The 1153433-nt window shown below is 42.2% G+C and overlaps 7 protein-coding genes, 1 long non-coding RNA gene and 2 other non-coding genes across 10 annotated transcripts in view; 3 read left to right on the top strand and 7 right to left on the bottom strand.

The window, feature by feature from the left end:
* Nucleotides 1-2727: 2727 nt before the first annotated feature.
* rrn3 (RRN3 homolog, RNA polymerase I transcription factor) lies at nt 2728-51617 on the bottom strand. The gene is made up of 18 exons (XM_080207011.1): nt 51518-51617; nt 42977-43082; nt 42833-42889; nt 38800-38889; nt 38430-38559; nt 37283-37342; nt 34484-34547; nt 28359-28428; nt 27099-27197; nt 21598-21693; nt 20525-20657; nt 17862-17992; nt 16620-16750; nt 15290-15474; nt 14124-14232; nt 11909-12061; nt 9763-9850; nt 2728-4472 (listed from the first exon to the last, which is right to left on the bottom strand). Exons 2-18 carry the CDS (start codon nt 43073-43075, stop codon nt 4320-4322), a joined length of 1848 nt encoding a protein of 615 aa, XP_080063137.1. The 5' UTR covers nt 43076-43082; nt 51518-51617; the 3' UTR covers nt 2728-4319.
* Nucleotides 51618-67737: 16120 nt separating this feature from the next.
* On the bottom strand, nt 67738-84724 carry LOC145354713 (transmembrane protein 238). The gene is made up of 2 exons (XM_080206166.1): nt 84172-84724; nt 67738-68767 (listed from the first exon to the last, which is right to left on the bottom strand). The coding sequence occupies exon 1, from the start codon at nt 84659-84661 to the stop codon at nt 84200-84202; it is 462 nt and encodes a 153-aa protein (XP_080062292.1). The 5' UTR covers nt 84662-84724; the 3' UTR covers nt 67738-68767; nt 84172-84199.
* A 43026-nt stretch (nt 84725-127750) lies between these two features.
* Nucleotides 127751-148018, bottom strand: rsl1d1 (ribosomal L1 domain containing 1). Its single transcript, XM_080207010.1, has 9 exons — nt 147974-148018; nt 146123-146262; nt 145835-145973; nt 142938-143086; nt 139537-139638; nt 134950-135043; nt 130762-130896; nt 129525-129725; nt 127751-127894 (listed from the first exon to the last, which is right to left on the bottom strand). The coding sequence occupies exons 1-9, from the start codon at nt 147995-147997 to the stop codon at nt 127877-127879; spliced, it is 1002 nt and encodes a 333-aa protein (XP_080063136.1). The 5' UTR covers nt 147998-148018; the 3' UTR covers nt 127751-127876.
* Nucleotides 148019-163114: 15096 nt separating this feature from the next.
* Nucleotides 163115-233362, bottom strand: LOC145355121 (eukaryotic peptide chain release factor GTP-binding subunit ERF3A). Its single transcript, XM_080207009.1, has 14 exons — nt 232923-233362; nt 200998-201042; nt 199515-199745; nt 199269-199302; nt 198151-198228; nt 197223-197403; nt 191306-191460; nt 183256-183396; nt 177769-177862; nt 176327-176407; nt 174785-174958; nt 171416-171505; nt 168211-168379; nt 163115-165259 (listed from the first exon to the last, which is right to left on the bottom strand). The coding sequence occupies exons 1-14, from the start codon at nt 233116-233118 to the stop codon at nt 165207-165209; spliced, it is 1722 nt and encodes a 573-aa protein (XP_080063135.1). The 5' UTR covers nt 233119-233362; the 3' UTR covers nt 163115-165206.
* Nucleotides 233363-328471: 95109 nt separating this feature from the next.
* snx29 (sorting nexin 29) lies at nt 328472-866965 on the top strand. Its single transcript, XM_080207008.1, has 21 exons — nt 328472-328585; nt 350985-351049; nt 365422-365474; nt 368027-368151; nt 393413-393593; nt 398840-398910; nt 407449-407697; nt 414399-414828; nt 425777-425901; nt 427762-427855; nt 428071-428150; nt 468159-468222; nt 474315-474443; nt 513353-513438; nt 579821-579927; nt 674580-674696; nt 702795-702850; nt 715561-715642; nt 789026-789166; nt 815833-815972; nt 863647-866965. The coding sequence occupies exons 1-21, from the start codon at nt 328579-328581 to the stop codon at nt 863771-863773; spliced, it is 2529 nt and encodes an 842-aa protein (XP_080063134.1). The 5' UTR covers nt 328472-328578; the 3' UTR covers nt 863774-866965.
* On the top strand, nt 468463-468661 carry LOC145355187 (U2 spliceosomal RNA). The gene has a single exon (XR_013888928.1). It is a non-coding gene; the product is annotated as a U2 spliceosomal RNA (small nuclear RNA).
* LOC145355120 (uncharacterized) lies at nt 555004-593560 on the bottom strand. The gene is made up of 3 exons (XR_013888924.1): nt 593378-593560; nt 572316-572469; nt 555004-555113 (listed from the first exon to the last, which is right to left on the bottom strand). It is a non-coding gene; the product is annotated as an uncharacterized LOC145355120 (long non-coding RNA).
* A 32125-nt stretch (nt 866966-899090) lies between the features above and the next one.
* cpped1 (calcineurin-like phosphoesterase domain containing 1) lies at nt 899091-1055914 on the bottom strand. Its single transcript, XM_080207007.1, has 4 exons — nt 1055255-1055914; nt 1026229-1026447; nt 952939-953361; nt 899091-899721 (listed from the first exon to the last, which is right to left on the bottom strand). The coding sequence occupies exons 1-4, from the start codon at nt 1055322-1055324 to the stop codon at nt 899474-899476; spliced, it is 960 nt and encodes a 319-aa protein (XP_080063133.1). The 5' UTR covers nt 1055325-1055914; the 3' UTR covers nt 899091-899473.
* Nucleotides 1055915-1084668: 28754 nt separating this feature from the next.
* Nucleotides 1084669-1084867, bottom strand: LOC145355196 (U2 spliceosomal RNA). The gene has a single exon (XR_013888933.1). It is a non-coding gene; the product is annotated as a U2 spliceosomal RNA (small nuclear RNA).
* Nucleotides 1084868-1143245: 58378 nt separating this feature from the next.
* shisa9a (shisa family member 9a) overlaps nt 1143246-1153433 on the top strand; it is a 316683-nt gene continuing 306495 nt past the window's right edge. The window contains exon 1 of the mRNA XM_080206164.1: nt 1143246-1143784. Coding sequence (XP_080062290.1) covers nt 1143246-1143784 — 539 coding nt within the window. The remainder of the gene's footprint in view (nt 1143785-1153433) is intronic.

The raw sequence follows: 1153433 nt of genomic DNA, 5'->3' as shown, positions 1-1153433 counted from the left end.
GGCCAGGGGCGGTTTAGAACGGAGTTGAGGAGGAACTTCTTCACTCAAAGGGTGGTGAATCTCTGGAATTCTCTGCCCGTTGAAGTGGTGGAGGCTGCCTTGCTAAATATTTTTAAGACGCGGGTTGATGGGTTTTTGATAAGAGAGGGGATTAAGGGTTATGGGGAGAGGGCGGGATTGTGGAACTGAGCCACGACAGATCAGCCATGATCTTATTGAACGGCGGGGCAGGCTTGAAGGGCTAGATGGCCTACTCCTGCTCCTATTTCTTATGTTATTTTTCTTCATAACCAGCTGACCTCGAGATGATGGTGGGGAGCTGTCATCTTGAACCACTGCAGCGTTTATAGTATACATAGTGCTGTCAGGAAGGAAGGTTCAAGATTTTGACCCAGTGACAGCGAAGGAACAGCGATATATTTCCAAGACAGGAAGGGAATTTGCAGGTGGTGTTGTATCTGTGTAGCCCTTGTCCTTCTCGATTCTAGCATTCATCGAAGGGGTTATCAAAGGAGCCTTGATGAAGTCCTGCATTGCATCTTGTAGATGATGCATATTGCTGCCTCTGTGCTTCAGTGCTGAAGAGAATGATGTTGGGGGTGGTGGAGGGGTGCCAACCAAGCAGGCTATTTTGTCCTGGGTGGCGTTTTGTTTTATCACTATTATCCTGGATGATATTGAGTTTTATCATTGTTGTTGGAGCAAGTGGAGATTATTCCATCACACTTCTGACTTGTGCTTTGCAGATGTCTGTCCGGGTGGTGAGTTGTCACAGAATTCCCAGCCTCTGCCCTGCTCTTGTAGCCACAGTATTTGTATGGTTAATCCAGTTTAACTTCTCGTCAATGGTAACCACCAGGATGTTGATTCCAAGGGATTCAGAAATGGTAATGTCATTGAATATAAAAGGAAGATGGTCATTGCCTGGCACAAATGTTATTTACCACTTGTCAGTCCAAGCCTAGCTATTGTCCAGTCTTGCTGCATTTGCACGTGGACCATTTCACTATGAGTTGTTTCAAAGGCTGCTGAACATTGCACAGTGAACATCCGCACTTCTGATCTCACTATAGAGGGACGGTAATTGATGAAGCAGCTGTAGATGATAGGCCTTAGCACACTAACCCAAGGAAGTCCTGCAGCAATATCCTAGGATCGACCTTGAACAACCACAAGCTTCCTTTGTGCTAGCTATAACTCAAGCCAGTGAAGAGTGCACCCAACCAACGTCCCCTCCAAAAAAAAACCACCAATTCCCATTGACTCCAATTCAAGATGACTAATTTGATGCCAAAACATTGAATGTATTCAAGAGGCGGCTAGATATAGCACATGGGGTCGAGGGGATCAAATGTTAAGGGAAGAAAGCAGGATTAGGCTATTGAGTTGGATGATCAGGCAAGATCGTGATGAATGGCAGAGCAGGCTCAAAGGTCCAAATGACCTCCCATCTTCTGTGCTTCTGTCAGGGTTTCTTGATACCATACTCCATCAAATGCTGCCTAGATATCAAGGGCAGTCACTCCCACCTCACGTTCAGCTCTTTTGCTAATGTTTGGACAAAGACTGTAAATGAGGTCAGTAGCTGAGTGGCAGAATCTGTATGTCCGTGAGCAGTTATTGCTCAGTAAGTGCCACTTAATAACATGGCTGATGACGATTCCCAACATTCTGCTGATGATGCAGAGCACTGATGGGACAGTAATTAGCTGGGTTGAATTTGTGCAGCTTTCTGTGGACGTGACACACGAGCAGTTTTCCACATAGCCATATTGGCTAAGGATGCAGCTAGTTCTGGAGCACAAGTCTTCAGTACTATAGCAGCGATATTTTCAGGGTCTATTGCAGTGTCCAGTGTCTTCAGCCATTTTGTCATATTGTGTATGTGGAATAAATGGAACTGGTTGAAAATTGGCAGCTCTGCTCCAGAGGACCTTTGGAGGAGGCTGAGATGTATCCTCGAATCAACACTTCTGGCTGAAGATTGGTGCTAATGCCTCAGCCATGTCCTTCAAACTGAGCTCCCACCTCATTGAGTATAGGGATATTTGTGGAGCCTCCTTCTCTGTCAGTTAGTTATTTAACTCACCATCACCATTCACGGCTGGATGCGACAGGACTGTAGAACTTAGATCTGATCCGTTGGCTGCTGGAATCACTTAGTGCACATGTTGGCTTCTGCTGTTCGACATGCAGGTAATCTGTGTTGTGGTTCATCAGGTTGACACATTTTTAAGTATGCCTGGGCACTGTTTCTGGCATGCCTTCCTGCATTCTTTGTTGAATCACCGTTAATCATCTGGTTTCATAGTAATGATAGATTTGCCAAGGCTATGAAGTTACAGATTGCAATCAAGTACAATTCTGTTTCTACTGAAGACCCAAAGCATCTTGTGGATACCCAGTCTTGAGTTGCTAGATCTGTTTGAAATCTATTCCGTTAGCACGTTGTTAGTGTCACACAAGACATTGGTGAGTATCCCCAATGTGAAGGTAGGACTTTGTCTCCAAAAGGACTGTGCTGTGGTCACTGCTACCGATACTTTAATGGACAGATGCATCGGCAACAGGCATCTCCACATCACACGTATTTTGGGCAGGAGTTTTAAATGGCATAAAAAGAGAAGTTGCTGTCACTTGGTGATTTCCAAAGATTGCCATCAGCGGCCACCTCCACTGCACACCTTGTAGATCAGCAGGGAATCACTAATAGCATTTTGAGGATTTTTACATTTTATTGCACGTGCAGATGTCAGTTTGCTGTCAGTTTCACAGGGCAATGACAAAGAATACTGACAGCTTTTCCACCATTAAAACCATAAAATCTGGATCAATAATTTTACAGACAATGAAACAAGAGACTGGTACATATGAGAAATTAAGGTAAAAACTAATTTCAAACAAACTTTGAAAATGTGTTAAAATATGTACAATTTAGCAGAATTAAATATTTGACAAGCCACAAATACAATATTTGCTTTTCCAGGCTAGAGAGGTTAGAGTCATAGAGGTTCACAGCATGGAAACAGGCCCTTTGGCCAACTTCCATGCTGCCCAGTTGTTCAAAACTAAGGGTCACAGTTTGAAGATAAAGAGTAAACCTTTTAGGACTGAAGTGAGGAGAAATTTCTTCACCCAGAGGGTGGTGAATGTGTGGAATTCACTACCACAAAGTAGCTGAGGCTAAAATGTTGTGTGATTTCAAGAAGAAATTAGATATAGCTCTTGGGGCTAAAGGGATCAAGGGATATGGTGGGTGAGGAGAGGAGGAATTCAGGATATTGAATATCAGCCATGATTAAAATGAATGGTGAAGCAGGCTTGAAGGGCCAAATGGCCTAAACTTGCTTCTAGTTTCTATGAATTCAGTGCACCATAAAAAAATCTTGTAAAGCTCAAGCAACCAGACATAACTTAAAAGGTTTTGTTTTTAAAACAGTTGAACCATTCGTGCAAAAATGAAAGCTCACTTCATGCAAGCCACCCATGTACAGTTCCAATGTTGGAACCCAATATTATTCTTAACTGTAATCCATTTCTTGCAGTTTCACCAGGCAGCAAATGGCACATCTTACATCGATGACATTTTGGTTGATGTAATTAGGGTGGCGTAATATGAAGCCAGATAAATAAAATGTAATTTTAAGCTAGCTATTTTCAGTTCCAGTAGCTGCAGCATTTAGGCCAGGAATCATCAGTGCTTTCATTTAGTTGCTTCTTTTAAAGGAAGAGTGGCTAAAGTCACCAAGTTTATGGGAAACATGAGCAAACTGGAGTTTGGCATGAACCCCTCTTACAAAATAGTGGTGGTGAAAATAATTTGAAACATTTCTTTAATAATTCAGACATAAGGGATGTCAGCACTTAGAATTACAATTTCAGTACCATTATTTAGAAATCGTAACAACTATTTTTTTTATGCGGTCTTGTCTTGACTTAGTAATTGAAACATTCATTCCTGACAAAAAAATAATTGGGGGATTTAACATGTACGGAAACAAACCAAAGATGCTTTAAAAAGCATTTGATGACAATCATTTAAAACTAAACGATAGCAGATGTTAAGATTTACAAATGAGATATACAAATATACAAAAATATTTACACAATAGTTGAATCAATTAGACAAAGGAACTCTGAGTTAAAGCAAAGTAGTGGTCCAGACAAAAGTAAACTTCAGTTTCCAACGTTCCTGAATAGTATCTGATGTCGCACTTCCCCATCTTATTACGCTGCTTGTGCCAATCTCTCACACGGAAAGCAACTTTGTTTGAAACCACATCTGAAAGTTTTTACATTTATCTGATTGACAATCAAGTTCAAAAATGATGCAGTGGAAACATTGCTAGAGAAGAGCCAAAGCTGCTAGGACTCCGTGTATGGGACTCGAGAGAGTCCGGTGTGATCCCCACTGTCTCATTTTGCAGCGACTCGCCTTTTAAGAAATCATCCTCTTCATCTTCAGCTGTATCCTAAAAATTGATGGTAAAGGAATATCATTAAGCACTTTGAAGCCAAACCAATAAAATCCACTTTGACAGTAATAGCTCACCAATCAACACAACTCAGTTTTGGTTGAATGTTGCTTTCGCTTTGATCTACCCTGTCATGATAGTCAGGAGGTTAATCAGTCAGCAGGTGAAGAGTGTTTTGGAATACTAAAGCTTCACCTCAAAAGCAAACCTGTTCTTTCATCAGGATCTCACAGTCACTGAGAACCTGCCCTTCTCATTCGAGATGGCTCTACTTGCAACTGGAAGGTGCCCTTCACAGTCCCAACATTTTCTTCATAAAGTGTTAATCACTTTGGCATTTGTGTGTTGAGATTTAAACATTGGGTTATTCTCAAAGTTAAACAACTGTGACATAATTATTTTTAAAATTATAATTCATTAACATCGATTATTGTAGAAATTTAAGCTGAAGGGTCTTCATCAATGCCCTGACAGGCATTTCCATTCAACAGCAATGAATCTTAGACCCCCATGGTGAGGTGGGGGTTGAAGGCTGCAGTGGCTGGGTTTGGTAGTGCTTGTTTTTTTTGACAGAGTGCTGAAAGGGATCCAAAATGGTATCTGCGTCACAAGCATACTTCTGACGCAAAGCATCTTAGTTAAGGCATTAGCACACACACAGTGAATGTCAAAAATATGTAGAGCAGGCAGATCATGACATCAATCAACTGCAAAGCTGATTTGACGCCAACACACCAGCTACCAAACTCTCAATTTCACTCAGCTGAGCGAGCGTGTGTTAAGCAGCAGGAAGGACTTTCCTACAGCACGCCTTAAAGGGATCATCACCTACTTACAGATGAGTAGTTGGTTTCTTCAGGAAGCTGCTACAATTCTGCAAGTTTCAATAGTCTACAGAGAATGCTATGACAGGTGTAGAAGTGCTTTTGTTGGCTTCAAGGCTTCTGCAGAAATCAGCTGCTCTCAGCGAGGCCTTCCTCTTGGAACATATAGCTGGACAATGAATCTGGACCATGCAGCACGGGGCAAGCTGTTAGAATTGGGGTGGGATGGAGTTGGGACAGAGATCACAGTAGGAGGATGCCATAACTGCCGTAGATATTCTCGGAGTAATTCTCCTACCTAAACAGTGTATGTGACCTCTGTACTTCACGGAGGGCACCTTTACTGAAATCTACCGCCTGCTGTAGCCACAACTGCAACCTCACAGCAGGGCAAGGACACTGCCAATGGCACTGAAGCTGATGAACTACTGTATGTCTGGCACCTTCCAAGCTGGAGGTACTAGCAACATTATGCAATTTGCTATCCACCGTCACACTGAGATACTCTTTTCAAAAGTGCACGTCATTTCTTTTTCTCATGTGAAAGATGAACAAGCAGATTGAGCAGGAGTTTGATAGTGTTTTCAGAAAGTGCAGAGAATCCCAACTGTACACAGTATCTTGTGGGCAATTCTTCCATGTGCTGCCACTAATAGGGAGGCCACTCCTTCAACATCTTGCTGATGTGACTACAGGCAGCACATCATGCACACGCACACACACATGCATGCATACAATGAGAGACATGCAACATAACAGAACAAACCACTGGAATGTTGAAGCAACGATTCCACTGCCTGAAACCTTGCAGGCCTGAACGTATCCACTGACTCTAAGCGATCCCACAGATGAGTCCCAAACGCAGTCCCAAAGCTCCCCTCCCCAGCTTACTCTTTGCAAACGTCCAATCTCTGGAAAACAAGCTAGATGAACTTAAAGCCAGACTCACTTTTCAAAGAGGTCTGAGGAGCTCCTGTGTGCTCTGTTTCAAGGAGACGTAGCTCACTCCTGCTTCACCAGACAATGCCCTACAAGCAAAAGGCTTCTCAATTCATCAAATGGAACATAGAGCAGCCTCAGGCAAGGCTGGGGAAGGTGTGGTCTACTTCCTAATCAACACCTCACGGTGCCTAGATGTAGCAACACTGGCGAGTTTCTGCTCCCCGAACCTAGAATACCTGACACTACAATGCTGCCCCCACTACCCTGTGCGAGAGTTCACCTCCGTTATCCTGACAGTAGTTTACATACCACTTCACACAGACATGAAGATCGTGCTGGATGAAATACGAATATCCTTGAGACGAAACATCCCGAGGCCTTGTTCGTCATGGCCAGGGACTTCAATCTGGCCAAGTTCAAGAGCGTACTATCAAATTACCACCAACAAGTTCCTGTTCCACCAGAGGCCCAAATATCCGAGACCACTGCTACACAAATATCAAACGTGTCAACCGCTCTTAATGCCTGCCCACACTTTGGCAAATCAGATCACAAGGCTGTGCTCCTGCTCCCAGCTTAGAAGCAAAAACTGAAGCGATAGAATCCATCAAAGAAAGCCATGCAATGCTGGTGAGGAATTGGATGATCTCCTGCGGGACCGCTTAGAGTCAGTGGACTGGTCAGTATTTAAAAACTCTGCGACCAGCCTGAACGAGTACGCCACAAAAGTAATTGACTTTATTAATAAGCATGTAGAAGACTATTACCAAAGAAGCAAATCGTACAAGAATCTAAAGAAACTATAAAGGGTTATGAATAAACCCAGTCCATTACGCAAATCAGTCTCCCATCCATTGACTCTGTCTACACTTCCCACTGCCTCGGCAAAGCAGCCAGCATAATTAAGGACCCCACACACCCCCGACAAACTCTCTCCACCTTCTTCCATCGGAAAAAGATACAAAAGTCTGAGGTCACGTACCAATCGACTTGAGAACAGCTTCTTCCCTGCTGCTGTCAGACTTTTGAATGGACCTACCTCACATTAAGCTGATCTTTCTCTTCATCCTAGCTATGACTGTAACACTACATTCTGCACTCTTTCCTTTCCTTCTCTATGAACAGTATGGTTTGTCTGTGTAGTGCAACAAACAGTACTTTTCACTGTATACTAATACATGTGACAATAATAAATCAAATCAAACATTCTGGAAGTGCCCTGCAATTCTCAATTGAAAACAGTCTCAAGTTTTATGCTGTTGGCTGCCTAACCTTCCTTATAATTAAGGAGCGACACTCCGAAAGCTCATGATTCCAAATAAATCTGTTGGACTTTAACCTGGTGTTAAGAGACTTCATAATGGGGGAGGCAGCCTTTGGAACCCGCTATTTGACGAGATACTGAGAAGGAAGAGGATGGGAAGCAACAACCTAGACAGCTCCTTTCTGCTGGTGTTGTATATGAAGAACCCATTTACGCGTAACACCAGTAATCACAAACCAAATTCCTCATTCACCAAATCTCCGATACTGCTCACTTTCCCCTCTGTGACTGAGGATCACACCACTCTTGGCCACAATACAAAAATTGAAACCACCAGAAAAAACACATTCTAAATAAAATTTATAAATGAAATGTCATATGGCATACAATTATAAAACTACACACCCTCCAGCATCTCCTTACTCCTGTCTTCCACCTGCCTTTGCCCATTCTTGGGCTCCTGCAATGTTACCCCTGTGGCTGAAACATGGCTGGTGATAGGCTGCTGACTTCAGTCTCCCATGTTGTGCCATTCATCTGCCTTTCCCAGGTCAGATTCCAAAGAACTCCCAGCACCAATTCCCGCCATTACACACTTCCCCTTTAAGGAATGTTACTTAGTTTTTAAGTAATGGGTGGCACAGTGGTTAGCTCCGCTGCCTCACAGCACCAGGGACCTCGGTTCAATTCCCGGCTCGGGACACTATCCATGTGGAGTTTGCACATTCTCCTGGTGTCTGCATGGGTCTCCTCCGGGTGCTCCGGTTTCTTCCCACACTCCAAAGATTTGTGGGTTAGGTTGATTGGTCATGCTAATGACCATTAATGTCAGGGGCATTAGCGAGGTAAATGTGTGGGGTCATGGGCTTAGGGCCTGGTGGAATTGTGGTCAGTGCAGACTCAGTAGGTCAAATGACCTCCTTCTACACTGTAGGATTCTATGAGATGGATTCATCAAGTTCTCAGCACAGACATCACTAGATTCATCAGTGAGGCTGTTTTCACGGTCAGTAGTGAGTACCTTTGGGGCAGCACGGTGGAACAGTGGTTAGCACTGCTGCCTCACAGCGACAGGGACCTGTACTCAATTCTGGCCTTAGATAACTATCTGCATGGGTTTCCTCAGGGTGCTTTAGTTTTCTCCCATCGTCCGAAGATGGGCAGGTTAGGTTGATTGGCCATGCTAAATTGCCCCTTACTGTCAGGGGCAATTTAACAGTGTAAATACATGGAGTTAAAGGGATAGAAGCTGGGTGGGATTATTGTCAGTGCAGACTTGATGGGCCGAATAGCCTCCTTTTGCACCATAGAGATTCTACGGCCTTCTAGTGCTGACAAGTACTGATTGTTGGTTCACTGCTGAAGTGTACAAGCCAACCAACAGCAAATTTGACACTGACTGTACGTAGAAATTATGTAAATGAGGAAGCAGCACAAAGATGGCATTGTGCTTTCATTACATCTGATGGGCACGAGTTAATCACACATCCGCATCAATTTCCGAGTTCGGGGTGGAGCAATCCAATTTAGCTGCCAAGGAAATAAGCTTCAAAGGAACCCACAAATGGAGAAAATGGTGAGTGTGTGGATATGGAAAGCTCTTCACTTCGTTTGGCGCTCCTGTTAGCCCTGATTTATTCTTACTATAGTTCTGTTCAGCTGTTGAAGCACGTTCATGGAATGTGTTATTGGTAAAACCTTTGTTATCTTGTATTGTTTCAAGTTTAAACAGGTTAATAAATGTGTACGGACTGAGTGGATGTGCAGGAAGTATGTTTGCATCATTCATTCGATACAAACCTGCCATGACAAATATGTTATCAATTAGAATGTTACTGAATTAACTTCTGTAATAATTTATCCAGTTCTTCCAATGCTTAATATGGACGTTTGAAGGATTACTTTTAAATTCTGATGTTTTACTCTTTGCTTGTATTTTCTAATGATACAGTTTGCAATTCCATCTAGGAATAGAGTTCGAGCTGCAAGTTTCAGCTGCTAACCTGTTTCATAAGTATTGCAAACTGGTTATACGAATCAGTATCCCTCTGCCCTCACGAACAAATCTGTCATTTGTGAAAATTCCCGCACAAAAATATTAACAGCTGACCTCTATTTACAGAAAAGGGACATAAGAACCCACAAAAACAGTTCAGTTACCTCCACAACCAAAATTGAAAATGTCAAAAAGCCCTTCATTTACCACTGATTTTTTTTTATATAAAAGATCCTATTAGAATATTATGCAGTGCCTTACCAGTTTCATGGCTTTCTGTGGAACCTGAAAGTCTTGAAGGCTCACATCCTCCCAAACTTGATATATGCCATCAAATACTTTCTTAGATCTGTTGGAAAAATAAATAGTCTGTGCTCAAATACTATCAAGAAAACCAGAGCTTTTATTACCAGCTGTACATGCACATAACTCAAAAGATTAACTGTGTATCTATTGCTGGTGTCCATATTAGGGTTGCCCTCCCTCATAGAACAACTGGGGGTCTGGCAGATTCACCATCAATCTCCTGAAGCTACTAAAAGTAATCCAGGAGATTTTAAAATGCTAATTGTGATTTCATTCTGCAACATGTAGCGCCCAGCCACAGTTCATTCATGAATCGTGATGATCATGTTTACAGCAGATGCAAGGAAATAAGATAGTAGCAAGTAATGTGACCACAACACATACTACACGCACAAATGTTGCTGAAGTTTCTCTTCGTCTGAGCCTCAAATCAACCCCAAGGGAGGCTGAGAGAACCAAGGAGGAGCCAGGAGGTAAAACAGCAAGCAATTAAGCTAAGGAACTTGCAACTGCCGCTGCCCAGAGGGCTGCTGCCTTGCTGCAGGTCTAGAAAAACTGCGTTGATTAAAAAGACCCAAAAGGTGGCTTGTCTTCAGACAGTCTAATCTGTAAAACTGCTCATTTAGCAACTTGGTTTGTGAAGTTGCATTCATTTTGTTGAAAAAAAAGTTACTTGGTAATTTTTGGGCATTAAGACCATAGTGAAATAGCAGAGATTGAGTGAGAAATTAAGGCCAAAGGCTAGCCCCTGCATAAGCCCTGGGCTTTCCTGCACCTTCATCCATTGTTAAGATTCAAGCACATTACTTAAGCCTGAAGAGACAGTGAATGAGTGTTAATGATTAACAATTTGATTTTATTTACTTTCTTCTAATCGTTGAACATAACTTGTGTTAGAAGCCAGAATTAAGCATTCAAAAGACACTGCCCAAGATGGTTGCTGCAGGGGAGAGAAACGAGAAATGAGAAACGAAAAAGAGAAGTAAATATCAAAAAACTGAAATTGTGACAGAGGCCAAAGAAAGTTGGCGAGATGGATGAGTACTTGGGCTAGTGGAGAAATTTGCCTGCTCACGTCACACTCCCGGCTTTCTGGATTGACTTCAGTTCCTAATGGAATATGTCCTGCCAGAGTTGGTAACCCTACTCCTTATGCTGTCAATATGGTGTTGGTATACTACGTAGGAACATGTGATCAGTGGAGGCTTGGAGGGCCAAAGGGCCTGTTCTTGTGCTGCATTGTTCTTTGTAGAAAGCAGTGCTGAGAGTAGCCATTCTGTTAATCAGAGTTAAAGGACTTGGTGCTTTCAACAGAAAACACAGAGGAGATGTGTTAAAAATAAAATCTAATGGGTTATGGATTCAAAAAGAAAACCAACACAATCAAACAAGCTAGCGGTTTTTTAAAATAACATTTGCAGCACAGATTCAGACCATAGACCTGGACTTTAATCATTGGAATTCAGGAGAAAGAGGGGAGATCTTATAGAAACATAAGATTATGAAGGGAATACATAAGATAGAAGCAGGGAGGTAGTTTCCACTGGCAGGTGAAACTAGAACTAGAGGACATGGCCTCTAAGTAAGGGGGAGCTGATTTAGGACTGAGTTGAGGAACTTCTTTACCCAAAGGGCTGTCAATCTGTGGAATTCCCTGCACAGTGAAGCAGTTGAGGTTACCTCATTGAATGTTTTTAAAGCAAGGGTAGATACATTTTTGAACAGTAAAGAAATTGAGGGTTATGGTGAGCGGGCAGTTAAGTGGAGCTGAGTCCATGAAAAGATCAGCTATGATCTTATTGAATGGTAGAACAGGCTCGAGGGGCCAGCTGGCCCACTCCTGCCCCTAGTTCCTATGTTCATTTGGCTTAACTAGCCTGTGCTGGTGTTTATATTCCAAAGAAGTCTCCCTCGATTTCATCTATCTTATTTTAGCCTCTCAACATTTGTTTTTATTCCCTTTTCTTTTGGTATCGGTCATGTAGAAAGTATCAAAGATAGTTGTCTGTAGTGGTACATTCCAAGTTCTAATTACTTTGAGTAAAGAGATGGCTCCTTATTTCCCTATTGGATTTAATGTCAAATACTGGCACACACAAACCTTTTCAGAACATAAGGATCAAAGGGGAAGAAGCAATCAAGCGGATTGGTGCAAATCTGGACCAAGTCACCTCCAGTACTGCTCCTAACAACTGGTATAAGTTGTCGACTGTTTCGTTCAATAATTGTGTAGCAGAAAACTAATTGATATTTCCTGCAAACAGAAAAAGAATTTCAAATATATTATCGTTAGATCATGATCACCCATCTGCCTTTGTTGTTGGTTAGGGTTTACTGGATAAAAATCAAGCTGCTGCCTTGAGATATTAAGTTGCAAAAGCATTTATTTCGCAATCATTAAGTTCCTCAAATGTTCTTTAACAGATAGTAAAGCTCTGCATTTTACAACAATCAAAACATATTTTTAACAGTGCATTAAGAATTACTAGTTTATAACAAAAGGAAGACACACTGAGAAATTCATAGTTTTATCAAATGACATCTCTGGTTTAAATTATATATAGTAAAATCCACACTAAAATTAAAAAACTAAAACTAAATTAATCACTTTTTAAAAATATAGTTCAAGGATATTCATTTTTAATTGCTCTCGAGAAGGTGGGGGGAGGTGGGGATGCGGCAGAGTTCATAAACCACCTTCTGGGAATACAACGGAATGACTAGCTCTGCTACATCAGTGGGCAGTTAAGAACCAACCACACTGCTATTAATCTGGAGTCACGTACAGACCACACCAGATGGCTCTTTAATGACAAGCCGGTGTTTTCCATTTACTGGTGCTAGCCCTTTACTCCACATTTATTTAATCAATCCAAATGTGTTCAGCTGTCATGGTGGGATTTGAACTCATGATTATCAATTCAGTCTTCATGCTTTACTAGTCCAGTAACAAAAACACTATGTTACAGTCCCATCAATTATAGTGAAATAAAAGCTGGGTAATTTTTGAAGTCCTTTAACAGAGATGTCAATTTTACTGGATTTGGGGGGGGGGGGGGCTTCCGTTCTCTGCAGATGTTCATTCAGCCCCAATCTATCAGCACAACTCTTATTTGAAGTGCCTCACCTTCCTAGAAAGTCCAAATGTTTTGAAATCCTCACTTTTCCATTAAAAAAAATTTGATCTTTTTCAATGTCATGTGTAGTCCTTTGAAATAGGCTTTGATTGAAAGCTTAATGATTTTCTACTCAGCCTCCAGTCAGCTGTGTTTATTTACTTCCCTTTCACACTTGAACGCATCTCAAGTACCTCCACTTTTCCTATCCACAACGTCTACAAAGATTCTAAGCCTGATTGACAGCTGTGGTTTCTTCAAAAGGGGTCGAGTGGTTTCACTTCCTCTTTTTCAGTCCACTCATTCCACAAAGATTTACATCCATCAGTTGGTGAATCCCACCTGACAGGCACCGCAGCAACAGTATAAAACCTTCCCCTTTTCACACCAGCGGGACAGTGAAAATGGGAGAATTCTGTCCCTTACCTACAAAGAACAAAGAAAATTACAGCACAGGAACAGGCCTTTCGGCCCTCTAATCCTGCACCAACTATGCTGTCCAACTGGACTAAAACCTCCTACCCTTCCAGGGACCATATCCTTCTATTCCCATCGCATTCATGTATTTGTCCAGACGTCCCTTAAAAGTCACTATCGTATTCACTTCCACTACCTCCCCCGGCAGTGAGTTCCAGACACCCACCACTCTATGTAAAAAAACTTGTCTCGTATATCTCCTTTAAACCTTGCCCCTCGCACCTTAAACCTATGCCCCCGAGTAACTGACCCTTCCACCCTAGGAAAAAGCTTTTGACAATCCACTCTGTCCATGCCTCATAATCTTGTAGGCTATCAGGTTGCCCCTCAACCTCTGTCATTCCAGTGAGAACAAACCAAGTTTCTCCAACCTCTCCTCATAGCTAATGCACTCTATACCAGCAACATCCTGGTAAATCTTTTCTGTACCCTCTCCAAAGTCTCCACATCTTTCTGGTAGTGTGGCAACGAGAATTGAACACTATATTCCAAGTGCGGCCTAACTAAAGTTCTATAACACTAACATGAGAAATTGATTCAGTTTAAAGTGTTGCATAAAAATGTGTTTTCAAGGCTTTTGACACTATTTTTAGAACCTTGTCAGAACATGGCATAAATACTTTGACACATTTCATGATTCAAATCATTTAAACACAAGAATGCAATGTCATCCTTTGTTCTCATGTCCACAAGTATCTAATATCAAAATCCAAAAATACTCACCTAGTAATTGCTGCAAACAAGTTGACAACAGAGGGTAAACAGACTTTAAGAGGGTTCAGCTGGCACATCACTATACGCTCAAAGTTTAGATTTTGTAAGTATGACAAACCTGCACAGAAAAGGAAAGGATAACACTAATGTTTGAAAACTATTTCAACATTCATAGTACATTACAAAATAAATTACACCAACATTAATAACCTTCAACAGGGAGAGTAAAAGAAAATTCCTAAATATAATACTTCTCAAATTCAAAGTTTTATTAATAGTATTCTTGGGCTTCTACCAATGTCACAGTACACTGACAGGTATGCAAAAAAAAACACATCTGTTTAGACCAACTGTCTGATTTTCTTGTCCTGGTTCTGCTGTATTAATTTAGCATGCTACTTGTGCAGAAGATTAGCTGGGTTAGCTTTTGATGTATTTTATATTTTAATTTTTATTTCTCAATGTCCCTCATATGTCTAGGTGGGACATTGAGACTGCAGATAAGTGCCAGGTCTCACCAGGAATTCAGAAGAATTAGGGGAGACCTTACAAAAACATATACGATTACAAAAGGGATAGATAAGATGGAAACAGGGAAGTTGTTTCCATTGGCAGGTGAAACTAGAACTAGGGGGCATGGCTTCAAAAGAAGGGGGAGTTGATTTAGGACTGAGGGTTGTGAATCTGTGGAATTCCCTGTCCAGTGAAGCAATTGAGGCTACCTCATTGAATGCTTTTAAGACAAGAACAGATAAATTTTTGAACAGTAAAGGAATTAAGGGTTATGGTGAATGGGCAGGTAAGTGGACCTGACTCCATGATCTTATTGAATGGCGGAGTAGCCTCGTGGAGCCAGATGGCCTATTCCTGCACCTAGTTCTCATGTTCTTATCCAGTTCTACTCTTATAATCAGCTGGTAAAAGGGCAACACATATTCTGACTGTCCCCTCCCTTACAATGTGTGTTGTGGTGTGGGCCGAAGGAGAGGAAATCATCAAAGTAACGTTATGCACACAGCAACATGAACGAGATTAACTAATCAACCAAGAAGCTGCATGTACAAATCTGCAAAATGCTATGGTGATATGCAGCACTTGGCTATGCTGCATCTTCCTGCCAATTCGTTAGACTATACATTAATATACTACTATTAATACAAAAGTTAATCAATCACCTTTCTTCAGATTTCCACTCAGTAGTTGTTTGTGACGAAATATGAAGATGTAAAATACAGCCTGACAAGCAGAGTAGAAGGATCCATGAAGAGCCACGTCACAGTAAGCTTTTGTTCCAGCATCTTGACTGTCAATGTAGTGGTGTATCCAGGGGACCAGCAGATCCAAGCAAGCCTTCACAGTGCTAGTCAAGGGAATGAAATCTTCCTCAGTGAATTAGAATATTATTGATACATAACAGATTTTAACAAATCAATTCTTGAGCATTCACCCCATTTAATTCAACTGTTTGATAATTCAGCACTTTTTAGCTTGGATATTAACGTTCTTAATCTGCTTGTTGGTCTTCTGCACATATTCCAAGACATTCACATGATCGGACACGCCTTTTCTTTCCACTCTGTGCTTCTGGTTAGCTAACCAATTCTTTATCTATGCTAATATGAACCACGAGTTATTATTTTGTGCTATAACCTTTGATGTGCCACCCAGTCATATACCTTTTAGAAATCCAATATTTGGGAGTTGTTGTCTCAGATGGCTGGATGGTTGGTTTGAGATGTAGAACTGCACTTGGGTTAGCATGTGATAGAGTCACTACACATCGCAGGAGGCATTTGAGGAAAGATGCACAATATACAAAATGGAAACTACACAAATTTAAAACAATAAGCCATTCAGCAATATATTTTATATGATGTGGGGCGGCACAGTGGCCCACAGCACCAGGAGCCTAAGTTCAATTCCGGCTTTGGGAGACTGTGTGGAATTTGCACATTCTCCATGGGAATCCTCATACAATCCAAAGATGTGTGGGTTAGGTGGATTGGCCATGCTAAATTGCACCTTAGTGTTAGCAGGATTAGCACGGCAAATACAAATACATGAGGTTATGGAGATTTAGCCTGGGTAGGATTGTTGTCGGTGCAGGTTTGACGGGCTGATTGGCCTCCTTCTGCACTGCAGGAATCCTATGATTCACAACCCTTACAAACCAATAATACATTGGATCATATGCAATAATTTGGTTACTGTGTGTAAAAGGATTCCTATCTAAGTGACTCAGACCATAAGAAATAGGCCACACAGCCCAGTGAGTCTGCTCTGCCATTCAATCATGGCTGATATTTTTCTCACCCCCATTCTCCTGCCTTTTCCCCAATCCCCTTTTAAATCAAGAACCTATCTTTTGGGCAGGCATAAATGTGACTTAAAATCTCTGCAGACACCCACCAATAGTGATCATTTAAAAGGCAGAAATTATATGTACCACACCATTAAAACACGGTCAAGTTATAATACGAAATTATGAGACCTGTTGTTACTTACACCAAAGGGATATATGTTGCTCTGGCCAGAAAACTACCAATGTAGCCTGCAGCTGCTTGTCTTATTACTGCAGGATTATTTGGATTCTGCATCATCTTCCAAAGGTGTTCCAGGAAAGCTTCTGCCAGTCCCTGAAAAATTACAGTCAGAAAACTAAGCATTTTATTCCTTAGAGCACTATTCTGTCTTAATTCATTCCACATTGGCTACGTTTTGAAAACTGGTATTTGTAGACCAACTGCAATAAACTATATTCATCTGTGGAATGCATATGAGAGTTGATGAATTGAGATTCCAAAAGGTAGATTGATATCCTGAACTTTTATAAGACCATTAGGGAGACATTTGTGCTTGGCAGCTTTGCCGATAGGGATTCATTTTCCTCTGGAGATAAAACATGATGAGCAGGACTAACAGTACAAATTGTACATGCACCCTTTTAAGTACCAATTTGAATGGGTCAAAATGCCAAAGAAGATTCCTGATCTAAGACAAAAACAAACATTTTTTGATCATTCTGAATTCTGTATTGTGGGCACAATATACACAAAAATGTTAAAATGAATTATCGCTAGATGCTTATTGTTAGGTTGGAAGAAATTTAAAATAGACGACCTAATCTGCACACCACAGGGCAGACGGCATTTGTAGATCAGGAAGTTTTTGGTACGCAGATACAATGGCTACATTTGTACTTGGATAAGGACTTATCTAGCAAGGCATTTAAAGTACTTAGCAAAGATGAATGAAGATAATTGATGCAATTCAAGATTTGATATGACAGAATTCCTAGTACAGTGATTTGGAACAATGAGTGTGTCCTGGGATAAATTTTGAGTTGCAAATTATTCTTTGTAGATCTCTTGGAGCAGCTTCCAAGTGAACCTTTAAAATAGGTGGCACGATATCAGCTCACCAATCGTGCACAAACTAAGATAACGCAGCTCTATGATGGTAACACTTCACTTCAAAACTCAATTCCAAAAGATATTGCTGATTGGTAACGATCATGACTCCTCTAAGAGTGGAATAAATATGTTATTTGTACACAAATCATTATTTACCTATTCAATTATTAAATAAGTAAGCTTTTGGGCTCACGACAGAAGCCTCAGTCTGTTGTGATGTATTCAACTGTCCTTGCAAAATCTGCACCATCCCTTAAATAACCCACTGGCAATAACTTGTTTTCTATTATTTTTGTTACAAAAATATAAATTTAAAAAATAATCTGGCACTCACCAACTTGAAACTGCAAATATAGAACATGAAGTACTGGACATGACAAGAAGCATGAGTGCGTAGGACCAGCTTATCAAACACTACTATCAAGTCCCGGTACAAGTCTTTTGCCCTGATCAATGCAAACTCTCCTACATAAGAGAAAGAAAAAGATGCATTCAAGTAAACCAATTATTTATTGCAGAAATATTTCTCAACACATATTTAACAGAGATTTTTAACAACTCTGAACCCGGTGCATTATTGTAATGTAGCCACCCTGCACGAAATAGATGAAGCAAAGAGGAAAATATAGCATTATCAACCTTTGATATCATCCTCCTCATTCTTAAAGCACAATCATGTATAAGTTCCCTCCCTCCCTCTCCTACTGTTGTCTCACCTCTGAGCTTGAACTTTTCTTTACATACATATCTCTTTGCTCCTCCAACTTGTGTTTCTACAACAAAGCTTTGCCAGCTGCAGCGAAAGACTTGGGATGAGCGCTGAAGAACTTGGTTTTAAAATTTGCAGAGGTATTGTGCTAAAGTACAGCAAGTGTGAGGGGCCTTTGAGATATTTTGAAAAAATATTAACACAACCTTTTTGTTCCAAGTCTGCTCTCTCACTTTGGAAATTACTTTATGTGCCAGATAGACGGAGTGGATGTGGAAAGGATGTTTCCACTAGTGGGAGAGACTAGAACTGAAGGGCACAACCTCAGAGTGAAGAGGCGCTTCTTTAAAACTGAGATGAGGAGGAATTCTTTTTAGCCAGAGGGTGGTGCATCTGTGGAACTCATTGCCAGAGGTCATTGACTGTCTTTAAGACAGAGATGGATAGGTTCTTGATCAATAAGAGGAGAAAAGGCAGGAGAATGGCGATGAGAATCATATCAACCATGAATGAATGTCAGGGCAGACACGATGGGCCAAACGGCCTAATTCTGCCCCTATACCGCACTAAGTGCTGCCAGGCTGAAAGGAATGCTTTTGGAGTTGGGTGAAAACAGGGAGTTAGGTGAAACAGGCAACAGGGGCCACAAGGAAGAGTGCTGATTGGTAAATAAGCGCTACTCTTGATTCTCTGAAACTGACAGAGTTCGGACTAAAAAAACTTTAAAGTGATATCACAGGATTTGATTGACCATTAGGGAGCAGTGCTAAGTTTGAAAATCCATTTAAATTACTGGTTAGACATTGTGTTGAGACTGACAATGAAAAAGTTTTTTAAAAAATTAAAAACTAATTAAAGAAAATAGAGATAGACAGTCAGATGATGTGTTGTTCATGCATGATATGGAAGCTGGTGGATTCCATTGTGGTTCCCAGTGAGCATGTCTGTAGTAAGTGTTGTTTGCTTGAGAAATTCCAGCTCAAAGTGGATGAGCTGGATCCTGAGCTTTCAACCCCCTCTTGCTTATCAAGAATCTATCGACTACAGCCTTAAAAATATTCAGCTGCTTCCACTACTTTTTGAGGAAGAGCTTCAAAGATTCTGAACTCGAAGGAAACATTCCTCATCTCTGCCTTAAATCATATAATCATACAGTAAAGAACAGCAAGTCTGCATCGACACACAAGAAACACTTGACCTCCCACCTAATCCCATTTACCAGCACTTGGCCCATAGCCCTGATGGTTTTAATGTGCTAAGTGCTCATCCAGATATTTTTAAAGGATGTGAGGCAACCTGCCTCCACCACCTTCCCAGGCAGCGCATTCCAGACCATCACCACCTTCTGGGTAAAAAAGATCCCCTTCCTGAGGAAACCTCCTGTCCCTCACTTTGAACCTATGTCCCCTCGTGACTAACCCTTCAACTAAGGGGAACAGTTGCTCCTTATCCACTCTGTCCATGTCCCTCATTGTCTTATACACCTTGATCAGGTCACCCCTCAGTCTTCTCTGCTTCAACAAAAACAACCCAAGCCTATCCACCTTCTCTTCATAACTTAAATGTTCCATCCCAGGCAGCATCCTGGTGAATCCTCTCTGCACCCTCTCCAGTGCGTTCACATCCTTCCTATAATGTGATGACCAGAACTGCACACAGTACTCCAGCTGTGACCTTATCAAAGTTCAATACAACTCCAATATGACTTCCCTGCTTTTTAATCTATGCCTCGATTGATAAAGGCAAGTGTCCCTTTAGGCCTTTTTCATCATCTTACTAACATGCCCTTTTATCTTCAGAGATCTGTAAACAAACACACCAATGTCCCTTTGTTCCACTGACCTTCCTACAGTCTTACCCATTCATTGAATATTTCCTTGTCAAATTACTCCTTCTAAAGGTGTATCACCACACACATTTTAGGGTTAAATTCCGTTTGCCATTTATCTGTCTTTTTGACCATTCCGTCTATATCTTCTAGTAGCCCTAGACACTCCATCTCACTGTTAACCGCCCAGCCAATCTTTATGGACAGCCCCTCGTTTGAAATTCTCCCACAAAAACAATATCTTTAAATGTCTACTCCTGCACCCTTCAGTGTATCTCACCGGAGAGCATGATTTTAGTTTTAACTTCTGGAATTCCCTCCATAAATATTGTGTTACTTTCTTTCTGACCATTATTTGGTCAATTCTAATTCTTCTACACTAAACATCACATGCTCTATCTTGTGAAACACTTGATTACTTAGAAGGAACCATAGAATAGCAAGTCATTGTTATTAGTACCATCGACATAACAGATGTCCTTTATGTAAGCCAGCAAAACAGACATCAAAATATCCAAGCGTTCAGCCACTGGATGAGCCATCATATCATTTGGCAATGCCAACTGGACTTTCTGCTTGTCTTCATCTTCGTCCTATACAGAGACAAAACAAAAAAAAACAGCAGGCCTTGAGTGAAAAACCACAAATGAAACGAAAATCATTTTTCACATCTGTACTTCCCCCACCTCCAAGCCAAGCCAATATCCAACACCCAAAACATTACAACTTTCATAGAAACCATTCTCCACACGGGGTCAGGTAGTAACTGGCACATAAGGAAGGCTTACATCACTTCTTTTGCAACAGGATCTGCCAATCCAGTGGAGTGCAAAGGGAGCAGTTGGGACACTGCTGGGCCAATAGCAAAGGCAAAATATTTGCCTAGGTCCAGCTCATGTATTATCAGTTCAAGTTGGTGCACCTCACGTGCACCTTCCGAAAACTAGTGAAAAACAAACTGTGCTAGAAGTGATTCACACCTTAACTTTTATTCTTCTGGTCACTTTATATTCTTTGAGACACATTTATTGTAAAGTTTCCAGATTACAGAAAAGTTGAAAATTGTCCTGTGGGATTGTACTGCTCTAATCTTAAAATCCACCATGCTGACTAAATGCAGTAAGATAATCTGCACCATTCTGCTGTTCCTATTCCAAAGGCTTATCAGATGCTAATTTTTGCACCATTAACATTTCAAAATTCTGCACTATTATCACAAACAACTTAAGAAAGCTTTTGATATCCCCTAAATTAATGTAAAAGACTAGGACCGTAGCAAAATGAAAGTAAAGAGAGAAATGTACTCCGCACATTGCCCAGGCCAATAAAAATGAGAGAAGGTAGGTTATTTGCAAGGAATGCAACATGCAAGCTATCAGGAACCTTAGTTACATTTACATTTGTGGCAGAGATGGGGAACCCCACTACCACATCTTAACTTTCTGCATTCAGATTATACAGAACTTTCAATTGATATTCAAAAATAAATGTTTCACAGAAAGTGCAGGGTTGAAACATTTTTCAAAATCTTACCATGTCAAACAGGCCTTCCTCTGCACACGTCGACAATCCATTGTTAGTCTCGACAGCTTCTTCAGCATCCTCAATATCATTACGTGAGGCACTCACCTGGGAACAATGGGACCAATAGCATACATTTACTTAGCATCAAATATTTATTGGATTTTTGTTAAGGTGAGTTTTAGGTTGTATTAAGAGGTAATTCAATACATCCTTCAGGGTGTGAACATTCAAACAGATAAGAACATATGGTACCCGAATTAATTTACAAGCAACTAAGTGAATAAAGGAGTAAAATAATATTTGTGTACTAGAAGCTTCTCTGGGAAGGGGTAATTGTACAGAAAACACTAGAATTGTATAGAAAACAGAAAAAGCTGGAAAATCTTAGCAGGTCTGACAGCATCTATGCAGAGAGAATAGAGGCAATGTTTCAAATCTGATGACCCTTTGTAAGGGGTGAGTAACAGAATGGATTGCTGGGTGGCTTTAAGATAGAAAGCAGAAAGTAGAGCAAAGGATAGTTTAGAGTGGCAGGAAATGTGAAACGGTGTTCCGCAAAGGTCAGTGCTGGGACCACCGCTGCTTGTGATTTACATGAACAATTTGAAATAAAAATAAAACAAGCCTGAACACATCCCTGCTGACTCTGGCAGCCCCAGTGCCACAGTATGCTCGAACGAGCTTTAATGGGCGTAAGGCAGGACCTCTGGCTCTCACTTGGTCCTACCTTAGAAAGCCGCTGGCCAATCAGGTTGGCTGGCAGCTCCCCAGTCCCATCAGACATGGCATTGCAGTGGTGGGAAGCGGCCTAGCACAAAGTCCCAGAAAACGGAGGCAAAAGGTAAGTGGCAGGGATTCCAGGACGAGGAAGATAAGGAGTGCCTGGGGTTTTTCAAGGAGTGATTGGGGTATTGTGGATGGGGGTGGCCAGAGGTTACCAGGCCTTAAGGGGAGGGGGAGGGAGGAAGGGGGGTCAGCAGGAGGTCAGAAGGGAGCACCAGATGGAGGCACCAACTCCACCTATCTGCCTGAGATTCAAGTATCTTTATTTTCTTGTTTCCCTTCCTGGAGCCTGCCAGCCCAGAATTGCCAAATTTGTTGATGACACCCAATTGGGGGACAACATAAGAACATAAGAAATAGGAGCAGGAGTAGGCCATCTAGCACTTCGAGCCTGCCCCGCCATTCAATAAGATCATGGCTGATCTGTCGTGGCTCAGTTCCACATTCCCGCCCTGTCCCCATAACCCTTAATCCCCTCTCTTATCAAAAACCCATCAACCCGCGTCTTAAAAATATTTAGCGAGGCAGCCTCCACCACTTCAACGGGCAGAGAATTCCAGAGATTCACCACCCTTTGAGTGAAGAAGTTCCTACTCAACTCCATTCTAAACCACCCCCCCTTTATCTTGAGGCTGTGCCCCCTAGTCCTACTATCTTTTCTGAGCGGGAAGAGTCTCTCCACCTCTATCCTATCCATCCCATTCATCATCTTATATGTCTCAATGAGATCTCCCCTCATTCTTCTAAACTCTAACGAGTACAAGCCTAGTTTATTCAGCCTCTTGTCATAGCTCAACCCCCTCAACTCCGACGTCAGCCTAGTAAACCTCCTCTGCACTCCCTCCAAGGCCAAAATATCCTTGCGTAAGTACGGCGCCCAAAACTGCACACAGTACTCCAGCTGCGGCCTCACCAATGCCCTATACAGCCGCAGCAAGACCTCCCTACTTTTATATTCAATCCCCCTCGCTATGAAGGCCAGCATCATCCCATTCGCCTTCCTGACCACCTGCTGCACCTGCAAGCTGGGTTTTTGTGACAACAAATTATAGGAGAATATTAATAAACTTTGATGGATGGGCAAATAATTGGTTAATGAAATTCAGCAAAGATAACGGTGATATGTGAAGAGTAGGGAGGTCACATTACTTGAAAAGGTGAAAATCTAGGTTGGGGGGAGGGTGGTGGTGGAATATAGGAATCTCCGGAGTATAAATACATCAATCACCAAACGCTGTGCTGCCGATTAGCAAAGCTATTTAAAAAGAGCAAACCAAACACATGGCTTTATTTCTAGAGGGGTAGAACTGAAAAGTAGGGAAGTTATGTTAAGCCTGTAACAGACCTTGGTTAGACACAGTTAAGTAGTGCATGCAGTCGCTATATTATAAAAGTAGAGGTACTGAAGACACAGATTTACAAGAAATGTATTGGTCTGTATAATAGGAAAGGATTGACAGGCTTGGCCCCTTTACGCTTTAAAAAAAAAAGGCGGCGGAGGAGTCATCTAATTGATGTTAAAATTATGAATTTTGATATGGCGTGGATGCAGAGAAAATGTTTCCTCTTGAGAGAAAGAGTATATAATTAGACTGTCTTCGGTATAAGACACTCACCAAGAAATCCAACTGGGAATTGAGAAGCAATTGCTTTATCAAGAGTGGTAAGAGTGTGGAACTTGCTGTCATAGGGAGTGGTTGAAGTGAATGGTATAGGTTGGAAAACTCGGCAAGTATATGAGAGGGAAGGGAATAGAAAGTTACAATGGCAGATTTAGATGAGAAAAAAATGGAAGGAGTCTCAAAAGAAGCATAAAGACTAGCACATTGGTTGGGCTGAATGGCCTGTTTCAGAGCCATATATCCTAGAATATCCAAGCATTACACTCTTTTTGCTTTAGCTGAAAAAGTGCATTAATATAGAGCTTTTCAAATGTTCCATTGAGTGACACCCTTGACAACTACTGATACATAAGAACATAAGAAATAGGAGCAGGAGTAGGCCATCTAGCCCTTCGAGCCTGCCCCACCATTCAATAAGATCATGGCTGATCTGAAGTGGATCAGTTCCACTTTCCTGCTTTCTCCCCATAACCCTTAATTCCCCTGTCTATCAGAAACCTATCTCCCCGTGACTTAAATATATTTAGCTTAAATATATGTATATATAAATATACATTGCCAGGAATTACAAATACTGGCATACTCCTCAGAGGGCACCCTACCCACAAATTCTCCTTCCTAGCCTTCTCTGTGCAACTCTCTATTCAGAAAACTGTCCTGGAAACACTGACCTGACACATCATTGGTGAGACACCATTGCCAGGCTTCTATAACACCTAGCACAGTTTAGGTTTCTTTGCATTGCAATATCATTGTTAAACAGAATTTGCAAATTTCCCCATGGTTTTGTACTCATATATTCTGTACTCTCTTCCAGTCCTACAAATTATCAAGATACCAGTACTCCCCACATTTTAGTTGTTCCAATATGGGAACTGACTTGGTGCCTAGTCCTGGAATTCCCTTCCTAAAGCTCTCAATTTCTCTACCCACCTCTATTCCTTCAAAATACTCCTTAATAACTTACCTCACTGTCAAGAATGTTTTTATTAATGTCCTTCCTTGTTAAGTACCATGGGATGATTTACTACATTAAATGTGTTATATAAAATGTAAGCTCTTGTTGAATTTGTCCTTAAATGTGGATCAAAACTAAAAGAAAAAAAAAATCCCCTCGAGACAGATTGTCTGAAATAACCATGGAGACATTCCCTTTGCCATCATGAGTACAAAGAGGCAAGAGAATATTTTCAGCCAAGGATAAAGATAGATGATCTTGCAAAAAGTGAGATCTAGCACACAAATGTCTAGCCAAAGTGCTGCAGACTCTATCACAACTATGATGGACAGACCACAGATGTACCCTCACTGCTTACTTTTCAGAAGGAAGGCACTCACAGTGCTTTACCATCTCCTGCAAGGGAACTTCAAATCTATTGACTGGCAACGTTTAGCCCAGAAAGTACAAGTGCCAACTGCCTCTTGTCAGGAGACATGAGATATCCCATCACACTACTTCAAGGGCAGGGAAGTTCTTCTAGCATCTTAACCAACATCCCTCAAACACAGGCGGCATGGTGGCACTGTGGTTAGCACCGCTGCCTCAGAGCATCAGGGACCCAGGTTCAATTCCCAGCTTGGGTCACCGTCTGTGGAGTTTGCACATTCTTCATGGTGTGGGTTTGCTCCAGGTGCTCTAGTTTCCTCCCACACTCCAAAGATGTGCGGGTTAGGTGGATTGGTAATTCTAATTTGCCCCTTAGTGTCAGGAGGGCTAGCTAGGGTAAATACACGGAGTTATAGAGATAGGATCTGGACAGGATTGTGGTGGGTGCAGACTCGATGGGCTCAATGGCCTCCTTCTGCACTGTAGGATTCTATGATTCTACGAACCATCAACATTAAGACACACTACTTGGTTATTTCTCACTAATGAGCGAGACTTTATTGTACACACATTGGTTGCTTCAAATATTTTATATTTGCATAGGAAGTAGGAACAGGAGTTGGTCAGTCGGCCTCTCAAGCCTGCTCTGCCAAAATTCATTGAATTTTAACCTGCACCAGCTGTCATGGGTAGGTTGCCAGAGCATTAGCTGTTCGGGATTACTAGTCCAGTGACAATATCACTACACCAACCCCTGACAGACCTGACTATATCACAAATGCATGTCATTGGCTGTGAAGCAGAATCGGACATTGCAAGGTCATGAACACTGGCGTGTAAACCAAAAGATTTTACCTTTTTCTTTATAGAAAGAATACACTGAATGTTAATGAATTTGATGATTTGAAAGAAGCGTGTACTATAACCAGCTAAGATTTTAGATGTTTTCCACCAACAGAATTTATTTCCTTAGCAATAGTTTAACTAACTCAGGGCAAAATGTCAAATAGGCAGAGTGTGAATTGGTATTTTTCTGAGAAAAAAAATTCAGCTAAACATTTCAAATACATTGTTTTACAAGTGTCTGAGAAACGCTACCCATTCTTATGAGGGTTGCATTGCTGCCAATACTGTACATAGGCAGCTGTATTTGTAGCTACCATCTTTAGGGGATCTATGTGCAACAGGGTCCATGTGACCGCACATGGAATTGCAAATATTATGGCACTGGCAGCAGCAACTCTTAGCAATCCCCTCCATCCACAGCTTACCCCAAACCTTTCGGACAAGGCTAGAAAAGAACAAGTGGCAAATGGGATCCACTCTGACCCACGTTTTCACTCCCAATTAAAACACCACATCACGTTGGTGATTTGTTAGAGTGTTACCACAAGCTGAAATATTGAAAGAAGTGGCTGGGGAGAGAGAAGGGGAAAGCAGGAGACAGACAGACACAGGGAAATGGCCAGGCCCCGAGTGCCCACCCACAACAGTGCTCAGGAAGCATGAATAACTTCAAATTTCAGACCAGTCATTTAATTAGTTCAGAGGGATGTTAAAAGTTTGAAGACTGCCAAAAAACTGTCACCGTTTGAGGGTGGATTTGTGTCTTCTGCAAATTATGTCACTGGTTTTTGCAAATGCGCTGACAAAGTGCACACTTGCAGAAGAGCTGTCAGTGACCATACTACACTGACAGCAGTAGAGTATTTAATTAAAGCAGGAAATTGATAGCAGCCTCGACAAACAGCTTTCGCTCCAAGTTTCTGGGTACTTACATCCAGTTTTAGGAATTTTTCCACTACGATTTCCAATATTTCTAAGCGTAGCATTGGGAAATACACAGTGATCCTCAGTAAATTGTGCACATAACATTCCTGGTAAATTACATCAGAAAGATATACATTAAAAATTCATGGTCCATTAATGTCAAACCACACAAGTTAGTATGTCACATTTCAGTAAAAGAATTCTCAATTAATTTCAATTATGTTCTTCAAAATCAAATTTGAAGGTAATTTGCACATCTAGCAAAAAGCCCCCAAAATTAAAATAATTGATCTATTGTGGCAAGCTTTTGCTAACTTCTGCTGACAGGTAAGCATTCGGAAGAATGCCAAAGTGACAGTAAAAAGAGCATGAGTTTATACAATATCTATGATTAACTGGCTTTAAATGACAACTCAGTTGTGAACCTGTGGAATTCTTTACCACAGAAAACTGTTGGGGCCAGTTCATTAGATATGTTCAAGAGGGAGCTGGATTTGGCCTTTGTGGCTAAAGGAATCAAGGGGTATGGAGAGAAAGCAGGAGTGGGATACTAAAAGTGCATGATCAGCCATGATCATATTGAATGGTGGTGCAGGCTCAAAAGGGCCGAATGGCCCACTCTTGCGCCTATTTTCCATGTTTCTATGTTTATGGCCATTTTATTGAGATGTTAAATCAGAATTTATAAAAAAATTCTCATTGACAAGTGCTTTGCTACAAAATGCTTGATCTTCATATTTTCTTTCGTTTAACTGTTTTCTATTTGTACATTTATCTCATGATGGCAGTTCAATCAAAACTGTGGCAGAGGGCAATTGACTTTTCCAAATAGTACTTTAGACTCTCTTTCCTTTGTTTTTGTTGAAAGGATCCAGCAGCCTTGCTCCGCTTACCAGGATCCAGGCTGCATGTCGATATATTCCTAAAAGTAACATTACAATCGCCAAGAGTTAGCATTGCATCATGTACAGATAGAGGGGCAAAATTCCAAATGCAAAAATGATGGCTGGAGAGTGACCACCCCAGCGCCAGTGTTAAAATTCTTGAAAGATTCATATGTTTTGTCCACTGAACATGTGAATTCCTGCCAGTTTCATCTGAATGGAGGAGGCAGAAAATAATTTGCTGGAATTATTGAGAAACTTGCGCAATTAATTTTCATAGTCATCAATGATCACAGAAGTTAACTGTAATTAATTGAGAATCTTACTAACACTCTGCATTGTAAAGATTTTTAAATTAGATTACAAAGGAGTTATTCTACTTACCAGGACTCTGGCTGATTTGTTTACAAATGGAAATTTTTCTATCAATATCGGCATCAAGAATTGTGGTGTTCTGCCAAAAAAGTAAACATTTAAATATGTTTTGCTTATTAAAGAAATAAATGTTTAAAAAACTGAAGCGATCTCACAGAAACAACAATTTGAATTCATACAATGTCTTTAACATCGGAAAATGTCCCAAAAAATAACAGAACTATAACCCAACAATAAATGATCCCTAGATTGGATATCAAATGGCAATACCATATCCCTAATGATTTAGTTATTACTTCAACTCCTTGGACCAATCAAGAACATCAGAGTAGGACAAGAATCAAACTACTGAAGGATACATGCAGCGCTCTCCTATGCAGACTGTAAAGCAATTCTATTGAGACACTTATCAACTGGTTTATTTTATTTAAAATAATGGGCGGCACGGTAGCACAATGGTTAGCACTGCTGCTTCACAGCTCTAGGGATCTGGGTTTGATTCCCGGCTCGGGTCACTGTCTGTGTGGAGTTTGCACATTCTCCTTGTGCCAATTGCAATGGCAACGGCCTATGAGCCTCAAAAAAGCCTTGAGCATCTTCACAGCTCATTCTGTCAAGCCATTCAAGGCAGTGTGGTAGAGTGCTGACGTGATGAATGCCATTAGACATGAATGCTGTTCCGTTCTCTGATACCAGCACTTTGGGAAGACCATCGATCATGGAGATCTGCCTCAGGTTATTGATAATAAATGTGGATGAGATAGATTTCATGAGCTGAACGTCCAGCCACTTGGACTGGGCATCTACCAGGATTAGAAACGTGTGCCCAAGAAAAGGCCCTGCAAAATCTATGTGAAGCCATGACCACAGACAGCCTGGCCACTCCCACAGTGTATGTTTACGGTAACGTCTGCTGGGTTTTTCACATTGCTCATTTGTTCAAGTTCTCTGTCAATGCCAGGCCATTAGACATAGCTCTTGGTCAATGCTTTCATTCTGCTCTGGCCAGGATCAGCATCACATAACTCTGGAAACAGTGGCAGTTCGATCAAATCGCACCATGGAACTTTCCACAGTAATTAACCACTCCCAGGAATGACTTCAGTTTTGTTGTATTCCTAGGTGCCAGGGCTCCGGTAATAGCTTTCACCTTATACAGTCAGAGAGGCATAGAGGTTTACAACATGGAAACAGGCCCTTCAACCCAAAGTCCATGCCGCCCTTTTTTTTTAAACACTTTAGTTAGTCAAGGGGATGCAACCCCTTTGCATCCACTTTGAAACTGAGGTATGTAGCCATTCAGCTTGAAAGATGCATTTCTTATGTTTTAAATGAATGCCAGCTTCCTTAAACCTCCTTTGAGGGAGTTTCACAGCTATTCGACTATGGTGTACTTCACTCCTCATAACTGACCAGGTGACACTCAAGGGTTCAAGCTTAAGATCTTCATTGACATTGTAGCAAGGTGGTTTGCCGGCCACTAGGGACTCACAGACTTCCCAAACTAAGAGACACAATGGCGGTTATGTCCTTTGGCTCGATATAAGCGATTAAGATCTACCAATCGAAGGTGTACATTTGTTTAAAAATTATGTCTAATGGCACTTAATAATTGGGATCATTTATAACATACAGTATAGTTGCCTAATTCAAATTTGAGCACGTCTCTTAATTAGATCACCAAGCACATATTTTTATCTATTCATCTACTAACTTCCTGGCATAAACATGATAAAAATATGTTTGACCAGTGGTGTATCAACTCCCTAGTCCTTTGTTTCTTGTTTTGAGCAGTCATACACAAGTTGCAGCTGCATAGTGATCAATAGGATTTTTGTTTGAAAGCTGCGTGACTGGAGCCTCCCTTGTAATTAAGCATTTTATGGTCCTTGACTGTTATCTGGAGGCCATTTGGTGGTAAGGCATCTGGTTTCTTGGAGCTTCTGTCTTTGTGACTTTAACAGAAGGCAGTTATGTGATTTTTAACCCTTTCACCTTTTCAGTCCTCTTCTAGGTTTGCACCATGTTCTTCAGGAGACACACTTGTAATCAAGGTATCGTCTAAGTGCACCACCACTTTGGAGATTCCTTGTAACAGGCTCTCCTGTAATGAGTTGAAAAAAATGGAGCAGGCTGCTGAGACAGGAAATGATACACTGATATAACCTCCTTACGGATATTTATTGTGACTAACTTTCCGGGATGATGGGCGTGGCCCATTCGGAAAACTCCACAGGTTTGATGATGCCCAGGTCCTCCTGTCTTTTTAATTCTCTCTCTACTTTCTATGGCACTGGGCGAGCTTGGAAAAAAACTTAGGTGTGGTCTCAGGGTTTAGGTAAATTTTTGCTTTAGCCCCCTTTTACCTGATCCCATTCTCTCTGGAATTCTTCCTGATATTTCCAAAGGATTTCTTTGAATCTCCAATTCTGGGCATTAAATAATTCCAGCCGGTTCAGTTTTATTTGTTTTAACCAGTCCCATCCCATGAGTCTGGACCTGCTATCCTTCAGTCACCACAATGGAAAGCTGAGCTGACTGGTTCCTATAGGACAAAGGCATGGAGGTTGTCCTCAATTTTTAGTGTCTCTCCAGCATACACTGCCAAAGTAGCTTCAGAATGGCAAAAGCTTAAGGGTTGCAGTCCCTTCTGAAGATGTGTGAATGTTTTTTCACCTACAATAGTGGCCACAGCGCCAGTATCAATGTCTATTTTCAGGGGGCAGCAGTTGACCGTTGAAACAATTTCAATGAGAGGTATCTTGCTAAGTTGGACCTGATTGAGTGTGTAAGCCTCAGATCAGTTCCTTCCTTTGTTCCCCTGGCAGCTTATTCACAGGCATTCACCACTTTTCTGGCAGCATTCTGTATAACCTGCTGCATTTTACATCTAGCTCGCAAATGACCCTTCTTTTCCACCGGAAGCAGATAAAATTCTTGCACCAGCACGTCTCTTAGGGGGTGGTCTCCCCCATACCAAAAACGTGCCTCGACTCTGGTGCTGAATGACTTATCGGGCTCCACTGCGCCCTCACTCGGGCTATTCCCAGCAGCAGCCAGTCCCTGCCACAACTGGTTCACCCACATTCCGTATGTCTTGAAGCTCATACATGATTTGCTCAGTGCACTCAGTCGCTTGAGCCATCTCTACTGCTGTTTCTAATGAAATCCTGGTTTCAGCCAACAGTTTCATTCTGATGTTGAGGTTGTTGAACCCACAAGCCAAATGATCTCTCAACATATCTCTTAACTAAGGCCCCAAACTTGCAGTATTTAGCCAGCTACTGTGCAGCATGATGGCAGAGTGGTTAGCACTGCTATCTCAATGTCACGGCCCTGGGTTCGATTCCCAACTTGGGTCACTGTCTGTGCTGAGTCTGCACATTCTCCCCATGTCTGCGTGGGTTTCCTTCGGGTGCTTTGGTTACCGCCCACAGTCAAAAACGTGCTGGGTGCTAAATTTTCCCGAACAGGCGCCAGATTATGGCGACTCAAGGATGATCACGGTAACTTCATTGCAGTGTTAATGTAGGTCTACTTGTGACACTAATAAATAAACTTTAACTATCTAAGTCTGGCCACAGAGCCGGAGACCTCTCCTGACTCCCTTTTAGACTGGAATTTGTACATTTTGCACAACAACAGAAGTTTAGGGATAATAATGATCCTTAATTAAATTGACTAACTGGCTGAAGGTCTTTGTGTTTGAAGTTTTGGGTGACATCCAACCCCTCACCAGACTGAAAGCCTGGGGACCACAGACTGTGAGCGATATCACCTTCTGCTTCTCCTCTGCTGTTATTCTTTTGCCACAAAGAAATAAATGTAGCTTCTCAATATACTGCCCCAAATCTGACTTCAGGGTGAAATGGTTCTATTTTGGAGAACAGCAGCATCTTTAAAACAAAATCTGTAACTTTTCTCCTTTGAATGTAGTGATCACTGCCCCCCCCAACCCCCAGCTCTGCACTGTGGGCTTCCAACGACTGATCTGTTCGTCCTCATCGCCAATGTAGTAACTCAAGGCGATTTGAATTGGCAAGTAAAAAGATTTATTGATTGAGAAGAATTATGTACAACTGAGGGTTTAAACACCACAACTGTACAGATCTACTCCCAACAAAGCCCTTAATCCAACCGCGAAGTTGATATAAAAGGAGATATCTTGGACCAGTGAAAATGTTTCAGTAACTATGAAATTAGTACGCCATCAAAAACCTCATTTACACCTTATTCAAAATGATGTATTTTTTTTAAGTGTATAGACAGTCATACTAGCAGTATAAGATTGACAGTCATAGAACCATATCATAGTCCTCCTCAATTCATTTGATTTCCACTGATTCAACAGTTCTCCCTCTGGATAAGCAGAATTACTGACAGCACCATCTGGTTTCCCTCATTATTCTGCTCATTTTCAGACACAAGATGCTGAGAGTTTGATTGGGTCATCGCAGAATTCAGGTCAAGGCTCAGTTAGGATCATGAGAATACTACAGGAAATGCTGGTCTCAGGCTAATGCCATTTAGGAATCATCAATGGGTTTGTGAAACTATAGCTAGGCTGAAATCCACATTTCAATACTTCTCTCTTTGGGTATTATCTCATTTACATAAGTAAAACTTATATTCCAGTGAGAACATGGTTCCATACATGTGGTACAACATTGCCATCTACTGTTGTAACAACACCATAACACTTAAAGATCACAAGACAATAATTGCTGATGTTGTCAATTTAGAGCAAATCATCTGACATTTAGGTGCATCAACATGTTGACTTTCAATAATTATTCAAACTGAAGACTAGTCTGGAGGATTAGAATAAAAGACAAACCTGAAGGATTTATTAACAACTGCAAATATGAAATATAAACTAACTTGGACATTTTGTCAATATTAAATCAACCAAGTTGGTGTTCAAGCCTACATATTTCAATTTCACCTATTCAGCTGATCTAACAGTTTATTCTACAAGAATGCTACATGTAGCCATGGGACCTGGCCCCTTGTAAACTGAATCAAATTGCAGACATTTTAGGTTTTAAAAAAAAAAATCAACTCCAGTAACACCACAATATCCACAATGCCAAACCAAGACTGGTGCATTTACAAAATCTTATTGTATCATCACCCTTACCCTATGTGAATTGTACATTTGAAAGAAACCATCTTGGTATGCCTTAAAATGAAAAGAATAGTGTACAACTAAAGGAGCCAACTACAAAATACTTTGACAGCTCCAAGTTTGATTACTGATCTGTGCAGTGTTAGTCTATCTCAGCTGGGATAATGGAATAGTGGAGTACTAACAATCTATCGTTCATGCTGTCAGCTGCTGGTCTATGAATACATTATCATCTGTTTCAACAAACAGAAAGGGAAACCCTCTCCCTAAATATGTGTGGGTTAGGTTGACTGGCCATGCTAAATTGACCTTAGTATTAGGGGGATTAGCAGGGTAAATGTGTGGGGTTATGGGAATAGGGCCTGGGTGGGATTGTGGTGGGGTGCAGACCCGCTAAGCTAAATGGCCTCCTTCTGCACTGTAGGGATTCTATGATTCTTCTATGATTTCCCTTCACCTAACTGGGCTGACCGAGATTGGAGAGTATGAACAATGGCTGGCAATGTTTCAAGGTGGTAAAAATTAATCTCTCCAAGAGATTTTTAGTTAAAAAGGCATTCTTTTCACAATGGCAAATATTATAAAATGATTGATTTTTAAACCTATGGTAGATTATGTGTGGTTTTTTTTGAGGACTGATGGTATCACAGGAGGTTGTGAACAAAAACAACAGGAAGGCTAAAAAGGTAAAAAACGTTCAAGTTCAGGATATGTCACCCAAGCTAATGTGTGACAATTCAATTTTTGTTTGAGTCAAATAGTGAAAGATACAATAATCTTGTTAACGTGTGCATGGCTCCATTTGATTGAGAAGTTAGATGGAAATATAGTTGCATTGGACAGATTCAGGAATCAGAACGCCAATCTGAAAATCTATAGTATTCTGATCAGGAACATGTTTTATTAATTTGTTAAACAAACACAGTAACTCCCTTAAAGTAAACTTTGTTGCACTTTGTCAGTGAAGGTATAAAATGAACTAACACCACCAGTGTGACATACTTACGAGGGCACGTATTTTGCTATCATTTGCAGAGCTCGATGACAGATGTCAAAATTTCTAGGAAGATCTGGAAAGAACGTAACAGTTAGATATCCCTGTCAGATCTAAAGTTTCTGTCTGTAGCAGCACGCGTACAAAAGACAGGGAAAGTCCTGCAATACTTTAACAGGATTGAAGCTGATGCATTGTGTCTGGTATTCACACACAGCTACTGTAGTCAATGAAAAATGGATTTGAGGACGGTGATATCGTAACAAAAATGGTGGGACATACGTCTGTTTTTACAGTCCCACCATTGAAATTGCTCAACTCTACCCACAAAAGTTCTCCCAAGAAAACAAAAGTCACTTCCAGGTCTCACTCACCCCTTAGCTGCTCATTTATATAGTCTGGATATTAGGCCCGAGTGCATTATATGAGAGGGTATACATTTTATTCAAGTCTCACCTACGGAATATATACATACACACATACAGGTAATTCTATAATCTTTGATCAAGTTTACCAGCCAAAAGGCATTGAAACGACACTTAATTAGGAAATATCATTCCAAGATATTTTATTCTAATCAATTGTTCAATCACTTATTAACAGGAACACATAATCAGTTAACAGGATCACAGTTCACTTAAGCAACTTGCCAAGGCTATTTCATCAGACCCTTCCAAATCCATAACCACTGCCACCCAGAAGGAACAGGCAGCAATTGCACATAAACATTAACCAGCAAATTGCTATCCTTTGAGACTTGGAACTGTATCACTGTTCCTTCACTGTCGCTGGATCAAAATCCAAGGAGCCACCTTCTTAAAAGCGCTGTGCGTATACCTGCATGACATGGACTACAGCTATCCAAGAAGGTGGCTCACCACAACCTTTTCAAGGGCAATTAGGAATGGGCAGTAAATGTTGGCTTAGCCAGCAATGCCCACATCCCACGAAAAAATAAGTGTTTAAAACCACTTCATTATTCAGGTACTTGTTAAAAGGTGATTGAGAGACACAGAGTGAACATAGTGTACACTTCTGAAAAGGTGCTGGAAATGAAAAACATGAAAACATTTAGAACATAAGAAATAGGAGCAGGAGTAGGCCATCTGGCCCTTCGAGCCTGCCCCGCCATTCAATAAGATCATGGCTGATCTGTCGTGGCTCAGTTCCACTTTCCCGCCCTCTCCCCATAACCCTTAATCCCCTCTCTTATCAAAAACCCATCAACCCGCTTCTTAAAAATATTTAGCGAGGCAGCCTCCACCACTTCAACGGGCAGAGAATTCCAGAGATTCACCACCCTTTGAGTGAAGAAGTTCCTCCTCAACTCCATTCTGAACCGCCCCCCCTTTATCTTGAGGCTGTGCCCCCTAGTCCTACTGTCTTTTTTGAGCGGGAAGAGTCTTTCCACCTCTATCCTATCCATCCCATTCATCATCTTATACGTCTCAATGAGATCTCCCCTCATTCTTCTAAACTCTAACGAGTACAAGCCTAGTTTATTCAGCCTCTCCTCATAGCTCAACCCCCTCAACTCCGGTATCAGCCTAGTAAAGTTTAAGCTGAATTCGGGTAACATAGGGATTAGGAAAAGGTAAAATGAGCCAAATGGTACCTGAACATCACCACCTTGCAACTTGAAATATTTCTGACACTATTAGAAATAGTAGGATAATATTTCCTAATAAAGTGTAATTTCAGCACCTTTCAGCTGGTAAACTTGAAATCAAAGATTATAGAATTACCTGCATATATATTTTGTTGATCTTTGAAAAAAGCAAATTAGGCTCCTCCTTTGTACTGAACCTCAAATATTTCCTGGTTTTTAGTTTGTGCAGAGGATATTGTTAATAAAATCTTTCTCTGTGGTCCAATGCTTGGGTTGATCTTCCTGATGTGGAAGTTGACCAGCTCTTTAAAAATTACAAAATAAAAATACTGCTCATGCAGAAAACATTCAAAATTGGCAGCATCGAGAGAGAATCAGACTGGTTATCAATCTAAAAGTTAGGCTGAAGTTTTGTTCTGGAGTCTTAGTCTTGGCACCAGGCGGAGGGGGAAGGGGGGGGGGGGGGGGGGGGCCTCATTACAAAGCTTGTAAATGGTACAAAATATATTGTTGTCATTGTTAGGCAAGGAAGCAAGGGTCATGGGTGGCAGACAGGAAAGTGGAGTGAGACCACAACTGGATCAGCCATGATCCTGGGAGACAGAGGCATAAACCGGCATGCCAGTTGGTACCAAGAAATTGACGGTCCACCTCCATCTCAGGATAAAAATTCTGCCTGTTAACTTGGTTTCTCTCTCCACTAGTGCCGCCAGACCCGAGTATTTCCAGCATTTTCTATTTACATTTCAAAATAAGAATGTGCTTATTATGGATGATGTGAAATGTAGTGATGTGTTTTCAGTGTTGAAGCAGTATTTGGGATGTTTGGGTGGCATGGTGGTTAGCACTGCTACCTCACAGCGCCAGGGGCCTGGGTTCAATTCCCAGCTTGGGTCACTGTCAGTGTGGAGTCTACACGTTCTCCCCATATCTGTGTGGGTTTCCTCAGGATGCTCCAGTTTCCTTCCACAGTCTGAAAGATGGGCTGGTTAGGTGGATCGGCCATGTTAAATTCTCCCTCTGTGTACCTGAACAGTTACTGGAATGTGGCGACTAGGGGATTTCCACCATAACTTCATTGCAGTGTTAATGTAAGCCTACTCATGACACTAATAAATAAACCTTAAACATTTCAGATTTTGATACAAATCTTTATGATCCATAATACTGCAAATGCTTATTCTTACAAAAAAATTACTTACTTTCATCTTCATCTTCAGAATCTGAAATATCCACGCCATTTTCTTGGATTACAATTCTTCCTATATGAAATATATATTGATTATCATAAAATAGATGAATAGACTTGGAGGTTAGTTTACTAAAGGCTACACAAAGATCTGTTCCCAAATTTTACTAACTCACAATATCTTCTTTCCCCTAGATGCCTATTTGTTTTTAATATACTCTATCCAATCAAGTACAACCGTCAGACTCTCTCAGTCTTCTATCAGCTTATTTTTTTGCAAACTCTCCTATAATGTGAACATCAGCAACATATTCCTCTGACGTTGCTCCTTCCATCTCTTAGCTCTCCATTTCTCTTCTTGCATCCGGCAGAAAGCTCACACGTGGTCAATGAAACAGTTTTTTAAAAATGCATTCTTTCGTAGTATGTAGCGCTGGTCTGGCTCATCCATTTCAAAAGGCAACTTAGAGGCAATCACATTGTCCTAGTTCTGGAGACCAGACGGCGTAAGGATGGTGGATTTCCTTCAGATGGAAGTGAACCAGATGGGTTTTTATAACCATAGTTTCATGATCACCGTTGCTGCGATTAACTTCTCAATTCCAGATTCTATTAATTAAATTTAAGTTCTACCAGTTGTGGTGGGATTAGAACCCATCTTCCCAGGGAATTGGTCAGGGCCTCTGGATCATGAGTCTAATGACATTATCCTACATCTTAGTATATATAGATATTTAATGTTAGACAGAAAATATACATATCACACAGCCAGTGCCTACTGATCCTCCGAAATATGCTATTCTAGTACACTGTCAAAGCGCCAAGTGTTAGAACATTAACACACATTTAGAACTTGAGTTAACTCCTGTCCCCTCATTTAAGCAATACTAATCATCAGCTAGAGCCCTTCCACACTGCAGCGATCAGCAAAAACTCACACTAGTGTTTCACAATGCCCACTGCACAAAACACCCATTCTCAATAGGCGAACTTGATTTACAAGGAGTAAACTTACAATAGAAATGATTCTGGCTTGTTAATTTACCACCGCTTACAAAAACAAACAAACCTACAAAGAACGCGGCTGAAAGGCTGGTCTCGGATTAACAAGTTGAACCAAATAAATACAGCTCCCCCCTTAGAAAATACTATTTTCTTACCTGGTACAAATTTAGAGACCAGCATACTAAGGCAAGGCCTCAGGTACACTGTCTGTGCTGACACGAGATTGCTTAAGAAGGCCATGTATTCCTCTATCACCATAAAACTTCTGCACAACCATGGCAGGTTCTGAAATATATTTTTAAAAATCTGATTAACAGATTAACCTTACAGCTGGTTTCAATTTTTATTTAAGCTTTCAGGTTTTAAGTATCTTAAACTAGCAGTTGAATTTTGCAGTTATATAATATCAAAATGCCAGATTACAAAACCCCTCAGGAGTTATTCAACAACAAACAGCAAACGTTTTCTCACCAAATCTCCATGAGTACAAAATGATGTTGTGAAAGAAAATCTGAAGAAACTAACCAGTATTTTGCTAACGAGATGCTCAAAGTCCTTTGTTAATTGTGCTACAGCTCCACGGAATTCTTGAAGCCAGTTGATTATTTGAGCATCCTGAGGACAGCAAAACAAGCACAAAACAACTTCAGAATTTAATAACCAGAGTGGGAGCAATACATTTAATCAGTAAATCTAAATTCTACTATACACCAAAATGGATCAGTTCATCTAAAAATAGGATTTTTATTTATTTAAAACCTTATGACATCCTTGGAATATTCTAGAAAATGCTTTACAAAAGAATTGCTTTGGAGTGCTGTCATTGTTAGTAAGTCCAAAGATTGATTTATTTATTAGTGTCACAAGTAGGCTTACATTAACACTGCAATGAAGTTAGTGTGAAAATCTCCTAGTTGCCACATTCCTGTTCAGGTACACTGAGGGGGAATTTAGCATGGCTAATGCACCTAACTAGCACATCTTACAGACTCTGGGAGGAAACTGGTGCACCCGGAGGAAACCCTCGCAGACACGGGGAGAACATGCAGACACCGCACAGACAGTGACCCAAGCCGAATCAAATCTGGGTCCCTGGTGCTGTGAGGCAGCAGCGCTAACTACTGTGCCACCATGCTGCCCAATGTGTGGGTTCAGTGGAAAGGCCATGCTACATTGCCCCTTAGTGTCAGGGGACCAGGTAGGGAAAATGCACGGGGTTATGGGGGTTGGACCTGGGTGGGATTTGCGGTCAGTGCAGACTTGATGGGCTGAATTACCTCCTTCTGCCCTGTAGGGATTCTATAACTAAGTAAATGTCATTGTCAATTTGCACAACAAATCTCAAACAAAATGATCAACTAATCTGCTTGTTGATAGTATTGATTGAAGGAGAAGAATTGGTCTTCAAGCAATGTCAGAGGATTGTCCACACCCCCCCCAAACCAACACAACAAGTAGATAAGGCTTCTGTTTAGCAGTTTACCAAAGACACTCCAATACATACATTCTTAATCCACTAGCAAACAAACACAAGACAAGCAAGTTTACATTTATCAAGTACTTTTCAGAATCTTAGGGCATCCCTAAGCACTTTGAAACCAATGAAGTCCTTTTTGAAATGTAGTCAATGCTTAATGCAGAAAATACGGTAGCTAATTTGCGCACAGCTCCCATGAACAGTTAAAATCTAGATAATCTGTTTGTGATATTGATTGAGAGATAAATATTGGTCAGGACATCAAGGAGAATTCCCTGTTCTTCTGTGAAATAGTGCACTAGGATCTGTTACGTCCAGCTTAGACAGCAGGCACGACCCCAGAATAACACTTCATCCTAAAGATGACACCTGACAGCATAGCACTCCCTCAGTACTGCACTAAAGTGTCAACCCAGATTTGGTATACAGGTTTCTGGAGTGGGGCCTGAACTCAAGTGAGAAAAAGACATGGGCATCCTGTCTGAACAGATACATTTAAAATATATTTAAAGGAGGAAATAGAATCACATAGAGCCAAAGAATTGCTGCAGTGCAAAAGGAAGGCGCAGTAAATCTCATAAGACCAGGTTAAAATCCAACAGGTTTATCTGGAATCCTGAGCTTTCAGAGCGCTGCTCCTTCATCACTCACCTGATGAAGGAGCAGCGCTCCAAAAGCTCATGAATTCCAAATAAACCTGTTAAAACTTTAACCTGGTGTTGAGATATTTTACTGTGTCCACCCCAGTCCAAACACTGACATCTTGACACCATGTGCAAAAGGAGGACATTCAGTCCATCGCATCTAATCCATCTAACCTACACATCTTTGGACATTAAGGAGCAATTTTTGCATGGCCAATCCACTTAATCTGCACATCTTTGGTGAGTTAAATGATATAGATTAAAAACTTTTCTATCAGCTTGAATGGTATTTCTAACCAGATGTTTCTTCGAAAGGCTAAACTGCTGGTAACTTCAATTAACCATGATTGTTAGTCATGTTAACTCTTAGATGTTGTTGTTACTAGAGTTAATATACTTAATATAAAATGTTGTTTAAGGTTTGGAACTGGGAGTTGGCTTACTGAGAATGCCTCAGTAGAGAATCTCACTTATAGCCTTTAAAAGTATGTTTGTTTCATCTTTTCTCACTTTTTTTCCCTTTGGTGAATAGCGGGGTAGTGAAGAGTTAGCAGATTGATTTTCAACCTGTTGTACCATATCAAGAACATCCTTCCATGGCCAACATGTTCTGGACTGGGACTTAAACAGAGTTAAGTTTTTAGGTGTCCAGATCACCAACAACCTGTCCTGGTTCCCCCATGCCAACACTGTAGTTAAGAAAGCCCACCAACTTTTTCAGGAGACTAAGGAAATTTGGTATGTCAGTTATGACTCTCACCAACTTTTACAGATACGCCATAGAAAGCATCCTTTCTGGTTGTATCACAGCTTGGTATGGCTCCTGCTCTGCCCAAGACTGCAAGGAATTACAAAAGGTCATGAATGTTGCCCAATCCATCACGCAAACTAGCCTTCCATCCATTGACTCTGTCTACACTTCCTGCTACCTGGGCAAAGCAGCCAGTATAATTAAGGATTCCCCACACTCCGGACATTCTCTCTTCCACCTTCTTCCTTCAGGAAAAAGCTACAAAAGTCTGAGGTCACATACCAACCAACTCAAGAACAGCTTCTTCCCTGTTGCTGTTAGACTATTGAATGGACTTACCTCACATTAAGTTGATCTTTCTCTACACCCTAGCTATGACTGTAATACTACTTTCTGCACCCTCTCCTTTCCTTCTCTATGAACGGTATGCTTTGTCTGTGTCGTGCACAAGAAACAATACTTTTCACTGCATGTTAATACATGTGACAATAATAAATCAAATCAAAGTTTGGCTCAGAGGCTGGGGACCACAAAGCTTTAAAAAGTGTGAATCACCATCCCAACATTCCTAACTACATTGATTGAGTGCAGAGAGTACATCAGAAAATTGTGGATCCGTTCCTTGTATGTCTGCTCCTATATTCAGGATTTTTTAAAAATTATTTCCCAGTATGTGGCTTTGGTAGCACAGTGGTTAGCACTACTGCCTCACAGCGCCAGGAACCCTGGTTCAATTCCCAGTTTGGGTCACTATCTTTGTGGTGTCTATATGGGTTTCCTCCAGGTGTTCCAGTTTCCTCCCACAGTCTGAATGATGTGCTGGTTAGGTGCATTGACCCAAACAGGCACCAGAGTGTGGCGACTAGGGGAATTTCATAGTAACTTCATTGAACTATTACTGTAGGCCTTGTGACTAATAAAAAAAACTTTAAATAAAATAATAAACTTTGCTGGTCATGCCAGCACCTTTTGCCCATTCCAAATGGTCCTTGAGAAGTGGCCTGTTCAGCTACTTCAGTTAAAAGTAGAATACGTTGCTGTATATGGAGTCATATGCAGGGATGGACGGAAGATTTCATTTACCAAAAGACAATAGATACATTACATCTCTGCAACACGATGGGTTGAAAGGCTTTTTCTGCACTGTATGATTTTATATTTAATTTAGATGGGTGATAGTCATTTAAAAGTTAGGACAAATGTTCCTTGGGAGTTTGGCAATATTTTGCTGAGTGAGCCAATATTATCCCTAAAAAGAAAAATTTGAAAACATTTTTTGCATCACCAACTCACAAGTGAATCAATGGTGGCTAAAAGTTCGAAACAGCTCCACACTGATTTCCGTTAGCAGCGGGACAAGTTGATTTAATGTAAACTCACACACCAAAAGTAGCTAAATTCAGGTCTCAATCAACTTTGTCCCAGAGCCAGATGCGAGTTGAATTCTAGATTCACACTATGACTTTAATCCAACACTGGTGCAAATGCCCCTCACTTCCTACTGATCAGGTGTTGGTAAGTACAGATCTCAGCTAAAAAAAACTCCACCAGATTCCCAAAAATAAAAAATGTCACATTAAGCACTTCAAACTTTTGAGATCAAATGAGAATTGCTAGGACTGTAAAGTTTCAAATGCATGTTAGTAAAATGTTAGACTGAATGAAATAATAAAATTTGTTGATTACCTTTATCTCTGCATCAGCCAGTTGTGTCAGCAGCAAATCGTAATCAACAGTATCTCCCTGGGGAAAAACGCATTTTTTGAATCAAATGTACAAATAGGTGAGAATATTTCTGGAAAGACAATTAATTGGTATAAATTGTTTTACCTGTTTATACTTCTTTAAGATTTCTGTAACGGTTCCACCAAATCGGACAGTTTTCCTCGGTGGGGAGTTCAGAAATTCACTTTCTCCCAACATTGTCATTGGAAACCTTTAGGAAATTGGGAACAATGATTTGTATATTGTGAACATTTTCCTTTCAAATATCAGTCATTGCACCTTCCTAAAAATATCCACCTCTGGTCCTTCTACCCTTGCAAATACAACAATATATTCAACCTCCTCTTCCTTTTCAGGCCCCCGAACATGTTGCCAACTCCCAAAACTGAGACTGTCATTTGTTCAACTTCTCATCTGTACCTCTGCAATAAAGGTGTTCAAATCCAGCCACAAGTCTGAAACAGCTCTCAGCAAAGTCACATATTTCATCCTGTGACTGTGACAAAGATGGACTGACCCTCCTCATTCTTCACAAACCCTTTGCAGCCTCTGACATGGTAGAACACACTCTTCTACTCCAAAACTTCCCTTCCATTGTCCAGCTAAGAGGGACTGCCTTGCATGTTTCCAATCCTATCGATGCAGAGTTGTCCAATAATGGTTTCTGTTACCACCGCTTTCATACACCTTTGCAATCCCCCACGGAATAAGCTGCTCTTCTATTTTCATCCACACGCTGCCCCTCGGGGACACAAAATGTTTTTGGCAGATACGACGAGGAGATCGCAAAGAGCTTCTACAAATACATCAAGGGCAAAGGACTAACAAGGGAGAAAGCAGGACCTCTTAAGACCCAACAAGATCATCTACGTGCAGATCCACACGAGATGGATGAGATCCTAAGTGAATATTTCTCATCAGTGTTTACTGTTGAGAAAAGCATGGATATTAGGGAACTTGCGGAAATAAATAGTGATTCTTAAGGAGTGTACATTTACTGAGAAGGAGCTGCAGGAAGTCTTAAAGCATATCAAGATAGATAAATCCCCGCAACCTGACAAAATATATCCCAGGACATTGTGGGAGGCTAGCGAGGAAATTGCAGGTCCCCTAGCCAAGATATTTGAATCATCGATAGTCATGGGTGAGGTGCCTGAAGATTGGAGACTGGCAAATGTTGTGCCTTTGTTTAAAAGGGTTGCAGGGAAAAGCCTGGGAACTACAGGCCAGTGAGCCTCACAACTGTGGTGGGTAAATTGTTGGAAGGTATTTTGAGAGACAGGATCTACACGCATTTAAAGATGCAAGGGCTGATTAGGAACAGTAGGCATGGCTTTGAGAGTGGAAAATCACGTCTTACAAGTTTAATTGAGTTTTTTGAAGGGGTAACCAAAAAGGTAGATGAGGGCAGTGCAGTTGATGTTGTCTACGTGGATTTTAGCAAGGCCTTTGACAAGGTACTGCATGGTAGGTTGTTGCATAAAGTTAAATCTCACAGGATCCGGGGTGAGGTATCTAAATAGATACAAAATTGCCTTCTTGACAGAAGCCAGAGGGTGGTTGTAGAGAGTTGTTTTTCAAACTGGAGGCCTTTGACCAGCAGTGTGCCTCAGAGACCAGTGCTGGGGCCACTGTTATTTGTCATTTATATTTGGATGAGAATATAGGAGGCATGGTTAGTAAATTTGCAGATGACACCAAGATTGGTGGCATAGTGGACAGTGAAGAAAGTTATCTCCAATTGCAAAGGATCATGATCAATTGGGCCAGTGGGCTGACAAATGGCAGATGGAGTTTAATTTAGACAAATGCGAGATGATGCATTTTGGTAGACTGAACCAGGGCAGGACTTACTCAGTTAATTATAGGGTGTTGAGGAGAGTTACAAAACAAAGTGATCTAGGGGTACACGTTCATAGCTCCTTGAAAGTGGACAGAATGGTGAAGGCGGCATTTGGCATGCTTGGTTTCATCAGTCAGAACACTGAATACAGGAGTTGGGACGTCTTGTTGAAGTTGTACAAGACATTAGTAAGGCCACACTTAGAATACTGTGTGCAATTCTGGTCACCCTATTATAGAAAGGATATTATTAAACTGGAAAGAGTGCAGAAAAGATTTACTAGGATGCTACCGGGACTTGATGGATTGAGTTATAAGGAGAGGCTGGATAGACTGGGACATTTTTCCTCCACTTCAGTTTTCCTCTGAAGTGTAGGAGGTTGAGGGGTAACCGATAAAATAATGAAGGGCATAGACAAGGTAGATTGTCAATATCTTTTCCTAAGGAAAGGGGAGTCTAAAACTAGAGAGGGCATAGGTTTAAGGTGAGAGGGGAACGATATAAAAAAGTGTCCAGAGGGGCAATTTTTTCACAAGAGGGTGGTGAGTTTCTGAGACAAGTTGCTAGAGGTAGTAGTAGAGGTAGGTACAATTTTATCTTTTAAAAAGCATTTAGATAGTTACATGGGTACAATGGGCATAGAGAGAGATGGGCCAAATGTGAGCAATTGGGATTAGTTTAGGGGTTTTTAAGAGAGGGGCAGCATGGACAAGTAGGGCCAAAGGGCCTGTTTCCAAGTTGTAAACCTCTATGACTCAGTCATATTATGTCTTTAGATAATCTACAATTGTAAGTATGAGGGGAAGACATCAAGTACTTATCTTGACTCCTCCAATCAGCCCCGGATGAGCCACTATTTCCTCCAATTAAACAGACTGAAGTCAGAAACGCTAATCCCTTGGCACTGATTCCTTCCTCCTCTTAGGCCACTGTGCTGGGCTGAAGCAGACAGTTCTCAACCTTGCCATACCATTTGAATCTAAACTAGGCTTCTGGCTCCATATCCTCTCCATCATGAAGAGCACCTGTTTCCCGTTCCATAACACTGCCATTTTTCAACCCTGCTTCAGCTCATCTATTGTGAAATCCTCAATCATGCTTTTCTCACCTCCACACTCAACTGTTGCAATATTTGCCTGGTTGGCTTCCCAATTTCCATCTTTCACAAACTTGAGACCTTCCAAAATTCTGCTTGTCGTATCCAAACTGCATCAAGTCCATTTCACCCATCAGTCCTGGATGACATTTGCTCCCAAGCCATCAATACCTGGCTTTAAAATTCTCATGCTCAAATCCATCCATGTTCTCTCCACGAACAACCCTGGCTCCAGACCTCCAATTCTAGCTTCCTGTGCATCCCCACTCCCTTCATCCCATTGGTGGTGGCCCTTTGTGGCTCAATCAGACAAAGTAAAAAGTAAAGTTTATTTATCGTCACAAGTAGGTTTACATTAACACTACAATGAAGTTACCGTGAAAATCCCCTAGTTTTTTTTAAGCCAAGCTTTTAGTTTCCCACCATTCTATCTCCTTCTTTGGTTCAGCATCAACTTTTACCTGATTACATTCCCGTAAAGCTCTTTTGCTTATTTTTTTCATAAACGAAAGTTGCTGAGATCATAGGCTTTCATTTGTTACAGAGAGGACAAGAATTTACTACACGCTCCATCTAACGACTGAAAATGCTCGGTTTCTTCTCCCTCCTGCTGAAAATCTGGTCACACAACACAGGGCAAAACTTCTACAGTCTATCAGTGCTCAATTTAATTTCAAAGTTAAAGTCAAAGGAATACCTTGAACAGTCCAAGCATTTTTAAATCCAAATGTTAAACCTATCTTTCCATATTGGACACTGCTGTATGAAAGATAGGTTTAACATCCTGACAAATATACATCAAGGAACCAGACAAATCCACAATTCTCTCACTTATCTCCTTATTTCCCATCATAGACTGAGGAATGAATGGAGTCTGTCGTGACTCAGCATGTCAGACTCCATTCACCACCATCTCCTACAGGGCTGCTTGGAATCAGTGGACTGGCCAGTATTTAAAAACTCTGTGACCAGCCTGAACAACTATGCCACTACAGTAACTGACTTCATTAGTGTGTAGAAGACTGTGTGCCAAAGCAGCAAATCCATGTGTTCCCCAACCGGAAACCATGGATGAACAGAGATATCCACTGCTTGCTGAAGTCCAGATCTAAAGGCATTCAAGTCAGATGACACTGAGCTATATGATCTAAAGAGATCCATCAAAAATGCCAAAAGACAAGTCAGAGTCCCAGGCAAGCCACACCGATCCCTGCCTACTTTGGCAAAGTCTGCAAGACATAACAGGCTACAAGAAGAAGGCATGTAAAATCACCGGCTCCAACGCACCCCTCCCCGATGAGTTCAATGCATTCTATGCCTTTTTTGAGCAAGAGGTGAGCAAGAGCTTGCCCTCCATCCTGGAAGTCCTGGATGAACCTGTATCTGGGGTCACCATTGCAGACATCAGAACAGCTTTCTTGAAGGTCAACCCACGGAAAGCAACTGGCCCGGGTGGGGCACCCAGATGAGCATTCAGGTCCTGCGCGGATCAGTTGGCAGAGGTATTCACAGATATCTTCAACCTCTCTTCACAACAATCTGAGGTTCCTATCTGCTTCAAGAAGATGACCATCATCCTGGTACCTAAGAAAAACCAAGCAGCGTGCCTTAAATGACTATTGGCCAGTGGCTCTGACATCTATCATGAGTGTTTCGAAAGGTTCAGCTTCCTGGACCCACTACAATTTGCCTTCTGCTGCAACAGGTTCAAGCAGATGCCATCTCCCTGGCCCTGCACTCAACCCTGGAATACATAGATAACAAGTACACCTATGTCAGACTCCTATTTACAAACTACAGCTCAGCCTTCAGCACCATTATTCCCACAAACTCATCTCCAAACTCCACAGCCTGGGCCTCAGCTCCTCCCTCTGCGACGGGATCCTGAACTTCCTAACTCACAGACCACAATCAGTAAGGATAGGCAATAACACCACCTCCACAATCATTCTCAACATTGGTGCCCTACAATGCTGTATTCTCAGCCCCCTACTATACTCCTTATATACTTGTAACTGTGTGGTCAAATGTCCCTCCAATTCAATTTTCAAGTTTGCTGATGACATCACCATAGTGGGTCGGACCTTAAACAGTGATGGGACAGAGTACAGGAACGAGACAGAGAATTTGGTGAACTGGTGTGGCAGCAATAATCTCTCCCTCCATGTCAACAAAACAAAGATTATCATCGATTTCAGGAAGCATAAAGAGAACATACTCCTGTCTACATCAATGGGACGAAATAGAAAGAGTCAACAACTCCAAGTTTTTAGGTGTCCGGATCACCAACAACCTATCCTGGCCCCATGCCGACACTGTGGTTAAGAAAGCCCACCAACGCCTCTACTTTCTCAGAGGGAAATTTGGCATGTCAGCTATGGCTCTCACCAACTTTTACAGATGCACCATAGAAAGCATTCTTTCTAGTTATATCATAGCTTGGTATGGCTCTTGCTCTGCCCAAGACCACAAGGAACTACAAAAGGTTGTGAACGTAGCTGAATCCATCACGCAAACCAGCCTCCCATCCACTGACTCTGTCGACACTTGCTGCTGCTTCAGCAAAGCAGCCAGCATAATTAAGGACTCCTTGCACCCCAGGCATCCTCTCTTCAACCTTCTCCTGTCAGGAAAAAGGTTACAAAAGTATGAGGTCACATACCAACCGACTCAAGAACAGCTTCTTCCCTCCTGCTGTCAGACCTTTGAATGGACTTATCTTGCATTGTTAATACATGTGACAATAATAAAATCAAAACAAACTGTCTCATATTAGCCAGTTCAGATCAAAGTTACTTTCATTTATGAACCAATTAAGTTTTTTATTGAATAAATTAACTCTTTCTTGCCCAATCATCCAAGAAAGCAGCTCGAGCACACGTCATACATTCAGCATTACAGCATTTATTTACAAATCACAGCTTAAATGCAGACAAACACAAATACAGAATCAGAGTCAGAGCTACCTCGCAGTTGAGTTCAAAACAGAGTTTTTTTAATACAGTAAACAGAAAACATTATACAATTTAGTATATCGCTGCAAATTTAAATGTACTATAGTGGTGACTGTAATGAGGTTATAAAATGCCGAGACGAAGAGTCAATACTTAAATAGTTGACAAGTTAACGGTTTTAAACTTGCCAGTGTACTAAATAGCTCAATTGTTTAAATGTCATTACATAACCAAATTCCATGAGCATCTGGGGTTAATCTGAGTTAATTAATCCTTTTCATGGTAAAGTTATCTCCCACCTTGCATGAGTTATAATACCCAAGCCTGCTTCCTTCTCACCTTTCCCAGTCTGAGACAATCTTTGATCTTATAGAGTCTACAAAATAATGAGGGGCATAGATCAGTTAGATAGTCAATATTTTTTCCCAAAGGTAGGGGAGTCTTAAACTAGAGGGCATAGGTTAAGGTGAGTAGGGAGAGATACAAAAGGATCCAGAGGGGCAATTTGTTCTCACAGATGGTGGTGAGTGTCTGGAACAAGCTGCCAGAGGTAGTAGTGGAGGCAGGTACAATTTTGTCTTTTACCTGAGTAAGATGGCTATCAAGGGATATGGGCCAAACGCAGACAATTTGGACTAGTTTAGTCATTAAAAAGGGGGCAGCATGGACAAGTTGGCCTGAAGGGCCTGTTTGCATGCTGTAAACCTCTATGACAATGACTCAATAATCTTATCTCTGCCTGTAAGGAGCCAATGTGGTCACATTTATTTTATACCATTTGACATTGCTCTTTAAAGGTACCTTGTAATGGTAAGGGTAGGGTTTATACACAGATAAGAATGATTACATAAGGATATGTAATCCAGTTGCCAGCTGATGCTATACACTAGATACATCGATGACATTTTTTCCCTTTGGACTGGCATCGCTGAAACAACTACATAATGACATCAACAAGTTCCATCCCACCATCAGACTCACCATGGACTACTCTCCAGGATCAGTTGCATTCTTGGACACATGCATCTCCATCAAGGACGGTCACCTCAGTACTTCACTGTATCGCAAGCCCTCAGATAACCTCACGATGCTCCACTTCTCCAGCTTCCACCCTAAACATCTTACAAAAGCCATCCCTTACGGACAAGCCCTCCGTATACACAGGATCTGCTCAGAAGAGGAAGATCACAACAGATGCCTCCAGACACTGAAAGATGCCCTCATAAGAACAGGATATGGCACTCAATTCATCGATCAACAGTTCTGATGCACCACAGCGAAAAACCGCACCGACCTAATCAGAAGACAAACATGCAACACGGCAGACAGAGTACCCTTTGTCGTTCAGTACTTCCCCGGAGTGGAGAAGCCGTGACATCTTCTCCAAAGCCTTCAACATGTCATCGACGAAGACGAACATCTCATCAAGGCCATCCCCACACCCCCACTTCTTGCCTTCAAATGACCGCGCAACCTCAAACAGACCATTGTTCACAGCAAACTACCCGGCCTTCAGGAGAGCAGTGACCACAACACCACACAAACCTGCCACAGCAATCTCTGCAAGATGTGCCGGATCACTGACATGGATGCCATCATCTCACATGAGAACACCATCCACCAGGTACACGGTACATATTCTTGTGACTTGGTCAAATTTGTCTATCTGATATGCTGGATATCCCAAGGCATGATACATTGGCGAGACCATGCAGACACTACAACAACTGATGAATGGACATTGCTCAACAATCACCAGGCAAAAATGTTCCCTTCCTGTCAGGGAACCCTTCAGCAGTCAAGGGCATTCAGCCTCTGATCTTCAAGTAAGCGTTCTCCAAGGTGGCCTTCAAGACACATGACAACATAGAATTGCCAAGCAGAAACTGATTGCCAAGTTCCGCACACACGAAGACAGCCTCAACCGTGATCATGGGTTCATGTCACACTATCTATGACCCACATGACTTTTCTGGGCTTGCAAAATCTCACCAACTGTCCTGGCTGAAGACAATTTATACCTCTTTAACCTGTGCTGAAGCCTCTCTTTACTCACATTGTCTGCACTTGTGAAGAATTGATTACCTGTTAAGACTCACATTCCAACCATTAACTTGTAATTGAGTTTGTGTCTATATATGCCCTATTTGTGAAACAAATCCTGCACTTACCCGATGAAGGAGAGCTATCTGAAAGCTCTTGCTACCAAATAAACCTACTTGACTTTAACCTGGTGTTGTGAAACTTCTTACTGTACATAAGAATAGAGGGAGTTAAAATCCGCTTCTAACTAACACAGAACAGTAGCTACTTCCACCCAAAGAAATAAAAATTTTGTTCGAGTAAGAACATAAGAAAAAGGAGCAGAACATATAACCCCTTGAGATTATTGCCAATCTTCACCTCAATTTCACCTTTTACACCATATCCCTATGTCCATACAAGACTGACAGGGCCATACGGTGTATTTGAGAGTCTGCTGGACCTGAACCAAAGAAAAATGATGACTCGACTTTGACAGCCTGCAGTTAACGCTGAGCTTCCTGTATTGGATTGACAATTCACTCACTTCCCAGCCCTCAGCTCACAGACAGCACTTAGTATTGGATGTGGTGGGGGGTGGGGGGGAGGTTTACTGAGGGGGTGCGGGTGTTCACCCAGGGGCTGGAATTTGCAGGGGTATGTTTACCCGGGGGAGGCGTGTTTGCCCGCGAATGGGATTATTTACCCAGGGAGGGGGTGTTGTTATTTACCGGTTCTCAATGCTGAGGGTCGCTCCCGGGAACTGTCGCCGGTTAACAGTCGCCACGCGCCGGCTCCAGCTCCATCTTGCTGCCGCTGGTGCCCCGGAAAGAGAAGAACTTCACCCGGAAGAGCGTCACGGGGAAGGGGGGGGAACGAGGGAAGGCGTGGGGCGGGGCGAGTGACGAGTGGCGAGGGGCGGGGCGGGCGACGAATGGCGAGGGGCGGGGCAAGGGAGTGGGGTGGGCGGCGAGGGAGGGGCGGGGCGAGAGTGGGAGCGCGGCGAGGGAGGGGCGGGGCGAGGCGGCGCGCGGCGAATGGACGGTTGGGCTGAGGATGTGCGAGGATGTGAGAGTTCCGGAGCCATTGCCTTCAGATCCACAAACTGCTAGAGATTGCCGCCAGTGTGAACCCAGCCTCACCATTCTACAATGGGATGTGGCAGCCAGCGTCTATAGCCCCATTCTTATTGGCTTTGAGGGCGGTTCAGGTAGGCAGCTACCTTGCTGTGGGCCTGCAGCCTAAGCCAGGCCAGGTAAGGATGACAGATTTCCTTCCCAAAGGAGAGGGGTGGCACAGTGGTTAGCAACTGCTGCCTCACAGCACCAGGGACATGGGTTCAATTCCCAGCTTGGGTCACTGTGTGGACTTTGCACGTTCTCCCCATGTCTGCATGGGTTTGCTCCGGTTTCTTACTACAGTCGGAAAATGTGCTGGTTAGGTGGAATGTCCATGCTAAATTGCCCCTAAGTATCAGGTGAATTAGTAGGGTAAACATAGGTAAATATGCTGAAGCCTGTGTGGAATTGCTGTCAGTACAGACTCGATGGGCTGAATGGTCTCCTACACTGTAGGTATTCTATGACATCAGATTTATTTTTAACAACAAAAACAGAAAATGTTGGAAAATCTCAGCGGGTCTGACAGCATCTGTGGGGAGAGAATAGAGCTAACCTTTCGCATCTGGATGACCCTTCATCAGAGCCAAAGGATCTGGATGACAAAGATCGGGCGCAATCCTACAAGCTTTGGGCAGGCATGCCAGTAAAATTCCAGCCGTTGGCTTTATTCTCTCCCCACAGTTGCTGTCAGACCTGCTGAGATTTTACAGCATTTTCTGTCTTTACTTCTGATTTTAGCATCCGCAGTATTTTGCTTTTATCTTCGTGTTTTTACAACAATCAATGATAAGTTGCAGGATGAACAAACTGTCCCTTATTTCATCGGATTGCGCCATGAGTCCACTATGCCATTTCCCAGGCTGCCTGGTGCTGGGACACTGTTTGTCCCTCAGTTTGGACCTTGCTTTTGAGTGTATCTTCGCACCCACACTGTTTTTAACCTTTTGGTGAATAGTGGTGGAAGGTTTTCAGAGCTGATGATCAGACCATTGAACTATGTTATGAACACTTCTCCCATGGTTAACATTGGGTGGTGTCATGGTATTATCACTGGACCAGTAATCTGGAGACCTAGGACAAAATCCAAGGATCCAGATTCAAATCCCAGCATGGTAGATGGTAAAATGTGAATTCAATTTTTAAAAGTCTGATGATTACCATGAAACCATCGTCAATTGTAGTAAAACCCCATCTAATTTGCTGAAGCCCTTTAAGGAAGGAAACCTGTCGTCCTTATCTGGTTTTTCCTCTTTACCCTATCAAGCCCCTCATAATTTTGAACACCTCAATTAGGTCACCATTGAACTCTCCTGTTGTAAGGAAAACAATCCCAGCCTATCCAATCTCTCCTCATAGATGCAATTTTCAAGCCCTGGCAACATTCTTCTAAATCTCCTCTGTAATCTCACCACAACAATTATGCCTTTCCTGTAATGTGATAATCCAGGACTGTACATGAATTTCTAGCTGTGGCCCAACCAGTGTTTTATACAGTTCCATCAATACATCCCTGTGTTGTGGGGGAATTAAAGTGACGGACACAAAATGGTTGCCTGGCACACAAAATGGTTAGCTGGGAAGGGACATTAACAGGTGCTGGCTTTTAGCACAGACAGTTACTTAGAAGTTAAAACATGCAGGATCTGAAATGCTGCAGGAAGCTGGTCAGAGCTTGAGGCCCTTTAGACAAGGGCAGACTCAGAACAATGAGTCTGAGGTCAGCCACAGATGGGGACATAAATACATAAATGTAACAAGATCAGTCACTGAATAGATGGAAACCAGTCATTGATAGAGGATATAATTATAAGTGTAACCATTCTATGAACAATGATATGTTAACTGTCCATGTCCGTACCTGTGTTACCTATCGATGTCCGTATCTGCCTACTCAACTTATAATGATGTGTTAACTGCTAATGTCTGTACTGCCTATTGTCTAAAAGGTATAAAAATGATCAACTACCATTGTGTAGTTGAGAAGGTAGTTGCCAAGTACTGAGGAGCACCAGTGCTTTCTCCCAAAGCCTCGTGTCCGAAATAAAACTGTCGTGTTGAAACCTCCAAGTCTGACTCCTAAGTGGTAAATTTCTCACAGCACCTGCTTTTGTATTCAATACTTTGTTCAATAAAGGAAAGCATTCCTTTGCTTTCACTACTGTTAGCGTTCCCTTGAGTAACAGCAATCTAAAGGCACTCAGTCAACTCTTAACACAAACTGTGCTGGACACCATGCATCCAATGCAAGGTGTTTAATTACTTGTGCATAAGGAGAACTCTCAACAGCCAACCCTGGATGGCCGGAGCAGTTCTGAGGTTACACACAAACAGCTCAGCGGTTATAGTCAATTACAGAAAATCAGGAACAAGAGATTTTTCACATCTTTCATTGACATACATATTTGCCAATTAAATCCCAGTCTTTCGTCCTTTCTCATTGGATTAAAAAAAGACTTCTGCTAATCCTTCATTTGTGTTGCATATCCCCATATTTTGCCTTTGGTATTTGTAATGAAAAAAAACTGGTCTTCTTCAGCCTCTGTTGAAAGCCAAAAAAGGAAAATATTATGGGAGCTTGGGAAAAAATAGTAGAGACTGACTCCTTTTGAAGGTCAGTGAGCTGATAAACATTTTCCCCTACTGTACAGAGAAAGCATGAAATTTTAATTTGAACACTTTAAAAGACACACCTACTCCTGAATGGTATGTATGTCTGTCTCGATCCTATGTCTCTTATTAACGTGAAAACATCATGTCTCATTGACTGCTGCGCATACCCCCTCACTTTGTGTTGCTAACAGATCAAGGGCCATGCGGTTCTGTAGCACTATTTTAGAGAGGGACTGAATCTCTGACTGCAGGCCCTGAATGGCATCCACGGTGCTGTTTTCAATTATTTCCATAATAGCGGAAATATTAATAATGGCCTTTTCTAATTCTGAAATCCCAAGACCAGGGAGGAGGGTTCAGACAAACTGGTGAAAGCCGATGTTACGGGTGATTAGCAGGTTTGGAACTGACCACAACGCTTCAATAGTTGTGAAGGATGTGGATGAATAGGTGCTTGACCCAAAGGCCTCAGGGATCATGTGATCTGTGGTGCAGGTGCCGGCCCAATCGACAGGAGTGTCTTGTAGGCTCTGTCCCCACAAAGCCAGAATGAGCCATTGCAAACAAGGGTCGGATACCAGAATGTGAAGTTTTGGCAAAAGGTGAATCAATACTGGGTATGGGGAGATTCCTCCTGGGCATACCAACGGATATGGCTGAAACATAGAGCCCTCTGGGCTACTTGGTCTGCACAGCTGGACCGATCCCTTGGGATAGATGCTGTCAGAAGGCCAGACGATAACGAGACCATTGAGGGTGAGGTGTGACTGCTGGCAATCTCACTGACCCTTGATATACTGGGCTTCTTAGTAGTCATAATCAGCAAGGTAAGTACAGGAGCTCAATGGAAGATCACCCACTCGACTGTTCCCACGGGTATAATTCCTCTTAACACACAGCCATGCCGATGTCTTAACGGCCACAGGGGTAGGCTGTTACCTCGAGGTAGGCGCCTGTTGGATAAGGATCACCGTGGCTTCCACAGACACTCAATGCATTTTTGATGAGGTGGGGGTGGCAGGGAGATGAGTACAGATTCAACATTGAGTCTGGTTGCCCTCTGAAGCGGCAGCCTGCATCCTTCGAATCGCGGAATTGCAAATCCATGCCCCTGCAACCAATGACAATAAAAAATTCACATTTCAAACAGTATCAAGTCCTTGTTTAAGTTTCTTCTTCTTCGGTGGTGACTTGCTTCTGAGCTTCGATGATCTGGAATGCAAACCTGTAAGAGAGTTGGTTAGAGCGATGCAATAGTCCATCATTCCTTTGTCCATGGAGTGGATATTCATCTGTTTAATAGTGAGGAGTGGGGAAATAGGTAAGCACATGGGATGTCCCATTACAATCTCATAAGTTGTCAAAGAGGTGGTACAATTGGGGTGGGAGCACATGACCACAAGGGCCAGGGGTAAGGCTTCAGGACATTCTCACTAGATAATGTCTCAGGAATCCCGAATCGAGGGACATATTCATGTAACAGCACCTTAGCTATAGTAACAGTGTCATTCTTTCTAGTTGGGCATGCTTCTATCCATTGCAAAAATAAATAACAAGTACATAGCTGTACCCCATACATTTGGGCATTTGTATAAATTCCATTTGTAGCTGCACAAAAGGATCCCATGGCTGTGGACCTGCTGCTGCAGCCACCGGCAGTGTCTTTACAGGATTATTGCAATGGCAGAGTAGGCATCGAGCAGCAACTTTTCCTGCCAAGGTGGAAAATTCTGGTGCAAACTACAACTGCTGCACAATCCTGATCATCCCCCCTTTTCCTGCATGGATAAACATGTGGGCAAGCCATGGCAGAAGTGCTATAATAGGATCTCATCCTGTGAGATTGGGTGGGTACAGCCTGGGAGAACCCATTTTACTCATGGACATAAAAGGTTAAAGGGTTTATCATAGTTTAGTAGCACTAATACAGGTACAGAGACTACAGGGGCTCTGAATCAAGGAGGGATTTGCCCAGTTAAAAGGCCTCATTTCAAGGCATTTCTGCCTATGTCACTAAATGCGGTATGCTTTAAGCTAACTTAAGCTAATTTGGCCACATCAGCCTGGAATTCTGGGTCCAGCCTAGGAATTTAGCTGCATTCTTTGGAATTACAATGTAAGATAAACAAGCTGGTTCATGGCCACTGAAGCAAGTTGTGCCTATACGCAACTTTCAACAGTATAAGTTATTGTAGACACAGATCGATGTTTAGTTAGTTTGACCCAGACAATGTTTTGAGTTGTTCAATCCAGTGCCAGCCTTTGGCTGCTCTCTCACTCTGTCTCTCTCTCTCAAGTAATCCCCATTTTGCTGAGGAAAAAAGAGTCCTAGAGGACGTGGGGGGGTGGGGCTGAGGGGAGGGCGAGATTCTGGAGGGGATGGCTGATTTCAGCACAGTTGGGAATCCATGCATATACCTATATCTGTATTTGATAGAATCTTTGTAGCAGTAATACTCTGAACTTTTGACACAAACTAATAAGCATACTGGCAACTGAAGTTAGTTCCAATTAACACCATACAGCTCTTGTTGTAGATCCTGGATGACCTCAAAAAGGTTGTCTATTTGGTTAACCCTTAATATCCTAATTGCAGTAGCTTATTTTAACACTTAAAAGATATAACTCAGTCTACTTGCTATGTGACGCAAATTATCTATAATTTCAACAGCAGCAAGACTGTGGCAAGTACCCAAATAAATCCCAAGATTCAATGAAATTAGTTTATGGCAATAGTACAAAATGGGCGATCGCAGTTCACCAACAGTTACACCTCTCTCCTGACTTTCTGAGAGGGATGGAAAATGAGCAGCAAATCCTAAATCACTCATTTTAGGCAAATGGCAAAAGTCAAATTGCTCCCAATCTTTCAATGTTGAGCATCAAAAGGAAAAAAGACGACTGTCGGAAATATTTGTACTTATCATGTTGTCACATTTGAATGGAGCTCCTTGTATTATTTCATTATATTTATTATTCATGTACACTAGATGTTTATTTCATTCTCTTAATTTTGATATCTTCCATTGAATTGATTTTATATTTTTAAAAATAATTTATTACTTTGATTATTTATTTTTATATTTATGTTTGATGTTTAAGATTAGGATACAGTTATGATTCCCATGGGGATCTGAATAGCCAATTTACTGAGCACCCCCATCTCCCAAAAGACTGCAGGATTTTCCTTGCTGTAATCGTTAAAGCACAGTCTTTCCTGTAACAGCAGTTATAAACATTTATTTGCACATGAAGTGTTCACACATGAAAAAGATAAAATTACACACATCAAATGCAAGAATTAAAGTAATCAGCAAAGTAAGTTACCATCTGTATTAAATTACAATTTCATAAATCCTACAGTGTTACTGTTGTGAAAATAAAGACAGACTTTGCTGGCAGTTAGCGAATGGAAATTGCATTCCCAAACAATACTGGCTACTGATAACAACACAGCAAGACTGAAGCTTCACAAGACCCTTCCCCTCCTCGACAAAAACCTTCCCGTTATCTTAACTCTGACCTGGGTCATGATCCAGGGCCTGTGTTGGGTGTCCTTCTCACATCAGCCACCATCACCCCATGGCGCTACCGAGCAAAAGAGCACTGATTGGCATCTCAATGGCATCTCTGGTGTCCGAGTCACATCAAAGACCTGCCAGTGGCCTGTTAATTGATTGGCTCATAATTTAGAGGTTCTTCCCCAAAGGGGGCAACATGGATCACTTACTGGCTGGAGAGTTGGCAGCTGTTACAATTTACCAAGGGTCTGACCTTGGTCCCTACTATTTTTCATTGACTTGCTGCCCCTCAACAACTTTGTTTTAAAGAGTTAGGTTTTATATGTAAGCTGACAACACCCAGCTCCAACTCCCACCTCACTCGACTCCCCCACTGTTGCTAAATTAAATAATATCCAACTGCTTATCCGACTGCCATCCAGTACTGGATGAGCAGAAAAGCCTCCAGTTAGAAAAACTGAAGCTATTGTTTTCCCGCTCCAAACTCCTTTCCCTAACTATGGACTCCATCCCTCTGCCTAGCAACAACGGCCTGAGACTAAACCAGTCTGTTCACAATCTTAGGGCCATTTTTGACTGTGAGTTGAGCTTCTGACCTCATGCTCATGCCATCACTGCCTATTTCCACCTCCAAAACATTGCCCAACTTCACCTGACTCAACTTATGTGCTTCTGAAACCCTCATTATACCTTAGTATTAGTATTATTAATGTTAGTATTGGTTGGCACAGTGGTTTGCAGTGCTGCTTCACAGCGCCAGGGACCTGGGTTCAATTTCTGGCTTGGTCACTGTCTGCTGCCCATATTTTAACTCAAGCCCCATTCATTTTTGATACTCCTGTGTGGGCATTATGTAATTCCATTAATATTGAATGTTGCCTCGGGGTCAGAAAAATTACTCCAGATTCCCAAAGAATGATCCTGTCCTCAACAATAAGTTCAGCTTTCTTAATGATGTGAGGTTTCATTTCTTTGGAAGGGTCATCTTTTAAATCCACTACATAGGATCATGTGCCTGATTTTGGATAAGGTTGGGTCATTTGGGGTCCAGGTTTTAATCTGCCTTGCTGACACTGGAAAGGTCTTCAAAAAATACAAAGTCATCACAACCTCTTCCAGTGATGGTGAAGGAGCAAGCTTGGGGACAATGGGACGCGACTCAGCGCGTCAGCATCAGCTATCCTGGTTCCAGGATAGTATTCCAGAAGATATTCATACGTTGCTAATAACAAGACCCAGCATTGTATCTGAGCGGAGGTGATAGAGGAAGTGACTTTGTCCTCTTTAGAGCCCCTCAGCCTTTCTTCATAAGACCTTCCCACCATACCAGGCAATATCCTGGTAAATCTCCTCTGCACCCTTTCCAATAATTCCACATCCTTCCCATAATGCGGCAACCAGAACTGTATGCAATACTTCAAGTGCGGCCGCACCAGAGTTTTATCCAGCTGCAACATGACCTCATGGCTCCTAAACTCAATCCCTCTACCAATAAAAGCTAACACACCGTACACCTTCTTAATAACCCTATCAACCTGGGTGCCAATTTTCAGGGATCTATGCGCATGGACACCGAGATCTCTCTGCTCATCCACACTACCAAGTAACTTACCATTAGCCCAGTACTCTGTATTCCTGGTAACTATAAAGAACTGTCGACCGTAGATGTAACGATGGAACTTCACCAAGCCTTTGTTCTCAATTTGAGAAGACCTTCGCTCTGCATCTGAAAGGGCCCTGGAGGAATACATAACAGCTTTTCCATCCAGTCTTTCCAGCAAATTGCCAGCACCAACAACGTTGCAAGTTAATGCAAGTTCTTTCTTAGGGTCGAAATGGGCCAGTAGGTTAGAGACAGTAACTGACATATAACTCTAGAACAAGCCTCTGCCTATGGAGCTTCCTAGAACCATCTCTGGTATTTTCGTAATAGAACATAGAACATTACAGCGCAGTACAGGCCCTTTGGCCCTCGATGTTGTGCCGACCTGTGAAACCAATCTAAAGCCCATCTCACCTACACTATTCCAATATCATCCATATGTTTATCCAATGACCATTTAAATGCCCTTAATGTTGGCGAGTCCACTACTGTTGCAGGCAGGGCATTCCACGCTCTTACTAGTCTCTGAGTAAAGAACCTACCTCTGACATCTGTCCTATATCTATCACCCCTCAATTTAAAGCTATGCCCCCTCGTCTAGCCATCTCCATCCGAGGAAAAAGGGTCTCACTGTCCACCCTATCTAATCCTATGGCCACCTCATATGCCCCTATTAAGCCACCTCTTAACCTTCTTCTCTCTAACGAAAACAGTCTCAAGTCCCACAGCCTTTCTTCATAAGACGTTCCTGCCATACCAGGCAATATCCTGGTAAATCTCCTCTGCACCCTTTCCAATAATTCCACATCGTTCCCATAATGCGGCAACCAGAACTGTATGCAATACTTCAAGTGCGGCCGCACCAGAGCTCGTCTGCAACATGACCTCGTGGCTCCTAAACTCAATCCCTCTACCAATAAAAACTAACACACCGTACGCCTTCTTAATAACCCTATCAATCTGGGTGCCAATTTTCAGGGATCTATGCGCATGGATGCCAAGATCTCTCTGCTCATCCACGCTACCAAGTAACTTACCATTAGCCCAGTACTCTGTATTCCTGTTACTCCTTCCAAAGTGAATCATTTCACACTTTTCCTCATTAAACTCCATTCGCCACCTCTCAGCCCAGCTCTGCAGTTTATCTATGTTCCTCTGCAAACTGTAACATCCTTCCGCACTATCCACAACTCCACTGACTTTAGTGTCATCCGCAAATTTACTAACCCATCCTACGCCCTAATCCAGCAGTGGCCCCAAATCAGATCTTTGTGGTATTCCACTATTAACTGAACTCCAGGATGAGCATTTCCCATCAACCAACACCCTTTGTCTTCTTACAGCTGGCCAATTTCTGATCCAAACCATTAAATCACCCTTAATTCCATGTCTCCGGATCTTCTGCAATAGCTTACCGTGGGGAATCTTATCAAACGCTTTACTGAAATCCATATACACCACATGAACTGCTTTACCCTCATCTACATCTTCGGTCACCTTCTCAAAGAACTCAATAAGGTTGGTGAGGCATGACCTACCCTTCACAAAACCGTGCTGACTATTCCTAATCAAATTATTCCTTCCTAGATGATTAATAATCCTATCTCTTACAAACCTTTCCAAAACTTTGCTGTCATGTCACACTATCTGTAACCCCCACGACTTGCCTGGGCTTGCAAAATCTCACTAACTGTCCTGTCTGGAGACAATACACATCTCTTTAACCTGTGCTTAACCCTCTCTCCATTCACATTGTACCTGTAAAGACTTGATTATCTGTAAAGACTCACATTCCAACCATTATCTTGTAATTGAGTTTGTGTCTTTATATGCCCTGTTTGTGAACCCAACTCTTCACTCACCTGATGAAGGGACAGCGCTCTGAAAGCTCATGCTACCAAATAAACCTGTTGGACTTTAACCTGGTGTTGCGAGACTAGTTACTGTGGATATCCAATTGGAGATGCTTATAGGCTTGTTCTCTGATAACAGAGACTATGGCTCCCGAGTCCACCTTCATTTTTAAGGGATTCACTAATAATTTTACCATTATCAGGGCAACTTTCCTTGTTACAATACGATTCAGTTGTAGTCTTCCTGTCTCTGGAAGAGGGGATACACACTTGATACGCTGAGCTATTAAACTCAGCTTTCTTCCAGGGAAGCACAGGATTTTTTCTGTTCCTGAAACTTTACCTTGGCTGTATCCTTTGACAGCGCTTGCAGTAATCCGTCCATTGGCAACTACACCTTTCTGGGATATGCCTTCTAACACTCTTGGGTCGTCACTGCCATTCCTTGACTGTCTGACGGCGACATTGAACATAGAACAGTACAGCACAAACAGGCCCTTCGGCCCACAAGTTGCGCCGATCATATCCATACCTACCAGGCCATAGAACTATCTGTAACTCCCAATCCCATTAGATCCCATATACTTATCCAGAAGTCTTTTAAAAGTTCACCTCTACCACCACCGATGGCAGCCGAGTCCACTCACTCACCACGCTCTGAGTGAAAAACTTACCCCTAACATCTCCTCTGTACTTGCTCCCCAGCACATTAAACCTGTGTCCTCTCGTAGCGACCATTTCAGCCCTCGGAAATAGCCTCCGAGAATCCACCCTATCTATTCCTTTCAACATTTTATCAGGTCGCCTCTAAACCTTCGTCTCTGCAGGAAGAAGAGGCATAGCTCCCTCAACCTAGCTTCATAAAGCATGCCTCCCAATCCAGGCAACATCCTTGTAAATCTCCTCTGCACCCTCTCAATAGCTTCCACATCCTTCATGTAGTGAGGTGACCAGAACTGCGCACAGTACTCCAAGAGGGGTCTGACAAGGGTCTTATAAAGTTGCAGCATGACCTCCTGACTCCTAAACTCAATCCCTCGATTAATGAAGGCTAGCACACCGTACGCCTTCTTGACCACATCCTCCACCTGTGAGGCCGATTTAAGAGTCTTATGGACCCGGACCCCAAGATTCTTCTGCTCCTCAACACTGCTAAGACTCCTGCCCTTGATATTGTACTCCTTCATCCCATTGGTCCTGCCAAAATGGACCACTACACATTTATCCGGGTTGAAATCCATCTGCCACTTCTCCACCCAGTCTTGCAACCTATCTATGTCATGCTGCAACTTCCAGACTATCCACAACACCACTAGCCTTCGTATCATCGGCAAACTTACTAACCCGTCCCTCCACTTCCTCATCCAGGTCATTTATAAAAATGACAAACAGCAAGGGTCCTAGAACAAATCCCTGGGGCACTCCACTGGTGACCAACCTCCATGCAGAAAAAGACCCATCCACAACCACTCTCTGCCTTCTGCAGGCAAGCCAGTTCTGGATCCACAAAGCCAAAGCCCCTTGGATCCCATGCCCTCTCACCTTCTCAAGGAGTCTTGCATGGGGGACCTTATCAAATGCCTTGCTGAAGTCCATGTAAACCACATCCACCGGTCTTCCTTCGTCAATGTGTTCAGTCACATTTTCAAAGAACTCAAGTAGGCTCATAAGGCATGACCTGCCCTTGACATGTGGGTTCCTATATTGAAAGGGGCCCTTTAATACCTGATTGACACAAACACTCTCCATTGATGACAGATTTCCAAAGGTCTCTCCCCTAATTGGAAGACATTGCTGCCTGATGCCCCTTGTAGTTCCCGAGCCTCATTTTCATAAGTGACAAAGCTGTGTCAATGCTTCTTTAAGATCCAAGTTGGGTTCTGCTAACAGGTTCTTTTAGATGGTTAAATCATTTGTGCCACACACCAATCTGTCCTGCAATATTTCATTAAGAGGTGTTCCAAATTCACAGTATTCAGCTAATTCTCGCAACCTAGCCAAAAATTCAGAGACAGGTTCCCAAGGAGTTCTCCCAGCCAAGTTGAAACAACATCTCTGGAGAACTACTGGGGATTCAAGTCATAGCGGTTTTTCACCAGGTCTACCAGCTTATTAAAGGTCTTTGAGTCGAAGTCAGGACCCCACATGCAGTTACAAATATCACTTTTTGCTTTTCGTTACCTTCAATGTTATTAGCATGGAAGAATTAACACATGCACTCAGTGCATCAGGTTCCGTCTTCCCCACTGGTGTCTCAGGGCTTCCATTTCCCAAAAGGCAGCATATTCACTTTTGACTTGATTAGATTTGATTTATTATTATCACACATATTAACACACAGTGAAAAGTATTGTTTTTTCCATGCTATACAGACAAAGCATACTGTTCATAGAGAAGGAAAGGGCAGAGTGCAGAATGTAGTGTTACAGTCATAGCTAGGGTGTAGCGAAAGATCAACTTAATGCAAGGTAGGTGCATTCAAAAGTCTGACGGCAGCAGGGAAGACACTGTTCTTGAGTCGGTTGGTACGTGACCTCAAGCTTTCGTATCTTTTTCCCGATGGAAGAAGGTGGAAGAGAGAATGTCTGGGATGCGTAGGGTCCTTAATTATATTGGCTGCTTTGCCAAGGCAATGGGATGTGTAGACAGAGTCAATGGATGGGAGACTAGTTTGTGTGATGGATTGGGCTACATTCACAACCTTTTGTAGTTCCTTGTGGTTTTGGGCAGAGCAGGAGCCCAGACCAAGCTGTGATACAACCAGAAAGAATGCTTTCTATGGGGCATCTGTAAAAGTTGGTGAAAGAAAGATTTTCCTTAGCAGAGGAGATTCTTGGCTTATGAAGGTTGGCCGGCGGGAGAGTTGGAGGAAATAAATTTCTCCTTGTCGTCAATATAGCAATTCATTCCAGTTTCCCGTCACCAACGCCTTTTGTTAAGCACCAAAGTAAAAACCCACAGCTTACAGTCCGGTAGTCTTCACCTCAAGGTCTACATTTGTGCTGCATTTCTGTTGTGGCACATGAACTGTTATTTTACTTTGCTTTGAACAGTAACAGATCAGTTCTCGACAGCCTCCAAACTGCTGGAAAACCATATACTTTGCTAATTGGATAGGAACTTGGTGAAAGCATTCCTTGCCAAGCTTCCCTGCCTGCAAATTCAGTGCAGGAAGTATATCCTTGTGTGAACTCATTGAGCTGTGTAGAGAATCAATGCCAGAGGCTTTTTGATGCAGATAGTGATATATTTAAAACTAATGAATAACCCAACTTGTTTGCAAGAAGCAGCAAAACATTGCTCGAATTGTCTGCATTGTAGTTTTCCAGGTAATCGTGAATAACTAGGGGCAAGCAGTACAATGCGTCTATTAGATAAAAAGCAGGAAGGAATATCACAGAGAATTTTGTACGATACAAGATACTGAAAGGGTGTGCACTTTGGCCACTGGGAAATTGCTCTGAGACTCTTAATTGTCCCTATGGATGAAGTCAAGCAGGAGGTAGGAATAAAGGAAATGGTTTTAAACACCTGACAGAGTGTAATCTGAACAGTTTAATTACAAGATGCTGGAGATAAACCTTAGCAACAGTGGCTGTGTAATTCACACTAACTGCATTCACTATCTGGTAAACATTACAGATTGTACTCAGCCACATTATATCCTGCAAGCTCTTCATTCTGTAATGGCCGTTATACTGTTTCAAGACTGTGTAACACAAAGCAGAAAGGCCTTTAGTGATGTAACTCCTGACCATATTCCCAGGAATATACCAAAGTTCTTCACAAAAAGTGAAGTGCAGCAACTGTTGATTTGTAGGCAAGTATAGCAGCTGTTTTACAAATCCCACCCACATCAATGAGACAAAGAAGATATTCTCCTGTTTTTTGGCGGTGTTTGTTGACGGAGCAATGCTGATCAGATCACAAAATCTCCTCTTCTTCAGGATCTTTAATGTGCATCAGGACAAGAAAACAGCCTCAGTTTAGTTTTTGATCAAAAGAATCACATCTTAAACAACACTGCACCCTATTACCGTTAATCTGGAATATATGATGTGGAGATGCCAGCGTTGGACTGGGGTAAACTGGAATATGTCTAGCATTGATGTGATGTTGAACTCTTCTTTCATTGCCTTCATCTCCATGCCCATTTCTTTGGGCAAGAGTCCTCCCCCTTTCACTTGCCTCCAACATTCTGCTCCAATTGGACACCCCCACCGGGACAGTTACCTGTCCTCGATCTGTTCATTGGGAACTGTCGACAGGACAATGGCCATCTTAATTTTTCTGTCCCCTCACCCATTCCAACCTCTCTCCTTCCGGACTTTCTGCTCTTCGTTCCCTCAGATCCAACCCCGACTTTGTCATCAAACCTGCTAAGGGAGTGCTGTTGTGGTCCTCTCTCCCACCCATCTCCCCTCTCCCCCCACATCTCAGCTTACCCTCTGCTTTCAGCTTCTCTGCCATTTGGCCATTCACTCCTTCTGTTCTCTCAATGGACTGCCAGTAGCACCTCTTTGCCTTTCCCCTGGTTTCTGCGGCTATGACTCATCTTTCATTCCCTCCCCCGGCAGTATAAACATCTCCCACTTTCTATGCCTTTTAGCTTTGACAAAAGGTCACCTGGACTCAAAACGTCAGCTCTTTTCTTTCCTTACAGATGCTGCCAGACCCGCTGAGATTGTCCTCTTTTATATCAGTATCCCTGTTTCCCTGTTAGCTCTTCCATAAAACGTAAGCTGAAAATTCCATTATTCAATATATATAGTGTACACTGTATCATTTTTATCAGAATTCATGCCTGCCTTTGATCAATGATTCAGCAAGGAATCGTTTTCACTACATCTTTACTTCCAAATAAGACACTGATTGAATTATTTTTTTAAAAGTTATGACTGGATGGGGTTAATGATTAACATAATGAAGCTGGTAATGTGGTCTTCGGAGTCAAGACTCCATTGCAACGCTACCTCTCCCTCACAGGGCCATCGGTCCCTTGTCCCACTGAGCAATGACCTTTATTCACCTATTAACACAGTCTGCTATCTTACCTTTTGCCACAATTTGCATTCTCCAGTCCTTAATCATGATGTGGAGATGCCAACATTGGACTGGGATGAGTCCCACTCACCTGGTGAAGGAGCAGCGCGTCAGAAGCTTGTGATTTCAAATAAACCTGTTGGACTTCAACTAGGTGTTGTGAGACTTCTTACTGTTCTTAACAGAACCATTAACACTCCTTCTTTTGTCGTATGTCTATGACTTCTTTATAAACCTCCCCTTTGCTCTGACCTATCCCTGCCCCACTTCTCCAACTATACAATATCACATTTCTATCTCTCCTCAGTTCTGTAGAAGGGTCATTAACTCTGTTTCTTTCTCCACAGATGTTGCCGGACTTGCTGAGATTTATTCAACATTTTCTGTTTTTATTTCAGATTTGGTCAAGAAGGCGTATGATGTGCTAGCCTTCATTAATCGAGGGATTGAGTTCAGGAGTCGGGAGGTAATGCTGCAACTTTATAGGACCCTTGTCAGACCCCACTTGGAGTGCTGTGCGCAGTTCTGGTCATCTCACTACAGGAAGGATGTGGAAGCTATTGAGAGGGTGCAGAGGAGATTTACAAGGATGTTGCCTGGATTGGGAGGCATGCCTTATGAAGATAGGTTGAGGGAGCTAGTTCTCTTCTCCCTGGAGAGATGAAGGTTGAGAGGCGACCTGATAGAGGTTTATAAAATGTTGAGAGGAACAGATAGGGTGGATTCTCGGAGACTATTTCCCAGGGCTGAAACGGTCGCTACGAGAGGACACAGGTTTAAGGTGCTGGGGAGCAAGTACGGAGGAGATGTTAGGGGTAAGTTTTTCACTCAGAGGGTGGTGAGTGAGTGGAATCGGCTGTCGTCGGTGGTGGTAGAGACAAACTCGCTGGGGTCTTTTAAAAGACTTCTGGATGAGTACATGGGATTTAATGGGATTGGGAGTTACAGATTGTTCTATGACCTGGTAGGTATGGATATGATCGGCGCAACCTGTGGGCCGAAGGGTCTGTTTGTGCAGTAGTGTTCTATGTTCTATTTCCAGTATCTGCAGTATTTTGCTGTTGTATGATTGATTTACATGGCTAATAGCTTGGATCAAAACTGAATGCCAAACCATCCATTTGTAAAGCTTTTGTTATCTATTGCAAAGTTAGTGGAGACAATTTCAGTTGCATCATTTGTTTTATATGAAGATCCATTCCAGCATTCATATTAATATTTAACTTGTATTTTTATGATGTAGAGTACAAAGCAACACTAGTTAACAGTAGTGTATAAAATAATTCTCAAAGGGCAGTTTAATCAACAGAAACAAAAAGACTTTGATTACATATGGGAAAATATCTTTCTCTTACCGTAAAGCCAATCAAATAGAAGCAAAAATGATGGTAACTGTTTAACACTTGTTAATTATCAGCTTAATGGTTGCAGTAGCAATGGCAGTAAAACTGCTAGTGTTCACCATCACTGCTCCTCTGAAACTGGCAACAACATCTGGAGTCCACCCATGTGCAATATAGTGAGGAAAACCAGAAGATCCCATCAGAGATTCTACATTTCCCCTTAGGATGCACTGTTGGAGTTTCTCGAGATGGCAATCAAGTAGAAATCATTGAACTAGTGAAAACTTGCCCTTTGATGCTATTAGTTTCAATCTAAAAACTCTTGAAAATGTTACACATGAGGTATAACTGGGTTTTTAATGGTGTACCAAACGCACTCTCTGTCCCTGAAAAACTGATGAGTTTAAACTGTAATATTTCTGTACATTCCAAAACATATTACTCCACATAGACAGTGACCCAAGCTGGGAATCAAACCCAGGTTCCTGGCGCTCTAAGGCAGCAGTGCTAACCACCGTGCCGTCATTAGATAACAGAGCAGAAATTGTGATGAATTGCAAGACTATAGTTACAAAAATGTTTTATTACATGTTCCTGTGCAAAATACATTTTATCTAATTCGCCAGAGCGAACCAATAAATATAATTAAGTGCAATATAATTGTGAAAAAAGCAATTAAAATGCCGATGGAATAATTCATGACTAAGAACATGTATACATTCATTCATCAGCAAGCCAAATTCTTCAGAGAAGAAACATAGCAGATAGCACTCTGACAATTGTCAAAGATGTCAATTCCTTCTTGTTAAAATGTTAAAGTAATATTAAATAAAAGGATTCCTGGTAATCAACATTCAGACTTGGTCCATTTCAGGCTCATAATGGATCTGTAAAAATATAAATTAGGTTCAGTTACTATACCGTATTGTCCAATGTAGAATAGATTGGCGCTTGAAGGCCAATGCAGACACGATGAGCTGAAGAGCCTATTTCTGTGCTGTAAACTCTTAATTCTATGGTATATTTACAGATTCTTATATCAAAGAAACATAAATCTCTTAACTATATTAATATAGAATCTAACTTGCTAGTGACTAATATGCCATCATACAGGCCATTGTGAAAAAGAATCAGAATATAGTCAACAGAATCCCATCCCAATCCACAAACTGTTCTTGTAAAGATCTTGGATTAAATCTGGAGCTCTGGCGATGATTTTGCTAGCTGCAGCAGAACGTTTGAACAGACATGGCCATTCTATGTTTGATCTGCGCTGATCTCAGTGAATTGTCAATGGCAATTTATCACCCCTCGACTAAACATTCGAGAAACCAAATGGGATGCTCACTCCTGCCGCAGTTCAGTGGCCAGTACGTGCATGTGTGAATGTTTGTAAGGACAAGAAGAGTTCAGTGTTGTGTTACTGTGGGCACTCCATTGCTCAAACACAGCAAGTACAAGAGTAACTCATTCAGTCCCTCAGGAGCGTTCCACAATTTAATTAGATCATGCAGTTGAGTACCACAAACAACCACGTTTACCCATTACTGACAATCTCCTGACACTCATACCTAACAAAAATCTATTGTTCTTTATCTTGCAAATTTCAACTGATCCCACATCCAAACCAATTTTTAAGGAAAGAATTCCAGATGTCCATGATTCTTACAGTGTTACCAACGCTGGATTTTATAAGACAGTTAAGTTTTAAACTGTCTTCTTTAATTCAATGTAAAATGGAGAGACCTCCTACAAAACCTGCCCAAAGATCTGCCCATGTGACCTGGTTGCAATGGAGACAGGGGCCTCAAGTTAAAACCTATTGAAGGTAAGATGCATGTTTTAACACTCACAGACAAAGGGGGAATCAGCTGGTTTTTGTGCCTGCACTCTCACAGTGAGTCAGACAGAGAGATTTGGGAAGACCCACAACACATGCTCCTATGCTAAGCAGAAATTAAGGGGTTAAGAAAGGAACTCTAGTTCAAATGAATTGGGCTGGTGGAGAGTTAAAGCCCAAGGAGTCACTGGAGGGTGCCTTGCTACTCACAGTCCATTTGATTACGCTCAGAAGATTGAGTGAGGGAACTTTGTTTAAGAAGACACCGGAAGGTTAACTCTGGTGAGGCAGAAAGAAGAGGTCTTGTTAAAGCAAGGAGGAACTTGGAACTTCATACAGGAGACCACAGCCAGGATTCTCCCAAAACAGAACTAAGTGCCCAACTGGCGTTAAAATGGGATTATTTCCCACTTTTTTTTGGGTGTGCTTACCTGAACGAATCTCCGACAATGAGCAATACAGAGTGCCAAAGCGTGACTCACTTTGAAAAGCTTCCCACTCGAGAGGCCGGCAGCAATGTGCTGAGTGGGCCACTGCACACGCGCCAATCTGTCAGTGCGGACTCCCAACTCTCCCCCTCACCCCAATCGCCAGCCTCCCGATCGCTGGCTAGCAGACCCTCACTGGGCCAGCCCCAATTCCATCCCTCACCTCTCCGGCCACCCCGATCCCATCCCTGGCCAGCCCCAACCCCCTCCGATGACTGGCCCCAATCACCTTCCTCCCTCCCTTTTCCACCAACCCCACTTGCAGAGTGGCAGCGGATCCTCCCACCAATCGCCCTTCCAATGGGCCTCCTGGGTATGCAGCACCCCCTCTGGCCCTGCGTCCTTGGCACTGCCCAGTGCCCAGTGGGCTGCCAGGCTGCCACTACCCAAGGGGCATCCCTCTTTGCCCCTGAACCCCTGAGGGGCCTCAATGGCCTCTGTCCCCACCAGGGGATGAGGACACCTGCTCTCCATTAGTGGCAACAGTTGTAAACCCTGCTGGTGGGAACCACTCCTGGTGGGGGTGGGTGGGAAGGGGAACGTTCGCAGGCCCAGGGAACACTGTCTCCGGCTAATCATCTGGGAATGTCAATTTCCATGACATTTCCATATGGTAATCAGTTCTGTGCTAATTTCCGCCAAACAAAATAGAAGGAGTGTTTTGGGGTTAACCACCAAGCAGGATGCTGGTGAGAACAATTTCCATAGGGTAAGCAGAAGAGCAGATGCTGACTGAGCTGGCCTATTGTAGACAAGTTCAAAAACATGCTATTACTATCATACAGCACAGAGCTTCCACATACACATGGATTCTAACAGTTAGTGCTGGCCTGAATCTTTGATGCACCCTCTGCATTTTACAGTGTTACTCTATAGGATAGTGCTGGTGGGTAGCACAGGAAGTTGGGCGGCACGGTAGCACAGTGGTTAGCACTGCTGCTTCACAGCTCCAGGGACCTAGGTTCGATTCCCGGCTTGGGTCACTGTCTGTGTGGAGTTTGCGCATTCTCCTCGTGTCTGCGTGGGTGTGCTCCGGTTTCCTCCCACAGTCCAAAGATGTGCAGGTTAGGTTGATTGGCCATGTTAAATTGACTGTAGATGCATAGGTTAGAGGATCAGTGGGTAAAATATATATGGATATGGGAGTAGGGCCTGGGTGGGATTGTGGTCGATGGGCTGAATGGCCTCTTTCTGTACTGTAGGGTTTCTATGATTTCTATGAAAGTTGCTCATATAGTACTCCTTTGTCTTCAAGTGAGAGACACAGGTCGGGCTGTACCATCACTCGCTTACACCGAGAGCTTCACTTTCTTTCATCTTGGTTTGTTATTTCTTAATCTTCCATCCTTCAGTCTTGGAAAATGCTGTTGATGACCATGTTTTTCAAGGTTCAACAGGAACTTTCTAAATGTGTGCCTGTGATGAAGAATTTCTGGGACTTGTATAGTTAAACATTGCTCATTATTAACACATAGCCTTGTAAATACACGTAGGGTATAGTCCAAGCTAGGAGCTAATTCCATGCTTGCATCTACGTTGGTCTCTATTCTGTCCACAACTCTCTCTTGTCTCTTTACATCATCCTGTGGGCAGTACTGGACCCAGTCCCACATTAATCCTTACAATGCCAGATACCCTTATACCACAGTGTCCACCCCATTGTGACATTCTCTTTTAACCTTTCTCCATCCTATTAAATTTTGATTTACACAAAGATTTCTTTTCTGCTGATGTAGTTATCCCTCGAGTGATGTGAATTTGCAGATGGAGTTTCAGACAACTTTGGAAATGAGTTCTGGCAGTGAATGGCATGCCATTCTTTTGAAATGCTTCATTATCCAGATGCGGAAAACATTGGGAAGGTTGCATTTCCTGTCCTTCTACAGTTGCCATGAGAAGATGGTGGTGATGGGCCTTCACCTTGACTCACTCATCCTCCCTCCATCCAATCCAGGCTTTCATTGCCATTGCTTATTGAGTTAACATGTTATGGAGATGTCAGCGTTGGACTGGAGTAGGCACAGTAAGAAATCTCACAGCACCAGGTTAAAATCCAACAGGTTTATTTGGAATCACGAGCGTCCGGAGCGCCGCTCCTTCATCTGGTGAGTTACTCAGTGAAGGTCAGTCTGTTTAGGAGATGTTAGTTGTATCACACAGTGTGGAACTTCTATGATTCCACTTGCAATGTTAGTGTGAGAATTCTGTTTGTGTTCAAGAAGAAAGAACACAACATGTATGTTTACGGCAAATAGGGTCCAGAAGAAGGCTGGGATGAAAGCGCTTTATCTGAATGCACGAAGCATTCGGAATAAAGTGGATGAGCTGGTGGCGCAGATCGACACAAATGGATACGATCTGGTGGCCATTACAGAGACGTGGCTGCAAGGTGACAGGGACTGGGAGATGAATGTACAGGGCTATCAAGTGTTTAGGAAGGATAGGCAGGAGGAAAGAGGGGGTGGCGTAGCTCTGCTGATTAAGGACAGCATCAAGGTGGTAGCAAGGGATGATATCGGAGCCAAAGAGCAGAAAGTGGAATCGTTGTGGGTGGAGATTAGGAACAGCAAAGGGAGGAAGACGCTGGTGGGTGTCGTCTATAGGCCCCCGAATAATGATCTGGAGGTGGGGCGGGCTGTTAACGCGCAAATAAGTGCGGCGTGCAGGAATGGGACGGCAGTAGTTATGGGGGATTTCAATCTGCATATTGATTGGTCGACCCATGTTGGACGAGGTGGGCTCGAGGAGGAGTTCTTGGAATGCTGCCGGGATAGTTTCCTGGAACAGTGTGTGTTGGAGCCGACGAGGGAGCGAGCTATCTTGGATCTGGTGCTATGTAATGAGGCGGGTAGAATTAGGGACCTTGAGGTGAAGGATCCTCTTGGAGAGAGTGATCATTGTATGGTGGAGTTTCTGTTGCAGATGGAGGAGGAGAAAGTGGGTTCCCGGACACGTGTCCTTTGTTTGAATAGAGGGGAGTATGGTAGGATGAGAGAAGAATTGGCGAATGTGGACTGGGGGAGCGCGTTGGAAGGTAGGTCTGCTGAGGAGCAGTGGAGGATCTTTAAGGAGATCTTTCTTGGTGCTCAGCAGAAATTTATTCCGATGGTTAAAAAGGACAGTAGGAAGAGAGGTAATAAGCCGTGGATAACGAAGGAGGTGAAGGAAAGTGTTAAATTAAAAGCGGAGGAATTTAGAGTAGCTAAGAGCAGTGGGCGAGAAGAGGATTGGGAAAGGTTTAAATGTCAACAAAGATTGACAAAAAAGTTGATAAAGGAGGGTAGAAGAAGCTATGAAGCTGGGCTAGCGCTTAATATAAAAAAGGATAGCAAGAGTTTTTATAAATATATAAAAAGGAAGAGGCTGGCTAGGGTGAACGTTGGTCCCTTAGCGGATGAGAAAGGGGACCTAGTGGTAGGGGATGGGGATATGGCTAAGGTCTTGAATAACTTTTTTGTTTCTGTCTTCACGGAGGAGGACGTGAATAATTTGCCGGGTGTTAGCGATGGAAAGGTGGTAGGACTGGAGGGTCTTAATGACATTACTGTTACTAGAGAGGTGGTGCGCGACAGACTGGAGGGGCTGATTGTGGACAAGTCCCCAGGACCGGATGGAATGCATCCGAGGGTTCTGAAAGAAATGGCGGAGGTGATAGTGGATGCCTTGGTGGTTATTTTCCAGACGTCGCTGGATTCCGGGGAAGTGCCGGAGGATTGGAAAACGGCTAATGTTACGCCGTTGTTTAAGAAGGGTGCCAGGCAAAAGGCGGGGAATTACAGGCCGGTTAGTTTAACGTCTGTGGTAGGTAAAATGTTAGAATCCGTCATTAAGGAGGAAATTGCGAGGCATCTTGAAGGGAATTGCTTGATAGGGCAGACGCAACACGGTTTCATTAAAGGGAAGTCGTGTCTGACAAATTTACTGGAGTTCTATGAGGATGTGTCTAGGGCGGTGGATAGAGGAGAGCCGGTGGATGTGGTCTTTCTGGATTTTCAGAAGGCGTTTGATAAGGTACCTCACAAGAGGTTACTGCAGAAGGTCAGAGGACATGGAGTTGGGGGTAGGGTGTTAGCGTGGATAGAGGATTGGTTGTCAAATAGGAGGCAGAGAGTGGGGGTCAATGGGTGCTATTCGGATTGGCGGTTGGTGACTAGTGGGGTGCCCCAGGGGTCGGTGCTGGGGCCTCAGCTATTTACCATTTATATAGATGATCTGGAGGAGGGAACCGAGTGTAGGGTGTCGAAATTTGCTGATGACACCAAGATTGGGGGAAAGGCAAATTGTGCGGAGGGTGTGGAGAGTCTGCAGAAGGATCTAGATAGGCTGGGCGAATGGGCCAGGAAATGGCAAATGGAATTTAATGTTGGCAAGTGTGAGGTGGTCCACTTTGGTAGGAAGAATGGTAGGAAGGACTATTACTTACGGGGCGAAAAACTGCAGCAGGCGACGGTGCAGAGGGACCTCGGGGTCCTTGTGCATGAGTCGCAAAAACCCAGCCTGCAGGTGCAGCAGGTGGTCAGGAAGGCGAATGGGATGCTGGCCTTCATAGCGAGGGGGATTGAATATAAAAGTAGGGAGGTCTTGCTGCAGCTGTATAGGGCATTGGTGAGGCCGCAACTGGAGTACTGTGTGCAGTTTTGGGCGCCGCACCTGCGCAAGGATATTTTGGCCTTGGAGGGAGTGCAGAGGAGGTTTACTAGGCTGATACCGGAGTTGAGGGGGTTGAGCTATGAGGAGAGGCTGAATAAACTAGGCTTGTACTCGTTAGAGTTTAGAAGAATGAGGGGAGATCTCATTGAGACGTATAAGATGATGAATGGGATGGATAGGATAGAGGTGGAAAGACTCTTCCCGCTCAAAAAAGACAGTAGGACTAGGGGTCACAGCCTCAAGATAAAGGGGGGGCGGTTCAGAACGGAGTTGAGGAGGAACTTCTTCACTCAAAGGGTGGTGAATCTCTGGAATTCTCTGCCCGTTGAAGTGGTGGAGGCTGCCTCGCTAAATATTTTTAAGAAGCGGGTTGATGGGTTTTTGATAAGAGAGGGGATTAAGGGTTATGGGGAGAGGGCGGGAAGGTGGAACTGAGCCATGACAGATCAGCCATGATCTTATTGAATGGCGGGGCAGGCTCGAAGGGCCAGATGGCCTACTCCTGCTCCTATTTCTTATGTTCTTATGTTCTTATGTTCTTATCTCTGTGATCATCCACGTTAACAGCAATGATAGAATCCCTATACTATCATTGTATAGGGATATACAATGATAGTATATCCCTATACAATGATAGGGATCATCATTGAAGGAAGTCATTCGGCCCATTGAGTCTGCACCGAACACAATGCCACCTAGCCCTATTCCCGTAACCTCCCCTGTTAAACCCCTGACACCAGGATCAATTTAGCATGGCCAATCCACCTCGCCCACACATCTTTGGACTGTGGGAGGAAACCCGAGCATCTGGAGGAAACCCACGCAGACATGAGGAGAATGTGCAAACTCCACACAGACAGTGATCCGAGGCCGGAATTGAACCCGGTTCCCTGTGAGGCAGCAGTGCTAACACTGTGCTGCCCACAATAACATCATTGCATTAAAAATTCCTTCTCTTTCAGTTAAAATGCTATATATTTCCAGATTGACTTTATTGCAGAATTCTGTCAACGTGGATAGAATGTATATATTATGTTCAGATACACTGCATAATTTATATCTAATTAAGCGTGGATGAGGACATGTAAAATATAAACATGCTCCTTCAGAATAAAATACATCTGTTAAAATAGTATAAATAATTGCTAATTATGCACAGTATTCCACAGGTAAAAGTCTGGACCAGCATTGTCCAATATCCACTTTCTTAATTAGAATTCCATTTTGTGGCTAACTAAATTTATGGTTTATGAAAGATGAAAATGAGTAATAGGTAGCATCCTTGGGTAGTTGTGTTATTGTCTATGGTTGACAGATTTCTGAACGTAGAACATAGAACCCCACAGTGCAGTACAGGCCCTTCGGCCCTCGATGTTGTGCTGACCTGTGAAACCAATCTAAAGCCCATCTAACCTACACTATTCCAATATCATCCATATGTTTATCCAATGACCATTTAAGTGCTCTTAATGTTGGCGAATCCACTACTGTTGCAGGCAGGGCATTCCACACCCTTACTACTCTCTGAGTAGAGAAACTACCTTTGACATCTGTCCTATATTTATCACCCCTCAATTTAAAGCTATGCCCCCTCATGCTAGCCATCTCCATCCAAGGAAAAAGGCTCTCACTGTCCACCCTATGTAATCTTCTGATCATCTTATATGCCTCTATTAAGTAACCTCTTAACTTTCTTCTCTCTAAAGAAAACAGCCCCAAGTCCCTCAGCCTTTCCTCATGAGACCTTCCCACCATACCAGGCAACATCCTGGTAAATCTCCTCTGCACCCTTTCCAATGCTTCCACATCCTTCCCATAATGCAGCGACCAGAACTGTTCGCAATACTCCAAATGTGGTCGCACCAGAGTCTTATACAGCTGCAACATGACCCCATGGCTCCAAAGCACAACCCCTCTACCAATAAAAGCTAACACAAACTTATGCCTTCTTAACAACCCTATCAATCCGGGTGCCAATTTTCAGGGATCTATGCACATGGACACCAAGATCTCTCTGCTTGTCCACACTACCAAGTATCTTACCATTAGTCCAAAACTCTGTATTCCTGTTACTCCTTCCAAAGTGAATCACTTCACACTTCGCATTAAACTCCATTTGCCACCTCAGCCCAGCTCTGCAGCTTATCTATGTCCCTCTGTAACCTGCAACATCCTTCCGCACTGTCCACAACTCCACCGACTTTAGTGTCATCCGCAAATTTACTAACCCATCCTTCTACGACCTCATCTAGGTCATTTATAAAAATGATAAACAGCAGTGGCCCCAAAACAGATCCTTGCGGTACACCAGTAGTAACTGAACTCCAGGATGAACATTTCCCATTAACCACCACCCTCTGTCTTCTTACAGCTAGCCAATTTCTGATCCAAATGGCTAAATCACTCTCAAACCCATGTCTCCGTATCTTCTGCAATAGCTTACCGTGGGGAACCTTATCAAACGCTTTACTGAAATCCATATACACCACATCAACTGCTTTACCCTCATCCACCTCATCGGTCACCTTCTCAAAGAACTCAATAAGGTTTGTGAAGCACGATCTATCCTTCACAAAACCATGTTGACTATCCCTAATCAAATTATTCCTTTCTAGATGATTATAAATCCTATCTCTTATAATCCTTTAAAAATTTTGCCCACAACAGAAGTAAGGTTCACTGGTCTATAATTACCAGGGTTATCTCTACTCCCCTTTTTGAACAAGGGGACAACATTTATTATCCTCCAGTCTTCTGGCACTATACCTGTAGACAATGATGACCTAAAGATCAAAGCCAAAGACTCTGCAATCTCCTCCCTAGCCTCCCAGAGAATCCTAGGATAAATCCCATCCGACCCAGGGGACTTATCTATTTTCATACTTTCCAGAATTGCTAACACCTCCTCCTTACAAACCTCAATCCTGTCTAGTCTAATAGCCTGTATCTCAGTATTCTCCTCGACAATATTGTCTTTTTCCTGTGTGAATACGGACGAAAAATATTCATTTAGTGCCTCTCCTATCTCTTCGTATTCCACGCACAACTTCCCACTACTGTCCTTGACTGGCCCTAATCTTACCCTAGTCATTCTTTTATTCCTGACATACCTATAGAAAGCTTTAGGGTTTCCTTGCTCCTTCCTACCAAAGACTTCTCATGCCCCCTCCTGGCTCTTCTTAGCTCTCTCTTTAGGTCCTTCCTGGCTAACTTGTAACTCTCAAGCGCTCTAACTGAGCCTTCACGTCTCATCTTGACATAAGTCTGCTTCTTCCTCTTCACAAGCGATTCAATTTCTTTAGTAAACCACGGTTCCCTCACTCAACCACTTCCTCCCTGCCTGACATGTACATACTTATCAAGGACACTCAGTACCTTGAACAAGCTCCACATTTCAGTTGTGCCCATCCTCTGCATTTTCCTTCCACATCCTATGCATCCTAAGTTTCCTTCCACATCCTGAAGGCTTGATCATGTGACATTTTGCCATGTGACACACGATCACATGACATCTGCATTGCAGTTACCTTAATTTACAATACAACACCTTTCGTGTAATAAGACATCCCCAGATGCTTCTACCTAGAAAAAGCTGGATCCCTTGCAGTTAAGTATCTTTAGCAGTGCAGAAGGAGACCATTCAGCCCATCGAGTCTGCACCAACTCTGCAACAGAATTTCTTACCCCTATCCATGCATTTAGTCCACAAATCCCCCTCACCTACACATCCTGGGACACTAAAGGTCAGTTTAGCATGGCCAATCCACCTAACCCATACGCTGTGGGAGATAACTGGAGCGCCCATGGAAATCGATGCAGATATGGGAAGAACACGCAAACTCCACACAATCACCCAAAGCCAGAACTGAACCCAGGTCCCTGATGCTGTGAGACAGCACTGCTAACCACTGTGCCATGGTTTTGTGCTAACAACTGATGTGCAAAAGATTGCAAGAATCAGAAGGTCACCTCCAAGCAGGCGAAGGAGGGATATTGAGAGTGGGGAAGAAATGGAGGGACATTCATTAAGGGGACATCAGAGGTAAGAGGTACATTGACTCTATCAGTGACTTAATAGTGATCATTGATCATTAATGTTAATATTGGTAACACTGAGATTCCCCTTATAACCATCAATAATACAATAACTCACTCATAGTTTATATGTAAGGGATAATGATAGGTTAGATCATAATTTCCTACAGTAACCAATAGTAATCCTATAACTCACTGATATTCACTCAGTAACTACCACCAGAATCCCCTCGACTGCATAAAGTGCAGTCAGAATCCCTGACAAGACTACTTATAACTGGATTCATCTCTCTCACTTATCCTTGACCCACTGTGAGATCCAGTCTGTACTTGGATTTCACATATTGAAACTGGCTGACACAGGCAAACCGATTCATACTGACCAATCACATATGGGGCAGTCAGTGGGTTTATTGTTTAAGGCCCTTCGCACAGGTCCTGTCATCCTGAATGCAGCCAGACAGCACTGCCCAAACCTGGCTTCAATAAAGCAGAGATTTCAGAAAATAATGGAAAATGCAGCATAGGTGGAGGCTGTCAGTTCCATCTCCTGACCCCCTTTGATTTGTCTGGTAAGAATCCTCAGACTCTGCCTCCTTCCTCGCTTTTGTTCCCCACTGGAGATGATCTTTTACTATTTGGGCTACACAATGGCACAGTGGTTAGCACTGCTGCCTCACTGCACCAAGGACCCGGGTTCGCTTCCTGGTTTGGGACACTGTATTGAGTTTGCATGTTCTCCCCATGACTGCGTGGGTTTCCTCTGGGTGTTCCAGTTTCCTCCCACAGTCTGAAAGATGTGCTGGTTAGGTGCATTGGCCATGCTAAATTCTCCCTCAGTGTACCCGAACAGATGCCAGGATGTGACGCCTAGGGGATTTTCACAGTAACTTCATTGCAGTGTTAATGTAAGCCTCCTTGTGATTAATAAATAAACTTTAAAACTTTTTGTTCGCAGCCAATTCTTTCACTCTGCTCTTTGCTGGTTGCTTATTTCTCAGTTATTTCCTTCACTGCCATCTTTGCAGGGTGTGCTACAACCTGCACCTAGTCCAGTCTCACTCTCATTCATATCCCTCCACTCACAAAGCCCCATTTTCCTTCTCTACTCCCCCCAACCTAAACCCAAATCCCTCAGTTCACATTTCCCTCTCCCCGATACCCACCCCGTCTCTCATTCCCCCAAAACCCAGTCAATTTGCTACCCTCTGTTTTTATCTCTCCTGCGTGCTATCATTTTCGAATCCCAGCCCCAATTCCCAATTTCCCTGACCCTCGAGGCTCTTTTTATCTGAGACTCCTCCCTCTGCTCCATCTGACTCCCCCTATCTCACTTCAACTCCCAACTTCCTCTCCCCCACCGGCTGCTCCTATTCATAATCACCCTGAAACTGGTTGTGGCTCTGCAGGACTTGGGGATGATGCCATCAAACCAGAGGCTTCCCTGAGAGGTAGCAGCGATTGTGGAGGGATCGGGGTGGTGGGCGGGGATGTACTGTGGAAGGAGGAAACCCAGGCAGGACTTCTCCGAGTGAGGAAGCAGTTTAAGAGGTGGGGGCTGCAGAAATTCAGAAAGACAATTGTCAGCCAGCTCCCCAACTCGTTCCCCCTCTGTGCTCTTTCACTGAAGGTGGGGTCCCACTGGTAAAACCTGGCAGCAGCAGGAAATCAACTCAAATGATCAAATGTATAATGAGACCTTATTGCAGCAGCGCAAAATTAAATTTCCCGGGCATCACAATGGCCCCACACAATGCTCATTAGCTCAAAGGAAGCAAAATCAATGAGGGGGGTGGGGTCATCATTGCCAAAACTAACAGGCACTTAGTTCAACAACAACAATGTATATTTGGATAGCACATCTAATGAAATGGAACAGCCCAAGGCACCTCATGGAGTGTTGGAAAACAAAGTATGAAATTGAGCCACAATATGAGACACTTGGTCAGATAAGCAAAAACTTGGTTAAGAACATAAGAAATAGGAGCAGGAGTAGGCCATCTAGCCCTTCGAGCCTGCCCCGCCATTCAATAAGATCATGGCTGATCTGAAGTGGCTCAGTTCCACTTTCCCACTTTCTCCCCATAACCCTTAATTCCCCTGTCTATCAGAAATCTATCTACCTGTGACTTAAATATATTCAATGAGGTAGCCTCCACCACTTCAACGGGCAGAGAATTCCAGAGATTCACCACCCTTTGACTGAAGAAGTTCCTCCTCAACTCTGTTCTAAACTGCCCCCTGCCTTATTTTGAGGCTGTGCCCTCTAGTCCTGCTATCCTTTCTAAGCGGGAAGAATCTCTGTACCTCTACCCTATCTAGCCCCTTCATTATCTTGTAAGTCTCTATAAGATCCCCCCTCAGCCTTCTAAACTCCAACAAGTACTGGCCCAGTCTATTCAATCTCTCCTCATAAGCTAACCCCCTCATCACTTAAGAACACTTAAGAAGTGTTCTAATGGAGGGAAGAGAGATTGAGACATAGAGAGATGGAGAGACAGAGATGTATGTGGAGGGTATTCCAGAACTTGGGGCCTAGACAGCTAATGGTATTATAATTGGGAGAGGTGGGAATTAGAAGAGCACAGATATCTCAAGTGTTGTGCACTTGGAGGAGATATAGAGATGGAGAAAGGCAAGGTCATGGGGAGATTTGACAACAAAACAGCAAAGCACAAAGCTCCAGGCTAAATAAATATACAAATGAATCAGAACCAAATTAGAACTTTCACACAAGGGCACCACAGTGCCACAATGGTTAGGATTACTGCCTCACAGTACTGCCTCAGGGACCCAGGTTTGATTCCTGGCTTGGGTCACTATCTGTGTAGTCTCCTCCGGGTGCTCCGGAATCCTCCCACAGTCCAAAGGTGTGCAGGTTAGGTTGATTAGCCATGCTAAATTGCTTCTTAGTGTCAGGAGAATTGTAAACCTGTGGGGTTACAGGAATACAGCCTGGGTGGGATTGGGGTCAGTACAGACTCAATGGGCCAAATGGCCTGTTTCTCTACTGTAGGGATTCTGTGAAATAAAAGCAAGGATAACATAAATAAATCCTGTAGGAAGAGAGGTGAAAGAGTTCACTGGGGTGAATATGGAACATACAAAAATATGGTGAGCAGAGGATGAATGCAGAGATTGGAAAGCTGTGACTGGAGATGTGAAATATTGCAGTCATTAGTTTTTCACCAATACAACAGCAAGAATCTAAATGAAGGGATGAAACAAAATAGAATCGGAGAATGAGCCTGAAATAGCTGCTACAATAAATGACTCCATTCCTCATGAATACCAGGAGAAAATAATTCCTCCTCATTGGAATGTTCCAAGTAGAACTAACTTCAGCATAAATCAGCTGGAAATCCCAGGCAGACTGAAAAGGCTCAAAACATATGAATAGTTTACTTTTCCAAGAGGAGTGAGAGAGCCAAGGGAACTGATGTGTGGAGCATTAGTGGTCATTTTTGAGGGACTCTGCTATTAAAGGGTTTGGGGAGGGGGTGTACACTATCCATGCTGCTGATGTCCCCAACCCAACCTCCTGCCCACCATCCTAAACTGGACAGTGACTAGCTACTTGCCCACTTCCTTTTAGAGTCCATCCATGTCACCAATGAGACCCAGAAATGGTCCTGAGGACCAAGAATTTTATATCCAAAGATTCTGTCACTAAAGTGTGAAGATCGCCTGAAGGCCGTGCACAGCAACTCCCAGGAAATCCAGGAGAATTGGTGACCATGGACATGTGATCTCAGAGGCACATGGCACTTGTATGTAAACTTTTTTAACCTTATTATGTATTAGCTAGTGAAATGGTTAGAGGGTGCAAATATCTTTAATCCCTGCGAGTGCTTTACTGAGTTATTGAATAGTAGAAGATATTAACTGAGTAACTATGCACTTGTGTACTTTATTTGTAGTTTGAACACATGTAAGGAAAGCATTCTTTCTGGGTGTATCATAGCTTGATTTGGCTCCTGCTCTGACTAAGACCACAAGAAAGTATGAAGGGTGGTGAACGAAGCCCAGTCCACCATTCAAACCAGCCTCCCACCCATTGATGAATGCAAAATGCTGCAGATGCTGGAATCTGAAACAAAACCTGAAAACTGCTGAAAAATCTCAGCAGGTCTGACTGCAACTGTGGAGAGTAGAGCCAGACTCTGACAAAGGGTGATCTAGAATCGAAGCGTTGCCTCTATTCTCTCTTCGCAGATGTTTAGACCTGCTGACATTTTCCAGCATTTTTATTTTTGTTCCTATCCATTGACTCTGTCTACACTTCCCGCTGCCTCGGCAAAGCAGCCAGCATAATCAAGGATCATAAGAACATAGGAAATAGGAGCAGGAGTAGGCCATTAGCCCTTCGAGCCTGCCCCACCATTCAATAAGATCATGGCTGATCTGAAGTGGATCAGTTCCACTTTCCCGCTTTCTCCCCATAACCCTTAATTCCCTTGTCTATCAGAAATCTCACATCAGAAATCAGGATCCCACGCACCCCAGACATTCTCTCTTCCACCGGGAAAAAGTCTGAGGTTGCATACCAACCAACTCAAGAACAGCTTCTTCCCTGCTGCCATCAGACTTTTGAATGGACCTACCTTACATTAAGTTGATCTTTCTCTACACCCTCACTATGACTGTAACACTACATACTGCAGCCTCTTAATGAATGGTATGCTTTGTCTGTATTGTGCGCAAGAAACAATACTTTTTGCTGTATCCCAATACATGCGACAATAATAAATCAAACCAAAATGTTGGATATTTTCTACTAATGTGGCTAAAACACTGCATGTGGCTGGCCAGCGGTTGTTAATGTACAAGGATGTAGGGATAAGAGTGGAAAGTTAATGAAACACTGACTGGTCTTTATGAGGTCATGGACAAACTGTAGCGACATGTACAATGTACCTGGTGTTGTGAGACTTCTTACTGTGACATGTACAAGGCGGGGGCCAGGTTGGGATGGACCTGATCTGTATCTGGACCCTAAGTGAAACTTCCACAACGTAGCAACTCATTCTGATCTTTACATTCTTAAAGGGTAACCTTTGCCTGATTTTATCAATTACATTTGGAATTGCGGATCCCAGTCTGTGTGAAAGTCTGTTGCATAACACGGTAAACAGCTCCCAATGCGATTTCCCAGCGGCAGAAATGGTTAATAATTAGCTTCTAGGTAAACACTCCTTGCTAAGTAAACACTCTGTGCGCCATAGTGAAAAGTCACCCAAGTTTAATTCAGGGAGGGGTTAGAAGAGAGTGTAGTTACCCGGCTAAATCGGTGTGTTTTCCCTGGCCTACGGCTGTCCGGAGTGGACCTGGGCGGTGACAGACTGAGAGAGTGTTTGCAGATGTCTATCACTGGGTATGGGAAAGCTGAATGAGCTTTCCTTGATCTTCTTGTTGTCTGTGTGCTTGGCAGCGCTCCGCAGGCTGGCCGCCGACCTCCAGGACTTGGCTCGGAAAGTTTGTGATATTCTGCTGGACCAACTCCTCAGCAAGCCCTCTTTCTTCGAGAGCTTCTTCAGACCCACATCGTCCTCCAGCTGCTCCGGGGGCACCTCGATGTTGCCCGTGTACCAGAAGATCCACCACACCAGGCTCATGAAGATGACGATGGAACCGGCGTAGATGAGGAAGTCGTAGAAGAAGACATTGGCAAACACCCCCAGCAGCAGCACGGTGAGTCCCACCGCGTCAAAAGCCACTGCCAGCCAGAAAGCACAGGCACAGCGCCCCAGGGCAGCCTGGAGTGCCATGGTCTCCCCCCTCTCTCTCCAGGTAATGCTGTTAACACACCTAACCCACACTCACCTGGCCAATACCTGGCACGTCACCTGTGGGCGGGGTTGGGATCTCTTTCACCAATAAAACAACAGCCAATCCTGACTTGTGCCCAATGCAAACTTATTTCAGCCCTGGGTTTGGACACTGTCATCCGGAAGTACAAAGAGGAAAGAAATCTCACAATTTACTGACTATAAAAATATATCCTCCCCACCACCCCCCCCCCCCCCCCCCGCCTTACCCACTGACAACTTGAGGTGGAGTGTTGTACTGGGCTGGGCACAGTAAGAAGTCTCACATAAAGTAGATAAGGTCGTTAAGAGTCATAGAAACCTAACAGGACAGAAAGAGACCATTCGGCCCGTCGAGTCTGCAGAGTCCCGCCCATTCCCCACCCCCATATCCCTACAATATTTACCCACTAATCCCTCTAACCTACGCATCTCGGAACACTAAGGGCAATTTAGCAACCTAACCTGCACACCTTTGGACTGGCGGACGGAATATTTGCCTCCTGGCTGGAACATATAGAAACATTGAAGCAGGGAAAGGCCATTCGGCCATTCGAGCCTGCTCCGCCATTCACTATATTCATTATAGGGTTGTAAGGTCGTGGAATGCCCTGCCTGCAGCAGTTGTGGACTCGCCAACTTTAAGGGCGTTCAAATGGTCAGTGGATAGGCATGTGGATAACATTGGAATAGTTTAGGTTAGAGGGTCATTAGATTGGTTTCACTGGTCGGTGCAACATAGAGGGCCGAAGGGCCTGTACTGCGCTGTAATGTTCTATGTTGTGTAATCATGGCTGATCGTCCAATTCAATAGCCTAATCCTGCTTTCTCCCCATAACCTTTGATCCCATTCACCCCAAGTGCTATATCCAGTCCCCCCTTGAATGTATTAATTTATAGTCTTTTATGTAGTCTTTTTCAGCTATCTGAGAAGACTCGCGTTCCAACCATTATCTTGTAGTTGTGTCTTTGTCTATATATGCCATGTTTGTGTAAGCTACCGCTCCACTCACGTGATGAAGGAGCAGAGCTCCGAAAGTTCGTGATTCTAAATAAATCAGTTGGACTTAAACCTGGTGTTGTGAGATTTCTTATTGTGCTGACCCCAATTAAACATTGGCATCTCCACATCATGTGCCCACTTAGAACTTGCACCATCTGATTTTGACTCAGATCCAAGGCATACACCACTCTCAGGGGAATTACACCTTCTTAGCTCACTGAGAACTGGCACAATCAATGCTTTGCCTAATATTGGGGCGGGCACATCTCACAACACAGGCATCTCCACACCTTGTCTAATAGTGACATTTCCCACTCCCCATTTACACTTTATTACGGGAATTACACACACTCTCTCCTGGGGGAATTACATCCAGATATTCAGCACTTTCCCCTGACGTTTTTTCACATCCTTTTCTGAGGAAAACAAGGAATATGTCAGAATGCGGTCCAAATGTGAACCTCAGCTCTGAACTAATGTCGATCCCCGGTTTATCTCCAGCCATTCCTCTCAATGAATATTTAACTTACATACATATCTCACCATTCTCACTCGGTTTACTGCAACTAATATCGAAATGTATGTGTTTAATTTGTTGGATCGTGCAGACTATTCTCACCAGTCCCTCTCTTCCCGGGGGTTAGGGTTACACACGATTCTCTGGTTTTCAGTCAGTGTTAAGAAGGGAATCTCACAGTGCGAGTCGATGTAGATGAATCAGGATATAATCTGACACAGGATCCAGACTTTTATCCCTAACTTTGCCCTTTTGAAATGAAGAGTTGGTTTTGACAGCGTTCTTCACACTGTGACTGAAATGTGAATCCTTTGACCGGGTCTGAATACAGGGGACTGTAAATTCGAGTGTTAAGATTCTAATAGCCAGAGTCCCCCAGGTTTGTACATATTGCCAAGCAGGAATAAAAAGGCTGAGGGAAATCTCACAATTTAATGAATAAATATATATATAGTCATCGCCCACTTCGAACTGTCTAATTTTGTCTTTCACAGTCCCCTTTATTACAGGAATTACAAACACAGTATAGAAATATAGAAGCGGGAGGAGGCCATATGGTCCTTCGAGCCTGCTAATTCTTCCAGGAATTACATCTAAGTAAATAAATTCGTTGTGCTATATTCGTTCGTGTCAATGTTTTCGAATCCTGTTACTCCACAAATTCAGCAATCAGATTAATCGAGATGAATTACTGCCCTCGCACAGACTATTTGTTTGAGATGGATTCTTTCTCCAACTGATCAGTCTTTTGACTCGAATTAAAGGGCGGCATCTTGTAATTTAAGTTCACTTTCGGCGGTCCTTTGATCTACTCTCACTTGCTCAATATGGTCTTCTGGTTGCAATAGTTTAGGAGTGATGATGGTTGGGGGTGTTGAGGATTGATGTAAGATTTCCACTCGGTTTTTCCTACTTCACCAGAATGTTTATAACCCGCACAGAGCTGGCACTTGAAGTTTGACGCAAGTGTTCTGAATAAAGATTCCATCCCTGAAATACTTTCATCCTGTCCTGGATGTATGCTGCTGGAATCAGCGAATCCCTGGCAGTGCAGAAGACGCCATTCTGCCCATCGAGTCTATACTGACTCTCTGACAGTGTATTTTACTCAGGCACTCTCCCACTCCTCTGCCCTCTCCCTGTAAGCCCACACAATTCCCATGGCCAACCCATCTAACCTACACATCTTTAGGTACCAAGGAGCAACCTAGCAATGGCCAATCCGCCTAACCTGCACAACTTTCAAGTGTGAGAGGAATCAGGAGCACCGGGAGGAAACCCATGCAGACAAGGGGAGACTGTGCAGACTCTACACTGACAGTGATCCAAACCAGGGATTGAACCTGGGTCCCTGTGAGACAGCAGTGCTAACCACAGGGAGTTATTCCTTTCAGATTTCCAAGTACTATGCCTTATTCCACATTTATCTGAGTTTTAGACAACAGTTTGAATGGTGTCTGTGAGAGTTTTTTGCTGGTGAATGCTTTAATATATTTACTTCCCTGAAAAAAGGGTGGGAGGTGGGGGATGGTAGGTGAGGGAGGAGTACTCACCGCAGAGGGTTTGATTTGAACCTCTAGTGTCCAGTTTGTCATTCATGTCCTTTCTAAATTTATGCCTTAAGGGTTGGAGCTTTACTTGGCAAAAAAAAGGCAGACAGGGACAGCTGAAGAGTTAAGAGATAACAAGGGATAGCAAGACTGATGTGTGAGGAGAGACTGACCAGGTTAGGATTGTTTTTGCTGGAGTTCAGATGAATGAAAGGAGATCTAATAGGGATATAAAATGCTAACAGGACTAGACAGATGCAGAGAGGATGTTCCTGATGGTGGGGGAATCCAGAACTAGGAATCACAGTCTGGAGGATTTGGGGTAGACCATTTAGGACGGAGGTGAGGAGACATTTCTTCACCCAAAGAGTGGTGAGCTGTGGAATTCATTCCCACAGGAAGTAGTTGATGTCAAAACTGTACATATTCAAGTGACAGCTGGATATAGCACTTAGAGTGAATGGGATCAAAGTTTGTGGGGAGAAAGCAGGATTAGGCTATTGAGTTGCATGATCAGCCATGATTGTAATGAATGGTGGAACAGGCTCGAAGGGCCAAATGGCCTCCTCCAGCTCCTAATTTCTATGTTTCTACATAAAACTAAGAGGAAGACCATACAAAATTCAAAACCAGCACAGACCCCAGTGAATGGGAGAGAACAGCAAAGGTAATAGGAGCAACAGAAAGGAATATGAAAAGAAAGCTTGCAAGGGATATGAAACTCAACACAGAGAATCATTAAAAAGAGGGGTAGGAGAGATGCCAATGTGTGGATCACTCAAAAATTAATAATGGTGATATTGGCATTGTAAAGAAGGAAATGTTGGACATATTGAATAATTAATCAATTCATATTTATAGTGCAGGAAGAGGTTGGCATTCTGGGCTCCCCAAGCAAACTAATATTGAACCAGGGACAGGGACATATGAATTTGAATCTGACCCACCCACCGTCCAATAAAATCATGTCTGCTCTGACTGTAACTTACCAACATCGACAAAGCAACGTGAGAATAAAGAAAGAAAGAAAGACACTGAGGAGTGACAACCCACCGGTACCAAGTACCTTCCTATTCCAGAGTTTCGGGAAGAAGGTGAGAACATCATCAAAACCCCAACTGCAATCTTCCAAAGCTCTCTCAATTCTGGACTGTGTTTTTAGATTGGAGAATTGCATACGTTATTCTGTAATCATGGATTAGAATCATAGAATCCCTACAGTACAAAATGAGGCCATTCGGCCCATTAAGTCTATACTGATCATAATTCCACCCAGGCCCTACTCCTGCAACCCTCATTTACCGTGCTAATCCCTCTAGAGTCAATTTAGCATGGCCAATCAACCTAACCTACACATCTTTGGACGTAGGTAGGTTCCTTGGTGAGGAAGCCAGAGCACCTGGAGGAAACCTATGCAGTCACAGGGAGAAAGTTCAAACTCCACACAGACAGTGACCCGAGGCTGGAATTGAACCCAGATCACTGGTGCTGTGAGGCAGCAGTGCCAACCATTGCACCACTGTGCCACCCATAACTTAAGAAAGATGAGAGAGGAAAGCCAGGGATTTATAAACGAGTTAGCTAACGTTTGCTGTCAGAAACTTATTAGACTCTAAAACTAAGAATAAATTAACCAAACACATTGAAAATCAGCTGATCAGAGAGATCTAACATGGATAAAGGATGGGTCATGTCTGGTAAGCCTTGTGGAATGTTGGAAGAAGTAACTAAAGTAGTGCATGGATAAGGGGATACCTATGGATATTATTTATATAAACTTCCCGAAAGCATTTGATAAAGTCCCTCATAAGATACTTTTAGCTGAAGTTGAATTTTATGGAATTGGAGACAAATTATTGACCTACTTAGAAAAATGGCTGAGTGATAATGTTAACGGCTAATGTTACGCCGTTGTTTAAGAAGGGTGCCAGGCAAAAGGCGGGGAATTATAGGCCGGTTAGTTTAACGTCTGTTGTAGGTAAAATGTTAGAACCCGTCATCAAGGAGGAAATAGCGAGTCATCTTGAGGAGAATTGCTTGATAGAGCAGACGCAGCACGGTTTCATTAAGGGGAAGTCGTGTCTGACAAATTTACTGGAGTTCTATGAGGATGTGTCTAGGGCGGTGGATAGAGGAGAGCCGGTGGATGTGGTCTTTCTTGATTTTCAGAAGGCGTTTGACAAGGTACCTCACAAGAGGTTATTGCAGAAGGTCAGGGGACATGGAGTTGGGGGTAGGGTGTTAGCGTGGATAGAGGACTGGTTGTCAAATAGGAGGCAGAGAGTGGGGGTCAATGGGTGCTATTCGGGTTGGTGGTTGGTGACTAGTGGAGTGCCCCAGGGGTCGGTGCTGGGGCCTCAGCTATTTACCATTTATATAGATGATCTGGAGGAGGGAACCGAATGTATGGTGTCGAAATTTGCTGATGACACCAAGATTGGTGGAACGGCAAATTGCGTGGAGGGTGTGGAGAGTCCACAGAAGGATCTAGATAGGCTGGGAGAATGGGCCAGGAAATGGCAAATGGAATTTAATGTTGGCAAGTGCGAGGTGGTCCACTTTGGTCGGAATAATGGTAGGAAGGATTATTACTTACGTGGAGAAAAACTGCAGCAGGCGACGGTGCAGAGGGACCTCGGGGTCCTTGTGCACGAGTCGCAAATACCCAGCTTGCAGGTGCAGCAGGTGGTCAGGAAGGCGAATGGGATGCTGGCCTTCATAGCGAGGGGGATTGAATATAAAAGTAGGGAGGTCTTGCTGCGGCTGTATAGGGCATTGGTGAGGCTGCAGCTGGAGTACTGTGTGCAGTTTTGTTCGCCGTACTTACGCAAGGATATTTTGGCCTTGGAGGGAGTGCAGAGGAGGTTTACTAGGCTGATGCCGGAGTTGAGGGGGTTGAGCTATGAGGAGAGGCTGAATAAACTGGGCTTGTACTCGTTAGAGTTTAGAAGAATGAGGGGAGATCTCATTGAGACGTATAAGATGATGAATGGGATGGATAGGATAGAGGTGGAGAGACTCTTCCCGCTCAGAAAGGACAGTAGGGCTAGGGGGCACAGCCTCAAGATAAAGGGGGGGCGGTTTAGAACGGAGTTGAGGAAGAATTTCTTCACTCAAAGGGTGGTGAATCTCTGGAATTCTCTGCCCGTTGAAGTGGTGGAGGCTACCTTGCTAAATATTTTTAAGATGCGGGTTGATGGGTTTTTGATAAGCGAGGGGATTAAGGGTTATGGGGAGAGGGCGGGAATGTGGAACTGAGCCACGACAGATCAGCCATGATCTTATTGAATGGCGGGGCAGGCTCGAAGGGCCAGATGGCCTACTCCTGCTCCTATTTCTTATGTTCTTATGTTCTTACGTTCTTATGATAGGAAACAGAGTAGCGATAATAGACAGTCACTCAAATTGGCAATGTGTAACCACTGGGACCCTGCAAGGATTTGCACTGTTGCCTCAACAATTCACTGTATGTATTGGCAACTTAGCTGATGGGATGAAAAGCCACATATACACACACACTAATAATGCAAAGATAGGCAGGATTATAAGCAGTATAGGGGAACGCATAAAACATTTTGTATTGTGGATTAAGTGAATGCACAAAACTGTGATAAATGAATTTCGATGAGGGCAAATGTGGGAACATTTACTTTTGTCCTAAAAAGGATAGAACAGGATACTTTCTAAACGGTGAAAAGTGGAGGTCCAAAGAGAGTTAAGGATCCAGGCACTTGGATATATAAAATGTTATGAAGAGGTACAGAAAATAATCAGAAATCCTAATAAAATGCTGCCTTGTATATAGAGAGGATTGGAATACAAGATAGGAGAAGTCATACTTCAGTTATACAAAGCCTGATTAGACCCTCGCCTTCATTACTGCGCTCACCACACTTTAGGAAGGATATATTGACGTTGGAGGGAGTGCAGTGTATATCTACCGGAATGATATCTGGGCTCCAAAGAATTAAATCACAAGAAGAGATTACACAAAGAGGGATTGTATTTCCTAGGATTTTGACCAAGGGGATAAAGTCTCAAACTTAGAGCCAATGAAGTACAATTGAAATACAATCACTGTTGTAATGCATAAACATACTAGCCAATTTGTGCACAGCAAGCTCCCACGAGCAATAATGTGATAATGACTAGATCACCTGTTTTTATGACGTCAGTTGAGGGATAATTATTGGCCTGGAAGTTGGAGATAAGTTCCTGGCTCATCTTCAAAATATGGCCGTGGGATCATTTGCATCCACCTAAGAGAGTACATGAGGCCTCAGCTTAAAGCTTATCCAAAAGACAGCACCTCTGAACATGTACACACATTGCGCCTGTTTTAGCAAAAAAAAAGTGGCAGCCATTCACAGGTTCCTCAGGGCAATGCCTTAAGCAAACAGAGTCAAGCCGCCTGGTTTGAATAGAGGGGAGTACGGTAGGATGAGAGAAGAATTGGCGAATGTTGACTGGGGGAGCGCGTTGGAAGGTAGGTCTGCTGAGGAGCAGTGGAGGATCTTTAAGGAGATCTTTCTTGGTGCTCAGCAGAAATTTATTCTGATGGTTAAAAAGGACCGTAGGAGGAGAGGTAATAAGCGTTGGCTAACGAAGGAGGTGAAGGAAAGTGTTAAATTAAAAGCGGAGGCGTTTAGAGTAGCTAAGAGTAGTGGGCGAGAAGAGGATTGGGAGAGGTTTAAATGTCAACAAAGATTGACAAAGAAGTTGATAAAGAAGAACATAAGAACATAAGAAATAGGAGCAGGAGTAGGCCAACTAGCCCTTTGAGCCTGCCCCGCCATTCAATAAGATCATGGCTGATCTGTCGTGGCTCAGTTCCACATTCCCGCCCTCTCCCCATAACCCTTAATCCCCTCTCTTATCAAAAACCCATCAACCCGTGTATTAAAAATATTTAGCGAGGTAGCCTCCACCACCTCAACGGGCAGAGAATTCCAGAGATTCACCACCCTTTGAGTGAAGAAGTTCCTCCTCAACTCTGTTCTAAACCACCCCCCCTTTATCTTGAGGCTGTGCCCCCTAGTCCTGCTATCCTTTCTGAGCGGGAAGAGTCTCTCCACCTCCATCCTATCCATCCCATTCATCATCTTATACGTCTCAATGAGATCTCCCCTCATTCTTCTAAACTCTAACGAGTACAAGCCTAATTTATTCAGCCTCTCCTCATAGCTCAACCCCCTCAACTCCGGCATCAGCCTAGTAAACCTCCTCTGCACTCCCTCCAAGGCCAAAATATCCTTGCATAAGTACGGCGCCCAAAACTGCACACAGTACTCCAGCTGCAGCCTCACCAATGCCCTATACAGCCGCAGCAAGACCTCCCTACTTTTATATTCAATCCCCCTCGCGATGAAGGCCAGCATCCCATTCGCCTTCCTGACCACCTGCTGCACCTGCAAGCTGGGTTTTTGCGACTCATGCACAAGGACCCCGACGTCCCTCTGCACCGTTGCCTGCTGCAGTTTTTCTCCACGTAAGTAATAATCCTTCCTACCATTATTCCTACCAAAGTGGACCACCTCGCACTTGCCAACATTAAATTCCATTTGCCATTTCCTGGCCCATTTGCCCAGCCTATCTAGATCCTTCTGTGGGTAGGAGAAACTATGAAGCTGGGCTAGCACTTAATATAAAAAAGGATAGCAAGAGTTTTTATAAATATATAAAAAGGAAGAGGCTGGCTAGGGTGAACGTTGGACCCTTACAGGATGAGAGGGGGGACTTAGTGGTAGGGGATGGGGAAATGGCTGAGGTCTTGAATAACTTTTTTGTTTCTGTCTTCACGGAGGAGGACGTGAATAATTTGCCGGGTGTTAGCGATGGAAAGGTGGTAGGACTGGAGGGTCTCAATGACATTATTGTTACTAGAGAGGCGGTGCTCGACAGACTGGAGGGACTGATCGTGGACAAGTCCCCAGGACCGGATGGAATGCATCCGAGGATTCTGAAAGAAATGGCGGAGGTGATAGTGGATGCCTTGGTGGTTATTTTCCAAACGTCGCTGGATTCCGGGGAAGTGCCGGAAGATTGGAAAGCGGCTAATGTTATGCCGTTGTTTAAGAAGGGTGCCAGGCAAAAGGCAGGGAATTATAGGCCGGTTAGTTTAACGTCTGTTGTAGGTAAAATGTTAGAATCCGTCATCAAGGAGGAAATAGCGAGGCATCTTGAGGGGAATTGCTTGATAGAGCAGACGCAGCACGGTTTCGTTAAGGGGAAGTCGTGTCTGATGAATTTATTGGAGTTCTATGAGGATGTGTCTAGGGCGGTGGATAGAGGAGAGCTGGTGGATGTGGTCTTTCTTGATTTTCAGAAGGCGTTTGACAAGGTACCTCACAAGAGGTTATTGCAGAAGGTAAGGGGGCATGGAGTTGGGGGTAGGGTGTTAGCGTCGATAGAGGATTGGTTGTCAAATAGGAGGCAAAGAGTGGGGGTTAATGGGTGCTCTTCGGATTGGCGGTTGGTGACTAGTGGAGTGCCCCAGGGGTCGGTGCTGGGGCCTCAGCTATTTACCATTTATATAGATGATCTGGAGGAGGGAACCGAGTGTATGGTTTCGAAATTTGCTGATGACACCAAGATTGGTGGAATGGCAAATTGCACGGAAGGTGTGGAGAGTCTGCAGAAGGATCTAGATAGGCTGGGCGAATGGGCCAGGAACTGGCAAATGGAATTTAATGTTGGCAAGTGCGAGGTGGTACACTTTGGTAGGAATAATGGTAGGAAGGACTATTACTTACGTGGAGAAAAACTGCAGCAGGCGATGGTGCAGAGGGACCTCGGGGTCCTTGTGCATGAGTCGCAAAAGCCCAGCCTGCAGGTGCAGCAGGTGGTCAGGAAGGCAAATGGGATGCTGGCCTTCATAGCGAGGGGGATTGAATATAAAAGTAGGGAGGTCTTGCTGCGGCTGTATAGGGCATTGGTGAGGCCGCAGCTGGAGTACTGTGTGCAGTTTTGGTCGCCGTACTTACGCAAGGATGTTTTGGCCTTGGAGGGAGTGCAGAGGAGGTTTACTAGGCTGATACCGGAGTTGAGGGGGTTGAGCTATGAGGAGAGGCTGAATAAACTAGGCCTGAACTCGTTAGAGTTTAGAAGAATGAGGGGCGATCTCATTGAGACATATAAGATGATGAATGGGATGGATAGGATAGAGGTGGAGAGACTCTTCCCGCTCAGAAAGGACAGTAGGACTAGGGGGCACAGCCTTAAGATAAAGGGGGGGCGGTTTAGAACGGAGTTGAGGAGGAACTTCTTCACTCAAAGGGTGGTGAATCTCTGGAATTCTCTGCCCGTTGAGGTGGTGGAGGCTGCCTCGCTAAATATTTTTAATATGTGGGTTGATGGGTTTTTGATAAGAGAGGGGATTAAGGGTTATGGGGAGAGGGCGGGAATGTGGAACTGAGCCACGACAGATCAGCCATGATCTTATTGAATGGTGGGGCAGGCTCAAAGGGCTAGATGGCCTACTCCAGCTCCTATTTCTTATGTTCTTATGTTTAAATTTCAAACAATGCTTGGCAGTTAACTGTCACTCATAATCAACTGGTGCATTCTTCATGATAATGTCTCTATAAATCAGAGTCTACTTGCCAATCAATCAACTCTCTTCTCATACTGTAAAAATTGTTCTTCCTTTTACATTTGGTATTTCTGCAAATTGCCCTGATGAATGGAAGATGAAATCTTTGATAGAAATATCTCTCTTTTCAGCAGTACTCATGTTCTAAATGATCAAAAGACTACATAAGTAGGCTTACATTAACACTGCAATTAAGTTACTGTGAAAATCCCCTAGTTGCCTGTTTGGGTACACTGAGAGAGAATTTAGCATGGCCAATGCTCCTAACCAGCGTGCCTTTTGGACTGTGGGAGGAAACCACAGCACTCAGAGGAAACCCACGCAGACATAGGAAGAATATGCAGATGCTACACAGACAGTCACCCAAGCTAGTACTCAAACCCAGGTCCTTGGTGCTCTGAGGCAGTTGTACTAACCACTGTGCTGTCATACCATCAAAAAGGTATTCATTCACAGGATGTGATTGTCACATGTTTGGCCATGCCAACACTTACTGCCCATCCTTATTTGCGCTAAGTGAACTACCTTCTTAAAGCTTCTTGAAGCACTCCAGTCTATGTGTTGTAGGTACACCCACAGTGCTGTTTGGAAGGGAGTTCCACGATTTTGACCCTGTGACAGTGATATATTTCCGGATAGAGCCGTGAAAAAGGCTTATAGTGTGTTAGAGATTATTAACAGGGGGTTTGAGTTTAAGAGCCATGGGGTTATGCTGCAACTATACCGGACATGGGTGAGACCACATTTGGAATATTGTGTTCAGTTCTGGTCACCTCACTATAAAAAGGATGTGGAAGAGAGTGCAGAGGAGATTTACCAGGATGCTGCCTGGTTTGGAGGGTAGGTCTTATGCGGAAAGGTTGAGGGAGCTGGGGCTTTTCTCTTTAGAGCAGAGGAAGATGAGAGGCAACTTAACAGAGATTTATAAGATGATGAGGGGGATACATAGAGTGTTCATGCAGAGACTATTTCCCTGCGTGGATGTAGCTGTTACTAGAGGGCATAATTATAAGATTCATGGTGGGAGATATAGAAGGGATGTCCGAGGTAGATTCTTCACTCAGAGAGTGGTTGGGGTGTGGAATGCACTGCCTGCTGTGATAGTGGAGTTGGACACTTTAGGAACTTTCAAGCGGTTATTGGATAGGCAGATGGAGCACACCAGAATGATAGGGAGTGGGATAACTTGATCTGGACCTAGCTCGGCGCAACATCAAGGGCCGAAGGGCCTGTACTGTGCTATAATGTTCTATGTAACATTTTGTTCCCTTATCCAAATCATTAATATATATTGTGAACAGCTGGGGTCCCAGCACTAATCCCTGTGATACCTCACTAATTACTGCCTGCCGATTTGAAAAGCACACATTAATTCCTACACTTTGTTTCCTCTCTGCCAACCAGTTTTTTATCCATTTCAATACACTTCCCCCAATCCCACGCTCTTTAATCTTGCACGATAATCTCATGTGCGGGACTTTGTCTTTCTGAAAGTCCAAATATACCACATTGACTGGTTCCCCCTTGTCATCTCTACTAGTCACATCTTCAAAGAATTCCAACAGATGCATCAAGCATGATTTCCCCTTTATAAATCCATGCTGAGTCTCTCTGATCCTGCCACTGCTTTCTAAATGCTCTGCTATAAAGTCCTTGATAATGAAATTTGAGAGTTTTTTCCACTGCCAATGTTAAACTGACTGGTCTATAGTTCCCTGCCTTCTCTCTACCTCCCTTTTTGAATATTGGAGTGACATTATCTACCCTCCAATCTGCAGGAACTATTCCAAAGTCTATAGAATCCTGGAAGATGACACCAACGCATCCACTATTTTTGGAGCCACTTCCTTAAGTACTCTGGGATGTAGATTATCAGGCCCTGGGGATTTATCCGCCTTCAATCCCATCAATTTTCCCAGCACCATTTCCCTACTAATATTGATCTCCCTCAGTTCTTACCTCTCACTAAATCTTACATTCTCCAACATTTCTGGCATCTGATTTGTGTTCTCTTTTGTGAAGACAGAACCAAAGTTGCTCGGCCATTTCTTTGTCCCCTATTAAGCATTCCCCCGTTTCCATCTGTAGGGGAGCTACATCTCTTCACCAACAGGTTAGCAGGGTAAATGCAGGGGGTTACAGGTATACGGCAGGGAATCCTAGGCTATCCCAACCCTCAGCCAGAAAACCCCTTGACCTCTTTGGTCCTGGGGCGAGTAAGGAGGTTCATTTCGCTTGCTATTCTCCTGTTTTCCTCCTTCTGCAAGTCTCAGGGAGAGGAAGCAAGGCCTCAGGTGAGCCTACACATTTATTTTCAGCATTCAAATCCCAGTAACGTGAGATCTGGGGCCAATTTAAATAGTGTACAAAGTTCACATTGTTGGTAATATTCTCACTTTGGATAAATGCACCTGAATTTATGATTGGTAAAAATTTTCCAACTTCTAACATTGAACTGAACATTACCCTTGGTGGAGGTGGGGTGCTGAACCCATCAAGTATCCCAATAAGAGTGGGTAGAGCAGAGAATGAGACCGTTAGGCCCCCTTTACCAGTGCCAGCACTTTGACATTGCTACTAATTAATCCCAGTCCCCAACTCTTCCCCCACAGTTTTCACTGCCTCCCCATCAATTATCCAATTCCCTTTTGAAAGGAACTTACTGAACCAGTTTTCACCACTGTATTAGACAATGTATCCCCTGTTCCAGTGTTTTAAGTTGTGAATTGACTAAAATCACGTTACATTTATTACAAAGTGAGGGATTCCCTGACTAAATCAGTTTCAATGAGAAGACAACGAGGGGGGAACTTTTGATTTGATTTGTTGTCACATGTATTAACATACAGTGAAAAGTATTGTTTCTTGCACCCCATACAGACAAAGCATACTGTTTTCTGTTCTGTACTGTAGTTTTTTATACATTAACAGGATGTTCTTTGTTAACCACAATATGAGTGCTGGGCACAATTAGTCCTGTGGTGCGGTCATGTCCACATTAGTTTCCAAAGGTCACAGTCTTAATTTTACTTCAATATCGTTCATAGAGAAGGAAACGAGAGCGTGCAGAATGCAGTGTTACAGTCCTAGCTAGGGTGTAGAGAAAGATCAACTTAATGCAAGGTAGGTCCATTCAAAAGTCTGACAGCAGCAGAGAAGAAGCTGTTCTTGAGTCGGTTGGTGTGTGACCCCAGACTTTTTCCCAACAGAAGAAGGTGAAAGAGAATGTCCGGGGTGCATGGGGTCCTTAATTATGCCGGCTGCTTTGCCGAGGCAGCAGGAAGTGTAGACAGAATCAATGGGTGGCTTTCCTCACATTCATTTTTGAAAAGCAATTAAGAGTTACATTCTATTTGGAACAAAAAAAAGGGCATGTGGTCTCCAGTCCCCAGGGAAAAGTTCCAAAAATTCCAATTAGGTGTTTCCAGGCTGTGTCCTCAAAGACAAGGTTAAAATATGAAACTACAAGTTGAATTATTTTTTAAAATCTATAATTTGGAAATAACTGAATTCTATGCACAAATGCTGCAGGTCTGAAATAGCTAATGCTGAAACATCAAAGATAATTTCCTCCAGTCGAGGAAACATTTTGTGGCAGTATTTATTCACTTGTTGTTATATCAATGTTAATTCCAAAAAAAGTGAGTTTCCTACATTTTCCCAATCCCGATATCAATTAATCCAGGGATACCACTGGAATAATTGATCTATAATTGATACTGCTTCAGAAAAGCTCCTGTACTGTAGCTGTGCACCTCACTGTTTCCACTGTGAGCCTTTCTCATGATGTTCCTGGTGGGAATTTATTGCCAATGTGTTGTCAAACATTGAGAATTCTCTCTGCTTCTCTGACGTTCCCCAGTTTGCTGTCTCCGGAATCTCATACAAATTTTCCACCAGCGATTTTCATTCTACTGAATGGGTTGGGTTCTTACTGGTGACACAGTGGTTGGTGCTGCTGCCTCACAGTGTCAGTCACTGTTTGTGTGGAGTCTGCACGTCCTCCCCATGTCTGCGTGGGTTTCCTCTGGGTGCTCCAGTTTCTTCTCACAGTCCAAAAGATGTGCTGGTTAGTTGCATTTGTCATGCTAAATTCTCCCTCAATGTACCCGAACAGGCGCTGGAGTGAGGCGACTGGGGGATTTTCACAGTAACTTCATTGCAGTGTTTATGTAAGCCTACTTGGGACATCAATAAATAAACTTTTAACGTTATATCCCAAAAGTGAAAGTCCATTACCCTGTCCATTTATGAAGGTATCATTGCCTTCATCCATCCACACTTATCCATCAATGTCTTCACCAACTTTTATATTCACTTCTTTTTCTTTTTCGTTATATTGTGCAATACTTTTTCAAGCAGATCTTTTGCTAATTTAAGTGTGGATTCCTCTTTGAAGAATTACAAGTACAATATATCAAAAGATTAATGTTTAATATATTTAAACACAATAACATATCATCAGTGTTCAGTAAATATTGTGTTTGTACATTGAAGTAATATTTTATATTGTCATTTTATAAAGTAATTATTCTGAAATATAAAGATAATGATTCACCAAAATGTTATTACCACTTTCAGGTGTTGATTATTCTGCTATAAATGTCTTGCTTTATGATACGTTCTAATTGTAACAAAAATATCTACATTGGATAATGTGTAATGTTACATTACAATGTAAAGTTTATACTTTTCAGTAGAAGGTGGCATAGAGGCAGGTGTCACTGGACTTGTAATCCAGAAGCCCAGACTAATGCCCAGGGACATCAGTTCAAATCCCACTGTTACAGTTGCTGGAATTTAAATTCAACTCATAAAATCTGGAATAAAAAGTTATCCTCAGTAATGGTGATCATGGATCTATTACTGATTGTCGTAAAAACCCAGCTGGTTCACTAATGCCCCTCAAGGAAATTCTCACCAAACCCACAGTAATAGGAAGATATGGTCTGAGTAAGGGCAGATTTGTTTAGTTTCGTTAGGGCACCATGATTGGCACATACTTTTCTTTATTCTTTCTTCTTTGAATGAGAATGAGTACCAGAGTGATTACAACCCACAGTAATATGGTTGACTACTAACAGTGGCACAGTGGTTAGCACTGCTGCCTCAAAGCGCCAGGGACCAGGGTTCGATTCCTAGCTTGGGTCACTGTCTGTGTGGAGTCTGCACCTTCTCCCCGTGTCTGCGTGAATTTCCTCCGGGTTCCCCCCATAGTCTGAAAGACATGCTGGTTAGTTGCATTGACTGGAACAGGTGCCAGAATGTAGCGACTAGGGGAACTTCACAGTAACTTCATTGCAGTGTAACTGTAAGCCTTACTTGTGACTAATAAACTCTTAAACTTTAAAATATGTGGGGCTGTGGAGATAAGTCAGGGAATACGGCCTAAGTGGGATGACCTATCAAATATCTGTGCAGACACAATGGATCAAATGGCCTCCTTCTGCACTGTAGGGATTCCATGATTCTATGAAATAGCTGTGCAAGTCACTCAGTTCAAGGGCAGTTAGGGATAGACAACAAATGCTGGCCCAGCCAGTGATGCCTATATCCCATAAAACAATAGAAACAAACTCAAAAATCAAAACATTATATTACAGGAACCAAATCTTCTAAATGAAGTGGTATTGCAAGGTGTGTGAGAGATAGAGAGTGAAGGTACAGAGGGATCTGGGCGTGCAGGTCCACAGTTCCCCAAAAGTGGCAACACAGCTGGCCAAGGTGATTAAGTAGGCATATACCGTGCTTGCCTTCATCACTGGGGCACTGAGTACAAGTGTTGGGAAATTATTTTGCACTGTATAAAACCTTGGTTAGGCTGCATTTCAAGTATTGTGTGCTGTTCTGGTCATCACATTACCAGAAGGACATGGAAGCTCTGGAGAGAGTGCAAAGAAGGTTCACCAGGATGTTGCCTGGTCTCGAGGATGTTGGCTACGAGGAGAGGTTGAATAAGTAGGGTTGTTCTCACTGGAAAGACAGAGACTGAGAGGAGACTTGATAGAGGTCTACAAAACTATGAGAGGCATAGAAAGGGGGGATAGTTAGAGGCTTTTTTTCAGGTGGAAGTGTCAATTACAAGGGGCACAGGTTCAAGGTGAGAGGGGGAAAGTTTAAGGGAGATGTGCAGGGGAAGTTTTTCACGTAGAAAACGATGGTTGCCTGGAACATGCTGCCAGAGGAGGTGGTGAAAACAGACACATTAGCAACATTTAAGAGGCATCTGGATGGGTACATGAATAGGAAGATAGGGTCTGAGTAAGGGCAGAAGACTTTTTTAGTTTCGTTAGGGCATAATGATTGGCACATACTTTTCTTTATTCTTTCTTCTCTGAGTGAGGATGAGTACCAGAGTGATTACAAATTAATGATCACGTGAAGAGAGTAAGACAATGTGATAAAACAAATCTTAATCTTCTTCCTAACCCAGTCTCTAATTCTCCAAGATCCTCATTCTTCATTCCCTCGCTTTAGAGATTGAAACAGAAAGAATTGGAGAGTTGGATGAGGAAATTGGGAATGGGATACAGGAATATTAGTTGCTGTAGATCGACAGCCTTGACATGGAGGTAAAATACAGCCTCATTGATATAACATGGTGTTTGCAAACTGCCTCTGTCCCGCAATGGAAGCCAGAGAGGACACGCTGGGATGGGATGATGGGTTGAGTGATGACATTTAGAGTCATAGATTCATAGAGTGATAGAGGTTTACAGCAGGGAAACAGGCCCTTTGGCCCAACTTGTCCATGCCACCCTTTTTTTTAAACCCCTAAGCAAGTCCCAATTGCCTGCATTTGACCCATATCCCTCTATACCCATCATACCCATGTAATTGTCTAAATAGTTTTTATATAATACCCACCTCTATTACTACCTCTGGCAACTTGTTGCCTTGCTGCTGATGGAAGGAAGTTAACTAAATACCTCAGTCAGGCTCATAAGAACATAAGAACATAAGAAATAGGAGCAGGAGTAGGCCATCTAGCCCTTCGAGCCTGCCCCGCCATTCAATAAGATCATGGCTGATCTGTCACTGCTCAGTTCCACTTTCCCGCCCTCTCCCCATAACCCTTAATCCCCTCTCTCATTAACTGTACACCCAGACCATAATGCACAGGGTGGTAGGGGGATTAAGGCAACTGTCAACACAGCTCCCTGAATATCGGGGACAGGACAGAAATGTACGCGTGGCTTCTAAACCCAGAAATAAAAAAAACAGTATCACAACTTTGAAATCACTCTGACCTGTTATTTAAAGTCTGTATATTGATAGAATTCTGAGTTGGGTTCAATGGCGTAACTTTCAATTAAAACCTGACATTTGAGCACCTACTTTTTAAAGTAATTCACATTAGACAAACAAATAAAAGCAAAATACTATAAAACAGAAAATGTTAGATAAACTCAGCAGGTCTGTGGAGAGATAGAGCCAATGTTGTGGTTACTGTTGCAGGAAAGATCATAGAAACCCTACAGCGCAGAAAGAGACCCTTCGGCCCATCGAGTCTGCACCAAACACAATCCCACCCAGGCCCTACCCCCATATCCCTGCTCATTTACCCACTAATCTCTCTAACCTATGCATCCCAGGACACTAAGGATTAGCATGGCCAATCAACCTAACCCACACATCTTTGGACTGTGGGAGGAAACCGGAGCACCTGGAGGAAACCCACGCAGACACGAGGAGAATGTGCAAACTCCACACAGACAGTGACCTGAGCCGGGAATCGAACCCAGGTCCCTAGAGTTGTGAAGCAGCAGTGCTAACCACTGTGCTACCGTGCCACCCAAAGTCACTTAAACTCAGAACATTAAGTCGGTTTTCTCTCTCCGCAGATGCTGCCAGACCCACTGAGTTTGCCAAGGGGCAAAATCTCAGCTGAGTCTTTTATAGAAGAAAGCAGATATCGCTCTTGGGGCTAACGTGATCAAGGAATATGGAGGTGGGGGGGAGGGATCAGAATATTGAATTAGACGATGATCAAAATGAATGGCGGAGCAGGTTTGAAGGGCTGAATGGCCTCCCCCTTTTCTAGTTTCTATGTTTCTATCAAGAAATAGCTTGGATTTTGGGGTCTTTTCTTTATTCATTTGTGAGACATGGGTGTTGCTGGCATCTATTGCCCATCCCTACTTGCCGAGAGCAGTTGAGAGTCAACCACATTGCTCTGGAGTTACATGTAGGCCAGACCAGGTAAGGACGGCAGATTTCCTTCCCTAAAGGGACATTAGTGAACCAGGTGCCAATGTTAAAAGGTGGCAGCACTTCCTGGAGTTAATATTTAATTACACCGAAAATGATGGATTAATAGCCCTGCGGATTTATGAAATGACAGTCCGCACAGTTAATTACCAGGAACTAACATTGGGCAGGAGGAGGGCGATTTGGTTTTTGTGAAAGTGAGGTTTGAAAAACACAATTGAAGGCTGTATATTGATGCTGTTTCCATGCATTGTAACTGAGAAGTTGGACATATCATTGGGCAGTCTGCCTGGGGTGTAGTGTCCTGATTAACCTTTTATGTCTGGTCTTCTCCTTCACAATCTGAAGCCACACCAGTCCAACGACCATGAACATTAGACCAATGGAGAGACAAATCGGCCCCAGGACATAAGGGACCTCGACGGCTCGAGTGAAGTAAAGGGCCGTGAGGGCGATGCCAGCCAGCAAGCCGAGAACGCCGATCAGGGCGGTGGTTGCGGGTTTGTGATAAGAAGCCCAGTCGCTGTACTCGCCGTGTTCCGGGATGGAGCCCGTCTCCTCTCCAAGGGCTGAGCTGCTCCCTAAAGAGGAGCTTCTCGGATTTGCACGGAAGGAAATGGGGTCTGAGCCAAACTGCTCCGAAGAGCTCAGAGCGACAAGTTGCATCTCAGCGGGAACCTGCAAAAAAAGCAGGAATGGATGTGATGCACTGGAACTGAATCCTGTAAATATCCGCCAGCATCTATCTCTCAAACAGCCGTGCGTGAGGACACAAGAATTGTTAGTGAAGTTATATAAATGCATTATCTCTTTTCAATGGGGCAATTTTTGGTTAAAACATGACATTTGAGGATCTTTTTTTTAAAATAATACACATTATACAAGCAAATAAAAGCAAAACACTATAAAAACAGAAAATGTTAGATAAACTCAGCAGGTCTGGCAGCATCTGGGGAGATAATAGAGCCACGTTTTGAGTCCAGTTGCAGGAAAGATCCTTTTAACTCAAAATATTAACTCCGTTTTCTCTCTCCACAGATGCTGCCAGATCTGCTGAGTTTATCCGGCATTCTCTGTTTTTATTACATTATACAAGCAAGGAGTCAGAAGGCTGTGGATTCGAACCCTAGCCCAGAAACCTGAGGCAACATTTCGGCTGACACTTCAGTGCAGTGCTGAGGGGCTGCTGCACTGCCATTGATGCTGCCTTTAGCAGCAAGAGGAGAAAGTGAACCGGAGCTCCATCTCCCTCGCAGGTAAAAGTGAAAGATTCAGTATCACGATTTCATGAAATTCTCCACGGTGCCCTGGACTATACCCTGATCAACATCACCAAAACAAAGCCCAGGCCATTACCTCATTACTACCAATGGTGGTAACGATTAGTGGATAGTAAATCTTGTGGGAATCTCAAGAATACAACATGTTAAAATACTGCATACCTAAAAAGATCTGACATTATCCATTTGTAACAAAAATACAGTTAAAGTTTAAAGTTAAATGTTAAAATTTATCTATCAGTTTCACAAGTAGGCTTACATTAACACTGCAATGAAGTGACTATGAAAATATTACATGAAAATATTAAAAGAGGCGAAATGTGACTGGTTAATGTTTAATGATGAGAAGCCTTGGTTACAGTTTTATTGTCTGTACAGTGAATCCACAAGGAGTGTTGATCTTATGCTAAAGTTGTTCCATTAGGATGAATAGATTAGGTGGATTTGCCATGGTAAATGCACAGGGTTATGGGGATAGGGTGAAGGGGAGGGCAAGGTGGGATGCTCTTTCGGAGAGTCATTGCAGATCTAATGGGCTGAATGGCCTCCTTCTGCACTGTAGGGATTCTATGATTCTTATTGTCTATTATCAAGCCATTGATATCAAACCACACAGACCTGCTACAAACACCAGATCAGAGTTTTTAAAACTAATTGCTGGTATGTTTTAGTCTCTGTTCTTTTGTGTCATTTCAGAATAGCCCAATCCATTTGTGACATAACCATCCGCCATGACTCTGCTTCAATGTACTTTTGTGTGACATTTGCATTTGTTCGAATCCCTCTTTTTCAATGGTGCCAAGTCCTGGGTGGCATAGACTAGTTTGGTCAAAGGCTCTATTTCCATGCTGTAAAACTCTATGACTCTAGAGGGTTGTGAGTCTTCCTCAAAAGGAAGTGGAAGCAAAGTCTTTGAATAGTTTTAAGACTGAGCTAGATAGATTCCTCATTAGCATAGGGCTGAGAGGTTATCGGGAATAGGCAGGAATGTGGGATTGAGGTTATGATCAGACCAAACATGATCTTATTGAATGGCAGAGCAGGCTTGAAGGACAGAATGGCCTGTTCCTATTCTAACATGTATGTTTATCTGAATCTGAAACAAAACAAAATTGGAGTAATAAAAATGGAAATTGCAAGTCAGTAAGATGAAAGATGGGTGGCACGGTGACACAATGGTTAGCCTCACAGCACCAGGGACCCAGGTTCAATTCCTGACTTCAGTCACTGTCTGTGTGGAGTTTGCACATTCTCCCTGTGTCTGCGTGGGTTTCCTCCGAGTGCTCTGGTTTCCTCCCACACTCCAAAGATGTGCGGGTTAGGATGATTAACCATGCTAAATTAACCCTTAGTGTCCAGGGATGTGATAGGTTAGAGTGATTAGCAGGGTAACCAAGTGGGGATAGGGTGGGATTGTTCTCGATGGACCAAATGGCCTCCTTCTGCATTGTAAGGGTTCTATGATTTTATGAAAGGTGACAATTGGTTAGAAGTTAATCTGTATAAATTACAATAAATTGGTGCACAGTTACATCAAGCAATTAGGAAGGCAAATTGAATGTTGGCTTTTATTGCTAAGAGAATCAGGTATGAAAGTAGGGAGATTATGCTGCAGTCATACAAAGCATTGATGAGACCACATCTCGAGGACTGTGTACAGTTTTGTCTCTTTATTTAAGAAAGGATTTAATTGCATTAAAAGTAGTTTGGAGAATGTTCATTTGAATCATTCCTGTGATGAGGAGAGGCTGAATAAACTAGGCTTGTACTCGTTAGAGTTTAGAAGAATGAGGGGAGATCTCATTGAGATGTATAAGATGATGAATGGGATGGATAGGATAGAGGTGGAGAGACTCTTCCTGCTCAGAAAGGACGGTAGGACTAGAGGGCACAGCCTCAGGATAAAGGGGGGGCGGTTTAGAACGGAGTTGAGGAGGAACTTCTTCACTCAAAGGGTGGTGAATCTCTGGAATTCTCTGCCCGTTGAAGTGGTGAAGGCTGCCTCGCTCAATATATTTAAGACGAGGGTTGATGGGTTTTTGATAAGAGAGGGGATTAAGGGTTATGGGGAGAGGGCGGGAATGTGGAACTGAGCCACGACAGATCAGCCATGATCTTATTGAATGGCGGGGCAGGCTCGAGGGGCTAGTTGGCCTACTCCTGCTCCTATTTCTTATGTTCTTATGTTCTTATGATCAAGGAATTATTTTATGAAGGAAGGTTGGGCAGATTGAGGGAAAAGCCATCCAGACTCAAAATATTAGCTCTATTAATCCAACCATACTGAGGCTCTTTTTAAAATAGTTGCCTGCAAAATTATGAACATTGTAGAATACATTTCATTCTCAGAACAATTATTATTTTCCATGTTCAGACGTTTTTTTTTGCCAAAGAGAAATCGATTTTATAGGAGCCTGCTCCAGCATTTTACTGAGATTGCCTTAATAAAATGTGAAGTCCCTTAGAGTTCAGTACTTGCTGAAAATAACCTTGTATTTTGCTGGACAGAAAGGCACATTGTTGAAGCTTTTCATTTTGTACTCATTAGGATAAACACAGGAATACCAAATTTCAAAGGACCATGACAATTTATACTACAGGAGAAAAGGGAACTGATTGATTAGCAACTCGACTCCAATTGGTAAGGTATACAAAAGTCTGAGGACACACACCAACCGACTCAAGAACAGCTTCTTCCCTGCTGTCATCAGACTTTTGTAAGAAGCCTCACAACACCAGGTTAAAGTCCAACAGGTTTATTTGGAATCACGAGCTTTTGGAGCACTGCTCCTTTGTCACTCACTTGATGAAGGAGCAGTGATCCAAAAGCTCATGATTCCAAATAAATCAGCTGGACTTTAACCCGGTGTTGTGAGACTTCTAATTGTGCCCACTCCAGTCCAACGCTGGCATCTCCACATCATCAGATTTTTGAATGGATCTACCTAAGTTGATCTTTCTCTACACCCTAGCTATGACTGTGATACTACATTCTGCACCCTCTCCTTTCCTTCTCTATGTATGGTATGTTTTGTCTGTGTAGTACACAAGAACCAAGACTTTATACTGTATATTCATACATGTGACAATAATAAAATTAGAACCAGAGGGCAAAACCCCAGACAGCCCTTTAAAACAGAGATGAGGAGGAATTTCTTCAGCCAGAGAGTGGTAAATCTGTGGAACTCATTGCCACAGAAGGCTGTGGAGGCCAGGCCATTGAGTGTCTTTAAGACAGAGATAGATAGGTTCTTGATTAATAAGGGAATCAGGGGTTATGGGGAAAAGGCAGGAGAATGGGGATGAGAAAAATATCAGCCATGATTGAATGGCGGAGCAGACTAGATGGGCCGAGTGGCCTAATTCTGCTCCTATATCTTATGGTTTTAATAAATCACATCAAAAATCAAATGTCATGAAGAAGGTAACGGGGAATTGTAAGTTACTGGGTTTTTTAAAAAACAAGCTTCCATAAGGTGTCGCTTTTTAGCAATATTCAAAGTTGTGATGTGGCAATAACTGGAACCAGAGTTTATCGGCGCTGTTAAAAACCCCAAATCTACCCACAATGTGGTTATGCTTCAACTCTCTCCCTTCGCCGCTTCTGCAGAAGTTTCACGTTGGCTTTTAGAACAAGATTCACCGTCGGGAGAAAAGTTTGTGGTTCTAACAGTTTCAGGGTCGCTGCCAGAAAGACACAGTAAACGGGTAAAAGTGAGAAACTGCATCATCCATTCAGTGACTGGAACCACTCAGGAATGTGGAGCTGCAGAAATGTACATTGACCAATAAAATCCCTGAAACTAACACCAGAGTTTGACCTCAAAACCAGTCAGATTACAGAATCAGGGGGAGATTTATATCCTCATTAGGAAGCAGCAAGATCCTTAACTGTCACCACAAACTGGTTCAGAAAACAATCCAATAATCACATTCTACAGAAATATCTGCTGCTTACAATCCATTCTCATGATATGGAGATACTGGCTTTGGACTGGGGTTGGCCCAGTGTCTCACAATTGCGAATCTATCCCCACACTCCCAGCCTCCTTCCCCTGCCCCTGCGCCCCCCTCCTCCTCCACAATCCCTCCCTGGCTCTGTTCCCAAACTCCCAGAGTTGTCTCTAGGTTTACATTGCACAGTCTCCTCTCTGTAGTTCCTGCCCCTTCTCCTGCCGATCCGTGTACCGCCCTAACCCTCCCGTCCACTAGTCCTTGAGCAATGTCCATCATCACTCCTGGGCTCCAGTTCCCCCCATTCCGCGCCTCTTCTCATCGCAAACTTGACAAAACCTCCCCCTGGCCCCGGGACACACTCACTGGACTTCAGTTAACACTGCAGGAGGGAGCTTAACACGAAGAGTCAGTGTTCAAACACGCAACACAGATTGAAAATAAACTCATAAAGATTACAGAATACTGATAGTCTTCTAAAGTCTTTTCTGATTTACTGATAAAGATTACAGAAGACAATGTTAGGACGAAGTATTACAGATGCGAATTCTGGGGTTATAAAGTCCCCTATGCCCAGAGAGTCTCCTCAATGCAGAAGGAGGCCATTCAGCCCATCGAATCTACATCCCCCCTTTGTTCAACGTTCCCCTTTGGAATAGAATCGTCGAATCCCAACAGTACAGAAGGAGGCCATTTGGCCCATCAAGTCTGTAGGACCAGAATCCCAAGCAAGTCTGTTCCCGTAACCCCATGCATTTACCCTGTTAATTCCCATGACACTAAGGGGCAATTTTTAAGCATGGCCAATCGACCTAACCCCCCCACATCTCTGGACTGTGGGAGGAAACCGGAGCACCCTGAGGAAACCCACGCAGACATGGGGAGAACGTGCAGATAGTGACCCAAGCTCGGTATTGAACCTGGGTCCCTGGCACTGTCTGGCAGCAGTGCTAACCCACTGTGCCACTGTGCCACCCCAGTATGTAACCAGCATGGAAGCCGGGAGGAATACTGAAAGTGAAGGGGTTTACTCTGAAAGAAACACAGAGACAGAGACAGGGATGTGATTATAAACATGGGAAAGAATAAGAACAGTAACAGATACAAATTCACCCATCAAAGACCAGAAAGAATTTGAAAACCAGCAAGACACAAACTGTGGATAAAAGCAAATTACTGCAGATGCTGGAATCTGAATTGGGTTCAAGACACCAACAGTTACAGAAAGGAATGATTTGTTGCTTTTGTCGTTCTGATTGCACTGGTTCCAATCAGTTTCAGAGCTGCCGAAATTTAGGTAAACACTGCTGCAAATGAAATCCCCCCCACTGCTTCACATTGCTCTGTGGCTGAAATGAGGGTAGCCCAGGCGACTGTACTAATTCAATCTATTTTTCAGAGTTAAAGTCCCGTATTTGTTACCAAGGAATTCAAAATTACTTGAGTTTAGGCTTTTGATGTATACTGTAATTAAACTGTTGCATGGGGTAGGTTTGGGATTGGCTGTAAGGTGTAATGAAATCAGCTCCCAACACCATCACATTCAACAACAAAAACAGAAAATGCTGGAAAATCTCAGCAGTTCTGACAGCATCTGTGGGGAGAGAATAGAGGCAACATTTTGAGTCTGGACGACCCTTCATCAGTCTGACCAGCCTAGTCATCTAGACTCGAAACATTGGCTCCAATCTATTTAGAATCATAGAGTCCTACAGTGCAGAAGGAGGCCATTCGACCCATCAAGTCTGCACTGGCCAATATCCCACCCACTCTCTATCCCCACAACCCCATGCATTTACCCTAATTAATCCCCCTGACACTAAGGGACAATTTAATCATGGCTAATCCACCTGACCCGCACATCTTTTGGACTGTGGGAGGAAACCCACGCGGACACGGGGAGAATGTGCAAACTCCCACACAGGCAGTGACCCCTAAGCTGGGATTCGAATCCGGATCCCTGGCGCTGTGAGACCGCAGTGCCAACCACTGTGCCACCCAATCCCCACAGATGCTGCCACAGCTGCTGAGATTTTTTCTGTTTTTTGTCTCAGATTCCAGCATCGGCAGTAATTTGCCTTTAATCCGTCACATCTTGTCTCTTGGTCAACTTGTTAAAAAAAACCCTCCAGTATATCGCACTTTCCCAGATGGTGTGAAGCTGAGAGAGTGTTTTCCTATTAAACCCGGCTGTTTCCAGTGTCACAGACAGCAACACTGCATCACAGACAGCAACACTGTAACACTGAGACTTTCGGAATTGTACTAACATGAATTCAGTCCCAGGGTGCAGGAACCCGCGACCTTTATATTTCTGCAGTTTTATTAGCTTCTGCTGCAATTTACTATTTCAGCTGGCGTGAGCTGTAAACACAGGCAGATGCGACGCATGTATGGAACTTTAACAAGCTTTTAAATCACGATTTATGTCCTTTTTTTTCGTGGGGGAATAATCTTCCTTTCTTAAGTCTGAAATTCTGGTTACACGTTCGCTGAAAGTTGTTCCGGAATAACATAGACTGAGAAAGCAGTGCCCGCAGCCAGGGAGAAAGCAGAAATCCTATCATCTTCCCAGGAAAGGATATGGGGAGGGGGTTAAAAGCCCAAGGGTATTGGGGTGCTATACTTACTTCACAGTCTGCCAAGCGAACCCACACAACTTGGAGCCAGTGTCTCCTGCCCGCTGCTAGCTCAGGTGGACCGGGAGCTGGAGGGATAGAAAGGGGCAAGCAGGAAGCATCATTCTGGTTTCCACAACACCATTGGCTGTGGGACAGAAACAGGAAAGAGAGACGGCCCCCCACCCCTGCAAGGGAGGCGTTATTACTGCAGAACATCACACACCCTCTCCCCTTGAGAACTCACCTGTCACAAACGCAGCATGTAGCCAATTTCTACTGAAACATTTAAACCAATAAAGAGATTTTTCCTCATCCAAAACGTTATATTTTCCTTAAAACCAATCAGCATCTCCCCCTGTTGATAGTTTAGATCCTGTATCTTTCGCTGCACAAAATGACTGTTAAAATTCCTCCCAGTCCCTAACTTGGTCACCAACTAAAGATGTCTTTTTTTTTCCTGTTGGTATTAATATTCAAAATGGGAAACTCTTGCTAAAATAAAAGCAAATTACTGCGGATGCTGGAATCTGAAACCAAAAGAGAAAACGCTGGAAAATCTCAGCGGGTCTGGCAGCATCTGGAAGGAGGGAGAAGAAGCTTTGTCAACTGGACTTGAAACGTCAGCTCTTTATTCTCCTCATAGATGCTGCCAGGTCTGCTGAGATTATCCAGTGTTTTCTCTTTTGGTTTGGGAAAATTGCGATGTGGTTTGGGGGGGTAGGGTTCAGGGATTTTTACCTCTTGTTTAGACAGGATTCAGTTAAAATAATTGAGAGGCTGCTTAGATAAAAGCAAAATACTGCAGATGCTGGGATCTGAATCTGACCAAGGGTCTCCAGACTGGAAACATTGGTTCTATCCTCTCCCCGCAGATGCTGTCAGACCTGCCGAGATTTTCCAGCATTTTCTGTTTTTTGTGAACGGCTGGGATTGCCCTCCTTGGAGCCAGAGAAGGCTGAGAGGGGGGAACCTGATTGAGGTGTACAAAATTATAAGGGGCATAGATTGGGTAGATAGGAAGAAACTTTTCCCCTTAACCAGGGGGCAGAGATTTAAGGGAAAGAACAAGAGATTGAGACGGGATTTAAGGAAAAATATTTTCACCCAAAGGGTGGTGGGAATCTACAACTCACTGCCAGAAAGGATGATAAACATAGAAACTAGAAGCAGGAATAGGCCATTCAGCCCTTGGAGCGTGCTTCACCATTCATTTTGATCACGGCTGACTGTTGAACTCAATATCCTGATCCCCCCCTTCCCCACATATCCCTTGATCCCTTTAGCCCCTAGAGTTATATCTAATTTATCCTTGGAAATCACACATTTGGAAATCAACTACTTTCTGTGGGAGTGAATTCCACACATTCCCCACCCTCTGGGTGAAGGAATTTCTCCTCCCGTCAGTTCTAAAAGGTTTACCCCTTATCCTCAAACTATGACCCCTAGTTCTGGACCCCCTGGTTCTGGTAGAGGCGTGGAACCTCAACATTTAAGAAGCATTTAGATGAGCACTTGAAATGCTAAAATATACAAGGCTACCAAATGCTGGAAAATGGAATTAGAACACATTGATATCTGAGGGTCGGTGCAGACAAGATGGGCCAAAGGGTCTTTTTCTGTGCTGTAAAATTCTATGACTCTGCTAAATGAACTGATGACTATTCATTCATGGCACTCGGTTAGAGACCTTTGCTTAAATATTTGTTAATAACATCTCAGCTGCTGCTGTAGAGTCTCTGTCAATAACAGGAATGCCAACTTGGTACAGAGTAAACACCAGTCTGTGTAAACTCTGCAAAGAAAGGTGAAGAAAATGATCATCCTCAGAAACCTGGCAGAGATTTAAGTCTGACTTAAGTTGGCTTTTATGTAGAGGGTGAAATGGGATCATTGGGAATACATGACGCAGAATCTCAGTGTGGAGGTTTTAGTGGAGTATTTTGATTTGATTTATTACTGTCACATCTATTGGCATGCAAAGAAAAGTATTGTTTCTTGCACGCTGTACAGACAAAGCATACCGTACATAGAGAAGGAAAGGAGAGAATGCAGAATGTAGTGTTACAGTCATAGCTAGGGTGTAGAGAAAGATCTAATTAATGCAAAGATCAGAATTCTGATGGCAGCAGGGAAGAAGCTGTTCTTGAATTGGTTGGTACGTGACCTTAGACTCTTGTATCTTTTTCCCAATAGAATAAGATGGAAGAGTTGCGTTGGGTCATTAGATATGCTGGCTGTTTTTCCAAAGCAGCGGGAAGTGTAGACAGAGATTGGGAGGCTGGTTTGTGTGATGGATGGGGCTTCGTTCATGACCTTTTGTAGTTCCTTGTGGTCTTGGGCAGAGCAGGAGCCCATATCAAGCTGTGATACAACCAGAATGAATGCTTTCTATGGTGTACCTGTAAAAGTTGGTGAGAGTTGTAGCTGACATGCCAAATTTCCTTAGTCTTCTGAGAAAGTAGAGGCTTGGGTGAGCTTTTTTGATTGTGGGATGGGGCACCCGGATAGGTTGTTGGTGATCTGGACACCTAAAAACTTGACTATTTTTACTTCACCCCCACAGTTGTAGAACAAGGGCATGTTCTCCTTCACACTTTCTGAACTTGACGACTTTCTCCTTCATTTGTTGACATGGAGGGAGAGATTATTGTCACTGCACCAGTTCACCAGATTCTCTAGGTCATTCCTGTACTCTGTCTCATCATTGTTTGAGATCTGACCCACTATGGTGGTGTCATCAGCGAACTTGAAAATTGAATTGGAGGGGAATTTGGCTGCACAGTCATGTGTATAAGGAGTACAGTAGGGAGCTGAGGACACAGTCTTGTGGGGCACTTATTGTTGAGGACGATTGCGGAGACAGTGCTGTTGTCTGTCCTTACTGACTACAGTCTGTGGGTTAGGGAGTTCAGGGTCCAGTTGCAGAGGGAGGAGCCCAGGCCACAGAGTTTGGAAATGAGTTTCGTGGGAATAATGGTGTTGAAGGCTGAACTGTAGTCACTAAATAGGAGTCTGACGTAGGTGTCCTTGTTATCTAGGTGAGATTGCCGCAGTAAATGCTTCCTTTTGGTGGAGTCTGTATAAAGAACCTATTGATTTTTGATTTGATTTGATTTATTATTGTCTCATGTATTAATATACAGTGAAAAGTATTGTTTCTTGCACGCTATACAAAGCATACCGTTCATAGAGAAGGAAATGAAAGAGTGCAGAATGTAGTATAGCTAGGGGATATTGCTACAGATATACATTGCTACAGGAGAGGGGCAAACAGGCAGATAGCTCATTCACCATCTGGGTACACAGAACTTTTTCCAAAGCTCCTCTGGTGACATGTCCTTTCCCTACCAAAATTGTTTGGCATCAGTTTAGTTCTGCAAACAATTGTGAAATAAAATGCGACGAAAGACTTACTATTTATTAAGCGGCTACATACACATTCGACAATATATTGTCATGTTTTATAAACAGGCAGCTGTGACATGTTAGTGAGATGCTGATGTTATTTCAGGCAATTGCTACTTTATATGGATACATCATCCTTGAAATTAAACAACATCGCTGTGTCAGATGATCTACGGAAGTTCACAGCGTTTCACTGCTAACCTCGCGTCCGTCTCTTTCATCAGTAAATCTTTCAATTTTGCATTTGCACCCATACCAGAGTGAGCTGCTGAGGGAAGTAAGGGGGTAAATTCGCGGGTGACCCAAAAATATATGGTGTGGTAAATAACGAGGAGGAAAGCTTTAGACTTCAGGGTAATACAGATGGGCAGAACTCAGCAAGTGGAATTTGACCCTGAAAAGTGTGAGGTGATGTATTTTGGAAGGATTAGAAATCATAGAAACCCTACAGCACAGAAAGAGGCCCTTCGGCCCATCAAGTCTGCACTGACCACAATCCCACCCAAGCCCTACCCCCATATCCATACATATTTTATCCACTAATCCTCTAACTTACACATCTAGGGTTAATTTAGCATGGCCAATCAACCTAAACCACACATCTTTGGACTGTGGGAGGAAACCCACACAGACACAAGGAGAATGTGCAAACTTCACACAGACAGTGACCCGAGCCAGGAATCGAACCCAGGACCCTGGAGCTGTGAAGCAGCAGTGCTAACCCACTGTCCTACCCTAACAAGGCAAGGAAGTATACAATGAATGGCTGGATGCTAGGAGGTACAGAGTTACCATGCTGTGCATGTCCAGAGATCCCTGAAGGCAGCAGGACAGGTGGATAAGGTGGTTAAGAAGGCATATGGGATACTTGTCCATTAGTTGAAGCACATAATATAATACAAAGCCTCACGATACCAGGTTAAAGTCCAACAGGCTTATTTGGAATCACGAGCTTTTGGAGCACTACCCCTTCAGCAGGTGACTCACCTGATGAAGGAGCAGCATTCCATAGAACCATAGAAAATTACAGCTCAGAAACAGGCCTTTTGGCCCTTCTTGTCTGTGCTGGTTTTTTTCTCCCCTAGCCTCAGTGGAAAAAGTCTGCTTGCATTCATTCTCCCTATACCCATCAAAATCTTACACACCTCTATCAAATCTCCCCTCATTCTTCTACGCTCCAGGGAATAAAGTCCTAGCCTATTCAATCTCTCTCTGTAACTCAGCTCCGAAAGCTCGTGATTCCGAATAAACCTGTTGGACTTTAAGCTGGTGTTGTGAGGCTTCTTACTGTGTTTACCCCAGTCCATCGCCACCTCTTGAACATAAGAGCAGGGAGGTTACGATGGATCAGTATAAAACACTCGTTAGGTCACAGCTAGAGTACTGTGTGCTGTTCTGATCGCTACACTAGAGAGGGTGCAGAGGGGATTCACTGGGCACTGCCTGGGATATTGCCTGGACTGAAATATTTCAATTATGAAATGAGGCTAGTTAGATTGGGTTTGTTTTCCTTAGAGCAGACGGGGGGGGGGGCTGATTACAAAATTATGAGCAACATAGATAGAGAAGAAATCTTTCCCCTTATTAGAGGGGTAGTAACCGGGGGGGGGGGCCATAGATTTAAGGTATGGGGCAAGGGATTTATAGGGGATTTGAGGAAAAAACCTTTTTGACTCAGAGGGTGGTGGAACTCACTGTCTGAAAGAGTGATAGAGGCGGGAAGACTCACAACATTTAAGGAACATTTAGATGAGGCATCAAATCTTACAAGGCTGTGGACCAAAGTGCTGGAAAGTGAGATTAAAATAGATAGGTGAAAGCAAATTACTGTGGAATCTGAAACAAAAACAGAAGATGTCGGAAAATCTCAGCAGGTCTGGCAGCCTCTATGAAGAGAGAATAGAGCCAATGTTTCCAGTCTAACTTTGGCTCTATTCTCTCTCCACTGATGCTGTCAGACCTGCTGAAATTTTTCACCGTTTTCTGTTCAAATTGTTTGGCATTTGATGGCTGGCACAGAGAGGATGGGCCAAAGGGCCACTCACCGTGCTGTGAAAAGGTAAGGTAGGAAACTATTATCTTTTCCAACTGTACCGGACAGGTCAAAGATATCAGAATAATGATTAAAACAGATTACAGCGGATGCTGGAATCTGAAACCAAATGCTGGAAAATCTCAGCAGGTCTGGCAGCATCTGTAAGGTGAGAAAAGAGCTGACATTTCGAGTCCAGATGTCAAAGCTAAAAAGCATAGAAAGCGGGAGATATTTATACTGCAGGGGGGGGGAATGAAAGATGTGACATAGCCACAGAAACCAGGGGAAAGGCTGCTAATGGCAGCCCACAGAGAGAATAAAGGGTATGAATGGCCAAACGGCAGAGAAGCTGAAATCAGAGGGTAAACTGTGACAGAGGAAGATGTGGGGGTGAGGTGGGTGGGAGAGAGTTAAAAAACTGAACACCAAAGCCCAAAACAAATAAGGAGGAAGGTTATTTTGTCGATCTGAGCTCATCTCACTGGCTATTTATTTGCAGCGGTATTCGGTATTGAATAATCTGTTGAACTCCCATCACAGAAGTTTCCTGGTTGAGGGTTTTTGCCTGCATTATTCTATCCAGGAATCCAATTCAACCTATTGATCTCTCTTTATGTCGAGAGCATCCTCTGACTGTCTATTGTCTTTGTCTGAGTTTAAATCATGCCCTACTTTTACGATTTAATTTGAAACAGTATTCTGGATTTAATTTCCATGTTGAGTTTGGTTAGATGTGAACTCTGTATATATAATCTCTCTCCACAGATGCTGCCGGACCTGCTGAGTATTTCCAGCATTTTCTGCTTGTATTTCAGATTTCCAGTATCTGATGGATTTGATTTTTATGTCACATTTTCACACTATTTACTGCCCTATATATTTATTTAAGACTAAAACAGCTCAAGTTTCTTTAATTATTTCCCATTTCTAAATATTCTCACATTATGGAACCTGCCTCATCATTCCTCTCTGGGACATGAGGGTCTTGTGTCTTGGTAACAAAACTGGACAGGAAGTTGCCATGTGATTAGTACATTGATGTTTTACAGGACGTCTTTTGCATTGAGACGTTTGGATATTTACACAAAGGGTTGTGAATGTGTGGAATTCCCTGCCCAGTGAAGCAGTTGAGGCTACCTCATTGCATGTTTTTAAGGCAAGAATAAATTAACTATTTGTGTGAAGAAGTTCCTCCTCAATGAGGATTGGTTATCTAACAGGAAGCAGAGAGTGGGTGTCAATGGGTGCTATTCTGGTTGGCAGTTGGTGACTAGTGGAGTGCCGCAGGGATCGGTGCTGGGGCCTCAACTGTTTACTATTTACATAGATGATCTGGAGGAGGGGGCTGAGTGTAGGGTAACGAAATTTGCTGATGACACGAAGATGAGTGGAAAAGCGAACTGCGTGGAAGGCGCGGAAAGTCTGCAGAGGGATCTGGACAGGCTGAGTGAGTGGGCGAGGACCTGGCAGATGGAGCATAATGTTAGCTAGTGTGAGGTTATCCACTTTGGTAGAAACAATAGTAGGAGGGATTACTGTTTAAAGGGTGAAAAGCTGCAGCATGCTACGGTGCAGAGGGACCTGGGGGTCCTTGTACACGAATTGCAAAAATCCAGTCTGCAGGTGCAGCAGGTGATCAAGAAGGTGAATGGGATGCTGGCCTTTGTCGCGAGGGGGATAGAATATAAAAGCAGGGAGGTCTTGCTGCAACTGTACAGGGTATTGGTGAGGCCACAACTGGAATACTGTGTGCAGTTTTGGTCGCTGCACTTGCGGAAGGATATATTGGCCTTGGAGGGAGTGCAGAGAAGGTTCACTAGGCTGATACCGGAGTTGAGGGGATTGGCTTATGAGGAGAGATTAAATAGACTGGGCCTGTACTCATTAGAGTTTGGAAGGCTGAGGGGAGATCTTATAGAAGGGGCTAGATAGGGTAGAAGTAGAGAGATTCTTTCCGCTTAGAAAGGAAAACAGAACTAGAGGGCACAGCCTCAAGATAAGGGAGGGGGAACAGTTTAGAACGGAGTTGAGGAGGAACTTCTTCACTCAAAGGGTGGTGAATCTCTGGAATTCTCTGCCCATTGAAGTGGTGGAGGCTACCTTGCTAAATATATTTAAGTCACGGGTAGATAGATTTCTGATAGACAGGGGAATTAAGGGTTATGGGGAGAAAGCGGGAAAGTGGGCAGGCTCCAAGGGCTAGATGGCCGACTCCTGCTCCTATTTCTTATGTTCTTATTATGTTCTTACGTAACTCAGTCCTAAATCTGCTTCCCCTTATTTTGAGGCCAAGCTCCCTTGTTCTCATTTCAGCCGCCAGTAAAGGAATTAAGGGTTATGGTGAGTGGGCGGGTGAGTGGAGCTGAGTCCACGGACAGATCAGCCATGATGGCGCAGCAGGGTGGAGGGGCCAGATAGCTCCTAGTTCTTTATGTTCTTATTAAATGGTCTACCCTGAATCCTCAGACGGTGACTCCTGGTTCTGGACTCCCCCATCATCGGGAATATCCTCCCTGCATCCGTCCTGTTTAGTCAGTGAGAGAAGTTAAAGGAAAAATTGTTGAGTGGCAGAACAAGTTCAGCTGGCTGGGGGAGAGTGCTGGTGGGTGGGGATTGTTTGGGCCTCTGCTCGAGAGGGAAGTGTAGAGCCCTCAGGCCCTCCTGAGCGGGGGAGGGGCGGGGGGGGGAAGGAGGGATAGAGGGATTGGACATCCAGAATGAAGAGGTGGTTAGAAAACTGGAAATTATTGCTATGAGGTAAGGCATCTGTGGAATCATGAATGTAAGTGTGGGGGAGACAGGATGGAGTCAAGATAGGAAGAAATAATTCCTTGGGGCAGGAATGAGCTGATATAATGGATGTACCTGGGCAGTCCTATGTGTGGATATTGGGAAGGAGGTCGAAGCAGGCGGTCCAAGGTGAGAGGTCTACGAGGCTGGAGGCTGTGGAGGCCAGTGACAGCCCTGGACACAATGGCTTGGTGCTGGGTGGTGGAGCTATGGCGCGGGGGGAGGTAGGAGGAAGTGTCTGAGAGTCGGCACTCAGCCTCTGCGAGGTAGACATCAGTACATCAGACAACAACAACCTCACCCTTGTTGACAGGTTTGATCACAAGGTCAGGGTTGGATTGAAGAGAATGCAGTGCAGCAAGTTCAGAGAGTGAGACGTCCAAGATTGTGTCAAAAGTTTTCAGTTGTTATACAGCTTTAATTTAAACACCTTCCAAACATCCCAGTTTAATGAGAAAGACAAGGACAGTAATTTAATTATTTCTTTATTTAACATATCTAGTATTAACTCAAACATAAATGGCAGAACTCATTAACTCTTTACTGAACTTTAACTTGAACTGAACATCAACTCTCAACTGAACTTTAATTCTTAAACTGCACTTTATCTTTAACTGAACATCAATTTTAACTAAACATCAACTTTAACTACTTAACTGAAAATAGATACTTTCAAGTTAAGGAAAACATTGGCCAAGAAATATCCTTGATGTAGAATCTATCTTCTCTTTCTCTGAAACATCCTTCAGGGCACAGATCTTGTTGCGATGGTTGGTCTCTTGAAATTATCATTGCCAAACAAAGGCTCTTTATCCACAAATATCCACCCGCTTCTGGAAGATTCTCAGTCATGCAGCCAACTGTGTAACCAGAAACTGATCATATGGCTCGAACATCCGGTGAAATTACTTTTGAACGATGCCATTACACTTAGTTCATTTGACATGTAACACACAAAGCAGCCATAAAAATCAGAGACACACCGTCTCAGTTAATGTAAACAATTTCTGTTATCTGGACCAAGACAGGAAGCTTCAGATGGCACTCCCAGACCAGAGCTTCTTTACAACCGGCATCTGGTTTAATCTATAAGCTGACCAAAAATCCCACTATACTTAGCTCTCAGTCTGAAAAACCATTTTAAAACTGTGATTGCCATTATTGTTGTTAAACTATTATTGTAGCTGTTCTTTCTCTGTCCTCACAATGAAAAGAGCAAGAGCAGGTAGAAGACCAGAGAGAAGGGTCCAGGTAGATGGAGAATACTCAAGATGGGTGAAAGAACCCATTGAATGGGGGGGGGAAACTTCCGCCCACAGATGTGAGCACAGAGATGAGGCTGACAGAAGAAGAGTTTAGCATCGTGCTGAGCCCAAAGTCCATTGAGGTGAGGAGATAAGGGAATGAAGCAGAGTACAGAACATTCAACATCAGAGAGGGGAAGGTCAGAGGGTTTGGTGAACAATTGGCAAGGACTCAGGTTAGGAAAAGGAATGGAGATGTGAAGGTGCAGAGGGTCCCGGTGGGAATTAAAGTTTATTTATTAATTACAAGTAAGGCTTACATTAACACTGCAATGAAGTTACTCTGAAATTTCCCTAGTTTTCACACTCTGGCACCTGTTTGGGTCAATGCACCTAACCAGCACGTCTTTCAGACTGTGGGAGGAAACCGGAGCACCCGGAGGAAAACCCCGCAGACACGGGGAGAATGTGCAAACTCCACACAGACAGTGACTTGTGGCCAGAATTGAACCCGGGTTCCTGACACTGTGAGGCAGCAGTGCTAACCACTGTGCCACTGTTCTTCATCAAAGTCAACATTTCCTGGAAGAGAAATGTCAGTGAATTAAATCGTAATATAAGCAAAATTATTTTCATTCACTTTTGTTTGTTGATCTAGTGTTTTAACTAGTTACGTTCATCTGATAGAATTTGATTCTCTGTAGGTAGGTGAGCTGGATTTAAAGTTGATTTATATGCATCGCAAGTAGGCTTACATTCATACCACAATGAAGTTACTGTGAAAATCCCATAGGCTCCACACCCTGGCACCTGTACTCTGAGGAAGAATTTAGCATGGCCAATTTATCTAACCTGCACATTTTTTGGACAATGGGAGAAACCAGAGCACCTAAGGAAACCCACGCAGACAAGGGGAGAACGTGCAAACTCCACACAGACAGCGACCCAAGCCGGGAATCGAACCCAGGTCCCTGGCACTGTGAGGCAGCAGTGCTAACCACTGTGCCATTGTGCTGACTTGTTTACATATTGCCAGTTTGTGTAACTTCGAAGGAGCTCACCATTTGTAGGGCAGATTATCAATTTCTGAATAACTCTGTTGTGCAGTTGCTGGTAAAGTTTGATTTCGTCGTCTCTAAGATGTGGGGTCGATGTTCACTGTTGCAGACTCGGATTTATTCATTAGTGACAGCTGGCAGCACAAGGCAGTCTTTGCGAGTTGGAATGATTGTTTATATTATGTGAAGAGGTCATTAGTTATAGCTCTATATAGTCCTAGCAGACATATCTAACCTTACTTGGAATGCAGAGAGGCATGGGGCTAAATAATAATGCTCATCCTGTTCTGAACAGCTCACATTATTAAAGGAAATGTCACAAAGTTTGTTCCTTCCAGGGTGGGTGGTGGACAGCAGAACAGGAATAGAAACCAAATCATAATGCCCGCTACAAACTCAGGGACCTAAAAATATTTTGTATTTCGCTTGAGTTTTGAACAGCAAGAGAAAAAGAGGCCAATCTTGCTTCAGGATCTAAAACATTTGTTAATATTTCCTTGAATCAAATTATTCCTAACAGGAGATATATCCAGATGTTCCTTCTAAATATACAATTTAATTAAAGTTTTCATTTACTGACAATTGCTTAAATTATTACTTTTAATAGTCATTTTTTTTGTTCATAGTATATGCAGAGCAGCAGTTCACCAAAGATCCTTAGACAGCACCTCCCTAACTCAAGACCACTTCCGTCTAGGAGGACAAGGATAGCAGATAAATGGGAACACCACCATTTGCAAGTTCCCCTCCAAGTCATTCACCATCCTGACTTAGAAATATATCGCCATTGCTTCACAGTCACTGGGTCAAAATCCTGAAATTCCCTCCCTAACGGTATTGTGGGTCAACCCAAGGGGCAATTAGGGATGGGCAATAAATGCTGGCCAGCGAGCAACACCCATGTCCCACGAATGAACAAAAAGAAAGAGCAACCTGACAATCAATACTTATCCCTTGAAGAAGTGCTTCCTTCTTGAACGGTTTCTGTCTGTTAGGTAGTTCCAGGATTTTGACCCAGCAGTGAGGAGATAACAGAGATACATTTCCAAGTCAGAATGGTGTTTGACTTGGAAGAGGACTTCCAGGTGGCACTATTTCAATGCATTTGCTGCGTTGTTCTTCTTGCCAGTAGAGTTTGCTGGTTTGGAATGGGCTGTTGGTGAATTGCTGCAGCGTATCCCACAGACGGTTCAAACTGCAGCCATGTTGCGCTGCTGGTGGAGGGAGTGGATGTTTAAGGTGCTGGATGGGGTTCCAATCTAGCTGGTTGTTTTGGGATGGCGTCAAGCTTCTTGAGTGTTGTTGAATTACACTCACCCAGGAGTTTGAAGAGCATTCCATCATATTTCATGACATAGTGATAGAACCCTCACATGATACGTCAGGATGTAGCTTGCTTGGGGACTTGAGCGGAGAGATGGCAGATGGAGTTTAATCCGGACCAATGTGAGGTAATGTATTTTGGAAGGTCTGATACAGATAGGAAATATACAATAAATGGCAGAATCCTTAAGAGTATTGATAGGCAGAGGGATCTGGGTGTACAGATACACAGGTCACTGAAAGTGGCAATGCAGGTGGAGAATGTCGTCAAGAAGGCAATCGGCATGCTTGCCTTCATCGGCTGGGACATTGAGTTTAAAAAACTGGCAAGTCATGTTTGCAGCTTTCTAGAATTAGGCCACACTTGGAATATTGTGTTCAGTTCTGTTCACCACACTATCAAAAGGATGTGGAGGCTTTGGAGAGGGTACAGAAAATATTTACCAGGATGTTGCCTGGCGTGAAGGGCATTAGCTATGAGGAGAGGTGGGAGAAACTTGGTTTGTTCTCACTGGAACAACAGAGGTTCAGGGGGCAACCTGATAGAAGTCTACAAGATTACGAGGGGCATGGACAGAGTGGATAGTCAGAAGCTTTTTCCCAGGGTGGAAGAGTCAATTACTAGGGGGCATAGATTTAAAGTGTGAGGGGCAAGGTTTAAAAGCAAGTTTCTTACAGAGGGTGGTGGGTGCCTGGAACTCGCTGTTGGGGGAGGGAGTGGAAACAGATACGATAATAAATTTTAACGGGGTGTCTGGACAAATACGTGAATAGGATGGGAACAGAAGGGTATGGTCCCCGGTTCAGTCGGGCAGTATGGTCAGTGCAGGCTTGGAGGGCCAAAGGGCCTGTTACTGTACTGTAATTTTCTTTGTTCTGACTTGTGCCTTGCTGATAGTGGAAAAGCTTTGGGGAGTCACGTGAGTTACTCACCACAGAATATCCAGCCTCTGACTTTCTCCTGTAGCCAGAGTGTGAAGCTGGTGCGATTATAGTCAATGGTAACCTCCAGGATGCTGATGGTGGGGAATTCAGCAGCAGTTTCTTGCTGAGATGGTTAATACCCACCACTCAGCCCAAACCTGAGTATTGTCCAGAGTTTGCTGCTTATCGGCACAGACTGCTTCTTAATCTGAGGAGTTGGAACGGAATGCAATGCTGTACAATCTTTGATGTGAGGACATTATCCCGAAGAACCTCAGCAGAGAAGTCCTGGGACTGAGGTGGTTAGTCTCCAACAAACACATCTGTCTTCCTTTGCACTAGATACAGCTCCAATCAGTGGAGCCCTGATTCTCATTCAAAAACAGAAAAGCTGGAAAATCTCAGCATATCTAACAGCATCTGTGGGGAAACAGGGGAGCCAATTTTTCGAGTCTGGATAACCCTTTGTCAGAGCTGTCGAAGGGTAATCTCTGACGAAGGGTCATGCAGACTCGAAACTCTATTCTCTTCCTGCAGGAGCTGTCAGACCTGCTGAGATTTCCCATTTGTTTCAAATTCCAGCAGCTGCAGTATTTTGCTTTTACCTTGATTTCCATTTTGATAAGGTTTGTTGGTGTAACACTCTGTAAAATGCTGCCTCAATGTCATAACTTCTTTGAAATTCAGCTTCTGTCCATATTTTGGACCAAGGCTGTATTGAGGTCAGGAGATACGTCATCCTGACAAAACCCAAATTGTGCTGCTGTGAGCAGGATATTGGTGAATGTGTTTCTTGATAGCATTATTGATCATACTTACACTAAATGAGACCATTCAGCCCATTGTGCCTATGCTGGCCTTTTGAAACTCACCTCAGGCCACTCTCCTGTCTTTTCCCCAGAGACCTGCAAATTTTTCCTTTTCAAATAATGACCCACTTCTCTTTTAAAAGCCTCAATTAACCCTGCTTTCAACAGTGCATTCCAGGTCCACACCACTCACTGCGTGAAAATGCTTTTTCAAGTCACTTCAAATCAGTACCCTCTGGTTCTCAATCCTTTCACATTTTCTCCCCCAAAACTAATCTGTCCAGAGCCCTCAGCATTTTGAATACCTCAAATCTCCTCTCAACTTTCTCTTCTACAAAATCACTTTACCAATGAAAAGAGAATATTGATAGGTCAGTAAGTGGCTGGATTGGTCTTGCTTATTATTGACATGACCTATCTGGGCGGCACAGTGGGTCTGTGTACAGTTTGCACATTCTCCCCGTGTATGCGTGGGTTTCCTTTGGGTGCTCCGGTTTCCTCCCACTGCCCAAAGATGTGCGGGTTCAGTTGATTAACTATGCTAAATTGTCCTGAGATGTGTAGGTTAGAGGGATTAGCAGGATAAATGTGTGGAGTTACGGGATAGGGCCTGGGGTGGGATTGTTAACAGTGCATACTCGATGGGCCGAATGACCTCCTTCTACACTGTAGGATTTCTATGATTCAAATTTCCCATATTGTTGGATATATGCCAAAGTTGTAGCTGTATTGGAAAAGCTTGGCTAGGTGAATGGCTTGTGCTGGAACATGTTTCAGCTCCACAACTGGGATGTTATCAGGGCTGTGGCCAGTGTCAATCATTTCTTGATCTCATGGAGAACTAATTGGCTGAAGTCACACAACAAAAGTATGATTGCAAGCTTAAAGAGGCCAACATGGATCGATATTTAATTAACTGAATTTAAATTCTAGTTGTAATCTAGATTTAGATACACACATCAATAAACTATTTAAAATTAGAACAGTTGGCCATGATTAGTACTGCTGCCTCAGCACCAGAGACCTAGGTTCAACTCTGGCCTTGGGTCACTGTCTGCACATTCTCCCAATCCTCCTACTGCCGGTTCTACACTGATGTGCCTGTTCATGGATTAACCATGCTAAATTGCCCCTCAGTGTCCAAAACTGTGCAAGTTAGGGGGATTAGCGGTGTAAATGTACAGGACTTACGGAGAGAAGGCCCAGATAAGATGCTCTGTCAGTCAGTGCAGACCTGATGGGCTGAATGGCCTCTTCTGCACTGCAGGAATTCTCTGTTTCTATGAAAAATAACAACCTGACTTGCAAAAAATCAAAGATGACACAAAGCATATCTGCAAATATAAATCTAAAATTGGGTAGAATGTTTTATTTCACTTCTGGAAGCCTAATATACTGTTAATAAACAAAGGATGACTTGAGCTTACATTTCAATTGACTGTTCTCCTAAGAAATGTTTCACACAGGGTGAGCACAAATGAAGATGAGCCAAGTTCAGCACATATATGGACAGATTGAATAGCACTGGAACAAATTCAAGTCTAATACAAATCCTACAATAGACTGTCCCCAAGACACTAAAGCACCATTAAAGCTAACAGTGAGCCATGTCTCATTGGCTTCCCACATCAATGCTTCTGCTAAGATGTCATAATTGAGTATCAATGGGGCACGGGTGATGTTAAAACTGAAGGAAGAGAATAGTTGGCCATTTCTCTGGTTACTTTCTAGTCATTTAATTGCGGCTAAAATTCATTCCACGTAATGAGCACAGGCTTGCACTCCTGACTACCTGCCATTGCTGAGTCATCAGCACACACACTAAAGTTCATACAAGTCACTCTTTCACAGGAAACAAAGGGGGAAAAGAAATAAAACTAAGGAAAAAGAGAACCAAAAAAAAAAATCAAGTCAGATAGCATCTGTAAAAAGAAACAGGGTTAATGTTTAGGTTGTGATGACTCCAATCGTAATTCTGTTCCTCCCCACAGGTGCTGTGTGACCTTCAGTATTTCCAACATTTTCAGTTTTTATTTCAGATTTCCAGCACCTGCAGTATTTTGCTTTTTCAACGCCAGTGTCCACCATCCAACTGCAGCATCAGTCCCACAACCAGGTCAGTGTCCCATCCTCCGGGAGGAACTGACGGCTGGTTCATGGTGGAGAATAAAATATCCCTTTGGAAATAGAGACAACTGGCAACAGTTTGTAAAGAAATGGAGAACATATTAACAGGACACTTTTAATTACAATTATCATTATTCTTCCCGTTCATGTTAGTATAAAGTTCTGAATCTGTTAAACTTGGCACTTTACTCTCCAACCCCAATGATCGATGCACCGGTGACAATATCTATTCAGCCAAGGACAACAAACTACCACAGTGTTCAACAAGTGATCTCATTTAAATCACTAAACAATGTCATATCTATTTAAACAAATGCAACCAACACTGTATTTGACAATCCACTTGGAGTGGCAAAGAATTTACTGCCAGGTTTTGAACAAGAGATCCATGCTGTTTAAAAAAACAAAGGCTCAGGTAAAGTTCAAGCAGATTGTGGAACCTTTTGCTTTTGTTTCCATTTGGGGGGTTTTCACAGCCAATTTTACAAGTTTCCCTGGTTTGGGGGTTCCTCCCAGCTTCTGCTGAGGTGTTTTAGCATTTTTCTTTTGTGCACCGCTGCCTATTTCGATGTCTAAAGGTCTCTCCCTCGTGCAGCTGGAGTTCGCAGCTCTCGGCTGTCTGGATTCTGTTTTGGCATTTGCTGCGTTTCGTCACATTCCATTTGCTCCGGTTCCCCGCCAACCCGAGTTTCATTTCCATCAGCTGCTTTTGGCGTGGTTTTACTCTTCCCCATTTAATGTCTGCTCTGTAGCTAAAAACAACAATATTGATATCCAATAAATACAAGTTTAAAGAAACTAAAATACATCATCTGATCAGTTTTGCAAGAGAATCCAATTTGCATCACCATAAATGGTGACTAGCTCATTCTAAATGAACAAAGTTCCACAGTTAAGGGTCTGTGTTGCACAAAAACCAATCACATGCTCATACAAGAACAATTAAAATTCTTCCAATTTTCTACCCTTTGTTGTCAGCACCGTCTCAGCTCAGAACTCCCCTGAACTCTGCCAATCTTATAAACAGTCAAGCAAGACCAAGTGTATTTTTCATAGAACAGATGATTTAAAAGTCATAAATCTTCTGCAACCTTTCAAAGTACAGCCATGAAAATTACCCAGTGTCTATATTTAGTGCCAATGGTAACAGGACCCCAAGACAACACAATGATAGTTTAATAAATTTATATTCTCTGCCGCATTAGATGGACTCGGAACCGAGAAAGTTTCCCCCCCCCCGGCACGTGACTATGAGGGTGGTGGAGGTAGAGATGAACAATGGTTTCAAAGGAAGTTCAATAAAAATGGAGAAATGTACCATAAAAAGCATTCTGATTGTAACAGAGTTCTGTATGGCTCCTGCTCTGCCCAAGATTGTTGTGAGTGATGCCCAGTCGATCACCTCAAACCAACCTCCCACCCACTGATTCTGTCTACACTTCCCACTGCCTCGGAAAAGCAGCCAGCATAATCAAAGGTCCTGTGTATCTTGGGCATATTCTTTTCCACCTTCTTCCATCGGGAAAAAGATACAAAAGTCTGAGGTCACGTACCAACAACTCAAGAACAACTTTTCTCCTGCTGCCACTAGACTTCTGAATGGACTTACCTTGCATTAAGTTGATCTTTCTCTACACCCTAGCTATGACTGCAACACTACATTCTGCACTCTTACCTTTCCTTCTCTATGAACAGTGTGCTTTGTCTGTATAGCACACAAGAAGCAATACTTTTCACCATATACTAATACATGTGACAATAATAAATCAAATCAAAAGGAAAAAACTTGCAGGGTTGCCCAGAGAGAACAGGGAGACAGGACAGACTGACTGCTATACGGGCATGCAGCTGGGTGCTGGGCAGAATGGCCTCTGTGCCCGAGTGACTATGAATGAGGCCAATATATGAAAACACCTTGAGACACAAGTATATTACTCAGCAGAAAAAAAATACTGTGATTAAAAAGATCTGTTCCTCAGAAACCTTTAGACGTTTCTCCCTCTCTAACTCTGACATTAACTGTTTCGCTCCCCAGATACTGTCAGACTTGCTGGGATTTTCCAAGTGTTTCAAATTCCAGTGCAGTTATTTTGCTTTTATGTTTTTAAGCTGGTTCAAAATAAAAAAAACATACAAATGACCAAAATAGTTATTAAAATAGTTATGTGACTCCAAAACTGTACAGCTGGGAAAAGTGATTTGAACAGGCAAATAAATGCATCATCTGGTGAGAAGTTTCCAGATTTGATCTGTCTGCATCGAGTTAGCAGATCTTAAACAGACACAGCAACTGGGCTGTGGCACCAAGGCTCTCGCCATGTCCGCCTAGTGATGGAGGGGGGAGTATCAGAAAAAACAAACCAGGTCAACTATAGAACTTACTTGCAATTTCGCCTTCTCTGCAGGTGTTTGCTCTTCAATGGGAACTAGCTGCGGAATTTCTTCTTCTGCGGCTTGCTTTTTGGCAACAGAAGGCTCCGATGGTTTTGCCTTTTTGACTGTTTTAACAAGAACACTCGCAACCTCAGTCGATGATGGCTCTTCCGTTGCCTTTTCTGAATTTGCAACTTTGTTTACTTTTTTCTGTTTGTTTTCAGAAAGAAAATCAAGATATAGTTTTATTTAAAACACACAAAACCTTTTACTGTTGTGTAGGGTAAACATGTACGAACACAGCATGAAACAAGCTACTTTCCTCCCCTTATTTTACTCCTCTTCACACAGCTTGGTTATTTCTATTAATTGAACTATCTTCAATTCCGGCCTTCGGTCACTGTCTATGTGGAGTCGGCACATTGTCCCCGTGTCTGTGTGGGTTTCCTCCGGGTGCTCCGCTTTCCTCCCACACTCCAAAAATGAGCAGGTTACGTGGATTAGTCACGGGAAATGCTAAGGGGAGAGCCTGGGTGGGTGCTCTTTCGGAGACTCAGTACGGACTCGATGGGCCAAATGGCCTCCTTCTGCACTGTAAAGATTCTATGATAACTACAGATTTGTTGCAGTTTTGTGTCTGTGGTTATCGTAGAAAGTAAAACACATCAACCCTGATCAACATAGGCTGTCGAGGGACTGACATCAAATTACTTTAATTGTGCAGTCAATGGGTCAAACGCTAATGACACGCAATTCCAGTTACATCCAAGTCATCAACCATTCCCTCCGACATAACAGAAAACTCTATGGAACAATGCCAGGTGACTTGGAGGGCAGTTAGGGATGGTTAATAAATGCAGACCCATCCACATCCTGCAAATGAATAACTTTCTATCCCTCTGCCAAGATGGCTATAACAGATTCTGTAATCACTTATTTCACAACAGTTTGTGGGATTTTACTGTATGCAAATTAGCTGTTCATATAACGGTGACTTGATGTATTATTTCATTGGCAGTGAAGCCTTGTGGAGGGCAAGGTTTTAAAAAAAAACCATACCAATGCAATCCTTTCCATCCTTTAACTTGGCATCCCAGCCTTCTCCCAATGCTTTGTGAAGCAACAAGACATTTGCTTATATCGAAGATGCAATATTGTTGCAAATTCTTGCTCTTTACTACACTGGAAATGGGCATATGCTGGACCTGCTCTATTTTTTAAGTTTATATAAAAATTATTTACTTACTGCTTTGAGCTTTTTCTTGGGAGCTTCTGAAAGACTTCCTTCTAACTCCTGAAGGTTCTCCATATCAGATGCATAAATGGGAAGGGCAATCGATGTTGTAGTTTTCAAGTGAAGAATTTTCACATTTTTCCATTGCTGTTACCAGAAAAAAAACACCGTTAAGCCAATCGCGTGAGAAATAAATCTTCCTGCATTTACAGCAGATCCAGTTCACAGGAAGATAAATAAAATTACAAATTTTCTCCAAATGTAGATATATTTCCCATATTTTTCTGTGCACTTTAGGTTTCACAAGCTTACAAATATACCATTTGGCATCACACTCAAATTGTTAATTTATTGTAAAGATAATAGGGTAGATAGCACAATAAAACAGGACCATTATCCCTGAGTTCCCCCCAAACCAAGTTATGCAGGATGAAAACGTGTTCAAAAACTGAGTCCTGCTTTTGAAATTCAACTTCAAAAGCCTAAGTATTGGAGCTTCCAATATTCAAATCACAATTACCTGAAATTGCTCTTAAAATATCAGAATCCTGACAGTGCAGAAGGCCATTCGACCCATCAAGTCTGCACTGATTCTCAAACAGGGCGTCCCACCCAGGTCCTATTCCTATAACTCCACATATTTACCCTGCTAATTCCCCCTAACCTACACATCTTGGGACAATTTACCATGGCCAATCCACCTAAATGCACATCTTTTGGACTGTGGAAGGAAACACACCCAGACACAGGGTGAACGTGCAAACTTCACACAGACAGTGAGCCATGGCTGGAATTGAACCTGGGTCCCTGGCACTGAGGCAGCAGTGCAAACCACTGTACTTGCTCTCATCATAACCCATGTATTTCTTTCTGATGAGTTTTACTTAATTTGCCTTAAATCCTACTTCTTAAACAAAAAGTCAATCTTAAAAGCTGAAATAAGAAATTGCTTTTGAAAAAAAAATCTTCCTAATAGTGGGTGGGTGTGCTGTTTGTATCTCTGGAATACAGCAATAAATCCATCACAGGGATTAGATAAACTCACTCCATCTTTTATTTTTTTAAATTCTGTCTTGGCACATGGATATGAGTATCGCTGGCAATCCCCAATTGCCCTCGAGGCTAACTGAACATTTCCACACATTGTTGGACATAAATATATTTAACTTGAGACTGAATAGGCTGGGGCTTTACTATCGGAATTCGGAAGAATGAGGGGAGGTCTTACAGAAACATGTAAGATTATGAAGGGAATAGACAAGATAGAAGTTTCCACTGGCGGGTGAAACTAGAACTAGGGGGCATGGCTTCAAAATAAGGAGGAGCAGATTTAAGACTGAGTTGAGAAGGAACTTCTTCACACAAAGGGTTGTGAATCTATGGAATTCCCTGCCCGGTGAAGCAGTTGAGGCTACCTCATTGGATGTTTTTAAGGCAAGGATAGCTAAATTTTTGAACAGTAAAGGAATTAAGGGTTATGGTGAGCAAAAACGGGTAAGAGGAGCTGAGTCCATGAAAAGATCAGTCATGATCTTATTGAGTGGCAGAGCAGACGTGAGAGTCCAGATGGCCTACTCCTGCTCCTAGTTCTTAAGCAATGGAAATTCTGAGTTTTTAATGCAACTTTTCATTGCCAGTTGCCAAAGGAGTCACTGGCATAGGAGACAGCAGAATTCACTAATGTAAATCAAGTTGCTCTAAGGTACAAGGCTGGTTTGAGCTATGTAGAAATAGTTTTATTTTACATTGAGCAGTGCTGTACGGTCAATTGGAAGTACAAGTCAGGCATGTGCTAGCCAGAATGGAAAGCTTCTCCTTTCTCCAGCACCCTTTGTTTACTCAGCTCGAGCAATATTTGTTCCCAAAGTTGTAACTGTGAAGAACATCTTACATTCCTTCGCTATGCATTGCAAAGCAACTGGAAAAGTAAATAGTAATTATACATTTATAAACTGAAGCATGATGAACTTTGTGAAAGTTGGCAATTGTGAAATATCCCTTTAAAGCCAGAGTGATCGGAATTCCTGGCTATCAGGTTCTTAGACTTCTGAGAAATTATCCTGACCTGGGATACAGGGGTCAGGTAATAGACAAAGCCATGTACAGGGTTGAGACTTAACACTGACATGGAGATGGGGGCTTGCTAACCAGGAAAGAAAAATAGCAGGTAAGTGGGCTATAGATGTACAGTCTGCAACACACACAGCATCAGAACTCTTGATGTGGGTTAATTTCTCCAGAACTTAAGGGGAAGAACCAAGAAGGTACATTTACAAGGAGCTGTGTGCATGTAATGCAGTTAATTAAATATGTGTAATACAATGTGTAATCCATTGATTCTGTCTTCACTTCCTGCTGCCTCGGTAAAGCAGCCAGCATAATTAAGGACCCACGCACCCGGCACATTCTCTCTTCCACCTTTTTCCATCAGGAAAAGGATACAGAAGTCTGAGGTCACATATCAACCAACTCAAGAACAGGTTCTTCCCTGCTGCTGTCAGACTTATCTCGCATTAAGTTGATCTTTCTCTACACCCTAGCTATGACTGTAACACTACATTCTGCACTCTCTCGTTTCCTTTTCTATGAACGTTTTGTCTGTATAGCGCACAAGAAACATTATGTTTCACTCTATGTAAAAACATATGACAGCAATAAATCAAATCAAAGAGGACATATAGCTGAAGGCAGTGTTAGAACATGGATTGTGAATTCGACAATTACATGGCTGCTGTTTCAGTTTCGCCAGAGTTGACCAGAACATTTATTAAAGGGATCAGATAAAGGAGGTTCTGGGGAATCTGTATCATCAAGACCGTCATGAACCTAGCTACGATTTTTAAAAAGTGCACGTTTGGGCATTACCCGTATCTGGAGACTCTGTACTCGTTGAGAGTTTAGAAGAATGGGGGGGGGGATCTTAGTTCTCCAGTTTCCTCCCACAATCCAAAGATTTGCAGGTCAGGTTGATTGGCCGTGCTAAATTGCCACTTAGTCAGGGGTACTAGCAGGATACTGCGGGGTCTGGATAGAGTGGACGTGGAGATGTTTCCACTAGTAGTAAAAAAACTAGAACTAAAGGACACAGCCTCAAGCTAAAAGGGATGATCCTTTAAAACAGAGATGAGGAGGAATTTCTTCAGTCAGAAAGTGGTGAATCTATGGAACTCTTTGCTGTAGAACGCTGTGGAGGCCAGGTCACTGTCTTTAAAACAGCTAGGTCCTTGATTAATAACAGAATCAGGGGTTACTGGGAAAAAACAGGAGAATGGGGATGAGAAAAACATCGGCCATGATTGAATGGCAGAGCAGACTCGATGGGCTGAGTGCCCTAATTCTGCTCCTATGTCTTTACACTTAGAATAAGACTGACAGTAAAAGTGATTCAAGGGTCAGATCCATTGAGTGGAAAGAGTGCACCAGCGGCACAGTTGGAAAACCCTGGGGTTGAGGGTGGAGACAGATGTGGGTGGGGAATGATAAGTGTACCGGTAATTCCATGAAGTGTATCTTTGTCATTTGGATTATTTAAAGCGAAATCACCCTTTCAAGTTAAACACCATTTGCCTGTTAATGTTTGCTTAATTTTAGGTTTGATACAGCACGAAGAGGAAATCCTGTCGATTCCTTTTGCTGTAATTGGAACTTTTTCTTTCAAATACAGTACAACTTTCTGTCACTTGCAACAATCTACATAACTACATTAAGAGGAAACTGCACATTATTGCAAAAGGTGGGGGTTGGAGGAAGGACAAAACAGAATAGGACAGAACTGAAGTAATAAGCCATAGAATCATAGCATCCCTACAGTGCAGGAGACCATTAGACCCATCAGGTCAGTATTAATCACAATCCCACCCAGCCCTGAGCCCCGTGTAGTCCCACGTATTTATCCTGCTACTACCCCTGACTAAGTGGCAATTTAGCACGGCCAATCAACCTGACCTGCAAATCTTTGGATTGTGGGAGGAAACTGGAGCACCTGGAGGAAACCCATGCAGACACAGGGAGAACATGCAAACTCCACACAGAGTGACCCGAGCAAGAAATCAAACCTGGGTCCCTAATGCTGTGAGGCATCAGGTCAAAATCATCTTGGATGTGAAGTGAATACAGTGTAGAGGGAAAGTACACGAGTATATATCTATACATTTAGATATGTCTATATTCACAATGACAGAGCTTCTTTTAAAAACACACCATGGGCATCTTTTCTGCAATAACTCGAACAGCAGCAGTAACATTTTCCACTACTTCCTGGAACTTCATTCCTGTGTGAGCTACACGGGTGGTACTGAAAAAAAGAAAAGATTTCGAGAAATTATACCACACACGCATCTTTCAAACGAGGAATAATAAAATCTTCCAGAAAATCCACAAATGCCTTGTCCCCTACTGGTACTCAATCAACTTCCTAATCAGACAATTGAAATGTTCCAGTTTCGAGAATTTACAGGGAACCAATAATAAGCAACTGACATTTCTGAAATTACCATCAGGTAATTCACTCAACATCCACAATCTGTTTACATTCCAGGGAAACCAGGGCCTGACACGGGTCAGAAGTGAGCAAAGTCCAGAAAGGTTCTCCCAGGATACAGTGAAGTTCAGAGCCATCATGTCAGCACGGAATAAGGCCAGGCTACAGAGCGAGATAGACAGACAGGCTGGAGGCATGGAGATAACAGTTATATAGATAGCACTTATTAATTATATGCAAGGCACAGCATCTCTGTGGTTCCACAGATAAATTATATCTGTAGAAATAGGCTGAAAGTGGATATATTTTTAAAAAGAAATGGATAATTGAGATTATTAAACATCACTATACCCCCATTGGTCATTAGTATCATATACAATGTGCATTGAAATATCTCATGGAATTTAAAATAATTTCTACCAAGGAACTCTGAAGCTAACAGTCAAACTATCACTGAAATACAAATATGATATTCATCGAATCCCTACAGTTCAGAAGCAGCCATTCAGCCCATCAGGTCTGCACCGATCACAATCGCACCCAGGCCCTATCCCCATAACACCAAGCACTTACCCTAGCTAGTCCCCCTAACTTTAAGGAGCAATGTAACATGACCAATTCACCTAACCAGCGCATCTTTGGGCAGTGAGAAGAAACCAGAGTGCCCAGAGGAAACCCACGCAGACACAGGGAGAACATGCAGACTCCGCAGACAGTGATCCAAGCCAGAAATCAAACATGGGTCCCTGGCACTGTGAGGCAGCAGTGCTAACCACTGTGTCACCCACTGAATTGGTCCAGAGTTTGTAGTATTGATAACTGCTAAAATTTCAGCATTCGCTGTCAATATTACTCTGAATCTGACAGCAACTTCTGGATTCTGCAGTGGTACAGCTAAATACAGTGATCCAGAATTTACTCCTGGTAACTCTAATGTTTCTACACAGCATAAGCTGTCGAAGTTCCCCAAGTCAGCCAAGCAGGAATCTACAAACTGAGAACGTTCTCTTTTAAGCCGTCAATTTTGCGGTAATATCTCACGAGTAAATTACACCTTGCTAGATGAAGTGGAACTGGATTTTAATGGTGTACTAAGTTCATAATTACAGCTGATTAACGTCGGTCCTGAAAAACTAATTATTTTTAAAATAGTGGCAAAATGATGCCTACGTTTACAGGTTTATACACAAATGGCATTTTATGCAGGCTCAACATTTTTCTACAGTTGGAGTTCTCCAGTGGTCTCTGCAACGCTGTTTGCTCGCAAAATGAAGTATATGTTGCCTGTCATACTTTCTTTTTATCTGCTTATTCCTGTCCCTTTACACACATTCTTGGTAATGTCAATATGTCTTTCATTTCTCTCAGGATGCCTCCTGCTTGCCTCTGCATTTTTACCATCTCCTATTTGTCACTTTGCCAGTCATTCCATTTCCTTTTCAGGATGTGCACTGGAATGACTTTTACTTCTTCCCCCTTTCCATTTAGAATGCCATTGATTGGTGACATCTTATTCTGACAAAAGCAACTTTATGTTTAAGTTTATTTATTATTGTCACAAGTAGGCTGACACTAACACTGCAATGAAATTCTGTGAAAATCCCCTCCTTGCCACACTCTGGCGTCTGTTTGGCATTTTGCATGGCCAATCCACCTAACCCACAGATCTTTTGGACTGAGGGAAGAAACTGGAGCACCCGGAGGAAACCCATGCAGACATGGGGAGAATGTGCAAACTCCACAGAGTGACCAAGCTGGGAAGTGAACCCAGGTCCCTGGCGTTGAGTCTGCAGTGCTAACCACCCTACATGTTTACATGCATGTCGCAGTCTGGAATAATGCATAGTGATGGTAGAGGCTCCAATATTCTTTCTATCTCCCCTGCCAATGGCTTATATTGAAAGGATTCACAAGCTGTCACTCAATCTGTTCGGCCATGTTATAAATGCATCTTTCTAGGTTATCAAGATTTGGAGTGGGACTTTAACTCAGAGCTTCTGTAGATTGTGCACCCACCACTCAAACATTACTCACATGTATGTGTTTGTATCAAACTGCAAAATTTCTAGATCCTTGGCTTTTTGGTTTTAAATGAAGCAACCAAGAGGCGATTTTGTTTAAGGAATAGAAGATTGTAAATAATACAAAAAAAGGTCAACTCGGGAAGGTAATTAAAAATCAAATTGCGAGAGTAGGGTGTAAGAGAACAGATTTAAGGAGAAAAATTAGAACCTATCTCATGGAATCCCTACCGTGCAAGAGGTGGCCATTTGGCCCATCGAGTCTGCACCGACAATAATCCCACCCAGGCCCTGTCCCCATAAGCTCACATATTTACCCTGCAAGCTCTCTAACACTAAGGGGCAATTTAGCATGGCCAATTCACCTAACCCACACATCTTTGGACTGTGGGAAGAAACCAGAGCACCTGGGGAAAACCCACGCAGGCATGGGGAGAACGTGCAGACTCCTCACAGACAGTGACCCAAGGCCAGAATTGAACCCTGTTTCCTAGCGCTGTGAGGCAGCATTGCTAACCACTGTCAGGGCATTTTTCAAACAAGGCATTATTAATACATGAAATAGACTCATTCACACAGTGGACTCACTCAAGAGCCAACTGAATGCTACAAGGGAAACAATCTAGGTCAACAACGCTGGAATGCAGGGCAAGAGTGAGCAGGGGCACAGGCAGCAGAGTACTGGGTGACCTTAAACTTCCAGGGGGTTGAGTGTGGGAGGCCTGCCAGGGATGCGATGGAATAATCAAATCTGAAAAGTAACAAAGGCGGGGATGAGGGTTTCAACAAATCACCCGAGAAGTGAAGCTGGGCACCATTACGGGGGTGAAAATAGGCAGCCTTAGTGAGTTGAGTGATATGGAGAGGGTGGATAGACTGGGACTATTATCCCTAGGGTGTAGGAAAGTTAGAGGTGATCTTATAGAGGTCTATAAAATAAATGAGGTGCATAGATAAAAAAGATGGTCAACATCTTTTCCCAAAGGTTGGGGAGTCTAAAACTAGAGGGCATAGGTTTAAGGTGAAAGGGGAGAAAAACAACAGGGTCCAGAGGGCAATGTTTTCACAGAGAATGGTGCGTGCCTGAAACAATCTGCCAGAGATAGTAGTAGAGGCAAATACAAAAAGCATTTAGACGGTTAGATGGGTAAGATGGATATAGAGGGATATGGGCCAAACACACGCATTTGGGACTAGCTTAGTAGCTTAAAAAAAGGGTAGCATGGACAAGTTGGGCCGAAGGGCCCGTTTCCATACTGTGAACCTCTATGACTAGTGCAGGCATGTGGTCAAAAGCCGAACTCAGGGTCGAGCATAACACAGTTTACGAAAAGGAGGCCGATTCAGCCTCTTGACAGTTGCCAGGGAGTGAAAAACAAGAACTTCCATCTTTCCAATGGTTAGCTGGGGGAAATTGTGTGTCCACCTGGTACACTGGATAATTTAGCTTGGGAGTAAGAGGAGAAGCCATTCCTAGGTGATACTCTGGTTGCAATTAGATAAGAATGGAAGCAGACAAGTGCAATCCCATCCAGCTGAGTGACAGTGGATTGGAGGAGGATTATGATGTCAACAGTGTTGAAAGTAGCAAGCTGGCCAAGAAGGGCGAGGAGGATAGTTTATCTTTGTCACACAACATGTCATTCGTGACTTGGATAAAGAGAATGCCTCAAAGGCTTCCCCAGTCAGCCTCTCTACTCACAAAAGTTAAATCAGGCAAATTTTCCCAAGTCTGGCATCTCTTTAGCTGAAGCTGGAATTTCAGTTGGTAAAAAGCATGCTGCTTCGTTCACTGACATTTCATTTCAAGAATCTAATTTTAAATTGCTGGCAAGTGAAACAGAGCACATGTCGACCACAAGATCAGCTTGTTACTTTGTTCACTGCCACGTAGAGATAAACAAAGCACAGACATTCAAACAAGCCTGTGATTAAACGTGCTGTTCAGTGAGAACAAATACTGGTCGAGGAGGTTTTAGCAATATTAGTATTCAGGGTGTAAACAGCCACTGGGAATGCCCAGCACCTTCTGTGCTCAGGAATTTAGAAGGATAGACTTGTAACACAAACTTAATAGGAAACACTCAGCCCAATTCAAAATTAGATGTATCAGATTTGCTTATCATTTAGCATTCTACAGGCACTTCTGTCCTTTTACTTGTCACTCCTATTCAGAATTATTTTGCAAGTGAAAAAGGAATTGATTTTTAGTGTTGGGTAAGAGAGTGGGTGAGATCCTCCCAAACTCAATGAACACACAATGCAACCATATGCCTCAATACTCACTAACAGCTGCCCCTCTTGTTGATAGGAAGGGTCGTACCCTGGATCCTTCGGTTCAGACTTTCAGCCAGATTATTTGCAGACAGATTTACTGGCAGTGGTACTCTGAAAATCAGAAGTTAAAATAAAATTATTTTTAATCCATTCATTCATTCATGGGATGTGGGCGTCACTGGCTGGTCTAGAATTTTATTTACTGGTCACAAGTAGGCTTACATTCACACAATTAAGTTACTGTGAAAATCCCTTAGTTGCCGCACTCCAGCACCTGTTCAGGTAAACTGAGGGAGAATTTAGCATGGCCAATTCACCTAACCTGCACATCTTTAAATGTGAGGGGGAAACCAGAGCACCCAGAGGAAATGCACGCAAGACACGGGGAGAATCTGTAAATTCTACATAGACACTGACCCAATTTATTGTCCATCCCCAATTTCCCTTGAGCTGAGGAAATATTTAAGTGTCAACCACATTGCTGTGGCTGCACAAGAAAACACTTTAAAGAATTACAATTCTACACGGTTCATAGCTGCTGCATTTGAACTTTTAAGAGTTGCCAGGGCAGATGACCCGTTACAAACTGATTCACGAGGCTAGAAGATTCCTGTATTTTTGTGCGTGCGCACGCAGACTTATTTTGCACGGCTCCCCAGAAAGCACGCTCCACGCCTCCCCACTCTGCAGTGGTGCAGTGCTGCAGGCCTCATTAAATGAGTTGAGTGGGACGTGGGGCAGTAGGCCCACTGCCCAGAGCTGGTAGTAAATTGGATTGGCCAGCAGTTCTCTCAGTCCTGGCAGCGGCAGACAGAGGTCAATTGGAGTGCTGAGACCGCAGGCCAGGAGGAGAGCCCAAGGCCTAGGATCCCCAGAGCAGTTAGTACTAGAGTCCGGACCTGGGGAGGTTGGAGGGCTCCTTAACCACTGTAGATGGTGGACAGGCTTTGGAGATTCAGGTGGTGAATTTCTTGTCCAAGAATGCCCAGCTTCTGACCTGCTCTTGTAGCCACAGTAAATGTATGGCTGGATCAGTTAAAGTTCTAGGCAGTGGTAACCTCCACCCTGTTGTCCACACCAGATGTTTAATAGTTGAAGGGCAGCATATAATCAAGGTCTATAGGCTTCAAATTCTAATAGACTTTCAATTAAATATGGCTAGCAAGGCTTTGCTTTCACACACCCCCGCCCCCCATTATCAGGGAGCTCAGCCCTTTTTATATGCCCTTCCCCTGTAGGTAACATGCCCCACCAGGGGCACATTAAATTCAGCTCCCTATCTGGCTCCAACTTCAACACAGGATGAGCATTTAACTTGAGGCAGACTTGGTTCAGTGGCAGCAATATCACCTTGGAGTCTAACAGATGGGGACACAATCCACACTTCAGACTTCAGTGAATGATCTAGATTGACACTTCAGTGAGACACTGAGGGAATGCCACACTGCAGGAGAAGCTGCATTTTAGGTGAAAGGTTAGCTTCTTGCCCGATAAAAGATCACATGATGTGACTCGACAAGGAGGAGGGGCGATCCCCAGTCACTTGGCCAATATTTATCTCTCAATCCACCTCACTATAAACTATTCCTTCACCTTGTGTCCAGACTGGTTACTTCATTTCACCACGTTATATTAGCAATTATACTTCAAAATTTATTGGCTGTAAAAAGAGCCGAGGTTGGCAATGGACGTGGAAGACTCTCCATAAGTCTTTTTCGTGTTGTTTGTTGCAGTGATGAAGAGAATGCACGATTGTCACTGGCAAAGCCAACATTTGCTGCTCTTCGTTAGCCCATAATAAGGTGGTGGCAGCCTGCTGCAAAGTAAGTACACCCATAGCATCGATAGAAAGGGAGTCTCAGAATTTTGATCCAGGAACAGTGAAGGATGGCGATATATTTCCGAGTAAGGCTAGGGTCCTCATGCACCTGCTACATTTGTCCATCTAATGGCAGAGCTTGGTGGCTTGGAAGGTGTTGCTGAAGGCGTCTTACTGAGTTAATGCAGTATGTTTTATGGAAGGAACACCTTGCTGCCACTATGCCTCTGTGATGGATGGGATGCCAATCAAATGGAACTGCTGATCTTGAGTGGTCCAGCTTCTTGATTGTTGGAGCTGCGCTCATCCAGATGAGTGCAGAGTATTTCACTGCACTCCTGACCTGTATCCTGTAGGTGGTGGACAGGGTTTGGGGAGTCAGGAGGTGAATTACTTGTCCAAGAATATCCAGCTTCTGATCTGCTCTTGTCGCCATTGTAAATATATGGCTGGTCCAGTTAAATCTCAAGTCAATGGTAACCCCCAGAATGTTGATTCAACAATGGTAATGCCACTCATGTCAAGAAAAAATAGTTAAGATTCTCTCTTGTCTGAGACAGCCATTGTCTGGCACTTGAAGCCTGAACATTGCCCAGGTGCCATTGTACATGGACATATGCTGCTTCAATATCTAAGGAGTTGTCTGGATAGTACTAAGCAGTGTGCAATCACCAGAGAACAATTTTGTTCTAACCTATTGAGGGAAGGTTATTGATGGGAGCAACTGAAGATGGTTGAGCCTAGGACACAAACTTGAGGAACTCTTCCAGTAATGTCCTGGGCAAGATGATTGACCTCCCAAAACCACAACCATTTCCTTTGCGCTAGTTCCTTCTTTCATAGGAATATAACCTTGATTATATTGGGATAATTGCACATGTAATGAGCAGTACTTCGTCTCATTAAAAATCCAAAAGTGCGCCCTACTGCAATGGCCATGTATTGCTTTGGCAAGTATTTACTGCGATTTGGTGTTAAAGGTGGTGTCCAACTCACCCACTTCATTACTCAGAAATGGGGTAATGGTTGAGTTCATTTGAATATGAGCAACAGTTAATGCACGATAGTTAAGTTTAGATTATTTTATGTACTTAAATGTGGTACAATTTGATTTGTCTTTGAAGAATTTTCTGCCCAAGACCGCAAGGAACTATAAAAGGTCATGAAGGTAGCCCAATCCATCACGCAATCCAGCCTCCCATCCATTGACTCTGTCTACACTTCCCGCTGCCTTAATTATGCAGTCAGTATAATTAAGGGCACCATGCACGCCAGACATTCTCTCTTCCACCTTCTTCCGTCAGAGAAAAGATACAAAAGTCTGACGTCACATACTAACCGACTCAAGAACAGCTTCTTCCCTGCTGCTGTCAGACTTCTGAATGGACTTACCTTGCATTAAACTGATCTTTCTCTGCACCCTAGCTATGACTGTAATACCATATTCTGCACTCTCTCGCTTCCTTCTCTATGAATGGTATGTTTTGTCTGAATAGCGCAAGAAACAATATTTTTCACTGTATACTCATACATGTGACAATAATAAATCAAATCCTTAATCCAAATCCAACAATATATTGGTATTACTTACTTTTTAGATTTGTAAAAATGTTTGCTTAAATGAGAGGGTAACAATCGTATGATTCGGTCATCAGCTAGGAACAGATCGAATCTGCTCAACAAATGCCGCTTTGCTTGAAATGGTTTGTATTCGTTCTTCAGCGCTTTATATGGGACAATCTAACAAAATAAAACTGACATTAAACACTGCATCATTTTACCAAAGAACACGTAAATTGCTTAATCATTTTCTAGTTGAAACAAAATTCTCGTACTTTCACTAGCTTACTTATCCAGGAATGGGAGATTATATCTGATCAATCTACAAACTCAAGCCCAGAGTGAGGGAGATTCATTTGACTAAGATCCTTAATTTCAGCAAGTTCAACAGGTTAATTTGGAATCACGAGCTTTCAGAGCGTCATGCCCTCCTCAGGTGAGTGGCCTCCGAAGTAGCGCTCCAAAAGCTCATGATACCAAATAAATCTGTTGGACTTTAACCTGTTGTAAGACTTCTTACAGTGCCCACCCCCAGTCCAACACCGGCATCTCCACTTCAGTAAGCTCCCATTACAATATTTGCTGCCAAATTTGAATGAAAACCACCTTCAGGAACCATTACAAAGAAAAACCACAATAAAAGCAGGTTAAATCACGTGGAAATTTATGACGTAATTGACTTACAAAAGTTGCATACAAGTTTTAAAACAAACAAAAAGGGGAATTGAACAAATTTAGCATCATTTTACTATTTAAGAGAAGGTAAAGAGATTGCCAGTGTGGAAAAAACAGTTGTGTTTATTCTTCTGGTCTTAAACCCGTTGGAGCAGAACAGAATTTCCAACAAAGTTTCGTAAAAAGAGGCCATTCAGTCCAAACAGTCCATGTTGGTTTTTATCTTTGACTAGTTAAACCACTCCTGGAACAGATTTGCTCCCCTTAACCAAAGAAATATGCTGGCATTGGAGGCAGTCCAAAAACGGTTCGCTAGATTGATCCCAGGTATGGACAGATTTTATTAGGAGAGGGTGAATAGGTTGGGTCTGTACTCATTGGAATTTAGAAGAATGAGAGGTGATCTTATTCAGACATATAGGATTCTCAAGGCGATTGACAGGGTCAATGATGAGAGGTTGTTTCCTCCAAGGAGAGTCTGGAACCATAGGGCATAATCTCAGAGTAGGAGTTCATAAGATCATAGAACCCCTAAAATACAGAAGGAGGCCATTCGGCTCACCACTGACAACAATCCCAACCTATCCCTATCACCCCATGTATTTACCCTGTTAATCTCCCTGAAACTAGGATCAATTTATCATGGCCAATCAATCTAACCTGCACATCTCTGGACTGTAGGAGGAAACCAGAGCACCCCGAGGAAAGCCATGCAGACACGAGGAGAATGTGCAAACTCCACAGACAGTGACCAAGGCTGGAATCAAACGCTGGATCCTGGCGGCTGAGAGGCAGTAGTGCTAACAACTGTCACTGTAATACCCATGTTCACCCATTTAGGACAGAGACAAAGAGGAATTTCTTTGCTCAGAAGGTAATATATCTGTAGAATTCTTTACCACAGAAGGCTGTAGAAGATGGGCTGTTAAGTACGTTCAAGATTGAGTTAAACAAGAGTTTTAGTCAGGAAGGGAATCAAGAGTAATGGGGATAACGTGGAGCTGAGGATTATCATGATCTCACTGAATGCTGGTGAAGTCTTGATGGGCCAAATGACCTACTTCTGCTCAAACATCTTATGGTCTCAGGAGAAATAATCCATCCATACAACTTAAAGTGGTGTTCCCCAATTTCCTTTTAATGCTACCACTTTCTCTACTTCAGATTGCAGCCAATTGCACACAGCCAACTCACAATTCTCAGAGCTGATAACAGGTAAAACCTGAAAAAACTACATTCCTCATCATGAGGGGCTAAAAAAAAAATCAGATTATATATTTCAGGCAGCACTGTGGTTAGCTCTGCTGTCTCATAGCGCCAGGAACCTGGGTTCAATTCGCAGCTTGGGTCGCTGTCTGTGTGGAGTTTGCATACTCGCCCCGTGTCTGTGTGGGTTTTCTCCTACAATCCAGATGTGTGGGTTAGGTAGATTGGCCGTGCTAAATTGACCCTTTGGGTCAGGGTACTGAGCATGATAAATAAGTGGGTCATGGGGATAGAGCCTGGTGGGATTGTTGTCGGTGCAGGCTTGATGGGTTGAATGGCCTCCTTCTGCACCGTAGGGATTCTATGATATCAAGCTGATTTATGACATACTGGTTGTGATGCATGGCCAGAATTAGAATTTTTCCCACTCTGGAATGTAGATCCTAATATTCAGTAATGTGGAAATGCATATCGACATGGGGAGGGATATGCACGAAAGTGGATTACATAGAAATGTAGAAGATAGGAGCCAGAGGAGGCCTTTTTACCCTTCAGCCTCCTCTGCCATTCATTACAATCACGGCTGACTGTCCAACTCAATAGCCTAATCCTGCTGTCTCCCAATAACCTTTGATCCCATTTGCCCCAAGCGCTATATCCAGCTGCCTCTTGAATACATTCACTGTTTTGGTGTCAACTACTTCCTGTGGTAATGAATTCCACAGGCTCACCACTCTTTAGGTGATGAAAAGTCTCCTCATCTCCATCCTAAATGGTCTACCCTGAATCCTCAGACTGTGACCCCTGGTTCTGAGCAACCCCACCATCAGGAACCTCCTTTCTGCAGACAATTGTTTTTGATTTTCCTTCTCTGACAACCTGGAAGAAATTACAAAGAGGGTCTGGAAGAGGCAGAACACAACTAATGCTGGTGTACTTTGCCACCAATCCCAATCAGCCATTCCCACTGGAGAGAATCATGTTGCAACAGTGAACAATTTGAAAGTAAACACACAGATCTTAAATGCAACTTTATAGCTTGTCTACCTCTGTTATATTCTGAATGCCACGTGTGTTGAGCAGCTTTCTATAGAACCTCTCTGTCTGTTCTACTGTCATGTTTGGTTCATCTTTAGTGAAGAGACAAACTTCCTTATTTTCCGATCGAATTCCATGAGGCAGAGCTCTGTGAAAATAAAAACAAGTTTCCCTCAGCACCAGGGCTTCAAAATTAGCCACAAGTAAAAATCCATCAAGTCTTCCCAAAGTCTCGCTGCAGGCCACGGAATCCATCGGCACAGCTAATACGTCCAGTTTCATTTCAGGTTCACTTACATTTCTATTGTTTGGTCCCGTTTTGGAATTTTCCACACTGCAACGTTCAGCAAAATATTCTCATCTTCATTCAGGAATAGCTTTGTGTCATCCTTACTTTTCTTCACATATGCCTGTAGGGCCTTCACAGCCTTAGCTACCTGTTGGAATGAAGAACGTGTGGAGGAAGTCAACACAAACGTACATACTCATATTGAGATAAAACACAGTAAGAAGTATCACAACACCGGGTTAAAGTCCAACAGGTTTATTTGGTAGCACAAGCTTTCAGAGTGTTGCATCTTCTTCAAGTGAGTGCATTTATCCATAAGCTTAGTGAAATAAGCAATTAAAAGTATAAATTTCTCCTCCACCCTTTATGAACTCAATTTTCTGATAGAGACTTCCACTTTGGAACTATTCAATAATCTTCTCATCTCAGTTCTACACATTTTCTTTCCAATTCTGTGCCTGCACAATACTGATGTTTTTTCAGCAGCACAACACAATTATAACTAAATCAAGAAAAGTTAAGGTTTTTAAAGACATTGCTTTACTAAAAGGATAATTATAGAATCATTAACTCAAGAGACGGCCATTTGGCCTAATACATCTGTAATATCTCTGCAAGAGCAGCTAACTTAGTACTAATCTCCTGGGGCCACACACTGAATAATCCTTCAGGTTATAATAAAAATTTTTTTTAATGTTTTGATTGAATCTGCCTCCATCACTCTCTCAAGCAGTACATTCTGGATCCCAATCACTTGCGGCACAAAGAGGATTTTTACTTATGTCAGTGTTGCTTCTTTTGGCAATCACTTTAAATCAGTGTTGTCAGAGATTCTTAATCTTTCTGCCAACAGGCTGTTTTTCCCTATCTGTTCTGCCCAGATCCCTCATGACTTTGAAGATTTCCATTAAATCTCCTCTTTTCCACGGAAAATAGTCCCAGATTCTCCAGTCTATCCATGCAGTTGAAGTTCCTCACATTGGGAGCTACTCCAGTAAATCTTTTCTGCATCCTCTCCGAGGTGTGGTGCCCAGAACAGAACACAGAATACTGCAATTCAGATCAAACGCTAGTGTTTTGTAAAGGTCGTCCTAACATCCTTGCTCTTGTACTTACTCTAAGCCTCTATTCATAAAGTTCAGGACCCAGTTTGCCTTATTTAGAAATTGTTCCCACTGGTGAAAGTGAACCACAGGATGCAGATTTAAGGTGTCTAGCAAAAGAGGCAACAGAGACTCAAGGATCTAGAATCCACTGCCTGAGATTGTGGTGGAGACAGATTCAACTGAAGCTCTGGATTGGATCATCTGAAAAGGAAGATTCACAGAGTCCCCACAGTGCGGGAGACCATTCAGCCCATCCAGTCTGCACTGGCTCTCTGAGTGAGTATCTTACCCAGGACCTCTCCCCACCTAATCCTTGTAACCTCACACATTTACCCCGCTAATCCCCCAAACCTGCACATCTTTGGGGCAGGGTTGTTCCGGGGGCGGGGGGTGGGGAAGGGCGAGAGACATCCCCCTCCTTCAGGGAGCTAACACGGACACCGCGGGCCGAACATCCTCCCCGTGCGGGGGTCGCTCAGAAAACTGCCCGGCGGCTCCCCGGAAACCCACCGCGGGCCTCCCGGAGAGCGGGCCGGGGAGTCAGCGGGAGACCCAGCTCTGCCGTCCCAGAGACAGAGAGAGAGACAGGCCCGGAGGCCGCGGCTCCCCGAACTCAGCCCCCAGGCCCGGCTCCCCGAACTCAGGTCCCCCCCCCGGACCCGATTCCCCGCACTCGGTCCCCCCGGGCCAGGTTCCCCAGACCCGGTTCCTCGCACTCGGTTCCCCCTCCCCCGGTTCCCGGTTTTCCGGCACCTGCTCCGTTTCCAGCGCCGCCATCTTGCCCACGTGTGATGAACCTCTCACAACTGCGCAGCCGCACAGATTTCAACAGCCCGGGGGGGAGGGCGCTGCAGCGCCGCACAGCGTCGCCTGGACACACTGCAGCTGGATACACCCCGCAGCTGGATACACTGCAGCTGGATACACCCCGCAGCTGGATACACTGCAGCTGGATACACCCCGCAGCGGGATACACTGCAGCTGGATATATCCCACAGCTGGATACACTGCAGCTGGATACACCCCACAGCTGGATACACTGCAGCTGGATATATCCCACAGCTGGATACACTGCAGCTGGATACACCCCACAGCTGGATACACTGCAGCTGGATACATCCCACAGCTGGACACACTGCAGCTGGATACATCCCACAGCTGGACACACTGCAGCTGGATACATCCCACAGCGGGATACACTGCAGCTGGATACATCCCACAGCTGGACACACTGCAGCTGGATACATCCCACAGCTGGATACACTGCAGCTGGATACATCCCACAGCTGGACACACTGCAGCTGGATACGTCCCACAACTGGATACACTGCAGCTGGATATATCCCACAGCTGGATACACTGCAACTGGATATATCCCACAGCTGGATACACTGCAGCTGATACATCCCACAGCTGGATACACTGCAGCTGGATATATCCCACAGCTGGATACACTGCAGCGGATACATCCCACAGCGGGATACATCCCACAGCGGGATACATCCCACAGTTGGATACATCCCACAGCTGGACACACTGCAGCTGGATACATCCCACAGCTGGATACACTGCAGCTGGATACATCCCACAGCTGGACACACTGCAGCTGGATACATCCCACAGCTGGATACACTGCAGCTGGATACACCCCACAGCTGGACACACTGCAGCTGGATACATCCCACAGCGGGATACATCCCACAGCTGGATACACTGCAGCTGGATACACCCCACAGCTGGACACACTGCAGCTGGATACATCCCACAGCGGGATACATCCCACAGCTGGATACACTGCAGCTGGATACATCCCACAGCTGGACACACTGCAGCTGGATACACCCCACAGCTGGATACACTGCAGCTGGATACATCCCACAGCTGGATACATCCCACAGCTGGATACACTGCAGCTGGATACATCCCACAGCTGGATACACTGCAGCTGGATACATCCCACAGCGGGATACATCCCACAGTTGGATACATCCCACAGCTGGACACACTGCAGCTGGATACATCCCACAGCTGGATACACTGCAGCTGATACATCCCACAGTTGGATACACTGCAGCTGGATACATCCCACAGCTGATACATCCCACAGCTGATACATCCCACAGCTGGATACACTGCAGCTGGATGTATCCCACAGCTGGACACACTGCAGCTGGATACATCCCACAACTGGATACACTGCACAGGCACTGAGTCCAAGTCACTTATTAAAAACCAGCACAGCTCCATCTATCTGCTTGGGGAGAGTTACAGGACAAAGAGATCTAGGGCTACAGGTTCATACCTTCTTGAAACTGGTGTCACAAGTGGACAGATTGGTGCATTCAGCATCCTTGGTTTCATTGGTCAGAAGATTGAATACAGGAGTTGGGACGTCTTGTTGAAGTTGTACAAGACATTAGTAAGGCCACACTTGGAATACTATGTGCCTCTTTTAGGGCACACCAAATAAACCAACTCAAATGAACTCAAGGACAAAGTAAAAGGGGCAGCTCCCCAAAAGGAGGAGGAGCACCCAAAGAGAAGTACAAAGGAAACTTAAAACATCAAATCAAAATGTGATTATCGGGGTCTAGAATGCATTTCAGCCCCTGTGGTGCCCAACGGGCACAGAAGACATCAACTGCACCTGTGGACACCGCATGCGGCCTCTCCAGGGAGACCTGGCTGCGAACGTAGCCACGGTAGGGGGGCAGACAGTCAGTATGGACAACCCCCTCAATCACCTGGGCCTATTAATGGAATACTGTGTGCAGCTCTGGTCACACTATTATAGGAAGGATATCATTAAGCTAGAAAAAGTGCAGAGAAATGTTTACTAGGATGCTACTGGGACTTGATGGTTTGAGTTAGAAGGAGAGGCTGGATAGACTGGGACTTTTTTCTCTGGAGTGTAGGAGGCTGAGGGGTGATCATAAAAACATAAGAAATAGGAGCAGGAGTAGGCCATCTGGCCCTTCGAGCCTGCCCCGCCATTCAATAAGATCATGGCTGATCTGTCTTGGCTCAGTTCCACATTCCCGCCCTCTCCCCATAACCCTTAATCCCCTCTCTTATCAAAAACCCATCAACCCGCGTCTTAAAAATATTTAGCGAGGTAGCCTCCACCACTTCAACGGGCAGAGAATTCCAGAGATTCACCACCCTTTGAGTGAAGAAGTTCTTCCTCAACTCCGTTCTAAACCGCCCCCCTTTTATCTTGAGGCTGTGCCCCCTAGTCCTACTGTCCTTTCTGAGCGGGAAGAGTCTCTCCACCTCTATCCTATCCATCCCATTCATCATCTTATACATCTCAATGAGATCTCCCCTCATTCTTCTAAACTCTAACGAGTACAAGCCTAGTTTATTCAGCCTCTCCTCATAGCTCAACCCCCTCAACTCCGGCATCAGCCTAGTAAACCTCCTCTGCACTCCCTCCAAGGCCAAAATATCCTTGCGTAAGTACGGTGCCCAAAACTGCACACAGTACTCCAGCTGCAGCCTCACCAATGCCCTATATAGCCGCAGCAAGACCTCCCTACTTTTATATTCAATCCCCCTCGCTATGAAGGCCAGCATCCCATTCGCCTTCCTGACCACCTGCTGCACCTGCAGGCTGGGTTTTTGCGACTCATGCACAAGGACCCCGAGGTCCCTCTGCACCGTCGCCTGCTGCAGTTTTTCTCCACGTAAGTAATAGTCCTTCCTACCATTATTCCTACTAAAGTGGACCACCTCGCACTTGCCAACATTAAATTCCATTTGCCATTTCCTGGCCCATTCGCCCAGCCTACTTAGATCCTTCTGCAGACTCTCCACACCCTCCGCACAATTTGCCGTTCCCCCAATCTTGGTGTCATCAGCAAATTTCGACACCATACACTCGGTTCCCTCCTCCAGATCATCTATATAAATGGTAAATAGCTGAGGCCCCAGCACCGACCCCTGAGGCACTCCACTAGTCACCATCCGCCAATCCGAATAGCACCCATTGACCCCCACTCTCTGCCTCCTATTTGACAACCAATCCTCTATCCACGCTAACACCCTACCCCCAACTCCATGCCCCCTGACCTTCTGCAATAGCCTCTTGTGAGGCACCTTGTCAAACGCCTTCTGAAAATCCAGAAAGACCACATCCACCGGCTCTCCTCTATCCATCGCCCTAGACACATCCTCATAGAACTCCAGTAAATATAGGGATCTATAAAATAATGAGGGGCACAGATCAGCTGGATAGTCAATATCTTTTCCCAAAGGTAGGGGAGTCTAAAACTAGAGGGCATAGGTTTAAGGTGAGAGGGGAGAGATACAAAAGGGTCCAGAGGGGCAATGTTTTCACACAGAGGTTGGTGAGTGTCTGGAACAAGCTGCCAGAGGTCGTTGTAGATATGGGTTCAATTTTACCTTTTAAAAAGCGTTTTGACAGTTACATGAGTAAGATGGGTATAGAGGGATATGGGCCAAATGTGGGCAATTGGGACTGGCTTCGGGGTTTATAAAAAAGGACGGCATGGACAAGTTGGGCCAAAGAGCCTGTTTCTATGCTGTTAATCTCTATGACTGTTATACTAGCCTGGAAGCATCCAACTCTTTTTTACCAGTATAGGGCAGCAGGGTGGCACAGTGGTTAGTGCTGCTGCCTCACAGTGCCAGGGACCCAGGTTTGATTCCTGTCTTGGGTCACAGTCTGTGTGGAGTTTGCATGTTCTCCCCGTGTCTGCGTGGGTTTCCTCCGGATGCTCCAGTTTCAAAGGACAAAGAAATTAACAGCACAAGAACAGGCCCTTCGGCCCTCCAAGCCTGCACCGACCATGCTGCCTGACTTAACTGAAACCCCTATGCTTCCGGGAACCATATCCCTCTATTCCCGTCTCATTCATGTACTTGTCAAGACGCCTCTTAAAAGTCACCACCGTATCCGCTTCCACTACCTCCCCCGGCAGCGAGTTCCAGGCACCCACCACCCTCTGTGTAAAAAATCTGTCTCGTACATCTCTTTTAAAACTTGCCCCTCATACCTTAAACCCATGCCCCCTGGTAATTGATTCTTCCGCCCTGAGAAAAAGCTTCTGACTATCCACTCTGTCCGCGCCTCTCCCATAATCTTGTGGACTTCTATCAGGTCTCCCCTCAACCTCTGTCGCTCCAGTGAGACCAAACCAAGTTTCTCCAACCTCTCCTCATAGCTGATGCCCTCCATACCAGGCAAATCCTAGTGAATCTTTTCTGTAGCCTCTCCAAAGCCTCCACATCCTTCTGGTATTGTGGTGACCAGTATTGAACACTATATTCCAAGTGCGGCCTCACTAAGGTTCTATAAAGCGTCAACGTGACTTGCCAATTTTTAAACTCAGTACCCTGGCCGATGAAGGCAAGCATGCTGTATGCCTTCTTGACGACCTTCTCCACCTGCATTTCCACTTTCAGTGACTTGTGTACCTCCCACAGTCTGAAAGCCGTGCTTAATTCTCCCTCAGTGTCCCCGAACAGGCGCTGGACTGTGGCGACTTGGGGATTTTCACAACAACTTCATTGCAGTGCTAATGTAAGCCTATTTGTGACGCTAACAATTAAACTTTAAAACTTTAAACAGGCAGCTGAATTGGGCAGTCCAGACTGGCAGAAGCCCGATAACATCGGGACTGTCCAACACAGAATCAGCAGGAGTGGCTAAAGATGCACAAGAAAGATAAGACAACACGAGAAGGGATGTGTAGTAAGAAAGCAGGTTATTAAATTTAAACTCCTTCCCTTTGTGATGGAGGGGAAAACAAACATTGAGAGGAAATATGAACAGAAAATCCTGCAAATAAGTTTCTCTATTGATGGTAATGCTTCAGTAACCTATTTAATCTTTGCACAAAACCTGGAGGAGGAAATCTAAATGCTGAAAAGTCAAAATTGGTGGGAATCGCAGGGGAATTACACTCCAGAAAAAATTACTTTTCTTCTTTACACTGTTGTCTGCAAAATATGCTATGGAAATGTTGACATTGGACTGGGATGGGCACAGTAAGAAGTCTCACAACACTGACTTGATTACCTGAAAAGACTTGCGTTCCAACCATTATCTTGTGATTGTCTATATATGCCGTGTTTGTGAAACTTGCCTCTCCACTCACCTGACGAAGGAGCAGTGCTCCGAAAGCTCGTGATTCCAAACAAACCCATTGGAATTTAACCTGGGTGTTGTGAAACATCTGATCGTTCCACAAAATAGTCTCAGGTGACAAATCGCTTGCTCAAAGCTTTCTGCCTGACCTTCCAACCTCACCTTCAGTTCCAAGTACAAGTGATTTATAACTTGAGTTGATCTATATTTTCCTTTGCCATTACCTCCCCATACTCACCTTGTCCCAATATTCCACTTCCCTCACTTCGTCCCTTCATCGTGCTGCATTTGTACTACAATTAATTGCTCTTCAAACTGAATCTTTCGTGAACCTCAACCGATGAAAGACCATTGGCACAAAATATAGCTTCTCTCTGGAATTCTCTGCCCGTTGAAGTGGTGGAGGCTACCTCACTAAATATATTTAAGTCACTGGTAGATAGATTTCTGATAGACAAGGGGATTAAGGGTAATGGGGAGAGAGTGGGAAAGTGGAACTGATCCACTTCAGATCAGCCATGATCTTATTGAATGGCGGGGCAGGCTCGAAGGGCTAGATGGCCTACTCCTGCTCCTATTTCTTATGTTCTTATTATGTTCTTACATTGCCATCAGATCTTCTGAGTTTTTGCAGCACTTTCTGGTTTTGCTTCCGATTTCCAGCAGTTGCAGCATTTTTTTTTCTAATGTAGCTTTTATGCTGTCAGTACCATTATGATTTGATTTATTATTGTCACATGTATTGTCACATCATACAGTGAAAAGTATTGTTTCTTGAGCACTATACACACAAGATATACTGTTCATAGAGAAGGAAAGGAGAGAATGCAGAATGTAGTGTTACAGTCATAGCTGGGCTGTAGAGAACAATCAGCTTAGAGCAAGATAAGTCCATTCAAAAGTCTGACAGCAGCAAGGAAGAAGCTGTTCTTGTGTCAGTTTGTATCTGATCTCAGATTTTGTATCTTTTTCCCAGTGGAAGAAGGTGGAAAAGAGAATGTCCAGTATGTGTGGGATCTCTAATTATGCTGGCTGCTTTTCCAAGGCAGTGGAAAGTGTAGACAGAGTCAATGGATGGGAGGCTGGTTTGCGTGATGGCTTGGGCTACATTCGCAATCCTTTGTAGTTCCTTGCGGTAGTTTTTCTTTGTAGTTTAATGCCCACAGCCCTCAAGGGAGCAAGGTGTAGGAGTACCAGGACAGGCAGGGGCACATGGATGACAGACAACTAATGGCAATACCTTGACCAGAGTTGATTTGCTAAACAATCTGCTCCCTTTTCCTCCTGTAGTTTAAATTGTAGTGATCGCTTGAGATTTGTCATTCATGCATTTGTCTGATGAGTTCAAGGTGAAGAGCTTCAGCAACATGGACATCTTTCCATCAGTATTCAAGGCTAGTAGAATCATAGCAAGTTCAAAAAAATCAATCAGCAGTTAACCTTGAAGTAGATGATCAGATGGTGCCTTCAAATAGCGCCAGGGAGAGAGGGTTCTTCCTACTGCCAAATGCTTGTTCAGCCACAAGAGATTGAGAGGGTGTTGTTGGAACGTAGGACTTCAAATGTTGGCCTAGCCACTGACACCCATGTCCTGTGAAATGAAACAAAATTAATAGACAAGTATAGAAATGCCCTAATTCCCATCTTACAGGGTCTTTTGGAAGTTCTTGGTATTTTATTGTGCAAGAACCATGCCATGGAACATAAGAACATAAGAACATAAGAAATAGGAGCAGGAGTAGGCCAACTAGCCCTTCGAGCCTGCCCCGCCATTCAATAAGATCATGGCTGATCTGTCGTGGCTCAGTTCCACCTTCCCACCCTCTCCCAATAACCCTTAATCCCCTCTCCTATCAAAAACCCATCAACCCGCGTCTTAAAAATATTTAGCGAGGCAGCCTCCACCACTTCAACGGGCAGAGAATTCCAGAGATTCACCACCCTTTGAGTGAAGAAGTTCCTCCTCAACTCTGTTCTAAACCACCCCCCCTTTATCTTGAGGCTGTGCCCCCTAGTCCTACTATCCTTTCTGAGAGGGAAGAGTCTCTCCACCACTATCCTATCCATCCCATTCATCATCTTATACGTCTCAATGAGATCTCCCCTCATTCTTCTAAACTCTAACGAGTACAAGCCTAATTTATTCAGCCTCTCCTCATAGCTCAACCCCCTCAACTCCGGCATCAGCCTAGTAAACCTCCTCTGCACTCCCTCCAAGGCCAAAATATCCTTGCATAAGTACGGCGCCCAAAACTGCACACAGTACTCCAGCTGCGGCCTCACCAATGCCCTATACAGCCGCAGCAAGACCTCCCTACTTTTATATTCAATCCCCCTCGCTATGAAGGCCAGCATCCCATTCGCCTTCCTGACCACCTGCTGCACCTGCAAGCTGGGTTTTTGCGACTCATGCACAAGGACCCCGAGGTCGCTCTGCACCGTCGCCTGCTGCAGTTTTTCTCCGCGTAAGTAATAATCCTTCCTACCATTATTCCTACCAAAGTGGACCACCTCACACTTGCCAACATTAAATTCCATTTGCCATTTCCTGGCCCATTCGCCCAGCCTATCTAGATCCTTCTGTAGACTCTCCACACCCTCCGCACAATTTGCCTTTCCACCAATTTTGGTGTCATCAGCAAATTTCGACACCCTACACTCGGTTCCCTCTTCCAGATCATCTATATAAATGGTAAATAGCTGAGGCCCCAGCACCGACCCCTGGGGCACTCCACTAGTCACCAACCGCCAATCCGAATAGCACCCATTGACCCCCACTCTCTGCCTCCGATTTGACAACCAGTCCTCTATCCACGCTAACACCCTACCTCCAATTCCATGCTCCCTGACCTTCTGCAATAACCTCTTGTGAGGTACCTTGTCAAACGCCTTCATTTTGGTATTCGCACCATATAAAAAACATATTTAAACATGGTGCACGTTAAAATCTTTTGAGCCTTCTGAGGCATTACAAATGTCCTTGGAGCTTCATATTGGCATCCTGGACTCGCCTGCACTTGTGCAAATCATGCCAGCTGCTACATTTGATAAGGTCATAGTGCCTGCAGTGATCATTTGTGACTGTAGGTATATCAAATCGAGCTGGTTTGTTTAACTGACAGTTTGCACACCTTCCCTGAACAGATGCAGTCTTTATTTAAGCCTAAAGAATTTAAGAACTTGTTGACTAATGCATCCATGTTTATGCAGCGATATGGCTTGGGTTCAATGTGTTAACACTGTGTGCTAACACAGAACTATGCTAAACATCTGGGGTAAGTATGGATCTTTCCCAGAAACATTGGAATTGAAGATTAGCAGAACACATTGAAACTGAACAGTGGGCTATCTGTAAAAGATAATTGAACTTCAGTCAAGATATACTCCCACTTTAACTTTGGTGGTGAGAAAGATTTCAGAATTAATAATCGTTTGAGCAACGGTGGGTTAAGGAAAACTGACATGGATATGTTAGAATGCAAACAGCTAACAAAGCGTCATCCAGAATTGAAATGTTGGCTGTTTGTTGGATGTTGGACCACAGATGCTGTCTGACCTGCTGAGATTTTCCGGCATTTTCTTTTTTTTAAAAAAAAAGTGTTGTATAGATTTGTTAGGACAGATTGTGTTTAATTAGCTTGCTGGAGTTGATCTTGATGAGGTAACAGGCAGTTGATGATGGTAATGCTGTTGATTTATCCAGCCTCTCCTCAGAGCTCAACCCCCTCAACTCCGGCATCAGCCTAGTAAACCTCCTCTGCACTCCCTCCAAGGCCAAAATATCCTTGCGTAAGTACGGCGACCAAAACTGCACACAGTACTCCAGCTGCAGCCTCACCAATGCCCTATACAGCTGCAGCAAGACCTCCCTACTTTTATATTCAATCCCCCTCACTATGAAGGCCAACATCCCATTCACCTTCCTGACCACCTGCTGCACCTGCAGGCTGGGTTTTTGCGACTCATGCACAAGGACCCCGAGGTCCCTCTGCACCGTCACCTGCTGCAGTTTTTCGCCACGTAAGTAATAGTCCTTCCTACCATTATTCCTACCAAAGTGGACCACCTCGCACTTGCCAACAATAAATTCCATTTGCCATTTCCTGGCCCATTCGCCCAGCCTATCTAGATCCTTCTGCAGACTCTCCACACCCTCCTCGCAATTTGCCGTTCCACCAATCTTGGTGTCATCAGCAAATTTCGACACCCTACACTTGGTTCCCTCCTCCAGATCATCTATATAAATGGTAAATAGCTGAGGCCCCAGCACCGACCCCTGGGGCACTCCACTAGTCACCAACTGCCAATCCGAATAGCACCCATTAACCCCCACTCTCTGCCTCCTATTTGACAACCAATCCTCTATCCACGCTAACACCTTACCCCCAACTCCATGCCCCCTTACCTTCTGCAATAATCTCTTGTGAGGTACCTTATCAGTGGAGGCTGCCTCGCTAAATATTTTTAAGACGCGGGTTGATGGGTTTTTGATAAGCGAGGGGATTAAGGGTTATGGGGAGAGGGCGGGAATGTGGAACTGAGCCATGACAGATCAGCCATGATCTTATTGAATGGCGGGGCAGGCTCGAGGGGCTAGATGGCCTACTCCTGCTCCTATTTCTTATGTTCTTATGTGGTATACTTGTGCTTCCAAAAGACATTTGATAAAGTGCCACACAACAGGCTTGTGGACAAAGTTGGAACTCATGGAACGGAATGTCCTTGGAGCTTCATATTGGTATCCTGGAACTCACCTGCACTTGTGCAAATCATGCCAGCTGCTATATTTGGTAAGGTCACAGTGCCTGCAGTGATCATTTGTGAGAGGTACATGACTGTAGGTATATCACACAGAATTGTTTTTAAAGTTTATTTATTATTGTCACACGTATCTGACATTCACACTGCAAAGTTACCGAGAAAATCACCTAGTGGCCAAACTCTAGCACCTGTTTGGGTACACCGAGGGAGAATTTAGTATGGCCAATGCACCTAACCAGCACACCTCTGGAATGTGAGAGGAAACCCACACAGAGACAGGAAGAACATGCAGACTCCACACAGACAGTGACCCAAGCCAGGAATCAAACTCAGATCCCTGGCACTGTGAGGCAGCTGCGCTAACCTCTGTGCCAACCCTAACAACAGGAAACAAAGAGCTATGGTGAACAGCTGTGTTTAGGACTGGAGGAGAGTTTTTAGTTGAATTCCTTCAGGATCACTCTTTGGACCTCTTGTATATATTAATGACTTGGACCTTGGCAGATTACACAAAACTTGGAAGTATTATGGACCATGAGGAAGATGGTGCAGAGCTTCAAAAGAACATAGGTTAGTGGAAAGGGCAGACAAGCAACGGCTGAAATTTAATGCAGAGAAGTGTGAAGTGATTCATTTTAACAAGAATAATGGAGACAATATAAAGGGTACAATTCTAAAGGGGGTGTAGGTGGAGGGACCAGAATGTTTATACGCATAAATCATTTAAAATGGCAGGACAGGTTAAAAGAACCATTAATAAAACTTGCAGCATCCTGGGATTTATCATAGGGAGGGGGCGTAGGGATGCATTGAATCCTAAAACAGGAAGATATGTTATACCTGTATGAAATATTAAATCAGTTTCAACAAAATTATTGGGTCAGGACTGTTCATCATGCTTTTGGAAGGATGTGAAGGCGTTAGAAGGTGCAAAGATTCATGAGAATGGTTCCAAAAATGAGGAACTTCAATTACATAAGATGAAGAAGTTGGTGCTGTTTTACATTTGAGAAGATTTAAGGAAAGATTTGATGGAGGTATTCAAGATTGCGAGAAGATATGTAGAAACTGTTCCCATTAGCGGAAGGATCAAGAATAAGGCAGCACAGAATTAAGGTAATTGGCAAAAGAAGCATTGCAGACAAGAGCAGAAACAGTTTCACGCTGCAAGTGGTTCAGATCTGAAACGCACTGCCTAGCTGTGTGGTGGAGGCAGGGTCAGTTAAGGCTTCCAGTAGAGAATTGGATCATTATTTCAAAACGAAAAAAAGTGTAGGGCTACAAGGGGAAAAACAAAGTGTTACTTAGTGAATTGCTCCTTCAGAGAACTAGCACAGACATGAAGTTCTGAATGGCTTCTTTCTGTACAGTGCCTATGACTAACTGTTACTTCTCAGCATTTACAGAGTGAGTATTTTTAAAAGTTGTCTTGCATATCACAAGTGAGACCAGTATTTGTTGCCCTTCAGAAAATACTGAGCCACCTTGAACTGTTACAGTCCATCTGTCGCTGGGAGGAAGTTTCAAGATTTTGATCCGGTGTCAGTGAAGGATGTTATCAAGGTGGTGTATGGATTGGAGAGGAACTCAGGTGATTTTCCCAAGCTTCTGTTGTCCTTTGCCTTCTGGTGGTAGAGGTCACATGTTTGGAAGGTGCTATTCCAAGGAGCATTGGAACGTTGCTGCTGCATATCTTGCATACACTATTCACGACTGCAGCGATGCATTGGTGGTGAATGGAGTGAACGATGAAGTGGGTGAACGTGGTCTTGATCAAGTGGGCTGCTTTGTCCCTAGATAGCATCAAGCTTGTCGAATGCTCTGGAGCTACATTCCTCAAGTAGGGAGAGTATTCCATCACACTTTTGACTAGCATCTTACAGATGATGGACAGGCTTTGGGGAGTCAGGAGAGTCACTCAGAATTTGCAGGCTCTGATTTGTTCATTTAGCCACTATTTATATGGCTGGTGTAGCAGAGTTTCAACAATGAAAAGCCCTAGGATATTGATAGTGGGAATTCAGCATTACTAATGTCAAGAGGAGATTATTAGATTCTCTTCTGTTAATGGTCATTGGCTGGCACTTGTGCCATGAATGTTACTGGCATGTATAAGTCATGTGTTTGTATTACACTGTTACTGTTCCAAAGAGTTACTTCGGTAGTGAAAACAAAAATCCCAAAGCAATCCAAAGATGTGTGGCTGAGCAAAATTACCTGTGTGTCCTGGGATGCATAGGTTAGGGGATTAGTGGGTAAATATGTAGGGATACAGGAAATTGGGCCTGGGTGGGATTGTCAGTGCAGATTCAAGGGGCTGAATGGCCTCTTTCTACCCTGTAGGGAATTCTATGATTCAACTGACTGATCAGTGAAAAATATGGAATACTGATCCTATCAGGTTTCCTCCAGTAATTGTGGATTTGCTGGTTTAAGAGGTTTGTGCTTGAAACAAAATTGAAACCTGTTAATCAAGAAGCTACCACAGCCCTGCCAATGATAGTCTATGACCAATGACTGTCAAACATATGGGCCTAAACTTCCACACACTGGCAGAGCGCAATTGTTACTCAATTAAGTTTCTTGTCTGGAAAACCAGTTGCAACTTTGTCCAACCCTCTGACTCAGGCTGAGCAAAAACTATCATGCAGCACATGCCAGAGGCCTCCAGCCAAAGGCCAGAGTCAATTAAGAGGCTGCACCCCCTTTACTTGCCTCAAAACAGTTATGTTGTAAGTGGAGAAAGTGTGTAGGATAGTGGTGGTGTGGGCAAGGACAGCACATCTGTACTGAACCAACCTATTCTTTGCTATCTCAATCTTCTGCTTACATGTAGCTGGTGGCAAACACTATTCTCTTGAAAAGATTAACATTCCTGTTCCAATGAGAACAGGGACCATCTTTTCTTCAGTTCTGGAAACTTGTCAAATTAGTTCTTTAAAAAGAGAATTGTAGGCTTGGAATTTTATGCCTAGCCATACCATTAGACTTTTCCACCTATGCGTATGCCTGACTTTGCTACCTCAGCTCACTGGGTTCTGCGACTCTAGTCCAAAAGTTATGTTCAGGTTCAACTATTCCACCACCACACTCCAAGTTAGACCTCTAGATTCTTCCTTCTGTAAAACTTGTCTAGAACTGCTGCCAGTTTCCTTACTCACATTCAATCACTATCACGTCTGAATTTTGATCCATATTGGCTCTGGTCAAGCAACACCAATTTTAAAGTACTTGTTTTCATATTGTTCTGCAACCTCTGCTCTTGCCCTTCATAATCCATTCCAGCCTCAGTCCTCCGATATCTGCATTCATCTAATTATGGCCTCAAGAATTCCATTCCAATAACTCAACTGCACGGTGACCATCCTTCCAGTTGCCTAGGCCACAACCTCTGGAGTTCTCTAGCTAAGACCACTGACTCTACCACTTCCTTTAATACCCTCAGAATTTCACCCCTTGGCTAAGCTTTAGGCTATATATGTCCCAATTGAAAAACACCTGCCCAGAGCTGTCAAAACCAACTGATGTATGGATCTAATAAAAGGTGATCTGGTGTAGCACAACTGGAAGACGAGCACATTTTAGATAAGAATCAAACTCATGTGAATTCTCTGTACACATTTTTTTCCTCTTTCTCACTTCTCCTTAAAAGTCAAATCTTTGCAAATATACAGATGAACAAGTTCTGGCAGCTGCTAGATAATGACTGGAGAGCAAATATCATCTGTTTATCATCATTTCCAACCAGGAAATTGCAACCACCTTGAATGCTTCCATTTCCACCAAGGCTGAGATCAACTAGCTCATCACAGACTCAAGTACACCCAAGATTTTCCTGATCTACTATTAATTCATTGGCTAAAACTGCTCAGCTATTGAATTAACAAGGATGAAAATGACTACTTGCATCTCTGGTCTTAGCCTGTGAATACAAATAAATGATTTCATGTAGATACCTTCAACAAAACTTTATTGTAATTTAAACACTATCCCACATACAATTCCGCAACACACAACTTCATCTTGGCAACCAAGGTTAGCTCTGATAAATGTGCATACATACGTGAAGAGCCAGCACTTAAAACAAATGAATGACTTTTCTATACAGTCAATGCTGGTTAAATAACCCATTTGCAACAAGACTATTCCCTAGGAATTCACTGAGATAATGTTCCATTGCACACAATTTATTTGTAATGAAATTGTCCATAATACAACCATCTTATGATCATTTTTATTTACCCTTCTGTAGTTTGGTTAATGAAATGAATCATGACATACATGGGCAAGTGCAATTTGCACTTTAAGCACAGTACAGTGTGGACAAAAAAAATCACTTACAGCAACTTACAGCTGAAGTTCAGTTAAACAGAGAAATTCAGCAAGTTGATACAACTTTCTGCTTCTAGCTTTCAACAGATATTGAATCCCATGCATTTTAGTGAACAATATTCTGCACTGCGAAAGGTAATATGTTAAATCACCCGGTTATCTGTATAGCCTGGTCATTGTTAGATCATAAGCATCTTAAGAAAGGAGAGCCTTGTATGTACACTTATATAAAGGTAGTCATTAAATTTTGGGCATATGGATGTGATGCTAAACCTCCATATACTTGGAGGAAACAAACCCATTACTGCACATACCGTAAACAAGGCATTGATCAAGACAGATGCCAATACCCAATAAGGATAGAAAATTGTACTTTAAAGCAGAATTGTTGCAAACACATCAAGTCAGATTCTCAAAGGTTTTGCCATTAATACTCTGTATAAATCTTTAGCAACGTAGGTTTTACAAATGGAGGTCCTTCCACAACCTGGGAAAAGTAGCCTGTATGAAACCTTTTCAGCATACTAATGTATTTTTACGAAAGGATAGTGACACAGCAAGCCTCTTCAATTGAAACTTCACCCTGTCCCCTCTGCTCATCTTCAGTAACGTAATTACATGAATGCATTTACATGATGAAAAACATGTACTCTTCAGCTAGATCTCCAGTTAGAGACAATATGCCAATGGAAATGAAATCAAATTTTATTTTGCGAGATTAAGAATGCATACAAGAAACTTGTATACTATACAATACTGTGGTCATATTTAACAGCTGAGCTGTCTTACACCAGGCTTGTGCAGTGCCAATGATACTTCATTATAAAACAGACAATTTCAAGTGGGATCACCAAGACAAAGCCAACATTTGCCCAATTAAAAGTAAGGGCATTTCATACAGCAGCAATTAGCATTTTCTTTACACACTTACTGACGTAACCAATTAAAAAACACTGCAATAGCAGGAACCATGGGGAATATTGCCATTAATATACTGAAGCACCAACTTATCCTTAAGAGCAGCAAATTCCCAGATTATTTTGTTTTGAAAACAAGCTGACAAAACAATGGGATTTTCATTTCTATGCACAACTGAAACTAAATAAGCGCAACGAAAAATAAGGGGAAAATTGGATGCTGCCTAGACATTTAATTCACCAAAAATAAATGGAATAATGTGATTAGTCTTTGTGGGATTGTTTCACAGGTAGTACACAGTTCACACTAGCAGTAGCCCTGTGCATCAACCAAATTTGCTCTAGATTAGTGTTCAGATATATCTTTGTCCAGAGTCTGAATGTAATTTGCTGCTTTACAGCAAAATGACACGTAATTGCAGTTTTTTTTTCCAGAATAGGCCCATTCATACGATTGCTTATTGTTCTGTACTTTAGGGCTAGTCCCATCATTCTTTTATAAATCCCTTTCATTAACTGGAAATAGTAACTTTGCGAGGTGAGGGAATTAAAAAATCCTCAGCATGACCCTTTTAGCAGTAACAAACTTACCATTATATTAAATAACTGCTGTGTCTCAAATACAAGGTTTTCAAATATGTACAAGAACTATATTTTCTCACATTTTGTATCTCAACCACACAGGTTCTATTTCAGCTGATTTTTTTTCTTCATTACTCATCTAAGAAATATCCACTCCTTATAAAAATCAATACACTGAAAATTTTAAATCGTTTGATATGTAACTTGTATGCAAGTGTTAAAATCCCCCACCAAAAGTTGTTACATATGCACCCACATATACTATCTGGTCTATGTAATGTGCTTATAAGCAGGAAAATAAGAACCCAGTCACAGATATTCCAATCTGTTATGTTAAATAGCATTTCAAGTCAAAAGAATCAAACCTAGATAGATATCCATGTTAACACACTGCTTGTTCAAAGTGGAATATAACACCATAGCTCAGGCAGCAGCTATTGTTCTCTCCTTTTTCCCGACCGTTCTTCCCAAGTGTTCCTAATTAATTGTTGTTGTGTACCTCGTTAAGATTTGATTCTTTTGGAAGTGACATAAATTGAAGGGAAACAATAGCTTCAAAATTAACAACTTTCATTACATCTTTTTCAGCACTGGAATAATGATAATTGTTACCCAGCACATAAGGTTTACAATAAAATGCATCATGCTTTTGTAAAAGTGGGAAAAACCACAAATGTCATACTGTGGAGTACATGGCAGAGGCTTATAAAACATTTAGGACAGGAAGTAAAAATTAAATCAACAAGAAATGATTTGCTGGGACACCAGCTGACAAGCTGGTGAAAGGTTCACTTCACAAGAATCCTTTCCAAAGTAACTCAAATGCCAGAAATATTTCAAACCAATTTTATTATCTCTACAGATGCCTTTCTAACACAAACACGCTGATCTGTTGAATAACCTGATCTAGTTGGAAAAAGCAGGTGAGCAAGAATGCGCACAAAAGAGAATGATGCCAGAATAAAATAAACTTTTTTGGTTTAATTTTATTTTTGCAGGCAATTCTGTCCACATCAGTTAGGTAGCTATTGCTGTATTTCTAAGGAAGCAGATTTCAGAAGAGGAGAATTTAAAATGGTAGCTTTAACAATGGCATAGCAGAGCTCTCAATATGAGAAAGCTGACGTAAAATGTGGACATGTTTACAGCAATTTGCAGTTTATGAGAAGATAAAGATGTCGATGGGCAGAGGGACAATGAAAACCAGGAAAGGAAGGCATGAAGTAGGCTGTTGCTGAGTCCTTTTTCATCACAGTATTGTGCAGCATTAGATAGTGGAGATTCAGTCCTTCTCTGGAATCAGCTTCAGGACCTTCCCAATTGCAATAGTTTTACCTTTTGGGTGGAAAAAAAATGAAATTTATTACTTTGGTAACTTCAATTTGTACCACAAACAATTTATAATAATAAATGTGTCAAAGGATCATTTAACCTGTGGGTTCTCAACTGGGGTCTGAAGCAAGGTTTCAAGCAGTGAGTACAAGTGGCTCCATTTCCAACATGCAGATAATTTTAACCTACCAACATGAATTAAGAGCAGTGGACCCATTCAGCCCTGGGCGCCTGCCCTGTCATTCAATAAGATCATAGCTGCTGTGACTAACCACAACCCCCCAGTTCTGTCTATCCCTAATAACCTTTCACGCAATGCTAATCAATAATCTAACTCAGCCTTCAAAATAATATTCTGCTCCCACTGCCTTTTGAGAAAGAGAATCCTAGCAACTAAACCCTCAAAAGAATTTCTCTTCACCTCAGGCTTAATGAGTGAATTTTTACTCTGAAACAGTGACTTCTGGTTCTAGATTCTCTAGAAGAGGAAATATCTGCTCCACATCCACCCAGTCAAGACCCCTCAGGATCTTGGAGGTTTCAATTAAGTTGCCTCATACTGTTTAATTCCAATGGATACAAACTTCACTTCTCCAACTTTTCCCCACAAGACAACCCACTCTTCCTGGTTAGTTCAGTAAACCTTCTCTGAACTGTTTCAAATACATTTACATCCTTGCCGAGATAAGGAGACCAATACTGCAGATGTTGTCTCACTAATGCCCTCCACAACTGAACTCCAAATCCCAACTTTTTAACCAATTCCTCTTTCAATGCACTAACTTTCTATTAGATTTCCAAATTAGTACCTACATACAAGCCTCTGATTCATGCACTAGGATACCCAGATCCCCCTGCTCAGAGCTCTGGAATCACTAACCACTTTGATAATAAGCTTCTCTTTTATTCTTCTGCCAAAATGGATCATTTACATTTGCCCAAATTATACTCCATTGAGTATTAATCTCCAAAAGCTACACCATCCTGGACATACTGTTTTATCCTCCAGCCATGAGTCATAATCAACAGGAGCATCATTTTTGCCCCCGTGACCTCTGGGAAACAGGTGGAACCAGAAGGCTGCAAGACTCCTGGGACTCAGGGTCATTGGTCAGTCATGTTCTCAAGGAGACAGCTTCCAGCTCGGCAGGTACACAATTAGCTCAACAGCAATGGATGAGAGACTTGAAACATACAGCCATTAACACCATTGGATTTTGGCAACAGCCTTCCAAGTTAAGTAGAAATTAGTCAGGATGAACAGGGAGCACAGTACCTCCATGTTTAGGTTGAACTGCTGCTTAGCACCAGCACCAAATTTCACATTAAGCAGAACAATGAATATGTTTAATCGTATAGCTAAACTTCATAACATGGAAGGGCAGAGGCTCAGAAGCAAAGGTAGAGAACCACTGGGTTAAACCACACTGAATTCAGAAAATATCATGGTCTTAAATTTCAAAACTGTCAATTTTTGACAGGAATTTGTGAAAATGCTAACAAAATTGTACGTGCAAATCCCAAGAGAATCTAACCATCACCCCTTGACATTACCAATCGCTGAACCCCCCAGTATCATCCCAGGAATTAACACTGACCTGAAAATGAACTGGACCAGAGCAGGTACAAGGTTAGGAATCCCACAGCGAGCAACTTAGCCCCTAACTGCCCAAAGCCTATCCACTGTCTACACAGCACAATGTGGAGATGCTGGCGTTGGACTGGGGTAAACACAGTAAGAATTCTGGCAAATCCAGGTTCAAGTCCAACCAATTTATTTGCTAGTAAACTCACAAGCTTTCAGGGTTTACCCCTTCGTCAGGTGAATGGAGTGTTCTGGCCTCAGACATAGCATATAAACAGCGCAGACAGTTTACAGATTACTGATTAGAATGCGAGTCATTAAACTAACCTGCTATTCAAGTCTTAAAGATGCCAACAATTTCTCATATTCCCCTCCAAACTACTTGCCCTCTGACTTGGAAATACATGGTCATTCCTTCACTACTGCTGGGTCAAACCCTGGAACTCCCTCCCCAACAGCAATGTGGGTGTACCTACACCACAGGTCTGCAGAAGTTCAAGGCACCTCACCACGGCCTTCAAGGGTAATTAGGGTTGTGCAATAAATGCTGACCTAGCCAGCAATGCCAACATCTCATGAATGAATTAACAAGACTGTGGGGCCGAACATCTATGGAGTGACAGTGTTGGATTGCCACTTCACTCCCAACTTCTTAAAATCCTATCTCCTCTGATATTCTGGCTCAGACCTGGTGAACTTGGGCTGTGCATCCCTGGGGCACAGCATCAGTAGTTCCACAATGGTAAAGAAACCACATCCCTTTTTACATCACAGCAATGTGACTGACTCTCAACTGCCCACCATGGGTGGTTAGGGATGGACAATAAATGCTGGCCAGCCAGTGACACCCATGTCCCCCAATAAATAAAATAATGTTTTACAGAACCTAAAGGTGCTGTAAGGTCCTTGACAGGCCATAGAGGTGAATGTACAGTGGGTAGAGGATACTCGGTGGGTTGAGTTCCCATCAGGGGGTGCAGTCCCATTGAGGGAAGTTCCCTTTAAAAAAATTCCTTTTAAGTAGTAATTTTAAAAATGCACAAGTTTGGGCGAGAAGGAAAAAATAATTTCTCTACTGGCAACTCCAAATTTATTTCCTTCAAAGCTGTTCATTTTTTTAAGATACAGATGCACAATTATGCCTATTGCATATGGTGTAGTCTAAAAGGTGGCTTACACTATGTTCCTTTCATTTAATTACTAAATGTGAATTCAGTTTTTCATAAATTTTCAATGGTCAACTTAGTGCTGGCAAATACTTAAATCAGACCATATGGTCACAAACAGAATTAGAGAATAAGGTTGGAAATATCCATGGAATCACATTTAATCATTAAAGTGTGGACATTTCCAAAAATCTGTGGCTCACCTTCGTCCCTCAAGGTAAAGCGCCCCATTTGAGGAAAATCTTTGAAGGTCTCAAGGCAGATAGTTCCAGCTGTCCTTAAACGAGCAATGCAAACCTGATCCTGTTTAACAAAACGAGGCCGCGTCTTGCTCTTCTCCCCAGACTTCTTATCCACTAGACAGATTAAGGCCTAAAAAAAAGAACAATTTCATAGAAATTATTCAACTTCGTTTACATTCAAACTTTCATAAGTGCTACCAAAATCAAACCAGATTATATTGTACTTCCACACTGGGGGAAAAAGTAAAATTTCTATTCGCATTTTAAATACATTATTTCCAACATAACGACTTAAAACTATCCTCCAATACAATGGTTAAGTCAGAATTCAAGGGCACGATAGATATCCATTTTAAGATTTGCCCCAGAACTTTGATTGCACCTTCTTATACCCTACACAACAGCCCCTATAGGTTGGTTTAAAATCACTATCTTTGCCATATATAAAAAAGGGTGAGTTGAAACCCCACACACTTCCATGACTGGCAGACATTAGAGTTTCTCATGGAATCTACGTTCATGGATCTTTTTGTGTTTTCTAGGTGGAGTCTGAGGACTACGACTCACAGCGTGCCCACAGAGTCCCAGCAGGTGATGGAGAGAGACAGGCTTAAGCACTTCTATAAACCCAAACAGACGTGAAGAGTGAGCAGGGGACTATTTATTTTGGCAGCCTGAAAAGTGAGCCCACTTGGGTTTTATCCTGGAACTCAAGATATGGTAGTTACCCAGCTTCAAGCAGCTGGACCTCAAGTTCAGGGGCATTTGATAGCCCTGTACTGAAGAGCTGGGCTCAGCTAACCAGAAGCGCAGTTGCCTGCTCCATGAAGGACAGTTGTTGGCAGCAGAGCAAAGGCCATGCCTGTGTCTAGGGGCTGGAGTCCTCATCTCATCTGGAAAAGACAACCAATGGTGGCTGGATCTGGGAGCAGATTTGTAAGAGGAATGGAACAGAATGCCTTTAGAGCAAGGATTTTATCCACAGAACTCGGGTGAAGTTTAACTGCTGTCAGCTGGGGACCCGCCTAGCTAAAGTTCCTCGAGGAGGGGAGAGTTTGAAAGGATTTTGGTGAATCTTGGAATCACTGATGTCTGGGTGAGTTGCTGAGAATTTAATAGGACCCGCCTTGGTTAGGCCTTCTATTTGATGTACAGTTTGTGATTTGACCAGTTTGCCTGTTAATTCACGTTTACCTCATGCTAATTCTGGATAAATTAAGAAATTTATCCAGAAAACTCAGCAGATCTGGCCCAGCAAGAGGAAAATACTTAATAGTCTGTATGATTGTTTGTCAAGATTTGTGCAGCAATTTCTGCTTTTACTTCAGATTTCCAGCAGCCCATGTAGTGTCTTTAATAGAATGTCTTCAATTCTGGATACTCAAGTACAGGGCATGAAGTGGACTGTTTACTTTCCTGACTTCTATATATTAAAAGTTCATCTGTTTAAAACATTGGAATCTCTTCAAAAACATCTGGGATCTCAGTGCCAGATATGTTGCATGTGTTTAAGGATGATGGTAGTGTTTTTGGGGGGGGGGGGGGGGGGTTATTTCTAATTAAGGCTTATATTAGCACCATTTTTCAGCATCTATCCACACAAACCACCCAAATAATTTTCAGTAATAAGTGGTCATGAGGCAATAGAAGGAAAGAAAATCAAACCAAAAGAGAAAATGCTGGAAAATCTCAGGTGTGGCAGCATGTGTAAGTTTAAATTTTATTTATTAGTCACAAATAGGTTTACATTAACACTGCAATGAAGTTACTGTGAAAATCTCATGGTCGCCACACTGCAGCAGCTGTTCAGGTCAACGTACCTAACCAGCACTTTTCAGACTGAAGAAATCCATGCAAACATGGGAAGAAAGTGCAAACTCCACATAGTGACCCAAGTGAGAATCAAAGCTTGGTCCCCTGGTGCTGTGAGGCAGCAGTGCTAGCTAGCCACTGTGCCACCCGAGAGAAAAGAGCTTGGAGTCCAGATGACCCATCATCAATCTTTGGCTTGTTTCTCAGCTCTTCTCTCCTTAGATGCTGCTCAAATTTTCCAGATTTTATTTGGTTTCTGATTCCAGCATTCCTTAAAAGTGGCATCACAGGTAGACAGGGTAGGAAAGAATGCTTTTGGAACATTATATTTTGATTTATAAAGGCCAGAGTTGGAATGTTATAGTGAAGTTGTATAAGACATTGGTGAGGCCGAATTTAGAGTATTGTGTGCAGTTTTGGTCACCTAATTACAGGATGTTAATCAAGGTTGAAAGAGTGCAGAGAAGATTTACAAGGATATTGCTGGAACTTGAGAAACTGAGTTACAGAGGAGGGTTGAATAGGTAAGGACTGGATTCCCTGGAACATAGAAGAATGAGGGGAGATTTGATAGAAGCGTATAAAATTTTGATGGTTATAGATAGAGTGAATGCAAGCAGGCTTTTTCCACTGAGTCTCGGGAAGAAAAAAAACTAGAGGACATGGGTTATTAGGGAAAAGTTTAAAGGGAATATTGGGGGGGGTCTTCACACAGTGGTGGCAGTGTGGAACGAGCTGCCAGATGAAGTGGTAAATGTGGGCCCATTAACATTTAAAACTTGGACAGGTACATGGAGGAGAAGGGCTATGGTCCAGGTGCAGGTTAGTGAGACTAAGCAGAAAAATGGTTCGGCACAGCCAAACGGCCTGTTTCTATGGTTCTATCTGCAGTAATTTGCTTTTATCCAGAAAGAAAATCAGAGCTCCTACTGAAAAACAACCTTGCCACTCCTTGGTTTTGTCACACATTCCCAAGCTAAACAACCGTTTACACAAATAACCCTAGTAGCAACCATCATTGTCAAAAACTGCAAGTATGTAGATATATAAATAAACATGGTTACAAGATTGATGCTGCAAACTGGCCAATTCAGCTGATGTAAAACAGTAAATATTTCATACAAGTAAATGGTCAGGATTAATAGTTGCTTTCATCCAAAGCTTTTAAACTGAAATTCATTCGAGAATTATTTTGCGGGAAGATACAGGTTTCAAGAAGTGTCTTATATAATCTTAAGGTCAAAATTCATTATATTGAATTACAGCATCGCTTGAGTGGAGATTATGAATCAGTTTGAGCTATGCAGATACTTGAATGAAAACTAAACAAAACAGGTAATTTCTTCAGACTTACCGCAATCTGCACTTCTTCAATGCAAGTATGGATGTGCAGCACTGCATTGTAACCTGGGCAGATGATGGATTTATGCTCAATTATAACAATCTGCAATAAAAATTTAAAAAATAAAAGAATGAAATCTTAGAAAATGTACACAAAGCAAAAATTTGCCAGCAGGCAAAAATGCACATCATAAGTATGCTTAGCATCAATAAGTTACAAAAGATTTCAAGTGTTACATAGTGAGTTGGACATGGAAGGAAATGTTTAAAATTCACAGAATGGATGTCAAAGGCAAAGCTATCATTCATCTCCTAGGTTTTGTCTTGGTTTCACTAGGTCTTCTTGCTTTGCATCAGTCCATGTGATGAAGGTACTCCCAGAAGTATGCATTTCTGTAGATAGTACACTGCTGGACTGGAGGTTACTTCACAAGGTACCAATCAAGCAGAAAGCTTTGCCCTGGATGGGAACTGTCAAAAATCAACTTAGAGACTTCGGATGCCAAGAAGAAAATCATCTGTCACTGAGTAACCAGCTTCTCATCTACTCCAACAGCCATTTGAGAAATTGGTCTGAGTTTCTGGTGAATAGTGACTTCCAGGGTGTTGACAGTAGGGGATATGGCAATAGTAATATCACAGTGACAATTAGAGGTCATTAGGTCAAGATGCTCACGGTGCAAATGTTACTTGCCACTTTCCAGCCTAATACTACATGTTGTTCAGGTTGGTTTGCACACAGACATGAACTAGTTAGTCATGGAGAATTGTAAATAGTTCTGAATACTGCAACTGGCAAAAAGCCAAAGCCAAAAAATAGCTATGACTGAAAAAATATTTGCAGTTTTCACCACCATGCTTTTGCTCAACAGGTCAAATCATGACAAAATTAAATTACTGGAACTTCAGATCATCAGCACCACACAAATACAAAACTGAACTGGAACAAAGTCAGGGGACAAAACTGAAAAGCACGCAAATTCAAGTGAAATTCTTAAAATCTGATGCCCAACAGGATAAAACATTATGCATTCATAATTTAGGAGAAAAATCAGACAAAAAAGGTCTCCACAACAAAGTCAGCAGCTAAACGCATTGACAAAAGTGGATTTTCAGAATGGATGGTGTAGCAGAGGTTTTTAAATAATGAAATGCCTGAGCTTAGCTGAATGCATGGCTGGAAATGGTAGGGTGAAACAACTAGGGAAAGCTCAAGATGCCAGGGTCAAAGGAATGCAGAAAGCTGCAGGAGGTTTCAGATATAAAAAGGGCTAAGTATGTGAACAAGATGAGAATTGTAAACTTGCAGTGCTGGAGAGCTCAGAGGCAATGCAGATCAGTGAGCACAAGGTAATGGATGACTGGAGATTCACACCTCTATCCAAACATTGCTGCAGTGTTGGTGTCTATATTTATCACCATCTTCCTTCAGAACTGCAGTTTGTTGAATATTTATTCAACTCATGCCTCCTTATATCCATTGCTCATTTCACTTTTGCCCTTTAACTCGTTATGCTATTCATAACACTTCAAGTCATTGTCTATTTATTTGTGTGGGCAGTAAGTTTTATTTCCTTTCTCTTGCCCTGTTCTGTTCATCTGTAATATATTTCAATTTAAGGGCTTATTTGAAATGTGAACGGCTTGGTGCTTTTGGCAAATTCTGCTCAACTAAGTGTCTCCAATATTTGTATTTCCTTCGAGGTTTAGAATCACAGAAGCCCGACATTGCAGGAGGCCATTTGGCCCATCAAGTCTACACAGACCACAAATCCCACTCAGGCCCTATGTCCCCTGACACTAAGGGACAATTTAGCATGGCCAATCTACTTAATTTGCCCATCTTTGGGCTGTGGGAAGAAGCCCACTCTGTTTTGCTTTTCATTCAAAGCATTGGAGTAGTTGAGTCTGAAGCCGACAAAACCATGAATGATGATTTCATCAAAACGGGTTGAGATAAGTGAAAATAGACTGTCCTGTGGATGGCAAGGCCAGAAATTTTGCTAAGGGTCAAACTGAACGGGACTGTTCATACCTACAGCGCTCAGTGAGAATAGCAAGGGAGGGGGATGGGATCATGAAAGTTTAGTGTTTGCAACAGGGGCTTGGTCTTCACAACATGCAACTAGAACAAATTATAACTTGTTCGAGTTGAGCTGACTTTGTCAAAACAAACAGAGGGTACAGAAGTTGAGACCATACTCAGCTGTGCAATGATTGCGTCAGATGCAAAGCTGGCTCAAGGTGCTGAATGGTCTACTCCTACATAAGAACATAAGAAATAGGAGGAGTAGGCCATCTAGCCCTTAGCCTGCCCCGCCATTCAATAAGATCATGATTGATTTGAAGTGGATCAGTTCCACTTCCCTGCTTTCTCCCCATAACTCTTAATTCCCTTGTCAATCAGAAACTTATCTAGCCATGACTTAAAAATATTCAGTGAGGTAGCCTCCACCACTTCAATGGGAAGAGAATTCCAGAGACTCACCACCCTTTGAGTGAAGAAGTTCCTCCTCAACTCTGTTCTAAAGTGAAGTAAAAAAGCAGTGACTTGTCATGACTTGGAATTCGGTGCCACAGGGTGGAGGAAGTGAAGGTCAATGACTTCAAAGGAAAAAAAGGAACTTGAGGGATGACTAATGGATGGGACTGACTGGATTGCACCAGAGTTTTGCCATAGACTTAGTGGGCTGAACGGCTTCCCTCTCTGCTGTTGGCAGTCAATGAAAGGGACCAGTGAAATTATTGCAGTAAGATATGTGCACTAAACCAAGACTGCCAGAAAGCATTCAAAATCAGGGAATCATAACCTTGGCACTGTTTCCTCTTTAAACTTTGGAGTACTGACTTTGAAGCATTCATAAAATTGTATTTTTGCAGAACTGGTTGAGAAATTGGTTGAGGGTGGCACAGTTAGCACTGCTGCTTCACAGCTCCAGAGACCCAGGTTCGATTCCCAGCTTGGGTCACTGTGGAGTCTGCACATTTTCCTTGTGTCTGTGTGGGTTTCCTCCCACAGTCCAAAGATGTGCGAGTTAGGTTGATTGGCCATGCTGAAATTGCCCCTTCGGTGTCCTGAGGGACATAGGTTAGAGGGATTAGCAGGTAAATGTGTCAGGGTATATGGGGGAGGGCCTGGGTGGGATTGTGGTTGGTGCTGAATCGATGGGCCAGATGGCCTCTTTCTGTACTGTAGGGTCTCTATGATTCTATCAGATTACAAAACTAAAATTTTATCAAGACAGTCTGAAAGAACTGGCTTCTTCCTACATTGAAATAATTTTTAAAAAATCAACTTCACCTAAAAGAAAACCATACTGAAGGTATGCAATGCTACAAATATTTTTGCTGATGTCTTGCAATCAAAAATATTCAATTTTACCTGCGCATCAAAAGTACGTCCTGAATGACAGAGACTGCCATGGTCACACAGGATGAATCCCGGCAGTATCTCCTCCTCTTCTATTCCTTTCAGTCGTATCTTTAGATTTTCTCCTGGGTCTGCAGTCTCAGTCTCTACATCATCAGAGAGGAGGCCCAGAACTTCAACATTGTGCTGCAAACACAATATTAGCATTGGTCTTTTTAGGTTTACGTTTTCTCCCCAAACGAGAATCAGATTTGATCTAAACACACAAGCTTGCACTGGCTAGTCAACTAAATTTTCCACGCAAAGCCAACATTAAGGTGGGAAAGAAGCCAAAGTGATTAGTGAATTATAAAGCAATTAGATGTGCATAAGTAAAAAATGTTTTCCATTTCATTTAGAAAACTGAACATTTAAAAAGATTGGAGTGCCTATCCATGGCTCATGACATAAATAAAGCACATACCTGCGTAGATCAGTAAACTTCTCTACTTGACCCCTTACCTTGGTGTTGAATTAACAGTCTTGGAGCTGCATGGTATCACAATTTCTCTCCCCAAGCCAGAGGGCCAAATTTGGATTAGGATTTTAAATAATCTAAATTGCTGTTGCCTATCACAAAAGAACCACTAAACAAGGATTACAACAACTGAAGGCTGATCACTATCTACTCCTGGAAACTAGGGGCAAGTTCAGCCTTGCAGGAAACACCATCTTGAAGTACAACTCCTTGGCTCGACATACAAAAATGGTTCTCAAAAAATATTTTGCATGCAATATGTACCATGGTTTGAGCACCGAACAGATGCTTGCAACTACATTGCATGAGGCATACAATAAGAACATAAGAACATAAGAAATAGGAGCAGGAGTCAGCCATCTAGCCCTTCGAGCCTGCCCCGCCATTCAATAAGATCATGGCTGATCTGTCGTGGCTCAGTTCCACATTCCCGCCCTCTCCCCATAACCCTTAATCCCCTCGCTTATCAAAAACCCATCAACCCGTGTCTTAAATATATTTAGCGAGGCAGCCTCCACCACTTCAACAGGCAGAGAATTCCAGAGATTCACCACCCTTTGAGTGAAGAAGTTCCTCCTCAACTCCGTTCTAAACCGCCCCCCTTTTATCTTGAGGCTGTGCCCCCTAGTCGTACTGTCTTTTTTGAGCAGGAAGAGTCTCTCCACCTCTATCCTATCCATCCCATTCATCATCTTATACGTCTCAATGAGATCTCCCCTCATTCTCATTTATTCAGCCTCTCCTCATAGCTCAAGCCCCTCAACTCCGGTATCAGCCTAGTAAACCTCCTCTGCACTCCCTCCAAGGCCAAAATATCCTTGCATAAGTGCGGCGCCCAAAACTGCACACAGTACTCCAGCTGCAGCCTCACCAATGCCCTATACAGCTGCAGCAAGACCTCCCTACTTTTATATTCAATCCCCCTCGCTATGAAGGCCAGCATCCCATTAGCCTTCCTAACCACCTGCTGCACCTGCAGGCTGGGTAATTTTTGCATTTCAGATGCACATGTAGTATCAGCAAGTTTACTCACTCACTTTGTTTGGCATCATGACAAGTTGGTGTCCTTTTCCAATTAATCCAGATTCTAGTTTGCCTAGAACCACAGTACCCATATCCTATAAAAGAAAGTAAGTGCTTTAAGAGTTAATTATTCAAAATATCACATACTAGCTGCCTATATCATCCCTAACTTAAGCTGCCTTTTATTCAACTATGCACATTTAAAGACCTGTTTGGAGATCCAAGCTGCTTCTGGAAAGCTGACTTCTCATCGGCAACTGAATACGGTCTAATATTCAGAACAGAAAAATAAGATTAAAACAAAAAAAATTGCACTTTTTCAGAGATGGCTTTCCTATCACAGCGATGTATCTCTGAACCACGATGCCCCAAGTTAGCTCCAATTTCTTATAATTACCTTTCCATTTGCTGATCAAGGATCAGATACCTGCAAGACTACATACGCTGACAAGGTCACTAGATTTTGCTGCCAAAAACATAAGTGCAGCATTGCAATTCTAAGTCCACATTAAATCTCTAACGTATCTACATAGCATCTTTCATGCAGTTGTTCCAAAGCACTTCACAAGAACATTATAAACAAAGTATGACCACGCCACTAAGGAGATATGAGGCTCGCTGGCCAAAGGTTTAGCTATTAAGTGTTTTAAAGAAGGAAGTTGAATAAGAGGCATAGACACGGAGGGGAAATTCTGGAACTTACGCAACTGAACGCACTGCCAACCATGGTGGAGAAGTATAACTGTGTAATCACAAGAGGCCAAAATTAAACTCACATCTCGGAAGACTGTGGGAGATTACTAAAATAGGAAGGATCAGGACCGTGGAGGGATTTGAAAACCAGGATGAGAATTTTAATATCAATATTGTTTGACCAATGTAGGTTAGTGAGCACAGGGCTGCTAAGGGAACAGGAACAGGAACAAACCTCGAGATGATAAAAATTCCAAAATTCCACAGTCTATTAAAGTTGAAGTATTGGATACCCCTTAAATATAGGCTCAATGCTGGCTAACCATAACCCTAATAAAATTAAATTTCTCAGGCAACAAAATTTGCTCTGGAGAGATGTCAATTCCTTTGGCTTGACAATTGAAGGAGCAGGTCTGATCAATTTTGCATCAAATAACAAATAAGCTTGCTGCTACAGTAAAATCACCGAGATATGGCCATTGCTCATCTTAATGCACTATAATACTGGTGTGGATTAGACTTTATGAAATGTGTCTCTAGAGACCATGCATGCCATCATGGTACAACCACAGTGAGATGATCAATCTTAGGATCCTTCTGGGACATAAACTGACCATCACATTGGCAGATAACTGAACAGTTTGGGATTTAGACCAGATGAAGTTTCAATCATAACTCTGATCTGTTCTGTGATCAAACACCGGATGAATGACAAGTATTTGGAATTTAATTTAAACAGCCCACATCAGGACTAGTAGCTTACCTTATATTTATCTACAATCGGTACTCGTACAGGTCCAGTAGATGCCCTATTGAAATGTGGCAAATTGTCCAGATAGGGAATAAATGGTAATCCACTGGAGGATGAGAAAAACATGGTAAATATAGCAGCCAAAGTTGAAGCAAGTTTTTTTGTAAACTAAAAGATCTTTATTCCACTTCTATATTTCACATGAATGAGATGCAGTTTAAGGAATAGGGAAGCAGAAGTTACTTGGGTAAACATTTGCTCGCTTTTGCAAAATTGGTATTCTAAAATAAATGTTATAGTGTACTCCACTGATTATTTGCCAATTTGTCTATGATCAACAAGTCAAAACAAATCCAACTTTCCTCTGTCCCAATCTAAATAATCTTGAAAATACTTTACTTGCCATTTTATTGACCTTTACATAATGTAATTTCCAATCTTTTCATTGTTTAGTTTCGAACTTGTGCTGGTACATAAAATATAATTTCCAATCTATTCACTATATACTTAACTAAAGTTTGTAGAGAATAATTTACAGGCCATATGCCCAACTGCAAGCTCATCCCTATGTCATGGATAATAATGCTGGCACACATTTTCCAACCACTATAGTTTGATCTCTCTCAGATCATGTATGTCTTTCAAACCAAAAAACATGCTCTCACTGCAGCATATAATCAGTCAAAACAAAAAAATGCAAACACCGCAACTCCTGTTTTGAAGGCCAACTAGATATCAGAAATTATCTTTCACGCTGTTTCATGTTGCACTTACAGGTATTTAAGAATGGGATGAAGCCAAATGGAACATTAAGGTGGAGGAAGCAGAGGGAAAGAGATGGCATAAGAGGGAGAGAAGCAGAAGCCAAGGTGTATTGTACATGAATACCTGGAAGTGCCTTTTCCTGTAATTTAAAATGATTAAACCGTTTAGATTTTTCCTGCACATCCCAAGTAACACCACTGCAAAACTGTGCAAGGTAAATGTGTCAAGCTCTAGTCATTGAAGTTTTTTTTTGTAATGAGAGAAGATCTTTGTCTTGATGTACTTAGGCAGGACCTGGAAGGCCTGAGGTTGGTTGGGACAGGGATTATAAGATATAGATGCCCAGAATCAAAAACTGATAGGTAATATAAAAGTTCAGCACTTACTGAAGCATTTTAGACCCCTCACTGCAAGGCCTAACTCCAATAACTGAACTATCAGAACAAAAAAAAACTGCATGTTATCTTTTTATTTTCTCCTGAATTAAGTACATGAATTCCCTTGAAGGGGGACTTTGATAGTCAGTTTAGTGTGATAATATGCTGAGAAATACCTTTTCCAGCATACTAATCTGTTTAATCTTACCTGGAGTGCCTGCTCAGTTTGACTTTACAAAGCAAACAGCTGGTGGTTTGGGGAGTGAGCGTTAGTCTACTTTTGCTTACACTGAGAATGCGACTAAAAATTAAGGTTTAAGTACCTAAATAAAATCTCAAGCAGGGATAAACAAGCTCTCTACTAGAGCAGCTGTACTTAGTTAATTATGTAGTCAGCTCAGACACAATAGCTGAGAAACTAGATTTAGTTAGTATAAATATAGGGGTCTTAGTGCAACTTGTAATAAATGTGGCTTTACAGCATGACCAGCTGGAGATTTGGTGAAGAGGGGTATTTTATTCTAACTTTTTTTGAAACGTCAACAGGCAGCTTGTCCAAATGAAGTGTGTATCCTGTGGAATGTGAAAAGTCACGTTCGCACCATGCATTCCAAAAAACCTCCACAGGAAGTGCCATCAGCTGCAAAAGCTCGAGCTCCGGGATTTGGAACTAGGGAAGTGGCTAGGGTCAATGTGGTGCTTCCATGATGCAGAGAACCACATGGATAGCATGGTTAAAGTTGACCTTGCTCACCAACTGTTTTCCCATTTTGGATACTGGTGCGGACAATGGTTCCTACAGGAGTGTAGCAGGTCTGTGGCATCGCAGATGGCTCAACTGCACAGGAGGGGTGATTAAAAAAACGAACAACACTGACAGGGATTTGTTCATTAGAAGAACAGACAAAGATTTCTGCAGATGAAGATGTGTCTCCAGGATCAAGGCATTCTTCTAGGAAGAATGCAGGACATTCTTCTAGGAAGCGAACAGCCATAAGTCATGGTCCACAATGGTACCAACAATACAGGTAGGGGAGAGAGGGAGTTGGAAATAAATTAAAAGATCTGGACCTTATAAGCAGTAATCTCAAGGTTACTCCTAGTGCCACGTACTAGTGAGCACAGGAGTGGAAGGACTCAGCAACTAAACAATGGCCAGAAAATTGGAGGAATGGCACCAAATTTGAAGCATTGGATCAAGATCTGTGGCAAGTGCAACTTGCAAAGATGGACACGTTGCACTTGAGGACTGGCACAGGTGTCCTCACAGGGAGATTTGCTAGTGATGTGGGCAAAGTAGATCAGTAGGGGGGTGGTAACTTGAGATGGAGCTCAGGTTGGAGGGAAGCAAGGAAAATAATGTGAAATTAGAAAACAATGTGAAGGCAAACATTAAAAGAATCAAAAAGCAATGTTAAAATGACAAAGTTAATGACACTGAATGCATATAACAATTGCAATCAGGTAAACGTAAAAGTACAAAATAGGTGAATTAGTATTTAATTGCCATTATGGAGACAGTTACAGGGTGACAGACTGGGAAATGTATATTCAAAGCTATGCATCATTTAGGAAGGATAGGCAAAAATGGAAAAGGAGGTGGAGTAGGGTTGTTGTAAGGGATAAGATCAGTACATTGATGAGACAGGATAAAGATGGAGAATCGTTTGGGTGGAGCTAAGTGGCAGCAAGAGACAGCAAACATTGGTTGGGGGGAAATTGTTCATATGCCACCAATTGAGTGCTAACATTTGACAGAATAAATCAGGAAATTAGAGCTACATACAACATGGGAAATACAATGATGATCAACTTGAATTTAATTATAACCTGGGTAAAGTGAATTAACACTAATGCTGTTGAGAATGAATTCCTGAAGAGTGCAGGAGATGGGTTTCTGGAGCAATGTTGAAAAACCAACTAGGGATCAGGTTAATATTAGATTTAATATTAAGTAATGATGAAGGGCATAAATGTGCCTTTAGGAAATAGTATCTACAATATGGTAGAATTGTACATTAAGAGTAGAAGGGTCTGAAACTAAGGGTCTTAATTCTAAAAGTAAACTGCAAAAGCTTTTAAAGTTTTAGTCACAATAACGTTACCTTAGCTTACATTAACACTGCAATGAAGTTACTGTGAAACTCTCCTAACTGCCACAGTCTGGGGCCTGTTTGGGTCAATGTACTGAACCAGCACATCTTTTAGAAAGTCCAAGACATGTGGGTTATGGCCAATTGTGAAAATATACAAAAAACGTAGGCGGTACGCAAGCAATGGCTAGTACATTCCTCTAAGATACAAGAGCCCAACAGGATGGGCCCTTAAGAAGCTAAAGACTGCATCTGATCAATCGCCAGTAAAACTGGCAAGTTTGTGTTTGGAGCAAGTTGGAATCCAGAAAAGGAGAACCAAGAAAGGGAAGAGTATGACTCGAAGCTAGCAAGAAACAAGGGTAGGAGGTAAAAGCTTCTTTGTGAAAATGAAAAGATTAGCAAGTACAAATGTGGGCCCAATACAGGCAGAGACAGAAGAACTTAAAATGGGGGAGAATAGAGAAACGGTGGAGAAACTAATCACCATCTGTCTTTATGGTGGAAGATACTGAAAATCTCCCAAAAACAGTTGGAAACCAAGGGACAAGTGAAAATGAGGGCCTGAAATAAATTAGCTTTAATAAAGAGGTAGTACCCAAAAATTGGATTGAAGGTTGATAAATTCCTTGGACCTGATGGGCTACATCCCAGAGTATTGAAGCAGTGGCAGAAATAATGGATGCATTATCTTTCAAAATTCTACAGATTCTGGAAAAGTTTCTGCAGGCTGTAAAGTAGCAAATGCAACTTCAGTATTTGAGGGGGAGAGAAAACAGAATTGCATAGTAGTTAGCCTGACATCAATAATAGGAAATGTTCGCATTATAAAGGATATGATAACTAGAAAATAACAATACAAAATCGGACAGAGTCAACATGGATCTTGAAAGGGAAATTGTGTTCGACTAATCTGTTGAGAGTTCTGAAAAAGTTCTCTGGCACTGATAAAGGAGACCAGTAGATCTGGTGTATTTTGATTTTCAGAAGATTTTGGATAAGGTTGCATAAAGGAGTTTTGTAAACAAAGTGAGCACATGGGATTGCTGGTAATATACTGCTATGGATTAACAGACAAAAAGTAGAAATAAATGGGTCATTCTCAGGATGGCAAGCTGTTATTAGTGGGATACTACAAAGACCAGTGCTTGGGCCACAGCTGTTGACAATCTATACAAATTATTTGGATGTGCAAATCACGTAATGTAGTTTTTCCACATCTGCTAATAACACAAAACTTGGTGGGAATACAAGTTGAGGTGAATGCAAGGACACTTCAAGGGGACTTGACAATGGCAGACAGAATGTAAGTGTGAAGTTATCCACTTTGGTAGTTAAAAACAATATTTAAGTGAAAGGTTAGGGAGTGTTGATGCCCAAAGGGACCACGGAGTCCTCGTTCATGAGTCACTCAAAACTAGCATGCATGTGCAACAATCAATAAGGCAAATAGTATGCTGGACCTCATTGCAAGGGGGATTTCAGTACAGGAGTAAAAGTCTTACTGCAGTTCTCTTTGCTTGGTGAGACCACACACGAATAGAATATACAGTATTGATCTTATCTAAAGATAGATTTATTGCCAGAGGGGGAATGCAACCAGGGTTCACCAAACCTTGCCTTGAGAAATGAAAGGAAACTGGTCTGTAGTTTTTTTTTTAAAACAAGAATGATCTCATTGAAGCTTATTAAATTCTTAGAGTCTGAGAAGGTAGAGATGTAGATAGGGTGTTTCCCCCTAGATGCTGTTGAGAACCAGGGCACAGTCTCAGAATGAGGGGGTAATCATTTAAGGCAGAGAGAAGGAATTTCTTCACTGAGGGTGCTGAGTCTTTGGCCTTCTCTACCCAATCAAGAGCATGCTCATGATAGTAATCCATAGGTTCCAAAATGCTCATGACAAAGTATATGGGGATCGTGGGGTCAAACAGCATTGAGGTTGAAGATCAGCCATAATCTAAAGTGAATGGCAAAACAGGTTTGCTGGGCCAAATGGCTTACTTCCACCACTATATTCCTACTTTAAAATCAGGTAGGTGGAAGAGTTGGGCCACAATAAGATCAGCCATGAACGTACTAAATGGCAGAGCAAACTCAAAGGGCCAAATGGCCCATTTCTGCTCCGAATAGCCCTAGAGCCAATTTGGATTGTGTAACCACATCCTCCATCAGCACTGATGTTGCTGCTTCTCAGTTTATAACAATCAGCTTTAACACATTTTTGTCCACTTATAATTGTTAACCCCTTTCTGAAGTTTACTTACGTGTACCATGAGCAGTTCTCAGCTCGTTCTTTTAGATTTGCGCCAGTTAATCCAGAGCAAGGCATAAAGTGAATATCCTTCTTCGGATTGAAACCAACTTTCTTCAAAAATGGCACAAGTTTTTCTTTGCATTCCTCATACCTGAGGGAAAAAACATTCGGTAGTGACATTGTGGCAAAACGTTTTGCTTTGCTCTGAAGTTCAATGGTGTGCCCATGTCCATTTCCAATTCTATTAGATATTGAGGTCACATAGTTTGAAACACTCAAGATGGCTGTCCTGGTCAGTAACAATATTTGCTGCTTCCAATTAGTCAGCTTAATCTTATGACAAACATTTGAAACAGTACAAAATTCTAACTTATGATAACTGAATTATTGTACTAATCAACAGCAGAGTGGCTCATTTTAAACTGAAGCTTCACCACCGAAATACTTCCATCTCAAATCAGATCCATCAACTTAGTGCTCAAATTAAGTTCCATTTTTATTATGGACGATTCGAGAATTTAGTACTAATTGAGCTAAAACTTCAATTTTATTCACTATGGAAAGGAGTCAGTCATGTCCATCACTCTAACTGGGTCTTGCCTTAGACAGTTGCCAATACCACACTGGGCTTTGAGTATCCACACTGTTTTAAGTAATCAAAAAAGTACAGGAAATTATATTCTTCAGCTAGCACAAGAAAAAAAACAAGATTCATCCAGCTCAAGAAAAGTAATGCTTTGGTTAATGGGGAGGTAGCCTAATCCTATTATTGCTAGGCTTTTAATCCAGAAACTCAGCTAAAGTTCTGGGGAGCCTGGTTTGAATCCCATCACGGCAAATTGTGGAATTTGACTTCAATAAAAAATATCAGGAATTAAGAATCTACTGATCATGAAGCCACTGTCGATTGTCAGAAAAACCCCATCTGGTTCACTGAAGTTCTTTAGGGAAGGAAATCTGCCATCCTTACCTGGTCTGACCTACATGTGGCCCCAGAGCTACAGCAATGTGGATTACTCTCAAATGTCCTCTGAAATGGCATAACAAACCATTCAGTTCAAGGGCAACACAAGATGGGCAATAAATGCTGGCCAGGCATGAAAAAAATTGGGCTTTCTTTACAGTACTTGGATTTGAAATCAATTTTTCAATCTTATAGCAATGACATATGCAAAATTAAACAAATTCAAACAACAGTTTAAAAAATATTCAACATCCTCAAGTGCATTGATATGAAGTAGCATACAAAATTTAAAACCGTACCATAAAATATGCGATCAAGCCACTGGTATTATACCTTTAAGTACTATACGCTTCACAGAAACATCAGCAACCAAAATTTGAGCGACAAAGATCAGATGCAAGATTTTAAAAAGATATCAGAGAAAAGGGTAGAGGGGTAGGGAGGGAATTATATAACTTAGTGCCTAGGCAGCTGATGGAGCATTTAAAATGGGATGGTCAAGAGGCCAGGACTTGATGACCACACACTGGATTGGAAGGGTGGAGATGATTAGAAATAGGGAACACTGAGGCAACAAGTGGATTTGGAAACACAGATGAGGATTTTACAAGAGGCATTGCTTAACCACAAGTCCATGCAAGTTATTGGGCGATGAACAGGACTTGATGTGGGCAGATCTCTGGCTGACCTCAGGTTTAAAGACTGGAGAAAATGGGGGGCCAGCCAGGAGTGTGCTGAAATCATCAGTTTAGGGGTAAACAAAGGCAGGGACAAGGATTTTCAGCAGATGAGCGAAATGAGGGCGGACTGAAATGTAAAGGTGGAATTAGGTCGTTTTAGTGATGACAGTGATATATGGTCAGCTCATCTCAGGTCCAAATATGACACCAAGAATGATTTGCCTCAGACAGTTGCCAGGAAGAGGGATGTGGTTGGGGGATAGGGAATGGATTATGGTGATGGGGGACCAAATACCATGAGGTTTGGTCATTTGACAAGCAACATGACAATTTAAGAAATGGGTGATCAGATCCAAAGAAGTGGAGTGAGCAGAAAATGGGTGTACCTGGGAACCAGTGTTGTGTATCTGGGTGTCAGTGAAGGGTAACAGATGAAAAATAGGAAGGAACCATGGATAAGTCACTGGGGGAAATAATTGAGACCTAGTTGTACTGCAGGTCATTCTCCTTACTACTGGGTTGTTAAGGATGGAAGCAGAGTGCAATCCCAAGCAGCTGGATGGTATTGGATAAGTCTTGTCAACTACAAAGACTGCCAGTCAAGAACACAAGACAAATAGCATACATTTCATAACTTCCATCATTAACACAGGTGATGTGATTGCTTTCTTGGAAGCAGGGATTGCTGATTGGGGCTGCATCTGAGTGGCAGATTTGGCACAGTGGGAGACAAAACCTCAGGACAGAGCTGCTAACATCAACTGGTTTATTTGATAGTAAACCCACAAGCATTTGGAGTTTGCCCCTTCGTCAGGTGAATGGAGTGTTCTGGTCTCAAACTGGGCATATTAGTATTTTGCAGACAACGTGAATGGAAATAGCTTAAGCATAGGTTAAAGAGATGTGTATTGTCTCCAGACAGGACAGTAAATGAGATGTTGCAAGCCCAGGCAAGTCATGGGGGTTACAGATGGTGTGACATGAACACAAGATCCCAGTTGAGGCCATCCTCATGTGTGCAGAACTTGGCTATCAGTTTCTGCTCAGCGACTCTGCACTGTCTCTCATGAAGGCCACCGTGGAGAACGTTTACTTAAAGATCAGAGACCGAATGTCTGTGACCACTGAAGTACTCACGAACAGGAAGGAAACAGTCTTGCCCAGTGATTGTCGAGCAGTGTTCATTCATTCATAGTAGTAGGGTCTCCCCAATGTACCATGTTTCGGGACATCCTTTCTTGCACTGTATCAGGTAGACAAAGTTAGCCGAATTGCCAGAGTATGTGCTGTGTACCTGATGGTGTTGTCACGTGAGATGATAGCATCTGTGTTGATGATCCGACACGTCTTGCAGAGGCTGCTGTTGACAGGGTTGTCTGGCGTCATGGTCACTGTTCTCCAGAAGGCTGGGTAGTTTGCTGTGGACAATGGTCTGAGAGATTGTACGGTTGTTTGAAGGCAAGTGGGGTGTGGAGATGGTCTTAGCGAGACGTTCATCTTCAATGACATGAAGACTCTGAAAATGTCATAGCTTCTCTGCTCTGGGGAAGTACTGGACGATGAAGGGTACTCTGTCTTCTGAGGAGGTCAGTGCGATTTTTCACTGTGGCGCATTGGAACTGTCGATTGATGAGTCGAGCACCATATCCTGTTATGAAGGCATCTTTGTGTATGTGTCTGCTGCAATCCTCCTCATCTGAGCAGATCCTGTGTATATGGAGGGCTTGTCCGTCAGGGATGACTTCTTTAACGTGTTTAGGGTGGAAGCTGGAGACATGGAACATTGCAAGGTTATCTGTGGGCTTGTGGTACAGTGAGGTGCTGAGGTGACCGTCCTTAATGGAGATGCACGTGTCCAAGAACGCTTACCCGGGAGTTCTTCCACAAACCCCAAGAGGCCAACAGTGAACATAAGACAGCCAGTGAACTGGAACAGCCGACAGATCCGCAGTGCAGCAACCGAAGGAGAGTCCAACTGGACTCCTCCGGAAGGCTGCTGCCCTCAAGTGGATGTGTATGCCAAGCCATCAGGAGGTGCATAAACACCAGATTCAACTGCACTCAAGACAGCCTTGAACACCACCCAAGCACAACCCAACACCATCCACGCTCTCAAGACCAACCGCAACATCAAACCAGCAAAGGAGGAGCCATCATCATACTGAACAGAACAGATTACTGCAAAGAAGCATACCAACAACTGAACAAGGAACACCAGTCACCCGCAGAACCAAAGAACACACCCGTCAACTCACTCTGATCAAGACCTTTGATCTGGACCTTCAGAGCACCCGTGTTCTCATCCCATGTACTCCCTGTGTTGGAGATATCTACTGCCTCCCAAAGATACGCAAGGCAAACACATCCAGCCGTCCCATTGTATCAGACAATGGGACCCTGTGCGAGAATCTCTCCAGCTACGTCAAGAGCATCCTGAAACCCATTGTACAAAAGAACCCCCAACTGTTGTCACGAGACTAGACTTCCTACAGAAACTCAACACACAGAGCAGTTGAACCAGGGCACTCCTCGTCACAATGACTGTCTTGGCACTCTACACCAGCATCCCCCACTGGTGTAGAAAAATAGATGATGGCACTGCTGCAACTGCCTCAGTATTCAATGCCGACAACTGCCAGTTTCCAGATGCAATTTTACAACTTGTCCTCTTCATTCCGGACCAATGTCTTCAGCTTCAACAACCAGTTCTTCATCCAGACACATGGAACAGCCATGGGGACCAAATTTACACCTTGATGTGCCAACATCTTCATGCACAGGCTTGAACAAGATTTCATTGCACAGAACCTTCAACCAATGCTTTACACGAGATACATTGATGACATTTTCTTCCTTTGGACTCATGGTGAACAATCACTGAAACAACTATATGACGACATTAACAAGTTCCATCTCACCATCAGATTCACCATGGACTATTCTCCGGAATCGGCTGCATTCATGGACACGCATCTCCATCAACGACGGTCACTTCAGCACTTCGCTGTACCACAAGCCCACTGATAGCCTCACGATGCTCCACTTCTCTAGCTTCCATCCTAAACATGTTAAAGAAGCCATCCCCTACGGACAAGCCCTCCATATACACAGCATCTGCTCAGATGAGGATTGCAACAGACACCTCCAGACACTGAAAGATGCTCTCACAAGAGCAGGATATGGCACTCAACTCATCAATCGACAGTTCCAACACCACAGTGAAAAACTGCATCAATCTCCTCAGAAGACAAACACAGGACACGGTGGACAGAGTATCCTTCGTCATTCAGTACTTCCCCAGAACAGAGAAGCTACGACATCTTCAGGGTCTTCAACACATCATTAATGAAGATGAACATCTTGCCAAGGCCATCCCCACACCCCCATTTCTTGCCATCAAACTGCACAACCTCAAACAGACCACTGTCTGCAGCAAACTACACAGCCTTCAGGAGAACAGTGACCATGACACCACACAACCCTGCCACAGCAACCTCTGCAAGATATGCTGGATCGACACAGATATCATCTCACAAGAACACCATCCACCAGGTACACGGCAAAGTCTTGCAACTCGGCCAGCATTGTCTATCTGATACGCTACAAGGATGTCCCAACGCATGGTACATTGGGAAGACCGTACTGACACTACAACAACGGACGAACACCACTAGACAATCACCAGGCAAGACTATCCCCTTCCTGTTGGTGAGCACTTCAGTGGTCACAGGCATTCGGTCTCTGATCTTTGGGTAAACGTTCTCCAAGGCGGCCTTCCCGACATACGACAGTGCAGAGTCACTGATAGCCAAGTTCTCCACACAGGATGGCCTCAACCAGGATCTTGTGTTCATGTCACACAATCTGTAACCCCCATGACTTGCCTGGGCTTGCAACATCTCACTTACTGTCCTGTCTGGAGACAATACACATCTCTTTAACCTATGCTTAACATTTTCTCCACTCACACTGACTATGCGAGTCTTTATAGTTAATCAATTCTTAAAAGGTATAGACAATCAGTATTCTGTAAACTGTGTGTGCCTTTGTATGCTGTTTGAGACCAGAACTCCCCATTCACCCAACGAAGACGCAAACCCCGAAAGCTTGTGGGTTTACTATCAAATAAACTTGTTGGACTTTAACCTGGTGTTGAGACTTCTTACTGTCTTTTCCCCAGTCCAACACCAGCATCTCCATATGAACATCAACTAACATGGCAGCTAAGAAGAAACATTGGGTGGCCAGCAGTTTACTAGAAAAAGTAGCTGGTGTAGGTGGGTCTTATGGACAGGATGGACTTGAGGGCATGAGGGGGAGAAACAAGAGAAAGCAGAGTCATAGCAAGGGAGAAGGTTGGAAGTCGTGGCGATTCATCATTCTAAAAATTGCTGTTGCACACCACCTATCACCCTAATCAAAAATTAAAAGTTGAAGATTGCCAGATGGGGCAGATGTGAAACAAGCTCATTAAAAATTCCAACTAATTTCAAACAAAAGCAAAATACTACAGATACCAAAAACCTGAAATTTGAGAGAAGTACTAAGCAGGTCATGCAACATTTGTGGAAAGAAACAGAATTAACGTTTCAGCTTCAGGTAACCTTTCAACAGAATGAACAGTCACCTTGACCAGATATTAATACTGTTTCTCTCCACAGATGTTGTCTGACCTCAGTACTTTTAGCACTTGCTTTTTATTTTTCCATTAAATGGAGGAACATTAAATTTCTGAATTTAACTATAGCAGCAAGTCAAAGAGACTAAGCATTTGCCTTCCTTCACTTATACTCTTCCCCAATAACTATTCCCAAATGCTTTATTCATTTTACTAGAAAATGTAACCCTTGTCAGTTTGCTGATTTTTTCCATGGAGAATTGTGGTCATTATTCAAGGACATACATGGCAAGAACATCTAAACAGCTATTTGCAGAAGACCCACACAAATTTTCACTTAGTGTTGTTGGCTGCCATTTCACTAGAATTTTTTCTTTAAGAGATGAAGACAATGCTGTGGCAAACAATGTTACTCATTTCTGGTACCCAATGCCAACAATCACTCCAAGGTCAGGAGCAGCACAGGATATGGAGTTAGTGAAGGTTACCACTGCACGGTCTAAAAAAATCTCATTCTAAGAGAAAATAAAGACTTCACTCTGATGCATGAAATGTTTTCCATTTTTGCCCAAGTCATCATGCAGTCTGATTGATATGACTAATTTAGGATTAGTTTTGCACAGGTTCAAGGCAATAGGAAATAAAAACATCACTTAAATTTATTTCAAGAATTAATGTAACAGAAGACTTTCCATCCCATCAGTTGAACTTGAATTTGAATCTAGCTAACAGATGAAAAGGTCAGTGCCATCCCCAGTAACACCTGGTTCCCATGTTTCCCCGAATAGCCACCTGGAATTCAAATGGCCAAAAATGTCTTAGCATAACGATACTGCCATTTAATATTAATGCAGCCTAATTGTTACAGTATGGAATCTGATATACTGGATTATGAATTGGCTTTACTCCCAGAGCCAAAACAGTAAACACACAGTTCAGCCTGACAGAACATTAGTGGTGGCCCCTCTTGGGCTAGTCCAGATTGTTACTGTTTACTGTCTTTATGATCTGGGACAGTCATGTTCTGAGTATGGTCAAGAAGTTTGCAGATGTTACCAAAACCTGTGCAAGGGTTGAGCAGACAACTGCAATCAAATGCTAAAATAATGAAGAGGGTGGGCCACACATTAGCAAACTGCATTTAACTTAGATAAATGCAGCATCATGCATGTTGGCAAGGCTAATATATACTATCTGCAGGGAAAATACTGAAAGAAAAAGATCTGCAGGGAGCAGTCAGAAGGCGGAGCAGAGCTTAACTTGAGTCTCAAAAGTGGGCGGCACGGTAGCAGTGGTTAGCACTGCTGCTTCATAGTTCCAGGGACCTGCGTTCAATTTCTGGCTTGGGCCACTGTGTGGAGTTTATACATTCTCCTTGCGTCTGTGTGGATTTCCTCCAGGTGCTCCGGTTTCCTCCCACAGTCCAAAGATGTGTGGGTTAGGTTGATTGGCCATGCTAAAATTGCCCCTTAGTGTCCTGGGATGTGCATGTTAGAGGGATTAGCGGGTAAAACGTGTAGGGATGGGGGGGGGTAGGGCCTGGGTGGGATTGTGGTCGGTGCAGACTCGATGGGCCAGATAGCCTCTTTCTGCACTCTAGGTTTCTATGATTCTAGGAGCTTATGAATTGTTCCCCTTGCAAGACAGCTACACTGAAAAAAGGTCACGTTGTTTCAATTTAGCATTTAACCCTGCAGTTTTGTTGCATAATAGTATGTTAATCAAAAACAAAAAAAAACTTAATGAACCTTAAAGATGCATCACTTGAAGCACGCTCAGTATAATGCAGAAATCATACCTATCTTGGCTCCAGCCTACTGTTGGATCATCCATTTTGTTAATGAGGACTATCAGATGTTTGACTCCTGCTGTTTTTGCCAACATAGCATGTTCTCGTGTCTGACCTCCTTTCTCAAAGCCTGTTTCAAATTCACCTTTTCTGGCTGATATAACCTGAAAAAGCAACAGGGTAGATAAGGGGAGATGATAGATAACATGTCAAAATGGCTGTACAATTACTGCATGTGCTATGAATGGCAATTTTATTTAACTCGGAAGAGGTGCATCTGAACAGCAAAATGAAATGCATAACGGCCTGCTTTACCTCCCCAGAGAAATGGGGAGTGCAATTATCTGACAAGAGCAAGAAACCAACTCAGGTCTTTCACTGATTCAACATTGAATACAACCCACACCTGCAGCTAATTTAAGAATCATAAGATATTCTTTGCGCTCAAGCTTTGTTTTTATTCCAATTCAAATCAAGTCCAATTCAGAGTCTCAACAAGTTGAGACATTCCCAATCCAAGCTGACAAAACAGTGCTCTCACCTCCTGTCTTGGGCTTGATCTACATGATCCAAGCTGATTGGAGGAGGCATAGCTCCTCCTCCAAGGCTTGATCTTATTTGCATCTTAGCCAAAAGGCCGAGATGCCGCTTTTAAAAATTGCTTCAAACGAAGCTAAAATGTAACCTGACTTCAAAGCAGCACAGTATGTCAATACTACACTTGATCTTAGCCAAACTGCTTGAACAGATTTTGTGTATTTGGTTACAAAAAGAATTTGCTACAATAGTGCTACTGATTAAACTGTTGCCTTTTCCCTAGTGCTAAAAAGCTACATTGCAATAAACGTGGATCCACTGTCTACGCTTGGGCACGTGGATATCCTTCGCTTACAGAGAAACGAAGACTAGAGACCTGAAACTGGAACAGAAAATATTGGGAATGTTTTCTGAAAGTTGGCACCCAAGTGGACAGAGTTGTGAAGAAGGCGTATGGTGTGTTAGCTTTTATTGGTCGGGAAATTGAGTTTGAGCCATGAGGTCATGTTGCAGCTGTACAAAACTCTGGTGCAGTCGCTCTTGAACTATTACATATAGTTCTAGTCGCAGCATTATAGGAAGGATGTGGAAGCATTGGAAAGGTTGCAGAAGAGATTTACCAGGATGTTGCCTGGTATGGTGGGAAGGTCTTTTGAGGAAAGGCTGAGGAACTTGAGGCTGTTTTCATTAGAGAGGTTAAGAGGTGACTTAGAGGAATACAAGATGATCAGAGGATTAGACAGATGGACAGTTAGAGCCTTTTTCTTTGGATAGAGATGGTTTGTACAAGGGGACATAGCCTTAAATTGAGGGGGTGAGATATGGGACAGGTGTCAGGTAGGTTCTTCACTCAGTAGTAAGGGTGTGGAATGCCCTGCCTGCAACAGTCGTGGATTTGCCAACATTAAAGGGCATTTAAAAGATCATTGGATAAACATATGGATGATATTGGAATATAGTGCAAGTTAGATGGACTTTAGATTGGTTCCACAGGTCAGCACAACGTCGAGGGCTGAAGGGCCTGTACTGCACTAATGTTTCACATTCAGGAGCTCTGGGATCACATGTAATTCTGAGAAATCTGACGAGAGGTTATCAGCCCAAAACACAATACTTTCTACCTCCACCGATGAGCTGCTGAATATGTCCAACATTTAGTTTTATTTCTCTTTTCACCTGTATTGTCAGTAAAATAGTTTCAAGTGGTCATTATTCGTATTGTTAAATATTAGAAATGGGGTATAGATTTAAGGTTTTAATTTCGTGCTGCTATAGTAAAACTCTAGTTAGATTTATGTTAGACGAAGGTGTTTGCATGTATGGAAGCTTTGGTTTCAGTTCAAACAGCATTGCTATTATGCTGAGTATGTTTAGGGTGTGAAAACACAAAGCAGGTTGGAGAAGGTTGCTTAGCAACCGGGGCACCTTTAGGATAAGTAGTTTGGTTTTGGCTCACATTCACAAGTCGATGACAACAGGGTAAGCTGCCCTAAGCTTTGCTAGAAAAAAGCCACACAATGGAGTAATTTTAGTTTTAAGTGTCACAACTAGGCTTACATTAGCACTGTAATGAAGTTACTGGTGAAAACCCCCAAGTCACCACAATCTGGCGCCTGTTCGGGTACACCGAGGAAGAATTTAGCGTAGCCCAATGCCCTGAACCAGCACATCTTTCGGACTGTCAGAGGAAACTGAAGCACCCAGAGGAAACCCACAGACACGGAGAACATGCAGACTCTGCACAGATGCTGAACCAAGTCAGGAATCAAACCCAGGTCTCTGTGCCACAGAATGGTTAAGAAAGCCAGTGCCAAAAACCTAAAGCCAGCTAGCTAAGGAAAGAGAAATTAAGAGGAGTTTCCAAAAAGCCTGAAGTTAAAGGATCAGAGGAAACTGGAACAAGAATGGGATATTGCTTTTGAAGCCCAAGAGAGCCAAGGGGGTAGCTAGTGAGAAACCAAAAACATATCTTAAGTGGTTCTAAAGAATGTGAGATCCTGCAACAGACTGAGCAGCCAGCAATAGGTGAAATAATTGTCGAGGAATAAGTGGCTGGATCTGTTTGGGTAAAAATCACGAAGACAAAGGAATACTGAAAGGAGAGTTGGAATACCTGGAGGCAGATCCCTACTGAAACAGCTGAGGGAAAGCCTTGTTTGAAAGGATAGTAGAAAAACCCAGAAACAAATCCTTGGTGAAAACAAGATAAAACAGTGCTCTGCAAGATGATTCTGAAGCATGTCTTTGAAAGTGGAATTGTCACATGACAATGAGGGGAACTGGGGAGAAATTCACACTCGATCAGCTAAGTGGCATCTGCCATTTGGATGCAGAGTCGGGTGTTTTCTGATCACAGTAAGCTGTGGGTTTTAAGGGACTAAGTGTTGACTGAAAACCTTGCGGCATAAGAGATTTTGTAACCTGTGTTATCTTTAAAATCTGTGTATACTTAAGGTTAAGTGGGAGTCAAGGAGCATTGAATTATAGTCAAATTTGTCCAGTTTAATAAACGTCTTTTTTTTAAGCAAGACAACTGTCTTGTAACTGTTCATCCATGTTTTAAAAATAGTAAAAGACCTGTAATGTTGTAACCATATTTCAGATTGTGGGTTTTAACAAGATATGGTTGGCATATGTAGCTTCAAACAGATTTATTCTATGAGGGCTTGCTTGTAGAGTACAAACTGAACCATCCTAATGGCATCACCATAATGTGATCTGCTCTTAAAGCAATCTGCAACCATCTCTGTTATTTGTGGTCATAAATTACTACAATGTTAGATAGGATCAATAATACTCTAGACATAATACTATGTATCATTAATCATAATACAGTCAATAAGCAAATCAGTCAACCAGAAGGATGTCTGTTCCTCTCTGGTTATATGAGACATTCTGGGATTTGGATGTCCTTGACCCCAGAAGTATGATTTGGATCTTCAATAGACACTTCTCTTGGAACTAATCCAGCATAATTCCCACATACAGGAAGAGCAGAGACAAATCAGGCAACTCCAATTCAAAGTCTTACATAATAGCAGTCACAACACTAGGGACTAAATTAGTTGGTACTTCCGGTTACTGAAATCATTTCCAGGTGGCAAGTGGTTAGCAGAATCACCAAACTGCTGCACCTTAAGTTTTGAACACTAAGAAATTGGACTGGTTTTCACCAAAACTATGGCCAGTACCCATTTCTCACTTGTGGCATAATTATGCACCAACATTCAACCTCTTTTTTGAAAAGTGTTTTGCCCTCACTTCTCATCTAGCAACTTGAGAAAGTTGTTGATGCTCCACTATCTGAAGTTTCTGGAAGTAATAACAAATCAACCACAGTTCTCAAAAGAGTAGTAATGCAGGTGAATTTTGGGTGCTTGCACAAGTTGTGCTTCTGTAAGATGCCAAAAAGCCATTCAAACAGCATTGCAATGAATCTTACTTGAAGCTTTTAAAGAATGTTTTAAAGATTGTACACTTTTTCCTGCTAATCTATTAGTTGATGGACAAGAATGTGCGAATGATATATTCTGAATGCCATTTATTTTGAGATAATCTTTAAACTCTTGTGATGTAAAATGCTAACCCTGATGGCTAGGTTTACCAAAAATTGTCAAGTTTTTCAATGGACAATCAGATATAGTGGATAACTTCTGGCCATTCAGCATGCATCAATTATGACTAAGAAAACATAACACTCCAGAGCCAAAGTAAGGCAGCTGACAACTGCCCTTGGGCAACTAGAGATGGGCAATAAATGGTGGCCAGCCAGTATTGCCCATGTTCCACGAATGAATAGTAAAAACCACCAACTATATGTCCGCTCAACTCTTCATGATTGTCTAGTTTGCAGTCTTCAAACTCAGGCAAGCCAAAGACTCCTGACTGAACATTCTTTAATTTTAAAGAGCAGTAGAAATCAACGGCAATGGAACTAGCAGCTAAAGAGGCTTCACAATTTGTTGCAGGAATAAAGCAGCACTAGCTGGGAACTGTACAAATCAGAGCAGCAACAAGCATGTCACATGCCAAAATGGGCCAGTGAGTGAATGCTGAAGGACAGTCAAAGCAAGAGTTGTGGCAAAATGGGTTACATTGCAAAGACTTGTTGGACTAGATTAGCCTCCCTTCAGAATATTCAGGAGGATCTAGATGCCTTCAAGAACAAATTGTATTCGACAAAGAATCTTACAACATGGAAGAAAATGACTAAAGATGATGTCCAGAACTATGAAGAGCTCTGACTTAATACATCCGTACAGGGTGAATTTCAAATTCTGGGTGATTCTGAAGTGGGTAGTCTATTATGATGGAGGTTGATGCTGGTGCTGCTGTAACTTTAATTCCTGAGACTGCATACCAACAAAAATTGAAACATCCTGCTTTAAAGCCAACTGATGTTATTTAGACATACACAAAGGAGATCTTGCCATTAAAAAGGTTATATCATGGTCAATGGAGAGTAATGCTCTTCAAAGATCTTTGTCAGGTCAACATAGGTTTTAATTCCTCACTTAGCTGCATAAACCAAGCTCTGGAGGAAATTGAAGGTTTATTTCTTACAGGACTGAAAAAAAAAGCTGGTCTGAGCAACTTGTTGGGAGTTTTATCTACTTGTACAAAGTACTGAAAGCACACTGCACATGAATTATGATTCATCATCATTGAAAGAACACAGATCCTAATTGACCCACCACTTCTCTTGCAGGCACTAGTAACTTGAGGCTGCTCAGTCTATTTTTTTCCCCTAAATTTCACTGCCTTGCCAGTACTCTTTTTGCCCTGGAGATCACTGACTTGATTTTTGGTTCAAATGGCCCCAGCCTTACAGCAAAGCATCCAGTCTTTTCAAATATGCCAGATGCTGCCCCAAATCTCACCTTTGTGATCTCACCCTTAAAATGTTCCTTACTTATCTTTCCACACTGGCACTTCAATCTTAAACCCTATTGCTGCTTGTCCTCAGCTATCTAGTATTCCAAGTGAGAGGGCCGGCCTTGTCCTTTACTTCTTTTCTCTTTACTCAATCTTTTCTTGATGAAACAGAATCCCAACTTGTCGCTAATTTTCTTTTTGTAAAATTCCAACTATGTTAGGGGTTGTGGGAGTTAACAAGGTGGGGCTTGCACATGTAGATTCAAAACATTATAAATTTTGCCTGTACAGAGTACAAACATAAAAGTAAAACAGCAGCCTGTGAAAACACCCTAATGATATCACTGTCAAATCATGTGATCAGCTCTTAAAAGCAATCACACTGCCAGTCAAATATGTAAACATTCATGCTGGAACCTTCCTGCTCAATAGTGTCAACTGGGATCACAAAACTGTCAAATTAGGTCCTGAATCTATCAACTTGAAGTCCAAGAAACTACAAGCCTTAACTTACCAAGACAGCAAGATCAGCTTGAGATGCCCCACCAATCATATTTGGTACAAAGCTTTTGTGACCTGGAGCATCTAAAATGGTGAAGTGCTTCTTCTGTGTCTCAAAATATGCACGGCCCACTTCCACCGTTTTGCCCTTATCTCTCTCCTCTTGATTTGTGTCCAAGGCCCAAGAAAGGTACCTAAAAGTAATTAGATTTTTGTAATATATTGCAGAAACAAAAAAACTACATAATTCACATCAACTTAGTGGATGAATAAAACCATGGACCACAAATTAAAAATAGATCCCATTCCCCCTGCATCTAGCAAGTTCCCAACTAATTAAAGCTACAACGAAACAAGGGTTGGGAAAATACTCATTTTTTATGCACCTCCTCTGTTAGCTGTTGTACTGGATTCCTTTGGAGTAAAAAATCTCAACAGCTATCCATCCCTCCTCCCCCCTCAACCTTCTTCCTTTATCTTTCCATTACCACCTCACTCATCATAAACACTGATTCCTTACTGGAGTAGGATCTCAAACTGCCAACTCCCCTCTGCAAACTCAACCAGATAGCCATCACCAAACACTGTCAATGAAATGTAATGGCAACGAAGGTGAGCATCAGGTAATGCTGGATCACATCATCCAGACTCCCAACAGGGTTCTTGGGTACAGAACCATAACCAATTTCCCTCTTCCTGAGTGCACTTAAGCCAATAATATTGGCTCTAGCATCAAGTAGACATCAACTAATTAACCCAAACTGGCGTTCCCATGTGCTCCTAACTAAGGACTTCTGGGGCTTTATGATCCTCAACAGATAAACCCAAAGGATATGAAACACGATGAGATTGAAAATTTAGCAATTGATCCTAAAATGAAGCTTGAATTTAGGAATCCTGATGCTAGTTGATTTTCAGTACCCAACATACAAATATCTTACCATGTTTCTCTATTTTTTTCCTTGGCCTCTCTCTCGTACTTCTCCAGTGTTCGCTTGTCAACCATACCTGTGAGGTACCTTTAAGGCATAACAGCAAAAGGTGAACACATTTCCACTAATCTTTTGGTCAACATTCAAATCAGGCTAAAAATACTACTACAATTTTTGTGTTGATCATAGTAAAGCCAGGATTAACTCCATGCTTCAAGTTATTTTAAAATGTGACTAATATATATTGTTACACTTATTAACCACTTTGTAGAAAGCAAAATCTTTTTGTATACCATCTTTTACACTCACTTTCAATGGTCCTAACTTGAGTTCCAATTCAATATAGTTTTTGTTCAAAGAAACAAGTTTTCTTCAAAAGATGCTTCCTGTGATTAATCCTACAATACTGATTTACACTGCTGATTTGATGCACTAATTTTTCCTCAGATAGCTGAAGAGATAGATCTTAAAGTTAAGTATTTTCCAAAATGCTTCACTTGCAGGTTGCAGAACAGTTCAAGGCCAAAACACCACTGCATGTCTGGTCTGAATTAAAATTATTCAGAGAGTTATACTACCTGACAAGGAATCTGCAAAATTACAAGACTAAAGTACAGGTAAATTACAATAAGGTAAGCCAAATTCTAATGTTGCAAAAAAAGTTGCACCTCATCTCCTTGAAAATACTTCAAACTAAAACTAATTCTAGAATACAGTAACCATTATTCTGGCTTAATAGTTACTCATTTGCTATGTTAAAACAGTTCACCAAATTTTTTTTTTAAAACACCTTCAGATGAAAATGCAATATTGTACAGGACACGAGGATGACATGATGCACCCTGACCACCATGCATTACTTGAACAAGTCTATAGCATCTCATTTGATGTCTGCCCTGAAGCCGCAACACAAATTTGACATCCTGCTGTGGGTTTCAATCCCACATACGGCTGACTCAGAAGTGACAGGGCCAGGGCTTGAGGTCAGAACTCACGCTCACTCAAATTACTATGAAAAATGGTTACCGCATGGACTGCAACACCAAGCCAAACAAATTAGGAATTTTGATTATGAAGGAGTTTTGCTCACTCCTGCTCTACTACTTAGAACAAAAGCATTAACTTACATGATCTGCCCACCAATAGTGGATTTTCCAGCATCTAAGGGAAAATAGAGACCGCATTATTGCACTGCAAAATGAATAAGCTTTAGCTTTTTGTAAATTGCTTAAACAGGAGACTTCCTTTAACAAAGTTCAATGCCACTAACAGCATTTCTTTAGCTGCCGCAATTATTGGAATAAATGGGACATATAAAATGGGATCATTCAGCAAATGAGGCACAAACTATGTCATTTTATCGATTAACCTACCTACATGACCAATGAATACAACATTTACATGTTCCTTCCTTGGAGCACCTGGTTCTACCACGGCAACCTTTGGCGTTGACACATCCTCCTCCTCTTCCATTCCTACCGGAGCCGCCAAAGGTGGCCCCCCATCGCCAGCAGGACCACCTCCTGGCTCTGCTTCACTCGGCTCCGCTTTCTGTTCCCATGATTCTTCAGATCCGGCTTCTGTATCACCATTTTCTACTGGGGCTGTAACGTTTATATCGTTAGGTTCTCAGTAGCCGTTCATTTAGAGAAATGAATTAGAATTTAGCTGAAGCTCAAACAATGAGCAATTATCAGTTAAAACTAAGCTGAGTCTAAAGAAACACTTTTCTACAGCAAATCTGTTCACTAAATTCAAAATCAGTATTCAATTACAAGGTTGTAGGCTGGTGAACCCATACTGAAAGCATATTTAGTCAATTTTGTCCAAACAAATTATACCACATTTTGAAAACGAGAACAAACAAGATAGATAATACTACATTCCAAGTAACCAATTAGCTTAAATCTGAAACAGTTTGTAAATTGTAATTCTATAATTAGTGTACTTGGAAACATACATACACACCAATTTAAAGATTTCTGTAGAAGGCTCATATGGAATCCAACATTGTGTTTCTCTCGCCAGGTGTTGCTAGATCAACAGTGGCAAGCACTGCTGCTTCACAGCACCAAGGACTCGGGATCAATTCCTGGCTTGGGTAATTGTCTGTGCAGAGTCTGCACGTTCTCCGTGTCTGCATGGGTTTCCTCCAGGTGCTCCGGCTTCCTTCTATAGTCCTAATGGCATGCTGATTAGGTGCACTGCCGTGCTAAATTCTCCCTCAGCGTACTCAAATAGACACCAGAGTATGGCAACTAGAGGATTTTCACACTAACTTCACTGTAGGTGTTAATGTAAGCCTACTCATGATTGATAAAACAAACAGAATCCATACGGATCAGGAGGCTGCCATTTGGCCACAATTCCACCCAGGCCCTATTTGCACAATGTCATGCATTTACCATGCAGATCCCATGACTCTAGGGTCAACTTAGCATGGCCAATCCACCTAACCTGCACATCTTTGGATTGTGGGAGGAAACCAGAGCACCCAGAGGAAACCCAACAGCCAGGGATAAAGTGCAAATTCCACATAGTGGCTGAGGCTGGAATTGAACCCGAGTCGCTGGTACTGTGAGGCAGTAGTGCTAACCACTGTGCCATTGTAAAAATAAAAACTCAAGACCTGAGTTTATCCCACATTTCGTTTTTATTTCAGATTTCCAGCATTCATAGTATTTTACTCTTATTAAAAGTATGTTGGAAAAGAAAGCTAATTGCATTAATGGTTAAATATCACAAGCACAAAGATCACCTCAAGTTTAAGCTATAGACAAGTTGTCCATAACTTACAGTATAATTTGGCAACAGACAATTCATTTTAAGGCCAAAATCCTATTGAAAATTCCTTACCAGCTGGCTCAGAGACTTCCATGCTGGCATCTGTAGCATCTGGCCCTGAAGGGGAGAAACTGAGAATTATTTGTTTGGAACAACTAGAACCATGTCAAATTCATTGAGCTAACTTGAATTCCATATCCCATGGTACAGAAGTTCACTGCATTTCACAGGGAAAGTAAACACTGATGACATTTTATATGGAGGAGAGGAGTAAGGGCACTTTGGCGTGACACACTGGCCATTAGGTGGTGCAAGAACAAAGCCACTAAAGACCAAACATAGGTATTGAACCTATAACTAAGTCAGAACGACCTCAAAACTTCAGTGAGGCTACAGTTGGAGAACCATATGCCATTTTGAATACGTCATTGAAGACAATAAAAGGCAGTGTATGAAGTAGATTCATTGAATGCAACCCAGTATCATGAAAAAATGGTGTAGAAATATCATGCTTATATTAAAGAAGTTATGGTGATCAAACATCATCAAGGTTATAAAGGATGGTAAGGTGCAACAGGACGCTTACATCCCAAAGTGACAAAAAAGACAGTTTGATGTGTTTAAAAAAATTCATGGCAACAATGATACTGGAATTGAGCACACAGCGTTAAAGAAATGGACTACAAAATAATGTAGTGAGTGCATTTGGAGAAATTATCTGAATGGATTTGTTGGAACAGACACAGCTGACCCCATCTACAATGTGGTTGGTAGAATGTGAAATAATTACATCTTTTGAGAAAAATGTATAAATATTTGTAGTAGTTGACAATAAAGACGCAAGAGCAGAGATCAGAATTAACTTGTAAAACTGCAGATGGAATGGTCTTTGTACTGTAAAGATCACAAAATGCCAAAATTTGCAGATTCGTTTAGACTACTGTGTAACCCACCATGTGACTTTCAGAATTTTAGTACAACACTTGGAATTACATTTTCAACCACCAAATTATCACTCAGGTATTTTACTACTGAAATCATGATCAGTTTGCTAATTGTAACTAGGCAAATTAATTAGTCTGATTTTTTTCAATTTGACAATTGTTGAAAAGACAGGTGATCAGGCATGTTCTTGACCAAATCCAGGGCCCAAATCATTAAGTTTGATTAAAGCTTCTAAAAATACATTAAGGGTCAGTTAAAAAAGATAGAAAATGCATTAAATGAGCCATATCAAACAGATTTGTTCCTTCAATTCTATCTTTGCAACTAACTTCTCATGCAAGGATTGTAGGTACTTTGATTTGTGAAGCACTTGGAGAGAATATAGGGTTTAAAAAAATGCTATGGTTTCCAATCTGTTTGTTGGAAAGGATATAGAATGAGACATCTGGTGAGAGCAGGCTGCATTTCAGAGTGATGGCCCTTTTCCAGATGAAGAGCTTATGAACACAATACCTGGGTTCCCAAGTGATTAATGGTTAAATTGGTCAATTACTTAACATAATTGCATTGATGCCACTTCCCACAGCAGAAACTTCAAGTGAGATGTGGAGGAAGGACAAAGGCAGAGCACTTCATCCATTCAAGCTTCCTTATTTAATTCAGACAATGAAGGTAATTTTTAATAAGTTGAATTTTCAAAACGTTATTCTGCATGAATATTTCTGAAGCCACTGGATGCTTGATAATTTCACTCGCACCCACAATCTATCCCATATATCCACAAAACTGTCACCAGGGGAGATGTATGCTTCCCCCAAGCTAATCTGAAGTTTGTTAATTTTACTAACCTCCCAGGTGTAAGAAACTTGATAATCTATACCTACCTTTATATTGTATTTACTTGTGGCTTTGAGCATGTCTTATCAGCCAAACTGTGAATTCCTATGTTGTCATTAAAATGGAATCAGTTTATGAAAACTTGATGCAATCATTCTGTTTGTGGAGGGACTGCAGCACTGCAACTAGGAGTGTAATGACAGAATGTGATAAGGAATTTTTTAAAAATAAATTCAAAACAGGAATTTAATTATGCCTGCCCCTGAAGCTGGAGTCCAACCACACATCACTGAAGCTTGCACTTTGTTTTGACTGTGTACACTAAAGATTGGTGAGATATTTTAAAGTGCGCAGTGATTATTTATTTTCCTTTGTTACTGAATGGTGATGACAACGCACTGCACATTTTATGGTCAATGAAGCGATGAGGAAAGGGGTCAACATTGGTGGGGTGGGGAGGGGATTTGAGAGGAAATCGTATCAATGCTCTTAAAAAATCTTCTCTTCCAGTTTGTGGGGCATACTGGGTGTGCAAAGTTTGATTTGTATATGTCTCAAAGCAAACAGTAAACAGGCACATTTACATAATCTGCACAGTTCCTTTCAAATTCAGTAGTTTTGATGCTTCATTTATTACATGAAGCTGATGTTTGTCGGCAAAAAATTGTTATGCTCAAGTCAACTTCTGAATCTGTCAAGTGCCAGACAGACATCGGATTCAAGCTCAAATCTTTTGCCCTTGTAAAAGATTTTCTAATGACCTACTTGCATTTTTCCCCCCATCCTCCTTTTGTCTTGAAGGATGAAGGCTTTGAAAGTCTGTCCAGTTCTCAAGTCAGCTCATAGTACATCAAAAACTATTTTCTGACGAAGTACTAAAATCGTCACAACTTCTGAGACAGAACAGCAATGCAATATTTTATTTCCACTGCTACCCAGGCATTTTCAATGTGTCACAACATACATAGGTATCCTATCAAGGCTAAATGCACAAAAGGAAATTTACAGATCTAGCAAGACAGGTATGCTTAGAGCTCAAAAACTGGATACAAAGCACACAAGTTGCATGTCAGCAATGCTTTCATAATGTTCATCGCCCTCAGCAATAAGAATTTTCAACCAGGGATCTGGGTAAAACCAAAGTAAATGTACTGACAATCTTTTAAGGTTAGAATATCTATTGTCTTCTTTCAGCTCCAAGACCCCAAATGACACCAATGATATCATTAGTCCCTGGGCAGGAAAACGAGGGACTGAAACTTCGTCCCAGAGGCTCACGGCCATTAGTCCAGTGCTCTGTCAAGGGAACAGAATGCATACTCAAGGCACATTCTGCTTTGTTCATGGGTACATGAAGCAGGAGCTGGTGTAGCTGTCAATTAGTTTCGTGGGCACTCATTAGCTTCACTGATAGCCTACCATCATCCTCGGCAATAGTATACCACGAGCAGAAATGAGTCAGGATAAACTGAGTACGACATCCCACTAGCGCTTGCTGAAGTTGCCATGTCTTACAGTTGTGGCTCAGCATCAGTTTCAAAGTAAAACAAAAAAATGTTTAAACCTAATTAATTTACACAGTGAAAGCACTTTTGTTAAGGGAGTACATGGAATTTTAACATAGATGAAGTCCCTTAGAAACAGAAAGCCTACATTCTAGACCAATAATCTGCAGGCAGATTTTGATCATCCCATTAATAGAAGTCATAAGTAGTGTGCTGCTGCTCAAGTAACTTTGCTGATTTGCTGCACTGCATCCTGTAAATATATACTTTGCAGTCACTATGAAAGGGTGAAGGGAATGGATAGAGTTCAGCAACAAGGGACTAGCAAACTACTCTGTCCTGATTCACTTTCAACTTGAGCATTGTTGCAGGTATTCTGCTTAACTCCTGACTTTAGCCCTGCTATGCATCATCCACTGGATAGGATTCAAACACAGGCAAAGAACCAAACCCTGACATCAGCCGGGGCTTTCAAGAGAGAAAAACTTAAAAGTCTGACTGATGGCCAGCACAAGTAGATGAGTTGAACATGCCAATTGTTCCACAAACCATCACAAGAACAAGTCAGCACCCAGATGAAACCACAATTAGAAAGAAAAGGTTTGTTGAAAGTAGTTTGAGATCAGATCATTTTACACAGCTGTCTCTTCGTAGCACTATAGCACACTGTCTCAATATAACACATCTGTCCTTGTTTGGTATACAGTTTGCAACACAATGCCAAAGGACATGAAATGGGAGAAAATGTAAAAAGTAAACAACAAACTGCATCATGTGAAACATTTAGAATGACCCTGGAAATGTATCCTTTCAGAAGGATTTGGACAATTTTATGAATTATAAACTTTTGATTTACCATGCTAAGAATCTTATTTCTAATTCTGGTGTCGATGGACTCTCCCATTGCCTTGAGTATTCGGCAAAGAGACCAATAACTCACCATCTTTGTCAGAGTGGTCTCATGCACTGTTAAATCAAATCTTTATTTGCAGATCCAATCACAAATATTACACAAGATATAGCTGGACGGCTGGGTGAAGGTATAGGTTTTACAGTGTGCTTGCTTGTTCTGCAGGGAGCCAACTGTCCTCTTGAAACATCAAAGTTGCTTAATGACAGGCTTCTTCATTTGGATCTATCCAGGGTTGTCTTTTCCTCAGTGGGGTCCAATGTACATTGGCTGACGCTGTCTTTCTGAATATCTTTGTATCTCAAGCTCGAAACACCCACAGTGTGCTCAGTTAGTTGTAGAATACTGTTTGGTATGCAATACTGATGAGCACATGATACCAAGAATGAGGCACCTTGTTCTATGCTTTCCATGTTAATATTCAAGCTAACGTTTGAACTGATTGATCTTGGCTATCTTATTACTTGTTTTATTGATTACCACTTAATATTGATTGGTAGTTTTCAAAAATCTTTTATAGCCATTGTTTACTTGTGTCCCACAGCCTTTTTTGGTTACTTCGGTTCCTGCAATTTGTTACTACCCTACGAACATCAAAGTGCACATAGCATACAATTCACAATTCTGTTAAAATGCAGTTGCATAGAATTAGTGTACTATTAATACACCAAAAGCAATTGCTTTGCATGTCTAAAATTTGAGGCTGACTTCTTAGATCCTCCTCCAATCATTATCAGAAGACCATGCCTTAGTTACAATTCTTGAGATCAATTAGATGCAAATTTTCAGCTTGAGCACATTTCTCCACACAAATCACCAGCATCTGGTTATAAATTGCCCTTTTAAAATAGTGAAAAAAACTTAAAGATATGGCAAATTATTTTTAAATTTTCTTTTAACACGGGCACTGGTAAAGCCAACATTTGTCAATCCCTAATCACACTAGAAGTGGTGGTGAACCACTTCAGTCTGCAGCATAAGTACAACCTGAATGTTATTTAGTGAGGGATTTTGACCTAGCAAGTGAAAAGACAACATAATTCCAAGTCAGGATGATATGTGGCTTAAAGGTGAATTTGAGGTGGTGGTGTTTCCATGGGTCTATTGAGTTCCATGTCCTTGTTTTTGAATGGTCAGTGCAGGTTTGGAAGATGCAGCTGAAACAACCTCGATGAGCTGCTGCAATGCATCTTGTGGATAGTTTACGCTGCTACCGCAAGGCACTTGTGGTGGAAGCAATGAATGTCAAAGATGGTGGATGTGATGATAAACAGGCTGTTTTGTCCTGGGTGGTGAAAATTTTTCCATGTCTATGAGAGCTTCACCCATTCAGGCAAGTGGACTGTGTCATCATACTCCCGACTTGTGGGCAGTGGAACAGTTTTGGGAATAAGTGAATTACTCTCTGCAGAATTCCCAGCCTCTGATTTGCTCATAGCCACTCCAGTTATGTAGCTGCCTGGTTGTGTCTGAACAACGGTAACCTGATGGTTGTTGGAGGAATTAACAATGCCATTGAACACAAGTGAATGTGGATACCAAGCACTCATGGGGCCAATGGCTCTCATGTCACACCAACCTAAGCCAGAATGGCACCTAGATTGCTCATCTCAGAAGCTGCAAATAGTCATCAACTCTGTGCAAGCATCAACGGACACACCCCACTATTTTCTTTCTATAGTGGGAAGCTAACAATATCACTGGACTATTTCTGATCTTATGTTGACAAGGTCGTTGATAAAGTAGCTAAAGGTGATTTGAACATTGGTCACCCAATGAGATCATGTGGCTGAGCTGATTGGCCAGGAGCAGAGAGAGAGCTAAGATTTTACCTGTTAAAAACCTGTTTAAAATAAGTTTAAAGCACTTTGTTCTTTGTAGAACTGTTTAAAGCATTTATTTATTGTATTTACTGCTTTAAGAATTCTGAGGGAGTGGTTAGCAGGCAGTTGTGGGACATCAGCTTTAAATCAGCGCCAGGTTTAAAAGGAGGCCTGGTGTAGACAGCGGGTAGCGTCTGAGCGGGCAGCGGAATGAGTGGGAAGCAGAGTGAGCTATTAGGGCTTAATATCAAAAAGGGCTGGAGTGAAAAAAGGCCAGGTGAGTTCATTTGAAAAACAAGGAAAAACAACAAAAAAATTTTTTCAAAACTACTACAGTGAATAATGGAGGGGCATGTGATATGTGGTTTCTGTATGATGTGGGAACTGGTGGACCCCAGGGTCCATCCCAGTGACCATGTCTGCAGTAAGTGCAGGTTGCTGGAGGAGCTCCAGCTCAAGGTGGATGAGCTGGCCTCTGAGCTACAGACACTTGAGGCTCATCAAGGGGAGAGAGGGTGCCATTGTCAATGGGGTGCAAGTGACATCCACCCCCCCCTAGACTGGCTAACTCTAAGGGTCAGGGACAAGAGGGGGCTGCTGGGAGGAGGAAGGGGGGTGAGGAGCGGAGGCCTCAGCCTCTTAATCTGCATAACAGGTTTGAGGTTCTTGCTTCCAGGCTGGACGAGAACGAGGCAGATGAGGTTGGTGAGCAAACTGCACACGGTACAGTGATGCAGCAGGACATAGGCAAAGAGAGGGGGAAAAGGAACGTAGTAGTGATTGGGGATAGTGGGGTGACGGGTATTGACACTGTCCTTTGTCACAATGACAAAGTGCACAGAAGGGTGTGTTGTCTGCCTGGGTACAGGATGTCGCAGCTGGGCTGCAGAGGAACCTGGAGTGGGAGGGTGAGAATCCGGTCATTGTGGTACATGTGGGTGCCGGCGACGTAAGCAAAATGCAATCTGGGGAGGGAGTATGAAAAGCTGGGAATGGAATTAAAAAGTAGAACCGACAAGGTGGTTATCTCTGGGCTACTGCCTGAACCGAGTGCAGACGGGCGTAGGGTTGACATGATTAAGGAAGTGAATGGGTGGCTCAGGGATTGGTGTGGGAGGAATGGGTTTGAATTTATGGGGCATTGGCACCAGTATTGGGGTAGGTGGGACCTGTTCGGGCGGGATGGGGTTGGTCTGAACCGTGCTGGGACCAGAGTGCTGGCGAATCGAGTAAAGAGGACTGTAGACAGGACTACGAGGTCTAAAGTTAAGGAGAGGGTACAGGTAAGGGAAGAGGCCGAGGATGTCCCAATAATAGAGGGAGTAGGGGGCGTGAGTATAGTTGGTGGCGTTACGGCAAATAGGGTCCAGGTGAAGGCTGGGATGAAAGCGCTTTATCTGAATGCACGAAGCATTCGGAATGAAGTGGATGAGCTGGTGGCGCAGATCGACACAAATGGATACGATCTGGTGGCCATTACAGAGACGTGGCTGCAGGGTGACAGGGACTGGGAGCTGAATGTACAGGGCTATCAAGTGTTTAGGAAGGATAGGCAGGAGGGAAAAGGGGGGGGGCGTAGCTCTGCTGATTAAGGATAGCATCACGGTGGTAGCAAGGGATGATATTGGAGCCAAGGAGCAGAGGGTGGAATCGTTGTGGGTGGAGATTAGGAACAGCAAAGGGAGGAAGACGCTGGTGGGTGTCGTCTATAGGCCCCCGAATAATGATCTGGAGGTGGGGCGGGCTGTTAACGCGCAAATAAGTGCGGCGTGCAGGAATGGGACGGCCGTAGTTATGGGGGATTTCAATCTGCATATTGATTGGTCGACCCATGTTGGACGCGGGGGGCTCGAGGAAGAGTTCTTGGAACGCTGCCGGGATAGTTTCCTCGAACAGTATGTGTTGGAGCCGACGAGGGAGCGAGCTATCTTGGATCTGGTGCTATGTAATGAGGCGGGTAGAATTAGGGACCTTGTGGTGAAGGATCCTCTTGGGGAGAGTGATCATTGTATGGTGGAGTTTCTGGTGCAGATGGAGGAGGAGAAAGTGGGTTCCCGGACACGCGTCCTTTGTTTGAATAGAGGGGAGTACGGTAGGATGAGAGAAGAATTGGCGAATGTGGACTGGGAGCGCGCGTTGGAGGGAGGGTCTGCTGAGGAGCAGTGGAGGATCTTTAAGGAGATCTTTCTTGGTGCTCAGCAGAAATTTATTCCGATGGTCAAAAAGGATAGTAGGAGGAGAGGTAATAAGCCGTGGTTAACGAAGGAGGTGAAGGAAAGTGTTAAACTAAAAGCGGAGGAATTTAGAGTAGCTAAGTAGTGGGCGAGAAGAGGATTGGGAGAGGTTTAAATGTCAACAAAGATTGACAAAGAAGTTGATAAAGAAGGGTAGGAGAAACTATGAAGCTGGGCTAGCGCTTAATATAAAAAAGGATAGCAAGAGTTTTTATAAATATATAAAAAGGAAGAGGCTGGCTAGGGTGAATGTTGGTCCTTTAGAGGATGAGAAAGGGGACCTAGTGGTAGGCGATGGGGATATGGCTAAGGTATTGAATAACTTTTTTGTTTCTGTCTTCACGGAGGAGGACGTGAATAATTTGCCGGGTGTTAGCGATGGAAAGGTGGTAGGACTGGAGGGTCTTAATGACATTACTGTTACTAGAGAGGCGGTGCTCGACAGACTGGAAGGGCTGATTGTGGACAAGTCCCCAGGACCGGATGGAATGCATCCGAGGGTTCTGAAAGAAATGGCGGAGGTGATAGTGGATGCCTTGGTGGTTATTTTCCAGACGTCGCTGGATTCCGGGGAAGTGCCGGATGATTGGAAAACGGCTAATGTTACGCCGTTGTTTAAGAAGGGTGTCAGGCAAAAGGCGGGGAATTATAGGCCAGTTAGTTTAACGTCTGTGGTAGGTAAAATGTTAGAATCTGTCATTAAGGAGGTAATTGCGAGGCATCTTGAAGGGAATTGCTTGATAGAGCAGACGCAGCACGGTTTCATTAAAGGGAAGTCGTGTCTGACAAATTTACTGGAGTTCTATGAGGATGTGTCTAGGGCGGTGGATAGAGGAGAGCCAGTGGATGTGGTCTTTCTGGATTTTCAGAAGGCGTTTGACAAAGTACCTCACAAGAGGTTATTGCAGAAGGTCAGGGGACATGGAGTTGGGGGTAGGGTGTTAGCGTGGATAGAGGATTGGTTGTCAAATAGGAGGCAGAGAGTGGGGGTCAATGGGTGCTATTCGGATTGGCGGATGGTGACTAGTGGAGTGCCACAGGGGTCGGTGCTGGGGCCTCAGCTTTTTACCATTTATATAGATGATCTGGAGGAGGGAACCGAGTGTAGGGTGTCGAAATTTGCTGATGACACCAAGATTGGGGGAACGGCAAATTGCGCGGAGGGTGTGGAGAGTCTGCAGAAGGATCTAGATAGGCTGGGCGAATGGGCCAGGAAATGGCAAATGGAATTTAATGTTGGCAAGTGTGAGGTGGTCCACTTTGGTAGGAATAATGGTAGGAAGGACTATTACTTACGGGGCGAAAAACTGCAGCAGGTGATGGTGCAGAGGGACCTCGGGGTCCTTGTGCATGAGTCGCAAAAACCCAGCTTGCAAGTGCAGCAGGTGGTCAGGAAGGCGAATGGGATGCTGGCCTGCATAGCGAGGGGGATTGAATATAAAAGTAGGGAGGTCTTGCTGCAGCTGTATAGGGCATTGGTGAGGCCACAACTGGAGTACTGTGTGCAGTTTTGGGCGCCGCACCTGCGCAAAGATATTTTGGCCTTGGAGGGAGTGCAGAGGAGGTTTACTAGGCTGATGCCGGAGTTGAGGGGGTTGAGCTATGAGGAGAGGCTGAATAAACTGGGCTTGTACTCGTTAGAGTTTAGAAGAATGAGGGGAGATCTCATTGAGATGTATAAGATGATGAATGGGATGGATAGGATAGAGGTGGAGAGACTCTTCCCGCTCAAAAAAGACAGTAGGACTAGGGGGCACAGCCTCAAGATAAAAGGGGGGCGGTTTAGAACGGAGTTGAGGAGGAACTTCTTCACTCAAAGGGTGGTGAATCTCTGGAATTCTCTGCCCGTTGAAGTGGTGGAGGCTGCCTCGCTAAATATTTTTAAGACGCGGGTTGATGGGTTTTTGATGAGAGGGGATTAAGGGTTATGGGGAGAGGGCAGGAAAGTGGGACTGAGCAGCGACAGATCAGCCATGATCTTATTGAATGGCGGGGCAGGCTCAAACGGCTAGATGGCCTGCTCCTATTTCTTATGTTCTTAAGTCTTCATTTGTTCTAGGTAGGACTTCACCCAGTGAAGTGTCCCCCCCACCCAGATTGCTGCTGACTTCCATTTTGTTAAAGTGCCTTCAAGTTGTGATGGCTCACATGCTTTTGCGAAAACCTATACTTGATGTTGGGGTGATGGTCCTTAAAGGACCAAGTTCCTCTAGATGTTTTCAGGTAAAGCACCCTGCCTCCAGGAAATGATCAGCTGGCCATATCACTTGGAAGAAAAAAGTTTATGGGGAGTAGGCAATGTGGTTCTGTTCTCTAGCATTATTTTAGTTTAGGGCAGGTTTGCTGCAGGAAATCTCTTTAAAGCAGAGTTCAGGTGACAGTGTGCCCTGGCTAAAAGACTGGACACTTTAATAACTGAAGGACTCTACAAATACTGAGTTGAACTTCTAGGAGCCAGAAGGAGTCTGACCCAAATTAGGTACACTTAGTAATGCCTCTGCAGTAGGGAGTCTGCAACTGTGGGAGGGTGCAAAGAGATCTGATAGGACAACCTTGCTGGAATTTAGCAGAAGGCCCAAGAAATCTCATCCTCGTTATGACTCTTAGCAAGTGGTTAAACTTTAATTTCTGATGAGTAAATGACTTGAGTTATTCAGGATGCAAGTCAAATGGATGTAGGAGTAAAGTTGAGTTAGGAAGTTCAGTTTAGAGTTTAAGTATTGTGTTTATTATACTTTTAACATCTTTAACAGGACTATTTAAGATAGTTATTGGTATTCATGTTTGATTTGTATAGAAAATTAGTTTGCTGTTTCATTTTACTAAATGCTTGGGTTTCAGATATGCAAGTGATTATTTCAGTAGACCATAATGTCACACCTTGGTGTCAAAGGCCTCTTACCTCCCCTCTGGAATTTAGCTCTTGACCCTGTAAAAGGCTGTAATGCAGTCCGGAGCCAAATGCTCCAGGTACAGCACAAGTTGTGCTTCTGTGAACACAAGCAACTGGAAGAGATCATTGAGTCATTTCAGTAGAAGGCTGCGTTACACATCAAGGCATAACGTTAATCATACATCAGAAACCTAGGATTAGAAAAGTCAGATTCAACAAGCATGACTGGATGACTACACAGAAACCTGTACAATGGGCCAGAGAACATAGCTGCAAATAAGGGTGGGATGCTCTTGGAGAGTCTGTGCACAGTTGATGGGCTGGATGGCCTCTTTCTCCACTGTAGGGACCTCCAAGTGTTATGATGTGGTGACATAAGCAAACAGTACTAAAGCTACTTGAATGATCAAAAGGTGATCAAAGTGCTTGTCAGGCTACAAGCATTGAAAAACACATGGTTCCCATTGATAGATGGTACCTTGTATTTCTACGAAAAAAGATGTGAAGGTAACTTTGAGGCACTGATAGTTGGTTGTCACTGGACATTGAGGCTACCAGCACATGAATATAAAATATTCAACACTTTCCAAAATAGGTAATAAATTAGGTAATGACTAAATGCCATTATGCAGTAAATAATAGATAACATGGCTAGAGATGGGGAAGCTAAAGTTATCCATGCCAGCACTTAAAAAGCAACTCACTTAGTACCACTCCTACTTGCTCACCTAGCTCTGCAATGTTCTGTATCTAATTAACTAATTGTTTTTCGCAGGCTGCAACTGAATCTACCGCCAGACTCAGGCATGTATCCATACTGCTAGCCTTGTACAAACCTTTTCCTTCACACAGGCAGCATGGCAGTTAGCACTAATGCCTCAGCACCAGGGACCTGGGATCAAAGCCAGCCTTAGGTCAGAGGAGTTTGCGCATTCCCCATACATACCATATATAGAAGATTTGGAGGAGGGGACTAAGTGTAGGGTAACAGTTTGCTGATGACAAGGATGAGTGGGAAAGGACAGTCTGCAGAAAGATTTGGATAGGTTAAGCAAGTGGGCAAGGATCTGGCAGATGGAGTATAACGTTGGCAAGAGGGGTTATCCACTGTGGAAGGAATAATAGTAAAATGGACTATTGTTTAAATGCTGAAAAATTACAACATACTACTGTGCAGAGGGACCTTGGGATCCTTGTGCATGAATCACAAAAACTCAGTTTGCAGATGATCAGGGTGGCAAATGCAATGTTGGCCTTTATCACAAGAGGGATGGAATATAGAAGCAGGAGGTCTTGCTGCAATTGTACAAGGTACTGGTGAGGCCACACCTAGAGTACTGTGTACAGTTTTGGTTCCCTTATTTAAGGAAGGATATATTGGCTTTGGAGGGGATGCAGAGAATGTTCACCAGGTTGATTCTGGAGATGAGGGGGTTAGCTTGAGGATAGATTGAGTAGACTGGACCTGTACTCACTGGAGTTCAGAAGGCTGAGGGTAGATCTTAGAGACATAAGATAATGAAGTGGCTAGACAGGGTAGAAGCGGAGAGATTATTTCCATTTAGAGTGGAAGCAAAGAGAGCACAGCCTCAAAATACAGGGGGAGTCAATTTAGAACAGTTGAGGAGGAACAACTTCTCCCAGAGGGTAGTAAACCTTTGGAATTCTCTGTCCATTGAAGCAGTGGAGGCCACCTCATTAAATATGTTTAAGTCACAGATTTTTGACCAATAAGGGAATTAAGGGTTATGGGGAGCAGGCAGGTAACAGGAACTGGACCACTATCAGATCAGCCATGATCTTATTGAATGGCAGGGCAGGCTCAAGGGGCTAGATGGCCTACTCCTGTTCCTATTTCTTATGTTCTCCCCATGTCTGCATGGGTTTCCTCCAGGTGCTCTGGTTTCCTCCCAGTCCAAAGATGTGCAGGTTAGGTTGATTGGCCCTCATGTCAAGGCAGTTACAATAGGGGATGAGTGGAATTGTGGTCAGTACAGACTCGATGGGCCAAATGGCCTCCTTCTGCACTGTAGGGATTCTATGAAGATCTCTTGATTTTGTCAGACATCTCAAATTAGTATCCTCTGGTTCTCAACCAATAACATGGTCAGAATTCTGAGCATCTCTATCAAGGCCCCTCAACCTACTCTTCAAAGACCACCTCCAGCTTTTTCAATTGATCCATGCGATTCAATTTCTCAAAATGTCTGGATCCATTCTCAAATTTTTGGTGCATCCTTTCAGCACCTTCACATCTTTCCAAAAGTGTGGCACCCAGAATTGGACGAAGTACTTCACTGAGGTCAAACCAGGTGTTTATACAGGTTCTGCTACAGTGCCTGCTACTCCACCCTCATATGGGCAGCATAGTGGCAATGGTTAGCACTGCTGCTTCACAGCACCAGGGACCTGGGTTCAATTCCTGGCTTAGGTAACTGTGTGGGTTTCCTCCGGGTGCTCAGTTTCCTCCCACAGTCTGAAAGGTGTGATTAGGTGCAATGACTCAAACAAGGCCAGAGTGTGGTGGCTAGGGGAATTTCACTAACTTCATTGTTGTTAATGTAAGCCTTACTTGTAACTAATAAATAAACTTTAACTTTGGACCTGTGTCTCTTATCAAGCAGGATTTATTAACCACCTTCTCAATAAGTCCTGCCACACAATGATTTGTGCACATTCACCCACAGGTCCCTTAACTCTTACATGATCTTTAGAAATGTATTCTACTCTATATTGCCTCTCCTCTTCTGCTAAAAATTAATAACTTCAAAGTTCCCAGCATTAAATTTCATCCTTTTCCACTAGTCAATGCTCTCTCCTCACTGTTCACAATATTTCCAAGATTTAGATTATTCACAAATTCTGAAACCAGGTCCTGCACAAGTTGCACAGGGACTTGCAAGATATTAAACTACACACAAAAGGTGCAGGTAAAGTCTGGGGACTTGGGGTAAATCCAAGCTGGAAAGGTACAAAAAGGGCAACTGCAAGAAAAGTTGTGCCACAGGGAGCAGGCAAGTACCAAGTGGCATGCCATGATGATAGGGGTAATTCTCCAAAAAAGTGTCAAATTTATCAAAACTGCAGCAAAAATCCTTTGGTTTTTCCACCTGGAGTTTTGAAAGGAATCTCCCCCACACACTGCACTGCAGAATGCACTACTGTGAATCACGCTGAAAATCTGTGGGCGGGGCCTAATCCCACTGGAGGCTGGCAGCATCTGAGTGGGCCATAGCATGTGCACTGAGATCTGACATGTGCAGTGGCACCACACTGCTGGCCAGCACAGCAATTCCCCCAATAACTGGCTTGCGACTCCCCCCCGCTCCCCAAGATCACTGGCCCCTGGACAAATCCAGGCCAGACCTGATCTCCCTCCCCTGCTCCAATGGCTGGCCTCCTTCCCTCTGTCACTGATCCTGAGTGAAGTGGCAGTAGGTCACCCCTCCCTGGCACAGATCTCTTTCTCTCTTCTTCTTCTCTACACACACACACACACCCCTGGCCCCACTGGGACCTGCCCTGCTAGCCCGATCTTGGTATTGCCTAATGGGCAGTGTCAAGCTACCAAAGGATAGCCCCCCTTATCTCTCACCTCCAGGGGGCCTCCATGACCTCCCCCTCCCATTACTCCAGCCTAGTCAGACCACTAGCTCCCTGCTAGTGGGGAGCGAAACACTCTTGGCTGAAGGAAATGGGGAGAAACAACAGACTCTAGTGGGCCCAGAGTCAGGCCCACTAATTATACGTAACAACTAATAAAATGAAGACAAATAAATTATGCAACTCCGCACTCATTTCTGGCGGCACCAGAAATCTGGCTGCTAGAAATTCGGACACAGGGCGCCCAGTGGGCAGCCCTCTAAATGGCCTCTTGTATCCCAGGAAACTTGGATAAAATTGCAGGCTACAACAAACTAGAACGACACTGGAAAAGACACTCCAGAAATTGTGTACAGATGAGAAAGGGATAACATACTCCAATTGGAAGTTTTGGATGAAGCTGGAAGAAAGAGGCAGATGACAAAAAGCAGCAACCAAATCCAGAAGGACGTGAACTACAGAATTAAAACAGCAAATAGAATACAAGTGAAGAGGATGCCTTCACTACATTATAGTTCCAGTCCAATGTCTATATCAAACTTCAGCTTTGCCCAACGTCAAAAAACCTTTTTGCCCACTTGAATGAACTACGTCTGCCTCATGTCTCCAACTGTTATGCCTGCCAAATCCATATGACTGAAGCAAACACCATTGTAGATGTATTAGTGAACACTGAAAAATTTTGCACAAAATCAATGCAGACACCACCCTCAGAATTGGGAATTTCGCTATAAATTTGTTTTTGCCTATGACAGCAATCACATTCAAGATGATCAAAACAATCCCTTACTACAGCATTGCCAGTTTGATTTATTGTCACATGCATTGGTACACATTGACAATTATTGTTTCTTGCATGCTATGTAAAGCATACCCTACAAGGAAAGGAGGGTGCAGAACATCATGTTACAGACATGCTGGCATTGATGCAAACAGGCATTGGACTGCAGTGAGTAGGGGGAATTTCACAGTAACTTCATTGCAGTGTTAACATAAGCCTTATCTGTGACTAATAAGTAAACTTTTACTTAGTGCAAGGTAGGTCCATTCAAAAGTCTGATGACAACAGGAAATAAGCTGTTCTTGAGTCAGTCAGTAGGGGGACCTCAGACTTTTGTATCTTTTCCCCACTGGAAGGTAGAAGTGAGTATGTCCAGGGCATGTTGGGTTCTTGATTATGCTGGCTGCTTTTCTGAGGCAGCAGGAAGTGCTGACAGTCAATGGATTGGAAGCTGTTATGGACACAGCAGGAGCTATAACAAGTAGTTTGGCCAGACATCTAAGAATTTTCTTCAGATTGTTTGGCTTGATGACCGAGTACAAGTACCCATCACCCTGTAGGTTCAGGAATAGTGCACAAGGCCAGTAGATACATTTAAAGAACAAGATCAATGCAGCACAGGAACAGGCCCTTCAGCCCTCCATGAGTTCCTAACTAGACCATCTGTTTGTATCCCTCTATTCTCAGTCTGTTCATGTGGTTATCTAGATTGAGTCTTTTTGGGGTACATCTGCTTAGTGTGATAAGGCACAAGCATTTTTTTTGTGCAGTCCCAATCTGTACTGAACCAAGAGGCATTTCAATAATATCCAGCAGCTCACACTGGCTGAATGTTGACTGGAGTTATAGTCCCTCTGGGGTTGGGATGGCTGCCCTCAACCAAAAAAACCTCTACAGATGTCAAGATTTGCTTCCTTTTATGTAGTTCAATGGTCAAGTGCAAGCTTTTTACAAGCTGTGCAGAGATGTTCAGCAGCCAGGAGACCAAGCATACTCTGACCAATGGAACACAAAAGTTATGCTGGCATTTCTTCTGCTTAATAAAAAATCATTTATAGTTTATCTCATCCCAAATAATTTAGCATGTGCAAACTGTTGAAAGGGGAGAAAATTATTGCAGGTCAATTAAGTCAGGCCATATTTACATCCAGTTTTCAATTACAGGCCACAATTACTACCTCTTCAGCTACTCCCCAAATCAGGATGAAGTGTAAAGGACTATGTTCATCATGCCAATACCAACAGAAGGCACAGGGCCAAGCCATGTACACACTATGAGTATCTCAGAAAATATACCAAACACAACCAGTCATACAGTTGCGAATGCTCAGAACTGGATAAAAAGCAGTTACTTTATCACAACAGTTCTTAATCATAAAGATGTCACCTCGAGTGAGCTGGCACCTCTGCCTTGCACGAGATATCCAGAATGCCAACTGTTCAAATCAGATGTGATTAACATTCTGAAATGATGGGTCATAAATATAGAACGTTTCTGGAGAATAAACCTGGGGCCAGTCTCAATTTCATTCCGAGTGGGATAGGTTCACACGGCGAAGGCCCAAGGAGCAGCAGTAAATGTCTGGGAGGTTAAATGCTCTTCAAAAATTAGCACCTTGTTCTGTATCTGTTCAGACACATTCGATTTGATCGAGCACAGGGAGCTTGACTCGAATTTCATGCTGCATCTGCCCAGGATTTGTTTGATGCATCAACGTAGAAGGAGCTTTATTCTGTCTTAACATAAGGGAATGGCACAGGGTTAATTGTTCATTTGAAAGACAGTACAAACACCATGGGCTGAATGGCCTTGTGCACTAACAGTTCTGTGAAAGGTCTTTACCCAGTGAGAATGTGGTACTCATTTTTAAATGGGATGACTGAAGGCAATAGCAGACATCTTTAACCAAAGCTGGGTAACTACTGAGGAAAAAGGGGGAAAACATTGATAAAAATAAGATTAGGTCAATAACAAGCAAAAACATCAGCATACAAAGCTCACTTCTGTACTACGAAGTACTCCTGGTCAAGACTACTCAAAATACAAGGGTTACTGCATATAAAGGTGGCTACTAGTACATTGAGTCCAAGCTGATTCACTGCAAGGATAAGTTTGCTGGCATTACCCTGCCAGGTTTTTTCAGCTAATTCACCACACTCATGGATCCATGATACTTTCAGGCAGTGTATTCCCAATTGCAACCTAAAAAATTGCCTTCACATCACCTTGATTTTAAAAAACAATTAGTAAGCCTCTGTCCATTTGTTCTCTACCTATCTGCCAATGGGAAGTTCCTATCTGTGTAGATGTTTCATGATTTTAAACACTTTCAAATCTTCTCAACCTTCTAAGTCACCAAATGGATACTCCAAAGTTTCCATATGGCAATCAGAGGTCACTTGGCCCATTGTGACTCAGCTGAAAACGAGCTACCCCACCTTATGCCAATTTCCAACTTGTAGCCTGGAACCCTCAGATTATCACACTTTGGATGCATATCCAGAAACCTTCTGAGTTGAAGGTTTCTGCCTCTGTGTCCCTTCCAGGCAACAAGCCTCCTACCCTCTAGGTAGAAAAAAGTTCTGACCTTGACTCACGTCTTTCCAAGAATTAGTTTAAATCTATGCCTCCCTACATTCCAGTTACATCTCTGCAAAAACAAAGGGGCCCTACCCATTCAGGCTCCTCAATTTTGTACATCTCAATCAAATCTCCCCACAGCTTCCTCTGTTCCAAGGAGAGCAATCCCAGCTTATCCCATCTCACAGCACTGCTGCAACTTCCTAGTCTTGTCAACATGCTTACATCTCCTCGGTACCTTCTCTGTGCAATTACACCCTTTCTGCAATGAGGTAAGCAAAACTGCACACTATTGTTTTATTCACAGCATAGCCTTGCTGCTCTTATAATCCATACCTTGGCTAATAAATGAAAGGTTTCTATATGCTGCCTTAACCACCTTATCACACCTGTCTTGGAGAGTAGTACAGATTCCTACAAGGTCCAGAAGCCTCTACATCTCAATGGCCTTGTGTTTCTTGTGCATTCTTATATCTTGTTTGACTTTCCCAAATACCTCACCTCACTTCTCCCATATCTCTAGAATCACTCAAAATCTTCCCCCACCCACCATATTCTTGAAGTAAGCTGCCCAGAATTTGATACAGTTCTCCAGTTGAGGCCAAAGTAGTGTTTCAGAATTCAGCACAACTTCCTTGTGTTTGTATTCTGTGTCTAATCAATCTGGATCCTAGATGGGTAAAATGGATCAACTGATCATATATTCATTCGTTCCATGCTTGCTGGATCTGTTTTGTGTTGATTAGATTCTGGATTAGCTTAACAATTACAGCTCAAAGTAGTTAGTTGGCTGTGAAAGGCATGCTTTAAAGAAATACAGCTGACCAAACTTGCTATTCCCTTAATCTACTCAGCCAAATCTACCCTGTACTACAGAGCTGGAACAGCACAACTTGGAGACCCCCTCTTGAAATGGCAAAACCCCATGGCAATTTTCCTTCATCTGAATTTCAAGCTCACCTGTTTTAAGATGCAACTAACAGATGGTATCACAATGGATTTCAGTTGCAAGTTCTTTTGCAAATTAAACCTGCAATCAGATGCATGCTAATCATTGACTTGCACACTGCACCTGACATGACAATTCCACAAAATGGATAAAATACAAATATGGAGTGCGTAATAACAAAATCCTTCAGTTCCTGCTACAATTGCTTAGTCATGTGTTAATTTAACTGACATCATCATTGGTGCTCAAACTTAAATGCTAAGTTCTGTGTCTTCACAGGCCTTTGACCACTGCTACTGGAGACTTGGAGGACTGGTGATAAAAAACACCATTGTCAAACTCTAATTACACATGCTTGCCATTGGCTAATCTGTTGCTATGTGTTCCATATACAGATTTATGATTCATTTATCCCTCCAGTCTACTCCAATGTCTTAACTGTCAAGATCTTAATCCAGTCAACCTGGAGTGCTTGTTCAGAATCTACAAAAACAGAATTGCTGTCCAAATGCTAAACTGTGCACACTTAATCTTATATTGCCAATTGTTTCTCATTCCTTTTCCTCCCTTGAATCTAAAATAGTCATCTCCAATGAATTGTGCCCTCCCACTCTGACAAGTTTCAACATCTCAATGTATAGATAACCAGACTAATACAATGAAAGGCAGAAGGATTACAAACTAGCAGGCAGAATTTAAAAACCAGACTTCCATGGAACATGGGCACTGATTTGTTGTCCACTCTCACTTGCTGTCAGTTGAGAGTCAGATGTAGATCAGAGCAGATAAGGGTGGCAGATTTCGTTCTCTAGAGGACATTAGGGAACCAGATGGGTCTTTACAATGATATTTTAGAGTAATTAGTGAAACTAGCTAATATTGCAAGTATGAATTTAAATTGCTGGGGGGGGGGGGGGGCGGGGCAGGATTCAAGCCCATGAGCCTTGAACATTTACTTGGGGCTCTCGATTATTCCTCCAGTGATATTACCATGTTGCTCCCACTACACCATCTCCTCTAACAATAGTAACCACAGACATGAATTCTGGAACAAAAGAATGTTGCCAAAACCAAAATGATCTCAAAAACACCAAGAAATACACCAATATTCAAAGGAGGAAAATACTTGACTTTTGGTACATTTTAAATTCTGACAGCTGGGAGAAATTTCAGGAGTTAAGCTAAGAAACACTTGTACATGGAAAAGGAAGACAGGGATTGTATCTTTCTTCAGTAAAAGGCAGCAATGCTAGGCCAATTAGTAACTTGAGGTTGATGTATCCGAATCAAAAGTATACGGGTCAAAGTCAGTACTAAGAGTAAGATAACAGATTAGCCACCTTCTCACTCAATAGCAAGGTAAAAGTAAAGTTGCCATTCTCCCAGATAACCTGAAGCTGCTCTCCCTTTGACGGGGAAGCTGAATGGTGATTTAACCTGAGGATCACCACATCTCAGGCAGTGGACAAAGTTTGAGCTGCTGTACATTCATGAACATCAACTGTTACAGGAATTGAATGTATGCTGTTCATCACCAGTTGTCCAGCCAGAGCTCAACCAACCCGCGTCAGTTTGAGGGGTTAAATGCTTTACTTGTATTTGTTTAAAGTGGAGTAAACAAATGTATATACCCATCCCTATTTCTATAACTCATCTACCCGACAAGCATATCTGTGCTCCTGACTCCAGCGTCTTGCACGTCCCTGATTTTAATTGCTTAATTGGTGTCATGCATTTAGCTATTCAAAATACAAGGACAGAAATTCTCCATCCAAGTTTGCTATCATATATCTCTTTTTAACGAGGCTCCTTAAAATCTACTTCTTGGGTCAATCCTTTGATCATCTGCCTTGATGTGTCTCATGGTTGTAAATTATGTTCAACAAATGCTCTGTGAAAAGCACTGGAGTATTTTTCAATGTTAAAATATTGATTAACTTGACAGACAGTTGATTTTTTTTCCCTCATTGCATGGTTGAGATTGGTTATTCTGGACTCAATGTTCTAGTTGTTTTCCTTATTTTTAAATTATTTCAAACATCAGCAGCACTAGCAGACAGCGTTTTGATTGCCCTTGAGGTGATGAGCCACCATCTTGGGCCACAGCTCATGTTTGCTTCATAATTACCATATCTGTCAGTCAATGTGGTTGCAGCCCTGAACATTAACTCATTTTCTCTCCAACACTGCCAGAATTGCTGAGTACTTCCAGCCCTGTTTATTTCAGGTTTTCATAATTCGCAGCATTTTGCTTAAAAAGCAACTTAATTCAGTCTGTTACCCTGAATGAACATGGGGCTTATGGTGGAACACTCGCCCATTTTCGAAACATACAAAATAAGGGAACTGAATTCATGCCAGCAGAAATACTGAGGTGATACCAACATGTCTAAGTATTCATGGGCAATGTGACAAATTAATCCTATAAATGCTGCATTGGAATGCTATTTGAAAAACATCTGAATTTGATATTTATTTTTGATTTCACAAAAATGTCTGTACCAGTTATTGCACACACTTAAAAAAAAGCAATATTAACAGTTAACACTGGAGCAGTGCAGTTAGCACTGCTGCCTCAGTGCCAGCAACCCAGGTTCAATTCTGGCCTTGGATGACTATCTGTGTGGAATTTGCACACCCCTTCATCATCATGTGGGTTTCTTCCCAGTGCTCCAGCTTCCCCACCCCCCACAGCCTGAAAATGTGCAGGTTAGAGGGATTGACCATGACAATTGTCCTTTCGCATCTCAAGGTTAAATTAAGGTAAATACATGGAGATATGGGCTGGCTAAGGTGCTCTGTCAGAGTTGGTGCAGACTCAATGGGCCAAATGATGTCCTTCTGCACTGTAGGGGTTCTACAACTTCAAGACAGATTGACAGCTATGAGACATCTAGAGAAGACTGATGTAATGAGCACAAATTACAACTAATGTGCTCTTTTCAGACAATTTTGCATCTAGTATCATACAAATTGCTAACTCTGTTTGCAATGTCCAAGAGGTTTGGGTAGCAAATGAATGCTTTGTGCACAAGGAACCCACCCATTTTCTGCGATTGATTTAAACAATTGACACTAGAATAAAGCTGAGACCAGATTTCAAACCAAGAACTGGCCTAAAACAGCTGCTTTTAAAACAGACAGAACTTTCTCCAGTCCAACCATGAAGCTTTGAGTCATCTGCCAGAAACTTTGCACCATAAGCTTCTAGGCTGATTCCCATTCCAGCTGTTGGACACAATGTTAAGGTACAAACCCCAAATGCAGCCCACAACCAGAAGTATTTGCTACTAAACCAAACTTCCCTACCTCCACCTCTCCATCCTACCCCAGCTGGACAAAAATCCCATTCTCCCTTGCATCTCAATTTCAATCTTCCAAAAAACATTGCACTGGCAACAATGCTCCTAATGCAAAAACTAATATCTGTAACTCTGCTACTGCTCCATATCAAATTGACCTTGGGTGTGAACTCTGCCTTCAGCAACATTCAATTGCTGCCCTCCAAGAACTTCCAGAAAGTATAATCAAACTGGTGTGCAAATACAAAACAGATTAACTGTACACAATCGCCATGGAAAGAAATTCAGCTGCTGCTGGGGGTGATGCATAAACAGGTTCAGAGATGGCTTCCTGGTGAAGATATTTAGATAGCAACAATAAATAAAGCTGTCATTATCTGGAAAAAAATTCTCATGTTCACATGTAAATATTTCCACAGCATTATGAATAATTGGAGCACATTCTGGGGACAGTTTGCACCTGAACCAGAGGGGCCCCCAAGATCCTGGGAGAGAAATTTGCTATCGCTCTTGTTGGGGCAGGAGGGGACTAATTTGTTACAGGAATGGGAAAATGAGCTGTACTCCAGAAGTGTTGAGAGTAGTGAGGGACTGAGGAGGGTATCATGGTCACAGGAGTGTACAGGCAGACAGGATGGTGGGTTGAAGTGTATCTACTTCAATGCAAGGAGCATCTGGAATAATGCAAGTGAACTTGGAGCGTGGATTGGTAATTGGGACTACGATGTTGTGGTCATTAGGGACACATGGTTAGAACAGGAACAGTTGTTGGCAGTTCCGGGCTACAGATGTTTCAGTAAGAGTAGGGAAGGCAGTAAAAGAGGAGTAGCATTGTTAATTAAGGACAGTTAACAGCTGCTGAAAGGCATTGAGGAAGATCTACCTACTGAGGTAATATGGGCTGAAGTTAGGAATAGGAAAGGAGCAGTCACATTGTTAGGAGTTTTCTATAAGCCCCCAAATAGTAATAGAGATGTGGAGGAGAAAATGGCAAAGCAGATTATGGATAGGTGTGGAGGTCACAGGGTAGTTATCATGGGTGACTTTAACTTTCCAAATATTGATTGGATCCTTTATAGGTCGAATAGTTGGGATGGGGCTTTTTGTACAGCGCGTGCAGCATCTTGAAGGGAATTGCTTGATAGAGCAGATGCAGCATGGTTTCATTAAAGGGAAGTCGTGTCTGACAAATTTACTGGAGTTCTATGAGGATGTGTCTAGGGCGGTGGATAGAGGAGAGCCAGTGGATGTGGTCTTTCTTGATTTTCAGAAGGCGTTTGACAAAGTACCTCACAAGAGGTTATTGCAGAAGGTCGGGGGACATGGAGTTGGGGGTAGGGTGTTAGCGTGGATAGAGGATTGGTTGTCAAATAGGAGGCAGAGAGTGGGGGTCAACGGGTGCTATTCGGATTGGCGGATGGTGACTAGTGGAGTGCCCCAGGGGTCAGTGCTGGGGCCTCAGCTTTTTACCATTTATATAGATGATCTGGAGGAGGGAACCGAGTGTAGGGTGTCGAAATTTGCTGATGACACCAAGATTGGGGGAACTGCAAATTGCGCGGAGGGTGTGGAGAGTCTGCAAAAGGATCTAGATATGCTGGGCAAATGGGCCAGGAAATGGCAAATGGAATTTAATGTTGGCAAGTGTGAGGTGGTCCACTTTGGTAGGAAGAATGGTAGGAAGGACTATTACTTACAGGGCAAAAAACTGCAGCAGGTGATGGTGCAGAGGAACCTCGGGGTCCTTGTGCATGAGTCGCAAAAACCCAGCTTGCAGGTGCAGCAGGTGGTCAGGAAGGCGAATGGGATGCTGGCCTTCATAGCGAGGGGGATTGAATATAAAAGTAGGGAGGTCTTGCTGCAGCTGTATAGGGCATTGGTGAGGCCGCAGCTGGAGTACAGTGTGCAGTTTTGGGCGCCGCACCTGCGCAAAGATATTTTGGCCTTGGAGGGAGTGCAGAGGAGGTTTACTAGGCTGATACCAGAGTTGAGGGGGTTGAGCTATGAGGAGAGGCTGAATAAACTAGGCTTGTACTCGTTAGAGTTTAGAAGGATGAGGGGAGATCTCATTGAGACGTATAAGATGATGAATGGGATGGATAGGATAGAGGTGGAGAGACTCTTCCCGCTCAAAAAAGATAGTAGGACTAGGGGGCACAGCCTCAAGATAAAGGGGGGACGGTTTAGAACGGAGTTGAGGAGGAACTTCTTCACTCAAAGGGTGGTGAATCTCTGGAATTCTCTGCCCGTTGAAGTGGTGGAGGCTGCCTCGCTAAATATATTTAAGACGCGGGTTGATGGGTTTTTGATAAGCGAGGGGATTAAGGGTTATGGGGAGAGGGCGGGAAAGTGGAATGAGCCACGACAGATCAGCCATGATCTTATTGAATGGCGGGGCAGGTTCGAAGGGCTAGATGGCCTACTCCTGCTCCTATTTCTTATGTTCTTATGTTTCCTGACACTATGTGGATAAGCTGACAAGAGGTAGGGCCGCATTGGACTTGGTACTGGGTAATGAACCGGGCCAAGTGTTAGATGTGTGAGAGAGCACTTTGGAGATAGTGACCTCAATTCGGTGGCTTTCATTATTGTAATGGGGGGGATACGGTCACATGGCAGGGGTTATGATGATGCGATTAAGCAATTAGGGAGCATAAGATGGGAACAAAACTGTCAGGTACAGGCACAAGTGAAAAGTGGAGCTTGTTCAAGGAACAAATTGTATCTTTGATAGGTATGTCCCTGTCAGGCAGGGAAGAAATGGCTGAGTGAGGGAACCATGGTTCACAGAGGAGGTTGAATATCATGTCAAGAAGAAAAAAGCGTATGTAAGGATGAGAAAACAAGGTTCAGTTGGGTTGCTTGAGGGTTACAAGGTAGCAATTAGTTAAGCAGGGTTAGGAGAGCTAGGAAGGGGCATGAGAAGTCCTTGGCGAGTCAGATCAAGGAAAATCCCAGGGTGAGGTTAGGGCCGGTCAAGGAAAGTAGCGGGAACTTGTGCATGGAGTCAGAAGAGATAGGTGAGACATTGACTGAATACTTTTCTTCAGTGTTCACTAGTGAGAGGGGCCATGTTTATGAGGTGAAGTGCGTGATACAGGCTGATAGGACGGAGGAGGTAGATGTTCTCTTAGCAATTTTGAAAAATCTGAGGGTCAATAAGTCCCCTGGGCCACATGAGGTACATCTTAGGATAATTTGCGAGGCAAGGGATGAGGTTGCAGAGCCTTTAGCTTTGATCTTTGGATCCTCACTGTCCATGGGGATTGTGCCAGAGGACTGGAAAGTGGCAAATGTTGTTCCCCTCTTCAAGAAAGGGAATAGGAATGACTGATAATTACTTCGGGGGTCAGTAACTTAATGGAAAAGGTCCTGAGGGATAGGATTTATGGCCAATTGGAAAGAAGCTTAATTTGAGATTCTTTGAGGGGGTAACTAAGTGTGTAGATGAAGGTAGAGCAGTTGATGTTGTATACATGGATTTTGGTGAGGTGTTGATAAGGTTCTCCATGGTAGGCTCATGAAGAAATAAGATGGTGTGGGATAGAAGGAAATTTGGCCAATTGGATAAGTAACTGGCTGTCTCAGAAGACAGAGGGTGGTGGTAAAGGGAAAATTTTCTGACTGGAGGCCAGTTACCAGCAGTAACTGGATCAGTGCTGGGTCCTCCGCTATTCGTGATTTTCATTAATAACTTGGAAGAAGGGACTGAAGGGTGGATTAGTAAATTTGCTGATGACACCTAGATTGGTGGGGTAGTGGATGAGGTGAAGGGCTCTTGCAGGCTGCAAAGAGACATTGATAGGATGCAGAGCTAGGCAGAAAAGTGGCAGATGGAGTTTAACTCTGATAAGTGAGAGGTGATTCATTTTGGTAGGACAAACAAATGCAGATTACAGGGTCAAAGGCAGGATTCTGTGGAACGTAGAGGAACAGAGATCTTGGGGTTCATATCCACAGATCTCTGAAGGTTGCCACTCAAGTGGATAGAGCCGTGAAGAAGGCTTTTAGAGTGTTAGCATCTATTAACAGAGTCACAGGGTTATGCTGCAACTATACAGGACCTTGGTGAGACCACATTTGGAGTACTGTGCGCAGAGGAGATTTACCAGGATGCTGTCTGGTTTGGAGGGTAGGTCTTATGAGGAAAGGTTGAAGGAGCTGGGGCATTTCTCTTTAGAGCAGAGTAGGATGAGAGATGACAACAAAAGTTCACAAGATGAGGGGGATAGATAGAGTGAACATTCAGAGACTATTTCCTCAGGTGGACATAGCTATTAGGTTCATGGTGGGAGATATAGGAGGGACTGTCTGAGGTAGATTCTTTACTCAGTGGCTGGGGTGTGGAATGCACAGCCTGCTGTGATAGCAGAGGCAGACACTTTAGGAACTTTCAAGCATTTATTGGAAAGGTACATGGAGCACACCAGAACAATAGGGGGTGGGATAGCTTGATCTTGGGGTTCAGACATAACTCGGCACAACAGCGAGGGACGAAGAGCCTGTACTGTGCTATGTTCTATTGTGCCATTGTGCCTCCAGACTTTCCTAATTGTGCACTCCCTTGACTTCAAACAACTGCTCAAGCGTCCACTGCGTCAAAACCCACTGCAGCTCCTCTACTTTAGAAATCTCTGGAACTCAGTTTTTTCTTTTACAGGATGCAGCATGGCTGGCAAAGGCAGCATTTATTGCCCACTCCAATTGCCCTCAAAAAGGTGGAGGAGAGTTGCCTTCTTTAACCGCTGCAGTCCCTGTGGTCTAGGTACACCCAAAATGCTGTTAGGGGTGAAACCCAGGATTTTGACCCAGTGACAGTGAAGGAATAGTGAAAGATTTCCATGACAGAACGCTTGGAGGCAAACTTTCACATGGTGTTGCCAAGTGTTGGCTGCCCTTGTTTTTCTAGATGGCAGCTGCCATGGATTTGGAAAGTGCTGCCCAAGGAGCCATGGTTCCTGCATGTGGATGGTAGGAACACAGGAATAAGCAAGTTCAGTTCTTTGAGCCTGCTGTGTCTCCATGAGATCATGGCTGATCTCTCCCTGGTCTCAAATCCACCTCACCCGTTCCCCGCATTTCGTTTTAAAATCAAAAATGTGTCTCATTCTTGAAGCCGTTCAATGATTCAGACTGCACTGCACTATGGGACAGCGAGTTCCACAAATTCACCACCCTCTGTGATTAGTTCTTCCTCATCTCAGTTTTAAATCTACTGCCTCTCGACCTATACCTGAGACCTCTTGTTCCAGATTGCCCAATTAGGAGAAACAGTCTACATTTACTTCAACCATACCTTTAAAAATGTTATATACATTGATTAGATCCCTAAACTCGAGCAACTATAAGCACAAACTCTTTAATCTCTCCTCACATGTCAACCCTTTCATCACTGGAATTAATCTGGTGAACAGCTTCTGAGCAGTCTCCAATGCCACCACATCCTTCCTCAAATGAGATCAAAACTGGACATAATACTCTAGATGTGGCATTACCAACACCAACTCCAGCCCTTATCCAATAAATGCAAAAATCCCATTTGCCTTTTATATTACATGCTGCACCTGCATACAGACTTTCTGCAGTTCAGGAACGTACAGTCAGGTCCCTCTGCCTGGATGCATTTTGAATCTGCTTTCAATTTAGCTAATAGTTTGCTTCTTTTCCCTGTCATAATGGATAACCTCACTTTTCTACATTAAACTACGTCTGCAAAATTTTGACCCATTCGCCTAGCCTATTTATATCAGTCTGTAAAATCTTTATATCCTCTTCACTGCCTGCTTTCCCACCTATTTCAGTATCATGTGCAAATTTTGCAATGTGCCTGTCTGACTCCTGCAGCACCCCACGAGTTACATTTCGCCAGCTAGAGAATGACCCATTTATCTCAACTCTTTGCTTATCAATCTAACCTAGTACTCCACTCCCAATCCCCTGCGATTTCACCTTCTGGGGAAGTCTTTCATGTGGCACCTTGTTAATACCTTCCAGAACTATGCACCAGTGGTGAAGGGAGTGAACTTTTGTTAAAAGGATGTCAACCAAGCAGGTTACTCTTTTCTGGATTCTGTCAAACTTCTTGACTGTTGCAGCTGCACTCATGTGGACACAAGAGAGTATGTAAGCCCACCCTTAAGTTATGCTAGACTGAACTGTCCCCATGCGAAGCATCTAAGGGGTTTCATCTTAGACAAGCCATTGAAATAAGTCATCAGGAGGAACTATTGCACACTGAAGTGAATACCGATCAAACATAAATAATGGAGGGAGCTTTCTTGCTAGATGCACACTGCTTAAATACCCCTGCTGCCTAATTAAGATGTGGATATGCCGGCGTTGGACTGGGGTAAACACAGTAAAAAGTCTGGCAACACCAGGTTTTAATCCAACCGATTTATTTGATAGTAAACTCACTAGCTTTCGAGGGGATTCCCTCTTCAGGTGAAAGACGAGGGAATCCCCTTGAAAGCTAGTGAGTTTACTGTCAAATAAATCGGTTGGACTAAAACCTGGTGTTGCCTAATTAAGGCACAAAATTGTCAGGAGATCAATTGTGATGGCAATCTACTCCAACAGTCCACTACAACAACCATCTAAATCACTGCAAATTCAAAGAGCAGTTTTACTATTTTTCTTTGAACAAGGCCAGCTGCTTGAAGCTAACCAAGGTGGACTCCAAGTTCAGAATCCCAGAATTTAATCTGCGACCTTTAGCACAGGAAGTCCATGGTCCATGCAGTGCAGACATGACCTGCATCTCTCTGACCATATCTGGCCTTTGGTGCAAGTCTAGCTGTTTGCTGGCACAAAGGCAAACCTCTGAACCCTCTCCTGGAAGCAGAATCACAGACAGCACTACAGGTGGGAAATTTATGACATTTCCTGTATTTATCATTCAATAATACAGCTTACTTTTCTGACCACTGTATTTAGATTATAGCTAGTTTAAGCTTGGCTATCATAATAAAAGCAGAAAATGTTAAAGCTCAACAGGTCAGGCAGTATCAATGGAAAGAGAAACTGAATTCATGCTTAGAGTCCAAATGATGATTCATTTAGACTTAAAACATCAACTGTTTCTCTCTTCACAGATACTGCCAGACTGGCAGAGTTTTTCCAGTAGCCACATTGTGTTCTTAGTTTAGTGCACTGCAGTAGAGGTAGTGCATTATCTGGAACCTAAAATGCAGGCACTCCCAAAGAGTTCAGGAACTCGACCTGTATACCGACTGTTTCAACATCAGTTCAGCTGCAAACATTCTTTGAAACCTTTGACTATAAAATAACGAAAAGCCAGTGTTTCACTTACCTGAAAAAGCCACTACCTGCTTTGGAGAGATTGTTACCAGCCGATGCAAGGGGCCAATTGTTTCTGCTGGCTGAAATAAACAGGAAACTAATACCACAAAGCAGGATCTCCAAAAGCAACATTTTAATGAATTGATGTAAAATTTCAACATTTATTCATGTCTCGTTGCTTGAAGTCTTTGTACCACAATTCACCTGTGGATTGTGGATGATGAGATGTGCAAGGAACTAGGAATGAAGATCAAACAAAACAAAATCCTACCCAACTTTTTCTCAATAATGTATTACGCTCTGTTAGTTTTCTCTTTCAAAATGAACATTCCCCATGCCACGTTTGTTTTGGCCAAGAGAATGGTCTGGAAAGCTGTCCCCTGGGTTCTTCTGCAACTTTGTAGCTTGCTATCTGGAGTTATGACTGTGCAGGTCAATGCAATTAGCCCTCTCCAGAAAGATGGCATGGTCCTGCAGTTGGGCACCTACATGCAGTCCCACAATTAGTAACCTGTATCATGCCACACACCATGTCACAGGTATTAATTCTTGACTTGCTAATTTTGAAACAGGTACCATTCTTGACCCGCTTTAGCAACAATCAGGAAGGAATGGCAAGAAGGATCAGTTTTCACAGAAGCTTACAGGGCACGTAAAAAAGGATACACTGTTCCAATTCAAGTTACCCATCACCCCCACTTATTGAAACCATCATTGTTTTGTCTTCTAGTTTACTAAATGATAACGGCAGCATCCCAACATTGGACAATAACAGCTTGTCCACAAAGTTATTCCACTGTCTGCTAACAAGACTTAAGCACAAACTGCAAGTCTTAAGTTTTGGTTATATTGGGAGCATCACAAGCTAACAGTGGAGCAGAGCTGGGTTATATTATCTTTGTAACATGGACCAGGAACAAAACCCCTTTCACTGTCAATGTTAATTGGACCAATGTGAAAGGAATACAAGGAGCTCTATCTCGCTCCTATTGGACATGCATAGTGCATACCTGTACAGTTATCCCCAGGGCTTGGTTGTGCACCTACAACCAACCAGCTTGGAATCAAGAGCTCAAAATAGCTTCAAGCTCCACCCAATTCAGCCATAATTGAGAAAAGTCTGATATTAAAACAAATATTGCCTCAGGAAACAACACAAAACCCCTACTGGACCTGAGTTAGCTCTAGTTACTGCATTGCTGCATTTCTTGCTATTAGGCTAACCAACTAGAGCTCTGGTAGCTGCAGTACAAGTGCATATAGTATAACAAACCCACGAGCATTAAAATGTTAGTTGTAGAATGCACGTCTTCAAAAAAGTACTGTAAAGTAGCTAACGTGACAATTACCAAACAGTGCTTCTAAAAGACATGGCAGGATGCAATTTAGCCTGACGACTACGTTTTACAATAGTACAGTCTCAACCTCCTATTAGTTCCACCCCGTGCCAATTTAACTTTAAAAACAATTCAAAGCTCTCTGAAAAGTGGTTACAATCGCATCTGCAAAGTTGAGCCATATAGTTTCACAAGTGCTGGTGGCATTTTTCCGCTTTAAACCTACTTGGGGGCCGTTTACTGTAAATAAATGAAGTCATAAGCGAGAATAAACTACGCGGCCTGCAAGTTTCCTGGCAATTCAGAAAGGCCAGGGTGCAGGCCACCCCTCATCAGGTGTTCGCTGTCCCGACGGTGAACGGAAGAGCAAAATGCCGAAGGAAGGAGGCCGGCTGCCAGGGTGCAGGGCCTGAAGCCATGGTGGATGCAGCACCAACACTTTCCTTCCCCGCCTCCCCTCCACCATATGGAGTATTGCACAAGAGACAGACACAGTGGGAGGAAATAACCATACACACACACACATACATATCGAAGCGGGCTCAAAGTTGAGAGTTAAACGCAACTATAGCGTTTTAAAAAGAAAAGGGTTTGGTGTTCACAGGGGAAATGGAGGGCCTATTTCAGGCTCATTTCTAACCTCTCTCCCTCCCTCCCTCCCCCCACCCTTCTGTCAGCCAGACACGAATCAAGCGGGAGGTTGAGGCCCTATTAAGGACACAACGGGGACGATGAAGGAGAGTTTTTTGGGGGTGGGGGGGGAACATGTGAGTCCTTCCCCCCCCCCCCAACAAAAAACCTTCGGAGCTTCTCAACAAATCACCCCCCCCAACCCCACAGCACCCCGCTACCACCGAACAAAGGCCTGGAAGAGCAGCCTCCTGCCTTTCCCCTCAACCCCCCGAACCGGGGCCTCAGGGTTTTTTTTAAAATATAAATGTGAAGATGTGTAATTTTATTTATATATATATATTTCTCTCCCTTCCCCTCATTACCTTCTGGCGTCTCACCCGGCTCGTCCGAGCTCCTGAGGAAGGAGGGGACGAATTCCGCTGCGTGGACATTGGGCACGAACGGCTTGGCGTTCACGTTGAGCCGGGAGAAGGAGTTGTTCATCTGGGCCTCAACATCCGTGTCGGCCGCCAGCTCCCAGGAATCAGGGGCGTAATCCGCCACGTCTTTCGAATCCATGACCGCCGCCGCGCTCAGAATGTCACCCGATTCAAATATAACGTCGTCGTGGCCGTCCTGTTTGAAATATTTTTTCTCCCCCTTGTTTTTTTTTCACCGGTTAAGTTCTCTCCGCCGGGTTGGGTGGTGGGGGGGGGGTGGTATTGGTGGTGATGGTTGAAGGGGGACTCGGCCGCCGCCTGAAAGGAGAGGCCGGCCTCCAGCTCCGCTCCGCGTGTACCTCCCGAGCCGACTGACGCCAGAGACTGGGGGATAAACGGCGGCTTCTGCGCACGCGCCCGCCCCTTCGCGCCAGGACCGCCGGGAATTGTAGTTCCGCCCCGCGCCTGCCGCCGCCGCCGGCCAATCAGGGCGCGCGGACTACATTACCCACACTCCACCCCCGCGCCTACCTTCAGTCCCCGGATGTGTGACCTCCCCCCGCCACCGCCACCAACCGTCGAGTGCCTGCCCCGTCCAGATGGAGTTTGAAGATTCAGCGCTTTTCATTTGGGTGGAGGGGGAGGAGCGGGGGAACCGATCAGGCAGAAAGCTGAGTAAGGTTTAAATTTCTTTTTTCTTTATTAGTGTCACAGGTAGGCTTACATTAGCACTGCAGTGAAGTTACTGTGAAAATCCCCTGGTCGCCACACTCTGGCACCTGTTCGGGTACACTGAGGGACAATTTAGCACGGCTGTTGTGCCAAACCAGCACATCTTTTCGGACTGTGGCAGCAAACCCACGCAGACATGGGGAGAATGTGCAGCTTCAGCCCAGACAGTGACCCAAGCCAGGAATTGAACCCGGGTCCCTGGTGCTGTGAGGCAGCAGTGCTATACACTGTGCCTCCCTGGCCTCTTCCCCCTTTCCTTTTAGAATGCCATTGATTAGTCCAGAGCCACCAGCACAACAACTACAGTGCCTACACAATATGTGCCAGGACATTCTGTGCCCAAATTGGCCTGATCAGTCACCTTCGGACGCATCCAGCCTCAAAATGACTAATGGTATCGAGATCCTCATCGACGACGATGGACGAACAACAACAACAACTCCCTGGGTCAGGTGCCCCACAGCACAAGCCGCCTCACGGAAATGTCCTCCGTGCCCTTTTCCAGCACGCGGAGGCGTTTCCTGTACGGGCTGCTGCTGCGCACCTTCCACTACTGCGTCCTTGCCCGTCGCCCGGACACACCTTGGTGGGCCTTGTTGCCGCCGGGAGGCAGAGATCCTCGATGGAGATCCATCTACGGAGGGATCTCCCCCAATTACCTCGGGGACCTGGGGTGGAGGGTGCTGCACGCGGCAGTTCCGCACAACAGTAGGATTCACTGGTTCGCGGGCTCCCGAGACTGCTCTTTCTGTGGCCTTATGGAATCCGTGGACCACGTCTACATTTTGCGTTATAGATTGCACTCCCTTTTTGATTTTCTGAAGAACCTTTTACTGATGTTCTGTTTGCATTTCAGTCCCACGCTCCTGATCTACGGACACCCGGTGTGGAGAGGGGAGGGTCGGGATGCCGATCTCCTCATGAACCTGCTCCTGGGCCTGGCGAAACATGCCATCAACAGGTCCAGGCAGCGGGCGATCGACAGGGCTGTCTGTCCCGACTGCCTGCCCCTCTACCGCGGCTACGTTCGCGGCCGGGTGTCCCTGGAGAGGGAGCACGCGGTGTCCGCGGGCACAGTCGAGGCTTTCCGTGCGCGTAGGGCACTGCAGGGGCTGAGGTGCCTTATAGACCCCGATAATCACATTTTGCTTTGACGTGTCTTAAGTTTCCTTTGTACTTTTTGTTTCCGTTCGGGCCATTCCCCCTCCTTTTGTGGAGGTGCCCCCTTTTTCTTTGTCCGAACGTAATTTAAGTTTGTTTACTTGGTTCGACCCGCAAGAACAACAACAACAACAATTAGTGGCATCTTATTCTGACAAAAACACCTTTCTGTTTATTAAGTTAATTTATTTATTGTCACAAGTAGACTTACGTTAACATTACAATGAAGTTACTGTGAAAATCCCCCAATTGCCTGTTCGGGTAAACTGAGGGAGAATTTAGCATGGCCAATGCACCTAACCAGCTTTGGACTATGGGAGGAAACCCACACAGACACGGGGAGAATGTGCAGAATCCACATAGGCGTTGACCCAAGCTGGGAATCGAACCTGGGTCCCTGGTGCTAGGAGGCAGCAGTGCTAACCATTGTGTCACCCTTGCCTCTCCCCTCTTTCCTTTTAGAATGCCATTGATTGGTGATATCTTATTCTGACAAAAGCACCTTTACATTTATTAAGTTAATTTATTTATTGGCAAGTAGGCTTACATTAACAGTGCAATGGAGTTACTGTGAAAATCTAGTCGCCACACTCCAGCACCTGTTCGGGTACGCTGAAGGAGAATTCAGCATGGCCAATGCACCTAACCAGCACATCTTTTGGACTGTAGGAAGAAACCGAAGGACCCAGAGGAAACCCACGTAGACATTGAGAGACCATGCAGACCCTACACAGTTACCCATGACTGGGCTTGAACCCAGGTCCTTGGCTGTATGACGCAGCAGTGCTAACCCCTGTGCTGGATAACTGTCTGGAGCGGCAACTGACTGAGGGGAGGTGACCACACACACACACACACTTGCGTGACTGGAGATCCCCAGCCTGAACAAGCCTGCAAGTTCCTCAGGATCAACACCAATTACACACATGCCACTATTAAAGAGAAAACAAACTCTGCAACTAATACAACATTTATATCTAAATTTGTTGGGATGTATTCCAACTGTTTCTGCAACATAATATTATGTAGGTGGGTAATTGCAAATGGAATACATCCTTTAAGTTGACATGAAAATAACATTTCAAAAGGACGATATTTCCCAAAAAGAGGAATGTGGACTGTAATTTTAAACTTGCAGTTGGATCAGTTATAGGGTGCATGGGGAAAATGTTAGAATCCATTTTAAAGGATGTAAGAATAGACCATTTAGAAATGCATAATCTGGTTTCCTTCCACAGTCCAAAGATATGTAGGTTCATTGGATTAGCCATGCCAAATTGTCTCTTTGTGTCCCAATATGTTTTGGGTAGGGGGATTAATGAGGCAAATACATGGGGTTATGGGCATAGGACCTGGGTGGAATGATGTCAGAGAGTCAGTGCAGACACTTGGGCCAAATGGCCTCCTTCTGTTATAATCAGGCAGAGTCAGCATGGCTTCGTGAAGAAGAAATCATGCCTCAAAAATTTATCACAATTGTTTGAGATGGTAACAAGCAGGATAGATAAAGGGCATGTAGATGTATTATAGTTGGATTTCCAAAAAGCGTTTCACGATTGCAATCTATAAGTAGTGGACTGTCACAGGGATCAGTGCTGGGGCCACAATTATTTACAATATCTATTAATAGCTTGGACAAGTGAAGTGAATGTACTACCAGTATTGGATGACACAAAAAATGTAGGAAGGCAGTGGTGAGGATGAGTCTGCAGAGAAATATGGACAAGTTGGTTAAGTGGGCAACAACCTGGCAGATGAAATATAATGTAGGAAATAGTGAAGTTACGCACTTTGGTATGTAGAATATAAGGGTTGAATATATTTAAATAGAGAAATACTGCAGAAAGCTGTAACATGGAGGGATTTGAGGGCCCTCCTGCACAAAAATCTAGCCTGCATGTTCAGTCGGTAATAGAGAAGGCAAATCGAATGTTGGCTTTTCTTTCAAAGGGAACAGAGTATAAAAATAGGGATGTCTTGTTAAAACTATACAAGGTGCTAGTTAGACCACATCTGGAATATTGTGAACACTTTTGGTTCCCTCATCCAAGGAGTGATTGGAGGCAATCCAAAGAAGGCTCACCAGGTTGCTCTCTGGTATGGAAGGATTTTCTTATGAGTGTTTAAGTAGATTGGGTCTCTATTCACTGGAGTTCAGAACAATGAGAGGCGACCTTACTGAGACATATAGGACTCTTAAGGGGCTTGACAGGGTAGATGCTGAGATGTTGTTTCCTGTTTGACAGTGTCATAATTTCAGAGTAAGTAGTTTCAAGACAGAGTTGAGGAGAAATTTATTCCCTCAGAGGGTAGTGAATCTGTGGAATTCTTTACCACAGAGGGCTGTAGAGGCTGGGTCATTAAGTATGTTCAAGGCTGAGATGGGCAGAGTTTTAGTCAGTAAGAGAATCGAGGGCTGCAGGGTTAAGGCGGGAAAGTGGAATGGAGAATTATCATATCAGATCAATCATGAACTCGTTGAATGGTAGTGCAGACCCAATGGGTTGAATGGCTTACTTCTGCTCCTATGTCTTATGGTCTCAGGAGGTATTTTATGTTTTAAAATCTATTACCAAGATGTTCTGAAAACTAAGCTCAAAACCTCTAAGTTTCAAACCACTACATGGGAAGGAGGGTAGGGAGACAATCTGTCCTCAATGTCAGTAAAACAAAGGAAAGAGTTATCAATTTCAGGAAGCATAATGGAGGACATGTCTCCTGTCTACATAAATGGGAATGAAGTGGAAGTGGTTGACAGCTTCACGTTTCTAAATGTTCAGATCACCAACAACTTGTTCTGGTCCTTCCACGCTGTGCTATAGTTAAGAAAGCCCACCAATGCCTCTAATTTCTCAGGACGCTAAGGAAATTCAGCAAGTCCACTATGACTCTCACCACCCTTTACAGATGCACCTTAGAAAGCATCCTTTTTGGTTGCATCACAGCTTGATATGGCTCCTGCAATACCGCAGGAAACTACAAAGGGTCATGAACGAAGCCCAGTCCATCACACAAACCAGCCTCCCATCCATTGATTCCATCTATACTTCCTTTGAAAAAGCAGCTAGCGTAATCAAAGTTCCCACGCATCCCAGACATAGGCTCTTCCATCTTATTCCGATGGGAAAAAGATACAGAAATTTAAGGTTACCTACCAACCAATTCAAGAACAGCTTCTTCCCTGCTGACATTAGACTTTTGAATAGACCAATCTCATTTTAAGCTGACCTTTCTCTGCACCCTAGGTATTACTGTAACGCTATATTTTGCAATCTCTCCTTTCCTTCTCTATGAACGATATGCTTTGTATAGTGTGCAAAAAACAATACTTTTCATTGTATGCCAATACATGTGACAATAATAAATCAAACCAAAAACCCTGAAGAAATCCGAACAGGGAAGTCTCTGTCATTAAGCAATCTCAACATTTGAAGAGAATTGAACCAGGTCCCTACAGGATGCTGCTAAGCTGGTGATTTCACCCACCCCTTGATTTCACAGTGAACAATTAGCCTCCATGCTGAACATTCATCAGTCAAGTTTAGGATTAGAGGTGCATTTCAATTCTACACAGTGTGAAAATTTCTCTCATTACTCTGTGTAACAACATCACCAAGGCATCTGTTGAGTTTTCCCTGTTTGGTATGTCTACTATATATAAGAAATTTTCAAATATAAGAAATCTTCAAAATGCATTTAAAGTGTTATCACATCTGATGTAGGAAATTTTATGGCGCAGTCAACAGTGTTATTGCCTCTGAGACCCAAGGTCCAGGTTCAGGTCCCACTACAGGACTTGATAGCCAAGGAAAGTGCATTCGTAATGGGGCTGTTAGAGGAATTCAAAATACTCTGGGATTTAAAACACTAATAAAGGTTATTAGAACAGAGTGAATTAGCCTAGGATAAGAATCACAGCCTTCTATATATTTTACAGAGGTACTATCTGCCTAGAAACACATATAACCACAGTTAGAGAATTTAAACATGTATTCTGAAAAATGTGTTACAGCTTGGCTAATGGCACAGAGTTCTAAGGCATTAGGGGGAAATAATCCAGTAAAGTGAATCACATTCTTTATAATAATACACTCACAGAAGCATAGCTCTTATCGGCATGGATTCTAGACAGTCCTTATGAATATAAAATTCATAAGCTAAGGGCAAAGCTCATGAATTCAGATGGCCTAATGAATAGACAAAGCCTTCAACCAGCAAAGAAAGTCTGGAACCAGCAACAAGTGGCCATGGGAAAGTCAGGCAGTAACTGCTAGTGCTTATTGTTCCTGTGGTGTCAGAGAATATCTGTAATTGGCCAAGGTATATGACATTTACTAATAATGATTGACCTGTACTAATAATGATTGGTTCATTTCCAACTGGGATGAGCCGACAGTTCTTGAAAGATGTAAAACTGTATTGCTACTGTGATGTAACATTAGAAGTGTTGGACCACCCAAACCTTCTCTCCGAGTGTACGTTGGTCAATAAAGAAATGTCTTTCACCAGGATACTGTAATCATTAATCTCTGTATTAGCTAAAGTTAAGCTCAATACTTAGCCTCTGAAAAAACCCTACAGGAGCCAAACAAGTTGATTATGAGTATACAAATTCTTCCAATAAATCTGCCAATAGCATGCATTAAGAGCAGGAGAGTTTCCTGGTTAGCCAGGAGATGAAAAAAAAATTAGAGTCTTTATCATCGCTATTCATAGCTCTGGACTATAGCATGCATGTGAAAGTATATATTGCCACAGCAACTTGGACTCCTTGGCTAACTTGGCTGGACAGCTGGTGTGAATCAGATTGGTGCCAACAGCACCGATTTCCATCTCTATAATCGGCTAGGGTAGATTTGGGATCAGCCTCCTTTCCCTACCTGTGATAGTGATTGCAGAGCAATCGGTTGGATCGGACTCTGGGTAGAGAACTGAAGAAAGCGTGTGCAGAGGAATTTGTATCCTATTGGCAGCAAGTTGAAACTGTCCTTAAGGGTTTTTATGTTTGAACTTCTGTATAACTTGTGCATTGAAAATTTGCTGCAGACAATTTAATAACTTTGCAGTACAGATTTATTTGTAAACCTGCAGAGAGTTACTTATTAGATAATGTATGTTTAGGAACTAGTGGAGTGCCCCAGGGGTCGGTGCTGGGGCCTCAGCTATTTACCATTTATATAGATGATCTGGAGGAGGGAACCAAGTGTAGGGTGTCGAAATTTGCTGATGACACCAAAATTGGTGGAAAGGCAAATTGTGTGGAGGGTGGGGAGAGTCTACAGAAGGATCTAGATAGGCTGGGCGAATGGGCCAGGAAATGGCAGATGGAATTTAATGTTGGCAAGTGCGAGGTGGTCCACTTTGGTAGGAATAATGGTAGGAAGGATTATTACTTACGTGGAGAAAAACTGCAGCAGGCGACGGTGCAGAGGGACCTCGGGGTCCTTGTGCACGAGTCGCAAAAACCCAGCTTGCAGGTGCAGCAGGTGGTCAGGAAGGCGAATGGGATGCTGGCCTTCATCGCGAGGGGATTGAATATAAAAGTAGGGAGGTCTTGCTGCGGCTGTATAGGGCATTGATGATGCCGCAGCTGGAGTACTGTGTGCAGTTTTGGGCGCCGTACTTATGCAAGGATATTTTGGCCTTGGAGGGAGTGCAGAGGAGGTTTACTAGGCTGATGCCGGAGCTGAGGGTGTTGAGCTATGAGGAGAGGCTGAATAAATTAGGCTTGTACTCGTTAGAGTTTAGAAGAATGAGGGGAGATCTCATTGAGACGTATAAGATGATGAATGGGATGGATAGGATAGAGGTGGAGAGACTCTTCCCGCTCAGAAAGGATAGTAGGACTAGGGGGCACAGCCTCAAGATAAAGGGGGGGCGGTTTAGAACGGAGTTGAGGAGGAACTTCTTCACTCAAAGGGTGGTGAATCTCTGGAATTCTCTGCCCGTTGAAGTGGTGGAGGCGACCTCGCTAAATATTTTTAAGACGCGGGTTGATGGGTTTTTGATAAGAGAGGGGATTAAGGGTTATGGGGAGAGGGCGGGAATGTGGAACCGAGCCAAGACAGATCAGCCATGATCTTATTGAATGGCGGGGCAGGCTCAAAGGGCTAGTTGGCCTACTCCTGCTCCTATTTCTTATGTTCTTATGTCAAACAGAAGAAAGTTTAAAATGAGCAATATCTTTCTGAAAGTAATTTGGATTATAGGTTATCTTTTTAAAAAGATAAATTGAGTTGAATTAATTTTGTTGCCTCTAGGAGATCTGCAGCTTTACAGCTCCTTCCCTCTAGAGATGTTACAATGATATTAAATTACTGCATACATCTCAGAGCTGCTCTTTTCATTTCAGTAAAGCTGGCACTTTGAACTAGTGAGAATGACAACACTCAATGTGACAATTCTGTGCCTTTAAGAAATGTATTTAAATCATGTTCCGCTGCAGGATGTTTCTGCAGTCCTTGGCAATTTCTCGGCACTGTGTTGTCTGTCGCGAGTGTCTAAGTTGCCAATGTTGTTACTGAGGCAGTATAATTGATATCATGTTAATTTTAATCTGGACTAATGCAGTGTTCTGTGGTTTTAATGGCCCTTTCGGATTGCAGAGAGGTGATTGATAGGGCATGTCTTGTGGCTAGGGACAGATATGCTTCACAGAAAAGTCCAGTTTTTAGTTTCATTTTCAGCAGTTGCTTGAAGTGGAGAGAAGCAACAGTGCTTTTTCCCTCTCTGGAATTGGAGTTTCTGTTCTCTGTGTGGCTGTTTTTGGAAGCCTCCCAAGATTAAGTTTATCTCTCTGAAATTTGGCAGTTTTGAAGATATCTGTAAATAGCTGGCCTGGATTTCTGTCCATAGGTGTTACAAAGCTGAAAATTCAGCATCTCGTGACCGTGCTTGCATTTTGTGCTAAGTCTGAAGAAGGATGCGTGTCTGTGGGAAGGCGTTTAACTTGGAACAATAGAGATAGTTAGTTGTTAGGAGTTATAGTGTGTCATTTTTAAGACTTGTCATTGGCAAAAGATATGTTAATTCTTTTTGTTATATTTTAACTGTGTTTTTAAATAAACTTTGTTTGAAAAAAGCTTCCTTGTGGGTCACTTGAATCATACCTGGAGTGAAACACCTTATGCTCACCCTGATGCCAAAATCTAATGTAAAACTTAGGGTCTAGGCTAACTTCACAAAACACCTTAGAATCTTTGGCCTGGGTCTTAACATCAAGAACAACAACACTCAAGAAGCTTGACACCATCTAGGACAAAGCAGCCCACTTGATTGGCACCCTTCCACAAACATTCATTCCCTCACCAGCAATGCACAGTGACGTGCATGTGTATCATCTACATGATGCAATGAAAGAACTCACTAAGGCTCGTTAGGCAGCACCTTCTGAACTCATGACTGATACCATCTAGAAGGACAAGGGTATTAGCCACACGGCAACACCACTACCTGGAAGTTTCCCTACCAGCCACATACTGTCCTGAGTTGGAAATACATTGCTATTTCTTCATAGTTGCTGGATTGAAAATTCTGAAACTCTCTTCCTAACAGCACTGCAGGTGTACCTATACTACATGGACTGCATGGGTTCAAGAAGGCAGTTCATCACCACTTTTTCAAGGGCAATTAGGGATGGATAATAAATGTTGGCCTAGCCCGTGACACCCACATGCTATGATTGAACAAAAAACGCAATCCAGTGTTGACTGGAAAATTGCACATTTGGATATGCTGCAGTATCCCGCCCATAGTGCTTCACTCTGGAGAGAGAAATACTCCAAAATCTTTGTAACCTGTCAGGCATGTCACATGTGCCTGATCATTGGTCAAATGTTTTCTTTTCTCTAAATAAAGAGTTTTTGATGCCAGTTAATATTTTTGCTGATATGTGGTAAATTGTGGGCTTTGTTCAGTACCATTTTTGTATTCAGCTAATTTAATGACAATGCATGTTACATATGCATTAGTTTCTGAATAAAGCAGGTATAAATGGCAAGTTACTCATGACTTATCTACTGCAAAGTAAGAAAGGAAGAATATTGGAAGCATTAAAAAGTTGAAATTAAAATCAATTTGTACTTTGCTACCTGATGGATTGTCTACTATGAATTTGTGTATAAAATGCTACTTCTTTACCCTTGGATTATCCCAAGTGTGAAAGTTGATCATTAGTTTGACCTCACAGGTGATTGCAAAAGTTCCTGCACTTAGCTGCTAAGTGCATGTAAAGTCATCGCACAATCCAATCAGATTCAAAGATTCAGCTTTATAATCAAACACAAAAGTTTTCCATTAATAGGTGAAGCAATTGTTCTTTAATCATTCTACAGTTCTACTCAGAGTAAATACATAGTATGGCTGACATTGACATCACAATTAGCTGATCTCATATCAATATATAGTTGATGTCAATGGAAAAAGTAAAGCAACATATAGTGCCAGGAAAGATTGTTTATGTTTAACGTTTATTAAACATGACCTAGTGCATCCTCAGTTTTAGCATTTCTAGTCTTGGCAGCCATACCTGCCACTGCCCACACTCTTATCTCTACAATTCCCGCTCTACTCTTCTCTGCCTTGTAGGTGAGGTTAAAAGCCAGTTTGAGAGGAGAATGTATAGTGTATTAATCCACTATGTGGCCCAGTTAATCACAGAAAGTTTAGTTTAAAGTTTATTTATTAGTGTCCCAAGTAGGCTTACATTAACACTGCAATTAAGTTACTGTGAAAATTCCCTAGTCACCACACTCCAGGTCCTGTTTGGGTACACTGAGGGAGAATTTACCATGGAATATGCACCTAACCAGCACGCCCTTCGGACTGTGGGAAGAAACTGGAGTATTTGGAGGAAACCAATGCAGACACGGGGAGAATGTGCAAACTCTGCGTAGACAGTGCCCAAGCCGGGAATTGAACCTGGGTCCCTGGTGCTGTGAGGCAGTAGTGCTAACCACTGTGCCATTTATGGCACAGAAAGGCTCATTGTGTCTGTCTCTGCCAAAAAACAGCCATCTAGCCTAATCCTGTTTTCCAGCATTTGGTCTGCTGCCCTGGAGGTTACGGCATTTTATGTATATGTCCAGACACGCATTAAATTAGTTAAAGAGTTCTGTCTCTGTGACCTTTTCAGGCTGTGATTTCCAGACCTCCCCACAACGTTCTGGGTGAAAAGATATTTTACGTCTCTCTTCTAACCTTTGCATCAGTCACTCGGAAGCAATGCCCTAAATCACTGACCTCTCTGCTAAGGTAAATGGGTCTTCCCCATCCACTCTATTCAATTTTGTGCAGTAGTCTCAAAAGAACAGCTTTAAAGTAGAGGACACGTCTTAGTACAGTATAGGGGATGATAGAGTATTTGCTGCAGCACTCTCAGCAATCAAATGATATGAAGTGTGTTTGCGCACCGATTACAAAAGGACACTATCAGCAGTGCAGCCCGTTTTACAGGTGCAGTTTCAAAATTAGGTGGCAGTATTAAAGCTTTGTGTGAGCTATTGGAAATAGTGCTTGAGTTAAATTGATTGTACTTAATGTTGACCAACAAGTTGTCACGTTTACACTTACGGAATAAACCAGCCCTGCAACCAGTAAATTGAATTCTGCAGCATGCTCCAGTGTGGTTATGTTGTGATTTTGATTATCTGTACATTGTTATATTTTCTTGCATTCCCTAGTAATTCAATCTTTAAAACTAATGTATGGTACAGAAAAGATAAAAGGCAATGAAATCATAAAGTACAAGAAAAACAACTTGATCCATCTAACACAATAACTTAGATTTCTAAATTAGGTTAATTGTCAAATTTTGGTCACAGTTCTTGCAAACTTCATTTTGTGTGTTTCTTTTGGGTTGCTTGCCTTTCTTCCCATAGTCCTGTCAATGGCAAGATTTTTGAATTAACTTCAACATGTGCAAAGAAAATTTCTACAGGGGCATACATTGATATCTGCTGATATAACTGTCCCTACTCATAAAGTAGTTTTAAATACATTTTCTCTTCTAGTTTTTCCTTTAATCTACTCTGGTCCTCTCTGACCTCATCCTCTGCGCCTCAGTTCTATTTCCTTAAACTTCTAACCACAGAGAAGCAATGGTCTAGTGATACTGTCACTGAACTAGTAATGCAGAGATCCATGGTAATGCTCTGAGGACCACGGTTTGAATATTGCATTTAATAAAAATCTGCAATTAAAAGTGATTCATGATTCCATAAAAGAATGCATTTCAAAAAGCCCAAATTCCCGTCCTGATCCCATGCTAACTGATATTGTGAGTAGCTCTCTCCCTTTGATTGCTTCCTACTCTCCTTCAAATCGGCATGCCTCGTCTCTACAGCGCACAAGAAACAATACTTTTCACTGTATGCTAATACATATGACAATAATAAATCAAATCTACTGCTGTCACCCCCTTCTCAAAGTGAACAATGCATAATCCATTTACTATTCCATTTCCAACCTCCCTTTCCAAAGTCTCGGAATGAGTTGTTGTTTTGAAAATCTATATCCACCCTTCCTTGCACTCTGTGTTTGAATCCTTACAATCAGTTCCCACCCCTGCCACAGCACTGAAACAGCTCTTACCAAAGTCACAAATGACACTCCATGTGACAAAGATAAAGTACCCTACCTCATCCTTTTTAACCTCACTACATTCATTGGTTAACTACAACAACATCCTCCCAATGTCTCTCCACTGTCATCAAACTGGGTGGGACCTCAGTCAGTGCAGCTCCTCCTCAACACTGCACTGGAGTGTCAGCTTAGATTGTTACACTCAAGTCCTAGTGCAAGATTTCTGACTCAAGGCAAGAGTGTGAGCAACTGAGCCACGGCTGCCATACCTCCCCCTGCTCTATTCCATGTATTTCTGTCTCCAACACGGGTGGGGAGGTGGTGGGGGGGACCTTCTCAGCAGAGTACAAATCTAGGCCATTTTTGTCTGTGTGGGGAGAATGGAAAAGAATCACTGGTGCAGGAATCTCTTATTAAACTTCTCACTTTTGATTTGATTTATTATTGTCACATGTATTGAATGGGATACTGTGAAGAGAATTGTTTTTTGTGTGCTATACAGACAAAACATACTGTTCATAGAATACATGGAGAGAAGGAAAGGAGAGGGTGCAGAACGTAGTGTTACAGTCATACCTAGGGTGTAGAGAAAGATCAACTTAATATAAGATAGGTTCATTCAAAAGTCTGATGGCAGCAGGGAAGAAGCTGTTCTTGAGTTGGTTGGTGTGTTATATCATACATTTTTATCTTTTTCTTGAAGGAAGAAGGTGGAAGAGAGTTTTTCCGGGGTTCTTGGCTGCTATTCTGAGACAGCGGGAAGTGTAGGTAGAGTCAATGAATGGAAGGTTGCTTTGCATGATGAACTGGGCTACATTCACAACCCTTTGTAGTTTCTTGTGGTCTTGGACAGTGCAGGAGCCATGCCAAGTTGTGATACAACCAGAAAGGATGCTCTCTATGGTACGTCTGTAAAAATTAGTGAGAGTTGCAGTGGACATGCCGAATTTCCTTAACCTCCTAAGAAAACAGAGACGCTGGTGGGCTTTCTTAACTAAAGCATCAGCATGGAAGGACCAGGACAGGTTGTTAGTGATCTGGATACCTAGAAACTTGAAGCTCTCAACCAATTGCACTTCACCCCCATTAAGGTAGACAGGGGCATGTTCTTCTCTACATTTCCTGAAGTTGATGACTATCTCCTTCGCTTTCATTTGTCTCAGATGATTTTGGTAATTCTCATTCTAAATTATTCCTGCTGCATAACAAACATAAAAATAGGAAACTTGGAAATGCAGACAAGTTACACCTAAACTGGAGGGGCACCAATATCCCAGCAGGGTAGACTTGCTAGAGTCATCGGGAGGGTTTAAACTTGAATGGCGGGGGGGGTGGGAATGATGTGGAGATGCCAGCGTTGGACTGAGGTAAACACAGTAAGAAGTTTCACAACACCAGGTTAAAGTCCAACAGGTTTATTTGGTAGCAAACGCCACTAGCTTTCGGAGCACTGCCCCTTCATCAGGGAAGAGCTCTGTTCACAAACAGGACATATAAGGACACTTATCCAATTTACAAAATAATGTTTGGAACGCGAGTAATCAAGTCTTAAAGGTACAGACAATGTGAGTGGAGAGAGGGTTAAGCACAGGTTAAAGAGATGTGTTTTGTCTCCAGCCAGTACAGTTAGTGAGATTTTTCAAGCCCAGGCAAGTCGTGGGGGTTACTGATAGTTTGACATGAATGCAAGATCCCGGTTGAGGCCGTCCTCATGTGTGCGGAACTTGGCTATCAGTCTCTGCTCAGCGACTTTGCGTTGTCATGTGTCATGAAGGTCACCTTGGAGAATACTTACCTGAAGATCAGAGGCCAAATGCCCGTGACCGCTGAAGTGTTCCCCAATAGGAAGAGAACACTCTTGCCTGGTGATTGTCGAGTGTTGTTCATCCATCCATTGTCGTAACGTCTGCATAGTCTCCTCAATGTACCATGCCTCAGGACATCCTTTCCTGCAACATATCAGGTAGACAACGTTTGCCAAGTTGCACGTGTACGTACCTGTGGATGGTGTTCTCAGGGGGGTGGGAACCAGAGCAGTAAGTCAGCAGGAGAAGTAACTGAGGGAGAGCTACAGGCTAAGGCCAGTAAGATTAAGAGGAAGACCGAGGAGGGAGTAATTGTTGAACACAGTGGGACTGGTGGTCTGAAGTGCATGTTTTCAATGCGAGGAGTATAACAGGCAAGACAGATGAACTTAGAGCTTGAATTAGTAATTGGAACTATTACAACAACTATTAGTTGTTGCTATTACAGAGATTTGGTTGAAAGAGGGACTGGATTGGCAGCTAAACATTCCAAGACTTAGATGTTTCAGGCAGGATAGAGGAGGATGTAAAAGCGATGCGGGAGTTGCAGTACTGAGTTGCAGTACTAAGCTGTACTGAGGGTGGACAGTTCGGAGGGTTCAGGCAACAAGGCAATATGGGTAGAGCTCAGGAATAAGAAGGGTGCAATCACAGTGTTGGGGGCTTATTACAGGCCTCCCAACAGCCAGCGGGAGATAGAGGAGCAGATATGCAGACAGATTTTAGAAAGGAGCAAAAACATCAGAGTTGTTGTGGTGGGTGATTTTAACTTTCCCTATATTGACCGGGACTCACTCGCTGTTAAGGGCTTAGATGGGGCAGAATTTGCAAGACGAGTCCAGGAGGGTTTCTTGAAACAGTATGTTAATAGCCCAACTATGGAAGGAGCCATATTAGGCTTGGTATTGGGGAATGAGCCTGGTCAGGTGATCAAAGTTTCAGCAGGAGAGCACTTTGGGAACAGTGATCATAATTCTGTAAGTTTTAAGGTCTTTGTGAATAAGGATAAGAGTGGTCCTTGGGTAAAGGTGTTAAATTGGGGAAAGACTAACTAACATTAGGCAGGATCTGGAGAGTGTAGATTAAGGGAGGCTGTTTGAGGGTAAATCGACATCCGACATGGGAGTCTTTCAAACGTCAGTTAATTGGAATTCGGGACCGGCATGTAGAACATAGAACACTACAGCACAAACAGGCCCTTGGCCCACAAGTTGCGCCGATCATATCCATACCTACCGGGCCTATCTATAACTCTCAATCCCATTAACCTGTACCTGTGAGATGAAGAATGGTTGTGGCAAATAACCAGAACCCTGGTTAATGAGAGATATTATGAGCCTTGTCAAAAAGAAAAAGGATGCATTCGGAAGATCTAAAAGGCTTAGGACAGATGAAATCTTTGAAGAATATAAAGAATGTAGGAAGGAATTAAGGAAGGAGTTGATAGGCTAAAAGGGGTCCTGAAAAGACCTTGGCAAACAGGATTAAGGAAAATCCTAAGGCATTTTATACATATGTAAAGAGCAAGAGATCAGATTGGTCCACTCAAAGATAGTGGAGGAATTCTATGCATGGAACCAGAGGAAATGAGTGAGTTACTATATTAATACTTTGCCTCAGTATTCGCCAAAGAGAGACTTGATGGATGAGAAGCTTAGGGTAGGGTGTGTAGATATTCTGTGTCATTGGGTATCTTAAAAAGCATTAAAGTAAATAAGTCCCAGTGCCTAATGGGATCTACCCCAGAATACTGAGGGAGGCAAGAGTGGAGACTGATGGACCTTTGACAGGAATCTTTGTATCCTCATTGGCTACAATTGAAGCTCCAGAGGACTGGAGGTTGACCAATGTTGTTCCATTGTTTAAGAAGGGCAGTAGGGATAATCTAGGAAATTATAGGCCAGTGAACCTTACGTCAATAGTAGCGAAATGATTGGAAAAGATTCTTAGGGACAGGATTTATTCTCATTTGGAAACAAATGGGCTTATTCATGATAGACAGCATGGTTTTGTGAAGGGAGGTCGTGCTTCACTAACTTGATTGAGTTTTTTGAGGAAGTGATGAAGGTGAGAGATGAGGGAAAGGCAGTGGATGTTGTATACATGGACTTCAGTAAAGCCTTTGACAAGGTATCTCATGGTATACTGGTACAAAAGGTGACTTTACAGGTGATCAAAGGAGAGCTGGCAAGATGGATACAGAACTGGCTTGGCCGTAGAAGACAGAGGGTAGCAGTAGAGAGGTGCCTTTCTGAGTGGAGGGCTGTGACCAGCAGTGTTCCGCAGAAATCATTTCTGGGACCTTTGTTGTGCGTAGTATATATAAATGATTTGGAGGAAAGTGTAGCTGGTCTGATTAGTAAATTTGCAGTTGACACAAAAAGTGGTGGAGTTACAGATAGTGAAGAGGATTGTCAGAGGATACTGCAAGATATAGACCGGTTGGAGACTTAGACGAAGAAATGGCAGATGGAGTTTAATCTGGACAAGTGTGAGATAATGCATTTTGGAAGGTCCAATGCATGCAGGAATTCTACAGTAAATGTTAAAACCCTTATGAATATTGACAGGCAGAGATTTGGGCATACATGTGCACCTATCACTGAAAATGGCAACACAGGTGGATAAGGTAGTCAAGAAGGCATACGGCATGCTTGTCTTCATCAGTCGGAGCATTGAGTGTAAAAATTGACAGGTCATGCTGCAGCTATACAGAACCTTAGTTAGGCCTCATTCAGAATATTGTGTTTTCTGGTCACCACACTACCAGAAGGATGTGGATACTTTGGAAGGGGTATAGTAGAGGTTTACCAGGATGTTGCCTGGTCTGGAGGGTATTATATATGATGAGAGGTTGGATAAACTCAGTTTGTTCTCACTGGAATGACAGAGGTCTACAAGATTATGAGTGGCATGGACAGAGTGGATAGTCAGATGCTCTCTCCTGGGTAGAAAAGTCAAGTATGAAGATGCATAGGTTTAAGGCGCGTGGGGAAAAGTTTAGAGGAGATGTGTGAGGCATGTTTTTTACACAGAAGGTGATGAATGTCTGGAACGTGCTGCTCAGGGAGCTGGTGGGAGCACGTACAATAATGGCATTTAAGGGGCAACTAAACAGCACAGTGGCACAGTGGTTAGCACTGCTGCCTCACAACGCCAGGGACCCGGTTTCAATTCCAGCCTCTGGTCACTGTCTGTGTGGAGTGTGCACATTCTCCCCATGTCTGCATGGGTTTCCTCTGGGTGCTCCGGTTTCCTCCCATTGTCCAAAGATGTGTGGATTAGGTTGATTGGCCATGCTAAATTGACTCTACTGTTATATAAGACGTATAAGATGATGAATGGGATGGATAGGATAGAGGTGGAGAGGCTCTTCCTGCTCAGAAAGGACAGTAGGACTAGGGGGCACAGCCTCAAGATAAAGGGGGGGCTGTTTAGAACGGAGTTGAGGAGGAACTTCTTCACTCAAAGGGTGGTGAATCTCTGGAATTCTCTGCCCGTTGAGGTGGTGGAGGCTGCCTCGCTAAATATTTTTAGGACGCGGGTTGATGGGTTTTTGATAAGCGAGGGGATTAAGGGTTATGGGGAGAGGGTGGGAATGTGGAACTGAGCCACAACAGATCAGCCATGATCTTATTGAATGGTGGGGCAGGCTCGAAGGGCTGGATGGCCTACTCCTGCTCCTATTTCTTATGTTTTTATGTTCTTATGTCATGGGGGTTAACCCCACGGTAAATATGTGCGGTTACATAAGAACATAAACATAAGAACATAATAGGAGCAGGAGTAGGCCAACTAGCCCTTTGAGCCTGCCCCGCCATTCAATAAGATCATGGCTGATCTGTCTTGGCTCAGTTCCACATTCCCGCCCTCTCCCCATAACCCTTAATCCCCTCTCTCATCAAAAACCCATCAACCCGCTCTTAAAAATATTTAGCGAGGTAGCCTCCACCACTTCAACGGGCAGAGAATTCCAGAGATTCACCACCCTTTGAGTGAAGAAGTTCCTCCTCAACTCTGTTCTAAGCCGCCCCCCCTTTATCTTGAGACTGTGCCCCCTAGTCCTACTATCCTTTCTGAGTGGGAAGAGTCTCTCCACCTCTATCCTATCCATCCCATTCATCATCTTATACGTCTCAATGAGATCTCCCCTCATTCTTCTAAACTCTAACGAGTACAAGCCTAATTTATTCAGCCTCTCCTCATAGCTCAACACCCTCAACTCCGGCATCATCCTAGTAAACCTCCTCTGCACTCCCTCCAAGGCCAAAATATCCTTGCGTAAGTACGGCGCCCAAAACTGCACACAGTACTCCAGCTGCGGCCTCACCAATGCCCTATACAGCTGCAGCAAGACCTCCCTACTTTTATATTCAATCCCCCTCGCTATGAAGGCCAGCATCCCATTCGCCTTCCTGACCACCTGCTGCACCTGCAAGCTGGGTTTTTGCGACTCATGCACAAGGACCCCGAGGTCCCTCTGCACCGTCGCCTGCTGCAGTTTTTCTCCACGTAAGTAATAATCCTTCCTACCATTATTCCTACCAAAGTGGACCACCTCGCACTTGCCAACATTAAATTCCATCTGCCATTTCCTGGCCCATTCGCCCAGCCTATCTAAATCCTTCTGTACTCTCACCACCCTCCGCACAATTTGCCTTTCCACCAATTTTGGTGTCATCAGCAAATTTCGACACCCTACACTCGGTTCCCTCCTCCAGATCATCTATATAAATGATAAATAGCTGAGGCCCCAGCACCGACCCCTGGGGCACTCCACTAGTCACTATCCGCCAATCCGAATAGCACCCATTGACCCCCACTCTCTGCCTCCTATTTGACAACCAGTCCTCTATCCACACTACAGGAATAAGGCCTGGGTGAGATTGTGGTCAGTACAGATTTGATGGGCCGAATGGCCTCTTTCTCTATTGTAGGATTCTACGATTCTAGACAAAGACATGAATAGGTTGGGAACAGAAGGATATGGACTCTGTAAGTACATACAGTTTTAGTTTAGGCAGACATCATGATCGGTGCAGGCCTGGAGGGCTGAAGGGCCTGTTCCTGTTCTGTACCTTTCTTTGTTCTTATGATTCCTGATTAGATTGTGTAAATAAGCTCTAATGGGACTAAGTAGGAAAATTGTGGGAAGAGTGAGGAAGTATGAAGAAGTGTGGAGGGGTTTTATTTTAAGGTAGAGATCTAGAATAAAACGATTCAGTTGCATTTTGCCACAAATAAGTTATTTATTCTGATAATACACCAAAACCGTATCAAATATGGCATAGAATTTCTGGCCATTGACTTATGCTGCTGTATAGTAGCATCGACCACAATTGGGCCATCCTTCATACATTAACCGAAAGAGTGAGTATCAGCAGACTCAGATTTAGAATAACACTCTTAATGACATAGTTGGAAGAATGTTAAGTTCTTGGAGAACTGTAGGACTGGAGAGGGTTAGAGATAGGACGGAGGTGAGACTATGCAGGGACTTAACACAAAGATAATAACTTTATAATCAAGGTCAATGGTGAACATGAAGTCAATATAGGTCCACCTAGAGTCATAGAGGTTTGCAGCATGGAAACAGGCCCTTCAGCCCAACTTGTCCAAGCCAACCAGCATTTACCACTAAGAAATTCCTAATTGCCTGCGTTTGGCCCATATCCCTTTATAACAATCTTACCCATGTAATTGTCTAAATGTTTTTCAAAACACAAAATTGTACCTGCCTTTACTACTGTCTCTGGCAGCTCATTCCAGACACTCACCACCCTCTTGTGTGAAAAAATTGTCCCTCTCTCCCCTTATAAACCTATGCTCCCTAGTTTTAGAATCCCTTACCTTTGGGAAAGGATTTTGACTATCTAACTGATCTATGCCCCTCATTAATTTACAGACCTCTATTAGATCACCCCTAAGCCCCCTACAATCCAGGGGAAAAAGTCTCAGTCTATCCAGCCTCTTCTTACAACTTAAACCATCAAGTTCCAGGAGCATCCTATTAAAAGAAGAAAGTAGAAGAATGATGAGTGAACAGGATTTGGTCTGAGTTAGGATAATTAAGAAAAAGATCATAAGACACCTTTGAGGTCCATCACACTTGCCCTATTCAGTGAATGGTGTAACCTCACAAACCAATAGCCCATTCCTGAAGCTTGCAAACTATTTAGGGAAGTAAAAAAAGAAACCTGTGGCCAAGCAAGTAAAAAAGCTGAGGTATAATTTTCAATGATCCGATCCAGGGTTCTAAAAGAGCTCAAAAGCTGATCTCAATGACCCTCCTTAGGAAATGGGAAAGTAATTGTACAGTGCCTGCTAATGATTGTGATCCAGCTACACTAGATGGAAGAACAGAATCACCCTTGACTATGATCATTCTCCATTACTGAGAAACTTTCTTACCTCCATTTACAAGGCTTGTGCATCACAAAAAACTTTTTTTAACCAAACTACCCCTAAATGATGAAATTACCAACAGGATTTCACTTTCTGTAACTTGCTGAGTTTCGCGGTGGCACAGTGGTTAGCATTGCTGCCTCACAACCTCAGGGACCCAGGTTCAATTCCCGGCTTGGGTCACTGTCTGTGTGGAGTCTGCAAGTTCGCCCCGTGCCTGTGTGGGTTTTCTCCGGGTGCTCCAATTTCCTTCCATAGTCCAAAAGGCTTGCTGGTTAGGTGGATTGGCCATGCTGAATTCTTCCTCAGTGTACCTGAACAGGCGCTGGAGTGTGGTGACAAGAGGATTTTCATAGTAACTTCATTGCAGTTCGAATGTAAGCCTGCTTGTGACTAATAAATAAGCTTTACTAAAGTAATTCAATCAAATCAATGTAACTTAAATATGAATTAACAGACAAATGGATTTCAATTTAAAAAATGAGTTTCGCTTTAAATCGTCGATGCAACAAAGATGTGCCTCACAAAATTACAAGTATGCACATCATTCTCTGAACAAATGTGGCACCATATATAATCTCACAATCTTTTCAACTCATCCTCCAGTATGAAGGATTTCTCACTTTTCCCATTCAATGGTTTTGGTTCTTGATTCAGCTGTCTCAATAGCTCCGAGTTCTCAGGGCAAGGCCTTCACCCAAATAGCACACTTGTGCAGAACCTTCTTAACAAGGTTCTCGAAGACACAAATTTCCTAGAGCCTTCTCTATCTGAACTGTTTAATAAACCCCATGAAACAGTTTGATCAACTCTTACAAAAGCAGAACCAGTATAATTGATCAATTCACAATCACAACTCAAACCTTGCTTTCAGCTTTCTGTTCTTCCATTTTACACATGCATAGCTCTCTATAAATGTGCCTTCTCCGTTCTTCCCCTGCTGCAGAACTGAACTCATGTGGCCTCCATAAATTAACTTCCTTCCTGTTGGTAGATCAAGGGTCACCAGATAAACTTAATTCATATTTAAGTTACATTGATTTGATTGAATTACTTTAGTAAAGGTTATTTATTAGTCACAAGCATGAACCGGTTTTTCCTATTATCCAGAATTTTCAATTAATCCCTTTAGAAGTGATTATAAACACATAAAACTCCTTTTAAAACATTTGAAAAACATTGACAGATCCCCAAATATTTTAAAATGCATTACAAATTTTCCTTACTGTTCGTGCTTCCAGGCCAAAGATCACTGCAGGAGTTATTTTTGATGTGAAACTTCCCATTAGCACAAGCACCCAAGAAGTTATTTTTATTTCCATTTTTAGATATTATGCTTCTGATTCCAGTCCAACAAACGAGTCATCAATGGCATTTGAATCCAGCGACACTGATTTAGTTATCATTGGGTATCAGTTACTGTCTCATGTTATTACATTGTGAAATAAAAATGCATGCACTATTAATATGACATATGGGAAATTAGAATAGCTATTACGCTATCCAGTGTCGCTTCCTGTAATGTCTTCATGGCACTATCTGCAGGGTAGCATGGATTCCATATCTACGGGAGTTCCTGCATTTAGCTGGAAAAATAAAGTCATGAAAGAAACTTCATAAATAAAAGGGAAAAAAAAGTGAGGCACTATTTTTCCTAATGTTCACAAATAGTTTTTCTTTAATTGCATCTTCACTTTTTTCCCTTTGATGAATAGTGGGGAACGGGAGGAAGGATTCCCAAGCTGATTATTAACCACCTTATGCACTCTCCTTACATTTTTAAAAACTTATTTGTGTGATGTGGGTGTCACTGATTGGGCCAGCATTTATTACTCCTCCATAATCACCCGTGAACTGAATGGCTTACTTGGCCATTTCAGAGAATATTTAAGAGTCAACCTCATTGCTGTTGGTTCCGGAGTCACATATTGGCCAAACCAGTTTGGCACAGCAGATTTCCTTCCATTGAGGACATTAGTGAGCCAGATGGGTTTTTACGACAATCAAGAATGGCTTCAAGGTCATCATTAGATTTCTAATAAAAATGAATTTATGTTTCACTGTGTGCCATGGTGGGATTCAGACCTGCTCCCAAGATAACTACCCTGGGTCTATGGATTACTAGCCCAGTGACAATACCACTACACCGTTGATTCTCCCATTGCTAGCAAGTCCTGGCTTTGGAAATGAAGTAAGAAGTCTCACAACACCAGGTTAATGTCCAACAGGTTTACTTAGTAGCAAAAGCCACTAGCTTTTGGAGCGCTGCTCCTTCATCAGGTGACCTGATGTTTAACTGTGTTTACCTCAGTCCAATGCCAGCATCTCCACACTTTGGAAATGAACCCAAATCTGCAGGTTCAGGGGTAGGGACGCTACCACTTTGCCATAACACCTTCTAATACTTCATTATAGTATCGTAATAATTTTAACGATACGGTATTATGAGATATATGTTCTCACTCTTGAAATACAGATTTCACAAAACTCAATAGCTGTATTTCATTGATTTTCACTGGCTGTATTTCATTGTCCAAGTGAAACAGATATACCATTATTAATTATGCCATTTCCTATTTAGTAAAGTATTATATCAATAGGCAATTTACATATTTTATAATAACAGACTGAGGGACTTCCAAGAAGTGAGAGCAGATAAATACGTAGAAGTTACAACACAGAAACAGGGCGTTCAGCAGAAACCAGTTCATGTCGACATTTACCCTGTAAACCATTCCAAACAACTGCTCTTTTCCTATATCCCTTCAGCTGTATACCCAGTCTATTCGTGAATGTTGACACAGTTTCTGCTTCACCAGTCCTGTCAATGTACTAAACAGCCTAACCACTCTGTGTTTGGATAGAGTTTGCTCCTGTCCTTAATTTCAAGTCAGTACTCAATCAGTCAATGGCTCCTCATTATTGACAACTCAGTTACCGGAAAGATAACTACCCTGCCTCCGCCTTTCAGAATTATACAAGTCAGCAAAACTGCACTGTTCTTCAAAAAACATAACTTTTCGAATCATTTTCCTATTTCCATAAGGAATCGGAGCAGGTGAGGGGGCAGACCATGGAAAGATCGGTTGACCTTGGGTGGGATTTTCTGGTTTGGGACGAGCGAGGCTATAAAATCCCGTCCATGGTGTACAGAGCCAAGCTTTCATTCTGGGACCTGACTGTCCAATTGTAACATCGGCTGGAATCGTAAAATTGCTTCTTGGATCACGAGGAAAGTGTTAGATTAATTCCAGGTTTCTTGTTAAGTCATTAAGTTCCTTCAAAAAAAACTAATCATTTGGAAGAGTACGGTATGAATGATAATTAAAACAGCAAACCTTTCGCCATTTAAAGTGCGCCATTAATATGATGAAGCCTTTTATCCTAGCATTTCCTGTCTGTTTAAAAAAGTGAGCTTTAGGTTTCAAAAAAGAGAAGCGCTTTTGGTGTTTGAGATCTGCCTTTGAATCATAAGAACGTAAGAACATAAGAAATAGGAGCAGGAGTAGGCCATCTAGCCCCTCGAGCCTGCCCCACCATTCAATAAGATCATGGCTGATCTGTCGTGGCTCAGTTCCACATTCCCGCCCTCTCCCCATAACCCTTAATCCCCTTGCCTATTAAAAAGGTATCAACCCGCGTCTTAAAAATATTGAGCGAGGCAGCCTCCACCACTTCAACGGGCAGAGAATTCCAGAGATTCACCACCCTTTGAGTGAAGAAGTTCCTTCTCAACTCCTTTCTAAACCGCCCCCCCTTTATCCTGAGGCTGTGCCCTCTAGTCCTACTGTCCTTTCTGAGCAGGAAGAGCCTCTCCACCTCTATGCTATCCATCCCATTCAACATCTTATACGTCTCAATGAGATCTCCCCTCATTCTTCTAAACTCTAATGAGTACAAGCCTAGTTTATTCAGCCTCTCCTCATAGTTCAACCCCCTCAACTCCGGAATCAGCCTAGTGAACCTCCTCTGCACTCCCTCCAAGGCCAAAATATCCTTGCGTAAGTGCGGCGACCAAAACTGCACACAGTACTCAAGCTGCGGCCTCACCAGCGCCCTATACAGCTGCAGCAAGACCTCCCTACTTTTATATTCAATCCCCCTTGCTATGAAGGCCAGCATCCCATTTGCCTTCCTGACCACCTGCTGCACCTGCAGGCTGGGTTTTTGCGACTCATGCACAAGGAGCCCAAGGTCCCTTTGCACCTCGCATGCTGCAGTTTTTCGCCACGTAAGTAATAGTCCTTCCTAACATTATTCCTAGCAAAGTGGACAACCTCACATTTGCCAACATTAAATTCCATTTGCCAGTTCCTGGCCCATTCGCCCAGCCTATCTAGATCCTTCTGCAGACTCTCCACACCCTCCGCACAGTTTGCTGTTCCACCAATCTTGGTGTCATCAGCAAATTTCGACACCATACACTCGGTTCCCTCCTCCAGATCATCTATATAAATGGTGAATAGCTGAGGCCCCAGCACCGACCCCTGGGGCACTCCACTAGTCGCCAACCGCCAATCCAAATAGCACCCATTGACCCCCACTCTCTGCCTCCTATTTGGCAGCCAATCCTCTATCCACGCTAACACCCTACCCCCAACTCCATGCCCCCTGACCTTCTGCAATAACCTCTTGTGAGGTACCTTGTCAAACGCCTTCTGAAAATCAAGAAAGACCACATCCACCGGCTCTCCTCAATCCACCGCCCTAGACACATCCTCATAGAACTCCAATAAATTCGTCAGACACGACTTCCCCTTAACGAAACCGTGCTGCGTCTGCTCTACCAAACAATTCTCCTCAAGATGCCTCGCTATTTTCTCCTTGATCATGGATTCTAACATTTTTCCTACAACAGACGTTAAACTAACCGGCCTATACTTCCCCGCCTTTTGGCTGCCACCCTTCTTAAACAACGGCGTAACATTAGCCGTTTTCCAATCTTCCAGCACTTCCCCAGAATCCAGCGACCTTTGGAAAATAATCACCAAGGCATCCACTATCACCTCCGCCATTTCCTTCAGAACCCTTGGATGCATTCCACCTGGTCCTGGAGACTTGTCCACAATCAGTCCCTCCAGTCTGTCGAGCACCGCCTCTCTAGTAACAATAATGTCATTCAGGCCCTCCACTCCTACCATCTTTCCATTGCTAACACCCGGCAAATTATTCACGTCCTCCTCCGTGAAGACCGATACAAAAATGTTATTCAGGGCCTCAGCCATTTCCCCATCCCCTACCACTAAGTCCCCTCTCTCATCCTGTAAGGGTCCAACGTTCACTCTAGCCAGCCTCTTCCTTTTTATGTATTTATGAAAACTCTTGCTATCCTTTTTTATATTAAGCGCTAGCCCAGCTTCATAGTTTATCCTACCCTTCTTTATCAATTTCTTTGTCATTCTTTGTTGACATTTAAATCTCTCCCAATCCTCTTCTTGCCCACTACTCTTAGCTACTCTAAACGCATCCGCTTTTAATTTAACACTTTCCTTCACCTCCTTCGTTATCCACGGCTGATTACCTCTCCTCCTCCGATCCTTTTTAACCATCGGAATAAATTTCTGCTGAGCACCAAGAAAGATCTCCTTAAAGATCCTCCACTGTTCCTCAGTAGACCTACCTTCCAACACACTCCCCCAATCTTGGTTAAACTTTTCATATTTCATAAAGAGTTGATGTGGAACGCCGCACTGGATAAGCACATTTTCTCCCCTCCCATTCATCAGCTTTCAGCCCTGAGTTTATCTCTAACCAGGTCAACTTTTCATAGTTTATTAACAGGACAGTGTTCGTGGGGAATCTCCATTATGTTTCAATATGACAACCTTTCTTATCTAATGGCAGGACTGATGACAAGGCATATGTACACTGCAGGCTTTAAAACAACAGTAGTGGGTTAGCAATGAGCGGCAGCTGCTGTCAGAACAATAGCTGGGGTGGTGAAACCTCTGTACACACAAGTTGTTGGCAATTGATCATCATTCAATCAACTCAGTAGAAAACAAAGCATTTTTTTTTAATTTCCCTACAGTGCCTTGATGGGATACTGTTTAAATTTAATTTATAATATAAAGGCTTATTAAATTGGATAAACAGATTTTTAACTCTGAAAAACTGCATGAGAAGATTCCCAGTGATAGTGCTACAGTTGTGGCATTAGAGCTTAGCTGTTGTCTCTTTTTAATATTGGTTCGTTCAGTGGCAACAGACTGCAGCAGGACACAATTATAAAAGGAACAGATGCCTCATGACATTTTGAGTGCACCGTAATCATCTGCAAAAATGTTACTATGGTGCCAAAGGGTAAGTTACAGATCCCACTTAATCCAATGCATGCAGCAACAACCCAGCTTTTGCAAGAGATTATTAACTATATGGTTAAATGCATTCAAAGATTACATTCCTGGCAGCAAAAATAGTGTGTGAAGCTCCTCGATTGATATTCTCTGCAAGTTTTTTTGGATTGTTACCCAACATTAAAGGCAGTTGCATGGGCTTTCTTGCTGATATGTAGGTCTAATTATGTGTGAAAGCCACTTTTCCAGCACTGCTGTGACCAAGCTGATAAAGGCTGACTGCTAAGACATATAGCTGTGATCTTTCTAATGGAGGGATGCTGTCATGCAGCAGCCCATCTTGATGTATTCAACTGGTTGCCCAAGTTTTGGGCTATGCAGAAAGTGCCCCATTTAAAGTTGTTCCACTTTAATGTCTTAGAATCATAGAGTCCCTACAGTGCAGAAGGGTCCATCGAATCTGCACCGACCACAATCCCACCCAGACCCTACCGCCATAATCCTTGACATTTACCCTCTAGCTAGTCCCCCTAACACTAAGGGGCAACTTAGCATGGCCAATCCATCTAACCTGCACAGTTTTGGACTGTGGGAGAAAACCGGAGTACCCAGAGGAAATCCACGCAGACACGGGGAGAATGTGCTGACTCCACACAGACAGTGACCCAAGCCGGGAATCAAACCTGGGTCCGTGTCACTGCGAGGCAGCGGTGTTAACCACTGTGCCACCATGCCGCTGTGAGGCAGCAGTGCTAACCACTGTGCCACCATGCCGCTGTGAGGCAGCAGTGCTAGTCACTGTCACCGTGTCGCTGTGAGGCAGCAGTGCTAACCCACTGTGTCACCGTGTCGCTGTGAGGCAGCAGTGCTAACCACTGTGCCACCGTGTCGCTGTGAGGCAGCAGTGCTAACCACTGTGCCACCGTGTTGCTGCGAGGCAGCAATGCCAACCACTGTGTCAGCGTGTTGCTGTGAGGCAGCAGTGCTAATCACTGTGTCACCGTGTTGCTGTGAGGCAGCAGTGCTAACCACTGTGCCACCGTGTTGCTATGAGGCAACAGTACTAACCACTGTGTCAGTGAGTCGCTGCGAGGCAGCAATGCTAACCACTGTGTCAGCGTGTTGCTGTGAGGCAGCAATGCTAACCACTGTGTCAGCATGTCGCTGTGAGGCAGCAATGCTAACCACTGTTTCACCGTGTCGCTGTGAGGCAGCAGTGCTAACCACTGTGCCAGTGTGTCACTGTGAGGCAGCAGTGCTAACCCTCTGTGCTCCCCACATGGTCAGTTAATAGGGACCATAGTTGGGAGTTTCTTTTTAACATTGCTTCATATTGGGTCTGCAATAAGGTTGTGTTACCCTCACGACACGGTGGCACAGTGGTTCAATGCAAGGGTATCTAAAAACCCAGAAGGATAACTTGGAACACCAGTTTTTTTTCAATTTGTTATTGTGAGATTGGTGTGCAAACCAGTGAGGGAAAGGTCCAATCATATTGTAACCATTCAAGTAAAAGAATGTTTATGAACAGGTAAAACACACGACAAGAAAGGCCACAGTACAAAATGAAGATACAAAATATGGTTACACACACACATGCTAATTCTAGACTTAACCCCAATCCCATCTATCTATGTTCCTGAGCTCTGAGAAATGTCCCTTGTCCCAAACTAGCCATCCAAAACAGTAAAAGTCTATGAGCTAAATCCAACAACTAGTTACCATGCACAAGTTATCTTTAAATTTAGGATGCCTTCTTTGGTTCAGCATGGTCTGTTTCTAGCTTTTCAAATCAGCAACTTCTGGCCTAGAGTTCTGTTTTCTGGGTGAGTTCAGCATTCCAGCTGGGTGTGGCTGTGATTAAAACTGTTTTCCAGCTGCTTCTCTATTTTCTCCTTTCCAGCTCTCCTGTCAGTACAGATCTACACAGCTACTGATATATTGCCTTTCTGATCTCCTCCTGTCTAAATGGGTCACTTTAGAAGTCAACTTTTTAACTCTATTCTCATATCTTCACTCTGAATTCAACTCTCCTGCAGTTTTAAAACCTGAAATTCTGTATTTGTATTGTTCCTCACTTCACTTCAATACAAATGTATTTTGCATTGCATTTAAGCTAATTTGCATATTAAATTCCTCTTTTATCGCATTCTTCCAATTTTATGTTATCCAAACTTCTTTAACCTTTATTATTTTCCATTCTTAAATGTTTACTTTATTCAAGCTCTTGACACCTCCTCCCCTTCTTAAAACTGAAGTGTCATAATTTAAAAGTCAATTTCATTTCTGAATCATTTCTTCCCAGTTTTACCTCATGTAACATTACAAAGTCCCAAAAGCATGAGTGAACCTAAATATACACCAAAGTATTTGCACACAAGGCCAATAGTCGTGCTTTTATACTCATGACAGACCATTAGCAATGATGTTCTCTCTCCCAGCCAAGTGAATGATTTTCAAATTTGTTACAATCCAGGTCAGAAACTCCAAAATGTTGTATGAAGTCCACCTGGATCATAAGTTTTGCACTTTGAATTGGGCATGAGATGTTTCACTTTGGGTATGATTCATGTGACACGCTAGGGAGCTTTTATCAAACAAAGTTTGTTTAAGAATACAGTTAACATATAGAAAGAAAATTAACAAAAGCTTCCACCAACGAGGATGCTACCGGGACTTGATGGTTTGAGTTATAAGGAGAGGCTGGATAGACTAGGACTTTTTTCTCTGGAGCGTAGAAGGCTGAGGGTTGACCTTATAGAGGTCTACAAAATAATGAGGGGCACAGATTAGATAGTCAATATTTTTTCACAAAGGCAGGGAAGTCTAAAACTAGTGGGCATAAATGGGTATAGAAGGATATGGGCCAAATGCAGGCAATTGGGACTAGCTTCAGGGTTTAAAGTAAAAGGGCAGCATGGACAAGTTGGGGCCGAAGGGCCTGTTTCCATGCTGTAAACCTCTATGACTCTAATTACAAATAAGAAAAATACAACCATGAGATTGTATAAACCTTAACAACTAAATGAAATGCTATAATCAAACAGATCTCCTTATAAACATACCTCTGCAACAAGTTTAACACAGAAAACAAGGATGCTGATGTGATGCTGTTGGACACTGACACACGCACAGACAAATTTGAAGTCAGAGCAGCTTCCCAAAACACTCGAGAGAGAGAGAGAGAGACAGACAGACAGAACACTGCATGTAGCCTGAAGTAAAACATTTTCTAACTAAAACATTAGCCAGCAGCGCAAACTGAAAGTGAAAGAACTCTTGGGAGAAGAAAAGCAGTCCCACCCCCCCAGCCATTAATCAATCTTCCCATAATACTTCATAAAGTCCCAGAGAGTGCATTAGGCCCAGATTAAAAACAAACAAAACCCCATTTAAACCATTTAAGCAGCAAGAAAAGGACATCTCAGCAGGCAGCCGGTGCCACAATGAAAAAAACAGCTTGCTCATAAACTGCAGAGAAGATGATTAAATACATTTGTTAAAGGCACACTAGCATCACAAATTAAATGGCTGAAGTAACAGATCCCATCAAAACAACATGGTGTTCCGATTTCAAAATCTCAGAAATTTCAGGAGATCATGGTCTGGAAAAACAATTGTTTCTGCTGAATTACTGCCAACATAAATCACAGAATGTTTAATGCCAAGTTTCCTTTTTGATCATAGAATATTTCTGTTGATGAGGAATTAATTTCCTTGAGAAATATCCCACAGGCTTCTCAATTCCAAGTTCACCTTGCACCAACACAGCCCCCTCACCAATTTCACTCACATCCACAGCCATTTTAAATTACTTATCATAATTTGGTGTGCTAACACTGACACAGTTGCCATCACAGATTTTAAATCTTGAAATGCAGTTTGGCAGTCCACCATTCTGTTAAATTTCTTCTTCTTCAAGAGTTCTGTTAGTGGTGCCAACACTCTGCTGAACATCAGCACACACTTACAATTAAGCCCACTCATTCTAAAAGATCTTAAAATCTCTTTTCTTCTTTTAGGTTCTGGAAAATCCCAAATGGTATGTTTCCACATCTTTGTGGAGCCATCTGACCATGTCCTAAATGTGAAATTTGAGCTCTGGCAAACTCACTTTTTGCCAAATTCATGACTAGGTTAGCTTCTTTATAAAATTCAAACAGTCTTTTTTAGGTCAAAAACAGAAAATGCTGGCAAATCTCAGCAGGTCTGGAGAGAGACCAGAGCCAACATTTTGAGTCTGGATGACCCTTTGTCAGAGCTGAAGACAAAGGAAAAAGGACGAGATTTCTACTGTTGGGTTCTTTTAAGTGTTAGAGATGCCCTTTCCAAATTTGACTAAATATCACCAAGTCATCGGTGTACACTGCACCATGACTCAGTCCATGAACAACTTTATTTGTTTGTGTCTGAAATATTGAATTTTGTTTTATTTATTTGTGAGATATGGACATTGCTGGCTGGCTGACATTTACTGCCCATCCCTGAGGGCACTTGAGAGTCAACCACATTGCTGTGGCTCTGGAGACACATGTAGGCCAGAGCAGGTAAGGATGACAGATTATCCTCTCTCAAGTGAACTGGATGGGTTTTTCCAACAATCAACAATGGTTTCATAGTCATCAGTAGATTCTTAATTCCAGATATTTTATTGAATTCAAATTCCACCATCCGCCATGGTGGGATTCGAACCCAAGTCCCCAGAATATTAGCTGAGTTTCTGGATTAATAGTCTAGCGATAATACCACAAAGCCATTGCCTCCCCTTGCATTCTTTACTCCAAACAGCATAACTTAAACCATTTGGCATCATAAATACTGACATTTCCTTTGCCCTCTCTGACAAAGGTACCAATATCTTTTTAATAAGTCTATTTTTCTCATTAATATATGATCCTTCACTTAATAACATTTGGGAACACACAGTTTCCAATTCTGAGTAAGCCATTTGATAAATTTATTTTAATTTTGCATCTATTTGCTGTAATTCTATCAATCTCTTTGAACTAAATTTGTCTGTTTCTTTGTCTCCTTTTCTTTCATCCGCAGCCAACTTTCTGAAGGGTCGGGTCAGATAACTTTATCTCACTTCCCTCATCCTGTGTTCTTGACTCCTTCCGTCTCACCATGTGTGCTTGTGACTTCATTACCACACAATCAGAAAACATACCAGGATGATCCGTGTACAATATTTCTGCAGCTTGACTACATTAGGCATCACTATCATCTATGATGCAGCCATACCATTCCTGAAAATAAAGTGAATCCCTGTAATGGGCAATGTTTCCATCATTTCAACTAGCACTTTTCCTCTCTTTAAACCACTCCTCAAATTCACTTTAACCAAAGGAATTCTTTTAATCTCCCCGTGAATACTGCAATCCAGAACCTCTTCCTTCAATATCCCCTTTGGTCAGCAAATATCTTCATCCCACAACTTCAGGGATTGACTTAGAGCCATAGAGTCGTAGAATCCCGAGTAGCCAAAGTCACAAAAGCTTTCCGCCAGCTATCCAGTGGCAAAGCCCCAGGGGCAGATGCCATACCCTCAGAAATCTATAAAGCTGCCGGTCCTGTACTTATCAAGAAGCTCACCAAATTGTTCCAGTCCTTTTGGAAGCAAGGATACATTCCTCAGGAACTTAAAGAGCTTCCATCGTACATCTCTACAAGACGAAGGGCAATCGGCAAGTATGCAACAACCACCGAGGAATCTCGCTGCTCTGCATCACAGGAAAAACCCTCACAAGAGTCCTGCTAAATCGTCTGGTCACTCATTTGGAGCTGAGCCTGTTTCCAGAGTCACAATGTGGCTCCCGCAAATGTTGCGGGACTATTGACATGATTTTTGCTGCGCGCCAACTTCAGGAGAAGTGTCAGGAGCAGAATCGCGAGCTAGAGACCTTTGTTGACCTCGCAAAATCATTCGACACTGTCAGACGACAAGGCCTGTGGAAGATCATGTCACAGTTCGGCTGCCCCCCCCCAAATTCATTCAGATGGTTCGCCAGTTCCATGATGGCCAGAGTACTGGATGGCAGAGGATCCTCTGAGGCATTCCCAGTCACCAATGGCGTCAAACAGGGCTGTGTGCTTGCATCCGCACTGTTCAGCAAGATGTTTACTGCCATGCTGAATGATGCCTTCCAGACAATGTTGCTGGAATCAGCCTGTAGTACAGGTGGATGGGAAGCCCTTCAATCTAAGGAGACTTCAAGCTATAACCAAAGTGAAGGAGACTGTTCTGAGAGATTTCCTCTTTGCTGATGACTGTGCCCTATAAACTGGCTCAGAGCCAGAGATGCAAGTCATAATGGACAAATTTTCCACAGTTTGTGACAACTTTGGACTAACCATCAACATTAAAAAGAGCAGTGTCAATAATCCCAGTACCAGACAGGTCAGGCTGAAGAAAGACAGAGAGCAAGGGAAGTCCAGATTAAATTGTATTTATTTTAATGCAAGAGACTTGATGGGTAAGGCAGATGAACTCAGGACATGTTGGGTACGTGGGACTGGGATATTACAATAATTACTGAAACATGGCTAAGGGAGGGACAGGACTGGCAGCTCAATGTTCCAGGGTACAGATGCTATAGGAAAGATAGAATAGGAAGTAAGAGAGGAAGGGGAGTTGTATTTTTGACTAGAGAAAACGTCACTGTTGTACTGAGAGGGGATATATCCGAAGGTTCGGACACAGTCTATATGGGTAGAACTGAGAAATGAGAAGGGAAAAGTCACTTTGATAGGGTTGTACTGTAGGCCCCCAAATAGTCGGCGGGAAATTGAGGAGCAAATATGTAAGGAGATTACAGATAGCTCCAAGAAAAATAGGGTGGTAATAGTAGGAGATTTTAACTTCCCCAACACTGACTGGGACAGTGGGTTGGATGGAGTGGGTTAGAGGGTTGGATGGAGAGAAATTTGTTGAGTGTATTTGGGAGGAGTTTCTCATACATCATGTGGATGGCCCGACTAGAAAGAGGGCAAAACTTGACCTCCTCTTGACAGAGATTTACTGGGATGCTACCAGGACTTGATGGCTTGAATTGTAAGGAGAGGCTGGATAGACTGGGACTTTTTTCTCTGAAGTGTAGAAGGCTGAGGGGTGATCTTAAAGGGGTCTATTAAGTAATGAGAGGCATAGACAAGGTAGATAGTTAATATCTTTTCCCAAAGGTAGGGGAGTCTATAACTAGAAGCATAGGTTTAAGGTGAGAGGGGAGAAGTACGAAAGTGTCCCGAGGAGCAATTTTTTCACACAGAAGGTGGTGAGTGTCTGGAAAAAACTGCCAGAACATAGAACATTACAGCGCAGAACAGGCCCTTTGGCCCTCGAAGTTGCGCCAACCAGTGGAACCAATCTAATGACCCTCCAACCTAAACTATTCCAATGTTATCCATATGCCTATCCACTGACCATTTGAATGCCCTTAAAATTGGCGAGTCCACAACTGCTGCAGGCAGGGCATTCCACGACCTTACTACCCTCTGAGTAAAGAACCTACCTCTGACATCCATCCTATAATTACCACCCCTTAATTTAAAGCTATGTCCCCTTGTGTTAGCCATCACCATCCGAGGTAAAAGGCTCTCACTGTCCACCCTATCCAATCCTTTGATCATCTTGTATGCCTCAATTAGGTCACCTCGTAACCTTCTTCTATCTAATGAAAATAACCTCAAGTCCCTCAGCCTTTCCTCATAAGACCTTCCCACCATTACCAGGCAACATCCTGGTAAACCTCCTCTGCACCCTTTCCAATGCCTCCACATCTTTCAGAGGTAGAAGTAGAGGCAGGAACAATTTTGTCTTTTAAAAAGCATTTTTAAGATGGATATAGAGGGATGTGGGCCAAATGCGGGCAATTGGGATTAGCTTAGGGGCTTAAAAAAAGGGTGGCATGGACAAACCTTTTCCATGCGATAAACCTTTATGACTCTGTGACTCTGTTGGGGATACACAAGGGGTCAGTATTGGGGATATACAAGAGACCAGTAATGGAGGAGCATGGTTATTGCAGAGGATTGGAGGGATAAAGGAGGCTACAAAGACAAGGAGGAATGCTGCTCTCTGGTCATTTGAAAACAGGATGAGAATTTTAAAATGGAGCTGTTACTTGACTGCAGCAAATGTAGGTCAGCTTGCATGTCAGCTTGCATAGGAAGATGGCCAAAAGGGATTAGGTCTGAACTAGGCTATTTGCAACAGAATTTAGAATGAGTTTCTGCCATCACCAAACACATTTTCCTCTCCTTTTTCAGCAGTCTGGTAGGACCGTACACTCTAACACCCTGATTCACCTCCAGAACAACCTCTTATTACCAGGACACTACCTGCGCAAGGATATGCCCTTTCACCTCTCCACTATCCAGGATCCCAGTTGAAACAGTGATTACTTCTAACTTTTTTCACTGAGTACACTGTATTGTCCAAATATGGATTGTTGGTTGCTTTGCTGAACACATATATTCGGTCTGCAATCAGGAGCCCAAGCTTCTAGTCATTTGCAATTGTCATTCCCTATCCCACTCTCTTTCAAACTGCAGATAAATGATGGGAACCTGCTTGAGAATCTAATATACATAATTCCCATGTCAATGGAATTCAAACAAGCTTGAAGTTAATTATTCTTAAAGGTCAACCTATGTTTATCTTATAAGGTCTGAGGGTGAGGTGTAAACATGTTTACAATGGACAACCCATCTTTAAACCTTGGTTGGAACCATGATGTCAACACTTGTTCCAGTATGGGATTTAAGTTATACGTATAGTTTCTAGATGAAAGAAAGTTAGAAACAGCCATGTTTATATGGGGGTTCTTCAGGAATGGTGGGAGACTGGAGAAAGGGTATTTACATACATTAGAAATACAAACTATGTAATTGAATTATGGAGTCAAAGAGTAGCACTGAAGATACAATCATTTGTTCGCATTGCTGTTTGACAACATCCCAAAGCATACCATATTGTCTTTGAGATATGCTGTGGAGGTATAAGGTTCTTTTGTTTAATTTAACCGGGTGTTTCCTCACAGAAAGCAATTGAAGTTTGGAACTTGTATAGTTTGCAGGTCCCTGAGTTAGGAGAGTCAAAAGGAGATGAATATTCGTCAGACCCACATGTCAGCAGAGACAATACCAACTTTATTGTTCACCATGTGGATTATAGCTGAGGCTCATTCTCAATTCAGAATTTTTTGAGGGAAAAGGCTGGGAAATTTGCTTTGAAGGAGGAAGAAACCCACAGTGGTCCTCACAAAGCCTAGCGGCAGAAAGCAGTCAGAAGAGTTAGCCTTGAGATTATGTGAAAGCAGTTGGGTGTCTACCAGTAACCAGAAAAAAGGGCTGAGGCATCCACAGTCACAAAGTCTTACCACAGAGAACAGCCAGAACACTGAGGAAAACTAAAGTGAATTTCAATGGACTGTGGCATTCCTTTGGGTTTGTCTCTACAGAAACGAATCAACATTAAAATATAAGGGAATTCTTGGTGTTAAGTAAAAACAAAACTAAGTTCAGAACATAATAGTTATAAACTATAGTGTTATTTTAGTTGTGCTTTTTTGCTGAATTATTTTTATATACAATAAAATCATTTTGTTCTAAAGCATGAACTCTTGTGGTGTGGCTCTGTCGGTTAATCGCTGGGGGTCCCAATGTATTTTTAAATATTAACAGTCCCCAATAGGATTGTTATACACCAATCTTTTAGTTCTTTAATCACTTTTGCCATTCAGGGACAATAGCTTTTGTTATCCCCACACAGCTACCTCTGCATTTATCTAAAATCAATGACATCAGCACCCAGATGAAGGGTCATCCAGATTCAATTGTTGGCTCTATTCCCTCTCCACAGACGTTTCAGACCTGCTGAGATTTTCCAGCATTTTCTGTTTCTGCTTTAAATTCCAGCATCTGCAGTATTTTGTTTTTAACATCAGCACCCTTCTCCAGTTCTGAGGAAAAGCCCTCACCTATAACTTTATCCCTCTCCACAGATGCTGAGCATTTCCAACATTTTCCACTTTCGGAGCCTGTGCTTTATTCCAGTTTGTACCCAATTGGTGGTGTTTAATTTTTGACGGATTGGGCCGGTGCCCGTTGCTCACCTGTGACCAAAAGATGAAAATCGGCACACGTACTTTTGCAAATAATTATTATTAATGGACATTTAAGTGGAACTGTGTCACAGTGGTTAGCATTGCTGCCTCACAGCGCCAGGGTCCCAGCTCAAATCTGGCCTCGGGTCCCTGCTTGTGTGGAGTTTGCACATTTGCACTTCTGCGTGGGTTTCCTCCCACAGTCCAAAGATGTGCAGGTTAGATGGATTGGCACTAGTGTCAGGGGGATTCACAGGGTAAATGCTTGGGGTCAGAGGAATAGGGTCAGGGTGGGATTGTGGTCGGTGCAGAATCAATGGGCCAAATGGCCTCCTTCTGAACAGTAGGAATTCTATGATTCTATGACAACTGGGCCAGAATTTTACCGCCTTGCCCGCCCGCGCAAAGCTTGCAGAGCGGCATTTTCCATTGGCTTCGGGTGGGATCTTATGAGCCTTGAGTGGGTGAGGTTGTAAAACACCAGCCGTGATGTCCAAAGATGTATGAGTTAGGTTGATTGGCCATGCTAAATTTCCGCTTAGTGTCCCAAGATGTATAGGTGAGGAAGATTAGCAGGCAAAATATGTGGGACCATGGGAAGAGGGGGTGGGATGCCCTGTCAGAGAGTTTGGTGCAGATTTGATGGACCGAAAGGCCTCTTCTGCACTGTAGGGATCAAAACAAAAGAACAGTACAGCACAGGAACAGACCCTTTGGCCTTCCAAACCTGCACCGATCACATTGTCCTACCGAGACCAACCTCTTATATCCCTAGATTCCCTGCCTGTTCATGAGTTGATCCAGATAAGTCTTAAATGTGGCTAATGTATCTGCCTCAACCGCCTCACTTGGCAGTGCATTCCAGGCCCCCACCACCCTCTGTGTAAAAAACTTGCCCCCCACATCTCCACTGAATCTTTCCTCCCTTACCTTGAACTTGTGCCCCCTTGTAAATGTCATTCCTGCCCTAGGAAAAAGCTTCTAACTGTTCACCCTCTCTATAAGAACATAAGAAATAGGAGCAGGAGTAGGCCACCTAGCCCTTCGAGCCCGCCCCGCCATTCGATAAGATCATGGCTGATCTGAAGTGGATCAGTTCCGCTTACCTGCCTGCTCCCCATAACCCTGCCAACAGTGAACCTGGAAAGATTGTATGAATTTCCTATCCCTCCACCTGGCAGAGATAGACAGCCCCTTGTGAAGATATCCTCTGTTCCAGAATGTGAAATGGGGACAGAGGCACAGGCAGCCAGACGTCTCACCCTGCCAAATATTTAGTGGTGGAATAAAGTCACGGGGATTTCAGGTTTCATGTGTGTTTAGTGACAGTACGCTCACCATCTACTGCCACCGAATGTTCTGTAAGTGGTAATTTTGTATTAAAGCAGGAAGCTATGCATTGCAGAAAGGCATTCTGACTTTGGGCCAGAGTCACGCACAATACACAGATAGGGGCTTCTGTTATACATGATTAATGGCTTAAGGCTCCACTGGTATATAATAAGTGGAACTAGAAAACTATTCCCATTCATTCTAGAATCATAGACCCTCTACATTGCAGAAGGAGGCCATTCAGCCCATCAAGTTTGTATTGACACTCCAAAACAGAATCTTACCCAGGCCCACCCTCTGCCCTATCCCCATAACCCCTGTTCCCCCACATTAGCCATGACTAATCTGCCTGACCTGCACAGCTTTGGACTGTGAGAGGAAACCAGAGCGCCTGGAGGAAACTGACACAGACATGGGGAGAATGTGCAAACTCCACTCAGACAGCCATCAGAGCCTGGAATTGAACCCAGATCCCTGGCGTTGTAAGACAGCAGTGCTAACCACAGTGCCACCATGCTGCCCATTCAAATAAGAACATAAGAAATAGGAGCAGGAGTAGGCCATCTAGCCCTTCGAGCCTGCCCTGCCATTCAATAAGATCATGGCTGATCTGAAGTGGCTCAGTTCCACTTTCCCGCTTTCTCCCCATAATCCTTAATCCCCTTGCCTACCAAAAACCTATCCACCCGCGTCTTAAATATATTTAGCGAGGTAGCCTCAACCACTTCAACGGGCAGAGAATTCCAGAGATTCACCACCCTTTGAGTGAAGAAGTTCCTCCTCAACTCCATTCTAAACTGCGCCTCCCCTTTATCTTGAGGCTGTGCCCTCTAGTCCTGCTGTCCTTTCTGAGCAGGAAGAACCTCTCCACCTCTACCCTATCCATCCCTTTCATCATCTTATACGTCTCAATGAGATCTCCCCTCATCCTTCTAAACTCTAACGAGTACAAGCCCAGTCTATTCAGCCTCTCCTCATAGCTCAACCCCCTCAACTCCGGTATCAGCCTAGTCCCTCATAATTTTATAAACTTCTATCAAGCCCCTCAGCTTTTCCAGGGAGAACAATCCCAGTTTATTCAATCTCTATCCTACGATTGTATGAGTGTTTGATGCGGGTAAAGGTTCTCTCTGTCGTTGTATCTGAAGTGAGTGCAGTAGAGGGCGCTGCCTGCTGTAGCTGAATTGCAGAAGCTTCCTGTAATCTCAACACCAGGTGGCGAGCTGAGCTCCTGGCCTGAACATTGTGCCTTTGTTAGTCAGTGCCTAAAAATAGTTGCAATAAAGTAATTCTTTGAGGCTGAAGTGGACTCAACATTGAATTTTACCTGCCGTATCTGAGAAATGTGAAGAGAAGCAACAGCTTCCCCCACAACAGCTAAAATAACAAAAACGTGTTTCCCTTGTTGGAGCTTGAACCTTGCTCCAGAGCATCCATGTGAGAGGTCATGGAATCGTAGAATCCTTACAGTGCAGCAGAGACCATTCGGCCCATCTGCACTGACTCCTTGACACAGCATCTTACCCAGGCCCTCTGCCCCACCCTCTTCCTGTAACCCCACACGTTTACCATGGCTGTTCCATTTAACACAGTAAAAAGTCTGACAACACCAGGTTTTAGTCCAACCTATTTATTTGATAATATACTCACAAGCTTTCGAGGGGACTGCCTCTTCGTCAGGTGAATGGAGAGTTCTCCATTCACTGAACTCTCCATTCACCTGACGAAGAGGCAGTCCCCTCAAAAGCTTGTGAGTATATTATCAAATAAATAGGTTGGACTAAAACCTGGTGTTGTCAGACGTTTTACTGTGTTTACGCCAGTCCAACGCCAGCATACCCACATCATGTTCCATTTAACCCAGACACTGAGGGGCAATTGAGCAAGGCCAACCCGCCTAACCTGCACATCTATGGACCCTGCAAAGGAACAAGAGGTTATAATCCCTGAAGTTTTCTAGCTAGCTTCAATTATTAGTCAGTACAGACACATCTCTGCGTGATGACAAATGTATATTTATGATGTAAGATTTAAAACAAAAAAACTCCCCAGGGAGCAGAAGGGGGAAATCCCTCTGCTCTTTCGAGATTATCTCTGGCAGCAATCCATTCTGTTGGTTCAGTTCTGTGTTCAGAGGGTGGTGGTTGTCTTGATGTGAGTCCTCGGTGTCCCACGCTCAGCGTAGAAGGACATTGTGAATGTTATTTTCTCGTTCCTAACCAACACGCCAATGGCCCCAAATTGTCCCAAGTCCTCTTACTACGATGAGTTGACAATTGCTTGTGAACCTTGTCAGCTCCGGTGCAGCAATCCAGCAACACGACCCAGTGTGTGTGCGGACCAACTCTGTGACAGTAAGTATCAGTGTGAGTGTGCGTGGATTAGCTCTGTGACAGTCAGTGTGAGTATGTGCGGATTACCTCTGTGACAGTGAGTGTGAGTGTGTGCGGATTACCTCTGTGACAGTGAGTGTGAGTGTGTGTGGATTAGCTCTGTGACAGTCAGTGTGAGTATGTGCGGATTAGCTCTGTGACAGTCAGTGTGAGTGTGTGCGGATTAGCTCTGTGACAGTCAGTGTGAGTGTGTGCGGATTAGCTCTGTGACAGTCAGTGTGAGTGTGTGCGGATTAGCTCTGTGACAGTCAGTGTGAGTGTGTGCGGATTAGCTCTGTGACAGTCAGTGTGAGTGTGTGCGGATTAGCTCTGTGACAGTCAGTGTGAGTGTGCGGATTAGCTCTGTGACAGTGGATGTGAGTGTGTGCGGATTAGCTCTGTGACAGTGAGTGTGAGTGTGTGCAGATTAGCTCTGTGACAGTCAGTGTGAGTGTGTGGATTAGCTCTGTGACAGTCAGTGTGAGTGTGTGGATTAGCTCTGTGACAGTCAGTGTGAGTGTGTGGATTAGCTCTGTGACAGTCAGTGTGAGTGTGTGCGGATTAGCTCTGTGACAGTCAGTGTGAGTGTGTGCGGATTAGCTCTGTGACAGTGAGTGTGAGTGTGTGCGGATTAGCTCTGTGACAGTCAGTGTGAGTGTGTGGATTAGCTCTGTGACAGTCAGTGTGTGTGTGTGTGGATTAGCTCTGTGACAGTCAGTGTGAGTGTGTGCAGATTAGCTCTGTGACAGTCAGTGTGAGTGTGTGCGGATTAGCTCTGTGACAGTGAGTGTGAGTGTGTGCGGATTAGCTCTGTGACAGTCAGTGTGAGTGTGTGCAGATTAGCTCTGTGACAGTCAGTGTGTGTGTGTGTGGATTAGCTCTGTGATAGTGTGAGTGTGTCTAAAGTCAATCTATTAACAGCAGACCAGCCTGCAATGATGCTTTAACTTGTCTCCATCATCATTGGGTCTAGAGTAGAAACTAATACAGAATTATGTGAGTCCTCCATTGTTGCTTGCAAGTTCAGAGAGTTTTAAAATGTCTGTTAAAAGTATTTGGAAAACTTACACTGGAGATGCTGACGTTGGACTGGGGTGAGTACAGTTGCTGTTGTTGTTGTTCGTCCATTCTCGTTGATGAGGACCTTGACACCATTAGTTATTTTGAGGCTGGATGCAGTATGTCGGAAGATGACTGATCAGGGCCAATTCGGGCACGGAATGTCCTGGCACACATTGGGCAAACTTGTGGAGGCACGAAAGTTGTAGCGCTGGACTTGTGCAGCTCGTGCTTAAATCGTGCTTCAGCAATGCACCTTGCTTCATAAGCTTGACAGCCCTTGTGGATGAGGCAGTGCCAGGCAGGGCGGTTTTGTGCCAGTGGCCGTGTCTATGTCAAGAGACTTGTCGGCGGGCACAGTAAGAAGTTTCACAACACCAGGTTCAAGTCCAACAGGGTTATTTAGAATCACAAGCTTTTGGAGCACTAACCCTTCGTCAGGCGATTGAGGACGGAGCAGTGCTCCAAAAGCTCGTGATTCCAAATAAACCTGTTGGACTTTAACCTGGTGTTGTGAGACTTCTTATTAACTCCATCTGAACAGAACAGCAACACTGTCTATTTGAAAGCGTGTTCCATTTTGCTATTTGGAACTTTTAGCATCCCATTAGGAGAAAGGAGGCACTTATAGTTAGAAGTGTTTCCGATTGATTATTGCAACTGATTAATTAACCGAGGAACTGCAATGTGGCGAGGTTCTGGTGTATAACTTCCAATTCACATGCCTGAATTACTATATTTATTAAAGTGATTCAGTTTTGAGCTTTACTTTGAGCTATATTCGATATGGTTCAGGTTATTTATCATTCGGACACTGCACACAGTTGGATTCTGTGACCACCTTTTGTGGAGCTTTAACCTACTCCAGATTCTGATCTCCACAACTCTCTGCTTTTATCTATGTTTCACTGAAATACTCTTTTCTGATTATATGGTGTGTAGTTTTGGATTTCTAACATGATGATGTATGTTGTCTACAATATTGCTTGCAAGTTTTGTTACTTTGCTTTTGGCAATGTCAGATTTGAGGCAGATTTCTTGGTGTATTTGCATATCCTATAGAAAGTGTCAGAAAAATCCTAATACAAAATATCAGTCATGTCATCTCTATAATCTACCCATGCTGAAAGAGACTGTGATTGATTCCAGCAGTTGGGTGCTTTTCCGGTTAGTAACAACCTGAGAATCACAGAACCCCACAGTCCAGAAAGTGGTCACCTAGCCCATCAAATCGGCACTGACTCTCCAGCCGAGCATCCCACTCCTGAAACCCGACCCATCGACCCCATTAATCCCCCTACACTACACATCTTGGACACTAAGGGGCAATTTGGCATGGCCAATCCACCTAATGCAAGAGGTGTGGTGATACTGCTGTGTCATAGCACCAGGGACCCGGGTTCAATTCCCAGCACGGGTCACTGTCTGTGGAGTTTACACATTCTCCCCGTGTCTGTGTAAGTTTCCTCCGGGTGCTCTGATTTTCTCCCACGCTCCACAAGACATGCTGGTTAGGTGGATTGGCCACGCTAAATTCCCCCTCAGTGTGCCGTCTTGGGAACTTTCACAATACAAGTAGTATTAATATAAGCCTACTTGTGACACTAATAAATACATTTTAAACTAAACCCGTACATCTTTGGACTGTGGGAGGAAACCAGAGCACCCGGAGGAAACCCATGCAGACATGGGGAGAACATGCAGACTGCGCACAGACAGTTACCCAAGGCTGGAATGCGAACCCAGGTTCCTGGCACTGTGAGGCAGCAGTGCTAACCACTGTGCCACTGTGTTGCCCTGTTGGCTCTCGTTAATGTACAGCTTCACAAAGTCAATAATTATATTTATTATTTTAATAAGGTCAATAATTATAGCACGCAGCTCCAATCAACTGTCAATTGGGAAAAGAATGAAAGCTGGCCCTGGGTGCTTAGTCGAAATGTGGGGAATGTAATGACCATTTTGTGATTCAGTATCAAGTATCACGCAAACAGCTTACGTGCCAGTTCCCAACTCCCCAGGGTTGTCGTGCTGTCTCCAGGGATTAAGATTAGTCTCCTGGACACAGGAGAGAGGTCACTGGAGCAGTTAAAACACTGCACTCCTCATTTTCTTTGAATATTCACTTCTGCCTGGATTTTGCAGCCAGCAGGAAAAACAAGAGCCAGACTGGGTCAAAGGAAAGCTGCCTGCAAACCTTTGCAGGATCTTTCTTCTAGTTTTCCATCTCTCCCAAGAGCAGCTTAAACCTGTAACCAAGATCTCCAGGCATGCAGTGGCAACCGAGTAATCAGCCAATCACGTTGAAGTATTCACACGCACAGCAAACCAGGAAGTTAGAAGAGATTTATATCCTTCACTTTTCCTTCAACCTTTCAGAAAGTGAAATAAATGGTGATGATTGGATTAAGATTCAGGCTAAAATAAGGATAAACTTGTCAATATTTCACAAATATTAAAAACTTTTGAGGATTTACAGTAATAATTAAGATGTATGAATGTCAATTTAAAAACCCAATTACATTTCATTCAACAAGGTGTAACTTTTATGAGAAATTTTAAACTTAAGTTTATTTACTAGTCACAAGTCAGGCCTGCATTAACGCTGCAATGAAGTTACTGTGAAATTCCCCTCATCGCCACATTCCAGCGCCTGTTCAGGTCAATGCACCCTAATCAGCACATCTTTCATTCTGTGTGAGGAAATCGGAGCATCCGGAGGAAACCCATGCAGACACGGAGAGAACATGCAAACTCCACATAGATATTGACCCAAGCCTGGAATTGAACCCAGGTCCTTGACACTGTGAGATAGCACTGCTATCCACTGTGCCACCTCGGGGCTGCATGCCACCCCATAAAGATTGGAAGTTCTCATTGTTCAATCGCAGTTTGTGGGGAGGGAAGGGGGGAGAGGGGGTTTGTGTCTCAACAGTGCCCTCTCTGGAGAAGTGTAGAATCATTACCAGCAACTTTTGTATTTCCCTGTACTGCACACGTGCAGACTCCGGAAACTGTTGTTCATTTCTGAAGGAGTGAGTATGTAAAACGCTGACAGTTCCACCATCATTACCCAGCAAAGTTGGGTTGTTGTTTTAGGAAATGGGAAGCAAGGGTTGGTTTGGGTAGACTGGGTGGGAGATCATGTGATGACATCTTCACAAATATGCCCAATTTGAGTTAGTGCATGTTTCGGACGGTGCGTCTGCCCATCGGGCATAATGGTTTTTGAATATTATACATTTGTTTCCCATGGCATTTCCTTGATCACCCATGTGGAATGGATATACAAACCTTTATCAAATTCCAAAACGTCTCTCTTTAATTTTCAACAAATCATTTTGATTTTCAACCCTTTTTAATGCTTCAAAATAAACATTGAGACATTTAGAGATTGCAAATTTCAGCACACTTGCGACGTAGAATGTGCATTCTTTGTAAATCCACAGCACCACAGAGTGTGCCGAATAAAACATGTTCTCTGGTCCAGAGAAAGTGAGAGCAGAGAGTATGATCCATCTTCTGCTGATCTCAACTTCTGAGATTCACTTCGCCCCCTAACTGTGCATTCGTTAACCCATTCCCTGCTCACTCTCCGTGAGGGAAGACAAGAGGCCAGAAGCACACTCGTATTCTCTTACCCCACTTTACCATCTCTTCCCCTCTAAGAGTTTTAGTTGCTTTCAACGCGCAACTTAAAAAGATTAAATAGAATAACTACAGTGCAAAAGGAGGCCATTCAGCCCATCAATTCTGCACCGACCACAATCTCACTCAGGCCCTATTCTCCTAACCCTACATCATTGCGGTGTCGGTGGTAGCCATGATATGGTGATGCCAGGTTGGACTCAATTCCAACGCTACATATTTTTCCTACATAAGGGTCAATTTATCATGGCCAATCAAATTAACCCACACATCTTTGGAATGTGGAAGGAAACTGGAGCACCTGGAGGAAACCCGCACAGACATGGGGAGAATGTACAAATGCCACACAGACAGTGACCTGAGGCCAGAATTGAAGCCAGATCCCTGGTGTTGTGAGGCAGCAGTGCTAATCACAGTGCCACCGTGCCATGAGGAGAAAAAAGTTGCCTTATCTGCCTTCCCCTTTCTCTCTTTTCACTTTCCCAAACTTTATTGAGCACAGAACAAATGCTGAAATAGGTAATTAACGAAATACTGCTGCTTTTGTCAGTCCGTCTCATTTTCTCTTGGGCTCTCACACCCTCATCTTCATCCTCATACTGTCACATCACATCCAACCTTTTTAGAGAAACCTTTTCAGAAAAAAGTCTTTGGTGTAAACTTTAATGAAGGCACTAAAAGGCAAAAAAGACAATTCTCGGATACCTTGAATCATATTGTGAAATGCATATTTTTAAAATAATTTTGTTCCACTAATATTTTGGACATGAGAAATTCCAGTTAGTGAATTAGAAATGAGAACGTCTTGAATTATTGGTGTTAAATAGTTGGTCATCAGAAAGTATGGCAAAAATGTGACAAGAATTGAGTGTAAATTTTTAAAAATAAATACACTATAGTTACAATTAAGAGCGGAAGGAGAGAAATACTCGAGCATGGATTTGATGAGTTGTACAATCTGCTTCAATATCAGTTCATGTCAAACTTGGATCATTGGTTGTACTCTGCCATTCCAGAGATTTGAGTTCATAATCCAGACCTCAGCGCAGTATTGTGGAGGGTGCTGCTTTGCTAGAACAAAGAACAATGAATAGTACAGCACAAGCACAGGCCCTTTGGCCCTCCAAGCCCATGCCAATCATGATGCCCCAACCGAATTAAAAGAAATCTTCTGCCCTTATTTGGTCCATATCCCTCTATTCCCTCCCTTTTCATGTACCATCCAAATGCCTCTTAAATGTTGCTAATGTGCCTGCTTCCATCACCTCCTCGGGCAGTGCATTCCAGGCACCCACCACTCTCTGCATGAAAAACATCCCCCATACATCTCCCTTAAACTTTCCCCATTTCACCCTGAACCTGTGTCCTCTTATGGTTGACACTTCCACCTGGGGAAAAACCCTCTGACTGTCCACCCTGGCTATGCCTCTCATTGTTGAAGGTGTTGTTTTATGAAACAAGATGTCAAAACCAAGCTTGCCTTCACTGATGAGCATAGCTGGGAGTTTTTCCAGAACCCTGGCCAACAATTACCTCTCGAACAATATCACTAAGACCAGATTGCCTGGTCATTCGTATCATTGTTGAGTATAGGTTCTTGTGCAGGCAGTGGGTGTCACATTTGCCGACAGTACAAGTGATCACACTTCAAATATTATTCATTGGCTGCAAAGTATTTTGAGATACTCGGAAGTCATGAATGATGCTCTGTGAACGTGAATAATTTCTTTCTCTGCCTCGAAGGGTCTGTTATATTTTAAGAATGTCTGTCATACATGCAAATTTCATTTTGCTTTAGTCATGAGTAGAATACCAATTATCTGCTGTTGGTTTCTTCATGTGGAGATTTACCAACCAGTGTACGTCTACAAGGAAACTGCAGCAATAGATGATATCCATTAACAAATTAATTGTAGGATGTGCTTTGTCCGGCTGGAAAACTTAAACCTTTTCCCAGATATTTCCCTCTTCTATGACAAACCGTTGGGCCGAAGGGCCTGTTTCCCGTGCTGGGTTGTTCTTTGTTTTGTTTTAAACCAAAGGACATGATGTGGAGCTGCCGGCGTTGGACTGGGGTAAACACAGTAAGAACACCAGGTTAAAGTCCAACACGTTTATTTGGTAGCAAATGCCACTAGCTTTCAGGACGCTGTTCCTTCGTCAGGTGACAAAGGAACAGTGTTTCGACTCCCCACTCACCTGACGAAGGAACAGCACTCCGAAAGCTAGTGGCGTTTAAAACCAAAGGACAGACAGTCGTATCAAATTTCACTGAAGTAAAACCTTTCTCTTAATATAATACTTTATTTAATAGTCACTCACCCGATGCAGGGGCAAACCTTCTGAAAGCTCGTGTTACCAAATAAACCTGTTAGACTATAACCTGCTATTGTGGGACTACTTACTATGCTTACCCCTGTCCAATGCCGGCAACATCACATCTTTAATACTTTAGGTACCAATACTCAACACAAACTCACATGAGTTGCAACGGTTTAACTCATTTAACTTAATACACTGTAGGTAAACTTTAACCCTGACTTTAAGCTTTGACTGAAAACAAATACTACCCACTTAAGCAAACTGGCCAGGTCTGTTCTTCGAAGTGAATCTTCCTCGTGATTTCCTTGCTCTTCTCAACAGCATGGGTTCAATTCCCGTACTAGCCGAGGTTATTCGTGAAGGCCCCGCCTTCTCAACTTGGTCCTTGCCTGAGATGTGGTGACCTCCTGATTAAATCACCACCAGCCCGCTCCCCCTCTCAAAGGGAAGAGCAGCTTATAGAACATAGAACAGTATAGGCCCTTCGGCCCTCAATGTTGCGCTGACCAGTGGAACCAATCTAATGACCCTCTAACCTAAATTATTCCAATGCTATCCATGTGCCTATCCAATGACCATTTGAACGCCCTTAAAGAACAAAGAAAAGAAGAGCACAGGAACAGGCCCTTCGGCCCTCCAAGCCTGTGCTGATCATGATGCCTTAGCCAAACTAAAAAATAATCTTTTGCCCTTACTAATGTACTCATCTAGATGCCTCTTAAATGTTGCTTATATGCCTGCTTACCCAACTTCCTCCAGGCACCCACCATTCTCTGCGTGGAAAACTTCCTCCCTTAAACTTTCCCCCTCTCACCTTGAACCTGTGCCCCCTTGTAATTGACACTTCCACCCTGGGAAAAAAGCCTCTGACTATCCACCTTTACTATGCCTCTTAAAATATGTGCACACCTCTATCAAGTCTCCCCCCAGCCTCCGTCTTTCCAGTGAAAACAATCCTAGTTTATTCAACCTCTCCTCATAGCTGACACCCTCGAGACCAGGCAACATCCTGGTGAATCTCCTTTGCACTCTCTCCAAAACTTCCATCTCCTTCTGGTAGTGTGGTGACCAAAACTGCAAACAATACTCTAAATGCGGCCTAACCAAGGTGTTATATAGTTGCCACATAATTTCCCAACCCTTGTACTCAATGCCCTGGCTGATGAAAGCAAGCATGGTTTATGCCTTCCTAATCATCTCGGCCACCTGTGTTGCCACTTTTAGGGAACTGTGGACCTGGACGCCCAGATCCCTCCGTATGTTAATGTTCTTCTGGGTTCTGCCATTTATAGTATAATTCAGACCTAAATTTGATCCTCCAAAATGTATCACATTGTATTTGTCTGGATTAAACTCTATCCGCCATTTTTGTGCCCTTATCTCCAACCTATCTCTACCTTGTTGGATCCTTTGACAATCCCTGGCACTATTAGCAACTCCACCATTCTTCATGTCATCCACAAACTTACTAATCAAGCCACCCACATTTTCTTCCTGATCATTGATAAACATTGCAAACAACAGAAGTCCCAGTACTGTGCAACACCACTAGCTACAGATCTCCATTCTGAAAAACATCCTTTCCACCGCTACGCTCTGTCTTCCATGACAAAGCTGGTTCTGAATCCATCTTGCCAGCCCACCCTGAATCTCATGTAACTTTCGTTTTAGTACCAGTCTGCCATGTGGCACCTTGTCAAACACCTTACTAAGTCCATATAAACTACATCCACAGCCTTTCTGTGATAACTTCAATCAGGCAATTGAGGTTAGCCTGCTCGAGTATGAACTTCCTGATTGAATCCTCACAAAAAGATATCCCTAAGAACACAAAGATATTCCTGATTGACTCCTAATTGATGGACCAAGCAGGGAGCCTCATGTTCTATATTTAAACAGGGGCGTCAGTCTCTCTGCTCCCCTGGATCCCAGTAGCACACTGGGTGCACTCTGATGTATGGTCAGATCTTGTAAATAAAGGAACTTTTAGTGATGGGACTCTCACCTCCGTGGACTTATTGCACCTTTGCTTATCAATGATCCTTATCCCCCCCTTCAAATAGTCATCTGGGACTACAGCGACATCACCGTTATTGGCAATCAGTAACACTTATAACACTGATAAGCGTTATACCAATTGCCAGACTTCCAATAATTAGGATGTATACCTCTCCATGTGTGGAAGAACGAACACCAAATGAAAGGCACTTATACGTTTGGAGGACTATAATAATTGTGACCTACGCACACTCTCCTCGATTTTAATGTTCATCTAGTGTTGAATATACTTCCTGCTTGTAAACCACACTTGCTCTCTTTTAATAAAACACAAAAGGTCAAAATGTTCTTTTAAAGAAGTGATGAATGCCCTTCAAATTATATCTCGATCAAAGATGCTGATAGAAATCAGCCAGAAACTTCAGCGAGCAGCCAGGTTCAAAACGAAGCCAGATTAATATTTCTTCTTTTGCTCATTTTTGTTTGAGATACTCGTTTTTAATTTATTGAGATTCTCATCAGATAATGTTTTTTCACAGAATCCCTACAGTGCACAGGAAGGCCATTCGGCCCATTGAGCCTACACCAACAACAATCCCACCCAGGCCCTATCCCTATAACCCCACGTAGTTACCCTGCTAATCCCTCTAACACTGGGGGCAATTTTAGCATAGCCAATCCACCTAACCCGCACGTCTTTGGAGGAAACCGGAGCACCCAGAGGAAACGCACACAGACACGGGGAGAATGTGCAAACTCCACACAGGCAGTGACCCGAGGCCGGAATTGAACCCAGTTCTCTGGTGCTGTGAGGCAGCAATGCTAACCACTGTGCCACTGTGTCGCCCAAAGCTTCTAAGGAAGTTTTTGTCACAAAGCAAATTTTCTAAACCATGTTAGAGTATGATTGCAGTTTTGTTCTTTTATAGCGAGGAGGATTAACTCTCGCTGCGTTACCTCAAAGGCGTCGTTAAGGCAACAAGAAAATGTCCTCTGGTTTCGTTTGTTTGTAAAACCATTAAAGCTTTCACTTTTTTTTTAATAATCATTCCAGGAATAGTGAAATGAGCGTAGGAAATCTCCCTGTGATGTTTATCATGTTACTATCACATGGTACCAGACGAAGGATAGAAACATAGAAAGTAGGAGCATGAATAGGCCACTCGGCCTCCAAGTCTGATCATTCTGGTCATAGCTGATCATCCAGCTCCATATCCTGATTCCCTCTTCCTGCCACACCCTTTGGCCCCTTTAGCTGCTAGATCTTGAAAACATACAAGATGGGATTTTCCAGCTGCACTCATCCCAAGACAGGAAAATCCCACCAGAGGTCAACAGACTTTTGCATGGTTTGTGTCCCGTCTGCTCTGATCTCCATGACAAGCGGGACGGTAAAATCCTGGTGATAATGTTTTGGCTACAACTGCTTTCTATGGTATTGAATTCCATGCGCTCGCCACTCTCTGGGTGAAGAAATTTCTCCTCATTATCAGTTCTCAATGGTTTATTCCGTATTCTTAGACTGTGACTCGGGTTCTGGACTCCCCCTTTACCAGGAACATTCTTCCTGCATCAATCCTATTTAGTCCTGTTAGAATTTTATAGGTTTCTAACTACAATTCTTCTAAACTCCAGTGAATATAATCCTAGCCAGCTCGATCTTTCCTCATATTCCCCAGGAATCAATCTGGTAAACCTTCACTGCACTCCATCCACAGTAAGAACATAATTCCTCAGCTAAGGAGTCCAAAACTGCATACAACATTCCAGCTTTTGGCCTTGTATAACTGCAGCAAAACACTCCTGCTCCTGTCTTTGAATCTCCTTGCTATGTAGGCCAACATACCATTTGCCTTCTTCACGCATGCTTACTTTCAGCGACTGGTGTACAAAGGCACAAAGGTCTTATTGCACATTCTCCTCTTCCAATCTATAGAACATAAGAACATAAGAAACAGGAGCAGGGATAGGCCATCTAGCCCTTCGAGCCTGCCCCGCTATTCAATAAGATCATGGCTGGTCTGAAGTGGATCAGTTCCACTTTCCCACTTTCTCCTCATAACCCTTAATTCCCTTGTCTATCAGAAACCTATCGACCCATGTCTTAAATATATTCAGCGAGGAAGCCTCCACCACTTCAACGGGCAGAGAATTCCAGAGATTCACCACCCTTTGAGTGAAGAAGTTCCTCCTCAACTCTGATCTAAACTGCACCCCCCCCCACTTATCTTGAAGCTGTGCCCTTTAGTCCTGCTATCCTTTCTAAGTGGGAAGGATCTCTCTACCTCTACCCTATCCATCACCTTCATTACCTTATACTCCTTTCAATAATAATCTGCCTTCTGATTTTTGCTACCAAAGTGGATAACCTCATATTTATCCACGTTATACTGCACCTACCATGCGTTTGCCCACTCACTCAACTAGTCCAAATCACCCTGAAGCATCTTTGCATCCTCTTCACAGTTCACACTCCCACCCAGCTCTGTGTCATTTGCAAATTTGGAGATATTACATTTAGTTCCCACATCAAAATCATGAATATATAATATATAATACTGGCAATCTAGCTTTGCTTTCTTTGATGGATTTAAATTGTGTATTTAGTTGTTGAGCCATTTTTTTTCCCCAGATAATTTTCCTTTTTTCACCAATTTGTCTTCACCAATATTTTTCTCTTCATATACCTAGAGAAACTTTTACAATTAGTTTTTATATTTCCTGTAAACTTGCTTACATACCCTCTTTTACCCTTCTTGATCAGTCTCTTTGACCTCCCTTGCTGAGTTCTAAATTATTCCCAATCCTCAGGTCTGCTCTCTGGATAATTTGTTTGCCTCTTCCTTGGATCTAGTGCTATCTCAAATTTTCCTTGTGAGTGATGGTTTGGCTGCCTTTCCTGATTTATTCTTATGCCAGACTGGAATGAACAATTGTTGCAGTTCACCCATGCACTCTTTCAATGTTTGTCTTTGCCTATCCACCATCATCATTTTAAGTAACATTTCCATCATAGCTAACTCGCAGCTCATGCCATCATAGTTTCCTTTATTATGAATCACGACCCTCGTCTCAGAATCAATTATGTCACTCTCCATCTTGATAAAAATTCTATCATATTTCTCATCCCCAAGGGTCCTCACACAATTAGATTGCTAATTATTCCTTTCTCGTTATACAATAGCCTGCCTAAGATTGCCTGCCTTCTAGTTAATTCCTCAACGTATTAGTGCAAAAAATCATTCCGTATACACTCCAGGAATTCCTCCTCTACAGTATTGTGACTAATTTGATTTGCCCAGTCTATATTAATAGATTACAATCCCCCATAATTACAGATGTTCCTTTATTGTATGTGTCTCTAATGTCCTATTTAATGCCATTCCAATGTTTGGGGGTGTCTATATACAACACCCAATGATGTTTCTTGCCCCTTGGTGTTTCTCAGCTCTAACTATACAGATTCCACATCACTTTCCTCACTATCGCATTCATTTCCTCTTTAACCAGCAATGCAAGCCCACTACCTTTTCCTTTTTGTCTGTCCTTCCTAAATACTGAATACCTTTGGATGTTCAGTTCCCATCCTGGTCAGCCATGTCTCTGTAATCCTGATTTTATATATATATATGTTTGATTAATTCATCCACTTCATTGTGAATGCTCTGTGCATGAAGGCACAAAGCCTTAAGGTTTGTCATTTTAACACTATTTGCCCCATTCCTAATATTTTTCACGTGGTCTTGTTTGATTCTGGTCCTTTGTTTCTCTGCCTATCATTTTCCTTATTCCCCTTTCTGTCTTTCATTTCTAACTTGTCTCCCCTTCCTCTGACTCCCTGCATAGGTTCCCATCCCCCTGCCATTTTAACTTAACCCCTCCCCAAACATTCTAGCAAACACTCCCCTCGGGTATCAGTCCCGATCCTGCCCAGGTGCATCCTGTCAGATTTGTACTGTCCCACCTTCCCCAGATCCAGTCCCATTGTTTCAGGAATCTGAAACCAATCCCCCTTGCATCATCTCTTCAGCCGCGTATTCATCTGATATATCCTGCTATATCTGCTCTCATTAGCATGCAGCACTGGGAGTAATCCTGAGATCAGCTTAAGAGCAGCACAGTGACACAGTGGTTAGCCTCACAGCATCAGGGACTGGATTCGATTCCTGGCTTGGGTTATTGTCTGTGCAGAGTTTGCACAATCTCCCCATGTCTGCGTGGGTTTCCTCCGGGTTCTCCAGTTTCGTCCCACAGTCCGAAAGACGTGCTGGTTATAGAATCATAGAGGTTTACAGCATGGAAACAGATGCTTCAACCCAACTTGTCCATAATGTCCTTTCTTTAAACCCCGAAGCTAGTCCCAGTTACCCACATTTGGCCCATATCCCTCTGTAGCCATTGTACCCATGTAACTGTCTAAATACTTTTTAAAAGACAAAATTGTACCTACCTCTACCACTACTACCTCTGGCAGCTTGTTCCAGACACTCACCACTGTGAAAAAATTGCTCCTCTGAACCCTTTTGTATCTGTCCCCTCTCACCTTAAACCTATGACCTCTAGTTTTACACTTCCCTATCTTTGGGAAAAAATTTTGATTATCTAGCTGATCTGTGCTCCTCATTATTTTGTAGACCTCTATAAGATCGCCCCTCAGCCTCCTACGCTCCAGAGAAAAAAGTCCCAGTCTATCCAGTCTCTCCTTATAACTCAAACCATCAAGTCCTGACAACACCCTACTAAATCTTTTTTGCATTGTTTCTAGTTTAATAATATCCTTTAGGGTGACCAGAACTGTATTCAGTATTCCAAGTGTGACCTTACCAATGTCTTGTACAACTTCAACAAGACGTCCCAACTCCTGTATTCAATGTTCTGATCAATGAAACCAAACATGCTGAATGCCTTCTTCACCACTCTGTCCACCTGTGACTCTGCTTTCAAGGAGCCATGAACCTGTACCCCTAGATTTCTTTGTTCAGTGACTGTCCCCAATGCCCTACCATTAACTGAGTAAGTCCTGCCTTGTTCAATCTACCAAAATGCATCACCTCACATTTATCTAAATTAAACTCCATCTGCCATTCGTCAGCTCACTGGCCCAATTGATCAAGATCCCAAGTTAGGTGCATTGGCCATGCTAAATTCTCCCTCGGTATACCCAAACAGGTGCTGCAGTGTGGCAACAAGGGATTTTCACAGTAACTTCTTTGCAGTGTTAATGTAAGCCTACTTGTGACTAATAAATAAACTCCACTCTACCACTCCCTTTGAGGTCCTACTTTGCAACCTCCTCACTCTCGATATTCTGTTTTTAGGACCTCACCACTTTTTTAGAAAACCTGTGCTGCATATTTTGTTTAATCGGAACAGACCAGCAAGTGGAACATTTGGAAATGTATTTATGTGTAAGTCTGAAAGAGATCAGTTCCGTATCTCTGGCTCCCTGGTGAATCATGCCTTCCTGACCTAGCACACCATCTGGTGGCTGGTTATAGAACAGCATCCCGGTTTCTTTGCTGTCTTCATCAGGAAGGGTTCAAAATATGGAGGAGAAATTTTTAAAAAGCTTTAAAGAAAGGGAGCAGGTAGTTCTTGAATGTATTGTTGTTATTGAATTAAAATCATGGTTGTTGTGGAATGAATGGTTTACTGCCCGAAAGTGATTGACTTTGGCTTTCTTTGATCTTGGGCGGGAAAACTCTTTGGAAGGAAAATAAGTCAAAATTGATTTGATTTGATTTATTATTGTCACATCTGTTAACATACAACGAGAAGTATTGTTTCTTGCGCGTTATACAGACAAAGCATACCATTCATAGAGAAGGAAACGAGAGCGTGTGGAATGTAGTGTAACAGTCGTAGAACTCGGGTGCAGAGAAAGATCAACTTAATGTGAGGTAGGTCCATTCAAAAGTCTGACAGCAGCAGGGAAGAAGCTGTTCTTGAAATGGTTGGTACGTGACCTCAGACATTTGCATCTTTTTCCTGATGGAAGGAGGTGGAAGAGAGGATGTTCGGGGTATGTGGAGTCCTTAATTATGCTGGCTGCTTTGCCGAGTCAGTGGGAAGTGTAGACAGAATCAATGGATGGGAGGCTGGTTTGCGTGGTGGATTGGGCTACATTCACGACTTTTTGTAGTTCTTGCAGTCTTAGGCAGAGCAGGAGCCCATACCAAGCTGTGATACAACCAGAAAGAATGCTTTCTATGTTGCACCTGTAAACGTTGATGAGAGTCCTGGCTAACATGCCAAATTTCCTTAGTCTTCTGAGAAAGTAGTGTCAGCACGGGGGTGACCAGGATAGATTTTTGGTGATCTGAACACCTAAAAATTCTTTCTACTTCATCCCCGTTGATGTAGACAGGGGCATGTTCTCCACGACACTTCATAAAGTTGATGACAATCTCTTTCATTTTGTTGACATTGAGGGAGAGATTATTGTTGTCGCTCCAGTTCACCGGATTCTCTGGGTTTTTCCTGTACTTTGTCTCATCATTGTTTGAGATCCAACCCACCACAGTGCTGTCGTCATCAAACTTGAAAATCGAGTTGGAGGGGAATTTGGTCGCACGGTCATTGGTGTATGAGGAGTATATAGGGGGGCTGAGAACACAGCCTTGTGGGGCGCTGGTGTTGGGAATGATTGTGGAGGAGGTGTTATTAGTTATTAGTGATTGGGGGGAGGGGTGGTCTCATCACCCAGTACTCATTGTTCTAAACTACGGGTGTGCATTCAGATCTTGAGAGTAATTACGGTTCATTCAAAACCGTCAGTATCTAATAACAAACCTGGATTATAATGATGGAAGTGGAATTGAGTTATTAAAAGTCCGTCTCTAAAGAACCTATTGGTACAGGAAGAGGTAAAGAATAAAACAGAACTAAAGTAAGGATACAGGAAGATGTTGCTCCAAATGTCACCAACTGTTCTGTTACTCACTTCCTGCTCCCTGATTCAAACCAATCCTCAACTTTACAGCCATGTATCACCAGGCTGCAGCATGGCACAAATATAAGCTCTCGGTTAGATTTGAAATTGTTGGTCATTCTGAACTGTGACACTTCACACCTAAAATCCTCCCAATGCAACACAGCTGCAGGTCATAGCTTTGCAGAATTGTTGCAGTGAAGAAGGAGGCCATTGTGTCCACACCAGCTCTCGCAAGGATATTTTGGCCCTGGAGGGAGTGCAGAGGAGGTTTACTAGGCTGATACCGGAGTTGAGGGGGTTGAGCTATGAGGAGAGGCTGAATAAACTGGGTTTGTACTCGTTAGAGTTTAGAAGAATGAGGGGAGATCTCATTGAGACGTATAAGATGATGAATGGGATGGATAGGATAGAGGTGGAGAGGCTCTTCCCGCGCAGAAAGGACAGTAGGACTAGGCCTGTGTGGGATTGTGATCGATGCAGACCAGATGGGCTGAGTGGCCTTCTTCTGCACTGTAGAGACTTTACGAAAAAGGAGATGAGAATATTGGAAACAGAAAGACATTTTCCAATGTCTCCTCTTTCCTCCTGGAGAGAACCGGTGGCTCAAAGGCTGAGTGTCGCCCCAGCCTTCCAGTGGCAGTGCTGACCCTCTGGTGAAGATGGCTCAGTAACTCCTTCGCCACTGAATCTGAGCCCGTGGAGGCAATGCACCCCATCACTGCCTGGTAGCTGTGCCTGGATCGGTACAGGGGATGGGATTGGAGTGACTGCACCTCTGGTATCTTCTGATATCCCTGCCTCCCTTTTGTTCTTTTCTATTTAATCAATTAAGATTTGCACTGAAGGCAAGTCCCATCATGTGGACCAACAAAAAGAAATATTAACAGTCCAGCCTTAAGAAATCAAACTTCGAGGACATAGGAACTAGAGTGGCCTTTTAACTTCCATTTAATATTACAAGGATCTGCATGTTACACACAGGCTGCCTGGTAACAGGAAATTTGTTTTGATTTATTATTGTCACATGTGTTAGAATACAGTGAAAAGTATTGTTTTTTGCGGGCTATACAGACAAAGCATACTGTACATAGAGAAGGAAAGGAGAGAGTGTGGAATGTAGTGTTACAGTCATAGCTATGGTGTCAAGAAAGATTAACTTTTTACAAGATAGGTCCATTCAAAAGTCTGATGGCAGCAGGGAAGAAGCTGTTCTTGAGTCGGTTGGTGTGTTATATCAGACTTTTGTATCTTTTTCCCAGTGGAAGAAGGTGGAAGAGAGAATGCCCAGGGTGCATGGGGTCCTTAATTATGCCGGCTGCTTTGCTGAGGCAGCGGGAAGTGTAGACAGAGTCAATGGATGGGAGGCTGGTTTGCGTGATGGACTGGGCTTTGTTCACAACCCTTTGTAGTCCCTTGCGGCCTTGGGCAGAGCAGGAGCCCAGACCAAGCTGTGATACAACCAGAAAGAATACTTTCTATGGTGCATCTGTAAAAGTTGATGAGAGCTACAGCTGACATGCCAAATTTCCTTAGTTTCCTGAGAAAGTAGAGGCGTTGGTGGGCTTTCTTAGCTATAGTGTCAGTGTGGAGGGTTCCTATTCCTCAACATTACAGTTTTGCTTTGGTAATAATATCAATGAACTTTCTTGTTTTTTATTCTTTACACAGGATGTGAATGTCACTGGTAAGGCCAGCATTGCTCTTGGGAAGGTGATGGTGAGGTGCCTTGAACTGCTGCAACCCCTGTGTCTTAGGTTTACTCATACTGGTGTTAGGGAGGGATTTGATCCAGTGACAGTGAAGGAATAGTGATTTAGTTCCAAGTCAGGAAGATGTGTTCCTTGGAGGTTGGTGGTGTTTCTATGCATCTGTTGCTGTTGTGGAAGAGGTAGTGGGTTTGGAAGATCCTGATGAAGATTTGGTAAATTGCTGCAGTGCATTTTGCCTATGTTACACACTGCTGCTCAGGTATGTCTGAAGTGTAAAGAGTGAACGTTTACAGTGGTGGATAGGGTGTTGATCAAGCAGGCTGCTTTGGCCTGATTGGTGTCAACATTTTGGGTGTTATTGGAGGCCCCCCCTTCATCCGGACGAGTAAAGTTAATTGTTCATTCATTAATCACAAGTAGGCTTACATTGACAATGCAATGAAGTTACTGTGAAAATCCATGAGTCATCACACCTTGGTACCTGTTTGGGTACACTGAGAGAGAATTTAGCACGGCTAATTCACCTAACCTGCACATCTTTGGACTGTGGGAGGAAACCGGAGCACACGGAGAGAACCCGTGCAGACACAGGGAGGATGTGCAAACTCCACACAGACAGTGACCCAAGCCATCACTATCTGCCAGGAATTGAAGCTGGGTCCCTGGTGCTAGGAGGCAGCGGTGCTAACCACTGTGCCACCATGTTGCCTCCCTCTCCCCCAAGTGAGAAGAGTATGCCATCACACCATTGACTTGTTCCTTGTAGATGGTGGACAGGCTTTGCCAAGTCAGGAGGTGAGTTACTCGCTGCAAAATTCCTAACATCTGACCTGCTCTTGTAGTCACAGTATTTATTTGGTTATTCCAGTTCAGCTTCTGGTCACTAGTAACCTCCAAGATATTGATGGTGGAGGATGATTCTGCAATGGTAATAGAATGTCTAGGGGAGATGGTTAGATTCTCTCTTGTTGGTGATATTCATTAACTGGTACTGGTGTAGCTGAGTGTTATTTGTGATCTCTGTGATCGGATGTACCGCAGACAGGGAAATAATACAAGAAATTAAACTGCTCAGTGCAACATGTGATGATGATCTTAATCTGTAATTTCATCAAATGTTGAGACATATACTGAATTGTTTAGAAAGGACTTTATAAAGCCAAGACATTACACTGATGAAAGATGTTTGCCTCAAGTCACCAGACATTTGGTATTACAAGTGACTAGTTTCCGGAACATTTCAATGTGGAATACAACTCAGAAATGCATCCTTCTCAGAATTTCATACATGATAATGTCAAGAACCACTTTAAACAGATCGACTGCAAAGTTCTGGGCATAGTACTTACATTTCTATAAAACCAACTCCCCAGTGGAGACAGAAAGTCTACTTGAACAATAATTATATGGAGACATTTCTTCCTATCTCATCAAGATCGAAAAGTTACTCATTTGGGCATTCATGGCTGGGACATTTTAGAATCTAATCATCCCTCCTGACTATGAAACAAAGGCAGCATTGGTTCAAACATCTGACAAACAAATATCTTTGGGAATCATTATGGAGAGGGAGAGATGTCCTGTGACAGATTAACCATCTTGAAACCTCTTTAATACAATATACAAGTTGGAAACAGGCTGGGCAGTCTGAAAAAGAACTTCCTTCTCTTCTCCCAAATTAAGATCCTGTCTCTTCCAGTTTAAAAATCCAGCACAGAGATAGTGAATTTCCCATCAAAATGTTAGGTGCGAAGCTAATCGACTTAGACCATAAGATCATAAAATATGGGAGCAGAATTAGGCCACTCGGCCCATCAAGTCTGCTCTGCCATTCAATTATGGCAGGTATTTTTCTCATCCTCATTCTCTTGCCTTTTCCCATAACCCCTGATCCCTTTATTAATCAAGAACCTATCTATCTCTGTCTTAAAGACACTCAATGACCCGGCCTCCACAGCCTTCTGCAGCAAAGAGTTCCACAGATTCCCCACTCTCGGGCTGAAGAAATTCCTCCTCATCTCTGTTTTAAAGGATCGTCCCTTTAGCCTGAGGTTGTGCCCTCTGGTTCTAGTTTTTCCTACTAGTGGAAGCATCTTCTCCACATCCACTCTATCCAGGCCTCGCAGTATCCTGTAAGTTTCAATAAGATCCCCCCTCATCTTTCTAAACTCCAACGAGTACAGACCCAGAGTTCTCAACCGTTCCTCATCCGACAAACTCTTCATTCCTGGGAGCATTCTCATGAACCTCCTCTGGACCCTTTTCCAAGGCCAGCACATCCTTCCTTAGATATGGGACCCAAAACTGCTCACAATACTCCAAATGAGGTCTGACTAGAGCCTGATACAGCCTCAGAAGTACATCCCTGCTCTTGTATTCTAGCCCTCTTGACATGAATGCTAACATTGCATTTGCCTTCCTAACTGCTGACTGAACCTGCACGTTAACCTTAAGAGAATCTAGAACAAGGACTCCCAAGTCCCTCTGTGTTTCTGATTTCCTAAGCATTTTCCCATTTAGAAAATAGACTATGCCTCCATTCCTCCTTCCAAAATGCGTAACCTCACACTTTTCCACATGATGTTCCATCTGCCACTTCTTTGCCCACTCTCCCAACCTGTCCAAGTCCTTCTGCAGCCCCCCTGCTTCCTCAATACTACCTGTCCCTTCACATATCATTGTATCATCAGCAAACTTAGCAACAGTGCCTTCAGTTCCCACCTCCAAATCGTTCATGTATATTGTGAAAAGTTGTGTTCCCAGCACTGACCCCTGGGGCACACCACTAGTCACCAGCTGCCATCCTGAAAAAGACCCCTTTACCCCCACTCTCTGCCTTCTGCCAGTCAACCAATCCTCTATCCATGCCAGGATCTTACCATTAACACCAAGGGCTCTTATTTAATAGTCTCCTATGCAGCACCTTGTCAAAGGCCTTTTGGAATTCTCTTTTATCTATCTTCCTTGTTACCACCTCAAAGAACACTAACAGATTTGTCAGACATAACCTCCCCTTGACGAAGCCATGTTGACTCAGTCCTACTTTATCAGGCACTTTCAGTACTCCACAATCTCATCTTTAATAATGGATTCTGAAATATTGCCAATGACCGAGGTTAGGCTAACTGGCCTATAAGTTCCCATCTGCTGCTTCCCTCCCTTCTTAAACAGCAGTGTTATAATTGCTACTTTCTAGTCCTTTGGGACCCTCCCTGCCTCCAGTGATTTCTGAAAGATCACCACCAATGCCTCCACTATTTCCTCAGCTATCTTTTTTAGAATCCTGCGCTGTAATCCATCCGGTCCAGGTGATTTATCCACCTTCAGACCTTTCAGTTTCCCCAGAACCTTCTCCTTGGTGATGGTCACTACACTCACCTGTTCCCCTGATTCTCCTGGAGCTCTGGCCTCCCACTGGTGTTTTCCACTGTGAAGACTGATGCAAAGTAACTATTCAGTTCCTATTATTCCTTCTCCAGCCTCATTTTCCAGTCGTCCAATGTCTATTTTTGCCTCTCTCTTACCTTTTGTATATTGAAAAAAATTCTATCTTCTTTTATATTACTAGCTAGCTTATACTCATATTTCATCTCTCCCCCCCCCCCCCCCCCCACCACCCCCCTTATTGCTTTTTTAGTTGTCCTCTGCTCGCTTTTAAAGGCTTCCCAATCTTCTGGCTTTCCACTAATCCTCACCACTTTGTATGTTTTTTCTTTTGCTTTTGTGATGTCCTTGACTTCCCTCATCAGCCATGGGTGCCTCGTCCTCCCCTTAACATGTTTCCTCCTCCTTGGGGTGAATTTCTGTTGTGCCTCCTGAATAACACCCAAAAACTCCTGCCATTGCTGTTCCACTGTCTTCCCTGCTAGGCTCCCTTTCCAATCATCTCTGCCAGCGCTTCCCTCATGTCTTTGTAGTTACCTTTATTTAATTGTAAAACCGTTACATCTGATTCCAGCTTCTCCCTCTGAAACTGCAGGGTAAATTCTATCGTATTGTGGTCACTGCTCCCTAAGGGTTCTTTCACCTTAAGTTCCCTAATCAAGTCTGCCTCATTACATAGCACCAAATCCAGAATTGCCTGTTCCCTAGTAGGATCTGTCACAAGTTGCTCCATAAAACCATCTCTTAGACATTCCACAAATTCTTTCTCTTGGGATCCACTACCTACCTGATTTTCCCAGTCCACCTGTATATTGAAGCTCCCCATGATTATTGTAATATTGCCTTTTTTTATATGCCTTTTCGATCTCCTGATTTATTTAACATTCTGGGGGGCCCTGTACATAACTCCCATCAGAGTCTTTTTACCTTTGTGATTCCCCAACTCTACCCACAGAGATTCTATGCTTTCTGACCTCATATCATTTCTTGCTATCGATTTAACTTCATTCCTTACTAAAAATGCAACCCTGCTCCTTTTGCCCATCTGCCTGCCCTTTTGATAGGACACATATCCTTGGACATTTAGACCCCAGCCCTAATCCCCTTGCAGCCTCGTCAGCTCCTGAAATCTGAAGGAACTGTGAAAATGTTTTGCCAAAACCACAGTGGCAGCCAAGGTCTCATAAACAATGAATTCTCAATTTCATTACGTTTCGACATTTGACTTCAACTTGATGAAACAGGTAACTAACTACCTACAGTGTAACTTATAAATTAATGTTTGCATGAATATGGGTGGTATAAGTTTAAGAGATACGGGTTTACCTTCTTAAAACACTTCGCTATCCTTGGGTGGGATTTAATTCAATAAAAACTAACCTCCTTTTGTTTTAATCTATTTTTAAAATTCATTTGTGGGACATGCTGGCTGGCTGGCATTTATTGCCCATCCCTGGTTGAACTGAGTGCCTTACTGGGCCATTCCAGAGGGCAATTGAGAGACAACCAGATTGCTGTGGATTTGGAGTCACCTGTAGGCCAGACTGAGTAAGGAGCTTAGATTTCCTTCCCTAAAAGACATTTGTGAACCTAATGGGTTTTTCCGACAATTGCCAATGGTTTCATGGTCATCAGTAGATTCTTAATTCCAGATTTTTTTTATTGAATTCAAATTCCACAGGCTGCCGAGGCGGGATTCGAACCCGGGTCCCCAGAACATTAGCTGAGTTTTTGGATTAATAGTCTGGCAATAATATCACTAGTACTAAGTGCCTCCTCTTAGTACTACACAAATGGTTGAGAAAATTTCCTTTATCCTTCTAAATTTGCAATAAATCAAGTTATGGTCAGACTCAGAGCGGTAAATTAGGGGAATAAGTTTTACCTTTCCACACATGGTCGTAACAGAGGAAAATAAGCAAATTGAAGGGTTCTCCATTTTTTTGTTCTTGCATGCATAATTGCAACTTTCACGGGCTGGAATTTCCAGAACATGAAACATGATGACTGTTGTTTCCTCTAGTGCATTGGAGATTCAAGATTTTAATATGAAAAATAGCCCCCAAGCAGTGCACTCGGTAAGATATGACAAACTTATCTTTTATAGACGTGCGTAAAAATCAACTGCCAAAAGTGAAACATCTCAACGAAAAATAAGCTGGTCAAGAATAGTAGTTTGTTTCCTTTATGAAACTATTTTCTTGTCTGCTTTTTATGTATTTCCTCTATGACACCTCGTGATACTTGATTTGCTTTTTCAGCACGCACCTTCCTCGCTAAAAGCTGACATGATCTCTGCAGATCAACGTTAGCACCGATAACGGCCCAAAGTTTATCATTCACACTCCTAAGAAATCCATTTCTTTCACTTCTCGGCAGAAAAGATTTGCGGTCAGCTCTCAGCAACATTATCACTCAGATGAACAAAATATAGTCATTGATTTTTGCAGAAGTTAATTTATCTGTAAGATTTGTTAATGTGTCACAAAGCTGCAGCTTTAGTTTTCAGTACCTTCAAAGTTTGTAGGCATTGCTGGTGAGGCCAGAATTCATTGCCCATCCTTAACAGCGGTAAGCCGCCAAAGCAACTGATCGGCTACTAAACCAGTTCAGAGGGCAGTTAAGAGTTTTTTTTTAAATGAGACTTGGGTGTCTCTGGCTGGGCCAGCATTTATTGCCCATGCCTAAGGGTCTCCCATTTCAGAGGGCATTTGAGAGTCAACCACATTGCTATGAGACTGGAGTTACATGTAGGCCAGACCCAGTAAGGACAGCAGATTTCCTTCCCAAAATGACTTCAGTGAACCAGATGGGTTTTTACAACAATCGACAATGGTTTCATGGTCAACATTGGACGTTTAATTCCAGATTTTTATTGAATTCACCATCTACCGTGGTGGGATTTGAACCTGGGTTCCCAGAGCATTACCTTGGGTGTCTGGATTGCTAGTCCAGTGATAACTTCACTGCCTCCCCACATTGCAGTGAATCTGGGGTAAGGGTCATCCTAGATCAGATAGGGATGGCCGATTTCCTTCCGTACAGGATAACAGTCGATCAGATGTGTTTTGATGATAGTTTCATGACTGTGAATACTGGTTCATTTTCTAAATTGCAGATTTTAATTCAATGAATTTAAATTTCCCAGCTGCTCTGAGGGACCTTGAGCTCAGATCTCTGGCTCATTATTCTAATTGTCTAGGTTACAGTCAGTAACATAACCACCGTGCTGCCACATGACGTCATTTTCTTTCAGAGGGAAGGTTAACAATGTTTTACAAAATCAGACTTGCAAAAAATATTTTTACAACATGCATAATTTTCCTTTCTTTCCTTTCATTGCTTTTATTATCCAATATCTGGCTGTTGTTTAGCAGCACATTGGCAATGCTGAAATTATGTAGTAGGAGGGATCAGAGATTGGCCTGAGGTGACGGTCCTTTCTGTTTGAGCCCCTCGGCCGCTGTAGAGTAAAGGAGACACGAGTTCTGCCTCTTCATAACATATCTTCATTTATTTGAACCAACTCCACACACATCTCCACCAACAAACAGTGCCACCTGTGGCCCCTTTATATATCAGCGACTTCAATTGAGTAATTGACAAATTAGGGCTTAATTTGAACATAAGAACTTATGTTCTTATGTTCTTAATTGGAAGATCTGCTAATCCATTCCGAACACTTCCACCGATGGAAGTGTCCCAAAACACCTCAAAAATTCTGGATCAGTTCCAAAGAGGGAAAACCAAGAAAGAGACTGAAACATGGGCCAGGGGTCATAACTTAAAAAAATTGGATGAAATTTTGTCTCAGGTTTGGCTGTTGGATTAGTCCAAAGTGTTCTGGTAGAGCTGATTTCTTTTATCCATCATTCTTTAAAAGGCTTTGTGAGTTCAATTTTGAATGTTGTGCAGGTTTTAAAGATGACACCACAGTCAGCATTCTGTTCCTCTTGCGCTTGTTGGATTTTGGAGGGCTCGCCTTGTGTTGGTGGCAGCCCTGAATCCCTTGTGTCTCACGTTGTGCAATGATTCATTTAATGATCAGCTCTGGGCCTTCACTGTTGGTGGATTTTCAGATGTTGATTCCAGGCTCTGGCTGGAGATTTTTAATCTGACAATTTATTTGCCCCTGTGTAACAGAATCCTACAGTGCAGAAGGTGGCCATTCGGCCTGTTGAGTCTGCACTGACCACAATTCCACCTAGGCCCTATCCCCATATCATTCATATTTACCCCACTAATCCCCTGATACTAAGGGTAAATTTATCATGGTCAATCCACCTGACCAGCACATCTTTGGACTGTGGGAGGAAACCAGAGCACCCGGAGGAAACCCATGGGAAGAATGTGCAAACTCCACACCGACAGCGACTCAACCTGAGAATTGAACTGGGTCCCTGGTGCTGTGAAACAACAGTGCTAACTACTGTGCCACCGTGCCCACAGGCGGCACGGTAGCACAGTGGTTAGCACTGCTGCTTCACAGCTCCGGGGTCCTGGGTTCAATTCCCGGCTCAGGTCACTGCCTGTGTGGAGTTTGCACATTCTCCTCGTGTCTGCGTGGGTTTCCTCCGGGTGCTCTGGTTTCCACCCACAGTCCAAAGATGTGCGGGTTAGGTTGATTGGCCATGCTAAAATTGCCCCTTAGTGTCCTGGGATGTGTAGGTTAGAGGGATTAGCGGGCAAATGTATGGGGATAGGGCCTGGGTGGGATTGTGGCCGGTGCAGACTCAATGGGTCGAAGGGCCTGCTTCTGCACTGTAGGGTTCAATGATTCTATGATTCTATGGTTCTATGGTGCCGCCCCTTGCAACAAGCTCAGCCACCACATGGTACAGTGAACCTGGGCTAGCAGCGGTGCTTCTGCAAGCGGACTACTCTGACTCTTAAAAGACTGAAAAAGTTTTTAAACCAGCTCCGACCAGGAACTTAGATTTTCAGCTCTGCCATCTTTAGGTTTTCAAATTCATCCTTCACAAGATGTTGTTAGCTGCACAGTGAAGATTTTTTCTGCTGCCTTCTCTTTCCAATGCTCCTATAAAGCTTCTCTCAGGTGATCGCTCTCTCTGTGCCTTCACTTCAGGTGTGTTCAATAAGGTCAGAGTGCTGCTCCTTTAATTTCCCTGCTTTTCAATTTCTGCTCCAGCTTCTCTGAGGTTCAGGGTTTTTTCCAAAAGCTGCCACCATGTTGTACATTCAATTGGTCTCATGAAGAAGTTTCGGTTAAGCAAGAGGGGCAGGATTTTCTTCCCTGTCCACAATGTGTTTCGCGGTGGCTGTGCCAATCGCTGGCGGCAGGGTCTGAGGGTCCCGCCATTGTCAATGGGCTTTTCCATTGAATGCACCCTTCATCACCAGGAAACCCATGGTGGGGGTGAGCCATCAGCGGGACTGTAAGATCCCACTGGAGTGAACAGCAGTAAGACTTCAATATAAATATTTATTTATAACACGTAACTATATACATACCATATACATACTTCAGCATATAATCCAAGCCATCAGCTGGCTCCATGCTGGTTTCTGCACAGTCTCTGTCCAGTCCACAATTCTCTCTGGACCTTGCTCATGTAATCCTGTATATCACACTGTGGGCTGCACAAATAGGCTGTATAAGATGGAAGCGGGGAGGTAGTTTCCTCAGGCAGGTGGAACTAGAACTAGGGGACATCTCCTCAAAATAAGGGGGAGCTGATTTAGGACTGAGTTGAGGAGGAACTTTTTCACCCAGTTATGAATCTGTGGAATTCCCTGCCCAGTGAAGCAGTTGAGACTACCCTCATTGAATATTTTTGAGGCAAGGATAGATAAATTTTTGAACAGTAAAGGAATTAAGGGAGCGAGCGGGTGAGTGGAGCTGAGTCCATGAAAAGATCAGCCATGATCTTATTGAATGGCGGAGCAGGCTCGAGGGGCCAAATGGCCTCCTCCTGCTCCTCGTTCTTATGTTCTAATGCAGCCCCACACTAACCCTTACAATGCCAGACACCATAATACTACAGGTATAGGCAGGAGGTATTTTGGAGGTGGAAGTAGGTGGTTTTGATGATGGACTGAGACCAGGGTCCAGCAGGTTATTAAGGCTCCAGTGGACATCCAGAGAATCGACAGAATCAGGTCTTAGGGGCAGTGTTTCTGACTGCGACTGAGGATGATAGCCTTAAGCTGGCCAATAATGAGCTGTAGGAAGTTAAAATCTGTACAAGTCAATGCAGGTTGATTCTATTGCGTGGCAGGTGTTGAAATTCACCATCAGAAAGAAGCCACATAATTTGCATTTAAATAAAGATATTCTATGACAATCAGATTTCCAAATCTTCACCTGCTAGACAAAACAATTAGAATGTGGCTCCAGGAGTGGCAAGAATTATTAGAATGAAACTAGTTAAGTCTGACATTCAAATGTGTGTTTTTCATCAGATTGTTTTGCCAGATTTCTGTGAGTTCTTTCAATCGTGGAAATTAATGCTCACCACGTCTTGCTTATTTAAAATTTAATTCACGAAATAAGGTGAAGTATGGTCAGTTCCAGGGAACCTGACTGAAGAGCATCAAATCTACTGAACTCAAATCTCCAAATCCCCATTTGCCACCTTTTTACATCTTTCTGAGCTACATTAGTTTAACGTCTGTTGTAGGTAAAATGTTAGAATCTGTCATCAAGGAGGAAATAGCGAGGCATCTTGAGGGGAATTGCTTGATAGAGCAGACGCAGCACGGTTTCGTTAAGGGGAAGTCGTGTCTGACAAATTTATTGGAGTTCTATGAGGATGTGTCTAGGGCGGTGGATAGAGGAGAGCCGGTGGATGTGGTCTTTCTGGATTTTCAGAAGGCGTTTGACAAGGTACCTCACAAGAGGTTATTGCAGAAGGTAAGGGGGCATGGAGTTGGGGGTAGGGTGTTAGCGTGGATAGAGGATTGGTTGTCAAATAGGAGGCAAAGAGTGGGGGTTAATGGGTGCTATTTGAATTGGCGGTTGGTGACTAGTGGAGTGCCCCAGGGGTCGGTGCTGGGGCCTCAGCTATTTACCATTTATATAGATGATCTGGAGGAGGGAACCGAGTGTATGGTGTCGAAATTTGCTGATGACACCAAGATTGGTGGAACGGCAAATTGCGCGGAGGGTGTGGAGAGTCTGCAGAAGGATCTAGATAGGCTGGGCGAATGGGCCAGGAACTGGCAAATGGAATTTAATGTTGGCAAGTGCGAGGTGGTCCACTTTGGTAGGAAGAATGGTAGGAAGGACTATTACTTACGTGGCGAAAAACAGCAGCAGGCGACGGTGCAGAGGGACCTCGGGGTCCTTGTGCATGAGTCGCAAAAACCCAGCCTGCAGGTGCAGCAGGTGGTCAGGAAGGCGAATGGGATGCTGGCCTTCATAGCGAGGGGGATTGAATATAAAAGTAGGGAGGTCTTGCTGCAGCTGTATAGGGCATTGGTGAGGCCGCAGCTGGAGTACTGTGTGCAGTTTTGGTCGCCGTACTTACACAAGGATATTTTGGCCTTGGAGGGAGTGCAGAGGAGGTTTACTAGGCTGATACTGGAGTTGAGAGGGTTGAGCTATGAAGAGAGGCTGAATAAACTAGGCTTATACTCGTTAGAGTTTAGAACAATGAGGGGAGATCTCATTGAGACATATAAGATGATGAATGGGATGGATAGGATAGAGGTGGAGAGACTCTTCCCGCTCAGAAAGGACAGTAGGACTAGGGGGCACAGCCTCAAGATAAAGGGGGGGCGGTTTAGAACAGAGTTGAGGAGGAACTTCTTCACTCAAAGGGTGGTGAATCTCTGGAATTCTCTGCCCGTTGAAGTGGTGGAGGCTGCCTCGCTAAATATTTTTAAGAAGCGGGTTGATGGGTTTTTGATAAGCGAGGGGATTAAGCGTTATGGGGAGAGGGCGGGAATGTGGAACTGAGCCACGACAGATCAGCCATGATCTTATTGAATGGCAGGGCAGGCTCGAAGGGCTAGATGGCCTACTCCTGCTCCTATTTCTTATGTTCTTATGTTCTTATTTCTTATTAAGATATCCATATGTGACAAACCACACTGACTGTTCTGCTTTCGAACAGCATTGTAATAAGGAATGGGCAATCTGTAATATTTCTATTGATTGACATAGATGATGATGAGCCCACTTCCCACCGTATACTTTTTCTCCATTTTCTCAGCCCTGTTCTTCCCCAGTTTGCTCAGTCGCCTTCAGTTAAGTACCCATGGGTGAGTTCCCTCACTCTTCCCGCCCTCTGCAAACTCCTACAGCTCAAAGTCTTCCTTACACCAACTGGGGGTCTACTCTGTGCTTTCTCTCTGAGCCTCAAACATAATGATGTGGAGATGACAGCGTTGGACTGGGGTAAACACAGTAAGAAGTCTCACAACATCAGATTAAAGTCCAACAGGTCCCGCAAACATAATAGCAGAGGTCTTCAAATCAGTGGGATTTTCTGCTTTCTAAGCGATGTTATTAACTGCTTTCTACCCACACCTCTGATCCAAGGTGCACACTGTCGCATTTCATGTAAATGTATTGCTGGCTCCTTAACCCACTCCCCTCTGAAGTGTTATTAAGTCAAGGCAACTTCATGCCTATATTCCAATTTTGCACAGTTCGTCAAGGTGCAGTGTCTTCAGTCTACACTTGTTCACAGGCCTCTGCTCTCCATTGATTTACTTTAAATTACAAGTGGGACTGCACGATAATAAGAATTAAGTTCAAGTGCATTCAAGTGTTGTTTAACCTGGCATCACATTGTTAATCCTGCTGGCAAATTCATTCAGAGGTTACTGAGATGAATTCATGTGAGGCCTGTAAGTTGGAAAACATACTGTAAAATAAAATTCTCCACCTGAAACATTAACTAAGATACATGGGAACACCACCACCTGCAAGTTCCCCTCCAAGTCACTCACCATCCTGACTTGGAAATATATCGCCGTTCCTTCGCAGTCGCTGGGTCAAAATCCTGGAATTCCTTCCCTAACGACATTGTGGGTCAACCCACAAAACATGGACTGCAGCGATTCAAGAAGGCAGCTCACCACCACCTTCTCAAGGGGCAACTAGGGATGGGCAATAAATGCTGGCCCAGCCAGTGACACCCATGTCCCATGACTGAATTAAAAAACTTACCAATTCATTTTCCAGGTGCCGACTAACCTTCTAAGAATTTGTTGCTTTGTTTCAATTTTCCAGAATATGCAGCGTTTTGTAAGGAAAATTGATCATTTATCAGATTGTGCTAATTAAGAAGAAAATGTTATTGGAATTATAAACATTTTGTCACACCACTGCTAAAATCATCTAGACTATTCAAAATGACCCCAATTAACTTCCCTTCATTAATACATAAAGTTTATATAATTTCATTTCGAAACTAAATCCCCTGCCAGAAAATTACCCCAAATCATAAACTTTGCACAGGAACTTTGAGCTTACAAGCAAAAACGTCATTGTAACCTTAAAGCTTTTATTTATTTTAGTTACTGGTGAGTTAGACAAGATTATTTTTGTCACGCTCAAGGGGTAATTTTGCAGTGAATTGTATTCTTAAAGAGTTTCGAAGAATTAGAGGTGATCTCATTGAAATTTCAAACTTTTTAACAAGGGGGTGCAGTTGGATAGAATGTTTCCCCTTGCAGGTGAAGCTAGAACCAGGGGACAGAATCTCAGAATAAAGGGGCAGATCTTTTAAGACAGAGGTGAGGAGGAATTTCCTTCACTCAGTGAGTGGTGAATCAATGGAATTCTCTACCCGACAGGACTGTGAAAGTTCAATCATTGAGCATCTCCAAGATGGAAATGGATGGGTTTCTGGATATTAATGACATCAACGGATATGAGGATAGCACAGGAAAGTGATGCTGAGGAGGATGATCAGCTATGATCTAACTAAGTACGGAACAGATTCAATGGCCTACTCCTGCACCCACGTTCCTTTAACTGGGATATAAAATGGGATATATAAATTTAGCATTGCTAAATTGACCCTAGTGAGAGGGGATTAGCAGGGTAAATATGAGAGGTTATGGGAATAGGGCCTGGGTGGGATTGTGGTCGGTGCAGAGTTGATGGGCCAAATGGCCTCCTTCTACACCGTAGGGATTCTATTAAAATCGGGCAGTTTATCAAGTGACAGCTGATCTTGTGGTGTTAATTTCTCACCAGTTGGGTTAAGTTTAAAATTAGCGTCCAGAGTAAAGTTAAAATGATCTCACATAATGAACAACATGGAAGGATGCAGAATGTGCTTCTACTTGAATGTACCTCATGTACTTCAACAGCACTCTTTGGTGAGCTTTGGAGAACATCCATTGTAATCCTAATTCCCATACGAAGAGTTTGTAAGGGCTTTCAGTGCGTTTACCAATTTAGTGTAGCATTTGTGTTCAGTTGAGGGCATTGCAAACCTGTGCTGCTGGGGGAACTCATTTTGGCCTTCTGTCGGAGAGAAAGACAAAACTTTGATTACATTATCATTTGCTGAATTTAAACAGAGATGTGACTGAACAATGTGCAAATCCACTACACAACTCAGTTTCTCGATGCTTTCTTTCTTGAATACATTGATTTGAATTCTGAAGGCGCTGTATAGGATCTGTTCATTCCTTAGAATAGACATAGACAGCAATAGCCCCAAGTTGAACTCCTTTTATTGAGCATCGTTTAAAATTAAAATATCAGAAAGAGGATTATTTGAGAGAAAGAGAGAGAAGGACCAGCTTTAATACAGACTTGATCAAAACCTTGGACAGGTCTAAACAGAACAGACTATATATATATATATACTACTATATACAAATCCTTACCTATGTTACCGAAAGAGCCGGGCACACACAGTCTCCAACTTACATAAACAATTGGCAGCTGTGTGGCCATGAAAACTTTGTTTCGCCGTTTCTGCTGACACTGTATTTTCATGCAGTTAATTTCTAAGCTCATCCTAGAATTCCCAGCTGAGTTTTAAAACGTGGCAATGTTAGCTTGAAGCTGAGCAGTTAGTTACATTGGCAGAAATATCTGAAACTAAAGTCTTTTAATTGAAGCAAACCATACAAAAGATGATTTGAATTCTGGAGGTGCTTTATAAGAGCACCTTACAATGCTGAGAATATTTGCAAGGACGTGGAAAATGATTTTGGCAACTTTGCCAAGATTTAAATAGAAGGAAGTGAGGATGTTTTATAGTTCAACCCCCCGGAGTTGAGGGGGTTGAACTATGAGGAGAGGCTGAATAAACTAGGCTTATACTCGTTAGAGTTTAGAAGAATGAGGGGAGATCTCATTGAGACAGATAAGATGATGAATGGGATGGATAGGATAGAGGTGGAGAGGCTCTTCCTGCTCAGAAAGGACAGTAGGACTAGAGGGCATAGCCTCAAGATAAAGGGGGGAGGTTTAGAATGGAGTTGAGGAGGAACTTCTTCACTGAAAGGGTGGTGAATCTCTGGAATTCTCTGCCCGTTGAAGTGGTGGAGGCTGCCTCGCTAAATATTTTTAAGATGCGGGTTGATAGGTTTTTGATAGGCAAGGGGATTAAGGGTTATGGGGAAAGGGCGGGAATGTGGAACTGAGACACGACAGATCAGCCATGATCTTATTGAATGGCGGGGCAGGCTCGAGGGGCTAGATGGCCTATTCCTGCTCCTATTTCTTATGTTCTTATGAATGCAATGAAATATGAAGTCGAACTGGTATCACAGCAGAAGTGTAATTTGCTCTGCAGTTTGTTTGGTTCTTTGATCTATTTTTATCTGACCACACTGAGCAGGAATATATTTTTCGATAAACAAAATGCCAAAATAAAACTACAATCTGAAATCAGTACATAAATATTTTGCAAACTGAAGTCTCATGAAAGCTCATTGTTGATTGTCTTTAAAAAAAAACCATCTGGTTCACTAATGTCTTCTGGGGAAGGAAGTCTGTCATTCTTCCCTGGTCTGGCCTACATGTGACTCCAGATCCACAGCAATGTGGTTGACTCTTCAATACTGTCAGGCATGGGCAATAAATGCTGGCCTAGCCAGTGATGCCCCCCTCCCATGAACAAATAAATTTAAAGTCATACTTTGGATTTGCCTTTTTCCAGATGTTTACACTGTTTCAGGTCACCTATTTCTCGTGTCGTTCAGTACCTTGTTCTAATTCAGATCTTGGGATTCTTTCTCAATTCTGCCTCCAGCATTTGGACAATTATTTATTTCCCAGAGTTAGAAATAGACACAATACTCAAGGAGCAAACTACACTTCCCATCTGCTCTTGTTCAAAAAAGGAGATAAAGACAAGCCCCGCTCCTACACATCAGTAAGTTTAAAACCATGCTTAGCAAAGTTGCTATAGTTTTTTAAAGTGGTAACGGAGAGGGGTGATGAAGGTTATGCTGCTAGTGTGGTTGACATGGATTTCCAAAAGATATTTGATATTGTGCCACCCAACACACTTGAGAAAAAAGTTATAGGACATGGAATAAAAAGGGATGCTAGCAATGTGGATGCAGGATTGGTTAAGTAACAAGAAACAAGGAGGAATGGATAATAAATGATTTTTGACCTGGTGGGAGATTTGAGGTGGTGTTCTCCAAACGTTGGTACGGGATCCTTGCTTTTCCTGATATATATTAATGATGTGGACCTTGGTGTGCAGGGAACAATTTCACAATTTGCAGATGATTGGAATAGAAAACTTGGAACAGTTGTAAATTTGTGAAGACAGTGTAGAACTTCAAAAAGACACAGGCACATTGGTAGATTGGGCGGAGGTTGTAGATGAAGTTTTATGTGGAGAAATGTGAGAGGATACATTTAGTAGGAAGAACATGGAGAGACAGTACAAAATAAAGGGTGCAATTCTAAAATGGGCACAGGAAAGTATACACTGGGTGTATATGTGCATAAGCCACTGAAGGACAGTTTGAGAGAGCGGATAATAAAACATACATGACCTTGGGCTTTATTAACAAGGGGGCATAGAGTACAAGAGCAAGAAGGTTATTTTGAATTTGTATGAGACATTAGTTAGACCCCAGCTGGAGTATTTGTGTACAGTTCTGGGCGCCACACTACAGGGAGGATGTGAATGCATTGGTGCGAGTGCAGAAGAGGTTTACATGAAGATAGATCAAGAAAATTGTAGATCTTTTCTGAGGAGAAAAGAAAGTTGGGAGGAGAGTTGATTGAAGTTGAAAATCATGTGGGTCAGGACAGGATCGATAGGGAGAGATTGTTCCCATTGGTGGAAGGATCAAGAATAAGAGGGTTTACGGTAATTGGTAAACGAAGCAAAGGCGATACTACGAAAAACATTTTCACACGGCGAGTTATTGGAGTCTGGAATGCACCGCATGAGAGTGTGGTAAAGGCAGGTTCCATCGAGGCTTTCAGGAGGGCATCAGATGATATTTTGAAAAGAAACAAAATGCAGGGTTACAGGGAGAAGGGCACTAGGTTCAATGCTCATTTGGATAACCAGTGCAGACACGATGGACCGAATGGACTCCTTCCGCACTGTAACAATTCTGTGATTCTGAGCAGTCTGACCAGAGCAGAGCAGAGTTAGAAGGAGAGGCTGGATTAACTGGTACTTTTTTCCCTGAAGCTTAAGAGGCTTAGGGGTGATCTTATAGAGGTCTATAAAATAATGAGGGGCATACATCAGCTAGATCGTCAATATTTTTTCCCAAAGGTAGGGGAGTCTAAAATTGAAGGGCATAGGTTTAAGGTGAGAGGGGAGAGACACAAAAGAATTCAGAGGAGCAATGTTTTCACACAGAGGGTGGTAAGCTGCCAGAGGTAGCAGTAGAGGTGGGTACAATTTTGTCTTTTAAGAAGCATTTAGACAGTTATATGGGTACGATGGGATCAGAGGGTTATGGGCCAAATGCGGGCAATTGGGACTAGCTTAGTGGTGAAAATTGGGTAGCATGGACAAGTTGGGCTGAAGGGCCTGTATTGATGCTGTAAACTCTACGCACAGTTTTATCATAATCAGGGCAAATTCACAAATCGGCCTTCAGCACCTGCCAAAAATGAGACTCCACTGCATTTATGTGGCATCTTTCATGTCTTCAGGATGTCACGATGCATTGTATAGTCAAAGAATTAATCCTAAATGATCACTACTATTGTTCTATCAGCAAATATAGCAGTTAATTTGAATAAAACAAGGTGAGCCAAACATCAAAGTGAGTTCACAATGAGTTCACTTTGTGTTTTGGTTGGTGCTGGTCAAGGAATAAATGCTGCCCCTTTGGAACACTTGCTTGCTCTTCTTCATATAGTGCATGGAATTTTGTGCATATCCACCAGAGGGTAGATATTGGCTGGTTGAACATCTTGGGCTATAACCTACGGGCTCCCCAGCATTGAATTTGGCAAGTATCCCAAAGACGCACTGGGGAATCCCTCTCAGAACTTCTGAGAAAAGCATTTGCATGGCAATTGCCCAGAAGTGCACACTTCCTCTGTGTAACTGTGCTGGGAACCATTCAAAAATGTGATTTAAATCATAACTCCAGATTGTTCCTACTATATCACAGCAATAGTTACTCTGAAAAGGTTAGATGATTTCAACATCTTTGAACATCTGGGTAACTATTGTAAACAACCAGTCCAGCCTGCCCAACTCAACTAACTGGGTGGACACCCACCCTTCTCCCCTCCCCAGTGTCCGACAGCTAATGCTGTAAAATAGGGCACCTGTACCCCTTGAACCCAGCTTTGTCGTACTGCGATGCTAGGCTTCGGAGAACACTGTGCTGCTTGGCATTCACCTGGCTTGAGTCGGAAGGTTGGGCAAGATAGGCACCAAAGAAATTTGATGTAAGTAAGTAAGCACAATCCTTTATAGCCACTCCAAGGAAGTTACATTCCTTCATCTTAAAGATGGTGCCTTTGTATGGAGCGGGGGACATGGTGGCACAATGGTTAGTACTGCTGCCTTACAGCACAAGGGACTCAGGTTAGATTCCTGGCTTGGGTGACAGTCTGTGTGAAGCTTGCATGTTCTCCCCGTGTCTGCATGGGTTTCCTCCAGGTGCTCCGATTTCCTCCCACAGTCCGAAAGACGTGCTGGTTGGGTGAATTGGCCATGCTAAATTCTCCCTCAGTGTACCTGAACAGGAGCCGGAGTGTGGCAACTAGGGGATTTTCACAGTAACTTCATTGCAGTGTTAATGGAAGCCTACTTGTGACTAATAAATAAACTTTACTTCATCAGTGCAGTACTCTTACAATATTGCATTTCAGTGTCAGCTTACACTATGTGCTTAAGCCTTTGAGGGTCACTTGAATCCATAATGTACATACTTGAAAGGGTGTTATTATTGAGCCGAGATTGAAATATACTTTTTCTAATCCATTGATTGACACCCTCAAATGATTACCAGCATTTCACAAATTTCTTTGTCACCTTTTTTCAATCCTCTGGGATCCACACCATCTAACTCTGGGTATATGAATATTTTAAATCCTTTCAGTTTATCTAAATCTTTAATTTCCTTGAGATTGAAGTCTGGAATTCTGCCTTTGTTCTCTTTAGGGGAGGCCATATTTCTCCCCTCATGAGTAGTTTCTTAAAAAAATTCTGAATATTTGTCATTTCTTGTATATAACAAAAACATACACTTCTATTACACCCCTACTGCAGTAAAATAGAAGCTTTGCACAAGTCTACTCAAACAAAAATCAGTGCCAATCCAAAAAAGAGAGATCTAAGGAGCGGTGTGCAGATAGAGATCGCTTTTAAACAGAGTCCTCAGGGAGTTGGAAAGGCAGAGATGATTTCCTACTTGAATAATCTGTATCTTTTGAAACTCGCTGATCACTTTGGAGCTGTCTTTTGGAAAGAATCGTCTCACTCATCAATGTGATGGGTTGACTTACCTGCAATGGACATCATTGTTCCTGTAAAGCATTCAAAAGTCTTGTGTCATCGCCTTGATGGTGTGGATGCTGGGAGGATGTATCCCCTGGGTTGGAGAGTGTAGAATTAGGGCTCACTATCTTAGACTATCAAATGGCCTAGTGGTATTATCGCTAGACTATTAATACAGTAAAACGCAGCTAATGTTCTGGGGAGCCAGGTTCGAATCCTGCCATGGTAGAATTTGAATTCAATAAAAAAAATTCCTGGAATTAAGAATCTACTGATAACCATTGTCGATTGTTGGAATAACCAATCGGGTTCACTAATGTCCTTTAGGGAAGGAAATCTGCCGTCCCTACTCAGTCTCGTCTACATGTGACTCCAGAGTCACAGCAATGTGGTTGATTCTCAACTGCCCTCCAAGGGCAATGAGGGATTGGCAATCAATACTGTCCAACCAGCAACACCCATGTCCCACAAATGAATCAACAAAAATAAGGGTTGCCATTTAGGACAAAGATGGGAAAATCTTTCTTCACTGTCCCAGAAAGCTGTAGACTCCTGGTCCTATTTCTTAGAATCATTGAATCCCTACAGTACAGAGTCTGCACCAACCACAATCCCAGGGCCTGCTCCTCTAATCCTACATATCTACCCTGCTAATCCCCCTGACACTAGGGTCAATTCAGCATGGCCAATGCACCTAATCCATACACCTTTAGACTGTGGGAGAAACCAGAGCATCCAGAGGAAATGCATGCAGACACAGGGAGAACGTGTAAATTCCACACGTACAGTGACCCAAGGCCAGAATTGAACCCGGGTCCCTAGCGCTATGAGACAACAGTGCTAACCACTGTGCCACCGTGCCGTCCTCATGTGCTGAATTATTTCCCTCATACCACTTGAGTTAATAATCACTTTTAAAACAGAAAAACTGTTCGTCTTCAAAGCTTCACTCTTATGAAACTGACATCAAGTCTTGGAACCTGCACATGCACAGTTAAACATGGACGTCTAAAGTTGCTGTGCGTGCTGTTCTAAGGTTGCTGTTCGGGTGCTATTCTGATTGGCGGTTGGTGACTAGTGGAGTGCCGCAGGGATCAGTGCTGGGGCCTCAGCTATTTACCAGTTATATAGATGATCTGGAGGAGGGGGCTGAGTGTAGGGTGACAAAATTTGCTGATGACACAAAGATGAGTGGAAAAGCAAATTGTGCGGAGGGTGTGGAAAGTCTGCAGAGGGATCTGGATAGGCTGAATGAGTGGGCGAGGACCTGGCAGATGGAGTATAACGTTAGCAAGTGTGAGGTTATCCACTTTGGCAGGAATAATAGTAGGAGGGATTACTACTTAAAGGGTGAAAAGCTGCAGCATGCTACGGTGCAGAGGGACCTGGGGGTCCATGAGTCGCAAAAACCCAGTCTGCAGGTGCAGCAGGTGATCAAGAAGGCGAATGGTATGCTGGCCTTTATAGCGAGGGGGATAGAATATAAAAGCAGGGAGGTCTTGCTGCAACTGTGCAGGGCACTGGTGAGGCCGCAGCTGGAGTACTGTGTGCAGTTTTGGTTGCCGCACTTACGCAAGGATATTTTGGCCTTGGAGGGAGTGCAGAGGAGGTTCATTAGGCTGATACCGGAGATGAGGGGGTTGGACTACGAAGAGAGATTGAATAGACTGGGTCTGTACTTGCTGGAGTTTAGAAGGATGAGGGGGGATCTTATAGGGATGTATAAGATAATGAAAGGGATGGATAGGGTAGAGGTAGAGAGATCCTTCCCGCTTAGAAAGGACAGCAGGACTAGAGGGCACAGCCTCAAGATAGGTGGGGAGCAGTTTAGATCGGAGTTGAGGAGGAACTTCTTCACTCAAAGGGTGGTGAATCTCTGGAATTCTCTGCCCGTTGAAGTGGTGGAGGCTACCTCGCTAAATATATTTAAGTCACGGGTAGATAGGTTTTTGACAGACAAGGAAATTAAGGGTTATGGGGAGAAAGCGGGAAAGTGGAACTGATCCACTTCAGATCAGCCATGATCTTATTGAATGGCGGGGCAGGGCGAAGGGCTAGATGGCCGACTCCTGCTCCTATTTCTTATGTTCTTATCTTCTTATGTGATCTATGCATCAACACAGGGTTCACTACTGAAGCTTCCAGTGACTGCAAACATAGTTGGAATAATCAACCTCTTTTAAGTGTTTAGCCTTCTTGTAATACCACTGAAAAGGTTACACCCTGTTGAATGAGGTACAACTGGGTTATGAATGGCGTACCACGTTCATAACTATTGCTGAAAAATTTTCCTGACCTGCAAAATCACAGTAAGAAGTCTCATAACACCAGGTAAGAGTCCAACCAGTTTATTTGATAGTAATCCTACAAGCTTTCGGAAATGGTGTTCCTTCATCAGGTGTGTGGAAAGTTCTGCACCTTCCACCCACCTGACAAAGGGACACCGTTTCTGCAAGGTTGTGGGTTTACTATCAAATAAACTGGTTGGACTCGAACCTGGTGTTGTGAGACTTCTTTCTGTGTTTACCCCAGTCCAATGCCGGCATCTCCACATCATGTCTACTGCAAAACCAATGTCACATTTTTGGAATGCTGACTTTCTCCATTTTGATGAATTCAGCATTGTAATGCACTTCTTCACGTGTTAGTCCGTGATCTTCCTTAATCTATACGGAGGTTTCAATAATTTATTTTGTTCTCTGTAAAATGATAATTAAAATATTTAGGATAATAAATAAATAGGGTAAACAATAAATGCTGGCCAGCCAGCAATGCAAATGTCCCACGAATAAATAAAAAAATACATTTTATTTTCTGGTTTGTTGTCTGTCAGGATGTGATTGGTTGTTTGCGTCTTGGCACATTTATTTGATGACATTAATATTGCTGGATATTTTGAAATCCTGTTGGATTGCTGCCAGATTCAAACTATCATTGGGAAAGTTGAAACCCTACAGTGAATCCTATAATGCAGAACGAGACCATTTGGCCCATCGAGTCTGCACCAGCCATTATCCCACCCAGGCCCTATCCCCATAACCCCATACATTTACCCTCGTTAGTTCCCTGGCACTAAGGGGCAATTTACCACGGCCAATCCCCCCACACATCTTTGGACTGTGGGAGGAAACCGGAGCACCTGGAGGAAGTCCACGCAGACACAGGGAGGAAGTGCAGTCTCTGCATAGACGGTGACCCAAGCTGGGAATCGAACCCAGGTTCCTGGCACTGTGAGGCAGCAGTGCTAACCACTGTGCCACTCTGCTGCCCAAGGTTTTCTTCAAGGCTGGCATCAAGCTTTGCCACAAATCCAACTCAATAAATTAACAAAAAAAACCATACAGGGAAATAAACAAATATTAATTTAAACTGGCGATCATACTGATTGTTCAGAGTTATGTTACATGTGTCATTCCCCACACTGGTTCATGTATATAAATATAAGTTCATGAAACAAGATCATACTAAGTGATGCTATGAAAATTTCCTCTATTCAGCAAGGTTGTAAATAGTCTTAACATATTTAGAATTTGACTGGAGACTCGAGGGACCTTATTTCCCAATCCATTTAAAATGTCAGTCTATGTAGTGATCAGAATCTTTCAACGCTGTACTGATTTCACTGCATGTAGCGGGGGCAGCTAGTGCTGACACAACTTGTCCACACTGCACAGTAGATGGTCTAAATGTTCTCCAATTTCTGACTTCCTTCAGTAGTTATTAATACTGCAAACATCTGATTGAAGCTTCCTGCAGACCTAACTTTACTACAAAAATCACAGAACCCCTACAGTGCAGAAGGAGGCCATTCAGCCCATCAAACATTCACTGACAACAATCCCACCCAGGCCCTATCCCTGTAACCCCCATGTATTTACCCTGCTAATCGCTCGACACTAAGGGTCAATTTAGCATGGCCAATCCACCTGACCTGCTCATTGAATCATAGAATCCCTACCGCAGAGAAGGAGGCCATTTGGCCCATCAAGCCTGTACTGACCACAATCTCACCCAGGCCCTATTCCCGTAACCCTGCTAATCCCCCGATACTAGGATCAATTTAGCATGGCCAATCACCCTAACCTGCAAATCTTTGGAATGTGGGAGGAAACCCATGCAGACATGGGGAGAATGTGCAAACTCCACACAGACTGTCGCCCAAAGACAGAATTGAACTCGGGTCCCTGGAGCACGCTGTGAGGCAGCAGCACTAACACTGCCACTGTGCCTCATTGGAGCTTTAAGCTGGCTAAACATTTAACTGCATGAAATAGCTGGGATTTGAGGTTGTTTTCATTACAAAGAAGGTGGCTGCGAGGGGACCTTATTGAAACATATAAGATGATCAGAGGTTTGGATAGGGTGGACAGTGATAGCCTTTTTCCTCGGATGGAGAAAGCTAGCACGAGGGGGCATAGCTTTAAATTAAGGGGTGGTAGTTATAGGACGGATGTCAGGGGTAGGTTCTTTACCCAGAGGGTGGTGAGGGATTGGAATGCCCTGCCTGCTGCAGTTGTAAATGCGCCTAGTTTGGGGGCATTTAAGAGATCCGTGGATAGGTTTATGGATGGAAAGGGTTTGGTTTAAGTTAGAGGGTCATTGTTTTTTAACTGGTCGGCGCAACATCGTGGGCCGAAGGGCCTGTTCTGCGCTGTAGTGTTCTATGTTCTATGTTCTATGTGTATTTATTGCATTTTGAACTCCATCTTTTGTATTTGATGACTGTGGTGATCACCAGAGATTAAGTAGCACTTATTGATACTTAGGCAGCTGCCGTGATGGATGCAAAGAGCGTAAACAGTGGGAACTGACTCAAGCCCTCCCATCCATTTACTCTGTCTACACTTCCCACTGCCTTGGAAAAGCAGCCAGCATAATTAAGGACCCCAAGCACCTCGGACATTCTCTCTTTCACAATCTTCCGTCTGGAGAAAGATACAAAAGTCTGAGGTCACGTATCAACCGACTCAAGAACAGCTTCTTCCCTGCTGCTGTCAGACTTTTGAATGGGCTTACTTTGCAGAAGTTGATCTTTCTCTACACCCTAGCTATGACTGTAACACTATATTCTGCACTCTCTCCTTTCCTTCGCTATGAATGGTATGGTTGTCTGTGTAGCACGCAAGAAGCAATACTTTTCACTGTATGCTAATATATATGACAATAATAAATCAAATCAAATCAAAATCCTGACCATGACAAAAGGACAAGAGAATTAGCAGAATGGATACTTGTATTTTGGGGGAATTAGAGGTCCAGTTACCCTGATAAAAAGAACAAAGAAAATCACAACTCAGGAACAGGCCCTTCGGCCCTCCAAGCCTGCACTGACCACTTTGGACACCTCCGAGCAGCAGTAATTGTTTATAATTGAGGCCTTATAGAAGCAGAACGACAGTGTGGAAGCGTTAAGTGGAATTCAATCACTTCCAGTGACAGACATTGGAAACTGTTTTTATCACTTGTTTTTGGAAATTGTTCTCATGGGCGGAATGGGAAAATGTGATGAAGAATTTGATTTATCAATCATCACCGGTAAGACATAAATGAGTAAACAGTAGATCTTAAATAATTAAATTATCACTAATCTGACCTGTTACAGTGATACAAAATCACATCTGCGTGAGATTTCTCTTCTTAGGAACAAAAGAAAGACCAGCCAGTGCTTTAAGCTTATCCCATTCACTAAATTGCAATGAAGCATTTGATTTAAATAGCTCCAAAGTGAAATTATCATTGCAGTACACCTGGATAATGAAGAAGAAATGGGCACTTGCTCTCAGATTTAACTTGCAAACATGTTCTTTTTTTAACTCACAGAAGCTCCAGTATCCTCGCTGTATACTTGGAGTAACGAGACAATTCGAAACTCTTGGATTATTATTGGATCACTGCCACTCCTGATTGTGATATTGTTTGTATTAATTCTTGTTGTTCGAAGATTACATCAGAGGAAAGCAAGTACATCGTTTAAATCTACAGGTAACATTTTCACATTTTTGCTGACAATCCATTTCGTAACCACAAGTATATTTTTTAAAACTAGCCGAGTGACAGCATTGACAATCGAGTTCGGAAACTAAGTGAAAAATGTTTCCGACATCAAGATTCGAATGAATTGTGTTAAAATATTCAAATTTTATAATGATTAGATAAAAGATTAGATCTACTTGAGTCACTTCTTTGTTTGGAAACCATGTTTGGAACAAAGCATGATCAAAACCACTTTGTGTAGAGCGTATCTGATCGGCAACATCAGTGATGTTTCACAGTGAACTGTACAATGCCTGATCAGGAAGTTGATCTCAGTTGGACCAGATTATTGTCAGCATCAAACATAGGAAAAAAGCAAGTGTTGCAATTAATTCAGAAGGCGCCAAACTTGAAAAGCTTTTCACAATTTTTCTCTCCCCTAATTTTGACAAGAAGAGAAATGTCATGCCTCTTTTCAACAGAACTAATTCTGATTCACTAATGCAGAGATGAGTTCGTAGATTTAGTGGCCGAGGTTCTCCGGCCTCTCCTGTGGCTGGGATTTTCCAGTCCTGCTGCTATGAATTGGAGATCGAAGACTGAATTTTCTGTTCTCGCTGGCAACGGTTGCAGGGCATAAGATATCAGACCATTCCAGCCAGTGACTGGGAACAGAACCAGCGGCAACATGAATGGGCTTATTTTCAAGCAGTGAGTGGGTAGGATTTTGAATACACTGCCACATAGAATGGCAAATTCAGATTCAATAGCTCTGTTCAAAGGTAATTGGATAACTACTTGAAGGAGAAAACAAATCAGGGTTTTTTTCATTTGTTCATGGGTCATGGGTGTCATTGGCTGGGCTAGCATTTATTGTCCATCCCTAGTTGGCAGGGCAGTTGAGAGTCCTGTGGGCTCTGGAGTCATATGTAGGCCAGACCAAATTAGGAGCGCAGATTTCCTTCCCTAAAAGACATTAGTGAACTAGATGGGTTTTTCTGATAATGGTTTCATGGTCATCAGTCGATTCTTGATTCCAGATTTTTTTTTATTGAATTCAAATTCCATTATCTGCTGTGTTGGGATTTGAACCCAGATCCCCAAAATGTTAGCTCAATTTCTGGATTAATTGTCTAGTGATAATACCACTCGACCATCACTCCCCCAGAAGGGCAGGATAGGAAGTGGGACTGACTGTGCAGCTCTTCAGAATGGCTAACATAAACTTGATGGACCGAATGCCTTCCTTCTGTGCTGTACTATCGCCCATACTCTGCACAGCCAGTGTTGATTTTTGCATTGGAAAATAATAATCATCACTGGGAAGACATAAATGAGTAAACAGTAGATCTTAAATAATAAATTATCACTAATCTGACCTGTTACAGTGATGGAAAATCACATCAATGGCTGTGAGATTTCTCTTCTTAGGAACAAAAGAAAGGAGATAAATTGAAAGATCAGCCAGTGCTTTAAGCTTATCCCATTCACTAAATTGCAATGAAGCATCTTGACACTCACAGTTCGACCACCCAACAGTCATGTTTGCTTCTGGGAGAGGATAGCCAAGTTCCGCACACATGAGGATGGCCTCAATCGGGACCTTGGGTTCATGTCACGCTATCTGTAACCCCCACGACTTGCCAACTATCCTGTCTGGAGACAATACACATCTCTTTAACCTGTGCTTCACCCTCTCTCCACTCACATTGTCTGTACCTTTAAGACTTGATTAGTTGTAAAGACTCACATTCCAATCATTATGCTGTGGATTGAGTTTGTGTCTTTATATGCCCTGTTTGTAAATAGATCTTCCACTCACCTGACAAAGGAGCAGCGCTCCAAAAGATAGTGGCATTTGCTACCGAATAAACCTGTTGGACTTTAACCTGGTGTTGTGAGACTTCTTACAGAGGAAAAAAATACAAATATATAAAAAATATTTGTGTCAATTCAGGTAGAACATAATGACTGATTCAGGGGACAGCAGGGCTGATCATAGAGTCCTACAGTGCAGGAGGAGGCCATTCAGCCCATCGCGTCTGCACCAGCCACAATCCCACCCAGACTTGATCCCCATAAATCCATGTAATTACCCTAGCAGGCCCCCCCTGACACTAAGGGGCAATTCAGCATGGACAATCCACCTAACCTGCACATCTTTGGACTGTGGGAGGAAACCAGAGCACCCGGAGGAACCCCACACAGACACGGGGGGGAACGTGCAAGTTCCACACAGACAGTGACCCAAGCCAGGAATCAAACCCATGTCACTGGCGCTGTGAAGCAGCACTGCTAACCACTGCGCCACCATGCCCCTCCTTGTATGAGGAGAGGTTGACTAGGTTAGGATTGTTTTTGCAGGAGTTCAGACAAAGGAGGGGGGGAATCTCATAGTGACTTGTAAAATTCTAACAGGACTAGACAGGGTAGGTGCAGGAAAGATATTCCTGATGGTGGGAGTCCAGAACCAGGAGTCACAGACTGAGGATTCAGGGTAGACCATTTAGGATGGAGGTGAGAAGAAATTTCTTCACCCAAAGAGCAATGAGCCTGTGGAATTCATTACCACAGGAAATAGTTGATGCCAAAACATTGAATGTATTCAAGAGGCAGCTGGATCAAGCACTTGGGGTGAATGAGATCAAAGGCTATGGGGAGAAAGCAGGATTAGGCTACTGAACTGGATGATTAGCCATAATCGTAATGAATGGCAGAGCAGGCTCGAAGGGCCCAATGACCTCCTCCTGCTCCTATCTTCTATGTTTCTATAACATTGATCATGAGGCAGTTCACCCATATTCCACTCCTCTTTTATACATGGTGGTAACAGTCTCCTGAAACTTATTCAATTTCCTAATGAATGATTTCAATACATCAGCATGTACTGCTCAAACTGGCAACTTATTTCAAAGATCTCTGATTCTCTGCACAATCCTGACATCCAACCTGGTTCTGTACTTAAGTAACGTACACACGCTTTCCTGAAATGGTTTATAATCCTAGCCCCTTTGTTAAGGACTATTCTGGGTGAGGTGTGCTCCTGGGATGATCAATCTGAGCTAAAGTATATGTTTTTCTCAAATAAAAATATGCAAATCTCTGACCCTCTGGGATTGGATTCAAAAATGTGCAGGTTAGGTGGATTGGCCATGCTAAATTGCCCCTCAGTGTTCTGAGATGTGTAGGTTAGATTGATTAGCCATGGTGAATGTGCAGGGTTACTGGGATAGGGCAGGGGAAAAGGCCTGGGTAAGGCACTCTGTCAGAGATTCTGTGCAGACTCGATGGGCCAAATGGCCTCCTTCTGCATGGTAGGCATTCTATGATTCTATAGGATTAGAATCATAGACTCTTGGTAGCCAGTGCAGACAGGACGGGCAGAAGGGCCTCTGTGCTAAAAGCTCTTTGACTCTCTCAAATAAGGATTTTGAAGCTGTTTATTAAACAACTGACACTCTCCTTGACATTGGTCGAATAAGAACATTAGAAATAGAAACAGGAGTAGATCATTTTGCCTCTCGGGCCTATTCCTCCATTCAATAAGCTCAAGACCGATTGGATTGTGGCTGTGGCTCCATTTTCCTGCCTGTCCCCATGATTCTCAACTCCCTCCTCGATCAAAAGATCTGTCTAGCTCAGCCTTAGATATGTTCAATGACTTGTTTGGGTGGCAGAGTGGCAGCACTGCTGCTTCACAGCGGCAGGGCCCCAGGTTCAATTCTAGCCTTGGGTCACTGTCTGTGTGGAGTCTGTACATTCTCCCTGTGTCTATGTGGTTTCCTCCGGGTGCTCTGATTTCCTCCCACAGCCCAAAGATGTGCAAATTAGGTTGATTAGCCATGATAAATTGAGGGATTAGCAGGGTAAATATGTGGGTTACAGGAATAGGGCCTGGGTGGGATTGTGGTCAGTATAGACTTGATGGGCAGAATGGCCCCCTTCTGTACTGTAGGGACACTATGAAAAGGAGGGATTTGTGGGTACTTGTTTCTACTCTTTCTTAATTTATGTTACAAGGCCATTATTATAATCAATCTATTTATTTATATATTCCACTTGCAGAGGCTGCATTCGATAGAGATGTTGATGCTTCAAATTTCAAGGAAGAATCTCTGGCTAAAGATGTGCAGGAATTCCGTCCCGTAAGGAATCAACAATTTGACCTGTCGATGCAGTGTGAGATTTCCAATTGCATCTCTCGAGAAAATGAAATGGGAAAGTTGATGATGGGTGCTGGTGGAAATTGTGACTGTGCTACTTCACTTCCTTTACCAGCCACTGAAGAAGGAGCAACAATTCTTGTCACAACCAAAACTGTCGAATGGAGTGGCTATCACTGATCTTCAAGACTGTTGATTACCTGACAAAAAGCCCTCAGCAGAATCGTTACCGAAAAATGTCTCAGTGAATCTGAAGCCATTCCTGAAGAAACAAGTCATGGAATTACTGTAAATTTAGAACATTACAGCGCAGTACAGGCCCTTCGGCCCTCGACGTTGCGCCGTCCAGTGGAACCAATCTAAAGCCCATCTAACCTACACTATTCCAATATCATCCATATGTTTATCCAATGACCATTTAAATGCCTTTAATGTTGGCGAGTCCACTACTGTTGCAGGCAGGGCATTCCACACCCTTACTACTCTCTGAGTAAAGAAACTACCTCTGACATCTGTCCTATATCTATCACCCCTCAATTTAAACATAAGAACATAAGAAATAGGAGCAGGAGTAGGCCATCTAGCCCTTCGCCCTGCCCCGCCATTCAATAAGATCATGGCTGATCTGAAGTGGATCAGTTCCACTTTCCCGCTTTCTCCCCATAACCCTTAATTCCCTTGTCTATCAGAAACCTATCTACCCATGACTTAAATATATTCATATTTATAAAATATATAAACATATACATTTAAAGCTATGTCCCCTTGTGCTAGCCATCTCCATCTGAGGAAAAAGGCTCTCACTGTCTACCCTACCTAACCTTCTGATCATTTTCTGCAGCTCTATTAAGTCACTTCTTAACCTTCTCTCTAATGAAAATAGCCTCAAGTCCCTCAGCCTTTCCTCATAAAATCTTCCCGCCATACCAGGCAACGTCCTGGTAAATGTCCTCTGCACCCTTTCCAGTGCTTCCACATCTTTCCTATAATGTGGCGACCAGAACTGTATGTACAGCAGCAACATGACCTCATGGCTCCTAAATTCAATCCCTCTACCAATAAAAGCTAACACACTGTACACCTTCTTAACAACCCTTTCAATCTGGGTGCCAAGTTTCAGGGATCTATGCACATGGACACCGAGATCTCTCTGCTCATCCACGCTACCAAGTATCTTACCATTAGCTCAGTACTCTGTATTTCTGTAACTCCTTCTAAAGTTAATCACTTCACACTTCTCTGCATTAAACTCCATTTGCCACCTCTCAGCCCAGCTCTGCAGTTGTCCCTCTGTAACCTGCAACGTCCTTCCGCATTGTCCACAACTCCACCGACTTTAGTGTTGTCCACAGATTTATTAACCCATCCTGCTACGCCTCATCCAGGTCATTTATAAAAATGACAAACAGCAGTGGCCCCAAAACAGACCCTTGCGGTACGCCACTAGCAACTGAACTCCAGGATGAGCGTTTCCCATCAACCACCGCCCTCTGTCATCTTACAGCTGGCCAATTTCTGATAAAACTGCTAAAGCACCCTCAATCCCATGCCTCTGTATCTTTTGCAATAGCTTACCGTGGGGCACCTTATCGAATGCTTTACTGAAATCCATGTACACCACATCAATTCTTTATCCTCATCCACCTCTTTGGTCACCTTCTCAAAATAAGGTTTGTGAGGCGTGACCTACCCTTCACAAAACTGTGTTGACTATCCCTAATCAAATTATTCCTTTCTAGATGGTTATGTGCATGAGTCGCAAAAACCCAGCTTGCAGGTGCAGCAGGTGGTCAGGAAGGCGAATGGGATGCTGGCCTTCATACTGAGGGGGATTGAATATAAAAGTAGGGAGGTCTTGCTGCGGCTGTATAGGGCATTGGTGAGGCCGCAGCTGGAGTACTGTGTGCAGTTTTGGGCGCCGTACTTACGCAAGGATATTTTAGCCTTGGAGGGAGCGCAGAGGAGGTTTACTAGGCTGATGCCGGAGTTGAGGGGGTTGAGCTATGAGGAGAGGCTGAATAAACTGGGCTTGTACTCGTTAGAGTTTAGAAGAATGAGGGGAGAGCTCATTGAGATGTATAAGATGATGAATGGGATGGATAGGATAGAGGTGGAGAGACTCTTCCCGCTCAGAAAGGATAGTAGGACTAGGGGGCATAGCCTCAAGATAGAGGGGGGGCGGTTTAGAACAGAGTTGAAGAGGAACTTCTTCACTCAAAGGGTGGTGAATCTCTGGAATTCTCTGCCCGTTGAAGTGGTGGAGGCTGCCTCGCTAAATATTTTTAAGACGCGGGTTGATGGGTTTTTGATGAGAGAGGGGATTAAGGGTTATGGGGAGAGGGCGGGAATGTGGAACTGAGCCACGACAGATCAGCCATGATCTTATTGAATGGTGGGGCAGGCTCGAAGGGCTAGTTGGCCTACTCCTGCTCCTATTTCTTATGTTCTTATGTTCTTAAATCCTATTTCTTATAATGCTTCTAGATGATGATAAATTCTAGCCAGCCAACATTGCCAACCTTGTCGACAAATGTAGTTGATGTATTGAAAATATTACATAGTATTTTGGTGATAGGCAAAGTGTAATTTCTTTGCTTGAGTAGGAGCGTGATACATTGGCCGGAATTTTACTGCTCCATCCGCCACAGGAATCGGAACCGATGATCGGCAGACAATGGGAATGATGAGCGAGGCCGTAAAATCCCACCCATTGTATTTTTCCCAGTGAAGTAGTATATAAGGCTAGATTTTACCTGCCTATATTGTCTCTTGCCCACCCAGTGAACCCACTTCCACAATGCAGTAGATGGGCAAACACTGAAATCGGCAACATGGCCACCACATTTAAATACATAATCAAGGGTCAATTGAACTTGTAAACAAGGCAATGGACCTCAATAATATGCTCCCATACCACTGTATGGTTGGCACGCACAGTCAGGTGGGAGTGGGCAGGCTGTTTTTGTTCAGCTTTTACAAGGATGGGAAAAAATTGAGGGGGGGGTACTATCCTTAGAAAGTTGCCCCCTTGAGCCCCCTTTTACATATCTGCTTGCTCTTCAAAGGCCATCACCCCCACCTTTAATTGGCCACTTAAAGACCTGACTTGAGTTGAGAGTGGGTGAGCCATCTGATCCCATCCCCAGTGCTGGTAACATTCCACTGTGGCTTGTAGCTCTAACTATGCCGCTCCATCCAGGCCTGCTGGTCTGTTACCGATTGTAGGGTGGGCATGAAATTCCAGCCTTTGAGTATCTTGGTCCCCCATACCAACAAGGATATTAAAGTACTGAAGAAAGTACAGAAAGGATTTAGAAGGATTGTAACAGAAATAACACCCATCTGAAATGATTGCATGGCCTGAGGTACTTTCTCTGGAATTTAGAAGACCTGACAGAAGTCTTTAAAATTATTATTTTTTATTATTCGTTCATGGGACATGAGTGTTGCTGGCTGGCCAGCATTTATTGCTCTTCCCTTGTAGCACTTAGAGGGCAATTGAGAGTCAACCACATTGCTGTGGCTCTGGAATCACATGTAGGCCAGACTGAGTAAGGACGGCAGATTTCCTTCCCTAAAGGACATGAGTGAACTGGATGGGTTTTCCCAACTATCAACATTGGTTTTATGGTCATCAGTAGATTCTTAATTCCAAATTATTTCTATTGAATTCAAATTCCATCATCTGCCATGGCGGGATTCGAACCTGGGTCCCCAAAACATGAGCTGAGTTTCTGGATTAGTAGTCAAGCAATAATAACACTCGGCCATCACCTCCCCAGATTGCCTCCACATAATCCCATTATGAAGGGATTTGAAAGTGTGGATGTGAGGAAATAGTTTTCACGTGTGGATGAATCCAGAACATGGGGCATAAAATTTAAGATAGACACAAACAGGTTAAATAAACTGACATTCACATGTGAGTGTGCAACATGCTGCCACATGGTGTGCCTGGAGTAGACAGCGCTGATTTATTTAATGGGAGGACTGGAGCGTACAAGAGAAATAAAGGATTGGAAGGCTAGGGGACAGGGTGGGAAGAGGTAATTAAAGTGTTAGGAGGCTAATGTAAAATACAATCACTGACCTCAAGCAATTAGGCATAGTAGCCTGCTTCCGGGCTATAGGCTCTATAATGTAATTCTCTGTAGATTTTAAGATTGTTGAACCTCGTAAAGTAAGAACAAAAAGAGGTTATGTCCCTTACTTCACTTTGCGTTTGTCTTCTCGGGAAATTAACTGACTGTTTTTTCCTAAAACCCATCTTGTCATGTAAAAGCTGCGATTAGTGCAGGTCTTCAAATCTTCTTTCCGGTTTATTCCATGAATCAATGATTCTGTGACCTTAAAATTTCACTGTATGAATAATCATGTATAAACATATTTCTATGAAAAGCCTGTGTGTGCTTTCTGAATCGAGGTGTTAATTGATTTGAAATGAATAGATTGATGTGCCTGTAAAAATGCTGAGGAAAGGAATTTCATATGATTGCGTTAATCATTGGTATGTGAACACTTAATCGGTGTAATGTTCTGCCCTTCTGCTCTCATGTTCTGCCCCACTGACTTTCTGAAAAGTCTTGGGTTGTTAGAACTGGAAACATGCTCAGAGAAGCACCCCAGTCCTGTCACTACTTCCCACTTTCTCCAAAGGGCAATCACAGAAGCCCAAAACGTGTGCGGGTATACACACATTACATAGAACTCTGGCATGTTTCCCCTCCCCCACCACCCCCCTCGCCCTTTCATCTAATTAAATCCTGGATGCAGGAGGTCAGAGTTCTAAATTCGGTGGGGGTTTGGCATGGTGGGGCATGGGGACATCTTACTTTATTTTAAGAAATCTCAGAGCGTTGCTGTGCACAATTTTTTCTGCCAGAAATATGATTTAGTCAGCTTGGCAACTGTCTGGTTTCTCCTGCTCCGGCAAGTCTGTGTCCTCAGGACTGCTGCAACTCCTCAGCGGAGGCCTGAAAACAGTCTGCAAACACAAGCTGGGCCAACAGGGGGAAATTTCCAGGTCTGTTTGAGGTCTCTCCCACTGGAGCTGCTGCACAGATTGAAAGCCCAATGCTTAAATGTTGAAAAATTCAGCCCGAGGTTAAATTATTGTGTAGCTTCTTCAGCATATTATCATGCCCTCTGGTCTTTTATTCCTGACATTTATCTACATCTGCCTTGGTTCTCTTTGCTTATTTAGAATACACTTAAAAACCATCATTATTTAAACATTTTGGTGCGGTTATGTTGATCATGGATTAAGAAGAATTCTAACAACTCTTTGGGCCTCTGTTTTCTTGGACTTACAATTATTTTAGTTTCCTTTCTAACTGCTTCAAGTCAATTAATTTCACTGTTTATACAACAATTAGTTTGAATGATTGTAATTATTAATATGGAGTCTTTCACTCTTAATTTACATCACTCTTTTATTCTTGGTTTTCTCACTCCTCCTTCACTCTACATTTCTCTATCTCTCTCTCCTTTTACCTACCAGAAGCTTCTATTCAGGCTAAAAAAAATTTCAAAATTATTTATATACAAGAAAAAGACACAGCAGCAGCTGATCAGACAAATATTTAGCAAGCAATACAAAATCTATTCACAAGGATTCACTATAGTTTCTGTTAAAGCCTGGAACTCCCCTTCCTAATAGCATTGTGATTGTACATAAGAACATAAGAACATAAGAAATAGGAGCAGGAGTAGGCCATCCAGCCCTTCGAGCCTGCCCCGCCATTCAATAAGATCATGGCTGATCTGTCGCTGCTCAGTTCCACTTTCCCGCCCTCTCCCCATAACCCTTAATCCCCTCTCCTATCAAAAACCCATCAACCCGCGTCTTAAAAATATTTAGCGAGGCAGCCTCCACCACTTCAACGGGCAGAGAATTCCAGAGATTCACCACCCTTTGAGTGAAGAAGTTCCTCCTCAACTCCGTTCTAAACCGCCCCCCTTTTATCTTGAGGCTGTGCCCCCTAGTCCTATTGTCTTTTTTGAGCGGGAAGAGTCTTTCCACCTCTATCCTATCCACCCCATTCATCATCTTATACGTCTCAATGAGATCTCCTCTCATTCTTCTAAACTCTAACGAGTACAAGCCCAGTTTATTCAGCCTCTCCTCATAGCTCAACCCCCTCAACTCCGGTATCAGCCTAGTAAACCTCCTCTGCACTCCCTCCAAGGCCAAAATATCTTTGCGCAGGTGCGGCGCCCAAAAATGCACACAGTACTCCAGTTGCGGCCTCACCAATGCCCTATACAGCTGCAGCAAGACCTCCCTACTTTTATATTCAATCCCCTTCGCTATGAAGGCCAGCATCCCATTCGCCTTCCTGACCACCTGCTGCACCTGCAAGCTGGGTTTTTGCGACTCATGCACAAGGACCCTGAGGTCCCTCTGCACCGTCGCCTGCTGCAGTTTTTCGCCTCGTAAGTAATAGTCCTTCCTACCATTCTTCCTACCAAAGTGGACCACATGGACTATGCCACATGGACTGCAGCAGTTCAAAAAGGCAGCTCACAGCTACCTATGAGGTCTTGTGGCATAGTGCTGGTGTACCTACTTCAGGACCAGAAGCTCTTGGTTCAATTCCAATGCCAGCACTTGTTGGCTTTGGAAAGGGCATTCATAATGCGATTCAATGGGCTGGTAATCAGCTCAGGAATCCTTCCACCACCTAAGGGTGGCACAGTGGCAAGAGTGGCATGGTTAGCACTGCTGCCTCACAATGCCAGGGCCCTAGGTTTGACTCCCTGCTTGGGTCACTATCTGTGTTGAGTTTGCATGTTCTCCCCTTGTCTGCATGGGTTTCCTCTGGGTACATGATAGTGACTTTTAAGGGGAGTCTTGACGAATACATGAATAGGATGGGAATGGAGGGACATGGTCCCTGGGAGGGGGGGGGTTAGTTCAGTTGGGCAAGCTTGGAGGGCTGAAGGGCCTGTTTCTGTGTCGTAATTATCTATGTTCTTTATTCCAGTTTCCCCCCACACTCTGAAAGACACGCTGGTTAGGAGCATTGTTCGTAATCCATGCTAAATTCTCCCTCAGGGTTCCCGAACAGGCACCATAGTGCGGTGACTAGGGCACTTTCACAGTAACTTCATTGCACTGTTGATGCAAATCCCACAATGGAAAAAAAGTGCTTTGCTAGTGATGCCCATATCCCATGAAAGAACATTAAAAAAGAAAATTAGCTAACCCCATGATTGTATACCTTCAACAGGGAAATTCATAATATTGTGAGTTACTTAAAATTCTCAGGTTGAACTTTCTTTTGCTTTCAGTAAAGCAATCGGTAATTTAAAAAGAGCATCTTTAAAGACACATCTTTATCACCCTGCACTGCATCTTTAAATGAAGACGTGTTTGGAAAAACTCAGCAGGTCTGGGGGGGGAGAGAAAGTTTCAAGAGTTCTCCACTTTCTGGCGCACCTCCCTTGGAGTTGCTCTGCCGGGTTGGAGCATGCGCAGCTGGCGGGCAAATCAGTTCGCCGGCGGCGGCCGCTGATCTGTGGCGGGGGGAGGGGGGAGGCGAGGGTGCGCTTGCGCGGGCAGTGGCGAGATGACGCATGCGCGCCGGCCGGACGGTGAGTGGCTGGGGGCGCGCGCGGGGGGTGGAGGGGGCCCCCGGAAAATGGTGGCGGCTCGGTGTCAGGGCCAGGATGTTATTAACGTGTCAGCCGGTCCCCTGATCCGCGCTGCTGTGTGGGGCTGAACAGCGGGGGAAAGATGAGTGGTAAATATGTGCGATCAGAGTGCTCTCTGCTGCTGTTGTTGTTGTTGTTGTTGTGAGGTGTTGTGGGCTCGGCTTGGTTGTCAGGCTGAGCCTGAGCGCGGCGGTGTCCGGGGGGGGGGGGGCGGTGAGGGAGTGGGGGCTGTCCTCCTGATGGTGACAGTCCAGGGGATTGAAACCTCTCTGCCTTATCATCAACTTCATCACAGCACAGGCTCTGTCTCTCTTTTAAATCTGACCCTTCCACTGCATCATTCCCACCACTTTCCTCCTCCTCCCAATAAAACTATATGTATATATTTTTTTGAATCTGGCTGTGATTCTTCCTTTTGTGTTTTTCCTTTCCAACCCCCTCACTTTTAGTTTAGTGTACGCTTATATTGCCCTGAAGTGACTGTGAAAATCCCCCAGTTGTCACACTCTGGCTCCTGCTCAGGTACGCTGAGGGAGAATTTAGTCTGGCCAATGCTTCTAACTCCTGACGAAGGGACGAGGCTGTCCCGAAAGCTTGGGGCTTTTGCTACAAATAAACCTGTTTGGACTTTAAACTGGTGTCGTGGGATTTCTTTCTGTTTTTACCCCAGTCCAATGCCGGCATCTCCACATCAATGCATCTAACCACAGTCTTTCGGACTGTGGGAGGAAACCCGCGCAGACATGGGGAGAACGTGCAAACTCCATACAGACAGTGACCCAAGCTGGGAATTGAACCTGGGTTCTTAGTGCTGTGAGGCAGCAGTGCTAATCGCTGTGCTGCCCTGTTCATGCAGCGTAGTGATTGTGATCATAGTAGCAAAGTATGGGGGGGGGGGGGTGGAATGACATGAGGCATTTTGTCAGCTGGAGGGGGTTGATTAGTAGTGACCCAGAAAGACCACACTCACTGCAGGAAATTAAACATACACACTCACACAACTTGTCAGTTCAAATGCTGGAGTTGCTAAGGCTGGTTACATAATCAGGGCAAAGCACTTAAGAGCTGTTTACTGGAGGAAGTTGGAACAGTTTCACAAAGTCAGGGCTTTTGCTAGGAAGGAAGACAAGCTGTTGGCTCAATTGGTTAGAAAGTTTCTAAGCCATGATAATTTAGGAGCACAGTCTTCTGTTGTACAAACCACTCCTTTGCAGTAGTTTAATGCGATTAAGGAAAAGATTTGTAACAGACCCAAATAAATGCTTCCTTCACACTCACTTTCTATTTTGTCAGCAAAGCAAAATAAATTGAGGGTTTGGGATATGCATGTTATTCTTTCCTGCTTAAGAAAATTATTCAGTTTAGTAGCTCCTTTATACAAGAAGATAACCTAGTCGTGGATTGCTCAGTGTTGTACTGCCGCGTTTGACACTATATATATTTCTCAGTGTCTTGACAGTTGAGAAAAAACAAAACCTATCCAACACTGTTTACTTATTCTAATTTTGTTTATAGTGACAAAGGATGGTAACATGCTTCTTGTCCTGTAATTATAAAACCATCAACTTTTGGAATCATTGAGAATGACTTGTTCACTGCACCTATCAGTGAAAGATGGAAATTCCATTTATTTACCTGTTAATGAACTCTTAACTGGTTGCACTTTGCTCTGTTGTGTTTAATGCAGCAGGTAAAACGGTGAGGGTCTAAAACAGTTGCTTTTCTTTCACACATAACATAAATGGAGGTCACCGATTGTATTGAGTGGATTTTTCTGAAAAATGCTTGGTGTATAAATGTCGTACATGAAAGAAGTGATGCCATTTTTAATGAGGATGAATTTTGCACAATTTTTCTTGTGCTTGATGCCTGATAATGTGGAAGAGAAGATAAAATTTATTTTTGGCTACCCTGAATAGGGCTCATAATTGGAACGTTCCACATAGGTTTAAAATTTCAGATATTTATTGATGTGTTCTTTTCTCTGACTTAGTCTAGTTTGGGCAGCATGGTGGCATAGTGGATAGCACTGCTCTGCCTCATAGTCGTGATGTGGAGATGCTAGCGTTGGACTGGGGTAAACACAGGAAGAAGTCTCACAACACCAGGTTAAAGTCCAACAGGTTTATTTGGTATCAAAAGCCACTAGCTTTTGGAGCGCTCTTCCTTCATCAGGTGAGTGGGATTTCAATTCACAAGCAGCATATAAAGACACAAACTCAATTTACAAAATAATTTTTGCAAAATCGCTTGCAAAATCACACTAACTGTCCTGTCTGGAGACAATACACATCTCTTTAACCTGTGCTTAACCCTCTCTCCACTCTCACTGTCTGTACCTTTAAGACTTGATTACCTGTAAAGACTTGTAAAGATTCCAAACATTATTTTGTAAATTGGGTTTGTGTCTTTATATGCCCTGTTTGTGAACTGAAATCCCACTCATCTGATGAAGGAGCAGTGCTCCGAAAGCTAGTGGCTTTTGCTACCAGATAAACCTGTTGGACTTTAACCTGGTGTTGTGAGACTTCTTACCTCCTCATAGTACCAGGGACCTGGGTTTGGTTCTGTTCTTGGGTGACTGTGCACATTCTCCCCATGTCTGCACAGACTTCCTCAGGGTGCTCCAGTTTCTCCCCCTCACTCCAAAGATGTGCGTGCTAGGTGGATTGACCAAATAAAATTTCCCCTTACTTTTGAAAGATGTCTAAGTTAGGCAAATTAGCCATCGTAAATGCGCAGGGTTATGGGGATAAGGCATTGGGTGTGGTGAGCTGGACGGTGATCCTGAAGATGCTGTTAGGGAAATTGGTGCAGACTCGATGGACTAAATAGCTTCCTGCCCTGTAGTGATTCTATGGATTAGTATTTTGGAATCGTTTTACGAAGTAGTAGGTTATTTTATCACAAATTTAGCTTAACGCACAATCCTGTACTTTTCTTTTGGTAAGGGCAAAGTGCTCAGAAAATACTACAGATAACCATTCTTGCCCTTTAAAAATAACCTAAGTTAGTTTATCCAACCTGAATTCTGTTTCTATTAAAAGTGCACATTAATAAATTAAATTATTTACTTTCTATTAAAGGAATAGGTAGCATGTTTGTAACCTAATAAGAGATTTTCTAAATGTAGATGAGTGTTCTTGTACAGTAGAATACTAATAAATGATTTGTGTCTGGGATTTCTTACATAATCGTCAGTCAGGATGTTTCTGGAGAGCTTTGAATGTAAGCCAAGTTTTTTGCATTGTCAGCTTTGGAGAAAATGAGAATGGACCTTTTCTTAAGTGACAGTTTGCGAAACTTATTTCAACATGCATTATTGTTAATCATGAGTGATTAGCGTCGATGAATGATATTTTTAGATCAAAATGAGTGACACCTAGCAACTTGCAGTTTAGTCTGTTAGTCAGTTAGCCCGTTAGTCAGTTAGCCCTGCAAACAAAGTGCCAGTAGAGATCACTCACGATACTGGCTGAGTGTCACTTGTAGCAAACTTTGTCTTTCCAGAATTGGTTTGTTCAGCATCTAACAACATGCAGACCTCACCAAAGTACTGAGGCTGCATTTCCATCATCACCAATCATTAGTCAACCAGTAGCTGGTTATCGAGCAAAGTTGGCAAAAGACTAGAAGCTGGTCACTTGTTCGCTTTTTCTGCTAGAAATGGAAGTTAATGGAGTTGTGGAAAACTGTAATTAAGCATGTATAATGAGAGTGGAACTTGTATTTCCATATTGAAAGCTTGCCGTGTGAACGGTTGGTTTTGTTAACGACTGCAGTATTGTTGAGTTCACAATCTCTCTATTCTCTGATATTGAAGAAGTTGTTGAAATTCATATAACAACCAATGTTTTGAAGTTAGTTTTACCCTTCTGTTATAATATTGGCTTTTCTTCTTTTGTTATGGTGCCTTCAAGTCCACAACATTATGTTGGAATCCAGTGACTGATGAACACCTAATATAGTTTTGAAGAATGCAGTTTAAAAAAAAATTCTTTTGTTCAGGACACTTACGAAGGATTTTGAATTAATGAAAGTTTGTTTGTTTTCTCACAGTTAGTAGTAAGGTTGAAGCCAGCACTGGGACTGGGCTAAGTTAATACCTTGGTAACATTTCACCATGTAATAAATTGGCAACAGTACTTCAAGAATAAATATTACGTTGAACACAGAAGAAAGAACTTTCTTGTTTCTACATTTTGAATGCACTTTTTGAATTGAATATTGTTTGTTTACATGTTTAATATTAAACAAACTTGTTCTTTTATAGTCTGAACCGCAGTTTGATGGGGTTTATGTTATTTTCCCCACTGAAGATGGGATTATCTGATAACAAGGAATCCAGGAATCTGGACTTCAGTGACAAAAGTTTCTTGATTTGATTCATGAGCCTTATTATATTTATCTAGCCATTTGGCATAATCTCGTTGTCGGGGAATGGAGGCTTGTTAATGGAGGAAGGTGGTGATGCTAAAGTTTAGAAGAACACAGTGTCACAGCACCAGGGACCCGGGTTTGATTCCCGGCTTGGATCGCTGTCTGTGCAGAGTTTGCACGGTCTTCCCATGTCAGTTTGGGTTTCCTCTGGGTGCTCTAGTTTCCTCCCGCACTCCAGATATGTGTGGGTTAGGTAGATTGGCCATTGCTAAATTGCCCTTTAATGTCAGGGGGACTAGCTAGGATAAATGCATAGTGTTGTGGGGATAAGAACGGGGTGGGATTGCAGTTGGTGCAAATTGCCTCCTGCACTATAGGGATTCTATGATCTACTCGAGAAACTCAAAAACATAACATCAGTTTAAGCGTTTTTTTTACCATGTGTTTGTACTTAATGATGATCAGTTTATCCCAGAACAGTAACCAAAACCTGAATTTAATTTCAACCTCTTTCCTTGTACAAAACTTCTTTGAATTGTGGATAAGTTTTGTCCTCAATTATGTTGACAGTTTGTTCAGTAATAAATAATGGATAAACTCAGCAGGTCTGGCAGCACCTGTGGGGAGAGAGAATCAGTTAAGGTTTCGAGTCCATATGACCCTTCTACAATGCATGTATTAATTGTACTTGGGAAATAAATGCTTTTCAAAATGTTGTACTGAAGTGCAGATTTTCCCTGTACCTGTCAAGCAAAACCTTATTTAATGCCCCAGATTGTTACATTTATAGCAGTATAAACATCCTCATGAACTGTGTGACCTGAGTAGTAGCATGATGTTGTTTGGAATGCCTAAGAAAATGCGATCTTTTTAAATACTAACCTGTATTCTGAATGTACAAGTTTGAAGTAATATATGACGATTAAAAGGAACAGGTGACATTACATTGAATGTACAGCTCAGAAATAGGACATTCAATCCTACTGGCATTTATATTCCATAGAACCAAAGAAAATTACAGCTCAGAAACAGGCCTTTTGGCCCTTCTTGTCTGTGCCGAACCATTTTTTGCCTAGTCCCACTGACCTGCACTTGGACCATATCCCTCCACATCTCTCTCATCCATGAACCCGTCCAAGTTTTTCTTAAATGTTAAAAGTGACCCCGCATTTATCTGGCAGCTCATTCCACACTCCCACCACTCTCTGCGTGAAGAAGCCCCACCCCAATATTCCCTTTAAAATGTTCTCCTTTCACCCTTAACCCATGCCCTCTGGTTTTTTTCTCCCCTAGTCTCAGTGGAAAAAGCCTGCTTGCATTCACTCTATCTATACCCATCATAATTTTATACACCTCTATCAAATCTCCCCTCATTCTTCTACGCTCCAGGGAATAAAGTCCTAACCTATTCAATCTCACTCTGTAACTCAGCTTCTCAAGTCCTGGCAACATCCTTGTGAACCTTCTCTGCACTCTTTCAACCTTATTTACATTCTTCCTGTAACTAGGAGAGCAAAACTGTACACAGTACTCTAAATTCGGCCTCATCAATGCCTTATATAACCTTACCATAACACTCCAACTTTTATACTCGATACTCCGATTTATAAGGCCAGTGTACCAAAAGTGCTCTTTACGACCCTGTGATGCCCTTGTCACCTCAGTTTTTCAGCACAATTTCCTTTTGCCCTGTTTATCCAATTTCCCCTTAAATGCACCAGTAAGTCTCCTCAGTACTCCTTGTGCACTACATTCCAGTTCTTGTATGAAGGCATTTATCCCAAATTTCCTTTTGGATTTCTATGGTCCCTAGTTTGGGTCTCCATCACAAATTTGGAAACTTCACTACATATCCCATATCAAGTTGCTTCATAATCTTAAAGACCTATCAGATCACCTTTTCAGGAGGGCCACAGCTTTTTCAGTCTTTCCTGAGATCAGAACTGAGATGTTATACCCATCGTACTCGTACATCTTTTTTGCCTTTTTTCCAGTGCCTTTGGATAATATGGAGATCAGAGCTGTGCATACTACTCAGTGTGGTTTATCCAAGCCTCCATACAAATTTAAGATAACTTCTCAGCTTTTCCATTCAGAGCTTTGCCTGTTTCTTTAATGACCTTTGTAACCCGCATCAGTTTTTACTGATTAATGATATCTATGGCCCTAGGTCCTTTTGCTCCATTTAGACTCTTTAGACCTAAAACATCTTAAAATGTGCTACATGCACCACTTTCATTACTATGTGCTAAATATGTCTTTTAACTGCAATTAATCTAATGTTAGCTTCGCATTGCGATAAATTAGCATAACGTTTTTCTCAACAAATACAAAATGTATAATACATTAAGCTTAGTTTGTGTAATTCGAGTCCACATTAACCATATTTCTTGTTTGATAATTTTGAGTATTGTAATAATGACACTTACAATGGAAAGATGTATGTCAACATTGAAAATGGAAAATCCTGAGTAAATATTTTCCTGTCAGTCACACATGTATCTGAATACTGTGGCTTTGTTGTGTACTTACAGGCCTTTTACCGTGAGATGATATGATAGTGTGACTCATCCAGATCCTTCTACCATTTTGTCCAGTTGATGTTTCTACCCCAACTAAAGCTTTTTCTTTCAGAGTAGTCTCAATAAACTAACCAGTCTTTGGTGGTGGGAACATGCCAGGGATCGTTATTTGTGGGCAGCATCCCAGCTAGTGGCTGAACAAGTCATTAATGTTTAACATGAATCTTGGGAGTAATAAGCAAGTCTGAAAATTAAATAAATGTGATGATAACAAATGCAAAGAACAAAGAAAATTACAGCACAGGTACAGGCCCTTTGGCCCTCCATGCCTGCACCAATCATGCTGCCCAACTTAACTAAAACCCTCTACCCTTCTGGGGACCATATTCCTCAATTCCCATCCTATTTATGTATTTGTCAAGACGTCCTTGAAAGTCACTACCATGTTTGCTTCCACTACCTCCCCTGGCAGCGAGTTCCAGGCACTCACCATCCTCTGTGTAAAAAAAAAAAATCCTACCTAGTACCATCTTCTTTAAACCTTGCCCCTCACACCTTAAACCTGTGCTCCCTCCTAATTGATTCTTTCACCCTGGGGAAAATCTTCTGACAATCCACTCTGTCCATCCCTCTCAGAATCTTGTAGACTTCTATCAGGTCTCCCCTCAACCTCCATCATTCCAGTGAGAACAAACAGGCTTCTCCAACCTCTCCTCATAGCTAATGCCCTCCACACCAAGCAACATCCTGGTAAATCTTTTCTGCACTTTCTCCAAAGCCTCCACACCCTTCTGGTAGTGTGGCGACCAGAATTGAACATTATATTCCCAAGTGCAACCGAACTAAAGTTCTATAAAGCTGCAACATGACTTGCCAATTTTTAAGCTCAATGCCCCGGCCAATGAAGGCAAGCATACCGTATGCCTTCTTGACAACCTTCTCCACCTGTGTTGCCACTTGCGATGACCTGTGTAAATGTACATCCAGATCCCTTTGCCATCAAAACTCTTAAGGGTTCTGCCATTTATTGTATATTTCCGATCTGCATTAGGCCTTTCAAAATGCATTACCTCACATTTGTCTGGATTAAACTCCACCTGCCATCTCTTCATTCCAAGTCTCCAACTGATCTATATCCTGTTGTATCCTCTGATGGTCCTCATCGCTATCTGCAAATCCACCAACCGTTGTGATGTCTGCAAACTTACTAATCAAACCAGTTACGTTTTCTCCAAATTATATATATTACAAACGGTAAAGGTCGCAGCACTGATCCCTGAGGAACACCACTTGTCACAGCCCTCTATTCAGAAATGCACCCTTCCACTGCTACCCTCTGATTTCTTTGACCGAACCAGTTTTGTATCCGTCTTGCCAGCTCACCTCTGATCCCATGCAACTTCACCTTCTGCAACAGTTTGCCATGAGCGATCTTGTCAGAGGCCTTATTGAAGTCCATGTAGACAACATCCACTGCCCAGCTCTCATCAATCATCTTCATCAGGCTTCAAAGTGCTGGCCAACCATCATAAATTCTCCCTCAATTTATCCAGGACCAAATAACATTATTTATATCCTTTTCATGGGATGTTTGCATCAAATTGCCATTTGAGAATGTGGTGTTGAGCCTTCATTTTGAGCCATTGTGTTCCATTTGGTGCAGGTATGTCCACAGTGCTGTTAGGAAGGAAGTTCTAGGAATTATGTCCAATGACATTGTAGGAAAGGCAATATTGTTTTATGTTCAGGGTGGTTTGTGCCCAGCTACCTGCTGCCCTTTCCTTCTTGATATAGAGGTTGAGGTTTGGAAGCTGCTGTCGAAGAATCCTAGGTGAGTTGCTGCAGTGCATCTTGTAAGCAGCACACACTGCTGTCACTGAGAGTTGGTGGTGCGAAATGACTGAATGTAGAAGCTAGTGGATGAAGTGTCAGTCAAGTTGCCCTGGATGGTCTGGGGGTTCTCAAGTGTTGGAGCTCCATTCATCCAGCCAAGTGGTGTGGATTTAATCACACTCCTGACTGATGTGGTCAGTCTTTGGGGAATCAGGAGATGAGTTACTTGTCTTGTAATGTTGTAATCAGACAAAATTACTGACCAATTTACTGCTCTCTTAAGTTCAACGTGATTTATTTGTTGATTTTGATACCAGCTGACATGTCTACTGCAAATTGATGAATTTAAAAAATTGCTACTTAATAGATGTGTCCCGTCTTTGGGGACTGTTGGACATTAACAAATTATTTATATTTATACTTCCTATCAGGAAACCCATATCCACTCTCCTGTGCAACACTATTTCCTCTGAAGGACAATGTTATGGGAGATCCGGTAATGCCATAAAAAATCCAGTATGTAGCCTATATTAGTTAATCAATTTAATCTTTCCCTGCCTGACATGTACACAGCATAACATTATACAGTGTTGTGATATTAGCTTACTTTTCAAATTACCCCAAATGCCTCAGTCCAAACTGCATTGATAATTAACCAAGCCAATGCAATACTACATTGAGTGGGGTATAGCTTAACTCCAACTTTCTGGAGCCAGCAAATATGGTGTCAGACATTCTGAAACATTAACTACCACAAAATTATTTAAAAGCACTATATTAGGATAACAATAAAATTATCGATGTTAAGTATCTGTGCAGAAGTACCTAAACCATTGTAAGTCCAGCAGTAGTATAAATGTACAATATTGTAGCATTAGCTGGGTTTTGCTAACAACTTAACAGTTACTTTTGATATCCAAGATTGTACTCAAAAGTTAGTACTTAATGCATCACAGGTAAGTTCCAGGATTCAGTCTGTTCTTTAGTGTTACAGGGAAAAGATAGACACTGTCATTAGTAGGTTGGCTGCTATGACATTGGGCTATTCTGCCTTCCTGAGGAATATTTGATCTTGCTTCTGGGGACACTGCAATGAGCTATTGTCTGTAGTGGCTGTCCTTTTTATTTCAATCAATATCTTTATCTGAAGATAGGGGAGTCTATAACTAGAGGGCATATGTTTCAGGTGAGAAGGAGAGATACAAAAGGGTCCAGAGGAGCAATTTTTTCACACAGAGGGTGGTGTCTGGAACAAGCTGCTAAAGGTAGTAGTAGAGGTGGGTACAATTTTGTCTTTTAAAAAGCATTTAGACAGTTACGTAGATAAAATGGGTATAGAGGGATTATGGGCCAAATGTGGGCAATTGCGACTAGCATAGAGGTTAAAAAAGGGCCAGAATGGTTGAGTTGGTCTGAAGGGCCTATTTCCATGCTGTAAAGCTCTATGACTCTGTGTTGCATTGCCTTAGCGCAACATTGAATATATATTATTTCCCAGTATGGTTATACTAGCTTTGAGATTTAACTTATTAAATTAGTGACGCACTTTGCAGTAGGACTTCAGTCCACAGTCTTGTGATTTAGAAGTGACAATATTGCCATTGAGCTACAACTACTGTTCATGGAATCAAGCTTTGCATGAGCTGTGACCTCATAGAGGCTACTAGTGTAATAAAATTTTAGAAGATTAATCACCGCTAGATATTTATATTGTTGTTCTTGTTAATGTTGAAATCTTGTTGCAATGAAGACCATGCTGTAAGTTTGCTAATTGAGAGAAGCTGCCACCAGCTGGGGAAAGATTAGGGAATTATTGCAAATGTATAAATACCAGTTCATAGTGGTATAGGGGGAAATAGGATGAATCTGTGCCTTGATACTAGTTTTGGGAATAAACCTGGATTAAGGAAAAGACTGGCTTTGGATTCATCTTTTCTTCAATCTGTGAACAGTGACTTTAACATTTGTTGGTTTTCCCCTCGTGTCTTTGCACAGGAGAAGTGTAAGACGAAAACATTGCAAACCTTGATTATCTGATAGTTTCCATTATCCACCCTAGGCCTTGGGTGCACCTCCATTATGGTAGATAATGAAAAACTCATTGTACATTTGTTATTTTCATGAGTGCTGGACACCACGTAATCCATAAGGTGCAAGAGTGAGTTAATTAGGGCAGCATTTCCCAAACCCTCCCAGCTGCCGAACCATTTTGACTTCTCAAGAGTATTGAAGGAACCCCTGAGAAACATTTTTATTGTGTCGAAGAGCAAAGTTACAATATGCCAGAAGATTGGAGGATAGCAAATGGTGTCCCATTGTTCAAGAAGGGGAGTAAAGACAACCCTGGTAATTATAGACTAGTGAGCCTTACTTTTGTTGTGGTCAAAGTTTTGGAAAGGATTATAAGAGGTAGGATTTATAATCATCTAAAAAGGAATAAATGATTAGGGATAGTCAACATGGTTTTGTCGGTGAAGTTGTGGACAGTGCGGAAGGATGTTGCCGGTTACAGAGGGACATAGATAAGCTGCAGAGCTGGGCTGAGAGGTGGCAAATGGAGTTTAATGTGGAAAAGTGTGAAGTGATTCACTTTGGAAGGAGTTACAGAAATACAGAGTACTGGGCTAATGGTAAGATACTTGGTAGTGTGGATGAGCAGAGAGATCTTGGTGTCCATGTGCATAGATCCCTGAAAGTTGGCACCCAGGTTGACAGGATTGTTAAGAAGGTGTATGGTGTGTTAGCTTTTATTGGTAGGGGGATTGGGTTTCGGAGCCATGAGGTCATGTTGCAGCTGTACAAAACTCTGGTGTGACAGCATTTGGAGTATTGCATACAGTTCTTTATAGGAAGGATGTGGAACCATTGGAAAGGGTGCAGAGGAGATTTACCAGGATGTTGTCTGGTATGATGGGAAGGCCTTATGAGGAAAGGCTGAGGGCCTCGAGACTGTTTTCATTAGAGAGAAGAAGGTTAAGAGGTAACTTAATAGAGGCGTACAAGATGATCAGAGGATTAAATAGGGTGGACAGTGAGAGCCTTTTTCTTCAGATGGAGATAGCTAGCATGAGGGGACATAGCTTTAAATTGAGGGGTGATAGAAGTAGGATAGATGTCAGAAGTAGGTTCTTAGAGAGTAGTAAGGGTGTGGAATGCCCTGCCTGCAAAAGTAGTGGATTCGCCTACATTAAGGGCATTTAAATAGTCATTGGATAAACATACAGATGATATTGAAATAGTGTAGGTTAGATGAGCTTTAGATTGGTTTCACAGTTCGGCACAACATCAAGGGCTGAAGGGCCTGTACTGTGCTGTAATGTTCTATAATGATGGTTTTCGTGCTATAAGTACAAACATACAAAACCTAATTTAAAGAAGTCTTTTCTATTTCTTTCTTATATGTATGCATTTACTATAATTAAAAAGTTCTCTTATTAAAAAATGTACTTATGCCTTATCCTTTTGTAATTTTTAATGGGAAGGGAGTTGCTGTTCCTTTGGTTCAAATGGGAAGAGTGCTGCTGGAATGCTGGATTCACATCTCTCACACATACATATATACATAAGAACATGAGAAATAGGAGCAGGAGTAGGCCATCTCGCCCTTCGAGCCTGCCCCGCCGTTCAATAAGATCATGGCTGATCTGAAGTGGATCAGTTCCACTTTCCCGCTTTCTCCCCATAACCCTCCATCCGGTCCCGGGGACTTGTCCACTTTCAGTCCCGTTAGTCTATCAAGCACTACCTCTCTCGTGATAGTAATCGCATTCAGGCCCTCAACTCCTAACATCCTCTATCTTTAATATCCGGTAAACTATTTGTGTCCTCCTCCGTGAAGACCGAGGCAAAAAACTTAGTTAAAGCCTCAGCCATTTCCTCATTGCCCACCGCTAAATCCCCCCTCTCATCCTCCAAGGGTCCAACATTCACTCTAGCCAGCCTCCTCCTCTTTATATATTTGTAAAAACTTTTACTGTCATTTTTTATATTTAGTGCTAGTTTAGCTTCATACTCTATCTTTCCTTTCTTTATCACCTTCTTAGTTATTCTTTGTTGATTTTTAAATCTTTCCCAATCTTCTAATTGCCCACTATTTTTAGCCACTCTGAACTCACCAGCTTTTCATTTAATACTCTCCTTTATTTCCTTTGATAACCATGGTTGGTTATCCCTTCTCCTACTGTCCTTCTTTACCATCGGAATATATTTCTGTTGAGTACCGAAAAAGGCCTCCTTAAAAATCCTCCACTGTTCCTCAGCCGTCCTACCTACCAGTCTGCGCCCCCAATCTACATTCGCCAATTCCGCTCTCATCCTATCATACTCCCAGCAAGAGTTTTTATAAATATATAAAAAGGAAGAGGCTGGCTAGGGTGAATGTTGGTCCTTTAGAGGATGAGAAAGGGGACCTAGTGGTAGGGGATGGGGATATGGCTAAGGTATTGAATAACTTTTTTGTTTCTGTCTTCACGGAGGAGGACGTGATTAATTTGCCGGGTGTTAGCGATGGAAAGGTGGTAGGACTGGAGGGTCTTAATGACATTACTGTTACTAGAGAGGCGGTGCTCGACAGACTGGAGGGGCTGATTGTGGACAAGTCCCCAGGACCGGATGGAATGCATCCGAGGGTTCTGAAAGAAATGGCGGAGGTGATAGTGGATGCCTTGGTGGTTATTTTCCAGACGTCGCTGGATTCCGGGGAAGTGCCGGATGATTGGAAAACGGCTAATGTTACGCCGTTGTTTAAGAAGGGTGCCAGGCAAAAGGCAGGGAATTATAGGCCGGTTAGTTTAACGTCTGTGGTAGGTAAAATGTTAGAATCTGTCATTAAGGAGGAAATTGCGAGGCATTTTGAAGGGAATTGCTTGATAGAGCAGACGCAGCACGGTTTCATTAAAGGGAAGTCGTGTCTGACAAATTTACTGGAGTTGTATGAGGATGTGTCTAGGGCGGTGGATAGAGGAGAGCCGGTGGATGTGGTCTTTCTAGATTTTCAGAAGGCGTTTGACAAGGTACCTCACAAGAGATTATTGCAGAAGGTCGAGGGACATGGAGTTGGGGGTAAGGTGTTAGCGTGGATAGAGGATTGGTTGTCAAATAGGAGGCAGAGAGTGGGGGTCAACGGGTGCTATTCGGATTGGCGGATGGTGACTAGTGGAGTGCCCCAGGGGTCGGTGCTGGGGCCTCAGCTTTTTACCATTTATATAGATGATCTGGAGGAGGGAACCGAGTGTAGGGTGTCGAAATTTGCTGATGACACCAAGATTGGGGGAACGGCAAATTGTGGGGAGGGTGTGGAGAGCCTGCAGAAGGATCTAGATAGGCTGGGCGAATGGGCCAGGAAATGGCAAATGGAATTTAATGTTGGCAAGTGTGAGGTGGTCCACTTTGGTAGGAATAATGGTAGGAAGGACTATTACTTACGTGGCGAAAAACTGCAGCAGGCGACGGTGCAGAGAGACCTCGGGGTCCTTGTGCATGAGTCGCAAAAACCCAGCTTGCAGGTGCAGCAGGTGGTCAGGAAGGCGAATGGGATGCTGGCCTTCATAGCGAGGGGGATTGAATATAAAAGTAGGGAGGTCTTGCTGCAGCTGTATAGGGCATTGGTGAGGCCGCAGCTGGAGTACTGTGTGCAGTTTTGGGCGCCGCACCTGCGCAAAGATATTTTGGCCTTGGAGGGAGTGCAGAGGAGGTTTACTAGGCTGATACCGGAGTTGAGGGGGTTGAGCTATGAGGAGAGGCTGAATAAACTAGGCTTGTACTCGTTAGAGTTTAGAAGAATGAGGGGAGATCTCATTGAGACGTATAAGATGATGAATGGGATGGATAGGATAGAGGTGGAGAGACTCTTCCCACTCAAAAAAGACAGTAGGACTAGGGGGCACAGCCTCAAGATAAAAGGGGGGGCGGTTTAGAATGGAGTTGAGGAGGAACTTCTTCACTCAAAGGGTGTTGAATCTCTGGAATTCTCTGCCCGTTGAAGTGGTGGAGGCTGCCTCGCTAAATATTTTTAAGACGCGGGTTGATGGGTTTTTGATAAGAGAGGGGATTAAGGGTTATGGGGAGAGGGCGGGAAAGTGGAACTGAGCAGCGACAGATCAGCCATGATCTTATTGAATGGCGGGGCAGGCTTGAAGGGCTAGATGGCCTACTCCTGCTCCTATCTCTTATGTTCTTATGTTCAAACAGAGGACACAGGTTCGGGACCCTACTTTCTCAGACATTCTTCTTATACTTTCTTATACTTACTTCTACTTTCTTATACACACATGCACTCACTCTCTCTCTCTCATCTCTCACACATGCATCACACTCTCACTCTCATCTCACTGTCATCCTTCACACACTCGCTCTCACTCCCACCTCTCTCACGGATCTCTCAGATGTTCGCTCTCAGGTCTCACACATTCTTACTCTTACTCTCAACTCTCACACACACACTTTCATTTCTCTCATACACTTTCACGCACACTAATTCTCATCTCACACACACTGTTGCTCTCATCTCTCACTTGCTCACCCTCGTTGTTCGCTCACCCTCGTCTCTTGCTTGCTAACACACACTGGCCTCTCTTTGCCCCCTGCTCCTTCGCTAAGACCCTGCTCCGCTCCTTGCCTGAGCTCCACCCAATCTGGAGAAGCTAGCTTCTGATTGAGCAAGCAGAAACAGCACTAAACTCAAACTGTATAAATCAGCCTGGCCTGTCATGGAAACCCAGGGAGACTCCCGTAGAACCCAGTTTGGGAACCCTTGAATGAGGATGATATGAGTAGAAAATCTGTTGAACTCCCATTTGTATATTATTATGGTCATATTTCATGACTGGGTTTTGTGTGACTTGATGAAACGTGCAAGTTGTGGGAGAACGCTTTGGATGCATTTTTAATTTTTTTGTGTTGGCAGAGTAGGAATTATATCTGTAATAATGGCACTAATTTGAAGAAGAGTGAGGCAGTTCTTCTTGGTGGACTACAATATTTTATTCCTCAGCCAACATAATTAAAACAGATTATCTGGTCCTTAGCTTGTCGCTATTTAAGGGATCAAGCTGTACGTAAATTGGCCACAGCTTTTGTTGCATTACAACTGTGTTCACGTTTCAAAACTACTTCATAGATAGCTGGACGAGAAGTGAAGGCACTATATAAATGCAAATCTTTCCTTATGATTACAAGATTCCTTACAAGCTTGTAAGCTTGGTACTTATTTCCTTTATTATGTTCCTGTCATGCTGTTCTGGAATGTTTTTCTCTGTCAGACATGAAACTTCCCAATTTCTAATTTTATTTCTCATACTTCATCCCAAGTGATTAATTCCAGATCTGGTTCTCCAAGTTGTAGATTTACATCAGAGCTGTATTTGTGGTTATTTGTAGTTAAAGTAGCGTCATTTTTCTCTGCATATCAAGCTTCGTGCATCCTGCACTTGTGCTTGTTTGGAGTTCCGGTGTGAACAGTTCCACTCCAGAATCCATTCCTGATCTGCCTTAAAGGGCAGCCCTCGCCATTTCTGATATCTTATTCCCAAACCAGTAATGCTGCTGAAAGATCGATTTTACAGCACTGAAGTATTTCACCTTGCACTCATTATGATAAATGCAAGAATGCGGAATTTCATAAGAACATAAGAACATAAGAAATAGGAGCAGGAGTAGGCCATCTAGCCCTTCGAGCCTGCCCCGCCATTCAATAAGATCATGGCTGATCTGTCGCTGCTCAGTTCCACTTTCCCGCTTTCTCCCCATGACCCTTAATCCCCTCTCTTATCAAAAACCCATCAACCCGCGTCTTAAAAATATTTAGCGAGGCAGCCTCCACCACTTCAACGGGCAGAGAATTCCAGAGATTCACCACCCTTTGAGTGAAGAAGTTCCTCCTCAACTCCGTTCTAAACCGCCCCTCTTTTATCTTGAGGCTGGTAGTATAGCCAAAAAGGCTGAATTAATGTGTGTCCTTGGAATTACTTTAGAGAACTTAAGCTGATTTTCAAGTCAATTGCTTGGTAGTGTGACTTTTTTGGGAGTGAGTGCCACCAATAGCTTTCTTGGCACCAAATTTAGAATAATAAGAGTGCACAATACTGTATTTATTTTCATATATTCAAATATAGTCTAAGTACATGTATTTCAGAGAAGTTAATTCAGAGAATTAACATTTGACTTCAAGCCAACATTAGACTTATAATTCCTTTGAAACATCAACAAGAGGAAAGGTGAAGTCATTCCTCCAAAATAGTGCCAGATACTTCCTTCCACCACCCTCCCACTCCATTGTCCACACAGAGAGTCTGAGTCTTAATCCTCCAAGCAGTAGACTTTATTTTCCAGCACAAGACAATAAAGCCGGGATGTCCAGAACAATCCAATGAACCATCTGCTTACAGTCTTTTTATGCACGTTACAGCTCCATATCTCAAGATTCTTATCTTACTTTTAAAATTCAACCTTGTTTATCCACCATTGTTTCAGGGTCGACCCTTCATCTATCTTGCTTGAGATTGGTCATCCATTGTTACATCCCTTTGCTTCTTGAAACCATGGTAGTTGTTACCTTTGCCCTTATCTAGACAGTTCTGCTTACATAATAATCGTGGTTTAGCTAACTCGGACCGAATAGTGAAGAAAAACATGCTTACTTTATTCTCTCCTTTTTGCTACTGTCACATATTAAGTTGGACAACTGGGCAGTGTCCATTGTCCTCCCGAGTGGCTACTGTTTACATTCACTAATGAATGACTACCATACTAACTATGTTGGGTCACATGCATTGATTATATTAGTTACACTTCATCTAGTCATGCTGGTCTGACTACTATATTAATTACATTAAGTAACACACATTGAGCTGATTAATCATGCTGGTCTCATCCCATCTCCCATTTTGAACCTACTTCATCACACACATTCTAATACAAGTTTCGGATACAATTCATACAATTCTTTTACACCCCCCAGCCACATGTGGACACAATTGTAATGCATCTTCTAGATGGTAAGCACTGCTGCCACTAAGACTGGATGATGGAGGTGGTATATAGGTGCTAATCAAATGGGCTGCTTTGTCCTGGATGATGTTGAACTTCTTGAGTATTAGTAGAGCTTCACTCATCCAGGTGGGTGAGGTGTATTCAATCACGTATGTCTTGTAGACGGTAGGCAGACTTTGGGAGTAAGAAATTGAGCAGAATTTCCAGCTTGTGACCTGTTCTTGTAGTCACAGTATTTTATATGGCTGGGTCCAGTTCAGTTTCTAATTAGTGGTAACCCCCAGGATGTTGATTCAGGGTTACTGATGCCATTAAATGTCAAATAGAGATCGTTGGATTCTCTGTTCTTGTAATTGTCTGGCATTTGTGTGGCGCAAATGTTACTTGCCTCATGGTGTGTAAAATTTCTGGAGAACAAAAGTGGATGAAGAATGCACAATTTTGCTTCAGAGTTTTACTTTCCTGGACTTGGTTGATGAGTTGACTAGTTTCTGAATGGAAATGTCTGCACTTTGGAAGAACGTATCTTGTGACACTAGTGTACCTTTTAAGAAATTTTTAAAAAATTTCCTCTGCAGATAAGCAGCTTTGAGTTTTTTTCATTATTGCTGGACTGTCTGGTTAGAAGTCCTTTTATTGCTGCTTAAGTGCTTTGAATGGGGTTTTGTTTATTGTTACTTTGAGCTCAGGTACTTTCTGGGATCTTTATGAGCCTGCATTGCTACGGGAAGACAGGCTGGCAGGTCATGTATTTTGGACAATTTTTTTTCATAGTGAATTCAAGGTTTCACTTTTAGTTTGGCTGCTAACTGCTGTTTCGTTAAGAATTGGGTGGATATCCGACTGAAAAGCAGTGTTTCTCTCTCTCTCTCTCTCCCTAGTTTTGCACGTTCTCTGGCCAGCAGGAAGCAATGTTTCTTGCCTTCCTGGAGTGAAAATTCTGCTGTTGGTAGTTGGCTACTTAGCACCTAGAGCCTCTTTCTCGCTCCCTGGTGTTTTGGGAAGCTGTTCTGACTCCAAGCTTGTCTGTGTGTGTCTCAAGAGAACTGCAGCATCCAAGCAAAGGACTAAGTTCCAGGATCATGAAAGCATTTGTATTTTCTGTGTTAAACTCCTATAGTGCAGAGGGAGGACATTCAGCCCATCAAGCCTGCAGTGACAAAATCCCTCCCAGGCCCTATTCCCATAACCCCATGCATTTCCCTAATCTCCCTGACACCAAGGGGCAATTTGCCATGGCCAATCCACCTAACCCCTTGTAAATGGTTTTGTTTATGGGATTTGTTTGGTTGAAACAATGTTTAGTTGTTAAGGTTTATATAATATCATTGTTTTCTTGTTTGTAACTGATAAAAATTATTGCTAATTTTCTTTGTTAACTGTATTTTTAAATAAACTTAGTTTGATAAAAGCTCCCTAGTGGGTCAGTTGAATCATATCTGAAGTGAAACATCTCATGCTCACCCTAGCCAAATGCAAATTGCGACACTTATGATCAAGGTGGACTTCATAAAACACTTTGGCATTTCTGACCTGAATTATAATTGTCTTTACTAAGAAATATGATTGGATGCATTTTCCTATCTAAATAACATCAAATTGCATACAACGAAGTTTAGGGCAAGAGTTATGGGCATGGGTCATTTTAGTATGAGTTGAACTGAAAACAGTTTTGTCTGTGTGGGTTTCCTGCCACAGTCGAAGGATGTGCAGGTTAGGTGGATTGGCCATGGCAAATTGCCCCTTGGTGTCAGGGAGATTAGGGAAATGTATAGGGTTATGGAAATAGGGCCTAGGAGGGATTTTGTCACTGTAGGCTTGATGGGCCGAATGTCCTCCCTCTGCACTGTAGGAGTTACATGATTCAGTTCACAGTGATTTAATGAGAGACACCAAAGTTTTTGTGTCATTTTTGTAATGTATTCTGTGGGGTGGTTAAGTAGAAAGAAAGGAAAGTGGAATGCCTGCTTAGTCTCAACTTTGGCTCTTAAACTATTGGCAAAAACCTGGGAGTAAGTATTCAGTCTAACCTCTCTGTCATGGAATGGTGAATAATGTTACTATAATAATTGCTTGTTCTGTGTTACTGAACAGTTGATAATAAAATACTTTGGCTGAATTCATCATGCAAACCAGTCTCCCGTCCATTGACTCTGTCTACACTTCCCGCTGCCTCGGCAAAGCAGCCAGCATAATTAAGGACCCCATTCTCGCTTCCACCTTCTTCCCTTGGGAAAAAGATACAGAAATCTGAGGTCACGTACCAACCAACTCAACAGCTTCTTCCCTGCTGCTGTCAGACTTTTGAATGGACCTACCTTGCACTAAGTTGATCTTTCTCAACACCTGAGCTATGACTGCAACACTACATTCTGCATTCTCTCACTTCCTTCTTTATGAATGGTATGATTTCTGTATTGTGCACAAGAAACAATACTTTTCACTGTATATTAATACATATAATACGTGGGGTGCAGGAGCAGAGGGGCCTGAGGTTGTATGTAATACAATAATAAATCAAATCAAAAAAATCGAATCAAACAATATGACATGCAATTCCTCCAAGGCATTTCTTTCTGTGAGCCAAAGGATATTGCCAGAAATATTGCTTAAATTCCATAAAGTGTGATAGAAAAGAAAGACTTCTATTTATTTATTGCCTTACTTAATGGTGTCTGAAGAAACTTTGAGTGCTTCATATGACATAAATTATTTAAACTAACTATTATGCAGAGAAAAATGGCAGTGTGCTGTGAAGAAGAAAAGTGAATGAGGAAGTAGCCTGTTTTTCATGATGCTTTCGTTATACATTGGTTAACATCTAGATATATATTAATTATTTAAACTTGGGTGTTGCAGATAATGAAAACTTGGAAGGATTGTGACCTGTGGGATGAACTGTGTTAAAGTAGGGAAAAGAGTATTTCAGACCCTGGATGTCAAACTTCTGACTAAGGCTACTATAGCAGTGATCTTTGCACTCCTGTATGCCTAGGAGACTGATAACCTGCAGCAGGCACCTCAAAATGTATAGGGCATTGGTGAGGCCGCAGCTGGAGTACTGTGTGCAGTTTGGGTCGCCGCACTTACGCAAGGATATTTTGGCCTTGGAGGGAGTGCAGAGGAGGTTTACTAGGCTGATACCGGAGTTGAGGGGCTTGAGCTATGAGGAGAGGCTGAATAAACTAGGCTTGTACTCGTTAGAGTTTAGAAGAATGAGGGGAGACCTCATTGAGACGTATAAGATGATGAATGGGATGGATAGGATAGAGGTGGAGAGATTCTTCCCGCTCAGAAAGGACAGCAGGACTAGGGGGCACAGCCTCAAGATAAAGGGGGGGCGGCTTAGAACGGAGTTGAGGAGGAACTTCTTCACTCAAAGGGTGGTGAATCTCTGGAATTCTCTGCCCGTTGAAGTGGTGGAGGCTACCTCGTTAAATATTTTTAAGACGCGGGTTGATGGGTTTTTGATAAGCGAGGGGATTAAGGGCTATGGGGAGAGGGTGGGAATGTGGAACTGAGCCACGACAGATCAGCCATGATCTTATTGAATGGCGGGGCAGGCTCAAGGGGCTGGATGGCCTCCTCCTGCTCCTATTACGTTGGAAAGGTATCATCAGCAGTGCAGAAATAAGATCTTTCAAATCTGGTAGGAAGAAAGTTCAGTAGCAGCATTAACTCCCAAACCAACATACCCTGAATAGAGGCACTAATCAGCTCCGCTGGTTGAGACAGTGATTTACATGTCTGACACCAGATTCATGAAGCCACTCGTCATGGCAGGAGACTCCCAGAAAGACAGTAGAAGGACTTTAGGGATGTCCTCAAAACACCCCTGAAGAGATCAAATATCCCTGCCAACCCATGGGAGTCCCTGGCTTTTTACCAACTAAAATAGAGATGGTTAATGTAGGAAGGCACCAAAGAGACTTTGTTGGGAACACGGAGAGGTGAAATTGAGGTGACAGAGCATGTGAACCTCCAGATACCTCATTTGTCTGACACTTAAAGCATCACCTGCCTTGCATGTAACAAATTCTGCAGATCACTCATGAGACGTACACCCATCTGAGAACCTTTCAAAGCAGAATGGAAGCTGTCATCAAGGGACTCAGAAGAGGAGGATCAAATCTAAAAGGACATAGGCAGGCGAAAAGGACAGACAAATGACAGATGAAATTTAGTGCAAAGAATTGTGAAGTTGCTCATTTTGGTGGGAAGAACAAGGAGAAGCAATGTAAAAATAAGGGTACAATTCTAAATGGGGTGCAGGAGCAGAGGGGCCTGAGGTTGTATGTGTAGAAATTATTGAAGGTGGGAGGGTGGGTTGAGAAAATGGGTAATAAAGCACGCTGCATCCTGGGCTTCACTGGTTTAGTGTCAACTGGAGTATTGTATCCAGTCCTGCCACCACATTTTCAGAAGGATGCGAAGGTGTTATGGAGGGTGCAGAAAAGATTCATGAGAATGGGTTCCAAAGTTGATGAACTTCAGTCACATTGGGAAAGTTGAGATTGTTTGCCTTCGAGAAAAGAGGGTTTGGAGGAGATTTGATGGAGGCGTTCAAAAACATGAGAGATGTGGACAGATTTTGGAAGGATTAAGAACCAGGCAACTCCGTTTTAATGTGATTGGCAAAGAAGAAGTGTGACATGAGGAAATGCTTTCTTCTGCCTCCTTCCGTGATGTAACTGTTCTATGATTCTATAACTCAATGTCTGTAACATAGCTTGCATCTAATTCTGTACATTTAATTTGATTTCAGTGTCCCAACAAAATGACAGTAGGAGGCAGTCATTGCTTGAAAGACTTCTTGATGCTGTTAAGCAGGTAAATAAAACTTTTATTACACTAACTTTCATTTATAAGTTAGAAAGTAGTTTATGGGTTGATAAGAACAAGAATGCTGGCGACGCACAGTAGGTCCCCTGGTATCTCTGGTGAAAACACAAAAGTTAATATTTCACAAGGAAATAAGTAGGTTGGTGCAAACTGACCCAAGTTGTGAAGTGCTGATTCATTGAATAGGTGTTTTGAGTCGAAGCAGCTGAGCCCTGGATGTCTGATACAGAATTTTGAAATCTTCTGATGAGTTGATTCCCCGTGGAGTTGTTAATCTCTGCTTTAACTATAACTGAGACACTTCCCTGAGGTGATTTAGTTCGCATTTACGGTGTAACACCTAATATGAGAGACAGCAGAAAACTATGGAGGATTTTCATCAGCTCATAGAAAATGTATTTGAAGTATTTTTGCAATGTCACTTCAATAGGGCAGTGAAAATGATATTTAAAATGTCTATGATTACGTGTCTTACTAGTGCTAAGTCTTTTCTGTGAAACACCACCTTATTGATGTCATTGTAACTGGAAGTGTTTCACAATTTCCACACTGAAATATAACATATTACTCAGATTGTCAACTTGCATGCATTTACAGAAAGATAATTTAGAACTATTTATATATACAGAAAAATAAAAAATTTTCTAATTGAATTATTGGGTCATGCTCTCTTGGAGAGTATAAGTGCATTTTCATGATTCTCCACAGTGTGCTCTTAGAGTCTTAGATTCATTTATTTATGTAATTTAATGAATGTGAAGATTGATGAAATTTGGGGTGCAGTACTGATCTTGATTTTCTTCATTCTGTGCACTTAAACTCTTTTGGAATAGCCAGGCAGTGTTTCAAATTTACTTTGAATCACTGTCGCGTTGTAACAAATTAATCCTCATGATCAAAGGTGAGACAGATTGTCACATCAAAGCCATGAAAGACAGCATGGAGTGGGGTGGGGGGGCCAACAAACAGTGAAAGGAAAATGGTTAGTTATGGCAACCAGAACATGATGGTGTTCTGGGAAATCTTTTGAATGGAGGTGGAAAACATGCATGGTGAGATGATACACAGAGAGAGTTTAAAGAATGTTAGACTGACGAGGAAGTGTGCATGCTCTCATGTTGGAATTTGCAGTGAGTGGGGAGGGGTGAGGCCAAACAGAGGTTTGGACATGAAGACCAAATCAATGCTTTGGACTAGATTGCGTGGACAAACTGTTTCAAATTAAACAGGTTAGGATGGATCAGAGTCACTCTTCGAGTTATGTCCGGGCAATATTACATGTTAGAAGATTCTTCTTTTCCCAGAATAGAGTATCTGTGGAACAGTTTGCTGCTTTGTACAGTATGTGCTGATAGGCTGAATTTCTTTAAGTGAAGGTTGGACCTGTTTCTGGCTAGGGTGGAGGTCACCTTGTGGGAGAGATACGAACAGCAGAGTCCCAGCATTCATGGGGGCTATGTTCCCATGAACTCTTGCAAAAGGTAAAATTGTGAATGGTGCATGTATTCCATAAGACCAATTTTAAAATGAAAATAAACCTGACACCTCAACTGGCACATGGGGAGAAAAAAATGGCAAAATGTGACTTGTGCCATGTGGCCATAGTGTATCCAGTCATCCTAAAATCAATTTCTTTGAAAGGAGCAGAGGCAATAAAAACAATGTGTTTGAGTAAATGTAAGACTATTTTGACAATTAATTTGACAGGTAAATTGACAATGAAAGTAAAGTAAAATTTATTTATTAGTCACAGGCAGGCTTACATTAACACTGCAATGAAGTTATTCTGAAGATTCCCTAGTTGCCATACTTTGGCGCCTGTTCAAGTACGCTGAGGGAGAATTTAGCATGGCCAGTGCACTTAACTGGCATGTCTTTCAGATTGTGGGAGGAAACCCATGTATATATGGGGAGAATGTGCAAACTCCACACAGACATTGACTAAGCAGGGAATCAAACCCGCTCCCTGACGCTGTGAGCTAGCAGTGCAAACCACTGTGCCACCATGCCGCCCATAAACAAAGACAATGTTAAATTTGTCACTCAGAGGTTATAACAACTATCCCTGAGAGTACAGTACAATAACGTTTGTCACACTTATAGATTACAGGACAGAACTTGAGAGTGGAGAAAGAGGAAGTAGATGAAGTGGCTGATGTCAGTGTTGATGTGGATGAAAAGAGTAATGTTATTTTTGACTATTGCACATTTTCCTTTTCATTTTTGTAAAGTTCTCAGCAAGGAGCAATAGCAGTGTCAATTGCTGTATAATAGGCAACGCTTCTTCCCATGTTTGTATCATGGTCTGTATTCTGCTTGTTCAAATCTTCAGCTGATCTTATGAGATCGACTATCATGGTTATAAAATATGCCTCCTTTAGGCTTTTTTTTCCTGCTTCTGCTGCTGTGTATTTTCATTTCATTTCATCAGTTCAACCATATATTCCGTAGAGAATTCCCCCTGATGAGATTGAAGCAACTCATCCACTTCTTCTTTCGTTGGGTCTTGAAATCCCTCCTCTCCAACTTTTTTTTTGCCAAGTCAACAATCCTGGCAACTGTAAGGACTCACATTCTAATCAGTATTCTGCAAACTGTGTGTGCCTTTGTATGCTCTGTTTGTGATCAGAACTCCCACTCACCTGACGAAGGAGCAAATCCTGAAAGCTAGTGGCATTTACTACCAAATAAACCTGTTGGACTTCTTATTGTGTTTACTCCACTTCACCAACCACGTTCGGGAACCCTGGGAACTCATTCACAACCTCGGGCCAGACTATTTTCCACAGGCATTTATGGCTGCAGCTTTAACTTAATCCCATGAGTTCTTAATTATGCTGACTGCTATGAGGAAATTGAATTCCTGCCAGCAATCACAGTCTGTGATTGAAGGCTCTGCTTTCTTAAGATGAAGAATGTGGCTAAAACTTTTTTGGCTGCAGTAACCCTTAAATAACGCAATGACTCCCTGGTCCATTGACTAGGTAACTGATGTCAACCTCTGGATAGCTCTCTGCAAGGGATTGTGGATGTCCAGGTGTATTATCAAAGATCAGTAGAGCCTTGAAAGGCTGACCTGTGGCAGGAAGCAATTCTAGAAATAGTTTTCAGATACTACTACTGTAATCCAGGCAATGCTATTGGCCTTACAAAAGTCTGGCAGAGAAGATTTATTTTTCCCTTTAAAAGTTTGAGTTTTTCTGATCTTTAAGCTAACATTGGCTTGCACTTAAGACAAACCACATTGGCACATTTGATTTGATTTGATTTGATTTATTATTGTCACGTATTAACATCCAGTGAAAAATATTGTTTCTTGAGCGCTATACAGACAACACATACCATTCACAGAGAAGGAAAGGAGAGAGTGCAGAATGTAATGTTACAGTCATAGTAAGGGTATAGAGAAAGATCAACTTAATGCAGGATAAGTTCATTCAAAAGCCTGACAGCAGCAGGGAAGAAGCTGTTCTTGAGTTAGTTGGTATGTGACTTCAGACTTTTGTATCTTCTCCCAAAGGAAAAAGGTGGAAGAGAGAATGTCCGGGGTGCGTGAGGTCCTCAGTTATGCTGGCTGCTTTGCTGAGGCAGCGGGAAGTGTAGACAGAGTTAATGGTTGGGAGGCTGGTTTGCGTGACGGATGGGGCTACATTCACAACCTTTTGTAGATCCTTGCGGTCTTGGGCAGAGCAGGAGCCATGCCAAGTTGTGATACAACCAGAAAGAATGCTTTCTGTGATGCATCTGTAAAAGTTGGTGAGAGTAGTAGCTGATATGCCAAATTTCCTTAGTCTTCTGAGAAAGTAGAGCCTTTGGTGAGCTGTCTTAATTATAGTGTTGGCATGGGGTGGGGTTGAGCCAGGTTTGGCGGTTGGTGATCTGGACACTTAAAAACTTGAAACTCTCTACCCTTTCTACTTTATCCCCGTTGATGTAGACAGGGGCATGTTCTCCTTTATGCTTCCTGAAGTCGATGACAACCTCCTTCGTTTGTTGACATTGGGGAAGAGGTCATTTTTTGCTGCACCAGTTCACCAGATTCTCTATCTCATTCCTGTTCCCTGTCTCATCATTGTTTGAGATATGACCCACTGCGGTGGTGTCGTTAGCAAACTTGAAAATCGAATTGGAGGGGAATTTGGCCACACGATCATAGGTACATAAGGAATTTAATAAGGGGCTAAGAACACAACCTTGTGGGGCACTGGGGTTGAGGATGATCATGGAGAAGGTGTTGTTATGTATCCTTACTGATCGTGATATGTAAGTTAGGAAGTTCAGCATCCAGTCGCAGAGGGAGCTGCCGACGCCCAGGCCATGGAGTTTGGAGATGAGTTTTGTGGCAATAATAGTGTTGAAGGCTGAACTGTAGTCAACAAATAGGAATCTGACATGGGTGTCCTTGTTATCTAGATGTCCCAGGGTTGAGTGCAAGGCCAGGGAAATGGCATCTGCTGTAGACCTGTTGCAGTGGTAGGCAAACTGTAATGGATTCAGGTAGTCTGGGAGGCTGGAATTGATTCGTGCCTCGACTAATATTTCGAAGCGCTTCATAATGATGGATGTCAGATTCACTGGCCAATAGTCATTAAGGCATGCTGCTTGGTTTTTCTTGGGTACCGGGATGATGGTCGTCTTCTTGAAGCAGATAGGGACCTCAGATTGTTGTGAAGAGAGGCTGAAGATGTCTGTGAATACCCCCGCCAGCTGATCCACGCAGGATCTGAATGCACGTCTGGGTTCCCCATCTAGGCCGATCACTCTTTGTTGGTTGACCTTCAAGAAAGCTGCTCTGACATCTGCAGTGGTGACCCCAGATACGGGTTCATCCAGGGTTTCCAGGGTGGAGGGCAAGCTCTTGCTCACCTCTTGCTGAAAAACGGGGTAGAATGCACTGAGCTAATCGGGGGTGGGGGGCAGGGGGGCATGCGTTGGAGCTGGCAATTTTACATGCCTTCATCTTGTAGCCCGTTACGTCTTGCAAACCTTGCCATAGTTGGCGGGCGTCAGTGTGGCTAACCTGGGACTCTAGCTTTGTCTGATATTGTCTTTTGGCATCTTTGATGGATCTATTTAGTAAGAAGTATCACAACACCAGGTTAAAGTCCAACAGGGTTATTTGGTAGCACAACCCAGTTGTTTTCGGAGCACTGCCCCTTCATCAGGTGAGTGGGAGTTCTGTTCACAAACGGCATATGAAGACACAAACTCAGTTTACAAAATAATGGTTGGAATGTGAGTCTTTACAGACAATCGAGTCTTAAAGGTACAGACACCGTGAATGGAGAGAAGAAGACGAACACCTTGCCAAAGCCATCCCCACACCCCCACTTCTTGCCTGCAAACAATCGCACAATCTCAAACAGACCATTGTCTGCAGCAAACTATCCAGCCTTCAGGAGAACAGTGACCACGACACCACACAACCCTGCCACAGCTACCTCTGCAAGATCGTTGTGCTGGATCGTTGACACGGTTGCCATCAGCTCATGTGAGGACATCATCCACCAGGTACACGGTCCATACACTTGTAACTTGGCCAATGTTGTCTACCTGATACGCTGCAGGAAAGGATGTCCCGAGGCAAGGTACACTGGAGACACCATGCAGAAGCTACAACAATGGATGACTGAACACCGCTCAACAATCACCAGGCAAGAGTGTTCTCTTCCTGTTCAGGAACACTTCAGCGGTCATGGGCATTTGGCTTCTGATCTTCAGGTAGCATTCTCCAAGGCAGCCTTCACAACACATGACAGCACAGAGTCGCTGAGCAGAGACTGAAAGCCAAGTTCTGCACGCATGAGGAGGCCTCATCCGGGATCTTGGGTTCATGTCACACTATCTGTAATACCCACAACTTGCCCGGACTTATAAAGTGTCACTAACTGTCCTGTCTGGAGACAATACACTTTCCTTTAACCTGTGCTTAACCCTCTCTCCACTCACGTTGTCTGTACCTTTAAGACTTGATCATCTGTAAAGACGCGCATTCCAACCATTATCTTGTAAATTGAGATTGTGAACAGAACTCCCACTCACCTGTTGAAGGAGCAGCGCTCCGAAAGCTAGTAGCTTGTGCTACAAAATAAACCTGATGGACTTTAACCTGGTTGTGTGACTTCTTACGATGTTTACCCCAGTCCAACGCTGACAACTCCACATCATTTCTTGTATTGGTCAGTGTCACCTGATTTCAACACCTCAGACTTGGACTTCAGCAAGCAGTGGATATCCCTATTCATCCTTGGTTTCCGGATGGGGAACACATGGATTTGCTTCCCTGGCACACAGTCTTCTACACGCTTACTAATGAAGTCAGTTACCACAGTGGCATACTTGTTAGGCTGGTCGCAGAATTTTTAAATACTGGCCTTACATATTAGAAATTTTAGTCTGTCCTTTGCTGCTTTAAAGGCAGGAGATGACCTTTCTTTCGATATGTTGATTCTATTTGGCGTTTTCTTCTAGAACAGGTCAGTTTTGAATGTGTTAAAGTTTGAGTCTCTCCTCAATGTATTCTTGCAGCATCTTGTGAAACTCTTCTGCAGCTGCATAGTCAGCTGATGCAACCTTCCCCCAAGTTCATGGGTGGCCTGGTGGCACAGTGGTTAGCACTGCTGCCTCGCAGCTCCAGGGACTCGGGTTTGATTCCTAGCTTGGGTCACTGTCTGTGTGAAGTTTGCACATTCTTTCTCTGTGTGCATGGGTTTCCTCCGGGTGCTCTGGTTTCCTCCCAAAGTCCAAAGTTGTGCTGATTAGGTGGATTGGTCATGCTAAATTCTCCCTCAGTATACCCAAACTGGTGCCGGAGTGTGGCGACTAGGGGTTTTTCACAGTACCTTCATTGCAGTGTAAATGTAAGCCTACTGGTGACAAATAAATAAACTTTACTTTTTAACTCACAGAAGTTGAGCTGGCAATACGACCACCAGGAGCATTAACGCTGGCCCTTTTTCTTCAGATTATCTCATCCTGATTGTGGATTCATTGAGCCAACATGATAGCTGTGTTTGCTGCATTTTTCAGTCTAAGATTTGTGACTTTCTGTGGAAGTATCATCACTTTCCTGGGACGCTTGCTGCTTGATTCTGATTCATTCATTTTTTTGTGAAGTGCTGTACTGTAAAATACTGGAGTTGATGTATGCTGTAAATCACAGCAAATCAAATGCTATTAGAGATGCCATGTGCACAGTGCACACATCCTAAAGGAGAAATGCATCACAGGTGCCTTGTTTTTCATGGCTTCTGAATGCTGGCTTTTCTTTACTTCAGGACCAATATATTTCCAGTTAGAAACTTTTAATGCTTAAATTGTGGATGGACAGGAGACTTGAGGCCACGTTGGGTGATTGTGTTTGTGTAAGTAAAAAATAAGTTGCAAATGGTGGGAGTTTATTGTACTTTGTCGCATTAATCAGGGCAAGGTTGGTCCCCTGGATTACTTTTAATTGTCAAAGGGAATCAGAGAACAAGTTTCCAGATTTGTTTTCCTTCCTAATTAGCCTGGGTTTTTAATTTATTTTCAGTTCATGGGATTATATGACTCCAGATGGAGTAGGGAATTGAAAGGTTCAGGAGGTTGGACTTGAGTTGAGTGATGAAGAGGTTCAATGTTAAATTCCTGTTGGCGATAGTCTGTTGGTTAAGAATGAAACTAAGCCAAAGTTTACTCAGTTTAGATTTATTCACAGGGTGAAAGATTATAAGCATATACCTCATAACCACACCAAGTGCCACTTTACATGTGGCAGTTGCATATAGTTTAACAACAATTGACATATCATTAATATTTAAGTATGATAGAGAAGTATGAGGAGGTTTGGGGAGAGTGGAAATATTGGAAGTATTTTTTTGAGGTGTGGGCTGATGGCAGTAGAATTGAAGGAGGTATTGAGTTGAAGGAGGTATTGAGCTCAGGGAGAGAGAGGCAGTGAAAGGTTTGGTGAATATTAGGCCCAGAGGGGGTTACTGTGTAGTTGGGGCAGCAAGCAGTGATGAGGGAGTTGTACAGCAGGATAGTGTATCAGTTGTAGTTGCCGGAAATGTAGTGTTCGAATGGAAACCAAGGATGAAGTAATTTTCGTGGGTAGAAGATGACAGTTGAGATTGTTGAAAGAGAAAGTGGTGTGGATGGTCATGGCAACAAGCAAACAATTAGTGATATCTTTGTTATGTGTGTATTTCAGTTGCTAATCTGTACGCCAGCTCATTACTTCCCTTATTTCTGTTTGTAACATTGAATGATATAGTACCAAAGAGGCCCGTTGTACCGAAAACAGCTGTTTGAAAGAGCTATTCAATTTGTCCCTTTTCAAGAAAGTCTTGCAGATGTTTCCCATTTAAAACTTTATTAAATGTTCTTTCGCCACCCTTTGAAGCAGGCCATTTCAGATCACCACAGCTTACTGTGCAAGAAAAGATTTCACCTGTGCTTTTTGCCAATGGATTAAACCTTTGTCCTTTGTTTACTGACCCTTCTGCTTGTGGAAAAAATTTCTTTTATTTACCTTACATGACTTTGAACATCACTATTAAATCTTCACTTAGCCTTCTCTGCTCTAAGGACAACAACCCCAGCTTCTCTCATCTCTTATGCATACAGGCATCCAGTCATGCCATGTTTTATTCCGACTTTGTCTCTCCTTTCCCCAGACCCTATCCTAACGCATCACTGGTCCTCTGCCCTTTTCCAAACTTGTCACCATTCCTGGCTTGAATCATCCCCCACTCCACCTCCATCCCCTTCAAGTTTCTTGGGCAATGTTTGGCTGGCAGTACAATTATAAATAATGAATAGTTTATAGTTGTTGTTACAACTCTTCGGGGCATTGGTTGGACTGGCACAGTTTTGGTCTACTTATTCAAGATATGCTTGCATTGGGGCAGTTCAGATAGGGGTCACTTGGCTGATTGCTGGGATGAAGTGGCTGTTCTTTGAGGAAAGGTTGCGTAGGCTATGCCTGTATGCATTGGAGTTTCGAACAATTAAGAGGCAATCTGAATGAAACATAAGATTCTGAGGAGGCTTAGCAGGGTAGATGTTGAGAGAATATTTCCTCTCACGAGGTAATCTAGAGCTAGGAGGCACAGTCTCAAAATAAGACTGAGATAAGGAGGTGCTCTTGCAGAGGATCATTAGTGTTTGAAATACCCTTCCACAGAGTGCATTGGAGTCTGAATCATTTAGGATATTCAAATCTGATTTTGTTTAGCTGCTTGGCCTATTAAGGATTCCAAGGTTATGAGGCCAGGTAGGAAAGTGGAGCTAAGGTACAATCTGATCAGCCATGATCTTACTGAATGTCAGAGCAGGCCTGATGGGCTAAATGCCTTACTCCCACTCTTTCTTATGATCTTGTCTTGTGCAATAAAAAAAAGCTCAGCTCATGTTTGCATGTGGAAAAGAACCACAGTCAAACTGCAATTTCCTGTGTCTGACAGTATTCTTGCAGTCATGCTTTCAGTCATATAATCTAAGTAAAACCTCCAGAGTAATGGGTCTACCCAGAAGTCATTTATTCTGCAACAAAAGGACAAGTTTATCAAATATCATGTGAAAAAAGTATCATAGAACGTTAAAAAGATGTTGATCACTTTTTCTAATTTCACATGTTAATTTCTTAGTTTTGTTCAATTTCTTCCAGTGTGCCACTATTTCTATGCCTTGTAATGCATGCAAGTAACTCAAGATTCTGGTCAGTTAAGAAGCAGAAACAGAAAATATTTCTAAACTGTTTATCTGTACAGCAATTATCTTGACCATATTGTTACATAAAATAGAAGCACAAACTAGATTTTTTTTATGTTACTCTAGTTGCAGGCTGTATCAAAGGGACCCCTGAGAAGACAATCTATTTGTAGTCTGTTTCCTTAATCCTGGTCCATTTTTTAGTATTTCATTCTAGGTTTTATAAGAAAATAAGTTGATCACTTGATTTGTTTGTGGGATTGGCTGTCGGTGGCAAGGCCAACATTTAATGCCCATCCCTAATTGCCCTTGAGAAGGTAATGAGAACTACTGGAAGGGAGTTCCAGGGTTTTGACCTTGCGACAATGAAGGAATGCTGATATAGTTCCAAGTCAGGATTCTGTGTAGCTTGGAGGGGAAGTTGCATGCGCAGGTGTTCTATGCATCTGTTGTCCTTATCCTGCTAGGTGATAGAGGCTGCGGGTTTGCAAGGAGTTGCTGCATATAACGTTTTAAAAGTTTATTTATTAGTTGCAAGTAAGATGTACATTAACACTGCATTTCCCTAGTCATCTCACTACGGCGCCTGTTCGAGTCAATGCACCTAACCAGCACGTCTTTCAGAGTGTGGGAGGAAATCAGAGGATCCGGAGGAAAGCCATGCAGACAAGGGGAATGTGCAGACTCCACACAGACAATGACCCAAGCTGGGGATTGAACCCAAATCCCTGCACTGTGAGGCAGCAGTGCTAACCATTGTGCCACCCCTTGCATATGGTACAGGTGCTGCCACTCTGCATTGGCGATGGAGGGCATGAACATTTTAAGGTGATGGAAGTGGACTGATCAAATGGATCAAGTATCTGGATGGTGTCCATCTTCTTGATTGTTGTAGCAGTCACACTCATCCAAGCAAGAGAATATTCCATCTTATGCCTTGTAGATGCTGGTCATTCTTTGGCGAGTCAGGAGCTGAGTTACTTGTCTTAGAATTCCCAGCCTCTGATCTGCTCTTATAGTCACAGTATTTATATGGCTGATCTAGCTCAGTTTCTGGTAAGGCATGACCTAGGCTGTTGATGGTGGGGAATTCAGCAACGGTTATGTAATTGAATGTCTAGGGGAGGTAGTTAGATTCCCTTTTGTTGGAAATGGTCATTGCCTGGCACTTGTGTAGTGAGAATGTTCTTTGCCACTTATTAGTTCAAGCCTGAATGATGTCCAGTTCCTGCTGTAATATGGGCATGGATTGCTTCAGTATCTGAGGAGTTGGTACTGAACATTGTGCAATCATCAGCGAACATTCTGGTGGGAAGAAGATGCAGATGTTTGATTCTACAACACCAACAATCATAATCTTTCTCCTTTGTGCTGGATATGACTCTGACCAGCGGGGAGTTTCCTTCCAGTTCCTATTGACATCAGTTTTGTCAGGGCTCCTTGATGCCACTGAACACTGAGGTGAGGTGAGAGTGACTGCCCTTGACGTCAAGACAGTATTTGACCGAATATGGCATCAAGGAGCCCCATCTCAGCTCCAGGACATCAATGCAACACTTCCTCAGGGTAATGTCCTAGGCCCATTCATCTTTAGCCGCTTCATCAATGACCTTCCTCCCACCAAAAGAGCAGAAGTGGGGATGTTCGCAATGATTATACAATGTTCAGTATCACTTGTGGCAACTCAGATACTGAAGGAGTCCGTGTTCAAATGCAGCAAGACCTGGACAATATCCAGGCATGGACTGGCAAGTAACATTCAAGCCCCAGACGATTTAAACATTATCCCTTGACATTCAGTGGCATTAATATTGTTGAATTCCCATTATCAATATCCTGGGGATTAGCATTAACCAGAAACTGAATTGGACTAGCCATATAAATACTGTGTATATCAGAGCAGGTCAAAGGCAAGGAATTCTGCAGTGTGTAACTCACCTGATTCCCCAGAGCCTGTCAATTATCTACGAAGCACAAGTCAGGAGTGTAATGGAATGCTCTCAACTTGCCTGGATGAGTGCAGTTCCAACAAAGAACACAGAGCAGTACAGCACAAGAACAGGCTCTTCGGCCTACCAAGTCTGTGCTGACACAGATGCCTTTCTAATCTAATATTTTCTTGCCTCTACGAGGTCCATATCACTCTATTCTCCACCATATTGATGTATCTATCCCCAGATGCCTCTTGAACGTTGTTATAAAACCTATTTCCACCACCCCTGCTGGCTTTGCTTTCCAGGCATTCACCACCCTCTGTGAAAAATGTGCCCCTTACATCTTTCTTTTAAACTTTCCCCCTCTCACTTTCAATTTATGCCCCCAAATAATTGATGCTTTGATCCTGGGAAAAAGACTCTGACTATCCAATCTATCTAAGCCTGTCATAATCTTGTAAACCTGTATCAGGTTCCCCCTCATCCTCTGATGCTCCAGTGAAAACAATCCAAGTTTGTTCAACCTTTCTTCATAGTTCATACTCTCCAAACCAGGTAACATGCTGGTAAATCTCTTCTGCATCCTTTCCAATGCATCAACATCCTTCTGGTAGTGTGGCAACCAGAATTGTACACAATACTCCAGATGCGGCCTAATCAGCTTTATACAGTTGCAACATGATTTTCCAATTCCTATACTCAATGCCCTGACTGATGAAGGCCAGCATGCCATAAACCTTCTTGACTATCTCGTCCACCTGAGTTTCCACCTTCTGGGAATTATGGGTCTATATGTCTAGATCCCTCTGAATGCTAATATTTCTAAGGGCTCTACCATTTACTGTATCAGTTATCCCTAAGAATCTTCTCCAGTAATTTCAAGAAACTCGACAGCACTCAAAACTGCCCTCTTGATGGCTACCCCTCCACAAGCATTCATTCCCTCAAATACTGATGAACAGTGGCATCTATGTGTATCATCTACAAAACGCACTGCAGAACTCCCTAAGATTCTTTAGGCAGCACTTTCCAAACTCAGAACCATTACCATCTTGAAGGACAAGAGCAGCAGACATCTAGGAACACCATCTGGAAGTTCCTCTTCAAGCTACTCACCATTCTGCCTTGAAAGTACATCACTGTTTTTTTCAGCATTGCTGAGACGAAATAGTGGAACTCCTTCCCTCACAGCACTCTGGGTGTACCTACATCTCAGAGACTGCAGTGGTTCAAGAGGGCAGCTTACCACTACTTCCTTGAGGGAAATTTGGAACGGGCAATAAAAATGCTAGTCTAGCAAGCAATGCCCACATCCTGTAAAATGAATTTTAAAAAAAGCAATCGGTCAACTGCTGCCTTGAAATCATGTACAGTCTCTCTCGCATCTTTTTTGTGTTCCGCTCTTATCCATGTTTGGACGAAGGTTGTATTGAGGTCAGGAGCCGAGTGGCTCTGCAGAACCCAAACTGAGCATCAGTGAGCAGGTTATTGCCGCGTAAGTGATGCTTAATAAGCACTGCTGACGATGCCTTCATCACTTTAGTGATAATTTCAAGGAGACTGATGTTGGCGCTGATCTGCTGGATTTATCCTGCTTTTCATGGTTAGAACATACCTGCACATCCCTCATGTTTTTGGAGTTCCTGTTCTCCTATTTAGCTATTGCTTTTTCTTCCATTTTCATTGTTTTAAAAGTAAAATTCAAACACTTCATTTCTCTTTCGTGCTCTTCCCAGAGTTTTTCTTTATTTTTCCCAGTGCCATTAATCTATGATTTTCTGGGTCTCTTTGTACTGCCTGAGTCAGCTCATCAGCACAGAAATTGGATCATAGTGATTATTGCTTTGCCCATTGTATTACCATTCTCAATTATTGTAAACCTTATTTTTGATGTGTTTAATGTTATGGCTGCCAGAATTGTCTTTTGTGTTTTTTTTCACTTGGTCTTCATGCCAGTTTGTTGTACACAATTATTTGGAACATAGCTTAACTAGTGAGTCATTTGAGATGACCCTCTTGTTTCAGCTGAATTCACTTTGGAATTGCTGCTGAACCAACTGACCCTTTTGTCACGGCAAAAAATCTTTTCATTGTTTATTGATGCATTGCTTCAGCTTCCAAACAATCCCTTTGGCCACATCACTCTCACTCATTTCTGATGAGACCACAGAAACTTCAGGTTTCAAACCTTGTACAATGAATGTGATTGCAGACTTTGAGAACAGTAAGATCATGCTTTTCTGTTTTTGTAGTTCATAAAATACCTGCATTAAGAGATGCCTTTTCTTTCCTTGTTACCTTCCTTCTACTGCCATACTCAGATGTTGGAACTTCAAATATACAGCCTCAACTTGTGAGAAGTTTGGTAAAAAGGCCACTTTGTTGAGTTCAATAAATGTAATTTAGTAGCGAATATCATGCAGTCTGTTGCTTTTTCTAGGGGGCATTGATTGTATAATGTGCAAAGGGTTCCGTTATTTGCATGATGATGTATTCATTGCGTAAAGAGGAGGTGTTTCATAACGCTGTCTTCAGTTAGTTTCAGGATGTGATTTGATTGAATGATATATTACCAAAGCCAAGCTCTCAGATATTGAAACAAGATGGATGGTTGTTAACTTGTACAAATGTATTGTTAGCTTTTTGAGACTTTAAGGTCGCCAGTCTGCATTTTATGAAATATTTCCTTTTCCCTGCATTTATCATTGCTCATCTTCCCTTGTTCAAATATAGTGCCAAATTCGTTTTGGAGGAAGAAAGGAAATTGCATCCGACACTGACAGTCGGTAAGAGAAATACCAATTTGTTCCTGACTTTGTGATTGATTTATTTATTGCTTTGTATGAGGTGTTACTAGCATATTTGTGTTCATTTCAGATTTTCAGAATTTAGTTTATTGTTTTTAATCAATGAAGAAATATATTTTCAGGTGTGTAGAGTACTTTTTAAAATTTTTGTTAATTTGTTTGTAACTTAATAAATAAACTTTAAATCACTCCTTTCCTCAACCAAGTCTTTGCTCAATGGTAACATCCTTGATTCTGAATCCAAAGATCATGGGCTTTGTGCAAAGTGCTTTAGATTGTAAGATATAGAAGCAGCATTCAGCCCATTGAGTCTGCTTTGCTATTCAAACATGGCTGAATATGTTTCTCAACCTCATTTTACTGCTTTTTCCCCCTAATCGTTGATCATTAGACCATAAGACATAGGAGCAGAATTAGGCCAGTCGGCCCATTGAGTCTGCTCTGCTATTCAATCATGCCTGATATTTTTCTTATTCCCCATTCTCCTACCTTTTCCCCCTAACCCCTGATCCCCTTATTAATCAGGAACCTATTTATCTCGATCTTAAATGCACTCAATGACCTGATCTCGACAGTCCTCTGTGGCAATGAATTCCACAAATTCGCAACCCTTTGGCTGAAGAAATTCCTCCACATCTCGATTCTGAAGGGTCGTCCCTTTACTCTGAGGCTATCAGATTTTAGTCTCTCCTACTAATGGAAACATCTTCTCTACATAAAACCTGAGGTTGTCAAGGGCACTTTATAAATTCAAGTACTTTCTTCCTTGTATTAATTTTTGTTACAACCTTAGTTATTAATGTAATGAGTTCATTTTATAGTAGGCTGATTTTTATGGGCCTAATTTCCTCTCCACTTCAGGCAATCCATAGGAATTGGACAAGTTGGGTCAGCCATTCAACTGGAAATGAAATGAATCCATTTTCCAATCCTCCCTGACTCAGGCTTTCCAAAACACAACCTCAACTCCGAGTGCTACCATCTCCACTAGCCACATTTCATTGAACATAAGAACGTAAGAACATAAGAAATAGGAGCAGGAGTAGGCCATCTAGCCCTTCGAGCCTGCCCCGCCATTCAATAAGATCATGGCTGATCTGTCGTGGCTCAGTTCCACTTTCCCGCCCTCTCCCCATAACCCTTAATCCCCTCTCTTATCAAAAACCCATCAACCCGCTTCTTAAAAATATTTAGCGAGGCAGCCTCCACCACTTCAACGGGCAGAGAATTCCAGAGATTCACCACCCTTTGAGTGAAGAAGTTCCTCCTCAACTCCGTTCTAAACCGCCCCCCCCTTTATCTTGAGGCTGTGCCCCCTAGTCCTACTGTCTTTTTTGAGCGGGAAGAGTCTCTCCACCTCTATCCTATCCATCCCATTCATCATCTTATACGTCTCAATGAGATCTCCCCTCATTCTTCTAAACTCTAACGAGTACAAGCCTAGTTTATTCAGCCTCTCCTCATAGCTCAACCCCCTCAACTCCGGTATCAGCCTAGTAAACCTCCTCTGCACTCCCTCCAATGATGGTTCTTAGATTGGGCCATGTTTATCACCACACTTAATCTCTTGGGCGAGACCCTATCTTTCTTAGTGTTGCATTACACAGCCCGTTTAGTGGTTTCGGATAAGTATGATTCTTAAAAAGCAATTCAGAAGCAAATAAGCTATTTTGTTGGATTGTAAGGAAAAATACAGCTTTGATCAATGCTGCTGACGTGGGAGCTTCTGTACAAGGTTTGTCCAGAAAAGACAATAGTTCAGTTTGAATAAACTAACATGTAATAAAATCCAAAAATGTTGATTGCAGTATGGTATAACAGTCTTTGGGGGGGGGGGCAAGAATTTTGAGTACCAAACTGTTTTCCTTTTTTTATATTTTATATATTTTTCAGAACACTTACATGCAATAGTGACATCTAGTTATCTTACTGCACCAGAGATCTAAAAATTAATAACAGTTTAGATTACAAATTATAATTCTTTTGTAAAGAACAAACTGAAAGCTTGAAGTTTAAATGAATTTGATTTGAAACTTAAAGTCATGCAGCTGACACTATTTTTAAATTTCAGGCTCTAGTTGACTACACCAGAAAATAATTTTCTGACACTATTTGTTGAGAATATTTGCAGCTCTTTAATGTGTAGCACTAAAATGTCTTTAGTGCTAGCTCGGTACAGTTAATTGTAAGCCTGATGAGATGCAATTAAATACCTTGCATGTTTGAAGTTCCTGAAGATAAATTAACATTAAACCATTTTTATTTTTACATGCTTTTTAACATTAGAAACTTATACATGAGTAACAATAATGTGTTGTGTTAGCTAATGGAATTTGGGCTAATTGTTTAAATATTTTCCAAAACATCTGTATTGATTTTTCAGCTAATTATCAGAGAATTACATTTCTGTGCAAATTACTTTTGTATCTCAAGTTTTATCTGATACCAGCCATTCAAGAAAGGTGGAACTTCTAAAGGCATTGCCTGCAAATAAAGTATTTTGTCATGCATTTTATTTGTTCTGTTAACAGGGTGATCTGTCTGTGTGCTCAGTTTGAGACTGTGTTACAGCATGGCTTAAGGAGAAGCAGAGGATTAGCACTTACAGCAGCTGCTATTAAACAGGCAGCAGGATTCGCCAATAAAACTGAAACAGGTAATCATTAAACAAAAAGCAATCAGCAGATTTTTTTTACTTTAAATTGAACATTTTTCAATATTGAATTGCTGCAGTCATTATAGACTATATTAGCTTTAGAATATAATGTTTTTATTCTGAATGTACCTCTTCATGAATATTTGTCAAATCATTTACTATTCTGAGCAAGAATTTGGTTTGCCAGAATTAGATTTGTTTATCAGTACAAAAACAAAATACTGCTGAGGCTGGAAATCTGAAACGGAAACACTGCAAACATTCAGCAGGTCAGGCAGCACGTGGAGAAAAGCAAAGCTAACATCTCAGGTTGCGATGACCTTTCATCAATGCTGAAGGTAGGGCAGTGGTACATACAACCACATGAATTAGGAGCAAGGGTAGGCCATTTGGCCCTTTAAACCTACTCTGCCATTCAAAAAGATCATGGCTGATTTGATTTATTAGTGTAACATTCATTGGGATACAATGAAAAGTACCGTTTCTTGCATGCTACACAGACAAAGCATATCGTTCATAGAGTTCATGGGGCGAAGGAAAGGGGACAGTGCAGAATGTAGTGTTACAGTCATAGCTAGGATGTAGAGAAAGGTCAACTTAAAATGAGGTAGGTCTGTTCAAAAGTCTGATGGCAGCAGGTATCAAGTTGTTCTTAAGTCCATTCGTATGTGATCTCAGATCTCAGAATTTTGTATCTTTCTTGACAGAAAAAGATGGAAGAGAGAAGGTCCAGGATCCTTGATTATGCTGGCTGCTTTTCTGAGGCAGGAAGTGTAGAGAGAGTCAATGGATGGGAGGCTAGTTTGCGTGATGGACTGTGCTATATTCACAGTCCTTTGTAGTTTCTTGCAGTCTTGGTCAAAGCAGGAAGCATACCAAGCTGTGGTGTATCCAGAAAGGATGCTTTCTATGGTGCATCTGTAAAAATTGGTGAGAGTCGTAGCAGACATGTCAAATTTCCTTACCCTTTTGAGAAATTAGAGGCGTTAGTGAGTTTTCTTAACTATAGCGTGGCCTGGAGGGACCAAGACAGGTTGTTGGTTATCTGGACACCTAGGAACTTGAAGCTTTTGACCAATTCCACTTCATTCCTGTTGATGTAGACAGGTGCATGTCTTCCGATATGCTTCCTGAAGTTAATGACTATTTCCTTTGTTTTACTGACATTGAGGGAGAGATTATTGTCACTGCACCATTTCACCAGACCTCATCATTGTTTGAAATCCAACCCACGAAGATGGTGTCATCAGCAAACTTGAAAAGTGCTTCCAAGTGTCTCTGCTCCGCTCACAAGACCATGCTCCATTCCCTGTGTTTTATGGTGCACTGTGCCTCCCAGATAGGAAAGGCCATGCTCTGATCCCCAGGCTGTAGTTATGGTACTCTTGACTGCCTCTGCTTTCCAAGGGAGTGTAATGGGGAAGGGGTGAACAATGAAAGAAAATGTCTGTTAGGTTGCAAGGCAGGAGATGTTAAATAATAAAAGATTTCAGCCAAAGGGATTAGGTTTTTTTGATACAGGCGCGAATGTGATGAGGTCTAAATTATTTTTGCTTCCAAATGTTAATAAGAAAGCTAATAAAAAAAACTACCGACACAGTGCTATGGTTCTTTAAATGTCAATTGCATCTCTTTAATCTTGGGTGGGGTTTCATTTGGGATGGTTATCTGGGCCAGGTACAGTTATGCACCCTGACTTATGAATGGCAGGCACCATTTTAGTTCAGGACTTGGAAATAGGATTTTCTGAAGAGAACAGCAGGCAACTTGATGAATGAATGGCAATATTAAGATAGGAACACCAAAGTGGGGAGTGAAGGCTTTGACTGATTTTTCCTTCATTGTCAGCTTGTTGTCTCTATGAATATTGAGATTTCTGGCTTAACGGCATGAGGTATTTTTAAAATGCTGGTATAGAGCTGAAATTAGTCCTTTGTGTAGACTTAATTCTAGGTTGTGCCACAGATTCAATTATCTTTTTGGGTCATTAACTTATTTTACAATTTACATACCAATATGAGGGAATGAATTGAGAAAATGTTCAAGCCATGTCACTTAAGTTCTTTTGAGGCAAAACCTGTCTTTTTATTCTTAATTTCTTTCTTTTTCTGCATGATACCTTTGTATTACATTGTCTCTGCAAATAATTAATTCTTAATGTGAAGCCCAATATTTTCTTAGTCCTTTGTATTGTCTGTGAGCTGGCTTATGACTTGTCTGCTTGCTTCCCAAAATCCCTTTGTGGGCGGCATGGTAGCACAGTGGTTAGCACTGCTGCTTCATAGCGCCAGGGACCTGGGTTCGATTCCTGGCTTGGATCACTGTCTGTAGTTTGCACATTCTCCTCGTGTCTGTGTGGGTTTCCTCTGGGTGCTCTGGTTTCCTCCCACAGTCCAAAAATGTGCGGGCTAGGTTGATTGGCTATGCTAAAATTGCCCCTTAGTGTCCTGAGATGCGTAGGTTAGAGGAATTAGCGGGTAAACATGTAGGGATATGGGAGTGGGGCCTGGGTGGGATTGTGGTCGGTGCAGACTTGATGGGCCAGATGGCCTCTTTCTGCACTGTAGGGTTTCTATGATCCATCTTCACCATCGCTCCCATTGTCTCCATTTCGCTGTTTACATATATGAACCATTTGACACTTATGGCCAAAGAGGACAACTTTATTATTATTTAATTGTAATGAAGCCACGTCAACTGTAGTTCTGCTATGTTGCAATTTTCTGCTTTTTTTCACAACTTTATATTGCTCTCTCTATTCCTGAATCTTGGTTTAAAAAAAAACTTTGATTTGATTTATTATTGTCACATGTATTAACATACAGTGAAAAGTATTGTTTCTTGTGTGCTATACAGACAAAACATACCATTCTTAGAGAACATAGAACATAGAACATAGAACATTACAGCGCAGAACAGGCCCTTCGGCCCACGATGTTGCGCCGACCAGTTACAAAAACAATGACCCACTAGCCTATACCAATCCCTTTTCGTCCATAAACCTATCCAGAGATCTCTTAAACGCCCCCAAACTAGACGCATTTACAACTGCAGCAGGCAGGGCATTCCAATCCCTCACTACCCGCTGGGTAAAGAACCTACCCCTGACATCCGTCCTGTAGCTACCCCCCCTTAATTTAAAGCCATGCCCCCTCGTGCTAGCTTTCTCCATCCGAGGAAAAAGGCTATCACTATCCACCCTATCTAAACCTCTAATCATCTTATATGTTTCAATAAGATCCCCTCTTAGCCGCCTTCTTTCCAACGAAAACAACCCTAAATCCCTCAGTCTCTCCTCATAGGACCTCCCCACCATACCAGGCAACATCCTAGTAAACCTCCTCTGCACCCTCTCCAACGCCTCCACATCCTTCTTGTAATGCGGGGACCAGAACTGCACACAGTACTCCAAGTGCGGCCGCACTAGAGTAGTGTACAGTTGCAACATTACACTGCGACTCCTAAATTCAATCCCCCTACCAATAAACGCCAAGACACCGTACGCCTTCTTAACAACCTTATCTACTTGATTCCCAACTTTCAGGGATCTATGTACACACACACCTAGATCCCTCTGTTCATCCACACTATTCAAAGTCCTCCCGTTAGCCCTATACTCGACACATCTGTTGCTCCTACCAAAGTGAATTACCTCACACTTCTCCGCATTAAATTCCATCCGCCACCTCTCGGCCCAGCTCTGCAACCTATCTAAGTCTCCCTGCAGACTATGACACCCTTCCTCACAATCTACCACACCTCCAATTTTGGTGTCATCAGCAAATTTACTAATCCACCCAACTATACCCTCATCCAGATCATTAATAAAAATTACAAACAACAGTGGCCCCAAAACAGATCCCTGAGGCACACCACTCGTAACTGTACTCCATGATGAATATTTACCATCCACCACCACCCTCTGTCTCCTATCTGAAGGAAACGAGAGTGCAGAATGTAGTGTTACAGTCATAACTAGGGTGTAGAGAAAGATCAATTTATTGCAAGGTAAATCTATTCAAATGTCTGACAGTAGCAGGGAAGAAGCTGTTCTTGAGTCGATTGGTACATGACTTCAGACTTTTATTCCTTTTTCCTGAAAGAAGAGGGTGGAAGAGAGAATGTCCGGAGTGCATGAGGTCCTTAATTATGCTGGCTGCTTTGCCAAGGCAGCGGGAAGTGTAGACAGAGTCACTGGATGGGAGGCTGGTTTATGTGATGGATTGAACTACGTTCATGATGGAGTTTTTTTGCTGACTTGAGCAGAGCAGGAGCCATCCCAAGTTGTGATACAACCAGAAAGAATGCTTTTTAAATACCCAAGTCTCTGGGGAACATCTGTCAGCAATCTAAACACCTCCCTTTTATCCCAGTGCTAACTGCCAGCTAGTTTTCTATTTATCCATTTTATGGGATGTGGGTTTACTGTCCTGAACTGAACTGAGCGGCTCGTTTGGCCTCTTTAGAGGGCAGTTAACACCATATAGCTGGGGATCTGAAGAGGTGTGGCTAGTTTCTTCTCTAAAGGGCATAAGTAAACAAGATGAGTTTTTACGACAGTTGATGAGAGTTGCCTGGTCATTATATGAGACTAGCTTTCTATTCCAGATTTTACTAACTGAATTTAAATTCCATCAGCTGTCATTGTGGGATTTGAACTCATGTCCCTCGAACATTAGCCTGGGCTATTGTATTACTTGTTGGGTGACATTGCCACTCCATCACCATCTCCCTATCTTATGATTAAGGCTAGTGTTACATAACCCTTTTCCTGAATCCTCAATAATTTTGTTCAATTTAAAGATTCGGGATTGAAAAGACCTCAAGTTAGTCATTTGACCACCTTATTTGAGTGCTGCTATAAATTACTTCATGTCTCCATGACTGAAGCAGATTTTCACTTGGAAATTATAGAGCTTCATGAACGTAATAGACTAAAGCCAATATGAAAGTGGAAATACTTGAATTTTGGAGAAATGTGAGCTGCACCTAAATATCAAGACAGTTACCCATAGTTTGATTTGATCTTTGCATCAACCTGTATGACTGCTCCCTCACAAATGCAGTGTTTTGACTGAGATGACATTTTAAGAGTTCGTAATGCACAATTGGTACAAAGAGAATTTTAAGGTATTAGTGAGAATCAAATCATTGTTTCATGTGGTTAGCTGTGTTAGGTACATTTTTGTTTCAGTTATATTGAGAACAGATGTAGACAATTACCTCCTTGAGTCTGATCTTTTTTAATTAGATTGCAACTGATCTGTGACCTAATTCCATATATTCATCTTTGCCCACATCCCTTACTACCTCTGGATGACCATCTATCAATCTCAGTTCAAAATTAAAAAAATGATTTGCATCCAAACTTTCAGCATCTTGTGTGGAGAGTGCTCCCTAGTTTCATTCCTGAAATATCTGGCTTTGGTTTTTAGATTATGTATCCCTTAACCATAGACTCCGTAATCATTGGAAATAATTTATTTTTATCTTGATGTCTTGTAATTCTTAGGGATTGCAATCTTAGATTTTGCAATCTCTCTTATAACTTAATCACTGGAGTCCAGGTATCAATCTGGTAAACCTGCACAGCACTCCCTCCAAAGGTTGTAGATCTTTCCCAAGGTGTCGGCTGCCTTGCGGTACTCCAGGTATGGTTTAAACCAAGGACTTCTGCCTTCGGTAATCTCGTCCTCTAGATATAAAGAACTGTGTTCCATTAGCCTTTTTGATTATTTTCTGTACCAGTTCATGATGTCTATAAATCCCATGACTCTTTGGACCTTCACTGTTTCTATTTTTTCACCATTTAGATAGCACCTTGTTCTATCCTTTTTAGGTCCAAAGTGATCTTGTATTTGCCTGTATTGAAATTTATTTGCCATAATTTTGCCTGCTCAATCAATATCACTTTGTAACCTTGTGTTTCAATTTCCACTGCTTACAATTTTGCTAACCTTTATATCATCAAGTGTGAATATGTAGCCTTTTATTGCATCATCTAAATTGTTAACGATAAATAGTTGAGATCCAAACACCGATATCCATTGGATGTCATGTGTAACATCTTCCCAATTGGAGTAGCTGCCCAAAGTCCTGACTCCCTGTCTCCTTCCATTCAACCAATTTCCTATCCAGTCAATGACCTATGTTTCATTTGGAAGGTAATGATTTATCTTTGATTTCATGGACATTTAACTTGAGGGACATGGCAAATGCACATAGATAACACCCATAGGCACTTACCCTGACAATTATTTCAGGCAGCTTTTATAAAATCCAATCCACTTCATCAGGCATGACCTCTCCTCCACAAATCCATCTGGCTTTTGCTGGTTGAAAATTTTCAAGATACTCACCCACCTTTTCCTAATTTCCACATTTCCCTGGTCTCCTTACTAATTAATGGAGTGGCGTGTGAAATTTTGCAATATACAGGAGTGATTCCTGAATTGAGGGAACTTGGAATGTGACAGCAAGGTCACCTGCAATATTTTCATGTACTTTCCTTCAAACCTTGGAATGGACTTATTTTATACACAGAGAGTGGTGGATGCCTGGAACTTGTTGCCAGGGAAGGTAGTGGAAATGGATATGGTAGTGACTTTTTAAGGGGCGTCTTGACAAGTACATACATGAGATGGGAGTAGAGGGATATGGTTCCCGGATAGGTAAGGGGTTTTAGTTAAGTCGGGCAGCATGGTCAGTGCTGACTTGGAGGGCTGAAGCGCCCGTAATTTTCTTTGTATTTTGGAAGCAGTCTGAACTTGGGGATTTGTCATCCTTCGGTGCCATTATTGTTGTCTTGTTTATGTTAATCTTGGTGCGTCCCCTTCTTTGATGTAGTATTAGTTTCCTTGGAATGTCTGCTATTCTCTTTCTCCATGATAAATGCTGATGCAACGTAATCAAACAATATGCCTGCCATTCCCTTATTTGCATCACCAATATCTCCTTTATCAGTTTTCAAAGATCCCATATTGCTCCTGACTATATCTTTTTCCTGAATTTAATTGTTTAAAAAAAGTTTGATTTTGACATTCCTTGCAAGTTTTTTTTCCTTTTTTTGTAGCTCTTATTTATTTTGTTACCCCTGCTGTCCTTTGTACTTTTCCCGTTTTGCAGGCTCTGTGCTATTATTTGCATTTTTGTACGCTTTTTCTCCTGTTTAACACCATGAGATAAAATATTTTAGTAGTTGTGATACTGGGTTAGCAAACTAGAGGTTCAATTCAATTACCACATGACAAATTGTATAACTTGTGGGCTACTCACTTGCTGGATTGTTATAAAAATCCGTAGTTCCCAAATGTCCTTTAGAAAAGGAACCCTATTCTATAGTCTGCCTGAAGATAATGACAGTAAGAAGTCTCACAACACCAGGTTAAAATCCAACAGGTTTATTTTGTTTCGGAGCGCTTGCTGCCCCTTCGTCAGGTGAGTGGGAGCTCTGTTCACAAACAGGGCATGTGCAGACACAAACTCAATTTACAAAATAATGATTTGAATGTGAGTCTTTACAGGTACAGAGTCTTTAAAGGTACAGACAATGTGAGTGGAGAGACCATTAAGCACAGGTTAAAGAGGTGTGTATTGTCTCCAGCCAGGACAGTTTGAGATTTTGCAAGTCCAGGCAAGTCGTGGGGGTTGCGGATAGTGTGACATGAACCCAAGATCCCGGTTGAGGCCATCCTCATGTGTGCAGAACTTGGCTATCAGTCTCTGCTCAGCGACTCTGCACTGTCATGTGTTGTGAAGGCAGCCTTGAAGAACGTTTACCTGAAGATCAGAGGCCCAATGCCTGTGACCGCTGAAGTGTTCCCCAACAGGAAGAGAACAGTGTGGCCTGGTGATTGTTGAGTGGTGTACATTCATCCGTTGTCGTAGTGTCTGCATGGTCTCCCCAATGTACCGTGCCTCAGGACATCCTTTCCTGCAGCGTATTAGGTAGACAACGTTGGCTGAGTTGCAAGTGTAGGTACCGTGTAGCTGGTGGATGGTGTTCTCAGATGACGGCATCCGTGTCAATGATCCTGCACGTCTTGCAGAGGTTGCTGTGGTGGGTTGTGTGGTGTTGCCGTCACTATTCTCCTGAAGGTTGGGTACTTTGCTGCAGACAATGGTCTGTTTGAGGTTTTGCAGTTGTTTGCAGGCAAGAAGTGGGGATGTGGGGTGGCCTTGGTGAGATGTACATCTTCATCTCTCCACTCTCCACTCACATTGTCTATATCTTTAAGACTTGATTGCCTGTAAAGACTCGCATTTCAACTATTGTTTTGTAAACTGAGTTTGTGTCTTTATATGCCCTGTTTGTGAACAGAACTCCCACTCACCTGATGAAGGGGCAGTGCTCCGAAAACTAGTGGCTTACGCTACCAAATAAACCTGTTGGACTTTAACCTGGTGTTGTGAAACTTCTTACTATCTATCCAAGAAAGCCAGATACAATCTAAGAAGATCCACCAAAGGTGCCAAAAGACAATACCGGACGAAGCTAGAGTCCCAGGTTAGCCACATGACCCCTGCCGACTATGGCAAGGTTTGCAAGACATAACCGGCTACATTATGAAGTCGTGTAAAATCGCCGGCTCTACCACACACTCCTCCCTGATGAGCTCAGTGCATTCTATGTCCCTTTTGAGCAAGAGGCCAGTGAGAGTACGCCCTCCAACTTGAAAACCCTGGATGAACCCATATCTGGGGTCACCACTGCAGATGTCAGAGCAGCTTTCTTGAAAGTCAATCCACAGAAAGCTATTGGCCCGGAAGGAGTACCCAGATGTGCATTCAGATCCTATGCGGATCAGCCGGCGGAGGTATTCACGGACATCTTCAACCTCTCTTCACAACAATCTGAGGTCCCTATGTACTTCAAGAAGAATTGGGCAATTTTCCACATTGCTGGGTAGATGCCATTGTTATACCTGTACTGGAACAGCTTGGCTAGGGAGCACAGGAGGTTCTGGAGCACAAGTTTTCAGTACTCGGTGCAATATTGTAATGGCCCAGTGCCTTTAACCATTTCTTGATATCGTGTAGAGTGAATCGAATAGGCTGAAGATTGGCCACTGTGATGCTGGGGACCTCTAGAGGAGGCCAAAATAGTTCATCCACTTGGCACTTTTGGATGAAAATTATTGCAAATGCTTCAGGTTTATCTTTTGTATTGATCTTCTGGATCCCCCATCATTGAGGAAGGGATATGTTTGTGGAGCCCCCTCCTCCGGTGAGTTGTTAAATTGTCCACCACCATTCATGACTGGATGTGGTAGAACTGCGGAGCTTAGATCTGATCTGTGTTTTTTTTGTGGAATCACATAGCTCTGTCTGTGACTTGCTGCTTATGCTGTTTCCTGTGTTGTAGTTTCAGCCGCTGGGCACATCATTTTTAGGTATGCCTGGTGCTGCTCCTGGCATGCCCTGCTATAATTGAACCTGGGTTGAGCCCTGGCTTGGTGGTAGCGATAGAGAGGGAAATATGCTGCGCCATGAGATTTCAGATTGTGGTTGAGCTAAGTTCTGCTTTTGTTGATAGCTCACAGTGCCTCATGGATGTGCAGTCATGAGTTGCTAGATTTGTTCAAAGTCTCTCTCTTCTGTTAAGCTCAGTGGCAGTGCCACACAACGTGATGGAGCTTTCCTCAATATGAAGTTGGAACTCTAACACCACAAGAACTGTGCCAAGGTCACTCATGCTGATGCTGTCACAGACAGATGCATCTGCTGATTTTTACACAGCAAGATCCCACAAGCACTAATGCCATACTGATTAGGATAATATGTTTTGGTGATGTGAGCAACCACTGATTGACATCTCAATGCTTTAAAATAATAGCAAGAGCCTGTTCTGCAGACAGATTCCACTGAAAGACATCAGCCAGCTGCAAGACATCTAAAGGAGCCAAGGTAACAAACAGTAACACTTGCAAAGGGGGAGATTCCTAACACAGAGGAGTACTTTTTTGAACCTGCTCTAACTTCAAGTTCACTTGAGCATCAACCTCCTGGAAATTCAGCCATAAGTACCCTTTCAGCTTACCAAGAATTCTTTTGCCTTGTATGATTCACTTAACTTCAATTAAAGCATCAGCATTATCTAAGAAACTGCAAGGATGGGATGAAAGGGGCTCACATTATCCTAAATGGTAATCATAGTGCAGAAAGAGGCCACCCAGATCCTTTCCTCGTAGCTCCACATATTTACCCTACTAGTCTCCCTGGCACGAAGAGGCAATTGAGCATGGCCAATCCACCTAACCCGCACATCTTTGGAGTAATGGTATTGTTTCTTCCCTTCATCTTTATCTTATCTTTGTGTGAGTAATTTTGTGGGTGAGTCGTATGAGTGAGATGTTGTGCTTTAAACCCCCAAAGCAAGTAAGTAAGTAACCTTATTTAAAAATTCACAAAGCTAGTTGGCATTATTAAAATAGCGAATGTTACCCTTGTGGGTAAAAGAACACACACCTCTTACATGAAGCATGCTGATCATGGGCAGTAAAAGGAAACACAGATTCTCTTTGAGAGTTGAAGTTGTTCGAAGGCATCACATAGCTGAAGATTGTGCTCAGTCATTCTTAATTCAGCAGTATGTTATGTTCAGTATGAGGCGGCACTTCCAGGAAACTAAGGTGGGGTTAATGTGGGCAGTGCATTCATGTGATTCTGGGGTTATTGTCTGTATGATTACACGAATGAAAAACTTAGTCAACGTTTATGTATTGAGTTGGAATGGATTTGTGCCACAGGCACATGCACACGATATGAGTATTTTCCAGAACCAAGAATTGGAAGAACATAGGGTTTGTCCTGTGAACATTCTCATAGAAGTGAGAATTTGTATTTGGCTCACTGGGATGTTCTGTACGCAATATTGAAAGCTAAAATATAAAGTGAAAAGTTTAATAACGTTAATCATTAGCATGAACATAGTATTTCAGATCTTAAATGTTTATGTTACATGTGTCTGTGATAAATACGTTAATAGAACCAATAATTAGGCCCAAGAATAAATTCACTTTATATTAAAAAAACATGCATTATTAAACATAATTCTTTCCATATGTGCTTTGAGATGCACTAGAAGAAATGTGTTTTTTAAAAAATAACTTTCTCGTGCAGTAAATGCTGAAAGCCTTCTGAATAACACAGCATCCTGTCAAAATATCAGACTTTCTCATTCGTTTCTCATTTCTGATGTGAGACTGTACAAAGTGTTGCGAGCCCCTTCAAGACTGATAACTTTTAAAAAGAAATTTGAACTTGCAGCTTTAAGAAGCATAGAAAATTAGGCCTCTCGAGCTTAATCTAACCATTCAATATGATTACTGAATGATCCTGTATCTCAGTGCCATTTTCCCTCTCTCTCTCCATACCACTTGATGGTTTAATGTCTAGAAATATATCTGTTTCCTCAGATATTTTCAGTGACTTGCCCTTCACAGCCTTCAGTGGCAGAGAATTCCACCCACTGAGTAAAGAAATTTCTCCCCTCACCATTTAGATAGGTGCTGGTAGTGAATCGCCACCTTTAACCACTACATTCCATGTGGTGCAGCCACACTACAGTGCTGTTAAGAAGGGAGTTGTGCTGTAAGCTGTCCATTTACTTGTAACATGAAAGGGAGTTGGGATCAAATACAGCTAAATAGCATTCCTACCTGGATGCAAGGTTACCGTGTCCCACATTGTGTGGGAAGGGGGCAGAGAAAGCTGTTTTTTTTGTGATTACCTACGAATCGATGAATTTCACAGACAGCATAAGTTCTGTAAAAGATTGCTTGACTTTACAGGCCATGACAGCCAGATACCGAAGGAAGATGATCAAAGAGAAACATCTTGTAGCCATCTGAGAGTTCCTGATCAACACTTGCATGGCCAAGATGTAGGAAAATCATTGGAACAGGCTGGTGGTGGATTTAAGGAACTCACTGAAAACTGAGCTCAAGAAGGTCACTAGAGAAGGTCACTCCAAGTTGCTACTGTGGAAACTGGAGCAACTGTGGACTATTTGTCAGAAGGATTAGAAATCTGTGGAAAGTGTGATGGATGCTAAGTTTGCAAGAGCAATGTCAATTTCTGTTGTCAAAGTATAAGTTGCCTACTTAAAAGAAACTTTTAGTTAATAGTGATTTTTAGTAATTTATTGCAATAAAGAATTTTAAAATATGAAACCTTTGTTGTTTCATTCATTCAGCTAATGTTATATTTCTAAGTTTTCTGATGACACAAAATGAGGTGGGAATGTGAATGGTGAGGAGGATGCGTGGAGGCTTCATGGCAGTTTAGACAAGTTGAGTGAGTGGGAAAATACATGGCAGATGCAGTATAATGTGGATATGTGTGAAGTTGAGGTACAGCAAAAAATTAGGAAAGCTAATGGAATGTTATCATTAATTGCAAGGGAAATTGAATGTAAAAGTGGAGAAGTTATGCTTCGGTTATACAGGACACAAGTGAACCTGCGTTTAGAGTAGCGTTTGGTATTGGTCACAAATTATTTAAGGAAGGATGTAAATGCTTTGGAAGCAGTTCAGAGATGTTTTACCGCACTAATACCTGAAATAGATGGATTATGAGGAAAGGGTGGACAAACTAGGCTAGTATCTCTAGAGCTTAGAAGAGTGAGAGGCAACTTGATAGAAACATACAAGATCCTCAGGGACCTTGACAGGGTGGTTGTGGAAAGGATGTTTCTTCTCGGAGAGTCTAAAACTAGGGGTTACTGTTTAGCAATAGGGAGGGGGGTGGATGGGTGCCAAGTTCAAATTGAAGTGAGGTGAATTTATTTCACTGAGTCTTTGGAACTCTCTTACTGAAAATGTGGTAGAAGCAGAGCCTTGAATAATTCTAAGGCAGAGGTGGATAGATTCTTGGTAAGCAAATGGGTGATAGGTTATCGGGAACAGATGGAATATAGATTTGAGGTTGCTGTCAGACAAATCATGATCTCACTAAATGGCGGAACAGACTTGAGGGGCTGAAGGGCCTCCTCCTTGTTCATTTGTTCACCTTCTCAAGTGCAATTAGGGATTGGCAAGAAATGCTGGCCTAACCAACAATGTCCAAATTCCGTGAAAGAATAAACAAAATTACAACAGGATACCAACAGCACCTTCCTGGGACTTTGGGAGACTCAAAGTAAATGCATGGTGAACTCAGATCCTGTGGACATTGTCTAAGTGTAAATACCTTGCACCTTCTGCTCATTATAACAGTTTGAACCTTGTTTTGTTCTACAACAATCAAACCACCTATGTTTACTATTAGGCAAACTGCAGAAGAGATCACAAATTTCTCTCCTCACATACCCTAAATTTTAAAGCTATTGCCCAAAAATATAGTAATCTTGTGTACCTCATCACTGGAACAAAGGTTGGGTTAACACTTAGATTTTGTGTACCATAATTGGAATATGAAAGCAGTAAATTCTTGTGCTGTCTGGTTTGCAAATGATTGAAACACCTTTATGATTGTGTGTGTCTAGATTCTCTGAAGCTTCGCTAATATGTTACTGATTTGTGAATTAGAGAGTTGCAGGCTCATTGCTTCCTGTTTTTTTTTTGCACACGATTGTGCTTCAAGTTGCAGCATGGAAATTCTTCAGTTTCTTTTATTTCTTGGAAAATGTTTATGCGGTCCCCTGTGTTCAAAAGAAATTGTTCATTCACAATTTAAGTGAAGGGGATTATTTGAAGCAATTAGGGATGGGCAACAAATGCTCACCCCAATAGCAATGCTCTGTTCCCAAAAAGTAATGTTAAAAAATGAACATCCATTATCTTGATAAGCAAAAAAACAAATTTGACAAACTTGTATTGCACTGCTGTTAACTGGAGCAGACTCTCCATTGTTTGGAGTCATACCTAATGCGAGGGAAGATGGCTGTGGTTGTTGCAGGCCAGTCATCTCAGCCCCAGATATCACTACAGGAGTTTTTCAACGTAGTGTCCTAGGTCCCAACCATCTTCATTTGCTCCATCAGTGACATTTCCTCCAACAAAGCCAGAGGTGGGGATGTTTGCTGATGACAATATTCAGTACAATTTGCAATTCTTCCAATGCTGAAGCAGTTTTTGCCTACATGTGGTGAGACCTGGACAACATTAAGTTTGGGCTAATAGGCAGCAGTTAACATTTGCACCACACAACTGTCAGGCAATGACCATCTTAAGCAAGAGAGAATCTAATCAACTCCCCTTGACACTCAAAAGCTTCACCATTGCTGAGTTCCCACCACCAGGTGATTATTACCATTAATCTGAAACTTAAGTGGACCAGTGATATAAATGCTGTGGCTACTAAAACAAGTCTGAGGTTGGATATTGTGCAGCAGGTAACATACCTCCTAACGCCCCAAAGCCAGCCCATCTTCTACAAGGCACAAGTCAGCAGTATGATGGAATATTCTCCACTTGCTTGGACGAGGGCAGCGTCAACAACATAAGATAGACACTGTCCAAAGCAACTGCTCGATTGGTGGCACCCCAGCCACCAATGTAAACATTCACCGTGCCTGCCAAGTGTTACCATCTATAGGACACATTGCGACAACTCAGCAAGGCATCTTTAACAACATCACACAAGCCTGTGACCTCTACCACCTGGAAGAACCAGAGTTACAGTGGGAACACCATATTTGAAAGTTCCTCTCCAAATTACAGTCAATCCTGGCTTGAATTTACATCACTGACTCTTTATTGTCAATAGATCAACATCCTAAAACTTCCTCCCTAAAAGCAATCTGAGTGTTCCTAAACTACATGGATTGCAGTGGCTTAAGAAAGCAGCTCACCATACTTTCTCAAGGATGTAGTTAATTGGAATCCATATGTGGCAAATTGCATTTTTTTATTATTAAAGGGTAGCGGACATTATTGTTGAGTCAGTGATCTTGATTAAGCTTTTTGCCTGGCGTTTGTATGTCTACTTCAACCTTTTTGTGTGTCGTTGGTGCAATGGTAAGCTAAAAAGCTGAGTTTTGCTTCATTGCTTATTTATTGGTTTCTATTGGCTATTTGCTAAAACCATCAGCAGAGAAAGCATACTCAACCAATAATTCATCATGGAAAAAGGCAGCATCCAACTGCTTTCTGGATGGAGAGTGGCAGTGGTTTTGTATTACAACATTGTCAGCAATTCCTCTGATGACGTTAAGTACTGCTTTCAGCTGCTGGACAAAAGCCTCGATGTTGCGCTAAGATGTGCTTTGCCTGGTAATTTCATGCTGGAATTCCAAACACTGGTGAAAAATAATGACTGCACAGTTTCACCTGGATAAGTGGCAGCTGTTTGTTGAATAAATATACCTGTATAGCGTGGAAAGCTTTTCTACCAAAATTAGCACGTGATTTAGTATTGCCATAACTATTCAGCAATTTCAATTGGACTGCTCAGTGTTCGCCATCATTGTTTCTCAGAGTGTTTGACTTTGGACTGGCAGCATTTGGCATTTAATAGATATGAAGATTGGTCATTTGTTCTCCATTTTGTGATCGTCAAAAGTGAGTGCAATTTGCTGCTCGCTCCATAACTTTAATTTTAAATGTATTGCTTGTTTGGCAGTAAATTCTTTGAGTGGCTGCTTGCACTGTGCACATTCAGAGTAAGGAAGTTTAAACCAAAAAGGGAACTGAGAAAAGTCAGGAAGCATGTTTTTTGGTTGGAGGATAGAAATATCATGTTTGCAACTAGTTTTATATTTGTACTTTTAAGTATAATGCAGTGAATTAAATGTGGTGGTGAGTAGCTGGGTGTGACCATTTGTTTAGTCATAAGCAATCTGTAGTTAACAAATGAAAGGAAGTCGGAGGTTAGTGCACTATGTGACTAGAAACTCTTCCAGTTTACCTCATTTCTCTAATTGAAGATTTTGCACCTGACATGTGTTTGTCATTTTGCATCTGAAACTAACCCACTTCAGCATTTGTTTTGATGTGGTAGGCATAAATTAGTGATTTGCTGAAATGAGATCATGCTCAAGTACAAATGAAGAACTTCGGGCAGCACCGTGGTTAACACTGCTGCATCGCAGCACCAGAGACCTGGGCTCAATTCTTGCCTCGGGTATTTATCTGTGTGGTGTTTACACATTCTCTCCATGTATGCGTGGGTTTCAAATTATCCCTAAGTTAGTCTTCCCTCAATCTTCCCCAATAGGCATAGACAAAGGTCATAGGTAGAGAAGGGCACTCATAATGTTAAAATGGCAGTGCGGGCTTGTTGGGCCGAAGGGCCTGTTTCACGTGCTGTGTTGTTCTTTGTTCCTCCGCGTGCTCCAGTTTCCTCCCACACTCCAAAGATGTGCAGGTTAGGTTGATCAGCCATGTTAAATTGCCCCTTAGTGGCAGGGTAAATATGTGGGGTTACGGGAATAGGGCCTTTGGATGGGATTGTTCTGAGTATGCTTGATAGGCCAAATGGCCTCCTTCTGCACTGTAGGGATTCTATGAACTTAAATTAAGAGATTGCATTTCATCACCTCAGAACATCCAAAAGAGCCTCACGTTTAATGAAGTACCTTTTTTTATCTGTAATCACTGTTCTATTATTGTATTATTGATCAATTAAACTAAATGTCAACAAAGAAATGCAGATTCATTCAGTGAATAACACAAATGAGCATTTATTGCCCATCCCTAATTGTCCCTGAGAAGGTCATGGTGAGCTGCCCCCCTGAACATCTGCAGCCCATGTTGCAAAGGTACACTCACAGTACGGTTAGGAAGACCCAATGACAGTGAAATCAGGGCGATATACTTCTGAGTCAGTATCATGACTGGTTTGTAGGGGAACTTCCAGGTGGTAGTGTTCCAGTGCATCTGTTGCCCTTGCCCTTTTAGATGGTGGTGTTTATGGGTTTGGAAGATACTATATAAGCAGGCTTGGTGAGTTCCTATATTTTGTAAGTAGCACACACTGCTGCCACTGTGCTCAGTGGCGAAGGGAGCAAATGTGGATGTGATGCCAAACAAACAGGCCACTTTGTCCTGGACGCTGTCAAGCTTGAGTGTTGTTGAGCTGTAGCCATCCAGGCAAGAGAAGAGTATTCCATCACACTCCTGACTTGCATCTTGTAGAGGGTGGACAGGCCTTGGAGAGTCAGGAAGCAGGTTACTCTCTGCAGGATTCCTAACCTCTGACCTGCTTTTGTAGCCACAGTATATGTACATATGTTCACCTTCTGGTCAATGTTGATAATGGTGTTCACAGGGATGGTAATGCCACTGAATATCAAAGGGTGATGGTTCTATTCTCTCTTTTTGGACTTGGTCATTGCCTGACATTTGTTTGCCATTGTAAGCACCCAAATTTATATTTTGGGTTACAAATTACAGTAAGCATTGTCACGGGAGATCTAATTTTGTGTGAATTGTGTGCGAGATGTGAATGTTGAGTGTAGAACAGTTTAATTTTTTTATTCATTTGGGGGATGTGGGCATCAATGGCTGAGCCAGCGTTTATTGACCATCCTAATTGCCCATGAACTGAGTGGTTTGCTAAGCCACGTCAGGGAGCATTTAAGAGTCAACCACGTTGCTGTGGGTCTGGAGTTATGTGGGTCAGACTAGGTAAGATTTCCTAAAGGACATTAGTGAACCAGATGGCATTTTCTGACAATCAGCAATGGTTTTATGGTCAGCAATTAGTCTTTTATCTCCAGATATCTTTTAATTGAATTCAAAATTTCTTCATCTGCTGTGATAGGATCCCCAGAGCTTTGTTCTGGGTTTCTGCATTACCAGACCAGTTACAAGACCACTATACCATCTCCTCTCCCAAAAATGTTTGTTAATTGTGCAAAAATGCTTTGGGATATTCTGAGGCTGTTAAGTTGCATTTTCATAAGCATCTTTTCTTTTTAATACTTTGTACATTACATCATATGCTTGGTGGAACAGTGGTTGGCACTGCTTTCTCACAGCAGCAGGGACATGGGTTCAGTTCTGGCCTCGGGTGACTGTGTGGAGTTTATACGTTCTATATGGGTTTCCTCCAGGTGCCCGGTTTCCCCCACAGTTCACAGATGTGTGGGTTAGGTTGATTGTCTGTGCTAAATTGCCCTTAGTGTCAGGGGGACAAGCAAGGATAAGTATGTGGGGTTGGGGGATAGGACCTAGGTGGGACTGTGGCTGATGCAGGCTCGATGAGTCAAGTGGCCTCCTTCTGCACTGAAGGGATTTTATCATCTTTTTCATTCACAGCATTTTCCTCCAATAAAGCATTTCAGGGGAGTAATCCATAAAATGTTTCTCTTCCTAAATTTTTAAACATACATAATGAACAGTTATCGCATTAGAAAATCCTGTACCAGTAATACAGTAAAATTCTGATGAGTCGAATCAAAGGGATCCACCTGCACATTCATGTTAAGTGGAGCTGCATGATGTCCTAGAAGACCCCATTCCCTTATGAATGCATCTGTGTAACCTCATAAGCCTACCAATGTGGTGGATGTAAAAAAAAAAATTCGGCGCATCTGCTACGACTCTCAGCAACCTTTACAGATGCACCACAGGTTTTTTCTGGCTGTATCACAGCTTGGTATGGCTCCTGCTCTGTCCAAGACTGCAAGAAATTACAAAGGGTTGTGAATGTAGCCCAGTCCATTACTCAAACCGGCCTCCCTTCCACTGACTCTGCCCACACTTCCCGCTGCCTCGGAAAAGCAGCCAGCACAATCAAGATGCCATGCACCTCTTCTGACATCTTCCGTTGGGGAAAAGATACAAAAGTCTGAGGTTACGTACCAAGCGACTCAAGAACAGCTTCTTCCTTGCTGCCATCAGATTTTTCAATGGACCTACCTTGTATTAAGTTGACCTTTCTCTAGCTATGACTGTAACACTACATTCTGCATCCTTTCCTTCTCCTGTCTGTACTCTATGAACAGTATGCTTTGTCTGTCTAGCACACAAGAAACAATTTGCGCTGTATCCCAATATGTGTGGCAATAATAAATCAAATCAAAAAACTGGGTCAAATATCAACTGGAAACATAGTAAAGCAGTAAATGTATGAAAAAAATCTTTATTCAATTTGTTCACGCCATACAATGACCTAACCTCAAAGGCCGAAGCCTTGTACTGGAAAATGCCCAGTGCTACATGATTTCATTGTCTGCTGTGGTGTAACTGGTCGGTTAACCATGCTGTGGTTGGCACAGGCAAAAAAAAGGTATGCAAATTCAGCTAAACTGGAGTTACCAATGCAAATTTTCAGTTTATGGGCATTGTTCTATGGGATTTGTTATTCTGCAGGTTAAAATCATTAATGACTTCAATATTACTGGTGTCATCCAAATGTGACTTGTTGCAGTTTCACTGTAGATATCTCCATGGAGTTGTCGAAAACAGAAAACATTTGTATCAGCTGCATAAAACGTCAGTGTGAACTTGGCTTGTCGTAAAGTTCCTGATATGGTGGTTTGCTGTTCCCTTTTACGGCGTCTTTTTGACAGACCTGTGTCTCTTGATTTATTTTGCCTACTTGATTGTAATCATCCTATTACAATGTGATAGGGTGAAGTGTACTTCCAAAATTTGAACAGGATGAAGGAAATCTAAATTTGTATCGCTTAAATTCAAATGGAACAGTCAGTCAAGCTCATCTTAAAATCCAGTAATATAGGGGTTAATGATATTGTTTGTTCTCTCTTATCTACTGTAGACATAGCATACTGGGATATTTCTGTATCAAAGCTAGCTTTATTATTTGTTCTTAATGAGCCTGTTTATAATCCTGCATTGTATTAGTCACAGAGGGGGCACATTGGTTAGTACTGCTGCTTCACAGAGCCAGGAACCTAGGTTCAATTCTGGCCTTGGGTGACTGTCTATGTAGAGTTTGCATGCTTTCCCATGTCTGTGTGGGTTTCCTCCCACTGTCCAAAGGTGTGCAGGTTAGGTGAATTGGCCATGCTAAATTGCCCCTGAGTAGGTTTGGGGGGTTAGCGAGATAAATACATGGGGTAATGGGGATAAGGCCTGGGTGAAATATTCTGTTGAAGTGTTGGTGTAGATTTGATGGTCTGAATGGCTACCTCACCAGCACACCTCTGGGACTATGGCAGGAAATCCACGCAGACATGGGGAGAACGTACAGATTCCAAGCAGACCGTGACCCAAGCTGGGAATTGAACTCGGGGGTCCCTGGTGTTGTGAGTGCTAACCACTGTGTTACTGTGTTGTCCTTGATACTCGTTACTACAGAATATAGTCTTACAAAGTACAAACCAAAGAAAGCAATAAAAGTAGTAAATACTGACTCAATCTGAGCCATGACTCCCCAGTCAGTTCTCCTTCTCGTACCCTCTACTGCTGCAGCAAGGAAAGACCATTCTGAAGATTTAAAAAGTTAGAAAGCATAAATAAAGCTCTGCACCGAATTCCCAGAGTTTCAAATTCCCAATATCCACACTCACTCTGACAGTGTCTCAGTCAGGATGAGGTTTCTCCTACTGCTTGTGTGTAAAGTTCACTGATAAATGTGTTATTTAATTCAAGTTGCTGAAGTGCGTGACTCATATCCAGTTTTATGTGTGAGATTTTCCACTTTGGAAGGATTAAGGGTAAAATGGACTATTATTTGAATGGTGAAAAATTACAACATGCTACTGTGCAGAGGGACCTGGGGGTCCTTGTGCATGAATCGCAAAAACTCAGTCTGCAGGTGCAGCAGGTGATCAAGAAGGCAAATGGAATGATGGCCTTTATCGCGAGGGGGATGGAATATAAAAGCAGGGAGGTCTTGCTGCAGTTGTACAAGGTATTGGTGAGGCTGCAACTAGAGTCCTGTGTGCAATTTTGGTCCCCTTGATACCGGAGATGAGGGGGTTAGCTTATGAGGAGAGATTGAGTAGATTTGGCCTGTACTTGTTAGAGTTTAGAAGGCTGAGGGGTGATCTTATAGAGACATATAAGATAATGAAGGGGCTAGATAGGGTAGAGGTAGAGAGATTCTTCCCGCTTGGAAAGGATAACAAGGCTAGAGCGCACAGCCTCAAAATAAAGGGGGGAGCAGTTTAGAACAGAGTTGAGGAGGTTCTTCATTCAAAGGGTGGTGAATATCTGGAATTCTCTGCCCATTGAAGTGGTGGAGGCTACCTCGTTGAATATATTTAAGTCACAGGTAGATAGATTTCTGATAGACAAGTGAATTAAGGGTTATGGGGAGAAAGTGGGAAAGTGGAACTGATTCACTCCATATCAGCCACGATCTTATTGATTGGCGGGGCAGGCTCAAAGGGCTAGATGGCCTACCCCTGCTCCTATTTCTTATGTTCTTATGTTAACCTCCAAGTCTGAGTCCGGTGGTAAATTTCCCACAACAATTGGCGTAGTTGGCAAGGACCTCATTGCTGGTAAGTTTCGATCGATTGGCCACAATCGGAAAGCCAGAGTAGAGATCACTTAATTTGTGGGAGTCAGATGAGGTCAAGAATAAAGTTTAAAAGGAGTTAAAATTAAGGGGCATTTGTAGTGATAAGTATTGATTTTATATGTATAGTGATAAGTAACTGTTACTTGTGCTGACTGACTAGAGGACAAGGAAGTGCCTGTCTCAAATGCGCAGCCTTAGACCAGTTGTTAAGAGGGTAAATCCCCCACGTGAAGGTCAGGACCCTGAAATGGGTGTAGAGGCACCAGGGCATTTAGGATTGTGAAGCACAAGTGACAAAGGTCGGTTAACATCAAACTCTGTCGTAGGACTGGAGGGTCTCAATAACATTATTGTTACTAGAGAGGCGGTGCTCGACAGACTGGAGGGGCTGATTGTGGACAAGTCCCCAGGACCGGATGGAATGCATCCGAGGGTTCTGAAAGAAATGGCGGAGGTGATAGTGGATGCTTTGGTGGTTATTTTCCAGACGTCGCTGGATTCCGGGGTAGTGCTGGAAGATTGGAAAGCGGCTAATGTTGCGCCGTTGTTTAAGAAGGGTGGCAGGCAAAAGGCAGGGAATTATAGGCCGGTTAGTTTAACGTCTGTTGTAGGTAAAATGTTAGAATCCGTCATCAAGGAGGAAATAGCGAGGCATCTTGAGGGGAATTGCTTGATAGAGCAGACGCAGCACGGTTTCGTTAAGGGGAAGTCGTGTCTGACAAATCTAGCGGAGTTCTATGAGGATGTGTCTAGGGCGGTGGATAGAGGAGAGCCGGTGGATGTGGTCTTTCTTGATTTTCAGAAGGCATTTGACAGGGTACCTCACAAGAGGTTATTGCAGAAGGTAAGGGGGCATGGAGTTGGGGGTAGGGTGTTAGCGTGGATAGAGGATTGGTTGTCAAATAGGAGGCAGAGAGTGGGGGTTAATGGGTGCTATTCGGATTGGTGGTTGGTGACTAGTGGAGTGCCCCAGGGGTCGGTGCTGGGGCCTCAGCTATTTACCATTTATATAGATGATCTGGAGGAGGGAACCGAGTGTATGGTGTCGAAATTTGCTGAGGACACCAAGATTGGTGGAACGGCAAATTGCGCGGAGGGTGTGGAGAGTCTGCAGAAGGATCTAGATAGGCTGGGCGAATGGGCCAGGAACTGGCAAATGAAATTTAATGTTGGCAAGTGCGAGGTGGTCCACTTTGGTAGGAATAATGGTAGGAAGGACTATTACTTACGTGGCGAAAAACTGCAGCAGGCGACGGTGCAGAGGGACCTCGGGGTCCTTGTGCATGAGTCGCAAAAACCCAGCCTGCAGGTGCAGCAGGTGGTCAGGAAGGCGAATGGGATGCTGGCCTTCATAGCGAGGGGGATTGAATATAAAAGTAGGGAGGTCTTGCTGCGGCTGTATAGGGCATTGGTGAGGCCGCAGCTGGAGTACTGTGTGCAGTTTTGGTCACCGTACTTACGCAAGGATATTTTGGCCTTGGAGGGAGTGCAGAGGAGGTTTACTAGGCTGATACCGGAGTTGAGGGGGTTGAGCTATGAGGAGAGGCTGAATAAACTCGGCTTGTACTCGTTAGAGTTTAGAAGAATGAGGGGAGATCTCATTGAGACGTATAAGATGATGAATGGGATGGATAGGATAGAGGTGGAGAGACTCTTCCCGCTCAGAAAGGACTGTCGGACTAGGGGGCACAGCCTCAAGATAAAGGGGGGGCGGTTTAGAATGGAGTTGAGGAGGAACTTCTTCACTCGAAGGGTGGTGAATCTCTGGAATTCTCTGCCCGTTGAAGTGGTGGAGGCTACCTCGCGAAATATTTTTAAGACGCGGGTTGATGGGTTTTTGATAAGAGAGGGGATTAAGGGTTATGGGGAGAGGGTGGGAAAGTGGAACTGAGCCACGACAGATCAGCCATGATCTTATTGAATGGCGGGGCAGGCTCGAAGGGCTAGATGGCCTACTCCTGCTCCTATTTCTTATGTTCTTGTGTTGAATGGGCTAGTGGCATATCTGGAGGCGGAGAGGAGAAATCTTAGTTTTTGTATATCAGTGTGTTTGTGTAGTCTGGTTGTTTGTCGAATGTAGGTGGTTGTTGCATTAGAGTGAGACAGGAGTTGTTGAGGCCTGTTTGTCCCTGTGGAATGAATGTTGGAAGCTTCCATGTGTGTCTGTGTGTGTTTAACAAAGTGGTTGCGTGGATGTTTTATTGTTTGCTTTAATGTTTTAATGTTCTTCCCCTAATTGTGATTTTACAACTGCGGGTTTGATACAGGGTTTAAATAAAAATTGGAAAGTAAATTGAAATTTAAGAACAATAGGACCACTCACTGTTCCATTCCCTCAGGAGCATATCCGGAGAATAGTAACCTGGGCTATCAGCAAAGAATTCTGCGCTGATTGGGAAACCCCGGGCACAGTGGGACCCTCACTGGAATGCAGGTTCCGTGGAGCCCTAACTGTGGGGGGAGCAGCAGGAGTAATTCATGCAAAAAATAGGAATCAAATTGTTTGTGGACTAACAGTCCTGAGAAAGAGCACTTCACAAGTACTGGAGGCTGTCAACCAAGAAATGGCTGAATTGAGATTATATGCACAGCAGACATGGTACACTGTGGACTACCAGTTAGCACAACAAGGCGGAGTGTGTACGATCATAGGAAACAAACGCATAACCCATGTCACAGACGAATCCTATAACATTACCCAAGTCATTAATAACATCAGAGAACAACTTGATAACTCCAGACAGGGACCCAAGAAAGGAAGTAGCTGGCTGGAGCGGCTAGTAATGGGGATCCTATTTACTGCATGGACTGGTTGTACTCATTTCAGTTGTAATTGTCCGTTGCATAATTGTTAGATGCCTTAATGTTGTTCTAAAGAAATGGCGACATGAATTGTGCCAGGAGCCAGTGTAACCATCGAGGAAGAATACATGGTGGGAACCCCTGAAGGTGCCAGAAGATGCAAAGAAGGAAAGAAGAAGATCGACATCTACATGTGAAGATGCAGCTGTTGGTCGGAGGGTTATTAAATCATAATCCTGATCAAAAAGAGGGAATGTGGTGGGGGAATCAAAGAAATGGTTACCTGCCACATGAAATGGTTACCTGGGAAGCAACATTAAACAGGCACTGGGTTTTAGCACAGAAAGTTACTTAAAGTTAAAACATGCAGGATCTGAAATGCTGCAGGAAGCTAGTTAGAGCTTGAGGCACTCTAAGATAAGGGCAGACCCAGAACAATATGTCTGATAATGAGGTCAGCCACAGATGGGAACATAAATATGACACCATCAGCCACTGAATGAATAGATCAAAACCAGTCATTGATAGAGGAAATGTACCCATTCTATGAACAATGATATGTTAATGCCCATTTCTGTACCTGTCTGCTTGTAACGGTGTGTTAATGACCGATGTCCATAATCTGCCTACTCAACTTATAACGATGTGTTAAATGGCTAATATCCGTATTACCTATTGTCTAAAAGTTATAAAAATGATCAACTGGTATTGTGTAGCTGAGAAGGTAGCTGTCAAGTACTGATGAGTACCTCTGCTTTCTCACGAAGCTTCGTGTCCGAAATAAAACTGTCTTACTGAACCTCCAAGTTTGGCTCCGGTGGTAAATTTCCCACAACAGTGGAAACCCACGCAGGCACATGCAGACTCTGCACAGACAGTGACCCAAGCCGGGAATTGAACTCGGGTCCCTGGTGCTAACCACTCTGCATCCGTGCTGCCCCTATTTATGCCTTCTAAGTATCTACCTGTTGCAAATGCTCCTTGCATTCAGGAAGAGTGCTATTAACTTTGTTTTTTTAACATCGTTCCATGTTATCTGAATTCTTAATTATTGGTAAAGATATCTTTTTCTTTTCAGACCCTGTGTTTTGGTATTATGTCAAAGAACATCTGAACAAACATGAACTACAGCGATACTACTCTTTAAAGAATATTACAACAGATATAGGACGGGGCAGAGCCTGGCTCCGATCTGCACTCAATGAACATTCACTTGAGCGATATATGCATATGCTTCTTGGTGATGGAAACCTTCTAAGGTAACAATTGGTAGGAAACCTGTTACTTATCGCATAAGTGTATTCTCTGAAGTTTTTATATCCTCCATGCTGTCAGTTGGCTATTAGGGATGACCTTATTTTAAAATGAATCAGTAAATTAAGTTGATTATTACAATGAGCTGAGTTTTTTTTGCACTAAGTCACAAGATTGTCCTTTTCATTCCAAACGTATAATTTAGCATACTTTCTATGCTATTACTTTATTGCAGTAGTGAGGGAGCGCTACATTGTTGGAAGAGCCTCTTGTTAGAGACCAGATTTGAAATTCCAAGGTATATTGTGAAGTTAACCGAGACCCCAACTTTTTTTTGATTTTGTTATTAGGGTGAGCATATGGTGTTTCACTACAAGTATGATTCAATTGACCCACTAGGAAGCTTCTGTTCAAACAAAGTTTATTTAACACCACAGTTAAAATATAACAAATTAATCAGTATAACTTTTACCAATTGAAAATATTCAAACATAAGATATAATTCTTAACATCTAACTATCTCTATAGTTCCAATGTAAGCAATAATCCCATAGACAAATCCCCCTTTAGACTCAGCACAAAAAAAACCATGTAAGCTCATATGGATGCTAGATTTCCAATCTTTAACCCCTCTGGACAGATACAGAAAGACACCTGTCCTCTGACTTCCATACAGCAGCCTCCAGACAAAAGATCCATCCCCAAACAGCAGAACATCAAAGAAAGAGACTTATTTTCTGGCAGCTTCTAGTCTTCAAAATCCAGAGAGAGAAAGAGACAGAGAGAAAATTACCTGTCTCTAAAGATCCCAAGCAGCAACTGACTTGGTTTCTCTGTCCAATCCTGTTCAGTCACATGATTCTTCCTGTAAATCAACCTAATCAAGCCCTTCTCTGGTGGGAAACAAAACCCCAGGGGAAAACAGAACACCGTTAACCAAGATTAAAGCAAACATTTTAGCAATTAAGATCAATTATGCTGCTGCAGTAACAGGCAAGTTGACACAGTGGTTAGCACTGCTGCCTCACAGTGCCAGGAACCCGAGTTCGATTCTTGGCTTGGGTCAGTGTCTATGTGGAGTCTGTAAATTCTGCTTATGTCTGCGTAGGTTTCTTCTGGATGTTCAAGTTTCCTCCCACAGTCTGAAAGACATGCAGGTTGGGTGCATTGGCCATGCTAAATTCTCCCTTATTGTACCTGAACAGATACCAGAGTGTGGTGACGAGGGGATTTTAACTTCATTGCAGTGTTAATGTAAGCCTACTTATGACACCAATTAATCCTTATGACACCAAGAACCCTTAAGAGTATTGATAGGCAAAGGGATCTGGGTGTACAGGTACACAGGTCACTGAAAGTGGCAGTGCAAGTGGAGAAGGTGGTCAAGAAGGCGTACGGCATGCTTGCCTTCATTGGCCGGGGTATTGAGTTTAAAAATTGGCAAGTCATTTTGCAGCTTTATAGAATCTTAGTGAAGCTGCACTTAGAATATACTGTTCAATTCTGGTCGCCACATGACCAGAAGGATGTGGAGGCTTTGGAGAGGGTACACTAAAGATTTACCAGGATGTTGCCTGGTATGGAGGGCGTTAGCTATGAGGTGAGGTTGGAGAAACTTGGTTTGTTCTCACTAGAATGACAGAGGTTGAGGGGTGACCTGATAGAAGTCTACCAGATTATGAGGGGCATGGATCGAGTGGGTGATCAGAAACTTTTTACCAGGATGGAAGAGTCAATTTCTAGGGGGCACAGGTTTAAGGTGTGAGGGGCAAGGTTTAAAGGAGATGCATGAGGCAGATTTTGAGACTAGTAGTGACAGTAGTGGATGCCTGGAACTTGTTACCGGGGAGGTAGTGGAAGTGGTTAGGGTACTGACTTTTAGTCTTGACAAGTACATGAATAGGATAGGAATAGAGAGATATGGTCACTGGAAGGGTAGGGGGTTTTCGTTAAGTCAAGCAGCATGGTTGGTGCAGGTTTGGAGGGCCAAAGGGCCTGTTCCTGTGCTGTCATTTTCTTTGTTCTTTGTTCTTGTTCAATTAATAAACTTACAAAATTAACGATGGGGGTTATCGATTACAGGCAAAACGACACCTATAAAAAAAACTGCACAAGAAACATGACACAAACACACTTCTTAAAGGCACAGTATCGTCACACTCTGTAGGTTGAAAAATTAAATTGAGGTTTTGGTTATTTGCTTGGGACTATAGAATTACAGGGCTTTCTCTCATTTTTCTGGACCATGTTCCCCTCTGAACCAACAGCAAATGAAACAAATTAACCAGCTGTTCATTCATTTGCTGCTTATGACACTAACAATTTCCTTTCTTGTGTTTCAATCAGACAACGCTAGTGTAACAAATTGTATGTTAATGTGAATATGCTGCATATATTAACATTTTAATCATACTCCATCTTTCTTTCCCTGCCCCTTCTGGAGGGACCCCTTTATTAATTTTTAATCATCATCTCTGGTTCTCGCAGTTGGAATGCCTCTAGTTCACTCTTTTGGACTTGCTGAAGGAGCCTCCATTTAAAGCTTATCTATTTAAATTCTACAAAATTAAAAAAATAGAAATTTGTTAAATTAAAAATCCCTACAGTGCAGAAGCAGGCCATTCGGCCCATTGATTCTGCACTGACTACAATTCTACCCAGACCCTCTCCCCATAATCCTACGTATTTACCTGACTAACTCCCAACCTAAAAGGCAATTTTAGCATGGCCAATCGACCTAACCCGCACACCTTTGGAGTGTGGGAGGAAACTCATGCTGACACAGGGAGAGTGTGCAAACTCGGCACAGTCAGTGACCCAAGCTGGGAATTGTGGTAGTAATACTAACCACTGTGTCACCCCCTTTTTGTCAGTATACTTTCCAGCGGATGTCACCGTGTAGCAATCAGGAACTAATTTTTCTAAACGCTGTTGCCTCGTTCCGCTAACATAGAGCAGACCACGGATCAGAGCCAGAATGTTGCTGTCCGTTTCTTCAGCTTTTTATTTGACTGTGTATTCACCAATGAAACTATTTCAAAAACATTACTCCCATGCGATTGAGTACCTTTTGGGTTTTAAGTACCATATCCAATGGTTTTTTTGGTTGTTTTATGCTTGGCAGATACTAATCATGTTGGACGTGGGGGGCTCGAGGAAGAGTTCTTGGAATGCTGCCAGGATAGTTTCCTCGAACAGTGGCGGTTTAGAACGGAGTTGAGGAGGAACTTCTTCACTCAAAGGGTGGTGAATCTCTGGAATTCTCTGCCCGTTGAAGTGGTGGAGGCTGCCTCGCTAAATATTTTTAAGACGCGGGTTGATGGGTTTTTGATAGGAGAGGGGATTAAGGGTTATGGGGAGAGGGCGGGAAAGTGGAACTGAGCAGCGACAGATCAGCCATGATCTTATTGAATGGCGGGGCAGGCTCGAAGGGCTGGATGGCCTACTCCTGCTCCTATTTCTTATGTTCTTATGTTCTAATCGGTCATTTCTTTATTTCAGTTAATTCAATTACACCTGGTGCTCAGAAAACTGGACACCGGGTTGAGTTTTTTTGTATCAGTAGTCTATCTGTATCTGCAGTATATTTCAATAAATCCTAATTATTGTATTTCTTGTATGCACCACTTATGTTGTCATGACTTGTCACATTTCTTATATCTGTAAATCATTATGCCCACGTTTACATTGAAAAATTTCATTGTATATTACATTGTGACAAGTTTACAATCTATCCACAGATGACAGCATGTGAAGTTTGGATACCTCTTGGAACTTAAGAACCACCGACCGATATTTTCTTTTATCTACATACAATGTTTAGTTTCAGCTCTTACCTACTTATTCTTTTGTTACATTTTTAAGTTTAGTTTTTTATTAATTCTCTCCTTTTTTCAGGTTCTTTCTACCCCCTTTTCCTGTCTTCTTCTTTGTAATTAATAAATAGACATCCTGATCCATTAAAGCCTTCGCCTCATCTGTTTGGTTGTACAGTCACAGCTCCATAGTAAGTTGAGTTAGAACCAGATTCCTTACAGTGCAGAAAAGGACCATCTGGCCCATTGAGTCTTCACTGACTTTCTGAAAGAGTATCACACCCAAGCCCTCGCCTCTGCCACATCCCTGTAACCCTGCATATTTCCCATGCCAAAACCATCTAACCATCTTTGGACACTAAGGAGCAATTTAGCATGACCAATCCATCTAATCTGCACATTTTTGGACTGTGGGAGAAAACTGGAGCACCTGGAGGAAACACATGCAGACACGGAGGGGATGTGCAAACTCCACAGAGACAAACTCCCAAAGCCGGGATTGAACCCCAGGTCCTGGCTCTGTGAGGCAGCAGTGCCAACCACTGTGCCACCGTGTCACCCCTTGTCTACTGGATCAATTTTTAACTTTCTAGGTTTTTTTGATAGTACATCATTTCCTTCTCCATTCCCTTTCCTCTTTTCCTTCCCCTGCCTGGGTTCAATTTTTCTATGCTCTCTGGCTATACTTGATCTGCTTAGTGCAATTGGTTATGAATCCCTCTTTGCAAAATATTGCAAATTCAACTTGTCTTTGTAAACTTTGAAACCATGCACGTTAGTATATGTTGTATCTCTGCTCCCATTTGAAGTTGCATGATGGAACATACAGAATTGTTTAAAAAGGATGAAGCGTCTGTTTACTGATTTAAAGGTGTAGATGGTTGCTCTGCAAATCATCTTCTTAAAACTGTAGTTTGTGTTCCTTAGCCAAGAAGGCTAAAATTAAAACTCGTATGTGGGCAACCGTGAAAATCTGATTTATAGTCTGTTCCGAATAATACCAATGTTGCAGTGCTGTTTGTAATGTATATCTGTTAAGATATTTAGATGCTATCATACCCTGGTGTTGGGGATTAGTTTTGAACATGTATTTTTAATACTGCTTAACTATTTGTTTCCATAGCATTCATCATCTTGTTTATAACTTATATCTATGTCAAAGCAGTTTCCCATAAAATATTGCAAACACAGTTGCCATTTTACTAACAATAATCAGATGTCTGAAGTGTCATCTTAGCTAAAGCAGGTAAACACTTTTGCCTTGCTTGTCCAAAGAATAACTCTTCCTGATTATAGTAAAAATCAAAACCTATTTCCGATAAGACTGCATTGTGCTGAAAACATGCTAGTTGTCTTTTTAAGATACAACTTCGTTCTGATTAGTGTTTTGTGAAATAGAAATAATTTTGTTTTTTTTTTCAAAATGTGATTATTAGTGTCTTCTATGAAGACTGGTCCTTTATGCGTGAAGAAGAGCGTGCAAGCATGCTTCCTACGATGGCAGCAGGTAAGATGTGCTCTCAGTAACAATGTTCATTTCTACTGGCCATGACTAAATATTTTTTCATTGATATTCGCACACCAAATTAAATTTGTTTTGTAAGTAGCGTACATGAATTTACAAGCAGATTATCGAAGGAAAAACAGCCTGTTAATGGGTTATGTAATTTATATGCAAATTTTAGCAAGCTGTGTAGTTCGCTGAAGAATGGTTGAAGGAAAACCTTGTTTGCAATGCAGTGAGCCTTAAATGTCCCCTAAGATTTCACCAACATTGGGGTATTCACAAATGCATTTACTTTACAGTGTTGAGATTTTACGCAGATCTTCAACTTGTTTGTTTGTCTCAGCAGAATTACTGAATGTTTTAAAAAAAAATCACATTCTGGTTGTAGCTTGCGTGAGCAAAAATGAGCATTTGACAGCTGCGTGTGGGTGATACGTTTGCTATGTAGAGTGGTCTTTTGAGATACTAAACTGATGGACTGTTGTGTTATAATGTTTGACCAATAAAAATTAACTTTATTTATATCCTTTGCCTCTTATAAAAATAAATACAAAGCACTAATGGGAAATCACATTAAAGATTTTAGTTGGTGATTGTCCATTAGTGCTTTGCATTTACTTGCCATAAAAGATATTCCACGACGTGTAGTTTTTTTTCCGCAGGTGCCAGTTCCGACATGGTTTGGATTAGGTATAGATTTAAATACTTGCTAAGATCAGTGTATAATTTGTTGGTCACCTACCCCCTTTTTGGGGGCATAACATCAATCCTTGTCAAATACACTTTCACCTCTCCAAAGGTCTATTCGGTTTACCATGGCAAGATACTGCTGGGTCCCAGTAGAACGAGCAAATTTTTAGTTCAAGCTGCATCACCACAACATCTCCAGGTTCTTGGGCATGTGATGACTTGAGTCATCATAGAATCATAGAATCTCTACAGTGCAGAAGGAGGCCATTCGGCCCATTGAGCCTGCACCGAGCACAATCCCACTCAGGCCCTATTCCTGTAACCCCTCATATTTACCCTACTAATCCCCCTGATACAAGGGTTAATTCAGCATGGCTATTCAACCTAACCCGCACATCTTTGGACTGTGGGAGGAAACCGGAGCATCTGGAGGAAACCCCTCGCAGACATGGGGAGAATATGCAGAATTCACACAGACAGTGACCCAAGGCTGGAATTGAACACAGGTCCTTGGTGCTGTGAGGCAGTAATGCTAACTGCTGTGCCATCGTACTGCCCAGTAGTCGTAACATTTGAACCAATGTTGTTATCCTACCAGTTGTATTGCTATAATAATACAATTTGTCTCAATATCCTTGGGCTAGGTTGGAGGAATAAATCAGCTATGTTTCCATTTTTGTTTTGTTCTCCATCCTTGCTAAAATATTCATGGGTAATGAAGAAACTCGGCTGTCGTGGTTTTGCACAAGTTAGGCTTTTATGTGTACAACTAACCATGATCGTGGTAATGGATGGTTGCTAATGCTCTCAGAGAAGGTTCCTAGAGAAATTAGGGAAGAAGATGAGAATATTTTTCAAGAGCTTTGGAAATGTCTCAAATCTGCAGATCTGGTTTTGCTGTATTAGAGCTAACATTCTGAAGGGAGTGTAAGCATTGAAAATGTGAAACCTGTATCCCTGATGGTACGGGTTACGTGTCCTCCACCATCTTGAAGGACATTTAAAAAAGACTTCTTTTTGATGCACTTTCCTCTGTTTAGGTTGAATTTGCAGTCCACCGGCATCTCAACTACTGATAATTAACAGCTGTGATAGCCCTTCTACTTCGTAAATTATGCCTTTTGGGTATCTTGTTGCAAATATTGTATTGTGGGCCCACTGCTGAAGATGAGTATTTCCCAGCAGATTCTGAGTCCATTTGCCATTGACTCAGTTTTGTCCTGGGCATTAGAGATATTGCACTTAGCCCTTAAAGCCCTAAAATTAGTTCATTCAGTGACAGACTGTATCTGACAATAAAGGTAGCCTGTGTCATGCAGACAGTGTGAAACTGGGAATACGTGGCCTGTAAAGGATAACCTCAGATTGAAGTTCAAAGAGATGGACTTCCCTTGTGACTACCATCAGACCTCTACATGGAGCAATAGATTAACATTCTTGCTTCCCATCTCATTATGTGGAGCAAATAAAATTCTGCAATTCAAGGATTGAGCTTTTATAAAGCTTACCATCCTCACTGCATTGTCCAGGACTTCCTTCAAGTTGGTGTATTTGCTTTTGGAAGTGAGTGCTCCCCAGCAAAACTGTACTGTACCAACATCACTTTGGAGGCGACTGTTCTGATACACCCCACTACTCACTATGCCTCCCAATCAGTGACGTTGCTCGATCAGAGGAACTGCCAATACAATGACCAATTACGTTGATTTTTGAAGTGTCAAAACCACCCCCCAATCACAAAATTTTTCTGCAGTTCCCATGCCACAAAGCCTGACCCGAAAAGAACAAAAGTATTCCTTGGATATCTCAACTAACAGTGGACAGAAATTGAGTTACAACAAAGGCTGCCTGAGCTTAGGGCCCAAATAGCCATTGTACAGGTTGACAATGACTGGCAAAACAAAACATCCTCAAGTATTGTACCTTTAAAAATGCACCTCACATACACCAGAAGGTGAACTAAGCCTGCCTTGCCTGTGGAGTCATCTGGCTGCAGAACAAAGTACTGGCTGCTAATTACACAGTTCATTAAGCCAGTTAAGATGTCATTGGCCATGCCATTAATTTGATGTGATAATGTGTTGTTTGATTTTCTCTCTTGGGTCTCCTCTTCAAGCATGGTACTTAGCGTGTCTACAGCTGCAGGTAGTATTTGTTCTTCTGCTATGGTGTGAGATTTTCTGGGCTTCGCAACTCTGCTACTATGTGACTAAAATACTCCAAGGACTCGAATGTTGTCATCAGCAGCAGCACAGTGTAAAACTGTCTTGTTCACCATCAGCTGCGCCCGTGACACAAATTTGGTGATTTATCGTTGTGCTGTTCGTATTTTATTTTCAAGTGTTAGGAGACAAGGAATAGATTTAGGCTGTTACGTGACAGGAATTGCCCATATAATGGACGCTACTTAGCCACTTCATTCCTAGCAAGTCACATTTCCAGGTATTGTTGTCATGTTTACATCTTTTATTTAGCTCATGCTTTGTGCCTGGTGTCAATATTTTGTTTCTCAATAACCATTGACTCACAAGCCATGTCTCATCAACAATTTCAGCGAGTGTATTGGCATTGGAAAAACAAATGTAATTGCTGTTCTCCCCATCACTGTGTTCCAAACATTACCTGACTTTAGCCACCTGTCCACTTTTCACTGTTACATCGCAGCAGTTTGATATACAGGACCGAGCATAGTTCTGATATCAGTTAGACTGGACATTTGCTGGGCAACTGAAACCATACTGTGTGGTGATTGGATATGCGAAATCTGTGTGTTATTATCTTTGTGTACTTTTATTCTTATTGGGGCATTTTGGAATAAATTCACCACTGTGTACAACAGATTCCTGCGTGTTTTGAAGCTTCATCTGAATTGCCTGTTATAAAAATTCCATTAATAAATAAAATTACTCATAAAATCCGCCAATCGGTAACCTTTCCAGTTATTTCCCAGAGATGCATACGTAACACAGTCTGGGAACCTTGGTGTTAGGCAAAACCTTCCTGCTTTCTGTTGAAACTTGTGTTAGGGACTGATGCTTGAGACTTACTTTTAAAAATTGTAATTAAAAAAAAATTCTGATGTGGGCATTGGTGACAAGACCTGCTATTTGTTGCCCGATCCTAATTGCCCTTGAGAAGATGAAAGTACGCTGGTTAAATTATTTTAGAGCATCTTGCAGAAAATGCAGTGGTTAGCACTGCAGCCTCACAGCACCAGGGACCCATGTTCAATTCCAAGTTTGTCACTGTCTGTGAAGAGTCTGCAAGTTCTCCCCGTGGCTGCGTGGGTTTCCTCCCACAGTCCAAAGGACACACTGGTTAAGTGCACTGGCTGTGTTAAATTCCCCCTCAGTGTACCCGAACAGGCGCCAGAGTGTGGTGACTAGGGGATTTTCACAGTAACATCATTTCAGTGTTAATGTAAGCTTACTTGTGTCACTAATAAATAAACTTTAAATTTTAAAACTTTAAACTTTAGATACTGCACTCTAGTGGAATGGGAATGTGGAATACATTAGCTGTGGAGTCTGAGCAGAGATGCAGATCAAGTTTTCTCACTGTCATTGGTTATGGTTGCACCAATCCAGTCAAATGGCATGTATTCTGTCACATTTTTGTGTTAGTTTTTGACAGAAGCTGTGAAGCAATCACTGGACTCTGAATGTTCTTGCTTTAGATTTTTTGATCTTTTAATCTCTTAATAATGCAGACTGTTCTAAAAGAGGTAGCTACAGAGACAGTGGATTCAGTGGCTGCGATCTTCCAAAATTCCCAAACTTAGGAAATGGTGCAGGGGATTGGCTGGTTGCCAATGTAACCCTGCCTGACATTAGCCATTGGAGGAAAAGCTGGAACCCATTACTGAGGAAGTGGTAACAGAGTAATTTGAAAATTGTAATACAATTAGGCAGAGTCAACATGGTTTCCTGAAAGAGAAATGTTTGATACAACCTCAACATACTCTAATTTTTGTAACTACCAGGGCAGATAAAAGGAGAACCATAGCGGTAATATATTTGGATTAACAAAATGCATCTGATAAATTCCCACAAAGATTGTTGCAGAAGATAATGCCTCATAGGATTGGGGATAATATATTGGCATGCATAGAAGATTGGTTAAATGACATAAAAAAAAGTAGGAATAAACAGGTAATTTTCAGGTTGGCAGACTTTTATTACTAAGGTAGCACCAGGATCAGTGGTGAATAACTTAGATGAAAGCATGGATTATAAGGTATCTGAGCTTGCTGGTGACACAAAACAAGGTGACACTGTAAGCTGTAAAGAGAACAGAAAATCTACAGAAGGATATAGAAGTTAGCAGCTAAGAAGGTTGTAGAAGGAGTATGATTTGGGAAATGTGATGTTTTTCACTTCGATAGCAAGAATAAAAAGAATTTTTTTTTTAAATGGTGGGAAAATATAATGTTTATATGGACTTTCTTATTCCTGCACAAGAAACACAAAATTAATTTGCAGGTACAGTCAGCAATTAGGAAAGCAACTGATATGTTGGCCTTTATTGCGGGAGGTTTGGAGTAGAAGGGTAAGGAAGGCTTACAGCAATTGTGCAGTTTTGAAGATCATGTCCAAGGAAGAGTACACTTTTCTTAGAGTGGATGCAACAAATGTTCACTCGATTGGTTCCTTGGTTGAGAAGTTTGTTGTGTGAGAAGAGTTGAGTAGAATGGACCTATACTTTGGAGCATAGAGGAATGAGAATTGATCCCATTAAAACAAATAAGATTCTGAGAGGAGAGAGAATAGAACTAACGTTTTAAGTCTGGCAGACTCAATGTTGGCGTTTCTCTCTCCATAGATGCTGCCATGCCTCCTGAGATTTTGCAGCATTTTCTGTTTTTGTTTTAGATTCCAGCGTCCGCAGTAATTTGCTTTTCTCTTGGATTCTGAGAGGGCTTGCCAGGTTGTTTTCCTTAGCTGGAGAGTCGAGAATTGAGGGCATGTTATCAGGATAAGGGGAGGGCTATTTTGGACGAAGGGGAGGGGACATTTCTTCACTCAGTGGAACATAGCAAATAGGAGTTGGAGTAGGCCATTTGGCCCGTCGAGCCTGCTTTGCCATTCAAACCGATCATGACTGATCATCTATCTCGAGACCATTTTCCCCCATTTCGCTTGATGTCATTAGTAGGATTTGAATCTTTGGAATTTTCAATGCTAAAGGGCTGTGATTGCTCAGTCATGAGTACGTTCAAGGCTGTGATCAATAGACTTTTGGACTCTTAGGTGACTTAAGGATTAGCTGGATGGAAAGGGTGGTTAGAAACATAAAAACACAGAAACTAGTAGCAGGAGTAGGCCTTTCAGCCATTCATTTTGATCATGGCTAATAATCAAATTCCATATCCTAATTTCCCCTTCTGCCCGTATCCCTTGATCCATTTAGACCCTAGAGCTATATCTAATTTCTTTTTGAAATCGGACAACATTATGGCCTCTACTGCGTTCTGTGGTAGTGAATTCCACACATTCACCACCCTCTGGGTGAAGAAATTTCTCCTTACCTCAGTTCTAAAACATTTACCCCTGATCTTCAAACTATAACTCAGAATTCTGGACTCCCCCACCATCGGGAACATTCTTTCCGAATCTGCTCTGTCTAATGCTGTTACAATTTTTGTAAGTTTCTATGAGATCCCCTGTCACTCTTCTAAACTCTGAATATAAACCTAACTGATTTAGTCTCTCCTCACATGACAGACCTGCCATTCCAGGAATCAATCTGGTAAATCTTCGCTGTATTCCCTCTATATCAAAGACACCCCTCCTCAGATGAGAACACCAGAACTGCACACAATACTTTAGATGTGGCCTGACCAAAGCCCTATACAATTGTAGGAAAACATCCCTATCCCTATACTCAAATCCTCTCGCTATGAAGGCCACCATACTATTTGCCTGCTATATCTGCGTATTTACTTTAAGCGACTAATGCACACGGACACCAGTCTCATTGAATATCCACTGCTCTCAATTTGGAGTCATTCAAGTAATAGTCTGCCTTCCTATTATTGCTACCAAAGTGGTAACCTCCCATTTATCCACATTATGCTGCGCCTACCATGCAGATGCCCACACACTCAGCTTGTCCAAATCACACTGAAGCATCTCTGCATCCTCCTCACGGCTCATCCGCCACCCAACTTTACATCATCTGCAAATTTGGAGGTAATACATTTGGTTCCCTCTTCTAAATCGTTAATATGTAACAGTGGGGTCTTAGCACAGATCCCAGTGGAACCCCAATTGTCACAGACTGCCAATAAGGAAAAGACCCATTAATGCCGACTCTTTGCTTCCTCTCTGCTAACCAGCTTTCAGAGTTTGAAGATCAGTGGAACAGACTCAGGGGTTTGTTTTGCTATCTCCTGATGCTCTTTCTTCACACTCTTAAGGATGTGTTTGCTGCGTTATAAAGATAATAAAAAATTCATTTATTCTTTAAATTATAGTTTGAAAATGATTTTAAGATCCATCCTGCTCATTCCCTTGTGCAAGATTTGTACAATGAGCTGTTTCTATTTAATTTTGTTTAGATTCTGCATGTTTTTTTTAATATAGCCACTTTGTACTAGAGAATAGAAATGCTCCAGTTAATTGTGCATTGATATATGCTTCCATGGAAAATAATTTAATTTCTGATACCTGGCACTTTTTTAGTTACAAATAGTGCAAAAGAAGATGCTCAATTTTTAGTTTAAAAGTAGTTCAGATATATATTTCAGTTCTGTTTGGTCTTTTTTAGCAGTAGTTTATTGTTGTGTGAAAGCTGATAGCATTTTCAAGATGCACTCCCATTCTGTGCAGATAACACAAGGTATTCATTTTCAGGCGTGTAAGTTGGCATTGTAATGTCATCTTCGATTTGCTGTTGCTGTTATTTGCATTTTCAGGAAATTTAAGTTAAGTGAAGTCAAGGAGACCTCTTGTTCTCAAAGGATATAGAGTCATAGTGGTTTACAGCGTGGAAACAGGCCCTTCGGCCTAACTTGTCCATGCCACACTTTTTTTTAAACCCCTAAGCTAAAATGCGAGATATCGCTAGGACAAGTTAAACATACTACTGTTTTAAAAGGGACAAAGGCGCTGGTGACTGTGCAATACTTCATAAGCTGAAGAGTTAACAGCTATTTGACTTCACAGAACTTCAACTCAGTGTTTTGCATGTAACACAATCATGAAAGTTGGGTTAAAGCCCAACAGGTTTTTTTTTGGAATCACATGCTTTCGGATAGTAGGATTTTGCAAGCCCAGGCCAAATGGTGGGGGTTACATGTAGTGTGACGTGAACCCAAGATCCCGGTTGAGGTCATCCTCATGCATGTGGAACTTGGCTACTAGTTTCTGCTCGGTGAGTCGGGGTTGTTGTGTCTTGAAGGCACACAGTAAGCGTTCTCCAAGGTGGCCTGGGTTTGCAAAATTCTACCAATTGCCCTGGCTTGAGACAATTCACACCTTTTTAACCTGTGATTATCGCTGTCTCCACTTGCATGGTCTGTACCTGTAAAGACTCGCATTCCGACCATTATCTTGCAATTGTGATTCTGCCTATACATGCCATGTTTGTGAACCCACCTCTCCACTCACCTGAGGAAGGAGCAACACTCCGGAAGCTCATGATTCTAAATAAATCTGTTGACCTTTAACCAGGTGTTGTGAGACTTCTTACTGTGCCCATCCCAGTCCAACGCCGGCATCTTCACATCATAGCAATCATGGAAGTAACAAAGTAGATTTGTACCTGAAATATTGTTTTGTTTAAAATGAATTAAATAAACCCATCAGAAAATTACCTTTGTAAATTAATCTGTTATTTTGTTTCAAGGGTTGAACTCTATCCTCTTTGCAATCAACATTGACAATGAGGATTTGAATGGACCTAACAAGCCTGCGTCTGCGGTTGCAAACCTGTTAAAGGAGTCAACACAAAATGTCACATCCCTGTTGAAGGAATCCACACAGGGGGTTAGCACACTCCTGAAAGAAATCACAACAGTTTCTGCAGTGCCAAGTTTCATGCGGCCGGAGTCTGAATCGGACCGACTGCCAGTTCTGTCAAAAACTGTAAATCAAGGTAAGTGGCTCTAGATGTCAAACCTGTTACTGTCAAGCCCCCACTTTTCAGGTTCAAAAACTTCTGCATTTGGAGATTCATTGCTTTGAGTGTAAGAGGAAGAGGGTTAAGTATTGTAGAATAAAAAGATAGGAAATAGAAGCAGGAGTAGGCCATTTGGCCCTTCGCGCCTGCTGTACCATTTAATATCATCATGGCTGATCCTCTGTCTCACTTTTATTCTGTAGAAGAAATTTACTCTCGTCAACAAAAAGCTCTCTCCAGACATATTAGTTCCTTCTTGAAACTACTTGGAGTCTGTTACTTCCTGTATATGTTTTATGGTTCCACCCGTATTTTTGGTGTTTCAGCACAGGCCGCTTTGGCCAGAGAGCCAAGTTAGAGTCCAAATTTGGTAATGTGGGTAAGGCTGAAATCACTGCACAACAGGCAAAGAGGTAAAAATAATCCCATATACTGGCATTGCCAATGATAGGGGAATGAAAAATAACAGGTATAGTGATAATTTAACTGCTCGCATCTTTAGAAATCAATGTTGTTGTATATATGAATACTTGAAAAGAAATGGGGGCTAACGGAAATGGTGGCATGGTGTTTGTCATTGGACTAGTTATCTAGAAATCTGGATCATTTGTTTGAAAATGAGTTTCAATTACAGGAATAAAAATGTAGTATCGCCAGTGGTGACAGTGAAACCGTCTAATTGCCATGAAAACCTATCTAGCTCACTAATGCCATGTTAGCGAAGGGAATTTACAGTTCTTATCTGATGGGGCCTATATGCAACACCAAACCCATAGCAGTGTGGTCGAATCTGAATTTCCCTCTAAAATGATCCACAGATCTTTCAGTTAAGGGACATTACAGCAGTCATGCCAAAAATGCCCGTATTCTGTAAATGATTTTAAAAGTATTTTACTATAATATAGAATAATTGCAACGTGAAATATTTGTTAAAATAGCATTATAAATACAATTATATCACATTCAGATGTTGCTGCCTGTGATTAAAGAAAAATGTGTATTAATATAGCACTTTTCATATCCTTATGGCATTAAAAATGTCTCACAATAATTAATTGTTTTCAGTTATAAGCACTGTTATAAAGGTGTAATGTAATCAGTAAGTGGCCAGTTGATCTGTTTTGGGGGATTTCGATGGTACGAGATAAACTACCACGCTGTTCTTCAAATAGTGCCCTTGGACCTTCACTTCCAGTCAGAAAGATTGACAGGTCACATTACTGAACTCCTTTGTCCCTGGAACCATTGCTATAAATCTTTTCTGCACCCTCTCGAAAACCTTCACATCCTTGCACCCACTGCGAATCCTTCTCACCTTTAAACAGACTGAAAATTTGAAAACTGCCCTGATGAGATTCGAACATACTCTCTAGATTTCTAGTCCAGCAGCATTGCCTCTTCACTCTTGTGCGCTTGCTGAGCTGTTATGTATGAGTTAGTGAGCCTGATGTACATTGCTACTTTAACCATTCTTCTGTGAGTCTGCACTACTCGGGCAAAACTTTCTCAAATAAGAGGTGTGTTGTATATTGGAGAATTGAAACATTGATACATTCAGTTCCCTCTTTCAAATCGTTAATATATATTGTGAACAGTTGGGGTCCTAGCACAGATCCCTGTGGAACCCCACTAGTCGCTGACTGCCAATCAAAAAAATTTATACCAAATCTTTGCTACCTATCTGCTAACCAGCTTTCTATCCATCTCAAGACATAACCTGTAATCCCACGTGCTTTAACTTTACATAGTCGCCTGTTACGTGAGACCTTGTTAAAAGCCTTCTGAAAGTCTAAATGAACCACATCCACTGGTCCTCGGTCAACTCTACTAGCTACATCACTAAAAAATTGCAATAGATTCATCGAGCGTGATTTCCCTTTTGTAAATCCATGCTGACTTTGTCTGGTTATCCCACTGCCTTCCAAATGCTGCGTTATGAAATCCTTGATAATAGACTCCAGCAACTTCCCCAGTACCGGCGTTAAGCTCACTGGACTATAGTTCATGGAGGGTTAAAAATAACAGAACTTTATCCACAGGATGTTGTTCACGACATGACTGCGTCTTCACTCTGGGAGTTTCCGTGCTGTCGACATGTGATGCCACTTCTGGTGAATATACGAAAGATTAATACACAGTGCTTCATACAGCTACCAAGAATCAATACTAATACATAACAGAAAGCACTTCTTAACCTTAAAGCGTTGACTAAGATTTGAAGTTAGGATGAGAATTTTTAAAATATTGATGAGTTGGTTTACATTGGGCTTAGAAGGAAAGGTGTGGGAGTTTTGCTGTCCTTTTGCTGACTGGAAGCCAATCTGTTACTCCAGATTGGAGGGTAGCTAACGTAAGCCCACTATTCAAAAAGACAGGTAGAGAGAAAACAGACCTATAGCCCAGTGAGCCTGACATCAGTACTGGGGAAGTTGCTGGAGTCTATTATCAAGGATTTCATAACTCAGCATTTGGAAGGCAGTGGGATAATCAGACAAAGTCAGCATGGATTTACAAAAGGGAAATCATGTTTGACGAATCTATTGGAATTTTTTGAGAATGTAACTAGTAGAGTGGACCGAGGAGAACCAATGGATGTGGTTCATTTAAACTTTCAGAAGGCTTTTAACAAGGTCTCACATAACAGATTACTCTGTAAAGCTAAAGCACATGGGATTACAGATTATGTCTTGAGTTGGATACAAAGCTCGTTAGCAGCTAGGAAGCAAAGGGTTGGTATAAATAGGTGTTTTTCTGATTGGCAGTCAGCGACTAGTGGGGTTTCGCAGGGATCCATGCTCGGACCTCAACTGTTCACATTATATATTAATGACTTGGCAGCGGGAACTGAATGTATTATCTCCAAATTTGCAGATGATACAAAATTGTTTGGGAGAGTGAGCTGTGAGGAGGTTGCAGAGATGCCTCAGTGTGATTTGGACAGGCTGAGTGTGTGGGCATCTGCATGACAGATACAGTATAATGTGGATTAATGTGAGGTTATCCACTGCAATATTAGGAAGACAGATTATTGTTTGAATGGGTGTAAGTTGAGAGAGGTGGATATTTGTTGAGACCTTGGAGTCCTCGTGCATCAGTCGCTGAAAGTAAGTGCACAAGTTTAGCAGGTAATAAAGAAGGCAAATGGAATGTTGGTCTTCATAGTGAGAGGATTTGGGTATAGGGATAGGGGTGTTTTGCTGCCATTATACAGGGCATTGGTGAGGCCACACCTGGAGTATTGTGTGCAGTTTTGGTGTCCTTATCTGAGGAAGGATGTCCTTTGCTGAAGGTTTACCAGGCTGATTCCTGAGATGGCATGTTTGTTATATGAGGAGAGACCAAGACAGTTAGGATTGTATTCACTGGAGTTTAGAAGAATGAGAGGGGACCTCATAGAAACAGGGTTAGACAGGGTCGATTCAGCTTTCTGTACGTTCCCAATAGTGGGGGAATCCGGAACTAGGGGTCATAGTTTGAGGATGAGGGGTGAACCTTGTAGAACTGAAGTGAGGAGAAATTTCTTCACCCCAGAGGGTGGTGAATGTGTGGAATTCACTACTACAGAAAGTAGCCAACATGTTGTCTGATTTCAAGAAGAAATTAGACATAGCTCTTGGGGCTAAAGGAATCAAAGGATATAGTGGCGGGAGGGGGGAAGGCAGGATCAGGATATTGAATTTGATGATCAGCCAGGATCAACATGAATGGCAGAGCAGGCTCAAAGGGCTGAATGGCCTACGCCTGCTTCTAGTTTCTATATTTCTATCACCCAGACCAGGACCATGGCAAACGATCAGTTGGTCAGGTGCTAAGGTGTGTTAGCGGAAAAAACCTCCAACAAATGCAGCATAAGCTTAGAATGAAAGGCCTCTACAGGAAGTAAGGGAAGGAAAAATATATTAATCTCTTTAAAAAAACATTTGTGGAACAAACAAGGTTTCAACGAACGTGAAGAGGGAAAGACGTGCTTTCTTGATCTTAAAGAAGTTTTGTAAAGTGAAACGTTAACATAGAAATATTAACGGCATAGAAGGAACATAAAAACATAAGAAATAGGAGCAGGAGTAGGCCACTAGCCCTTCAAGCCTGCCCCGCTATTCAATAAGATCATGGCTGATCTGAAGTGGATCAGTTCCACTTTCCCGCTTTCTCCCCATAAACCTTAATCCCCTTGCCTACCAAAAACCTATCTACCCGTGTCTTAAATATATTTAGCGAGGCAGCCTCCACCACTTCAACGGGCAGAGAATTCCAGAGATTCACCACCCTTTGAGTGAAGAAGTTCCTCCTCAACTCCGTTCTAAACTGCCCCCCCTGCTTATCTTGAGGCTGTGCCCTCTAGTCCTGCTGTCCTTTCTGAGCGGGAAGAATCTCTCTACCTCTACCCTATCCATCCCCTTCAGGCAATTCAGCCCATCGTGTCTGAGCCAACCGAAAAATATCCGGCCTACTCTGACCTTCAAGCTGTTGAATATAGAACGTAGAACATAGAAAAACTACACAAACAGGCCCTTTGGCCCACAAGTTGCACTGATGATATCCATACCTACTAGGCTTACCAATAACCCTCAATTCTATTAAGTTCCATGTAGTCATCCAGAAGTCTCTTGAAAGACCATATTGAATTTGCCTCCACCACCACCGACAGCAGCCGATTCCACTCCCCCAGCACCCTCCAAGTGAAAAACTTACCCCTGATATTTCCTCTGTACCTACTTCCCAAAAGGAGTATTAAGGAATATAGAAGTTGCTGATATTGGCATAAAGATAAGATAGTAGAACATGTTACTAGGAGAGCAGAGATTAGAGCTCAGTGAAAGCAGAACTGAAGAACAAGTGACAAATGGCTCAGTGAGGCGGTGGGGGGTTGCTTTGGGACAAAATTGCACTTGATATATATTTTCTCAGCCCTTAGTCAAACAATGTCTGTCACCCAAGTATCTCAATGACACAATTCACCAACCATTAACACAACTTGTTACATTCCCATGGCTCCTATAAATCATTCATTGGTGTGACAAGTTGCCACTTGGGACCTTGTTAAAGCCTTGCTCAAATCCATGTAGCGTACATTAAATTGCAACACTCAATGATCTATCAAAAACTGCGCTCAAAAACTCCTCCTAAATTAGACAGACATGACCTTCCTGCAACAAATCAATACTATCATTGATTAATTTGTGCCTTTCCAAATGATGATTTATACTGTCAGAACCTTTTCCAATATTTTACCTATCATCAAGAATAGATTGACTGTCTATCCCATTCCTCCTTCTATTTAAATAATGGTACAGCAATGCTTTCAGTGCTTCAGAACTACACCTGTAGCCAGAGAGTAGATTAGGAAGTGATGGTCAGAACTCTCTAACGCCTGGATTTTGTACAACCATTTTTTTTTTGACTACTTTTGATTCTTTGGCAGCTGCAGGCAACAGAACTACTCCTTCCAATTAGAATTTTAAATGTGATGTTTAAATAACTTATCAAAAGGGACTTGTTATCTGGTACACCAGCTCTGGTTTGTGCCCAGGCTAGAAATTGGTGCCACAATTTTATTTCTGGATTTTTACTTCAGCTGATGCACGGTTTTAATTATTTAGCTCATTTTATCAGTTTACTTGAATTCATCTGAGCATGATTACTGTGTTTGCAATTATTCTACGTTAATGTACCTATGTTGCAGTAAAATGTTTACACCTGCAAAATTTTGATAAATTTTTAATGAGAAGAATTCCTGAAATATTCAGTGGAGTTAAAAAAATAAACTGTTAGTGATCAACTAATTAATCACAGCATGTCTTTTCGTGGTACATAAGAACTGGGAGCAGGAGTCGGCCATCTGGCCCCACGAGCCTGCTCCGCCATTTAATAAGTTCGTGGCTGATCTTCTCATGCACTCATCTCCACTTAACCCGCTCGTTCACCGTAATCCTTAATTCCTGTACTGTTCAAAAATTTATCTATCCTTGCCTTAAAAACATTCAATGATGTAGCCTCAACTGCTTCACTGGGCAGGGAATTCCACAGATTCACAAACTTTTGTGTGAAGTAGTTCCTCCTCAACTCAGTTCTAAACCTGCTCTCCTTTATTTTGAGGCCACGTCCCCTAGTTCTAGTTTCACCCGCCAGTGGAAATAATTTCCCTGCTTCTATCTTATCTATTCCCTTCATAATCTTATATGTTTCAATAAGATCTCCCCTCATTCTTCAATTCCAATGAGTATTTCCCCAGTTTACTCTGTCTCTCCTCATAAGCCAACCCTCTCAACTGTGGAATCAACCTAGTGAATCTCTGCTGCACTCTCTCCAGTGCCAGTATATCTTTTCTCAAGTAAGGAGACCAAAACTGTACACAGTACTCTAGGTGTGGTCTCGCCAGCACCTTATACAGCTGCAACATAACCTTGCTGTTTTTAAACTCCATCCCTCTAGCAATGAAGGACAAAATTCCATTTGCCTTCTTAATTACCAGCTGCACCTGCAAACCAACTTCTTGTGATTCATGCACAAGGACACCCAGATCCCTCTGCCCAACAGCATGCTGCGATTTTTTTACCATTTAAATAATGGTCCATTTTACTGTTATTCCGATCAAAATGGATGACTGTCGCCATGTCCAGTATTTCTTACTTGAACAGTAAAACATGTCAATTAATTTTGGCTCTTTTCATTGATAGATGGAAAAAATAAAAGAGAAAAAAGGAAGAAGAAAATGGTGCCAAATATCATCTCGTTTGATGGTGACAACGAGGAGGAGGAACAAGGCAGTTCTGAGCAAGTGAAAAGTTCAGACTTAACAAGAGAAAGCTCTGAGGAAAATTCAGAAAGATTTTCAGCTGTTTCGGCATCCATTGACTCTTCCATGACATTAACCTCTTTTAGTCCTGATTTGAACGGAAAACCAGATTCCAATGGAAAAGAATTAAATAGCAGTATCTTGAAAACTGTGGACGTTTGCCTGAATGGCGATGCTAATCACAGAAAGCTAGACATGAAAAGTATTGACGATGATGATGACGATGATGATGAAGATGTGGAAGGAGAGCACATGTATCAAAAGATCTCACAAAGTAAAGAGAATGCGGAGGACAGGCATGTTTCTGAGCAGTGAGTGTTTAAAATTGGAATGCCTCTTTTGCCAGTTATTTCTAAAGTTAAAAATGACACTGCTTTTCTTTTGTAATGAGAATCATCGATCATAGCTGGTTTTTCCTGTGCTATTTTGCATAGTACTGTTGCAGGCCAGGGCTCAGACTGCCAATCACTTTGTCAACTGTAACTGTGAATGTAATTGATAAGGCAAAGCTTCTTGAAGACAAATATTTTGTACCTTTCCTCAAAAACTTCTTAACATGTAAACATCTTCTGTGAAGCAGAATAATACCTAAAAGTATGGACGTAAGTGGAACAGACTGGTTAGTGGTGTTGTTACTGAATGAGTAATCCACTGGCCCAGGCTAATGCTCTGTGGACATGGGTTTGAATCCCACCATGGCAGCCAGTGGAGTTTAAATTCAGTTAGTTAAATCCGAAAACTATTCATTGGTGGTGACCATGAAACAATCATTGATTGTTGGAAAAACCCATCCAGATCACTGAGGTCCTTTTTGGGAAGGAAATCTACACAGAACATAGAACAATACAGCGCAGAACAGGCCCTTCGGCCCACGATGTTGTGCCGACCAATTAAGAAAAAAGCAATGACCCTTTAACCAAAACCAATCCTTTTCCATCCATAAACCTATCCACGGACCTCTTAAACGCCCCCAAACTAAGCTCATCTACAACTGCAGCAGGCAGGGCATTCCATTCCCCCACCACCCTCTGGGTAAAGAACCCACCCCTGCCACCCTTACCTGGCCTGGTCTTTAAAAAAAACAGCAAAGTGATTGACTCATAATTGCCCTCTGAATTGGCCTATCAAGCCACTCAAGAGCAATTGAGTGGACCACAAATGCTGATTTTTGGAAGTGCTGCTTGCATCCCTCGAAAGAACATGTATATGTTCATATATGGAAGAACAGTTGATGGCTAAATGGTGGTGAGATGATGTTTTGTCCATGTTTGTAGATTAGCAATGTTGGTATATAGTTTTCATTTGTTTTTGCCCATGAAACCCACACAGCTAGTTCTGTTTGTTTTTACAGCTGATTATCCCCTTTGACAAAGCTCTTGAAACTTTACCCCCTTCATTCAAATCTTAGAGTTTAATATTTTTAAGAAGTAATTTTTACCAATGTCTTAATTACGTTAATCACGAGCAGATCTTATTTGCTTTTGCTCGTGGTGTATGGTAGTTTTATGTGGACCGCAGATTTATTCACATTTGAGGTCCCCTAGGAATAGTGGAACGAGGGTCTGTACTGTGATGGGCTATTAGGTTTCAGAATTATTTTTGAAAGGACGAAGCAGTGTTTAGGAGCATTTGGATACCTTCACCGGAATTCCACTGCCCCGTCCACCACAGAATTGGAGCAGGCAAGGGGCAGACGACGGAAATGTCCGTTCACCTTGGGCGGGAATTTCCGGTCTCCTTCGACTGAGGCTATCAAATCCTGCCCCTCGAGTCCCACCATTACTAGTTAGGGAGCATATCACAGCTGTGTTGAGGGAGGACCTGTTGGATCTTGCAGTGAGGCATTATGGGTAGGAACAGGAAGGGTGCAATCACAATGCTGGGATTGTACTACAGACTGCCCAGCTGCCAGCAGGAGGTAGACAAACAGATATGTGGTCAGGTTCTGAAAAGATGTGAAAATATCAGAATTGTTGTGGTGGGTGATATTGACTGTGACTCCATTAGTGCCAGGGGTTTTGGTGAAGAGCAATTTGTCCAGGAGGGTTTTTTGAAACACTATGTGGATAGTCTAATGAGGGAGGAGGCCATACTGGGCTTGATATTGGGGAATGAGCCTGGCCAGATGATCCAAGCTTCAATGGGGGGAGATTTTGGGAATAGTGACCATAATTTCGTAAGTTTTTAGGTACTTATGGATAAGGACAAGAAGGGCCCTCCGCTGAAGGTATTCAGCGAGGCTGCCTCGCTCAATATTTTTAAGACGCGGGTTGATAGGTTTTTGGTAGGCAAGGGGATTAAGGGTTATGGGGAGAGGGCGGGAATGTGGAACTGAGCCACGACAGATCAGCCATGATCTTATTGAATGGCGGGGCAGGCTCGAGGGGCTAGATGGCCTACTCCTGCTCCTATTTCTTATGTTCTTATTGTCAAAGGATGTAGATAGATTGCAGACTTGGGCAGAGAAGTGGCAGATAGAGTTTGACCCAGACAGATGTGAGATGTTACATTTTGGACCATCAAATTCAAGTGCGATTATACAGAAAAAGGCAGAACCCTTACGAACATTACCATGCAGAGGGACGTGCAGGTCCACAGATCCCTGAAAGTGGCAACACAGGTGGATAAGGTGATCAAGATGCTATATGGCATGCTTGCCCTCATTGGCTAGGGCATCATGTTCAAAAATTGGCAAATTATGCTACAGCTGTATAAAACTTCAGTTGGGACACGTTTGGAATATTGTGTGCAGTTCTGCTTGCCATGCTACTAGAAGGATTTGAATGCTTTAGAGAGGGTGCAAAGAAGATTCACTAGGATGCTGCCTGGTCTGGAGAGTTTTAGGTATGAGGGGAGGTTGAATAAACTTGGATTGTTTTCACTGGACAGACGGAGGCTGACGGGAGACCTGCTCGAGGTCTACAAAATTATGAGAGACAGATGGGGTGGATAGTCGGAGACCCTTTCCCAGGTGGGAAGGAAGGAGGACACAGGTTCAAGGTGAGATGGGGAAAGCTTTTCAGGGGGTGGTGAGTACCTGGAACTGCTGCCAGTGGAGGTAGTGGAAGCAGGCATGTTGGCAATGTTCAAGATATATCTTGATAGGCACATGAACTGGAGGCGAACAGAGGGATAGAAACCACGTATGGGTATTGAGTCGTGGACCGAAATAAGGATTTGGAATCGGTGCAGGCTTGGTGAGCTGAAGGGCCTGTTCCTATGCTGTTTTGTTCTTTGTATTGGCAGATGTGATTTCAGCAGTCTAGTCCCTACAATCTAGCATTCCCTCCCTTAGACTCTGTGTTCCTCATTCCTCTCCTGTCTTTAAAAAAAACTCCTCTAAATCTATATCTTTAGTCCCTTTGGTCACTACTTCTCAAATAATTTTCTTTGGCTCGGCATCCATTTTTATCCGATGTTAGTTCTGTGAAGATCCTTGTTTCTCTTTCTACATTAAAGGTGATATATAAGTGCAGATTATGAAATTACTAAAGAAGACATGAGATTTGTAGTATGTTAGTGGTTAGTAATGTTGGCAGTAATTGCAATGTGCATTTCCACAGAGACTGTTCTTTCTGCACATTTACATCATTTTTATTTTTAATGAATTAACTCAAAAGAAAGAAACTTCAAACAGGGATATGTATACTCTAAAATGTGGCTGAAAAGAAATTAAAATCTCAGGAAATATTAACAATTTGTTAATACAATATCATTGTCTCTGAGCAGGTTTTATACAGAATGTTTTGGAATATTTTCTAAACCCTAAAGAGGAAAACAAATCCAAAGAGAGAAAATAGGTCAATCAAATTACAAAACAATTTAAATGCAGTCCAAATTCAACACAGTCCAAATGACTTGTTTACATTAACAATTATAATTATTCATTTTATTTAATTTGGAAAAGCACTAGAAGAATGTGAATCCAGAAGATGTGTGGGTTAGGTGGATTGGCCATGCTCATATGCCCCTTAGTATCAGGGGAACTAACAGGGTAAATACATAGTGTTACTGACTTAGGGCTTGGGTGGGATTGTTGTTGTTGCAGCCTGGATGAGCCGAGTGGCCTCCTTCTGTAGGATTCAATGATTATAATTCTACAAGTTTGGCATTTGAGACAGAAGAATTTTCATTAAGACTGAATACTTTGACACCACTTACCATTTCCCTTTGAAATGGCAAGCAACCTTCGTCAAGTCTATTTACAGCTTCTCCCCAAAATTGGCCAACTTACTCTTACTCTTTCTTGCTGTATTAAAAGTAAAAGTGAGGAAATTGCATATACCTTGGTCTTGATCTTCCATAACTTTGATTTAGAGTGATCTGTGGAAAATCGAAAGCAATGTAAGGAAAATACTTTTTCACCATGTGAGCAGTTTGGGTTTGGAAAGACCTGCCCTGACATGTGGTGGAGGCATTTGTGAGGCCATTAGATGTTTAGTTAAATAGAAACAATGTGCAGGGAAAAGGCAAGAGAAAGGCACTAATTGGGCGACGCGATAGCACAGTGGTTAGCACTGCTGCTTTACACACCAGAGACCCCGGGCTCAATTCTTGGCTTGAGTCACTCTCCATGTGGAGTTTTCGTGTCTGACAAATTTACTGGAGTTCTATGAGGATGTGTCTAGGGCGGTGGATAGAGGTGAGCCGGTGGATGTGGTCTTTCTAGATTTTCAGAAGGCGTTTGACAAAGTGCCTCACAAGAGGTTATTGCAGAAGATCGAGGGACATGGAGTTGGGGGTAGGGTGTTAGTGTGGATAGAGGATTGGTTGTCAAATAGGAGGCAGAGAGTGGGGGTCAACGGGTGCTATTCGGATTGGTGTTGATGGGTTTTTGATAGGAGAGGGGATTAAGGGTTATGGGGAGAGGGCGGGAAAGTGGAACTGAGTAGCGACAGATCAGCCATGATCTTATTGAATGGCGGGGCAGGCTCGAAGGGCTGGATGGCCTACTCCTGCTCCTATTTCTTATGTTCTTATTATGTTCATGTTTGCCCTGTATTTGTGTGGGTTTCCTCCGGGTGCTCCCATTTTGAAAGACATGCTGGTTAGGTGCATTGGCCCAAACTTTCACGGTAACTTTATTGTACTGTTAATGTAAGCCTTACTTGTGACTAATAAATAAACTTTAAAACTTTAAATGAGCGCTGATGACTCATTTGGAGAGTCAGTGCAGACACAATGGACTGAGTGGTAAGTGGAAAGTTATGTTGCAGTTGGACAGGATATTAGTGAAGTCACACCTGGAGTATTGTGTTCAGTTTTGGTTGCCTTGCTACAGAAGAGATGTTATTGAACCGGAGAGAGTACAGAAAAGATTTACAAGGCTGTTGTGAGGAGTCAAGGGACTGAATTATAGGGAGAGATTGGAGAAGCTAGGACTTTTTTCTTCGGCGTGTAGGAGACTGAGGGGTGATCTTATAAAGCTACATAAGTTCATGAGAGGCGTGGATAGGGTGAATGCACCCAGTCATTTCCCGGGGTTGGGGAGCAGAGAATAGAGAGCATAGGTTTAAGTTAAGCGGGCAAAGAATTAATGGAAACCTGAGGTGCAACTTCCTTAACACGGAGGGTGGCACATATGTGGAATGAGCTGTTGGAGGAAGTGGTTGAGGCAGGGACGTTGGCAACATTTAAAAGGCATTTGGACAGGTACATGGATAGGAAAGGTTTAGAAGGATGTGGGCCAAATGCATGCAAATGGGGTTAGCTTAGATGGGCAATTTGGTTGGCATGGACCAGTTTGGGCAGAAGGGCCTGTCTCCGTGCTGTAGATTCTATGATTCTGCTTTGGAACGTTTCTGCATTTCAACAATTGTCCCTTTGGATTGGAAAATTGCAGTGTCAATGCATTATTTAAAAAGGGTGGGAGAGAGAAACCAGAAAGGTACTGATCTATTTGCTTAACGTCTGCTGTGAGGAAGTTACTCAAATCTGTTACATGGAACAGAGTGACTGGGCACTTCAGCAGCTATGAACTAATCAGGGAGATTCCATGATTTGTAAAAGGTACCTAATGTTCAATGAACCAAGTTAATCTTTTTGAGAATATAACTAGCATGGTAGATAAGAATGTGTCCATTAACACACAGGGTGGAATGGTGGCACAGTGGTTAGTACTGCTGCCTCACAGCACGAAGGATCTAGGTTTGATTCTTGGCTTGGGCCATGGCCTGTGTGGAGTGTGCATGTTCTCCCTGTGTCTGCATGGGTTTCCTCTGGGTGCTCCTGTTTTCTCCCACAGTCTGAAAGACATGCTGGTTAGGGTGCATTGGCCAAGCTAAATTCTCCCTCAGTGTACCCAAACAGGCACCAGAGTGTGGCGACTAGGGGATTTTCACAGTAACTTCATTGCAGTGTTAATGTAAGCCTATTTGTGACACTAATAAATAAACTTATTTTGATGGACTGGCAGAAGGCATTCATTGAAGTTCCACACAAGTAGTTGTTAGTAAAAATGGAAGTGCGTAGAATTATGCACAACCTATTGACATGAGTACGGAAAAGGTTAGGAAATGTGGGAATCATGAACAGACTGAAAGGGCTGACTGGTATACTCTTCTTCTGATATTTCTATGTCTTTTGCTCAAGGGGGTAAAACAATATCTGACATGTTGTATGGCATGGTATGCTAAAATCCTGTGTGCTGTAACACCCTTGAATACGAGTTTACGATACTGAGCTTCAAATTTTTGTGAATATTCAAAATAAAAAGTTAACCTTTAAGAATATGTATTAAACGTGACATTTTAAAGCCTTAGCTATACTAAGTATTTGCTGTCAGAATTGTAACCGTTCAAAGTAATAGCCATGACATTTGTCTGTGGCCTTTCTTTTTCTAAGACACATTTGAAATGTCAGATTGTTGGTGATAAAATGTATATTGAGAGAGAATTAACATTGCTGAAATTTGGGATGTGCTCCATAAATTATTTCAGATATATATTTGCTGCAATTTTTAAATATATATCAGTGTGTTTATCTGATATTTTTCCTTAATCATGAATACGAACAAAAATAACTTTCACAATTTGTTCTATTTATGACAGTATTGTTTTGTTGCACAGAATAGATGAAATGTATTTATAACCCTACATGGCAGTCTTTGGCTTTTCTGTTAACTGTTATTATTGCTGTTGTCAAAGTATCTTATTGTTTTTCATTTGAAGCAAAAGCAAATATTGCTTCATGTTGCGATTTTATCATTAATGTAAAACAGCATTCCTCTATGATAGATTTAGTTTCTCACGGAGTCTGCCATGTTCTTCATTTATATAGGTTTGTGAGAAATATTCAAAATAGATAAATATGAACAGAGATGCAACAGATGTGTTTGAACTGAGGACCAAGATTTCAGGATTTTACATTTGGATACATTTAATTGAAACTGACACTTAATTTGTAAATTACTTGTGATGAACAGTGCAACAATGTCTTGTGTTGTATGCAAGATTTGATAAATGACTGGCAATTATGTTGCTGATGACAATTCTACAAGCTTTTTTTGTAATGAAAGCGGGTTATGAATTTCCAAGTTCTGTTGCATTCAATGTGAAAACGTCAATGTTATAACCATCATTGTGATCTGAACTTGAGATGACAGGAGATTCTTAAATTTTTACAGCTAATTGAGACTGGAAGTAAATCTTTATTCAGTGTTAGTTATATTCACAGTGAGACATTGCAAAATAATATGACTATCAAGTGTTGGTCTCAGTAAGTGTATCTTTATATTCGTGTAGAAATCAAATAAAAAAAAGTCAACAGTTCAGAAGTCCGAATGAGTGCCCCCTCCCTCCTGTGAATATTTAACCTTAATTCATACAATTAGCCGAGACTCAGTATTAATGCCAGGGAAATTGAGGGAGAGGCTTGGGAAGAGGCATTTCAGTATCTGGCCTCCGCAGAGTGAACATATTCTCACGGTTTCAGAAACTTATTATAGAGTTTGTTTGTTAATTGGAGCATTTTCAAATAAGCCATAGGCCAGAATTTGACTGTCCTGCCCACCACAGGAGGGATTTTTAGTTTCGGGATGAGCGAGGCTGTGAAACTCCACCCTCATGGAAGCTGCTTTCGTTCTTGCTTTTCAATACAATTACTGTGAATCTACATTCCTTGCATGTGATTAAGTGTATAATCTTGGGAGGGTAAGTTTGATTTAGATTACCTGATTTTAATGTAGATCTATACATGTTAGTTAAAGAGGGGCTTTATGTAAATTATGTGAATGTACAGCAAAGAAACATGGCATTTCAGCCAACCAGTTCATAACAATTGGAGCCTCCTCCCATCTTTGCTCCTCTCACTATGTTGTTACAACTGTCCTTTCTCTTATCTAACTCGCCCTTAACTGCATCTGTACTATTCATCTCCCTTGGTAGCAAGTTCCACACTTTTGCCATTCATGCTTTGAGTGCCAGTGCCTTAATGATGCAGCAGGGCAGCGACAGAGAAGGGAAGAAAAGGAAGCATATCCTGTGTTCCAAATCCCATTTCCCTTCGGGACCTTGTGCCTGAGGCCTGCGGGTTAAGAATCATCTTCTTCAGTCCAAAGATGTGTGTGTTAGGTGCATTGGCCATGCTGTATTGTCCCAGGATGCATAGGTTGGAGGGATTAGCGGGGTACATGTGTGTGGTTAGGAGGATCGTGCCTAGTTGAGATTATTGTTGATGTAGACTTGATGGGCTGAAAGGCCTCCTTCTGCACTTAGGATTCTATGAATCAAATGAAGACCCACATGGAAGAACTCACAACCCTGCGGAAATGTCAACCTTGAATCAAGATGCAGACAACCACTGTCTGGTTAAATAAGTTTCTTGTGAATTCCCTGCTTGGTTCCTTATATGAGCAACCTCTAGATTTGCTTTTCTCCACTCTCTGTGCCTACTCTATTAAAATCTTCTGTAATTTTGGGAAGAGATTTTTCATTTTCAAGAGAAATAGTTCCTACTTGTTTATCCTCTTCTGATGGGCATAACCTTGTATTTCTGGCATTATCCTTGTGAAACTCACACATCTACCGTGGGCGGCACGGTGGCACAGTGGTTAGCACTGCTGCTTCACAGCTCCAAGATCCTGGGTTCGATTCCTGGCTCGGGTCACTGTCTGCATGGAGTTTGCACATTCTCCTCGTGTCTGCGTGGGTTTCCTCCGCGTACTCCGGTTTTCTCCCACAGTCCAAAGATGTGTAGATTAAGTTGATTGGCCACGCTAAGAAATTGCCCCTTAGTGTCCTGGGGTGCGCAGGTTAGAGGGATTAGTGGGTATAATATGTAGGGATATGAGGGTAGGGCCTGGGTGGGATCGGTGCAGACTCGATGGGCCGAAGGGCCTCTTTCTGCACTGTAGGGTTCAATGGTTCTTATGGTTCTATCTAAATATCAAGGATCAGATTCTAAATTAAAGTGTATTATCCACTGCTTACTATGAAGAAAGAGCACATGTGAAGGAGTTAAAGAGAGAAATGAACAGGGAGACAGCTATAGGATGAAAGATACTCAGTTTTTAGTTTTGCTTGTGAGTACTGAGGTCTTGGTCCAATTGTACAGGAGCTTGGTTAGACCATACCTGGAGAACTGTGATAAAAGCAAAATACTGTGGATGCTGGAATCTGAAACACAAACAGAAAATGTTGGAAAATCTCAACAGGTCTAATGGCATCTCTGGAGAGAGAAGAGAGCCAATGTTTGACCGTTTGTCAGAACTTTGACGAAGGGTCATCCAGACACGAAACGTTGGCTCTTCTCTCACACTGTCAGACCTGCTGAGATTTACCAGTATATTTTGTTTGTGCGTCCTGGAATACTGTGTGCAGTTGTGGTCCCCTTACCTCTGAAAGGATATTTTACTGTCAAGGGATTGCAACGAAGGTTCACCAGACTTGTTCTGTGGATAGTGGGACTGTCCTATGAACAGACATTGGGCAAAATGGGTCTATATTCTCTGGAGTTTTGAAGAATGACAGATTATCTAATTGAAAACTACAAAATACTAAATGGAATAGACGGGGTAGATGTTCCCCTTGATTGGGGAGTCTAGAATCAGGGCGCACAATTTCAGTTGAGATGAGGAGGAACTTCTTTACACAGAGGGTTGTGAATCTTTGGAATTCTCCACCTCAAAAAGCTCTGGAAGCTCAGTCATAGAGTCTGTTTAAGATAAAGATCGAAAGATTTCTGATGAACAATAATGCAAAGTATTATAGGGAGACTGAGTGTAAAAGGCATTGAAGTGCCATGATCACATTGCATGGTAGGGCAGGCTTGATTGGCTGAATGGCCTACTCTTGTTACTATGATCCTCTGTTTGTGAATAATGTTGTGTCACAGCTAGATATGGCTCCTTCTCTGATCAATACCACAAGAAGCTACAAAGCATTGTAAACGTAAATCACGCAAACCAGCCTCCTATCCACAGACTCTGCTTACAGTTCCCACTGCCTCAGAAAAGCAGCCAGCACAATTAAGGATCCCACGCACCCCAGATATTCTCTCTTCTGCCTTCTCCCATCGCCTGAGGTCATGCACCAACCGACTTGAGAACAGTGGTGAATCTCTGGAATTCTCTGCCCGTTGAAGTGGTGGAGGCTGCCTCGCGAAATATTTTTAAGACGCGGGTTGATGGGTTTTTGATAAGCGAGGGGATTAAGGGTTATGGGGAGAGGGCGGGAATGTGGAACTGAGCCACGACAGATCAGCCATGATCTTATTGAATGGCGGGGCAGGCTTGAAGGGCTAGATGGCCTACTCCTGCTCCTATTTCTTATGTTCTTATGTAACAGTTTCTTTCCTGCTGCCTTCAGACTTTTGAATGGACTTACCATATATCAAATTGATCTTTCTCTGCACCCTAGCTGTGACTGTAACACTACATTCTGCACCCTATCCTTTCCCTTTTCCCCAATGTACTCTATGAACAGTATATTTTGCCTGTATAGCTCACAAGAAACAATACTTTTCACTGTATCTCAGTACATGTGACAATATTAAATCAAATCAAATGTCATGGAACAACTATCAATCAAAAGAAATCTAATTTTGCTATGCAAAAAGCTATGTGGAATTTTTAGTTTTTTATCTGTGCATTTGAGGGGAAACTGGATCAGCACATGAGGGGGAAATGTTTTATGTGGTAAATTTAGCTGAGAAAAGTTGGGGTGGGGCATAAACACTAGAATGGGCTGAATGGCCTGTTTCTGTTCTGTGTGTCCTATGTTGTCATCACATTTTTAATGATCACACTTTAAAATCTTTCAGATCTCTTGTGCAGAGCCTTTCCATCACTCAGATGTCCAGTTGGAATACCCTTCAAGTTCTGAATGACAATGACAGTTCTGACATTCTTTTTCCAGTCACTGCAGTTGGTTCCTACCCCCAGTCTGGTAGGTACATGAAAGCTTCAAGAATTGATGCTTATTCCTTCTTGACCTGTAGCTCCCTCTGGTGCTGGACTCAAGTATGATATCCCATTTAAAAACAAACTTAGTTGGTTTTTCTTTTTACGATACCTTGTTTGCTTTTTTTCCAGGATTATTGCCCTTTTCTGATTTTTTTTGCACTATTTTTCTTTCATCCTCTATTTTTGCCACCCCATCAGCTAAACTGAAATGCTTTAACGCACTCAGTTTACTAAGTAAGCAGTCTCACAACACCAGGTTAAAGTCCAACAGGTTTATTTGGTAGCACGAGCTTTTGGAGCGCTGCCCCTTCATCAGGTGGCTCAGCTGATGAAGGAGCAGCACTCTGAAAACGCGTGCTACCATATAGACCTGTTGGACTTCAACCTGGTGTTGTGAGACTACTTATTGTGGCCACCCCGGTCCAAGACCACATCAGTTTACTAAAGCCATGCATGCTTGATTGGTGAGTTACAGTGAGCCTTTTCACCTCTTGCTCAGGTGTGATGCTCAGTATCATGAAATACCATAAATATTTTAATGTATAAAAAATAAAATGGTCTTCCAATTTAATAAAATTCTTAGGCACACTGTCAAGTTTGCAGAGTCCAAGATTTTCAGGAAAACAAACCTTTCTGACAAATCTACATAAGTTAACTGAAAGTAGCACTTTGGATGGGATTTTCCGGCCACGCTTGCCCCAAGACTGGAAAATCCCGACCTAGATAAACAGATCTTTGCGTGGTCCGACCTCCGTCTGTTGTAATTCCTGTGGTGGGCGGGACAGGAAAATTCCCCCTTTTATCTTTTCATTCCTTCTGTTTCCTTCACATTACAATGTTAACAAGCAAACATGAGGTAACAACCAGCAAATATGTTCACACTTTCTGTTGTACTCAGTGTGCTAATAAACATATTTAGTAGTGTATCTTTATGAAGTGAGACTTATCATAGAATTCCGACAGTACAGAGGAGGCCATTCAGCCCATCAAGCCTATACCCACCATATCCCACCCAGGCCCTATTCCCATAACTCCACACACTTGTCCTGCTATTCACCTGACACTAGGGTCAATTTAGCGTGGCCAGTCAACCTAACCTGCACATGTTTGGACTGTGGGAGGAAACTGGAGCACCTGGAGGAAAAACACGCAGACATGGGGAGAAAGTGCAAACTCCACATAGATAGTGACTCCAGGCTGGAACTGAACCTGGGTCCCTGGTGCTGTGAGGCAGCAGTGCTAACCACTGTGCCATAGTGCTGCCCCAATTAACCTGAATCATTCTTGGCTGAAAATTGTAACAAAATTGTTACTGTACTCAAGAATGGATTAAATTGTGCTAAAGATGTTTAGCGACAGTGGGTTGAAATCATTTTGAGGCCCACAACATATACCAGTAATGCTTGTAATAACATTTGGCTGGTGAGTGGATAGAAGTCCAAACATGTTTCTGGCACCAGAAATTAAGCTAGTTTTGTCTGAACTACAGCTGGGAATCAAACTTGTATCCACAGAAAACACAGATAATGTTTTCAGTTGTAATTGCGCACGATCTTTGTAGAATCATTAGTAATTAACAAAATAAGCTTATTTATGTAGATAAATTTGGAATAAGGGAACCACACTGAAAGGTGGTGAACAATCATAACTAATCAACAGAAGGCTACATTCCTCAAAATCACCACCAAGTTTCCCGTGGTTCTATTAAATACAATTAATTGCACATAATATTGTTTTGAAGACTATGACCCCTTTGAAAGCAGTCAAATGTTGAGCTATTTGTATTTTCTGTCTGCCATATTAGCTTGTTGAACTAAATAATGTAAAATACATTGTGTTGCAGATGCTACTTCTGATAACCTGGTGTACTGTGATGAACATGAAAATGTCACTCTGGCTGTTGAACTAGCCCAGAAAGGATCGGGGCAATGCTACAGGTGTGGATTAAATGACATCTGTCGCTGATTATATTGTTAATAATTTTTTTCCCTTAGAAATATTCAAGTTAATTCTAATAGTACCAAACCAAACGTAATAGGACTTCTGTAGTTTTCTGAACTATTGGTATCGAGGAAAGAATGAATTTATTTGGCACTCGTGACTCATGAGAAGTTTTGTTATCCTGAATTTTTGCTTTGTTGTCTTCGCACAGTGCTGAAACTACTCCACTTCAAGCTGATATTGTTAGCGGTCTTTTGCCAGCTTCTACTGTCCCAGAATCAATGACTGTTGGTGAGTGCCTTCACAAAATCTTCATTTGGTTACATTTAAATGGAGCTAAAAAAAACCCAATTTATTTCTTAATTTCTATCCTTTGACGATCTTTGTACGTTGTGTCTGGATTCTGTCACAGTGTTTGAAGATTGAGTTCCTAATCAAGGCATTTCGTTTTGGGCTGCTTAAGGCCAGGGTTGTTGGTCCTAGGATTCAAGCTGCTTTCGTATCAGAGTGAAAAAAAAGAAAATAAAAGAGATTGAGGAAAAGAGGGGAGTTTATGGAATGAATTCCATGAAGAAGCACCTAGCTGGCTAATGGCTCTGCCATATTTGGCATATTAAAGAAAGAAGTTTGAGTATTTGGAGTTATATGATTGGAGTGTTGTGTTGGGGAAGAGGAGTATAGAGATGGATATTCTGGTGATTTATAAACACCTTGTATTTAGTTGATGTAAGTTATCACTAGGACTGAGTTGAGGAGGAACTTCTTCACACAAAGGGTTGTGAATCTGTGGAATTCCCTGCCCAGTGAAGCGGTTGAGGCTACCTCATTGGATGTTTTTAAGGCAAGGACAGATAAATTTCTGAACAGTAAAGGAATTAAGGGTTATGATGAGCGGGCGGGCAAGTGGAGTTGAGACCATGAAAAGATTAGCCATTACCTTATTGAATGGCAGAGCAGGCTTGAGGGGCCAGATGGCCTATTTCTGCTTCTGGTTTTTATGTCCTTATGTTCTAAGTTATATAGTTGATAGAACATAAGAACATAAGAAATAGGAGCAGGAGTAGACCATCTAGCCCTTCGAGCCTGCCCTGCCATTCAATAAGATCATGGCTGATCTGTCGTGGCTCAGTTCCACATTCCCGCCCTCTCCCCGTAACCCTTAATCCCCTCGCTTATCAAAAACCCATCAACCCGCGTCTTAAAAATATTTAGCGAGGTAGCCTCCACCACTTCAACGGGCAGAGAATTCCAGAGGTTCACCACCCTTTGAGTGAAGAAGTTCTTCCTCAACTCCGTTCTAAACCGCCCCCCCCTTTATCTTGAGGCTGTGCCCCCTAGTCCTACTGTCCTTTCTGAGCGGGAAGAGTCTCTCCACCTCTATCCTATCCATCCCATTCATCATCTTATATGTCTCAATGAGATCTCCCCTCATTTTTCTAAACTCCAACGAGTACAAGCCCAGTTTATTCAGCCTCTCCTCATAGCTTAACCCCCTCAACTCTGGCATCAACCTAGTAAACCTCCTCTGCACTCCCTCCAAGGCCAAAATATCCTTGCGTAAGTACGGCGCCCAAAACTGCACACAGTACTCCAGCTGCGGCCTCACCAATGCCCTATATAGCCGCAGCAAGACCTCCCTACTTTTATATTCAATCCCCCTCGCTATGAAGGCCAGACCTTGATGAAATGTTTGAGAACTCTTCGTTATTTATGAAGATGCTTTGAACTCCATCATTCAGTTCATGAAATGCAGTATTTTTTTCTGTGTACACACAAAGCCTTGTTTGTCACTTGCATTTTGCTACTATTGCTATTTCTGTAATGAGACAATGACAGTGACTTTGGATTTAACAGTTGTTCAGTTTGTAGTGTTGAATGTCATCCCGGTCGGTTTGCTGCGTCTCCCATTTGTCTTTGTCAGTGCTCCACAACTACAGCATGTTTTCGAATGTTTCCCCAGTCCAACCTGCCAAATGTGTCATGAGAAGGATGTTCTCATCCATTCTGATTGTCTGTCTGGAATCATGCTTCACCATTGAGGCTGTGTCTTTGTTAGCATTGTGTTAACAATCTTATTTTTTTCACCTTATGGTTCATATAACCTGGCTCTTATTTGAATAATTTATTAGTATTTCTGGAATTCACTGCCTGTAATGGTTGTTGAGGCTGAATGACTGAACTCATCTAAAGGATACTTGGATCTGTACCTGCAGAGTTGTAACCTGCAATCTACGGGCCAGGTTGCTGATTAGTTTATTTTTCCCGTTTTTTTGGTCGGTGCAGACACAATGGGCTGCATGGCCTCTTCCTGTCCTGTAATTTCTATTAATCTTTCCCATATAACCAATTGGATCAAGGGATGGAAGTAACATCCACATTGCAGTTATGCCAGGAAGTCTAATATTGGTTCAATCTTTAGACATGTGCCTTAAACTATTTAAGTATCATGTTTGCACCAAATGGAATAGATAGATGGTCAATAGAGGGAAAAAACCTTCACAAAGACTGGAAATACGTGTGCTGTCCACTTGGTGTTTTGTATAGTTTTGTCACCAGATTGTGCAATGCTCTTAGTGCATGAATTGTCATGATTCTGAAACCGTAAGTACCACATCTGATCCAGTGTGGGATTCTTATGCTAGTGCCAAGGACAAAGTGACTCGGAATGAATTTGTTGTGTCAGATGCCAAGGTCAATGAATTTGATGGGTTTTAAAATGCTTTCATTGTTGTTAAAGGTATTTTTGTACAACTAATACATTCAACAATCTGTGTCACATTAATATGAATTACAGGTGTCATGTTTTCCTCACCTTTCAAGATAGTAACCACCCACACTAGTTCACATTTTATTCTTGCTGTATGCGTTTACATTTCTTTTTGAAGGTTTCAAATGTCAACTTAACACCAACATCCATGATATTCAGTTGGTGCAATAATTGTAAATTTCAAAATTGGAAATTTCTGAACTCCATGCTGTTATGGTGCAGAGTAAACATGGCAAATGGGATCTTGCATGCAGTTGATCAATCTTATGCTAAGATTTATTTTTTAATAAAAATGGCTTGGTTTTTGGAGCATTCTTAATTTGACAACTGCACCGTTTCGTACATGATAGATGGATTCACCTTTCTTATGTATATGGAAGATGCCTAGCTTCACCTGTTTACCTTCATCCTCAATTGCATGTCTATCTTTGTGTCTGTGATGACAGATCATTGACAAGCCAGAATTCCTTGCCTTTCATAACTGGCAAGACCAAAGTCATTTGATCTGAATCCTGAAATAATAATTTAATTTCTTGACTCCTACTTGAATGTGTATTCAAGCTGAACCCAATGACATCCCATGTTGATTAAATTGAGCTACAAGCTCTTAATGCAATCCATTATAAAGAGAGTATTTCTACTCCTTTTGGCCTTTTGGCTAAGGTAAAATGCCAGATCAAGCCCAAGATGGGGTGCGATGCCTTACCTTGTTAGCTTGCATTTTGTTTGTCCCTCTTGTGAGGACCATTAATTGGACTCAATTGGATTTTGCACAAGCAAGGTATGGATTCAGGTTTGCCTGGTTCACTCTGAAAATTGGCTTTAAGAATGGAGTAAAAATAAATTCTGCTGCTTTAGTGTTGTCGATCTCCAGCGCTGAATTCCGGTGCTCCTAAAACTCACTTCATGCCATTGTCATAATCAAAATTGACCTTTCGAACACTTTGCTGCCAAACTCCCAAGATCCCAACTCCAAATCATTTGAAACACTGCTATCTGCATCCCGGCTAAATTTGAGATCCTTGTCGACATGAGAGCGAAGTGGCAGAAGAAACACATGCGCAGGCTGAAGCGTAAAAGGCGAAAGATAAGGCAGGGGTCCAGGTGAATGACTGCTGAAAATGCAGTACTGACCAGGCTTTGTTAAATCTTACATGGCAAATGGACTTTGACGTTTCTGTTTATACATCTTTTTTGAAGACCATTGGTTTAGGGGCACCTCGGATGCTGGTCATGAGAAGATCTTGTACATTGATCTGTTGTGGTATTGTGCCCTTATGTACAGTGGTTGCGAAACAAAATGGGAAAACTAAAAAAAAAACATGATTCATTCAGCAATTGCTTGTGTCATTGTCAATCCCCATGGTTTGTCAACTATATCAGCTTCAAGATCTTTCTCCTTATCGATGCATGGCCACATTCCCCAGAGGGGAAGATAATTGGTGAAGGACTGTGAGGGAGCTCTATGCAGCAAGTTGTTATGGTGGGGAATAACATTCTTGGAAAGCTTGATGGAAGCAATCTTGATGGTAACTTTCAAAAGGGCCATGGTTATACACATGAAAAAGAGTGATCTTCAGGATTATGAGATAGTTGTTATGGAGGAAGAACAGGGGACTGCAGTGGAATTAATTTGATTGTTCTTGAAAAATGTTGGCACAAACATAATCGGTTGAATGATGTCCTTCCGGGCTTTGATTCTGTCTGTGCCAGTTGATCAAACGTGGAAGAAAAAATAATTTGAAGAAAAATATAAGGCAGTTAAATGCTAAGCGCATGAAGACAAAATAAATTACGTTGACAAATGAGTAATGGCTGCAGCAGTGGGCATTATGAGGATATGCAATCAGATTACAAAGGAATGCGCAAAACAACATCTCATACTTCATTGAACACTGCAATGAAGGCTCTGTTCGGAGCCAGCATGATTTACTTGTCACCAAATTTGAAGATATGAAGAGGTGGTGTACAAGTCCACTTTTCGTGCAATCTTGAACAAAGCAGCTTCAGACATTAGGAGTGACTTGAGCTCTATTGAAAAAATGGCTGAACTGGATGTCAACTGTGAAACTCCAGTGTAGAAGTTGAGTTCTACCATGGCTAACTTAAGGAACAAAATGTTACCTATAATTGATTAGATAGTGTGGGTTTGATCAAAAAAGATTACCATCTTATAAGAACATAAGAAATAGGAGCAGGAGTAGGCCATCTAGCCCTTCGAGCCTGCCCCGCCATTCAATAAGATCATGGCTGATCTGTTGTGGCTCAGTTCCACATTCCCGCCCTCTCCCCATAACCCTTAATCCCCTCTCTTATCAAAAACCCATCAACCCGCGTCTTAAAAATATTTAGCGAGGCAGCCTCCACCACTTCAACGGGCAGAGAATTCCAGAGATTCACCACCCTTTGAGTGAAGAAGTTCCTCCTCAACTCCGTTCTAAACCGCACCCCCCTTTATCTTGAGGCTGTGCCCCCTAGTCCTACTATCCTTTCTGAGAGGGAAGAGTCTCTCCACCACTATCCTATCCATCCCATTCATCATCTTATACGTCTCAATGAGATCTCCCCTCATTCTTCTAAACTCTAACGAGTACAAGCCTAGTTTATTCAGCCTCTCCTCGTAGCTCAACCCCCTCAACTCCGGCATCAGCCTAGTAAACCTCCTCTGCACTCCCTCCAAGGCCAAAATGTCCTTGTGTAAGTGCGGCAACCAAAACTGCACACAGTACTCCAGCTGCGGCCTCACCAGTGCCCTATCCAGCTGCAGCAAGACCCTCCCTACTTTTATATTCAATCCCCCTCGCTATGAAGGCCAGCATCCCATTTGCCTTCCTGACCACCTGCTGCACCTGCAGGCTGGGTTTTTGCGACTCATGCACAAGGACCCCGAGGTCCCTCTGCACCGTCGCCTGCTGCAGTTTTTCACCGTGTAAGTAATAGTCCTTCCAACCATTATTCCTACCAAAGTGGACCACCTTGCACTTGCCAACATTGAATTCCATTTGCCAGTTCCTGGCCCATTCGCCTATCATCTTATATGTCTCAATGAGATCTCCCCTCATTTTTCTAAACTCTAACGAGTACAAGCCTAGTTTATTCAGCCTCTTCTCATAGTTCAACCCCTTCAACTCCGGTATCAGCCTAGTAAACCTCCTCTGCACTCCCTCCAAGGCCAAAATATCCTTGCGTAAGTGCAGCGACCAAAACTGCACACAGTACTCCAGCTGCGGCCTGACCAGTGCCCTGTACATTTGCAGCAAGACCTCCCTACTCTTATATTCAATCCCCCTTGCTATGAAGGCCAGCATCCCATTTGCCTTCCTGACCACCTGCTGCACCTGCAGGCTGGGTTTTTGCGACTCATGCACAAGGACCCCAAGGTCCCTCTGCACCGTCGCATGCTGCAGTTTTTCGCCATGTAAGCAATAGTCCTTCCTACCATTATTCCTACCAAAGTGGACAACTTCACACTTGCTAACATTAAATACCATTTGCCAGTTCCTGGCCCATTCGCCCAGCCTGTCTAGATCCTTCTGCAGACTTTCCATGCCCTCCGCACAATTTGCTGTTCCACCAATCTTGGTGTCATCAGCAAATTTCGACACCATACACTCGGTTCCCTCCTCCAGATCATCTATATAAATGGTAAATAGCTGAGGCCCCAGCACCGACCCCTAGGGCACTCCACTAGTCTCCAACCGCCAATCCGAATAGCACCCATTGACCCCCACTTTCTGCCTCCTATTTGACAGCCAATCCCCTATCCACGCTAACACCCTCCCCCCAACTCCATGCCCCCTAACCTTCTGTAATAACCTCTTATGCCTATTTCTTTACTGTGGGGGAGAAGAAGTAGCAAAAGTTTGGACCAAAGGATTGAGCGTTGAGTTTCCCAAGCAGGGGGATTGAATTTATTGCAACAACTGTGGCATTATGTTAGTACCTATGGCAAATTCTTCCACACCATTAACACCAATGTGATTCAAATATCTGCTGATGGCAGGTTCTGAGAGCTTCAAGCTCATTTTTGTTAGATAGGTCTTTACTTTTGGACATGTTTTGCTTTGCTAAATACTGTTAAGAGTTATTAATAGTACTGAATTTTATTGAAATTTTATTTCAGAAGGCTGTTGATTATATGGGCAAAAAAGCACGACGGTAGTTTTTCTAGGCACATTGGTTGTTTAGGGAAATCCTTAGCATAATCGGGATTCTGTACAAAGTGGCACAGTGTGTTGTGAGAACTAGCAATTAGTTATCCTACTGGTTCAATATAACAACTGGTAGCAGTCAGCTGCATCTTTTTGGCATTGTGAATGTTTCATTATGGGATGGTCTCATCGTGAGATCGCGTCTCTTATAAAATCAGGTATTGCATGGACCTGTGGAGAAATTTGGGAGCCAGTCTTTGCAGGCGTTACCGGTCTCATAAATAATTAAAAATAGAAGTTATGCAAAAGAAGAGAAACAATCTTGTGCAGACAGCCATCAAAGTTGTGTTATATGTCAACAGTGGAAAATTGTGACAAGCAAGTACACTTAGAAGTTGAGTGACTGTAAACAGGATATTTTTCTTTCATTTAAACAGTCTTGTGCAGATGATGGCGAGAGATGCATGTCAGATCACGAAGCTTGCATTGAAGAAGCTAGTGGAGCTTTTTTATTACCCAAACTGGAAATGAGACGTGATTGGAAAAATATACAATATGGTGCCAGCAATCAACTTGACATGATGAAAGAGAATTTTCCCACCATTCCTGAAAAAAAAATTGACTTGGATCTTGGCACTCTCTGATGCTCAGTGCCACAAACAGTAGGCAACTGGTGCAGAAGTCATGGGATCCAGGCTGAGGTAGCCAAATTGGCTTGATGATAGAATAAGTAGTCTCCCAATATCAGGTTAAAATCCAACAGATTTATTTGGTAGCACGAGCTTTCGGAGCGCTGCTCCTTCAAAGGAGCAGTGCTCCGAAAGCTCGTGTTACCAAATACACCTGTTGGACTTTAACCTGGTGTTGTGTGACTACTTACTGTACCTATCCCAGTCCAATGCCGGCAACTCCACATCTTGATGACAGAAGACGGAGGGTGGTTGTAGAGGGTTGTTTTTCAAACTGGAGGCCTGTGACCAGTGGTGTGCCTCAGGGATCAGTGTTGGGTCCACTGTTATTTGTCATTTATATTAATGATTTGGATGAGAAGTTAATAGACATGGTTAGTAAATTTGCGGATGACATCAAAATTGGTGGCATAGTGGACAGTGAAGATGGTTATCTAGAGTTGCAGTGGGATCTTGATCAGTTGGGCCAATGAGTTGACGAATGGCAGATGGAGTTTAATTTAAATAAATGTGAGGTGATGTATTTTAGTAGATTGAACCAGGGCAGGACTTACTCAGTTCATGGTCGGGCACTGGGGAGAGTTATAGAACAAAGAGGTTATAGCTCATAGCTCTTTGAAAGTGGAGTCACAGATGGACAGAGTGATGAAGAAGGCATTTGGCATGCTTGGTTTCATTGGTCAGAACATTAAATACAGGAGTTAGGACATCTTGTTGAAGTTCTATAAGACATTGGTAAGGCCACATTTGGAATACTGTGTACAGTTCTGGTCACCCTATTATAGAAAGGATATTAAACTTGATGGTTTGAGTTATAAGGAGAGGCTGGATAGACTGGGACTTTTTTCTCTGGAAGCGTAGGAAGCTTAAGGGTGACCTTATAGAAGTCTATAAAATAATGAGAAGCACAAATCAGCTAGGTAGTCAATATCATTTCCAAAGATAGGAGAGTCTAAAACAAGAGGACATAAGTTTAAGGTGAGAGGGGAGAGATACAAAAGGGTTCAGAGGGCATTTTTTTCACACAGAGGGTGGTGAGTGTCTGGAACAACTGCCAGAGATAGTAGTAGAGGCAGGTACAATTTTGTCTTTTAAAAAGCGTTTAGACAGTTACATGGGTAAGACGGGTATAGAGGAATATGGGTCAAACGTGGGCAATTGGGACTAGAGTAAGGGTTAAAAAAAAGGGGCAGCATAGACAAGTTGGTCCGAAGGGCCTGTTTACATGCTGTAAACGTCTATGACTCAATGACTGATGTGTTTGTGATATTCTGCTATTGCTAAAAATGGATGGAGGTTGTTGGAACTGCGCCTACAATTTGTGAGATGCCATCAATTGCATGTGATGTCTTGCCAGTAGCTTCATGCCAGGCAGTTTCAATCTTAAACCTTGATGTATAAAACATGAATTTAAATTGTGACTTTGAAAATTAAGCTTTGTGCACAAGAAGGACATGCTAGATGTCAAACTAAAAAAAATTATAGGTTGTAGTTGGACATATGAGTTTGCACGTTCTCCCTGTGTCTGTGTGGGGTTTCCTCCGGGTGCTCCGGTTTCCTCCCACAGTCTGAAAGACATGCTGGTTAGGTGCGTTGGCCACGCTAAATTCTCCCTCGGTTATCCGAACAGGCACTTGGAGTTTGGCAGCCAGGGGATTTTCACAGTAACTTCATTGCAGTGTTAATTAATGTAAGCCTACTACTGCACCTGACTAATAAATAAACATTAAACAATAAAATATAAATAGATGTGATGGGCTATTTAGAAAGTAGCTGTTAATGCTACAATTTTGCAACAGACTCGCTTAACTTGGTAATTACAAGGAAATCATTTGTCGTGGAGCTGTCCTCATATTTGACAGGTAAAAAACTTTGGTTTTGATTTTTGGTGATTTCTTACTTATTGTCCAGTTAGCTTAGTTTCCACTGGGAGCAAAACGTGGCAGGAAAGTAGCTGTAACGCTTGCCAAAAAAGGTGATGCAGTACTGAAAAAGCCCTCTTGTGTTGACATGGCCAATGTGCAATGCTGAAAGATATCTTTTTACAGAAATGGCATGATGTGATGTGTCTTGTGGACAATGTGACAATTGGGCTGCTTTTCAATGGGCTTTTCTGTTTTGGTAGCTGAATTACAGGATGTCCTCCAACATGAACAGGTAGATGAGTAATCAGTGCCTTCTGAGGAGCTTTGTGACTCAGCAGGCAGGTGGTGTACTTTTGCTGAGTGAATCATGCAGTTTTATTTATCAGGTGGGCTGCTGTGCATAATGACCAAGCTGGCACTGAGGGAAAATTTATTGTCAGTGAATTCAACTGTTGCCTGGTGATGAAATCCTAAATCATCTAATGTGAAGCAAGGTCTCAGTTTATGTACTCCTCCTGCAGCAGAACTGCAGGCTAGGAAATGTTAAATGCCAATATAAAAACCACTTTTGTGGAGGACTGTTCATTCAAATATACAACAGACTGCAGAACTGTTGACATAACAGTATATTTTCCATGGATTGGATAGTACTTGAGGCAATTTATTTGTACTTCCATGAAAAGACCCATTTCTAAGAAAAGCATGAATTACGTTTTGAAGAATAATCTCGATGAAAATTGTTTTTCATTGGTGAAGTTGGTCTTATTTGTTTAACTCTATCTTGAAATGTACAAATTAAACCTGACAAAAAAATGAAATGATATCCCTTTATAGCTACTTTGTTTTCTCCTTTATAGTTTAATCAGTTAACTCAGTTGGCTGGATGGCTGGTCCATGATGCAGAGTGACAACAAATGTGTTGGTTCAGTTCCTGTATGGGCTGAAGTTACTCATGAAAGCACCACTTTCTTAAGCCGTTGCCCCTGAAGTGTAATGATCGTCAGGTTAAATCACCACCAGTCACCTCTCCCCTCTCAAAGGGGAAAACAGCTAGTGGTCATTTGTGACTAGGTGGTTTACTTTTTACTGGTAGTTTCCAAAGTGTGTGTTGAATATTGTGGCAATGAATGCAATGTTAATTCTGAAATTGATATTATTGCTTTGGTTATCAAACCATTTAGGGAAAAAAAATACATTTTGTTCGAGTTTTTTGTTTTGCACTCATCAGGGCAATTGCAGCAATACCAATGTCAGGAGAAATAACAACTTTACATTGTATGTGAAGAAAGTGCTGATTGGTTGATAGAGGCATTGCCATGAAGAATGCACCTGTTAATGGTGACTGACAGTTAACTGCCAGGCATTGTTTGAAAATTTGAATCAGGCAACTGATAACCTTGAATTGATTATCAGTGTATTTAAATCTGTAGCACCATGTAGGAATTTCCATGCATGTCTAATGGGCTCCATCCTGTGTTCAAATTCACCTTTGAAATGGAGCAGTCCAATAAACGTCTTTTCCTTGATGTACTAGTTGAGAAATCTGCCAAGGGGTTTTCTACCTTCGCTGATCAATGCATGCGTTAAGGTTCTTAAAATTCCACATCCAGTAAGACTGGACTTATTGGCAACCTTGTGATTGGAGCCCAAGCTATTTGCGAGCTTGATGCTGCAGGATGCCTTATCAAAGACATCTTGTGGGATAATGACTGCCTTGATAGGATCATGTGTTATTCATCCTGCAAACTCAAGAATGGGCCTGGGCCTGAGGCTGACATTTCCAGCCCCGAGAAGTGCCAATCTACCTCTGGTTATCCTGGAAGGGTAAGGTATCGCAAAAAAAGTTGTCTGAGAAATCCAATGAAGAGATAGAAATAGATAATGTACTCTCTTGGACTGCAAGAATGACAAGAAAAGAGAGAGTGAGAGAATCATCTGTTGTGTGGGGCAGTGATGGAGAGTTCAGATGGATTGAGGGTTGAGAAAACAGAAAGGGGACAGAAACCCATTAGTGGGCACAGACAAAAGTGGATTTAAATTTTTGGGGGCCTCGTGCTCTGCTTCTGGTCCAGCTCTCCTCCTCCTCCCCACCTTAGCTCGTGATGTGGCTTCTTTGCCCTCCGCAGTCCTTGACTGGAGGTTGAGAATCTGCTGCTCCCTGCAACAGCTGTTGGCCAGTGCCACCTCCTTGGTCCTCGCTGAAGGCTTCGCAGGTCTACATCTTGATGGAAGGTTGGCAAACTCTCTGTTACCCCAGGCTACCTGCCTGAATGTGGAAGGCTGCTGCTCTGCCAGGGGAAGAAAGTTCAGAAATGTTAGACCAGACAATCAAGATATCTGTCTGAACTGCTGTCAGTTCACCACCACCTCTCAACTGGGACAGACCGTGTTCTCTCACTCTAAGTGGACTTCACCAATCAGATCCTGATCTTGTTCTCCATTGCCTGCTGATAGACGCATTCCCTATCAGCAAATTCAGTGCTACCAGGCTCTAATTGGTGCTCTCCCCTGCCCCTCCCACACCTCTCAGCTTCCCCCTCCACTCCTTCCCCATTGGTCCAGGCCCTGTGCTGCAGTGATGTGTATTTCATTTGGACTTGCTATGCCTTATATTGTGAGCCTATCTTCTGACTCACCAGGAGCATAATTACAGGTACCCAATTCGTGATGGATTACAAGGAACAAGTTCAAAGATATGAACAACTGGGAGACCAAAGTGTTTGGTGCTGGGGGGGCGGGTGTTGGAGGCTTTGGTTGTACATCTGAAATGTAAAGGATTTGGCAGATGAGCACCGCCATGAGTGGTTTCGTTTGACCCTAAGTGAAACACATCACCAAGCCTGGACATGAAATGATTTGACAGATTGATAGTCCTTCCAGTCATTCAAGGGAATCTACTGTTTGGCTGTGAGTGAATTATTAAACCATTGCTGTAATGGTTCAGAAAGTTACCTGAACAACACATTTTACATTTTCATGCAGAATATTGCCTGCAAGGATTTTGAAGGCTCCAGAGTATTGATATCCATGTTTCTCAAATTTCTTTTCATGGTTGTGGATGTTACTGGCATTTGTTTCCCATCCATAATTATCCTTGAGAAGGTGGTGATAAGTTGCCTTCTTGAACTTTCAACTTGTAGTGATTCAGCACAATAAAGTGGCTTGCTGGGCAAGCTAGTTCAGCAGGCAGTTCAGAGTCAAACACATTGCTGTGGGGCTGGAGTCACGAATAGGCTGACCAGGTAAGGACGGCAAATTTCCTTTCTGAAGAACCAGATAGAGTTTATGACAATCCAATAGTAGCATCACCACATGACTCACACTAGCTAGTAATTCCATGTTTATCAATTGAAATTAAATTTCAGCAACTACTGTGGTGGGATTTGAACCCATATGCAAGAACATTAGCTGGGCCTTTGGATTATCCATCCAATAATGTTATCACTACTCCATTCGACTTGCAGTCTGGCGCTATCATAGAACAGTACAGCACAGTACAGGCCCTTAGGCTCTTGTTATTGTGCTGAGCTATGTCCAAACCCAAGATCAAGCTATCCCACTCCCTATCATTCTGGTGTGCCCCATGTGCCTATCTAATAACTGCTTGTAAGTTCCTAAAGTATCCAACTCCACTATCAGAGCAGGCAGTGTATTCCACATCCTGACCACTCTGAGTAAAGAATCTACCTCGGACATCCCTCCTATATCTCCCACCATGAGCCTTATGGTTATGCCTCTAGCTACAGCTACATCCACCCGAGGAAATAGTCTCTGAACATCCATTCTATCTATCCCCCTCATCATCTTATAAACTTCTATTAAGTCGCCTCTCATCCTCCTCTGCTCTAAAAAGAAAAGCCCCAACTCCCTCAATCTTTCCTCATAAGACCTACCCTCCAAACCAGGAAGCATCCTGGTAAATCTCCTCTGCACACTCTCCAATGCTTCTACATTCTTCTTATAGTGAGGTGACCAGAGCTGCTCACAATATTCCAAATGTGGTCTCAGCAAAGTCCTGCATAGTTGCAGCATAACTCTACGACTCTGAAACTCAAACCCCCTGTTAATAAGCTTTATCACCTAATAAGCCGTCTTCATGGCTCTATCCTCTTGAGTGGCAATCTTCAGAAATCTGTGGATATGAACCCCAAGGTCTTTCTGTTCCCCCACATTCCTCAGAACTCTGCTGTTGACTCTGTAATCTGCATTCAAGTTTGTCCTCCCAAAATGAATCACCTCGCACTTAGCGGGGTTAAACTCCACCTGCCACTTTTCAGCCCAGCTCTGCATCCTATCAATGTCTCTTTGCAGCCTACAAGAGCCTGCCACCTCATCCACTATTCCACCAATCTTGGTATCATCAGCAAATTTACTAACCCACCCTTCAGCCCCCTCTTCCAAGTCATTGATAAAAATCACAAATAGCAACCAGCACTGATCCCTGTGGTACACCGCTGGTAACTGGCCTCCAGTCTGAAAATTTTCCCTCCACCTTCTGTCTTCTATGAGATAGCCAGTTAGTTATCCAATCTCCTTCTATGTCACACCTCCTTGCTTTCTTTATGAGTCCACCATGGGGAACCTTATCAAACTTCACGTCCGTTAGTGTACACTTGAACTGGACCAATTGACGGGCAACACGACAGCTCAGTGACTATCACTGTTTGCTGTGCATTAACAGGGACCCGGGTCGGATCTCCGGCTTGGGTCAATGTCTGTGGGAGTTTGCACATTCTCCCCGTGCCTGCATGGGTTTTCTTCGGGTGCTCCGGTTTCCTCCCACACCCCAAAAATGTGCTTTTAGGCTGATTGGTGTCAATGAATTGTCCCTAAGTTGGATCTCCCTTAATCTGACACACATATAATTCCCTAAATTTGCACCCCTTTATTGTGGAGTCCACTAGAGGTAGACAAAAGTCATAGGTAGAAGAAAGACTTGAATAAGGCACTCTCTGAATGTTAAAATAGGCGGCGCGGGCTTGTAGGGCTGTAGGGCCTGTTTCCTGTGCTGTGCTGTTCTTTGATCAAACATGACATCAACTGCTGTGTCTTCATCTACATACTTAGTTACCTCCTCAAAGAATTCAATCAAGTTTGTGTGGCAAGACTTACCCCTCATGAAACCGTGCTGACTGTCCCGGATTAAGCTGCATCTTTCCAAATGGCCATAAATCCTATCCCTCAGGTTCCTTTCCATTAATTTACCGACCACCGAAGTAAGACTAACTGGCCTATAATTACCAGGGTCATTCCTATTTCTTGAAGAGGGGAACAACATTCGCCACTCTCCAGTCCTCTGGCACAATCCCCGTGGACAGTGAGGACCCAAAGATCAAAGTTTAAGGCTCTGCAATCTCATCCCTTGCCTCCCAAAGTATCTAGGATGTATTCCATCTGGCCCAGGGAACTTATCGACCCTCAGGTTTTTCAAAATTGCTAATACATCTTCCCTCAGGAGATCTACCTCCTCCACCCTAACAGCCTGTATCACACATACATCCTCAAAAACATGGCCTCTCTCCTTAGTGAACATTGAAGACAAGTATTCATTCAGCATCTCATCTATCTCTTCTGACTCCATGCACAAGTTCCCACTACTATCCTTGACTGGCCCTAACCTCACCCTGGTCGTTCTTTTATTTTTCACATAGGAGTAAAAAACCTTGGGGTTTTCCTTTATCTGACCTGCCAAGGACTTCTCATGCCACCTCCTGGCTCTCCTAAGCCCTATTTTTAACTCATTCCTAGCTACCTTGTAACCCTCAAGTGACCCAACTGAACCTTGTTTTTTCATCCTTACATACACTTCCTTTTTCCTCTTGACAAGACATTTCCACCTCTTTTGTGAACCATGGTTCTCTCTCGGTCATTTCCCCCTGCCTGACAGGGACTTAGCAATCAAGGACACGCAGTATTTGTTCCTTGAATAAGCTCCACTTTTCGTTTGTGCCCAACCTGACAGTTTCTGCCCCCATCTTATGCTCCCTGGTTCTTGCCTAATCGCATCACAATTACCCTTGCCCTGCTGTGTGACCCTATCCCTCTCCATTGCAATCATGAAGGAAACCGTATTGTGGTCACTATTTCCAAAGTGCACTCCCACAAACACATCCAATGCTCGGCCCGGTTTATTACCCAGTACCAAGTCCAGTGTGGCCCCACCTCTTGTTGACTTATCCACATATTGTGTCAGGAAACCCTCCTGCACACACTGTACAAAAATTGCCCCATCCAAACTATTCAACCTATAAAGGTTCCAATTAATATTTGGAAAGTTAAAGTCACCCGTGATAACTACTTAGGGGATCAGTGATGTTCAATATCAGACAACATGTGAACTTGCAAAAATATGAATTAGGCCCTGGAGTAGGAGACCCAGCCTTTCGAGGTGTTCTGCCATTCAATAAGATCATGGCTGATCTGATCATAGCCTCATTCTCTTTCATCTCCTTGTTTATCAAGAATCTATCTAGCTCTGCCTTAAAAGTATTCAAAGACTTAGACTGCCTTTTGAGGAATGGAGTTCCAAAAACACTCAAATCTCTTAGAGAAAAAGAACTTCTCATCTGTGCCTTAAGTGGGCCCCTCCTTATTTTTAAATAGCAATCCCTAGTTCTAGATCCTAACATAAGAAGAAACTTCTTTCCACATCCACCCTGTCAAGACCCCTTTACATCTTGCATGCTTCAACCAAGTCACCTCCTACTCCTCCAAACTCCAGTGAATACAAGCCTGGTTTTAATCCATAGCCGTGTTACTTTTTCAAAGAACTCCAATAAATTGGTTGAACTTGATTCTCTCGAAACCTTGATTCTGCCTAATTACCTGGAATTGACCTCAGTGACCTATATAACATCTTTAATAACTTCTAACGTTTTCCTTATGACAGATGACAAGCTAACTGGCCTGTAGTTTCCTACTTCTTATCTCCCTCCTTTCACTATTTTCAAATCCAGTGGAACCTATCTCAAATCTAGGGTAGTTTGGAATATTAAAACCAAAGCATCAACTATCTCACAAGCCACTTCTCTTAAGACCCAAGGATGAGGTCCATCAGGACCCAGGGACTTGTCAGTCCACAGCTCCAGTTGTTTGCTCAGTAACACTTGCTTGGTGATTGTAATTTTCTTGAATTCCTCCTTTCTTTCCATTTCCTGATTTACACCTACTTCAGGGATGTTATTTTTGTTGTCTCTAATGAAGACCGATGCAAACAAAACAGGTAATTTGTCTGCCATCCCCCTATTTTCCATTATTAATGGACCAGCACTTGCCTTGTTAACTCTTTTTACATCTGTAGAGACTTTTACTATCTGTCTTTATATTTCTAGCTAGCTTTCTCTGTACTCTAATTTTTACCTCTGTTAATCTTTTAGTCCCTTGTTGCTGTTTTGTACATTCTGCCCAATCTTCTGGCCGGCCATCCATCCATGTGCAATTATATGCTTTCTCTTTAAGTTTGATATGACTGTTGACTTTTTTAGCTAATCGTTATTTTTTTCTTTCTCATTGGAATGTATCTATTCTGTGCATTCTATAATAACCCTTTAAATGTCTGCACTGTATCTCTGTTATCTATCCTGTAACTTAACAATAATGTAAATGATGATTGGATAGTGTGGTAAAAGGCATTGAAATGACTGATCAGCCATGAAGCAGACTCGATGGGCCGATTGCCTGCTTCAGTTCCTATGTTCCTTCCCATGTTCCCAAATTACTAGTTCACACGAGCTAACTCTGCTTTCACAACCTCAAATTCTACTTATTTAAGTGGAAAATACCAGTCTTAAGCCCACTTTTCTCTCCCTCAAATGGAATGTAAGATTCAGTCATATTGTTAACTTGTTACTATTTAAAGGTGCCTTCCCTATGAAATCATTAATTAATCCTATCTCATTGCACAATGCAAGGTCTGATATAACCTGCTCTCTGGTTGGATCCAGAATATGCTGTTCTAAGAAACTTCCCAGAAACATTGCACAAGCTCCTTTTTGCCCATCTTGATGCTTCCAGCCTATATGAAGATTAAAATCCCCCATGATTATTGCTGTACCTTCCTGACATTCTATTATTTCTTCCTTTTTACCCTGTCCTATTGTGTAGTTACCATTAGGGCACATGTACACCACCCCAACAAGTGACTTCTTGCCTTTATTATTATTCATCTCTACCCAAACCACTTTGACATCCTGGTTTCTTGAAATTGGGTCAACCTGCTCTCCTGTGCAAATCATTAATTAACAGAGCCATTCCTTCACCTTTTCCCTCACTTCCTGTCCTTCAGTATTCATGTCCCAATCTCTGTTGCTCTGTAGCCATGTCTCTGTAATAGCTATCAGATCTTACTTTTTCATTTCTATTTGCACCATCAGTTCATCTGTTTTGTTTCAAATGTGGGGAGAGGGCGGGAAAGTGGAACTGAGCCACAACAGATCAGCCATGATCTTATTGAATGGCGGGGCAGGCTCGAAGGGCTAGATGGCCTACTCCTGCTCCTATTTCTTATGTTCTTATGTTCTTATGTTCTATGCATGTTCAGATACAGAGCCTTTAGTTCTGTCCTTTTTTTAACCTCTAGCCTTATCTGCTGATTTACTCTTCGATTTGTATTCTATCCCTCCTTGTCATGCTCTGTTTATCATTTTCCGTATTAATTGATACCTTTCTCTCTTGCCTTCTCTCTTTTTGAATTTCCACATCTTCCTAAATTTGATCCCTTGCCCCCCACTATTCAGTTAAAATCCTGGTACTTTCCCTTGTTATTCCTCTCCTTAGAACACTAGGTTCCAGCATGGTTCAGGTGCAAACCCCATCAAAGGGAAAAAGACTCTATATTCATAGCAAGATAATTGAGTACAGTAGTAGAAAAGAAATACAACTGGTCAGGAACTATGACCGTAGCTGTGACCAGCTGGAAAATGGGTTCTCCTGAAAATAGGTTGGTGCTGAAAGCTGCTGTTTAGAAAACACAGAGAAGAATGCTACACTGAACTGAAAAAGGTTTTCACAACTGGAAGACAAGTTGTGGATGATAACTATATGCTGGATTGAGCTCATAGAGTTATATAATACTGGATGTTGTTTGGAAAAGGGGTGGTTCTCAGTTTAGGAAGTAGATATCGAGGCACAGAGTTAACTTCATAAGATTTTGTGTCAGTGCAAAACCATTATTGTAATTGTTATTGTTATTGTAATTGAATAACTTTTGAAGTCTTCACAGAGGCAATCAACCCAGAATCAGTTATTTAATATCAACATCATCCTTGTACACAATATTTGTACTGCAAAAACCATGGAAAAACTAGGCCCAAAAATGAATTGTAACTGTGCTTTTAAATCAATGTTACATCATAATGACTTCTGACCAACTATGTGGCCCTGAAAAACTCATTTTAAAAATGCAGGAAAATCATTCACTTCATTCCATGAACAAGTTTTAGTGATTACTGAAATTTTTTTTAAAATTAAAATTGTTAATGATATTTCAGCTTCTAACTTGAACACATGTACATGTCCCCATCTTGATTTTGTCTTCTATAAAATGATTAATAACTGATTTATAATTCAGGCTTTTATTAAGAACCCCATGATGTTAAATACATTATACACCGTGGGCAGCACAGTGGTTAGCACTGATTTCCAGCTGAGTATGTTGTAATCTTTCTTGTGCATTTCTTTTAAGTTAATAAATATTCTTTATTAATTAATTACAACAAAGATGAGGTGTTCCTCAGTGATTTGCATATCTTTCCTCACATTATACCAAGTTGAAAATGTATACCACTAAGAACTGATGCTCCAAGTTGCCCTTCTATGTTTTGGGATACCCTTGTAAAGTTTAAAGTTTACTTATTAGTAGGCTCACATTAACACTGCAATGAAGGTACTGTGAAAATCCCCTAGTCGCCACACTGTGGTGCCTGCTTGGGTACATTGAGGGTGAATTTAGCATGGCCAATGCACCTAACCAACACGTCTTGCAGATTGAGGGAGGAAACCCACGCAGACATGGGGGAGAACGTGCAGACTCAGCTGGAAATCAGTGCTAACCACTGTGCTGCCCACGGTGTATAATGTATTTAACATCATGGGGTTCTTAATAAAAGCCTGAATTATAAATCAGTTATTAATCATTTTATAGAAGACAAAATCAAGATGGGGACGTGTACATGTGTTCAGGTTAGAAGCTGAAATATCATTAACAATTTTAATTTTTTAAAAAAATTTCAGTAATCACTAAAACTTGTTCATGGAATGAAGTGAATGATTTTCCTGCATTTTTAAAATGAGTTTTTCAGGGCCACATAGTTGGTCAGAAGTCATTATGATGTAACATTGATTTAAAAGCACAGTTACAATTCATTCTTTGGGCCTAGTTTTTCCATGGTTTTTGCAGTACAAATATTGTGTACAAGGATGATGTTGATATTAAATAACTGATTCTGGGTTGATTGCCTCTGTGAAGACTTCAAAAGTGCTCCCTCTGGAGAACCACAGTATGCATCTCTGTCCAGGGGAAGATCTGGGGATGGAGATAAAACAGGGTTAGCAACACATGACGTAGATGTGGGGGACACTGCTCCAATCAAACAACATCCCTATGGGTTAATTCCAGCTGTATTATCACTGGACAAATGGAAATTGAGTATATGCTCCAAAGTGATTTTATTCAATTAAGTTCTCGTGACTGGAACCCCCTATTGTTCTGCTGCCCAAGTTGGATGGAATGCAGAGACTGTGTGTGGATTACATGTGGGTAAATGCCATAACCAAAAAGGGTTCATTCCCTGTTCCACATTTGGAAGATTGCATTAAAAGTGTTGGACAATCAAAATTTATCACTAAAATCGACTTGCTAAAGGGCTTTGGCAAGTTCCTAGGACTGAGAGGGCAAAGGAACGCTCCATGTTTGTCAATTCAAGGCGACGCTGTTCAGGATGAAGAACATTCCCTCAACTTTCCAGTGTCTCATGGTGATTTGACGATTGACTCATTGTGCTGTATACATTGGAGCTAGCCAGCAGGCCAGAAGCAAGTGTACAATTTACCGTTTGAGGAAGCAGTTAAAACTATGTGTGCTGAACCAAGAAGAGATGTTTCCCCAGACTAATTACTCAATTGTAGACAGTGTGGTAACTATAAATTGGCCTTTACTTATAGCTGTGTTGGTTTGGATGTTGTTTGGGCAAAGAACAAAGAAAATTACAGTACAGGAACAGGCCCCTCAGCCCTCCAAGCCTGCACCGATCTTGCTGCCTGTCTAAACTAAAACCTCCTACCCTTTCAGGAACCATATCCCTCTATTTCCATCCTGCCCATGTATTTCATAGAATCATAGAAACCCAACAGTACAGTACAGAACCGTCCACAATCCCACCCAGGCCCTATCCCCATATCCCGATATATTTTACCCACTAATCCCTGTAACCTACACATCTCAAGACACTAAGGGGCAATTTAAGCATGGCCAATCAACCTAACCCGCGTATCTTTGGACTGTCGGAGAAAACCAGAGCACCCGGAGGAAATCTATGCAGACACGAGGTGAATGTGCAAACTCCACACAGACAGTGACACAGCCGGGAATCAAACCCAGGTCTCTGGAGCTGTGAAACAGCAGTGCTAACCACTGTGCTACCGTGCCGTTCCGTATTTGTCAGAGGGAAGTCCTGAAAGGATTCCGGTCTTGTAAATGTAATTCAGATCAGAAGGGTAATTCCTACTTAAACTGTGTCGGTGTGGTTAGCAGGTAGTCTTGTTCATAACTACCTTAGATTATCATAGCCCTGTTCATGTATATGTGTCTTTTCTGTACTGTAATAAATAGTCTTTAATAAGTATAATACTATGACTGGCTGATTATTGTTCTCATTGGTTATCACACTGCTCCTGTTGACAAAACTATCCACCACCACAAATCAGTGTTTACATGTTGGGACCCTCGCAATTATCATCCAGGTTTGTGACAGAAATCATCAAAAATTCTACTTACAGGCTTTCAAAGTATTGTATTTGGAAGGTCAGAGTTCAGTTGCCTGACTATATTTGTTACAATAGTTCTTAAATTTTTTAAATGAGGATTGATTTGAAAGTGAGATGCAATTAGAGTTATGAATTTGTGCAAAGAAGTAAAATTAGATTGTGAAATTTTGTATTGAGTTAGATTTACAGAATCTATCGAGTTAGTTTTACAGAACTTGCAGTCATGTTGTCCAGGATAGGTGGCAATCTTAAGAAGATGTCCTAGTTGGTGGCATCAAGTGCTTGAATGTTGTGGCAAGAAAACCACAAGGTGGCAGAATTGTATTTTGTTTGTGTTTGCTGCAGTGCCACCAGATTCATGCTAAATCTTTGCAGTTTCAGAACTTGTTCAATGAAAATAATTGCAGGAACATTATGCCTTCACATTATGTTTGTTTAGAGGGGCGTTGAACAACTACATTAAAGCTCAATGAAATTATATAGATGTGCCAATGATATAGAAATGATATGTATTATCAATTTGTGTCAATTTAAGAAGGCACTTTACCTTTTCAGTGTAAATTCCATTCAGTTTTTATTCACTTTTTTCCCCCTTAGGCCATTTTGTCTCAATAAGTACGATAGTAAAATTGCGGAATTCTTTATAGCTGGTGTAAATATTATATGTCAGCCACTAGAATGCTTGTCTTTTTTATACTTAATCTCGATCCAGCTGAGAATTGTTGAAGTGTATATGAGAGGGTCTAGGAACTGCATGCTGGGTGAAGGAAGAGTTCAGCCATTAAAATGGAAATAATACGAGCGGCAGGCCCAATGCCACAGATGCAATCAATCATCACTTGCCAACTTATAAAAATTACTGGTGTTTTTATTTGATATTTTAAGCATTGTCTTTTGGATCAGAGGCACACAAGCAGCTCCCAGTCCTTTAATACCAAACGGTCTGTTAGGACATATGTTGGAATAATCCAAGATGAATGAGCCATCACCAGCCCACAATGGGAAACTTAGTGTACATATCCAAAGATCTCAAATCAATCTCTTTGGGCATAAAGGAGATGTGAATCCAGTATCTATGATATTGTTGTAGAATCGTACAGTCTATAATAATGGGAACAAAGTAGGAAGAGTCGAGAGCTTCAAGTTTTTAGGTGACCAGATTAGAGTACAGGAACGAGATAGAGAATCTGGTGAACTGGTGCAGCGACAATAATCTCCCCCTCAATGTCAACAAAACGAAGGAGATTTTCATTGACTTTAGGAAGTGTAAAGGAGAAAATACTCTGTCTACATCAATGGGATGAAGCAGAAAGGTTGAGAGCTTCAGGTTTTTAGGTGTCCAGATCACCAACCTGTCCTGGTCCCCCCCCCCCCATGCCGGCACTATAGTTAAGAAAACCCACCAATGCCTCTGCTTTCTCAGAAGACTAAGGAAATTTGGCAGGTCAGCTACAGCTCTCACCAACTTTTACAGATGCACCATAGAAAGCATTCTTTCTGGTTGTATCACAGCTTGGTATGGCTTCTGCTCGCTCCTAGACCGCAAGGAACTACAAAAGGTTGTGAATGGAGCCCAATCCATCACGCAAACCAGCCCCCCATCCATTGACAGTGTCTACACTCCCCACTGCTCTGGCAAAGCAGCCAGCATAATTAAGGACTCCACGTGCCCTGGACATTCTCTCTTCCACCTTCTTCCACTGGGGAAAAAGATAGAAAAGTCTGAGGTCACGCATCAACTGACTCAAGAACAGCTTCTTCTCTGCTGCTGTCAGGCTTTTGAATGGACTTATCTTGCATTAAGCTGATTTTTCTCTACACCCTTGCTATGACTAACACTATATTCTGCACTCTCTCGTTTCCTTCTCTATGAACAGTATGCTTTGTATAGCACGCAAGAAACAATACTTTTCGCTGTATGTTAAATCAAATCAAATCAGTGTCTTCAATATTAATAGAACTGGCAACCTCTACCCTGCAGTAAAATATTTATTATTTTTCATTCCTCTCCTCTTCCCTCCTTGTTTGTTTTTGCCTCCATATTTTTAAAGTGCTTTTTTTTTCATTGCTCCTCCTCTTCTGTATACCTTGGCTGTATATGATCCTAGACTGGAAAGTAGGTTCTGTTGACTAGCCATTTAGAAATGCAGAAGAGCATCCATGGAATTCTCTGCCTCTGATTTAATTTTTCTTTTGTCTCACCCATGGTGAAGCATTTAGTGATAATTAAACACCTCCTTATGACTGCCTGCCTGAGATTGGTAGCTCAGTATCTAGGGAATCTGGCATGCAACTATGTTTCATCTCATTCAATTGTGCGTTTGGTCAGATGAGCTATTTTACATGGGGTACCATTCTCTTCTGAAGCTTTTAAATTCTGCAGTCAAGGAGTGTATTCATACAATCCATACAATGCAGAAGGAAGCTATTTCTGCCCATCGAGCCTGCAATGACAACAATCCCACCCAGGCCTATCCACGTAGCATCATTTATTTGCCCTATTGATCCCCCTGGTGCTAAGGGGCAAATTAGCATGGCCAATCAACCTAACCTGCACATCTTTGGACTGTGGGAGGAAACAGGAGCACCTGGAGGAAACCCATGCAGACACAGGGAGAACATGCAAACTCCACACAGACAGTGACCCAAGCCAGGAATTGAACTCAGGTCCCTGGCGCTGTGAGGCACAGTAAGAATTCTCACAACACCAGGTTCAAGTCCAACAGGTTGGACTTTAACCTGGGGGTGTTGTGAGACTTCTTTCTGTGCTTACCCGAGTCCAACGTCGGCATCTTCACATCCTGGCTGTGAGGCAGCAGTGCTAACCACTGTGCCACCATGTTGCCCACTATTAAATAGGAGTATGCTATAGCTTTAAGTAGAAAACTGCAATGATTTTCTGAATTTGGCAGAGAAAAGCTATTTTGTAAAACATGAAATTGGGCATTTGGAACAAATTTCTATCTAGAGAGTGGTGAAGACTGGAACTCAGTATGACAGGGAGTAGTTGAGGTGCTGGCATGGATACATTTAAGGGACAGCTCACCAAACATGAGGGAGAAGAGAGTAGAAAGTTATTTTGATAGAGTCGAATGAGAAAGATGGGAGAATGCTCAAGGACAGCATCAACACGAGCATGATTGTGATGGACTGAATGGCCTGTTTCTGTGCTAACTATCCTGTGATTTATGAAGTTCTAGTCATGGACAACCAGGGAGCAGGTTTGTGGTCATGATTCCCTATCATTCGCAACTTTAAATTCTAATATTGGCTTTTCACACATAAGGTTTCATTGTGTCAGACCAGTGATCTCATGAATAATATAAAAAACGTTTTATTTAATTCTGAGAATCATCACTGATATTTTCTGAAATATTTCTTCTGCAGTCGTCTCTCATCTGACTCTGAGAATTATGAGATAACACATCATTGTGTCGTCTGTTCAAAAGGAGTCTGGCTTTGTTAGAAAACTGCTATATCCCTGACTAACTTTATGCATAATTTTGAGAGAGATTTAACAGAGAGACAAGTTAGAAGTGGAGCAAACACATTCGTCAGCCATGCTGTTGTTCATGTTGGTTTATTTTAGATTGGACATGCTAAAAGGGAACTGATTGAAAATGACAGTAAGTTGGGTATCTTGTTGCATAGCAACACATTTCTACATTCGGTGCAAATGAGAAGTGAAATGCAGGGTTTGCATAAAAATGATGAAAAATATATCCGATTACCACTTTTAAAAAGTAAGTAATGGCTTTTGCGGGATGGTCACTTGACGTTTCATGGGCTGGGGTTGGAGAAACGCAGAAAAGATTTACCAGTCTGTCACCAGAATTAAGCCAATGCGTCTATTAGAAAAGATTGAGCAGGTTGAGGATCTTTCCTGCATCAAACTGAAGACTAAGAGGAAATGTTATTGAGGTTTTTGAATTTATGATGGGTTATACTGGAAGGTTGTGGAGAAACTCGCTGTGTGTGGAATCCAGAACTTGGGGGAATAAATATAAGACATACAAGAAAGCTATTTGGGGCGGCACGGTGGTTAGCACTACCGCCTCACAGCAGCAGGCATCTGGGTTCAATTTCTGGCTTGGGTTACTGTCCGTGTGGAGTCTGCACGTTCTCCCTGTGTCTGTGTGGGTTTCTTCTGGGTGCTCAGCTTTCCTCCCACACTCCAAAGATGCGCGGGTTGGGTTGACTGGCCATGCTAAATTGCCCCTTAATGTTAAGGTTAGTAAAGTAAATAGTAGGGTTATGGGGATAGGGTCTGTGTGGGATTGTGATCAGTGCGGACTCGATGGGCTGAATGGTCTCTTTCTGCACTGTCGGGATTCTATGATTAACATAAATAATTTAAGAATAATTTGAATATTGCCGAAAAGGGAGATTTGTTGCTTGAACTTTTTGTCTTGCTCTCATTGGGATAAATACAAGAATGCCAAATCTCAAACAGGCACAAAATTAGTACTGCAGGACAGAAGAGTGCTAATTGGCTGGGAAGTTAGCTTGAGCTGAGGTATTGCCATGGAGAAACCAATGGGGAATTTACTTCCCGGGTAATTCAAAAAAAGGGCTTGAACGTATTCCTTTGGATTGCAGAGAACAAGTCAGTGCTAATGAATGTGTGTCACTTCTAACGAGCGTAAATGAGCCTAGTAATGAGTAAACATGGTATTATAAAAGGGAAGCCCCTGTTTAACAAATTAAGAGTTTTTTGTAGATGTAACCAGTAGGATGAATAAAGAGGAACCAGGAGATGTGATATATTTCTATTTCTAAAGAGCATTTGATAAGGTATCGCATAAAAGGCTAATATGCAAGATAAGCAAGTATGCAATTAGAGGTGATTATAAATATGGATACAGGATTGGTTCATAGTACCCAACATATTTACCCTGCTAATTACCCTGAAACTAAGGGGCAATTTACCAGGGCCAATCCACTTAACCTACATATCTTTGGACTTGGGAGGAAGCCGAAGCACTGGGAGGAAACCCACGCAGACATGGGGAGAATGTGCAAACTCCACATAGACATCACTTGAGGCTGGAATTGAACCCAGATCCTTGGAACCACCAGTTAATTGGCAGAACAGGAGGGATAAATGGGGCATTTTCAAGTAGGCAGGCTGTGAATGGGCAGCATGGTGGCACAGTGTTAGCATTGCTGTCACGCTGCGCCAGGGACTTGGGTTTAATTCCTGTCTTGGATCACTGTCTGTGCGTGGTTTGCATGTTCTCCCCATGCATGACATGAAAATTGGTGGAGCTGCTAATAGTGCCTGGAATTGTCAGAGGACATAACAGAATATAGATAGATTGGAGACTTGGGCACAGAAATGGTAGTCTGGGCAAATGCGAAGTGATAGATTTTGGAGTACTAAATTTAGGTATGAATTGTACTGTAAATGGCAGAATCCTTCGGAGCATGAACATCCAGAGGGGTCTGGGAGTGCAGGTCTACAGTTCCCTAACAGTGGCATTACAGGTGACTGAGGTGATTAAGAGTGCATATGGCATGTTTGCCTTTATCAGCTGGGGCATTGAGTACAAGAGTTGGGAAATCAAGTTGCAGCGATATAAAACCTTGGTTAGGCCGCATTTGGAGTATTGCGTGCACTAGCAGAAGGACATGGAAGCTTTGGAAAGAGTGCAAAGAAGGTTCACCAGGATGATGTTTGCTCTCGAGGAGGTGTTGAATAAACTAGGATTGTTTTCACTGGAAAGACAGAGGTTGAACGGAGACTAGTTAGAGGTCTACAAAATTATGAGAGGCATAGATAGGGTGGATAGTCAGAGGCTTATTCCCAGGGTGGAAGTGGCAATTACAAGGGGCACAGGTTCAAGGTGAAAGGGGAGGTGCAGGTGGAGTAGAGAGTGTTGGGTGCCTGGAATGCGCTGCGACAGTATTGGTGGAAGCAGGCACATTAGCATCATTTAAGAGTCATTTGAATGGGTACGTGAATAGGGGGATATGGACCGAGTAAGGGAAGAAGGCTTTTTTTGTAGTTAAGTTAGGGCAGGTATAGGCTCGGAGAGCCAAAGAGTCTGTTCCTGTGCTGTATTTTTCTTTGTTCTTTCGCTTTGTCCCTTTGTGTCTGCGTGGGCTTCTCCTGGTGCTCTGGTTTCTTCCCATAGTCTGAAAGACGTGCTAGTTAGGTCCATTTGGCCATGCTAAATTTTCAGTGTACCCAAACCGGTGTGGTGACTAAGGGATTTTCAGAGTAATTTCATTGCTGTGTTAATGCAAGCCTCCTTGTGACACTAATAAATAAAAAAAAAATTGTGAAGTGTTGCAAAGATCAGCGCTGGGGTCTCAGTTGCTTACAATATATGTTAATTATGTAGATGAAGAGATTGCAAATAATATCTGATTTTGCTGACTTTGCTTAGGTGGAAATGTAAGCTGTGAGGAGGACATAAACAGGCTGCAAAGAGATTGAGTGAATGGGGAACAAGGTGTCAGATTGGGTATAATGTGAAGTAATTGACATCAGTAGGAAGAACAGAAAAGCAGGATATTTTTTAAAAGAGGTGAAACTTGTCAATGTTGATGATCAGGGAGATGACTTATTAGTACTTGTACAAGAAATATGATGTCAGCGTGCAGGTACAGCAAGCAATTAGGAAGGCAATGACGTTATTGTAAGGGGAATGGAATACAAGAATAGGAAAGTCTTGTTACAGTTGTACAAGGCTTAGGTGAGTCTAAAGTTGATGTAACTTGTGCAGTTTTGGCCTCACATTTAAGGAATGTTACACTCGTATTAGAAGTGGAAGCAAAGCTCACTAGATTGTTTCTTGGGATGGGGGATTTGTCCAGTGATGAGAGACTGAGTACATCGGACTTTTATTCTGAAGTTTAGAAGAATGGTAATAATTTATTTGGGTGAGTGATCCTTGGAAACACTGGTCTGAGTTCAGTTGTTCTTTCTTGGGCATCTCCTGATACAAAAGAGAAAATGAAATAGCAAAATATGATATGAAGCTCCGACTCTCAGCAACTTTACGGATGCACCATACAAAGCATTCGTTCTGGTTGTATCACAGCTTGCTATGGCTCCTGCTCTGTCCAAGACCCAAAAAAAGCTGCAAAGGGTTATGAGTGAAGCCCAGTCCGTCACCCAAACCAGCCTCCCGTCCTGTCCACACGTCCTGTCAAACCAGCCTCCCACTCTGTTTACACTTACCGCTGCCTCGGAAAAGCAGCCAGTGTAATCAAGAACTCTACACACCCTGGACATTCTTCCCTTGGGAAAAAGATACAGAAGTCTGAGGTCATGTGCCAACCAACTCAAGAATAGCTTCTTCTCCATCAGACTTTTGAATGGACCAACCTTGCATTAAGTTGATCTTTCTCTACATCGTAGCTATGATTATAACACTACATTCTGCCCTGTCTCCTTCTCTATGAACAGTATGCTTTGTCTGTATAGTGCGCAAGAAACAATACTTTTCACTGTATACTAAAACATGTGACAATAATAAATCAAATCAAAGAGGAACTTTTCTACAATAATAGTGCCTCCTAACAGCAAATGTACTTTAAGTAGAAGTAGATTTAGGAAATACCCAGACACACATATTTGAAACCATCCTAATTTACTTCAAATATTTGGTGAGATCTGTGGCAGGCGCAATTGGAATGTACCAAGGGAAAGTATGTAATCTTCAGTCTGAGGAACTCAACAATCTGGATCAGATCAAATCTGATCTGATCAGGCAGATCAGATTTAGGAATTAAATGCTATCTGGAAAAATCTTTGCCAAATTGTGTGGGCTTACAATTTTTATTTTTTGTAAGATTCGGTAATCTAGTTAAATTTTGCTCTACTTCTCTTGACTTGAACATTTTCTTCAATTTTAACTTCAAAACTCAGCAAAATATTTGCAAGTTAATTTAGTAATGTGTACTTTATCCTCATTGTGACATTGTCCTGGAAAGCTTGTTAGTGAGGCCATGGTAATGAGATTAGAATATTTGTTTATTATAGTGTAGAAATGTCTCTATTTATCTGCCAGGTCCTCTTCTCCTCTTGATGTAATGAATTAAGTCCACAAATCTGCCAAATTTCTGGAGTTCCACTACAGAAGAATAGTATGTTTCAGGGAATGTTCAAGATATTCTTTTTGCAGTACAATAACAAAATAAGGCTGTCACTTTCTAGATTGATGGCTGCTGCAATTTTGTGGAAATGTTGATTATATTGCCCATTTGGAGGAAGCTGCAAACACTTCCATCTGTCTTGTGCAACAAGAACAGGGTGATGGAGTGTAGATATGGGTAGAAATTGCATGTAAACTGACAGTTGAAATTCACGAAAAGTGACTCTCAGATAAATTAATGAGCATGCACTAAAAAGAATTGCTTTGGAAAAATAATGTCAGGAAACTTGAAAACTTGTGAGTGGAATTCATTGTATGTGTTTGCTTGTACCCATTCATTTGTCATTGTCACAAGTATGTGAATTTGCTTTTGACAGTTTCAAATATTGTTCAGCTGGTTACCAATTTAAATTGCTAATGCCTGCACGATGGAAATAGCAGACTATCCTATTCAAAGTAATGAGGGGTCTGTTGTGTTTGTTTGCTAATCTGGAAATTGATGAAGGTTTGCAGGTGTAATTGTATTTTAACTTGAAGTACTGTTTCTGAATTTTCTATTTAGCTGTATTTTGGAACTGTAAAATGGATTAACTTTGTTTTCCTGGAGACCCAATCTATAAGCACACAAAAACAATCTCGGATGTAAAGCAGATAGCATCATTCATTGTAGTATGTTTGTGATTTCCTGGGACTATCGCTTTGATTTTCCCCAATGAGTTCAGCTTTTTTTTACTGTTCGCCAAGGAACTTGTTCGCTGGTGCTTGCGTTACATGCATTGTACATCAATACCATTTGACACTGACAGAAATAGGAGGATGATAGGCCAGAGAGGGGCAGAATTTGTCAAACGAGGGACCAGTAAACTGGGATGTTTTGCGAAAAGGGAAGTGGATGCTTTATTAACTATTTCCAGTACACTTAATGCAGTGGCAGCTTTCTGGTCAGGAGTCCCACTCTGGTATCGCAATCTCTTGTTGCAGAGGAAGACATGGGGTGAGAAGGTACTTGATTTGCTGGCTGCTGTTTTCTCTGGCTCCTCATCTCGGTTAGATGAGCTTTTTGTTTTCATTAGCCTCTTTCAATGCCCTTCCGAGCAGTCAGTCCCCAGAGGTCACAACTTTCAGTGACTGTCTCCCAGTTAACAGTACCAGTGTCCGCCATCTGCATATCTCATCTGCCGTTGTCCTTGTAGCGGAGGTATGGATGCCAAGGAAGCCATGACCTTGTTGCCAGTTCCTGTACAGGGTATGTGCCCGTCATCCATCCAATAAATATGACTGAGCCAGAAAGGATGTCGTTGATTTTAGCAGTGAATGTATGCTGATGGAATCTTGGACTTTTGAGTTGATGAGCTTGTACTGCTGTAGATACATATTAGGCAGTAAAGGTTTAGCATTTTGTCCTTGTAGTGTATGTTGTTTATATCTCCCCACTGTAGAGGAATGCAGGTTTGATAAGACTCACGGTTTGGTATTCTCAAACAGGTTGCTGTTGTTCCATGTTCTGTTACTCAGTTTGGACGTATCAGCTGCAGCTTTTGTGATGTGTGTGTTGAGTTCAACATCAAGTGACAGATTGCTGGTGATTATGGAGCCCAAGTTTGTGAAGCTATCAACAGCCCCCGGCGTCAAATTGATGCTGCAGACTGTTAGAGTCACAGAGTCATAGACTCTATGACTCTAACAGCCCCAGCGTCAAATTGTTAATGCTGATCAATGACAGTATGACAACATCCTGAGCCATGATATTTGTCTTCCTGATTCTGGTGATCTGCCAAACTCTATAGTCATGAGTTTGTCCATTTGTTTCTAAAGGTGTTCCTCAGTATGGAATGTTAGTGTGGCACTGTCAATGCCAAATACTAGCATCTGATAAGGACACCTTTGTCTTTGATCTAAGGTAAGCAGGGTTTCTGTCAGTTCTCGTGTATAAGCAAACACTCTCTGTACTTGCCCTGAAGGGAATGTGAAGCAGCAAAATAAAGAATATGCCAGAGACAGTTGGTGCTAGGACACAATGGATTTTGTTATTGGCCTGTTATCGGTGATCTTACCCGTTATGGTGCAGAGGTCACATTGAGCAGATTCATCAGGCGTCCAAATTCCTCCAGCAGCTTAAATAGCCTGCCTCTGCTCACATGGTCAAGTGCCTTGGTGAGGTTGATGAAGACAATATATCATGGCCACCTTTGGGCGTTTCTGTTGCCGGACTGAGAAGCTCATGTCGATTGTAGATCTCCCAGTGCTGAAACCACACAGAGATCTGGGATATATGTGTTCAGCCAGCATCTTTCGTCTGACAAGCGCAAAACAGGCAAATATTTACCTCACGGTGCTCAGCAGGAAAATGCCTCAATACTTGTTGCAATTGCTGTGGTCCCCCTTGTTCTTATTCAGAATCATAATCTTTGCAATTCACACATCCTTGGGGATTGCCTGCCCTACCACCACCCCCACCACCACCCCATCTGCAGAGATGGAAAAGTTCACACTGATGCCGCAGGAGTGCCCGTTTCTTATGCTTGATGAGTTCAGGCAGTATAACACGAGCACCTGGTTCTTTGTCATGGCAAGTGAGGCAATAATTTTGCTCAGCTCCTCCACTGGGTTACACAACCAACTCTGCCCTGACAGGTCAGCCTTCTCTGGTATTTAGAGCTTCCTCGGTGACTGTGTTCTCCCTAGAGTATAACTCAAGGTAGTGTTCCAGCCATCTTTCCAAATGTCAGTGACGATCTTCCCTGCCTTTTTTTTGCAACGAAGCTGTTCAATTTGCTGCTGGACCGGTTGCCTTTTTGATCCCTTAATATGTGTCCCCGACATTCTGTGTTGAAAGACATCTGGACGTTCTGGCAAGTTGTAACCAGTAGTCATTGGTGAACAGTCTGTTGGACTTTACATGCTCTTAGTGCATTCAATCCTCTCGCTTGGATCTCTGTTGTAATTAATGAGAGCAGATTGTTTGGCTTCAATGATAAGTTCCATCACAGTGATATTAGTCTCGAATCAGTCAGCATTTTCTGTTTTTGCTTCTTGTATGTTGAGAGTGCAGTACTGTAGGCGGCACCTTGATATTCTATTTTGCCACTACAATGTGTGTGGGAATATCAAAGCGCACCTGTTCAATCAAGTCCACATACTGTTGGTTTTTCTGGATACGCTGTAAGTCTGATATTGGTATGAGGTTGCCATTTTGCATTATCATGGACAGCGATGTGGTAGACTGTTTTGAGAATGCTGTTCAGAGAATGATGTCTGGTGATGATCAGGTCCAGGTCATGCTGATGCCCTAATCTTGGAGGAGGAATTTTCCAGCCTGCTTGCCCCAAAATCAGAAAATCCTGCCTGAGGTCAATGTACTTTTGCATGGTCTGTGTCCAGCCCGCTCCAATTCCTGTGGCAGATGGAATGGTAAAATTCCATAGAACCATAGAATCATAGAAAATCACAGCTCAGAAACAGGCCCTTTGGCCCTTCTTGTCTGTGCCGAACCATTTTTTGCCTAGTCCCACTGACCTGCACTTGGACCATATCCCTCCACACCCCATCATCCATGAACCCGTCCAAGTTTTTCTTAAATGTTAAAAGTAACCCCACATTTACCACTTTATCCGGCAGCTCATTCCACATTCCCACCACTCTCTGCATGAAGAAGCCTCCCCTAATATTCCCTTTAAACTTTTCTCTTTTCACCCTTAACCCTTAACCCATGCTCTCTGTTTTTTTTTCCCCCCTAGCCTCAGTGGAAAAAGTCTGCTTGCATTCACTCTATCTATACCCATCAAAATCTTATACACCTCTATCTAATCTCCCCTCATTCTTCTATGCTCCAGGGAATAAAGTCCTAACCTATTCAATCTCTCTCTGTAACTCAGCTTCTCAAGTCCCCGCAACATCCTTGTGGACCTTCTCTGCACTCTTTCAACCTTATTTACATCCTTCCTGTAACTAGGAGACCAAAACTGTACACAATACTCTACATTTGGCCTCACCAATGCCTCATACAACCTCACCATAACACTCCAACTTTTTTAAAAGTCTGCCTGAGATGCCTCCAGGATGCCTTGTCACATGGTTTGTTCTGAAAGAAGGCTCGTGGTAGCAGCCAAGTCTGTCCATTCTCATTTATCTTTCCCAGCCCATGATGCTCAAGGCAGGAGGACCATGCTCATGGTCAGTACCTACTCTTAGATTGAAATTCTCCAATAGGTAAAGATATTTCTGACTTGGGTATTCTGCTGATAACAATATCAAGCTCCTTGTTGGTTTTTCACTCTCAAGCACAGCTTTGGAGCATAATTATTCATGAGGTTAACTAACCCGATTTGAATTGAGAGCCAGTTGGAGAGAATGCATTTTGAACCAATTATGGGTATTCTAACATTGAAAGTGATGAGTTCCTTATAGCAAAGGCTACAGCTTGCTCACCTGTTTACACTGAACTGTTATGCTGCCAGATGAATGTGATGCTTTCTCATCGAGCCTGGTGTGTCAGAGGGAAGCTATGTCAACATTCTGCCTGTCAAGTTCCATGTTTATCACAGCTGTCTTGCACATATTATCAATCAGCTGTAAGACGTCTTTCAATCCCATATACGTGATCCTGATATTCCAGCTTGCCAATTGAAGAGTTGGCATCTTTTTTTCATTTGTTTAGTTTGTTTTTCCCGATGCAATGGATTCCATCCACTTGTTGAGCAGAGAGACTCTAAGCTCCAAGCACCTATTGAAACAGATGGACGGTGATGGACCAGCACATTTCTCATCAAGGGCTGCCCTTATTGAAGTGAATGGTAGCTGACCAGTGGGACACAATGTTCCTTGTCACCATTGGAGACAGCCTTTAACACAGTTGGGCACATCACTTGTACCTGCTGTCTGCTGAGTTGTATTAATGGACTGCAGTGAAATTGTGGTGTCCTTTCCTGGGTGCAAGCCTGGGAAAAATATGTGGAGACCTTGGACTACTCAAATGTCGAGTCCTCTTTGTGACTACCTGGTTGAATTCAAAGAAATGCAAAGCACTACATTTGGCTCTGGATTGGCTTCAGGAGTTGGTGGAAAGATAACATATCGACATCAATCTGCCTTTGAATTCCACTCCAGACTTATTGTCAGGGTTAATCTCCTTAGCTTTCAGTTCTCCCGAGGTATCTGCAAGACAATAAAGCTATTCATTCATATCCATATTGACTTGCCAACTTTAAGGGCGTTCAAATGGTCAGTGGATAGGCATCTGGATAACATTGGAATAGTTTAGGTGAGAGGGTCATTAGATTCATTCCATTGGTCGGTGCAACATCGAGGGCCGAAGGGCCTGTACCACGCTGTTATGTTCTATATCTGGGAGTTTGGTTCAAGTGCCAGGGTGAGAGGTAACCCGATACAAGTATATAAGGTGTTGAGAGGTATAGACCGGATGGTTTCTCAGAGGCTTTTTCCAAGGGCTGGAATGGTTGCTACGAGAGGACACAGGTTTAAGGTGCTGGGGAGTAGGTACAGAGGAAATATCAGGGGTAAGTTTTTCATTCAGAGGGTGGTGGGTGAGTGGAATCGGCTACTGTCGGTGGTGGTGGAGGCAAATTTGATAGGGTCTTTCAAGAGACTTCTGGATGAGTACATGGAACTTAATAGAATTGAGGGTTATAGGTAAGCCTATTAGGTATTGATATCATCGGGGCAACTTGTGGGCCGAAGGGCCTGTTTGTGCTGTAGTTTTTCTATGTTCTATGTTCTATATCTGACGGCCAGACCTCTTTCTAAGTTCTTCTGAAGTTTTAGCCTGGGGCCACGAGGAATCCAGTTTCTCAGTGTTACCTTGAGGAAGCACAGCTGAAGACTTGCTGTGGAGAGGGGGAAGCGATAGTGGTACTATCGTTAAGACTATTAATGCAGAAATTCAGTTAATATTCTGGAGACCCGGGTTCGAATCCTGTCAAGGCAGATGGTGGAATTTGAATTTGATAAAAAAAGTCTAGAATTAAGAATACACTGATGACCATGAAACCATTGATGATTGTTGGGAAAACTCATCTGGTTCACGAGTGTCCTTTAGGGAAGGAAATCTGCCATCCTTACCTATCCTACGTGTGTCTCCAGATCCATAGCAATGTGGTTGACTCTCAACTGCCTACTCAAGGGCAACTAGTGATAGGCAATAAATGCTGACCAGCCAGTGACGCCATGTCTCACGAATAAAAAAAATGGCTCTGTATGGCCAGGGAAAGATCTGGCTGTCTTTGTGCATTGTTGCGAGCCAGCAGTGTAGGCTGAAAATGAGAAGCAAACAAGCATACACAAGTGCTTGCTCTCTACACCCACAGATCATACTGACCTGTTGGACACACATTTGCACTTGATTATTTATTGCACTGTTATATAATTGATAGTTATTTTGACTTACTATTAATGTTTCTTTAACCTGTTTGATATTTTTTAACTTGTTGTTTTTCAAATGGGAGGCCTGTGACCAACGATGCGCCTCAGGGATCAGTGCTGGGCCTACTGTTATTTATCATTCATATCAGTGATTTGGATGAGAATATAGGGAGCATGGTTAGTAAGTTTGCAGATGACACCAAGATTGATGGCATGGTGGACAGTGAGGATGATTATCTCCAACTGCAGCGAGATCTTGATCAGTTGGGCTGACGAATGGCAGATGGAGTTTAATTTTGATAAATGCGAGGTGATGCATTTTGGTCGACTGAACCAGGGCAGGACTTACTCAGTTAATGGTAGGGCACTGGGGAGAGTTGCAGAACAAAGAGATCTGGGGGTACATGTTCATAACTTCTTAAAAGCGGAGTCACAGGTGGACAGAGTGGTGAAGAAGGCATTCGACATGCTTGGTTTCATTGGTCAGAACATTGAATACGGGTGTTGAGACGTCATGTTGAAATTGTACAAGACGTTGGTAAGGCCACACTTGAAATACTGTGTACAATTCTGGTCAACCTATTATAGAAAGGCTATTATTAAACTAGAAAGAGTGCAGAAAAGATTTACTAGGATGCTTCCGGGACTTGTTGGATTGAGGTATAAGGAGAGGCTGAATAGACTGGGACTTTTTTTCTCTGGAGCATAGGAGGCTGAGGGATGACCTTATCAGAGGTCTATAAAATAATGGGGGGGCATAGACAAGGTAGATAGTCAATATCTTTTCCCAAAGGTGGAGGAGTCTAAAACTAGAGTGCGTAGGTTTAAGGTGAGAGGGGAGAGATACAAAAGTGTCCAGAGGGGCAATTTTTTCACATGGGGGTGGTGAGTGTCTGGAACAAACTGCCAGAGGTAGTAGTAGAGGTGGGTGCAATTTTATCTTTTAAAAAGCATTTAGACAGTTACATGGGTATGATGGGTATAAAGTGATAAGGGCCAAAGGCGGGCAATTGGGATTAGTTTAGGGCTTTAAAAAAAAGGGTGGCATGGACAAGTTGGGCCAAAGGGCCTGTTTCCCTGCTGTAAACCTCTATGACTCTAACTTAGCCCAGACATGTGCAGGTTAGGTGGATTGGCCATGCTAAATACGGGGTTACGGGGATAAGGCAGAGGGGTAGGTCTGAGCGGGACGTTCCTTGAGAGAGTTGATGCAGATTCAATGGGCTGAATGGCTTCTTTCTACGCTGTAGGAATTTTGTGCTTCTAACTGTCAAAGATGTGCATAAATTAAATTTAATCCCCCTCCCAATCAGAATACAGTTCACGTTGATATCAGTTACTGCCATTCATTCTCTCTGGAGAACCCCAGTTTCCTGAGACGTGGAAGACTTCTGAGGTTCCACAGTGACTGTTAGCTTGATTCTTACATCACTTAAGCCTAGCATAGCTAAATTCCAGGAAGACATCTGTCTCTGCCTGCAGTCACGGTTCCTAACAAAATTAAACATTTTGTAAGTAATATTAAGTTTTGTTGATATCGACACTATATTTGATTCCATCTATAGACCTTTGTTAAAGAAAATTAATACTCTGACCAGAAATATGTTTTCTCTGTTATTTTCTCTTCAAGGCAATCATGCCTGTCTTCTGACACTACGATCTCTTCCAAAACTCGTGACCTAATTAGCGTATTGCAAAACCAATGAGGTTTTTGTGGAAAAACCACCGTTTGAAATTGAAGTCCTGTTTGGTATTGCCCAGAATATATTTTTCATTGCAGTGGTGTGTGCATGCACGTGTCTTAATCATTTGTATTAATTTGCATCTTTAGTGTTGCCTTTTCTCTTGTGCTAATGTAATTTCTTTCAAGCTCCTGTATTGCACAGTCCTGTGAGACTGGAAATTATCTGGAAATTATGCAGCATTCTATGAAATTAGAGAAGATGCACATTAAATTGTGGTCCCTAGTGGTCTGCAATTTACAAACAGAAGTGTGGATAATTGGAGAAGTATATATGTAGTGGACAGGCTAAGATTTCATTCCTGTTGTAAAAGGAATGTTCCTTTTTATAACGTAATTTTACTTAAAATTATAACATGGCAAAAAAGGCACTTTGTCCCGACGGTGCTGGAGTGAAGCGAGTTCTTGCAAGTTGTCCCCAGCACAGCCTCTAATTCTATCTTCTCTATGAATGGTATGCTTTGTTTCTCTTGCGCACAAGAAGTAATACTTTTCACTCTGTGTTAACGTAATGACAAATCAAATCACATCATTCCATGTTGGTTTTTATCCTCTAAGTACGAAGTGGGCTTAATTCCATGCTCCCTGCTGCTTCCGGGTCCCTTATTTTCCTTTCTTTCAACCACTAACTTAACTATCTTAAATGTTGGCATGGCGTCTGCTTCAATCACTAACTTGAGTCCTGCGTTCCCAGCCCTTCTGTGAAAAAAGGTTTCACTTTCTATCTTAAAGCAAAATACTGCAATTGCTGCAATCTGAAACAAAAATGGAAAATGCTGGAAAGGCCATCCTGACTTAATGTCGGCTCCACTCTCTCTCCATAGATGCTGTCAGACTTGCTGAGATTTTCCAGTATTTTCAGTTTTTGTTTCATTTTCTATCTTCTGTTCACCCGATTTATTGTTAGCTCGATGTCCTCTTTGTTAATGATGGAATTCTGTTACAATGGAGTGCATGCTTTAGATTGTAAGTGAAAGTAGCTGTTACTAATTGGGGAAAGATGAGAGTTTTATTCTTAAGTATATGAGAACTGGTTTACATTGGTGTGGGGGAAAGAAAAGCAGGGTCTGTGCCTATGCTTTGTGGTTTTAAGAATAAACCCGTATTATGGAAAAGACTGGCTTGAGATTTGCCCTACATTCAAAAGAATCCTTTTTGAGGCCATCTCACTGAACTCGGTCAGGTTCTATCTACTCTTGTCCTTTCCCTTTTTGGTTGAAACATCTCTATAAATCACTCCACCTTCACCACTATTCTAACAAAAATAGCCCCAATTTTCAAGTCTTCATATTTGTATTTCCTCATATCAAATGGCATTTTGGTGAATCTGCATTTTATCCTCTTTATTGTCTCAACATGTTTCCTGTACAGTGTAACCCAGAACCACACTCCAAGGAATTTCTGGCCATTCCTCAGTTTCCTTGGTGATGGGGGTGCCTACAGTGGAGAACTCCATTGACAACAGCAGGACCAGAAGATCCCGCTGCCGGGAAATACGCCAGGGGGAACTGAAAGTCCCACCAAATGTTTCAACTGGAGTCTTATAAATCGTGGGTGGCACAGTGGTTAGCATTGCTGTCTCAAAGCGCTAGGGACCTGGGTTTGATTCCTACTTGGGTCACTGTCTGTGTGGAAACTGCACATTCTCCCCATGTCTGTGTGGGTTTCCTCTGGGTGCTCCAGTTTCCTCCCACAGTCCGAAAGACGTGTTGGTTAAGTGCATCGGCCATGGTAAATTCTCCCTCAATTTACCCGAACAGGTGTCAGAGTGCAGCGATTAGGGGATTTTCACAGTAACTTCGTAATACTGTTAAAGTAAGCCTACTTGTGACACACGTAAATAAAACCTAAACTATTTTTATTGAACTCATGGACTGGGGTTAATGCTTTTTATGTGTTGTTGTCCTGAACCCTCAAATCTTTACACAACTTTTTAAATCAAAATGTAAGGTCTCACATTAACTGACCTCAAATTCCACTTACCACTTTTTTTTAACTAATTCCATCACCTTGCTCTCTTGCAGTTCCTTTGGTTGTTGGAATTATTTACTCTTCCTCCTATTTTAGTATTCTCTGCAAATTTTTGCACCATTCTTTCAAACCCAAATCTATCTGGCTTGATGTGTGCAGGGGACAGAAATGTCCCCTGAATGAAAGACTGGAATTCTGTTATCTACTTCCAAACACTCTGAAGGTCTGCCCTGAATTGCTATTCTCTGGTTCCTGCTTTCTAACTAATTTTTATTTGATTTCCAGCCCTGCTCCTCAGTCTGTACTCCTTAATTTTCACCACTCTTCAATCCCATGTGGTAACTTGCCCAAGACTTTCTGGAAGTGCATGGATGCAACATCCACTGCATTTCTCCCCAGACAGCGTAAGATGTTTGAGCAGTTGACCTTTATTTCCCCGGGGTAGTTTTGTTTCTCTGTTTGAAAAAGGGTACTTCTCAGCCTCTTTGCAATCCTCCAGCACACATTCATTCTGAGTGGAATTTTGGAATGTAATGGGACAAGTGAAACATCAGCATTCCTGGCTCAGCAATGTGTGGTTTGGGAAAATAGTTACTTTTGCATCAGTTACATTGTCAGTATGCCTGCTAACCTAAGGTTTACTTCCTCAGATGAACTACGTCAAGCCATTGTAGCCATGATGAACAGAAAAGACGAATTAGAAGAACAAAACAGGTATTGTTTGAAGATGACACCTTCTCCATGCAGTAAGTTAAGTGCACATTGACAGGTAGATGGAGCAAAGCCTAATCTTGCAGTAATTGCTGGCCTTTGCAAATGAAAAGGAATAGTGGAAAATTTGGTAAGATATTACATACAAAGCTATTGTTTTGTTCTTTTCATGTGCTTATAAAATTGTAGTTGAAAAAATAACAAAGTATGGTTTCTGTACTCTTTATTTAAACCATGTCAACTTTTGCTTCTCGGCCTTTTGGCTAAGATCAAGTGTAGTATTGACGTGCTGTGCTTGGTTGAAGTCATTAGGTTACATTTTAGATTTGTTTGAATCAATTTTTAAAAGCAGCATCTTGGCCTTTTGGCTAAGATGCAAATGAGATCAAGCCTTGGAGAGGGTGCAATGCTTGCTCCAATCAGCTTGGATCATGTAGATCAAGACAGGAGGTGAGAGCCCTGTGCTGTTAGCTTGGATCGGGAATGTCTCAACTTGTTGAGACTCTGATTTGGACTTGATTGGATTGAATTGGAATAAAAACAAAAAAAAAGGACTTGTAGAATTCTATCACTAAATCTGATTCTCTTGCTTAAACTTTGTGATCCAATGGTTGTTATTTTGCTGTTCTGCAATGATGTCATGATAAGAGTATTGATAGGCAGAGGGATCTGGGTGTACAGATTCAGTGTACACAGGTCATTGAAAGTGGCAACACAAGTGGAAAATGTAGTCAGAAAGGCATAAGGCATGCTTGCCTTCATCATCTGGGGCATTGAGTTTAAAAATTGGCAAGTCATGTAGCTACTTTATAGAACCTTACTCAGGCCGCACTTGGAATATAGTGTTTAATTCTGGTCGCCACACTATCAGAAGGATGTGGAGGCTTTGGAGACGGTGCAGAAAATATTTACCAGGGTGTTGCCTACTATGGAGGGCATTAGCTATGAGGAGAGGTTGCAGAAACTTGGTTCGTTCTCACTGGAATGATGGAGGTTGAAGGTTGACCTGATAGAAGTCCACAAGATAATGAGGGCCGTGGATGGAATGGATAGTCAGAAGCTTTTTCACAGGGTGGAAGAGTCAACTACTGGAGGGCATAGGCTTAAGGTGCGAGGGGCAAGGTTTAAAGGAGAGGCAGGTTTTTTTCCACAGAGGATGGAGGCTGTCTGGAACTCGCTGCTGGAGGATTTAGGGGAAGCAGCTTCGAAAATGACTTTTAAGGGTGCCTTGACAAATACATGTATGGAATTCACTACCTCAGAAAGTAGTTGAGGCCAAAATGCTTTTTCCCAAGGTGGAAGAGTCGATTACTAGGGGGCAGAGGTTTAAAATGCGAGGGGCAAGGTTTAAAGGAGATGTACGAGACAAGTTTTTTTACACAGAGAATGGTGGGTGTCTGGAACTTGCTGCCAGGGGAGGTAACGGAAGCGGATACGATAGTGACTTTTAAGGGACGTCTGGACAAATACATGAATAGGATGGAAATAGAGGGATCCCTGGAAGGGTAACGGGTTTTAGTTAAGTCGGGCAACATGATTGGTGCAGGCCTGGAGGGTCGACGGGCCTGTTCCTGTGCTGTAATTTTCTTTGTTTTTTGTTATTTACATGTTGTTTCTATTGGGGGGCTTTGTTGTTGTTGTGAAATGGGGGGTGGGAGGAGGAACTGAATTAATCTTAGAAATAATATTTGATGGAAAGCTAATGTAAAAGAATGAGGACATTGGCTAAATAAATTACCTGTGTGCGATACTTATAGACAAGAGGTTTGGTGCAAGGATGAAAAACTCTCACAAAAAACGGTGATTGCTCAGTTAATATTAAATCTGAAATTGATAGATTTTTGCGAGAGAAAATTATAAAAGGATATGGCAGCAAGGCAGATGGATGAAGTTAACGTGCAGATGAGCCATGATCCCATTGAATGGTAGAACAGACTTGAAGGGTTGAGTAATCCACTGCTGTTCCTATGTTCAACCTTAGTTCAAGCTGATGCTTGCTTGCTCTCTGCTTTCCTGCAGTATTTATGCTACTGGTTACACACAAGAAGGGGCTTTGAAATTTAGATTAAGTATATCAAGTTCTATGTAGCTATGAATCAGTACATAAGATGCAAAAGTCATGGTAAGGCCAAGGGCTGCTGAATTGTCACAGAAAGATAGAAACTAGAAATGGGACTAGGCCATTCGGCCCTTCAAACTTGCTCTGCCAATCATTTTAATCTTGATTGATCATTGAATTCAATATCCTGATTCTCCCTTCCCGCTTCCCTCCAACCCCCAAAAATCCCTTGATCCCTTCAGCGCCAAGAACTTTATCTCATTTATTCTTAAAATCAAACAACATTTTGGCCTCAACTACTTTCTGTGATGGTGAACTCCACACGTTCATTGTCAACAAATTATCAACATGGAAGGCATGGGGATGACTAACACTTTTAATTCTAATACTGTCCTAGCCATGCCATAAACATCAGAAAGCCTCTGATAAATGCAATAGGAAACTCAGGGGAAACATCTTTGTCTAAAGAGTAAGGCCACACTTGGAACACTATGTACAGTTCTCGTCACCCTATTATAGAAAGGATATTATTAAACTAGAAAGAGTGCAGAAAAGATTTACTGGGATGCTACTGAGACTTGATGGTTTGGGTTATAAGGAGAGCTGGATAGACTGGTACTTTTTCCTCTGGACCGTAGGAGGCTGATGGGTGATTTTATAGAGGTTTATAAAATAATGAGGGGCATAGACCAGGTAGATAGTCAATATGTTTTCCCAAAGATAGGGGAGTCTAAAACTAGAGGGCGTAGGTTTAAGGCAAGAGGGGAGAGATAAAAAAGTGTCCAAAGGGGCAATTTTTTAACACAGACTGTGGTGAGTGTCTGGAACAAGCTGCCAGAGGTAGTAGTAGAGGTGGGTATAATGTTGCCTTTTAAAAATCATTTAGATAGTTACATTGATAAGATGGGTATAGAGGGATATGGGCCAAATGTGGGCAATTGGGATTCGCTTAGGGATTTAAAAAAAAGGCAGCATGAACAAGTTGGGCTGAAGGGCCTGTTTCCCAGCTGTAAACCTCTGAGTGATGCAAAGATGGAACTTGCTACCATAAGGGATAGTTGAGGTGAATTGCGTAGATGCATTTGAGTGAAATCTGGATAAACACTTGAGGGGGCAAAAAAAGTAGAAGATTATGCTGAAAGGATTAGATGAACGGGGATGGGAAGGGGCTTGTGTGGTGCATTCATGCTGGCACAGTTTGATTGGGCTATCCGTTCAGTGAACTTGGTGTAAACCTGTGTAACCCATTACGTTTTATTAGCAGGTGTTACTGGACAGTGACTGATTTGGAACAGCAGATTATATTTCTTTCTGCTTTGTGACTCTGGAGTTAGTGTGGACAGTCGGACTACCCACTGCCATCTGGGATGAGATTACCTCATGTAATGTTCAAACATGTAACTGTCTGGTCTATGTGGATCATTACTACCCTACATCAGCACTGAACATTAGGACTGTGCTACATTTTTGTTTGGTTTTAGTAAAAATGGAAATTGACTTGCAGGTAACTGCTGAATGTTCAGAGCCTGTGCAATATGATAAGATCAAACAATTATTTGTGTAATTTGCAAATGTCAGAATAATCTTTTATATTCCTATTTACTTAGGTTATATGCAACTTTTATTCAGGCTTTGGCACTTACAACTTGTCATCATCTTGATATTTTTTGTGAAGCCTGTTATTTATGAAATTTTTACTGTGCGTAAGATAAAAATTCTTCTCATTATTATGCAAGTTTCAATTATTATGTACTTGCAATTGTTCAGTACTTTGACAGTAACTGGGAAATGGAACCTTAGTTCAAGTTGATGCTTGCTTGCTCTCTGCTTTCCTGCAGTATTTATGCTACTGGTTACACACAAGAAGGGGCTTTGAAATTTAAATTAAGTATATCAAGTTCTATGTAGCTATGAATCAGTACATAAGATGCAAAAGTCATGGTAAGGCCAAGGGCTGCTGAGAAAGATTGAAATTGAAATTGCCCGTTTACACAGAATGTTATTTAGCCTGCATCGAAAAATTGTGTCAGACATGCTGACGGAAAGTTGAGTTCAAATTGAGATGTGTACAGAATTGCACAGTGTGATGTAATACAGGTCTGCACTTAATTAGGTTGGATCCAAATGAACAGTTTTTACCGATATAGTTCCTTTAACCTGTTGAGTATGAATATCTGTTCTACTCATTTATTTTGTGGTACTTTGTGCCTTTAGAAAAAGCTCATTTTATTTCTTCTGTCTCCTATGGGCAACCATTAACGAGTGCATAGGACAGTGACGAGAATAACTTGTATTTCACAGTTACCTCCAGCCTATGGCCTTTCATTCTTCTTCCTCTCCTCATAATCTTCTGCTTATGCAAAGCTCTGCTGCCGGTATCCTAACTCACCAATCCTCATTCTCAACTCATCCCTGCGATTCCTGACCTATGGTTGACTCAAGTTCCACCTGTGCCTTCCCTTTCTCCTCCAGTCCTATGTCCCTTTAAGAAAACTGCCTCCCTACTGTTTTTTTGATGAGGTTCCTGACAAGCACATTGGGATATTTTACTATGATAAAGGTTCTATTTAAATGCAGATTATAGCAATATGGCACCTTTATTAAATGTCAGTATGTCCAGGAGTAGAACTTGGTGATCATGGTTGAAGAGAACAGAAGGTAATTCTCATGGATGGATAAGTTAGGAAAGGGTTGATAGGGGTAAATGAGAGAAGGGAAGATAGGGTTGGGTGGAGGAAAACTGATTGAGATTTGGCTTTGTGTGGTAAACTGAAGGCAGGTAAGTGATGGATGCAGCTGAATGAGCCTTCTCTATATTGGTGACAAAGAAATCAATGAGCTAATTACTGTTATCAGAACTGAGGATGGGTGGGGCATGATTGAAGAATATTATACAGTGTTGGCTGTGGAGAGTTGATTGTCAGTCTGTAACTGGCAGTGGATGGTTAAGCCATGTGTCTGATCTGCTTAAGGTTACACCATGCAGACGTGAGAGGGTAAAGATAGAAGCTATACCAGGGAAGAATGGGGATGAAAAATCATCAACATTATCTCCAGAAAAAGCCCAAGGCAGTGGAGCATTTGAGCAAATTAACAGCTGCAAGGATAATCTGGCCAAAGTTGACGGTGTCAGAAATGAGTTGAGTTGCAAGAGAATTGGGGAAGAATTTCTACCATGGGCAAACATTGAAATAAAGAAGGTGAAAGAAGGGCAGGGTATATCACTGATGAGGGGTGCAAAGAGGTAGCTGGAGAAAAGCCTTGTCATTTATGAAGTCAGTATGATTAAAGAGTGCACCAGAGATGGCACAATTAAAGCGTAGGAAAGTTTATATACTGGGAAACGTTTACAGGGATAAGAGGTTGGTGAAGCCAAGAATAGAAAGGCTAGTCGGTTGAAGTGAATTGAATTTGCCAAGAAGTCAATTTAGAAACTGAAGAAAAGAGGTTATCTGGGCAGGAATTTGGGTGGAATTTGAGGGGTTCTAGGTGACAAGGATGAATTTATATTTGTAGTCCAAAGATGTGCGGGTTAGGTGGATTGGCCATGCTAAATCCCCTTTAGTGTCTGGGGAACTAGCTAAGCTAAATGCATAGGGTTATGGGGATAGGACCTGGGTAGGATTGTGGCCGGTGCAGACTCAGTGGGCTGAATGGCTTCTGTCTGCACTAAAGGGGTTCTATGATTTTGAATTCTCTTGATGGATGATAGCTTTAATTTCCAATTTTGTGGAAGAAATGCTGCTGCAGACCTCCAAATAAATAATTTTAAATGTCATTTCCCTGCCCTAAATATTTGTGTAGAGATCTTACCAATTTGGTGTTATTGAGTTTGTGAAGAATATTTCCATAGATTGTGTGAAATATCTTTAATAGTAAAAATATATAGTTTTACTACAAGTGTTAATAGCATGATGTTGAGGAGGTCCAAATTTTGGATCAGTTGTATGGTATTTTTAAACTACTCTAGCTTTGCACTTGATGCACCAGATTCCTTTGATGGTCTGGTGTAACAGATGGTACTCCTTTTTTCCAGATCACTGCGAAACTTACTTGATGGTGAGATGGAACATTCTTCAGCGCTCAGGCAAGAATTTGACAACCAGAAAAAAAAACTGGCAGAGCAGGAAGAACGACATGCTGCCAAGGTTCAGGCATTGGCAAGGTAGGAGAGATGAAGCTGGGAGAAAAATTATGGAAAGGGAGGCGGGAAGTGTGCATCATACGCTGCATCGTTCTGTGAAGGCTATTGTGGTACAGGCCAGAAAGTTTCCTTTGAAATTGCATTTTACTTTTCAAGTATGGCATGCACATGTGGAGTCTTGTTAAATGCAGAAAGTGGGAAAGAACAAGAGCTGCCTTTTAGCAAATTTACTTGTATGTTAAACCGTATTAGTTGAAGCAGTTGCATTGAAGCATATGGGGCGGCACGGTGGCACAGTGGTTAGTACTGCTGCTTCACGGCACCAGGGACCCGGGTTCAGTTCCCGGCTTGGGTCACTGTCTGAATGGACTTTGCACATTCTCCCCATGTCTGCGTGGGTTTCCTCCGGGTGTGCCGGTTTCCTCCCACAGTCCAAAAAGATGTATGGGTTAGGTTGATTGGCTATGCTAAATTGCCCCTTAGTGTCCCAGGATATGTGGGTTAGAGGGATTAGCGAGGTAAATATGTGTTGTAGGACATACGTAGGGCCTGGGTGACAAAGTTGTCAGTGCAAACTTGAAACATTGAATGGCCTCCTTCTGCACTGTAGGGATTCTATGATTATATGATTCATATTTGACATTACTAAACTCTGTCAAAGATTTTTTGATCTACAACATAGCTGTATACTGTCCTGTTTGTCACATTTCTTTCTTATCACATCTTAGTGAGAAAGAAAATGCATATAAATAACAAATGTGATCATCCACTAATTAGATAGTAACATTGATTTTTGTTCATAACTAAATTATCAATATTCTCTAAAGTTCATAACATAAATCAAGGAGACGTATATTGACACTCACAAATAAGGAGGCCTGGACGTTAACGAAGACAAGTTGTGGAGACTTGGATGGGAAAACGTGGAAGTCCAGGATTTTCCACTTGCTGGTTAACCCTGCAGCATGCATGTTTTAGTATTTGACAGGGTCCCGCACAGGCTTGGCTTCCAGTCGGGTGGGTGGAACTCTGGAACATGGCACGGTGGCCTGATTCAGGGGATGGGACATTGTCGGATGGGTAGGATTCTGGAATGTGGCACGGTAGTCTGATCCAGGCAATGGGGGAGGATGCAATTCTGGTGCTTGGAGGAAACATTTCTGCTCCTGACCCACAAGCAGTTCTGTAAAGGCAATTAACTTCTCCCCTGCCTCTGTCAACATTGTATCCACAATTACCCAGCCTGGGTTGCAATCAAAAATTAGAGTGCTTGTTGCCAGGTATAAGCATTGATGTTTTTAAAAACATTGCACAAGTGAGGTAATTAGTTAACTTCAAGTCACATTTGTTTTGGAAAACGCAGGAAACATTACATAAACACATTACCAACACATTCTGCCCCTCTCTCTTTCCTCTTTTTTAAGGTTTATAGAACACAAAACAAAGACCCAACAAAGGTGTGCCGACCCAAATACTTGATGTAATAATACAAATACAATAGTTTATTGCAGTCAAGCTTTTGAAATGTGGCTTTCAATTGCATATTGAAAACCATTTGAGCAGAAGCTGCTGGGTAAAATATATTATCATTGTTTCTGGCTGGCGCAGATGCACCCTGGAAAATTCGATGCACTGAGGATGTGCTGAATGCATAATCCCGATTTGTCTCTGCATCAAAATTGGGCAAAATTAATAACTTTGAGTCCAGGCATTTGGTGGATGCTCAGAGCTTCATATAAAATCTTTAACCAAGGTATTAAAGGCACAAAGCACAATCTAATTGTGAAATAGCAAATGTTTCTTTTTTGCTTTCTCTTTGTTTAAACTTTAGTTTGAACATCTATATTTTATGGAGAACAAAATGATCTGTAACAAACTGGGGAGAGATCAATAACTTTTAAACAGAAGTTTGAACTCCCATCTAATAGCTGAAGGTATGACAACAAAGTTTCAGGCTTGAAGTTGTTTACTGTAACAAACAGATGAACAGCATGATTTACTCAACACTATTTTTCTATCTGATAAACTGCAGAACAAAACAGCTGATAAATCCCACAATACGGTGCATGTCCTTTAAATTGATATTCAATCCTCCCAGCACCAGGCCATGCTGATTCTTGGCTCCTCAGGGTCTGATCTTTTTCCTTCCTGGCTTGGAAACTTCTATTTCCTAGAACGATTTCTCACGGTGCAAGTTTTTCTGGAGATTTCTCCTCTAGCTAAAGGTAAGCAAATCTTCCAGCCCATGTTTAACCCCTCACAAATTTAGGATTTCCAATCTGAGCAAAAGCTGTCACCTGCGTTATGGCATGGTGAACCATGGAAACTTTTAGCTTTTCACTGCTTGTTTTCTCTCTGTACTTTGTCATCTCAAAGCCTATTACCATGGCAATCTGTATCACATGAGCCTTGTATCTAGCTAAAGATGCCGATTAGCTAAGTTCAAGAGCGCAATTCTCTTTCATTGTGGAAATAAATGAATAGGTTAAAGCACAGCTGTGAGATGGCATAGTGCTTAGCACTTCTGCCACACAGCGCCAGAGACCCAGGTTCGATTCCTGGCTTAAGTCACTGTCTGGAGTCTGCACATTCTACCTGTGTCTGCGTGGGTTTCCTTTGGGTGCTCTGGTTTCCTCCAACAGTCCAAAGATGTGCTGGTTAGGTGCACAGGCCGTGCTAAATTCTCCGTCAGTGTACCTGAATAGGCGCTGTAGTGTGGCAACTTGGGGAATTTCACAGTAACTTCATTGCAGTGTTAATGTAAGCCTAATTGTGACACTAATAAATAAACTTCAAAACTTTACAACTGAACGTTCTCAGCACTTTTAGGAGACTCGCAGTCTGTCCACTGTTAAAACATAAGCTGTTTCAATTGTTTCTGTGCATGAAGATCTTGCATCATCTTTCTAGTAAAACAGTGTGGACCCCCGCTGATCTCAAACAATCACATCGACCAGGTTTGCTGTCAAGCAGACTTCAGAACAGGTTACATGACAACCTTCATTTTACCTTGAATCAAAGACAGTGTCCAGAAACATAACAATCTTCTAAACCTCGTAATTATGATAGGTTGTTGAAAAAATTGAGCGAGTATTTTGAGAGAACACGTTAACATATTGTCAAACTAGAATACCAAGTTAACATATGCATTTCCTATCGTAAATGTGGATAGAAGAATTTATAATGGAAAATGTTTACACCAAAATTGCGACAACAGGAAGCCAAGTAGTGTAGACAGGATGTGTGCGCAGATGTAAGATTTTAATTTTACGTACTTTTATTTAACAGTTGAACAACATGGATTTTTTTTCTTTTGAAAAATAATCACGATCTGTGAATCAGTTTCAGCTACTTAACTGGTGCAATTAGTAGATTTAAAATGTACGATTTTCGAATTAAGGAAAAAAGTGTTCTTCATCAGAGCTGTTAATTAGTGTTGCTAATTTTGTTGTGATTTCTATTAACACCAAAGCAAAGTATCTTGAAAAAAATTTGGTCAAAATAAAGACTGGGAGTTGTTGCATAGTTGGTGAAATTGCTGCTGTGATCTTTGTAAAATAGCAGATTTTCAGTAATGCTGACAAAGGATTGTCAAGATTTTTAATTCTGCAATTATGTGCATTATATATATATATATGCATCTAAGAATATATTATTGAAATCTACATTAGAAATAGAATTGGTGGACTTATTTCCCTGACACCTCTCCCTCTCTCAGAAAGCCATGATGTGGAGATGCCAGTGTTGGACTGGGGTGGGCACAGTAAGTAGTCTCACAATACCAGGTTGAAGTCCAACAGGTTTATTTGGTAGCACAAGCTTTCAGAGGACTGCTCCTTCATTAGGTCACCTGACGAAGGAGCAACGCTCCGAAGACTTGTGCTACCAAATAAACTTGCTGGATTTTAACCTGGTGTTGTGAGACTTCTTGCTGTCTCTCGGAAAGAAATGTATTTATCCCATCAGCTGCGGTTTGTACGTAAGATTAGTTCTGGTGTTTTATATGGATGTGCCGTATTGTTTAATAATCTGTCTAATGTTACTGTTGAGGAATAAAAGGTGCATCATTTACTATTTTTTTGAGGGATGGACTGGGATCCTGTGTAATGTAATCTCGCTTAAGGGAGATTTTAAGAAACAAAAAAAATACTTTTGGTGAAGTAAAACATACTCATTTCTTGCTCCTTCCTAATGGCTTTGTAGAATTTAAAATTCTTACTTGACTGCAGCCTCTGAATGTTCATAACTGAATTAGAAAAATTAATTTATGCCATTTGGTTTGTCGACAACTGGGAGACTTCAGTTCTCACAACGTTATTCCATGCTTTGTTCCTACCACTTACACATCCAAAGTAGGTAGCACTGCTGGAGTGTATGAAAACAAAATGAAATATAACTAATAATGTACAGTATTCTTCAAATATTCTTTTGGCAAATGTTTGAAATGCACAAGGTGCACACAATTCAATTGAATTGTCAGGAAAATGTAAATGCATGTTAGTTTGCTCATTGTAACACCAGCTGCCAGTGGCTCAGCAAGTTAATCTGGTGAACAGCTGAATGCATCATACAGATAAGAAGTGAGCCATTGCTTGTTAATTGCTGCTCAGTTACCTGCTCTAAGCCAGGGCCATGGTAAGTATACATAGAAACGTACATAGAAAATAGAAGCAGCAGTAGGCCAATCGGCCTTTTGAGCCTGCTCTACCATTCATTATGATCATGGCTGGTCACCAAATTCAATATCCTGATTCCCATTTCCCTCCCATATCCTTTGATCCCTTTAGGTCCAAGTGCTATGTCTAATTCCTCCTTGCAACATTTTGGCCTCAACTACATTCTGTGGTACTGAATTCCACAGACTCACCACTCTCTGGGTGAAGAAATTTCTCCTCACCTCAGTCCTAAAAGGTTTACCCCTTATTGTCAAACTATGACTCCTAGTTCTGGACTCCCCCCACCATCGGTAACATTATTTCTGCATCTACTCTGTCTAACCCTGTTAGAATTTTATAAGTTTCTATGAAATCTCTCACTCTTCTAAATTCCAATGAAGATAATCCTAACTGACTTAGTCTCTCCTCACATGAAAATCCTGCCATCCCAGGAATCAGCCTGGTAAATCTTCTTACCATTCCCTCTATAACTTGACCATCCTTCCTTAAATAAGGTCACTAAAACTGCACATATTACTCCAGGTGTAGCCTCACCAACACCCTGTACAATTTCAGTAAAACATCGCAAAGTCAAATCATCTCGCTATGAAGGCCAACATACCATACTGCCTGCTGTACCTGCACACTTGCTTTCAGTGACTGGTGCACGAGGACACCAAGACTTCGCTGAGTATTCACCTCTTTCAACTTACACCCATTTAAATAATAATCTGCTTTCTAATTTTGCTACCATGACACTGTTACCGTTAGTCTTGTGCCTTACAGTTAGAATGTGAAAATGGCCAGATTCTCTACTCTTAATAAGGAATCTGTTCTGGTGGAACTACACTGATGTGAACATCAGGTGAGAACAGGCTGAATGTGGCTCTGCACCCATCCTGTGGCTGAACAGCTTGCTAATACTTAATGTTCTGGCTTGTAGGTGAGGAGTGGCTGTAGTGAAGCTGCACCTCAGTGTGGAGTCAATGACTTGACAATGGGTGAAAATTTGAAAAGAAGGTACAAAACTATGATCAGAGCTATGCTTCAGTTCATAGTGTCAGACAAATGCAACAGTTCATCAAAATGTCACACTTGTCAGGTCTTGAATGACATTCTTGAACATTCTCTACAGATTTCATTAATATCCAATGTTTGAACCAATTAATAGTATTTGTATTTAACAACTTCAGGGACCAAAGTTACAAAGGACATCATGGTGAATAACATTTGCATAATTTTTTTAACATGATCTGAATATACATTTACATTTGACCTCCTTAATCCATTCTTTTACATGCCAGTTACATCTACCAGATGTTTGCTTTATGTCCATGCTTTATTCCATTATTGGTATCATTTTGTGAGTCACTTCTACTTCTCTGATTAGACATAGTTGGTTTTATAGAATCAGAGAATCCCTGCAATGCAGAAGGAGGCCATTTGGCCCATCAAACCTGCACCAACAACAATCCCACCCAGGCCCTATCCCTGTAATCCCATGTATTTACCCTGCAAATCACCCTGACACAAAGGGGCAATTTAGCATGGACAGTCATCTTAACCTGTACATCTTTGGATGTCATTTGGGACGTCATATGCTTGTTTAGATTTAGGAATTCTTGTCAATGTCACACTCGGATCCTGCCTGGATCAGCTGGTGGGAATATTCACAGATATCTTTAGCCTCTCTTTACAACAATCTGAGGTTCCTATCTTCTTCAAAAAGATGATCATCATCCTGGTACCGAAGAAAAGTCAGGCAACGTGTCATAGTGACTATCACCAGCGGCTCTGACATTCATCATTATGAAGTGCTTTGAAAGGTTAGTCATTGGCACAAATCAATTCCAGCCTCCCGTACTGCCTGGATCCACTACAGTTTGCCTACCGCCACAACAGATCCACAGCAGGCGCCATCTCCCTGCCTCTGCACTCAACCTGGAACATCTAGGTAACAAAGACACGTACGTCAGACTCCTATTTATTGGCTACAGCTCAGCCTTCAACACCATTATTCACACGAAACTTGTCTCCAAACTCCGAGGCCTGAGCCTCGGCTACTCTCTCTGCGACTGGATCCTGCACTTCCTAACTCGCAGACCACAATCAGTAAGGATAGGCAACAACACCTCCTCCACAATTGTCCTCAATACTGGTACCCCACAAAGCTGCATTTTCAGCACCTTACTATACTCCTTATACACCTATGACTGTGTGGCCAAATTCCCCTCCAGCTCGATTTTCAAGTTTGCTGACGACACCATCGTAGTGGCTTAGCTCTCAAACAATGATGAGACAGAGTAAAGGAATGAAATAGAGAATCTGGTGAACTAATGCGGCGACAATATCAACAAAACGAAGGAGATTGTCGTAGATTTCAGGAAATGTAGAGGAGAACATGTCTACATCAACAGGGAAGAAGTGGAAAGGGTCAAGAGCTTCAGGTTTTTAGATATCCAGATCACCAACAATCTGTCCTGGTCCCTCCCATACTGACACTATAGTTAAGAAAGCCCTTCAATGCCTCTTTTTCAGAAGACTAAGGAAATTTGACATGTCTACTACTCTCAACAACTTTTACAGATGCACCATAGAAAGCATTCTTTTTGGTTGTATCACAGCTTGGTATGGCTCCTGCTCTATCCAAGACTGCAAGAAACACAAAAGGTTGTGAATGTAGCCCAATCCGTCACACAAACCCACCTCCCACCCACTGAGTCTGTCTACACTTCCCGCTGCTTCGGAAAAGCAGCCAGCATAATTAAGGACTCCTCGCACTCTGAACATTCTCTGTTCCACCTTCTCCCATCAGAAAAAAGATACAAATGTCTGAGGTCATATACCAACCAACTCGAGAACAGTTTCTTCCCTGCTGCCGTCAGGCTTTTAAATGGACCTACTGCGCGTTAAGTTGATCTTGCTCTTTGCCCTAGATATGACTGTAACACTACATTCTGCACTTTCTTGTCTCCTACTCTGTGAACAGTGTGATCTGTCTATTTGGCGTGCAAAAAACAATACTTTTCACTGTATATTAATACATGTGACAATAATAAATCAAATCAAATAGGTTCATTGAGCAGCTCTCAATAAATATCAATTAGCATTGATAATGACTTGTCTTTGAATGTGTTATTGCTTTTGTCCTATTATTGGAACCTTACTTTTGTATAGATCTCCTTTGCAAATGATCAGATCTTAACAAACTGATTGCCGTATTGACTTATATTGTCATATATTTGGCCCAGAAGTCATTAGATATGAATCCCATTAATTGGCTCAGACATTGGATGACTGAAGCAACCTGTCCACAGAGTGTTCAGGATGTCATTCAAGAACTGACAAAGTGAAGTATTCTGATGAACTGTTGCATTTGTTTGACACCATGAACTGATGCAGAAATAAAGGTCAAATTGATTTTCCACTTCAGTGTCATCCTATCCGACATGTGTGACCTCATTGTTACACTAACAGCTATTTTTTTTAAAAAAATTGAGAGGCCTGGATATAGTTGGTTTGTTTTAATATTTCAATGTTGGAAGGGGTGAGTGTAGAAAAAACAGTCGGTGTTACGTAGGTCTGGCTGGCCAATTAGAATAGAGTCAGTATGGTTATTGTCTCATCGTTCTCAAATGCCACAAAAAGTTGTCGTTTCACTTGGACTCCTTTGGTCGTGGGCTGCTCAACTCAACACAAGTGAGGAACAGGAGATAGTGCTTCATGCTTTAAAAGATGCAGTTGTTTACTTGACTGGACTGCTTACACTGCCCATGCTTTATGAGTGATACGAAAAATGAAGAACACCTTGTCTAATCATAGAATCCCTACAGTGCAGAAGGAGGCCATTGGGCCCATCAAGTCTGCACTGACTCTCCGACTGTGCATCTTACCTAGGCTCTATCGTTGCAGCATCATCTAATTTCCCTAACATATGTCTTGGGACCAATCAACCTAACCTGCACATCTTTGGACTGTGGGAGGAAACCGGAGCACCCAGAGGAAACCCACGCAGACACGGGGAGAATGTGCAAACAGGGGGGTCCCTGGCACTGTGAGGCAGCAGTATTAACCACTAGTGAGAAGGAATTCACTTCGATTATCAAATGGATCATTTAAAGAAATATTTAGGTCAAAGATGGTTACAGAGCTGGAGAAGTGAGAAGGCAATGAAAAGGACTTGAGGGAACATGATCAGAATTTTAAATCTGAGGCATTGGGTAATTGAGACATTGAAAATCAGGAGAAGATATGGATACATTCAACTTCTGTGTGATGGGGTATTGGGAATCAAGTTTCAGATCAGCTGAGGTTTAAAAGTTTGAGGATGCGATGCTGGCTGGAGTCTGGAACTGATGAAAGCATGAGTCAGGATTGAGAAGAGTTATGCAGTTCATGCTGGGAATTGGCAATGCCACAGAGGTGGAAATAAATAACTTTTCGTGATCGGGCGGATTTGGAGTTGGAAGTTCAACTCTTGATAAATTTGATTCTAAGGTTGAGAACACCATGAGACAGCCTTACATCCATTGACTCTGTCTACACTTCCCGCTGCCTCAGCCAGCATAATTAAGGACCCCACGCATCCTGGACATTCTCTCTTCCACCTTCTTCCTTCGGGAAGAAAATACAAAAGTCTGAGGTCACGTACCAACCAACTCAAGAACAGCTTCTCCCCTGCTGCTGTCAAACTTTTGAATGGACTTACCTTGCATTAAGTTGATCTTTCTCTACACCTTAGCTATGACTGTAACACTGCATTCTGTACTCTCCTGTTCCTTTCTTTTTGAAAGGTATACTTATAGCGTGCAAGAAACAATACTTTACACTGTATGTTAATATATGCGACAATAATAAATCAAATCAAATCAGTGGACAGGGATGAAGTTGACAGGGACATTAAGTTTATGGTAGGGACCAAAACTATTTAGTTGGAGAAAAATGTGTTTTATTGAAGACTGAGGCCACATCCCGTCCTGAATGTTTGACAAATTGTCTCACAACATGGAACTATAGTGTTGGTGGCAGTAGTGTATATGTGAAAGCTAGTTTTATGCTCACAGGTGCTGTTGCCAATTATCAACCTGTAATTGATAAGGAAAAGGAGCGGGACCAAGAGTAGATTTCTGGAACTCTCAAGGTAGAGGCTGTGGCAATTTTGAGCAGGGGTTTTAAAGGAAAGAGAGTTTGGAGCGAGAATGGTAATCTGCCAAGACGGAGGGGTTGGTGTTTTTTACTTAAGAGGTATAATGATTCTGGATTTGATGAAAAGATCTGCCTCATCTACTCAGAGGATCAAAAGAGAGGTGTAAAGGAAGCTAGATTTACAAGGATGTTGCCTGGATTGGGAGGCATGCCTTATGAAGATAGGTTGAGGGAGCTAGGGCTCTTCTCCCTGGAGAGATGAAGGTTGAGAGGCGACCTGATAGAGGTTTATAAAATGTTGAGAGGAATAGGTAGGGTGGATTCTTGGAGGCTATTTCCCAGGGCTGAAATGGTCGCTACGAGAAGACAGAGGTTTAAGGTGCTGGGGAGCAAGTACAGAGGAGATGTTAGGGGTAAAAGTTTTTTACTCAGAGGGTGGTGAGTGAGTGGAATCGGCTGTCGTTGGTGGTGGTAGAGGCGAACTCACTGGGGTCTTTTAAAAGACTTCTGGATGAGTATATGGGATCTAATGGGATTGGGAGTTACAGATAGTTCTATGGCTTGGTAGGTATGGATATGATCGGCACAACTTGTGGGCCGAAGGGCCTGTTTGTGCTATAGTGTTCTGTGTTCTATGCTGTAGAGGGAGGAGTGGATTCAGAGATGGGGTAACCTTGGTTTGATCTGGTGAGCAAGTGGGGCGGAGAAACATTAAGGACCAGACCCGAAACTCCAAGATATATTATGCAGTTAGCCTAGTCCCTAACTTTTACACTTGGTTCTGTCATTAGGGTGAGAGTAAGGTATTTCACTCCAGGCCTGATTCCAGTGACCCACTAGGAAGGTTTTATCAAAACAAACTTTATTTGAGAACACAGTGAAAATATGACAAAAATAATTAGCATAACTTTTACCAAATAAAATACTTAAACATGACAAAATATGATTTTTAACAGCTAGTTATCACTATTGTCCCAGTTCAGCAGTATCCTCTATAGACATAAATCTCTTTTATAGAACCAGTTAGCACAGAAACTAAAGGTACTTAGATGATGTTAGATTTTCAGCTTTGTGACACCTTTGGACAGAAATGCAGACAGTAGCTTCAGAGTAACAAAACTTCAGAGAAGTTAACCTAGTCTCTGGCAGCTCCCAGTCTCCAGACTTCAGAGTCAGAAAGGGATACCTCTCTCTCTGTAACTTCCAAAACAGCAACTCCCAGAGAAAGATCCACACTCACATAGCAGAATCTCCAAGAAGGAGCGTCGTCTTCTGGCAGATTCCAGTCTCTAACTTCAGAGAGGGGAAAAGAGAGGCACTTCTCTCTCTCAATTCAAAAGCAACATCAAAGCTGAAATATTCTGTGTAAGCCTTGCTTGACCAAATCACATGACCATAACTGTCAATCATCCCAATGAAATGCCACTCTGCAAAATCCCAGGGGAACACCAAGAACAGCAGGACAGCATTAGTTTAGATTAAATCGAACATTCTAGTATTTAGAAGCAATTATGCTGCTGCGGTAACAACATAGGATGCCGGTTGTAGAAATAACGGCACTGATAAAATGTTGGAATTGCTAGTAACATTCTGTACAGAAACATGACTAAACTACATTTCTTAAAGTCACAGTATCGTCACAGAAGCATCAGAGTTGATAATTGGTAATATTACTTATGAGCGTACAATCATCTTCCACATATACACTAATGTCACCAACACTCTAGCTCCGTGTTGTGAAATTACTTGTCAAACGTTCAGGTGGGGATTTGGCCTCAATCTTAGATGAAACACATTTTTCTCCAACTAAGTAGTTTTGGTCCCTACCATAAACTTAATGTCCCTGTCAACTTCATCCCTGTCTACTGTCTCATGGTGTTCTCAATGAATGATTTCAACCTTAGTGAAAGATAAATTCATTAACGTTTTAGAAGCATGGGTGGGATTTTCTGCCCCCCACTGAGGCCTGTTTTGTGGTGGCAGAGGTGGTCTGCCATTGGCCGGTGGGGGATCTTCCAGTCCTGCCACAACCAATGGATTTTCGTGTTGTTTGCACCATCTGCCACTGGAGAACCCGCAGCGGGTGATCGCTGCTGTGGGACCAGAAAACCCCACCAACGTGGAAGGCCAGAAAATTTTGACCAAAGTGTAAGCAGAGGATCAGGCTAAAATATGAAATAAGTATGTTGCACTTGTCTTCACCAGGATGGCAGATGATAGGAAGACTTGCCTAAAAGAAGAGAGAGAAGTTATCTACAAGATAGTGATAGAGAAGACATATTAAAAAGATCAGCATTACTGAGACTTGCTGAAGCTACCGGCAAATAAATGTTCAGAGATGTGCTGATTAAGTGCTTTGGCCATGCTAAATTCTCCCTCCGTGTACCCGAACAGGTGATGGACTGTGGCAATTAGGTGGACTTCCACAGCAACTTCATTGCAGTGTTAATGTAAGCTAATTTAATAAATAAACTTAAAAAAAAATCGTTTGAGACTAGGCACGACTGTTCTTTTTAAGATGCAGCCCAGGTTCAATGGGCTGAATATTGTTTTCCTATACTGTCAATTTCTAGGATTCACGAACAATTCTGGATATCGCCACTCATTAAACAGTTGTCACTGATGCTTTGGTTTTCTTCAAAACTTGATATTCATTATACATAACAGCCTGTGCGCTTGAAATGGTTTTTAAAGTTTGGAAAAGAAGCTTTGCTCAGATTTGGTAGCTCATGTTGCCTTAGCTGTGTACGCATTTGGCTTATTTACTAGAATAGATTGCCTGGCATGAAGGGAGCTGAATTCCTGCCAGTATTGATGTGGATGAGATCATTTATGTTGCAATGTTTCAGCTAGAACAATAATTGCTATAGTTAGACCTTCATGTTATGAAGATCTGACGGGCACAGAAATGATTATCCACTGGTGCTATGTTCAGTGCAGAAGTTAATTTGGTTCAGATAATGTACAAACCAGTCTGTGATTAAAAATAGTGGGCAAATTTTCATTAGTAATAATGCAAAGGAGACAAACTTCTTCATTAGTTCAGTGGAGCTTTTTGTCTGTCTAATGACTACAAACTGTGATAAGAGTGTGCAAGGTCAGAAAGAACAAGTGTTTGCTCTGGTGATTTGCAGTTTCAAAAAATAATTATCAAGTTTGGGATTTCATTATTTGAAAAGCTTGTGAGAAAATTGCCATGGTGTGAATTTATGCTGGGAAAGAGTTTTGTATGTTTCCCATCATTGATAATGTCATATAGCCCTTATCCTGAATTCATGTTGGAAGAGCGACTGTGAGTTGAATTACGATAAGATTATTTTAATAAAAGTTCATAGAAATGTGGCTGTATTTGTTTGTTTTATGCTGATTATTATACTAATTATAACACGTTCAAAGGTTCATTTTTACATCAGTTGGTCTCCTGTGGCATCATATACAAAGTTGCAGGAAATAGCTGCTCATTTACTTTCGCCTGATGCCTTTACATTGTTTATTCTTTGCAACTCTGCTTTTTTTTTGTCTCTGTCCTTCTATTTGTGTATTTTTCTGCTTTCTCTTTTTCTTCAAGGTAGGATCTCATACATGGGATGGCCTTGAAAGGAAGCACTGGTGGCTGCAGTCTAAAATTGCCTCCTGTGGCTTCCTTCATCTCCCTACCCCCAGTGAATTACATCGGCCCTCAGCACTTTGCCACACCTATCCTTACACCTCCCCATTATCTCCTCCCATTTCTGTTATTTGTTTGTTCCATCAAAATTCTACTTTTCTTTTGAATTACTTGCACGGTTGTATTCTTTGCTTCATCTTATGGAATTGTTACTCACATCTGCATACCCTCTCTATCTCACACTTTCAGGCTGCACGTAAGGATATATGATGAGAAGTCATAGAGGCATAGAGATTTACAGCATGGAAGCAGGCCCTTCAGCTCTGCTTGTCCATGCTGCCCTTTTTTTTTAAACCCCTAAGGTAATCCTAGTTGGTCCATATCCCTCTATACCCATCTTATCCATGTAACTGTCTAAATGCTTTTTAAAAGACAAAATTGTACCCGCCCTACTACTACCTCTGGCAGCTTGTTCCAAACACTCTCAACCCTCTGTGTGGAAAAGTTGCCCTTCTGGACACTTTCATACCTCTCCCCTCTCACCTTAAACCTATGCCCTCTAGTTTTAGACTCGCCTACCTTTGGGAAAAGATATTGACGAATGAGCCGATCTGTGCCCTCATTATTTTGTAGACCTATATAAGAAAAAAGTCCCAGTCTATCCAGCCTCCCCTTATAACTCAAACCATCAAGCCTCGGTAGCATCTTAGTAAATCATTTTTGCACTCTTTCTAGTTTAATAATATCCTTTCTATAATAGGGTGACCAGAACTGTACACAGTATTCCAAGTGTGGCCTTAACAATGTCTTGTACAACTTCAACAAGACATCCCAACTCCTATATTCAATGTTCTGACTAATGAAGCCAAGCATGCTGAATGCCTTCTTCACCTCTCTGTCCACCTGTGACTCCACTTCAAGGAGCTATGAACATGTACTCCTAGATCTCTTTGTTCTGTAACTCTCCCCAGTGCCCTACCATTGACTGAGTAAGTCATAAAAAGAACAAAGAACAACCCAGCACGGGAAACAGGCCCTTTGGCCCAACGAGCCCGCGCCGCCGCATCCTCCTACACCTACCCTGCCCTGCGTGTCTGCGAGTGGAACCCCTAACTTAGCCAGATTCAGGGGAGAATAGTGTCAATTTGGTATACCAATCGGCCTAAGAGCACATCTTTGGGGTGTGGGAGGAAATCGGAGCGCCCGGAGGAAACCCACGCAACCGCAGGGAGAATGCGCAAACTCCCACAGACACAGGCCCAAATCCATGTATCTGCACAGCAAACAGTGATAGTCACTGAGCTGTTGTGGCGCCCGTCTACTGGTCCAGGATCAAGCACACACACCAACACGAAGTACTAGGCCACTCCCGGAACCTCCAAGAGCAGCCCACGCACGACCCACTGTGTGCATGCCCCTCGTTTGACAACAAGGTGGACCTCCACCTGCGGAATAAAAAGACAAAAACGTTAACATGTAAGTCTGCATTTCCGGTGTCTCCTGAGGCTCTGACCCTATTTAATACGCTCTACTATAACCCTCCATCCTTGTTTTGCTCATGTGTCTATCTAAGTAAACCTTAAACAAGTCCAACGTTCCTGCCTCCACCACCCTACTAGGTAGCACGTTCCCTACCCCCACGATCCTCTGCGTGAAGAACCTTCCTCTCACATCCAAATTATACTTCTCCCCCCTCACCCTTAGATCATGACCCCTCGTAATTGTACCCAGTCTGGGGAGCAGCCTCTCACTACTGACTCTATCTATTCCCTTCAGTATCTTATATACCTCTATCATGTCTCCCCTCAATCTCCGTCTTTCCAAGGAGAAAAGTCCTAGTTTCTCCAACCTTTCCTTGTAACTCAGTCCTTCCATGCCAGGCAACATCCTGGTAAACCTCCTCTGCACCCTCTCCGGAGTCTCCACGTCCTTCCGGTGGTAAGGTGACCAGAACTGGACGCAGTACTCCAAATGTGGTCTAACCAACGTTCTGTACAACTGAAGCATTAGACGGCAGCTCCTATACTCTATACCCCTTCCTATAAAGGCTAGCATTCCATAAGCTTTCCTCACAACCTTCTCCACTTGTGTCACAATCTTCATAGACTTGTGAACCTGCACTCCCAGGTCCCTCTGTATTTCTATACTCCTAATCGGTCTACCTTTTATCACGTAGCTCCTCTCTGCATTATTCCTTCCAAAATGCATCACCTCGCATTTGTCAGGATTAAATTCCATCTGCCACCTATCTGCCCAATGCACCAACCTATCTATATCCTGCTGGATCACCTGACATTCCACCTCAGTATCCGCCAACCCTGCTATCTTGGTGTCATCCGCAAACTTGCTGATCACACCACGTATGCTCTCTTCCAAGTCGTTTATGTATACTACAAAGAGGAGAGGTCCCAGTACTGAGCCCTGCGGCACACCACTGGTCACTGGCCTCCAGCCCGAAAAGGTCCCCTCAACAACTACCCTCTGCCTCCTATTGCCCAGCCAGTTCTCAATCCACCTAGCTACCTGTCCTTGTATCCCATGCGCCTTAACCTTTTCTACCAGCCTACCATGAGGGACTTTGTCAAACGCCTTACTGAAATCCATATAGATGACATCAACGGCTCTCCCATCGTCAACTGTTTTTGTCACCTCCTCAAAGAATTCCACCAGATTCGTAAGGCAAGACCTCCCTCTAACAAAGCCATGTTGCGTATCCCTAATCAGATCGCAACGCTCCAAATGCTCATACATCCTACCCCTAAGTATTTTTTCCATTAATTTCCCTACCACCGATGTCAAACTCACCGGTCTATAATTTCCAGGGTTATCCCTACTACCTTTTTTAAACAGCGGTACCACATTTGCTACCCTCCAGTCTTCTGGGACCTCACCTGTGCCCAAAGAAGAGACAAAGATTTGCGCCAGAGGCCCAGCAATTTCATCTTTCACCTCCCTAAGTCATGCCCTGGTTCAATCTACCAAAATGCATTACTTTGCATTTATCTAAATTAAACTCCGTCTGCCATTTGTCAGCCCACTGGCCCAATTGACCAAGACCTCGGTGCAATCCGAGATAACTTTCTTCACTATTCACTATGCCACCAATCTTGGTGTCATCTGCAAACTTGCTAACTATGCCTCCTACATTCTCATCCAAATCATTAATATAAATGACAAATAACAGTGAATCCAACGTTGATCCCTGAGGCACACCGCTGGTCACAGGCTTCCAGTTTGAAAAACAACCTTCTGCAGCCACCCTCTCTCTTCTGTCATCAAGCTAATTTTGTATCCATTTAGCTACCTCACCCTGGATCCTGTGAAATTTAACTTAATGCAACAACCTACATAAGAACATAAGAACATAAGAAATAGGAGCAGGAGTAGGCCACCCAGCCCTTCGAGCCTGCCCCGCCATTCAATAAGATCATGGCTGATCTGTCGCTGCTCAGTTCCACTTTCCCGCCCTCTCCCCATAACCCTTAATCCCCTCTCCTATCAAAAACCCATCAACCCGCGTCTTAAAAATATTTAGCGAGGCAGCCTCCACCACTTCAACGGGCAGAGAATTCCAGAGATTCACCACCCTTTGAGTGAAGAAGTTCTTCCTCAACTCCGTTCTAAACTGCCCCCCTTTTATCTTGAGGCTGTGCCCCCTAGTCCTACTGTCTTTTTTGAGCGGGAAGAGTCTTTCCACCTCTATCCTATCCATCTACCATGCGTACCTTGTCAAAGGCCTTGCTAAAGTCCATGTAGACAACATAACTGCATTGCTCTCATCTACCTTCTTGGTTACCCCTTCAAAAAACCCAATCAAATTTGTGAGACATGATTTTCCACTCCCAAAGCCATGCTGACTGTCCCTACTCAGTCCTTGCATCTCTAAATGCCTATAGATCCTGTCTCTCAAAATACCTTCCAACAACTTACCCAGCTTACCCAGTAAGATTCACTAGCCTGTAGTTATCATGCTTTTCCCTGCAGCCCTTTTTAAACAAAGGCATAAAAGTTACTACCCTCAAATCTTCAGGCACCTCACCTGTGACTACTGATGATTCAAATATCTCTGCTAGGGCACCTGCAATTTCCTCTCTAGCCTCCCACAGTGTCCTGGGATACAACTCATTAGTCTTGGGAATTTATCTACCTTGATGCACCTTACGACTTCCAGCACCACCACCTCTGTAATATGTTCACTTCTCAAAACATCACTACTTATTTCCCCAAGTTCCCTAACATCTACACTTTTCTCAACAGTAAATACTGATGAGAAATATTCATTGAGAATCTCACCCACCTCTTGTGGATCTGCACATAGATGACTTTGTTGACCCTTAAGAGGCCCTACTCTCTCCGTTATTACTGTTTTGCCCTTTATTTATTTGTGGAAGCATTTTATTTCTATGCCACTTGAAACCTGTTCCTCTTTCACTTCTCTTCGCTGCACTCCCATATTCTCTCCAACCTTCATCCCTTTCCATTTTGTCATTCTTCCTTTCCATTTTATTCTTCTTCTCCTCCATTTCTATTCAACCTGCCCTCCACTCCTCCTCCCTTCTGATCAAACCTACCTTTTTGCTCCCTTCTTCATGCGCCTACATTCTTCACACACTCCTTCTTTCCAAAATTCCATCGATCCCAAAGCTCCAATTTCCCCTCTCATTATCTTCCTCCTTCTTTCTCTCCTTTCCTCCTTCAGTGTCTTTTTATCTCATGCCCCAAAAAAGATTTAAAATTTTACTTTAATTTTCTTTTTAAAAAAAATCAAATTAGCGTTAGGAATAAGGTTATCTCTCCCTCTCTTCTCCCAGCTTAATGCACTTTTTGAACTTGATGAAAGAAGTACATCACAACAATTATCTAAATCTGGCTCTCTTTTTAGTGACGAAACTATGCATTTTATCTCCACGAAGCTTTGAATTTTTCACCTTACTTTTCAAAATCATCTGAAGATTATCTATTGTAGAAAGTATGACAAAGGAACAATATTCCATCAGTGTCATTGACTGAATACTACTGGTTCATTCAAGGAAAATAGGTTTCTCTTGAAACTGGATAATCTGAAGTCAACGCATAGAATAAACAGACTTCTGGGCAGTATTAAGTCGAAGCCCAAGCTTTTGGGAGATGCTGAGACCTTCAAATAAAAATGAACCTAGATCTGACAGGATAGAAGAGATAAATTTCATATGGATTTACAAGTAAATTTCAACACAGAAACAGGTTAATTCGGCATGCTCAATAATGCCCTATGTCTGCTTTGTAACCATCTTCATTTGTTCTCTTTTCCTTGAACCATTGATTGTACCTCATGTTAAATGTAGATGTGAACTCTACTCCTCATGTTAAATGTAGATGTGAACTCTACAAACACGAGCTTAGTTAGTGTGCTCAACAACCTCACGTTCCACTATATAAATATATTGCTCTTTCTGTGTGCCTTAAATCTGTTCATCTAATGTTACATCAATACCACTCTTATTCTCAATTACTTAATCACTGGAAACTGTTTCCACCTCTGCCTGACTGTTTCATCTTTCTCTACTAATTCTCTCCCTAATCTTCTCTGTTATAATAAAATTAACCCATTTTTTCAAGACTTGCTTCATTTTTGTATTTCCTCATGGCACTTCACATACTCTTTTGCCTCAACAACCTTGCAATACTGTCTAGCCCAAACCTGGACGCAGTAAAAGTTATTTATAGATTCTCCATTACATGTGGATTTTTATATTCTATATGCATGCCATGAAATCCAGCATTCATTAGATTTTTCTAATAGTCTTAAGCATTTGAATTGCTGATTTGTGAACCTACTGCTCTTCACGTTGTCAAGTTTTCTATTCATTAGAATGGAAATTGGACTGATTACTGTTTTACTAAAATTGAGTTCCATCTGCCTCCCTTTTGTCAAGTTAAAAACAAATTTAACACTAGTAGTCGTGTTAAATTGTAGTGTTTATGTGCTCATAATTATTTACTTGGGCCCCTATTTCAGAATTTTCTGTGAAACCATGCGCTCAATCTGTCTCCCTCTACCCATACGTCCAAATCATTGATGTATATGGTGAACAGAGGCAGTTCTAGAACAGGCTCCATTACTCATTCAGTCACTTGGCCAGTTTACCTTTAACCCCTTCTCTCAGTTTCCTCCTTATAATTAGTTTTTATTCCACTTTGCTACTTTCCTTCTAATTCAATGTCTCTGAAGCTGCCCCAATATTTTCTTGTGTGGGATCTGGTCAGAGGCTTCCTGAAAGTCCATATCTAGCATGTTTGCTATATTTTTAAAAATTAATTAAGGGGATGTAGGTGTTTCTGGCTGGACCAGCATTTACTACCCATCCCTAACTGGCCTCTGTTTCAGAGTGTATTTGAGAATCTGCCATATTGTTGTGGATCTGGCCAGACAAGGATGGCAGATTTCCTTCCCTAAAAGGTATTAGTGAACCAGATGGGTTTCTACCACAATCAGTAATGCTTTCGTGGTCATCATTAGACTTTTTAATTCCATGTTTTGTTTTATTATTGAATTAAGATTTCACCATCATATGGTCCAAGTGGGATTGGAACCGGTTCCCCAGTTCTTGTTCCTGGTCCCTGGATTACTGGTCCAGTGACAATACCACCAGGCCACTGCCTCCCTGGCTTCCTCCACAATTACTTAATGTCCAATTAAAGATTCAAAGTTTTCCCTGGTAAAAATGTTACCCTAACTGGCTCGTAATGAACTAATTCAATTTCTGTTTTTGAAAGGGGATTGTCTTGTGGCATTCCCTCAACCTAATAGAACCATGAAAAATAATTTCTTCATATCCTCGACTATTATCTCTCCTTGTTTTTTGTGAAATATGTATATTTTTAATATTTTACTTTGGATCTTAGAAATTTCATGAAGGGTGAAAAGAGGCAGATAAAGAAGTGTTTCAGAAAGGATGCACTGAAAAAGGGAAATTATTTCACAGGAAGTTCTAATTTGACTGCTGCTGAAATACTTGATCATTTTTAAAAATTTCACAGAATATCTTTTCGTTGTTTCTATTTATTTTTGTGGCATTACAATTCAGCATTTCCTTTGTACCTTGGGCTGCAAGAATGCTGTGTTAAGGGCCATCCAGTGGGCAGTTGGTAGAAATTAACAATATAAAAGTGATTGTGATTTTGCAGTAATTTATTCAACTATTATGGTTGATTCTGGAGTTGAGAGGGTCGGCTTATGAGGAGAAATTAAGTAGACTGGGGCTATACTCATTGGAATTCAGGAGAATGAGAGAGTATCACAAGATCATGAAGGGAATAGATAAGATAGAAGCAGGGAGGTTGCTTTCACTGGCAGGTGAAACTAGAATTAGGAGGCATAGCCTCAAAATAAGGGAGATCAGATTTAGGACTGAGTTGAGGAGGAATGTCTTCACACAAAGGATTGTGAAATGCCAGTGAATCAGTGGAGCAGTTGAGACAATCTTGTTGAATGGTTTTTAAGACCAGGATGGATAGATTTTTGAACAGTAAAGCAATTAAGGGTTATGGTGAGCGGGAGGTAAGTGGAGCTGAGTCCATGAAAAGATCAGCCATGATCTTATTGAATGGCAGAGCAGGCTCGAGGGGCCAACTGGCCTACTCCTGCTCCTAGTTCTTATGTTTTTGCCTAATTTATTCTGATGGACCACAGGGGTGTTTGGGGAATATTCCTGCCCTGCCTGTCACGGGAATCGTAACTTGTTGGGGGGGTGGACCATGTAAAGGTCCATTGACCTTGGGCAGGATTTTTCAGTTTTTGGGTGACTGTGACCAGAAGATCCCACCTGTTGTGTTCCAAAATCAAAAAAGATCAAGCTGATGCCATGAGATTGATGCATGTCAGAACCTAGTCAAAAGATTTGCTGTGCATCTGGAACACGGCTGCCTTGGGTCGGAAGTACTTGATGGTAATGCTCAGTGGCAGAAAGGGAAATCTCACTTTGTTCTCTCATACTGATTGCCCACATTTTGACGAGCAGAATTCAGCCAAATGTTTTTGTTAGTTCCTTTTTGAAGGTTTGTTTGGGCGCCTGGGCATTGAAAGAGTTTACTCCAGCAGCACAGCAGCAGCCTGTCTGTTCCCTTGTAAGTGTCATGAAGAGTAATTAAGTTATAACTATACACTATAACAGCAGTCATTATCATATCTTAACTTTATTTACATATTACTAACAAATGGACACTTTGTATGCAGTATCTGTGCACCTGACAAATGAAGTGTTTAATAGCTAGATAAGTGGCAAAATTGAACAGCATTATATTACAGTATTCTACAACAATCAATATGGTGTTAGAATTCTCCAAATGACTATCTGGAACAAGAATGCAGCACAGCTGTGCTTACATGGTGTATGAACTGCTTCAGTTGGAAGACAGAAATATGAAGAAATTATGTGCCCTGAATAATTACGACTCTCGTCCCAGAATATTCCTTTGTGGTCATGGAATGAATTGAATTATTTTCAAATCCTAGGCTTCAATGGTTAATATTTTTTTTCAAGAAATGTAATGCATAATGTATTTGGGTTATTGGTGCTGTTTCTGGGGATGAAGGGATCCTGACCTTCACACCAGGCAGTCAACAATTCTTATCTTTCTGGGCAGAAGAACACTCAGGGGCCGAAGCTTTGTACAATTTTTGTTGCAAATCCAATTGAATTCAATTATCTTTGACTTTATTTTGTGCTGTCATCACAATTTGTATTTTTAATATAAAAGCAAGTCTAAATCAGAATGCCATGAGATTTGTAAGATCATAGGGCAGCGGGATGGGCCATGACAAGTCAGGCAAAAAATCAATAGTTTCTTAACCTGGAGATAAGAGAGAGTGCTGCAAATAACCTTTAAGGTGACAGGAATCCAGTTAGTGTGGAACTGAGGAACTGCACGTATGAAAATGTTAGCAGACTGTTTGAATGGGGCAGCGTTAAAGCAAAGGGAGATGGTCGTCACTAGGAGCTCACAGATAGGATTGTCTCTTAAGATTTAAGAACAGAAACCGTTACTGATTATTCGATCTCTAACCTGGTGGTGTTGGCTGGAGTTGTAGGACCCCTAACATCATCCTGATGGAGATTTCTCACTCAGCACAGATTGAACCTTGGACCTCATTGCCTTCACTATTGGGTGAAACTTCATTGCACTTTCGAAAGGAAAGATAAAAAATGGGCTGAAAAATGTGGTGGCTCAAGTGTGAATGGCTTTAACCCATCCATGCCTCCTTGTATTTACTTTGGCTCATATAATGGTTTCTGAATCAGAGGCTGTGGCTTTAAGCGTAACCGTGAACTTCAGATATTCCAGATGCTTGCATGCAGCACACACGTAGCGCTGTATATTGGAGGTACTGTCCTATGAAATAAGTCCGAAACTGAAACTTGTACACTTGCTCAGTTAGACATAAAATATCCCTTGGCATGATTCAAAGAAAAACACAGTCCTCTCAGAGGTTGTGCTAGTCAAACAGTGTCACTAAAAACAATGTGCTCAAATTGGTGCCATGTTTTTCTGCAGGGCAACAGTGACTACATGACAGTAATACATTATTTGTATGCGCTTTGGGACATTGCATAAATGTAAGTTCATCCTTCCTTGTAGGCAGTGATTGCTCTTAGATTCCTTTTCCTTCTTGGATCCTTGGCCCTCTCCTGTTCTTCAACTACATCCTACCCCTTGGCAATATCACCTGAAAACACATCGGGATTCAAATTTATGGTGATGAAACTCAGCTGTATCCCAACTGTCTCTAATTTGTCAGTCTTCTTGTTCGACATTCAATACTGGATGAGTAGATATTTTTTCCAACTAAGTACTGGGAGACTGAATGGTAGCACAGTGGTTAGCATTGCTGTTTCACAGCTCCAGAGACCTGGGTTCGATTCCCGGCTTGGGTCACAGTCTGTGTGGAGTTTGCACATTCTCCTCGTGTCTGCGTGGGTTTCATTCAGGCGCTCCAGTTTCCTCCTCCAGTCCAAAGATGTGCAGGCTAGGATGATTGGCCATGCTAAAATTGCCCCTTAGTGTCCTAAGATGTGTAGGTTAGAGGGATTAGTGGGTAAAATATATATAGGGATATGGAAGTAGGGCCTGTGTGGGTTTGTGGTCAGTACAGACTCGATGGGCTGAATGGCCTCTTTCCATACTGTAGGGTTTCTATGATTCTATTGTCCTGTCCACCATTTCCATCTCTAATAACTTGTCTTAAACAGATTAACTTGTGTTCAGTAGATTAAGAGACTGTTTGCCACCTCAGTGTTATGTTTGACCTCAAGATGCGTTTTCTCGTGGCTACATATCCACATCAATACTACCACCTTTCCATCTCTATAAACATCATTTGCCTCTGACCCTGCCTCAGCTCAATTGATAGGCAAGGATAGGCAACAACACTACCTCCACAATCATCCTCAACACTGGTGCTCTACAAGGCTGTGTCCTCAGACCCATACTATACTCCTTGTATAGTAAGACTGTGTGGTCAAATTCCCCTCCAACCCGATTTTAAAATTTGCTGATGGCACCATCATAGTCGGTTGGATCTCGAACAACGATGAGACAGAGTACAGGAAAGAGATAGAGAATCTGGTGAACTGGTGCAGGGGCAATAATCTCTCCCTTAATGTCAGTAAGACAAAGGAGATTGTCATTGACTTCAGGAAGCGCAAAGGAGAACATGCCCCTGGCTACATCAATGGGGATGATGTAGAAATGGTCGAGAGCTTCAAGTTTTTAGGTGTCCAGATCACCAGCAACCTGTCCTGATCCCCCCCCATGTTGACATTATAGTTAGGAAAGTCCACCAACAGCTCTACTTTCTCAGAAGACGAAGGTAATTTGGCATGTCTGCTATCACTCACCAACTTTTATAGATGCACCACAGAAAGCATCCTTTCTGGTTGTATCACAGCTTGGTATGGCTCCTGCGCTGCCCAAGGCTACAAGGAACTACAAAAAGTTGTCAGTGTAGCCCAATTCATCACACAAACCAGCCCCCCATCCATTGACTCTGTCTACACTTCCTGTTGCCTCCGAAAAAGCAGTCAGCATAATTAAGGACCCCACGCACCCCAGACATTCTCCCTTCCACCTCCTTCTGTTGAGAAAAAGATACAAAGGTCTGAGGTCATATATCAACTGACTCAAGAAGAGCTTCTTTCCTGCTGTCATCAAACTTTTGAATGGACCTGCCTTGCACTAAGTTGATCTTTCTCTACACCCTAGCTATGACTGTAACACAACATTTTGCACTGTCTCCTTCTCTATGAAAGGTATGCTTTGTCTGTAAAGCGCATAAGGAACAATACTTTACACAGTATACTAATACATGTGACAATAATAAATCAGATCAACTGTTCTGGAACCCTGGTGCATGCCTTTTTTACCTGTAGGCTTGATCATTGTACTGCAACCCACTCCTGGCCAGCTTCTAATCTTCCACACTGAGTAAGCATGTACTCATCCAAGAGTTTGCTGACTCATTTCCAATCTCATTCACTCATTATCCCTGTGTTTTTTGACCTTCACTGGCTTCAACTCTGACAGTGCCTCAGTCTTAAAATCCTCATCCAACGTTTCAAAAAACCGCCATAGAACTCCCCCATCTCTATCTGTATCGCCTCTTCCAGCCGTTACAAGCTTTCAACAGCTCTGTACTCCTTTAATGCTGTCCTCTTGTGCAATGGCAAACCACTCCCCCCTCCCCCTTACAAAATGATTCTTCCCATGACCCGTCTTTTCTCATGGGACTCTGGCTTCCACATGAGTGATTCTATACTGCACTCTCAAGAAGACATACGTTAGAATCTTCTTTCAAAGACATAGGTTGGCATGAAGAGTATGAGAGGTGTTGAAGGTGGGCAGAGAGGCCTAGAGGATATGAAATGCCATGAAGGTTGGGTGGAATGCCTGAATGGCATGGGGAATGTATATGTAGGGGTGAGGGCTGTGTTTCTTTTATGTTTCTTTTCAAGCTGTGATACAATGCTAGCTTTATCACTGCATGGAGAAACACATAAATAAAAGTTCAAGTGTGGTCACTTGACTGCAGAGGTTACTTCTGGGTATAGGCAGGAATGTCAACTCATTTAGAGGAGATGTATGAGGCAAGTTTTTTTACACAAAGGGTGGTGGGTGTCTGGAACTCGCTGCCGAGGGAGGTAGTGGAAGCAGGTATGATAATGACTTTTAAGGGACATCTTGACAAATACATGGATAGGATACAAGTAGAGGGATGTGGTCCCCAGAAGGGTAGGGGATTTTAGTTAAGTCAGGCAGCATAGTCAGTACAGGCTTGGAGGGCCGAAGGGCCTGTTCCTGTGCTGTAATTTTCTTTGTTCTTTGTTCCTTTCATACAATTACTTGTTGTAATGAACAGCAAGGAATAGTGAGAGCTTGTAGCTGATGCCAATGAGTAAACTAACCATGCAGAACTCACTATTAAGATTTCAGATATTCACAAAGTGCATCAATAATTTTGAACATTGCCTAGATCATGTTGTAGAAGTCAGTTTTTGAAGCTTGAAAAACCCTCCCATGAACAGTATAAAATGTGAACCACTGCTGGTGGCCTCTCTGAAATGTGATAAAAATCACGCCAGTAATTAAAATTAAATCAATGCGTCATGCTTTATTGAATGAAATAATTCTAGAAGGATATCTCTAACCATCAAATTAATTGTATTTAAATTGTCAGATTCATTCTGAGCCCCTTTAGCTACAGAAGCAATGTGAAGATCCCACTTTGGATCGGATTTGGTGCTTTCAGTTTCAGAATCATCCCTGTTCGTCCATTGAATTGGACATTCCACATTTTTCAAACAATCTGATGACAGTTTGTACACTAATGTTGTCCTATGATTTGATGATGAAACCACAACTTCAAGCGGCAGCACATGTATTTCCACTCTTCCCATTCCTTCAACTATTCTGTTGGGGATTGACATGATTCTATGATGATAATATCATGTCAACCCCCTTAATGGTTTGTTGAGGCACACATTAAAAAGTTGAACTAAGAAGGTTCTAATTTTTTATTTACTTATTAGTCACAAGTAAGGCTTACATTAACACTGCAATGAAGTTACTGTGAAATTCCCCTAATCGCCGCACTTAACCAGCGCATCTTTCAGACTGTGGGAGGAAACCAGAGCACTCGGAGGAAACTCACACAGACACGGGAAGAACATACAAACTCCACACAGACTCAAGCCGGGAATCGAACCTGGGTCCCCAGCTCTGTGAGGCAGCGGTGCTAACCACTGTGCCACCGCTGTAGTCCCAATATAATTGAAGTGGGGTGTTATTTCTCCACATGAGCCGCTTGATTTCATTAGTCATAAGAACATAAGAAATAGGAGCAGGAGTAGGCCATCTAGCCCCTCGAGCCTGCCCCGCCATTCAATAAGATCATGGCTGATCTGTCGTGGCTCAGTTCCACATTCCCGCCCTCTCCCCATAACCCTTAATCCCCTCGCTTATCAAAAACCCATCAACCCGCATCTTAAGAATATTTAGCGAGGCAGCCTCCACCACTTCAACGGGCAGAGAATTCCAGAGATTCACCACCCTTTGAGTGAAGAAGTTCTTCCTTAACTCCATTCTAAACTGCCCCCCCTTTATCTTGAGGCTGTGCCCTCTAGTCCTACTGTCCTTTCTGAGCGGGAAGAGTCTCTCCACCTCTATCCTATCCATCCCATTCATCATCTTATACGTCTCAATGAGATCTCCCCTCATTCTTCTAAACTCTAACGAGCACAAGCCGAGTTTATTCAGCCTCTCCTCATAGCTCAACCCCCTCAACTCCGGTATCAGCCTAGTAAATCTCCTCTGCACTCCCTCCAAGGCCAAAATATCCTTGCGTAAGTGCGGCGACCAAAACTGCACACAGTACTCCAGCTGCGGCCTCACCAATGCCCTATACAGCTGCAGCAAGACCTCTCTACTTTTATATTCAATCCCCCTCGCTATGAAGGCCAGCATCCCATTTGCCTTCCTGACCACCTGCTGCACCTGCAGGCTGGGTTTTTGTGATTCATGCACAAGGACCCTGAGGTCCCTCTGCACCGTCGCCTGCTGCAGTTTTTCGCCATGTAAGTAATAATCCTTCCTACCATTATTCCTACCAAAGTGGACCACCTCGCACTTGCCAACATTAAATTCTATTTGCCAGTTCCTGGCCCATTCGCCCAGCCTGTCTAGATCCTTCTGCAGACTCTCCACACCCTCCGCGCAATTTGCTGTTCCGCCAATCTTGGTGTCATCAGCAAATTTCGACACCATACACTCGGTTCCCTCCTCCAGATCATCTATATAAATGGTAAATAGTTGAGGCCCCAGCACCGACCCCTGGGGCACTCCACTAGTCACCATCCGCCAATCCGAATAGCACCCATTGACCCCCACTCTCTGCCTCCTATTTGACAACCAATCCTCTATCCACGCTAACACCCTACCCCTAACTCCATGCCCCCTGACCTTCTGCAATAACCTCTTGTGAGGTACCTTTTCAAACGCCTTCTGAAAATCAAGAAAGATCACATTCACCGGCTCTCCTCTATCCACCGCCCTAGACACATACTCATAGAACGCCAATAAATTTGTCAGACACGACTTCCCTTTAACGAAACCGTGCTGCGTCTGCTCTATCAAGCAATTCCCCTCAAGATGCCTCGCTATTTCCTCCTTGATGACGGATTCTAACATTTTACCTACAACAGACGTTAAACTAACCAGCCTATAGTTCCCTGCCTTTTGCCTGGCACCCTTCTTAAACAACGGCGTAACATTAGCCGTTTTCCAATCTTCCGGCAGTTCCCCGGAATCCAGCGACGTTTGGAAAATAACCACCAAGGCATCCACTTTCACCTCTGCCATTTCATACAAGAGGGGATCTGAACATGTCCCACATTAAGAAGCTGCATTATTTTGTGAAGGTCATCAGCATACCCTATTCAACACTTTATTGATCCATAACTTTGTTCTGTTCTCAACCATCCAACCATTGCCATGGGCATGCACAAAATCTCCTGTAGGGAACTCGACTTTCAGCAAGGATTTACATTTCAAGATTATCTTAGGTTTTAATTGAATTCCAGGCTAGTACAACTATGAATCTTGTCCTCTCGTGTCCTGTGATTTTCACTAGAACTGCTTTTAAACCTTTCAGTTCAGGATATTAAAATTGATGAGTGTTTCATTCATGTTGTCAATATGACATAGTGCTTACTTGTGTGTTTTTTTTGCTGCTGTGTTCACTGGAAACTGATCATTTTGGCAGTGACCTCGACCTCTGAGTGATCTTGATCTTCTGCCGCAACATTACGCATTTTCATTCCAGAAAGCAGATACACCAACTAGCCGTTGCTGTGAAGTCTTTGCTGGACTCGGGCTTTGATTTGGCTCCATTAAATACATTGATGAACATTGTATTTCTGGTGACAAAGCCTTATGATTTTCAGGTGTCCATTCTGATGCGTCTGGTCAGTGGCTATTCCCTGTACTCATGGTGCATTTGGTCTTGAGCATCTTCTTCAGGGCAGTTTCCTTCTCCTTTCATTTTCCCACCAGTTTTTCGCTAATATTTTTCTTTGCTGCAGCAGTTATTTGATTAGTTAAGCAATGTTACAACTTTTAGCTTGAAACCGACTTCAATATTCATACATTTTGCTGGAGGAATCATTTCTGTTTATCGTTTGCCTGGTGTGGTCTACTCACTGGGCAGGTCCTAAGACTCCTGTCCGGTGGCACAGAGGTTAGCACTGCTGTCTGACAGCACCAGAGATCTGGGTTCAATTCCAGCCTTGGGCAATTGTCTATGTGCAGTTTGCACATTCTCTCCCTGTGTACATGGAGTTCTTCTGGGTGCTCCAGTTTTCTCTCCAGTCCAAAGATGTTTAAAGTCTATTTACTAGTGTCACAAGTAGGCTTACATTAACACTGCAATGATGTGTAGGTTAGATGGATTAACTATGGTAAATGTGTGGGGTTATGGGGATAGAGCAGGATGGGGGTCGGCTGGGTGGGATAGTCTTTGATTTGATGCAGACTCAATGGGCCAAATGACCTCTCTCTGCACTGTAGGGATTCTATCGCATGACATCTTCTTGACAACATGGTTCTTTTTGGTTGTGCTGACTTGTAAAGCAAGTACAACTTGCTTTTCTGAGATGGAAAACTAAGGCCGACTTTGAATGCGAGCATTGCATTTCTTAGCGGTACAGGTAGGTCGACTTAGGCACTGAGTATAAGTCTATACTTCGTTTTTGACTCCTTGTAGTTTACTTGTATGCTGTAATTTATGGTTGTTTAAAAAAGTCGTCAAAAGTTTGTGAGGAGACATTTGCATATTGGGTGGGTTCTGTGGTGTAAAGATGAACACGCTGGACTTTGAATCCAGCGATCTGAGTTCAAATCACGGCAGAAAGTTGCATTAATTGAGGTGGCACAGTGGTTAGCGCTACTGCCTCAGCACCAGGGATCCGTGTTCAATTCCTGGAGTTTGCACGTTCTCCCCGTTTCTGCGTGAGTTTCCTCCAAGTGCTCCGGTTTCCTCCCACACTCCAAAGATGTATAGGTTTGGTGGATTGGCTATGCTCAAATGCCCCTTAGTATCAGGGGATTAGGAGGGTTATGGGGATAGGGTCTGGGTGGGATTGTTGTTGGTGTAGGCTCGATGGGCCAAATGGCCTCCTTCGACAATGTAGCTTCTATGATTCTACATCAAACTAACATTTAACTATGAGCATCTTAAATTGAATATTCTTTTAAAACAATGGTAGTTTTGTCACTGAGTAAACTATGGCTCGAAGGGCTAGTTGGCCTACTCCTGCTCCTATTTCTTATGTTCTTGATTTGCCATGATCCTCACTGTTACTATTGAAATCAGTTTTGTGGTAGCAGTTTGAGTACGTTCTGTTTGAAGGTAAAAGCCCAACTCTGATATGAAAATGTGGGATGGGGGAAGCTGTGTAGTTTTGCTTGCGTTGCCTGGCCATTATTCTGGGACAGCAGATCATCTGTGTATTGCCACCTGATTTTCATTCCATTAAAGTTATTCTGGGTGCACTTACGTAGTTTCTATGTTACTGGGTGAGTAGCCGCACTGTAGAAGACTGAGTATTTGAATTTGGTTCCATGTGTTATAAAATAAAAAGTTTTTAATCAGGAAAAGTCTGGTGCGGTCTACTTGTTCACTCATGTCTTTTAGGAAAGGATACCTGCTGTCATTACCTTTTCTGGTTTATCTGTTATTCTAATTGTGCATCAACAAGGTTGATTTTTAGTTGTCTTTGGCAAACCACTTAGTTTGAATGGACAATAAAAGCCAACCTTTAATAACAAACAATAATAAAAATAGTAATAGCGATATCCAGTCAATGAAGTTTTAAAAGAATTTTAAGGGATAACTTTTAAGTGATTTGAACCACTTTGTCTCCTCCAATCTCGGCTCTGCGTCTACCCTGCTAAACCTTTTCCCACGATCCCATACCCGTTCCAAGTTAACTTAAATCCTCCCCAACAGCACTAGCAAACTTCCCATTTCGGTTTAGGTGCAACCTGTCCATGTTGTACAGGTTCCCACCTGTCCATGTTGTACAGGTTCCATTGTCCCTAAAAACTGCCCCATTGTCCCAGAAATCTAATCTCTCTCCTATACCACCTCCCTAGCCACATATTCTATTTCTAAACTCAGTAACACTTGGCATCAGATGTAATCGAGATATTACTACCCAGGTCCTGCTTTTTAATCTACTTCCTAGCTCCCTAAATTCTGCTTGCAGGACCTCATCCCTTTCTCTACCTATATTATTGGTACCAATATGTATCATGATCTCTGTTTGTCCTCCCCCTTCAGATTGTTGTGCAAGTATTCAGTGACATTCCTGGTTCTGGCACCAGGAAGCCAACATACAATCTTCGAGCCTCTTTTGTGGTCACAGAAACACCTGTCTGTTCACCTTACAGAGTGCCCTGTAACTATTGCATTCCCTTTAACTCTTCCCCTGTGCAGCAGAGCCAAACTTAATACAATGAGTTTGGCTGAATCTGCACCAAATTCAGACTGTTCCAAATTCCTGATATGACACTCACTCTTGCTGTGTCTCACTCAGGATGAGGTCTTTCCCATTGCTTTCGCCTGAGAGACCTCAACAGTATCCAAATTGGTTTGTCTGTTTTGCAGGGGAATGGCCGCAGGAGATTCCTGCACTGCACACCTAGACCTCTTGCTGGTGGTCACCCATTCCCTTCCTGCTTGGGGAGTCTTAGCCTGCGGTGTGAACACCTGTCTATACCTGCTATCCATGATGCTGTCTGCCTAACGGATGCTTTGCATAGTCCCCAGCCACCGCTCAAACTCCAGGCCCTGGGCTTCCAGGAGATGCAGTTGCGTGTTGATCCTGGGCGCTGGAAACATTCCTGTCTTCCCACATTGTACACAAGGAGCGCGTCACAGCTTTGAGCCCTCCCTGCCATGACTTCTTTAAATTCAATCTTTGGAAGATGCTTAATATCAATTACTCTAGGGCCTTTCTTCCCTGGTCCTCATTACTACAGAATATAACCCTTACAAACTATAAACCGCATAATTATAAACTAGAAGTGATAAAAGTAGTACACACTGGTCAGTCTGCCAGTACTGACCAGTCAGCTCTCTCTACTGCTGCAGCAAAGTAAGACCGCTCTGAAGATTTATGAAGGTAAAAAGCAAAAAACAAGCCAAGAACAACATTTTCCCCTCTGCACCAAATTCCCACACTGTTCCAAATTCCTGCTACCACACTCACTCTTGCTGTGTCTCACTCAGGAAGTGGTCTCTTCCATTGCTCGTGTGTAAAAGCTCATGGGTCACGTGCTTCCAATACTCCCTTTCGTAAATAGAGTTCAAGAGAACTGAGTTGACACACCCTCTCAAGGCTCAATAGTAATCAACACCTAATGAGGCCCTAATTATGCATCGGGGGATAGGCAGTTACCCCTCACTCAGTCAGCTATCTTATCAACTTTAACTGGACTACTGAAGTTAGAAAATTTAAAGAGAAAAACTTACCAGTTCAAAGTAGATGGGGAAGTTTAACCCCTGATGGCAGGTGCAGCAGGTAGACCAATTTAAATCATAAAACCAAACACTTATCGGTATTAACTGTTGAATGAAACCCATTAGAAATTAAAATTATCCCAATGTAAACTGCTGCTGAATGAAGGATAAATGTAGGAAATGATTATGGACAGCATGGTGCCACAGTGGGTAGCACTGCTGCCTCACAGTGCCGAGGACCCGGGGCAGCACGGTGGCACAGTGGTTAACGCCACTGCCTCACAGCGCCAGGTACCCGGGTTCGATTCCGGCCTTGAGTAGTTTGCATATTCTTCTCATTTTTATGTGGGTTTCCTCAGGGTGCTCCGGTTTCTTCCCACATTCCAAAGTGTGTCTTAGGTGGATTGGCCATCCTAAATTGCCCCTTAGTGTCAGGGGGACTAGCTAGGATAAAGGCATGGGGTTATGGGGATACGGTCTTAGTTGATTGTAGTTGGTGCAGACTCGACGGGCCGAATGGCTGCCTTCTGTACTGTAGGATTCTGTGATAAGAATCTGACTGTTTTTACCAAGAATAAAGCCGTCTCAAGGTGGCGGCCCTGGTGTGGTGCGTTCTCTTTTTCAAGTCAGAAGATTTTGGGTTTTAAGCCCCATTGCTGGGACTTCACATAAGCTAGACTCAACAAGGGAATACTGCACAGAGGTACTACTTTAAATGAGATAGCAGTCCCAGGCCTTTTCAGGCAGAAGTAAAAGATCCCACGTAGGAGGAAGTTTGGTGACTTTCTAGTGTCTCCACCAACAGTCAGAGCAGATAATTTGGCCATTTATTTAATAGCTGTTGGTGAGATATTTCAATGTGGAATTTAGTTGCTGAGCTTCCTGAATTACAGTGATAATTGCACTTCAAAATATTTCTTTGAATGCGCTGAGTTAGCAAAAGGACATTGTATAAATGCAGGTTGTTCTTGAGTGGCTGAATCAAATGACAGCACAGTGGTCTTGCTGCCTCAGTGCTCAAGAGATCCGGGTTTAATTCTGGCTTTGGGTGACTGTGTGGGATTTGCATATTCTCCACGTGTCCGCATGGGTTCCCTCCTGGTACTCCTGTTTCTTCCCATGGTGCGGGTTAGGTTGTTTGGCCATGGTAAATTGCCTCTTAGTGTCTAAAAGATGCATTGGTTAGCTGGATTAGTCGTGGGAAATGTCTGAGGGTGGGGGAGAGGGCCTGGGTCAGATATTCTGTCAGAGAATTGATGCAGACTCGATAGGCTGAATGGCAGCATGTAAGGAAAGTTTAAGGAGAATGAGACCTGAATAATTTACTAACCTATCATTATTGAGAAAGAAATCTCAACAGTGGCTTGCGTATCGTCAGAAGGAAGGTAGGTATAGGAGGAATCATTCAAATTATTTAAATGAACAGTCTTGCTCTTTGGCAGGGACGCAATTATTCAACATGCAATCCAAGTGAAAGCGATCAACTGAGGAATCACCATCTCAAATTGGTGCCTTCCACGATAATAGAGTTCAAAAGCTCATTGTCATCATGTAGCCTCTTCATTTAGGGTATGGATGCTTATCCTGAGTGAAGGCTTACCAACAGAAATCCAGAGGTTTGTATACTCGACAACCAACCCCTACTTGTGAATTACAGAAAAGAATTTAATTCAAAAAGAAGCAGAAACCGAATATTCAATAATAAAATGGTCTTCCTAAATGATAATATGATTCTTGACAGATTTAAATATAAATGAACTGCACATGACCTAAAAGGTTGATTAAAAATTCAATGCTTCAAAGCATTGATGTCAATAAAACAGGAATGATGAAAAGTTAGGGAATGTGTGATTTAAACAGTGTGACTAAAACACGATCAATGAGAATTGTCAGCCAAGTATGAGTTTTGTTCACAAATACATTACGTAAGGAATAACACATAAACCAGCCTCCCATCCATTGACTCTGCCTACACTTCCCGCTGCCTCGGCAAAGCAGCCTGTGTAATTAAGGACCCCATGCATCCTGGACATTCTCTCTTCCACCTTCTTCCGTCAGGAAAACTATAGAAAAGTCTTAGGTCACGTACCAGCCGACTCGAGAACAGCTTCTTCCCTGCTGCCATCAGACTTTTGAACAGACCTACCTTGCATTAAGTTGATCTTTTTCTACACCCAAGCTATGTCTGTGACACGACATTCTGCACTCTCTCGTTTCCTTCTCTATGAACAGTATGCTTTGCCTGTATCGTGCGCAAGAAACAATACTTTTCACTGTATACTAATAGATGTGGCAATAAATTGAATCAAACCTTACAAGGTATTTTGCAGCACAGCTTCTGCTGTAGCCGATAAGCAGAGACCTGGCTACAAACTGGGCATGACTAGGACCTAATTGATCCAGGTTATAAGGGTGTTAGAAATGTGAGGGAAATTGGGAAAAGTGGCTGCGCAATGTGGATGAATATCATTATTTTTGGAGGTAAAAGAAGGATTTGTCATCAACTGTTCCCCAATTCAAGGATGACATTTACTGAGGATCTTGAGTTTTTGCCAAGGGATTTCAAATGATTGAACAGGCTGGTTCTTAACTGGCAAATCTTTGGGATATGGGGCAGGACACCCATAGAGTAGTGGGACCCGGAGTGTAAGATTTATTTCCTTTTCTCTTGTTCTGTTTCACCATTAAGGTGTTGGGTGTCAAAAGCATGATGTAGCTTGATGGATGAGTTGTCGCTGCTTTGAATGATTGATAGTAGGCCCCTCCCAGCCTGGAAGGTCAATGCTGGTGTCCCCCAAGGAGAGTTTCAGATTCTCTTTGAAGCATTTTCTTTCTTCTCCTTGAACATTGACCTTTTGAGAGTTGAGCAGTTTGGATTGTTTTTCAACATTAACATACTGTGTAAATACCAGTTGTTCTTCTGAGAATAATTGTTCTACACCTGCGTGGGTCAAATGAATGATGTAACTGTTGTTTAAATATTCAGCCCTATAATTATTGCCAAGTAAGTTGGCTGAACTTGTGACACATGTCATGGGAGACTTTAAGATAGGAAATTCATTTTGGAATGATAATTCACTAAGGATTCTGTCTGGTTTGGCATACTCTAGAAATACGCATGCTTCACATCTGACTTCAGTACAGTGTGTCCATACAAGCCGATTTCTGTCTGTTTTTCATTGTTTTGGCTGAATTTGCACATTAGCAAGGATTATAGCACCTTTATTAACTTTTGACCGTTCCAAAGCAGTTCATAGGTAATGGAGTGTAGTCAGTGATGTAAGATAGGGAAATATGCTAGCCAGTTCGTGCACAATAAGGTCCAATAAGCTGCAATCAGATAATGGGGCAGTACGGTGGTACACTGGTTAGCATTGCTGCCTCACAGCGCCAGGGTCCCGGGTTCAATTCCCAGCTTTGACCACTGTTTGTGTGGAGTTTGCACATTCTCCCTGTGTCTACGTGGGTTTCCTCCAGGTGCACTGGTTTCCTCCCACAGTAGGAAATCTCACAACACCAGGTTAAAGTCCAACAGGTTTGTTTGGTAGCACAAGCCACAAGCTTTCGGAGTGCTGCTCCTTCATCAGATAAGTGGAAGTTCTGTTCACAGACAGGGCATGTAAAGATACAAACTCAATTTACAAGATAATGGTTGGAATGTGAGTCTTTACAGGTAATCAAGTCTTAAAGGTACAGACAATATGAGTGGAGAGAGGGTTAAGCACAGGTTAAAGAGATGTGCACTATCTCCAACCAGGACTGTTAGTGAGATTTTGCAAGCCCAGGCAAGTCATGGGGGTTACAGATAGTGCGACATGAACCCAGGAACCCGGTTGAAGCTGTCCTCGTGTGCGGAACTTGGCTACCAGTTTCTGCTAAGCAATTCTGCATTGTCGTGTATCATGAAGGCCGCCTTGAAGAATGCTTACCCGAAGATCAGAGGCTGAATGCCTGTGACCGCTGAAGTGTCGCCAACAGGAAGACTCGCATTCCAACCATTGTCTTCTAAATTGAGATTATATGCCCTGTTTGTGAACACAATTCCCACTCACCTGATGAAGGAGCAGCGCTCTGAAAGCTTGTGGCTTGTGCTACCAAATAAACCTGTTGGACTTTAACCTGGTATTGTGAGACTTTTTACTGTGCTTACCCCAATCCAATGCCGGCATCTCCACATCATTCCTCCCACAGTCCAAAGATGTGTGGGTTAGATGGATTGGCCATTCTAAATTGCCTCTTTGTATCAGGAGGACTGGATAGGGTAAATGCATGGGATTGTGGGGATAGGCCTGGGTGAGATTGTGGTCGATGGGAATGCAATGGGCTGAATGGCCTTATTTTACACTGTAGAATTCTATGAATGACCAAATTCTCTGTTTAAATGATTTTGGTTGAGGATAAATTGACCACGACACAATGAGAAACCCCTGCTCTTTCCCAAAGAGTGCTATTCGGTCTTTCAAGGCCACCTGAAAGAGCAGCTGTGTAACTTCTCACCTGAAAGACAGCACCTGTAACACTGCGACAATCCCTCAGTACAGAGAGCAATTGAGATGAGTTTGTGACAGATCTATCTTTGATTCACAAATATCCCCTCTTCAATGATGGGGAAGCCCAGCAGATGTGTGCAGAAGAAATGGCTGAAGCATTTGCAACAACCTTCAGGCAGAAATGCCAAGTGGATGATCCATCTTGTCCTCCTCTCGAGGTCCCCAGGATTCCATTACCAGTCCTCAGACATGAGTTGTCAATAAATGGCTGAAGGCACTGTATACACAAAAAGCAGGACAGATCCAACCCAACCAGTTTCCACCCCAGCAGCCTGCTCTCAATCATCAGTAAAGTGATGGAACGGTCTTCAACAGTGCTAACAAGCAGCACTAAATCAGCAAAAACCTGCTCACTGATGCTCAGTTTGGAACCTGCCAAGGTCACTCAGCTCCTGATCTTATTGTGGCCTTGATTCAAACAAGGACAAAGAAGCTGAACTCCAGATGTGAGGTGAATGTAACTGTCCTTGATGTCAAGGTGGCATTTGACTGGGTGTGCTATCAAGCAACCAAAGCAAAACTTGAGTCAGTGGGATTGGGGGATAACTTCCCACTGGATGAAATCATACTGAGCGCAAAAGAAGATGATTATGGTTTTGGCAGTCAATCAACTCCGTTCGAGGACATCATTGAATGTTTTCTTCAGGCTAATGTCCTAGGCCCACCCATCCACAATTGACCTATATTCCATCATAAGGTCAGATATTCACTGATGATTGCACAGTGTTCAGCATCATTTGTGACTCATCAGGTACTGGTGCAATCCATGTCCAAAAGAAGCAAGACTTCAAGCTTGGGCCAACAAGTGGCAAATAACATTCAAGCCAGACATCACCAAGCAATAACCATCCTCCACGAGAGAGAATCTAACCCTCTCTCCTTGACGTGCAAAGGCGTTAACTTTGCTGATATCACCGCTTTCAACATCATGGGAGTTTACCATTGACTAGAAACTGAACTGCATAAGCCATTCGGTGACTACAAGAGCAGGTCAGAGGCTAAGAATCCTACAGCGAGAACTCACCTCTTGACCCACTTAAGCCTGCCCACCATCTGCAAGTCACAACTCAGGAGTGTGAAGGAATACTTTACACTTGCCTGGATGAATGCAGCTCCATAACACTTAAGAAACTTGACACCATCGAGGACAAAGCATCTAGCTTGATTGACATCCAATCCAGAAACATTCACTCCCTCCACCATTGATGCACAATGGCAGCAGTGTGTGCGTCTCCAAGATGATGCAACAACTCACCAAGGCTTATTGAACAGCACTTTCCAAACCCACAACTGCTACCATCTAGAAAGATGAAGGCACTAGACACATGGAACATCACCACCTGGAAGCTCCCCTCCAAGCCAGTCACCATCCTGACTTGGAAATATATCACCATTAATTCACTGTCGCTGGGTCAAAATTCTGGAACTCCCTTCCTACCAGCACATGGATTGTAGGGGTTCAAGAATGCAGTTCACCAGTACTTTCTCAAAGGAAGTTAAGGATGGGCAATGAATGCTGGCCTAGCCAGCGACACCCACATCCCCAGAACCAATAAAAGCAAAAAGCTGCTGTGAGAGAGAATGGGAGTAGTGGTTATGATCTGACATTATGGAATTCCATATTGAGTTTAGAAGGCTCTAAAGTGCTTTTTCAAAAATCAAGGTACTGCTGTTCAAGCTTATGTCGAGCTTTATTGGAATATTGTAGAACACACACATCACTTAATCTGGATTTGTTAACTCAATAATCAAATCTATTAAAAGTATTTTACAAATACACTTCTAAAATAACACGTCAAGCAGTATGTAACTGCTGAGTAGATTGAAAATACACTAAGTCATTAAATGCTGTTGTGTCATAGTTTTTCATTTAAATTCATGTTATTTTTATAACTAATGGACTTCTTTGGTGCCTACAGGGAAAACGAAGTTTTAAAGGTGCAGTTGAAGAAGTATGTAGGAGCTGTCCAAATGTTAAAGCGAGAAGGAGGCCAAGTGAATGATGGTAAGAAATGTACCACCAGCCTTTAGAGAGGTGGTGCATTAAATTTACTTACGAATCTTAACAGTGAAGACCAGGTACAATTGGCCCCGATTTAGCAATAGTGATGATGGTAGAACTGTCAGCATTTGCTGTTATTGTCCATCTAAAACTAACAACAACTTCTGACACCCGAACATGCACAGTTAAATGCAGAAACCCAGAAGTTGCTGTCAGTGATTCCCTGCTCCTCCACTATTGAAGGCTCTGCAGACTGCAATCAACTGGAAATTATTGAACTGATGAAAATTCCCCCGTCTATGCTGTAATGTTGCTTTTAAGGCCCCAGAAAAAGTTATAGCTCGATAATGTGGTACAACTGGCTTATTAGCAGTGTTCCAAGTCAACACTGCTGAGGAACATCCCTGGCCCGAGAGGCCTAATTATATATAATGCGTAATATCAACTTCTTCTGCAATAAAAACAAAAGATGCTGGAAATACTCCGCAGGTTAGATGACATCTGTGGAGAAAAACAGAGTTAACCTTTCAGATCGACATGATCTTTTCTCAGAACTGATTTTGAAAAAGAACATTAGTTCTGTTTCTCTCTCTGCAGGTGCTGCCAGACCTGCAGAGTTTTTCCAGCATTTCCTGTTTCATTTATTTTTTTCATATGCTTTGCATATTTTCGATTTCACTTCTGCAAATATGATGCAAAGTTGAAGAGGCCATCGGGTTTCTAAGCTTTGTTTACTCAAGGTATAAGATTGGTTCAACTGTGAACTAGGGGATAGAACCAGCCTTTAAAGGTTAAATGACTAGAACCAGGGAAGGATTGTGACAAGAATAATTCTGAGGCATCACAATAGAGTTATTGAGGCTAAAGAGCTGAATCCAGGAAGGTTCTGGATTCTGGAAAAATGGGGCTGGTGAGTGACAAATAATCAGGTTGTTTGTTAGTTGAGAGACATTGACTGAAACGTCCACAACAGCTTTCATGCCTTTAGTACTTCCACTGCTTTATTTATTCATTCTATTTTCAATGAATTTTAATTGAGTTACTTGTGAAACACGATGCTCAGCTTGCCAAAATATTAATTAAGATTTTAATTTCCAGAATCCCTGTCATTTCTGAAATAAGCATTCTAGGCTGACGTCAATACAACTGAAACTAAGGAAGTAATGTTAAATACCACCTTTGTAACACATCCTTTATGCCACAGCATTTTTGTTGGCAGAAATGATAGTTTTATAACATTTCAGAAAACAGCATGTTTTTGCCTTTAAGGAGCTTCAAATCCGAAGTTATTTGCAATGCTTTTGCGATATTGTAAGTTTTATTACAAAATAATAATCAATGTGCCTTTTTAGTTAAATGTTCTGTTGTTGAATAAAATTGTCTTTGACTATTATGACTATTTCATTTTTTAAAAGCACTTATAATAAAATTTTACCCTTTACAATAGTGATTTCTAACCAGGAAATCTTGTCTTATTCATTGGTATTTTGTGGCTGCAGCAGATACTCTTATTGATGCAATACAACCAAGCTTGTTGCTTTGCATGCTTTAATAATGTGAAATAAACTTCATTTTTATCGACTATCATGGCAGCATTGCCATTTGTGCCCTTAAAAAGATCTGGAACAAATATTTTTGTTGTATTCTATCAAGTGCAGTCTGCAACTGTTTTTGAAGCAATTTTGTTCCACAGTGAAGTAACTCTAGCGAACTTAAATGAATGCAATTTGACATATAGTTAATGCTAAAAGGATACAGAGATGGTGGTTCATTCATCTTAAATGTCTAAATATTGAAGGTGAGAATCATACTGTTGGTTTAAGTGTTTATTTAGTACAGTAGTTTACTGTCACTTATTGTAACAGGAAAGTCAGCGTCCAAAATATTTTAACTTCTTCAAAAGTTTGGGCACACATTAATCTTGAACATTGGAAAAGCACAAATGGCAATAGTAAATCAACTGAGATTGTATGATTTGAAATATTTTCTTGCTTGTAAATGCAGAAAAATACAGCTGGTTGAAGAACTAGCACATGTATGTTGTCTTGGATCTTGATGTGCTCCACACTTTTTGTGGATTTTATGGATTATTTTATCAAATCTTTTTGTTGAGACTTTATGGTAAATATTATTTCATAGGGTGCAGGACTGATGACTTCGTAGATTAGAATTGTCAGTGTGATGACCCTCTCGTTTCTAAACCTCTGTGATTTGGTAATTAAAAATTACATTCTGCACCTTATTAGTAGAAATAGTTTTAATTCTCAGGTTATTATTCATCAGATGTTGTTAACTGGGGTGGAATTGCTACTCAGAAGTGTTATCACACCAATAATATAAGGTAGTTTGCTCTATGGATATGGTTGTAATTTCACTGCCCCAGGATATATTAATGCAGCGCGAAAACCAACAATGCTTTTTCAGATGTGCGAAATAATAGCTGATGTTTGACACCAGTGTGTGGTGATAAAGAATTTATTTTAAGAGCTGGCTGAAGCCTGTCCACACAAATGGTGATGAATTCAAGTTCTGTCATTTTGTACCAAAGGCCATTTTCACATGGCACTGATGAACTGCAGGTTCACTAACTGCATAATGGTGCTGCCATGACTAATAATCCTCTAGAATTCTACTTCTATGTCTTAGTCACAGTGTCATAGAATCCTACACTGCAGAAGGAGGTCATTCAGTTTGATTCCCGGCTTGTGCAGTTTGCATGTTCTCCCCGTGTCTGTGTGGTTTCCTCCGGGTGCTCCGGTTTCCTCCCACAGTCTGAAAGACGTGTTGGTTAGGTGGATTGACCTGAACAGGCGCTGGATTGTGGCGGCTAGGGGAATTTCACAACAACTTCATTGCAGTGTTAATGTAAGCTTGTGACTAATAAATATACTTTTCATAACCTCACCCATTTACCCTATCCTGACACTAAAGAGTGACTTAGCATGGCCAATCCACCTAACGCGCAGATCTTTGGATTGTTTGAGGAAATTATTGCTTTAGCAAGCCCCAAAGAGTTTTAAGTCTCAACCTACGGTAGAATAATGTAGATTAAAAGCTTTTTGCAGTGGGAAACAGTGTTCGATGTTTGTTTCATTTCTGAGGAAGCCCTTCATCACTCACTTGTAAAAGCATAATGATAACATACAGATGCTGCCAATATTACTGTTGTTAATGCTATATTTCATCCAGCACAAGTGTCGTAAATAAGATGTTCCAACGTTATAGTGTTAAAGCTTTACACTTGTATTTCATTGTAATAGGCCATGAAATGAAACCAATTTAATTTCACTTCCAAAGATGAGTTGCAGAAGCATTTCAGTTTCATCAAATAATATTTTTCAGTCAGGTTAGCCTGCCAACTATTACTGATATCGACTATTGCCACCACTGCCAAAAAAACTTTGCTGAATAAAACCTTTCTGTATGAATGCCACCTGCGTGTGTAAGTTAACACATATTAGCATCAGCATCTTATGATTCAGTTGTCATTTGCATCTCTCACTATGTTATTGTTAGAATGCAGCAGTATATAAACACATATGCTTTTATTCCTGGTTTATCCTTTCACACCCATCTTAAATCCTCACTTTTTTGACCAAGCTTTTGGTCATCTCTCATCAGGTCTTTCCTTGGCTTGAAATCCATTTTCTTTTCTCTTTATGACTCTGAAGCAGCTTGGGCCATTTTCCTGCACTCAAGGCATTCTTTACATTCGAGTTACATTTAATTAACTATTAAAAGACAATGAAGTGGAAATTCATCTGGAACCATTTCTGGCCAGTCTGTGCCCCAGTTAAGGGGCTTGAGGCTGGCCAGAAATTGCGTTTAGAGTCTGATAAAATATGTTATCATGAGCTGCCAGTGTGAGTGCCAATTTACTTAAAAGAATGTTAAGTTGCTTGGTTAGCCAGTAGCAGCCTGAAGATGGAAAGGATCATCATGACTATGGAATAGAGGCAACAGTCTTTCTTCTTTCGATCCAAAACAACAACTTTCTTTTAAGACTTGCTTCAGCTATAGGTGCAGTAGAGCTATATAAAGTCTCAGTTTGACTTCCTTCCTTTGATACCCAGCATCTCTGTTAATATCTGAGGAAGCCCTTCATCACTCACTTGTAAAAGCATAATGATAGCATACAGATCCTGCCAATATTACTGTTAATGCTATATTTCATCCAGCAAAAGTGTCATAAATAAGATGTTCCAACGTTATCGTGTTAAAGCTACACACTTGTATTTCATTGTAATAGGCCATGAAATGAAACCAATTTAATTTCACTTCCAAAGATGAGTTGCAGTTTCATCAAATAATGTTTTTCAGTCAGGTCCTTCATCTTCAAGGATCTGTGTATGTGAATCCCAAGGTCGATCTATCCCTGCATATTCTTTAGAACTGTGACATTAAGTTTGTATTGCTGCTCCTTAGCCCTTCTACTGGCCCTTCATCTCACACTTTATTAAATTTCATAATTTTCTCAAGGACAATTAGGGGTGGGCAGTAAGCGCTGCCTTGCCAATGATGCCCATGTCTCAAAAAGAAAATCTGCCACTTGTTTGCCCGTTCTGCTAGCGTATCTACGATCTGTTGCAGGCATTTTGGACCATATTTGCTACACCTCCAAATCTAGTATCTTTGACAAATTTTGAATTTTTTTCTGTTTTCCAAATCAAAGTCATTTATGAAGTGTTCCGAGCACTGAACTTCAGAGAATGTGACTGTCTAATATCCTCCAGTCTGGAAAAAACACCATTACTGTTTTTAAAATTGATTTACAAGTGTGGATGTCACTGGATAAAAGCAAATTACTGCGGATGCTGGAATCTGAAACCAAAAGAGAAAGCTCTGGAAAATCTCAACAAGTCTGGCAGCATCTGTAAGGAGAGAAAAGAGCTGACATTTAGAGTCCAGATGATCCTTCCTGACCTTTGTTTCTAAAACCATATCCATCCAGTGAGAGTGAAGGAGTGGCAGTGCACTTCCAAAGGTAGTGTGTGTCTTGGAGGAACACTTGAAGATGATGATGTAGCGATGCATGTAGAATATGTTCTCTGAAGAGAATTCTGGATAATTTTTTGTAATGTTAAGCTTTAATCCATGGTACTTTATCCAAGATAACATGTTTCTAGCCTGAATTGCAGTGCAATGGCCATTGAGATCTTCATGTATAGTCTAAGATTTTTATTCATTTGTGGGACGTGGGCGTCGCTGGCTGGCCAGCATTTAACGCCCATTGCCAAGTGCCCAAGGGTTGTTCAGAGTCAACATTGTTGTGGCTCTGCAGTCACAAGTAGTCCAAACCAGGTAAGGACAGCAGATTTCCTTCCCTAAAGGGATATTAGTGAACCAGATGGGTTTTTTCCGACATTCGACAATGGTTTTATGGTCATCAGTAGACTCTTAATTCCAGATTTTTTTTATTGAATTTGAATTCCACCATCTGCTGTGGCGGGATTTGAACCCCGGTCCCCAGAACACTAGCTGAGTTTCTGGATTAATAATGCAGTGATAATACCACTAGGCCATCACCTCCCTCTAATTGGGAGGAGTAATCAGGTTAAATACTTGGAAACATGTCACAATCATATAATACCTTAAACAGACAGACAATCCAGCAGGCAACAAGGAAGTGATGGACAAGATATTAAAGGAAGGGTAATGTTAAATTAAAATTATATTAGAATTACTAATCATACACTATTCCTATGTTACACCATATTACCTGTAAGTGTAATCAGTTAAGTACTTCATTGAGGACCCAAGACATGTAGGGAATAGGGCTACATCTGGTACCTATCTATCTTCATGTTTGTAGGGTTTCAGGTTCTTTGACATGAAGAGAGTCTGTTATATAGCTGGTGTTAAGGGTCTAAGATCTATCTCACTGTTGCTTCTGTACATTTTTGATCTGAGCGATTTACATGTGAGAAACCAGGGTGCTGAAGAAGGGCAGCATATTTGGCCAAGGGACTGATGTAGCTAGTATAGATCAACTGCAGGTCAAAGATAGGGGGCCTGAAGTGGTTGAGAGATCTGAGAATGAGCAGCTGCTTTTTTTTTTTAACATACTGTCCACTTGGGTATCCCATTTCAAGTTAGCATTCATCCAGGATTTTAAAGGCGTTTACCTCTGTCGGCATGTAATTTAAGTTGCGGGATATATGCTATGTCTTCCAAAGTCTATCTGCACAACATTGTATACGCTTTAACTGTATGCTGTTTTCCCGAAACCATTTATTAAGGGTGTCAAGAGTTTCCTAAATCTCTGAATGTACCCTGTGGTATGGACTCTGCAATTGTTATATAGTTCATTTATTTCCAGTTTTTGAGGTCAGCAGAGAAGAATGCATCATTAATAAGGATTAGAAAAAATACTGGCCTATAGCCAAGTACCCTGCTGACTGCAGTCATTGAGGAAGCCAACAATCTATTGGACAAGAATTTTCATGTGTATTTAACTTTATCAATGTCTGAACCATAGTTGTATGATCAACCCTTTTGAACGTTTTTGAAAAAAATATTCATTATGTATTTGTATTTATTTCTTTTGCTCATTGTGGAGCACTGCTGCAGTAATGTATGCAAGCAGAAGTGATGTCATGAGATGTAGAGTGGGAAACAGAGAGAAACAGCAGGCATGGAAGCGATTGCACTCAACAAATAAAGACTTGGAACCAAAGGTCTGACAGCATCTGTAAGGAGAGAAAAGAGCCGATGTTTTGAGTCCAGATGATCCTTTACCAAAGCTTTGACAAAGCTTTTGTCAGAGCTGTTTTAAGGATCTTCTGAGCAACAGCCAGTAATTTATAGGTTTTAATTTTTATGCAGAAAAATAACCAAACTGGGTACATGGGAGGCTTTCAGTCAACTCAGAATGCTTTATGCCATTGGTATGGTAGCAAAGGCTTATAAAATTTCTATCTCTGAAATAAAATAATAAGGAATGTTTAACTGCAAGGTAACAAATATCTACTCTTTTGGACTATTCATATTTTAATTCTTGCTACTAAATGAGTTTGATATCTTTACAATATTTAAGATTTGCCATGTGTTGATGTCATGGGAACAGTATGGATATTATGTCCGGGAGCATTCAACAGACTTACTGGATTGACAAAAAACTCAGATTTCAATTATTTTTTCGATCCCAGTTGTATATCCAAAAAGAAATGAGGGTGTGAACTGAAGCTAAATCCATTCTTAAGATCTCTAGGTGAGCTTAATGTTGCTTCAGAAATTTGCCGGTGCATAGGCTAGGTGTTAAAATATTAACATATAATAATAAAAACTTTGCATCTAGTGCAGGCTTCCTATTTCTTTGTGTGTCAAGATTTGGGATCATGTGAGAGTATTACTTGTGAACTATAAGGTGTGCTTACTGTTGTGTTTACTCAAGGTTCTGTTGACACTTGGGTTGCAATCTTCTGCCATGGAATACTTTCAAGCATCTGGATCACTCCCAGGTTTCAACACCACAAGGATCTGCATGATGTTGTCCACTGTGATCATATTTTCTGCACAATTAAGAATGCTAGGCAGTTTCCTGAGGCTGAGGGGGTTGGGAATGGCTGGTAATTCTGCCGGGGGAGATGGGCACTGCTGAGGCAGAAAGGCCTCAGCATTGGAGCCACTGTCAGAAACGTGAATGAAGTTTTCCAAGTAAGGAGATCCAAATCTGGCAGGGCCATCAGAATGGGAGCGAAACCTATTCAGCGGCTTTGTTTTTAGTGACAATGTGGCCCCACCTCAGAGAGTTCCTGCCTGGAGGCAGACTCCACATTCAGTGGTGGTGGAGGGGTAGGATGGAATGCCACCAAGCTCTTGGGGCGATCCTCATTATTTCTCCATTAGACACTTGAGTGATCATTATGAACATTCTGGGGGTTGCCATTGACGAAAAACTGGGCTAGCTATATAAATACTGTTGCTACCAGAACAGGCCAAAGGCCAGGAATCCCATGGCAAGTAACTCACCTCTTGGCACCCCAAAGTCTGTCCACCATCTGCAAGGCACGTCAGGAGTGTAATGGAATACTCTCCACTTGCCTGGATAAGTGCAGCTCCAATGATGCTCAAGAAGCTTGACACCATCCGGTTCAAAACAACTGACTTGATTGCTACCCCTCCTACAAATATTGAATCCCTCCTCCAGGGGCGAACAGTGGAAACCATGTGTACCATCTACAAGATGCACTGCAGGTACTCACCAACTTCCTTAGGTAGCACTTTCCAAACTAATGACCACTACCATCTAGAAGGACAAGAGCAGAAGATACCTAGGAACACTATCACCTGGAAGTTTCCCTCCAAGTTACTCACCATAGAACCAAAGAACCATAGAACACTACAGCACAGAAACAGGCCTTTTGGCCCTTCTTGGCTGTGCCGAACCATTTTTCTGCCTAGTCCCACTGACCTACACCTGGATCATATCCCTCCACACCCCTCTTATCCATGTACCTGTCCAAGTTTTTCTTAAATGTTAAAAGTGAGCCCGCATTCACCACTTCATCCAGCAGCTCATTACCCATGCACCACTCTCTATGTGAAGACCACCCCCCCAACCCCCCCATATTCCCTTTGAACTTTTGAACTTTTCCCCCTTCACCGTTAATCCACGTCCTCTAGTTTTTTTTCTTCACCATCCTGATTTGGAAATATATTGCCGTTCCTTCACTGTCGCTGGGTCAAAATCCTGAAACTCCCTCCCCGACAGCACTGTGGGTGTACCCACACCCAAGGATTTCAGCAGTCCAAGAATGCAGCTCGCTACCACCTTCTCATGGGAACGAGGGATGGGCAGTAAAAATGCTGGTTTAGCCAGCGATGCCCACACCCCATAAAATGATTTTTTAAAAAGGTACCTATCACTGTTGTTCATCTGCCATTGACAAAATTGGTGGAAAGTGTCAGGCCACTAAACTGACATCCTTATTTCTGATCTTTCTTCTGGTCCTGACTTCAGGCCAGAATGGTGGAGATTCCACCCTAGGCAACACAACAAATCATGCCTCTGTCTTTTCCTTCCAATGTTTAGACGAGATTGCTGTAGGGTACATTTAGATGAGTTTTAATATTTTATTTTCCTTTTCCTTTTTAAATTCATCCTTGGGACATGGACGTTGTTGGCTAGCCAGCATTTAATACCCATCTTGAGTTGCCCTGAGGGTAGATGAGAGTCAACCACATTGCTGTGGCTTTGGAGTCACACATAGGTCAGGCTGGGGTAAGGACAGCAGATTTCCTTCCCTAAAGGGCATTAGTGAACCAGAAAAGTTTTTCCAATAATCAACAATGGTTTCATGGTCATCAGTAGATTCCTAATTCCAGATATTTTTTACTGAATTCAAATTCCACCATCTGCTGTAGTGAGGTTCGAGCCCCGGTCCCCAGAACATTAGCTGAGCTTCTGGATTAGTAGTCTGGCGATGATACCACTAGGCCTTCGCCGCTCCATATTCACCTTTTCTCTGAAGTCTCCTCCTCATTGCCTGCCTTCATTATTCTGGTTGTGTTGAATGAATACCCTTTTTGAGAGATGCTAATTTCAGATTGATCAAAAGCAAAATGCATGAACAACAAGCAACTCTGTGCCAGCAGATGCAAGAATCCTTTGGATATTTAAAAGTTTTGTATGATCAATAAAGAAAGCAGTGTGTCTTTAAATACATCAGATCTTGCAGTGGAAAGATCATCGATGGAGATAACCAGCTGCAATGCTGGATATTGAAGGGCTTGATAATAGCAATCAATGAACAAGTTTGAATAGTCAATCAGCTCCCTAAAATCAGGAGAAGCTGCAGGAAAACATGTAATTCTAGCAGAAGGAAGTACATACTTTGGCTCTGCCTTCACAAAGGAGAACACATGAAATGTACCAGACATGTTGGGAAACTTAGGGTTTAGTGAGAAAGAAACTGGAGGAAGTCAGTATTTGTAGGCAAATGGTGTTGGGGAAATTGATGGGATTGAAGGCCAATAAATCTCCAGAACTGGATAATCTACATCCCAGAGTATTTAAGGAAGTGTCCCTAGAAATAGTGGATCCATAGGTGCTCATCTTCCAAGATTCTAAAGACAATGGAACAGTTCCTACAGATTGGAGTGTAACCACTATTTAAAAGGGAGATATAGAGAAAACAGGGCATTACAGACCATCAGCCTGACATTGGAAGTTTGGAAAATGCTAGAAACAATTCTAAAAGATATAATAGTGGAGCATTTGGTAAACAGTGGTCGAATTGGAAGAATCATGGAAAGGGAATCATGCTGGACAAATTTACTGACTTCTGAGGATGTAAGCAGTAGAGTTGATGAGGGGAAACCAGTGGATGTGGTTTATTTGGACTTTCAGAAGGCTTTTGACAAGGTCCCATATAATTAAAGTGTTGAGATGGATTCGAAAACTGGTTGGTGGACAGGAAACAAAGAGTGGGAATAAACACTTTTTTTCTGAATGACAGGCAGTGTGGTACCAGACGGATTGGTTCTCAGACCCCAGCTATTCACAGCATATCTTAATGATTGTTATTCTTGTATTTTTGCATCATGTCTTGCTTGCTTGTTGCTAAGAAGATTGAATACCACAGGACATGAGGGATACTCGCATTATCCAACAACAATATGATTGCAATAAATTTGTAAGTGAATTTCCTTCAGTTTTCAGGTAAAACCATGGCATGGATTTTTCTTATAAGATTGCAAGTTCATGCTTTATGCGTTTATCAAGATGGATAGTCTGGCTTTCGGGCTGGTAGACCATCAATCGGCAGGGTATTTCCATTAAGGCAACTACCAAGCTTGGAACCTGGAGTATTAATTCTATCTATAAATTCACTGCACCACAGAACCCATGTGCTGCAACACTGATGCAGTGGAATTTCCGAAGTGAAGTACATCAAATTGAAGTAGTTGCACAAGAAAAAAGAAGTACATTTAAAAAATCTGAAGTTGCACTTTTTCTATGCTCTACAATTTTTCCAGCTGACATAATTCCAGTTCCAAGCAATTGAACAATTTTTTTTTTGTTTGAATTTTAAGAGGTAATAGCTCATCTTTGTTCTGGGCTATATTCTATTTCAGTTCAAGATAGTATCTGTAAATTTAATGCTTTATCCTGTTATGCTATTGAACGAGTATATGGCAACCCATGTGATTTACTTGAACAGAAAATCACTCAATGAGCTTGTACAGTCTATATTATAGTGTGTTAGGGAGATAAATTTATATGATTGCTACAGGTTATAGACATGATGCATATTTGATTTGCTTTTTTCCTCACTCATGGAGTAAGTTTGATAATTCACCATTTCCTTGAGATGCCTGCAGTTTCTGTAACAGAATTTTTTGAACTTAAATGCTTTTAATGTTTCTTCTCGTCTCTTACATTTGTTCCTTCAATATTACTGACTCTGCTGCTTGTATCACTGTGAATATCTCTATAATGTGGCTAAATGTGAGGTTGTCCACTTCGGTAGCAATAATGTTATGGCAGAGTATTATTTGAATGGGTGTAAATTGAGAGAGGTACTCAGCAAGACCTTGGTGTCATCATGCATCAGTCGCTGAAATTAAGCATGCAGGTATAGCAGGCAGTAAAGAAAGGAAATACTATGTTGGCCTTCATAGTGAGAGGATTTGAGAATTGGAATAGAGATGTTTTATTGCAATTGTATACGGTGTTGGTGAGGCCACACCTGAAGTATTGTGTGCAATTTTGGTGTCCTTATTGGAGGAAGGATGTCCTTGCTATAAAGGGCGCACAGTGAAGGTTTACCAGGTTGATTCCTTGTATGGCAGGTCTATCATATGAGGAAAGACTAAGTCAGTTAGGATTGTATTCATTGGAATTTAGAAGAGTGAGAGAGGATCTCATAGAAACTTGTAAAATTCTAACAGTGTTAAACAGGATAGATTCAAAAAGAATGTTCCTGGTGGTGGGGCTGTTCAGGACTAGGGGTCATAGTTTGAGGACAAGTGGTAAAACTTTTAGAACTGAGGTGAGGAGAAATTTTTTCACCCAGAGAGTGGTGAATGTGTGGAACCACAGAAAGTAGTTGAGGCAAAAACGTTGTGTGATTTGAAGAAGAAATTAGGTTTGGCTCTTGGGGCTAAACAGATCAAGGGATATGGGGGAAGGGGGAAATCAGGAGATTGAATTTGATGATCAGCCATGATGAAAATAAATGGCGGAGCAGGTTCGAAGGGCCGAATGGCCTATTCCTGCTTCTGAGTTCTATGTTTCTCCTGAGAGTTAGTAATACAAATAAAGTCTGTTTCATTATATTGAAGCAGAATTCTGTTTGTGTTCTTGTATAAAATTCTTGAAAGGTTGAAGAGAATAATTTGATTTTAAATGTTATATTTTCTTCCTGAAGAATTCTAGCAGTTACTAAGTTGGAGTCCCGGCGAAGGTTGATTTTTTTTTAAAAGCATGTTAATGAGGTCTGCTTTTTAATGTACCGGGCCTTCTGCCGGAGGGATCAGGCAGTTGGCCCACTATCTCCACCTGCCAGCTGCTCGATAGCTAAAATCTACCCTTGCATTTGACCATAACTGTAGCTGTATTTTCACTGGAGATCATTTTATCTTAACTTAGGAATTGAGGGTGAGAAATGCTAAGCCTGAATAGCAATGAGAAATAATGATTTGGCCAAATGACCTCCTGCCACTTTGACTGGGATGTTGATAATTTATCACTGAGAAAAGGTGAGACCCAGTTGCATTCACGCAGCAATTGATGTAGTTTTTGAATTAATGTTCTAATGGAATTGAAAGATTGTAATCTTTTCTGATGAACTGTATTAATAGAAGAGCTGAAAGGGCAGTGTTTTGTCATTGGAGAAAGTATAAAATACAAATCAGAGAAAATTAATGTGTCCTTTCGTGGTGCAGACCGAGGAGTTGATGTCTTTTTGCCGATCAGGTGTCAGAGATACACATCCTGTCAGGAAACAGAACTGAAAAGACGGTGCTTATTTTCAATACGAGCTTTGCTTTTACAAACTGGTTGGACACAAAATGATCTTTTATTTATTATGGCAGCTGAAACATATGATGTTTAATTTTCCCTTTATTCAAATTAATGTCCTTTTTACTAGTAAGTTAGTGCTCATAGCTATTCCTGCACTAATTTGGATTATCTCCGAACAGTTGGAAGATGTGGAATTTATTGAGTTTTTTGGTGTTGCAGTAAGCATCATTGGGCATGACCTGCACAGATAAACATGCACTGAAACAGAATTAAAAGTGTAGGCGCTTTGGAGGAAAAGAATTTTCTTTTCATTCATCCCGCGGCATTAAATTTGAAATATGACCTGTCATTTGAAGGGCTCCACCAGAGAGCCCAGGAGACAAGCACTTATTGAAGTGGAATCTCTAAAGTGATGTGAAGAAAATTCTTAGGGAGTACACCATTATGTTTCTGTTTTTATTTAAAACTATATTGTTGTACAGAACTGAGTTGCAGAATGATTGCTTATTTGAATGATCAGATAACTTAACTGTATTATTTTTGTACTTAAACCAAACAAAATGATCCATTTGCCTTTCAGTAGATAGAGAATATCACAGCTGTTAAATTTAAGATTGAATGTAAAATTCATATGAGTGAGATACATCCAAGGGGCATAATAAAAGATGGACCGATTTATTCTAAGCATGTGGGTGACATGGACATGGTTACATTCTTCATTCCTGTAATAACTCAGGACACTCTGGAAAAGGAATGATGTTTTATCCTTAAATCAAAAGCAAACCACCACCTGTGGTGTGTATACATGAGCCTTGTCTGGGACTGTAGAACACTGGACCCGCTCAGGGGTCTGCCTTATAAAAGATTCAGGAGACTAGTTCCACCTGGTAGGCAGTCGCCTACAGGAACTCATATTCCAGAGTCCCACAGGGAGATTGATCAAGGATTCCCCATGTAAGTTCTGAGGATTATCACAGTTCCTAGTTAATTTTCATCTTTAGCAACAGAATTATGCATAAGAGTTAGCCATCTTATCTTTACAACTTAGTTCCTTTTTTCCTTCAACCCTGTTTAAGGGTTAACGATATTAGAGATATTTTGTCCTTTTATGGTGACACTCCCATACAATGTGCTCCGTTCCATTAAGCTCTAATGAAGAGTCAGCCAGACTTGAAATGTTGGCTGTGTTCTCTCTCCACAGATGCTCTCAGACCTGCTCAGATTGTACAGCATTTTCCATCTTTGCCCCATTCCATCAAGGTTTAGTTTGCAAGCCTCTTTTCCTGTCCATTGTCTGGAACTGCACCTGTTGCTCTGATTGATTTATGAAAATTTGACAACTCTTTCAGCTTGACGCAATATTAAATGAGGCATTTTCTTTACTAATTGTCGTCATGTGTGGTGTCACTGCCATCCTTAAATTTGCTTGAGAAATTGATGGCTTTATTGAACTGCTGCAGTCTCTGTGGTGAAGCTGCTCCCACAGGTGTATTTGTAAAGAAATTTCAGGAATTTGATCCACTGATAATAAAACACCAGTGATATTGGTCCTTTTCAGGCAGTTACTTGATTGGAGTGTCACTTGGAAATGATTGTATCCATGCATTTGCTGCTGTTGTCATTCAAAGTGGTGTAGATTGTAGGTGACTGAAAAATCCTTGTGTTGTGTCCTCTGCAACTTGCACATGCACTGTGTTCACAGTAAGGCAGTGGTGGGTGAAGTGCTGATTAAATAAATTGTTTTAGTTTGGATATGTTGAGATTCTTTACTGATGTTCTACTGAGCTGTCTCTCACCATTTCTTCTCTTGACCCGCTGTGCTGCTTCTCAATTCTCACACTACTTGTCCAACATCTGCTATTGTTTGCCACGATGTGGAGGTGCCGGTGTTGGACTGGGTTGGGCACAATAAGAAGTCTCACGACTCCAGGTTAAAGTCCAACAGGTTTATTTGGAATCACGAGCTTTTGGAGCTCCGCTCCTTCATCAGGTGAGTGGAGGTAGGTTCACAAACACGACATCATGTGTTGCTAGGTGTTGTGAAACTTCTTACAGTATTGTTAGAGCAGTAATATCGTCTAAGTGAATATTGAAAGACCAAAGCTAATTCCTTCGATCCCCACTGCATACTCAAATTTTGTTGGCTGCTTCTCCTACGAAGCACATTGGGAGCTTTAACCATAGTGAAGTTGCCATATGAATGCAGGTTGTTCAACAATAAAAACAGGAAGTGCTGGAAAATCTCAGCGGTCTGACAGCATCTGTGGTGAGAAAAGAAAGCCAACGTTCAAGTCAGGATGACCCTTCATCAGAGCTCTTCCAGGAATTCAAGTTGTTGTTGTTGTTGTTGCAGTTGTATACATTTAGGGAAGTGGAAGGTGTTCCATCACATTCCTGGCTTCTAACTTAATGGCAGTTGAGAGGCTTTGTGGATGAGTCACCCCCTCCAGAATACCCAGTTTCTGACCTGTTAAAATGATTTGATTTTTTGATTGATTTATTATTGCCACATTTATTAGCATAGAGTGAAAAATATTGTTTCTTGTGTGCTCTCCAAAGCATACCATTCATAGAGAAAGAAAGCTGAGGGTGCAGAATGTAGTGTTACAGTCATAGTTAGGATGTAGAGAAAGATCAACTTAATGCAAGGTAGGTCCATTCAAAAGTCTGATGGCAACAGGGAAGAAGTTCTTGAGTTGGTTGGTACGTGACCTCAGACTTTTGTATCTTTTTCCCAACGGAAGAAGGTGGAAGAGAGAATATCCGGGGTGTGTGGGGTCCTTAATTATGCTGGCTGCTTTTCTGAGACAGCGGGAAGTGTAGACAGAGCCAATGTATGGGAGGTTGGTTTGTGTGATGGATTGGCTCCATTCACGATCTTCTGTAGTTTCTTGCAGTTTTGGGCAAAGCAGGAGCCATACCAAGCTATGATATGTTGCATATCTAAGATTTCCTTCATGTGCGTATTGGCTGCTTCATTCTGAGGAGTCGCAGGTGAAGCTGGACTGTAAGCAGTCAACTGTAAAGGCAGCAGCTCCATTTCTGATCTTACAGTCGAGGAAGGGTCTTTGATGAAGCAAATAATATGTCCTGGGGAATTTGTTGGGCAGTGTCACGGGGCTGAGATGATTGAAATCCAGTAACCACTTCTCCTTAACACCCATGGTGTTAAAACCTTCAGTTGCACTGGAACAGCAGTTCTGTGCTCTCTCCCTTGATCCCTTCCTTTCTCAGCATTTCCTGAGGCAAACTTTCCACTCCCATTTCCGAGACTTTTCTTTCTTGTTTTGGAGCTCATTTCCCTGGTGTGTGCCTTTCTCTGCATTCTGCCAGGTGGCTTGAGACATTTCCCTGTGTTGAAGCAGAACAGAAATGTAAATTATTATCTAAGAAAGATTTGAAACAAATGTGTATGAAATTCCTCAAATAGTATAATCTTTAAAATATTTTCCAAATGCTGCAATGACTGTTATACAATATAAAATCAAGTCTTTAAAATATATTTTATTGCACATTTATATTTCAGCCAATATAAAGAAAGACTTGTGCAATTTGTACTGTGGATTGAGTGCTGTGTATTCACTTGGCTGTATATATCTTAGATCAGCAAAAATACGAGCTTACTTGTTTTGGACTAATGGCAAATAGGGACTGGTGGAATTGGAGAAGGGGAAATGAAGTGCTAATACAAAGAGAAGAGACTGTCATAAGAAAAAAATAGTTTTCAAAGTAAAGTGTTCCTTGTAAAGTTGTAACTTTAATAAAGTAATTGCTGTAAATTACAGAGGGGTTATGTATACAGAGGGGTAATCTGTGCAGAGGGATTATTTTCAAGAAGGTTGATCTTTGCAGAGGGGTTTATCAGCACAGAGGGGGTTATCTGCGCAGACGGGGTTTATCAGCGCAGAGGGGGTTATCTGCGCAGACGGGGTTTATCAGCGCAGATGGGGTTACCTGCGCAGACAGGGTTACCTATGTAGAAGCAAAACAATGTTTTAAAATAACCAAACCATGGGCAGGTGAAATTATTGTTCAGTATTTTGTGTGAAATTGAAATTTCTTTGCTGTAGGATTTATTTTACTTATTCATTGTTAATGATGTTCTTCCTGCCATTAAATGATAGAGTAAGAAGTCTCACGACATCAGGTTAAAGTCCAACAGGTTTATTTGTTAGTAAACGCCACAAGCCTTCGGGACGCTGTTCCTTTGTCAGGTGAGTGGAGAGTTCTGATCAGAAACAGGGCATATAAAGGCATACACGGTTTACAGAATACTGATTAGAATGTGAACCTTCACAGCTAATCTGCATTCAGTCTCTGATCTTTGGGTAAACGTTCTCCAAAGCGGCCTTCATGATATACGATAGCGCAGAGTCGCTGAGCAGAAACTGAAAGCCAAGTTCCGTACACATGAGGACGACCTCTTGGGTTCATTTCACACTATCTGAAACCCCTATGACTTGCCTGAACTTGCAACATCTCACTTACTGTCCTGTTTGGAAACAATACACAACTCTTTAACCTACGCTTAATGCTATCTCCACTCACATTATCTGCACCTATAAGACTTGAATAGCAGATTAGCTGTAAAGCCTCAATTCTAATCAGTATTCTGTAAACTGTGTATGTCTTTGTATGCCCTGTTCCTGATCAGAACTCTCCACTCACCTGACGAAGGAACAGCGTCCCGAAGGCTTGTGGCGTTTACTATCAAATAAACCTGTTGGACTTTTACCTGGTGCTGTGAGGCTTCTTACAGTGTTCACCGCAGTAAGACGCCGGCATCTCCACATCATGAAATGATAGATACGGTAATGCAGTGTACAACTGCAGTGGTTTACCAGCTTTGGATTTTGATGTGATTTTTACATTGATTTCTGTGAATCGAGGGAGGTAGCTGGTATCATTCAAGGAGCCTTTTAAATTGACTGGTGTCCCTATGTGAAAAGTCACTTTGGCAGAATATTCTTAGACTTCCACAGTTATCTAATGACCCAGTTAAATCCATTCTCTTCTGCTGTCACATCGAACTTATCTTCCTTTCATTACAAGGGATTGCTGGGATTGTCACCGTACTTTTAATGTACCGCCTTGAGATTTTATGGTCAATCTGCAACTTGTTACATTTGATTACTTACAGTAAAGGGATAATCTAATGTCGCAAGCTATTTTCCTTCAAAAAGCAGTCAGGATTATGTGATGATTTCCTTTGCATGAAAATACATTTCTTAATCCTGTTATTGAGATGCTTATGACTGAGGGAAAAAGCGTTGATTTATCATGTATCAGCCATTTCTCTGTTATTTGAATTCTGCTGTTTAGTGTTCAGGATTTGAGAGGATGGGGAGTGGGGCTAAAGGGATAGGAACATCAAGGTTGAGAGAAGTCAGATTAAAGACTTTTAAAAGAATGCATTTTTGTGAATTGGCAAGAACCTTGATATTACTGAGTTGCTCGACTTAGGTAAAGCTGTTAACAAACTCATGATAATTATGCATGAATCAAAAAGTTGGTTTGCAGGTAATTAAGAAGGCAGTTGGAATTTTGTCCTTCATTGCTAGAGGGTTGGAGCTTAAAAACAGGGAAGTTATGTTGCAGCTGTATAAGGTACCGGTGAAGCCGTACCTGGAATATTGTGTCCAGTTTTGGTCTCCTTTTTTGAGAAAGGATATACTGGCACTGGAGGGGTTGCAGAGGAGATTCACTAGGTTGATTTTGGAGTTGAGGATTGGCTTATGAGGAGTGACTGAGTAGACGGGGACTATACTCATTGGAATTCAGAAGAATGAAGGGAGATCTTATAGAAACATAAGAACTAGGAGCAGGAATAGGCCATCTGGCCCCTCGAACCTGCTCCACCATTCAGTAAGATCATGGCTGATCTTTTTGTGAACTTAGCTCCACCTGCCCACCCGCTCACCATAACCCTTAATTCCTTTACTGTTCAAAGATGTAGCTATCCTTGCCTTAAAAACATTCAATCTGGTAGCCTCAACTGCTTCACTAGGCAGGGAATTCCACACATTCACAACCCTTTGTGTGAAGAAGTTCCTCCTCAACTCAGTCCTAAATCTGCTTCCCATTATTTTGAGGCCATGCCCCCTGGTTCTCGTTTCACCCAGTAAAAAGTCTGACAACACCAGGTTTTAGTCCAACCAATTTATTTGATAATACAAGCTTTCGAGGGCACTGCCTTTTCGTCAGGTGAATGGAGAGTACCCGCCAGTGGAAACAACTTCCCTGCTTCTATCTTATCTATTCCCTTCATAATCTTATATGTTTCTATAAGATCTCCCCTCATTCTTTTGAATTCCAATGAGTATAGCCCCTGTCTATTCAGTCTGTCCTCATAAGCCAACCCTCTCAACTCTGGAATCAATCTAGTGAATCTCCTCTGCACCCTCTCCAGTGCCAGTATATCCTTACTCAAGTAAGGAAACAAAAACTGTACACAGTACTCCAGGTGTGGCCTCACCAGCACCTCATACAACCTGCAACATAATCTTGCTGTTTTCAAACTCTATCCTTCTAGCAATGAAGGACAAAATTCCATTTGCCTTCTTAATTACCTGCTGCACCTGTAAACCAACTCTTTGAGATTCCTGCACAAGGACACCCAGGTCCCTCTGCACAACAGGATGCTGCAGTTTTTTACCATTTAAATAATAGTCCATTTTGCTGTTATTCCTACCAAAATGGATGACCTCAAATTTACCAACATTGTACTCCATCTGCCATCTCCCTTGCCCACTCATTTAGATTATCTTTATCCCTTCGCAGAATTTCGGCGTCCTCTGCACACTTTGCTCTTCCACCCATCTTAGTGTCATCTGTGAATTTTGACACACTGCGCTTGGTCCCCAACTCCAAATCATCTATGTAAATCGTAAACAATTGCGGTCCCAGCACTGATTCCTAAGGCACACCACTAGTCACTGATCACCAACCAGAAAAACACCCATTTACCCCCACTCTTTGCTTTCTGTTAGTTAACCAATTCTCTCTCCATGCTAATACATTACCTGTAACACTGTGCACCTTTATCTTATGTAGCAGTCTTTGGTATGGCATCCTGTCAAATACCTTCTGGAAATCCAGATACACCACATCCACAGGTTCCCCACTGTCCACTGCACATGTAATGTTCTCAAAGAATTCCACTAAATTAGTCAAACATGACCTGCCCTTCATGAACCCATGATGTGTCTTACCGATGGGACAATTTATATTCAGATGTCTCGGTATTTCTTCCTTGATGATAGATTCAAGCATTTTCCCTACTACAGAAGTTAAGCTAATCAGTCTATAGTTACCTGCCTTTTGTCCACCTCCTTTTTTAAACAGTGGCGTCACATTTGCTGTTTTCCGATCTGCAGGAACCACCCCAGAGTCCAGCGAATTTTGGTAACTTACCACAAGTGCATTTGCTATTTCTCTGCCATCTCTTTTAGTCCCCTGGGATGCATTCCATTGGGACCAAGAGACTTGTCTACCTTTAGCCCCGTTAACTTGCCCAACACAACATCTTCCGTGATAATGATAGTTTCTAGGTTGTCACCTACCATATAAGATTATGAAGGGAAAAGATAAGATAGAAGCAGGGAGGTTGTTTACACTGGTGGGTGAAACTAGAACTAGGAGGCATGGCTTCAAAATAAGGGGGAGCAGATTTAGGACTGAGTTGAGGAGGAATTCTTCACACAAAAAGTTGTGGATCTGTGGAATTCCCTACCCAGTGAAACAGTTGAGGCTACCTCATTAAATGTTTTTAAGGCAAGGATAGATAAATTTTTGAACAGTAAAGGAATTAAGGGTTATGGTGAGTGGGCGGGTAAGTGGAACTGAGTCCACAAAAAGATCAGCCATGATCTTAGTGAATGGTGGAGCAGGCTCGAGGGGCCAGATGGCCTAATCCTGCTCCTAGTTCTTATAAAATATTATTAAACAGATTTGAAAGTTAGAATGCTATATATACAGAAATCATATATTTTATTTAACAAAGCAGTGGCTAATCTATCATCTTTGCCACAGTTTCCTACAATCAGAACATGGTGCACTAATTAGAGATGGGCCCATTGTCCCTTGATCTTTTCGCTACCCAATGTTATGGTTCAGATTAGAAACGCCAAAATATTTTATGAAGCCCACCTGAATCGTAAGTTCTGCATTTGGAATTTGACTAGGATAAGCATGAGATGTTTCACTTCAGGTATAATTCAAGTGCCCATGAGGGAGCTTTTATCAAACAGTTTATTTCAGGGTATAGTTACTATGTATAGTAAGAAAATTAGCAGTAACTTTTATCAATTACAAACAAGAAACAGAGCAACCACTATAATGTATAATCTTTAATGAATATATGTAAGCTGCCCCAATCAAACCAACCTCCGTAAACAACAGGTTCAATACAGCACGGTCTACTGCTCATGTAATGATGAGATTAGTTGAATTCTGCAGACAAATGCTCTTGAGACTCAGAACAGTTTGAAGACACGAAGCTTCCCAAAACACCTGAGAGACTCTGGACCAGACCCCAACAACAACAGATTTTCAGTCTTCAGGAAAACAAAAGAATTTTCAAACCAACAAGAGAGAGAGGGAAACATTTCTTTTTAGCTTGCTGTCCCTGCTAAAACTCAAAAACTCAAAGCTGAAGTTCCAAATTCAAACTACAAACAATCCTTGTCACTTGACTGGCCCACAGTTTTTTTTTCCTCCTACCATTGACATCACCTAAGGCTGTGAGCATCAGACACACTGATTGAGAAAGCTGCAGAGATCATGATTTAAAAAAAACTCTTAAAGTACATTAACATCATACTGAGTACTCCTGTAAATGCAGCAAACCAGAGTGAATTTTTCTCTTTGCCTTCTACTTTGATCGAAGGGATTCCACCTTTTGTATAATTTAGCCGGGAGTTCCTTTCTTAGTTTGGAGGTTTGTTGAGGGAGAGAGGTCTGGTTTGTTGCATTTGTAGCTGAATTTTGGACTGAGGTGTGGGGAAGAGGGGGAAATGAGTGGGAGAAACAAATTAATTTTTTCAGTGGTTTCAATAGTTTAAACTACAGGATATAATAATTGACTGGGAAGGAAAGAATTGTTTAGGGTGAGTGAGAGGTGGAGAGAAGCTGAAGGGCAACTTGGGGAAAGTTTATAAAATTATGAGGGACGTAGATAAGGTCAATAGTTGGAAGCTTTTTCTCAGAGCAGAAATGACAATTACAAGGGGGTACAAGTTCAAACTAAAAGGGAAAGGTTCAGTAGAGATGTGCTGGGGAAGTTTTTAGGATGGTGGGATGCACTCCCAACTGAGGTTGTTGAGGTAGACATGTTAGCTACACTTAAAATTTACCTGGATAGACACATGAACAGGAGGGGAATAAAGGGATACAAGCAGTTGATTTGATTTGATTTATTATTGTCATATGCGTTAGTATACAGTGAAAAGTTTCTTGCATTCTATACAGACAAAACATACCATTCATAGAGAAGGAAAGGAGAGAGTGCAGAATGTAGTGTTACAGTCAGCGCTAGGGTGTAGAGAAAGATGAACTTAATGCAAAAGTCTGATGGCAGCAGGGAAGAAACAGCTCTTGCATCGTTTGATACGTTGGTTGGCCTTGGTGGCACAGTGGTTAGCACTGCTGCCTCGCAGCGCCAGGGACTCGGGTACAATTCCTGGATTGGGCTGCGTGTCTGCGTGGGTTTCCTCCGGGTGCTCCGGTTTCCTCCCACAGTCTGAAAGAAGCTGGTTAGGTGCATTGACCTGAACAGGCACAGGAGTGTGCCGACCAGAGGAATTTCACAGTAACTTCATTGCAGTGTTAATGTAAGCCTTACTTGTGATTGATAAATAAACTTTACTTTTTACTTTTGTATCTTTTTCCCAACAGAAGAAGGTGGAAGAGAGAATGTCTGGGGTGCGTGGGGTCCTTAATTATGCTGGCTGCTTTGGTGAGGTGTTGGGAATTATAGACAGACTCAGTGGATGAGAGACTGGTTTGCTTGATGGATTGGGTTACGTTCACAACCTTTTGTAATTTCTTGTGGTCTTGGGCAGAGCAGGAGCCATACCAAGCTGTGATACAACCAGAAAGAACGCTTTCTGCGATGCATCTGTAAACGGTGGGAGTCGTAGCTGACATGCCAAATTTCCTTAGTCTTCTGAGAAGGTGTCGGCGTTGGTTGGTTTTCTTAACTATAATGTCAGCATGGGGGGGGACCAGGACAGGTTGTTGGTGACCTGAACACCTAAAAAACTGAAGCTTTCAACCATTTCCACTTCATCTCTGTTGCTGTAGACAGGGGCATGTTCTTCCTGAAGTCGATGATAGTCTCCTTTGTTTTGTTGACATTGAGGGAGAGATTATTGTTGTCACACTAGTTCACCAGATTCTTTATCTCATTCCTTACAGTCATAGATATATAAAGAGTATAGTAGGGGGCTGAGAACACAGCCTTATGATGCACCGGTGTCGAGGATGATCGTGGAGGAGGTGTTGATGCCTGTCCTTAATGATAAGTCTAGATCGGACAATGTGGGATTGGGGCAGGCCTGGAGAGCCCAAGGGTCTGTTCCTGTGCTGTATTGTTCTTTGAGTAGTTTTTGGAATCAGGAATTCTGCATGTCATTTCTTTTGACTTGCAGCAACTGCCAGGGGGAACAGACTTCTTTGAGTAAGAAATTAAGAACAGCTTGTTGCTCCATTCAGTTAACTCGTAGTTCATCTGTATATCAACTCTTTTTTATTCGCCTTTGTTCACATCTCTTGATCCCTTTGTTCCACCAACAGAAATCTATATGTTTCAGTCATGAAAACCTAAATTGACCCGGCATTGACAGCTTTTTGGAGAAGTGAATAGATTTCCCCAGGTCTTTGTATGAAAAAGTGTTTTTTGATTTGACTCCTAAGTGACCTAGCTCTGTTTTTAAGATCATGTTTTTGTGTGGATTCCTCCACCAGAGGGAATAGTTCCTCTGTATCTAACACATTGAATTCCTTTATCATTTCAAACACTTCAAAATCACTTTTCTGTCTTCCAAAGTCATGGGGAAACAAGCCAAGATTATGTAATGGTCTTGATAATTTAACCTATTAGCCCTAAGATCAAACATCTGCCTTGAATATACTTCCTTCCTCAGTTTTAAGTAATGCCCTTCACAGTGGCACAGTGGTTAGTCCTGCTGCCTCACAGCGCCAGGGACCTGGGTTCAATTCCCAGCCTCAGGTCACTGCTTGTGCGGTATCTGCATGTTGTCCATGAACACAGTTCACTAAAGCTGATGTGCAGGGGAAAAAGTAATCAAAGTGGCAAATGAATTGTTACCTTTTAAAAGTTTAAAGTTTATTTATTAGTGTCACAAGTAGGCTTACATTAACACTACAATGAAGTTACTATGAAAATCCCCTAGTTGCTATACTCCGGCGCTTATTCGGGTACACTTGAGGGACAATATAGCATAACTAATATACCAAAGCAGCACATCTTTCAGATACGCAGACACAGGGAGAATGTGCAGACTCCGCACAGACTGTGACCCAAGACGGGATTCGAACCCGCATCCCAAGTCCCTAGTGCTGTAAGGAAGGAGTGCTAACCACTATGGTACCGTGCCGCCCTATTTGTGTGGAATGTTGTCTAAACTTTAGAATCAAAAGCCTTCTGAATTTTCGTATGGACGTTATCCACAGAAAACCTCTATCCACGTTCCCTGTGCTCCTTGGAATTTTCAGCTAGAGTAGTCGGAAGTGACCTATTATTCACAAATCAGTACTGATGGTCTTGGAACTGATACTTGTCTAAATGATCTGTCACTCTGGAGTTTAGGTTACTTCTCCAATGATGGTCAAGAGAGAGTTGAAGATTGGGTTAAAAATTAAGATTTGCAAAAGCAACACCAATTCTGTATGTTTGTGGTTGCCATCATTTTTATGGTGACAAGTTGTGTGGTGTATCAGTGTTCTTAAATACATCATTGAATGTATTCAAAGGCAGCTGGAAGTAGCACTCGGGGTGAATGGGAGAAAGCAGGATTAAGCTATTGAATTGGACGATCAGCTATGATCATAATGGATGGTGGAGTAGGCTCGAAGGGCCAATGGCTTTCTCCTGCGTCTGTCTTCTACTTTTCAATGCTTCTGCTTGCAAGAGCCACGGTGCTTCAGAACCAGAGGGCACAACCTCAGGCTAAAGGGATGATCCTTTAAAACAGATGAGAAGGAATTTCTTCAGCCAGAGAGTGGTGAATCTGTGGAACTCTTTTGCCGCAGAAGGCTGTGGAGGCCGGGTCATTGAGTGTCTTTAAGGCACAGATAGATAGGTTCTTGATTAATAAGGGGTTCAGGGGTTATGGGGAAAAGGCAGGAGAATGGGGATGAGAAAAATATCAGCCATGATTGAATGGCGGAGCAGACTTGATGGGCCGTGTGGCCTAATTCTGCTCCTGTGTCTTATGCTTCATTTTACTACTTCATTTTAAATACTTAAAAATAATTGATTTTAATTTTTAATCATTCATATTTAAGAGGAGCAGGCAATTTTCCTGCAGACCCCACAATGGAATTTGAAAGCAAATTACTGCAGATGCTGGAATCTGAAACAAAAACCAAGTCACTACCTCTCCCCCGCCAGCCCAGGCTAAGGCGGCTGGGACCCATGTCACCACTCAGAAAATGGACTATACTCAAGGAAATCAGAGAATTGATGCTGTTATTTGATGACCTTATTTGCATTTTAAAAAGGTTGATGGTAAAATGTCTGTATTGTGTAATATTTTAATTGATCAGAATGCTTGAATGAGAGTGGTTAGTTGGACATAGAATCGCAAATGTGCTATCATTTGCTTCAAGGATTTTTCATTAAACCGAGTATAATCTACCAGCTAAACTTGAGGACTTTTGGCGTGATGCCTGCTTATTAATTTTAAAGAAAGAATTCAAGTCTTATCATACAGCCATATCCATCAAAATGGTATTAAATAACTGAAAAATATCCGTATAAACTGTCTAAGGACTTCTCAATAGAATTGCACTGCATAATGTTCTGCTAAATCACAGAGGCCATAAAGAAGTCATTGATCCCTGAATTGCTTCATTATAACTGTATTTGATAAGTGCTGTCATTATTTTCAGTGCATCGAGAATGAAACTTGAAATGTCAACCAGAATTCTCATTCTTAATTGACAAGCAATGATTCTTTTTGGGAGGTCTGTGTGCGCAAACATTACATGAAATGGGAGTTAGGTGTAGGATGATCATTCCACAGTGCCTACTTCAGTCATTTTCAAGTTTGCAGAGAAAGAAGGACACTTTTTAGAGAGGCGTGAAGACCGCAAGATACAGGAGCAGAATTAGGCCATTCGGCCCTTCGAGTCTGCACCACCATTCAGTCATGTCTGATAGATTTCTCCTGCCTTTTCTGTGTAATCTTTGATTCCTTTCCCACTGAGAAACATATCTATCTCAGTCTTAAATACACTCAATGACCTGGCTTCCTCAGGTGTCTGTGGCAATGAGTTCCATACATTCACTACACTCTGGCTGAAGAAATTCCTCCTCATCTTGGCTCTGAAGAGTCATCTCTTTACTCTGAGGCTGTGCCCTCGGATCCTAGTCTTTCCTGCTCATAGAAACATCCTTCCTATGTCCACTCTATCCAGGCCTTTCAATATTCTGTATGTTTCAATGAGATCTTCCCTCATCCGTCTAAACTCCATCGAGTACAGACCCAGAATCCTCAAACACTCCTCATACATCAAGCTTTTCATTCCTGGGATCATACTGATGAACCTCCTCTGGAGCCTGGTCAGGGCCAGCACATCCTTCCTTTGATACTGGGCCCAGAATTGCTCACAATATTCCAAGTGTGTTCTGATCAGAACCTTAGAAAGGCTCAGCAGTGCATTTCTGCTTTTGTATTCTAGTCTTCTTGAAATTTTTAACAATTTAAAGTTTGTTTATTAGTGTCACAAGTAGGCTTACATTAACACTGTAATGAAGTTACTGTGAAAATCCCCTAGTTGCCATGCTCTGGTGCCTGTTCGGGTAAAACTAAGGGAGAATTTAGCATGGCCAATTCACCTAACCAGCACAACTTTCAGATTGTGGGAGGAAACCGGTGTACCCGGAGGAAATCAGGAATTGGCTATCAGATAGGAGACAGAGGGTGGTGGTTGATGGTAAATATTCATCATGGAGTTCAGTTACGAGTGGTGTGCCTCAGGGATCTGTTTTGGGGCCACTGTTGTTTGTAATTTTTATTAATGATCTGGATGAGGGTATAGTTGGGTGGATTAGTAAATTTGCTGATGACACCAAAGTTGGAGGTGTGGTAGATTGTGAGGAAGGGTGTCATAGTCTGCAGGGAGACTTAGATAGGTTGCAGAGCTGGGCCGAGAGGTGGTGGATGGAATTTAATGCGGAGAAGTGTGAGGTAATTCACTTTGGTAGGAGCAACAGATGTGTCGAGTATAGGGCTAATGGGAGGACTTTGAATAGTGTGGATGAACAGAGGGATCTAGGTGTATGTGTACATAGATCCCTGAAAGTTGGGAATCAAGTAGATAAGGTTGTTAAGAAGGCGTACGGTGTCTTGGCGTTTATTGGTAGGGGGATTGAATTTAGGAGTCGCAGCGTCATGTTGCAACTGTACACTACTCTAGTGCGGCCGCACTTGGAGTACTGTGTGCAGTTCTGGTCCCCGCATTACAAGAAGGATGTGGAGGCGTTGGAGAGGGTGCAGAGGAGGTTTACTAGGATGTTGCCTGGTATGGTGGGGAGGTCCTATGAGGAGAGACTGAGGGATTTAGGGTTGTTTTCGTTGGAAAGAAGGCGGCTAAGAGGGGATCTTATTGAAACATTTAAGATGATTAGAGGTTTAGATAGGGTGGATAGTGATAGCCTTTTTCCTCGGATGGAGAAAGCTAGCACGAGGGGGCATGGCTTTAAATTAAGGGGGGGTAGCTACAGGATGGATGTCAGGGGTAGGTTCTTTACCCAGCGGGTGGTGAGGGATTGGAATGCCCTGCCTGCTGCAGTTGTAAATGCGTCTAGTTTGGGGGCGTTTAAGAGATCTCTGGATAGGTTTATGGACGAAAAGGGATTGGTATAGGCTAGTGGGTCATTGTTTTTGTAACTGGTCGGCGCAACATCGTGGGCCGAAGGGCCTGTTCTGCGCTGTAATGTTCTATGTTCTATGAAACACACGCAGACACGGGGAGAACATGCAGATTCGCACAGTGACCCAAACCGGGAATTGAATCCAAGTCCCTGGCGCTGAGAGGCAGCAGTGCTGACAGTTTAAATTAATGCTAACAATGCATTTACCTTCCTAATTACCAACTCAGTCTGCAAATTAACCTGAAGAGAATCCTGAACTAGCACTCCCAAGTCCCTTCGCGCCTCCAATTTCTGAATTCTTTCCCCATTTAGAAAATAGTCTTCGCCTCTATTCTTTCTGCAAAGTGCATAGCCTCACACATATTCCATCTGCCATTCCTTTGGCCATCTCCTAACCTGTCCAAGACCTGCAGTCTCCCCGTCTCAATGCTAACTATCATCCCACCTATCTTTGAATCATCTGCAAACGTACCCACAATGCGCTCAGCTCCTTCATCTAAATCATTGATGTATAAAAGTGTAAAGTTACAATTTTAACACTGACTCCCGAGGATCTCCACTCATCACTAACTGCCATCCTGTAAAGGCTGTGCCTTCTGCCAGTTAGCCAGTCTTCTATCTATGTTAATACCTTGCCGGTAAACACCCCAGGCTCTTACCTTACTCAGCAGCCTTCTGTGCGGCACCTTGTCAAAGGCCTTTGAAGCGTTCTGATCAAATTGTAGCCCAGCATAAATTGATAGCATTAATAAAGGTGCAGAGAAAAGGCGAGGAAAAAAACGTCTGCCAATATCAAACCCTGATGCAAGTTAAGTCATCAGACATTCACAAGTGTACAAACTGCATGTATACGCTTTGATACCAATGCAAGGAAGCAACGCATCATTATTTTTACATTGGAAACAGGTTGAATAACAATCCTGAAGTTTACACATTGTTCAGTTGCCAGAAATAAATAAATGCATTTATGAACAACTCAGCTGCAGTCATCATTTTTGTGACATTGCGATATCATGGTTTGATTTTTCAAATTTAACTCCAGAGGTGATTATCACAGCTCCAGTGGATCTTTCAGTTAAGTGTGCAATGAAGTATCAAGGTGTGAAGCTGTCAGCCAGAAAATAGAGCAGTCAGTTCAAAGGGAGTTGGTCGGGGAAAGAAGCAGGACCTGAGGCCCTGGGTGAAGCAGAAGATGAAAAGAAGTATTCCTTGTTATTTGGCAACAAGGCTTGGCAAAATTTGGAACCTGAGATTGGCAGGGATGTGGAGCTAAGATCAGGATGCAGGCTTGTGAGAGTGGCTTACTGCCTGCATATTGTACTGTGGGCTGGTAGGACATTGTTGTATTCACAGTTCCCTATACAATAAATCCCCGATCGATCTTATTTATTTGTGGAGCAGATCAGAAAATGTTTTGTTTTGGTGAAGGTCACTGCATTGAGAAATTGCTGCCACACTGCAACATTGAGAGAGTTTGGGCACAGGCCACCTCTTGTCTTTCTTGAGAAATGTTGTCAAAAGTGCAATGCCTGATTATGGGAGAACAATGATCAAATCAAGGTTTGGCAAAATGTGTGGTTGGGAAAGATATTTATTTAGACATCCTTTCACGTAAGATGGTTGTAGCATTGAATAAGCTCATCAATAATGGAAAACCATTGAGATCATTTATCAGTTATTGTTTACTGCCCAGTATTCTGGGTATCAGAATCATCTCTTCAGGTACCATAAATTGCCTTAAGCCATTGATTTTCACAGTATTCCATTTCTAACTTCAATCAATCTTTAAAAATACCACATATATGTTGTATGGATGGTTTGGAGAAACTGGGGCTGTTCTCCTCAGAGCCAAAAAGGTGGGGAGAAGATTTGATAAAGTTGCTCAAAATCATGAGGATCAATGAGACAAAAGTTTTTTTTTTAAGGGGAAAGGTTTGTTGGAAAGGCTGAAAACCGAAGGATACTGATTTGAGGTGATTTGTCAAAAGATGCAGTGGCGACTATTTACGCAGTGAGTGGTTAGAGTCTGGAAGGCGCTGCCTGAGAGTGCAGTGAAACTGGGTCAATTGTGGCTTTCAAAAGAGAATTGGATAAGCATTTGAAGAGGGAACATTTGCAGGGTTAGAATCATAGAATCATTCAGAAGGAGGCCATTTGGCCCATTGAGTCTACACCAACCAATATCCCACCCAGGTCCTTGTCTCTTAATCCCTCACATGTACCTCACTAATCTGCCTGACAATAGGGTTGATTTTAGCATGGCCAATCAACCTAACCTGCACATCTTTGGACTGTGGGAGGAAACAACAAATGATGATACAGAATCTACTCCCTGCCATCACTTGTTGCTGGTGTCTCACCCGGAGGAAACCTGCGCAGACATGGCGAGAATCTGCAAATTCCGCACAGACAGTGACCTGAGGTGGAATTGAACCCGCGTCCCTGGCACTGTGAGGCAGCAGTGCTAATCACTGTGCCACCGTGCCAGTCCAAAGGATTATGGGGAAAGGGCCGGGAAATGGAACTAGCTGACTTGCCCATGCAAAGAACTGGCAGGGACACAGTAAGATGGATGGACTCTCTTTGTGCTGTAAACATTCTGTGACTCGAAATAAGAAATCTGACTACGTTTTTATTTTAGTATTACTAAATCTGACTGCATTGCAGATGGGAGCCATAACTACTCATCTCTCTGTGCAATTTTGACCAAAATGATTTCGAACCGGTGATCTAATGTAAAGCTCGACAATAATCTGGTGTTCTTTCTTGGAAGCTCAGCCATTAGTCACACATCATTGGTGTTTTGTACTCATGGAACCCATTTACACAGCAACTGCTAATATGATTTTATGATAAATTTGCAGCTGTTCTACATTAAAATGTACTTTGTAAACACTCTGGGGCTCATTTTAAACTCCACCTCTAGTAGAAAGTACAAGTAACTTTATACGGCTAATTCTAAGCTACATGTCAGTCAACTCCTTGTAACCAGCCCACTCACAGCCTCTCTGTTAATGTTGGGCTGTGGTTTACTCTCGTGCACACTTTGTTTTTTGGCTGAGGGCTCATTGTAAGTGTACAAGATCAAACATCGTTCAGGTCAGTCCAACCTGAGCCAGATTTCTGTGAGCAGTGTTGATGTTGATAAGGCTTTACAAAATAAATTACACAATATCTTAATGAGTAGCCTGTCAAAGCTTCTGCTTCATCCTCACTGTGCAGTATTGATTTGTTTTCTTGTGGTAGTTAGATTGACGTAATGCACATCCTCGCTCACTTGCTCCTTCCTCCCTTGTCTCTCTGTTTGTTTTCTCGCTATCTTGTGCTCCCTTCCTCAACCTCTCTGCCCCGATCTTTCTCGTGTGACCTTCCCTTTTTCCTCTTCCACTTTTTCATTTACTCATTTTCTTTCCTGTTGCGATGTCCCGTTTCCTCGCTTTGATTTTTGTCATGCTGAAATTTTCTATCTGCAGATAGCTTTGGAAGGTGAGAAATTCCTTCCTAGAATATTGAAGCTAATGTTAAATATTCAGCTACATCTGATGACTTTAAAATAAAAATCACATTGGGTCAAATCTCCCAGTTCCGCATACAACTGAAGATGCACATCAGAATCCTGCATAAGTCTTGCTGCTTGGACCTATGTAGGTGGAAGAGTCAATTACTAGGGGGCACAGGTTTAAGGTGCGAGGGACAAGGTTTAAAGGAGATGGGCGAGGCAAGCTTTTTACCCAGAGGGTGGTGGGTGCCTGGAACTCGCTGCCAGGGAGGTAGTGGAAGCGGATATGGTAGTGACTTCTAAGGGGAGTCTTGACAAATACATGAATAGGATGGGAATAGAGGGATATGGTCCGGGGAGGATAGGACATTTTAGTTTGAACCAGGCAGCATGGTCAGTGTAGGTTTGGAGGGCTGAAGGGCCTGTTCCTGTGCTGTAATTTTCTTTGTTCTTTTGTACATGGGAGTTGCATAGGACGCTTCAACTTCCGATGGGCAAGTTGCCTTCTCTCCAGCACTTTTGCGATTGCCTCCGAATACTTGCTTGGGTAGTTACCCAGGAAATATTAAACAGAAAAAGATCTAGTCTAACATCTGGGAAACTACACAGCTTTGACAAAGGATCAGCTCTTTTCTGTCCTTACAGATGCTGCCAGACATGCGAAGATGTTCCAGTATTTTCTCTTTTGGTTTCAGATTCCAGCATCTAGAGTAATTTGCTTTTTTTTAACATATCTCCCTTACCCTACTGAGCACCGGACCAACCTCCTCTATCCACCCCCACTACCATCACCGACCCAACTACGCACTCCCCAATCTGACCCAGGCACCCCATGACCTGACCTGACATGACTACCCTGACCCACCAAACACATCTACCTGCCTTGCCCACCTCCCACTTACCAACCTTACCTACTTAACCTGCCTAACCTACTCACCCACCTATCTACTTGATTTGATTTATTATTGTCACATAAATTGAAAAGTATTGTTTCTTGTGAGCTATACAGACAAAGCATATCATTCATAGAGAAGGAAACGAGAGAGTGCAGAATATAGTGTTACAGTCATAGCTAAAGTGTGGAGACAGATCAACTTAGTGCAAGGTAGGCCCATTCAGAAGTCTGATGGCAGCAGGGAAGAAGCTGTTTTGGAGTTTGGTTAATCCGTGACCTCAGACTTTTGTCTCTTTTTCCTGACGGAAGAAGGTGGAAGAGAGTGGGGGTGATTCTCCCACCCCGCTGTGCTAATCTTTTAGCGCAGTGGGTCGGAAGATTCAAGCGATGCGTGATCCGCAGTGGATGTGTCCCGGTGCCGAAATCGGCATAATGTCTGCAGCCAATGATTTACATATAAATTAAATTTCATTAGTGGGCCCGGGACTGCTAGCCCACCCCGCTTCCCCGTCAGGAATGGTTCACTCCAGTGGGATTTACTATAGCTCCCCAATAATGGGGAGCTGGTGGCCTGACCCCACTGGAGTGAAGGGAGGGCAATCGAGACCCACAAGAGTGTTGGGCACCAGCAAGGGTGGTGTCCCCTGGGCATTGCTGCCTTTGTAGTGCCAGCCTGGGCCCCCTGGTGCTGCCAAAGGGGCAAAGTGTCAATGACCTAGGACACCTTGGCACTGCCCACCAGACTTGGGGCCTGATGAGTGTGGGGCCTCTGGGGGTGATTGGTGGGGGTGGGGATCTCATTGCCACTCTGAAGTGGACATCGGTGGGGGAGGGAGGAAGGCCAGCGCTTGGGTTTGGCCATAGGAGTGGGTGGGTGGGGCTTGCTGGGATGTTGGGGCTGCAGGGGGTGGGAGGTGACATCGACTTGTGGGGGGGGTGCGGGTTGGGGCATGGGTTGAGGCACATCTGGTAGACCAGTGATTGGGCCTTGGGGTGAGGGAGAATGAGAGGGCTGGCGTAGCAGGACTAGTGGTATGAGGCTGGTACGCAGGGATGACTGCGGATATGCCAATCTTGCCCTGACAGCTTGGCATATGCGCAGTGGCCCGCTCAGTGCTATAATAGCAGCCTCTCTAACGGGGATAGCTTGCTGATTTTCAGCCTGCTGATTTTTAGTGTGATTTACGTTCGTGCACTCTGCACTGCACGGAGTGTGGGAGAGTCTTTTTTCAAACACTCGCTGAAAGAAAGCGTGATTTACTCCAGTTTTCACGCAAATTCAACACTTCAAATTTTTTTGGAAGATTGCCCCCACTTGCCCAGAGTGCGTGGGGTCCTTGATTATGCTGGCTGCTTTTCCAAGGCAGCTGGAAGTGTCGACAGAGCCAGTGGATAGGAGGCTGGTTTGTGTGGTGAACTGAGCTTCATTCTTTGTAGTTTCTTGCAGTCTTGGACAGAGCAGGAGCCACACCAAGCTGTGCATCTGTAAAAGTTATTGAGAATTGTTGCGGACATGCCAAATTTCCTTTGCCTCCCAAGAAAGTCGAGGCGTTGGTGGGCTTTCTTAACTATAGTGTCAGTGCAGAGGGACCAGGACAGGTTGTTGGTGATCTGGGAATAACTTCATTGCAGTATTAATGTAAGCCAACTTGTGACTAATAACTAAACTTTAACTTTAACTTGAAGCTCTTGACCATTTTCACTTCATCCCCATTGATTTTCTCCTCTACATGTCCTGAAGTCGATGACAATCTTCTTTTTGTTGACATTGAGGGAGAGATTATTGTTGCCGCACCAGTTCACCAGATTCTCTATCTCTTTCCTGTACTCTGTCTTGTCATTGTTTGAGATCTGGCCTACTACAGTGGTGTCATCAGCAAACTTGAAAATCGAGTTGGAGGGAATTTGACCACACAGTCATAGGTTTATAAGGAGTAGTGTAGGGGGCTGAGAACACAGCCTTGTGGGGCACCGGTGTTGAGAATGAGGAGGAAGTGTTCAAATAACTGCAGTGCTGACTCTTTGCAAACATTCCGAAGAGTGCTGGACAATTTCCTGGGTGGGCCAGAGATCATGATTCGTAAAAGGTGATGAACTATCAGGTATTGTGAGCAGCGGCCTCCTAGTCTGGCTTTTCGACAAGCTGAGGGGCTCGAAGAGAAGTTCTCTCCCAACCCCCATACCATTGGATTTACGCCTGTTTAGAAACATCGAAAATAGGAGCAGGAGGAGGCCATTTGGCCCTTCGAGCCTGCTCTGCCATTCATTACGATCATGGCTGATTGTCCAACTCAATAGCCTAATCCTGCTTTCTCCCCATAGCCTTTGATCCCATTTGCCTTTCCCCAGAAAGTACATGTTGCTGGTGGGGATAAGGAGGCCAAATTATGATGTTTCATGCACCATGATGGTGAGGGACAGTCTTAATAGAACCAAATTTTTTTCCCTTGGTTATCAGTTTTGTACATTTGAATTTCAGCATATTGGGCCACATTGGGATGAAGGGAGGTGAGAGGTGTTTATACAAAGCTGGAATTGGACAGCTGCAGGGCTGGAGGAGATTGCAGTGAGAGGGGGAGCGGGGCTATAAAGAGGTTTATATATAAGCTGATAATAATTCTGAATTTGAGATTTCGAAGAGCCTTGCACTAATGTAAGATAGCAAGAACGGTGGGGATTGATGAGTGGAACAAAGGACTGGCAGCAGAGTTTGGATCAAACTCTGTTTATGGAGTGTGGAGAAAAGGAAGCCAGTCAGGAAAACATTGGAATAATCCAGTCCAGAATTGACAAAGATAGAGGCAGGAATTTTACTGCCCCATTCACCATGGGAATTGGAACAAGCGAGGGGTGGACAGTGGAAAGGTCCGTTCACCTTGTGCGGGATTTTGGGAAGAGCGCGGCAGTAAAATCCTGCCCGTAGGTTATGCTTTCAGCAACAAAATGTGCTGAGGTGGAAGCAGTAAGCATGAGAAGGAGGAAGAGGGGTTGAATGTTCAGTCAGGGCTGACCCGAACAACATAAAGGCAGGAAGTCTCATTGAACCTGAAACAGTGGCCAGAAAGACAGTTGAATTGTGGTTGAAGGTGCAGAGTTTGTGAGGGGGAGCAAAGTCAATGACTTTCATCTTGCCAGTGTTTATTTGGAAGAAATTGCAGTTCTTTCGAGCCTGATTGTTAGACAAACAGTCTGATGACAACCAGTGCGCAGATTGAGAAGGGGGAAAGGTAGAGTTGGAAGTTGTCAACATTAATTTGAAAGTGGACTCTGTGACAGTGGATGATATTGCCAAGTAACATCACAACTATGAAGAGGAAGAGTGATAGATCATTTTAAAGCCCTGAGATATCTGAGGATGGGAAGAGAAACATGACATGGCTACAATTGGATAGGTCAAAACAGTGCCGAGTGATCATTGTCCATTGAGATGGATAGCAAAGAAGAGGAACTGGTAGAGAATGGTGTGAACCTTTCTCAGGCTTGCTTTTTGCATTATTCTATCCTTGACACTTGATTGCAGTACTGAGGGATATCAAAGAGGCATTTTTTTAAAGTGAGATTTCCCTTTACTTGTTTCTTATATTTGGAAATATTGGTTTGGATTCTTAATGTCCATTGGTCCAATATTCTTTATAGAATAGTCAAATGCAAGACCTGTTATACCTGCACGGAAATAATGCCGTGTCTGTCCTATCTACATTGCGTCTAAAGGATTTTATTCTAATGTTAAAAGCAAGTGAAAATATTAAAATTTTGCAAGAATTTGCATTTTATGGATTGTGAGCATTCTATTTCGATAAGTTGAATCATAAGGTTTATTTATAGACTTTGTGATGCATACTTAAAATATAATCCAGTGTTATGATGTATAGTATTGTCTGAGGTACTGCATTTTCAAAAAGGATTTGGCAGAATGACTGAGTGCAGTAGTGCAGTCTAATGGTTCCGATCTTGCTCCTGAAGCTGAGTTTCCAGATTGTTTTGCTGTGAGAGAGATGAGGCAGAAGGAAGGGATTAAAAGAGAAAAGAACGCTGAAACAAGGCTAAGGGAGAATGAGAAAAGGTCATAAATCTTTAATACTGTGTCAAATTTTACTCTGCTAGAATACAGCGTTCATTTGCTAACATGTCAATAATGTCTCTTGGCTAAATCCTAAGCCTCATGTAACAGTTCAATATGTCCTCCTTTCACAAAACAAGGAGCAATCATTACTTATTATTTCTGTTAAATCACATGCATTGTTGTCTTCCCTTTTCGTAATCTCTGGCTTGATTTATTAACCTTTGGAGTTACTGAAATCCTGCCACTGAGCACAATTGCACACATATGATCATTAAACGTCAAAGGAAGTGTCTAATTGCATGAAGCACTTAACAATGTTTCAGTGATGGTTATGAGGCACATTTAAGTATTTCTTTTCAGAGTTTTAGATTAGTTTTTTTATGCAGTTAATTTATGATGCCTTCTCTGAATGGGCAAATTACTTGCAAGTCAAACTTGAATTCACAGGCAATAACTTCTTCATTGCTCAGTAGTGACTTAATGTGCCATCTGTTTCATTTTGTGATATTCCTGGTGAGCTTTCAACAGAATCTTTTGCATGTAATAGATAATGCTCTATTCTGTAAGTCACATAATCTTTCTGCTTTGACTTTGGGCAGCTCTTTACCACGAGAATTTACTATAGTGTTGATTTGTATTATGTATTCTTGTTTTTTAGAATACTTTAAAAGTGCAATTTTGTCAAGCTTCTCTATTATGCACCCAGACAATGAGCGTGAGGATTAGACTTAGTGTCCACAAGACTTCGATCTTGATTTACTCAGACATTTGGCTGGTGGAACAGCTAGGCTGTGCATACTTATTAACTTGGATAGTTTCTAGCCAGCTAAAATAATTGCCATTTCTGCAAGATTTTTGGGCAGGCAAAAGCTTTAAGGCACCTTAAACATTTAAAGGTTCATTTTAATGAGCAAACCATTTGTCCAGCGATGTTATCTGAAATAAGTTGGTTTAAAGGTCTCGTTTCTTGTGCATCACCATAACCTTGAGTGTCAGTGTGATGCCCAGTGTCCAGTAAATAAATAAACACTTCCCAATATTAAATGGTAATCAGAATTAACTATATTTCTCAAAACCAGTATAGTAAAAGCTGGGGGGAAAAAAAACTCAGCAGGTCTGACAACATCTGTGGAGTGAGAATAGAGCCAGCATTTCGAGTTAGGATGACTTTTTGAAGGATCATTCTGGCTCAAAACATCGGCTCTGTTCTCTCTCCACATACGCTGTCAGATCTGCTGAGTTTTTCCAGCCTTTTCTGTTTTTGTTTCAGATTCTAGCACCCTCAGTGTTTTGCCTTTTTCTTTGCTATTATATAGTTATGGATTAAATTGAAGTGAAGAAATTAAGTTTATACTGAGACTGAATTCTAATGCATGATTTTTATTGAATTTTGCGGTAGTTTATATATCATGCAAAGTAAAAGGATAATAATATGTGTATCAGGGAGAAAGGGAGAGGAACACTGATAGAATTGGATAAGGCATGATGGAAGGAGACTCAAGTGGAGCAGAAATTCTGACATAGATTGGCAGGGCTGAATGGCCTATTTCTGTGCTGTATGTTCAAGTCTCATTTTACAGTTCATATAGCAGCAGGGTCCTGATATTGAGTGGTTAGCATTCTATGGTTATTGAGAGTGGTTATGCACCTTTATGACCCTACAGACATGAGTTTAGGAGACAATGGAAAGAAGTATAGGGGGATATGGGCCAAATGTGGTAATTGGGATTAGTTGGGAACATGGTCAGCATGGACCAGTTGGGCCGAAGGGCCTGTTTGCTTGCTGCATTGCTCTGTGATTCTTAAGTAGTAGCACTGATCAAAAATGCCTTAAATTTAACTCCAAGAAAATTGATGCAGTGCAGGCAGAAGTTGAATATTTGACATAAGTTGTCAATGAGAGTGAGTTCAAACTTCAAATGATATATTCTATCAACTGCACTGCTGCCCTTATCCATTGCTCAACTATCTATAGCCCCATTGCCCACCAGCAATCTCTATCGATTGTTACTCAACTCTCCAATTCATATGCTTTATCTCACCTTGACACACTTAGAAGATGTTCTTTTACAGTTTCCCTTGGTACTCAGAATTATTTATATGTCTCTTACTTCAGTATTGTCTGCAAATTTGGACACTAACCTGTTAAGTGCTATATTCTATTCATGCATGTACACAGAGGACAGAAGCAGGCCAGAACAGAATCATTTGTTATAGCAACCTTTGTGAACAACTGTCCTTCACATTTACTTTCTGTTTCCACCCTTCTAACCATCCAATTGACTACTTTGTCCTTAATTCCAAACCTTTCAAATTCTCTGCTAGTTTCCCGTGTGGTATCTTATCAAAGGTTTTTGAAAGTCTACCTGCACCACATACGCTTTATTTTCCGCATGCACCACCGCTGCTGCATCTTTCATCAGAACGGCGACCACATTATTCCTTTGTGAATTTGGATTAACTACTTGGTTTAACTTCTTATAGATCTTTCTAATTGTATTTTTATAATCAGATTCCAAACTTTCTCTGCCGCAGACTATAAATTACATAGCCTATAATCCCCCAGCTGCTCTGTCTTCATCTTTGAAAATGGGCATTATAATATCAACCAGTTTCAAAAGAACCTGGAAATATAATTTTGAGAGCCATTGCTATTTCTGCAGCGTATTGTTCATTTTGTTCTTGTTTCAAAAAAGACAGTAGGACTAGGGGGCACAGCCTCAAGATAAAAAGGGGGTGGTTTAGAACGGAGTTGAGGAGGAACTTCTTCACTCAAAGGGTGGTGAATCTCTGGAATTCTGTGCCCGTTGAAGTGGTGGAGGCTGCCTCGCTAAATATTTTTAAGACGCGAGTTGATGGGTTTTTGATAAGAGAGGGGATTGAGGGTTATGGGGAGAAAGCGGGAAAGTGGAACTGAGCAGTGACAGATCAGCCATGATCTTATTGAATGGCGGGGCAGGCTCGAAGGGCTAGATGGCCTACTCCTGCTCCTATTTCTTATGTTCTTATGTTAACTTAACTAAGTTCTCTAATACTTTCAGAATTTCATGGAACCATGGAAAGAGACCCTTCAGCTCATCGTGTCTGCGCTGGCAAATTAGAATTTACCTCCGCCCCAGTATTCTTTTAGTAAGCACTGGAGGAAAGTACTTGTTGGTATCTCTGCCAATTTTCACATCCTCCTCTAACTCACCAGACTCCTTTAAGAAGTTTCAGCTCACGTTTAAAACATCTCTTTTCACAGAATAGAAACACAGAACGGTTACAGCACAGAAGACCGTTTTGGTTCATTGTGTCTGTGCTGGCTCTCTGCAAGAGCAGTTTAACTTGAGCCATTCCATTGCCTTTTCCCTGAAGCCCTACAGATTTTTCCTCTTCAGATAAAGGTTGAGTTCTCTTTTGACAGCCATAATTGAATCTGCATCTACTGCACTTGCAGGGAGTGCATTTATAGATCCTAACCACTTGCTGCGTAACAAAGCTTTTCCTTGTTACCATTGCTTTTTTTTTTGCTGATTACCTTAAATCGATATCCCCAGTCCTTCATTCTTTCACCGTAATAACAGTTTCTCCCTCTCTACTCTGTCCAGACCCTCATTATTTTGAATACCTCTATCAAGCCTCTATTGAACCAGGGCAGGACTTAGCCAGGTTGGGTGTTGGGGAGAGTTATAGAACATAGAGATCTAAGGGTATGGTTCATAACTCCTTAGAGATCTAAGGGTTCGGTTCATAGCTCCTTAGAGATCTAAGGGCACGGTTCATAGCTCCTTAGAGATCTAAGGGTATGGTTCATAGCTCCTTGAAAGTGGAGTCACAAGTGGCTTGTTGAAGTTGTACAAGACATTGGTAAGGCCACACTTGGAATACCGTGTACAGTTCTGGTCACCCTATTATAGAAAGGATATTATTAAACTAGAAAAAGCGCAGAAAAGATTTACTAGGATGCTATCGGGATTTGATGGTTTGAGTTATAAGCAGAAGCTGGATAGACTGGGTCTTTTTTTCTCTGGAGCGTAGGAGGCAGAGGGGTGATCTGAAAGAGTTCTATAAAACAGTGAAGGGCGTAGATCAGCTAGATGGTCAATATCTTTTTCCAAAGGTAGGGGAGTCTAAAACTAGAGGGCATAGGTTTAAGGTGAGAGGGGAGAGATACAAAAGGGCCCAGAGGGGCAATTTTTTCACACAGAGGGTGGTGAGTGTCTGGAATAAGCTGCCAGAGGTAGTAGTGGAGGCGTTGTTTTTGTTGTTTAAAAAGTGTTTGGGCAGTTACATGGGTAAGATGGCTATTGAGGCATATGGGCCAACTGCAGGCAATTAGGTCTAGCTTATTCATTTAAAAAAAAAGGGCAGCATGGACAAGTTGGTCCAAAGGGCCTATTTCCATACTGTAAACCTCTATGACTCTAAATCTCCTCTCCCGGAAACAACCCCTGCTTCACTGAAATGCATGTTGTCATCATTTTATCTTCCCTACTCAGTGACATAAGGTCCACTACTTCCACTGTATTGCCACCACTCTGCTCCTATTGGATACAGACAACTGGTTAGATATCAAGCCAGTACTCAAAGGCTGGATCTCTGGTCTCCTTGCTGAAGGTACTATATTGGGGTACTCTGCTATGATGCTGATTACCAACGATCAGAGTTCTTAATTCTTATATCTTCTTGCTGGGGCTGCCTGGAATGGGATTCAAATCTATAACATTGTGTTTCAGAGATGGAAATACCATTGCTTGGCCAAGGTTTTTAGTGCTCTTAATGTTTTTTTTAAAAAATCCTTTTCTTATCCTTTTTCCTTATTTTGGTATAGTTTCTTCTATTTCTTATATACTAATACCATCTTTAATTGTTTTTCCAATCGACTTCTCTTAATGGCATTCTGAAACTTGGCATTGTCTCCTTTTTCAATTATACAGTATACATTTGTTCTGCAGCCTTGCAATCTCCCAATGTTGATCTAATTGTCCTGTGTCAATTTCTCTTCCAGTCTCATTTCAGTTAGCTCACTCACCATCTTCCCAAATCTGTCCAATTCCTATCTGGTGCTGAATCTGGGACAAATTCCTTGCTTCTTCACAAAAGGCTATCAAATAGCCCTGCCAAATTCTGATAAGTTGTGATCGTTGGCTGAAAGAGAGAATACAAAAAACTTGTTGATTTTCACTTTATTTCTTTCTGTGCTACATTCAAAATACAGACATGTTGGAAATATTGTGTTCTTATATATGTTGCAGAGTGATAGCTATGCAATGAATTCATGTTGCAGGTACCTCTTCGATTTCAGTGATATTAGACAGTTATTTAAGTGGTTTGAATGTTATACTTCGATGGGAGGTTCTCTCACCTGATCCTATTGCTACATTTATTCTCTCATGATGTGGCGATGCTGGCACTGAACTGGGGTGGGCACAGTAAGTAGTCTCACAACACCAGGTTAAAGTCCAACAGCTTTATTTGGTATCATGAGATTTTGGAGCACCCGATGAAAGAGCAGCGTTCTGAAAGCTCCTGGTACCAAATAAAACTGTTGGACTTTTACTGGGTGTTGTGAGACTACTTGCTGTTTATTCTCCCAGGCAGATTGACTTGCAACGAGGCAGTGCAAGACTAGATACACATCTCTGAGCTTCATTTCACAGCAAGAGGAACAAACAGAGAACTTTTTAGGATCAGATTCACAAGTTGACTTACCTTCTATTATTGTAAAATAATTAATGCACTATGCTACCCCAAGTTAGTGGGTTATTTTACTTAAATAAAGCAACTCATCTGCCTACTATCTTGCAGTTTCAGAGCAGCACTTTCTCTTGTTATATTCTCCTGCGTTTTCAACCTGCTTGTAGCACTTGCTGCTTAACTATATCACCTTTTATATCCTTGTTTATTGAAAGCTTAAATCTCAGTGACAACTTTTCGTAAAAACTCGCCAAACCTTCCCAGGAGCGGGATCCATCAGTGCTAGTTGCCACGATTGCTGCTAGGTTTAAATGAAAAAGATTTTGTCGCAGCAACGGATGTGAACAATCACTGAGATGTCAAGTTATCTTTTGTCTTCTGGAGGCTGCTTGCCCGGACATGTAAACTGAAGTTTGAGTTGTACTTCCTTGCCCTGCTGGTAGAAGGTGATCCGTCTAAGAGAACAAAAACTCTGTATATTTTTAATCTAAAAGCATAATTGCAACCCAGTAGCACAAGCTGTTGATAGCACTATGTAAATATTTAAGTATTGTTTTTGTTCCATGTTGTCAACCAAACCTGCAGAGTATGTTAGAATCCTATAATGCATTCCTAATCATCCTTTATTATTTAATGTAGAAGTTGGATTGTTTCTGGAACATATCCGAGGTGAGATCATTAAAAATTTGAATAAATATAATCATGTAGTTATTGTTTGTGTAAAAAGCTGCTGTCGTCTTGATGCCAGTTTTACCAATTAAATGAAAATGAGGTGATTGTGGAATAAATTACCAATATATCTTAATGAGGAGTAAAACTCATGCCAACCTTAGTGACCTAACTAAACAGCATTGCACAGTCTGACCAGTGGAATGAGAAGCAGCTGAGAAAATGTCACAGTATCGAAACAATTAAAGCAGAGAAAGTGATTTCACTGCTGGGATTTAATTCCTCTCTGATTTATTGGCAGACATTTGTACGTCAGACCAATTTCCAGGTAAAAGTAGCATTGGATTTGAATTTCCTGTGGTCCGATTAAAAGTATTACAACATGTTTGTGAGTCATGTAATTCAAAATGAGTTATTTTTAAATGTATCATTTTGTAAAACTGTCAGTGATGTTGCTACGTGGGATTATGACGTGGTTGCATATACAGACACATGGATGAAGTGAGGCAAGGAATGGCTTCTTAATAATCCTGGTTACCAGTTATTTAGGAATGGTAGAGAAGGAAAAAGAATAAGGAAAGGGATGATACAGTTCGAGATACGATACAATAGGTTGCTCTGGGACTGAATCTATTTGAGTTCAGTTGAAGAGCAAGAGGAAGTGCTCTTGTGATTTCAAAGTCCCACTACAGCACTTGAGCATAAAAAACAAGGTTGGCACTCCAGTGCAGTACTGAGGGAATGCTGCGTTATTGGAGATGCCGACTTTCAGAGGAGATCTTCATCTGAGGCTTCTACTGCCCCCTCGGGTGGGTGTAAAAGATCCCATGGCTCTAGTTTGAAGAAGAACAGGGTACTTATCTATGGTGTGTTGGCCAAAAATTATCCTTCAATCAACATCACAACACAGATCATCCAGTTGTTAGCACATTGTTGTTTGTGGAAGTTTAACCATGTGCAAATTGGCTGTTTTGTGTTATTAATTCGAATCATAGAATCGTACAGCGCAGGAGGAGGCCATTCGGCCAATCGAGCCTGCACTGACCACAATCCCTTCCAGGTCCTATTCCCATAACCCCGTACCTTTACCCTAGCTAGTCCCCTGACACTAAGTGGCAATTTAGCGTGTCCAATCCCCACCTAACCCGCACACCTTTGGACTGTGGAAGGAAACTGAAGCACCTGGAGAAAACCCATGCAGACACGGGGAGAACGTGCAAACTCCACACAGACAGTGACCCAAGCCCCTGGCGCTGTGTGGCAGCAGTGAAAACCCCTGAACCGGGATAAATTAAGAATAACTTTTGGCCAACACAAAGGGATTAACTCTCCCTGTCCTCCTTCAGAATGGTGTCATTGGATCTGTTTAACCACTTCTCAGCAATGCTCCGATGGAGTGCCGGACTTGAATTACAACAGTGACAACGTTTCAGAAGTATCTCATTGGACATCAAATGCTGTGAGACATCTTTTTTAACATGTGGAGTCAGAGGGATGTTAGCATGTAATGTTGCAATATTAGTTCTCTGACGATCCAGAATGCTTGGGATCATGAGTTCAGATCCCACCATGGTAGTTGGGGAAATTTAATTAGCTAATGAGTTAATCTGAACAAAAAGCAAGTCTCAATAATGATGAAACTATTAACTGTTGTGACAGAATCATCTGGTTCACTTTAGGATCTCTGGAATGGCCTGTTAAATCATTTAGTTACATCAAACAGCAACAGGAAAGTTAACTAAGAATAAAACTGCAACAGCTTTGACCTAGGTCCTGGAAATCACAAAGGCAAACTAAGCTCAATCAACAAAAAAGAAGTTAATGGAAACTTGCTCTGGAAAACTGGCTGCTGTGTTTTGTATTGTTGATTGAGCAAAAAATTTTGGCCAACACAAAGGGGGATAATTCCCCCTGCTCTTCTTCAAATCAACCCTGCAAAGCCCTCCTCATTCAAACCTGGGGACTTGTACCAAAATTGGGAGAGCTGTCACAGGGTAATCAGCCTGACATAGTCATACTCATTGAATCATGAATCACAGCCAATGCTCCAGACACTCCCATCACAATCCCTGAGTGCTAGGCCACATATCATAGCGGCATATAGTTGGGGGGAGTGACCCTGGGAGACCTCAAGATTGACTAGCATCAGGTATGATTTAATTGGTCCACTAGAAAGCTTTTATTAAAACAAACTTTATTTTTAACAACACAGTTAAGATATAACAAAAAGAATTAGCATAACTTTTACCAATTGGAAATAATTCAGCAAGGTATAATTCTTAACAGCTAGCTGTCTCTATAGTTATAATGTAAGTAATATTTCATAAATCCCCCTTAGAATTAGCACAAAATACATCTGTTCACATGGGTGCAATGTTTTTAGCCTTCTACCCCTCTGGACAAAAAACACCTGGCTTCTGACTCTCATACAGCATCCTCCAAAGAAACATCCACCCCCAAACAGCAGAATCACAGAGAATGAGACTCATTTCCTGGCTGATCCCAGTCTCTCAATCCAGAGAGAATAGGATACACACAGAAAGTGACTTCTCTCTAGAAATCCCAAGCAGCAAAACTTAACATGATTTCTCTGTGTTAGCCTAGCTCCAGCAACGTACATGATCTTACTGTCACTCAACCTAATCAAGCCCTATGCTGCAAAACCCCAACTAAAATAACAACAGCATTAAGTCCAGATTAAAATAAACATTCTGGGAGCCATTATGCTGCTGCAGTTACACCAGAGGCTGCCAATTACAGACCAGTTGGCACTGGTGTTAGAACAGACTGTTTAAAAAAACATGATTGAAGTATATTTCTTGAAAGCATAGTTTTGTCACAATCTGAAGATCATTTCTGCTAGACAGGTTCAGCAGCAAGTGGTGAGGGAACCATCAAGAAAGAGAAACCTACTTGATCTTGTCCTCACCAATCTATCTGCTGCAGGTGCATCTGTTCATGGCACTAGTGGTAAGAGTCACCATTGCATTTACAGAGTCTCACCTTCACAAGTGTGCATCATGCTGTGCCTTACCATTGTAATGGAACATTTTTGTCACCCTTCATAAATCGTTTCACAAGTGTACTGAGATCAATAATATGAAAAACTATTGAGTGAGTTGAGGGAATTGTGATGTTTTTAACCAATCAGGATGTGAGAGTGCAATGATAGTGAAGTAATGGCCCAGATATTCCACTGGAAATAACGGTGATTCTGTCAATAAAATGCAAAGCATGACAGGTGCTATATTTATCCAATTAAACTTGCCAGGAAAGTTAAGATTGGTAGATTTTTGGTAGATTAATTGTAGATGTCAGGGGAGTTAGCAGAGTGAATATGTGGGGTAATGGGGATAAGGCCTGGGAGGGATTGTTGTCGGTGCAGGCTCGATGGGCTGAATGACTTCTTTCTGCACTGAAGGGATTCCACGTCTATGATGATGTTTAAAGTAAAGGTAAAGTTGCTGTAGTTTCAGACGGCCATAGGCTGCTCTTCCCTCTGAGGCCGGGGGGTGGGGGGAGCTGACTGGTAGTGATTTAACCTGAGAATCACCACAGCTCAGGCAAGGGACAAAGTGCAGAAGGCAGGTGTTCATGTATAACCTCAGCTGGTACGAGAATTGAACCTGCTCTGTTGGCATCGCTCTGCATCACAAACCAGTCGCCCGGCCAAATGAGCTAAACCGACTCCCTAAACTGCACCTCATTATGAAATATCTCAAATACGGGAAAATAAACTTGGGAAAGAAAGGTAAAAATTCTAATTCTCAGTAAATAAACAGAATGCACATTGGAAGCAGGTGGTTTATCAGATATCTAATTACTTTTGTTCTGACAGTTTGAAAGGAACAGTGATTTAGCGGAGGTATCAACCATGTAAATATGTATTGTATAATGTGTTTTATTCTGCATCACTGATTGCAATCTTCAGCTTTGCTGTAGAACTACCAGAAGCCTCAATATTTGTTTATTGGCAGGCTCCTCTCTGGATTGTGTTACTCAGAAATTTTAAAGCTAGAACGACAAATGAAATATAAACAAAAGCTGAACTGACAAAAGTGATAATCATGTGCATCGGGGAGACAGTGACTTAGTGGCAATATCACTGGCTAATCCAGAGACCCAGACTAATGCTTGAGGGACATGGATTCAAATCCAACAATCGCAACTGGTGAAATTTAAATTGAATGAAACGATTATTGAGTAAAGACCTGTCTGGTTCACCAGGGAGGAAAATCTGCTGTCCTGACTGTTCTGGCCTCTGTGTGACTCCAGGCCCACAGCAATGTGCTTGAGGGAATTGCCCTCTGAAATGGCCTAACCTTACTAAGTCATTAGGGCAATTGGAGATGGGCAACAAATGCTGGGCCTGCCATCAACACCCACATCCCACGACAGAATAAACAAAAAATTGCTGAAATATACTAAGACATGCTATTTTAGCTCACATTATAAGACTCTTAGACCAGTTTTCTTTTGCTGTCTTCCATCTACATTGGTAAGATGAACAAGTTCTGCAGGGGAATTCATAGTTTGGCATGGACAATTTCATGCAATAATCATAAGATCGTAGCATCCTTACAGTGCAGAAGGAGGCCACTCAGCCCATCGAGCCTGCTCTGACAAGAATCTCACCCAGGTCCTATCCCCTTAACGTCCACATATTTAGCCTGTTGATCTCCCTGACACTAAGGGGTAATTGAGCATGGCTAATCAACCTAACCTACACATCTTTGTACAGTGGGAGGAAACCAGAGCACTGGAGGAAATCCATGCAGACACAGGGAGAATGTGCAAAATCCACACAGAATTGAACCCGGACCCCTGGCGCTGTGAGGCAGCAGTGCTAACCACCGTGCCAGTATGCTGCCCTAGATTAGAATAGTCGATCATAACAAATTCTTTGTTATGGTAAAATACTTCTTAAATCATTCACAGGATGTTGGCCTTTTTGGCATGACTATTGTAATGTCCCTTAATTGTTGTCTCACAGGAGTGATTATCAAACAAAATTTGACACTGAGCCACGTACTGGACAGGCACTGAAATCTAGGTCAAAGGAATAGGTTTTAAGCAGTGTCTTCAAGAAGGAGAGAGAGGCAGACAGGTTTAAAGAGGAATTCTAGAGCTTGGGGTTGAGGCAGCTGAATGCATGGCTGCTCGTGGAGTGAACAAAATTGGGGATCTGCAAGGGGTTAGAATTAAAGAAGGGTAGTGATTTTGAAGGGTGAAAGGCTAGAGACGGATATAAGGAGAAGGTCAGGCTGTGGAGGGATTTAAAAGCAAGGATCAGAGTTTTATAATTGAAGCATTGTTGAACCAGGGGTCAGAGTAGGTCAGTGAGTGTGAATGATGCGTGAATGAGATTTGATGTGAATTAGAGTTGTAAGAAGCAAATGGAATGAGTCCTGAATATCTGGCTGGAAAGAATAATCTGTGATGTTGATTTTATTCAATAACTTAAATTAACCGAATGAATCTAACAGTCTGTTTCCAGTAGCTGAAGAGAAGTGAGCACCAAAACGTAGCTTTCCCGTTGTTTGAAGATGAAGGAGATGGTGATTACAGAGTCAGCAGAATTTTGGATGAGCTCTAGTTTATGGAAGGTGCAATTGGGAGGTGTGCCAGGAGACCATTAGAATTGTCAGGTTGAGAGACTTTGTATTTAATCAATTTTTACTCTGAAAGAGAGCCTGATTTTTTTAATAACTTTATTCCCCATTGATGTCTCAATTTTGAATTTTGTTGAATGAAGCTCAGATGTTTAATGAGTGTTGTCTGTAAGGGATTTTTCAATTTACTGTTACCACATTTTTAATATTGCCAGCCTTGTCCCCATTTTGCTCATTTCATTAATCCTGAACAGTTCCAGCTTTATTTATTTGTACTATTTCTTTGCATTCCATTTGATTCCATTTAAATTAATGAATTATCCATTTCATTGAATTCGCGTTCTCCAGTTCCATTTTTGTTTTTGACTCATACTACTGACCTCTCTTTCCTTCTTTCCCCTTCCCTCTTTCTCTCCTTTCCCCCGACTTGTTAGTCTTTTCTTGTCCTCTTCCTCTTCTTTCCACCAGCCTCTCATTGCCTCTCACCAGACCTCTGTCGGATGGCACAGTGGTTAGCACTGCTGCCTCAGAGCACCAGGGATCTGGATTCGATTCCCGGCTTGGCTCACTGTCTGTGTGGAATTTGCACGTTCTCCCTGTGTCTGCGCGGCATTTCCTCCCAGTGTTCCGGTTTCCTCCCACTGTCCGAAAGACATGCTGGTTAGGTGTTTTGGCCGTCAGTGCATCTGACAAAGCGCTGGAGTGTGGCAACTAGGGGATTTTCTCAGTAACTTCATTGCAATGTTAATATAAGCCTACTTGTGACTCATAAATAAAACAAAAACTCTTCCTTTTCTATGATATTGTTGTCCCTCTACCTCCCTACTTTCTTACCTCTTTCTCCCTCTCTGCCAGACCTGACCTTCCCTCCTCTTCCTTTCTTCCCATTTATTCCTTCTGTCATACACTCCTACCCTTCCTCTGCTTCTCTCTCAATTCAACATATTCACATTATCGTAGATTGCGACCTGGTGTATAAGGTGGCCATGATGTGGAGATGCTGGCATTGGACTGGGGTAAATACCTGGTGTTGTGAGAGTTCTTACTGTATAAGGTGGCCCCATTTTATTCAGCCCCAGGAATCACATTTTTGCATCTACTCAACATGTAAGTTGACCCCACTTTTCGGTCACAACATGCTATTTAGGCATTAGTCGCCAACCTCAATTTTTCACCCCACAGATGGATGTTTTACTTACTTGGGCCATATGACTGGGTGCAAGGGATCAAGCAAGTGATGCAAGCTGTATTACAAAGATATGCATGCCCAGACAACAGAACAGAACAGACCCCACGTGGTGAACGACAAAGATAGCGACCAGATACTTGCCAGATCTTCTCTTTTTCACTCAGCATGTCATGTTACCCTATCTTTGGAGGGCTTTTTTGAGGCTTTGAAATTTGACTAATATGCCACCATCTATGGTATCCTATCCAATGGTGAATACAGTTTGTGTAGTCCCTAACCTTATCACATAATCTACCCACAGACCTCCAATTCTTATCTGGCCCATCACATTACTGTTGCTTTATCTTTCTTCATTCCATCCGTCTCTAACTTACCCGGATGTACCTTTCCCTTCTGCCTTGTTTCAATTCCTGTCTTTATTGTCCCCTCAGCTAAATAGCAGTAAGATATAAAACTACAATTGCTTTTGTTGGTTTAGATTTTCATTCATAAATAAAACTTTTGAGTTGATTATTTAATTTTCAGAATACTGAGATTCAAGTACAGCTCGTATATGTTTGCACTTGTTGTTATTTGGTCCATTTTCATAGAATAGAAACCCTACAGTGCAGAAAGAGGCCATTGGCCTCTGCACCGACCACAATCCCACCCATTCCCTACCCCCATATCCCTACATACTTAACCGCTCATCTCTCTAACCTTCACATCTCAGAACACTAAGGGGCAATTTTAACATGGCCAATCAACCTAACCTGCACATCTTTGGACTGTGGGAGGAAACTGGAGCACCCAGAGGAAACCCACGCAGACATGAGGAGAACGTGCAAACTCCACACAGACAGTGACCAAGCTGGGAATCGAATCCAGGTCCCTGGAGCTGTGAAGTAGCAGTGCTAACCACTGTGCTACCGTGCCACCCCTTTTGTTTCCGAAGTTAAGTAACTTTGAGATCTGAATTATTTACTGGCAGTGTTTATGTTTTGTTCTGAAGCTGATATAGGTCAAAGAATATGAAAGATATTAATTCTATTATCATATTTGATTTGATTTATTATTGTCACGTGTTGGGGTACAGTGAAAAGTATTGTTTCTTGCGTGCTGTCCAGACAAAACATTTCATTCATGTAGTACATAGGGGAGAAGGAAAGAAGAGGGTGCCGCATACAGTGTTGCAATTATAGATAGGGTGAAGAGAAAGATCAGCTTAAATATGAGAGCAGAATTCAAAAATCTGATGGCAGGTATGATATTATTCTGCATTGTTGTGTAATACAGAGAAATGTACTACACAATATATTACATAGATATGCTGTTTTGAAAGGTAAATGTATTTTGAACTAAAATTGTCATTATACGGCCAAGCATTTTGTACAGGGGCAAAGTATGCTAATATTGTAATTTGGTTTAGATGGCACGGTGCTCTGTTATCTGAGTTACCACCTTTGGCTCTTGGGACAGGCATTTGCAAGGTAATGACTGCCATAATGTGAGCTGATCCAGAAGTTAAACCTGTGATGTGAAGCTAAAGCAGAATGGACTATCAGGCCTCTAACAGATGGTGTAGTTGGCTGTGTTGAATTTTCAAACACGGGCTAATGAGGTACAATTTCTTTTCAAGGAAAGCATATCAAGGGATAGCTGAACAGAATTTCCTTGTTAACATTTGATTGTTGATCTCTTTAAAGTTGGAAACCTTTATGTAGAAGTGAAAAGTTTCTCTTTAAAGAAAGGTGCCAATGCAAGGGCACACTTGACTTGTTAAGAGTTGAGCACCATCATGTCAAGTAGACTTAGGTTAAATTATTCAATGTATGTTCAAAAAAAATGTAATCTATTAAAGTTATCAAACATCTGGGTATGCTACGACAGTTCCAGTGAGGTTTCATCAAATATAGATGACTGATTATTTTCAGTATATCAACCTTTACTTTAAAACAGGCCCATCAATGAGACATGGCAAGAAGGATGGTCAGTTGCAATTGTATTACAGTTAATGGTTTCAGATGAATCTAGAGTTACTTTGCTGACAGTGTAATAGCTGCAGGCTGCATTAAGGTGTATCACAGAGATGCAGGTACGTAGCTTTACTCTTCACCTGTTTATAGGGTGGCACAGTGGTTAGCACTGCTGCCTCACAGCTCCAGAGGCACGGGTTCAATTCCCGGCTTGGGTCACTGTCTGTGTGGAGTTTGCACATTTTCCCCGTGTCTCCATGGGTTTCCTCGCAGTGCTCTGGTTTCCTCCCACAGTCCAAAGATGTGCCAAAAGATTAGGTACATTGGCCATGCTAAATTGCCCCTTAGTGTCCTGGGATGCGTAGGTTAGAGGAATTAGCAGGTGAATATATGGTGTGACGGAAATAGGGCCTGGGTGAGATTGTTGTTGCTGTGGGCTCAATGGGGTGAATGTCCTCCTTCTGCACTGTAGGGATGCTATGATATTGTGAGGAGTGTGTGAGGGGTTTCTTAGCTCTCCACTGACTATATAAACTGGACTTGAAACAGAATCAGACTGGTATGACAATCTAATATATTGCTTGGAGATGATCTTGCACTAGCTAACATTAGATCTGTTTGGTAGTTACTTTGGGACCATGCCTGTGATTTGTACTAACAGCTTAGATTGATGCACACCTGACATTACATTGCATCAATGTGAAATTGGCAATCAGTCCTCCTTAAAGAAAACTGTAGCTTCTTTGATTTAGTCCATTTTTTGATACAGTTGTAAAACTGTTAAAATTTTAGAACTGTTTTTCATTTTACGATAGCAATGAATTCTTAAATTGTTTTACTCCTGTATGAACGTAAATCAATGAGGCAAATTATATTTTATGGCAAATGAAAGGCACTTGCTAAATATTTAGCAGCAAAATTAAAAAAAAAATCACTGTAATTGTCTGAATCTTATGGCTAATTTTGTACTTGGTGCTTATTGGAAGAGGAGACTTTATCCTGGGTTACTATTTGCATGTTTGGACATTTGTCGTCTGTTTATCTAGCTCAAACTGAATTTATATTGAACTTTGAAATGTTCTCATTGTTAAAATGTTAAGCATTTTTGAGAAATATTATTGATATTTTGGTGTTGGCAACTCAGGAAAGTAAATATGTGTTGATAATTGTGATTTAACATAATTCATAAAGTTAATATCTTATCAAAGTGTATCTAAATATTTTGGTAGAGAGTGATGAATAACTACTAATCCCGAGATATCGACAGTCCTAACATTTCTCAGACATGCAGAGTTAATATTTAATGACTGCAAGAGCTTAATTTTTGTGGCATTTTAGATTGCTCTCCTGTCTGATAATACAACTGGCATTTTATGGAAGCTTCATTTTTTAAAAAAAATCAGCATAAATTGCATGATTTGTGATAGTACTGTTTTCACTGTGAAATATTTTGATATTCCCATATTGTCCACTTAGGAGAATAAACAGGTTATGATTTATGATTTATTTTAAATTTAAAAACAATTAAGGCGAACTTTCTTTTTGGATTAATATTCACACAATTTGTGATCAACTATTAATCTGGTTGGTAGGCAGTGACTGATTCAGAATTCCTTTGAGGACAACGTTAAATTATGTTGCATTTTGCGTAAAATATATGAATATGTCAGCAAGATTATACTGTCTAATTAAGTTGGCAGATATTCTGACTGTGAAAGTTGGCAGATATTCAGACCAATTTAACACAGAAAATATTTTCACTGTGAACAGGGAATGAAATAATCTATGGTTTAAAATCCTGAATAAAATCTTTACCCCTAGTATGGAGTCGTATTCGAGCCATGATCCAAGTTGTAATAAATTGCACCATAAATCTGAAAAAGAGCAATCACAACATAATGGGGAGGCGATGGCCTTGTTGTTTTATTGCTAGACCATTAATCCAGAAACTCGGCCAATTTTTGGGGACAGAGGTTCGAATCACGCCACGGCAGACGGTGGAATTTGAATTCAATAAAAAAAATCTAGAATTAAGAATCTACTGATGACCATGAAACCATTGTTAATTGTTGGAAGAGCTCATCTGGTTTGCTAATGTTCTTTAGGGAAGGAAGTCTGCAGTCTTTCCCCAGTCTGGCCTACATGTGACCCCGGAGCCACAGCAGCGTGGTTGACTCTCAATTGTCCTCTAAAATGGTCCGAGCGAGATACTCAGTTCAAGGGCAACTAGGGATGGGCAATAAATGCTGGCCAGCCAGCGACACCCATGTCCCATGAATAAAAAAAGGCAGAGGTTTTGGTTTTCTAAACATTAACTTTAATCAGGAACCATTTAAGTCAGTGTGGTATTGTTAAATTGGAGATTTATTTTAAATATTGGCATTTATTCTATACTTTTGATTAGAATGCTGAGGAACTGATGGAATCTGTACGTGGTCCCTGGGGACTGGTGTGTGTGCTAGTTCAGCAAGAACTTGCTGGCTAATATGTCATCAGGAAAACAACAGAATGTTTGAAAGTGGCCACTCATCCTGAAAAATATAAAAACATTGAAGATGTTGACCAAAGGCCCCTTTCAAGGTCAACCAGCCAACTCCCAGCATTCTACATTTATTATTTGAGCGCTGAAGGTCTAATGAGAGTGAAGTATGATATTTTGTCAAGAGAACCTAGAACACAAATGTTTGATGTTCATGCCCTTCAAGAAGTGAATCAATGTGACAAATTTTGTTTTCTACTGTCTCTGGAAGTACCTTGGGATGTTTTATTACAGCTAAAGTGATGTTTTAAAAACTGCCTCCCAAACAACCAAGTAAGCTTCAGAAAAGAGAGAAGCAGTCCATGGCCATCTGCAGAACGGCCTGGACAATATCCAGGCCTCGGCTGAATGACAAGTAATGTTTACAACACACAAGTGCCAGGCAATGACCATCTCCAACAAGAGAGAACCTAGCCGTCTCCCCATGACATTCAATGGCATTGCCATTGTGGTAAAACTGAGTATCAACACTCTGCGGGTTACAATTCACCAGAAACTGAACTGGAACAGCCGTATAAATACTGTAGCTGAAAGTGTGTTAACCTCCTGACTCCCCAAAACCTCTTCACCATCTACAAGACGCAAGTCAGGAAAGTGGTGGGATAGTTTGCACTTGGATGAGTAGAGCTCCAACAACACTCAAGAGGCTCGACACCATCAAGGGCAAAGTTGCCCACTTGATTAGAAGACCATCAACAAGCTTCAGCATTCACTGTCTCCTACAGTGACACACAGCAGCAACAATGTGGGCCACTGCAGCAATTCACCAACTCCTTCAACAGTACCTCCTAAACTTGTGACCTGTAATATCCAGAAGGGCAGGGACAGCAGATTCATGGGAACACCACCACCTGCAAGTTCCCTCCAAACCGTTGATCTGATCCACCTTCACGGGTCAGATCTCAGTGATGAGATGGAGTACAGGAAAGAGATAGAGAATTTGATGAACTGGTGCAATAACATTGACTCTGTCTACACTTCCTGTTGCCTCGGAAAAGCAGCCAGCATAATTAAGGACCCCACGCATCCAGGACATTCTCTCTCCCACCTTCTTCTGTCAGGAAAAAGATGCAAAAGTCTGAGGTCTCGTACCAACCAACTCAAGAACAGCTTCTTCCCTGCTGCCATCAGAATTTTGAATGGATCTACCTCGCATTAAGTTGATCTTTCTGTACAAGCTATCTCTGACTCTGACACTACATTCAAACATCCTTCTCTATGAATGGTATGCTTCGTCTGTATAGTGCTCAAGAAACAATACTTTTCAATGTACCAATACATGTGACAATAAATCAAATCAAAACCATTCACCATCCTGACTTAGAAATATGTAGCTGGGTCAAAATCCTGGAACTCCCTCCCTAACACCACTGTGCATGTACCTTCATCACATGCCCTGCAGTGTTTCCTTCCCAAGGGCAGTTAGAGATGGGCAATAAATACTGGCCTAGCCGGTGATACCCACATCCCGTGGCAGGAATATTTTAAAAAAAATCAATCATTGATTTTTGTAAAAACCCATCTGGTTCATTAAAATCCTTTAGGGAAGGAAATCTGCCATGCTTACCTGATCTGGCCTACATGTGACTCCAGACCCACAGCAATAAGAACATAAGAACATAAGAAATAGGAACAGGAGTAGGCCATCCAGCCCTTCGAGCCTGCCCCGCCATTCAATAAGATCATGGCTGATCTGTCGTGGCTCAGTTCCACTTTCCCGCCCTCTCCCCATAACCCTTAATCCCCTTGCTTATCAAAAACCCATCAACCCACGTCTTAAAAATATTTAGCGAGGCAGCCTCCACCACTTCAATGGGCACAGAATTCCAGAGATTCACCACCCTTTGAGTGAAGAAGTTCCTCCTCAACTCCGTTCTAAACCGCCCCCCCTTTATCTTGAGGCTGTGCCCCCTAGTGCTACTGTCCTTTCTGAGCGGGAAGAGTCTCTCCACCTCTATCCTATCCATCCCATTCATCATCTTATACGTCTCAATGAGATCTCCCCTCATTCTTCTAAACTCTAACGAGTACAAGCCCAGTTTATTCAGCCTCTCCTCATAGCTCAACCCCCTCAACTCCAGTATCAGCCTAGTAAACCTCCTCTGCACTCCCTCCAAGGCCAAAATATCCTTGCGCAAGTGCGGCGCCCAAAACTGCACACAGTACTCCAGCTGCGGCCTCACCAATGCCCTATGCTGTGGTTAACTCGAATCTGCCGTCTGAAATGGCCGCATGATTTACTTAGTTCAAGGGCAGTTAGGGATGGTCAACAAATACTGGCCTTGTCATGATGCCCACATCCCATAAAATAAATAATACATCTTTTAAAAATCCCATAGAATACTATTACTCATGATATGGAACAAGGAATTCTCCCAGTAATGTTTTTTCGTTTTTAGTTTATTTATTAGTGTCACAAGTAGGCTTACATTAACATTGCAATGAAGTTACTGTGCAAATCCCCTAGTTGCCACACTCTGGTGCCTGTTCAGGTACACTGAGGGAGAATTTAGCATGGCCAATGCACCTAACCATCATGTCTTTCAGACTGTGGGAGGAGAGCGCTTGGGGGAAACCCACACAGATGGGGAGAATGTACAAACTCCACACAGACAGTGACCCACGCTGAAAATCAAATATAGTTCCCAGCTGCTGTGAGGCAGTGGTGCTAACCACTGTGCCACCCAGTTTTGGAACCATGGGCAGTATTTTCTACTGGTTCAAGACCCTGATGTCGGTCCAAATGGTGTATCTGAATGGATGTGTGCTTGCAGCAAAACCGGGCTATCAACCTTGTGAGAAGGCCACCTCCAAGCTGGGTATGCTGTCAAGGAGAGTAGCTGAGCTCCTGATGCTGCGGGCCCACCCAGAGTGTTAGCATCTCTGGGGCCTTCCTTGAGCAAGATGCTGAGGCAAGTTGAAACCACAAGGATGTCAGTGCAAGAAGGGATGTATCAAAATAGCCAAAAATGAAGGGTAGAAGCCATGGGGGAAATTTTTCATATTCTTTTTCTTGAGCATTTCAAGGTGGAGGAGAATTTGACCCTGCTAATTTCCAAGTGTGGTCAGAAATGAAATAGAGCCCAGTCTGTGATAGAATAAATTATACATTATTTATATCATATCTGCTGCTGGATTTAAAGGCTTTTTCTGTTTAAATTTGATTTAAATGAATAAAATAATTAGGGAAGTCTGAAAAATTTTAACTGGCTGTGCCTTAACCTTGCATATTCTAACTTTTGAAATCACTGACTTTCCTCACTGCAATTGCTGGTTAACCAGCTTGTCATGTAATGTTGGAATCTGGAGTTATGGAGCTTATTACGCTAGTCACTGAAATGTGCCCCAAGCTTGCAAAATGTCACCACTGTCTTCATGCATCTCTATCGTTTGAACTGGAGTTAACTCATCAGGCTTACAGTGATTGCTTTTCGATATTATTATTATTCTTATTCCTCTACTTTGAGTATTTGTGATCAGATCTGTAGAAGATCAGTCAGTCAGTTGTTAAGTTTGACATCGCAAAGAATCACAAGGCCCTTCGGCCCATCGATTCTGCACTGACCACGATCCCACCCAGGCTCCACCCCCACAGGTGGGTGACCCCACAGAGCGTGTTTTGATTTTGAGTATCATGCATGATGGTTGTGTTGTCAAGTCGTACAGCATAATGGACAGCCAGTAATCATGTTTTATGTGAAGAGGCCAATTGGCCTGTAAAATGCTTATGCTTTGATAAATAATTCATGCATTTCCTTGATTCTTTTTGTCAATTTGTTATTAGGTCATTTGCACTTGTTTCCTTCGTACACGAGTGAGTCATGTTGTGTTAAGAATGGTCTGTCCCCTGGCCTTGTGATCCTATTCCCCAATCGGTATGTTTACATCGCCTGAGATCCTTGCTCAAACTGCCAGATTTCTGAAGCAAAGGCTTTACAAAGCCAGCTACATGCAAAATTGCTGGAACGCCAAGATAGCGATTTGTGCCAAATATTTCAAGCACTAAAGAGCTTCCAAAATGGCCAAGGTAAAATCTTAAGCTGCAGTGCCGGTTTAGTGCAAGATAGAAGTTTGGTGAAGGAATTAAAGCAAGTGCTAAGCTCAACCAGCAGCCTGGGGGCCAGTATGGGCTGTTTGACAATTCAATTGGCTGTTAGCTCTCAGATAAGAGTTTGTGCGCATCTTGGTGCGTAACACTTCATTTAATGACTTTGCCTCAGAATGACCAGCTGAATGGGAGTGAACGTGTCATTGCCGAGGATTCCAGCGCCATGCTTGGCTTTCAAAGTTCACTTACTGGCTGAAGTTGACTGGCCACTATAGGAGATGTGCATAAAGAGATGATATGGAACATAGGGCTGGCATTGTGGCACAGTGGTTAGCACTGCAGCCTGACAGCATCAGGGACCTTGGCTCGATTCCTGGCTTGGATCACTGTGGCTCTCATGGCCATGTCTGTACGGATTTCTTCCCACAGTCCAAAAGATGTGCTGGTTCGGTGCGTTGGCCACGCTAAATTCTCCCTCAGTGTAACCGGACCGCGCTGGAGTGTGGTAACTAGTGTACAGTGTTAATGTAAGCCTACTTGTGACACTAATAAATAAACTTTAAACTTTAACTTTATGGTAGCAAGGTGCTATGGGATCAGGAATATTGTTCACCTGTGAAGAAACTGAAGTGGCCACATACCTTAATGTGATCGTTCCTATTCTCTGTCTCTGGCCACAGCATCTCTTACTGCCTTCCTGGCCAGCACAGTTTTCTCAAGGGGAATAATCTGATGCAGGGATGGTTGACCTCCCGCAGACAAATCCTGCTGCCACCTGTTATGTGCTATGTTGTCCTGGAAAAGAAGTGGTAATTTTGAATAAGCACATTGGTGAGTATGTGTGCAATGTCCCATGTATACAAGATGATCAGAGAGTTAGATAGGGTGGACAGTGAGAGCCTTTTACCTCGGATGGTGACGGCTAACACGAGGGGACATAGCTTTAAATTAAGGGGTGGTAATTATAGGACGGATGTCAGAGGTAGGTTCTTTACTCAGAGGGTCGTAAGGTCATGGAATGCCCTGCCTGCAGCAGTTGTGGACTCGCCAACTTTAAGGGCGTTCAAATGGTCAGTGGATAGGCATATGGATAACATTGGAATAGTTTAGGTTAGAGGGTCATTAGATTGGTTCCACTGGTTGGTGCAACATCGAGGGCTGAAGGGCCTGGACTGCGCTGGAATGTTCTATGTTCTATCTGGTTGAAGAGCTGTGAGGTGTGACTGATTTATGAGCAGTATCAGTGAAGGATGCAATTGCATGGGATCTGTGAGTGTCAATGTGTAGTTAGGTGATGAATGAAGTGTTTAGGTTGTGATGTTAGAGGTGGTGCGGTTATTGAGAAGTGTATTTATGATGGATCCTGCCTTGGCTATACTTGTCAAGTCATTAAATTTTTTTGCTACACCAGAGAACATCCCATATCTTCTCTGCCTTTTCCACCGAGGCCCCAATATCTCATAGGCAATCCTCTGTATTACTGTTTGAAACATCATTCCACATTGGCTTCAGTCCCAGCCATCATCACCCACACCTTTTGTGGAGGTGTGAGATTGCAGGCTAAGTATACAGCTCCACAGCAATTGTGTTCAATCAGTCCTTGGGTGCTAAACATGCAGTTGTCAATTAGTTCAAAAACTACATGCCAAATACATACTTTAAAACAGGCATTTCTTACCCGCACAGAACCCACTTCACACCTTTTCATCCTTTGTCCAAAATAATCACCTCAATACTGACTGTTATTTTTTGCTATTTGGGAATCTGGTAATACTGGTGCAACACGTGGAACATGTATCATATACTCATGGGAAGTAATAAATTGATGAACATATCCTACAATCCACTTTCCCTGCCATTTTAAGAAGTCTCACAACACCAGGTTAAAGTCCAAAGGTGAGACTTCTTACTGTGCCCACCCAAGTCCAACGCCGGCATCTCCTCATCATGTCTGACATTGTGTTTAATTATCCCACATTAGTGTGTTATTTTGTGGTTAATGTGTTTTATTATACATATTGGAAATCAACAAATACGGGGATAGGGTGGAAATTGAGATAAAAGACCAACCATGATTCTGTTAACTAGTAGAGTGAGCTCAAAGGTATGTGTGGTCTCGTCCTGTTCCCATTTCTTATGTTTATATGTTGTGACATTTATATTTTAGTCACATTTCTTGTGCAGGCTCTGTTCTATGCACTCGGAGCCATTTTGTCTGGACCCAGCAGTAACAATGTTACCGCAGCTGCTTGATTGATACAATATTTGTTTTAATCTAAAATAATGCGGGGTTCTGTTGTTTTGTGTTTTCCCCTGGGATGTTGCAGAATTAGGCTTGATTGACAGGTGAGGTCATACGGCTGGGCACAGCTAGGCTTTCACAGAGAAGGCAGTCTGCTTTTGGGACCTTTAGAGAGAGGTCCCTTTCTCTGTTTCTCTTGCTGTGTCTGATTTGGAGACTGGAATCTGCCAAGAAATAAGCCTTTTTCTCTGTGATTCTACTGTTTGGGGCTGGAGCGTTCTCTAGAATTTGCTGCATGAGATTTAGAAGACAAATGTCTATCTGGATCACTCTCCAGAGGGGTTAAAAGGTCAGAAATCTAGTACCCATGTAAACATCTTTGGTGCCTGTGCTAACTGGTTCTAAAGAAGAGATTTATATCTAATGAGAGATAGTGCTAAACTGGAACAATAGAGATAGCTAGCTTTAAGAATTATACTTTGTCATGTTGAAGTATTTTAATTGGTAAAAGTTATGCTAATTATTTTTGTTATATTCTAACTGTACTCTTTGTTTTGATAAAAGCTTCCTGGTAGGTCAGTTGAATCATACCGGGAGTGAAACATCTTAAGCTCACCCTAATCCAAAATCAATTATGAAAGTTATGGTCTAGGCTAGCTTCACAATAGACCTTGGCGTTTCTGGTCTGGCCCCTAACAATATTGTTAGTTCTCTTGTGTTAATGCTGTGAGATGATGAGGAATGGAGCATTCTGGTGTTTAGTCTTAGGATAATGACTGGTTATAAACAGCATCAATTCTTACATCAAATATGGGTACTGATTTATGCAAATATTATTCATGCTGTTCCTCAGTGAATTTGTGAAAACAAATTAAATATTTTTAATCATAACTCATCTGATCAACAACTTGAGACCTTGTCATACCTAATTAATATTATATTTTGAGAAAAAAATACCTCCAGATTTTACATTCAACAATGAAATTAAATTGGAGGTTGCTTTATTAGTTTTGCGTGCCAGTGTTGAGGGTTTAAATCTTTAAATCTTGTGTTATGACTTGGGAGTCATGTGAATGAAGCAGGACATTAAATCTTCCTTTCAGTCTAATAAAGTATTGTGAGCTTCTATAATTCAACAAATGTTAGGGATACACTGAATCAAGGTCAATTAGTTAGTTGGTGGCACCTTGAACCAGTCTCTATTTTCTTGAGATGCCCTTAGATTGGAAAGGTTCTGTGGTTTGCACCCTAGAAAATCTAATTGCATAGAGGAGAGAATGCAGAGAAGCTCCACCAGGATGTTGCCTGGTGTCGAGGGCATGAGGAGAGATTGAATAAACTAGGATTGTTTTCACTGGAAAGACGGAGGCTGAGGGGAGACCTGATGGAGGCATAGACAGGGTGGACTGTCAGAGGCTTTTTCCCAGGATGGAAGTGTCAATTACAAGGGGGCACAAGTTCAGGGTGAGAGGGGGAAAGTTCAGGGTGAGAGGGGGAGATGTGTGGTGGAAGTTTTTTATTCAGAGAATGGTGGGTGCCTGGAAGGTGCTGCCAGAGGAGGTAGTTGAAGCAGGCACATTAGCAACATTTAAGAAGCATCTGGATAGTACATGAATAGGGGGATATGGACCGCGTGAGGGCAGAATGTGTTTTTTTTAAGTTTAGTTAGAGCATCGTGATTGGTATAGGCTTGGCAGGCTGAAAGGTCTATTCCTGTGCTGTACTTTTAGTTGTCCTTTGAGAAATTGCCTTAACCAATTTGTCACAAGTTTGTTTGTATTTGATCTTGAAGGCGATAAATATTTGAAAGTGAAGAACTGATTCAAGGGAGCATTGATCCCCTGGAGAGTGAAAATTGGGAATGAATAATTAATAATAGGAAAATAAGAAAATTGCTGAAGCATTGAACAGACATTTGTGTATTTGTAGAAGATACCAGTAACATTCCAAAAATACTTGTCAATCAAGAGGTGAAAGGGAGAGAAGAACTCAAAATAATTACATCATCAGGGAAATGGTACTAAGAAGACCCTTCAAACTAAAATTTGACAAGATCCCAGTATGTGATGCCTACATCATGGAGCCTTAAAAAAAAGTGGCTGCGGAGAAAGGAGATGCATTGTTTTTAACTTTCCAAAATTCCTAGATTCCGGAAAGGTCTCATTAGATTGGAAAATAACGAATGTAACTCGATTCAAGAAAGGAAGGAGACTGAAAGCAGGAGATTACAGGCCCGTTTGCCTAACATCTGTCAGGGAAAACGCTAGGATCTGCTATTAAGGAGATCAGACAGAACACTTTAATGTAATCAAAGTCAGCATGGTTTTGTGATGGGGAAATTGTGTTTGATTAATATATTCAATTTCTTTGAGGAAGTAACAAGTAACATGGATAAAAGGAAACCTGGATTTCCAGGCATTTGATAAAATGTTGCATTGAAAGTTACTGCGCAAAATAAGAATTCCTGGTGATTCCTAGGATGAAGAGATTATCTCGTGAGGAAAGGTCGAACGAGTTGCGCCTATAAGCATTGGATTTTAGAAGAAGGAGAGACCTTATTGATATACATAAGATCCCAAAGGGACTTGATAGGATGGATGCTGAGAAGATATTTCATCTCTGTTGATGGGGGCTTTCTGTTGAGGCTATGTATTGCTGAACTTAAACTAAATACAGATAATCATGAAACTCAGTGTACTGATTTTAAGCTGTGCCTTTATTAACCAAACTATCAAATGGGAGAATGATATAAAGTAGCCCAGCACTCCAGGTATAGAATGCGGGCAGCCCAATATCGCTTTGAAATACAACGCCTCTGCGAGGGCAATTATACATTTTCAAAATCATATTTGCCACCTTTCCAGTGGGCTTTATCGAATAAAAATTAATACAAATTGGTCTATAATCATCGTGTTATTAACTCCAGCCAATAACAGTATATATCCTGACCTCATGGGACCTTATTTGCCATTAATTATGGACGTTACTTCCCTTCTGTTCACAAGCAACACAGTACGTTGGACAGTGAATTGGGAGAATGATTCCCACTGACTTGAACCCATGTGATACTCGTCCGACCCTGACAAAACCCTTCTGTCTGTCTTACAGCTGTGTTATCAACTTACAGCTATATAATTCTGTTCATCAAAATGACATTGGTAGCTATCTTCTTCCTGACAAATGCTGATAATGTAGCCACATTCAGTAGAACGATTGTCCTCTGGAATGCAGGCACTCTTTCCTACCTCATCCTATCAAGTCCTGCTGTATCTTGCCATTATGTGGAGATGCTGGCATCTGGACTGGGGTGGGCACGGTAAGAAGCCTCACAGCACCAGGTTAAAGTCCAACAGGTTTATTTGGTAGCACGAGCTTTCGGAGCACTCTTCCTTCATCATCATGAGTCTCACCTGATGAAGGGGCAGTGCTCCAAAAGCTTGTGCTACCAAATAAACCTATTGGACTTTAACCTGGTGTTGTGAGACTGCTTACTGTATCTTGTCATTGACTGAAGTTTCACAAAATGTATTCTAAAAGCAAACTACATCCATTTTATAAGTTGTTGAATGAGGGATACTTGTTCTTCAGTTAGAGCTGTTTTCTATAATGACAGCTCTCGTCAGTGCTCTTTATAGTCTAAGATTATTCATTCGTAAGTCAGTATTGTGTTAGTGTTCTTAAATCCATGATTATGTGTTTTATTAGCCTAGTTTAGCCCTGGTACATCAATCTCAGAACTAGGAGATGTAGTTTGAAAGTAAGTGGTTTCTCATTTAAGGTGGAGATGAAGAGATTTTTTTTCCCTGAGGGTCACTACTATCTGGAATTCAAGGCTGAGTTAGATGGAGTCTTGATTAACAAGGGAGTTTAAGGTTATGGTGCATAGATAGGAAAGTGAAGTTGAGTCCACAATTAGGTCAGCCGTGATCTCAACAAATGGCAGAGCAGGCTCAAGGGGCTGAATAGTTTACTCCTGCTTCTGCTCCTAATTTATATATTTATATCTTTTTAGGATGCACTAGGATGGGTTTGGATCCATTAAACTGGCATCAAGTGACAAAAGATTAGAAAGTGGCTAACTTTCAAATACATTGTAATGTGACTAATACTGAATTATTTGCTAGCCACACATTAAGTGATGGAGATCAGTATTTGTGTTTGTATATTCTGTGTCTTTAAATTGAATAATGACCTCTTATTTGCAACATCAAAGTTAATTGTTTTTATTCACTTATCATTTATTCATTCAACACTGGCTAGGCCAGCATTTATTGCCCATCCTAACTGGCATAAATGGATCCAGTTGGCATAGATGGGTCTAGTTGGCATAGCTAGGTCTTTTTCTGATTGGCAGCAGTGATGACGAGTGAGGTTCTGCAGGGAGCTGTGCTAGGACTCCAATTGTTCACATTATATATTAATGATTTAGAAGAGGGAACTGAATGTATTATCTCCAGATTTGCAGATGATACAAAGTTGGGTGGGAGGGTGAGCTGTGAGGAGGATGCAGAGATGCTTCAGTGTGATTTGGACAGGCTGAATGTGTGGGCATCTGCATGGCAGATGCAGTAGAATGTGGATAAATGTGAGGTTATTCACTTTGTTAGCAATAATAATAAGACAGATTATTACTTGAGTGGGTGTAAATATAGAGGGGTGGATACTCAGTGAGACCTTGGTGTCCTCATACATCAGTTGCTGGAAGTAAACACACAGATACAACAGGCAGTAAAGAAAGCAAATGGTACGTTGGCCCGTATAGGGATAGGGATATTTTGCTGCTATTGTATAGGGTGTTGGTGAGGCCACACCTGGAGTATTGTGTGCAGTTTTGGTATCCTTATCTGATGAAGGGTGTACCTGCTATTGAGGGAGTGCAGTGAAGGTTTACCAGGTTGACTCCTGGGAGGGCAGGTCTGTCATATGAAGAGAGGCTGAGTTGGTTAGGATTATATTCACCGGAATTTAGAAGACTGAGAGGGGACCTCGTAGAAACTTATAAAATTCTAACAGGGTTAGATAGGATAGATTCAGAAAGAATGTTCCCGATGGAGGGGGAGTCCAGAACTATGGGTCATGGTTTGATGATGAGGGGGTAAACCTTTTAGAACTGAGATGACGAGAAATTTCTTTACCCAGAGGGTGGTGAATGTCTTGAATTCACTACCACAGAATGTAGTTGAGGCCAAAACATTATCTAATTTCTTGAAATCAGACATAGCTCTTGGGCCGAAAGGGATATGGGGAGAAGGGGATATTGAATTTGATGATCAGCCATGATCAAACTAAATGGTGGAGCAAGCTTGAAGGGCCGAATGGCCTACTCCTGCTCCTAGTTTCTATATTTCTATTTCAGAGGGCATTTGAGAGTCAGCTGCACTGTTGTGAATCTGGCATCACATGTAGGCCAGACCAGGTAAGGACAGCAGATTTTCTTCCCTAAAGAACATTAATGAACCAGATGGGTATTCACCACAATGGACAATGGTTTTCTGGTCATCATTAGACTTTTTAATTCCAGATTTTTATTGAATTCAAATCTGCCATGGTGGGATTCAAACCCAGGCCCCCAGTGGATTATCCAGGGTCTCTGCATTACTAATCCAGTGACAATATCACCAAGCCACCACCTCCCTTTCTATTTTGTATGGCTTTAATATGTGCAGCTATGAAATGTAACCTGGTTTACATAACTGGAAAGAAGCTAAGTCAGTTATTTAGAGTTTAAAAAATAATCTAGTTGTGTCCAAAGAGCAATAGTTAACGATATTGTGATAATCTTGGTCATTGGAATGAAAATCTAAGGTTCAATAGAATGTCAGCATTAAAAGCTATAAAATTCTTTGCAACAACATTTGTTATTTTGAGCATAATTTTTTAAACTTGTCTTACTATCTCATCTAGTTCTTCCAAACCTGCGGAGTGGTGATGCAGAGATTATGATCCCGGAACCTAAACCAGTAGTCGATAATGATGAGCTGGCTAACACTTACGAACGGAAGCTAATAGAGGTAAGGACAATTCTTAGTCATGTAGCTCTTCAGTTTATTTAGGTATTTAAATTTCTGGAAATTTGAAAAAAAAAGGATGTTTTCCTGACTGCTTGTCAGCTGTTGACAAGAAAGCATGTGACAAACACCTTTCTGCATTCCCACCACACAAGTACCTGGCAATGACAATTTCCAACAAGGGAGACTTCAACCACAAACAAAAGCAGGAAATGGTGGAAAATCTTAGCATCCCATAGCATCTGTGGAGAGATAATAGAGTCAACGTTTCGAGCCTGGATGACCCTCTGTTAGAGCTTTGGTGAAGGATCATCCAGACTTGAAACGTTGGCTCTAAACTCTCCCCACAGACATGCTGAGATTTTCCAGCATTTTCTGTTTTTTTTTTCAGATTCCAGCATCCGCGGATTTTGCCTTTAGTTTAGAGATTTCAGCCATCTCCTTTTGCTTGTCCAACATCGGTAGGCACAAGTCAGAAGCATGGTGGAATGCACTTCACTTGATTGGATGAGTGCCTAACAACACTCAAGGGGCTTGACACCATCCACAACAAAGCAGCCGCGTGATTGGCACCCTCAACCACCTTCAACGTTTAATCCCTGCACAGAGGCAGCAGTGTATATGATCTACAAGATGCACTGCAGCAACTCAAGGCTCTTTAGACAGCACCAACCAAACCCACAACCTCTTGGACAAGGCCAGCAGATGCATGGGAACACCACCACCCAGAAGTTTCTCCTCCAAGTCACTTGAATTGGAACTGTATTGCCATTCCTTCACTGACACTAAAATCCTGGAACTTCCTTCCGAACAGCACTGTGGGTATTCCTTCACCACTTGGATTGCAATAGTTCAAGAAGGTGGCTTCCACCACCACCTTACGGGCAATAAATGTTGGCCAAGCCAGCGATGCTCACATCCCATGAAATATTTTTTAAAAATGGAGATGTGAAATGATAGCTGGGGCAATTGACAGCTCCCTGGAGTCACATTCACTCTTGTTTTTCCTTCCTTTCCTTTGAGTCAAATTCAGTGCTTGCTCAGCATTTGTAATAAAAGTGTGACCATTCAAAGTTTGGCGTGACATCATTGCATTGGAAGTGTTCAAAGATGAAGAAATTACTCTATATGTCAAGGAGAAAGGAGTAAAATTGTATCCTCATGGGATGAGATGTTGGGAATGTGGAACATTAATTCTGGCCTGGTTTTCTTTCGCTGAGTGTCGTTTTGATGAGCGATAATTCTAAGTGATAGGAAAGCACCTTCGTATTCAAATGGTTTAATTAGTGAGAAAGCAAAAGCCAAATTGGTGAGTAAATAACAGCTCAGTTGTGATCATTATGTTGAGAGCTTGTCATTTAGGGTGGATTCCAGAAAGAAGGCCAGGTTTAGCTGTAGGTTAACTGGTCTGCAGTATTTGGAGTTCTCCAAAGTATAACTTCTATGTGCTGAACAATTGAATTTTTACAGCTAGTTTTTTTTTCCCAATCCTAGAGCAATTGAGAATATTATCTCTGTGATCTTGCAAAGAAAGACACTTAATTTGAATTATGAAGAGAGGGTGTCACATTCTCACTGCTTGTAGATAGATGTTTAATTAAGAATATGTTAAATTGAAGAAAGTATGCGAAGGTGCACTTGAGGAATCAAGTGATTTATTTCTGTGTAGTATGGGTTGCCTGGAATACAAAAGCAATGTTGTGTTTGATTCTTTTCATTCTCATACTAATTTGCTTAGGGGTTATTTCTTTTATTTTCACCTCTGTTACATGCTAGAAGCAGGACAAGACAGTTTGCCTCTAACAACTGATGGTGATTTATGTTCAAGCCTGCTCCTCTCAAAAACACGTACAGCAAAGAAATAAACATTGAGATTTAATTTCACTGCACTGGTCTGTCCTGAAAGTTCCCTTGTGGACTCATCGAGATGTTTTGCTCTGGAATTAATCCACTCTTTCAAAATAGAACAAAAGTAATTCCGTGCCAAATCTGCCATCTGTCTCACGTGCAAAAGCTGGGCATGTTTGCCCATTGTAAAGTCAATAGATGTTCTGCTTTTTAGAGATATAATTTTGTGTTTCATGGCACCATGCCATCTATCAGGAAAAGCAATGTTATAGAAAGCAGCCACACTGACATTCTATTGATCCACCGCTCTTGCCAATATGAAGTCAAAAAGAGTGCTATTCCACATAGCACAATGAAAGACTATTGGAGATAAAGCCAGTATTGGAGAACCAGTGAAGTGGCAGACCTAACTGTTAGGTGGGCCTGGGTCCCGGACTTTGGATGAAGAAAGAATAAAAAAAATACTCAATGGCTTTGAAACGTGACCTAAGTTTAAGTTTAAGTGTCTTGGGAAAAATCAGTTGTACTTTTATTTGCGTGGTGAAATGATGAAAAGTTGGTTTGTACATTAAGCTTAGTTAAAAATGTCCAGGTTCCAATTTGATTGAATAATTTCTATCAACAACTTTGAAACCAAAATTTGTAGACTGCATCAAATTGTGGTAGTGTTGGGGGCAGGGTGGGGAAGAAACATTAAGGGGTCAGTGCTAAGGGACAATGCCCCACCTTCAGTGCTCAACTCCTAGCCCTGGCCCTTGAGCCCCTGGGCCTCTACACACCTGCACACTCGTGACATGGTCATCATGACTGGTTTTCACTTTTGAAAAGTGAAAAGTGGGTGAGGGAGGAGGATACGTTATGTGTGGACGCTTTATGCCATACCTGTTTAATTGCATCAAAATTTATTCCAATTCATGGAAATGAGGTTCTACCCTCGTCATGTCACTGTTGGTGCACAGGGGAGATCTCAATCCAAGATCTTGCTGACGCAAATCTTGTTTTGGCCTAATGCGGCTGCTAAGTCTCACCCAAAATCTGCATAACAGCCCCTCCCCAAAATCTGCATAACAGCCCCACCCCAAAATCTGCATAACAGCCCCGCTCCAAAATCTGCATAACAGCCCCGCTCCAAAATCTGCATAACAGCCCCTCCCCAAAATCTGCATAACAGCCCCGCTCCAAAATCTGCATAACAGCCCCGCTCCAAAATCTGCATAACAGCCCCTCCCCAAAATCTGCATAACAGCCCCTCCCCAAAATCTGCATAACAGCCCCTCCCCAAAATCTGCATAACAGCCCCTCCCCAAAATCTGCATAACAGCCCCTCCCCAAAATCTGCATAACAGCCCCGCTCCAAAATCTGCATAACAGCCCCTCCCCAAAATCTGCATAACAGCCCCGCTCCAAAATCTGCGTAACAGCCCCGCTCCAAAATCTGCGTAACAGCCCCGCCCCAAAATCTGCGTAACAGCCCCGCCCCAAAATCTGCGTAACAGCCCCGCCCCAAAATCTGCGTAACAGCCCCGCCCCAAAATCTGCATAACAGCCCCGCCCCAAAATCTGCATAACAACCCCTCTCCAAAATCTGCATAACAGCCCCTCTCCAAAATCTGCATAACAGCCCCTCTCCAAAATCTGCATAACAGCCCCGCTCCAAAATCTGCATAACAGCCCCTCCCCAAAATCTGCATAACAGCCCTGCCCCAAAATCTGCATAACAGCCCCTCCCCAAAATCTGCATAACAGCCCCTCCCCAAAATCTGCATAACAGCCCCTCCCCAAAATCTGCATAACAGCCCCTCCCCAAAATCTGCATAACAGCCCCTCCCCAAAATCTGCATAACAGCCCCTCCCCAAAATCTGCGTAACAGCCCCGCTCCAAAATGCTAAGAAACTACATAATTCTCCCATCTGTTGCTAAGAAAAATTACAGACATCTGCCAGAATTACAATCTTTCATATCGCGTTTCTTTGATCCTTTCCAAAAGAACATGAACTGAGAACATTCCTGTGATGAACAGTAAAATATGTATTTAACCCCATTCATCTTCCCATTCTATTTGTGACCTCATCTCTCCCTTTGCCCTCCTTGTTTCTCCCCTAGTGATTTACCAGTTCTGGGACTCCTCATGAGCTTGTTGAAGGCTCAGTGTTCCTCACTGCTGAAGAACTAGGAACAGATCAACAATAGGCTGAGGAGGCTATTGTGATAGGCCTTTTAGTATGGGTAGGGACAATGTTCCAGCCACTTGATTGAAAGGTCAGGATTCTCATGTTCGGAATTCTGTGATGGTAAGGAAGAATGTTACTTGTAAACATTTACATTTGTGTTACATTCCTATGCTCATTGGATAGAATTACCTTTGGTTCAGAGAGCCAATAGTAAAGGCTAACAACATGGCTTCAATCCTATGCCATTGTGCTGATTTTATAGGATAATACTCAACTAATGTTGGCCAACAGGATTTTTAATATCGTAAATGCTAATTACACCTACAGCAGCACTACAGATTAGTATTGACACTCTTAAATCAAAATCTCATTGACAAAGCCTGACCTAGGAGTTTGAATGCATTTAGAGATGGAATGTGATGACTTATTATTGTTATTGTCGATATATTAAATGTGGTAGCGGATTGTTCTCCCTGTAATTTTTCTTATAAGTGACATTGTGATAGTTATTTTTAATGTTAAAGTTCTGCTCCACTTTATACAACACTGCTACATCCAGGTGCTTCCTGAATCCACTACGACTCCAAAACCCTTCAGAACTCCACACCCAATGATTCCAGGAACCCTCCCCCAGGAATGTCAAATCGCATCGCCTATCACTGTGATTTGGAGCCTCTTTATGAATGTTGGCTGCCTCACCTAATGCCTCTGATGCTAAGAATTTAGCTGAAAGTATTGCTAGATTCTGAGCCCTATCTTGGTGCATCGCAATCTCAAAGTCACCTTTAGCTTTGACTACTCACTGTTCCTGTCTCTTTCTAACTATGAACAGCCCATTGGAAATCTACTATTTTTGCACATACTTATTGGGTTGTAACTTCTGAGCTCCCCAGCATTGTAAAGATTCCCCAAAGATGTGCTGGGGAATCACTTCAGAGTTTCCCAGGTAGGGTTTGTACAACAGCTTTCTAGATGTGCAAACATCCCCTAGGCAATTGCTGTGTGCTGGGAACCATCCAAAGATATGATTTACATTGCAAACTCCAGATAGTTCCAACTGATTCTGACTAACCTCCGCCAGCTGATTTCCACTCTGGGGGAACTCTGATTTAGGGATCAGTAGTGGGAGTTCTTGGCTTTTTGCAAATAGGAACCTATTTGTCATGTTAGAATTGAGTCAGATGTACTAATTATAATTGTGTATGTGCTATCAGTGGGACATCACATACAACATGTTCTTAAGCAAGTGCTTTATCCTCTGTGTCCACATTGTCCTTAAATGATGAGCTGTGCGCCACATTAGTAATTGCTTTCCCTGTTTCGAACACGCTGCTTATGTTGACCTTGTGTCCTGCATTCTGGTACTTAGTGGTAATCAAAGCAAAAGGTTTCTTTTTGTCTTTGGCTTGAGACTGTGAAATAACCCTTCATTAAACTTGCCATTGAGCAAAGACTGTTCAGAACAGATGGTGTACCAGAGGCATGGATTAAACAGGTGATTTGGATCAGCAAAAAAAACTGAAGTCCTTAATTGAAAATTCTATGAGATTGGATGCCACCTGAGATTAATGCCTGCCGACACAACAATTATCTGTCTGTGTCCCTGCCTTTCCCTGGAGGTACGTCTAACACAGATGCTCAGTTAATGCAAAAGTACCTGAAAATTCATTGCTTGATTTAACGAATGCTCTGCTATAGTTGCGCAATCTTCCAACACAGTGTACTGTCGTGCGAAATAGTGATCCTTTAATTTCTGAGCTTCCCTGTGATTCTGTTTTCTCGAGTTTCCTCCGCTGTTTAATTATTATTAGTATTTAACATGCATTTTGTCCCTTAGATCTAGTGCATCAAAATACCCAGTTTCTGAAGTGGTATACAAATGCAGCAGTGTATTTCTTATATCCGTAGTTCACGAATCAGGCAAGGTTTGGAAGCATGTTCTGACAGAAGCGATCAGTTTGAGTTTGTGTATTGTGCCCAAACCCGGCCACCCAGTCGCAGAAAAATACCAAAACTCTGCAGACATTTAGTGAGAATAGACTCATCTCTGGCGCCGGATGACTAAATTATGAGGACGGATGAGGAGGTGATTGATGGGTTGTTGATATGGGATCAGAAAGTAAATGAGCAGGAGTAGGCCATTCAGTAAGAGGGATGGAAAGATTCATGACTTGATGCCATTCTGCACTCTACCTGTCATCTCCACTCCCTGAAATCCAGGGATCTCAGACTTGAACCGATTTAGCTGGTTTAGCCACTCACTGCCACATTTGGCTGGACCATTTGAACGACTATCTGAACATAATCCCATCTGCTAATACTGCAGATTGTTCAAGAATCATCCAAGAATGCAAAACTTAACACCCAACAACTTGACAGCCTCTGGAGTACTGTGTGCAGTTTTGGTCGCCGTACTTACGCAAGGATATTTTGGCCTTGGAGGGAGTGCAGAGGAGGTTTGCTAGGCTGATACCGGAGTTGAGGGGGTTGAGCTATGAGGAGAGGCTGAATAAACTAGGCTTGTACTCGTTAGAGTTTAGAAGAATGAGGGGAGATCTCATTGAGATGTATAAGATGATGAATGGGATGGATAGGATAGAGGTGGAGAGGCTCTTCCCGCTCAGAAAGGACAGTAGGACTAGGGGGCACAGCCTCAAGATAAAGGGGGGGCTGTTTAGAATGGAGTTGAGGAGGAACTTCTTCACTCAAAGGGTGGTGAATCTCTGGAATTCTCTGCCCGTTGAGGTGGTGGAGGCTGCCTCGCTAAATATTTTTAAGACGCGGGTTGATGGGTTTTTGATGAGAGAGGGGATTAAGGGTTATGGGGAGAGGGCGGGAATGTGGAACTGAGCCACGACAGATCAGCCATGATCTTATTGAATGGCGGGGCAGGCTCGAAGGGCTGGATGGCCTACTCCTGCTCCTATTTCTTATGTTCTTATGTTCTTATCTGTCTTCTTAAATCCCTCTCCTCTGCTTCTCCACCTTCCCTCCAATAATGGGTTTGAGGAGTTCATTACCTCCTTTGTCACTATGATTGAGATATCCTCGCAGCTGCTTCTGCCATTGCCCTCTCTCCAATAGTCCACTGGATCATACATCCTCTAAAGATTCGCTATGCCTTACCTCTAGACTCATCTTTATCTAGTTTCTCTCCTATCTCCCCTTGTGCTCTCTCTGAGTTCACCTTGTCCATGTGACCCACTTTCAGTCCCTTGATTTTATTCCCACTGAAGTGCTGACTGCTAAGCTTCCCTTCCTAGTCCATGTGTTAGTTGATATTGTTAATGGTTCTCTTTTCAACTAATTTGAAATTACCTTAAAATCTGACCCATCTCCAGTAAACTAACACTTGATTCCACTATTGTTGCAAACTGCCCCATCTCCTGTCTCCCTTTCCACTTCAAAAATCTGGAACATGTGGCTTCCTTCTAAATCCATGCTCATCTATCCTGGAACATCACATTTAAACCCCTCCAGGTTTCTGTCCTGCCCCAGTACCTAAATGACACTCATAGGATGGAATTTTGCTGTCCCGCCTGTCCCAGGAACTCTAGCGAGTGGGACACGGACCATGCAAAGGTTTGTTGAACTGGGGCGGGATTTTTCGCAGGCAAATACGCCCATAATATTACAAGTATTATCATATGTGGCTTTGGCAATCGTAAACCATCCTCCCTTGGAATAGGGGGTAATGTATTGGTGTGGATCAGAATTGGTTAACAGACAGGAAACCACAGGGATCAGTGCTTGGATCCCAGCTGCTCACAATATATATAAATTACTTGGATGAGGGAAACAAGTGTAACATTTCCAAGTTTCTGGATGGAGTTGTGAGGAGGATGATTTAGACGAGTTGATTAAGTGGGCAAACACATAGCAGATGCAGTACAATGTGGCTAAAAGTGAAAAACAGAAAGGAAGAGTATTATTTAAATGGCGATATATTGAGAAGTGTGGATGGACGAAGGGATCTGGGTTTCCTTGTACACTAGTCAATCAGTGGAGAGGCAGATGCAACAAGCAATAAAGAAGGCAAATGTTGGCCTTCATTACAAGAGGATTTGTGTCTGAAGTAGGGTTGTCTTACTGCAGTTATGATGTGGAGACGACGGCATTGGACTGGAGTAAGCACAGGAAGAAGGTTCACAACACCGAGTTAAAGTCCAACAGGTTTATTTGGTAGCACAAGCCACAAGTTTTCAGAGTGCTGCCCCTTCATCTGAAAGCGCTCTGAAAGCTTGTGCTTGTGCTACCAAATAAATCTGTTGGACTTTAACCTGGTGTTGTGAGACTTCTTACTGCAGTTATACAGGGCCATTGCCTTTGACCAGGGCCATGGTGAGACTGCACTTGGAGTACTATGTGCCGTTTTGGTCCCCCTACCTAAGAAAGAATATACTTTCCATCGAGAGAGTGCAGCGGAGGTGCACAAGGCTGATACCAGGGATTGGTGGGACTGTCCTATGGGGATATATTGGCTTGCCAGGGCCTGTATTCTCTAGACTTTAGAAGGATGACTTTATAAAGTTTATTTCTTTATTAGTCACAAGCAGGTTTACATTCTCACTGCAATGAAGTTACTGTGAAAGTCCTGTCAGGAGATCTGATTAAAATGTATAAAATTCTAACAGGGTAGGGCAGATGTTTTCCCTGCTTGGGGAATCTAGAATCAGGAAGCCCAGTCTTAGGATACAAGGTAGACCATTTAGTTCTGAGATGAGGAAGAATTTATTCACTAAAAGGGTAGTGAACCTGTGGAATTGTCTACCACAGAAGGCTGTGGCAGTCAAGCCACTGAATGTTTTCAAGAAAGTGATACTTTGAAAGATTTTAATGGCATCAAGAGGTATGGGAAGAAAGCAGGAATATGGCATTGAGATATAGGATCACAGATCATCATATTGAATAGTGAAGCAAGCTCGAAGGACCAAATGGCCTACTCCGGCTCCTAGTTTCTCTGTTTCTTTTCCCTTCTCAACCTGTCGGAAACCTGGTTGACATAATTGTCCTTGCATCCTCCTCCAATGAATCTCCAATGTTAGGACTGCATTCAGCTGGTTCCATTCTTGTCAATGTAATCGTAAGGTGGAGATGCCGGCATTGGATTGGAGTGAGCACAGTAAGAAGTCTCACAACACCGGGCTAAAGTTCAACAGGTTTACTTGGAATCACAAGCTTTTGGAGTACTGCTCCTTCATCACTTGATGAAGGAGCAGCGCTCCGAAAGCTCGTGATTCCAAATAATCTAATCGTAGATAGAGTGTCACTTGAAATGTCTTCTCTTCTAGCTCTTTCACCTTTAGTTCTGGTTTTCCGGAGCGCTTACCCTTAGCCACCTCCTATTTCTCATCTACATTCTGCCCCTTTGTAATATCAACTATATCAGGTGTATGTAGCTGCACCTCACCATCACTTTTTTCACTTCTCTTTTACTAAACTATCTGTCTGGGCCTCACAGTAGCTGTAGAATAAAGGAGACACGAGTTCTGCTTCTTCACAAAATACCCAACTTCACACACAATTCTCCACCCACGAAATAGAGCCACTTGTGACCCCTTTATATGTCAGTGACTTCTATTAAATAATTGACATCAAATTAGGATTTAATTACAAGGTCTGTTAACCTATTCCTAACACTATCAAACTGCTTGAGTGACATCCAATATTGAATAAGCAAAAATTCCTTCAGTTAAATATTGGGAAGACCAAAGTCATCGACCGGAGTGCTACCAGTGTTCACGCCGGCAGGATTTTCCCATCCTGCTGCAGTGAATGGAGGTTTGGCTGGTTGCTAAATTCTCTGCAGCAGGAATGTGGCATGAATGGCCAGGAAGATTGCACCTAAAATCTTTGATCCCCATGGCAAACGCAGTTGATTTGATTTGATTCATTAGTGTCACATGTATAAACATACAGTGAAAAATGTTGTTTCATGGATGCTACACAGACAAAGCATACCGTTCACAGAGAAGAAAACAAGAGAGTGCAGAATATAGTGTTACAGTCAAAGCTAGAGTGTAGAGAAAGATCAACTTAATGCAAGATAGATCCATTCAAAAGTCTGATGGCAGTAGGGAAGAAGCTGTTCTTGAGTCCATGACCTCAAACTTTTTTCCCGACAGAAGAAGGTGGAAGAGAGAATGTCTGGGGTGCGTGGGGTCCATAATTATGCTGGTTGCTTTGCCTAGGTAGTGCAAAGTGTAGACAGAGCCAATCGATGGGAGGCTGGTTTGCGTGATGGACTGGACCTTTTGTAGTTCCTTGCAGCCTTGGGCAGAGCAGGAGCCATGCCAAGTTCTGGCTACTGGTTTCATCCATTCTCCCTGATGAGTCTGAGGCTAAACAGATTGTTTGCAAGCTTGGTGTCATTTTTGACCCCAAGGTAAACTTCCAACCACAAATCCAAGCTGTCGCTGAGACCATATCCATAACATAATGTCGCACTTGGGGTGAACGGGATCAAAGGTTATGGGGAGAAAGAAGGATTAGGCTGTTGAGTTGGACGATCAGCTGTGATCGTGATGAATGGCAGAACGGGCTCAAAGGGCCAAGTGGCCTCCTCCTGCTCCTATCTTCTATGTTTCTATAATCTGACTCCTCGAGCCCCCCATCCCAGTTCATCTACTACTGAAACCCTCATTTATTCCTGCCTCTAATTCATATGTTTGCATGGCACATTTCACTTCTTATAAAGTTTCTAACTTTCAGTACTTTGTTAAAAAAACTGCTCTATTCAGAAATGTCAGATTGAAGTAAATTGAACTTCTCAGACATGAGTCTCTGAAAATGTTATTTTCAAAAATTTGCTGAAGTGCATCTGTGTAAAAATAGGCATCTTGCAAATCCATTTGCTATAATTCTTACTTTTCAAAGCACATCATTGTGACCCAGTTCCATGCACAAGTGAAAAGATTTAACATTTATTAAAGAGGCAAATTAATTTCCCACAGCTTTCGCACTTAATATAGGAGGAATATAAAGCAGAAAGTATATCACACACAGATTTCATTCTCAGCAGTTTTATCAGCAATAGTTATCTTTTAGAATTTGTACTGCTGAAACATAGAAAAGAATGCAGATCTGCACTGGCCATTTTAATTACACCAGGACTATTAAAGAGGATGTACGCATTAGGTCTCTGTCATCATTGCCTCTATGTTATTGTAATTGTAATTGTTCCTTATCATGTTACAGATAATGCTTTTTATCATCTAAGTTCAATAAGACTTGGATTCAGCTAAATATACAAGCATAATCAAACATTAATTGAATATGTAAGGAACTTTTTAAGTTTATTTTTATTTTATTTATTTAATAGTCACAAGTAGGCTTACATTCACACTGCATGAAGTTACTGTGAAAATCCCCGACTTGCCGCACTCTGGCACCTGTTTAGGTACATTGAGGGAGAATTTAGCAGGGCCAATTCATCTAACCGGCACATTTTTCGGACTGTGGGAGGAAACCGGAGCACCCGGAGGAAACCCACGCAGACACAGGAAGAACGTGCAGACTCCACACAACAGTGACCCAAGCTGGGAATCAAACCTGGCACTGTGAGGCAGCAGTGCTAATCACTGTGCCGTCCCATGCATGCTTTCCGACTATATACATAGCTTTCAAAATATGCATATGGGCATTGGATACACTTTTGTAACACTTCTCCAAATATAAATTGGGAATATGTCAGTATTTCCCATTTAATACTTTTTAATGTTAACCTATATAAAGTAGTTGTGTGTTGTGCTATTTTGTGACTCTGGAGTAAATTTGAGGTTTGTTCCAATTGGTAGCGATCTTATTTTGTCCTGTAGTTAAGTGAACTCAGAATTTAAAACGTTCATTTTTTTGGGAGTTATTGTATAATAAAATCAAAAGTCTGAGTTCACATACTAACTGAATCAAGAAAAGCTTCTTTCTCTGCTGCAATCAGAGCTTTGAATGGATATACCTCATATTAAGCTGATCTTTCTTTACACCCTAACTGTGACTGTAACACTGCATTCTGCACTCTCTCCTTTCCTTCCACATTACTCTATGATTAGTATGTTCTGTCTGTATAGTGCTCAAGAAACAATACTTTTTACTATGTTCCAAAATGTGTGAAGATAATGAATTAAATAATCCATGCCTCCATTTGATTTAATTCATTATTGTCACATGTCACATTGTATACAGTGAAAAGTATTGTTTCTTGCATGCTACCATCCCAACCTCATTTTACTGATGTCCTGTGGTGTGACACAGATCCAGCAGAATTGAAAAGGTTACGAATCTGGACCCAGAAGAATTGTCACAGTCAGAAGGGTGTGGCATATTTCCATTGTCTTGAAGCCAAATTATTACATCCAACCTTGGGGATGTGTTTACACCCCATGTGAGTGGGCTCATTGTCTGCATGGTACTGCTCCAATCCCCCAGATGTCTTTATTGCGTGTACCTTTTTGATGTGTTTCAAAGAATAAAGAAAATTACAGCATAGGAACAGGCCCTTTGGCCCTCCAAGCCTGCACTGACCATGTTGCCTGTCTGAACAAAAACCCCCTACCCTTCTGGGGCCATATCCCTCTATTCCCATCCTATTCATGTATTTGTCAAGACATTCCTGTCATATCTGCTTCCACTTCCACCTCCGGTAGCGAGTTCCAGTCTGTGTGAACAAATTTGCCTCGTACATCTCCTTCGAACCTTGCCCTTTGCACCCTAAACCTGTGCCCCCGAGTAATTGACTTCCTTCCTGGGAAGAAGCTCCTGACTATCCATTGTGTCCATGCCTCTCATAATCTTGTAGACTTCTGTCAGGTCTCCCCTCAAGCTCCGTCGTTCCAGTGAGAACAAACCAGATTTCTCCATTCTCTCCTCATAGCTAATGCCCTCCGTACCAGACCTGGTAAATCTTTTCTGTACCTTTTCTAAGGCCTCCACGTTCTTCTGGTCGTGTTTCCTTGTGCTACTCTTCATGCTGGATTTTGCTTAATAAACACCACAATTATTTGGATCTCATAACATTTGTTTGGTAATCACAACACTGAACTTGAGGAATGGACTTATCAGGGGACTCTGGTTGAAGCGTAGTATTATAATCCTGTGAGGGACTGTTAATATTGAAGAAGTCTGAAAATCTCATGTTTGTGAACAAAACACAAACTTTATTTTATAGAGAATAAATTAAACAAAACAAATGCAATTAAGTTAACACTAAAGCTTATACCCATAATTGCAAGCCCTTTAGGTTTACTTGTTACTTTCCCAAAGAATTCTCTCATATGTTACAATACTTTAATCTTGTTTTCTTCTATGGGGAATCCATTAGTATGCCAGCTTTCTGGAAACAATATTTTAATTTTTGTCAGCTCCACCTATCCTCCAAGGTTTATCCAAGACATCTCAATCCCTTGTTCTGCTTACTTTTCAATACTTTCCAGCTCACCTGTTTGTTGCTTTCTTCGCCACAAGACTTTGTGAGGCCCACTGTTGATTCTTCCGTCAGCTTCAAAGTGAACAGAGCTCTGGCTTCTGTTCCCTCACAGAATTCGAGCTGAAATTAAGCCTCACCTGCATTCCACACAGTGAATGGTGAAGTTGTTTTTTGCCTTGCTTACAGTGCAGCCAAGCTAAGTATCATTCATTTCAGCAATGTCTTAGTAGTTGCAGTTTGGACCTTGAGCTTGGAATGCATTTTGTCTCTTTTTATAGCCTCGACCAGTTTCATTCTGCCCAGAAGTTTTTGTTTCCTTAGAGACAGGGAGGATCATTAGCACCGTAGAATCCCTACAGTGCAGAAGGAGGCCATTCGGCCCATTTGAGTCTGCACTGACCACAATCCCACCCAAGGCCTATTCCTGTTACCCCACATGTTTGCCCAGCTAATCCCCTGACCCTAAGGGTCAGTTTTGCATGGCAAATCAACCTAACCGACACGTCTTTGGACTGGGGGAGGAAACCCATGCAGACATGGGGAGAACGTGCAAACTCCACACAGACAGTGACCTGAGGCCGGAATTGAACCCTGGCCCCTGACACTGTGAGGCAGCAATGCTAGCCACTATGCCACCATGCCTCCAGCAAAATTCAGTATTTATTTTTATTGCTTCCATTTCAGTTTCTGTTGTCAGTTTGATCATTGCTGTTTTATAGCTCGATCTCTTTCATTCTGTAATAATCTTCCAGCTAGCTTACATTTCATTAACCCCGTTTTCTGCAGTTAAACCTCAATTCCTAAAACTGAAAATGTTATTCCAAAGCTAGAAGGTATATTCTAAAAGACAGTAATCATGGAGTAGATATTTATAATAATGGCGTGATAGGCCATCTATCATTGAGTATCTGTCTTGCTCTGGCTCTTTTGAGATGCTTGTCCCATCGGTATTGGTGATTTTCCTGGTTCCTATGCCACCTGCTTGCTTCTCTTCACTTCTTTGTGAAACCTCGTGCTGCTGTTCTTTGTCCTGTCCCCAGAAAATTTGTTTTATTCAATACGTGTTGTCACAACTCACCTAGGCGGAGTTTTAATGTATTGCCCACTGCTACAAAGGGCAGATTGATTTCCTCTCTGAGAACGAATAGGCAACCACTCGAAGAGAAGTAACTCTTAAATAACTACCTGAGGCAACCTCTGTAAAGTCAACAAGTAACACTTTATTTTATCTAACTAACAGTGAACAGGTTAGCTAAGCTATTAACAAACCGAATAAAACATTAATCTAATGGAATGCTGTTTAGATAATCACAATTTCCACTTACTAACAAAAAAAAGAATTCTTAGCCACACTCAAAATGCTTTCAGGTTCGTTGTCTTCCAGAACGTTCTTTCTTCTTTGCTGATTTCTGCTGTGTTCATTATATTCTGTTGATAAATTTATGATTGAGATGAGGCTTTCTCTTAAGACATAAATGTGACTGTTACACTGGCAGAAACCGTTGCTGTGTGTGTGTGTGTGTGTCTGTTTGTGTCTCTCTCTCTGTCTTTCTGAGACATGTGAACTGTGGCAGTCGCTGGCAGGCAGTCTTCTGGCAGTTTTTGGCGCTGAGAGCTGTTTTTATACCCTTGATGACATTCCAAAATCCCCACAATAGGATTGGTTTGCAGATTATCAAAACATCAAATTCAAATGGAATAGGCTGCTGTTGTTTAAATGCTTATTTCAACTTGGTCAAAATTTAAAAATATGTTCTGATTCAAATTCCTAAAGCCTGTTATCAAAGCAACCCTGCTGTTTTAACCTTTGATTCATTGTTTCCATCTGGGTGCTGGATGTACTTGCAGCTCCTCAATATAGAAAAACTAAAACCACCTTTTAAACAGACTCTTAGCATTTTTATAATTCTTTATAATTTTACAGACACTAACTTTTCATAACACCATCAAAGGTGAGGATTTAAAATACAAAACCATCTCAGAAATGCACTATTGCATTGCAGTAACAATTGAGAATAATAAACCCACTCAACACATTTCCTCTTTATCAACATGAGCAACTTTTCACCACTATTGCATTCTGCGTTTCAGGATTGAATGCTTTATCACTTACTGCAATTTACCTCTCAAACAACACAGTGCTCACAAGTTTTTAAGCACCCTCAAAGATTTCTTTAAACATATATCAGTCTTCCATGAGCCTCATACCTCCAACCACACCATGTAACTTAATATGATCTGTATATATTTGGTCACAATATACCAATAAGATTAAAGGATTAAAAAAAATAACGTAATTAATCACATGATGGTAAACATAAAAATCATTGCAGCACAGTAGGAGGCTAAATGGCGCAAGTCTTTTGAGAAATCCAGTCAGTCCAATTACCCCACTCTATTCCTGTTCATATGCAGGATTCATAAATTACATCCTGTATATCAAATATATAAATTTGCAAAACAATGCTATTAATATATTTGCTACTTAGCAGTAGAAATGCAACACCATGAAGGACTGGAACGTCACTCCCAAGTCGGAAGTGCAGAGTTGGGACATTTCTGGGATTTTAATTCTGGGATAGAAATTGGGCTAACCATTCCTTGGACTGGTATAATGGGGCTTGGGGAGTGTGGGTGACTGAAGGGATGCAAGGTTCGAAGAGCTATTTTTGTTTAATTGTATTTTAAAAAATGTCTTGCACGTAGGAAATAGAGGGTTACAAACGGATGGTCTAGTTAGGAACATATGATCGGCGCAGGCTTGGAGGGCTGAAGGCCCTGTTCCTGTGCTGTATTGTTCTTTGTTCTAGTGCTGGAGTAGAGAGGCATGCCTTCCACTTAGCCCACCTCACGGATGTCACTCTACTCATCCCATGGCCCCTTATAGCGCCTGTAGTAACCTATGCCCCTTTATCCAACTTGATGATCTCTTAAAGCATTCGTGCCAAGCTTGACCCTTCTGTACACTCCCTTGCATGCCAACATATGCCTTTGCACCCACTCTGAAAGACCTTTCATAGCCCCTTTGCCAACTTAGTGCCAAACCAGGCCTCTCCATCTATGTCCTTGCATCTACTGTACCAACCCATCCAATATCTATCATAAGCACCTTTATATTAAACCTCAGGACCAATGCTGAGATTAAATTTTAAAAGTTTCAGGTGTCTAGTTTCAAGTTGGCTGTATTAAAAAAGCACTTTAATTAATAAAAACCCATTTACTAAATTTACATTTCTTCATTTCATTCAACATTTATTCCTCATAAAAACAGCATTGGGATAGTCCAATGTTACGGAGTCTGACAATCAGACTGAAATGGAAAGTATCCTACTGTGATAATGAAAGGTTGTCAAATCAGTCATCCAGCACCAAGCAAGTAATGACAGCCCTCAGGCTTATGTCAACAGAGAGACTGAAATATCAAGCAATGATTTAAAAAATCTCCAAATAGTTTTCCATTGATTTAAAGGGCAGGAGTTTTAAATACCTTGACAACTTGATAGTTGCCTCTGACAGTTCATTTTGACTCTTAAGTTAGTTCCAATGAGCAAGACAGTTAGTGAGTTTCTGCATGTTTTAAGCACAATCATGGCTACAAAGGGGCACTTCACCCCCCCTCAAGAGCGTCTGATTTTCCACAAAGGTGTCTCGGGACCTTAAATACATTCAATGTTTTGGCATCGACGTGTTCCTGTGATGATGAATTCCATAGGCTCATCACTCTTTGGATATCCAGAGAGGTATCCCAGCTCACCAAAGGACCGCACAAAGTTTAGACCTGCTGCTATCAGGTTTAACTGTACATGTTGTTTTTGCCAATTCTGGCGAACAGAAGTCGGACATGGCTGGAGACAGCTGCTTCCGTGAACTGTGCATGTTTTTAGATCTCAGACTGGGCCTATTCCCACCCCTGTGAGAATGGTTGTTGCCATTTTCAGGGGTGGGACTTGTGGATTACAGCCTCTGTCACCATTTTTGAAATTCCAGGCCGAGATGTCAGACACCAAGTCACCACTGTCATCTTCAGCCTTGTGAGTAATGCCACAGGAAATCTGCAAGTATAAATTGTTTTTTAAATGAGAAGAGATATGTGAAACCTTTGCTTCTGTTGTACAGTGGCGAGTCAAAGCTTCCATATACATCAGGAAAAAATATATTTACATTACCACAAAATGAGAATGATTCACAACATTACATTTTAATCAGAGTTCAAGTGATAGAAGCTGTGATTTGGAAATGTTATCCAACATCTTAGATTCGGAGTATCATTTTTAACAGGCTTCTTGTACCAATTATTCCAGGATAATTTTTTTTTAACCAATTTTCAGCCGTTAGTTCTGAGATTCAATTGGATTGGTGGATTAGTAAATCAATTTTGGCATTAAAATCGCAGAATTCATTTTGTACTGCGAATCGGATTCCAAGATTGATGTGGTCACATTAGTGACGTCACCATGGAAATGATAAGATGTAGATCACAGAAGCTTAGAATCCCTACAGTACAGAAGGAGGCTTTTCGGCCCATTGACCCTGCACCCAGGCCTAATCTCTGTAACCCCCACAGTCTGAAGATTCAGGGTAGGCCATTTAGGGTGGAGATATGGAGACATTTCTTCACCCAAAGAGTGGTGAGCTGTGGAATTCATTATCACAGGAAGTAGTCGATGCCAAAACATTGAATGTATTCAAGAGGCAGCTGGATATAGCACTTGAGGCAAATGGGATCAAAGGTTATGGGGAGAAAGCAGGATTAGGCTGTTGAGTTGGACGATCAGCCATGATCGTGATGAATGATGGAGCAGACTTGAAGGGCCAAATGGCCTCCCCCTGCTCCTATTTTCTATGTTTCTGTGTATTCATGCTGCCAGTCCCCTGACACCAAGGGCAGTTTAGCATGGCCACTCAATCTAACCCACATGTCTTTGGGGTGTCATGGATAGTTATGTAGAGGCAAAGTCTCGCTTACTGTACACAAGGAGGTTAGTAAGCAGTATGATACACGCAGCTTTGTATTTGAGTTTCAAATGCAACAGAGAACTGTGGCAAATTCTGTGTTTACAGGGTGATTGTTCTCTTTTAGTGGTCAACGTATGAGATAATGGTTCTGATTGGACAGGCATCAGTGTGCTGACACTCCTTCGGGTGCGAGAATCCATTTCTCTGTAAATGTGAACTGTTACAATTGCTGGCTGCTAGCCATGATTTTTCTAGCAACTGACAGCGCAATAAATCTGAAGAACAAAGTGCCCAAAAATACCCTTGTAGGAAAGACTACTGCATTGTTAAAACATACTGGGCTAAAAGCATGTTTTAATCTGGATCAGGTCCTTTGTGTGCACTTGCCGGGAGTTTGGATCTGCCGTTGAGGCCCATAAATAATGTACATGAATTGTGTGACTAATGGTAGGTTGCCATTCTGCTAAATGGTGCCTTTTCCCAGACTGTTCTTTTGCTTTCTTGACCAAGGAATGCTACAAATAGTAACTGATTCATTCCTGGTCTTTAATTGTATCATTATTTTTGACCAATTTTGTCACCTGATTTTCTCTCAGTTTTTTAAACTGAAAAGATGAAACTTGTAAAAGAAGTCTGTAAATCACAAATAAAATTATTTTTCACGATCCTTGCAATTATATTGTGATTTTTGAAGCGTGGTACGCCTGCGGTTAAAATGTTACGATTTTTGTGAAGCTTCCATGTTTCCATTTCTGCAGTTTCCTGGAGTTGCTGGCATTGGACTGGGGTGGGCACAGTCAGAAGTCTCACAATGTCAGGTTAAAGCCCAACACGTTTATTTGGAATCACGAGCTTTCGGACTGCTGCCCCTTCATCAGACAGGCAGGTGATTCCTGATGAAGGGGCAGCGCTCCAAAAGCTCGTGATTACAAATAAACCTGTTGGACTTCTTATTGTACGGTTTTCTATGTATTTCAATGCCAGGGAATGGGGCCCAATTCCATTCTGAGCCTGGTATCTCCAAATAACACTTCCTATATTCTTCTGGTTACTTCTTTTGTTCTGCATCTCAACGAGGACTGTCTGAGTGCAAGTTGCTAATTTGATGCCATTTTGTGCCCATGGCGGTTAGTTTAGACTTCCCCGGACATGTGGTTGGATCGAAATTGAAACTCAGCTTAAAACTTGTTGTTTGGACTCTTATCGTGGAATCATAGAATCCTGACAGTGCAGAAGCAGACCACTATCCCATTAGACTGAGTGGAACTCAAAGGTTGGAGCCACGAAAGGATAATGTACCGCCTTCTGCCCAGCATTATACTGTTGTGTAAATGGGTTTTCTGTTATTCCCTGGTGATAATGATATACAACGTAGATGTGGTGTCAGGAAATGTGGCTCAGGAAAGGGCCTTTAAATGGAAATCCTGAAATGTCTCTAAGCAACCTTTGACTGTGTGACTTTTTAAAAGCAAACTTGCCTTTGTGAGTATTGTAGAATAAAAGCACTCAAGTTTCTCTGCATCCATTCAGGGTCGGCAGAATATAACATTAGCAACTATGTGTGACACTCTGGAATAACATTATGCTAAAATTATTTATGTCGTTACCTTTTTAGATTGAAAGCTTGAACTTGTATTTCCACTTCTTGATTTTTTAAAAATTTATTCGATGTATGGGATGTGGGTGTTGCTGGTTGGGCCAGCGTATATCGCCCATCCCTAAATGCCCTCCATTTCGATGGCCATTGACAGTCCACCACGTTGATGTGGACCTGGAGTCACATATAGGCCAAACCCGTAAACGACAGCAGATTTCCTTCCTTAAAGGACGTTAATGAACCAGATGGGTTTTTAAGAAACTTGACAATGGTTTCATTGTCATCATTAGACTTCTAATTCCAATTTTTTTATTCAATTCAAATTTCACCATCTGCTGTGATAGGATTCAAACCCGGGTCCTCGGAGCATTGTCCTGGGTCTGGGTCTTTGGATTTCTAGTCCAATGACAAAGCCACTAGGCTGCCGTTTCCTTTACTAATGCTATCGAGATACTGCAAGAGCATCTTGCTTACGGACATAAATATATCCTGTATTTGAATAGCATAAATTGCTCACATCTTGTATCTGCAGCACTGTGGCACAGTGGTTAGCACTGCTGTCTCACAGCGCCAGGGTCCTGGGTTCAATTCCCGGCTCAGGTCATTGTCCTTGTAGAGTTTGCACATTCTCCCCGTGTCTGTGTGGGTTTTCTCTGGATGCTCTGGTTTCCTCCCACAATCCAAGATGTGCTGGATAGATGGACTGGCCATGCTAAATTACCTCTTAGTGTTAGGAGGACTAACTAGGGTAAATGTATGGGGTTATGGGTGGGATTGTGCTTGATGCAGACTTGATGAGCCAAATGGCCTCCTTCTGCACTGTAGGGATTCTATGAAATTTCCATAAATCTTGGACCCTTCAGCTGGCATTCATGGGCAGACTGTGTTAACAGATGGAAATTTTTGGTTCATTAAAGCATATATTGCTTTCCTAAATCTTTTCCCTCTAATATTTGGGTTTAATACAATGTTTTTGTATTTTAGTTGTTTTTTTTGCACCTTTTCATCTTTATTTAGGCAGAAGCATATCACTTCAAAATAATCTGCACTATATTGAAAGTCTTTCACACAGCCTGGATTTTGTGTAAGCATCACATCTGCTTTCTGTCATACATCAGCTGTCAAATCATTGATTGGCTCAAAGTGAAGCTGCAGCAAAACAGAATTGAGATAGAAAATACAAAAATCAAAAGTGAGGAAAGTTATTTCAAGACCAGCAGTGAAAAGCTACAAAGTCATTTTGGAGTATCTTAAGCATGTTTGGAGTGAGGTCAATTTCTGCTTCTTTCTCTCAGCCTCTGATTCACTGACGTACGTCACACTTGTTCACTGGATGGACTTTTAGAGCCTCGCCACAGTGGGGGGGTAAGGCTTGAAAATGAAGTGACTCGTTCAAAACTCCATTTGACTTAAGCAGGACCAGATGATCCTGTTGGTGGGAATGGATCATAAAATTCTGTCCATTGCCTTTCTGTCTGATTCTCTGTCTCCCCTCTCTCACATGTATGCACGCACTCGCATTTAGAAAGATATACACAAACACCCCTTCTCAAATATATTTTTCAGTGAAAAGATTCATTTATGCCTTTGTGTCTAACAGTATAGTTCACTGTACATTTTTAAGAATGATTGCACTGAAAACTGAATGATGAATCTACTATTTCATTTTATGCCTAAATAAAATAAATCTATTAAACGTATAACTTTAAATGTGTAAAAGAGACCGGGGAACAGAGACAGTTATCATGAAATAAAAATTCTTTGCAGTTGAGTGGAAATTCATTAAAAAAAAATGCGTCCTAACTTTTTCCAACTATTAAGTGGAGGACAAAATTGACTGTTTTGCTAATATTAAAATCCAAGCATGCCATACAATTAAAATTGAGTTTGATTTATTCAGTCATTGCAATTCATTAATCCTGTCAACATATGAAGTTTAAAGTTAAAAAGTTTACTTGGCAGTGTCACAAGTAGGCTTGTTTTAACACTGCAATGAAGTTATTGTGAAAATCCCCTAGTCACCACACTCTGGCGCCTGTTCGGGTACACTGAGGGAGAATTTAGCACGGCCAGTGCACCCTAACCGACGTGTTTTCCGGACTGTGGAAGGAAACCGGAGCACCCGGAGGAAAACCATGCAGACAAGGGAAGAAAGCAGCCAGCATGATTAAGGATGACACGCACCCTGGACATTCTCCCTTCCACCTTCTTCCGTCAGAAAAAAAATACAGAAGTCTGAGGTCACATACCAACTGACTCAAGAACAGCTTCTTCCCTGCTGCTGTCAGACTTTTGAATGGACTTACTTTGCGTTAAGTTGATCTTTCTCTACACCCTAGCTATGACTGTAACACTACATTCTGCACTCTCTCGTTTCCTTCTCCATGAACAGCATGCTTTGTCTGTATAGTGTGCAAGAAACAACACTTTTACGTTAATGTGACAACAGTAAATTAAATCAAATCAAATCAAAGAAGGTGCAGACTCCGCGCAGACAGTGTCCCAAGCCGGGAATTGAACACTGGTCCCTGGTGCTGTGAGGCAATAGTGCTAACCACTGTGCTAATGTGCCGCCTGATTAGGTGTTGATTATATGGCATTACTACCCCTGTCTTACGTTGCAGCATAGCCTCTCATTGACCATGAACAACATCATGGAGATTTGCGAGTGAAGATTTAAAATTAAATTTTGAACTGAGAAAATTTTGGTGAGATTGACTCTGCCTCTGCGAGCGTTCTTTTCTTTGATGCCAGTTGTGTTGCTCCAGTGTATTTCAGACCAGTCCTTCCACCCCCTAAATCAATAACTGTCCCTGGTTCTGCAGAGTGCTGGAGTATTTGGGCAAGGGAAGAAGGCCTCAGAGAACGACATAATTTGCATTTCTTGTTCTGGTGCAGGCGTCGACAACCTGCAGCTCCGGAGACAGATGCAGCTCATTAAAGATTCACATGACTCTCGACCTTGATCAATCATTTAGACTGTTCAAAAAATATTTTCCAAAAGTGCGAGTTGGATGCAAAAAGGAGAGGTGTTTACAGTTGTGACTCTCGAGTCGCTATCGGTCAGTGATCTTGTAAACTTGGAGGGGTTAAAATCATGGAATCCCCGACAGTGCAGGAGAGACCGTTCAGCCAAACATAACCCCAGCCAGATCGTACTCCTGTAGCCCCTCATATTTACCCTGCTAATACCCCCGGCACTAAGGTCAATTTACCATGGCCAATCAACTTAACCTGCACATCTTTGGACTGTAGAAGGAAATTGGAGCACCCGGAGGAAACCCATGCAGACATAGGGAGAATGTGCAGACTCCACACAGACAGTTACCCGAGGCCAGAATCGAACCCGGGTCACAGCTCACTGCTGTGAGGCAGCAGTGTTAACCACTGTGCTACCCTGCTGCCCATGCCAGGTTGATGGTGTTTACATGGTTTGTTTCAATTCTTGAAACCTTTAACACTGAGAAAATATCACTCAGTGTCCTTTTGTAAAAACAAATGCCTCAAGTTTTCACTGTTAACACCATTTCCTAATATTTCACAGAATTAAAGGAAAAATAAGAACAAACTTTATAAGAAGAGGTCGTAAGATGCCTTCTTGAACCCTGAAGGGAATTAAGTTTAGGAATTCTACCTCCATGTTAAGACCCAGGATAAAAAAAATCTATTGTAGACCACCTTATTGGTCAAAACTTGGTATACAAAGTAACAAGGTTTGTGTTAACAAAGATTATTACTTAATTACTACTTAATGTTTTTAAGGCAAGGATAGATAAATTTTTGAACAGTAAAGGTTATGGTGAGCGGGCAGGTAAGTGGAGCTGAGTCCACAGAAAGATCAGCCATGATCTTATTGAGTGGCGGAGCAGGCTCGAAGAGCCAGATGGCCTACTCCTGCCCCTAGTTCTTAAGTTCTCATGTTCTTATCATTCTGCTGGTTAAGGCATGATAGAATACACAAGTTAAACACATGCAGGCTTGTCTTTGCATGGGGCCTGGGTGGTCTGGCGTTTTCGTGGCTTTTTTAACCTGGTCTCTTGACTCACGACACTCTTCAAGATTTTAACTTTAGTCAACTTGCCTCTAACACACATAGAAATCCCTTGTAGGTTTAAGACTTCAACTCTGTCACTCCCTGACTGGTGGAGACAGTTTCCTAATAAAGAACATTCACTTTCTCTTCCGGCCTTTAGCCCTGATAGTAGATACCAGTCTAGATTCTTACAGCAAAACCCAACCTATGACAGTTACCTATGACAATTACTGACAATGTCCCACAAAATATAACAAAGGCTCTACTACTAACCCCAAGCTTCCTCTAATGACAAGTATCCCCAGCAAGTGTCCTGAGGTAAATGCTGTCCCCTGGTAAGTACACCCCTTGCACCCAGAGATCCTTCCTTATTTTTATACCCTTTTTGCAGTCAGTTTTTGCAACATCCAGTTCAAGTATGTGCACCCATGTTAACAGAAGTAATAATCTCAAACCAAATATTTGCAATTCTTGAACAACGGGGAAGCTCTTGGCTTCCCCACGACAATTTCATCTTAACCTCTACTTTTTTTGTTCAGAGACCCATCCCTGGACCATTCTTTTAGTCAATCACATTGTGGTCTTGACTTCCCTTTACTGCTAACGCGAGACACATTGGAGTCCAAATGTGCAAAATATTTTCTCGTTATAACTTTGTGTTCTTTCTTAAAGCTACATCATCGTACTTTGGAACTGAAAGAGATGCCAGCTTAAAGACCTTTGTAACAGCATTCTAATAGTGCATAAAAATGAAGGCTTTTCATCGCCGAGCTTATGTACAGTACAATCTGATAACTTAAACCTTATTACTTACACAAATTTGCCAATGAGGTGAAGTCTAACACAAGTGAAGACGGCAGTAACTATTATTCTGTTATTGCAATCTGCATTACTGAATTCCGATGTTATTTCACAAATGACATTCCTTGGTCTCGAATGACTATATATCTGCCCTTAACAAATCACTTCTGTATTCAGATAAATGCAAATTACTGCGGATGCTTGAATCTGAAATGAGAACAGAAAATGCTAGAAAATCTCAGCAGGTCTGACAGCATCTGTGGAGGGAGAATAGAGCCAGTGTTCAAATCAGGATGACATGAGCTCTGATGAAGGGTCATCCAGACTTGAAACATTGGCTCTGTTCTTTCTCCACAGATGCTGTCAGACCTGCTGAGATTTTCCAGCACTTTCTGTTTCCACTTTATACTCTTGCTGTTGTAGGTTGAATTCTCGGAGACCAACATCCATGAGGCGGAACATTTCTTTTACGTGACTTTGTCTGGTTCACCCATCCTCCGGCAAACTGGTAGACCCATAAAAGTAAAACAAATTGTGATGTACTTAATTTCAGGCTCATGAAGCACAGGTTATAATTGGATCAGTTCTTGATTAATAATTAGAGGTGAGTTCTGCATGGTTACAGTGCCACAAACCAAGCGACCATGCTGCCGCAGCGTAATACGAATTGTCTTTGGGAGTGGTCATCAATAACTGATGAAATGATAATCACCATGTTGATTTCCACTAAGCATTTTAGAGTTCTTCTTAATAACCCTTTGTCTTCTTGTAAGAAAGAAGGCCACAAACCACACAGTGTGTAGAGTTTGGAGTTTGCACGTTCTCCCTGTGTCTGCATGCTCCAGTTTCCTCCCACAGTCCAAAGATGTGCGGGTTAGGTGAATTGGCCATGGTAAATTGCCCCTGAGTGTCAGAGGGGCTAACTAAGGTAAATGCACGGGCTTATGGGGATATGGCCTAGGTGCGATTGTGGTCGGTGCAGACTCGATGGACCACATGGCCTCCTTCTGCACTGTAGGGATTCCATGACACTAATTTTATGACATACCAGACCATTACTCCATTGTTGTGTAGAAGCTTGTTTCAAATTCACAACACAAAATTGAAATGTTGTAGTGAGTTCCTAAATGTAAATCATTCACCGCGTGGAATGTTATTCAATATATTGAACATTTGCTCATTATAAGGAAGCCTTGTATGTTGAACTCACAGATTTGCATTCATAATTTGTTTGGTGTGGGTTCACGAACCAAACATTCAGTCAGATTTTGCTGCCAAGATGCGGTTCTTTATGCTTGGCCCTGGTAGAACTCAAACTGAGTATCAATGAGCAGGTTATTGCCCCTTGAATACACTGTTGATGATGCCTTCCATTACTTTGCTGATGATTGAGAGTAGACTGACGGGACAGCCAGCTGGAACTTTTAATGCTTTATGACAATCTACATTGGCAGCATTCCACATTGTCAGGTTGATGCCAGTGTTGTATCCGTGGTGGAACAGTTTGGGGCGTGGCTAGTTCTGAAGCAGAAACTTTCAGTACTACATATCCAATGGTATCAAGGTTCATAGCCTCTGCTGTGGTTCAGCAGGTTCTCCATATCTTGTGGAGTGAATTGACTGGCATTTGTGATGCTGTGGACTTAGAAAGAAGCTGACGTGAATAATACACGTGACACTTATGGCTACAAACGCTTCAGCTTTTTCCTGGGGGCATTCGAGCGATCTGAATGTCACTGAAGCTGTACTCACCCAGGCAATTGGCAAGTATTCCATCATACTCCAGACATCTGCCTTGTAAATGATAGACAGGCTTGATTTCAAAAGAGAGGGAAATCCCTGTAACTCCAGCTTCTCCTTTGTACGTATGAAGGCTTTGTTTTTAGAAAATTAATTAGTAACAGAATTTATTGTTCAAAATCAACAAATAAAAGCGTAATTTGTTGCAATATTTTTTAAATGTTTAGTTTCTGATCTGCATTGATAGGATTTAATTTTAATGAATTGTAATGTTGCTCTGACAACCTCACTGATGAATTGCAAATTCAACTCCCAAATATATCTGCTAAATAAGTTACTCTTTGTTATAAAATAATTACTTCAGTTCTTTTAAGCCGTTTTTAAATTAATATTACTTTTACCCAAAAGATTAAATTGATTTTGAATATTTCTGAGGCTGAAAGAATTCTCATATTCCCTGTTCAAATATTTTTCCTTTGCTTGTCTCACCAAATCAAATCAAATAATTAGGCTACGTCATGCAGCACTGAATCTGTTTCCCCTGACCACACGAGCAATATTTCTCATCCACTCTCATCAATATTTCTCATCTTGAAAAGATTCAAGAATGGTGGCGCAGTAGTTGGCGCTGAGGTCTCACAGCGCCAGGGACCTGGGTTCGATTCCAGCCGTGGCATTGGCTAATCTTATTTCTGAGCAAATCACATCTCATTTTTCCTCTAGATGCCTGCTAATCTTGTTACTGTCCGTTTGATTGAATATAAAAGCAGGGAGGTCTTGCTGCAGCTGTATAGGGCATTGGTGAGGCCGCAGCTGGAGTACTGTGTGCAGTTTTGGTCGCCGCACTTACGCAAGGATATTTTGGCCTTGGAGGGAGTGCAGAGGAGGTTTACTAGGCTGATTCCGGAGTTGAGGGGGTTGAGCTATGAGGAGAGGCTGAATAAACTAGGCTTGTACTCGTTAGAGTTTAGAAGAATGAGGGGAGATCTCATTGAGACGTATAAGATTTTGAATGGGATGGATAGGATAGAGGTGGAGAGACTCTTCCCGCTCAAAAAGGACAGTAGGACTAGGGGGCACAGCCTCAAGATAAAGGGGGGGTGGTTTAGAACAGAGTTGAGGAGGAACTTCTTCACTCAAAGGGTGGTGAATCTCTGGAATTCTCTGCCCGTTGAAGTGGTGGAGGCTGCCTCGCTCAATATTTTTAAGACGCAGGTTGACAGGTTTTTGATAGGCAAGGGGATTAAGGGTTATGGGGAGAGGGCGGGAATGTGGAACTGAGCCACGACAGATCAGCCATGATCTTATTGAATGGCGGGGCAGGCTCGAGGGGCTAGATGGCCTACTCCTGCTCCTATTTCTTATGTTCTTATGTTATTTTGTTTTCATCTCAAGTTCACTGTTAATCTCGTTAACTTCCCCAGATTCTTAACTATAGACCTTCCTTGTGAATGTAGCCCAATCCATCATGCAAACCAGCCCCCATCCATTGATTCTGTCCACACTTCCCGCTGCCTTGGCAAAGCAGCCAACATAATTAAGGACCCCACACACCCTGGACATTCTCCCTTCCACCTTCTTCAGGAAAAAGATAGGAAAGTCTGAGGTCACGTACCAACCGACTCAAGGACAGCTTCTTCCCTGCTGCCGTCAGACTTTTGAATGGACTTACCTTGCATTAAGTTAATCTTTCTCTACACCGTAGCTATGACTGTAACGCTACATTCTGCACTCTCTCATTCTCTATGAATGGTATGCTTTGTCTGTATAGCGTGCAAGAAACAATACTTTTCACTGTATGTTAATACATGTGACAATAATAAATCAAATCAAATCAAATCCTAAGCTACCAGGTTGGGCCAGTATTACACCTCAGGCTGGGGAGTATAGGAGTCTACTTACTCCTGGTGCCACACAGCAGTGTTCTCCTGGAGAGCATTTTGCTGCAGGTCTCATACAGCCACCACAACAAATGCCTGAAGTCTGACCAGGTGTGGAGGGCAAGGCTGTGGCCAGAGTGGATGCGTACTAATGAAGACAAGGTGGGGCAGTGTGCAAGGAGGACTGTTCAAGAGGCGTAGTGGGAAGGACAAGGGCTGACGGGGGCAAGTAGTGGGTGAAAAAGATGAACAGTGGAAGGCGAAGCCCGTGGGGAGGAACGCTGGGCCCCAGCAAGGCTGCGTAAAAAGTTCACAAACAAGGGGGTCAAAGGGATACCACATTGTCTCCTGGAATTGGATGGGTGAAGACTCCAGAGGCGGTGGGTAGAGGTTCAAGTGGGACAGGCGTACTCGCAGGTGATGGGCCCAGCAGGAGGAGGTGGTTGATTCAAGGAACAGATTTCTTCTCGAGGCTGCCAGCCTTTTGCTGTGTTGCTGATATCCTGCACGGTCCGGTGTAAGCAGGTTGGCTGGAAAGAGTAATCTGGTTGCACTGGACTCATATTTAAATATGGCGATGAGATTTTTGGACCCTTTGGCTGAGGGCAGGCGGATGAATCAGCTGCCTGCCACAAGGAGAGTTGGGGCCAAGTCATTTGTGTATAATTAATGAGTTTCCAAATGCTGAGTCTGATGCAGGAACCCGCCATTCTGGCCAGCCGGACAGACACTGCCAGAGCCACACATTGCTGACACTTGGCTGGAATTTTACCCGCCCCGATTCTGGGGGCAGGCGAGGCTTGGAGAAGGCATTCTCCATTGGTCTCGGGCGGGATCGTACGAACCTCAGGTGGACGTGCCAGTAAAATTCCGCCCTTTGTCCCAAAACTGGAGAATTCTGCCCAGAGCTTTCCAAGTCAAATGTTCCTTACTGTCAGCTGTAACCTTCTCCTAAAGTGCAATATTTGATAAAGGTTTTAAATCAGTATCTCAGTGGATCTGAAATGAAAAATGTGCGAACGTGCAGTTATTTCTTTACAAATAATCTTGAGATGTCCGACCAGCTTGAAACCCTCAGGCTGCTGTGATCCTGTGCTGCAGTTGTAGTTTCACAGTAATAATCTCAACCTTTTGCACTTTCAAAATCTGAAACGTTGCTCTGCTTAAATAATTTTTTTAAAGAAGATTAAATAAAGCAATATGTCTGTATCATAACTATGCTGTCATAAGTGTTGTAATTAATATGATGGAGAGGAGAATAAAAGATAGAAATCAGAGTTTATTGAAAATAATCGCTTGGTTTTAGTTTTCTCTTTGGAAACTTTGATCTCAACTCAAACTTGCAGCCTTTCTTTTTGACACGAGTGTGTTAAATTCCCCACTGTGTCCTGTCCTAAATTCCATCAAAGCCACATTGCAATTCCAGAAAAATCTCTGAGCATACCGTCCTGAAATGCTGGTTCTCTCATGATCCTCACAGACAACGTTATCTCTCATTTGTACCTGTTAGGATATACATTTTTCCAATCAGCAATTGCAAACGAAATTGCTTCAGAATGAAAGCTTTAATTGGTCAGCCCACAGCAAGTATAGAACTATTTTTAATTGTATCAAAAAGGCATAATTTATATACAATTACTGTGTGCTTGGTTTTTGCCTTTAAGGGGATTTTTTTGCTTGTTTTAAGCCCTCCGTGCCACTGGATCTTGTCACAGTTTAATTACAGAATGACATGAAGACTCTTTATTTTCATAGTAGTAGCCACTTGTGATATGTTATCTTTAAGTAACCTGGAAATTGTTCCAGTTTAATTTATATTATGATATGCTGTGAAGTTACATTTCATTAACAAAAGATCAATTGCCTGATGGACGATAATCTCCTCCTCAATGTCAACAAAATGAAGGAGGTTGTCATTGACTTCAGGAAGCGTAGGGGAGAAATGCCCCTGTCTCCATCAATGGGCATGAAGTAGTAATGGTCGAAAGATTCAAGTTTTTAGGTGTCCAGATCACTAACAACCTGTCTTGGTTCTCCCCCCCCCATGCCGACACTATAGTTAAGAAAGCCCACCAACACCTCCGCTTTCTCAGAAGACTAAGGAGATTTGGCGTGTCCGCCACGACTCTCGCCAACTTTTACAGATACACCATAGAAAGCATTCTTTCTGGTTGTATCACAGCTTGGTATGGCTCCTGCTCTGCCCAAGACCTCAAGAAACTACAAAAGGTCATGAATGCAGCCCAATCCATCACACAAATCAACCTCCCATCCATTGACTCTGTCTACATTTCCAGCCACATTGGAAAAGCAGCCAGCAATATTAAGGACCCCAAACATCCTAGGCATCCTCTCTTCCACCTTCCTCCGTCAGGAAAAAGGTGTAAAAGTCTGAGGACACATACCAACTGACTCAGAAACAGCTTCTTCCTTGCTGCCATTGGTCTTTTGAATGGATCTATCTCTCACTAAGTTGATCTTTCTCCACACCCTAGCTATGACTGTAACACTACATTCTGCACTCTCTCCTTTCCGTCTCTATGAAAGGTATGCTTTGTCTGTATTGCGCGCAAAAAACAATACTTTTCACTGCATACTAATACATGCGACAATAATAAATCAAAATCTAGTTGGAAACCAGATGAAGCAGCTATCAGAATTGAAAACTTGTCCTTTGGCTTCAGTTCTGTGCTAAGGGAAAAGTACTGCACTGTTCCCTGAGCTGTGTTCATCTTTAATACTAGAATCGTCTTTATTCCGGTTTGTCCTATTGTTAAATCTCCAGTGACCAAGCAGAATTGGTGATGATTTGTCATGGTTCAGGCTGTCTGCTTGATTGACTCGGAACCCATTATCTGAGACTAACATCAAAATCTCTGATAAATCCATTTAGTCTTGCTCCATAATGCGCACAAATCTGAATCAGAACAATGCTGTTTCTTTAATAACTTAAACTGTACAAAATTTTAAAGCTGGTGCCTCACAGTTGTTGTCTGTAAATGTTCTGCCTGGATTATATCAGTGCAGGTTCTCGGGAGCAGGAAGGAAATCATTATTTGTCATTTTCTACCTGAGTCGCCTGAGATGTGAATTGTCAGAGTGAACAGTGGCCATTCCAGAACTGGGGGAAAATTAGAAACAATATGAATTATCCTTCTGGGGACCCAGGGATGCCAGGGACCTGAGTTCAGTTCCAGGCTTGGGTCTGGGTGGGTTTATGCTGGGTGCTCTGGTTTCTTCTTGCACTCCGAAGGTGTTCAGGTTAGTTGGATTGGCTATGTTAAATTGCTCTTTAATGTCAGAAGGGCTAGTAGGGTAATTATGTGGGGTAATGGCTAGGGATAAACTTGATGGGCTGAATGGCCTCCATCTGTGCTGCAGGGATTCTATGATTCTCAGGCATTTCCTGCATTGCCCATCCACAACTACACACTGTCTATAGGAACAAGAAATTCCAAAATCTTTCTGGTCCCTCATTATCCCCTTCTCAAAGTGACAATGCCAATTAAATTTCAAAAAATATTGAAGAAGTCCAAGTAAGAGAGAAAATATGTGAGGGAGGATTGGAGAGAAGCTAAGTGAAAGGAGGGGAGGAAGAGATGAAAATGAGGAATGAGGTGAGTGATGTGAATGGGCAGAGAAAGGAAATCAGTGGAGTGGGAGAAAAGTGACTTGTGCTTCACAGGAGAGAGATGAAAGAAAGACATGAACAATGAAAGGATGGAAAAAAAGAAATAGAATGAGAGAGGGGGAATTCCTGTCCCACCTGCAATGGGGATCACAGTGGGCGGGTCAGGAACATGCAATGGTCCTTTGAGCTCAGGCAGGATTTTCCGGTCTTGGGACGAGTGAGGCTGGAAAATCCTGTCCATTGAGATCAAAAGGAGAAAGAAGCAGAGAGAGAATCTTTCAATAGAGGTAGGGAGAATTAGACAAAAATAAGGAAAGACATAGGTGAAAGGATGGAAAGTCAAAGTATAGTCTGGAGTAGAAATTAAATAATAGAGTTGGAAGCTTCGTGGAACCAAAGCGTAAAATGCAAAGGTGAAAGTGGAAGAGAGATTTTTTTTCTGCCAACTTACCATGACCAGTATCATCATCGCATGGATGGAAATCCTTTGGTACACATGAAGTTTAAGAGCCAATGAATCATATAATTTAACTCAGGTTCTTGACTAAAAATGACACTTAGCTTCCATGAACCTTGAGCTGAGGCTCCTAAGCATGGTTTTTGAAGGTTTGATATTCGTATACTTGGAAGCACCTAGTCTCCTTGACGTAAGTTTGTCAGTAATTGTGCCTATGCATTGCAGTAAATGTATTATTTTTAATTAATTTGCATAGTTTCTACCAAATTTGAACCCATGGTAAAAGGCTACTTAGAGTGTGGTATAAATGATTCTAGTTTAGGCCACAAGGATGATTGATCTTGGCAAACTTAAAGGCACAGTGTAATTAATAAGAGATGCTCTTTTGAGGTTAGGGTTAAAGTGTGTTTTTTTGAATCAGAAAGTGAAATTGGGGCAGAAGATCAGCTACCTGGGCAGCCTGAAGGGGCTTTATGGTCTACCTCTGCTCTTAGTTCTTATGTATTTTGTTCAAACAAAACACAAGTGGTTTTATTTCACATTAGACTAATGTTATGTTGAATCTAAAAGTGCTTAATGTTAATGCTATCAAAAAATAGGGCACGGTAGCATAGTGGGTAGCACTGCTGCCTCACAGCGCCAGGTTCGATTCCCAGCTTGGGTCCCTGTGCAGAATTTGCACGTCCCCCTGTCTCCAGTTTCCTGCCACCATCTGAAAGACGTGCTGGTTAGTTGCATTGGCCATGCTAAATTCTCCTTCAGTATACCCTGTTCGGTGGTGACTAAAGGATTTTTGCAGTAACTTCATTGCAGTGTTAAAAAAAGCCTACTTGTGACTAATAAATAAACTTTACTTTTTAAAATAAGTGCTGTACTGGAGAATTTCTTATTTCCCGAGTTGTGATAATTAAACTTAACAACGTTTGCTTTTCTAAAAGAACAACGAGTTAAGTGAGGAAAAAATGCATAGCTTTTACCATAATCTATATAAAGCATTCAATACAAATTTGTACTTCTATGTTTTGCAAAATGCCACTGCTTCATTTGTACACTATCACATAAGTATTGAATCCCTTTTCATTCCCATTCCTATCCGAAGACCCTAAATTTCACCCAAGATTTTGCTTGAATTGTTTGCTGCTTTGGAAAGTTTTGTTCCAGTAGTCTGATATGGAAGATTAACAATAGACCGCCAGCTACTGTGACAGTGTGCTCTTATTGATTGAACATGTTCTAGTTTTGCCGGTGACAGAATGATCTCTTTTCAATAGAGTTGACGCCAATTGCTGATGGCTGTTCGAGAGATGTCCAATTTGTCTCTCAGATTGGCTAAAGCACTGCAGAGCAATTAATGATGAAACATCTCTCCAGTTGAGACAAAGGGAAGTTGAAAATCACTGCTCTGATTGTTAATGTTTTAAATTCAGAACAAGTGAATGTGTACAGAAGATTTTAATCTTTGATGTTGTCTCAGCTAAAGAGGCTTGTGACTGAACGTGACTCCTGTTTAATTAATCAAAAATATACTTTTTGCGATCGTTTGTATTTTGCCTTTGGTGTTTCAGTTCCAGTTTTCAATGTTTCTGAAGCATGTAGCTTGTCATAGTTGGTGGCAATATAATTATTTATCCTGAGGCATTCTTCAGGAATTTTCAAAATAAATTGACGGTATTCATATCAAAGTTTGGAACAAACAGTAAACGTGCTGCAGCACAGTGACAGTTTCATGTTTTGTTAACCCGTCTGAATGGACAGCATCTCTTGGGACAACATTATCCATGGCCTAAATAACCAAATACAGTCCGTGTCCTTGAGCATGATTCTGTTCAGCCATTCCCAGAATGTGAAAATATTGAAGCGATAGGCACAGATGCATTTAAGGAGAGATAAGTAAACGTGGGAGAAAAAAGCAGATGGATATGCCGATAGAATTAGATGAAGTAGGAAGGGAGGAGGCTCGTGTGGAGCAGCATAGATAGGTTGAATGTTTCCATAAATTCTACATCATTCTGTGCAGTAGACACCCCAGTGGATTAACATAAAGAATATTCCCCAAACCTGGAGTCCTGTGGAGTTAAAATAAGGAGGAGAAGTGTTCAAGGAGGTCACCCATTTCAAAAGCTGCAGAGTGGATGAGTAGGAATAGTTCAGCAAAATTATAGGTACCAAGGATATCAGCTGTGACTCGGAAAGGCGATATTTCAGTCCTGTAGCAGAGAATGAAACCTGATGGAAGTGATTAAAAATGGAATTATACCATAAGACTATGAGAAGTAGGAACAGGAGTAGGTTGTTCAACTCCTTGTGCCTGTTTCGCCATTCAGTAGAATCGTGGTTGATCCGACATTTCTCATGTCCACTTTCCTGCCTTTTCCTCATACCATGGTTCTATTTTCCTGATCAAAAATCTATCTCAACTTTAAATGTACACAAGGACTCTGCCCCTACAGCTCTCTGTGGCAAGGAGTTCCAAAGACACTCAACCCTCTGAAGGAAGAAATTCTCGCTCATCTCAGTCTTAAATTGGCGCCCCTTTATTCTGAGACAACGCCCTGTGGGGCGAGACTCTCCCATGAGGGCGAAACATCTCTCAGCATTTCTGGCAAGCTGCTTCAGAGTCCTGTATGTTTCAATGAGATCACCTCTTACTCTTCTAAATCCATTGAGTAGTGTCCCAACCTGTTTAACCTTTTCTCATAAGACAGTCCTTCCATATCGGGGATCATCCTAATGAACCTTCATTGAACTGCCTCCAATGAAATAATAGCTTTCCTTAAATAAGGCAACCAAAACTGCTCACAGGACTCCTAGATATGGTCACACCAGTATCTTGTACAGTGGCAACAAGACTTCCCTACTCTTCTACTCCAACACCCTTGAAATAAGGACCAACATTCCATTAGCCTTCCCTATAAGTTACTGCACCTGTGTGCTGTGTTTCATCCCCCAAGTCCCTTTGTGTTGCAGCTTTCTGCAGTTTTTCTCCATTTAAATAATTCCCTGTTTGTTTGTTCTCCCTTCCAAAATGAACAACTACACATTTTCCCACATTATACTCCACTTGCCAACATTTTTCCACTTACTTAACCTATTGGTATCTCTTCATAAGCTGTATCCCTCTTGCAACTTACCTTTCCACTTATTTTTGTGTCATCTGCAAACTTGGTTACAGTACATTTACGTCCTTCCTCCTTCATTAATATATATTCTAAACAGTTGGGGTCCTAGCACTGATCCCTGCGGAACTCCACTGGTTACCGGGTCGCCAACCTGAAAAAGAGCCCCTTATTCCCACTCGCTGTTTCCTTCCCATTAGCCAATATTCTCCCTCCAACACCCTAGCGTTTGACGACTGAACCTTTTGTGAGGTACTTTGTTGAACACCTGGACGTCCAAATACAACACCGCTATGTTCCCTTCATCCACTCTGGTTGAGACTTCTTCGAAAAACTCTAATAAATCAGTCAGACGTGATTTCCCTTTCATGAAGCCATGTTGGCGCTACTTGATTAGATGAAATTTTCCAAATGTGCTGTTATTACTTCCTTAATAGTCGATTCTAACATTTTTCCAACACTGGATGTTCGGCTAATCAGCCTATTGTTACCCATTTTTGCCTCCCTCCCTTTGTGAAGAGGAGTATAACATTGGCAGTTTTCTAATCCTCCAGAATTGAGGGATTTTTGGAAAATTGCAACAATGCATCCACTATCTCTGTAGCTACTTCTTTTAGGATGCAAGCCATCAGGGCCAGTTGACGAATCTGCCTTTGGCCTCATTAGTTTGCCTAATTAAAAAAGCTAAAGTTGCTGTGTTCCCAGGTGACCATAGGCCTCTCTCCCCTTTTGAAGGGGAAGCACTGACTGGTGGTGATTTAACCAGAGGGTCATCACACCTCAGGCCAGAGACAAGGTTGAGAAGGCAGGGCCTTCAAGAATAACTTCAGCCGGTATGGGAATTGAACCTGCACTGTTGGCATTGCTCTGCATCATTATCCAGCCATCCAGCCAACTGAGCATAGTTGGTTTATCCCTCTCTTAGAATCTTTCTTCCTTACTGTGATATATTTTTACTGAGAGCCATGAATTACCTCATTAAATGTCTGCCGCTGCTTGCTTACCATCTTTCCCACTAATCTATCCACTCTACCCTCATTCCATTGTAATTTTTTATTTCAGTTAAACACAGTTGCTTCCGATCCAAATTTCTCTCACAAACTGAATATTAAATTCTACAATGTTATGATCACTATTTCCTCAGGGATCTTTTACTCCAAACTCATTTATTAAACCTGCCTCATTACCCATTGTCAGATCCAAGAGGGCCTGTTCCCAGGTTGGCTCCATGACATATTGCTCTAGGAAACTTTCCCCAGTGTGGTCTTTGAATTTGTCATAGCTACTCTTTCCAACATGATTAATGCAATCACCATGAGGATTAGAATCACCCACAATTACTGCTGTATTTTTTTTAACAGGCTGCTCTTATTTGTTGATTTATACTCTTTCCTGTACTGTGTTTAGGGGCCTGTACACCACTCCAAGCAATGTCTTTTTTCCCTTGCTGTTTTTACCTCCACCCAAATGGACTCTACATCATCAGAGCCCAGATAATCTCTCTCAATTGTCTTCATTTCATCTCTCATTAATGGTGCTACCCCACCACCTTTTCCTTTCTTACTGTTTTTTTGAAAGTAAAATATCCCCAAGTGTGAAGTACCTAGTTTTGATCTCCTTTCAACCATGTCTCTTAATGGCTGTGAGATCATTTAAAGTTAAAGTTTATTTATTAGTCACAAGTAAAGCTTACATTAACGCTGCAATGAAGTTATTGTGAAATTCCCCTAGTCACCACAGTCTGGCACCTCAATTGCCTTGATTCGTGTCTTCAGTTCATCTACCTTATTCTGAATGTTTTGTGCATTAAGATACAAAGCCTTTTTGCCATTTTTAACATCCTACCTTTTCTTCGTACTGTGGTCTTAGTTGCTCATTGCCCGTTATTCCCTATCATTTTTGCATTTTACTGTTCTCTGTTTTATGACTGTCTTGTTTCTGTTGTCACCAAGCTCCAGCTGCACTGCAGATAAGGCAGCGCAAATTAGGCTCCTTTTCTGGAGCCTAATTCAAGGTTTACAAAACTGGATTAAATCAGTTGTCCAATCAACTAGCTTCAGCTGAGAACCTGTAAACTCCTGTTTTAAAGCTGCAATTAAACTTCATGCAGTCAAAAGAGCAACTTTTAGTTACCTGCTAAGTTAATTAATTAAATTAGGGCAGCACAGTGCTAGTGTGCACTGTACGCTGCTGCAGTAGTGCACTGTGCACTCCTGCAGTGCGCTGCTGCCTCATAGCAGCATAGTGCCAGGGATCCAAGTTCGATTCCTGGCTTGGGTCATTGTCTGTGCAGAGTCTGCATGTTCTTCCCGTGTCTGCACGGATTTCCTCCAGGTGCTCCAGTTTCCCCTCTCAGTCTGAAAGACGTGCATTGGCCATGCTGAATTCTCCGTCAGTGCACCTGAATAGGCGTCGGAATGCGACGACTAGGGGATTTTCATAATAGCTTTATTACAGTGTTAATGTAAGCCTACCAGTGACACAAACAAATAAACTTTTAAAAAATTAAATTAAAGAGCAAACTAGACTGTAAATTGAAATTAGCTCTAAAATTAAATTTAATTATTTCCCCTTGAGATTCCCTGTTTTTCCTAACTCCAGCTGTACTGTAATACAGCAAGACAACACTCCAGTGTGGACTTTGCAGAACTGCTGATAAAATGAACATAAGTTTGAGAGGTGACAATATGGTTAAGGGATTTAGAGATTCAACAGACTATGAACAATCATATTTTTCTTATCAACTCCTCGCTTGAAAGTGGCAGCTCCTGCTAGGGTTACTGCTGTCCTCATTTAAAAGACTTACTCTTCATGTCTGATCTCGACAGTATATGTCAGCAAACCAATCTATTAAGCTGTAGGCATCTTTTCCAAACTTTGTTCTGCCTCCACCTGATGTCCATATTCTTGGAACTCCCAGCGTAAGTGTCTCTTGAGATTGTAGGGAGGACAACCTGCCATTGTAGCATTGTTTAAATTGCCCTGAGCAAAACCCTAATTACTGCCTTAGTTGAGATCAGGTGAAGTAATACACTGAGCATTGAACTTAAACCTGTGCCGTAAAGCTCAGTTCCACACACTGTAAAGCATTAGTGAACCATTCTATGATTCAAACCTGTAAGCAGCCCAACTTTTTATAATATCCCAGCAATGTCTTTGCATGTGATCTTTACATCATTGTTTCTAATATCTTTTGATTTTTATTTATTATTGTCACATGTATTAACATACATAAGAACATAAGAAATAGGAGCAGGAGTAGGCCAACTAGCCCTTCGAGCAGTGAAAAGTATTGTTTCTTGCGTGCTATACAGACAAAGCACACAGTTCATGAAGAAGGAAAGGAGAGAATTGAGAATCTGAGATGTGCAATGTTTTTGAAATGCATTTTCTGAATTCAGTTTTCCAGGTTAATTTTCGTTTTGTCAAATTCCAGCTGACATTCCCGTGATAAAATCTTGATGTTACACGTTGATCATTTTTATTTTGCTTTCAGGCAAAATGTCGCATTGTAATGATTACCAAGCCAACAGTTAGCTTGGTCTGCGTTTAATGAAGCTGTCAGTCTCAGTTTATTTGTTAGTCCATCTTTTAACTTGATCGACTGTTTCGCTTCGTAAATAAGAACATAAGAAATAGGAGCAGGAGTAGGCCATCTGGCCCTTCGAGCCTGCCCTGCCATTCAATAAGATCATGGCTGATCTGTCGTGGCTCAGTTCCACATTCCCGCCCTCTCCCCATAACCCTTAATCCCCTCGCTTATCAAAAACCCATCAACCCGCGTCTTAAAAATATTTAGCGAGGTAGCCTCCACCACTTCAACGGGCAGAGAATTCCAGAGATTCACCACCCTTTGAGTGAAGAAGTTCCTTCTCAACTCCGTTCTAAACCGCCTCCCCTTTATCTTGAGGCTGTGCCCCCTAGTCCTACTGTCCTTTCTGAGCGGGAAGAGTCTCTCCACCTCTATCCTATCCATCCCATTCATCATCTTATACGTCTCAATGAGATCTCCCCTCATTCTTCTAAACTCTAACGAGTACAAGCCTAGTTTATTCAGCCTCTCCTCATAGCTCAACCCCCTCAACTCCGGAATCAGCCTAGTAAACCTCCTCTGCACTCCCTCCAAGGCCAAAATATCCTTGCGTAAGTACGGCGCCCAAAACTGCACACAGTACTCCAGCTGCGGCCTCACTAATGCCCTGTACAGCTGCAGCAAGACCTCCCTACTTTTATATTCAATCCCCCTCGCTATGAAGGCCAGCATCCCATTCGCTTTCCTGACCACCTGCTGCACCTGCAAGCTGGGTTTTTGCGACTCATGCACAAGGACCCCGAGGTCCCTCTGCACCGTCGCCTGCTGCAGTTTTTCGCCCTGTAAGTAATAGTCCTTCCTACCATTCTTCCTACCAAAGTGGACCCCCTCACACTTGCCAACATTAAATTCCATTTGCCATTTCCTGGCCCATTCGCCCAGCCTATCTAGATCCTTCTGCAGACTCTCCACACCCTCCGCACAATTTGCCGTTCCCCCAATCTTGGTGTCATCAGCAAATTTCGACACCCTACATTCGGTTCCCTCCTCCAGATCATCTATATAAATGGTAAAAAGCTGAGGCCCCAGCACCGACCCCTGGGGCACTCCACTAGTCACCACTCCACTAGTCATCCCTTGTACTTATCAAGCATCCCCTTAAATACATCGATGATTAAACCCCTCCTCTTTCTAAAGTTCTCAATTAGGTTATCTTTCAGTCTCTATCTCTGTTCTGGTACTATCTTTGTAATTACTTATTAATTCCAGTGCTTCTGTATTGTTTATGAAATGACCCAAAACACTAATCTTCAAGAGGGGATCTGCACTAAAAGAACATAACCTTTTCTGCTTCTCAAAGAAGCTTCTTTGAGGTTCTTTATCAGTGTTTACCTAATTACTTGAAATACTGCGGTATTAACTCCCGCGCACTCGTATTGGTTTTGTGACAGACACATTTTATGATGCTGGTAGAGAGAGTAGACTTTCATCTCATTAATTGGGCTAAGAAAGGAATCTGGGCCCCAGTAATGAATGGAATCTGTCCCAGGGCCCACTGTGTCACCATCGTCACATTAGTTTTTACCGAGTTTGTTGAATTGGCTGCTGAAAGGAAGGTTCTTGGCTGAAAACAGATTTTAGAATCGTTCTCCTCTCCAGAAAGAACAGATGCCAATCTACATTTGTTCTGACCAGCTGTTCACTGATTCAGATTGCTCTGAAATCAGCTGAGTAAGAGTTACACCTAATGCAAGATGGCCAGGGACAGAAACTGATTCCCTTAGAACTGGTTCAGACATAGATTTGTGTCGATTCCCCAGGGCTGGATGACTTCACAGGTTGATGCTTCTGTTACCCATGCTGGTTTCCTCACTGAAATTGAAGAGAGCTGCCCAGGCTGTGCAGGGTAAGAACCCATGCACAGTTTGCCCCCAGGGCATTCGATGTAGCCTGTGCTAATGGTGCTACATAAATAAATTTCTATCCCACTCTGCCAACACCTCAGTCTCCTGTACCCAGGCTCGACTAAGAGCAAAGCCTTCACCAAATAAGAAATCTCACAGAGGCAGGTTAAAATCCAAAAGGTTTACTTGGAATCATGAGCTCTCAGAGCGCTGCTTTTTCATCAGATGAGTGCCTGATGAAGGAGCCTGACTCACCCGATGAAGGAGCAGTGCTCCAAAAGCTCATAATTCCAAATAAACCTGTTGGAATTTAACCTGGCATTGTGAGACTTCCTGTGCCCACCCCAGTCCAACGCTGGCATCTCCACCTCATGTTCACCAAATAAGTTAGAGATTTTATGGGGTTTTTTTATCTGTACTTTTGGGAATTAGGAAAATTTTATTCCTTAATGTTTCACCTTTCCAGTAAAACAAACCAAAAAAAAGCTCCTGTACATCCAAAAAAAATTTATCATTTCTTGTTTACCTGGTGGTATGTTTTCTAATTAGGAACCCCACTGGCACATGCTGCTTCTAAGGTGAATACCCAAAGATGTGTTTTTTTTGTGTGAAATTCTGCGATCAATATCATAATGTAAAAAAAAGTCATGGGTTTTGTGAATGATGTGCAGTCATTAAGGTTGAGCATCAGAACAGCAAAAGTACATAATATTTGATAAAGATATTCCCTTTTACTCTCATTACGTGCTCTATTCTTTCAAAGAAAATTTGGTGACTTATGCTTCTCGGAGAACCACCCAGACTGTTTGATCGATGCTTTTAATGTGCATCACTGACAACTGATTTAAATACCAAAAATTGTTAGTGCTAAAACTTTCATTAAGGAAGAGCTCCAGGCAATGAGAAGAAATGTTTAATCTAAGCAGAAGTACATTGGTACTTAGTCACAATGTAGTTATTTTCAGATATTATTTTAGCTTCATTTCTGGTTGCCTGAAGTATTAATTTAATTAGAATGTTATGATTGTGGATCCATGCTAAGTGAAATAAATATTTTAATGCCTTTTTGTAATAATATAATGGTATAAAACTTGCTTCCTATAATATTCTCAGTTCAATCATTCCCTTGTCCCTTTCTTCATTTTATTTGTCTTCCCAGCTTTTATTTAAGATTAGCTTTTCATGCAGTTGTTATTATGGCTGCACGATATCACAGATTTATGACCTTGCAAGCTTGAGGCTTTATGTTGCATCCTCAGGCATGGTAGACCTGTAATTGAGAGAGAATCCGTAGAATCCCGGTACAGAAAGAGGGCATTCACCGTATGTTTATTTAATAGTGTCACAAGGAGGCTTACATTAACACCGCAGTGAAGCAACTGTGAAAATCCCCTAGTCGCTACACTCCACTCCTGTTCAGGTACACTGAGGGAGAATTTAGCATGGTTGATGCACCTAACCAGTGTGTCTTTTGGACTGTGGGAGGAAACCCATGCAGACACCGGGAGAACATACAAGCTGTAGCACATATATATTCACATTGTACAATGTGTTGTATTAAGTCTGAATACAAACACTGATTATTGCGGCATCAGTTTTGGACCCCCTTTGATTCGTATTTTGATCATCATATCACGAGTATTTGTATTACTGTAGAAAGCCTCAAAATCAGTCTACAACTGAGCTTTTTTTTCACTCATTGATTCCAAGTACTGTTCCTGCCCAGTATAAACCATCTTAGCTCCGTAACTGCGCTGGCTGTCTCCAGAGACAATATAAGAAAAGGAATGGTGCTGCAAATTGAGATTAGTACACCCTCTTGCTTTCTTTCAAAATAGTCCACTGTTTTCTGCTAATAGGCTGTTATCATTGCATTCAGTATGCTCCTCAGAATGCTCCTCATCCTAATAACGTTTCTTGAAGCACATTCAAGAGCAGGAAAGAGTTTTACGTCAGACAGTGATGGCAAGCAGAGAGATGAGGAACATCAAACTAATAAGCAGAAATATAGTGGGAACATGACCAGCACCAACTTGTATTCTTAAAGCACATTCAGCCAACCAAAACCTGCCGAGGTGTTTCACAGAGGCATGGCAAAACAAAATATGACTGAGCCACGTCAGTGTTAGGACAGATGACCAAAAACCTGCTCAAAGAGGTTGGGTGGGATTTTCTGACCGTGTTCGCCCCAAAACTGTAAATTTCTGCCTGAGGTTAACCAACCTGTATATATGGTATATATGGACTTTAGTAAGGCGTTTGATAAGGTTCACCATGGAAGGCTTCTGCAGAAAATGCAGATGTATGGGATTGAGGGTGATTTAGTTAATTGGATCGGGAATTGGCTAGCAAGATAGGAGACAGAGGGTGGTGGTTGATGGTAAGTATTCGTCATGGAGTTCGGTTACAAGTGGTGTGCCTCAGGGATCTGTTTTGGGGCCACTGCTGTTTGTAATTTTTATTACTGATCTGGATGAGGGTATAGTTGGGTGGATTAGTAAATTTGCTGATGACACCAAAGTCGGAGGTGTGGTAGATAGTGAGGAGGGGTGTCATAGTTTACAGAGAGACTTGGACAAGTTGCAGAGCTGGGCCGAGAGGTGGCGGATGGTGTTCAATGCGGAAAAGTGTGAGGTAATTCACTTTGGCAGGAATAACTGATGTGTAGAGTATAGGGCTAACGGTAGGACTCTGAATAGTGTTGAGGAGCAGAGGGATCTAGGTGTATGTGTACATAGATCCCTGAAAGTTGGGAATCAAGTCGATAAGGTTGTTAGGAAGGCATACGGTGTCTTGGCGTTTATTGGTAGGGGGATTGAATTTAGGAGCCGCAGCGTCATGTTGCAACCGTACAAAACTCTGGTGCGGCCGCACTTGGAGTATTGTGTGCAGTTCTGGTCCCCACATTATAGGAAGGATGTGGAGGCATTGGAGAGGGTGCAGAGGAGGTTTACCAGGATGTTGCCTGGTATGGAGGGGAGGTCCTATGAGGAGAGACTGAGGGATTTGAGGTTGTTTTCGTTAAAAAGAAGGCGGCTAAGAGGGGACCTTATTGAAACATATAAGTTGATTAGAGGTTTAGGTAGGGTGGACAGTGATAGCCTTTTTCCTCGGATGGAGAAAGCTAGCACGAGGGGGCATAGCTTTAAATTAAGGGGTGGTAGTTATAGGACAGATGTCAGAGGTAGGTTCTTTACCCAGAGGGTGGTGAGGGATTGGAATGCCCTGCCTGCTGCAGTTGTAAATGCGCCTAGTTTGGGGGCGTTTAAGAGATCCGTGGATAGGTTTATGGATGGAAAGGGATTGGTTTAGGTTAGAGGGTCATTGCTTTTTAATTGGTCGGTGCAACATCATGGGCCGAAGGGCCTGTTCTGTGCTGTAATGTTCTATGTTCTATGTTCTAACCTTTGAGAACATTACATGCGCAGTGGACAATGGGGAACATGCGGTGTTCTGGATTTCCAGAAGACATTCGACAAGGCGTCGCACCAAAGATAAGATAAAGATGCACGGTGCTACAGGTAATTTATTAGCTTGGATAGAGGATTGGTTAATTAACAGAAAGCAAAGGTTGGGGGTAAATGGGTGTTTTTCTGGTTGGCGATCAGTGACTAGTGATATGCCTCAGGGATCAGTGTTGGGACTGCAGTTGTTTACGATTTACATAGATGATTTGGAGTTGGGGACCAAGTGTAGTGTGTCAAAATTCACAGTTGACACTAAGATGGGTGGAAGAGCAAAGTGTGCAGAGGACGCTGAAATTCTGCAAAGGGATAAAGATAGCCTAAGAGAGAGGGCAAGGGTCTCGCAGATGGAGTACAATGTTGGTAAATGTGAGGTCACCCATTTTGGTAGGAACAACAGCAAACTGGACTATTACTTAAATGGTAAAAATTTGCAGCATGCTGCTGTGCAGAGGGACCTGGGTGTCCTTGTGCAGGAATCTCAAGGAGTTGGTTTGCTGGTGCAGCAGGTAATTAAGAAAGCAAATGGAATTTTGTTCTTTATTGCTAGAGGGATGTAGTTTAAAAACAGCAAGGTTATGTTGCAGCTGTATAAGATGCTGGTTTCCTTACTTGAGAAAGGATATACTGGCACTGGAGGGGGTGCAGAGGAGATTTACTGGGTTGATTCCAGAGTTGAGAGGATTGGCTTATGAGGAGAGACTAATAGACTGGCGCTATACTCATTGGAATTCAGAAAAATGAGGGGAGATCATATCGAAACATATAAGATTATGAAGGGAACAGATAAGATAGAAACAGGGAAGTTGTTGCACAATTTTGCACAAGAACACAAGAATTAGGGGCAGGATTTTGTCATTTGGCTCTTGAGTCTGCTCTGTCATTCGATAGGACCAAGACTGATTTGACTGTGATCTCAACTTTTCTTTCTGCCCCCTGTAACCCATGACTCCCTTGTCGGTTGATCAAAGTGTATCTAACTCAGCCTTGAAGTAGCGTGCGCCAGTGCAGGTCCTAATTAGAAAACATATAATGAGGTAAACAATAAATGAAAAATATTCTTTTGGATGTACAGGAATTTTTTTGTATTGTCTTACTGGCAAGATGAAACATTAGAACCTTAGAAAATAACAGCACAGAAACAGGCCCTTTGGCCCTCCTTGTCTGTGCCAAACCATTTTTCTGCCTAGTCCCACCGACCTGCACCTGGACCATATCCCTCCACACCCCTCTCATCCATGTACCTGACCAAGATTTTCTTAAATGTTAAAAGTGACCCCGCATTCACCACTTCATCTGGCAGCTCGTTCCACACTCCCACCACTCTCTGCCTGAAGAAGCCTCCCCCTACTAATATTCCCTTTAAACTTTTCCCCCTTCACCCTTAACCCATGTTCTCTAGTTTTTTTTCTCCCCTAGCCTCAGTGGAAGAAGCCTGCTTGCATTCACTCTATTTATACCCATCGTAATTTTATACACCTCTATCTAATCTCCTCTCATTCTTCTACGCTCCAGGGAATAAAGTCCAAACTTATTCAACCTTTCTTTGTAACTCGTTTCTCAAGTCCTGGCAACATCCTTGTAAACCTTCTCTGCATTCTTTCAACCTTATTAATATCCTTAGGTGACCAAAACTGCGCACAGTACTCTTAATTTGGCCTCGCCAATGTCTTAACAAACCTCAGCAAGAAAGAAAAACTGCTCAATCAATGTTCAGCTGACTGTTACATCGCTCTGTAATTGGTTCCCTGGTTTACTGGGTCAACTGACCCTTACATCTTGTTCCCATTGGTCACATTACATCCAATATAAAGTTGTCACTGGTAACATTCTAATAATACAGTCATAGAGGTTTACATGTCCATGCTGCCCTTTATTTCTAACCAATAAGCAAGTCCTGATCATCCACCTTTGGCCCATATCCGTCTATAGCCAATTTACCCATGTGACTGTCTAAACACTTTTTAAAAGACAAAATTGTACCTGCCTCTACTACTACCTCTGGTAGCTTGTTCCAGACACTCACCACCTTCTGTGTGAAATAGTTGCCCCTCTGTGGACCCTTTTGTATCTCTCCTCTCTCACCTTAAACCTACGCCTTCTAGTTTTAGACTACTCTATCTTTGGGAAAAGATGTTGACACTTTGCCAAACCATATTTGTGTATCGAATAGCTACTGCATTTAACTGTAAAACAACAGTGACTACATCTCAAAAAATAATAAAATGCTGAGGTGAGCTCTCACAACATGAAAGACACAAATCAACCTTTTTTCCACCTCCTTCACTTTGTAGTTTTGCCCACAACACTTCTCTCGCTGTGTAGAGAGCACTTTCCCCTCTTCCTAGATCCTGTCAGTATCACTTTTGATCTACTTTAGTCTCCCTTCCCCAGGCCGATGAAGCCTCTTTTTGTCTCTGGACACAAAAGGAAAGGAAAAAATTGCAGTGCACATCACAGCAGTATCATTATTTCAGAGCAATCTTCCTGCAGGATAAAAATATTAGCACAGAAAATGTAGCACTTATCGACTGTCAGACAATAATAAACAGAAATATCAAGATGATTAACATTCAGAACAGTGTGCAGAATTCATTTTCTTGTAGAATTTTATTGCAGTGTGTGTGTTATCTGTCCACATGAAATTTGTACTGGGAGCCAATAATACCCTTGTGCATACCTCTACAAACTCATACATTTCCTATCATTCTCCAGATTTTAATAAATTGATATGAAGCTGCATATGATATATATAGTAATGGTAAGAGATCTGTCAGAATGTAGCTCCGGGCTAAACTGAATAAGAAGCAACTGTTTCCGTGCAGTCTAACTGTAACCAGCATCATTAAATACAGATAATTAAAGTGCATTGGAAAGTTTAATGTTATCCACGTTGATTTATACCTAGAAAAATGATTTGATGGCAGAAACTCAGGGTGCATGAATAATAATGCTTCTTCATTCTTGGACACCTTCAGGTAGTGTTTTTAAGGTAAATCATAGAAACCCTACTGTGCCATTCAGCCCATCAAGTCTGCACCGAAAACAATCCACTCAGCCCTCATCCCCACCACCCTACACGTTTTACACATCCCAGGACGCTAAGGGGCAATTTGGCATGGCCAGTCCATCTAACCTGCACATCTTTGGACTGTGGGAGGAAACCGGAGGAAACCTATGCAGACACGGGGAGAATGTGCAAACTCTACACAGACAATGACCCAAGTCAGGAATCGAACCCCACGTCCTTGGAGCTGTGAGGCAGCAGTGCTAACCACCGTGCCACCCCACAGGTTTTCTGACATTAAAGAATATTGATTCACTGCAGTACTAGCGACTTGCACATGTTAAATGGTCGAATGGAAAAACACATTAGCACAAAGGCACAAAGAGGTTGATAACTTTTTGAATTATTTTTAGCTCATGATTGCCAATTATGTTTCGATTTAGTTCATATTGCCTTGTAGTCGGTAATGGAAAACTTCATTACATCTTGTCATGTTCTCAATCTTGGTGCCGTAGGAAAGTGGATTTGAGACCAGGAAGAGATCAGCCATACAAAAACAGAAAATGCTGGAAAATCTCAGCAGGTCTGATGGCACCTGTGGAGGGATGCTGTCAGACTTGCTGAGATTTTCCAGCATTTCTGTTTTTGTTTCAGATTCCAGCATCCACAATAATTTGCTTTCATTTAAGAGATCAGCTATGATCTGATTTTTTGATTTGATTTAATTTATTATTGTCACATATATTTGTATACAGTGAAAAGTATTGTTTCTTGCATGCTATACAGACAAAGCATACTGTTCATAGAGAAGAAAAGGAGAGAGTGCAGAATGTAGTGTTACAGCCATAGCTAGGGTGTAGAGAAAGATCAACTTAGTGCGAGGTAGGTCCATTCAAATATCTGGTGGCAGCAGGGAAGAAGTTGTTCTTGAATCGGTTGGTATGTGACCTCAGACTTTGTATCTTTTTCCCGATGGGAGAAGGTGGAAGAGAGAATGTCCGGGGTGCATGCGGTCTTAATTATGCTGGCTGCTTTGCCGAGGCAGTGGGAAGTGTAGAGTCAATGGATGGGAGGTTGATTGAATGGCAGAGCAGGCTCGAAGGACTGAATTGCCCAGCTCTTCCTAATCCCTGTGTTTCTATGTATTTAATCCTGAGGTGTTGTCTGATCACGTACCTGCACCACTCCACTCTTGCCTGACCTCATCTGCTACTGAAAATGTTGTTGTGTGCAGTGTGCTTTTGATCAGCCTCATGTAAACCTCCAAAAGCTTCAGCCTATCTGAAACTCCACTGTCCATTTTCTTTAATTTGCACCAAGTCCCATTCACTCATCATCCTCCTGCTCAATGACCTACAATTATTCTGTGTTAAACAACATCTTGATTTTACAGTTCTCATCATTGTTTGCAGATCCTTCCATGTTCTTGCCCTTCCTTATCTCTGCCATCTTCTCCTGCACCACAACTCTTGAAATATCTGCAGCTTTCTAATTCCAGCCTTTAGCACATTCCTGATTTCAATTTGTCCATGGTTGATGTTGAGCTATCAGCTGCTCGAAGCTTTGCAATTCCCTCCCTAAAGCACTCTGTCTCAGTAACCTCCTCTAAATTGCTCCTTAAAACCTACCTCTTCTCTACCCCATTATTGCCTTCTATAGTTCAGCGTCATCTTTTGTTTGCTAACTTTCCTGTTAAGCAACTTAGGAAATTCTGCTCCATTAATGAAGAAGTGGGGATGTTTGCTAATGAGTCCACAATGTTGAGAACCATTCACAATTCCTCAGATATTGAAGCAGCACATGTCTAAATGCAGCAAGACCTGACAATATCCAGACTTGGGCTGACCTGAGCTAGTAACATTCATGCCACACAAGGATCAGGCAATGGCTGTCTTCAGCAAGAGAGAATCTAACCATTATCATAAGACAAAGGAGCAGAATTAGGCCACTCGGCCCATCAAGTTTGTTCTGCCATTCAATCATGGTTGATATTTTTCTCATCCCCATTCTCCTGCCTTTTCCCCATAACCCCTGATGCCCTTATTAATCAAGAACCTATCTATCTCTGTCTTCAAGACACCTGGAGGAGGCTTCCACAGCCTTCTGCGGCAAAGAGTTCCGCAGATTCACCACTCTCTGGCTGAAGAAATTACTCCTCATCTCTGTTTTAAAGGATCTTCCCTTTAGCTTGAAGTCGCGCCCTCTGTATCTAGTTTTTCCAACTAATGGAAACATCCTCTCCACGTCCATCTATCCAGGCCTCGCAGTATCCTACAAGTTTCAATAAGATCCGCCCTCATCCTTCTAAACTTCAACGAGTACAGACCCAGAGTCCTCAATTGTTCCTCATTCCAGGAATCATTCTTGTGAACCTTCTCTGAACCCTTCCTTAGATATGGGGCCCAAAACTGCTCACGGTACTTCAAATGGGGTCTGACCAGAGCCTGATACAGCCTCTGAAGTACATCCCTGCTCTTGTATTCTGGCTGTCTTGACATGAATGCTAACATTGCATTTGCCTTCCTAACTGCCGACTGAACCTGCACATTAACCTTAAGAGAATCTTGAACAATTATTCCCAGGTCCTTTGTGTTCCCAATTTCCTAATTATTTTCCCATTTAGACAATCGTATATGCCTCCATTCCTCTGTCCAAAGTGCATAACCTCACCCCTTGACCATTGCTGAATCTGCGACATCTGGGTGTTACCATTGAGCAGAAACTGAACCAGACTAGCCAGTCAGAGGCTGGGAATTCTACAGCGAGTAAATCACCTTCTGACTCGCCAAAGCCTGTCCACCATCCACAAAGCACAAGCCAAGAGTGTGATGGAATACCCTTCACTTGCCTGCATGAGTGCAGCTCCAACAATACTGAAGAAGCTTGACATCATTCAGGACAAAACAGATCACTTGATTGGCACCACAAATATTCACTGTCTCCACCACTGAAATGTAATAACAGCCATGTGTGTACCCATCTACAAGATGCACTGCAAGAATTCACCAAGGCTCCTTAGACACCACCCTTCAAATCCATGATCACTACCATCTAGAAGGACAAGGGCAGCAGTCACATTCCTTCATTGTCACTGGGTCAAAATCCTGGAACTCCCTCCCTGACAGCACTGTGGGCATACCTACACTACATTGGACTGGAGCTCTAGCCAGCTGCGCCCACATCCTGTAAATGAATTAAAAAAAGGCCATATAAATGCAATGTGCTTTATCACTAGAGAGTATGAATCCTGTCTATTTCTGTTAACTTCATTGCAGTGTTAATGTAAGGCTACTTGTGACACTAATAAATAAACTTAAAAAAGAATTGACTCGACTGTTTATCCATTGATAAAAGGAAAATGGTGCTCTGTTCGAATTTGTTCTTGTATCACATTGTCTTCCATATTATGTGAAAGCTGATATGCCTCTGATTGAACTGGGAAATGTCAGTTGGATTTTTTTCAACAATGTTTGCACTATTCATTCACATTGGGCTTTTAAGGTTACTTGTGAAGCATAGCTGAGGCTGAGATTTGATGGCATTATTGTGTTGCCAGTGTTTTGCACACGGACAGAATATTGTAATCTGTCTAGCCACGCGATTATTTTGCTGCCTCCCCTGAACAGAGGAACATGTAGATAGGCTAGGAGATTGGGCCAAAATTTAGCAGATAGTGGTTAACGTGGATAAGCGAGAGGTTATCCATTTTGGCAGAAAAAAAAAGGCAAATTATTACCTAAATGGAAAGCAGATTCAAAATGCGTCCAGGCAGAGGGATCTGGTCGTCTGTGTTCATGAATCGCAGAAAACAGGGATGCAGGGGCAGCATATAATAAAAAAGGCAACTGGGATGTTGGTACTTATTGCAAAGGGACTGGAATATAAAAGTAGAGAAGTGTTGTTGCAATTGTATAGGATGTTGGTGAGACCACATCTGGAGTATTGTGCCAGTTTTGATCTCATTTGAGGAAGGATGTGGTGGCGTTGGGGGCTGTTCAGAGGAGGTTCACCAGACTGATTCTGGGGGTGAAAGTGTTGATGAATGAGGAGAGATTAAACAGTTTGGGTTTATGCTTGCTGGAGTTTAGAAAGATGAGAGGGGACCTGATTGAAGTATATAAAATTATTTAAGGGATTGATCAAATAAATGTAGACCAACTGTTTCCTCTTATGAGGCAATCTGGAACACGAGGTCATAGGTGTAGGCTGAGAGGCGGTAGATTTAAAACTGAGATGAGGAGGAACTACTTCTCGTAGAGGGTGGTGAATTTGTGGAAATCACGGCCCCAGAGCACGGTGCAGTCTGAATCAGTGAATGGTTTCAACAAGGAGACAGATATATTCCTAATAAACAGTGTGAGAGGATATTGGAACAGGTAGCAAGATGGATTTGAGACAAGGGACAGATCAGCCGTGATCTGATTGAATGGCGGAGCAGGCTTGAAGGGCTGAATTTGCCGACTTCTGCTCCTAATTCCTGTGTTCCTAAGTTGCACTGCAGACTGCTGGATGTGTGAGCTGGTGCTGGCGAGTCAAAGTCAACGGGAATCTGACACTGTAGTGTACGAGGGGACCAATAGTCAACCTCTTTAACCAGGTTAGTTTAAATGTAAAGAAGGAAACAGCATTGAGAAGGAAATAGCATGGATTAGAGTCAAATTAGATACAGAAAGATAAATAGAGAGAGAGATAAAATATTGGTAAATACATCTTTTAAGATTTACAAATATCTGAGGTAATTTAGTTTAGGGTAATTGAGGAGACAGTGATGTAGTGGTAATGTCATGGATTCAAATCCCACCATGGCAGGCGGTGGAATTCAAATTCACTAAATAAACTTGGGAATTCAAAGCTAGTCTTAGTAATGATAACCATAAAACTGCTTCACTAATGTCCTTTGGGGAAAGAAATCTGCCATCCTTTAGTTTTAACAAGTTTGAGATTTCAACATCACAGACCTATGGAGCACCAGCAGTGTACAGAAGAGGCTCTTGTACATTGGGAAATATTTAAGAACCACACTTGTAGTCATTGCATGATGATTCATGGAGCTGATGCACTTGAGATGACTGCTGTATTGGAATTTAATGTTGGTAGTTGTCCATGTTTATCTAGAAAGAAATCCCACAACACCAGTTTAAAGTCCAAATAGGTTTATTTGTAGCAAAAGCCGCAAGCCTTCGGGACAGCCTATCCTTTCGTCCCTTTGAAGGGACAGGCTGTCCCGAAAGTTTGCGGCTTTTGCTACAAATAAACCTGTTTGGACTTTAAACTGGTGTTGTGGGATTTCTTTCTGTTTTACCCCAGTCCAATGCCAGCATCTCCACAACATGTGTATCTCGTCAAAGTGAGAGCATTTTCAACTTACTATAATACAAAATATGTCAGCTTCCTAAGGATATAACTTTCTTTAATATAAAACTTCTAAGTAGAAGTCAATGTACCTTACATAAAAACAATAATCGTTGGAATTACACAACAGACAATTCAGGATCTGAAATAAATTGGTTTGTACTTGGTTGCAGCATTTCATGGGAATCTCATTTGGTTGATGGCCCATTAACTTATCTTTTTCAATGCATTTCTATCATTTATATTACTATTTCAGCATTAATGGCCCTTCTGCTTAGCTGTATATTTTTAACTGTAATCTATAAACTGTTGCTCTATCTATAATTAGCATGGCAAACACAAGAATTAGATTTGGTGGTTGCGGGTAGTTACATTGGAAAAAAAAGTAGTCCAAAAGGCTATGCGTTTTTGTTCTGATTTATTTTGGCTATACTATTGAACAAAAGCAAATCATTTTTGTACCATCTGTCTTATTAAAACTGACTGCAATAAAAGTCTCATTAGATCCCATCCAGATCACTGTCTCCTTCCAAGCTGATGGAGATGGGCATTGGCCAATAAATTGGTATGGTGCCCCAGGCAGTACATTAAACAATTTATGTGGGGATAGAATTGCTAAATGTCATTCCTATCATACATACAATAAGTGCCTCTGGATTTATTGTTCTGTGTCAGTACCACATTTTGCATGGCTGCACACATATTCCTCTTGTAACCTGTTCGGGTGTAAAGAAAACCACACTGACGAAGTATTGTTTCATAGTAAATGTAAATATTTTCAGGATAGCCCGTTGTACAATTTAGAATAATACATTGTAATACTTCAAAAACCTACTTACGATAAGGATTTAAAGATACTGTCGGTAGCTCAGAGTGATACTAATGTAATTTTCAATTTAAATTATCTCACTTTCAGCTGCAGGATCTTTGTAGCAGTTGGTGTTCCAAAGTTGGCTTTCAAAATGCTTCTTCTAGAGTTTTGGCAGCACTAACTTGCCTTTGAAGATTTTTGCACCAATTCCAATTTGGAGCGGCACAGCGGCACTGTGGTTAACACTGCTGCTTCACAGCACCAAGGACTCAGGTTCGATTTCCGGCTTAGGAAATCTGGCTTTGCAGAGACTACACATTCTTCCCGTGTCTGCGTGGGTTTTCTCCAAGTGCTCTGGTTTCCTCCCACAGTATGAAAGACGTGCTGGTTAGGTGCATTGGCCAGACTAAATTCTCCCTCGGTGTACCCGAACAGGTGCCAGAGTGTGGTGACTAGGGGATTTTCCCAATAACTTCATTGCAGTGTTAATGTAAGCCTACGTGTGATACTATAAAGAACCATTCTTGGTTTAAGACTTTGGCCTATTGTTCAGTCCCTAGGCACTTACAACTCTTTTGATGGTGCCTGCCACTTTGTTGATTTAATCTTCTTTTACTCTAATTGTCGCCTTTTATCCCTCCATTCCCCATCAGAATGATCTTCAGGCCCATTATTTCTCCTTGAACCCCATCCAATCTTTTGGCTGACTAAACTCATTCTCAATGTGCCTAACATCTGTTTTAAATCCACTCAGTTCTTCCAGACAAAAGGTGGTGTGTGGAACCCTCAATAATGCCAATCTTGAAGATACGTGAGGCATTCTTTGTTCCCTGATGCTGGCATGGTATTTCACATGAACAGGGTTGTTTATACTGTTTGCTGTATTCAGATAAGACCTAATGCTTTTCCTGTGAGTTTCACCATCTTAGTTATTTTACTCTTTCAAAGTTTTTTCAATACCTCAGCGACGTTTTATGTTACTTAACAGGTTACCATTTCCCTGTAAAGCCATTTGTAGCTCATTCAAGCTATTAATTACCCCTCAAAGGAACTTGCTCATCTCCCAGTTTGCACTCTCAATGTTGACCTGTCTTTTCCCTTTCCAGATGTTGGGTGTTTTCTTGCAATTTTATTTCACATTTCCAACCTATGTAATACGGATAGTAGAATGGAGTGAACGCTGTTTGTGTGGAATATTGTTTTATTTTCAGTTATAGGATGTGGACATTGCTGGCTAGGCCAACATTTATTGCCCATCCCTAATTACCCTTGAGTAGGTGGTGGTGAGCTGCCTTCTTCAGTGGCTGCAGTTCATATGGTACCCACAGTGCTGTTAGGGAGGGAGTTTCAGCATTTTCACCCAGCGACAGTGAAGGAATGGCGATATATCTCCAAGTCAGGATGGTAAACGGTTTGGAGGGGAACTTCCAGGTGGTGGTGTTCCCATGTGCTTGCTGCCCTTGTTCTTCTCGATGACAACAGTCATGGGTTTGAAAGTGCTATTTAAGGAAACTTGGTGAATTCCTGCAGTGCTTCTTGTGGATGGTACACACTGCTGCCACAGTGTGTTGATGGTGGAGGGAGTGAATGTTGGTGGATGGGGTCCCAATCAAGTGGGCTGCTTTGTCCTGGATGATGTTGAGCTTCTTGAGTGTTATTGGAGCTGCACCCATCCGTCACACTCCTGACTTGTGCCTTGTAGATAGTGTACAGGCTTTGGGGAGTCAGGAGATGAGTTACTTGCTGCAGAATTCCAAGCCTCTGACCTGCTATTGTAGCTGCAGTATTAGCATGGCTAATCCAGTTATGTTTCTGGTCAGTGGTAACCCCCAGATGTTGATGCCAATGTGGATCTCTTGCCTTTATCTTTAGCACATCTTATTACTTTTTTAAGTGCAATCAGGGGTTATTGTCTTGACCACCAGGTAATCTGTCTCGATGGTACATAATCTTCAGGTCGCATGCAGTATCACGGGCCATCAGAGCCTATTATCATCCATTTCCTGCTTCAGCAATTTACCCCTTTAGTGGAAGTTTAACATGAAATAAATGGGTCAGCGAACCTGTTGAAATTGAAGAGAGTTGTACACCAGTGTATTAAGCATTCAGATGTTTCTTGAAGTACCTATTTAAGTCCAATGTGCTTTAAAAGCTATTTTTGATTTGTAAAGTGCACAGTGATCAAATATGGTTTAGGAAAACAACTGGGTCAGTGGATAGACAGTTGTCCTATTTCTCAAAGGAAACTTGCACCATTTCAAGGTGCACCTCAGTTTGGATACAGTGTAATCCTCCCTCTTGTAAAAAAACTTGGGGCCAACAGTTGTGGACAAAAGATGGATCTGTTGACATGATGCTCCTTTGCTACTTTACTATATGGGTCACCATAATCTAGTTGGGTTTGGAGGGCCACGGTGGTTAGTGCTGCTGCCTGACAGCGCCAAGGACCCAGGTTCGATTCCCAGCTTGGGTCACTATCTGTGTGGAACTTGCACGTTCTCCCCAAGTCTGCTTGGGTGTCCTCTGGGTGTTCCGGTTTCCTCCCAATTCGAAAGATGTGCTGGTTAGGTGCGTTAGCCATGCTAAATTCTCCCTCAGTGTACCTGAACATGCGTAGGAGTTTGGCAACTAGGGGATTTTCACAGTAACTTCAGTGCAGGGTTAATGTAAGCCGACTTGTGACGCTATTAGATAAGCTTTAAGAAGTCCACTAAAATATTAGACAGAGGAATATCACATGAAACTACTGCATTTTTTTTGTCAGTACGTAGGTTGTTTGAAGAAGTCCAGAGTGGCCATATGTCAGAAACAGCTTCCAGCATTATTAGTATTTCATTTCTATCCCTCATTTTCTTTCCCTCTGTCCCTTCATTTGATTTATTCTTATCTCATAGAACCCTGCAGTGCAGAAAGAGGCCCTTCAGCCCATCAAGTCTGCACCGAACACAATCCCACCCAGGCCCTATCCCCATATCCCTACATATTATACCCACTAATCCCTCTAACTTACACATCCCTGGACACTAAGGGGCAATTTCTTAGCATGGCCAATCAATGTAACCTACCCCTTTGCAGACTTTTTGTATCCTCCTCACAGCTTACTTTCCTATCTATGTTGCATCATCAACAAATCTGGCTGTAACACTGTCAGTTCCTTTATATAAAGTGGCACAGTGGTTAGCACTGCTGCCTCACAGATCCAGGTTCAATTCTGGCCTCGGGTCACTGTCTGTGTGGAGCTTGTATTCTTATTTTCCTCTTCAATTTTTATTTTTGCACTCCTCTTTCTCCTCCATGCTTTGTTTTGCATTTGCTCTTTTTCCTTCACTTCTGTCTGTGGCACTCTCCCTGACTCCTGTTTCATACTTCCCGCACTTCCATCTGTCTCTCATTCATTAGCTTCTCTGTAATTTGTTCTGTTTCTCAGCATTTCAATCTTCTCACTCCCCCTCTTTCCTTTCAGGCTGTGTTTTATTTTGTTTTTGTTCATTTTCTGCCTCTGGCTTAAATTTTTGTTATTTTAAGTTTATTTATTAATGTTACAAATAGGCATAAATTAACATTGCAGTGAAGCCACTGTGAAAATCCCCTAGTCACCACATTGCAGCGCCTGTTCGGATACACTGAGGGAGAATTTAGCACGACCACTGCACCTAACCAGCACGTCTTTCGGACTGTGGGAGGAAATCGGAGCACCCAGAGGAAACCCACGCAGACACAGGGAGAACATGCAGACTCTGCACAGACCCTGCACAGTAATCGAACCAGGCTTGTAGCTGTCTGCAGGTGGGACTTGATCATCGAGAAAGCCCACTACAGGCCTGTTTCTGAGTGGCACTGGATGAACTGGGCCATCCCTAACAGAGGCATATGGGACTGTTTCCAGTCAGTGGCTCAGAACCCTGTCACCTGAACAATTTGCCCCTGGAGTCAGAAAACATGCTGTTCTAAAAAGAGGATGCTTATGCTATGAAGGGAATAATGTCAGGACTAATAATTCACAGTGTTATAGGTCAGGTTAGAAACTCAAAAGTACTTCATGAAGCCAACCCCCCTCCCCGCTCCGCCCTGAACCATAAGTTTTGTGTCTTGAATTTGGCTCGGATGAGCATGATATGTTTTACTTCAGGTATGATTCAAATGACCCACTAGGGAACTTTTATCGAACAAAGTTTACTTAAGGATATAGTTAACGTGTATAGAAAGAAAAATAGCAATAGCTTGTATCAATTATTAACACAAAAAAGAAAGAGAACAACCACAATAATTAGTTAAATATTAAAGCTGTTCCAACAAACCAAAACCTTTCATAGACAAAAACCTCTTCACAGGCTTAACGCATAGATTAAAATCTCACTTGACTGGAATTGAGTCTTTTCAAAGCCTGTACTTTCCTCCCAGAAGACAAAACATTGCCTTGAGATATCAAGCAGAATTTCCAAATAGAACATGGAGACAGAGAGAGAGAGAGAGACTTCAGCTTCTTTCTTGCTCGATGCCCCTGCTAAAACTAAAAACTAAACTGCAGCCTCAGAACTCTCAAAACTGAAATCTTAAACTCACTGGGGAAAAACAAAACTGTCCAAAAATACAACCTTTTTTCCTAACAATGCAGAACAGTAAAAACTAATCGCAGAGTAAACAGAAACAACCCCCACTTAAACTGTGGAAGTAGCAATAAAAGGACAATTCCAGTCAAGTCGGCAACAGTAATGATACAACTGAAGCTGTGAGCTAAGAAACCATGTTTTAAAAAAAACTTTCTTAAAGAGACACTGGTGTCACCACAGTGACAATAAATCAAGCTCTGATTTTTACAAGTGCTTTTGGGATCAAGGTCATTCTGTTTGTCCATTCTAGATACCAGAGCCACTGTTGATTACCTTGCTTCTTTTATTCCTTTCCTTTTGCTCTTCCTCCAGCTGCCTATTTCATAGAGTCATAAAGGTTTATAGCATGGAAACAGGCTCTTCGACCCAATTTGTCCATGCCGCCCCCTTTTTTCTCATGTGGTGGTGATAATAATTATTCATTACCACAAAGCTACACAGCAAATCAAAAATCTGGATAGCTGGCGAGAGTTGTTTTGCAAAGTCTTTGTGAATAGTAGAGGCAGTGGAAGCGTTCCTGGCACATGCTGACTTTCTGCATGACGCTGTTTCTAATGGTGGAATGGTTTTTGTTGGACACCTCCTCTAGGAATGTTCCATGCTCCTAACACATGATCAATGTCAGAAGAGGTTAGCTTGTGTCACCTCGCAGCCAGCCTATGTCCTAATATTTTGAAATAAAGCAGGACTGATGCAAGATGAGTACATTATGATTGTTCCCAGGAATCCTAGCAGGCTTGTCAGCCACCTGTGACTGCATTAAAACTGTTGTGAGGCAAACGTAGATAGTTCCTGTGGGTCAGAAGTCTGATATAAAAAACAGAAAATATGCAAATCCAAAGTCAACTAAGCAGCCTAAAAGGCCAAGCTACCAGTTAAGTTGCTGAAAAAGTTAATCAGGCCCAATGATGTATGTTGACTGGCTATGCTAATTTGTTCTTTAGTGTCAGGGGGATTAGCAGGTTAAATACGTCAGGTTATGGGGATGGGGTCTGGGTGGGATTGTTGTTGGTGCAAGCTCGATGGGCTGAATGGCCTCCTTCTGCACTGTAGGGATTCTATGATGAGGTCAAGCGTTAGGATGGACCAAATTCACACACAGGTCTTACAATAAGCATAGAACTGTTACTCTAAAGGATAATGAGGTATTTAAATGTTTCCAGTGTACATTTTGGACTTACGTAGTGGCACCTGGATATTTTTGATTTTCAGATGTGATTTGCGTACCGTATTGGATATTGTTAGGATGAATAAGTGGTGACTAGTGGAAAGTTAGCGGGTAATGGGGAGTTGGAGGAAATGTTTTGTGTCCCTCAGTGGTACATAGAATGGTTTGAGGATGTAACTAGTAGAATAAATGAGGAAGAACCAGAGGACGTGGTGCATTTGGATTTTCAGATAAAGTTCCGTCTAGAAATTAGCATGCAAAATTAAAGCACACAGGATTGGGAATAATATTTTGGGATGGATTGAGAAGACAGGAAACAGAAATTAGAAATAAATGGGTCTTTTTCGGAGTGGCAGGCAGTGAGTAGTGGGTTCCCGCAGGGATCAGTGCTTGGACCCAGCCATTCACAATACACATCAATGATTTGGAGGCACAGTTTTTAGTGGCACAGATAATAGAGTCGACCAGAATGAGCATTTGCTTTCAACAACATGATACAAAATGTGTAAAATCTTTCACTGTTTAGAAGAAGAATGTCAGTCAGCAGCACAAACCAATTCCAGGCTCAATTCCCCAGAGGAAGTGTTCTATCAAATACCCGCACTTCTTTCTCAGCACGATACTGTACACTCAGGATAATGAAGACCATTTCATATCAGACACAAAGCCCTTTCTATCTGAAAAACATTTAACCTTCGTTCACATTTAAGATTTTTTAAAAAAAAGCAGTTCACTTTGATGTAAGTTTTTTTTTCTTTTAGGGTAAGGGCAGAGGTCTCAACAGAATGTAACTATCTTGTTGAGTTCTCTTGGTTATCATTGAAAACTGAATTTTAAAATGTAAATTTTCTGTTTTGGTGCTGTTATAAATTTCCTTAAAAAAAATGACAAAATTATTATTCAAATGAAAATCTCTGCTTTATATCCGAATGAGTTGCCTCATCTATTATTTTGTTAAACATATCATTAATAAATTTCTTATTCATGAACCTGCTGTGCGATCCTTAAACACATACTAAAATTCGTTAATTGATGTTAGGAGACAGTGCAATCGCAGTGCAATCGACATTTTCATTTTCATGTGCATTTTCATCCACATTCAGTTTTAAAAATGTCCTAGACTCATTTACAAGTTATCCGCAATGATAAAATGCAGCCAGAGATTATGAAAATTCATATTAAACATTTTATGTAGTTTCCTACACATGACGAACTTGCCTTGAATAGCAAATAGATTAATTGATTTCCTGTAATGAAGCTTACTGTGAATTGAAGAATGCACTGTTTCTTAGCAGTGGGAAAGCTAGATCATGTAACACAGTTTACTTTCTGCTGCCAAAGCACAGCTCGATTATCTAAGGCTACAGTTGAGAAGGTGATAGCCTAGTGCTATTATTGCTTGAATATTAATCCAGAAACTCAGCTCATGTTCTGAGGACCCAGGTTCGAATCCCACCACAGCAGATGGTGGAATTTGAATTCAATTAAAATAAAATCTGGAATTGAGAATCTACTGATGACCAAAAAGCCCAATGTCAATTGTCGGAAAAACCCATCTGGTTCATTAATGTCCCTTTAGGGAAGGAAATTTGCTGTCCTCGCCTGGTCTGGCCTACATGTGACCCCAGAGCCACAGCAATGTGGTTGATTCTCAACTGCACTCAGGCACCTAGGGATGGACAATAAATGCTGGCCCAGCCAGCGAAGCTCATGACCCACAAATGAATTTTTAAAAATTAGAATTTTGTAACTGACAACATCCTGGGGTCAATTAGAAGTTTATTTCATTTCAAAACTATTAGGTAATGGCACAGGCTTTTGAGGGATCGTAAAATATTTAATAAAAATATCAAATAACAAAATATCAAAGCTATGCAATGGATTAATATAATCGTGTTATTATGAAATATATCACTTTGGATATTTTTAATTTGGCTTAATATTTTTATATTTAATTTGTACATTTGAGATTTTGATAATTGCTGTGATCTCTTTTATCAAGTAAAATATACAAGTAATCATCCCTTTGTGCACCTCACAACTTAAAAAAAAATCTGTCATTGAGTGCCTCAAGCAGACTACCTGGACTGTTTAGTTTTCTCTCCACTTTGCAGGTATCTTGAATAGGTTCCATTTCAACCACCTCCTTCAGTACCATCACTTCACTTCAGTTAGGGAAGCCTTGCTGAAACCATACAAGACATGAGTTAGACCACACCCGGAATACTGAAAACAGTTTTGGTCTCCTTATCTAAGGAAAGTTGTACTGCCATTGGAGGCAGTTCCAGAGATGTTCACGAGGTTGATCCCAGGTATGGAGGAACCTTTCTTATGAGGAGAGGTTAAGTAGCCTGGGCCTGTATTCATTGGAGTTTAAAAGAATGACCTGATTGAATCATATAGGAATTCTCAGGGGGTTTTACAGGGTAGATGCTGAAAGGATGTTTCCTTTTCATAGAATCATTCTATGAAGAGGAAACAACTTCTCAGCATCTATCCTGTTCAACCCCCTGAGAATCCTATATGATTCAAAAGTCACCTCTTGTGAGAGAGTCTAGGACCAGAGGGCATCATCTCAGAGTCAGGGGTCACATATTTAAGACAAAGATGAAGGGTAATTACTAATCTCCAGAGAGTAGTGAATCTGTGGAATTCTTTACCGCGCAGGGCTACAGAGACTGGGCTGTTAAGTATGTTCAAGGCTGAAATGGACAGATATTAAATCACTGAGGGAATCAAGGGTTTTGGGGATAAGACAGGAAAGTGGAGTTGAGGATTATCAGATTTTTCATGATCTCACTGAATGGTGGAGCAGACTCGATGGGCTGAATGACCTACTTCTGCTCCTATGTCTTATGGTTCCTCCTCCCGTTCTACCAGCTGCAGCCCAAATTATATTCCCCTTCTTCTCATTCACGACGCTGCCAACAGCCTGGTTCTCATTATCCTTGTCATTTGCCCACATTGTTCCCTTTATCTTTCACAATTCAGGCATCTACTCCCCCTGCTAGAGATCCATACTTTTAAAAATAAATTCAAACTTCTACCAAATTACTGAAAAGATCACATAAGATTTCATCTTTTAAGAATTAATAACAACATTTATTAACACTATTTCAGTAAGCAATTGTTCAAAAAATGAAGATAGTTTTAAGGGATTTATATTTGTAGCGGTAAACATTAGAAATAAGGTTTTAAGTGGGTTTCGTTGCATGTTTTGGTGCCAAGGTATTTGTTTATATGGGGCTTAATTTCAAATGCAGCTGGGATCCTATTGTATTTAGAGAGCTCAACATGAAGAATAGTTGCTTAACATCTAGAGGCCCTTGTAAGGTTAAAGCAAAATGCTTTCTTTGTGCTGTTGTTTTAGCCAGAACCCAGAGACAGTTACAAACAAGTCATGGAGCAGTGGACAGCTCTCTCAACTCTGCTAGGAGAAGCTAGAGAGACGCCAGCTCTCTCAGCTTTGCTAGAAGAAAAGCTGTACGGTGGAATAACATACAAGAAAGTGAGCTCCAGAGGAATGAAGGGACAAAACCTGGGAATAGAGCAGTATGCCATTCATGGATCTCAGACAAAGCTGAGAAGGAATTGAACAAAGTTTCTAAAGTTTGGAATGTCTTACTACTGTCCATGAACAAAATCTATAGAAATTGGGAGTAAAGTATTGATTGGTTATCAGAATTCGTGTAACAATGAAAATCAGTCAAAGCGATGAAAACCTAAAATGGTTGGTACAAAATCCTGGAATGGATTCAACATTAAAAGTAGAATAGAAGCTTTGTTTGAAGGTGTCATTTGGAAAATCCATTTGAAGTAAAAACATTGTCTGATTTCAAGAAGAAATTAGACATAACTCGTGAGATTAAAGGGAGCAAGCAATGTGAGGGGAAGGGGAGGATCAGGATATTGAATTCAATCTTCAGCCATGATCAAAATGAATGGCAGAGCAGGCTCAAAGGGCCAAATGGCCTACTCTTGCTTCTGGTTTCTATATTAATTCTGGACTGGATTCCAGAGTGCAAACTGCGAAAAGCAAGTGTTACTATGAGAGAAGGTTTTAAAGTGTGTTTCTGGCAGTACTGTTGGGAAACTTCCATATAACAACCATCTGGGGGAATTCAGGGGAGAAATCGGCAACTTTGTATGCAAGTGAGACCATTGCAGCTTCAAATGTCCTTTTTCATCTATTCAGTGTAAAACCTGTATACCATTTGTTAAGCTGAAGGAGGGAGGTGAGGGAGTATTGTATTATATTATGATCCAGTTTTCCCATATTTAATAGAGTTTTTAAATTAGCAATCCTGTGATTCTGTAACTCCATGTTTGATTTTAAAGAAGTACAAATTAAGTTCTTTGGAGCCAGGGTTCCATTCTGGGATATTCCCCTCCTGTTATAACATCAGCTGAGATCGTAACGCAACTTGTATTCTAAGTAATAAAGAAGACCCCCATTTATTTCTGCAACAACCAAAAATCCTTAACCGCTATTATATTTTCCTCCGTCCCTTAAGTAGACATTTCATTTTCCCGGAATCAATCTGAAGCTACTCTCGGGAACTTTTTCCTTTTCTAGTCAGATAATTTCTACTCTTCCTAAACAAAAAGGCACAAATTGGAGATCCCTCCCTCTGATCAAAATTAGACAGATCTTCCCATTTCTGTCTGGCTTTCTCAGGGGCAGATTTAACCTGTTCCACCCGCCGTGGGAATCGTAGGGAGTGAGGGGCGGACCATGGAAAGGTCCATTGATCGCAGCTGGAAAACCCTGCCCTCTGTCTGCCTCTTCCTTTCTCATTCAAGGAGAGAGGCAAAGAAACAAATTAGGAAGATGGGGGAGAGAGAGAGAGAGAGAGAGATCACGTCTGATGTCGTGGGAAATTGACAAATAGTTTGCCAAAAAAGATCAACCGGCATTTATTTATTTCAAGAATCTCAAAATGACTTTAGCTAAATATAATAAAGGCAAATAGTTGGTTAATTTGTTTGCTAAATTGAACACGGGAGCTCAGTGCAGCCTCATAAAAATACACCAGGTTTTTTTCTGATGGGAACAATGGGACAGGTCGCAATGAGATTTTGTTTCAGTTTATAGTAAGAGGCACCCTTACGCCGAGTGTGACTGCTTCTTCTACTATATAACAACAATGGGTAATACTCACATAATTGAGCAACGGGATGGAGCTATCAGTTAAGTTTGTTACCGAACATCATATCAGCAAATCACTTGTTTATTGGTCAAACTAAAATAATTAATTTTTTTTCTAACTTTCCTGTTCATGGTTGGGAGGGGGAGGTGGGTAGGTGGATTGACTCAGGGGATGGTGACAGAACAGTGGCACCACAGCTGGCTCTGTTGTACGGCAAGGAGGGGCAAAGTGCAGTCGAGCAGTGGTAATGGGGGGCTGTATAGTCAGGAGCACAGATAGGCATTTCTGTGCAAAAGAGACTCCAGGCTGGTGTTTGTCTCCCTGGTGCCAGGGTCAAGGATGTCTCTGAATGGATGTGGGACATTCTCAAAAGAGAAGGTAACCAGCCAGAGGTTGTGGTACACATTGGTACTAATGACATAGGCAGAAAGAGTGACAAGGTCTTGCAAAGGAAGTTCGAGGAGTTGGGTAGTAAGTTGAAAAGCAGGAGCTTGAGGGTTATTATCTCAGGATTATTCCCTGTGCCACATGCCAGTGAAATTAGGAATAGGATGAAAGTACAATTAAATACGTGGCTAAAGTGCTGGTGAAGGAATGAGTGCTTCAGGTATCGAGGCATGTCTTTCAGGGAACGTGGGACCTATACAAGAAAGACGGGTTGCACCTAAATTGGAGAGGCACCAACATTCTGGCAGGGAGGTTTGCTAGTGTCACTGGGGAGGGTTTAAATTAGTGTGGGGGCTGGTGGGAACCAGAGCAATAGATCAGCAAGTGAAATGATCAAAGAGGAATTTGAGACTAGAGTCAGTCAGGCTAAGAGGAAGAACAGACAGGGAGAGGTTATTGAACACAACAGGGCTAGCAACCTGAAGTGTATTTGTTTTAATGCAAGGAGTATGACAGGTAAGACAGATGAACTTAAGAGCTTGGATTCGTACATATAACTATGATGTCATAGTTATAAAGACTTGGTTGAGAGAGGGGATGACCGGCAACTTAATCGTTTAAATGTTCCAGGCATGATAGAGAGGGATGTAAAAGGATTGGGGGAATTGCGTTCCTGATCAGAGAGCCTATCAGAGCTGTACTGAGGGAGGACACCTCCAAGGGCTCAGCCAGCAAGGCCGTGTGGGTAGAGTTCAGGAATAGGAAGGGTCCAATCACTTTGATGGGGTTATACTATAGCCTTCCCAGCAGCCAGCGGGAGATAAAGGAACAGATATGTGGACAGATGATGGAAAACTGTAAAAACAACAGGGTTGTTGTGGTGGGTAATTTTAACTTCACTTATATTGACTTAGACTCCCTTAGTGCCAGGGGCTGGAAGGGGTGGAATTTGTTAGCTGTGTCCATGAGAGTTTCTTGAAGTAATATGTAAATAGTCCAACTCAGAAGGGGCCATACTAGACTTGGTATTGGGGAACGAGCCTGGCCAGGTGATCCCAGTTTCAATGGAGGAGCATTTCGGGAACAGCGACCATAATTCTGTAAGTTTTAAGTTACTTATGGATAAAGATAAAGATTGGGTGAACGAGGGAAAGGTCAACTATGATAATATTCAGCAGGAACCTGATATAGGTTGAGGGTAAATCCGCATCTGCAATGTGGGAATCTTTTAAAGGCCAGTTGATTGAAGTTCAGGATCAGCATGTTCCTGTGAAAATGAAGGATAAGAATTGCAAGATTCAGGAATCTTGGATGACAAGAGCACTTGTCAGCTTAGTTAAAAAGGAAAAGGAGCATAAGTAAGGTTTATGAAACTGAAGACAGGCAGAGCCCTCAGAGTACAAAGAAAACAGGAAAAAACTTAAACAAGAACTTAGCTGGCTAAAAATGGCCGTAATGTCCTTGGCAAACAGAATTAAGGAAAATCCCAAAGCATTTGATATGTACGTAAGGAGCAAGCTTAAGGAAAGGGTAGATCCACAGGGAGAAAGGAGGGAATTTAGGCATGGAACCAGAGAAAGCAGGTGAGGTCCTTCATGAATATTTTGCGTCGGTATTCACAAAGCAGAAGGACATGGTAGAAGGTGAGCCTAGAGAGGGGTATGTGGATATTCTAAGGCATGTCGATATGAAAAAAGCTGTTGAGCATTTTGAAAAGTATAATAAAGGTAGACATGTCTCCAGGACCTGATGGGATACTGAGGGTGGCGAGGGAGGAAATTGCACAAAAACTTTGTATCCTATTTAGCCACAGGAGAGGACCCAGAGGATTGGAGAATAGTCAGTTGTGTTCCTTTGTTTAAGAAGGGCAACAGGGATAATCTGGAAATTAAAGGCCGATGAGCCTTACATCAGTGGTACGGAAATTATCAAAAGGATCCTTGGGCAGGATTTATTCACATTTGGAAAAATATGGACTTATTAGCGATAGGCAGCATAGCTTTGTGAGTGAGAAGTCATGTCTCACATAGAATCCCTACAGTGCAAAATGAGGCCATTTAGCCCATCAAGTCTGCACTGACTCTCTAATAAAGCATCCCACCCAAACCTTGTCTTGTAACCCCTGCTAATCTCCCTGACCTACACATCTTGGGACACTAAAGGACAATTTTGGCATGGCTAATCCACCTAACCTGCACATCTTTGGAGTGTGGGAAGAAACCCATGCAGAGACGTGGAGAACATGCAAATTCCACACAGACCGTGACTCAAGCTGGGAATTGAGCCAGGGCCCCTGGCACTGTGAGGCAGCAGTGCTAACCACTGTGTAACCATGCCTCAAAACTTGAGTTTTTTGGGCAAGTGACAAAGATGATTGATGAGGGCAAGGTGGTATATGCATGAGTTTTGGCAAAGCCTTTGACAAGTTCCATCATGGCAGGCTGGTACAGAAGGTGAAGTCACATTGGATCCACAGTGAGTTGCTAAGATGGATACAGATCTGGCAAGGTCATAGGAAAAAGTCTGACAACACCAGGTTTTAGTCCAACTGATTTATTTGATAATAGTCACAAGCTTTCGAGGGGACTGCCTCTTCGTCAGGTGAATGGAGAGTTCTGGCCTCTGATTAGAATGCGAATAGGATTCGCATTCTAATCAGTAATCTCTAAACTGTCTGTGCTTTATATGCTCTGTCTGAGGCCAGAACTCTCCATTCACCTGACGAAGAGGCAGTCCCCTCGAAAGCTTGTGAGTATTATCAAATAAATCGGTTGGACTAAAACCTGGTGTTGTCAGACTTTTTACTGTGTTTACGCCAGTCCAATGCCGGCATTCCCACATCAAGGTCATAGGAAACAGAGAGTGGCAGTTGAAGAGTATTTTTCAACCTGGAGATCTGTGATCAGTGGTCACAGGGATCAGTGCTGAGACCCCTTCTGTTTGTAATACATGTATAAATAATTTAGTGGAGAGTGAAGATGGTCTGATTGAAAAGTTTGCAGACAACACAAAGATTGAGGAAGCTGAGGATAGTGAGGACGATTGTCAGAGGATTCAGCAGGATATAGATAGGCTGGAGACCTGGACGGAGAAATGGCAGATGGAATGTAATGTGGATAAATACGAGGTGATGCATTTTGGAAGGCCTAATGCAGGACGGAAGGCTATAGTAAATGGCAGAAGGCTTGGAAGCATTAACACAGAGAGGAGGCCCAGAAAGTGGCAACACAAATGGATATGGTGATCAAGAAGGTGTATGGCATGCTTACCTTCATCGGTCAGAGTGTGTAATATAAAAATTAGCAAGTCATGTTGCCGTTGTGTAGAACTTCAGTTTGGCCACATTTGAAATACTGTGTGCAGTTCTGGTGGCCACACAACCAGAAGAACGTGGAAGCTTTAGAGAAGATGCAGAAAAGGCTTATCAGGACGTTGCCTGGTTTAGAGAGTTTAGATAAACTTGGTGTGTTTTCACTTGAATGTTGAAGACTGAGGGATGCCCTGATAGAAGCTTCTAAAATTGAGAGGCATGGATAGTCAGTCTTTTACCCGCATAGAACTGAGAGACGTAGGTTTAGGGTAAAAGGGGGAAAGTTTAAAGGAGATGTGAGAGGCAGGTTTTTTTTTACACAGAGGGTGATAAGCGTCTGAAATGTGCTGAAATGTGGTGGTGGTTGAAGCAGGTAAAACAGCAACATATAAGAGGCATCATGACAGATATGTGAATAGGCAACAAATAGAGGGATAAAGAGCAGGTAGGGGCAAAAAGTCTTTAGTTTAGAAAGTCATCATGTGTTGGTGCAGGCTTGGTGGGCTGAAGGGCCTGTTCCTGTGCTGTATTGTTCTTTATATTGTCTTGGAAAATAAAGGCAAAATATTATGCTCACTGGATCCAACATTCAGTTCGGAAAAAATTAGAGTTCTTCAAGCACTATATCTCTATTTTTAACTTTATTAATCAATTCTCCCACTGTGAATAAAGGACCCATGTTTATGACAACTTGAGTAGATTATTTCTGTTCAATAATTCATCCATTGCTTTGAACATTTCTTCTAGCAGATTGTTAACAAATAAAGTCCATTGCAAAACATGGAATGGATTGATATAACTTCCCAGTCCCTCTCTTCATTCCAGATTTTAGTCTTCATTTGTTTGTTATTTTTAGCTGGGAATGTGAGACAGTTTGGACCTGGGATGTTGGCATCTTTTTCAATACTGGCAGATCATAATCTGCCCAAAGAAAATGACCTTTCCATCAATCCAATGTGACGTAATTCTTTACCCAGAAGTGTGTGAAAGTTGATATTACTATGAAATTGAAAATGAGTTTTAGTCAAGTATTCAAACTGTACCATCTGAATGGATGCCCATTGGTTGACCCACTTCTGCAAATCATCCTGTTACAATCCCAGTTGATTAACTGGACAAGATGATCCTGGAATGGAACGCTGGCTCAAAAGGCTGTAGTTTTTTTCTTCATAAAATGTGGAGGAACTGAGTCACAGTACCTCGAATTAGTTTTAACAACAAGAAAAGGGCGGCATGGACAAGTTGGGCCAAAGAGCCTGTTTCCATGCTGTAAACCTCTATAACTCTAAAAAAAACATTTAATGAAGGTGAAAAAAATGGATTGTGTTGCAATACTCCTTTACTTCTTCCTTACCTTAACAATTAAGCACATTAAGATGAACACACAGATTTTAAGATTAACTCATTAATACAAAGTCCCTTTTAAGCACAAAGGTGGCTGTGGTAAAATACACTCCTCTCTGAGCCCAAGTAAATGTCTGTGGATTTCTCCTCAAAATTCCTCCAGATGATTCTTATACTGTGAGCCACCTCGTCTCACTGAACTCCGACTTTCACACAAATGATTTCAGTTTCTGCTTTCAAAAGTCACACTTTCAAATCTTCTTTGAAATTATGCTTTCCCTCCTTTGCTTCCATCAAGATTTTGCTTTCAGGTTTTACATCACTGCTTTCGGGGCTTCCTTTGTCTTAAAGGTTTTTGCGTAAACTGAAGTCCAACCACCTATTTCTACAATTATTTCAAGTAATGGCTCCCAAAATGTACTCACTTCTCGCAAGCTTTAGCACTACTGCAGATATTTTTCTGGCCCCTCATGATACAACATTTTTTCAACTCTGTGACTTTGCTGAACAATAATCTGTTCTGGTTCCTAATTTCTTCCCAGTTCGTAGACGTTTTGGAAACTTCATTTCTGTGGTTTCCTTAACTAGAGGGACTTTAGATTTCCTGCATCTGATTTCTTAACCATTGCTCCTTAGTATGGCTTTTCTTTTAACAAGGCTGTGAGAGATCTCCCCCCTTTAGCCTTCTAAAACCAACTGCTTCTAGCAGAACTTTGCGAGCTGCCTTCTCCCTCACTACTTATCTCCAGCTGCAATCAAATTAACTAAACTAAAACCTAAATGCTTCTCTACCTAATGGGCCCAAGTTGCTAAGCAACCACTACTGTTTTATTTAGTCTTCACACCATAGTCCTCTCTAAGCACAATAGAATCACTGTTGGAATTGAAATCAGCCCACACATATAAATATAATTATTCAGCATGAATCTAATTATAGATTTTACGCTTCCAGATATGGAAATTTTAAATTAAACCCACTTAAAACTATACCTTATTTCTAATGTTTACCAATACAATTATGAATCCCTTAAATTTACCTTTATTTTCCCAACAATCCTGTTTCTCCTTTTCAAATCAAATCTGGGCATCTTCCTTGGATTTTCCTGTCTGCTCTTCTGAAGCACCAAGTCACATGGAATTGACCCAATGTGCCCACACAACATAAGTCATTGAATCACAATCAGGAATGGAAGCAGGCTGTTTTCTCTCTCCCTAGTCTGGGGAAGCTGAGACTAATTGTAGCAGCCCGATGCTACTCCTGTTGATTTGGTACGGGTGACAAATTATAGCTGAGGTCTCCTTGGTCTTATGGCTCACTTAATACATCAGACTTCATCAAATTTAATACTATGAAATATCAGTATCCCTTGTTGATCCACCAGAAGAAACGCTTCAGTTGGAGGCAATAAAATGAAACAAGACTTACTCCAACTTACAGCTCACAGAGAAAGGTTTAACAAAGAAACTTCATTACTCTAACACTTGAAGCCTGGGCCATTCCAAGCTCTCTCAAACCCCAACAGCATCTTATTTATATTGAGTCAGCTGACCACCACATCATTTTGTCATTGGTTATGTAGTTTACTGGGTCAGCTGACCCTTACAGCACATTACCATTGGTCACACGACAACAGATCCAATGTTATCACTGGTTACATTCTTACATTCCTTGGCAATTGCACTCAAACCTTGTAGATTAAGTTATGCACAGTGGGATTCAAAATCAGAAAGTATTATCTTATCTTAGTTTCCACTGCTGTGCTATTTCTTTCTTCCTTATAAACAATAATTGTTTTCTTCTTTGGCTTTAATATTTGCCAGAGAGAGATAAAGAAAGTAGTTACTTTAAGCATTAACCTTAGGCATTACAATGATTGAGACTCAAGGATAACTGAATAAAGACTGAAAGATAAAAACTGTGAAAGTCACCCAAGGTGGATTCAGTGAGTTCACTTCAGATGCCGTTTTGAGATGCAGATATACCATTTACACCTCAGAATCTTAAAACTCAAAAGTATAGATCTGAAGAGTGGCTGCAGACATTATAGGGAAACATGGTGTGGAGATGCTGGCATTGGACTGGGGTGCACACAATAACCAGTCTCACAACACAGGTTAAAATCCAACAGGGTTTATTTGGAATCACCAGCTTTTGGAGCGCTACTCCTTCATCAGGCGAGTGATTTCTGATGAAGGGGCAGTTCTCCGGAAGCTCATGATTTTAAATAAACCTGTTGGACTTTAACCTGGTGTTGTGAGACTTTTTACATTACAGGGAAAGGAAAGAGAATGGTGAGGGTTTACCTGATGGAAGCCTTAAAAATGATGATAGACTTTAATGGAGTGGGTTATAGACATCCAAAACTGGGGGCCAAATGTTACTGTTTGGGAATGGGATGTTTAGCTATTTGTGGGGCGGTACTTTGGGTTGAGATATACAAGAAGAAATTCCATAGGTTGCTTAACTTGCTACCACATGGACTAACTGAAGTGAATAACATAGATACATTGAAGGGGAAGCTGGAAAATTTACGAGGGAAGAATAAGTTGAAGGATATACTGATAGGGATGGATAAAGTCAGACAGAAGGAGATTTATGTTGAACTAAACATCAGTGGCAACCAGTTGGTCGACAGAACTTGCATCCGTAATCAAAAATCATCCAGTTTTTGTTTTTCATTTATATAACTGTGTCACAGATTGTTGAAAGAACATCAGAGTGTTGTGACTGAGATAGAGAGGGTCTTTCATGTGAGAACGAATCATAATTCACAGAAGCAGCAGGTGTGAACAAATTAGCATCGTCTCATGACTGGACGAATTGTAACTTGCTATCATATTTAAGGCACTGTGTATACTGTGACTGTGCAGCTCTCAGTGCAATCTTAGAAGTCTTCCAAATAGGTTCTCAAAAACTGTTACTGATTTCTAGACGCTGATTACTTTTTAACTTTTGCTATGTTGCAAGCAGTGAAGTGAGTGAACATGCCCAAAGAATGATGATGTGACTTTTTCGAATTCTTTCTTGGGATGTGGGCAGTGCCAGCTTGGTCAGCACTTATTGCCCATCTCAATTGTGCTTGAAAAGTTGGTGGTGAGCCACCTTCTTGAACCACTGTGGTCCATGTGGTGTAGGTCCACCGATAGTGCTGTCCCAGGATTTTGATCCTGTGATAGGGCAGGAATGGAGATAAATTTCCAAGGCAGGTTGGCATATGGCTTAGAGGGGAACTTGCAGATAGTGGTATTCCCATGTATCTGCTGCCCTTGTCCTTTGGTTTGGTAGAGGTCATGGGTTTGGTAGTAGGAATCTTGATAAATTCTTGCAGTGCATTTTTTAAATGATACTCACTGAACTAAAGTCCTTCACCCTCGCTATTCTTGGTGCATCCTCCAAGCGGTTCTCGACATGGAGGAGTACTAACTCATCAACTGAGGGGGTGGGGTGCTGGGGGGTGGTGAAGTTAACATGTGGTAAATTTAATGTTGGCAAGTGTGAGGTGGTCCACTTTGGTAGGAAGAATGGTAGGAAGGACTATTACTTACGTGGCGAAAAACTGCAGCAGGCGACGGTGCAGAGGGACCTCGGGGTCCTTGTGCATGAGTCGCAAAAACCCAGCTTGCAGGTGGTCAGGAAGGCGAATGGGATGCTGGCCTTCATAGCGAGGGGGATTGAATATAAAAGTAGGGAGGTCTTGCTGCAGCTGTATAGGGCATTGGTGAGGCCGCAGCTGGAGTACTGTGTGCAGTTTTGGGCGCCGCATCTGCGCAAGGATATTTTGGCCCTGGAGGGAGTGCAAAGGAGGTTTACTAGGCTGATACCGGAGTTGAGGGGATTGAGCTATGAGGAGAGGCTGAATAAACTAGGCTTGTACTCGTTAGAGTTTAGAAGAATGAGGGGAGATCTCATTGAGACGTATAAGATGATGAATGGGATGGATAGGATAGAGGTGGAGAGACTCTTCCCGCTCAAAAAAGACAGTAGGACTAGGGGGCACAGCCTCAAGATAAAGGGGAGGCGGTTTAGAACGAAGTTGAGGAGGAACTTCTTCACTCAAAGGGTGGTGAATCTCTGGAATTCTCTGCTCGTTGAAGTGGTGGAGGCTGCCTCGCTAAATATTTTTAAGAAGCGGGTTGATGGGTTCTTGATAAGAGAGGAGATTAAGGGTTATGGGGAGAGGGCGGGAATGTGGAACTGAGCCACGACAGATCAGCCATGATCTTATTGAATGGCGGGGCAGGCTCGAAGGGCTAGATGGCCTACTCCTGCTCCTATTTCTTATGTTCTTATGTAACTGTAGTATGTGGGTCTGGCTCATAAAAGGTTAGCATGGGACCAACTACAGCAACATCCACATGGGAACAAATGATGTTGGAAAGAGCTTTGTGTAGAAGCAAGCTTGGATATTTACTGTACCTTTGAATAGCTCCTAGTTATTAACACTTTCTGTTAAACTATCTTAAGACTACACATACCTTAATAAGAGTGACAGAACAATGCCCAACACCCTACAACAGTAAATATCAGGAGGTTTCCCATTTCTGACCTGATGCCTTATTGTGTTACAGAGTCAATGTTGAGGATTCCCAGGGCAACTCCCTCCCTACTGTGTGTCACCGTGCCACTGTCTATGGTGGGTCTGTCTGATAGGTGGGATGGTGATGATGGTGAGACATTGTCAGATATAGTTCTTTGGATTGTGAGTGGGTATGGAAGCTGGATTCCAATTATTCCGTTTGCAAAAAGAGTGGGAAATATGCAGAATATCTGAAACGTGGTCAGAATCTCCATTCCCACTGGGCAATGCGTAAAACCTCATTCCTAAAACTACTCAAAACACACAATGTCCGACCTTCCACATCCATCTGATGACTTCATATTCGAGGGGGACATAAGGGTCAGGATTCTGTGATTTGAGCACATGCAAACATTGAGCTACTTTGAGCAACAAAGTTTAAAGTTTATTTATTAGCATACTTTACTAGTAGGCTTACATTAACACTGCAATGAAATCCCTGTGAAAATCCCTAGTTTTCCCACTCTGATGCCTGTTCGGGGACACTGAGGGAGAATTTAGCACAGCCCAATGCACCTAACCAGCACTTCTTTCAGACTGTGGGAGAAAACCAGAGCACCTGGAGGAAACCCACGCAGACACAGGGAGAACATGTAAACTCCACACAGACAGTGACCCGAGCTGGGAATTGAACCCGGGTCCCTATGCTGTGAGGCAGCAGTGCTAACCACTGTGCCACCTCGAGCATCTTCATTGAAAACCATTGTGGTGAGCCTCAATAGGTCCTACTAAGTCCTTGTGTACAACAGTGGGGACCTGTAATTCAACAACTTGGGCTGAGTGCTCACAAACTGTGGTGATTTTCATGGTTATTTTTTAAAGCTGATGCAGATGCAGAGCGTGTTCAGGCGATTCCACACTATTAATTAACAAGCCCTTTAACTGAAAGTACCTCTGCACAAATACATACAACAGTGCAAAATTATTCCAAACAGCAGGATCTTATGCAACGTAAACCTCCTTCCTCGTCAGGCATTTTTGTTCTGAAGTTTCATGTTCAATTTTTTTTTAAATGCTTTGAAGGGAGTTTTTGCAATGTGCTAAATTCTCTGCTGTAAACACAGACACCTTACCTGATAATAGATTTGGGAATCAAATGGGGATAGGGGTGAAACCATAACCAGCTGGCAGGGCTGAGCTTCTTGGTCTTTTGACTAAGATCAAAGATCAGATTGAGCCCAAGATGGGGTGCAATGCTTTTTCTTGTAAACTTGGATCTTTTATCTCTCTTTTGAGGGTGGCACGGTGACACAGTGGTCAGCACTTTTGCCTCACAGCGCCAGGTACCCAGGTTCAATTCCTGGCTTGGGTCACTGTGTGGAGTCTGCATGTTCTCCCCATGTCTGTGTGGGTTTCTTCCGGGTGCTCCGGTTTCCTACCACAGTCTGGAAGATGTGTGGGCTTGGTGCATTGGCCATGCTAAATTGTCCCTTAGTGTACCCGGACAGGCGCCGGAGTGTGGCGACTTGGGGATTTTCAAAGTAACTTCATTGCAATGTGAATGCAAGCCAACTTGTGACAGCAGTAAATAAACAAAACTAAACTAGGATCACGAATTGGATTCAATTTGAATTTGATTATTGGAGCAAGTAAAAGAGTTTTTTTATTTGATTATTATTATCACATGTATTAGTATGCAATGAAAAGTATTGTTTCTTCTGCACTACACAGACAAAGCTTCCCTCCATAGAGAAGTGCAGAATGTAGTGTTACAGTCATAGCTAGGATGTTAAGAAAGATCAACTTAATGCAAGGTAGGTCCATTTAAAAAGTCTGACAGCAACAGGGATGAAGCTGTTCTTGAGTTGGTTGGTACATGACCTCAGAATTTTGTATCTTTTTCCCAATGGAAGAAGGTGGAAGAGAGAATGTCAGGGGTGGATGGGATCCTAAATTATGCTAGCTGCATTGCCGAGACAGCGGGAAGTGTAGACAGAGTCATAGATGGGAGGTTGGTTTGTGTGATGGATTGGGCTACGCCCACAACCTTTTGTAGTTCCTTGCGGTCTTGGGCAGAGCAGGAGCCCAGACCAAACTGTGATACAACCAGAAAGAATGCTTTCTATGGTTCATGTTATGAGCTAAATGTCTGGCATCGATCCAAGTATCGGAAACAACAACAGCACACTCGGCAAACAAGCCTCCCATCCATTGACTCTGTCTACAGTCCTTGCTGCCCTGGAAAAGCAGCCAGCATAATTAGGGACCCCGCGCACTGCGGACTTTCTTTCTTCCACCTTCTTCCATCGGGAAAAAGATACAAAAGTCTGAGGTCACGTACCAACTGCCTCAGGAAGAGCTTCTTCCCTGCTGCTGTCAGATTTTTGAATGACAGCAGCAGGACTTGTCTTGCATTAAGTTGATCTTCCTCTACAACCTAGCTATGACTGTAACACTACATTCTGCACTCTCTCCTTTCCTTCTCTATGAATGGTATGCTCTGTCTGTATAGCATGCAAGAAAATATTTTTCACAGTACACAAATACATGTGACAATAAAAAATCAAATCAAAAAACCTTGTCACCCCCTCCTTACTAACGCCTGGGGCCATACAATTGACTGTCAAGAGCATCCATCCACATCATTGTTTAAACAGTCATTAATGCCCTTGTGAACTATAAACAGCATCATTTTATCAGATGCCTGCAAACAAAAACAAGCAATGGTGCGATAACATCAAGAATCATGTCTCCATTAAAAAGAAATCTAAAACTGCATTATATCTCATGATCCCCAATGTTACCCAGGAGCCAATGTTGCAGGCTATGAAAATGAGTTATTAAAATAAGTCATTCAAAGAACTGAAATCCCTCAGTCAGCAACTCCGCTTTACTGGGGAAACTTTTCGGAAAGAGCCATACTCTGAACCTGAACACAACCATTCAAATTGTTTTCATTCCTGAGACTGCAGCAGCTTTCAAGTTTCCCTTATTTGTATTCGAGAGTTTCTTTTGTGACAGGAACACTTGCAAATAAAACGTCATGTATTCCATTTTTACAGATGCCGGCTGCAGTCTCACCTTTAAATTGTTGAGCAATGCGCAGGCACCTGCACAATTGCCGTTTTAAATAACTCTGACTTTCTCGGTGTCAACCGTGGCTCAGCAGGTAGCACTCTCACTCCTGAGTCAGAGGTTGTAGGTTCGAGTGTCAATGCCAGAGTCTTGGTGCATTCCTGTTGGGACTGTTGAGAGTGCTTTACAGTCCGTGAAGTCCCTCTTGAAGTGTAGCCACTGTTTTAATGTAGATAATGTGGCAGCCAACGTGTATACAGAAAGTTCCCAAAAGCAGTGAAAGAACAGCGGTTTTTGTGCTGTTCTTTCAGGAGGAAATTATGGCCAGAATACTAGGGAGGCCACTCATCGCATTATAAAATTACATTTCAAATTAGAAACTGGAGATTGCGTGCTGCCTGCCAGAGTGGATCGGATTTACCTCGCATCCAGTCTGTTATTAGTCCACTGTAAGATAACTTCATTAGCACTTCCTTTCAATCTTGTCATTATTCTCCGTGTGATCTGCACAGCACTGTTGCACAAGTAACCAGAATTGAACATGGTGATCTGGTTGTGATCTGATGGTTTAAGCAAAACATCCCTCAATTTGCTCTTAATTGTTAGGCTACATGGAATCCTACAGTGCAGAAGGAGGTCATTTGGCCCATCGAGTCTGCACCGACCACGATCCCACCCAGGCCCTATCCCCGTAACCCCACGCATTTACCCTAGCTAGTCCCCTGACACTAAAGGGCAGTTTAACATGGCCAATACACCTAACCTGTACATCTTTGAATTGTGGAGGAAACCAGAGCACCCGGAGGAAACCCACACAGACACATGGAGAATGTGCAAACTCCACACAGGCAGTGACCCAAAGCTGGGAATCGAACCCAGGTCACTGGCGCTGTGAAGCAGCAGTGCCAACCACTGTACTGCCCAATCTAGAATCATGGAATGGTTGAAACGCAGAAAGAGGCCATCTGTCCTGTCATGTCTGTGCTGGCCCTCTGAAGGAGCAATTTACTTTGTGCCTTTGATCTGCCTTTTCCCTGGAGCCCTGTAAATTTTTACTTTTCAGATAATCAATTTTCCTTTGAAAGCCTCAAATGAATCTGCCTCCACTACACCCTTAGGCTGTGCATTCCAGATCTGGACTACCTGCTGTGTGAAAAATCTTTTGCTCACGTCACCATTGCTTCATTTGCCGATTTTCTTAAAACTCTGTCTTTCGATTCTCAATCCTTCTGCCCATCAGAACAGTTTCTCCCTCTCAACCTTGTCCAGACCCCACGTGATTTTGAAAACCTCTCTTAAATTTCTTTTCAGCCTTCACTGCCCCAAAGAGAATAGTTGCAACTTACCTAATCTGTCTATATAAGTAATTGGATAGTCAGAAGCCTTTTCCTAGGGTGGAAGAGTCAATCACTAGGGGACATAGGTTTAGGGTGCGAGGGGCAAGGTTTAAAGGAGATTTACGAGGCAGATTTTTTACGCAGAGGTGGTGGATGCCTGGAACTTGCTGCTGGGAGAGGTAGTGGAATGGATACTGTAGTGACTTTTAAGGGCATCTTGACAAATACATGAATAGGATGGGAATAGAGAGCTATGGTCCCTGGTAGTGTAGAGCATTTTAGTTCAGTCGGGCAGCATGGTCAGTACAGGCTTGGAGGGCTGAAGGGCCTGTTCCTGTGCTGTAATTTTCTTTGTTCTTCTTTGTTCTTAATGTCCCTAATCCCTGGAATTCTTGGGAATATTTTCTTCATCTCTTTTAACGCTATCACATCCTTCTTAAAGTGTGGTGCCCAGGACTGGATTTGATACACCAGTCGAGACCAAACCAGAGTTTTATACTAGTTTAACGTGACTTCCTTGCTTTTGTACTCACTGCACCTATTTATGAAGCTCAGGATGCCATCAGCTTTATTAACTGCGCTTTCAACCTCTCCTGTCATGTCAGTGATTTATACCCTTGGGTCCTTCTGCTTCTGTGACACGGTGGCACAGTGGTTAGCACTGCTGCCTCACAGCGCCAGGGACCCAGGTTCAGTTCCGGCCTTGGGTCACTGTCTGTGTGGAGTTCGCACATTTGCCCTGAGTCTGCGTGAGTTTCCTCCGGGTGCTCCGGTTTCCTCCCCCAGTCCAAAGATGTGCTAATTAGGTTTATTGGCCATACTAAATGAACCCCAGTGTCAGGGGGATTAGCAGGGTAAATAGGGTGGAATTGTGGGCAGTGCAGACTCAGTGGGCCGAATGGCCTCCTTCTGCACTGTAGGGATTCTATGAGGATTCTATGGATTTAATGATCCCTTGCAACCCCTTTTGAATTGTACATTTTATTCTATATTACCTCTCTCTGTCCTTCCTATCTATAGGTCAACATGATCACCCTACTGTAAGTGAGAGTGTGAGTATAGAGACATGAAGCCAGGCAGAGTTAATGTGAAACAGGTGGCATTAAATGATACTTTTGGAAGATGACATATCCAAATATAAACTATCTAATTAGCTGAAATGAAAAGAGAGCACAATGTTATTGTTATTTCCTTCTCAGGAATCATTAGGATGGTTGCTTTCCCAATGCGATTTGATGAGCTGCCTGTAGTAATATTTAAGACCCACGGATCACAATGGTACATTAGAACAATTGTGTCACAATGTTCCATCATAGCTCTCTGTGAATTTGTATAAATTGTTGATAAATGCTGAACATTTCAAATCTGACATCTAGTGACAGCAATCTGAATAAATTCCACAGTGTAGCTATCGAGCAGCAGACAACATTTGAAAATGGACTACTTGCTATTCTGAAGCCTGAGGCAACTCAGTCGAAAAAGCATCAAAAAGAATTGATTGGAACATATGGTTACAAATTGCAGAGTTTGATTGATGAAGATTCGAGATTTTCTCTTTAATTTGGGGTAAAATGGACAAATGAAGGGGGTTCAAAGAACAAAGAAAATTACAGCACAGCAACAGGCCCTTCGGCCCTCCAAGCCCGCACCAACCATGCTGCCCATCTCAACTAAAACCCCTTATCCTTCTGGGGACCATATCCCTCTGTTCCCATCCTATTCATGCATTTGTCCAGATACACCTTAAAACTCGCTTTCAAAACTGCTTCCACTACCTCCCCTGGCAGCGAGTTCCAGGCACCCACCATCCTCTGTGTAAAAAAACTTGTCTCGTACATCTAAATGTGACCTGCACTGAGTTCTTGTCGACACTCAGCTTGGCTAGTTTCGTTGTTAAAGGGGAGTGACCCAGGTTGCTTCACTGGGAGGAAGGTGCAATATTTTCACATCTGTAAACATTGACCTTCCTATCTATCTAGGTTGAGGGAGCTGGGTCTCTTTTCCCTGGAGAGACGAAGGTTGAGAGGCGACCCGATAGAGGTTTATAAAATGTTGAGAGGAATGGATAGGGTGGATTCTCAGAGGCTATTTCCCCGGGTTGAAATGGTCGCTACGAGAGGACACAGATTTAAGGTGCGGGGAGGAAAGTACAGAAGTGATGGTCGGGGTAAGTTTTTCACTCAGAGGGTGGTGAGTGAATGGAATCGGCTGCCGTCAGTGGTGGTGGAGGCGAACTCGCTGGGGTCTTTTAAAAGACTTCTGGATGAGTATATGGGGTTTTATGGGATTGGGGGTTATAGATAGGTGTTGATGTGATCGGCGCAACTCGTGGGCCGAAGGGCCTGTTTGTGCTGTAGTGTTCTATGTTCCATGTTCTATGACCGAGCAGCTGTGCTGTCAGGTCTGGATTTTTGCTGCTGAGCCAGGTGTCACCAGTTCCTGGCTCGCTACTTCCGCCTTGAGAGGAACCCCCCTAAATCTTTACTCTGGGATGGCGGGGAGAGGCTGAAACAGGATATATTTGGGCCTGGCGTATTTGGGCTCGCTGTCCCCAGATGCGGATAGGAGTGACCTCAAGGGCCGCTGAGTGCAAGCTTGCAAGGGCCACCCTGATTCTCTGAGACTTTATTTTGCTGCATTTTAGGGCTTGCAGCCCTTACTCCTCATACCCAATAACCCTACCCACTTACTCTGCCATGTCCATGGCCTCTTATGGACCCTATGCCAACTTAATGCCGCCTGCTGAGTTTGCATTTGCTCATGTGAGTCAATCCCCACCCTTTTCTTTACCGATGAAAATGGGATCTGTTGGAAGTAGGGGTGGGACTTCCAAATCCAGGCCCCCCTTAACTTTTTTTAAAGTTTCATGGACTGTCCATGAAAACCTGGGCCTTAATCTCAAATTCACAGGGAGGTATTATTTTGTAAATAGCTATAGATTAAGCTGCCTTATTTAATTCTAAAATGGAATAGAGCTAGTGTTTGCAGGGTAGCTAATTGACATTTCTACCCCGATACAAGGCCCATGCAATAGAGATGAGCTTTGAAAGGGGAAGAGTCCACAGGAAGCCATTGTAGATTGGATTACAGGTTTTCCTAAAAATATCACAAATACCCCCATCTGTAAGAATCCACATTAACTGGGCATTAAATACCCAGAACGTGGGATACCTGGCCACTATATTGACTGTTGTGTCCTGGTCCAAAACTTGGTAATACCAATATAATATCTTTGGTGAATCTTCTTGGAGGACTTTGAGAAAGATCTTGTATACCGTAAATCACTCAGCAAGAAGTCCTCTGTGTTGCTGATGTGGTGAAATAGTTTAAAGTACTGCCTCAGGATGGGGTTACTTGGAATATAATGCGGCCATCCATCAAGGTAGTGCATACACTCCTGCAAATATGAAATACTGTGCACAGTTCTGGTCACCCTATTATAAAAAGGATATTATTAAACTAGAGAGAGTAAGGAAAAGATTTACTTGGATGCTACTGAGACTTGATTGTTAACTCCAAGTTATGAGGAGAGGCTATAAAATTATGAGGGGCACAGATCAGCTAGATAGTCAACATAGATAAGGAAGTCTAAAACTAGAGGGCATAGGTTTAAGGTGAGAGGGGAGAGATACAAAAGGGTTCAGAGGAGCGATTTCTTCACACACAGGGTGGTGAGTGTCTGGAACAAGCTGCCAGAGGTGGCTGTAGAGGCGGATACAATTTTGTCTTTTAAAAAGCATTTAGGTAGCTACTTGGGTAAGATGGGTACAGAGGGATATGGGCCAAATGTGGGCAATTGAGACTAGTTTAGTGGTTTTAAGAAAAAGGGCGGCCTGGAGAAGTTGGGCGGAGGGGCCTGTTTCCATGATGTATGATTCTGGTTTTTAAGCCTCTTGAATTTCTTGCAAGTTCTGCTCTATTGCTGCTAAGTGTTGAGTGGTTAAGGTTGTGAAGGTCTGGACTTCCCTCGTGGAAGTTTTACCTTCTTGTCTGTTCCTTCACTGACTTTAAGATTAGCTTCAGACCGTGAAGGCATTTTTGCTCAACAAAGGGCACTCCCGATTCTGAATGACATTTAACCCAAAAATGTCCGACCCCCGCTGTGGTTGGGATTCTCCAGTGCCTACGCAGTGAATGGAGTTTTGGCTGTAATGCCAAACTCTCCGTTCTCACTGCAGTGGGGCGGGTATGGACAAGATTTGAGAATCCCACTCATGGTGTCTCAGAGATTTTTTGATCTCTGTATTTTCGTGTTATAGCAAGCTGACATTTGGCTCGATCCCTCTTGGGCCTTGGGGTTGGATTGATGAGGGTGCAAAATAATTTTTTGCAGCCACTGATCTCCATTGTTCATTCAGCAGTCAGGCTACTTCAGTTGCAAGTAATAAAGGAACTAACTTCAGAAAATAAATCAAAGAAAAAGTCTTAATAAAGAAACTTCATTTCAGCAACACTTTGGGGCCACACCCTGGGTCATACAAGCTCACCAGGTCACATGGCCACCTCATCATTTCAATGTAACCATTGGTTATACTGTCTACCAGGTCAGCTGACCCTCACAGCATTTTACCATTGAACGTAAGAACTAGGAGCAGGAGTAGGCCATCTAGCCCTTCGAGCCTGCCCCGCCATTCAATAAGATCATGGCTGATCTGAAGTGGATCAGCTCCACTTTCCCGCTTTCTCCCCATAACCCTTAATTCCCTTGTCTGTCAGAAACCTATCTACCCGTGACTTAAATATATTTAGCGAGGTAGCCTCCACCACTTCAACGGGCAGAGAATTCCAGAGATTCACCACCCTTTGAGTGAAGAAGTTCCTCCTTAACTCTGATCTAAACTGCACCCCCCCCCCCTCATCTTGAGGCTGTGCCCTCTAGTCCTGCTATCCTTTGGTTATATTATAACATCCGTCAGATAAAACCAAGATTCCAGCTCCTGTATTTAGTGTAAATTCTTCATGATGCCCATTCTGCTTTTATCTTCTTCTATTTCTCCCAGGAAGGAGATTTCCTGGTTGTCTCGTTCCTGTATTTCATGAATAGAGCTTCTTTGAAAAAATACTTTTCATTTTGCTTTGCAAGCGCAAATGTTTTTGAACAACATACTGTTTTTAAAAAGACCAACCTTGCCATACAGATGCACAGCATGGTTCAGACAGGCATTCGTAATGCCTTGGTTCTTCATCCTGCCAAAACAGGGATATTTTAGGAAAGTGGTAGTTGACACCTATTCATTCAGTGTACTTTCCTGGTTGCTGTGGCGATGTACTTTCGGTTTTGTACCCAACAAACTGGATAGTTTCATCGGGCTGTTCCTGTGGGATTTCCCTCTCTCCCTTTACAAAGACTTAATTGTTGCTCTCAGTCGTTGGCCTGCCAGTTGTATAGTTTCACACAGTGTCAAACCTTCCTGAAATCATTGGAAGCCTGTGTCCCTATTCACTTGTGGGACAAGGGTGTCACTTGCTGACCAGCATTTATTGTTCATTCCTCGTTGCCCTTGGAGGGCAATTGAAAGTCAACCACATTGCTGTGGTTTTGGATTCACATGTAGGCCAGACCAGGTAAGGACGGCAGATTTCCTTCCCCGAAGGATATTACTGATGAGTTTTTCGACCATGGCTTCATGGTCATCAGTTGATTCTTAACTTCAGATATTTTTTATTGAATTCAAATTCCACCATCTGCCATAGTGGGATTTGAACCCGGGTCTCCAACACATTAGCTGAGTCTAAGGATTAATAGTCTAATGATAATACCACTAGGCCATCACCTTCCCTGTGGTTTCTTTCAAAATACCAATCAATGACTATCGTGTCTCTAATTAAGTTATCATTTATTATTCTGTTCTCACAATTGTCATCAAATGGTAGGGAACGTTTATGAATGGATCAAGGAGAGTTGATGGTCTAGTGGTATAATCGCTAGACTATTAATCCAAAAATTCAGCTAATGTTCTGGGGACCTGGGTTGAATGCCGCCTTGGCAGATGGTAGAATTTGAATTCAATAAAAAATATCTGGAATTAAGAATCTACTGATGGCTATGAAACCATTGGTTTCACTAATCTGGTTCACTAATGTCCTTTAGGGAAGGAAATTTGCAGTCCTTACCTGGTCTGGCCTGCCTGTGACTCCAGAGCCACAACAATGTGGATGGTTCTCAACTGCCCTCAGGAAACTAGGGCAAAATTAATTCTACAAATGCTGGCCAGCCAGCGACGCCCATGTCCCATGAATGAATAATAAAAATTCATTCACCCGGGCGGTAGCTTCATTGGTTAAATTTTATCCTCTCCATTAACAATGTTTTGATGGAGACTGAAATATGAGTCAAAGGCTCCAATAAACATCTTTATAGGAGGCTATCTCTTTGTTCACACCCTGCCTGGCTAGCACATCATTTGTAATGTTGCCACCAGTGTACAACAAGGTGCTAAACTGCTCCACGTTGTACGTGCTTGCTAGACCCAAAGCATTGCAGTACCGAGTGAAGTGCCTTCTCCACTTTTGCCATTGCTCAGTCTGCCTGAGGTCCTACATGTTCACTAACAATTTTGGGAGAGGTAGGATCGAAGCCATTGCTCACCCTAGGTGGAAGTTCCAGTTTCTCATGGTGTGTCTCTAATGCTATTTGCTGGGCCATCCTTGTGATTTCCCTCTCTGGTCTGACTACTGGGTTGGCATCGAAGTCTTTGACCCAGCGCCTGATGTTGGACTTCATCGCAGCCTGTTTCTCACCATTTTCTTTCACATTTTTCTGTGGGTGTAATCACTGTTACCACAATCAGTTGCTGTTGGGTTGCCTTGGAAGACATTGGGTGTCTTCACTCTGGTGAGAGATCCGGCTGGACGAAAAGATCTTTCCTTTAAAGTACTTGCATATAGTTAGTTACGTAAATAAAAGATCACAGAATATATCAGGAAAGAGCTACTGCTCCTCTGTTAGGTTCTTGTCACTCATTTGAGTGATATCATTATGACATAGCTCCTTGCACATGTTCAGAAGCTATTATGAGAATAAAACAGGAGCTAACCCTTTGCAAAAACCGCCTCAAGTATAAACAAGCAGTTTTTACAGCTGGTAGTCACAAGGGTGTTGGAGTCTAAAGTGAATCTGATGTGTCATTTAAAACTAAATGAGGCTCAAGAGTTTTCCTTACTCAAGCATTACTCACTAATTGCTTTTTTATGCTCTGTGCCATTGACTGTTGACAGGCCTAGGTGGAGGCAGCCAAGATTTAACAGTGGCCGACTGGAAGATGTTTTTATTGGGTCTTTTGGGTGCTGCCAGTCAAGTGGCAATAATTGATCTGTCCCAGAGCCGGTAGCATGGTGTGGGTTTTGACATATTTATCCAGTAATTCCGCACATTAGGCTGAAGATGTTGCAGCAAAATCATGATATCAGTACTTGACAAGTATGCAAACTGTTACAGAGAGTCTGTGCATGCACAGAATGTTGAGGCATACAATTATGTTGAAGATGTGGGGATGGCCCAGTGATATTATCACGAGACTATTAATCCAGAAACTCAGCTAATGTTCTGGGGATCTAGATTCGAATCCTGCCGTGGCAGTCGGTGGAATTTGAATTCAATAAAAAATATCTGGAATCAAGGACCTACTGATAACCATGAAACCATTGTCGATTGTCAGAAAAACCCATCTGGTTCACTAATGCCCTTTGGGGAAGGAAATCTGCTGTCCTTACCCGGTCTGGCCTATGTGTGACTCCAGAGCCACAGCAATGTGGTTGACTCTGAACATCCATGGGGAACTAGAGATGGGCAATAAATGCTGTGATGTGAGGATGCCGGCATTGGACTGGGGTAAACACGGTAAGAAGTCTCTCAACACCAGATTAAAGTCCAACAGATTTATTTGTAGCACAAGCTTTTGGTGTGTTCGAACACTTTGAAAGCTTGTGCTACCAAATAAACCTGTTGGACTTTTACCTGGTGTTGTGAGCCTTCTTACTGTGCAATAAATGCTGTAAAAAGTCTGACAACACCAGGTTTTAGTCCAACCTATTTATTGGATTGGACTAAAACCTGGTGTTGTCAGACTTTTTACTGTGTTTACGCCAGTCCAACGCCGGCATACCCACATCAATAAATGCTGGCCAACTGGCGACGCCCATGCCCCACGAATGAATAAAAAAAACCCAGCTGCTCTTTGGAGGGGTTAGGAGAGCATTGTAGTGAGTTTGCTGTCCTGAAACCAAGGCTGGAATGTTACCGGCACAACTGCCCTGATTCCAGCAATTCCTTTTAAGAGGCTTGCAGAACGGAATTCTGTGTTGGCTTTGGGAGGGATTTTATGAGCCTCGGCTGAGTGAGGTTGTACAATACCAGCCCCAGTCTTCAATATAAAAACTAATACTGAATGTTCAGACTGCAGGTTTGGCTGTTTACTTGAGTTCAATGTCACAATCAAATATGCAGTGTAAATTCACTTACATAGTGGTCATTGTGTTTTTGCAATAATTCACTGTGTCTGATGTTTCTGAATGTGCTCTGATGCCTGGATGAATTTTTATCTGTTCTTTTTATCTGTGGGTTTGAACAGTAACTTTTAGAGACTGCTAATTAAATGGGTTTTCCCTAAAGATGGTGGTCTGCATGTGGTAGATTGTGCTGCAAAATCTGCACCGATGGCTACATGTTACTTTTCACACTTTGGTTTCACAGATTTGAGGCAAGGGTGACCTGTATTTTCTTGGCTGTGCTGTTGCAGCAGTGACATTGGCTGCTTGTGGTTGAGCTGCTTTTCTATGTGCAAAACTGCATTTATTTCCAGATTATTATTCTCACTCCCCCATCTCCCCTGTCTGTTTGCCAGTGCAGCGCTCGTAATTGGCTTCTTGGCTGAAGTTGCTGGCACAAAGCAGCTGTGAACGTGTGCACTATTTCACTTAATGGAAAGAGAAAATTAAATCTAGCCTGATTATAGATAGGTTAAGTGAGTGGGCAAAAAGTTAGCAGGTGGAATATAATGTGGGAAAATGTGAACTTGCCCAGTTTGGTAGGAAGAATAGAACAGCAGCAAATCATTTAAATGCTGAGAGATTGAGGAAATCTGAGACACAGAGAGATCTTGGTACATGAATCACTAAAGGTTCGTATTCAAGTACAGCAGGAAGGCAAATGGAATTTTATAGAATCATGACAATGCAGAAAGAGGCCATTCGGCCCACCAAACCTGCACCAACAACAACCCCACCCTCGCCCTACCTGTATTCCCACATATTTATCCTACCAATCCCCCTAACACTAAGGAGCAATTTAGACAATCCACCTAACCCGCACATCTTTGGAGTGTGGGAGGAAACCGGAGTACCCGGAGGAAACGCATGCAGATGCGGGGAGGATGTGCAGATTCCACACAGACAGTGATCCAAAGTCAGGAATCGAATCCAGGTCCCTGGCGCTGTGAGGCAGCAGTGCTAACCACTCTACTGCCCTTACGTTGTTGTTTATTCCAGGAGGAATAGAACATAAAAGTAAGGATGTTTTGCAGCAGTTGTACAGGGCTTTGGGAGACCATGTCTAAAGTATGGGCAGTCCTCGTCTTTACGACATTCGAGTTAAGACGAACGGTACTCAAGACGTCTACAAATTAACACTGTTTTGAATTGCCTTGTCAGTTCCAGCTTCCTGATGCCATGTTAGTGGTGACCTTCTGACACCACGTCTGCATTGTTCATATGCGTGCATCAACATTCAGTTGCTTTTTGATGCACTTTTGCAGCACTTGGTGCCTTTGTTTTTCCAGTTCTCAAAATTTAGAGTTTCTTGGCCCATGACAAAGGGTCATCTGGACTCGAAATGTTAGCTCCTTTCTCTCCTTACAGATTGTGCCGGACCTGCTGAGATTTTCCAGCATTTTCTCTTTTTGTCCCTTTAAATGCTTGAAGTTGACATCAACATTTGTTTATTCGCAAACAGCTGGTCACTGATAGGGCATTATTTGAATTCCTGGCCAAAGTTCTGTGCAGCCTCTTTAATGAGCACTCATGTTGACAATTGGCTGTTTAGCAAGCTTCTGGGCAGCTGTTCCTGGCACTGATTTTGAAAGCTTTCTCAAGATAGCAACTTGCTCTTAAACCTGGTGTGACAGAACAGAACCTAACCCTGGACGTCTTTATAAATACATCCTTATTTTTACTGGACATTTTAGCTGAACAAAGACCATTAAGTAGTTCACCCTCTGCTTGTGAGCTTTCATTTGTGAGTGTCCAGAACAAAGTAATTTACTTCTGAGTTTCATGAACGTCACACCTTGTTATGTCTAAGGAGATTCTACCAGACCACCTGGTGCCTGCACAGTTCAGCTTCAAAGAGAGCTACAGGAATTTGACGAACCACTTGCTAGTGGAATCTGTGACTCTACAAAGATGTTAACTGGCCAAACACCGACCCTCAACATATTGCACCTCTCCCACGTGGTACTGGTTAGCACTGCTGTTTCACAGTGCCAGGGTACTAGGTTCAATTCCGGCCTTGAGTCATTGTCTGTGTGGAGTTTGCATGTTCTCCCCATGTCTACATGGGTTTCCTCTGGCTGTTCTGGTTTCCTCCTACACTCCAAAGATGTGCGGATTAGGCTGATTGGCCTTGCTAAATTATCCCTTAGCATCCGGGGAATTGAAGGATAAAGTGGGGTTACAGGAATAGGGCTGGGTGGGATTGTGATCGGTGCAGACTCGATGGGCCAAATGGCCTCCTTTTGCACTGTAGATTCTGTGATTTCTACGGATTCAGGTATTGTGCTTCTCTTGGCGGGATATTGTCGTGCTGTGTTATGGTTCACTCAATATAAGACAGAAAATGTTTTCTTCTTAAAGCTGCAGTCACAGTGACAATGAAGTGCAATGAGCGTTAAAATAACATTAACACAGTTAGATTATGGTAAGAAGTCGCGCTACACCAGGTTGAAGTCCAAGAGGTTTATTTGGAATCACGAGCTATCGGCGTACTGCTCCTTCATCAGGTTAGTCCTGGACTTTAACCCAGTGTTGTGAAATTTCTTAGTGTGCCCAGCTCTCCAACGCCGGCATCTCCGCCTCACAGTTAGAATATGATGGTCTTTATTGATGCATTAAAGTAAGTATCCCTTTTTGGTAATTAGAAGCAATATTACTTTATACAAATGGAACACAGGGTATGACAGTTTTCTTTTCATATTCCAGTTTGCAAGTTTCAGAAAGTATTTGTCTTTTACTGGGCCAGATTTTTCTGTAGCAGGGCATCTAGTGATATCAGCTGTTATTTAGACCTGTCTCTGCAGCCTTCAGCTCAGAGCAGTTTTGATGATAAAGTTTCTGAGCTGATAACGGTGCAGTTAGAGAAAGGCAGTAGCTGGGACCCAAGGGTAATCAGCAGGACATCTCTTCAAGCAATAAAATCTGAAGCATTCAAAAACAAACAGCAGAAAGCCCGAGAATAAAAAGGTGAAGTCAAAGCAAGGAGTTCAATGTCAAATCAGGTACAGGAAGAGAAATTAAAGGAGGGAAAGAAAGATTAGATTTAAGATCAAGAGTAAAGAGTGATAGAAAGGACAAGCAAGAGAATTTAACATTTTAAGTTGCGTTTTGCTGAAATGAGAGGTGCTGTTGAAGCTTTTCATCTTGAACATAAGGGGGACAAAGGCAAGAATACCAAATTTCAAACAATCCTAACAACTTACACTGTAGGGGAGAAAGGTGCTGATTGGTTGGCAAGTTGACTGACTGACTGAGGCATTGCCATAGACATTTTAAAAATTGCCCCCAAAATTCAAGACCTGAAATGCACGGTGGCACAGTGTTAGTACTGCTGCCTCACAGCGACAGGGACCCAGGTTCGAGTCCTAGCTTGGGTCACTCTCTGTGCAGAGTCTGCACATTCTCCCCATGTCTGTGTGGGTTTCCTCCAGGTGCTCCGTTTTCCTCCCACAATCTGAAAGATCTGTTGGTTAGGTGCTAAATTCTCCCTCCGTGTACCCGAACAGGCGCTGGAGTGTGGCGACTTGGGTATTTTCACAATAAATCCACTGAAATGGTAATGTAAGCCTTCTTGTGACTAAACTTTACTTTCAATATAATGGGAGTAAAATACTGCAGATGCTGGAATCTAAACCAAAAAGAGAAAGTGCTGGAAAATCTCAACAGATCTGACAGCATGTGTGGAGAGAGGACAGAGTTAATGTTGGCTCTATTCTCTCTCCTCAGATGCTGTCAGACCTTCTGAGATTTTCCAACATTTTTTGTTTTTGTAATCAGATGTCACACTTGGAATATTTAATTTTTGATGCCTTTTGCTATTAACACATTGAGGATTTTTCATTTTCTTTCATGAGGTATGGGTGTCGCTGACTGTGCCAGTATTTGTTGCCCGTCCCTAATTACCCTTGACGATGTTTGTGAAAAGTTGGGACTCAAATAATTGCCATGAATGGAAAGATTACTGGTTTGGTTCTTGGTATTGTTCTAGAGATGGAATCTCATATTCATCATATTGAAGGGGAGACATCACACTGAAGAATTGGAGGCTGGTGGATAACCAGTGACCAACTATTTGATTTTTGTGTGGGAGCCTCCTTAAATTTGGTTTCTTTTCAAATCTTTTATTGAGTTATTCTTGAGCAAATGGAACATTTGAAAAGAGACACTGAGGGAGAACTAAAGAGTGGTGAGCCTATGGAATTCATTACCATATGAAGTAGTTGATGCCAAAACACTGAATGTATTCAAGAGGCGGTTGGATATCGCACTTGGGGCAAATGGGATCAAAGATTATGGGGAGAAAGCAGGATTAGGCTATTGAGTTGGACGATCAGCCATGATCTTAATGAATGGCAGAGCAGGCTCGAAGGTCCAAATGGCCTCCTCCTGCTCCTATCTTCTATATCTCTATGTATTCCTAAAATGTATTGAATGCATTGGGCAAAATTACTAGAGAAGAGCCAGCAGACACATGATGGGCCAAATGGTCCTTTCTCATATTTTCAATTGTCAGTGCAATGATGTACTGTATAAAGGTGTGGATGAGACTCTTCTATATGGCTCTCTTTACCTTCATTGGCTTTTCAAATCTTTCATTACTTGTGTGAGAAAGTTCTCTACTTCCCTTTTGTTGATCAGTGTGTTCATTACTGTCCCTGCTGACTGCAAAATATCAAGAATGCTCAAGAGGCCAGAATAGGCAAAGGTCAGAGATCTTCGGAGGGTTGTGGGGCTAAAAGAGATTCCGAATAAAAGGGGAGAGGCTATGGAATGATTTGAAAACAAGGATGAGAACTTTAAAATTGAAGCAGATGTTTAACCTGGAGGGAATGGAAATCAGTGAGGCAGAGGGAAATGGATAGACTTAGGCTGGAGATGGGAAACGTTCCCGGACCCACCCCGTTCTTCAGACTAGGCAGGACTTTGCTGCGAGTTAGGACTAAAGCATCAAAGTTTTGAATGCCTTTAAGTTTGCGAAGGGTATAACATAGAGGATTGGCGAGGGTGCACTGGAATAATAAAATCTAGAGGTAACAAAGACATGGGTGAGAATTTCCTCATCTAATAAGCTGAGACAAAGTTGAAGTCAGGTGATACTATGCAGGTGATCTCGGTGATGATGATGCAAGATGCTCGTCTTGCTGTCAGATATAAAAATTGAATTGAGAGTCTGTTCAGCCACAGGACTGTTGCCGGGGGAGATATGGGCCAGGATTCTCCCAGAAAAATTCTAAGTGTCAAATTCACATGAAAACTGGAGTAACTCTTGCTGATTTTTCAGTGTGAGTTTGAAATCTTCTCCACTCTATGCACTGCAGTGTTCACCAGGGTGAATCACACTGAAAAGCCACTGGTGGGGCCTATTGGTGCCCAGGAGGCTGGCAGCACAGCAATGAGCTGTGCAGGTGTTGATCTGTCGGTGCTGAGATCGGCACGAGCGCAGTGCCCCCTGTTTGCCAGCCTCCCGATTGCTGGCCAACCCGATCACTGGCCCCCCAGATGTAACCAACAACCTCCCCCCACCCCTCCCCCCGATCTCCAGAAACCCTCCCTCACCCCGATGACTAGCCCTGATCGCTGGCCACCCTCCCCCACGGATCCTGACTGCAGAGTTGGGGGGAGGGGGCAACAGGATCCCCCACCCTTACCGTTCCCCCTACTAGGCCCCATCCCCTAGGCCCACCCCCATTAGGACCCATCCCCTTGGCACTGCCCATGACTGATTGGGTGCCGGGGGGTGGGGGGGGGCGGGGGGGGGCCCTGGGCATCAACATTTTGCTCCTTAGGCAGTGCCAGGGGCACAGGCTGGTAATGCCAGCTGCCCGAAAATGGGGGAGCTTCTGTAAATCCCGCTGGAGTGAAAAACGCCTAGCGGTAGTGGGGGAGAGATGTTGGCGAACCCTGAGTTTTTAGTCCGGGTATGCTAATTATATTCAAGTTGCATTAAAATTCTTATTTAAATAACCCATGAAGTTCCGTGCCGATTTCACGGAGCTGACAGTGCCGGAAATCCGGCACTCAGGTTCGGGCACTCAGCGCGGATCACACTAATCCGATCCTGCTGAAATCTCCCATCCCGCTGTGCTAAAAGATCAGCGTTGTGGGTTGGGAGAATCGCCCCCATGAAGTTGTTTGAGACAGAAGACAAAGGTTTCTGTTTATTTAATTGGAGGAAATTTCTGCTCATCCAGCACTGGATGTTGGACGTTGTATCAGTAGGGGATTTAGTGGCCTTGCTGGGAATTAAGTTATAAAGTATTAAAATATTTTTAATTTACTTTAAAAAAAAACATGACTGAGGGCCACAACGTTTTCCTTAATAATTGCACTATTCAGGGAAAGCAAGAAAATGAATGATGATATATTCATCTGATATGAAAGGTATCCATCTGACATGGATAGCTGTGGGTAGCTGTTGGAATTTTTAATTTTTTTAGCATGTGCAGCAATCACCAAGCCCCAGAAACAGCATCCACAGTGACTGGGGTGGGGAACTCTTCAATGATGTGAGTCATTGACTGCAGAGCTGGCTCCCTGTTGGAATGAATATACCTGTCAAGGTGCTAATCTTTTGGTGGGATGTGTCTTGTTTATTCTGAAGCACTTTCCAATACACTAAATGACATGCTTTGGAACGGAAGTGATTTCCCTTGATACCTTCTTATGGCATACTTTGCAGAAGAGTTGGTACAGAAGGAGGGAGGCCATTCAGCCTGTCGTGTCCATGCTGGTCCTCTGCAGGAACGATTCACCCCGTGCTGCACTCCTGCCTTTTCTCCGTCTCCCTGCACATTTTCCCTTTTCAGATAATGATCTGATTCCTTTTTGAAAGCCTCAATTGAACCTGTCTCCAATGCCTTTCAGATCCGAATGACTTGCTACGTGAAAAAGCTTTTCCTTACGTTGCCATTGCTTCTTTAGGCAATCATCTCAAATCTATGCCTTCTGGTTCATAGTCCTTCCACTAATTGGAACAGTTTCTCTCTGTCTCCTCTGTTCATATCCCATATTATTTTGAATACCTCGATCAAATTTCTTCTCAAACTTCTCTTCTCCAAGGAGAACAGTCCCAACTTCTCAGACCTATTTGCGTGATAGTATTTGATAGGCATTTTGGTCGGGTTGGCACGGTGGCACATGGTTAGCACTGTTGCCTGACAGCGCCAGGGACCCGGGTTTGATTCCCAGTTTCGGTTACTGTCTGTGAGGCGTTTGCACATTCTCCCCATGTCTGTGTGGGTTTCCTCTGGGTGCTCCCGTTTCCTCCCACAGTCCAAAGACGTGTGGGTTAAGTTGATTGAGCATCCTAAATTGCCCCTTAGTGTGAGGGAGATCGGGAGGGGTAAATATATAGGCTTACAGTGATAAGACCTGGATGAGATCGTTGTCGGTGCAGGCTCTATGGGCCAAAATGGCTTCCTGCTGCACTGTAGATTCTATGATTCTATTTTCGGATCAGGCATAGCATGGTTGAAATCTAAACAACCTAGAGTTTGATCCCTGTAGGCTACATTGTGTTTATAATTTTCTGTTTTCTTCGTTTTTCAGGTGGCAGAGATGCATGGTGAACTCATAGAATTCAATGAGAGACTACACAGATCATTGATGGCCAAGGAAGCTCTTATCTCACAGATGAGACAGGAACTCATTGATCTACGAGGGCCAGTAAGTAGCTCTGTACAGACTGCTCAGAAATACTGTAATGGATAATAGTGGTGTGTGGGATTCAACTAGACAATTGTCTGTATTAAAAATTCATGGACATGTTACCAGAACAATCTGTATTTGAGTAAAGTGTAGTTATGAAGCAGGTAAAATAGAGAAAGGATACCAAAATATATAAAAGGTTCCATATGAAAACTGTGATAAAAGCAAGTCAGTGTTTGCTGCTGACAGAATTTGAAGAGAAATAGCTCCGGAAATAGATTAGAAATAGATTTTTAAAAATGTTGCTACTGAGAATATTTTGGACGCTTGGAGGAAGGATCTCTGAGAAGTGAGAATAAAGAGCAGTCCTACAGACTGTTCAATGATTTTATAATCAAATCGTGACATTTACTCTGTGAAGGCATCTTATAAAGGGAGAACTATTGCAAGAAAATACAGAGTAGAGCAAGCAAAATAAATGGATTACAATTTAACACAGGGAGCAAGCTTTATCAAACCATGGAGCGACTTGTTACCAGTACCATTGGTTTAATGTAAAATTAATTCAAGAGAAGCCCTGCTCAACATAACTGAGTCTGTTACTGGACACGTGAAACTTGTTTATGTACATCTGTTTTTAATCCCAACTGGTTTCTCAATGCAATACATTGAATCTATGTCACCTATGTCCAGAGATGTGCAGTTAGGTTGATTGGCCATGCTAAATTACCCCTTAGTGTCACGGGATGCATCGATTAGCGGGATTACTGGGGTAAATATGTGGGGTTACGGGGATAAGGCCTGTGTGGGATAGTTGTCGGTGCAGACTCGATGGGTCAAATGGTGGCCTCCTGCACTTTAGGGTTTTCTATGATTCTATGTCAGGTATCTAAATCAGGCTCCTATTCAGAGAGTACAGCTCAGCTTTTAACACCGTTGTTCCTATAGGACTCATCTTCAAACTTTATGGCCTGGGATTCAGCTCCTCCCTGTGCAGCTGGATCCTAGACTTCCCAACCCACAGACTGCAGTCAGTAAGGATAGGCAACCACACCTCCTCTATGATCATCCTCAACATTGGTGCTCCATAAGACTGTGTCCTCAGCCCCTTACTTTACTCCTTATACACCTCTGACTGTGCATCCAAATTCCCCTCCAACTCGATTTGCAAGTTTGCAGATGACACCGCCATAGTGGGTCCGACCTCAAACAATGATAAGACAGCAATGAGATAGAGAATCTGGTGAACTGGTACACCAACAATAATCTCTCCCTCAATGTCAACAAAATGAAGGAGATTGTCATCAACTTCAGGAAGCGTAGTGGAGGGCATGCCCCTGTCTACATCAAAGGGCATGAAGTAGAAATGGTCAAGAGCTTCAAGTTTTTAGGTGTCCAGATCACCAACAACTTGTCCTGGTCTGCCCCATGCCAACACTTGAGTTAAGAAAGCCTCTGGTTCTTCAGGAGACTACGGAAATTTGACATGTCAGCTACAACTCCCATCAACTTCTACAGATGCACCATAGAAAGCATCCTTTCTGGTTGCCGAAGTTTTTAACAACCTTCCCTTGCAGTCTTGTTCAAGCTGGGCAGTGAGTATTGGCAGAACATTGAATGCTGGAAGGTGTAATAATTCACCCAGTCCAGCCTTGCCAGGTTTGGGTAAATGTGCATGATTCTGAAGGAGTCGCTGGACCCTCTCTCCATCCTCTCAAACTGGGAGGGAGTGCATCTCTGTGATGATTATTGGTTGTAGCCAAAACCAGCAAATAACTACACCTGATAACCACTTCATATACAGCAGATGGTGACATCATGGTAATGTGACTGGACCAGTACTGCAGGCTAATGCTCTGGAAACATGGGTTCAAATCCCACCACAGCAGCTGATGACATTTTAATTCAATTAATAAAATCTGGAATCTCAGTAATGGTGACTGTCAGACTAGTATTTTTATATTAAAAAACTCTGCTTCAGTAATCTGCATTACAGAAGGAAATCTGCCATCCTTACCTGGCCTGACCTACATGTGGATCCGCAGCTGAGCTACCCTCCAAAATGGCCTAGCAAACCCCTCAATTCACAGGGAATGAGGGATGGGCAACAAATGCCATCCTGGTCAGCGATGCCCACATTCTATGAACAGAATAAATAAAAAATAAAACTTGTTTCTGAACCTGCCTTTCACTTTCAGCAAAAGTGAACCCATGTGAAGCTACCCCATTCCCAACGGATTTAATTTGTTGCATGTTCATTACCTTATATAGATGGAAGGATGCTGGGAGAACACTGTTGTTGGCATGGACCGAAATGTCCATGTTGACATGTCTGAAATAAAAGGATGCAATAAGCAATTTATCATCAATATTGATGATGCTTCTGAGAAGATGTCACTGCTGTTATAGCAGTTTTCAAAAGGTTGCGGCAATATCAGGTGACTCCTGTAAATTTATTGAAGTGTCTGTCAGCTCCTTCACATTCAGAATTATATCAGTTTTCCAGTCATTTTTGTAATATAGATAACACCCAGCTCCTTCAACCTTGTTGCTTTAATGTGTATTATGTCATTCATTCTTTTATTGGCTCACATCAGGACTGCACCTCTTCATCTGTGACATCAATAAATATTCATTTCACAATTTGATTTCATTTCCAGTCTTAATATGTGACCTCCTTTCACAACCCAGCAGAAAGCTTTTGTCATTTGTCAGCTTATTCTCCTTTGGATATGAAAGGTTATCTGAATATTGGAATTAACCTAACAAGAGGATGTGCCCTTGTTCACTGGGAAGGAAATGATTAATGATGATTTTGTTCAGGATTAGCCAAATGAAAACTGGGAAACTGAAAGGAGCTGTCATTTCGACAACATTATGTTTTGCCACTAATGAAAAATGATTGTAGAATGGCAGCCATCCAATTTCTGCAGTTTGTCAAGACAAAACATATGTTTTAAAAACCTGTATTCTCGTTTCATTGGGGCGGCATAATGGCACAATGGTTAACACTGCTGTCTTAGTGCCAGGAACCCGGGTTCAATTCCTGGCGTAGGTCACTGTCTGTGTGGAGTTTGCATGTTCTCCCTGTGTCTGTGTAGGCTTCCTCCGGGTGCTCCGGTTTCCTCCCACAGTCTGAAAGACATGCTGGTTAGGTGGATTGGCCATGCTAAATTCTCTCTGTGTACCCAAACAGGCACTGAACTCTGGCGACTAGTAGATTTTCACAGTAACTTCATTGCAGTATTAATGTGAGCCTACTTGTGACTAATAAACAATAAATAAACTTTTCTACACTCTCGCAGTAAAGTTCTTTGGTTATGCTAAAATGTGATGCCCCTCTTGATGAAGTATTTTTGCCCCTTTTTGTACCTTAGTCAGAATGCAAATTCTTTGAAAATGTTCACAGTGTGAACCTGGTGTTAATTGTTACCTGTTGAAATCCACAGTAATTCTTTATCCCCAGAGACTGACAATTAAGCTGCAATACCTTTAAACATTGTACATTGTAAACATGCTGCAGTACGTTGCATGTGGAGCTAATTGCTGGATTTAGCAGAATGCCTGAGGGAGGATGAAGGACTGAACACACTCACTTACACCTCTGACCATGAAGAAAACTTTGTACCGTTTAGATCTGTGGCCTAATGTGGCACACAGAACCACATGGAGTGATTGAAGCAGATAGCTTTGGCACACTTTAGGGGAGGACTGATACATTCATGAAGGAGAAGTGAATGAAAAGATATGGGAAAAGAGTGGGAAGAAAGAATGGGAGGAGAGTTGTGAAGCAGCTGCATAAAGCAACTAGGCCAAGGAGCTGTTATGTTGCAGTAGAGTAGAAGGAAGCTAAGTAATATAAAAAGCAAATTTATATGAAATCTGCAAAAGTAAAACATAATTCGCGCTGAACATTTTTTATCAGTGGATAACTTAAGTATATAATTTTTATCCAGTGAGTGCTAATTGGCAGGGATTATGAAAACAGAGTCAGGAAAGTTATCTCTTAAAGTTTATTTATTAGTCACAAGGAAGGCTTACATTAATACCGCAATGAAGTTGCTGTAAAATTCCTCTAGTCGCCACAGTTCGGCACCTATTCGGGTACACTGAGGGAGAATTTAGCATGGCCAGTGCACCTAACCAGCACGTCTTTCAGAATGTGGGAAGAAACCGGAGCACCCGGAGGAAACCCACACAGACACGGGGAGAACGTGCAAACTCCACACAGACAGTGACCCAAGCCAGAAATCGAACCTGGGTCCCGGGTGCTGTGAGGCAGCAGTGCTAAACACTGACTTACCATGTCACCCAAATTCCCTTGCGAATTGTGTAAAACTGTTCTTCCACAATTACTTCCAAGTACTCAAAACATAAATGATTTTTTTGAAAAATGTTTAGTTTTGTAAAGGCTTTCAGTTCATGCATAATTTTTGAACCTTTGTAAGAACAGTAGTTGTAATGTGCATTGTCTTCCAGATGTATTCATGGAAAGCGAGACCCACGTGAGCTGTGTTAAGTGACAATGTGGTGGGCTCCACCTGATTTGCATTATCATCATGTATTCATGCAAACAGATGCAAAAACGTTGTCAAACACTGTTTAAATTTAAGATTGCTCCTCTGGTATGTTACCTGATCATGTGAAAGGAGTCTCATGTCTCTCCTCAGCGGTACTTAGCTCCCTCTGAGTTAAGTAGCGGTATTTGTGACAGCCCCAATTATGGGTAAAAGATCAGCTGAAAACTTTTTTTGTAGCTAATTAATGGTTCAGAAATAGATTTAGTTTCAAAAGGAAAAAAAAGAGACCAGAAAGTGTGCTGAAGCTGATAACAAAGCTTTAATATGTTTAGATAACATTCTGGAAATTTATCTGCTATTTTAACACAAGACTAGATTTATGCAGGAAGAATAACAGTGAAGCTATTAACGCTTATCATTATTAAATAATTAATCAGACTGCATCCGCATATTCGCAGTTATACATGGAAATTAGAAAGTTACTTTCCAAGATGCCTTGCTGGTTCAAAAACCTGGTTGCAATAGAATCTTGCCAAGAGACTTAGGGGGAGTTTCCCATCCCACTGCCACAGGAATTGTAGCCGGGAGTGGGTGAGGGCGTGGGGGTGGGGGTGGGGGTGGGGGGGGGAGGAATGTGCAGACCATGTAAAGTTCCGTTGACCTCAGGATGGACTTTCCAGTTTTGGAGCAAGCACAGATGAAAAATCCCGCCCTTCACATTCAAGCACATGGAACAGTGTAAAGTTAGGGTATTTAGTGACCAGAGATGTGCCAGATTTGCAAAAAAGGGTAGGGTTTTCAATTCAAATGTAACTGAATTTTTAATGGTGTGATAAATTCCAATGAGTGCCAAACAAGCTTTCTGTCACTGAAAATTAACTTCTATATGAGTGTGGATTCTCATTCCTTCATTTTAGTTATTGTTGTAGATTTAAAACAAAAACTTTTAAAAATGATTCCTTTCTGTCTCTTTTATTTGCTTATCATATTCATCTCTATCTCGCTTTCTCTATCTTGCCTGTTTACTGTCAGATAATTTTACGTTAAATTCAGAATTAGAACTGACATTTCCTGGTTTAGACTCGGCGCATCTCACAAATAGTTCTACCTAATTGGTTAATGCGATGCACAGTTACTTCACTGTTCACCCAGGTCCAAGATTGTCCATAATAGGTTCTGTACACTATAATTAGTATAAATTCCTGTAACTGCAGTGAATGGTGAGCCTTACTTGTTTACTATTGAAAGAAAATTCTGGTCTACTGTGTTTATTTAAATCTCTTGACCTCTGCGTTAGGATAGTAGAGAGATAATTGTTATATGACCACATTAAGGTTTTGGCTGCTGCTAGCTATTTGTATTAAATGAGCTAGGTCTAATAACTCCAGGAGTTGGCTGTGAAGGAACCATGCTTTATTGCACAAAACAAAAATAAACAATAACCCATAAGCCTGTGGTGAACATGACAGGTCCCAACCAGAACTTAAAGGCTAATGGACTCTCTCAGGGTCTTGCTTTATACAGGGCTTGTTATATGAACTCTACCTGGTAGGCTAATTACCAATCCCCAGGGAGCTTGTATTCAACGAGTCCAACTGGGAGATCAATTAGTGATTCCCCATGCAGATCATGGGGTTATCACACTAGGCTCATGAGTTAATCTTCTATGCACAGGAGTTTAAAAGAGTAAGAAGTGACTTGATTGAAACACACAAGATCTTGAGGGGTATTGACAGGATGGATGTGGAAAGGATGTTTCCTCTTGTGGGGAAATCTAGAACGTGGTGTCATGGTTTAAAATTAGGGGTTGTTCATTTAGGATGATGAGGAGGAAAATGTTTTCCTCTGAGTAGTTTGTGAGTTTTTGGAACATGCTTCCTCAAATTAGAGTGGCACGGTGGCCCTGTGGTTAGCACTGCTGGCTCACAGCGCCAGGGACCCAGGTTCAATTCTAGCCTTGGGTCATTGTTTGTGTGGAGTTTGCACGTTCTCTCCGTGTCTGCATGGGTTTCCTCCGGGTGCTCCAGTTTCCTCCCACAGTCCAGAGATGTGTGGGTTAGATTAATTGGCCATGCTGAATTGTCCCTCGTGTCAATGGTATTAGCGGGGTAAATATATGGGATTATGGGAATAGGATCTGGGTGGGATTGTGGCCGGTGCAGACTCAATGAGCCGTATGGCCTCCTTCTGCATTGCAGACGTTTTATGGTTCTAAAGTGGAATCAGATTCTTTGGATATTTTTAAGGCAAGGTAAATAGATTCTTAATTAACAAGGGAATGAAAGGTTATCAGAGCTTGGCAGGAATGTGGGTTGGGGTTACAGTCAGATCAAGCTTGTCCTAATTTAATGGCAAAGCAGGCTCGAGGGGCAGAATAGCCTACTTCTCCTGATTTATATGTTCGTATGAGTTTTCAGAATAACACTGTGCAATGGAATGTTATGCAAATTTTTCCTCTGCTATTATTGTGAATGGTAATTTTAGGCTTCTGTTTGTCCCCTTCACTCCATACTGCCTGTATTTTATTCATTCTCTGATTGACCTAGAATCAGAAAATAGAAACCCTACACAAACAGTATAGAAAGACGCCATTTGGCCTATCAACTCCACTCCAACCACAATCCCACCCAGGCCCTACCTCCATACATTTTACCCACTAATCCCTCTAACCTACGCATCTCAGGACACTAAGGGGCAATTTTAGCATGGTCAATCAACCTAACCTGCACATCTTTGGACTGTGGGAGGAAACCAGAACACCTGGAGGAAACCCACGCAGATACAAGGAAAATGTGCAATCCCACCCAAACCCTATTCCCATAACCACATGTATCTACTCTCCTAATCCCCCTGACGCTAAGGAGCAATTTAGAATGGCCAATCAACCTAACCCACATATCTTTGTGGGAGGAAACCAGAGCAGCCGGAGGAAACCCACGCAGACATGGGGAGAAGGTGCAAACTCCACGCAGACAGTGACGCAAGCTAGGGATTGAACCCGGGTCCTGGTGCTGTATGACTTGATTTGATTTGATTGGATTTGATTTATTATTGTCACATGTATTAACATACAGTGAAAAGCATTGTTTCTGGTGCGCTATACAGACAAAGCATGCCATTCATAGAGAAGGAAAGGAGAGAGTGCGAAATGTAGTGTTACAGTCATAGCTATGGTGTAAAGAAAGATCAACTTAATGCAAGGTAGGTCAATTCAAAAGTCTGACAGCAGCAGGGAAGAAGCTGTTCTTGAGTCAGTTGGTACGTGACCTCAGACTTTTGAATCTTTTTCCCGTAGCCACCGTGCTGCCCACGTGCCGGTTTTATTGAAGTTATTATGTTTCCGTCTATCGTTTGGTCTGTGCTTTGATGTTTGATTATGTTTCAGTTCTCTTCTCATCTTTGGTCTTGTTTCAGATGTAACTTGAATGATCAATAGCAAAAATAATTAAGATTAATTATTACTTGTACATGCGTCAATTTACTATTTCCACTTCACATCCTCATGAAATTTGTTTCGAATAGGAAAAGGCCTTAGTTATTGTCTGTTGGTGGAGACAAGCTCATACATATATGTATAATATATTTTAATGTGCCCCAGTTAATGCTTTGCTGTCCAAAATATGCACTCTTTGAAATATTTGAATGTTATAAATAACCTTAAAAATACAAAAGCATGAAAGGTTATTCAAATTGGAATAAAACCTTTTGCTGTGAATTTTCAATGTGAGACTTGGATTTGAGCAGTTTCTATATATTTGGAGAGATCTAATTGCATCTTCAATCCCTTCCTATACCAGCTCACTCAATACTTTCAGCTTATAATCAGGGTTGCGAATGGGATGCTGGCCTTCATAGCGAGGGGGATTGAATATAAAAGTAGGGAGGTCTTGCTGCAGCTGTATAGGGCATTGGTGAGGCCGCAGCTGGAGTACTGTGTGCAGTTTTGGGTGCCGCACCTGCGCAAAGATATTTTGGCCTTGGAGGGAGTGCAGAGGAGGTTTACTAGGCTGATACCGGAGTTGAGGGGGTTGAGCTATGAGGAGAGGCTGAATAAACTGGGCTTGTACTCGTTAGAGTTTAGAAGAATGAGGGGAGATCTCATTGAGACGTATAAGATGATGAATGGGATGGATAGGATAGAGACTCTTCCCACTCAAAAAAGACAGTAGGACTAGGGGGCACAGCCTCAAGATAAAAGGGGGGTGGTTTAGATCAGAGTTGAGGAGGAACTTCTTCACTCAAAGGGTGGTGAATCTCTGGAATTCTCTGCCCGTTGAAGTGGTGGAGGCTGCCTCGCTAAATATTTTTAAGACGTGGGTTGATGGGTTTTTGATAAGAGAGGGGATTAAGGGTTATGGGGAGAAAGCGGGAAAGTGGAACTGAGCAGCGACAGATCAGCCATGATCTTATTGAATGGCGGGGCAGGCTCGAAGGGCTAGATGGCCTACTCCTGCTCCTATTTCTTATGCTCTTATGTTCTTATGTTTTTTTATGCATTTTGTTTAGCTAGATTTACTTTGCTTTATTTTCACCAAGCTGCTCATCATTTTTATATCCTATGATATGCTGTTGAAGTCACTTAATAGCTGTGACAGATTAATTTTGGGTTCTTGAGTATTGTATAATTTTGAAGAAAATTGGCTTAAAGTGCAATTCTATTTTTCCCATAGTATATTAAGACCAATAAGCTTGATGACGACATGTGAACAGTTTCTTAATTTGAGGAACAACTTGTTATTTCTCATTGATGCTACTTCCAAATAGTGGCTCAGGCTTAAAAAGTACTTTATCTCCTTTTCCATAAGTCAATATTTCTTGCGGCTCGGTGGTACAGTGGTTAGCACTGCTGTCTCACAGAGCCAAGGGCCCAGGTTCGAATACCAGCTTGGGCGCTGTCTGTGTGGAGTTTGCATGTTCTCCCTGTGTCTGCGAGGGTTCTTCCGGGTGCTCCAGTTTCCTCCCGCAGTCCGAAACATGTGCTAGTCAGAGGCACTGACCCGAACAGGCACCAGACTCTGGCGACTAGAGGAATTTTACAGTAACTTCACTGCGATGTTAATATCAGCTTTACTTGTGACTAATAAATAAGTAAACTTTAATAATATTTTTGCCAGTGCTGAATATTAACAGGATATACATCTGTCTGGGCATTCAGTGGATATTTATGCACATTTTTTCTTATTGATTTGTTTCCTGGAGCTATATACCATCACAAGATTAAATGGTAATGAACAGCAATGGCACAGGAGTTAGCACTGCTGCCTCACAGCGCCAGGGAACAGGTTCCATTCCAACCTTCAGTGACTGTCTGTGTGGAATTTGCACGTTCTCCCCGTGTCTGCATGGATTTCCTCCGGGTGCTCCAGTTTCCTCCCACAATCCAAAGATGCGTAGGTTAGGTGGATTGGCCATGCTAAATTGCCCCGCAGTGTGTAGGTTAGGAGGAATAGTGCGATTATGGTAGTAGGGTCTGGGTCAGAGAGAGTCACTGCAGACTTGAGAGGCCAAATGGCCTCCTTCTGTATTGGAGAAATTCGATGATTCTCATTGGGTCTCACCTTTTGTCACTACGTAACTGAGAGGTTCATAAACGTATTCTGGGATTAAACTTTTCCTCTGAGAAAAGAGCCCGTTTTATATTATTGTCCTACTCTGAGACCTTTGAATTGACCTATCTTGCAATAAGCTGATCTTTCTCTACACCCTAGCTATGGCTATAACACTACATTCTGCACTCTCCCCTTCTCTATGTACAGTACGTTTTGTCTGTATAGCACGCAAGAAATAATGCTTTTCACTGCATACCAACACGTAATAATAAGGAATCAAATCAAGTATTATTGATTCACAAGCCAATGTGACGATATAGGAAAAAATGCCATATTACATATTTTATAAATTAAAAATGATAAATCAGATTGTACTTTTTGAAAGATTCAAGCAAAAAGAAAGAAAAATATACCTGATACAGAATGAATACGTGGTCATGTTCTACCTTTGCATAATTTAAGTGGTGGTTCTTAATTTTATTTAATTATGTAAATATTTCACAGCTGTCATCTTTGTGCCAGTTTGTACATAAATAAAAACTAGTTGCCAGTTGCTTCATCTGGACTGATGACCTATCAAAAAGATAAGTAAACAGGGATTATTTTCATGAGCCAAAAGAGAAAATGCTGGAAAAACTCAGCAGGTCTGGCAAGCAACTGAAAGGAGAGAAAAGAGCTGACGTTTTGAGTCCAGATGACCCTTTGTCAAAGGGGTCATATTTGAGGATAAAGGTTAAACTTTTAGAACTGAGGTGAGGAGAGATTTCTTCACCCAAAAGGGTGGTGAATGCGTGGAATTCACCAGCTCAGAAAGAAGTTGAGGCCAAAATGCTTTTTCCCAAGGTGGAAGAGTCAATTACTAGGGGGCATAGGTTTAACATGCAAGGGGCAAGAGTTAAAGGAGATGTACGAGGCAAGTTTTTTACACAGAGGATGGTGGGTGCCTAGAACTCACTGTTGGAGGTGGTGGTGGAAGCAGATACGATAGTGACTTTTAAGGGACGTCTTGACAAATACAGAATTAGGATGGGAATAGAGGGATATGGTCCCGGAAAGGTAGGGGGTTTTAGTTAAGTTGAGCAGCATGGTCGGTACAGGCTTGGAGGGCCGAAGGGCCTGTTCCTATGCTGTAAGTTTCTTTGTTCTCTTTGTTCTTTGTTGTCTGATTTCAGGAAGAAATTAGATGTGGCACTTGGGGCCAAAGGGCTCAAGGGATATGGAGGGGGGTGGGGTGGGGGGAGGAATCAGGATATTGAATTTGATGATCGGCCATAATCAAAATAAATGGTGGAGCAGTTTCGAAGGGCCGAATGGCTTCTTCCTGCTTCTAGTTTCTATGTCTTTATGAATCACTTTCAGGCTGTTAAAAAACAAAATAAGATGCACCTTTTGAATATGTCTTTGACATTCTGAATCTCATGCACTGCCATTATTATTCAGTGTGCTATGAATTGATTAATATGCTGAGTTTAACTTGTGAAGTCAGTTTGGTTGGCTCAAATGTTAAAATCATCTTGCTTGTTCAGATTTCCATGGGGAGGTTATGAATATTTCAATCTTAGACCATGACATTTGATTACCATTTATACTTTTTGTTCCTCCTGCTTCTGAAAAACAAAGATGGAAGAGTATTTTCTTTGAACTCTCAGTGAAGGAACTTTTACTCACAACAAAGTACATCGCCAATCCTTATATTTCATGGATTTAGAATTTTACCGTTCATGTGACTAAATATCTGGAATTAGCAATATTAACAACAGATCATAAAAACAGAGTATGTTGAGAGTTTATTACAGTACTCGATAAACCTGCACTTTACAAGATCAGTGTTAAAATGTAAGATTTACAGTGGATGTTATGATGGCAAAGAGAATCTGTGTTCTATTGTGGTCCTTCAGAAGGCTCAGTTTTTCTTGATCTTTAGATTATCTCCCATACCGTGGGTGGAATTCCCCAATCTGGGACTAAGACCCATGGCAAGGACAGATGCTGATGGAAAACTGTGCCGCATCTTTCATCTCTGGCATAATTAATGATGGATCTTGCAATTTTGCACCGTCTCTCGCGTTGCAGTGAGCTGTCGGGCGTGTGTCCCACCATGATACCCGGCTGCCGTGTTTAAAAGGTACCTGTGATAGTGCAGCACCTTTAAAGGGTGATTGTTTGCTTGCGGATCAGGCGAACCGCCAGGGACTTATCAGAATGGAGCGTATGAACCTTGACCTGTGGTGTGGTGGATTGTAGGTCCAGGGATGAGAAACCACCAATGCAAGCTAGGGAGCTGGAAGGACAAGATCTGTATCAGTGTTCAGTTTATATGTATTGTTTTGCTGCTCTTGTTTAATAAATTACAGTTCTGATCCAAAACTTCCTCATCATATTACCTTGCACTACAGTTTTGGCAATGAGAATAAATTATTCCACAGCTGCAAAATTCAATAATTAGAGTGAGAAGGGGGAGCCCTTGGATACCTGTGAGGGATACCTCAGGTCACTGTGTGGAGTCTGCATGTTCTCCCCATGCCTGTGTGGGTTTCCTCTGGATGCTCCGGTTTCCTCCCGCAGTCCAAAGACGTGCAGGTTAGGTTGATTGATCCGTAGCACCCATAGACAAATAGCTATGTCGTTTTTTGGGAAAATCGATCCATGTAATATGGAGGTTGGGGCCAGTACATCAAAAGCCTTTGATACTTTCTTGCTGCCAATGAAATAATTTCAAAAGCAAAACAAAAAGTTATTTTGCGTACAGTTTGCAGCCCTCAAATGTACAATCTCGTAAGAAGCCTTACATCTTCAGAGGTTCCAGATACTAACCCCTTTGATCAACTAGTGACACCAGTGAGAGATCACAGCAGTCCCCGAGCCTCCGTTATTATGCAGCGGTATAAGTTCCATTTGGCCATGAGGGACCCAGGGAAGCTGGTTTCTGCATTTGTAGTTAAGTTTTGTCAAATGGCTGAACACAGTGAATTCGGCCAGTCTCTACATGATACATTCTGTGACAGTTTGGTCTGTGGTATCAATAATTTGAGTATTTAGAAAATGTTGATGGCAGAAACCAGAATATCCCTGGAGAAGGTAGTTGAAATGGGGGAAGCGACTGAAAGCGCTAAGCAAAGTGCTTTTGAACTATGTGCAAAATGGGGTAAATCAATTATGGCGGAAGGCAGCTGTTACTCTGAGCACCCATAGTGAGGGCACAGTGGAGCCTGAGAAAAATCATCAGATAGATACATCAGAGAGGTCATCAGCCACAGGGTTTAGAGACATGCTCTCGTTATGGGAGAATCCATTCCCAAGACAGATGCAAACGTAAAGAGTTCATTTATTTCAGGTACATTAGGAAGAGGCACAATAAGCCAGGTGCAGAGTCAAACAGACTGTGCCTAGATCCCAATTAAAAAACTACGACTTCTGTGAAAGTTTGGGAAGAGAAGTCCAAAATTTATAAGCTCAACATTGTAAAATTAAATAAGACGGCATGGACAAGTTGGGCCTGTTTCCATGTAAACCTCTATGACTCTAAGACATTCCCCCATCAAAATATACCTTATTGTTAACAAGCGTCCATTGAGTATGGAGGTTGATATTGGTACTTCTGCCATGATCGTAGGAGACAAACATACAAGTACTTACAGGATGGATTGTAACCCGTGAGGCTTAGTAGTACAGCTGCCAAGTTAACAATTTATACAGGGAAGGCCCTGAAGATAACGAGCGCAACATAAGTGTCTTACCAGGGCCAGTCTGCTCAGCCATCCCTGATGGTAGTAAAAGGCAGAGGTCTAGCCTTATGGGATGAAACTGGCTGAAGGAAGTCATGTTGAATTAGTTGGAGATATTCAGCATCTCAGATGGGATTTTCCAGCAACTTCTGTTAAAGTACCTGAAGTTGTTAAGAGAGAGCCAGGGCACAAAACAAGGAGATAAGGCCAAAATTTATATGAACTCTGAATTAACACACCGGAATATTTTAGAACCTGACCTGTTCCTTATGCCCTCTATCAAAAAGTGGAGGTTGAATTGAAATTTTAGGAAACCTAGGGATAATTAAACCTGTACAATTCTCTGAATGGACAGCACCAATAGTCCCAGTGTTAAAACACAGACCAGACAGTAAGCAGTTGTGCTGATTACAAATTGACCGTGAATACAGCTGCCTAAATAGATAGATATCTTATCCCTAGGAAAGAATACCTTTACTCTGAACTGACAGGAGGCCTCAAGTGCACAAAATTGGACTTGAGTCATGCATACCTACAGCTTGAGCTGGAGGAAGACTCGGGAATTTTGTTACCGTCAACACACACAAGGGCTTATTCCAACACACAAGGCTAACCTACAGTCTTTCATCTATATCAGCTATCTTTCAGTGCACGATGGAAAGCCTTCTATAAGGGATCCCAAAAGTTATGTATGTGGATGATATCTTAATAAGGGGGGCATCACCCAAAGAGCATAGGGCCAATTTGGACAAAGTCCTCAGAAGATTTAAATAAGCAGGGGTGTGCCTGGAAAGGGAGAAGTGAACTTTTCAGGTCAATGGGGCCTCACATTTAATATTCAAAGTCCATACGAAAGGCTTACACCCTCTGGAAGATAAGGTAGAGCTGATAAAGGGGTACCTGCAAGAAGCAATGTAGCTGAGTTGAAGTTCTTTTTAGGGATGGTCAACTATTACGGCCACTTTATGCCAAATATAGCTCCAGTGTAGATGCCCTTGCACCAGTGTTTGAAGAAACATTAATGCTGGCAGGGGGAAGATTCTCAGAGACAGTTTTTGACCACAGGACCCTACAATCTCACCCACTTGCACCCGGCAATAGTGACATGCGATGCATTGCCTTACGGCACAGGGGCTATGCTTTCCCATAAGATGGAGTGACCTGTCACTTTTGACTCCAGGACCTTGTCAGATGCCGTAAAGGAAGCTTTCACAAATTGGTAAAGAGGGTTTGGCAGTCACATATGCCGTAAAAAAAAATCTACCAGCAAGTTTCTGGTCACCACCTCGGACTGTGAGCAGGAGCATGAGAGAATTCCAGCCCATGACTGAGCATCAACGTACATTTAATATTGCTTCTTTGCACTCTCTAATTGAGAACGTAGGCAGATTTAAACTGTCCTTTGTTTAGGGAAGAGGAGCTAAAAAAAGACCCAAGTAATAACTACCAGCATTTCGGTCTAGGCTGAAGACAAGTTGGTCAGAGAGCATTTGGCCCAAGAGTTAAATGAAACGCACCAATTCTCAGCACTTAATGGGGGATATATTACAGTTTGTGAAGGGAGGGGAGGTAGTTCTTAGATGTAAAATGGTGATGGGGCTGGATCCTAAATCCAAAAGAGAAAACGCTGGAAAATCTCAGCAGGTCTGGCAGCATCTGTAAAGAGAGAAAAGCGCTGATGTTTTGAGTCCAGACGACCCTTTGTCAAAGCGGTCATCTAGACTCGAAACGTCAGTTCTTTACTCTCCTTATAGATGCTGCCAGCCTGCTGAGATTTTCCAACATTTTCTCTTTTGGTTTCAGACTCCAGCATCCGCAGTAATTTGCTTTACACCCTAAATCATTGAATTAACAAATGTAAAACACAAGCGGAGATAAACCTTTAATTTTGAACACACAGTAAAACAGTGATAGTATTGTTAGAGAATGTTAGCGAGTTCACGTCAGCAGGATTCTCTGACTCTGCCTCAGTGGATGGAGATTTGGCCGAGCACCAGGTTCTCCATCGTCACTGGCAGCGGAGAATTCCAGCCAAGGAAACGTTGAGAACAAGGTGATAACTGCCACAAAATCGGGAATGGTTAAATGAAAATGTGAGCTGCTGAACAGTGGTCAAGCCGGCAGCTACAGGAAAGGCATAAAGAACAAACCAAGCCCAGTAAGGACTGGAAAGAAGATCAAGATGAATATAAAATGAAGGGAGAGCTCCAGATCAGCCCTTGATGATTATTTCAGTTTTCAAAATAAGAAGCCGCCAAATGAGTTCCTCTAAAATTATCTGCTTGGAGCAGCGTCTGCTGATTACTATAAACTGTAATTAGGAATCACACAACACTTGTTGAATTCATTAAAGGAGGGAGACAATATTTTTATTGAACAAGTATAGGGTGATATTTTTAATCAGGTGCCATTTTAAAAAGTGTGGCTAAGCAGTTTTAGCATTTCTCAAAAATCGCCATGGATGAGATTTAAATCCACAGAACCCCTACAGTGCAGAAGGAGGCCATTTGGCCCATCAAGCCTGGACTGACCACAATCCCATCCAGGCCCCACCTCCATAACCCTTTGCATTTATCCTAGCTAGTCCCCCTGACACTAAGGGAAGATTTAGCGTGGTCAATCCACCTAACCCACACACCTTTGGACTGTGGAAGGAAACCTGGAGGAAACCCACGCAGACACAAGGAGAATGTGCAATCTCTATACAGACAGTGACTCAAGCCAGGAATCGAACCTGGGTCCCTGGCGCTGTGCAGCAGCAGTGGTAACCACTGTGCTGCCCTAAATTCTGCAGAAATGGGGCTGAAATTTGTCTTGGCTGATAGGATAGAATAAACGATAGCAAATTGCAAGCCTGTTTTACTCTCTGCCTGATTTTTTGATTGAAGTCAATTTTTTAAATGGCAAGGCTCCTTGATAGGGGCGTGTGAAGGCAGCTGTCATTTCTTTTAATTACTTCACTACCAACAATATTATCCTACCTTGTGTAATTTTCAAAACTAAAGGTTTAATCTCACTTGCATTTTATGTTTCACAGTAATTAACCAATCCACATTCTCTTTTGTCATGGACATAATTGTGCACATCAGCTCCACAAATAAGTATTTTAATCTAAATGTCACTTGAAGAATTCAGAAGCACGGTACTTGGGAAATTTCATATTTTGACTGAAGTAGAGTCCTGTCCGGATTCATTTCATAAAATTCCAATTGCATCTTTCAAAACAGAAACTTAGCTGGACAAAGGGTTGTGAACTTCTGTTGGAATCTGGTTAACTAACACTTACTTTGCACATTTAACAAAGTAAAAATATTCCAAGGTGTCTAATAAGGGCAATATAAATCAAGATATTTTTGACATTTTTAACACTGAACCACAGAAACCAGGAAAGGTAACCTGATTTTTAAGGAGCATTTTACACTGGGGTTGTGGAGCCAAATAAATACATACCGTCTGAACTCAATTAGAGTCATAGAGTTTCCCAGCACAGAAACAGGCCCTTTGGCCCAACTTGTCTATGCTGCCCAGTTTTTACCACTAAGCTAGTCGCAATTGCCCACGTTTGGCCCATATCCCTCTATGTCCATCTTACCCATTTAACTGTCTAAATGCTTTTTAAAAGACAACATTGTACCCGCCTCTACTACTACCTCTGGCAGCTCGTTCCAGACGCTCACCACCCTCTGTGTGAAAAAATTGCCCCTCTGGACCCTTTTGCATCTCTCCCCTCTCACCTTAAACTTATGCCATCTTGTTTTAGATTCCCATACCTTTGGGAAAAGATGTTGACTACCTAGCTGATCTGTGCCCCACATTATTTTATAGACCTCTATAAGATCACCACTACAAGCCTCCTACGCACCAGGGAAAAAAGTCCCAGTCTGTCCAGCCTCTCCTTATAACTCAATCCATCAAGTCCTGGTAGCATCTGAGTAAATTACTTGTTGATTGTGGTAAAAATTGTCGCCTGTCTGTTTAACATTGACCAAGTGAGAGCTGACCGATGTAAAATCTAAAATGACTGAACAATCAAAATAAACTTTTTTCTGGTGGGCATGCACTCACTGTAGGTTAGGGTTAATCTTTATCTCAGTAAAACATTTCTTGGGTATATAAAATCAGGGTGGAACGTGAACTGACCATCAGACAATTCAATATTTATGCTCCATTGTATGTTTGCTGTGATCTGATAGCCTGTATCAGAGGTAATCAGGAGATAGTAACTCACTTGTTATTACCCCTCTGAGTTATGGAATCATACAGTGATACAAGACAGAAGACCATTCAGCCCAGCGTGTCGGTGCTGGCTCTTTGAAAGAGCTATTCTGTTCCCGTTAGAAGGTTATGATTGGAAGTGTTTTCATGCAGTGCATTCTCGATTATAACAACATGCCCTGGAAATGTGTTTTTCCTAATTGCAACCACTGGATTTTTTTTGCCAGTTAGCTCAGTTAAAAGTTTAAGTTTACTTTATTAATCTCACAAGTAAGCTAACATTAACACTGTAATGAGGTTACTGTGAAAACGCCCTAGTCGCCACACTCAGGCGCCTGTTCGGATACACTAAGGGAGAATTTAACATGGCCAATGCACCTAACCAGCATGTCTTTCAGACTGTGGAAGGAAATCGAAGCACCCAGACGAAACCCATGCAGACATGGGGAGAACGTGCAGACTCTGCACAGGCAGTGACCCAAGCCGGGAATCGAACCTGGGTCCCTGACGCTGTGAAGCAGCAGTGCTAACCACTGTGTTACAGTGCCACCCTCTGCATGCTCCTCTTGTTGACCCTTCTGCCACTGGAAACAGTTTCTCCTAATTTGTTGTATCTGAAAGCTTCATGATGTTGAACACCTCAGTGGGTTGCGAGATGGGTCAGTTGATTGTTTCTCCATGTAACTGAAGTCTTTCACATCTTTTTGTCTTGAGGAACTTGACATCCTTCCCAAGGTGAGGTGCCAAGAATTGTTTCACAAAACTCCAGCCGAGCCCTTGTCTTTGTTTTCTCAACATTTGGTATAACTCCCTTGCTTTTGTACTCTTCAATTTACAGTCAAGTGTTCCAAATGTCTTTTTAACAGCTTTCTCTCTTTGCCCTGTCACCTTCAAACACTTGTGTACAGACAGCACAGGTCTCTCTGTTGCTGCACCTGCTTTAGAAGTGTACCATTTAGTTCATGCTGCCTCTTGTTTTTCCTACTAAGATCTTGACAATATTACATTGGCCATCTGTGTCTATGTCTCGCTCAATAATCGATCCCCTATCAGTCGAAGGAATTGAACATCAGATCCTCGGCCGATATGGCCGCTGCACCTTTTGATTTGATTTGATTTGATTTGATTTATTATTGTCACCCGTATTAACATACAGTGAAAGGTAATGTTTCTTGCGTGCTATATGGACAAAGCATACCATACATAGAGAAGGAAAGGAGAGAGTGCAGAATGTAGTGTTACAGTCATAGCTAGGGTGTAGAGAAAGATCAAATTAATGCAAAATAAGTCCGTTCAAAAGTCTGACAGCAGCGGGGAAGAGAATGTTCTTGAGTTGGTTGATACGTGACCTTGTATCTTTTTCCCGATGGAAGAAGGTGGAAGAGAGAATATCCAGGGAGCATGGGGTCCTTGATTATTCTGGCTGCTTTAATGAGGCAGCAGGAAGTGTAGATGGAATCAATGGGCAGGAGGCTGGTTTGAATGATGGATTGGGCTTCGTTCACAACCCTTTGTAATTTCTTGCAGTCTTGGACAGAGCAGGAGCTGTACCAAGTTGTGATACAATCAGGAAGAATGCTTTCTGTGGTGCATTGTGGAAGTTGGTGAGAGTTATAGTGGACATGCCAAATTTCCTTACTCTTCTGAGAAAGTAGAGGCTTTAGAGGGCTTTCTTACCAATAGTGTCAGTATGGGGGACCAGGACAGGTTGTTAATTATCTAGACACCTAAAAACTTGAAGCTGTCAACCATTTCTACTTCATCCCCATTGATGTAGACAGGGCATGTCCTTCATTACGCTTCTTGAAGTCGATGACTATCTCTTTCGTTTTGCTGACATTGAGGGAGAGATTATTGTCACTGCACCAGTTCACCAGATTCTCTACCTCTTTCCTGTACTCTGCCTCATCATTGTTTGAGATCCGATACACTCTGGTGGTGTCATCAGCAAACTTGAAGATCAAGTTGGAGGGGAATTTGGCTACACAGTCATAGGTGTATGAGGAGTATAGCAGGGGGCTGAGGACACAGCCTTGTGGGGCACCAGTGTTGAGGACGATTGTGGAGGAGGTGTTGTTGCCTATCCTTACTGATTGTGGTCTGTGGGTTAGGCAGTTTAGGATCCAGTCGCAGAGGGAGATGCCGAGGCCCAAGCCATAGAGTTTCAAGAAGAGTTTTGTAGGAATAATGGTGTTGAAAGCTGAGTGCAGTCTGACATTAGTGCCTTTGTTATCTATGTGTTCCAGGGTTGAGTGTAGAGCCAGGGAGATGGCAGTAGGCAAACTGTAGTGGACCTAGGCAATCTGGGAGGCCGGAATTGATTTGTGCCATGACTAACCTTTCGAAGCACTTCATAATGATGGATGTCAGAGCCACTGGACGATAGTCATTAAGGCATACTGCCTGGCTTTTCTTTGGTACCAGGATGATGAACGTCTTCTTGAAGCAGATGGGGATCTGTTGTAAAGAGGGATTGAAGATGTCTGCAAATACCTGCGCCAGCTAGTCTGTGTACGATCTGAGCGCTCGTCCGGGTATCCCATCCGGGCCAGCCGCTTTCCGTGGGTTGACCTTTGAGAAGGCTGCTCTGACATCTGGAATGGTAACCTTGGGTACAGGGTTCTTCCAGGGTGGAGGGAATGCTCTCGCTGACCTCCTGCTCAAAATGGGCATAGAATGCATTGAGCTCATCAGGGAGGGCTGCGTTGGAGCCAGTGATTTTACCTGCTTTCGTCTTGTAGCCTATCTTGCAGACCTCGCCATAATTGGCGGAGGTCAGTGTGACTGGCCTGGGACTCTAGCTTGGTCCAGTGCTGTGTTTTGGCATCTTTGATGGACCTCCTTACATCATCTCTGGCTTTCTTGTATAGGTCAGGGTTGCCTTACTTTAACGCCTCAGACCTGGGCTTCAGCAAGCAGTGGATATCCCTGTTCATCCACGGTTTCTGGTTGGAAAACAGACAGATTTCCTCCATGCGTTTCAGTGATTCTCTCGGTGGTCCTGTCTTATTGGGCCATTATTTGCAATCATAATCACTACTCTTGGTGAGGTCCCCTTTCAGCCCGTGGAAATCAGTTGGTGAAAATCTTTCCTCAATCTGCAAACTATATTGTCCCAAGGTTGTAGTTAGAGAAGATAAATGAATAAAATCAAATGAGACCTTTGTATTTTATTCAACTGAAGGAAAACATGTTAATATAACATGATGTCTGAAAAACATCTTTTCCTCCTTCAAGGGCTGCAGATGTTCTGTGTTAAGATTAATTTAAATCTAAATACTGTTAATCTGTTATAACGATAATTGGAAATAATTATTGGGAATAACTGTTGTATACTATTCTGTGAACAACATATTAATTTACATACATTCTGTTGAATATCTTGATTTTCCATCTATCACATTTTACCTTTCTTGTCTTTTTCCAGAATTAGTTAATGCCCTGTGTATTATGATGGTACTTTCAACAGTTCGATGTTTGTAAAAATACAAATAAAAGAAAATTGTATTTTTTATTCTTTAATTACATTCTTAGTAGCTGCAAGAATACTTGAAGAATATAAAGTTTTATTTATTAATGTCACAAATAGGCTGCAATGAAGTTAGTGTGAAAATCCCCCAGTCACCACACTCCGGTACCTGTTCAGGTATTCTGAGGGAGAATTTGGCATGGCCAATGCACCTGACCTGCATGTCTTTCGGACTGTGGGAGGAAACTGGGGCACCCGGAGGAAACCCATGCAGACACGGAGAGAAGGTGTAGACTCCACAGAGACAGTGACCCAAGCCAGGATTTGAACCCGGATCCCTGGCCTTGTGAGGCAGCAGTGCTAACCAGTGTGCCACTGTGTTGCCACCCGCAAGTATGGGTGATTACAAAAGTTCATGAGTAAATAATGTGAGGAATAATTTAATCCTGAATGCTTTTGAATCCTGAAGTGTGTCGAGATCTTTATTTTGTAAAGTTTTGGATTGCTAGTAAGAACTTTGATGTGGAGATGCCGGCGCTGGACTGGGATGAGCACAGTAAGAAGTCTCACAACACCAGGTTAAAGTCCAACAGGTTTATTTGGAATCACAAGCTTTCGGAGCACTGCCTCTTCATCAGGTGAGTGGCCCACGCATCTGAGGAAGGAGCAATGCCCTGAAAGCTCGTGATTCCACATAAACCTTTCGGACTTTAACCTGGTGTTGTGAGACTTCTTAATAAGAACTTTGGCAGTAATAAGTACCTCAAAAGTTCAGAACCGCTCCTGCGCAAGAAAATCCTTACAGATTACTTCTCAAGCTTCAACACTGTTAAATAATAGAACCCTGGATAATTCAACGGAGACCAAATCATTGATGCACAAAGAACTTCTGATCATCAGTTATTGTTTGTTTATCTTTCATGCTGAATTTAAAATTCAAGTTTGCAATGCCATTTTACAGAATTCCGTTTCATGCTTTGCAAATAAATTCAAAGGGTGTAGATTTTTCCATCTGCTTTAAAACTTGCTTATTTTTGTAAGATGATAGTTGAACCTCATTGACAAACTTATGCTAGCTGTTAGTTAAATGAATTTGGCCATGTTTTGAGCAAAGCACCATAATATTTGCACATTCTTTGATCACTGACCCTCTAGGCGATTATTTTAAAATCCATTTGCAATCTGATTCATATCTCTACTCATTATTTTCCTAGACCACTTCAGTCATGTAAAGAGAGAGGCACACTGTTCACTTTTATCTTTATTCTCTTCATGCCCTGACGATTGAGGAGTATTTAAATTATCAGTGGTTATGTGTTTTGATCATCGTACTGAATGGCTTTACTTGCCTAGATAAACTGCACTGTCAATAGTTATGATGCCTATCAAAACGGGTAAGCACCCATAGCAACAATTCAGAAACAATACACGCACATATAAGATGATGAATGGGATGGATAGGATAGAGGTGGAGAGACTCTTCCCGCTCAGAAAGGACAGTAGGACTAGGGGGCACAGCTCTCTGCCCATTGAGGTGGTGGAGGCTGCCTCGCTAAATATTTTTAAGACGTGGGTTGATGGGTTTTTGATAAGCGAGGCGATTAAGGGTTATGGGGAGAGGGCGGGAATGTGGAACTGAGCCACGACAGATCAGCCATGATCTTATTGAATGGCGGGGCAGGCTTGAAGGGCTAGATGGCCTACTCCTGCTCCTATTTCTTATGTTCTTATGTTTAATTACAATTCATGTCACACAGAAATGTGAAATATCCCAGTTGAGCTCTTTTGCAAAACCTACAACAAGCCCAGAAACATATGGGATAGTTATGGGGACCAGAACCAATATTCATGTCCAAAAATGGATTTTTCTTTATAAAATGCATGAAATGCATGTCAGAATATAATGCTTATTTTAGTTTGGTATTCTTATGAAAACAGTTTGTATTGGGTTGCGTGTTGTGAAAGAACGTAGGAGGACAAGGGGTGACCTTATAGAGGTTTATAAAATCATGAGGTAAGGTGAGTAGCCAAGGTCTTTTTCCCCAAGGTAGGGTGTCCAAAACTAGAGGGCATAGGTTAAAGGTGAGAGGGGAAAGATTTAAAAGGGACATGAGGGTCAGTTTTTTCACACAGAGGGCAGTGCGTGTATGGAATGAAGTGCCAGAGGAGGTGGTAGAGGCGGGTACAGTTACAACATTTAAAATACATTTGGACAGATACATGGATGGGAAAGGTTTAGAGGGATATGGGCCAAATGCAGGCAAATGAGACTAGTTCTGTTTAGGAAACCTGGTTGGCATGGACATGTTGGGCCAAAGGGCCTGTTTCCATGCTGTATATTTCTATAACTATAACTCTTCCCACTTTGCATCAGCATTTACACATAAAGCAACGGGTTGGAATCTTGAACCTTTTATATACAAATCAGAAACCTTTGTAGTTCTTCAGGTGTACTGTTCTAAATACAAGGAACAGCTATAATTATAATTTTGTTTTTCTAACATGAGAGGGCAGTAACTTTTATACTGTTTCTACTGAGACTTTGTTGGAAACCTGTTTGATGTTATTAAGTAAATGAGTGCTCTAGCTGCTGCATAGATTATTTTTTATCTGGATTTTCAAGATAAACTCTTACATTCTGAGATAAATCTAGTGTTCCGCAATCAGTCCTTTCTCAGTGATATTGGTAATTCTGTGAGGTAAAATCTAATTACTTAATGTAAATTAATTAAGTGAATTATTGCATGAGAAAAGGGAGTGGGGGGGGGAGGTGGAATCAAATTTGGCCTTAACCTCATGAGCGCTGAATCGTAAAAGCTGATTGTTGGAAGCTCATCTTTCAAGAACACAAGTTCCATCAAGCTTGGCCAACTACAGTGTTGGTTCAGTGAAACGATAAATAATATGAATTCGTTATGACACTCTTTTCAAATTCTCCATCTCATTCGCAATTACCGTGATATCTTGCCATTTAGTTTGATGAAACGTTTGTGTAACTGGGGAACATTTCCATCAATTTAAACATGAGCGTTTTCAGACACGTTTAAACATGTTTTATGCACATTAGTCCATGCATTTCATTAAGGAATGCTGCATAAGTAAAATTGTTCAGCAAGTCACAGCTGTTTCTTCTCAGTGAGGCCTTATGATGCACCATTTTCCTAAACAATGAATCTCATTGGCAGGAATCCATTATTTTTTACAGCTGGAGTTCCGATGTGTCTTCCTGCTTGTTGATGTGCGCTCCTGGTTATTCATGGTGCACCTGTTTACTTGGTAGCACCACGTAAAAAGTAGTACTCGCTTTAACCAAAATGGATGGAAGCAGCAGTGGGATTAAGCATCGCAGCAGAGCCACTCTTTCTTCTAATGAAAACATTTTAAGTCAACTATAAGGATTGGAAATTAAGTTGTCAAGTTTATATCAGTGCAGTGCATCAGCAGTCTGACAACTTCGGAATTATGAAATCTAAAGTCAGACATATGAATTGTTAGCATTCCCCGTGTACTGGCATGACTTCTTGTACGTTGCTGATAACAATGTTTCAGGTTAGCTTCAAGTGTAGGTATTTCCGTTGTATTTTTAAAGCATTCAGGGGAAAAAGGAGATGACCCTTGATTTGAAATTCTTCAGTACATTCTGAAATTATAAGCCAGAAACATTTTTCGTTACAGTGTTAAATTTGTCTTCAGTCTCTGTTACAAAACTGTGATTTATGCGCATGTATCTCCAGTCCCCTGCTCCTACAGCTCCTTTTTGGAATTGTATCCTATATTTTATATTGCCTCTCCTTGTTGTCCTGACTGAACTGTGTCATTTCACACTTATCTTCATTAAGTTTCATCTACCCATTCCACTCATGTCTGGATCCTCTTGATATTTATCACAATCCCACTCACAGTGCATAGTACTTGCAAGTTCAAGATGTCAGCTCAAAATGTTGAAATTGTTCCCTGTACACCCAGGTCTAGGTCATTAATATTGAAAAGCAGCACTCCTCGTATTCACTCCTGGGAAACCCCACTGTATACCTTCCTCCAGTCCCAAAAAAGACTCTTCTGTTTCCTGTCACTTGACCAACTTTGTATCCTTGCTGCCAATGTCCTCTTTCTCCCATGGGCATTGACTTGGAAAGCATGCATTGTGGCAGCTGTAGTTGCTGACATCAGTTGGAATAGTGTCATGCAATGGTTGACCGTGGGAGGGAGGATAATCCTGGTGTTGGACTAGGGCGGGCACAGTAAGAAATCTCTCAACACCTGGTTAAAGTCCAAAAGGTTTATTTGGAATCATGAGCTTTTGGAACGCTACTCCTTCATCAGGTGAATCCACTTACCTGATGAAGAAGCAACACTCTGAAAGCTCATGATTCCAAATAAACCTGTGAGACTTTAACCTGGTGTTGTGAGACTTCTTACTGCTTCAACACTGTGGTAGAGATCTTAGTGGAAAAGAGGAGAAATATCCTGGATGTTCTCTGGACATGTGATGGGAAGGCATTGATTTGATTTGATTTATTATTGTCACATGTGTTAACATAAAGTGAAAAGTATTATTTCTTGCGTGCTATGCAGACAAAGCATATCATTCATAGAGAAGAATGTAGTGTTACGGTCATAGCTAGGGTGTAGAAAAAGATCAACTTAATGCGAGGTAGGTCCATTCAAAGGTTTGACAGCAGCAGGGAAGAAGCTGTTCTTAAATCAATTGGTATGTGACTTCAGACTTTTGTACCTTTTTCCGACAGAGAAGGTGAAAGAGAGAATGTCCTGGGCGCGTGGGGTCCTTAATTATGCTGGCTGCTTTTCTGAGGCAGCAGGAAGTGTAGACAGAGTAGTGGATGAGAGGCTGGTTTACTTGATGAATTGGGCTACATTCACAACCTTTTGAACAGATAGCTGCCAAGGTTGACCCTAAATGATGACTAGAGCAGCCACAGTGCGTGTTTGCTCAGAGGTGTAGGCTAGTTTTAGATAGTGCTAGCGAGGAATATTACAGCTACAGATAACAGTCATGTTTATGAACAGGTAGCACATTATTAATGTCGCGTTGAATGGGCATGGAGTAATTGCCTTTGCTATTTTCAGGGATAATATTGTCTTCACCAGCTCCAAACTAAGCCCTAATTCTTAACACCAGTCCTCCTTCTTCTGCCTTTCACCTTAAACTTTGCATGTCTACCTTTTGTTTTGCTTGGTTTGCCAAATCCGAACAACCTAATCTTAAAGTATGTTAGTCTGTATTGCACATTAAATTCTCAAAAGTACACACTAATAGTCCCAATGCCTGTATTTAGTTATTTTCTCACTGCACACGAGATGATTCATCAGTCACACTCACCATACCTCTTTCATTTCTACATTTCCTCTTTTACCTCAGTCCTCTATGCTAGCCATCCACTGATGTTCCGCACCTAGTCTAACCCATTGACTGTTATGATATACACTATACTGTATATTCTCAACTAACACTGGAGTCAAAGGTTATCCAGGACAGGCAGAATGTGGAGTTGAGGTCACAGTCAGAGCAGCCATGGTTTTATTGAATGGTGCAGCAGGTTCAAGGCCGCCTTCTGCTGCTAATTTATATATTTGTTTGTTCTACCTCACACTTGGCTGCCATTAATACCAGAAGCCAAATTCCCAGTAGACATCATTACTGTCGCAAAAACAGCATTGGGAAGCTCATGTCTAGCAAAGCTTCAGTAGTTATCAGGACATACCTATAGATCATGGCTTATGTTTAAACTTCTTGAACATAGCGTATTCCTTTGGGAAAATTGTGTAAACTCTGTGCAGGACATGCAGATAGCTTACATGTGTAGACTTCTCATTACTTTGCTTCATGATGATGAATTTCCCAGTGCACCAGTCAACCATACAGAATAATATCCTCTTTAATCTCCTCTCCATCCTTATACTCTCCTTCACTAAGCAGCTTAGCTGGACCTGCACCGGGTGACTTTATTTCTGCCGTTAGTTCACTTTTGGAGGAGTCCTGACGAGTATTTTGGCCAAAATAGCCCCAGTAATGAATTCTGAGTGCTCTGGAAGTGATTCAGTTTTTAAGAACTGCCACTTCCATTAAATACTGAGACTTGATTAGAAACCAAGTTTTCCTGATGGGGACCCCATATTCTTGTGCTAGCAGGGTTAGAATCACCCTTAAACCTTGCTGCAAAATCAGTAACGGATGAGAAATTTTTATCGCAAGGTTTGTATTTGCTGTGCTGCCTGCAAGTTTATTTGAATATCTTCTAATTCATAATGTTCTAATGACAATTGTATTCAGGACTTTTGTCTTTCTTTTTGCATTACAATTATAGTAAACATATGTTCTCAAAGATGTGCGGGTGGATTGGCCATGCCAGTGTCAGGGAGATTGGCAGAGTAAATACATGGATTATCAGGTTAAATATGCGGGTTATGGGGATAGGGCCTGGTTGGGATGGGTTGTTGGATGCAGGCTTGATGGGTCAAATAACCTCCTCCGGCAGTGCAGGGATTCTCAGATTCTGTTCTATTATTTGATTCTATTCTATCCTATTCTATGATTCTATTCTGTTCTATATAATACCATTTTCAATTTGTGAAGTTTCAAAATTCTCGAGTTGAAAATAATTTTCTCCCTTTAACAGGTTCCTGGTGATTTAAGTCAAACCTCCGAAGACCAAAGCTTGTCAGATTTTGAGATGTAAGTTGACTCTTTCTTGATTTGTATACCTTACAACTCTTCTTCAGAGAAATAATTGTGAAAACAATTAAGATCGTTTCATTAAATTTTATCTAGCTATCAGTATCAGTACTTTTAAAATGCATTCATTTTGGTGTCTCGGTGACGAAGAATAATCAGTTACTGGAGAATGTTTAACAGATGACAATCAGTTAACTGAAGTTTGCAAGCTAAAATATCCCACTGACATTTTGGTCCTCATTGTGTGAAAGATGGACTGCTGTTAGTAATTAGAAACATTTTATATCAATACATCGACTAGTTCAGGTTTCACCAGAATAGTGGTGACTAGTGAAGTGCCGCAGGGGTCGGTGCTGGGGCCTCAGCTATTTATTATTTATATAGATGATCTGGAGGAGGGGGCTGAGTGTAGGGTAACAAAATTTGCTGATGACACAAAGATGAGTGGAAAAGCAAATTGTGCGGAGGGTGTGGAAAGTCTGCAGAGGGATCTAGATAGGCTGAGCAAGTGGGCGAGGACCTGGCAGATGGAGTATAATGTTAGCAAGTGTGAGGTTATCCACTTTGGCAGGAATAATAGTTGGAGGGATTACTGTTTAAAGGGCATAATGCTGCAGCATGCTACGGTGCAGAGGGACCTGGGGGTCCTTGTGCATGAGTCGCAAAAACCCAGTCTGCAGGTGCAGCAGGTGATCAAGAAGGCGAATGGGATGCTGGCCTTTATAGTGAGGGGGATAGAATATAAAAGTAGGGAGGTCTTGCTGCGACTGTACAGGGCAGTGGTGAGGCCGCAGCTGGAGTACTGTGTGCAGTTTTGGTCGCCGCACTTGTGCAAGGATATTTTGGCCTTGGAGGGAGTGCAGAGGAGGTTCACTAGGCTGATACCGGAGATGAAGGGGTTGGACTATGAAGAGAGACTAAATAGACTGGGTCTGTACTCGTTGGAGTTTAGAAGGATGAGGGGGGATCTTATAGAGACGTATAAGATAATGAAGGGGCTAGATAGGGTAGAGGTAGAGAGATTCTTCCCGCTCTGAAAGGACAGTAGGACTAGAGGGCACAGCCTCAAGATAAGGGGGGTGCAGTTTAGATTGGAGTTGAGGAGCAACTTCTTCACTCAAAGGGTGGTGAATCTCTGGAATTCTCTGCCTGTTGATGTGGTGGGGGCTACCTCGCTGAATATATTTAAGTCACGGGTAGATAGGTTTTTGGTAGGCAAGGGAATTAAGGGTTATGGAGAGAAAGTGGGAAAGTGGAAGTGAGCCACTTCAGATCAGCCATGATCTTATTGAATGGCGGGGCAGGCTCGAGGGGCTAGATGGCCTACTCCTACTCCTATTTCTTATGTTCTTATGTAATAGTTGAGCTACTACAGGACAGAAAAATGTGTAGTTTTATGATGAAAGTGGTGATTGCCAGAGAATAACAACTGTGGGACACAGGACATAGGACTTGGAGCAGCTGTAGGCCTTTTGTCTCTTTGAGTCTGCACTGCCATTTGATAAAATCATGGCTGATCTGGTCATGGATTCAAATCTGCTTTCCTTTCTGTCACCTGTAATCCTCAATTCCCTTCTCTATCAAAAATCCACCTAGCCTTGAATAAATTCTCTGACCCACTGCTTTCTGCAAAGACAATGCCACAGACCAATGACCCTCTGAGAGAAAATATTTAACCTCATCTCCATCTTAAATGGGACACCCTTTATTAAACTGTGTTCCCTAGTTCTAGTCTTTCCCACAAAAAGAAACATCCCCTTGGTATCCACCCTTTCCATTCCCCTCAGTATCTCGTAAAGTTCAATAAGTTCACCTCTTATTCTTCTAAATGCCGATGGCTATAGACCAAATCTATTTAATCTTTCTTCATTATAGAAGCTCTTCATCCCAGGAATGAGCCAAATGAACCGTCTCTGAATTGCTTCTAATTGCAATTAGATCATTTTCAGATAAAGAGACCAAACCTGTACACAGTAATCTCGATGTGGTCTTACCAAAGTTCTGTACAACTGCAATAAAACCTTCTTCTATATATATTCCATTCCCCTTGCAATAAATACCAACATTTAATTTGCCTTCCTAATCACATGCACATTAATTTACTCTGGTTCATCTAAAAGGACCAGGACTTTGTAATCCCTCAAAGTCTACAATATCTATCCATTTAAATAGTACGCTGCTTTTCTATTCATCCTGCCTGAATGACAAGTTTACAACTTTCCACATTATACATTAGCTGCCAAATATTTGTGCACAGTTATACAGAAGAAGAGGTTTAACTTAAACAGTCCTGAATTCTCCCCACGCCACCCACCTGTAAATAGAATGGTGTTTCAGTTTTGATTTCTCCCTTAGTAAGTGGTGTGTATTTCTCACCCTCAGTTTTTGTATGATCCAATTTCTATTAATAACCCAACAGCAAATATAAGGTAGGATGAACCCAGTGAGATTAGTTTATTTGCACAAAGTCAAACACAAGAGGAGCGTTTCATTTTCACTAATACAATAAAGAAAGGATAAAGAAAGAAAGAATTACAGGGCAAAGACCAAAGTAAAGAACTATTGTTTCTCCTGAGTCCTGAGTCCATCATCAAAATCCAGTGGTGTATTCCTCACAGTGATTGGCAGGTTGAAAATGGATGCTGGATAATTCACTTTTCTAGTAGAGATGAATTTGGACAATGAGATAGGTTTGCAGAAATGAAGTAGTCCTGTAGGCAATGGTACAGTGGTTCAGAAATTCCAGTGGAAACAGTGTAGATGGGAGCCAGGTATTCAAACCCAAACACAAGCCCTCTTTCTGTGCAGCTGTTTCATAGATGGAAGATGGCTGACTGATTAGCAGTCCAGCAGTATAACTGGTTGTCTCAGTTAGGAGGGTTCTCACTGGATTCCCACCTCTTCACTTTGGCTTTGATAAATCTGAAAAAGACCCATTTATTCCTTTGTGTGTGTTCCAACCATTAAGAATTTGAAAGGAAAATTGCAGTGTCCTTTGTCCTAGTAGACTCCAAGCTCACAAAGGCCTGGCCTTTGAAATGTAGGTGGCATTTGTATAATTCTGTTTGAATTTGGTCTCTGCAGCCCATTGGTGTCATTAGTGTATCTTCAGAGGTAACAACACAAATTGCTTCAGTCATTTTAAAAGGTCATTGTTCAATTTTTAAAATGTTAGCAGTTTGCTACGATAATGTATAGTGTGCTGGTTTAGCCCATTACACCATTCACAGCCTATTTATATCCTTTTGTAGACTCTTTACTTACTTCACAACTTAATTTCCCACCTAACCTGGTGTCATCAGTAAATGTAGCTACCATATGTTCAGTCCTTTCATCCAGTTCATTGATATTGATTGTAAATAGTTGTGACCCCAACACTGTTCCCTGAAACATTCCAGTAATTACACCTTGCCAATCTGAAAAAAGATCCATTTATCCTTACTCTCTGCTTCCTGTTAATTAAGCAATCATTTATCCATGTTAATATGTAACCCTCTACATCTTCTGCAGTCACCTTAACAAATGACATTTGGAAATCCAAGTATACCACATCTACAGGTTCCCCCATTATCCATCTTTCTACTTATTTCCTCAAATAACTCTAAAACTGCCACAAATCCATGCTGATTCTGCCAGATCCCATATTGATTTTTTAAAAATATCCTGTTGTAATCCGTACCTTAGATGTTCGGCATGGCCTATAATTTCCTGTCTCTATCCTTCCTTGAATAAAGGTGTCACGTTTGCCGTTTTCTAATCAGCTGAGACCCTGCCAGGATCAAAGGAAAATTTGGAAGAATTATAACCACTGTGCTAAGCCAGCAGCCACTTTTTTTAAGGTCCTAGGATGCAGGCCATCTGGTAGACCATAAGACATAGGAGCAGAATTAGGCCATTTGGCCCATTGGGTCTGCTCCACCATTCAATCATGGCTGATATTTTTCTCATCCTCATTCTCCTGCCTTTTCCCCATAACCCCTGACCCTCTTATTAATCAAGAACCTATCTATCTCTGTCTTAAAGATATTCTGTGACCTGGCCTCCACAACCTTCTGCAACAAAGAGTTCCACAAATTCACCACTCTCATGCTGAAGAAATTCCTCCTCATCTCTGTTTTAAAGGATCATCCCTTTAGCCTGAGGTTGTGCCCTTTGGTTCTAGTTTTTCCAACTAGTGGAAACATTTTCCCCACGTCCACTCTATCCAGGCTTCGCGATATCCTGTAAATTTCAATAAAATCCCCCCTCATCCTTCGAAACTCAAACCAGTACAGACGCAGAATCCTCAACCGTTCCTCAAACGAAAATCTCTTCATTCCTGGGATCATTCCTGTGAACCTCCTCTGACTTTTCCAATGCAAACACATCCTTCCTTAGATATGGGACCCAAAACTGCTCACAATACTCCAAATGGGGTCTGACCAGAGCCTTATACAGCATCAGATGTACATCCTGCTCTTGTATTCTAGCCCTCTTGACATGAATGCTAACATTGCATTTGCCTTCCTAACTGCTGACTAAACCTGCACGTGAACCTTAAGAGAATCTTGAACAATGACTCCCAGGTCCCTCTGGTACGAGGGACTGAACAACCTTCAGACCTGATACTTCTCCCAGCACCCGTTCCCTGGCGGTGATGATTATTTTACGTTCTTCACTTCCTCTTACACCTTGATTTTCAGGTATCTTTGGGAAATTTCTAGGTCTCCAAGTGTAGACAAACCCAAAATACCTATTCAATGCATCTGACATTTCCTTATTTTCCTTGATCAATTTCCCAGATTTTCTCTCTCCAGAGATGCTGCCAGCTTCGCTGTATTTTCTGTTTTTGGTTCAGATTTCCAGCATCCACAGTGTTTTAGAATCATAGAATCGTACAGTGCAGAAGGAGGTCATTCGTCCCATCGAGTCTGCACTGACCATAATCCCAGTCAGGCCCTATCCCCATAACCCCATGTATTTACCATAGTTAGTTCCCCTGACACTAAGGGCTAATTTAGCATGGCCAATCCACCTAACCCACACATGTTTGGACTGTGGGAGGAAACAGGAGCACCCGGAGGAACTGCCTGCTGCAGTTGTAGATGCGCCTAGTTTGGGGGCGTTTAAGAGATCCGTGGATAGGTTTATGGATGGAAAGGGATTGGTTTAGGTTAGAGGGTCATTGCTTTTTTAATTGGTCGGTGCAACATCGTGGGCCGAAGGGCCTGTTCTGCGCTGTAATGTTCTATGTTCTATAAAAGGACCTGGACTTCAAGGTGAGTCCGAGGTTTCATTAGGGCCAGGCGGACAGAGCCTGGTGAGAGAGTTGCAAGCTGTGGTTTGTCAGGGCAGAGGGTGGAATGCAGGAGGGGAGCAGAGAACTCCAGAGAACAGGGTGCCAGAATAGGAAGGCCCCACCAGTACACAAAATTAAGCTGATCTTTTTGTACACCCTAGCTATGACTGTAACACTACATCCTGCATCCTCTCCTTTCCTTCTGCCTAATGTACTTTATGAATGGTATGCTTTGTCTGTATAGCGCACAAAAAAAAACTTTTCACTGTATCCAATACATGTGACAATAATAAATCAAATTTTTAAAAAATAATAAAATGGGCACCAGGTAACTGCACCACATGGTGCTAACACCTTCTGCTGGGGGTTAAATCCCATCAGTGGCAGGAAGAAGTCTTTAAGTAGCCATTAATTGGCTCCTTAGGGCCTTAATTGACACATGGGTGAGTGAACCACTCGACCCTTCCTCCAGTGTGGGTTAAATCCCAAGAGAAGCCGATAACTGAGGAAAATGGTGAGGGACATTATCACTGCTGCCATGGTGCTCAGTTTTAGTTCTCTGAACCTGCTCGCAGCCTGCGGGGAGCCAAAAATTCCATCATTTAGCTCAAAAGTATTGTATGAAATAATGCGGATGAAGTCAGCCAGAAAGATGTCCAAAAATATTGATCCCAGTGGCATATTTTTGAACAGAAGCTGAATTCTGTGGATGCTGGAGATCTGAAATAGAAACAGAAAGTGGTGGATGAACTCAGCAGGTCTGGCAGAGTCTGTGGAGAAAAACTGAATTAATGTTTCAGATCTAAATGATCCTTCTACAGACCTTTTTGAAGATTATTTGAAAAGGTGATTTCACTTCAGAACGTTGCCTGACTTTTGTTTGTGTCATTTACACCCCGCCATAATCACTTTAATGGCATAACTACAACAACATATTGCTCCTTTTTCAGCATCACTGAACTGCCATCTTTGTGTCAGTATAAAGTGATTTTGGATGTGCATCAATGTGAGTATCTGAATCCTGAGCACAATGACAACAAAAAAACCCTTGTTTCCACCCAATCAATACACCAACTCTGTGTATGGTGCAGAAAATGTGATGGGGGAGCTTTTGATGCAAGTTTATTCCATAGGAGAGTGAAATAAGCTTTCCAGATTTGACGAAAACACAAAGATAGGTGGAAAGGCTTGTTGTGATGAGGATACTGTGATCCTGCAATGAGATAAAGATAGATTGGAGGACGGGATGAAAACCTAGCAAATGGAGTTTAATGTGGGGAAGTGGGAGGTCATGCACTTTGGTAGGAGGAATCAAAAGGCAGATTATTATCTAAATGCAGAGAGACTAAAGATGAGTGAAGTACAGAGGGATCTGGGTGTTCTTGTACATGAATCACGAAAATCTAGCAAGCAGGTCCTACAAGTAGTTAAGAAGGCAAACGGCATTTTGACCTTTTTGCAAAAGGTTTGGAGTTTAAAAATAGGGGGGTTTTGTTGCAATTGTACAGGGTGTTGGTGAGGCCTCACCTGGAATTCTGTGTACAGTTTTGACCCCCTTACCTTAAAAAGGATATAGTAACACTGGAGGCAGTCCACAGGAGATTCACCAGGCTAATTCCTGGGATGAGAGGGTTGTCCTTTCAAGAGACCAAATAGTCTGGGTCTGTATTCCTGGGAGTTTAGAAAAGTGACGGGTGACCTTATTCAAACATTTAAGATCCTGAGGGGGCTTGACAGGGTAGATGCTGAGATGTTGTCAGTCATGGAAGAGTCTGAACAAGGGACATAGCTTCAAGATAAAGGGCCGGTCACTTCAATTTCTTCTCGCAGATGGAATTCTCTGCCCTAAAGGGTGTTGGAGGCTGGATCATTATAAATATTTAAAGTGGGGGTGCATAAATATTTGATAGATCAAAGAATAAGTTTAAAGTTTACTTATTCGTGCCACAGTAGTGTTACATTAACACTGCAATGAAGTTACTGTGAAAATCCCCTAGTCGCTACACTCCGGTGCCTGTTCAGGTACACTGAGGGAGAATTTAGCATCACCGATGCACCTAACTGGCACGTCTTTCGGACTGTGGAGGAAACCTGAGCACCAGAAGACACCCACGCAGACACAGGGAGAACGTGCGGACTCCACACAGACAGTGACCCAAGCCGGGAATTGAACCAGGGTCCCTGGCGCTGTGAGGCAGCAATGCTAACCATTGTGCCTCTCTGTACAAGGCAATGGAGAAATGACATAGAAAAGGGGTTGAGGCCAGTATAGATCAGCCATACTTGTGTTGAATGGCGGGGCAGGCTTGAAAGGCCTGGTGGACAACTCCTGCTTCTATTCCTTGTGTTGCTGTGAGTTTACTTCAAGCTGGCAGGTCATATACATCCTTGACTCATTCCCCAGCAGATTTGTTTGGTAACATTAACAGTATAACTCCGATCTTCCAGCTGGGTATCTATTACACTGTACAAACAGCATTCTGAATGACACTCTGTTTCAGTAACAGAATGACACACCATAATTTCTTATTAATAGAAAAGTACCATTAAATTCCGCAAGTAAATTTTATTTCGATTTAGACATTTGACTAATTACGTGGCATATCCCACAAAGTCTTTAGGGGATTTTGGTTAAGTCGAGCAGCATGGTTGGTGCAGGCTTGGCGGGGCGGAAGGGCCTGTTCCTGTGCTGTAATTTTCTTTGCTCTTTGTTCTTTGTCTTGTCTTTGTTTCAGGTGGAGTTTTGCTTTCAGGTCAGATGCTGTCTTCAGTAATTTCCTTTCTTGGTAGTAATTGACGTGCGAGTGTTGAAACTCAGCATTGTTTTTGCCTCAGTATTTCTGGACTCCAGTTATGTTGGGTAATTGCTGCCAATTTTGTAGCTGTCACATTAAATAACTCAAAGTTTCAGGTTTTAATTTCAGAATCTGCTGGAAACCTTTTCATTAGCTGGAGGATTTGTCATGTTTTGATTGAATTTATTTTGGTGGAAGGTCAGCTTAGCCAAATCTGCCAGAGTTTTTCTCTGCATTTTCCTCCTTATTTATTTGTTGGTTTTGCTGAATTCCTGTGCGTGACATTATTGTCTTACAGTTTCTTGTTTTCTGTCCGTTGTTCTGGGTATTTAATTATATTCACAATAACGTCACTTGTTCTTTCCTCAATCTAAGACATTAGTTTCTGAAATCGTTACTTGAGCTTTATTTTATTATTGATTTGCACTAATTCTGCAGTGGGATGTTATTCACTTTCCATTTTCATTTGAACTAATAGGTATTTGGATTTGTCACCACTTTCAGTATTTGTTTGGTGGTCCTGAATCTTATCCCTTAATCTATTGATTAAGGTGGCACAGTGGTAGCACTGCTGGGAGCCGGATTCAATTCTGGCCTCGGGTGATTGCCTGACTGCCTGTGTGGAGTCTGCATGCTCCCCCCCCGCGTCTGCATGGGTTTCCTCCGGGTGCTCTGGTTTCCTCCCACAGTTCAAAGATGTGCAGGTTAGGTTGGTTGGTCACGCTAAATTGCTCCTTAGTGCCCCAAGATGTATAGGTGAGGAGGATTAGCAGGGTAAATATATGGGGTTGCAGAGATAAGGGCTGGGTGAGATTGTTGTCAGTACAGGCTTAATGGGCCGAATGGCCTTCTTCTGCACTGTAAGGATTTTATGATTCTGTGATATGATTTTCATCTTTCAGACAATCAGTCATGCGAGCTATAACATTTCTTGTGGTAGACAGCAGCATACCTGAGCATAAGTTGTGACTTTTTGACCTACTTTGATTTGATTTATTATTGTCACATGTATTAGTATATAGTGAAAAGTATTATTCCTTGCATGTTGTACAGACAAAGCATACCGTTCGTAGAGAAGGAAAGGAGAGAGTGCAGAATGTAGTGTTACAGTCATAGCTAGGGTGTAGAGAAAGATCAACTTAGTGCGAAATAGGTCCGTTCAAAAGTCTGACAGCAGCAGGGAAGGAGCTGTTCTTGAGTCAGTTGGTACGTATCCTTGGACTTCTGTATCTTTTTCCCAACGGAAGAAGGTGGAATAAAGAAGTTCATCAGAAGTAGTGACTTAGCTTTCACTTCCTAACTTGATAAGTATCATGGTTTTGACAACATTCTGTTTCTTAGCGTTAACTAAATTCTGTTATCAATAACAAAAAGACTTTTGTGTCTTTTGCGAAGTAATTAAATCACATTTCCAGTAACATCGTATCTCTGACCAATTAAACAGTAAACTAACCCTGGAAAATGTTTTTCCCAGTCGTTTGTCTACAAACTGATTGCAGCAAATGTATATTTGCCGCCTTACAAAATGTGATATTGTTCTCATTGTTGTGAGTTTCTCTTGCTGACCGAACTCATTATTAGTCTGTCTGTAATTATCACATTGAGTCTCTGTCCTATTTGCATTCCTGCTCCCTTTGCCACTCATCATTTATGAAGCTTTGCTTTGAAGTCCATTGTCTTGCATCTCAGTTGCAGCTTTCTTCTGCTCTGGCTCGTCACTTCAGATCTTGTCAGAAGTCCTTGTTTTTGCATCTTGTTATTCACATCCTTTCATATTTAAATTCTTTTTCACAGCACTTGTCACATATCTCTTCATTACATTGCAATTGCTTTGGTGGTTTGTGACTCATGAAATTTTATTACAACAGCCTGATTGCATTGTGTTGAGTTACATTATTGTGAGTGACTTGGACCAATTTTCATTGTATTTGGTCAGATAATCCAATATTTTTCTTCTAATGTATGATTCTTGAGGTGCTACTGCATTGTTTCTCACTATACTGGACATATTAGCTCAAATACAATGTACAATTGTTCAGCATATTGGATTGTATTTGCTTCATCCAGTAACGTTGCTGTCTCATTATGTATTGCTTTTGTCCCAGTCCAATTGCAGCAGACCATTTATCATTCTAATCGATTGCTGCAATCCAAATAAGAGGTATTCAACACATTGTACTGGGTTGCATTGCAGCATGACTTCTGGAGTTGCATTAACACCGATAAATTGTCTCACTTTCCACTATAAAGTTAAAAGTTTATTTATTAGTCACAAATAGGTTTACATTAACACTGCAGTGAAGTTATTGTGAAAACCCCCAAGTCACCACACTCTGCCGCCTGTTCGGGTACACTGAGAGAGAATTTAGCATGGGCCATTGCACCTAACCAGCATGCCTTTCAGACTGAGAGGAAACTGGAGCACCCGGAGGAAACCCACACAGACACAGGGAGAACGTGCAGACTCCAACTGACAGTGACCCAAGCTGAGAATCGCACCCCGGTCCCTGGTACTGTGAGGCGGCAGCAGCACTAACCACAATGCCACCATGCCGCCCCTTACTTCAATGCTGATTGCTTCTTACTTGTTTTTATGGGGTCAGACTGTTTCTTTTCTTCCTCCTCAAATTTGGGGTAAGATTCCTGAATTTTACTCTTGTTATCCTTTGAATTCTGTCTCTTCTATATTGACTGTAGTGGGGCGAATAGACAAAATAGTGCCACTCTGGCGGCACCTGTATCTGGAACATGTGGATTTTTCAGTTGTAATGGTCCTGCAACAGTCAGCTCTCATTATCCAGTGCCACTAATAGCAGCCTCTGGTCTCTGCAGGTAAATGGGAAATCCAAAGGCTGCTGTCACTGATGCTCAGTCCCTCCACAGGATGAGCTTTTAAAAATCAGTGAATTGACAAGATTACCTTTTTAGGCCAAAATATGGCTGTGAAACCTATGATTTGTTAGTGAGGTATAGCTGAGTTTTTAGTCATACACTAAAACCACAACTGATTTGCTGCCTGTGGGAATTCTCTGCTGCGATTGGCTGCTTAACCTGTATGATGTCATCGCTATTTCCAGAAGCCAGGTGACTTTGTGGCAGTCACAAATTAACATTGGGGCAAAATGAATTCCACATGGCAAAGAACCCCAGGTCCTTGTGGATGGTTTTCTTGGAGGTTAAGGTGTGCATCACCACTTGAGCTGCTGACTTCACAATCCTACAGGGTGCACAGTTTCAAGTTTTCTTTTGGCCTTCTTGCACATTGGGTCTTGTCAGCACCTCTCAGAAATAAAGCTGTGTTTGGGAGCAGTGACCCAGAAAGTCAAATGCATATCCCCATCATTGAGGTGACGAGTGCACATTGCCTATTATTGAAGCCGTTTTCAAAATCTATCATGACAGAATGTTTTAAGTTAGAACCGCAGAGTGGTACAACAATTTTATTTAACGATAATACTCCAGCTGTAACTAAGTCAAAATGAGTGTTAACTGCACTGTTATCACAGAGAGTTGTTTTATATTATCAGTGGGTAGACGTCTATTATTCAGCGTGACTGTTAATATCCATACTTAAGGATGTAGCTGCTTTTCAAATCCATTTCCATTCCTGCTGTGACAGAAGGATAACCCATCGTATTCTGGAACTTTATTACAATGTTGACTTCATCTACCTCCAGTATCTGTCGCAGCAGGGTTACGCTTTCTGTCAATCTCAGAAATCCTTCTCACAATAAGTACCGTGTTGAACATATTTGGAAACAATAGATGCACTTAAAACAACTGAAGAATTGATAGTTGGCACTTGAGGCAATGTTTCAGAAATCATGAATATGGAATGCCTACAAGCTGCTTTAAATGAAATGTTACGAGAAATGAACAGCAATTTCTACTACAGGCTTGCTTGTTTTATTATATATGAAGTGTGAATTATTGAAATTGGCCCACGTTCGTGAGGTTTCAACTGTAGGATCTCCTGATGTTTGCTTTGATTCATTGATTCCTTCCAAATCTTTAAGTTCAAGTGATGGTGAAGATCCTTTATTCTGTTCGCCGTATTAACACCATTAGCAGAATACAGGCCTCTGACAGAATGTTTTAATGTCAGCTGTGAAACGTGCAATATTTTCCATTACTTTTGCCGGAAGTGCCAAGTTAGCAATTTTTCCAAATAAGTTAGTTTCTAAACGAAGTGGGACAGGTGCTGTTGAGGTGGTTCATGCTGCATATCCTGCTCTGATTATTTAACACGTTCTCTGAAATTGTCCTAAATGAACTGCATCCTTTTGATTCAGGGTAGACCATTTAGGATGGAGGTGAGGAGACATTTCTTCACCCAAAGAGTGATGAGCCTGTGGAATTCATTCCCACAGGAAGTAGTTGATGCCAAAACATTGAATGTATTTAAGAGGCGGCTGGATATAGCACTTGGGGTGAATGGGACCAAAGGTTATGGGGAGAAAGCAGGATTAGGCTACTGAGTTGGATGATCAGCGTGGTTGTAATGAATGGCGGAGCAGGGTCAAAGGGCCAAGTGACTCCCATCTTCTAGATTTCTATGATTATTTTGCCTGTAAGTTGTTTTGTAAATTCTATGCTTTCCTGTGAAATTCACTGTGGGACTACTTTGTTTCTGTCAGGGCTCACTGTGCGCTGATCAATGTGTGGATTCCGACAGTGTTCCTGCGTGGACGAGCTGCTAACGCTTTCCATGTTTACCAGGTATGAAACAAAGATACAAACATGAATCAAAATTAAACCTTCACTGTGTACATTGTTTGCAAGCCTTTTAAAATCTACACCATATGCCTTTATTTCACAGTGCTACGTATCCACAAAGTGTCCCTTTCTGTCCCCCCACAATCTCTATCCTCCTTTAAAAACATGAAATCCTCTGAATCAAAAATACTGCATGTTCTTGGTGGAGGGAGTTATATGATGACAAGAGATGGATAGGTTCTTGATTAATAAGGGGATCATGGTTTATGGGGAAAAGGCAGGAGAATGGGGATAAGAAAAAATCAGCCATCATTGAATGGCAGAGCTGACCTGATGGGCCGAGTGGCCTAATTCTGCTCCTATACCTTATTGTCTTATGGACAATGGATATAAGATAAACATTTGGCTCATTAGGTTTCTGCTTCGACAGACCATATACAATCTCTCCTCATGCATTCTGGAAGGAAAGTTATTTAAAAGTACCTCCTACAATCAGGATGAAAGGAAGAGTGTTCATCCATGTTCACATCTCCTTGTTCCAGCCTTGAGTTGCCACTCTCCACTGACTACCCCAGCTATGGAAACACAAGAAGCGATGTGACACCTGGGGCAGAATTTTCCTGTCCCACCCGCCAGGGGTGGACCACACAAAGGTTCATTGACCTCTGGCAGGAATTTCTGGCCTTGGGGGTGAGTGTGGCCGGAAGATCCCGCCCCTGGAATTTGTTAATCTTACACTATTTAGATATTGTATCCAATTTTGTTCACTGGATCTTTCTCTGGCTTCTAATTGACATATTAATTTGTCACCCTTGCTGATTTCAATGTAATTTATGTGAATGGGAAGTGTTTAACACATTCTAGAGTCTCTCCTTCAGCATATGTGGGAGGTGGAATATTTAAAGCACCTTTTAATATTATTAATCAAATATTTATCTAACCCTTTTACCACATTTCAGCATTTTTGTTTACTAAAAGGACGTGGGAGTGAATTGTGTATGTACTTTTATTTTAAATTGTGAACTCTTAAATGGTTAAATCTTTCTTGTTACAGCCAGTGAGATGAAGAGGGGATGGATATTTTAATGAGCCAACTCTCCTCACTGTTTACCAGAACAATATGTAATTTATTCTCTAACTAGCAGTAGAATGTACACTTGAGACAGTACTCTTAAGGTGAACAGTGTGGGGAGTAATATGCTGAGAATATAATTGGCCAGTGTTCCCAATTCAGCCTCACCAATGATGTATGGAAAAGTTAAAAACTTCTTTTAAGTTAATTGGGAAGATTCTCTGGCCTCATGTACCCAGGTGGAGAAACATGATCACACCAGGGTGATCCCCTTTTGGCACAAGATTGGCACTGCCAGTGGGCACTGCCATGTTGGCACTGTCAAGGAATGGGGCCTGAAGGGGCAGGGCCCATTGGTGAGCCCATAACAGGGGTTCACGTAGGGGTGTGCACTTTGATGCCAGTGATTAAGGGGGGGAGGGGAGGGGGCCTTTGATGCTGGCAAAGAGCGGAACCTGTGCCTTCATCTCTGAAGAACAGGCTGTGCCAACATCTTTAATTCCCACCCCTCCAATTCATTGCCACAAATAACCCCCACCCTCTAAAACATGACTGAGTCAGGGAGGGTCACGATCGGGATCGTGCTGAACACCTGGTGGGAATCGCTGGAGTTGTTGCTTAGTCAGTCTTTGGAGAATTTGACCCAAAGTAAAACACGTTTGTCATGGATTCAAATATTTGATTTATTTTGTGGATAACGACATTATCGAGAGTGAATGATTAATAATTACACACACATCCCTTGTTAGTTTGCTGGACCTGAACCCCAAGGCATGTTATGAAATCAGATTAACCCCAACAATTCTTTTTTGTTTTTGGCATAAATGTAAGGATAGAATGCTTCTCTCCAGGTATGATTCTACTGACAAATGAGGGTTCTTTATCAAAACAAGTTTTATTCATAACACAGTTTACAAACAGCCCATTTTAACAGTTGAACAATATTTAAAACAAAAGGAAACAATTCTAATTTCTAGCTTATCACTATTTCAGTTCCAATTTTCTCCTATGGTCTTCAACCACACTGCTATAAATCGAGTTTGTCCCATTAGCAACATCACATGACCCCGTATACCTAACTCACCTTCCATTACTTTAACTAAAAAAAAACACCCCAGGAGTGCTTTCTCATTTATAAACCAAACGTAATTAGCTCCATTCTAAGTAAACATTGCTGGGCTAAAATGAGTATATATTCTACTTTCCAGCATCTGTTAGATTCCCTCCAGACATACTGACTGCTTTGAGAAAAACGAACAGTGAACTTTAGACACTTCTCAGAGGAATAGAATATATCATTAATTCAGTTTCATCATACCTTTGACAATTCTATCTTAGTAAATCACACAAACCAGCCTCCCATCCATTGACTCTGTCTACACTTCACATGGCCTTGGAAAAGCTGTCAGCATAATTAAGGACCCCACGCACCCCGGACATTTTCTCTTCAACCTCCTTCTGTTGGGAAAAAGATACAAAAGTCTGAGGTCACGTACCATCCGACTCGAGAAAAGCTTCTTTCCTGCTGCCATCAGACTTTTGGATGGACCTACCTCACATTAAGTTGATTTTTCTCTATGCCCTAGCTATGACTGTGACACTACATTCTGCATTCTCTTGTTTCCTTGTCTATGAACAGTATGTTTTGTCTGTATAGCGCAAGAAACAATACTTTTCACCAAATGTTAATAAGTCAAATCAAATAGATATTTCTGCCAATTTTATTGTTTTGATTTTTTTTTTACTATTTTGATTTTTTTGTCTTTTTTTAATCCATTTTGATTGCAGTTCTCCCATGATCAATTGCTGCTGCTCCTTGTCCTTGAGGGGAGACATACTTTGCATTCTGATGGTGTTCACAAACAATCCCTCTTGCCACATTTTATAAATAGGATTATTTGTTCATGCGCACATTTCCTATTTTATGGAGCGAAAGTTTGTCTCCTTGCTGTATTGTGGGACAGTCACGTTCAATTTCAGTTCTGACAAATATTTTAATGACATGACCTAGTGACTGTGCCATTGATTTTTGCCTCAAGAGGATTCCAGTGAAGACTGAAGCCTTGAGGCTCTTCTCACATACTCTGTTTCTCTGAATCAGAGAATGAAACATTTATTAAGGGATGCTGACCAATGTCAATTGCAAATTCAATTGCCTGAACTAGTCACTCTGATGGCTGGAGGGGATATTGTGGGAATGGGAATTTGGAAAATGAATCAATGAAAGAAGTAATTCTGAAAATAGCAACTTGGAAAATCTTTCATTAATTTCTTGGGCTGCACTTTGCACGGGGAGGCGATGGCCTGGTGGTATTATCGCTAGACTATTAATTCAGAAACTCAGCTAATGTTCTGGGGGTTCAAACCCCACCACGGCAGCTGGTGGAATTTGAATTCAATAAAAAATATCTGGGATTAAGTATCTGCTGATGACCATGAAACCATTGTCAATTGTCGGAAAAACCCATCTGGTTCACTACTTCTTTTAGGGAAGGAAATCTGCCGTCCTTACCCAGTCTGGCCTACATGTGACTCCAGAGCCACAGCAATGTGGCTGATTCTCAACTGCCCTCGGGCAACTAGGGATGGACAAAAGTGCTGACCAGCCAGCAACGCCTGTATCCCGTGAATTAATTAAGAAAAGCACCCACGTCATCAGTGAATCCTTGCGGTTGCATTGATGAGATTTGACATTCAGTAATTTCAGTAGATAAAATAAATCAGGGAGAGAACACTTGAAATGTGCTGATAAGCTGTGCAGGTTATATGACTATTTAGTTCTCCTCAATAAGCCCCTTATGGGCATTCCTAGCTGCTGTTCAATGCTAAAATTTATGTTGCTTAAAGATATCTTGCTCCCATTTTTTTGAATAAAGAGGGTGTTTCCTGGAGTGAATTCTCTTAACCGACATTCTTGAGCACATCTGTTTAGAACATAGAACATTACAGCGCAGAACAGGCCCTTCGGCCCACGATGTTGCGCCGACCAGTTAAAAAACAATGACCCACTAATCTAAACCAATCCCTTTTCGTCCATAAACCTATCCATGGATCTCTTAAACGCCCCCAAACTAGGCGCATTTACAACTGCAGCAGGCAGGGCATTCCAATCCCTCACCACCCTCTGGGTAAAGAACCTACCCCTGACATCCGTCCTATAACTACCCCCCCTTAATTTAAAGCCATGCCCCCTCGTGCTAGCTTTCTCCATCCGAGGGAAAAGGCTATCACTATCCACCCTATCTAGACCTCTAATCATCTTATATGTTTCAATAAGATCCCCTCTTAGCCGCCTTCTTTGTAGCGAAAACAACCCCAAATCCCTCAGTCTCTCCTCATAGGACCTCCCCTCCATACCAGGCAACATCCTGGTAAACCTCCTCTGCACCCTCTCCAAAGCCTCCACATCCTTCCTGTAATGTGGGGACCAGAACTGCACACAGTACTCCAAGTGCGGCCGCACCAGAGTTGTGTACAGTTGCAACATGACAGGTTTTGTAGGCGCGGTACAGTGGTTAGCACTGCTGCCTCACAGCACCAGGGACCTGGATTTGATTCCTGGCTTGGGTCACTGAGCGGAGTTTGCACGCTCTCCCCTGTGTCTGCATGAGTTTTCTCCGGGTGCTCCAGTTTCCTCCCACAGTCTGAAAGACGTGCTGGTTAGGTGCGTTAGCCATGCTAAATTCTCGCTTGGTGTACCTGAAGAGGTGTTGGACTGTGGTAACTAGGGGATTTTCACAGTAGCTTCTTTTTTTTAACACCCATTTATATTCTGCAATTTAGTTGTTTTCAATCATTTTCTGCACAACCTTGCGATCCTTTGTTCTTGTAGATTAATGGGGAAAGTGAGGCTGCAAGCCTATATTAAGAGTAGCTAACATCCATAAAAAACCCATCAATAAGAATATAATAGATTGCTATTTTTATACTGAGATACTCGGGCACACCTGGAGATACCTAATTCACTCTGCGTGCCTGTTCCTGGAGACCAGAATTTCGTATTCCTCAATGTTTACTAATGATTGTACAACAACAAGTTGAATTTCTATTGTTGCCAAATGATAGTCTGGAATGATTTTACTTCCAGTGGAAGAAAATTGCCATTTCCAAAAAGCAAATTAAGAAAGTAAATGTTTTTGGAAATACTATTGAATGAGTGTCTGATTTAGCTACTTGACATTGTTTTATCCATTGTTCAATAAATGGGTCTTGACTCATTAATGCGTTATTAAAAATCCTGTAATATAAATGGAAAATGCTGAGATTTCTCAGCAGGTCTGAAAGCATCTGTCGAAAGAAAATCAGAGTTAATGGGCTGGATTTAGTCCCTCATGTTGGTGCCCCCTCTGTTGGGTCCAGATGTCAGTGGGGCTCTGGCTCAGGTCCATGGGTGGTTAACTGAACCCAGTTATGTTGCAGCAGGCTCAGGGATGAGAAAGGCATGGGCTTGCTACTGAGAAAGCTCTGAAATCTAAATCTCCAGCTTCTGAATTTCTGCTCCAGCACAGAGGGGATTAAGGGTTATGGGGAGAGGGCGGGAATGTGGAACTGAGCCACAACAGATCAGCCATGATCTTATTGAATGGCGGGGCAGGCTTGAAGGGCTAGATGGCCTACTCCTGCTCCTATTTCTTATGTTCTTATTATTAAGTCTCACCAACTTTTACAGGATGCACATTGAAAGCATTCTTTCTGGTTGTATCACTGCTTGGTGTGGCTCCTGCTCTGCCCAAGACTGCAAGGATCTACAAAAGGTCATGAATGTAACCCAGCCCATTACACAATTAAAAATCGTATGTAGATAAATGTATTCCTTAGAAGTAATGATGTACAGCATAAATGTATGAAATATCCATTTTGTGATGATTAATTCTTACTTCAGATAATCGATCATTTTTGATGATTGTTCCTTGTTCAGCCAACAGTTCTATTTTTAGAATGTTGATTATTCCTGAATCAAATAGTCAATGTTAGATTCTTTGCTTGTTGACTTGAAGGCACCACTTGATTAGAAGATTTATATTTTTAAGGATTAAAAAGTCTTATTGGAATTCCTCGGATGTCCCTAGTTCATAGTTATGTAAGTGTATTCTGAATGAAGATCATTGCCCTAGACCTTGCTTTCATTTCAAATAACACATGATGCCAACTTTTCCAAAGATCACCGTGTGACTCATGTGCACTATGCAGTTCTGTCTCTTCACCTTCCAGTCTAATTTACTGTGTAGATCATTACAACACTCAGAGCCACTCAGCGGTGCAACAACACATTATGGACCTTTTTGAGTGTTGACTAAAACGTGCAGCAACCATATGTAAGCAGCATCTGCTGAAAGAAACCCTTTTTAGTCAAGAAGAGATGGAATTGGAAAAGGCAACATATTTGTTTTTTTAGACTCCAGGTTCTGAAGAGATGTGTTGTAATAAGTTTGGATTCAGTGACAGCAGGTTAATGTTGAAGTCTGTGTTTAGTTGCTGCCTCGTGATACAAAATTAGAATAGAGGTTTAATTTCTTTTGGGTGTAATAAATGTTTGGAGGTTTAAGGTGCAGAGTTGACTTTGTAATATGATACGGTTAGATAATTACTTATAAAATTCAATGAACTATTGAGACGGTTACTCCCAAATGAAAGTAACTTTAATTATTTTATCAATTATTAGTTGTTACTTTCTATGTGCAATGAGGTTTCCATTTTTGTTGTGTTGTGCTATAGTTTACAGTAAATTTGTAGGATTACTGTAAAACTTGGGGTGAAATCATATGTATCATTCCGTATGGTATTTCACAACTTTACGCTGTTGATTTTCCCCCCCGTGGAAACAAGTTGACAATCTTCCATTTTCAACAAAGTGTTTACCAAACAGTTCATTCTTTTGTAACTGACTTGAGAACAGTCTCTGTTTGCAGATGAATTTCCAGTGAATTGAGTCTTGGTCCTTATTTTCTGCCATCTGTGATTGGCAGTCACTGGAGAATGTGCCACACACTCACTTCATCTCCCATTGCCTCAAAGTATGGAAAATAGCACATCACTATTTACAAGTTGATTTTTTTGTTTAGAAAAAAAACGCAGGCCTATAAATAGAACATATTCTCTTCCACCTTCCATCAGGAAAAAGTGCAGAAGTCTGAGGTCACGTATCAACCGACTCAAGAACAGCTTCTCTCCTGCTGCCGTCACACTTTTGAACGGACCTATCTTGCATTAAGCTGATCTTTCTCTACACCCTAGCTATGACTGTAACACAACATTCTGCACTCTCCTTCTCTATGAACAGAATGCTTTGTCTGTACAGCATGCAAGAAACAATACTTCTCACTCCATACTAATACATGTAACAGTAATAAATCAAATCAAAAAAATAAATAAAAGCCATTGGCAAGAACCTGTGCAGAAAAATATTTAATAAGAGAACCATGAGCGGTCTGTGTTTGTTCCTTGTTACCATAGCCATATAGTTTTCTTCAAGCTTCCCTCAGGCCACGTCATCCATCCATCCAATTTTTCTTCTGTTTTTAACCTCAATTTCCCTTTGAATTGTTGTCAGGACAAGGCTGTCGAGTCTTAATCCCCAATGTCTGTACTTGGCTATCTTTCTTTCTCTAACTGTACTTAGCAACCATTTTCACTGCTAAACTTCTACTCTTCCTCTAACCCACTCATTTGTCTTTCTATCCGTTCAGCTAATTCTGAGCATTCTCCACGGATGACATGATGATACAGTGGTTAGCACTGCTGCCTCACAGTGCCAGAGACCTGGATTCGACTCCTGCCTCCAGTGACTATCTGTGTGGAGTTTGCACATTTTCCTCGTGCCTGCTCCGGCTTTCTCCCACACTCCAAAGATGTGTGGATTAGCCATGCTCAATTGCCCCTCAATGTCAGAGGACTAACATGGTTCTGGGGGTTAGGGTCTGGGTGGGATTGTTGTCAGTGCAGACTCAAGGGCCGAATGATCTCTTTCTGCACCGTAGGGATTCTATGATTCTATATAAACATTTGAAAAGCTGTTCGCCTCTCATCCTCTTTCCTCTCTTTCTTCAGAGTCCAACTCTCTCATCCATTGAGTGCAATACTCCACACTAGTGACTGAATGAGATGTTTTTTAACATCAATGCAGAACCTCAATGATGCAGTCCTTATAGGGGAATATACTTTGGGGAAAGGAGAGAGTGCAGAATGTAGTGTTACAGTCCCAGTTTGAGTCACTGTGTGGAGTTTGCACATTCTCCTCATGTCTGTGTGGATTTCCTCTGGGTGCTCCAGTTTCCTCCAAAGATGCATGGGTTAGGTGGAATGGCCATGCTAAACTAGCCCTTCGTATCAGAGCAACTAGCTACAGTAAATGCATGGCGTTATGGGAATAGGGCCTGGGTGGGATTATGGTCGGTGCAGACTCGATGGGCTAAATGGCCTCCTGCACTGGAAGATTCTATGATTCCATGAATTTGAAAGAGTGAGGACAAACTGTAATGAATATAAAAAAGTATGCAGTTAGAATGGGTAGGGGAAGAGAAAGTGACAGGCAGTTAAACAGATGATCCTGATTTTAGAAATAAAAGAAAATCAACCCTTTGTACCTGTGATACGGGAGGAAGAGAGCGGGACAGGGAGATAAACAACAAATAAAAACACAAAATGCTGCAAAATCTCAGCAAATCTGACAGCATCTGTGAGGAGAGAATAGAGCCAACGTTTCGAGTCTAGATGACCTTAGATGTTTAGCCATGGAAGAAAGGAGCATAATGTTGTGGGAATTGTAGGTGTATTTGAATGTGGAAATCGGAGCGTGCAGACTTTAAAACGATTGAGCCAAAATTGAGTATTGACGAGTAGGCCAGCTGTGTGCCAGGAATATGTGAGTTTGAACCCTCGTGTTTTGAGGGGAGTGAGGTGGAGGTGGTATCAGGATGGGAAAGCATTGTTTGATAAGCGAGCAGTCAAATAAAATGACTGTAGGATAAATCAGTAAGAAGTCAGACAACACCCGGTTTAAGTCCAACTGATTTATTTGATAGTAAACTTCTTCAAGAAGAGCTTAACCTCGAAAGCTTGTGAGTTTACTATCAAATAAATCGGTTGGACTTAAACCTGGTGTTATCAGACTTTTTACTATGTTTACCCCAGTCCAACACCAGCATATCCACATCATGACTACTGTAGGAAAAGTGTCAGGATAAGATATTCCACCTCAAATGCATTCGCTCCAGAGTCACCCGTTTTACACAATGCAGTGCTCTCACTCAGGGTCAAAGGCACAGTGTTGTGAGCACTAATAAAAGGTTAAACACCCACCCTATAGATCTCAAATACATAAAAGAAAAATGTGATTTATATAACCCTTTTCACGACCACTGGACGTCTCAAATCATTTTACACCCAATGAAGTTGTAAGACTTAAGTCGATTTCAGTTGCTAGAATGACGTGGAGGTTATCTAAAAGGAGATTGCAGTTCTGACTAGCTACAGACCACTCTAATTTGTTAAGTTCATTGCGGTAGGTACAAACTTGCGAAATACTTAGCCAAAGCAGCAGAAAAGGTAATTTACTCTCAAACACTGGCTCACGACTTCCAGCTGACCATAACAGATTCTATCTTCTGTCATCTTGCTGTGCGCCTAGCTACTGTCAGTTGTCGCTTTTTAACCAATGCTAGCTCTAGGCGTGATTACTAGTATCCCTTAGTTCTGATTGGCCCAGTCAGCACATGAACAGTCCCTGATTAAATATCTGATGTCACTTCCCATTACCACCTGACTGGTTCCCTAAAATGTCAATCACTTCTGGGAGCATCCTTTCTATTCTCTTTCCTCTGTTATTTTTATTAAGTTTATAGCTTTTCCAATAAGGTAACAAGGCACTACAAGGTAATTTACGGATCTTATTTTTAAGAAGAGGATGTGTGGTGTCCCACCCAAATGATTGATGCACTGGACTAATCCTAGAATCCCTGCAGAGCAGGAGGAGGCCATTCAGCCCATCAAGTCTGCACTGACTCTGAAAGAACATCTTGCCTCGGCCCATCCCTATCCGCATAACCCTGAACATTTATCCTGCTAACCCACCTAACCCAACCTACTCATCTTTGTGGGAGGAGACTGGAGCACTTGGAGGAAACCCACACAGACACAGGGAGAATGTGCAACTCCACACAGACAGCCGTCCAAGGCCAGAATCGAACCTGGAACCCTGGCACTGTGAGGCAGCAGTGCTAATCACTATTCCACTGTGCTGTCAACAGCCCTAATCGTACATCTTAGATGTTGTTGAAGATTCAAAGATGTCCAAGATTCTTTATGTCCAAGAGGAACACAAACTAATACAACAATTACAATTGCAAAATTACTGCATTGAGATGATTGGTGAATTAAAGTTGAGATAGCAAGATACACATTACAAAATGACATGTTCAATTAATACATGTTCATGAGAAATACAAATCACAAAAGCTGCGTAACTATAACACACTGCAGAAACTGATTCCAAAGTTGCAAATCTTGAGTATTGCATAGGTCTGCTTTCTAAATAAGTGCCAGTTTCTCTTTAAGGCACTTCCAGGTTTAAAAAAAATGAGGACAATTTAAGACAGAACTGCAATTTGAGACCTAAAACTATTTTACTTTACACAGAGGGCTTTTGAGAGGAATACAGCATGAGAAATGTCAAACCACTTCCCAGAGTCTAATCTCTGCGGCATTTAAACCACAGAGTCATACAATCCCTAAAGAGCAGAAGAAGGCCATTCAGCACATCGAGCCTGAACTGATGACAATCCCACCCAGGCCCCATCCCCACAACACCACATATTTACTTTGTTAATCACCCGACACTCAGCGGCAATTTCGTCACGACCAATCAACCTAACCCGCACATCTTTGGAATGTGGGAGAAAACCGGCGCACCCAGAGGAGATCCACGCAGACATGAGGAGAATGTGCAAACTCCACAGGGTCAGTCACCCGAGGCCGGAATCAAACCCAGTTTTGGTGCCAAGAGGCAGCAGTACTAACCACTATGCCACCATGCTTTGGTAATCAAACTACAAGTAATAACGCAAGTAAATTGGTAATTAAACTACACCTTACATTTGCCCTATAATCAAACCTAAGTGGTAACACTGGGTTTCCTTCACCATTTATCCCATAGTACAACCATAAAATGTAACCTTATTTTGGCCAAAGGTAATATACCTTCTTCCATTGAGAAAAAGATTCAAAAGTCTGAGGTCACATACCAACCGACTCAAAAACAGCTTCTTCCCTGCTGCTGTCAGACTTTTGAATGGACCTATATCGCACTAAGTTGATCCTTCTCTATACCCGAGCTATGACTGTAACACTACATTCTGCAGTTTCTCATTTCCTTCTCTATGAACGGTATGCTCTGTCTGTATAGCGCGCAAGGAATAATACTTTTCACTGTATGTTGATATATGTGACAATAATAAATCAAATCAAATCACATTTCACTTGTCCAGGAGAAATGCACCTAAAAATAGAGGCTCATGTAGTATGATGGTAGTGTCTTCCATGTTGAGTTAATGCACTTTGATTCCTTGATAATTACACATAACTAAATTAAAATGAATTATTAAACATGGATTTCCTCCAATCTTTCAGATGAGACTATAAGACTGAGGTCTTATATGCTCTCCCAGGTGGCACCGTTTCGATGAAGAATACTGTCCTGGTCGATATTCATCTTTCAATGAAAAACACAAAAACAGATTCTCTGCCCATGATCACGTTGTTGTTTATGGGAGTTGCACAAATTGACTATAACATTTCTTGCATTACAAATGTAATCTGTAAGACTTGACCTCGTCAAACAGGACAGCATTTACTGTGAAGTGCTCTGGAGTGTTCTGTGATCATGGGAGGTGCTAAATGCAAGTCCTTCTTTGTCTTTCTTGAACGTCAAACTGCCTCTACTCATGGGATTTCCCAACTTTTCTTCAGTTGCAAACAGAATCAGTCCTTGAACCCTAAAACAAAGAGATATAACTTTTGATAAAAGCAAATTACTGTGGATGCTGGAATTTGAAACCAAAAGAGAAAATGCGAGAAAATCTCAGCACTTTTGAATTTGGAATAACTGATCCTTCAAATCCAAAACTAAATGCTGCTCAGTTGTCATCTGAGGTAGTCAGATAGTTAAGTTTAAATTGTTCCCTTCTCCAGTTTACAACATTATATCAGGATAGAATTGGTACAAAATTGCTGACTTAGCTTAGTGCCCAAATCTGGGTGCTATGCATGGGAAGAACTGGGTTCTAATCCTTTGCATCGTTTTATGCTTGAATAACACAGCATCTGAACTTACTGAATGGTGTTTCAGCTGGTTGCACCTGACTACTTGCAGAGAGGGTGCACTTATACAAGCTGCATAGAAATTAGTGTAAGATACCTGTGCCCTCAGATTTTCTGCTCTATTGGCACATCCATTTCAGGGGAAAACTGCTTCCAAAAATCTGTCTCTGTAGCTTCCAGCATTTAGGTGCCAGCTGTCTTAAAGAGATTGGCTCTTCTTGTCCAAAAAAAGGTTTATTTTTGGACCTTTGGATATAAGTTTGCAGCTTCAGAACTCTTTGATTCAATCATCATTGCAGGGTTTCAATAATATTTCCTCTCCTTACGAGAGATGCTTGGTTGGAAAAACTTTTTGGAGAGCAATATAGATATTCATCTGGCTCACTCCTCAGACATAAACTGCTTCAGTAGCAAAGAGCTAGGATCATGGAGTGATGCAGCACAGACGAACAGTGATTGAATTTAAATGCAGTGAGAAAGTTACTGACTAATCTTCAGCACCAAAGTGTTTCCCTCTTACCCGCTCTTTCCATGGTGGCGATGTGGGTGCAAGGCTACCCACGTCAGTGCTTCACTTCAATGAATTCTCACTGACAGGCGACAGGGAGACAGGGCTAGGTTGTAGTTCTGGGATGTGATGTTATGACAGATGCGACCTTTAGCCTTCCTGAGAATACACTTCTAATGGCAACATTTTTGAAGCCAACCTTCTGATTCATGAACAGTCAGGACTGATGGATGAGAGGAAGAACATGAAAGTAGTTTTTCCCTGAGAGGGAGAGAGCATTATCTTTCACAGTCACGTGCATAACTCAGAGCCACTCAGTGAATAAAGTTTAAAGCTTATTTATTAGTGTTACAAGTAGGTTTACATTAACACCACAATGAGTTTAAATTCCCTGAGCCACCACACTCTGGGTGTACTGCGGGAGAATTTAGCATGGCCAATGCGCCTAACCAGCCCGTCTTTCAGACTGTGGGAGGAAACCGGAGCACTCGGAGGAAGCCCACAGGGTGAACGTGCAGACTCTGCACGGACAGTGACCCAAGCTGGGAATTGAACCAGGGCCCCTGGCACTGTGAGGCAGCAGTGCTAACTACTGTGCCACTGTGCCGTGTTATTTTGCTGGTGAACAGATTTGATGGTTCTATAGACAGATATACCCAGTAACTACGAACCAGTCAGCTTTCTGTCTGTGGTTGAGATGCTTCTCAGGACAATAATTCAAGATAAAATCAGTTATTGTTTTGATAAGTATGGGCTACTAAATGAAAATCAGAATGGGATTTGTTCAAGGCAATTTGTACTTGACCAACTTGATTCCGTTCTTTGATGAAGTAACAGAGGAGGAGGATGAGGATAGTGTGGAAGATGTTTGACAAAGTACCACAAAATAGACTTGATATCAAAATTGCAGCTCATGGGATTAAGAGACAGTGGCAGTGTGGATGCAAAACTGACAAAAGGACAGAAACAGTATGTACCAATAAAGGTCTTTTTCAGAGTAGAAGGTAGAATATAATTGTATTCCTGCAGTGAGTCAGTTTTGGGATCCTGCTGTTATCAACACGTACAAATAATCAGAGGCATGGAAAGTGTGCTTTTAACGGTTGAAGTTGATATGAGGCTTGACGTTATAACCAATAAGAAGAATAGAAACAGAACTGGAAGGATTTGGATAGACTGATAACATGATTAGATACACAGTGATAAAATTTAACACAGCCAAATGTGAAGGGATGCAATTTGTTTGGAAGAATGGGAAGCTACAATATAAACTAAATGGGAAAGGAACCCATGTAATCCTAAATCTTTGTAGATGGCAGGATAAGTTGGAAACGCTGTTTTTTTAAAAAGATGGTTTGGGTTCCTTGGCTTTATTAATAGAGGAATAGAGTAGAAAAGGAAGGAAGTTCATACCGAACCTTTATAAAACATTGATTAGGCCTCAGCTGGAGTTCAATTCTGGGCACAAGATTTTTCAATGTTTTTGGAGAGAGTTCAGAAGAGATTTACTAGAGCAGTAGCAGATGAGGAGCAGTTGTGAAGTGGAGAGGCTGCAGCTACTCTCCTTAAGGCAGAGAAGATTATAACATTTGGTGGATTAAGTAAGGGGAAACTGTTGCCCATAGCAGAGTGATCAGTGGCTAGAGGTTAGATTAAAGGTGATTGGTAGGAGAACCATAGACAACTTTTTTTTTAACATAGCGAGCTGTTGTGATCTGGTTCGCACTGCTGATAGGATGATGGAGGCAAATCTAATTGTTTAACAAGAGAATGAGATAAACTCTTAAAAAGAGGAAAGAATTTCAGGGCTGCAGGGAAAGTACAGTGCAGTGGAACTCCAATCAATGCAAAGCTCTAGCAAAGAGTCAGACCAAGCGCAGTGAGATGAAGAGCCTCCTTCTGTGCTCCGCGGTTCCAAGAGATAATAATGGGAAGTGATATTTAAGAATCCAATACCAGAAGGGGACTGATTAGAGGAAGGAGTATGTCACATAAAATGAGGAGGCATTAAAGGTTGGAAGCTTCCAGCAGTAGACTTGCTGCTGCTGTGAGAATGAACAATGCTGAAAAAGAATGAAGACAGAACACTTTGAGGACATGTGCAAAAGAAGAGACATTGCGAGGTGCAGACAATTGCTTCCTTCACGATGGGAAGCATAGCCACTCTGTGCCTTGCCTTATTCCTTTTGATGAGATCAATCAGCTTCTTCCAGCACTGTACCCCATGTGCATTAGACAGTACAATATAGAGATTGGTTCCTCTGTTACTTTCCATTGGTATGGAGATACTGGCCTTGGACTGGCGTGGTTTCCACTGCACATTGCATCCAACTGTTTGAAAGACTTCCCTGCCCAAGGCAAGGGTATGACACCTCATCAAACTGTCTTCACACTGATAGCCTATTCTGTCAGTGCATCAGAAGAAAGCTAATGAGAGAGAGTTTTACAAGTAGCAAACAGAGCTTAAATTCCAGCATAGACTCAGTGCATAATATTTTTGAGGTATTTTCTTCTAAACCCTATAAAATTAATCTATCAGAAACAGCCAAAGCTGCAATTTACCTCTTGCACAGAACCTTACAGCTAAACTTTTGATTCTTCTGCATTTGTTTCATCTAGCTGCTTCTTGTTCCTTACCTCCAGGCTTTTTAGCCCAAAATGTGTTTGAAGTTTCTGTCACCGGGTTGGCTGGCTCAACACCATCACAGGAGCACAAGTGTGTCTTTGTCTTTGCAAGTGAGTAGATTTAGAAGGTGCAGGTGCTCCACTTCTGCTTGGGGTGCAGCACACATTTGCAAACAGCACCTGGCTGGAAAATTGCCCCATCTGTGTTTTGTGACTGAGTTTAAAGAAGATTGTCATCATACCCTACCTTGGCAAGGATGCATCATTTTTAATTGTAGACATATATTGTTTGCAGCTAAGAGAATAGGGAAACTTGACCCTTCAAAGCAGCCAAACATGAGTTTCAGCAATAGCTTTTGATTGGCCCTCTTTCATGCAACATTACAACACTGTTTTTCTTATGCTGTAGTTTATGAAATGTGATTTGCCTGGTAAAAGGTTACCACAAAACTACAAAAGGTCATGAACTAAGCCCAGACCATAATGCAAACCAGTCTCCCATCCATTGACTCTGTCTACACTTCCCGCTGTCTTGGAAAAGCAGCCAGCATAATCAAGGACCCCACACACTCTGGACATTCTCTCTTCCACCTTCTTCCGTCGGGAAAAAGATACAAAAGTCTGAGGTCACGTACCAACCAACTCAAGAACAGCTTTTTCCCTGCTGCTGTCAGACTTTTGAATGGACCTACCTTGCATTAAGTTGACCTTTCTCTACACCCTAGCTATGACTGTAGCACTATATTCTGCACTCTCTCGTTTCCTTCTCTTGGAATTGAATGCTTTGTATAGCGTGCAAGAAACAATACTTTTCACTGTATGTTAATACATGTGACAATAATAAATCAAATCAAATGAAAAAAGCTGTACTGCTGGACTGGTTGAAATTTTCAAATCTGAGTGTGACAGGTTTTTATTAGATAAGGGTATGAAAGGATTTGGATCAAAGGATGGTAAACATGGTTGAGATACAGATCAGTGGTGATCTGAATGTGAGATCTCTCTTTCCATGATTTTCTTTTCCTTTCAATTAACTTAACCCACAAAACTGAAGCTTTTCCTCTGCTCCTGAGCCTGGTAAGGCTTATATTTGATTGGGGACATACTGTCTCAAATGAGACTCCCTTTGTCAGTGATTCAGAGAGCTAACAATTAACTTTACTTTTAATTAATTAAGTTTATCAGTATTGTGAAACCCATTTGAAGTTACCAGCGGCTGCTGCAATGTGCTGAAGTTCGTAATTATCACTTCATTTTCATTTGGTAGATTCCACCACCATCATAATTAGCTGCCTGTGGCAGGGCTGTCTGTATGACACATGGAAGCAGAACAGCTTCCCATATGTTTGTAACGTGGCTGGTGGTAAATATTCTGGTTATCTTGTATTGAGCTTCAGTTTAAAGATTTCTCACTGAGTCCATGTTTCATGATGTGAAAGAAATGTATTTATGGCTGAAATATGGCAGTGAATTTAATACAGAATTTACAAACTGGCTGTCATCTACATTGAAGTAATAAGACCAAAACTATTTTAAGCATAAAGCTGAAACAACAAATGATAGGATTAATATTTCCACTAGTCAGTTGACTAAGCTCCACTGTTATTCACTTTGCTCATTCCAGGAATTATTTGCCATCACATATCATTCATTTTTTTAAAACATTAAATAAATGTCCCTTTTTTAAACCCAAAATTCCAATCTCTATATTTTGTTAATAGTGAAAGATGCAGCTTTGATTGGACATTGATCTGTAGTCATCTTTCTATTTGTTGGCTATGAAAGATTGCAGTGATATGCCGAGGAAATACTTATGCCTTGCTTACCCTCAAAGACAATATTTGCAGGAATCCAGAATAATTCACATAGGATCCCTACAGTACAGAAGGAGAGCATTCGACCTATTGAGTCAGTACTGACCACAATCCCTATCTCCATAACCCCATGCATTTACCCTAGCCAGTCCCCCAACACTAAGGGACAATTTAGCATGGCCAATCCACCCAACATGCCCATCTTTGGATATGCCACCAATGTTAGTGCAATTTCTGTTCTGTCGTTATACAAGTATTAAAATGTTTAGTTCCCTTACTGTATTTGTTTCCCACTGTGGGATAAATGCATGGTTCCACTGTTTAAAAGAAACCTAACTGATAAAAATGGAGATGTCCTTTTTCCTCCAATTGACATCAAACACTGAAGTAGATTCGTAGAATCTCTACAGTACAGAAGGAGGTCTTTCAGCCCTTCAAGCTGCACCAACAACAATGCCACCCAGGCCCTATCTCTGTAATCCCCCTGCTACTAAGGATAATTTGGCATGGCCAATCAACCAAACCGCTCTGAGTGCTCCGGTTTCCTCCTGTAGGAGAAAACCAGAGCACCTGAGGAAACCCACGCACAGTCCACACAGAGAGACACTTGAGGCCAGAATTGATTTGATTTGATTTATTATTGTCACGTGTGTTAACATACAGTGAAAAATATTGTTTTTTGTGTGCTATATAGACAAAGCAGACCATTCATAGAAAAGGAAAGGAGAGAGTGCAGGATGCAATGTTATTGTCCTAGATAGGGTATAGAGAAAGATCAACATAGTGCGAGCTAAGTCTATTCAAAAGTCTGATGGCAGCAGGGAAGAAGCTGTTCTTGAGTCAGTTGGTACGTGACCTCAGGCTTTTGTATCTTTTTCCCGAAGTAAGAAGGTGGACGAGAGAATGTCCAAAGTGCATGGGGTCTTTAATTATGCTGGCTCCTTTGCCAAGACGGTGGGAAGTGTGGACAGAGTCAGTGGATAGGAGGCTGGTTTGCGTGATGGATTGGGCTACATTCATGATCTTTTGTAGTTCCTTGCGGTCTTGGGCAGAGCAGGAGCCATACCAAGTTGTGATATAACCGGAAATAATGCTTTGTATGGTGCATCTGTAAAAGTTGGTGAGAGTCGTAGCTGACATGCCAAAAACCAGGTCCCTGGCACTGAGAAGCAGCAGTGCTTGCTACTGTGCCACCATAAATTAGAAGAAATCAACTCTATGGAGCTCTGCCGATTGTGACTACACTCCCTAGTGTATAACTGCTTATGGGTAAAGAAGGTCTTAATTTCAAACCCTGGTTAATGCCTAGTTAGCTGGTATTAGCCAAGCCAGTGATAAGCACTGCAGCTGGGTTTTTGATGCCTTTGAACCAGGTAGTGGAGAAAATCACATGAGGATCCTTCACCTGATCATCAAAAATTGTCCCCTCTTCTGGAAGATGCATGTAATTTGGATGTCAGATGGATTCAGGACTAGGCTGAATTGTGACATCTCCACCCTCTTGGTAAAATTGCCCTCCAACAAACGTGGCCATTGCAAAATGAACTACCCTCCCCACAAGGGGTTAGGAAAGAAAATTGGACAGGAGAAGCTGGCCCTGCAAAACCCTGCTACATTTATTGCCCCGCAGACCTAGTTCTAGCTAATAAATAAGTCTATTCTGTGCATAGAAACAACTGTAATTTTAGTCATACCTGTTATTTTATGCTGATCGCGTTTGTGTGGCTCTGGATAAGCTTTATATTTGTTCAGACCTCTTGTGGCACATGTGCCTCAGGGATCGGTGCTGGGTCCACTTGTCACTAATATTAATGATTTGGGTAATAATATAGGAGGCAGATGACACCAAGATTGGTGGCATAGTGGACAGTGTAAAAGGTTCTCTAAGATTGCAATGGGATCTTGATCAATTGGGCCAGTGGGCTGATGAATGGCAGATAGAGTTTAATTTAGAAAAATGCGAGGCGATGTATTTTGGTTGATCGAACCAGGGCAGAACTTACTCAGTTAATGGTAGGGTGTTGGGGAGAGTTACAGAACAAAGAGATCTAGGGGTACATGTTCATAGCTCCTTGAAAGTGGAGTCATGGGTAGACAGAGCAGTGAAGACGGTATTTGGCATGTTTGGTTTAATTGGTCAGACCATTGAATACAGGAATTGGGACATCTTGTTGAAGTTGTACCAGAAATTAGTGAGGTCATACTTGGAACACTGTGTACAGTTCTGGTCACGTTATAGAAATAATATTATTAAACTAGAAAAAGTGCAGAAAAGATTTCCTAGGATGCTACCCGGACTTGATGGTTTCAGTAATAAGGAGAGGCTGGATAGACTGGGACATTTTTCTGTGGAGCGTAGAAAATTGAGGGGTGACCTTATAGGGGTCTATAAAATAATGAGGGCAGAAGATTGAGGGGTGACCTTCTTGGGGTCTATAAAATAATGAGGGGCATAGATCAGCTAGATAGTCAATATCTTTTCCCAAAGGTAGGGGAGTCTAAAACTCAAGAGCATAGGTTTAAGGTGAGAGGGTAGAAATACCAAAGGGTCCAGAGGAGCAGTTTTTTCCACACAGAGTGTGGTGAGTGTCTGGAATAAGCTGGAGTAAGAGATAGTAGTAGAGGCGGGTACAATTTTATCTTTTAAAAAGTGTTTAGACAGTTACATGGATAAGACTGGTATAGAGGGATATGGACCAAATGCGGGCAATTGGGATTAGCTTAGAGGTTTTAAAAAAAGAGTGACATGGAAATAAGGAAGGGCAGGTGACAGAAGTGTTAGTGAGGGATCACTTCGGGACCAGTGACCATAATTCTATTAGTTTTAAGATAGCAATGGAGAATGATAGGTATGTCCCAAAAGTTAAAATTCTAAATTGGGGCAAGGCCAATTTTGATGGTATCAGGCAGGAACTTTCAAGAATTAATTGGGGGAGTCTGTGGGAAGTCAAAGGGACGTCTGATAAGTGGCATGCTTTCAAAAGTGTGTTAACCAAGGTTCAGGGTAAGAACATTCCTCTTAGAGTGAAGGGCAAGGCTGGCAGAAGTAGGGAACCCTGGATGACTCGGGATATTGAGACCCTGGTCAAGAAGATGAAAGAGGCACATGACATAGGCAGCTGGGATCAAGTGAATCACTTGAAGAGTATAGGGGGTGTAGGTGTAGAGTTAAGAGAGAAATCAGGAGGACAAAAAGGGGACATGAAATTGTTTTGGCAGATAAGGCAAAGTAGAGTCCAAAGGGCTTCTACAAATACATAGTACCAAGGGAGAAAGTAGGGACTCTTAAGGATCAATAAGGCCACCTATATGCAGACCCACAAGAGATGGGTGAGATCCTAAATGAATATTTTTCATCAGTATTTGGATATTAGGGAACTTGGGGAAATAAATGGTGATGTCTTGAGGAGTGTTATTATTACAGCGAAGGAGGTGCTGGAAGTCGTAAGGTGCATCAAGATAGTTAAATCCCCGGGACCTGATGAAGTGTATCCCAGGACACTGGGAGGGTAAGGAGGAAATTGCGGGTCCCCAAGCCGAGATATTTGAACCATTGATAGTCATGGGTGAGGTGCCTAAAGATTGGAGAGTGGCAAAAGGGCTGCAGGGAAAAGCTTGGGAACTACAGGCCAGTGAGCCTCACATCTGTGGTGGGTACATTGTTGGAAGATATTTTGAGAGACAGGGTCTACGGGCATTTAGAGTTGCAAGGACTGATTAGGGACAATCAGCATGGCTTTGTGAGTTGAAAATCATGTCTCACAAGTTTAATTGAGTTTTTTGAAGGGGTAACCAAGAAGGTAGATGAGGGCAGTGCAGTTGAGGTCTGTGTGGACTTTAGCAAGGCCGGTGACACGGTACCGCATGGTAGGTTGTTGCATAAAGTTAAATCTCACGGGATCCAGGGTGAGACTACAAAATTGGCTTCATGACAGAAGCCAGAGGGTGGTTGTAGAGAGTTGTTTTTCAAACTGGAGGCCTGTGACCAGTGGTGTGCCTCAGGGATCAGTGCTAGGTCCACTGTTATTTGTCATTTATATTAATGATTTGGATGAGAATATAGAGGGCATGGTTAGTAAATTTGCAGATGACACCAAGGTTGGTGGCATTGTGGACAGTGAAGAAAGTTATCTCCAATTGCAACAGGAACTTGATCAATTGGGCCAGTGGGCTGATGAATGGCAGATGTAGTTTAATTTAGACAAATGTGAGGTGATGCATTTTGGTAGATTGAACCAGGGCAGGATTTGCTCAGTTAATGGTAGGGCGTTGGGGAGAGTTACAAAATAAAGAGATCTAGGGGTACATGTTCATAGCTCCTTGAAAGTGGAGTCACAGATGGACAGAGTGGTGAAGGCATTTGGCATGCTTGGTTTCATTGGTTAGAACATTGAATACAGGAGTTGGGATGTCTTGTTGAAGTTGTACAAGGTATTAGTAAGGCCACACTTGGAATACTGTGTACAGTTCTGGTCAGCCTATTACTGAAAGGATATTATGAAATAGAAAGAGTGCAGAAAAGATTTACTAGGATGCTACCAGGACTTGATGGATTGAATTATAAGGAGAGGCTGAATAGACTGGAATTTTTTTCTCTGGAGCGTAGAAGGCTGACCTTATAGATGTCTTTAAAATAATGAGGGGTATAGACAAGCTAGATAGTCAATATCTTTTCCCAAAGGTAGGGCTGTCTAAAACTAGAGGGCATAGGTTTAAGGTGAGAGGGGAGAGATACAGGTGTCCAGAGGGGCAATTTTTTCTCATTCAAGATGGTGAATGTCTGGAACAAGCTGCCAAGAGGTCGTAGTAGAGGCGGGTACAATTTTGTCTTTTAAAAATCATTTAGACAGTTACATGGGTAAGATGGGTATAGAGAGATATGGACCAAATGCAGGCAATTGGGATTAGCTTAGGGGTTTAAATCAAAAGGGTGGCATGGACAGGTTGGGCTGAAGGGCCTGTTTCCATGCTGTAAATCTCGAAGCTATGGATTCTAAACTACGTTATAGAAGCTCTAATTTTACATTAAAGTCATCTCAATTTTCAGTTTAACTCCTAAAAGTAGGCTTATTGCTCGTGTATAATTTTCAATTCGACGCATTCAGTTTTTTTTTCATCTTTCTATCCAGGGTGTGCTTGGAATGTAAATCGAAATAAACCGTCTGTTTTCAGTGCATCGACTGATGACCGAATTCTTAGTTTTATGTGATAGGATATAGTGAAGCGCTGTGAACCTCTAATGATGCATCAATGATATATTCATCAGTGCTGGGCATCTCACTCCAAGCCATCTGCTTGTGGCAAGTACCCTGAAAGATGATGTTCTTGTCTCAGGGAGCTAGAAGCTCGCAAAAAGAAAAATAATTAATCTAGTCATTGCAAAGGACGTAAAGTTAGACACTTGCAATCAATTTGTTTTTATTTTTAGTTGGATTGCAGCCAATTTTCAGATAGTAGGAAAAGAAAAATGTAAGAAAACAGAAAGTAGAAATTGTATCTGTTTTCCAAGGCCTAGAGTTTATCTGAAGTACAACTTTAACTGCATTTGACCAACGTCTGCTTCTGTGCTCTTATGTTCCTTCTGCCTCCATTTGCCTAAAACACTGGCTGAACCAGATAATTGATGTTTGGCCACTCTCCAGATTTTTTTGTCTCGCCCTCATTGGCGGGTCCAGAAAATCCCACCCACCATTACTGTTTGCATAAATATTTGTTGAATGAACACAAAAGCTTGGAAATCCCTGCTGATCTGTTCTGAAGGAATAAACGGTGGATTGTCCAATACACTTGGGAGAAATCTTATCCTCTTGTTGACATCTTGTGCTTCTTTTAGACACAATAAGAAGTCTCACAACACCAGGGTCAAAGTCCAACAGGTTTATTTGGAATCATGAGCTTTCGGAGCGCTGCTCCTTCATCAGGTGAGTGGAGAGGTAGGTTTCACAAACACAACACATATAGTCTCGCCAATGTACCATGCCTCAGGACATCCTTTCCTCTAGCGTATCAGGTAGACAGTCTTGGCCGAGTCGTATGTATGTGCCGTGTACGTGGTGGGTGGTGTTGTCATGTGTGATGGTGGTATCCGTGTCGATGATCCGACATGTCTTGCAGAGGTTGCTGTGGCAGGGTTGTGGTGTCGTGGTCGCTGTTCTCCTGAAGGCTGGGTAGTTTACGGTGAACAATGGTCTGGTTGATGATGCGCAGTTGTTTGAAGGCAAGTAATGGGGGTGTGGGAATGGCCTTGGTAAGATGTTCGTCTTCATCGATGACATGTTGAAGGCTCCGAAGCACGTCATCGAGTCCATGCAGATGCTCCGACAATGGATGAATAGAAATGGCACCACAGTCACCAGGCAGGAGTGTTCCCTTTCAGTCAGGGAACATTCAGCAGTCAAGGACACTCAGCCTCCGATCTTTGGGTAAGTGTTCTCCAAGGGGGCGTTCAAGACTTATGACAACACAGAATTGCCAAACAGAAACTGATAGCCAAGTTCCGCGTGCATGACCAGGGTCTTGGGTTCATGTCGCACATCATGTCACCCCCACCGTTTGGCCTGGGCTTGCAAAACCCTACTAACTGTCCTGGCTTGAGACAATTCACACCTCTTTAACCTGTGATTATCCCTCTCTCCACTCACACTGCCTGCACCTATAAAAACTTGTTTACCTGAAAAGACTCACATTCCAACCATTATTTTGCAATTGTGTCTGTGTCTATATATGCCGTGTTTGTGAAACTTACCTCTCCACTCACCTGAGGAAAGAGCAGTGCTCTGAAAGCTCGTGCTACCAAATAAACCTGTGGACTTTAACCTGGTGTTGCGAGACTTCTTACTGTGCCCATCACAGTCCAACGCCAACATCTCCACATCATGGCTTCTTTTAGACAACTTGTGTGATCTGCTGGATTCAGGCAGTGGATTTACAGTGAAATGGTTGAGTGGGTATTTAAATCCCTGAATGCAGGCAGAAGGGAGCAGGCAAGGGAATGGTTGGAAATGGTTTCCTAAACAAGAGTCACTTCCTTTAATAATGAAATACCTCTTCCACTAAATGTAGTAAAAGCAAGTTTGCCTTTCATAGCAAAAAACTTGGGAATGGGTCACAGGCTGAGTCAGTGCTGTGTCTGAGACCTGTTGTGGGTCAAAAAGATTTGACTTGAACACAGATGTTGTGGTAAGGTAACCATTTCTGTAACGTCCAGATCCTGCATGGACTCATCATTCAGCTTATTTAAAGTTTATTTACTAGCGTCACAAGTAGGCTTACATTAGTACTGCAATGAAGTTACTGTGAAAATCCCCTAGTCGCCACACCCCGCCACCTGTGCGGGCACACTGACGGAGAATTTAGCACGACAAATGCACCTAACCAGCGCGTCTTTTGGATTGTGGGAGGAAACCGGAATACCTGGAGGAAATCCACGCAGACCAGGGAGGGAGTGCACTGGAGGTTTACTAGGCTGATACCGGAGTTGAGGGGGTTGAGCTATGAAGAGAAGCTGAATAAACTAGGCTTATACTCATTAGAGTTTAGAAGAATGAGGGGAGATCTCATTGAGACATATAAGATGATGAATGGGATGGATAGAATAGAGGTGGAGAGGCTCTTCCCGCTCAGAAAGGATAGTAGGACTAGGGGACACAGCCTCAAGATAAAGGGGGGGCGGTTTAGAACGGAGTTGAGGAGGAACTTCTTCACTCAAAGGGTGGTGAATCTCTGGAATTCTCTGCCCGTTGAAGTGGTGGAGGCTACCTCGCTAAATATTTTTAAGACGGGGGTTGATGGGTTTTTGATAAGAGAGGGGATTAAGGGTTATGGGGAGAGGGCGGGAAAGTGGAACTGAGCAGCGACAGATCAGCCATGATCTTATTGAATGGCGGGGCAGGCTCGAAGGGCTAGATGGCCTACTCCTGCTCCTATTTCTTATGTTCATATAAAACGTACAGACTCCACACAGACAGTGACCCAAGCTGGGAATTGAACCAGCTGTGCTGTGAGGCTGCAGTGCTAACCACTGTCCTGCCCTTATGTTTTCTTTCTGAACATTTATACAAGCTTAAGCTACATCGCTAGGCAATTGAGATTTCTCATTGAATGCTGACCCGGCAAGTCCATATTGTCAATGGTTCGAGTACAAAATTACAAGGAAGAATTGAAGCCGTTATCCAACAGGAATTGAATAGGGGCTTGCTACAGTAAACCCTGCGTCATGGTTGTGTTCATTTCATCTTTGTTCCTGTGAGGTCACATTGAAGAACTTCAAGTGAGAAAGGGTTCTGTTCGACCAGTTGACTGGAGAAAAAGGAAAGGCTTGTGAAATAATTTAAAAGATATTTGAATGCCAACCAAAATCCTGCAATCTCCCATTCTTTCCAGAGGGGAATTATTAAGAATAAGTTAACAGTCAGTCAGACATATTGGGTGGGACTTTCCAGCTGCGTTAGCCCCGAAATGGAAAATCCTGTTCGAGGTCTGAGGATCTTTCCTTGCTCCGCCCCTCGCCCGCTCCGCTTCCCGTGGCAAACGGAATGGGAAAGTTCGCCCCTTAACTTCTAGGGATGACATCATGGTAAACTCATTGACCTCTGTCTTATTGGGAGAAATGAAAGTGTTCAGTTGGGTGTACTATTCTCAATTAAACAAATAATCAATAAATTCAGCGCAGATGTGAGAGGGGTTGAAAATCCCTGCTGGGTCATTGGAAGTAAAACAAAATACATCCACTATCTATATTATTTTGACTGAGGAGGGAGAGGGAGGGACGATCAGCCAACTACATTTTGGGATAGGCCCTCTGCTAAATTGAATTTTTTGTGGATGAGTTGTTGGCTGCAATGCGCACTGTGTAGAAATTAAATTGTAATTTCAGCTATTAAGTTACAATAATTGTGGAAATTAAGTTATGACAAACAACTCTGTCAAGTAATGGAAAATGTTAATTAGCAAACAAGGCCTTCAGTGAGGCCAGCGCGTGCATACTCAGGATAAGCAACTAATCTAAACCTTGTGTTAGTTTCATAAATAGTGTTCCCAATCTTGGCCACAGGATGAAAATAAGACCCTTTCAGTAACAAAATTCCGAAGAGCAAGATGTGACAAACTATAACTGTCACATTTTCTGTATTAATTGACAGAACACTTTGCAGTGCTTTGCACTGTATTGTGTTCTCACTTGTGCACAAGTAATTAAAGCTTGGAAGTGTGAGTATTCTTAGTGCCTACTGTTGTGTGAATCCAAGTCAACTATAGGACCTAGTGTTGTTTGTACCCAGGTATTCGATAGCTGGTGTTTCTAATGCAGATGATTGAGTTCTATTTAGATTGCCCCCCTGCCCATCCAAGGGTCAGAATAATTACAAGTAGTCACTAAGCTATGAGCTGCATTACTTGCAGTCCTGTTTATGGCCTATGTTATTGCACCTTCTGACTGCCATTAACTGTGATTGGCCTAAATTGGGTGTGGGACCCTTCTTGCAAGGCACTCTATTCCGTTCTGTCGGTGACAAATGAGGCTGCTAGTTCTTTATTCCCTGTGAAATGTATTTTCATTAACAGGCCCATTACTACAAGAAGCAAGTGGAGCAGTGGTAACCCAGAAGCCAGGTTAATGCTTTGGGGGCAAGGATTCAAATCCTTCCATGGCATCTGTTTGAATTTCAATTTGCTTAATAAAAGCTGGATTGTAAAGCTTATATGAGTAACGATGACCTTGATAACGATTGTTGCAAAAACCCATCTGGTTCGCTAATGCTCTTCAGCAAGGGAAATCTGCCCAAGAGCCTCAGCAATGTGATTAACTCAACTGAACATTGAAATGGCCAAGCAAGACACTAAGCTCAAGGGCAATTAGGGACGGGGAACAACACCCGCTCCATGATGCTGCCTGACCTGCTGAGTATTTCCAGCAGTGCACTATGTTGCTTTTGGATTTCTGTGTACCATAAGAAGTGTTTTACAAGGAATTAGTGTTGATTCATGCTCACCAATATCCGTCTCAATTCTTTTCTTGCAGTTTAGGCTAATTTTTGAAGATTGATATTTCTTTGCCACAAATTGGAATTCAAAGGCTTGGATATAACTGTTGTCTAATATTCAGGCTGTTAAACAACCTGAACTGCATGAAAGCTGCAAACACTTTACATGTAGGTGTTTCCTTAGCAGCATCTATTTCAGGTTACAATTATTGAAGATCTGGGATGCTGAAGTAATTAAACCCCCATGCCGACACTACAGTTAAGAAAGCCCACCAACGCCTCTACTTTCTCAGAAGACTAAGGAAATTTGGCATGGCAGCTCCGACTTTTACCAGCTTTTACAGATGCATCATAGAAAGTATTCTTTCTGCTTCTATCAGAACTTGGTATGGCTCCTGCTCTGCCCAAGACTGCAAGGGACGTGAACGTAGCCCAACCCATCACGCAAACCAGCCTTCCATCCATTGACTCTGTCTACACTTTCCGCTGTCCCGGCAAAGCAGCCAGCATAATTAAGGACCCCACGCACCCCGGACACATTCTCTTTCACCTTTTTCCTTCGGGAAAAAGGTACAAAAGTCTGAGCTACCAACTGACTCAAGACAAGCTTCTTCCCTGCTGCTATCAGACTTTTGAATGGACTTACCTTGAATTAAGTCTCTACATGCGAGCTATGACTGTAACACTACTCCTTTCCTTCTCTATGAACGATATGCTTTGTCTTTATAGCATGGAAGAAACAATATTTTTCACTGTATGTTAATACATGTGACAATAATAAATCAAATCAAATCAGATATTTTGAAAAAGATACTGGTGAGGAGTCAGGCAATCTTGAACTGAAAGCTCATGTTTTCTGAGCTCTCCTTGGTCATGTTTAATTTAACTTCTTGGTGAACCTGATTTTTTGGCATAGGATCTAACCAGAGTGAAATATAAAGGAGCTAAAAGTATTGGAATTCTACAAAGAAGGCAGTAATATACATGACAGGTCAGACAGCCTATCAGAAAAGAAAAGGCAGATTATGACAGTTTGGGTGTCAGGATTGAAGCCTGAGCGATCAACAGACATTTTAGCAATATTGGAAAACTAGAAGAGAGAGAATTACCTGTTACATCAACCAATGAACTGTTGTGTTCAATGATCTGCAGATTGCTTCATGGAAAAGAGTATGTCGATATTAAAGATCATCAGCAAGATCAAACAAACACATAGAAAACCACCAAAAGATGTGAATAAAATGATGGGTTGAGCTGTAAAAACATTGGGATATTCATGCATTGAATAACTACAGATTCATCAGATATGAAGCTGAAACACTAAGCACAAGCAAAACCAAGCAAACAGGATAATGATGAGAAGCAATAAAGTTTAAGCTTTTTTAAAGTTTATTAGTGTCACAAGTTGGCTTACATTAACACTGCAATGAAGTTACTGTGAAAATCTCCTGAGGGAGAATTTAGCACGGCCAGTGCATCTAATCAGCACGTCTTTCAGATTGTGGGAGGAAACCGGAGCTCCATGAGGAAACCCACACACATGGGGAGAACGTGCAGACTCCACACAGACAGTGACCCAAGCTGGGAATCAAACCGGGATCCCTAGCGCTGTGAGGTAGCAGTGCTAACCACTGTGCTGCACCAATGAAGAGTCTGCACCATGAGTTCAGGCTGCAGCTTTTGCAATGCATAGCCATTCTGTCCTCCACACACACACACACTCCCTCCCCCACTCACACTCACACACATTCACACACACACACATTCACACACACACAGTCACACACACTCACCGTCACACACACTGTCCTCTCTTGTGCGAGCGTGCACGCATACACTAACACACTCACTCGCTTGCGCACATACATACACACACACACAAACACACTCAAATACACACATTCACTCACACACACTCACTCACGCATCATTTCTCACACACACATTCACTTACACTCACTCGCGCACACACACGCACACACTTGGTCTCACAGGCGTTCACATTCAGACACACACACACACACACGCATTCTCACACTCACAAACATACAAATATATATATAACTCTGAAATCAATGTTAATGCAAGAGGGCTGCAATAAGCCAGAGAGATACTTTTTCTCAATCCAACTTTGAGCTTCAGAGGACAGAGTAGGAGAGCTCTGAGTGGGAATGGTCTGTCACAGTATTACTTGTCTATCAACTGAATAGTTACTCTTTTGACTAAGCTATTGAAGTTAACTCAACTTTTTTTGTTCACCTGAGGCAAACCACCTCAAATTGCTTTATAAATGAGTTCAAGGTTTGGTTCAGGTGAAATGTGGGCAGAAGGATTTTTGCTTTGGACACAAGAGAAAGATGTCTGCCAAGTACTCGAGGTTTGGTGGGCACTTTGACTTGGTTATTTGTGGACAGGAATGTTCTTTTAAAGATGAATTTGAATGACCCCCTGCAGCACCAGTCTTCTTCCTGTGTTGGAGTTTCTGAGCTATATCATTACTGTTGCATTGTGTTCTAGCCTTGTTTCTGAATGATATCTTCCTCCAGGGCTAGATTTATTCTTTTAAATAGCAAAGTATCCTGCAGTAATGATGGTTTTGGAGTTTGGTGTGGGGTATAAGGTCTGGACTCTGGAATGCTCCATCTATTCAGATATGTGCGCTACAGCTGTTAGATACAATGATAAGTTCAGTATTGGTCCTAGAGGAGGAACTTCTTCATCCAAAGGGTTGTGAATCTGTGGAATTCCCTGCCCAGTGAAACAGTTGAGGCTACCTCATTGAATGTTTTTAAAGCAGGGATAGATACATTTTTGAACAGTAAAGGAATTAAAGGTCATGGTGAGCAGGCGAGTAAGTGAGTCCACAAAAAAGATCAGCCATGACCTTATTGAATGGTGGAGCAGGCTTGAGGGGCTAGATGGCCTACTCCTGCTCCTAGTTCTTACGTTCTTACATAGTTATTGCATGGGCCTGACTGTCGCAAGCCTGGCTGAAACTGTAAACTGTGGTGTTGCACAGGTCATCTTTCTGGTTTCCTTCTAGGGCAACACGGTGGCGCCAGGAACCCGGGATCAATTCCCGGCTTGGGTCACTGTCTGTGTGGAATCTGCACATTCTGCCCATGTCTGCGTGGGTTTCCGGATGCTCTGGTTCCCTCCCACAGTCTGAAAGATGTGTGTGTTCGGTGGATTGGCAATTCTGAATTGCCCCCAAGTGTCAGGGGAATGAGCTAGGGTGGATACGTGGAGGTATGGGGATAGGGCCTGGGTAGATTGTGATTGGTGCAGACTTGATGGGCTGAATGGCCTCCTTCTGCACTGCGGGATTCTATGACCCTCACACCTGCTACAGTTGATTTTACAACATGGCTGCTGCCCATGTAGGAAATGTGAACCTTTTTAAACTTCCTATACTTTTATTGTCCTAATACCACAATATCAACTGTCTCCTCATCGAAATTTATTCTGTGGTCTCCAGACTTTTTAAATCCAACAAGCAGCCAGGAATCTGCTCAATATGGTGCTGGTTATCACTGACTAACTGTGTGCCAATGAAGAGTTCTGTTCCTGTATAAAGCTTGCAGCTAGATATCCTCAAACATGCCATCAATCAGCCCCATATTCTTGGAATTCCAGTTTCAAAACTGGAGCAGCAGTGTCATGTTGGACATAGGAACTAGGAGCAGGAGTCGGCCATCTGGCCCCTCGAGCCTGCTCTGCCATTCAATAAGATCATGGCTGACCTTTTCGTGGACTCAGCTCCACTTACCTGCCCACTCACCATAACCCTTAATTCCTTTACTGTTCAAAAATCTGTCTTTCTTTGCCTTAAAACGTTCAATGAGATAGCCTCAACTGCTTCATTGGGCAGGAGATTCACAATCCTTTGGATGAAGAAGTTCCTCCTCAACTCAGTCCTAAATCTGCTCCCCCTTAATTTGAGGCTATGTCCCCTAGTTCTAGTTTCACCCGCCAGTGGAAACAACCTTCCTGCTTCTATCTGATCTATAAGATTCCCCCCTCATTCTTCTGAATTCCAATGAGTATAGCCCCAGTTTACTCAGTCTCCCCTAACAAGCCAGCCCTCTCAATTCTGGAATCAGCTTAGTGAATCCCCTCTGCACCCACTCCAGGTGCCAGTATATCCTGAGAGGAGACCAAAACTGTACACAGTACTCCAGGTGTGTCTTCACCAGCTGCAACATAACCTCACTGTTTTTAAACTCCATCCCTCTGGCAATGAAGAACAAAATTCCATTTGCCTTCTTAATTACCTGCTACACCTGCCTCTCAACCCTGGAATCAACCTAGTGAATCTCTTCTGCACCCTCTTCAGTGCCAGTATATCCTTTCTCAAGTAAGGAGACCAAAATGTGTTGCATGTTAGTGGAAAAAGAAGATGAGGTGTTGGATTGTTGAATAATGTATAAGCTATCAGTTTGATTCATTGAACTCAAAATAAATGACACCATTCTTGCCACCTGCACTAACCTGGAAGGATCCAGACCGGCACGGCCCCCTCTACATTGCAGACTGTCTGCAGATGGCAGTGTGCTGTAATCTCCAGCTCAGGTGGATTTAGTCTAGGAGTGGAAGGCAATAGAAAACCACCACTGAAAAAACTGCCAAGAAAACAGCTCAGGATGAAGTATTAATAGTAGACGTTGAACTGTAGACCTGCCTTTGAAATGAATGAATGGCAATCTTACCTGCATGCTATTGTGCACTTTAGCTCTGACACTGTACAGCAGTTATTAAATGTGCATTCTGCTGGTGGGAGCTATGTGAATTTCAGAACCCATGAATTACTGAGTAGTTTTGGATAATTATTACTGACAGTATCTGTGCTCACATGTATGGCTGTGGCTACAGAGCTTTGAATATTCAAATGAATTATCTCAAAGTTTATCATTTCTGTATTCTAACTTGGCCACGTGTCAGGGATTTGATCAGTAGCATAATTTTGCATTTGCCTGCACAGGCTGTTTTTTAAAGGGCACAAACTTCACATAAAGTGCTTGGCAAACCCATTTGGGAAGAGTCAGAATAGTAATGTGCCATGTAATGTCATGCACTGTGATCGCACAGTCTTCCTGTGAAATCTGTGCAGCTTTAAACCGATTCTAAAAGTATGTTACACCACAGATTTTACATGATGTTCTTCATTTAAACTAATGGATTGGAGTGAAAACTAAATAAAGTGGTGTAAAGCTCCTTCAGGATTATCTGATTAATCTTTTCCCCATATTCCCGCTGCTACCTCACCAGAAATACCTGTTATGGAGTAACTTGCTGACTTGTTCTGGAACTCTCTGTGATCCTTAAGGGCACTGCCCATCAGACAATGCCCCACATAGTCTCTGTCTGATCTCTAGTCAATGATGACCTGAATTAATCCAGCAATCTAACACTGTCTGTCAAATGTATATCCAACATGTGGAAAATTGCTGCCTCTTGTTAGTGGACTCAAAGCATAAAATACTGGAACAAAGAGAGTTTTTATAAGTTTAAAGTTTTATTTATTAGTGTCACTGTTGGCTTACATTAACACTGCAATGAAGTGACTGTGAAAATCCCCTAGTTGCCACACTCCGGCAAATCCTGACTTAGCTGATGAAGGAGCAGTGCTCCAAAAGCTTGTGCTACCAAATAAACCTGTTGGACTCTAACTTGGTGTTGTGAGACTTCTTACTAAAACTGCTAACAGCATTAACTATCACACTACCTTGCAAAGCTATTCATTTAGGTACAAAATACGTACAAAATCACAATATGCATAAACGATTTGGTGGAAGGAACTGAAGGCACTGATGCTAAGTTTGCAGATGATACAAAGATATGTAAAGGGACAAGTAATATTGAGGAAGCAGGGGGGCTACAGAAGGACTTGGACAGGTTAGGAGAGTGGGCAAATAAGTGGCAGATGGAACACCATGTGGAAAAGTGTGAGGTTATGTACTTTGGAAGGAGGAATGGAGGCATAGTCTATTTTCTAAATGGAAAATGTTTAGGAAATCAGAAACACAGAGGGACTTGGGAGTCATTGTTCAAGATTCTCTTAAGGTTAACGGACAGGTTCAGTCGGCAGTTAGGAAGATAAATGCAATGTCAGCATTCATGTCGAGAGGGCTAGAATACAAGAGCAGAGATCTACTTCTGAGACTGTAAAAGGCCCATTTGGAGTATTGTGAGCAGTTTTGGTCCTCATATCTGAGGAAGGATGTACTAGTCTTGGAAAAGGTCTGGAGGGGGTTCACAAAAATGATCCCTGGAATGAAGAGCTTATTGTATGAGGAACGGTTGAGGACTCTGGGTCCGTCGTCATTGGAATTTAGAAGGATGAGGAGGGATCTAATTGAAACTCACAGGATACTGCGAGGCCTGGATAGAGTGGACGTGGAGAGGATGTTTCCACTAGTAGGAAAAACTAGAACCAGAGGGCACAACCTCAGGCTAAAGGGAAGATCCTTAAAACAGAGATGAAGAGGAATTTCTTCAGCCAGAGAGTGGTGAATCTGTGGATCTCTTTGCCACAGAAGGCGGTGGAGGCCGGGTCATTGAGTGTCTTTAAGACAGAGATAGATAGGTTCTTGATTAATAAGGGGATCAGGGGTTATAGGGAAAAGGCAGGAGGATGGGGATGAGAAAAATATCAGCCATGATTGAATGGCCGTGCAGTCTCGATGGGCCGAGTGGCCTAATTCTGCTCCTGTGTCTTATGGTCTAAAATAATTTTAAACCAAAAAGGCATTAATAAGTGTAGCAGTGCTATATTTTCTGTAGGCAATAATGTGAACAAGACTGATTGTGACGAAGCTCACTGGTACTGTAAGCATTAGCTCCCTAGCCACATATTGTAGTTCACATTTTATTTTTGAGGGAAAAAGGATTTCCAGCAGTGCTGGTGCCGGGAGCTTATATTCTAATGCCTTAAGGCCAGATTGCTTCTCAGGCAAGAAAATCACAATGCAAGTGTCAAATTCCAAATTATTTTCTTGACATTGTCTGAAATACAATTCCTCAAACATAGCAGCCTACACCCAGAGCTTGTTCAGCCCCCTGACAGCCCTTCCAGCTACACTCATCAACAGTTCCTGGAAAGAGCCATAATTCCACACATCCTGCTCTAAATTATCTTCCTGGCAGCACTGACATGCATATTTTCCATTCTAAATAGTACAACTTAGCACATGGAAATTAGAATATAATATTTTATAGGTCAAGTGTCGTATTAATGGGACCTTCATTGGGAATGAAACTCATGAGGAAGGCTTACATAACCCACTTTGGAGACTATATCTGATTGTAAGCAATAATCTTTTGCGCATATTAATATATTCTTGAAGTAATAAAGGTGCTGCAGTCCTTCAAGAATTAAGAAGTAGTTTTAATAAAGTTTAAAAGTTTATTTATCCTTGTCACAAGTAGGCTTACATTAATCCCACAGTGAAGTTACCATGAAGATCCCACTAGTCGCCACACTGCGGTGCCTGTTCGGGTACACTGAGGGAGAATTTAGTGTGGCCAATGCACCTAACCCAGCATGTCTTTTGGACTGTTGGGGGAGAGGGGGGAACCAGAGGAAACTTATGCAGACGCAGGAAGAATGTGCAGACTCCGCACAGTCACCCAAGCCGGGAATCGAACCCTCCCTTCAGTGTGTTTCTCACATCAGGAGACAGTGCGCCAGTGGTGAGGTCTTCTCATCCCGCCACTGTCAACGGGACTTCCCATTGCTTGCATCACGCACTGCCAGGAAACCTGCGGTGGGCATGCATCATGGGCAGGACCATAAAGTCCTGCTGGCATGAACTGCTGGAGAATTATGTTTGATGCCAGAAGTTATCATTTTGCCATATTGGGCCATTAGCTTTAAGATAGGCAGCCAAAATATTTAAAATGTTCACTCTGAGGACAGGAATTAACCTCTACATGTGTAAAACGTACGTAAGCCTCATTGGCAAGGTGCGTCTCTAATCTGAAGCTGAACAAGCTGAAAGCCATTGATAAGTAGTCGCAGAGCTTCCATCTCTCTGACTCCTTTGCAAATGTTGTTTGCAGTTGTACACTACCTACTGCGCTGCCAGATTTTTAAGAACTGTGGTGCAACATTCATGCCCATGTAGTGTCTCATCCTAGTGTAGAATAAGGCCAATGCCCTTTAATTTAACAACACAGTAGTGAAGGTTATTATCTGAAATACCTCCCTATTTACAAACTCATTCCACTCCTCAGAGTGCTTCAAGTACAAAGTCAGAATCTGGAGTGTCAGTAACCCTCCTCAATATATATACACAGCTGAGACTTCCTGATTGGACAGACAATCATTACCTCAATCAGGGAGCTCATACTCCAAGAGGCCAATCTCCTGGTCATCGGTGAGGCCATTACGTTATCCTTGAGTTTTGTTTCATTTGAATCCCTGTTCACTAGTTCTGGGGCCCCCCCAAATCTGAAACATTAAAATGAGGCCTCATCAGGAAAAGGTTTGGGAAGCACTGGACTAGACGAGACTATCCTGCAGTATTGTTCAGAGTTCAGGCTGTCATAGACTACACCTAACTTGCCTTGTATGCTCTTCATCACCATTCTGGCTCTTTGGGAATGGGGTTACACTTGCTGAATTCTCAATTTACAACCACAGGCTGCCTATCATACAAACCTTATTTCCCATTTCCTGGTGACAGTCATGAATGATGCATCTTGCCCATTCCATTGTGCTGCCTTAATTGAAGCCGGCCTTGGCGACAAGGGATATCCCCTCCTGAGAAAGCTCATGACTGGCTGAAATCTGGGTGCAGCTGCAGAGCTGGCCCATTGTGGGAGCCATGCTGCTATCAGACATATTATTCCGGAGACTGTTGGTATTCACAAACAGCACTTCCATAAACTGCATTGTTCAGGAGGCCCAGTGAATATCCTTTCTATTTAATATATTAGTTTTGCCTCTTTTACCAATGTTACCATCATCTTGATGATCAGGGGCAGCATGGTGGCATAGTGGTTAGCGCTGCTGTCTCTCAGCGCCAGGGACCCAGGTTCAATTCCCAGCTTGGATCTGTGTGGAGTTTGCACATTCTCCCCATGTCTGCGTGGGTTTCCTCTGGGTGCTCTGGTTTCCTCCCGCGGTCCAAAGATGTGCGAGCTCGATTGATTGACCGTATTAAATTTTGATTTGATTTGATTTATTTTTGTCACATGTATTAACATACAGTGAAAATTGTTGTTTCTTGCATGCTATACAGACAAAACATACTGTTCAAAGAGAAGGAAAGGAGAGAGTGCAGAATGTAGTGTTACAGTCATAGCTAGGGTGTAGAGAAAGATCAACTTAATGCAAGATAAGTCCATTCAGAAGTCTGACAGAAGCAGAGGAGAAGCTGTTCTTGAGTCGGTTGGTACATGATCTCAGACTTTTGTATCCTTTTCCTGGAGGAAGAAGGTGGAAGAGAGAATGTCCGGGGTGCATGGGGACCTTAATTATGCTGGCTGCTTTGCCAAGGCAGTGGGAAGTGTAGATAGAGTCAGTGGATGGGAGGCTCTTAGTGCCCCTTATTGCCCCTTAGTGTCAGGGGGACTAGCTAGGGTAAATGCAAGGGATTGTGGGGATAGGGCCTGAATGGGATTATGGTCACTGCAGACTCGATGGGCCGAATGGTCTCCTTCTGCACCATAGGAATTCTTTGACTTAGTGCGTGCTCCGACTGTTGCTCAAATAAAATATGCAATCTAACAAGGGGAAAAGATCAGGTTTTTTTTAAATGCTGTAAGTGTTTGTAGTCGGATTATTACTTATAAAGTGAGTGTTGTGAAGTCTTGTGACTTAACTAACAAACCACAGCTCTTTCAGTTTGATATCCTGTGAAATTCTGGAGATGTTTGAGTTCTCTAACACACTCAGAGCCAGCTATTGCACATTTCAAGTAATTAAAGTTTAAATAAGTAGCAATCATTTAAAATGCTGAGAAAGAGTGAAATAATAAAGCAGACACAGACTACAAACGATTTATTGAGTGTAAGCACAAGGGTGCAAAATACGTTGGAGCTATGGTAATATTTTTCTGGAGATAGCAACACAAGAAGAGGTTTGCTTCAATTTAAGAGCATTCAACATTTTTTGTACTCTTGTTGAGAAATTGTAATATTTTTAATCAGACTGCATATCTTCATTTACAAAATTAGTGGAGACAAATGTTTCTATCTCCACTCTTCACTGTTAGTTTCCTAGTTCAATTTTACCCAATTACTGTTTGACCATACTATATTCAGTGGAAGAGATTGATTGACATCTCTGCATTTCAGAATGATTAATGACTTACTGGAACGACGGAGGTTGAGGGGGTGACCTGGTAGAGATTTTCAAGATTATGAGTGGCATCGACAGAGTGGATAGTCAGATGCTTTTTCCAAGAATAGAAAAGTCAAGTACTAGGGGACGTAGGTTTAAGGTGCATGGGGAAAAGTTTAGAGGAGATGTGTGAGGAAAGTTTCTTTTTACACAGAGGGAGGTGAATGTCTGGAAGGCACTGCCCAGGGATGTGGTGGGAGCAGGTACAATAGCAGCATTTAAGGGCCATCTTGATGAAAACATGAATAGAATGGGAATGGAAGGATACAGACTCCATAAGTGCATACAGTTTTAGTTTAGGTAGGCACTGTGATTGGGGCAGGCTTGGAGGACCACAGGACCTATTCCTGTGCTGTACTGTTTTTTGTTCCCTTTGCTCTTTGTTCTTTGATAGCTGGGATTTTCTGGTCCTGCCAAAGTGTACAGTGTTTTGCAAGGATCACCTACCTCTGCCACTGAGGAGCCCACTGCTGGGAATGTAGGGAGGGACGCACTTTTGACGGGAACAAAAGATCCTGCCAGTCGGAAGGTCCGGAAAATTCAGCCCAATGCCTTATAAGAAACTTATTTTAACCTTTGTTCTGAATTTCCTCTTATACGTGTCAGGCTACAGAGGCAGTTTTAAATAATTTACATTTATATTAGTGGGTATTAGAAATAGGATATTGCTTTAAGTAAGTTTAATTTTATTAATTAATAATTTTTTTGTGAAAGGGATCATGACTTCAGTTTGGTTTAGATGCATGCATAGTTATAAAGGTTTATGGTGTGAAAGTAAACAGGACTTGAAAGAAAACTAGGTTGTTGCTTGGCAACCAGGGGCTGCTCAAGGATTGAAAGAACTTTTGAGTTAGTTGTAAACTAGAACCAAACAAAGGTGGGCAGGACAAGGAGGCTCCAGGGAACAGACTTCTGAGAAGAACAAAAGAAAGCTGGAGCAAAAGATATGTCTCCAAAAGGCAGTTAAGTTAAAGGAACAAAGAACAAGAAGTGACACAAGGTCCTGTTCAGAATTCAAGTGAAAAGCAGAGAAAGTGCTGTTAGTTCTAGATACAGCTGCAAGAACCTGAATTGAATTTGTTTAGGTGAGCAGTCAGACACCAAGGTTACTCAAAAGTTTGGTGACACCTTAATACAGCTTGTGAAGCAGCTGTGTTGTGTTGGCATGACTGGGTACCTGCGATATTGCGTAGTGGTTTGAATGTATGTGACAACCCAAGGCAAAGGAATATCAAAAGGAGAGATTGAAATCCTGGAGGTGGATCATTGTTGAAGGCATCCATGAGAAAACTATTTGCAGGGAGATTCCAAGCATGGTCTGCCAGAGTGAAGTTTGGAAACTCCTGTGTGGAAGTCAGAATTGCAGTGAGACCATTTGGTTCATAGTGTGACCAGCATCTGGGGGAATATGATGAGAAATCCACAGGCAGGGTAGGTGTAGGAGGATGCGGTGGCGCGGGCTCGTTGGGCCGAAGGGCCTGTTTCCCGTGCTGGGGGTTGTTCTTTGTTCTTTGTTCTCTGGGTTGTTTGGGGTGACATCTGCCACTTGGTTTCAGAGTGTAGTGTGTCTGAACACAATTGGCCTGTTGGTTTACCTGAACTGTATACTTACTGAGAAGTGTGTAAGATATAGCTTTTAACTTACAAATCTTTGTATATCTTAAAGGTAGCCTGTGATTGTGTGGAGTTTGCAAATTCTCCCTGTGTCTGCGTGGGTTTCCTCTGGGTGCTTCGGTTTCCTCCCACAGTCTGAAAGACGTGCTGGCTAGATGCATTGGCCACGCTCAATTCTCCCTCAGTGAACCCGAGCAGGCACCGGAGTGTGGCGACTAGGGGCTTTTCACAATAACTTCATTGCACTGTGAATGTAAGCCTACTTGTGATATTAATAAACAAACTTTAACTTTAGATAGTCGAGGTGGAGTATGGTGCATTATGATTAATCTTTACTTGTTTTAATTTTTATTTTGCTGGAAGTTAATTGGCAATCCTGCGACTCTGTTCATCCGTGTCTCTAAATAAAAAAATACAATTTACAATCTGTTGAGCCAAAATCTGACTGTCCAGCAAAATCATCAACTGGGACTGTGACACGTGAAATGCATAAATGTCCCCGTGGAGCCGCATCCATTTGATTCGATTATTTATGTAGTGACTTCTAAGAATATTCTCCTTGCACCCCACCCCGTGTCCCACCATGTGCCCTCCCCCTCCACCTGCAGGCTGCAGGTCCCATTACAAGGAGAAGCTACTTTATATTTCCCAGTGTTTCTGAAAAGCTTTACAGTGAAGTGGTGCGTGCAAATAAGTGAATGCTACCTCCCTGGCCAGTAGCACAGTGGTTAGCACTGCTGCTTCACAGTACCAGGGACCCGGGTTCGATTCCCAGGCTTGGGTCATTGTGTGGAGTTTGCACATTCTCCCCATATCTGTATGGGTTTCCTCTGGGTGCTCTGGTTTCCTCCCACATTCTGAAAGACATGCTGGTTAGATGCATCCACTCAAACAGGCGCCAGACTGCGGGGACAAGGGGCATTTCACAGTAACTTCATTGTAGTGTTAATGTAAGCCTTACTTGCGACTAATACATAAGCTTTATAGCGTTCATCGGTCATAACTGTGGGAATAAGATGTGGTGCAATAATTATGTTGAAAATACAGACTGAATTGGAGACTGAAAATCTATATGTCTTTTTTAAAGTTTTGTAAGGTAAAAGGTGTATGTGATTCTTATAGACAAATAATAACTTTCCTGTTTTGATGTAAACCTCTTCATAAACTTATATAAAAATACTATAAGTAAATCCCATTCTATAGAGTAATGGTCAAAGGGAAAATGTAGCCTAAGCGATTTTACAAAGAATGTTATCAGTTCAAAGCAGATGGGAGCTCCAGCCTGAAGGCATAATGTATTTAGAAGTTGTATCACACTTTTTAATACAAATAGAATGCTTGCCAGCACCCTTTAATAAAGTAACCAAACTGAACTGGCTGTATTGATCGAACTGTTTTCTTTATTTACATTGATACATTTAAGGCAAAACCAAGAAAAACATGATCAGTAAGACAAAATGTATAAATGTTGTGATTCACATGCATGCAACATTTTGCAACTTCAGCCAAAAACCTGACATATTTAATGGCATATTAGTTTAGTTTATTTATTAGTCGCAAGTAGCTTACATTAACGCTGCAATGAAGTTACTGTGAAAATCCCCTAGTTGTCACACTCTGGCGCCTATTCGGGAAACACTGAGGGAGAATTTAGCATGGCCAACGGACCTAACCAGCATATTTTTCGGACTGTGGGAGGAAACCGAAGCACCCGGAGGAATCCACGCAGACACGGGGAGGATGTGCAGACTCCGCACAGACAGTGATCGAACCCGGGGCCTGCACTTTGAGGCAGCACTGCTAACCACTGTGCCACTGTGGTAAAACCAGATTTCTTTATAAAGTCTGATACAGAGAAGTTATCAGGATTTTATTCCATGTTAACTTAAAATTCAGTATATGCCTGTTATTTTACAAGTCGCACTGAAAAACCGAAATATGTAAAATAGCACAAAATATCCTTCTTACATTGGTCTTTTAAATTCATACCGTTCTTTCATTTCTGCCTTATTTGTAAATTATTTCCTAGGTTTTGTTTAATAGTTGTTTTCGCAAAATTACTTCTCCTTCCCCATTTGGTTTATGAGACAGAATCTGCAGCAAAATAATTGTCTTTCTACAAGATGCTAAATCTTAGCTTCTAAGTTGTTGATCTTGGTGGCAAAAGGGAGAGATATCCATCCCTGCAGATGTTTGGGTTATTATCTGTGCCCAGCAGCTCACAATGACCTTGTCTCAAGTGATTTGGAGTTACTGCAGTTCACCGTGGTGGCATTTTGAGGTTAAAAGGGACCTCATAGATCTCACAGACTCAAAATGGTGCACAATGTAAATTTATACATTTTTGACAAGCTGTAGAAGTATGTCTTTAGGTTAAATTGAAGAATGACAGCAAGGGCTTTGCAGTCAGAAAATCAAATTCAGAATTAAACTGAACAAGTACTGGTTATATGCTGGAACGTGGAATTACATTTTCGGACGATTGAAGGTAGTCTGAAAGGCCTTTTGTTGACAATATAGATGAAACCGTGATGAATTTGTTAGATTTGGTTACTGCAATATTTGGTATTAAAATAAAAATCAGGAATGACATGGAAGTAGGGATCAAATGGGCATTTCATATTCATCTTTTGCTTGCTATTTGTGGAAAATAAGATGTTTTTTTCTAATACCTACCTCCTGTTCAATTAACTTAATTTAACTCTTATCTTCCAGTAACTGCTGCAATGTTCACTATACTTACGAAAAATATTTATATAAGGGCACTTGAATAAGTTCAACGTAATCACGCAGTCAGCATGGTTTTATGAAAGGGAAATCATGTTTAACCAACTTATTGGAGTCCTTTGAGGAAGTAACGTGTTGAGGATAAAGGAGAATCAGTGGATGTATGGTACTTAGATTTCCAGAAGGCATTTGATAAAGTGCCAAATCAAACGTTATTGTGGAAAATAAAAACTCATGGTATATCAGGTAACATATTGGCATGGATAGAAGATTGACTGGCTAACATAGTGTAGGCATAAATGGGTCTTTTTCAGGTTGGCAAGATGCAGTGAGTGGTGTAAAACAGTGATCAGTGCTCAGAACTCAACTGTTTACAATTTATATCTGGATGAAGGAATGGATGAGATGCTTACCAAATTTGCTACTTACACAAAGATAGATAGGAAAGTAAGTTGTGAAGAGGACATAGGGAGTCTACAAAAAGATATAGATAGGTCAGCTAAGTGTACAGAGATCTGGCAAATGGACTATAACATGGGAAAATGTGAAATTAACCATTTTGGCAGAGGGAATAAGAGAGAAGCATGTTATCTAAATGGTGAGAGATTGCAGAGGGATCTGGGTATCTTGGTACATGAATTGCAAAAGACTAGTGTGCAGGTACAGCAAGTAATTAGGAAAGCTAATAGAACGCCCTCATGCATGAATCGCAAAAACTCAGTCTGCAGGTGCAGCAGGTGATCAAGAAGGTGAATGGGATGCTGGCCTTTATAGCGAGGGGGATAGAATATAAAAGTAGGGAGGTCTTGCTGCAACTGTACAGGGTACTGGTGAGGCCGCAACTGGAATACTGTGTGCAGTTTTGGACACTGCATTTGCGAAAGGATATATTGGCCTTGGAGGGAGTACAGAGAAGGTTCACTAGGCTGATACCAGAGATGAGGGGGTTAGCTTATGAGGAAAGATTGAATAGATTGGGCCTGTACTCGTTGGAGTTTAGAAGGCTGAGGGGGGATCTTATAGAGATGTATAAGATAATGAAGGGGCTAGATAGGGTAGAGGTAGAGAGATTCTTTCCACTTAGAAAGGAAACCAGAACTAGAGGGCGCAGCCTCAAAATAAGGGAGGGGCAGTTTAGAACAAAGTTGAGGAGGAACTTCTTCTCTCAGAGGGTGGTGAATCTCTGGAATTCTCTGCCCATTGCAGTGGTGGAGGCTACCTCATTGGATATGTTTAAGTCATGGGTAGATAGATTTCTGATCGATAAGGGACTTAAGGGTTATGGGGAGCAGGTGGGTAAGTGGAACTGATCCACTTCAGATCAGCCATGATCTTATTGAATGGCGGGGCAGGCTCGAAGGGCTAGATGACCTACCCCTGCTCCTATTTCTTATGTTCTATGTAACATTATATATTACAAAGGGCATTGAATATAAAAGTAGAGAGGTTATGCATCAGTTATAAAGAGCACTAGCGAGACCACATTTGGAGTATAATGTATAGCATTGGTGATCTTATTCAAGGAAAGTTGTAAATTTATTGGAATCAGTTCAGAGGTTTACCAGACTACTACAAGGATTGAGCAGGTTGTCTTATGAGGAAAGATTGAATAGAACAGGCTTTTATCTGCTGGAGTTTAAACAAGTAAGAGGTGACTTGATTGAAACATAAAAGATCCTGAGGGGTCTTGACAGCGTAGATGTGGAGAGGATGTTTCCTCTTGTGGGAGAACCTGGAACAAAGGGTCACTTTTTAAAAATAAGGTGTTGCCCATTTGAAAACAAGTAGGTATGAATTTTTTTTCTCTGAGAGTCATGAGTCTTTGTAAGTTTGAGTATTTTTAAGGCAGAGTTGGATAGATTGTTGGTAAACAAGGAGGTGATAGGTTATTCGGAGTGGACAGAATGCAGATTTGTGATTACAATCAGATCAGCCATAGTCTTATTCAATAGCGGAACTGGCTCAATGGGCTGAATGGCCTAACCCTGTTCCTCATTCGGATGTTTGTATTTATTGGTGCCCTCCCACTGAAAAATAATTGTTTTTCTTTTCCTTCCTCCCCATCACAAGGTTGTAATTACCAATTTGACCAAGAAACCAAACAAATGTTCTTTTAGACCTTTGCTAAACCCCTTCAGTAGCAAGATGCAGAAGAGTTGGCTGCATCAGTTCTTCCAGCTTTCCTTCTTGTGCTTTTCTTTGATTCACTGCTTCTTCCATGGATGAGATTGGAAACTTGTAGATAAGGGGTCATAATCGCCAATACACAATTTTCCAGCACATTGGCTAACCATTACTGAGGCAATAGGCTACACCATCAGACCGCCTCTTAAAATGCCTGCAATACATCACGGCCATCTCATTGGCTCTGCTTCGATGGTGCTTATTACTGGGGTGCTGTCCACAGGATTCTGGTAACAGTTCGTTAATCCCCTCAAATGGTTTTTGTGTGCATAGCGATCAAAGGTTCTGGCGGCAACTTGTGTGAGAAGACATTTTCAGAGCAATTGCGTTATACACAGCTATTGAAGATTAAGATAGGGCTGTGGTTATTTTTAAGTTTCAGCCAGCAATGCAAAGTTCACAACAGTTGGTACTCTTAAATAGCTCACAAATTGAAGGAATGTGGCTTTGTGATTAGTGGCAAATAAAAGAGTCCTTGGTCAGCCAAATACTTTCCTCAGATATTGATGTTCATTTGATGTGCAATTGAATACAATGTTCAGCACAATGATATAGTTTCAAAATGCAAACAAACTCTTCTATTCCCTGACATAAAGCAAATGGGATATGTATAGCATGATAATGTGAACTGACACAGCTGACCTGAAGCACGATGCTATGAAGTGGAAAAGCTATGGAATTTAAGATAATAGAAAAATGACCCAAAGTACATTGTACATCGCTGTGTGGAGGGAAAATTGATCATGTGCAATAACAAACTGACAATAGGCAAACAAAAGTGTGTTTTTATCCATTCATATGTCCAATTTTATTAACATTAGCGGTTAAATTATTTCTCCCTGTTTGAAAACCATGAAGCTGTGTTTTTAATAACATGACATGACAAATCATTTACTTTGGGAAAATACATGACTGTTTCTCAGAGGTTGTTTTATGGTAATGTGTCGCAATACATAAATGATAAAAATAATGGCAGAGCAGTCTTTCACAAATAAGATTGATAAATCATTTTACACCAAATAGGTAATGTTTTTTTAATAAGGTGAACCAGGCAAGGCAAAAAAACAAATTAACGGTAGACCTGCAGAATGGATTACCACTCATCGCAATCATCCTGTTATTTTCCTTTCCCTATAGCAATAAACGAGCAAGCAGTGTCACAGTCTTGGAATGAAACCCCAGTGCATAGCAAATTGAATATCTCTCAATGTTTTCTGTTATGTTTCATTCATTCTGTGCTCTTTGCCGCAGCCCACTGCGTTGTGATTCAAATATCCTCCTTTTTTATTAAACAAGCTTCCAATCAAACCACAAATATTTATATTTTACACTTCCATTATTTTAACCTCCTGCCCTTCGGTATAATTGCGGGATTTAAGTGTGCAAATGCTGAGCACGTTTCTCCAAACTTCTTCTCTCACTATTTTACTGACAGCATTAGTCCATTTATTTTGACTGGCTATGCTAAAAATACTGGAGAGAAGGGTGTCAGGTGAACACATTGAGCGTTCATGTACAATATGCCTGGGTGTAATTTCAAGGTCTACATGCTTGAGGCAAAATCAGAAACCGAGTTTCTTCATGAGTTTAATAACGTCCTAATCCATTTGTCATTGCTACAGAATGTAAGGGTGCCCTAAGACAATTCGTAGAGGCAGAGGAAGCAGTAAGCCTCTTCCTTTTATGCCACAAAATACTGTTCAGTCACTTATTCTGTTATATTTATGATTGGATTGTTGCGTGGAACTAGGGGATTTTAGTTCAGTCAGGCAGCATGGTCGGTGCAGGCTTGGAGGGCCAACGGCCTGTTCCTGTGCTGTAATTTTCTTTGTTCTTATTTGTTAAAGTATTGAATTTCATTCATCAAGTAAATAGTTTACAATGCAGTAAGATTTTCTAGGATCAATTTTGTTTCCATCTCCCCCTTGCATTATTTTACCATGTAAACGCTAAAATTCTTAAAAGTGGGTGACACAGTGGTTAGCACTGCTATCTCACAGTGCCAGCGACCCGGGTTCAATTCCCAGCTGGGGTCTCTGTCTGTGTGGAGTCTGCACGTTCTCCCCGTGTCTGCATGGGTTTCCTCCCAAAGTGCGAAAGACGTGCTGGTTAGGTGCATTGGCCATGGTAAGTTCTCCCTCGGTGTGCCCGAACAAGTGCTGGAGTATGACGACTTGGGGAATTTCACAGTAACTTAATTGCAGTGTTAATGCAAGCCTACTTGTGACACTGATAAATAAACTTCTACTGATTTATCCAAAGATCTGTGCAAGTGAAAAAAAACTCTTCAGAAAATTGGGAGTTTTCACACCCAGATTCAACGCTTCCACCAAAATCGTCGAATGAAGAGAAATCTTCAATTTTAATGATCATTATTCTTCTTTAAATATAAATTAAAACTCTCTTTTATGCTCTGCCTTTTTTGGTTAGCATCTTCCCCCTGAGTTAATAAAATAAGTCTTTTCCAATATGTTCAGGAGTTAAGGATGTATTGATCTTTTGGAGAAGCGATCAATGCTTTCACTCAGGCTATTATTTGCTGTCATGTTGGTACAATAAAACCAGACTCCCCTCACAAACACAACCTAATCTAGTTGCATCTGGGAGATTCATTCTTTGCACATCAGTGAACACCAAGTAGAAATGCACTATATTTCTGTTTGTTACAAAATGACTTTTTCTTATTGACCAATCTCTTGGTAAATCTTTTATCCCTGTTGTTTACCGGTCCACCAGCACTGGATGCAGGCAAGTGTAAATGTAAGAGGGAAGTGCAACTTTAAAACAATACAAGCACACTTACAAAAGGTTCATACAATCAGAAGAGATTTAAACTGATATCTAAGGCTGCTGTCTTCTTCAATGGTCTATTCGACTGATATTTTCTAATATGTAATTTACATTCGCAAATCCATTGTTGATTATATGACATTGTTGTTGAATCAATGATGCTTAAAGAGATGCCAATTCATACAGAGAACCTTTCAGAGATGTCAACATAAATTATGGCTTTTCATACAATATTCCCTGAAAAATTAATTTCAGTTGTTATTCTTTTTACTGTTTGGTTACGGTGATCCAAGTTTCATTTGGCAGCACTGTTAGTTCTGATTCTGAAAGTTGTCTGTTCCAGCATTGAGCTTATAATCTACACATCAGCGCAATGCCAGGATCATACAATGATTACAGTAGAGAAGGTAGCCATTCAGCCCAACAGGTACATGTCAGCCCTCTGCAAGAGCTTTCAGCAATTTCTTACTCTTCAGATAATTTTTTTTTAAAGTGAAGTTTATTTATTAGTCACAAGTAAGGCTTATATTAGCACTGCAACAAAGTTACTGTGAAATTCCCCTAGTCGCCACACTCCGGCACCTGATAGGGTCAATGCACCCTAACCAGCACGTCATTCACAATGTGTGAGGAAACTGGAGCATCCAGAGGAAACCCGCGCAGACCCAAGGAGAACGTGCAAACTCCACACAGACAGTGTCCCAGGCCAGGAATCGAACCCAGGGATCCTGGTGCTGTGAAGCAGCAGTGTTAACCAATGTGCTATCGTGCCATCCCTAAAACCGCCATTGAATCTGCTTCCACAAATTCTCTCAGGCTATGCATCCCAGATCCCAATCACTCGCTGGGTAGAAAAGGTTTTCCTCATATTGCCATGAATTATTTTATTAAACACCATAAACTGGTGTCCCTTGGTTCTTAACCCTTTTACCAGTGAGAACGGATTCTCCCCATCTACCCTGTAACGTACTTTATGATTTTTAACACCTCCGTCACATCACTAAACCTTCTAAGAACAACAATTCTTCTTCAGTCTGTTCACGTCACTGGAGTGCCTCATTCCTGGAACCAAATCTTCTCTGCACTCTCTCTGATGCTCGTATCCTTCCTAAAGTTAGGTGTTCAGAACCAGACATGCCAGTTGAGGCATGACTTACTTGCTTTTGTACTCTGTGCTTCTATTTGTAAAGCCCAAGATCCTGACTACCTTATTAACTGCTTTCTCTGTCTGCCTTGACATTTTCAATGATGTATGCACTTCTGCCCCTGCACCACTTTTAGAATTGTATCCTTCCTTTTATATTCCCTTTCCTCATTTCTATCAAAATGCATCACTTCACCCTTCTCTGTATTAAACTTCATCTGCCACATGTCTGCCCATTCTACCAGGCTGTCTGTGTCCTCTTGAAATCTAAGAGAGGCAATGGCTGGGTGGTATTATTGCTAGACTATTGATCCAGAAACTCAGCAAATGTTCCAGGGATCCAGGTTCAAATCCCGCCACGGCAGATGGTGAAATTTGTATTCAATAAAAAAAAAACTTCTGGAATCTGCTGATGACTGTGAAGCCATTGTTGATTGTGAGATTTTGCAAGCCCAGGCAAGTTGTCAATTGTTGTAAAAACTCATCTGGTTCACTAATGTCCTTTAAGGAAGGAAATCTGCCATCCTTACCCAGTCTGGCCTACATGTGACTCCAGAACCACAGCAATGTGGTTGACTCTTAACTGCTCTCTGAATCAAGATAATAACTCCTGCGTCATTTTACAGTGTGTCACTCAGTGTTATTGCATGTTGATATGCCAAGACTGTAAAATTCACTAAAATTGGTCAAGTTAGATGATGCAACATAAACTCAGTTGAAGGTATGTGTAAGAATAAGTGTTTAGAATTTTTACTTTAATTTTCCAGAAATTTCAGAAGTATTGCATTAGTCTTTGTGCCAGGAAAATGTGCTAATTATTTTAGCAATAGTTTTTTTAATACTGATTCCAAAGCAATAAGATGGTGAGTGAGACAGTATTTCTGTGGTTTTGTTCTATGAAACATTTCTGAAATGCATCAACCCTCTCCCTGTTTAAGGAAAGCCAGAGTCTGGGGGCAGAAGCAAAGTGGAGTTGAGGTCACAATCCAATCAGCCAAGACCTTATTGAACAGCAGATTAGACTGAAGGAACTGGATGGTGCGTTTCTGCTAATTTCTGTGTCCTTGTGTTTGTGTATTTGTTACTACCCCATGACAGGAATTGCAATGGATAACAATGGATCCCTTCCTCAGTTACCCTGCTTTGCAGCCCAGGGGCCAAGATGTAGATGCAGCCCAAGAAACTAGCAATAAGTGGTTGATATGTTAGTTTTATACGGTGCAGAGGGAACTGGGGGTCCTTGTGCATGAGTCGCAAAAACCCAGCCTACAGGTGCAACAGGTGGTCAGGAAGGCAAATGGGATGCTGGCCTTCATAGCGAGGGGGATTGAATATAAAAGTAGGGAGGTCTTGCTGCAACTGTACAGGGCACTGGTGAGGCCGCAGCAGGAGTACTGTGTGCAGTTTTGGTCGCCGCACTTGCGCAAGGATATTTTGGCCTTGGAGGGAGTGCAGAGGAGGTTCACTAGGCTGATACCGGAGTTGAGGGGGTTGAACTATGAAGAGAGGCTGAATAGACTGGGCTTGTACTCGTTGGAGTTTAGAAGGATGAGGGGGGATCTTATTGAGACGTATAAGATGATGAATGGGATGGATAGGGTAGAGGTGGAGAGGTTCTTCCCGCTCAGAAGGGACAGCAGGACTAGGGGGCACAGCCTCAAGATACAGGGGGGTGCGGTTTAGAACGGAGTTGAGGAGGAACTTCTTCACTCAAAGGGTGGTGAATCTCTGGAATTCTCTGCCCGTTGAAGTGGTGGAGGCTGCCTTGCTAAATATTTTTAAGATGCGGCTAGATAGGTTTTTGGTAGGCAAGGGGATTAAGGGTTATGGGGAGAGGGCGGGAATGTGGAACTGAGCCACTTCAGATCAGCCATGATCTTATTGAATGGCGGGGCAGGCTCGAAGGGCTAGATGGCCTACTCCTGCTCCTATTTCTTATGTTCTTATGCTAACCACTGTGCCACCCGTCTTTAATACCAACTTCTTTTTGTGTGAGTTTTAGAATCTGTGAGAACTGCTTTGGTCTTTTGTTCCGTCAGATTCTGAATGTCTGTGTAACATAATGGATTCAAAACGGATTTGCGATGAATTTCAATCTGCAAACAGTTAGTACAAATCGAGAAGCTCTATATCATCACCCACCAGTTTGTCCAAAGACTCCCCCTTATTAAAACTTATTTTTTGTGAAATGAGTGCCTTGCGGAGGCTGCTAAGCTGCCAAATGTATAATATATTAATAGCTGCTCAGTTGTACAGGATAGCATGTTGGTTTAAATAGATAATAATGAGCATTTGTTGAAATGCAGGACTGAATGTAATCTCGTAGGTCAGTCAAAAGGCAGATACCAATAACAGATTCCTTGATTGTGGTTAATGACAATGCAATAAGAATGAAGAGCTATCGTATTTATTGAACCCTTCAAATAGGGAGCGTAGATTGTAAACAGCTTTTATTATCAGGCCTTCTCTATGGCCAATACTTTCCCAGAATTCGCTTTCTGGTCCTTTCTGAATACTGCTTTTCAATAAAAAAAATCAGAAGATTGCATACCATTTCAGTGTCTGTAATTATTGTGTGATATGAAAATAATTTTAAATTATAGCAGAAAATTGAAATGGCAAAAACAGGAATGGTTCTGCAGTGAAGGCAAAAAATAGAATATCATTATATTTTGCTATAATGGGATTTAAATCATGCTGCTTGGTGTGAAAAGCAATAAATTTGAATGAGAATTCATGTTGCTCTCCATCCCTACTGGACAGCTAATGTTTAGAACTTTTTTTTTCAACAAGACATTTCTAAACTTTGTGCTCAAAAACAAGCACATAATGTTTAGAAGTAGAATATGGGAATTGTTTTAGGAGATAACGCAAGTAATCAATTACATTTTGAATGCCTAGTGGTATTATCACTAGACTATTAATCCGGAAACTCAACTGATGTTCTGGGGATCCGGGCTTGAATCCCACCACGGCAGCCGGTGGAATTTGAATTCAATTAAAAAAAAGTCTGGAATTAAGAATCTACTGATGACCGTGAAACCATTTTCGAAAAACCCATCTGGGTCACTGATGACATTTAGGGAAGAAAATCTGCCGTCCTTACCCGTGATTCCAGAAACACAGTAATGTGGTTGACTCTCAACTGCCCTCGGGCACCTAGGGGTGAGCAATAAATGTTATAAATGTACCTGAAGAAAGAGTGACACTCCGAAACCTTGTTCTACCAAATAAACCTGTTGGACTTTAGCTTGGTGTTGTGAGACTTCTTACTGTGCACATCCCAGTCCAACTCAAGCACCTCCATAATAAATGCTGGCCAGTTTGTGATGTCCGTATCCCATGAATGAATAAAAAAAAATCATAGCAGAGAACACAAGCGATCCCTTAACTTTTGAACAGGATATTTATTCACAGGAAGACAAGACAATGTTGTTTTATTTTATTTGTTCATGGAATGTGGGTGTCATTGGCTGGGCAATTACTGCCCATCCCTGAAAGCAACTAGGGGTCAACCACATTGCTGTGTCTCTGGAGTCACATGTAGGCCAGACTGGGTAAGGATGGCAGATTTCCTCCCCTAAAGGGCATTAGTGAACCAGATGGGTTTTTACAACAACTGACTGTGGTTTCATGATCATCATCAGACTTTAAAATACAGATTCTTATTGAATTCAGATTTCACCACCTGCCATGGTGGAATTTAAACCCGGGTCCCCAAAGCATTCCCCGGGCTCTCTGGATTACTGGTTCAGTGACAATACCACAATGCCACTGCTCCCTCCCCCCAACAACCAATTTATTTTTCTGTTCGTTTCTGCTTTAGCAAGAAATAAAAGCATTTAACTATTCCCCACTGCACAGTTCTGTATATTTACTCCAACTGCTTACATCCATATAGCACTTCTAACATAATAAAACATCCCAAGGTGCTGCACAGGATTGTGATCAAACTGATCCTCTCTGACAAAAGGTTTGATTAAAGAGAGAAGTTTGGAGGAGGGAATGAGGCACAGAGTTTCAGGGAAAGACTTCCAGAGTTTTGGGCTGAAGCAGATTAAATCATTAATGAAATGATTGAGAAAAGGGGATGTGCTGGGGGCCAGTGTGGAGAAGCACAGAGATCCCAGAGGGATGTCGGACCGTACGCAGCCACATGGATAGTGGTGGGTGAAGCCACGGGGTTATTTCAAAATAAGAAGGAGAATTTAAAAATCAAATCCTCGCTTGACCAGGAAACAGTGTAGTTTAACCAGCACAGGGCAAAGGAAAGCATTTGACATTTGGGAGATAAAGATGCAGTCAGGTAGACTAATTATTCCAAACCATTGCTTCCACGGGATAACAAAGCTGTGTGTAATTGTGATTAACTTCCTTTCCACAGCCAATTGAAAATGAAGATGAATAGGGCGGTTCAGTGCAGTAATAAGATCATTTATTTGTCCATTCCACTGACAAAAATAGGGAACAGTATGATTCACACAGAGAGCAAGGAAGCCAATGCATTACTAATATAAATGAATTTTCCATTTACCACCATTAAACTTTCTCATAGAAGTGATTACAGTTTAAAGGACAAATCATATCCCCTTCCAAACAATTGTTTTGATTTGTTTTTCTCTTTATATATTCTCCATTTGATATTTGATCATTTTAGGTGACTGCATATTCACACACACAAGAGATGCAGGTTATTTTAGTTCCTCACCTGGTGAATCCTCCCACACAAATCCATTAGTTTTTATCCTACCGTTGCACAAGAATGCAATGAGCAAACATCAGTTTGAGGAGACCATCAAAAAATAAACACATTTTCTCCAAATGCACTCAATCCTTTCTTGGTGGTACAGTGGTTAGTGATGCTGCCTCACAGGGCAAGGGACCTGGGTTTGATTACCGGCTTGGGAAACTGTGCAGAGTCTGCACCTTCTCCCCGCTTCCTCTCTCAGTCCAAAAGACATACTGCTTAGGTGCATTGGCCGTGCTAAATTCTCCCTCAGTGTACCCGAACAAACATTGGAGTGTGGTGACTAGGGGATTTTCACAGTAACTTCGTTGCAGTGTTATAGAAGCATAGAATCCCTTCAGCACAGAAGGAGGCCATTCAGTCCATCGAGTCTGCACAGACCACAATCCCACCCAGGTCCTATCTCCGTAGCCCTACACACTTACCCTTCCAATCCCCTGATACTAAGGGGCAATTTATCACAGCCAATCCACCTAACCCGCACATCTTTGGACTGCAGGAGAAACCAGAGCACCTGGAGGAAACCCACGCAGACATAGGGAGAATGTGCAAATACCACACAGACAGTGACCGAGGCTGGAATTGAACCCAGGTCCCTAGCACTGTGAGAGAGCGGTGCTAACCATTGTGCCACCATGCTGTTAATGTACGCCCTACTTGTGACATTAAAAAATTAACTTTAATCTTTATTTTGAACATAAGAACATAAGAAATAGGAGCAGGAGTAGGCCATATAGCCCCTCGAGCCTGCCCTGCCATTCAATAAGATCATGGCTGATCTGAAGTGGATCAGTTCCACTTTCCCGCTTTCTCCCCATAACCCTTAATTCCCTTGCCTACCAAAAACCTATCTACCCACGTCTTAAATATATTCAGCGAGGTAGCCTCCACCACTTCAACGGGCAGAGAATTCCAGAGATTCACCACCCTTTGAGTGAAGAAGTTCCTCCTCAGCTCTGTTCTAAACTGCGCCCCCCCTTATCTTGAGGCTGTGCCCTCTAGTCCTGCTGTCCTTTCTGAGCGGGAAGGACCTCTCCACCTCTACCCTATCCATCCCCTTCATCATCTTATACATCTCAATAAGATCCCCCCTCATCCTTCTAAATTCCAACGAGTACAAGCCCAGTCTATTTAGCCTCTCTTCATAATTCATAATTCATAATTGTGAAAATGTCTATGTTGCAACATATAATTTGTACATAGAAATATCACAAAAATAATGGCACAGGGAACCCGAAGGTAAGCAATCCTGGCATCTTTGCTGGGATTGTGTGCATTAGTGATCAGACTGCAGAGAATGCACAATCAGGGAGTGGTGGTTGGTCTGAATGTCCCTATGGGCATCTCTACCACTTGGGGTAAGTTTAAAGCACCTAATTATTTTCAAAATACACATATTTGGCTATCCACTGTTGACCCATTTGAACGTTCACTTTACCAGAATTAGTTTATCCTTGGCCCCTTTATCAGATGATGGCATCTGAAGAAAGTTTCCTAAAATGTCAACCAATCCTGGTTGATCCATTCTGGAGTTGGTTAAATAGGAACTAAAGGCCTTGCCCTGGTCTGCTGCTGTAATGGTCTTCTTTGGTTTTGGTGGTTCACCCACTCAAGGAACTACTGCGCAAGGTTAGAATTCAGCACTATGAAGTCCACGTCTACTTTTCTGATTCTCAATCAGTACTCTGACTGAGCTTGGAGCTACAAGTGTGTTCTCAGTGTGGATGGTTTTGGTCCAATCGACTTGTCATCTTAGCAGAACGCAACTCTGCCTGGGTTTTTTTTTCCCCAAACAGCTAATTCAATTTGAAATTACATTCGGTTCTTTTACTTGAAAAAAGATAGTGACAAGTACTATACCTTTATCCAGTTTCCAAAAATACGTTCTAGTCAAATGACACCAGTATTAGATATGAACTTGCGAAACAGCTAATTATATGTTAGGTGCGGCACGGTGGCAAAGTGGTCAGCACTGCTGCCTCACAGCACCAGGGGACCCAAGTTCGATTCCCGACTCGGTCGCTATCTGCACGGAGTTTTCTCCAGGTGCTCCGGTTTCCTCCCTCAGTCTGAAAGATGTGCTGCTTAGATGCATTGGCCACGCTAAATTCTCCCTCACTGTACCCAAACGGGCATCGGACTGTGGGGACTAGGGAAATTTCATAGTAACTTCATTGCAGTGTTAATTACTTGTGACACACATAAACAAACTTTAAATCTTAGGTAATGGTTATCTCCTAAGGTTTGCATTCCTCAGTCATAGAATGTAATTTACTCAACTTTTGCCTTATGTATAATGGAAGAAAGTGATGTCTTGCAAGGAATTTTGTGGAATGTCTTTAACAAAGTACAATTTCATTCTTAAGAAGACAGTATACTCTAGGGCAAGTAGCTCACTTCCTTACTCCCCAAACTCTGTCCATCATCTACAAGACATAAGTCAGTTTAAGAATTTAGCGAGGCCAGTGCACCTAACCAGCACATCTGGTGTGGGATGAAACCGGAGCACTCGAAGGAGACTCATGCAGACATGGGGAAAACGTGCAAACTCCACACAGACACTCCCAAGCCGAGAATTGAAACCGGGTCCCTGGCGCTGTGAAGCAACAGTGCTAACTACTGTGCTGCTAGAAATATAATGGAATACTTCCACTTGCCTGGATGAGTGTGGCTCTAACAAAACTCAAGAAATTCATGCCATTCAGGACGAAGAAACCCACTTGATTGACACTCCATCTACTACCTTAAATATTCACACCATCCACCACCAATGAACAATGGCAGCAGCGTGTACCATCTACAAGATGCACTGCAGCAACTCACCAAAGTTCCTTTGAAAGCATCTTCCAAACCTGTGACCATTATCATCTAGAAGGACAAGGGTAGCAGATACCCAGGAACACTACCGTCTGGAAGCTCCCCCCCCAAGCCACCCACCATCCTGATTGGAAATTCATCACTGTTCCATCACTGGGTCAGAATTCTGGAACTCTGTCCCAAAGCACTGTGGGTGTACCTACACCACATAGACTGCTGCAGTTCAAGAAGCTTCAAGCTTCTCAAGGGCAGTTAGAGGTAGGCAATAGATATTGGCCTTGCCAGCAATGCCCATACTCTGCAAACAAATAAAAAAAGGAGAAAAAAAATTAAAAGATAATTACATTCTAAATTAGCTTTTGCCCACATGCTGTTGACTATTTCTGAATAAAATAGTAATTGAAGGAATAATTTCTATGACTTTGATCTTTTCTGCAAATATCTGTGGGCAGCACAGTGGTTAGTACTGCTGCCTCACAGCACCAAGGACCCAGGTTCAGTTCTGGCCTCGGCTGACAGTCTGTGTGGAGTTTGCACATTCTCCCCGTGTCTGTGTGGGTTTCCTCCAGGTGTCCGGTTTCCACCCACGCACCAAAGATGTATGGGTTGTATTGATTGGTCATGCTAAATTGACCCTTTTGTCAAGGGGATTAGCAGGGTAAATATGAGGGGCTTGGGAATTGGGCCTGGGTGGGATTGTGTTCAATGGGCTGAATGGCCTCCTTCTACACTGTAGGGATTCTATGATGCTATCCTTAAGTTCTGTTTGATCTAAGCTTTTACTGGTAAAGGACAATAAAAGTTTGATTTGATGTAATATATATTTTTTTTCTAAAATCACCCTTCTGTTACAGATGTGTAAAATAACAGGAATCTGCAGTTATTGTTCCCAGTAATATGTGGAGCATAATTCCTTGAAACTTTTCAGTTTTGATTTGATTTATTGTTGTCACATGTATTAACATACAGTGAAAAGTATTGTTTCTTGCATGCTATACAGACAAAGCATGCCATTCATGGAGAGAGTCATAGAGAGAGTGCAGAATGTATTGTTACAGTCATAGCTAGGGTGTAGAGAAAGATCAATTTAATGCAAGGTAAGTCCATTCAAAAGTCTGACAGCAGCAGGGCAGAAGCTGTTCTTGAGTCGGTTGGTACGTGATCTCAGACTTTTGTATCTTTTTCCTAGGTGGAAGAGAGTGTGTCTGGAGTGCGTGGGGTCCTTAATTATGATGGCTGCTTTTCCAAGGCAGCAGGAAAATGTAGACACAGTCAATGGATGGGAGGCTGGTTTTGGACTGCAGGCCACTTTTACTGAAAGTCTGTATAGTCCTAACCGTGTCCCATTGTTCTTAGCGTTGGCATCAGTCAGCACTTTATCCAGTTACAAAGCTGTATTCTAGGAGTGACAGTCCTGAACCTTTGACCAATAGTTCCAGTTGTAATTCTCTGTGCCTCTCCTGTAATCCTGAAGAAAAGCGAAGAGTGAAATCAATGTGATGGGTAATGCTGCGTTATCTCACTGGGAATGGTAATAAAGTGGTGCCTGCCTTGAGGATTGCCGATGGGTCAGTCCCCAGACAAAGGTGTGTGTGGGGGTGTGTGTGTGTGGGATAGTGATTCCAGGGCGGTGGGGACATAGTCATTGGGAGGAGGGTTTTTTAATTCATTCATGGGACGTGGGCAGCATTTATTACCCACCCCTCGTTGCTCTCAGAGTGCAGTTGAGAGTCAATCATATTGCTGTGGCTCTAGAGTCACATGTAGGCCAAACCAGGTAAGGATCATAGATTTCCTACCCTAAAGGACATTAATGAACTAGCTGGGCTTTTCCAACAATCGACAATGGTTTCATGGTTATCAGTAGATTCTTAATTCCAGATATTTTCTATTGAATTCAGATTCCACCAGCTGCCATGGCAGGATTCGAGCCCAGGTCCCCAGAACATTAACTGAAACTCAGTTAATGTTCTGGAGTGGAGGGGTGGTTTCCTGAAAGGCTACCTCTTCCTGATGCCAGGTTCCTTAAATGGTCACACTTATTCAAACATTGCACCTTCATGCTGCAGAGTCAGAAGTATTCTTTATCTATTTATCCTAACTAAACAAAAATAGACCCAAACAAGTGTAGACTTATTGAATAATCCCTCGAACAAGAATCTTAAACTTGAATTTATTCAGCTTCGATTCATAGAGAACAACTGAAGTCAGTCTACAGGAGCTGGACAATAGCTGGACTGCTTTGAACTGCTTAAATGATTTTGTGTGTTCATCTGGCTTATCTTGTCTCAGCTATATATGGGAATTTGACTGAGATAACTCTACATAAAGTAAAATTTACTTATTAGTCACAAGTAGGCTTGCATTCACACTGCAATGAAGTTACTGTGAAAATCCTCCAGTCACCACACTCCGGCGCCTGTTTGGGTACACTGAGGGAGAATTTAGCATGGCCAATATACCTAACGAGCATGTCTTTGGACTGTGGGAGGCAACTGGAGCGCCCAGAAGAAACCCATGCAGACATGGGGAGAATGTGCAGATTCCACGCAGACAGTGTCCCAAGCCAGGAATCGAACCCGTGTCCCTAGCGCTGTGAGGCAACAGTGCGAACCACTGTGCCACCGTGCCGCCCCATTGTCTGGTATTTCTAACAATTAAGTGCATTTTTCCAAAAAGTTGAGCTGTTTTCATGCTTCTCTCATTATCCTGAGATCAGCAAAATTTGATGGTATCTCATGATCTTTCCCACGACCAAGGGTGATCATTATCTACCTAGACAGGGCAAACCTTTGCGGCAGAGGCAGTAGCTCACAATTTTCTGTATTGAAACAATCATATTTTGGTCAGAGACAGTAAGTGTTGTATATTCATGGCAAAATTCCAATAAAAATGTTAAATGTTGGCTTGTAATACTGAAATGATGTTTACCGCTCAGAAAAGCACGCTGTTTTAATGTGCATAAAATGAAAAATCTGCAAAAATTGGAATACCAAATCCAACTAGAGGGATTGTGGTGTGTCAAAAATTCAGTGAAGCTTAGTGTTGTGTCCCTATTTATATAACAGTGATTTATCACAAGTTAACAGATTCATAATTTTGTCTGGCAGTTTGTAATTGTCATTCAGATTACGACAGTCCTATTTCAACCGCTTAAAAGTTTGCCACTGAGGTTTAGAAAGCTTTGTGACTTTGGCAGTCTTTCAATAATTGCAAATATTAATATGAGCAAAATGACGTTGAAAGATGGTTGCTGAATTGTCTATATTATCTGTTTCAAAAACAAAAGTTTCATTTTTTTTACAGCTGATATAATATGGTTCTCCCCTGGCATTATCTTAATTTATAGAAAATAGATTACTTTTTACCCAGAGCTGAAATGTCTAATGCTAAGGGGCATGCACTTAAGATGAGAGGGGGAAAGTTCAAAGGAGATCTGAGGGGCAAGTCTTTATATATACAGAGAGTGGTCGGTATCTGGAACATGCTGCCAGGGGTGGTGGTGCAGGCAGATACAATAGGGGATATTTAAGGGGCTTTTAGATAAGAACATGAATATGGAAGGAATACGGACCAGGGGCAGGCAGAAGGAATTAGTTTAATTTGGTGTCATGTTCGGCACAACACCGTGGGCCGAAGGGCCTATTCCTGTGCTGTCCTGTTCTAAGTGGTGATAACAACATCTAACTTAGAATCTGTAATGATCTTAGGAGCAGTATGTTCAGTTTGTAATGGATGGAGTCATTTCGAAGAAGGGTACAGTTCTCCAGACATTCTGAATCCTTGGCATGAAGTGGTTTAACTGTGCCATGTGTTTGCCATGACATTGGATCCTAATCCTTCAGGAAGCATGTGGTCATTTTTAATTTCTATTCACCTTGAGTTCCGGGGACACAGTACTCTTCCTGCTTCGTTCACGCAGTAGAATATCCTGATGTAAACAATACAGTTGGAGCTCGGAAAAGAAAATCTGCTTAACTCTAATTCTTCCAAACCTGCTATATAAGGCTGGATTGACTCACTCTTAAATCTGTTATGTTGAAAATGTATAAGTTTTAATGTGCTCTGCTCAAATGTATGATTTGACTTGATTTATTATTGTCACATGTATTAGTGTATAGTGAAAAGTATTGTTTTTCTCATGCTATACAGACAAAGCACACCGTTCATAGAAAAGGAAAGGAGAGAGTGCAGAATGTAGTGTTACAGTCACAGCTAGGGTGTAGAGAAAGATCAACTTAATGTGAGGTAGGTTCACTCAGAAGTCTGATAGTAGCAGGGAAAAAACTGTTCTTGAGTCAGTTGGTGCGTGACCTCAGACTTTTGTATCTTTTCCCAGATGGAAGAAGGTCACCATGTAAGAGAAACAGATCGTTGGTTTTGATTCTGAAAGCTCTCCTTTGTTATCAAAGAATAAAAAGAAATAAGTTATATGATATACAGACTACAAAGCTTCTCTCCCGCTCCTCTCTCACCTCTCTCTCCTTTCCCTCTTTCACTCCCTCTCTCTTTCACTCCCTTCCCCTCTCTTTTTCACTCTCTCTCCCTCTCTCTTTCACTCTCTCTCCCTCTCTCTCTTTCACCCTCTACCTCTCCCACCATCTGGAGTCAGGGATTTGATACAAGATTGAGGATTACGCAGCAACTACCATTCATCACAAATATAAAATGTGCTAAACAACAGCTGTGCTTATTAAAGTGCCAAGACCACAGACTGAGGTGTTTAATAAAAGCCTAGGCAGTGTTTATTACTTTGACCTCCTGATAAACTTGTACAGTTACTTCAAAATGAAATGATAAGGGAAATTGCTTGGACATTTATATATTTAATTTTCATTTCCTTGGGTTCATTAGAACTTCATGTACACAGCTGATATTTAGAGAGAAAATACGTGGAGATACGAATTAAGTAAAATTGCAATTTGACATGTTTTGATGGTATAACACGCTGAATGAATAGTTAGTTATGTACAACTTACACAAATACTGACATTGATGATTAAGAATGGATATTATGAAGGAACAGTGAAAGGAATATTTGAATAATCATTACTTTGAGTAAATAAAAGATGTAACCTTATTGAGTTTTTTGAGAAGGTGACCAAAGAGGTGGATGGGGGTAAGGCAGTTGACGTGGTATACATGGATTTTAGTAAGGCGTTCGATAAGGTTCACCATGGTAGGCTTCTGCAGAAAATGCAGATGTATGGGATTGTGGGTAATCTAGGAAGTTGGATCAGGAATTGGCTATCAGATAGGAGACAGAGGGTGGTGGTGGATGGTAAATATTCATCATGGAGTACAGTTACGAGTGGTGTGCCTCAGGGATCTGTTTTGGGGCCACTGTTGTTTGTAATTTTTATTAATGATCTGGATGAGGGTATAGTTGGGTGGATTAGTAAATTTGCTGATGACACCAAAATTGGAGGTGTGGTAGATTGTGAGGAAGGGTGTCATAGTCTGCAGGGAGACTTAGATAGGTTGCAGAGCTGGGCCGAGAGGTGGCGGATGGAATTTAATGCGGAGAAGTGTGAGGTAATTCACTTTGGTAGGAGCAACAGATGTGTCGAGTATAGGGCTAACGGGAGGACTTTGAATAGTGTGGATGAACAGAGGGATCTAGGTGTGTGTGTACATAGATCCCTGAAAGTTGGGAATCAAGTAGATAAGGTTGTTAAGAAGGCGTACGGTGTCTTGGCGTTTATTGGTAGGGGGATTGAATTTAGGAGTCGCAGTGTAATGTTGCAACTGTACACTACTCTAGTGCGGCCACACTTGGAGTACTGTGTGCAGTTCTGGTCCCCGCATTACAAGAAGGATGTGGAGGCGTTGGAGAGGGTGCAGAGGAGGTTTACTAGGATGGTGCCTGGTATGGTGGGGAGGTCCTATGAGGAGAGACTGAGGGATTTAGGGTTGTTTTCGTTGGAAAGAAGGCGGCTAAGAGGGGATCTTATTGAAACATATAAGATGATTAGAGGTTTAGATAGGGTGGATAGTGATAGCCTTTTTCCTCGGATGGAGAAAGCTAGCACGAGGGGGCATGGCTTTAAATTAAGGGGGGGTAGCTACAGGACGGATGTCAGGGGTAGGTTCTTTACCCAGCGGGTGGTGAAGGATTGGAATGCCCTGCCTGCTGCAGTTGTAAATGCGTCTAGTTTGGGGGCGTTTAAGAGATCTCTGGATAGGTTTATGGACGAAAAGGGATTGGTATAGGCTAGTGGGTCATTGTTTTTGTAACTGGTCGGCGCAACATCGTGGGCCGAAGGGCCTGTTCTGCGCTGTAATGTTCTATGTTCTATGTTCTATGTAAGCATTTAAAATTGATTAAAACACAAAAATTATGCTTGGAAATTTGTCCTTGCTTAAACTTTCATTTGTCATACATGTAACATGCAATAAACACCCCTTGAATATAGTAGCACAATGCACCTTCTTCAGGAAAGTTATTCCAGACATACCTGAGGACTTAATGCTTTTTGCCTTGATTTCTATGTTCTAAAGATCATTAGGTCCACTAATATTCAATTAGGTTGCTTTGGAATAGCTAAGTTACAGGTAACAGAGGTGTGAATGAGATTTCTAATAGAAAATTAACTGACTGAGGCTGGTAATGTGGCAGAAGTGGGCATAGGAAATCTTGGTGATGGAACATTGAGCCTAGGACGAGCTCATTCTGCCCTTTGAGGTCTTGACTCCACTTCCCTGGTTTGCAACCCTCCCGCTCTACCCACCAGTGGAGTAGATATGGAGTCTCAGGCTCCTCCTTGAATTGAATAAGGTGCCAAGATTGTGAATAGTGGGTTCAGCCTCAAGTATGAGCCAGAGAAAGAGACGGAGGCAATGATTAAGGACAGGGGTTGTGACAGAGGTTGAGTACAATGGCCTCCGTCTGCCTAATATGTAGTTGGAAGAGATTTCTCTTCATTGTTTGATTTGATTTGTTTTATTATTGTCACGTGCATTAGTATACAGTAAAAAGTATTGTTCCTTGCGCACTGTGCAGACAAAGCATACCGTTCATAGAGAAGGAAAGGAGAGAGTGCAGAATGTAGTGTTACGGTCATAGCTAGGGTGTAGAGAAAGATCAACTTAATGCGAGGTAAAAGTCCCTTCAAAAGTCTGACAGCTGCAGGGAAGAAGTTGTTCTCGAGTCGGTTGGTACATGACCTCAGACTTTTGTATCTTTATCCTGTTGGAAAAGATTTTTTTTTCCCTAATTTTTGAAGCATTTTATGTTGCAAAACATATTTTCAATTGTAAACATTCATCTTATTATTAAATGTTAAAAATTAAACTACATTTTGAGCAATTTGTTTGGCCTGTCTCTCAGATTGGCAACTTTGCTGACTTCCTGTACTTTATTTTCTTTTTTAACTTGCTAATTAATGGTTTTAATTTTTGCTTACAATTACTGATTGGTTATTCTGTACCCGCTGATCCATAACTTAATTTATTGTTATTTCATGTATATGAACATTGAGCCAATGTGTTAAAATTAACACAGGTTTTCAAAATGTCAAAAAAAAATCCACCAGACCCAATACAATATGCATTGCTGATATTGAGCCAGAGGCTTTAAAAGAGCACAGATGTATCAGTGTTGAGACAGCTTGGATTTAGGAATGATGGCAAGGGCACAGAGTTTGGCATAGTTGGAATGGTGTCTTTTGAACTGAAAGTCTTCCACTTAATTCTGGGGATCTGGAAGCACCAGGTTTAAGGACGATCACAGGGTCTAGAAATATGGTGGAAGGATGGCAGAGTGGTTAGCACTGCTGCCTCACAGCGCCAGAGACCTGGGTTCGATTCCGGCCTTGGGTGACTGTCTGTGTGGAGTTTGCACATTCTCCCCATGTCTGCGTGGCTGTCCTCTGCATGCTCTTGTTTCCTCCCATGTTGTAAAGATGTATAAGTTAGGTGGATTGGCCATGCTAAATTGCCTCTTAGTGTCCAAAGATGTGTAGGTTAGGTGGAGTATTCATGGGAAATGAATGAGGCTATGGGGATAGGGCAGTGTGGAGGTCCTGAGTAAGATGCTCTTTGGAGAGTCAGTGCAGATTCGATGGGCTGAATGGCCTCTTTCTGCACTGTAGGTTTTCTATGAATTGAGGATATCCCTAGGGTTCAGATGCCAATCTATGGAATTGTGAGGTGGTCGTAGAAGACACAGACAAGCCTTGGGACAATCGAGTTTAGAACTTACCGATTTGCCTCCTCCCTAAACCTCTCCGTGGCACATTTTAGATCATTAGCAACCTGCTGCTTTCCTTGATGATAGCCAATTTCCACTGTAAATTTTTGGAGTGTGTTTACCAACTCATGCAGACTTTAGAAAACAGAGATTTCCATAAGCCATTAAAGGTTATCTCATTAAGTCCTAAAAAGTTCAGCATTTGCAGTTTGTATATTCTTATCTAAGAAAACACTTGGCTGCAACACTGAAGCTTTGCACATTGACCAGGATTTTCTGTTTATTAATGCAAATGGACAGAAAATCATAGACCTGTGATTTTGCGATGTGTGCTTTGTGCAGTGACATTCTACTGGCGTATGATCTGCTCCCTCATTCACTGTCTTTCTCAAGAGAAATATTTCTGAACGGTTTTTTTGAGTGAAAAACGGGGTCATAATAAGAAGGAATCCAACAAACCAGGTTCATCTTCTGTTTGCTTTTCTTTCAGCTAAGAAAGGGGGTCATTCTTGCTGAACAAAAACCTTCATTTCACTTTCTTAAACAGAAACGTAGAAACTAGAAGCCCTTCGAGTCTGCTCCGCCATTCATTTTGATCATCGAATTCAATATCCTGATACCCCCCTTTCCCCCCGCAAATGTCATTGACTGGAGTTCTCCAGCTGTTCACAACAGTGGGGTTCTCTGGGTTTCCCGCAGCACAAGGTGACTTCAGTGGGAATTCCCATTGACAGCCACAGGGCCAGAGGCTCCCAGTACCGGCTGAAGGCCTGCTGCCTCCCACCGCCGAGAAAATCGCTGAGGGGAGGCCAGAGAATCTCGCCCAATAAAGTAAATCACAGGTTTATTGAATCACAGGTGTTATCTGACTGCCTTTGAAGTAAAATTTATTTCAGAATTGAAGAGGAGGAACTGTTAAACATCTTAAAACATGATACCTGCCACAAGTAATGCCTCGGGTGGCGCAGTGGTTAGCACTGCTGCCGCACAGCGCCAGGAACCCGGGTTCGATTCCCGCCTTGGGTCAGTGGCTGTGTGGAGTTTGCATGTTCTCCCCGTGTCTGCGTGGGTTTTCACCGGGTGCTCCAGTTTCCTCCAACAGTCCAAAGATGTGCAGGTTAGTGGATTGCCCTTAGTGTGTCAGGGGGACTAGCTAGGGTAAGTGCATGGGATTATGGGGATAAGATCCGGGGTAGGATTGTGCTCGGTGCAGACTCGATGGGCCAAATGGCCGCCTTCTGTAGGATTATCATGTTTTGAAAATTCAAAGCACCGATTTGGTTTGGAATATTTTGGAAAAAGACAAAAACCCAATTCCTCACTGGACATGGAAGATTTCCTCTGCTTCAACAGGGAGAATGCATGTGGAGAAATGAATGAATGTGGCTTTTAATGTCCCTCAGCTGCTTTAGGGAATGAAGCTGGTTAAAGCCTTGATTTTTGATACAGGCCTGAGGCCTTGAAGTAAAAGCTTTAATGCGTTTTAAAAGGTATTAAAAGGCAGGAAGCAACGTAAGAGTAGGAATAGGCCATTCAGCTCCTTGAGCCTTATCTGCAATTCAGTGAAATCATGGCTGTATCCCCACTCCATCCTTAGCTCCATACTCTCTTATTCCTGCTGTCAAACAAAAATCCAGCACTCCTGGATTTCAGATTTAACATGATCAGTGGCGAAATGTAATCATGTTATCCACCATAAGATGTGTAATATTTTGTTTTTATTTTGTCTAAATATTATGGACATTAGAATTTTCAGTTACTGAGATCAGAATTTTCTGGCCATTCCTGCCAGCAGGATCTTGTGTTCCTGTCAATAGCAGACCCTGTCGTGGGTTTCTTAGTGATGGAGCAGGGTGCACAATATTGGAAAGCCCATTTACAGCAGTGGGACCAAAAAACCCACCACCAGCCAATAATGGACTGCCTCAGCTGCTGTGAAACACGCAGCAGGAGTGTGCGGAGAATCCTGCCCAGACAGTAAATGTATAAATGCTTTTCTTTACTGTTATTTTTCAGGTTTGGTTATTTTGATATATCATCTGTAGCTACTCTTCGGCGGTTTCAAAGTTATAATAGTAATGAACCAATCAATGACATATAATGGAAAGTTTAAAGTGTATTTATTAGTGTCACAAGAAGGCTTACATTATCACTGCAATGAAGTGACTGTGAAAATCCTTGAGTCATCAGAGTCTGGTGCCCATTTGGGTACACTGAGGGAGAATTTAGCACGGCCAGTGCACCTAACCAGCACATCTTGCGAACTATGGGAAGAAACTGGAGCACCCGGAGGAAACCCACATAGACACGGGGAAAAGGTGCAGACTCCACACAGACAGTGGCCCAAGCCGGGAATCGAACCCGGGTCCCTTGTACTGTGAGGCAGCAGTGTGCCACCATGCTGCCCTTAATGGTACTAATGTGGCAGCGGATTGTGACCTTTACTGGAAACACTACACAAATCATACACACTTACATAGGTATAGTGTATATCGTGGAACTCCCTTAGACTTACTTATGATCTGTAGCGATGGCATAAGTAACATCCCATAAGTAACTATAGATCTGGAATTGGATAGCAGTGAAGAACTCAGGAAAATTATAATCACCAGGGAAGTGATAAGGAGCAAATTGTTGGGTCCAGGAACTGACAAGTCGCCTGATTTGGAGAGACTCTAAAGGCAGGATTGCTGCACTCGCCCCAAAACTGGAAAATCCCACTCGAGGTCAGTGAACCTTTGCATGGTCTGCTCCCCCCACCCCCACGCTTCCCATGGTGGACCGGATGGGAAAATCCCCCCCTAAGGTCTTGAAGTTAGTTGAAGCGTTTGTTTTAATTTTCTAAAATTTGCTTGATTTGGGGATGCCAGACACTTGGGAAAATTCAATGCAAACAGGCAGAGCCAACATAGATTTGTGGAAGAGAAATTGTGTTTAACCAGTTTATTGGAGCTCTTAAAAGGAGTCACATGTGTTGTGGATGAAGGGGAACCAGTAGGTGTACCCTACTTAGATTTCCAGAAGTCATTTGTTAAGAAGCCACATTAAAGCTTACTTCAGAAAATAAAAGCTCATGGTATAGGGGTTAACATATTGGTATGGACAGAAGATTGGCTGGCTAACAGGAAACGAAGCCTCCAATTGACTTATTCTTTCCAAGTGACTCACTCCAGTTCTGATCTTCCCAGCTGTCGATTTTTACCTTCAAATTGTGGGTAATACTGTTTTCAACATTAGTCACCTGAAACCTGAAATCAGGCTTCTCTCCTGGCCTGAGCTCCCACTGCCTTTCCGTGAGCTTTCTTTCCTCGGAAACGATCCCTGTTTCCAAGAGTGACCGCAGCTAAACACTTTGAAGAGCTTAAATCTGGCCCTCTGGTCATAGTTCAGGCTCATGGCAGTGTGGCCCTTCTGGCAAATAATGATGGAGGGGGCGAGTGGCTTTTCTGTCCCGGAATCAGAAATGTTTATCAATCATTTCAAGTGGCAAATTGAGTAGAAACACACCAGTTGCTTTAAACAGCTCCACACTTTAAATTGTCTACGCTTCCCGCTGCTTCAGAAAAGCAGCCAGCAAAATTAAGGACCCCAGACACCCCGGATGTTCTCTCTTCCACCTTCTTCCACTGCGAAAAGATACAAAAATCTGAGATCATGTACCAACTGACTCAAGAACAGCTTCTTCCCTGCTGCTGTCAGACTTTTGAATGGACCTACCTTGCATTAAGTTGATCTTTGTCTACACCCTAGCTATGACAGTAACACTACCTTCTGCACTCTCTTCTTTCCTTCTTTATGAACAGTATGTTTTGTCTGTATAGTGCGCAATAAACAATTCTTTTCACTGTATGCTAATACATGTGACAATAATAAATCAAATCAAAAAGCTGACCGCCACTTCACAGCTCATTGTGGGGGTACGAGCTTTCTAACCTCTTTAAAGAGTAGTGGGGGAAAGGAGGATAAAGGAATGATTGTTATCCCTGTTCTCTGACCAAGCAGCAACGGGCAACAGGAAGATTGTGCTGTGGGTGCTATTAAACCTTAAAAACATCGGCTCTTCGTTTCCCTTTTGTTCAGTGCCCCCAACTTGGTGGGTGCATTTGTACACTACTGAAGAAAACTGACTTTTTGATCTTTCTAAAATGAGAGCCCCTTGATTTTACAACTGGTCGTGTTTATTTCTTTGCATTTTTGGGTTTGATTTCAGTTCGATGCGTTCTACTTTCTCCTTCATATTTTACTTCAATTTTTCTTTTCACTGTCCACACTTTGGGAATTTCAAAAACCCAGGCTGGTTTTACGCAGAGGAAATGAGAAGGCAAGGAAATATTCCGGAAGAAAACCTGGAGAGGGGTCTCTGTACTTCAGTCAGATTACATAAACACATAATTACCCAAATAGGCAAGTCCACAGATCTTGTGCATGACGGGGAGGTGTGATTTTTGTCAACTACACTTGACAAGGGAGATCTTTCTCTCTGGTGGATGGTGTACTGCAGTTATATTGTTGTGAAACAGGTAAGTAGTTTCAGGATGCTGGGAGGAATGCATGCACCATCGACAATCTGCATTTCAACCAGGGGCTGCAATAAATAACCAGTGATTATGCAGCCTCATATGGTCTTTGAAGGTACTTCTGTGGTAAGGTTGTACACTGCAGCTTTGGGGTTGGTGCTGCAGTGTTATGGGGTTCGCATGAAAGAGCTGGAAGTTTGTTGTAATAAGTCCTCAGAGGCAGATCCCTTCTCCAAAATCCCTTTATTTACAAGTCTGACAACAGCGTACAGAGTGCTTTCAGTTAGCAGTCTGCACTGGGAGTCCCAGAGGAACTGACACGCCTGGTTAAACACAAAGCAAGAGGCTCCCTGATTGGCCCAACAATTTGGCCCTTTATTAGGGAGTTCTTATTCTAACAGGCCCACCTCAATCACCTGATTAATGTCATTGCAGTTGTGATAATTTACAATGGGCCAATTTATGGCAACTCATAGTGTTACAGAGTCTTGAATGAGATATGGAATAGTTGTTTAGTTTATTCTTGGCAGATTTCTCTGTGCATGCCATCTTCTGATGCACCTATTTTATAGATTCAGCAGGTAATGTGTACCTTCTGACATAAATGTTGCATTGCTTTACCCTGAGGAGGTTGCTCTACATTATGCAACTACTGACCCATTTGTCTATCCATAAAGTAGGCTCAAAAGGTGAACCATCTGTATTTGTCCATAACATCAGTCCTGTGCCTCCACATTTGAATTCCATTCATTTCATTTATGCTCACCTACATCTCCCGAGCTTTGTCACAGGTCAGCCAGTATCTAGAATTCATTCTGAAGACTAAAACAATATCTTTCTCACATGGAGATGCCCTCTTTTTGTTGAAATGTCTGTCTGCTCAGGTGCATGTAAACAACCTCACAACAGGATGTTAAGATCAGGGAAGTTCTCCCTGTGACCTAGCCAACATGGATTCCATAACCAGCATCACCAAATATAAATGTGGTCTCTGGTCATTCATCCCACGTGTTTGTGGGAACTTGCTGTGTGCAAGTTGACTATGTCAGCCTATAAAATAATAAAGGCCACACTTTGAAAACACTTCAGTGTCCCCAAAATGCTTTGGGACGTCCCAAGGATATGAAAGACGCTATATTAATCTGAGTTCTTCCTTTAGTTTGTGCAATTCAGCCCGAGAGTCATTTCTTTTATTTATTAAATGTTTGCTAGGGTTTGGTGGGAGGATATTAGATTCTGGAAGGAGGGAATGGATTAATGTAATCCCTTTTATGTTATCTTTTTTCTTAGTTTATCTGAAGAGAAAATAAGTCAATGAAAGGCATGTGCTGCACAACTAATGATTGCAATAACATCAAGATGATGAAATCTTTAATCTCAAGCCACCTTTCACAAGATTTTGTGTAGTGATTCATGGGCACGCTGTATCAATATCTTCCTATTTCTCCATGAAGAAATACGTCTTCTGTTGTTGAGAACACAATGTTTTTTTCCTCTTTATTTGGTTCTCCAATTCACTGTGATGAAATTTCAGACATAGAAAACCTCAACTGGGGCAAAAAGTTAGATTTACTTTGGTCTGGGTAGCATCATCCATTGTAAAACCTGAAAAATATGCATTTATTATCTCCACTATTTCTCCTGCTTCCATTTGCAAGCCCCCTTTTTCCTTAATCGACCCTACTCTTATCCTAATCACCCTTTATTTATATATATCTTTATTCTTTTATGGGAAGTGGGTGCTGCTGACTCAGCTAGCATTTATTGCCAATCCCTCATTATCCTTGGGAAGGTGGTGAGGAACTGCTTTCTTGATTCGCTGCAATCCATGTGGTGTAGGTACACCCACTGTGCTGTTAGATTTTGACTTGATTTGATTTGATTTGATTTATTATTGTCACGTGTATTAGCATACAATGAAAAGTATTGTTTCTTGCGCGCTATACAGACAAAGCATACTGTTCATAGAGAAGGAAATGAGAGAATGTAGAATGTAGTTTTTCAACCATTTCTAAGGTGTCGAGAAAGATCAACTTAATGCAAGGTAAGTCCATTCAAAAGTCTGACAGCAGCAGGGAAGAAGCTGTTCTTGAGCCGGTTGGTACGTGATCACAGACTTTTATGATGGAAGAAGGTGGAAGAGAGAATGTCCAGAGTGCAGGGGGTCCTTAATTATGCTGGCTGCTTTGCAGAGGCAGCGGGATGTGTAGACAGAGTCAATGGATGGGAGGCTGATTTGCATGATGGATTGGGCTACAATGACAATCCTTTGTAGTTCCTTGCAGTCTTGGGCAGAGCAGGAGCCATACCAAGCTGCGATACAATCAGAAAGAATGCTTTCTATGGGGCGTCTGTAAAAATCGGTGAGAGTCATAGCGAACATGCCACATTTCCTTTCTGAGAAAGTAGAGGCGTTATTTATTTATATATCTATTTATTTATTTAAATCTAATCGCCCCTACGCTTTTCCTAACCACTCTTTATTTATATATCTGTATTTCTTTATGGGATGTGGGTGTCGCTGGTTAAGCCAGCATTTATTGCCGATCCCCAATGCGCTTGGGACAATGGTGGGGAACTTGAATTGCTGCAAGCTGGTATGTAGACACACCCACAGTATTGTTAAGGAGGGAGTTCCAGGATTTTGATCCAGCAACAGTGAAGGAATGGCAGGCGATATATTTCTAAGTCAGGATAATGGGAGGAATTTCCAGGTGTTGATGTTCCCATGTGTCGGTTGCCCTTGTTCTTCCAGTAGTGATTATAGAAAACCTTGGGTTTTTTTTGTTTGTTGCCAGTCTCTTTCCACGCTCTCTCCTTGTTAGGAAATAGTGTGACACTTGATAGATGGTGGGAGTTGAGCAATGTGGTGCTGTGGTATAGCTCAGTGTACCAAAAACACATGCAGTAACTGAGGTGGCACAGTGGTTAGCACTGCTGTCTCACAGTGCCAGGAACCTGGGTTCGATCACCAGTCTGGGTCACTATTTGTGTGGAATTTGCATGTTCTCACTGTGTCTGCATAGGTTTCCTCCCACAGTCCGAAGGATGTGCTGTCTAGGTGCACTGACCTGAAAAGGTGCCGGAATGTGACGAGTTGGGGATTTTCACAGTAACTTCATTGCAGTGTTAGTGTAAGCCTACTTGTGACTAATAAATAAATAAGCTTTATTTATTTACTCTTATTTACTTTATTTGATACTGTGTTTTTGGACGATGTCGCTGAGGAACACCTGTGGGTGAGAAATGGGACAGCGTTAAGGATAGTTCCTTGGGGAATATCTGAAACATTGCTGCAGAAGCAGGAAAATAAATCCTTATAGGTGATTCTCTGGCTACGATTGGTGGGTGCAGTACCATCCAGCTGGACAAAAATGTGAAAAGGAATTGGAGTAGGAGGTGTTCAACCAAGTCTAAGGCTGCAGACAGGTTGGAAAGGGAGTGGATGGTTAGTTACCATGAGTTACAGTCACAGTGAAGATTGAGTTATTGCTTTGGACAATATTATCTGTTCCCAGACAATTTGTTTGTCAAATTTTCATTGCCGCCCTCAGCTAGTTCTGCGTGGGATCCTGGCTTTGATTTGAAACCTTTTGCTTTTGGAGTGATGAGTGTTCCTGTCCCAGTCTGTCTTTTATCTTTTGACCAAATGCTCTGGTCTGGGTGAATTTTCCAAGCTAATTCTGAATGTTCATAAAGAGAGAGCAACTGTTCAGCCACTTGTTTCTTGTGTACAGCCCCCTCACTGACACCCCAGCTGACAGCTAACATCACACTCCCATTGACACAAGACCTCAAATACAAACCCCCTCACACTCATCTGGAATCCCAAGCTCCCTACTGGAATATACTCTACATATTGTTAGCAGCCCCACCTCCCCCAGGTTGACTGCAAACATCACCAGTCGCAACCTGGTAACTAAGTCCCAGCAGTGAAGACCCAGGTTTCAGCGTGGAAAATCTGGGCAATCCACAACTGTTTGCGGACAGGCTAGGGGAGACACTCCACATAAGGAACAGGTCATTGTGGCCATCCTAATCAGATCATCACCCATTGACTAAATTTCTGCCCCAAAAGCAGAACAATCATTCACGTATAGAAACCTTGTGGTGCAGGAGATGGAGCACATGCAGTTTAGGGCCCTGTCGACAACTGTCACAGCTGACACTGTTGAGGAAGAAGGAGCACATATTGGAAACACCACTTTGGAAAGTGGCATCATTGGAACAAAGGACTGCCATTAGCAGCCTTTCCCCTTGTTTTTGTGGCAATCTTTCGTTCTCTCACCCTGCAGTATAAGTATCTCCCACTTTCTGTGTCTTTTAGCTTTGACAAAGGGTCATCTGGATTTGAAACATCAGCCCTTTCCTCTCCTTACAGATGCTGCCAGACCTGCTGAGATTATCCAGCATTTCCTCTTTTGGTTCCAATCATTCACATTGCGTCCAACATTGATGAATTGTTAATCTTGAGTTCAAACTATAACTGCCCTCCCACCCATATTAAAAAAAGAACGAAGGAGAATGTTCACAGAAAATGCATCTGTACAACTCATCCTAATGGAAAGGGGCTAAGATTTTAATGTTTTGAAATGCTGTACGGTTTTGGTAGTTCCATGAAATTGAAAAATACCTCTTTAAAAGTGTTAAACATTCAACAATTTGTATTTTTATGTATGTGTCAGTATCTTTAAGTGTTGAGCAGAAGATGCTGGAAAACCTTTAATTCTGTCCTCTCCACTGTGTCGATTTTCATTATCTTCAATAATATTGTACGTCATTATAGAGAGTGAAGACTGTTTTTCTTGATAACAGCATTGCAGCGGTGCATGCAGTGTAAAGTGATAAATTATCTCTAATCCCCTTGTGCTCAGGTTCCTCGTAATTGAAGATGGGAACTTCGCGCTTTTCTGAAGCGTTTGCAGTTGGATAGCAAAACGTTATCTTTCTCAGCATCAATGTGAGCATGAAACATTTTGTTTTCTTTGATGGCAGGTTTACATTCGGATCAAAGATGATGAATGGAACGTCTACAGAAGATACACTGAATTCAGGGCACTGCACACCAGGCTACGGACCAAGTTCCCTTCAGTCAACACCTTTCATTTCCCACCCAAAAAAGCTATTGGAAACAAGGTACCTTTAATAGGTTTTCTCTGCATGCACACATATCATCATTCATTAGAATAAACATCGCTGATCTTCCACTGTTTGAAATCTCATGAGATTTCACAAACTGGTGTAACTTTCCCGTTGGAGGTCAAGCTTTTGTATTAGATTAGCAGCATGCTTCAATTAATATGGAAATGACAATAGCTTTTAAACAGAAATAGGGAGATAACTTCTTACCAGGATACTCATTTTTGTATTAGTTTTAAATAAGAACAAAGAAAAAATACAGTATGGGAACAAGCCCTCCAAGCCCATGTCAGTCATGATGCCCTAACTAAACTAAAAACAAAATCTTCTGCCCTTACTCGGTCCATGTCCCTCTATTCCCTCCCTATCATGTACCTGTCCAGAGGTCTCTTACATGTTGCTAACGTGCCTGTTTCCACTACCTCCTCTGGCAGCGCGTTCCAGGCACTCACCACTCTCTGCGTGAGAAACCTCCCCTGCACATTTCCCTTAAAATTCCTCCTCTCACCTTGAACCTGCACCCCCTTTGTAATTGACACTTCCACCCTTGGAAAAAACCTCTCATAATTTTTTAGATCTCTGTCAGGTCTCCCGTCAGCCTCCATCTTCTTTTGAATTATTTTGTTGAAATATGATTTTTTCCCTATTCAGTCTTCCATAATTAAGCATAATTAATAGGCAATAAAATTACACTAAAACTAACTAAGGCTTGTTCTAATGCAATCTTTTGCTATCAACTCTATTATAGCTGGCTGGAAATTTTGCCATTTGGAAGTGCAGAAGAGAGCAAAATGTGAAAGAGGCTGGAGTCAGTTTCATCATAGTAATGTCACACATGACAAACTGTGATAGTTTCATGATTCTGATGGGGTGATAGTGTGGTATGTTGAATATAGTTGAAGGAAACGTTTCTGTGGTGGTAATCTTGTTTGCAATGATACTGTTTATAATTCCAGGATAAAACTGGTGGGGAACCATTGGTGAGGTAGATATTGAGTGAGCTAAATAGTGACTCACTGTTTACTGAATGAAACATTGAAGCAGAACCTGTTGTTTTGTCCAGTAACACAGCCAAGAAATGATTGCTGTGGTAATACAGATGGACGGTAACAAATTGGATAAATTGTTATCACACGCTGACACCTTGAATAATCTGCTTCTGAAGCTGAGTAAGAGCAAACAGCATTGTGTTAATTAACTCCCACAGCTCTACTTTCAATATATTTACTTCATTCTTGCAAATTACCAAAATGTCAGGTGCTGTTGAAACAGATATTATGCATGAGTAGCAGTGTACAATTGATTACGCAAATCCACGGGGCAGGCAGATTAAAGTGTGTGTGAGCTAAAGGACAGGGTGAGGAAATAATACTAATTGGGCTGGTCCTGTTATGGAGCTGTCGACAGCATGATGGGCTGTCACATTCTGTGACACTAGCTCTGAACCCCACTTTGCTCGGAACCAAAATCCATGAAAGCTTCAAGTTTTTAGGTGCCCGGATCACCAACAACCTGTCCTGGTCCCCCCCATACCGACACTGTAGTTAAGAAAGCCCACCAACATCTCTACTTTCTCAAAAGACTAAGGAAATTTGGCATGTCAGCTACAATTCCCACCAACTTTTACAGATGCAGCATAGAAAGCATCCTTTCTTGTTGTGTCAGAGCTTAGTATGGGCTCCTGCTGTGCCCAACACTGCAAGAAATGACAAGAGGTCGTGAATGTAGTCCAATCCACCACGCAAACCAGCTTCCCATCCGTTGACTGCCTACACTTACCGCTGCCTCGGCAAAGCAGCCAGCATAATTTAAGATCCCATGCACCCTGGACTCTCTTCCACCTTCCGTCTGGAAAAAGATACAGAAGTCTGAGGTCACGTACTAACCAACTCAAAAACAGCTTCTTCCCTGGTGCCATCAGATTTTTGAATGGACCTACCTTGCATTAAGTTGATCCTTCTGTACAGCCTAGCTATGACTGTAACACTACATTCTGCATTCTCTCATTTCCTTCTCTATGAATGGTATGTTTTGTCTGTATAGCGAGCGAGAAACAATACTTTTCACTATATACTAATATGCCAAATAATAAATCAAATCAAGTGCCGACTTTGAGGCGGAATGGGCACTTTGATAGCCTGCAGTCACATGCCAGCAAATAGTTGGCCAGTGAGTAATGTTTTGAAAGTTTAACGTTTATTTATTTAGTGTCACAGTTCGGCTTATGTTAACACTGCAATGAAGTTACTGTGAAAATCATAGAAATACTGTCATACTCACTATCTTATTGCTCTGAAATCTGTATTAAAAAAAACTACTACTAAAATAATAATGAGCACATTTTCCTGGCACAAAAACTAATGCAATACTTCTGAAATTTCTGGAAAATTAAAGTAAAAATTCTAAACACTTATTCTTACACTTACGTTCTACTGAGTTTATGTTGCATCATCTAATTTGGCCAATTTTAGTGAATTTTACAGTCTTGGCATATCGACATGCAATAACACTGACTGACACACTGTAAAATGACGCAGGAGTTGTTATTTTGATTCACCAGCCAACGTAATGGACCACTTTTGCTCATGTCAAATTCAAATCTCATGCCAGTTTCATTCAACAAATCTTCACTTACAAAGCGTGAAGATTACAGGACTGCACAGTAGTTAGCACTGCTGCCTCACAGCACCAGGGACCCAGGTTCAATTCTGGCGTCAGATCACTGCGTGGAGTTTGCACATTCTCCCTGTGTCTGTGTGGGTTTCCTCCGGGTGCTCTGTTTTCCTCCCACAGTTTAAAGATGTGCGGGTTAGGTTGATTGGCCATGTTAAATTGTGATTGGACATGTTAAAATAGTATCGGAGGGACTAGCTAGGGTAACATCTATGGGGTTACTGGAATAGGGCCTGGGTGGGATTGTGGTTGGTACAGACTCAGTGGGCTGAATGGCCTCCTTTTTAGAAAGGATTCTAATCTATGATTCTGTAGAAAGATCAATTAACTTCAATATGTTAACTGTGTTTCTCTCTCACATACACTTCCAGACCTGCTAAGTTTATCCAGCATTTTCTAATTTAATACGAAAAGCAGCGTGTGAGTGTTCTGAGTGCTTGAGTTCCTTAGACACTGAATAGTAGATGTTTAAATAGATATACATTTGAGAAGTTTATTAACCTGTGTTTTGAGTGTTCACAAGACACTTTCTCCCAAAGAATTAGGGCACGTGATTAAAATGGTATCAACATAGCCGCAACTGTTACTCATTAGCAATTTCTATTGGACACTGAGCTAAGGGAATAAATAGCAATAAAAAGAAAGTCTCACGTTTGATATAACAGGCGAGATTCTCTGGCCTTCCAGCCCCTGGGTTTCAGCCATTGAGAGGTGGCACGTGTTTGCTAGCGAAGCGATTCCTTGATCCTGCCGTTGTCAATGGGAATTCCCATTGATGTCACTCCACGTCAGTGGGAAAAGTGCAGACAAGGGTGCGCTGCCAGTGGGACCGGAGAATCCCAGCGGCACAAACGGCTGGAGAAATCCAGCCAACGTTACTATATCCCAAAGTCTTTTGTCGACAGTGATTTTTTTTGTGTGTGAATTGCGGTCCCTGTTACTGTGTTGGCAAATTCAGTAGACATTCCTGCACAGCAAAGTGCCACAAACAACAAAGTCCACTGACAAATAATCAATAATCCATTTTGTTATCAGCTGCAGCAGTAACTGGTCACAACAGTCAGCACTTTGGCGTTTTTTGAACGGTGCCGTGAGATCTGTGATTTTCATCTAAAGCAGTGCAACGCGTGGATGGACTTCCATCTCGTTAAAAAAAAACACCTCCCAGCAATGCAGCACTCCATCCGTCAGGACATGACTGGGTACTAATTATTTCTGGATACAGGACATTCTGGAACGAAAGGGAAGGAAAGGAGAATGGGTGGTAGTGTTGATTCAGGAGGATATTACAATGGATGGAAGTTATCTGAGAGAGATCAAGGACCTACTCAGAGCTAGGAAACAATAGAGGTTCTATTACACTACTGGGCATTCTATAGGCCCCCAAACTGGTGGGAAAGGTGTAAAGGAACAAATCCACAAGGAAATTACTGAGATATGCCAAAAGCTACATGGTAGTTATAGTAGGGCACTTTCATTATTGTAATAGGTTAGGATTGTAATAGTGTAAAGGGTAGAGATGGGAACGAGTTTCTCAGTGGTGTACTGAGGGATTTTGGCGATCAGTTTGTTGTGACCCAGGGAAGAAGGATACATTAGTGGATCAGTTCTGGCAGATGAGGTGGGTCAAGTGAATCGCATGACAGTTGAAGAACATTTAGGAAGCAGTGATCATAGGTTTAGGTCAGCCACAGAAGAAGACAGAGCAAACATAATGATAAGGGGATTGGGGGTTGGGGATTGTGGTGGGGGGGGCTGCAGTTTCAATGGGATGTGAATGAAGCTGACCCTGGTAACTTAGATGTGGAGATGCTGGCATTGGACTGGGGTGGGTGCAGTAAGAAGTCTCACAACAACAGGTTAAAGTTCAACAGGTTTATTTGGAATCACGAGCTTTCGGAGTGCTGCTCCTTCCTCAGGTGAATGGTGAGTACTGAGGAAGGAGCAGCTTTCCAAAAGCTCATGATTCCAAATAAACCTGTTGGGCTTGAACCTGATAAGTTAGTATCAAAACCATAACGAAACAATGGACTGCCTTTAAAGAGGTGATATTAGAGTGCAGTGAGGGCTCATTCCCCTAAAGGGAAAAGGCAGGGCAAAGTCGCAATTCTCCGGATGAGGAAATAGAGGGAAAGTTGAAGCAGAAAAAGGTGCACATGACATATGGCAGATCGATAATTCAGTGAGAAGCTGGCTGAGTGTTCAAAACTCAACAGGGAAGTGACAAAGAAATGAGAAGCAAAGTGAGAAGATGAGAAAAGACTGGCAACTTGCATAAAAGAAAATCCGAAACTATTTTATAGGCAAATAAATAGGAGGAGGTATGTGGCCCATTTAGGACCAAAAAGGGGATTCACATAGGGACCTGGGGGTACTGAATGTGTATTTTGAAACCCTCTTTACCAGGCAAGAAGATGTCAAAGCCATGTTGATAGAAGAGGGAACTGAGGCATTGGATGGATTAAACATTGATGAAGAGGAATTACTGGAAAGTCTGGCTGGACTTAAAGTTGTTCAGTCACCAGCAGCTGATCATGTGCATCAGAGGACACTGAGGGAAGCGAGGGTGGATATTGTGGAGACATTGTCCATAACCTTCCAATCCACCGCAGATACACGGAAGATGCAATAGGGTGATTGAACTGCAAACAATGTACCCTCATTCAAAGAAATGGTACCAAAAGAGAAAACACTGGAAAATCTTAGCAGGCCTGGCAGCGTCAGTAAGGAGAGAAAAGAGCTGACGTATAATGAGAGATGTTGTGAGCCTAATCAAAGAGAAAAAGGAAGCATTTGTTAAAGCTAGGAGGCTGGGAACACACAAAGCATGTGTGGAATACAAGGAAAGTAGAAAGAAACTTAAGCAAGGAGTAAGGAGAGCTAAAAGGGGTCACGAAAAAGCATTGGCCAGCAGGATTAAGGAAAATCCCAAGGCTTTTTATGCATATATAAAGAGCAAGAGGGTAGCTAGAGAGAGGGTTGGCCCTCTCTCTAGGGAAGGAACCTGTGTATAGAGCCAGAGGAAATGGGTGAGGTATTAAATGAGTACTTTGTGTCAGTCTTCACCAAGGACAAGGACTTGGTGGGATGATGAGTCTGAGAAAGGATGTGGAGATAGTTTGAGTCATGTTGAGATCAAAAAGGAGGAGGTTTTTGGGATTCTTGAGAAACATTAAGGTAGACAAGTCTCCAGGGCCTGATGGGACATATCCCAGAATATTGAGAGGCAAGGGAGGAAATTGCTGGGGCCTTGAGAGAAATCTTTGTATCCTCACTAGCTATAGGAGGGGTTCTAGAGGATTAGAGAATAGCCAATGTTGTTCCTTTGTTTAAGAAGGATAGCAAGAATAATCCAGGTGATTACAGGCCGGTGAGCCTTACATCAGTGTTAGGGAAATTATTGGAGAGAATTCTTTGAGACAGGATTTATTCCACTTGGAAATTAGTGAGAGGCAACATGGTTTTGTGAAGGGGAGGTCGTGCGTCACAAACTTGATCGAGTTTTTTGAGGAAGTGACGAAGATGATTGATGAGGGTAGGACAGTGGATGTTGACAAGATCCCTCATTGCAGACTGGTGCAGAAGGTGAAGTTGCATGGGATCAGAGGTGAGCTGGCAAGGTGGATACACAAGTGGCTCGGTCAAAGACAGAGGGTAGCAATGGAAGGGTGCGTTTCTGAATGGAGGGCTGTGACAAGTGGCGTTCCTCAGGGATCAGTGCTGGGACCTTTGCTGTTTGTAATATATATAAATGATTTGGAGGAAAATGTAACTGGTTTGATTAGTAAGTTTGTGGATGACACAAAGATTGGTGGATTTGCAGATAGTAATGAGGACCATCAGAGGATACAGCAGGATATAGATCGGTTGGAGACCTGGGTGGAGAGATGGTAGATGGAGTTTAATCCAACAAATGTGAGGCAATGCATTTTGGAAGGCCTAATACAGAGAGGAAATATACAGTAAATGGCAGAAACCTTAAGGGTATTGATAGCCAAAGGGATCTGGGTGTACAAGTACACAGGTCACTGAAAGTGGTAATGCAGGTGGAGAAGGTAGTCAAGAAGGCATGCAGCACGCTTGCCTTCATCGGCCGGGGCATTGAGTTTAAAAATTGGCAAGTCATTTGCAACTTTATAGAACCTTAGTTAAGTTGCACTTGGAATATAGTGTTCAATTGTGGTCGCCAGAATTGAAGGATGTAGAGGCTTTGGAGAAGGTACAGAAAATATTTACCACGATGTTGCTTAGTATGGAGGGCATTAGCTATGAAGTGAGGTTTGTTCTTACTGAAACGATGGAGGTTGAGGGGCGACCTGGGAGAAGTCCACAAAATTATGAGAGGCGTGGATAGTCAGAAGCCTTTTCCCAGGATGGAAGAGTCAATTACTAGGGGGCACAGGTTTAAAGGAGATGTATGAGGCAGATATTTTACACAGAGAGTGGTGGGTGCCTGGCACTCACTGCCGGGGGAGGTAGTGGAAGCAGATACAATAGTGACTTTTAAGGGGCACCTTAACAAGTACATGAATAGATGGGGATAAAGGGATATGGTCCCTGGAATGGTCGGGGGTTTTAGTTCAGTCGGGCAGCAAGGTCAGTGCAGGCTTGGAGGGCCAAAGGGCATGTTCCTGTGCTGTAATTTTCTTTGTTCTTTGTTTCGAGTCCAGGTGACCTTTAGTGAAAGCTAAAAGGCATGGAAAGTGGGAGGCGTCTGAGGTGCAGTCTTTCAGATGAGGCATTAAATTCTCCAATCTCATCCATGGCTGCCCTGCTGAAATTAGAAAACAGAGAATTTGGTGTTTCAGTCGAAACTCCATTCCCTTCCAGCAGCATCATCCGAATGGACATGTCAAATTTTCTTCATCTTCTGAGAAAGTAGAGGCGTTGGTGGGCTTTCTTAACTATAGTGTCTGCGTGGGGGGGGAGGACCAGGACAGATTGTTGGTGATCTGGACACCTAAGAACTTGAAGTTTTCGACCATTTCTACTTCATTCCCATTGATGTAGACAGGGGCTTGTTCTCCTTTTTGCTTCCTGAAGTCGATGACTATCTCCTTCATTTTGCTGACATTGGGAGAGAGATTATTGTCGTCGCACCAGTTCACCAGATTCTCTATCTCATTCCTGTACTCCGTCTCAACATTGTTTGAGATCCGACCCACTACGGTGGTGTTGTCAGCAACTTCTTTTTGGTTGTACCACAGTTGGGTATGGCTCCTGCTCTGCCCAAGACCGCAAGAAACTACAAAGGGTCATGGATGTAGCCCAATCCATCACACAAACCAACCTCCCATCCATTGACTGTGCCTACACTTCCCGCTGCCTCGGAAAAGCAGCCAGCATAATTAAGGACCCCGTGCACTCCAGATATTCTCTCTTCCACCTTCTTCCATCGGGAAAAAGATACAAAAGCCTGAGGACACGCACCAACCGACTCGAGAACAGCTTCTTCCCTGCTTCCATCAGACTACTGAATGGACCTATCTTGCACTAAGTTGATCTTTCTCCACACCCTAGCTATGACTGTAACACTACATTCTACACTCTCCAGTTTCCTTCTCTATGAATGGTAGAGACGGTACTTTTCACTGTATACTAATATGTGTGACAATAATAAATCAGATCAAATTGAATCAGCACTGGAGAATCCCAATGAGGATGGAGATTTTTGGCTCCCACCTTCCCTTTCTGGTAGAAGTGAAAGACTTCAAGACTAATTTGAAGAAGAGCAGGGTAGTTATTCCCAGCGTCTTGACTAATATTTATTCCTCAGACAGCATCACAGATCAGGATAATCTGGTGATAATTAGATTGCAGAGTGTGAGAGCTTGCTGTGCAGAAATTAGCTGCCACGTTGCCTTCATTACAACAATAATCTCATTGATTATAAAGTGCTTTGGGATGTCCTAAGTGGTGAATGGCCTTATATTAATGCAGATCCATCATTTGTTTTAATCATCAGCCTGTGTAATTACCTCATGTTCATATTAATTAGATGCAGGTTTGGCTTCGCAGCAAAACCCATTGTCTATTCCACGGCACAACGCAGCTGTCCTGATCCAACTACAGATCACGATTTCCACAGCCACAGTAGATCTATTATTCAGCTGCTGTTTGTCTGTTCATGTACGTTTGTACAACTGCATCTAGAGGTATTGGGTTGAAAGCCAATTAGGCATAGGAACGCAATTTTTTTTTACAAAATAACATGCATTGAAAGGGCTCCATTAAACAAGCCCTGCAAAGTGCTATACACACACGCATGGTATGTGTACAAGTCATTCAGTGCTCAAAGGTAACCTATTATTCAATCTGAGCTATAATTTCTTGTCCAGTTCCTTGACATTGCAGTGGAGTAATTGGCCTCAACATAAACTACACATAATGTTAGCAATAACCCATTTACCCTTTGCCTTGTGTTTTAATTCTGTAGTGAGAATAGACTGGAGGATGGCACGCTGGCACAGTGGTTAGCACTGCTGCCTCACAGTGCCAGGGAACCACGTTCAATTCTGACTGCATGTAATTTGCACGTTCTCCCCGTGCCTATGTGGGTTTCCTCCAGGCGCTCTGGTTTCTTCCTACAGTCCAAAGGTGTTAGGTGGATTGGCCGTGCTAAATTGCACCTTAGTGTCAGGGGGTCTAGCTGGATAAATACATGGGGTTGAGGGGAGAGAGCCTGGGTGGGATTGTTGTTGGTGCAGGCTTGAGGGACCGGATGGCCTCTTTCTGCACTGTAGGGATTCTATGAATGTATGATATTAACGATCATCATGTTTCACACATTGTTCTCCAAACAAACCAAATCAGCGCATTCATTGCAGACTTCCAAGGCCTCAGGTATTGCAATTCCTGGAACCTTTATGAGAGGAACAATAGAAGGAAAAGCTTTTCTAAAATTCTGTCGTTTAGTTAGCTGGATTACAAGAATATCCATTGTGTGAGAAATTATAACACCCTGTATATGCCATTTCACATAAAGTACAGGAATCTAAATGCTTAAAGGACTGAAATTTTACCAAGGCAATGGTGGAAAAGGGATTCAACAAATTTGGTAATTAGTTAGTTAGCATCAGAAAACTGATCACGGAAGCTTCCGGATTGTCATAAAAACCTAACTGGTTTGTGTTTGTCCCTTGGGGAAGACCAGTCTGTTGCCCTTTATTAGCATATCCAAGGAGCCTGCCTCCAGTGTATGGTGAGTCCATGATGCAACCTGCTATTGAACTGGCAGCAATACGCTTGGCAGGGAAATGGACCTGAAGGATTGAACCCGTAAATTGGTCACCTAGCGCTATTTTTTGCCCAACAGTCAGGCAGGCAAAGAATGATATCATCCCCTAAAGATTTTAGAGATTATGATTTGTCATCACAAATTATCTTTGTCAATGCAATGAGCAGTTATGTGTGTGCGTGTGCATGTGCATATACCTGTATGTGTGTGTGTGTGCGTGTGCCTGTGTATGTGTGTGTGCATATGCCTGTATGTGTGTGTGTGCAAGCATGCATGTGTTCTCGTGTGTGTGCATATGCCTGTATGTGTGTGTGCATGTGTATGTGTGTGTGTGTGTATACAGAGATATTAGACTGAAAGCCATGCAGACCCAAGAACAAATTTCCTTTACAATATTTAGCATGCTGGCCTTCATCAGTCAGGGCATTGAGTATAGATGTTATGAAGTTATGTTGGAGTTGTTCAGGACATTGGTGAGGTCGCACCTGGAGGATTGTGTTTGATTTTCTTTGCCTTTGCTATAGGAAAGATGTTATTAAGCTGGAGAGAGTGCAGAAGAGATTTACAAGGGTGTTGCGAGGATCCAAGGGACTGAGTTATAGAGAGAGGTTGGACAGGCTAGGACTTTTCTTTGGCACATAGGAGACTGGGGGGTGATTTTATAGAGGTCTCTCTATAAGATCATGAGAGACATGGATACGGTGAATGCACCCAGTCTTTTCCCAGGAACGGGGAATCGAGAAGAGGGCATAGGCTTTAAGACAGGAAAGAATTAATGGGAATCTGAGGAGCAACTTATTTTACAGAGGGTGGTACGTGTGTGGACTGAGCTGCTGAGGAAGTGGTTGAGGCAGGGACATTGATAACATTTAAAAGGCATTTGGACATGGATAGGAAAGGTTTAGAGGGATATGAGCTAAATGCAGGCAAATGGGGTTAGTGTGCATTGGCTTCTTGGTCGGCATGGACCAGTTTGGGCTGAAGGGCCTGTCTCTGCACTGTAGATTCCATGATTGTATGAGAATAATGTTGAAAGGGCTCACTGTTGTTTCCAAATAAACCCCACAAAATGCTACAGTGTGCGTACAGCTCCGTCAGTGCTCAAAGATAACATATTGTTCAATCCTCAGCTATAATTTCAGCAACTGTGCGTTAAATCTGTTTTCTAACTTAATACCAATTCACTGACAGAAAGTGATAAGGGAAGATAGATGAGTTAACCCACTCCTCCAAGATCTAGAGTTTAAGAGCAAGGAGGTTATACTGGAAATGTATAAAACGTTGGTTAGGCCATAGCCAGAGTATAGTGTGCGTTTCTGGAATCCACATTTTAGGAGGGATGTAATAGCACTGGAGATGGTGCAGAGGAGATTCACCAGGATGGTGCCTGAGTTGGAGAGTTTTAATTATGAAGGAAGATTGAATAGACTGAGATTATTTTCCTGGAGCAGAAGAGACTGAGGGGGGACATGATTTGAGATGTATAAAATTATGAGGGACACAGATAGAGTTGACAAAAATAAACTTTTTCCCTCAGTGGAGGGATCAATAACTAGGGGGCGTAGATTTTAGATAAGAAGCAAAAGGTTTAGAGGGGATGTGAGGAAAATCTTTTTCACCCAAAGAGTGGTGGAAGCCTGGAACTCACTGCCTGAGAGGGTGGTGGAGGCAGAGACTCCCATAACATGTAAGAAGTATTTAGATGTGCAGTTACAATGCCATGGCATACACTGCTATTGACCAGGTGCTGGAAAATGTGATTAGAATAGTTGGGTGGTTTGTCTTTGACTGGTGCAGGTACGATAGGCTGAAGAGCTTCATTCTGTGTTGTTGACCTCTGTGACTCTATATTCAATGGTGGCAGGCACTGACATGGCATTGATTATTTTTTAAAATTCTGATGTAGCTATAACCCTGAGGTTGGTGTAGAGGTTCCTGAATAGAGAAATGCTCGCAGTGGGTAGTGATGCTGTGGAGTTTAAATTCAATTGATTAAGAACAAATCTGGCATTGAAAGCCAGTCTCCGTAATGGTGGCCATGAAACTATGCTTTTGTCATTAAAAACCCATCTGGTTCACTAATGTCCTTTAGGGAAGGAAATCTGCCGTCCCTACCTGGTCTGGCCCACATGTGATTCTAGAGCCACAGCAATGTGGTTGATTCTGAATTGTTCTCAAGGATGGGTAACAAAGATTGGTCTTGCTGTTGATGCCCACATCCTGTGAACAAATAGAGAAAGGAACCCAGCATCTGTAAGGAGAGTAAAGAGCTGACGTTTCAAGTCCAGATGATCATTTGTCAAAGCATTGTAGCAAAGGGTCACCTAGACTCGAAACATCAGTTCTTTTCTCTCCTTACAGATGCTGCCAAACCTGCTGAGATTTTCCAGCATTTTCTTTTGATTTCAGATTCCAGCATCTGCAGTAATTTGATTTTGTAAAGGAACTGTTTCACTTGCTGAACTTTAAATTGGTCACAGAATGCTTGCACAGAGAGACAGAATGCTCCACTCTCAAACATTGCCATCTCTCAACTCACCGGAGTTGAGGGGGTTGAGCTATGAGGAGAGGCTGAATAAACTGGGCTTGTACTCGTTAGAGTTTAGAAGAATGAGAGGAGATCTCATTGAGACGTATAAGATGATGAATGGGATAGATAGGATAGAGGTGGAAAGACTCTTCCCGCTCAAAAAAGACAATAGGACTAGGGGGCACAGCCTCAAGATAAAAGGGGGGCGGTTTAGAACGGAGTTGAGGAGGAACTTCTTCACTCAAAGGGTGGTGAATCTCTGGAATTCTCTGCCCGTTGAAGTGGTGGAGGCTGCCTCGCTAAATATTTTTAAGACGCGGGTTGATGGGTTTTTGATAGGAGAGGGGATTAAGGGTTATGGGGAGAGGGCAGGAAAGTGGAACTGAGCAGCGACAGATCAGCCATGATCTTATTGAATGGCGGGGCAGGCTCGAAGGGCTGGATGGCCTACTCCTGCTCCTATTTCTTATGTTCTTACTTTGCCAAAAGCTGAGGTTTCTGAGGAAAGGGAAGAGGAACAGTAGGGTATTTCTAACAAGATAGCTGGCTGCTGGTATGTGATATTAATATTACTCTCATCACTCTGTTCTCGTGTGCTCTTGCACCGCTAGCAGTGAGTGAAGGATAATGTGAATCTTAAATCTCATTTGCAGATAGGACGAGGGGCAGGTAAAGAGGAATCATTTCTTGCTGTTGCGAGCTACTTGTTATGCAGCACTTTTAAGAAGATGGCAAAATTGATGCCTTCTGTCATGGATGGATGATTATAAGAAAATTCCAAGTCTCCTCTTACTTGCAGTTGTTGACTGCTGTATCCTCCACAGAGATAAAGACAAATTAGATTTGATTGTGGTTTCTCGTTCAAGCGCTACCTTTTACCCTTGAGTTAAATTACTATTAACAAGGCCGACTGTAAATCCTGATGAAACGCCAAGGCTTTAGATCAACAACAAAATTGATGAAATGGTGTAGAGATTGTGTTTTTTTTAAATACATTTTGTGTATGTGATAGGATAGGTTAATTTGAAAAAGAAGCACATTGAGATAGTGGGCCTCTGAGGTTTATGATACTCTTAGAAATTGTCTTGTTAGTGGGTGTAGAGTGGAGAGAAATACGACTCAGTTATGAGGCACGCTGAATATCTGTAGTCACCAAATGGATTCCTAGGATAGCAAAGTTTCAATGAGAAGGACACCACCAGAAAACTTATAGAGCAGAGATCCAGAAATGAATGAATATTTCAGATGTGAGTGCTTCTCAGGCTGTAACGGTTTAGAGTAAAATTATTTTACTGATTTTTCTTTTCTCCCCTCTGTCATCAGAAGGCCAGAGATTGCATTCTAGCCTTCAATCTTTTTCGGTCAATCACATTTCGTATAATATATATTGCTGGGAATACTTAGTGCTGAAATTTAGTTAGACGTTCTCCAGCAGTTTTTTTGATGTTATATCTTTGCCGGAAGCGCTCACACTTTCAAGGTATGGCACAGAGTTTAATCAGTGTGATAATGGTCACCCTGAAGGGGAAGCATGCTTATTAGCCAGGTACCGCAGTGTAATGCATCCATTTCATGCTGGAGTTTATGGCTTCACGTCCTCCACTGAACATCTGACATTCTAATACAAACTGAACCAAAACAAAGGGACGGTTTTAAAAGGTTTATTTGAATGATTCACTTTCCTCTGGGAGAATATGGATGGAATGAAAAGTTATTCTGGTATGAAAATGTAGATAGCCAGAAGGCACAGAACAGGGTGATGGGACACAGGATTTGCCCGGCAGTGACAGGGTTTCCAATACAGTAATAACAGAGAAATCAGTTCTAAACACAATGCAAAGTCTTCTTCGTTCATATATGAATGTGGTAGAAAATACTTAGCCTGTTTTGTTTTCCACATATGTAGGTCAATATTCTGTTAGTTCTTTAGATTTTGTCACATATTTTTGTACGTGTTGTTGGCAAAGGCAGTCATGTATGTTCGCACTTCGGTGTCAAAAGTCAACAGGTTCAATATTACTCAGTTGATGCAGGGTGAAGTTCTTATTATTCTGCTCCAACATTATGTCTTGAGACCAATTCAGCGGCCTACTCCAAAACCACAAGCATAAAAATGTCTATTTCTTGTACCTTCTGAGATTGTTAAATTTAATCCAGATTTTAATTCTGCGCCTCCCTGAGTGTGGGGGTGTGTAGCAGAAAGTTGTGAATGGAGCTGAATGATGTAGAATCATTCAGATGCAGAAGGGGAAGTTAATTGGGTTAACAGACACAGCCCTGGGGAACCTCTGCTGCAATGACCTGCAGTAAAAATAATTGACCATCAAATATTCTGACCAAGCTCTTTTCAGTCAGAAGCCGGCTCACTGCCAACAATTCTCAAGGGCAGTTAGAGGTGGGCAACAAATGCTGGACTCGCCAGTGACACCATCTTCCCATGAAAAAATTAAAAGGTAACTCCAACAGCTAGACAACTTTCACCTTGTCTATTACTGGCCTCGGTTTTGGCAGGACTTCTTAGCGCCACACTCAGCCAAAGGCTGCCTTGAGATCAAATGTAGTTAGTGTCATCTCACCTTTCACATCCATCCCTATGCCCTTGCTTGGAATGAAGAAATGGTGAGGCTAGGAGTAAAGCAATTCTAGCAGAACCTGCGCTGAACATCAGGAAGTAACTTATTTGGTAACTGGAAAAAGGCTGAGAGACCATTAACAATTCTGCATCCTGTGGATAGCAGGTTCCTAAGCATTTTGTTTTAATTTATTGGGTCAGTGACAGTGTTTTAACTACCTGGGATAGCCTGTTTGGATAATTCTGGTGAATAGATCTTCAGAGTTACAGCCAGCGAATATTAAGGGCCTGTACCTTTTGCTTTGACAAAGGGTCATCTGGACTCGAAATGTCAGCTCTTTTTTCTCCTCACAGATGCTGCCAGATCTGCTGAGATTTTCCAGCATTTTCTCTTTTGGTTTCAGATTCCAACATCCGCAGTAATTTGTTTTTATTTTGGCCTGTACCTTTTGCTCAGTTCACCTTTTTTAAATTTGATTTATTATTGTCACACGTGTCAGTACACAGTGAAAAGTATTGTTTCTTGCGAGCTATACAAACAAAGCATACCATTCATAGAGAAAGAAAGGAGAAAGTGTAGAATGTAGTGTTACAATCATAGCTAGAGTAGGTCCATTCAAAAGTCTGATGGCAGCAGGGAAGAAGCTGTTTTTGAGTCGGTTGGTACGTGACCACCGACTTCTGTATCTTTTTCCGAACAGAAGAAGATAGAAGAGGGAAGGTCTGGGTGCGAGGGGTCCTTAATCATGCTGACTATTTGCCGAGGCAGCAGGAAGTACAAACAGTGTCAATGGATAGGAGGCTGGTTTGCATGATGGACTGGGCCTGTGAGATCAGTGGCTTCTAGATGTCATGTGAAGCGAACTAAATTGGCAGGATACGGCTATCCTTGATTTGGGGACCAAACTGGAGGAAGCTGATTGGGATTGTCTACTCACTACCTCTAGTTGAAGATGTTTGCAAAGTCTGGTGTAGTTAAATAGTTGTCAGTGTGTAGTTTGGGATGGAGACGTCATAGCTACGTACCCTGGCCAGTTAGTTACCTTTCCGCCCACCACTGTTCACATCTAGTTGTGATGTGACTGCAGAGCCTTTGCCTGACCTGTGTGACCATCAATTCAACCTCTAACTTGCTACTTTAGGTTGTTCGTATTCAGAAAGCCTGGAGTTGCATCACAAGGTTGGTAGCTCTTTTCAAGGCATAGAATCATAGAACCCTCCAGTACAGAAAGAGGCCCTTCGACCCATCGAGTTTGCACCAACCACAAGGCCCTACCCCAAATCCCTACATATTTTACCCACTAATCCCTCTGACTTACGCATCTCGGGTCACCAAGGGGCAATTTTAGCATGGCCAATCAATATAACCCACACATCTTTGAACTGGGAGGAAACTGGAGCACCCGGAGGAAACCCACGCAGACATGAGGAGAATGTGCAAACTCCACACAGACAGTGACCTGAGCCAGGAATCAAACCCAGGTCCCTGGAACTGTGAAGCAGCAGTGCTAACCACTGTGCCGCCCAAAAGTCAATACCTGGTCTGATGCATATCTGGTACTGACCGTGACACTACCCTTATGTTAGGTTTGATCTGCAGCTTGTTTGTAACTATTCAAATGGTTATTCTCTAACCCTTTCTCCCAAATGTTGCTGGGTTCGATGATGAGGCAGGAGGGGGTTGTGGGGCAGGTGGTTGGGGGAGGGTAGGTAAGCCGGAGGGAGCAGAGGGGGAGAGTAATTCAGCGAAAGGCCCAAAATTGTGTTCATGCTAGTGTGAATTTGCTGTGGGACCTGATGCTGGTGCCAGCATGGTGGATCAGGAAACTGGTGGCTGGCTTGAAACTGATTTGCTAATGGAATGCAAATAAAGGCTCACCCAGAATCTTCTACCACTCCTGATTCTCCATGACACCAGCGGGAAAACACGTTGGTCCAGAATGTGTCTGGAATAACATGGTATGCAGAGGTTGAGAATGCCTGGTGCTGCTTCTGGAGCAACCCTGAACTCTGGAACATCACAGCAATGGGTGGGAAGGGGGAGTATCTATCAAGTGGACCTTCCAGCTTCAGTCTATTCGAGGACATCCAACTCCCAGCCTCAGCGTGTCCTGGAAATTCATCTTTTTTCAAGGAGTCCATGTTCTTCCTTTAACTGTGGGTCAATGATGAATTTAAACCTGGCTCCCTGATATGGTGGCAGGACACATGCAACCAAACCTGCCCTGCCACAGAATATGGCACTAAACCCTCAGATGCCCAATTAATGCAGTCAGGGCCAGAAGATATGGGGTAGTTTCCCGCAGTGGGATACTGTCCCCGTCCCTGCCACAGGATTTAGTCCCAGGTGGGAGTCTTCCACCCAGTGTATATTTTCTGTGATGTTTCGCATGTTTCAATGTTGGCCCTGAAATATCAGTTCAGTCCTGTAATTTTCCAATATTCAATGCAGATGTCTCCCTGGCCTTAATTATGTCTCAGAACCCCATTACATTGTTGTTGGATGGGAGTAAGTGCAGTACCATCATTCTTCGAACATCATGAGCACAGCCATTTAGAGATAATTACCAATTTTGACTGTAGTAATTGGAAAAATGTGGAGCATGTTCAAATACATCACCTGAAGGATACGTTTATAAAACCAAATTATAAAATTATTGCTGAATTACGGGGTCATGGCTAACTTTGTAGATGCTGCAGATGGTGTGATTAAAAGACTACCTTAGATATAGTTGGCCACTTCTCAAATGGCTCTTGTCTAATTCAGTAATAAAAAGAATTTTTACTTTGTAGTTTATTTTAGGACATCTCATCTCGGTTGGCTTAATTAACTTTCTTTTGATAGAATGTCTAGAAGTCTTCGATAATACCTTAATGATATGCAATTTCCAGATGGATCTTGAGATTGGTGCAATAATTAGCATGTGTCACCTCTAACCATTTCCAAGTTTAAATTGCACCTTGTGCTTGTAAAGTGATAATATTTCATCCAAGGCATAGAACACAATATAAGTAAAATATTAATTTCTATATGTTGCAAACTAAAGTAGAATATTAATTAATATAAAACGAAATGTGATGTATATAAATCATGCACTGAGCTCCAAAATTTTAATTATGAATTTTGTGCCGCTTCACGTTTGTAGATTTAGCCTTCCCTTAAGTCTAAAATGCGGTGGAAACCTTAACTGTACCAGGGCATTTGCATTGCAGTAATGTCTATATGACATTTGCGATTTGTTCCAATAACACATGGGTTATTTCTGCTTGGTATGCTGAATTTTCACACTATAAACATCAATTACTGGAATATTTATGGTAATTTTTTTAGCAATGACTAATGTATGAACTGTAATTTATTTTGAGTTATACAAATATTTAAAATGTTGTAATTGATATTAATCAGCCAGGGGACAAGAGGACAAAGTGAGTTCAAATCCAGTTCAGCCTAATGAGATGGAAGTATTATTTTGTTTGTTGCCCATAAGAATTCTGTGTGAGATGATTTTCGTGGCAAGTGCTTGATAGGTTTAATTCCACAGCAAGTAACGGCTCCTAATTTGTCACCTAAATTGCCTATTGCAAATAAAATAATTCACAGTGAGAGTGCTTTCATGAAGCTAAGCTTAAGGCATGTTGTTTGCAGGGCACAGAGAAAACTTTACCCTGCGCTCTGTATTTGCTATGCTTGTATTCTGCTCTTCAGTTCTTCAACATTTTCATCATGCTCTGTATCAATGATCACTCCCATAAGCAAAATCGCAGAATACTACAGTGCAGAAGAGGCCCTTTGGTTCATTGAGTCTGCACGGACGCATGAAAGGCCATGACCTGTCCACCTAATCCCACTTGCCAGCACTTGGTCCATAGCCTTGAACATTATGGCGAGCCTAGTACTGAGCCAGGTAACTTTTTACAGGATGTGAGGCATCCTGCCTCTACCACCCTCCCAGACAGTGCATTCCAGACCCTCACCACCCTCTGGGTAAGCAATTCTTTCCTCAAATCCTGCCTGAACCTCTCACCCCACACTTTTAACCTATGTCCCCTCATAACTGACCCTCCAGCTAAGGGGAACAGCTGCCCTGTATCCACCCTGTCCATGCCCCTCAATCTTGAACTCAATCTGGTCACTCCTCAGTCTTCTCTGCTCCAGAGAAAACAACCCAAGCATATCCAACTTCTCTTTATAACTTAAATGTTCCATCCCAGGCAGTATCCTGCTGAATTTTGTCTGCACCCCCTCCAGTGGGTTCACATCCTTCCTATAATGTGGCAACCGGAACTGCACAGAGTACTTCAGCTGTGACCTCACCGTAGTTCTATACAACTCCATCATGATCTCTCTGCTTTTATATTCTATACCCTGATTGATAAAGGCAAGTGTGCGCTATGCCTTTTTCACCATCCTATTTACCTGCCTTTCCACCCTCAGAGATCTATGGGCAAACACGCTAAGGTTCTTCGGAACTTCCCAGTGTGAGACCTTTCACAGTATACTTCCTTGTCAAGTTACTCCTTCCAAAGTGAATCACCTCAGACTTTTCAGGGTTAAATTCCATTTGCCACTTATCTATCCATTTGACCATCTCATCTATTTCTTCCTGTAACCCAAGACACTCAACCTCACTGTTAACCACCTGGCAATCTTTGTGTCATCGACAAACTTACTGATTCTATCTCCGACATAGTCATCTATGTCACTTACATAAATGACGAACAGTAGGGGGCCCAGTACAGATCCCTGTGGTACGCCACTGGCCTTCTGTCACTAAGATGTGGAAATGCCAGCTTTGTACTGGAGTGGGCACAGTAAGAAGCTTCACAACTCATCTGATGAAGAATCAGCGTTCCGAAAGCTCGTCATTCCAAATAAACCATTGGACTTTACCCTGGTGTTGTGAGGCTTCTTACTCCAGTCACCACCCTCTGTCTCCTACCGCTAAGCTATATACGAATCCATCTTATCAGATCACCCTGCATCTCATGTGCATTTGCCTTCTTAAGTCTCCCATGTGGGACTTTGTCAGAGGTTTAGCTGAAATCCATGTAAATTATATCAACGCATTACCCTCACCCACACACTTGGTTACTTGCTCAGAAAGTCAGTCAAATTTGTTAAGCATGGCTTCCCTCTGACAAAACTACGCTGACTATCCCCGATCATACCTTGCCTCTCCAAATGGAGAGAGGTTCTCTTCTTCACAATCATCTTCAACCATGGATATGAAACTCGCTGGTCTGTAGTTCCCTGGCTCGTCTCTACAATCTTTCTGTCCCATAAGAAGCAGTGTCTGACTTTAAATGCACAAGAACTGATACAGCATAGCAGGGATTGAACAGAATCTCTTCTAACTACATACAGCTTACTGGAAATATCAGAAACACTTGTGATCGTGCAGACGTTGGAAAGCAATATTTTTAAAATAAAAGCAAATTACTGTGGACACTAGAATCTGAAATAAAGGAATAGAAAATTCTGGAAAATCTTAGCAGGTCTGACAGCGTCCGTGGAGAGAGAATTGAGTCTGGATGACCCTTTGTCAAAGCTAAGAGCAAAACATTGGCTCAAATTCCAGCACTGATCCCTGGCACACTGCGTCAGTTCTTGTGCATTTAAAATCACACACTGGTTCTTGTGGGACATCTTGCTTATGAGAGTGATCTTTGATATTGAGAATTGAAGAGCAGAACACAAGCATAGCAAAAATCAGAGGAGGTTTATGCAAGCAGAAATTCTGTTGGGAGAGAAGAACTGTACTTCTTCAGGGAAGGCATTCTTGGAAGAGAAATGGCAATGAGTTAAACACTAAGCACTGCAGGTGCTGGAATCTGAAACAAAAGCAGAAAATATTGGTAAATCTCAGCAAGTCTGACAGCATCTGCAATGAGAGAATAGAGCCAACGTTTCAAGTCTGGATGACCCTCCGTCAGTGTATATCCTGCTTCAAATTATTTTTATTAATTTGTGAGACATTGGCGTCTCTGCCTGGCCAGCATTTACTGCCCATCCCTAGTTGCCCGAGGGCAGCTGAGAGTCAAGCACATTGCTGTGACTCTGGGATCACATGTAGGCCCGACCACGTAAGGATGGCAGATTTCTTTTCCTAAGGGACGTTAGGGTGGGTTCTTCTGACAGTCGACAATTTCATGACCATCGGCAGATTCTTAATTCCAGATATTTTTTATTGAATTCAAATTCCGCCGACTGCCATGGCAGGATTCGAACCCAGGTCCCCAGAACGTTAGCTGAGTTTCTGGATTAATAGTCTAGCTAATAATACCACTAGATAATACCACTAGGCCATCGCCTTCCCCAGGTATAAATGAATAAATGGCAAACAACAAGGATTTCACAATTTCAGGTAGGTGGGCATGAACAAGTTACCAGAATGGGCAGATGCAGTCTAGTGCAGAGGAGTATGATGCAGTGTATTTTCAGAGGAATCAGTGTATGCGTTCAATGGAAGGTACGGATGGAGGTGAATGAAGAGTGAGATGTTGGTGTAATAATGCATAATTCTTTGGAAATGAGAGGACAGGTATATCAAGCCATAAAGTCGGATATTATTTCGGTTTTACCAATAGAAATATAGCGTACGTGATAACATTTCACCTCAGCGGGAAACTTGATGGAAACCAATGTCACCTTTCCAAGGGACATTCAAAGCTGTTCAGGTGTAATGAGACAGCTCAGTGGGCAGTGTCGAGTCACCCACGGTATCAAGTGCCCAATAAAGTAGAAATCCTGCTCCGTGAGTCACTGATCAGTCAGAGACCAGCAGTTTTCCCTTACCGATACCACCACTTGGAGTTCTGAGGCCTTCACCAGCTGGATCCCTGAAGGCAGGTGAGTCTGAGCAGATTTTGGGTTGTCGGTGAGGTAGGGGGGAATGGTTCAGAGACAAGGGCAGGGAGTGGCTCTCAGTTAGCACTTCCTTTATTGATGCCAGGTCCCTTGGCTGGCACAAAGCGCCTCTGAAAGAGGGACTTCTCCCAGTTTTGCTTAAGGGGCTTGTTGGATGGCCTCAGGAAACACAGGAGACCTGTTCAGGTTTGGGAGAATCCTTGTGTCCACCAGTAAATCATGGTGGGTTCAGGGATAATGGCCATTATGTAACTCAGTAATGAACCTCGTTAGCCAGTGGACGGATTCCCCTAGTTGACCCAATTTGTTGCAATGTAGGGGTCAGTTTTCCCACCATTGGAAAGGACCACACAACTTCCTGCAATATTATCTGGACTCACCAGTCACAGAGCCTACTCAGGGAGGCTTCATTAAATCCCAGCCAGCGTGTTTGCGTTAAGCACTGATATGTTTGTTAAAGGCAAGTGTTCGGACAATGCTGCAATTTTGGTGCCCTACTTGAGAAAGCCATAAAGAGGGTGCAATATACCAAAATTTTAAAAACTGTAGTCGCGAAATGAGACTGAGATACTGGAACAACTTGTATTGGAGCAGAGAAGCTAAATAATTTCTAAAAATAGTGATAATTTAAAATTATGAAGGATTTTGATAGGGTGAATGAAGCGAGAATGTTTTCTCTGATGGGAGAGTCAGTGACAATAGATCAGCAGTTGGATGCTACCAATTAAAAATGTGGCGAGAAATGTCTTTATTCAGAAATTTGTTTGAAATGGAAATCTTATTCACAGGAAGTAATTAGATCTGAGACTGTCGCACCTTTTAAGGGAAAGCTGGATAAATAGAGGAAGAGGTAGATGTGTAGCCAAGGGGAAAATGTAAGGATCGAACACAGACATGCTAAGACTTCCTTCTGTGCTGTAATCTTCTTCGGTGCTAAAGCAACTAAGCAAAAGCAAAACCTGACAGTATGTTCACAGCAAAATCTTCCTCCTTAAGTATGGGAAGTAACACCTATTGGAATTATCATTGCGCTAAAACTCAAAACCAAAATGGAGACAGGGACCCTGAGAAGAATTCTAAGTGGCGTTTTGTAAAATGCGCCAGTTTTCAGCTGACGTCTCGATGGGTTGAGTAGAAAGCGGTCAGATAGGTGATTGCTCCAAGACAGATCCTTTAAAGTTTAACCAGCAGCAGAGGAAATCCAAGAATTAGAGAACAAATAAAGCTGCCAATCATGCTGTCACTTCAGAACGCTCCATATTCGAGTTTCTGTCTAAATAAACATTAGTCCAAATCCATTTATCATCTAGTTACAAAACTCATTTAACTTAACTATTTACCCGAACAAAAACAAACAGATTCAAAACAAAGTTAACCTGAACATGCTAAGACTTTCTGAAGTTTTAAAGTTTATTTATTAGTTTTGTAAGTAGGCTTACATTAACAATGCAATGAAGGTACTTTGATAATCCCCTAGTCGCCACACTCTGGCGCCTGTTCAGGTACACTTAGCATGGCCAATGCAGCTAACTAGCACATCATTCAGACTGTAGGAGGAAGCTGGAGCACCCAGAAGAAATCCATGCAGACACAGGGGGTACGTGCAGACTCCGCATTGACAGTGACCCAAGCTGGGAATTGAACCCGAGTCCCTGGCACTGTGAGGCAACAGCGTTAACCATAGTGCCACCGTGCCACTTTGTGCATCTTCTAGCATGTTGGGATGCCAAAATCTGGTGTAGTTGCTTTTCTTGACCTTAACAAAGAACCTGCATTTATTCGGCAGATTTCACGCTGTCAATATGTCCCAAGCCATACTGCAAAACTGGATTACTTTTCAGACAAAGTCATTTAATATGCGAGCAAACGTGATAGCAAGTACTTTACACAGTAAGGTGCAAATAACGATGAGGGGACAACTACTTAATCTGCCTTGGTGATATTAGCTGAGGGATTCATGTTGGTAAGAATGTCAGGAGAACTTCACTGCTTTTCTATAAAAAGTGTCTTTGCATTGCTGTCCTTGAGGCGCTAAGGTGGACCTTTGCCTGCAACAGACACACAGATACACCCTGTCAAAAATAAGTTTAAAATTGGAGAAGATTTAAACATCGCCACTTTGGTATACACACTACTCCTGTTAAATCAAAATTGGCTCATCGAAATTTTGAATATTACATTTTGTAATTCAAATACAAATTTGAATCATTGGGTGTAGACTTTATATTGCAATAAAAGTACTATATAGTGTTGGATGTATTTGTGTGTTTTCCAAAGTATAACTTAGTACCAAAATATTTATGAGTCCAATTTTAATCCATTCACTGAGAGTTAAAAATCATTCCCAACGTTGTACCCGTTTTTCAAATCTTCAAGGAAACATTGGAATCTTATGCAGTCAATCCCATTTCTTCAGTGGAATTTCGTTCATTTTGGCATCTGTTCTATTTCTGATTTGAATCCTTCACATTTGCTGCCAAGGAGGCAGCATCTGCTATATCCCTCTGTAAGCCTCAATATTTCAGTCTTAGATTAAATTATTTCTCAAGATATTTTAAAAGGACACAGAAATTACCAAGAGTTTTGTTGACAACAAATTGTACTTGGAAATATAGATGGTAAACTGAGGAAAAAACAAAAGAATACTTTCACTCTCTGCACTGTCACGAAGGTGTTCCTTCTAACACAGGTCAATATCTCATAGAGTCATACAGGCTTACAGCATGGAAACAGGTCCTTCAGCCCAACTTGTCCACGCTGCCCTTTTGTTTAGAACCCCCTAAGCCAATCCCAATTTCCTGCATTTGGCCCATATCCCACTGTACCTATCTTACCCATGTAACTGTCTAAATGCTTTTTAAAAAGACGAAATTGTACCCGTCTCGACAACTACCTCTGGCAGCTTGTTCCAGACACTCACCAACCCCTGTGTGAAAACATTGCCCCTCTGGACACTTTTGTACTCTCCCCTCTCACCTTAAATCTATGCCCTCTAGTTTTAGACTCCCCTACCTTTAGGAAAATACATTGACTTTCTGGCTGATCTGTGCCCCTCATCGTTTTATAGATCTCTATAAGATCACCTCTCAGCCTTCTATGCTCCAGAGAAAAAAAAGTCCCAGTCTATCCTTCATAGCCTTCTGGCTATGGCCTTCATAGCGAGGGGGATTGAATATAAAAGTAGGGAGGTCTTGCTGCAGCTGTATAGGGCATTGGTGAGGCCGCAGCTGGAGTACTGTGTGCAGTTTTGGGCGCCGCACCTGCGCAAGGATATTTTGGCCCTGGAGGGAGTGCAGAGGAGGTTTACTAGGCTGATACCGGAGTTGAGGGGATTGAGCTATGAGGAGAGGCTGAATAAACTAGGCTTGTACTCGTTAGAGTTTAGAAGAATGAGGGGAGATCTCATTGAGACGTATAAGATGATGAATGGGATGGATAGGATAGAGGTGGAGAGACTCTTCCCGCTCAAAAAAGACAGTAGGACTAGGGGGCACAGCCTCAAGATAAAGGGGAGGCGGTTTAGAACGGAGTTGAGGAGGAACTTCTTCACTCAAAGGGTGGTGAATCTCTGGAATTCTCTGCCCGTTGAAGTGGTGGAGGCTGCCTCGCTAAATATTTTTAAGAAGCGGGTTGATGGGTTTTTGATAAGAGAAGGGATTAAGGGTTATGGGGAGAGGGCGGGAAAGTGGAACTGAGCCACGACAGATCAGCCATGATCTTATTGAATGGCGGGGCAGGCTCGAAGGGCTAGATGGCCTACTCCTGCTCCTATTTCTTATGTTCTTATGTTCTTATATCCAGCCTCTCCTTATAACTCAAACCATCAAGTCCCGGTAGCATCCTAGTAAATTTTTTCTGCACTCTTTCTAGTTTAATAATATCCTTTCTATAATAGGATGTACACAGTATTCCAAGTGTAGCCTTACTAATGTCTTGTACAACTCCAACAAGATGTCCCAACTCCTGTATTCAGTGTTCTGACCAATGAAACCAAGCGTGCTGAATGCCTTTTTCAACACTCTGTCCCCGTGTGACTCCACTTTCAAGGAACTATGAACATGTTTGTGTGCTTAAACTGGACCAGATACTGGGAAAGATGACAGCTCAGTGACTATCACTGATTGCTGTGCAGACACGTGGATTTGGGCCAGTGTCTGTGGGATTTGCGCATTCTCCCCGTGCTTGTGTGGGTTTTCTCCGGGTGCTCCGGTTTTCTCCCACACCCCAAAGATGTGTTATTAGGCTGATTGGCAGTAATAAATTGTCCCTAAATTAGTTTCTCTCAATATGGATGGCCATAAAACATTGGATGAGGGTCATGGGTGGAGGGGGGCACTGGCCGTGTTAGGATGGCGGCGCGGGCTCGTTGGGCCGAAGGGCCTGTTTCCCGGGCTGTTTTTGTTCTTTGTTCTTTATGTATCCCTAGATCTCTTCGTTCTGTAGCTCTCCCCAATGCTCTACCATGAACTGAGTAAGTCCTGTCCTGGTTCAATCTACCAAAATGTATCACCTCCATTCATCTAAATTAAACTCCGTCTGCCATTCGTCAGCCCACTGGCCCATTGATCAAGATCCTGTTGCAATCGGAGATAACCTTCTTCACTGCCCACTATGCCACCAATCTTGATGTCATCTGCAAACTTACTAACCGTGCCTTGAGGAAGAAAGTGCAAAAATGGCCGTTAGTTTGCACTGTATTATGTACAAGCTTAATTCCAACCTTGAAGCACACCTGTGTTAAAAGAGAGTCGAGATCATAAGGAATATTATTTTTGTTTTTAAGGATGCAAAGTTTGTGGAGGAACGTCGTAAACAACTCCAGGAGTATCTGAGAAGCGTAATGAACAAAATTATACAAACACTTCCAGAGTTTACATCCAATCCTAAAAAAGAGACGCTGATGCATCTGCTGCCATTTTGTGTGTAAGTACGCAGCTCTTTGCTTTAACCTTATTTAGAGAATATACGGTAGTTGAGTATTGGAATATATATTGTGTTTTCATTAGCCCTCTTCAGTGTCAGTCCTATTCCCATTTCCTCATTAAAAAGTGCAGGACTTTGTCCCATTTATTCACGTGTCTTTCTGCCGGTGTTACAAAACCAGTGCAGCGGTTACGTTAACTTGGATTCACCAGCAATAATCCCACCTGCCTCACCTGCAGGAATACATTCCCATCTTCTCATTTATCAGACCATCTTACCTAAAACTCAGAAATGAAGTTTGTACTATTCATGTCTGTTTCTATTACCCCGCGTCTTGCGTGGGTTTCCTCCAGATGCTCTGATTTCCTCCCGCATTCCAAAGGTGTGGGCGTTAGATTGATTGGCCATGCTAAATTGACTCGAGTGTCAGGAGGATTAACTAGGGTAAATAAGGGTTGCGCGAATAGGGCCTGGGTAGGATTGTGGTCGGTACAGACTCGATGGGCCGCATGGCCTCCTTCTGCATGGTGGGGATTCTATGGGGTTCTACTACAATTCCAGTTTTCTGCATGTATTATACAAATTGTCTTGTGATGTCACAAATAAGGTTTGGAGCAGTTAACTGTGTGTTAAATTTGTGAAAATAATGAATGCCAACGCAATTTAGGGATTCAGAGCTGACGAAAGCATAATTGTGCTGAAACACTCATTATCATCTTCAGTAAGCACCAACTGTCAAAGGCTTTTTGGCATTTAGCATTGAGGTCATGTTCACTCTCTCATCCTGCCAGATTCTATGTTTTGCTTTTAGCCTTATTGAAGTTTAGTTTCTTCCATAAAATGCAATGTGTTGACTATCGGAGTGCAGCAATTCATCCATGACTTTTTTATCCTGGCCTGCCAACAGGTAGTCATTAAATAAACTGTAAGTATTTAAAAATCTGCATAAGGGCCTGGTTTACACGCAGTAGTTTGTGTTATCAATAATTTAAAATAAACTAGTCATTTTGAAAATAAATATTTCATTTTATTTGTCTCTGTCCTTATCACTGAATTATATTACCAGTTCACTAAACTAATAGAGGATATATGTTAAAGACTGAAATTTACTTAGGAAAATTATCCTTGAGTAATCCAACCACATGATTTATTGGTGTTGAGTACCTTATTAATTTATTTTGACCTTTTCTTTGAAGTCATGAATAATTTAAGTAAATAGAACACTTGTTTGAAAGGGTTGGATTTAAATTGGTTCTGCTTATTGATTTGATTAATGTATTTGTGTTGAATGTTTAATGTAAACCACACATCTAACCTACATTAGTGTAAAAGCTCATATCTACAACATGTCAAAAGTTTACTTGGTACTACAGAATGTAAGCACTGCTGAAAAAAAGACATGCTGTTGAAGCTTTTCATCTTGCACTCATCAGCACAAACACAAGAATACCAAATTTCAAAGGGACCAGCAGCTTATGCTACACAAGGAAAGGATGTTAATTGGTTGATAAGTGGGCTGATTGGTCGATATGTTGCCAAATGCACCAGGGAACTATTGTTCCCCACTGTTGTTGAATTGCCAACCAATCAGAGACCCTTTCTCGTGAAGTGTAAATTGTTGCACCCTTTAAAATTTTTCATTCTTGCATTTGTGCTGATGAGTGCAAGGCAAAAAGGTTTTGACAGCATGTCTCTTTCTTCAGCAGTATTCTAGTTGAATGTTCATGCAGTGTAATTACATAACCTGTACTCGAGTACAAGCAGGAATCGTTGGTATAGAGTGACTTTTATAACAATCACCAAAGCTTCTGTTGAGGAATCTTGAAGAAACCTTATTACGTAAATATTGTGCTAATCACAGTTGACCAAAATTACTTTTTGCTAAGTTTATAAATAGGAAGCTATTATTAACGAAGAAACAAAACTGGAAGCCGTGAGTGATATCTATCACTGCTGAGGCCACAGGCAACTTGTTGCACTGTTATGTCTGGACTGGTCAGTGACAGATCGGCTTGGAATTGGCTCAAACACCATTCCAAGGCTTGAGTACAGAGCCTGGTTGGAGTGCTAACAGATTGCTGCATCGCTGGAGCTGCCGTCCTTCAAATGAGACATCAAACTGAGGTCCGGGTTGACATTGATTCCGTGGCACCATTCAATAAAAGAGCAGGGGATCTCTCTCCATGTTTTGTCCCTCAGCCAAAATCACCAAGGAGAAATTAATCTGTCATCTATCTCATTTCCTGCTTTGTGGCCTCGTGTACGGAACAACAGCGCAGTTCATTACAAAACAAGTTAATTTTGTTTGAAGCACCTTTGGATGTCCTTTGAATGTGGAATTAAGTATGGATTATTTCCTCTTTGTTTGCGACAAAAGATTTCAGATTCTCACATAATGAAGAAAGATGCAAGCACAGGAATGCTCCACTTTCACTATTGTTTCCCAGCGAGTGTTTTGTATTTCTGATTTATTTTACTGGAAATGAATCCTTGTCCTTTGACAGTGTCTATTGAGAAGCTGACAATTACAGATTTTAATTCAACCATCTTTAATTCTTTCTGTAAAACAGCCATTTTAGGATACATTTCATTTCCCCCTTAAAATGATGGGAGTAAGACTGCTAAGAAGTCTGTTCAATCAAGAGTTTATTACTTTCTTTCATCTACCTGCCCTAAAAATAACATCAGGTCGTGCAGTCCCCTTCTCACCAAAGTATTGTGGAAGTCTGTTCTGAGCTTTCCTCACAGTTATTTTTTTTTCAAAGCTGAAGCTTGGTTTATTCAGAGGGATTAAAAATTATTTCTTCAACTTCACAAAGACAGAAACTGCTGGAAAATCTCAGCAGGCCTGACAACACGCATGAAGAGAGAATAGAGCCAATGTTTCAAATCAGAGCTCTGACGAAAGGTCATCTAGACTCAAAACATTGGCTCTATTTTCTCTGTACCGATGCTGTCAGATCTGCTGGGATTTTCCAGCATTTCCTCTCTTTGTTTCAGATATAAGCATCCACACTATTTTGCTTTTGTTATTGGACTTATTTTGCCATAATCATTTTAATCTTAATATTTAGAAAGATTTTGATTTGATTTGATTTATTATTGTCACATGTATTAGCATACAATGAAAAGCATTGTTTCTTGCACATTATACAAGGCATACTGTTCATAGAGAAGGAAAGGAGAGAGTGCAGAATGTACTGTTACAGTCATAGCTAGGGTGTAGAGAAAGATCAACTTATATAAAGTAGATCCATTCAAACATCTGATGGCAGCAGGGAAGAAGCTGTTGCTGAGTCGGTTGGTACGTGACCTCAGATTTTGTATCTTTTTCTCGACTGAAGAGAGAATGTCCGGGGTGTATGGGGTCCTTAATTTCATTCTTCCCGTGTCTGCATAGGTTTCCTCTGGGTGCTCTGGTTTTCTCCCACAGTCCAAAAATGTAGGGGTTAGATGGATTGGCCATGATAAATTGCCCCTTAGTGTCAGGAGAACTAGCTAGGGTAAATGCATGAGGCTGTGGGAATAGGGCCTGGCTGGGATTCTGGTTGGTGCAGATTTGATGGGCCCGAATGGCCTTCTTCTGCACTGTGGGATTCTATGCTGGCTGCTTTTCCAAGGCAGCGGAAAGTGTAGACAGAGTCAGTGAACGGGAGGCTGGTTTGCATGTTAGAATAAGTTGATTGCAAATTAAATATAATATAAATTATTATAATTGCAATATCAGTTTATTAATTTTGTGACATGCAATTGATTTTTAATTTAATGTAATTCATCATTTTCTCCCTGGATCACCTGGTCTCTGTCATTTATTTAATCTCTGGATTGAGAAAAAAAATGATCACGAGTCACCTTATCCACTATGTACATTGTATTGGGTCAATTTTAATCATTAATCAACATTCAGATTTAGCATGCAGTTATAATGAAATCTTTGCAAAGAATAGCTAGTCCCAAGGGCTATGAAATACTGTGGATGCTGACAATCTAAGGATTGAAAAGATGGTACAGGTAGCATCTCAAAATCGGCAACCTTAGGGCTGCGTTTGGACCTTGTTGGTTTTTGGATTTTAAAAAGTCAGAAGCACCGTCTAATTAATAGGAGACACTTGAAATTGGACCAAGGGGTGGAGTTAAGGACCGCTTGGAGCATGGGTAAAGACCGGTGCGCAGAGCCTACAACTGTTCTGGTGTGCCACCATGTCAATGCTACACAAAGCCAAGTTGTCCCATAAGTTATTTTACTAAATTATCATCAATTAAAATTAATGCATGGCAGCTTTTAAAAATATCCAGTTTTTGGACAACTCCAGTTTTCAAATAAGCGGATTTGAGATGCTGGGGGTGATCTTGATCCCACACTCTCACCGTCCTAGCGAATGCCAACAGGAGCTCAAGATCCAAAAGTCGCAGTTCTCACTGGCGAGACAATGATTTCTGACCTCGCAGGCGATTTCATCAAGTTCATGTCCAGAATGTTGACTTGAAAAGATTTTGATATAATTAACATGCCCCCTCATCAAATATTAACTCTCCCCCGCCACATATTTGACACATCAGCGCATTTACAATAGATTCACCGAGATGGGACCTGGCAATGCTCCCGGTTATTGCACTTTGGCAGAGAATCATAGAATAGAATCATTGAATCCCTACAGTGCAGGAGGAGGTAATTCGTCCCATTGAGTCTGTACCGACCACAATCCCATCCAAGCTCTATTCCCATAACCCCACATATGTACCCTGTTAATCCCTCTGACAGTAAATGGCAGAACCCTTAAGAGTACTGATAGGCAAAGGGATCTGGGTGTACAGGCACACAGGTCACTGAAAGTGGCGATGCAGGTGGAGAAGGTAGGTAAGAAGGCATTCAGCATGCTTGCCTTCATCGGCCGGGATATTGAGTTTAAAAATTGGCAAGTTATGTTGACACTTTACAGAGCCTTAGTTAGTCTGCACTTGGAATATAGTGTTCAATTCTGGTCGCCACTCTAAGAGAAGGATGTGGAGCCTTTGGAGAGGATACAGAAAAGATTTACCAGGATGTTGCCTGGTATGGAGGGCATTAGCTATGAGGAGAGGTTGGAGAAAATTGGTTTGTTCTCACTGGAACAACACAGTTTGAGGGGCGACCTGATAGAAGTCTACAGGATTATGAGAGGCATGGACAGAGTGGAGTCAGAAGTTTTTTCCGAAGGTGGAAGAGTCAATTATTACAGGGCACAGGTTTAAGGTGCGAGGGACAAGTTTTAAAGGAGATATGCGAGGCAGATTTTTTACACAGAGAGTAGTGGGTGCCTAGAACTCGCTGCCAGGGGAGGTAGTGGAAGCGGATACGGTACTGACTTTTAAGGGGCGTCTTGACAAATACTTGGAAGGATGGGAATAGAGGGATATGGTCCCCAGAAGGGTAGAGGGTTTTAGTTAAGTCAGGCAGCATGGTTGGTGCAGGCTTGGAGAGCTGAGGGGTCTGTTCCTGTGCTGTAATTTTCTTTGTTCTTTGTTCTAGTGTCTCATACAGGTTCAATATGACCCCCTTACCCTTGTACTGAATGCCCCATTAATGAAATCTAAGATGCAATATGCTTTATTAACTGCTCAGTGAACATGCCCTGCCATCTTCAGTGACTGAAATACAAATACACTGAGGTCCCTCTGTTTTTGCATCTCCTTTAGAATTCCTTCCTTTGTTTTATACTGTTTTGCCTTATTCTTCCTGTCAAAATGTATCACTTCACACCACTGTGCATTGAAATTCATCTACCACTTGTCTGCCCGATTCACCAATATGTCAATATCCTTCTGAAGTTCAAGAATAAACCCAACAGTTGACAATGTTTCCAACCTTTGTATCATCTGCAAATTTTGAAATCATGCCCTGGACACCACAGTCTAGGTTAATAATATCTATCAGAAAGAGCAAGGCTCCCAGAACTGACCTGTTGGGAATTCCATTTCAAACCTTCCTCCAATCCGGAAAAAAAGCATTTAACGTTACTCTCTGTTTCCTGTCACTCAGCCAATTTCTGAACCAAATGCCTACTTTCCCTTTATTCCATGAACTTAAATTTGGCTCACAAGTCTGTTCTGTGGCATTGTATCGAATGCCTTTTGAAAATCCATATACACCACATCAACCACATTGCCCTTATCAACCTTCTCTGTTACCACCTCAAAAAGCTCCAACAAATTAAATAAACATGACTTTCCCTTAATGAATTCATACTGCCTTTCCTTAATGAACCTGCACCTGCCTAAGTGACTTGATTTTGTTCCAAACTAGAGTTTCCAAAAGCTTCCCTATCACTGAATTCTAACTGACTGGTCTGCAGTTGCTGGGTTTATCTTTGCACATCTTCTAGTCCTCTAGCATCACCCCTGCATCTAAGGAAAAAAACCGGAAGATTATCCCTAGTGCCTCTGCAATTTCCACTCTCACTTTCCTCACTAATGATGGATCATCTCATGTGGCCTGGTACCTTCTGTATTTTCAGTAAAGGATAGCCTTTCTAATATCTTCTCCTTAATTGTAAATTCTTCTGGTGTACCAATTATCTCCTCTCTCTCATCGGCTTGGGAGCGTATTCTTCCTTTGTAAGGGCAGATGCAAAGTACCCATTTAATACGCCTGCTATTTCTTCTGCATTTATGTGAAAGTCCTGTTTTCTTGATTCTTAATTGGCCCTTTTTCTTTTACCACCCTTTTATTATTTATATGCTTGTAGAAGACTCTGGGATTCCCTTTTGTTAGCTGCCAGTCTCTTTTCATACTCTCTCTTTGTTTTTTTAAAATTATTTTTTTCACCTCCCCTCTGGTCCTTCTGTATTCTGCCTGATTCTCCACCTGACACCTATTGTGCACGCAATTCTTCATTTTCACATTACAATGATACTTTAAAATAGACATCATTGGTAAAGGGCTTTACGATGTCCTAAGGCTATGAAAGATGCTGTATAAATTTAAATTCTTCTTTTGGGGCTTTGCCTTAAGGTCGTGCATCCTGTCTGTAATGCTACAGCTATAATGTTGCACCAAGTAAAACATTGCCATTGTGAACAGACAGGATGTATTTACAGTCATATCCTTTCTTTGTTGACTATTTGCTTACTGGAGAAAGGCAAAGCTACTTGTATACATACAATACACACTGAACTCTGACTGATTTCCAGCTGGGACATGGGCGTCACTGGCTGTCCAGCATTTATTGCCCATCCCTAGTTGTCCGCGGGGCAGTTGAGAGTCATCTGTAGACCAGAGAATCACATGTAGACCAGAACAGGTAAAGATGAATTCATTACCACAAGAAGTAGTTGATGCCAAAACATAGCTAGATATAGCACTTGAAGCGAATGAGGATCAAAAGTTAAAAGGAGAAAGCAGCACTAGGCTGTTGAGTTGGATGATCAACCATGATCGTGGTGAATGGCGGAGCAGGCTCAAAGGGCCGAATGGCCTCCACCTGCTCCCATCTTCGATGTTTTTATTTCCGTCTCTAAAGGACTTTAGTGAACCGGATGGGTTTTTACGATGATTAACAATGGTTTAATGGTCATCAGTAAATTCTTAATTCCAGGTATTTTTGGCGGGATTTGAACCGGAGTCACCAGAACATTAGCTGAGTTTCTTCTCAGTCATCAGCAACAGTTAATGTGGCAATAGGTATATTGGGGATCCCTTAAAAAGTTTTTTTTTTCAATTAGCTACCTTCACAATTTGTATTTAAGTGCAGACAGAATGTAGACACCTGAGTTTTAGTAATTTGGAATTTGTGAGAGAACACAGATGATAACGGAAAAGACATTGAAGAGCTGAAGTTAAAGATGACTAGAGCATGAGAAAGAAAGCAATTGGGTTGAGGTGGCAGTGTCGGGGTTGGGGGGGGTGATATAAATACTTTTGGTGATGGATAGAATGCAGGCTTTGAAGTTTGATTCAGAGTTGAAGAAGATGCCAAATTCTTGCATAGTCTGGTTCAGCCAGAGTCACTATCCCAAGAGGGTAATAGAGCCAGTGCCAGGTAAATGAAATTTTGAGTTGCAGCCAAAATGAATGGCTTTGATATTCAACTGGAGAAAGGTTTGACTCATCCGTTACTTAATCTTGGACCAGAATTCCGACAGCAGGAAGTGATTGTGGGGCTGAGGGACAGATAAACCAATGGAGCTGAGCTACATCAACATTCAGACAAAGCTAAGTCTCCAAGGAGCAATAGACGTAGAGGATGATCAAGGCTTAGACTAAATCCACGTCCACCAGTTATAGCTGCAGTTATTCCTCCCTCGGTGTGCGTCAAAAATATCCCAAGTGCCACATTGATTGTTCATTTGCTGAGTTATTTTGCTGCTTCTGTGTCAGGACAATGTGTAACACCACGTTATATTGAAACTAAACTGTCTTAAATCCTCTTAAGCTGTCTGTAGCAGTTAGCAATGAAATGCAATGGCTTTACAAATGAGCATCCAAAATTGTTAGAGAGGATGCAGATGAGAAAAACTATGTCATATATAATCCCATAGATGAATTGGGCATCATTAAATAATCCATTTATATTTGAGAGGAATAAATGCTAAGGAGGTATTCTTCTATTTGTATGAAATGTTTAAACAAAAACTGAAAATGCTGCGAATGCTCAATGGATCAGTTGGCCTATGGGGCGCGAGCAGGCAAATTAACATTCTGGGTGTTCATTTGGACTGAAAAAAATTTGGATGAATAATATTTTGACGTGCGTGGATCAAAGTTAATGATGTGCAAAAAAAAAACAAATTAAAGTGAGCTGCACAGTCCTTAAATGGGAAAGCACTGATGGTTCAATGATTGAAATAATTTTAACACCAGACAGTAGAGCAAAGAAAAATGAAAGAAATTCAACATATCTAGAAGATGCAGAGGTTGTGTGAAAGCTCAGTGGCACAGTGGGTAGCACTGCTGCCTTACAGTGCCTGGGATCCGGGTTCGATTCCCGGCTTGGGTCACTTTTTCTGAGTGGAGTCTGCATGCTCTCCCCGTGTCTGCGTGGGTTTCCTCTGGGTGCTCCTGTTTCCCCCCCAAAGCCTGAAAGCCATGCTGAGTAGGTGCATTGGCTGTGCTAAATTCTCCCTCAGTGTACCTGAGCAGGCACCGGAGTGTGGCGACTAGGGGATTTTCACAGTAACTTCATTACAGTGTTAACATAAGCCTACTTGTGACACGAATAAATAAATATAGCTGAGGTGGTGGCCCTTACTTCTTTAAACAGAGATATACAAGTCACGCAAGGATTGGTGAAACAATATAATGGGTTCTTTATTTGAAGATAAGTTTATATACAAATTGAGCTAACCAGGAGATTATGAATAATACACCTGACCTCTAATGTTACTGCTTGCAGACAGAGTACAAGCCATGGGAAGAATACATCATGTCCTGTCGAGGTAGTACTGATTGACAGCAGTTTAAGATATGTCTCCTGAAAGGTACAGATACATCATAGTAGAACAGAGACATAGGGTTGGGAGTGGGGGCCGATTGTAAGAAAGGTCTGAAAATGCAACCAACAGAAGCTTAAATTGTATCCAGCTTCCAAGGGTGAGAGCAAGAATGCAGACTGTCCATCAGCCAGGGTGTTGCAGTGAAATACCTCCTTCCCCACAGCACCGTGCACCCCCCCATCCATTAGATGATACCAACACCCTCGAACATGAGGAAGGTGGGAGCTTAAAGTTCAGGTTTGAAATTCTGAAAGTTATTCTTAAGGCCAAACAGAGGATTCCAAAATGTTTAACAGAAAGACGAGACTCTATTTTTATTGTATTCATTTCGATTAAGTTTATTTATTCGTGTCACAAGTAGGCTTACAATTACACTGCAATGAAGTTACTGTGAAAATCCCCTGGTCACCACACTCCGGTGCCTATTCGGGTACACTGAGAGCAAATTTAGCATGGCCAATGCATCTAACCAACACACATCTTTCAGACTGTGGGAGGAAATCAGAGCACCCAGAGGAAACCCACGCAGACACAGGGAGAACGTGCAGACTCCGCACAGACAATGGCCCAAGACAAGAATTGAACCCATGTCCCTGGCACTGTGAGGCACTGGTGTTTAACCACTGTGCCACTCAGTGCTGCTAGAGAGGAAGCTGTGGGATTTTGACCCAGCGACAGTGAAGGAACCAAATCAGGATGATGTGGAGTTGCCGGCGTTGGACGGAGGTGGGGGGTCACAGTAAGTCGTCTCACAGCACCAGGTTAAAGTTTAACAGGTTTGTTTGGTAGCAAAAGCTTTCGGAGCACTGCCCCTTCATCAGGTGAGTGATGAAGGAGCAGTGTCAGGATGGTGAGTGGCTTGGAAGGGAACTTCCAGGTGGTGGAGTGGAATGTATCAGATTGGCCTGAAGACTTGTGCTGGAAACCTCTGACATTATCCGTGGCTGGGATTATCCGATGCCTCTGCAGTGAGTGGAGTTGTGGCTGCAATGCCAAATTCTCCATCCTCACTTGTAGTGGGATGGGAACGGATGAGTTCTGAGAACCCTACTCCGATGCTTGTTGTTTCAAAGCCCAGATTAGCCCAGATGCTGGGGACCACTGGAGGAGGCCGAGATGGATCATCTACTCGGCACTTCTGGCTGAAGATTGCTGCAATTGCTTCAGCCTTATCTTATGCGTGATGTGCTGGGCTCCCCCAGCAGTGAAGCTGAGGGTATTTGTGGAGCCTCCCCCTCCAGTGAGTTGTTTAATTGTCCACCACCATTCACAGCTGGATGTGGCACGATTGCAGAGCTTAAATCTGATCTGTTGGTTGTGGAACAGTTAGCTCTGTCCACAACTTGCTGCTTATACAATTTGGCACACAAATCATCCTGAGTTGTAGCTTCACCAGGTTGGTGCCACATTTTGAGGTCTGCCTGGTGCTGTTCCTGGCATGCCCTCCTGCACATTTCATTGAACCATGTGCAATTTCTCGGGTTTGTGTCAAGGTTCTGTGAGAAAATAGACACCACAATGGGTTAGAAAGAAGTGAAAGTGGTGATGGTAATTAGGTGGGAATTGCTCTGAAGCAAAAAAAAACTCTGCACAGAAGCTCACTGCCCTGAGCATTTCCAGCAGTCCCTATTTTCACTGCAGGTTTCCAAAGCATTCGGCTTTTAGTCTATATCAGATATTTTGTTGAGTTTGAAGACTTGATGGTAGTTGTTTTCTAGCCCAGTATGGAAGGGGCGCTGCACTGTCAGACATCGAAATTACTGACAGATAAGATGCACCTTTTAAAAAAGCCTTCATTCAATGTGGAATTATCACTCTGAGTTTCCAGTCACCTGCAGTTCAATTCCTAGACCTGCTTTTATCTTTAACCACATACTATCGATTTCCTAGACTTTTCCAGTGATGCTCATGATAAACTCAAGACAAGCACCTCATCTTTCCACCCAGCACCTTCCAACTTTCCAGATGTAAAATTGAATACAAAAGTTTCAGACCATAACTTCTGTCTCCAATTTGTCAGACAGCATCTGTTAGCAATAATTCTTCTCTTGCTCTTTACATCTCTTTTGGACTAGTCTTTTGTTTCTTTAGTTGTCCTCTTAAAATCTCCTTTTACTTTGTGTCAGCATCTCCTCTTGCTGTTTAATCTCCTCTCCAGTTCGATTTTCAAGTTTGCTGATGACACCACCGTAGTGGGTCGGATCTCAAACAATGACGGGACAGAGTACAGGAATGAGATAGAGAATCTGGTGAACTGGTGCGGCAATGATAATCTCTCCCTCAATGTCAGCAAAATGAAGGAGATTGTCATCGACTTCAGGAAGTGTAAAGGAGAGCATGGCCTGTCTACATCAATGGGGACGAAGTAGAAAGGTTCGAGAGCTTAAGTTTTTAGGTGTCCAGATCACCAGGAACCTGTCCTGGTCTCCCCCATTCTGACACTGTAGTTAAGAAAGCCCCACCAACGCCTCTACTTTCTCAGCAGACTAAGGAAATTTGGCACCTCCACTAAGACTCTCAACAACTTTTACAGATGCACCATAGGAAGCATTCTTTCTGGTTGTATCACAGCTTGGTATGGTTCCTGCCCTGCCCAAAACCGCAAGAAACTACAAAAGATTGTGAGTGTAGCCCAATCCATCATGCAAACCAATCCCCCCATCCATTACCTCTGTCTCCGCCTCCTGCTGCCTCGGAAAAGCAGCCAGCATAATTAAGGACCCCACGCACCCTGGACATTCTCTCTTCCACCTTCTTCGGGAAAAAGATTCAAAAGTCAGGACACATACCAACCGACTCAAGAAGAGCTTCTTCCCTGTTGCTGTCAGACTTTCGAATGGACTATCTCACATTAAGTTGATCTTTCTCTACACCCTAGTTATGACTGTAACACTACATTCTTTATGAATGGTATGGAGCTTGGACACTGGGGAGCTGAGAAGCAGATGCACAGAGTAGAAATCAGGGAATAAAGAAAGAACAAAGAACAATACAGCACAAGAACAGGCCCTTCGGCCCTCCAAACCTGTGCTGATAAATATTCCAGGAATAAAAATGAGCACATACTCGTACAGGAAGCAACTCTGCGTACAAATATTTTAAAAAGAATATTTTTCTAATATGTAATGCTACTAGATGATTACATGAATGGGATGGGAATGGGAACGGGCTCCCTAAGTGCATACAGTTTTAGTTTAGGCAGGCACATGATCAGTGCAGACTTGGAGGGCCAAAGGGCCTGTTCCTGTGCTGGACTTTTCTTGGTTCTTTGTTCTTTGTACTCCAGTGCTTGCCCCGTTGCTGGGGTATGATGCTGTTGTAGCTCAGTCAAAGATTTCTCAAGTGCTTAAAGCTGTTGAGCCCCAGGTCACAGGCCTGAGTGAGCCCAGCTGCAGACTGCAGTGATTTGGTGGCTGGAAAGGGCAGCCTGGCCAGCCTAACTTTCAGACACCAGTGTTGGCATTGCCAAGGGAGCATGACAATTGTCTGGTTGTGCTGTCTCCATGAGGTTGGCAACAGATCCTCTTCCCTGTTCCTGCCATCAAGTTGTGACTCAACACACATGCATGGATCTGTGGAAGAAAAGAATTTGATCCAGCTCTCCTCACTCATTTCTGAAAGAGGATATATTGTTTTAATTCATTCATGGGATATGAGAGCTGCAGGCTGGGCCAGCATTTATTGCTCATCCCTAATTGCCCTTGAACTGAGTAACTTGCTAGGCCATTTCAGAGGGTAATTGGGAGTCAACCACATTGCTGTGGCTCTGGATACACATGTAGGCCAGACCTGGTAAGAATGACAGAATTCCTTCCCTAAAGGACATTAGTGAACCAGATGGGTTTTTCTGACAATCGATGATGGTTTCATGGTCATCAGTAGACATTGAATTCCAGATTTTTATTGAATTCAAATTTCACCACCTGGTAGTATTTGAACTCGGGTCCCCAGAACATTACCCTGGCTCCCTGGTTGAAATGATGTGGGTATGCCGGCGTTGGACTGGCGTAAACACAGTAAAAAGTCTGACAACACCAGGTTTTAGTCCAACCTATTTATTTGATAATATTCTCACAAGCTTTCGAGGGGTTACCCTCTTCGTCACCTGACGAAGAGGGTAACCCCTCGAAAGCTTGTGAGAATATTATCAAATAAATAGGTTGGACTAAAACCTGGTGTTGTCAGACTTTTCCCTGGTTGAACCCATTACTTCATGAGCATCATTGAGAGACCATTAGTGGTACCACAGATTCCTGTAAGGAAATACTGAAACTCTGTGCTTCTCTGCAGAATGGCAGTGGCAACTGCTTGTCTGCCGTCTTTTGTATCATCCAGCAGGTAGTAGAATATATTAGAAATTGCAGGTCTCAAGCAAACATCAATGGCGACGTTTACAAGATGCCATGCAGGAACTCACCAACGCTCCTTAGACAGCACTTTCCAAATCCACAACCACTACCTTCTCAAAGGACAAGGATGGCAGATACCTGGGAACCACCACCCAGAAGTTTCTGTGCAAGCCACTGGCCTTCCCGATTGAGAAAAAAAAACTGTTCCTTCACTGTCACTGGGTCAAAAATCCTGGAGCTCCCTCCCTAACAGCATGATGGGTGCACCTACACCACATGGTTCGCAGCAGTTCAAGAAGACGGCTCACCACCATCTTCCCGAGCGCAATTAGAGATGGACAATAAATGCTGGCCAAGTCAGCGACACCCATATTCCATGAATGAATAAAAAAATGACTGGATCCCTAAAGTCTACATCTCTTTTCACAGAACAATGAGAATTTTCCAGGACCAGCTGTTTCCAAGGCCATCATTTCCAACTGCAATTTCTTCTGCTGACATGCAAATCATCCAGTGCTGGCCCCTTTAACTTCTGGAGCATGCAATCTCTGTGCTAATGATTGGAAAGATGAGAATGAATGCTGGTGCACCATCGGGATGGTCCACTCCCTCAGTCTAAGCTTGTACAAGATCTGAGGCAGCTTATGAACCAAAGGGAAGAGTAATGGAGATTATCATGTAGTGGCAAGGGCTAGCAGATGAGTGGTAGCACAATGCATCATTATGCTGAGTGTGGGAGAGAGTTAAATGAAAAGGAAATGGAAAGGAAGCTTTCCAGATATCCTGTTTTATATGGACATCTCTAATGCTGTGTTCCATGTCTCTCACAATGATGTTGGTAGTCAACTTCTCCATTGGTGTCAGGTCCTCTTCCTCCTGCTTCTGTAAGAATGCACCACACATCTTTTGAAATAGCAGACGCAAGGCCTCATTTCCAACAGATCCAGTTTTTGCTAGCAGGAGAAAGGGGCCAGTGTGATTCACATAGTGGGAAATCTACAAGATGCACTGCAGCAATTCACCAAAGATCTTTAGACAGCACCTTCCAACCCACAACCACTTCCGTCTAGAAGGACAAGGGCAGCAGATACATGGAAACATCACCTGCAAATTCCCCTCCAAGCCACTCACCATCCTGATTTGGAAATATATCGCCGTTCATTCACATTCACTGGGTCAAAATCCTGGAATCCCCTCCCTAATGACATTGTGGGTCAACCCACAGAACATGGACTGCAGCGATTCAAGAAGGCAGCTCACCACCACCTTCTCAAAGGTAACTAGGGATGGGCAATAAATGTTGGCCAGCCAGCGATGCCCATGTGCCACGAATGAATGAAAAAATGTCCAAGCTCAGTGCAACCATTTGAATTTAGTGCTAAGTTGAAGCAGATCTCATTTTGACTGTTTCAATGGTCTTAACCCACAAGCTGGAAGTCACAAATAACTAAAGCTTTCATTCATGAAAGATGTCTATGCTCTGTTTAATTGCTATGACCTGAAGTTTTTTAATGTCTGATTTTTCAGTGGGAGTTAAAACAAAAAGCATTGTCTGCTTGATTGCTATGATTGACAGACCATCTGGTAAACGTTGGAAAAGAAATTGCCATCTATGTGTGCAGGTTCATAGAATTCTTTTATTAACATTTCCTAAGGACTTACTATGAATGTTTGGCTAAGTTCCAAACTCTAAATGATCTCAGCAAAAAGTTCGGAGTTCAGTTTGATTAACAGCAGTTTAAACATTCTATTAAAGGATTAGCTGTTTCCATGGAGTCAGAATGGAGTTTTTTTTATTTTATGAGATTTCACCATTGTGAATGGGGTTCATGAATAGGAATTTTTTTTACTATCAATTATGTATGACTGAGAGCTGTATTGGTTTGTTACGAGTTTTTTTTATTTCTGTGCAGCTCCTGAGGTCTGCCCATAATTGATACTGGGTGAGTGGCTAAGGAGGTGGCATGGAGTGGGGGGGGGGATATTATGGGAAATGGGATAATGACAGGTCTTGGGGTGAGTGTGGCATCTAGAAGTTTTGGAGGTATGAGGGGATATAGGGGTGAGTAGGCCCAGACGAGCTATGTGGTGGTCTGAGGGCTAGTGTGTCTGGTAGGAAGTTCCAGAAAATTAGGCTGGCCTTCCAACCAGTTTACCTTACCACTCGCCACCTAGGATCTGCTTCCAGAGTCAGCATGCCTGACTCTATCCTGCCTCCACTTACCTGAAGGGGCAATGTGACATAACCGTGCTCTTTAAATCCTGGTTGCTCTGCCGTACGCTACTCACTTGGCATTGAAAATCCAGCATGCAGTCTCAGGATAAGGAGGTGGCCACTTATGACTGAGATGAGTTCCCTCACTAAAGAAACACTGATGCAGAATAAGTTAGCTTCTGAAATTCCCTCCAGGCTAAATGTGCAGTCAGTTGCTGTCCTCCCCTGAATATACCAAATTCAACAAAGAACAAAGAAAATTACAGCACAGGAACAGGCCCTTCAGCCTCCTAGCCTACACCAACCCCATGCTGCCCATCTAAACTAAGACCCCCTACCCTACCGGGGACCATATCCCTCTATTCCCATCACATTCATGTATTTGTTAAGACGCCCCCTAAAAGTCACTGTCATAGCTGCTTCCACTACCTTCCCTGGCAGCGAGTTCCAAGCACCCACCACCCTCTGTAAAAACTTAACAAAACAAAGAACCACCCAGCACGGGAAACTGGCCCTTCGGCCCCACGAGCCCGCGCCACCATTTCAACAAAGCATTTTCCTACACCTACCCTGCCCCGTGTGTATGTGAGTGGTACCCCTAATGTAGACAGATCCAGGGGAGAATAGTGTAGGGTCAATTTGGTACACCAATCAGCCTAAGAGCACATGTTTGGGGTGTGGGAGGAAACCAGAGCACCCGGAGGAAACCCACGCAACTTGCCTGATACATCTCCCTTAGACCTTGCCCCTCCCATCTTAAACCTTTGCCCCACCCTGGGAAAAAGCTCCTGATTGTCCACTCTGTCTAAGCCTGTCGTAATTCGGACAATGGTCATTCAAATATCAACGACCCATTGTTACTTCACCAGAACCTGAATTTAATCTGTAGTCGGCAAAGCGTAAGGACATTTAATTTCCTTTAAAATTTGTGCTTTTTTTCTGTCATGCCAATGTCACAAGTGGTTGCAATTTTAACTCTGAGAGTAATAGATTGCTGAAATTGTGCAAAAGTTCATTCTTTGCATTTTTCTCTGTAAACCACATACAATTTTACAGCACTTCTCACAAAAAAAGTTACAGCCCTTCATAAAGCTGATCATTATTAATGCGTACTCTTGATTTAAACTAATTCCGATAGATATCAGCATCCTGTAATGTATTTTTTATGATGCAACCTCTTGTTTGTGCCCCTCTGGCCCTGCTGCCGTACTGACATGTCTAAATGCCTCAGCGGTGCTACTGTAAAGTTCCTGCCAGGTGGCACATCAACGAAGCCCAGGAGTTATTGTTCCCACCTTGCAAACAGAAAGTCAACAGTGTGCGTAATGAAATCTAGCCCCCAGCAGTCCAGTTACTCGTGCTCCTTCCTACTGGGTCACTGCATCACCTGTCTTGTCTGTATTCTGGTATGTTTCCTGTTGCTAGTGTTTTCATCAAGAATTCTTTTCATATCCTTTTACTAGGTGAAGCATGAATTTGTTAATTAGTGATCTGGTTGCCCGGGGAGTTTTGGCTCATAGATTATAGATAAGTCAGGGAGCAGGATACAGGAACAGAGTGTTACAGCAAAATAACAAGATTTACTGTGTGGGCATTTGATATTGTTTCTTGAAACATGTTCGCAGCATTGTGGTTGAGAAATGTTCATCCACATTGAATGCTAAATCAATCTTCGATATGCAAGGAATTCTGCACACCAGTGGCAAAATATGTAGATATCTTTCTAAATGTGCTGAATAAGTAAAACAGCAGAGCTATTTAATATTTCATATTGCCATTAGCAACTAATGAGAGGAGAAGGTTCATTAATATCACCACACTCAGCTGTGGCACGGCTCAATTCTTAAATTCAAGAAACAAAGATCAAATGTTCATAAACACCTTCAACCAAAAGTGCCAAATGAAAAATCCAATTCAGCTTCTCCCAAATCCCCATGGTCGTGAGTGCCAGTGTCCAGCCCATATTTCATTCAATATGATATTAAGAAGTAGCTTCTCGGCATCAGATACATTGAAGGCTACTAACCTTTATCAATGTCTATGATTTGGAGATGCCGGCGTTGGACTGGGATGGGCACAGTAAGAAGTCTCAGAACACCAGGTTAAAGTCCAACAGGTTTATTGGGAATCACGAGCTTTCAGAGCACTGCTCCTTCATCAGGCGCTCCAAAAGCTCATGATTCCAAATAAACCTGTTGGACTTTAACCTGGTGTTCTGAGATCTCTTACTGTATCAATATCCATTACCATAATATCCATTATTGTAATTTTAACTTAGGCACCAGAATTATCTATTCCAATCACCAAACCATTCCTGTACAACTGTGACACTTGCATCTATCTGGTGAGGTTAAAATGTGCCCATTGATGGCTTATTGACTGAAAAAAGGACCAATCTAACCTGGAATTAATTGCAGTCCTTTCATTTTCCTCTCAGTCGTCATAAAACGATGGAAGGAGTCATCAACAGTGCTACAGAGCAAAGCTTACTCACTAGTAAATTTTAGATGTTAGCTCAGCTGGTAGCCCACTAGCCTCTGAGTCAGAGGGTTCTGAGTTTGAGTACTGCTCCAGGACTTGTAAGCAAGGCTGACACTCTTGTGTGGTACTGGGGGAGTGCTGGAAATGCAGTCTTTGGGATGAGACACTGAACTGAGGCCCTGTCTCACCTATCCGGTGGATGTAAAGGATCCCATGCTCTATTTTGGAGTTAACTCCTGTGTTACAGTCAATACTTACCCCTCAGCCAACATCACAGGAACAGGTTATCTAGGCATTATTATATTGTGGCAGCTTGCTGTGCACAACTTGACTGCTGCATGTCGTACATTCCAACAGCGATTATATGTATATGTAAATGTAAATGTATGAGACTAGACTCATACCTGGAATAGACGGATTGTCTAATGAGGAAAGGTTGGACAGGTTAGACTTCTGTACTGGACTTTAGAAGAGTACGTGGCAACTTAATTGAAATCTTTAAGGTTGTGAGGGGTCCTGACAGGGTTCATATGGAGAGAATGTTTCTGCTAGTGGGGAAGTCTCAAACAAGGGGTCACTGTTTAAAAATAAGCAGTTGCTTAATTAAGATCGAGATAAGGGGAAAGATTTTTCTCTCAGAGGAACACAAGTCTTTGAATCTCTTTTCCTCAAAAGACAGAAGAGGCTGAATCTTTGAATGTTTTGAAGATAGAACAAGGTTGATTCTTCGTTAAAAAAGGGGTGAAAGGTTATTGGAAAATTTAGCTTTCCTTCGGGAAAAAGATACAAAAGTCTGAGGTTATGTACCAACCGACACAAGAACAGCTTCTTCCCTGCTGCCATCAGACTTTTGAATGGACTTACCTCGCTTTAAGTTGATCTTTCTCTGCACCCTATCTATGACTGTAACACTACATTCTGCACTCTCTTGTTTTCTCTATGAACAGTATGCTTTGTCTGTACAGAGTGCAAGAAACAATACTTTTCACTGTAAGCTGATACATGTGACAATAATAAAATCAAATCAGCAGGAATGTGGGATTGAGTTTGCAATCAGATCAGTCATGATCTTATTGAATTGTGAAGCAGGCTTGAAGAGGCCAGATGGTCTATTCCTGCTCCTAATTCATATGTTTGTATATATGTTCAAAACTCCGCCTTACCACTGCTATCCCGATTTTCCAAAGCCTTCAAAGAATGTTTCCTACACACCCCCATCTATTCCCCATTCTGCTCTTGCTTTTAATGTTGCTTGATTTTATATTTACCCCTATCAAACATTTGGAAATGTATTCTCTACATACACACACCCATTGAAAATACTCCAAAAATTAGATTTGTATTTTTTCTTCTCTTGTTATTCATGTGTTGTGAATTATTGTCCCACTGCCCATTAATTGTATGTGTTTTAGTCGTGATAAGTTGCTCCAACTGAGCAGCTTATCGTTGGATTCCAAAGATTGTGCGGGTTAGGTGGATTGGTCGTGCTAAATTGCCCCTTAGTGACAGGGGGATTAGCAGGGTAAATGCAAGGAGTTATGGGGATTGGGCCTGGGTGGATTGTGGTCAGTGCAGGCTTGATGGGCCAAATGGCCTCCTTCTGCACTGTAGGGATTCAATGAATCTCGGGTAGGCAGGTCAGTCTGATTTCACTGACTATCTCTAATTCTCCAGTGGAATGCAGGCATGTATCCATTATCAATGAGGGTGGTTCCAGCTGCTGTTTGAGGAGATGTGTTGTTTTTCAAGCATTTCCAACTTGAGCACTCATCACAGTAGATTGCTGTTCCACTGTTACTCGGAGGTGGAATTTAAAACCCCAAAACAAGTGATTTGGTGTCAGGTGAGAAACAGTTTTTAAAATCTCAAACCCATCTCAAATCCGATGTCTGGTAAAAGGAGGGTAGGAAGGAATCTATCCGTCACGTGCCTTTACTGCTCTGCTTATGGGCTTGGAGAAAGACGAATGATTCTTCCCAGCACAACAAGTTTCCCTGTTATAGGTATCTTCATGACTTCTGACTTGCCCACTCTGATTCCTGTTCCACAATATCCTGTCCCCTGTGGTCGCATCTGACCTATCAATCACACACCAAATGCCATGCATCCAACCAGCCCAGATTCCTATTCCCAAGAACTTACCTAATCTTCAATTGCAGCCTTTTCTGAAGCCTCCCTTGCCCACCATTCAGACAAGAATGTTAACCACTGGCTTCCAGGCAAAAATCTGCTTTTAAAAAGGAAGTGAGTATTCTTGTTTTCCAACCAAAGCTCATCCCTTTCTCAGCTATCAACTTTACCTTAGACCTGTCAATTTCTAATGCGTGTGATATGATGAGAGATAAATTTAAATCAATTTTCTGCTGTTAAAATGATGCTTTGTCCCTTTCCATAGAGTCTAAAAGCTGTTAATTTGACACTGGATCAGTCAATCAATGTTTAATTGTTGTTCAGGTTCCAGATCAGCACCATGACTTTGCTAATTGTTTTAACGTGTGATTGGCAAGAAAGCTCATATTACAAATAATCTTCCTGCTGTGTTGAGATATTTCCAGTGCCCTGGAATTGTTTTTTTTACCAAATAATTGCCTGTTCATGCTTTCTTTCAAAGCACAGTATGTAGAAATTTTGAATGTTGTACTTGCAGTGATAGGCAGAAGATGCATGCTTGCTGTGCTGTCTTGATGTTTTAGACCGAGATACCTATATATGGAACGGCAGAAATAGGAGCAGAAGTAGACCATACGGCCCATTCAATATCTGACTGGCCGAAATGAAGCTTCAATCCTCCTTTCCTGCCCCTTCCCCATATTCCCATATCCCTTTGTTCCCTGTGAGATCAAACATCTGTCGATTCTAATCTTAAGTGTATTCAATGATGAAGCATCCACAATCCTCTGGGATAGAGAATTCCAAAGATTCACAACCCTTTGTGTGAAGACATTTCTTCTCATCTCGGTCCTAAATGATCCGCCCCCTTATCCTGAGACTGTGCCCCCCCCATGTTTTAGATTTCCTGGCCATGGAAACAATTTCTCAGCATCCACCCTATCAAACCTCTTCAGAATCTTCTAGGTTTCACTAAATTGTCCCACCTTCTTCTAAATTCCAGAGAGTCCAGTTCCGATTGACTCAGCCTCTTATCATAGGACAATCCTTCATCACTGGGACCAATTTAGTGAACCTTCTCTGTATCACCTCCAATGCAGCTTCCTTTTGTCCTTCCTTAAAGCAGCCAGCGTAATTAAGGACCCCACACACCCTGGACATCCTCTCTTCCACTTCCTTCCCTCTGGGAAAAGATACAAAAGTCTGAGGACGCGTATCAACCGACTCAAGAACTGATTCTTCCCTGCTGCTGTCAGACTTTTGAATGGACCTGCTTCGCACTAAGTTGATCTTTCTATGCACCCTAGCTATAACCTACATTCTGCACTCCTTCGTTTCCTTCTCTATGAACGGTATGCCTTGTCTGTATAGTGCGCAAGAATCAATACTTTTTACTGTATACTAATACATGTGACAATAATAAATCAAATCAAAATATGCTATATGTTAAATACATGTTGTGCAGCGTAATGCACTACAATTTTGTCTTATAAAAAGCACTTAGGTAGATACATGGGTAAGATAGGTTTAGAGGGATGGGGCCAAGTGCGGGCAATTGGGATTAGCTTAAGGGTTTTAAAAAAAAAGGCATGGACAATTTGGACCAAAGATTCATGCTGTAAACTCATGACTCTATAACTATGTCTGGTTTTTTTTGGGGATGATTAGTTATATTTTTGTGTTTTGATATTCATTCAGTTTTCTTTACGGCCCTCAAGTAAGTGCAGCTTATGGGATTACATAAACAATCTCATCATTCTTCACCCTCCAATTTTCTCTTTATCTCTTAAAATTCCTTCGTCTATTTTTAGCTTAGTTCCTTTCTTTACATTTTTTTTTCTCACTACATTTTTCTCTTCCTTACCTCTTTTCATTCCCATTTCCATTCGACCAATCCCTGGCCCAACAAGGAGTGCACTGAGCGTTGATATTTTAACTGGAATGGGGGAACAGTGATCGAGCTTATTTAACATTCACACTACCGTTTCCCCTGCAATTTGATAACAGTTGTATGAGAGGATGATAGTTGGATGTGTAATCAGAAGTGTGCACCAGCTTCAAGAAGGATTAAACAGAACTAGTTTGTTATGCTTATGACGTTTAAGCTCCCTTCTAACAACTTACTAAATATAGATGTAGAAGTGCACCTTCTAAACTTACTGTTTCAGCCGCTATTCCTTGTTGCAAAAATAATGGTATTTTAACGTCAGATGGCAGAAATTAGTCACGGTTATAAATTCCACACAATGTCACAGCGAACTGCAGGCAAGAGCTCTAAGAATTATAGGTGAGACTTCTTAAAAAAGAACTGTACACACTAGCTACACAGCAGGGTTTGATCCTGTTTAATTTTATATACATTTCTTTTTCTTACTTACTGGCTATTAACCCTACAGATCCTGGAGTGGCTGAGAGTTTAAAACGTGAGCAGCTTCCACTGTCACTGGGTCAAAATCCTAGATCTGTCTCCCTAATAGCATTGTGGATGTACCTACACCTCAGCATCTGCAGGGGTTCAAGAAGGAGAGGCGATGGCCTCGTGATATTATCACTAAACTATTCACCCAGAAACTTAGCTAATGTTCTGGGGACCCGTGTTCAAATCCTGACACGGCAGATGGCAGAATTTGAATTCAAAAATATTTGGAATTAAGAATTTACCATGAAACCATTGTCGATTCGATTGTTGGAAAAATCCATCTGGTTCATTAATGTCCTTTAGGGAAGGAAATCTGCTGTCTTTACCTGCTCTGGCCAACCCCAGAGCCACAGCAATGTGATTGACTTTCAACTGCCCTCCAAGGGCAACTAAGGATGGGCAGTAAATGCTGGCCAGCTGGCGATGCCTCTGTCCCACGAATGAATTAAAAAAAAGGCACCTTCTCAAGGCCAGTTAGGCATGGGCACTAAATGTAGGCCTAGCCGATGACACCAAGATCCGTAAAATTGAATTTTAAAAAGAAATGAGTGGGCAAAATTCTGGCACATGGTGTATAGTGTGGATGCATGTGAAATTGTCCATTTTGGCAGGAAGAATGAAAAAGAAGCATTTTATCCATATAGTGAGAGATTGCAGAACTCTGAGATGCTGAGGGATCTGGGTGTCCTAGTGCATGAATCACAAAAGGCTTCTATACAAGTACAGCAGTAATTAGGAAAGCCAATAGAATGTTATTGCTTATGAGGGAATCAATTATAAAAGGAGGAAGATTGTATTTCAGTTGTACAGGGCACCGATGTGACCACACCTGGAGTATTGTGTACAGTGTTAGTCTCCTTATTGAAGGAAAGAGGCAAACGTGTTAGAAACCGTTTGAAGAAGGTTTCCTAAAATAAATCCTGTCTTGTGGGGAAAGGTTGGACGAGTTAGGTTTGTATCCGCTGGAGTTTAGAAGAATTTTGATTGAAACTTTTTAAGATCCTGAGGAGTTTTGACGGGGTGGATGTGGAAGAATGTTTTCTCTTAGGGAAAAACTAGAGGTCACTGTTTAAAAATAAAAGGTCGCTCATGTGAGATAGAAATAAGGAGATTTTTTTTTCCCCCTCAGAGCGTGTTGAGTCTTTGGAATTCTCTTCCACAAAAGACAGTGGAAGCAGAGTTTTTGACTATTTCTCAGGCAGAGCTAGATAGATTCTTACATAGAAACATAGAAGTTAGGAGCAAGAGGAGACCATTTGGCCTTCAAGCCTACTCTGCCATTCATCATGATGATGGTTGGTCATCCAATTCAATAGCCCAATCCTGCTTTCCCCCCATAATCTTTTTTCCCGTTCACCCCAAGTGCTATATCTAGCCGCCTCTTGAATACATTCAATGTCTTGGCATCAATTGCTCCCTGTGGTAATGAGTGGCTCACCACCCTTTGGGTGAAGAAATGTCTCCTCATCTCCGTCCTAAATGGTCTACCCCAAATCCTCAGACTTTGACTCTGTGGCTCTGGGCACCTCCCCTATTGGGTGTATCCTTCCTGCATCTATCCTATCTAGACCTGTTAAAATTTTATAAGTCTCTATGAGAACCCACTTATTCATCTGAATTCCAACAAAAACAATCCTAACCTAGTCAATCTCTCCTCACACATCAGCCCCGAAATCCCCGGAATCAGCCTGGCAAACCTTCGCTGCACTCCTTCGGGACCAAAAACATCCTTCCTCAGAAAAGGAGACCAAAGCTGCGCACAGTATTGTAGGCCCTGTATAAAGTTAAAGTTTAATTATTAGTCACAAGTAAGGCTTACATTACCACTGCAATGAAGTTACTGTGAAATTCCTCTAGTCGCCATAGTCCAGCGTCTGTGCAGGTCAGTCCACCTAACCAGCACGTCTTTCGGACTGTGGGAGAAAACCGGAGGAAACCCACTCAGACACGGGGAGAAAGTGCAAACTCCACACAGTGGACAGTGATCCAAGCCGGGAATTGAACTGGGTCCCGGGTGCTGTGAGGCAACAGTGCTAACCACGTGCTGCTGTGCTGCTCATTGCATAATTGAAACAACAGGGGGTGAAAGGTTACCGGCATGGACAGAAATGTGGAGTTGAGGTTACAATCAGATCAGCCACGATCATATTGAATGGCGGAGCAGGCTGGAGGGGCTTCTAATTCATATGTTCATATAGACAGCATGTAAGTGTGTAGAATTCTAATTGCTGAGTATTCTTTGTGTGCTACTAATTGAAAAAAGCTGATATATGGAATTTGACTAAATGACACTTGCAATTCAGGGAAATGAACAGATCTTTGGACAGTTTTAACCACAAGTCATAGGATTTTAGCATTTTTATTTACATTAATTACTGTGAGCTAAGGTGTAGAAATCTCCTCTGTTTGCTGGGTTAGTGTTCCCTTAGACATCAGTGCGCTCAATTCTACAGAAAATAAAAAATGATTTAAAAGTTTTAATAGACCAAAATAACCTCCTTTCCTTTTTTTTGCTGAAATCTGATTTGACCTTTTAAAATGTGCACATTTCCATTTTCTTAGAAGTTGATATTAATTTTCTGCACTTTCTTTTAGAAAGTATAACTGGGGAAATGTATTGAATCAAAGAAAATTTTTTCATTCATGTGTTTTATAAAATTAACATTTAAAAAATGAAAATAATGTATGCAAGATTTTGCTACTGGAATGCGATCGGAATCCCTGCAGTGTTAACCCCAGCCCTGGTTCTTCTGGGGGATGTTTCTGAATGTATAGCAAGCTGACAACTGCTTTAAACAGATTCTGTGATGCCTGTTCAATTATTCATCTTTGATATATCGAACAGCATAGCACAGCTTCAAACTATTTAAATTATTAATATTTATACATGTTAAGTGCGGCTCAGTAAGAGTCAAGATTCCATTGAAAGATGTATCAGTGGGCGTGGACTCCCGTGAATGCATCAGGTCAGTGTCTTTCACGGAGAAGATAGTGTTCGATTAGGTACATAATTCTTTTGCTTTTGATTTGGGATCTCATTAATGAACTGACACTCGATTTCCTTTGTTTGTTTTCATTGCAGAAGACATTAAAAAAAATCCCGAGAATACTTGAAAACCATGGGGTAAAAGGGAATGAGGAATTTAAAACCATCACTAGGCAGCACAATGCTTAGCACTGCTGCCTCACAGCACCAGGGACCTGTGTTCCAACCTCGGGTGATTACCTGTGTGGAGTTTGTACATTCTCCCCATGTCTGCGTGGGTTTCCTCTGGTTGCCTCCCACAATTCAAAGATGTGCAGGTTAGCTGGATTAGCCATGCTCAATTGCCCCTAAGTGTCCCCAGGATGTGTAGGTCAGGGGGATCAGTGGGTTAAACATGGGGGCTGACAGGGAAAGGGCCTGTGTGGAATGCTCTGTTGGAGAATTGGTGCAGATTCAATGGGCCAAATGGCCTCCTTCTGCACTGTAGGGATTCTTTGATTCTATGACTAGGGGAAAGGCACTGGGAAATCTATTTGAACTAATTGCCGGCAAGGCCTAGGGTCTTAAATAAGTGATCTTCCAACATTCCCGAGATTTGGGAAAGCTACCAACAGTTTGGGAAATCACAAATGTAGCACCATTATCCAAGGGATTCAGCAGGTCTGGCGGTGTCTCTGTGGAGAGAGAAACAGAGTTAGCTTTTCGAGTCCGTGCCAGTTCTCTGAAATGGCTTAGCAAGCTGCTCAGTTCAAGGGCAATTAGGGATGGCCAACAAGTGCTGGCCTTGGTAATGACACCCACATCCCATGGAAGAATTTTTAAAAACCGGCAGCTAATTTGTGCACAGCAGGATCCCACATACAACAGTGAGGTGATCTTTTTATTCCGTGATGTCAGTTGAAGACTGAAATATTAGTGAGGACAACGCGGAGAATTCCCCTGCTCTTTTTGGGAAAAGTACCATGGGATCTTTTCCATCCACATTAGAGGGAAGACAGGGTCTTGCTTTCATCTCTGTTCCAAATAGCCATACTTTCTCTGACAGTGCAGCAGTCCTTCAATACTGCACAGGAGTGTTAGCCTAGAACATGGATTCTAGTCTCTTGTGTGGGGCTTGAATCCACAACCTTCCGATTGGAGACAAGGGTGATGCCAGCTAAACTATAGTTGATACTTAAGAGGGAAGCATTTTAAAAAAGAGACACTTTCCTCAGTGTTATGTTCTATCAGTTATATTCTATATCATTGTCTATTCTATCATTATCTGATGTGGTTCACCCTGCTTTCCCTGTAAGTTTATGCATGCATTGGCTCAGTTGTGAATGCCCAATTCTGTCATGACATTTTTACACCCAAAAAATGCCTCAACCATTGTCACTGTATCTGGGACTTGAGTGTAAAGTTGCAAATAGATAACCTTCTAGCAAATATGCCACATTTTATAACCCTTGGTGCATTCAGAAAATAAAATGTTTAAAAAGCTAGGTCACGTTAGAAATGACTTTTTTATGGACTTGATAGTTCTTTTCAAAAAAAGGGGGATGTCCAAATGACATGTTTTTACTCTTTCTTTGACGTGTTGCTTGCTAACCTCCCCCCCCACCCCCCCACATCATCCCAAAAATGAGCAGCTAGACAGACTCAAAAAGCTGGAGATGTTTCTCGAGGTTTAGATTACTTTAATAAAGGTATTTAATAAAGTAATATGAGGGTGTTTTGAATAGAGTAAGTAGGGAGAGATTTCTCTGGGATCTCCTCATGTGGGGGAATTGAAAGTTGTGGGAGTACAGTTGGAAGATAAATGGTCTCGGGTTTAGGATGAAGACGATAAAAGCAAATTACTGTGGATGTGGAATCTGAAACCGAAAGAAAGAATGCTGGAAAATCTCAGCAGGTCTGGCAGTATCTGTAAAGAGAAAAAAAAGCTGACATTTCGAGTCCAGATAACCCTTTGTCAAAGATAGAGGAATTCATTCTCTGAGAGGTGTTTGTCTTTGGAATTCTCTTCCGCAGAGGCCAGTGGAGGCTGGGTCATTGAATATATTCGAGGCTGAGTTACATAGATTTTTTATTAACAGGAGGGACAAGAATTACTGGAGAGAGGTACAATGAGTAGACAGGAATTGTTTACCTTTTCATGGAAGGTCCACCTTATCTGCCCGCCTGCTTTATTGACCCAATTTGCTATAGTTTACTTCATGTTGAGGGGGGGAGGGGGAGGTATGTTTCCACGTTGTGCGGAGCAGATGGTGGACATGCAGACCTACTTCAGGCAGAGGAAGAAAATCAAACAACAGCAGACAGCACAGACAGAAATCTGTTCATCTCAGCCTGAGGCTCCTTTTGATATAAAGTGTAATCAGAAGTAATCTTGATTAACAAGGGAGTCAAAGGTTAGCGAGAGTAGGTGGAATATGGGGTTGAGGTCTCAATCAGGTCAGCCATGATCTTATTGAATAATACAGAAAGCTCAGGGGGCCAAGTGGCCTACTCCTGTTCCCAATTTGTATATTTGTATGTATTAATTAATGGAATTTAAATTCACCAGCAGCCTTGGGGGGATTTGAACTCATGTCTCCAGAGCATTAGTCCATGGCTCTCAGATTACTCATCCAGTAAGATTACCACTGTGCTATTATTGATAGTAAGTAGCAAAAGAGTATGAATAAATTTGTCACATTTTAAATAGATCTGTTCAATTTAGCTAATCATTATTTGATTCAGTGTTACTTGCATATTATGCAACTGGCCACATTGAGGGTGTCTTTTTCCTTTATAATGCTCAACAGCAGGTTTATGGTAGTGTTGTACCAAACACACACAAGAACTAATAAAAATAGGGAAATAATGTTAGCCTATTTAGGAAAGTTTGTGGGAACCAAATTAGGGCACAGATATGGCTTTGTGTTTCCAGTTCCACATTGAGCAGGTCCAATGACACACGCTTGCATCGTATTTGCTTTCTTTGTCACTTTGTGATACTAGCCACGAACCTTGGATGTCTCATCAACTATAACGCTCTGGAGACCCTACCCCACCCTCCTCCCTCCCTCCCCCCCTCCTTCCTTCCAGCTCCATACCGTTCATAGAGAAGGAAACGAGAGAGTGCAGAATGTAGTGTTACAGTCATAGCTTGGGTGTGGAGAAAGATCAGCTTAATGCAAGGTAATTCCATTCAAAAGTCTGATAGCAGCAGGGAAGGAGCTGTTCTTGAGTCGGTTGCTACGTGACCTCAGACTTTAGTATCTTCTTCCTGAAACATTACAATATCAATAGTATGCACTATTGGAATGATTCCGACACAAATGTGTTACCCGACATTTATTCAACTTAATAAACATCTGACATTTGTGAGTTTTATTCTTCCAGGGAATTTAAATTGGTCTGCACTTTATTCTATCTATATTTCTAATTCCTGCACACGTCTTCATGTTAGCTGTGTCTGTGGAATTTCTTTGTTTAATAGTCGACAGACGCAATGAAGAATAGACGTTGCAGCATGTTCCATATAGAATGGTACCAGTGACAGCACCCCATGCAGAGCTGCTATCTTTAGTTACTGCCTCTGCCCAGGAGAATGTAAACAATTTTTTATCCTCCCCACTGCTCCCTCACAATGAATCCCCTCTGCAGGGGGAGATCTGACATAATTGCACATAATCTTTGACATGCTTCAGAAAATTTCAGTGAAGTTAGTGAGTCAGAACCTGCGTTTTCAAAAGTCATATTGAGTTTCTGTAGTCACTGCTGCTCTCTCCAAGTGTTTCTACAGTGTTTCTCTCACACTGTCTTCCAATAGCCCACCTATAACTGAAGTCGAACCAACTGGTCTAGAACTACCATGTTCTGATGACGTTCCTGTGTGAAATATAACTGGTTAGCATTGCCTGTCTCACAGCGCCGGGGACCCGGGTTCAATTCTGGTCTTGAATCACTGAGCTTGCACATTCTCCCCATGTCTGTGTGGGTTTCCTCCAGGTGCTCCGATTTCCTTCCATAGTCCAAAGATGTGCGGGTTAGGTTGATTGGCTATGCTAAATTGACCCTTAGTATCAATGGGATTAGCAGGGTAAATACATAGGGTTGTGGGGGTAGAGCCTAGATGGGATTGTGGTCAGTGCAGTATTGATGAGCCAAATGGCCTCCTTCTGCACTGTAGATTCTATGATTCTTTGACATGTTAGCAGTACGTGGGAAAGATCCAAAGTCTCAAACAACTGCTGATTTTTTTAGCCGGTGAAAGATTTATTTTCTTTATTCACTAATGCTGGAAACATTTCCTACAGTGAGGTATGTGAGGTGGGGGAGAAGGAACCTTTGCTACAAACACACCTGAGATTAAGCCATGGATTTTTTCATAAATTTAGAGTGTTTTAAACACCATACAGGGTAGTGTCCTTATTGCTCAATATACATTGTACTGCCCACTGTATGGGTTTCACATGATAGCTATATGTGTGTGATTGAGTCTGAAGTTGTCTTATACTACTCACTTTCTTGGACCCTTCAATCCCTTCCTCTGTTAAAATAAATCTATCCTAGATTTTTTTTGAATTTGCTGATATTGTTTCCTCCATGTTTAGTCCTGTGATCTCTTCCATTTGATTTATTATTGTCACATACATTAACATACAGAGAAAAGTACTGTTTTTTGCGCGCTATACAGACAAAACATACCGTTCATAGAGAAGGAAACGAGAGAGTGCAGAGTGTAGTGTTACAGTCATAGCTAGGGTGTGGAGAAAGATCAGCTTAATGCAAGGTAATTCCATTCAAAAGTCTGACAGCAGCAGGGAAGAAGCTGTTCTTGAGTCGGTTGCTACGTGACCTCAGACTTTAGTATCTTCTTCCCAAAGGAAGAAGGTGGAAGAGAGAATGTCTGGGGCGGGGTCCTTAATTATGCTGGCTGCTTTTCTGAGGCAGCAGGAAGTGTAGACAGAATCAATGAATGGGAGGCTGGTTTGCATGATGAATTGTACTACATTCACAACCTTTTGTAGTTCCTTGCAGTGCTGGGCAGAGGAGAAGCCCATACCAAACTGTGATGTAACCAAAAAGAATGTTTTCTATGGTGCACTTGTAAAAGTTGGTGAGAGTCAAATCTCCACCTGATCTGTATCGTTATTACGTTTTTTGTCCTCTACTCACTTTCTCTCTTTTCACTCAAGCCTGTGTGCCGTTGTTGTAAAGTTTGTGATTTTAAGCCTATTGCTGGTGTTCTGTTTATCTCGGTGCCCTGGAATCTTGAATACCTCAGTGAAAAAAGCTGTTTTTCCTGGTGTAAACATATCCAGTAATCATGGTGTCTCCTTTTTGCTCAAGTACCAATTCAAATCCCAATTTAGTTATCTTTCATGATGTCCTCTTGCCAGGGTTGGGCTGCCTCACTGCAACAAGCAGATCAAAGTTAGCACATTACTTGATCTGGGAGTGAACCTATGCTGTTTATATACCACATCATCAATGTAGGCATTGCTGACAAGGACAGCATTTATTGTCCACCCCTGATTGCCCCTTGAGAAGGTGGTGGTGAACTGTCTTCTTGAACCATGTGGTGTAGTTGCACCCACAGCGTTGTAGAGGAGGGAGTTCCAGGATTTTGGCCCAGCAACCTTTTCCTTAGTTTTCTGCTCTGTCTCTCTGGCTACACAGCCACAATATTTTTTTTACTTTAGCCATATATCTATCTGTGTCATTGGTTTCAGTAAACTGCAAGTTCTGCACATTAAGTTAATACCAACTAGCTTGTATTATCACTGCTTATTCACATTTCCAATTCTCATAACGTTGAATTTATCCACATTATAAAAATGTCTTGTCTCTTGTCACCCTAGCTTCTTAATGTATCCAAATCCTTTTTGTACTTGATTAACTTGTTCCATGTGTTCTGATCCAGGCAAGAAACTCCAAAGTGTTTTATGAAGATCATAACTTTTACATTTGATTTTAGCATTCGGGTTAACATAGATATTTCACTCTGGGTATGATTCAAATGACCCACTAGGGAGCTTTTAACAAACAAATTTTATTTCAGAACACAGTTAAACTATAAAATAAGAAAAATCAGCGTAACTTTTACCAATTCAAGAGAACATCCAGAATATTGTATAAACCTTAACAGCTAACTGTACTGTTCCAAATCAAACAACCCCACAAACATACACCCTGTTCTAGGTTTGGCACAGAAAGCAAGTATGCTCACATAATGCTGGATTTTTGCAGTTTTTTAATATCTGCCATGAATTAGTCCTTTGGATGTTGAATTAAAACACTGAGGCTTTCGAGCCGTGGAACCTGCAGCACATCTTGAGAGAGAGCGAGAGAGATAGAGAGAGAAACAGAGACACTACTTGCCTCTGGCTTCCAGTTAGCAAACAATCAACAACAGGATTTCAAACACTAGGGAAAGACAAAAACACTTCCTTCAGTCTGCAGCCCAAATAGCTTCCAAACAAAATCAGACTAAAACCTTGGATTTTTCCTGTGAGAGGGAAAAACTGTCCAAAGGCAGCACCCGACTTGTCAACCATGCTCCACCCAACAACCTGTAAAGGGTCATAATGCCAGGACACTGCATAAACCCAGATTACAAAGAAACAAGATGCCTATTATGTTGCCTCAGTTGGCTGAGACATAACAGTGCCAAAATAAACTACCAGGGCCTGTTTGAAAAAAAAACGTGATCAAACTGTGATCAGTGCTCCTTCCACTCACATTATCAGCCACTTCAGGTCTTGAACAGCAGGTTAGGTGTAAGGATTTGCATTCTAATCAGTAATCTCTAAACTGTCTGTGCTTTATGTGCTCTGCCTGAGGCCAGAACTCTCCATTCACCTGACGAAGGGACTAACCCCGAAAGCTTGTGAGTATATTATCAAATAAATAGGTTGGACTAAAACCTGGTGTTGTCAGACTTTTTACTGAAAAAAAAACTGCAGAGAAATACCATTAAACTGCATTTCGTAAAGGCACAGCATCGTCACACACGTTATAATCAATACATAATCAGCAAACTTGGAGAACATGTTGGTGTTGTTTCTTTCTGTTTATTTACCTATGATCCACAATGATCCAAACACTTATCCCTGAGATCGTCCACTAGAATTATTACTGTTGCCAATTAGGTAGCAGCCACAGCCTTTATTTCCTCTGGCTGAGTACTTTCTTTTAATTGTTCCATTAAATTCATTGGGCAAAACCTCCCTTCTGTCAATTAATTACTTAAAACTCACAATCAGATAATTTGGTATCTAAACACAGGGTGACTTTTACACATTGTCAATCCTCTGTTTAATACTCTCAAAATTTAAAGAAGGAATAAGTGTTAGATTAAATCCTAAAGATTAGAATAAGACTAGAGCATGGATAGAACTAGACTTTTTTTTAATTCTTTGTACCATTTGGTTGATTGGAAACAAAGGGATACTTTACAGTTAGGTTGCAGAATGATGTACCAGATTAATAAAGTAACGGCTTTTTACCTTATAATGACCACAATTAATTCTATTGACATCTGAATGCAAATTTTTTTAAAAATTTATTTATTAGTGTCACATGTGGGCTTACATTAACACTGCAACGAAGTTACTGTGAAAATCCACACTTCGGTGCCTGTTTGGGTACACTGAGGAGAACTTAGCATTGCCGATGCACCTAACCAGCACGTCTTTCAGACTGTGGGAGCACTCAGAGGAAACCCACGCAGACACGGGGAGAACAGGCAGGCTCCACACAGACAGTGACCCAAGCTGGGAATCGAACCCGGGTCCCTGGCGCTGTGAAACAGCAGTGCCACCCACTGTGCCACTGTGTCCCCATAATGTCATAATAATTAGTCCTTAGGAAATGTTAATAAATGTACATGTGGGAGGAAACCGGAGCACCCGGACGAAACCCACGCAGACACAGGGAGAACGGGCAGACTCTGTACGGATTCCTTATCTAGCATCCCAAAATCAGGAAAGATCCAAAAACTAGCTGCATTCAAATCTGTCATCCTGGGTAACAACTTGAATGAAACCCTTTGTTTCTTTATTGTTCACACTTTATTTTATGTATTATGAGTGCGTACTAGGCCGAGGACCCAAAATCCATAAAAACCCAAATCCGGCAAGTGTCCAGTCTCGAGGTTCCCGGATACGGAGTCCAGTGTCTCTAACAGCAAGAGCTTTTCCATTTTTGGAGATTGGAAATCTAGCCTCATGATTGGTGACTCTTTACAATTGCACCTGATGCTTTTAGGAAATGCATTGCCAGTTCTGAGTTATTGATGTTAGAATATCTAATCAGACAGGACTAAAGCTGTAATTTTTGTAAATTTCATTTTAAATTGAGATATAAAATTCATTGTCAGTATTTCAAGCGCCCTTAGCCATTCCCTTTAAATCCTGTTATTACTTTTCGCCATCTGAGGTGAGTGCACAAATCTTTGCTGCAGATTTATTCTGCTTCTTTCAGGCGGAGTGGTTTGTTTTCTTTAATCTCTGCTCTCTAAAGTCTTGACAGTTTCAATACATGCACTCAAATCCTTTCTCGAGTAGTTTCAGTCTTCAATTTGCTTTATATACTACTGACGTTTTCTCATTATCTACAGAAACACAGGTTTGACAACACAGCAATACAGGAAAGGAAAAAAAACTGAGAAAAAATCTATTTCTTTGAAATAAGTTTGAAAATAGCCAACTGAAGTGTGTGCTTTAGTCTACCAGTAGAAAATAAAAGTGCTCTTCTCTCTCTGAAACATCTTCTGTGTCCTCAGAGCTATTGCTAAGTCTCTACTTTCAGAAAGGAATTTCATTTATGTGTCTGCTCAGATCGTTTTTTCCCTCAACCAAAGTTTATAACTGAGTGGTTTCCATTGAGACAACAACATCATCACAGAGATGGCAGCAACTAGTGAATTTTTTTGTAAACACAGTGATTTCTTTGTAGCCACACTCCTGAGATCTGTTGATTGCTCTGTGATTAATTATCCATTCAGAATCAGCACAGTCTCCATTTTCACTCCCTCCTCTGTACAGTTGTAATGAAAAAGAAAGCCTCTAAGCCTTTACTTATACCGCATCTTTCAGGATTGCCCAAATTGCTTTATATTCAACTAACTACTTTGCTGTTGTAGTCATTAATATAATGTAGAAAGTGTTGTCAAATGGGTGGCACCGTGGTTAGCACTGCTGCCTCACAGCACCAGGGACCCAGGTTTGATTCCCGGTTTGGGCCACTGTCTATGTGGCGTTTGCACATTCACGTATACCTGTGTGGATTTCCTTCAGGGGCTCAAGTTTTCTCCCACAGTCCAAAGGCGTGCAGCTTAGATTGATTGGTTATAGTAAATTGCCCCTTAGTGTCAGGGGTAAATACATGTGGTTATGGGGATAGAGCCTTGGGGGGATTGTGGTTGCTGTAGACTCGATGGGCTAAATGGCCTTCTTCTCCATTGTTGGATTCTATGAAATGGCTATCAGATCCCTACACCTCCCCCCCTCCACCCGACCCTCCCAAATGTTAAATTGAGGAGCCAAGTGCTGCTCCTCCTTATATGTATGTTTGTATGTTATTCTGGGATGGATTAGATGAACTAGGCTGGATGGCCTTTGTCATCCATAATTAACCTGCAAATAAAGATGGAATCGCAACTGGGTTTCTTTTTATTTTGTAGCGAATTGGAGTTTATTGTGAGCAGGCTTTGTCAAATAAAACGACCAGGACAGAAGTGCGTATTGGGTAAAAGTGAAACACTGTTTTACATTGCACATAATTCTGAAGAGTTCTTTCCATTGACTTCAGTCTTATGTTTTTGTCTACTTGCTAATACCTCACTCTACCTTAATCTTTTTATGAGTTTTCTTTGAGATACTGACACATCGTGATAAAGTTGTGTTCTAGAGTAGAAATTGAAAATATATTACAGTGAGAAGCTGCAGTCAGCAAGAGTTGAGACTTGCTGATTAACAAACGGTGAGCCATTCGGCTTTTGTCCTCAAACCTCTTAAAAGCTATGTTGCGCAGAGACATGTGAGGACTCCAATACTTCTCACTGATAGTGGAGATTTATGTTGTTCAATTATTCCGCTCGTTCCTCGGGGATTACTTGATTTTTCTACCCTTTAAGATTACTGATAAAATAGAATCCAATTACACCCCCCACAACATAATTATATTCAATATTATCATGCTGTTGTTGTTGTTCATCCATCGTCGTCACTGAGGACCTCAACACCATTAGTCATTTTGAGGCTGGTTGTGGTGTGTCCGAAGATGACTGATCAGTGCCAATTCGGGCACAGAATGTCCTGGCACATATTGGACAGACTTGTGTAGACACTGTAGTTGTTGCACTGGTGGCTCTGGACTTGTGCAGCTCACGCTTAAGTTGTGCTTCAGCAACACACCTTGCTTCATAAGCTTGACAGCCTTTGTGGATGAGGCAGCGCCAGGTTGGACGGTTTTGTGCCAGCATTTCCCAGGTAGTCGTGTCTATGTCAGTCGACTTAAGGGAGGCCTTGAGTGTGTCTTTGTAATGTTTCTTCTGCCCTCCGTGCGAGCGTCTTCCAGCCGAGAGTTCCCCAAAAAGGAGGTGCTTGGGTATTCGCTCGTCTGATATACAGATGACATGACCTGCCCACTGGGTCTGTGCATCAACAGTGATGGTAGACTTGCTCTAGAGAGAACTTGAGTGTCTGGTACTTTGTCTTGCCATCTGATGCGTAATATTCTGCGAAGACGAGTCATGTGGAAATGATTGTGCTGTCTTGCATGCCTTCGATACACAGTCCATGTTTCACAGGCATACAGGAAGATAGTGAATACTGCGGCACTGTATACCTTCAGTTTTAATAATACTATGCACTCAGGCAGGAGAAGGTCTCCTACTTCTAGCATCAATTTGCTAGGGCTTTTCTATGATTGTTTAGTGAATTGAATGGTGAATCGGGAAAAGGGGGAAATATCAAGTATGATTAAGGATCAAAGGGGCTGGAGAATAAGGGGCCTGGAAGCAGGAGAAACACCAGGGCCCTGACTTTCCTCCCTGCCTCTGTAGTGAATGTTATAATGTAGGCAAAACAGCAGCTAATTTGCACACAGACAGCAATATGATAAGAACCAGTTAATATATTTTATTGTGACAGTGATCGAGGGATTGCAGGACTCCCTTTCTCTTCAAGATAGTGTCATGGGATCTTTTATATCCACCCGAGCAAGCCTCAGCTTAATATCTTATCTGAAATACTGCACGTGTGTGAGTGCAGCACCCTCTCAGTGCTTCGTTGGAGCAGTGATGTAGATTCAAGTCCCATTATTCCAGGCCCTGGAATAATGGGACTTGAACTGGGAACCTTGTGAGGCAATGGCAAGCGTGCAGCTGACCCTTCACTGAAACATAGATTGCACCATCGCAAAGAAAGCAGCTCACCATCACCTTCTGAAGAGCACTGAGCTGGGGTAAGCAATAACTGCTGGCCTTTCTACTCACACCCCATCAACAAATAAAATAAAGACCACCTAGCATTGACAGCCATCCCAAGAAAGCAGGGGAAGTTTCTAAGAACACAACTGATCACAAAAAGCAGACCGTCACGCATTAGCAAAAGCTGATTTCCTTCAGTGAGTCAAGTTGATAATCACAGGAGCCATGAGTCACTGCAGCACCATCTCACCAGTTTTGTTTCAGGGAAAGGTTTGTATTTTCCTTGAAATCCATTTTTTATTCATTGTGTTAACAAGCACTGTCTACACAAATGGCAGTTATAAAAACTGACAAGCTGACAGTGATCCAGAAATCTTACAAGAAATCTAATTTTGAACATTGTCCACACTGCCTGCCATTGCAAGATTTATCATCAATCCATCCTCAAATTTAATGCATTATTATCCTTTTAAAATAAGTCCTGTTCTTAAAGTTCAATGTATACACTATATACAGCACTGCCATCCAGGTTGTCCAATGTTGCTAGGAATCTGGGGCTTGAGGATCACAGGGATTTCATCCATTGACTCTGTCTACACTTCTCGCTGCCTCGGAAAAGCAGCCAGCATAATCAAGGGCACAACACACCCCGGACATTCTCTCGCACCTTCATAAAATAGAAAAATTATAGAAACCCTACAGTGCAGAAAGGGGCCCTTCAGCCCATCGAGTCTGCACTGACCACAATCCCACCCAGACCCTACCCCCATATCCCTACACATTTATCCACTAATCCCTCTAACCTACGCATCTCAGGACACTAAGGGGCAATTTTTAACATGGCCAATCAACCTAACCCGCACATCTTTGGACTTTGGGAGGAAACCCACGCAGACATGAGGAGAACGTGCAAACTCCACACAGACAGTGACCCAAGCCGGGAATCGAACCCAGGTCCCCTGGAGCTGTGAAGCAGCAGTGTTAACCACTGTGCTACCGTGCCACTTCTTCCATCGGGAAAAAGATACAAAAGTCTGAGTCATGTATCAACCGACTCAAGAACGGCTTCTTCCCTGCTGCTGTCAGACTTTTGAATGGACCTACTTCTCATTAAGTTGATCTTTGTCTACACTCTAGCTTTGACTGTAACACTACATTCTGCACCATCTCTAAGAATGGTAAGCTTTATATAGCGTGCAAGAAACAATACATTTCACTGTATGTTAATACATGTGCCAATAATAAATCAAGTCAAATCAAAAATGCGTATAAACCAGCACAGACTCTCAACTTTGAAATCAAATACATATTGATTGCTTTACTCAACATGTCTACTTATCACAAGCACCATCCTATTATTCCTTAGCTGACCATCTGGACAGCACGGTAGCACAGTGGTTATCACTGCTGCCTCACAGCACCAGGGACCCCGGTTCGATTCCCGGCTTGGGTCACTATGTGTGGAGTCTGCACGTTCTCCCCGTGTCTGCATGGGTTTCCTCTGGATGCTTCGGTTTCATCTCACAGTTGATAAGATGTGTAGGCTAGGTGGATTGGCTACACTAAATTCTCCCTCAGTGTACCCAAACAGGCACCAGAGTGTGGCGACTAGGGGATTTTCACAGTAACTTCATTGCAGTGTTAAGCCTTACGTAAACATCCCTATTCCTGCCCCAACTCTTTTAAGTTTAAACAATTAAATTAAATAAACTGTGGGACAAAGTGCAGCCCCCTGCCCATTCCTACCCCACTCTTTCCATCTCTCGCCTGATCATTAAACACTGTCTCAATCAAGAACAATAGCTTCTGCCTGTACGTGTTGTAATCTCTAAACCTGTTGGACTTTAACCTGGTGTTGTGAGACTTCTTACTGTGTTTACCCCAGTCCAGCGCTGGCATCTCCACATTGTGTTTACAGCTACAGACTTGTATTTGTCTCCCCCATTAATGTGGCAGTTTCTCCCATTCATGTCCCAATTGCTTTCTTTCCAGTTGGACAGATTCTCTATTGCATTCCAATTGCCCATCCAAGATGCTTTTATATCTCGCCTGGCACTTTTCATTCCCGTCCAGTTTATTTTTACCTATTTACTGTTGCCAGGTCCGACAGAGGAATGATACCCAGAACGTTAAACTGTCCTTTCTTCTTGCTGTTGCTGACAGGCTTGCCAATTCCTTCCAACTATTTCTATTTATCTTTATTAATTTATTTGTTTAAGCCAGTGTCTAAAGTGGGGGTATTCAGCTGGGAGTTTGTCCACCCTCGTGTTCAGGAATGACGCATGGAATGGGAGTGAAATAATTCAAGTGGGGAAAACACGAGGAAATTGTGACCAGGTGTAAAATATTTCATAATTTTGGATAGCCCATAAAATAAAGAAAGCTTGGCTAACAAAGAGAAATGAGAATCTTACATTTCTATAGTGTCTTTCACGCTGGTTAATTTGTTTATTTATTAATTTACAAGATGTGGGCATCGCTGGCTAGACCAGCATTCACTGGCCATCCCTAATTGCCCCTTGAGAAGTAGTGGTGAGCTATCTTCTTGAATCCTTGAGGTGTAGTCCATGGTGCTGTTAGGAAGGGAGTTCCAGGATTTTTGACCCAGTGACAACGAAGGAATTCCAAGTCTGCACGTGAATGATTTGGAGGGGAACTTGCACTGGTGGCGTTCCCAGGTGTCTGCTGCTCTTGTCTTTCTAGATGGTAGTGGTCACAGATATGGAAGGTGCTAGCCTAAGGAACTTTGGTGAGTTCCTGCAGTGCATGTTTTTGGCAACATTGATTGCGGGATATCGTCAATTAGACAGGAGAACCCTCTTTTCGAATACTGTTATCTCGAGAGCTGGAGTGGGTCATCAACCCAGAAAACCGAGAGTCAGTGAGAGGCCAGCTGACATATCGCACTAATCGCTGTTCCCATGTACACAATACCTTCAATCTTAGAGAAGTCTATAAAATAATTATAGGCATAGATCAATTAGATAGTCAACATCTTTTCCCAAAGGTAGGAGAGTCTAAAACTAGAGGGCATAGGTTTAAAAAGCATTTTGATAGTTACATGGATAAGATGGATATAGAGGGATATGGGCCAAATGCGGGCAATTGGGATTAGCTTAGGAGTTTAAAAAAAGAAAGGTGGCATAGATAAGTTGGGCTGAAGGGCCTGTTTCCATGTTGTAAACCTCTATGACTCTATGACTCTAAGCTGAGAGGAGAGAGATATAAAAGGGTCCAGAGGGGCAATTATTTCACACAGAGGGTGGTGAGTGTCTGGAACAAGCTGCCAGAGTTAGTAGTAGGGGCGGGTACAATTTTGTCTTTTAAAAAGCATTCAGACAGTTACATGGATAAGATGAATATAGAGGGATATAGGCCAAACACGGGCAATTGGGACTAGCTTAGTGGTAAAAACTGGGTGGCATGGACAAAGGTGGGCCGAAGGGCCTGTTTCCATGCTGTAAACCTCTGTGACTCATAACAAAATTGCCTCTGGTTTGTTCTAGCCTGCTAGTGTTGGCATGACAACCAGCCATACCTCATTTTGTACATCCAGAAATTTAGGTAATTTGATTTATGTTTGAAAACAGTTCTGCTGTACTCACCATAAAACATCTACTTCTGCTCACTAGGTCAAAGTAGTTATGCAAAGTTTTTAACATTTTTACTGTCATACATGATATTTTTTAATACTCAGTGGGTGAGCTCTCCACGGTTTAGAGAACTAGTCATGTGGACTATTTTGTATTCTTGCATTTGTAAACTAGGTGACTGTAACTCCAGGAATGAGACCACATTTAGGCACACACAACTTCCTCTGGGTTTTACTTGTAAGTAGAGCAAGTGAATGTGAATTTACTGATGGTGTTTAAAAGGATGGCATTGGATCCTTGAGGAGTTTGATAGGCTGAGTCCCTGAATCAGTCAGCTCAGAAAACCACGTGTGGAATTTTACAGTCCCGTTGCAGGGGAGGCGGGGCCGTAAAATGTGGCGAGCTATTCAAAAGTCCATTGACTTTGGCAGGACTGGAAAATCCTGCTGGCAGGAGGGACCACAAAATTCCATTTAGGTAATTTGATATATGTTTTTGAAAACTGATACGATAGTTCTGCTGTACTCACCATAAGACATCTACTCCTGCTCACTAGGTCAAAATAGTTATGCAAAGTTTTTCATTTTTACTGCCATTTCACATGATACTTTTTAATACTCAGTGGGTGAGCTCTCCTCTTGCTCTACTGAAAAACAAAACCCAGAGGAAGCTGTGTATGCCTAAATGTGGTATCGTTCCTGGAGTTACAGTCAGCTGAATTCACCATCAGTGTTTGACTGTTGGACTTTAACCTGGTGTTGTGAGACTTCTTACTATGCCCATCCCAGTCCAATACCGGCATCTCCACATCATGGTCTTAAGTAGGCAGACAGTATGGTGTGGGGGATGGAGAGAAGTTCAGGTTTCACTGCACGTTGTGACTCCCTAACATGTAACATTTTTGCTGTAACATGATAGACAGAGTAATTCCTTAGTCAGATGGAGATTTCTCTGAAGGAGCTCACAGTTGCTGCTGTGTCGCCTGTTGCTGCTTGGAGTTCTGATCCTGGGGTTTAGACTCTTGAAACTAGGAGTGGTTCTGATCCAGGAGATTCAGATCCCTGACCCCAAGGAAGTGGATTTGAGCACCAAGCCCTCTTGGGGAAAAGCTGCAGTCTTCTCCCCAAAGCTCTCCTAACCTCTGTTCAGCTGTTGGGCTTCCTGAGGTCTTGCTAAAACCCACACCAGCTGAGGTCAAAGCTGCAAAACCAGAGGCCTTAGCCTGGTGAAAATCTGCCCACCTAACGTGGCTCTTGTGAGTGGTTTGCTGCCCAACCCTTGTCCAACCCCATTGATATACATCTCGTGGCACCTCTTGGGGGTTACGATTCATTCTGTGGTCTTGAGGAGTGAGGATGTGGATGTGCCGGCGTTGGACTGGGGTAAACGCAGTAAAAAGTCTGACAACACCAGGTTTTAGTCCAACTGATTTATTTGATAGTAAACTCACTAGCTTTCGAGGGGATTCTCTCTTCTTCAGGTGAATGGAGAGTTCTGTCTGAGGCCAGAACTGGTCTTGAGGAGTGAGAGCAGCTCTTGCTGTTGCTCTGCTGAAATACAGAAGAACTTCCTGAGATTTTTGGAGCAATAACAATATTGATGTTCTGTGTTCCCAGAGTTCATCTGAATTAGGCTGGGACTGAACTGCAAATTTGCTTTCTTTTGAGTTTGAAGTCTAGAAAATGATGAGTGTCTATAAGCCTGGCAATATTGTGCAGTGTGTAAAGTATAGATTCTGTTTGAAAATAAAGATCAGCTCATAGTATGGGGCAAAGTATATCCAGTAAAAAGTCTGACAACACCAGGTTTAAGTCCAACCGATTTATTTGATAGTAAACTCACTAGCTTTCGGGGTTAGTCCCTTCGTCAGGTGAATGGAGCATTCTGGCCTCAGACAGAGCATATAAAGCACAGACAGTTTACAGATTACTGATTAGAATGCAAATCTTTACACCTAACCTGCTGTTCAAGTCTTAAAGTGGCCGACAATGTGAGTGGAAGGAGCACTGATCACAGGTTAAAGAGATGTGTATTGTCTCCAGACAGTACAGTAAGTGAGGTTTTGCAAACCCAGGCAAGTCACGGGGGTTACAGATAGTGCGACATGAACCCAAGATCCCTGTTGAGACCGTCCTCATGTGTGTGGAATTTGGCTATCAGTCTCTGCTCAGAGACTCTGCGCTGTCGTGTGTCGTGAAGGCCGCCTTGGAGAACGCTTACCTGAAGGTCAGAGGCTGAATGCCTGTGACCACTGAAGTGTTCGCCAACAGGAAGGGAACAGTCTTGCCTGGTGATTGTTGAGTGATGTTCATTCATCCGTTGTCGTAGCGTCTGCACGGTCTCCCCAATGTGGCGCTCGACTCATAGATCAACAGTTCCAATGCGCCACAGCAAAAAACTGCACCGATCTCCTCAGAAGACAAACACGGGACACGGTGGACAGAGTACCCTTCGTCGTCCAGTGCTTCCCCGGAGCGGAGAAGTTACGACGTCTTCTCCGGAGTCTTCAACATATCATTGATGAAGACGAACATCTCGCCAGGGCCATCCCCACACCCCCACTTCTTGCTTTCAGACAAGCACGCAACCTCAAACAGACCATTGTTCACAGCAAACTACCCAGCCTTCAGGAGAGCAGTGACCACAATACCACACAACCCTGCCACAGCAACCTCTGCAAAACATGCTGGATCATCGACACGGATGCCATCATCACATGTGAGAATACCATCCACCAGGTACACGGTACATACTCTTGCAACTCGGCCAACGTTGTCTACCTGATACGTTGCAAGAAAGGATGTCCCGAAGCATGGTACATTGGGGAGACCATGCAGACGCTACAACAACGGATGAATGAACATTGCTCGACAATCACCAGGCAAGACTGTTCCCTTCCTGTTGGCGAACACTTCAGTGGTCACGGGCATTCAGCCTCTGACCTTCGGGTAAGCATTCTCCAAGGCGGCCTTCACGACACACGACAGCGCAGAGTCTCTGAGCAGAGACTGATAGCCAAGTTCCACACACGTGAGGACGGTCTCAACAAGGATCTTGGGTTCATGTCGCACTATCTGTAACCCCCATGACTTGCCTGGGTTTGCAAAACCTCACTTACTGTACTGTCTGGAGACAATACACATCTCTTTAACCTGTGATCAGTGTTCCTTCCACTCACATTGTCGGCCACTTCAGGACTTGAACAGCAGGTTAGGTGTAAAGATTTGCATTCTAATCAGTAATCTGTAAACGGTCTGTGCTTTATATGCTCTGTCTGAGGCCAGAACTCTCCATTCACCTGACAAAGGGACTAACCCCGAAAGCTAGTGAGTTTACTATCAAATAAATCGGTTGGACTTAAACCTGGTGTTTTTACTGTGTTTACGCCAGTCCAACGCCGGCATATCCACATCATGCAAAGTATATCAACATGACGATGGCAATTACAGTTTTTAATGTTTGCAGTTGCAATTCTTTGGTCATCATGTCGAACGTTCAAATCTTCCATTCACGCCAGGTGCTTTGCAATTGCATCTATTAAACGATTAGAAATTTCTTTGTGATCCAGATTGAATTGCCATTTGGCCATTCTGTGCACCCTGGATACATTATAAACAGCTTTGGAACTGTAAATCTCAGCAATGTGCAGTTTGAGGTGCTTTTGTGTAAAATTGACAGTTACATAATTAAACCCATGTCCCAGGTGAGGGAAGGTAATACATCAAAATCAGTCTCTTATTTTGCATATCAAAAACCCAGATGTGATTGATGGTTCTGATTTTAAATTCATATTTGCCTTTGTTAAACTTACTGAGAAAATATAATTGATAGAATTATTCCAATTTATCATAGGAGTGGAATGGTGTTTAAATTTACTCATCTATCTAGCCTTTCAGGTCAATCTTTCTTTATATTGGTTCCAAGTGAACTTGATTAAGACTCTCTGCCAATTTAAAAACATCACAAAAGCAAGAAGCAATGTTGATGCTAAATCCTATAGATTAGCTTCACAATACTTTCACCTTGAGCCTGTACGCATGATGGGTGAAGTATGTAAAGGCAAGATAATGATGAAATATTTGCTCTCAAGGGAAGAAAGAGAGGTGGAGAGGCAGAGAACAGCAAAAAAGAGTCCCAGTGTTTCAGGATAAGGCACAGAGACCAATGGGGGAGCATTTAGAATTCCACGAAGCTGGAATAAGAGGAACACAAAGATCTGGGAGAGTGGTAGGGCTGAAGGACACGAGCAAGGTAGTGCAGGCTGAGGCTGTGGAATGATGTGAAAACGAAGACCAGCGTTTTTAAATGGAAGCACAGTCTGATCTGGAGCCAGTGTACGTCCATGAACTCAGGACTTGCTGAGTTTTGGGTCAACTTAAAGTTTACATAGAGTGGAAGGTAGACCAACCAGGGAGATCCTATAGGAAGTCAAGTCTCAAGGTAATGAAGACTGTCTGTTTCCCACAGAAACATGGCTGTGAAACAGAGAGGAGAATGGCCAGCTCTTTTTTTGAGCTGGGACAAATTGGAATTCTTCTCCAAGCCTCAGGAAGTGCTGGTCTTTGTCCTCTTTCCTAACTGGACCATCCATAGGTTTATGTCCCCCACCCCCAAGGTTGTCATTCTAAGGGTCCTGGCTTCAGCTTCATGAGGGACATGAAACCTCCCTTGTCCATGTCCTCATGTCCAGTCTGCCTGTTTAATGAGGTCCTGCTGTCAGAGATTTGTTGACTCACCTGCAGTTCCTGTAGGTATCGGGGACAGTGTCCGAGGCCCCAGTGTTCAGATCCTAAGAAAGATGATGTTGAGCTCTCTGCTATGAGTTGCAGTTGTGTTAAGCAGAGGGAAATAGAACGGCAGCCTTATGCATGGGAAATAATTTGGAAAACTGGCGTGTTCTCATCCGTATTATATTTGTTTTTTTTAATTCATTTGTGGGACGTTCGCTGGCTGGGCACCATTTATTGCTCATTCCTACTTGCCCTTTGAGGGCAGTTGAGAGTCAACCACATTGCTGTGGCTCTGGGGTCACATGTGGGCCAGACCAGGTATTGCTCGGTGGCACAATGTTAGCACTGCCGCTCCACAGCGCCAGGGACCTGGGTTCAATTTCTGGCTTGGGTCACTGTCTGTGTGGAGTTTGTACATTCTCCCCATATCTACACGGGTTTCCTCCAGGTGCTCCAGTTTCTTCCCACATTCTGAAAGATGTGCTAGTTAGGGTGCATTGACCTGAACAGGCGCCAGGCTGTGGGGATTAGGGGAATTTCACAGAAACTTCATTGCAGTGTTAATGTAAGCCTTACTTGTGACTAATAAATAAAATTTAGGTAAGGATTTCCTTCCCTAAAGGACATCGGTGAACCAGATGGGTTTTTCCGACAGTCGGCAATGATTTCATGATCATCAGTAGATTCTTAATTTCAGATATCTTTTGTTGAATTCAAATTCCACCACCTGCCGTGATGGGATTTGAACCTGGCTCCACAGAACGTAAGCTGAGTTTCTGGATTAAGTCTAGTGATAATATCTCTCGGCCATTGCCTCCTCCATTGCTTGTCAGTTAGAGCCATATAACATTTGATTCCAAATAATGAAAGACTGGTTTCCTGAGAGAGATTAGTCGGTTAACTCAGTTGGCTGAATGGTTAGTGATGCAGAGCGAGGCCAGCAGAGGGGAGGCGATCCCGTAACCTCCAGTTAAAATCACCATCATTTCAAAAAGGAGAGAGCAGCATGTGGTCATCTGGGACTATTTAGACTTTCACACCATTTCTCACAGACTGAATTCTACTGAGATCTACGGCCTTTGTGTCAGAGTTATGTGCAGACCACATCTACTGGATGCCTCTGTGCCGCATAACTGGTCTCTTGTGGTATACAAACGTGGCTTCAAGAAACTGATGAAAACATTTTTAATTACTAACTCTCGCTGAGGGGTCGTTAAAGTTTTGTTCTGAACGAAAGTATCTGCAAAATGTTGGTGTTCTGAACTGAAAAGTTAAAGTTTATTAATGACCTGTTCTGAAGCCTGCTTGACAGCAAACCTGGATCAGTGTGATTGATTGAGACTAAAGGAGACTAAAGGAGGTCCAGATTGTTCTACTGGAAAGATGATGCACAATCTTCATGCGTGGAAACAATAGCAGCAGCTTGTGTGTTAACAGTGAACAGACTGCGAGTCTCCAAAACCCAGAAAAGTGCTGAGAATGTTCAGTTGTAAAGTTCTGAAATTTAGTTATTAGTGCCACTAGTAGGCTTACATTAACACTGCAATGAAATTACTGTGAAATTCCCCGAGTTGGCCCACTCCGGCGCCTGTTCGGGTCAATGTGCCTGACCAACGCGTCTTTCGTAACGTGGGAGGAAACCGGAGCACCTGGAGGAAGCCCACGCAGACATGGGGAGAATGTGCAACTCCACACAGACAGTGACCCAAGCCGGGGGTCGAACCTGGGTCCCTGGCGCTGTGGGGCAGCAGTGCTAACCATTGTGCCACCAAATAATTGAAATAATTAAGAGAGATAAATATTTTCCTTGTGGTTGCTACATCCGCTTTGATCTGTAGCTCATCGTGAGCTCAGGTTAATAAGCCTCTTGTAATTTTTCAACAAACTAATTAGCTATTGTTTTTATATCTACAGTGACGTACAGCCAATGGGGGATGCTGCAAGTAAGACAAGGTCAAAGGGCATCTCTAAATTTTCTAGATTGAACACGACTCACCACAGGGAGACGCGGAATCCTGAGCCTCAGAGTGGCGACCTATGACCTGTGAACTTACTAAAGGTTCCAGCACTCTTCATAACCACCCTTTAATTGAACCATCAGATAACCCTTCAGTCCGCAGCAGAGGAAGATAGAGCTACAGTGTTACTTCAGGGGAAATGATTTGGATAATGTCACATTCTCATGGGCCCTACATTGTTGGTAATTTGGAATATGCATATTCGCTTTAAAGAGACACCAGTATCAGATAAGATTCCCTGTCACTTGCACCAATTGAAATGTTTACAATCGGCATTGATTATTTATTGCGATGACAGAATTGGAAAATTTATTTGGTAATTCTTTTTGCTGCGGGTTTCTAATGACCCAAGCACCAAAAACACATCAGCTCCTTGGCGTTTGCTTGTTGAGCTTGGTAAATGACCACTCCTTTGTCTATCGACAATATCTTGTAGAATAAACTATTCCTACACCAGTTTACACAAACGCTGTAGCTGCATTTCAAACCATTTAGACACCGGAAACTCATTCAGTGAGTGCCAAGGAGAAAAGGTTTCAAGCCAGATATAATCTGTTGACATTGAGAAGTGCTTGTTGCTGTTTCTCTCTCACCCACCTGGAAAAAAAAATTGCAGTTTTATTTTGGCAATGACAGTAAGTGCAATATGAACTGGAAATCGATTTATTCGGAAACTGTTTTTTTATGTAAAGTGCACACAATACTCACACTGAAATGCTTTACAGCTACCTAATTCTAATCTCCATTCAATTCCTAAATTTGGTTCCTTAAGTAGTTTTCTTCGACTATTTGCAAATTTCCCTTGTCACAGATTATGAAACGACTGCAGGACAGGAGTGTCAAACCTTCCTATATAACATTGGTGTAAGTCACATCTACTCAAGAGCAGAGCAGGAACAATGCTTCTTATACACAAATTATGATCAACCAAACACACAGTTACTAACAATAGCATCTCAAATTTTTTGTAAGGTAATATTGTCTTTATACTTACATTTACAGTTGGAGGGTGTGTGTGGGTGAGGGAACGCAATGTAGAGGAATCACATCATTAACTGTTAGTTCAACTGACACTCAGTGCACGAGTCACAGTTCCGAGGACATGCCTTGGGCTCCACAGTTGGATAAACGTTACTATCTGGAACCACATCCTTTCCTTACAATCTGAGAGCATTGATAAAGAGGATTTTTTTTCCCCAAAGTCAGACGCAGTAGCCTTATCATTATCTGGAAAGTAAAATAATTCAAGAACAGCTTAAAATGTAATTCTGCCAGTATCAATTTCTGAAAGCAATATTGTTTGTTGAGGTTATTTTAGACTCAGTTTCCTGATTTTTTCAGGTTGATGTTTTTATGAGGTTCATTGTAGTTCTCCCTCTGTGAGCAAATGCTGGAGCCCAAAGCCACTTTCCTCACCATTGTGCTTTTAGAGATTCCACCAAAAAAAAACACCTTGGTTGTAATGACTGTTTCTCTGAAAGTTTACATTGTAAATGTGAATAGCATGAATTGCAACACAAAGAAAATACTTTTCTGCTTCAATCCCATCTTCGCTGTGATATTAAATGTTTAATCTTCCTGCTTCAGAGCTTTTTTTTAAGTATTTTAACCACCAAGACCCAATCACAATTCACCTTAGTTAACATGCGCGCTAGAATTGCTGCAAAGACTTTTATCACCTTCTGCTCTTTTATTTCTCCTTGCAGTCCCCAAATTCCATGAGTTTCCTAACCAAGCCACGTTTAATAGCCTCATTGTTCATACTGTAGCCAGCCTCACTGTTCTTCATTCAGCTCCACGCTATCAATCTGCAGCACTCTTAACAGCCCACTTCAGCCACAGCAATCCACCAGTCCATTTATCTAGCATTGTAACTGTCCAAACTTCTCTCATCTATTTTCACCAAAACCTACCTATCATCTTCCATCCCATTTTGCATTCATCATCCAACAGGTTTGTGAGTATCCTTACCCACTGAATTAGATGCCGTATCAATGAACACGAACTTATTCCAGTGACAGAGAGATGAAGAGAGAGCAAACATTGAACATGCTGACATTTGCTGCACACACTTTTTAATTTTGATTAATTACTTGGGAAGAAGTGGAAGCCATTGGCTCCTGTGTTAGCATCTGTTCAGTTGTATGTGAAGCAGATTAGACATGATATTAAACAGATTAATCTCTATCCTGTCAGCGAGTGGAGAATGTAGCGCTGCTGTTAAACATTAATTTTTTTATATTAGAAATGCATTGAGAAAAGTGTTTCATTACAGCTGCTTCTGGCTAGGCCATTCATAAGACATATGCTACGTGGACCAAAATGTGTTCTGGGAAACATTGCAATGTAACTTTTTAACAGTGGAAGTGTATATAATCAGGACTCTCTCAATTCAAGGGTTAAACATTAGTTGTGCCAGAAATTAATGAGATGTCCTTACAAGTGCTTATTTTGCCTCTGGGACCACAAAACAAACTTAAGAATAATTAATAAATATGCATGATCATGATTAAATAAAAGGTGCTGAATTTTGTGTTATACTTTCAGTAGGTCATCTTTATAAAGTAGTCATTTATGCACTACTGGAACTTTTAGTAAATCTCTATTAGGTTGGCTTGTGACATTTCACATACTCATTCGCCTTGCTAAAATTCAATACTGACTGTAGTATTGTTCAAGGGCAAGGAAAATCTAGAGGATGGCCCTTCTGTTCCGAATATTCCCTCCAGCTCTGTCTTAATAACCTGTAGTGTAACTTGCCATTTTTCATGCAATTATGGAGATGAATGCTTTGTGCTGCCTTCTCAACTCAGTAACAAGGAAGAACTTTTATGTATTTCACATTTAAACTGTTCACTTCAGTGAAATTAATGACCAGTTGGGGGACTGACCCAGAGACACTCGACTGCAAAGAAAGGCTCATTCATTGGATGTTCTAAAAAGATTTAAATGTTGGTTAGTTTTCCAGCAGCACACAACGGTGGCTGGTTGAGTGTTCTGGCCCCTGTTGAGTTTGTCTATCTCCATATCTTCACAGAACAAGTTAAAAGGCACATTTGGAGCAGAAAAATTGCTCTCTTGCCAGGAGCATGAAAGCAGGACTAGACTGGGTTATTTGTAAGCTTCATCAGCATTGGAGTGTATATTTATGAGTCAACTTTGAATAAATATTCTTTTTTAAAAGAAAAATTATTGTTAACACTTAATCAGATTTATTAAGCTGTGCACAGCTTCCAGTTACTAATGCTAATGATTTCCAGCCAATTGTCCCAATGGGTGTTAAAATAAATGAAATGTTCACGGCTAATTGCACGTTTTACTCTCTGGCAGCGATCACTTTACATTCGTGATGTCGCACACGTTCTCTGCTTGTCTCTCACTATTGGGAACATTCTTGAATTCGCAACACAGCCTAGAGTTTCCTCTGGTGCTAAGTGTCTATGTCACCTTTCAGTTGGGTGCCTCCAGCTTCTGAATGCAACTGACTACCAAGGAACAAGACTTTCTGGAGGAAATTTCAAATTGCGCTGACTTGGGAGCGCTTGATGCTCAGAGCTCTTTTTAATGCCTCACTTTTCTTAATTTTGTCGGTGATCTTAAGACATTTAAGATCGTGGAAAATAAAAGATGTCAGAAAAAAATGAAATTGAAATAAGTTGAGAGAATATTCTTTCTCCAGATATTTACAATATTTATTAGTGGATCATATCAAAGCATCAGTAACTTAATATTGAAACAGGTAACTTGCAAAATTAATCTCAGTGGTGTTGCATTGTTAAATTCTGCTCACCACTAAAAGGGTTTATTTTAATTACACTCCATGTCAGTGCTTATAGACGATTGATTCCCTCCAGGGTAACTCAGCCCATTGAATCAATACTGACTCTGACAGAGTATCTTACCCAGGCCCTCTTCCCCGCCCTATCCCCGTAACCCTACACATTTCCCATGGCTAATCCACCCAACTGACAGATCTTTAGACATCGAGGGAGAATTTAGCATGGCCACCCCACCTAACCAGCACGTCTTTCAGACTGTGGGAAGAAACCGGAGCACCCGGAGGAAACCCACGTAGACACGGGGAGAATGTACAAACTCCACACAGACAGTGACCCAAGCCGGGAATCGAACCCGGGTCCCTGTGAGACAGCAATGCTAACCACTGCGGCTCCTTGCCAACCCGTTACCATTTTGTTAACCGTGAAAAAAAGTTTGCACTGAGATTTTGATGTTTCTCAGATGGAGTCGGGCCTGTTTTCTGTCACTCACTTTTAAAGAAAAATCATCCTTATTAATCTGATCCTGGTATTCCTGTTAAAATTTCACATTGACGGCAATATTTAACATTGAAGAATGCAACTTTCAGTAACCATCACAGCTCCTAAATTAATCGGATATAATGGGGTGAAGTTTCCCATTCCACCTGCCAGGGGAATCGGAGTGGGCGGAAAGTGGAAAGGTCCATTGACCCTGGGCAGGATTTTCCAGTTTCAGGCTGAGCGTAGCCGGAAATCCCACCCAATGTACTTCCCAGTGTTGCCCTTAATATCTTGCCATTGTTCTGTTCCTGAGGCTAACCATAAATGAGCAGATAACTGCTGTGTTGTTGCCACTGCAAATTTATTCTGAACCTGAGGTCAGGTTGCTGGAATGTTTTATAGTGCTACAATATAATAACAGAATTGAATTTTGTTTATTATAAGACCATATAAGAGCAGAATTAGGCCACTCAGCCCATCAAGTCTGCTTCAACATTCAATCACGGCTGATATTTTTCTCATCCCCATTCTCCTGCCTTTTCCCAATAAGCCGTGGGATTTAAAGGGATTGAAGGATGTACATGGGATTTAAAGGGATTGAGGGATATAGATAGGCCTGGTAGGTAGGAATGTGATCGGCGCAACTTGTGGGCCGAAGGGCCTGTTTGTGCTGTAATGTTCTATGTTCTAAGCCCTGACCCTCCTATTAATCAAGAACCTGTCTATCTCTGTCTTAAAGACACTCAATGACCTGGCCTCCACAGCCTTCTGGGGCAAAGGGTTCCACAGATTCACCACTCTCTGGCTGAAGAAATTCCTCCTATTTCTGTTTGAAAGGATTGTCCCTTTAGCCTGAGGTTGTAGCCTCTGGTTCTAGTTCTCCCTACTAGTGGAAACATCCTCTCCACGTCCCCTCTATCCAGGCTTTGCAGAATCATATAATTCAATAAGATCCCCCCTTCATCCTTCTAAACTCCAACGAGTACAGACCCAGAGTCCTGAACCGTTCCTCATATGACAAGCTCTTCATTCCAGGGACCATTCTTGTGAATTTTATTATTACAATTATTATTTACGAAAACAAAGATGCTTCTGAGAAATCTCTTGATGGGGGAAGCATGTGTCTGGATGTATTTGTTGTGGCGGCTTCTGCTTTTATTGTTTTTATTTTCAATTTTTTATTTTGTTTCATTTTCTGAGCAGTTAAGACAGCTGGGAGGAAACGGGTGAGACTGTGTTCAGTGTGAAATTATGGGTGAATTGGGATTTATGATGGTAAATGCCAATTTCACCCTGGTGCAGTCAAATGGATGGACAAGACATTATTACAAGGCCATTTATCTCTACATTCAACTCCTTTGAATGCTTTTTTTCTCTGAAAAATGTATAAAAGAATGTGAGGAGATTTGCGAAGAATGCTAGACAGACAGAAAGGTGAGTGAACATTTCAGGTCATTCTGTTGCAGACGCGATCTTGAAACACTAACTTCCTTTTCACAGATACTGACCAACCAGCTGCACCTGGCATTTTCTGCTTTTATTCCCAACATTGATGTGGAGATGCCGGCGTTGGACTGAGGTAAACACAGTAAGGAGTCTCACAACATCAGGTTAAAGTCCAACAGGTTTATTTGGAATCATGAGCTTTCAGAACGCCGCTCCTTCCTCAGGTTCAACACTCACCTGATGAAGGAGCAGCGCTCCAAAAGCTTGTGATACCAAATAAACCTGCCGGACTTTAACTTGGTGTTGTGAGACTTCTGACTGATTTGGCAGATTTATTTTAAATTGCAGATTCAACACGCCTCTGGGAAATCCTGCATTATACTGTAGTTTCTTTAAACTTTACAACTGGGGTATTTTTAATTAGAAACTCCTTGTGTATTAGTGAAAATTTTACCTTTTTTCTCAAGATCAAAACCATTAAGCAATAAAATTCTGTCAAGGAATTTGATTTCTTCACTGGAAAATTGCAAGATTGCTGGAAGTATTATTGAATCATCGTCTTATCAAACTGGAATGGAAATGCTATCTGTTGTTTGGGTAACATGTACACTAAACCTGTTTATTGACTGGACCTATCAGTGTAACACTACTTGTATTTTCTTAAATTGAGTAAAAGAAAGTTTGATATGATGAGTTTCAAAACAGGACCAAATTCATTTCCATTTTTACTACAACTGATGCGAGGTGCTGGATGACAATTTTCCTCCAGATTTGCAGAGGTGGCGAACTGAATATACTTACTGAAAATACATACTTCACTTTTAGAAGTGCAATTTAAATAGCTTTCAGTGCAAACATATCAATGTTTCATGAATCATTAAATGTATATTAAGGAAACCTACATAGGTATGCAACAAATTCTGAGCCATGTGTGTTACTATTATCACCAGTCCTGTGGGAACTGGCTTTATTTCACTTCTGTACTATATTTATTTGCATGATGCATACTGCGCATTAATATGATGTAACTCCTCTGATTAAGTTGGCTTTAACTAATTATTTTTCACTCATATTCCAATAGAAAGTAAACAATTTTCAAGTTTGGGTTTGTGGAAAGCATATATTTTCCTTCGGTTTCCATTATTTTGTGTCTGTGCTCATTATGAAGGATGGTCAGGTTTTTGGAAGTTATGATGATACTAAGCTGCCTTGGTTTAATTAAATAACAAGCCCGGGACATTATTGATCCCCCCTCTATATTATCCTGGACAGTCAGGAATGTGCATGACCCCCATCCTCCATAATACACTCTTCCAGCAACAGGAGCTTTATTTCTTCATGGGATTGTCACTGGCAAGACCAGCATTTGTTGCCCCTCCCTAATTATCCGTGAACTGAGTGGCTTGCTAAAAGTTCAGAGGGCAGCTAAGGGTCAACCGCATTGCTCATCGAATCCTTACAGTGCAGAAGGAAGCCATTCGGCCCATCAAGTCTATACCAGGTCTCTGACAGAGCATCCCACTCAGGCCCTATCCCTGTAACTCCACATATTTACCCCACTAACTTAAATATCTTGAGATACTAAGGGACAATTTAGCAAGGCCAATCAACCTAACCTGCACATCTTTGGACTGTGGGAGGAAGCTGGAGCACCCGGAGGAAACCCATGCAGACAACGTGCAGACTCTGGCTAGACAGTTACCCAGGACTGGAATTGAACCTGGGTCCCTCGCACTGTGAGGCAGCAGTTCTAACCACTGCACCACCCACTTTGGGCTTGGAGTCACATGTAGACCAGACTGGGTTAAGTCGGAAGACTTCCTTCCCTGAAGGACATTAATGAACCAGATGGGTTTTTATGGAAATCAATGATAGTTTCATGGTCACCGTTACTGAGACTACTTCTCAGTTCCAGATTTTATTAATTGGATTTAAATTCCACCAGCAGCCTGGGTGAGATCTGAACCCGGAGCATTATCCAGGGCCTCAGTTTGACGAGGTTTTTTTCCCTCCATCACCTTCTCAGTCAGTGAGTTTCAGACCCACCTCCCCGAGGGTGAAAATAAATCCTCCTCAACTCCCCTCTAACCCTTCCGTCAATAATAAATCTATGTTCCCTGGTTACAGATTTCTCTGCAAATGGGGAATGGATCATTTCCATCCACTCTGTCAAGGGCCCTTCAAAATTTTTTATATCTCCTCTCAGCCTTCTCTGTTCCAGAGAGTTAAATAGAGGACAAAGGTGGGATATTATGCAAGTTTCCAAAGGTGAAGTGGAGGCACTGTTGACTTGTAGATTGTGTACAGTCACCTTGGAGGCCAGTATTTTACAATCTCACTCGGGCGAGGCCATGGGTGAGTTTTGTGTTGCAAGTCGTGCCCAGGGCAGGCATGGCAGTAAAATCCTGGCAGGTGTGTCCATAACACAATGTTCAGTTTGAAATTCATGTGGAGAAAGGGAGTGGAAATCAGAACCATTTGAAGGGAACGGTACTGGGGGGGACAATGCTGGACCTTGTCCAGGGAATTGGGACGGTTAAGGAGGGATGGAGATTTGATCGTGAATCGGGGATTTAGCCAATGGATAGGTAGGGATTGCAATAAACCAGCAGAGGAGAGAGGAACAGCAGGATTCAAACCCAGGAATGAAACATTAGTGGGTGAGATGTAGATCCACCAGACCAGAGGAGGGAGCTAGTTCAAGGAACAGCTGGAAGTGAAGACCACACAACATGGTGAGCTGGAGGGTGATCCTGGGATCTTGTTTGAAGTAATATCTGCTTCTCAGTGAGAAGTACCACATGAAACGAAGCTTGCTCCCAGTTACACTTAACCATATTTAGATACAGATCCCAGTGGGTTGGGTGGCTTCAATACTGCAATCAAACACAAGGAAATGTTTCTTGAAAGTTACATTATTTGAAACGAAACTCAGTTTGGAATTGCTGCAATATCAGAAGGCTAGTATTTTATGTGCCTCTTTGATTTATTGCCTATTTATTCCATGACTGTTCTGTAATATTTCAGTCATGTCAGTCAAAGGACCTATGGGCCAGCTTTTGTGATCGCATTAACTGTGAAGCTATCATTGATCAGAGTTATTATTAGGATTTTCACCGTAACTTCATTGCAGTGTTAATATAGGACTACTTGTGACATGAATAAGTAAACTTATTAAGGAGTAAATTAGACAGCAACTGGAGTTGAACATGGAGACCTGGTCATTGCTGTTGTAAGATTCCATTGTTCTTCCAGAAACTTTGCTCTAACCGTGTCTCGCCAACACACTCCAGCAGTGAAACTTGCATAAGGTTTTAACAGCTGCTGTACTTAAGTCACTAAACCCACATTAAAATGGGGCTGATTAGCTCAGTTGGCCTGGTGACCAGCACGTGATTCAGAATGACTGCAATGGCACTGCTTTGATTGCTATTCCAGCTCAGGTGGACTTTGGATCTGCCTCCCCACCCTGTCCCTGAGTGAGGAAAGCAATAAACTGCCCAGAAAATGGCTCAGGATGCAGCATCAGTGGCCAATGAGCCAAGGACCTGCCTTTGGACAGAGCACACAAGAGAATGGAACCTACTGTACCTGACAAAGTTAGAGCTGCTATATTCAAATACAAGCAATTTTTTTAACAGTGATAGACCTTCACATCCTCATTTCCACTTCCTCATTCAGAAGCAGGCTGGCACTCTACTACCTTACCCACCACACAATCAGAGCGGGCAAGGGTCTTAACAATGGAAATCTCCATTGATCTTGAGCAGGAACTTCCAATCTCGCCCGAGCGAGACTGTAAAATCCCACCCTGTGTCAGTAAGGATTCTTCAACCTGATGCATTTTGGTAGATTGAACCAGGGCAGGACATACTCAGTTAATGGTAGGGCATTGGGGAGAACTACAGAACAAAGAGATCTAGGGATACAGATTCATGGCTCCTTGAAAGCAGAGTCACAGGTGGACAGAGTGGTGAAGAAGGCATTCAGCATGCTTGGTTTCATCGATCAGAACATTGAATACAGGAGTTGGGACGTCTTATTGAGGTTGTACGGGACATTGGTAAGGCCACACTTGGAATACTGTGTACAATTCTGATCACCCTATTATAGAAAGGATATTATTAAACTAGAAAGAGTGCAGAAAAGATTTACTAGGATGCTACCGGGACTTGATGGATTGAGTTATAAGGAGAGGCTGGATAAATTGGGATTTTTTTCTCTGGAGTGTAGGAGGCTGAAGGTAATATTGTAGAGGTTTATAAAAGAACGAGGGGTCTTCATCAGCTAGATAGTCAATATCTTTTCCCAAAGGTAGGGGAATCTAAAACTAGAAGGCACAGGTTTAAGGTGAAAGGAGAGAGATACAAAAGTGTCCAGAGGGGCAATATTTTCACACAGAGGGTGGTGAGTGTCTGGAACAAGCTGCCAGAGGTAGTGGTAGAGGCGGGTACAATTTTATCTTTCAAAAAACATTTAGACAGTTACAAGGGTACAATGGATATAGGGGGATATGGGCCAAATGCAGGCAATTGGGATTAGCTTTGGGGTTTCTAAAAAAAAGGCGGCATGGACAAGTTGGGCTGAAGGGCCTGTTTCCATGCTGTAAACCTCTGTGACTCTCTGATGTTAAATATTATCATTTGTAAGGTGCCCAATGCTTTCTGATGGACTTATTTCCTATTTTTCTAAGATTATTACTCCGCTAACTTGCAATCTTTCTGAGATTTTACCTAAAATAGTGAACCCAACTTGGGCGGCATTTGACAGCCTCGCTCTGGCGAGACTGGGAATTCCTGTCCAAGGCCAAAAGAGATTCCGTTGTTGATTCCTCGCCCGTGCCGGTTCCACAGCAGGTGAGGGATTAGAGTTCCGGCCAATATCATGTTTAACTTGCACACAACACAATCAATAGTCATCATAAAACCACACGAAAAGCAGTCAAATGAGTGGATTCTTTCTCAGAGGAAGACAGTGTCAAAATATCTCCACCTATCAAACCTGCTCCATTCAGAGGTTCTCATAAACCCCCCTCCCCCACCACCTATTGATGTCATTTAGAGATATACGGATAACATCACAGAGTTATCCACCAGAATTTCCTGTCCCGCCTGCCACGGGAATGACAGGGGGCAGACCGTGTGAAGGTCTATCGATTTGGGCAGGAGTTCCTGATTTTGGGGGGGAGCTTGGCTGGAAAATCCCACCCCGAGAGCCATACAGAGCAGAAAAGGCCCTTCGGCCCATCGAGTCTGCACCGACAATAACTACCACTATAGGTGTACTAATCCCATTTTCCTGCACTTGTCCCATATCCTTGAATGTTATGCTGTTTCAAGTGCTCATCCAAATATTTTTAAAGGTTGTGAGGTTTCTGGCCTCCACCTTCCCAGGCAGTGCATTCCAGATTCCCACCACCCCCTGAGTAAAAAAATCTTTTCTCAAATCCCCTTAGAATCTCCTGCTCCTCACCCTAAATCTACGCCCCCTTGTCATTGATCTGTCAACCCAGGGGAACAGCTGCCCCCTACTCACCCTGTCCATGCCACCCATAATCTTATACACCTCAATCATGTCCCCCCCCCCCTCAGCCTTCTCTGCTCTAAAGAAAATAAGAACATAAGAACATAAGAAATAGGAGCAGGAGTAGGCCATCGAGCCCTTCGAGCCTGCCCCGCCATTCAATAAGATCATGGCTGATCTGTCGCTGCTCAGTTCCACATTCCCACCCTCTCCCCATAACCCTTAATCCCCTCTCTTATCAAAAACCCATCAACCCGCGTCTTAAAAATATTTAGCGAGGCAGCCTCCACCACTTCAACGGGCAGAGAATTCCAGAGATTCACCAGCCTTTGAGTAAAGAAGTTCCTCCTCAACTCCGTTCTAAACCGCCCCCCTTTTATCTTGAGGCTGTGCCCCCTAGTCCTACTGTCTTTTTTGAGCGGGAAGAGTCTCTCCACCTCTATCCTATCCATCCCATTCATCATACGTCTCAATGAGATCTCCCCTCATTCTTCTAAACTCTAACGAGTACAAGCCTAGTTTATTCAGCCTCTCCTCATAGCTCAATCCCCTCAACTCCGGTATCAGCCTAGTAAACCTCCTCTGCACTCCCTCCAAGGCCAAAATATCTTTGCGCAGGTGCGGCGCCCAAAACTGCACACAGTACTCCAGTTGCGGCCTCACCAATGCCCTATACAGCTGCAGCAAGACCTCCCTACTTTTATATTCAATCCCCCTCGCTATGAAGGCCAGCATCCCATTCGCCTTCCTGACCACCTGCTGCACCTGCAAGCTGGGTTTTTGCGACTCATGCACAAGGACCCCGAGGTCCCTCTGCACCTTCGCCTGTGATTTAAGCTTATCCAGTCTCTCCTTATAGTTCAAACGCTCCATCCCAGGCAACATCCTTGTGAATCTCCTCTCCACCCCCTCCAGTGAAACCACATCCTTCCCATAGTGAGCTGACCAGAATGATACACAGTGCTCCAGCTGTGGCCTCACCAATGTTCTGTACAGCTCCATCATTACCGTCTTGCTCTTGTATTCTATACCACGACTGATGAAAGCAAGTGTCCCATATGCCTTCCTAACTATCGTATTCACGTGCTCTGCTGCATTCAGGATCTGTGGATAATTACTCCCAGATTCCTCTGTTCCTCTGAGCTTCCCAGTGTCCTGCCTTTCATTAAATACCCCCTCATCTAGTTTCTTCTTCCAAAGTGCATCACCTTGCACTTAATCAGGGTTAAATATCATCTAGAACCCCTACAGTGCAGAAGGAGGCCCATCAGGTCAACACCGACAATAATCCCATCCATGTACTGACCCCGTAACCCCACATATTTACCCTGCCAATCCCCTGGCACTAGGGTCAGTGTAGCACGGCCAACCCGCACATTTTTGAACTGTGGGGGGAACCTGGAGCACCCGGAGGAAACCCACGCAGACACGTGGGAAAATGTGCAGACTTGGCACAGACAGTGACCCAAGCTGGGAATCGAACCTGGGTCCCCGATGCTGAGAGGCAGCAGTGCTAAACACTGTGCCACCAGGCTGCCCCAATTGCCACTGCTCTGCCCATCTGACCAATCCATCTATATCTTCCTGTAACGTACAACCATCTTCTTCACTATTAACCACCCTATAATCGTGGTGTCATCTGCAAACTTGCTTAACATTCCCCCCCACATTTCTATCTACGCCATTTATATACATAACATTCCTAGTGCTGATCCCGATGTCCCAGTGCTGATCCCGATGTCCCAGTGCTGATCCCCTTGTCCCAGTGCTGATCCCGATGTCCCAGTGCTGATCCCCTTGTCCCAGTGCTGATCCCGATGTCCCAGTGCTGATCCCGATGTCCCAGTGCTGATCCCCTTGTCCCAGCGCTGAACCCAATGTCCCAGCGCTGATCCCGATGTCCCAGTGCTGATCCCCGTGTCCTAGTGCTGATCCCGATGTCCCAGCGCTGATCCCGATGTCCCAGCGCTGATCCCGATGTCCCAGCGCTGATCCCAATGTCCCAGCGCTGATCCCGATGTCCCAGCGCTGATCCCGATGTCCCAGCGCTGATCCCGATGTCCCAGCGCTGATCCCCTTGTCCCAGCGCTGATCCCCTTGTCCCAGTGCTGATCCCAATGTCCCAGTGCTGATCCCAATGTCCCAGTGCTGATCCCCGTGTCCCAGTGCTGATCCCCGTGTCTCAGCGCTGATCCCCGTGTCTCAGCGCTGATCCCCGATGTCCCTGTGCTGATCCCCGTGTCCCAGCGCTGATCCCCGTGTCTCAGCGCTGATCCCCGTGTCTCAGTGCTGATCCCCGATGTCCCTGTGCTGATCCCCGTGTCCCAGCGCTGATCCCCGTGTCTCAGCGCTGATCCCCGATGTCCCAGTGCTGATCCCGGTGTCCCAGTGCTGATCCCCGATGTCCCAGCGCTGATCCCCGTGTCCCAGAGCTGATCCCCGTGTCCCAGAGCTGATCCCCGTGTCCCAGCGCTGATCCCCGTGTCCCAGCGCTGATCCCCGTGTCCCAGCGCTGATCCCCGATGTCCCAGAGCTGATCCCCGATGTCCCAGAGCTGATCCCCGATGTCCCAGCGCTGATCCCCGTGTCCCAGCGCTGATCCCCGTGTCCCAGCGCTGATCCCCGATGTCCCAGAGCTGATCCCCGATGTCCCAGAGCTGATCCCCGATGTCCCAGCGCTGATCCCCGTGTCCCAGAGCTGATCCCCGTGTCCCAGCGCTGATCCCCGATGTCCCAGAGCTGATCCCCGATGTCCCAGAGCTGATCCCCTTGTCCCAGAGCTGATCCCCGATGTCCCAGCGCTGATCCCCGTGTCCTAGTGCTGATCCCTGTATCCCAGCGCTGATCCCCGTGTCCCAGCGCTGATCCCCTTGTCCCAATGCTGATCCTTGGGGGTGCGTGGTTCTTCAGCGATCTTCTTTGGAAAGGGAACTTGTTAACTGTCTCCCAAGATCTCAATTCTACTTCTCAGTGGATATTCATCCATCTTATTTTCCTTTAGTACCAATTTATCCCAGTTCAGTCACTATCTGTGGGAGTTTTTTCCACATCCCCAAGCAGTGTATATTCCTTATACACATGACTGTGCAGCCAAATTCCCCCCCAGTTCAATTTTCAAGTTTGCTGATGACACCATTGTAGTGGGTCAGATCTCAAACAATGACGGGACAGAGTACAGGAAAGAGATAGAGAATCTGGTGAACTGGTGCTCCCTCAATGTCAACAAAACGAAGGAGATTGTCATCAACTTTAGGAGAACATGCCCCTGTCTACATCAACGGGGACAAAGTAGAGAGGGTTGAGAGCTTCAAGTTTTTAAGTGTCCAGATCACCAATAACCTGTCCTGCTCCCCCCATGCCGGCACTATAGTTAAGAAAGCCCACCAATGCCTCTACTTTCTCAGAAGACTAAGGAAATTTGGCACGTCAGCTACAACTCACCAACTTTTACGGATGCACCATAGAAAGTATTCTTTCTGGTTGTATCACAGCTTGGTATGGGCTCCTGCTCTGCCCAAGACTGCAAGGAATTACAAAGGTCGCGAATGTAACCCAATCCATCACGCAAACCAATCTCCCATCCATTGACTCTGTCTACACTTCCCACTGCCTCGGAAAATTAGCCAGCATAATTAAGGACTCCACACACCCCGGACATTCTCTCTTCCGCCTTCTTCCATCGGGAAAAAGATATAAAAGTCGGAGGTCACGTACCAACTGATCAAGAACAGCTTCTTCCCTGCTGCCGTCAGATTTTTGAATGGACCTACCTTGCATTAAGTTGATCTTTCTCTAGCTATGACTGTAACACTGCATTCTGCACCCTCTCCTTTCCTTCTCTATGAATGGTATGCTTTGTCTGTATAGCGTGCCAGAAACAATACTTTTCACTGTATACTAACACACGTGACAATAATAAACCAAATCAAATCAGTTCAGAACCATTTGAGCTGAAGGCTTGTGAATCTTGTTCTCATCCATGGGCTGTCACCTATGTTAAAATAACTTGTTTACTTTCATCTCTTCTGTCCCATTGGTAATTTTGAAAATCTGCATGGTGTCTTTCCCTTTCACCAACTCTTTTGTTTCAGTGGGAAACCTGGATTCTATAGAAAGTTGGGGTGGAATGTTATAGCCCCATTACAGTAAGGTGGGACTGCAAAATGCAGAGAACCATTCTAAAAACCCATTGGCTTTGCCGGGACTGGAAAATCCAGCAGGGGAGGCTGTAAAATTCCACCCTTGATGTCTCACTAATATGTAATTCTCACCAGCTTTTACAGATGCACCATAGAAAGCATTTTTTCTGGATGTATCACAGCTTGGTCTGGGCTCCTGCTCTGCCCAAGACCGCAAGGAACTACAAAGGGTCATGAATGAAGCCCAATCCATCACACAAACCATCCTCCAATCCATTGACTCTGTCTAAACTTCCCACCACCTCAGAAAAGCAGCCAGCATAATTAAGGACCCCACTCAACCCCTGACATTCTCTCTTTCACCTCCTTCCGTTGGAAAAAATATACAAAATGCTGAGGACACGTACCAACCGATTCAAGAACAGCTTCTTCCCTGCTGCTGTCAGACTTTTGAATGCACTTAAGTTGCATTAAGTTGATCTTTGATCGGCTGCTGGTGGTGGTGGTGGAAGTAGATTCAATAGGGTGCTTTAAGAGACTTTTGGATAAGTACATGGAACTTAGTAAGACAGAGAGTTATAATAAGCCTAGTACATAGGGACATGTTCGGTGCAACTTGTGGGCCGAAGGGCCTGTTTTGTGCTGTAGTTTTTCTATGATTCTCTGCACTCTAGCTATGACAGTAACACATTCTGCACTCTCGCCTTACCTTCTCTATCTGTATAGTGCTCGAGAAGCAATACTTTTCATTGTATACTAATACATGTGACAGTAACAAATCAAATCAAATCAAAACAAGTTTTTAGGAAAACCCATTACCCAAATTACATTTTGCAAAATAGTTAACGGAATGCATTTTATTCTTCAACCGACTGAAACAGTGTAAAAATAAAGGGTCGTTCAGGTTTTCTATCCACACAACATTGGCCATCAGCTAAAGAATTTCCTTGTGAGGCAGCTTCATTCAACATACAGACTTTATTCTCCTGATCTCCTACTGAGATATCAATGTCCTTGAAGAGACTTCAATTCAACTTAGAAGGTTCCCTCCCTGCTCCTGTTCTCTCTCTGAATGGCCCTGTTACTTTTCTTGCCTGTTAACCAACTCAGATACCTTCTGCTGCTGAAAGTGGTGCAATTTCAGAATAAAATTTAAAAGTACCACGGGGCGAATGAAGGAGAGAAGCAGCATGATTAATGAAGGAGCCTGGGACTCTCTGCTGCCCCTGCTGAAGTACAGTCGTGACAATGGGCTGTCTGGCTGATGTGCCAGTCAGGAAATATCTGTGTGATTTATCTGATGAAATAAAAAGTAAAATAAGCAAGGCACTACCTGTGGTGAATATCAGCAGTGAAGGGATGGAACTGGTAAATCAGACACTGCAAGCAGCTCAAACTGAACTAATGCAAACAATTTTACTGAGAAGCAAAGTATTGGGGTCATTAGACAGTTGCCCATTGATATTCAGATTATGATAGTGCAAAGTGATTGTTGGTAGCTATGTTACATGCACTTGATTGTTCTTGTAATAAAATTCCGATAGCAGAGTTTTAAAAATTGCTGCTTAATCATTTAAATGAAAAGCATAATGAAGTGTAGAACCTGAAATATTCACTAAACCGTAATTACATTTTAATGTGTTTTTCCTCTGAGCAAATAGCAGAATGTCACGTCTGCGTTCTCCACGAAAGCAGCTGTTAAATTCCTGTTTTAACTGTGTGAAGAAATGTGCACTGCAGACAGATTTTCTCTTTCACTCCAAAGGTCATGTTTATACATGCTGCTGAACTCTAGTGCAGGTAAAGAATGGAATCGTCAGGAATGTTGGTGAGGGTGGAGAATGCAAGTGTTTTCACTCACATATCGCTGTTACAATCTCACCTGAAAATCCAAGACACTGAGGGTGGGATTCCCAGGCCACACTGGCCCTGAAAGAAGACAATCCGGCCCAAGGTCAACAGACTTTCCGTAGTCCAACCCCCACCCCCCGCCGCCCACTCTGATTCTGAACAGGAAAATTCACACCTGAATGTCTGCAACAGTGGTTAGCGCTGCTGCCTCACGGCGCCAGGGACCCAGGTTCGATTCCCAACTTGGGTCACTGTCAGTGTGGAGTTTGCACATTTTCCCCATGTCTGCGTGGGTTTTCTCTGGGTGCTCCAGTTTCCTCCCATAGTCCAAAAGCCATGCTGGTTAGGTGTATTGGCCACGCTAAATTCTCCCTCAGTGTACCTGAACGTGCACCAGAGTGTGGCGACTAGGGGATTTTCACAGTAACTTCATTGCAGTGTTAATGTAAGCCTACTTGTGACATGAATAAATAAACATTTTTTATAAATGTTATTACCCTAGCACTGATTTCTTCAACTTCTGAGCTGTTCAAAAATTTGAAGTAAAGAAAGTTTATTAATTACTCACAAGTGAGGCTTACATTAACACTGCACTGAAGTTATTGTGAAATTCCCCTAGTTAACACACTCTTGTGCATGTTCGGGTCAACGCCCGTAACCTGCACATCTTTCAGACTGTGGAGGAAACCGGGGCACCCGGAGGAAATCCATGCAGGTACGGGGAGAACATGCAAACTCCGCACAGACAGTGACCCAAGTCGGGAATCGAACCTGGGTCCCTGGCATAGTGAGACAGCAGCGCCTTATTTACCCAAATTGCAGTGATATTGTGAATGTTGCCAGCAGCCTAATCAGGAAACTTATCACTGAACTCTGCAAATTTATTTCCCATATTATTTTGCTGAGATGAGATGTAGGACAATTAATCCAACTCCTGCTGTGTTAGAGAACTGCAAAAACAATCACAGAGTAAAACTGCAACCTAGAAAAAGATAATTCTTTTCCTCCAGCATCTCTGACTGCCAGACAAATGGGAGATTAGTCCTGGGAATGGCTGGAATTCCCAGTCATGACATTTAACTCTTAGTCAGCTTTATTCCCCAGTGTTTATTTGGATTTTTGTGTCACTCAGGAACAGATGGAGACAAAGATTCTAGTTGTTTTTGGTTCTAACTTTATTTTTAATTCAGGAACAGAAGAACATCGGAACTAGGAGCAGAATTCAGTCCTTTGAGCTTGCTCTGCCATTCAATCAGTTCATGGCTGATCTCTCCTGGGTCTCAAATTAGAGATCAGATTACGATATGAAAATGCAGGAGGAGGCCATTCAGCCCCTCAAGACTGCTCCACCATTCATTTTGATCATGGCTGATCATCCAACGCAATAGTTGATCCTGTCTTCCTTTCAACCCCTTCACCCAAAAACTATATCTAACTCCTTCAAAATATACAGATGGGGGCTAGTCATAGGCCCCGATGCCGCGGGTGGGGTTCCCCATGGCTTGCTGAATCAGATGTCGAGGTTAAAGCAGTATTCCCATTGGGAGACAAACCATTAACCTCGGCCACCCCACTGGTCCCAGTCAGGTTCCCATCTGGATGGGAATGGAAGCCAATGAACTGCCCATTTGAATGGAGTCAGCAGGCTTGAAGCCCAATTCAAAGTCTCCCCCTATCCCCGACCCCCACCATTCACCACCCCCCCACCCCTCCCCAGTGGGATCTGCGCCAGGTGGGCTTTGGTGCCAGTCCCGTGCATTGTGACCCTGGTGTGGTGGAGCCCAAGTTGGGGGCAGGGGTGGGGGGGGGGAGTCAAGGAGATAAGTGCAGTCAGTGCCCAAGTGCCCCTCTGCTGCTATCAGACTGCAGAGGAAGACTCCCCCAAAGGTCCTGAGGTTTGGGTGGGCTCGGTCTGAGGGGAAAAGAGGTTGACCTAGGCACAAAACCCCAGGATGGGCCCCTTGTTGCTAGACTGCCCCTTCTAACCCTGGGAAATCTAACCATCATTCTTGGCTTGGTGATTTCAGGCATTCCTCTGATAAACGTCTTCATTCTGGTCTGTGGACTATGAACACTGTGTAGTGGCCTGGTCACTAATCTCTATGCCCCAGGACACCTTCCAAATCACAACAGCACCCATTTTAGAACATAGAACATTCCAGCGCAGTACAGGCCCTTCAGCCCTCAATGTTGCGCCGACCAGTGGAACCAATCTAATGACCCTCTAACCTAAACTATTCCAATGTTATCCATATGCCTATCCACTGGCCATTTGAACGCCCTCAAAGTTGGCGAGTCCTCAATTGCTGCAGGCAGGGCATTCCACGCCCTTACTACCCTCTGAGTAAAGAACTACCTTTTTGGAGAAGAGATTCCCTTTTCTCTCTCTAAGAAGCTGCAGGTGTGAGAAGATCCCTTTCAACTCGTCTAACTGACAGGAGAAGTCACTTTCAGGAGGAGGAATTTCTTCAGTCAGAGAGTGGTGAATCTGTGGAACCCTTTGCCGCAGAAGACTGTGGAGGCCAGATCATTGAGTGTCCTTAAGAGAGAGATAGATAGGTTCTTGATGAATAAGCAGATTGAGGTAATGGGGAAAAGGCAGGAGAATGGGAATGAGAAAAATATCAGCCATGATTGAATGGTGGAGCAGACTCGATGGGTCGAATGGCCTAATTTTGCTCCTAAGTCTTACGGTTTTAAGGTACACATGTATAGATATTAAGAAGGGAGTGCTAGGATTTTGACCCAACAATAGTGCAGGAACGGTGATTTATTTCCACGTCTGGATGGTGTGTGGTTTGAAGGAAACTTGCAGGTGAGGAGGTTCCCAAACGTCATCTGCTCTTGTCCTTCCACATGGTTGAGGTCACAGATTTAGAAGCTTGGTGAATTGCTGCACGCATCTTCCAGATGGTCAAACTCATAATCGACTGCCCACTGTGGTATCAAACTCTTGGATAAAGTGTACCTTGGATTAATAAGAAACTATCCCAACATCAATGAAAGGAAAATCTTTAGGTGTTTTGCCCCACTTTGTTGGGTCTGAGACTCTGTCATGTGAGATCAATGGTGTTTAATCTGTTTGTTACTCCACCCTTGGGAAAATTCCAGATTTGTGTTGCTCAGATGATTGATTTATTGGGTGTTGTCAATTACATTGCATCTGTATGGTTGGGAAAAGGTTAACTCCAACCTTTCACTTTACATCTAATTTGTCTGTTAATTGTTTAATAGTGCTCACCGGGATATATAAAGGGGTTATACAGAGGGCACTGGGTGTTGGGGTGTGTATATCAAAGAGAATAAAGTGAGTTTATGGAGAAGCTGGCCTAGCATCATCGTTTATCACTGGATTGCAACTGAGAGGTTCAGCATGTACTGTTAGAAAATGTTTGAGACGATGGATGGGGTGCGCAGCAAAGCAGGTCGCTTTGTTTTGAATAATTTCAAGGTTTTTGACTGTAATTAGAACTCCTCTCATCAGGAAAGCAGATCAGACTCCTGAATTGTGCCTTGTAGACGGTGGACGGAGTTTGGGGAGTCAGGACGTGAGTTACTTGTCACAGAATTCTCAACCTCTGACCCACTCTTGTGGCCAAAGTAATTACATGGCTGAAACCAAAAGAGAAAATGCTGAAAAATCTCAGCAGGTCTGGCAGCATCTGTAAGGAGAGAGAAGAGCTGACGTTTCGAGTCCAGCCAAACTTTGACAAAGGGCCATCTGGACTCGAAACGTCAGCTCTTTTCTCTCCTTACAGGTGCTGCCAGACCTGCTGAGATTTTTCCAGCATTTCCTCTTTTGATTCCGGCATCCGCAGTAATTTGCTTTCGTCCTAATTCTGTGGCTGATCCAGTTAGTGTTTCTGTTGGTGACCTTAACGATGTTTGATGGTGGGGGGGGATTCAGTGATGTTGATGCCAGTGAATGTCGAGGATAGTGTTGGAGATGGTCATCGTTGGAGATACTGCTTGGGTGGCGTGAATGTCAGTTCGTTTATTCCCAAGAACGCCATGTCCTCCTTTCCAGCCCCCTTGTGTAGTTTTAGATTAAAACTTCATCTGATGCACTGGCAGAACACTCTGTCCTTTCCCATCCACTGCATTATTTTCATCAGTTGTTTTGATTAACGGTGACACTGGAATTTTCACCCTCACAACAGGTGGCAGAGGTTGGGAAGGGTGAAAACTCTGGAGATATAAATCTGTAGTAATGATGTTGAACCAAGTCTTCTTTCCTAATATGTTAATAGTGATCTGAGATAAAAATCTGAACCATTTTCCCCACAGTTTGGGAAACAGCAAGTCAGTCGTTTTTATAGCACTGCTTGTGGGTCAGGACCAGCAGAGGTGGCTTTCTGCCACTCTTCCCACCATCAAAAAAAATCTACTGCTCCCCCCCCATCCCTCCCACAAACCCAAGTCTTTTCCAGGACCACTTCCTCGCCATTCCCACTCCACCCCCATCGATCCTGATCTTTCCCAGGGACTGTCCCCAGTTGTGGCACTCTACCACAGCTTCCCCACTCATCAACCAGCAAACCTGCTTCCAGGTGGGAAGTGGAAGAAAAGCATCCTGATGAGGTTCTGTCGTTAAACTCAGCAGAATCACCTTGCCCCTGGTATTTTCAGTTCCTCAAACCCCATACATAGAAACTTAGAAAATAGGAGCAGGAAGAAGACATTCAGCCCTTCGAACCTGCTCTGCCATTCATTATAATCATAGTTGATCATCTAACTCAATAGCCTGATCCTGCCTTTCCCTTGATCCCCTTTTTGCCTCAAGTTATAACTGACTGCTTCTTGAAAACGTTCAATGTTTTTGCCTCAACTACTTTCTGTGGTAATGAATTCCACAGGCTGACCACCCTCTGAGTGAAGAAATTTCTCCTCATCGCTGTTCTAAATGGTCAACCCTGAATCTTCAGACTGTGACCCAGCTAGAGAAAGCTGGCACGAGGGGGCATAGCTTTAAATTAAGGGGTGGTAGTTATAGGACGGATGTCAGATGTTCTTTACCCAGAGGGTGGTGAGGGATTGGAATGCCCAGCCTGCTGCAGTTGTAGATGTGCCTAGTTTGGGGGCGTTTAAGAGATCCGTGGATAGGTTTATGGATGGAAAGGGATTGGTTTAGGTTAGAGGGTCATTGCTTTTTTAATTGGTCGGTGCAACATCGTGGGCCGAAGGGCCTGTTCTGCTCTGTAATGTTCTATGTGACCCCTGGTTCTGGACTTCCCCACCTCAGGAACATCCCTGCATCTACCCTGTCTAATCCTGTTAGAATTTTATAGGTTTCGATGAGATCCCGTCCACCCCTCCTCATTCTTATGAACCCTATTGCAAACAAGCTTGCATTCTCCCTCCCTGGTTAAATATTGCCGTTATTATTTTGAGTTTTAAATGCAACATCTTCTGGACAAAATCCAGAAAAACACTAAACCAATCCAAAGATGTGCAGGTTAGGTGGATTGGCCATGCTAAATTGCCCCTTAGTGTCAGGGGGTCTGTATGGGGTTGCAAGAATAGGACTTGGGTGGGATTGTGGTCGGTGCAGACTTAATGGGCCAAATGGCCTCCTTCTGCACTGTAGGGATTCTATGATTCTATGAAACCAGAGGTGAGCGTTGTTGGCATATCTTTAATTTTCAATTACTAAGAGCAAGAAAAGACTGATAAAAAGCTAAGCAAATGATGTAGATAGTTCTTGACAGACTTTCAATCTATTTTCATTTTGACAAGGTGTCCATTATACGAATATTCCAAAAGACCTTGGGGCTCACTGTACAAGAAAGAAGCTTGTTTTGAATGGAGGAGGCTGGGGTGAGCTGCTTTTCCATTTCCACGCGGTGGGACGTGATATGTTTTAATTTTGTTTGAGTTAATCATTAGTGAACTCTGACTGCATGAGCTGAAAACCCCCAACCTATATCAGCTACTTATTGCTAATAAGGCTAATCTTAACGTGAAAATTACAGGGATGGATTTGTCTTTTGGAACTTCCACTGAGATTGCAAAATATGTGTCACAAGGTTGGGTTAATTTATATTGAGGTACAGTCTGTAATGCGACAGAACTTTCCCCCTGAGAGTTCACTGGTATTATTTACAATTTAATTCTATTGTTCAACGTGACTAATGTGTTCTGAGTGATGATGTAATTAGAACCCTTTATAGTCAGGGTTGCAGTTGTACGTACAACTTTACAACACACGGGAGCACTTTAAACGTACAAAGCAGTTCCCTCATGACACAGTTCAGGAAATGAATAGATCTGACTTCCGTATTACTTACGCGCTACTGTATAAATCTCGATACCTGTCTGAAAAAAAATGTTATGAATTTATGTAACAAAACAACCAAAATCTATGTATAGACTTGGCTGTTAGGTAGCATTGTGTGAACAAAGAATTGGAAAAAATAGAATCAGCGTCAGAAATCTGAATGAGATAACGTACAATTTCCAACTGATTTGGCAAGAACATTTGATAACAGAAGTTCAGTTGAGTTTTTTTAGCCATCTGTGTTAGCTTCATGTTAGCATTCCAAAATATTATCTTTAGAAATTGACATTCTGAGTATAGTTTGCTTCATTTGTGCTGTTTAAATCTTCCTCCTCACCGAACAGTTCTGTTTTCAAGAATCTAATGTATCTTCCCTTCCTACCAGTGGCTGTCAACTGTATAGGGCTGGAATACAAGAACAAGGCCTTCTGAGGTTGTATAAGGCTCTGGTCAGACCCCATTTGGAATATTGTGAGCAGTTTTGGGCCCCGTATCTAAGGAAGGATGTGCTGACCTTGGAAAGGGTCCAGAGGAGGTTCACAAGAATGATCCCTGGAATGAAGAGCTTGTCGTATGAGAAACGGTCAAAGTCTCTGGGTCTGTTCTCGTTGGAGTTTAGAAGGAAGAGGGGAAATCTTATTGAATTATAGGATACTATGAGGCCTGGGTAGAGTGGATGTGGAGAGGATATTTCCACTAGTAGGAAAATCTAGAACCAGAGGGCACAACCTCAGGCTGGAAGGACGATCCTTTAAAACAGAGATGAAGAGGAATTTCTTCAGCCAAAGAAGAATCTGTGGAACTCTTTGGCGCAGAAGACTGTGGAGGCCAGGTCATTGAGTGTTTTTAAGACAGAGATAGATTGGTTCTTGATTATGGTTTGGAGTTCCTGGCATTGGATAGGGTTGGTGCAGGGAGTAGTCTCACAACACCAGGTTAAAGTCCAACAGGTTTATTTGGTAGCATGTATTTTCAGAGTATTTTGATGAAGGGATAATGCTCCAAAAGTTCATGCTACCAAATAAACCTGTTGGACTTTAACCTGGTGTTGTGAGACTACTTACAGTTTCTTGATTAATAAGGGGATTGGGGATTATGGGGAGAAGGCAGGAGAATGGGGATGAGAAAAATATCGGCCATGATTGAATGGTGGAGAGGACTTGATGGGCCGAGTGGTCTAATGCTGTTCCTATGTCTTATGGTCTGTTACCCAGTCAGCTGCCTTATCATGCATGTGCTTGCTTAATGAATGTCAATGGTCTATTCTGCCAGAGGGTCATCAGAGCAGAGGCCAGCTCTGGCCCTTAACTTTACAGGAGAAAAATAATGATCAATTGTTGAATTATTAGTCCTTCGTTACTTACAGCAGGGGTCACCAGTTCATTTGTTTTTTTTCTCTTCCCTAATTTAGGACACTATCATCAATTGTAGCGTTCCCACTGAGCTGGGTTCAGCTAATGCATCAGAGATGACATTGAATCAGTGATCTTCCTGGCCTGCGTGCCTCTGTGTTGCGCAGTATATTTATCAACTGAGACACTGCAGGACATGTTCTGTTTCTCTAATTATATTTTTACACAGCACTTTTTAATGATGCCTAGGCTTATGTTACCAAGTCTACACATTGACTTTAGTAGTTTTGTCTTAGAAACTTGGAATATCATGAGGTGAGGTTATGGTGAGGTGTATAAGACATTAGTGAGGCTGGATTTAGAGTATTGGTCACCTAATTACAGGAAAGATATTAATAAGGTTGAAAGAATGCAGAGAAGGTTTACTAGGATGTTGCCGGGACTTGAGGAACTGAGTTACAGAGAAAGGTTGAATAGGTTTGGACTTTATTCCCTGGAGCGTAGAAGAATGAGAGGAGATTTGATAGAGGTGTATAAAATTGTGATGGTTATAAATAGAGTGAATGCAAGCAGGCTTTTTCCACTGAGGCTAGGGGAGAAAAAAAAACTAGAGAACATGGATTGAGAGTGAAAGGGGAAAAGTTTAAAGGGAATATGGCGGGGGGGGGACTTCTTCACACAGAGAGTGGTGGGAGTGTGGAACGAGCTGCCGAATAAAGTGGTGAATGCAGGGTCACTTTTAACATGTAAAAAAAACTTGGACAGATATATGGATGAGAGGGGTGTGGAGGGATATGGTCCAGGTGCAGGTCAGTGGGACTAGGCAGAAAAATGGTTTGGCACAGTCAAAAGAGGGCCAAAGGGCCTGTTTGTGTGTTGTAATGTTCTAAGGTTCTATCAGTTTAACTAATCAGAATATTCATCAGCTGCAATTTCTGAATCATCAGAGGTTTTAATAACATTCCCTTCAGCTGCGTTGATTATTAGGGATGGTTATCATCCCTGACTGTTGGAAGAACCAGTTGGCTGGGTGGCACGGTGGCACAGTGGTTAGCACTGCAGCTTCACAGTGCCAGCGACCGGGTTCAATTCTGGCCTCGGGTGACTCTCTGAGGAGTCTGCACGTTCTCTGCGTGTCAATGCCGTTTTCCTGCGGGTGCTCCAGTTTCATCCCACGGTCCCACAGTCTGAAACATGTGCGGGTTAGGTACACTGGCCATGCTAAATTGCCCCTTAGTCAGGAGGACTTGCTGGGGTAAATGTGTGAAGCTATGGGAATAAGGTCTAGCTATGGGATTGTTGTGAAGTTGAGGTTCGATGGGCCAAATGGCCTCCCTCTGCACTGTTGGGATCTATGATTCTAAGTGTTACATCCTCTCAATATTGTACTAGGAACAAGACAAGATTAAGTGCTCATGACACAGTCCAAAGATGTGCAGGTTAGATGAATTAGCCATGGTAAATGTTTATGGGAATAGGATGAGGGAGAGGGCCTGAGTGAGTGAATGTTATTTATGAGTCAGACCTTTGTACCTTTCTTCTGACGGAATAAGGTGGAAGAGAGTATGTCTGGGGTGCATAGGGTCCTTGATTATGCTGGCTGCTTTTCCGAGGCAGTGAGAAATGTAGACAGAGTCAATAGATGGGAGGCTGGTTTGCATGGTGGATTGGGCTTCATTCATGACCCATTGTAGTTCCTTGTGGTCTTGGGCAGAGCAGGACCCCATACCAAACCGTGATACAACCAGAAAGAATGCTTTGTATGGTGCATCTGTAAAAGTTGGTGAGAATCCTTGCTGACACACCAAATTTCTTTAGTCTTCTGAGAAAGTAGAGGCATTGGTGAGCTTTCTTAACTATAGCATCCGCTTGGAGGGACCAGGACAGGTAGCTAGTGATCTGGACACCTAAAAACTTGAAGCTCTAATGGTCTAGTGAGCAAAGAGGTTGGCCCACAATTTACTTGTAGGACTGAATCTAACGGTACCTGCCGTTAGACTCAGTCTCACAAGTTTAGGATTTGCCATTTGTTGTTGCTTCACGTTGCTGTGAGTGGAGCTGATAACAATAGCAGCAAGAGAAATTCTCAGAACCTGAATAAGCACGGTAACCAATCCACCAAACAACAAAGAAAATTACAGCACAGGATCAGGCCTTTTGGCCCTCCAAGCCTGCATCGACCATGCTGCCCTACTGAACTATAACCCCCTACCCTTCTGGGGACCATATCCCATCCTACTCATGTATTTGTCAAGATGCCCCTTATAAGTCACTACCATATCCAGCAACAAGCTCCAGGCATCTATCACTCTCTGTGTAAAAACTTGCCTTGTACATCTCCTTTAAACCTTGTCTCTCGCACCTTAAACCAATGTCCCCTAGTAATTGACTCTTCCACCCTGGGAAAAAGCTTCTGACTACCCACTCTGTCCATGCCCCTCGTAATCTTGTAGACTTCTATCAGGTCGCCCCTCAACCTCCATCATTCCCGTGGGAACAAACCAAATTTCTCAAACCTCTCGTGTGAGAGACTGGATAATCAGATTGAAGGATTATGAAATGAATGGTGCACAGGGCTGAGAATAAGGTTGAGATTGAATTCAGTCAGACTAATATAAAATCAGAGAGAAATAAAAATTAAATCGAGAGAGAAAAAATGTAAGATTTTAAATTTTAGGTCATTGCGTGTCTTTAAGACAGAGATAGATAGGTTCTTGATTAATAAGGGGATCAGGGGTTGTGGAGAAAAGGCAGGAGAATGGGGATGAGAAAAATATCAGCCATGATTGAATGGCAGAGCAGACTCGATGGGCCGAGTGGCCTAATACTGCTCCAATGTCTTACGGCCTGATGGTCTTATTTTTAAAATCTCCAGCAGCAATTAAAATCTAAAGAAGTGAGACTTCATATTTGTAACGTTGATTTTCATTGCCAGAGAGAGACAGTAATGAATAATGATACACCATTAAAAAGATGCTTTCAATGAAATGAACAAGTATTAAGGAATCTAATCAATGTTTCCGTACACACCTTACCACCTAAATAAGTAATAAACGGTGGATTCTTGGAAAGGGATCAAGCACTGATACACTTCATTATAAATACTGTGTGAAAGCTGGTTCCATTGCCCACAATATATGGCAAGCTGTAGCCATTTGTATCTGAGGCACACAGTCTCTCTCTGAAACACGGGGCAATACACAGTCTCCTAAACACGGGGCAATTCACAGTCTCTCTCTGAAACACAAGACAATACACAGCCTCTCTCTGAAACACAGGACAATACACAGACTCTCTCTGAAACACGGGACAATTCACAGTCTCCGAAACACGGAACAGTACACTGTCTCTGAAATGCAGGACAATTCCCAGTCTCTTTCTCTGAAACACAGGACAATACACAGTCTCTGAAACAGAAGACAATATACAGTCTCTTAAACACAGGGCAAATCACGGAGTCTGAAACACAGGGCAATGCACAGTCTCTGAACATGGGGCAATACATAGTCTGTCTCAGAAACACAGGACAATACACAGCTTCTCTCTGAAACACAGGACAATACACAGTCTCTGAAACATGGGGCACTTCACAGCCTCTGAAACACAGGACAATACACAGTCTCTTAAACACGTGGCAATTCACTGTCTTTGAAACATGGGACAATACACAGCCTCTGAAACACAGGACAATACACAGCCTCTGAAACACAGGACAATACACAGTCTCTGAAACACGGGGCAATTCACAAACATTAATTAATTGTAGCTTTGGCACTCTGACCTCTGAGTCAGAGGATTGTGGATTCAAGTGGATAGAAGATAGGAGCAAGAGGAGGCCATTTGGCCCTTTGAGCCTGCTCTGCCACTCATCACGATCATGGCTGATCATCCAACTCAATAGCCTAATCCTGCTTTCTCCCCATAACCTTTGATTCCATTCGCCCCAAGTGGTATATCTAGCCACCTCTTGAATATAGAAACATGGAATAAATATAGAAACAACAGTATCCAACTATCTGTGGGTACTGTATTAGGGTTAGTAAGCTTTAGGATTGTGAAAGGCACTTATAATAGATTCTGCTTCCACCCCTGTTTCAAGTAAGATGTTTCAGCCTAGAAATTGGTTCATGCTGCAGAGGGCTGGATCCTGGCCACCCACCCATCATTGATGGTTAATCTAAGGAACTTGTCTACGGGCAGGTAGGGCTAAGTCCTGGATCTGGTAAGATGTTGAAAGACCAAATACAGAGGATGACATTTTTGTCGTCTAATTTCACTGCAGAAGTGACTTGCCCACTGGGTTCAGCAACTTGGTGGGTGAGTGTCCAGGCTTCATGTACAAAACTGTCATCACTCCCTCTGGCAGCACAGTGGTTAACACTGCTATCTCATGGCGCCAGGGACTCTGGTTCGATTCCAGGCTTGGGTCACTGTCTGTGTGGCGTCTGCACATTCTCCCGTGTCTGCGAGGGTTTCCTCCCACAGTCTGAAAGATGTGCTGGTTAGGTGCATTGGCCTGAACAGGTGCTGGAGAGTGGCGATTAGGGGAATTTCACAGTAACTTCATTGCAGTGTTAATGTAAGCCTTACTTGTAATTAATAAATAAACTTTATTTTCAAATTAGGCCTAAATCCCATTTCAAGACCCTGGATAAACGGGGATATGGGTGACTACACCATGGGACGTGGGAGTAGGGCGAGGGGGGTGGACAGTGTTTTTCAGGTACTTGGCACAGTGGTTAGAACTGCTGCTTCACAGCACCAGGGATCCAGTTAACCCACGTTCAATACCCGACTTGAGTCACCGTCTGTGCAGAGCTTGCACATTCTCCCCGTGTCTGCATTGGTTTCCTCTCGCACAGTCCAAAGATGTGCGTGTTAGGTGGATTGCCCATGCTAAATGGCCCCTTAGTGTCAGGGGGAACTAGTCAGGGTAAATGTATGGGGTTATGCAGAGAGGGCCTGGGTGGGATTGTGGTCGGTGCAGATTCGATGGGCTGAATAGCCTCCTTCTGCACTGTAGTGATTCTATGATTCTAATAAACTTGTGTTACAGAATCATTGAGAGCTGCTGTACAAGAAGGAATGTTTACCGTTTTATTACCTACCTTATAGTGGGATTAGGAGGAACAAGATTGTTTCTCTATCTCCACATTAAACCCACTCGTCTTCCTCCAGACAGCTGGCGTGCAAGCTGGACTATTTTGCTGCTCTTCTGCTGCCGGCTGTGAGTGCCACCCACACCTTGCTGGTTCTGTCCTCATGATTCCGGTGCACCCAGAGAATCTGCCCCTACCGCCATTAGATTCCACAATTAGGAGGCGATCCCGTTTTTAGGCCGCCATGCCGTAACAAGTGTTTTTCAGACAAGATGTTAAACCTAGAAGACACTAAACTGAAATCTCACCCGATCTTGCAGGTGGACATCAAAGATCTAATGGCAGTATTTGGAAGGCAAGCTTCTCCCCAGTGTCCTGACCAGTAACCAACCTCATTGAATCACAGTAACTGGTCATTAGCATCTTGCTTTTTATGGAAACCTGTTGTGTGCCCATTGGTGGTCACATTACAACAACATTACTTGAAAATACTGAATGGATGTGAAGCACTTTTGGACATCCTAATATGATTATATAGATGCGGGTATTTCTTCCCTTTTGAATCCTCCATGTTTCCCGTGCCGGGTTGTTCTTTGTTCTTTGTATGTAAACTCCCTGGCTCTCCTCATGTTCTGTTGTTCTCCCTCAGCCCATTATGATCTGAGCTGTAGAAATACTGTTTTTTACTATATGCCTGTTCTCATGATCACTATTTGATCTTCTCTTAACCATCCTGTTCTCAGTGAAAATGGTCCCAGATTTCCAGTCCCACTCTTTCACTGCTGGAGGCTAAAAACTGACAAATAATGACTGCATCTCAGTTGTGTTGATGTCGCCATCTTTGGCCCTCAGTCATTAAAACAATTTCTTTCATCTTCCCATACTGCACAGGTGGTAAGCTTGCCAGATGAGTTGACACTGAGTCAAGACTAGGTTGGAGGAAAGGAATGCAGGAGTTAGTTGATTCCTGCCACGGGGACATTACCATTAGATTGCTGTGTCTAGGACAGAGAGAAAGAAAAATAAGTTAATTTAGTATTCTTAATTCAAATAGGGATTGGGGTTTCTGGTATAACTGTGTCAGGCTTTACTGATTCTTTACAACATTTTCAAGCAATGCTCACTCCTTGGGCTCCAAATGAAATAAGTGGGGAACTTCTGCCCCATGGTGCATTTGAGGTTAACAGTATAGCTGTCTTTAGGAGGAAATGAGACAGACACATGAGGGTGAAAGGAATAGAAAAAAGTTTAAAAAAAAAAGTTTACTTACTAGTGTCACAAGTAGGCTCACATTAACATTACAAAGAAGTTACTGTGGAAAACCCCCTAGTTGCTACTCTCCAGCACCTGTTCGGACACACTGAGGGAGAATTTAGCATGGCCAATGCACCTCTTTTGGACTGTGGGAGGAAACCGGAGCACCTGAAGGAAACCCACGCAGACACGGGGAGAACATGCAGACTCACAGTGACCCTAACTGGGAATTGAACTTGGGTTCCTGGTGCTGTGAGACAGCATTGCTAACCACTGTGCTACCCCCCCCCAGGCGCATTATGTGACTGGGCTTTGATGAAACGTGGTTAGTTTGGAGCATAAACAGTGGGGCTGATTGGGCTGAATGAGCTGTTTCTGTGGAGAGGTGATGGCCTAGTGGTATTATTGCTGGACTATTAATCCAGAAATTCATTTAATGTTCTGGAGTACAAGGGTTTGAATCCCAGTACAGCAGGTGGTAGGATTTGAATTCAATAAAAAAAAATCTGGATTTAAGAATTTGATGACCATGAAACCATTGCGATCAGTTAATTTTCTTTTCCTGGTCTGTGTCATTCGGCAGTTTACCAAACTGCTGGACTAGTTGGGCTAGCATTTAATCTTAATATTCTGGGAACTTGGGTTTGAATCCTGCCCCAGCAGGTGCTGGAATTTGAATTCAATAAAAAATAATATCTGATGATCATATAAATGTTGTCAATTGTTGGAAAAAACCCATTTGATTCACTAATGTCCTTTAGGGAAGGAAATCTGCCCTCCTTACCTGGTCTGACCTACATGTGACTCCAGAGCCACAGCAATGTGGTTGACTCTCAACTGTCCTTGGGTAACTTTTGATGGGCAATAAATGCTGGCCAGCCAGAGACACACAGCCCATGAATGAATAAATAAGGAAAAAAATGTAAATATTTTTCTTTTAAAAAAGTAACATTTCCTAATAAAATGATGTAATGTGATAAGCCATGTGTAAATTACTGGTATTAAATTACTACAAGTATAACAAGTAGGGGGCCAGTTAGCTCAAATGGGTAATGAGTGGTTCAGAATAATGGCAACAGATCAGGTTCGGTTCCTGGCCTATCCACAGTGGACTTTGGGACCTAGCTCATCACCCTGCCCCTGACAGCGGAAAGGTAATTCAACCACTGCTGACAGAACTGCCAAAGAAAGTCTCAGGAGGAAGAATCAGTGGACAATTAGCCAAGCACCTGCCTTCAGGCAGGGCACACATGACATATTAGGAGTGTCAACAAGCTCAATATAGAACAAGGGTTATAGGAATCTGAAAATTCTGTAACTTGATATTTTTGGAATATTGTGTTCCATTGAGATCACAGTCAACAATCAGGACCAAATACTCAATCTAGTTAATTAAATAAAACTGGCTGCTGGGACTGAAATGCTTGTGATTTCAGGTACAAATGTCAGTGAAACTCTTGTTATATATTGCGCTGTGATGTGTACATGATTAAGATCTCTCATCCACTGACAAAGAATGAGTTAAACTTTATTTATTAGTCACAAGTAAGGCTTATATTAACACTGCAATGACGTTACAGTGAAATTCCCTGAGTCAACACAGTCCGGCACCTGTTCGGGTCTATGTACCTAACCAGTCTTTCAGACTGTGGGGAGAAAACTGGAGGAAACCCACGCAGACACGGGGAGAATGTGAAAACTCAACAGACTGTGACTCAAGCCAGGAATTGAGCCCGCGTCCCTGGCACTGTGAGGCAGCAGTGTTAACCACTGTGCCACCATGCTGCCCTTATAAGCATAGGCTTCTGAAAAGCATAGGCTAAAGCTGGCTTCAGACCCTAATGGAACAGTCAAAACTGGAAGGCCATTTAATGGGGGAATTTCAACCCCAAAAACAGATGGGTTTGGGTTGGGTGGGATGTTAAAATATTAAGGACGGGATTTTTTGATCTTGTCTGTGTGCTCTCCGCCTTTACAACCCCCTGCCAATGAGAATGGAGAATCTGCCGCTCTGCCAAAATTCCATTCACCATAGCAGCACCAGGGAACCCCAGCTATGGATCAGGTAGGCGGCCTATGGTGTAAAAACCTGTCCCCAATACACTCAGGTGTGTCTGTGTGGTTTTCCGGGTTTCCTCCCACAGGCCAAAGATGAGCAAGTTAGCTGGATTGGCCATTTGTGTCAGGGTTTTAAGCAGGGTAAATATAAGCAGGGTTACAGCGATAGGGCCTGGCTGGGATTAGTATCGGTGCAGACTTGATGGACCAAATGGCCTCCTTCTGCACTATAGGGAGTCTATGATTTTATGAATGTCTCATTTTTAATCTTCATTTTGAATTTACCCTTGGCTGGATTTCCAGCCTTGGAAGAGTCAGAGGCTAAAAGAAGGTAAGGACTTTTGGACTGCGGCGAACAGGGCCTTGCTGTTTACCTACTGGTTCCAAATTATCTGCTCAGCTGCCCACCTGTATTGATCAGATATCATCTTGGCCTTTGGTGCTCAATATGTTTTGAAATCTGACTTTTCCAATCTCTGACTAAAGGCCTCGAATTGTCCACACCAATACCACCCCAACCTCTCCGCTACAATTTCAGACTTTATGGTCTTTCTTCTCCTTCTCTCTGACAGCCTGCCTGCTTTTCAAACTGGCTGGCTGCAGCCAGGAAATCAAAATTAAAAAATGCTTTATCATGTCCTGTTGTTATACTTGTCAGGACTTGTAAGGAAACCCATTCTTGTGAAGTTTCCCCAAACTCAAAGCAACACCCCCATTGTCTACCCACCCCATGGTAATATCCAGTCCAATGTCCCAGAAATGGGACTCGAAACGCGATTTATATAATATTTACGCTTAAAACCTGAATCCACTTCTCCTGACAGTGAATGCTGGGTTTAAGAAAGCATGAAATATTCAGTTTTGGGTTGTTACACTGTGTCAATGTCAACAAAAGAGTTGTGCCCCCCCCCGCTTACAATATGACGTCTCAAACTTTATTAATCAAAGAACAAGATAATGTGCTAAACCTTCAGTTTTCATATTAAAACAGTGCAATGTTTCTCCATTTGAATGATCTGTGTGCCATTTGTTAGAATAAATGATATGAAGCAAGGCACCTCTCTATAACTTACATGTGTATTATTGGCTGTTCAGATCAGGCATAGGCGGGATAGTATATGTCTTAAGATAGCAAGCAATAATGAATAAGTAACAGCAAGATCGCAATATGATAATACTCCATTAAGCCCCATTCAAACATATGTTCCTTTAGATAGTACAATTCAATTGAACTGAAGACCAAATCTATTTTGAAAAATTATTTAGATATCTTGTCAATTTTACATTCAGTGCTCTTAATGCAAAAGTTCTTATTCTTTTGAAATGACTGATGTTAAAGCTGCTTGAATTTTGAAAGTTGTGCTGATCTTAATTCCAGATACCCACTAATTTCCAATAAGTTGGACTATAAAATAATGAGGGGCATAGGTCAGCTAGGCAACATCTTTTCACCAAAGGTGGAGGAATCTAAAACTAGAAGGCATAGGTTTAAGGTGAAAGGGGAGAGATACAAAAGAGTCCAATGGGGCAATATTTCCACACAGAGGATGGTATGTGACTGGAACAAGCTGCTAGAGGCGGTTACAATTTTGTCTTTTAAAAAACATTTAGATAGTTACATGGGTCTGATAGGTACAAAGGGATATGGGCCAAAAGCGGGCAATTGGGACTAGCTTAGTGGTAAAACCTGGGTGGCATGGACAAGTTGGGCCGAAGGGCCTGTTTCCATGCTGTAAACCTCCATGACTGTCAATAGGATTGTTCAAAGATTGTAGTGTTCTCGAGAGTGTCTGTTCTTTGCATTTATAACAAGAATGAAATGAAAGTAGTGATGGGTCCAAGCTGTCTTGTTAGCACAGTGACACCTAATTAACACCTTGGTCAGACACACAGCAAAGTGTCTGCCCATCAGCGAGCTTTTGAAGTGATAATTAAAATTCACCATAGGTGAAATCCTGCGAACTGTGTCTTACATTGCAAAACTGTTGCTATAATTGTTAATTAGCCCAGCCATGAAGATTTCAAAAACAAAATCCTTATTACGATTTTTGTTAATTAAAGGAAGCATGTTTGGTGTTCTTGTTTACATTTCTTTTATTATTTCAGATACTTCAACATGTTCAGATAATATACAGCTTGAGTACAGATCCTGCATTAAAGCAGTGACAGCTGGTAAAACATTCCCACAGATGGTAGCGAAAATAATGCTGTAAAAGTTTCAAGATTATGTATATAACTTCATGAACAGAAATATACCTAAATATGTAGAAAAATGTACACATTTGATCTGCTAAAATCCACATATGTTGGTGCTCCCAGTTTAATGTAGCAGGAGAAACCTTTCTAATTCACTGTATGATTATATAATAGACTTTACCAAATACGTGAATGTACCCACTAATGTCACTTATCCTGTGATGGGCCTTATGTGCATTGAGTAAAGAGCCACTTCTCACAATGTTTTATTAAAGGCAGGGATTCAGAACACTTACATCAAAAAGGTCTGAAATCACCTCTTTAACTGTAAGGTCACTTAGTTCATCCAAATTGATGTACTTGTGATGGATCTTCTCCTCTGTCACTACCACTATCCGCACACCGTGCTTGTCCTTTCCCAACTGGCAGCCTATAGCTGAAGTTACCACCATATCCAGATCGTTAAACATACCACCGGCGTTCCGATGGTAGTGGCCAGAAAAGATAGCCTTTACGCCTGGAACAAATAAAAAAAATCAGTCAGTATAACAACATAATGATGCATTTGACTTCTCAATCCACTCCCTTTGACAGTCATACAGCTGCTAAAATTTTTGAGCGTTCAGTCTCTACACCAGTCACATAAAGAATTTGGGTTCTCAAAGACTGGCTGTAAAATATATTAGATACATGTTTGTAATTATGCTTAGTTGCCACTGTGCTGCACCGGATTTCAGTGAGTGGAAACTGAGGACTCTGAAGAATTTCTGGAGGAATCTATTCTGTAAATTTAATTTGCATCGGTTTCTTTACAGGCCAAGTGGTGTTTTCTTGTCCACAACATATTTTCCTTTGGTGTTTACAGGATGAAGTAAGGCTCCGAGCCGATAAATCAGTGTGCGCTCAGACCTCGGGGAAAGCCTCACTATGCTGATCCCAAATGTTACACAGCTAACTGCTACATGAAAGACCTACGCTGAGGTATTATAAACTGCAACAAGATAATACACCGTCAGTATTTGTTTAATGTTTGCTTTCTTTCATGATCGCTGCTAAAGACAGCATATGGACAAACGCCTTCTAACGTAACAAATTTTCCCAAGGTATTTCATTAGAACACTATAAGCAAAATTTGAGACTATGCCACATGAAGCAATATTAGAGTAGATGTCCAAGTCTTAAAGAGCATCTTAAAAGGAGGAGGAAGAGGTGGAAAGGTGAAGACAGGGAATTCCAGAGCTTAGGGCTGAGGTAGCTCAAAGGATGGCCCAACCAACGATGGAGCAATTAACATTGGGCTGCTGCAGAAGCTAGATTTAGAGAAGTGCAGATATCTGAGGGTTCTGGGGCTCCACAGAGATGGGACGGGAGCAAGGCCATGGACAGATCTGAAAGACTGAGAATTTTAAAGTCAAGACGTTGCTTAAGCGGAAGGAGTGTAAGTGCGCAGGCACAGGATGAGCGGAACTTTATATGGGTAAGAACACAAGCAACAGAGCTGGTGGCACAGTGGTTAGCACTGCTGCTTCATAGCGCCAAAGACCCGGGTTCAATTCCTAGCTTGGGTCACTGTCTTGTGAGGAGTCTGCACATTCTCCCCGTGTCTGCATGGGTTTCCTCCGGGTTTCCTTCCACTGTTTGAACGATGTGCATTAGTTAGGTGCATTGACCTGAACAGCTGCTGGAGTGTGGCGACTAGGGGAATTTCACAGTGGCTTCATTGCAGTGTTAATGTAAGCCTACTTGTCACTAATGAATAAAAAATACATTTCTTACACAGAATAGAGTGCAGGAGACCAATAAGGAATAGCAATGTCTAGAGTAACAAAGGAATGAATTCAGGTTTCAGCAGCAGATAAGCTGAGGCAGGGTTGGAGTTAGACAATATTACAGTGATGGAAATAGGTGGTCTTATTGATGGCATGGATGTGTGATAGGAAGCCCATTTGGAGGTTATGAGTAAGTATGGTTTAATCTTAAAATATTCCAGTGAGAGGAAAGGCATCAGTGCTAGGGAATGGATTTTGCAGTGGGGCCCAACAGCTATTGCTTTGGCCTCCCTTACAGCTGGAGCAAGTTTCTGCCCATCCAGCACTGGATGTCAGAGAACCAGTCTGATAACTTAGCGACAGTGGAGTAGTCGAGGGAGGCGGTGGTGAGGTAGAACTAATATCGTCAGCTAATGCTGTTTACTGATACTGTGGTTCAGGGGCAGTATGTAAATGAGAAATAGTGGGGAGCACCTCCAATATTATTACTAAGCGTAGAAAGAAGAAGTGTTGGTTTGGGGAAAAATTGACCCTTTATTCGAGGGTCAATTTTCAAGTTGATCACTTGGATGATAATGTGGCAGAACAGAGTGATAGCCTGTTGTGGTAAAGTTAATTCTCTCAGCAATTCGTTTCGCTGCCCTGAGAAGGGGAGAAAACAAAATGTAACAAGTCCATTCACACTTCTAGTTTTATCAGCCACCAGTGCTTTAAATGTTACCTGCTTGTCAGTCCTGCGTGAGATATTTTTTCCCTCTCGATGAACAGTATGCTTTGTCTGTATAGCGCGCAAGAAACAATACTTTTCACTGTATACTGACACACATGACAATAATAAACCAAATCAAAACTTTACTCAATTTGGGAATGAATGTGTTGGCAGTTATATTTCTCTTTGGGGAATGGGGCAGTAGAGGAGGAGTGATTCTGAGTCAAACAGGTTTCTATAAAAGAAAACTCAGAAACCTTTGACTTTTTCCAACTACGCCTGTCCAAGATTGGAAATTCCAGTCCTAGGTCAACAGACTTTTAAATGGTCTGCCAAATTTTCCATCCCGCCCAAGACGATTCCCGTGACAGGCGGGACTGGATCATCAGAAACTGATAGAGCAACAATGGGGAATAATAATAGGGAAAATAACAGAAAGATGCAAACGATCAATCAGCAATGTGAGGACACTCAACTGAATTTTTGATTGTGTGGACTTCTTCAAAATTGAAAAAGAGGTGACTAAGCGTGTAAATACAAGATGAAAAATGACTTGATATACACACATATATATATATAAATACGTACACACAAATATATAACACAACCACAAGGGCACTGGAAGAATAATGTATCAAACTGCCACAGCCAAATGATGGAAACATTAAGCTATTAATGGGACAAAGCACCGTTAACCAAGGAAGAGAGATGCAAGTTGGAAAACCTGAGAGTCAGTGCAAAGGCATTCCCATATTGAGGTAGCTCACCTTACCGCCACCTTGTTCTTTGACATTTAATCTAAGAGAACCACAGATCATTTCTTTCAGATAAATATCAAATTTAAATAGTTCATAAAATCCCTACAGTGCAGAAGGGGGGCATTCAGCCCATTGAGTCTGCACCCACTACAATCCCACCCAGGCCCTATTCCTGTAACTCCATCTACTTAAGCTGCTAATCCCCTGACACAAATGGAAAAGTTAGCAAAGCCAATCAACCTAACCCGCACAATTTTGGACTGTGGGAGGAAACCGGAGCACCCGGAGGAAACCCATGCAGACACGGGGACAACGTGCAAACTCCACACAGACAATGACCCAAGCTGGGAATTGAACCCAGGCCCCTGGCAGCAATGCTAACCACTGTGTCACCGTACCACCCACATACATTTGACAACAAAAGAATGAAAGATGATTTCCCAAGTACATAGTTTCTTTTTTAAAAGTAGTCCAGAATTGATTATTAATCTTATAATTTATTTGCATTTTCCTTTTTTCTAACATTCCGATAAACGTAATCTTACCAGGGAATCACATGGAAAATTGTTTACCTACTCATATTCAGCCTAATTCATTAGTCCATATATCCAGCCTGAAGGTAAGCTTACAGCGCACGTCATTGATCAAAAATTTCTTCATCACTTGAATTAAATAAAAGAACCAATGTAGAATGAAAATTTTAACAGAACTTCATTGAACAATTTGGATTTTGGGATTTTCTGCTATTCAGTATCACTCAAGGCAGTTCTGTGGTAATTCCATTTGACGTTTCAATTTATTCAGCTTGATAACATTTTATGGCGTTTAGTCAGCTTATTCGATCATTTGACATTCCGTGTAGCAACTCTCACTATTGTGCCATGAAACCTGGGCACACTAGCAATGCACGGTCGCAATGAAAAATTACATGTGCACCACCAGTATGATTTAGAATTTTAAAAAATGAATAATTAACAGGGAGCATTTTGATTGGGTGTCCAAATTAAAGTCTATGATAATTTGGGGGAAAAAAATGCCTGGTGAAAGCCCCTTATCCTGGCTCCAAAAACAGACTAAACCTTACTGTAAACAGTGAACGTATGGTGCCCATTATTTGTTAGACATGTTGGAGGAGAGCTACAAAAGGGTACAGTGGGCAATTTTTTCACACAGAGGGTGGTGAGTGTCTGGAAGAAGCTGCCAGAGGCCGTAATAGAGGCGGGTAAAATTTGTCTTTTAAAAAGCATTTACACAATTATATGAGTAAGATGGCTATAGAGGGATTATGGGTCAAATGTGGTCAACTGGGACTAGTTTAGTGATTTAAAAAAAGGGACAAGTTGAGCTGAAGGGCCTGTTTCCATGTTGTAAACCCCTATAGCTCTATGCTTTTTCCCATTTAATTTCCAAGAACAAGACACATTTTTGCAAATGGGACATCATGGCACCTAAAACTATATGACGGGAACAAGCAATGATATATCTCCTTAATAAATCTAATAGAAGTTTCATTAATGTGTAGTCAGAATATTGGACTCAGTAAAATTAGGTGTGGAAAATAAATGATCGCAAGCAAAAGAAAGATGAGATTAAGAGCGAGACAAATGAGCAGACAAAAAGTAAAAGATTTTTAAAATTAAAGTTAATTATTTTGTTTTAAAATTGCCAACAAATTTGTAAATAGATCTTCGCATGTGTAAAAGTTTATTTTCAAACAGGTTGCTGATTGATTACTGACAAAGCCAAATCTTAATTTTCAGTGGTGATTTAGCCCATAGTTACAATGCAAGAACAGGAAGCTCATGCTGTTCAGTATATGGATGAATGGGGAGCCAGGAGATGAGATGCTATTTTGTAGACCTTATAAAGGAATAAAGCATTTCACACAGCAAAATCTATAGTTGCTGTCAGAATTGCAATAATGGTGAGCATTCTTACCCTTAGCATTATCTTCAGATTAAATCCTTTTTAAAATTTTACTCATTCGCAGGACATGGGTGTCACTGGCTGGCCAATATTTATTGCCCATTCCTAGTTGCCTGAGTTGAGAGTCAACCACATTACTTTGGCTCTGACGTCATATGTAGGTCAAACCAGGTAAAGATAGCAGATTTCCTTCCCTAAAGGACATTAGTGAATTAAATGGATTTCTCCAACAATTGACAATGCTTATATGATCAACAGATATTATTTTTTATTGAATTCAAATCCCAGCACCTGCCATGGCTGGATTCAAACCCAGGTCTCCAGAACATTATTTTTAGATTAAATGCTAGCCCAACAAGTCTATTTGGTAAACTGCTGAATGACATAGACCAGGAAAAAAATAACTAACTGATCTCAATTGAGGCTAGGGTATTAGTGTTGCTACAATACTCGGTGGGCTGAACTGTTGGATTCTGTGTGAATTCGCCTCTGCAGGGAGTGGAAAGCCAACCTGGGTTCACATTTCTGATCACTATCTGATGATTGAAACCGGCTGGAAGCCCACACACGTGGGCATCAGTTATGGACAGGATCTGCTTCAATTAGGGCCTACATAATTGAATATTCCAGTGACCATCATTATCAAAGCTCACTCAAGTAATGGAAAAAGGGTGGATCATCAGCTGACAACTAGCAGCTATGTACCATACTTCAGTCCACACCTTCATAAAAGACTTGGGTGTAAATTAGTGAGAAAGGTCAGCAAAATAATGTGTCTTCCTTGGCCTTCATGAAATAATCTTCCTTACCGCAGCATAGCAACTTTCCGGGATAGATTGTTTCCTTCACTGACTAGACGGTAATGTGAAATCAATTGGGCATGTTCTAAAGCAGATGGGCAAACCACTCACCCAAATTACTGCCCAAGTGGTGAAGACCTACTGCTAGTAGACTTCTCCCCTGTCACCTATCTTCCAAGACACAGCAAATGAGAAAAAAAAGAAAAAAAATGCTAGGATTATATTTCTTGTTAAATATTTTGTGTTGCATGTCATGGCATAATTTGCACAAAATATTTTTCATGTTTTGTAGAGGTGACCTTACATAGTAATTACTGGGATTAGTTTTCCTATAAAATGAATATTTAAAACATAAACAGTCTAATCCGATCCCCACAACAAGAAACTAATTAGTGTTGGCACTGAGGGATGTAATCTATCGTTAAATACATCTCATTACCTCTTTAACTAATTTTAATCCTTCAACAAATTAATTTTTAATGTATGGTGTAAGGAACATACATTCAGGAAATTGATGGGATACAATTTATATCAATTTAGCCTTTTTGTGAGCTTATTATTGCAAATGGTTTTATTATACAAATAGGTGAGTACTTGCTTTTTTCCCACTTAACTCACTTATAATGACGTGTATCTGGATAAACCTTCCCACTAAATTACAATGTCCTTTGCTTCATGCAGCCTTTCTCATTAACAATTACTTCTGTAAAGTCTGGTGAGCTTGGGATCATAGGCACAAATTTATCAGATCCCCTTATTTATTAGTATACCATTTTCATTGCTTGTTCTTGTTCCAGCATCGTCTATGTATTCTGTTCCCAAACAGGCAGTTTCTTTTGGAAAACGTTCCACAACCTTGCAGTTTAATCCAGAAGTTCACAATATTTGAGTCAAATTTATGACTTTATAGGATATTTGTCTTGTAAGACATGTGCATGAATATTTCAGCGGCTCAACCTGTTTGTGGCCAGAACAGATAGGCACTCTTGACAGGAAGCTACTTTGCAGTTATACGGAGAGATGTGCTGAACGAAGCTGGCTCAATTTTATATAAAATATTCTTTTACAGATCAAAATCTAGACACGTTTTCCCAGATATTCTGTCAAAAGACAAACACCAGAAAGTACGGATGGCTACTTTGCTAAACAAAGTGCAGTTTGTTAAAAGCTTCATTTGTACCTACAAATTGTTCAGATAATTTGCATTAGATGCGGAATATCTCATTAAGAAATATAATCAGTCTACTACATTATCCAAAAACACCAATTATTCAATTAATTTGCATTAGATGCAGAATATCTTATTAAGAAGTATAATCAGTCTACTACACTATACAAAAACACCAACTGATATATAATCTTTGCCCTCCAGCAACGTTGTCACAGCAGCAAGGAACAGGAATCAGTCAGGAAGCAGGTTCTGTTCAGGAGCCGCTGCTACCCAGCATTGCTAAAATTCCAATTTCCCATGTTATATTTCCCAGGTTGGTTCCACTGGCACCTCAGGTTGTACAATTATCACAACTTATCTTGGTATAAAATTGTATCAACCAGTTTGAAAAGATAGCATAGTTATATAAAAAGCTCATGTTGTGTACCTAATTTCTCTTTGGTTTTTAAACACTGTCGTCGTCTGCCTTTCCAGCAGAGGGAAAGGCCATGCAACGATGGATGTACTATCCTAAAAAGCTTCTGTAGAAGCATGTCATGGAATCCATACAGTGCAGAAGGAGGCCATTCAGCTCATTGAGTCTACACTGACTCTCTGAAAGAGTATCTTATCCAGGCTCACTCCCCTACCATATCCCCGTAACCCCTTGCACTTACCATGGCTAATCCACCTAACCTATGCATCTTTGGACATTAAAGGGCAATTTCCCATGGCTAACCCACCTAACCTACACATCTTCGGACAGTAAGGAGCAATTGAGTATGACCAAACTGCACATCTTTGGATTATGGGAGGAAACTGGAGTACCCGTAGAAAACCCACCCAAACTCAGGGACAAGATGCAAACTCCAAAGGAGATTAAAATGTTTTAAATGTTTATTTATTAGTCACAAGTAGGCTTACATTAACACTGCAATGAAGTTACTGTGAAAATCCCCGAGTCGCCATGATCCAGAGCCTGTTTGGGCCAATGCACTTAACCAGCACATCTTTCAAACTGTGGGAGAGGACCAGAGCACTCAGAGGAATCGAGGGCCGAAGGGCCTGTACTGTGCTGTCCTGTTCTATGTTGTTCATGCAGACACGGGAAGAACGTACAAACTCCACACAGTGACCCAAGCTGGGAATTAAACCCTGGTGTTGTAAGGCAGCAGTGCTAACCACTGTGCCAGCTGTGTTTGTTACATCTATTTAAAGTGATGATTTTTATTAACAACTGCAAAGGTCCAGACAAATTTTTATCTTTGAGAAAAACTGTGCTTATGTTACAATGACACAAACATTCCTCTCAATAGGCTAAACATGTCATAATTTGATTAGATTGGTGTGTAACCATCATGGAACATTTTACAACATTTAAGCTGCCATATAAATGCAAATTCATGTACTAAGTGTAGAAAAAAGTCCAGAAGATTGTGGGGCCAGAAGATTCATTGTCTAAAAAAAGCATGAACTGTTGCCGTTCGCTGCTGTTACCACTCTGAATCTGACTGACACTTCAGGATATAGGGCAAGCAGAGAACACAGGAATCCTGAAGTTGTGGTATGACCCTCACTGCATGTTTCACTGCAGAAATACTTACCTTACCAAATATCTCCAGTGCGATTAATTACTAGATTTCTGAAAATAGATTTTGTTTTTAAAAGTTGAAGAAATTTTAAATTTCTCCAATGATATTTCTGCTATTTTCACCCTGTGTACATTCCAACCTTTACTTTGTGTAGAATTTTTGAAAGGTGATTTGATGATTAATAATTTTCATTACCCGGTTGGCTATCTGTGAGAATTCCTGAGTGTGGTTGAATGCTTGGACATTTGGACTGCATCACTGTAGTTCCACATTGGAAATTCACAGGGGCTTTTCACAGTAACTTGATTACAGTGTTAAGGTAAGCTTATTTGTGACACTAATAACTAAATAAACTCTGAAATTCCCATTTGAGAATGCTGCAATTCATTGTACACCAGGTTCTTGCCACATGGTTAGATCTCTCAGCGAGGTCAGCTGTGAATGTCTTTGCTCCGTTGCTGACTGCAAACTCCAGACCACTAAGTCTCAGTTCTTAGGAACAGATTTTCTGATGTTACTGTTGAGTGGATAGCTAAGCTGTTCAAGATCTTTGTGAGTGCCATGACAAAGTGTTTGCTAAGCCTTTTACTAAGTGATGTAGGTGAGCCATGTCATTGTTATCTTAAAATATGATGGAGGCAATTTTGTGCCTGCATTTGCCCTCAGGAGATCAGTGATGTGGGTGCAAAATCTTGCGAGAATGTGATTCATGCTGGCGCGATCACGGTTTCCTGATTTTTCCTGCCCCCTCGCCAGTGATAGCAGGACCTTATTTTAATACCTTTAAATGTATTAACATATATGTTTAAAAATCCTCCTCTCCATATTACTCCCCTCACAGAATATTTGAAAACTCACTGACCTGACACCACAATGGTGAGATTCACAACAGGTTTGTGAAGGTGGGAAACATTTGAGGTGTTTCTCCCCTGGGGCGTTAAGGTAAGTATAGACCCCCGCCCCCCCCCCCCCCCCCCCCCCCTCCACAGGAGGAGATATGCCCAGGTAGTGTCCTGGCCCTGCCCCTGGCAAAAGTGAGCATTGGCAGGTGGGCGCTGACAACCTAGTAGTGCCAGGGTGGGCCCTCTGGGCAGTTTCATGGGTGGGGGGAGTCAATGGGAGTGGAGACTGCCCCTGACACTGTGGTTGTGGGAAGGAAGAGTGCCCCCGAGAGATGGGTCGCCTCTAATGTTAGCACTTGGGGGATAGGAGAACTCTGATGTTGGCATTCAGGGGTGGGCAGTGTCCCGAGGCTTGTGCAACGGTGGTGAGGTGAGGGAGTGGGGGGAGGGGAGAAACTCCGATGCTTGTGAGAGGGTGAGGTCATAAGAACATAAGAAATAGGAGCAGGAGTAGGCCATCTAGCCCTTCGAGCCTGCCCCGCCATTCAATAAGATCATGGCTGATCTGTCGTGGCTCAGTTCCACTTTCCCACCCTCTACCCATAACCCTTAATCCCCTCTCTTATCAAGAACCCATCAACCCGCTTCTTAAAAATATTTAGCGAGGCAGCCTCCACCACTTCAACGGGCAGAGAATTCCAGAGATTCACCACCCTTTGAGTGAAGAAGTTCCTCCTCAACTCCGTTCTAAACCGCCTCCCCTTTATCTTGATGCTGTGCCCCCTAGTCCTACTGTCTTTTTTGAGCGGGAAGAGTCTCTCCACCTCTATCCTATCCATCCCATTCATCATCTTATACGTCTCAATGAGATCTCCCCTCATTCTTCTAAACTCTAACGAGTACAAGCCTAGTTTATTCAGCCTCTCCTCATAGCTCAACCCCCTCAACTCCGGTATCAGCCTAGTAAACCTCCTCTGCACTCCCTCCAAGGCCAAAATATCCTTGCGCAGGTGCGGCGCCCAAAACTGCACACAGTACTTCAGCTGCGGCCTCACCAATGCCCTATACAGCTGCAGCAAGACCTCCCTACTTTTATATTCAATCCCCCTCGCTATGAAGGCCAGCATCCCATTCGCCTTCCTGACCACCTGCTGTACCTGCAAGCTGGGTTTTTGCGACTCATGCACAAGGACCCCGAGGTCCCTCTGCACCGTCGTCCTCCATATTCACTGGGGGTGGGAGGAAGCAGTTAGATTCTGTGCTGATCGGGGCACCCTTTAAAAGATGGTGCTCCAATTTCTGTGGAGCTGCCTAGCTAGCTCTATTAGGACCTGCCTCACCAGATTGATGGAGTAAGCTCCGTCTACTCATTATTTTTTCCCCAAGAGTGCCTGCCAATCTGGACTAAAAACTCAGTTGTGCAGCTAGAGAGTTACATGCCAGTTTTCCATCAGCGCTTGACACTCTGGAAAAATTCCACCCGATAATTCCGTTATTGTTTCATACGTGCACAAGGACATTTTATAAAAATCTCTGAACTACCTTTACATCAAGCAAGTGATGCAAGATGCTGGACATTAAACTGCTTAGGGTTACATAATCAATAAGCACATGCCCAGAAGTAACTACTCAGTGAGCTAAACTTTTAAATTAAGCTTCAGTTGTGCAATCCACTTTAGAAATGTAGGAAAAGTTTCATGGATTCTAGTGGAAATGGCATGAAGGTCAGACCCTCAAGTTGTCTACACACCCAAAAATGAATCTGGTGAACACTCTATAATCTAGTGGTGAGTAAGAAATCATATTATGCGTAACTTATGGAGACAGAAATTTGACTATGAGAATGCAGTCAAACCTAAACTACATTTTAAAATAAAGTGCACGTTCTCCATTTATTTACTTCCATCCCAACTTTCAGCTGCTCTTCAGGAATGACAGGTCATCAAACCATAGGAAATCTGCCTAAACTGTCAAACACTACAACTAGTGTAATTGAGATTAATAGCTTTAGGAAAGAGATAGGCAACTTGCACAGTGTAATTGCAGTTGTCTTTCAAGGTAGATGAAACATATTGAAACAGAAAGTGTGCAATCACAATAAATGAGCCTCTGTTTGCAAAGGATACGGGTGTGATTATTGACTATTCATGAAAACTTTTTCCAAGATTGTTTTGGGACTTGGGACTGCAATTTACCAGCAGAAGTAACTTTGTTTTGAAAACAAAACAAAGACTGAAAGCAGACATGATTTAAATCTTTAAGGCATTAAATCTTTAAGGATGTGTGGGTAATAGAAATCCAAGCAGGCTATTTTCACTTGTATGCCTTCCACGTTCTAATGTTCTGTTACAGCGTTCTCTCTGCTCTTTGAATGTTGTACTCATTTTGCAACGGGCACATTTACCAAATATACAATTGCTGTAACAAACAATTCAGGGGCATGTTGGGTGGTTATCTTTTCAAGGTTTGTTGGCTCAAGCTGCTTAATTATCTAGTTTTACCGTCAGATATTAAATTAAAATGACATTCATGTGAGCACAAATTAAACTAAAATTACTCGACCAGAAGTTATGCAATCTTACCCAGGAGGCGTTGCAACTACATATACTCCCTTTCAAATAAATTCATGTCTACCAGGGTTTTGTATTCATAATACAATGCCTAATCACATCACAAGGAGTAAATGGATCCCGGTTTAGCTTCGGATTATTTCTCTAACAAAACCACAGCCTTTTAAATCCCCTTGTGCTATGAGTGTGGACTTAAGTTCCCTCAATACATCAAAATTTTAAATTAATAAATTAATAAGAAGCTGAAAGGTCATCGCTTTCAGCTCAAACTTAATTAGCTTTATTTCTGCCCTGCTTTAGGAATCAAATTTATTTGCAATTCAATTGTAAATGACATAGAATATTCTTGTGCCATAGTTAGTTATATCAAAATGACTGAAATTAAAAAAAGCAGATTATACTGTTATTAAACCTGCTAAATAGCACATATGGTTCAAGGACATGAATGTTAATATTTCTTTCAGAATATATTTCTCATTCTTCAATTCTAATTTATGTCAATTATTTCCTGTTCATCCCTGGATTTCTCCTTTCACTCAAAATGAGTTATTCAACTGAAAAGACAACCTCATACCTCTTTCCATTTGTCTGTCACTGACATGTAGTCAAACCATTATGAGATATGTACGTGAGATTTAAATAGGTTAAATGTATTAGCCTTTAAATTCCTTCTTCTCGTGACATATCTTTCCTGCTGTATATCCTGAAAACACAACTGAGATGCAAAAGGCACCATGTGGAGAATCACAGGGGAAAAGAAGCATTTTCACTCTTGTGGTTAGTGCAGGCATGCATAAATGTCACAAAAAAGCAGGCAGCCTTGCACTTTCATCTCTCAGCTTAGTTTCTTTAATGGCATGGTAAATCAGAATTTTTTTTGTTCTTTCATGTAAGAACATAAGAAATAAGAATGTAAGAAATAGGAGCAGGAGGAGGCCATCTAGCCCTTCGAGCCTGCCCCGCCATTCAATAAGATCATGGCTGATCTGATGTGTAACAGGTTTGGATCCATATGTGAAAAGGATCTCTTTAAATCTCAGTCATAACGTCTTCCTCTTTAGAAATAGATGCACCTATGAATTTGTATACATTAGGCTGGATTTTATGTGTCCCAGCCTGGGTGAGCTTATTGAATGGTGAAGCAGTTCAAGGGGTGAATGACCTACTCAGGCTGCGATTCTTCTGTTTCTGTGTCAGCTTCAAAAAGGCCATAAATTTGTGGCCAGGATGTTTTGTAAATGGGAGGGGCTTCTAGCATTTGGTTCATCCAACAGACTTGGAATTCACTGTCTGAAAGGAGAATAAGAAACTTTCAAAGGGCAATTTGATATATATTTGTAAAGAAAAACTAATTTCCTTCCGTGTAATAAGATTGTGTAGTCTTCGGCAGGGATCCAAAAGTGTTCTTTATATGAAAATCTTAAAAGTAACTGTCAAAACAAACAGCTTAGCTGGATTTTGTTGCAGATCTACGGCTTACACAGCACTCTACACTTATTGATGAAAACAGCTGCTCGGAGATAATGTGTGGGAAGTTCTGGCCCATTCTGTGTCACAGGAGAATGATTCTAGGTGGTAAATCATAGAAATCATGGAATAATGCAGCATTGATGGAAGATATTCAGCCCATTATTCCTGAGATATTTTTCTGGAAGTTATCCAATTTGTCTCACTCCGCTGCTCCTTTCCTAAGTCCAGCATTCTTTTTCTTAAGTCTTTATCCACTTCCTTTTTAAAAGTTATTCATGAATCTGCTTTCACAGTCTGCATTTTCTGGATTACAACAACTTGCCATGTAAATTGTTTTTTTCCCTCATTTGCCCCTTTGCAAGTCACCCAAATCTGTTTCCCTTGGTTATTTTGGAAACTTTGGAAATAGTTTCTCTTATCAAAACACAATTAGATTTTGAACTAAATCAAATCTCCTCTGAACTCTCTCTACTGTAAGGATAACAGCCTCAATTTCTCTAGCATCTCCACATAGCGGAGGTCTTTTATCTGTTACCGTACAAGCAAGTCATCTCTCCGTCCTTTCTGAGGCCTTGACATTCTTCCTAAGAGTGGTGTTCAGAATTGGACATAATGCTCCAGCTGAGGAATAGCCTGTAATCTATAAAGGTGTAATGTAACTTCCTCGACTTTTTAATTTATTGCCTCTATTTATAAAGTCAAGAATCCTGCATTTTTTTTAACAGCCTCCTCAACCTTTCCACCAGTTTCAATGATTGGATTTCTTGGTTTCTGCACCTATTTGAAATAGAACCATTTAGTTTGCACAGAATCTCCTCATTCTAACTACCAATATGAATTATTTCACACATGTTAAATTTCATCTGCATGTGCATGACCATTTCAACAGCCTCCCTTCTCATTGTTTACTACATTTCTCAAGTTTCATGTCATCCGCAGTTTGAATTCATGCCTTGTATGTCTAAGTCCAGGTTATCAATATATATCAAAAACAACAGTAATCTCAATACCAATCCTTGGAGGATACCACTGCACATTTCCTTCCAATCTGAAAAACAACCTTCACCAATACACTCCATCTTTTAGCCAATTTCATAACCGTGCAGCCCAGAAGCTTCAATCCTGCTAACAGGTCTATTACTCAAAATTTTATTAAAAACCTTTTAAATGTCCACATGGCACATCATCCACTAAACCTCTCTGTACTTCATCAAAAAATTCAATGAAGTTAATTAAACACAATTTGCTCTTTACAAATCTATACTGACTTATTTATTAATCTATATTTGTACAACAGCTAGTTAATTGTGTCTTGGAATAATGTCTATAGAGATTTCCCTACCACCAATGTTTGGCCAATTGGGTTGTAATTTTGAGTTTATCCTTCTTGGGGTGTAACATTTGCTGTCATCCAATCCTCTGGTCTATTCCGATATCTAAGGAGGAAGATTGTGGTCAAAAACTTTGCAACTTCCACTATCTCCTCCTTCAGCATCTAGGAAACATCTGATTTGGACCTGGTGATGACTTTTCCACTTTGAGCATTGCCAACTTTTTTGGCACTTCTATACATTGCTATCCTATTCAAATCTTTCTGCTACAACTTCCTTTACTGTGACATTGGTTACATCCTCTTTTGTACTGAAGACAAATGCCAAGTACTCACTTAGTATCTCAGCCATGCCTTTTGTCTCCATAAGTTCTACTTTTTGGTCTCTTATTAATCCTACCTTTCGTACGACCACATTGTCACCGTTTATTTGTTTATAAAGACATTGGTGTTGCCCACTAATCTATTCACATACACTGTCTCTTTAGTTCCTTTTTCAGTTCTTCCCTGTACTTCTTTCACATCCTCCTCCCTTATTAGGCACATCACACTGATTAAGAAACTTTCTTGCACACATTTAGTAATTCCTCCCCACTTTACCCTATTAGTTTCCAAGTCTATATTAGGACAACAGGGTCTTCTATGATCATTATCTTACTCATTTTTCTTTGCAATTTGCTTGCAAATTAGCTCTTCTTTCTCACCTTTCTACTATTTGGTAGACTGTGTGTACATCTAACATCATAAGAGCTCCTCAATTTTTAATTCATTCTAACTAACTAGAATCTGTCATTGAACCTTCAAGTACATCATCCCTTGCTAGTGCTGTATCTTTACTGCCACCCTCCTTTTTCCTTCCCTAACTTTCCTGAACACTTTGCAGCCAAGAATAGAAAGTACCTATTTCTCCCCTTCTTCAATTCAGATCTCAGCTGATGCCACTGTCACTTGTGCCTGTAGCTCACCAATACAACTAACTATATTGTGTGCTCTTTGCACACCTACTCGAAGACCATGTTAGCTTGCCTTGTATTTCCCTTACGTCTGATCCGCTCAATTTCTTAACTACGCTTTATTTGAATGCTGTTCATCTCTCCTAGACCTTTATGCATCCTGCATTTCCTCTCTAATATTTCATCCTGGTTTCCCCTGTTGCTATATTAGTTAATCTGCTTGATATCGGTCCCTGCCTAGTTGGGTTGCAATCTATTCATCTGGTACTGGTTTCTCTTGGTATTGGAATTGGTTCCAATGCCCCACCAATCCATCCTTGCTGCACTATTTCTTCAGCCATGCATTAACTAGTTTTATCTTACTGCTCTGATGCTCCCTAGCTTGTAGTCCTGGGAGTTATTCAGGAATTACAACCTTTGAGCTTCTGCTCTTTAAATTCCTTCTTACATCTAGAAACTCTATCTACTGGACTTCAATCCTTTCCCTTTCCATAATGTTGCTTCTAATATGAACCATGCCTTCTAGAAGTTCTCTTCTCCACCTAAATTATTCTGCACAAATTCAGTGATGTCTTTTACCTTGGTACCAAAGAAGCAACATATCATGCGAGACTCACATTGGTGGTTAAAGAAATGCCTATCTCTCCCTAATTATTGAATCCCCTATGACCACTGCATGATTACACTTTACTGTGCTCCCTTTGTTATTTGTATGTATACTTCAGACTCTGCAGACTACAAATGTTCTACAAGAGCGTCTATGCTCTGATTCTTACAATCTGGCCAGAAGACTTAACATGATTGACATTTTTGCGTTTATTGCAAAAGTCATTTAAAAAAAACTGTAGTTAATTGGCCTTTAACTTGTTAAAATGTGGCATAGACTTGAGCGTTCTTAAACTGAGAAAATGCTGATCTTTTCACAATACAGTGGAAGTATGGGTGACTTAACATGTAACGAGGTCAGCACTTCAGTCAACAGGAAAGACAGTGGTGGAATGGTATTTTCACTAGACTAGTAATCCACAGACCCAGAGTGATGGGTTTGAATCCCAAGAACGTTCTTTAGGGAAGAAAATCTGCTGTTCTGGCCTGGTCTGGCCTACATGTGACTCCAGATTCTCAGCAAAATGGTTGATTCTGTGATGGCCACTCAGTTCGAGGGCAATCAGGGATGAGCAATTAAATGCTGCCCGAGCCAGTGGCTCCCACATGCTATGAAATAATTATTTAAAAGTATCAGCAAATGGATAAGCATTTAGTCAGCATAAAATGTTCCAATCCACACCATATTTTTAAGTCATAAAGATAAATAAACGAGTTACAATTTTGTTAAAATGACAATTGACTGAAAAAACTGAAAAAGTGCCAATCATGGTAAAATCATCTATTAATGAATAAACCCCCTCCATGGTGAAGAAAATGCTCCCATTTCTAATAATAATTTCTATCAAGTGAACATTGTTGGATCTACAGGAAATTAACTAATCTCTAACCAAGCAATTGTTTCATTTACTGAATAAAAACAGAGAATGCTGGATAGACTCAGCAGGTCTGGCAGCATCTGTGGAGAGAGAAAACAGATAACGTTTTGCATCTAAATAGTCCTTCTGGCAGTTGGGTGTTGTTTGTTCCCATTAACAAGATGCCCATTAACGGGATGCAAATTAATAAACAAATTTAGGCTTAAGTAGCCAAGATTACAATTTACAATACTTCCTTTGAGCATAAAAAAAATTCTCTTATTGTGGGTGCTGCAAGTTTTAAGAAACTTAATTTCTCACATAAGGAACAATTTGTTAATAATCCAGAATTGGTCCCATACCGTTTGACCTTCCTCAAATATGTGCATCTTTTAAAAAGTATGAAAATTATTTATGAGGCCATAATAGAGTAAAATGCCAAGCTGAAACCTGCTGAATTGGATTTTTCGCTTACTTTCATTTTCATTGACACGTGTATAAGCGGAACAGAAGGCAGACTGCACTGGAATGAGGTAGCAGTGCAGTCACGGACAGAATTGTAGAAAGTTTGCAATTGCTTTCAAATAATTGAGCAATTTAGTTGACGAAAAGTACAAGATGGAAAACCACCATCTGTCAGTGTTCACGTTTTCGCAGATTGTTAAGTTCTAACTGTTCAAACTCGACAGATGTTGCAAATAAAGAAAAGCCCTAGTTGTTGTTACTTATATTTTAAAAAAGTAACAAGATTCCGATTATAAATTATACTTTACTACACAACATATTCAAGTAAATTCTGTTTCACTTTGATTTGATTTATTATTGTCACATGTATTAACATACAGTGAAAAGTATTGTTTCTTGCACACTATACAAAGCATACTGTTCATTGAGAAGGAAACGAGAGTGTATAGAATGTAGTGTTACAGTTGTAGCCAGGGTGTAGACAAAGATCAACTTAATACAAGATAAGTCCATTCAAAAGTCTAACAGCAGCAGGAAAGAAGCTGTTCTTGAGTTAGTTGGTGCATGTCCTCAGACTTTGGTATCTTTTTCCCGACAGAAGAAGATGGAAGAGAGAATGTGCTTGGGGTCCTTAATTATGCTGGCTGCTTTGTTGAGGCAGCGGGAAGTATACACAGAATCAATGGATGGGAGGCTGGTTTGAGTGATGGATTGGGCTACATTCATGACCTTCTGTAGTTCCTTGCGGTCTTGAGCAGAGGAGGAGCCATACCAAGCTGTGATACAACCAGAATGAATGCTTTCTATGGTGCATCTGTAAAAGTTGGTGAGTCGTAGCTGACATGCCAAATTTCCTTAGTCTTCTGAGAAAGTAGAGGCATTGGTGGGGTTTCTTAACTATAGTGTCAGAATGGGGGGACCAGGACACGTTGTTGGTGATCTGGACACTTAAAAACTTGAAGCTTTTGACCATAGCTACTTTGTCCCCATTGATGTAGATAGAGGCATATTCTCCTGAAGTTGATGACAATCTCTTCATTTTGTTGATATTGAGGAAGAAATTATTGTTGCCGCACCAATTCACCAGATTATCTCATTCCTCTACTCTATCTCGTCATTGTTTGAGATCTGACCCACCATGGTCATGTCATCAGCAAACTTGAAAATCGAACTGAAGGGGAATTTGGTCTGTGAGTTAGGAAGTTCAGGATCCGGTTGTAGAGGGAGGTTCCAAGGTCCAGGCCATGGAGCTTGGAGATGAGTTTCGTGGGAATAATGGTGTTGAAGGCTGAGTTGTAATCAATAAATAGGAGTCTGTCATAGGTGTCCTTGTTATCTAGGTGTTCCAGGGTTCAGTGCAGGGCCAGGGAGATGGCATCTGCTGTGGACCTGTTGTGGCAATAGGCAAACTGTAATGAATCCAGGAAGACTGGAAGGCTGTAATTGATTCATGCCGTGACTAGCCTTTCGAAGCACTTCCTAATGATGCATGTCAGAGCCACCAGCCAATATTCAGATATAGGCCAATAAATTGCAAACATTGACCTACAAAGATTAATCTTATAGAATTGTAATTTAAATCATAGATTTTTTTTAAAGCGTTATCGCAGTCACCATAGGTCCTGCATGTCAAATTTGGTTTATCATAGCATCCTTACCGTGCAGAAGGAGGCTATTCAGCCCAACGAGTGTGTACGGGCCACAATCCCACCCAGGCCCTATCCCCACAACACCATGCATTTAGCCTAGCTAGTCCCCCTGATACTAAGGGGCAACATAGCATGGCCAATCCAACTAACCTGCACATCTTTGGGCTGAGAGAAAACCGAAGCACCCAGAGGAAACACGGGGAGAATGTGTAGACTCTACACAGGCAGTGACCCAAGCCAGGAATCGAATCTGGGTCCCTGGCGCTGTGAGGCAACAGTGCTAATCACTGTTTCAAGCTGGTTCCTGCTGCTTACCAGTTATTTTGGCCATTGGCTGTGAACTGATCATTGAATATATTCAAGGTGGAGATAGGCAGATTTGTCGTCTCTCAGGTAATCAACAGACATTGAGGAGCAGGTGGGAAAGTGGAGTTGGAGCCAAAGACCATCATGCCACCTCATTTCGAATATGTTGATTTATAAAAATATGCTCCATAAATTTATACTTTAAGATTTTAAATGAGAACATTTTGAATATAATTTTTGTGGAAATTGATTAAAATTACAGAGAAAATGCTGAATTGCTTCCATAGCCATGCTTTGTCTACTCCTTCATAAGAATAGTAAGAAGTCTCACAACACCTAGTTAAAGTCCAAGAGGTTTATTTGGTATCATGAACTTTCAGAGTGCTACTCCCGCATCAGGTGAGTCTTGATGAATGAGCAGTGCTCCAAAAGCTCGTGATAGCAAATAAACTTGTTGGACTTTAACCTGGTATTGCGAGACTTCTTACAGTGCTCACCCCAGTCCATCATGGCATTTCCACATCATGACTTCATAAAACTCTATGGAACAGCAGCAGGGATGGATTCTAAAGCCCATCAAGTCTGCTCTATCATCCAATACAATTATGGTTGGTCTTTGGCTCCAACTCCACTTTCCCACCTGCTCCTCAATGTTTTTTGATTACCTGAGAGACCACAAATTTGCCTATCTCCGCCTTGAATGTATTCAATGATCAATTCACAGTCAATGGCCAAAATAACTGGTAAGCACCGGGAACTAGCTTGAAATTTGAGAATGCATGCTCAAAGACACAGGCGTGAGGCACACTCCAAATTAGGCATCACCTTCATAATCTGGATTCCCAGATGGATATCCTGGGCCATAGGCAGCCCTGTGTGCCCACAATGGGAAAAGTGAGGCAAATGAAGTAGAGTGAGTGCAATCAGACAATAGTTTGCAGGATTTCAATAAAGCACAAAGGACACTCTTCTCCACATTGAGATAAGTGAGAAAAAACCATACCTCTTCTTTCACAATCTCCAGTAGTTCCTTCAGTTTGACCCAGAAAAAATTAAGCAGAGCATGTGCTGCATATAATCCACAAACCTTTTTCTGAACTTACCATCAAGGACCCGAAACAGCTTTAGACCACCCCATTCATACACATCTGTTCTTACATAAACAAATTTTTTTAGATTTTGTGGGCACCAACCAACGGTCCCCCTGGTTAGGCAGTTGAGAACTGGCAAAGTTCTACCTATTAGATTTTGAACTGAGATCCTACAGGTGGCATCAGGGACCAGAACTGCAAATGCAAAACCACCTAATGCTGGTTTCAAACTTGCAAGTTGGCAGCCAGTTCACTCCAGGAAGAATGGTTGCAGGAGATAGACAATTGAAACTTAACTTCACAATGTTGGCTCTTTGCTCAAAATAAAGTGTAACAATACTTCCTTTCTCACTAAAAGGGAAAATTGCAATCATTCAATGATGGAAAATATAAATTTCCAGAAACATATGGAAAAGTCAATCTTCTTTTGAAGATACATAAGGTATTGTTGACCCATCAGTGTTTGATTAACAAATTATCCATGCTTTGATGCTGCTGGTTTTAATTTGACTTCTAAAAATGTCCCAGTTCCAATCTATCTCCAAATCTGCAGACAGTACTAAGTTGGGTGGCAGTGTGTGCTGTGAGGAGGATGCTAAGAGGATGCAGGGTGACTTGGACAGGCTGACCGAGTGGGCAAATACTTGACAGATGCAATATAATGTGGATAAGTGTGAGGTTATCCACTTTGGTGGCAAAAACAGGAAGGAAGATCTGAATGGTGGCATTTTTGGAAAAGGGGAAGTGCAACGTGACCTGGGTGTCATGGTGGAACTGTTGCTGAAGGCTGGCATGCAGGTACAGCAGTCAGTGAGGAAAGCTAATGGCATGCTGGCCTTCATAGCAAAAGGATTTGAATATAGGAGTAAGGCTGTCTTGTTGCAGTTATACAGGGCCTTGATGAGGCCTCACCTTGAATATTGTGAGAGTTTTGGTCTCCCAGTCTGAAGAAGAACATTCTTGCTCGAGTCCAGCAAAAGTTCACTAGACTGATTCCCAGAATGGCAGGACTGACATATTAAGAGAGACTGGATCGACTGGACTTGTACTCACTGGAATTTAGAGAGGAGATCTCATAGAAACATATAAAATCCTGAAGGGGTTGGACAGGCTAGATGTGGGAAGAATGTTCCCGATGTTTGGGAAGTCCAGAACTAGGGGGTCACATTATATTAATAAGGGGTAAGCCATTCAGGACCGAGATGAGGAAGAACTTCTTCACGCACCTGTGGAATTCTCTGCCACAGAAAGCTGCTGGGGCCAGTTCATTAGATATGTTCAAGTGGGAGCTGGAAGTGGCCATTGTGGCTAAAGGGGTCAAGAGATATGGTGAGGATGTGGGAGTGGCATACTGAAAATACATGATCAGCCATGATCATACTGAATGATGGTACAGCATTGAAGGGCTGAATGGTCTACTCTTGTACCTGTTTCCTATGTTTCTTTGATTCCTCAGAATATGAACTGTCCTCTATCGGTAGCAATTCCAGTTTAAGACCATACTCAGTGATGTTTCTTCATACAACAGTAAAAGGTTGAATTCTGCCTCTCATACCCCCAAAAGGTAAAGATTTTTTTTTAATTGTATGGAGTTTTATGCAGTAAATTGAAACAGGAGCAAGAGGAATCCCTTGCAACAGTATTCTGTATAGTAGATTTGCCACATCCCTCCAGTATCTAGAGCATGTATTAAACAAGCCACCAGTAAACTTGCAGCTGATCTGATGTGATTCCAATGGGCTAGTTTCCATTGCTGAGCTAATGGTGACCCAATAGGTTTTTCTTGTATCAAGACTAAGCTGATGTTATTGAAGCACCCTGCTGGAACTGCTAGAGTTTTACACTCATGGCAATCAAAAGACAACAGAAATTGTAACCTCTCAAGTCATAATCCGATTTATACGTTCACAATTCATGCCTCTCTAATTTTTTTGTACTAGGTAAGATTCACGTATTGACTATTCCAATTAACTCCTGCTGGTTCCCATAAATTTCCATAAACTTGTGGTCATCCAAAACTCTGCTACCCATGTCATTACTTGCACCTAGTTCAGTTCCCCTATTACCACTCTGCTTACTGACCTACATTAGCTTCCATCAGGCAATGTTTCAATTTTAATATTTTCATCCTAAGTTTCAAATCCCCCCATGGTCTCCCTATCTGTTATCTCCTCCAAGATATCACTCAGAGGGTGGTGAGTGAATGGAATCGGCTGCCGTCAGTGGTGGTGGAGGCGAACTCGCTGGGGTCTTTTAAAAGACTTCTGGATGAGTATATGGGGTTTAATGAGATTGAGGGTTATAGATAGGTCTGTAGGTTGGTAGGTGATGTGGTCGGCGCAACTTGTGGGCCGAAGGGCCTGTTTGTGCTGTAGTGTTCTATGTTCTATGTTCTATGTTCTATATCAAAGCTCGTCTTAAGCATCTTTGATTTAAATCACTGCACCATTGGTGGTTGCACCCTCAGTTGCGTAAGTCCTAAACTCAAATTCCTTCCCCACACTCCTCTGCCTCTCTGTATCTCTTTCCTCCTTTAAGAAACATCCCTCAAACCTACCTCATTGACCAACTTTTCTCCTTATGTGGTTCAGTTGTATTTTCCTTTTAATACTCCTGTGAAACACTGTGGGATATCTTACTGCATTAAAGACACTATATAAATTGTTGCCTTTTTAAAACTTTACTGTTTATTAAAAAATAAATACACCGACCTTCAGCTTTTTCACAAACTTGAATGGCAAACAGTCTCATCAATTACAGCAAATTTGTGAGATTCTCTCATGAGAGAAAATAAACTTCAGATAGTTAGACCTGACCCGATTTTGTTTTGGCAGAATCATTAGCAGCTTTCAGTCATAAATTTATAGTTTTTCTCTGGTATTCTAAAGGGAAAATTTGACAGCTAAGCAAGGTCATTTTGCCCTCCAGAAACAAAACACTTTTGAAAGGTGACAATTAAGTTTTTGTTGAAATCAATAAAATATTCTCAAACTGTGACCACCAGAATGATTTTACAACCAGATGTTTGTTTAAAAAGCATTTGATCCAACAATAATTACTCAGTTCAGAGTGAAACAAAGAGCATCTCACAGTATGTTATTCACATCTTCATGACTAGCTTTAATTTTAGGAAGTCCTAACTATACACTGATATTCTTTTCTCACAAATGCTAAGTAAACAAACACAATATTACTTGATACACAAGAGTGGCTTAATAGAAAGTCATTTTTATAAATACAAATATTAAAACAATCCTCAACACACTGACATTACCATTAATCAGCCCCATGATCCTGATGATGAGCATAGATCCTATTCCAAAGGTCTATTCAGTCATTTTTTTCTTTAGCAAGTCTTTTGAGGTAATCAGGTGTTACATGTTTCCACTCAGAACTTATCCTACTCTTTACTCCATTCCCACACTTGCTGTCTCATCAATCCATTCCTCCCAGCAGCAATTCTACCCTGGCATTTTCACTCCAATGTTCTGGCTCTCAATCTAATCTCGGCCCTGTTGAATTCTGCTTCTTTTCCTCCCAAAAACTGTTGGGTCAGCGGATCCAAGGTTTCATGAGCAACACCACAGCTTACTGGTGATAGACCACTGGTTAATGTATTGTCACTAGTTTTAGTATAATTCACAAAATCCTCTGCATCCTGGTAGTTAGAAAGTGGAAATGTCTCAATTCTATAATCTAGGCATGTGTGTTTATATTAATTTACAAGATGAGGGAATCGCTGGCTAGACCAGCATTTATTACCCATCTCTAATTGCCCTCAAGGAGGTGGTGGTGAGCTACCATTTTGAATCGCGACAGTCCCTGAGGTGTAGCTACACCCACAGTGCTGTTAGGGAGGGAGTTCCAGGATTTTGACTCAGTGACAGTGAAGGAACAAAATGTATTTCTAGATCAGGATGGTGAGTGACTTGGAAGGGAACTTCCAAATAGTGGTGCTCCCAGGCATCTGCTGTTCTTGTCCGTCGAGATGGTAGTGGTCATGGGTATGGAACGGTATGGGTAAGGAACCTTGGTAAGTTCCTGCAGTGCATCTTGTAGATGGTATATACTGCTGCCACTGTTCATCAGTGGCAGAGGGATTCAATGTTTGTGGAAGGGGTAGCAATCAAGCAGGCTGCTTAGTCTGGGAGGGTTCTTGAGTGTTATTGGAGTTGCACTAATCCAGGCAATTGGAGAGTACTCCATGACACTCCTGACTTGTGCCTTGTAGTGATGGACAGACTTTGGGGAATCAGGTGGTGAGTTAATCACTGCAGGATTCCTAATTTGGGATTCTTCAGCCATTCATGTCAGCGGGATTCTCTGGTCCCACTGCAGTGAATGTAGATTTAACTAAGTGTCAAATTCTCCATCCTCGCTGGCAGCTGCAGTATATGGCTAATCCAGTTCAGTTTCTGGTCAATGATAACCCCCTGCATGTTGATAGTGGAGGATTCAGTGTTGGTAATGTCATTGAATGCCAAAGGGTGATGGTCATTTCCTGGCACCTATGTGGCATGAATATGACTTGCCATCTTTCAGCCCAGGTTGACTCCTCATTTTTAGGTGTCGCCTGGTGTTACTCCTGGTATGCCCTCCTTGCTCTCTTCATTGAACCAGGTTGATCCCGTGGCTTGCTGTTAACAGTTGCTAAAAATGCTAAATGCTAAAACATGACATTAAGAATTCTGTATGAGTACAATTCTGCTGCTGCTAATGGCCCATGGTGCCTCATGGATGCCCTGTCTTGAGCTGCTAGATCTGTTTGAAGTCTATCCCATTTAGCATGGTGGTAGTGCCACACAACACAATGGAAGGTATCCTCAATGTGAAGACAGGACTTAGTCTCCACAAGCACTGTGCAGTGGTCACTCCTACCAATACTGTCATGGACAGATGCATCTGCGGCAGGCTGGTTGGTGAGGATGAGGTTAAGTATATCTTTCCATCTTGTTGGTTTCTTCACCACCTGCTGCAGACCCAGTCTAGCAGCTATGGTGAACGTGATGGACCCTTGAGCCTACTCTGCCATTCAATAAGTTCATGGCTGATCTGACATTCCTCACATTCACTTTCCTGCCCTTTCCCTGTAACCCTTGATTCCCTTGCTGATCAAAATCTATCCACTTCAGCCTTAAATATATACAAGGACTCTGTCCCCACAACTCCCTGTGGCGAGGAGTTCCAAAGACTCACAACCCTCTCAGAGAAGAAATTCTCCTCATCTCAGTCTTAAATTGGCACCCCTTTAAACCACAGCATAAATGGCTCTGCAACCTCCAGTGACACCCATAATCTTGAAGGGTTCTGAATAATCAGATACATGGACATGATTTGCAAAAACTTCATATTTTAGCATCAGGTTGCTGAATTTTAATTGGAGTTTTGATGTGTTCTTTGTTGTCACAATACACAACTAAATTTTTTCTAATGAGAATTATTTTCAAATAAATGATGCTGTTCATTCCTGGTAAAATGGCACAACAGGAAAGTTCTATACCACTACAGTAAACCAAATCTTTTCAGATCTAATTTAAGGAAATTGATTACCTCATTGCTTATCTCCTCATACATTCCACAAATTGTAATTTTTCAAACTCCAGTCATGATCAGATGACGGATGGGTTTAAATTTAGCTCCAATTAAGCTGCTTAGTCCTACATGTGTTTCGGTCACAGGTCATTTTTGACATTAATCTGTGTTTTCAGTATGACATTTTCTTCCATTAATCAAGTAGCAATGGTCACAAAGAAACTACTCAGACTTAACTGGTCATTTAAGAAAATTGAGATTTTCATCAAAATTGTTTTTATTAAAAAATTGCATATTTAAAAACAAAGGGTCTAAGTTGTTTCCTATTAAAGTAATTTATTTGTTATCTGGGTTTCTCTGTATTCCTTTTGCTCTTACAAAACTCTCCTTCCCCTGAATTCTAAGTCTAGGTTCCTTGCTGCACTATATTCAAGATGAAAGGTGGGATTTTACAGCCTCGCTCGTCCTGAAACTGTAAAACCTCACCCGACTTCAACTGACCTTCAAATTGTCTGCTCCTTGCCCGTTCCAATTTCTGTGGTGGGCGGGCTGGTAAAATTCTGGCCATTGAAGTTAATATTGATCTGATTGAAGGCATAGACTGTAATATTAATTTCATCTTGTGCCAGACTCTGATAAAATGCACAACAATTGGAGCTCAAATCGAGAAATAGTGAAATATAAGCTCAATCAACAGGAGGTAACCATTTGGTCTGTTGACCCTGCTCCTCATTTAATATCGTCAGGCTGATCTCAGGCTTCAACCCCACTTTCCCTCCTGCTCCCCACATCTCTTGATTCCTTGAGACACCAAATATCTATCAGTGTTAAATGTATCAAATGATGGAACATCCGCAACTCTCTGGGGCATAAAACTCCAAAGATTCATGAGCCTTTGAGTGAAGCAATTTTTCTCATGTCAGTCCTAAACAATCAGTCCCTTATCCTGGGACTGTGTCACCATGTTTTAGATTCTCCAGTCAGCGGAAACAATCTCTGAGTATCTATGCTGTCATGCTCTTTCAATGTTAACCCTAACCCTAATGAAATATTGCTTCTCATTCTTCTAAACTCCAGAGAATTCAGGCCGAATTTACTCAGCCTTACTGGCCAATGGCGGGTTGCCTCAGCGAAATAAGGGACACACAGAAAAGTGCATGTTACATTTCAACCGACTTTATACCATACTCTGTCTCTTCAGCTACATCCTTAGTAAAGATTATAAATAGTTGCAGTCCCAGCACTGATGCATGCGGCACTCACTGGTCAAGCCATTCAATTTGAAAATGCTGTGTTTATGCCTATTTTTTGCTTCCTGTCCATTAACCAATCCTCTATTCATTCTAAGACATTACCCCAACTTGCTTTACCTTGTCTAGCAATCTTTTGTGTGGCACCATGTCAAATTCATTCTCATAATCCACATATTGTGCTGGTTGCCCTACATCTACCATTCAGTAAATGGAAGCTACACTTTTTTAAATACTTTGGTTTGTTTGGCACTATTTTAATGGAATACGTTGCTGTAAGAGAACAAATTTTAAGTGTTCTCAACTTCTCATGTAGTTTTATGCTTCAGTTTCTTTGTGTTCTAACTTTAAAGTAAATTCATTTCTGTTTTCATTGGATGTCAATTTCCTCAGTTTTGGTGTTTTAAATAAGAACATAAGAACATAAGAAATAGGAGCAGGAGTAGGCCATCCAGCCCTTCGAGCCTGCCCCGCCATTCAATAAGATCATGGCTGATCTGTCGCTGCTCAGTTCCACTTTCCCGCCCTCTCCCCATAACCCTTAATCCCCTCTCCTATCAAAAACCCATCAACCCGCGTCTTAAAAATATTTAGCGAGGCAGCCTCCACCACTTCAACGGGCAGAGAATTCCAGAGATTCACCACCCTTTGAGTGAAGAAGTTCCTCCTCAACTCCGTTCTAAACCGCCCCCCTTTTATCTTGAGGCTGTGCCCCCTAGTCCTATTGTCTTTTTTGAGCGGGAAGAGTCTTTCCACCTCTATCCTATCCATCCCATTCATCATCTTATATGTCTCAATGAGATCTCCTCTCATTCTTCTAAACTCTAATGAGTACAAGCCCAGTTTATTCAGCCTCTCCTCATAGCTCAACCCCCTCAACTCCGGTATCAGCCTAGTAAACCTCCTCTGCACTCCCTCCAAGGCCAAAATATCTTTGCGCAGGTGCGGCGCCCAAAAATGCACACAGTACTCCAGTTGCGGCCTCACCAATGCCCTATACAGCTGCAGCAAGACCTCCCTACTTTTATATTCAATCCCCCTCGCTATGAAGGCCAGCAACCCATTCGCCTTCCTGACCACCTGCTGCACCTGCAAGCTGGGTTTTTGCGACTCATGCACAAGGACCCCGAGGTCCCTCTGCACCGTCGCCTGCTGCAGTTTTTCGCCTCGTAAGTAATAGTCCTTCCTACCATTTTTCCTACCAAAGTGGACCACCTCACACTTGCCAACATGAAATTCCATTTGCCATTTCCTGGCCCATTCGCCCAGCCTATCTAGATCCTTCTGTAGACTCTCCACACCCTCCGCACAATTTGCCGTTCCCCCAATCTTGGTGTCATCAGCAAATTTCGACACTCTACACTCGGTTCCCTCCTCCAGATCATCTATATAAATGGTAAAAAGCTGAGGCCCCAGCACCGACCCCTGGGGCACTCCACTAGTCACCAACCGCCAATCCGAATAGCACCCGTTGACCCCCACTCTCTGCCTCCTATTTGACAACCAGTCCTCTATCCACGCTAACACCCTACCCCCAACTCCATGTCCCTCGACCTTCTGCAATAACCTCTTGTGAGGCACTTTGTCAAATGCCTTCTGAAAATCTAGAAAGACCACATCCACCGGCTCTCCTCTATCCACCGCCCTAGACACATCCTCATAGAACTCCAGTAAATTTGTCAGACACGACTTCCCTTTAATGAAACTGTGCTGCGTCTGCTCTATCAAGCAATTCCCTTCAAGATGCCTCGCAATTTCCTCCTTAATGACAGATTCTAACATTTTACCTACCACAGACGTTAAACTAACCGGCCTATAATTCCCCGCCTTTTGCCTGGCACCCTTCTTAAACAACGGCGTAACATTAGCCGTTTTCCAATCATCCGGCACTTCCCCGGAATCCAGCGACGTTTGGAAAATAACCACCAAGGCATCCACTATCACCTCCGCCATTTCTTTCAGAACCCTCGGATGCATTCCATCCGGTCCTGGGGACTTGTCCACAATCAGCCCCTCCAGTCTGTCGAGCACCGCCTTTCTAGTAACAGTAATGTCATTAAGACCCTCCAGTCCTACCACCTTTCTATCGCTAACACCCGGCAAATTATTCACGTCCTCCTCCGTGAAGACAGAAACAAAAATGTTATTCAATACCTTAGCCATATCCCCATCCCCTACCACTAGGTCCCCTTTCTCATCCTCTAAAGGACCAACATTCACCCTAGCCAGCCTCTTCCTTTTTATATATTTATAAAAACTCTTGCTATCCTTTTTTATATTAAGCGCTAGCCCAGCTTCATAGTTTCTCCTACCCTTCCTTATCAACTTCTTTGTCAATCTTTGTTGACATTTAAACCTCTCCCAATCCTCTTCTCACCCACTACTCTTAGCTACTCTAAATTCCTCCGCTTTTAGTTTAACACTTTCCTTCACCTCCTTTGTTATCCACGGCTTATTACCTCTCCTCCTACTATCCTTTTTGACCATCGGAATAAATTTCCGTTGAGCACCAAGAAAGATCTCCTTAAAGATCCTCCACTGCTCCTCAACAGACCCTCCCTCCAACGCGCTCTCCCAGTCCACATTCGCCAATTCTTCTCTCATCCTACCGTATTTCCCTCTATTCAAACAAAGGACGCGTGTCCGGGAACCCACTTTCTCCTCCTCCATCTGCACCAGAAACTCCACCATACAATGATCACTCTCCCCAAGAGGATCCTTCACCACAAGGTCCCTAATTCTACCCGCTTCATTACATAGCACCAGATCCAAGATAGCTCGCTCCCTCGTCGGCTCCAACACACACTGTTCGAGGAAACTATCCCGGCAGCATTCCAAGAACTCTTCCTCGAGCCCCCCACGTCCAACATGGGTCGACCAATCAATATGCAGATTGAAATCCCCCATAACTACGGCCGTCCCATTCCTGCACGCCGCACTTATTTGCGCGTTAACAGCCCGCCCCATCTCCAGATCATTATTCGGGGGCCTATAGATGACACCCACCAGCGTCTTCCTCCCTTTGCTGTTCCTAATCTCCACCCACAACGATTCCACCCTCTGCTCCTTGGCTCCAATATCATCCCTTGCTACCACCGTGATGCTATCCTTAATCAGTAGAGCTACGCCCCCCCCTTTTCCCTCCTGCCTATCCTTCCTAAACACTTGATAGCCCTGTACATTCAGCTCCCAGTCCCTGTCACCCTGCAGCCACGTCTCTGTAATGGCCACCAGATCGTATCCATTTGTGTCGATCTGCGCCATCAGCTCATCCACTTTATTCCGAATGCTTCGTGCATTCAGATAAAGTGCTTTCATCCCAGCCTTCACCTGGACCCTATTTGCCGCAATGCCACCAACTATACTCACGCCCCCTACTCCCTCTATTATTGGGACATCCTCGGCCTCTTCCCTTACATGTACACTCTCCTTAACTTTAGACCTCGTAAGGTCACCTACCCTCACACACCCCCCCCCCAATTAGTTTAAAGCCCTGTCTACAGTTAAATAATCTACAGTTAAATCATTGCATGAATTTCGAAATCTGTAATCGTTGTCAAAATGTTTCATAATATAAAATCTACTTCAGTTAAAGTTGTGAGCTGTATCCTTCAATACACTATTCCAGAACCTTGTCTGGATTATCTGTTTGTACTGTCCATAAACAAATTGGAAGAGGGTTCACTTGTATCACAATATTTGCTGATAATAACCAAGCTATGTGGTCACATAACAAGGAGAAAGGAGATAGTATTCAAAGGAACAGATAAAAAATAGCAACTAGAGTTTGATATGGAAAATACATGGTAATATTGCAGATGTTAGAGGATGTGAAACATGACAATGTATGTAGGGTATCAATTAGTGTGAATATACAGCCTTCACTGAAATAATCCAATCAGAATTTATAATCAACAAGATTAATCAAGTGTTGAAATTAACAATGGAATTTAATTAGAATGTTTAACAGCTTGTTAGAAGCATAGAAATTACTTGGCCTTGGGTGAACTTATCCCATCTCATCACATCCTTCAACCCTCCCTCTTCTGAAACAAGATCCTGAGTTTCTGGTCACTTGCTATTTTAATTTCCTGGTCCATTCCCAGACCTGGCCTTTTTTATTTATTTGTTTATGGGATGTGGCTGGGCTAGCATTTATTGTCCATCTCTGAGGGCACTTTTTTTCATTCATTTGTAGGAATGGCCATTGCTGGCTGGCCAGCATTTTATGTCCATCCCTAACTGCCCTTGTTCAGAGGGCAACTGAGGGTCAACCACATTGCTGTGGCTCTAGAGTCACATGTAGGCCAGACAAGGAAAGGACGGCAGATTTCCTTCCCTGAAGGACATTAGCAATACAGATGCGTTTTTCCAACAATCGTCAATGGTTTCACAGTCATCAGTAGATTAATTCCAGGCTTTTTTTATTCAATTCAAATTCCACCACGTGCCATGGTGGGATTTGAACCTGGAGCATTAGCTGAGTTTCTGAATTAATAGTCTAGTGATAATCTCACTAGGTCACTGCGTCCCCAATTAACAGTCAACCACATTGCTTGAATCTGGAGGCAGACCAGGGAAGGACAGCAGATTTCCTTCCCTAAAGAATGTTAGTGAACCAGATGTGTTTTTACAACAATCTGCAATGGTTTCATGGTTCATCAGTAGATTTATTGTTGTTGAAGCAGGATAATTGAAGCAATGTTGATTTTAATCTGAACTAATGCAGTGTTCTGTGGTTTTAATTGATTGCTGAGTAGAGCTTCATTGGGGTTGATTGATAGGTTATGTCATGTGACTGAGGACAACTTTTTCGCACAGAACATTCTAGTTTTAGTTTTGTTTTCTGCTGCTGCCACAAGCTCACAAAGAAGGCAGTGTCTCTTTCTCTCTCTCCAGAGGTTTTTTGAAAGTTCCAGGACTAGGGAGCCTCAGAAATTTAATCCAACCTTCGAAGGACCAATTCACATAGATGTTACAAAGCTGAAGTGAAGGTAAGAGTTTTATAAACTTTTTCAAATAATTTAATTGGTGCTCAAAATGTCGGTCAGTGAGTTAAGTGCTACACTTGAGATGTGGGAGATTATGTCTGCAGGAAGTGCATCCAATTGCATCGCCTTAAAGAACACATGGATAGGTTGGAGCAGCAGTTGGATGCACTTAGGAGCATGAAGGAGATGGAAAGTGTCATAGATAGGAGCTTTAGAGACATGGTCACACCGAAGGTGCAGGCAGATAGATGGGTGACTGCCAGAAGGGGCAGGCAGTCAGTGCATGAGTCCCCTTTGGTCATCCCCCTCTGTCAAGTATACCGTTTTGGATACTGTTGGGAGAGATGGGCTATCAGGGGATACCAGCAGCAGCAGCCAAAGCAGTGGCACCACAGCTGGCTCTGTTATTAAGCAGGGAGAGAAAAGAGGACTAGAGCAACAGTTATAGGGGACTCTATTGTTAGGGGTGCAGACAGACGTTTCTGTGGATGTGAAAGAGACTCCAGGATGATATCTTGCTTCCCTAGTGCCAGGGTTCAGGATGTCTCTGAACGGACAGAAAGCATCCTGAAGGCACAGGGTGAACAGCCAGAGGTTGTGGTACATATTGGTACTAATGACATAGGGAGGAAGAGTGATGAGGTCCTGCTGCAGCAGTTTAGGGAGTTGGTAGAAAGTTAAAAAGCAGAACTTCTAGGGTTGTAATCTCAAGATTACTCCCTGTGCCATGTGCTAGTGAGGCTAGGAATAGGAAGATAATGCAGCTCAACATATGGCTAAACACGTGGTGTAAGAGGGAGGGTTTCAGATATCTGGACCATTAGGGTCTTTTCCAGGGCAGATGGGACCTGTACAAGAACAGGTTGCATCTAAACTTGAAGGGCACAAATACGCTGGCTGGGAGGTTTGCTGGTGTACACGCTAGTGTAAGAAGGGCTAAAAGGGGTTACGAAAAAGCATTGGCCAGCAGGATTAAGGAAAATCCCAAGGCTTTTTATGCATATATAAAGAGCAAGAGGGTAGCCAGGGAGAGGGTTGAAGAACAAGGGAGGGAATCTATGTGTGGAGCCAGAGAAAATGGGCAGGTATTAAATGAGTACTTTGCATCAGTATTCACCAAAGCGAAGGACTTGGTGGATGATGAGTCCAGGAAAGGACATGTAGATAGTTTGAGTCATCTTGAAATCAAAAAGGAGGAGGTGGTATTGGTTCTTGAGAAACATTAGGGTAGACAATTCTCCAGGGCCGGATGATGGGATGTACCCCAGAATACTGAGAGAGGCAAGGGAGGAAATTGCTGGGGCCTTGAGAGAAATCTTTGTATCCTCACTGGTTACAGGGGAGGTCCCAGAGGATTAGAAAATAGCCAATGTTGTTCCCTTGTTTAAGAAAGGTAGCAAGAATAATCCAGGTAATTACAGGCCAGTACATCAGTGGTAGGGAAATTATTGGAGGAATTCTTCGAGACAGGATTTATTCCCACTTGGAAATAAGCGGACATATTAGTGAGAGGCAACATGGTTTTGTGAAGGGGAGGTCGTGTCTCACGAACTTGATCAAGTTTTTTGAGGAAGTGACGAAGATGATTGATGACGGTAGGGCAGTGGATGTTGTCTACATGGACTTCAGTAAGGCCTTTGACAAGGACCCTCATGGCATACTGGTGCAGAAGGTGAAGTCGCACGGGATCAGAGGTGAGTTGGCAAGGTGGATACAAAACTGGCTTGGTCAAAGAAGACAGAGGGTATCAGTGGAAGGGTGTGTTTCTGAATGGAGGGCTTTGACAAGTGGTGTTCCTCAAGGATCAGTGCTGGGACCTTTGCTGTTTGTAATATATATAAACGATTTGGAGAAAAATGTAACTGGATTGATTAGTAAGTTTGCAGATGACACAAAAGTTGGTGGATTTGCGAATGGTAATGAGGACCATCAGAGCATGCAGCAGGATACAGATCGGTTGGAGACTTTGGCGGAGCGATGGCAGGTGGAGTTTAATCCTGACAAATGTGAGGTAATGCATTTCGGAAGGTCTAATGCAGATAGGAAATATACAGTAAATGGCAGAACCCTTAAGAGTATTGATAGGCAAAGGGATCTGGGTGTACAGGTACACAGGTCACAATACAGGTGGAGAAGGTAGTCAAGAAGACATATGGCATGCTTGCCTTCATCGGCCGGGGTACTAAGTTTAAAAATTGGCAAGTCATGTTGCAGCTTTATAGAACCTTAGTTAGGCCGCACTTGGAATATAGAGTTCAATTCTGGCCGCCACATTACCAGAAGGGTATGGAGGCTTTGGAGAGGGTACAGAACAGAATTACCAGGATGTTGCCTGGTATGAAGGGCATTAGCTATGAGGAGAGGTTGGAGAAACTTGGTTTTTTTCTCATTGGAGCGACGGAGGTTGAGGGGAGACCTGATAGAAGTCTACGAGGTTATGAGAGGTATGGACAGAATGAATAGTCAGAAGCTTTTTCCCAAGGGGAAAAGTCAATTACTAGGAGACATGGGTTTAAGGTGCGAGGGGCAAGTTTTAAAAGAAATGTATGAGGCAGATTCTTACACAGAGAGTGGTGGGTGCCTAGAACTCGTTGTCGGGGGAGGCAGTAGAAGTGGATACAGTAATGACTTTTGAGGGCAGTCTTGGTAAGTACATGATTGAGATGGGAATTGAGGGATATGGTCCCTGGAAGGGTAGGGGGTTTTAGTTAAGTCGGGCAGCATGGTTGCTGCAGGCTTGGAGGGCTGAAGGGCCTGTTCCTCTGCTGTAATTTTCTGTGTTCTTTGTTTGTTATAAACAGTACTATTCCATTTGACAATGCATTCAGTGACTGAAATAAAACATTCTTGACTAGCTGGTCATGTACTATAAGACATGAGATGATTTGTAGGGAAATGATTTTTTGTTTCACCTTTTCCCATACAAAAATGTTGCATGCTTTTCAATGTGCAATTTTCTGAGATTGTATGTTGAACGGAGGCAAAACAAACCGTGTTGCTGATCTAGATAATTGCCCTCCAAAGTCTGGGCTTTCTATAAATAAGGCATTCTTGCATATAGATAAAATATCTCTAATCATGACTGTGGCAGTTTATTGTCCCCCAGCCACCAATTCAGAGCAAATCTAATGGTATCATTGCATTTGTACCACCATAACAATTCCCCCTTGATGCCAGTTTGACAAGGCAAGTGCAGGAAGAGCAAGACTATGGGGACCACATCTGAAAATTTAAAGCTGTGTTTCTATGGAAACAATCAACCATGATTATTTTATGAGATCCTGCTGAGCTATCATATCAGCAAATGTGGTATTGGTAAAATTGATCACTGCAATCAAGCAAAATATGGTTTCCACACATGACATTAAGTCCTTCAAACCTAAGGCAACACAACCGTGGATGGAACTTTCCGTCCGTTCATGGTGGCAGGATAGAACATAGAACAGTACAGCACAGTACAGGCCCTTCGGCCCTCAATGTTGTGCCGTGCTATGTCCTAACCCAAGATCAAGCTCTCCCACTCCCTATCATTCTGGTGTGCTCCATGTGCCTATCCAATAACTACTTGAAAGTTCCTGAAGTGTCCAATTCCATTGTCACAGCAGGCAGTGCATTCCACACCCCAACCACTCTCTCAGTAAAGAATCTATCTCCCACCATGAACCTTATAGTTAATCCCCCTAGTAACAGCTACATCCACCCAAGGAAATAGTCTCTGAACGTCCACTCTATCTAACCCCCTCATCATCATACAAACCTTTATTAAGTCACCTCTCATCCTCCTCCTCCACTCTAAAGAGAAAAGCCCCAGCTCCCTCAACCTTTCCTCATAAGACCTACCCTCCAAACCAGGCAGCATCTCCTCTGCACTCTCTCCAATGCTGCCACATCCTTCATACAGTGAGGTGACCAGAACCACACACAATATTCCAAATGTGGTCTCACCAAGGCCCTGTATAGGGATGTTCTGGTCCAGCCGATGGCTTGCTCCCTGTCACAGGTTTCCCAGCAATGAAGGGTGAATTCAATGGGAAACCCTGTTGACATCAGCAAGACCAGACGATCTGGGGTGGCACAGTGCTTAGCACTACTGCCTTGCAGCGCCATGGTCCCAAATTCAATTCCAGCCTTGGGTGACTTTGTGGCGTTTGCACATTCTCCCCGTATCTGCGTGGGTTTCCTCTGGGTGCTCCGGTTCCCTCCCAAAGTCCAATGACGTGCAGGTAAGGTTGATTGGTCATGCTAAATTGCCGCTTTGTGTCCAAAGGTGTGTAGGTTAGGGGTATTAGCAGAGTAAATACATTGAGTTAGGGCCTGGGTAAAATGCTCTTTTGAAGAGTTGATGCAGTCTCAATGGACCAAATGGCCGCTTCTGCACTGCAGGGGTTCTATGATTCCATCCTATCACTGGCTACTTCCAACCCTGCAAAACATGCAGTGGGTTGTGCGAAAAACCCTGCCCTATAATTTTACTACCAGCACAACTCTTGCTATTAGCGAGTCTCCCTCTAATGCAGATAAATGTTGCAGACTGATCCAAATTTACGACAATTGCTCCAACTAATGATCACTAAATCACAATGGCATTTAATTAATCTGAATCCTTTGATAACTTAAAAGACAAACAGGAAATTTAATGGTATTTATTTGAAGTTAAGCATCTACTATCTGAGTAGATTTAACTTGCAGCAATTATGTGGCAATGCACATTTGCTAATCAGTGCCGTGAGCCAGAATCCAGCAGTTCTGGGATCCAAACTACGTTTCAATTTAACCTCACAATCTGAGATGCATTTGGTAGAATTTTACACTAACATTAATTTGAGGATTCTACAAATGGAAAGCAATAGGTTATATTGTTCGCTCACATGACTACAAAATAGTCAAAATGCAAATCACAGCATGTGTTTTCTTCATATACAGGGTATTCCAAAAAAAGGAGACATTTCCTAATCAGTGTCAAAACTGATTATATTAGTTATCCGGTTTCTCTACTCGCACTTTATTTGTTTCTTTGACATACAGCTTTCTCTCTGAACTAATTCAGAAGTTGAAAAACTTGTGTACATTCAGCAGATAAAAAACATGATCAGAGAAGTTTTGTTAATAATTTAGGGCCATTGTATTTGAATGCAATTATCTATCAGTGAGTCTGCTCAGTAACTCCTATGTAACAGAGTCCTAAGCTCCATGAATCACAGGGCCCTATCTCAGAATCAGATCCTCACATTTCAAATCAGAAAGCCAAATACTGTAGATGCTGGAAATCTGAAATAAAAGCAGAAGATGTTGGAAATACTCAGCAGGTAAAGTTTTTTATTAACGCTTACATTAACATTGCAACGAAGTTACTGCGAAATTCTCCTAGTCGCCACACTCTGCCACCTGTTCGGATCAATGCACCTGACAAGCACGTCTTTCAGAATGTGAGAGGAAACTGGAACACCTGGAGGAAACCCACCAAGACAATGGGAGAATGTGTAAACTCCATACTCACAGTGACCCAAGCTGGGAATTGAATCCAGGTCCCTGGTGCTGTGAGGCAGCAGTGCTAACCACTGTGCCACCCATGGTCAGGCAGCAACACGTTGCGAGAGGAAAATAATTAATGTTTCAGGTTGGCGATCTTTCATCAGAACTAGGAAAAGTTAGAAATGGGTTTTCAGTCAGGGGCAGTGGTTGGGGCAAGGACAAAAGGACGATCTGTGATAAGGTGTAACACAGGAAAGATTAAACAACATGAGTTAGTTTTACAGGGTCAACAGGAATAGTGATGGGGCAAGAAACAAGAACAAAACACTGGAAAAATAGACCCAGAATTTTACCGCCCCATCCACCACCGGAATTGGAGCAGGAGAGGGGTGGACCATGGAAATGATCTTGGACGGGATTTTACAGTATCGGGATGAGCGAAGCTGTAAAATCTCACCCAGTGGGTCTGACAGCATCTACGGAGACAGCAGGAAAAAAATGTGCCGAGGGTAGCTGTTCTGCTGTGGGAAAGCAGAAGAGAAAAACTGAAAACAAAGAAAAACAAACAAAATGGAGCAGAGATTATGGTTTGAAATTGTTGAGCTAAATGATGAACCTAGAAGCTGTAAAGTGCCTAACTGAAAAATGACGTGCTGTTCCTCAGCTGACAGACCTTCCTTTTGCCTTTGTCCCACCCACTGCTTGCTCAAGACCTATTCCATTTCTAAACATTGCCAATTCAGATTAAAGTTAATATTTCAGGTTGATAACCTGTTTCTCTCTCCACAGATGCTGCCTGACTGCTGAGGATTTCCAGCACCTTTTGTTTTTACCTCACTTGTCCACTGTGCTCATAAACCTAGGCTTTATAGTTTCTGTTTCCTCCTGTTAGTAGTGGGAACTAGAATGGTACAGATGCATAATAAGAGTAAATTATCTACTATAATTACATATCCTGTAATCCATTGACTCTGACTACACTTTCCACTGCCTTGGCAAAGCAGCCAGCATAATTAAAGACATCACGCACCCCAGATACTCTCTCTTCCACCTTCTTTCATCGAGAAAAATATACAAAAGTCTGAGATCACGTACCAACCGATTCAAGAACAGCTTCTTCCCTGCTGCTGTCAGATTTTTGAATAGACTTTCCTTACACTAAGTTGATCTTTCTCTTCCCTAGCTATGACTGTAATGCTACATTCTGCATTCTCTTATTTCTTTCTATGAACGGTATGCTTTGTCTGTATAGCGTGCAAGAAACAATACTTTTCACTGTATGTTAATACATGTGACAATAATAAATCAAATCAAAATCAAATCTAATCACATGAGCTGCACTCATCCTTGGATTTTTGTCAAGTCATTAGCACATTCCATTTTCCTTAGTTAACAAATACATTCAGATGATTTATTATAGTGTAATGGAATTTGCATTACTAATCCTCCATGTTTAAGTATTAGATTCCCAAATATGCAATCTTGAATACTGGCTGTTAATTCTGCTATATGAATAATCAGAAGAGAACCAAAGCTAACTTGTACAATTGTTCTTTGCACAAAGCTTCAAAAGGAGGTTGGACGATAGGTTTTGTCATTTTTCATAAAATATCCAAGAACTAAACTTGATATAAAGTTTCCATAATTGGAACTATGGACAAAGAATTATATTTATGGTATAATCATGTGATGTATCCTTCTTTTTCAGAAGCATTCCCATATTTGAATCAGAAAATCCTGAGTTCAAGCCTCACTCCAGAGACTTAAGCATGAAGGGAGTGTTTCACTGTTGCATGCAATATTTTAAGAAAGGTTAAGCCATACCTGCCCTTTTAACTGGAAAATATTCAGCCCCCAATCCACACCATTGGAAAAAAAACACCAGGTAATTAGACGTCAGTTCTCCCTTCATCACAACAGTATTTCATTGGTCATGAATATCCTGGAGTTGTGAAAGAAGCTACATAAAAGCATTTTTTGATTTATTATTGTCACATATACTTGTATTGCTGATAACTGCCCAATTTGCAACTCCTCAGGTACTGAGGCAGTCTGTGTCCAAATGCAGCAAGACCTGGACAATAATCAGGTTTGGACTGGCAAGTGACAAGTAACATTTGTGCCCCCCCAGTACCAGTCAATGACCTTCTCCAACAAGAGAGAATCTAATCATCAACGCCTTGACCTTCAATGGCATTACCATTGCTGAATTCCTCACAAACAACATGGATCTTACCATTAACCAGAAACTGAACTGGATTAGCCATGTACATACTGGTTTCAAGAGCAAGTCAGAGGCTAGGAATCCTGTGGAGAGTAACTCATTTCCTGACTAACCAAAGGTTGTCCACCATCTACAAGGCACAGGACAGGAGTGTGATGGAACACTTTCCACTTCACTAGATTAATGCAGCTCCAACACACAAGACTGACACCATCCAGGACAAAGCAGTCCACTAGATTGGCACCTCATCCACAAACATTCACTCTCTCCACCACCAATGCAGCTTAGCAGCAGTGTGTATCATTTACAAGGTGCACTGCAGAAACTCACCAAGGTTCCTTGGACAGCACCTTCCAAACCCATAACCACTACTATCTAGAAAGACAAGGGCATCAGACAAATGGGAACAACACTGAAAGTTACCCTCCAAGTCACTGGACTGCAGCAGTTCAAGACGATAGCTTAGAGGTGGGCAATAAATGCTGGCCTAACCAGCGATGTTCACATCCCATGAATGAATTTTTTAAAAGGCCATTTGGTTCAGTGTTTGCACTGGCTCTATACAAAAGTTACTCATCCCACTTACCTGTTCCTATCTCATAACCCTTCTCTGTAGGTGCATATCCAATACTATTATCATTTATCCACTATATAGTTAGTAAATGCCATATTCTTTAGTTTCAATTTCACCCTCAACTGTATATATCTCCATGCTTTTTCATTACTAGCTAGGTTCCTTCTTGTACTTTAGCAGAATATATTTCTCCTGAACTCTACTGATCACAGTTTTAAAAATTTTCCATTGATCATTTATGCTGCTTGTCATTTTCTTTTTCCAATTTACCTTCCCTGGTTCCATCCCATCAAAATTTGTTTTTTTTTCAATCTATTAGTTATTTTCTGCCTTACTTATATCTTGCTCAATTATTTTTTCAAATCTTATATTATGATCACTATTGTCTAGACATTCTTCAATATTTATTTCTTCTATCTGTTTTGATTAATTTCTCATTACTGGATCCAGAGGTATTAACAATTGGAGCCACGTTCATCAGGTAAAGCAAAGAAGAAAACAGCAAAGTCAAAAAGACAACCTTCGTCATGCTCACTAATTTCAAATGACAGACATTGATAAAATCTTCACAAATTTCTCAAGCTTGATCCAATTGCCCTCCCACACACTTTACATAGCTCATGACTTGAAATTCAATTACAGCTGGGATACATTTCATATCTTCAACAGAATAAGACAATTAACTCTTAAGTGAAGGCAATTTAGCCTGTTCATGATAAAATAGAGCCTACATGCTATTACAAGGATACTGTATCGTGTTGAATTAAGGAAGCAGCACATCTTTTTTTCTGTTTGCTTATATTCATCAGCAAAATGCTTGGCCATTTCTCACCTTGGCAGGAATTGGCCCATCTCATTTCTTTAATTACACAATTAGCGTGGTCTGTTGCTTCAAATTCTGCACTTTATATAGCCAATTAATAATCTTTTGCTCTGGGTTTTCCTCTTCTTTGTGCCTGAGAGAACAGCTGCCCTGAGATTGTGAAAGTTGCTGAACATACTGTAAGCTTTTCCCTTTCCCTGCTATCACTTTATCTTCTAGCTGCTTCTGAGCTCTGGTTGCTGTATTTGAACTGTTGTATTCAGCAAAGAAACAAGCAAGGTCATTTGCATTCAGCAAAGAAACTGTTAACAACTTGAAGCAACAATGAAAATGACATGAACCTTGGGATTTAAGTAAAGTGTTCTTGTAATTTAAAAGCAATTTGAAAAATAAGCATTGATGCAGAAGTCCAAGTACTGGTGGAGAGCTCTGGTAATCTACTATGCAGATCCTGGTAGAATTGAGGCATGTTACAAGTACATACAGTAGTGATTCCATCTGGCATGGTTCGCATCAACTGATCCAGGCAAACCGCTGAAACAGAGAAATCTCCACTGATTACTTCACCTGATTTGTTTTTGATACAGTCTACACAGATTTGGAAAATCAACTAAAATAGCTGTTAACTTTAGAAGTGATCTCGAGTGAATAATAGCTCTGCAGCCTAAAGAGCAGGCTTCTTGAGAATTCCTTGCTTGTGTGGAGTAAGGAACTGGTCAATATTCAGTTTTTTGGGAAAACTGAATCACAAGGCCAGTGTTTCTTTGGGTGGAAACACATTTCAGATTTAATGTATTGTATCTGATAGCACTCATTTGTCAATGAATCCCAATCTTCTATTCTTTGAAGACGGTCTTCACTTACCTTCTATGTGTAACACTCACGAACATAGCTTAGGTAATGGATAGAAATTTTTGAGCACATAGGCTTACGAGGGTTGCCAGTATTCAAGCTTTTTAACACCTCTGGCGAGAGATACCTATTTTCTGGCAAGTCCCACACTTCAATCACCAAAGAGAGACAGAGAGTTGCTGCTTCTTACAAAATCCAAACAGAAACTGCCTGCCTTTTCTCCTCTGTAAGCCTAACTCCTCCCATTAGCACATGATGCACTCTTGTCAATCAAACTAATTAAACTTTACTCTGAAACCCCAGGGGACAACACACAAAAATAATCAAAACTACATTAGTCAGATTAAAACAAACACCCAATATCTAGGATCAATTATGCTTCTCAGCAGCAGGCTGCCTGGAGCAGGCAAATCGGCACCGCAATCAGAGCTGAAGTTTAAAACATTCCCTTCACAAGGAACATGACACAATAATACATTTCTTAAAGGCACAGTATTGTCATACCAGTATTTTGTAATTCAGCTTCATATTTTGATGCAGGAGCACCCAGAGGGTAAACAGGCATCATGCTAAAGCATTTACATTTGCAATCAAAAGGGTATCACAGAGGGCAAGTCATTGACCCAAATGCAAACAGGATAGCTTAAAGTACTAGAAAAAAACGTTACATGTAAAAGAAAATGCCAGGATTGGCTATATTATCTGTAGTTATCCCCAGTAAACTGGAAATCTTTTTTTGATTCTTTCATGGGATATGGGTGTCACTGGTCTGGGTGTCATTTGTTGCCCATCCCTAGTGCCCTTGAACTGAGTGGCTTGCTACATCATTTCAGAGACAGCATTAAGAGTCAACCATATTGTTGTGGATCTGGAGTCGCAGATAGGCCAGGTCAAATAAAGATAGTAGATTTCTTCCGCTGAAAGATATTAGTACACAAATGGGATTTTACAACAATTGATGATAGTTTCCCTGGTCACCATTACTTAACTAGCTATTTTGCTTTTATTAATTGAATTTAAATTCCACCAACTGTCATGGTGGGATTTGAACCTATGTCCCCAGACCTGGATCACTAACCAGTGGAATAACTACCTCGCCAACTCTATTTAAAATGGATAGAGGACACCTGTAATAACAATTTGTTATAACGGTGTGCATAATGCAACAGTAATGCTGTGTCAGACACTGGCATTACACGGAAAAACTGAACTGCGACAAAACACAATATTGTTTAATCAACATCTGTATAAGTTTATTCAATTATATAGTTAAACCTGACTGTCTAATTGCTGTCAAACTTCGAGAAGCCCAATCTGTTGAAGAATAAAATCATCCTCTGCATTGCGTGGTGCAGGTATGGTGGTGTGGAAATGGTAATGGTAGTGAGGAAGGGAGGGACTGAGTTACAAAAGAGTTAATTGTTTGTCGCTATAAAACTCTTCAAGAGATTCAAGGAACCCCTGAATGGCTGCAGATGTTAAGAACATAAGGACCAGGAGCAGGAGTAGAGAATTCATTTGCATATGTTGAAACAGTAGATTTAAACAATTCTAGCTACTGTATTTAGCATCATATAATCTAAACAACCTTAAATATCCACAGACTGGAATATTCACACCCACACTTTAACTTTTGTTTGCATTTACCTCAAATATTTAATTATACGTATAAACCAGGAGAATAATTAATAATGAAAAATATGTTTTCAATTCACTGGCCTACTAACTCAGATGCATCTATTTTTGGGTACACAGACATAGGACATCTGATTGCTAAGATTGAAAGTTCATCCATATTGGACCTCGTTAACTTCAAGGGTAAATCAATATTTTCAGATTGAAGGATCAGTATTAAAACCATTACTCTTTCTCCCTCTCTCTCCCCCTCCCTTTTTCTAAGTGTAGGGGACTCATTAATTTGCAGTCGACACAAAAATAGGGTGAACGGTAATGAAAGACCAGGAGCTGAAACCTTAACTCTGCTTCTCTCTGCACAGATGCTGCCGGACCTGCTGAGTCTTCCAGCATTTTCTTTTACTTCATCTACAATAATTTGCTTTGTGCTTGTTGTTAGGGGAGCTACGGAATCAGAATTAATAATCACGTCTAATAAAATATTAGGGACCTGGACCAGAATACCAAATTAGGTATGATTAGGAGGCTAGACTAAACCCCAACAATTTTTCTACTTTAGCATAAATATGAGGATAGAATGCTTCACTCCAGAACTAATTCTGCTAAAACAACTTATTAAATAACACTAACTATAAATGAAACAGTTTAGCTATTGTCCATTGAACAATATTTAAACATGAAAAGAGGCAACTCTAATTTCTAACTTATCTCTGTTTCAGCTCCAAATAAGCAACATTCTTCTTCCAGACTCAAAAATTACTTTAAACCATAAATATACCTGCTAGATGTAAGTAGCCTTGAAACTTTCAGAGCTTTTGTGAGAGAGCAGCTTGCAGATCTCTATGTTTAAACAAACTCCAGCCAGAACTCAGAAGCTGTTTTTTCTCTGCTACATAGTCGACTCCTCCCTAACCACATTGTCACAAGATCCTGTCAATCAAAACCCACCTTGTATTCCTTTAATCAAAAACCTCAGGAAACTTTTTCTTTTTGTAAACTGAAGTCCATTAGTTTTCTCTTTAGTAAACATTACATTGTTAAAGTGAGTAATTATCCTGCTTTCCCAGCCTTTGACCTACGTCCCCCACAGACATACCAACTACCTGTAAAACAAAAACTGAACTTTAAAACGGTCTCCTTAAATATAAAAACAAAATATCCAAAGCAATAGCACACTATTATCACAAAGACTGTGCATACATATTTGGAATGGAAACATTGGAAAATATTTACGGAAAGAGAAAATCTCTTTCAGGTATGGTAGCCATGGCAGAATGAGCCAAATGAATTTTACAGCACACAAGGAACCAATGATTCTGAGAATGGAGGAGCGAATATGAAGGACCTAAAGTGGATATACAGGAACAGCCTCTTTAATTACTAGTAGTTTTAACACTGCTGCTTCAAATAGCTTCACTGCCAACATATTGGCATCTATTTTAGGGTCACAGTGTGAGATTCTACACTTGTATACCATACTATTCCCAAAGCAACAGTATTTGGTTTAAAATTTGCTCCAAAGATATTCATTTTTGAACTTTAAGATATAATTGTGATTAATGTATTACCTTGCTACATAATTCGCCAGCTACATAAATGGTTATGCAATTTTCACTATGTTTATTTGTGAGATGCTGACAATTTGTTGAAAAAGTATCAATAAAACAAAAACTAGTCATTAGACAAATCTAGGCATAATTTTCCAATGTAGATAATAAGGTTTTATAATTGAACTTTTAATGAAGATAACAATTAACTTATCCCTGGAAATGCAAATCTTCACAAAGTCATCACCATATACCATTTCCTGCAGCAGATGATTCAGCTCTCATCAACATAAAAATAAGTTGCCAGCATTTCGGAAGAAATATCAACGATTTAGAAAGACTAATCTCCAAGTGAAGTTATTAAAATACACACACTGCCACATTGGAAAGTGATTTCAGGGACAAATCCATGCAAATGTGGTAACTCTACTAGTGAATCAAGCTTGGCCATTTGGCTACAAATGTTTTAGAGTGAATAAAAAACCATTCGGAATAATTTACATTTTTCAAGAAAGAAATGCAGTGCTTTTTGTTAAGTATCATTCTCAGCAGCTCTAACACAGGATTCTGTCCTCCCAGGGGCGCACACCTGGACAAACATCAACTGCTGCTGGAAACCATCAAGTCAGGAAAAGATGGTCTTCAGGATGACTGAAACTTGCTGGACATCAGGTGGAAGAATTTGTTCATCAGCAAGATTTGGAGACTGATGTAGTACAAGATCTAGGACTAGTGGAATGAGGCCCCCTAATTACTCTTGAAAAGTTGGTAGTGGTGAGCTGTCTTATTGAACCACTGCTGTCCATATGATGTGAATACATTCAATGTGCTGCGAGGGAGGGAGTTCCAGGAATTTAGCCCAATATAAAATGCCATTCCATCACAATACAAAATTTGTATTTAGTAAGGGAAATTTTCATTTTTTTTGTGTATTTGGATAAAGCAGGTATTCCTCCTACAATGCAACATTGTTAAAATAAAATTGCTATTGAATGGAATTTGACTGTCCAAGCTCTTATGTGATGAGCTACTTTGTGCCTAAAATTCCAATAGCCAGACTGAAAGTCAGGCAGATTGGGCTGAAATTTGCATCAAAACATGATTCAGAGGAGCAAACGATCCTTCCAGATTCACCTAGGGAGTGTGTCTGGTGTAGCTCCTGGACTACCATGAGAATTTCACCCATTATGCACTTAAGGCTTAAGGAAATCTTGCCAACTAAGACCTATCTGGATTCAATGGTTAGCTTAAAAAAAGGTAATGGATGGACCACAGGGGGAAATCAATGTCTTTAAAATAATATATGCTCATGAACTTAAGAAGAAAATCTGTCATATTCATCTTTAGCTCATCCCAGACCTTTTAAGTCTTTCCTATCGGAGCAGCTCTGACCTCCAATGGCTGAATGTAGACAGCAGTTTGGACCACACAAAGGCATGGAACTTCCAGAGGCTCAGTCATTGAGTATGTTCAAGACACAGATCAATACATTTCTAGATATTTAATGTATCAAAGCACATGGAGATATGAAGGGAAAATGGTCCTGAGCTAAAAGATCAGCCATGATCTAGTTGAAAGATATGGTGGGCTCAAGGGGTCGAACGGCTTACTCCAACTCACATTTTCTATATTCTGATGAAACTTCAAGTAACTGACTTAATAACCTGCTCAAAATCCATCTCTTCTCGAAAACCTACAACAATTCTGATATACAATTCCAACTACTGAATCCGCCTAGACTATTCTATAGGAGTGAAAACACCTTCTTCATCAGGCGTATCAAGCATGCTTTTGTCAAAACTAGCCAATCATGTAAATTATGAACTATCATATGTTTATAACTTACAAAAATGCACTATTTTATGTGACAAGTTTTTTCGAGTGTGTGCGCATGTATGTGTGAATGGTGAGTAATGAAACATAGCATTAGACATTCAGAACGGACACCTAAATAACTGTTCCTCTTTATAAACTCATAGAAAGCTTGCTGCTGGCCTTTCAAATTGTTCAGACACTCAAGAGTTAAGAAAAACACACCTCTTCCTTTTAAAAATACACACTGATTACAGAAAGGGAAGGAAACAAATGTTTCAGTTCTCTTTCACATAATCATTGAATAACAACAGTACAGAAGGAGGCCATTTGACCCATTGAGCCTGCACCGACAACATTCCCACCAAGGCCCTATCCCCATAACCCCATGTACTTACCCAGCTAATCTTTCTGACAATAAGAGGCAATTTAGCGCGGCTAATCAATCTAAATGCACATCTTTGGAACGTGGGAGGAAACTGGAACACCAGGAGGAAACCCACTCAGAATGAGGAGAATGTGCAAACTCCACACAGACAGTGACCTGAGGCCAAAATTAAACCCAGGTCCATGGCACGGTGAGGCAGCAGTGCTAAACATTGTGTAACCAACCAATCCCTGTCTGTAACTCCGGATCTCAAACAATGACGAGACAAAGTACAGAATGACATAGAGAATCTGGTGAAATGGCATGGCGACAATAATCTCTTCCTCAATGTCAACAAAACGAAACGTCATCAACTTCAGGAAGCTTGTGGAGAACATGTCCGCTTTCATCAATGGGGATGAAGTAGAAATAGTTGTAAGCTTCAAGTTTTTAGGTGTCCAGATCACCAACAACCTGTCCTGGTCCCCCCATGCCGACACTATAGTTAAGAACGTCCACCAACGCCTCTACTTTCTCAGAAGACTAAGGAAACTTGGTATGTCAGCTATGACTCTCACCAATTTTTACAGATGCACTGTGGAAAACATTCTTTCTGGTTGTATCACATCTTGGCATGGCTGCTCCTCTGCCCAAGACCGCAAGAAACTACAAAAGGTCATGAATGTAGCCCAATCCACCATGCAAACCAACCTCCCATCCATTGACTCTGTCTACACTTCCCTCTGCCTCAGAAAAGCAACCAGTGTAATTAAGGGCACCACGCATCCCGGACATTCTCTCTTCCGTCGAGAAAAAGATGCAAAAGACCGAGGTCATGTACCAACCGACTCAAGAACAGCTTCTTCCCTGCTGCCATCAGACTTTTGAATGGACTTACCTTGTATTAAGCTGATCTTTCTCTACACCCTAGCTATGACTGTAACATTACATTCTGCACTCTCTTGTTTCCTTTGCTATGAACGGTATGCTTTGTCTGTATAGTATGCAAGAAATAATACTTTTCACAGTGTACTAATACATGTGACAATAATAAATCAAATCATTGCACATCATCCTCAAATAGTCATATAACTGAAAACAGTGGCTACTACTTTGTGCAAGACCAAAAAAGATAATATGAATACATGCTGCCTATAAATCAAGAATATTGTATCATATTTAATTGAATGTTGAATTGTAGTAGTACAAATGAAAGTAGTATCTATTCAGCCAGATAGTGCCAAAAGGATCAAACTCCATCACAGTACACCAGCTTTGAAACATATTTAGCAGAGTGTATGTTTTCAACACACCGTAAATAAATTTCAGTATCTACAGAAAGCTTCAATTTAGTGCCAGTACACATATCAGAGGATGATTTTAGCATTGTATGTCACCCATGGTGAAAAAAAGCGGTGACACAATGGCTAGTACTGCTGCCCACAGTGCCAGGGACCCGTGTTCAATACCAGCCTTGGGTGGCTGATTGTGTGGAATCTGCATGTTCTCCATGTCTGCATGGGTTTTCTCAGGTGCTCCGGATTTCTTCCACAATCCAAATATGTGCAGGTTGGGTGAACTGGCAATGCTATATTATCCCTTAGTGTCCAAGATGCGCAGATTAGATGGATTGGCCATGATCAATGTGCGAGGTTAGGGCAGGGGATTAGGTCTACGTAGAATGCTATTTTGGAGGGTTAATGCAGACTTAATGGGCCAAATGGCTTCTTCTGCTCTGTAGGGATTCTAAGGAAAACTGTAACTAGGGTGAACACAAATTTCTTGTTGGGAAGGGAGGAAAAAGAAAATAAATTTGATGCACTTTCATCCTCCCCTTTGGATTTATTCCACTAAATTTCAAAGTTAAACATAAATTTATCAGATTGGACTGAGTGTGCAAAGTTCCTCATTTATCCCTCAGAATTTATTTTCCGCCAATCATTGTTAATTTGAAGTTTTTATTTCCATCTCTTCTCAACATGCCACCAGCAATTTCTCTAAGTGGATCCTTTCTCCATCATTACGAATCTCTACATTTTCTATGCTTTGACCTCAGAAGTGTGTGTTATATCATAAACATTTTTTGAAATGGTGGCTACTGTGCTACAGTGCAGAAAATGTAAAGAACAAAACAATTGATATTTTAATTTGTAATTAAATAAATATTAACACAGAACTGAAAAATGGCAAATACTTAACCACAACGTGTACAAACATTCAGGCAGTAAAACATTGTGATGAATAGGGAGTTTCATAACAGGATTACAATAGTTTTATTTTTGTAACTATCTATCTCTTGAAGACTGGCTTGTCCACTTCTAAATATTACTAAATGCAAATAAACATTAACACTAGAAACATTTTAAGAAGAAAACCTGTAAGTTATGAGAAGGTAGGCATTAACATAGTAACATTTTAATGGTTAAAGAAAGTTAAAAAGCACTCCAAAAATTCCCACAGTGCAATAAACAGGCAAAAAAAAGCACCAAAGGTGGGAAGAAAGGTTTACTTACTTCACCAACTATGAGTGCCTTTTAATGTTAATATTTTAATTGTGGCTTTCATTACTTGCTTGCTTTATTCATGCTGGTTGATTGAGTTCAAAGGAATTTTAAGTGACGAATGTGTTAGGATCCAGGAGCCATTTGGCAGGCTGCAATTCATTTTGAGCTCTTGAATATTTCCTGTTAATGTTTTGGACATTTAGTGGACCTCTGAAGCAAGCAAATTACTGAGTTGTTATCTTTTTGTTTACAATATCTCCAATGTTAACTTCAAAAGGTATGAGGTACATTTCTAGCCAACAAGCACTATTTGTGTTTTAAATGAACATAAGACAAATGAGAGATACATCTGATCACCTTTGTTTTTGATCCATCTTCAAAATGGAAAGGAAATAGAACATAGTTGACCTAAGTCTTCTGAAGATGGGACTGGAGATTTTATGAACTCTGACCCATGTCAAGTATTGCTGAGATAATTAGCAAAGTATCATGCTGCTTGTTAAAGCTGTATAAATTACTATCCAATTGTATGATCTATTGGTACTGCTTATAAATAACTCATGTTATTGCAGCACATGCTGAAGTATGTTTACTCTGACATTTTCCAAAGATTAGGCTGTCACAACAATTATCTACTAAACCAGTGATATTTATTACTCTGCTTGCACTTGTCTTTCCTATGGCCATCTCACCACCTATCTCCCATTTGCTGCCTCACTCCCTTTCACTGCTTCTCTCCCACTTTCCAGTCATCCTGGGCTAGCCACCTTTCTCCCACTTGCTGCCTCCCCCAACACTTGCTCCTTCCCTCCCACTGAATGTTTTTCTTTTGTTTGCCCCTTTAACTCTCTCGCTCACAGCTAGGGTTTGGGAAAAGGAAGTGGTCAGCAAGAGGAAAGAAACGTGAAAGAAGTGGTGAGTGGGAAGATTGGCAAGCAGGAAGGATGGAGAACAGGGGATCTGATTTTTGATTTGATTTATTATTGTCACATGTATTAGTATACATTGAGAAGTATTGTTTCCTGCGTACTTACAGACAAAGCATACCGTTTGTACAGAAGGAAAGGAAAGTGTGCAGAATGTAGTGTTACAGGAGTGGGAGGGGGTGAGTAGGAGATAAGTAGAAAAAGTTAAAAGTACGGTATTCACTTGGTGATTGGTACACAGCTATGTGTTTTTCTTTCATGATTTTGATGTCTTATGTAACAAGATACCTTAAAAATATAAATTACAGTGAATCCAGAAGTATTTTTAAAGTGCAGCGCAATTAATACTTTGCAATATCCCAATTGGCCCTCACTGTTTTTCTAACAAATACATGGGAGAGAAATATCAAAGTCAACCCAAGAACACAACATACAGAATATGTTAGTTTCCATTTCATATGAATGGTATTGAACTGGTAACTGTCCGTAGATTGGATGAAATCTGTCAGTTCCGCCTACCCACAGATTTGTGTGTTAACTTCTGATGCAAAGAATGATATTACTTTTTGTTCATCCATTTCATAAATTCCCCCCGTAATCAATTTCAAATTCATTTTCACCTTGAGTGTCAAAATCAACAATTTTATTAGCACTTGGAAGTAGAGATTTTGCAGCATGAATAAAATTGTATCACATATGTATGTAGTGCTCAGTGACGGAACAGATTTCAAATAATATGTCATAGGTATGAATTTTTTAAAATCTGCACTGTATGTTTTTTGCCAAATAAAATGCTGCCAATTAAATCCAAGGAACAAACCATTTTAATCTTTCCAACCAACATCATCTGAAATAACTCATACTCTGTTTCAGCTGTTAGCAAAGAGTCTTCCATGTGCACCTTTGTATAATTCATGTCACTCAGTGGGTAGTGGACACCTTTACCTATACTTCAATGCATTAAGATTTCCAAAGCACTGCACTATAGTTTTCATCTGTCTTTTCTCTGAACTCGCAAAAGATTAGGTAATTAATTGAAATCTTGTTATAATTTACAATTATGTTGGTGTGGACAGAATAGCTCCGGGATGCTGTAAAAGATGAAAGTAGTCACCTTGAGAATAGTAATCAAATACTATCTCGAATAAATCCTAAGACAGCCAGTAAAATGGAATCTAACAGACAGTCTGGTCCACAAAAATCAATATAATGCCCAGTTGGGGGAAATCATTATTACCAGTATGCTGTGATTCCCCACTGTTCCTTTAGCAGAAGGTAGTGATATCATATATACACTGGCTTTTACAGCTTCTGCTGTCTGTGCTGGCATCAACTTTATTAAATTTACATTAGTTTTAAAGTTATTCTAGTTCCCAGAAGACCCAAATCCATTAAAGAATCTGCTCATAAGTCATGAGTCTTTATTCAGATTTACCTTCCCTTTCTTTAAACTTTAAATTAACAAGCCTGTCAAAATTTATGTTACTTTGTACAAACCTAGCACCCTTGTCCATGTATCTCAAATGCATTTTAACCACTTACTGTTAATTAGGTCATCAACAATGCTCTTTGTTGCCTCTGATCTGACCCAATCTGCTCTCTTCACTGATCTGTTTTTCATAAATTGTTGCAAAAACAAATCTCCAGATCACAAGGACTTTTTTTTCAAATTAACATGTCAGAAGCTGGACACATCATTTTTTTTGTTTGAAGCAGTTCTTTCCATGAGAAATCAATCCCAAATATTAAGTGTGCAGCAACTACTTTACATTAAGCCCCCAAACCCTCTAGAATCAAATTTTCCAATTCCAGCCATGCTCATGAAAAGATGGGAAATCCCAGCCTGGGACGGCACTTAGAGATTCTGGGCATTTCCAGTCCAGGCCCTTAGGTTTTTTTTAATGAGTGCCACAAGTAGACTTACATTAATACTGCAATGAAGTTACTGTGAAAATCCCCTAGATGCCACACTCCGGTATCTGTTCGGGTACACTGAGGGAGAATTTAGCATGGCCAATGCACCTAACCAGCACGTTTTTTGGACTATAAGTAACTGGAACACCCGAAGGAAACCCACACAGATGTGGGGAGAACGTGCAGACTCCATACAGAGAGTGACCCAAACCGGAATTGAACACAGGTCCCTGCGGCTGTGAGGCAGCAGTGCTAACCACTGTGCCACCATGCAGCTGAGTCAAACAAAGAGCCTGCACAGGAGAGATGAGCATTCCCCACCTATAAATGACGGCGTGTACCTCAAGAATACTGTAAATTTTGCACAACCAAAGAGGAAGCATTTTCATTCAGATTTTTCAGATCTGAAGTCTTTTCTAGCCTATTAGTGAATGAACGTAATAATAGATGCTACACAAAAAAAAATACCTGCTTTTTCAAATCTCTGCAAAAGATCCAGCCGTTTTGACTTTTCCAGGTTAAAATAGTTATTCTCCTCGTCAGGACTCTGGAGAAATAGAGGGATGTGCTGGAACACAATCACGTGTTTGCTTTTTGACTGTTCAGCAGCAGCAAGTTGGTGATCCAACCACAGGTCATGGGCTTCTTTTAGTTCAGTGCAGTTGGAAGCATCTTGAAAAAACTGAGAGTTCAGCACAAGGAATAACACTCCCCCAACCCAGAAACTGAAGTAATCATCTCCCCAACTCTTGCAATATTCAGAAATTGTGTCTGGGGTAGGGGTGTTTCCTATATCATGGTTGCCACTGACGAACACCAATGGAATGCTAGGGTCAATGCCCTTCAGAACATGCTTGAGGTCAAATGTTTGCTCATCACGCAAAGGTGTACCTGAAAAATACAGAAAAGCCAGAAGTTATATGAGCTAATTTTCGTCTTAATTTAATTATATATTGTAAACCTGGAAATGAGAGAGCATTTTGACTAACTTCCATCAGTCTAGTAAATCTTGACATTCTGCAGTGGAGTAAGAAGGAAGTTGGCAAATGGGTCATCTCTCTCACTTTGCAATTGAGTTCAATGGCTGTTAAAATCAGGAGAGGTGTGTAGTGGCTGCTGACAGTTATAACACCCATTTTACCATATCAAAGTCAAAATTTATGTCTCTGCGTTTAACACCTACAGTGTCTTCAGAAGATGCAACCTCATTCTGAACTCACAAGCGGAAGAGCAGCAGGGAACCAGGTTTGGGACCAATGATGTGCACAGCCTGATTGTTGCCTGTGCAGTACATTCTGTATTTTTACACATCTGCAAGGGAACATTGGTTAGGCCACTCTGTCCATATGCTGGAGAACTAATAAGCTGTGCCACTATACTTACTTTACAGAATATTTTGTTTAATATTGTCTATTTAATCTGCACATGGTATACAGCTGCTGTAACACTTATAAAATTATCCAGCATACAAAATAGTTTTATAGCTTTAAAATGTAATACCACGTGTAATAACCCCAAGGGTTATGGGGAGAGGGCGGGAATGTGGAACTGAGCCACGACAGATCAGCCATGATCTTATTGAATGGCGGGGCAGGCTCGAGGGGCTAGATGGCCTATTCCTGCTCCTATTTCTTATGTTCTTATGTTATGTTCTTATGTTCTTACATTCGGAGCAAGTAGCTTTAAAATGCACATGAGCTGGAATTTTGCATTCAGAAATAGTAGACATATCTAATCATGAACTTTAAACTTCATATCTAATCATGAACTTTAAATTGATTAAACTCTTCCATAAAATATTCTTCCACTACAGAACATTTACACATTCCAGAAAGTAAAAACTGAACGAAGAGTATGGTGTTAAAAATGTATTTATGTTTGCTGCCAAAATTGATCTGTATCCTTCTTGGTCAATGTATTGTTACAGATTAAGTTACTCTTGCATTTTAACCAAAAACAGTTATTAGTTTAGCTGATTTCCATTACATAATTTAATTTTTTTTTCAAAAGTGATTATCTTAATAAGAACACTTTTTCCCAGGGCTCCAGAAGAATATTTTGCCAGTTAGAAATCTTTAATGTTTGCTTTTCCATCTAATACTGATTTTGTTTTCAAATAATTTTGCACTGTTTTTGTTCTAAAGTTATGATGAAAAATTATAAAACCATAAAATATGAGAGCAGAATTAGGCCATTCGGCCCATCAACTCTGCTCAGCCATTTGATCGTGGTTGATATGATTCTCATCCCCATTCTCCTGTCTTCTCCCAGTAACCTTTGATTCCCTTATAGATCAAGAACCTCTTTATCTCTGTCTTAAAGACACTCAATGACCTGGCCTCCACAGCCCTCTGTAGCAATGAGTTCCACAGATTCACCAACTGGCTGAAGAAATTCCTTTTCATCTCAGTTTTAAAGGAGCGTTGCTTCAATCTGAGGTTGTGCCCTCTGGTTCTAGTCTCTCTCACTAGTGGAAACATCCTCTCCACATCACTCTATCCAGGCCTGTCAGTATTCTGTAAGTTTCAATTCGATCACCCCCTCATTCTTCTTTACATTCTTCAGTTGCAATGCAATATATGTCATGGCTGTGAATATTTTTTTAAATCATCGGTTCCATCCATATTCTCACCTCACCCAACGTCTGTAACTTTCTTCCTCATGCACCTGCTAGTTTTCAAACTGCAGTCTTCTCAGTTCTTAGTCCAAGTACTGACAGCAGGACGTTAAACCTCCTGAGTCCTACTTTCTGGAGCCTTCACCCCATACTATATTTAAAAATCTTCAAAGCCACCATTTCATCAAATCTTTCAGTCGCCCTCCTAATTTCTCTATCTGCAGCTTGGTGCTCATTCGAGTCTATATTTCTAATTTCTCTCCCTCACCCTGTCACCCCACAGTGTAAAGTACCTCAAGGTATATTTTGCTTCCCAGTTATTAGGTAACTGTCACTTTTCAAGAAGGGAGGGAGGCAAAAAGCAGAAATCTATGGGCCAGTTCACCCAACATCTGTCAGAAGGAAATTGCATGAATCTACTAAGTAAGGAAGGTACAGCAGAATCCTAAGAAAACCATAATGGGATCAGGAAGACAAAAAAATGGTATTTCATTAAAAGATTAGAGTTCTTTGAGGATGTAACAAGCAACACAAGTAAGGGGAACTCTGTAGGTGTGGTGTATTTGATTTCCAAAAGGTATTTGATAAGGTACCACATCAAAGGTTGCTACAGAGAAAAAGGCTCACAGCATGGGGGTAACAGAGCAGGGATAAGAGTCCTTTTCAGTGTGGTAAGCTATAGTAGGTTTGGAGTTCCACAGGGATTAGTTTTGGGATCTCAACTATTTACAATCTATATCAACTTGTGGTGGGTAAATTGTTGGAAGGTATTTTGAGAGACAAGATCTACAGGCATTTAGAGAAGCAAGGACTGATTAATGACAGTCAGCGTGGGTTTATCAGTGGAAAATCATCTCTCACAAATTTGACTGAGTTTTTCGAAGGGGTAACCAAGAAGTTAGATGAGGGCAGTGTAGTTGATGTTGTCTATCATGGACTTTAGCTGGGCCTTTGACAAGGTGCTGCATGGTAGGTTGTTGCATAAGGTTAAATTTCACAGGATCCAGGTTGAGGTATCTAAATGGATATAAAATTGGCTTCTCGACAGAAGCCAGAGGGTGGTTGTAGAGGGTTGTTTTTCAAACTGGAGGCCTGTGACCAGTGGTGTGCCTCAGGGGTCAGTGCTGGGTCCACTGTTATTTGTCATTTATATTAATGATTTGGATGAGAATATAGGAGGCATGGTTAGTATAGTTTGCAGATGACACTAAGGTTGGTGGCATAGTGGACAGTGAAGAAAGTTATCTCCAATTGCAACAGGATCTTGATCAATTGGGCCAATGGGCTGACAAATGGCAGATGGAGTTGAATTTTGACAAATGAGAGGTGATGCATTTTGGTAGATTGAAACAGGACAGGACTTGCTCAGTTAATGGTAGGGCACTGGAGAGAGTTACAGAACAAAGAGATCTAGGGGTACATGTTCATAGCTCCTTGAAAGTGAAGTCACAGGTGGACAGAGTGATGAAGAAGGCATTTGGCATGCTTGGTTTCATTGGTCAGAAAACTGAATACAGGAGTTGGAATGTCTTGTTGAAGTTGTACAAGATATTGGTATGGCCGCATTTGGAATACTGTGCGCAATTCCGCTCACCCTATTATATAGAGGATATTATTAAACTAGAAAGAGTACAGAAAAGATTTACTAGGATGCTACCAGGATTTGAGGGATTGAGTTATAAGGAGAGGCTGAATAGACTGGGACTTTTTTCTCTGGAGTGTAGGAGGCGGATGGGTGATCTTATAGAGATCTATAAAATAATGAGGGGCAAAGATCAGCTAGATAGTCAATATCTTTTCCCAAAGGTACAGGAGTCTAAAACTAGAGGGCATAGGTTTAAGGTAAGAATGTCCAATTTTTTCACATAGAGGATGGTGAGTGTCTGGAACAAGCTGCCACAGGTAGTAGTAGAGGTGGATACAATTTTGTCTTTTAAAGAGCATTTAGATAGTTACATGGGTACGATGGGTATAGAGGGATATGGGCTAAATGCGGGCAATTGGGAATAGCTTAGGGGTTTCAAAAAAGAAAGGGCGGCATGGATAAGTTGGACTGAAGGGCCTGTTTCCATGCTGTAAATCTCTATGACTCAATGACTTGGACAAAGGGACTGAATGAATGGCAGCTGAATTGCTGATGACAACAGGATAGAAAGGAAAGAAAGTTGTCAAGAGCAGATAAAGATTCTACAAAGGGATAAATGATTGAGTGAGTGAATTATTGTGCAAAGATTTGGCAGATGGAGTTTACTGTGGGAAAAAGTTAACTTGACAGCTTTGGCAGGAAGAATAGGAAAGTAAAATGCTATTTAAAGGACAGGGGTTGCAGAACTCAGTGATCTAGAGGGATCTAGATGTCCTAGTAAATGAATCACAGAAGGTTAGTATGCAGGTACAGCTAGTGATTAGGAAGACCAGCAGATTTACAGTAGCAATGTGGATACAAATTTGACAAAATAATAACAATCAGACAGTAATGGTAAGTGGATATTTTTAATGGTGTTCCCCAGGGGGTCTGTACTGGGACCCTTGCTTTTCCTGACATATATTAATGATCAACAGCTTGCTGTGCAGAGCATAGTTTCAAGTTGGTGAAGTGGGCAGATAGGTGGCAAACAAAGTTGAATGTGGAAAAGTGTGGCGTGGTTCATTTTGGCAGAAGGAACAGAGAGAGACTATATAAAATAAAGGATAAAATTCTTAAGGGAGTGCTGGAGCAGAGGAAAATGGGTCTATATGTGCATAGATCACTAAAGGTGGCAGGACAGATGGAGAGAGCAATTAATGAAGTATATAGTATTCAGGACTTTATTAATGAACAGAGTATAAGAGCAAGAAGATTATGCTGAACTTATACAATACCAGTTAGACCACAGCTGGGGCATTGTGTACAGTTCTGGGCACCAGAAGGATGTGAACACATTGGATAGATTGCAAGTTTACAAAAATGGTTCCAGAGATGCAAAACTTCAGTTATTACAATAGAGGTTGAGTCAGTTTTCCTTGGAGAGAAGAACGCTGAGGAGATTTCATAGGGGTGTTCAAAATCATGAGGGAGCTGGAAAGAGTAGACAGGGAGAAACTGCTCCCGCTCAGAAAAGAATCAAGAATGAGAGGGCACCAATTTAAGTGATTTGCAAAAGAAGCAAATGTGATGGAATGCTGTTTGGAATTATGGTGGAGGCAGGTTTAATTGAGGCATTCAAGAAGGCATTAGATGATTAGTGGAAAATAAATAACGTGTTGCGGTGCGGGGAAAACGCAGGAGACCCACACTAAGTCATGATGCTTATTTGCAGAGCTGGTGCAGACAGGATAGGCAAAGTGACCTTCTCCTGCACCGTAACAATTCTGTGATTACTTACCTGAATAGTTACACAGAAAAATCCTAGTCTTACTCCTGGGTAACTCTAGAATTGACTCCTCGATCACATACAATGAATTACTCCCAAACTGACCTGACTACCTGTCAACCACATTAATCCTAACCAACCCGAATACCACTCCCCACCTAGAGCCAGAAATTAGAGCCCGTCATTTTAGGAATGAAATCAGGAAACACGAGGTGTCATGTAAGTTCTAAACTCTCTTCTGCAAATTGCAATTGATGCCAGATAAAAAGTAGACAGTAGAAAAACTTGATGCCCTTTTTCACAAAGGGAAAAGACAATGTTGTGAAGGAGAATACTGAGATACAGGCTATTAGACTAGACAGGATTGAGGTTCATAAGGAGGAGATGTTAACAATTCTGGAAAGTATGAAAATAGATAAGTCCTCTGGGCTGGATGGGATTTATCCTAGGATTCTCTGGGAGGCTAGGGAGAAGATTGCAGAGCCTTTGGCTTTGATCTTTAGGTCATCATTGACTACAGGAATAGTGCCAGGAGACTGGAGGATAACAAGTGTTGTCCCCTTGTTCAAGAAGGGGAGTAGAGACAACCCTGGTAATTATAGACCAGTGAGCCTTACTTCTGTTGTGGGCAAAATTTTGGAAAGGATTATAAGATATAGGATTTATAATCATCTAGAAAGGAATAATTTGATTAGGGATAGTCAACACGGTTTTGTGAAGGGTAGGTCGTGCCTCACAAACCTTATTGAGTTCTTTGAAAAGGGGACCAAAGGGGTGGATGAGGGTAAAGCAGTTGATGTGGTGTATTTGAATTTCAGTAAAGGTTCCCCACGGTATGCTATTGCAGAAGATATGGAGGCATGGGATTGAGGGTGGTTTAATGGTGTGGATCATAAATTGGCTAGCTGTAAGAAGACAGAGGGTGATAGTTGATGGGAAATGTTCATCCTGGAGTTCAGTTACTAGTGGTGTACCGCAAGGATCTGTTTTGGGGCCACCGCTGTTTGTCATTTTTATAAATGACCTGGATGAGGGTGTAAAAGGATGGGTTAGTAAACTTGCGGATGACACTAAAGTCGGTGGAGTTGTGGACAGTGCGGAAGGATGTTGCAGGTTACAGAGGGACATAGATAAGCTGCAGAGCTGGGCTGAGAGGTGGTAAATGGAGTTTAATGCAGAAAAATGTGAAGTGATTCACTTTGGAAGGAGTTACAGGAATACAGAATACTGGGCTAATGGTAAGTTACTTGGTAGTGTGGATGAGCAAAGAGATCTTGGTGTCCATGTGCATAGATCGCTGAAAGTTGGCACCCAGGTTGATAGGGTTGTTAGGAAGACGTACAGTGTGTTAGCTTTTATTGGTAGAGGTATTGAGTTTAGAAGCCATGAGGTCATGTTGCAGCTATACAAAACTCTGGTGTGACTGCACTTGGAGTATTGTGTACAGTTCTGGTCGCCGCATTATAGGAAGGAAGTGGAAGCATTAGAAAGAGTGCACAGGAGATTTACCAGGATGTTGCCTGATATGGTGAAGGTCTTATGAGGAAAGGCTGAGGGATTTGAGGCTGTTTTCGTTAGAGAGAAGAAAGTTAAGAGGTAAATTAACAGAGGCATATAAGATGATCAGAGGATTAGATAGGGTGGACATTTTTCCTTGGATGGAGATGACTAGCACAAGGGGACATTGCTTTAAATTGAGGGGTGATAGATATAGGACAGATATCAGAGGTAGATTCTTTACTCAGAGAGTAGTAAGGGTGTGGAATGCCCTGCCTGCAGCAGTAGTGGACTCGCTGACATTAAAGGCATTTAAATGGTCATTGGGTGAACATATGGATGATACTGGAATAGTGTAGATTAGATGGGCTTTAGATTGGTTTCACAGGTCGGCGCAACATTGAGGGCCGAAAGGTCTGTACTGCGCTGTAATGTTCTATGTTCTAAGTTGTAAATTTTAAAGCTGAGATTGAAAGGTAGTAAGGGATATAAGGAAAAGGTGAATATATGGAATTAGATCACATATCAGTCATGGTCACGTTGAATGACGAAAAGAGGCTGTAGCAGTAAAAGGCCTAGATCCATTCGCATGCTCTCATGAAATAATTAAATTTAAGTCATGTAACAGCAAACACATTCAACTGCATTCCAATATCCGTTAAATTTGTCCATTTGATGGTGTTTCTGTTTCCTTTGACGCAGCCCCTCATTCACCTGAAGCAGGGGAGGAATGGGTTAAATTAAAAGCTGAAGATATGCCCGCAAACATACGCTCCAGTCTCCTGAAATGTTGTGCACTGTGTGCAGAAAGTGCACAATTATCATTCTGACAGGCAGGAACTTTAAGCTGGCAGCCTGTTTCTCTATGCTTCTCTATCATCTTTCCTTGATTGCACTCACCAATTACCTTTCATAATGATCATGTTATGCATGCTTTATTTAAATCCTCAGAGGACAATGCTAGTATTTTTGGCTGAGGTAAAAATAAAAAATCAAAAGTTCAAGATTCAATCCGGAGGTGCTTGGCACCAAGTCACTTTACTCTGGTAAAATACTTTTCTAATCTTCTGGATCCTTTGGAAAGTTGTGCCAGGCCAATGCCAATTCTCCTTCTATTCCTGTCCCAGTGAACAGACATTTAACCTATGTTCAGCTGTCTGTGGAATCAGACAGATATCCACCCCCCTCTATGTTACCACAGATTGAATATATACTGCCACCCCATCAAGCTACCACCTTATTGACATCCACTTGCCTTACCCATTAATTCATTCATCCATTCACATTCACTAATATTCACACTGGACAATTAAACTTCCCTTATAGAAGCTGGTCCCATAAAAAGGGAGCATACTTTGTCCTCTATCCAGCCCCCCTTTCATCGGATGGCACACACCGCATTTCTGAAGAAGCTAGGCTTAGAAGATCCAGGTGTGGTGAAGTAGGAGCAGAGTGGTGATATGATCCAGGCCAGAAACACTAAGGCTGTCTTATTTGATTTTGATCCTGCAGCATTTAAGGACCTGCGATGTATTTCCAAGTCAAGATTGTGTGTGACTAGGAGTGGAACATATAGGTGGTGTTCCAATGCCCCTGCTGCCTTTGTTGCTATAGGTAATAGAGATTGTGGGTTGGAAGGGACTGTCAAAGCATGTTTAGCAAGTTGCAGTGCATTTTGTGTATTACGCACTGGTGCAATAAGTGAATATTTAAAGTTGTTCTAATGTTACTGCTGCCCATTCATTCATTTTTCCTGACTCCAGGAAAGGCATACTAATTTGCCGACCGACAAAAAGTGAACAATTTACAGCCAAGCTGCCTGCTATGGAATTGAATAGAATAACAGAATATCAATAGCTACAAAACCTAAGACAATCAAATTTCTGTCACAGGTATATCTGGGCATTTGATTCTCAGATAGCAGTGAATACCAATGTTGTTTAAGTGAAAGCTGCACTTGGACAATGCAAAAGACTGCAATAAATGGCTAGTGTTTTCAAGGCAAAATGCTAGGGAAACCTCTTTGCATTTGTTTTCAAACACTTCATATAATTCCAACTGTTTTGACATGTTATTGCAGTAATTAAAATGATGCTTCACTCTTTTTGGAACAAGAAAGATTTACTTAATGCTTAATTAAAATACCTTCAGCCAGTGAGACTTTTCCAAGTACTTGTATTTGATTACACAATAAACCACTGTGAAAAAACAAATCAACTAATTTGCATTCATGGAATGTCCCTGAGGTAAGCTATAGCACTGCAGCCTGCAATATAAATAGATATTTTCAAACCACCATTCAAATATTTTAATCATAACGCTGTTTAACTATATAACTGAAAATGAAGGATAACAGGTGGAACATTAAAAACATTTGGATTGTTATCTTGAGCGAAAGTGAATAGCAAACTGCCACAATTCCTGCTCTGCACATACTATAGTGCAACTGCACTTCAAAAGCACTTCATTGATGGTAAAACTCTTTGGGATAACTCGAGGTTGTAAAAGGCACAAATAAATGCAAGGCTTATGTTCCAAAATATTAATCAGATTTATTATCATGTGAGAACAGTGATGTGGAAACAGTTAGCTCAAAGAAGGTAAACAGTATAAAGAGCATAAAGGAATGCTTGCTAGAGAAAGATCTCTGGCCATCAAAAAATATATGAAAGTCTGGATTCAAAAGAGGGACAAAAATATATCTTCAGGATAGCAGCTGCGAGAGACAGGTTAACAAAAGATGTGGGAAATGTACGTTCACGAGGATGAAATCAAGGAGAGGTGGGGGCGATACACTTACTGGTTATGAATGAAAAAGACCAGAGAACAAAGCAGAAAAGGCAGCTGCAAATTGAGGATCAACAACTAGCATAAATCAGAAAGACATCAGAATAACACTGAAACACTCACTAGCAGTGAGCTTGCACAAGCCAGTGACAGAGAAAGACTGCAGCCTGAATGAGTTTCAGACAGAGTGAGGGTATCAGGAATTTAGAGCCGATTGGGAATTCAGTGCTGCGGGGAAAGAAGTGCTCATCTTCAGGAGGACTAGAGAGGCGGACCTGCGAGGGAGACTTGAGGGCAGGTGAGGGTTGAAAGAAATTGAATTGTGCCATCATAGCCAGCGGTTAAATGATTGGCTGGTGACTGGTAAGTAGTTTTCCCTATTTTCTCTTTTATTATCTTGGCATTGTCAATTGTTCGCAAAACCCATCTGGTTCACTAAGTTCTTTTAGGGAAGGAAATCTGCCGTCCTCACACAGCCTGTCCCACATGTGATTCCAGAGCTACTGTAATGTGGTTGACTTTCAACTGCCTTCGGGCAACAAATGCTGGCCAGCCAGGGACGTCCATGTCCCACAGATGAATTAAAAAAAAAACCTCCTCTCTTACCTCCTGTCCTATCTTTCCTATAGCATTTGTACTGTGGAACATTGAGGCACCAATCCTGCCCCTCCATTAGCTATGTTTCAGTAATAGCTATAATATCCCAGTCCCATGTACCCATCCATTGCAGCAGACCAAGGACAGGCATGTGGGCATGGGAACAGGATCGTGTGTTAAAATGGCAAGCTATGGGAAGGTCAGAGTCCTGATTGTGTATAGACTGAAAGTGCTCAACAAAGCGATTGCCCAGCCTACATCTGGTCTCTCCAAAATAGAGCAGTGAATGCAACAGACCAAACTGAAAGAAGTGCAAGTAAAACACTGCTTAATCTATAATGAGTGTTTACCAAAACGCAATGTTCCAGTGGAGCTCAACACAAACTGGAGGAAAAGCATCTCATCTTCCGGATCGGCATATTATAGCCTTCTGGTCTCAACATCGAATTCAATAACTTCAGATGATTAGCTCTACCCCACCTCAAACCCTTTGTTTTCATTTTAATTAATTTTTAACTGTCCTCTATCTTTTATTTCTTTTACTGTCTTTATTTTTCTTTCCTCCCCACTGTTTCCTCCCTTTTTTTCAGCTTTTCTCCCACTTTGCTTCCCTTTTCCCCCTTTTTCTAATTTACCTCTCTCCTACCTATCTCCCCCCTCCCCCCAAATCTTCATCTGTCACAGTTTACCTTCTGATTTCAGCTTCTCTGCTGTTTAGCCATTCACATCTTCTATTTTCTCGGTGGATTGCCATTAGCACCTCTTAGCCTTTCCCCTTGGCTCTGGTTCATCTTTCATTCCCTCATCCATTTTCCATGCCTTTTATCTTTGACAAAGGGACATCTGGGCTTGAAACATTAGCTCTTTTCTCTCCTTACAGATACTGCTGGATTTTCCAGCATTTTCTCTTTTCAAAATCGATACTTTCTATCACAGTATACTCCATGTTATTTCTTCCAATTATCCAATCAGAGCTAACGAGTTGCTTAATTTCCATTTCCATTCTTCCATCTTCTTGCCACCACTGATAATAAGAACATAAGAAATAGGAGCAGGAGTAGGCCATCTGGCCCTTCGAGCCTGCCCCGCCATTCAATAAGATCATGGCTGATCTGTCGTGGCTCAGTTCCACATTCCCGCCCTCTCCCCATAACCCTTAATCCCCTCTCTTATCAGAAACCCATCAACCCGCGTCTTAAAAATATTTAGCGAGGTAGCCTCCACCACTTCAATGGGCAGAGAATTCCAGAGATTCACCACCCTCTGAGTGAAGAAGTTCTTCCTCAACTCCGTTCTAAACCGCCCCCCCTTTATCTTGAGGCTGTGCCCCCTAGTCCTACTGTCCTTTCTGAGCGGGAAGAGTCTTTCCACCTCTATCCTACCCATCCCATTCATCATCTTATACGTCTCAATGAGATCTCCCCTCATTCTTCTAAACTCTAACGAGTACAAGCCTAGTTTATTCAGCCTCGCCTCATAGCTCAACCCCCTCAACTCCGGCATCAGCCTAGTAAACCTCCTCTGCACTCCCTCCAAGGCCAAAATATCCTTGCGTAAGTACAGCGCCCAAAACCCAGTTACTTGAAACTACTCACTTTCTCTAAGTCTTTACCATGGGGGGAATTTTCTCATCCCACCTACCACGGGAATCGGAGCGTTCGTTAACCTCATGGTGAAAGTCTGTTGACCTCGGGCAGGATTTTCCAGTTTTAGGGTGAGTGTGGCCAGAAAATCCTGGCAATAATCTTTCCACTCTAACTATCTTTCCTAGGCTCAAACTGACAGTCCAAAAATTGGGCCTTTAGTTTACTGATCTTCAAACCCTTGCCTTCCAGCAATTTTCTCCAGATACCTGGTCATATTTTCAGCCTCTCCACCTAAATGTCTTCTGCAAATATTATTGATCATGATATTTCCTGTCTCACTTGGTCAGTTAGAACTTCCACGGCAATCAAGAGGAGGAAGGGGCTCAGTGCCAATCCAACTTAGGCTTCAAAACTTTCATTCGTTGCTTCATATTCTTGTCTGACAGTCCTCCTGCACACTCTCTGTACTTCTCAGGGGCTCCATGGATTCTAGCACATCTCCAGACTTCTTCCCTAGACAATTAGTCATTAGCCCTCTCCAGCTCGACTGAATATAATTCTTCATGTTGCATTCCCAATGCTCCTCTATCACTTGTCACAAACCAGAAATGGGATTGATGGCGCTTCTTCCAGGCATAAATCTGAGCTGAGCTCATGAGAGGTCATAGTTCTAAGATAAAAAGTGACAGATTTAAAACAGAGATGAGGAGAAATTCTTTCTCTCAAAGGGTTGTGAATCTGGAATTCATGACCCCAGAGTGTGGTGGATGCTGGGTCATTGAGTAAATTTAAGGAGGAGATATACAGATTTTTAATTAGAAATGGGTTGAAGGGTCACAGAGAACGGGCAGAAAAGTGGAGTTGAGACTGAGACAAGATCAGCCATGATCGCACTGAATAGTGGAACAGGCTCAAGAGGCTGAATTGCCTACTCCTGCTCCCAGTTCTTTTCTGTTTTCACTATTTTTCTGAGTCTCTAGTGCAAGACTTTTGCTCCATCTTGAAGTTGTGTTATGAGTTTAATTTCTCTGTACTTTCTGCAATCTTGAATGTCTGCCCTTTTCTTTTTAATATTGCTTTGCCCTCAGGCCTTGGGATTTTCTCTCATTATAACACAATGAGTGGTTTGTGAAGGACCAGGACTTTACATTCACTTAGGTAGATACATACTTAAAAGTCAGAGAGTACTTGAAGATCTCTTAAATAGTGCTGGAGGGGTGCTTTCTGACAATGAATTCATGTTCAGATGTGCAAGATTAAGAGGTAGAATTAGCTGGAATATTGACGTCCAAAATGACAGTGGACACCAAATCAGTTGTATAAGACTGACATCCTGAACTGGTGACTTTACATGTTTCAGCATGTTCACTGCATCTACTGAATGCCCTCACTAATACAGTGTCCTGCACAACTTACTCATATTTGCCCCATCCCATTTTTGACCTCAATCACCATCCACAGCATCCAAACACGATTCTTTCTTGCCACAGATAAAGTCACAAGATTTAGACTGTGCATAGAAATCAAGCAAGGTGGGGGCAATTCTCATATTTAACCTTATGGGACATTTTGGTATAACCATAAGAATTCTTCCATGCAGTCCACAACTGAAAACCAAAACTAAAATACAGGAGCTCAGCAGTTCAACCTTTGGAGTCTAGCTATGTTCCATGTTCTTCCTTGATCGCTATCTCCATGGACCTTTTAAAATCTATAAATTTTAGGTCAAATAAAAATATTTCCAAAGAACCCATTAGTTTGAGACTTAAGACTGACTTAGCTGAACATCTGTGATGAGTATAATATATTCACAGTTACAGCACCCTGCTTTATAATTTCATCAGGTTGAAACCTTTCAAAGATTTAAAAAAATTGTGCTGTATTAGTGTAAAGTCCATCAATCAACATTTTTTTTTACACATTTTGTTGATTCTGACATCCAAAAGGTGAAATGTAAATCAATTTGAGATTGTATTCAATTATCACACGCTTGGAGTCTGCTGTTAACGTCAGTATCTTGACAACTTTAGCCTGAGCTGAAAACACACCGTTGGTTTATTTAGGCATAAAGGATCTATCTCTGAAAGGATGAAAGCAATTTTGTTTATCTGCCCACCAGGTGTTTATGATTACAATGTAGCTTTAACCTTCTTGAATGATTTTTCTCTGGATAAACACTGCAGAGCTTTTTTATAAAGTAGAGCAATGCCTTAAGAGTACTGAAATTTTTTTTAAAATTAGCAATCTTTTCATTCTTCTCTGCTCCTTTTTGATTTTCCGCTCTGGGAAACATAAAAACACTTTCTAGAGCTGAGGGCATGGAAAGAACACCCAATCGGAGATGTGGAACAGTAATCTTGGCTGCAGATTTAATTCCTCACTTTGAGAAACTCAATGATGCTTGATGTTTCCTTCCAACCCCAAATCCGAAATTGTAAAACTATCTGGGAATTTTTGGGTGTAAATCTCCCAACCTGTTGTGCTGAGTTTATAGTCTGAACATATGTTTTAAAGAGGATTCAGTTTTCGAAGTTTAGAAACTCTATCAAAACCAACTGTTGCTGCTTCGGCTAAAGACAAAAGGTGTAATTTTCCCATTGGGCCCACCATGGGAATCACAGCGGGCAGGACACAAACCATGCGAAGGTCCAATAACCTTGGGCAGGATTTTCTGGTCTTGGAAATGGACTCAAGATATCCCCACCTTTTTTCAAAATTCTAAATTAATATAATCCCAGCACCACACAGCCTTAAGTTTAAGACTTACTTTTTTAAAATGGAAGAAAGGTATTTGTCCTCCAAAATGCAGAAAAGATTCTGTGGAAGAGGGCAGATCAGTCTTGAAAAAGTAAGACCATGTGGCCTCTTCACTACTTCCCCACTGTTTGTGCCAGCAAGTAATCATGTTACTTGTTTAGCACCACAGGGGAATATAAAATAGCTTCTACATCAACATTAAGCTATTCACTAGCTCCAATTACATAAGTGTACTTGCTTGTCTGCGTGACTTCTTCCCAGTTTCTCCAGGCAAACTACACGGGTGTCCATACTCCCATCCATCACAACCCTCTCCTCCTCAGTCTTCAACAGTGATAATAATAATTGTGTTGCATCCAAGCAGTTTTTGACCCAGTATCTCCCCATTACCTCAGCGGTGTCCCTAACTTAACTAACTGCGGAGGGCAGAATATTAGCTTTCGGCAAGACCTCAGCCACATTAATTATAGGGCAACAGTTACCGTAGGAGGCAACTTTCGTTTACAGATTAATTTGTGTATATTTAGTGCTCAGGTCATAATGACCCTATTTCTCTAAAAGAGCTGAAAAGTGGTAAATTAATCCTTGATACGTAAACAGTGACTGGAGGAGGTTATGACAGATTTACTTGCACTAAAATGGTGGCGCTGATGAACTCACGTCATTTGATTCTTAAGTCATTGTATGTGAAAAATGACATAAACAATTTTGCAATGTATGTAAAAGAAACTCTTGGCATTTGGATGTTGCAACAGAACACAAATTAAAATCATGCATGATATCTGATGTAACCTATTAATTGTCTCTGTGTTCACAGATGTCCACTTATATAGTGTCTTTGTGGGCACAGGGCATCCCAAAACACTTCAAAGCCATTTACTATGACCACAGCAGATGGTAATTACTGAGCAAACCAAATCCCAGAGTGAAACTTGACTCACAGGCCATACCATTTTTTATTCAGAAAATAAGAAGAAAACATCCTAATCTCAGCAGCAAAAAGTCAGCAACACTTTTGGGACTTTAAAAATTGAAATTAACAGGTTAATAAACAAGAAGGAAAGAAAACTTAAGCACACATGATTACAGTTACACAGATAAAATTAATCTTACAAAACATTCCCTACAAAAGTTTCCTATTTGGTTAGACGCACAAGTAAATACTTTCCAGGCAACATTCCCTTCTAGACGTTCAACTAGAAAAATCAAGTTAAATTACCCAAGATAAGGCTCTCTCTCTCTCACCATTTCCATAGCCTGACGATACATAGGTCAGGCTTTTGTTTGTTTCTGTAGCTAATTATTCCTGGAACAGATCACTACTCTGTACCAGGGGCTTTACAGATTGAGGGGCATAGCCAACTAAGGGGTGATTTAGTGTAGTTAATCTACCTAATATGCACATCTTTGGACTATGGGAGGAAACTGAAGCATCTGGAGGAAACACACGCACACAAAGCAAAGCTGCTGTTGTTTTAAAAAAACAACCTCTCAAACTACCTTCCATTCTGCTGTGGAAATCCAGGAAACCTTAAGATACAAGACTGCTTTGCACAGCCCAAGACTTTTAAGGGTGAACTAGATGGCTTATTCAAAATTCACATCTTCTCCCAGCTCAGAGCTGTTTCAAGCAGATCTTTCTCACATAACAAGTATCTAATCAATTCAACACATACCCTTAAATATCCCTTTCATCTACGATTTTGTTGTCCTCAGCGCTTCTTGGAACTCAATTTTTCAAAAATATAAAAATATTTCATGGTTTCCCATAGCCCCCACTTTCAGGCCAAAACATAAACATTCCCTTGTTTACTTATGAAACCTTTGCATGCTGCCTTTTACTTCCCTTTGAATTTAAGTTGAAAACAACAAATCCCTAATGTACCTCTTAATTCAAATTTCTAAATCTAGCCATTTTGTGTATAAAACCACTTGACCATAGCTTAATTGCAAATGGATACATTTATCACTTCTACTCCTTTTCTTCAACTCTTCCAGACAAATGATCTCCAATAATATTTTTGCAGCTTAATTAAATAATTTGCACACACACAAACACAGCCTTCTTTGCAGAATAACATAATACTTTGTCCCAAAAATTACATCTATTTTCACACTGGAGTATTGTATGAAGTCTAGTCAGTGTTTTCATGTAGAAAAAGTAGCAACTAATTTGCACATAGTAAGATCCCACCAGTGGCAATGTGATCATGTCTAGATAATCTACTTTAAGGAAGTCAGCTGAGGTTAAACAGATATCGGCCAGGACACCAAGGTAAACTCAATTGTTTTTTTCTCAGAATAGTGCCACAAAGTCTCATATCTTATGAAGGACAGTATCTCCAACTGTCCAGCAATCCCTCAGCACCACACTGTGTCAGCCTAAACGTTATCATCTAGTCCCTGGTGCAGTTTGAATCTACAACCCACAGATTTCATGGTAATAGTGCTACCATGACTCAAACTAATATCATTCATATCTGCTTTATAGAATTACCTTTCGGTTAAATCTCATGGATTATATTTTTAAACATAAATGCTGATTTTGGTTCTGCTATGGGTTAAGAACAGTGCTGCAAACCTATAAGTACAATGGAAACATGCAAGACTTTCTCTCTTTCATCTATTGGATCGCCCCATTACTGTATTTACATCTTATTCTTAGTGTCCACTTTTGTTCTGGCATGATGCTCATAGTCCGAGGATACGCATCAACACTCTTTCTAAAGCAATGCTGCAGGAGGTACCAATTCCAGTTTCAAGTTTATCTTTACATCTAAAGTTTTTTCCGCAAAAGCACTCCACACAGACAACCGGATTGAAAGCCACTTGGACTAATTTTCTTCACTCCCACCCCTGCCTGAGCACATCAGATGGCGCGCACTCAAAATGTGCTCTGCTTTAATGGACCTGAACGTACCCATATGGTCTCAGCATCCCTCAGCATTTGAACACCGTTTTGAGTATACAACCAAACCATAGGGCAAAAAAGAAATGATAGTACAGGCTAATGGATGTCAGTTTTGGGTTCTACTAGCTGATATTCAAAAGCATCAGAATATTTTAAACCATGCTAATCCTTCTTGCTGCCCTAAGAATGAAGTAGTTATCTGTTTGGAAATGTAGGGCAGTTTTTATGAGCCCATTTTTTGAAGTTCAAACCATCAAGGCTCATTTTCATTTGGTGTAGCATTTTTTGGGCCTCCATCAGGTTCAAAAATGCAGTAGCATGACCTTGGTGGTGTTCATTCAGACAACAATACCACGGTACTAACATCTGATGGAAATACTTATGTCTATTTCAGGTGGAATAACCACAGAGACAGTGTGTGTGATGACTCAAATGGATGAAGATAGAAATATAAGGTAAAAGTAAACAGTCCTTAATATTTGCCTGCATCTATAATCTTCAGCTAAAATGTATTGATTAACTATACTCGTCAATGCATTACTTTGAAAGTTGGTGACAAACTACCATTTAAATTCCAGTGTGATCTCTGCTGCATTTTTACTCATTTTGGTGACTTTCAAAAGGAGATATTCCAGGATAGCAACAATGACATTTTACAAACACAAAATCAATTTTAGCATGAAATATAGGCTGCGCATAAATAGCCAGTCTGAGGTTTGCTTCACAACATTTGACTTTAAAGTTTTCATTTCATATATGAATTCCAGACATCTGAAGATTATAGGCTAATCTTAAATTCTCCCAGGACTGATGGTTTTGTTTAATATTGACAGATGCATTAGAATTTGCCCTTTACTACCTGCTTTTCTTCAGTGTGGGAACAAGTTTTGCTATCAACTAGAGTGATCTGTACCATTTCTACTACCTTACACCTGTCCACATAGGAGAATTAATGGGTTGAAAACTAGAGGCAATATTAAGTGGAAGGCAACAGCACTGCACATTTCGTATTTCTGTAAACCACAAATACATGAATATTTAACATTTTTTGTGATAATGGCTATGAAAAATATTAAAAAGTAGGTGAATCTCTAAAACTGACCTTGGATTAATGATATGGGAATTGAGCTACTGGGTAATATTGCTGATCTTGTTAGGTGCAATAACATCAGATAGCTGAGGTGGTAAAAAAGTTAAACAGGAAATAGCCATTGCCAAAGAATTTCTATCCCATCAGAAAATTATGCTGGCAATAAGAAGTAGAAATATATGTGATAAAAGCATTTAAGAGGATATGAAAACAGAAACTGGATTGCTTATTTAAAACTGGAGACATTTGATTAATGGCGCTACAGACATGCTGAAAATGAGCTGGACAAGAATAATAACTGGGTCCTTGAACTAGCACAACAGAAGCGATGAGGCTTTATTACAAGTGAGGAAAATGACAAACAGTGGGCCATTGTTTGGCAGGTGGTTGACATTGTCATTAACTGGAAAAAATTGTTGAAGGAGACAAACATGAATATGATTAGACAGGTGATGGAATGGATGTAACATCAGGGGCAATGCAAAGAGACAGGGGAGTATGGAGTGCACTGGTCAACAACCAGAGAACTGTACAGAAGCTACAACTGTAGAGAAGGTAATTGGAGATAAAGTGACAGCTTATTATACAATCCAAATCATTTGTTTTTAAATTGGTAAAGTGAACTGCTTTTCTTTTAGCATTAGTTTGATAATTATATTTTAGTTAGCATTAAAGGGGAGTGAAAACTAAACATATCATCAAGATGTTTTGAACATAATATCCCATAATAAATAAATATTTGGCATATTTGGGGTGAAATTGGTTTTGGACAACATTGAAAACAAGAATCAGCAAACTGGCAACCCTGTTTACACCCTGCACTATTTTCTTTCCCAGTGACATCCAAAACATCATCTGCCAGGGGACCCAACACAGATATTAGACACCTTATTTGCATTTGAAAAAATTCCTAACATTCACTTTAGTTGATTGCCAGGAACACCTGTATCATGAGCATGTAAACCCAATATCAGGTCAGGTATCTTCCAAGTGCTTGGTAATCCTCCAAATTGGTTTTCCTTGCTTCATACTACACCAGTCAAATACTGTGAATGTAGTCAGGGGATAAGCATGAAGTCTCTTGACATAAAGCTGAATAATGGTATCTTCCACATGTGTCCTTCCTGATTACTTTAGTAAATGAAAGGTTTATACATTAAGCTTATATGGGCAGCAAACTCTTGAATACATTTAAATGGAGGTTTCATTATAAAGACAGAACCCCAAAACCGCTATTACAGCTAACTGGTTGGAACATCAATCAACCGACAAGCAGAGTCTCTCAAAGTAAGGTGGACAAAGTATTTTTTGAGACTATCTAAGCAGGAGTGCTCCTGCAAACCTCTCAAAAATAGTCTGTACATCTTTTCCTCACTCCATGCTGCCAACTACACCCTTTGCCTCACGACTTAGCTTGCTGTCAGAACTTCAGTGACACGGGATCTACTTACGGAAGTAACTGATAAAATCGTTTATTTATAAGTCACAAATAGGCTTACATCCACGCTGCAATGAAGTTACTGTGAAAATTGCCATTGATGCCATTGAGCCCAAGAAATACTTAAATTTGCAACGCAGCCTATCTTGTCAAGATGACATATCCAAGTAACTGTGGAGAGGTCTTTAAAAACAGTTTTTAGGATAGTGACAGATGGAAATTAAATGCCTCAGATGCTGGCACACCGTCAACTGTTGTCTCATCAAGAACTCACCTTCCTCATCTTTGGTGATACTAAAATGGCAGTAATGAGAAAAAGGAATAATGAAAAGGTAGGAAGAAATTCAACAAAAACCGTAAAAGGAGAAAAAAACAAATTCTTCAAGAGTCAAGTGTATTTGCAAACAACCCAAGACTTTCTACAATTCAGCTACAATCTTTTAAGAACCTAAGTGAGTATATCTGAATCCCAGGACACCCATCCAGTGTGCCCATTTTACAACGGCAAAAATGCTTACTCGAAACAGAGCCTCAACAGCTAAATTTTACACTGTTGATTGGCTCTTGATTGTGCCAATTTGTGTGTCCATTTGTTGTTTGTCCATTCCAAACTTTGGGCGCACCTTGCTTTAGGCATTAGAGCTTCCACCAGAAAATTGGTGAAGGGGAGGGAGCTGGGAAGTACTTGAACAAACTATGCACATCAAGATCAAATAAATGTGCTAGGGATCATTGACACCATTTTGGTCACTGTCTTGGAACCTGCCCTCCAAGTAAGAGTGGTGGGAGATAGTTATTTTGAACAAATGCTAAAGGAATTCTCAGTTGCAGTCATGGAAAAAGTTCACAGACCAGCAAGATTAACTGTTCTCTCATTATAGATGCTGTCAAATATGCTGAGTATTTCCTGCACTTTCCATTTTCATTTCAGATTTCCAACATCCACAGTATTTTGCTTTCGTATTATTGCATTAAATATTTTTCTATTTTTCTTAATCTGTTCAGTTTAACTTGATAACTTGACAAAGAAAGTTTAATAGTGTGAGGGTTAAACCGCTTTGGGTTTGAGAAAATCTCTTTACGCTTGAAGAAGGAGCTGGTGATAATTGGAAATCTAACTCTGTACCATGAATCTAATGAGAAGTGGCATGCAAAATTACCATTTACTACAATAAAAGCTGTTCATATTGCTCTGTAAAAGAGCACTGCGGTGCCCTTCAAAACCAACAACTGTCTCACTTAATTTTTGCAATGCAATTATATTTTCAAATGAACATCTGTGTTGTTGCTGGAATGATTGGTCTTACCATCACAAAATGGCGACACTCCTTAGATCACTAGATTGCTTATTTAGAATCAAAGAGTTTTGCACCGTCACAATTTCCCTTTAATTACAGATGTGAAAAGGAACCATGTATGAGGAGTAATTTACCTGCTCGTTTTTTCATTATCAGAACATTAATAAATGAAGCTCAACACAAATTCAACAGATTTCCAGATTGTTAGACAAGAATGATCTGATTTGGAGAATTGTAGTGGCAACATTTCATTACACCATGGACTGAAGGGAACCTGTGGGAGACCACAGCAGAACAATTGCTGTCACTTACTCATTCTGCCTTCTGTGGCAAAAATACAATAGACAGCAAAATAATTAAATAATGTCCCGCAGTGGCAGCTTTTGGTTTCTGTTAAAATATTATTAAACCTCAACATGCCTTCTCACGTTGATGTATGCTGATATGATTACAGGTAATGTGTGCACCTCAGCCATCTTTGCTTATAGTGCCTGTGTTTACAGGTAAATTAAGTTATTCCAAGAAGACTCAAAAAACTACCTGCTTTCAGAAACACTTATATATACTTACTTGAAATCATTTTCCATCTTCTACTTGTAAAGCTGTTAACACAAACCTGAAGCCACTGCAGTAATATAAACCAATTACAGCACAGAAATTACAGGCCTTTTCCAATCCTTTGTCATTGCCCATCATTTACCAAACACACAAAAGATTAAAAATTGATATTATATATTATTATCCATGATTTAATTTAGTTAGTTTTCCTTCTTCGAAACTCCATCATGCTTTGGAAATTTAACAGTCTGTTTTAACCAAGATTTCAAGCCTATCTTGGTTTATTGTTTGTGATTATGGACTAGGTAGCAGATTTCAGAGGCACACAATTTTCAGTTGGCAGTTGGAGAAGTGCATGAGTGAGACAATCATTTTAAACCTCAGAAACAAAAGGACTGAAAATCTCATGAGAGATTGATATTTCAAAAAGATGGAGAAAAATACCATGCATTTAAAAAGTAATTGCAATGGATTAGGTTATTTCACAGAATTGGGATCTTTTATTATTATGTCTACCCAAGGGATTAGATAAAAGACACTCTTCTGTTAGATTAATCACTTGCTCATTATTTAAATAATAAATATGCATCACAGTTTAAATTTCAACTTCAAAAACTGGAATGGAATGTTATGGAGGCTTAATATAGTCCAGCACTTCCCAGACAGGGTTTTCAGTTTGATTATCCAGGCAAGTGTCAAGAGGTAAGCACAAAGGAGGGAATATAGTGAGGGATGGGGAAGAGAATCTTCGTAAGAAGTCTGACAACACCAGATTTAAGTCCAACCTGATAATATCAGGTTAGTTGTAAAGACTCGCATTCTAATCAGTAATCTGTAAACTGTCTGTGCTGTTGTATGCTCTGTCTGAGGCCAGAACTCTCCATTCACTTGACGAAGGGCAAACCCCGAAAGCTTGTGAGTTTACTATCAAATAAATTGGTTGGACTTAAACCTGGTGTTGTCAGACTTCTTACTGTGTTTACCCCAGTCCAACGCCGGCATATCCACATCATGAACAGAATCTTCTCCAGGATACTTGTACATCTCCTATGGCCCTGATTACAAGTTGCTTTTATAGATTACAGGCAGGATTTTAAGGCCTTGCTCATCCCAAAACAGTAAAATCCTGCCTGAGGTAAATGGACCTTCTCATGCTCCTCATCTCACCCGCTCTGAATCCCATGGCGGGTGGGCTAGTAAAATTCCAGTCTACCTGTTTGAATGTCAGATTTTACTGAGTTAAAGCCAACATCATACAGCACAGACACAAAGCCAGCAGGAACATCAAGACATCGCCAATTTAAAGCCGTTCTGGTTTTGCAAAAATAATTTGGGGTTATGTTTTCTTTATTGGAGACATAAAATGGATAAGATGGCTTTAGGACATCTTTTGCTCCACACACACAATAAAATTGGCCACAGCTTGTCCCTCTAAGATACCAACTTTGCTGGCCACATCCAAGTATTGTGTCTGGACATCCAAGATTCTACAGCTGACAATTTGCACGAATTAGCTTTGTCTGTAAGCTATTAGGTAACATAAAGAGACCAGTTGTGCTGTTCAGTGACCTTGCTGTCAAACTGCATACAGCCAATTTTATTTAGGAGTCAGCCTTGAGTCAAAAGGTTCTGGTTTCATGTGCCACTCCAGGATTTAAGTATATAACGTCAGCGGACATCTCAGTATAATGCTAATAATAACATAATACAGTAATAATCATCAAAAGTTACATCTTTCAAGATGTTTAATTGAGGACCTGTCTGCCTGTGCAGATAGATGAAAAACATCTCACAGCACAACTTGAAAAAGTGTAGGGGCTTTCGTTGGTGTTGTGTCCAAACATTGAGCCTCTAACCAGAACCATTCAAAGCAGATTAGCTGGCCATTTGTCTGACTGCTGTTTGTGCAACCTAGCTCTGCACAAAATGGCAGCTGCATGCGTCTACAAGGGCATGATTATACTCCAAAAGATTGTAAGACACTTAAGATGCCGCAAGAATGTGAAAATCACTATTTAAATTCAAGCTCTTTCACAAAGTCTAATGTAGAGTGTCCTAAGAGTATTTTCTCTTTAGGGTACAGATTTCATCTGTTTGGTATTTTAAGCCGAATTCTGAGCTGATTTTGCTAGTCACCTTCAGGATTATAAACTTTAAATGGTACAAATGACTTGTGGGGCTGCTCAGATATAGGTTTCCCTGACAGGTGAAACCATTCCGCATTCATTTTACAGAGTTGCTTGAAAACCTGAACACATGACTCAGTTTTTAGAAAATGGAAGATTCAAATGACAAAATGTTCAAATACTTTCTGATTCTTTTTAAAACTCATTTTAAACCTTAGATTTTGTATACATGTTAACGATCATTTACTTATAATTAAGGGACTATCACTGTCTCTCAGCAATGATAATTAGGTCCCATCCCTTAACTATTTTATTTGACTTGAAATTGAGCACAGGTAACAGTCCACGAGCAGGGTTCTAATTTAAATGGCATTGTCATGTCCCAGTGTCATAAATCAGTCAGTGAAGGGTAATGCTACAGCCAATCTTAACTCAGTCTTATATTTATTTAGAGCATATACCTCCTAACTCAACGCCTCTTTCCCTTTTCAGTGTCTCTTTATGTGCTTAAGAAAAACTCCAGTTAAATGTCCTCCATCGGCATAATTAAGCACAGTTGATATACAATTAATAATTTGGTCATGAACACCATTCTAACTATGGTTCCAACTAAAGCCTGCATCATCTCAAGCCTGCTAGCAGCCAGGTTTCTTGCTATAGAAAGTTCTGATGCTACTTTATAAATGTTCTTTGTTGGCACGAGTGCTCCTCCTGACCCCATAAGGGTAACAGTGGTCTACCCCAGCTGTCATTCCCAATCCTGTAAGCAGATTCTCTGATCCCAATTCCTTGTTTACGTTGATCAGAATTTCCGTGGGTCCCTTCCACCCTGATTTTTGAACTTATCTGCTTGAGGTGATGTAGTTCCAGACAGAATCATGCAGGCCCAAAACATTTGGGGGAATTTTCTGGCCTCTGACACCAGGATTTGTGGTCCTGGGGCAGCGAACAGAGATTTGGCTGAGTGCCAAATTTTCCATCCTCCTTTAGGATCATGTAAATCATGTATTGGAACTATTCATTTGATAAAAGAAAATGCATTAAATTCATTTTCATTCAGCAAGTTCTCCAGTGACTTATTTTCCAAGTGGCTTGCAAATTACCATTGCACTGGCAATTTAAAACAAAAGGTAACTCTATAAAGACGCTTAGCAGAACAAGCGCACGTGCCTTACAAAGACTACTTATTTTCTGCTTCACTCATTGTAGTGCTACACCTCCTCCTTCCTCACAGTAGCTTCTCATTTTAAGCATTTGCTGACCTCCTGCCGTGAGCCAGCTTCATTTCCCTTCTCCAATCTGAGACAGTAGCACATGTTTAACATCATATTTAGAGGCAAGGAAGGACCAGGTGCAGAACTGAAGGGGTAGGAGCAGCTACTTGGTGCTTACGCACTGATGCATCATCCCACATCCTATTTGGGCGCTTGAAAAATCAGGGAAGATGGTGGCACAGCTGTTGGAAAATAAAAAACCGTAATTTACATGACAGGCAAACGGAAATGCATAGATTTTACTGAGAGTGCATGTAGATTGTGTTTAGGTCATAATTATGTTTATAAACAACATTTCCTGGACTACAAATGGAATAAGCTTGAGTTTCTATTTTTGTAAATGGAGCCAACTATAGCTTGCACGTGAAACCTTGGAGAAAATAACGTTCTAATGCAAATGATCTTGGTAATTTTTTCTTGGACATCTCTTCATGAACCCTGACATTGATTCAAAACTTTACAATTATTTTTAATGAATAAAGAACAGTGGCTTGGTTGATAGTACTTGAATTAGGCTGTGGGATCAAACCTCATTCCAGACACTTGAGGATACAATCTAGACCATCATTCCTGTACCTCCTTTCAGATAAGATGCTAAACCAAGGTCCTGTTTTCTCTCAAAAATGGGTATAAATGATTCCATGACATAAGAACATAAGAACTAGGAGCAGCAGTAGGCCATCTGGCCCCTCAAGCCTGCTCCGCCATTCAATAAGATCATGGTGCTACGACAATGGATGAATGAACATCGCTTGACAATCACCAGGCAAGACTGTTCCCTTCCTGTTGGTGAACACTTCAGTGGTCACGGGCATTCAGCTTCTGACCTTCGGGTAAGCGTTCTCCAAGGCGGCCTTCACGGCACATGACAGCGCAGAGTCGCTGAGCAGAGACTGATAGCCAAGTTCCACACACATGAGGATGGTCTCAAAAGGGATCTTGGGTTCATGTTGCACTATCTGTAACCCCCGTGACTTGCCTGGGTTTGCAAAACCTCACTCACTGTGCTGTCTGGAGACAATACACATCTCTTTAACCTGTGATCAGTGCTCCTTCCACACACATTGTCGGCCACTTTAGGACTTGAACAGCAGGTTCGGTGTAAAGATTTGCATTCTAATCAGTAATCGCTAAACTGTCTGTGCTTTATATGCTCTGTCCGAGGCCAGAACTCTCCATTCACCTGACGAAGAGGGAGTCTCCTCGAAAGCTTGTGAGTTTACTATCAAATAAATCGGTTGGACTAAAACCTGGTGTTGTCAGACTTTTTACTGTGTTTACCCCAGTCCAACGCTGGCACATCCACATCATATCTAGTTTAACATAGGAAAGTTCAATGATAATTAAAGTTCTGTTTTGATGTGTAATATGAGCTACAGAAGTTTTGTTTGGTATGTTTTTTAAACAGGTGAAAAGCTGCTATTTGTATAATCAGCCATTTTTTTATCATAAGATGATCATTAGAATCAATTTGATTCACTGGAATACAGCCTGAGGAGTTCTCAGCAATGTTTACCTGCATAATAACAGCAGCTACACGTCAAGGACACTTCATTATCTGTGAAGAGCTGTGGGAATTCCTGAGCGTCTGTAAAATTCTATATTTCCTTCTTCACTCTATCTTGCCACAAATCCTTAAAAAAAAGTGCACAGACACAGGCTTTGGACCCTTCTCTGTTTCCACCTGATTCTATACACTGAGATGTTTGAAACTCAAAAGTGGACATAAATACTGCACAGACAGCAGACAAACATGTTAATTTTTTACAACATGTGAGAATTTCATGCATGCTGCAATGTTTGTGTCAGCCTGGCCAAGTCAGTGGCCAATGGGTCAGAGGTTGTGCATTTGAAGACTCCAACTGAATATTCTAGTCTGATGTTGCTATAATGAAACTTGTAGTAGATGCAAGCCTTCAGATAACACATTAAACAAAGTTCTGCATTATTGTTCACGTGAGCTTTGAAGAGCAAAGGATACTTCTGGTGCCCTGGCCAACCATCTTGCTCCAAATAATGTCACCAAAACACAACAGATTAAAAATTGATCATCCAGTGCACTGATGTTTTTTAGTCATTGATACCACAGAACTTGTTAGTTTACATTCACAAAGGAATCTATTTCTGTGATGGGCTTTAAGGCATTTCAATATCACTCTTGAAATAATAGAAGGTTGATGAGGACAGTGTGGTTGATGTTGTTTATGTGGACTACAAAAGGCATTTCACAAAGTGTCTCATAGTAAGACTTGTCAACAAAATTGAAATCCATGGGTTTAAGGGGCAGCAGTAGCATGCATACAGAACTGCATAAGGGAGAGAATGCAGACAGTGGTAAGTGTTTTTTTCTGAGACTGGAGTGGTGTTTACAGTCTTACATAGAAACACAGAACAGTACAGCACAGTACAGGCCCTTCGGCCCTCAACGTTGTGCCGAGCTATGTCCAAACCCAAGGTCAAGCTATCCCACTCCCTATCATTCTGGTGTGCTCCATGTGCCTATCCAATAATCGCTTGAAAGTTCCTAAAGTATCCGACCATACTATCACAGCAGGCAGTATGTTCCACACCCCAACCACTCTCTGAGTGAAGAATCTACCTCGGACACTCCTCCTATATCTCCCACCATGAACCTTATAGTTATGCCCGCTAGTATCAGCTACATCCACCCGAGGAAATAGTGTCTGCACATCCACTCTACTGGAGTTGAGGGGGTTGAGCTATGAGGAGAGGCTGAATAAACTGGGCTTGTACTCGTTAGAATTTAGAAGAATGAGGGGAGATCTCATTGAGACGTATAAGATGATGAATGGGATGGATAGGATAGAGGTGGAGAGACTCTTCCTGCTCAAAAAAGACAGTAGGACTAGGGGGCACAGCCTCAAGATAAAAGGGGGGCGGTTTAGAACGGAGTTGAGGAGGAACTTCTTCACTCAAAGGGTGGTGAATCTCTGGAATTCTCTGCCCGTTGAAGTGGTGGAGGCTGCCTCGCTAAATATTTTTAAGACAGAGGTTGATGGGTTTTTGATAAGAGAGGGGATTAAGGGTTATGGGGAGAGGGCGGGAAAGTGGAACTGAGCAGCGACAGATCAGCCATGATCTTATTGAATGGCGGGGCAGGCTCGAAGGGCTAGATGGCCTACTCCTGCTCCTATTTCTTATGTTCTTATCCCCCCATCATCTTATAAACCTCCATTAAGTCGCCTCTCATCCTCCTCCGCTCTAAAGAGAAAAGCCCCAACTGCCTCAACCTTTCCTCATAAGACCTACCCTCCAAACCAGGCAGCATCCTGGTAAATCTCCTCTGCACTCTCTCCAATGCTTCCACATCCTTCTTATAGTGAGGTGACCAGAACTGAACACAATATTCCAAATGTCTTGCCCCAGCCCATCCCCCTTCCCCCAATCCAGAAGTTGAACAGTTGCATTTTTTGATATTTATTAGTGATCTGGACTTGGGTATAATTCCAAAACTTTCAGATGACATAGAAGTTGAACATAACAGGTTTCAGGGGACACAGACAAATCAATCCTCCATGATCATCCTCAACACTGGTGCCCCACAAGGCTGTGTTCTCAGCCCTCTATTATACTCCTCATACACTTATGACTGTGCAGCCAAATTCTCCTCCAATTCGATTTTCAAGTTTGCTGACGACATTGTAGTGGTGTCGTCAAACATTAATCTCAAACAGTGATGAGACAGAGTACAGGAATGAACTACAGAATCTGATGAGCTGGTGTGGCAACAATAATCTCTCCCTCAATGTCAACAAAATGAATAAGATTGTCATCGACTTCAGGAACTGTAAAGGAGAACATGCCCCTGTCTACGTCAACAGGGACGAAGTAGAAAGGGTCGAGAGCTTCAAGTTTTTAGGACTCCAGATCACTAATAACCTATCCCGGTCCCCCCATGCCAACACTATAGTTAAGAAAGCCCACCTACTTTCTCAGGAGACCAAGGAAATTTGGCATGTCAGCTGCGACTCTCACCAACTTTTACAGATGCACCATAGAAAGCATTCTTTCTGGTTGTATCACAGCTTGGTATGGCTCCTACTCTGCCCAAAACCACAAGGAATTACAAAAGGTCGTGAGTGTAGCCCAATCCATCACGCAAACCAGCCCCATCCATTGACTCTGTCTACACTTCCCGCTGCCTCGACAAAACAGCTTGCATAATTAAGGACCCCATGCACCCCAGCCATGCTCTCTTCCACCTTCTTCCTTTGGGAAAAAGATACAAAAGTCTGAGGTTACGTACCAACCGACTCAAGAGCAGCTTCTTCCCTGCTACTGTCAAGGACTTCTGAATGGACTTACCTTGCAGTAAGCTGATCTTTCTCTACACCCCAGCTATGACTGTAACACTACATTCTGCACTCTCTTGTTTCCTTTTCTATGAACAGCATGTTTTGCCTGTATAGCGCGCAAGAAACAATACTTTTCATTATATGTTCATACATGCGACAATAATAAATCAAAATCAAAAAATCAAATCAATAAATTGGGCAGACTCATGACAGTTGCAATTTAACACAGAAGTGTCAAGTGATGCATTTTAGTTGGAAGAATAAGGAGATGCAATATGGACTAAGTGGCACAATTTTGAAGAGGGCATAGGAACAGAGGTATGCGGACACAAACCTTTGAAGGGCAGGGAGGCAGGGTCCTATACTTTTCTGTGTTTTCACTTATAAAGCAATGTCAAACCTTTATTAAAAAACACTGGCTTAGTTGGAAGAATAAGGAAATGCAATATGAATTAAATGGTGCAATTTTAAAGGGGGCACAGGAACAGAGATATGTGTACACAGATCTTTGAAGGACAGAACGAATTGAGGCAGAATCCTTTCCTTTTCTGTGCTTTCGATTATAAAGCAATGTCAAATCTTTATTTAAAAAAAACCTGGCTTGCCACCAACTTCTGGGAAACACGTTTTAATACGGACATCAAAGCCTAATGGAGGGTGCATAAGAGGTTTTTTAGGAAGGTACCAGGGACTAGAGGTATCAGTTATATGGTCAGGACTAAAGGAACAGTGTTTGTTCTCTTTAGTAGTCATGATGTGGAGATGCCGGCATTGGACTGGGGTAAACACAGTAAGAAGTCTCACAACACCAGGTTAAAGTCCAACCAGTTTATTTGATAGTAAGCCCACAAGTTTTCAGAAACACTGTTCCTTCGTCAGGTGTATGGAAAGTTCTGATCAGAGAAGGGCATATAAAGTCCTGTAAACTGTGTGTACCTCTATATGCCCTTCTCTGATCAGAACTTTCCACACACCTGACGAAGGAACAGCGTTTTCGAAAGCTTGTGGGCTTACTATCAAATAAACTGGTTGGACTCTAACCTGGTGTTGTGAGACTTCATACTGTTCTCTTTAGAGCAGGGAAGTTTAAGGGAAGATTTAACAGATGTTCAAAACCATGGACATTTGACAGAATAAGAAGAAATATTTTCAATGGCAGGAGGATCAGTAAAAAGTCCGACAACACCAGGTTTTAGTCCAACCGATTTATTTGATAGTAAACTCACAAGCTTTCGAGGGGACTCCCTCTTCGTCAGGTGAAACTCCATTCACCTGACGAAGAGGGAGTCCCCTCGAAAGCTTGTGAGTTTACTTTTAAATAAATCGGTTGGACTAAAACCTGGTGTTGTCGGACTTTTTACTGTGTTTACCCCTGTCCAATGCCAGCACATCCACATCAGGAGGATCAGTAACCAGAAGGCACAGATTCAAGGTAATTAGCAAAATAATCAGAGGCATGTCTTTGAGGTGAAGAGTAATTTACTATACTCAGCAAACTGAAATACTCTGAAAGGATGGTGAAAGCAGATTAAATCATAATTTTCGAAAGGGAACTGGATAAATATTAATGAAGGGGAAAAATGCATGGCTCTAAAGAAAGGAATGGGAAATTGAACTGGATGGCTGTTTCACATTGGTCACAATGGACCTAATGGCCTCCTTCTTTGTTTGCATCATTCTATGATTCTAAGGTGCTCCAGTTTCCTCCCACAGTCTGAAAGATGTGCTGGTTAGGTGCACTCTCCATGCTAAATTTTCCCTCAGTGTACCCGATCAGTGGCTACTAGGGGATTTTCACAGTAACTTCATCACACTGTTAATGTAAGCCTACTTGTGACATTAATAAATAAACTTTAAAAAACTAATTTATCATGCATATATTTTTTTCCTTACAATCATTCCCCCTGGATGTATTAAGATTACAATCCAATCAAGGCCACTTCCCCACAGGTTATTCTGACTTCAAATTAAAAAGTGGTGCATTTACGCTCACTGTCAGCAAAGGCCAGGTAACCATGGCAACTTTCTCACTGTGACTGCTAGTATGCATTCTGGAACGTTCCATACTTGTGCAACAAAGCTTAGCTCAGCTACACCATACATAATACAATCCCTAACAAACTTGTACAGATATCATTAAAATACCACAAACCTGCAGACAAATTTCAATAACTTGCACATATATCTTCTGTCTCAAAACTGAATGATAAAAATTGTGGTCTTCCTGGTCAGAAAGACTCAGCCTTAATTAACTGAGACATTGGAGGATTCGAGCCAGTGTTATATCACACAGAAGTTGTAATTGTTGTGTCCTTGTGTCTAGGCATATGCATAACTTATGAGTGACACTGTCATTTGATTATGATCCTGCTTCACTCACACAATAAATATTGCATTCAATAAACATCTTCACTATGTGTCTGATTGCTCATCATATTTTTGTCAACTTTTCCCATTATAAATTACAATGTCCACATTAATGAAGAGAATCATCTCTGCTAAGTTGTTACATTTATGCAATCATTGCTGTGGGATTGCTTTTGACTCAAGCACGATCTTTGATCTGTTCAAATTACTTTTCTTCTGAGGTATGTTTACGTCAAACTTAAGCTCAATTTTCACTGGGTGAAAATCAGGCCAGTAGGTGCCAAGATGAGTAACAACCACTCCACCTTGGCCTTGATAGTGTGAGGGTGGGTGATTTGAACTCCTGGGCCTCATTTGCATGTTCCTGTTCAGTTGCCCAGCCAAAATTAACAGAAAGTGACTGAGTGCTGGGTGTGGAATGTAAAACAGTCGAACAAGCCAACAAACAGTCCCTGGCATTTTGCCCGGTTAAGGGGTTTTGGGAGGGCTATATGAACAGGATAGGAAGTAGCTGTGAGGGCAGGAAATGCCTCAAACTTTTTTCAGGAAGTTAAAAAATACTTTTTTTTAAAGAACTCATCTTTTCTGACTATGATGCATCATCCCACCAGTTTCCCCCTCAGGCAAAAAAGCAGTCAGACCCTGATTTTTAAAGAAGGATTCTGTTGGTATTTTGTGGTTGTCTTTGCTACCTGCTCAGAAGAGCAGGGTAAAATTGAAACCTGCAAGAAGAAATGTATACATTAGTTGGTAAGTCTCAGGTAATTTTAATTGTGTAGGCTAGGTTAAGACAGCCTGCGGTTTCTGAGTTTAACTTCAAAAAATGTTCTGTACATTTCTGATTTCTATTCATAATTATAATATTCTTTCTTAGGCTTGCTCCAATGCACTTTATCACTTGAATATCGAGTCAGTATAGCACATACTGGCTCTTCCCTTCCCTACTGTTTCACAGACTGGGGCAAATTCACGACTATTCTGCCTCTCTTCACCCTTTATATGGCTGGGTAAAAACACTCTGCAACGTCTTCAGGTGAGGTGTTAAACCAGGATGCTGACTAGCTGTTTTGGTGGAATGTAAAACACGGCATTATTACAAGTTTGGGAAATTCTTTCTGCATGCTGACCCATCTTCGCACTGCAATGAAAACCACCAGTGCAAATTAATTGGTCATTTACCTTATTTGCTAAATGTGGGATATTGTTGTGCTAAAAACAGTTGCTAGGTTTGCCTGCATCACAACACAGTCTACACATCAAAATCAAAAAGGGTTAGTTGGTTTGGAAGCCCTTTGGGAAATCCAGAGGACATAAGATATATTACATTTTCTGCTTACAAAGAGACAAGATCATCTTAGAATGAGCTTTATGAATATTTTGTGCGCATAACAATTCTTCTGAGCAATGCTGCACTCCTGATTTCAATCAAATTATCATAGAAGAGGTAACAAGAGTGAAAAATAAATCAAATGAAAATCAAAACTAATGTCTAAGTATCTCTTGTAGGCCTATTTACAACAACATTTGGAAATAACTGGACATGTAGCTTAGGAAGTCCAGCTAAAAAGCAGAAATTGTGATAGAAAGTAGGTTTGTTTCCACATTTAAACAAAATAACTTAGATTAAGTTATTCCTCCCAATTATCAAACGCATATTAGTAAAAATTGAAAATGAAAACAGAAAATGCTGGATAAACTCAGCACATCTGAACTGTAAATTGGGATTTGTTGTGCTTGCTGTCCAGGCACAAAACAGGTGCAGAGTATTTGCACTGGTCAGCCTGCACTCAATCTGCATAGGAATGTAGGGTGGGATGTTCACCAACAACCAACACTAACCACAATAATTCTTGTACTACTGCACTAAGCCTTGTAAAATTGTTGATAAATAAACTCTTCAAGGATTGCAACCTTGCTCCCCCAACCCCCCAAAAAATATCTGCCCCCCCTCCCCCCTTCCAAAGTATCTGCTGCCGATGAGCAGTTCAGGCACTGGGCCTGCTTCTATCGCTGTCGATGAAAGGCAAGTTAAAAATCATTGCTGGTGAAGCAGACAGCTCAAGATAGTCCCATGAGGCTTGCTCCCCAAGCAGTGATTCTAGCAGAGGTGCCATGTTGGCGCAGTAATTAGCACTGCTGCCTCACTGCTCCAGAGACCTGGGCTCGATTCCTGGCTTGGGTCACTGTCTGTGTGAAGTCTGCACATTCTCCCCGTGTCTGCGTGGGTTTCTTCCAGGTGCTCTGGTTTCCTCCCACAGTCTGAAAATGTGCAGGTTAGATGAATCAGCCATGCTAAGTTCTCCCTTGGTGTACCTGAACAGGTGCCGGAGTGTGGCAACTAGAGAATTTTCACAGTAACTTCACTGCAGTGTGAATGTAAGCCTTACTTGTAACTAATAAATAAACTTCAGCTCACCACAATTTACAGATAAGATCCAAGCACCAATTCCAGGTGACCCTCCAGCCTCTTAGTTTGGGCACGTGCTATCTCCTCATTTTACAAAAATCTACTACATCATGTTTAGTTTGGTAGGTTGGGTATCATTAAGATGTAGGCTGCTAATTATACTCCTGCACCACCTTGGAATATATTTCAGCAACAAAACAACTCACCATATAGTGTAGCTATTTCCCTGAAGTTCTATGGTCTGGTTGCTGCTAGGGACTAACTGCATCAGTGCAGCAGTTGTGAATGATGGGCAGCTGAAGCAAGATCATAAAGAACCTGATATTTCACCCCACTGCTCCTAAGCTTACAGTAGTGGAAATTCTGATCAACAGGTCAACCACTGGAGGCATTGTACTTTCATTGCCTTTTTAAAAATTAAACATCACTGCCAACTGCAATGCGAAAATAGCTGCATATTTATGCTAATTCAAAATTATTATAAAATTGATCCTCAATGATTTACATTATTCTGTGTTAAAGATCAATTGCTAGGCTTTGAATGGTGGCTGAAGTCTTAAAAGCTACTAGAAAGTATCCCAGCCTATTAAACTGTAATTTGACATCATGAAACGTTTAATCAAGTGAAAGTGCTTTCTGTGACAGTCAAGCAATACAGCCTATTCACTTTAATACTTCTGCTGCACAGAATCATCTCAGGAGAGCTCATTAAAACAGAATACTAAATACAGATACGAACTAAAAGTGTACAACTACACAAGACATTACCATACTGTATCTGTATACAGATTTTAAATTTTAACTTGCAAAACAGTGAATCATGATTACACTGCTAGATTGCAAAGTAGTTCTTTTCATATATTTCAAAATCTCTAAACACATGCTAGTTCCTGTAATTTCTTTATCTAATTGTTTTATAGCTCATGAGCCTCAGCTGCAATAAATTCTATTGCCTTTGATGGACTGGGAATCTGTCTTGCACCCAGGATTCCTGATCTTCACACAAGTCTCAAGTTTAAAACAAATCAACTCCCTAAACTTAGACCTCTCTCGCCTCTCTAAATAAATACGCAGGCAAGAAGCGTTCAGCTCCATTAGCAATTTCTCACAATGCAGCAAGACCTGGAAAACAGCCAGACTGGGAAATGACAAACAACATTTACACCATATGAATGATAATCTCCAATAATAACAGTCCAACCACCTCTCCTCGAGTTTCAGTGATAGTTCTATTGCTGAATATTCCCAGCTTCAACAAACTGATGGTTTTGCACCCGGACATGAAGACCAAGTGAGGTAGTTAGAGAGCGTGGTTAGAGAGTGGGGCATGAGTTGGATCAGGGCAGAAAGATGTAATCCAACTCCCATTTTAAAGTCTTACAATCTATCTTTCACATAATCTTTGCATTTGATATTATTTATAATCATTTATTAAAACATACGCAATTGGAGAAGCAGGTAAACGATGTTTCTGGAGTTTTTTCTCAAATCCCAGTTGAGCAGTTGAAAAACTTGAAACTGAGGCACTACAGTGGCACCACTGGCTTGAAGCTGTAATTACAGAATGTCAACTCTACACAGTTACCATCATTAAAGGTGAACATAGGAATGTGTAATGAAAAAAGTTGATGTGGGAAGCACATTCAGAAGTTAATATTACCATGCTGCAAATTTACATAGACAAAATCCATTATAAATGTGGTTTGCAAAATTATAGTGGAAAAAGTTCAGAAAAGCTGAATAAAAATGAAGCAGCCACATGTCGAGGTGTGACAACATGCACAAACACAAGGCCCTAAGGAATTAAACTGTGCCCATACACAGATCAATATCCTGGGTCAGTGAATGCCTAATGAAGTTTGTGGCAGTTTCAGAGCATAGTGGTCCACTGGTCTCATTTACCTGGCAAGCTGCAGATGGTAGTTGTAGCATTCTTGGTAGCTCACTGGTCCTGAGGGACAGAAAGGTTGGCCAACTGGGATTCTAGCTGAAGTCAGTAGGAAAGTCAAAGGGAGGGCACTCAGGAGTGGGCTTGAAAGAGCAGTGACCAGCAATGGCTTGAGGATTAATGTGGCCCTAGGAAGAGCAGAAATTACACGAGAAGCTAAGGAAAGGAGATTAAATTTTGTCTTTCTGTGAGCAGCCTCCAAGGATCTGTCTAAGGATCACTGATTTAGCTACCAAGAGTTTAAAGAAGCTGCACAGCACATATTGTGGTGAGTCACAAATCAAGCTGCAAAGAGGGCATAAAGTAGCAAGAGGCCCCCTATTTGCAAATGCAAAGATCCAACATCAGTTTCAGGCATGCCCTGCAGGTACTTGCAGAGGAACATCTACCCAGAGCTCCCTCACATATGAGTGGTGAATATAATCTGGGAGCTGCTGCTCATGAATCTGCACCTCCAGCAGTAGGGTACATATGGATAGCAGAGGACAGGAATTTGGCTGCCATGATGACCAGAGTCAGGGTCATACTGAATGGCACTGGAAGGGCAAACATGATATGCATTGTTAGGTAGTGTCCAGGTGCAGTCAAAAAAAGTCTTATAAAGATGATGCTTAGTCTCAATTGCACTTAAGGTTTCGATGTGGCTCAGAAGTATGGAGAATTCCTGTCCAAACTAACCTCCCCCATTTAGGAAGAATTTCTCATTGGTGCCAGGCCTCAAAACCTCCATCTGTAGCCTCTGTGCTATGGTCTGAGCCATTTCTTGGATAGCCCCTCCATGCCATAGCACCAAGTGGAGGGGTTTTCTGTACAGGCCACTCTTGTACACTCTCTACTTTCTCACCCTTGTTTGGTATTCTATCCTACCATCCAGAGGTGGCAGAGTCCCCAGTCAGAAGTCCTCTATGCAGATATCCTTCATGCATTGGAGCATGGAAGGTGGTGCATGGGGCAGTGCCATGCAAGAGATGAAGTCGATTCATGGACTCACAGGCCTCCTGCAATTTCTGCAACCTAGACAAGTCCATGCTTCACATTTATATATAGTGTGAGATGATCTGCAGGAGGGAACCGAGTGTATGGTGCCGAAATTTGCTGATGACACCAAGATTGGTGGAATGGCAAATTGTGTGGAGGGTGTGGAAAGTCTGCAGAGGGATCTAGATAGGCTGGGCGAATGGGCCAGGAACTGGCAAATGGAATTTAATGTTGGCAAGTGTGAAATTGTCCACTTTGGTAGGAACAATGGTAGGAAGGACTATTATTTACATGGCGAAAAACTGCAGCATGCTACGGTGCAGAGGGACCTCGGGGTCCTTGTGCATGAGTCGCAAAAACCCAGCCTGCAGGTGCAGCAGGTGGTCAGGAAGGCAAATGGGATGCTGGCCTTCATAGCAAGGGGGATTGAATATAGAAGTAGGGAGGTCTTGCTGCAACTGTACAGGGCACTGGTGAGGCCGCAGCTGGAGTACTGTGTGCAGTTTTGGTCGCCGCACTTATGCAAGGATATTTTGGCCTTGGAGGGAGTGCAGAGGAGGTTTACTAGGCTGATACCGGAGTTGAGAGGGTTGAACTATGAGGAGAGGCTGAATAAACTAGGCTTGAACTCGTTAGAGTTTAGAAGAATGAGGGGAGATCTCATTGAGACATATAAGATGATGAATGGGATGGATAGGATAGAGATGGAGAGGCTCTTCCCGCTCAGAAAGGACAGTAGGACTAGAGGGCACAGCCTCAAGATAAGGGGGGGGCAGTTTAGAACGGAGTTGAGGAGGAACTTCTTCACTCAAAGGGTGGTGAATCTCTGGAATTCTCTGCCCGTTGAAGTGGTGGAGGCTGCCTCGCTAAATATATTTAAGACGCGGGTAGATAGGTTTTTGATAGGCAAGGGGATTAAGGGTTATGGGGAGAAGGCGGGAAAGTGGAACTGAGCCACGACAGATCAGCCATGATCTTATTGAATGGCGGGGCAGGCCCGAAGGGCTAGATGGCCTACTCCTGCTCCTATTTCTTATGTTCTTATGAGTTTGCAGGCCTTTTAATCTCTAAGCAGCTACACACATTATAGCAAGGTGACCAATGGTTAGTACATCAGATACAAACTGAAGAAAGCTCTGATTCCCAAAGTAGGGGAATGACCCCTTGAGAACCTTCCTTTAAAGATAATTGCACTTGGAAGAGGCAATGACCTTCTGCAGTCAGGTAAGCATAAAATGGGCAGTTCTTGAGGAGAAGTGTATCTCAAACAGGCTAATAAGAAGTTTCACAACACCAGGTTAGAGTCCAACAGGTTTATTTGAAATCATGGGCTTTCGGAGCACTGCTCCTTCATCAGATCAGATTTGCATTCGAAAAATACTATTTGGAACTTTCAATTGTTTTAGGACTGCAGGTTGTAAAGGAAAAAATTGCTCGAGACAATAGGACACTATAACACCATTATTTAGCTACTTTTACTTCAGATAGACTTATAAAACCCTTGACTATTTCTTTTTGTGATCTTTCTTGTGATATTAAGTTTCATTCTCCCTGGTAAAGAAGTATCCCCCAAATTCCCTATTGATTTATTAGCGAATAATATTTATGGCACTGATTCTACTCTCACCCAGAACTGGAAACATGTTCTCAACACCACATCGAGTTTTTCCTTGTTTCTTTAAGTCCAAGACAGTCCTTGATGTAACACATTTTCTTCTTTTTCTCAGCTGCACCGCTTTATAACTGAACATAGATCTTGCTGGAAACCAGAACTATTTTGCTGGACCTCTTAAATTTGGCAGTAATTAAATTAAATGTCCACTGCAACAAAACAGTACCCTTCAATTAAAATAAAGATCATAATGACACAAATGTAACATGACACCAATTATCTCTAAATAGATATTTCAAATTTTGTTCTGCTTTGGTTTGGACTGTGTGACCTTCAGGATTGCTGAAATTAAAAGCTGCTGTTCAATTATTGAAAGTTTTAAAGCACTGAATATAGAAAGTAGTTTTCTTACAGGTGTGCTAAATAAAAAAAAACAATGCTAATAGAAGGATTTTCTGTACTAAATTGCCAGAAAGGTCATACATTTTCTGCAAAGGTAACTATTACAGACTGAAGAACAAAGAGCAAAAAAAATTACAGCACAGGAACAAGCCCTTCAGCCCCCCAAGTCTGCTGCCCAACTGAACTAAAACCCCTTACTCTTCTGGGGACCATAGCTCTCTATTCCCATCCTATTCATGTATTTGTCAAGACACCCCTTAAAAGTCACTATCATATCTGCAAACGAGTTTTCATTTACAACAATCCTGATTTTTTTTTCCTTTACCATCCATCCCTAAGCCAAAAGTGTTTTCTTTTCATATCTGATTTTCCCCTTTATAAAGATATTTTTCCCAACCCCTCAGTTTTGGAGTGATTCTCCATTAATAACCCCACAGCAAGTGTTTGTTCATTTTATTCACACTCAAACCACATAACTCCCCAGTACATTCACTCAATTAAAGATGGATTTGGGAAAGAAAGTAGGACAGGGCAAAGACCACAGACAAAATAAAAATTGTTTCACATGAGTCCAGAGTCTTGAATCAAAAGTCCAATGATATATTCCTTCAGAGAGGTTAGCAGCCTTAACTTGTTATTGTGTGATCCCCTTTTCCAGGAGCAATGACTTCCATGATGGGGAGAGGAGTGTAGATATGCATTAGTCTTGTAGTCTGGTTCAGAAGTTCATAGAAATCATACAATCATAGAAACCCTACTGTGCAGATGGAGGCCAATCAGACCAGTGAGTCTGCACCGACAACAATCCCACGAAGCTACCCTGCTAATCCCTCTAACCTTTCACATCCTGGACACTCACAGTTAATTTAGCATGTCCAATCAACCTAATCCACATACCTTTGGACTGTGGGAAGATACTGGAGCACCTAGAGGAAACCCATGTAAACACAGAGTGAATGTGCAGACTCTACTCAGATATGAACCAAGTTGGGAATCGAAGCCAGGTCCCTGGAACTAGGGGGCAGCAGTGCTAACCATTGTGCCACCGTGCTGTCATTCTCATAGGAACAGGGTAGATGAGGGCCAGGTAATTTAAACCTGGACAGAGCGCCGGTTGTTTGGTTGATGGAAGACTGCCTTCTTTAGCTTCACAAGGCAATATTACAGATTCTAGCAGTTTGTGAGGCGGGGGTGCTGTGGGGCTCACAAGATGCAACTCCCACCTTCTTTCTCTTGGTTTGGCCAAAGGAACAAAGTATATATATTCATGGTCTGGATTCTTCAGATGGTTAATGTTTCAACCATTAATAAGTTTGCCAGAGGTTTCAGGTTCCTTTGTCCTTGCAGAAGATCATGATTGGTTAGGACTTTGCCTCAGAAATGTAAAGGTGCCTTTGTGCATTTAGAATTTGATGTCTGCAATCATAAGGGATATTAGCATATCTACAGAGATAATTAGGTTGCTCTGGTTTTCTGAAGGATAGAAATTTCTTTTCCATGAGTCGTAACCAGTCTTGGTTTGTGTAAAGCCTTTGCCAATTATAAAATTAGTGTTTTAAAAAATATATGAAGTAGCCAGGATGATTCTTTCATGTCTTGGCATGACCAACCATTTAAACAAAAGACAAATTCTGAGTTTATTTTGCTCTTTCCATAATATGAAGCAAACTTACATAATTATTTTGCAGATGGTCATGGAACACATAATATTTAACACTGGAGATGTTCATCAGTAGAATGTGAGTAAGGAAAATTGAGCGTGGGACTGCTATGTGAACCAGATTGGAGTAAACTAGAAATACGAAAAAATGTTGGAAATACTCAGCAGGTCTGACAGCATTTAAGAGAGAAAGAGTTAATATTTCACATCAATGCTGATGTGAAATGTCAACTCAGTTTACCATCGCTCCACAGATGCTGCAAGATCTGCAGAGTATTTTGAAGCATTTTCTGTTTGCATTTGAGATTTCCACCATCTGTAGTACTTTGCCTTTATGTTGTGGAGCAAACCCAATGCAGTTTGCCTGTATTTCAGAGATCAATGCAATGTGTCCTACTCATGCCATGATCCACCACCGATTTATAGGTAAATGCTTTAGAAGGGTGACAGCTAGCAACAACATCTTGCGATATCTATGTTGATAGACATTAGCAATCCCTACCAGGATAGAGATTTCAAACTGTCGCCCTGATGCATTGTAGTTCTTGTACAGTCTCACAAGTGTGAAATGCAACTCTGAAGAAGTATACCTTGCACAATCTAACAAGGTTTACAATATCAGTTCCAACAGGAGTGAAATAAGCTACCAGTGTATACTTTGGTTCAGTAGTAACACTGGTTCACAATCCAGATGTTTCAAAGCCAGAGTCCAACAGGTGCAGGCTTCTGACCTGGTTGAGAATATTGAGCAGACTGTCACAAGCATTGAACAAAGAACAAAGAACAACCCAGCACGGGAAACAGGCCCTTCGGCCCAACGAGCCCGCGCCGCCGCATCCTCCTACACCTACCCTGCCCTGCATGCCTGCGAGTGGAACCCCCACTTAGCCAGATTCAGGGGAGAATAGTGTCAATTTGGTAAACCAATCAGCCTAAGAGCACATCTTTGGGGTGTGGGAGGAAACCGGAGCACCCGGAGGAAACCCACGCAACCACAGGGAGAATGCGCAAACTCCCACAGACACAGGCCCAAATCCATGTATCTGCACAGCTAGCAGTGCTAGTCCCTGAGCTGTTGTGGCGCCCGTCTACCGGTCCAGGATCAAGCACACACACCGACACTAAGTACTAGGCCACTCCCGGAACCTCCAAGAGCAGCCCACGCATGCCCCACTGTGTGCATGCCCCTCGTTTGACAACAAGGTGGACCTCTACCTGTGGAATAAAAGACAAAAACGTTAAAATATAAGTCTGCATTTCTGGTGTCTCCCGAGGCTCTGACCCTATTTAATACCCCCTACTATAACCCTCCATCCTTGTTTCGCTCATGAACCTCCAAAGTGAGGAAAATAAATGTGGGCATGGTACTTGTCGTAAAAAAGCCTAATGCTTACCAAATGAAGGAGACCAATATCCCTGTGGGACAATCTAGGGAGAGACAGCAGGGAGTCAACACATTGGGATCCACTATTCATACTGCAGTGTTTACACTCAAGAAAAAGACAAATCTTTGCAGCACTGAATCTATGTGAATCATTGGACAACAGAGTACAGTTATTCAAAGTTATTACATTTAATCATCCCAATTAAATGCTCCATAAATATCCATGTCAGAATAATCAAAGCACAAGCAAAATAATGAACATTTTAAATTGTACTTCCCATCAATTCTTCACGTTACCGTTTCATACAGGAATCATATTCTAAATCTAACCATTGCATTTTAAATTAGAATTATTCACAAGATTTTTAACAAAAACTGCATTTCTTTATGGCGTGTCAGAACCAACTGTTCATTCTACATAACTATGTAATCAATCCATAACGTGTATGATGGCAAGAGCAGTGACAACTGTGGTGTCCCTGACTGACAGTCATGTTTACATATAACATATGGCAGAATATTTTCATGGTAACATTGAAATTCATCATAATTTGTCATTGATAACTTAGTGCTCAGGAGGTGTTGTCTGTGATGTTTTAACCCTGCATCACTTTTGAGTCTTTTGTTTTCTTGGCACATAATGTACTCTGGCCAAGTGAATGCCCTGATAATATGCACCCTTACATATCCCCTAAAAGCTGACTGTCTGCTGTTCAGTGATTCCTTCCCACAGTCACGGACTATGTAAGAAGGATCTTGGGCATAGTGTGGAAACATGTGAGTGAAGTGCTTTTAAATAAGTGGGAATATAGATTTAAGTCTTAAATATTCATGTTTCAGCTCCATTTTAAGTATAACAGGATTTAGATGTTCGGAATTTATTACTGACGATGGGAATATGACACTTATGCTGGGTTCATCATTGTCATATTTCACCACGATTCCATTTGATCTCATGTACATTATTCGCACGTTGGTTTTGTTTCTTTAATTGATGACGTACATTCACAGAGGCATTCATAGCAATGAAATACAAACCAAAGCTATCACTGTTAAAACAAATCATAAAGAGCAATGAAAGTCTTTCTGCAACAGGATTTTCAAATTGTGTAGTTGTTGGTAAAAAGATAGCAATAAAATTCTAGTGGCCACTGAGAGGGTAACAAATGATAAATACTATCTCAGAATTCACAGGAAAGATGGATACTGCAGAACCAGAGGTGGCTATAGAATGAACAGTGGCAGTTATTATTCAAAGTGCAATGGTACTAGGGGGACCCGGGTTTGAATTCAATTTAAAAAAAAATCTGGAATTAAGAATCTACTGATGACTATGCAACCATTGTCGATTGTTGGAAAAACCTGTCTGGTTCACTAATGTTCCTGTAGGGAAGGAAATCTGCTATCCTTACCTGGTCTGGCCTACATGTGACTCCAGAGTTCCAGCAATGTGGTTGACTCTTAACTGCCCTCTGAAATGGCCTAGCAAGCCACTCAGTCCAAGGGCAACCAGGAGTGGACAATAAATGCTGGCCAGCCAGTGACACCCATGTCCCATGGATAATAGAAAAATAAATCACTCAAATTTAAAGGACAGAAATGCCAGGGACCTGAAGGTGTCTATCTGAGGATTTTGAATGAAACTGAAAAACATACAGCAAGGTATCAGACTTTGACCAGAATTCTCCACTCTATTTCACCCCACCACTGCTGCCAGCGAGAACAGAGAATTTAGTACTCCACCAAAACTCTGTTCACTGCAGCGGGACTGAAGAATCCCACCTGTGAGTGAGCTCAGACAATTCTGGCCATTAACCTTTTAAAAACTGCAAAGGAGAGTTGTACTAGAAGCCGGGGGCATAGCAATTGCGACACTGTCCTTCAACAAAGAAGACAAGACTAAGGCAGAAAATCATAACACCGTCAGTTTTGCTTCAACTGTTGATAGACTACCACAGATGGAATCTCTGCAAAGTTCTGCCAATCTCCTGCCATAACCTTAGTGGAAAGTCCACAGAAATCTCACAGACAGAGCAGAGAATCATTTCTGCAGAGTTGCAACCATAGGTAGAGATGGTTATACTGAGTCTTAAATTTTTTATAATTTCAATTATTATATTAGCACTGAGAATTCTGAAGGGTGATAAGGCAACCTGGGCCGTAAACTTCGTTTCCTCCTTAAACCTCTTCTCTCGCTCTTCTCCATTAAGACACTCTTTGAAAGCTACTTCAAATTCTAGGTCACCTGTCATACTCTTCTTGTATGGCTCAATGTCAAATTGTATTTCATTGTGCTCCTGTAAAGTGTCTTGGGATATTGTAAATGCAAATTATTATTGTTCAAAATTCTGAAAAATTATGATTTGGTCAAAAAGTGATACGATGCTATGAAAACAACATTAGAAAAGTATTCTTTACACCAAAAAGTTGTTAGCACATGTGATTTTCTGCCACAAACTTGTTAAAAGTACATTCCATGCAATCAAAAGGGAATTAAATTAAATTTGCTTGTTCAAGGGATGTGGGTGTCGTTAACTAGGCCGACATTTATTGCCCATCCCTTATTACGTCTGAGAAGCTGCCTTCTTGAACCACTGCAGTCCATGTATTGTAGGAGCATCCACAGTGCTGTTAGGAAGGAAGTTCCAGGATTTCGACCCAGCAACAGGGAAGGAATGCAAAATAGTTCCAAATCAGGATGGTATGTGGCTTGGTGGGGAATTTGCAGATGGAGGTGTTCTCATATTTCTGCTGCCTTTGTCATTCTAGGTGATAGATATCACAAATTTGAAAGATGCTGTCAAAGGAACCTTAGTGATTTACTGCAGGGCATCTTGTAGATAGTGCACTCTGCTGCCACTATGCTTCAGTGGTGGAGGGGAGTGAATGTTCATTGTGGTGGATGGGTGCCAATCAAGTGGGCTGTTTTTGTCCTGGTTGGTACTCAACTTCTCAAGTATTGTTGAAGTTGTGCTCGTCCAAGCAAATGCAAAGTATTCATCACACTCCTGACTTGTGCTTTGTAATTGGTAATAGGCTTTCAGGAGACACACACGTTGCAGAAATCCTAGCCTCTGACCTGCTCTTGTAGCCACAGTATTTATATGGCTGGTCTAGTTCAATTTTTGGCCAAAGGTAAGCCCGCCGCTGCCACAGCCCCCCCGCCCCCAGGATGTAGAAAATGGGGGATGGCAATGCCATCGAATGTCAAAGGGAGATAGTTAGATTCTCTCTTGTTGGAGATGGCACTGTCTGGTCTCTGTGGCACAAATAAATATTGTCCAGGTCTTGCTGCATATAGACACTGTTAAAGAAAATTTTAACGAACAACTGACATTGTGGAAAATCCACACAGTATTACTTTATTTTGTGCTTACAATGGTTATTGGGAGTGATCAAAAAGATCTACTCAAAGTTGCTCTGTTACAGCTGTCTTTTATACAGATCTAATCATACAAGTCTATTCAATTCTATACAGGTCTAATCACATAAGAACATAAGAAATAGGAGCAGGAGTAGGCCATCCAGCCTTCGAGCCTGCCCCGCCATTCAATAAGATCATGGCTGATCTGTTGCCGCTCAGTTCCACTTTCCCGCCCTCTCCCCATAACCCTTAATCCCCTCTCCTATCAAAAACCCATCAACCCGTGTCTTAAAAATATTTAGCGAGGCAGCCTCCACCACTTCAACGGGCAGAGAATTCCAGAGATTCACCACCCTTTGAGTGAAGAAGTTCCTCCTCAACTCCGTTCTAAACCGCCCCCCTTTTATCTTGAGGCTGTGCCCCCTAGTCCTACTGTCTTTTTTGAGCGGGAAGACTCTCTCCACCTCTATCCTATCCATCCCATTCATCATCTTATATGTCTCAATGAGATCTCCCCTCATTCTTCTAAACTCTAACGAGTACAAGCCCAGTTTATTCAGCCTCTCCTCATAGCTCAACCCCCTCAACTCCGGTATCAGCCTAGTAAACCTCCTCTGCACTCCCTCCAAGGCCAAAATATCCTTGCGCAGGTGCGGCGCCCAAAACTGCACACAGTACTCCAGCTGCGGCCTCACCAATGCCCTATACAGCTGCAGCAAGACCTCCCTACTTTTATATTCAATCCCCCTCGCTATGAAGGCCAGCATCCCATTCGCCTTCCTGACCACCTGCTGCACCTGCAAGCTGGGTTTTTGCGACTCATGCACAAGGACCCCGAGGTCCCTCTGCACCGTTGCCTGCTGCAGTTTTTCGCCCCGTAAGTAATAGTCCTTCCTACCATTCTTCCTACCAAAGTGGACCACCTCACACTTGCCAACATTAAATTCCATTTGCCATTTCCTGGCCCATTCGCCCAGCCTATCTAGATCCTTCTGCAGACTCTCCACACCCTCCGCACAATTTGCCGTTCCACCAATCTTGGTGTCATCAGCAAATTTCGACACTCTACACTCGGTTCCCTCCTCCAGATCATCTACATAAATGGTAAAAAGCTGAGGCCCCAGCACCGACCCCTGGGGCACTCCACTAGTCACCATCCGCCAATCCGAATAGCACCCGTTGATCCCCGCTCTCTGCCTCCTATTTGACAACCAATCCTCTATCCACGCTAACACCCTACCCCCAACTCCATGTCCCTCGACCTTCTGCAATAACCTCTTGTGAGGCACTTTGTCAAATGCCTTCTGAAAATCCAGAAAGACCACATCCACCGGCTCTCCTCTATCCACCGCCCTAGACACATCCTCATAGAACTCCAGTAAATTTGTCAGACACGACTTCCCTTTAATGAAACTGTGCTGCGTCTGCTCTATCAAGCAATTCCCTTCAAGATGCCTCGCAATTTCCTCCTTAATGACAGATTCTAACATTTTACCTACCACAGACGTTAAACTAACCGGCCTATAATTCCCCGCCTTTTGCCTGGTACCCTTCTTAAACAACGGCGTAACATTAGCCGTTTTCCAATCATCCGGCACTTCCCCGGAATCCAGCGACATTTGGAAAATAACCACCAAGGCATCCACTATCACCTCCGCCATTTCTTTCAGATCCCTCGGATGCATTCCATCCGGTCCTGGGGACTTGTCCACAATCAGCCCCTCCAGTCTGTCGAGCACCGCCTCTCTAGTAACAGTAATGTCATTAAGACCCTCCAGTCCTACCACCTTTCCATCGCTAACACCCGGCAAATTATTCACGTCCTCCTCCGTGAAGACAGAAACAAAAAAGTTATTCAATGCCTTAGCCATATCCCCATCCCCTACCACTAGGTCCCCTTTCTCATCCTCTAAAGGACCAACATTCACCCTAGCCAGCCTCTTCCTTTTTATATATTTATAAAAACTCTTGCTATCCTTTTTTATATTAAGCGCTAGCCCAGCTTCATAGTTTCTCCTACCCTTCTTTATCAACTTCTTTATCAACACATCCCTCAATAGAATGGATTGTTTACCTACCTTGTTTACCCAACAGATCTTTACCAGAATACAATGTTACATGCATAATTAAATCAGTAATGTGGTTTTAGCTTTTTTCCTAGAACATTCCATTCTCTCTCTATGCTTTCATTTTATTTGAGTCACGCTGTTCTTTCTAACTCCTGTCAAGTCATGTTAACCCATATTTTGAATTAACCCTTTATTTATATTCTGCTTTCTCAACACCAACTGCTTCTGTATCCGAGGAGTTGAGGCTGATGCTGAATATTGTGCAATTATCCATGAATATCCCCACTTCTGACCTAAATGATGGATGGGTCAAAAACACTATCCTGATGAACTCCTGCAGCAATATCCAGGACTGAGATGACTGGCCTCCAACAACCATATCCATCTTTCATTGTGTTAGGTACAACTCCAAAAAGTTGCTTGTAAAAGGGCATGAATGGTTTTCCTACAATGAGTTCATACTTTAAGACAGGGTGAAACCAAAGTAGAAGCATAGATTAGTTAGATAGTCAATATCTTTTCTCAAAGGTAGGGGAGCCTAAAACTAGAGAGCATAAGTTTGAGGTGAGAGGGGAAAGATACAAAAGGGTCCAGAGGGGCAATTTTTTTCACACAGAAGGCGGTGAGTGTCTGGAACAAACTGCCAGAGGTAGTAGTAGAGGCGGGTACAATTTTGTCTTTTAAAAAGCATTTAGACAGTTACAAGGTTAAGATGGGTATAGAGGGATATGGGCCAAATGCGGGCAATTGGGAATAGCTTCAGGGTTTATAAAAAAGGCATGGACAACTTGGGCCAAAGGGCCTGTTTCCATGCTATAAACCTCTATCACTCTAATTGGCTTGCTAGACCATTCAAGAAGGCAGTTAAGAGTTAACCACATTGTTGAAGTCACATATAGTCCACAGCAGGTAAGGTGAATGAAGTTTTTTCCTAAAGAATATTTGTGAATGAAATGGTATTTTTCTCAGTGTGGCACAGATAGACAAAATGCTGCCCTCTAAGTCAGTGGTGAATCTGGACTAGCACCAGACTCTTCCTATGGAGCACCCAGCTGCAGTGCTCATCAGACTCTGTGCAGGGGAGTGGCTTCAGCTGGTGCCTAGCAGCTGATTTAGAACTGGAGCAAATCTGGTAAATCAACTGTAGAGTTAAATTAAGTTTAAAATGTCGACCTGAGAAATGGTACCACTGCAGCTCCCTCTGGGCTCATCATTTGGAGTCACACAAGATTGGAAACTTCTCTAAAACTAATGAGGTTTTAGTCTCATTAACGTGGCTCCGAGCAGAGAGAAAAAATGAAAACTGCACTTCTTTGCCATGTGGAATCAAAGGTGGAATGGAAAGTTTAACACAAAATCTTTGAAAGGAAATACGGTCATACATATGACTGATACCAAATTACAGTTATATAAAACTTTGTCCCAGCTCTATCTTGCCCACAATGTATTTCCCACTAAAATAATCTGGCATATCTAAAGAAGAATTAAAAAAAGATTTGTTATTAGGCGATACACCTATTATTTTTTGCAGAGTGATACAGGCTAGATTTGCAGGCTGCTGGAACAGAGAAAAATGCCTGCTGCTCACTTAATAGTTCTCAATGGAGATGAATTGAAATTGACTCTTTACTTCTTTTCACTATAGGCAGAGTTAGTCATGTTAAGAATTGGAAAAAAATTAAGGTTAAAAACAAAATGGAACTGTGGATGAAAGAACAGGACACAGGGAGTTGATTAGAGGCAGACATCAGGAGACATTATATGATACGAATTAGCCTCCTATCAGTGGAAAATCACATGGGGCTACAGAAGTGGTAACTTCAAAGTGATGAGGAAATTGACACATACATGCCAAAGGCCAACACCACAGGCTGGATAACATCAAACGGAAAGAAATAGTTTCACTATAGAACACCAACTAAGGGAAATAAGGGGGAGACAGTAACATCAGAACTGCAACAGTTGTAGATATAGGGCAGAATTTTCCCATCTCCCGCCTACCACAGGGATCGCAGCTGGCGGGCGGGCGGGGGGGGGGGGTGTGTGTGTGTGTGTGTGTGTGTGTGTGTGTGTGACCATGCCAAGGTCTGTTGACTTTGGTTTGGCATGACCGTGACTAAAAAATCCAAAATCTCTCGAAAGAAGTAGTAATTTTCCACTTTCATTGAACCGGAAGACTATTTCCTTTATATGGCCACACTCACCTGTATGTGGTAACTTTTTGCTGGGTTTACCACACTGAGTTACTTAATATTAGATGTTGTTTGGGAAAGGGGGTGTCAAGAGTTTCAGGCAACATGATTAGTTGGGGACCAAGGGATAGCTTCATGCAAAATTCTGTTATAGTCACCAATGTACTTAAGTGTCATATTGTATTACAGGCTCTTTTGTTGTATGTGTTTTTATTTTCCTTAAATTAATAAATATTCTTTATTAATTGTTCACACAATGACTGGACTGTTCCTCTCTGGGTTGTACACCACTCCTCATATTACACCAAACAAAAACACATATAAATCACTAAGAACTGGTGTTCTGAGCTACCCTTGCATGCAATATAAGCAGGGTTTCTAACACTCATTAAAATTTATTCAATAAAAAAAGGCTCTAAAAAGTTTAGAAATTGTTTTGGAAGTTCCAATCCTCCTCACTGTTGGAACAATTTTTTTATTCCACTGTTTTCTATAAAAGGAGTCATATATTAATAATTGTAAGAAAGAAACTTTGTTCGTCCATAAAATAAGGCTACTGAGAGATGACACAAGGCATATAGGTTGGAACAGGCGAAAACATGGTTTAGGACTGAAGCCGTGACAGGAAGACTATAAATTATTTAGGAATTAATTACTGTAGCAATGGTGGGTTAAACGGTCAGCCGAATTAACACCAGCTATTTTCCAATTCTACTGGATACAATACTGTTAAAATCAGATTTCTATGTGAATGATATCTATAAGCTTTTAAAAAATATTAATATCCATCACCACTGGCTTGATGAAGCACAATATTGAATTATAAAGAAACATTTGGAAGGATAAGAAGGGGATTGACTATAAAAGCTGCAGAGATAAGTTAAGGTCAAGAACCAGTTTGATGATGGTAGTCATTTTAAACTCAATGTAAGAAGGACAAAGGGAAATGTAGGGGTAGACATCAGCATAGCGCAGTCACACAGATTACTAATCCCTGGATATTGCGAGTGGGCTGTCACTGTATCCTTCTAAAGGACTTTAGACCAATGACAAGTCCTCAAATTCTACTACTGCAGACTGTATCATAGCAGTCAAATGCAATTTATGATGCAAATAAGATACAACTTAAAACAAAATTTGAAGCTATGTATCCAGTAATATTTACTGAAAAGACTGAAGCCATTGCTTTCTGCTCCCACCATAAAATCGGCTCCCTGGGGTGCCAAGTCCACCCACCTCTCTAGCTATGATCTCAGGTGGAATCAAACTCTTACAAGGACCTCAGGTATACCATGCATGCAGTAAGATTGCCAGTTTTTCTATGATGTTGTAAGAGGTAGTAGAGGCCAAAGAGTGCACATTGGTCCATTTTGAATGGGCATCAGTCAGAATTAAGAACGTAGAGCCCATAAATGGCTTAGCGATGTCTATAGGTACTCACATCCAGGGTCTCCTTAACCATTCCCAGAGGTGCAACACAGCTGTTGGTGGACCTTCTGGCTTTGCTGGCAGGTTTTGCACCACTTGACCAGTTCTTCAATGTCCTTATCTAGACCAGGCCATCTGACATAGCTCTTGCAAACATTTTCATTTTAGAAATCTCTGGATGGCTATAATGCAATTTGTGGAGGATTGACTGGTCTGGATACGCCATAACCACCCACGCTCCCCACCATCCTCAATGCTCAGCTCCTGATATTTGGGAGCATATGGTTTTAGATCCTCTGTAGGATGCCCTTGTGGTCCACTGTTTAGGATGATATTTGGCAATGTGGGGCCCTTTTGGGTCCAAGCCTGAATTTGGCTGGCAGATACGGGCAGTGTCCAAGAAGTTCAAAGTCATGCTAAATTAATCCATCTTCAGAAGTAAGGGAAGCTGGTGGGGAGTAATAAGTAGCATCAAGGCATCCACATTGGCATCTGTCTCCCTGGATGAAGTTCTAGGGTGTATTTGTAAGCTTTTAACAGCAGTGCCCAGCATTGGATCCGAGCTGATGCCAAGGGAGGAATTGCTTTGCTTTCTGCAAAGAGGCCAAACAGAGGTTTGTGGTCTGTCATTATGGTGAAATGTCGACCATGGACGTATTAGTGGAATTTCTTTCACTGCAAATATCATGGTCAGACCCACTTTCTCAATTTGGTGTATTTTCTTTCTGCATACAATTGAGTTCTATCCCATCATCTCAATGGTGCGACAAAACCACTCCTATCCCATAGGGGGAAGGCATCTCCACATCATGATGAGTGGTGACAGTGGATCGTAATGGGCCAGTATGTTTGTCAACAGCAAGTGCTGTTTGTCATTTGTAAAGGCTTTCTCCTGTGACATTTGCCACAACCATTTCTGATTTTTATTAGCAGGGCATGGATAGGTGGCAGCAGGGTCACCAGGTTCGGTACAAATTTCTCGTAGTAGTTGATGAGAGCTAGAAAAGACTTCAACTCTGCTGCGTTCCTTTTATGGCCTTCACCTTCCCTTCAACAGGGTGTAGTCTGTCCTCATCAACTCTTTATCTGAAATACACATTTTCCCTATTTATCCTGACACCAGCCTCAGAAAAATACCATAAAACCACTCCTAAACTCTCCAACTGTTCCTTTACGGTAGCTCCTGAGATTAAAAGTCAATCAGGTAGACAAACGGTGGAGATCCCCATGAAGGATGTTCTCTGTCACCCTTTGAATAATAGTGCACACTGAAGACACCCTAAAAGGCAAGTGAGTGTATCATACAATCCTTCATGACACTTGATGACAGTTCAAGTTGGAGGTAGGTGACGCTCATATCTAATGTGGAAAATATATGACCCGTCAGCCAGTTTTGACTAAGTGGGAAGTTCTGTTGACTGTCAACTTCTAGTCCCCACAGAGACAGACCAAGTTGTCAGGTTTTAAAACTGGGACTACCGGCACGGCCCATTCCATTCGGCAAACTATACTCGGTGTATAATGCCAAATTGCTCTACACTTTCCAATTCGGTCGCTACTTTGGCGTGCAGGGCATAGGAGACCAACCATGCTTTGAAGTACTTAGGTTGGATCTGCGAATCTATATTGATCTACTATCACCAAAGTGTTCATCTACCTCCAAATCTAGCACCTAGCCTGGTTCATTACCCAGTACCAAATCCAATGTGGCCTCGTCTCTTGTTGGCCTATCTACATACTGTGTCAGGAAACCCTCCTACACACATCGGACAAAAACTGACCCATCTAAAGTACTCAAACTATAGCTTTTCCAGTCAATATTTGTAAAGTTAAAATCCCCCATAACAACTACCCTGTTACTTTCGCTCCTATCCAGAATCATCTTTGTAATCCTTTCCTCTACATCTCTGAAACTTTTCAGAGGCCTACTGGAAATTCCCAACAGGGTGACCTTTCCTTTCCTGTTTCTAACCTCAGCCGACAAGTCCTCATCAAACATCCTTTCTGCCACCATAATACTGTCCCTGACAATGCCATACCTCCCCCTTTCACCATCTTCTCTGATCTTACTGAAACATCTAAACCCTGGAACCTTCAACAACCATTCCTGTCCCTGCTCTATCCACGTCTCGGAAGGCCTTCTTGGAATACTTTGGATACTTCCCAATGACTTTCTGTAGGTTGCCAGTACTCATTTTAAAGATCCGTCGTCAATCCAAATGGATTTTCTGTAGACTAAGAGGCTGGACCCTGGTCCTTGCACTACAACTACAGGGAATTGAACTGTCTGTTGCCCACATGTAACTGGGGTTACAGTGGTCACAATAATGCATAAGGCTTCCTGGTATAAATGGCCTATCTAGCCTTAGTGTCTCACAGGCTTAAAGGCAAGATACCCAATTGGAGTTGCCTAAAGGTGTGCTCCCCAATAGTGCCTACTGTGGCAACTGTATCAACTCCCATGTCTAGGGGGCGGCTATTTACTTGAAGCTGAATCTGGATTGTGGCCACTTTGGATGCAGTGATGCAATTTAGTTGCATCAATTCCTCATCCTCAGTCTGATTTATTTGCAAAGACCGTCAAGGTGGCTTCACCTTTCGGCCTGGGCAAAACACAGTTGCCTGTTTTGATAGCCCTGTCTGGTATGGCCCTTATGACTGCAAGTTCATTAATGGTGAAGGAAATCTGCCATCCTTGCCTGGTTTGGCCAACATGTGACTTCAGAGCCACAGCAATCAACTGCCCTCTTGACAAGGGCACCTAGGGATGGGCAATAAATGCTGGCCAGCCAGTGATGCCCAATGCCTCATGAATGAAGAAAGAAAGTATGGACGTGCTTACTCCTCACTGTCTTATGAAGAAACCAGCTGTCCAGTTCTGGAATCTCACAGCCGCCTCATACAATTGCCCTTTGATGGTACCATCTATGAATCCGTGAAGCGCCCGGGTCCCTTTTTCCACATTTCCATGAGAAAGGCCAGTTCTGTGCTTTCTTGAGCTCTAGATTCGGCTGAGTCATAGAATCCTAGAATCCCTAGAGTGCAGGAGGAGGCCATTTGGCCCATCAAGTCTGTACTGACGCCAATCCCACCCAGGTCCTATTCTCGTTTAACTAACCTGCTAATCCCTCTAGCCTATCACATCCTAGGTCACTAAGAGTTAATTTAGCATGTCCAATCAACCTAACCCGCACATCTTTGGACAGAGGAAACCACTCAAACACAGGGAGAACGTGCAAACTCCACACAGTCAGTAGCTTCCTTTGGGTTGCTATATTATTTATTCCATATACTTAGCAGCCCCTTAACATTTCTGAAAGTGTTGGCCAGTACCCAGTGTTCCGCCAATTTCTGTAATCTCATCAAGAATTCTGTAACTGGTTCCCCAGAAAGTCTATTTGCCGTGTTAAACCTGTAGCGCTGCAATAGAACAGGGATTGGGGTCATGCTATAAAATCTATCACTTCATTGATGGGATTTTAATCTGGGGCTGCCGAAAGGTTAAACTCTTTATGATGTTGAATGTTGGGCCCCCACAAGTAATCAGGAGGATGGTTTTTTTGCTGGTCATCCCCTTCCATCCCATTTGCCTGTAAGAAGTATTTGTTTGTTCAGCATACTGGGGCCTCCACACCCACATCACACAAATTCCAATTTCCCAAACAGTAGCATTTTCAAATCTCTGTTACTGCCTTAGTGAGTTCATTGAAAGACTGAAACTTTCCTTGCTCCTCGTCGCCAATACAACAACTCAAGAAGCTGTTTGGAAAGGAATGGTATTTATTGGTAAATACAAATTGAAGCCACTACTCCGGGGCACGCATACACAAGTCCCAACCAGGACAACAGTTCTACAGACCCCATCTGGTGTCAGCCTTATAAAGGGTTCAGGTAATGAGTTGCACCTGAGCAGGCTACTGCCTGTTACCAAGGGAGCTCGTATGTAACGAGCCCCCAGGAGATTAAGTCAAGATTCCTTATGGAACTCATGGGTGTTATCACAACTTCTCGTTGTTAATCAGCAATATTCTGGTCATCACCAGTAAAGAAGCCCATGGCTTAGCATGTAGGACAGATTGTAGCAGAAAGAATAAGAAAGGGAAATGCTGACAATAATGACTTACTTTAAAAATGTGAAAGAATGATGTAGGCACAAAGGTCTCAAAGTAATATTGCAAACTGAACACATTTACATGCTTTTATTGAAGTGTATCTGTTTCTTATTCATTGAAGAAGAGGTCCAGAGGGAGGTCTGTTGAGCACCTTCACTAAGATACTGCAAACCAAAAAGCTTATGTCCATTTAGTCCTGATCTAGGTTGTGGATTCATGATCTCATACAAATCTGACAACAATTCCTTACCTATTGATCTTGTTCATGTTGCAGTTACGTGCGAAGAGGCTGCTCATAATATAAAGACAATGATTGTGATTCCAAAAGCAAACATATTGATACTAAAATATCCTGACTACATAGAGTTGCAAAATCATTATTCAAGTGTATCCCAGTTGATGAGTTTATAGTCCACATTTGTGTAAGCAGGGTATGTCACATGCTCGTGATACAATTTTTTAAATTCATTTGTGGGACATGGGGTGTTGCTGGTGGGCCAGCAATTATTTCCCATCCCTAGTTGCCCTTGAAACTGAGTGGTTTGCCATTTCAGAGAGCAGTTGACAATCAACCACATTGCTGTGGCATCACATGTAGGCCAGACCAGGTAAGGATGGCAGATTTCCTTCCCTAAAGGACATTAGTGAACCAGATGGGTTTTTCCCGACAATCAACAATAGCTTGATGGACATCATACCCATTCATGGGTATTTTTTATTGAATTCAAATGCCACCATCTACCATGGTGGGATTCGAACCTGGGTCCCCAGAACATTAGCTGAGTTTCTGGATTAATAATCTAGTGGTAATAAAATTTGGCCATCACCTCCCCTAAAACACAGCTCAGTGGTCATTTTAAAAATGATCAACTACTGGAAACTTGCTTGGAGGGGTTCAAGCTGAAAATAATGATGGCGACATCATGTTCCAGAATTTCGGAAAGGTGAAAGAGGTGGAAATGATGAGGTTGTTTGAAATATTCCAGCACTTCTTGGCCCATATATAGTGCTCTCAGAGACTGTTCCCCCCACCTTGCATTTAAGCAGTTTCCTGAGGCGAAGGGAATCCAGTCTGTCAACGTTAAGTCTACAAAGTAAGTTAAAGTCGAGGCTTCCAGCCTCATTAATACACTTAAAATGCCAACCCACTCCCTAGAAGCAGGTTGGATACCCACTCCAGATCCTGCCTCAGTAAAAGCTGAAAGTCAGCAGAGTGGAGTCAACTTCCCGAAGCACTTGGAAATCTTACTCATTTAAACAATAATCTCCTCAGTGAAGGTGTTCAACAGGCCTCCCTCTGGGCCTTTTCCTCAATGAATATGAAACACATGCACTTCAATTAAAGCATGTAAACGCGTTCAGTTTTACCAAGCAAATGAACATTAGCAAATTTAACTGCAGAAAAACATAGCCTTGTGTGATGATGAAGACTATCTATAAAGCACAATACTATTATGTTGGAGTTCAACTGTCTACATTACAATTAGTTCAATAGCAGACCTGGTACGCATAACAATTGCTTGCTTTCCAAGCTATCAGTTTGAGAAACATTGAGTTTATGCTTTGAAGCTGATGCAGTTCTTGGTCTCCAAATTTGTTGTGTCAGGTAATACAGATGGAGAGATGAACTGAAATCTCCAATTCCCTTTACTATCAATAATCAGTGTGATTTTTCAGAGGATGATATATAAGAACATAAGAACATAAGAAATAGGAGCAGGAGTAGGCCATCTAGCCCTTCGAGCCTGCCCCGCCATTCAATAAGATCATGGCTGATCTGTTGTAGCTCAGTTCCACTTTCCCGCCTGGGTCTTAGCCCCAAGAGTATGTGTTCAATTTAGAAATAACAACAGCAAGCTTTTGTGGGTTAAATGAAGAGGATTATTTATCCATACATTCACCCCAAAAATCTAAAGGCCGCATTATTCATAAATCACACATTCAAACATATAATTGAAAGAATTAGTGTACTTCTACAAGCATTAAACCAAAAGTTAACAGTTCAGGTGTTGGGTTTGCGTTAAAAGAAAGTCGCAGTTGGACCAATAAAGCAGAGTCTTTTTCCCACTTTGGAATTGTAGTTTTGATGGATTTGAATAGCAGAAGTTGAAAGAAGGATTATTACAGCATTCTTATCTTTTATGACAAAGGTCAGACAGGCTAGACTTGTATCCACTCTATTGGAGTTTAGAAGGATAAGGAGCAACTTGCTTACAACACAAGATCCTGGAGGGTCTTGACAGGGTGGATCTGGAAAGGACTTTTCCTCTCATGGGAGAATCTAGAATGTGGGGTGACAATTCAAAAATAAAGTGTCACCCATTTAAGTTAGAGATTAAGAGAATTTTTTTTCCTCTCAGAGAGTTATGTGTCTTCATAATTCTCTCCCTCAAAAGGAAGTGGAAGCAGTGTCTTTGAATATTTTTAAGATTGAGCTAGATAGATTCTTGAATAAGAAGGGGGTGAAAGGTTATCGGCGGTAGGTCAGAATGAGGAACTGAGAATCAATGAACTTGTTAAATGGTAAAACAGGCTCAAGAGGCCGACTGGCCTGTAAGAATGAACACCTGATGTCCAAACAACTGGTGAAGTAATAACTATTTATTTATAGGAAGAAAGAAACATTTACAGCAAAACAACAACGTTATCGGAACTGACATAACATGCTCTCCTGGTCCCAACTGCAGGTTTTACAGCCCACTCTCCAGCTAAAAATTCCACGTGCCTGTTGGTTGGGGAATCGTTTGTTTCCCAAGATTTGACAATACCTCAGATGATCATGTGGTCTTTAAGGTCACTGTGACATTCTTCCTATTACCTAACGATCTTGATGCCAATATCTCAGTTTCTCAGGGGACTTCTGTTTACATTGAGAATGTTGGAGTGTTACTGGCTGGGGTTTCTCTTCGGGGATTGTTTCACTTTGACCAGCCTCTCCAACGGCTTCTGTCACTCCAAGGCCATGCTCCGCTGTTGTTTCTTTAGCTTCTATATCAATGGGTCCAGGGCTCACAATGGCCTGTTTGGCTCTTTGAGTACTGTGGTCAACATTAACTGTGGGCATGTTTGGGTTGGTGACATCACCAGCACTGGTGAAGTTCTTTTTTCCCTCAAATGGTCTAAATGTTTCCTAGAAATCTTGTCCTGGGCCCTCATCTCGTACGACACGTGACGGGGGTACCATATGCATACACACGAGTCAAGGTAGGTGTAGGAAAATGCTTTGTTAAGATGGCGGTGTGGGCTCTTTGGGCCAAAGGGCCTGTTTCCCGTGCTGGGTTGTTCTTTGTTCACACTGGTCCAGTCATTGCTACAGTAGTTCTTGAAATGCAGCTAGGATTGCTTCCATGAAAACTTGATTGTTATCTGAAATGATCTCTATTTTTGAGTCGTCGGGATTCCCTTTTTGGTTATTTTGCCTGGACTCCACCCTTCTCACCAAATTTGGAATTATGAAGCTTAGCCTCATATGCAACTGACACCCTATGAGTAGTTCTGCCAGGGCTATATCTGTTGTTGAGTGTGGGGTGGTTCCACAGGTGAATAAAAATGGCACAATCTTAATATCTGTTGATGCTGGTGACTGTTTTTTTCATTCCGGATTAGAAAGTTTGCACAGCTCGTTCTGCCAAACACTTTGATGATAGGTAGAATAGCGCTGTTTTGATGTGTTTAATACCAATGAAAGGTATGAACTTCTGAAACTCCATGCTGGTAAAAACAGCATCATTATCTGAAAGCCGGATCTCTGATACTCGTGAGTGCAGAAACACTAATGTCATTTTTCAGTTGTTGTGCAAGAGGTGATGGGCTTCCTCTGGTATGCATCAAACCATTTAGAATGAGCGTCCACCAATAAAAGAACATAAGAAATAGGAGCAGGAGTAGGCCATCGAGCCCTTCGAGCCTGCCCCGCCATTCAATAAGATCATGGCTGATCTGTCGCTGCTCAGTTCCACTTTCCCGCTTTCTCCCCATAACCCTTAATCCCCTCTCTTATCAAAAACCCATCAACCCGCGTCTTAAAAATATTTAGCGAGGCAGCCTCCACCACTTCAACGGGCAGAGAATTCCAGAGATTCACCACCCTTTGAGTGAAGAAGTTCCTCCTCAACTCCGTTCTAAACCGCCCCCCTTTTATCTTGAGGCTGTGCCCCCTAGTCCTACTGTCTTTTTTGAGCGGGAAGAGTCTCTCCACCTCTATCCTATCCATCCCATTCATCATCTTATATGTCTCAATGAGATCTCCCCTCATTCTTCTAAACTCTAACGAGTACAAGCCTAGTTTATTCAGCCTCTCCTCATAACTCAACCCCCTCAACTCCGGTATCAGCCTAGTAAACCTCCTCTGCACTCCCTCCAAGGCCAAAATATCTTTGCGCAGGTGCGGCGCCCAAAACTGCACACAGTACTCCAGCTGCGGCCTCACCAATGCCCTATACAGCTGCAGCAAGACCTCCCTACTTTTATATTCAATCCCCCTCGCTATGAAGGCCAGCATCCCATTCGCCTTCCTGACCACCTGCTGCACCTGCAAGCTGGGTTTTTGCGACTCATGCACAAGGACCCCGAGGTCCCTCTGCACCGTCGCCTGCTGCAGTTTTTCGCCCTGTAAGTAATAGTCCTTCCTACCATTCTTCCTACCAAAGTGGACCACCTCACACTTGCCAACATTAAATTCCATTTGCCATTTCCTGGCCCATTCGCCCAGCCTATCTAGACCCTTCTGCAGACTCTCCACACCCTCCGCACAATTTGCCGTTCCCCCAATCTTGGTGTCATCAGCAAATTTCGACACCCTACACTCGGTTCCCTCCTCCAGATCATCTATATAAATGGTAAAAAGCTGAGGCCCCAGCACCGACCCCTGGGGCACTCCACTAGTCACCATCCGCCAATCCGAATAGCACCCGTTGACCCCCACTCTCTGCCTCCTATTTGACAACCAATCCTCTATCCACGCTAACACCCTACCCCCAACTCCATGTCCCTCGACCTTCTGCAATAACCTCTTGTGAGGTACTTTGTCAAATGCCTTCTGAAAATCTAGAAAGAAACATAGAGCCCATTTAAGGACCTATAAAATCTACATGCACAATTACCCAAGGCCTACCATGCTATTCCCATAGGCAGAGGGAAGACTGAGGAGGGTTAATTCTTTTGTTATTGACAGTGTTCAGTCACATTGCTTAACTATGTTTGTTATATCAGCATCAATGCTGGGCCACAAGTAACTTCTCACCAACATTTTCATCTTTGATATTCCTAAGGGCAAAAGTGGTGTGCCACAGGGATCCGTGCTGGGTCCATTGTTGTTTGTCATCTATATCAATGATCTGGATGATAATGTGGTAAATTGGATCAGTAAATTTGCTGATGATACAAAGATTGGAGGTGTAGTGGACAGTGAGGAAGGTTTTCAAAACTTGCAGAGGGATTTGGACCAGCTAGAAAAATGAGCTGAAAAATGGGTGATGGAGCTTAATGCAGACAAATGTGAGGTATTGCACTTTGGAAGGACAAACCAAGGTAGAACATACAAGGTAAATGGTAGGACACTGAAGAGTGTAGTAGAACAAGAGGGATCTGGAAATACAGATACATAATTTCCTAAAAGTGGCATCACAGGTAGATAGGTTGTAAAGAGTGCTTTTGGAGCATTGGCCTTTATAAATCAAAGTATTGAGTACAGGAGTTGGAATGTTATGGTGAGGTTGTATAAGACATTGGTGAGGCCAAATTTAGACTATTGTGCGCAGTTATGGCCACCTAATAACAGGAAGGATATTAATAAGGTTGAAAGTGTGCAGAGAAAGTTTACAAGGATGCTGCCAGGACTTCAGAAACTGAGTTACAGAAAAAGGTTGAATAGGTTAGGACTTTATTCCCTGGAGCGTAGAAGAATGAGGGGAGATTTGACAGAGGTGTATAAAATTATGATGGGTATAGATAGGGTGAACACAAGCAGGCTTTTTCCACTGAGGCTAGAGGAGAAAAAAAACTAGAGGACATGGGTTAAGGGTGAAGGGGGAAAAGTTTAAAGGGAATATTAGGGGGGGCTTCTTCACACAGACAGGTGGTGGGAGTGTGGAATGAGCTGCCGGATAAAAAGTGGTAAATGCGGGGTCACTTTTAACATTTAAGAAAAACTTGGACAGCTACATGGATGAGAGGGATGTGGAGGGATATGGTCCAGGTGCAGGTCAGTGGGACTAGGCAGAAAAATGGTTTGGCACAGTCAAGAAGGGCCAAAAGGCCTGTTTCTGTGCTGTAGTGTTCTGTGGTTCTATGGTTGGCCCTGTGCTGTTCCTCTAATAATAGTCATCTTCCTGGATTGAGAACAACTACTCATGCCCCCCAGAGGATCACACCATCCTCACAGCACAGTTTGTCTTTTCTAGACAAGCAAGGTTTCATAGCCTCTGAAGTTTGACCACAGAACCCTGTGCTTAATATCATGTGTTATATTTTCAATAGTATAAGGTCTTCTTGTGTCCAAATTCTGATCACTTTCGCAGACCGTGCAGTGTTTCAAAGAGGATCAAAGTCATTAAGATTCCTTCAGGTACTGGCGCAAGAGTTGTACTGATGGGTAATAGTAGGTGGCTTAAAGCATCGATGGTGGCTATCCGGGCTCCAGATTGATGCTCCAAAGTGTATTTGTATGTAGACAGCAATAAGGCACAACATTGTATTGAGACAGAAGCAATGGAAGAGGTCATTTTGTCTTCTTTGAATAATTCCAATAATTGCTTATGGTCCATTCCTATTGTGAAATGCCTTCCATATACATATTGGTGGAATTTCTTGATATCAAACACACTAATTCTTTTTCAATTTGCGAGTACCCCTTTTCTGCTGTGGAGAGGTTCCTTGGCACATACGTTTTCAGCCTCTCAGTTCCATCCATCAATCCATGAGAAAGTATAGCTCCAATTCTACACCGAGATATGTTGCAGTTAAAGATAATCATTTTTAGGTCAAAATAGATCGGTATACTTATTGACAGAAGTTGTTGTTTCATCTGATTGAAAGCTTCACTGGAATGCCTTCTAAAACCACCTTTGGTGTTTCCTCAGCAAGGTGAGCAAAGTTATTAACATAATAGCCAAATTCAGATTGAATTTACCGTAATAATTTACGGTACTCAGCAAGGATTTTTGCTCTGAAGACATTCCGAGGTTTTCCAAGAAGAACTGGGAAAAATAAAGGAGCTTTAGGCTATGATACACATAGACCCAAGAGCCATGCCAAAATACTACCGAGCAAGACCAATCCCTTATTCTATTTTGGAAAAGTGGAAGCAAAACTTAAAATCTGGACACCTTAAGACCACTGCAATTTGCAGAATGGGCTACTCAATTGACAGTTAGCTTGTAATCTCCACAAATGCAGACTGACTTGTTAGGTTTAATGACAGGAATGATAGAACTGGGCAGTCTTTGGAACAAACCCGAAAGAGGCAGCAGTGACAGCAAAAGGCAAAGGCGAGGTCCAGCATCTGCAGAAAGGGGCCATGAGTAGCTGGTGCAGCAGGTGCACCACCAGAGTTGCAAGTGTCTATTCAAGCATAGGGCCATTCTATAGATCAATGCCAGCTTTTGTTCCTTTTCATAACTGAACAGGCTCTGTTTGCTTCTACATTTATGCTTTAGGAGATATCTACAACCACAGTGAAACACTCCACGCCCCGAAATGTGCACTTCTTCAGGGTGTGGTAATCCCCACATCTAAAACATTAGTTGAAATTTCTTGCTTGATTGAAATAACGGGTTTTGCTCCAGTTTTCCACTTCAGTCTCCCTTCCTTTGCTTGAATAGACACTTGAAACTCCGGTGGTGCTCCTGTTGCAACTACTCATGGTCCCTTTCCCCAGACGCTAGACCTCACCTTCGCCTTTTGTTGCCACTGCTGTCTCTTTTGAGGTTGTTCCAAAGACTACCCAGTTATTTCTTCAAATAAAAACTCGTTATTTTCAACCTGTTTAGGTCACATGACCAATACTAGTATTGTCCACCTAAAACCATTGTTATATAATAGAGATAATGGATGAATTCTTCATGCCTAACTCAGGATGAACAGATTTCAGCCCAGCCCTCACTATCAGGATTTTAACTCAGTGACATGGAGTTTAGACTTGTGTTTTGAGTAAAATTCCAAACAACAGCAAGTATGAATTCCACAGGTAGTATTCAACTTGATATGCCCATTCCATGGGGAGGCACCGCTCAGAGTGATGCAATTGGGAACTTTCCAGAAGCTTCAGATAGTCAATGCTGAAGTTGCAACTGTCACCTGATCCTTGGTGGCCATATTAATGGTTCATCAATGTCTATTTTAACTAAAAGACAGTTCCAGTAATTTTTATACAAATAAATTAGTCAAATATAAAGTTATGAATATGACAAGGGCATGATGACATAAAACTGTTTTCCTTCTATGTTACTTATCCGGCTCTCTGACAACACCCAACACATTGATCTGCTTGACTACACTGACTACATTATTTCAACGTGTACACCTTTTCATATATATGCAACCATTCAGGTACAAATTTTTCTTCACCAAAAATCCAGATTTCTTATCCTGCTCCTATTGCTTTGCCTATCCCATCAAAGTGCACATACCTTACCACCACTTTATCTTCTTCCAGAGGTTATAAATCACATCCATAATTATTATCTTGCTGAATCCTTCAGCTTTAGCATAACATAATTTTCTCCTTCAGGGGGATGTCTTGAAACTCACGTGCAGCTTGGTAAAGAAAGGCCACCTTTTTGCTGACTGCTGTAGTTCATCTAGTTTGTTCACCAAAATGTATATTAGTTAAAACAAAGCCACTCAAATAAATGGCAAGAAGCTATTCATTGACTACTCACTTAATAATTCTCATATGGACTTTCAAAGAAAGGAACGTCAGATTCTTTATTGAGAGCAGAAAATATGCTCTATTTCGAATCCACGATAAGACGATGATGAAGAAGATAGTCATCGAGTCTTGGAATAGCCAATAGTCATCGACCTCAGGAAGCATAGTAGAGGACATGCCCCTGTCTACATCAAAGGGGACAAAGTGGAAATGGTCGAGAGCTTCAATCTTCTAGGTGTCCAGATCACCAACAACCTGTCCTGTTCTGTTTATGCTGTCGCTATAGTTAAGAAAGACGACCAACACCATACCTTCCTCAGGGGGCTAAGGAAATTTGGCTTGTTTACAACGACTCTCACCAACTCTAACAGATGCACCACAGAAAACATTATTTCTCTTTGTATCATAACTTGGGATGGCTCCTGCTCTGTCCAAGACTGCAAAAGACTACAAAGAGTTGTGAATGAAGCCCAATCCATCACTCAAATCAGCCTCTCACCCACCGACTCTGCACTTCCACTGGCTCGGAAAAGCAGCCAGCATAATCAAGAACCCTACGCACCCTGGGCGTACCATGTTCTATCGGAAAAAAGATACAAAAGTCTAAGAACACATATCAACCGACTCAAGAACAGCTTCTTCCCTGCTGCCATCAGATTTTTGAATGGACTTACCTTGTATTAAGGTGCTATTTCTCTACACCCTAGCTATGACTGTAACACTACATTCTGCACTCTCTCCTTTTCTTCCCTATATACAGTATGCTTTGTCTGTATAGTGTGCAAGAGTCAGTACTTTTCGCTTTATACTAATACATGTGACAATAATAAATCAAGTCAAATCACTTCAAGCTCAAGTACAAGAATGAATTAGTTTCTCAAATATCGCTCAAACTTCTGTCACAATAATAATCAAAACAGTGTGTAGGTCAGCAGGAATACCTGGGTTCCTTTCTTTCATTTAATATGAACAAATGCTTTTGAAATATTCTTGAAATTGTTTATGCACAGATAAATATTTCGAAAGAGGTTCCCACCAAATAAAATGTATACCACTAGCTCCATTATCTTGGTATGTATTTTGTCTAGCAAATGCATTCTAATGACCATAATTGCTGGGTTGATCATTTCTATTTAAGTTTCATCTTTCCGTTTGCAATGCTATGAATCTCATGTAAGCACCAGCTGTTGTATCAGTTCATTGCTCAGTACTCTTCGATTTATTCTGCTCTGCTGCACTTCAAGAGACCAAATTTAACCTTTGCAGAGCAAGACTGTCATCATTTGTATACAACAGTATAATGAAATTATCATCTACATACAACTTCAACCTCCATTTAATTAGCAAAGAAAATAGAGATAAGTGGTCAAGCAAGTATGATGAAATTGGTCATGCTGGGTTTAGCACAGAGTATTCATTAAAACACCAGCCACTGTGAAAGTCCCAAAGGAGATTTGAGAAAACCCTTCCAAAATCACCAAGATGACATTTCAAGACTTGCACGCCCCAAAGCTATGCACAGGTTAAACTTGAAAGCTTAGTCAACAGCTGCTCTGGGCTCAGAAAATGCCATCTATTATCTGTCCTGGCAAATGTCAATAGTACTCATTATATAGTATCAATATTACTGGTATGTAATTAATATCCTTTCTTCCACTCCATTTCCATAGAATCCCGACACTGCAGAAGAAGACAATTCAGCCCATCAAGTCTGCACCAACACCAAAACAGCATCTTACCAAGATAAGTCTTTCTTTCATTCTTTTCCTCTCAATGTTTCTTAACTCTGTAAAGTCCAAGTACATCCAAAAATTGAGTGCTGCTCCAAATTTGTTAAAGAACATCTATACAACCTCTCTTACACTAATGCAGGATACAAATGCGAGGGACTGAGACCTTACACTGATCTTTCAAAGACCCAAAATAGTTAAATTGATGCCTGAATGTGACCACGAACAAAATAAACCACCTTTTCAATATCAAAGAAACTCACAACTCACTTGTGAAAGAACTTGTTCTTTCACTCAACAATTTTTCCTTTAACTTGTCTCACTTCCTGCAAATAAAGGGTATGCCCATGGGTAGGCATATGGGCCCCAGTTATGCCCATCCTTTTGTGGGTTATGTGGAACATTCCCTGTTCCAGTCCTACTCAGGCTGGCCCTCACAACTCCTTTATCATTACATCAATGACTATTGGCACCATTTTAACTGCTGTCGTCTGGACTTGGAAAAACGTAGCGATTTTGCTTCCATTTTCTACCCTCATCTTCACAAGGTCCATCCCCAGCACTTCCCTTCCTTTCCCCTGCCTCTCTGTCTCAACTTCCAGTGATAGACTAACCACCAATACCTACAGCTACCTCAACTATAGCTCCTCATGCCCTGCTCCGTGTAAGGATTCGATCCTATTCTTCCAGATTCTCTATCTCTGTTGCATCTGTTCTAATGATGCCGCCTTCAAGAATGGTGCTTCTGGGGCATATACATTTAAGATGCATGGGGAGAAGTTTAGGGGAGATGTGCGAGGTCAGTTTTTTTTACACAGAGGGTGGTGAATGTCTAGAATGCACTGCCCGGGGAGATGGTGGGTGCGGCTACAATATCAGCATTTAAGAGCAACTAGGTGAATACATGACTAGGATGGGACTCCGTAACTGTTTGAGTTTAGGCAGATATCATGATCAGCGCAAGTTTGGAGGTGTCCGTGCTGTACTATTCTTTGTTTTGACACGTCTGCCTTTTTCTTTAACTGAGGTCCCCCATCCCTGTAGCCGGGTTTCAACCCATTTCCTGCACCTTTGCCCTGACTGCTTCCTTCCCTCCCAGAACCATGATGGGGTCCCCTTTGACCTAATTTTCCATCCCACCGGCCTCTGCAGTCAAATGATCATCCTCTTCTGCCAAGTGCAGCATGATGCTGCCATGAAACATATCTTCCCCTCACCTCCATCAATATTTTACAGAAACTGCTCCCTCCATGACACCCTGGCCCACTCCTCCATCACCCCAACCTCTTCATCTCCTTCCCAGGGCACCTTCCCTTATTATTTCAGAATGTGCAACACCTGCCCCTTTACTTTCTCCATCCTGACAGTTCAAGGCCCCAAGTACTCCTTTAAGTAAAGCAACTTTGTACTTGCACCTCCCTCAATTTGGTCTAGTGTATTTGGTGCTACCAATGCGGTCACCTCTACACTGGGGAGAATAAACACAGACTGAATGAGTGCTCAGCGGAACACATTCACTCAGCCTGTAAGCATGACCTTAGCCTTTCTGAAGTTTGCCATTTCAACTCAGCATCTTGCTCTCATTCCGATGCTCTAGTGAAGCCCAGTGCAAGCTGGAGGACAGCACTTCACCTTCTGATTAGGCAAGTTATAGGCCTCGGGATTCGATGTTGAGTTCAACAACCTTAGACTGTAATCTTTTTCCTCCATCCTGACCCTTTCTTTATACCCAAAACACATTTTTTGTGCCAATACAAAACCACCTTCCCCCACCAGGCCAGCTGCCACTCGCCCTTTTGTTTTCACAGAGTACTGCTCTTTGTTTCTCCCATTAACAATTCTGACATCTTACCGTTGTGCCACTACCAACATCTTTTACTGTTAACAACGTCTTCTGTCTCATGATCTATATACATCTTTGTTGCAATTTCTCCTAGCTCCCACCAATCAGAGACCATCCACTCTGCTCAACTCCTTCTTATACAGTTTAAGGCCCATCACTATTCTCCTTCTCTTTAACTCTGAAGGAGGATCATATGGCCTCGAAATGTTAACTCTATTTTTTCTCTCATACATGTTGCCAGACCTGAGTTTTCCCAGCATTTTCTATTTTTATTTCAGATTTCCAGCATCTGCAGTACTTTGCTTTTAAGTCAGGATTCAACAGCTTGCTGAGGTCACCCACCTCTACCTCACCACCATCAACCTAGACCCCTCCCTGTCTCTGAACTTTTAAAATTTTTGTCCAACAAATATAGTGAAGATTGACGCCATTGTCTTTAACTTCATTCCGTTCTCTGGTCACTGCTTGAGGTTGGTGGTACAATTTGTTACATCATTGCTGTTTTCTCCTTGAAATATGGTTTCACTAGCCATCCAGACCGATGGGATTAAATCTCCTCTCATAGCTGGCTGTAAAAGTTCCATTTGGTCAACTTCAAGCAAAGTTCTACTGTGTGTTTATACCCACAATTACAAATCATATTGGAAGAGTATAACAGGGGCTGTCATGGGAAAAGTACAAAATGCACTGAGTGATGTTCCTTTGGAGGTTGACTGGGATGCATCTCAGTGAAGAATATGGCATTGTATACCTGAGCTAAATGACAGTAAGTGTCCCAAGTAGAAAACTGCACCATTCCCCTCAACCTAATCATGACTAAACAATGTATATATTTTAAATACCATTTATTGGCAAGGTCACTGGATTAGGGGAAGATCATTTTGGATTACATACTGGTTGCAACATGAAATTCACCATATGCCAGAGCAATAGTGTGGGGCACGTGACCAATATGTCATTTCATTTTTAAACCTATCAAAGCTCCAGTAGAAAGCCATGCTGTGCAAGGGAATTATGCACTTCCTTCAACTATCCATTGTGAATTAGGGTAGTAGCTACTCAAATGCATGCACAGTGGTTAGTGCTGTTGTCTCACAGCAACAGGGACCCGGGTTCAATTCCAGCCTCGGTTACTATCTGTGCAGAGTTTACACTTTCTCTCTCTGTCTGTGTGGGTTTCCTCCGGGTGCTCCAATTTCCTCCCACAGTTCAAAGATGTGTGGGTTAGGTTGATTGGCCATGGTAAATTGACCATTAGTGTCAGAGGGACTAGCAGGGAAAATGTGTACGGTTATGGAAATAGGGCCTGGGTGGGATTGCAGTTGATACAGACTCGTTGGGCTGAATGGCCTCCTTCTGTACTGTAGGGATTCTATGATTCTATAACCCGTACATAAGTCAAGGTTAAATAAGTATTCAAGTTCATTCCAGCAATGATGGAATACAATGGCTCCAGTAAGGACTGCTTATGTTCATCAAATGGGTCGAGTGTGATTGATTTGGAAAACAGGACTTTCAAGTTGTACAATTAATCATGCATTTCAGTCTCATTCGAGCCTAACCAGCTTACAGTCATTACTATTCAATGCTGCAATGTTCTTTTTCTCTCTCTCCAACACACAAAATTTTTCACAGTCGATTGTGTCACCAATTGAGACACTTGAAGAACAGCATAGCAACAAGACTTGTCACAGCTGGCTGGAGCACTGCTCCATATGGCTGTTACTTTGACAATTCCAGTACAAGTGTTAGTCCACTTGTGAAATGATAAAATTCCCCATTTACGTTAATTGTACATAAAAGATACAATAAAGGACTCATTAGAAAACCCAGGAATATTCTGAGTTATTCGTATACAAGAGTAAACTGTGAGGAGGAAGCTCTCCCCTCCATTTTGGAGAATAATGAGTTCAATGCACATGAATATGCCTCACCCTAGGTATTCAGAAGATTAACATCTTCTGTTAGTTCAGTCGAATCACCAATACTTCACTCACAACTTCTGAAATGGATTTATCAGCACAGCAAATGTATAAATGCAGACAACTCTCTCCCATCCAACAGCTGTGAAAATATTTTTGTAGGGCATCTAAGTGCAGCAGCAACACAAATTAACAGATAAAAAATAACAATGTCCTGAGCACAGGTAATAATAACCAGTGGCACCATCTTTTACATGCAATGTAGAATGTGACAGAATAGTTTGGGAGATAATGGGCCAGCTCTCTAAAGCACCAAGAGACTGGTAATTTAGTTTCTTTCCTGACAGTTAATGCTGCAATACAGCTGCAGCAAAATCAAATCAGAAGGAGTAACCCCTTTCCAGCAAATCACGCTAAAAGGCAACAGTCAGCTCCCACTGCTTATGAAGTGAAGTTTTGCTACAAGTCAAAATTTGTTCTTGCAAACGAGTAATTACTCAACCAGTCACTGAGTGGTTTAAAAGAACCCCAACGTGAATTACATGGATAAATTTTTTGGCGTGGAAACTTTGAAGTTACAATGCTTTTACTTATACTTAACAGAGGATATATGTTATATTACTGATTCCCTACAAATTCAGAAGATCAAGGTGTCTACTGGTCCTGTGGATTACTGAGAGTTGCCTGAGGGCATGGTGGATAGTTTCCTTGCAAACGCCTTCCCCAGAGTTTGAATTTTGCAGACATGGTTTTCTAATATTAAACAGTTAGTTTTGCTCCTCCATGGTCAGCTCCATGTTGTGAACATTTGAACAGCTGAACATTAGTGGCTGATATCCTCACCACCACGAAGGTGAGCTGCTTCCACCTTTAGCATCATTGTCAATCTCTGTAACATTGCCCATTGCTGTCCTTGCCCTAATCCATCTGCTGCTGACAACCTCTGTCTTTTGCAATCTCCAGTCTCTAATAAGCTCCTGGTAGTCTCCCAGTCACATCCTCCATAGTCTTTGGATCATTCTGCTACCCAGATCCCATTATGCACCAAGTCTCACTCATCCATTACCCTGTGCTCACTAACCTATTTGACTCTCAGTGCCCTGACACCTCAAATTTAAAAGTCCCATCCTCATGATCATGTCCTTTCTTGGCCTCACCTATCCCTGTTTCTATAACCTTCTCCAGCCTTAGAACTCTGCATTTCTTGAACTCTGACCGCCTCTATATTTCACCCAAGCACTGGTGGCAGTACTTTCGGTCTCTCAGGCCTAAAACATGTTTATCTTCCTCTCCTTTAAGACCTCCTTAAAACCGTTGCATTAACCATGGCTTTACCATTGACCATAACTCCAACTAATTTCTTCTTCAGCTCAGCAAGTTTTTATCTATTTATGTTCTTGTGTTAAGGCACTATATAAACACAATTTGTAGTTGCTGTTACCGAGTTGCTTTTGGTTTTGATGTGTGTTCTTCCAAAGATCAGGTTGCCATTACATAAAAGCCAACCCATCAGATATCAACAAACCCGTCACATGTACCTGGCAAAAAGGTGAGAGTCAAAAATGCACGTGGTTTTGGTGGAGAAAGCACAAAAAAACCCTTTTAACACATTTTCAATTTGACAGGTCTAGCATTTACTCAGTAATTTGCATTGTTAGACTAAAAAAGATCAAAATAGAACCTAAGGGTGATACTTTGCAAGTCCCTTCAGGACTAAATTGCTTCTTTCTTTGACTGCTTTTTATAAATAATACATTTCTATTTGAGAACAGGTGGCAGAGGGGGGAGCTGCCAGCGCAAATCTTTTTATAAGGGCAGCACGGTGATACAATGGTTAGCATTGCTGCCTCACAGTGCCAGGGACCCAGGTTCAATTTCGGCCTTACATCACTGTCTGTGTGGAGTTTGCACATTCTCCCCATGTCTGTGTGGGTTGCCTCCGGTGCTCCGGTTTCCTCCCACAGTCCAAAGATGTGCAGGTTAGATTGACTGGCCATACTAAATTGACCCTAATGTCAGTGGGATTAGAAGGGTAAATGAGGCCTAGATGGGACTGTGGTCGGTGTAGACTTGATGGGCCAAATGGTCTCCTTCTGTACCATAGGGATTTTACGATTCTGAGGACTAGATATTTTTCCAAGCATGAACAAAACCATATCAATGAAGGGCTCTAACCAGTAGTCAGCAGGTGTATGTTAGTAGCTTCAAATGACTCACCCTCTATCTTCCTTATGAGAAATTGCCAGGAAAAGTTTTAACTTGTTTGCTGGTGAGATTAACTCATCGTGATGGGGAGGTAAAACTTTAACCACACCATCATTTGGGTGAACAGAAACATAAATACCTATCATCACAGCACCATGATGATCTTTTTTTTGGAAGAGGGTAGGAAGGGCGCTTGTCCATTGTAACTTCAGTAGAAGAGCCCCAGAAACCACAGAACAGTGTGTTGAATATGTTTTGGCATTTTTCTGAGCTTGTCATAGCTCTTCATCTGTAATTCTGGCAGAAAGTCAAGGGAAACCCTGAAAAAAATTCACCTCCTTCTTAAAGAACAAAGAAGATTACAGCACAGGAAAAGGACCTTTGGCCCTCCAACCCTGCACCGACCATGCTGCCTGACTGAACTAAAATCCCCTACCCTTCTGGGGACCATATCCCTCTATTCCCATCCTATTCATGGATTTGTCCAGAAGCCCCTTAAAACTCTGCATCTGCTTCCACTACCTCTCCCGGCAGCTAGTTCCAGGCACCTACCACGCTCTGTGTAAAAAAACTTGCTGTGGATATGCCGGCATTGGACTGGGGTAAACACAGTAAAAAATCTGACAACACCAGGTTTTAGTCCAGTCTGGCCAGAACTCTCCATTCACCTGACGGAGGGACTAACCCGAGAGCTTGTGAGTTTACTATCAAATAAATTGGTTGGACTAAAACCTGGTGTTGTCAGACTTTTTACTGTAAAAAAACTTGCCTCATACATCTCCTTTAAACCTATGCCCCCTAGTAATTGACTCTGCCACCCTGGGAACAAGCTTCTGACCATCCCCTTTGTCCATGCCTCTCAATCTTGTAGAATTCTCCTTGAGAATTTTGCTAAGCATTGTATTCTCCAAACTTAATATCAAATATTAGATCAATAGCTACTTCTCCCTGTACAATGTATTTTGGAAGTAGATCAAAAGAGTTTAACACATTTCTGAAAGTGATATAAATATGTTCTTGTCAGACATTATGACAATTGCTGTTTTGTTGACAGTAATTACCTGGCATTGCATGAATAAGATCTCCACAAATGACAAAGAATTTGGGTTTCAGTGTTAGCTTGTTGATAGCCTGGATTGCTTGTTCTGTGAGCTTGATCTCTTCTTGCCATTCATCACCTCCATTATCGCAATCTCCAACCTTCCATGCTTTCATAAGGCCAAGCTGTGGATCAGCTCCTTGTATGAAGTAGAAAGGTCCCTTCCAATCACTTTCTTTTCCTAGGGAACAGTTAAAAACTAATTTGCATTCAGACTCGTGACATCAGCATACTGACATAACATATATAATGAGAAGTTGTTTCTCTCAATATGGCTACACCAGCTGCTATATTACAACCGAGACGGAAGCACGAGAAAAAGGTGTAGAGGTTAGCGCAGTGCAGGAGAGTGACAGATGGAGCAGGTGAGAGTAAAATGTAGATGAATGGCGATTATTTTCCCCAATGACTTTGGTGGTAGTTTAAATACAGCTTCCTGGTAGTGGCATTTTCTCTTTAAGAAGTGAGATCTCCACTTAAAGGGTTCAAAGTTTTAACTGGAGAACATAAGAATTAAAAAAAAGGGCCCTTATCATTGGAATTATTGTGTGTTCATCAAGGACTGGGGTGTCAGTGCAGGGAATGGAATACCATTCAACTTTTCTCAAGTATCAGGATGAAGCACTCCAAATCAGATGCAGTCATGATGCAAGGAGCTAATTATTTGTTTTCCACCAACACTGCTCTGCCACCTCGGTCCTCTTTATCACAATTTGGGATTTTTTGGTTATTTTTTTCACGCAGGAACTTGGACAGGAGCTTACAGTCAGCCCCAATAGCTGGATAAATGGTAAGTACAATGTAAGACTGGAAGTTCCTTTCAGACGCTCAAGCAATGGTTAGCTAAGTCTGGTTATTCAGACCTTGGTGTTGAAAATTGTTTATGATATTCTGTGAGGGCTGTGACAAAGGCCCTTAATAAAATGAAAATTGGAATACAGACACAAGAGGAATCAATCAGAAGAAGCAACTAGCCAAAGAGAGGTTCCCTCGGCCTTGGTCATCAGACCAGGTAGCAGAGAGTGAAAATAACATTTTTTACATTAAATAAGGACCCACTAGAATTGTCTAGAGCTCATATATTCTTTATTTAACAGTATGCAAACACAAGCTCTATTAAATTTACCAAATGTTTTATTGTTCTCGGTGTTCTGTATTATTTTGCCTACTGTGACACAAAATAGTTTACAAATCAAACCAAATGGCACCTTGCATAATGTTAACAGTGTTACAGAAATAAGAAAGCTTCATTGTTCCATCCCTAGGTTCTGGCACAGTGTTAAGAAACAGAGTAATAGCTGTCAACTGCCATAAAAACAACAAATTGCTTAATGGAATAAATAACATCACTGGACCTACAAAGGCATCTAGGGTCAATCTAAGTTGTAAAACACCACCCTATCCATGTGCCTCTACCATCCATCACCCCCCCCCCCCCCCCGCCACCCCCCACCTACCGACCCCCTTAATATCTGGTTTCTGGGCTATGCAATGGTCAAAGTTTCTATGAAATCCTTTCTGATTGGAATCATGGTTCTTTATATTCCTCCTGCAGAATCAACTCCAACTTTCAACCTTGACCCTCTCCAATGCTGCTGCTGCTTGACAGCATTGTCTATCAGCTTCGTATCTATGCTGATGATAACCAGTGTTACAACTGGTCCCTGGGTGAGGTCCTCCAACGTTCTTATGATTCTAAATGGGATACCCCCAAACTGTTATGCTCCCAGATGAGGAAAAATGAGCTGGTTCCACTTCTTTATTTAATCGTCTCGTTGGTTGCTACAAGGTTAATTTAGAAATGATCCTTTCCCTCATGGACAACTTTACCCAGCTCAAATGTATTTATATTTTAAAAGGAGCCAACTTAACTGGGGTTAAAAGAAAAGAGAGTTTATTAGTTACCGAAACATGAGAAGAAAATAATAAAACACAACATACATAGACACAGATTAGAATGAGGAGCGAGTCCACAAGTTAAGGTTAAGAAAGATAAATCATTCAATCTTTGACCTGTCTAGAAGGAATAGATATCAAAATGTTGTGATTATTTAGTTGAGTGATTCTGGTGGCACTGACTGTGACAGTTGAGCAGTTGGTTTTGAGTTTCTGGGTTCTGCAGGTTATCTGAAAGGATTTGTCCTGTTTCCTTTCGACTGTAGCTTTGCTGACCTGAATGCAGCCCATCCACTACCTTCAGCATTCACTCCCTCCATCCCTGATGCACAGTGGCAGCAATGTGTATCATCTACAAGATGCACTGCAGCAATTCACCAAGGCTGCTTTGATAGCACCTTCTAAACCTGTGACCTCTACCTCCTAGAGGGAATGCATGGAAACACCACCACCTGCAAGCTGCCTTCCAAGTCACATACTGTTCTGTTCCATACGTATATTTCCATCCCTTCACTGTTGTGTGGTCAAAATCCTGGAACTCCCTTCCGAAAAGCGTTGTAAGTGTTCCTACAACACATGGACTGCAACAGTTTAAGAAAGTGGCTCATCACCACCTTCTCAAGGGCAATAATGAATGGGCACAAAATGCTGGTTTAGCCAGCAATGCCTGAATCCCATGAACAAATTAAAAAAAGACAATCTGCAGTATTTTATATCCATTAATTTTTGGATTTAGATCATTCAAGCTCATTTGAGATAAGACCTTTAGAGCTGGAAGACAGGAGAATTTTGTTCCATCACTTTGAACTGAATTCAAATCCACTGAGCTTTTTTGAAAATAATCTTTTCCCACCTGCGGTTCCATGAAGGAATGGAAGATCAGTGAGATTGACACAGTGCTCTATTTCTGTCAGTTCAATGGCATATGATGCTGTGATGATGCAAGTTAGAAGATTAATAACCAATGGTTTGAACTAATATTTTTTAAACAAGATTCTCTAGGGTTTAGTGAAATTAAATGATCTGATTTAAAGTGGCATTTTGTACCATATAAATCTGAACCTGCATCCTTCGCTAGCTATTTTCACCACTTGTCTCCTCCTTAAAAACAAGGTCATCCAAAACTCAGCTCCTATACCTGAAGTGCACACCAAGTTGCAAAGACTCGATGGACTGAATGGCCTTTTTCAATGCCATAGTAACTTTATTATGTTAACAATCAATCGACTCAAAATATTTATCTGCCATCTATTGCAATGTACCCTTATTTTTTGAACATTCCAATCAGGATCGACAGCACTCTTCAGACAATTTTGTCAAATTTGGCATAGCTTGAATTAAATGGGCTGAAAAATATTTCTGCACCAAATCTTTAATACCAATATCTTAATAAGGCAAATCACATGAAAACACAAAGGGGAACACCAACTTCATGAACTAACTCCTTTAGACAACTATTTCATATCATTAGGATAACATATGATTCTTTCTGCTGCACCTTGTTAACCACCGTTGGATATATTTAGGATCTCACATAAAGTAAGCAGTAATGTGGAAGTGGATGAACAAGTGGATTCTTTACAAGCTAATAAAGGCTAACATATAGAATCAACACAGCTGTTCAAGACATAAGAAATGTAGGGCGAGATTTGACAGCCTTGCTAGAGTGAGACCAAAAAATCCCACCTGAGGGCAACAGACATTTTCATTGCTCCTCAACTGCTCCAATTCCATGGTACACAGGGCAGAAAAATTTCAATGGTAGACTCTGAAACTCTGCTGCGAGCTTTAGGTATAATTAGATGGAAAACAACATCAGAAAATTAAGTAGATGAAAATATACGCATTTTTAAGGGCTATGCAAAGGAAGCATTTTCCTATAAGGAAAACAGAGTTTGATTGAAGGAGATTTAAAGTAGCCTAGATAATAGGAATTAAGTTTTTATTTAGAAAAGCACAAGAAATCTTAAAGTAGCGAGCCACATCTGCACAGATAGTATAAAATGCCATCAGAAGAAAAGCAAAATACTGCAAAGGCTGGAAATCTGAAATAAAAACAGAAAATGCTGGATAAATTCAGCAGGTCTGGCAATGTTTTTAGAGAGAGAACAGTTAATCGCTGGAATTCTACTGCTCGACTGCCACAGAATCAGAGTGAGCAAGGGGCGGACAATGGGAAGGTCTGTTGACCTCGGGCAGAATTTTCCAGTCTAAGGTTGAGTGAGGCCATAAAATCCTGCCCAATGTTTCTGAGGAAGTCATACATCAAAACTTTAACTGTTTTTCTCTCCACAGATGCTGCCAGGTCTAGTGAATTTATTCAGCATTTTCTGTTTTTTTTAAGTAATGTGTCACTAGGCCCTGCTGTCTTCTGCCAAAACTGCTCACTACTTCAAGGTCAAGATCAGCGCAATAATCCCTTGCTCCTTTTCTCCAAAAGCAAGCATCTTCAAATCAAATTCCCACTTGTGCTGAATATGCACCTTCCTTCCCTAGCTATTGTACAAGGCAAGTTTGTTTACAGAGGGTGGCGGGTGCTTGGAACTCGCTGTTGGGGAAGGCAGTGGAAGCAGATATGATAGTGACTTTTAAGGGGCTTCTGGACAAATACATGAATAGGATGGGAACAGAAGAATATGGTCCCTGGAAGGATAGGGGTTTTAGTTCAGTTGGGCAGCATGGTCGGTGCAGGCATGGAGGGCTGAAGAGCCTGATCCTGTGCTGTAATTTTCTTTGTTCTATTGTGCTAGCTGCTTTTTGGAAATGGCTCCCTTTCCTCAGGGATTGTCTCCCTCCTTTTTAAATGTTACATCATCAACCTCCTCCTCAAAAAAAATCCTTAACACTTCTGTCCTTGAAAATGATCTCCAACCTCACTTTCCTCTCTGAATTCTTTGAATATATTATTGCCTCCCAAATCTGTGCTTGTCCTTCCCACAATTACACACCTGAACCTCTCCAATCAGGTTTCTGTCCCTGTCACAGCAGTTAGCTCTAGCTCTCAAAAGTCACACATGACATTCTCTGTGACTATGTTGCCCTATCTCTCCTCATCTTTCCCAATTTCTCTGTTGCCTTTGATACAATTTACAATACTACCTTCCTCAGATTTCAAACAGTGAGGCTGTCCTTTTCTGATCCTAGTTTTACCTATCCAGTTAGAGCTGGAGAATTTCCTGTAATTGCTTCTCTTACCAACCCTGCACAAATCACAATCTCCCTCCAGGCAGGTCAGAAATCATATTAAAATGATACTGCATGTCTCAGATTCAAACAGCCTTGTTGTAAGAGCAGTTGCAGAATCAGGTTGCAGCGCTCATGAAAACTGGCAGCTATCGAGACGAGAATTTTCGGATCAAGCAGGTAACTGATTTTTCAGCACAGCTTATGGGCCAGGAACAGCAGCACTCCCTCCCACACCCCCAAATCCCAAACCATCAAAACAATCTGATGTCTCACATCTCCCCAGTCCCAATCTGATAAATTCTCTCCTCCTGTAATCTCTCTTCCATACCCCACTGACCGCACCCACCTTCCCTCCCTCAGATTCCACACCCCCTCCCCATACCGACACCTCTCCCTCCCTCCCACCATCTCTCTTTCCCCTCCCCATTTCACTCCCATCTGCAATATCTCCGAGTTCTGCATCCCTGTTTCAACCACTGCAATCTTCAGGGGCTTAGGTTTCAAGTTCCTCAATGTTCCCCGTAAACTCTTTGACACTCTTTTTCCCTTTAAGGCCATCTCTGACTAAACATTGCGTACCCTGTTCTAATCTGTATTCTTTGCCTTGGTATCAATTTCCAACTGGCCATATATTTGTGAAGGGCCTTATGATCTTTGTTTATGTTAATGGTAGCTATGTACATGCAAGTTGTTGTTGGATCATGATTAATATAAATGCCAAAAAACTAAATAAGTAAGACAAACAATTAATACATTGTAAATTGCAGGAAAAATACTATAACTGTATACTAAGTCAATAGAGCATTAAATACCAGATTGGGAAAGGGTAGAAAAATTAGAGAAAGCAAATCCAAAAACTTCAAGTTAATTGTTCAAAAACCAATTGGTCTGTGAATCTACATTTTTTTTAGAAACAGAACATCTTCCAAAGCAGTGTTCAGTCAAATGTTATTCTGTTTCATTCCATACAATGCATAATATATTAACAGTACCATTGATTTATGGTGACTGATTAAGTTCAGTTTCGTTTTATTACACAGAAATAGGGCAAGTGTTGGCCGTGTTTTCAAGTCAGTGGCCTTGATTAATACCAGAAGTTTCATGTAAACGTGTGGCTAATCATAGCCATTTGGATAAGTTTAAAAGGAAGATGTTTGGAAAAAAATGTTTCACAATGGAGGTATGTACACAGCTGGTATGAATACTGGGGTAGTAGGAAGGGCATGTGGTTAGTTGATGTTTGCAGATTGTTTTTAGGAATTGGGAACACTGAGATTCTGGTGGCAAAGAGCATTGGAGCAGAGGGAGATAGGAGTGGGAGTATTGAAAGGAGAATTCAGAGGCTGGGAACAAGATAAAGGGAGTTGTGGGTTGATATTGTAAAAATCACAATAGTCGGAGTTTTACCTGCAAGTACTCAATTCTAGACCCTGCTGTTCATCCACTCAATTTTTTGATCTCCCACAGCTTTTAAACCATTTCTGAACTGGCCAAGACCTCTAATGATGGCAGTGGGATTACTCAGACCATCTGGGCTACAACTGTGATTCAGTCCAATAAATGACTCACATTGTTGAGAAGGGTCTGCTGACTAAACTTGAAGACAGGATTGAAGAACTCTATCCAGCCACTGACCAGGCTATCGCTTGGTTGTGTGACTTTGCACATAGAATCATAAACTCCCTACACTACAGAAGGAGACCATTCGGCTCATCGAGTCTGCACCAACCACAATCCTACCCAGGCCCTGTTCCCGTAATCCCACACATTTACCCAATTAATTCTCCTGACACCAGGGTCAATTTATCAGAGCCAATCCACCTAACCAGCACATCTTTGGACTGTGGGAGTAAACTGGAACATCCAGAGGAAACCTACCCAGACACACAGGGGAATATGCAAACTCTACACAGTCACCCAAGGCTGGAATTGAACTTGTGTCCCTGGTGCTGTGAGGCAGCGGTGCTAACCACTGTGCCACCATGCCACCTTTTAAAGATATAGGAGCATAGCAGTGGCGCGTGTGTACACAACTTCGTAGAATCCACAGAATCCCTACAGTGCAGAAAGAGGGCATTCCACCCAGACCCTATTCCCGTAACCCCACATATTTATCCTTCTAATCCCCCTGACACTAGGGTCAATTTAGCATGGCCAATCAACCTAACCTGCACATTTTTGAACTGTGGGAGGTAACTGGACAACCGGAGGAAACCAACACAGACACAGGGAGAATATGCAAACTTCACACAGACAGTGACCCGAGGCCAGAATTGAGCCGAGTCCCGCCGAGTCCCTGGCGCTGTGAGGCAGCAATACTAATCACTGTGCCACCGTGCCGCCCCTACATGAGTGCTGGAACCCTGTCTCCACTCATTAGGATTGGCTGGAGCATGTTCCTCCTGACCCTGAGGTAGGGATATTATCATTAAGCCCTTGCTCCTAACCAGGGAAATATGTAAAGCTGTGATGATCATCTTTAGGAGCTCAAAAATACAGATGTCACATCTGAAGACAGTGAATGTTGTTCCAATAATCAATACGCTTTCAAAAAATCAGTTTTAAACAATAAAGTAAATGTGTATGTTAAGGAATGTTGTTAATATTCAAGTGAAAGGCACAAAAGCCAAAGCAAGAAGTTAGCATATTTTAATTGCATTACTCCATACTGAGAGAAAATGATAGTTCCCTGTTTAGGATTGAGAAGTTTGGAATAGAAAACAAAGGTCACATACGTCCATACCATCAGCAGCCAGAGTACATAGCCCTGATAAACGGAAAAAGGTGTGTGGCCGCTGATGTGAATGGTTGTACCCACAGAGGTCACACCTTGGTTTTCCCTTATGCTTTAACTGCATGCACAAAACCAGCATGTGGGTTTACCTGGAATCAACAAGGACCTTTCTGCACTATGACAGTCACTGGAGCAAGAGAATTTTCCATACAAGGGTTATAAAGAATATCAATTTGGGAATTTGACCTGCCCCATTCATTCAGAAACATTTTGCTTTAGCCCTATCTCACGAGTTCAAATAAACACACACATTCTATACGGAATGTATGATCAACAACAATTTAACCTCACAACCAGGGCAATGTGAAGGAACAACTGCGTGATTATGTTACTCGATTTGGATATCAGGTTTATTGTCAAAACAACTGATTGAATTGATGGAAGGATCGATTCCTCCAACAAACACTTTTATACTATGCAACAACAAAAGATGAATATCACAAAAGAATTGCCTAATGTTGGGATCGAGAGGCTTTGGTGGAACTTTGGACTTGGCATTGAAATACAGCCATGGTGTTGAAGTGGAAATTTTTCCTGCTTCTTGACTGTGGTAGGGAGACTCAACAAAATTCGTTCCAACGAAACAACTTATCTTTATTTCTGAAAGACTGCATGCAGTATTGGCAAAAACTTGAGCTCAGAGAGCCGTTGTTATGACTTGCTGATTCTGCTCTCAAGTCCACCCTTACATAAAGAATCAATTCAATAGTTATACCTTTTTCTTATCAGTTTACATGACTTCAGGAAATCGATTAGTAATACAAACAGTAGCAACATCATTAATTGTGTTATAACCCGGTGACCTCCGAGACCTCTTTGTCTCATCATTCATACTTTTATCTTGTCCTTTTGATAGAACAGAAGGAGGCCAATGATTTTGTCATTTCTGACCTTATCTCGCCTCACTCATACATCACTAGGTCATGTGGAATCAGCCTCATCAGGTCTTGTCCTTCTTGGTCTTATTCATGTCTTAGATTATGCGGAGTCAGTGTTCCTTATTTTGTACCAAATACTTGACCAATTTTCCCATCATGCCACTACTTCATTCATACAACTTCACAATGGACTAGATTAATATTGCATACTGGTTGTAATCCAAGTGTTTGTTCTGATTGTTTTGATAGTATCTTTAGTTCATATGAAGATTAAGGACTTCGACTGCACATGCAGTCATCCAGTTTAAGTTGGAAAACTCTGTTTCTCCTTTAAAAAGGGATAACTAAGTGGTGAGGGATCAATATATTTCACCCTCATTCTGGAGAGAAGTAAGTAGGCCTGGATTTTAGATTTGATTTAGTAGGATTTAGTGTGCTTGTTTAACATTTTTTTTTACTAACATTAAGAGAAAAAGAAGCCATGTTGATGTTGCTAACCCTTTTACAACAAACACAATATAGTACTGTGAAGTAGTCACCAACTAGTAACAAATGACTTTATTAAAAGGAAATACCTCAATTATCCTGTAATTGAAGGATAAGTAATTAATAATGAAATACGTGATTTCTGTACTTTACAATTAATAGTCTCAAGGGTGAAAAATGCTGTCACAGATTCTGGGAAGGAAAGAGCCTGACCTATCAGTGAGTCCTCTCGCATCCAAAACACAATGGTTTGTCTAACACAGTCTTAGTGAAATTAATGATTTGCCCATAAGCCTTAAGGTACGGCATATGGCTTGAAGCAAGCCATTGTCTTAAGTTTAAGGCAATTTGTGTAATCAGCTAGTGTGAGAATGGATGTTACTTTTTAATATTTTTGGGGGGAATGCTGTGTTATTTTGTAAAGATGTTTGTGTGTGTATAAATAATTTAATTAAGCTGGGGAAAGGTTAATGGAAATAGCTGGCCTGGAGAATTATGAGATGAAAAGGAGTAGAGGTGCTAAATCCATGCATTTGTAACAAAGCTCTAATCAAGTGGTTTTATGAGTAAATAAGCAAAGTTGAGAAATTTGTATTAGGAGATGTAGGAGAGTTAGTTTTTTTCAGCTGTTAAATTTTAAAGAGGTAAAAGTACTTTACAGCTTGTAAAGATTTTGTAAACAAACAAAATTATTAAATTTTATTTGACCCAAAAGTGGGGGCAATAGAAAAGACATGAAAGATTTTTGTATTTTGGAAAAGTTAAGTTCATAGGGGGCTGAGGACAATGGAATCAAAACTGAATGGGGAAAAGGATACTTCAGATATTGAGCTGAGCTGCGTTATCTGTGTGGGGGAAGACATTCTGAAACAGCTCTGTGCTGGGAGGAGGTGCAAAGTTTGAATCAGCCAATTAGTCAAAGTGGAAAAGTCTTGGGTTTCAGAAAGCTGTCTTGTTTCTGAAGTTTCTTGGATTTTCACAGCAGAGTGAAAGAAAGTTTGAGAATTCATGTGGTATATCTTAACTAAAGCAAAGCAGTTTTGCCTTGGGTAATATTACTGGATTTTTAATCGTTAAAACATCTATGATGGAGTGTTGCCTGGTTCACTTGTGAGCCTGACCAAGTAAGATCTTTGAGGAATGACTCACAAGACGGTTTTTAACTATCTAACTGTAATCTTGTGTGCTTAAGTTTTCTTTTCTACATTTTAATAAATCTTCTACTTCTAATTTTTAAAATTCAAAATGTTACTGGACTTCTTTGCTACTGAGACCAGTACAATTTCTTCTTGTTTTCAGAATACAATAGAGAGTTATGGTCCATAAGTCGTTTTCCTCAGCAAATAACATATGCTGTGGTCGTAACACTAGGATCAATTAAATTAATCCTTACAACATTATTGACCAATTCGCCATTTCGAACAATATGAGCTAAAATGGATTGACAGTACTGGTAATTTCTGGTAAAAATGTGGGCTATGGTAATCTCCTTGGTGAGTACATCAAGTGAAGGGAAACTGATTTAGAGCTTCGAAGTCAGAGGAAAAATTTCTATCAGCATTGACCTCAGATAGAGCAATTTCCTTCAGAGGCAAAGGTGAATACCTATCATGTAAAGTGTAGAGATAATCAATATCCTCAGGGACAGAGGAAGTTTTATTTCAAACACAGGAATTTTGTCTGTAGGATTTGGTTGATAAGTATATTCTAGTTTTCTTTTAGTTAATTGATAAATCTTTAGCTCATTGATAAATGTACTGTTGTTTTATTTTCTTATTTTAAATGAATGTTGGTAATATTTACTAATTCAGTGTCTCAGTATTCGCCCAATGGTTATATCTCTGTCAAACTCACAGTTTAAAAGTTTACTTTGGGATCCAGTGATTAGGCTGCATACAACAATACCAAATCAAATGTAAATATAATCAAAATCCCTGCACTCTTTTTTAAAACTTGCATTTATGATTTTGATATAAAAAAAAGTAGATTAATATTGCACACACTGGTTGTAATCCAAATCTTTGTTTAGATTCCTTTCTTACTTATTGTTTCTGCACCACTGGGACCATAGAAAATGTCATTCTTGAAATGATCAGTTTTCTAATAACACAGATTATAATATTAGAATCACATCCTGGTACTTTTACTAATTTAACATTCTGGATCAGTTTCATCCATGGGATACATTCTCTAAGAGTTTAAATTGATAGATCCATTCACACAACTCTTACCTGGTTTTTAGTAGTTGCATTTTCCAGTCCAATGACCAGATTTAAATCCTGTACTTATGTTTTAAATCAAGTATGGTCTCTTCCTTGAAAAGTTTTAATCATTTTACAACTAGATATGATCCTGAACCCTAGTTCTTCAAATACATGTTCCTCATTTTGAAAAACTTACAATGCTCTGCTTAATTCCTGAGCAACTGAAATAGATTGTAAATGCTAAATATAATGTCTTGCCTCCCAGTTGCAAATACTAAACCTAATATAATCCCTTTCATGAAGCTGTGATCCATATAATGAATTAAAACATAATTGTTAACAAACTCCAATAACACTTCATCATCAAAAGCATAGACTGCCTGCACAGGAAAAATAAGTCCCAAGGTACTTCATGGAGGCTTAAGGGAAGAAACTTAAAAAAGGTGACCTACTTCTTTCCACTGTATTGATTACCAACATTAAGGGATTGCGTTTAATGTCTAGCATGCTTTATTAAGCATGCTTATAAGACATACTGTTCTGTAGAATGTCATAGAAAGAAATGAGTTCAATTGATTACTGATGATTTTCAACCCCAATCCTTTTCCCAAGTCCCCAGGCCTAGTTTGATTTCACCCACCCTTCAAAATGCAGCAGCTTCAATAGCAGATATGCTTCTACTTTCTCAGAAGACTAAGGAAATTTGGCATGTTAGCTACGACTCTCCAACTTTTAAAGGTGCATCATAGAAAGCACTCTTTCTGGTTGTTTCACATCTTGATGTGGCTCCTGCTCGGCCTAAGACCGCAAGAAACTACAAAAGGTTGTGAATGTAGCCCAATCCATCATGCAATCCATCCATTGACTGTCTACACTTCCCGATGCCTCGGCAAAGCAGCCAGCATAATTAAGGATTTCAAGGACCCGGAGATTCTCTCTTCCACCTTCTTCCTTCAGGAAAAAGATACAAAAATCTGAGATCACGTACCAACCAACTCACGAACAGCTTTTTCCCTGCTGCTGTCAGACTTATGAATGGACTTACGTTCATTAAGTTGATCTTTCTCTACACCCTTATGATTGTGACACTATGTTTTGCACTCTTTCATTTCCTTCTCTGTGAACAGTATGTTTTGTCTGTATAGCGTGCAAGAAGCAATACTTTTCACTGTATGTTAATACATATGACAATAATAATTCAAAATCAAATCAAAGGTACAAAGAAAACTTTCAGTGATCATCTCAGAGATGACAAGTGAAATTCTTGCCAAAAATTTCTAAGTGTATTAGCGGCGAGAAGAATGGAGTAATCCACGTCAGTCTCTCAGGCGCACTCTGCGCTGCAATCCTTCTACACTTCTTTGGCGAGTTTGGAGTTTCATGCTGGTACTGGGGGTGCGGGGGCCTAAACATGGTGGTGTAATGGCTTCTGAGCGCTGTTTCGCAAGCGTGCCCTGATCTCAGAATGTGCTGGGAGAGCCCCTCCTTCACCCCACAGACATAGCAACATCCACCCCTCATCAGTGACATGTTCCCCCATCCACCACCTAACACAGATTACCAGCATCAGGGCCCTCTCGATGGGTCCCCAGCCCAACCTGACATGCCCATCCCCCATCAAGACTGTCTTCACAATCTACCCTTGTACAACCCATCAGACTGCCCCCTCCACTCCACCCCACCCAACATTGCTCTCCCGTCGTGACTGCCACTTAGGCTCCACCCCTTAGCACTGCCCCAGTACAGTGGCATTACCCAACTGGCATACTGATGGCACCCAAGTGGCGCTGCTGGGTTGTCCAGTGGCCACTGCCAGGCACTGCCAGTGTGACAGTTGGGCATCAACGATCCAGGTGGACACCACCCAGCCTAGTGGAGACTAGCAGTGATTCTCACCGTTATCACACCACGCCTGAAGGCCAGTGAATTCCATGCACTGGGATTTGAACAGGATATGCATATTAAATGCTACTTTAAACACAATCCGGTTCATGCCATTAGGAAGGGGCTGGAAGACTCTCAAACTGTCCTATGCCTGATGCAAAATAGACTTTTAGGCTTGCAAACTATTCTCTGGGAACGGCACAATCTACTAATGTCATGGTGAGGTTGGAGAAGCGCCCCTGACATTTCTGTGGTTCTAGTAGTACAGTGAACAGAGAGGTAAGGAGAACTGGAAGACTGCCAGGTTTCCACCACATCCAAGAAATTTAATGGAAAGAGAACCTCTGGGCAGATCTTCAGATAAAAAGGCATCTAAAAGACAAAGGTTTTAAAAGTAAATTCTTTAAGGCATTGTTAGGCAGTTCACAGGGGGGAAAAAAAAATCAGTTTGCGCTTATGTTTTCATGATCATCATACCAGTTGCAGTTATATATTTACTTTCTGCCTTCATCTCCTTCTAACATGGTTAATATCTCCAAAACCTTCAATTTCCCTTCCCAAAAGCTCCTCCTTAAAGAGACAAACTGACCATGATTTTGCTACTTTTGGGAATCTGTTCCACATCACAAAACTTTGTGGCTGAAATAGTTCTCTGCTTCAATCTTTAAAAGAAATACCAACAGTTGAGTTTCGTCTTCAAGTTTGAAGTTTTCAAATGATTTAGCAATAGAATGAATGCTATCCAAAAAGTCAAGTGCAAAAAACACTGAATTCTGCAGTCTGAACTTGTGTGACACAACATTCACAATAACAAATGCAACTTGACTGGTCTAGGAAGGTCATTAGCAGCAGGAGAAGAACTTCAGCTAATTTAAATGGATGGAGACAATTAAAGTACAACATCAAGGGACAAAAAAAATTCTGAAAGCCTTTAAAGAACTTCAAAAGAAACCTCAATCCATCAGAATCTGTGGTTAAGAAATGGCAATCCTGAATAAAGGGACTTAAGAAATGTGACAGGGCATCTGATTGAGTATTCTAACTGTCAGGAGGTAAGTGAAAGAAGTTTATCCTTTTTCTAATTAATTTGTGGGAAATGGGCATCGCTGGCTAGCCAGCATTTATTGCCCATCCCTAATTGCTTTTAAAGGGCAGTTGAGAGTCAACCACATTGCTGTGGCTTTGGAATCATATGTAGGCCAGACTGGGTAAGGGTGGCAGATTTCCTTTCTTAAAGGACATTAGTGAATCAGATGGGTTTTTCCTGACAGTCGGCAATGGTTTCATGGTCATCGGTGGATATTTAATTCCAGATTATTTTTTATTGAATTCCAATGCCACCACCTTCCATGGCAGAATTCGAACTCGGGTTCCCAGAACATTGGCTGAGTTTCTGGAATAACTGTCTAGCGATAACATCACTAGGCCACTGCCAGTTGTGACATTCCAGTGTGCCATTCTGATGGATTAGCATTACAGCCTGCCTACAAGGAAGTGCAGCCAACTTCAGCTGAAAACTAACTACTCCTACCACCGCACATGGCAACCGTATACTGTAAGATCAATGCACAACTTGACTGTGAGCCACCAGCACTCCCCCACCCCTCAAGCATTCCCCCACCATCCCCACAACCAGCCACCCCAATCCACCATCTCCTGCGAGAAGATCCCATACCAGTCCCAAGCAGGTGTTCTTGGGTCTAAAGGAATAGTTGGCAGGATGTTGGAGGAGGAGGGCATCAGACAATGCAGGCTGTTGATCGTATTGGCAATTTTTGGATTAAGGTCATCACACTGGCGTTCTTTCTGCAAATTGTCCAAAATAATTGTGAATTTAAACAGATGGTGCAATAGAACTTCAGAGAGTCTGTCCATTATGTATTTCAGCTTCAAATGGATTCAAAAGTAATTAACTTTAAAATCAATGGCTGTTAATAACACAATTTTAATCATTGGTTCCTCATGCAGCGAGCTTCTCCTTCAAACAAGAAACAAACCAAAACTGAATTCTGAAAGCTTTCATCAGAGGGTTCCACAAAGGCCTATGCTGACTTTAAACTTCCAAATAAGTATTTTTTTTCTATTCAGTAAATGTGGGGTATCCCCAGCTGAGTGCATTTCAGAGTCAACCACATTGCTATGGATCTGGAGTCACATGTAGGCCAGACCAGGTTAGTTTTAGTTTATTTATTAGTGTCACAAGTAGGTCCACATTAACAAAGCTATGAAATTACTGTGAAAATAAAGGTTTCCTTCTCTAAAGAACATTAGTGAACCAGATGGGGCTTTATACATTGGCGCTGGTTTCATAGTCACTGTTAAACTTTTAAGTCCAGATTTCAGTTGAATTCAAATTTCACCACCTGCCAAGGTGGGATTTGAACCCAGATACCAGAACATTACCCTAGACTGCTAGATTGCTAATCCAGCAATAATACCACAATGCTACTGTCTCCCCTCTAATTCCATCCTAATTGATGGAATATTGTGGATAAGGTAATTACTGATGCAAAACCTCAGCGGCATAGATTTCCTCCAAGTCATATCCCTCCAGCACTCCCCACCAACCCCAATTAAACCAAATCTCCCAAGATCCCCTCATTAGAGTGGGAATGAGCTAGAAAACCAATATCATCCTGAGCATGGCTTACCAACAAAGACAAGGTGATATGGCATAACATACCAACTGTTATAAAACAGCATATCCTCCCACTCATCACAAAAAATGTTGCAGGATATCCAACATCATATTTAAAAATGCCTGATGTTCAATGGATTTGTGATACACTTCACATCCCATTTGTGTATAGATGCAAAGCAATCTTAATAACAGATGAAGAAAGCCAAGCATTTCGTTCTAGAATTTGAAGGTTATAAGTGATGTACTGACTCTAAATCATCCTAGGGGTTTAGATTCCCACATACAGTAACTAGTCAGCTGCACTAAAAATGACAGGCCATGTTAGCAGCTAAACATCACAATCATGTTTCAGACTCCAGACTACCTGTGAGAAATGCTGCAGAGGATCAGGTAGCAGAATATTTTACTGTCCAAAGCACTCCAGTGCAGGTAATAGAATATTTTACTGTCCAAAGCACTCCAGTGCAGGTAATAGAATATTTTACTGTCCAAAGCACTCAAGTGCACTACAACATTTTCAATGCTCAGCGCTAGTACCCTATGACTAATTTAATACAACTGCGACCCTCGAGTTCATTCATGATTAAAACTCATTCCCAAGTCTTTTAACAGCACTGCTGTGAAACGTGAGACTCACCTATTTTTGATCAATGATTATTTCATCATATAGAAGCAAACCTGACAACTCCGAAACCCATCATCTGGGATACTTAAATACAAATGAACCTGTCCCATTTACAAAATCATCCCCGTTGAAAATAAAGCTGTCAAGGCCAATTTGCATTTCGGCTGAATTTTTGCAACTTCAGAAGCTTTATGAAAACCATCAAATCCCTTCAGATACATCTCCACTTATACACTGAAAAAATCAATCAGCGATTAAAGTGGAAAGAGATGAAAGCAATAAAACCGAAATGTCATCAAATCACTTTCTGTGCAAGAGAATTGCTGACAAAACAAATTGATTAAAAACAGAATTGGATGAGACAGTACCAATACTGAGAACCAATCCGCCTCACAACAGGTGCTGTGGAATTATTATTTTTTATATAAAACTGTTTTTATACGAAAAGGAGAGTGGCAAAGTAAATTGGTTCTCCAATATACTGAGCCCCATGGAGGTACAACTTAAAACCTGCAATTCGCCACAAAGTAAATTCTAGACTACATCAGCACATTAGACCGAGATGAGTACAGTCATCCTGGGCTTCCTTAGCATTTCTCCAACTGGCTGGTTACGAAGCGGCTAGGGACTCAGTTGCTCTCCGGACAAAGTGGGTAATGCGGAAAACCAAAAGGAAGGAGAGATAAAATGAAATTAAATGGGATAAAATCCAAACTATAATCAATTCGCTAAAGCACAACATTGTGCAGGGAGAACATGCAAGTGACCATCACCTGAAGCCATGGCTGAGCTGATTTACTGATTCTCAGTCAAGTGGGCCTGACTGGGGAACACTGTTGGATAAAAGAATGGAATAATATTTCATGACTAATCACACAAAAATATGCTTCTTGCTGAACGATCAATGTGCCTTCAAAGATCGTCCTGTACTTCAAAAATAGTGTTAACTGAATATCAATTCTGTTTAACTATATGCAGGTGGAGGACATTCGTTGGGTTTGTCTTTCTGTTCCTCCATTTTTAATGATGATTATTGGATACATTTTTTCTCCTCGCTCATCCTCCTAGAGCACATCCCCTTACACTTCTATGTTATTTTTCACTATGGGCATGTATCTTCCCAATTTACTAATTTGCCTGTCTGCCTGAAATTACTTAGTGTCCCTCACTGTTGACAAACCTCCCTATTTTAGTGCAGCTACAAATGTTAATAGTTCACATTATTTATACAAGAAGTGGCAACAATCACTTCATGGTCACCACTGTTCATATCCCTCTAATACAAATATATTCAGTAGTCATTCTTACAGATTTCAGTCCTTTAACCAACTGTCAGATAATGGTGCCACATTCCCTTAAATCCTTGTACCTTACCTTTAAAATCAACAAATCTTTAATGTAGCACCTTTGAAAACACATGCACAACAACGAGTGTCTACTTGGTGCTTCACAGGAGCACTGTTCAAATAGGTAAAGTTGCTAGAGTCCCAGATGACCATAGGATGCTCTACTCTTTTAAGGGAGAGCTGACAGTGGTGACTTAATCTAAGGATCACTACACCTCAGGCAAGGGACAAGGCTGAGAAGGCGGGCTTTCATTCTGCATCACTAACCAGCCAACTGAGATAGACCAACCAGCATTTTAATTAGAACAGGTAACCAAAAGGTTGGTAAAATTTTTAAGCAAATCATTAAAAAAGGAAAGGTATGGTCTGGGGAAATTTAGGAGGAAATTCCACATATTAGAGGCTTGGCAGCTGAAGTCATGACTGTCAATGATGGAGCAATTAAAATCAGTGCTGCAGAAAGAGGCCACATTTGGAGGACTGCAGATATCTGAGTGTTGCAAGGTTGGGGTCTTTAGAATTAAGGGGCAAAGGAATTGAGGGATTGGGAAATAAAGATGCAAATTTCAAAATATAGACTTTTTTTAAAATCAATAAGGTAATTTACTTCTTCAATAAGCTTTCAAAGGCATAATAGCTTTTACAAATCCATATTGGATAGCCTCAAATAACTTACTTATAAATTACTCATAACCTACATTATCATGGCTTCTTGAAACTTGTCTATTACTGATTTAGACTACTCAGTTTACAGTTACCTTATTTATCTCTTCACATTCGAGCTATAGTTTCTTCATGCTGGCAATCCTATAGTTATTTGCCATAAACTTCGCATCCAAGGGAGCTTCAGAAGTTTATTCCCTCTCTAGAAGGTAAAACATCAGATGCCTGCGCCTCTTCAGTTTAGGGTTTTACAAATTTTTCCAGCACTACACTTTTATTTACAATAAACCTATCTAATTCCTGCATTTCTTCTAGTGCACCATTTAATTCCTAATACAACGCTCCTTTGTGATAAACAGTGGCAAAACGTATTTCCATTGTTCCTACATTCCCCATTTATAGAGGAAAATGCACTGACTCTTGCAGAATCAGAATCAAATATAAATATGGTTTCTTTATGCAATACACATAAGTTTGCTTAGTTATAGAGCCTGATGTGATTAATGTACAAGGAACAGTTAAGATTGGTAGATGATGCACATCTTCTAGATTACTCAAGTGCCTGCATTGCTGTAGATACTGTCTAGGGAAACATCCAAGAAGTTTATTTTGCTCAAATAATTTAGATTACTCTTTATGTAAATACTTTCATGTTGTATCTGCCACTAACCCAAGTTGACCGGTTGAAGTCACAAAATATAATCAGTTTACTTGTCCAGAATAGTTACAACAGGAACTACTGTATGAAACCACTGAAAGAATAATAATTTATGCCTGTAGATGGTACTTCTAGAGGTTTGATCATAAGACATCCTGATCATGTGTGACATTTACAAATATTAATGCATTTTCCTTATAAAAGTTGTTCCCCTCCCTCTAACACCACAAAATGACTAAGTATTCTGCTGTGGATTTCTATTAGCAGTGGTTTGCAACAAAATACACGAGGCTCATCGGCAGAGCAGTAAACTCAGGGCAGAACAACCACAGGTTGGAGAAATTTTGGGGTCAATATTAAAAATCCCTCCTCCAACGTGATGTGTTATGGATTAAGGGTCAAAGGGGGAAAATATGGTTTTAAAAAAAATTAATGATTCTTCAATGTAGTAAAATAAAATTAACGGCACAAATTGAGGATAATGGATATGATTTTATAGCTATTACAGATATGGTTTCAAGGAAATCAAAGCTAGGAACAAAATATTCAAGAGTATGAATCACAGAATCGTACAGTGCAGAAAGAGGCCATTTGGCTCATTGAATCTACACTGACCACAACCCCACCTAGGCCCTATCCCCATAAACCCATGCATTTATCCCAGCTAGTCCCACTGACTCTAAGGGGCAATTTAGCCTGGCCAATCCACCTAACCTGCACATCTTTGGAGTGTGGGAAAACCGGAGCACCCGGAGGAAACCCCCGCAGACACAGGGAGAATGTGCAAACTCCACACAGACAGTAACCCAAGCTGGAAATCGAACCCGGAGTCCCTGGTGCTGTGAAGCAGCAGTGCTACCGTGCTGTCCTTTGTACGGGCAAGTAGGAAAGAGTGTTGGGGTGGTTTTCTTAGTACAAATTGAAAAGGTATGGTGGCAAGAAATGATCTCAGGATCCATATGGGTAGAGGTAGGAAATAACAAGGGGGAGATGACACTCATGGGAGTAGTCTGTAGGCACCCTAACAATGGCTATACTGTAGAACAAAAGAATAAATTGGGAGAAAATGAAGGGGTGTAAAAAAGATATTAATGATAGGTGACTTTAATCTTCATGTGGATTGGGAAGATCAAATTGGCAGACACAGTCATGAAGAAAAATTCATAGAATGTATTCAGGACAGTTCCTGAGAATAATGGCCGGGATTCTCCCAAAAAAATTCTAAGCGTTGAATTCACTTGAAAACTGGAGTATATCACACTGGTTTCTTCAGCAGGGCTTTCAAAATGAATCTCCCACGCTCTGCGAACTGAAGAGGTCATTAGCGTGACTCAATCGAGAAGTCCAGGGGCAGGGCCTAATCCCACTGGAGAGGCTGAAATCAGTCTGCTGAGTGGGCCACCATGCATGCACACATCCCTAGATCGCTAAACAAGTCCTCCCAGCAGTAAAATTGCTGGCCTCAAATCACCACACACATCGTGGCCTCGTCACTGGCCTTTCACTCCCCCCAACCACATCACTGACTTGATTGCTAACCTTTCATCACCCACCACCACCGCACACCTCCCCCCTTCCACTGCCCGCCCCCACCATGGACATCACTGACTTGATTGCTGGCCTCCCAATCCCCCACTAATCCCAGACATCATTGACCTCCTCATCCTTCAGTGACCAGTCATCGCTGGCCTCCTGACCTCCCCATCGCCCACTGACCTGAACATCACTGGCCTTCCTCCCACCAATCCCTACTGCAGGGTGGCAGCAGGACCCCCCCAACCCCACTGATCGCACCCCCCATGCCATTAGGCCCTGTCCCCTTTAGGCCTTACCCCCATTTAGGCCCCACTTCCCCTTGGCACTGCCTGATGCCCCATGGACAGTGCCAAGGTGCCCCCTGGGCATTGGCACTTTGCTGCTTTGAGGTGGGGGGGGGGGGGGGGTGGGGGAGGAAGAGGAGGAGAAGGAGGAGGCTGCTAGTGGGCCTGGAAACTTCAGTCCCAGGCTTGCTAATGCCATTTACATTACTTTCAAATTGCTCCCTGCATATCTAATGCAGCCCTGCATTGATTTCCAGCATGGAGCTGATGGTGCCAGAAGTCCAGCTCTGGGAGACTCTCTCGGAGCTGGGTGCCCAGCGCCTATCCCATGGATTAGTCACAGCTTAAATCTCCTAGTCTGCTGCACTGAAAATCACCCCCCCCCCCCCAACCCCATATGTTGCAGATCCAATCAGGGACAGATTTTGGATCTGTAAATGTGTAAAGAGGCAGGTTTAATAAAAAATCTCGGAGCAAAAGATCTGCTGGGAAACACTGACCATGGCATGATAGAATTTAGCATTCAATTTGAGGAGGAGAAACATATATCAGAAACAATTGCTAAACTTAAATAAGGGTAATTACAAAGAAATGGGGCAGAGTTGGCTGAGTGGACTGGCAGACTGCTAAGAAAATAGTTCATGCCTCATAACAAAGATATATCCCAATGTGGAAGAAGGATTCTAGGAGGGGGATAAATCAACTGTGGTTAACCAAGGAAGTTAAGGATAATATTAAAGATTAGTGGTAAGCCACAGGAGTAAGAAATTTTTTAAAATACAAAAGATGACCAAAAAATAACAAGGAAGAAGATAAACTAGCAAGTAACATAAAAATGGACAATAAGAGCTTCTTTAAATATATAAAAAGGAAGGGAGAAGCCAATGTGAACACAGGCCCCTTAGAGAATGAGACTGGGAAAATCATAATGGGGAACCAGGAAATGGCAGAGGAGTTAAATAAATATTGTGTCAGTCTTCATGGTGGAACACACTAATAACATTCCAAAAATACTAAATAATCATGGGGCAACAGCAGTGAGGGAATAAATACAATAAATATCAGTAGAGAAAAAATACTAGGGAAACTAATGAGGCTAACAGCCAATAGGTCTTCTGGACCTACTGGGTTTTATGTTACGATATTAAAGAAAGTAGCTACTGGAATGGCCCAGAGGATTAGAACATTGCCAATGAAATATCATCATCTAAAAAGGGAGAAAAACAATAAACAGGTAATTATAGGTCAATTAGCTGAGCATCTGTCATTAGGAAAATGTTAAGAGTTCATTATGAAGAATATAATAGCAGAGCATTTAGAAATACATAATAGAATCAAGCAGAGTCAGCATGGCTTCATGAAGGGCAAATCATGCTTAAAGACAGAGTTGGGATAAGGGCAATTTTTAGAATGGCAACCTGCAGCTAGTGGAATGCCACAGGGTTCAGCACTGGGGCCACAATTATTAACATCTGTAAATAAATATATGCACTTATATATTAAGAACATAAGAACATAAGAAATAGGAGCAGGAGTAGGCCATCTAGCCCTTCGAGCCTGCCCCGCCATTCAATAAGATCATGGCTGATCTGTCGTGGCTCAGTTCCACTTTTCCGCCCTCTCCCCATAACCCTTAATCCCCTCTCTTATCAAGAACCCATCAACCCGCTTCTTAAAAATATTTAGCGAGGCAGCCTCCACCACTTCAACGGGCAGAGAATTCCAGAGATTCACCACCCTTTGAGTGAAGAAGTTCCTCCTCAACTCCGTTCTAAACCGCCTCCCCTTTATCTTGAGGCTGTGCCCCCTAGTCCTACTGTCTTTTTTGAGCGGGAAGAGTCTCTCCACCTCTATCCTATCCATCCCATTCATCATCTTATACGTCTCAATGAGATCTCCCCTCATTCTTCTAAACTCTAACGAGTACAAGCCTAGTTTATTCAGCCTCTCCTCATAGCTCAATCCCCTCAACTCTGGTATCAGCCTAGTAAACCTCCTCTGCACTCCCTCCAGGGCCAAAATATCCTTGCGCAGGTGCGGCGCCCAAAACTGCACACAGTACTCCAGCTGCGGCCTCACCAATGCCCTATACAGCTGCAGCAAGACCTCCCTACTTTTATATTCAATCCCCCTCGCTATGAAGGCTTGGAAGAAGGAAGTGAATGTACTATTGCCAAGTTAACAGAAGACATAAAAATAGGTGGGAAGGCAAGTGGTGACTATTGTGGAGCAGATTATTATATGAAATAGTCTCAGGAGAGATCCACTACAGAAGGATCGTTTATCAGCCGATGTGTTGGGAGAGGTCAACCTCAGAGAAGGCCTTAGGGATTGACTCTACACTAGCTGAAGAGTCATGCAATATTTATACATTGTAAGTCTTGTAGGCAAGGCATTATTTGCACTCCAACATTGTCTGGCTTTACACTGAACAATTTGCAGATGTTCACAAGGGTGGATGTCTACTATCCCAAGAACTATCTAAATTACTTATCTTTCTTTAGCTGCTTGTAATCTCTTCCCTCCTTGTTGCTACTCGGCTTCGGCCTTGCATCATTAGCTTTGTCTGCTAATTCAGGCCATCTAAGAATTACAGAATTCTCTAGGCATGTTTACTAGTACTGCTTAGCCACATACACATTTGGCTAGCAGTGTCTGTCTTTTGCCACCATCAGCACGTTAACTATGTTTTTATTTAACCTTTCTGATGCTATACTATATTGTTCTCAAAACCCCCTAAAGTATCTCTTCAGTTACTAGTTCCTTTTGATAGTTTGATTGTAATCTTTTGACCCTCGTCTGCCCTAAAATTGTTGTAATAGTCCATATATACTACTCTTACAGTGAGGATGACACAAAAGCCAGAACGTTGGCCTTGGGCAGGATCTTACGAGCCTCAGGCTGGCGAGGCGGTAAAATTTCGGCAAAAGTGTCTACAGAAGACATGGACAGGTTAAATGCATGGGCAAAAATTTGGCAGATGGAATATCATATAGGAAAATGTCAAGTTATGCACTTTGGTAGGAACAATAAAGGAGCTGAACAATATGTAAGTGCAGAAAGACTGCAAAAAGTTGCACGAGGGATTTGGGGGTCCTTGTACATAATTCACAAAAATCTAACATGCAAATCTGACAGGTAATAAGGAAGGCAAATTAAACGTTGGTCTTTATTTCTAAGGGAGTGGAATATGAAAATATAGAAGTCTTGCAAAAACTGTACAAGGTACTAGATAGACCATGCCTAGAATACTGTGAACACCTTATCGAAGGAAGGGTATAGTGGCATTGGAGGCAATTCAGAGAAGGTTAACTGGATTGATCCCAGGTTTAGACAATTTTCTTATGGGGCAAAGTTGAACCTGTACTCATTGGAGCTATATGAGAGATGACTTAATTCAGGTATACAGGATTCTCAGGGGACTTGACAGGGTAGATGCTGAGAGTTGTTCCCCCTGTATGAAAGTCTAGGACAAGACGACTTAATCTCAGAGTAAGGGGTCACCTCTTTTAGATAGAAGAGTAGGAATTTCTTTTCTGGGGGTGGTGAATCTGTGGAATTAATTAGCACAGAGGGCTGTAATTTGTTCGAGTGTGAGATAGACACATTTTTAATCAATAATGGAATCAAGGGTATGGGGATAAGGCAGGAAAGTGGAATTGAAGATCAGTCATGATCTCATTGACCGGCAGAGCAGACTCAATGAGCCAAATAGTCCACTTCTTTTCCTATGTCTTATGAATAATCGCATAACCTGCAGTTGGATTTGTTGGTTGAAGAAGGAATGATGAACCCTTTTATGAAAAGTAAGTAGCCACAGTGTGTGATGGACTGTATGGCTGCAATGACTTCAATCAGGCCATTGAGGTTGCCCTACTGGAATATGAACTCCCTGATTACGGAGTCACTAAAAAATGTCCCTGATTAAGGAGTCAATTGAGGGGCCAATCAAGGAGTTTTTTCCTTGTATTTAATCAGGAATGACAGTTCCTCTGGTACTCTCAAAGGTAGACTGCTGATGGAATTGTAAATAAAGGGATTTTGGTGAAGTGACTTCTGCCTCCAAAGACTTATTACCATGGCCACTACCTGTGGTTACACCAATTTCATGGATTCTGTTATCTTGAGTTCACAAACATCTGTTCTGAGTGGTAGAAGTGTAAAGTATTTCTATTTGTTCAAATGGAATTGGAGCTTTAGATCGACACTGAGCTGAGACAAAGGGACTGGAGTAATGAGTGGGTTATGGTCATCCTCACAATGATGATACATTTTGTGTTTTCCCCAGAACATCATGATCAGTTCTACAACTATTAACTGTATAATGGTACTTTAGTTGTCTTTTTCATACTCCAACTTCATGTTAATTTGTCAAATCAGTTGAAATAAACAAAATCTATTAACTTAAATCCATGAAATGCGAGAAGGAAAACAAGCAAGTATTTATTGGTTAAGCAATGGTTGTGCCTGCATCATTCTCATTTATTGTTAAATTAGAATTTGTATGTTTGTTTTATGGTGGTTAGCCAAGCTGAAAGCGTTTAGCTAATATTTTGTCCCAAGTACTTCTCCCCTAACAAGGGAATGTTTTCACAAACTTGTTACTTGTTGTTACTGCGTTGTCAGCTTGGCTAACACTCTCGCCTGAGTCAGACAATTGTGATTTCAAATCCCACAATGGATATAAACACATAGTTTAATCAGCCACTTCAGTGCAGTACTGACAGAATACTGTACTGGTGCAATTCTTTGGATCAAACAGTGTGCCAATAGCTTATTTGCCTTTTCAGGTAAACATATCCAGTCTCAGTCCTATTAGAAGAACAGGAGGTCCCTCTGGCATCATCAATATTGAGGGATCACTTGACAGAGGTCTAAGATTATGAAATGGTCTGACAGAATAGACATAGAGAAGATAAATGTATTTGCAAGTGAGAACAGAGCTAGAGGCCTTATATATAAGATAGTCACTAATAAATCTAATAGGGAATTCAGGAGTAATGTCTTAACAGAATTGTTAGAATGTGGAATATTCTACCACGGGGAGTCAGTGAGCCAATAGTATAGATGCATTGAAGGGGAAACTGGGTAAACACGAGGGAGAAAGGATTAAAAAGGTTACATTAATCGAGCTAAAGGAAGAAAGGTGGGAAGACACCTGTATGGGGAATAACTAACAGCATAGCCCATTTCTGTGTATATTCTCTGCAATTGATCGCAGTATTGTGGACAATTCTAAGCACCACACTTCAGGAAAGATACAAAGGCCTTAGAAAGTGTTCAAAGGAAAAGAGTACTAGGGCTTTCAGATATGCAGAATGGTTGGAACAGAGAGTTAACCAGACGTTTCCAAGATGCTGGAGGGCTTCAATCGAGCTAGAGAGGAAAGAAATTCTTGCATCAATAATCAGAAGTCACAGGTTTAGAACCATTGGTAAAAGATTTAGAGAGCAAATGAGAATACTTTTTTCTTTCCGAGGGCTGTCACAATTGGAAATTCTACCTTAAAATTTTGGGAAAACTGTTGCTATAAATAATTTTAAAAAGGACTTAGACAGTGACAGGAGGAATATAGAGGATTACAGATGAAAATTGGGACAGGTAGGCTAAATATGACTGCTCTTTCTAAAAGCCAGCAAGGAATGATGGCCTATGCTGAGTTTCTATACCATTCTCTGTACAGAGCTTTGTCAAAAACTTATGCTTGAAGTGGCTGCGTCTTTCAAGACAATACAATTGCATTCCCAACATCAACTTTAGATTATTAGGTGGACTGGCCATGCTAAATTGCCCCATAGTGTCAGAAAACAAACAGGGTAAATGTGGAGTTACAGGGAGTGGGCCTGGGTGGGATTGTTGTCGGTGCAGGTTCGATGGCCTGAATGGCCTCCTTCAGCACTGTAAGGATTCTATGATTCTAACTTTCATTAATACGGACTGTGAAATGTTGGTCCAATAAATAAAGATGTCATTCTAGAGCATTTGCCTCACTTTGTACAAAATGAGGTACAATTTGCTGAAACAGAGCTTCTCGCATCATACCCACATCAGATTTTTCCTGAACTCTTCTGTTCAAAAAATGCTTTGCTGAAACTGTGAGCTGATGGAAGTACAGCAAGGGCATCAGAACATCTTGGTGAACAATTATCTGTCTTCTTAATCAATAAAATTAAAGGATTGAAAAATGAATTGGAAAGACAGAGATTGAGGATGGAATCATAGAAACAGAAATTAAAAACAGTATAACAAAAAGAGAAACAGGAGGGAAAGTATTTTCTCCTTGTTCTGTTTTTTAAAGCATTTTTGTTTTCATTTTCTAAGAGTTTCCCACAATAGGGAATGGACACTGCAGCCAGCTTTTGATTTTATTATTGTCACATGTATTAGTATGCAATGAAAAATATTGTTTCTTGCAATGCTAGAAACAAAGCATACCATTCATACAGCAGGAAAGGAGAGAGTGCAGAATGTAGTGTTACAGTCATAGCTAGCGTGTAGAGAAAGATCAACTTAACACGAGGTAGGTCCAGTCAAAGGTCTGACATCGGCAGGGAAGAAGCTATTCTTGAATTGGTTGGTGCGTGACCACAGACTTTTGAATCTTTTTTCCGACAGAAGAAGGTGGAAGAGAGTACGTTCGGGATGCATGGGGTCCTTGATTATGCTGGCTGTTTTTCTGAGGTAGTGGTTCAGAAGATCATTGCCATTTGGTCCCTCATGCCTGTGCTGGCTTGGAGTAAGCTTTCCAAATCGTCCCTCCCATATGCTCTCATCCTGTAATCCCTGCAATGTTGTGCTTAAAATACAATTTATATATTCAATACCCTTTTGAATATTACGACCGATTCTGCTCCTGTTGTCTTTCAGGTAGTGGCATGTCAGAGCATGACAAGTCACAAAGTGTAAAGTTCTCATTATCTTTCTGGCTCTTTTGCTAAAATTATTGGTGCAACCTCAAGTGTGTTCACCAGTGAAATCCACGTTTCAGTTGGATTAAAACCCTTTGTTTTACCTCTGATGATCAGAATTTGCCATGCAAATTGTAGCTGGAAGGGATGGAGAGGAATATTTGAAAGACAGATGTAGTGTTAAAACTGCCAAGAGGGGAACTGGTTCCAGCTGAATGAAGTCAGGTGTAAAGTAACTGTGCAAACTCAGCAACTGGATTCCCGTGGGAGTCACCCGGGAAGCGGCTGATTCCAGCAGAATCCAAGTGGAGACCAGTTGGGAACCAGTTCAAGGTTGAATTGAATTTTCCTCCAGCAGGACAGATGAAGCACAGGGTAGGAAAGGGACAATCTTTAAAACAAATTAAATGGGATAAACATCTGCAGGTGCTCGATGTAATGTGTCTCCAAACCAAAACAAATATTGGTTAAGTTAAACCTGTCAATTTACATTTGAACTGAACTCCCCATTACATTGGACTCCTGCACCGATCTCTCCCAGTCCAAGAGGCTGTCACTCACATCTATCCACTAGTCCACACTCAGGGACAAATTTCAGCAGTAGGCCGACATGTTCCTGCCGACTGGAGTTCCTCTCGCCGCCCGCAAAGCGTGAGAGAAGAGCGAGCAGCGGGATCCCGCACTCCCGTTACCCGGGCCGGGTCGCTCCGGCAGCCGCCAACAGACAACAACAGGCGGGCGGAGAGGCGGGAAGACACGTCAGCGGAGCGCGAGGCGGCGGCGTTAGCGGGTTCGGGCGGCGCGAGGCGGGCCGTCGGCGGGTTCGGGCGGCGCGAGGCGGGCCGCCGGCGGGTTCGGGCGGTGCGAGGCAGGCCAATGGCGGGTTCGGGCGGCGCCAGCCGGGCCGCCGGCGGGTTCGGGCGGCGCGAGCTGGACCGTTGGCGGGTTCGGGCGGCGCGAGCTGGACCGTTGGCGGGTTCGGGCGGCGCGTGCTCTGACCTTCCTTCAGCCCCTTGAAGCGCCTGCAATGGGCTCTGTGGAAAATGGAGTCCTCGCTTTGTGCAGCCATGGTCGGTTTCCTCGTTTTCAGTCCACCTCTCGTCGCTGGTCCAGAGTGAAAGCGGCTCGGTAACTTCTTGTTGTTGTTGTGCCCTGTCTTCTCGTACACCCCGGCTGTCCCGGCCCAGCCCCGGCCTGCTGGCGGTCAGAGCCTCCCCTTTACTAACCGCCCCGGGCTGCCTCCAACTGTGGGAACAGTGTTCAACTGTCCCGGTTCCTCAATCCCTCACTTCCTAAAACAAAACCAGTTTCTCAGTCCCTCAGCCTCTTCAAAACAAAACATTTAGCTCCTCAATCTCTCACCTTCCACTCCCCTCCCCCCCCAAAAAAAATCACCTTTTCAATTCCTCACCCTCCCAAAAAAGTTTTTTTTAAGGATTTTTCAATCCTCAATTCCTCACTCCCCAAAACAAGATGTGAAGATGCCGGTGTTGGACTGGGATAGGGAGCATATGAAGTCTCCCACCACCAGGTTAAAGTCCAACGGTTTATTTGGAATCACGAGTGACTTTAACCTGGTGTTGTGAGACTTCTTACTGTCCCCAAAACAAAACATTCAGACTCTCAATTCCCCCCACTCCCCAAAGCGAAACATTCAATCGCCTTTCACAATTTTGTTTGTTCCTGGACTTTTTGACTGAAATAAGTATCACGGAATGAGCTACAGAATATAGACTAGAGATCCTATATTCCACTCATACTCTGAGGGAAGCTGGAGACACTCCAGAACTACTTGTATGGCTTTTTAAAAACTAGTTAAGTGGAGGAAGCAGCCAGTTATTTATTGCGAGTTGAGTTACATCAGAATGAGTGGATTATCCCAGGGCACCAGAGCTGGAAACATTATTGTCACTGACACTTAGAAATGACCCAGATTCAGAAACTCCCTGCAGCACATGAAGGAGAACAGTATGGAATATGTTGTCAGGGTCAGATGGATTAGGGTAGGAAGAAGTTCATGTGGAACATAAACACTGGCATAGGCCAACCAGCTGGGTCAAATGACCAGTTTCTAAGCTATCAATTCTATAAACATCTGTGGGTGTTTCCAAACCATTGTAGGGCAACAAATATGTTCTTGGGTACAAGTCAACCAAGAACTAATTAAATGGTTAGTTTATTTATTAATATCACCTAAGCTCACAGTAACACTGCAATTAAGTTATTGTCAAAATCCTCTGGTTGCCACACTCCAGTGCCTGTTCGGGTGCACTGAGGGAGAATTTAACATAGCCAATGTACCTAAACCAGCACATCTCTTGGACTGTGGGAGGGAACCGGAGCACCCATTTGGAGGAATTGGGAAATAAAATCCCAAAACGTTGGAATAACGCAGCAGTTCTGTTGGAAACCATAAATCATCGAGTTAGGTCCTGGTTGTTTTGGGTCCGTGTACTCTTAGATCAAACTAAAGATGAAGAGAAGTTGGACTTTGGCAAGGTAATAGAAGTGCTGCCACCAAAAAATGGTTTAATTTAATTCACAAATAGCGTCAATTATTCCACTGCCACCTATGGCAAGTGAGGAAAATTGCTGGTTTTTGTAAAGAAAAAAATGACAATTGAATTGAAGTTGCATTGTTTGTTTCAAAATCTAAGCATGTTTGCTTCTTTTGAAGCATAGTAATTGCTATTGTGGGCTGGTTTTTTCAGTTGGTGAGTGTGTGCTTCAGAATAACACCAACAGTATGGCTTCAGTTCCTGTTCCTGTTGAGCTAGACCTGGGACCTGCTTCTGGGGTTTTGTTTTGTTTGTTTATAAATGTCACACGTAGGCTTATATAAACACGGCAATGAAGTTACTGTGAAAATCCCCTAGTCGCCACACTTCAGCACTTGTTCAGGTACACTGAGGGCTAATTTAGCATGGCTAACGCACATAATCAGCACGTCTTTCAGGCTGTGGGAGAAAACCAGAGCACCCGGAGGAAACCCATGCAGGCACAGGAAGAACGTGCAGATCCTGCACAGACAGTGACTGCAGCCGGGAATTAAACCCAGGCCCCTCATGCTGTGAGATAGTGGTGCTAACAATTGTGCCTCAGTTCTGTGCTTGATATGGAGTGGTGCCCTTCGAGCTATATGACCAATTATCTCTAATAGAGAGACAGACGTGCCTATGGTCCTTCAAGGATTATGGCTAATTACCTACCTACCTAATTGTAAGTGAAAGGAAAAAAGTTAGTTTCTGGGAATTTTATTTTGAAATGGGTGTGTACAGGAAGTAGTTAGTGAGGAAAGTATTTGTAGGTGTTTTCTGTCAGAATGTAATGCAAATTGGAACGGTGAGAAGGTACCATCCTCAAATGGTTTCCACAATGTATTTTGGGAAATTAATTAATTTTCTTTTTCTTCACTCAAAATGCTCTGGGAAAGTAGCCAAAGCAAAGACACGTAGGCTGGAATTTTACCGGCACACTCGCCCCGGTTCCGCGGGCAGGCGAGGCTAGGAAAACAGCATTCTCCGTTGGCCTCAGACAGGATTGTACGAAACCCAGGCAGACATGCTGGTAAAATTCCACCATAGTGCCAAGGAAATACAGTGATCCAATCCAAGCAATGTTTAGCATAAATCAAATGGCACATTATTAATTCCAATCTACTTAATACAACTTTAGGTACCCCTTGTCCAACACTACCCTGCCACCCCTCTAAAATGGTCACTGACATGTTTTCTCCATAGGATAAACAGTAAAACCTAATTGAGGTAAATCGAAGGGGAGCCACCTCCAAGTTCATGTTAAACAGAGCTTTGTGATAGCCGAAGAGGCTCCATTCTCACATGAATGGGTCTATGTTACCCAAAATGCCTAAACCCTTGCTCTATGTCCAATACAACCCATTCAAATGCCAAATGAAGACACAGTAAGGCAGTAAATATGTGAAAAAGTTTCTATTCAATTTCTTCACACCTTGTAAAAGGCTAGGGCTTTGCATCAAAAAATGCTGGCAGTCATTCCAGCAGTTTTGTTAGCCTCATAGTGTCTTGACGGTCACAGAGTCACTCGGCTTCTTTCACTTTCCTGTCACAACAAACAGCAGATTTTTCAATGCGATCCATGTTGGGACAGATCATAGCAGTGACATACTCCTCGTTCCACTTTACACCATCACAAGTTACACTTTTAAACATCAAAAGGTGATCTGGAAAAAAGACAGTAAAATAGTTTGGTATCATCTATGTTAAAAACACTTGGTGCATGCTCATTCAAGACACGATGAGACCATTTTGGAGCCAATCATCTGTCATTATTGTCGTCCCAGCACACGATTACCATACAGAACATGATACCATACCTTGTCTTAAATCGGTCCAGCAATCCATTGCTGCAGGTGAAATCCACATGGCCCAGCTTTTTTGCCAGAGTGATTTTTTTTTTCTTTAGGATTTGACTGGAGATGGGGACATCCTCTGCTCAGGCTGCTTTGAACCATATTAGCATAACTTCAACACTGGGACATGTGGTTGTTCTCATCCTTTCCCATGCTGGAGAGCATGCATTGTTTGTCAATGTTTGCCTTATGTTTCATAATGGTGAAAATATTTCATGCTGGAACTTCCCACTCCTTTGCAATGCCCACTTTGTGCCTCGGTTTTTCACTTGTTGCATCAATCTCATCTTCTGTCTGATCAACAACACTTTTAAAATCCTTATAGGTTTAACCATAGTCTCAGGTTCTGCACATCCTTTCACAGGGAGATCTCAATATCAAATGATGGCATGCACAGTGCACCATGATTTTGCACTGTTGTGTGGTTTAACACCGCTCTGACTGATCAGCGCAGTCATGTGAGAAATTTAGACAAGTTTGACTAATAGAACCATAGAATCCCTCCAGTGCAGAAAGAGGCCATCTGGCCCAACAAGTCTGCACTGACTCCAAAAGAGGTCCTCCCTCCCTTCCCTTTCCCCATAACTCTGTGCTAATCTACACATCTTTGGACACTAAGGGGCAATTTAGCATGGCCAATCCACCTAACCTGCACATCTTTGGTGTGTGGGAGGAAACCAGAGCAGTGGACGAAACCCACGGAGCCATGGGGAGAACTCTCAAACTCCACACAGTCACCCAAGGTCAGAATCAAACTCGGCTCTCTGGCACTGTGAGGCAGTAGTGCTGACTACTGTAATTGGGAATTACCAGTGTGGAATTTAATGGGCATTGTTCTATGGGATTTGCTATTCTGTCAGCAGGAATGGATGACAACCTCTTAACCAGAATTTCATATCATTTGAGTCTGATTCATTGCAGTTTCACCCTATGAAACAGAAAGAGGTCATTTGCCTAACTAGTTTGTGCTCCACTCAAGTCGCCTCTCATCTCTTCTCAGCTAAATCTACCATCGTAATCAACTATTTGCTTTTCCCTCAAATCTTGAGTTTCCCCTTAAATGGTTGACACTATTCACTTGAACCACTCCTTGTGGTAATGAGTTTCACATTCTTACCATTCTTTGGGTAAATAAGTTTCTCCCGAATTCCCAATTGGATTTCTTGTTGAGTATCTTATACTAAAGACCTATAGTTATTCCATGGAAGTCAGCTTCGCCGGCAAGTCCACTCTGTGGCACTTTATCCGAAACCTTTGGAAGCACCTATACATTGCAGCAAATGCATTACCCTCATCAACCCTCTCCATTACCTCATCAATAACTTCAACTGAAACACGATTTGTCTTTCACAAATCTTTGCTTAATTAATCCATATTTGTCCAAGCGGCTGTTAATTTTATTCTGAATGTTCACACCTTTAAGGTTAAACTTACTGGTCTGCAGTTGTTGAGTTTATCCTTACATCTGTTATAATCCTTGACCAAGCCCCAGGTTGTGGGAGAGATTGGTTAGGGACCAATAATGTTTTGTTTAAAGTGAACAAAGTTTTAGATTCAAGACACTTACTAAATGAATAAAGCCATGCAATTCCATGTGTTTTGAAGAAACAAAATCAATTTTACTGTACAAGTTCAGAAAGAAAGCAATTTACAACATCTATCTTATACTCTGATATACAGAATATGGGAATTAACATTCAAGGTAAGTATGAAATGTACGTGATCATAAACTCTGCACTGCAGAATAAATGCATAACTGTGACCAAACACAATTCCATGAATTTCATAACAACCCACTCAGGTGTCTGTTACTTGTGGAGGCAACTAATTTCACTGAAACATAGTCTTTCTCAAAAGGGAATCCAATCTTTGTCTTTGAAGATCTTGCCTTGGAATTCTCTCCAAAAGTCATGCCCAGTCTGACAACTTCAATGGCAGCCCACATTATAGGGTTTCAAACTTGTCTTTCGAGATTCTGTTTCCTGGATGTCAGAGTACATTCGAGCATTAACTTACAAGCACAATTTCAGATCTTTGGCTGTGCCAAGCAGAACACCACAGCTCCGAAGGGGTGCCTTTACTCCAAAAACCTGCAGCGTGGAGTCACCAACCTTTGGCTGCCTTCTTGGATCCTCCTGATCCTCGTTGACTTTCAGAGCATCTTCTGCTTCACTTAAAGTCTGCTCCCCACAACTCTTCCTTTCTAAGGGAGACTGTTTCCCCCTTTCTTAAATGTTATGTATGTAAAACAATGCATCTCTGCGATTAGTCACATGGCTTGCTGTGGCCTCACCATAGGCATTTGCAGTTTTTTATCTCTCTTCCATGTTGCATTTCAATCAGGCAACACCTTGTAAATAAAACTGCTTTGATTTGTTTAAGTAACCCGTGGTGTGTTATGTCAGCAATCCTTTTTCCTTGTCAAATCAGTCAGGAACAATTGCACATACACAGCAAGGAACAACTGATGATGAGATTGGTTTTTAATCAATTGACCAAATTCTGAAATTATTTTTCTTTTAAATCGCGACCTCGGCATGAAACGAAGCATCAACATCACAAAGACGAAAGAATAAGCATCTTGGCTCTGAGACAGATTGAAAACATCTCCTATGCGAGAAACAAATTCTCAAGAGTAGAGAAAACTGCAAGAAACAAACTAAGTAGCCCTGAAAAAGGAAAAAGAGTTGGCTTACTGTTTACTGGCGGGATAGACTTCTGAACGGCGGGACTTCACACTTGGAGGCAGCAGCAACGGGATTCTCACACTCATTAAAAAGAGAAAAAATCTGTGCATTCTGAAAAGGGAAGCCACTACTCCAAAAAAAAGCCAAACGGGAATTACAACTAAAGTCTTCTTGTTTAGAGAATAGAAGTGTGATTGCCAAGAATAGATTGAATTTTTTTTGAAAACTACAGATCCAACTGAAACAAAACAAATAATGCAAATTAATAAGTAAGAGAAAAAGAAATAAGAGGGGAGGAAAAATTAAGGAAAGTACTACAATTTAAGAGCTGGCAACTGCATGGTAGACAAAGGTGGTGTCATAGGGGTCATTGAAGAAAATGTGGTAACTTGGAATGTTTATTAAGAGATGTCAGTGTTATCTGGCTGCAAACAAGAAACTGGTTGATCTTAAAGTAGTCACTTTCTGAAATCTAGTAGGGTATAAAATCTCTACATTGCTACAGCGCCTTGTCCAACTTAAGCCTGATGAAAAACCTAGTGGAACTCAACAGAATTTTTGGAAGTCATATTTTGCCTAAACCACTAGCTGAAACATTCCATCAGAGCCAAACAGAGGGTGAAATTCATTGCATGTTGGGAAGGATAGCAAAGAACTGCAAGCCTGGCTCAACCCTCAAAGACATTCTGTGAGACATTTGTTTGTGGACTTTGAGATGAAGCAATTCAAAGACGATTGCTCACGGAAAGTTATTTAACACCAAAACTTGCTTTTGAAATCACAGTGTCCATGGAACTGGCCACAAAAGAAGCTTCCCAATTTGGAGCTGGAGCCAAGATGTACAAGATGGGAACAGACGGGAAGAAATCTCTTAAATGCAACCATACCATAGGTGTATTCAGGTGGGGCACTCTCTAAATGAATGTTGGAGTAGGAAAAATAAATGTAGAAACTGACGAGAAAGGCCACACATCTGCTAGACTGGACCTGCAGTTAGTGGTGAAGGAACCAACAAGAGGGAAAAACAGACTTGACCTCATCCTTACCAATCTGTCGGTTGCAGATGCATCTGTCCATGACAGTATTGGTAAGAGTGACCACCACGCAGTCCTTGTGGACATAAAGTCCCGCCTTCACATTGAGAATAATCTCCATCGTGTTGTGTGGCACTATCACCGTGCAAATGGGATAGACTTCAAACAGACCTAGCAACTCAAAACTGGGCATCCATGAGGTGCTGTGGGCCACCAACAGCAGCGGAAATGTACTCCAGCACAATCTGCAACCTCATGGCCCAGCATATCCCCCCTTTCAACCATTAGCATCAAGCTAGGGGTTCAACCCATAAATGCGAGGTGGTGCATTTTGGTAGATTGAACCGGGGCAGGATACTCAGTTCATGGTAGGGTGTTGGGGAGAGTTACAAAACAAAGACCTCGGGAGTACATGTTCATAGCTCCTTGAAAGTGGAGTCACAGGTGGACAGAGTGGTGAAGAAGACATTCAGTATGTTTGGTTTCATCGGTCAGAACATTGAGTACAGGAGTTGGGACATCTTGTTGAAATTGTAGAAGATATTGGTGAGGCCACGCTTGGAATACTGTGTACAGTTGTGGTCACCCTATTATAGAAAGGATATTATTAAACTAGAAAGAATGCAGAAAAGATTTACTTGGATGTGACCGGGACTTGATGGTTTGAGTTATAAGGAGAGGCTGGATAGACTGGGACTTTTTTGTCTGGAGAGTAGAAGACTGAGGGGTGATCTTATAGAGGTCTATAAAATAATGAGGGGCACAGATCAACTAGATAGTCAACATCTTTCCCCAAAGGTAGGGTAGTCTAAAACTAGAGGTTTAAGGTGAGAGGGGAGAGATACAAAAGTGTCCAAAGGGGCAATTTTTTCGCACAGAGGGTGGTGAGTGTTTGGAGCAAGCTGCAAGAGGTAGTAGTAGAGGCGGCTACAATTTTGTCTTTTAAAAAGCATTTAGACAGTTACATGGATACGATGGGTATAGAGGGATATGGGCCAAATGCGGGCAAGTGGGATTAGCTTCGGGGTTAAAAAAAAGGTGACATGGACAAGATGGGCCAACGGGCCTGTTTCCATGCTGTAAACCTCTATGACTCAATAATGGAGCGTGCAGGAGGGCATGCCAGGAGCAGCATACCTAAAAATGAGGTGTCAACTTGGTGAAGCTACCGAATGGGACTACTTGTATGCCAAACAGCATAAACTGCAAGTGACAGAGCTAAGCGATCCCACAACCAATGGATCAGATCTAAGCTCTGCAGTCCTCCCACGTCCACCTCCACAACTCACTGGAGGAGGAGGCTCCACAAATATCCCCATCCTCAATGATGGAAGAGCCCAGCACATTTGAGCAAATGATAAAGCTGAAGCATTTGCAGCAATCTTCATCCAAAAGTGTTGAATGGATGATCCATCTCTGCCTCATCCAGTGGTCCAGGACACCTCTGCAGGAGTCCCTCAAGGTCCCTCTAGGCCCAACCACCTTCAGTTGCTTTATCAATAGCCTTCCCTCCATCATTAGGCCACAAATGGGGATGTTTGCCGATGATTGTGCAATATTCAGCACCATTTGTGACTCCTCAGGTACTGAAATAGTCCATGTTCAAATGCAACAAGATCTGGACAATATCCAGGCTTGGACTGACATTCATGCCACACAAATGCCAGGCAATGATCATTACCAGTAAGAGACACTTTAACCACTGCCCATTGACATTCAATGGTATTGCCATCATTGAATCTCCCACTGTCAACATTCTTGGGGTTACAATTGAATGCTCAGGTTTCCTGAAAAGAAGAATGATTTTTTCTCTTTTTCAGGTCTAAACTGAATGACAAGACAGCTACATCAACATATGTTTCTACCAGGTAGAATGTCCCAAGTTCCCCAATGCAAAGGCACATGAGTAATGACTTGGTAATGGCGAGGGTCATGAACATGGTTTTAAGAGGAACAACACTGGGCAAACAAAAAAAGAGTCCTGAATTCAGACCTTGTATAATGAGGAAACTTAAATTAACTGTCCAAAATGGAGTATTGTTATGAGGGTGATCATCTCTCTATGCGTATGAAGGTGAACCCTGGATCAACTGCACAAAGGTCACACAGGGGTAGTGCAGATGAATGAGCTCACACAAAGCTATTTTTAGTAGCAGAGACATGACTCACAAATAGAAGAAAAAATGGGGCAACACCTGTTGTCAATCATCATTGATGAGGACCTCGACACCATTAGTTATTTTGAGGCTGGTTGCAGTATGTCCAAAGATGACTGATAAGGCCAATTCGGGCACGGAATGTCCTGGCACATATTGGACAGACTTGTGTAGACACTGTAGTTGTTGCGCTGGTGGCTCTGGACTTGCGCAGCTCGTGCTTAAGTTGTGCTTCAGCAATACACCTTGCTTCGTGAGCTTGACAGCCTTTAAGGATGAGGCAGCACCAGGTAGGACGGTTTTGTGCCAGCATTTCCCAGGTGATCGTGTCAATGTCAAGCGACTTCAGGGATGCTTTGAGCATGTTTTTGAAATGTTTCTTCTGCCCTCCATGTGAGCGTCTTCCAGCAGAGAGTTCCCCAAAAAGGAGCTGCTTGGGTATGCGCTCGTCTGATATACGGATGACATGACCTGCCCACAGGGTCAGCGCTCTAATCAGCAGTGTGTAAACTGATGATAGACTAGCTGCAAAGAGAACTTCAGTGTCTGGTACTTTGTCTTGCCATCTGTTGCGTAATATTTGGTGAAGACAAGTCATGTGGAAATGTTTGAGCTATCTTGCATGCCTTTGATACACAGTCCACGTTTTACAGACATACAGGAGGGTAGTGGGTACCATGGTGCTGTAGACCTTCAGTTTTGTTGCTGGGCTGGTTCCTCAATGTTCCCATACAGTGGAGCATAGTCTACCAAAAGCAGAACTTGCCTTTGCTATTCTGCAGTTACTTCTGCACCAATAGTCACTGCTTGGGAGAGGGTGCTGCCAAGATAAGTGAACTGGTCCACTGCCTGTAGGTTCTGCCCTTTGATTGCGATTATGAGTTCTATGTACGGTGCATGAGGAGCAGGCTGGTGCATGACTTCGGTCTTTTTAATGTTGATGATGAGTCCAAAATTGTCATAAGCCGTGGAAAATTTGTCCATACGGACTTGCATCTCTGGCTCTGAGCCAGCACAGTAAAAAGTCTGACAACACCAGGTTTTAGTCCAACCGATTTATTTGACAATACTCACAAGCTTTCGAGGGGACTGCCTCTTCGTCAGGTGAATGGAGAGTTCTGGCCTCAGACAGACCATATAAAGCACAGACAGTTTAGAGATTACTGATTAAAATGTGAATCCTTACACCTAACCTGCTGTTCAAGACCTGAAGTGGCTGACAATGTGAGTGGAAGGAGCACTGATCACAGGTTACAGAGATGTGTATTGTCTCCAGACAGTACAGTAAGTGAGGTTTTGCAAACCCAGGCAAGTCACGGGGGTTACAGATAGTGCGACATGACCCCAAGATCCCTGTTGAGACCGTCCTCATGTGTGCGGAACTTGGCTATCAGTCTCTGTTCAGCGACTCTGCGCTGTCGTGTGTCGTGAAAGCCGCCTTGGAGAATGCTTACCCGAAGGTCAGAGGCTGAATGCCCGTGACCACTGAAGTGTTCACCAACAGGAAGGGAACAGTCTTGCCTGGTGATTGTCGAGCGATGTTCATTCATCCGTTGTCGTAGCGGATGAAGGAACATCGCTCGACAATCACCAGGCAAGACTGTTCCCTTCCTGTTGGCGAACACTTCAGTGGTCACGGGCATTCAGCCTCTGACCTTCAGGTAAGCATTCTCCAAGGCGGCCTTCACGACACACGACAGCGCAGAGTCGCTGAACAGAGACTGATAGCCAAGTTCCGCACACATGAGGACGGTCTCAACAGGGATCTTGGATTCATGTCGCACTATCTGTAACCCCCGTGACTTGCCTGGGTTTGCAAAACCTCACTTACTGTACTGTCTGGAGACAATACACATCTCTGTAACCTGTGATCAGTGCTCCTCCCACTCACATTGTCAGCCACTTCAGGTCTTGAACAGCAGGTTAGGTGTAAGGATTCGCATTTTAATCAGTAATCTCTAAACTGTCTGTGCTTTATATGCTCTGAGGCCAGAACTCTCCATTCACCTGACGAAGAGGCAGTCCCCTTGAAAGCTTGTGAGTATTATCAAATAAATCGGTTGGACTAAAACCTGGTGTTGTCAGACTTTTTACTGTGTTTACGCCAGTCCAACGCCGGCATTCCCACATTCTGAGCCAGCATACAGGGTGCAGTCATCGGCAAAGAGGAAATCTCTCAGAACAGTCTCTTTCACTTTGGTAATAGCTTGAAGTCTCCTCAGGTTGAAAAGCTTCCCATCCACTCTGTACTTAAGGCTGGTTCCAGCAACACTGTCCTGGAAGGCATCATTCAGCATGGCAGTAAACATCATGCTGAACAGTGTGGGTGCGAGCACACAGCCCAGTTTGACGCCATTGGTGACTGGGAATGCCTCAGAGGATTCTCCGCCATCCAGTACTCTGGCCATCATGCCGTCATGGAACTGGCGAACCATCTGAATGAATTTGGGGGGGCAGCCGAACTTTGACATGATCCTTCACAGGCCTTGTTGGCTTACAGTATCGAAGGCTTTCGCGAGGTCAACAAAGGTTGTGTAGAGCTCGTGATCCTGCTCCTGACACTTCTCCTGAAGTTGGCACACAGCAAAAATCATGTCAGTAGTCCCATGACCTTTGCGGAAGCCACACTGTGACTCTGGAAGCAGGCCCAGCTCCAGATGAATGACCAGACAATGTAGCAGGACTCTTGCAAGGGTTTTTCCTGTGATACAGAACAGCAAAATTCCTCGGTGGTTGTTGCATACTTGCCGATTGCCCTTCCTCTTGTAGAGGTGTACGATGGAAGCATCTTTAAGTTCCTGAGGAATGGATCCTTGCTTCCAAAAGGACTGGAACAACTCGGTGAGCTTCTCGATAAGTGCAGGACCAGCAGATTTATAGATCTCTGTGGGTATGGCATCTGCCCCTGGGGCTTTGCCACTGGATAGCTGGCAGACAGCTTTCATGACTTCGGCTAATACCGGTGGGTCATCCTGTTGATATCCACCTGGGGAATCCTGTCTATTGCCTCATCGTTAACAGATGACGATCAGTTGAGGACGGCTTCAAAGTGTTCAGCCCATCTGTGCAGGATCTGAGCCTTCTCTGAAATGAGAGTTGTACCATCTGTACTCAGGAGGGAGGAACTCCTGAGAGATTGAGGTCCATAGTGAGTGTTAAGGGCTTTAGCTCGACAGACTGGAGGGGCTGATTGTGGACAAGTCCCCAGGACCGGATGGAATGCATCCGAGGGTTCTGAAAGAAATGGCGGAGGTGATAGTGGATGCCTTGGTGGTTATTTTCCAGACGTCGCTGGATTCTGGGGAAGTGCCGGAAGATTGGAAAACGGCTAATGTTACGCCGTTGTTTAAGAAGGGTGCCAGGCAAAAGGCGGGGAATTATAGGCCGGTTAGTTTAACGTCTGTGGTAGGTAAAATGTTAGAATCCATCATTAAGCAGGAAATTGCGAGGCATCTTGAAGGGAATTGCTTGATAGGGCGGACGCAACACGGTTTCATTAAAGGGAAGTCGTGTCTGACAAATTTACTGGAGTTCTATGAGGATGTGTCTAGGGCAGTGGATAGAGGAGAGCCGGTGGATGTGGTCTTTCTGGATTTTCAGAAGGCGTTTGACAAGGTACCTCACAAGAGGTTATTGCAAAAGGTCAGGGGACATGGAGTTGGGGGTAGGGTGTTAGCGTGGATAGAGGATTGGTTGTCAAATAGGAGGCAGAGAGTGGGGGTCAATGGGTGCTATTCGGATTGGCGGATGGTGACTAGTGGGGTGCCCCAGGGGTCGGTGCTGGGGCCTCAGCTATTTACCATTTATATAGATGATCTGGAGGAGGGAACCGAGTGCAGGGTGTCGAAATTTGCTGATGACACCAAGATTGGGGGAACGGCAAATTGTGCGGAGGGTGTGGAGAGTCTGCAGAAGGATCTAGATAGGCTGGGCGAATGGGCCAGGAAATGGCAAATGGAATTTAATGTTGGCAAGTGTGAGGTGGTCCACTTTGGTAGGAAGAATGGTAGGAAGGACTATTACTTACGTGGCGAAAAACTGCAGCAGGCGACGGTGCAGAGGGACCTCGGGGTCCTTGTGCATGAGTCGCAAAAACCCAGCTTGCAGGTGCAGCAGGTGGTCAGGAAGGCGAATGGGATGCTGGCCTTCATAGCGAGGGGGATTGAATATAAAAGTAGGGAGGTCTTGCTGCAGCTGTATAGGGCATTGGTGAGGCCGCAGCTGGAGTACTGTGTGCAGTTTTGGGCGCCGCACCTGCGCAAGGATATTTTGGCCCTGGAGGGAGTGCAGAGGAGGTTTACTAGGCTGATACCGGAGTTGAGGGGATTGAGCTATGAGGAGAGGCTGAATAAACTAGGCTTGTACTCGTTAGAGTTTAGAAGAATGAGGGGAGATCTCATTGAGACGTATAAGATGATGAATGGGATGGATAGGATAGAGGTGGAGAGACTCTTCCCGCTCAAAAAAGACAGTAGGACTAGGGGGCACAGCCTCAAGATAAAGGGGAGGCGGTTTAGAACGGAGTTGAGGAGGAACTTCTTCACTCAAAGGGTGGTGAATCTCTGGAATTCTCTGCCCGTTGAAGTGGTGGAGGCTGCCTCGCTAAATATTTTTAAGAAGCGGGTTGATGGGTTTTTGATAAGAGAAGGGATTAAGGGTTATGGGGAGAGGGCGGGAAAGTGGAACTGAGCCACGACAGATCAGCCATGATCTTATTGAATGGCGGGGCAGGCTCGAAGGGCTAGATGGCCTACTCCTGCTCCTATTTCTTATGTTCTTATGTTCTCATAGAACTGTTTCAAGTTGTTTCTGTCAGCATATCCCTGTATTTCATCTGCCTTGGCGCTCAGCCAGGCATCCTGCATTTTACGCAGTTTATTCTGGACTGTCCTGTGAACACTGGTAAAAGCATTTTTCTTGGCAGCTGAAGATGGGTCGTTCTGACAGGCCCGAAGAAGGTCCGAAGAAGAAGTAAGAGCCTGTATCACCTCATCAATCTCATCAAACCAATCATGCTGCTTGCAGGTGGAGAGCCCGAGCATCTTCAGTGCAGATGTATGGATAGCATCCCTGAAGCATTCCCAGTCGTCCTCAGCGCTGCCTGCGAGGTGTAGGTCAGCAAGCTTGATTTCTAAGTCTTCAGCCAGTGCTGAAGCTATGCTGGGGTTCTTTAGCTTGGACGCATTGATTCTTTTCATAACTTTGCTTCCTTGTGGTCACCTCTTGGGTCTGATGCAGAGGCTCATTTTGGAGACAATAAGCCTGTGATCTGACCAGCTGTCAGCATCACACATGGCCTTGGTTACTCTGACATCCTGCCTGTCTTTTCTCCTGACAATGACATAGTCAGTCGATAAGATGTCAATGCTTAGAGCAGGGGTACATGCAGGAGGTCTTGTTACGTGTAGGCAGATGGAAGGTTGTGTTGGTGATGAGGAGGTTGTGTGCTGCACAGGTCTTCATTAAGAGTAGGCCATTACTGTTACACTTGCCCACTCCATGCCTCCCTGCCAGATTGCAGAGTCACACCCTACTCTTGTATTGCAATCGCCAAGCAAGATCAGATTGTCGGTACTACTCACTACTGATAGGGCGTCTAGTTCTTTGTAGAACTTGTCTTTCATCTCGTTTGGGTTGTTCATTGTGGGGGCACGGGCGCTGATCAGGGTGGCTTGACTTCTGTTCTGTAGCGGAAGCTGTAATGTCATAAGCCGGTCGTTCACACCCTTGGGTAGACTATCAAGTTTCCGAACAAGGTGACTTCTGATGGTAAATTCAACTCCAGCATCACGACGCTCATCGCTGCCGTGACCGCTCCAGAAAAAAGTGTATCCACCTCCAGTTGGCAAGACGAGTTTCGCTCAGGGCTGCAATGTCAATGTTGTATCTTGCAAGCTCTCTGGCAACTAAGGCTGCTCTTCTCTCGGGTCTGTCTGCTGTAGGGTTGTCCAAAGCGTGCACACGTTCCAAGTGCCAATGGTGAGCGGTGTCACCTTGTGTTTTTTTTGCGTGTTCGACCGCAAGATGGGATCCCCGCCAGCCACGGTAAACTGGCCAGGGTGTAGTGAAGCAGGCAATGTTTAGGGCACCTTTTCTAGCCCCTTCCTCATTCTATGGAGGTGAGCAGTATGTTCCTGAAGAGGACAGCTCAGTCGCCCAGGTAGACGCCGAGTTCCACTGCTGCTTCGATCAGCGAAAAACGACCAGTAGACCTGAGCCGCCTGCATGCAGGTCCATGACTACAGCTCCCAGTGTATCCACACCTGCTGCTTCGCTGCTCGCCCATCGTCACAGGACTTCAAGGGTTGAACAGGACACATGATGATGATGATGATGTCGAAAGTAGCGCTTGATTTGGATTAAAGTGAGGGAGAGTTGCGCAGCATCAGCCTCACTCTCCCTTCCCAATTCCCATCTAGATCCAGTGGCAAGACAAGAGTCAAGACAGCCAGAGGTGGGACTAGGCGCAATGGATGACCAAGATGTCTTCTGTGTCTCGTCCTGCTCCTTGCGTTCCATGACGCTTGTAGAGACTGCCTTCTTGACCATTGGACCTTCCATTGGTCTCTTCCGCTCAATCCGCCGGACTCTGTCTTCACATGCTGGGATGGACATCTCCCTACCTCACTGAGGTTTGAGACCCGTCGGCTACCCTCACCTGGTTTAGCCAGCTTGTCGAGGCCGTTGCCTCAAGGGGGAGCATAAGGGGGGGGCAGTTTAGAATGGAGTTGAGGAGGAACTTCTTCACTCAAAGGGTGGTGATGTGACATATTCCCCCACCAAAGGTATTACCCCTCTCTGACACCCCATACACGCCAGGGGGCAACACCAGTCATGCTGTAGAATATAGAATACTCCATCTAAAAATCACTTCACCCATGGAATTGATCAGAACACATTGGCAGAGGATACATATTGACTGTGGGACGCATTGAAGGCCATGTTTCTTGCCCTAGTGGACATGCATTCAAAGTGACCCAAAGTCAGGATGATGAAATCTACCAGACAGAAAGAACCATAGAGGAGTTGGATGAGTTACTCACAAGATTTGGATGGCCCAAACAAGTAGTCATCAATAATGGAGCACAATTCACATCCCAGGAATTGTGGATTATCTTAAGAGCAATGCTATAGAACAGGACTGCCCCATATTATCTATCCACTAATGGATCAGCAGAGAGGCTAGTACAGTCACTGAAACATTCCACCAAAGCATCAACATAAAGGTTCGCCATTTAAGAAAGTAAACAAATTTCTCATGTCCTATTGTTACATGACTCATGCCACCACACAAAATTCATCAACATTGTTCCTGAGAAGGAAACAGAATGAAATTTGATCAATTCACATCACCTGACACTGGTAGAGTGACAACAAGCACAAGTTACTCGCTGTGAACAAACATCAAAACAGGCCTATCAAACAAGGAGAAAGAGTTTTAGTGAGAAACCGCACTGGTTTTACTATTTTGATTCTAAGTGCTGGCAGACATGAAACTAGGAGTGTTTCAGATCTGTCTTTTAGACTCGATCTCAGGCGCCCCCATGTGCACTCTGCAAAAATATCAGCAATTCCAAATCGTGCTGCACAGTGGGTGGGGCCCAAAACCCTGCAACTCCGATTAGCACTTCCAACTGTGCACGCACAGGAAAAAAAGATGGAATGCAGCTTTCCTGCCACATCTCTCCTGACTGGATAATGCCTCCCTCTGGCCCCCATCGACATGGCCGCCCCTCCCTCCTTCCTCCTCACTGATCTTAGGCAGAGTGGCAGCGGACGACAGAAGTCTCACTAACTGGAGCGTCCGAATCGGACTTTTGTAGAACATGTCTATTTTGCGTCAAATCTGGCGAACGTGGTGATAAATGGTAAAGTGCCAGTAAGGTTGGGCCTGGAGCCCATTAAGTCAATTTAAATGCATACAAATGCATTTAAGTGGCTGTTGTACCCGTTTTGGGTGCAGTCCCAATTGTGGCCATTTTCCGGCTTTGATAAAGGGGGAACTGGTGCAGAGGTGGGCGCGGATTGTGCTACTTGCCTCACACCCAACTTTGCCAAGTTTTCGGCAAACCCAACTTTACGGGCACGTCACCATTTACCACCACGTTCACATTTGATGCAAAATAGACATGCTCTACAAAAGTCTGATTTGGGAGCTCCAGTTAGTGAGACTGCTGGGGTCCACTGCCACTCTTACCTGAGATCAGTAAAGGGGGGAGGGGCCATGTCGATGGGGGTAAGAGGGAGGCATTATCCAGCCAGGAGGGATGTGGCAGGAGAGCTGCATTCTATTTTTTTCTGTGTGGCGCCTCTAACTGCGCACAATCGGAGCTGCAGGCGTTTTGGGCATAATAAGCCCCACCCACAGGCTTGTGCAGCATGATTCAGAATAGCTGATATTTTTGCCAGAAAACTGGCACAATTTGATAGTAAAATCGGGCCCTACAAGTAGGGTGTGGGTACTTTCAACCGTTCTATCAAAGATCGGCCCAATTTCTAACAGTGTAACTTGATGAGAGAATATGGAGGAGACACGTAGATCAAATCCTCACTTCAAAAAGTAAATTAATGGAGACAGTATCAAAAAAGCTTACATCAGACATCCAAGGTTGTAAAATTCCTGAACAAAGAATTACTACAGAGCCAAGTTGAGATTCCAAACCACTAGAACAACCAATGTCTTTGGAAGCTGACAGTGAAGCAATTTCTCAAGATCAAGTACCTAATATTCGTGAGGAACAAGCTACCAAAGATGTCAAAGACCGGACTCTGGAACATTATATCTTACCAAAACAAAATTGACATCCACCAAAAAGATATATTAATTATTCATATGTAGATGATAATACTTGGTAATGTAACTGATGTTTTAGTGGGTTATCATTAAGGTTTAAAAGTTTGTTGTTGTACTACTGAAGTAAAAGAGGAGTGTTATGCATTGTAAAGCAATGCATCACTGCAATTAGTCACATGATGTGCTGTGACCTCAGAGGCATTTGTGGGTTTTTATCTCTCATCCATGTTGGACTTCAATCAGGCAACATCTTGTAAATGAAACTGCATTGGTTTATTTAAGTAACCCACAGTGTGGCATTTCAGAAGTCATTTTTACTTGTCAAATCAGTCAGAAACAATTGTACATACATAACATTAACTCAACTGGGACCAGTTCCTGTCCCCTGTCTCTTGTCCCTACATCTGGGATACTTACTGGGATCTTCACTCTGCCTCCTTTCCTTGTCCCTTTCCTCTGGGCACTTGTTTATTTACTATGGCACTCTGCATCAGGCCACCTGACATGAGTTTTTGCACCCTTCTTTTTCCTTTAGATGCAGACACTCAGGGCCTGTGCCTGGTGAATGTCAAGGTGTTGAAAAGTCCAGCTCGCAGCCAGCCTGCGCAAGCGCAGGAGATCTGAATATTGTCAGGACTTGAAGTTCCTGACCTACATTTCAACAAAGAAAGCTTGTTTTCATGACAACCTTTGTGTTAATGTTACTAATGCCCATCGTGCAAATAATACTTTAGACGATCAAACTTGCTTCTCAAAAAGCAAGACTGCATTCCAAGGGTGCTAAAAGTATAAGTTCTGGATTTTTGCTTATAATTTTGACCAAAATGGAAGCAAGATACAAACTCCATTGACAGGAATGCTTATTACCAGCGGCAGGAATTGCAGCGTCCCCAAGTTACCAGGAAAGGTCGACTGTGAATTACCTGAAAAGTATACTGAAATGCAAAGAAACTTAACTGAAAAATGCTGAAAATAGAGATGTTGCTTTTTATCTTGTACTTATCAGGACAAACACAAGAAAGCCAAATTTCAAATAAGAAAAGGGTGCTAATTGGTTGGCAAGTCAACTCTAATTAGCTAAGTCATTGGCATAGAGAAAACAACGAGAACTACAGGCTCCTCGAGCCAATGGATAATTCAAACAAGTCACAGGGCTTGAGCATATTCCTTTGTTTGAAGAGACTGGGTTCCCGTGTATGAATGTGTATTGTATTTTTCAGCAATATTCAAGCTCTGTGCTACCATGAAGTACAGAGATCTAGATCTTTCTAGATCTTATGGGCAATTTTCTTTAAAGTCAGTGGCCAGTTCTTAAAATATTCCAGTCATGATTGCATCCTCGGTGATTGTGCCAAGTGGACATTAACATCCTCTGCAGGTATGACTTCAATTTGATATGTGTGCTGAAATGAGCCAATGCTACATCTCCATCACTTCCATTGATCTTCCAACCACCTTTGTGCTCACAGACCTCTTGTCAACACCAACTACTGGATAAGTCATGTGTTCTAATTCAACACTGGGAAAGTCATTGCCTTCCAAGCCCCAAACAAATCCAGCTTCTTTGTTACTGTTTCCAGTTGCTTCACCAATCATGGTCTTCAGTTGAACCAAACAGTTTTCATCCTTGACATTCACTTTAACACTGAGCTAAACATCGGACCCCATTCAATTTTCATCACAATGGCTGCAGACCTCTGCCTCTGTCATATTGTTTACCTCAGCTATTCGTTTGCTAAATCCTTTGGTAAATCTTTTCACCATTGTCAGCCTTAAAAACTCAAACAGCCTTCTTGCTGGTTTCCCACCTTCCATTCCTATAAATTCCATATCCCAAGCCATATAGAATATGTCCTGTCCCACACCAAGTCCGTCACCCAGTTGTAACAGAGCCATCCATGAAACTGACTGGCAAAGAACAGGAGCACAGAGGACACACCCAAATTAACCTAAATTAAGTTTAAAGTCTCATCTCTTTTTCTCTTATGGCCTTGCCTTATTCTACCTCTGCAATCTCCTTCAGCCTTAAGTTGTCACAAACATTGTGTTTTTCTGACTCCAGAATCTTCTCCCAAGCTGTGCCCCTCCCTCATCCTTAACTGTTCTGGGCCCCATCACTTGTGGAAGAGCCAAGGTTTGTCAAGTTCCTATTCACTGAAATCCCTTTTTTAAAAAACCTACACAGCACCGATTTCGTTCACCCATTCAAATCTCTCTCTGTCTGATTTAGCATTTGTTTTTCCTTTCATCTGTGAAGTGAAGCAGTTTTAAACCACCTTAACCACATCAACTGAATGAAAGTAATTGTGGGAGTTACCCTTTGGAGTATTTGTTATAACCACCTAGGAATTCAACATTTAATTAGGTTAGGTTTTATTTGTATATTAAAGTCATTGGCTGGAGAAAAATTCTTCAGTAACTCAAACCTATATCAAAATTAATGATTTCATGTGAATTCAATGTTTCAATTTATAGATTTCTCCAAATTATCAACAAAAATGTTTCTAATTCTGGCTTGTTCTGCGGCAGCAACACTGGTAAAATATCACAGTGCCTTGACATTGTAAAACTGTGAGCTTAAAGATGAAAGAATATACTGGTCCCATGACTTTGTGAGAGTTGTGCTGGAGGATGAGGGAGAGGGAGTGAGGACAGCTTGTGAGAAATGTTATGCAGGATTTTTAAAAGCTCATCAGGAGGCATTTGTGAAAACAATAGAATTTCAGTATAAAGAAAAGCAGTTAAAATTTGATCTGATTCTTAATATTGTGCATTTTGTAAATTCAATAATACTTGTTTATTTTAATTAAAGATTATTTTAATGGACAGGCTTCTGTCAGTTACCAGGATATTGCAATGAGCTTGGAGTTAAACCTGTTGCATTTTTTAAAAAATCTGAAATTTTTTATTTCATTGCAGCAATCTAATAGAAACATTACGCCTTTTGTCCTAATTTTACTACTTCTCTTCTGAAGACAATGACTCATGCTGGGGTATGGTTACATAAGTGTCATCAGTGCTCCAGCACCTCGCTCAGGTGATTGTTTATGTACAAGCTTAACAATGAATGTTGACATGTTAGTTGGCTGTGGTGATTACAGCTGAGCATTATTCTGTCCTTGTCTCACATCCACGCATTTCCAAAAAGGTTCACGATACACTGATCAGGCAGCAGGCACCCTGATGATTTTGTCCTCCGCTCTCCCTAATAGTTAAATACAGCACCTCCAGTTGTCGAACTTTTGACCTCCCTGGTCAATCCAAAGGGTATTAAATATCTTAAATTTTCTCACACAAAAGGCTGTGCATATCCGGTCCATTGGAGATTTCAAGATTGAGATTAATAGATTTTTGCATTGGTGTATCAAGGGATATTGAGCTAAGACTGATGAAGTGTTGCAGTGCAAACTATGCAATGAAAGAAGGAAATTAAATAAAGAACTTGCATTTACATGGAGCCTTTACCCCTCAGGAGCTCCCAAAATGTTTTAACAGGCAAGATAATAATATTCACAGCTGGAAAAAGTGGTCCAGACTCTCCAATCAGTGATAATTGGACAATTGTTCACTGCAGAGATTGCTGAGTCCTGACCTTTTTGCATCCTTGGAACCAGGACTTTCTGGTCCAGCTACAATAGGGATATTCCATTGACTCTATAGAATCCCAACAATGCAGAAGCAGGCCATTCTGCCCATCAAGTCTTATCTGACTACAATCCCACCCAGGCCCTATCCCTGTCACCCCATGCATTTACCCTACTCGTCCCCCTGACACTAACTGACAATTTAGCATGGCCAATCAACATCTTTGTACTGTGTGAGGAAGTCGGAGCACTTGGAGGAAACCCATGCAGAAATGGGAGGAACGAGCAAACTTTACACAGACAATGGCCTGAGGCTGGAATTGAATCTGGGCCCCTGGCGCTGTGAGGCAGCAGTGTTAACCACTGTGCCACTTTGCCACCTGTGTAACAGAGTCATCCATGAAACAGACTGGCAAAGAACAGGAGCACAGAGGACACACCCATTTTTTACATCATCAAGTATATGCTGAAAGCTCTCAAAAATGCTTTCAATGGATTTAGTGAGTGAATGAATGGGTTAATGGATAGGTCAATTAGAAAGTGGTGGGTAAGTGAGAGGGTGAGTGGGAGGATGTGTGGGTGAGTGATGTTATGTATTTTTTGGGTCATGCTCATTTAAGAGAATGGGTCAAGTGATCAAGGACTCAGATTCCAGCCTGGGTGGAGCTTGCTTGGTTAGTTTTGTGTTGACTGCTAGGATTAAGATGTGTTAACAAAGTATTCTAGTGAATTACTACCACTGACTTTGTGGTACTACTACTGACTTCTTGCTATTATTAGTCTCAATAGCAGACCACATATATAACAACTAGCAATGGGGGTGGAGTCATGACCCACAGACTGCAGTTCACCACCAATTTTCAGGAGAGAGAGGATTTTGGGCTTCCTGGACTCCAAAAATGGCAGGAATTGTTGAGTTTATTTCTTAGTTACAAATAGACCTACATGAACGTTGCAATGTAGTTACTGTGAAAATCCTCTAGTTGCCACGCTCCAGCGCCTGCTCGAGTACACTGAGGGCAAATTTAACATGGCCAATGCATTTAACCAGCACGTCTTTCGGACTATGGAAGGAAACCGGAGCACCCGGAGGAAACCCACGCAGGCACAAGGGGAATGAGACACGGGGAGAGTACAGGAATGAGATAGAGAATCTGGTGACTGGTGTGGCAACAATAACCTCTCCCTCAATGTCGACAAAACAAAGGAGATTGTCACCAACTTCAGGAAGCTTAAAGGAGAACATCCCTTTGTCTACATGAATGGGGACGAAGTAGAAAGGGTTATGAGCTTCAGGTTTTTAGGTGTCCAGATCACTAACAACCTGTCCTGGTCCCCCCATGCCAACACTACAGTTAAGAAAGCCCACCAATGCCTCTACTTTCTCAGAAGACTCAGGAAATTTGGCATGTCCGCAACGACTCTCACCAACTTTTACAGGTGCACCATGGAAAGCATTCTTTCTGGTTGTATTACAGCTTGGTGTGGCTCCTGCTCTGCCCAAGACCGCGAGGAACTACAAAACATCATGAATTTAGCCCAATCTATTATGCAAACCAGCCTTCCATCCATTGATTCTGTCTGCACTTCCTGCTGCTTCGGCAAAGCAGCAGCATAATTAAGGACCCCACACAGCTGTGACATTCTCTCTTCCACCTTCTTCCTTTGGGATAAAGATATAAAAGTCTGAGATCACGTACCAACTGACTCAAGAACAGCTTCTTCCCTGCTTCTGTCAGAATTTTGAATGGACTTACCTTGCGTTAAGTTGATCTTTCTCTACATCGTAGCTATGACTGTAAGAACATAAGAAATAGGAGCAGGAGTAGGCCATCTAGCCCTTTGAGCCTGCCCTGCCATTCAACAAGATCATGGCTGATCTGTCCCGCTTTCTCCCCATAACCCTTAATCCCCTTGTCATCAGAAACCTATCTACCCGTGACTTAAATATATCCAGCGAGGTAGCCTCCACCACTTCAATGGGCAGAGAATTCCAGAGACTCACCACCCTTTGAGTGAAGAAGTTCCTCCTCAACTCTGATCTAAACTGCACCCCCCCCCCCGTCTTATTTCGAGGCTGTGCCCTCTAGTTTTGCTATCCTTTCTAAGCGGGAAGAATCTCTCTATCTCTACCCTATCTAGCCCGTTCATTATCTTATATGTCTCTATAAGATCCCCCCTCAGCCTTCTAAACTCCAACGAGTACAGACCCAGTCTATTCAATCTCTCCTCATAGACTAACCCCCTCATCTCCAGTATCAGCCTAGTGAACTTTCTCTGCACTCCCTCCAAGGCCAATATATCCTTTTGCAAATGCAGCGACCAAAACTGCACACAGTACTCCAGTTGCGGCCTCACCATGAGTCGCAAAAACCCAGATTGCAGGTGCAGCAGGTGGTCAGAAAGGCGAATGGGATGCTGGCCTTCATAGCGAGGGGGATTGAATATAAAAGTAGGGAGGTCTTGCTGCAGCTGTATAGGGCATTGGTGAGGCCGCAACTGGAGTACTGTGTGCATTTTTGGGCGCCGCACCTGCGCAAAGATATTTTGGCCTTGGAGGGAGTGCAGAGGAGGTTTACTAGGCTGATACCGGAGTTGAGGGGGTTGAGCTATGAGGAGAGGCTGAATAAACTGAGCTTGTACTCGTTAGAGTTTAGAAGAATGAGAGGAGATCTCATTGAGACGTATAAGATGATGAATGGGATGGATAGGATAGAGGTGGAAAGACTCTTCCCGCTCAAAAAAGACAATAGGACTAGGGGGCACAGCCTCAAGATAAAAGGGGGGCGGTTTAGAACGGAGTTGAGGAGGAACTTCTTCACTCAAAGGGTGGTGAATCTCTGGAATTCTCTGCCCGTTGAAGTGGTGGAGGCTGCCTCGCTAAATATTTTTAAGACGCGGGTTGATGGGTTTTTGATAGGAGAGGGGATTAAGGGTTATGGGGAGAGGGCGGGAAAGTGGAACTGAGCAGCGACAGATCAGCCATGATCTTATTGAATGGCGGGGCAGGCTCGAAAGGCTGGATGGCCTACTCCTGCTCCTATTTCTTATGTTCTTATGTTCTCACCAGTGCCTGTATAGTTGCAGCAAGACTTCCTTGCTTTTATATTCTATCCCCCTCGCTATAAAGGCCAACATTCCATTCGCCTTCTTGATCACCTGCTGCACCTGCAGACTGGGTTTTTGCAATTCGTGCACAAGAACCCCCAGGTCCCTCTGCACTGTAGCATGCTGCAGCTTTTCGCCCTTTAAATAATAATCCCTCCTACTATTATTTCTACCAAAGTGGATAACACTACATTTTGCACTCTCTCATTTCCTTCTTTATGAATGGTAGGTTTTGTCTGTATAGCATGCAAAAAACAATACTTTTCGTTGTATGTTAATACATGTGACAATAATAAATCAAATCAAAATGTGCAGACTCCGCATAGGCAGTCACTCACCCCTACTGAGGTAGATTCAAGGGAACAGGCTTATGCGTCAAGAGGAAAATTGCGAGGGGACTTGAACTGCATTTGACGTCGCAAAAGTATTCACCGGGAAGCTGACATTGAGACCATCAGGAGGAAAGCAGTCACAGAGAGGCTCAAACAACAATCAATGGGAAGAGTAGGAGAGTGCAATTGGTGAAGGATTAGCAGTGAGAAGTGCGCAAAGAGCAGCAAAAGTGCAGGAAAAGCAATTATAGAACACAAAGGCAGAAAAAACTTCCAGCAAAAGAACCAGGAAATCATGGGCCAATTCAGGGTAATGGGGCCTTTCATTGAAGATATGGAGAGCTGGATGCTATAAAGGAGCGTTTCAATTCTTTATTTAAAGATAAATAAGATAGAGGATGAACTAGCAGTAGCAGTGTTCTTAAGCACTATAGGGACTAAAACATTCATGATGTTCAGAAACCTCATACAACCAGAGAAACACACAGAACATACCTTAGCATTAGCTGTGTGAAGCACTAAGGAATCGCTATGCCTCAAAGCCACTTATTATAGCAGAACAGTTCCTGTTTTATAAGAGAATGCAATTGGAAAGGAGACAGATAGAACATAGAACATTACAGCGCAGTACAGGCCCTTCGGCCCTCGATGTTGCGCCGACCAGTGGAACGAATCTAATGATCCTCTAACCTAAACTAACCCAATGTTATCCATATGCCTATTCACTGACCATTTGAACGCCCTTAAAGTTGGCGAATCCACAACTGCTGCAGGCCGGGCATTCCACACCCTTACTACCCTCTGAGTAAAGAACCTACCTCTGACATCTGTCCTATAATTACTACCCCTCAATTTAAAGCTATGTTCCCTCGTATTAGCCATCACTATCCAAGGAAAAAGGCTCTCAATGTCTACCCTATCTAGCCCTCTGATCATCTTGTATGCCTCAATTAGGTCACCTCTTAACCTTCTTCTCTCTAACGAAAATAACCTCAAGTCCCTCAGCCTTTCCTCATAAGACCTTCCCACCATACCAGGCAACATCCTGGTAAACCTCCTGTGCACCCTTTCCAATGCTTCCACATCTTTCTCAAAATGCAGCGACCAGAACTGTACGCAATACTCCAAGTGCGGCCGCACCAGAATTTTGTACAGTTGCAACATGATCTCACAGCTCCAAAATTCAATCCCTCTACCAATAAAAGCTAACACACTGTACGCCTTCTTAACAACCTTATCAACCTGGGTGCCAACTTTCGGGGATCTATGCACGTGCACACCAAGATCTCTCTGCTCATCGACACTACTAAGAGTCCTTCCATTAGCCCTATACTCTGTACTGTTACTCTTACCAAAGTGAATCACCTCACACTTTTCTGCATTAAACTCCATTTGCCACCTCTCAGCCCAGCTCTGCAGCTTATCTATGTCCCTCTGCAAACTGTAACATCCATCCTCACTGTCTACAACTCCTCCAACTTTGGCGTCATCAGCAAATTTACTAATCCATCTTTCTAAACCCTCATCTAGGTTATTTATAAAAATGACAAACAGCAGTGGCCCCAAAACAGATCCCTGAGGCACACCACTTGTAACTGAACTCCAGGTTGAATATTTCTCATCAACCAACACCCTCTGTCTTCTATCAGCTAGCCAATTCCTGATCCAAACTGCTAAATCACCCTCAATCCCATGCGTCTGCATTTTCTGCAGTAGCCTACCACGGGGAACCTTATCAAATGCTTTTCTAAAATCCATATACACCATGTCAACTGCCTTACCCCTATCCACCTCTTTGGTCACCTTTTCAAAGGCACAACCTACCCTTCATAAAACCTTGTTGACTATCCCTAATCAATTTATTTCTCTCTAGATGATTATAAATCCTATCTCTTATAATTCTTTCCAAAACTTTGCCCACAACAGAAGTAAGGCTCTCTGGTCTATAATTCCCAGGATGGTCTCGACTCCCCTTCTTGAACAAGGGGACAACATTTGCTATCTTCTAGTCTTCCGGCACTATACCTGTAGCCAATGACGACATAAAGATCAAAGCCAAAGGCTCTGCAATCTCCTCCCTAGCCTCCCAGAGAATCCTAGGATAAATCCCATCCGGCCCAGGGGACTTAACTATTTTCATACTCTCAAGAATTGCTAACACCTCCTCCTTATGTACCTCAATCCCGTCTAGTCTAAAAGCTTGCATCTCAATATTCTCCTTGACTACATTGACTTTTTCATGTATGAATACTGACGAAAAATATTCATTTCGTGCCTTTCCTATCTCTTCAGGCTCTGCACACAACTTCCCACTCCTGTCCCTGACTGGCCCTAAGCTTGCCCTAACCAATCTTTTATTCTTGACATACCTATAGAAAGCTTTAGGGTTCTCCTTGACCCTACCTGCCAAAGTCTTCTCATGTCCTCTTCTAGCTCTTAACTCTCTCTTTAGCTCCTTCCTGGCTAATTTGTAACTCTCCAGTGTCCTAACTGAGCCTTCACGTCTCATCTTGACATCTCTTCACCAGAGATTCAACTTCCTTAGTACACCACGGTTCCCTTGCTCAACCACTTTCTCCCTGCCTGACAGGTACATATTTATCAAGGACTCTCAGTAGCTGCTCCTTGAACAAGCTCCACATTTCAGTTGTTCCCAGCCCCTGCAGTTTCCTACTCCAACCTATGTATCCTAAATCTCACCTAATAGCCTCATAATTACCTTTCCCCCAGCTGTAACTTCTGCCCTTTGGTATATGCCTATCCCTTTCCATCACTAAGGTAAACATAACCAAATTGTGGTCACTATCACCAAAGTGCTCACCTACCTCCAAGTCTAACACCTGGTCTGGTTCATTACCCAGTACCAAATCCAATGTAGTCTCACCTTTTGTTGACCTATCTACAAACTGTGTCAGGAAACCTTCCTGCATACATTGGACAAAAACTGACCCCTCTAACGTGCTTGAATTATAGCTTTTCCAATCAATATTTGTAAAGTTAAAGTCCCCCATAACAACTACCCTGTTACTTTCGCTCCTATCCAGGATCATCTTTGCAATCCTTTCCTCTACATCCCTGGAACTTTTTGGAGGCCTATAAAAAACTCCCAGCAGGGTGACCTCTCCTTTCCTGTTTCTAATCTCAGACCATACTACCTCAATAGACAAGTCCACATCAAACGTCCTTACTGCCACGGTAATACTGTCCTTGGCTAACACAGCCACGCCTCCCCCTCTTCTACCGCCTTCTCTGCTCTGATTGAAACATCTGAACCCCGGAACCTGCAACAACCATTCCTGTCCCTGCTTTATCCATGTCTCTGAAATGGCCACAACATCAAAGTCCCAGGCACCAATCCAGGCTGCAAGTTCATCCACCTTATTGCGTGTGCTCCTTGCATTAAAGTATACACACTTCAAAGCATCCCACCCAGGTCTTATTCCTGTAACGCCATGTATTTACCTTGCTAATTCCCCTAGGCCACAGATTTTAGGACACATGACAATTTAGTGCGGCCAATCCACCTGACCTTTTACTCCACCCCTTACAGATACAAAACACCAGTGGACCAGCTGATCCACTTCAGATCCGCCATGATCTTATTGAATGGCGGAGCAGGCTCAAAGGGCTAGATGGCCTACTCCTGCTCCTATTTCTTGTATTCTTATGAAGATTTACCATGTCTTTACACCAAGGCTTTTTGCATGAATTATTCTAGTTGCAAACAGTTTTCTTCCAGCAGATTTCTGAACTTCACTACATGTTTTTCCCCAGCTAATATCTGTCCCTGAAACACCCAAACCCGAACTATAAACTCACTATTACTTCAACTGCAGAGCAAACACGAGTTACCTAAACTCAGTCCCTTAGCAGCCTTGCAAGTTTTATCGGAAAGTTTGGAACTCCTGTCTTCACTCTCTGTCACACACACTTTGAGCTACTTTTCTGTCTTTCCCTATGTCTCTGTGTGCCACTGACCCCTGTCGCTAGGCGTCAATATGGCCTTTTCTGCTTGGTGTTTTTGTCCCAAAATCACTAAACAAATACAAAACATCTGTAACCCAATTCTTCACTTCAAAGATTGTGAAACTAATTTAAAATGCATGTATACAAACAAATCCAGAAAATCTGACCTTCTCGCTAGGAGGCCTGTCAGGCTTCTTGGCACCAAGCTCACAAAAATCTTTAATGAAACCAAAACTACGTTCCAACTTTTTTTGTAAACTTTATTCCAATCCAGTGAAATTAAAGCCAATTCAGAGTCCCAACAAGTTGGGACATTCCCGATCCAAGCTGACAAGACAGGGCTCTCACCTCCTGTCTTGGGCTTGATCTACATGATCCAAGCTGATTGGAGTAGTCACAGCTCCTCCTCCAAGGCTTGATCTTATCTGCATCTTAGTCAAAAGGCCCAGATGCCACTTTAAAAAATTGCTCTAAATGAATCTGAAATGCAACCTAATGACTTCAACCAAGTGCAGCATGTCAATACTACACTTGATCTTAGCCAAAAGGCCGAGAAGCCTATTTTAATTATGTAACTCGCTATTAAGAACATAAGAACATAAGAAATAGGAGCAGGAGTAGGCCATCTAGCCCTTCGAGCCTGCCCCGCCATTCAATGAGATCATGGCTGATCTGTCGCTGTTCAGTTCCACTTTCCCGCCCTCTCCCCATAACCCTTAATCCCCTCTCTTATCAAAAACCCATCAACCCGGGTCTTAAAAATATTTAGCGAGGCAGCCTCCACCACTTCAACGGGCAGAGAATTCCAGAGATTCACCACCCTTTGAGTGAAGAAGTTCCTCCTCAACTCCGTTCTAAACCGCCCCCCTTTTATCTTGAGGCTGTGCCCCCTAGTCCTACTGTCTTTTTTGAGTGGGAAGAGTCTCTCCACCTCTATCCTATCCATCCCATTCATCATCTTATACGTCTCAATGAGATCTCCCCTCATTCTTCTAAACTCTAACGAGTACAAGCCCAGTTTATTCAGCCTCTCCTCATAGCTCAACCCCCTCAACTCCGGTATCAGCCTAGTAAACCTCCTCTGCACTCCCTCCAAGGCCAAAATATCTTTGTGCAGGTGCGGCGCCCAAAAATGCACACAGTACTCCAGCTGCGGCCTCACCAATGCCCTATACAGCTGCAGCAAGACCTCCCTACTTTTATATTCAATCCCCCTCGCTATGAAGGCCAGCATCCCATTCGCCTTCCTGACCACCTGCAAGCTGGGTTTTTGCGACTCATGCACAAGGACCCCGAGGTCCCTCTGCACCGTCGCCTGCTGCAGTTTTTCGCCCCGTAAGTAATAGTCCTTCCTACCATTCTTCCTACCAAAGTGGACCACCTCACACTTGCCAACATTAAATTCCATTTGCCATTTCCTGGCCCATTCGCCCAGCCTATCTAGATCCTTCTGCAGACTCTCTACACCCTCCGCACAATTTGCCGTTCCCCCAATCTTGGTGTCATCAGCAAATTTCGACACCCTACACTCGGTTCCCTCCCCCAGATCATCTATATAAATGGTAAAAAGCTGAGGCCCCAGCACCGACCCCTGGGGCACTCCACTAGTCACCATCCGCCAATCCGAATAGCACCCGTTGACCCCCAGTCTCTGCCTCCTATTTGACAACCATTAACTCTCAGAAGCTACAGTAATCATTTCTTAACACACAAATGCTAATTAAACTTAAAGCTATACATTGTTCCTAACACTATCATGCACGGGATCAGTCCAATTCACTGCATTTTTAGAAAGCATGTCTAATTAGGGATACCTGACTGCATTAGAATATGTGAATTCTTTGTGTTGCACAGATTTTCTGGAATGACCAATTCAAGCAATTGCATCCATTCCAAGATGTCATTCAACCACACAGAGATGTGACAGGGATAACAATGCCAAATTTTAATTAATTTAACAACAATCTATATTCCTATTGGATACTTTATTCCTTTAGGGTGGCACAGTGGTTAGCGCTGCTTCCTTAGACTGCCAAGGTCCCGTGTTCGATTCTGCCCTTGGGTGACTGTGTGGGCTTGCAAGTTTTCCCCATGTCTGTGTGGGTTTCCTCCGGGTGCTCTAGTTTCCTCCCACGGTCCAATGGATGTGCAGGTTATGTGGAAAGGCCACACTAAATTCTCCATTAGTGTCCCAAGATGTGTAGGTTAGATGGATGGTAAATGTAAGGGGTTACAGGGATAGGTCAAGGGGAGAGGGTTTGGGTAGGATACTCTGTCAGAGAGTCAATGGAGACTGGATGGGCCAAATGGCCTCTTCTGCACCACAGGGAATCTATAATTCTATGACTGAGCAAAATAAAAAACTGTGGGAGTGTTGCGCTGTCAGAGGTGCCATCTTTCAGATGAGTTGTTAAACTGAAGTCTATACCTGCCATTTCAGGTGAAGATCCCATGATACTATTTCAAAAAAGAGCAGGAGAACAAGTGTCCTAGCTAATATTTACCCCTCAGTCAACATCACAGAATTCGAGGGCGGAATTGTCCCATCCCGCCCATCAGGGGAATTGTAGCAGGCAGGACACGAACCATGAAAAGATCTATTGGCCTAGGGAGGAATTTTCTTGGTTCAGGGCGAACGCTGCCGGAAAATCTAGCTACTGCGTTTCCTACATTAAAACAGCTACCGCGCTCCAAAAGTAAACCATAATTGTAAAACATTTTGTGACATCCTGAGATTATGAAAGGCACTGTATAAATGCATGTTTTACAATAAGAACATTAGAACATATTGCAAGTAACCACATTTAAATCCATAAAATCCCAGGAAGAGCCGCTTGAATCACATTGTCCATCCCACATTTGTCTTTTCTAGCAACATAGGAGTAGTATTTTAAGAGGGTCTGTGAGGGAATGGGAAGTTAGGGAAGTGGTGCCTTTGTGAGCCAATCACATACCACAATAGTGATATGCTTTCCTTTCTAAAACCTCTTGAATACACTGCTATAGGAGAACCCTTGATAATTTTAAGACTGTCACTTCAAAGTTATTTCCTGCTCAAAACCTATTAGCAGAGAAATGCTAAAAGCATCTTAACATGGCTTTCATCTCCAGACTCTAGAATGTTTTTTCCATATTAGCAACAAATCGAGGTCTGCAATTGTTTGGTCTCTATATCAAGTTTTGAACATTAACATTTTAATGGTCTTGTTCTTCATGAAAATGGGAGGGGTGGGAGGAAATAATTTATTTTAATCAGAAATGGATATAGTGGATGATGTCTTATTTGAGATGCTTTTGTGGACAATTTTCTTTGGTAAACTCGGAATTCTCAGCAGGTGAGTACATTTGTATACAATTATCAAAGTAACTACCAATTTAGAGGCCAGCTCTTATTTTTGCAATCCCCACACATTTTTATTTATACCTTGGCATTGTGCATTACCGTAGTCCTCAACAAGTCAGATAATAGGAAAAACATGTATACTTTAATCACGCTGTAGTGTCTGAAATGATGGTGGTTTATGTCATGTCGTGTGCTCTGCTCAAAGCCAGGTTCTTGACACATTGTCTGTTGATGCTTCATCCTGAGCCATTTTTTGGGCCAGTTTTATTAACAATGGTTTGATATTGCCTTTCACTCTCAGGGGCGGGGCAAGGGAACAGGTCTTAAATCTACCTCAGCTGGGACAGAAATCAAACCTGTGGGGTTGGTTCCAATCTGAACTACATGCAACTAATTGAGTTAACCAACCCCATTAGGTATATACAAATTTCAAACACAAACAAGTCTTCCAACTTCACACTGGGTGGGATTTTCCAGCCATCCTCGCCCTGAAACTGAAAAATCCAGCCTGAGGTCAACCAACCTTTCTATGGTCCGCCACTTGCCCGCTATGATTCCTGTGGCTGGCAGAGCAGGAAAATTTGCCCCATTAAGTTTTGCATATATTTAGTTACGTATGCAGTATTCAGATCTTGCAACATCTCCAAAGGTTTAATTTTAACAGTTAGAATTCTCTATCAACATGCAGGTATGCCCTTTCAGAACTTTCTAATTAGAAAATCTTCCAAAATATTCAAGAAATCCTTAGATCGTTTATGCGGAAGGTTCCCTTGGTACATGTTCATCCATTTATAATTACAAACTCTTATGTATGTTAATACAGTAGCTTCACTCTCTTGCTTTTCTCCCCTTGCAAACACATCATATTTGCCAGCTGTGGCTATAGCAACAGGATACTCCTAATTCTATTGACTGATCACAAATCAGATATCTCCCTCTATTACGTAATATGATGCAGAGCATTTTATTCCCCCACTTGAATCATTTAGTCTTGCCAAATCCTCGGGTGTTAATATGTTCGGGGACATTACATTGATTCTTTCGATGACCTCTTCCAAGGAATAAAGTGAGTGAGCTTTATTGGTAATATTACCGGCAGAACCAAAGATGGCTCATTGTCGGTGCAGCATTGCATCCACCACTCAGACTGAAACAACATGGTCTCTAAATGATGCTTTCCTCATTGTTTTGCTTCCATGAGAATTTTCAAACCTCCAGTTTTGATTACTGCTTGCATGTCAGTTATTAGGATTAGTAAGAGGTGCCAAACAACCTACTTACTCATTGGCTATTTTTATGTTAGCAGGAGTGAAGAGAGGAATAATTTATGCAGCAATATTTATCGCAGTTACACTAACGCCCACTAATCTTTTCCAGTATTAATGGTGTGGCGCGTCACCAAAAGAAGGGACCTTGATCCCTGGCCTAGTCCAGATGGCAATCTTAGGATTTTCAGTATATACGAGCGAGCCTTGTTGTTGATGAATCCTTGAAGAGAGAGAAGGTTGAAAGTGGCAGACTTCCACATGATAGCAGGCTGAATGTTAAAGGTTAGTTACCTTTATCTAAAGAGTGGCAGAAAAGATGATCAGCTAATGTTGTTGATTGCTATCAAGTAGTCACCCCGAAAAGTGTTTGTGAATTCCACAAGGCTCCCATCGATAATTTAAAAGTTCCTTTGGTTATCCTGGAGGCAATTTGCAACCATAAAATGTCTATTTTTTGCCTGAAAAGTTTGAAGCCAGGAATTCAAAGGCATAGGTAAGAGGGACAAATAGGCACCATGTGGGCTCCAGACATTTGTACCAGAGATTAGACATCTAATCTGTGATGCTTTAAGGGACTGCTGGAGGTGGCACACAAAACTGCCCTGGAAATTATTTTTTAATGGGACACAAATTTTAGTCCTCTGCCAGCCTGCGTATAGCACCTCCCTCAGGCAACAACTACTAAATTCCTATTAATTTATAGTTACCATAGATAGTAACTGGAGATTAGGTGCATCAGCCATAGTTTCCCTTCCCAAGAATTGGGGCTCTGATGTTACATAGGCAGCCTGTTATTGAATGTAATTGGCTCTGTGATCCTATGTCAAGGGCTGCTCTTTCTCAGTGGTTGGTTTATTCAGTTAGTCAATTTCTCAAACTCGTGTAAACAGTCAAGGCCTCAAATAGCTGCAGCCTCATGCCAATGGCAATGGGCAGGCAACATGGCTGTAAGCCCATGCCCATTTTGAGTTAAAGATAAAATTCACTCCTAAAGTTTACAGTGATCTGAGCTCAGTGTTATCTACTGAAATTATATTCTCAAGCATGGCAACAATTGTATTTCAATAGGTGAGAACAGTTATGACGTAGGCTGTAAACCTTTCAAAGTCAACACACTTGTTTCACACCATCCAAACTCAGCTAATTTAGTGAGATGCCAGAAGATTGTGAGTGAATATAGCAATAATCATCTATGGAGATGTGGAAGAAGAAAATCAGGGACAAGTATGTTAGAGAACATCAAACAGCAGGAGCAAGTTTTCATTTAATTTATTTTTCTCCCATTATTTCTCACCTGGAAAAAAATCTCTGACACGTTGTTTATTGAGAAGGAATATACAAATCAAGAAAACAGAAACAACTGGAGGAAAAGCTGAACTGAGATAAATTATTGTCCCACCTCTTTTTCACTTCCGTGCAATTACTAAGAGTAGAATCTTACCGGGCTAGGGAGCCGGCTCAGAGGTGGGACTTGGCTCCCTTAAGTGGGTATTTTCCCAGTGGTAGGACAAGTTGCAAGTCCCAATTAGGAATAACTTTAGGGGCTGGCAACGGGGGTGATTGTGCATCTGTGGAGAGGCCAGCAGCTAAATGGAGGCATGGGAGTTGGGAGGCCATCAGAGCTAGAGGCCTGATGAGCATTCCCCAAGGAGGGAAGGCAGCTACCCCTTCACCTAACCCAGCCCCAGTGAAATTCCCAGAGGGGCTTCACACAACCCTTGAGCCCCTGTATTTTTTATTCTTTTTAGATTTATCTGGCCCAGCTGCTGAGGTATTCTGCTTGTCTAATTAGTCATGATGTGGAGATGCCGGCTTTGAACTCGGTGGGCACAGTAAGAAGTCTCACAACATCAGGTTAAAGTCCAGCAGACTTATTTGGTAGCACGAGCTTTTGGAGCACTGCTCCTTTATCAGGTGAGTGAAAAAGATCACCTGATGAAGGAACAATGCTTCGAAAGCTCATGTTACCAAATATACCTGTTGGACTTTAACCTGGTGTGAGTCTTATTGTGTCTGATTAATGACCACATTCCTGCAGTTGTGGTGCTGGCCCTCTGATTGGGTAGCAATGTCAGAGGCCACCTATTGTAAAATTGCCAAGACCATTCCGCTACTGACAAAATTGAGCTTGGATCCATTTTTTAAAAATTCTTTGATGAGATGTGGGCATCACAGGCCAGCATTTGTTGCCTGTCTCTAATTGCTCTTGAACTAAGTGGCTTACATAGGCCATTTCACAGGACAATTAAGAGTCAGCTACTTTGCTGTGGGTCTAAAGTCACTGTAGGCCAGGCTGGGTAAGGATATTGCAGATTCCCTTCTCTAAAGGACATTAGTGAGCCAAATGAGTTTTTATGATAATCAATGATTGTTTCTTGATCACATTACTGAGATTAGCTTTCAGCTTCATATTTTTTCCTTCTATTAAGTTGTAATGGTGGGATTTGAAGCCATGTCCCTGAGCATTAGCCAAGATTTCTGGATTGTTAGGCCAGTGACATTATCACGACACCACCATCTCCTTTTTTACCCTAACATTGATGTCCAAATGCCATATTCAGTAAAATTCAGGCCTAAGTGTCCAAAAGAAGCTACAAAATCTGGTCTACTTATCTGGGAGCAGATTGATTAATTTGAATTCTGACTGAGTTCAGAGCTCAGTGATTAGACCGCGGCATTGAACTCCCTCCTCAATAGCAGGGCGTAGGAATGTGCTGAGTTCTTCCTTAATGTTCACCATAGAAACATATTTTTTATAAAAAGAATTATGAGTAATGCTTTCTTTAAAAAAAAATCTCTTTTTCAATATTGGATTTTAAAATGTGAAAATCGTTGGAAATCAAATTGGCTTGAAATGGTGACTGAGTCTGTTAACACGGGGGAGTAGAATTAACTTAGACTCATTAACCCAGAGTGCCGCAGCAATTATCACCAATGTGTACTATACATTAATTCAGCCTAGTCAACTGTTAATTATATTTGTTATATTAATAATTGCCATGTCCCCTGCCAATTCAATGTGATCAACTTTAGGAGTGATATTATTGTTGTTGAATCATATTGATGACATTTTGAAAATGTTCTGCTGAAATGAAGAAAAAGCAGTAACTGCTTCACGTTACATGTTTTGCAATAACTGCTTTACACTGGGATGAATTGTATTTTGTATTATAAATTCACGGCTGTTTTGTGACTGTGAAACAAGTAAATTATGTTTTTAAGTGTTACCCACACTACTAGCATCATATGATTACTTATGTTTCACAGGCAACACATAGCTGTCATCCTTAAGAAAGTAGAATCATAGGGAGGAATTCACTGTCCATTCACACGGGTGGGATTCTCTTGTCCTGCTGGCAGCACACTTCCTCCTACGGGTTTCGCAGCGGCATGGGGTGACATCAACGGGAAATCGCATTGACAGCGGTGGGACCGGAGAATCCCACCACCAATGAATAGCACACCACCTCCCGCTGCCGAGAAACACTTGGCTGGGAGATTGGAGAACTCCTCCCATTGAATCACACAGCATAGAAGAAAGTATTTTCGCCTGCTGTTCCTGGATCAGTTCTTTGAAAGACCTATCCAACCAGTCCTATTCCCCTGTTCTTCTCCCTATAACCCAGCAATTTTTTTTTCTTTTCAAGTATATATCCGATTCCAGTGACAGAAGTATCATAAATCAGTTTTGTAACAACACCTGATCAGTATAGAAGTATCATACAGTTTCCACTGAATCTTTATCTAAACCACTTTGCTGTAAAGTGCCAAATTTTCATGCAAATGGGATGAATCATGTCTTATAATTATTAAAACTAATTATAGTCATGAATTATTTTAAGTTAGATAAACAAAAACATAGTGATTTGTAAGTGTGATAATCTAGTTCCTACATAGGGGGCAGAATTTTACGAGAAATGTTCTAGGTGTTCAGCTGGCATGAAAATGGAGATTTGCAGATCCATTTTTTTGGGCGGGATTTTACTTCAATCTTATGCACGTAGTGCTTGAAAAAAATGAGCTAGATTGTTTCTAGCTACTCATGGCAGTGGACAAGACTTAACTCGCCAGCCAGATTGATCAACCAGCAGAGGGAGCTATTATGCATGTGCAGACGTCTGTGACTGCACAATTCTCACAACAGCAGATTAAAGTCCAACAGGTTTATTTGGGAGCACAAGCTTTTGGAGCACTGCCCCTTCATCAGGTGAGTTGAGAGTTGGGTTTCACAAACAAGGCATATATAGACACAGACTCAATTACAAGATAATGGTTGGAATGTGAGTCTTAATAGGTAACCAAGTCTTTACAGGTGCAGACAATGTAAGTGGAGAGAGGGTTAAGCACACATTAAAGAGGTGTGAATTGTCTCAAGCCAGGACAGTTAGTAAGATTTTGCAAGCCCAGGCCACATGGTTACAGGTAGTGTAGCATGAATCCAAGATCCCAGTTGAGGCTGCCCTCATGTTTACAGAACTTGGCAATCAGTTTCTGCTCGGTGATTCTGCGTTGTCGTGTGTCTTGAAGGCTACCTTGGAGCGACAAACCGCACTGATCTCCTCAGAAGACAAACTCGGAACACAGCGGACAGTGTACCCTTCGTCGTCCAGTACTTCCCCGGAGCAGAGAAGCTACAACATTTTCTTCGAAGCCTTCAACATGTCCTCAATGAAGATGAACATCTCACTAAGGCCATCCCCATATCATCATTACTTGCCTTCAAACAACCACGCAACCTCAAACCTCATTGTACGCAACAAACTACCCAGCCTTCAGGAGAATAGTGACCATGACGCCACGCAACCCTGCTGCAGCAACCTCTGCAAGACGTGCCGGATCATCGACATGGATTCTATTATCCCATGTGAGATCATCATCCACCAGGTACACGGTACATACTTTTGCAACTCGGCCAACGTTGTCTACCCGATACGTTGCAGGAAAGGATGTCCCAAAGCATGGTACATTGGCAAGACCATGCAAACGCTATGACAACGGATGAATGGACACCACTTGACTGTCACCAGGCAGGAGTGTTCCCTTCCTGTTGGGGAACACTTCAGCAGTCATGGGCATTCAGCTTCTGATCTTCCTGTAAGCATTTTCCAAGGCAGCCTTCAAGATACATGTTAACACAGAATCACCAAGCAGAAACTGACAGAACAAAGATCAAAGAAAATTACAGAACAGGAGCAGGCCCTTTGGCCCTCCAAGCCTGCACCGACCATGCTGCCCGACTAAACTAAAACCCCCTACACTTCTGGGAACCATATCCCTCTATTCCCATCTCAAGATGCCCCTTAAATCTCACTACCATATCTGCTTTCACTACCTCCCCTGGCAATGAGTTCCAGGCACCCACCACTCTCTGTGTAAAAAATCTGCCTCGTATATCTCTTTCAAAACTTGCCCCTTGCACCTTAAACCTATCACCCCTAGTAATTGACTCTTCCATCCTGGGAAGAAGCTCCTGACTATCCACTCTGTCCATTCCATTGTAGACTTCTGTCAGGTTTCCTCTCAACCTCCATCGCTCCAGTGAGAACAAATCAAGTTTCTCCAACCTCTCCTCATAGCTAATGCCCTCCAAACCAGGCAACATCCTGGTAAATCTTTTCTGTACCATCTCCAAAGCCTCCACATCCTTCTGGTAGAGTGGCGACCAGAATTGAACACTATATTCCAAATGTGGCCTCACTAAGGTTCTATAAAGCGTCAACATGACTTGCCAATTTTTAACTCAATACCCGGCCGATGAAGACAAGCATGCTGTATGCCTTCTTGACTACTTTCTCCACCTGCATTGCCACTTTCAGTGACCTGTGTACCTGTACACCCAAATCCCTTTGCCTATCAATACTCCTAAGGATTCTGCCATTTACTATATATTTCCTATCTGTATTAGACCTTCCAAAATGCATTACCTCACGTTTGTCTGATTACACTCCATCTGCCATCTCTCCGCCCAAGTCTCCAACTGATATATGTCCTGCTCTATCCTCTGATGGTCCTCATCGCTATCCGCAAATTCACCAACCTTTGTGTCGTCCACAAATTTACTAATCAATCCAGTTACATTTTCCTCCAAATCACTTATCTATTTATTTATCAAACAGCAAAGGTCCCAGCATTGATCCCTGAGGAATATCACTTGTCACAGCCCACCATTCAGAAACGCACCCTTCCATTGCTACCCTCTGTCTTCTTTGACAGAGCCAGTTTTGTATCCACCTTGCCAGCTCACCTCTGATCCCATGCGACTTCACCTTCTGCACCAGTCTGTGATGAGGGACCTTGTCAGAGGCCTTACTGAAGTCCATGTAGACAACATCCACTGCCTTACAAGAACATAAGAACATAAGAAATAGGAGCAGAAGTAGGCCATCTAGCTCTTCGAGCCTGCCCCGCCATTCAATAAGATCATGGTTGATCTGAAGTGGATCAGTTCCACTTTCCTGCTGTCTCTCCATAACCCTTAATTCCCTTGTCTATCAAAAACCTATCTACCCGTGACTTAAATATATTTAGCGAGGCAGCCTCCACCACTTCAACAGGCAGAGAATTCCAGAGATTCACCACCCTTTGAGTGAAGAAGTTCCTCCTCAACTCCGATCTAAACTGCCTTCCCCCTTATCTTGAGGCTGTGCCCTCGAGTCCTGCTATCCTTTCTAAGCGGGAAGAATCTCTCAACCTCTACCCTATCCATCCCCTTCATTATCTTATACGTCTCTATAAGATCCCCCCTCATCCTTCTAAACTCCAACGAGTACAGACCTAGTCTATTTAGTCTCTCTTCATAGTCGAATCCCCTCATCTCTGGTATCAGCCTGGTGAACCTCCTCTGCACTCCCTCCAAGGCCAATATATCCTTCCACAAGTGCGGCGACCAAAACTGCACACAGTACTCCAGCTGCGGCCTCACCAGTACCCTGTATAGTTGCAGCAAGACTTCCCTACTTTTACATTCTAACCCCCTCGCTATAAAGGCCAACATTCCATTCGCCTTCTTGATCACCTGCTGCACCTGCAGATGGGGTTTTTGCGATTCGTGCACAAGGACCCTTCTGCACCGTAGCATGCTGCAGCATTTCGCCTTTTAAATAATAATCCCTCCTACTATTATTTCTGCCAAAGTGGATAACCTCACACTTGCTAACATTATACTCCATCTGCCAGGTCCTCGCCCACTCACTTAGCCTATCCAGATGCCTCTGCAGACTTTCCACACCCTCCATGCAATTTGCTTTTCCACTCATCTTCGTGTCATCAGCAAATTTCGTCACCCTACACTCAGCCCCCTCCTCCAGATCATCTATATAAATGGTAAATAGCTGAGGCCCCAGCACCAATCCCTGCGGCACTCCACTAGTCACCAACTGCCAATCAGAATAGCACCCATTGATACCAACTCTTTGCTTCCTATGAGACAGCCAATCCTCTATCCACGCTAACACCTTACCCCCAACTCATTGAGATCTCATTGAGACGTATAAGATGATGAATGGGATGGATAGGATAGAGGTGGAAAGACTCTTCCCGCTCAAAAAAGACAATAGGATTAGGGGGCACAGCCTCAAGATAAAAGGGGAGCGGTTTAGAACGGAGTTGAGGAGGAACTTCTTCACTCAAAGGGTGGTGAATCTCTGGAATTCTCTGCCCGTTGAAGTGGTGGAGGCTGCCTCGCTAAATATTTTTAAGACGCGGGTTGATGGGTTTTTGATAGGAGAGGGGATTAAGGGTTATGGGGAGAGGGTGGGAAAGTGGAACTGAGCAGCGACAGATCAGCCATGATCTTATTGAATGGCGGGGCAGGCTCGAAGGGCTGGATGGCCTACTCCTGCTCCTATTTCTTATGTTCTTATGTTCAACTCTGCACCCTAACCTTCTGTAGCAACCTTTTATGAGGCACCTTCTGTAGCAACCTTTTATGAGGCACCTTATCGAATGCCTTTTGGAAATGTAAAAACACCACATCCACCGGTTCCCCCCTGTCTACTGCACTAGTCACATCCTCATAGAAATCCAATAAATTTGTCAAACGCGACTTCCCCTTAACGAATCCGTGCTGCGTCTGCTCTATCAAACCATTCTTTTCTAGGTGCCTCGCTACTTATTCTTTGATGACGGATTCAAGCATTTTTCCAACTACAGACGTTAAACTAACTGGCCTATAATTTCCTGCCTTTTGTCTGCTTCCTTTTCTAAACAGCGGCGTAACATTAGCCATTTTCCAATCTTCCAGCACTTCCCCAGAATCCAGCGAATTTTGGTAAATAATTACTAAGGCATCCACTCTCACCTCTGCCATTTCTTTCAGAATCCTGGGATGCATTCCATCTGGTCCTGGGGACTTGTCCACCTTCAGTCTCATTAGTCTATCAAGCACCACCTCTCTAGTGACAGTAATCGCATTCAGGCCCTCAACTCCTACCATCCTTCTATCTTTAAGATCCGGCAAACTATTCGTGTCCTCTTCCATGAAGACAGAGGCAAAAAACTTATTTAAAGCCTCAGCCATTTCCTCACCTCCCACCGATAAATCCCCCCCTCATCCTCTAAGGGTCCAACATTCACTCTAGCCAGCCTTCTCTTCTTTATCAATCATCATATCTTTATCAATCTTTCTTTATCAATCTTTTATCAATCATCTTCGTCACTTCCTCGAAAAACTCGATCAAGTTCGTGAGACACGACCTCCCCTTCACAAAACCATGTTGCCTCTCATTAACATGTCCACTTATTTCCAAGTGGGAATAAATTCTGTCTCAAAGAATCCTCTCCAATAATTTCCCGACCACTGATATAAGGCTCTCTGGCCTGTAATTACCTGGATTATTCTTGCTACTGTTCTTAAACAAAGGAACAACATTAGCTATTCTCCAATCCTCTGGGACTTCCCCTGTAGCCAGTGAGGATGCAAAGATTTCTGTCAAGACCCTAGCAATTTCCTCTCTTGCCTCTCTCAGTGTTCTGGGATATATCCCATCAGGCCCTGGAGACTTGTCTACCTTGATGTTTGAATTAGGGAAAGGGTTAATGGATTTTGTACCTAGAATATGTCACAAACATAACCCTTCATTATGAATGATCTTCTCAAGCTTATACTGCTCCTGGCAGTAATATAAGTTATTTGTTCACGCCTTACATGCTTTAACTTTCATTTTTATAAAGACAGATAGTTTAATGTGGCTGCTATTTTGTAGACTTTGCAAATCTTACCTATTTGTGTTAGTTGGACATTGTTACACGGATAGTAGTTTACGATACCGGCTTTTGACAGCTGCTGATGGCAGATCGTGATATCGGCTTTTAACAAGAAGAGTCCTGCTGGGACAGCCGCGATTGCACAAATAACTTCAAAGGCAGGGATGCTAGTACTGCTGCAGAAGAGTTTTGAATCGTGACCAAATTAAGCCTGTGTCATGACTGTAGCCGCCAGCTGGACTGTGATTCCTGATTAAATCTCGGGTGAATCACGACCAAGGAAGGAAGACCCGAAGGTCTGGCCGGAATTGGAATTTTGAATCATGATTACTGCTAGAGCTCATAGTGTATAAATGCCCACTTGTGTTTGTGTTCTATGAGAAGTATTGTAGTCCCTGCTTCTCCCAAAGCTCTTGAATAAACACCAGAGCTTTGAAATAAAACCTACTGTATTTTGACTCACTAACAGTCTCAGAGGTATTATTTTACCTACAACACGTTTCTCAAGGACTCCAATACCTTCTCCTTTTTGATTTCAACATGACTTAAACTCTCAACACGTCTTTCTCCAGAATCATCATCCACCAAATCCATCTCTTTGGTGAATACTGACGCAAAGTACTCATTTAATACCTTGCCCATTTCCTCTGGCTCCACACTTAAATTCCTTCCCTTGTCCTTCAGTGGGCCAACCCTTCCCTGGCTACCCTCTTGCTCTTTATATATGTGTAAAAAGCCTTGGGATTTTCCTTAATCCTGCTGGCCAATGCTTTTTCATGACCCCTTTCTATTTTCCTTGTATTCCACACTTGCTTCATGTGTTCCCAGCCTCCTAGCTTTGATAAATGCTTCTTTTATCTCTTTGACGAGGCCCACAATACCTTTTGTTATCCAAGGTTCCCAAAACTTGCCATACTTATCCTTCATCCTTACAGGAATGTGCCGGTCCTGAATCCCTATCAACTTACACTTGAAAGCCTCCCACATGCCAGATGTTGATTTGCCCTCAAACATCTGCCCCCAGTCTACATTCTTCAGTTCCTGCCTAATATTGTTGTAATTAGCCTTCCCTCATTTTAGCACCTTAACTTATCTTTATCCATCAGTACCTTAAAGCTTACTGAATTGCGGTCACTTTTCCCGAACTGCTCTCTTACTGAAACATCAACCACCTGGCTGGGCTCATTCCCCAATACCAGGTCCAGTATGGCCCCTTCCCTAGTTGGATTATCTACATACTGCTTCAGGAAGCCCTCCCGGACGCTCCTTACAAACTCTGCCCCATCCATGCCCCTAGCACTACGTGAATCCCAGTCAATATAGTGGAAATTAAAATCTGCCACCACAACAACCCTGTTATCTACACAGCTGTTCCTCAGTCTCCCCCTGGCAGTTGGGTGGCCTACACTAAACCCCCAAAATTATGACTACACCTTTTCTATTCCTGAACTCTACCCATATTGCCTCGCTGTATGAGCCATCTGAGGTGGCCTCCCGGAGTACAGCTGTGATACACTCCTTAATCAGTAGTGCAACTCCTCCACCCCTTTTACATCCCCCTGTATCACACCTGAAACATCTATATCCTGAAATATTACCCTGCCAATCCTGTCCTTTCCTTAACCAAGTCTCTGTAATGGCAATTACATCATAGTTTCTAATACTAATCCAAGCTCTAAGTTCATCTGTCTTACCTGTTACACTACTCGCATTGAAACAAATGCATTTTAGTCCACCAGACCCTCTCTGATTTGCAATCCCACCCTCGTTGCTGTTTCTCTGAGTCTTACTGGCCCTGCTCTCTCATTCTCCTTCAGCTAATTCACCTTTGCTTTGGGTACCACCCCCTTGCGAAACTAGTTTAAATCCTCCCGTGTGACACTAGCAAACCTCCCGGCCAAATATTTGTGCCCCTCCAGTTTAGATGCAACCTGTCTTTCTTGTACAGGTCCCATATGTCCCGGAAGAGGTCCCAATGGCCCAGATATCTGAAACCCTCCCTCCTACACCAGCTGTTTAGCCACATGTTGAGCTGCACTACCTTCCTATTGGTAGCCTCACTAGCACGTGGCACAGGGCATAATCCTGAGATGACCTGATGAAGGAGCAATGCTTTGAAAGCTTGTTCTACCAAATAAATCTGTTGGACTTTAACCTGATGTTGTGAGACTTCTTACTGTCTATATATATGCCCTGTTTGTGAAACCCAATTCTTCACTCACCTGATGAAGGGGCAGTGCTCCGAAAGCTCGTGCTACCAAATAAACCTGTTGGACTTTAACCTGGTGTTGTGAGACTTCTTACTATGCCTACTCCAGTCCAACGTAGGTATCTCCACACCATATACAATTTCAACAGTATTGGCCTGACAGAAAGAGGAAGAGTTGTCAGGCCTCTGTCGTTGCAGCCAACCTCAATTCAGCCTTCCTCTCCTACACAATTGTGGGGGCCTGTAGATGACCACACCTCCTTAAAATATAGCTCTTGCAGCCCCGACCGATCACCTCTCTTCCCATGACCACCGATCACAACAAAGTGGCAGCGGGCCCCTCTCCCTCTCCAACTGATCACAGACAGAAGGTGCAGTAGGCCCCCATCCCCCACTGATCACAGGCAGAGTGCACAGCACCCACCACCACCCCCCCGCCGCCCCACCCCCCACAATCGAGCCACCCTGACAACTCCAGGCCCCACTCCAATAGGCTCCAGGCCAGAAATGGGCGAGAGGCTGACCACACCATAAATCCAGTGCTGGTAAGATCGCGAGAGTTGAGAAATAAGGTGCAATCCTGATTTCTCAGCTCTCATGCGATTTTACTGGCTCACTCTGCCCATCGATGGGTAGGGTGAGCTAGTAAAATCATGGCCAAGAAGTGAACATTGGAAAGCCATCAGTCCAGAATGAAGGCCCAGTGTGACAAAGAGAGTTGTTGAATGTAGAGGCAGAAATGCCTGTGAATCTGCATCCCTATTGCACAATAACATTGATTGGTGGTGTAAGCATGTAAAAGTAACCCTAACCCTAACTCTAACACTAACCATTATGCAAAGTTGTCTCTTTTTGCGTGCAAACCAGTATAGATATTCCTTCAAATGCCTGATTTATGAATAGGTGCAATGTCAGTCAAATTTGTTTCATGTTAGGGACCAAATCATAAAGTCCAAGGTGTATTATGACATTAGACTAGACCCCAAGCATTTCTGATTTTGTCATTGGTGTGAGCATAAGGCGTTTCACTCCAAATGTGATTCTTTTGACCCACGAGGAAGTTTTTATTAAAACAAACTTTACTTAACTATACAGTTTAACTATGACAAAAAGAATTAGCATAACTTTTACCAATTGACATACTTAAGCATGACAAGGTATAATTCTTAACTACTAGTTATATCTGCTCGTTCCAATTTAAACCACGTTTCCCATGGACATAAACTCCTCATCAGAATCAGTTAGCAAAAACACACAAACTTACATAGGTTGCTAGTCTTCCAGCCTTTTTAGTACTTTTGGATAGAGATACAGAGAGAGACATCTGACTTCTGCCTGTCAAACAGCAGAACCCTAGAGAAAGATCTGTCTTTACATGGCAGAACTCCAGAGGAAGAAAACACCTCTTGCCTTTTGCAGATCTCTGGAGAGAGATACCTGTTTTCTAGCAGGCCCCCAACTTCAATTTCCTGAGACAGAGAAAGAGCTGCTGTTCCTTTTCAAATTCAAACAGCAACTGCCTGCTAGTCTCTCTGTAAGCCTAGGTCCTCCCAATTGCACGCAGTATGTATATGTCTATCAATCTAATTAAACTGTACTCTGAAACCCAGGAGGGAATCCTAAAAAAATAGAACTGCATTAACTCAGATTAAAACAAACACTCTCAATAATTATTCTTCTGCATTATCAGCATGTGAGCTGCTAGTTGTAGACAATTGGCACAATAATCAGTGCTGAAGTACAAAACAATCCCTTCATAATACAAATACACTTCTTAAAGGCACAATATCATCACACTCACATCATACTTTAGATAAAGACTCAGTGATAACTGAAAGGTGTTTTGCATTGATTAAGTGATGATCCACAGCTGGTTTATGGTTCTCCTACCATTGGTGAAATTGGTCACTTCACAAAATTTCCTAAGTCCCTGTTGTGTCTGTTGCTTGGATAAGTTTAGAGTTCTCTTAATTCCAATCTCTAAAAGTATGGTGACTGCCAAATTGGAAACTACCAAAAAGTGAGTGTTCAGGGCAAGCATTTGAAACAGTTAAGAGCTAGGAAGAAAAAGCACATTACTCTGAGTCCCAACACAAGTTTTAGGATAACATTCCCAAATTTAGGAAGACTAGGTGTCTTGAACAGTGATAATTAGAGAAACTACTTGATGCTGTTGGCTAAAAGCAATGTCTTACACTTTTGATTTACTCCTCCTACCTTCGTAACAGTAATGCTGGCCACTATCAGCCCAGGCTGTTCCACTCTCTGGTTCAGCCCCACCTCTCCTCCTTTGCAGACCTACTTCTTATGGGTAGCTCAGCATCAGAGCAGGTTCCTTGCTTTACTTCAAGTACCACTGCTGATATTTTACTTTCCATAAATTATAAATGAGTTTGGTAAAATTCTTCAGTGCAGGATTAAATTAGGAAAGAGTTTCTAGAGAAAAAAACGTTAGGTATATAAATGGAGAAACCTGGGGAGGATTGGAAAATCAAATTCTACACTTATTCCAAGAAAGTACGGTAAAGTAATAACCCTGTCAGAATCCTGATGCATTTTACTGTCAGGGTGTGTCAATGTTCGTACCCAAAGTTCACACATTTGTGCTTTGCAGAAGAAGCACTGTACGGGTATCAGAACCAGAAGGGTGCAATAGTTTTCTTTCTTAGCTCAGCACGTGAAAGGGAGAGGGGTTCTCACAGTGGTGGTAAACGGCAGGAACTGGACACATAAATTCTAAATATATCCTTCCAAATTTATTAATGGGTCCTGGTGGATGGGAATGGCCCAGAGACCATTCAGTTTTTCATCAGGTAAACCAGAGCTGCCCAAACATGGGCTTCCTGAGTTCTATATATGGACATGAATATCAGAGGCTGGACTGAGCAGAACCCACAACCACTGCTCTCAATTCTAGTGAGGAAAGGATTCATTCGCTGGGATAGGAGAAAGACAGAGAGTAAAGAGGAAAGCAGCCCTGAGATCCAGAGATTGGTGGCTCGAATACAATTTGCCCTAGTCAGGGCTCAGAATCTGCCCCAAAGCGCACAGGCTGAAAACTACTGATTTAGATTATTTAACATTGGTTTCTGACTATATTAATTTACCATGTTAAATAACATACTACAAAAATGGTCGTCACACTAAAACTTGATTTTGGAACTCACAATTGTCGCCCAGATTTTGCAAAATTCCAGCCCTGTGATTCTTAAGAGAATCACAACTGTTGTCAACCTGCAGCAAAAGAAAGTATTAAACATCAGTGGCCATAGATTACAGGTAAATGACCAAAGGGCCTCCTAGATATTGATGAGAAGCAAAATGACAGCATGCAGTGTTCAGTCTCTTTAAAAATGTCATGATTTTCTATTTGCATTACTTAGAGTTCCCATTGTTTGATGCACACTCTAGAGTGAATCTAGGTCAATGTCCTGTAACCAGTGTGCTATTAGAATTAATATAGCATTGAATTATGCATATTAAAACTAATTTACATTATCAGATTATATTAATTAGAAAATAGACTTTAATGCAGATACTGCAAACCATATTTTTTATGAAACTCAAAGGAAATTAAGGATAATATATGAATAAAGTCTGCTAATTAGATTCCTTTGATGTCCCTGAATCTGAGTTTACTTGAATTCAACTTTTGCAAGCTGTGCTGAGTTTTACTGCAGAAAGTATCAGAGCTAAAACTTTGCTTAAAGGTATTTAGTTCTTTACTACCAGCCTTATTAAAATATTTTACTTGAGCTTAGCCTTCTCAATTTGCTGCATGTTGTTGCAATAAATGATGCCGTGCCTTGCTTTCCTTGAGCATTAAAAAGTCCTGAATATTTTTACTGCCCCGCAAATTAATGTAACATTTATGTGTCAGTGTCATGGTGGATGATGTTATCATGCAACTGCAATTATTTCACCATGTAAATGAGTCCTAATGAATTCAAGAGCAGATTTGGAGCTGTCATTCTGGAAGAACTTAGGATTGATTTGCTCAGCCTTCGATTGCTGCTGTGTGAATGGTCCTTTGCAGAGATCTCACCCAAATGTTGCCTTAATTTCCACATTTAACACTAACTGCGTGACCGTGAGCCATTTTGGGAATTTCATAAAAGTGTCTACTGTACAACACAAATTTAATGAGGACAGTGGTTTTTTTTTAGAGTGCCTTCAGAAATGATTATATTTTTGTGAAGAACTAGCACTATTTTATGCTGTGAAAGCATTAATAATCTTTTAGATTATAATACCCTTTGGCTAATATTCCAAATTGGTCAGGAGGCTATGCTTTTGGTAATTGCAGAAACTGTCCAGCCCAGTATATTTGCATTTCTCTAGGATGCTTCTTCCCCAATGGCAATCTTAAGCCAGTTCCAGAACCTGTGAACTCTCATCTCCAGGGCCCTGCAATAAAGGGGAAAGATGTTAAATCACAGTCATCGAGAGGTACTGACAACTATCTTGCAGAAACTGAGATCTGTGTAGGGTGTCACAGCTGAGTACCATGCCATACTCCATGTTAATATCCAAAATTAATAAATTAATTTGATGTAATATATTGTGAGTGGCAACACCACAAGCATTAGCATCTGAACCGCTCACCCCATCACTCCCCCTGACAGAAATGCTCTGCTTTCTCCCATTGACAATTCATGGTAGTTTTCCAGACATATAAATGCAGGGATAAAAGACAAAGCTGTTTATGAACCAGCAGTGTTAATGCAGGAGTTAATGGAAAAGAAATGTGGGTGGAATTTGAAAGCACTCCTACTTTGCCACCTCCCATTTTGCATTGCCATCAAAGACCTCCCCCCTCCATGCATAACCCCCAAAACTTCATATCAATAATCAGATGCACTCAATGGACAGAACCGGCTGAATGGCCTCCTTTTGTGCTGCAATGATTATATAAAAGAACATGAAACAAATAGGTATTTTTTGAACAACAATACTCTTTGGGGGTGACCTTACCAAAAACATTCTAAATGCTAAACGTGCATGAAAACAGGAGAGAATTGCACTGATTTTCTTTTGGGCAAGTTAGAAATCCTATCTTATCACATTCTGAGGAAAAAATTAAGCAAGTTCAGTTTCCTGCAGGCAGCTGTCCCAAAAGCCGAAAGATTGCATCAGAGGGCACCATTGCATATGCACAGATCTGTGCAATGGCACAGAACACAGAGATCTGTCACTGCCTCCCCACAGTTATAGCTGGCCTCCATGGCTGATCCCACCCCCTGCCCACATAGTTCGGCCAATCCCTTTTCTGCATGGACCAGCTGTCCAATCTCTCCCTTTCATGACACACTGACCAGCCAATTGCCAGTTGCAGAGTGCACAGCACCCCCATCCCAGTTGCAGAGTGTGCAGTGTTCGTCTGCCTGCGTGCCTCCCCTTTGGCCCTGCCCCTTTCAGCCCAGTCCTCTCCAAGGAGACGCTGCCCTCTTCAGGCCCCACCCCCTTGGCACTCACTATCTGGTGCCCGGTGGGCACTGCCAGGGTGCCAGACTGGCAGTGGTAGGGTAGCAGTGCCCAAGAGCCACTGTCCTGCCCCCTCCACCTCCTGGGGGTCCCTGCTTGGTCCTACCGGTGAGACCATCATAGTAGTACAGTGGTTAGCACTACTGCTTCACAGCACCAGGGACCTGGGTACAATTTGCGGCTTCGGTCACTGTCTATGTGGAGTTTGCACGTTCTCCCCATGCCTGTGTGGGTTTCCTCCGGGTGCTCCGGTTTCCTCCCACATTCTGAAAGATGTGCTGGTTAGGTGCTTTGACCCGAACAGACACCAGACTGTGGCGGCTTGGGGAATTTCACTGTAACTTCAGTGCAGTGCCTTACTTGTGATTAATAAATAAATAAACTTTAAACTTTATAAACTTTTAATCATGACAGGTCGCTGTGTGATCCTCACCACGATGGACCTTCACCAGCAAGGTGCTAAGGCAAGTGAGAACAGACGATTCCATCCCAGGCTCACTTGTAATATTTAAATTCTATTTTACATCAAACTTAAATACTACAATCTTGCGCCAGATATCTGTTGCCAGTAAGATCGCGAGAGGTGAGAAATTGGGCATGAACTTGATATTTCAGCGCTCCCACAATCTTACCAACTCGCTCATCGACCAGCAGAACAAGAAGGTTAGATCACCCCCTTTGTGTTGCTCAATTAATACCTTATGGCACTTACTGATCAACTTGAAAGTATTCTATTTCTAATTTTAATTATGTGCATATCAAATTGTCAGAAAAAAGGAATTGCTATCAATCAAAGACACACTAATCAGACACAGTTTATTCAAATAATTATCACGATAAAATAAATGGGAAAATAGCTGAGAAATTCCAAACATAAAGTATGAGATGACTAATGTACCTTAAGTGATTGCTCAAGGATATTTATGTGGGCACCTTGCCATTAGAATAACCTTTACAAAATAATTATCCCTATTCATTTTTGTTTTGGATTAGTGCTGACAGCCTCTTTGAGAGCTGACTTACCGAGTTACTGAATCCAACAGTGCAAATGCTGAACAAATGTTGTTAGAGATGAGGACAGGATTCTCTGATCTCTTTGCTCCACCCCACCGCCAGCGAGGATGGAGAATTTGGCGCTCAGCCAAAGCTCCATTTACTGCAGCAGTGCAGAAGAATCCCAGTTGCGGGTGAGGTCAGTGGTCTTTCAATACTGCAGTGAAACTTCACTGAGCGCGTTCCATGCCCAAAAGGCATGCTGATTGGAAATAGTACTCTAACATGGTAGTCCTGGTTATCCAACCTGTATTCCCTTCAAGTATGACTTCCTGTTGGGAACTAGGATCAGTGAATTGATCCTTTAATTCCAATGTAGTTATTTCATGTCCCCATGCTGTCAAGCTCAGTAACTTCTTCAAGACATTTCTTCTCAAATGATCAGTAATTGTGATTAACAAAGAATATGAAAGCTAATCTTAATTTTACTTCTATTGTTTCACATGTTGGCAGAAATACTGATGGTTTTGATTTGATTCAATTTAATACAGTATGGTGGCACAATAGTCAGCACTTCTGCCTTAAAGCTTCAGGGACCCTGGTTCAATTCTGGCTTCAGGTCACTCTGTGTGGAGTCTGCACATTCTCCCCATGGGGTTTCCTCCGGGTGCTCCGGATTCCTCCCACAGTCCAAAGATGTGCAGGCTACGTGGATTGGCCATGTTAAATTGACCCTAGTGTCAGGGGATTAGCAGACTAAATACATGGGGTTATAAGGATAGGGCCTAGGTGAGATTGTGCTGAGTGCAGACTCGATGGGCTGAATGGTCTCCTTCTCCACTGTGGGGATTCTATGATTCTTCTATTGTATGAAAGGAGAAAGTGCAGAATGTAGTGTTACAGTCAAAGCTAGGGTGTAGAGAGAGATCAATTTAATATGAGATAGGACCATTCAAAAGTCTTATGGCAGCAGGGAGAAAGCTGTTTTGAGTTGGTTGGTACATGGTTTCAGACTTTTGTACCTTTCCCTAACAGAAGAAGGTGGAAGAGAATATGTCAGATTATGTTGGCTGCTTTTCTGAGGCAGTGGGAAGTGTAGACAGAGTCAATGGATGGGCGGCTAGTTTGAGTGATGAACTGGGCTTCGTTCATGACCATTTGTAGTTTATTGCAGTCTTAGACAGAGCAGGAGCCATGCTGTGATACAACCAGAAAGAATGCTTTCTATGGTGCATCTGTACAATTTGAATTGTAGTGGACATGCAAAATTTCCTTAGCTTCCTGAGAAAGTTGGTGGGCTTTCTTAACTATAGCGCAGCGTGGAGGGACAGGTTGTTGATGATCTGGACACCTAAAAACTTGAAGCTCTTGACCATTTCTATTTTACCCCTGTTGATGTAGACAGGAGCATGTCCTCCAATACACTTCGTGAAGTTGATGCCTGTCTCCCTCATCTTGCTGACATTGAGGGAGAGATTATTGTCGCCGCACCAGTTCACCATTCTGTAGTTCTTTCTTGTAGTGTGCCTTGTCATTGTTTGAGATCCAATCCATAATGGTGGTGTCATTGAATGAGAATTTGGCCACACAGTCATAGGTGTATAAGGAGTATAGTGAGGGGCTGAGGACAGTCTTGTGGGGCACCAGTGTTGAGGATGATCATGGAGGAGGTATCGTTGCCTATCCTTACTGATTGTGGTCTGTGGATTAGGAAGTTTAGGGTCTACTCGCAGAGGGAGGAACCGAGCCCTAGGCAATGGAGTTTGAAGATGAGTTTCATAGGAATAATGATGTTGAATGCTGAGCTGTAGTCGATAATTAGGAGTCTGACATATATGTCTTTGTTATCTAGGTATTCCAGGGTTGAGTGCAGGGCCAGGGAGATGGCACCTGCTGTGGACTTGTAGCAGATATAGGCGAACTATAGTGGATCCTGGCAATCTGGGAGGCTGGAATTGATTTGTGCCATGGCTAACCTTTCGAAGCATTTCATAATGATGGATGTCAGAGCCACTGGGCAATAGTCATTAAGGCATGCTGCCTAGCTTTTCTTTGATACAGGGATGATGGTCTTCTTCTTGAAGCAGATAGGAACCTCAGATTGGTGTAAAGAGACGTTAATACCCCTACCAACTGGTCCGCTCAGGATCTGAGTGCTTGTCTGGGTACCACATTTGGGCCACTTGTTTTCCGTGGGTTGACTTTCATGAAGGCTGTTCTAACGTCCGTGATGATGACCTCAGATACTGGTTTGGCCGAAGCTTCCGGGGTGGAAGGTGTGTTCTTGCTGACCTCTTGCTCAAAACGAACATAGAATGTGTTGAGCTCATCGGGCAGGCGGGGGATGGACGGATACATTCGTAGCTGTGATTCTACATGCTTTAATATTCTAGCCTGTATCTTTCAGACCTTGCCATAATCAATGGGAGTCTGTGTGGCCAGCCTGGGATTCTAGCCTGATCTGGTACTGTCTTTTTGATGGACCTTTGATGGATCTCTGTAGATCATTTCTAGATTTCTTATATAGGTCAGGGTCGCCTGACTTGAATGCTTCAGAGCTGGACTGCAGCAAGGAACAACTGTCCCTGTTCATCCATGGTTTCCATTTGAGAAACACATGGATTTGCTTCTTTGGCACAAGTCTTCTACACACTTACTAATGAAGTCAGTTACTGTAGTGGCATCCTCGTTCAGGCCGGTCACAGAGTTTTTAAATACTGACCAGTCTACTGAAGCAAAGCAGTCCCATAGAAGTTCATCCAGTTCCTCAGACCAACATTGAATGGTGACATTGAAGGTGAAGCTTGTTACATGAAATGTAGGTTCAAAATAGGTCTCATTATTCTCAGAACAAACCATTTGATTCTATTCAGATATAATTCATTTTTTAGATATAATATGTAATTTACATTCTAAAGAGTTAACAGCATAGGCAGACTAGGTTTGATGAATTAATTACAGAGAAAGAAGTAAAGTTTAAAACAAAAGCTTTTATGGCCACTCAATATTGGAAGCATTTTCTAATTGGTAGGTAGCTAAATTGGGGCCATTTTTGAGAAAGCCATATGGTAATGAGTAGCAGCAAAATAAACTGAGAAAAGTAGCTGAAAATTTCTTGATAGCTGCAGGAGTAAAATATCTAACTCAATTCCCTGGCTTCAAGCACAAGGATAAGCATTTTTGAGACAAATGTCCTTCAATCATTTCCAATTTAGTTAACCAAGTTTGCTCATTTAATTTTCAGTAATTTCTAAATTTTGATACAGTTGTTAAGTCACAAAGAGCTTTAGGCTCACTTCATTAAGAAGACAAGTAGGAAAGAACCAAAATTATTTGAAGATTTTCTTAGATTTTTTACTGAGTGAATGGCAAGTTTGGGAAAAGAATATAATCGGTTAATTTTCACCCATTTCACTTTTCTTAAAGCATGTCTATGCAGACTTTCAATTTGGCGGATAATGGGGAGGTGGTGGAAGAATCCCAGGCTGGTTATCAGATCTTGAATGCTTCTTCTATACCCAGCAAGTCCTGGCGTGGGGCTTAAACCAGGAGCTTCTAGCCCGGAGGTATAGGGACACTACCACTACAGCACAAAATCTCCATTTCTCATTGATATTTATCAACTGATCTGAGTGCTTTTGATCTGTTCATATTTAATTAATCAAATATTTGATTATTAATTGCTAAGTCCTCAGTTCAGCTAGTCATTAATTGTTGTTCTATAATTGTGCACAGCTCCAGATGTGACATTATAAAGCATGAAGCCATATAGACGTGTCAGACTAATGCAGGGTGAACAATTTCCAGTTGGAAAGGGCCAGTGATTTCAACAATAGAAGAAGGTGGCAGGGGTTGTGGAAATGAGGGTAAATTGCATATCTCTAATGAAAGAATTTGGAAAGAATTGTTTCAGCCTTCAGTTCAAAGGCAGGGAAACTTGGAGTGATGGTGAAGTTCTGGTGTTATGCTGCTGGAACTTCTCCCTGCTCTTTACTTGCAATGTGCTTCTGTACTCCAATGAGCTAATTTTGTACAACATTTTTGTTAAGCCTGGCAATAATACAATGGAAATGTGCAAAGATCAGGGGTGTTATCTGGCACCAGTGAGTACTTAAAAGCCAACCGTTCTTAAATTTGTAACAGAAGCCAAACAGAACAGTATCATTGTAGCTGATGCCGTGAAGGGGTTTCTACAGGAGACGTGATAGAGAAGACTGTATTATTTTTTAAGTGCTGGGTAAACTGAGAAAGTTTATTTTCCTTCTTCTTCATTCTTTCTCTTACTCTTATCAGTCTCAACCTCAAAATCAGTCTCTGTCTCTCTCAATCTCCATCTGTGCTAAGCATGGAAGTCAGATGAGGCAGTGTGCCTTAATGACTATCGGCCAGCGGCTCTGACATCCATCATTATGAAGTGCTTTGAAAGGCTAGTCATAGCACGAATCAATTTCAGCCTCCCAGACTACCTGGATACACTATAGTTCGCCTATCGCCACAACAGGTCCAAAGCAGATGCTATCTCCTCGTCCCTGCACTCAACCCTGGAACACCTAGATAACAAGGACTCTTATATCAGACTCCTATTTATTGACTACAGCTTAGTCTTCAACATCATTATTCACTCATCTCCAAACTCCATGGCTTGGACCTTGGCACCACCCTCTGCACCTGGTTCCTAAACTTTCTAACTCACAGATCACAATCAGTAAGGATAGGCAACAACCTCCTCCATGATCATCTTCAACACCCACAGACGGTGTTCTCAGTCCCCTATTATACTCCTTATACACCTATGACTGTGTTGCCAAATTCCCCTCCAATTCGATTTTCAAGTTTGCTGACGACACCACCCTAGTGGCTCGCATCTCAAACAATGATGAGACAGAGTTCAGCAATAAGATAGAGAATCTGGTGAACATGATCAACTTCAACACAATTTGGCATGTCAACTACGACTCTGACCACCTTTTACAGATTTACCATAGAAAGCATTCTTTCTGGTTATATTACAGCTTGGTATGGCTCCTGCCCTGCCCAAGACTGCAAGGAACTACAAAATGTCATATATGTAGCCCACTCCATCACGCAAACCAGCCTCCCATCCATTGACTTCGTCTACACTTCCGCTGCCTCGGCAAAGCAGCCAGCATAATTAAGAACCCCACACTTCCGGACATTCTGTCTTCCGCCTTTTTCCGTCTGGACAAAGATACATAAGTCTGAGGTCACATACCAACCAACTCAAGAAGAGCTTCTTCCCTGCTGCCATCAGGCTTTCGAATGGACTTACCTTGCATTAAGTTGATTTTTCTCTATACCCTAGCTATGACTGTAACACTACATTCTGCACTCTCTTGTTTCCTTCTCCATGAACGGAATGCTTTGTCTGTATAGCGCAAGAAACAATACTTTTCATTGTATACTAATATAAGTGACAATAATAAATCAAATCAAATCAAATCAAAATCAAATCAAAAGTGTGGTTGATTCTGAATTGCCCCTGAAATGGCTGATCAAATCTTTCACTGCTCAGGGCAATTCGGTATGGGCACTAAATGCTGGCCTTGACACCAATGTTCACATCCTGAATATGAATAAAGAATAAAATGATATCCCAAGATGTTGCTGTCCAGTAAGTAATGTGATAGTGCTGCGACTGATAACAAAGGAAGTGAATCAGCCTTACATACAACAGCTTAAAGTTGCTGAGATGGTCAGAGTTAGAAGTACAATTTGCATAAAGCTCTGCCTTACAGAATGTGATGTTCTGTTTTTAAGATATCAGTCTCTTATTATTAATTTTTACTGGAGCATAGGGAATAGTCCATTCACCTTCTTCAGTCTGTTTCAGCGTTTATTCCATCATAGCAGAACTGTACTTTAGTCCCATTTATCTTCTCGGTTCCATAACCCTTAGAACAAAGAATAATACAGCACAGGAAACAGGCCCTTCGGCCCTCCAAGCCTGTGCTGCTCATTGGTCCAACTAGACCATTCTTCTGTATCCCTCCATTCCCAGTCTGCTCATGTGACTATCCAGATAAGTCTTAAACAATCCCAGCGTGTCCACCTCCCTGCTTGGCAGCACATTTCAGGCTCCCATCACCCTCTGTGTAAAATACGTCCCTCTGATATCTGAGTTAAACCTCATCCCCCTCACCTTGAACCTGTGACCCCTCGTGTCTGTCACCTCTGACCTGGGAAAAAGCTTCCCACTGTTCACCCTATCCATACCCCCCATAATTTTATACACCTCTATTAGGTCTCCCCTCGTTCTCCGTCTTTCCAGGGAGAACAACCCCAGTTTACCAAACTCTCCTTGTAGCTAAGACCCACCATACCAGGCGACATACTGGTAAACCTTTTCTGCACTCTACCCAAAGCCTCCACGTCCTTCTGGTAGTGCAGCGACCTGGACTGGATGCAGTACTCCAAATGTGGCCTAACCAATGTTTTATACAGCTGTAACATCAGTCGCCAATTGTTATACTCTACACCTTGTCCTATAAAGGCAAGCATGCCACATGCCTTCTTCACCACCTTCTCCACCTGTGCTGCCACCTTCAAGAATCTGTGGACTTGCACACCCAGGTCCCTCTGTGTGTCTATAGTTTTGACGGTTCTGCCATTTATTGTATAGCTCCCCCTTACATTAGTCCTACCAAAATGCATCACTTCGCATTTATCTGGATTAAATTCCATCTGCCATTTCGCCGCCCAATTCTCCAGCCTATCTATATCCTGCTGTATTCTCCGACAATGTTCATCGCTATCCGCAAGTTCAGCCATCTTCGTGTCATCCGCAAACTGACTGATCACACCAGTTACACCTTCTTCTAAATCATTTATATATATCACAAATAGCAGAGGTCCCAGTACAGAGCCCTGCGGAACACCACTGGTCACAGACCTCCAGCCGGAAAAAGACCCTTCCACTACTACCTTCTGTCTTCTGTGGCCAAGCCAGTTCTCTACCCATCTAGCCACCTCTTCTTTTATCCCATGAGATTTAACCTTTTGCACCAACCTGCCATGAGGGACTTTGTCAAATGCTTTACTAAAATCCATATAGATGACATCCATGGCTTTACCCTCGTCAACCTTTTTGTCACCTCCTCAAAAAGCTCCACCAAATTTATGAGGCACGACCTCCCTCTTACAAAACCATGCTGTCTATCACTAATGAGATTATTCCATTCTAAATGCGCATACATCCTATCTCTAAGAATCCTCTCCAACAATTTCCCTACCACGGACATCAAGCTCACCGGCCTATGGTTACCTGGGTTATCCTTGCTACCCTTCTTAAATAATGGTACCACATTCGCTATCCTCCAATCCTCAGGGACATCAACTGTGTCCAATGAAAAGACAAAGATCTGTGTCAGAGGCCCAGCAATTTTATCTCTTGTCTCCCTTGGTGTTCTTGCTTATCAAAAATCTATCAATCTGAAGTTTTGAAATTTTCAGTTGACTCCTGCAAAAAGCTGTGACTGAAGGAGGAGCTTTCCATTCCACTTTCTATGGAAGTGTTTCCTGATATCACCCCTCAGTGGCTCAGCTCTTACTCTAAGGGAATGCCTCCTTGTTCTGAAATCTCCACCAAAGGAAATAGTTTCTCTCTATCTCATCAAATTCTTTAATCATCTTCAACATCTCAATTCTAATTGTGAGGGAATACAAACCCAGTCTATGCAACCTGGCCCTATAATTTAAATATTTAAAACTTTTATCCAGTTTGTTATTTTAAACTTTGTACCAACATGTATCCAAAATCATTTTATGATTCAGATGTAACCCTAATGCATGGGCAGTCAATTGTGACTATCAGGATGGTGGAAACAATAAAGGGTAATCACTTGAACTAAGCTTATATGCTTCCATTTATTTGCAACCTTTTACATGGAGCAGAACAAAAAATCCATAGAGTACAGTTAAGTATATAATTGACGCCCTCAATGCTATATTACCTTATTAGAAGCATGCAGTTGAGAGAAGTTTAGAAAAAGAGAAAACCATTACACAAAATATAAAATGAATTCCTTTATGCTAGAGCCCCACTGAGTGTGTGTCACTTGTAGTATGGTAAGTTACATGAGAAAGTGCTAATAATTTTGGAAGTTTGGCAAGCAACCAAAAATGGTATTTGTCATCAATGCTGCTTAAGGTTCTACTATTCCAAACAGTTCTACAGAATAAATAAAAATATATCAGTTTTAGAAATTGAAAACAAATATTTTCTGGTACATCTACTGTGGATGTTCCTGTTTGCTGCAAAAAAACACCTGCAAGATGAACAGGATGTCTTCCACGGATTCAGGAACCCTGAGATCTTACTGTAAAATTACTCTGAGAACTGGTGGCATCCAGGGAATGCTCAACACATCTGTCAAATTTAATTCTAAAATGGTGCTGCACATTTGATTTGAATTAGATTTGGCAAAGCTTGACATTTTAAATCTTCTCAAGCGAATGCTGGCATTATTCTGAAACTGAATAATCGGCACTTGTAATTAAAGGGTTTGTTAAAAAAAACACTGAATGGCTGATCTGTTTTGCTTTTGTTCATTTTGCCTTTTTCTCTGCAGGATTGTCGCATATTTTCATAGCTTAGAGAATGGCAGGTAACATGTTCAAAGGCTTCAGTCAATGTTGCCCTTGAGCTTCCCTACCTGTGGCAAAGTGCTTAGCCTCTGTTTGTTGCATCTCCCTGCTGGCTTGGACAAAATCAAAAGCTCACAACAGGAGAATCACAGGTATGAATCTGTGTCTAACCACTTTATCACACAGTGAATTATATTGTCCTTACATAGCAATACTGTAGAGATTGGAGGATGTATTGTACTTTAAAAGATAACCTCAACACTACTGATTGTTAAAAATGAAACTAAATTAGTTTTTCCCTTTCCTGTTACATTTTGGAGTGATTAAATATTTTTAACTGAGTCAAGGAATTGACAGGGAGTAGTTTGAAAGATAACAATAGATAACATTAGATAATATTAACAATAGGTAATATAACAATAGATAATATTAAAGCTGGAGTAAAGATCCATAACATAGTGTACCATAATTATGTTTTATTTCAAAACAGACAAGTATAAAATTATAGAATCACAATTGCAGTTAGTATTAACATTGCAGCTGCAGCTGTATAGGGCATTGGTGAGGCCGCAGCTGGAGTACTGTGTGCAGTTTTGGGCGCCGCACCTGCGCAAGGATATTTTGGCCCTGGAGGGAGTGCAGAGGAGGTTTACTAGGCTGATACCGGAGTTGAGGGGATTGAGCTATGAGGAGAGGCTGAATAAACTAGGCTTGTACTCGTTAGAGTTTAGAAGAATGAGGGGAGATCTCATTGAGACGTATAAGATGATGAATGGGATGGATAGGATAGAGGTGGAGAGACTCTTCCCGCTCAAAAAAGACAGTAGGACTAGGGGGCACAGCCTCAAGATAAAGGGGAGGCGGTTTAGAACGGAGTTGAGGAGGAACTTCTTCACTCAAAGGGTGGTGAATCTCTGGAATTCTCTGCCCGTTGAAGTGGTGGAGGCTGCCTCGCTAAATATTTTTAAGAAGCGGGTTGATGGGTTTTTGATAAGAGAAGGGATTAAGGGTTATGGGGAGAGGGCGGGAAAGTGGAACTGAGCCACGACAGATCAGCCATGATCTTATTGAATGGCGGGGCAGGCTCGAAGGGCTAGATGGCCTACTCCTGCTCCTATTTCTTATGTTCTTATGTTAACATTACTGTGCGATGAATGGCATTTTTCTGATACATCTGCAACACTCTTGTTTACCACTGCGAATATGAAAAAAGTCATTAAATGTACTCAAAGACCATCACAACTATTTGAGCACCTTGTGTCCTATGCCGCTACAAATGATTGAAACAAAAGGTCCAAAGCTTGTCATGACTTTATTTTCTATAAGAGTATTAAAAATATTTGTATAATGGTTGAACCTGCAGCAGAGCCAATGCATAACTGATTCTGCTTTTAATTTGAGAGTCAGCTAAGCTATACTCATTGCAAGCTCATTGCTACATCATCCCCAAACATACGACTATTTAAGTTTACAACACAGAAAGAAGTTATTCAGCCCACCATGTCTTCTCTTTGTTAGAATGACCTAATATTAAAATAAAAACAAAATACCTCAATGCTGGAAATCTGAAATCAAAACAGAAAGTCCTGAAAAAAGAAACAGAATTAAAGTTTTGAGTCAAATATGACTCTTTGGAACAGAAGAAGAGTTTGAAGAAGAGTCATATTCAACTCAAAACATTATCTTTGCTTCTCACTCCACTGATGCTGCCAGAGTTCCTGAATATTTCCAGTACTTTGTTTTTATTTAAGTCTAATATTAATCTTACTGTTTTTCTCTTTCCCACAACCATGTATCTTGCTTTGCATCAAATAATTATCAATTGTTTATTTAAAAGAAACAATGATCTCTGCCTCATCTATTCCCCATAGAAAAGCAGCTGCTGCTCCAACAACTACATTAAAGAAAATTCTTGTTCCTCAGGCTTAGTGACAGTATTAAATTGTTGATCACTTGTTGCCAAATGCCCAACCAGACAAAATCATCTTTCCCCATTTTCATTATCAAAGACTGCCCTAATTATAAAATCTTCAGTTAAATCTTCTTCTCGCTTTCAGTGTAAATGGTTTCAATATCCCTTGTATTGCAGAATGCTAAAACAGCACAATAAAATCTCTCTTATTTATGCATGATATAAAATTCTTCTAGAAAACTTGCTATAATTCAACACTGTAAATGAATATACAGTTCAAATGCTAATACGTTTTATTACATAATCTATCAAATAATTATGAGCTATCATAGGAAATAACAGCTTGGATAAAGAACCAAACCAGCAAAAATAAAAGGAGAGTGAGAGAAATGCACATTCTGAACTGGCTTGAAGTACATTATGACTGACTTTTAAAATATTGAGTAACCATTGCACAGGATCAGCGATGAGGCATGAGTGGGGATGAGAGTATGCATAGTAAGTATTTAGATGAGTGCCTGAAATGTCATAGCATACAAGATTACAGACCAAATGCTAGAAAATGTGATTAAAATATTTAGTTACTTGATGGCCAATGCAGACACAATGGGCCGAAGGGCCTTTTTTTGTACTGTAAAATCCTATGACCCTATGACTAATGCCATTAGGAAGTAGTCCCACTCAACATTCATAAACCACCTAGCACAGTCACTGTAAACAGAGTAGAGATTTCTAACTGTTATTGCCGTGAAATACAAATCTGGGTGCTTTTATTTGCACTTTTTTATTTGTCAGATGAGTTTTTTTCATTTGTTCACAGAATGTGAGCATCAGTGGTAAGGTCAACATTTTTTGCTCTAGCCTACTTTTATTTAAGAAGGCGGCAGTGAACTGCCTTCTTGAAATACTGCAGTCCATCTGGTGTCAGTACACCCATTGTCAGGAAGAGAGTCCAGGAATTTGACCCAGCAACAGTGAACAAATGGCAATATGGTTCCAAGTGAAGTTGTTATGTGGCTTGGAGGTAGTGTATCCAGGCATCTGCTGCCCTTGTCCTTCTTGTGGTGGAGGCCGTGGGTTTGCAATGTTCTATTCTAAGAGGCTTGGCTAGATGCTCCTGTGCACCTTCTAGCTAGTACACGCTGCTGCCATTGTGCATTGGTGGTAGGAGGAGTAAATGTTTAAGATGTTGATCAAATGAGCTGCTTTGTCTTGGATGGTTTAGAAGTTCTTGGGTGTTGTTGGAGCTGCACTCATTCAGTGAGGTGGAGATTATTCCATCATTCTCCTGACTTCCCTTGTAGATGGTAGACAGGCTTTGACGAGTAATGAGGCAAGTTACTTGCAGCAGAATTTCCAGCCTGTGTTCTGCTTCTGTAGTCACAGTATTGCTTCATCCAATTAAGTTTATGATCAGTGATAATCTCTCAGGGTTGATGGGTGATTCAGCGATTGGAAAGCCATTGAATTTAATGGGGTGGTGGTCAGATCCTCACTTGTTGAAGATGGCCATTGCCTAGCATGAATGTTATATGTCAATTATCAGTCCAAACTTGAATGTTATTCAGGTCTTACTGTGCGCAGGTATGTTTTATTATCCAAGGAGTCACAAATGAAACTGTATGTTGTGTAATCGATACACTCTAATCTGTTCAGTCTGGAACCACACTTATCTATCCTTTTTGCACTTTTGCCAGTGCTTCTCTGTCATGTTTATAGTGTGGAGACTAAAACTGTGCACAGTATTCTAAGTGCAATCTAATCAGAGCCTTACACATTTGGAAAGTCAAAACACAACCCAACAGAGTCAGCATGGTTTTATGAAGGGTAAGCTGTGTTTGACCAATTTGGTAGAGTTCTTCAAAGATGTAACAAGTCAAATGGATAATGGGGATCCTGTAGATATAGTATATCTGGACTTTAGGAAGGTGTTTGATAAGGTGCCGCACAGTTACACAAGGTCGGATCACATGGGGTTAGGGGCAATTTATTAGCTTAGATAGAAGGCTGGCTAACTGACAGAATGTGGAGATGCAGGCATTGGACTGAGGTAAACACAGTAAGAACTGACAGAAGACGGAGTGTTGCGATAAATGGGTTGGCAAGATGTAACTAGTGGGGTGCCACAAGGTTTGGTCCTCGGGCTTCAAATACTTACAATCTATTCTAATAACTTAGATACAGGTTTAGAAGATACTGTAGCTAGATTTGCAGATTACACTAAAATAGGTGGGATAATAAGTTGCAATAAGAAATGTTGGTTGGAAAAATAAAAAGGCAACTTATTATCTAAATGGAGAGAGACTTCGGAATGCTTTGACGCAGAGGAATCTGGGTGTCCTCATGCATGAGTCATAGAAAACTGGCATGCAGGTACAGCAGTGGTAAGGAAAGTAAATGGAATTTTGGCATTTATGGCTACAGGAACAGAGTACAAAAGTAAGAAACTGGAGTACTGTGTGCAGTTTTGGTCCCCTCATTTGAGGAGGGATGTAGTGGCATTAGAGGCAGTTCAGAGGAGGTTCATTGGATTGATTCCAGAGATGAGGGGTTTGTCTTATGAAGGGAGGTTGAACAGTTTCGGCCTTTACTCTCTGAAGTTTAGAAGAATGAGAGGAAATACAATTGAGGTATATAAAATGATACAAAGTAGACATAGAGCGAATGCTTCCTCTTGCAGGACAATGTAGAAGAAAAGGTCATAGATTTAGGATAATGTGTTGTTGATTTACAGCAGGGATGAGAAGAACGTATTTCTCTCAAAGGGTTGCAAATCTGTGGAATTTATCTGTGGTGGATGCTGGGACACTGAGTAAATTTAAGGAGGAGACAGACATTTTTAATTAGTAATAGGTGAAACGTTATGAAGAATGGGCAGGAAAGTGGAATTGAAGCCAAGAAAAGATCAGCCATGATCACATCAAATGATGGAGCAAGCTCGAAGGGCTGAATTGCTGGCTCCTGCTCCCAGTTCTTATGTTCTTATTCAAGTTTCTCATAATTTCATTACTTTTGAATTCTGTACCTCAAGAAAGAAATCCCAATGCTTTGTTAATTGCTTTGCTGAAATGCAATGCTGCTTTTAAGAATTTGTTACCTGTATCTCCAGTCCAATTTATCATTGTCAATCTCTTTGAGTTTGAAGCAGGGTCGTTGTGGAACCAGGTTCTGTAAACTTGATCCCAGATAGTAGGAAGATTCTGGGGTCACAATAGGACAATTGTGCTGCATAGGGTTACTGGGCATTATCAGAAGAATTGTTGAGTTTGATGGTCTTAAGTCAAGACTTAAGATCCTTTAGATCTCTTCTGTAATGGAAGACAGAATATTTCATTAAGTTTGGATAATTAGTTTGGACTTTGGTATGTTTTCCATTATTTTTCTCAAGAAGCTATTGGGAATATTCTTATTGGATTTGCAGTTTCCTGGTGATTCTACTTCTTGTTTGCATGAAAATTCTTCTATTGTTCTGATCTCAAGCAGTCAGATCCTTTAAGTTTCACAAGCATCTAAAATGTTTTGAATGACTCTGCCTCAGTATGTTTTTTTTAAAAGAGCCTCCTTTAGGATTTCCTGGCTTTGTTGTTTCTATTAATTCTGGTATCACTTTCCCAAATGATTCTATAAGCAAATTAATTTTTATATCAATTTCCATTCCATGCTGCACTGCTCTATGTTTCCTGTATCTTTTATTGGCAGAACAATTAGCGTTGAGGTGTTGGATGCATCTATTTATAGCATGCTGCCATGGAGGCATGATCTAATGTTGAAGCCTATTAGTGTAACTGACATGCTGGAGGCAACCTTGTGCTAATGTGCCCATCATCATCATATCTTGTGGAAGAATGACATTCAAAAATGTGTCTGGAAATAGTGTCTTTCTGTAAATGTGGCTTACTTGACTTCCTGATTCAAATAACTTGCATAATTCATGGTAGCTGACATGAACATGCAATTTAAGGAATTTTGGCTTGAGTGCAGATTAATTGTATAATGTAAATCGTTGCCTTAATGGCAACAGTTTACATGCATGATTCTTCAATAGTATTGGAACTGATTGGATTCTGGATTACCAGATGTGCATACTTTAAGTAAAAACAATAGTTGAGGATTTAGTTTTCCACGTCCAATAATCTAGCATTGGGAGATTTGTCATCAACAGATATTTAAATTCTGAACGGATTTGTTTTGTTTCTTAAGATCTTTACCTTTATCAATGAAGTGTTTAGCCTCAAGATGTTTTACTATATTAGAGGTGCTGCAGAAAAGTAAAATGTTGGGTTGGTTCATGCAATAGCTTGGTGTGAAAAGTTCCATGGTCCTCCTATGTCAGTCACTGTCATTAGTTTGGGCACAATACAACTATTATCAGTTTGCTTATTCATTCTTAATCTTAGTTCTTTGAGGGGTTGATATCTGTTTATTGAAAAAGGCTTGCTTACATGTAGCACCTTTCACAACTCCAGAATGTTCCAAAATGCTTTGCAGCCAATAAAATACTTTTTGTCTGTAATAATTGTTGTAATGTAGAAAACATGCCAGCCAATATACAAACAGCAAGGTCCCATAAGCAGTAATGTTACCATGATCAGATAATCTCATTTTATGATGTTGCATGAGGGATAAATGTCAGCCAGGATACCAGGGATACTCCCTTGCGCTTCTTCATAACAGCATCATGGGATCTTTTATGTCCATCTGAGAAAATGGATAGAGCCTGTGCTTAATCTCATCCAAAAGGCAGCACTGCAGCATTCCCACAGTGCTGTAATGGAGTGCCTTGAGTGAGGCTTGAACCTACAACCTTCTAACTTAGAGGCAAGAGTGCTACCCAGTAAGCCATGGCTGATATAAAACCCTGAAATTAACTTTTGTGCTTGGAATGTGTTAAGCACACTCTTAGGGGGTGATTCTCCCATCTGTCTGCGTTGAATTTTTACCGCAGCGGGCCGGATGATTCCAACTGCACCCAATGCGCGGGATCCGCGTTGGGTGTCTGGGCCCACTAGCATCTCCCAGCACTGGATTTCAGCAGTATCAGCTCCATGCAAGAATTTGCGGGGAGACACATAAATTATGATAATGTTCATCACCATATATTTTAAATCTCATTAGCAGGCCCAGGACTGAAGTCTCAGGGTCCACTAACCTCTCCCACCGCGCCACAGTATTTCACTCTAGTGGAATTTACAGTAGCTCCTCACTTTCGGGGAGCTAGTGGCCCAACCCCGCTGGAGTGAAGGGGGGGCAGTCAAGTCCCCTCAGAGGGTTGGGCACCAGGGGGGTAGTGCCCACTGGCCATTGCCCCCTGGAGGGGAGATCTCATTGAGACGTATAAGATGATGAATGGGATGGATAGGATAGAGGTGGAGAGACTCTTCCTGCTCAGAAAGGACAGTAGGACTAGGGGGCACAGCCTCAAGATAAAGGGGGGGGCGGTTTAGAACGGAGTTGAGGAGGAACTTCTTCACTCAAAGGGTGGTGAATCTCTGGAATTCTCTGCCCGTTGAAGTGGTGGAGGCTACCTCGCTAAATATTTTTAAGATGCGGGTTGATGGGTTTTTGATAAGAGAGGGGATTAAGGGTTATGGGGAGAGGGCGGGAATGTGGAACTGAGCCACGACAGATCAGCCATGATCTTATTGAATGGCGGGGCAGGCTCGAAGGGCTAGATGGCCTACTCCTGCTCCTATTTCTTATGTTCTCTTATGTATTGCCCAAGGGGCAAAGTGCCAATGACTAGGGCACCTTGGCACTGCTCATTGGACAGTGCCAAGAGTTGTGGCCAATAGACAGCGGGGCCCAGTGGGGCAATCAGTGAGAGTGGGGAGTCTTGCTGCCACTCTGATTGGGATTGGTGGGGGATGGAGAAAGACCAATGATCAGGGCTGGCCATCGGGGTGGGGGGGATGGGTGTCAGCCTGCTGAGGGGGCTTGGGACAGCATGGGGATCAGAACTGTGGATGGGGGTTCAGGACTGCCAGTGGGGAGAGGATTGGGGGATGATGGGAGATCGGGGCTGTGGGGTGGGTGGGTTCAGGCTGCCCTGGACATACATGGGGAACCAGCAATTGGGCCGCGAGTGAGTGGGAGGGCCGACATTGCAGGGGTCAAGGGGCTGGCCAGCAATTGTGAGGTCAGCAGCGCAGGACCATTGTGCATGTGCTGATCTCTGAGCTGACAGATCAGCGCATGCACAGTGGCCCACTCAGCGCTATGCTGCTGGCCTCTCCAGCGGGAACAGGCCTCATCCCCTGAATTCTGGAGTGATTCATGCTAGTGCACTCTGCTGTGCCCAGAATGTGGGAAATTCATTTTGAAATTCCCACTGAATAAAAACAGTGTGATTTACTCCAGTTTTGACACAAATCCGACACTTAGAATTTTTTGGGGAGAATTCTGTCCTATAGTCTCCATAAAAAATTCAGAGAAAAATAGTAACAGATACAATCAGCGAGCCAGTTACTTCTAAATAAGGTAACACTTTAGCAGAAACTTTACTTGCATGAGTGGGGCGGTACAGTAGCACAGTGGTTAGCACTGCTGCTTCACAGCACTAGGGACCAGGATTCAATTCTGGCCTCTGGTCACTGTCTGTGTGGAGTTTGCATGTTCTCCCCATGTCTGCATTGGTTTCCACTGGGTGCTCCAGTTTCCTCCCACAGTCTAAAGATGTGCAAGTTAGGTGGATGGGCCATGCTAAATTAACCCTAGAATCAGGGGGATTAGCAGGGGAAGTATGTGGGGTTAAGGGGATAGGGCCTTGGTGGAATTGTGGTCGATGCATACTCGATAGGCCAAATGGCCTCTTTATGCACTGTCAGGATTTTATGATTCTATGACTAGACCAGATTCTTTTAATATCATTCTGAACCTTCAGATTAAAATAGGGACCTCCTACTTCTAGCCTTATACATTTACACTAATCATCAAGTAGTTTAGATTGTGTAAATTTTAGTCTTTTTTCAGTCATCAACATATTCACTTCTTTAAGTTTAGCTATCTTTCATGTAGTCAAGTTCAGGAGGTCTTCCAGGTGCATGGAGTGGATCCTTTTGGAGTAAAATCCCCACATTGCTTATCACAGGCAGCCACCTATATAGAGAGACAAATGGCATCAACCATTTCGGAGTAACATAGAAGTCAATTACCAAGGCAGTACTTGTATTAGGTATACCAGCTATTTAAAACAGTTCACTAGTTCCTGGTTCATGTTACTGCCCTGTATTTACCAATCCAATAACAAATTTCCAGTTTTTCTATATATCACAGCTAAAAATCCCTATGATGGTGATATTCAAACAGAAGTGTGCTTTCTGGCACTTATCTCAGCTTCATGAGTGATGGGGACTAATGCATAAACTTTAAGCTGCCCAGATTGTGCTGATGGATTTCAACTAATGAGTATGCATTGCTCATTTGGAATAAAAGCAATGGCATTTGAGCACCAGCAAAAGCACTGTAATTATCTATTACATAGAAAACATTTCTGAGTTGTTTCTGTTAATTTTAGAAAGCCATAACAATGAATATTCTTGGTCAAAATGGACAATTAGATCATGTTTTGCAACAGAGAAAACCACACCACCACAACAAATGAGAAGTGACAATTATGCTATTAGCTTTCAAAGTAGCTGGAATCTGAAATGACAAGGTACATAAATCAAAAGTCCAGATTCTTCCATGGTCTTACCCCTTCCTGTCTCTGTAATCTCCTCCAACCCTACAACGCTCTAGGATCGCTATACTCCTCTAGATCTAGCTTTCCGCATACTTGATTTTTATTGCCCCCACTGTGACTGTAGGTTTTACCCACCTAGACCGTAAATGCTGGAAATCCTTCTGTAACTCTGTCTGCCTCTTAACCTCTCTCCCCTTCTTTAATACCCACCTTCTGGGCTCTCACAATCTTACCGGAACCGGATTTCCAGTACAGTGACCCTCTGGCCCATTTCCCCCACTGCTCTGCATCAGATTTGTTGGGGGAGGGGTAGTGATCAATCTGGATGGCGGGGGCTACATTTCGAGTTGGTGTGGGGCTTGCTCGCGATTAGCAGCGGGCCCCTTTGATTGTGGGGGGAGGGGGTTGGTGGATGCTGTGTTGAGGCTGGCTCCAACAGCAGAGGCCTGACTGATCTTTCTCTCTGAGCCCTCTGCTGTTGGAATTGCACATGCACAGTAGCTCCCTCTGCTGGCTGGCTGGTGAGGTTAGCCCCGCCCAATATCTCTAGTAGCTAAAAAAAGTCTTCCCCATTTTTTTCATGCACTAAGTACTCAAAATTGGAATAAAAACTCACCCAAAAAACAGATCTGCAACACTCCCATTTTCACACTAGTTGGACACTTAGAATTTTTCTTGTAGAATTCCGTCCCCTGTGTCCAAGCTTTTAGACACTTGGTAAAGATAGAGACATAGAGTCATAAAGGTTTACAGCATGGAAACAGGCCCTATGGCCTAACCTATTCATATTGCCCTTTTTTAAAATCCTGAAGCTAGTCCCAATTGCCTGTGTTTGGCCCATATCCTTCTAAAGCCATCTTACCCATAGAACTGCCTAAACATTTTTAAAACACAAAATTGTACCCACCTCTATTACTACCTCTGGCAGCTTGTTCCAGACACTCACCACCCTCTGTGTGAAAAAATTGCCCCTCTGGAACTTTTGATATCTCTCCCCTCTTACATTAAACCTATGCCCTGTAGTTTTAGACTCCACTACTTTTGGGAAAAGACATTGACTATCTAGCTGATCTATGCTCTTCATTATTTTATAAACCTCTATAAGATCACTCTTCAGTCTCCTATACGCCAGAGAAAAAAGTCCCAGTCTATCCAGCCTCTTCTTATAACTCAAACTATCAAGTCCTGGTAGCATCCTGGTAATTTTTTCTGTACTATTTCTAGTTTAATAATGTCCTTTCTATAATAGGGTGACCAGAACAGTACACAGTATTCCAAGTGTGGCCTTACCAATGTCTTGTACAACTTCAACAAGACGTTGCAACTCCTGTATTCAGTGTTCTGACCAATGAAACCAAGTATGCCAAATGGCTTCTTCACCACTCTGTCCACTTGTGACTCCACTTTCAATGAGCTATGAATATGTACCCCTAGATCTCTTCATTCTATTACTCTCCCCTACCGTTAATTGAGTAAGTTCTGCCCTAGTTCAACCTACCAAAATGCACCACCTCGCATTTATCTAAATTAAACTCTATTTGCCATTCATCAGCCCACTGACCCAACTGATCAAGATCCCATTGCAATCTGAGACAACCTTCTTCACTGTCCATTATGCCACCAGTCTTGGTGTCATTTAACCATGCATCTTATATGCTGGACCCAGCACCGATCCCTGAAGCACACCTCTGGTCTCAGGTCTCCAGTTTGAAAAACAACCATCTATAACCACCCTCTGGCTTCAGTCACCAAGCCAATTTTTTAACCATTTAAGTACCTCACCTGGATCCCATGAGATTTAACCTTATGCAACAATCTACCATGTGGTACCTTGTCAAAGGCCTTGCCAAAGTCCATGTAGACAACATCAACTGCACTGTCCTCATCTACCTTCTTGGTTACTCCTCAAAATACTCAATCAAATTTGTCAGACATGATTTTCTACTCACAAAGCCTTGCTGACTGTCCCTAATCAGTCCTTGCATCTCTATTTGCTTGGTTATGAGGTTTGGTATTAAATTTTTGTCCAATTATGCTCCTGTGAAACACCTCAGGACATTTTAGTACATTAAAGGTGTTATATAAACTCAAGCTACCAGGAAGGGATCAGCCATGATCTAATTGAATATTAGAGCAGGTTTGAGGGGCTGAATTTGTCTATTTCTGTTCCTAATTCCGATGCTCCTATGTATTTTTGTTTTATTGCTACAACTTGATATGGTTACAATCCATCACTTATAGTAGCCAAATTATGTTACTATCAACTTACCGGCTACATACAGTGGGGAATGTTTAACCAGCTAAAACCACACAGCTTGTCAGTACAGGCAATTTTACAGTTGTTTATTTAACTTAGGTCATTCTATACATTTGTGCATTGGCCTGTAGGATTAGGAAGTAAGAAGATCCTACAACAGATCTACACTGCCAGGTTCCAATAATGAGCTGGGTCAACTGGCTAATTATTCACAGTTTTCTAGAGTGCTACTGGCCTACTTGGTTCAGTAATTGGACTATTGAATTTATCACATAGGCTGACATAGCTCTGATTTTCCAAATCTATGAACATGATTGGAGCCACTACAGAGAGGAACAATCATGATCACAGATTTCAGTGAGTGGTCGGCAAGTACTAAAGCTCCTCATGCAATACTAGATTTTGATGTTCAGAGCATCAAGTTGGTTGGTGTAATAACTCCACGGAGGTGAAAGTCTCCTCACCAAGTTACTTTATTTACACCATACATCCGTACACAGCCAACTCTCCAGCTGTTCCCTGCTGAATGTAGGCTGGGAGTCTGACACACCTGCTTTAAATAGGGAACATGAGGCTCCCTGATTTAACCATCAATTAAGACTCATCAAGTAGCTCATACTCTAGCAAGCCAACCTCATTAGCCCAGCTGAAATCATCATAGTTGGCACAATGGCAGTTGTCCTATACAGCTTCTCCCATCATGCTCAAGACAGATGCCCATTGTATGGTTGATAATGCATCCACTGAACCTTGACATGACTGCTGCTGGAAGGAGTGTAGGTATGAGAATACATACTCATAAACACAGAGCTTGCTGTCTACCATAACCTAGTGAGAGAGAGCAAGCAGGTGCCGCTGAAGCTCTGCACCATCAGTGTTTCACAAGGTAGCATTCAAATATACCTGGGTCAGTAAGATGGCAACTATTGCAGCATAAAGATGGTGTTCATTTGCAAAATTGTGCTATAGTATACATCAAAGGTTATTTTCTGATATTCGTCTGGAGATTCTTTCAATACAACCTACTATAAACAGGCTAAGGATGAGTATAAACCATGTAACATACTTTTCAAAAAGGTTTTCCAAATGCTTTTTTAACTCAAATAATATGCAAAAGACTGTTGGCTCTTGCCTCTTCTTGCTACCTTGGTGTTACACAGGAAAGTAAATACAGTATTTTTATTCCCCAGCAGAAGAACTGCAACTTCTTTTAATCCATTGCCAAAATAAACTTCTCTGCAACTTCCTCACCTCAGGCAATGGTATAATTTGCTTACTCATTTCCTCGGAGATTTGGGAGTGATTGCTGATTATGGCGTGAAAGCCCCTGGTTAGTACAAGATAGTTATTGAGGATAATCAGATGCTGAGGTGCATCTGGAAGACATTGTGTTAGAAATCAAAGACAATTATATTGATGCTGCACAGATCTATGTGAGGTCAATTCGAGAATATTATATGCAATAGCGCTTACACAATACTTCCAAAAAATATATAGGTGCATTAAAAAAAAGATTCAGAGAGGCCAAAATGATTCCAGCCATCCAGAGCATGTGTGAAGAAGGGAGGGAAGACATAAAACAGACTTTCGGAATAATAGAAGGCTGCAGTAAAAAACAAATAATGAACAAAACGGGATACATTTTACCCACTGTGTGAAGTCCTACCCACTGTGTGAATTGTCACAAATGGCATGGAAAATTTGGCGGATTATTTGAAAGTCCATTGACCTTGGGTGAGAATTTCTGGTCTCTGGACAGGTGCTACTGGAAAATTCCACCCATTTATGGGATTTTACATTGGGATTTTACATTCCCACCCACTGTGTGAGTCACTGTGGGCAGGATGGAAAATTTGACAGTCCAGCAAAAAGTCTGTTGACTTCAGGTGGGAATTTACCACAAAATCCCATTCGGTATTACGGACTACCAGAGATAGGCAAACTGAGCTGCTTTATTTTTCTCACCATCTGTTCATATGCAGAGATGTTTTTTACTTTTTGAAATAGGCTGTGGTATGTTTCCCAAACCCTCTCTTTGTGAAGTCAATTTTGAAGTGACTCGCAGCAAACTCTTCAGAGTTTAAATCAGAAGTAATGTTTATTCATACATTTAAACCTGGGGAATAGTCATTGCAACCACACTCACAAATGAGGAAATAGGAGAGAAAAGAGTTCTACAACTAGGAATAACTTAACACAAAAAATCATAATGGTATGGATATTAATTCACATGAATGTTAGAGTCCAATGAAGGTTCCTTCCTCTAAGAGTTAAAGTTTAGGTGAGCTTAGCTAGTTGAAAGCAGGAGTTGCTGAATTCCTTCAAAGTTGGTGATGAGACAGCAAAAGGAGATTTGCATCTAGAGATTTGTTTCACTCTATAGGCAATGACAGGAATCTGCCAGAGAACCAGGCTTCAAGGAGACATAAACTTGAGGGAGGCTTTGTTGTCAGCCTGGAGTCCATCTTTGATGTCAACAGGCTGGATGTTAACAGCAGATTGCCCTGGGAATCCAGGAATGTAACATTAAAACTTTCCTAAGCCAAAGGAGCTTAAGGTCATGTTGAGTTACCGATTGATAAGTCAGTTTCACAGTAAAAATCAGTTTCTTCACATCAGGTAAAAATTCATTGTTCACTTAATGATGGTGGTTATTAGCATATCCACATAAATGATAAGTTTTGATGTCTCAGTTTTTTATAGGTCCAGGCTGGGGAGACAGACCATTTGTTGCTCCCTTGTTTCATTGATTGTAATAGTCATACATTGATAGTTGTGCGATTCCACAAGGATGAGGGTTGAGCTTTGCCCTGTAATTACTTTTGGGATTTTCTAGATCTGTAGCCAACTTGCAAATTGTACGATAGCAGCCATTTTTTGAGTCAGCAAAGCCATTTTTTTAAATAACCAGAAAGTAACATTTGATTTAAACAATTTATGATTTATTTCATGTCTTAAGGAAATGACAATAGAATAGGAGAACACAAGTATGCCATTCACAAGCTTTGAGTAAAATAAGATGCCTAATGGTATTACCCTAACATGTGCAACATCACACCGACTGGTTAGCTTAGTCAAGTTATTTTCAATGAGACAGTGGATACAATCAAACTCTCTAAGAAAGAGTTAAATCAAGGTAATTTTATAATGGATAAATATTTGTTGAGAATTAGATTGAGTTGTCAAGGTATTTAATAATAATGTCTAGGAATTTCAGTGAGATATTGTGACTCACAGTTGTCACTGATGTCTGGGTGGGTTACTGAGAAATCCATCAAATCTGTCTTGCTTGCATCTGCCACTTAATGTGCAATGTGGTACAGTTTGCCTATTTATTTATACTTATCTCATGTTAATTCTGAATGTTAGAGTATAAGAGAGATATTGTGAATTGTTTTGTTTTTCTGACTTTGTGTAGTAACGTTCATTTTTGTTTATTTAAAACTGTGGAAAATTATGGTTTTACTCTCCTGACGGGTGACTGGGATTTCACATTCTATCTATTTTTTTTAAAGTTACTGATCCCTAACTAGAAAACAGCAAATCTCCAGAATTGTATTACAGGGGTCATATAGGGCATTTCCAGATCATTCCCTCTCTTTTATTCCTGTGATTTTGTCTCCTTTATTTACTTGTCCTAGGAGATCCTAAGGTTGCTGAGGAATGTGAAGTGCCTCAGTGTGATTTTTGGGATGCTTTGGTAGGATTAATGGACCAGCTGATCTTTTCCTGTTCTTCATTTTCATTTGTTTCAGCATCGTTATTATGGGAGGCCATGGAAGGATTTCTGAAGTAGGAGATCAATGGTTAGTGTGGGAGGGGAATTCATGATAGCAAACATGGGCTGTGAATGAAGTGGGCTGGAGCAGATAAAAAGCATTCTCTGGCTCTGGATTTCCTTATGTTCTTGCTCACAGTACCATTGTCTGACTGCTTTTACATTCATGTGAAGTGATTTCAGGTGTGAATTGATTCGTTTGTGTATAATTTAGGACTCCGGTTTGTGATCTGCCTTTTTATTGCCTAGGAGTAGTGAAGCAATGGGTACTCAAGCTACTTGGACTCCACCCAATATAAAATGTATCTCCAGCTGTATCCAAAGCATATCTTATGAATGTCTGGATACTTCAAAGAACTCTTGAATTTTTAAAACATGTTTAATACTATTCTAGAAGTGATGCTGCCATCCGCACGCTACTAATGAACACGTTCTCAGCCAAAGTCGACATTAAACTGAGTAGAAATATCTTACCAGTCAGAATCCTAAAGGATATATATCTGGATCAGTGGGAGTCAATGATACAACCTACTACAACCAAACTAACTGTGTATAATGGGTCACCCATTCGTTGCATTGTTACATTGACATTGAAATGCAGCTATGGTTGGTCTGCATAGAAACCACAAGTATTCTACCTGGTAATCACAAGCAGGCCAGTAGTAGCAGGGTTGCCATATGTATAGAACTCAACATTGTAATTGCACATGAGATTTGATTTGATTTGATTTATTATTGTCACATGTATTAGCATACAGTGAAAAGTATTGTTTCTTGCGCGCCATACAGACAAAACATACCGTTCATAGAGAAGGGATGGAGAGTGCAGAATGTAGTGTTACAGTCATAGCTAGGGTGTAGAGAAAGATCAACTTAATGTGAGGTAATTCCATTCAAAATTCTGACAGCAGCAGGGAAGAAGCTGTTCATGGGTTGGTTGGTACGTGACCTCAGACTTTTGTTACATTTTCCCGACGGAAGAAGCTGGAAGAGAGAATCTCGGGGACATGTGGGGGTCCTTGATTATGTTGGCTGCTTTTCCAAGGCAGCGGGAAGGGCAGACAGAATCAATGGACGTGAGGCTGGTTTGCATGATGCGTTTGCGAGATTGTCGGCAACTCATCAATTATGGCAGAAGAGTTCAAAAACAATTACATTGAGTCAATGAACAAATGAACTTAAACAGACTTGAGAGTTGGTGCTATGCCTCAGAGAAGATGTAATTCTAATAGTTGACTTTCCGGTGTGCACATACAGGAGAAGGTTTGGAGTGGGTTAGAAGACATGAAGCAGTGTGGCATTATCTAACATATCCATCAGCACACTGACTGTTTAACTAAGTCAGGTGTGCACTGAAAAAAAATTGCACAACTCAGGTATGCTTGAACCCAAGACATCTAAGGCTCATTCTAAAAACATGCCCACACAAGATTCTAAAATTAGAGAATTTAATCCCTGAATCATTGATTAAAAAAAGAATGAGGTCCTACAAGCAGAATATGGGGAGTTAGGATATTAATTAAAAGATACCTCAATGCTAGTAACCTTAGTGCCATGTGCTAGTAAGAATAAAAATAACAGGATATGCCAAATCAATATGTGATTGGAGAAATGATGTAGGAGGGAGGAATTCCTAGGACAGTTCTGGGAACGTGGGACTGGTACAGCAGACTGTGTTGCATCTGGGCAAGACCAGGACCAATGTCCTCAGGGAGGTGTTTGCTAATGCTGTTGGGAGGGTTTAAACAAGAATGGCAAAGGGATGGAAACCTGAGCAGGAAGACAAGGGAGAAAAAGGATAGAAACAAAAGGCAGAAATGTAAGAAGCAAAAGTGGAAGGCAGATAAAACAAAGATGAGAAACAAATGGGACCATAATACAAAATAAAGCTAAGATAACTGACAAAATTAAAAAGACAAGTCTAAAGGCCTTGTGTCTTAATGTGTGGAGCAATTAACAACAAGGCAGATGAATTAACTGTGCAAATAGATATAAATAGTTATGATAAATTGAAATTACAGACTCATGGCTGCAGAAACTGAACATCCAGAGGGAGCCATTATTTAGGAAGGAAAGGCAAAAAGGGAATGAAGGTGGGGTAGCTTTATCAGTAAAGGAGGAAATCAGTGCAATAGTAGGCAGGAAATTGGCTCAGAAAATCACAGAATCAGGATCACAGAACATTACGGTGCAGAAGAGGCCCTTTGGCCCATTGAGTCTGCACCAATGCACAAAAGTCCCTGACCTGCCCATCTAATCCCACTTGCCAGCATTTTGCCATCCTGATAGGGAATCATTATGGTTGCAGATAAGTAACACCAAGGGACAAAAAACATTGTTATAGGCCCCCAAACTTTAGTTGGGATGTAAAGGATGGTATTAAACAAGAACTTAGAGGTACAAATCAGAGGTACAACGGTAATCATAGGTAAATTTAACTTACGTACAGATTGGACAAGCCAAACTAGCAATGGTATAGTGGAGGAGTTCTTAGAGTGTATATCTGATTTTTTTTGGACCAATATGTTGAGGAATGAACCAGAGAACAGGCAATTCTAGACTTGGTAATGTGCAATGAGAAGGGATTAATTCACAATCTTGGGGAAGAGTGACCCTAATATGATAGAATTTTTCATTAAGGTGAAGAATGAAGTCATTGAATCCAAACTAGGGCCTTGAATCAAAATAAAGAGGGCTACGAGGGTATGAGTGCAAATTGGCAATGTTAGATTGGGGAACTTTACTAAAGGGGTTGATGGTGTCTCGGCAATGGTTTATATTTAAAGAACATGTATGTGAATTACAACAATTATTCATTCCCATCTGGCACAAAAATAAAAGAGGAAAAGTGTCTCAAACATTGCTTACAAAAGAAATTAGGGATAATATTAAATCCAAAGGGGAAACTTATAAAATTGTCTGAAAAAGCAGCAAGACTGGGAATTGGGAGAATTTTAGAATTCAACAGAAAAGGACAAAACATCTGATCAGGAGGAGGAAAATAGTGTATGAGAGTAAAATTGCAGAAAGCATAGAAACTGACTATAAAAACTTTGACAAATATGTGAAGGGAAAAAGATTAGTAAAGACAAATGTAAGTCCCTTGCAGGGAAATTATAATGGGAAACAAATAAATGGCAGAAGAATTGAGCACATACTTTGGTTGTGTCTTCAAAGAAGAGGGCACAAATATCCTTCCAGAAATGTTAGGGAACCATCAGTATAGTAAGAGAGAATTGAAGTAAATCATTATTCGTAAGAAAGTGCAAATTAAAGGGGTTAAAGATTGGCAAAACACCAGGGCCTGATAATCTATGTCCCAGAGTACTAAAGGAAGTGGCCTTGGGAATGTTGGATGCATTGATGGTCATCTTCCAAAATTCCAAAATGTAGGAACTGGAGTAGTTCCTACAGATTGGTGGGTGGTAAATGCAACCCCACTTTTGAAAAGGGAGGGAGAGAAAAAATGGAGAATTACAGATCACTTAGCCTGACATCAGTAGTGGGAAGATGTTAGAGTCTACTATAAAACATATGATAATGAATATTTGGAAAGCATTGATGGGATGGGTTTATGAAAGGCAAATCGTGCTTAACAAATCTACTGGAGTTTTCTGAGGATATAACTAGTAGAATGGATAAGGGAGAACCAGTGGATGTGGTGTATTTAGACTTTCAGAAGGTTCTTGATAAGGTTGCCCATAAGAGGTTAATGGGCAAAATTAAAGCACATGGGTTGGGGGAATGTATTGGCATGGATTGAGAATTAGTTGACAGACAGGAAACAGATGGGAATAAATGGGTCTTTTTCCAAGTGGCAGGCAGCGACTAATGGGGTACTGCAGGGCTCCAGCTGTTCACAATATATGTATAAATGACCTGGAGAAGGAAACCAAATATAATATTTTCAACTTTGTTGATAACATGAAACTGGGCAGAATTGTGAGTTGTGAGTAAGATGCAAGGAGGTTTCAAGATGAGTTATACATGTTGAATGAGGGGGCAACACATAGCAGATGCAGAACGATGTGGCTAAATATGAAGTATTACACTTCAGTGTAAAAAACAGAGAAGAAGAGTATTATATAATAGTGGTATATTGAGCAGTGTGGATGTACAAAGGGATCTGGGTTTTCTTGTAAACTAGTCAATGAAAATAGAAAGGCAGGTGCAGCAGGCAATAAGGAAGGCAAATGGTATGTTGCCCTTCATTGCAAAAAGGATTTTGCGTTCTGAAGTAGGAATGTCTTGCTGCAGTTATACTTGACCTTGGTGAGACCACAGTTGGAATATTGTATGGAGTTTTGGTCTCCCTGCCTAAGAAAGGATATACTTGCCATAGAGGGAGTGCAGGAAATGTTCACTAAGCTGATACTGAGATTGGTGGGAATGTATTGTGAGGAGAGATTAGTTTAACTGAGCCTGAATACACTAGAGTTTAGATGGATGAGAGAAGATCTGATTGAAATACATAACATTCTAACAGGGTTGGACAGATTAGATTCAGGCAGGATGTTTTCCCTACGTGGGGAATCTAGAAACTGGGAACACAGTCTATGGGGTAGACTAACATGGGAATATGGGGTAGACCAAGTAGGACTGAGATGAGGAAAAAGGTATTCACTAAAAGAGTGAATCTGTGGAATTATCTACCCCTGAAGGCTGTGAAGGCCAAGTCACTGAATATATTCAAGAGAGCGATAGATATTTTTTAGATATTAGTGGCATCAAGGGGTATGGGGAGAAAGTGAGAACATGGCATTGACATGGAGGATCAGCATAATCACACTGAATGGCAGAGCAGGCTTGAAGGGCTGAATGGCCTACTCCTGCTCCTTGTTTCTATGTTTCTATGACTGAAATCTACACTCACTGATGGAAACAACTCATTGTGAAGGGACTATTTCCATCAGCAAGAAATGCCAGCTGAATGTAGGCCAAATTAATATTTTGTCTCTATTTGTTCAAGTTTGGGGATCCACCCTGACCCAGGCATCCTCAAAGATGTGCAGACAGAGAAAGAACCACTACAACAATTATTGTAACAACTTTAATGGCAATATTAGCTTTAAAGAGCAGGTGTAACTGTCAGATAAGTACGCTGGAATTTTTGGTCAATATGTAATTAAAAACAAATACAGGCTGCGGTATTACTGGTCTGGGAGCTGTGATTTGAAGCTTCCTGTATTAACCAAATGTGGGGAGTTGACTGGAGCTGTATGCTATGGCACTGAGGTTTACACATTAACCCACATAAGGCAATGTGAACTACATGCTATCTGAATCAACCATTATGGAGTCATTAACAAGTAATTCTATTGGCTGGGTGCCAGAGAACCTTCTGGAAGAATGTAAATTCAGGATAAAGAGAAGTGTTTGAGCCTTTGTCTACAGCAACAACTTCAGACAGCAAGAAGTGCCCTGAAGAACATCTTCAGGGAAGATCATGAGGGCAGATTCTGCATTGGGAACGGATCTGGCCATTTCATTCTAAACTCAGTGGTATCTACTTTCAGTTAAAGAATGAGAGTTAATGTTCAGTTAAATAACAAATGTTCAGTAAACAGTTACTGTTCAGTTAAGAGTTAAAGTTCAGTAAAAGATTTAGTGTTGCAACTGTTGTAAGTTGGTACCTAAAGTGTAGAATAAAATAAGATTGTTAAGAGAATTAAGAGTCAACTCCTGTCCATGTTTTTCATATTAAATTGGAAAGTGATATTGTAGAAGACCACCATGAATGTAGAAGACACCATGGAATGCATCCGAGGGTTCTGAAAGAAATGGCGGAGGTGATAGTGGATGCCTTGGTGGTTATTTTCCAGACGTCGCTGGATTCCGGGGAAGTGCCGGAAGATTGGAAAGTGGCTAATGTTACACCGTTGTTTAAGAAGGGTGCCAGGCAAAAGGCGGGGAATTATAGGCCGGTTAGTTTAACGTCTGTTGTAGGTAAAATGTTAGAATCCGTCATCCAGGAGGAAATAGCAAGGCATCTTGAGGGGAATTGCTTGATAGAGCAGACGCAGCACGGTTTCGTTAAGGGGAAGTCGTGTCTGACAAATTTACTTGAGTCCTATGAGGATGTGTCTAGGGCGGTGGATAGAGGAGAGCCCGTGGATGTGGTCTTTCTTGATTTTCAGAAGGCGTTTGACAAAGTACCTCACAAGAGGTTATTGCAGAAGGTCAGGGGACATGGAGTTGGGGGTAGGGTGTTAGCGTGGATAGAGGACTGGTTGTCAAATAGGAGGCAGAGAGTGGGGGTCAATGGGTGCTATTCGGATTGGCGGTTGGTGACTAGTGGAGTGCCTCAGCGGTTGGTGCTGGGGCCTCAGCTATTTACGATTTATATAGATGATCTGGAGGAGGGAACTGAGTGTATGGTGTCAAAATTTGCTGATGACACCAAGATTGGTGGAACGGCAAATTGTGCGGAGGGTGTGAAGAGTCTGCAGAAGGATCTAGATAGGCTGGGCGATTGGGCCAGGAACTGGCAAATGGAATTTAATGTTGGCAAGTGTGAGGTGGTCCACTTTGGTAGGAATAATGGTAGGGAGGATTATTACTTTCGTGGAGAAAAACTGCAGCAGGCGACGGTGCAGAGGGACCTCGGGGTCCTTGTGCATGAGTCGCAAAAACCCAGCTTGCAGGTGCAGCAGGTGGTCAGGAAGGCGAATGGGATGCTGGCCTTCATAGCGAGGGGGATTGAATATAAAAGTAGGGAGGTCTTGCTGCGGCTATATAGGGCATTGGTAAGGCCGCAGCTGGAGTACTGTGTGCAGTTTTGGGCGCCGTACTTACGCAAGGATATTTTGGCCTTGGAGGGAGTGCAGAGGAGGTTTACTAGGCTGATGCCGGAGTTGAGGGGGTTGAGCTATGAGGAGAGGCTGAATAAACTAGGCTTGTACTCGTTAGAGTTCAGAAGAATGAGGGGAGATCTCATTGAGACGTATAAGATGATGAATGGGATGGATAGGATAGAGGTGGAGAGACTCTTCCCGCTCAGAAAGGACAGTAGGACCAGGGGGCACAGCCTCAAAATAAAGGGGGGGGGCGGTTTAGAACGGAGTTGAGGAGGAACTTCTTCACTCAAAGGGTGGTGAATCTCTGGAATTCTCTGCCCGTTGAAGTGGTGGAGGCTACCTCGCTAAATGTTTTTAAGACACGGGTTGATGGGTTTTTGATAAGAGAGGGGATTAAGGGTTATGGGGAGAGGGCGGGAATGTGGAGCTGAGCCACAACAGATCAGCCATGATCTTATTGAATGGCGGGGCAGGCTCGAGGGGCCAGATGGCCTACTCCTGCTCCTATTTCTTATGTTCTTATGAAAATGATCAGCACGCCAATAATACATAGGATGCCAGTGCACCTGCAAATCAAGAATACCTAAGTGATATGTCTAGATCTCAGGAAGATTATACCATCACGAGATCTGGAGGATTAGTAAGTGACCTATGAATGATTTGGACTCTTAAACTTTTAAAAGATAGATCTCCTCTGCTCATCATTTGTGTTTCTACAACCTCCTACTGTGAATGTGCTTTTACTCAATGTATGTAATGTTATCTTGGAAAAAAGTGGGATGGTTGTGGTGTCACTTTCTAAGAATATGGCAATGATTAAGGAAACAGGATGTAAAACAGCATGCTATCCTATAGCTTCCATGATCCAAATCAGATATCACATATCAACCTGAAATGAGTCTGGGCAAAGAACAAGGTCTCCAAGGACATACTATACAACTTCCTTTTTGCCCATGACTGTGTGCTAGCTGCCAGATCAGAACTGGATATGCAATGTAATATGGACTTATCCTCTAATGTGACAAATTCAGCCTTATGTGCTCAGCATGAAGGAAACACACTAGCTTGCCCCAGGAGAGCCCTATCTCAAGCTCAAAGTTTTAGTCCATGACTAGAATCTGTCAGCTGTGGAGCTCACTTATCTCATACAAACATACAAACATATGAATTAGAAACAGGAGTAGGCTATTCAGCCGCTTCGAGCATGCTCTGCCATTTAATAAGATCATGGCTGATCTGACTGTAGCCTCTATCAAAGCAGCATACTCTCTCTAGCTGTCTATATTGATGACGAGATATATGAAAGAAATGCCAAAACAAGTGTGGCCTTTGGCAGATTTTAACTATCTGTCTGGGAATGAAAAGGACTGTGTACCAGTGTCATGCCAAGAAGCTCAACCAGTTACTTGAGTTGCCTTCAGAAGCTTCTGAAGATTAGATGACAGGACAAAATGCCAGACATTGAAGCGCAACCCAAGCTGGCATTTCAAGCATTGATGCCATATTGAGACAATCACAACTGAGTTGGGCTGGGGATGTAGCCAGAATGCCTGACACTTGCTTATCAAAGGGAATCTTCTCCAGAGCGCTTGAGTCTCATGACAGTCAAAGGAAATGTTACAAGCACATTCTGAAGCAGTAATGGGCAGCCAAGACTAGTGAGTGGGTTGCATGAGTGGCCCTCCTTCATCTCAGCAGGCTTGTTCACTAACCATGACCCCACGAATAAGATTGAATACATTTAATAGGTGCTGAATATTTCATAATGAGTTATGGAAAATGTTTAATCATTTATATATTGTTGTAACTATCATCGATTTCAAATGGTAAAAACAAAATAAATATTTACACTTGATTGAATGCAGAGGAAGCACATGGTTCTCACAGTCAATGTTGTGAGCAATCAGAATGCACCTCACTTCACTTGCCCATGCTTTATCTGTGTATCATTTCATTAATACCATTAGGAAAAAAAACTAGGTGGATGGAAACCAGTGGAATTTGGTAACTGCGTATGGGCAACAGTCAACAAAATTTCTCATGGGCCACACTCAGAACCCAGATGGGCTGTATGTGAAACCCTGGACTTCAGGTTGCCCAACACTGCTCTAAAGGCTTCATTTAGCAGTTTTGAGATCAACCCTGGTTACTGGAAGAAGCTCACCCATTTTGCTGCAACTGGTGCAATTGCACCCTCCCTCGAAAGCAAGCACATATCAGCAGCAGAGAGAAAACACAAAGAGAGGATATTCCTAACCAGCAACATCAATTGGCTGCACAATTCTGTCCTATTCACTGCAGAACTTTCCTGCAGTCACCTCTGTACCCACTGGAACACTATCTAACACCCACGATGATGGTCAGTGGATGAACAAGATTGTGGAGGGCCAACATTTATCCTTCAATCAAAATCATTAAAACAAATGATCATTTATCTTGTTGATGTTTGTTGGAGCTTGTTGTTCTCAAATTGGCTGCTGCTGCCCTACATTACAACTGTGCCAGTTCTTAGTACATTGAGTGTGAATCACTTCAAAACGTCCTGATGCCACGAGAAGTACCATATAAATGCAGGGTGCTTTTTACTTGCCTCACTGATTTCCTCAAGCAGTGAGCTCTCAGTCTCTCAAATCATGCACTGAACTGATGCAAGGTGCTGCTCCACAAAACAAAGGAACATCACTTGCCAGCTGACTCAGGATACTGGCAGCTAATTACAGGGTGGCACTAACACTAGCAGAAGCCTGCAAGCTGATCTGAAGCTTTGTGAAAGAAACGGTGGTGGATGGTGGAAGATGTGACAGTTAGGATTAGTGATATTCGAACTAGTTCACTGCCTTACTGTTTATAATCAGCACCACCTCACATGCGCGGTTATTCAACAGATGTACAGGATTATTTTGGAAAATAATGGGGTGGGGGGGGGAACGTTCAGAAATTAATTCAGAGAGAGGATTGAAAAGATTATGTGGTTTCGTGCTGTAAATAGGACTGAATAACAGGAACTCCTGTGAACAAGGTATTGTTCTACAAAGTAAGGAGTGCTCAGTGCTGCATTGGCCGAGGCTCGATTGTGGCACCAATTAATCCATAACTGCAACATTCACTCTGCCTGACTGACTGGGATCCTCAGGCAGGCGAGAGTTCTGAGCCTCTGCATTGACATAGCTGCTCACAACTCAACATCTCACTCAGTTTTCAACACTCCCGAACCAGGCGAATTTCAAAGCACCCGTTTAAATAAAAACAATTGCAGTTGTCAGCCAGGGTTCAGGAAGTGAGCCTTCAATCCTCCTGTAATTTCATTTTCATCCGAATTCACCAACGAGACAAACAAGACTTAACTGCTCCACTTTGAGATTCCAGATTCCATTTCGGCGTTGAATATACTCTTGTGAACTTGTACATCTCAAACATCAACCCACTCTAGCTGCAATGAGTCCCGCAATCTTTGCTTTTAACACACCGCGTGTGTATTTTTTTGTTGCTCAGCACTGAACAGAGTGAGGCAGGCGGATTACCCGCGGGGCAAGGTGAAATTCCCTCTATCAAATTCCCCATCTGGGTTTTGTGAGCTGCAAGTGTGTGGCTTCTGAGGAGACCGCTTGGTGCTGTCACTGAATCACTGACCACCTGTCCGAACACCCAGCTTGTGACATTTTTCAACACGGCCTCATTTAGACGGGTTTTTTGGAAGAAAATTAAAACCCAGGATGAAATACATGTACGAGGGTTTCAAGCTGTTAAGAGCTCCAGTTAGTTGCTGTCCGAGTAATGAGCAAAAGAACTAAACTGTTCTCATGACTGCATTTCAAAGTGTTGACTGAAGTTAACAGTCCATTCTGAGATTAGACTGAGAGGTTGTTATCCTCCATTGTACGGTGATGAGATGAAGCTACCTATCTATCCTCATACTGCAAGAGTCCCAGAACCACTTTGTTCTAAACTATATTCGGCAAATATATTTCCACATTCACTTTATATCGGTTCACGCACATTGAGTATAATTCTGGTTAAATGTTTTGGATCTTGGGGTTGTCAGTATTATCTGTATGTTACTTCATTGCGGCTGAGCTCCCGACCACCCGAGTAAATTCAAGTACGGGAGTGTTTTGGGGGCTGGGGGGGGGGGTGGTTGGGGTGAGAGGGGGTGGACTGAAGCTGGATTTTTGCTGATTGTTCGAATAGTGTCGAAAGATATTGCGATTATTTTTTGTTTTTATTCTTTCTCTCAGTTAGGAAATGCTCTCAGTGATGAACCCCCCCCCCCCTCCCCACCCTCTCCTTCTCTGGTATTTGGAGCTGTTTTAGTGGGTAGGGTGCCAAACAAGCTCAGAGCTGGGATTGTGGTCCCACCCAGCAGAGTTTACAATCAGCAGATGGATCAGAGACGGTGATGAGAGGGACAGATTTTGGGAATTGTTTTAAACAACACGAGAAGACCCTGCAAATTTGAAGTGTTGTAGTTATAGTTTAAATGGCAGGAGTTGTTGTTGAGGATTTGTTGACTCTAATCTCTAAAAGTGGCAGTCTACGGTGTAGGTCCCACCACGTAAGAAAACAAACCTTTATTGACTAAAGGCGCGAGTGACAACTTTTAAAACTTTATTTTTTTAAAAGCAAATAAAAATACTGGAATAACTTGGCCAAGACGTGTAAACCTGTTAGTTTGTCACTGGCTGTTAAATGCAACGATAGATATCAATACAGACATTGCCCCTTTAATTCTGAGTCCCCGAGCGAGAGCTCCAGTCTAGCTGTGAGGAACAGCGGCGAGTTACTTACTGGATGCTCTCTCTCTCTGTCTCTGTCTCTGTTTCCCTGTCTCCCTCGACGTTAAAGCTTTAGCATCCCATATCAGTGACAGGAGCTGCTTCACCGTGTGGATACCTGAGCGATATTAACCAGCAGGAAGGGGGGGCTGTGAGTGTCACGATGAAGGTTTTTTTTTAAAGCTTGCCTGCAGAAGGGGCGGGAGGAAGGTTGGAACTTTGAAACGATAAGGTCCATTGACTTTCACTGATCCGCTGTAAGGGGACGGGGGGATGTGTGTCGCGGGCATTCAGCTGTCTCCTGGAGCCCAGGGTTGTTGTGAGTCAGCTTTAACCTGAGGCTGAGATCCGGATGGCCCCTCAATCTGGTGTTGCTGGCTGGCTACATGGACTGGCCGCGACTGGAGAAGTGACCAGCCACTGACCGCTCGCCCAGCTTCCCATCTCAGCTGCTATCCCCATTTGGAGGAGAGACCCCCCAGGAGAGAAGGGCGGGGGGGGGGGGGGGGCGGTGGTATCAAGCCGCAACTCTGGGCTGCGGATCAGGCGAGGGTGCACTGCTTGCCCCTGGCCAGGGTGTAGGCTGAACCCTCTGAGCGCTGGCACCCGGCTCCTGTTTCCCCCCCACACGCACAGCATGCTGAGGAAGACCATGAAGCCCCGACTTCTGCGCTACTTGTTGCTGGACCTGTTGGGCTTGTGGTGCCCGGTGCTGGACTGCATGGCGCAGGGCAAAGGCGGGCAGCACCTGGGGGGCATCCTGGTGGTCTCCGGCCAGAACACCTCGAAGGAACCTGGGACCCCCGAGTTACCGGCCACCCCGGACCGCTGCCGGGGCTATTTCGACGTGATGGGCCAATTCGACGCCGCTTTCAATTGCAACACTAGTATCTACCAGTACTGCTGTGGGACATGCGGCTACAGGTACTGCTGCCAGTTCAAAGAGTCCAGGCTGGATCAGAGCATTTGCTCCAACTATGACACCCCGAACTGGGCCAACGTGGGCAAGCCACCCCAGAGACCCGATGAAACGGCGTTTGATCACACCCGGGATAAAACTAACTTAATCGTCTATTTCATTTGTGGCGTGGTGGCTATCATGGTCTTAGTTGGAATCTTCACCAAACTTGGGCTAGAGAAATCACAGAGACCCCAGAGAGAACTCAACGTGTCCAGGTAAGGAAGACTCCCAGCTCCCCCCATCCCCAAGCCCACCATGCACGCGACACTCTCTCGTTATTGTTAAAGAATTCACAATCTCTCCCCCTTGTAATGAAGGGGAATCGGGGTCCAGTGGAAATCCTGAACAATGTAAGGACGGTAGTGGTAAAATGGTAGAGACTGAGACCCGATCTGGACTGGGTTCTGAAAGGTCCTACCACAGGAACGGGAGGAGGGGCGGGGGGGGGGGGGTGGTAATAAATCAGCTTGTTCCCATTCAGCTCACCCGGTCACTACATCTGAAATCTTCTCTGTACACTCCAGAGGCTATCTCCCCTCTCCTTCAGGATAAACACCTTGCGCGGGGCATGTTTAACCTTATTATCTATTGAAAGTTATTTATTATCACAGGAGATACCTGTAGACGGGGGGTGGGGGGTGGTTGGCAACTGGGTGATAAACAACTCCCCCCTTTGTCAAATTAGCCAAAGAGGTTACAGGTCACTCAAAGAAACTTAACTTTTGTTTCTTAATCTTGCGAAATGGCACCTGGGCGTTCAGGAGATTGCGGGATTGTAGATATTGCGCTAAAGGCTTGCACAGGAGGCATTGGAGGCAGACTTGTTGCTCTAAAGAGCTTCTCCTCTCTCACTTTGCTTCTGTACATCAGCAGAGCTCCCCCGCCACCGCCCCCCCGCAGCAGTTGCCGCAAGGAAGAGTTTCAGGATAGCGGGTGACAGAATATGTGACAGAGTCAGTGAGTTTCCAGCTCTATTCCCCAAATTCACAAAGCTACATCTCCCATCAAATGTGCCTCGGCAAAGAGAATATTTTAAAAAATCCTTCCAGCGTCTAAGCTAGTCCTATCCAAAATGAGTGTCAAACTACTGGAACATTTAATCCCTCCGCTGAGAATCGGATGGGAATTTGCCTTTCCATTCCCATTGAAATTGTCACCCAGTTACCACACATTTCTGCTTAAAATTACAAGGTGTTATTTATCTTCAAGCCACATGGCATGATCCTTTGCGGACGGGGCTGTCAAAATGTCTCCAAATCTTCCAGTATAATGTAATTTGTTAGGGTAAAACCTATGAAAAGGTGAGATCTGGAAAAGCCATTTGATTATTTTTCCCTGGGACGTGTATGTCAGCAGGTGGACACAGAGATAGTTTACACTTTCCACTTCTTGTTAAGTGTTTGGGAAGCTGGGTTTTAGGAGTCACTTATTAATCAGTGCAGTTGACAACTCAGTACACCAGAGTTCTGATGCCTTCAATGTTGTATTCTAACAGCACACACACAATCAGTGTGCGAATGGCTGTATGGACATGTGTGTGTCCTAGAAATGTCCCTTTGTTAACGCCGGTGGGGACATTTTCTACAGCCAAGCACTAGGGAAGTAACGGGTCACACACAGACCCCGAACAACACCTCTGTCCAGGGTAATGTGTAAACTGCCCCTCAACAGGGTGCACCTCGCCACATACAAACCAAAAGGGAAAATGCTGGAAGCACTCAGCAGGTCTGGCAGTATCTAAAAGGAAAGCTGACGTTTCGAGTCCAGATGACCCTTTGTCAAAGCTACTTTCCACCACATACACAGTTGTCTGAGTGATACTCGGGTCAAACCCGGCTGTTTGACCGAGAACATCTTTCCCGGCTCCTCCTGCTCCGCTTTCACTGTTGCTCCCAACCTCCGCGGAAGTTAAGGAGTTAACCTAGGCACAGCTCGCTAGAAGGCGCTGCTTGGCTCAGGAATATGGGAGGGTGGGTGAAGCAGCAATTTGAGAGCTGCGCAATATTTTACCCCCAACTGCCCTCCCACCCTGAGCTTTCATCTCTAACCCGCTGGCCCGGCCACATGGGCTGATTGCAGCTGAGGGGAGGCACTTGGTCCCATTTCCCTTGAAAGATTCAACAATTTCCGCACTCCTAAAAAACACCTGTTCTCGAATAATCCTGCACGGTTTTTCACTCCGCTGCTGTCTCTCAGGAACTCTCAATTGTGTGTGAAGACCAGCTTCACGGCAGTATTGAGGTTATTGTTTACCAGGCTGAACCTTTGTGACCCTAGTACATGCCTCAGGTTAGTCTGTGCCCAGGTCAAATTGGTGGTCGTTACAAAACCCTCATGGAGCAACTCCTGCTCCCTCCAAAAAAACCCAACCACATAGTGTGACATCCAGCAGATATGGGCAGCATTTTCTATAGTCTTGTTTATGATGTCCTCTGTCATCACCAATATTCAGGAAAGTGATATGACTCCTCACACAACATCCACTAGATGGGGTCTATGTGCCAATCTATGAAATACAAATAAAGTATTACAATGATATACATCAGCTCCACGTGACTTACTGAATGTGGACCTGAACTACTCCGTCTAGGAAACTCTATCGCCCAGTGTTTATACAGTGGCACAGTGGTTGGCACTGCTGCTTTACAGCGCCAGGGACCTTCTGCACTGTAGGGATTCTATGGATTCTACGAGCTCAGCCAGCAGCAGAGTGGATGTAATCCACTCGTTCAGTGTGCTTGGGCTGAGGTAGGAGAATGGATTGCAGGTCATATATTGCATCCAGCCATTGGATGTGATTTTTATTCCAAAATATTTCTCTTATAGTTTCTAATCTCGTTCCAACAACCAGTCTGTATCATCTCCAAGTTGAGTTACACTCACTTTCCTGATGTTTATTACATCACATACAGCTGATATGATCCTGATTTAATAACCACTTATATTCTCCTTTCAAATAAATATTCCAATGGTGAAATTCTGCACAGTTTTCTGGTAACATTGCTTGGGTTGCTTTCAGTTGCCTTCCCATGAGCAGTTAAGCACGGATAGATCATTAGCCTGTCATGTGTCATTGTAATTGAGTGGAACCAAATATAGAATTTTTCATTTTCTTAGATCCTTTATAGTCTTCACTCCGCTTCTGCTTTATGGATATTTATGGTTATTTCTAGGCTGAATAAAACCAAACTCCTTCTGATAATGAGCAATTCTTCCATGAGCATTTGTTCAGGCATCCCATTGCAAGAACACACAGACTTCAGCTGCATTGCTCCAGTCTGAGCTGGGGTTTAGGTTATTACAATGATTCCAATACATTGAGAAGCAATCTACATTCTGGGAATAAGTACCACTTTGTAGTTTGAACTGATTCATTTTGACCTTTCACGGAGGACAGTCTTGTAAAATGGCATGGTGGCACAGTAGTGAGCACTGCTACCTCACAGCACCAGGGACCCAGGTTCAATTCCTTGGGTGACTGTCTATGCGGTGTTTGCCCTATGTCTCCCCATGTCTGTGTGGGTTTCCTCTGGGTGCTCCCATTTCCTCCCACACTTCAGAGATGTGTAAGTTAGGTGGATTGGCCATGGTAAATGTTTGGGGCTATAGGAATTGAGGGGGGGGGGTGGTGTGCACAAGAAAGAGAGCCTGGATAAGATGCTCTGTCAGAGAGTCGGTGCAGACTTGATGGGCCCAATGGCCTCTTTCTGCACTATAGGACTGTAAGAACAGAATGCATCATGGGGAGAACTGCATTTTCTTTACCACTTTGTGAAATATGTCCCAGTTGTTTGCTCAAATCTGGTTATCGATCTTCCGAGAGTAATTTTCTGCATTTTTAGATCCCTTGACATTTTATACCAATCAAGCATTTCAGAGTGTACTGATGCAGTGATAACTAAATAAATACTTGCTAAAGCAACTCATCTTGAACTATTAGTTTTTCTGTTATGGTCCAAATGTTAATCATCTGTTGCCTAGCTCTGATTCTATTTTCACCAGTGTTGATTCAGATTGACTCATATTTTAAGCTTACTCCTTGACTTCCTGTCACCAAATTTGCTGTCACTGCAATGCTTTGTAAAATAACAATGTTGTCTTTGGAAGTCTTGATCAGTTTTATCTCCTGATACAGAGGTCTGCGATATTCCTTGCTGGGATTTTTACAGTTAGATAGTTCCCAATCCAGATGAAAATGATAAATTCCTCCCATCATATATGCATGTGCGAGATACCTAAGAGACTAGAAACAAGACTATCTCAATCAATGATTAATCCACACTTATGTTTTGGGGAGAAACCACACTTGACTAACATGGGGTGGCATGGTGGCACACTGGTTAGCAGTGCTGCCTCAGAGCTCCAGGGACCTGGGTTCAATTCCTGGCTTAGGTCTCTGTCTATGCAAAGTTTGCACATTCTCCCTGTGTCTGTGTGGGTTTCTTCCGGGTGCTCTAGTTTCCTCCCACAGTAAGAAGTCTCACAATGTCAGGTTAAAGTCCAACAGGTTTATTTGGCAGTACTAGCTTTCGGAGCCTCAAGTTCTTTCTTCAGGCGAGCAGGACTTGTGTTCACAAGCAGGGCATATAAAGACACAAACTCAATTTGCAAGATAATAGTTGGAATGCAAGTCTTTACAGGTAATCAAATCTTAAAGGTACAGATAAACCTGTTGGACTTTAATCTGGTATTGTGAGACTTCTTACTGTGCTTAACCCAGTCCAATACCAGCATCTCCACATCATCCCTCCCACAGTCCAAAAATGTGTGGGCTAGATTGATTGGCTGTGCTAACTTGCCCCTTAGTGTCCTGGGATGCATAGGTTAGAGGAATTCGTGGGGTAAATATGTGAGGTAATAGGGATAGGGCCTGGGTGGGATTTTGATTGGTGCAGATTCGATGAGCTAAATGGTATTCTTCTTCACTGGAGGGATTCTCGTCTATGATCTATGAACTAGTTGACGATTCCAGTAAGGGCAACCTCCTTTCATGTTCATAGGTGAAAATTTCATGAGCATGGTTAAGACCCACTTTTAACACCTACAGAAAAAAATTAGGTGTTGCAGGAATTTGATTCTATCCTCGAAAATCGTAACAGGCCATTCAAATTAATTTTTCTGCTTACGTTTTCTTCAGCACATTGTGGCCTGACTGGATCTTTCTTTTTACTAGAATATTATCTGTCTGACATACAATGTCTTGGCAGCTTTCCAGGAACATTGACATATGCGGCTGGAACTGTTCCAAATTTGATATGTAGATGTTGTTACCAGAGCAGATCCCTTCAAAAGATGGGATTGTCAGAATCCAGATTTGTTAACTAATTCTAGGAAAAAAGACATTTTCCTTCCCTCCTAACGGTGGTGGAGTCCGACTGAGTGAGTGCATCACCTCTTTTTTCCAATAGACAGACACACAATTCTGGGTCAAAATTGCGTTGTACAAACCTGGCTGTTTGGATGATAATTATTACTGCACAACAGTCTGTAGTTCCCCTCCACTCTTGATATAACAAATTTCTCCAGCCTGATTCTTTCTTGTTTCAATTTTCTTCAAAACAGAACAGAAAGCATTCTACAAACTGATGCAGGAAAGGCTTTTTTATTGAGCTTAGGTTCAATGCAATGTTCACCTGTGAGTTCACTATGATCTTAAAAAGTTTTTTAAGAAGTTTAAATTTTTTTTAATGTCACAAGTAGGCTTACATTAACACTGCAATGAAGTTACTGTGAAATTCCCCTAGTTCCACACTCCAGTGCAAAGCCTGTTCGGTTACACTGGGGGAGAATTTAGCATGGCCAATCCACCTAACCCCAGCACATCTTTTGGACTGTGGGAGGAAACTGGAGCACCTGGAGGAAACCCACGCAGACATGGGGAGAACGTGTAGACTCCACACAGACAGTGACCCAAGCCAGGAATCGAACCGAGGTCCTTGCCACTGTGTGACAGCAGTGCTAACCACTGTACCATCGTGATCTTCAAAAAGCTCAGGAAACTCCAGTTCTGTTTTGTCTTTGTCTACCTGAGATGGAAGTTCAAGAATTTGTATTGCAGGGTGCTTTAGTGGAGCATCTGTAAGCTCTCAAACTGCATATGATTTTTCCTATACTTTTTTTCTTGAAGATGAGGAGACCACAAACTCAATTTGTGTTCAATTTTATTTATTTTGAATCTGTTTTTGAGCTGGCCTGTTTCCTTTTAAACACGTCACAGATTGGCTAGTCAAGAGACAGTTGTCCTTCTGTCAATTTGCAAATCAATGTGGCCTTTTCCAATAAGCAGAGCTGTTGTCTGTGAGCTTTCAAAAAGCTTATCCGTCTCCTTGACCACATTCCCTATGTAACACACAGTTTTGAGTTCTCTTCTGATTACATGACGACTTGCACCGCTTCTAGGTATAAATATCTGGCATGTGTCCAGAATCCTTCACCTCTTCTTATAGATTCATATGATCTTTCTTTCATCTCTCCTGTAGCTTTATTTACGACTATCCTTTGGTTTGGGATTCTTTTCCCATCTGCAGTAATCTCCCCTAGACTTTCTATTGGCTTATATTGCTCCCCGTCTTTCATTAATCCTTCTTATTAGCTTCAGATAGTCTCTGCTGTGTTGCGTAATTTGCCGTTTCTTTCAGCCTCTAATCGCATGGTTCCAATATGAGCACAAGTTTTCCCAGCACACAGAGAGCGCCATCCATTGTGTTGTGCCCAACAGTTTTGAGCTGCAACATAACCTTGTGTCAATTCCTCGATCTTGCCCCTTTCTTTAGTTGAAGTTATATTTTTCATAAAGAAGCTTCTATGTTTTCCTGTCTATCCGGTGTTATTTTATAATTCCTCCTGCACACAATTGAAAAAAATCAATAGGCTCCTCTTTCTTTAAATATGTTGGTGTACTAAGATGATTGAGATTACATATTTATCTCAGTGCAGTGTAATTCTAAACCCTTCAAATTGCTTTGTCTATTTTGATCATTTTTGTGGCATACCATAATGATATTTATCCTGTGCCTAACATTTGATAAGAGCTTTCTCTCTGCATTTTTAACTGTTTCCACACTTACAACTTTTACTTCCTGCATATAGCACCCAGCTGATCTGTCTGATGGTTTTCCGCCATCTCTGCTTGATTCTTTTAACATACTTATCCCACCTAATTGCGTTAAGATTGTAATTCCAACTCTGAATGCTAATAAAATGGTCCAATAGATTGCTTTTATATTGCCACATTTTTTCATAAGTCTGATGTGTTTTCTCTGACACTAACCCCCATTGACTGTAACGCTATGTTCTGCACTCTATCGTTTCCTTCTCTATGAATGGGATGCTTTGGATGTATAGCGCACAAGAAGCAATAATTTTTACTGTATATTGATACATGTGACAATAATAAATCAAATCAAAATCATTGGTTAGCACAGGACCCTCTTTATTTATACTTGGCCATCTCTTTCTTGTTATTCTTGTGTTAGGATTGTAATTCCAACTCTGAATGCCAATAAAATGGTCCAATAGATTGCTTTTACATCACCATAAGTCTGATGTGTTATTCTTCCATGGGATGTGGACATCTCTGGCAGGGCCAGCATTTATTACCCATCCCTAATTGCCCTTCAATTGAGTAGCTTGCTTTTTAAAAATTCATTTTATGGGATGTGGTCCTCACTGACCAGACCAGCATTTATTGCTAATTCCTATTTATGCTTGAAAATGTGGAGGTGAGCTGCCTTTTTGAACCGCTGCAGTCCCTGTGGCATAGCTACACCCACAGTGCTGTTAGGAAGGGAGTTCCAGGATTTTGACCCAGCAACATCGAAGAAACAGTGATATATTTCCAACTCAGGATTGTTAATGGCTTGGAGGGAAACCAATGGTGGTGTCCTCAAGTGTCTACTGCCCTTGCCATTCTAGTTGTAGATGTTGTGGGTCTGAAATGTGCTGCCAAAGGAACTTTGGTGACTTTCTAAAGTTCATTGGGAGTCTTTTATAGACCTCCTAAAAGTTCTAGAGAGGTTGAGGAAAAGATTGCGGAGACGATCCTAGATAGGAGTGAAGGTAATAGGGTAATTGTTATGGGGGACTTTAACTTTACTAATATTGATTGGAATAGCTATAGCTCCAGCTCGTTAGAGGGGTCAGTTTTTGCACAAAGCGTGCAGGAAGGTTTTTTGACTCAGTATGTAGATAGGCCAACTAGAGGTGAGGCTATATTGGATTTGGTGCTGGGAAATGAGCCAGACCAGGTGTTAGACTTGGAAGTTGGTGTGCATTTTGGTGATAGTGACCACAATTCGGTTACGTTCACTTTAGTGATGGAAAGGGATAGGCATGAACCTCGGGTCAGTAGTTTTAGCTGGGGGAAGGGTAATTATGAGGCTTTTAGGAGAGAATTAGGAAGCATAGGTTGGACTAGGAGACTACAGGGTCTGGGAACGTCTGAAATGTGGAGTTTTTTCAAGGAGCAGCTACTGCGAGTCCTTGATATGTATGTCCCTGTCAGGCAAGGAGGAAATGGTCGAGCTAGGGAACCGTGGTGCACTAAAAAAGTTGATTCGCTGGTTAAAAGGTAAAAGGAGGCTTATGTCAGGATGAGACTTGAGGGCTCAGGTAGTGCACTGGAAAGCTTTAGATTGGCTAGGAGGGAGTTAAGGAGTGAGTTAAGAAGGGCTAAAAGAGGACATGAGAAGACTTTGGCTGATAGGATTAAGGAGAATCCTAAGGCGTTCTATAGATATGTAAAGAACAGAAGATTGGTTAGGGCAAGATTAGGCCCAGTTAGAGAGAGCAGCGGGAAGTTATGTGTGGAACCGGAAGAGATTGGAGAGGCATTGAACCAGTATTTCTCTTCGGTATTCACGCAGGGAGACATAAATGTAGCTGTGGAGAACACTGGGTTACAGGGTTGTAAACTGGATAGTATTGCAGTTGATAAGGAGGATGTGCTAGATATTCTTGAGGGTTTGAAAATAGATAAGTCCCCTGGGCCGGACGGGATTTACCCTAGGATTCTCTGGGAGGCAAGAGAGGCGATTGCAGAGCCTCTGGCTCTGATCTTCAGGTCGTCGTTGGTCACAGGTATAGTGCCAGAAGATTGGAGGATAGCGAATGTTGTCCCATTGTTTAAGAAGGGGAACAGAGACTTCCTCGGGAATTATAGACCGGTGAGTCTTACTTCTGTTGTGGGCAAGGTTTTAGAAAAAATTATTAGGGATAGGATTTATAGTTATTTAGAGAGTAATGAATTGATTGGAGATAGTCAGCATGGTTTTGTGGAGGGTAGGTCATGCCTTACTAACCTTATTGAGTTTTTTGAGAAAGTGACCAAAGAGGTGGATGGGGGTAAGGCAGTTGACGTGGTATATATGGACTTTAGTAAGGCGTTTGATAAGGTTCACTATGGAAGGCTTCTGCAGAAAATGCAGATGTATGGGATTGAGGGTGATTTAGTTAATTGAATCAGGAATTGGCTAGCAGATAGGAGACAGAGGGTGCTGGTTGATGGTAAGTATTTGTCATGGAGTTCAGTTACAAGTGGTGTGCCTCAGGGATCTGTTTTGGGGCCACTGCTGTTTGTAATTTTTATAAATGATCTGGATGAGGGTATAGCTGGGTGGATTAGTAAATTTGCTGATGACACCAAAGTCGGAGGTTCGGTAGATAGTGAGGAGGGGTGTCATAGTTTACAGAGAGACTTGGACAAGTTGCAGAGCTGGGCCGCGAGGTGGCGGATGGAGTTTAATGCGGAAAAGTGTGAGGTAATTCACTTTGGCAGGAATAACTGATGTGTAGAGTATAGGGCTAACGGTAGGACTCTGAACAGTGTTGATGAACAGAGGGATCTCGGTGTATGTGTACATAGAT

The sequence above is a fragment of the Carcharhinus amblyrhynchos genome, chromosome 18, assembly GCF_965287045.1.
Source record: "Carcharhinus amblyrhynchos chromosome 18, sCarAmb.v2.hapA, whole genome shotgun sequence".
Classification (NCBI taxonomy): domain Eukaryota; kingdom Metazoa; phylum Chordata; class Chondrichthyes; order Carcharhiniformes; family Carcharhinidae; genus Carcharhinus; species Carcharhinus amblyrhynchos.
This window is presented reverse-complemented; position numbering and strand designations above follow the sequence as displayed.

Bases quoted from the DNA above. Each gene is read 5' to 3' on its own strand.
- LOC145355121 (XM_080207009.1), bottom strand. From the start codon at position 233,118: ATGGATTCGAAAGACGTGGCGGATTACGCCCCTGATTCCTGGGAGCTG. The intron at 177,863-183,255 runs GTAAGTAAACTT...CTCATCCTCCAG, and splicing joins GAGAACTGCTCATGGTACAC to TGGATTACCATTTATTCCCT. The intron at 165,260-168,210 runs GTGAGCCACAGA...TCCACCCAAAAG, and splicing joins CTTTACCTTGAGGGACGAAG to GTAAAACTATTGCAATTGGG.
- LOC145354713 (XM_080206166.1), bottom strand. From the start codon at position 84,661: ATGGCACTCCAGGCTGCCCTGGGGCGCTGTGCCTGTGCTTTCTGGCTG.
- rsl1d1 (XM_080207010.1), bottom strand. From the start codon at position 147,997: ATGGCGGCGCTGGAAACGGAGCAG. The intron at 135,044-139,536 runs GTGAGTATTGAG...TCTTTTTTTCAG, and splicing joins AACAAGAGGGGCAGCTGTTA to TACCACCCGTGTAGCTCACA. The intron at 130,897-134,949 runs GTGTGTTTTTAA...TTCTGGTAACAG, and splicing joins TTGCAGAAAAGATGCCCATG to CAATGGAAAAATGTGAAAAT.
- cpped1 (XM_080207007.1), bottom strand. From the start codon at position 1,055,324: ATGGCTGCACAAAGCGAGGACTCCATTTTCCACAGAGCCCATTGCAGG. The intron at 1,026,448-1,055,254 runs GTCAGAGCACGC...ACTGTTCCCTAG, and splicing joins CTTCAAGGGGCTGAAGGAAG to GAAAAGAAAGTGATTGGAAG. The intron at 953,362-1,026,228 runs GTAATTACTGTC...TGTATTTTTCAG, and splicing joins TCTTATTCATGCAATGCCAG to GTACACCTTTGCGTGATGAG.
- snx29 (XM_080207008.1), top strand. The intron at 789,167-815,832 runs GTACCTTTAATA...TTTGTTTTTAAG, and splicing joins AAAAAGCTATTGGAAACAAG to GATGCAAAGTTTGTGGAGGA. The intron at 815,973-863,646 runs GTAAGTACGCAG...TTATATCTACAG, and splicing joins CATCTGCTGCCATTTTGTGT to TGACGTACAGCCAATGGGGG.
- rrn3 (XM_080207011.1), bottom strand. From the start codon at position 43,075: ATGACAATGTTGGGAGAAAGTGAATTTCTGAACTCCCCACCGAGGAAA. The intron at 34,548-37,282 runs GTAAGTAATTTT...CGTTCTTTCCAG, and splicing joins TTCTGAAGATGAAGATGAAA to ATCTTCCTAGAAATTTTGAC. The intron at 15,475-16,619 runs GTAAGTAACAAC...TCCCTTGACTAG, and splicing joins GCAACATATATCCCTTTGGT to CACTGTGAAGGCTTGCTTGG.